At 38.0% G+C, this 934019-nt stretch overlaps 2 protein-coding genes and 2 pseudogenes across 5 annotated transcripts; 1 reads left to right on the top strand and 3 right to left on the bottom strand.

Moving 5' to 3' along the window:
- Positions 1–56206: 56206 nt before the first annotated feature.
- B3GALT1 (beta-1,3-galactosyltransferase 1) lies at positions 56207–566948 on the bottom strand. Of its 3 annotated transcripts, XM_071220665.1 has the most exons (7): positions 566742–566948; positions 387625–387728; positions 262903–262998; positions 250655–250797; positions 101568–101695; positions 63340–63404; positions 56207–60997 (listed from the first exon to the last, which is right to left on the bottom strand). In XM_071220665.1, exon 7 carries the CDS (start codon positions 60766–60768, stop codon positions 59788–59790), a length of 981 nt encoding a protein of 326 aa, XP_071076766.1. In that variant the 5' UTR covers positions 60769–60997; positions 63340–63404; positions 101568–101695; positions 250655–250797; positions 262903–262998; positions 387625–387728; positions 566742–566948; the 3' UTR covers positions 56207–59787. The 3 variants fall into 3 exon arrangements, with proteins under 3 accessions (XP_071076766.1, XP_071076765.1, XP_024435684.1); XM_071220664.1 differs by lacking the exons at positions 63340–63404; positions 262903–262998; XM_024579916.3 differs by lacking the exons at positions 250655–250797; positions 262903–262998; positions 387625–387728; positions 566742–566948 and adding an exon at positions 164427–164675.
- Positions 109658–125183, top strand: LOC112322233 (lymphokine-activated killer T-cell-originated protein kinase pseudogene; annotated as a pseudogene).
- Positions 297561–302640, bottom strand: LOC139440754 (glycylpeptide N-tetradecanoyltransferase 1 pseudogene; annotated as a pseudogene).
- A 32993-nt stretch (positions 566949–599941) lies between the features above and the next one.
- Positions 599942–671874, bottom strand: XIRP2 (xin actin binding repeat containing 2). Of its 2 annotated transcripts, none has more exons than XM_045187454.3 (9): positions 671740–671874; positions 646737–646897; positions 641148–641285; positions 616147–616257; positions 615687–615759; positions 614618–614748; positions 604604–613988; positions 602402–602535; positions 599942–600078 (listed from the first exon to the last, which is right to left on the bottom strand). In XM_045187454.3, exons 2-8 carry the CDS (start codon positions 646791–646793, stop codon positions 602441–602443), a joined length of 9990 nt encoding a protein of 3329 aa, XP_045043389.2. In that variant the 5' UTR covers positions 646794–646897; positions 671740–671874; the 3' UTR covers positions 599942–600078; positions 602402–602440. The 2 variants fall into 2 exon arrangements, with proteins under 2 accessions (XP_045043389.2, XP_045043388.2); XM_045187453.2 differs by having other exon boundaries at positions 616171–616257.
- Between the last annotated feature and the right edge of the window lie 262145 nt (positions 671875–934019).

Below are 934019 nucleotides of genomic sequence, written 5' to 3'. Positions count from 1 at the left end.
CTGGCAGATAAGTAGAGTTGCAGAAGGAAATGGCTAAAAAGATTAGCTCAGAACTGTGAAACACACAATGATAATTTAGTGTGAGTTAAAGGAGAAAGTTGATTTGTCCATCACTAGAGCTACATCAGGGATCAGTCAAGTATTCCTTGAACTTCTCCAGTACCAGCTTGGTATAGAACAGCCTTCAAGTTCTCCTTGAAGTGTCACTTTGCCAATGTTCCCTGCCATAGAAAGATCACCTTTGAGTCTAAATCCTTTCTTTCCCTCCTTTAATTCTAGAGCTCATTGCTCTCCATCAGGAAGATAGGAGACCTGTTTTTGAACAATGATATAATACTGGACTCTGTGTGGGAGATTCCTGGAAATTTCAGGAACGACTCCAATGTTGCTTCTCAAAAACAGTATCATCAGTGTTTATGCTCCATTTGTGCAAGGAGACTTTGCATTTGCTCAGGGTAGACACAGCTAAGCAATCACGGCCCATATCTTAATTGAACCTCAGGGTATTTTTCAAAATAGCAATCCAGACAATCTCAACAATTAGGTGCCTGTGACGAGAGTTAAGCCATGGAAATAAGCACCTCAGATCTATTTTATCAACAACAATATAACACGTAGGACTTAGCTTAGGATAATTACACCATAATTTTTTAATGAATGAATATATGGCATGGCTGATTTCTGCCAATTCCCTCAAAGTTAGACTCACTAAATATATTTTTTTAAGGATCCCAGGATTTCAGAGATCATCTGATCTAATCTCCAGGCAATCTTCCCTGGAACCCAAGCTTTCTAACTCCCCACCTTGTACTTCTAAACACTCTTCATAGAATGATATTCTGTTATTGTTAGAGGAGAAATATCTTACAAATATGAGACCAGCCAGTTTTCTGAATTAGGGCCAGGGTTTGTGTTTCTGAGGTTTTTAAATACAGAGAAAATATTTTAAATGTAGGATGATCCCCAAACTGTCACCCCGAGAGACACCTGGGCTGGTAAATGAGCACATGAGTATCCACGGGAATGTTTGCTATATGAACCCAGAGTTTCACCAGATCACCTTGAAGCCCTTAACTGTGGAGAAATGATGAATCTATTCGTAATGAATGACTGAGCCAGGGAAATTTTTCTATTCCTGTGTTCTCTGTTGAAGACCGAGGTTCTGTAGCCATCCCTGTCCTTGAATTTGCAACTGATGTCAATCAGACGACCATATGTGGAAGGTCAGCCTCAAAGGAGACCTTTGACCAAAGCCCATCCAAAAGGAGAAAGGAGAGCCAAGTATTCAAGTAGGATGACTTTTCTTCAAACACATTCTCCAAAGAGCAGCACTTTGTCTACCTAGCCCAAACGCAAGAGGGTAGAAGTATAGGTTTCAATAATGTTTTTGACTTCTTTATTTGAATATGAAGGTTTGTATTACCTTGTATTGATCTTGAGAAAATACAATCAATTCCTGATCTATAAGAAAAATTTCTTATGTACAAGATGAATCCTCTGTCTCCCTTTTCCCATTCTCGTCTTCTACCAAAGACTCCCTTGTGTCCTGGGAATAGGGGTGGAGAGCTAAGAACCTTTAAGCTGCCTGGCTCCCCATCCCCTCCAGGATCTCATTTCTTACTACTCTTCTCGATGTTCTCTCGATTTCAGCCACACTGACCCCTTCACTCTTCCTTTAAGACACCAGGCACTACTTTAGCAATTCCTTTAAAGGCAGGCTTCTCCAAGATCTTGTCTAATTCCCTCTCCTCCAAGTTTTACATAAATGCTTGTACCTCAATGAGGCCTTCCTGAACTCTGCATTTAAAATTACAACCTTCAACCCACCTACCAAGCACTCTCATGCCCCCTTACTCTGCTACTTTCTTCCCCAAAGAAATTATCACCCTCAAAATCTCTAAAATATACTTATTATGCCCAATATACAGCCCCCAAGGTTAGAGATCTTTGTTTTATGTACTGATGTGTTTAAACTTCCAGAACAATAACAAGGATATTTTAATCTCTCAATAAATACTTACTGAATTCTTTTTTAAAAAACATTTTATTTATTTTTAGAGAGAGGGGAAGGGAGGAAGAGAGGGAGAGAAACATCAATGTGTGGTTGCCTCTCTCACGCCCCCTACTGGGGACCTGGCCTGCAACCCAGGTGTGTGCCCTAACTGGAAATCAAACCAGTGACCCTTTGGTTCACAGGCCTGTGCTCAATCCACTGAGCCACACCAGCCAGGTCACTTGTTGAATTCTTAAGGGAAAACATGGGAAAAGTTGTGAAACAAGGGCAACAACAGAGAAGCTAACCAAGAGGGCTCCCTTCTGGAGCTTTTTTATTCCCTTTCACTGTGCCTGAAATCTCAAAACTTAGAGATTTATTTGATTTCAGGGGTGTTATCTTTTAAATTGCAAATACTGTGCCAGTGTTGCTAAGGACTGTCACTAACACAATATTGTGAATCGATTTGAGCTCATCACTCTCTCCCAGTCTCTAATGCAGATCAGCCTCCTGAGGAGAGCAGGAACGGTAGAGGAAGCTGGGCATTTTAGAACACAGACCCCTCTGGGGAGTGTGGGAATCCTGGGTGGCAGCCAGAGTGAGGGAGCTCAAGGCAGCACGATGATAGGGCTCAGTCTGGAGGGATGGAAATGGTAATACCACATTTACATACTAACGTTTAGTTCCGTGATGATCTTTTCAAAATACCTCCAAGAAAAGCTTGTTTAGATCAGTGACGTCCCTTAATTGGTAACATCTCTTGGCCAGGTATAGCCTGCTTCTCAAAACGTGCCCCGCGGGAACTTGTTTAAAGGAGTAAATGGGAACACGGATGGGCATTTGGCTTCCTGGATCTCCCCATGTGTCTCTCACCGGGAGACTGAAAATGCTTATCAGATTTGCTTCATCTAGAAAGAATGGTTCTGCATTTCCCCGGCAGCTCTCTTCAGGCTGGTGCCGCTGATCAGCTATCCAGATTTCACTGCCTCACATTGTGGCGCTTCCGTCATTTATTTGGCCACCGTGAATACAATCAGTATTACAGCCCACACAAGCACGACTTTATGGCTATTTTATGATTGTTAGATTGTTGATGGTCAAGCTGTTTCCAGAGTCAACCCGTCATCCATTAATGTCCACAGATTTTGGACCCCATCAAAGATTTGAAGCAAACAACTTTGGGATGCCGGAGAGGGGCTGTGTGGAGTTGGCATAAGCAGCGGCATGTATTGAAGAGCTCAGGCTGAAAAGTTTATGGCCATTAAAGTTATTCACACTCTATAGGGACGCAGAAGCTTAACAAAATGATTTTCCTTCCATCCTCCCTGGAAACCAAATGACGATCTGTAGAATAATTTGGGAAATTTGAGAAAACAGGAAACGAGAATGGGATGAGAGACCTGCAGGCCAAATGGAGGGCTGTCCTTACAGAAAAGCTGCAAATTGCACTACCAACTCTCTGGGTCGGAAATCTTCTGCAAAAAATAATAGTGATGGCTACGATCCACTGAAGGCTCACTCCTTGCCAAGCACTGTGTACATAAGACTGCATTTATGATAGCTCCTAGACATGGGTGTCATCCTTGTTTCACAAGTGAAAAAACTAAGTTCCAGCTCATTGGGTATCTGCTAAGGTCCCCAAAGGGAGGAGGGGGCAGAACCAGGGCCTAACCCGTGGCTGAGCTAATGCCCGTCCCTTCTTCACTTTATTATACTGTCTCCATGTGGGGAATGTGAAAGGGTATCTAGGTCTCTTGGCTCTGTCTGTGGAGTGTTTCAAAGATTTATTTTACCTCCGAAACTTCCCCTGTGAGAGCTTGGTGTCGGGTTTCAGAATGGGAATTCCCTTCATCCTTGTCTTCTTGTCAAGCCCTGTGACTAAAAGAGGCTGGGAACTCAGCCTCTTCCCCCGCCCTGGGCATTCAATGGCCCATAGAAAGTGCCCATTCTTTTCTGCTGCCCAGGTCCATGAGCTTCATACAGCCAGGCTTACAGATGATATCTCGAGAGCAAAGTCCCCAAGATGGCAACATAGGACGTTCCTGACCTCACTCCCCCTTATAGGGAAAACAACTAACAACTATTCATGAACAGGACACCGCTGAGAGAATCCTGGAACAGCCCCCTGCACCACAGCGAACAAGATAGATCTCATGAAAGGGGTAAGGGGAAGGGCTACACACTGACCACATTGTCCCTCCTCCAGGCCAAGGCTGCATCACTCAGAAAGGTCTCCACTGAGCCTTCAGTTCCTCCAGTGAGACAGGAGAGACAAGGGGGCAACGTGCTCCCCCAGCTCTGTGGGAGCCTCTACTCTGGTCTTATCAAAGGGGGATTACAGGAGCATCTGTAGGGCTCAACCACACTGGTGATCTGATTGTGATGGAGTAGCGGGGAGGAGCTGGCAACAGCCAGCACGTGGATCTCGGCAGACCAATGTAATACCTGAGGTGCCCAAGTAGATATCCCAGCCAGCAGCTTTGCTCACCTGCAGAACCGAGTTGCTAATGCACTCTGACAAGGGAACCTGGTGGAGTGGGGTGCAGCTTTGCCTGATTAGAATCCTCAAAGAAAGAGTCCTATGGGCCCTAAAGGTGGCTTGCCTGTGCTGAGAAATGGAGCTGAGTCACAGCCCCACCCACCCATATTTCCTCAGGCCCATCTGGCCAGAGGGGCTGGAAGTGGTGTAACCTAGAAATGCTCAAGGCAACAGGCAGTCAGGCAGACCTCATTGCCCCCAGAGCAAAGCCAGTACCAGCCATGGAGTATGCCCCTGTTATACTCATGCAGGCCGAGTTGTTCATGGTCAAGGCTGAGGGCAGTTCCCAGACCCTCCTGATTGGGAAGCCTGTTTTAGAAAAATTGGGAGGCCTAAAATAGCCCCTTCCATCCTGCCCAGACAAAGGAACTGAGACATAGCCCTGCCTGCTGTGGAGAGTGTCCCCTAGCCCCATGTGACTAGAAGGACTGGTGAGAACATCCAGAAGCTGCATCAGATAGCAATGCTCTAGCCAAGAGACAAGCAGGCATAGCAAATAGTTTGCAGAGCAAAGCCAGTGGTCCTGTTTGGCTAAGGAACTTGGGGTATGGGTTGGCTTGAGTTAAGACAACAAGGAGCTTTACCAGCTTGAGAGCTGCTTCTCCCACTGTACGCGGGCAGGGAAACTAATTCATATCCCCATTCACCACTGAATACAGCCTTCAGTCTGTCCAACCAAGAAAGTTAACCAGAGCACATGGGAAGCTGTGCAGCCCATTCAACAGTCCTATGTATTCAAGTGGCACTTGAACAGATAACACAGTCTGTGGCTTCCTTATCTGTAGAACAAAACCAATGGCCGCATCTGAAGACCAGGGAATTCAGTGCACATTCTTGCTTGATTGGAGTCCTCCCCAAATGAGCTATACAGGCCTTGGGTCCTGTCCTGCTGCCCCACCACAGTGAGGAAGCTTATTCATAGCCCCATACCGAACATAGGACCTGGTCCCTACTGTGTAGTATGCCTGACCAGAGAATCCAGGCAACTGTGGAGCCCCTTTGACAGCCTCACTGGGGTAGAAATCCCATGCAGCCATTCTCAACCACACGCACACCTCCCTATCCCCAACTAAAGAGCTCAAACAGTTGCTTCACCCCCAAACAGACCATAATTAGCAGGCCCATGTGCCCAAGGGTATTATCAGCAGACACACCCAGAAACCCAAACTAAGCAGACTTGTGAAAATCCGCCTATGACAAAGTAAGCCTGTAAAGTCCGGAAGAGGAGCCTGATTACTTAAATGTTCATATACCAATGTAAGGAATCAAGGATTTTAAAATCAGGTAATATGACACTACCAAAGGAAACTAATAAACCTCCAATAACTGACCCTAAGGAAATGGAGATCTATGAACTGTTGGACAATGAATTCAGAATAATCCTCTTAAGGAAATTTGGTGAACTATAAGAATACACAGACAGCCCTGGCTGGTGTAGCTCAGAGGACTGAGTGTGGGCTGCAAACCAAAGGGTCACTGGTTGGATTCCCAGTCAGGGCATAGGCTTCGGTTTCGGACCAGGTCCCCAGTGGGGGGCGTGCATGAGAGGCAACCATATATTCATGTTTCTCTTCCTCTCTTTCTCCTTCCCTTCCCTGTCTCTAAAAACAAATAAATAAAATCTTTTTTTTTTAAAGAACACAGACAGGTAAGTAAATGAAATTAAGAAAACAATGCATGAACTAAACAAGAAGTTTGACAAAGCAACAGAAATTGTATAAATAGACAGACAGATAGATAACCCAGGTAGAAGTCCCACAGCTGAAATATACAGTAATTGAACTCAAGAATTCAACAGAGTTTCAAAAGTAGACTTGACCATGCCTAAGAAAGAATCGGCAACCTGAATGATAGGATATCTGAAATTATTTAGTCAGAGGACCAAAAAACTGAAAAAGAGTACAGAAAGCCTAAGGAAATTGTGGGACACAATGAAAACAAATAATATTTGCATTATCGAAATTTTAGGAAAGGAAAAAGAAAGGGGGAAAATATATTTAAAACAATAAAACTTCCCAAATCTGGGGGCAGAAATGCAAACCTATATTCATGAGCCCCAAATGACACCATATATGTTAAGCCCAAATAGTGTTAATCTGAGACACATTATAATTAAATTTTCAAAAGTCAAGGACAAAGAATTTTAAAAGCAGCAAGAGAAAAGAGAGAAGTTATATTCAAGGGAGTCCCCATAAAACTACCAGCAGACTTCTCAACAGAGACTTTTCAGGCCAGAAGGAATGGAATGACATATTAAAAATACTGAAAGCAAAAGAAAACTGTTTACCAAGGATTCTATACCTCAAAAATCTGTCTTTCAGAAATAGAAGGATAAAGACTTTCCTGAAAAAACAAAATATGAGGGAATTCATTACCACTCTCCTGCCTTACAAGAAATGCTAAAGGGAAGCAAAAGGATGCTAATTAACATCATAAAACATAATAAGTAGCACAAAACTTACAGGTAATGGTAAACATACAAAGTTAGGTTCTATAATATGATAATGGTGGTGATAATTCACTTAGAACTCTAATTTAAGAGTTAAAAACATATGTAGTAAAATAACCATTATTATAGTTATCTGTTATTAGTTATACAATATAGAAATATGTAAATTATAACAGCAATAACATAAAATATGAGGGGGAAGAGAAGTAAAAGTGTAAACTGTAGGAATACCAATTGATGTTAAGTTGTTGTCAGCTTAAAATAAACTGCTATAACATTAAGATATTTTATGTAAGCCTCATGGTGATGATAAGGGAAAACCTATAGTAATTACACTAAAAAAATCTGATGAAGAGGCAAAACCATACTAATATCAAAAGACATCAAAACATAAAAGAAAAAGACAGCAGATTAACGAACAAGAGACAATAGAGCTTAGGAAACAACCAGAAAATAATTAACAAAATGACAATAGAAAGTCCTTACCTATCGGTATTTACTTTATGTGTAAATGGATTAAATTATCCAATCAAAAGACACAGAATGACTGAATGGATTAAATAAAACAAAAGCAACAGCACAAGATCCAACAATATGCTGGCTCCCAGAAAATCACATTAGTCTTAAGGATACACAGAGACCCAGAGAAGGGACAGAAAAAGACATTTCAGGAAAATGGTAACCCCCACCACACACACAAAAAGCAGGAATAGCTACATTTCCATCAAACAAAATAGACTTTGATCTAAAAATGTTTTAAAAAGACAAAAAGGTAATTTTAAAATGATAAAGGAGTCTATACATTAAGAAGTCATAACAACTGTAAATATTTATGCATCTAACCTTAGAACACCTAAATATATAAAGCAAAAACAGCTAAAAAGGAGAAATAAATAGCAATATAATAATAGTTGGGGACTTTAATACTCCATACTTAACAATGGATAGATCATTGAGACAGAGAAATCAATAAGGGAACACTGTATTTGAACAACATTCTAGACCACCTGGCTCTAAAGACATATGCCCAACAATTTTATCCAACACCAGTAGCACACACATTCTTCTCAGTGCACAAGGAACATTTTCTAGGACAGACTGTATATTAGGCCACAAAACAAGTCAGCACATTCAAGATGATTGAAGTCACACAAAGTATCTTCTCTGACTACACGGCATGAAACTAAAATTCAATAACCAGAGGATAACTGGAAAATTTATGAATACATGGAAATTAACACTCTCCTGAGCAACAAATGGATCAAAGAAGAAATTAAAGGTGAAATAAAAGTTTGTTGATACACACAAGTAAAAAATCCTCACAGCATACTAAAGCTTACAGGATGCAGCAAAAGCTGTTGTAATAGGAAAGTTTATAGCAATAAATGCCTATATTAAATAAATAAATTCAGAGGCCAGAAAGATCCCAGATAAACAACCTAATTCTACACCTTAAAAAACTAGAACAAGAAGAACAAACTAAACCCAAAGTTATCATTAGGAAGGAAACAATAAAGACTAGAGCACAGATAAATGAAGTGGAGAAGAGAAAAACGATAGAGAAGATTACCCAAACAGAGTTGGCTTTTTGAAATGATAAACAAAATTAACAAACCTTTAGATAGACTAACCAGAGAAAAAAGAGAGGGGACCCAATCGACAAGATTATACATTAAAAATGGGACAATGTAGCTGATACTACAGAAATACAAGGGGTCACAAGAGGCTACTATGAACAACTAAACACCAGCAAACTGGACAACCTAGAAGAAATGGAAAAATTCTTAGAAACATACAACATCCCGATACTGAATCAGGAAAAAGTAGAAACTCTGCACAGATCAATTACTAGTACGGAGATTAAATCAGTAAGCACAAATTTCTCAGTGAAGAAAAGCCCAGGACCACATGGTTTCACTAGACAATTTTATCAAACATTCAAAAATGAATTAATACTAATCCTTCTCAAACTCTTTGCAAACATATTCACCTAGCTGGAGTCCCCTCCGGTTGCTTCAGACTCTGCACACCAGCAGGGTCTGGTCTCGGCACTTACACAGTCACTCCAAAATGCCCTCAAGCACCACACAAGTGGCAGCTGGCTTTGGCTCACGTTGTAGCTCCTACTAAGCAGCACCAAGCCTGGATGGCACAAGTGACAGCTGGACTTGGTTCTTAGGGCAATTCCTACCAAGTAGCCCCAAGCCTGGCACAAGTGGCAGCCAGCCTCAGCTCACACTGTTACCGGTCTCAGAGTGCCTCCAAGTTCAGCACAAGTTAACAATTGACAAAACGACAATAATTACATAAGTATCAATAATTATTGTAAATGTAAATGGACTAAGTGCTCCAATCAAAAGACAAAGAGTAGGTTTAATGATTAATAAAACAGCACCCGTACATAGGCTGCTTGCAGGATACTCCAGATTAAAAGACACACAGATTGAAAGTGAAGGGATGAAAACAATATTTCATGTAAATGGAAACAAAAAAAAGCTGGGATAGCAATACTTATATCAGACAAAATAGACTTTAAAACAAAGGCTGTAACAGGGAACAAAGAAAGTCATTATATAATGATAAAGGTTTCAGTCCACCAATGGGATATGTCTTGTAAACATCTACGCATCCAATGTAGGAGCACCTACCACATAAAGCAAATTTTAACAAAAATAAAAGTAGCTACCTTGCCAGAGCAGAATACACATACTTTTCAAGCACATGTGGGACATTTTCCAGGATAGACCACATGTTAGGACACACAAAGATTTTCAATACATTTAATAAGATTGAAATCATATCAAGTATCTTTTTTGAACATAGTAATGTGAAACTAAAACTCAATTACAAGAAGCTAGAAAAAACACAAACATGCAAAGGCTAAACAACATGCTATTAAACAATAAATGGATTAATAAAGAAATCAAGGAGAAAATAGAAATATCTTGAGAAAAATGAAAATAGAAACACAATGTGAAAAATCAATGGAAACAGCAGAAGGAGTACTAAGAGGAAAATTCATAGTGATATGGGCCTACCTCAAAACAACAAGAAATTTTCATCAGATGCTATGGGCTATGCTGGTTCCTTGGGCCTTAATCCACTGAAGCCAGCAGAGCAGAGAGATTAGAGACAGGCACAGCAAGGGTTGTTCAGGGCCTTGCCCAGCCTCAGCTCTTACACAGAGCTGCCATCAGTGCCAAGCAGGAACGAGCTAACCCTTTTACACAGATTGGCCTCTCACATGAAATGGACAGTTAAATTATCAGAAACTATACATTATTGGAAATTTTATTTTTCCCTCTCTTAGCCTGCTTTCTATTCCTTACTCTTATTATTTGTCCTCCCTCTATCCTCTCAAAATCATTTTTCCTTCCTTTAGACATCTCACAATATTTTCTTTTTTCCTTCTTATAGTATTATTATTCTATTTCCACCTTTATTAATCTTTGCTCATTTGTCATTGATATTTTGTGGTGGTTGCTTTCTTCAATTTTGTTCCTATTTTTTCATTGTTTAAAATTTCAAACCTCATATTACATTCTGGCCTTTTCTTACTCCATTTTACCTCCTTCCCATGCTTTTTTACTTACATTGTAAATTTTATTTTCTCTATTTCCTTGTTTCTATTCCCTACTGTTATTATTTTTCCTCCCTCTACCTCTCCAAATCATTTTTTTCATTAGTCATCTCATATTCTTTTTCCTTTCTTATACTAGTTTTACTTTCTTTTCACCTTTATTAATCTTTGCTCATTTGTTGTTGATATTGCAGATGTGCTGGGGGGTATTTTTGATGGTGTGGGTTTTGTTTGCTGGGTTGGTTTGTTTTGTGCTGGCAGCACCTGTACAACAGCATACAAGATGTGGTGGGTGGTGTGGAAAGGAGAACTCACTAATGAGCCAACAACAACCAAACCCAATGACAACAGGAGAGCCTGCATACATGGCATAACTGGCATCTCGACATCAAGGAGACTGCACCACTGAGTGCCACAGGTTTCCTACCAGAGAAGGCCACTGCATAAAAACAGGGAGTCAAAGCAGATCAATGTGATACACAGAGACAATAAGAGTCACCTAAAGTGGACAACGAAACAACCCCAAATCAAAAGGAAAGGGGGAATTACCAGAAAAAGTGCTAAGTGAAACTGAGGTGAGCAATTTATTAGACATAGAGATCAAATAATGGTGAAAAGGATGTTCAGGGAAATCAGTGAGAACTACCAGGAACTTTATGGGAACTATAAGAAACTTAGTGGGAACTACATCAGAATGAAAAAGGACATAGAAACTATGAATTAGAGCCAGGAAAAAATGAAGAATACAATATCTGAAATGAGGAATACACTAGAAGGAAATAAAAGCAGGCTAGATGAAGGAAAGGTTGAATGAGCAGGCTGGAAGATAAGGTAGAAAAAACACCCAGTCAGAGCAACAATAATAAGAGTCAGAACAACAAAGAGAGCTTAACGGAGCTTCAGGACAACAGGGAACATAACAATATTCACATCACAGGGACACCAGAAGAAGTAGAAAAGGAGCAAGGGTTAGAAAACCTGTTTGAAAAAACGACAGAAACTTCCCTAACTTGTTGAGGGAAAAAAGTCACACAAGTTCAGGAAGCACAGAGGATCTCAATCAAGATGAACCAAAAGAGGCCCACACCAGGACACATCATGTTTAAAATGGCAAAATTTAAAGACAAAGAGAGAATCTTGAAGGCATCCAGGGAGAAACAGCTAGTAATATACAAAGGAGCTCTGATAAAGCTATCAACTGATTTCTCAATAGAAACACTGCAAGCCAGATTGTAATGGCACAAATTATTCCAATGGAAAGCAAAGACCTGCAACCAAGACTACTCTACCCAGCAATGCTCTCATTTAAAATGGATGGTGAAATAAGGACCTTCCCAACAAAAATAAAAAGGCTAAAAGACTACATCTCCACCAATCTAGCATTCAAGAGATGCTAAAGGGACTATTTTAAGAAGAGGAAGAAATAGAGAGAGATTGAACACAGATATAAAGGCTAAGATGGCATGAATAAATACCTATAAATAATAACCTTAAATGTAAATGGATTATAATCTCCAATGAAAAGATATAGGGTAGCTGAATGAATTGGAAAACACAACCCACATATATGTTATCATAAGAGTCCCACTTCAGAACAAAAGATCTACACAGGCTGAAGGTGAAGGGAAGGAAAAAGTATTCCAAGGAAGTGGACATAAAAAAAGCTGGGGTAGAAATACTTGTATCAGACAAAGTAGACTTCAAAACAGAGGCCATAATAAGAGACAAGGAAAGTCACTACATAATACTTAAGGGAGTAGTCCAGCAAGAGGCTATAACCTTTGCAAACATATATGCACCCAATATAGGAGCACCTAAATATATAAGGAAAATCTTGCAGGACTATAAAGAGACTGACAGCAATACAGTCATTGTAGGGGATTTTTAACACCCTACTATCAACAATGGATAGATCATCCTAACAAAAAATCAACAAGGATACTGTAGCATTGAATGACACTCTAGATCAAATGTACTTAATTGATATTTACAGGGCATTTCACACCAAAGAAGAAAAATATACATTCTTTTCAGATGCACATGGACTATTTTCAAAGATAAACCACATGGTAGGACACAAAACATACTCAACAAATTCAAGAAAACTGAAATCATATCAAGCATCTTCTCAGATCACAATAGCTTTAAACTAGAACACAACCTCAAGGAAAAAAAGTCAAAAACATTCAAATTCATGAAGACTGAATAACCTGTTATTAGGTAATGAGTGGGATAACAATGAAATCAAAGAAGAAATCAAAAAGAGCCTGGAAAAAACCAAAAATGAACACACAACGACCCAAAACTTATGGGACACAGCGAAGTCAGTCCTTAGAGGGAAGTTCATATTGTTTAGGCCTACCTAAACAATATAGAAAAATCTCAAACAACCTAACCATATATCTAAAAGAACTAGAGGAACAACAATAAAGCCCAGAATGAGCAGAAGGAAGGAAATAATGAAGGTCAGAGCAGAATTAAATGACACAGAAGCTAAAAACACAATTCAGAGGATCAATGAATTGAGGGGCTAGTTCTTGGAAAAAATAAACAATATTGACAAACTTTTAACCAGACTCAACAAGAAAAAAATAGAAAGGACCCAAATAAGTAAAATCAGAAATGAAAGATGAAAAGTAAAAACTGATACCACAAAAATACAGACTATTGTAAGACATTAATATGAACAACTATGAACAACCAAACACCAAGACATTGGACGACCTAGGCAAAATGGATACATTTCTGGGAATCAAAAAGAAGCAGAAAGCCTGAATAGACCAATAACATCTAGCAAAATTGAGGCAGTAATATAAAAAAACTTCCAGCACATAAAAGCCCTGGACTAGATGGCTTTACAGGTGAATTTAACCAAACATTTAAAGAAGAACCAACTCCTATCCTTCTCAAAATATTCCAAAAAACTCAAAAAGAAGGGAGACTCCCAAACTCTTTTTACAAGGCCAGCATCATCCTAGTCCTGAAACCAGATAAAGACACAACAAAGAAAGAAAACTACAGGTCAATATCACTGATGAACATACACAGTAAAGTCCTCAACAAAATATTGGCAAACTGCATCTGGCAGTACATTAAAAAGATCATACACCATGACCAAGTGGGATTCATCCCAGGGATGCAAGGATGGTACAATATTCATAAATCAATAAATGTAATACATCATATAAACAAAAGCAAAGACAAAAATCACATGATCATGTCAATAGATGCAGAAAAAGCATTTGATAAGGTACAGCACCCATTTATGATAAAAACACTCAGCAAAGTGGGAAGAGAGGGAACCTACCTCAACATAATAAAGGCCATGTATGAGAGACCTAAAGCCCACATCATACTCAATGGGCAAAAACTAAAAGCTTTCCCACTAAGATCAGGAACAAGACAAGGATGTCCACTTTCATCACTCCCATTCAACATAGTATTGGAAGTCCTAGCCACAGCCATCAGACAAGAAAAAGGAATAAAAGGCATCCAAACTGGAAAGGAGGAAGTATAACTGTTATTATTTGCAGATGACATGATAGTATACATAGAAATCCCTATAGTCTCCACCAAAAAACTACTCGAATAAGTGAACTTTGCAAAATAGTGAGACAGAAACTCATTATTCAGAAACTGATGGCATTTCTGTATACCAACAATGAGCTATCAGAAATATAAACTGAGAAAAAATTCCATTTACTGTAGCAATGAGAAAAATAAAGTACCTAGGAATAAATTTAATGAAGGAGGTAAAAGACCTGTACTCAGAAAACTACACAATACTTAACAAAGAAATTAAGGATGATACAAATAAATGTAAGTATATATCATGTTCATGGTTTGGAAGAATTACGTCATTACAATACCCACACTACCCAAAGCAGTCTATAGATCCAATGCAACTCCTATTAAAACATAATGGCATATTTCACAGATCTAGAATATTTCAAAAATTTATACGGAACCAAAAAAGACCCCAAATAGCCTCAGCAATCTTGAGAAAGAACAAAGTTGAAGGGATCACAATACCTGATATCAAACTATACTACAAGGACACTGTAATCAAAACAGCCTGGTATTGGCATAAGAACAGACACATAGACCAATGGAACAGAATAGAGAGCCCAGAAATAAACCCAAGTCTCTACGGTCAATTAATATTTGACAAGGGGGGTGGCAGCATAAAATGGAGTAAAAATAGCCTCCTCTACAAATGGTGTTGGGAGATCTGGACAGCTACATGCAAAAAAATGAAACTCGATCACCAACTTACACCATACACAAAAATAAATTCAAGGTAGATAAAAGACTTAAATATAAGTCATGACACCATAAAAGTCATACAGGAGAACATAAGCAGGAAAATCTCAGATATTCCACACAGCAATATTTTCACTGATATATCCCCTAGAGCAAGGGACATAATGGAAAGAATAAACAAACAGGATCTCATCAAAAGAAAAAGCTTCTGCACAGCTAAAGAAAACAGCATTAAAATGAAAAGAGAACCAACCATGTGAGAAAACATATTTGCCAATGATACCTTGGACAAGGGTATGATCTTCAAAATATATAAAGAACTCACATAACTCCACTCTAGGAAGACAAAAAACACAATTAAAAAATGGGCAAAGGCCCTGGCTGGTGTAGCTCAGTGGTTTGAGAGCGGGCTGTGGACCAAAGATCGCCAGTTCAATTCCCAGTCAGGGCACATGCCTGGGTTGTGGGCCAGGTCCCCAGTAAGAGCCACATGAGAGGCAACTACACATTGATATTTCTCTCCTTCTCTTTCTCCCTCTCTTCCCCCTCTCTAAAAATAAAAAATAAAATCTTTAAAAATATATAAATAAATACGTAATGGGCAAAGGACTTGAACAGACACTTCTCCAAGGAGGACATACAAAGGGTCCAGAGACATATGAAAAGATGTTCAGCATTGCTAGCCATCAGAGACATGCAAATTAAAACCGCAATGAGATACCACCTCACACTGGTGAGAATGGCCATCATAACCAAATCAACAAACAAGTGTTGGAGAGAATGTGTTGGTGGGAATGCAGACTAGTGCAGCCACCATGGAAAACAGTATGGAATTCCCTCAGAGAACTAAAACTGGAAGCTGCCTTTTGACCCGGCAATTCCATTGCTAGGATTATACCCTAAGAACCCTGAAACACTAATCCAGAAGAACCTAAGTCCCCCAATGTTCATAGCAGCACATTTACAATAGCCAAGTGGTGAAAGCAACCTAAGTGTCCACCAGCAAATGAATGGATCAAAAAAACTATGGTACATTTACACGATGGAATTCTACATAGCAGAAAGAAAGAAGGAACTCCTACCCTTTGGGACAGCATGGATGGAATTGGAGAGTGTTATACTAAGTGAAATAAGCCAGGCGGTGAGGGACAAATACCATATACTCTCACCTTTAAGTGGGACCTAATGAACAAAAGAAACAAGCAAGCAAAATATAACCAGAGACACTGAAATTAAGAACAATCTGAGAGTGACCAGAGGGGAGGTGGGAGGGGATAATGGGGGGGAAAGGGTGAAGGTTTTACAGGAACAACTATAAAGGACACATGGACAAAACCAGAGGGGGGTGGAATCAGGGGAGGGAGGTGGAGATTGCTGGGGTTGGGGGGAGTGGGTGGGAAAAGGCAAACAACTGTACTTGAACAACAATAAAATAAAATAAATGAAAATTAAAAATCTAGAAATAAAACTGAGTTGAATGAATAAAAAAATAAGAGTGGTGTATATTTGGTGGGGAATAAAGTGGTTCACATTAAAAATAATTGAATTCACTGGGGTGTGTACACTAATATAGGAAGAGTAGGAAGAGGGGGGTTTTTTGAAATAAAATTATTTACTCTTAGATTAAGGTAGACTCTTCATGATCAGGAAAGTTTGTCTAGCTTCTCCGTTAACACATGAAATTCTTCTGAACATTCCTAGAGATGCCTTTCTGCTCTCATTTAACAAAGCACCATCACTATTGGTCCTTGAAATTTTAAGGAATAAAAGGCAAAGCAGATGTTTGTTTCCTTCACGAAATGAACCAAATGTTTTCTCTTCTGGAGCCAGAGCCCAGAGAGTTGTCATTAGTTGGTAGCACTGATATGGGGATTACGAAACCTCACATTGCCTCCTTAAGTGTTTTTAAAATGGGTTAATGTGAGTGAACATTACATTTTTCTGTTTTCAAATGTCTTTGGGGATCTGAAAATAAATAATTTGGGCAAAAATTGGGAAAATGTCTAAGACAAATGCATTTCTTTGACTGAACAGGGACTGGCTGTATGAGCCCTAATGTGCTGTAATTTGGGAGGGCTGCTGGAGAGTAGCCGTGCGTTTCATTAAGAGTATACTCAGCTTTTATGCCAAACTTTGTTAGTACCTGTACCAGTGGGTATCACAGAAATGAAGTTGAATTAGAAAGGCTATACAGCAACACATGAGCAAAAGAAAAAATAAAGAGTAAAAATTTTCTCTAATTTTTTTTCTTGACCCATAAAATGCCCTGGATCTACTTGACTGGTGAAGATTTTTTAAAAAAATTTTATTGTTGTTCAATTACCATGGTCCTCATCTTTCCCCCATTACTCTCCCCAGCCCTAACCAGCCCCTACCTCCCACATTCAATCCTCCCCTGTATTGTCTTTCTCCATGGTGAACAATTTCTTTACTTCATATGCTTTCTTGTGCTAATCACATGGTATCACTGCCACAGGATACTTTTTTTTTTACTACTATTGAGTTGGCCAAAAAATCAATTTAGTGTTTTTCTTAAAATAAAAGACACATTATTCATTTTCATCAATAACTTTATTGATTGGGATATTTTGAGTATGTTGGCTATCTCCTGCTATTGGCTTCTAGTGGGTTGAGGCCAGGGGTGCTGCTAAACATCTTCCAATGCATAAGACAGCCCCAAAGCAAAGAATTATTTGGCCAAAATGACAATAGTACCAAGAAACTTTGAAAAACCACTTTTGACACATTCAGTCACAGCACGTTCTCCATACACTGTACTAATTTTTTTTTGTATTTCAGCTGTGTTTTTACATTTCTTAAAATAATAAAGCTTAATATGCCAAAAATGTGTATTTTCTTCCACCTTTAATATTAAAATGGCTGCACAAAAAGTCACCAATTTTGATAAGTGTTTTTTAATGCACGCCGATATGACAGCTGTCACAATCTAACAAAATTGTTTTGAATGAAGTTAAAGACAAATAAGCATTACTAGAGCCTTCTTACAGAAAAACTAAACAAACTTTTTGGCCAACTCAATCAAAACAGTCATTAAAACCAATCCATAACAAAATCCACAAAAACTGACAACTCAGAAGTGAAGCACATACATTTCTAAGTGCAGGATGTGGCAGTAATAGGTTTACCGTTGTTCTTATGGAAAAGAATACAAAAATTAATGAATAATGATTCAAGAACAAACTGTTTCATGTTTCATGTGCTTACAACTGTAAGCCTACTTTTGCCCAATGCTGTATATTATTGTTTCTTGAAAGACAACATAAATAGCACACTTCTAAACTCCATCAAATGGTCAAACTAGAGGCTAGTGAAATACTGTTGTCTAGCGAGGAGGTTAAGTCTTATGTCCCTGTGACAACCCTAAGCAGAAAACTTCGTTCATGCCTATCAGTCTTATTCCTGAAATCCCAGCTTGGAACTAGATCTATGTATGTCTTGGTCAATATGTACATTTTTTTTGCTTATATTATAAAGCATGTAGCCAACAATTATTTTTACAATAGCACTCAAACTGAGTGCCAAGAGCCCTTGGTGCTTAAACAGAAACCAATACATAGAACATTAGGAAATACAGAATACCTAGCTGGCGAAGCTCTCCATTTAACTAAAAGTGACATAAAAGGTCAGAATTTTCACTTGTGATTGAAAAAGTAGGGTAGAAGGAGTTCTCATTTGGACATACTCCACCACAAGCCTGTTTATCAGTTGTCTTGCTGGAATTACCCACAAACGGAAACAAAGCTAGAAAACCACTTGCTCATCCACCACCTCAATTACCAACATGCAACCAGAGCAAAATGGAGACAATGTAGATTCTTTGCATAGTCAGTAATTGATTTTTACCAAGCTAACGATGGCTCAGGTAAACAAGTAGACACTCAGCAACTACATGTGAAGAGAAGGATGAACAAATGCAGGGTTAGAGTCACAGTAAGCTCTTTAAAAAATGTGTCTTTTCCCACTTCTTGGCTCTTGAAAATAATGAACATGTAAGACCTGAGAGGATAGACTCAGGAGGACATTCTTACAGAAGTCACGGATTCGAGAAGTTCTATGTTCCACTAACGTCTGTTCACGTAGGAAGAAAGCTGGGCCCCAAGAGCTGGGGCACGCTGCCCCGTTTCACACAGCTTAGTAGTGGCAGACCCAGGGCTAGAACTCAAGGAACTTTACCTGCAGGCTCATCCTCTTCCCTGTGCCAGGCTGCCTCCCCTTTACTGTGACTAGTGTGGCACTGCTAATGACATTATTCCTCCCTCCCATACTGTTCCAGTAACATACTGGCTTTCTGTAAACACTAACTCATCTAAGGTATTTGTAAAGGCAACGGTGTGTACTTCTGTATCTCACTGCAGTAATTCTTCCAAGGTCCTGAATGTCGTAGAGGCCATTGTCAGACCCACCAAGTGGAACTCTGGTACCTGATCTGTTTATATTTGACCTTGTTGTAGCTGATTACATGCTAATTTTTTCTTTTTCTTTTTTAGCTTTAATTGGGCACGATTGACAAAAATTGTATGTATTTAATGTGTGCAACTTGATGTTTTGATATATGTATGCGTTGTGAGACAATCAACATGGTAAACATTTTTTATAGTGACTTATAATTTCACAAAGTTCAACCCCAAAGAAAATACCTTGTGAAGTAGTATTGATTCCCAAATGACAGTGTTGAAGTAGCGAAAGAAAGAAACATTTTGAGGTGGAGAAAGAGTTGATTTTTTTCCCTTTGAAAGCTCAGTTATGCTTGTTTAGCAGAGCGTGTTTATAGTGCGGCAGCCCTTAATGTATTAGCACGTGTCAGCCATTATATTCCTGGCAGCAGACTGAGCACCGATAAATGGGGCCGTAGGGAAACTGACTCCTGAATCCATCCTCAGACTGGGAGGCAGAGAAAAGGCGAAGAATACACATAAACTTAAACATGCCTGCCTGGCAGTGGAGTGACGTTCATTCAGCTGCCTTTTTGGCACCAACAAAGCTGCTTGAATAAAGCTGTGATGCTACACACAGAATTTGTTTTTCATGTGAAAGTTATCTCCCCCCCCCACCCCGCCCCGAGTGCATTTCTGCCATATGTGGTCATTCTCATTCTCTGAAGCTGCTTTACCTTCTGCGTTAGTTTGCCAGGGCCGCCATAAAGTACCTCTAATTGGGGGCTTAAACCACAGAAAGGCTTCGTCTCATAGTTCTGACTGCAAGTCCTAGATCAAGGCGTGAGCCGGGTTGGATCTTCCAAGGGCTGTGAGGGAGAATCTGATCCTTGCCTCTCTCCTACTCTCCTACCTTTGGGCTGCTGGCTGGCAATTTTTGCCATTCCTCCTCGCAGGGCGTGGCCAGGTAATGCTATTCTGGCCAATATCTTCATGAAAGCTGCTTGCCCCCCTTGTCCTGCCTGCCTTCCCTCCAGCTGGAACACAGACATGGCATGAGACAGCTTCAGCCTTAGAGACGCAGGCCACGCCCTATGGCGGTGGCTCCCAAACTTCATTTTCTGGACTCCTTTATACTCTAGAAATTGAGGGCCACAGAGCACTTTCATTTATGTGTGTCACACCTATTCATACTCATCATGTTTGAAGTTAAAAAGTGAAAACATTTAAAAATACTTATTTCAAAATAGCAATTAACTTGTTGCATGCTAATGTAACATATTTAGATGTAATACTTCTAAAAATTAAGTGAAAGTATATCATTGTTTTGCATTTTATAAATCTCAAAGTCTGACGAAGAAGGCAGCCAGATTCTCCCATCTCCCTGTGCGTTTCATTTGCTGTAATTTCATGTCACGTAACCTGTAGAATATGTCACTGTATATTCATGAAAAAGTAAAAGTGAAAGAGGAAAAAATGCCTTAGTATTCTTATAATTTGGACCTTGTAAACCCTTGCAGAGATCTCAGGGACTCCCCAGGAGTCCCTAAACCAGATGTCGAGAACCACTGCTGCGGACAAGATGAGGAAGCTGGAGTTCCCTTGGAAATGAACGGCACAGAACCCTCCGCCTACCAGCACGGACCTTCCAGCGAATGACGCACCTTCTGTCCTAAGTAAGCCCCTGCTCTTTGACCTCTGTGTCTGCAGTCAAACCAACACCCTAAGAATCACTTCAGTGGCAGGGTGTTTTTCTTAAAACAGAGTTAAGAATCAGGTGATATTTCTTACACCAAGTGTGAACTAAAAGCGGGCAACAAACTAATCTAGAAAGCCTCCATTTTCAAGGGAAGTGGGAGGAAGGACATTTCCTTGTAGAGGTTACGAGTGTTTCCAGGCTTTCCTACCCAAAGCGTGCCTGTCTCACTTTGTCCTGCCCACTTTGCTCAGTGAGATACAGGCCGGCCTCAGAGGTGTGGCGGGTACATCTCCAGTCCACCTCAACGAAGTATAATAAAGTGAGTCTTTGCTGTCCGTCCTTCCTTCATTTCTTCCTTCCTTCCTCCCTCTCTTCCTTCCTTCCTTCCTTTTCCTTCCATCCTCTCTTTTTTTTTTTTTTTTTTTTGCTGGTGGAGAGTCTGGCCTTCAGTTTGTAAAAAACTGCAACATCTGTGAAGCGCAATGAAGTAAAGTGCCATAAGACAAGGAAGGCCCCAGTAGGGAAATGAACCCATAGAGACTGGAGCTTTTGTGGCAGGAAGGGGACATGATCAGGGCAATGCTGCAGGAAGATCATTCTAGTAACCCTGCAGGAAGTTGTCACTGGGAAGGGGAGAGGCTAGCAATGGAGAGCCAGGCAGCTGTAGGCTATCATTAGATTCTAGGAGAATCAAGGAGGAGTCACGGTTAGGTTGGTAGAAGGAGCACAGTGGACTAAAACTCCTAATGCCTGAATCTCGGCTACCAACACGGTGACAGTTACAGGGAACCATGGCACAGCCCAGCACCCCTCTCTGCACGCAGACTAGTCTTTATTATGGCTGGTTTTCAAAATCTTGACTATTGGCCTGAACCATGAAGGAACATCAAAGATTCCTTCAAGTCTTTTCCAAAACTTCCAGTAGCAAAACCAGGTGTCTTAGCCCAGAGCCTAATTACCTCTCATGCCCAATCCACTCCCCATGCTGCAGAACCTGAAACAGGAGGCATGCATGGCCATGTTTCATCACTAAGTCGGAAGAGGAAAGTGAGTTGCCCACTCCAGGCTGTCTGCCTTACAATCCCACCATAGGTCCTGCCCCTGAGTCTTGGGATGGGAAAAAGGGGGTCACTGGCCAGGGTGGTGGTCCCTACCTGTGTCCATTATACCTTGATGGTTCTTGGAATTTATCTTAGCTCCTCTTTCCCAAAAGCTGGAATGAAATATGAGGATGTGTATTAATAATAGCTAACACATGTAGATAGTTTATAATGTGCCAGGTACACCTTTAGGTGCTTTTTATACATTAAGTTGATGTAGTCCTCATAACAACCACTTAAAACATGTACTAATATCATCCCCATGTTACAGCTGAGGGAACCGAGGGAGAGGATGTTTAAAAACATGCCAAGGTCATATGTCTAGTAACTGGAGGAGCTCGAATTTAAACCAGGACATCTGTCTCCAAAAGCCAGCAGTCTTATCCATGGCATTCTTCCCTCTCAAATGTAGCACCAAGTGTTCAAGCCTTGGGTTCTGGGGGTTAGCTGTTCCCAAGAACGTGAACAAAATAGGAGGCAGGGAGAACTTGATATTATGTACCTATTCCCAGCACATGAAACCCAAGCAAACAGAACCGGAGAAAAGTGAACTTGGTTTTCTTTTGTGCCTTTATAGCACACGCCCAAATTCATCAGGATTTCAGGCGCCAGACACTGAATGGACTCGAATACAAGCCTACAGTGATGAATCTGGGGTGCTGGACTCCTGGTTTTAGTCCAACCAGGAACTTCCATTTATAAACTGTTGACCATTAGGGAGAATTGTCCCCAGTTCAAGGTTGCTACTGGCTTCTAATTATGCCTAACTCAGAGAAGAATCGGTCACCAGGGACAACACCTTGGTGAAGTTGCAGTCTCACTTGTGTGCTCTGGGGAAGCCAGCACTCTCTCCTCAGGCAGAGGCGGCCTGATAGCCCGCGTCCTAGAATCTCCAGCTTTTCTCGCTAGATGGGAAAGACTTTGGCACAGGCGATCAAAGGCCATCCATGTGTTTTTCTTCCAGAATAAGTTCTTATTTGCTGAATGCATATTTACGCCCTTTGCAACCATGCCAATTTTCTACGTATTTTAAAAAATAGCAACTCAAACCTTACAAACTCTGATACTCTTTTTCTCCTACAACAGGAAAACTCCCTGTCCTGGAATTTTCCGCAGCACCTTGACCAGGATTGACTTTAGCACTGACTGAACTGTGTTGTAATGGATTGCTTACATGCTTGTTCTTTCACTTTCACAGGGCTCTACCCCAGCTATCTCCGGGCCTCTGCGCTGAGCACAATGGTCTTACACATAGTAGGTCCCATGGTTAAGAAAAAGGCATAAGAATAGAAAGTAAGAATGAGAGGCAGATAATGGCACTAATACCTTTATGATATGATTCATGATGTCCTGAGAATAATTCTCCTGTCCCCCCAAATCTCCTTCCTGGACCTGCTTCTATATATGACATGCTACCCTAATCAAGGAGTTTTTAAAGTGCAAATAGCATTGAAAAAGTTAATATTTCTTCATCAGCCCATAGCCATTAGCTAGGGAACGGTGCTTTAAAGGCGAGTTTCAGGGAAGAGGAGATGGCAATGTGATGGTGCCCGCAACAGGTTGTCCCTGGCAAAAGGAAAAAAAGCCAGAGACATGGAGTTTCTTGACAGGTGAAGGAGGGAAGGGTAAAGGAAGGGGATGGAGGGAGGGCTTCACACAAATTTCCTTACATCACAATTATCTAGAACTGGCCAATAAGGAAACAAATGCCATTATTCTGCATATCCCATTGACACATTTTTGGAATCCCGGTGCTTATTTTAGCCTCAAGTTTATGCGTAGATATCAGAGTTATACCAACTAGTCTAATTCTCTTGGCAATGTGAGATCCAATGAACCGAACTGTTGAAGTGTATAATTCAGTGCTTTCAAGGCCAAGGCAAATGCTGCATATTTAGCCTTCTTTTTTCCAAATAAATGAACTAATCAACCCAGTGGATGAACCCACATTTCCTTTTCACAGCCAAATCCCACATAATATGATAATGATTCTCCAGCTCCCAATGGCAGTTGAATCTGGAATTGGTTGTGCTACACCATTTGGTGGCTTATTAAGCACTTCAAAAGCCCTCCATGACTGCACTAGACCTGGCAAAACAAAGCAGCCCGAGCTGCTGTGAACGGTGGATATGAGGCTTATTTCTGCAGAGACCCCAGTTTTCCTGCTCCCTAACCACCACTTCTCTTCCACTGTCAATCACTTCTCTCCCCTCCTCTGGGCTGTCTACCTTCAGGGCCATTTATTTACTCTTCCAAAGCCACCTGTTCTTCCTCATCTTTGAGTTCCCAGGGGCCAGATCTCTAAGATTTGACCTTGGGAACTGACAACACAGAGCTGGGACTGCTTTTCCATCTGCAGCAAAATCCATTTCAAAAAGCAGGGAGGGAGCTGGGCTTCTCACACTTCCCTTGCTGGATGTGTTTGTGGCTGCAAAAACCAATTACTGAAGCTCAGCTGTAAGAAATGAAATGTATTTAGTCACAGGTAAAGTTCATGAACACGGTATTAGCTGCAGAATGTGTGTCGTGGTATCTTTTACAAATGAATGCATATCCTAGATCCAGCTCCTTTTACAAATAAGCCGTCTCTAGAATGATATTGATGGCAAAAACAGAAGCAAGTCTAATGGCCTGGCAGCCTCAAAGCGGCTCAGAATAATGAGCTATGGCACATAGCACTTTGTCTTCATCAGATTTTTCCCTCTGCTTGTTGAAAGCGTCTGAAATGCCCGTATTCTCTTGAGATCAAACAGGCTAATAGCCCCACAGGACAAACTCTTCATCCACACTTTATGGGTTAGTATCTGAAGTTGTTGCACCAAGAGAAATTATTGCATAGAGAGAAATCAGAGGGCAGATGAAGGCGCATATGGATGACACTTTGGCTCTACCAGCACCACTCCTGAGAATGACTGTATGGTTCCCTTCCAACTGGCTGGAAACCATTTAGGAAACAAAGGAATAAACCACCAGATTTAGCTGGCCTGTGCACACTAGATATGGATTTTGGTGAAAATGATTTTTTAATTGAGAAGGCATCTTGCTTTTGACGAGTTGTGGTTTAAAAGAGAAATTAAGCCTGGAAGACCACCCAGTATCAAATGTTATTCTAGGTGAAAAAGGAAAGCTTTCTAAAACCACAGACCTAAAAGGACCTTGAATAGGCCTTGAGAAGTCAGACTTTCCAGGCTGTTGGCTTATTGTTCAAACCATTAGATGAAAGGTATTTGTGTGGTTGACTTTGGGCTTTCAGCTGTGGCCTCTGCGGTAGTTTGTTCTCCCTGGTTTTCCTCCCAACAGGAGGCAAGCTGGCTTCTCAGGCTGAGTGCTGGTTATACTGTTAGCTCCCTTATCAATACCGTGGAGCGGCACTAGGTTAACCCCACAATATTTCGTAATTGTTTTTAATTCTCCTTTGTTCTTTCATTTCTACTTGGAGCCACCATGGCGTTTTAAAAAAGTCTGAAGGAAGTCTAAACTTGAAGAAAACATAGAATTCGTATGAGACATAGCAAATGCTAGCAGAGACCTTTGTCCCACTCAACTCTTCTCACTTTTGGCCAATGGCCTCACTGCTTCATTTACTGTAGGACAAAGGTCCTCAGGCATGTTTTCCTGTTCTCCCTCCGGTATCTTCAGAATTCCACACCATACAAATCCTTGCCTCCTTTTTCACGATCTCAAATGGTGTCTGGTCCTTCTTTCCCAGGCTAATTAGTCAGCCTGAATTCTTTAACCAATACTCTTCTTTTCATTCCCTCAGTGACTTCACCCCTTTATATTTCCTGTTCCCTCACACCTTCAGTTTCTGTTCCTGCCCCGCCTCACCTTCCCTGTTGCCTGCAGATATGCACACACCTGTCCCTGGGAAGACTTCGCAAGGTGTCCTGCCAGTTTACTTCTGCTTTCCCCTACCACGACCCATGGCCAAATGCCACCAAGCATCTACTTCCAGTGACAGTCATAAAAATAAGAAATGATATCTAATATTTGGGTGCCTACTGTGTGTTGAGCAATTTACATACATTTTCCTTTAGCCTCACAAAAACCCTAAGAAGTAGCTACTATTATTCCCATTATCTCCATTTTAAGGATGGGGGAGGTGGAGACGTAAGGAGTTAAACAGCCCACGCAAGATCACACAGTGAGCTTGTAGCAGAGACAGGACTGAAATCCAGGAGGTCTGGTCTCTGAGCCTGAGGTTCACAGCACTATCTCGTACTGCTGTTTTCTCCCCTGCCATCAACCTTTCCAGCACATGAATCCATACGCAGGAAGTGCACTGACCTCATACAAGCTTAATCTGTTGACATTATCAATTTTTCATTTTCATCGACCTCTTCTGCAGTATCTATGTGATAGATTCTGTCCCCATCTGCCTGTTCACCTCCCCTCTCCTCTGGCTGTCATGCCACCACATTACTGTAGTTCTTATTCCTTCTCTCTGACCTTTCTTTATCTTCCTTACTAGCTCTATTTTCTTCTCTTAATAAATGTGAGCATGACCCATATTTTAATCAGGAAGACTTTATCACTCTCCATATAAAGTCTCCCACCCCATGCCTTCAACTGTGTCATTTGCTGATGGACCTTAGTTCTGCAGCTCCAACCCTGTGGTCCCTCCTGGCACCAGGCTCGGATCGCCAACTGCATGGTGGTCTTTTCCACTGGACTATGTCACCTTCACTTCAAATTCAATTTGTATTAATATAAATGAATCATGCTGTGTCCCCAGTTGTAGGACATTGTTCTCCTCTGCCCCCTGCTGTTGTTCAATCGTACTGTCACCCCGTCACCCAGACTTAACCTGCGGATGTCATCTCTGAAACATGCTTATCACCATTGAGCATGATCTAATCAAAATGAAGTCTTTTTAGCTCTTTTTTGCATGATTCTAGTAACTTCCTCCCCAATTCCATTTTCTTTCCGCTGTCAGAATCCAGTAGATACCCTTATTAGTGAATGCTTCATCTACAGCTCAAGCCAGTCTCTGACCTTCTCGCCTCTCTTGCTGACCTCAGACACATGGCTAGCTGCCGAAATGTCATCGCTCTGAAACACTACTTCCATCACGCTATTACCCTGCGCATAAGTCTAAGGAAGCTGCCTATGAGCAAAACCCAAACTCGTTAGCCTGGTATTTAATTCCCTCTTTAATCTAACCGCAATTTATCTTTCCAGGTCTCTGTCCTTTAGTCCAGGTGGGCTCTTGCTTATATCCAAACATTTTCAGCTCACTGTTGTGTCCACACCATTGCTTTTCTCCCCGGGATGACACCCCTGCTGTTCTCCACAGACGACCTACCTTTCAATATCCAGCTTCAGTTCTCGTTTCTTCGGTCAATATGTTCTGGCCGCATTCACTGAGAAATGATCTCCTTCCTCTGAATTTTACGGTAATGATCATCTATGCTATCAGTTTAGCACTTAGCATTTCCTGCCTATATTTTTGTGTGATATGTATTTCCTCCCCAACAAGTTTTTTAAAAAATACATCAAGCAGTTGTTAGGGGCTAGGCATTATATTAGGTTTTTAAAGTCATCATATTTTAGCAATAATCGTGAGAAATAGGTGTTTTATCTGTATTTTACAGGTAAGGTAGTTGACATCTGAGTGGATAAGTACACTGGCTAAGGAAGCTGCTAACATGGGTCTAGCAGAGCTTTTCCCAGGGGATGTGACTCCTGGGCACATTCTCTTTCTCTGGCACCACATCGCGTGCATTCAGCGGCCTTGAGGGCAACAATATAATTGTATGTCTCCCTGCATGAGCCTGATACCCAGCGCAGCTTCTGAACGCAGTAGAGTGCTCAAAATGTTGCTGTTTGAAAAACGTGCTGCCAAACTAAAAACTTTCCTGCCATAAAAAGCCATGAATAAAATTAGAAGACAAATTATAAAATGGGAACTCTATGGTCATAATGAAAAGAACAAGCGTAAACATCAGTAATATAGGGGAACAAACCCTTAAATTTAAAACATTTAAAAATGTAGTTATTCATTAACTCATTTATATAAATGGCCCCCCAAATTCAAAAGATTCAGAAGAATATTTTCTTAGGTTGAGTTCCATGGGGGAAATAGACACTTAGGTGGAGATTTGCCCGTAGGACTTTATTAGGGAAACACCTGGGTATCTCCATGAGTGCGGGAGTGAAGGAGATGGGGTTGGGTGGAGGAAAAAGCTGAACAGTGACGCAGGTAAAAACTGGGACCTCCGCTGGTAACACAACCCCATGACCCATGAGGAATCCTGAGATGTTGCTTCCGATTAGTCCTGCCTTGAGGTGAGGAGCAAGCTTTTGTAACTCCCTCTCCCCATCCACTTCATTAAGTCTGGCTGCTGTGCCCTGACAAGGGCAATTCCCAGAGAGGGCCTCACCTGAGGACCAGGCCCTACGGCAGCTGGGCAATGAGCGCCTCTGATGGGAAGAGAAATATGGCGGCACATCAGAGCACCCACCACAGACATGGAAAGAATAGTCTCTCCCACGCATGGCCGCCAGGCACCAAGCTACCTCCTCCAGAGCTAACCAGTGTTAAGCATTTTCTTTTCCATCTTTCCAGAGCAGTTTACAACATTTAGGCAAGCACACATAGACATTATTTTCCTCATTTTTACTACAGAATTAATTTGGTCTTTGAAGATTTGCAAGAAATCTACTACAACCATTTGATCTTATCGATTTTGGGGGAATGAGGTGGGATAGCTTTTTGAAATGTCCTCTATTTCTTTTATTTAATGTTTTTATATTTTATCTGTACTTGAATATGTTTTGATATAAAAATTATATTTACCTAGAAAATAATTTTATTTGGGTTTTCAAACTTAGATGACCAAAACTGAGTAAAGTTATCCTCTATGATTCCTTTAATTATGTCTATAAATATATTTTCTTCCTTATTAATTTCTTACTTTGTGTATTTATGCCCCCTTGTATTTTCTTGATAACATTTGCTATGGGTTTACCTATTTTATTTTTCCAAATAATGTAATGGGCTTCTGTATTTATTTATTAGTTCTATTTTGTCTGTTTCTTATTATTTTTCTGCATTTATCTTTTATTGATTGTTTTATTCTGCTTTCCTTTACTTTGTTGCTCCTTTTCTAAATTCTTATGTTGGATATTAGTGATTTGTTCTTATTCTTTTTTATTAATATAGGTATTGAAGTCTGCATTTTCTTGCGAGTGCTGCTCCATCCAATCACACAGATTCTGGCATGTACTATTTTTATTATTATTGTTTGAGACATTTTAAAATTTGTTTTGGAGTTTCCATTTTCCATATAGTTGGTTAAAAGACAGTGTTTAAATTTCCATGTAGTTTTCTGGTTTTGCTATTAATTCCAAGTTTTAATATGTTATGTGATTATACTACTTCTGCCTTTGGAACCTAAAGAATTTCTCTTTGTGATTGAATCAGTTTTATGGAGAGTTTATAGATTCTTGAAAGGTAGGAATGTTCTCTGTTTCCAGTATAGAGTTTGATATACCTATTTATTGTTTTGTCCAGTTACTCAGTCATTGCCTGAGAGAAAGGAATTAAAGTTTTCTTTTTAAGGCAGTATTTCTGTTTTATCACCTTTAAGTTCTGGAGTTTATGATTTATGAATGTTGCTGCCAAGTTACTTGCTTCATAGTCATACTTATTACTACTTTGTTATTACCTTTGTTACTACCTTTAATATTATAAAGTAGCCATCTCTGTCCTAATTCTTGCTTTTGGTGCTGAGTTATACCTTTTCTGATACAAAGACTGTGAGCTCTGTTTTCTTTTTGTTTGCCCTCCTCCTAGGTAATTCTTTCATTTTCAATCTGTTTGAATTACCTATTTATTTATTTATTTATTTATTACAAAGAAATATCTCTTGAATCTTTAGCATAGAGTTTGGTTTAGCAATTCCAATTTAAATGATTTAGCCAATTAAAAAATCAGAGGTATTTACAGCCATGCATTGTTTAATGATGGGGCTACATTCACAGAAATGCATCATTAGGAAATGTCACCATTGTGTGAACATCATAGAGAGTACTTACACACACCTGGATGGGAGGGCCCCTTACTCCTATGCTACAAACCTGGACAGCATGTTATTGTACTGGTCAGTCTAGGTAACTGTAACACAATGGCAAGTATTTGTGTATCTGAACATAGAAAAGGTGCAGAAAAACATAGTATAAAAGACAAAAAATGACATGCCTATATATGGCCCTCAGTATGACTGGAGCTCGCAGGACTGGACGTTGCTCTGGGTGAGTCAGTGAGGGAGTGGTGAGTGACTGTGAAGTCCTCCCAGGACATTTCTGTAGACTTTACAAACACTGTTCCACAAGGCACCCCTGCTTCCTCCCAACAGGGTCAGAAATTGACCATCAAAGTATTAATTATACTTCATGAGCTGGATGGATTGGAAATGTCCGGGAGAATTGGCTGGGTAAGACACAGGTCAGCATAATAGTGACTGTGAGGAGGGACCGAAGGTGGCCTGACCATCATCAGTAGGAGTGAGAAATCGAGATGGAGAGACAGAGGGACAGAAGTCGTGCTCATGGCAATGCAGTTTTGGCTACTGCGTGTTGGCACAGGTCAGATGAAGGCAATGTGTGGTATTCAACCAAACAGGCTGTGTAACGTGGAGACAGTGTAGAACTGAGGACTGAATATTTTGACTTTGGAAATTTGATTTTGGTTCCATTAACCCTGTCTGGCACAAAGGGCTCTCTCTGGTATTGAAGTGATGGGAGAAATTAAACTTATCTATGCTTTACAGCATTACAACTTGAACATAAGTCCAAACCACAGGGACAGGCTGGCTCAACACCAGCACAGAACTCTCACTCAAGTGGTAGTGCCACTTACTGCCTGTCGAGGTCGCTCCTGTGGACCTGTGTTCTTGGCAGGGGTGTCCTACCTGCGGCCCACAGGCCACGTGCAGCCCATGGGCCACGCGCAGTCCAGCATGGCTGTGAATGTGGCCCAACACAAGATTGTAAATTTACCTAAAACATTATGAAATTTTTTTGTGATTACATGTCACAATGTATTTAATGTGTGACTCAAGACAACTCTTCCTCTCCCAGTGTGGCCCAGAGATGCCAGAAGGTTGGACACCCCTGTAAGGATCTTAGGTTCTCAACAAAGAATTTACAACAATGCACTCTGAAGACCATCTGCTAGTGCGAGAGCACTGTAGTGCCCCCAAATACGTAGCGCTGGCGGGACAGGCCCCTCTGTGTAGGTCAGTGGCTGACGGACTGGGATGCAATCTGCCCTAAACGTGCAGGCGCTGTGAGTGCGAAGGGTCTGTTGTCAAGCCCCACAGATACTGCTCCCATCGGAGAAGAGAAAATTCCTCCTGCATCACATATCCTCCCATTTATTACGGGAACTCCAGCTCCATTATAACCTTCTGGGATCACTGTTACACGTGTTTCATAGTTGTCAGAAACGTCATTCTGTGACACGTGACTGTACAAACATTCATGTGCAAGAATAATCATCAAAATGGAGGGTTGATTAAATAAATTGTTCTGTACTCAAAATATGTAATAATATATAAACATTAAAATCAGATTGAATACAAACACTTAATGACTGCAACTGTTTACAATATAAAGAATTCCATATGCTGTATCACAGATGTTAAGTGATAAAGCTAGGTAACAAACAAGTGTGCAGTGCGGTCCCCACACTGATATCCCTTCCCGTGTCTTTATTCCTGCGTACCTGTGTAACGTAGCTATCCAAGAACCGGAAGGCGTGTATAAAGTATTAGCAGTTCTTACACCGAAGTGGTAGTATCGGGGTTGGGTTTAAATTTCTTCTTTGTGCCTTTCTATGTTTTCTGAAGTTTTAATAGTTACAAATATTATATTTATAATCTCTAAAATGTGATTTTTTTCTAAAAATGAAATAACAAAAATCTCATTTTTACATTATTTGACACTAAAATCCTGGCAAAGGTTTCCAGTAGGCGCCCTTATTACGTTCCCGGTTGCCCCTGCATTCCGGCAGAAATCTAGAAAGCACATGGTTTTCCTGGAGTAGCGTCCTCAAGACTTTGGCCTGAGGGAAGCTCACCACTGTCCTCACACTCTCCCAGAAGCTTCCATCTGATGGCCTGCAACAACGGGTGACGACTTCTTCCTCCTCTCCCAGGGCCCCCACTGTCCTTCAGGCCCCGTGCACACAGCTCCATTTTACCTACAGATCTCTGAAGTTTTCCCTTCCCAAGAATTCCTCACCGAATTAGTTCCCAGAAGAACAGGATGTTCTTTTTCTTCCTTTTATTTGCTTTGTTTACTTGGGAGACATGAACATTCCTTTGACTAAAAAGCTGTCAATTTTGTTTTTCAGCTCCTTCAGTGGGTAATTTAACTGTCTCATTAGCGTTTCTATGTGCAGATTTTAAAAGAATTCCTTTGAGTTTTGTTGTGCTTTTACCAGTTGATGTGGAGACACAAGCTATCATTATGAAGCCTCTTAAGAAATTAAAACCATTGCTCTGAAACAATCTCCATAAAAAACTCTCAAGATGTGTGTTTTATATCTTAGGCAGGACTTCTCTGAGTCAATTCTTTATTTGTCAGCTTCTGAGACTGGAATGAAGCTTGTTGGTGCTTTGGGCGTATTTCTGGTTTTGGAGGGTGTCATGAAAGCGCCGGCAACGTATTTTTTTGTTTTGATTTTTGCGCTTGTTTTGTTTTTAGAGATGCAGCTATTTCCATGTCCAGGTTTGGGCAATTGCATAACCACTAAAGGAGAAGAACTGTCTGAAAACAAAACTAGGCAAAACAAATGCAGTCCTTCAAACCATTCATTCCAACTTCTCTCAGTATAATTTGGTGTTGAGAGGATAGTCAGAGTAAGAATCTGTAATTTTGTTGTAAGTGTATTATACTCCTTCCTCCTATTACATTTCTATATCCAATTTCCCAGGGAGTTCTTAAAGCAAGTGCTGTATTGATTAGTTTTCTTCACTTCACTTCTTTTTTTTAATTTTATTTTTTTCTCCAACTCTTTTTTACGGTTTATTCTATTACAGTTGTCCCAATTATTTTTCCCTTTTGCCCACTTCCACCCAGCCTACCCCTCTCGCCCACAGTCATTCCCCACCCTGTAGTCTGTGTCCATGAGTCATTCATACATGTTGACTAATCCTTTCCCCTTCCACCCTTACCCCTCTCCCTCCTCTCTCACCTCCACAGCTATCAGTCTGTTCCATGTTTCCATGTGTCTGCTTCTATGTTTCTCATTAGTTTATTTTTTTCAATAGATTCCAGTTATAAGTGAGGTCATATGGTATTTGTCTTTTGCCAACTGGCTTATTTCACTTAGCATAATAGTCCTCAGTTCCATCCATGCTGTCACAAAAGGTAGGAATTCCTTCTTTCTTTCTGCTGAGTAGTATTCCACTGTGTGAATGTACCACAGTTTTTTAATCCACTCATCTACTGATGGGCACCTGGGCTGTCTCCTACTTGGCAATTGTGAATAGCACTGCAATGAACATAGGGGTGCATAAGTTCTTTATACCAAATCTACTGAGAGTCTGAGATAAGTCTGTCCTAGCTGATAAAGCCAAATACCTCCTCCTTTGTGTCACAACCAGGGCCGATTCTAGAAAAAAAATCAAGTAGGCACAGAGTGTTATTGTCTCCTCCCCTATTTTGGTTCTTGCTTGGGTTCCCAGCAATAGACCCCGAGCATCTGTGTTTCCCTGAAGCATCCCCTACAGCAAACACTTCCCACGGGCTGCATTTGTTTGGCAGATATATTTTGCGAGGCTTGTACACTGTGAACAATTGGTAAGTGCCACATCAAATTCAAGTATCAGAATCTCTTAGCAAACTGAAAAAATTCTGTCTATAGAACAGAATGCTACAGAATAGCAGCTTACCTCTTCTTTTTTAACTTTTTAATTTTTATTTATTACATCTGCAAATAAAAACTGTGTAAAGTAGACAATGTGATAGCATGATACATTCATACACGGTAAAATGAGTGCTACGATGATTCTTACTAACATGTCCATCATCTCCCACAGTTAGCTATTGTTGTGTCTGGTGAGAATATTTGAGCTCCCCTTTCTCAGCAAATTTCAAGTTGTTTTTATTATCAGCCATAGACACTGATGTACAATAGGACTCCAGAATTTATTAATCGTGTAAGTGAAAGGTTGTAACCTTTGATCGATATCATTCCTTTTCCTTTTAGTTTCTATTAGTATGAGTTCAGCTTTTTTTAAATGTAGATTCCGCATATAAGTGAGATCATGCCATATTTATCTTTCTGTGTCTGGCATTTCATTTAGAACCTGTCCTCCCGGTTCATTCATATTGTTGCAAATGACAGAATGTCATTTTTTAAGCTTGACTAATATTCCCTTGTATTTTCTTTATCTATTTGTCTGTTGAGGCACTCAGGTTGTCTCCACACCTTGGTTACTGGGAATAACGTTTCCATGAACATGGAAGTGCACATATCTCCTCAAGACAGGAAGTTCATTTCCTTCCGATGGATACACAGAAGTGAGGTTGCTGGATGACATAGTGCTTCAAAGTTTAATTTTCTGAGGAACATCAATCATCTTTGCCATAACGGCCACACCAATTTACATTTCTACCAACACTGCACAAGGGTTCCCTTTTCTTCACATTTTCTGTAACACTTATTTTTTTTGAATTTTTGATAATAGGCATCCTAACAGTTGTAAGTACCTCATTGTAGTTTTGGTTTTCATATCCTTGATGATTAGTGATATTGAGCGACTTTTTAACAAACCTGTTGACCATTTGTATGTCTTCTTTGGAATGTGTTTATTCATGTCCCTTGCCTACCGTTAAATCTGGTTGTTTTGTGCTATTCAGTTTTATAAATTACTTTTTATTTTGGATAGCAAGCCCCTATGTTATATATGGTTCGCAAATCTTTTCTCTCATTTCAGGTTTCCTTTTCCTTTTGTCGATTGCTTCTTTTGTTGTGCACAAATGTTATAGTTTGATATAGTCCCACTTGTTTATTTTTGTTTTTGTTACCTATGTTTTTGGCGTCAATTCCAAAAAATCATTGTCAGGACCAAGGTCAAAGTGCTTTCCCCCTGTGTTTTCTTCTAAGAGTATTATGCTTTCAGGTATTATGTCTAAATCTTTAACCCATTTTGAGTTGATTTTTGTGTATGGTGTAAGGTAGGGTCCAATTTTCACATCAGCAACACGAGTCAGGACCTGCTCTGGGCTCAGAGGGGTTGTGTGGTCCTGTGCTGGTGTTGTTAGCTGGCAGCTTCAGAAGCTGGGGCTGCTGAGGTCGGGTGGCTGTGCTGGGTTCAGGCCGAGCCTGTCCACAGCAGTGTTAGCTGGGGTGATCCCATGGGGGTGGGGGCCCTTCACCAGTGAAGACTGCAGGTTGTCTGCAGCCTCTGTGTTGGCTGCTGGTTTCCTCAGGCCCCAGCACTGTCCACTGAAGTCCCTGAGGGGATCCTGAGGGGCGAAAGCCGCAGGAGTCTCCAGGGCTGTGAGATTCTCAGGGTGAAGGCTGCTAGGGTCCTCTCGGAGCAGGCCATTGGGAACTTTGCTTCCATGGAGGGACTGATACTGGTAGCTCCGCCCTTCTTTGCTCCTAGCCATCTTTAGATGCCTTAGCTATGCTGATCTCTGGGTGGGGTGAAACCAGAGCGGGTCCTGCTTGCAGTGTCCCAAAGGGCCGAGAAAGCTGGTTGTTCACCCCACTTTCCTTTTCCTGGTGACAGGGCTCTTCGTTGGTGCTGAGCTCTGCCAGCCTGGGGGATGGGCTGAGGCAGGAAAATCAAACTGTTTCTCCAATCTCTTGGTGTGGTTATTCTCAGGTGTTTTGTTCCACTGCATTGTTGAAGCTTCTTAGGTGGACTTCTGAATTCTCCCTGAGCTGTTTTCATTTATGGATAGCTAATTACTGTTCTTTGTGGGAGCACCGAGGGTGGGACCTCCTACTCCGCCATCCTGGAGAGGTCACGCGCAACTCAGCTCACTCTTCAGGCTGGGCATATGTTCTTTTTCTTTTGCTGTCGCCCTCACCACTCATTGTTTTATACCTTGTTCCCTTTATTTCACTCATTTATGCAGCTTTCATTATTCCTGAAGGTCTCTAAACAGAAACTAATTAAAACTGAACTTTAAGGCTGGGGTTCTTAAACTTTAGCACGTATCAAAATCATACGGAGAGTTTGCTAAGGCATTGGTGGCTGAGCTCAACCCCCATTTACTGGATCTCAGGTGGTGCCCGAGAAGTTGCATGCTACCCAATTCTTAGGTGATGCAGGTACTGTTGTACAAAGCCTACACTATGAGAACCACTGCTTTCAGGAAGTATTCCTCTATGGGACATCTACCATTTCACTCATTCAGTCAACATTTATTGCAAAGTGCTTTGCTCTATGTTAAAGATTCATTAGCGGTCACATATGTATGGTTCTTGATAAAGAGGCAAAAAAATTTTTTTTCACTTTGTACACAGATATATAATTATTCCTGTGACAATGCTGTGAACTCAGGTGTGGCTTCCTTGAGGAATGGCATTCAGCCAATCTGTGCAGGATAAGTAGGACTGGGTCAGACAGGCTAGGGAGGAGAGGGAGCTTGCTAGGTCATAGGAAGAGCAAGTGTGAAGGTGGGCAGAACAGTTTCTTATGTTTACATCATGACTGTGTGAGGGGGATTTCAAAGCTGTGGCAGAGACCTCAGGTTGGACTTGTTCCCAGCCATCATTACAAGGAGCCAGGTGCCTTTTCTGATGACTTCGGAAGCTGAGTGTCTCCAAAATTGCAGGGTTTGGAGCCAGGAGAGAAGGAACTGTCAGTCTGGTGGTCTGCTGCATCAGTCCTAACAAAGTGGGCTGCATGAAGGAGCCACAGCAAAAGTTATTTTGAAACCCTCCTGTTCTGGAGGAAATCCCAGTGGCATATTGACAACACATCCACATTTTTCTCTATCCAGTTTCTCTGCTCTGAGCATTGGTAGGGGGAGAAGAAGTTACCAAACTGCAAGACCAGTTCATAAAAATCTCAGGCTCAGTTCACCTGTGCTTCGGCCCTGGCTCACCAGCCCGTTATTCCTTGTCACCTAAGCCACCCAAGCCACAGTTCCTCCTCACATCTCCAGTCTCAGTCCCTCCCTCTCACCTGTGGCAGGTGACCTCCCACCTCATCTGTGGATTCTCCTTCTGTGGCATCTGAAAGTAATTATTTTTAATTCTTGGCCTCATAGCTCTTTCTTCTTATTCTCAAATGTTTAAATGTAGAGGATATATTTTTCTTTTGCCTTCTGTTTTTTTTTCTTTTCTCTTTCTGTCACAATCTATAAACAACTATACCTCCTATTTAAAAATTTTTCTATATTTGCTCTTGAACCCTACCTATTTTTTCTATTTATACACATTAAATTTATTCATAAATAAGAACGTCTAATTTGTATCTCCAAGCCTTTGTTTTTACTCTTTCCTTTAAGAAAATGGAACGTTTACTTCTGGCCAAGGTGGAGGCGTAGGTAGATACACTTGGCCTCCTCACACAACCAAAAGAAGGATGACAAGAAATTTAAAAACAAAAAACAACCAGAACTTCCAGAAAATCAAACTGTATGGAAGTCCAACAACGAATGAGTTAAAGAAACATTCATTCAGACTAGTTAGGTGGGGCAGAGACAGGCAGCCAGGCCAGAGAGGATGCATGGCCAGGCGGCGGCTGGCGGACCACCCAGTCCCACATTCGCGTGCAGATAAACCAGGAGGAACAACTGAGGAGTGAGACAGACCACGCAACCCAGGGTTCCAGTGCAGGGAAATAAAGCCTCAAAATCTCTGACTGAAAACATCTGTGGGGGTTGAGCCGGAAAGAGAAAACTCCCAGCTTCATAGGACAGTTCATTGGAGAGACCTACAGGGTCCTAGAATGTACACAAAACCACCCACCTGGGAATCAGCACCAGAAGAGCCCAGTTTGCTAGTGGGTAGCTGGGGAAGTGACTGAAAGCCTGCCGAGAGCTGAACAAGTGACATTGTTCCCTGTCTGACCCCTCCCCCACATACAGTGTCACGACAAAGTGACGTGGGTTACTCTGGTGAATACCTAAGGCTCTGCCCCTTACTACATAACAGGCATGCCAGGACAAAGAAATATGGCCCTAATGAAAAAACAGATCAAAGCTCCAAAAATAGAACTAAGCAATGAAGAGAGAGACAACCTATCAGATGCAGAGTTCAAAACACTGATAATCAGGATGCTCACAGAAACTCATAGTTGAGTATGGTCACAAAAGAAAGGAAGAAATGAAGGCTATAAAGTGAAATAAAGGAAAATATACAGGAAAGCAACAGTGAAGGGAAGGAAACCAGGACTCAAATCAATGATTTGGAGCAGAAGGAAGAAATAAACATTCAACCAGAACACAATGAAGAAACAAGAATTCAAAAAAACAAGGAGAAGCTTAAGAACCTCTGGGACAACTTTAAACATTCCAACATCTGAATCATAGGGGTGCCAGAAGGAGAAAAACAACAGCAAGAAACTGAAAACTTATTTGAAAACATAATGAAGGAGAACTTCCCCAGTCTGGCCAAGAAACAGACTTCTAGGAAGTCCAGGAAGTCCAGAGAGTCCCAAAGAAGTTGGACCCAAAGAGGAACACACCAAGGCACATCATCATTAGGTTACCCAAGATTAAAGACAATGAGAGCATCTTAAAAGCAGCAAGAGGAAAGGAGAGTTACCTACAAAGGAGTTTCCATAAGATTATCAGCTGATTTCAAGAAAACTTGCAGGCAAGAAGGGGCTGGAAAGGAGTATTTGAAGTCATGGAAGGCAAGGACCTACATCCAAGAATATTCTATCCAGCAAAGCTATCATTTAGAATGGAAGGGCAGATCAAGTGCTTCCCAGATAAGGTCAAGTTAAAGGAGTTCATCATCACCAAGCCATTATTATATAAAATGTTAAAGGGACTTACCTAAGAAAAGAAAGATAAAAAATATGAACAGTAAAATGACAACAAACTCACAACTATCAACAAAGGAACCTAAAAAAGAAAGAAAGAAAGAAAAACAATGAAAACAAAAACTAAGCAAACAACCAGAACAGGAAAAGAATCAGAGAAATGGACATCACATGGAGGGATTTCAGTGGGGAGGGGGAAGGGAGGAATAGTGGGGGAAAGGTACAGGGAAGTAGAAGCATAATTGGTAGGCATAAAATGGATGGGGAGAGGTCAAAAATGGTATAGGAAACAGAGAACTCAAAGAACTTATATGTACAACCCATCCACATGAACTAAGGGTGGGGAATGCTGGAGGTCTGGGGGGGTGGAAGGGGGATAAAGGGGGAAAAATGGGAAACTGTAATAGCATAATAGAATATACTAAAAAAAAGAAAAGGGAATGTTTTTGACGTGTCAACCACTGTTGGCTCCTTTCAAGGCTGATTTGTTTTCTACTCCTTCATTATTCTTCATAGATTGTCTTATGCCTCGTTTTCTAATATTGCTGTAGTATGGAATATTCTTAAGGTCCCATTTAGTTCTGAAATATTATTACAAGGAGTTTGCTTCTCTTCCACATACATTTTGAATGAATTCCCAGCTTTTAATAAATTAATTTTGGTCATTTTCATAGCATCATCATCATCAAATAAAAACAAAGCAAAAAACAAAAACATGCCTTTCACTTTACATTTATAACTTCCCACCTTATCAAATTAATTATATCAATCCTACTAGCCAACTTCTTTTTAAGTGCTTTTATTCTAAACCCTTAAGTGGATACCTAAAAATGTGTCTTCTCCTAAAAGTATATCTTACACACTGATTTTAAATATTTAATTTGTAGGTTGTTTTTGTTCCCATCCAGATTTTTCTCAAGGCTGTGGAATCCCTAGGCAATCTTTTTGTATGCAGAAAACAAAGCAGAACCTCAAATAACTTTCTTCTCACATTTCTTTTGGGAATATATATGTTTAACAAATTTTATCTTGTGTCCAATTCAAATCCGTGCTTTCTCTTTCCAATATAGATTTCACGGATCTTCAAGTATCTGACTGATAATCCACATTTCACAAAGAAATAAGCCCCATTGGTTCCTCTTTCTTTTTTTTATTAAATACTTTTGAATTTTATTGTTGTTTAAGTACAGTTTTCTGCCTTTTCCCCCACCTCCCCCCCTCACTCTAGCCATCCCCACCTCCCTCCCCTGCCACTCCCCCTTGTTTTTGTCCATTGTTTGGTTGGTTCCTCTTTCTAAATATGCTTTTGGAGAAAGTGCAGATACCAGTCCCTGGTTCCCTCGTATTCTGTAAATGTTGTCTCCTTTCTCATATACGACATTGGCCACTTTCTTTTCTCATGGCCTGATAGTATTGGCAGTTTTCAGCTTCCTTACGTTGTTTGTATTATTTTTCCCAGTTTAGGTCATTTTTATTTATTTGGTTAGGAATTCCTTTGACCTCACTCTTTTCTTTTGACTCCTTGAGTTCTACCTCTTGACCTTCTTGAGTGTGCTATGTAATTTTTCTCCTGTATTTGGTTATTTTATAGTATGCCTTATTATTTTCATTTTCTTTGATATTTTCCTCCATGTTCTTTCCTTTTCTACCTCCTCTCAGGATTTTAAATGGAGATATGCCATCATCCTTGGGTAACTCATGATGTATTCATATCATTTTGAATTCTAATACTGGTAATCTTTACATTGAACATGTTTTGATTTATATTTCTTGAATTGCCCAGAACATAGAAAACATAAGACCTTTACTTTTGTCTACATAGGCTAAGGAATTTAGTAAATCTTTACTTCCCCTCATCTTTTTTTTTTAATAAAAAGATGTATTTTTCCATAAAAATACATTATAGTGTTTTTTATAATATATGAACTCTTTTGCTATGATTATTTTCAATTCATTATTAATTTAGTATTTTGTGTCTTCTTTTAATTTCTATTTTAAACATATATATTTAGTTAAATAGCCATATTATAACAAATTTTACTTAATCCTTTGTTTAAATACTTTCAATGCTAGCCATTGAGACTTTTCATACCCTGAGTTCAATATTTTATTCATCTCTGTATCAACCTGAATACACCTTTAATTTTACCAGAGATGTTTAGTCAAAATATGTGGAGTCTTTTACTGTTGACTGTTCCAAGAAGACAACTTGAATATGGGTAGATGTTTGGGAGTACAAAGTTTTCACCTTGACAACTCTTACTAAGTGCAAAGAGCACAGACGCCCATCAATATGGGGTTACTTGGCTATACGGTGGCTCATCAATACAACAAAATACTATGATACTATTTTTTTAAAAAGAAACAAAAAGCTCTCCCTACATAATAGAGAAAGATCTCCAAGGGATAACACTGATGAGATAAAACCATCATGGCACATCACGCACCCATGTGGTAGCTGCAGCATTCACAATAGCTAAGCAGGGAAAGCAGCTCAGGTATATCTGCGGATGGATGGGTAGACATAACGTGGTGCATGCACACGATGGGATCATTCAGCCCTAAAGGGAGGGCAAATCTGACACATGCTACAACATGCATCTTGAGGTCATCACGCTAAATGAAATAAGCTAGTCCCCCAAAGGCATCCTGTACAATCCTGTGCACATGAGCAGCTAGAGTAGTCAGGTCCGGAGTAACAGAAAGTGAAGTGCTGGTTGCCTAAAGTTGGGGGTAGTGCATGTTGTTTAGTGGGTAGGGGTTTCAGTTTGCAATATGAAAAAATCCTGCAGACTGGTTACTCAACAATGTGAATGTACGTAATAACACTTCTGAACTGCACACTTAGAGATAATTAAGAAGGTAAATGTTGTGTCATGAAATTTTTACCACAATAAAACAAATCATGGTATAGCATATGAAAATGTCAAAGTAAAATTGGTTCAAATGTCTATGTATTTGTAATTACTTGAATAGGCACAAACAGTGTAGCATACATGAGAATATATTGATAGTGCTTATAAGTTATAAGAGGGCAGAAGCTGGGAACACATAGATGTGTGAATCATAGGGAGGGAGATTATTCACTGGAATATGTTTTCATATTCTATTTTCACCCATCGGAACATATTACTAATTCATTAAGAACAAAATGAGTAAACCCAAACAGTGAATAGATGGAGGTGGTGTGTATGCTCACCCAAATCAATCTCCCATTTTTCAGTAACAGAGGCTGGTTGTCTGATAGGGAGGGAATGCTTCTTGAAGACTCCGTTCCCAGGGTCCTAAATGTTTATTTTTTTACAGATTTTATCAGTGGTAGACAGAATCGTGGCCCCCCAAAGATGTCCTCGTTCTAACAGCTGGACCTGTGAACATGTGACTTCACATGGCAGGGAGGCTGCACATGGAATTAAGTGACTAATCAGCCAACTTGAAGATAGGGAGGTTACATAACAGTGGAATATGATAACCCACCCTGCCTTTCTTTTGATATTGTTTTTGTAAGTGCTGACTCTGACTAATATGTAGGTTGTAGATGACAGCATGTTTGTATGAGAATCCTAGGAACTAACTTCAAAAGATACAGACTGACCTTCAGGCATCCCTGCTCCAGGAGATTTGCTGACCTTCAACAGTGGAGGCGGGATGACGTGAAGCCAGGGTGATGTACAGTCAGGATGACGCACACCAGACCATCGCTGTCTTTATTGGAATGGACTGTGCTCGTCTGCATATAGGAAACTTTCCTACCCTTTGATCTCTTTGTTCTGTTCCTCTCTCCCTCCTTATAAAAATCTCTGCCTCCACTGAGAATGAAGAGATGGGCTTTGAGACATAAGCGCCCCCTCTTCCAGGTGGCCGGCACCTGTAAAAAACCACTGTCTTTACATTAGGACCTGCCTCTGGAGTCTTGGCTTTCAGAGCGGCAGGCAGCCGGACCTGCATTAGGTTACAGTGTTCTGGACTGCCTGCTAGTCTCAAGTATCATCCCAAGGGCTCTTCAAAGGGGAAAGAGAGGCAGGAGAGGTAGTCAGAGTGATGTGATGTGAGGAAGACTGCACCTGCTGTTGCTGGCTTTGAAGATAGAGGAAGGGGCCACAGTCCAGGGAGTGTGGGGGCCTCTGGAAGCTGGAAAAGGCCAGAAAACATGCCTGGAGTACTCTTCTCTAGAGTCTCCAGAAGGAAGGCAGCCCTGTCAACACCTTGATTTTAGCCCATCGAGACTTGGGTAGGACCTCTGACCTACAAATCTGTAGGATGATACATTTGTAATGTTCTAACCCACTAAGTTTGGGGTCTGTTGTTACAACACCAATAAAATACGGTGACTGTGGAGTGGGCTGAGGAGATGACTGGGAACAAAATAAACTCCAACTAGTCCTCTAAAAACCTATTTGCTTATCGCTTTCTGAGTTAAATTTGGATACAGTTGAAAAACAAATAAGCCTCCAAGAATATTGGCACATTGTCATCTTTAATATGGGAAAGAAGACTGAAGTCAGAGTGATTCTCTTCCTTCAAAAGTAACATATTTCTCTAGTTTCTCTAATTGTGTGATTTCCCTTCCCCCTTCATCCTTGAAATAATAATAATAACAAAAAAATTGTGTCAATACCCAATCAGAAAATAGAAAATACAAAGGAACAAGAATCACTCTTGCAATTAAAAACAATCAGTACATGTCTAGGCAGGGATCCCCCCTCCCACAAAAATGTAGTTATTTTGGAGTTCTTCCTTGGTGTCAGGCATGGTGCTTTAATTCTCAATAAAGTAGGAGTGATTCATTTTCTCATTTTACAGGTGATACAACCAAAGCTTTAAAAAGATGGGTAATTTTTCAAAGCTAAGTAGTTTTACACCCAGACTGTTGACTAGGGGCCACATTCTTTTTCTTTTTAATTTTAAAAATATGTTTGTTGGTGAAAGAGAGAGAAGGGGTCGGGGAGAGAAACGGTTGGTTGCCTCCCACACATGCCTAGACTAGGGATCGATGCCCTGACTGAGAATTAAACCTCTAACCAATTGAGCTGCACCGGCTAGGGCTCCTTCTCAACCACGGCGGTTCTCTGCTGTCGCTCGGCTTCACGTCTTCCTGGCTGTTCTTTAGGAGCCTCGTCCTCCATGGGCTGCTGTGGAGCCTCTGGCCTCTCACCGCGTACTAATTCTTGTCCATGGACTTCATTACATTACTTTTCCTCTCTCATTCTGTCTTTCAAATCGTTAATCTCCATTTTCCTAATATCATCTCTGCCCTTTACTACTGTCAATGTAGGTTTTAATATACTATGTTCTCCTGGTGCCCTTGTTTTTTTTTTTTTTTTTTAATTTGACCTTTTAAAAAACCTGATTATCTCAAATAATTCTTTGAGCTTATTTTCTCTTTCATGTCTTGATTTGTGGACACACAGGAAGACACAAAGTAAATGCTTTCTAACTTTTTTCTCCTGTTTTCTATGCCAGAGTCCCCACCCGTTTCAAATCCACGGCACCTTTTCTCTTCTCTTGTTTTACACTGTACAGAAGATAGCTCTATCTGTACGGAACATTAGGAGCTATTGGCTCCCTCACCTTCGAGCCTGGGCCGTCTCACTGGCAGCTCTTGACTCGCGGGGACTACCCAGCGCGGATTCCGACAAACGCAGTCCATGGACAGCGCGGATTCCGACAAACGCGGTTGCCTCTCGAACTGAGGCAACATTGTCCACTGCTTCCTGCTCTTTCACTTCACTGAAAAGAAATCTGTCCTTTCATACTAGACGTTTTCTAAACGTTTTGCTTATATGTAGCCCCTTTCATCTTAAAGGCTGCACACGATGTTCTTTCCAGGAGGCCCGGCTGTGCCCTTTTCTCCATCCTAACATGCTTTTCCTCACTGTAAGTTATACTCAGATGATTTATTGAGCGTCAGCTGTAATATGTCTTTGATTCCCTTATACTCACTGAGAACCTTCTGTGTCCCTAAATGAAAAGTACTTGGCAGGTAGTTAACCTTATCTTCCTTTGACACAGTTCTATTTCATGCTTGTATCAATGAGAGCAACTCCTAACCTGTCTGCTACTTTTACTGAAAACATCCATATATCACAATCTGTCCTTAAGTCATAGAATCATTGATCCTTAGAGTTGAAAGAGGCCTTAAAAGGAGATTAGTTATCAGTGCCCTGACCAGTGTCGCTCGGTGGGTCATCATCCCACAAAGCGCAGGGTCGCTGGTTCCATTCCTGGTCAGAGCACATGCCTGGGTTCCGGGCCTGGTCCGCGTTCGGGGCTCATGTGAGAGGCAACTGATTGATGCTTCTCTCACACATCAGTGTTTCTATAAGTCTCTTTCTCCTTCCCTTCCCCTCTCTCTAAGAATAAATAAATAAAACATTTTTTAAGAAGGAGATTAGTCATATGTGACTTGAGGGTAGCATGACATAAAATTAAAGTCATAATGTGTAACTATATATACAGTACGCCTGTCTGTGTGTGTGTGTCCTGGAAGGTGGAAAGATATCCATACATCACCATGTCAACAGAGTTGTGTCTGGGCGGTGTGATGCTGGCACTTTTAATTTCCTTTCAGGTACTTACCCATACTTCCCAAATTTTCTTTAATGAGCTATATCAGGTTATGGGAAACACTGGAGAAATGCCTGTAAAATTCTGAGCTGAGAAAACTTCAGCCTAAAATTTTATGCTGATCTAATTAATTATCAATTCAGGCTAGAATAAATACATGTTTGACATGAAAATACTAAAAAATATATAGATTCAATTTTTAGGAAGCTCAGTGAAAATAATTTACTACAAAATAAAGGAATAAACCAACGAAGCCTGAACACAGGGTGCAGGAAACAAAAAGCCTAAACCAAAGAAAGGATTTGAAGAAATTCCCAAGACAATAGACATGCAAATAGTCATGGGAAATAATCACCTTAAATTAAAGAAGCAGAGGCTGAGAGGGAAAGCTTGGTTCCCCCCTGCTCCTTTGGGAAAAAATAATTAATAAACTAGCCAAAGCTAATCAAAATATGTCCCTAAATGTCAGTTTCAGTGGGTAGTGTCATTCACACATTCATTTACTCAACACCTATTTGTTAAGCACTTATGATGTGCCATTGCTTAGCTAAGTGCTGTAAAAGTGACAGTGAACCAAAAACTCTTTTGTTTTTATGTAGCATAAGAACATAATGGCTGTTATCTCTTAACTTCCCCCACAACCCCGTTTTATAAATGAAGTCATCTCCTATGTTATAAATAAGGAAGTCAAGTGCAGAGGGTTTACATAACTTGCTCAAGGTTGCTTATTAGCAAGTGCCAGGGCTGGGAGTCAAACAAGGACCTACAGCCTGTGCTTTCTTCATTCTGTTTAAAGTAAAGTTTTTTCTTCAGGGGAAAAACAAAGTCTTTGCTAAGAAATCTGCTTTCCAATTTACAATAGCCAAGTACTGGAAGCAACCTAAGTTTCCATCAGCAAACGAGTGGATCCAAAAACTATGGTATATTTACACAATGGAATTCTACGCAGCAGAGAGAAAGAAGGAGGGACAAATACAATATGATCTCACCTTTAACTGAAATATAATCAACAGAAGAAAAAAGCAAACAAAATATAACCAGAGACATCGACGTTAAGGACAATCTAACAATAGCCAGGGGGGAATGGGGTGGGGACAGTGGGAAGAGGGGATTACAGGAACTACTATAAAGGACACATGGACAAAACCTAGGGGGAGGGTGGAGGTGGGGGAGGGAGGTGGGTTCAGCTGGGGTGGGGTGGAGGGATGGGGAGAAAAGACATACAACTGTAATTGAATAACAATAAAAATTTAAAAAAGAAAAAAAAAAGAAATCTGCTTTCTCAGAATTGTATACTTAGCAAAAAATGGTGAGGAAAATAATTCTGAAACCTCTCCTGACTGGCCACTTTGTGGGTGATACGTCTGGAAAAATCTGTGCCTGACCGTCTGTGACAATGCGCTCCCTGTACAGATGGACGCTCAGCAGATGATGCTGTGGACGGTGCGGCACCGCTGCCTGAGTTACTGCTGCACTTCCTGAAATGTCTGCTCAGCATAACCACAAACTGGAAATGAACCTGTCAACCATTGTCAGTGATGTAGCCCAAAGACGTTACGCGCTGAAGGGTCTTTAAAGTTGTTTTTCATTACAGTCTGCCCTTTTTCAATGGGCAGAATTCATTTGCTTCACTTTAAGTGTGCTGAGTGAGGGGCAGAGAGATCTTGAAAGGAAGACATGAGTCTTATTTCTGGGTGCCATGGTGAAATGCACCCTATTCTTCATCGCTGGGATCATTGCTTTCCTTCCTCTCCCCACCCCACAAAATTCCTTCTCCAACATCCTGTCAGTATCAGGCAAGCTGCTCCAAGGTACTCAAACTCTGTACGCAGCCAAGAGATATTTGCTGGATGTGGACAGGTGTCTGCTTAGTCCACAGCTTCCTTGCAGTTAGGTTTGATATGGGCTGTAAGCCAACCTCAGGCTTTGTTAGCATAATGGTTTCAGACTTAGACCCCTGAAACCAGGACTGCCTGGGTTCTAATCCTAGCTCCAACTCTGTCTAACCAGCTTTGTGACCTTGGACAGACTACATAGTTTTTCTGTGCCTTAGCTTTCTGTAAAATGGAATGATAATAGCCCTTTCTTTGTAGGACTTCAATGGGAACTGAGTGAGGCAATGTATGTGTATGTAAAGCACTACAATGTCTGGTGAAGGGTATGAGTGATTTTCAGGTTTTAAGAAATTGTTTCCTCACCGATTTTCAGGCACCATGCCTTCTGATCCTCAAAATACTTTGCCCCAGGATTTTAAACAAAAGATTCCCCCCACACAAGATGATCTGTCTACATGGAAAAGCTATCAGTTTTCACTCCCAATCTGTTCTCCCTGATCAGACACTGATCCTTAAGAAAAAGTAGTTAGCGCAGATGCCTTGCATCTGGTAGGTTCCTTCTCCGTGAGAGGAATAAATCCGTACACTCCGGCACGTCTTTCTCAGTGGAGAGAGTGAGTGCCTTTCTCCGTCTGCAGCTGCTCTTCCCCAGCACCTCACAACACCTGCTGCCTTGGGAAATCTGTGTCAAGGATTCTGGAAAGAATTTAACTGGTAACTTTCTCAAAGTTTTATATGATTAAGAAGTTTGTAATGGTCAAACCTGATTTCAAAAAGGAAAATACTTCCTCTCAACCCCAGAAAGTGTTCCACATGAGCTGTAAGGCAGGGGTGTCAAACTCATTTTCACCGGGGGCCATGTCAGCCTCGCGGTGCCTTCAAAGGGCCAAATGTAATTTTAGGGCTGTATAAATGTAACTACTCCTTAACAGTTAAGCAAGCGCTCGGCGGTGCCGCTGGGTAGAAACAAGGTGGAGGGCCGGATTCGGCTCATGGGCCTTGTGTTTGTCACCTGTGCAATATGGGTTAGTGTGCCTTCAGTCTTTAACCCTTAAAGGCGATTCACCTGTTTACCAAAACTCCTCTGTGAGCTTGCCCGGGCAAGCTCAAGTTTCTGGCAGTTCACTGGCAGAAATTAAGGGGAAAAGCCTGTGTCTAGCCTGCTACCAATCTTCAAAGACTCTGCAAACTAGAGTCAACAAAACCTGTGATGGAAAAGAATGCCTACCCTTTCCTTAAAAATTGGGGCTCCCCAAGGATCTATACTGGGCCCATCTTCATCTCCCCTCATTTCTCTTTCCTCAACTCCCCTGTCCTTGCTTTACACAGTTTTAAGAACCATATTCACATCCAAGGCTTCAAACACCATCCTCAAATTTGTAGATGTCTGGGACAAAGGTGGTCTCCACCCTCTCCATATTCTTTTCCGAGGCAGAGGAATACTCACCTGATGAATGGCCCCCTTGCAAAAGCAGGAAGAATCCCTGCTATTTGGATTCTAACGTGGGTTTCCCCCCCCACCAAGCAATTCTCCAACACCAGCTGGGTGTCCCACAAGTCAAGTCAATTCTGGCACTATCTACCTGGAGATCGCACTAGACCCCACAGGTTAAGGGCTCAGTCCTACGAGACTGCCTCCCACTTCAGGTGTCAATCCCAAATCCAGTTGTTTACCTGTGCTCTGACCACTTGGCTGTAAATCAGAATTTCCCATAACCTCTTCCCTCTTTGGATCTGATTAATTTGCTAGAGCAGCTCACAGAACTCAGGGAAACACATTTATCAGCTTGTTAAAGGCCATGATAAAGGATACAGATGAACAGCCAGGTAAGAGATACAAAGGGCGAGGTCTGGAAGGGTCCTGAGCACAGCAGCTGCTGTCCCCATGGAGATGGGTGTGCGTCAACCTCCCAGTGTAGGTGTGTTCATCCCCCCCGAAAGGGCTCCAAACCCCCTACTTTTGGAATCGTATGGAGGCTGCCTCACGTGATAGGCATTTCCAGCTCCTCTTTCCCTCCCCAGAGAAGTGGGGGTGGGTTGAAAATTCTGAGCTTCTAACTGTGGCTTGGTCTTTCTGGTGACCAGCCCCTATGTGGGATCCACTCAGGAGCCTACCCAGAATCACCTCATTAAAACTAAAGTTGCTCCTGCTGCTCGTATTAATTCAGAAATCACAAGGGTTTTAGGAGTTCTGTGCCTTGAACCGGGGCAGAGACCAATATATATATGTTTTCTGTTATCTCACAACTGCATATCGAAAGATCAGTTCATCGGTGTGCCTCATTCATTTGTTTCTTCCTCCCTCCCGGTTTGAATATAAAAGGCCAATTTTTGATCATCCGTGAGAGGAGGCTCTGCCACTTCGCTCTGTCTCTTCTGTCAGTGCAGCTGCCCTGGTTGGCGACTCTGGGGCCTGCCGCTTCCAAGCAGACCTGGCCACCATCTGCTGTTGTTGACTTTTCCTGGGCTGCCTTCTTTCTCTTCACCATGGTAGGTGTGATTAGGGCCAAGGCACATTTTGCATGGGATAAAGTTTCACTTCTACTTCTTTCTCTCTCTTAACTTATCTCTTCCTTCCCTTTTTCTTTTTCTCCCACATAGCAGCTCAGCTGTGGCAGCTGCTGTAGTTGGGGTCTTGTCTGGTTAATCAACAGGACTTGGGGACAAATGTCCTATATACATTTTTTTCCTGAATTTTTAAACATTTGATTTTTTGTCTTTGAGAAAGAAAGAGAGACAGAGAGAAAGAGAGAGAGAGAGAGAGATTGATTTGTTGTCCCGCTTATTGATGCATTCATCGGTTGCTTCTTGTATGTGCCCTGGCCGGAGATCAAACCCACAACCTTGGTCTTTTGGGACAACACTCTAACCAACTGAGCGATCCAGCCAGAAACTAAATATTTTATTTTCAAATGTACATTTTACTCCTGATTTTTTCTCTCTTCCCCTAGATCTGATGGATATTTTCTAGTTGTATTTTGCAAATTGAGATTTATCATCTTAGAAGAATATGGCTGTGATAGACCTCTGTTGTTTTTACCTCCTAGCATCCTCTTACTCTTCTGGAAACAGTTATCCAGTGTATCTCTAGGTAGCTGCCCTGTTTCTTCAATTCATGTTCCCATCCCATGGAGCATGTGGCTCAGGCTTGGGCAATTAGAGCATTGCGTTGCCTGCCACAGTGCTTGTGTCAGGGTCCAGAAATTTTGAGACTTTTTCTGGGAATATTAGGAAAATACCCCTTTCCATTAGACTGGAGATGAGAAGATGTGATGTTGGAACTTCTGGCAGCCATCTTTAATCACACAGGGACAGCCTGCCCAAGAATGGAGACAAGCCACAGGGATGTGTTAAGATATGAAATAGGTAGACAACTGTAATTGTGTCCACAATAAAAATAAAGTTAAAAAAGAGATGAAATAGAAATATACCTGGAGATTGAGCTACAGCATAAAGTATCCCTGAAGCCAATACCACTTTTTATTTATAACCAATATGTTCTCTCTTTTTTTAAGCCAATTTGGATGAGATTGTCCCTTAAAATGGGAAAATGCCAGTTAAAGAAGAGGGTTCGATTCCAGGCTCTCCAATTCATTTTACCAGAGTTTTCATCATTCAGACTTGAGATCCATACCCAGTTAATCATACAGTGGTGCTGCTGTTTCTTTAGCTGTCACTCCCTGATGCTTTTACTTTCCTCAGGATACTATCGATGGGGCAGATATTGTCACCTGGATTCCCTGGTGACAATATCTTATCAACACAATCAAAACTTCATCCCAGTTGGATAATTCTTAGTTCTATATTTTCAGACCAGACTTTTAGCTCTTGTATCTACAATTCATTTTGAATTACTTTTTGTGTATGGTGTGAACTAACTGCCTAAAATCTTTTTTTTTTTTTTGCATGAAAATATCCAACTGTGGCAGATCATTTGTTTAAAAGACTATTCTTTTCTTATTGAATTGCATTGGCACCTTTATTGAACATCGGTGGACCATAAATATTAAGGATTTATTTCTGATCCCTCAATTTAATTCCATTGATCTGTATTTCCATTCTTAGATTGCAAACACACTATTGTAGTTCTCTTTGTATTAAGTTTTAAAATTGGATGATGTAAGTCATCCAGGTCCTTTCCTTTCCTTTTCTTCCTTTCCCATCCCTTCTCTCCCCTTCCCTTCCCTTCCAAAATTGTGTTGGCCATTCTGAGGTCTTTGCATTTTCATAAAAATCTTAGGATCAGGTTGTCATTTGAAAAAAAAATCTTCTAGGTATGCCTGCGCTTTGTTTACAGTATTCTGAATAGAATTGAGAGCAGTATGACTTAATGAAAGAAAGCATTTGGACTCAGGTCAAAAACCTGGGGTTAAAGTACTATCTTTCCAATTATCAATTTTCTACTCTGGAGAAGTCACTTAATTTCTCTCCTGGATTCTTCAACCCCAAAATTGTATCAATAATACTGGGACCCTTATTTGGGAGGCAGTGCCTCATTTCTGCTTTCATGCCAAAAAGCTTCCTTTTTCCCACCCGAATCATTCTTCCTCTTCAAGAGGTCAGATTACTAATCTGAATGTCATTTTATGAGCATGAGTAGGCCATATTTATACCTGTGAGGGGTCACTATTTGTTAACCGATGACATATGTGTGTGTTTCTCTCTCTGCTGTTTTCTTTCTGCTCCTGCTGTTTCCTGCTCTAGTGCCAGGAGCCCTGAAGTCTGGACACCCACACTTCTCTCTGTGCTACATGGTATTCCCACCCTTAGGCTTGGTAAGAGTTTGGTGGTTGGTGGAAAAATGAAGCCACCTTTGACCTGCATCTAAGTTATGAGTTCTAATTTCATTTTAAATAGAATCTTGTAGTACTGGGTTTCCCACTGTTTTTGTTTCTTGGGGCTATTACTTCCTTTAGGACCTTAACCTTTTCCCATAAAGTCTTAGAGGAATCTGTATACAAGATATAAAAAAAAGTGAGTTTCTGACCCACGTCTATACTAGAGACTCAAACTTCATCTTAGTTTTTAATACCTTCCAACAAGTTTCTGTGGAGATTTAAAGAGGTGACATATGCAAAAGCCCCTGGTAACCATACCAGGTGCTTTTCTAATAGGTGCTTCACAAATGCTAGTAGCTCTGCCCAGAATCTAGCCTGGACTGCTGGACTACTAGAGTCTTGCTCTAAGGGCAGTCCCTGTAGGAGCAGCATCAGTATTATCGGAGAGCTTGTAGGAAAATCAGAACCTTGGGTTGCACTGAACTACCAACCCTCACTTCCACAAGATCCCCAGATAGTTACCAGGCCCATTACAATCCGAGAAGCACTGCTGTGGAGCGTACGTGCCCCTCACACTGTCCTTCCTGCTCTCGCAGCCACCCGGTCTGTAGCTTGAGTGTCTCTCTAGGACCAAGAGGCATCTTGTTACAAATGGCATGCTTCCCTAGTTAATTCAGATACTACTGCCAATAAGTTTGAAGAGAAGCTTATAGTTGTGAATTCACTGTTTCCTAAACAAAATGTGAACTGGCATAGGCTGAAGAAACCCGTGGGAAGGATGCACAGGCAGATCACCAAAGCAGAGCTCCTCTGAGTGTGGTATGAGACAGGTGTGGAGACGAATCCCCGAGTGCAGAGAAGGCTTCCCTTTTTAATGAGCCAGCAGGTGATGGATGCCTCTCCAGAGGATCCTTTGCTTCCAAGAGGGAAAAAAGTATAATTGAATTTATAGATTGTTCTTTCTATTCTACAGAAATGTGTGTGTGAGCTCTGAAGGACAGAAGCTGTAAGTTCCTAGCGAGCTGGGCTAGGCTCTCAGTGCATTAGGGTTATAGATTTTTGACTTGTACCTTCTTATAAATATTCATTAGATTTGAATATTATCAAATCCATGGTGGTTTATTTTAAAACTCCTAAATTTGTTACTTGTATTTTTATGTTGTTTAATTATTTTCTTAAAAGAGTTTTTTCTTTTTTGAATTTTTTTTTCCTTTTCAGATTTTTCCTTTTCTTTGTACTAAGTTGTCATAATGGGTCATCTGAGGAACATTTTTCTAAACATTAAACATTGTATATGATGACTATTGAATAAAATACAAATCTCATGTGACACAGAAGTTTGAAAAGAGATCAGTGAATGCTAGAAGCTGGAAGTCAGGGGCTGATCACAAAGGGGCATGAGAGAATTTGGGGGAGGCAATAGCACTGTTCTATATCTTTGTTATGGTGGCGGTTATCCAAATGTGTGCATTTGTCGAAACTCGTAGAACTGTACACTTAAAAAGGGTGAGTTTTTAAGTATGTAAATTGTAACTCAATAAGACTGATGAGGGGCGGGAAGTTCCAATATGGAAACGAATGAAAATAACTACACTGAGTTCCATAGGAACGGGAGTGCTCGTGGGGAGGGGATGTATGTCCTTACCTTTTAGAGGCCCATGCTGTTTTGGTTAAGAATATAGTCTTGAGCTGGGGGGACTGAGTTCACCCTGTAAGTTACAGAATTCTCCATTGCCTTAGTTTCCTGATCTGTCCATTGGTTAACAGCGGCATCTACTTAATGGAGCTATTGGTAGGATTAACCAACATTGACAACACAGAGGCACGGGCAGTGGAAATTTAAGTCCCTGTAAGGGGAGACAGTCTCTGATGTTTTCTTTCCCCTTGCCTCACTCTTGGTGAGGTCATCCTTGTGTCTGCTGAAAAATAGTCTTCATCACGAACCCCCCACACGTAACTCTGCCCAACCTGCCGTGTCAGGCAGCCACTGCTGAGTAAATGCTCTGGAATAAACCTTAGAGTGGGAATAAATCACCTCTCATGCCATGCTCCCTCCAGGTGAGGACTGAGGTCATTGCAAGAGGCCTAACACATAGTGGACATAATGTACAGAACTAATAGATTCTATAAGGAAAACTAAATGGAAAATTTTTCTTGAGCACTAGGCACCTCTGGCTGAAGAGATAGCAGAGCTGGTGTTATTATAGATGTAGTTGAATCAATAATACTTTTTCATTCATTTCTTTTTCATTTCACAAAAATGCCTACTTTAACCAGCAAAGAGGTAAGGAGATATTATCAAGGGCAATTTTTCATTCTCACATGGATTATATTCTGCGACATTGTTCTTCTAAATAGCCCCATTTGTTTTTTTTTTCCTTCTCTCTCAGAAATGTATTCAATTTTCTTCCAGCAGTGTGGATTCATCTGGAAAGCTATGACAATCAATTAAGTAAATGGGAAAATAGAATGCTTATAATTATGATAATCAAGCTATACGAAACCCACCCTCTTAGGTCTGATACCCACACATTCTCACGCAGATTAAGCAATATATTAATTAAGCTTTGGGTAATTGTTACCATTAGAATCAAGCATTTATAATTCTTAAAAATCACTCAGAGAGAAAAAGGAAATAGTTGAAAAATATACACAGCTGTTGGTTTTTACTGCAGTTCATTATCACGACTATGTTGTTACTTCCCTGGATGCGTGGAGACAGTTCCAGCACACTTATTGATGGGGCTCCTCGTATACAGTTGGAGGGATTTTGTACATAGCACCTTTTTCAGATGTTTCCCTATTCCTTGAAGTAAGAGGTTGACAAACTCTTCCTGTAAAGGACCAGATAATATTTTAAGCTTCAAGAATCAAAGTTGAAGATATATGGAAGTACTTATACAACAAATTTCCACAGTTTCTGCCTTAGTGGAATTAAAAATAAAGTAAAATTATAACTGAGTACACTTTCTTGCAATATATACACATCTGCTAATGAGAAGGGTGAACTTCTTACTGCTGGCATACTATTTTGCTTAGTTGGGGTTCGATGTTAGTGTCCCCTATCATCAAGTCATTGCAAATATTCTTCATGAAACCATTCTTAGCTCCTGGGCAGCAGGCTAGCAGTGGTTTAAAGTGTGATTTGCTCATCCCTGCTCTTGATCAGTGTTCTCAATTTTAATGTGCATCAGAATCACCCACAGGACCCGTTAAAGCAGACTGCTGAGCTCCAACCCCACGTTTCTGGTAGGGCATTTCTACTCAGTTCCCACTTGACGCTGATGCTTCTAGTCTGAGACAATACTTGTAGAACATGACTCTTGATGTTGGTCCTTCTAAAAAGTCACATTGAATACAAATCTATCTATTTTATGTTTTCATTTACCTTTTTGAACTCTGAGGTACAGGGGTAGTAAATCTGAAGTCAAATTTCCATTAAAAAGTAAAGAAGAGCTATTTAGCTAGATCGGGATTGATAAAAAGGGGAACTTTGTCTCTTAAATAGCTATTAGTCTCCTGCCTGCAGAGTCAGGCATCGGCAATCAGCATCTATTTGTCTGCTGTAACAAATGCCTGAATTGCATTTTTCCAATCTGATCAGTTTTAAAATAGTATGCAATATTCTAAAGGACATATGTGGGGGAAACATAGGAATAACAGTTTTGCTTTAGATTCAACATGCACTAACTCACCAAGCACATTAACAAGGTACTGCTCTCTGGATAGAATTTCTTGGTATGTTCAATCCATAGACTTTAACACAAAGACTTTCCTGAGAGTACCGAGGAAAGGGGCAGGGAAAATACCGGTTTCCTAAAGCCAGGCCTGGCCCATGGCCTAGTAGGCCAAATCACCTCCAAGCTGACTGTCAAGCTGCCCTGGACTCTCATGAAGAGCTCCGAATATTTTGAACTATTACCTCTGTTGAGGTTGTGGAGAAGCTCGCTGATGCCAAGGCACTGGGTAATTGTAATGATCACATCTCACCAAAAAAAATCCTTTCCGAAAAGAAGCAAAGTGGAAAAGATGTTCTCCTTCTGTTTATTTGTCCCAATGGTTTAAAAAATCAGCTTTATGGATCCATAATCTTCCTCATGACAGATGGGCTTATACATTAGCATCGTGCTTTCAATCAACAGTTTACATTTCAAGAGGAAGGTGAAGAAACTGAACGTAAAGACATCTTTAGCATCTATTTGTCATTTTCAGTTTTATAACATGGATACAAAAAATAGTATTCTGATTAGCAGCTTGATTGGCAACCCATGTAACCCTAAACAGCACTACAAACCCGAGGGTGCACTTGCACAGACAATTACATTTGGTGAAATAGTATGTACAATTTTGACAAATAAATACATAAATACAATCATTCATATATAATGATATACCTAAACGTCAATTATCATCAACAAATATTTCTAGTAAATTACTTCTTTCATTCACAAGTTGCTTTTGTTGCTTATAAAAACTATCTTCACCTTTTCAGAAGAAATGACATCATCAATTGCCCCACTAAACCCACATATTAGGAAAGGTAGAAAATGAATCCCAGATGCTTTATGTAAATATTCCACTGTCTTTTGATAGAAGAGATTTGATTGAAAAACTCCTTTTTTAGCTTCTCTGTAAAGAGTTTATTTTCACCATGTCGTATCACACAAAGGGGTTTTGTTCTTCGGAATTTAATTCAAATCAAAAATGATCTTCAGTTTGATTCCCATTATTTAAAAATACAATATTATATATTGAAACTGACATTTGAGCCAATATAAAAGACACAAAGCCACAAAACTAGCCAAAAAAGATTAAACATTTTTTCCAAAATAATTTTAAGAAAGAAAATGTACAGACACTAATTATTACTATCTTTTTTCATCTAATGCAAAATGAACAAAACATGTAGGCGGAATCGGAAGGTTTCTGTAAAAACCGCCTGAATGGCTCCTAGTACAATACTGTCTGAAATATAACTTTATGTCAGAGAAATAGTAACTTTTAAAAAATGGCATCACAAATAATCAAAACCATAATTTGGCCAGTGTCATAAAATTAACAATCGTAGAAAATTAGAGCTTTTTCTGATCACTTGACTTAAACAGTATTTTTTGAACATCCAAAAAACAAAGGGCAAACATGCTTTAGGCTACTGTAACTGGGCAAATGGCCTTGCTTCCCCAAGCTCCATGCAGAAGAACATGTACCCAGCAAGCACATTCCAGCTATACGTAAAGTTGGGGAGAAGAAAAAAATGCCTTTAAAATATATACATATGGTCTTGGATGAATATTTACATGTCTGTCACATGGGCACTACCTAGCATAAAAAAGTTAGGAAATACTTCTTTAAGACATGATTCTCTGATTTAAGCTCCTTTTAAAGATTAGGGCTCTCTAGTCATAAGGTACACACATACACACCCCCCCAAAATGCACAGATGTACATGTGTGATGTTTATAATACATAATTCCTTGACACCAATGGTGAGCGTAAGGTCAATGCAAGATGGCAGTATGAGACAGAGGCTTAATTCAGCCACAGGACTGAAAGGAGAACCAAGTACAAAGTCATGAGACTTCTGCAGTGATCAGAACTCACAGCAGTCAAAGGTTGGGGCTGGAGGGTAGCTCACCTGTGCTAATCCATCTCTCCCCAGGCTGCCCGATGCTGTCTCTAATCTAACCCAGCAGTGCTGCTGACTGTAAGAGGATGCACTAGAGGACTGAGAGGCCTGTCTAACATTGGGCTCTTTTGCACTGGCGATAAGAGATCCAGTGTTTTCAGGAAATAGGCCATAACTTCCATTTATTCATTTTTTCCTACTCATTTGCTATCAACTTCTAGGGGGGCTTCCAAAGGTTAGATTAAAAAAAAGGTATATACTCTTTCAGTTGTGGGCCTTTTTCTGAATGAAAACGGTTTTCTAATGAATGGCAGAAGATGTGGAATGTGTGGATTTGCCGAGAGTCTATTCTGATAGAAGTGGACCAGCTCTACCCACCCTCAAAGTTCTGACTGAGAATTCAGATCAAGTGTTTCCTAAGATCTAAGTTGATACCTTTTGCAAAGCAGGTGCTTCAATTGCCTTAATACGCCCCTGGCCAGAGGCTCCTCCTCAAAGAAAGCCAGCTGCCTGCACTTTCAGCACTCTACAATATCAAGGCAATGCACTGAAATAATGACTTATTCACCAAAACCAGAAGAAATGACAAAGAAATCGAAGCTCCCCTAATATTTCCCAAACCCCTAATATTTCCAAGGAAAAGTCTTAGAAGAATGAGGTTCACTAATAGTTCATGTTTGATCTTTATTTTGGCAGATCTTATACTAAAATGATGTCACTACTACTTCTGACCATCATTGTAATTATGTAACCATTTAGCATTTAGCATAATGCATGATACATTGCATTAAGTAGCACCTTTTAAACCAAGGATCTCAAAATACTTACAAATGTGATTTGCTCTCACAGCACCTGTGAGGTAGGTGTTTTTTCCACCATTTTGTAAATGAGCATATTTGAAGCACAGTAAGGTAAAGATGCCTGCTCACATGACCCTACAAGTAGGATGGCATCATTAGAAGTGGAAGCCAAGCTTCCTGCTCTTCTTTCCCGTGAACCTCAATTCTGGAGCCTCAGAACACCTCTTACCAGCATGGCTGCTAGAGGTACTTGGATGTTTTGGATATTAGACAGTATTACATCTATCGACTGTAGGGATAAGTCATTCAATAATGTTGGTATCTGTTAAAAGATTTTCTTACACACTTTGCAGATGTGTGGGAGGGGGCATCTTATACGCTTGCTAAGCTTATAGTAATTATAATGCATATTTAAATTTATATTTTCTCCATGTGATTCATTGTTCTTCTGGCTTCCCACCAACCTAGTTCTACACATGTGCCTGGCTGAGACAGAGACTTTAAACTGCACTTAGCAACATGGTACGGAGGGGAGCAGGTAAGATTACATTTGGCAAAGTCTACTTGGAGGCACCAGGTAATGTTTGTTGCATGAGCAAGCATATTTTCTTCCAGACATACAAAGTATTTGATTCTCAAGTTAAATTTCCATTTATTTAAGTGCAGCCTCCCTGCCAGTACTAAGTTCATTTCTTCTGGGGCCCGCCAATCCGTGCACACTGTGTGGCACTGTGTGTAAAAATTCAACGGAATAGCGCACCGACACTAATAGTCACGTCCGGTGTGTCTTCCTGACTGTGCCTTATTTCTGAATCGTTTTTGAAAAGGAACTACTTGTTTACTTCTGCAGAGATGCTATGAAGACGTGAGTGTGAGTTTCATTTCCCAGAACCAGATTTTTGTCTCAGATGCACAGTATGTAAGTCCTAGCAGTTGTCAGGAAGTTGCTTTTTGAGATCAATGCAAGGCCTTAGGACCTGAGAATAAAATCTGGCCCTTCTAACTTACACGTTGTTTCTATGATCAGAGCCTGACATTTGTAAGTTGATAATCCAAGAAAGGAACAAGGAGTGGGAAGAAAAAGCTTTTTACAAAACCCCTTCACCAGTTCACTTCTGGTGACAACTGTAAAATACCAACACCTTAAGCCCCATTTCTTAAAAAAAGAAAAGAAATGTATTTACACTGGTAAAAATCCTAACATCTGAGATGTTTCTTGCTCGACATGTCATTCCAGATTCTGTGCATTTCTTCTGGGGAGATCTGATGCACAGTAATGACTCGGCGGTACCTACACAAACTGTAGGCCATTTTCCAGTGATTGAAGCCACTGTTCTGAAAAGGATGTATGCCCAGCTTTCGCAGACACAGTCCTACATAGACATCTTCAAGGTGAAGCAGCCTGGTGTGGAGTGAGGTCTTGTAAATGAGTTCTGCTACATCGGCTGAGAAGATATAGCCGGTCCCCGAACAGAATGGTGGGTAGTTACTGTCAGGGTACAAGTCCCTGGGCATATACCACTTACTGCGGACGTCCCGGATTGGCCCTCCATTGATGACGTAGCCAGTAAAATACCTTCTTCTTGGCTTGGTGGAGGGTTTTAGTAGTTTATAAATAAGGTTGTCCATGTTTACAAAAATGTCACTGTCTGTTTTCATGACATACTTGGCTTTTGAACAAAAAGTGGCCACCCATCTCATGCCCATTAATGTTTTGAGGGTGAGGTTGTGGTAGGAGTCAATGAAGTCCTCCACGATAATGTCGTGGAAGATTTGGCTCTCCTGCTCCACCATCTGATTCAGAACAGGGTCAGCGTTCTTGCCCAGGAGGAACAGCGTGGCTATCTTGATCCCTTTAAAGTTGTTCTCATCCCCCCACGTCTCTCGGATTGCCTGGCGGGCGTCGAATTCTTTGTGGGTGGTGCTGATGAGGATAACAAGGAAAGGAATGTTCTTCTCACATTTGTTGGGCTCATTTATAAGAAATTCAAAAGAATGTGGGTTTATAGGTCGAGTTCTTATGTTGCCAAATGTGAAGTTTTTCCTGGCAACTGTTAGGTGGCTGAATGGCTTGGAGCCAGTGTAGGAAGAAGTAGGACGAGTTACACTCAAGTACCAGAGAGCGCTGGCCCAGCACACAACTGTCAAAACGTATAAACAGGAGACTTTTGAAGCCATGGTCTTGAGAGCACGTCTATTCCAAACACTGAAGAACACGCCGTCTTGGCATTAGTTTCTTTTCCTCTTGCAAAGGTGGCATGTTACTAATTAATCTTAAACTTTGACAGAGATGTGTGAATGTGGGGTTGTCCATGGGTCTTAGAGGCAGTCTGGTATCTCTGCATCCATTCTACTTTCTTCAAAACCTGATGGAAGGTTCCATGCCTCATAGATCTTCCTCTTAACTCTGCAAAATCAATAAAGTAGAGTAGTTCAGATTTATGTACTCATTCAAATTCTCAAATAAACATACTAAGGGTATAAGAATTGCCCACGATGATGAAAATAAACATAATTATTCATTTCCATCAGTACTGAAAACTTCCTGACACAACCATCCTCCCTTTTCTTCCCTTGATAGAACAGAACAGATGTATGGGTAATCATATCCCATAACAAGTACATAGATTATAAGCTCTAGATGAATACGAAGTCAACTGAACATTAGTAACTAAAGCTAGTTTCACACTATTTATAAGAGGCCATCTTTGTGCTTAAACACTTTCTGACATTAACGTCTTCTTTCGAGCAGGGAAGGCTCACACATGGCCTCATATCTCTCTTGTTTTCCCAACTCTGAGTTTTTGTTTGCTTGACTCCGATGAAGCAATCAGTTCTCAACATCTCTTTGCTTTCTCTAGCCCTGTATCTGAAAATGTGTCGATCACCATTGGAAAATCTCTGCTAAAATCGTCTGCTTTGGTTCAGACTTAGCAGCACTTCCCAACTCTCCCTCACTTGTGCTTTACTTTGGCTTTCTGAGGCGTCACACGGAGAACACCTTTACTCCTCACGCAGGAAGTGGTCACACAAGCGTCTTTTCAGACAGCTAGCAGCATTCATGTGGGAGTTGGCCTAAACTGTACCACTTTTTGTGGTCTTCAACAATTTACCCTTATGTTCCTTTGATGACATTATACTGCCCTGTTAAATTCTTTTTACTTAGTTACACTCCTGTAAACACATCAGGAATACGTGAGAGAGACAGCTGAGCTTGGCGGCCACAAATTCAGTGAAGTTGTGATACAGAGCTTTAATTGATGTTTGAATAAAAAAGTTGTCCTTTGGGACTCAAATTATTTCTAGAAATTTAGCTGCTATCATGCCAGTTAAAAAGAAATGTGCCAAGTTACAAAGTCCATTCATGTAAAAAATTGTCTCTTCCTTCCTAGCTAGAGCAAAATGGGTAGTCTGGAAGACAGCGATAGTAGATAATGAATATCGATTTCAACAAAGTCTGCTTCAAAGAGAACTGCGCACTTAAACGTACAGACTGTGTTGAAAAAATGTAACTGGGATTACAGACTGAAAATCATGCTTCCGAGCACAATAGTCATCAGGAAATGAAAAGACGCGATGGGCAACAGCAGAGATAATACACATCCTCTTGTCTAAGCCAAGAGCTGACTGTGAATAGATGGCCGTGTGAGGGCAGCAGTAACTCAGCGGGGTTACAGTTCTAACTAAATGAATATTAGAATGGCTTCAGGCAGCAGGACTCCAGCCTTCTCACCTTGGGATTTGGAGATACCACTTCCATTTGAATTCTGAAGGGATGTGAGTGAGTCTCTGGAGGATACTAGAAAGAAAACTCTCTCCACAATTATTCTACTCAGCTGATTCCTATTGGCCTATCTTTATCATCAGATAGGCCGTGTTGCCTTTCATACTTTCCTATTAAATTGTCAGCCACTTATTACTAAGCTGTTCAGGGCCCCAAAGAGTCTCATGTGGAAGAGACTCTTGTCAAGTTCGCTACTGGAACCACTAACCAGGCTATTAATGGAGAATTAATGGTGTGTGAGAAGCATTGGAAGAACAGAAATAGAACCCATGCTCCTCATCAAGCAGTTCACAGTCTTGAGGAAAGACTTCAAATAAACAGTTTAAAAAATGGGATAAAAATTTCCATCACAAGGATGTTGGAGTCCACAGGAGAGGTGGGCTGGTGGACAGGACGTGGGAGGACCAGGTGCCGTCCTGCAGACGTGCAGAGCGCGGCTCCAGAGGGCACCGTTCTCCTGGACTGCAGTGGGAATCCCTCCTCCGTCCCTCCCTGGAGCCCATGGGTGTGCTAGCCCCAGGGTGGGGGGTGCCATGGAGAATTCAGAAAAGTCATCTGAGCTGAATCTTCATGGACAACTAGGAATTACCAGGATGAGAGTTGGGCATTCTAGGTAAAGGGAACAGAATATTCAAAGGCATAAAATGAGGGAGCAGGGGTGTGCCAGGACTGCCAGCAGTGGAGTGAAGGAAGAGGACAGGTGATGCGGAGTAGGGTGGGAGTGGTGGAGTTTGGGGCCATTGAGATAAGCAGGGGTCGGAGGGTGAGTGGCTCTCAGAAACTGCCCTGAGCTGAGTAGCTGGTTACCACCTTTGCAATCTAAAGGGGGAAAGAAAGGGTTTTACTTTCCTCAAATCCTAGCCACTGATTTCCATAGCAATTTATTCTTCCGTATTCTGTGGGGTTTCTTTCTCCCATAGTTCTTTGCCTCAGAAGGGTAGGTGACAGTTGGTTTTATCCCATACCTTTCCGTGTGATTTTCTGGGGGGAGGGACTCCATAAACACAGGTACCAGGAGATTTAGAAAGAGCTAGAAGAGGGAGAAGTAGAAGAGAAATAGGTGAGACCATGAAGAAGTTTGTGTACTTATAAAGCTGTTCTATTGAAGCATAAGCATTGTCCCCTAGACAGCTAACAAACGTACGCCACACTGTTGTGATGGTAAGCCTCATCGTGAATGTGGATGCGCGCAGGCACTGGGCTGTTATCTATGTTGGGTGTTTTCATAGAGCTTCATTCCCTACAGTGTTACGAGAGGTTTCTCCACTTTAAAGGTGACGGAATTGAGATGCAGAAATAGTAAGTAGCCTGCTCAAGCTCACACAGTTAGTGAGCGGGTGGTTGGTGGTCCTTTCAAGCTCCCCAAGGCCTGTAAGGACAATAGGCAAAATCTTGGATGGGAACGCCCAGGGTGGCAGGGAGCATCTCGGGCTGCTAGTCTCCCAGGGTCCATGTGTTCATTTTCTTAGATGTGTGTTCACGGCTTGGATTTTTCCTAGTTCATTTTGGTTTGCCACATACCACACTACAGCAATTCTGTGGGGATTCTTAATCATGAAAAAATAATGATTGGCAAAGAACACTTTAAAGCTGAAGGATGCTGGGGGTGGAGAGAGCTGTAACCGCAAAATAGGCTCAGACACACTCTGCAGCCCCCTGTTTCTGAGCTCTGAAACACACACACACTGAATAAATTGTTCTTTCTATTGATGATTTTTTTTCAAACATGAGCACAAAAGTAGGCACAGAATATCTCAGTCGCTAGTAAATACAAGCAATCACCTATACAAACAGAGGATTTGAAACGGGACAAGGAACCAGCCTAAAAGCCGACGAGCAGCCAAAGATAATGACAAAAGGATGCTAAAAATGTCCCTTCTGCTTGCAACAAAACATTTTCAGGTGACCAAACAAATACAAATATAAGCTTCTTGACCAGAATTAGTAATATAAGTACAGAGACAGGAGAGTAGCATGGTGCATTTAACTTGAAAGAGTAATTTCACATATGCTGGACGAAATAGTTGGTAATGGGCTGGGTGTCCGCATTTTACTCCTGGAGTAATCTTAACTTGCTATGTGGTTTTCTGTGCCTCACTAGCCTTAAGCATAAAAAAAGGGCAAAAATGGCACCTGTTTAATCTCCAAACACATTATAGGTATTGATGACCATTGCCGGTCTCTTGCATTTCTGGGGCAAAGAGCAGGATCTGACGGAGAAGAGGGGACCATGGCAGCTCTCAGGTCATGATTTGGGATCCAGAGCACAGACATCAGTCGAGTCATCTAAATACATAGGGTTGGTGTCCATGTTTTGGTTTGTTTGCCTAAGGTTAGTGACTACACTGTATAGATTTTCCTACGAGAGAATTCTATTTTCTTTCTGGAAAACTAAAAGCCAAAGGCCCACTGAAAAGCAAAATTCAATTGAAAAAGTTCTGGGGAAGGAGAGTGTCACAAGGCATGATCCTCTGGAGGTTCTTTCAGTTTGACAAGATTTGAAGTCTTGTTTAACCGACATGTGAATGTATCAGTAAAATAGCAAGGTGCACATACAACGTTTGTCATTCCTTTTAGCAGCCCTTCCACAACCACAGACACTGATGACACATTAACTCGCCATCCGTTAAATACAAATCCCTCTAAATAGAAACATTTACTATAACACTTGAAAGATTTTTCCCTCAGGGGCCTTACTGTATAGCAGATTGCCACATTCGCAGAACTCTCCAGTAACTGTCCACCTGCAGCTTTCAGGAAGTTAATGGGGCAGAATTTTCAATTTAAGAAGCACATGTTCCTCCTAGAAAATGCATGGTGGATAGTCTGTTATTCTGAGTCATTTATTTTTTAAAAAAAAATTCCCTAAATTTGCTAAAGTTCTGTTGTATGGCCAGAGGTAAGTCCTCGAAGCAGGCAGGCAGTGTCTGTCTCTTAGGTGTCCTGTGCTTAGTTTGGGGTGCCACGTTCTTGCCTTTCCCCAGTAGGGTTCAGTTAGACATAAGTTAACACTGATTTTCTATGCATTGGTTACCACTTGGTCGGCTTGGCAAATGTTCCATGTGCCCTACTCTCATGCGCAAGGCTACAGGGCCCACCCAATGGCCCGCTTGCACTCTCTGGTGCCTCACAAAACAGTATCTCCAGGTTCAGCTTTTCCTTGGATTTTCAAGTCTACTTCATTTGTTCATCAAAGATGTACCAAACACCTGTTAGATGCCAGGCACTGTTCTACTAGCGGTAAGGCAGATGGGGAGCTTACCTTCTAGGAGAGGGAGGCAGAAAATAAAACATATGATAAATACATACAAAAATAATTTCAGGTAGCAGTAAGTGCTGTGATTAAAAAAAAAGTGGAAGTAATGTGATCGAGCCTGAACAGAAGTGGGAGGAGAGAGGGGGGCTAATTTATAAAAATAGGTCATTCTCTGAGGATGCATTGCAAACTGGTTCTGTCTTTGTCTTTAACTAAGGTTTTGTTTCCTTGGTTGGCTCTTTGGAATTAATGTTTTTTTAAAAGATTTTTATTTATCTACTTACTTATTTTATTTATGTTTAGAGAGAAGGGAAGGGAGGGAGAAAGAGAGGGAGAGAAACATCAATGTGTGGTTGCCTCTTGTGCGCCCCCTACTGAGGACCTGAGTGGCAATCCAGGCATGTGTCCTGACCTGGAATAACTGGCAAACTTTTGGTTTGCAGGATGATGCCCAACCCACTGAACCACACCAGCTGGGTCTGGAATTAATACTTTTTTAGGAATATCTTTTTGGTTTTGACCTCTGCACCTCCCTGGTCTTCCGGATGTTTTTGGCTTCCTATTTTCCAGCCGTGGCCATTCCACCCACTCCTGCAAATGCCCTCTCTTCGGAGATGGAAGCTACGCACTGTGTTAGTTGTCTAGAACTGCTGTGGCAAAGCGCCACCATCTGGGTAGTTTGAACACCACAGATGTGCTGTGCAACATCTCTGAAAGCTAGACGTCAAAGACGATCTTAGCAGGGTTGGTTTCTTCTGAGGGCTCAGAGGCTGGACCTGTTTCATGTGTCTCCCCTGGTATCTGGTGGTTTTCAGGTAATCTTTGGCACTTCTGGCTTTGAGATGCATTGCCCAGATCTCTGGCTTCAGCTTTACTTGGCGTCATCCCCCCAGTGTGTCTGTGTCCACATTTCCCCGTTTCATAAGGACACCAGTCACATTCGATTAGGGCCTATCCTAATGACCTCATTTTAGCTTGATTATCTTTAGAGGACCCTGCTTCCAAGGAAGGTCAAATTCTGGATTACTGCCAGTTTGGATTTCCATATATCTTTCTGAAGGACACAGTTCCACCCCAAACATCTACTTTTTTGGGTAGCAATAAAAGGAAATATTTCGCTCTACAAGACTTCACATTTTATTTTCTTGGCTTGAGCAGGTAAATTCTTGGGTTTTGGTAAACCAATTTTTAAAGGGTGAAAAGTTTGCAATTGGCATTCAAAGAAGAATAAAACATGAGTGTGAAAAGGGACACCAATTTTGATTTATTGTTAGATTTTTTAAAAGCTAGTTCAGATTATATTTGCAAGACCACGTGAAGACTCTGGCATAGTTTTAAGCAGTCCTTTGCTCCTGCTACTTTCCCTTTCCTCTTAAAATGCTAATTAGTTTAGAAAGATAAGCCAGGATGTGGCACATTTCCCAAAAGGATGGGTCCAACAGTCCCTGAGATACCAACTTGTGACTGGGGACACAAGCAATGCTCCTGTCGCCTGCACAGGTGGGAAACACTGCTAGCATTTCTATTATTCAGAGCCAGTCTTGAATATTCAGACTGCATGAAATTACAGAAGTGGTTTTAACATTAAAATCCACCTAGTAACTTTAAAAACATGGTGCAGAAAGGTGAGACAGTTGGGAAAAAACAATTTAACCAGTTAAGAGAGAGAAAAAAAAAAGGAAAACGGAGCCTTAGAGAGAGATAGGTGGAGATAGAGATAGAGAGAGAACGAGAGAGAGGGAGAGATGAGCTAATAATTATCAGTCCTATGAAATGGGTGAGAAGCTGGCTGTATAGTAGTACATCATGATATCAACAGGGTAAAAGACTTTTTCTGAAAAAATCTTTTGATCTCAAATGATTTTTCCTCAGAGCTGGTGTATGAGTGGAAAAAAAAAACAAACCAACTTCATTCTGTGGGGAAATACAGGAGCTCAGACAGCAATAGAGCTAATTGATAAAGGAGCCCCAGAGGCCAGAAATTCTACTTGGCTGCATTAATTTGGCGAATGATTATCTTGATGCCCAACTCCCTCCCTTCCTTTTGCTCTTGTAATTACGCTCTAAATAAGCACAAGAAAGGAAGAAATAAAGCACCATTAGCCCTAGATAATGGTCCTTGAAGGAAGAATTTCATAAACCATTATGTTACACAGCTTGCTAAATTATTATCTCCCCAAATCACAAGAGGGCTGGCTTCCTCTAGCCTTTCTTTGAAGTAAGACTCCTTGGCTGTGGAAGGTATCATATCCCTAGAAGTCAAAATCCCTGAGTGCTCATAGAAGTGTTCTGACTCCTCTGCCTCGGAAAGACAAAGAGCTAATTTGTTCCTTTTAAAATTTTAATTATGAATCCTTTCAAAGAGACCCCAGAATTGAACTTGCCCAACAGATCATTTGCTACGAGGAGCTGGCGTAAAGCAAAGGGTGGTATTCATCATGACTTGGCAGTTGAAGTCATTTCTCTCCTAAATCTGGAAGCAACTATTTGAACCTTTCTCCTTTTAGTTTGATGTGCCTTGAAGTTTATTGAAAAGGTCTCTATAAATCCGTGCACTCAGAAGAATTGGGGCCGGCTTGACAGAGGGGGGATTGGGATGGGGATGGCTCTTGCTATTCTCACTCACTGCAGAGAAAGTGCACTTCAAATTAGAAGGGATGATTATAGCTTTCTTCAAATCAATGTGTTGCCCTAGTTCTAGACAGGGCCCAGAGAATTTTCAAACCTCATGACAATCCTCTCCGGGAAACATGAAAATGAGGATATCTTATTATTTTAAATAAATGCTTGGCTTCTTTTGCAGTGATGGATACTCTATCTTGACTGCCTTAGACGAGACATATTTTTAAAGATGCGCAGAGCAATCACTTATTTAATCACAGGAGTCTGGGAGCCTGGCAGTGTGGCTGGGTAGGCCTTTTCCACTGGGTAGTGAAATGCTGGGATTTTTTACCACAGCAGTGGAAGAGGATGAGAAGGAAGATATTGTACTAATATAATCAGCAGCTGGGAGAATTAAAAAATGATGAGCTATGTGATACCAGAAAGAGTATTCATTTGGCTCATTATTTGGGGGAAGGGATTGATATGAATAGATATTTTTAGAAACCAGAAAGATGTTAGTTATTTGCTGTCTAAAATTTTCAAAGTCTAAGGTGATATTTCTTAGGCAGCTCATCATAGAGAGGCAATTCTTATTTTAGGTCATATTTAAAAGAATGATGAGAGTACCATGCAGCCACTGACAACATATGGAGGAGAATTTACAATTTTTCTTTTCTTTTTTAAACTTGAATGCTCCTTTATACATATCAATTTATTGGAATACATAATAGTCAAAAATAATTGTGTGTAGGGGCTGTCCATGAAAAGTATTCTGTGGGCAGTCGATCTTTTGGCACTGGGAGGCAAGGATTCAACTTCCAGGTTGCTAGTCACGGCTCTGAACCAAGGGCAGCTCTCTACCTTACTTCCTCCTCTATGAAGTGAGAATAACATTTGGCCACACTTTGCAGGGTCAGTGTAAGGATCAAATGCGATACTGCGTGTGAAAACTCGTTCAGCTGAACACTGCTACATGAATGAGAAGCATGACCGTGAGAAATAAAGACAAGTCCAGAGATGAGCAGTGGTCCGTCAATGCATCCCGATTATTTAGTCCAAAAGCAGGTTTTTCAACCTGGCTATTGCTCAAAAGAAAGAAAATTGGCATTTCCAGTTGACTGTTTTCATAAGAAGTTTCAATTTCACTTTCTCATGTCTATATAAAAAGTCTTGCACTTCAGTTGAAACAGTGGGGCACAAAGTTAGAGGAAATGTCATTATGACTACTATCATTAGCACTAACTAATATGATGTAGAATTAGAATTTTTTCAAATATAACTTTCGAATATCAAAACCCTCCAGATTTAAATAACACTGAGAGCATTTACATAGCCGTAATCAATATACTATGTACACTAAAATAGCCTGAAATGGCTACAGCATGATTATTTTATAGATGTATAAATCAAAGCCACCACAAGATTCATCACTTGTTTCCTCATAGGCTTGTAAGAATTGTAATAAACCTATCCAAAATAGAGTATTACAAAGTTGATAATCATTTCACCACTGAACAAAGGAACTTATCAATGTTTACCACGCAAATCAGCTTTATAATTTGTTCTGGAACGGCACCCGAAGGAAATCCTGGGTGACAATGACAGTTTTGTTTGGCACAGGTTTTTAAATGTGTCCCTTTGTTTCTGAAAGCTGTGGTTTTGTGTATAATTTTCTTAAATTAGTACCTCCTGGCCAATCGGATGAAAATGCTGCCCCAAATTTCTGAGACATTTTTTTCATTCTCATCCTTCGTCGTCTATGTTGGTTTTCACAGTCCTTATCTCTGCCAATCCCCAGCGTCTCTCTGCAAAAGCTATTCACCAAACACTTGCTCAGTTTCATCCTCACCAGACATGATTCGGTGCTTCAGATTTCTATTTCTACACATTCCCTTCTTTTTACAATTTCTTTTCTGCTTAAGAGTCTTGTTTTCTCCCAAGGTTACAAAGGCAGCCTGCCAGTTCTCATCCTGCTGACACGCTGAACTCTTCACCTCAGTGGGTGCCTTGAATTCTTCACAATCAACCTTATATAGCTCTTGAGCCTGATAGGCTACACTGGTCTCATCTCACTTGGATTATGTAGGCAGAGATTACAATGCCAACTCCCCCGAGACCTTTGCTGTTCAGTTCTCATTCTTGTGTCGCTTTCATTCTCCCTTCCCCACCACAGAAATTCTCCACTACTGTCCATCACCTTTATTCTTCCTCCTAAGCCTTCCACTGTTGTGGGGTAAGGTCTCATTATCAAAGAGACTGTGACAATTTGGTCCCCTGGACAGAGCAAAGGGCTGACAGAGAAAAAGATTCAAGTAGTAGCTTTATTATGAAATCTTTTTGGAAACATTCCCTGCCCCCAGGGAACTGGGGGGAGAACCCCCCAATCTCTTAGTTTTAAAATTGCATTAATCCTCACTGATCAAAATTTCTCCCACTGGCCCATGTTTGCTCAACCCACTGGATGAAGGACTCATCTAGATTTGGCATTTTCAGTCTCCACATTCCCACTTCTCTGCCTTTGCTTAAAAAAACAAAAAACAAAAACAAAACACAACAAGAATTACACCAAAACCTTCTCTTGACCCTGGCATCACTTTCAATTGTTATCATAATTTTCTCCTTCATTTTCCACAAAGACCTCCTCAGTGAGCGCATTCTCCTGCTTTTCACGTTTTCTCACCTATTTAACTATGCAGTCCACCAGCATGGCACAGGCGGCCATTCTGAGTAAAGCCAGGAGACCATCGCAGGCCAGGCTTCCCTGCTCTCACCTGCGCTGACACACTTGGTCACTCTCTTCTTTCACCTCTTGCCTAGGACTCCTTCCCACTGCACTCTCGTGTTATGCTGCTCACCTCTCTGGCGGACCTCTGTGTTTTCTTCCCTTCACCCCTCTCTGCCTGCTTTTCACGTTCTAGCAGCCGGCCAGCAATGTTCACCAGAGAGGTGGGTGAGGGGCCAATGTGCTTCACACCCCTTCCTGTTCCAGCACTCTGCTCTCTCAGAGTGGGAAGGATGTAAGTTCATACCAAAACAGGGAGTCATTTGCCTGCCTTCTGCTTTTTGGCTATTTTTTCCATGTAGAAAATATATTTCCAAAGACAAGTTTTGAGACCAATTTCTTTAAACTAAGGAATTTATATAATAGACAAAGTTATCAGGCATATAGGATAGGTTTTGTTAATGACAACAAAGGGTGAACAATGATTCTGTGGTTTTCGTTCACCTACCAATCCGAGAGTTTTACTTTTCTTTATATCTGAGATGTCAGGCTGTCTCTGACACTGTTGAAATGTAAAGTTCCATTCAAAGTATGTTTTTACTTGGCTCATTAGAGATGATTTCTATGAAATTCTGAGGTTATTTTTTTCAACATCTAGGTTTAAACAGTCATTTTTTTTCATTAAGTCCTAGACAGATGGTGCAGGTGACTTTTCTGAGAGATTTCAAGCTATTTGCTTTCCCTTTCCCTTATTACGTAATTTGAAAACCTATCAGATTATTTGAAAATATTGTAAAAGCTGAATTTAGAAAATGTCTTTAAGTATAATTAGAAATAGGTCAATTGTGAAAGGACATAGTCCTTTTTTTTAAAAAAAAAGGAAACACGTGAAACAACACAAATGTAAAAGCATCAGATTAGAGGGAATAAAATACTCACTTTCCATTCTCTACCATGTCTCTTTAGTCAAAGTGTGGCCATGTTCGTGAGCTGGTCGGTTATTAAGGCACATCATTAAGGCACATGTTAAGATTGTTAAACCAAGATCACTACTACCAAGATCACCAATTTTATGTTTTTCAATTTAAACTAAAAAACAGAAAAGTTCACCCATTTCTCCCACACCCCATTCCCGGCTTGTGGCACCACTAATCTGTTCTCTGTGTCTATGAACTTTATTAATTTTTTAAAATTCCACATGTAAGAGGGATTGTATGGTACTAATCTTTCTCTGCCTGATTTATTTCACTGAGCACAATGCCGTGAAGGTCCATCTATGTTGTCGCAAATGGAAAGATTTCATTCTTTTTTGTGGCTGAATTATATAAATTTTATATATATAGATATTCACCATTTCTTTATCCATTCGCCCATCAGTGGACATTCAGGCCATTTCCATATATTAACTATTGGAAGTAATGGTGCGGGGACACAGGCCTTTTGAATTAGTGTTTTTGTTTCCTTCCCACTAAAATCAGCTTCATAAATTATTCTAGCAATGCACCCAAAGGAATGCCTGGGTGACAATGACAGTTTTGTTTGGCACAGGTTTTTAAATGTGTCCCTTTGTTTCTGAAATCTGTGGTTTTGTGGATAATGTTAAGTTAGTACCTACTGGCGGATCAGATGACAATGCTGCCCTTTTTTTCATTCTCATCCTCAGTCGTCTGGGTTGGTCTTCACAGTCCTTATCTTTGCCAGGCCCCTCTGCAATTTGTTTTCTTTGGATAAATGCCCAGGAGTGGAATTAATAGATCATATGGTAGTACTATTTTTTTTTGAGGAACTACCATACTGTTTTGCAACTGACTGTACCAATTTATATTCCTACCAATAGTGCCCAAGGGTTCTTTTCCCCACATCCTCACCAACATTTATTTCTAGTCTTTTTGATAACTGCCATTCTAACAGGCATGAGGTGAGATCTCACCGTGGCTTTGATTGCATTTCCCTGATGTGTAATGACCTAGAGCAGGGATCCCCAAACTCCAAGGTGAGTGTTGGGTGAGCAATCCAAGCTTGGCTCACATTACCACCTGATCTCCACCTCCTGTCCCCCTTCACGCCCCCACCCCATCTGTGGAAAAATCGTCTTCCGTGAAACCAGTTCCTGGTGCCAAAAAGGTTGGGGACCGCTGACGTAGAGCATCTTTTCATGTACATGTTGGCCATCTGTATGTCTTCTTTGGAAAAATGTACATTCTGATTTTCTTCCCATTTTAAATCAGATTATTTGGGGTTTTATTTTTCATTTTATTAATTTTTTTTTTGCTATTGAAGTATGTGGTTCTTTATATACGTTAGGTGTTACCTCTTATTGGATATATGATGTGCGATAATCCTCCCAATCAGTAGGTTGCCTTTTTATTTTGTTGATGGTTTCTTTTATTGTGCAGACACTCTTTAGTTTGATGTAGTCCATTTATTTATTTCTTTACTTTTTATTTCTTTATTTTTTGCTTTTGTCATCATATTCAAAACATCATTGCCAAGGCCTATGTCAAGGAACTTACTAATTTTTCTTCTAGGAGTTTATGGTTTCAGGTCTTACATTCAAGTATTTAATCCACTTTGAGTTAATTTTTGAGTATGGTATAAAATAGTAGTACAGTTTTATTCTTTCGCATGTGACTGTCCTATTTTTCTAACACCATTTATTGAAGAAACTGTTCTTTCCCCACTGTATAGTCTTGCCTCCTTGGTCATAAATTCATTGATCATATATGCATAATTTCCGGGCTATTTTGTTCCATTGATTTATGTGCCTCAATGACAACACCATACTGTTTTGATTAATATGGGTTTACAATATAGTTTAAAAATCAGGGAGCATGATGCCTCCAGCTTTGTTCTTTCCCCAAATTGCTTGGCTATTTGAGGTCCTTTATGATTATATACAAATTTTAGGATTGTTTGTTCTATGTCTATACAAAAATCACTGGAATTTTGACAGAGATTGCATTATATCTACATATTGCTTTGGGTGTTGTAGACATTTTAACAACATTCTTCCAATCTATGAGAACAAAATATCTTCCCTTTCATTTGTGACTTCTTCAATTTCTTCTTTAATGTCCAACAGTTTTTAATGTACAGGGTTTAACCTTGATTAAATTTATTCCTAGATATTTTATTCTTTTAGATGGAACTTGTAAATGGGATTTACATTTTTTTCTTTCTGGCAGTTCATTATTAGTGTATAGAAATGCAACAGATATTGTATATTGATATTTCATCCTGCAAATTTACTGGATTTCTTTTTTTAAAAGATTTTATTTATTTTTAGAGAGAGGAGAAGAGAGGGAGAAAGAGAGGGAGAGAAATACCAATGTGTGCTTGCCTCCTGTGTGCCCCCTACTGGGGACCTGGCCTGCAACCCAGGCATGTGCCCTGACCGGAAATCGAAACGGCGACCCTTTGTTTTGCAGTCCAGCACTCAATCCACTGAGCCACGCCAGCCGGGGCTGAATTTCTTTATTTGCTTTATATATTTTGGTGCTCCTATGTTGGGTGCATAATTATTTACAAATTTTACATCTTCTTGCTGGACTGATCCCTTTATCATTAAGTAATGCTCTTCTTTGTCTCCTATTATAGTCTTTGTTTTTAGACCTATTTGTCTAATATATTATAGTTGCTCCATCTTTCTATGGTTTCCATTTGCAAGGAATATCTTTTTCCACCCCTCCACATTCAGTCTGTGTGTGTACTTCCATCCACAGTGAGTCTCTTCTAGGCAGCATATTCATGGGCCTTTTTTTTTTTTTAAACCCATTCAGTCACCTTTTGTTTTTTGATTGGAAAATTTAGTCCATTTACATTTAAAGTAATTATTGCCATTTTGTTAACTGTTTTCTGGCTGTTTTTGTAGTTCCTCTCTATTGCTTTCTTTTCTGTGATTTGAAAACTTTTTCTTAGTAGCATACTTGAATTCCTTTCTCTTTATATTTTGTGTATTTACTATAGTTTTTTGCTTTGTGGTTACCACGAGGCTTACATATAACAAGTTATATCTATAACAGTCTACTTTAAGTCGATAAGTTTATACCATCGTAAAGCGCAACACTATTACTCTCTCCCACATTTCAGGTGTTGATGTCATATTTTACATGTTTTTATCTTGTGTCTCCCTTAAGTAATTATTGTAATCATAGTTATTTGTACTCCTTTTATATTTTAATCTTCATACTTGCTTTATAAGTGATTAATTCACTATCTTTACTATATACGTACCTTTAATTAAGATTTATTATTTCATATCTGTTCTTATCACTAATTAGTGCCCCTTTATTCAAGAAGTCCCTTTACCATTTCATGTAAGGCTGATTTATTGGTGAGGAACTCCTTTAGCTTTGCTTGTCTGCAAAACTCTCTCCTTCACTTCTGAAGGGTACCTTTCCTGGGTAGATTATTTCTGGTTGCAATTTTTTCTTTCAACACTTTGAATATATTGTATCACTCCTTTTTGACCTACAAAGTTTCTGTTGATTGTCATATGGAGGTCCCTTGTATGTAACAAGCTCTTTTTCCCTTGCTGCTTTTAATATTTTCTCCTTTTCTTAACTTTTTTTTTATTTTCTAGAGAGAGGGGAAGGGAAGGAGAAAGAGAGGGAGAGAAACATCAGTGTGTGGCCACCCCTCACATGCTCCCAAGTGGGGACCTGACCTGCAACCCAGGCATGTGCCCTGACTGGGAATCAAACCAACAACCCTTTGGTTCTCAGGCCCGTGCTCATCTACTGAACTACACCAACCAGGGCCTTGTCTTAACTTTTGACATTGTAATTATACCATGACTTGGTATGAGTCTCTTTGGATTCCTCTTATTTGGAATGCTTTGGGATTTCTGGATCTGGATGTCTGTTTCCTTTCTAGGTTAGGGACATTTTCAACCATTATTCTTTCAAATAAGATTTCTGCCTCTTTCTCTTCTCCTTCTGGGTGTCTTATGATTCAGATGTGAGTCTTTGGGTGTCCCATAGTCCTTTAAGTTATTTTTAGTTTTTTTAATTCTTTAAATTTTTTTTTGCTGCTCTGATTATAAGTGCCACTGCCTTATCTTCAAGTTGACATATCCTTTCTTCTGCTCTGTCTAGTTTGTTGTTGAACTCCTCTAATGTGTGTGTGTGTGTGTGTGTGTGTGTGTGTGTTTAGTACAGTTAAGGTATTCTTTAATTCTGTGATGTCTTTTTGATACTTTCTCATATTTCCCATCTTTTTGTTGAAGATCTCACTATATTCATTTGATCTTCTCCTAAATTTAGTGAGCATCTTTATGACCATTAATATAAACTCTTAATCAGGAAAACTACTTATATACATTTTATTAAGGTTGTTTTTCTAAAACACCCTTTTTTCATATTGAACATAGCTTTTGTTTGTTCATTTTGCTTAACTCTTTATATTGTTCCCATAAAGAATGAAATAACCACCTCTCTCATTCTTCAAGGAGTGTTCTTCTGTAGGAGTTGAATATGGTCATTCAACCCTACCTCAGTTCTTGGTTGTCTCTCAAACCTTTGTGCTTGTGCTTTGAAATAATATTTTTAAACAAGTTCATATTTAATCAAAACTTATTCATTGTTAGGACTATAAAAAGTGTTGAAAGTAACTAATTGTACATACAATTTACATACTGAGAGGACACACCATTGCTTACTGCCTGTACTCACATCTATGATGTTCTCTGTAATTTACATTCAATCTTATTAACAGTTACAAGAAATAGGTGTCACTCTTTCCACTTTATAGAAGAAAAAACTGATGCCCAAAGAGATTAAGCAATTTGCCCCTGAATTATTAAACCTGGATTTGAACAGAAGCCTGTTAAATAGTAATGTGTGGGTTCATACACTACATTATGTATGTCATTTTTTCATGACAGCCAAATTAAATTTTTTGTTTCTCTTATTTCCTTTAACTATCTGTGGGGTAATATGAAAGGTAGGAAAAAATGGACTCACAGCTGCTATGGATATTATCAAGGTTCAAGGGCTCTTTCTGGCCCTGAGATCCTTAGTTTCATAACTTAGATGTATCATTCATTATTTTTTAGTGAGAACTTGATCAAGGATGAAAGACTCATTTCCATTCACAAGATTACTCCCTTCACAATATTAAGTATTTAGAAACCAAAGCAATAATGATGCTTGAAGTTCATGCAATACAAGTCAAAGGAAAATAGCTGCCAAGATTGGGAACAAGACAAGGATGTCTGCTTTTACCTCTCTTATTCAACATAGTACTGTAAGTCGTTGCCACACAATTAGACAAGAAAAAAAGTAAAGGCATCGAAATTGGAAAGGAAGAAATAAAACTGCCATTATTTGCAGATGACATGACATCGTACATAGAAAACCCCAAAGAGTCCACCAAGAAACTACTAGAACAGATAAATGAATTCAGCAAAGTAGCAGAACAAAAAATTAATATCCAGAAATCACTTGCATTTTTATATGCCAATAATGAACTAACACAAAGGGAAATTAAGAAAACAATCCCATTCACAATTGCTACACAAAGAATAAAATACCTAGGAATAAACCTAACCAAGGAGGTAAAACACCTGCACTCAGCAAATTATGACACTGAAGTAAGAAACTGAAGAAGGTACAATAAGTGGAAGCACATATCATGTTCACGGATAGGAAGAATTAACATCATTAAAATGTCCATACTACCCAAAGCAATCTATAGATTCAGTGCAATGTCTATCAAGATTCCAATGATATATTTCACAAAACTAGAACAAATACTTCAAACATTTATATGGAACAACAAAAGGCCTCGCCATAGCAACAACGATCCTGAGAAAGAAGAACAAAGTTGGAGGAATCACACTATCTAATATCAAACTACAGTATAAGGCCATAGGAATCAAAACAGCATGGTACTGGCATAAAAACAGACACATAGATCAATGATACAGAATAGAGTGCAAAAATAAACCCACACCTTTATAGTCACTTAATATTTGACAGAGGAAGCTAGCACATACAACGGGCTAAAAATAGTTTATTCAGTGGATGGTGTTGGGAAAATTAGATACATGCAGAAAAATGAAACTAGACCACCTTCTTATACAACACAGAAGAATAAATTCAAAATGGATCAAAGACTTAAATGTTAGACCTGAAACCATAAAAATCCTTTAAGAAAACATAGGCAGTAAAACCTTGTACATTGCTCGTAGCAATATTTTATTGGATACATCTCCAAGGCAAGGGAAATAAAAGAAAAATAAATAAATGGGACTACATAAAACTAAAAAGTTTTTGCACAGAAATATTTTGATTAAGCTCTGAAGGCCAGATGAAGTACTCATCTCTATCATAATGAAATAGTCCCTTTTCAGGGGAAGAGTGTAAGACTTGGTATCTTGGGCTCTGCCACTTACTAGCTATATAACTCTAGTTAAGTAAATTCTCCATTTATGGCAGACTTGGTAACTGATTTCCCAGTCCAGTTCCCCTTTGGCTTTTCTCCAAGAAAATGGCCAGTAGTGAAAGAAGCTGACATCCAAAACTAAGTTTCCCAGGTCCCTTTACAACTAGGAAGGAGGCATATGACCTAATTTCCACCAATAAGATGCCTCTGGGCAAGTACAGACACAGGAGTGAGCCGAATAAGATGGCAGTGGCTTCCTGGTGATCTCGACTGACTGGAAACCACATGGAGGACAAAAGTGTCTGGTTCCTCTGGAACAGCTATGATGGAATTTCCAGCTTCCACATGTGAACACCATCAGTATGAGCAGAGGCAGTAGAAGCAATAATGAAACCCCTAAAACAGCTCCAAAGAATTATCAGGCACTGTTTGGGCTGTGTTTTTCATGGCCATCCTGCTCTAGCCAGTTAGTAACCAAACCTTGGTCTTGTCCTCCCAGAGATCCCAGGAACTACCTAATCCCTTTCATCAAATCCCTTTCTTCTTAACCTGGTAAAGTACTTCCTTTTGTTTGCAAGCCACACACCACTCTCTCTACTTATTTAGGTATAAAATGAGATGATGATAATCTAGTTTTCAGCTGTTTGTGAGATACATGGTAAACTTTAAAATGATATATGACATATAGTATTAAATTTTTGTTAGTATTAATTGCTGGCCACTTAAGCATTGCTTGAGAGAACTACCAACTATCATAAAATAAATAAGCCCCTGATGCACTCATCCTGGAAAATGCTACATAACATTGCTTGCGTGAGGAGCAGCCTACTGAATTGAGGATATTTAAACACTCTATTTTTCTCTCTCTATGCTGTTTAATACACATGGCATGTGTTTTTTTTCACTAAATGTCACATGGCCCTCTGTTGTTATCTTGCTTAGGACAAGATGCCCTGGATGACAACTGATTATCTCTTTCAGAGAAGTCCTGTGCCCCTTTCTCCTAGGTGAATTCACTGAAAACAAGGCAGCCTTCATTTTAAAATAGGCCGCCGTAAATACACTCTCAAAAATTACTAAAAATGTATCAGTTCTCTTCCTGTGATATGTTCATTTTACTTACAAAATTTCACACATCATTATATTCGTGCCTATTCTTGAGTCTGGAGGCATGCTGACAACTTACTATTCTCTGTACTTTTTTCTTTGGTACTAAAAAGGAAGCACTGTGCTTTTGTTTTAGTTTATTTATTATTGTATTGGACAATCCCACAATTAAAACTTATATATTACATTACATATTAAAAGAAAATGAAAATTCTCTATGTTTAAGGAGCTTATAGCTATATTAACTATATGTGGGAAAAATAAGAAATAATTAGAGGTATACTACTATAACTGAAATAGTTAATTCTTAATGGGGATGATTGGGTGAGGTTCATGGAAAAGATAAAATTGGACTTTGATATCAAATTTAAAAGAATGGATGACAGAATCCCAATAGCAAAAAAAATTAATTGCGGGGAGAGACATTCAGTGGTAAGAAGAAAGCATTCGCAAAGAAACAAACGTGTTGTTTGATTCATTTGGAGCATCGGGAACTGTGTAGTTTGCAGAGTGTTGGATTCGCTGTAGACAGCTGTTGAAATTGAGAATGCAAATGTAGGCATTGCTCACGAGTATGTTTTTTCCCCACCACACCTTTACGATTTCTTCATCTTCAATATACTTTCATATTTGTGTTTTAGGTTGATTGTTCCCTTATGTCATATGAAAAGACCTCTCAATCAATAGGCCAGTTTCCTCAACTGCTTTTAACTGTGTCTCCTTGATAGACTGTAACCTTTGTAAAGGAAAAGATTTTAAGTGGCTTTATCACAACTTTATTCCTCTCATTATTATGTCTATCTTTACCACTATGCTTTACAGCATAGAGCAAGAAGTATTGCAGTTGATGAAAAAATAATTGTTGAGTAAACGTCTTCCAGATAGCCATGGACAGAAACCTGTCATCCAACGGCAGCTTCGACAGGAGCCCCGTGCTGAGATACCGTAGAGAAGCGGACCCCATTCTAGGGCACGTGTTTATGTGATGTGCAAGAAAGGCACACAGAAAGGTGATTTGTAGTTTGAGTGTATGGTATCTTTTTCCACGCCTGGCCCTTGTCACTATGCCATTCAAAGCAAATTTTCAGCCTCATGACTTTGTTATGTTTCTAGATAAAAAAAATAAATGTTTTGAATAGAAGATAAAGTTTCTGTTGAAGACAAAAAACATACACAAATACACACATGCAGCACTAATAAGAGAGAAATTCAGGAAACATAATGTAGAATCTGAATCTTTTCTGGGGTGAGTATTTTTCAAAGTTTTTCACAAGTTGTCAACTGTCAAAATCTCGAATTATTCTTTCCCAAATGTCTTTCTGAACTGATTTTTAAATAAATTATCTGGCTTGCTGTTGTGGTGGGTCATTTGTGATTACATCCATCTTGTCCAGTTACAGCAGTAACATGTGTAAATTGGATCTCCAAGGGGTGATAAATTGATGCAAATAGTGCTTTTCACCTTGGATTACCATAGCTACAGTCATATTTGCAATAACTACGGTGCTGTGTTCTTCTATGAAATCCCCTAACAATATGCTTCACCTCATGTCACATCCGAGCTACTGATAAGAGTATCTACATAGAAAAGTTTGGAGCCAATACAACTTCACTGCCAAAATTGCTCTTCCAGGAAGTTATCTTCAGAACTACTTGGTTGGTTTTAACACACTTGGAAATTCTTTAGAGATCATATGTTGTCACATTCAATAGGATAATTTTCATTTTGAGACAATAGGAATGGAAGGAGGAGTAACCCTCTAATAACTAGAAAGTTTTCAAGGCATGAAGCCCAATGGCAATGACGGGTTCCCTGGTTCCCTGGGCATGTGTCAGTCCCAGATGGCTAACAGAGAGGAGCAGATGCTTCTGGGTCCCTGGGGAGCTCTAGGGCAATTGTCAGAATTCAGGATTGTTCTTTATCTTCCACTTGGGTTATGGAATTAGGCAAATACGTAAATATCCAATAGAAGTAATGTATTCATGTGGTCTGAAAGAAGAAGTTTTTCCAAGTGCTGCCTTATAGGTGGATTATGTTTATTTGCATATCCTTATTACTTGGGTTGTGAAATATGAATGGGTGGAAGTACTGGGTTAACCAAAGTTCTTCAGAATTGTCCACTGCAGGACTGCCCAGAGCCTTTAATATGACTGATACCTCTGAGAATCTCAAAACAGAAATGTATGGCTTACAGAACTTTGTTATTAATAGCAGCTTCTTAGGAACACAATTTGGGATACCATGCCCCATTGGACAGTTAAGATGCACTATTACTTCCCTTTTGGAATTATAAATTATTATCATTTTTAAAAAAGATTTTATTTATTTTTAGAGAGAGAGCAAAGGAGAGAAACATTGATGTGTGAGAGATACATTGATTGGTTGCTTCTTGCACACCCCCAACTGGAGACCTGGCCCGCAACCCAGGCATGTGCCCTGACTGGGATTCGAACTGGTGACCCCCCAGTTTGGAAGTCTGCACTCAATCCACTGAGCCACACCAGCCAGGGTAGTATCATTGTTTTTGATATTGTATTTTTTACTTCTTAAAAAAATGATCTAAAAATGCAGATTGGTCATAGCCTTTTGATCACTTTATGAGGTAAATATAGTCCTATTAGAGTATCTATTTTTAAAAAAATTCTTATAAGCCTAGTATCTTATTATTCCTGAGTTTAACTTTTCTTTTTCTAACAGTTTATTTTAAAACTTTATTGCTTTTGAGAAAGCTTTTTTTTTTAGTAGCACAAAAAGAATGCGTACTTAAGATGGAAAATTTAGAGGCTCAACATAAGCGAAAAGAAGAAAATAAAAATCAAGCAAATATGAGCACTGTTGAAGAGTAGATGTAGAGCTTCCCTCTATTTGCATTTTGCATATTTTAATTTATAAATATAGGGTCATGCTGTAAGGACAATTTTATGCCCTTTTTTCCCACTTAGCAAGCACCATAAGCACCTTTGCATGCCACACTTCAATCATCGCCATATTTATTTTATGTAACCGCTGCTGGCTATTTAGTCTGACAGGCTTCCTGCTCTTCTCAAGTTTACTCTGTTAGCATTCTCAGAGAGTCCAGTGATGTGAATATTAGAACAGGTGACAGTGTTCTCGGTTCTATAAAGCCTTGTCCTAGAAATGTCACATGTCTCAATAGCAGTGTCGGAAAACAAGAGCACCAACAAGGATCTGCTGCCTGGAGTCCCTGAAATCACACTCACGGCGCTACGGAGAGCCCTAACTTCCCAACCTGTCCCACCAATCTGTAACTACAACTTATTCCCGGGCCACTAACATTTCAAAGAAGCAATGCAAGCAACTGAAGCCTGAAATTTATGGGTCAAATCCACAGAATGAGACAAAGTCAACCCGTCCGGCTCTTGGGATGAGGACAGTGTGGGGTCTGGGGGCCTTTAGGCTGAGATATTCCCTGTTTTGTGTGAAGTGTTCCAGGCCGTGTGGAATATTCACACAAATCTTAGAGCTGGTTCTGGAATGAATGCCCACATCACTCACACTACACATATTATCTTCAGCACCCCAGGCTGAAGAGGCTGAAATCAGCACTTCCTGGTAGATGGTTTGATGAGCCAGCTCCAATGACGATTTGAGCTGACTGCCAAGCACTGGGGATCTGTATCAGGAGAGTCAACACAGACATTCTTCTAGGCCTCTGCTGGGCTGGACTGTCCTGGTCTAAATGGAACTCTTCTCCAGACATGCGACCTTGTGAGGATGAGCCATTACTGGCCTTTCATTCTACTTTCTCAAACCGTGAGGCACTCTGAAATAACACTTCAGAGAAAAGAAGTCGAGAAATACCTCAACCAAAGGAAGTTCAAGAAATACCTCAAGGTATCGGACTAGAAATACCTCAACTATCTCTATGAGTCAAATGTTAATGAACATTTGCAGCTACAAACTTTTTAAATTCCAGGATTTTGCTTTGTCAGTCATTTTGAAAAGCTCTTGTTAAAAAAATTGTACCAAGAGGCAGTATTGTGAGGTGTCCGACATCGTGAGATCAAATTCTGCCACTCAGTAGCTGTACCACTGCTCTGCGGTTACTTCCTCAGCTGGAAGACAGAAAAAAGTGTGCCTACTTCAGATTCATGAAAAGGAAATGAAAGAAACATTAGGAAGGCAGTCTTCATTAGTGATTAATAATTACTATGATTACCACTTGATATTTAAATAAAATTATAACTACATTGACATATTTTAATACAATTTGTTATCAATAAGGATGCTATTATTATCTCTACTATGTGCAGGCGCTTGTGTTAGCTTCGGGGATAGATGTTGAATAATACACCATCTCTAAGGAGTTGAAGTCTAGACAGTAGTCACCTTCAGTTTGACTCAAGGTAGTGTTGTAAGCAGTGAAATGAATGATATAAAAGCATGGGTGAGATGTTGTGAAGAGGTACTGCTCAGAGGAGACAGATGCAGGGAGGACTTTCTGGAGTCACGCAGCTTGGGCGGTGGACTTTCACTTGCCAGCCTCACATGGGTTAGTGAACGGCTGTGGTTGGGGCTTCCCTTGAGAGCTTTAAACGCAGGCTTCAGTGGAAAGAACTGGAGAGACCTCCAGTGTTTTTGTTTTGGCTTTACTGTTTTAAAGAAGATGTGATAAAATGAGACTTTACAATTCTCTGTACAAAGTAACTTTTGTAATTATATGTATCTTCATAATAGCCTAGTTCAGGGAATAAATTTTAATTTTTTCAGGTTCTTTAAAATTTAATATCAAGCCACATACTACTCAAGTATTTAAAAACCTGGACCAAGTCAAAGTAATAGTTTCTGGTGTTTAATTAAGCAAAAACAAGCAAAAAAAAAAGGCAATTATATTTGAAAGGAAACACACTGTGGTAGGAAAAAGTACTTAAACTATCCTTCCATCCTATTTCCTGCAGTTTACCATATTTTTCCTTTGCCCTGAGATATTCTCTTGGCAGCAAACACAGAATCTTAAAATCTATACTCACAGTAATCATTCAGAGTTCTTGTCTTTGTCTGGGGCATTGTAGTTGCCTAATTGGGAACTTACTTCAGTGTCCGCTGGCTAAAAAACAGCCTGGTATTGCTTCCCCCCTGTGAGGAAAAGGGGGAGCCTGGACTGGACCTTTGGTCCTCATTAGACAGCTGATGCATTTCAATTGCACATTTTGCAGGAGCTGCTCAGGCAAGTATGGCAATGCCACTGTGGCCACGTTTGCTAATTGGAGAACGCGAGAGTATTCATATAATCTTCATGTCTCTGGAGAATTTGCTGAACTGGAGATTTAATCACATTCTCTTTCATATCCTGAAGGCATAGGAAGGCACTATCTCAAATATTTGGTTTCCATTCAGACAAGTGGCTTACGATGATCAAATGTCAGATGTGAATGAACCACAACAGCCAACCTTCTTGTCTTAAGGGTGAAGACTCTGAGCAGATCCATATTGTGTTCTAACCCTGGATAGAGGAGATTGTTCTGGAGTAGACTTTTGAAAAAGCTGTTCGAGGAAGTTGTGAGTATCCCATAGGTTTGTTTATTAGGTTGTCATTCTCAGTGAAATGAATGGCAGTGTGTAAGGCAGTGGCTGAGTTTCTTAGCTTGTATAAATAGTATTTTAATGTGTTTGTAAGCATGATTAATTTAGAAAACCTCATTGCTAAAATTTATACAGAGAGAGTCTGTACAGAGATTAATCATGCGTAACCAAAGTAAAAGAATCAGGGGGATCTAGAGCTAGAACCTGGGTCCCTGATTCTATAAAGAGACTTGTTGTCTTCTGGAAAACAGACTAAACAGCATCTTTCAAGGATGGACAAGCCAGTGTAAGCTGGTCTTTCTCCATATTTCCATGTTATGCCTTTAAAAGGATGCACAGTAAGAAGACCATTCAGACAGGGCTGACTTTTTACGAAGGAAAATCTAGGCTCCATTTGGATGCCATCTATTTATTGACTTCAAGCTTAAATTTTCTGCCATGGGCACAAGTGTTCATAGAGACAAGTTACAGCACCAAGTGTCCATGATACAAAATGGAAGCTCCTTTTGGGCTGAGCAGGTATAAAGACCCCACAGCTCACGGAACACCGCTGTCCTGACCTGTGTTGCTGGGTTTTTATTTATTTATTTATTTATTTTTCATGGAGACCAGCACACACTCTTTGTCCAGTGAAGTTTTCTTTATAGAAAATATCCACTCTACAATAGAGTTTAATTCTTCACTGATATAGAAGCCCAGCATTGTTTCTGTTAAAAACTCTGATTTCATCCTTACAGTCTGAATTTCAATGCTGGAAGTAGTCTTAAGAGATGATTTAAGACAATCATCTACCCAGGAATCAATCACATTCTGGATATGAATGTATCTTAGGGGCTATAGGAAGAGAGTTTCCAGAATTTCCCTTGGAAACTTGTAGGAGGATCTGATCTCGTTCGCCTACAGATGTCATTTTTTATGTATAGACCAGCTATACTCCTATGGTCTCAGCACACACGACCCAGTGCTAGCCTGAGACTTGGTGCGAGCCGTACCACTTCTGCCTCACAGTACTTCTATGAGGATAGATCGTTAACTTCCCGCGTTCCTCTCCCCAGATTAAGACATATCCACTTCAATGGTAGAGAAAAGAGAGTTTACACCACACGCAGTGTTCCAGTGTTGTCCAGTGTCAGTTTTTAGTGAGCAATTCAGGAAATAGCTTCCTTTGGATATGGATTTTCATCTGACTCATCAGCATGAAACATCATCAGGATCTTTCTGAATTTCATTTAAGGAATTGAACTTCCTTGAGATCCCCACTGTATGATTTCCAAGTCATTGGTGTCTGTATTTTTGTTTTTGTTCATTTCCTTGGCTGCGAGTTTTGAGGAGACATGGCCACCGGCCATATACGTTGCTTAACCTCTGAGCTGCGGGCTTGGAGGAGTATATCTCAAGGACAAGGATGCCAAAGAGGGGAAGAGGGACAGTCCATTTTCAGTTTTCATGGACAACAGTGGAAGAGAATCTAAATTCTGGCAGGAGACTGCATTAGGTGCCAAACGGCCACTGTCATTTGCATAATGTATAATTTGAGGTGTTGATTCATCTCTGATAGACAGACATGTTCAGTGAGGAGAGGCGAAATTATGCATCAGCCCTCTGCCAGCCGCTTAAGAAGCCAATCACATTCCTTCTCACCACCAGCTCCACAGAGACCTTTCTGCTTCATGGAACTTGCTTCTGTCCCCACCTAGCAAGCTGACTAATGGTGTCGGCCACCCCGATGCTGCTGAGTGTAGCTGCTCCTCTCCCAAAAGAAAGGAACCCACCTCAATGTTTCCAGCAGGTTGGGATGCATTTTTAAAATTTCATTTTTTAAAAATTGTATCCCACCTCTAAATAGGACTTACCTTTTGAAGACTGTGGTGGAACATATGTGTTCAAAAGTGCTGTATGTTAAAATTGAACCATTTGAAGTTAACGTGATTGCAGAGTAACTGATTTGAATAGGCTGTTTGTTGAAGATAGATGTTTGGCATAGAGATTTTGATTTAGAGACTGGACATATATCTGCAAGTATACGCAGCAGCAAATGCCTTTGGTTTAACAAATGGCATCTCTCAATTTAATAAAATTCATAATGTTAAATATTTAGTGAAAGTTGTATTTTTAACTACACAACAGACAGCTTTGACTTTTACAGCACTGTCTCACCTTCATCCCCCATCCCATCTGTAAAGTGATGCTGTTGTTTAGCACATTCTCTGGGGCACCCAGAGAAGGAGGTTCCTATATCCCTTCTCCCATAAACATTTTCTAAGGATTTATATAAACATTATTATAAACATTTTCTCTAATCTCAAATAATCACCCTTCTTTTTAAAAAAAGATTTTATTTATTTACTTTTAGAGGGGAAGGGAGAGGGAGAGAAACATCAGTGTGTGGTGGCCTCTCGAGCACCCCTTACTGGGGACTTGGCCCACAACCCAGGCATGTGACCTGACTGGGAATTAAACCAGCGACCCTTCGCTTCATAGGCCGGTGCTCAAACCACTGAGCCATGCCAGCCAGGGCAATAATCACACTTCTTATTAGCAATGAGGAAACTGAGGCCCAGAGCATTTAAGAGACTTCTTCAATTCCTTTTCGTTGAACAACATAAAATTGCCATTTATGTAGCTGAAGAATGGTTGAATATCAGCAGCCTTGTTGGCTCAACCCAACAGCTATTCAGGAGAGCCAAGATTCAAATTCCAGTCAACCAGGGAAGTTGGCCTTCCTTCCACTGTCTCATGCTGCTGACTTGCTTATTTATATTCTTGCGTGGCTTCAAATATTTAACCTTGGATGTATTATACACTTCATATAATATGTGGTTAATAAATATTTGTTGATTGGCTTTTTAAAAATGAATTTAGAGGAAGCAACATAAACACAGAGCTATGTTTTGTCACCATTTAGCAAAGAATTAGGCACCTCTGTTTTTTCAAATCTGGTGGTCATAAGGTACTATTGGATACTATTTCTTGAATCATTAATTCCTCTGCTTTCTCCATACAGTACAGTTTTCCAATGCCCAGGGAGCTATTACCAGTGCTGGGCTCTGTTTGGGACAGACGAAATCCTGCATCTCTGATCTCTTTTCCTCCTGTGTTTTTCCCTGCCAGCCAGGTTTAGCAATTTCACAGGTTTTATGAAATGACTGAGGAAACATTATAATCTGCCTTCAAAATACCCCTCCCCCTTTTTTCTCACTCAATTAACTTCTCCATTCCACACTTTCATTTCTTCCCTCTTTAACATTTTCTCTCTTCCAGAGACAATGCTCTAATTTTGGGGCCATGGGTGTTTAGCTCAAGCCCTTATATTGGCCATTTTAAGAACATATACGTTTTGGAAGAACCCAGGTGGTTTTCATATTTAGTATGTCGAAAAGATAAGAATTTTGAGAGCAAATCAATAACTGCACAATTTATTGTGTAATTACATAGTAATTACTCAATTTGCTTGTGAACATTGAGTCCTCTTCATGGGTTTTAAACAGATGTCACAGCAGATGCACCTCATTTAAGGGAGAATTTCCATTAACTGTATCAGTAGTTGGGCTCATTATCTTCAGTGGTGCTGAATTAAATTGATCGTAGAGGGCACTGTTGAAAACTGTTAGGAAGTGTCATTCAGACAGGAGAGGGACGGAAGTTGTCAAATCGTCAGAATCGGCGAGTTCCAATTCTCATGAAGAAGTGTATCAAATATAATGTCAGCCTTTCGAAGGGCTGATGGATACTTGGCTTTGGGATTATGTGACAGTTGTTGACAGTAATAACTGAATTATTTCATTTGGTTATCACTGGAACCTGTGACACAGGTATGCATGTCCTGAGGCTCAGAGGTCACCCAGGTTCTTAAAGGGGAGGTGCAGCAGGGTGCAAACCAGAGCCCAGGCTGCCTGCCTGCCTGGCCACTTACCGGCACATCACACTGCTTCTTCAAGCAAAGAGTCAGCTCAGTCAACAAATCAATTAGGCTGTGCGTGTGTTTTTAAACACATTGACTGACCTTTGGATTTGTTAATTTAAAATCAAAGTGATTGACTCACTTGTTTGTGAAAATACAGGTTAAGAAGCATTTGTTTATTTTTACATCAAACTCTAGGTTTTGCTGGTATTTTCAAACAGCTACAATTTGAAGTCAGTTCTTTGTGCAAAACAGGAGACTGCTAGACATGCACCAGTGCCTTCAGCTGCTTTCGTATGCACCCAGGATCATCACACCGAGTAGCGTCATCGTCAAACACGTCGAACAATGTGCCCATATTGATAATGATGGTTTAAAATTATACACAAGTTTGGAATATAAAAATGTATACACTCCTCAGTTGAAATCTGATAGCATTTTACTGAAGGCTGAGCAAAGCTTGCATGTGTCCTTGATAGTCCTTTCTGACTTTTCTTTCTTTCGTTTTCCTTTCTGGTACCTTATTTGATTATTTTTATTTTTAGCATGAATTGATCCCTACTCTACCCACTCCAGCGTAATGTGTTTTCTCATCCAAATGGGGACAACGGTGTGTTTACCCAATGCCCGGAACTGCAGACCCTTCTCCATGGTTTGTGAGAAAACGCCTGGCCTTCGTGAGGCATGTCATTCAGGAGGCTGCTCGAGTGACAAGGGCTGAGAGAACTCACTCTCGCTAAGTTCTTGAAGGCTTGGACCTGGGGCATGACTTCTGGAAAGGGTGGTGACTGGCTAGAGCGACGGAAAGAAACCATCTGGCTGTCTGTCAACAGGACTCCCACGGAAATGTCAGAGCTCACCTGGGAAAAGCCGCTTTCTCTCTTTCTGTATGGCTCTCCTTCTTTGTGAAAAAAATCAGCAGTGCTCTCTAGAGATCTCTTTTCCTTTCCTTTCCTCTTGAAAGACTCTGCGGCTGCTTGTCGCCCCTTCTTCTGCTGTTTCCATTTTTTCAGCTGAAGGACTGGTGTCTCACTGTCCTCTGTCCTTACCTCCCAGACCACTTTCCTTTCTCCTTTATTCATCCTCCTGGAGACTTACACTCCTCTTTGGAACACTTATCCTCCTACAGCTTTCCTTTCTAACATTTTCTGCCCTGTCCTCCCGCCCTCCTCCTACATGGCTGAGGACTGCTTTCCCAGACGGCCTCAGCAGGCCCGTTAGTTAGCCCACACGTTAGTCTCAGCTGAAGGGGGACGTGGAAATGGGGCCGATGAAGAGGGATGCCAACAAAGGGGTGGGGCGACATCGAATGAGACTTGCAAAGAATGGGAAAGGGGAAATTAGAGGCTCCTGGGGCCTAAAAATAAAACTAATATGTGGGGCAAGACTTGGCTTTTCTCTCCTACTCCAACTTTATATAAAACAGTCTTCATATTAGAAATATATCAATTGATATGATAAAAATGAATTAGCATAATTTTAGAGTTGGTTAATGATAGTAGTTAATGTATTAGAAATAATTTTTGTAAAATGTCTGTCATAGTGAGGGGAACATAACGGATATTCAATTCAAGATGTTTATTACTTTACTGCTTTTTTAAGACCCAAGGTTATTCAAATAAATATAGAGTTGTGTTCAAATCCTGGAGCAAACTCTAGTTTTAAAATAGCAGCACCATTTTCTTAGTTCTCTGCTGTAACATAAAGACCGTGGCAGTCAGTTGTGAGGGATGTCAGGGAATGTATAATAATAGACATCAAGTACTGACATTTGAGTAAAGTGATTTTGGAGACGGGAGAGTAGAAATATAAAGACCTGGACGACAGTCCTGCACATGTATCAGTCTCAGAAATGCTTTGTAATCTCCACAGACTTTCGTTTCCTAGTCTGCACTGGGAAGACCCTACAGAACCAACCGCATAGCGTTTCTCCTCGCTCACATGGGATCACATGTGTCAAGCCCATGGCTTGGCGCTTATCAAATCGTGAGCACTCAGTAAAGCTGTCCATTATTGGGCTGAGAGTCTAAAAGTTAGAACAGAAAATTCTAGTTTATTTTTATAGAAACACTGACTCACTTGTCTTCTGTCTACTTTCTTGGGAGACTAAGAAAGGGGAGTTGTTTAGCTAACCTGTTGGGAGTCTGTGGCCCATGAGAAATTCATCTCTTTTGTGGATTATGGAGGAAAAAGTACCAGGAACCACTATGATTGGTTCATCCTTAACTATATGCCACCTGCCCACCATTTTTCTGGCCATAGAAATGCCCATAGAACATTTTCCAATGGGCTGGTGTTCATTAGTTTGTAAGGGACTTCATCATATGCTAGACTTGCTTCGCCAGGTCCGAGGGATATTTTGGGTTATTAGTAAAGACATGAGAAGCCACCTGTGGGATGGCAGGTAGACTGTTCGTGAAGGAGGACTTGTTGACCGTTTCGTATTACAGAGCATTTTCCAAATCCTGAAACTATATGGAGTATGCTAATTCTCTTGACCAATATCTATACAGCACCTGCTACTTTCCTGCTCCGGCCTCCCTGCCAGGGAAGCAAGGGTGCATTATACCTGTCAGAGCCTATTGAGAAAGCATGGGGCCCTGCACACAGCTGAATAAATATTTGTTGAGACAACTGGGAAATAAACCCTTATGTAACCATAAATGCTATTTGTTAGAGAGCTAAGAACAAACTAACCCCAGGTGGGCAGGGGAGGGACCAGCTACCCTGGGTTGTGACAGGTTTGCTGCCTAGAAAGTCGTTACTGAGCTTAAACATCCCTCTGTGCTGTCTTTCCAGGACTGGGGGAAATCCTCTGAAAATACCCACAAAGTCCCAGAACAAAGCACTGTGATGTGGCCGACCCCGAACCCAACTTACCTCTTTTTTTTTTTTCAACCTAGGAATTGTGTCATGTTTTGGTTTCCATTTCAGCCTGCTCAGTGACTGAGGCACAGCTGGAGAAGGACTTTGGTTATACAGCATCCAAGGCCATAAACAAACACAGCATCAGAAAGGCAAACTCCTGGGCAGCAGCCATGCAATGAGGGGAGTTGCCCTGTCCATGGCCAGAGAGAGCAGGGCTGAGTGTTATTTGCAGAGAACAAGCCTGGCTCCTGGCTCCTCAGCCCTCCACTGCCCGCAGCTGGGGCTGCATAGCTTCATCTTGCTCATTCAGTCTCACCCTGATACCAGTCCAGGCCCGTAACCCAATAGCTGAGGATAGCCTCAGATTCCCAACTGAGCCACGCTCTTCCTTTGGGAATGGAACCAACTACATTTTGTTCTGTCCTTTGTGACTGACTGGACCATCCTATATCCTGCTTACTGTAACTGGCACTGTCACTGTCTAGTCTACAGCTTTGTTTCTTCAACGATCAGGAGAATGTGTAAACACCTACATGCAGGGCTGGTTTTGGCAATAAACGAGATGATCTGTGAGGCACCTGGCATGGTAAAGATGCACAATTTACGTTGGTGTTTGAGTCAGACCTCTGTATGTTTTGACACATCAGTGTGCTAGGGACCTGGAATTACGCCTCTGAACGTGAAGCCTAGCTGTTGTGGTGTGGAGGACATCTGGTAGACCACAGTGTAAAATATGCTTTTTATTGACCAATATTCCTGTGTGCTAGAGGCATCCCTGACTCTCCCCATCCCTTCCCTGAGCCTCATTCCTTTATTCTCACCCTCACCCCACTCAGGACAGGGTGTCTCTTAACCAATTTCCTTTGAGGGTTTGGGACTCAGAGGCCTCCTCAGGGGCACAGAGAGACAATAGGCTACTGAGCTAGAGTGAAGAAGCTTGAGCTACCCCAATATCTCCTGTCTCTCCTCTTCGTCAGCTCCACCTCTGCTGCTTGTGGAGTTGATCTGGATGTGGTCCACCAGAGACAAAAAAACACGGGTGCCTGCCCTTCCTGTTTCTCCCCTTCCCAAGGTTCTGGAGGCTGGAAGGGAAACTTTCCCAGGTGCTAGTTTTCAGGCAGGTGAGGAGCCTGCTGTGAACCCTGGAGGCAGAATGGTGGCGTGGGTGGAGCGCAAGACTGCTAGTCAAGTGACAACCCATTCCCTGCTGTGTGACCAAGGCCACTTGAGGACTGTAGAAACCAAATGCAGATGGGGCTTACTATTCTGCTCAGCTGAAGAATGTCAAGAAAACTCCATCTGGAGGGAAAATGCTTGGCCCACATCTCTACCTAAATAAAAAAAAGAAACCATGCCCAAATTAATGCCTCAGCTTGCAGGGCGGAAAGAGAAGAAATCAGGGAAAACAATTGAACACTTAGCTCTGAATTCATCATGGCACAAGATCTTTATCAGTGTTTCATTTAAAAAAGAAAATAAAACTACATGCCAGCCTCACAGTGGACACTGAATTACGAGATGGCTAATTCATTAAATACCTTAGCAAAGAGATTAGAGGGTGAATCCAGGTACTCTGGCACGGGCCTCCCACCCCCACCCAAGCCCAGAGCAGGAGGAGGAGCAAACACACCATCACTAACTCTCCAACTGCTCAGGGGGCTGGAGTGGAGGGTGCTGAGCTCTTCTGAACAACCGCCTTGGGCAGGGCAGAGAAAAGGGGTGGGGCCCCTTTCAGAAGTGACAATGAAAGGGATGTGCTCAGGGAGAAATTTTTTATGGTGTAATCTGAATATGATAACATGGAATTAGGAAGAGTATTGTTTCCCATTGGCTGCCTATCTCTGGACAAACTACTTTGGCCTATAGTAGGGGAAAAAAACAAACTTTAAAATTAATCTTATTTAAAACAAACAAAGAGATAAAGGATTTGCAGAACTATTTCCAGGGATCCCAGGCAGGAGTGGGCACGAGGCATGGCGGAAACGTCAGAGTATGGGGTAGCAGGCGGGTCCCTGCTGTCCTCTGGCTTTCCTAATACAGATCTTGTTCCCTCCTTTTCCTTCCCATCTGCCTGCTTCTGTCTCCCCCAGCTACTTGTTAGCTGCCTGGAGCCTCTGTGGTCCTGCTTTATGTTTCAATCTGATGAGGACCTTGTTCCATCAGAACTGAACAGTTTATCTAAAAAGGAATTCACATAAGCTAGTGGAGGCTCATAGTGGTGGTCTGTTAGGTGACATTTGTAATTTACCAGGGAGTCCTTTAGGGCCTTATCAGAAAAAAGGGGAGAAGGCTTTTATTTTGAAAGTGTCACAAGTCATTCACAGGGCAGGTATCTTTGGAGGAACAGGACAGGCAAGTTCCACAACAATTCCCTAAATCACTGCGTGGACAGCTGCCTGCTCCCCTACAGACCAGCTCTGATCTGGGAAGATCCTTGCTGTCTGCTTCTGATACCTTCCAGAACACCGTGACTCCACGATGAAAAAGACTGTCTCGGTCAAAAAATAAGGAAGGAGACATCGATTGGACACTTATGGTGTTCAGTCAGTTCTCTAGTCCCTTTATGTTCATTAGCTAATTTAATTCTTACAACCCTCAGAGATGAGGCCCGGAGTCACTGAACCATCTGCCTAAAGTCACAGGGCGAGTAAATGGCAAAGTCAGGATTCACACCCAAGCTGTCTGACTCCCAGGCTCCCACTGGAAACCATGATCCTGACTGTATCCCTAGCAACTAATGCAGTGCCTGGGTAACAGTGGAGGGTAACAGTACTTCTGACTTTCCTTTTATGTCTTAGTGATGGTTAGTTTCATGGGTCAACATGACGGGGACACAATGCTCCGATATTGGGTCAAACATTCTGGATGTTCCTGTGAGAGTCTGTTTAGATGAGATTTTCATTGAAATCAGTGGACTTTGAGTAAAGCAGTTTGCTGTCCATAACGCCGGTGGGCCTCACCCAGTTAAACTCCCAAATAGAACAGTGGGCCGATGTTCCTGAGCATGAGGGTATGCTCCAGCAGACCACCTGGCTTCGGAGCCGGGGGGGGGGGGGGGGGGGGGGCGGGGGGGCTCCTTCCTGAGTCTCCAGCCTGCCAGCTGGACTTGTCAGGCCTCCACAATGGTGTAGCCGTTTCTTAAAGTAAAACTCTTCTTAAATATACACATCCTATTGGTTCTGTTTGTCTTGAGAGCCCTGGCTAATACAGCCTCCTTTGCTGAGGAGTTCCTCAAACTTAGATCCTAGGCCCCTTTTTTCTTCTTCTTGGTCTAAATTTTGCTTATTTTCTATGTAAATTTTTCCTGCCCATGGTCTTAGTTACTACTATATACCAATAATTCTGAAATTTATCCTCCAGCCCAGATGTCTCTGTGGAGCTCCAGACCTATGTAACGAACTCTTTACTTGGCTCGTGTTCTTTGATATCTGACAGGTACCTGAATGAAGCAAGTACAAAAGTGAATTTATGATCTTGAAACCCTGATTCTTTTTCAAGGTTCTCTATCTCTGCAAAATGTACCTGCATCAATCTGAAAGACCAGCCACCATTCTTAACAGCTCTCTCTACCTTATCTCCCTACTTAATCCACCACCAAATCCTGCCAATGTCACTGCAGACGCTTCTCAGATCTTTTTACTTCTCTCTGTCTCCACCACCACCCCCCGCTTTAACCTACGGGAATTTCTTATCTTACTCCTATGGTTAACTTTTTAAGTGGCCTAGTTGCCCATTCTGTTTCCCCTTTAATCTTTTTCTTCACACTCCAGCCACAGTGATCTTTTAAAAATATAAAGCTGACCATGCCATTCTGTGTCATACCTGTTTGAAACCATTCAATGACTTTCCATTCCCCTAGGAAGAAGGCTAAATTCTTAGTGTGACCACATGGTGGTTCCCAGGCCCTGCAAGGTCTCATCCTGCAGCAATTTTCCTTCTGTTCTGTATACTCCACCTAACTTTTTTTTAGTCTCCTGAAAATGCTTCCTCATATCACTGGTCCTTTGCACATACTGTTTTTATTTTTGAAGATATAGAGACTTATTCCCAACCTCTCAACTCTCATGAGTCACTTCAAGGGGAAACTGTTGTGTTCCATACACCCCTCCCTTGCTCTAGTCAGATTCCTCTGTTATACCATGTCATAGCACTTATCTAAAGTAATAGGAGTCACAGCTGAGATTTACTGAGTGCTTGTGATGTTCAAGTGTAAGCACAGTGCTGAATATTTCACAATCATTACGTAAATATTATCTAACTGAAATTACAACACAATCTGAGAAGTAGGTGATGTTAATTATTTTCTTTTTTTAATGGAGAATTTTTTAAAGATATATATTTTTATATTTTATTTATTTATTTTTAGAGAGAGGGGAAGGGAGGGAGGAAGAGAGAGAGAGAAGCATCAATGTGTGTTTGCCTCTTGAGTGCACCCTACTGGGGACCTGGCCCACAAGCCAGGCATGAGCCCTGACTGGGAATCATATGGTGACCCTTTGGTTTGCAGTCTGGTGCTCACCCCACTGAGCCACACCAGCCAGGGCTAATTATCCTCTTTTAGAGACTAGAAACCTGAGAACCCAGACAGGAATCTGAGTGCACATGCAGCAATGTGATAACTTGGTAGACCCTGGCTCTCCCATTGGAATGTGTGTTTGGAGTGAGCAGAGGACAGGTAAGTTACTGATCGGCACTGTTAAGAGGCCTGCCAGGCGCATAGAATGTGTTCAGTACCTACCTGTTGATTGAAATAATGATGAAAATTTCAATGATTAATGAACTAGAACACATTTTAATATTGAGACTAACTGGGTAGCGCTTTCATTCTCTATTCTAAATTAGTCGCCTATGAGATTATTTACAAATTCTAGACAGTTACTTGCAAATGAGAAAATGGCATTCTCAATACTAGAGATGTTTAGAGTACCCTCCACTCCACGTTTTGATGACCATCTGCTTCATTTATGAAAGAAGCAGCAATTTAGTTTAATTTGGCTCACGTGAAGGATAATTTTTTTTGTACCAGTTCTTCTGAGGCTTCTAAAATGGGAGTCCCGCTCACACAGACGCACAGTTACAAACGTGTGTTAGGTAGGTCCACACAAGCAGCTGTAACCAATAAACCCTAAATTTCCCAGTTCAACAAAAAACAGTTATTTCTTATTTGTGTAACAACCTACAGGAAGTGTTCTTACTTGGCCGGACAGCTTTTCGCCTGCTGAGCCAGGAGCCCAGGCTCCCTCCATCCCAGAAAGCCTAAGTTCTCTTGCCCAGGTGGCAGTGAGGAGAGCCAGCACGGAGAAGGCACACCTACTTCCTAAAACTCCTGGCCCCAAATAAAGCATGTCAGATCCACTCCTATTTTGTCACCAGAAATTCATCAAGTGCTCACACCTGGCTCTAAGGAAGGCAAGTAAATGCTGTCTAATTACATGCCCAGGAAGAAAAGAGAGAAAACATTTGAGTGAGTCGCCTGCCATCTCTGCCTACCTCCCATCCCTATAGTACAAAGCCGAGAGATGCTTTAAGATTAGCACAAAGTGCCCTGGAGTATGGGAAGATTTTAATGCTGGGCATTGGAAAGGCCTGTAGAGGACAGGATTTTCAGTGAGTCTTAAAGAACAGGTGAGTCCTTGATAGAAACAGATCCTAACAGGCACAACTGAGAGTGGTGTCAAAAATGGTGAGGTCTGTAGTCAGGCGGGAGTGAGGATGTGAGAGAGGATGTATGCTGGTGCCTTGGTCTAAGTGTGCATATCTCAGCATCAAGTTCAAATTATTTTAATAATCTCGTTTCCTGAATTCCTTCTATAAGTAATTAAATAACAAATGAATTACTCCCTCCACCATGAGTATCTTAGTCCCTAATGTGAAGATATGAAATAATTAGAGGGTATGCTGTGTAAGAATTTTAATGTCATGGAAAATTTCTATTTTTGAGACTGTGCTAATTATACAGGATGAGGTTGAACAAAAGGAAGATGCATAATTAGCAAAGCACATCTTATTATTGTACAACCAGATCTGTTTAGAGGCTCTTCTGAATCTAGATATGTCATAAATCAAGAGTGATCTAGTATTTATCTTTTAGTGGACAACTCTGGAGATTTTAGAAACTTGAGGTTTGGCCATTTTGGATTTGACTGCGGGGGTGGTATAGGGAAACTTTTACACTCTAGTCTAAGTGGCATAGAGGAAAGAGCAGGGTCTTTGGAGGGAGAAGACCTCTGTCCCTTCCTTGGTCTGCTACTCATTGGCTGGGCGGATCATAACCTCTATGGGCTGCTTTCTCCACTGTATGGGGATTATGATACCTATGAAAGTGCTGTTAGTGCCAGCCAGACCCAATAACGAAAAAACACAATGAGAGCCAGACAAATCCAAGATAGAGGTGAGGCTGACCAGACAAAGATGCTCATGTTGATGCATCAGCATAATGAAGGACGCACCTGGAAAGCTGATGAATATTCTGTTGAGATCCTCCTCTGAGACTGCCTCTAAAATCCCTGCCTGTAGAAGATGGATAAAAACCCTCAAGACAAAGGACCCACGGCCCACTCTCCCTTGAACATGCCCATGCCCCTCTTTCCTTAGGCATGAACTTACACAGTTGGGGCTTCTTTTTCTTAAGCTCTAAGGGCCCTCGTCTTGTCCAACTTTTCAGTAAGCCTAAAGCAGCCCCAACTTGGCTCACTTCTGTCACTGTGACTTGTACTTCTTAGTAAGTCTAGGCAGCCCAGCCTAGGCTCACTTCTGTTACTGTGATCTTGCTTCTTCTACCCTAAGCCTTTCCTCTGTTTCACTATCCCTACCTTTACTAATTGCACTCTCAAAATTACCTGGACTCATGTCTTGAATTCTTTCTTGCACAAAGTCAAGAATCCACACATTCCAAACCGTGCTGGGACAGACCTGCCTTGGCCCAGTCCCTTTCCAGTGACAAAAGCACTTAGCACTGAACTTGAACTATATTAAAGACTGATTTAAAAATTTTAGATCCATTTCTCTTTTCTTTTCCTACATTATTTTTCTTGAGAAAAATTTCATTCATCTCAATAAAAGTCCTAAAGACTTGAAGAACTTTATAAGAATGACTTGATATCAAATGGATGTATTTCCTTTAAGCCTACCAAACTTTAATAAAGGCAGTTATAATATCAGTGGCTCTCTCCGAGCAGTGTCAAGGATAAAGAAATACCTTAGTTGTCAAATCCAAGGAGGGCTGACTCAGCTCTTCTTTTCTTCCGAAGAAGATAAATTGCATCTCATACAATTTGCTTTTGGCTAGGGGGCTTTTGTTTTGTTTTCAAACAAGATCTCCAGTGCAAAAAACAAACTCTCTTACATATACATTAAAAAGGGCTATGATGAGTCCCATAAAGGTTTGGGCTTTTCCCTAGATTCTGTTGGCAGAATATTATAAATTGATATGAAAAGCGAGAGCTTAAAATTTGTACAGTATTACATATTATTTAATTGCAAAATGCAAAATTGTTGCCCATCCCAAGCCTCAGCTCAGTTGTGAATAGTCTATACACTCAAGTGCATCTCAGTGTTGACTGAAAGGACCTGGGCTCTCAGCTCCGGAGAAGGCATTACGATAGCATTATCATATCAATGGCCCACATGCAAAGTTCTTGATAAACGATCAAAATCCAGAGGCAAGAGATAAAATATGAGAGTTTGATTTGTGTAAACAAATCAAAGGTATTTAAAGTCAAGCTGCTTAATCTACGTTAAAGCACTGCCAGGAATATAAACATCAGAACAGCCTCAGAGCCAGAACCGGAAAGAATTAAAAGGATAGAAGGAACTCTAAAGATTATTTGCTACTTTTCCCTGATTTACTATAATCCAGCCATATTGGCCTTCTTTCAGTTCTGTCAACGAGCCAAGCTCAAAGCCTCTTCTCTTAAAGCCTCTATAAATCATCCTTCTGCCTCTTCAGAGATGCCTCTTGTAATAGTCAGGATTGTCTCCATTAAGCTGCATTAACAAATAGCTTCCATATCTCAGTGGCTTAAGGCAATTAAAGTCTGTTGTTGTTTTCTCAAGCTACATGTTCAGAGTGGGTTGGCCAAGGGGGTCTCTGTTCTTTGAAGTCAAATAAGTTCCAGGCTAAGGGAGTAACCACATCTTGGACCACACCACCAGTCAGAATGCCACAGAGAGCTGAGGCAACAACATTAAATGCTCCAGAAATGACACATGTCATTTCTAATCACAACACTTTGGCCAGACCCAATCCATGGCCCTCTGAAACCTCAGGGAGGCCAAGGCAATGCAATCCTACCATGTGCCTGGAAAGGGAAGGGAGTAGGAACAGCTCTCTGGACTCTTGCCCCTCCCTGGACCAAACTTTCTGAAGCAGGTTCTAGTTTTTCACTGCCTTAGTGCCCCTTTTGTATTATTCATAGTGCTTATCATGATTCGTAATTGCATTATTTACTTAATAAATAATGTTTTGTTTTCAGTCTTTTTCCACTATTGAACTCCAAGGTCTGTAAGAGGAAGGACCAGGTCAGCACACTAACTCTATGACATAGTTATCAAAACTGGTCAGTCTGAGTAATGCATTTAAATGCTGAGTATATTTGTCTTGAGTTTGGAGAATCCTTAGGGCGATGATCTCATGTCTCTCAGCCTAAGTCCTTTCGGGCTGTGTGCAGATGCCTCTCCATGGCTCCCTATCTGAAGACCCTCCCCCTACACAATGGCGGGGGCTAACGCACAGACAAACTGGGCCTTCCTTCAAATGCTGTTTTGAAACAAATTGGGAAACTCTCACTAAAATCTCACAGAAATCTCCAAAGGCAGTGAAAACCAACACTTCTGATGCAAATTGCTGTGCACTTTGTAAATAATGAAAAGAATAAAGAAATTTGGTGCATTGGCATTTTCTTGGATTTACTTTTGGCAAATTCGCTTGCAGGAATTTGCTCAGAGCTACCCTCTCACCCTCCAGTAACAGATGTACTTTGCTGTCAAACTGAGCCTGGAATTTGGAAGTCACTCTGAAATAACTGTCCTTTTTATGGGCAAAAAAACGCAGTTTAGAGAGATTAAATTACTGGCCCAAATCACAGAGGTGATGGTGGGAAAGATGAAAGTCAGATTCAGTCTCTCCTGCCAGTGTGGGGCTGCTTTCCCTGAGTCACCCACAGGAAGACGGCAATCATTTTCACAAACTTATCATGCTATTTAGGGCAAATAGTAAGTGTATAGAGGAACATTTTGAGTATTTCTCTTGCTTTTTAAAATCACTTCAAATAAAAACATTTTAATGATTACTTGTTATTTTAGATACTTCCTTATAACTATACCATCATTTTTATACTATACTTTTCAAGCAAAATAAGAAATAATTGAAGTACAATTGCCTTTGAGACAAGGTTATTTCAGCAAAGAAGGTTCAAAAATCAATTAGCTACGGCCTTGGAGAAATGGATATTGAAGTAGGCGTTCTCTCAGATCACCTAAGGCAGGTCTTTAGTTCCCTAATATTTTATCTTAAAAGTGGCCACCACTAAAATCAACAAAAAAATTTCTTAGGTAGTAAACATGAATTTTAAAAAAGGACTTTAAAAAAATTTTTTAGCTATTATGTTCTTTCTCCTATTTTATTCAGGAACATAGCTTTTATGTCAAGGGTGTTTTTATATATTATAGCAGGTAAACACTGATAAAAGAAAAAATTAAACTTTTCTTTTATTAGTCCTTAGATGATGATTTCTGATTTTACAGAATCACTGTTATTCTCCCACAGTGACGGCCTACATTCGGAACAGCGTGTTCTTCGCCTACCTGTTGGGCCGGGCTTGCTGTGCTCTTCTTACCGCAGGTGCAGGGCCCAGAGCATGGTCTCAGGCTGTGATGAGGAGGATTGCAATGGCTCGTGCCAGGAGAAGCTGCTGCTTAAAAACTGCAGAATCCTGTGGGGGTAACAAGGAAAGAGAAAACTTTAGAAAAAAATGAAAATTACTCAGGCTCTGAGAAATCAAGACGAAATTCAGTTGTTCAAAAAAATAGATGTATTTAGACAGAACACAGAAGGGCATGTGGGTGAGCACTAAGTACAGGTTGATCAAATGAAAAAGAGAATGCATAACTGACATGTGAAGGCCAGAGCTGGGCCTAGAATTGCAAAGCCATATGCCTACAAGACCGGGCAAGCAGGGTGAATGAGGGGGCATGAGACTGGGTGTGAGACCACAGGGAGCAGTAGGGCTGTGGTGAGCTAGTGAGCTCATGTCTCACCTGAAGGGGGCAGCCTGCTCATGTCTAGCTGATGGTTTTCCTTGATGCCACAAGGAAAAACAAGCTCAGTAATGCAATTACTGCAGATTTTCAAGGGATGACAGAAACACAGATTTCTATGAGAAATCTCTTGAATTCACATTTAGCATTCAATTAAACAAAACAAAACATTGTGTGGGTCAAAAAGGCTAAAGTGAAGGCCTACTGGAGGGTCAGGATTAGCTCATGGGTAGCCAGCTTTTACCTAAGTCCTAGGGCAACATCTTTAATTTCCAGATGATGAGAAGGAGTCCAGAGGGCTGAGACCAGTCGGGCAAACACACAGCAAATTTGTGGCAGAGCTGGGGTTTTTAGGCATGAGGGTCTTCCCTTTAACTTAAGACCTTCTCTTTCCCTTATGACACTCAGACTGGCTGAATCTGATCAGACCTGTTGAAATAACAGATCCAAAGCCAACCAGAAGCTACCTTCAGTTCAACTGATCCTTGGGTCTCAAGCCATATTTGTATAGATCTTCCTAATGGAAAATGTACTGTGTTTTGCTGTGTATAACACGCTCCCAAGTATAATGCACATCTGTGTTTTGGGCCTAAACTTTCAGGAAAAAAATCTTACATTTTAATACTTTAATTCATTTTTTAATTTATTTACAGTTAGAAACAAAACTGATTATTGTATTCCAGGGTATTATTTTGCATACAGATATAATTATAGCTTTCTAGAGTTATACTTTTCACTCATAAACATAAATGAAAGAATTAAAAACATTTATACAGATACAAACTTAGTACTACCCATGTATAATGTGCATCCTTATTTTTCCCTCAAAAACTTGGGCAAAAAAGTGCACATTATACACAGCAAAATACGGTAATTTTCTGTTCTCGCCATTCGTATGATGGGAAACTGAGTGACTGAGGGATGTGATGGTTCCTCTCAGGAAATAATACACTGACTACAGGCATTTGTTTGGGATGGTGTCTGAGCAGTGTGGCCGCATGTGAAGAGCAGCAGTGAGAGGTATGGGCAGAGGCATGAGTAGGACCCACTGGATCCATTTGCTGGTTTCCGGTTTCGGCCCAAATACTTCTCTGTTTATATGAAGGTGGTGCTGTGTGATGGTTAAGTGTATGAAATGTCTTTAAACATTGACTCAGCTGCTTACTATGACTTAAGCTTTTTAGATCCCATGTGTAAAATAGTGACAGCAACAGTTCCTGAACTGTAGAGTTGTGTTGCACAGAAATGCTTAGAACGGTATTTGTTCAAGGCAGGCACTCAGTACATATCTGCTAGTATCTGTAACAAATGCCAACATTTATTGAATGCTTACTACGCACTAATGTAGTTATAGTTATTACCTGTAATCATCACTATAATCCTCTTCATTTTACATATTATCTTTACTTCAATAATGAGAAAATCATGACCTTGGGTGGGAGATCAAGTCTTTTATCCAATGTCACCCTGGTAGGCAGTGAACCCGGTCTCTGAACCTAGGTCTATACAACTTAGCCATTTGTTTAACCCGCCTCCCCAGTGCCTTGTCAGTGTTCAACTGAAGATACTATTCAGATCTTTCAATGGAGATACAAATCAACTTTGGTCAAACAACAGATACTTGTGAAGTCAAACACCAAAGCAAAGGAGTCCCAAAGCAAACGATAAAAACCACTGCCTGCTTGATAATCTTCTGCTTCATGCAAACTGTACTGTTCCAGAAATGGGAGTGGGCCACACGGCTAAGAACAAGACAGGGGAGCATGTGGTCAATTTTCAGTCTGCATAAGCCCCCATTCTTACCCTTTCAAATGCTATGGCACTTAATAAATTATTTCCTTAATATTGATCAATCAATTTCCATGGCGGTTGCTTTCAGAATTGAAACATATAGTGAGTGTTGACATTGGGAAAATAACACCAGGAATATTTTATTCTAGCATATTTTTTCTTAAAAAAGTTTTTGCTTTTATATAGTTTTCTATGCAAAGAGTGGAACAAAATATAAACATTTATTGAGGTGTATGAGCATCTTATGTACAACTACTGAATGAAGAAAAGGAAAGAAGGAATGAAGGAACTAAGCAGCTACTGACTGCCAACACGAGTCAGGCCTATGCCAGGTGCTGTTACATACATATTATGCACATTAGCATTTACGGAAGGAAAAATAGCCAAACCAGGGCCAAAATACACATGGAAATGTATAAAGAGCCAAGTCAATTTGCCATGGGCAGATATTTCAATTTAAACATCTCAGATCTTACTAAGACATAACTCCTTACCTTGACTACACATTTTATTTAATTTTTCTGACACAAAATATTTTTAAATTGACTTCAATCAAGTAAGAGCAAGGAAGGAAAGTGTCCTTTCAACAAAAATATTTAGTTATTATCAGTGCTGGGAAAATATAAACTAGAAGCCATACAGATACAAATATTTCCTGCTTTAGAATGAACTTAACATTAGATAATGATACCTATTCTCGGCAATAATATAGACAGCGGGAATATATTATACAAGAAAAGGTAAAAAAACACAAGCCACTTTCCTTAGTCTGAATCTAAAGTGTAATTTCAGTATTTAAGTTAGAGGCATTGCAACTTCCCAGAATATAAAATACGCTCACATTCAAGTGTTGCTTTTAGAATACAGAACAGTATTTTGAAATCAAATAGAAATGAATTTGTTCACTACCCTCTATTTTGGATAATTGCCATATATTGCTATTTTTTTCTGGGTGGTAATTGAAAATTGACTATATATAAATTGTGATGTTTTTCTGAGGAAATAGTCTACACTCCAAATTTGTCACCCACATTTTTATCTAAGTTACAGTTTTACCGGGCATAAAAATTATAGCTAATCTAGTACATTATCCAACTGTATATCATTAATATCTTTTTTTCCTTTTGGCTTCATGTAGCATAAAGGAATGTTGCCAGTGTCATTTATGTCTAAGGAATCCATTCAGTTTGTGTTCCTCCACACCAGAGTTAGTTATGAAGTATTTTAGTGACAGAATAAGACAAATAAGGTAATTATCATATTTGAACATGTGATTTCATCTTCCCAGTTTTGCAGTAACCCTCTTTATGACAACAAAGAAGTTTGCACTGTGAATCTCAAATGTCAGCACCTGGCCGCGTCTGACCCAGTTTGTGTGTGATCTGTCTGCAGCCAAGGACTTGAATAAATACCGACAGAACCAAATGGAAAGCACACTGGGTTGTCTATTTGTTAATTTATCAAGATGAGTTCTGTGATTCATGAGGAAACAGGACTGAAGTAATAGTTGATCTAATTAGTTAATGGATTTAGTAGAGAGAACTGAAGTGTCAATAATAAGTGTCTCTTATTGACACTTAAGAGTCTCTTAAGCGTCCATAATAATAAAGTTAACTTTCTATTTCTCCTTGTCATAGGTCAGGTCCCTGGGAAAGTGACTTGGAGACTGGGATGCAAATGCAGGAAGCTTATGGGAACATGTTCTCAGGAGCAACATCTGTGCTGAGAGGAGAAGAAAGAAGGGGAGGGAGAGGTTAAAATGTGACACAGTCATAGCAGAGGCCTGAGACCGCCTAGGAAGCTGTGAAGCAGTGGGGGTGGGCCTGCAGAGGCCCAGGGTGTGCTAGACCTGGCCCAAATGGGCTTGGGCAGGGCTGACAGTGCATCTCTTCCCGACTTCACAGTAACGTCATGTTGACACCTTAAGTCTGGAGGCATGTGTGTTGGGTATTTACAAAGCGGTGATTGGCAGATTCTAGAAATCAGAGCTTCTGTCACTCCCATCTCAAGTCCTCAGTCTCTGGAGAGCTGGTTTACCTGCAAACCCCCACCTAAGAAAGACTGATTTGCACATCTCTCTGTCCAAATCCATGTGTAAGCACTTACTTGCATAGCGTGCGACAGAGAGGGAGAGTGATCTATTGGGTTGGTCAAAAAGTCTGTTTAGTTTTTTCTGTAAAATAAAAGACATTTTTGATTTTCACCAGTAACTTTACTGACTTGGATATTTTGAGTATGCCGACTATCTCCCACATAGTCTAATGTTGATAGTTCTCAATTAATGTCTGATTTTATCACTGCCAACTTCAACTAGCCTACCTGACCGTGAAGCATCCATCATCTAGTGAGAAACCTCCAGCACAAAACTTCACAAACCACTTTTGACATGTTTGATCAGTCACAGCACCTTCTGCATACACTGCACAAATCTTTTTTTGAGTTTCAGATGCGTTTTTACTTTTCTTGAAACAATAAAGTTTAATATGCCAAAAATGTCACTTATGTTCTTCCATCTCCAAAACTAAAATGTCATCACAAAAATTCACCAATTCTGATTTTTTAAATGCATTCTGATATGACAACTGTCACAATACAATCTAACAAAATTGTTTCGAATGAAGTTAAAGACAACTAAGCACTCCTAGAGCCATCTTACAGAAAAAAACAAACACATTTTTTGGCCAACCCAATACTATAGTCCTAGGTCTTGCATTGCTGTAACTTCTCCAGGCAAGGCATCCTCTATTCTACACAGAGTATTACTCTAATCCCAGGATTTCTAGACCTGCTGTGTTGTCAGTGATCTTTATTGTTGCCTTTCTGAAAGAAGCAACTGAGCTCCAACGGAAATGAAACCATCCCTGTATGATACAATTTGATGATATGACCACCAAAGTGGTCTCTGTTATAACCAACAGAGTCGTAAAAGGAGTAAGTACTGACAATGATTGAACAACATCCTGGATAAAATACATAGAAAAAACTAACTAAAATGACTTGAAAAAGTAATGCCATTTCTTCACTTGTAAACATGGTCATTCATGCTGGCAAAGCAGAATTATAATAACTGCAGCTAGTCTTTGTTTAATAAACTCATAAAATACTTCTCAAGCCAGTATGGAATATATACCATAGGTAGGAGATGATTTTAAATACATTAGTGAAAGTACACAGTAAATTTGGGTTAAAATCATTCCAGCTTCTAGAAAAATTAATTGCTAAGAAGATGAACAAAGGCAATTTCTACTTGCAAATATCAGCCTCTTTAGGAAACTCAGAGAGGTGATGTCAGAGAGTTCACCATTCCCTGGGGTAGCAGACACTTTTAGGGGGACCATTATGGAAAAAGTGGTATATCTCTTGTAGTTCTTTCTTCTCCTGAGTCCTTTACTCTATAGACAAAGAAACTGAGGGAATACCCAAGATTTGACGAACAAACGTTATACAGAAACTGTTCTTAGCTTTGCCCCTGACACACTAAATCTTCCACCCACACCAAATCTTGGCAGTGTGGCAAAAGCAAAAACACCACTTAGGTATCCAATTTAGGAAAAACAAATAATATCAAATGGAGGAGAACTTATAATTTTAGTATATGGTGCTAGATTTAGGAAACCCAGTAAGAAAAGTGTGAGTGATTCCAAAGTTCAACGATTGAAAAGTGACTCAGTATTGACTATTCTACCATCTATCACATTTCTGTAACAGGCAGCAAAGCAGACCGGAAGTGAGGTGTCCAACAAATGTTCTTTCACAACATAAAAGTCATTGGGTACAAACTCTTTCTTCTGCATTACAACTTAGCACAGAGTCTCATTCATGGTGGGGACGCATGGTAGGATATCTCTCTCAATATCTTGTTCTTAGATAAACTGCTGAAATATAGCTAGGGCCCTATTTGGATTCTACAATCAGCTTCTTAACTCCTCTCCTATAGTATCCATTGTTTTATTCAACAAAACCATGTTGAGTATTTTCTATAGTGTGGTATGTTAACTAGGAGCTGGAAATACAGAGGAGCTTATATTCTACTTGAGACATAAAATTCAGATATTTAAATATAGTAATGGAGATACGGAAACACAGAGGAGACACCTGGGTCCATGTGTGTATATTTGTGTGTCTTTGTATATAATCAAATGCATTTTTCTCTTGAATGAAGTGTTCAGAATACCGATAATTAAGAGCAATAGCTTCTCTTGCACTGACTGTAAAATATGAATGCAGCTAATGTTTCTGTTAATCGAACAGGGGGTATTGTGAGGATGAAAAAATGTAATCTTGTACTTAATGGAAATATTTCCTGATTTTAAAAAAGGATTTGCCTTTTGTTCCAGCAATCCCACCTCTGGGAATATATCCAAAGGAACCCAAAACACGAATTCAAAAGAACATAAGCACCCCTATGTTCATTGCAGCATTACTTATAATCAAGATCCAGAAGCAGCCCAAGTGGCCATCAGTAGATGAGTGGATAAAACAACTATGGGACATTTATACTCAGCCATAAAAAAAGAAGAAAGTTTTGCCCTTTGCAGCAGTATGGATGGATATGGAGAACAGCATGCTAAGTGAAATAAGCCAGTCAGAGAAAGACAAATAGCATATGACTTCACTCATATGTGGGATCTAATGAACAAACTGAACTAACAAGCAAAATAGAGACAGACTCATAGATAGAGAGCAGGAAGACACAGCTAAGGCAGGGATTGGTGATGGTAGGGTGTGGAGGGATTGAGCAAAAAGGAAAGATGACTCATGGCCATGGACAACAGTGTGGTGATTTCAAGGGAAGCAGGAGTATAAGGAGACTGAATGGTAATGAAAAAAATACAATAAAAATAAAATAAAATGTGTATTCTTGAGCCCCATCCCAGGTTCACTGAAAAAAAATAAAACCACAACAAAACTGAATACTTCTGAGTTAATCTTTCAACTGTTCAACAATATTTTTATGTCTCTTTAAGTACAATTCATATGCTAGGTCCTGGGTCTTAAAGAAAAAGGAAGAATACCCACATTGCCTTCAAAGTCTTACTAAGCAAGAAATTTCAAATATCTGATATGCCATGAGCCTTTTAAAAGTTTGATATAACTTTGTGATATTTTTCAGTAATAAAAATATTCTAATTTATGTCATTTTATACAATTTTAGCCTGTATAAATGAGTTGTTTCACAAATGATTTGGGTGGAGCATGAATTTACCTTTATAACAAGCAAACATGAAACAATGGAATACATCCTTGTTTGTGTTTGGCTGTCAAACCTTTTACCTACCACATTAGGTCTCTGCCTTTATGGATAACAGAAGCTGGCTCTGAAAACAAGACCATTCCAGAGCATGTGTACAGAGGAATTTTGCAAAGCTTGATTATTGACTGAGTCAACTACTGCGTTGCTGGATTTTTCAGATCGTGCTCACCTTACCTTGCAAACATTGTTAGAGTAAATCATGCCTCGTCAGCTCATTGAACTTGAATGTGACTTCTGACTTTGACACAGAGTGTCTCCAACCAGTTAGCTCCCATGAAAACTGAGTATGGCCCACTTGTAGGCAGTTGCTTTACTTTTATCCCCTTTTTCGATGGGCATTTTATTCTAAATCAGCCTTTTCAGAAATGGATATGGCATCTGTCATTAGAGACAATCGGTGACAGAACAGGCCAGTGTCTGTACAAATATTTTACTATTGTTAAAAAAAAACAGGAAAACAAAACCAACAGCCTAAAGTACATGCCCTATAGATGACTGAAGCAGCAACAGCATCTCTTCATTTAAAGGGCAGCATCTTGACCTGACACATGCCTGGAAACAATCCTCCTGACCTAAGAGGCACCCAGCGAATATGGTGCAGGAGTCAGCAGCCATGCTGACCAGAGAGAGGAATGACAGAGAACCTGCAGCAGCTCCTGCAGAGGGTGGGAAGTTAGGAGGTAGGACTTACAGAGAGTCCCCTTTGCTCTTAATGGGTCATACTGCATGGGGATCTCTGTATTCCGAGATCAGTGGGACCTGTTGAAGTTGTGGCATGGCAAGCACGAGGCCCAGTATAGGAGGAGAAAATGTTTTTCTCTGAAAGGAAAGCTCTTCTCTCAGCCTTTGTTTTTTATTGATGGGCACTCAGATGTAAAAAGAAAATGCACATCTGTTTCTTCCAAATTGGGCACATTTTCCTTAGTAGACCTTCCAAAGGAATGGGGAGTTCCACCTGTCACTGTGCAAGTGTTTTCATGCCTTGGCTAAGTTGTGGGGGAAATCAGGGTGATGTCATGAGTGAACAGGGAGATGGTAGAACTTGTGTTAAAAACACAAGTCCTTCTGTTTGGTAAACACAGATAACTGAAGCCTGTAAGACTCATGATCTCATAGAAGGGCTAAATCTGAACATCAGACATTCAGGAAATAGGTTCCTAACAGAAGGCTTACAATTTTCACTGCAACTGTGCTACATGAATGCATTTTATACCTGTTACTCTAGTACTTTACTTAATGCTATTTTTTTTTAAACTCACTCACTGAGGGGCCTGGAATCCACTTACACCTCACTCCCTTGACAGCAAAATCACCTGTTATCATTCTTTGTTGCCTGGCCCCTGTCTGATGGTTGGGCTGCCCACTGTGGCGCTGACAACAGGGTGAGCGAGCTACATCCTCGGTTTCTTATTGTACTATTATTTTTGCATGATTTCTTCCAGAAGGAAATTTTACATTTTACCAGGCAGATATAAGGAGAAGAAACTATTTTTCTCCCAGTAAAATTCCAGAAATGTCTGTGATGTGCAGACTTTTCTGGAAATTTACTAAAATATTATCTAACAAGCTGCCTTTGGGTCTGTGTTGTTCTCTTTGTGTGGGGCAAGAAGTGGGACCTACTAAGCTTAGCAAGCTTAGCTGGCTGTTATTTAAACTTTAGGCTGTCAACAAAGGCATGCTTTCTAGTGCACAGATGGCTGGAATGACCAAATTTAGAGTTGAAAGCTACTGTAGTATTCCGTTATCTGCAGGGATACGTTCCAAGAGCCCGAGTGGGTGCTTGCTGTTGTTTTGTTATAATGTTGATGGGATGACATAAAAACTTAACTCTTGTTTGTATCAATTAGATTGTGGTAAAACTGGTTTTGCTATACATCCTTTGGCTTAACGTTGTAGGACCTAACAATGATGTTAAGTGAGGACTTAAGGTTCTATGTTTTTTCTTATTCATACACACCTATGATCAAATTTAATTTACAGATTAGGCACAGTAGGAGATTAAGAGCAACTACTAATAAAATAAAACCAGCATAACAATACACTGTAATAAAACTTATGTAAACGGCCCTAGGGCCAGTCGTTATTAAGCAAAGCAGTAGTTACTTGAACACAAGCACTGGGAAAGCACAACAGTCGTCTGATAACTGAGATAGCTAGGAAGTGACTAAGGGGGCAGGTAGCTCATATAGCATGCACAGGCCGGACAAAGGGATGATTCAGTCCCAGGTGGGATGGGGCCGGTATGAGATTTTCGTCATGCTTCCCAGAACAGTGCTCAATTTAAAATTCATGAATTATTTCTGGAAATTTCCATCTAATGTTTTTGGACTGCAGTTGAGCTTGGGTAACTGAAACTGTGGAAAGTGAAACAGTGAATAAGGGGAAGAACACTGTACATTAGTAATTACTTGGTTCTGCCTATACTCATTAAATTTAGTGCAATAGTAACCCAAAAGACTTGGTATCGAAGCAGTCCATCTGTTCCCTCTATTAAAAGTTTTTGGTGTGGCTCGTAAAAACCAATCTGTTCATCTTTTTCTTTCAGTGAAAAATAAAACAGAAATTTTGAGAAAAGTTACAAATCAGGGCATATATATATATATATATATATATATATATATATATATATCCTTGTAATACATTTCCTCTGGGAAAAAATAGTAATAAATACAAAGGATTTGTGAAATGTGCCTTCCTTAAAGTAAAGCACAACTCTTTCACAGGGCTAAATGCACACCCAGAACCGCTCGTGCTCCATGGGGTTGTGGTACATATGACGGAACGAGGGTGTAAATGGGTGACTCACAGTGCTCTTTATGAAAAAGAAATGTGTCCCTTGGGAAAATCTTGGATTAAAGGACTGAATGTGCTTTCATTTCTGAGGCCTTTGCCTCAGAGAACAATGAAGCCAGGTATTCACAGCAAAACCACCTGCTAGAGATCATGGAGATGGGTGAGCTGCTGCCAGCCTCACCCCCTCACCCCCTGCCTGTCTGGGGGAGGCTCTGCCAGAGGCACAGGAACCAGCCCACTTCCTCCCCTTCCTTCTATGGAAGATGCAGATACCTAAAATCAGACAGAAGCAAACACTTACTCTCCAAAATCAATAAAGCTGATCGCATTGCGAAGTCTCTAGGGTGACAGAAACCACTGCCTCACCCTCACTGTGCCACTACCACGCAACAGTTCTGATTTCTGTAAAGCAATTATCAACTTATGTATAAATGAATACAGTATTTGAGATCCAAGGTCCTCGGAAAATCTGATGTTGCAATCAAAACATAATTGAGCCATTTTGGAATAGAAAGCCTATTTGCTCTTCAAAATGCATAAATATCTAAAAATTAAATGATGACCCATTTAGAACAGTATTGCTTCAACTGTAATTTTAAAAGGGTTTAATTTAGAAGAACCTCCCTGCTTGGTGCAAAGTTTCTATAGCCCCATACTGACACTTCTGCCCCCGGTGTGTGTGCCTCACCTGTGCTGGGGGGGTGGACATGACCAGCAGTGACAAGTTAATTTCCTCAAGTGATCTGATCCACAAGTCCACTTGCACACCAATCGTTATTTTCAGCCTAAATAGTGCCTTGTACATGTAGCTATTATTTCTTCAAATGTGTAAATATGCTCTTGTGATAAGAAAAATGTGAAATTATTTTAAAGTGGTGTAGAATCCACTGCAGATTTTTGTTATTACTGCTTTTTCAATACATGGATTCTAAAAACATAGCAACAACCTATAGAGCCAACCACAAACTTTTAAATGATAAGACATTCTCCTTCCTGAATTAAATGCATTGTGGTAATGTATTTCAAGAGTTACTGATAAAATAGTTATAATAGGGACTTACTGGAGATATAGAATATAAAGGAGGATATGATAGATATAATGGGATTTTCAATTATAAATGAGTCCCATTATAAGAATCATCGAACCATTTGGTTATATTAACTTTGAATGTTTAGCCATAGCCCCAAAATAAAACGCTCAGTGAACAATCACCCTCCGTTACCTCTGGGGATAGGAGCGGACTAGTGTGAGCTGTCAGTGAGAAGGTACTTCTTTCTACTCTACATACTTCTATTTTGCTTGAATTGTAGCAAACATAAATTCAAGTATTACTTTTATATTTAAAAAGACTAAAACAAAAATGTGCCCATTGAGGTACTGGCTCCTAGGTGGCTCTCTCACACCCTTCTTTCCCATTAGGTTTGCGTTAGGAGTCTGAGAATCACTTCTCGTTCCTTGCAACTTTGAAGGCTGCTGTCAACTGGACAATCACATCTCCTATGTGCTAAACCCTCTGTAGGCACTGGGCTTCACACTTCACATGAAGTCTGAGCTCACAGGGAGGACGGCAGTGCAAGCTGCCACATCAGCATGTCCAGGTATTTGGTGGCTGCAGGACAATAGTAAATTCCCATCTAACCGCGTCTTGCAGTTCAACTGCTTGTGGGTGCAGAGTGAAAAATGACTCTTGCCTCCTGCCATCAAATGTGCTGGGACACCCTGGGCAGCATTTATGAAATCCCACTCTGTCCTGTACCAGGAGAAGATTACAGCTGGCTGATTCATGGCATCTTCTCCCCACAATAACTCCATGATTGCTGGTATTTGGTGTTAGGGATGCCCAGGGATCATGTGATGTTTAATGTGTTTAGACTCGAAAAGCTGTAGCAAATCCTGTGCAGTCCTCGCTAATATGTTAACTTAGTCTGAAATACTTTAAATTCTGTCCCCAAATCATGCTGCCATGCTGAATCATCCCAGGGTAAGTACTGTCATGTTGTATTGCGGCATGACATCCAGGTAGCTCATTGTAGCCGATGAAAACATCGATGCCCTTTAGGGAGATTCCATGGAAAGCAGACGTACTGTTGTATTTGTTCCTAAGAAATGCAGTCCGACTTTAGTAATGCATATGTGAAGTGGATAAAAGATCACAAATATAGACTCCAGATTTCATTTTATGTGTAAACCAGACCTTTAAATTTTAAGTATATAGTCTGATAAAAAATAATTATTTAAATCTAAGGTTCGCATTTTTCTCTTCGGTCGCCACGTTTATAATGATTTCCCTTATTCAAAGGGAAGACAGACAAGATGGGGTGATTTTCCTAATCGATGGGTCTTTGATTTAGGACCCATGCACACCACCTGGCTTTATTTTTGCTAGTACCCTTAAGGGTCTAGTATAGCTTCAGGACTCAGTCTTTGCAGTAGAGTGTTAAAAACTATATATTTATATACACTATATACTACCTATATAGGAAAACTATATACAGAATGGGGCACAACTAGGTAACAGTTGTGAGGATGCGAAACACAGTTTGGTCTTATATTCTTAATTATTATATTATTTTCCATACAAACAACTGTAAACCTAATTTGCCCCATCACATATATATATGTGTGTATATGTATATGTATATGTATATGTATATACCGTATTTTTTGGACTATAAGATGCACCAGACCATAAGATGTACCTAGGTTTTAGAGGAGGAAAATAGGGAAAAAAACCCTGCTCTACCACCGCCCCCCACCCCCTGTCCCCAGCAAACCAGGTAAGCCACATTCGGACTATAAGACGCACCCCTATTTTCCTCCCAAATTGGGGTGGGGGGAAGTGCATCTTATAGTCCGAAAAATGAGGGGTGTGTGTGTGTGCATAAAATTTTAAATATTCTTTCAATTCCTTCTCTTCCCCATATACATACTTTTAATTTATTCAGAATATGATTACATAATCTAGCCAAAGCATGCATTGTCAAATCGCCAGCGCATTAACTCATTATTCACCTTCCACTCTGATGAATTTCTGTCACATAAAAACAACCCTCAGTGAATACATTCAGTGACTCTTTTGAAAGAGTTTTTCATGCACGGTTTCTAAATTCAGGTCCAGAGAATCCTGCTCACACTTTCTCTAGTCCCCACCCCGTAAAGCTCTGTGAGCCCAGGGCCCCTGGCTTAGCGCACAACTGCTGCGTGTCCAGGCTCTCCGTGGTCTATGAGGGCTCACCACGGACAGGTCACACTCACACCCCTTTCCATCCCCAGGCACAGACCAAGACCAGGATCAGTGGACGATTTTGTGACTGTGAAAGATAAGTTTGAATATACTGTGAAGCCCTGTTTCCAGAGGGCTTTTCAACACTAAATCATAAGTCCAAAGTCTCAAAGGTCTATTAGGTTAGGTTGGGAGGCTGAGTTACAGACAATACTTCCAGTGTTTTCACTACCTTCATTTTAGTTTGGAAGTATAATTTGCATATCTTTATTTCTGTTTTGATTTTGCTCTTTTGTGGAAGAGTTTGGGAAGATGGTTGCGAATAGGATGGCATGATAATAAGGAATAGGCTGTGGGGAGAATGGAATGGGGGTAGTTATCCCTTCATAAACATTTGATTTCATGGCAAAAAAAAGGACTGCGGAGGTTGTTTGATCATGAGCATAAATAATCTGGAGGTTCCAAATTTTAGAAGGCCTTGCGCAAGGATGCTCAGCACTGCCTGTGCTGGAAGCTGCTCGTATGTCCCCTGTTTTTCCTCCTGGGGTTCCTGTCTCAGTGATTTCATGTCTCTGAAAAAAGTTATGGAAAAGGTTTGAATGGAGATGGAGCTAATAATAAAATACTATTATTCCCTGAGCACGAACCTTTTATATTAATTCGACAAATGTCTAAGGAGAATAGATTAGGGTCAGGCATTAGTCTAGGCACTTGGAAATGCATCAGAGCACAAAACAGAAAAAGATCCCTGCTATGGCAAAGTTTATATTCCAGGGGGAGAATCTGTATGTACGCACACCTAGTATATGTACATTAACTCATTAACAGGACTTCTATTAGGTCAGACAGCGGTTTTGTTAAGTCTCAGAACTTTTGTTTGGGGTTCTACACATTCCAGACTTCATAGGGTAATTAGGTTGCCCTTTAACATTTGCTTTAAACTTCCCTCCTCATTTTTAAAAATAAGATTATAATACCCTCATGGCTTGACAAGAGCAGGCACCAGCCACAAGGAATAAGAACACAAAGAGCCATTGAGAACGTTCTAGAAAGCATGACTTCTCAAAACTTAAGGGGTCGTGGTTCAAAATGTTGGCATAGAAAGATCCTGACTTTACCTCCTCCCTCAGACACATTGAATCTACAGCTACATATGACACAATTTCCTCTGAAAAACACTAAAAACTAGCTGAACACCTCCTTTACAACAAACAATAAAAGGGCCACATTGAGATGGAGAGGAGAGGCCGAAACATGTTCTTGAAAAAAAAAAAACCTGACCTCCTGCAGTGGCAACCCACAATTGGGAGAATTCTCACAACTCCAGAGCTTCTCCCTGAGCAACGAGGGGTTTGGGCCACATCAGGACTCCATGGCACCTGCCCCAGAGAGATGAGCCCCCAAAGCATCTGTCTTTGAAAACCACCCGGTCTTATACCTAGGAGACCCAAAAGGCTTGAACACTGAGACTGCCCTTAAAGGGCCCGCAAACACACCCACTCTCCCAGAGGCCCAGCCTACAAGCAGCAGTTGGAAAGGCACAGACCATATAGAGGAAGATTCATTTGCCAATCTTGAAGCGTCTGCCAGAGGGGCAGGGACCTGTTGGGACTCTCCAGGGACGGAAGTGTTGCTAGGCTCCATTTTTGAGCTCTTCCTCTGCATTGGCGTTGGTGGGCGCACACAGTCCCTGTGCTCTCCTGCTGCGTAGCCAAAGCCAGTGGGCTTGCCTGGGCCCTGCATACTCCCACTGCGTTGCTAAGCTCTCTTGCTCTCTCATTAAAGCTGGTGGGACCATGCAGTCCACACAGGATGCTTCTTGATCACTTGGCTTTGGTGGCAAGGGGGTCCTGCATATCTGGGTGCCGCAAAAGTATAACAATCAGAAACACAGTTCTCAGGAGGCTACCAACCCCAGGACACTGCAAGACGGCCGACTGAAACACACCACTGTCATTCTGTAAAAAAGGCTTACTTACGTGTCCTGGAGCTTCAGCCTGAGGGAGAGGCTTTAGGTTTGCTATACACCTAGAGGCTACAGAGGTGCCCTCAGGTCAAGTAGGCCAGGGGATGCCACCTTTACACTCCTCTCGGCCTTGCTGTAGTTTGCAGGCGCCTCCCAGGGGAGCCCCAATTTTTGCAACTGTCGCCCAAGGGATATCTCCAGATCACCTGGTCTGGAGGCCAGCAGGGATTATGACTGTGGACACACAGAACTGTATATATTTGCATATTTTGAAAGCTGCTGCCTGAAGATCTGGCTTCTCATCAGCCTGAAACTGGATGCTGACTGAAATACCTCTCAGTGGAAAACTGACAGGTCTTGGCACACCCTCAACAACTGGGACCCATTAAGAATGAATATGGCTGCTTAGACAATCGCAAAGGTTCGAGAGATAACAGAAAGCAAGGGCAATGTTGAACAATAAGGTTTATTACCTAGCCAAGGCCACTCCTTCAAGACTGGGAGAGGTAGCTGTTTTACCAATACATAGAAACAAAGAAACACAGAATAAAATAAAATGAAGAAACAAATGCATATGCTTCAAACAAAAGAACAAGACAAAAACCTCAGGAAGAAAACCTGAATGAGATGAAAATAAAAAATATACTTGATAAACAGTTCAAAGTAATGGTCGTAGAGATGCTCTCCAAACACTGGAGAAGAAGGGATGAATGCAGTGAGGACTTCAGGGAGATAGAAAATGTAAGAAAGTATCCAACAAAAGGTACAGATCTGACAATACAATAATTGAACTAAAGAAACACAGTAGCAGACTGGATGAGGTAGGAAAAAGGATTATTAATTTGGAAGACAGGGCAGTGGAACCCGCCCTAAAAGAACAGAAGCGAGATCAGGAACAAGACAAGGATGCCCCCTATTGCCACTTTTATTCAATATAGTATTGGAAGTCCTACCCAGATCAATTAGGCAATAACAAAAAGGCATCCAAATTGGAAAGGAAGAAGTAAAAATGTAACTCTCTAAGTTACATAAGTTTATATATAGAAATCCAGAAGACTCCACCAAAAAAGTGTTAGAAACAATAAACAAACCAGTAAATGTGTAGAGTCCAAAATCAATATACAAAAGTCCATTGTGTTTCTATATACTAACAGTGAACTATTAGAAACAGAAGTTAAGAAAACAATCTATTTACATTGTATCAAGAAGAATAAAATACCTACTAATACACGTCACCAAGGAAGTGAAGTGGAAGCCTGTACACTGCATGTGACAGGGCACTGAGGAAAGGGATTGAAGACAATACAAATCAATGGGAAGATATCCCACACTCATGGACTAGAAAAATTAATACTGTTAAAATGTCCCCAACATTTGTTTGTTGATTTGTTTATGTTGGCCACTCTAACTGGTGTGAGATGGTACCTCATTGTGGTTTTAATTTGCATCTCTCTGATGGCTAGTGATGCTGAGCATCTTTTCATATGTCTCTGGGCCCTCTGTATGTCTTCCTTGGAGAAGTGTGTGATCTCACCTTTAACTGGAACATAATCAACAGAAGAAAAAAGGAAACAAAATATAACCAGAGACATTGAAGTTAAGAACAATCTAACAATAGCCAGGGGGGAGTGGGGAGGAGACAGTGAGGAGAGGGGATTACAGGAACTACTATAAAGGACACATGGACAAAATCAAGGGGGAGGGTGAGGTGGGGGAGGGAGGTGGGTTCAGCTGGGGTGGGGTGGAGGGATGGGGAGAAAAGGCATACAACTGTAATTGAATAACAATAAAAATTTTTAAAAATGTTCCTACTACGCAAAGCAATCTACAGATTCAATGTAATCTCTATCAAAATTCCAAAGTCATTTCTACAGAAATAAAATAAACAATCTTAAAATTTATATGGAACCACAAAAGACCCTGAATAGGCAAAGCAATGTTGGAGGCGCCTTGATTTCATACTATATTACAAAGTCATAGTAATTAAAACATGATGGTATTGGCACAAAAAACAGACACATAGATCCGTGGAAGAGAATGGACAGTCCAGAAATAAACCGACGCACATATGGTCAATTAGTTTATGACAAAGGGGGCAAGAATATACAACAGGGAAAGGACATTCTCTGCAGTAAATGTGGTTGGAAAACTGCATAGCCACATGCCAAAGAGTAAAACCAGACTACTATCTTACACCATACGCAAAAAAATGAACACAACATGGATTACAGACTTGAACAAAAACCTAAAACAATAAAACTGTTACACGATAACATTGGTAGTAAGCTCCTTGACATCGATCTTGGTGATAATTTTTTGGCTCTGACTCTAAAAGCAAAGGCAACAAAAGCAAAAATAAACAAGTGGGACTACATCAAACTAAAAAGCTTCTGCTCAGCAAAGAAAACCATCAACAAAATAAAAAGGCAACCTATGAATGAGGGAAAATATTTGAAAATCATATATCTGATAAGGGGGTAATATTCAAAATATACAAAGAAGTATAAATACAAACAATATAAAATGAATATAGCATCTGAATAGACCTTTTTCTAACAGGCACATGAAAAGATGCTCAATATCACTAATCAGCAGGGGAATGCAAATGAAAACCACACTGGGATATCGTCCCATACCTGTTAGAAGGACTGTCATCAAAAAGACTAGAAATAACAAGTGTTGGCAAGAATGTGGAAAAAAGGAACTCTGTGCACTGTTGGTGGGAATGTAAATCGGTGCAGACACTATGGAAAATAGTATGGAGGTTTCTCAAAAAATTTAAAATAGAACTACTATGTAATCCAGCAAGTTCACTTCTGGGATTTATTCAAAGAACACAAAAACACTAATTCTAAAACATATACAGGGTGGGGCAAAAGTAGGTTTACAGTTGCTCATAGGAAAAATACAATAATTAATAAATAACAATACAAGAATAAACTGTTTTGCATACCCACAACTGTAAACCTATGTTTGCCCCAACCTGTACATACCCCTAAGTCCACTGCAGTATTATTTACAATAGTCAAGATATGGACACAACCTAAGTTTCCATCTGTGGGTGAATGTATAAAGCAGATGGGTGTGGCATGTATACTCAGCCATAATAAAGAATGAAATGTTGCTATTTGTGCTAACATGCATGAACCTTGAGGATATTATGCAAGTAAAATAAGTCAGACGGAGAAACACAAATACCATATGATTTGACTTACAAGCAGAATCTAAAAAACAAAGCAAATGAAAAAACGAAACTAAATTCATAGACACAGAGAACAGAGTGGTGGTTGCCTCATGGTAGGTGGTTTGGGGCATGGGGTAAACGGGGGAAGGGGTCAAGACATACAAACTTCCGGATATACAATAAATGTTGTGGGAAGTATTCCATGCAACTAGAGATAATAATATCAGAGTGTGTTTGCTAGTTATCGAAAAATAAATCTGAAAAGTTCTCATGAGGAAGAAAAGTTTTGGTCATTTGTATGGTGATGTGTGGCAACTAGTTACTGTGGTGATCATTTTGCAGTGTGTACAAATATCGAATCACTTCGGTGTATATCTGAAACTAATAAAATGTTATATGTCAATTATACCTCAATTAAAAAATAACTCAAAGTCAGGGTTAATGAGTTGGTTTGAAAAAATTGTTCAGACTTCCTCTTTACATTTGCTAGACTATCTTTTTAGTTTTCAAAAGCTAGTAAATTAAGAAATCTTCCCAATATGTTGTTAATTTTTCTTGGCTTCGGAAAGAGATGGTCTGTTTTTGATAGTTGATTTTGATACATTTTATGAACAGCTGGACAAAAGGCTGACTATAGGCTTATTTTAATCTGATAATATATGTTCTATTTTCACAGAAAAACTATTAGAGAAACAAGAGGTTGCATCAAGCACCATATTATGAAATGGTATCTACAGCAACATAAATGAAATTGCTGTCACTGAAATCATAAGGTTGGAAAGCACCTAGAAATATTAGTTCACACAGGAATGCCTCTGAATAAATAAAGACTTATTTGGCATTAAAAATATTTATTGAAGCCCTACTATGGGTCAGATATCATGCTATGTACTTACTAGGAATGACTTAGTCATCAGCCCTGTGTTTTAGAAGCCAACAGCTAATAAGGCCTCAGAAGTACAGACAATCTATAACTCATTGTGATAATAATGGCATTTTTAAGGTGATGTGGAAAAAGTGCCAAAATTGTCCTTCATTTCACGGTCTCTCAAATGTGTTCCTGCGATCTCCCTCAACGACCTAGTACAATAGAAAAAACCCTTTATTTTGACTAATTGCTGCTTAGGGTCTTGTGCAATCCATTGTGTTCATTTATGTTTAACCTTGTTCTCAGAGGGAAAGACACAATATCTGATTACTGTTTCTTTATAAAATCCTTTATATGTTTTAAAATCTGCAAATTATTATATGAAAACAAGAATATTTCAGTTGTTGAATTTAGTTGTACACCATCTCTTTCCAACAAAATATCCAAGACATAAAGAAGATATAATTATAACACACACAAAAAGAAATGGAAAAATAGGCCCAAGTTATAAATAGATAAGTTAAACTATAAGTTATTTTTACCAGTGGCTGGAGGCCTTATTTATATTTGCATTTGAGCTTCCCGGCAGCCAGTGCAAAAATGAGAAACACGGCAAGTTAGTTACATTTTAAATGTGAAAGGAATTAACCTGCCAGTGTCTCAGGGGAGAGCAAGTTATATTTTACATTAAACTACAAAATAACTTCTACATGGTGGGGGAGATTAAATTATATAATGACTATCTAAATGTGGAAGCATAATTCATACAACCAATTATTAAATCAAGTGCATGCTGTAGTGGAGTCTTTGGTTTTGCATCAGAGCAAAATAAAATAAACCTATCACGTTTGAAAATAAAAAAATAAATCAAGTCCAATGAAAGCCAAAGGCGAATATTAAAGCACAGTTTAGTGAAGGCAGTTCCAGAAAGAGGCTCCTTCATACCCTCTGCTATTAGAAATACCTGCATCGCTGACAATGCAAGGTTAAGTCTCAGGAAAAGTCCTTGGAGAGCTGGTTTCCTATAATGCTAATTGATGGTGGATGGATGGTCTATAAACTTCGAAACTGAAATCAACCAGGGGTAGGACTGTGCGTTTACCATGACCGATGAGAAAACATGCCGGCGCGGCTCTCTGCTTGTACAGGGTGGGGGGCAGTGCACCTTCGCACAGACATGAGCTAAGGAGCCAGGGTTTCCCTCAGACACAGCCCTGGACCGACTCGAAGGTATGAATATATATCCCCCACGGTACCATCGAGCTGAGAAAGAATAATTTTATGGAGGAGTTATTTTTAAGACAGACATGGAATAACCAAGTATTTTAATTAAATCATGCAATTAAAAGGACAATTCTGCCAAAGAAGCATTGAGAACTTTACCCAGGACAAAAAGAAAGCAACCCAAATGTAAAATAGAGTTGTTCAGAGTTTATTTATTTTTTTTCCTAATTAAAATGTTCAATAGGGAACAACAGTGTCATGGTTCCAGAATATTCTTCCCCATTGGTTTCTGTTCTGAGACAATGTAGTATCAAATTGTTTCTACCTCTCCTTATAATTTGGATCTCTTTTAATGATTGTTTAATTCTCTTAACCATATATCTGCTACAGAGGCTCTTGGAAAAATGCAAATTACAGTTTGCCAAAAAGCAAAGGCAAGTTGAGCCTGACAGTGGACACTGGTGTGGGCTGCCTGGTATTCGCTGAGGCTGCCGAGAAGCCCGCTTGCCTCTCCTCCTTCACTCACTTAATTTTTCTTAGTCAGAACCCACTCTGCAATCAGAAAGCAAGTGAGTACTTGAGGCTCTGAAATTTATTTTACATCAATCTATTTATAATTTCAAAGGTGGAAAAGGAAAGCCATTTCTTTTTTATCTTGATATTGGTAATTGGAGCTCTGTGGGACTGTTTACTTCCATCTCCCATGGAAGCAGTGAGATTAAAGAAAAGTGAGAAATTGCTTACTCTTTGATCATTCTGACTTTGTGGAATTGGGTGGCCAGGATGAAAGTCAACAGTTTATCACATTAGTGTGTTCCAACTGAAACTTTTTAAAAGAGGGAAATAAAAAGAATTTGCTCAACAGATAGCATGTTAGAAAGACAGTGACAATGAAGTTGGCCTTTCTGTTACTACAAAGGGGCTTTACTAAGTGCCTTATGATTAATTTCAAGATTGAGGCAAATAACTGATACACAGCAAAACCTTCTGCTTTTTTGATCTATTGGTTCACCTAGAGAAGGGTCAAAATCTTTTTTTTTTAAATTAATTAATTTATTTTTAGAGAGAGGGGAAGGGAGGGAGAGAGGGAGAGAAACATCAATGTGTGGTTGCCTCTCGTGCAGATATTTTAGTATCTGGTGGTGGAGAATCTTCAAGATTCCCCCCTTTTAGAAAAGCTCATTTGAAAAATGGGCTGGTTTGGAAGTAAAAAGTGAATATTCTTTGTACTTGTAAATCTACAGGTTTGCTTCAATAAACCACACGCTCCTTGAAGCTAGGGGCCATCCCTTATTTATTTCTGAGTCTCTAGTCCTCAGTCCAGTGCTATGTTCATACTAGCTGTCCAATAAGTAAGCCTGTGATTGCTTCTAGAGGGAGATAAAGGGCGGCATGTTCTAACTCGAGAGAGAGCTTAGGTTTCAGTGTCAGAAATGTATGTGGTACCTCTGTCATCTTTACCTTAAGCTATTGCTATGTCATGATGTGGGGGAGTTCAATATTACAATAACCAGAAGCCCATCAGAGAAATTAGAGCTACTGTAGCCTGCAGGGGCTGCAGGCATGCTTTTGAAAGCCAGGAGGACAACAACTGTTGGGGGGTGGGCTTGTTGGCTGGTTGTTGCTGAGGTAGCTGCAGGGCCCTGTTGGGGGCCACTTGGGCCCAGTCTTTAAAACAGCATTAGGACAAAATCGGGGGGGGGGGGGATGGTGGGGGTGGGGGAGGGAGGTGGGTTCAGCTGGGGTGGGGGGAGGGAAGGGGAGAAAAGGCATACAACTGTAATTGAATAACAATAAAAATTAAAAAAAACCCAACAGCATTAGCGTGAACCTCTTGTCACCTGCTTCTTTCTCTGCTGGGAATGTGACTGCTGAGCCATGCAGCTCAGTGCCTAGAGTGATTATTGCAATAAAAGAAATGAATAATTTCAAGACACCAGCAAGTTATCTGAAAAAAGGAAATCTGTACTATGTTCAACTCCATGTATAAATATTCCCGCCTCTCTGTTTCCACAGAAGCTTGACTTTAGCACGGGGGTAATTATCTACCTTCTGAAAAGATCTCCAAGAGGCTTATCTATTCTCCTTGGGCTGTGAAAAAGGTTAATTCTAGATGTGATGGTCATTATCCAAGTGTGTATCAAAAGAAGCTAACTGCTGAAGGCAAGATTTTGAACAGCCTTCATCACCAAACAGTGTAGGTTATCTGCTCTCACTGAAGCCAGTGCCGGCAGTCTCTGTCTTGCTATGGAAAACTGGGGTGAAAAGTCCCTAAATGACTTCATAGAAGAATGAAATAAAGACAGCCCAGGTCCTTTTCCAGCAGCTATAATTTTTTTTTAAAAGTTGCTTTGAACATGGCAAAAGAGTTAAAGTATCTGCAACAAGGTAAGAAATTGCTTCATTGACACATAAAGTCTTCAAATGTTGTAATTAAAGATGCTTTTGACACAATTAAAATCTGTGGTGTAGGAGTCTCTCTACCATCGGATGAAATATGCCTGTAACTGACCCTGAGTCCTGTTATATTGGCACTGAGCTTTGGAACCCGAGGAAGCTTGGGAAAGTGGTGTTGGTGGTGAGGCAGACACGGTTGCCTTTGGCCTTACTCTGTGGGAAGTAATGACTTTGTCTATTCCACACATCATTCTTTCAGATGGTGATGACGAAGATAAAATTTTTGATGAAAGTGACTTTGATGATACAGCATATAATGCAGCTTTGGGAACTAGGCCATCTATTAATATGGAAAAACTGAATGAAATGTACCAGAAAGTAATCAAACTCTTCTCTGTATGCACTAATGAAGATCTTAAAGATCGTCCTTGTGCTGTGCACATTGTTGAAGCTTTGAAATAGATGTCCAGTGATCTCTTCATCTTCTTAACTACCTGAGCTTCAAGTATGGCTCACGTATATAGCTGTTCAGTTCACTGTGATACATTTATATAGTTACTATGATAATCCATTATTAGACTCTTTGAAAGTGGCGTATTTTAGGACCATAGCACCTTGTTAACATGTAGACAACTATTTCTATTATAAAGGTATTTCACGTATACTTATGATGATCAGTAGTGAGTTCTCTATAAAGTTTAAGAAACTACTTTAAATTTAAGGAATAATTATTTGGCCCTGGCCAGGTGGCTCAGTTGGTTGGAGTCTCATCCCATACACCAGAATGGTTGTGGGTGCAATTCCTGGTCAGGGCACACACCTAGGTTGCGGGTTCAATCCCTAGTCGGGGTGTATATGGGAGGCAGTTGATCAATGTTTCTCTCTCTCTTTTGCTCTCTCTAAAATCAATAAACATATCCTTGGGTGAGGATTTTAAAAAAAATTTTTTAAAGAAGCAAATATTTGAACTTGTTCATAGAGATTTAAAGTACTAGCAATAAAATACTATAAACTCTTATGTTGAACATTAATTTGGGTTGAGTGACCAATAATTTTATTATGATCTTTATCAAATCTATTTCAATGGGTCTATTGCAATGAGTACTTTGTACAGGACAAAATATTGGGTTGGTCAAAAATTCATTTGTTTTTCCCATAAGATGGCTCTAGCTGTCTTTAACTTCATTCAAAACAGTTTTGTTAGATTGCATTGTGACAACTGTTGTATCAGCATGCACTTAAAAAAACCTCACTTATGAGAATTGGTAAATTTTCCCTGGCTGGTTTGGCTCAGTGGATTGAGTGCCAGCCTGTGAACCAAAGGGTCACCTGTTCAATTCCTAGTCAGGGCACATTCCTGGGTTGTGGGCGAGGTTCCCAATAGGGGGCATGTGAGAGGCAACCACAAATTGATGTTTCTCTCTTTCTCTTTCCCTTCCTCTCTTTCTAAAAATAAAATAAACAAAATTTTCAAATTGGTAAATTTTTGTGTAGCCATTTTAATACTGAAGGTGGAAGAAATACACAACATTTTTGGCATATTATTCTTTATTATTTCAAGAACAGCAAAAAGGTAACTGAAACACACAGAAAAGATTTGTGCAGTGTATGGAGAAGGTGCTGTGACTGACTGAATGAGTCAAAAGTGGTTTGCAAAGATTCATGCTGGAGATTTCTCACTGGACGATGCTCCATGGTCAGGTAGACCAGCTGAAGTTGATAGTGATCAAATCAAGACATTAATTGAGAGCAATCAATGTTATACCATGCAGGAGAAAGCTGACATGCTCAAAATATTCAAATCAATAAAGTTATTGGTGAAAATGAAAAATGTGTCTTTTATTTTGTGGACAAAACTAAACAGACTTTTTGGCCAACCCAGTGAGTCTGCATTTGCTTAGTTTTTAAAACATTAAACTTTTTGCTGGTCTTTCTTGGCTGAAGCACTTATTAAATATGGTCACTGGAAGCTGAGAGAATATGGCTTAAACAAGTAATTCCTTGGGTATTTCTAAAACATTTTTGGTTAAGGCTTGTCTTGACCTCTTGCCTGTCCCCAGATCTTTGCTTTTTGCTTTTATTTATTAAACACATTTTCTGTACTGAGATTGTTTAAAAAGATTTTTAATTAACTTATTATATATTAAGTATTTCACAGTTCTGGTTTAAAAATAGTGAAACTTTAATAGGATAGTGTAGAATAAAGGACACTTTAGTTAGAAAGAAAGAAAGAAAGAAAGAGAAAGAAAGAGTGGTAGAAATTAGAGCTATTGATAAATGTCCTTTGAGAAGTCACAAATTGTACTAAAAATGATAAAAATATGAATCGCTCAATTCATAAAGAGGTAGTTACTACATGTCCCTTGCATGTACAATATTGTTGCTTTTTTATGTTTTTCCTTTCTAAGAGCAGGTTAAATGACTGTTGATCTCTGTGAATTCTTTTAAGAAATATATAAACTAAATACAAGATCCAGTGATCAAAACAATGTAATGTTTATCCCTGTTTTCAGGGAGAAAATATAATTCGGGTTGAAGGGTATCACAATGTTCACAGAAATACGGCAGGCTTGTCTGTGCTCACTTTACACAGTGATAATTTACAGCTTTCTCTGAAATATACAAATGGGTTCATTATTGGGTGCCCTGGGCACCTGTGCTCTGCATTAGAGGTGTGATCAAATGATTACACCGACAGCAGAGTCAGTGAGGAAATAAAATCCTACAGCAGAAATTCCTTCATGTTCATCCTTCAGAGACTACCCAAACAGTCTTAGGCAGACAGAAGGCAGAATAATGTAGCCACATTATGGATTTAAAAGACTGATCTAAATTTGAGATTTGTCTAATTGTGTCTTGGAAAGGCACTCAGCCATTTCGAACCCAGTTCCTTCCAGATATAAAATGATAATGAAATCACCTAGGTCAGGAATTCTTTTTCAGTGAGATAAAGAATGAGAAAATGGCTTGTAGGACATAACCAGGCACTGTGGTGTATTGGTTAATGCATGATTCCCCAGAGCAAGGCTGCCTGGGTATAAACCCTTCTCCCCTCTAGCTGTGTGTTCTTGACTGAGTGACTTACCCTCTCTGTGCTGCATTTCCCCACATGTAAGTGGAGGTGAAAATGATGCCGAACTATAGGGTTGTCCTGAGGATTAAATGCACTAATGTTTGTAGAACACTCAGCACACTGGCTGCCTCACAGGAAGGGCTCGGTAAGTGTTTGGTGAATACACAGTAATTAGTATTCATCTCCTGACAGAGTTCCAGCAAATAAAACTCTAAAGTGGAGCTCTTGGCATTTATGCCACATCTACATAAAAATGCAACCAGAAGAAAATAATGTAATAATATAACTAGGAAAAAAGGGAGGCATCTTGTTTAAGAACTTAATTAGGTCAATATAAATGGTAATTTCAAAGCTTTGGCTGGGCATTTTTGTAGTTAAGGGAATAGCCACTAAAATGTTAGAAAAGTTGTTATTTTAAACAATTCATGATGGAACAAGAATTGGTACAATTAGACAGGTAAAGGAGGAACAGAACGGTGATGGAAGGAGCCAGCCAGGCTTTACGTGAATGTGGGCACTGACCCCATTCTGGGGAGGGTGTGAAAAATGAAGTATTTCAACTGGAAAAATGCTTCTCTTCCTCGGTATTAGTTTCAAAGCCCTGCCTCTGAGTTTGTGCTTGGGAAGTGTGTAGTTGTGTGGGTCGGGGCTGTGGGCTGGGTGGCCCGGCAGTTACCTGCTAGACACAAAGAAGAAGAATAGGAAGGCTCGGCCGCACCCTGCCCAGGTGAGAGATCTCAGGTGGAACGAGACTCGAAGTGCTCATCCTGGCCTAGAGGGCCAGTGGATGTACAATATCCACGTCCACTCTGGCTGCTCTAGTTGAGCCCCAGTGGAGTGTTAGTTTAAACTGAACAGCTCAGCCTGAGGGAAATATACCTTCAGAAAAAGGCGCTAAAAAGCTCAGTCGAGACCAACTCATTGGGTAGAATGAGATTTCCCAAAAGGTGGGGTGAAATGTTCTTAGTAGAATACACATGATGTATTGCAGAATTGTATACCTGAAGGCTGTATAATTTTAATGTCACCCCAATAAATTCAAATTAAAAAAAGAAATGTTCTCAGTGTGCAAAAGAGTGGTAGGAAACCCTGAGTGCGAGGGAGCAAGACTGAGAACGTGAGTGCGCCCTCTTCTGGAGCTTTTGTCATATACTAGGGGATAGTCTGATGAAGTGTACAGTTAAAAAGAAATCCACGCCTCTTTCGTAATTCTCTTCAGTCATCGCCAAGCCCCAGGAAGTCCGAACCCCTTGTCCATGCTTGCGCGGTGGTGGCTGTGGGGAAAGCAAAGGAATGTGGCAAAGGGGAAGTGGGCCTGCCCCATGTTCGCCCTTCCCTTTGCATCTGTGCCGATTTGACCACGTTGTTCCCAGGGTCCCCTATCTGTAATCTCGGCACTGCAACCACTGGGCGCGGGGACTGCGGACCCACGGTGCTGGGGCGGGAGCTGTGGGAGAAGCAAAGAAATGTAGAGAAGCAGTGGAGAGGGATGGAAAACTCTGGACAGATCTATGACAACAGTCTTCTTCCCAATACATATACATATAAGGGGAAAGTGTCCTTTTTGTGTTGGGGTAAGAATGTGTATTATTACCCAATAATAAATATAACCATTTGCTTTGAAAAGATCCTTTCAGTATAATGGATATGAATGTAATCATCACCGTCATTATCAGTGTGTTGCAATCTACAATTGTTCAAACCTTATGTGCTAGGCACAGTGCCAAAGGCTTTATTTATACCCTTTCATTGAATCCTTAAAATAATCCTGTAAAATGGATATCATGGCAGTTTTGTTAAGAAAACCAAGGCCAGACAGGTCAAGAAACAGATCAGTGTTATGCTGTTGTTACTGACAGAACCACGATTAAAACCCAGGTCAGTGTGACCCTCACACGCTCTCCATCCCTGTCTGTGTCTGGGGGTCAGGACCATCAGGAGAAATGTGTAACAGCACAAAACCTCACAGGCTGCAGGCAGAGCTAGAAAGGATCCAATGACCTGTCTCCGGATGTGTCATAACAATTGAATAAATTATATGATGTGCAACCTAATGGTGGGCACCAATTTTAAAAAATGTCAGGCACATTTGAGCTTGAAAGAAATAGAGAGAGCTGTGCTAGAACTGGGATGACCTGTGTCAGAAGAGCATTGGAGACGTTTCAAGTCGTCTGTGCATTTAGGGTCTGGCCCCAGCGGGGAGCATGGGACCCTCTGCATCGGGGGAGATTTACTGAAGAATATAATATGAGCTGGTTTGGGTAGGGGGCAGTCATAAAATACCATTAATTTTTCTGAAACCATTTCCTCAAATCCGTTGTGCTGGCTCTCCCTTCCCCTCCGCTGATTGTTATCTTGGGTTCACCCCATAGATTTTCTATTTCATCTCATAGATTCCACTTTGGGGCTGTACAAGAGTTTCATTTTCTAGTTATTGAAAAGTCAAGTGTCATCTAAATGAAAGCTCCAATCTCTCATCCAATTTAAAGAAACCATTTCCCAGCTCAGACGTGGAAGGCAGTCAGGCAGGGGTGGGGGCATTGCCTTTCGCTTCACTTTGTTCTTCTACTGTTTTCCTCTTTTCTGTATCTTACTCGTTGTGCTGCCCCAGCTCAGCGAATAGGGGCAGGAAAAAGGGGAGGGGTGAGACAAAGGCAGCAAGGTCTTCGCTGACGGGGGTACTGTAATCTGGCATCAGTATTCTTCGTCACGGCAGATGCTCAGATGCTGGCACTCTGGCTCGGGGGTCAGGCTCATGATTTCCTCCTGTCTCTAACCACCACCCCATTCCTCACCACCAGCCCCTCTGGTACAGCACTCGTTACTGGCTTCAGTGGTGCACTCTCCGGCTGACCTCCTTTCACATCCTGCTCTCTGGGCTAAGGCTGCCCTGCCCTGAAGGGGACCTCTTGGGAAAGATCCTTTAAAGACGCTGTAGCCCAGCAGCATTTGGCGACATGCTGTGTTCTGGAACTGGTGATAGGATAAGGGGTTATAGAACCAAGTTTGCTACACCTTGGGACATCTTGCATGAATGGGGAAGCACCTCTCTTCGAAATGTGATGCTATATAATTTCTAATTGGGTGGCTCTGAGCTATCAGCAGGAGCTTAAGATTCTGAAAAAAGTTCCATTTAATCTCTTAGTTCAAGAGGAATATGATCATATACTATAGAACCAGAAAGTTTTCATTGGGTTTAGGTGGTAGACCCTACTCTGCAGTTTTAGCATCAAGGTAATTGTTCTGACCTTCTTTATTCAGTTTGTTTACTTCTAATGAGGAAATGGGGACCTCTTTTGTGGCATTAATTATCAATAGAGCTATCATTTTTGAGTACCTGCTAGTAACTATATTTCCTGATATAAACCTCACATCAGCCCTATATGCTATGGGTCACTCATGGATGGTAACAGTTAGAGTGAGGCAAAGCCAGATTTTGCCCCACGTTGGCTTCAAGTCTGTACTTCTCTGGCTAGAACTGCATGTCCACAGCAGAATTGAGGAAGCCGCTGGGGTCGTCTTCTGGTTGCCATAGTTGGAGACTGGCCAGACCATAATCATGGCCCAAGGACTTTTTACCTCTAGTTAGGCAGAGCGTAAAGCAGTAATTCCAGCCTCAATTGTACATTTGAATCATGAGGGAGCTTTAAAAAAAGAGAGAGAGACATGCCTGAGATGAATCCACAACGAATAGAATAAAATCTCTGGAGCTGGGAGTGGGCTTGCCTGTGTATTGTGCCCAGTCTCTCGAGCTGTTTTTAAATGCAGCCAGGGATTGAGAAGCACTCATTAACCCAGAGAGAGAATTCTTACTTTAAGTATTTGCCTGCATTATAGGTGAGAATTATTGTCTCTAAACGTAGACAAAAGTTTTGAAAAAGAAATATTAAGAGATACTTCTATATAATCAAGAAGGAAGTCACACTTGATATTTAAGTTGTAAATATTCCATGCTCCTAACTGATACTCTGTGTTAATAAGTGTGATAAAGGGATGAAGATACACTTATTATATTTGTTAGTGCCTGCCACTTAACTTACCATTTTAAGTTATTTATAACATGGGGAGAAGACCAAAAACAGAAGTAATATTTTTCTGGCAATAACCTGCGGTCACATTTTTAAATAAGCCCTGCATAAGAGTAGTAAGAATGCAGCTAATATAGAAAATGAGCACATTAACTATCAAAGCACCATTCCTTTAAAGAGAATAAAATAATGGTGTAAGCTTAAGTACTGTTTCCCCATTAATGAGCATTTCATTTGATCTTCATAACATCTGTGGTAGCCAAGTAATGCTATCACTACTCCTGTGTAACAGGTGAGGACCCTGAGATTCTGGGTGTGAACGGCATACCCAAGGTGGAACTAAAGCCCAGGTTTCCTGGCTGAAAGTTGCTCTCCTTTTACTACTTCGCACTAGCGGAAATGATCTAGACTCAGCAGATCTTTAGCGAAGTCAAAGCCAACCCCAATTCACAGAGTGAGAGGCAGACCTGTCACTTGTATATGTGTTGATCTAATAGCTACAGTGATTCAGAAAAGCTGACTTGTGGGAATGATTGGAAATGACCAGCGCAAATTACTTTCAGTGTAGCTCTCATGAATCAATGGTTCTTGCTGATTTGAACAGTTGAAAAAAGTTTACTGATTTAAAATCGGAAAAGTGGTTGTAGAAAAGCCCTAAGGGGGAACAGAGCTTTGTCAACCTCACAGAGGGATTTTTGCCTTTTCATTTGACCTGATGAACAGTGAGCAGAATGAAGACGGATGCCTCTTCCTAAAGGAGAAGCCCGCAGCACGAAGGAATCTGGGGTTTGGCCACTAAACTCAAAGAAATCCTTACAGGAGTCACTCTGTATCAAAGCTCTCCTGCTAAATGCTCGGCAAAGCATGGCATTCAAGGACTTGATGCATTTTGTTTCAATTAACTAGATTTATTCCAGCAACAGGAAATAAATTATTTCCTTTTTGTATTTATTGCTTTTATTGTCCATGTGCGCATGTGCAAGAGAGAGAGAGAGAGAGAGAGAGAGAGAGAGAGAGAGAGAGAGAGAGGAGAGGGAGAGGGAGAGAGAGAGAGATGTTTCTTGTTCTCCTTATTCATGCGCTCATTGGTTGTTTCTTGTATGAGCCCTGATGGGGGATCAGCCCTGCAGCCTTGGTGCATCAGGGCAGTGCTCTCACCAGCTGAGTGAGCAGCCAGGGGAAAATAAGTATTTCTAGTAACATGACCTAGACCAGTGCATTGTGGTATTTGCCATTCAAAATTATTGTTTATTTCAAACTGAATTTACATGACTTTATTGCTTAACAACGTGACTAGAAAGGTATATGAGCTCTTTCTAGAAAAGCTAAGATGGGTGCTGTCTAAGAGGTCCCTGTGTCATATCATCTAAAATCTGAAAACGAGGATTAAGGAGAATAAAAAGCTGCCCCTGAGATGTTAACCTGGCACCAAGGCCTCTTTGGGACCTGCTTCTCGGTAAACCCCTTGTTCCAGGCTGTGTCCGGCTGTTCTCCCTGTGATGTACACTCCTCTGATCCCCCCATCTTCCCACATGGCCCTCACCTGTGCTTTTAACTCAGCCCTGGTTATCTGGCCCTGATTCCCCCTTTGTTTGATTCAAACTGTGACCGTTTCTGAAAGCCAAGTCGGCACTTACTTTTAGGTAAGGCCAATTACATACTGTTTTAATGCGCAGACTCCCCCAGGGCCACCAGTTTATGTTGATCTTGCGGTGTAGGTGAGAAGGACACATCAAATGAAAGGGCACACTTGTGTACGTGGCTGGCTTCAATGCTTTTTATGCCACAGTAATAAATACCATCTTTAAACACTGTATTCTAAAACAGCTCTATAGTTTCATGTTAAAAGCAGCCAACCTTAAACTACCACAAAAATAATCCACAGTTCTCATGTGCCGTGAGCATTAATTATATAGAGGAGGACGGCCCCTCCTGTTGTTACACTGCTCAGCAACAACTGATGTGGTTTTCACACTCATCACATTTTATCATATTGTGCTTGGAATATTGTGTTCTGTTTTTTAATGTAACATTGTTTTACATAGGCTTTCTAAATACGGACAGAGTCCAGATATTCATCATTTTCATTGCCGCAGACTTATCAGCATATTAAATTTCCAAAGTTTGTTTAATCACTCCTTAATTGTTGAACATTTGGGTTGTTTCCAGTCACCCTAGGTGCTGTTATAAATAAGGTGGCTATAAACATCTTTGTACAAGTAGGCCTAAAAGCTATTTTCTTTAGAAAATTCCCCAAGGTGGGGATAGTAGCTCGAAAGGCATAATCATTTTATTTAGGGCTTGCAGTGCTGGAATACTGTCTAGAAATAACACACTGGATTGGCAGCACCACTGTCAATGAAAGGGGGCACCTGGGCATCGCTATCCTTTTTGCCTTCATGAATGTTTATACCGTCATTACAAAAACCTGATGCGGCTACAGATCTTCACGAATAGGTCGTAAACATCTTGTACAGCCCAGTGTGCTCACGGGGCTCCTCAGAGGCTTGCGCCTCCTTGTGGCAGCCCGCCAATCTGCAAGCCCAGTGTTGGGCCCCTATGCATGCTCATCACTCAGCCTCGCGTATCCTGGTGAATTTTGGCTGGCTTCCTGGAATTCAATATTCTGGGGAAATCTTGAGGAACAGAATCAGGGAGTGAGGGTTTGGAGTCTGAGAAGGAACCAAGCTAGATAAGTGGCCTGGAATTCTCCCAGTACTGCCAGTTTTAAAATTCTCTTGTAATCCATTTTCCTGTGCATTTACAGCTACCATTGTTGGTTCCTCCCCAGACCAACCCTCCCAGTACTGCCATTGCAAATGGTTGTGCTTACTTCTGCTCCACGTAGTCATCAGCCCTGGCTCCTGCCAGAGGTTACTTGGAAAAACTGCCTTTAAATCTAATGAGATGGGTGTTGTCCTCAGGACAGAGGAAGTCAATGACCACAGCAACTTCGCTGCCCTCCATCTCACCTGACTGCAGGAGCTGGCATTTGAAACCAAGACTAGCTAGAAGGGCACCGTGTCTCTTTGACCTCTAGTCCTCGCCTCCGCAGAGCTGCCGGGGAGCCATCTGGACAGGATCAGAGTTTCTTCCCCCCATGGGGACACCCATGCCAAGTAGTCACTTCATCCTTCCATATTATTTGCCCTTAAAGGCATCAGCTCTGTTGGAGATAAGAAAAATTCCCAACTAACTTCACTATAAGAAAATGTGTGGACAATGAGTATTCTTTTCTTTCAGATTCCAGAAATATAATTTCCACTCTGCTGGTGGATGTGCCACAGAGTGAGTCAGAGCTAGGTATTAGTCAGAGGTGGGGAGGGAATATAATGGACTTCACTCGACTCAAGGGAAAAATAATTGCACAGACCTTCAGATTTTACCATCTTTTCTTTCACAATCATCAGTTGTAGTTGACATGAAGATAAATAGAAAAATGTCCTCTTGTGGGCCACAAATGCTTGGTATTTCCCCCCCTCTATTTGCTCCTGTTGAGTTCAACAATTAAACCTCATTGAAAGAAGTATTACATTTTTGTACCTTCTTTATTCTTTTTAAATCACTTCTCCTTTTCTTTCAAACCCCACTTATTTGGTATGAGATCGGAGGCATAAGAGAAGGCAGAAGTAGGACATTTAAAACTGTCTACCTTATTCCCCTACGAGCAACACTGCCCCAGACAGGCTGCTTCCTTGTTCCCTGCCAAACCACCGTGAGTGTGACATCCCACCAGGCTTTGCGCCCACACAGCTGGGAGAACTCTCCAGGAACCAAACGAATCATACTCTTAGAAGCTGTCTTGTGTTTGATCTAGTGTCAATTTCCTCAATATATTCTTATTATTCTCACTATTAAGATAATTTCATGACTCTACAAACACAGCTTTCAAAGAGGCTTTGATAGATAATACATTCTACTCACAATTTTAGGAAGATTTCATCAACAATTCCAGGTTTTTCGAAATCATATTTAGAGAAGTATTTGCATATGGTTTTTTTTCTCTCTGAGAATCTTAAAGTACATGCTCTGTTAAAATACGTTTCCCTTCAGGCATTCAGAAGGGTATATAATGACCTATTATCTCGATCATTATGGAATGATCAAGGTAACATATCACATTCATTTGAATGAGCAGATCACTTCAGTGTGTTGTATTTAAAAGCCTAGAGTTGATTTTGTTTGGAAAGGATATTTGTAAGATGAGATATATGTTATGAAAACACATGAACTATTTGCCTAGAGTTGTACCCTTTCTTACCAGACAGGTGCTGACATTTCTTGCTGCAAACTTGGAAGATGCCGTGCCCTGTCTCCTGGCCTCTGTGCTAGGTCTCAGAGTTCCCTGGGTCTATCCTCCTGGGCCCCTTTAAACAAGCCCTGTGCACCCACTCAGACCCATGCAAGGGTGTAAAATAAAGTCACCAGGGGCACCGCCATCCTTTTCAGAATTTCCCCTGGCTGCCTTCAGCTTGCTCCACTGTTGCTCTCTCATCTTCTCAGCTTCTTGCTCAAACCTGGATCTGGATTCATATGCTCTACTCAGGCTCTGAATCCTGGACTTACTATAGGATTTGCTATTCCAGTTTTAGCCTTCAGCACTCTGTAGTCTTCACAGCTTTTGTTCTCTTGTCTCTGGCTTCCCGCATCACAGCCCTGGGCAAGAGGCAGCCAACACTCCCCAAAGCCCAGGTGTTCGGACTGGGAGAAATCAACCACGGTCCATTCTGTATCCAAGAGGGGAAGGGGGCTAGGCCATCAGAAATAAGCTGAAAATGTCACATGGAAATAAATACATTAACACTGGAGTGTGAGCTAAAATTCTTTTGAGTTTTCAGATGCTTTATAGCTTCATCTTCCACTTTGGTTCCTGAAATTTATATACAGACATAACTGACAAGGAAATGACAATATGCCTTATTAAATGGAATGTTGTACTCATCTAGGAAGAGTTTAACTTCAAATGGAAACCGGAGACAAACCTCTAGCTTTTGAAAAGGGCTTCTAGGAAAACCAATTAGATTTTGCTAGGGGAGAGAGGATGCCACTGCATCTTCTAGGAGTAGTCACTGCCTAAAATATTTTGAAAAATATTACTCTTTGCTTGATCAAACAAAGATGGACACACAATCATTATCTCTTCTACCCCTAAATTTAATAATATTAAAGAAACCTGGATGATAAAAATACTAACAAATTCTTAATCGATTTTTTTTGTAGTCATTTATTTATTGCAGGTGACTGATAGACTTGTGATTATTTATCAATGGTTTAAAAAATTTCATGCATAACTTCAGTTATCCTGAGGCTTTCTTCCCCAACTATGTGCTGGGCTCCAAGCTCTCTCTAATATTGCATTTCATTGATTCTAAATGTGTTTTTAATTTTAATTTTAAAAATTGAAGTAAATTACAAATTTTTTTTAAATTTAAAAAATCAGGTCTAAGACTGATTCTTTCCAGACATCGCTTGATGAGTAAAAGACAACAAATTCATGGGGTCAGATTTCATATTCAACTTCTCAAAAAATCAAAGTACTCTTTGCCCAAGAGCTGTAGGATGCTTCCCTCCATCATGTGCCTCCTCCCATTATTGGGCCTTCCCTAGTGTTACTAAAATATTATAAATGACTAGTCTATAGCTCATTGGAGATCTTCAATGTTGAAGTTCTCCTTTTTATTTGCAAGAACTTTCTTCAATGGTCTTGAGCCCTTTAATATACACACAAGAACACAGCGGCTTTTTAGGTAGCTCTGGGCCCTTTGTATTCTGTCCATGGCCATGAAATGAGACCCTCCACATTCATGAGGATGCCTATCAGACCAATGACACCTGCAGAACAAAATCAAGCTGAAGTCCATCACAGAACCTTCAGTATAAATCCCTTCTCTGGTTTCAGAAAAGTGGAATTTTGGTAGTGTCAGGAAAAAAGTTCTAGAAGAAACTTTGCTTCCAAAATATAGCCATTTCGTCAACAAGTAGGGCTGTATGAGCAAAGCGTGCATCTGTAAAGTCTGTCCAGATGCACTAACAAAAATACGTGAAAGAGTCCTGAGAAGCTTTAAGAACAGAGTTCTGTTGTTGGAACTGCCTGCCTATTCAAAAATGCTTAGCAATGAACAGCTGTGTATAGATGTCATCACAATAGTTGCTTCCTCTTTTTTAATGAGTTCTTACAACTTTAGTTGGTCTTGAAGAGTATAAAATGCCTTTCTTAGACCATGAGTACTAAAGTTGACTGTTGAAAGCAGTGCTTTAAACCTTTTCTATACCAATAAACACGCAGGAACTTATATTAGAATAGCACATTGGGGTCAATGGTCAAGCTGATCATGCCTAGAAATGACTGGATCAGGGGTTCAGGACACTCAGGCCCCTATAAGCCGCTGCTAGGGCTCATGCTTCAATATCTCAGCACACCAGCTTGGAAACTCTGGCCTAAAACACGGTGTGCAATTCAATAACATGCACAAGCCTTTGTTATTAAGACAGACAGATGGCCAACATATACCTGAAATGATGCTCAGCATCACTAATCATCAAGGACATGTAAATCAATGCCACAAAGAGGTATCACCTAGCACCTGTTAGAATGGCTATTATATAAAAAAAAAACCAAAACCCCATAAGTGTTTCAGAAGGATGTAGAGAAAAGGGAACTCTCCTGCGCTGTTGGTGGGAATATAAATTGGAGCCACTGTGGAAAGCAGTATGGAGTTTACTGAAAAAGTTAGAACTATCATAGGATTCAGCAATTCCACATCTGGGCAATTATTCAAGAAAAACAAAAACACTACTAAAAATATATATATGCACGCTCATATTCATCGCAGCATTATTTACAATAGCTAAGATATGGAAATAATCTAGGTGCCCACTGATGAATGAATGGATACAGAAGATTTGGTATATATACAAAGAACTACTGCTCATCCACAAATAAAGAATGACATCTTGCCATTCACGATAACATGGACAGACCTTGAGGACATTATGTAAGTGAGATAGTCAGACAGAGGAGACAAACACTGTATGACCTCTCACATGTAGAATCTGTGGGGGGAAGCCCCAAACAGAAAAGCCCAAGCTCATGGACACAGAGAGTTTGTGGTAGCCAGAGGCAGGGAGTGAGGCGTGGGGGAAACAGGTGGAGGGCGTCAAGACAAGAGAAAATGAAGAACATTTTTAAAGATTGTCTTAGTCGCAGAAAGTCTGTTTGTGAAACCTGCTTTGAAATCTTGATCCACTGACTTGAACCACTGTCTTAAATATGGTGTCGCCAACACAGCAAAGATACGAAAAATAAACTCTTGTGTTGTATTTTCTTGAATCTCTTTGGAACTTCTTTGAGATGTTTTTATATAATACTTTTTTATTTTTGCTCTATTACAGTTGTCCCAATTTTCCCATCACCCCCCCCCCCGCCCTGCCCACACCCCTGCTCCTTCAGTCAGTTCCCACCCTGTTGTCCACGTCCATGGGTCATTTAAAGATGTTCCTCAAGTGGACCCTTCCCCTCCTTTTCCCCCTTTATCCCCTCCCTCTTCTCCTCTGGTGACCTTCAGTCTGTTCCTCGTTTCCATGCCTCTGGTTCTATTTTGTTCATTAGTTTTCTCTTACAGGTGAGATCACATGGTATTTGTCTTTCACCAACTGGCTTACTGGAGAATATTATTAGCACAATATTCTCCAGTTCCATCCATGCTGTCGCAAAGGATAGGAGGAATTCCTTCTTTCTCTCTGCTGTGTAGTATTCATTGTGTAAATGTACCGCAGTTTTCTGATCCACTCATTTACTGATGGGCACTTAGGCTAGGATTTTTGATCCATGTGGTGAGATAGCCTTTGGCAGTTAGCAAGCAAATAATTTTTCTAATGTTTACATTGACACTTGGATTTAAAACTTTAAAATGTCAGATGTCTTTAGTATACCTGATACTAAATGTAAGGGACTACATATGTGGTAAATCTTTTAATAGTTTTCCAGAATTCTGTGAACAGATGGATGGAACTTTATCATCTCACTAGATGATAATTTACTCTGAAATTAACAGTTATGGGTTTGAGTGGCACTGTGAGAAAAATACAATATGTGATGCTCCAGTTCTTACTGTTTTTTTGGATGATTGTTTTCATAAATCAAACATTCAGATTTGTCCCCGCTTGCTACACACTGAACCACAAAACCGCTGCACACATGAAATGACTGGTACCCACGAATTAGTGAGAGGCACTAATAGCCCCTCCGAGTGTGCATCCCAAAAGGTGTGCATTTCAGAAGCCATTCTCAGTGGAGTAGCTCTGATCAATAAATACCGAGCAATGAAAAAAAAATGCTTATTAATCAGGGCTAACTGCATCAGAAAAACAGTAAATCACTGGGTGTATTTTATGCAAGTCAGAGCATTTCCACACCAAAAGAAAATGCAGCTGTTACAGCACATAACTTAAAGAAATCTGTTGTTCTTAAAATATTTACCAGCCTGAGACATTTCCACTACCTTCCTGATGAGTCTACCATTCCCTTCCCATCATGCAGATCATTAAATTCAGATTATCTACACATGGCAAGCAATTCCATGTAGCTCTAAATGTCTTTCTTCTGCTATGTAGCTTGTTTAAAAAGCCCGAAAAAATGTGTGGAGAGAGAGGAAAAAGAATAACCTGAATATGCTATCCAAATACTTCACTTATGTCTGGCATATAGTAACAGTCAATAAATGGATGAAAAAGTGAATGAAAAAATGCTACATTTCTGCTTGGTGAACACTTTAATGCTTTTCTGGACTTCCAGGTGATAGTGCACCTGCATAGATTTATCCTCCTTCCAATTCTGTAGCCAGAATCTTTGCACTTGATGTCATTGTTAATCGATAGTGTCTCCTCAGGAGGTAAACGGAAGATGGCTATACGCAGCAGCCCCTGTACCCTGTCTTGCCAAGGAGGTGCTAGAGAGCTGCTCTGACAGGGCCTAGCCCGCAGTCCAGAGGAATGGTAAGTTTGAGAAAATGATTTACTTTAACATTTTAGTCAGTTCCTAAAGAATTTCACGCTAAAGGGTTTGCCACAAACACTCATTTGTGCAGGCTGATAGTATTTTATAAGTTCTCTTTTTTGTGTGAAAGTGTGATCTAAAAGAAAACACAAGATTCTGCTCACTGAAAGGACATAAGTTACCTATAAATCCAAAGTTTTCTCAAAATCCCAAGACAGAGAGGACAAGCAAAATACTGAAATAGTTGTTCGTCTCTATTCCATGTGCTGATAGAAGAGGCATACTCTCTCCTCTTGTAGTATCTATACGAGTAAAACTTACTTTTGTGTTTCTGCATTGATAGAAAAGAATACTCAAGCACTTAAACTTTAGAGAAAAAGAAAAAGGAATGGGAAGAGAAAAGGTATGAGTGAGGAAAGGTCTGTACAGTGCATTGTAGGGAAGACAAAGAAAATGGACCTGGAGGAGTTGCTGAGAAGACGTAGGGGAAGGCAAAGGAGAAAATAAAATACAGAGGAGACAGTAGAGAGAAGTAAAGTAAAACACAGAAATATAAAGCAAGTAAAACAGTGAACTGATTCAGAGGTAAGGAGAAAAAACAGTTAATAATTTTCTTATTCAATCCATGAAATGGATTGTTCATCCACGAAATGTCTACTTGTCATACCTTGCACTGGTATTCAATGCATGTGGATTGAATGAATGGATATATCACCGATCATCCCTAAATTCAGTATTGTTCTAGGCACGTGTTTTTCAACCTGAGAACTATTGATAATTCAGGCCAGATAATTCTTTGTTGTGGGGGCTTACTTATGCATGGAAGGATACCCAGCAGCATCTCTGGCTTGTCCCCACTGAACCAGTAGCCCTCGGGACAGCTGTGACACAGAAACATGTCTCCAGGCATGTCCAAGTACCCTGAGGGCATGAGCACCCCTGGTAATAAGCACTGTAGTAGGCACGTGGGCACACTGGGATATACCTTCTTCCTACTCAGGGATACGAAATGAACTTGGTAATTAATGACAATAAACTGTACAGACAGCAAGATAAAAATACATCACACTGTTTGTAGTTAAGAAATTATAGTATTTAATTGTTTTCATGGGATTGTCAAGGTTATCCTTTGGAGGAATGGTCTAACAATATAGTAGGAGGAATTAAAAAAACAAAATCATTTAGTTGGAAGATGTGGTAATTAATCACAATGACTTATTCTTGGCAGATGGATGTGTTGTCGTGTGGTGTCCATATTACATATGTGGCTTGTTTACTTTTTAATTGTACATTTCTGATACTGCAAAAGCTCTATTATAAACTGTTTTCCCTAAACTCTGTTAAATAGTTGGACTGTATATTTTTAGTTCCAAGTTAAATTGGTATATGCCTGGTACTCAGAAAAATTAAATGCAATTTTAATAGTCTCTTACTCTTCTTCTCTCCAGTGGTCATTGGGAATTTACTGTGATCTACTTTCTCTCTGTGTATGTAGACCATTACTTAACCTTAAACAACAAACAAACAAACAAACAAACAAAAAAACCTTACTCAGTGCAGGTACGGAGAAGTGACGGACACAAATGGAGACCAAAACCAAAGGACGGGATTTTAAGTGGAAAGCTTTTTTCCGAAGACACATCAAAGCCAAATTCAATGTATACAAATGTAAAAGGAACTTAGAATGTTATTGTAAAGGTTCCTCCCACTTGTCTTAGATCAAATCATATTTGTAACTACAGTCTCTCGGACGTTTAAAAAGCAGAAATTATATAATGTTCCCCTTTCACAGACCAGGAACCCAAGGCAAAGGGCAGATGAGAACCAATTCATGTCCCTCAAGCAGTGCGTCAGATACAGAGAAGCAGGGAGAGTGGGGCTCTTGGCCTGCCGCACTGTTCTGCCTCAATTTCAACTGAGCTTGTCCAGTACCCAAGACGGGCCGGTGCTGCGCCCAGCTCACTCCCGCGCTCTCTGATGCCGTGCTCGGAAAACCTTGCGTCATCAGTTCTGTCATTCACATAGAGCGGAGGGGACAGGTTTAGTCATTTTCCCATGTTCGAAAAAGTCAATGGCAGAACTGAGATGTGGACATGGGTCTTCTAAGGTCAGGGCTTTTCTTCTTCATCATGTTAATGTCCATGGTGGGTTTTATGAGCTAATTAAAAATCACTTTCTAATTATAACGTGTTACAAGTTGATTGTAGGAAACCCTGAAATGATAGAAAAAATGTAAGAAAGAAAAGAGTAACATCAACAGCTCAGGGATCGCCGCTGTTACTGCTTTGGGTGGTTTTCCTCAGGGTATGATATCTCGTGTGCACCCGCACAGTTCCTCTCCTTCTTCCTCGATGCCTCCCGGCCTCCCTTGCTCTCTCTCCCTCTCCGAAGACTTTCAAAAGTAAATTGGAATTATACTCTGGACAGTTCACATTTTTATGTAACATATCATGAGCATTTTACTATTGTTGTAAATACACTGTTTACTGGAAAAAATATGCCACCATTTATATATACTATAATTTAGCTAATTTCATGCTGTGAACATTTAACTAGCTTAAAGTTTTTGTCTCAAATAATAGCGTAAAGTATTTTATTGTTCAGAAATACTTTGTCTGCATCTATTTTTATCTTCCTTCTTGTAGAGTTCTGAAGCTCAGTTTACTAGGTCAAAAGGCAGAAAGGCAGTAAGTCTTCCCAGGAAGGTTAAGTTCACTACTACAAGTTGCACATGGGAATGATTATCTAAAAGTAACCTCATCGGCATTAAACATTATCACTTAAATATTAGTGCTTTTTCTCTGAGAAGCAAATGATAATGTCCTATTATTACATTAATTGTATTCCTTTGATTGTTAGTTAGTTTGACTTTAATAAATTTATTAATGTAATTAAGAATACACAATTCATTAGCTTAAGTTCAAATTCTAAGAATAAACACTTGAAATCTACGGAGGTAAATATCCAAAGGATAATTGTTTCTCCAGGTTCGTATGGAAAGATAAACCTCTTAGAACGACAACGGCAAGGAAAATCTTACCTGTTTTCAGTTATAATCTAATTTTGATGTGGGCTGTAGGTGCTTACATGGGTAAAGTTTTACAAGAATGGTAGGGGACTTTGACTCTTTAATCCATATTTATTCTAAATGTTGACTAACAATAAATATGCAAATGATTATTATAGAATTTGAACATACTGGGTCACGTAGTTGGTTTATTGTAACATGGGATTCTTGAATCAAATAGAAATGATTTTCCAAGTGATAGTATTATCACCTGCTTAACAGCCACATGATGGTTCAACAAAAAAGTAAATATTAGGTTATGAAAACAGATCCTATAGGTTTAGGCATAAACAATGGTCTTTTAAATACTTTTTAAAAGGAGATGCCATTTCCATTGGAATATCGAAAGCGTGGATCTTTAAATTGAGCACTTAAAAGAGGTAGTTATTGGTTTAACCCTTCAAGTAGCTCATTACCAATACACCCAGGATTGGGGCTGACTTTGTTTAGGTCAGAAGAATAAGGCTCCTCCAGATGAGTAGATTGGCAAGAACGAATGACCACTTGGACTTGATCATGGTTGCCCCCACGGTGTTTACTTTGGAACTGGGGAACAAGTAAGCAGAAGAGAGAAGAGAGATCAAAATACATGCAATTCTATGTGGCTCCCACTGTCTTTGGAATTCTCTCCAGAAATGCTGAAGTATCGTAGTTGAGCAGCCTATGTGGGTGAGGAATCTACCAAAGGAGCCTAGAATTATGAGCTCACTGATCTTTGTAACGTGAGCTTGGGGAAGGTGGTGTAGAAATGAAGGGTCTGGCACCATGCAGGCCTTATCTCGCTCTTCTGTGGTTGCATTCTTCCTCCTTCTATCTCTCACTTACCATCAGAACTATTCAGGGCCACAAACCTCAATTTTGTCTACTGCTTGTGACTTCCATCATTTCAGGCATTTTTATGCCGTTCTTTGTAGAGGTGATCTAGTTTCTATAGTAAGTCATTGAAAAGAACCACTCATGAAGACATATCCATGAGCTGTGAATTTAATATCATGGCAATGTACAGTAAGTTAGGGCAAAGTAAACTCGATCCTGTTTTCCTTAAAAAATGTACACATGTATTATATATATATACAGTTGTGTTTAAACCTTGAAATGTAATATACATAGTATCAAAAGTTGCTTCTAAATGATCTAGTTCTAAAATTCATTCTAACTGGGCAAAACTATGTCTCGATGAGCTAAAATTTATACATAAATTCATTAATTAATTCATCCACCCTAAAAACATTTATTGAGTTGAAATTTGCTGACAGTCTCATTCATCAACCCAATAAACACTGATTAATTCTCTCCTTAAAGTAATGCACTGAGCCATGGTGAGTAGAGTATTGTCCTTCCCCTGCGAAGCTGACAGAGATTTTTATGAAAGTGATATTAGAGGCTCCCAAATCTTCCCTGCCTAAGGGGCTAAGGGAATGTTTTCTTTTGGCTGGGAAAATTCTGCATTTAGAAAGTTAGGAAACATTTAGACAACTCTATTAAATGATAATTACCTCTTGACAGGTATCAATAAAGTTTAATCAGTATCTGCATTCGTTTAGATGAGCTGGAGAAGAGTAACATACATACTTTGTTTTTCATGCAGTTTAGACTGCTGAAATGGTTAGGAGATTAAAAGAAAACATGAGTGACCTTTAATCTTACAATTGCAAATTGAAATACATATGCGACTAATTAAAAGGGCCTATACTGAACAAGTACAAGTTAGGAATAGTACTGATTCACTGGGCCTCCAAATCGAGACTGTATGTCTTAGAGAGCATTTCTCCAGGTTGCAAACTATGGAGGGTGAGGAGATAATGTAGAGCAATTTAAAGCAGGGCTTTCCAGTTACACAGATGTGAGTTCAGATTCGGAGTTAGTCATTCATTAGTAGTGTTTCTTGGAGGCAGATACTTAAGTGAAACCTGAAGTTTCTTTGTTCATAAAATGAGGAGAATGAACGCACATCACAGGGTTGTTAGGAGAATTAAATTAGATAATGTACAAAAAACCTCAAGAACTCTTTCTAGCATGGAGCAAGTGTTAATTAATAGCACTAGTATTAGGAAAATATAATCATAATTTTCTTTTTTGGTCATTTCTCAAAATAATCAATATTAAGGGCACTTAAAGATATTGCATTAGTCTGTCCTTCTAAACTAGCTAATTTAGGGGTTTACCTTGTAGCTTGTCAATCAAGCAACATGATTAACCACTTTACCAACCAACCTAATGTCTGGGACTGGAAACACTGCAAAGCCTTTTTAGTTCCCTCAGTCATTCACAAGCTATTTTAAATAGAAAAATCCACTTCAATAAAAATTTGAGATAGTAATAAAATACAGCAAAACTTATATCGGGTAAGTTATGGGTAATCATCTGGCAAGCAGATCGTGAGCAGAACCATCTCGAGTTTGCGTTTAATTATTATTTAGTTTACCAATTGCCACGTTCTGATTAAGACTGCTGTGCCAAATTCCAATATGTGTGAGAGGAAGTCGGCCATGGATACTATACTCCAGGGTTTCTCTGGGCCTCCTCCCGATTCCGTATCATTCCCTCTACTCTCCTTTGTTCAAAGAGCAGGTCTGAGAGGAGAACCTGTTGAAAATGGCCATGTGGAACCATTTTAGTTATCTTTGCTAAAAGTTCATGTATACATGAAAGAATATGTTCAAACACGGGATATGGAACATCTTGGTTCACAGCATGACAGAGGTTTCAGTTGTGCAGAACCAGAGCTACTTGGCTTAAACGCAGACATATTTAGGATTGGATGCAGAAAGAAAACGGTGAGAAAAGAACTGTTCACAGAAGTCCCAATACCTGGCAGGCTCCACAGAGACCTGTGTCACATCACCGCACTTAATCCTCACCACACCCTTAGAAGGCGTTACTGGTCCCTGGCTTTTAAAGCAGGGAATACTACACAAGGACTTAGGTAATGCCTGCCCACAGTCACGAAGTCAGCAAGACAGGGAGCTGTAATTTGAACATACAGCTGACTGCGAAGCCTGCCTTACTTGCCCTACACAATGCTGAAATAGTAAGTTTACTTTTCCGAGAGGACTGACCAATTATTAGGAAGTGCTTACAGAATACCTGGCTGCCAAAAAGAATGGGGCTGGGGTGAGGCACGGGGATACCCCTGTGAGATGAAGCCTTTGACTTCAAGGAGCTGAAAATCTAAGAGGGCATTTAAAAATCTATCTTAACTTTTCTATGTCCATTTATAATACTTGGAATTCACAGAGTACTTAACGACCTCATTAAAAGGGGTGCCGGTATAAAAAAGTATAAACCTTTTAGAGGAAAATAGAAAAACTTTGTGACCTTGGGTTAGGCAAAGATTTCTTAGATTTAGTGTCAATAGTGTAATCCATGACAGGAAAAAGTTGATAAATTTGACTTTATCAAGATAAAAAGTTTGCTCTGAGATCACTAGGAGAATAAGATCAGCCACACATATCTCCAAACCACGTATCTGAGAACCACCTTGTATCCAGAACATCCCAAGAATTCTCAAAGCTCAACAACAAACAACCCAATAAAAAAGTGAACAAAAGATTCGAGTGGGTACTTTGCCAAAGAGGACATGCAAATGGCAAATAGGTGGGAATGGACACTCAATTCTCATTAGTCTTTAGGGAATGCACACTAAACCCTCAACAAGATATCAGTATATCCCTATTAGAATGGCTAAAGTAAAAACCAATTTAAACAAACAAGTGAACAAAACAACTGACAATACCAAGTGCAGAGGAGGACGCAGACAAACTGGAACTTTCCTGTATTCCCGGTGGGGACGGCAAATGGGGGACGCTCTGGAAGACAGTTTGGCGGCTTCTGCCACAGCTAAACATGCGCACTGTGTGACCCAGAGATTCTACTCCTAATTATCGCAGATGAAGTGAAAATCCACGTTCGCGCAAAACCCTCAATGTATTGTTCGTATTTACCCAAATCTGGCAACAACCCAATGTCCCTCAGCTGAGAAATAAATAAATCGTGGTATATCTTTATAATGAACTACTACTCGGCAATAAAAAGGAATAAACTATTGATATATGTAAGAACATATATCCAGCTATAGCTCCATATAGACATCTACATGTACACAGATCCATATGTACACACACATATATGAAACATACAATGAATTTGGAGAATCTATACTAAGCAAAAGAAATTAGACTCAACAGGCTATATATACTGTATGATTTCATTCATATGACATTCTGGAAATGACAAAACTATGGAGACAGAATAGTTTTTTTCCCGGTTAAGGGTGGGGAGAGTTTGACTACAAAGGGGTAGCACAATGGATTCTTGGAGGGATCAGATAATGGAGCATTCTGTATCTTAATCATGGTGGTGGTGATGTGGCTACATTTGCCAAAACTCATAAAAATATACACCAGGAAGTGAATCACATTGTATGTAAGTTTTCAAAAAATGAAAATAAAAATTAAAAACAACAAAAACATGAGGTACCGAGATGTAGGAAATCCAGCAGAGGACTCTCTCTTCCCTAGCCCGGGAGGAGAGGAAAGGCTCCTGGAGGAGCTGGGACGGGCTCTGGCCTTATTTTGTGCCACACGCCACATCTTGCCTTCTTCAGGGTTTCTGCAGGCTGACGTTATAGCTACAAGGCCTCAGAGCTCAGAGGCTTCTCTGCCGCCAATGGGGCTGGCCCAGGATCTTCAGAGCTGCTGGATGGCTTGTCCATGGGCACCAGGTGGGTGTCCCCAGGAGAGCCCAACTAATTCAATACAATCTCAAATATGTTTTTTCCCTACTGCCACCTACCTCTTTAAAGGCAGGTATAACAGAAGAACATTCTTATATTAGTTAATCCTTTAAAGATGAGAAAATTAGGCAATTCTGAAATATATATTACCTTCCTAAGATGACCAGGGTGCTGGTAAGCAATAATTTCCTCAGTGAAGTAGCAAAGGTAACGAGATTCTAATTTACGATGAAGGAGTTAGTAAAAGCTAATAGGATCCAAACGCACCGTGGCTATTGTTAGAATTGTCCCACAAGTGGTCTCGAGAACAAACCTTGTGATTTCCAAATGTCTCTCATGTACTTTAGGAACCCTTAAATGCACTTTTAAAAAGTAGGGGCATTTGGGGTGTCTCAGTGAGTTGTTGGTAACAACACCAAGGAAAAGATGCCTTCTGTGAAGCTGTCCGAGGCAAATGTCTACTTCACACACCGAGAATAACCTTTGTTTTTCCAGGTGTCAGTTTAAGTACCTAACACTTTAATTTATATTCTGACATCTTTCAGAATAAATGTGCTCCTGTCATCAAAATAATTGCCTCTACTATGAGTGGAGTTTGTGATTGCGTCTTCATTCCATACCCTCTAACTAGAGTGGAGCTGCCACAGGAGTTAACAGGCTTTCAGGAGAACGTAACTCCGAGTGCGCTGAGTGGGAGGTTCCCCCCCCCCCCCACTTTCAAACCACGGTGACTTTCTTTTCTTTAAGAAAAAAAGAACTCCAGCCATATGTAAATAAACTTAGTCCTCCTGTTTGGAGTAGAGAAACATTTTGGTTGCAGGGAAACATTGAGTGAACATATTATTTTCAGTGTTTAGAAGTTTATTCACATATTTAACAAACGTCTTCCTAGCTAGAACTGTAGAGATTTACAAACTCTTCCCCTTATAATTCTCCTTTGGAGAAGATTCTTTATAATGAAATTTACACAATTAAGGCTAAGTTGAAATTGCTTGCTTTTCTCCGCAACCTGGCAAGTTAACATATATTTATATGTACACATTATATATATAATTTTGCTATATGGCTGAGGTTTCTGTAGAAAAGTTTATTTCCCTGAGTTTTACCTCATTTCCTAGGAGTAACAGATAAAATAATGCTAGGAGACTTGTGTGTTATTGAAGTGTTCACATTATTGAATTCTAAATAACCCCCCTGCCAATCACAAATCTCTTCTTTGACACTGTTCCAAATTTGATTTCTCAGCAATAAGTTTGTAGGCAGAAAAATCTTTGAGCATCGGTGACCTAAGGGAGTCAAATTACTTCACATCTAGTGCGTGTGTGCGTGCTTGTGTGTGTGTGTGTGTGTGTGTTGGGGCTGGGGAGTGAAAGTCACTTAGAATACCATGAAATAAGAAGGAGCTTATACCCTTTGCAACAGCATGGATGGAACTGGAGAGCATTATGCTAAGTGAAATAAGCCAGGCAGTGAGGGACAAATACCATATGATCTCACCCTTAACTGGAACATAATCAATAGAAGAAAAAAGCAAACAAAATACAACCAGAGACATTGAGGTTGGGAACAGTCTAGCAGTGGCCAGGGGGGAGTGGGTGGGGATAGTGGGAAGAGGGGATTGCAGGAACTATTATAAAGGACACATGGACCAAATCGGGGGGGATGGTGGAGGTGGGGGAGGGAGGTGGGTTCAGCTAGGGTGGGGTGGAGGGATGGGGAGAAAAGGCATACAACTGTAATTGAATAACAATAAAAATTAAAAAAAAAGAAATACTGATATACTTAAAAAAAAAAAGGAATGTTAAGGAGAATGCTATTAGCAACCCCTCTTCACCCCACCGCAGAGAGGCAAGCCAACTAGCTGGCAGATTAGTAAAGGGAGTGTGCTTTCGCTTGGTCTTAAAGGTGTCATTCACATCTCAAGTAATGTGTTAATAAATGGCGGCAGAGTTTACATGTTTCTGGAAGAGCCTTCGCCAGATTATCAGGAAGGTATCAAGTAGGTGTAAACAAAACACTTTACAGAGTCAGTTCCCACTATTTATTAGTTCTATCTTTATTCAGTGCAGAAAAGGCATTTTCTAAGATGCATGAACTGAGTTTAAAGTTAGGGTTTAAAGCATTTTCAGGTATATGTATTATCAAGTCAAATTTGGCATCCTGTTACATTGTCATAAAAATACTATTTGTTACTTATACAAATAATACTTTTTATTCGATATAACAGAAGCAAGCCAAAAAACAAAGAAATAAGGTTCATTTGGCCAATAGACAAATTCTGGTTATAAAGCCCAGAATTTTATTGTTTAGAAATAAAACCTATTCTGAATTACCTTGGATCAAGAACAAAAGATTTGTTGATTGTTTCTGTTTGCCCACTAGCAGCATGTCATTTGCTCCAACTACTTTGACAGAGATTACATCTAAGGGCTCCCACTTCCTTTTGCACTCACAGATTTGCCATAACTCCAAGGGAAACGGTGGGAAGGCTTTTATTAAACTTCCTACCTGTTTCTGTTCCATGTAACCGTTCACCTTCCACGCACAGATACAAACAACAATGATTATACACAGCCACATAATACCTCCATAGTGAATCACGAGCCGGGTGGCAGTCCAGTTGCAGGCAAGACTCGTCCTCACACTAGGCTTGGTCTCCTGGCTACATTTTTTAAAGTTAAGCCACTTCACACAGTCACAAAATTCCAAGGGTGATATTTAATCAGGTCTGGTGACCTCAGAACTGGACAGGATCCCTGCTTCTTTCAGAATGCCACGAGAAATACTTTCTAAAGTGGGTCAAGGCTCTTGCCTCCACATCATCTGCTGACAGGTCACTCAAAGGCATGGGATGCCAATGATACCCAAAGAAAGAGTCCATAAAACCACATCCCTAACTTGCTCTTCCTGGCCTTTGTCAAGCGTGGACTACCAGTGCTTCCCTGGTTCACCCCCGAGCAGTCAGCCTACCAGCACGGATCAAGATCCAGTGCAGAGAGCTGTTACTAATTTTATGTTGTAATGTACTCACGATCTGATAAACCCAGGGCTGAAGGAATGCAATATGGTAGACTCTTTTTAAATCCATATTCATTGTTTGCTCTATTATGCTTTGGGCCCTAAGATAATTTGGAATAAATCAAGAAATAATTATTTTTTTCTCAAAAAGTGTGGTTAGCTAGGAATAGAATGATAAAACTCATTAAACTCTGAAAATATGTTTACGTTACATATTTATAAAAGCATATTTAAGAGGCATACATAAAATGAATGCTTTTTTTGTATTTATGCCAACCTAATTAGGCAAGTAGAAAACAGTAACGAGGTAGGACTAGCTCTGGTATGAACCCAACCATGTCTCCCGGCTTCAGTGAGGCATCTGCACACCGCGCCTGCGCACGCACCTCCGCCCCAGCTGTATGGACAATGACAGCCCTGTGCTCTTACATTATTAATCATTCTACTCAGTGAAAAGTATGAGCTATATCATATAATTGAAAGGGAAAACAAGAAGCTAACTTTGCAAAATTATAATCAATTCAGGATAATTTATTAATATAATAATGGGGACTAATGTTAGTAACCTATGAGGATTATTTGGAATTCAATGACTTGAATAGACCTGGGGTGTTTTGTGAAGGGAAGGGGCTCTTCGTGTATAATGTGGACTATAGTGCTATTTGGAGCTCTCAAACCTAAAAAAGGGAACTTCTCCACTATAATAAATGCTCTTCTGATCAGTATTGATAGGAAAAGCCAACTGAAAGTGGAAAGAGAATATTGGTTTCCCTGGTCTTCACCTTCATGAATATTTTCAGCATTTATTTTCTGTTTTGAGAAGAGGCTACATAGTTATCTACTGTGACATTTTTAGAATACCTAGAATAATTCTGTATATAAGCTAGGTACTTGGTGAGTGTTCAATTTTTGAATTGTTTTAACCACAAAGATGGCTTAATTATTATAACACCTAGAGATCAATTATAAAATATATATTTGTACTTTCTGTGAAGAAATCTTTCCTTTTATAAACATGTAATTTTACTACATGGCTGAAGAGTCTCAGGTTTATTCACCTTTGGGGCAAAAATGATAGCAATTGTTTTAAAATCACAACTCTAACAGTTCTTTTTTGTGCTCTAAAGCAAGCATTTTTGGTGAAAGATTATTGTTTACTGAAGAATTTTGCCTTTGGGATCTCATGGGTTTTCTCACTATTTTAACCTTAAGTTAGCTGAGTTGAGCCATTTCTGAAAACCTTCCCACAAAATGTTCAACCTAAACGTCCTCTCTGGCCTCGCAGGGAAAATTTGGTGGAGTTCTCTCTTCACAGTGGAGCCAGGACACATCTCACACTCTTAAGTGAAAAGAGGTGTCAGCTTAATCAGCACGTAAATAAATCATTACACAAGAAATAGCTGTCTGCTTAAAATTTACCTTTTCAGTTCATTAGGCTTTTTCCTTCTAGACTTCTTTTGTATTCACAAAGCAATTTCTTTCTTTAAAAATGTCTTAAGACTTCTATGGCTTTTGGCTGACACGAGTGGCCAGAGTGGTGTCCTGCTCCAGAAAAAGGCCCACTTTCCTTGGAACTTGGTTATAATGCCAGCATTGTCATCGTGATGGAGCACTGCTCTCAAAAGATCATTACAGCTGCAGAGAGACCAGAGTAGGAGGACTAGTTCTCTTCTGAAATGTCATATTCTTGGTCCGGTGATCTGAATTTCATGTATTGATAAGATTGATGTTTTTAATGGATTTTTATAAAAGTTTTAAATTTTACTTTCATTCAATTATGAAATGCTGTTGTGCTCAGAATAGTAAGGAATAAAAGAAAACCATTTTAAATCCAAAACAAAGAGCGTGAAAACTATTGGGTAGTATATTCAGGCTGGTACTTTTTAATTACTTATTAAACAGCACATATATTATATGTACTTTTCCCTATGTATTTTTTATTTTTTTAAGACTTTATTTATTTATTTTTAGACAGAGGGGGAGGGTGGGAGAAAGAGAGGGAGAGAAACATAGAGTGTGATTGCCTTTTGCGCCCCCTACTGGGGACCTGGCCCACAACCCAGACATGTGCCCTAGACTGGGAATCAAACCAGTGACCCTTTAGTCCAGGGCCAGCACTCGATCCACTGAACCACACTAGCCAGGATTCTATGTATATTTTTAAATGGGTAAAGAAAAAATGAGAAGTTGGAATCTAGATCTTTTCCATTGTAGGTCTAGACTTCCTTGTTTTCTCAATGTTCCAGGTCCATTCAACTCACACGGATTGTGTGCCTGCATGTGGCAGGCATTGTGGCCGGGAGTCAGCAATGAGCAAAAGGTAGATTGTTGAGAACTTGGATATTTAACAGAAGTGGAAGTCCACGAGACCTGACAGTGTTCTTAAATATGCAGATTAAATGTCTTGTTTGAATGTATTCGTAGGAGGCAGACTTTTTAACCCGTAGAGAAGGTAGGGGTGAGAAAGAATCAATTTCCTATCTCTACTTCCAGATGTTGAACCAGAAGGATGCTTATAAAATAGCAGGGGTTTCACCTGCCTTGTTTAGTTACGAATCTGGAAATATGTGTTCACTGCCTTGGGTTACCATGTAAGAGCTCTTTCAAACAATCTGTCCTCTTCCCATGCTTCAGCTTCCCCTTAAACATCCAACAGATAAATGGAAAAATGCCTTGACTTACAGTATCACCATACAGCACCATAAGCATGAGTGAAATAAATGTATACAGAGATAGAGAAAAGAGAAATGCCATGAATCTACTGCCTGGAAATGTATTCTTCCTAGGAACACATGTCCAACCTATCACTGTATTTCAAACTTTTACGAATGTACCTTTTCCACATAAATGCCATTTCCCCAAGGAGCAAAGATCTGATAGCAGCAAAACAGCAATGTTCTGAGGGAAATGGTGCTTTGTAAAAATCCAGCGTCATTATTCGAAAATGTTTTCTTTTGCTGCAGAAGAAAAAACTACTAAAATTCAAAATTGAACTTGTTTTTATTATTATAAGAAGGGTGCTGATAAAGGCTTAACCATCACTAGGTGAGCACTCTTTCTCTATGTCTACTACTTTTTCATTTGCAAACGTTATCTTGAGCCCTGCCATGCCAGGCTGTTCTCGGGGAACTTGAGTCAAACAGCCAAATGTAACACTGAGCTATAAAGCACCCTGCTGCACGCCAGGCTCAAATATGCTGCACCCCAAGCCCTAAGTCTAGTGCATGCAATGGTGTTTATAGTAAAAATATTGTGGGCCTTGTGACAGGAATGCCAAAGACATGGGTGACATTTTTGTCCCTTTTTTTATTCCTTTTGCAGAATGTTAAATTATCATCACATGGTATTTATTAAACATCCCAATGCACAGGTAATGGCAAAAATGAGCTATACTTATTAGGTAGCTTAAGAAACTACTGGAGAAGCCAAGGTATATAAATACCGACTACTATGCTTTAGATATCAAGTTACAAGATACAATCACCTGGTCATAGAAGACAATTTCCTTATGTCAAAAAGGAAGACCATAAGAACTGAAAAAAAAGTTTAGCATTTTGTTTCATCTCAGAGAAAAGGGTGACTGTGATGTCATGGGCCTGATTTTTAGCAGGCCCTTCCTGTCATTTTAATATATGGCACTGTCCCCGATCACCTCCTTGCTCAGCATGTTGCAGGTCGGGGGCCGGCCTGATTATTTCGGAGGACAATGGCTGCTGTGATATCCGTTCTTCATTCATCAGAGCAATTCGCTTGCCCATTCCGAGGGTCCTTATACTCTCAGTAATTCACAGAAGTGTCACTGTCATCATAATTCCAGGCAATATTATATATTGTGATCTCTACTCAAAATTAGTTCTCTTCATTTATTATGATAGGGGATCTTTTACTTTAATCAGAAACTTAAACAAGTATAAATTTCCCCTCCCTGTTCAAAGAGCATAAACAAATCTTTGTGGCTATTACTTTGTGTTTAATTTTTCATGTGAAGTAAACTAAGTATGGCTATATCCTTAAAATTAACTCTCAAGTCATTTAACAAACCTCTTGGCTGTTAATTAGATTTTCAAACTCGTGCCTCCGGTTGAGACTCCAATAATAATAGAAAAACTTGAGCTAAATGAATTCACGGCCGAAGTTATGGGATTTTCATACTATGTTTTCCCCAGGAGCAGTTACACTTAAGTAAACAAGCCCTCAAAATGGTGTCTCAGCTATAATGACACCCTAACAGGCCTAGAAGAACACAAAACCTATGCAAATCTGTAGAAATTCTGAGTTCCCTCATTATAACAGAATATTCACTTTGCAAGGTAACAGAGGAGCTTATTACAGACACTGTTGCAGTTGCCCCTTAGTACACTGGCAGGCCTCAGATTTTCCCTGCGTGGCGGCCTCTCACTGCCCCTCAGGATGGAGAGAGAAGCTGCAGCACCTAAGGGTGGCGCAGTGGGAAAAACCACCCCCGTGCTCTCGGACAACTGCTGCTCAGTGGTGGCTTCTCTGACCTCCCCTTTCTCCTTTCTGCCTCTCCATGGCACTTCACGGATACTTCTATTCTAACATTTAGGTTGCATTAGAAGATATGTGGTGATTCTTCAGTAAGATCTCTCTGTGTGCCAGGCACTGTGCTAGGTGATGTCCGTACAGATTTACATATTATAACATCATGCAGGTAAGGGATTACTGTCTCCATATTCCAGTTCTCCCAAAGCCCCAGGCAGTGTGGCTGCTGAGCTCATTCCCTGAGCATCCTTCCTTCTCTCTACGTTCTAAGTACAAAGCTGTACCTTACAAATGAGGAAAGTGAAGAAAGTGAATCCTAAGAAACTTACAGTTGCTCAGCTACTAAGTAGAAAACGCGTGACTTGAACTGGTGTCCAAAGCCCATGCTCTTAGCCATTGTCATATAGGGGCTGCTCTTCGTGCTTTACATATCCGACTTTTGCTACTAGTCCATGGGCACCTTAAGAATGGAAACATTTTAGTCAATCATTTTCTCCTTTCGGTCTTATATGGTGTTAAAATTTAGCAGTTGTGTTCAGGGTTGTGGTCATCTTTATTTAAAAAAATCTGTTATTTGCTATGTCTAGGGCAAAGGCTCAGCCCCTAGAGCCAAGTGACTAATCAGGAAACATTTTTTAAAATTTATTTATTTTTTAATTTTTTGATTAGTTTACTTTCAGTATTATTTTGTATTGGTTTTAGGTATACAGTGTAATGATTAGACAATCGTATACTTTACAAAGTTTATATATAGTTGTAGTTTAAACTATAGTTTATATATCTATATCTATCTATCTATATATATATCTAAAATCAGAGGGCTCTCTAAAAGGGGCTCCTGGGATATCATTACACATTCTCATTACAGGCCTATTTGACAGAGCTGGGAATAGAGGGAAAAGAAGAAGAGGGGAAAGGGCGAAAACTGGAAAGACTAAAAAAGCAAAAAATTATAATAACTCTCCCATTTGAATTCCTATATTTCAGTAATTGCCTGCAGTACTAAAAGAGAATCTAACCTTTTTCTTAATCTCATGTTTAATAGAAACTATCTCTTAGTATATTTTGAGTGAGTTCGGGGCTCATTAGCGTGAGAGACAAATAGCAGGTGAGTTACATACAGCACTGCATAATGAGGAGGAAACCTGTGACCATTTCTTTAATCCCTCACCAGGGAACGTGCTACTCTCCTTCACCTGGCGGGGGTGTTGGAGGGGGTCTCATGTCACATTCCAAATCATGGGCTGGTTTAATAATGTTCACCCTGGGTGTCCCAGTGCTGGTCCTGGCTTGCAGTTTCAAAGTAAATCGGAAATCAAATGAAATCAACCAGAGGCTGGCCTTTGCACGTACAAGGCCTGGGTAAGAGAAGGGCCCTTCTCCCTTTTTGTGACTTTGATCAGTCCTGTGATTCTGATGGAGATGGCCACATCCTTCCAGACACTTGACTGCTTACTCTTTCCCAGCCTGGGATTAGGCTACCTATATAGCTAGAAACTTGAGGTCCCTAAAGGGCAGCTTTGAGAAAGAGTGCATCTTGTCTTCCTAGACCCTAGGGTGACAGGGATTGAAGAGTTGGCCCCTGATGTAATGATTTTGTTGAAATGGGTAGACTTGGACACTATTACACATAACCCATCATTACACCGCACTGAATGGCCATGAAAGCAAATTATGTCTCTCAAACTAATAATAGCTTACACTTCATGAATGCTCATAGGGTGCCAGGCTGCTTGAAGACATGTCTTCTTTATCTCTTCCTGTGAGGTAGTGATGATAATAATTATTATTAGTCCCATATTACAGAAAAGTAGAAGGGTACTTGAGAAAATAAATAGCTTTCCCCAGACACCATGGGCAATCAGTGGTGCAAGATGCATTTGAACTCACTCATTTGGACCTGAGAAGCCCCTCTTTTTATTGCTCTAATTCATGGCTTCTCAACATTAGAAAGAGGATGGACTGAAAAAGATGAGTGTCCAGCTTCTGCAGTAAATTGACTGGTCCTTCCAGCTGATTTCTACTCAAGCCCCAAGATTCTCTTGGCTATCCACATTGTTTCTTTCTCTTTCCACCTCTGGAATTCTGCAGTTATTATTATTATTAATCTGTGCAGATGTTCTCAGGTTGAAATACATAATCAGGGAGCAATGATGTGAAATGATTTCTTCCACCCCCAAAGGTGAGCTATTCACTAGTTTAGTGCACAAGTAAAACAATGCATATTTCAAATTCTATCCCCTGAGCACCCATGGTCTGCAGTTTTAGCCTGCCAACACTAATTACAGATGAATATCAAAATAAAACGGTATTGATTGTAGCATATCACTAAGAAGTGTAAGTTTGTGTTAACATGACTTGCCGTCAATACTAGGTATATTTTATATAATCAGTACGGGTATTTGTCTACATAGGCCAATAGATTTTTCAGTACTGGCAGAACTCATTTCAAAAATAATTCATATTTTCAAATACTTGTCCCCTTTGCTTCTATACTCAACCCTTGCCCATCACACAAACATTCGTGGCTTAATTGCCTTCATATTGGCTGCTTCAAAGCTTAATGTATAACCTTAGAAAATATGAGTATTTGGAAGTAGAGAAATGAAAATGGCTGGTATGACGTGAGGAGCATCCTGGGGCACAGACTAGGTAAGGATGCCTAGACAAGCCCAGCCTGCTTAAAATCCTTGGGTCTCCAAAATAATATAGATATTTCTCTTTTAAGTTCACATAGTTTAACATTATACTATATTGTCTGCCATTTCAACAATTACATAACCTTTAAAGCCTCTTTTAAAAGGCAAATATACCCTGGCAAGTTAGGGGACTATGGGTCATTTATCCAATTAATCAATCTCTCCAAATTTCTTTTTATTACATTTAGTTCATTCAGGTCTATTGAATTTAGGAATGTGAGTTTTGGCTGGAGATGTGGGAGGGAGGCAGAAAATTTTATCATCCTTGAATCCAGGTCAGAGAAAAAAAAAATTCTTCCTCTCCTTTCCCTCTACAGAGGGCTTCATGGAGACACCCTACTTCCCCAACTCAGCCGGGTAGTTTAACCCATACTGGGTTTTAGCTATGTTATAAATTAAAGACCCCTTTGTGCACGGGCACCGGCAGTTAACCAAAGTGTCTGGTTAAGGTTTGCAGAGGAAACTACACTCGACATGTTGAACTTCTAAGTTACAAACCGACCTTTGGCGGTCTGTGCAGGGCTCCGGGCGGCGTCTTCACCCACACCCCACAGCATACTCATCAGACCCCGTTCAAAGTGCCGACACGCAAACCGGAAGTCTTGAAGGCCCTGAGTGTCTGCACACACAGTGTGAAGACATCTGGATGAACTGTATTTAAGTATGAGATACAGATGTTTTAAATAATTTGTAGGACAGACAATACCTATGTGATTGATGCTTTTACTTTGATTCTTGTGGTACTGAGGAGGCCTCGTTTTTATCACTGCAGTGTTGCTTATGAAAGCCTGCCTTTATTCCTGAGAAGGAGGAAGGATTGAACTCAGTGGGTGCACTGGAGACTGTGGAGGATTAGCCCTGGATTCTCCTGTAAGATGTGAACTTGGTGTGATCAGGGAAAGGGGAGCTGGGTGAACGGCCTGGCTATATTTGCTCCTTTTGATCCTCTCTTCCCTTTTGGCACTCCACTCTGAGCCACAGGCTTGATCTCTGCTCTGATTTCAGTTATTTTAAGACTCTTAACTTTCTGTCCTCTTTCTTATTATATGTGTCCTATGAAACCTAATTCAAAAACAGGATGTAATTTATTGCAGTTTTTCTCAAAATATGATCGAGGGCTCCAAGTACAGAAACAAGTGCTATTTGGTATGAATGCTGATCCGTTGCTCCCCCCGCCCCCCAAATCTCTGACCTGGAAGATACATACTGGGAATCTGTGTTAAATTAACTATCCAGGTGAGTCTAGGGCAGACTTACGAGAACTGCTTTTTCTGATTACTCTAACTTATGAAACGCTCACTCTGCAATTCCATTAATCTACAAAATCTAGAAACCAAAGTAACAGGAAAAGTTATAAATCTAAGTATCAGGATGCCTCTGAAAATGTAAGAAAATTAGGAACTCTGTAACAGTTCAACAGAGATCCTTGCTCTAGAATCTATTCTTAAGTATGTTGGGCATTTTTCTATCTGAAATCTCATTTCCATAGAAGATAACAGAATACTGTATTTACATTGCCAATATGATAACCATTTCTTACTTGATTTTTTACAAAATTCTTGCCTCTAAGCAACTGGCATTCAAACCTAATCATTCCTTCTTTAGCCACACTTGATGGTCTTTGTCCTGAAGTGTTTTTTTCGTTTTCATTATTGAATAGAGCAGGCGCAATGCTGGCAAACCCCAGTTTATCACCGTGCAAACTGAATGGAGAGGCGAAGTCAATGCCTCCTGGTGGGTTTCCCCTTACATCAGCAGCCAGAAGGACTCACCTTCCCTAGGAGCCTCATGTTGGTCTGTGGAGATGCATCTGAGTGAAGGCCTGCAATATAGAGCTGTGACTCTTCCACAATCATTGATAAACTAGTAATTTACTTCAATGAAACCAATTTTCAATTGAGGTATTTGGTGTCAAGACACACCTGGTGAGAAAGTGAATTCTTCCACCTTTTCACAGGAAGGGCCGAGGGAGGGATATGAAGACTGGGGGTTCAGAGTGCATTTCAGAGCCTCTGTAGGAGGCCTGCTCAGTGGGGACACAAGAGCTCCTGGAAAGAAAAAACTGCACAGGACATTTTTTAGTGTCTGAACTCAACTGTCTGCGTGAAAAGTGGGAGGGTAAACAAGTGGCTTAAGGACCACGAACCTCAGAGCCAGACCCAAGCTTTCACTTCTCAGTAGGTTATTTGGTTGGGTTTTCCCTGCTGGTTAGGGGCTGTTGTGGTCTAGCATGACTTCAGACCAATAGCCAGCCAGAATGAGGGGCCCAGGGCGCACTAGCCATTTCTGCACAAGGGCAGGGCTCTGGTTATTTCTCTAATCTAGGCTTCCTCTAGTGGCCTTTGCTATTACCTTGGTTTTCCTATTTTTCCCCCCTTACTTAATGATGCTACTCACATTCCTAAGTTTCAAACTTAGGCGACTGGTTGGATTTGGGTTCTCAGTTTCCATGAAATGGCCCCTCTCTCCACTATTCTACATGCAGTGGGACCTTTGTCAATGATGGTGGGCTGTCTGTCATATGATTATTTTCCAGAATCAGTCTTGGGACCATAGGTAGGTAGGTATTCTAACATGGCTTCTACCCAGACCCCACTTTTTATACAGAGATTCATCCTGGGAGTTGAGGGTCCTGAGTGTAATCAGTGCTGCCTTTAGCTTTCTTGTTGCTCCTGGCTCACTTAGAAAGCATCTCAGCTCTGTTTATATAAAACTCAGCTCCTCCTTTCCCATCAGTCAAAGAACAGTCCCCCAAATGAGGTTGCCAAAGACCCATGAGGTTCTGAGCTAAGGGATTTTTTTCTTTACTTTTTAGAGATTTGTTCATATAGGAGGTATTAATTTCTTGGACCTGGAATGTACTTTTCCTCTCAGGCAAATCTTACCCACAGAGGCCACTAATTATAAAGTTAAAGGGTGGTTATTATTCTCTACTGACAGCAAATCCTGCACTTTATTAAAGAATAAATAGAGCACTTCTTTTTGCAAAATGTATAATAAACCTACACAAAAGGTATACAAAGTAATCTGGGTCTCCTCATGGCTAGAAAAGCAATATGCTTTACTTTTACATTGCCTTTATACAATTAATATTAAGCATTCTTCTTTACTTCCATTTGTAATTGAAATTCTTTTCATAAAAAGTAAAAACGTTTTATGAGTATATAAATATACACATAAAGGTTAAAAGTATTGCTCTCTTTACTTTAAAAACTCCTTCAATAAAATAACTCAACTTGAAATGTCTACTGAACATAATATCTACTATGCTGTTCTTTGTTTCTACTCTTCACCTTGAAAATGCTTCCATTTTCAAGTTAAATTCTCACTGAATCTTTAAAATCTTTTCACAATGTAACAGCACTTTATGTGACAAAAAAAAAAGGTAGACAATATGAATTTCAGTAGCTAAGTCTGTCAGGGAACAATGCAGTGTTAGCATAGTATCTGGTTTTCCTGAGGAGATATAAATGAGACTTTATAAAGTAAGAGTTCATTTCTGACCCTAGTAATTTTTCTTGCATGTGAGTGCAATACATATGACCCCAATTTGGCCATTTGCTAGTTCCTATGTCTTGATGATCCCCTTCTCCAGCCTCTGTAGTGCTACCTGCAGACATCTACCTGATTTATAGGTTAGAAACTCAGTCACACATTTCAGAGGTGCCTTCAATAAATGTTGCAATATCCCAGGATTGCCTGGGAAAAACTTCGGTGTCCAAGTTATCTGCTGAATAACACAAGTTTCCATTTTTCTGAATGTCTCATCAACCACTATTTGCTTCCTCCCATCAGCTCCTTCACCTCCATCAGCTCCCCAACATTTCCCCAACATAGATACCTTCTATCAGTCCACAGTGGTGGCTACCAAGCAGCCCAATATTCCTACTGGGATAGAGTCTCTTCTCTGAACTGTCTAGCGGGCTAGAGACCCATTATCTCAACAATTCCTACATCCTTGAGCCCTTGGATGGATTCTGATTTGGAATGGACATACTGGCAAGAATGGTTCCTGGTCTGAACTTCTTCCACAGCCAGACTCTTTCCTCTACTCCCATTTCAATGCACTCTACCCTACATTATTAGTACCTATGAAAACATACTAGGAGGGTGTAACTGTCTGGTGCCTCTGCCCAGGTCTCATTCAGTTCTCTTTTGCCCTTTACTCAAGCACTTGTTGCCTAGGGTCCTGCAAGCCTTGAGCAGGGCTTGCTGAGGTTAGGACACATTTTAAATAGCTTCAGTTTCAAAAAAAATTCCCTCCACTTTCTCTGTATGGATATGTAAAAAAAAATATGTGGCTACTATTTCTTTAGTAATGTGTGAAAATGTGATCCCCAGAGGGTTTATACCAGGGATTAGCAAACTATAGCACATAGGCCAAATCTGTTCTGCTTCCTGCTTTTGTCAATAAAGTTTTATTAGAACACAACCATCATTACTGCTCATTCGTGTGTTGCTTATGCCTGCTTTTGTGCTACCAGCAGAGCTGAATAGTTGTGACAGAAACTGTATGGCTCACAAAGCCAAAAATATGTACATCTGACCCTTTATATAAACATTTTGCCGAACTCCAACTCATACTCACCCATTACTTCATCTCTCTGTTTGTACCCTCTGTAGAGCCCTACCTGAGGGCTGCTAGTACCTAGGGGCTCGGACACCTACTTTGTTGAATTCCAAATTATTTTCACCGAAAGGGACAAAGCCTATTTTTAAAATTAGTGACACCTGCCTAAATACATTAGTGTATGTGGGGAAAAACCTCACAAAGCTGAGCTCAAAGACTTACAGGAGAAATTATTTTTAAAAACGCTGTCCAGAGAGAGGAAAGCAGGTGAATGACTAACAATGATTTCATTCAGTAGAGAGTCAGGAATACCGATCTCACTCTTCAGTGGGTGCTTTCTTTGCGGCGCGTTCACTCTGACCGCACCCTACTGGGGCTAGACACTGAGCCCCACCGGAGTGAGGAGAGAATCAGAACTGATTTCCTCCCATTAGATGAAATATTATGCAAAGGCATGCTTAAAAATGGTTATATCACCAAGGACTGCAAGTAGGCAAGATAAAAACATTTCTTAATCTTATCTGCTAAATTGAACCTGATGGAAAGAAAGCGACATTTCTCATATAAATCAAATGACTAGATATGCTGACATTTAGTTTCACAAAGTAGTCATTCTGTAAGGGTTCACATATAACTACTACAGTTTAAAATGGCTGAACAAAGGCTTTTACACCCTGTTGTGCCGAATTTTATTTTTTCCCTCTGCACTGATTAAAATAAAGGAGTCGTCACTGTCAGTGGGCAGAGCCTGTTGCATCGCTTTCATCAAATGCAAGAAGGTGTAAATACAAACTGTAAAGCAGCAGAGAAAGACCAAGACTCATCGTCTCACAGCAGAGCTGTGAAGCACAATCAAAGACTCCGAGTGAACTCATAATGCTTTTCAACACGTTACTGACAATCCTGTTAGCCGTACAACTAGCATGAAATGTCACAGTCCCGACACCGCTATTGAAGATACTTGATTTAAGGTATTTAATACGACTTTAAAACTTCAGATGAAGAGGAGTTACTTACCACAGGCCAAGCCACACTGCTTTTAATCTGGACACAGAGCCCATCCAACTGTTGTCACTAATTGAGTGAAAGTTGATTTTTCAGGGCATTATAATCTGAAACTTCAGGCTGCTTACTGGCGATTGAAGTATATAGCTTGTTGGATGAACGGAGGCTCACATATGCTAACAACAAAATCAATGCTTGTTGTTTCTGACAAAGGACAAGGACAAGGACTTATTCTCAGGAACGCAGTTGGACCACGCGGTGAAGTACACAGTTCTATATTGAGAGGTGAAAATCCTGCCCGTGGCGTAAGATTCCAGAACCCTGAGTGAAAGGAACAGATGGGCAGGAGGACGGGACGACACGAAGGTGCTAAAGATATGACAATTCAAAAGTTCTCTGAATGTCACCTGAACAAAGTCTACTTGCTTTCTGCTCATCAGTCCTTTAAAGGCACATGTTCACGAGGTCCACTTGTCATGGTAATCAGCCTATGAAAAGGTTGTGAACCATGATTTTACAATTAATCGTGCAAGTTCTTGGGGCTTAATCATGACTGTTTAAAGGCTGCAGCACGGTTAGCCTCACAGACACGTGTAGTTTAGCTGTGCCCAGCTCACTGGTGTTTCACACACGCCTTCTGGACTGTAGGTCCTGGACCTCCAGCCACGTCCACTGGACTCCCCGTGCACACGCGGTGCGGAGGTCAGAGCACAGTACTTGCTTAATAAATGCAGGTGGCAGAGATTTCCTCAAGTACGATTTTCCTCATTTATTATTGAGCACTGTGAGAACACAAAGACAGAGATGCTGACTTATCCAAGGAAGACTTACTTTGGCAATATCTGGCAATATCCACTCAGACATTGGCCCGGTGAGTTTGACCTCGGACCTTTCTCCCATACACTCTATAAAAGTAAATTATAAACACGAGCATTTATTGTGGAGTCTGACGTGACTACCTTATAGAATTTTGGCTTCATATACCTGCCTCTGGCCTCTTCTAATTTGTGGTCCATTAAGTTTCCCCTTCTGAAATTCTGGATCATGCTCTCCCACATAGTTGTCCCCTTGAAACCTCACTTAGCTTTGGTGCCTTCTACCACCTCAGCTCAAAAAGTCCCTGCTCTAACTAGCACCTTGGCATCTCCCAACCCCAACCCTACCTTACTATGACAAGGAGGGATCCTGACCCAGAAGGAATAGTCTCAAAAACATCTTCAAGAAACATTCTGTTTCCTTCCTGGAAGCCTAGCAAAGGTGGGAGCAGAGACTCTCTTCATCAGTGAGGAGGTCCCGGGATTTCCTGGCTAACTCATCTCAGTGGGTAACTGATGCCTTACCCTAGGTGATCAGCATGAGAGTCACTGTTGCCGCATCCCCACCCAACTGCCAATCTTTACAGCAACGACTAAACGTTATTTACAAGTAAAAGGTGGAGCATTATTTAACACTCTTGGTATATGACATTGTGCTTTATCTGTACTTCCCAGAGAGCTCATATCATAGTCTACCTTTCACTATACTTACTGCTTATTTCCTTCCCGAGGCCCTTTGGTAGCTATGTGGGAGCAGCTCTTCCATTTTTCTTATTCATTGAGTTCCCCAGAACACTAGTAATAAACTTATACAAGTAAGCACACTAGACATGCTTACTAAATATAAGAAGGGGCCGAGGAAGCAAATACAAACATATCCAACTCTAGAGTTTGAAGAAATTAAGACTTAATTATTGAATTGAAATGAGACTTTTGACCAGAATTACATATATACTCTAAAATCCTGTAAATACAATAAATAATCTCTAACTCCTCAGCTCCCTTCATGCTTTTGATCACTTGCAAGTTAGTTTCTTTGCTTCCCACTCTCTATGATTCTTGCCTAATGTGATCCCAGATGAAATTATGCAAGAAACTGTACGCCCTGCTCTGTGTTCATAGGGTGTTCATGTGGATGTTTTCTCCTTCATTTTTTAAAAATTCATAATGAGGAATAAAGATAGGCAAAAATGGGAATTAATTAGATGGGTTTCTCTTGAGCCTCTTCAGCCTCTAGTTGTTCTCTCTGTCCTGCTGCAATGGCCCCCTACAGCTCTTCCGATGCTCTGTGACCTCATCTGGTCCCTAATCTCTTTCAAACTGAATCTCTCTAGTTCTCCTGACAAAATCTGATCTCAGGCTAGTTCTGCTGGAAAGGTTCCAATATATGAATTAGTCAGATGATGTTAATGAATGATAGCAGCTTAAGGCATTTTCCGGCCTGGAGGGATTTGCATTTTGATAAGGGGCAATGCCCTAACTCAAAGGATCAAATTGCTAATGGTAGAATTTGAGTCTTCAAGGATGGCACCCAGGGTCATAAAGCCTTCCAACCTCATCATCTTGGCTGCCGGCTCCAACAGTGCAGAGGACTTTCACTCCCTCAGTGCTGTCTACCTTTATCATCATGAATAATCAAGAAGTTATTTTTTATATAAGCCTCAAATGCTGACATTCACAAATGCTGAACTCATTATAAAAGGGAACAGTGTCAACACAGTGACTCCAAATAATTTCCAGCTTCCGTGGGAGGGGGAGGAGGAAGCAAGGAAAGCAGGAAGGGAGGGAGAAAAGCAGGAAAGAAGGGCAGTCAATGTGGAGAGTCAAATAAGTATCTCTTTTATCTGAATGCTGTTACAATATTTTATTGGATTTACAGAATGTATTTTTTCATCCTCACCCAAGGACACATTTTTCATTGCCGAGACAGAGAGAGAGACACATGCGTTGATCAGTTGTCCTCTCACAAGTGCCGTGAACAGGGCTTGAGCCAACAACCTGGGTATGTGCCCTAACCAGGAATTGAACCTGTGACTTTTTGGTCTACAGAATGACCCTCCAAACAACTGAGCCACACCAGCCAGGGTATAGAATGTATTTGTAATGCCACTTCTGAGATCGAACTGTATGTGTTAATCAAAATTTTTTATAAAATAAAAAAGATAGATTTTTAATCTGTGGGGAAGAGGGACTTAAAAGACACAACAAATTTAAGGGCTATTAAACATAATGTATTAAAATTTAAAAACAAAGTTTATAATTGTAGTTCTTAAACTTAAGATATATAGCAAGAAATACGAATTTGACAAATGGGTACCTTAATGCTTTTTAGCAAATTATTATTAATTGAAGTGTATGGTTGATTTGTCACGCTAAGAACAGTAGGAAAGCAGTTACATATTTTTGAAGAAAGTCAATAAGGAATAAATTTGCTCAACAGCAGGAGATTTTAGCTGTATTTGTTGAACCCATGACTGTTTGATATTTTTGGAAAACAATAAATCACACACTCACAGAAGATGGTGCTGGTCTTTTGCAAGGACATTTGTGCCTCTTACAGATGTGGGTAAAAGGCTTAGGAAGGTTGAGGAGATGATCCCATATCAGATAAATCAAGGCAATGAGCTTACAAACGAGTATTACTGCATTAATTCAAGTTTCTCAACTGAAGCTTAAAACTTAATAAAGGTCTCATTTTTATTTGTCTTTTAAAGCAAGTAATAATAGTTAAAAAGTCTTTGAAGTGAAAACTTCACTTACTTGTACAACATAAGTATTATAGATATTCTACAACAAATATCTATACAATGTAAGTATTATAGATATTCTACAACAAATATCAGGACAATAATGATAATGGTTATTAATATAAATTACCTAGGGAAAAATTAATCTGTCTTCTCTACCTTTGAAATGACTGTACTACTTTCTAAATCAGCCGGTACGATATTACTCCATTTCCTTCTATGACCAATTTATGAGACTTAGGAGATTAGATGCAGTGAAGACTTAGATCTGATACAATTCTGTAGACACAGAAGATGGAAATTATTAAACAGAAGTTAAGAGACATGGAGAATAATATGAGAACATCAATCATATGTATGTAATTGTGGTCTCAGTTAGAAAGGTTGGAGATAATAAAGGAGATATGGTAGTTAAATTCAATATTTGATTGAAAACTCTCAGAACTGATAAAAACCACTAATCCACATATAACTGAAGCACGCCATATATAAACAATACATTTTTATAAATCCACAACTAGGCATAGCCAGCAAAATTGCAGAACACCAAAGATAGAGAAGTTCTTCTACATAACCAGAGGAAGACAGAGCGGTTATAACGCACACAAATTTGACCATAAGATTCTCTACAACAACAGTGGAACCAGTAAGCCAATAGAAGAATATATTCAAAGTGCTGAGGAAAAATAGAAGTATTTTCATTAAAAAAACAAACAAACAACAAAATAGAGTTTCTAACAATAGGCAATCACTAAGGAAATATTGAAGTTATAGTCTTCTTAGGAGAAGAAAAATGTTCTCAAAAGGAAATTATGAAGTGCAAGAAACAAGGGGGAGAAAACACTGTTTAATGAGCAGATCAATCTAAATAAGCACTGCCTATAGAAATACCCATAATACTTTCTAATTTAGGGGATAGAAAAAGATAAACAGTAATGTGGAAGTCAGGAGAGGGTAAGCAATAATGAACACTAAATGTTCCATGATCCTTGTATAATTTTCGGGTAGGATTACCATCGATTAACATCAGACTTTATTAAGTATGCATGTTAAAATTTCTAGGGCAACTGCTAAAGTATAAATAAGATAACTTCCAAATCAGTAGATGAAAAACAATGGAATAAAGAAATGCCCTCTGTCAATCCAAAATATAAAGGGGAAAAGGGGGAGAAGAAGAAAGAAGCGTTGACAGTATAAAGATGATGATAATAAGTCTAAGCATTTTAATAAATATATGTAAATGACCTTAAACTGCCAATTAAAAGTAGAGATTATTAGACTGCAAATGAAAACAAAGCCAGCTATTTACTGTGTGTAAGAGGCATGCCTCTGAGAAAACAAAAATGGAAAATAAGAGGATGGGAAAGGCATACCGTGTAAGTGTTAACCAAAAAAAGCTGGAGAATAATACAAAACATTCTTAAATAAAAAAAAAAAACTTTGGCAATGAGAAGGGTTAGTACATAATGATAAAAAGGGTCAGTTCATCAGAGAACTATGATGATAGTTGTAAGCTCATCTCCACATAACAAAATAACAAAAAATATACAGAAAACATGGAACTACAATTCTAGGTAGTGCTAGTTAGTGCTAGAGCACTAAAATTGCAAAGAAAAACTTATCATGAAAGAGTTCAAGATAATCCTTTAAATTATTAATAGATAAAGCAGATAAAAATAATGAATTTATAAAAGGTTTGATCAATACAATTAACAGGCTTGATTTATGGAACCTTGCATACAGCTAGAGATATTGCATTCTTATCAAGAAACATTTGGCATAAAAATAAAATCCACATACTAAGCTGTTAGTTGTTTGTTTCAATGTCAGAAAATCAGTCCATATGAACCATTTTCTCAGACAAAAATTCAAATAAATTAGAAGGTAATAACCAAAGGATTAATAAGAATTTCCATGTAATTGGAAATGAAACACATGTTGTTGAATAACTTGTAAGTCAAAACATTTTTAATAGAAATTAAAAGATTTAAATAGAATGATAATGGTATACTCAGACAGTTCTCAAATAAAGTTTTGAACCTTTCTTGAGGTTAAGCCAGCAAGTTAAGAAGTTAGAAAAACTGAGTAAGTCCCAAGAAAACAGAATAACAGTGATGAATTTAAAGAACTTTAAAAACAGACAAACTAGTGGCCAGATTGATTAAGAGAACTAAAGAGAAGATGCAAATAAAAGATATTTGGAATATAAATGAGAACATAACTACAGCTACATCAAAGATTTTTAAAAAACAATGAAAAGATATTCAGAGAAATTATGGCAATAAGCTGGATATTTAGACAAAACGGACAGGAAATATCTCTTATCAAAACTCTCTGTTACCTGTACCTACTACACTGCAGAGTAATCTGCATCTGGAGGCAGGAAGCAGCCCGGCTGGAAGGGCGAAGCCAATGTCTTTCATACAACAACAGATAGAGACTACACTTAAGTTTTATAACTATGAAAGCATTGCAGTTGAGGAATGGGTGAAGATAAGAACAGACATTTTGAAAGACACATAACCACATATAAACAGGTTTTTGCTCAATTTCATTAGTAACCAGGAAAAGACAAATTAACACTAAAATGATAAAGATTTTGTTTTTTTCCCTAATTTGGCAGAAAGACAAGCAGTTTGACTACACTAACTGTTGCTACTGCTGATGTGTTTCAGTGCTGTCTGGTGTTTAAATTGTTGTAACTTCCATATTAAAAATGGCGCTATCTTGCAAAATCGAACCTTTATAAATGTAACTTTCAGTAATCCTTTTGCTAAGTATACATATCTGAGAAACTTGCTCATGTGCACTAGAAGACATTGTTTGTAATAACAAAGAATCTGGAATGTTCAATAGCATGAGGATAAATAAATGTGGCATATTCCATTGGCATATTAGACAGTGACGAAAATGAATGAACTATAGCTATAAAAACAAATATATCTTGGTAAACTTAAAAAATAATAGTCACATAAAAAGCAAGTCATGAAGACTATATGTAGTATAATTTTTAGAGTTCAAAACCAAGTACATTGTTTAAAGACATATACATGCTAAATCTTTTTAGTGATAAATTTTTAAGTGATTAAATAAAATTCATTATAGTGGCTAACTCTGAGCAAGAAGTAAAAAGCAGGTTAGAGAGGAAGTAAAATACATATACAACAGTGTTAGAATTATTTTAATTCTTTAATTTGGTGAGTTTCATACTATTAACCATATTAATATTCACAACATGCACATTTACATATTTGAATATTCAAATATTCAAATCCAGAATTATATAATTTCTGTGGTCACACATTTTTATGGCTCATTATTTATCAAATAAGGTTCTAAGTAATTAGCACGATGTTCTAGACGCAGCTTCACTTCTTTCCACGTTGGGGCAAACGCTGCACCTTTCTGCAACACTAAACCAGATTTCTTTCCCTCGCGTATGCCACCATATACTCACAGTTTAGTATTGCTGCTTTACTCTCCTTTACTGAATACACAATATACTATATGCTCTTGTATCTTTCCTTAAAACACTTCCTCAGCTTTCTCCCCTCGAGTATACAAATCTTTCTCATCTGTCAGGACCCAGCTCGTCCTCATCTCCCTGGTGAGGACTGACTTCACCAGCATCAGCTCTCCCACTCCATAGTACTTGTGGCTGCACCGCAGTATCATCTGCATCCGCAGGGAGGAAGTAGCCGGGCTGTAATGGCGAAGCAGCTGTCTTTCATACAACAGGGAAACACGACACCTAAAGCCATCTCCGAGCAAGCGTTAATGAGGAAGTGAGAGCACAGAGCACTGCTAGAGTAAGGCGAGGACTAGATTGCAGCCAGAATAACAGATGCATAGAAGAGCATCAATGGATTAAGCTACTTTAGTAGGAAGGCTTACTCTTAATAGTCATTATAGAGTCTGTTCTCTTAGCCACACCTGGCTGGGAAATGTCATCAATTCTTCAGTAAAGACAAATTAAAAGTATCTATCAGTTCTCCATTTTACAGCATTAATATTTTGTAGCTATAATTTTCCTTATCCCATTATGTACCTTCATGTAGTCCCAACTAGTTCCTAAGTTGGCTTCACGCAGTACTAAATGAAATACTCCCTGTTACCAACATAGTTACAGTTAGCTAGATCTACTCCATTACTACAGTCAAGATTTTGGCTCCCATACAATCAAAGAATAGCATTCTTTAAAAGGCTTATTTCTGTAAACGTGAGGTTCAGGCTACAAAGATGACTTAGTGTGATTGATAGGTAGTCATTTAAAAATGGCATATGAGGTTTAGGGGCCTGAAGGCAGTGGGAAAGGGCCACCCTGGAAGGTGCACTTTATCACGGCACTCACATTATTTAGGCCTGATGATAATGAAATGACTAACTGTTAGTCACCTTTATTATTTTTTAAAAATTCTCCTTAAACATGCATCCCCTTCCTCCCTGCGTCTGTGATGGGCCACTCTCACCCCATGGCCACCTTGGCGTTTGCTTTCTGTTTCTCCTACCAGACTGCACCTTCTTTGAGGGCATGAAAGAAATCTTAAATATGTTTGGATGGTAAAACCTAACATTTACATAGTACATTTTTAGTAGGTGTTTGTTAAAGAAAGGAATTTAACTTGTTAGGATGTCACCAAACATGCGATTTATGTTGATATTGACAAGGAAGCAGATACACTGACTCACAAGAGAAACTTGGTTCGGTCTTAACCACGTTACTGGACACCCACTTTCATGTTTGGTCTCCCCTCAACCTTCTGCAGTGTCAGATCACCCATTCGGGGTGAGGCAAAAGTAAGTTTACATTGTTTGTGTGGAAAACAATACAATAATTAGTAATAATATGGGAATAAACTATGTGTTTTGCACACTCACAACTGTAAGCCCACTTTTGCCCCACCCTGTATAGATACCACCTGGCTGCCAACAACTCCAGAGGCTACAGAAATCGTCATCCATGACAAAGAGAACAAAAAAAGAGTAATTCCAGAAGCTACACCTTCGAGCAGGGAAGCTTCTTTTCCGTGTCTTGCTCTCCATTCTCACTGCCCTGGCCTGTGTCATGGTCTCACGCCTGAGCCAGGGAAGAAGGGAGCTCCTCCCAGAGACTGGAAGAAAAACTGCAATATTTACCAGATAAAGTGGGAATGAAAGTTGAGAGGCCACCACAGTGCCCACCAAAGAAATAATGTACAATGAGTTGTAGAATGGGGTTTGAAGGCAGGTTTTGGCTTTGAACAGAACTTACAACATTGGGCAATGCTTAAAAATCATCAAATATATATGAACCATTCCTAGCGCAATTTTTATTTATATATTTGGTTATTTGTATTTCTTTAAATTTTAAAAACAATTTTGATGAGAAAGAGAGAGAAGGGGGAGACAGAGAGAGAGAGAGAGAGAGAGAGAGAGAGGGAGATCAATCTGTTGTCCCACCTATTTGTGCATTCATTGGCTGATTCTTGTATGTTCTGTGACTGGGGATTAAACCTGCAACCTTGGTGTATCGGGATGATGCTCTAACCAACTGAGCTATCTGGCCACGGGCAGCTATTTGTATTTCTAATATTTTTACTTTTCAGAGTATTTGCATAAAGATGATCTTTATCTGTTCCTTGTTATCATTCAGTGGGATAGCCAGGAAAGATATTTCTGTGCTGTACACTTTTTATTGCAGTTTACTATGTGATCTATTTATGTAATGCATTTGGAAAGTATCAAAATCTAATAGTTATTCATTATCACACTAATAATACTGCTTTACTTGTCAGATTTGACTCTGATTAAAAGAAAGTCCACCAAAGAGTTTTATTCAGTATTACTTTGCATCCAAGTCAAGAACGCTACACGGGCCCTGGTTGGTGTGGCTCCGTGGACTGAGCGCAGGCCTGCGAACCAAAGGGTCGCTCGCTGGTTTGATTCCCAGTCAGGGCACATGCCTGGGGTGCAGGCCAGGTCCCAGTAGGAGATGCTCAAAAGGCAACCACACACTGATGTTTCTCCCCTTCTCTTTCTCCCCCTCTTCCGCTCTCTAAAAATAAAATCTTAAAAAAAAAAAAAGAGTGTCACCTGGGCCAAAGATACCTCACTATAAGGTGTTTTCACTGGTGTTCAAGAACAGCATGTACTAACATTTCTGGCAAGAAATAAGCCAAAGAACTGTGAAAATCCTGTATTTATCCATTAAATTATATGCATTACTTTCTGTCATGAAATTAGAGACACTGTAGGTATCATCCATCTTTTGTATTGCAAAAAGCGGATACCTGAGAAACTATTAAATGTGTTCCATTTACCTTAATCTGAGTAGTACCGAGCACATTGCTTTATTAGTTTCCCTAATAGAATTACTTTTAATGCAATGTGGGTTATAATAAAAAAGGCTGTCTACCATTCATTCATTCCTCCATTTCACAAATATTTATGGGCTAATCTTTGAAATGATGGGAGTTTACAGTCTTGTGATATACCCATAAATGTATGTTAGGTGGGGAAAAGCACTTTGGAGAAAATAAGGGAGGCTAGAGTCAGAAAGAAGGGACAGAAATGCTAACTACCTAGAAAATATGTGGTTGAAGAGAACACAGATCATTTTCCCACACTTGTTAAATATGGGATAAAAGCTACGTGGACCAGAAGAGTTTCTACAGAAGCTTTCAGCAAAAGTTCTTAGCCTTGGCGCTATGAACAAATGTTTCCTGATCCCCATCTCGAGGTTTCCCCCCATGCTTTTCTTCTTTGGGCCAAAGAAGACACTACAATTTTTGGATATCTGTATTCTCTTTTAGGGATTATTTAGACTTTTCCTCATTATATCAAACCGTCCTGTAAGTTAAATCAGAGCTATGGGTGAGTCATGGATTGAAACATTACGTTTGCTTAGAAAAAAGTTAGCTACAACAATTTAATTTGAAATGTCCCCATTTGATAGAGTCCAGTTTAGAATCATAACTGATTTGTCCTTCACCATATCCCTGCCCCAACTGTTAGAGCTTAGGCAGCTGAAAAAATCGATCCAATCTAGAGCAAGAAGGGCAATGGGAGTGGAATGTGGATTGGAATGAATCATCATAAAACTAAAAAATAGAGTAGGTTGAGCTTCGAGAGGCAGACTTGGTCACATCTAACCATAAAGGAATGACTGTTTATATTAGTGCTTTGATAGGTATGCATTTCAATACAAGAGCTATCAAGGGAAACCTGGAAAGAGTGAATGTCAGAAAATGGAATATGTTAAGGACACATGGAGTTCAAAGACAACTGTTTCTTGGTTTCAAATATATACAATAGTTGGTTCCAAATGGAAACAATGAACAACAACAGTAATCAGAAGGGAGATTTTGACTATTCTCTGAAACTTCTGGCTATTCAGAAAGGCTAAGAAATCTCAAGGTGCTATTCGAAATCTCTTTTCAGAGGTTTGAATTGTAATCCTGTCTTTCTGGGGAGGGATTCTAAACTGTATTTTGTTTGTGTATCCATGCACATGTATGTTGCAGGAAAAAAGTACTAGGAGTATTTGAAATTGAAAGAAGAAAATATATAAAAAGAACACTGTAGTGACCATTTCGGAAAATATCACCTGAGAACAGCTGAAGATGGAATTGACCGCACCCTCAGAATGTTTGCTGAGTGGGTTTTTATCATTCTCATTGTGTTCATCAGTAAGACTGATTTTATGGCATTTTAGAAATGAATTTGAATTTTTCACTCATTAACCCATATCTATAAATAGTTGCAATCAACCAAGAAAGAATCTCGATCAATTAGGAATGTCACCTCTCTACCTTGTTGATATTATTTATATTCCCTAAAACTTGAGTGGAGCTTTGCTCTTGTCAAAACATTTTCTTAGGAGTTTTCTCATTAGTTCTTCCATGAATTTTCTTTTTATTTCTATTGTGGTAAAAAAAAAAAAAAAAGCACATAACAAATTTCACCACCTTAGCTATTTCTAAGCGAACAGTTCAGTAGTGTTAAGTACATTGATATTGTGCAACAGATCTCCAGAACGGAATCTGGCAAAACTGACACTCAATGCCCTCTAGATAACAACTCCCCCTTTCCTCTTCCCTGTAGCCTCTGGCAACAACCTTTCCGTTTCTAAGAGTTGGACTGCTTTAGATTCCACATGTGAGTGGAATCATGCAATATTTATCTTTTTGTGACTGGCTTATTTCACTTAGCATAATGCCCTCAAGGTTCACATATGTTGTAGCCTCTGACAAGTTTCATTCTTTTTTCAAGGCTAAACAATGTTCCATTATAGATGTACCATATTTTGTTCATTCATTTGTTGACGAACATTTAGATTATTTTCATTTTTTGGCTATGATACACAATTGCATGGGTTTTCTTACAAACCTATATCATTTTAGAACTCAAATGCAAGAGCCGAGTGCTGATGCTACTGTCATTGTAAATTCTTCTTTCTAGCCCTCCTTTTCTATTGGAGGCTTCTTGAGTAGAGGAAACATGGGATCCCAGGCTCAGGAATCTTAGCACATTTTGTGTGTGTGTGTGAGGGGTGTGGGTGTTGTAACCATTAAGCCTTTGTGTGTCAATTCATGGACACTCCATTCTGGAAAGGCATCTAGTTTAATTGATCATCCTATATTTAAAATTCCCTTCTAAAAGTTCTGCCAAGTCTTTTTCTGACCTATGCTACAAATCTCAGTGAAGGGTTATGTCAGAGGAAGAACTGACACCATTAGATCCCTCCTGCAGAGAATTCTTCTTTAACCTAAGCTGACATGCAGCTTCCACTGGCTCTACTCTGCTATGAACTGAATGTTTGTATCCCCCCAAAATTCACCTTTTGGAACCCTGATGAGATGGTATCAAGAAGTAGAGCCTTTGGAAAGATTCGGTCATGAGGGAGAAACCCCCCATGATTGGACTAGTGTCCTTATAAGAAGAGGATAAAAGGAGCCCTCTTTGATCTCCGCCATGTGAAGATACAAAAGAAGATGACCAACAGCAAACAGAGAAGAGTGTCCTTACCAGGCACTGGTTCTGCTAACACCTTGATCTTGAACTTGCCAGACTCTAGAACTATGAGAAATAAATGTGTTTGTTCTTTAAGCTACCTAGTCTACTGTATCTTGTTATGGTTGTCCAAACTGACGAGTATATTATACTCTGTGGATTCATGAAGAATATATCATAGTCAGAATGTCAAAAAGCCTTGGAAACACTCTCTTCCAGAACCCTCCATTCACAGGCTCATTTCATTTCCGTCCTCTTGAAGGCAGCTCTCTTCCACTCTCTGAGGATAGGACCATACTGAGTCTTCTGTTCTCTTGGCTAAACATTGTTGGCTCCTAAGGTCCCTTTTCAACTGAAGGGGTTGTGGGCCCCTTGCCCTACAAACAGCTCTTTTCTGAGCGGACTCCACTGACCTATATTTCTTTTAAATTGTAAGATGTAGAAGTGAAAGATACACAGCCCTTTCATGCCGCCATGCTCTATTAATCCACACTTCCTGAATATGACCATTTGACCAGCTATGAATACAAATTAAGAGCTCAGGCTCTGTGGTCAGAAAGGCCTGGGTTTGAAGCCAAACTTTTTATTAGTTATATAACACAGGAAAATCAACTAACCTCATTAAGCCATTGTTACCCCATCCATTTAGTAGAGAGTATATAAGATTAACCTCACATAACAAAATGCAAGTAATACTTAGCACAATGCCTGGCATATAGTAAATAATTAATATAAGTTCCTATAAGTCCATATTTTCCCACATATTCAAAATTGACATTCTGAGTGACAAGGGATCCAAAAAATAAAAGAAGATATCATTATTGGAATTAAATATCTTCTAATCTGCATTGCTTATGAGAATAGTTTCATCAAAGGAGCGGGCATCATCAATTGCTTTAACCCTGTAAAAGGAATTTATTAGAATGAGTTACTTAGTTTTATTCAGTTTACAGCTCTAACACCTGAAACTTGTTCTAGTTGTGTTCCTGCAATCTTTTGTGTTACTAGTCCCGTTCAATAGAAATGTGCTAATTCTGCATGAGCAATAGAGTTAACTGGATGGGCGACCCTGCATTTTTTAGATGGCTCTCTCCTTCTCCCACGGATACGACCTTGGACGCCCAATACATTCTGAAGGAGGAGGCCTACAGCATTACAGGGATGACACGATGTTGATGGACACTTTCCAGGCACGCTGAATTGCCCTTTTGACATAACCCTTACAGTACTTGGGCTACATTGGTAGGCTATTCACACCTTGAATGAAGCAGATTTTTTCTTTCTCTTAAATATGGCACTAAAATATATCTTTGGTGTTACATTTCCATGGTCTCCAGAGACATGGTTCTGCAGTGAAAAGCGTGTGGCTTTGGAGCGGTCATTGTGGGACCTGAAGTCAGTCAGCCGTGGTTCAAATCCTGGAACTTCCACCCCCTCGCTCTGTTACTTGGACATATTATTTTACTATGCTCTCCTTTGGTCTCTCCTCAATAATACGGAATGAATAACGTTACCAACTTCAGAAAGTTGGTATAAATGAAACGTATATAAAATGCTTAGTGCAGGGTCTGGCTCAGTAAATCTTTCTTCCCCTTTTTCTTCCTTGTCTTCATCATCATCAAAATGTAGATTCACAGATTACCATGTAGTAGGTGACCATCAGCAAGTAACTGAACCATCCTATGCCTCCATTTTCTTATCTTTTTAAAAGGTGTATTGTAAAATTAATTAAGGTACTGTATCTAAAGCACTTGGGACAGAGTAGAAGCACAGCGAATCATCATTCATTATTTCTTTACCTTGCTGTCCTCAACACCTCTTTCATCCTTCTACTGGTTACATACATACATACATACAAAATATACTATAAAGCATTATATTATATAATATATATTATATATATTTAATCTGCAGGAGAGGTGTGCTGTTTTTCTTTTTGCACAACTAGCTTTGAGCCAATAAGAACATTTGTCAACTATTATGCTACGTATTATCAAATATAAGCAGTTCCTGCTAAGGGGCAAAGGTAGAAATAGATTGAAATCTCTATGTTCACTGCCCTTGCTCCGTGGCTGGCCAATTGAGATGTTTAGCTGATGTTGGGGCAAGAGGTCTCTAGACAGTCTATCGGAATTTCATCTGCCAAATGCTGGAGTTAGCAGAGACCAAGGAAACATATTAAAAAGGCATGGCTCCCAGAATTTATTGGCAAGTCCAAAGTAATAAAAAAGCAAAATTTGATATAACCCAGGGCTTTTCATACTATCATTTTTCACCTTTGCCACATCCTATCTAGCTGACCTAAGCTGTTTCTCAGTGTGGTTTTGGAAATGGGAAGGGGTGAGGGATTAATGCCTTGCTTGAGCGTGCTTTCCCTTGGCTCAGGATGATTTATACTTCAGATTGTATTCCTTTCTCCAGAGATAGTTGGAATATTGTTGAAGTGATTTGTTAAAAAATATAAAACTACGTGCAAACTCAGTTACTTGGAGAAAGAGCAAGAAGATGATGGCAGCGTAAGCAGAAAGGGAAGCGAAATAAAATACTGAATGTATTAAAAATGAGAAAGGGCAGAAATATGGCAATTATTAATGAGGTACTATTTGAAAATAGTGGAAAACCAAGAATGGAAAATGGGTGGAAAACACAAATGAAAGAGAAAAATTGTAAAAATCAAAGATGCAGAAACAACATGATAAATAGAAGTCAGCTGGCTTTGAGTACACCTTCCTGTCTCCTCTTTACCTTATTTGCTTGCTTTAATAGAAAAGAGTTTCAGGAAGGATATTTAGAGCGCTGGATCACAAAAGAGAAGGAAGTTTTAGAAGAGGACCTTTCACAATGTATTGTCAGTTCTCTAAGATCAGTATTTGAGTACTTTTTAAAGTGACCACCGTGGCCGTTGGGACTGCCTGCACAGCGTCCGGCGCCCTCAGGAACAAATGCATCTTGCTGCAGATTTCCGGGTCGAGGACTCACATGATGCACGGGACTCTCACTCACATAATTTGTTTTTTGCTGATGTCTGAGTAATCTCTGAAGTTTCCCACACATTCAGGAGAGAAACTGAAAAGTTGCTATTGCCCTAGAGCAATAATGGCCTGGAAATTGCTTTAACTTGATGTTACAGCAGCAGCCACAAGCAAAAAAAACCTTGTAAACTGGTAGAAAATGAAATCAAAGACTGCTGCTATTTTTTTTTTCTTTATATCCTGGCTTGGGTGAATAATGACTTGACCAACACATGTTTAGTTCCTTACTGATTGGCTCTAGAATATATCACTGGGGAATTTATGCTGCAGAACATTCCCTGGACTCATATTTCTGAATCTTTGTAGCAACCAATAATTTTTATAGACCTGTAAATATGACTCTCAGATGTCAATAAATCAATGAGGCCAATGGCCTGCCTGTGCACAAGGGGAAGTCATGTTACTTAAGGACTTCAACAGCTGGGGCTCTTTTGACTCACTTTGTGACTTTGAACTTACACTGCCTGCTTCTTACTTTCCTGGACTTGTAAGCTGGGTAATATTACACAGGTTAAACCGGGAAATGGCAAATTGCCTGGCGCTCTCAGGTGAAGCTAGTCTAATAACATCACCATGTCAACGACCTTTGCCTAGCATGCTGGGGGAGGAGAAGGGATGACAAGTTCTCATGGATGCTATCAATCACCACAGAGTCTCTCCTCAAGACTATCAGCCTCGTTTGTGGAAACCTAAGCCAAAGATTAATGACTCTGAAGGATGTTAAGTTCAACAGTAGAATGATAGTCCTGAGTTCTCAGACTGACTTTACCAGCATTCGTGAAAAGGCATCTGAAATCTCTCTGTGCCTCTGCTGTTAGTCTGTACAGTGGAGATAGTGCACCTTACGGGATTGCAGTGGCAATGAAACAGTATTCAATTAAAATGGTTTCAGAAAGTTACAAACTATCTAAACAAATGAGGCGCCCACAGCTAGGTTCTCATCACGGTTGGCAGCACACTGAAACCAAACTGCCTGCTGGGAGACATCCAGGATGTCATCACGTAAGTGAACGTGTAGGGGCCCACGGACTCTCCCCATGTGCCCGCCTCCAGAGATCCTGCAGAGAAGAAAACCAGGGGGAGGGTAAGAATAGCATAGGAAATGGAGAAGCCAAAGACCTTATACGTATGACCCATGGACCTGAACTACGGCGGGGGGAATGCAGAGGGTGGGGGGTGCAGGGCAGAGGGGGAAAAAGGGGAGAAAAAAACTGGGACAACTGTAATAGCATAATCAATAAAATATAATTAAAAAAAAGAAAATCAGATTCTCTTCTCACCTCCACCCAACAACTCTCCTAAAACTGCTCTCACAGGGGTTGCAGATAAACCTTCTCCAGGCCAGATCCAGCGGACCCTTTGCAGCCCAGCTCAGCCACTCACCAGCTGGGAGACTTCGCTTTGCCTTAGTCTCTTCAGATGTAATGTGGGAGTAAAAATTGTTTCTAACAGTGGTGGGCACATGACATCGTACCTCTGTCCAAACCCTCAGAAGGCACAACATCAAGAGTGAGCCCTGTGCAAACGGCGGGTTTGGGGCGATGATGAGGTGTCAGCGCAGGGGCAAATGTACCGCTCTGGTGGGGAATGTCAACAATGGCGAAGGCTCTGCGTGTGGGGGGCCGTGCGGATAAGGGAAATCTCTGTGTGGTCTGCTAAATTATGCTGTGAATCTAAAACTGCTCTAAAAATAACATCTATTAAAAATAAGAAAAAACTGTGTCTATGTCACAGGATGTTATGAGGATTAAAAAATGGAACATATCTAAAGAGCTTATACCATCTCAAATACAGTAAACGCTGAAAAATTTGAGTGAATCTCCCAGAGAATATTTTTTTGCTTCCTCTTTTTCCACTTCGTTAGTTATCTTCAAAATAGGGCCATGGTAGATTACTATATCAACAGAGTATCGAAACTACATGTTTAAGAGCAATACCTTCCCTTAAAGAACATTTTGTTTTGCTTACACAAAGTAAATAACCAATTCAACTGGTTCGTTCTCTTGCCTTTTCTCTTCCCCCCACTCTATTCAATTACGGGCTTCCCACCAGACTGATCATTGTCTTTTTTCTTTTTTAAATTTTTATTGTTATTCAAGTATAGTTGTATGCCTTTTCTCCCCATCCCTCCACCCCACCCCAACTGAACCCACCTCCCTCCCCCTGCAGAAACACCAGGGTCTTAACAACGGAATCTGCTGTTCCGCTGAAGTTAGCGCCGCACCATCAGATTCAGCAGTTTCCATCTCGCTAGCTTATTTCCCCGTGAAGTTAAATCCGTGACAAGGGCAGAACTTCCGGCACGGCGGCGTCACTGCTGCGGAAAGGCGCACCAGGCCTTAATTCCGGCCATCTGCTGAAAGTTGCAAACTGTCTATAGTGAGTGCTGTGAATCCAAGTAGGTCCAACGGCTAACTATGTCAGTACTACTCACAACTCTTACTGTTTTTCTTTTTAATGTGGTGCCCCCATATGAGGAGATTTGACACAAAATTCTACCATAATATTTTACAATATCAATAAAGCTTATCCACATGTCCAATTTCCAATTTTATGCCTCTTAATGCATTCCGCTTTTGGCTTCGTTAACCGCGTGGATTGAGTTTAGAGAAATATTCAGATCGTAAAACGTCTGTTCCAATTAAAGGCAGTTTGTATTTGTTTTATCACAATGGCATCAGGTTTGACATTGAACTTACAGTTTTTTGTACTTGGCCATATTCATATAGAAAAGCATTATGTAAGTTGCGGTACTGTGTATAAAACACTAGCCTTCAAGTTAGCACAGCAAGGCTTATGAAAAGTGTTTCACCTAATAATCCTAGGTCAAAAGCAAAGTGAAAGCTTCCCAAGTAAGTTCTAAGAGCTGAAAGGACCATAATTCTGCCCCCCTGAAGCTGCTCTTTAGGATATTGATTTTAAGCTCTGTACCAAGAAACAAAAGACTGAGAATGAACCTCCTCCCTTTCCTGCCTAAGAGATTCAGACAGAGAAACCTGCTTCAGGAAGGAGATCTTAGGATGTTTGCCTTTGCTTACCTTGTATTAAGTATGGTAAACAAGAGGGCTCCAGGCTGGGGCCTGTTAGCTAGGTAACCCCCGGGGCCCGCTGTTTCTGAGGTGCCCAGCAAAGATTTTCCCGACACGTGTGTTCCGCAATTCCTCAACTACCCATACATCACCCCCATTCTCACTTCTAAAATCTAATAGCCCATTCCCCTTCCTTCCTCCTTTGTCCAAAACTGTCTTATATACCCAATATTGCCTCACTGTCTTTGGAATTTTCATGTTTATGTGAATTTTCCATGCACATGTACTAAACTTTGATTTTCTCCTATTAACCTGTCTCTGTTAGTTTGATAATTAGCCCAGCCAGAAGAACTTAGAAGGTGGGAGGAAAAGCATTAATATTTTTTTAGCCCCCACTAGGCTGAGGAATGGGGAAAACAGAATCTTGGGAACAGAACTTGAGAGCTAGGGCAAAGGGGTCTGGAAACAAATCCACTCACAGGCAGAGAGCCATCAAGCACCCGTAATCTGATTCCGAGACATTAGTCCATGATCCAGTCTGCAGGCAGAAAAGAACGCGAAGCAGCAAAAAAGAAGGGGCCTCGTGATGGAAGTGCTGGCTTTTAAATCATGTTGTGTAAACGGGAGGTGTCTGAAGCGAAACAGAAGGGTTTCCTTCATGACATGAGAGGGTGACCTCTTGTCATTCTAGAAAACAGCCAAGTGAATTCTGGCATTTTGAAGGAGGAGGCAGAGTGGTAGTGATGTTGCAAAACAAAAGATGCTGGAGTTACCGACTTATTTGAAAGAACAGCGACACCAGGCTAAAAGTGAGTAACCCTGACACTGCATAGCGAGAGAATTATTTAAATGCAGGTGAGAGGAAAGCGCCTGGTTAGCCCTGGAAGTTGGTGATCTTGGGCATACAGAGAAGAGGGAGCTTCTAAAGACAGAATGTGCCCAGGAATATGGAGGGACACACAGCACGTGTTCAACATGTATTTGGGAAATAAGGAAATAAGTGAAGGTGTGTGTAGCATTAGAAGAGCTGGCTAACATTTATTGACTACTAATTAGGTGCCAATTTTTGTTAACTTATTTAATCATTTTACAGATGGAAAAACTGAGCTTCAGCGAGATTAACTATTTGCCCATTTAATGCAGCTAGTCACCAGTGCAGCTGAAATTCTAACCTAACTGATTACAGAACCGGACATCTTAACCCCTATGGTTTAGTGGTTAAGGATGTGCTCACTGGGGCCATTCTCCCCCAGGGTTCTAGCCCCCACCCTACCACTTACTAGTCTGAGTGACTTATATAACCTCTTACAACTCTGTTTCCCTCATCTTCAAAATAGGGATGATACGAGCGGCTATCAACTGTTTGGATGCCCCTCAAATTCGTATGCAGAAGGCCTAATGCCCAATATGATGGTGTTTGGAGATGGAGCCTTTGGAATGTAATTAGGTTTAGATGAGGTCCTTAGGGTGGAGCCTCAATGATAGAATTCATGTTCTTAAAGAAGAGGAACATGTAAGAACACAGTGAGAATCAAACTCCTGACCTTTTGGTGTATGGGACAATGCTCCAAACAACTGTACCATATTTTGCTCACGTGGAACCTAATGAACAAACGGAACTAACAAGCAAAACAGAGACAGACTCATAGATGGAGAGCAGGCTGACAGCTCAGAGTGTGTGGGAGGTGCTGGGGGGGATGGAGGGAGTGAGTAAAAAAGAGAAAAGAGAAAGAACTCAAGAACAGTGACAACAGTGTGGTGATTATGGGGGGTTTGGAGGTGGAAGAGGGTATAACAGGGAATAAACATTGATGGATAAAAATAAAATTTAAAAAATTAAAAAAAATGATTACAGTAAGAAAGCAACTGTTTGTGAACCAAGAAGAGAGCCCTCCCTCATCAAAATCCCAATGACACTGGCACCCTGATCTTGGACTTCCAGTCCCCATAACTGTGAGAAATAAGTTGTTTTAAGACACCCAGTCTATAGTATTCTGGCAGCCCGAGTTGACTAAGGCCCTAGTATGCTCTCTCATAGTTTTGTCATGAAGGGTAATTGAGACATTATTTAGAAAGCACCGAATATAGACTATGGTGCATTGTAAGTACTTAATAAATATTAGCTATTAATATCCTTAAAAGCACCAGCTAGTGCTTTTGTGTGTGTTGCTTTTAGGTTAACAGAAACAAAATAACACATTTTTGAGCAACACTTACAGTTGGCCCATCTTTTTAGACACAGAAATTTATACCTGTCCAATAGTGACACGTACATTTGCTATTCACTATTTCCTGTGTGGAAGCACATGGATGGTAGTAGAGAGGCAGCCCTGTGTGGGATAAAGGGCATGGGGTTTTGAGCCAGAAGACCAACTTCGATCTCAACTCTGTTAGTAGCTGTGCAGCCTTTAACAAACCAGTTATGTCTTCAAGCCTCAGTCTCTGCTTCCGTACAAAAGTTCTCAATAACACCCCGTGTCAGGAGGTGATGGGTTTAAAGTATTTTGTAAACTGTAAAGCACTGTACAAATATTAGTTTATATGTTAACACAGCGAGAAGGTTTGAAAAAAGTAAGTAAACACCACATTGCTAGTGAAGTTTAAAGAGCTTTCTAATTTGGGAATTGTTAAGAACTGAGACACACTGTACTAAATTTAGTTTAAAGCAAACAAAAGGAAATGTGATTCAACCTCAAAAAATGTATCTTGGTGTACATGAAGAAAGGACTCTGAAATAGATTTAGAGAAACCTAGAGAGCAACACTGTGGACTAGCAGTGGCTATAGTAAGTCAGAAAATAGATCTGAGCTTTTACAATGTCATGCACCGTTAAAAAGGGCAGTTCTATTCCAGGCTTTTTATCAAGGACAATGGGCTCCTTTCTACCTTTTGGAGCTGGGACAAAGCTGACCCAGTATCCCACCGGGCACTGCAGGTCAGCTATAAGGACAGTGTATAGCTGCCTCATTCCCCAGACACATGCACCACACATGTGTGCACATACACATGCACACACGCACCCTGGGAATCTGTCTATGAAGGAGAAATGGGTCTGATTGGAGAAAGGAGACCCGGGGAGGGTTTGCTTGCCACCTGCTGCCCTGCAGGCCAAGGGAATGCCCTTAGCTCTTTTCATGCTTTTCCTGAAGGGGTTTTCCCCACGTCACCTCTGTGCATGCTTCCTTTGGATCTGTATGTATCTAATGTCAGTCTAAGTGTAGGGAAAGACAGTAGGAGAGAGGAGGCCACTGAGAATACATTAGAAAAGATGGAGGGACACAGTAATTGAATAAAAATAAATCATAACATTTGGTAAGGACAGATGTTGAAGAATAAACACAGACTTCATTTATTAAAAAAATTAAAGGAAAACCTTAAAAAATAAGGAGAGGGAGAAATATATATAGATCAATTTTAAATCTCAGGAGAAGATTCCACAGCTGTCCCCGGTGAGGTGTGTCCCAGTACGCAAGCGCACGCTTTTGCCTCCCTCCCACACTTATGATTATAATCCCCGAGCAGGTCCTTCAGGGCCCCTATTTTTACACAACTCTTCCCTGCTGCCCTGACATCACCCTGTGTTCACTGTTTGCACCTGCAGTTTACTGAAGAGATGGGGCAGTGGTTTAGATCATGCATGCCGATCAGCTGAATGCCTCGGGTATGTTAAGAAGTAGGCAAAGTTTGCTTTCTACCCTCATTCTTCTTGTTCGCACCTATCACCACCCGCCCGCTCAACAAGCTCATCTCCTAGTGATTCTTAGATGGCCCTCAGAGTGGTTAAGGCTGGCTTCCACTGACATTCTCTCACAGTCCAGGGCTTTCCCTTTATTTATTTATGCATATATTTTTAGTCTCACCCGAGGACATTTTTTTTTTCATTGCTTTAGACAGAGAGGAGCAGAGAGGGGAATCACTGGTGTAAGAGAGGGCATCGATTGGTTGCCTCTTGCATGTGCCCCAACCAGGGATCATATCCACAACCTAGGCATGTGCCTTGACTGGAAGGGGCCTTTCCCTTTAATGTCTCCTCTCCTGTGGCCTCCCCCTTGCCAAGCCCCCTTCATCTGGTCTTTGTAGTACCTTCAAACTCATTAACCAACAGTCACACAGATAAGGTGCTAATGATTGATACCGACTTCATGGGCTGCCTACTCAACATATTCAAACACAGAATACAACAGCAAGTTAAAATAAGGTAAAAAAAATAAGAAATTGAGATTAAAAACTCCCAGCATTTTAATTTGCATATTAATACAAGATAGTTTTTTAATTCCCATTAAGATACTTTCTGGAATAAATGTTAAATATCTGAACTCCGTCTTACCACCAGGATATTTATCACAAACCTCAATTAGAGAAATATTGGAAATGAACCAAATGCTCAGTAAGAAGAGGCCTGTTGTATACAACTATATAATAAAATAATATGCAGCCGTTAAAAATAATATTCCAAAAGAATATTTATTTATGTAGAAATATCATATCACCTTAGTCTTAGATATATATGGTTTGTTTTTCAACATTTCTGAACTTTGGAAGCATCTCACAACCAATCTTTTTAAAAAAATTATTGATGGATTTTTCAGGAAGCAGGGGTCACAGGGAGAGAGAGAGAGAGAGAGAAAGACAGAGACTGAGAAACATCAATTGTTGTTCCACTTACTCATTCATTCATTGGTCGATTCTTGGATGGACCCCATCACACTCTAACCAGCTGAGCCACGCAACCAGGGCCTCACCACCAATCTTGAAATAACTGAACAGCTGCCAAGCAGGTGAGTACGTGAGGGCGCATGAGGTTGCCTGCATGTGCAAACGTAGCTGCATATAAAGGGAAAGGTTTCTATTTATCTGGGTGTCGCCTCGGTTCAGTCATTGGTAGTGGCACAGCCTTGTACGTACGATTTTAACTTTATACTTCTAATTGTCATTTTAATTGTCTTACAGTACACATTGATACAGCTCTGACATGAAAAATATTGTGCATGAAGAAGGCTATGTCTGTCGCACGCCAGACAATACAATTAAAGATACTAGAAATAGCCAAATCTCCAGGATTTTCAAAGCCAGGAGAAGCTGGTGTGACTGATTCACACATCACAAAGGACTCTCACGGGGGCACCAACAGATTAAAAGCTTCTGGCAGACATTCAAGAGAAGCTGCTTAACTTTCACTTATTTATAATGCAATTAAGCAGAAAACAAGAATGAATCTAGCAAAAAAGAAAAAAAAGCCTATGAGGAGTTTAAGGCCCCTTGATTTGCTTCAAAATTTTAATATCGACCCCAAATGTGGGACGATGTCAAGACACAGATCCTGCGCTGTCAGTGGGAAGCAACACAGAGCTGTTGGTGGCCATTATGGCATGCCAAAGCAATCCTTTCACTTTTTTCCCTTTTGGGGTGGGGATGTCTATAACTTTTATCCTGTGCCTTCCGCTGTGGTTTGGAAGCTGATAACTGGTTTTCTAGTCTCACAGGTCCATAGATAGAGAGGAATTTGCCCCCAGATGGAACATACCCAGTCCGCACACATGCCTGACCTAAATGGTTTACATGATGAGATCTGGGGCTTGAGCTGATGGTGGAATGGGTTGAGATTTGAGGGGATGCTGGGGTAGAATGTATTTTTGCATGTGGGATGGATCTGAATCTTTGGGGACCAGAAGATGGACTTTGGCTGACTGAAAAAAAATGCCACCTCACCAAAGCTATATTTTCTTTCTAAACCTCAGAACCTGTGAATATTCCCTTACATGGCAAAAGAACAATTATTACCTTATATGGCAAACACTGTGATTAAGGTAAGGATATTGTGAGTAGGTGTTTAGCCTGGGGTATCTGGGTGACCCTGAATTCAATCACAAATATACTCAAAAAAGAGAGGCAGAGGGAATGTTGAGATACACACACACACACACACACGCACACAGTGGATAACTCATTAAGAGGATAAAGGCAGAGACTGAAATAAGTGATGTAGCCACAACCCAAGGAACACCCCTAGCCAGCACAAGCTAGAAGAGGTGAGAAACAGATTCTACCTAGACACTCAGGAGAAAGTGTGGCCTTGCCAAAACTTGATTTTGGACTTCTGGCCTCCAGATCTGTGAGGTAAAAGAATTCTGTTGTTTTAAACTATCAAGTTTGTGGTAATTTGTTTTAGCAGCTCCAGGAAGAAACTAATGCGAAACACAGGGCATAGAATAATATGGTGTGGCATTATCACAACTTACTAAGTAAAAAAGGTTAAAAACACGCTGTAATATAATGCTATTTTAATTAAAAATAGCAGGGAATGAATGAATGAATGAATGAATGAGTACATGTAGAAGACAGTATGTCTTAGTCTGCTTGGCCTGCTATGCCAAAATACCACAGCAACTTTTGTGTGGCTTCAACCACAGCAACTTTTCCCCCGCAGTTCTGGAGGACGAGGTCTGAGATCAGGGCACCGGCGTGGTTGGGTTCCGATGGCAGCTCTCGCCCTGGCTGGCAGTCTCCTTACTGTGTCTTCACGTGGGGAAGATGAAGGGAGCGCAGGTCTCCATTCTGCTCCTTATAAAGTCATTTCATTGTGAGGGAACCCCCTTATGAATTCATCCAAACCCAATCGCCTCCCCAAAGCCCAAACTTCTAATCCTATTACATGGGGGTTAGAATCTCCATGTGTAAATTTTGGTGGATACATTCAGTCCATAACACCATATAATGTGATATTTCTGGAAAGTGAGAGTTTAGGTCATATTTAATCATATTCTTTCATATGTCTATATAGGATATAAGTATGTAGCCCATTGTTGGTATGAAAATAATTCTTGGTCCTTGAATTTGACCCATTCAGTGTGAGGAATATAATTCTCTCCAGTCAAGAACACGAGGAATAAAGCTTATTCCCTTTATTTTACAGGGAATAGAGGTTATATACTGAAGACTTCATTGCCTGTGAGAAGGGGGAATCACTGTTTTTTTCTGTTCTTAATGATGAACTCTGGCTTTAGTAGACTTTGAAATATTTCCAGATAACCCAGGAATCATTAATGATCAGAAAATAGGACTTTGATGGGAAGGAGTTAAAGAGATGAAGGCATGAATTAAGGAGGACACTGAGGAAGAAGGGTAAAGGGAGAGGGACTCTGGCCTAGACAGTGGGTTATAAAGTCTTTGGTTGAGTACTTTACCAAAGGCATGGAAGCCGTGCCTGGCAGTTACCAAAAGTCTCTGCTCTACCACCACCAAGTGACCCTAGGATACACTCAGGGACTTTAGGAGTGAAGAGAATCTTTGGACATGGTGGGCATCGTGAGAACAACCTCTGACAGCTGTACTTAGAAGTTAAAATAAAGTCCTCAGTTCAGGATAAAGGAGGATGGGTGCCCTCTTTTATATTTTTCTCTTTTTTACAGTGGATATGTGATACTATAAAATAAGAAAACAGTTCAAAACAGTCATAAAATGAGGTAAAAGAAAATTCTATAAATCTATCAAAAGCCATTTATTGAATATTTTAAGTGAAGAATGAGAAAAACTTTTCACCCATAGTATCCTATTATTGGTTAAAATAATAGCTGACTGGTCAAGAAAGTTTTTAGCCCAGAGTTAGTTCTTTGAGCCCTGGGGCTTTGAAATTAGAAGAGGCTGAAGATTAAGTGAAACTAGGAGATGAGCTCTAAAAGTGTGAACAAAAGCTGATCGAGATAATCACATCTAACTCCCAAAGGACAAAGTTTAAATCCATCACTCGAAAAACTTTCCTTCACTCTTGCTGTGGGGCTTTGTGGTATTAATAGCATCTCTAAGCTCAAAAAAAGTACCGATGTCTTGTGCTGGTCAATGAGCTTCTCCTGGCCTGAAGCAAATCACTCTGATTTAATTGACTGTTACCTTGTCCAGAGAAAAGGGTTGGATGTTTATGATGACAGAGCTTTATACCTGCACTCAATCAACTGGTTTTTAAAGAACATATATCTTCCCTACCTCCAGTCAAGGGTGAATGAACACATGACAAAGAAATGATAAAGTGTCTAAATCAAAGAGATATTAAAGCCCAAATGCCAAGTGTTGCTTGCATGTTAACGGTGATGAATTTGAGGATGCCTGAGTTCCTCTAAACTCCATTCTGCAAGGCGTCCGTGCTGGGCGCAGGGTCAGACCGAACAAAGGGTGATACCGCTGCTGCTGCACACTAGCTGGGCTAAATTTGACACGTTATTCATTTCTCTGAGTCTTGGTTTTCTTGACCGTAAGTTGTATAATGATATGTATCCCATAGGGACTCTGTGACTGTTACTTAAACTATCTAAAGTGCTTAATCCAGTGCCCTAGGTAAATTAAGTCACTATTGTTTTTGGTGCTACATGACCAAATGTGAGTTTTGTTACATTGGAAGTCTATAAGGGGGAGATGTTTGGGACAAGAAAGATTCTCCTGTCCTCCTCAAATCCTGCTTACTACTTACCCTACCCTTAAGGTGAGTCTGGGCTGCTGTTCCGGTTAAGGCAGGGCAATGTGATTGGAGTCCAAAACAGGAGAAGGGTAGGTGGGCAGATTCCTGATAAGGACAAGGCTACCACAAAGAGGAAGAGAAACAGGCAGGGGTCTGGACTGGCAATATTAACTTGCAGGGTAAGGTTTCTGGGTATGAAAAACATAGGCAACATGTCAAGAAATAATCATATCAAGCCCTGGCCAGTGTGACTCAGTTGGTTGGTGCATTGTCCCAAAACCAAAAGGTTGTGGGTTTGATTCCAGGTCAGGGCAAATATGTACATTGCAGGTTTGATCCCTGCTCTGGGTGTGTATAGGAGGCAACCAATCAATGCTTCTTTCTCTCTCTTCCTCTCTAAAACCAATGAAAAAAATATCCTCCGGTGAGGATTAAAAAAAATAAATAATCATAGCAAGACTCACAATGAAGTTTAGAGTGAAGCTTGGTGCTCTAGAAATACTCGGAAGCAGGGCAGACCTTGGCTGGCAATGGAGGCTAAGACATGATGCCCCGAGATGAGCACCATGGATAGCTCCAAGAGAAGCCACTTCTTCCTCCCTCCGAAGGAGGCAACTCAGGATAATTCAAAACTGTTTTATGGAGAAGCCAACATCTCTCTTCCATAAAAGAGCAAGATCCATTAAGGCATATTTGACTATAAACACCAGAGGAAATTTTCAGCTTTTCAATACTTCTAAATGTAGATTAGTAATAGTGTGATATCTGGGCAGAACTGTTCAGAACTCGCTCTCTCTTACAGAGGACATCTACTGGGACATAATTGATTAGCTCTTTATTCTTGGAGATCCTGAGGAACTAACTTGTGACTCTATCATGAAGGTCCCCACCTCTGTTAACACTTTAATGATGTTGAAGTTTAGGGTTAGTGGTGGGTCATCTGTAGAGTGTTTCAATTATGTGAGGTCATGAGTATGGGAAGGCATCCCAGGTGCATAATTCTAGGACCATACTTATTCCAGTCCATTAGATGGTCTAGCCAAACTGTTGTTAAGGGTCCATGAAGGGATGGATATCAATTCTGCTTTACTTTTTGTGTACCTTGGGAAATTCATTTGCTCTGTCATGGTATCTGCTTCCTTATCTGAAATAGACTGATTGACCTATAATATCTTAGGGGAAAATAAGAAGTTCCATTACAGAAGATGAAGTAATTTGGAGTATTTGGTTTAGAATGACTAGTTCGGAGACTCCAGAGATACAAAATATACCCCTGAGGAAAAAGAGAACAACTGCAAAAACATATAGAATTGGGACTCAACCAAGCACTTCCAGGACCAGAAGAAAATCAAGCTGTTGTTAGCATAATGTACTTAGTTGCAAAATCCTATGGTGTCTTAGAACTGGGACAAGAGTGAGTAGCCTCTCAGATCTTTTATAACAGGAATGAGTAGAAATACAGGCTTTCTTTATTTATAAATAAAAAGGAGAGAAACATCAATGTGAGAAATATTGATCGGTTGCTTCTCTTACATGCACAGACTGGAGATCGAACCCACAACCTACGAATCTGCTCTCATCTGGGATCTAACCTGCAACCTAGGTATGTGCCCTGACCTAGCCCTCCCTACTTGTATGTACTGACTGGGGATCGAACCAGCAACCCTTTGGTGTACGGGACAATGCTCTGACCAACTGAGCCACACCAGCCAGGGTGAAATACAGGCTTCATATTATGGCTTTGAATTGGCAGCTGTCCTCCAAGTTTCCAGGCTTGTAGATGAAAGAATGTAGAGTTTTATAAGGTCCAAAATGTCTGAAGGGTAATGCATTAGAATATAGGAGAGAGCTGTGGGCTAAAATGAACCTTCTGGGATACACAAGTTTTGAATTATAGGAACTCTTCTGACAAAGCAGTGTTTGGATGATGGGGTTTTATGTTTTCTTGGAGAAAGGAGTCTTATTGTCATTTCTAAACAATAAAATCAGGACTCCTCAGTTGTCATGTTCTCCGAGCACTAGGAATAAGGCCTGTATTTTCTGGAGCAGCAATTCTCAAAGTGTGGTCCCTGGACAACTGTGTGTTTCTGATACCACTTTAGAAAGTGTCTATAATATCCTCCCCTTCCAACTATGTATTTCCAACAAGCCTGATTTTTTTCTTGTACTTCCTCCAAACAAAAGGATCACAAAGGATTGACTGCAAAAGCAAATATGAGCATCCACTTCCTTCTTTTGGGCCAGATAGTAAATAGACTTGCAAAACTATGAAACATTGCCATCTTGTTACTCATTTGTTTTGGAAAATGTAGTTGTATTCTTCAAAAATATTTATTTCCCATATAAATGACATTACTGCTTCTTAAAAGCTAAATAAAAATGTACATCTCTCTTATAATTTCTAAGATGGCACACATTGATAAATATAACACAGATTATAAAAAGCCATTTGGTCTTCAATAATTTTTTAAGAGTGTGAAGCGATAAAAAATTTTGACAATCCCTATTGTAGAGGAATCAGAATTCAAGTTTTTCTGAATAGGTAATCAGTGTTTTAATAACAGAGTAAAAGTGAGCAAAGGCTCTTGGTTTCTGAGTTTATACAAGATGGTAAGTTGTCTGGGAGATGTGGGGGCCGCCCTGGGTGTGTTCAGATTGTTCACTTGGCTTGATGTAGGTTAACCCATTGAACAAGGAAGGTTCCGCCTTCAGGGCTCTGAGTCCCTCCACCTTAAGCTGGCTTTGAGCTTTGGAGAAAGTCTTGACAGATAATAACAGTGGATATCACACTATTCACCTACATTTTGGCTTCTAGAATAAACCAATAATGAAAGAAAGTGTTCTGAAACCAGGAATAATTGAATTAAATGAAAAGAAAAAGAGTATAAATGCAAAGAAAATCTCTCTGTGGGTGTGGGCAATATTTCATTTGAAAATGTATCTCTAGGTAAGTGGTTGAAGTTTCATCACTTAGGTATATCAAATGTGAAAGTATCTCTCAATATATCACCGTAGTACGGTTTACAGGAAACAGTAAACAATGCTGTTAAGCTTTATCATTGGAGCAAAAAGATTTATGACTATGGGCAAATCTCAGTAAACTAGGGTAATTGAGATGAAGTACAAACTAAATGTATGAAAATGAATTTAGAATAGGAAATACTTTCAAGTAAAATATTAAAAATAATATTTTAATGTTTTAGAATATATGTCACACTGCAGCTAATATTGATACATAATGGAATTTTTGAAAATACATGTATTACTGGACTTACTCTAGCCAAGTCAAAACTTTTTCTCTGCGATTTTGAGAAAGTTAGTCTGTTTCTACATCTACTAAATAAGGAGAATGCATCAATACTCACCAGCTCTAACATTCATTTATATGAAGCCATAAACAGAGCAGATTTCTTAAGTATATTTCCTTCCCTCAGGTACTAAAACATGTCACCTGCTGTCTTATAATTCGTTTGATTACCCTATAAACTATTTTGTTCCAAAGTTCAAAAGCGAAACTCACTACAACCTTAGATCAATCATGCCAGTAAGTGGTGACATGAGTTCAGTAGCACTTTGGAGAAGACCTCAAGACCATCTTCACAGAAAATGATGGTATTTCAAGCAAGAGTAGAATTCTTATCCTTATCAATTTTGGTTTTTAAATAACATAACTTTAGACCCACTCGATCACTGAGTATTCTTTTTCCTTTCACATGTGGGAGTGGGGTAAAGATAGAGGTAAGGAGAAGGAATAATTCTTGAGCCAATTAAATTTTCATTTCTCTGGTTGACTAAAATCTGTGTCACTTGATTTAGGAATTTCGGTTTTCACAACTCCTGGGTTTTATACAATTCTAAATAGCTCTTTCTTAAAGTATGCAATTCCCAAAGCAGTGGAGTAAAAATCTTATCAAAGACTGTGCTAATTCAAAGTCATCAGCATATAGCTTGTCTTCCACGCTATTGCATTTCAAGTAACCAATTATCATGTAAAATTCTGGCTTCAGTGGCATTAAAGCTTTGCAGAAGTCATGAACTCTGAATGATTATAAAATCGTGAATCTTCATTAAAGGGCAGAGAAAGTTAATTAAAAGCTAATTAAAAGGGATAAGATAATTTTTAAATATCTGATAGTCTCTACTTATTCAGGTCATCTGGAAAGTTGAAAAGTAATCAATGTCAGGAAAATGACACTAAAGTCTTTCTCGTGGGGTAATTTCAGCCTCTTGACTTTGTTTGAGAAGTGGTGTCAATTGTTTATATAATGTATAATTCACTCAGATATCAAAAGAAGGAATACTTAAGCGGTAATATATCACATAGATTCATTAACTTCGGAGGATCTGTGCAGGGAATTCTCTAGTACAAATGCAGTTGTACTTACATTACAGTACATTAATACCGTAGCCTACGTCAAAGCCTACAATCGTTATGTGAAGATTCCACATAAACAAGTCCTGGTACCATAGTTACCATTTGAGAAAAGTAATTAGTTGACTCCTTTATCCTCTTTACATAAAACAGATTTCTTTTCAACAAAAGCAACATAGAATCCAAAAAACAAGGGTAATATCCTTGAAGAAGCCAATCAAAATAAATGAAAAACATAGGATTCATCGTTAGAGTAAAATTAGGGACATATAAACCTACTCCAAAAGAGGTCAGAAATTAAAAAGAAAATAATGCCGCTAGTGCAAAAAATGCCTCAACATCTACTATAGGACTGGATTTCATCTGTCCACAAAACCGGCCCTGCCAAGGTTCAGAGCCACAGCTGCTCGATGGCCAGTGTGTGCATGGAGTCAGCGCAGCTATGAGTCCTCGAGATGCATCAGCCACAGGTGGATCCCTGAGGCTGTACCTTGATTTCCTCGGCTGTCCTGAGTTGCATCTTTCCTATTGTGAACTGTTGGACTGTGCCCTGGCACTCTGCAAAGCTTTTTTCCAATTTTCTCCTCCCCATTTTGAGGTCTGATTCTTGTCCTACCAATTCCTTTCTGCTGCCCAAATTCTCATTTGCATAGGCTGTTCATCCAGAAAACACACACTGTTGTACTTCTCTTAAGATATACTTGCTATTCTCTGACAGAGGAACAATTCTAATTCACGCTGTTATTTTCGACTTCGGTCCTAGTCTGTCCACAAAGGGAATTTCTACCACATAAAATGATCAAAGGCAGTAGAGACAGTGAAATATACAAACGGTCCCTTTTCTGTGTTGCTTCAGCGGCTCACACAGATGGTTTCCCTTTCCTTGGCTTTAACTGCCTGTAAACCTGCTGAACTCTTCTCTTCTGTAGACCTTAGGTTCTCTCACTCCAACTAGGGGCTATGATCAGACACCAAAACTTACTGGTTGCATTAAATAAATTGTCTGTAACTGCGTATTTGCTCTAGCACATAAACTTAATTGTCTGTAGCAGGGTGTAGTTTCAATCATGAATAACAGCTGCACAGCATTTTCTGGCTGAGATGTGGGGTTGGGGGGAGGGGAGGGAGGGAGGGCGAGAGAAAGAAAGAGACAGAGAGACAGAGAAATGCCCAATAATAACAATAACAAAACATAATAGAAAGTTAATCCTACGGGATGGCTCATGTGAGATCCTCAATACCCTCCAGATTGGATGTGTATCTTTTGTTCCTCTTTTCTACGGTTGTTTTTAGAATAACATATTTATTCTTAGCGCCTATTCTTAGGAGCCTATCAGTCAAAAACTTCATAAAATACAATCAGTCAAAAATTAACCAAACCAAAAGTTCAAGAATGATAGTTAAAAGGGTAAATGTGCAGCAGAGGGATTTTCTCTTGGAGGAAGGGTAAACAGTGCCGCACTCCCATGAATCATTTTAGAAACCAAAGTCTGGTTTCAACAGCATTGCATGTGATTTGGATAGGTGAGAGAATGAATGAGTTAATGAATGGGGCAGGAGCCAAGAATTCCCACGACTTGCAGGTGCTAGAATTCTGGCTTTGTGACTGTGAGGTTTAGCAGCCTTCTTTCTGTCAAACTCCCTGGCTGGGATCCACTTCATGGATGCCTTGCAAGTTGAATGGCCCTGGTGTTGTAATGCAAACAGTTTTTACTGACAGTGGTTGAGTTTGGTACCAGGTATAATTACCTGAATAGAAACTGAGAACAATTCCCAGTGTCCAGATGTTTAATGTGAGATAGATGAAGCATTTGGACATTTGATGTTTAACTTTCCTTCAGATGTTTTAGCTGGTATCCCCATAATATACACTCTCCAGCAAAGACCAAATAAGTGAGTAAAGTGATAAATAACCAATATGAAACCAGAAAAAATAAACAAGCAACAACAAACAAAAACCAATTTTACCTGAAAAATCAATTCCTAAATGGCAAATGTTGAGAAATACTAAGTGAAAGTTTAGTCAAAATGGTCTATCCCGCCATATCTCCAGAATTGCATCACCAAGAAAACTCATTATTAAAAATGCCACATGTTAACCACCATATAAGATGGAAAAGGGAAATAGGGAGCTAGAATTTTAGACATGGAATAGCATTTTTCATGTAGCAGTTTTGATGGTTATGTCACTGGGCAAACCAAGAGCAGACACATTTTGATCAAGAGCTGTGGCTGTTTCTTCCCATTTTCACCAAGAAAACTGTCACCAGGCTGGAGTTCTGACACTTTCTTACCCTTCTCACCCACTGCACTGAAGAAGAACAGGCCTCTTATACAAAGCAGTACAAATACAATACAAATACTAATGACACTAATGATACTAATGGTACTAATGATACTATGATACTAATACAAAGGTTGTGTTAGTGATCAACAAACGTTTCCTCTGTAGGTATGTAGGGACTAGAATTCTGCTCTGAGAGGTGGCAATCATGGAAATGAATCCTCTCTTCCATAGATTTGATAGGCTTATGTTAAGTTATATCATGCAAACTTGAGGACAAAAGTACTTGTACTCATTTAGTATTTATTATTACAGTTATAGCATACCGAGAACAAACTCACTGAATCTATCTGTACATCAAACATTATTTGATAAAACTAACAACTAAAGTAACTAAACTTATATGCCATTTTGAAAACATCTCAAAACCAACACACACACATACACACACAGGACCAAAGAATATAGAAAATAAATAAAAGCAACTTAAATTATAGTGATGGAGTCTGGGAAAACTTCATACCGAAATGGCACCATTGACTGCTCTAAGTAATGCTATTATGAAAGTCGTTTTGTATACTGATAATCTACTACTGGGATAGTGCTTTACTCAAATATGCTACACAATTTAGTTTCTATTGTCAGTTGGGGGGTAGAATTCTTGTCTTCTTATCCTACATTTAAATTTCAGTGATTGCAAAAACTAACATTGACATTCTAAAACATATTAAGAACACACTCACCATATGCAGATTGCCATGAACATATTTTTATAACAACTTTGTCCTGGAGAACAAAGAACATATTTAATTGTTTCACGAGTTGTGGGGAAGAAAGGAAACTGGGGATTTATTACCTTGCTTTGGTTTATAAGCCGATGCAGATAAATCTTATTAGAGAACTTTTCATTCACATTTGAGACAACTCTTGGAAGAAAAGACTCTGTAAGTCTTGAGAGGAAATTATGTTCCCTTCCCTAACCTCTGTGATTTGATCATAGCTTGATACATATCTTTGTTTTCTGCCTCTACTGCCCTCTCTAATCCAAATAAATTCACGTAGCCTGAATTATGCACCGGTGTCTTCACTAGCCTGCATCATGTTGAAATGACCTTCTCAAAATTGGACAAACTCATTTATAAACTGCAGTAGACTATACAAAAGGGAGGAAGTACAACATTATTACTTAGCATGTTACAATGATCTCACTAGTAATCAAAGAAATGGAAATAAAGGATAAATAAAATACTATTTTTCACCTATTAAATTTCATAGAGAGATGGCTGCCACTTTGCTGCCAAGGTGGGGGTGAATCTGGAGCCCTCTTAGGTGGCTGGAAAAGCATTATTTTTGCCCTTGCAAATACGTTGGCACGATAAACTAAGAGTTGTAACAAATATTCAGAAACATAGATTTGATCATTGTTCTTTTGTAAATTTTTCTAAGAAACCAAAGGAGAAGAAAACAATCTTATTTGTAAAGATGTCCACTTCCAATATTAATTTTGAGACTGAAAGAAATTTAAATGTCAATAATAGGAGAAATATTAATTAAATTATAGTAGAGCTACCTGGTAGAATATTATGTTGCAACCAAAAAAAAAGAGATAATTATGAGGATAGGTTAAGCAAAAAAGAAAACTACTTTTGATAAGTAAGTTAAAAACTAAAAAAAACCCCAAATTCTATATGATTATCACTATATAAAATATGTATACATTGGAAAACATGCTTGCAAGACATATAACACAGATAATAGTTTTGTTAGGATGATAGGATTACATGTGTTTTCCAAACATTCTATACTTTCATAGTCATTTTATAACAGTAATTAATTTTATAATTGGAAGTCATTTTTTAACTCCCAGTTCAGATAGCCTCCCCTCCATGAAAACTTTCATAACACCTCATTTACACCTTGCGCTCGGAACTTTGGTATGTTCTTGCATTATAGCGAGCAGTTCACTGGCAATACATTGATTAGCTGTCCATTGATCTGGTGCTAGATTTTGGAAATGAGCATAAGAGTTTGTGAATGGATCTTGGGTGTCACTAATAGTAAGTATTGTGATTAAAATTTGAGGTGTTTTTCTGTTCTGCTCGAAGAGATAACAATTGTCATGTTTATCACCTGCAAAATTCATGAAGCCTCCTTCTCCAATGACTTACTATTATCTAATATTTTCATGTGGACTTGCCATGTTACCTACATTTTCATATTCTCTATTCAGAACAATCACTCATTTAACCACTTCATAGGCCATTTTATTTCTATTGACAGCAGGGAAATTATTCGCTGCAGTTATTTAAAGAAATTTAAGTTTTAATACAGTATTTTCCTAAATCTTTGCCGCTAGAGACGGGGTCACTCCTAACAGGAGGTACTACTTTTTCCCAGAGTTTGAAATAGAGGCAATCCCACCCCTCAAGCCATGCAATCTTCATGGCCTCAGGACATGGTGAAAGAAGAACAAAGGGGAAAGGGCCTTATTCAAGTTCACGGTTCCCCAAGTACGCACTGAGTAATCCAATTTGCTTGAACCTTAGTCCAATATAGCTAATGAGTTTTTATTCAGGCATCTTCAGGTTAAAAAAGAATTATACACAATGACCAAGTAAGACTTATCCCGGGTATGCAAAGCTGGTTCAACATTAGAAAATTAATTAATGTAATCCTCATCAACAGCCTAAAAAAGAAAAATAACATGATCAGATCAATATATGCAGAAAAAGTACTTGATAAATTCCAACACTCATTCATGATAAAAATTCTCAGGAAACTAGGAACAGAGGACATCACCTCCGGATTATGTAGATGTTCTTTATTTTGTAATAAAGAACATCTACAAAATCCCTCCAGCTAACATTACACTTAATTCTGAGAAACTGGAAGTTTTCTCACTGAGATCAGGTGCAAGGCGGCCGTGTCCCCTCTCAGCACGCCTCTTCAACATGGTCCTGGAAGTTCTAGCTAATGCAATAAGACAAGTAAAGCAAATAAAAAGGATACATATTTGAAAGGAAAAAATAAAACTCTGTTCACACATGATGTGATCATCTATACATAAAATCCAAAAGAACTGACAAAACCCCCCACAAAGCCTCCTAGACCTAATAAGTGATTATAGTAAAGTTGTAGGATTTGAAGTTACTATACAAAAGTCAATTGCTTTCCCATATACCAACAATGAAAAGTGGTATTTGAAATTAAAAATAATATTATATGTAAAACAGTACCACAAAATGAAATGCCTAGGTATAAATTTAACAAAATATATACAAGATCTATATGAGGAAAGCTACAATACTCTGATGAACAAAATCAAAGAAGAACTAAATAAATGGAGATATACTCCATGTTCATGGGTTGGGAGACTCAATATTGTCAAGATATCAGTTCTTCCAAACTTGATCTATAGATTCAATGCAATTCCAATCAAACTGCCAAGCAAGTTATTCTGTGGGCATCAACGAAATGATTTAAAGGTTATATGGAGCGGAGAAAACCCCAGAATAGCCGACACAATACCGAAGGGGAGAATAAAGTTGGAGGACTGACACTATTTGGATTCGAGACTCACTATAAAGCTGTAATAATCAAGACAGCATGGTGTTAGCGAAAGAACAAACGGATCAATGGATCAGAAAGGAGAGCCCAGAAGTAAACTCCCATAAATATAGTCAACTGACCTTTGACGAAGGAGCAAATGCAATACAGTGGCACAAAGACAGTCTTTTCAACAACTGGTGCTTGAACAACTGGACATCTGTATGCAAAAAATATGAATCTAGATGCAGACCTTTCATCCTGCCCCCAAATTAACTGAAAATGGATCACGGACCTAAATGTAAAATGCAAAGCTATAAAATTCCTAGAAGATAAATATGACCTTGGGTATGGTGAAAACTTTTTAGACAGAGAATGCTCCATGAAAGAAATAATTGATAAGCTGGACTTCATGGAAGTGAAAAAATTCTGTTCTGCAAAAGACACTGGCAGGAGACTGAGAAGACAAGCCACAGATTGCAAGGACATATTTGCAAAAGACACATCTGATAAAGAATGTTACACAAAATATACAAAGCAATCACAAAACTAAGAAGTAAGAACAAACATCCTGATTTTAAAAAATGGGCCAAAGACCTTAGCAGACACCTTGCCAAGAAGATATACAGACGGCACATAAGCACATAAAGATACGCCACATCATATGTCATCAGGGAACACAGGTATAAACAACCGCGGGATACCACCAGACACCTATTAGAACGGCTAAATCCAGAGTGATACCACATGCTGGTGAGGATGTGGGACAACAGGAACTCTCATTAATTGCTAATGAAAATGCAAAATGACACAGCCACTTTGGAAGACAGTTGGGGAATTTCTTGTAAAAACTATACTTCCTTTGATGATAAGGTCCAGCAATTTCACTCCTTGGTATTTACTACCCAAAGGGGTAGAAGACTTGCATCCCCACAAACACCTGTGTGCATATGTTTATAGCAACTTTATTCATTATTGCCGAAACTTGGAAACAACCACGATATCCTTGAGTAGATGAATGGATCAATAAACTGTGAGAGATCCAGACAACAGAATGTTACTCAGCACTAAAAGGAAATAAGCTATCGAGCAATGAAAAGACATAGAAGAACCTTAATATTACTACGTGAAGGAGGCCAAACTGAAAAGGCTCCATGTTTTATGATTCCAACTATATGACACTCTGGAAAAGACAAACCCATGGATAGAGTAAAAAAATCAGCGGTTGGCTGGGTTTGGGGTAGGGGAGGAACGGACACATGAAATGCAGAGGATTTTTAGGGCAGTGAAACTACTCTGTGTGATACTATAACGCTGTGCATCGGTTCAAACACACAGAATGTAAAACGGAGTCTCCGACCCCCTGTTGTACAGGGCTGCACCGCGGAGCAAAGCTTCACTCGCATGACCGCCTGAGCCCTGTCTCCAGTCCCCACCCCCTTCCTGGTCCCCGGAAAAATTGTCTTCCATGGAACCAGTCCCTGGTGCCAAAAAGGTTGGGGACTGCTGATGTACGACATCAAGAGGGAACCATAATGTACACTGTGGACTGCGGGCGATTACAATGTGTCAGTGTATGCTCATCAATGGTAACAAATGTGACATTCTGGCGGAGGGTGTTGATAATGTGGCAGGGTGTGCATGTTGCAGGGGGGAACGTATGGGGAATCTCTATACCTTCCACTCGATTTTGTTGTGAGTCTAAAATGCCACTAAAAAAATAGTCAATTTTTTAAAAAAGCAAAAGAAAACTCACAAAACTCAACTAAGGAAACATTCTCTCACGCATGGGTCACGCTGAGGTTCAGGCTGCTGGGGGCGGGGGTAGGTTTTGCTGTCTCCGGGACTGGCTGCTGTGAAATTCTGAAGGTGCAGTGCTATTTATTGGCAGGCAGATGAACCCACTGGAATCCACTTTATTTTTATTCTTATTTTTTCATCTAATTTCCTAACCACATGTGTTGGTTTGTACCTTGGAAACCATCTGGTTGGTACCATTCTGTGGCAGATTTGAAGGCTTTCTTTAAAATACAATTAGTAGGTCAAATCAAGTAGGCAAGTAAGAAAAATGTTTTTCCATTGCCTAATTATTAAAAATTTGGATTAAATGTTAGGAGTCGATAGCCCACAATTGAAAGCTATATAAACATTCAGAAAGGAATGCTTTTGAAAGGCTTAAAAGAAGTAGGAGATGAAAGTAAAAATCATAAACTAAACAATGAGAAAAAGATTTTAGACTTAAGATCTAATAAATTTTACGTTGTATTTCCAGGGAAATAATGAAAGTTTTAGAAGTTATTATTTCTATTAACAAGATTTAGGCTACTTATCCAGAAATGGTAGTGATGAAATCGCTTACTGCTGGGAAGTTGTGTTAGCAGGTTTAGGGTTAGGGAAAAGTACTGAGCAATTTTATTTTGGCCCTTAAATGTGAGTACCATCTAGTGCTCCAGGTCTCTTTCTTACCCATTCCCGCGAGTCTGCGAACCCCTATGGGGACTAGGAGGACCTTCACATACCACCTTTTCCACCTGTTTTGGTGTTCGCTCATTCATTCTCTCATTACAGACATTCACTGAGCATCTGGTATTGTTAGATATGGATGTAGGGCTCGGATTACAAAGATAAACCGGATTAAACACACAGACATCAAACACTACAATGAACATGAAGGAGTGATATGACAGTGTGACTAAAGTCTTGTTTAGACTGGATAGTTGGGAAAGGCATCTTGGAGATGACATGTAAGTGGAGATGTGATTGACAACAAGTAACTAGATATGAGAGACTTTGGTGGAATAGAATTCCAAGTAGAAGGAACGCCGTCCCAGTGCTGAAGGTCAGAATGAGCTGGGGGTGTTCAATAAAGGCAAGTATAGCTGCAGCGTAGGACTCAGAGGAAGGTGGGTGGGATGTAAGTTCAACGAAACAGAGAAGACAGGGGCCGTTGCCACTTAGGGTCCTATAGGCAGCGGGAGACATTCAGAAATTATTCTAAAAGTCGTGGGCAAACTCGGAAGGGCTTTAAGCAGGGCTCTTATCCACTGGCCACAATCTGATCTACCCAGGAAATCACTGCCTCTGGTGGAGGCGAGAGGGAAGTGAGAAGAGCAGCTGGGAGGCTATCTCCTTAGCCCAGGTAGGAGATGATGGCGTCTTTGACTTGGGCTGCTGACGCCTGAAGAGGTGGGAAAGGTGGGGATGAGTTTGTTGTATGTTTAAAGACAGGTTCATCGGGGTTTGCAGGTTGATTTGATGTGATGGGGTGAGGGGTAAAAGGAAGAGAGAAACCAAGGCGGATCATGTTAAATAGACTTTTGAAAAAAATCAGTAAACATATTCCCAACTTTCCAAAGCTAATGGGAAACAGGGAGCTGCACCTGATGAGATTCTAATGCAGTGATATCTGAATTGGATCAGGCACTTCTTGTAGACATTACTGCCCCGGAGGTCGGTCTGGCCTCCACCGTGGAGGGCGCGCAGACCCCACAGCGAGCAGTGCAGCAGTCCACAGGCCGCCAGGGCACCAGTCTCTTCTCCAGCGCAGTCACCAGGCCAGGGGTGGCTCTGGAGCACAGCTACAAGTTCCACTGGTGCAGAGCCACGGTTTTTTTGTTTGTAAAGTAAGAAGTTTTAAATTAGATGTTCTCTGTGTTTAATTCCAATTTTAAGATTCTGTGTTTTAAAACCCTACTGGGTCTGTTGTAGGAATCTCAAGTGTTTAAGCCATACGCAATAAGTAAATTACAGTAATAAACATACCTCAGGTGTCTTTTATTGTTTTAGTCCTACACTTAATTACGGATTTAAAAAAGTGTGTTTGTTTTGGTCTAGTATTTATAGGTCTTCTGAAGCTATAGCAAGTAAAGTCCTTTTTGCTTGAATATAAAGTTTACCCTTTGCACCTGGGACAATTATTTTCTTTAGAGGCACATAAACCCTGAGTGGAATGTTCCCCTGTATACTAATAAGCCTTTTTTCCTTGCGAGATCACCTCCCCAAGGGGAAAACACATATTATCTAAACATGCACAGACGGACAGACATTTGCCACTATGAAGCACGTGCCGTGGTTCACACCTGGCAGTATGGTAAGTGACTTTAACCTATGAGCTCATTTAATCCTCACCACGAGAAGTGGGTGGTGTATTTGTCCCATTTCACCATGAGTTAACTGAACCTTAGCAGGTGGTACAGCTAGGATTTTGGGACAGTTCTGCCGGAGCCCTTGGCCTGGGCCACTGCCCCAAGGGTGGATGCCCCAGTGGTTCCCGGCAGCACCCTGCTAGGCAGCCATCGCGCCCGCCCTTTATGCTATTCGAGGCTGCAGTCTTTCTAAATTTTCCAAATTATTCATGACTCTGCCTCACTAATATATTCTATCAAAGCTGAGTACATATTCCTAAACAAATACTAATACAGTTTTAGCATGTGCAAAACCCCAGGGACAGCTTGAGCCCCTCAGCCGGTTAGGAGAAAGGTTTACACTCCATCTTTGGCCTTTGTGAAAGGTTTGTTTCTTTCTCTAGTTACCCTTCCTTCCCTCTCTTTCCAACCGTATCCAAAATTCAGCAGAAGTCCACAGGGCACAGAGCTCAGAATGTATTATCTGGTTATTAGTTTTTAATTTTCTTTGGGAAGTCTGAAGGGCTCCTGCAGACTCTGGGTTACATCTGAGCTTGTTATCCTTCCTGCCTCTGGCACTCTGCCATCTGGGCCAAGGCCCGCTCCTGGCAAGAAGGTTTCCTTTTGTTTCTGGGCAAACATTACCAGGTGCTTTGCCCTGTTGGTTAGCGGGGCATGAGGTGGTCAGGAGCACAAAATAAAAACAACCCCAAAACACAGAAAACAAAAAACCACAGAAAAACATTTATCCTGAGGTCTCCAGATTACTGAATTCACAGGATTTTCTAAGCATTACGTGAATATTTTCTTTATTTTCTGAATGGAGGGGAAAATATATTTTAAACCAATACAGACATTAACCTCTGCCGCTTTCGAAGGGGGTAGAGGGCAGTAGTGGTACTGTTTACAATACTCTGAAAGTCAGGCTCTCCCTCTCATTCTCCCCTCCTCTCTCCCTTTGCCTCCCAGACACGGATGAGGGGAGGAGAAGTGGGAAAGAGGGCACATAGATGGCCTTTGAATGTGTAATAGTGGGTGGGCTGGAGCGAGCCCGAGTCAGACACTGGAGGGTGTCGCTGCGTTCCGCGGGAAGCGAGACGATGATCCCATTTCCTTCTGTTTCGCTCCAGAAGAGAGAGCTATGCCGTGTGGATAGGCTGACCCGAGTTGGCAGAGCGGGCATTTGACCTGAATGTCTAAAGAGTAACTTTCCATTTCTCTGGTTATCTGCACTTTCGTCTTCTCACGCTTTTAGTAACATCTTACTCTGTGCTTTAAGTTTTCTTATATTTAGTTCGATTTGATTTGTTCCTGTGTGGCAATCCAGGAAAAGAGGGATAATATACTTAAGTAAGACATAGTACAAAGCCAGGACACTATGTGTAGGATGGTGAGTAAATTCACAAACTTAAGCAATTTAGGAGATGTGGGAGTATAAAAACAAAGGTGAGTCTTTGAACGATGGAAGCATGTAAGCTTTCCTCTCTTCCACCAGAACTCCTGACGTGAGGGGGAAGAATGCGAAGGCCTCACTAGACAGAGTTGAACCAACTGCTTTGAAATCCCAATGGACACGGTGCCTCAGCTGTTATCTGAGGGACATTAACCAACGCAACTGCTATTTTAAAACTGTAATGCAGATTTCATTGTTTTTTCCCCATACTTGCAGTGAAAGCAGAGCAATAGCCTCCTGAAGATGCCCACATCCTACTCCCTAAAAGCTTTGAATATTGTCGGGTTAGGTGGCTGAGGAGATTTATGGCTGCAGGTGGAATTAAGGTTGCTAATCAGCTGGCCTTAAAGTAGGGAGATTATCCTGGATTATCTGAGTGGACCCAAAGAAATCACAAAGGTCCTTAAAAGTGGAAGAGGGAGGCAGAAGCCAGTTGTGAGACAGGAGATAAGGACGAGGCCATCTTTGAAACACACAGTCTGCAACACTCATGTGTGTGAAATCGCAGCCCTCTGCGCACTAGCTCCCAAACTTATTTCTGGAAGATCATGGCGTGTTTCCTGTGTGTATTTACCACCTGGTACATGCAGTTCTCTTTTTCTTCTCTTATTAACAGCCTATGTTCCTGAGTACCACTATGTGTCTTCTAGATGACGGAAGGTTTGCAGCTATTCTCACTGCACTATCACTTTTGAAAAGCCAACTGCGTGTGTTAGGCAGTCCAGGGGAGAAATGGCAGCTTCAGGCTGTCACCGCTAAGAAATGCCCGGGTAGGACACAAGTTCCTAAAGCAGCTTCTATGTCCCATATGCAAATGGGTACTGCAAGTCGAGACCTAACTGAATGGTAAAGTGCGTATATATATATCTGACTCTGTCTCTGTCTATGTCTTTATAGTGTGTGTGTGTGTGTGTGTGTGTGTGTGTGTACGCTTTTATATACGTATGGGAAGTACAGTCTTTCTCCTCTGAGGCCATGGAGAAGGCACAGACACAGAACACTGCTAGAAGAGCGAAGAATTAAGAACAGGAATCTAACTTACCACATGAACATCGTCCGCAATCTCTCCGTCTCTGTCCTCTCGCTCTGTCTCTCTCACAAACACACAAACACACACACACAACTTTTCTGGTAGTGCAACAAAATCGATGCTTTTTAAAGCCCTTTTTATCCATGGAAAGACAATGTTTTGACTCTCTTCTCTTTTACTTTTCATCACTAGGAAACTTACTTAAATCACATTTTTAATGGCAAATATATCAGCAAATTTAGTTATATGGAAACTAGCTTACTAATTTGAATATTTAGTGACATATTTGATATTCTAAGTATGGCGTGATAGAAAAATTAGAGTGAGGCATCAATTTTGTTACCTTCTCCCTTTTTCTTAAAGACTTTGGTGTGTATTTAATTAAAAACAAACCAATTGAGCACGTGGTCTCTCTAGGGCTATCCCACTTTATGGCATCTAATTCCAGCTTAGTCTAAATCATTCAGATTTTTTAGAAGCTAATCTCTAATGTTAATGATATATTGTTATTTTAAAAAGTAGATTGGGGAATCATATAGGTAGATAGACTGACACTATTTACATAAATTAATACTTGTGTGTGCTTAGAAGAGATCAGAAAGGCCAGGTTACCTCTGGGGAGAGGTGATAATGTCTCATTTTCATTTTACCTTTTACACACCATCATATTTCAAATTATTATTCATTAAGCAAGTATGATTTTTATGATAAAACATTGTTAAAAATAAAAACCATATTATTACATTTCAAATATTTTGACAGGCTGTTACAGTTGGCAGGATAGAGAGAAACCTCCTCTTTCCATTACTTACAAGTTTCTAATCTTGAGTTACCTTTTCAGAGAAGGAGAGGAAAAGATATGGGTGCTTTTTAGGGGCCAGTGGGACTCTTTTAGGGCTGAGGAGGGGGTTTTATTTTGTATTTTTCCTGTTTCAATTGAGTTTTTCTTTAGTCCTTGATTTCCACATATCCCTTACTCTAAAATGATCCGCCCCTGCAACCGTTTCGAAGCATTCCAGACTGCTCCATGTCCCATGGAGGGAAGTCACTTAGAGGAAGAGAGACCAAGGGTCTCTGTTTTCGTTCGGAATCTCCGTGGTCTCTGGGGCATCACTCTGTGTCATCTTAACATGAACTGCAGCCAGGCAACAGATGTCATCCCTTCTAACAGCAAGAACTTTTTGCTTCGCTCAAACATTCCTTTTTTTACCTTAAAATAATCTCAAAACTTCCATACCAATTCCCAAAGAGAAAAAATTACAGAACACAAATTTTCAGGACCAATTTCCCCCTGAGTCACTTTGGCATTTGTCAAAGTCTCAGAAATCAAATTCATGCCGTGGCCGGTCTGGCTCAGTGGGTTGAGCGCTGGCCTGTCAACTGAAATGTCGCCCGTTGGATTCCCAGTCGGGGCACGTGCCCGGGGTTGTGGGCCAGGTCCCTGGTTTGGGGGATGTGCAAGAGGAAACTGGTCAGCGTTTCTCTCTCACATGAATATTTCTCTCCCTCTCTTTCTCCTGCCCTCCCTCTCTCTCTGAAATAAGTAAGTAAAATCTTTAAAATAGAAAGAAATCAAATTCATGATCGTTCATGGAAGTCGGACCCCAAACATCAGCTATTACATATTTTCTGGGTGTCTAGCGGTAAGGAGAGCAGGACAGCGGTTAGAGGGCAGGCCTCTTGATTCCGGAGTTTGAAGCCTGGCTCCCTACATTATTATATTGCATAACCTCTGGCAAGTAACTGAAACCTTATGAGACTTATTTTTCCTCTGCAAAGTGGGGATAGAAATGACACATCACCAGGTCCTGTGAGGATAAAACAGGAGGGCACATGAAAGGATCTGGGCCGGAAGGGACACCCAATAACCCTTCTCCCTTCTAGTGCTCCTCCACTAATTAATTGTTCCCCAAATGTCCTGAAGGATTAGTGCACATCTACTACGTAAATTAATACTCTCTAAACATGTTCCTTTGTGAGAAAACACATGAGTTGCTGTGATCTAAACTACATCTACTTACATAACTTATATGAGCATTTCATGTTCACAGGTGTTTAAAACTGAAGCTTAAAAAGTAGCAAACTTGGGGGTACATTGGCCGTATAATGCTTCTTTTGTAGATTTTTCTTATGTCATTACAGAATTATCTGTCTATGTTTATATATATATCATAATCTCTTCAGAAGGTATCCAGCCATATAATATGAAAAATAGAGATATTTACTGAAGAAGATACAAGAAACATTGTACATATGTCAATGACACCTCAGTCCCCCTCAAAGTAGGCACCTTGGCACCTCACACAGTTCTCCTAATTGCCATCAGCTGCCCTGCTGTATTTTCCTGAATTTCATTGATGGTCTGAAATATCTTCCCTCTCAAAGGTGATTTTAGTTTTGGGAAAAGCCAGAAGTCACAGGGTGCCAAGTCTGGGCTATAGGGGGACTGAATCACCTGGGTGATTGGATTTTCACCAAAAAACTCCAAATGAGACATGATGCATGAGTGGGCACATTGTTGTGATGAAGCTGCCAATCACCAGTTGCCCATAGCTGCGGACTTCTGAATCATTAAATAGTTTCCATGGAGGAATGTTCAAGTTTAATGCAAAATGTGATGTAGATTCATTGTTCTACTTGCTCAGTCATTTTGGGTTTTTTAAATAATTTTCTTTATTGTTGTTCAAGACAGTTGTCTCCATTTCCCCCCCACCCCCATGTCCCCCTGCTCCACCCATCCCCTCCTCCCACCCTCGAACCTACCCCCTTTGGCTTTGTCCATGTGTCTTTTATACGTGTCCCTTGATGGCCCTTCCCCTATTTTCCCGTTACCCCACTCCCCCCCTTCTCCCTTCTTTACTGTTGGTTTGTTCTTTATTTCAATGTCTCTGGTTCTATTTTGCTTGCTTATTTGTTTTGTTGATTAGGTTCCACTTATAGGTGAGATCATGTGATATTTGTCTTTCACCTTCAGTCATTTTGAATGCCATGGCCACACAGTACACATGCTCACTCAACAGCTTCTACTGCCCCCACTGACTAGTACATGAAGCCATCGTTAGCACACACACATTCCAGTCCACTCTCCTTGGCTGCCAGGTTACATCGATGTGTGGCCAACCACTCTGGTTATATTAACAATGGCTGGACTTTTTCCGGACAGACGTTTTTATCTCTAAATGAAACATTGAGTAAAAGGGAGAAAAAAGAATCCCTTCTTTTTAACCTGAAAATCACTAAAAAAATTTAAAAACTACAAATTATGTAGCAGTGTTTCAATTTCATTATAATGTACTTCAGGGAATGAATTTAATTTTCTTAAATATTTCAATAGGAATAATGTCATTTTTCGTTTTCCAGGATTCTAGTTATATTGAATTACACATCACCACCTACTGTTACTGAATTTTATTTTCATATTACATATTATCCCTCTGAAATCAATATCTGGAACATTTAAATCCTGTAAATGGGAATTAAATTCCTATAAATGGGAATTTGCTTATTAAAAATGCATAGAATGTAAAAGAAACTGATGACTATTTCATTTATATTGTGCAGTACCTTCTTCTGCCCTTCAACATATATACACATCATTTTAGTCACGCTCTCCCAGAAGTTGAAAATGGAAGGCTATTACTTCATTGGGTAACATTTCTCATAAAGAAATGCATAATGTAGGGGTAATATACAATATTTGGTGGACATAGAAATGGATCCGACTTAGGCTGAACAAATGAAATCTTTTGTCTTCTGCCATGGTTGCTTTTTCACAGGTGAATGCTGATGAATGACCAAGGAAGGCTTTGGGCTTTTGACATGTTGGGGTAGTAAGTGGGCTAAGAGATCCTCGGGGAGCCACGAAGGAGGAGCTTCTGGTAAAGAGAGGACGGCATCACATAGAGATGCATATAAACCACTGCCATGGAGTTTAGTTCAAACAACAGCAGGTCCTAATGATATGAATGCATAATGTTTATTCTGCAAAGGCCTTACCTCCTTTAAAACTCAGTCATAACTCAGGCCAGCAGCTGACATGCCAAATTTTAGTGGGCATAATTTGAAATGGATGAGAAATTATCACAGGTGTTAATAGGTCCAAATGTGATGCAATAGCAAAGCACCAAAGTTCTCAGAAAGGACTCAGAAGAGGCTTGTAGTGGCGTGCTGATGCCTGCCAAATACCATCTGTCCTCAATCAAAATGCCTGGCTGGAAACTTTATGCCAAATTAAAAGCACATCTGAATTTCAGTCACAAAAAACAACAAATAAACAAACAAAAACCCAGCCTTGTAATACTGCATGTTATTTACAGTTATAACTCACATATTTGTGTTGTAACTAATTAATTTTTGATCAAGGATAAAAACAAAGGACCGTCAAGAAGGCATAAGATCTTAAAACTTTTTTTTCAATTTACCCATCCTTAGGGGAAAAATCAGGTCCGTTACATAACTTATTTTTATTGTCTGAAGCCCTGTTGATTTATTTAGAAAGGAAATTTTCTGATCATCATAGGTATCTTCGTAGGAAGCTGCTAATTTACATGAAAAAAAATGTTGATGGCTTTGGCTACTATAACATTGGTGCCTGTGGCCTCTTTGTCCACAGCAGGCTGCCCCGGACACCTTCTGTTGGTGGCCCCACCACATCTAGAATCATGGCTATTTCTGAAGATCTCCCTCCCACTCAGCATCTTGGGTGGCCACACCCCTCATCCTCCCATCAGCAAGTGTGAGAGATGAGTGCTTCAAATTTGCTACATCCATGCCCCACCAGCCCCCGACACTCCATCCAGCCCAGGCCTGGGAGAATTCATTGCACTAGGGGAACGTTGCCAAGCTGTGTGGCCCTTTTTTGCTCCTCTCCCGAATGATGGTTCCCTATCGTTGTTGTTTGTTTATTTTCTGCCATCGTTAAAATAAACACAACAATAATGCTTATCTCATAAGGTTTTTGTGAATATTAAATTCACATAAGTGCTAGGCACAACCCATGGTGCATGGTTAAAATCTGAGAAATTATTACTTTTATGAAGGCAGGTGATAGGATCTTAATTCTGAGAGAGAACAGTCTTTTGAATCATGGTGCTACATAGTGCTGGCTTCATTTGGAGTCACTTCCCTGAGTCTTCTTACTCCGTAGTCACTGTAAGCTTTCAAATGCATAATCATCTCCGAAAAGACTACGTCACAGTGAGCAGTCAGACAGCCATGTGGGAGGTCAGCGCTTCTGCATGCCACGTGCCATCAAAACGTGTTCAGTGTCTGCCTGCCAATGAAGATGTTTCCGCTGGAAAAAAACGTACAATCATGGCCAATATGACTACAAATGTTACACTTCCTTGGTGATACTTTCTCCTGAACCCTTCTGCGTCTCTGACCCTACCCCTCGGTGAAGCCACCCCCGGGTACCGGTGCCAGCCTGCACCCAGGCCGGGTTGAGCCTGCAGTCCCTGTGCCTTCTCTCTCTCTCTCCTGCGAATCCAATAGGCTTTTTGAATTCACATGAGTTGTGACAGTAAACACGTGTTCCGTTAATTTATTCCTTATATTTCTCTTCGAATACATGTTTATGACCCAAATAAATTTTAGAACCTTGCTCATTGAGGATCAGATGTTAAGTTTCAGAAAAATGCACATTTCCTGCTCAGCCTATCAGTTCCCAAAGCGGTAATTTCAAGAGAGATCATACATTTTACATGGGGACAATAAAGATAATACTTTTCTGTTTTTTTTCTTTTTAATATATTTCATTGATTATGCTATTACATTTGTCCCATTTCCCCCCCTTTATTCTCCTCTGACCTGCACACCTCCTCCTACCCGCATTCCCCGCCTTTAGTTCATGTCCATGGGTCATACATGTAAGTTCTTCGGCTTCTACATTTCCTATACTATTCTTACCCTCCTCCTGTCTATTTTCTACCTACCATTCATGCTTCTTATTCTCTGTACCTTTTCTTCCTCTCTCCCTGTCCCACTCCCCCACTGATAACCCTCCATGTGATCTCCATTCCTGTGGTTCTGTTCCTGTTCCAGTTGTTTGCTTAGTTTTTTTTTAAGGTTCAGTTGTTAATAGCTGTGAAGTTGTTGTTATTTTACTGTTCATATTTTTGATCTTCTTTTTCTTAGATAACTCCCTTCAACATTTCATAGAATAAGGGCTGGGGATGATGAACTCCTTTAACTTGACCTTATCTGGGAAGCACTTTATACTTTTCCTTTTAGATGAAGGAGTTATTTTTCTAGATTATTTCTATAGTAATGACAAACTAGGCAAATAAGAAAAAAATATAAGTGATCAAGAAAAACTAACTTTTCCCATATTGATACTTATACTGCTGTATATAATATTATATAACAATAACTATATTAAACTCTAATTAAAATTTTACCTAAAATACATAGGTTCATAATATTGCCTTTGAAGTTAAACTTACTGAATGTTCACTGATATTTATTGATAATCAAGATGCTACAGTGACTAAAGTAATTTTTTACTGTCTTCAATTTTACTTTTAAAGATTAAGACATGGAAATTATAGCAGGTTAAATATGGCCTTGTGATGGTATATTTGAGAAATTAAAAAATTTTTTTTCATCCTCACCTGGGGACATTTTTTCATTGCTTTCATGGGGCAGGCAGAGAGAGAGAGGGAGAGAGAGAAACATTGAGGTAAGAGAAGCATCCATTGGTTGCCTCATGTATGCGCCTCAACTGGGAATCAAACCCACAACCTAGGTATGTGCCCTGACCTGGAATTGAACCCACAACCTTTTGGTGTATGGAACAACACTCCAACCAATTAAGACACACTGGCTAGGACAAGAAATTTATTATAATTTTTGCAAACATTTCCAAATCATGTTTTTGGTCATTTACTCTTTTACCTAAAGGCAGAGTAGATCATATTCCACTTAACCGTGGTTTTAGTTCATAGATTTTTAAAAGTTAGGAGTAGTGGGGGCAGGAGGCAACGACAAACACCCACGCATCGCGTGCCTCTCTCCCCAGCCTCAGTCAGGCAACGCCTCCTAAATGATGCCCGCAGAGCTGTCCTTCCAGAGATATGCCTCTACGGAGCAGTCCATATTTTTTAATTGTGTGGGAAAATAAAAAGAATATATTATCTTAATATCATTGTAAACACTGTGGGTGCTTAAATCTAAGAGGAAAAAGTGTCCAGATCTTTGCAAATTCACAATAACTCTGTGGCATATTATTTCCCCCATAACAGAAAATGTTAGAAATTGCCTTTGGCTTTTGGTGACTCCTTAAATAAAAAATAAAATAATTTAAAATTATTTTAAAGCTAAGAAGAATACTTTTTTTTTTAGAGCTCTTCACTCTCTTCATTTTCATTTTGAACATTAAAGATGAATTCCCTTTGGGGTTGGTAATTCCACAAACAATATGCTCAGAAGATTTATTGTATATGCAAAGGTGAGCAGAGAAAACTATAGCCCTTTCTCAAGTACAGACCTGAATTCCCGTCTTAGATCATGTGACGGGCTCACAGGACCAAAAATGCAAACATGAAACCTCCAAAGGCCAAAGATTTACTGAACAAAAGTTTTGTTTGTTAGTTTACTTTTAAAAAAAAACTGTGAATAATCATTCCCTACCACTTCTTTCAACAAGATTTTCTTGGAAGTAGTTTACCCTTGAATGAACTTATCGAAGTCTTGTCTTTTATATGACCTTAAGAAGCTCTAAAATAAAAGCGAAAGAGTCTGTTTTACTCTTCTGTCCTCCTTAATCAGGACTGACATTTGGTTTGGAGAAAAGCCCAGGAGACTGGGAGGCAGGTGGTGATCTTTGTGTCTGGTGCTTAGCTCCTGCCTCTGCCCGGATTGGGTAGGTCCTTTAGCTTTGAATTGCTGAGATACCTTGTACTGGGGGCCACATCAGCCTCCTGTTTGCCTTCAAAGGACTGAAATAATTTTAGGACTGTATAAATGTAACTACTCCTTAACTGTTAAGGACCTGAAATTACATTCATCCCTTTGAAGGCAACCACAAGGCTAATGTGGCCCCCGGTGAAAATGAGTTTGACGCCCCTGTATGAAGGATTTAGAGAGACATAATCTCTAATGCCCACTTTTAACATCTTTTTAAAACCTAAATCCATTTACACACTAATGGATTACAGAATAAAAAGCAAATGACCTAAAATAAGTGCTTTAAAAATTATTTTCTATTTTTTCTTACTAAGTTTATTTTTAGCATGTTCTTGAACCTGAAAGTATGGCTCAATGAGCCATAAATAAATTTCAAACCACCAAACTTTGAGTTGCATATAAATGAAATATCCACAATGATCAAGATGGTTTAAAATACTTTTTAAAAATTTCCATAAATACTACTAATTTACAAAACCACATGGTTAAATAATGTAACTAATTCTCTATAAAACCGTGAAGTTTTCAAAGACCAGCCCAGGAACCACAGAGCAGGCATAAGTAAATGTGGTCTTTTAAAAATTCCATTACAAAGTACAATCATGACAGTACCCAGAAAATAAATATATTTTCAATGCTATATAACCTAAAAATTTTAAAGCTTTTCCCTAGGAGATAAAGTAAAACTGAAATTGTACAACTTAAGTGTTTATGAAGCAAATGCACTGATATTGGCAGGTGAGACATTACTTCAGTGGTAAAACTGTATCTTCTAATGACCTCTAAGCTACTTTCTAACTTTTTGGGGGTGGGGAATAGGTTTGGCTTTTAGTGTCGATCTGTTCAATGCCTTCACTCATCTCCTTCCTGAACTAGGCTCTCCTGGGAAAAATACAAAGGACCTCACTTCTGATACTTTTTATACTTCCCAAACCGTAAGTACCTACCTTTTTATAACACTTACATCGATGTATCATAACACTTGTTTATCTGGTTAACTCTCTACCTGTAAGTGCCCTGGGGGCAGGAATTAAGTCTTCATTTTAATGACAAATAGAACATTTGTTACCCAGACAAGCAGATCAAGTAGGAGAATCTGAGAAACCACTATGAGAGAGCAAGTTGTGTTCTTTGGAAGAATCCATCAATATAGGGGACTTAGTGCCTTTCTCAAATGGGAAACCAGAGACAGCGGCTCACCTCACTGGGCAGGGTCACCAATTGCCCAGTGCGACCATCACACTGGAGTGCAAATATCCATCACAGCCCAGGTGCTAGATCGGAACAGTGGGTCCTTGACAAGTGCATGGCCATTCAAGGTACCGTTGGCTTCCCCTAGCTGACTGACTCCTTGTCTACTAATCTCCAGTAATCCTTCAATCGTAAGTGACTTCAATGATCATATTTCAACTTTATAAATGGGTATATAATTGTTATAACTCTTTAATTCCATAATATACTCATTTCCATATACTGTGTTCAATTTGATCCACAGCAATTGTCCAGTGTTTTTGAAATCTGTCACACCTGAATCACTAAATTACGGCAACATCCACCATGAGGGTGATGCGTGGGCACCTTCATCAACAGCAATACCTGCCCCACATTATTAGATGGATCACGACATCCTTACTGTGACCATGGCACAGTACAAAGTAATTTATGTGCATTATCTCACTTAATCCTCACAATAGCCCAACGTATTAGGAATCACTATGCCTGATTTTGTAGATGATAAAAAAGTGGCCCACAGATATTACATAAATTCCTATGGTTATACATATTTAAGCTCAGATTAAGTAAGTCAAAGGTCACTGGTGCCAAGACTTCTTATCTCTTCATAAAAGAGATGGACAAGTTATCTTGAAAGTGTTAATATCCATATAAACCTGCTATACACCACTGCTCGTACATATGTTTCCATTTATATGTCAACGTTTCTCAGTAAAATATGGAAAACCTATCATGCAGAAGATGTTCTTGTTTCTTGACCCCAGCTTGAGGTTGATCTACATTGAACTTAATTATGAAATTGTTTTACCAATTATTTTATCATATGTGCAGTTCAGCAATGTGAGGAAAGTCTATGGACTAAAATATGACATGGTTTCTGTTCTTGGTTGGAGACACATAGAAAATAAAAGCAAGTATGTTTGATGGCATGGAACTCGGTTGCTACATGTGTGAAACTGGATGTAAAAACAAGGTATTCCCTGAGAGCTGAGCCACACAGCAAATTTTGATGAAGGAAGTAGTATAACATAATCTCCATAGTAACTGTTATTTATTGAGCACCTACTACATGTCAGTTGCTGTACTAGGTGTTTAATATGTATTTCTTTTCACTTGTCTTGATAGGTAGGTATCATTTTCCACATTTGCCAATGAGACTAAAAAAGGTTAAATCATTTGGCAAAGGTCACACAATTAGTAAGAGGCAGAGCTGGGATTTGAACATTGCTCTGTCCAACTCCTGTCCCTCTGGCTGGAGTGCAGACACAACGTGTGAGCTGGGGAAGCCATCTTTAGGCTGGGGGATGAAGGCTACATGTTGAAAATGGTGGGAGGAAAAGAGGTTTCTAACACCATAAATTGCAACATCAGCTGTGGAATCATGTTTTGTTACTATGTAAGAAGGAACTAGCTTTTAACTTCTGTAAGTCACTGCTATTTCAGACTTTAATACTGCAGGGATCTGTATCTAAAAGGACAATACAGGGTAGGGGAGGGTTGAAAGTGGAAGGTGGGGGGTAGGCAGGGCAGGGGAGAGTAATGGGAGGCAATTGGGGACAACTGTAAGTGAACAGCAATAAAAAGTATTAAAAATGAATGCAGCAAGTGGGAGAACCAAGGAATAAGAGGCAGAAATAGTAATAAACATAATTGTGTTTTTAACAAATTAAAGCCAAGAGTACATTCGATAAACAGCAGGAAATATTATAGATATATAAAAGGGTCAGGCTGTGAAGGAATTTTCGAAGTCAGGCTGAGTATGTACACTTTAGAAAACAAGAACAATTGAAATGTTTTGAGCAAATGTTTGTATATTTATTTTTATTAATTAATTAACTCCCTTATTCAGCAAAAACATGTTATCCAGTCTGTGCGATATAAAAACTGCCCTTAAAAACATACCTGCTGAAAAAAGAAGTTAATGAATAGACATATAAACAAATGATCAAAATACTTCAATTGCCAGGGCACGTGAATGAACGTTAGGAAGTCATTTAATAATCTGCATTCAAATGATATCTACTAGGGAGTGCTGATACACACACTAAAAACTTGAATTCAAGAATAAGGAAACAGAATGTTACTGACGTGCATAGGAGAAAAGTTAACTCTCACTTGGACGATCAGAGAGCACATTCCGGAAGTGATGCTTCGTTTGAGACCTACAGAGTGACTAGGCACACGTGAGACGTGAAGAGGAGGCTTGTGGTGGAGGATGTTTTGAGCGGAGGCCATGTGAGACAGCGTTGTTCATTCCGGGGGCTGGAAACAATCCAGCAGTGTCAGAATATAGAAAGGGCCGGGGGTACTTGAAAAGCTTTCACATAAAGTTCTCTAAATGAAGAAATGTAGTAGAGAAAAATAGAGTTAAGGTACAACCCTTCAGCAACAGAAATCCTTACTGGTTTGGTACATGAAGAGGAAGAGATGGATGTGCTGTATGACAGGGTTATACATTCTTTGCCATTCTTCTCATTCAAAGGTACAGTTTATGGCCTCTTACCTTGATTCTTGAATGCCCCTTGAAATTGGTGCACGCTTTTACCAATACAATGTGGCAGAAATGATACTGGAGGACTTTGAGAGCTAGACCTTGGCAGGTCTTGCACCTGTCATTTCTGTCATCTTAGAGGCCTGCACCACCATGCCTAATACCCTGGTGGGAAAAAAAGGCCCAGAAAGTTCCAATCCCCAAAGATAAGGCTCCAAGGGTGTGTGAGGCTAACCTGGATGTTTCAGTCCACCTGAGCTCCTAATGAATATAGCTGCATAAGGAACCCCCGCTAGTATCACAGGCAAAGCGAGAGCCGCCCAGCGTGAAGCAGCCAACCGACAGGACTGTGTGAAGGAATAAACTGTTGCTGTAAGCCTCTGTTTGGGGGTGGTTTGTTGTGCAAAAGCAGCTAAGTGATATGGAGGAAGAAACAGAAGTCTGTGAGGGTGGAGAAAGGTCAGAATGACAATTTTATAGAAACAGAGGAAAGAGACCATCTCAAGTAGGGAACAATCCACAGTACCAAATGCTGTGAAGAAATCAGACAGCATCTTGTATGTAGAGAGGATAGTAATCGTCTGTGGTGCCAACTAGCGAAGTGAAATACCTGAGCTTGTCATTAGTGTGTTCATTTTGTAAAAGGGTATTTTTTTTCACATGCTGATTTAAGTATCACAGAAAATTCCTTTCCTCTGAATTATGGTATTGTTTTCAAAAGTGATAGAGCAGCCTAAAGCAGACAGTCCTTTTATTGCCACTCTTCAATAAGCTGAATGAAGCCTAAAGTTCTATTGCTTTCCTTATCTACTCAAGGTTGCTCAAGTTTACTCATAGTTTACTCATAGTCTGCCACTATGGGGCTTATTGAGGGGTGAACCCAAGGGTCTGTGCTTTTTAAACATCAGGATTCTGGTTCCTGTGATTGAAGAGACTGCCAAGCTCATTGGCATCTGATGTAATATCTACTCTCTCTTTCTTTTGTTTCTATCTCCTGCTGATTTTTAAGTTGGTATTCAAATGCGAGTCTGGTTCTTTAAAAATAAACCTATTGAAATGACAGATTAGATAACCATTTACCCCTACTCTCTACAAGGTTTTGCACCAGGACCCTGGGAACTCTTGTGTTGTGAATTCTCATTTGGCCTGCCAACACCTCAGTGGTCCCACTGAGAGCCCCAGACAATTTGGTCACAAGTTCAGCCACCCTTTATGTTGCTCTTGCTTCCTTAAGGGCTATAATATGACTTATCTCGCTGTCAGTCTGCGCTCTTGCAGATGTCTTTCCTTTTCTTGGCTCATCAAACTTGTTGGAAATTGACCTGAACTGCACACGTAGGGAACTTGAAACAAGAGCACGTCTCATCAGTTTTCGCCTGAATTACCCACAGGCTATTATGTCTCCACTGAGTTGAAATAGCAGAGCCCAACGATTAAAAAAATAATTAAAATATTTTCTTTTGGAACCATTTATTTATAGTGCTATCAACTAGATGACACTTGGCATTTGAGTTTTATGACTTGGGGTAATTTTAAAACTCTTGAAAAGTCCTATTATTTTTTATTTTTATTTTTAATTCTCACCGGAGGATATGTTTATTTATTTTAGAGTGAGAGGAAGGGAGGCAGAGAGAGGAAGAAGGGGGGAGAGACAGACAGTGAGAGAGAGAGAAGGAGAGAGAGAGAGAGAGAGAGAGAAACATCGATGTGAGAGAGAAACATTGACTGGCCCCCTCCCATGCGCTCTGTGACTGGGGAGCGAGTCCACACCCTAGGTATGTGCCCTGACCAGAAATTGAACCCACAACCTTTTGGTGCATGGAACAACACTTCCAACCAACTGACCCACCCGGCAAGGGTTTAAAGTTTTATTGTTTTAAGTTATTATTAATCAGAAATATATCCAAACCGATTAAAGTAAAAATAATTATTTAAGTGCAAAGAAAGAAATACATAAAATGTAAACTATAGGGCACTTAAAAAGCTTATACCAGCTACATTAACAATAAGCATGTTTTGCTTCTCAAACCAACTTACTAGGAAGAAGAGGGAATTTTACTAAGCTCTAAATTTTTAAAAATAAGTATGCATGCTTCTTTTATTATAAAGCAATACATATTCACAATATACTAATATTATGAAAATTATGCCATTGGGTGCGAGACAAGGTAGACTCTTACTAAGAACATGATTAAGTAAATTACCCAAAGGCCATGGGACAGAAAAGCTCATAGACCAAATTAAGTTGGTTCAATCACTCAGTTCACTAAATCAATTTAAACACATTGCAAGAAGAAAGAGGCAAAGATGTGATAAGAAAAGTAAAAGCAGAGCCGAGTCTTCTATCTGGATCCTGGATTATGTGACATTATAGATAACCCCCCCCCTTGTTGCTGCTGCTATAGTTATAAGGACCAAGAGTGACGTCTGAACGAAGAAGCTTGGCAGATGCAAGGTGCCTAGACAAACACACACACTCTGTAGCAGAGGCAAACACATCTGGCCACAGTTAAGCTTACCAGCTAGCTTCAGGTGCAGCAATAGGTTTTATTTGTCAGAATGTATGTCTTAGAAAATGGCAAACGTAACATATCTGAATGTTGAGCATCCCATATGGCTCACATATATACAGCAGATGGTGCATATTAGGTACTTATATGTAATGTTTTACTTTATCCATAATCAACATGTCTCATAGGTAACTAATGCCTACATCTTTATCTATGTCTATACCTATATCTATACATCTATATTTTATAAGTTCTGCCTATGTTTCACAAGCTACTTGCTTATTCATTATCTTTACCTAACACAGCCTATGAATTTTGTCTATAGTTGAATGGGTAAAGAAGATGGTACATATATACAATGGAATATTACTCAGCCATAAAAAGAATGAAATCTTACCCTTTTCAACAACATGGATGGACCTACAGGGAATTAATTATGCTACGTGAAATAAGACAGAGAGAGAAAGACAAATACCTTATGATTCCTCTTATATGTGAAATCTTAAAAAAAACAGAACACGTAAGTAAAACAAAACAGAAACAGACCCGTAGATAGAGAACAAGCTGATGGCTGTGAAAGGGAAGGGCCGTGGCGGGTGGGTGGAAAAGTGGAAGGACCGAGGGAAGCTCCTGAAACAAGAGACTGCGACCAAAACTGACTGACAGTTTTAGAACTAGCTAGAGAAGCCAATGGCGGGGCTGATGCCCATCAGGGAGGGGGAAATGAGAGATTACAGTTGGAAGAGGTTACTAAAAAAATATCTTTGATAGTTATCTTTGAATTTTGACATTTCCCAATCAAAGTAGTTCTAGGAGTCATTATTATTGTCCTTGGCTCCTCCTTTTTCACCTTATACATTCATTCACTCATAAGCACTTATTTTATGCCAGACACTGTGTGACGCACAGTACTATGATAAGTACAATCAATTACATTGTTCACCATGTCTTCTCCATTCAACTTCTAGATATCTCCTCAGCCTTTGCTCACTTACCTCTCCCCAGATGTCTCTGCCTTGGTTCAGGTCACAGACACTCCCATTTGAATTATTTCCTTGTTTCTGACATCTTACCACCAGTCCATTTTCCACTCTTTCCAAGAGAGAATTTTCCAAAAGACAAATAAGATTGTCTCTCCCTTTTGTTGATTATGCTCCAGTTAAAGGTGAGATCATATGGTATCTGTCCCTCACTGCCTGGCTTATTTCACTTAGCATAATGCTCTCCAGTTCCATCCATGCGGTTGCAAAGGGAACATAATCAACAAAAGAAAAAAGCAAACAAAATATAACCAGAGACATTGAAATTAAGAACAATGTAACAACAGCCAGAGGGGAGTGGGGAGGGGATAGTGGGGAGAGGGGTCTACAGGAACTACTATAAAGGACACAAGGACAAAATCAAGGGGGAGGGTAGAGGTGAGGGAGGGAGGTGGGACTAGCTGGGGTAGGGTGGAGAGATGGGGAGAAAATGCAGACAATTGTAATTGAATAAAAATAAAAAAAAGAAAAAAAGAAAATTAATAAAAAAGTAATAAAAAAAAGATTGTCTCTCCCTGTTGAGGACTAGTTGTCTCCCAGCATTCATCCTTTCTTCAGTAACAGACACTCTCTACCTTTTAGCCAAGCCTTTGTCTGTCCAGAAGAAAAACTACCTTCCAAGCACACTGGCTGCCTGAGATGGCCAGGTGAGTAAATTCTGGACCGTCTAAAACAAATAATTTTCTTGTGATGATCTTTATTTTGTTTGTATTCATCTTTAATGAATGTGAAAAATGCCTGTGAGCCTATGATTATATTTTGAGTATGTCTGCATGATGTAATCAGTGATTACACAGTTAAAATATAACTTTCCAACATTACCTGGAGGCAGCATAGGTAATCATAACGCTTGCAGATGGGAGGTTTACCTGAGATTAGAAAAGAGCCCCCATACTACATGGGAAGGTGAAATGGGCCAGTGAAATCCAGTTAAAATTCAATACAGTGTGGAACAAAGGTGATGCAGTTATACAGGTAAACTCTGACTAGCTCTGATGAGAAAAAAATTAAGCAGGACTTTAGGTTTTTAGAACTTAGCTGTAAGATTTAGAAAGACAGAGGGGAAAGTTACTTATTAGTACATTTAAATATCACTTTCATATATTCAGGAGTTCTGCTATTTTGTGCTATTTTAAAGAATTGAGATACTGATATTTTTGTTAGTATTCTTATTGTCACTTCAGATCTTTAAAAGATTCTGAAATCTCAATTGTTTTCATTTTGCATTTCAGCCAGTTTTTAAATGATTAAGGTGTTATATAAACAAAGATAGACCTGTTTAGAAAGCATTTTTCCATATGTAAATAATTTCTGCAAAGAAGAGAACAATGAACATTGACAGAGCAAAGCTTCTGTTGCACAAATAATTCTTATTTTAGTTCAAAGACTTTCTGAAGAGTGGAATATTCATCAGCAAGTGATGAAACTAAAGATAAATTGCTAATATATTCCTTGTAGAGTTCACTCAATAAAAACATTTCAGCTCTTGCAAATAAAAAAGTTGTTTCAAAAGCCTTCAAAGATGTCAAATAAGGCACACAACTGTTTGAAAATAAGAGTCAAAGGAAAATAATTGGGGTTGGTTTATAATTATGTCCTCACTTTTGCAAAAATCCTTCTAGTCTCAGAAAGAATTTTTGGAAGAGGTAGAAAATGTGCACCAAAAATATACTCAAAAACTTAACAATGACATCATTACTATTCTTTGTTTTAAAAGAACTTCACTTTTGGAAAAATAAATGTTATTTTACTTATTAAAAATTATTGGTTGCTTTTTATTCATTTTTTATGCTGCTTTTTCCTTTTGAACACATTATTACAATTACTTTTACCTAGTAATTATTTTCATTAGAATGTTTAGGTATGCCTATAAATCATACTTTATAATTTTTATTTGATGTTTTATAATGTTTATAAATTTTCATGTTTTAAGTGTATTAAATATTTATCTTCACTTAAAAAATCATGATATGCATATGCATATGCACATGCATATTGCTCAAAGCATGGTTAATGGACTTGATATTTCCAAATCTCCAAATTTGAGGATGGCATTATATTCAAACAGATACATGGTTTTGGATGTTTGTATGAGAAGATAATCAGGGAATTTAAGTGTTTTCAAATTTTACTTCTCATTGGCTGACTCCTAAACTTGTGATCTTCCCCCATATCTGCTCCACCGGTAGCCCCCTTCACCAGCTCAGCACAACCTTATGCTTCCAGTTGCTGAGAATGAAATCCTGGCACTGTCCTTGGTGAAGTTTTCCTTCCCTCCTGATTTATAATCATCAACACAGCAAATCCTGTGGACTGTACCTTCAGAACATATCCAGAAACAGAACATTTCTCACCACCTCTGCATTTGCCCTGGTCTAGGTCTCCATCACCTCACGGTGGGTTACCATGCCCCAGTCTCCCTGCTTTCATTCCGGTGTCCCTACAGAAGCCAAGGAGACCCTCTTAAATGCAAGATCAAACTGCATCACTCCTCTGTGCCAGTCCTTCCAATGTCTCCCCATATTTTAGGAGGACATTAGCCCTCACCCCTTCCTGAAGCCTGAAGAGGAAAAGGAAAGTCTACTATATTTACCCATGTTCTCTTCCTGATGCTTCAAGATTCCTCCTTTTATTTCCTTTCTGTTTAGAGAATTGCCTGTAGCCATTTTTGTAAGGTGGATCTGTTGGTGACACGTTCTCTTAGTCTTTCTCTATCTGAGGATCTCTTGATTTTCCCTTCATTTCTAAAGAATATTTTTTGCTGAATATAGGATTCTGAGTTGATTGTTCTTTTGGCACTTGAAGAATGTTGTACTACTAATTTCTGGCCTCCATGGTTTCTGATGAGGAGTTAACTGTCATTCAAATCCTCCCTCCCCACCCCATAAATAAGATGTTTCTCTCTTGCTTGTTTTCAAGATTTTTTTTCTTTATTTTTGAAAAGTTTGATATTTTTGGTATGGATTTTTTAAGGATTATCCTATTTGCTGTTTTCTCAGCTTCTTCAATCTATAGGTTTATGAGGAGTTTTTGTGGGTCAGACTTGGGAAAATTTCAGCCCTTGTTTCTTCTAACCATTTTTTAGTACAGCCCTGTTTCTCCTCTCCCTCCAGGGCGGTGCTGATATAGATGTTAGATCTTGTGTATCAGCCCCTTGCGCCCCTGAGGCTCTGTTTATTTCTTTTTAAGTCACTTTCCTACTGTTTAGAGTAATTTCTATTGTTCCATCCTTCAGTTCACTGATTTTCCCCCTGCCCCCTCCATTATACTGTTGAGTCCATCTACTGAGTTTTTAAAATTTCAGTTACTATACTCTTCGGTTCTAAAATATCCATTTGGTTCTTCTTTACATTTTCTATTTCCTTGCTGAGACTCAGTGTTTTTCATTTGCTTTAAGTGTGTTCATAATTGCTTGTTGAAGCATTTTTATGATGGCTCCATTAAAATCTTTGGCGGAAAATCGTAACATTCCATCAGATCTGCTTTGGCATCTATCGATTGTCTTTTTTCACCCAGTTTGAGAGCTCCTGGTCTGACAATGGCCCTTCGCTAGAGGTGCTTTTTTTATGTCTGTTTTTCACATAAGGGGATGGAGGTTCCGACGGGCTCCGACACACAACTTTGGAAATGCGACTGAGAGCTGAAACTGGAGTCCAAATGTGTATGACACCAAAGGCATGTTCTTAAGCTCTCAGATTATACATAAATGTATGTATCTGATTCTGCTTTTACAGGAGAAATGTATAGCCAGATATGCACTTCTAGCATAGAAAAAAATTAAGAATAAATCTCAAAATGTTAGCTGGGATTTTTAATAAATCTAATATTTGCATGATTTCCATTTGTCTCTCTGTGACTTAAATTATTAACTATAATCTAAATTTAATCACCTGTCCATGTCATGATTTTGAATAAAGCTCTAAATATCTTGCATGTTTGTTTAAATGTGTTTTCAAGTTGTGTTTTAGAGGTTTTGTTTCTCATATGACTAATCACAAATTATGGGCTCTAAAAGCAACTCACTTAAATGTTAAAAAAAATGTAACATTACTCATCAGTTTTAGACTCTTACTTTTAGGAAGTAGGTTTACCACATTTTTGTAAGAAAGCAAAGTTGACTTTTGTTTATTTTCTCCTATTTTTATTTTTAATGTCAATTTTGTCTATAGTCAAATTTATTTAGAATTTAGATCATTATTTTCAAACCAGCATTTCTGAAATAAAATAAATTAACTATAATCCATGGCCATTCTATTCTCCCATTCTCTTCCTTCCTCTTCTACAGTCCGTATTTAAAGTAGCAAGAAAAACCTTTGGAATGGTAATGTATTTTTTTCTAGTAGACTTGAATGACATGGTATATTTTCATATCACGTTGCCATGACTACTATAGCCTTTAGCTCGTCTTCATTTAAACATGCTCACTGTCAAATTAGGGATGCAGCTTAAACAATTTGGTATACTCTATAATTTTTGTTTAAAAGATTGGTCATATGATGTCTCAAATTCACTTTCAATGAGAATAGTGCCAGAAAGTTGCTGTCTATAGAACATTTATTCTGTTTCATAATTCCCCCAAAGCAGTTTCTTTCCTTTTAAAAAAAGGCTAACACTTGGCAAGAGAACTTTCCAAGTTCTGTATAGGAATTTGTCAGCTCGACGCACAGCAAAATGTATGAATGTCATGAAATAAACCAGAACGCTTGTCCTAAATCACAAGATATCTGGGTTGATATGGAGGCTTCTTAAACTTACCCACACACTCACACCAGAACATTGAAAAGACCCCCAAATTACAACAAAGGTCTCTTCCTAGCTGACTGTAAAAAGTTTGTCTAGACGCAGCTCCCCTGAACCCGCCCTGTGTGAAGGTGTTGGGGGTGCACACTGCAGCGAACCCACGCTGATTCGGTTAGTCAGGGCTGAGCTTTGCAGAGAGAAACAAAGGCCCTAAGTGAGTAACAGCACCAAAAAGTTTGTATTGTACGTGGCCACCTCCTTCCTGGGAGCCTCACAGATTAGAGAGTGAAGATAGGAATTTAGTCTGGGGGGGGGGGCACGTACCTATGCAAGCATGTTGGAACGAGCCCGGGGTACGACTGCATGGTTTTGCACATTCCGAATTGCTTAACTGCTAGTTGTTCAAAACCCAACTGGCTTTAAGATGTTTAATCACATTTAAATATTATTCTTTCTGATTGAAAACAAAAACAGTACCTTCAATAAGTAACAACATAACACAGAGAAAAATTTGCTTTGATTCTGATAACTCTTTAGATTTGATTTTTAAAATAATACGTCTTTAAATGTTATGGAATTACAATGCAACAAATATATCTAGATTTTTCCAAGGGCTACTCAGAAATGCACATGAATAACATGAATTGGTAATTTTTTAATGTCATGTTTCATTCTTGGACTATTTAAAAATCTTAATTTAAATCATAATTTAAAATAATGATGTCTTCACCTAGGTGTAAACTAAAAGATCACATTTTAAATAACTATAAAACTGTAAGGGCTAGAAACAATTGTGGATAAATGTATGGGAATATTGGGATAACACACAGCATCTGCTTTTATTAGCAAACTTAATTATGCATAAAATATCGAGTTTTTATTAAAATAAGCTGCTCATAAATACTAATGTACTGTCTAATCTTCCCACCTCCAGTTTTTCTTAAAACAGAATACTAAAAATAACAAGTCAAAGCAGAGAAAGAATTCTAATAATCCTTCACTTCGAATTTTAGAATCACAAACTGGCAGTCACAACTTATTGTGAATGACTCCTGATCTTATTTTGGTTTTCTGTGAAGCAAGCCAATAATAAATAAAATAAAGTGACCTCATGTAAGTGAAGCAGGTGGAGGAAAATATTTAACAGGTTTAAGAAAGCAAAAAAACAGTGTGAGTCTAAGTGGGTTTAAATTTGCCTGAGAGACGGATTGTCTGCTTAGCACTTTTCTCTATAGGGAAAAACTAGCTTAAAGATTAGTAAGGTGGGGCGACTGAACATACAATTACATTGCTTTAGAATTTCCTAAGGGTGTTCCACTGCACGGAATAAAACCCAGACTCCTGCCATTAGCCTCTGCCTCTCTCTCTGCCTGATCCTGCACCTCCTGCACATCATTCTCTATTTTTCTGGCCTGAGCAATCCATTTCCATTCCTTAAACACATTAAGCTCCTCCCTGCCTCAGGGCTTTTGTAGCTCTCAAACCAAATTGTATTTTTCAGTTCTTTCCCGAGCTTCATTGCTAAAGTAGCTGTCTCTGATGTTCTGATATTATTTTAATAGTTTGTTATTTAAAAAATTTTCTATGTGTTGGTTTTTTTTATTACTCCAAACCAGAATAATGAATAAACGTCTTGTAAGCATGCCTAGAACTGTGTCTGACACTTATTATGTGCTGAGTAAACATTTGCAGACCGACTGACCTTGAGCTCACAGCAAAGGTAAGGCTCTGCGACAGGCTAATTTTGTCTAAGAGTTAATATTTACATCATCATTTTACAACGTACCAATATTTCCAAGTACAATGCATTGTTATATTTTTAGAACTTTATATAATCTGAGAAGAAATTAAGGTAAGGTACTATAATTTTAATTTGCACAGTTTAGAGTAGAGAGTGGCCATGTTGCGATTCATATCCAGATGTAAGTGGTGTGGGTGATGTTGATTTCCTGCTTTTCACTGAGTTCTTCTGCGTTTCACGAACCTCAGACAGCTGTGATTAACTGATGGGACAGCAATACGTGCCAAAGATGGCCACGTGAGCTTGGGTAACCAACCCACCCACACGTGGCATCAGTGCTACCTGATCTGACCACCAACCTGTTGCTATGCCACTGGACACAAAGTCATCTCTTTCGTCTTTCACATGAATTCTGCTTAGAATAAAGGGGGAAATGCTATGCACTTAAAATTATTGGATCTGTGTTAATGTTTCAAAATATTGTATCATGATAAAAACTTCTACCATACCCTACAATAACAATAGAGGCTTATACTTACTGTAATAATTGTAATAGCTATTTTGACTGAAATGTAAAGATTTTCTTTTTGGACTCTTCTAGGTGAGCAAAATAGGGAACAGAAAGAGAGAGAGATCCACCCACAATCACTCAGTGGTGGACACGGGACTGAGCACAGGTTGTTGCCCTTCCAGTCCATACAGTTCACGACTCTTTTGAAATTAAGTCAGACACCAGGCAATTTTCTGAGCTTTGAGGTGAGAAAATAAGGAGGACAAAACAAAAATTTAGGTCATTTATAGGCTGTGATGACACTTGGAGGTTTATATTGAATAAATACACATACGTCATTGATTCACGTGACACGTGTTTACCGTAGGCTCTACTCCCGGCCCTGGGGGTACAAAGGGAAATACAATAGCATTTCTCTCTCACGATGACACGGGAGATCAACATTACAGGTGGAAGTTCCACAGACTGCGGTAGCTGCTATGCTGAAGACAAGCACTGGACCCTGGCTGGTGTGGCTCGGTTGTTTGGAACATCATCCCATGGACCAAAAGGTCATGGGTTTGATTCTCGGTCAGGGTACATACCCAGGTTGTGGGTTTAACCCCCTGCTGGCATGCGTACAAGAAGGCAACCAGTCGATATTTCTCTCTCACTTGGATGTTTCTCTCTCTCTAAAAAGCAATGAGAAAAAAAATGTCCTTGGTGAGGATTAAAAAAAAAAGACAAGCATTGGGAAGCCCAGAGATGTGGCAGCTAACCCAGGTGATGGCAGCCAGGAAGGGTTCCTGCAGAATATGGGTTCCAGCTTGAGATGTGAAGGATGGAGCAAGAAATAGTTGTGTGAAGAGCCAAATGTTCCAGGTAGAGAGAAGAGCATGTGTGTCAATATGGGTACATTAGTGAATCTTCCCATCCATCCTGGCCAAAACACAAGAACTAAATAACACACTCTTCTCCTCCTGTGATCTTTGAAGCACAGTTCCTTCTGAGGAATCACACATGGCACTTTAATACCTGGATTGTCGCACCGCCTTGGGTGTAATGTATTCAACACCCTAGCAAAGTGGGTTATGGCAAGGTTCCCCCGGCTGGGACTGCAGAGGAACAGACCTCTGTTAGCTGTGACAAAGGTTCGCATTCATCTAGATCACCCCACGCCTTCCTCGGAAAGTCTGGCGCCTGTCATCATTATGTAATTTAAAATAAACACATGAAGGAAGCACTGTGCTTGACAATATTAATGCATTGTCACAGATGAGCAACATAATTTAATCTTTCTCTAACTGACTTAAGGCATTTAGGGACTCTGTGCCTTTGTAAATTAACACATCTGAAAATTAAAAGCAAGTGAATTGTTTTTCTAAAAAGTCTACATGTGTATAAATCATTTTCATAATAATTATAATAGTCATAAATTAGAATTTTCTCCTCTAAGGATAATCAGAAATAGATGTTAATCAAAACCAAAGCTGAATGCTCCATATGTTTTCTTTCAATCTTTGACCAACTGATGCACTCACTTCGTATATTTGTGAAAATCTCACATTTCTATTTATATCAAATCAGGCTGAGTATACATATAGCTTCTTTCCTTCATATAATGAAGGTATTATGAAGATCCATACCCTGCTATTGCAGGTACTAGGAACATAGTTTCCTATGTGCAAGGAGTTTACCGCAAGGGGGAGGGCATGAAGGGAGGGGGGAGGTGGAGGAGATGCTGGGAAAGAAGGCAGCCCTGCTACGGTGGACTGGATCCTGTAGGATCTACACTCCAGGTCTACTGAAACAGCATCTCAGGAGGGTTTGTCCTTGAGATGTTGCATTAAAAGAAAAAAAATATCTTCAGGTTATTCCCACCCATGTTCAAGAACCTATGCTTTGGCCATAGGCGGTCACTGAAGAGCTTTAAGCAAAAGAGAAGTGCGAGGGGTTACGTGTTTTCAGAGGAGTGCTCTGCTAGCCTTGTGGAGGGAGTGGGGATGTTTTAATCCTGCAATGCAAACTGGATCATTCTGACAACCTGGTATCAATTATGGGATGAAGGATGGGATGATGCACAGAGATAAATAATATTTAGGAGTTGGATGAGAATTAGTTTCATACTTAATTTGATAATTTTAATTAGTTGAAAGCTTAATATTTTATTTAGTCTTTCTATAAAAGCATATTCCATTGGATCAAAATGCCTTAGTTACTGTATCAGGCACAAAAGCAACAATGACTTGGAGCTAGGCAAGCACAGAGACAGGAAGGGCGAAATAGTCAGAGTTAGAGACAAAGAGGATGAAAACTATGGCAATAGGAACAGGATGGGGAGAAGGGAGTCAAACCAAGGAAGTCAAAGGGAAAAGGAAAGGACTTGTCTTCCAGGGATGAAAAAGACAAGCAGCAAAATATCTGTGACTTTTTAAAATATAAAATCAATTATTTTGACATTGTTGAAATTTGGAACTGATTCAATATGATGCCCCTTAACAAGATCACTTTATGGAAGAGGTTCAGTGGAATGCGGGACAAAGAAATTATAGCTCAGCATCCTTCACTGTTCTGAAAACGAACTGCACTAATAACAGAGTTTGTGCATCGTTTTTGGATTGAAGGCTTGGGCCTCACCACACTGTGCTGCCACTGTATGCTTCTGTGCTTGCCTCCGGCACTGTGCTCTGAGCTCCTCGGTGGCAGGAACCCCGTTCTTCTTCTATTGCCACAGTGACTCCCACAACAGTAGGCCCTCCACACTTGGTTTCCGAGTACCCGAACTGATTAATTAATGGTGAAGCTGATTGCAAGTAGAATTTACTTGCTTAAAATGACTTCCAAAGACCCTTTACTCATGCCTCTCTTTTCAAACAAGGCCATCAACAAACACACTGTTCTCTGACAGTATTCTTATGCTGGAAAATTCAAATGAAAGGTGTTCCAGTCAGTCACACACTTAGGATACTGCATGTCCTATCAGGGAATAGCTTGAGTCTGAAAGCCCTGTGTGAACTGTAGCAGATGGCTTTCCAGCTGTTTTTCCTGATTACCAGCCAGCATCAGCCTGACTTTGGAGAAAGTGACCTGGCTTTACCCACGGTCTTTCAGATTGAATGCTGTAAGTCTTTTGCATTAAAAGAATAAATGCACTGCTATTTGTAAAGATTACAGTAAGAGTTGATGAATAGAATTTTTAAAACGTAATAGGAATTTTCCAAACTTTGTATTTGCTTTCACAATTTTAGTTGGATCAAAATGCCTTAGTTACAATATCAGGTACAAAAGCAACAATGACTTGGAGCTAGGCAAGCACAGAGGCAGGAAGGGCAAAATAGAGTTAGAGACAAAGCGGATGCAAACTATGGCAATAACATTCTCCAATTCAAGAAAATTCTAAAATGTTACAGCTGAATGTACCCTGCAAGATGACTAGTCCAATCCTTTTCTTATCAATCAGGAACCCAAGACCCACCCACGCTGGGGGAGACCTATAAGGTCTGTGGCTCACTGGTGCACAGGCTTAGAATCCAGTTCTTAAGGCCAGGTTGTCCGTTTATAAGGATTCTGATTTAAATTTACTTTGAGTGAGTGGTCATTTTATTCTCTCACTTATATCTATTGACCAGTTCTTCTTAAATTCCTTCTATTTCTTTGGTGCTCATCTCTCTTTATTTTCTCCATGATTTGCAATGAATAAAGTTCAGTCAAATGGAGTGACTCTAATATAAACCAGCAGACATCATTATTGGTTATTTGGTGAACACCAAGTCCATTTCTACGTAAATCAATTATACACATGGTAAACAGTAAAACTGAGAAAGAAACCTCTGTGGTCCAATGGAAATGACTACGCAGTGGGTCTGATCTTGATTTAGTGAAAAGCATTTGTAGCTACCACTTGTTTAAATGTCAGTCCAGCCTCTCACACATATCTTTGTATTTAATCCTGATGGTGACCACATGAGGAAACTAAGGTTATACTCACTTTACATGTTAATAAACTGATGCTCAGAAATATTAAATAATGTGCCATGGCCACACCACTAAAAAGTCACAGAGCGTGGCTGATGGTCTGGAACCATAGCCCCTTTATGGAAACTCCTGCAGAGCCCAAAAGCTGCTCTGTGAATCTTTTCTCAAGAGGGTCAACGAAATTCACCGGGAGTGAGAAGGTTGGAAGGTACTTCACAATGGGATGTTTTCACAGATTATTTGGGTCATTAAAACACAGATAGGGAAAAATAGTCTCACTCAGATTCTCTGCTTTATCCAGCAGGAAATGCCAATGTAAGACAGATTTTTGGGACAGATGGAAAAATGTTGTATCAGGCGGCTGCAACTCTACTCCTTGAGAGCAAAATGCTATGCACTGGGTTAACAGTTCCACAGCACACTGTCCCCTGCCACCTGTGTGCCTGGCACAGCACGGTGCAGGAGAGCTCCTCTCCTCATCCTCCTTCCGTCCCCCACCTGACCTCACTTCTGACTGTGCAGGGCTCCTTGTCGTAGCCTTTGTTGTCAGGTCTTATGTCTGAGGTTAAACAACAACCTTGCAATTATAAACTCAGAAGAATAATTATTTGGCTTTAGAATTTTTTAAAAACTGAAACTTCCATAGAAAAATAAAAAACACTTCATTTCTATATTTTAGATCTGATTTTGCAAATACCCTCAACTTACTTTGTATGTTATTTCATTTTATTTTATGTATTTTACCAAAAATATGAGAAAATTTTTATAATGCTTTTAGCTCTTTGAAAGAAGTAAATTCTGCACCAATAATCAAGGAAGATATGAGAAATGTCCACCTCTGCCCCTGACATTTTCTGCAGCCTTGACTTAGACAAATTACTTAACCGCTTGAGGTAGCTCTTTCATTCACTAAAAAACCACATGAATCGCAAATACCTAGCTCTTTCAAAATCTGTGAACTTAGGGAATACTGGTAAAACATTTGACTACTTAAAAATTTAAGGTAAAAGTGGAGAAAATAGGCTTTTAATCTTCTCCTCCTCTTAAAAAAAATCCTCATCCAGTGACCTATTTTGGAGATCTGATCGCTCCGTTGTTCTGTTATTAGAAAGCCTGCCTTCCCCCCAGCCCCATGCATCAGGCAAACCCCCAGCAGAGTGCATCAAAAGTGCCATCCTATGTATGTATCAAGATCCTCATTTCTGGATTTTAACACAAAACATCTTAAAGACTGACGTGCTGTGAATAACTTTTTACATGTCAGCCTCCTGACCCGCAGAAACAGAAATGCCTCCTTCTTGGGTTTTTGACAACATGGAGGCTCTAAATCACTGATGCATATTTATAATCTGTTCTCCTTACATCTAAAACAAAGGTTTATTTTTTTTGCACAATATTTTTCATTCACAAAATATTTACTTAGGACTAATCCTTCATCGAAAGTGTACATTTGGAATAATTTTCAGAGTGAGAAAAGAAAGTAATTAGCATTTAGAAAATGCCAGTCTCCAAGCTTTCACCCAAGAGCAAAAATAAAAAAGCAATTTAGACATTGATATGGTTTATTAAGTAGAAAGAACTCACATGTTTAGGCATTAGCAAGACAAACATCAGATAGCACATTCTATCAATAGAGAGAATAAGAGAGAAATATATGATACTTGCCATGAGAAAAGTGACAAGGGTGACTCAGACAGTTTGACAGAAATTTGAGACACGTTTAAAAAGCAGCCTCTCTCCCCCAAAATGAATATGAAAGTTAAAAATAACGAACACTTATTGAGCATAAAGTATGAGCCACTCATTGAGTGCAGCGTTTTTAAAGACACTGGGGTCGGGATAATTACAATCCAGTTTCACAGATGAGAAAAGCTGATGCTCAGAGATGACGGGTGAGCGTTTCGCAGTGTCATTCAGCGAGCAAGGGCAGCGCCAGAGGCCGAGGGACTCTGACCCCGCAGTCTGAACTACTGAAGGTTTTGGACGCTCAAGATCCATATGTTCTCAGAGATCTAGAAAGGCCTGAACTGAGATATGCTGGGGAAAAATGAATGGAATTGTTACGAGCTAGTGAGTAAAAGACTAGGTGTAAGTAGGCTGAAATTACACACAATTAAAAAAGATAAAAAATCAATCTCTGGAAAAATATATCCATTCCTTATTTTAGGGTAACACTAGGAAAAGAGTCCATTTGCTATAGCAACATGAAAAATACACATTATATAAAACAGTTCCATATTGAATAAGCATTTTAATATATTAACATAAAGTTTGTTCAGAAAATAGTTGTAAATCTATTGATTAAATTTACTGTTAAATATTTTCAATTTCTATTACCATTTCAGCTGCCTGTTATTGCACTGTGATCTAATATTGTTAGTTTTATCAGCTTATAAGAAACTAATAAAAGTGGAAAAAGGAGAAATCATTATAGGAAGGCCAATAAACATCTTATGAATTTTTGAGTTAAAGCCTCTTATGAGGTTAAGCTCATAAAAAACATTCATTTTGATTGTTGCAAAGCACTCTTTGATGCTTATTGAGCAACTGGGTATAGGAAGATGAGTAAGATGTCACTGATGCTTCAAGTAGTTCCCATTGTGGAAGAAGATAGAGGATGTTAATGAAAAAAATAAGGCAAGTCCAAGACAATCTGATCCAGCAGACTATCTACATTCAGACTGCGGTGCCTCTCCTTCCTAGTCATGAACTACTGTGGGGAAGTTGTTTAGCTTTTTTGGACCTCAGTTTCCTCAGCTGTAAAATGGGGACCCTAGTAGTACCTCTATTATAGGGTTATTATGAAGTAGACTTTTGTTAAAACAGGAAAGGGGTTAGAAAAGCCACTGATACATTGCGAGCAAATCAGTCAGTGCCAGCTGCCATTATTCAGCCTGTGATAGGAGGCAGAGTGAAGTGGGATGGGAACACAGAAGATGAAGAGCTTTGCTAAGGAAAACATTCCAGAGAGGTGAGAGCTGGTAGAGGATGGGCAGGCCTCTACCTGGGTGACGGTGATAAGACGGGTGCAGGGGAAAAGGGGCAGTGAAGTCAAAGATACAAAGGCAGGAGGCATTGAGTGAACTGGTCCTAGCAGAATATGGTTGCATGCTATGGCATGGGAGTGTCTACAGTAATGTAGGGGATGTGGGGCCAGAGCCTGGAGGCCTTACAGGGCTATACAACCAGTTGGCCATGAATCCTGTGCACCAGTGACTTCTGAACAGCGTTCCTGGAGCCTGTGTGTGATGGGGAGTCAGTGGGACTGCCTCAGGCATTGCTACGGAGAGGTTTGGGTGCTGGGTCCCTCCCTCCTTCTAACCAGAACAGAACTGCTTTTATCTCTTTTATGTATTTTCATATAGGAATTTTATTTGAAGAAAAGAATTTGCTTCTTAAATATATTTGAATTTAAAATAAAGATCCACTGAAGCTTTTGACTAAGGAAGACATATAATCAGATTCAAATTTTAGAATGACTTTCAGAGTACTTACTTAGTTATTTACTAAAGAGTATCTATAGCACTTACAACATACCAGAGACTGTTCTAAACATTATATAAGTATTAATTAGTGGAAGTTGAATATTAAGAGGTGAAAAAATAAGACAAAGAATTTCCCCAACAACTCACCAGATGCACCTTTAGCTCTGAAAGCCTAAATATTTAAATGAATATTTTTTAAATATTCATTTAAAAAATAAGCCCTTCACTATTAGTACTTTCTGCTTCTAAGATTTACACTTCTCTGCACATATTTGTGAGAACAAACTTTTAAAGATACTTGAGACAATAACATTTTTCACTATTTTGCACGTTGTACTTGGGAGGCATTATTCTGATAGACAGGAAGCCGGGAGGGGCGTAGTTGAGGCTTTACCGGGACAGGGGCAGGGCAGAAGGGTGGTTGATCCCGTGTCCTGCTGAGAAGCACCGTGGCTCTCAACAGCGATGGTGGCACCCCTTGGGTGCGTTTTGGAAATCTCTGAAAATGGAGAAGGTGCCATTGGCATTCAGTGTGTGGTGGCCTGGGACACTAGGCACCCCACGATATACAGAGTAGTTCCCCATCCTGCACAGTTTGCACACAGGCATGAAGTTTAAAACGCCTGGGTAAAATTCCAGAAGCCTATAACTTAACTTTTTTACGTACAAACACAAAGTACTTTTGGCATGGTTTTAATATATAACAAGTATATCACAAATGGAGGCACTGTGTAAAAGAAGGAAAGACTGTATTTTCCTCAGGTATCGTTTGTTTGTTTCCCAGGAGTTGGTCAGTGTTTTGGAAAATGACATTGTGAGGCAGTAACACTGTTCATGCATCCGAGTTCCCAATACACTCAGGTGTTCCGTCAGCCTGTGCAGCCGACACATTTACTGTGAGCCAGCAGTGAGTCCACCTCTGGATGGATACAAGTGTCTGATTATTTCACCATGTCACCTACTGTAGTCACGCTCTAGGGCATTTATATATTTTGCCTTTATGTTACATGTAGGGCATTGCATTGTGTTTTGGCAGTAGTCAGTGCAGGTAGGTTATCTTGGGAAATAAAGATGTTTCATAAGACATTTGCTGTAAAAATGGGGTTTGGCATATGGCAGGGTTGGGAGCCAATGTGTCAAAGTAAAACAAAAGCATTCAGACCACTCAGTTTCTCTTACATTATGGTAGATTAGGAATCAAGCTCATTTCCTGATTTGACTTTAACTTTTCCGAGCAGGAGCCATTTTTGTTCACATGCTGCAGATATGCAGGATGAGAAAGCACGTCCAAAACAAAGAGGCCCCTGCGTGTATGCCATAGAAGGTCCCCTAAGGTGCAGAGGGCCTCATCGGGCAGGTCCAGACCACCGTCACGGTCAGGATGCTGGAGGTTACTGTATGCCCGTAATTTTGTAAAACATACTTCTAGTGTCACGTCCCATACCAGCTGCCTGTCTTCAAATCCAGTCAAAAGTCATTTCAGGAAGTGATGTATTACAGCTTCATCCTTTTGTTTTGAAGCAAATTGTTTTCAATAGTTTGCTAATATATTTGTATACATATAATCACAAATATGCAATTATTCATTACATTTAATGTCAAATTGATCAGCATTTTAAAATAGTCAAAACACGCACAAGGACCAATGGAACAGAATGGAGAGCCCAGGAATAAACCTATACGTATGTGGACAACTACTTTACAACAAAGGAGACAAGAAAAACAATGGAGAAAGGAAAATCTCTTCAGTAAAGGGTATTGGGGAAACTGGAAAGCCACACGCAAAAGAATGAAACTGGAGCACTATCTTGTACCATACACACAACTTAACTCGAAATGAATTAAAGACTTGAATGTAGGACCTGAACCAATTACCACATTTTTCGGACTATAAGATGCACCTAGGTTTTAGAGGAGGAAAATAGGAAAAAAAAAATTGAAGCAAAAAATGTGGTAAAGTATTTAATAACATTCTTTAAAGCAGAAATCCTTTTCTGCTTTGACATCTTTCCACAATTACAGTAGCTTCAGCAGGAGACTACGGTACACTATCGTATCTTTCTACAACAAAATACAGTAATGACAGAGCTATCAGCACTGTGTCCTTCATAGTTATGGGGGCACTGTAGCTGAGAACATCAGTGGAGGACGCACTGTTATGGGGGAGATCTGCTGCTGACATTGTTTTGGGGGGATCTGCTGCTGGAGGGCCACAGGTTGTGCAACACTCTTGTATGGGGACAGCAGTTCTGCACAACCTGTGTGGCTCTGCAGCTGTTCCCAAATTACAGCTCCCATCATCCCAACCTGTCCAAGCATGATGGGAGTTGTAGTTTTGCAGAAGCTGCAGGGTCACATTGACAGGTGACCTTGAAGTGCAATTCCCCTATGTTAATGTTATTGGGGCACACACCAGTCATGTGATAGAGGCACATAGGGGCGTGGCAGGCTTTCTTCTCCTAATGTGCCTGCACTACCTGTACCCTCCTCCCTAGCACTATATAGTATGCAGCAGCGGGGACTCCGCTGCTACTGTCTCCCTTGCTTCGCACTGTGGGGGCACCCCCTCCTTCCAGCCCAGGGCCTACAGCGTCACCCCACTCCTGCAGCTCCCGGCTTCCTGCAGCAGCAAATCTGTTCCTGCCTCCCATGACCCGATTCTGCCGTGGGCCCCCACACCAGCGAGCCAAATGTAAGTGAGTCTTACATTTGGACTATAAGATGCACCCCCATTTTCCTCCCAAATTTGGGGTAAAAAAAGGTGCGTCTTATAGTCCAAAAATACAGTAAATTCATAAAGAACACAAAGTCACTGAGCTTCTAGACATTGGTCTTAATGATGTCTTTGTGGATCCGACTCCATCAAGGAAAACAAAAACAAGAACAAACAAATGGGATTACAGCAACCTAAAAAGCTTCCGCATAACAAAGGAAATCACCAACAGAATAAAAAAGGAACCAAACAGATAAAAGAAGATATTTTCAAATGATATTTTCAACAAGGGTTTAATGTCCAAAATGTGTAAGTAACTCATAAAACTCAATAGCAAAAATTCAAACAACCCAGTTAAAAAAATGGGCAAAAGATCTAAATAGACATTTCCCAAGGAGGACACAGCCGGCAGGTACATGAAAGGATATTCAACACCAGTAATTATCAGGGAAATGCAAATCAAAACCACAATGAAGTATCTCCTCACACCTGTCAAAATGGTTATTATAGAAAAGACAAGAAGTAACAAGTGCTGGAGAGGATACTGAGAAAAAGGAACCCTCCTACACTCTTAGTGGGATTGTAAATTGGTGCAGCCACTATGAAAAACAGTATGGAGGTCACTAAAAACATTAAGAAGAGAACTACCACATGGTACAGCAATTCCTGTTCTGGGTATTATCCAAAGAGTATAAAAATGCTAATTTGAAAAGACATATGCATTTCTATGTTCATTGCAACATTACTTACAATAGCTGAGATATGAAAACAACCTAAGCATCTATTGATGGATGAGTGGACAAAAATAGACTTATGTATTTATGTACTACATAAATATAATGGTATACAATTTCACAGTGAAAGAGGAAATATTGCCATTTGTGACAACACAGGTGGACCTTGAGGATATCACGCTAAGTGAAATGTCAGATGGAAAAAAGGACAAAACTCATATGATTTCACTCATATGTAAAATATAAAACAAAAAATAAATAAACGAGCAAATAGAATGAAAACAAACTCAAAGATAGAGACAAGAGACGTGGTTACTGGAGAGGAAGGTTGTGCAGGGAGGGTGAAATGGTAGAGGAAGTTAGACATATGACGGATGGAAACTAGAGTTTTGGTGGTGAGGCCACTGTCGTGTACACAGATATTGAAGTATAGTATTGCATACCTGAAGCTCTTAGAATGTTATTAACCAATGTTTCCTCAATAAAGGAAAAGAATGGTCGAAATATAAATCCTATTAAAATTTACTATTTCTTAAAAAACAGGCAAATCTTGAATTTCTCCCCTGGTCATTTTTGGCCTAAAATTTTCATCAAATAGTGCCAGCTTATCAGTAGTGCATTGCCGGCATAGCATTTACATCTGTCCAAAGCAGGGTGTTGTCAACTTTTGAGTCTACTTGGGCCTAAACTCCTCTGAACAAATTAAACTCAGCATGCAAGTAACCACATATGGTTACTTTGTATGTTTGTTATCCTTTGACAAAACCTTTTCTGGAGGCTGCATGAAAATGTTTTTCAGTCTAGATGGGCTCAATAACTGGTCAATTTATGTTACAAGTATGTTTCTTAGTATTAATCTTTTGCTTACAGAAAATAAATTGGAACATATATTAAAATTTTTCTAAAAGAAAATGAAAAAAAAAAGTTGTGTATCTATTGTATAAGGAGACAGTAAGCAGGCAGAGACCACACTTTCTATTCATTGACTTTCCATTAATGAAACCAAGATTCATTCTGGCTTTATAATTCTAAAGGGTATTTCTGACCAGCGTGTTCGCAGGCACCATCTCGACAACAAGTAAAACTATTTGATGTGTGGTCCTAGAGGCCCGAGAGTGGATGTAAATTTCCTTCTTTTGTCGGACCAATATTAGGTGTATCTTGTATTTACTAAAGGCTGGTAATTGAGTGCATGTAGGTCCTGAGATCACTTATTGCCATTAAAACAACAATTTCCATGTATAAATTGAAAAACAAAGATTAATTTAGAACTAGTTCATATCTAACTTCCAATTTAAACATGGACAACAGCCATCACCACACTGTTGTCCATGTGTAAATTAATCCAATTTATCTATCAGGATTAAATATGCACAGCAAATGTTCCAATAATCGGCCATTACTTTTTAATCTTTGTTCAGCAATGTCATGAGGGGGACAGATTTTCTGATTATTCAGAGATCCTTAGAAACAGTTCACCCCAAAAGGCTTTCCTAAATAACTGACTAATTTTATCGACCTATAATGTAATTATACTCTAAATATCTAAATAGATAACTCTGAAGTAGGTAATTCTTGTGATTCTTAAGAATTTTAATTAGACAACTTGGTAGCTTGACAAAAATACTAGACAGTATTTGTCAATATAAAGATTTTATAAACATCTATTTAAAAAATACTTCTCGCTACGAGCGAGATGGTGTGCAAGATGCTCATTGTGTTGAAGCGTGTCCCTAAAGGGGCTCATGAGAACTCTGGAGTTCAGTCTGAATACTGGCAATTATTCTTTCCAAGGATCAGAGTCTAAGTATCGGCCTGATCTCTTATAAGAATTAGTATCAGTTTTTCTTATTTCAAGAGCTAATTATTTGCTGTTGCTATAACACTTTTTCTATCTTTCAGTTTTCTTTGTATTTCACATTAATGAGCACGAGGCCTTAGGTTGCCACTCACGGCTCACAAGACAGTCCAAAATCTATGAAGGGGAGCAAAATATGCCACCCCAAAATATGCCACTTTGGCATATTGATTATTTTTAAATTAATATATTTGATGTTTTTTCTATTTAGTCCCCTTATACCCTCCTCCCCCCAGCAATCACCACACTGGTATTCATGTCCATGAGTCCTTTTTCCTTTTTGCTCATTTACCCTCCTCCCTAACCTCCCCCCGACCCACTAACTGTCATCTGTTCTCCACCTATGAGTCTGTCCCCAATTCCCTTGTTAGTTCAGTTTGTTCATTAGATTACACATAAGAGTGAAATCGTTATTTTGAATCAAAGCTACTTAAGAAACAGCAGGACACTCTGACACTGTTTTGTCCCCATGAAAGCAGGAAATAAATTTCCTGCATGAAGGTACCTTTCCTATACCCTCCCATGTGAAGGTACCCTTCTTATCTGTGGCATCCTTGTCATCAGAGATAGGGAATTCAGGGCCCAGAAGATTAAATAAATGAATCTTGTCACTTCTTCACTAATTTACTACCCCACACCCAAACTTCTTTGCCTTGTTATTCCCCCCCCACACACAGGTTTGTTTCTTTTTCTAAAAGGTTTAAATCTGTCTGCTTTGGTCACATCTCTGAGCCTCATATCTTTGGAGCTTCCATATGTACAAAATTAAATTTGTTCATATCCTGTTTATCTGTTGCATGTTAATTCCATATTAGATGAACCAAAAAACCTGAAGGGAAGAAGAGAAAAGTTTTTCTTCCTTCACCTGCTTGTTCACTCACTTTACTCTTCTCTTAGCATCCTGTCCATCCTCCCCTTCTCTGTGAAGCCATTGCTGAGGTCTTCTACCAGAAAGGGTCTCCCCCCTCCTGCCTGATGCTCTGCAACATTCTCCCGTGCCTCTTCACAGGAACTGCCCCATTTGATCTAGTTTTCTAACTCTTTATGTTCATGCATTTCCAACTCCTAACTCTGTTGCGTTTCTGAGGGCTGGGCTTTTTTTGTGGTGACCCTTACTAGAGCCCCCCTCCGCCCACCACACACTCCAAGTCCATTTTCAATAAACTCTATCAGCGCTTTACTGGAGCTTTCTGAGAAATTTCAGGTTAAAATTATTCACATGCATTATTTATTGTGGAATATTTTCATGAAATGCCAATTTCCATGATAAATTCAGCAAAAATGTCAACATCACATTCATACTATTACGTCCTCTGAAAGCTGTAGGGCCTATAAATTAGAGTTTGGAATGCAAATATGTGATGACATACCAAAGAAAGTGTAACATTTTATAGGCATGATAACGTAGTAAACATCATTGGTTTCTTTTGTGACAAATGCTTCCAAAATCCACTGAGAACTTTGGGCACGTGTATTTAGTAATGACGTTTATGGCACGTATTCTGCTTGGTTGCTACCTTGGCTTACCAGCTGGTAAGTACTCTGACCACTGCCTCATATAGGTCAACTCTCGCTTCACTGTCAAGTCCCAGGGTCTGTTTTCCCACCATGAGGTTTGGGGATATTCTTGAGAAATATGGAGAAGAAATTAAGTACAAACTCAGTTCTCTTTGTAGGGTTAATTGAGCCAAAGAAGCTTAATAGGAATGCTGAGATCAAAGGATTTCATGAAAAACTATCAATTGAACCAACAGAAAGCGCACTGAAGATAATATACTCATAGATGAAGTTGAGCTTTGTGTAGTTCTGATAAAATCAAAGTTGGGGACTATATTTGTCTTGAGGCCATTACATTGTTTTGCATATTTGTCACTACTTTAAAAAAGTAGTTCTGAAATGTTTTATTTCCTGTCAATCATATAAAAAATTAAAATAAAATTTAATAATATAGAAGCCCCTTGTTTGATAAAATATTATATTTATACTGTTATTAAAATGAAATGGGTGGTGGGGTGGGGAGAAAATGCAGACAACTGTAATTGAACAACAATAGTAAAAAAAAGAAATAGAAACCCACTCTTAAAGTTGTCATAATCTTTCACCTTAGAATTTGCTTTTTTCTTTAAATAGAGTTTTCAATGAAAAAAACCCTTTAGAGATTTAAAAAATAACTTTTGACATCTCAAATAGATTTTGAAATATTCATCTTTCTCTCACTTAATAAGCAACATATTGCTTTTACAGACAGTGGAGACACAGGTAGTTGTATTCTAGAGTCATTATGAGAAACAGTCTGTAGATGGTGAAGAAATTTGGAACACAATGTGATGGTGCATTTTATGTGTCAGATTGACTAGACTACAGGGTACCCAGCTATTTGGTCTAACATTCGGGGTATGTCCATGAAGATGAGAAGAACATTTGAATGCGAAGACCGAGTAAAGCAAAGCGCCCTCTCTAAGGTGGGTGGCCCTCACTCAGTCAGTTGAATGGAACCCAAAGGCTGGCCCTCCCTCAAGTAAGAAGGAACCCCTCCTGTCTGATGGCTTGAACTGGGACACTGGTCTTTTCCGACCTTTGGATTTGAACTGAAATTCCAATTTTTCTTGGGTCTCGAGCCCATTTAATTTCCAACTGGAACTTTCATCATTGACTCTCACGAGTTTCTAGTTTGCTGACTGTAGATCTTGAGACTTCTTAGTCTCCATGACTGCATGAGTCAATGACTTGTAACAGGTCTCTTCACAAACATAAATACCGTCATGGGGATATATGCACGCACACACAGGCACACATATGTACATACACATCCTGTTTCTCTTGACTATTACACACAATCTCAATTAAACATTTAAATGACTGACACAAAATCCCTTGAGTCACTATCTAAATTAATGTTTTAAAAAACATTCGATTATATATTAAATTTATCATTCCCAGTGAAATGAATTGGTCGTCCTCTCATAATGTGTTTTTCAATAAATAAAATATTTAAAACAATAAATTATAGATCCACCCTTTTTTCCTCAACTTGATTCAAACCAAATTATAATAATCCAATCACTGACATTTCCCCACAAAATTTATACCCACTTCAAAATCATGATGATTTAAACAACATTTAGTAAACTTTATATTTCAAAATGAGAAATTCTTTGCATTGTAAATTAATTCCCTCCACCACTAATTGCTTTGTTTCTTAGGGCAATAGGGATAAAAACAAACGTCCAATATAATCTGATACTTCAGTATTAAAAAAACTAAGTATTAAGACACTTTTATGATCTTTGAATTTATACTCTGAAAATAAATTTTGATTATAATATCTATTAATTATTTTTGTAATCATAGATACATTCAATAAACATAAATATCAATAGTGCTTATTAGGCCTTTGTGATATAATAGGAAATCAAACAGTAAAAATATCTTTGTCTTCATTGAATTTTGTTCTTCAGAGGAGTGAAGAATATAGACCAAAACAAAAAGGAATTAATATATTAGACAGATACATGTTCCTATAAAAACTACAGACAGGGAGGAGGAGGAGAAGGGTAGCGGAGTTGGCCGGCGGGCGGGCGGGCGGGGGAGGGGGTGAGATAGCAACTTTCAACAGTCAGAGGAGGCCTCACTGAAAAGGTGACGTTAAATCTGACCTGAAGGAGGTGAGGGAGTGATGCACATACATATCCCTGGAAGAGCAATGCAGGCAAAAGCAACAGCAGTACAAAGTTCCCGGGATAAGGCTGGTGTGTTTTCGGAACACCCAGGAGACCACTGTAGCTGGAGTAGAGTGAACAACCAGGAAAGGAACGGATGATGAAACCAGAGAGGTGGGGCTTTGCAGGCCGTTCTGCAGTCTTTAGCATTCTAATAGGAACCCCCTGGAGGGCTTTGAGCAGAGAATTTGCCTGATCTCCAAAAGCTGAACAGGATCATTCTCTTAGAGTGGAGAGAACCAACTTCTAGGGGCGAGGTGGAAACAAGGAAGCAAACGCAAAGATCCACGTGAAAGAGGGCGCTATTCCCTAGCGGTGCCAAGTGAGCATGACCGTTACAAATGATGACTGGTTGGGTTTCCACACAACAGCATGAGGGACTGCACTTTCCTCTGGCAAACTCGGGGTTGTTTTTTCTGTATGTGCAGAATAGGAGTATGTGCTGTTTAAAACATTTTACATATTTTAAAAATATTTGTTTTAAATAGAAACCACAACCAATCATGCCTGTGATAGTGAACTAATAAATTACTAAGATATACTAAATTATAGGCCATTTACATACAAAAAAGATGCATTTCTGGGCAAGGATCTAAGTGACAAATTTTCACATGGCTGGGCAAAGCACAAATGGGATAGGAGTAGTGTTATTATAATATAATAACATTTTCATTTAATTATATCTCAGAGTTTGTTGTTTTTGTTTTCATTCTTTATCTCTAGGAAAAATTTATAGTTTTTTACTGTTTCTTTGAAAAATATATAGGGCCAAAACAATCTACCAAGAATAGAGCTGATTTTTTGTGCTTTAGACAGTTTCTGTGCACTTCTGAAAGTTTTATTTTTTCCTTTACAGAAATTGTGTGAGAGGATAAGTATATGCCGTCCTTCTTGTCTTCAGTCCCACCTAAGTACTACATTATCTCATAGTGTAGCTTCTTGTTGCAACATTGAATCCATAAACTGAAAGCATCTGTTTTACTGCTTTTATAACCCTTGGCTAATTCATCCTTTGGCTTCACATTTGATTATCATAATAACATGGAGAAGAACATGTAACTCTTGAAGCATCTTATCCTCATCCTTCTGTTATTGGAAGCTCAGTTCTTTTCACTGACGCAGTACAGATCAGTGAGAAGAAAGAGAGTGAGTTAGAGTTTTATTAGTATGTTCTCAAGGTCAAACTGCACCAGGTCCTCCTGGTGCTACAGTGAGTTAATGCCCCTCCATGATGGGCATTTACATACAGCAACTCAAGCAGCAGTTCATCATAGCATATCGTAGAAATTGCTTTGGGGTTTAGTGAAACACAAAGAGCTAGGAAAGCATCTTCAATAAAATACTAACAAGATTTTACCCATTGTAATTGAGGGATAAGAGGGTGACTGCAGTGCTTCCCATATTTAAAAAAAACACTTTCCCACTTATTCAATTCACTTCTGTTGTAGCCTGAGTGATGACGGTAAACATCCATCCTGCATTGAGGATGTAAGCTCCACTGCACGATGAAGAAAATCCAGGGATTATAGCCTATCCTTTTTTTCCCCCTTTCAGTTAATCAAACGCACACCTGAAGACAACAAATTGCATTAACAATGACTAACCATCAGGAACAATTCTTCAAAGGCTATTTATCAAACGTGTAAATGTGATGGGGCAGAAATACCACCTTATTTCATTGATTCTCAGCTGCACACATCTGCACTTTTTAACCTTCCTGAAGTAAGGTTTATCTTATAACGCAATGCATCATGCAATCCCTGCCAGCCAGGTAGCAGTTATGCTTCAGTTACGTGAAAACCTTCTGATAAGATTTTTTAAAATGTCACTATCATTGTATCTTTCATTCGGGAAAATAAGGGTAGTTCCCTAGAAGTCTGCTAACAGAGGCATAGCTAACACCTTCTAGCCACAGTGAGACTCACATGCATCATGAAAGGAGGATCAGACCCTCACAAATTATATTTTGCAGGTTCTTCACCCATACAAATCCATACAATCCTTTAATGAGTTATTCTAGAAATAGTAAGCAAGCAATTAGACTGTGGAAATTACTTGGGCCTCTGAGACCTGGAAAGTCCAATCACAATAATAGAATCTTCTCTCAAGATGCCTTTGGAATCATAGAGAACAGCAAGCTTGTTCCTTGTACTGAATCTCACTTGAAGGCATCTGAACTGCACTAGTGTTGTTTCCTGATATACTGGACTGTTCCTGGTCCCTTGAAGCAAGGGCCAGGTACACACTGCAGTACCCATCATTATTCCCGTTTCCATAGGTAGAGAACCACACTAGTAGGACACAGGACAAAGGAACGAGAGGCAGTTTCCAGGGTTTGCATTTTTGGTAAGAGTTAGAAACAGTGTATGAAGAAAGAGCTCCAAAGGCTCAAGTGACCAAATCCACTTATCAAATATGCTGCATAAAATTCCAACTTTCCTGACAAAGAGCATTACTATGTTTATGAAATGTTAGTTTACAAATAAGGAGACCTATCTGGAGTTGGGCCAATGATAAGGAGGAGAGTGGTATTTTGAAAGAGTCAAGGGCTCTTTCTAGGAAATAATCTTCTTGGGCAAGACCAGACTCAGAGCAAGATAGACTTCCTGAAACTGAAACAAAAACTGGAATCGGTACTACTGGCTTCTGGAGTTGGGAACCGCCACTGCTAGTCATCACTAACTAGCAGGAGCAGCCGAGGCTCTGGTTCCAGGGTGGGAGGGAAATTTTTTCTCCACCATAGGAAGAATGGGGGGAGATTCTCCCTCTCTCCCTCTCTCTGAAATGCCCTAAGACTCACTTATTAGTGATCTGGTAGGGATAACAGCCATCACATAAAAAAAATCCACATCAAACCACAGAAATACTTTACAACTGGAGTGGTTAAAATGATCTCTTCAGAAACGACTTTCAAGCTTTACCAGAGGCTGGTGGTGATGGAGCAAGAGAGATCCCAGCACAGGTAGACTTTTTAGTATTTGTGTTACTGCCCTTGATCCACTGAAAATATTATTTTGCCTTATATTTTTTTCCGACATCTGTATAATTTATGCAAATGTCTGTGGAACCAAGGTCATCTAGACAGTATTTTAGAAATAAGAAGTGAAATAAATATTCCACAATGTGGCAGAAGAAAATTTCTAGTATGCAGAGTGTCAATTTTTAAGGTTTCCCTTATGGTTATTTAATAAGTATTGAAATTTTACTTTTAACTTGTAAAATTTCAATACTGAAATTTTCATCTGACCAGTCACTTGCCAAAAGGCTTCTAATTATGTACATATTGAACTACCCTATAGAGCCTGCACTGCAACTTTGAGCCAAAAAGTATGACGGAACAACTGTGTATAAAGCCCCCAAATTTTAATATTAAAAAAGTTACCAACAAAAAATACATGGAACTAACCAAAGATGCTTTTTATAATTAAAGCTTTTATACCATTTCCACAGTTTCAACCATTCAGATATACTTCTTGTCTCCATCTCTGATTTAGTTCTTTTATTTTCACAAATTGTAATCAAGTTCTAAATCACAGAATTATAGACTTTCCAGAATAAAACTCAGCAAATCATTGACTAATAATAATAAAAAATAACTAAAATAAGGAAAATGACAAGTGATTCTTCTATTTATAACTACACACTGGGAGAAAATTTGGAAAATTAGTCTGAAAAGATAAAAGTGAATTAGAATTTTTTGCCCCTTAGCCATCAGTTGTATAATATTAACTTACATTCTTAGAGTTGGGGAGGACGCTCAGGATCATCTAGTCCGAACTCCAACAACATACGTGAATCTACATGGCTTCCAATGACAGCAGCCATCCAGGTTTTACTGAAGGGCCTCAAATCTCCTGTGTAGCATTCTGTGGTCAAACTGCATAGAAATACGTAGATATCAGGCAGGAATGCCTTATCTTCCTATGAAGAAGTATAGCAACCTATTCATATACTTTGCATATATGAATGTCCTTGTGAATGGTTAACAATCAGTAGTCCATGAAAAATAAAAGCCTTTATTTGTGCCATTTGCTGATGTCAGGTACTCTGACAGCTGAGCTAGTCATGTACGTACATTATCTGTTTTCATGAGCAAACAGTCCTTCCCTTTTGTGACTTTGATGAGGTTGTTCTGTCCAAGACTAATCCCTCAACTTCTAGATCCTATCCCCTCTTATTTTCTCAAAATTCACTCACAGTTAAACTTCCTCTCTCCAAGGTAATTAATTTATTCATTTCTGGACAATTTTTTTTCTACCAGCATCTGTCGTGATATATATGATCACAGCATTCTTTTTTTATTCTCTCAATAGCACTCATTACTACTTGATAGTTTTTCTTACATATTTAAATTTTCGATTGTATTGATATTCTGTCTCCCTAAATTAGAATGAAAGTCTTGCAATTTCAGGGACGCTTTCTTTTTCCTCCTTCCCTCTTTTCCTTCCTTCCTTCCTTCCTTCCTTCCTTCCTTCCTTCCTTCCTTCCTTCCTTCCTCATGTCTTGCTTACAGCCTTATCTCCAGAACCTACAATAGTTCTAGGCACAAAATATATACACAACACATAGTTACCAATTTGTAGAAACAACAGAAACTTCATAGTACATATAGTCTTTTGTTTCTGAGAGCGAGTTAGAAATTTCCTCTTTACATTTGTGGGGATAAGCCTCTTCCTAGTTCTACCTGCTAGGCTCAGATACTCTCTGATTATTAAGACAAATTGACAGAGCTCAAGTGCTTGCTCTCTAAAGAGTAGGGAAAGGCTAGCGTATGCATGGACCACCAAAACACTTTAACCAACTACTTGAGGGAATCATATCAGTTTGAAAATAATAAATACATGCTTACCTATTCTTATAGTATACAGTCTTATAAAATATACCACATTAACTTGATTGATGTTTATTGGTATATCCTCACCATTAATGTTAAGGAAGGGTTCAAAAAGCCTCATTGCTTCTTGATTATAACTCTTGGTAAATGAATTTACAAGATATTTGTCCAAATTTAATGTCTTATGTTTTTGCACTAGAAACTAAATTTAACTGATAAAATTTTATGTGAATTCCAAGCAGATGGTCTTTCCTAAACATTTTGGTAGCTGAGGACCTAATTCATTAATATCAACCCTGCCCCCTTCTTGCTGGGGGCACACACTGGCTTGCATCTTTCAGCACTGATACTGTCCCCTCCGGCTGTTGTTTGGACTGCCCTGCCCCAGCCCGCCCCTTAAATATTAGTGACCCTTACGGCTTCTTCCCTGGACTCTCTGCTTTTTTCTCTCTACACACTCTCCCCTGTTAATTTCAGCCATTCTAGAGGTTTCAGTGATCAAAAGCTGACAATTCCTCAGATCTTACTCTCTGGCCCAAATATCTCTTTGAACTTCAAAATTTAAAAATTCAACTGTCCATCCGCCATTCCCATTTGAATATCCCACAGATACCTTAAAGGAACAGGTACCAAATGAACACATCATCCTCCACTTGCCAATAAGCACGCTTTTATCTGTGAACTTTGCCTGTTTCAGAGAACAGTACCACCCTCCATCCATCTGAAAAAAATTTTTTTCTTCCCTATCATAGACCTTGATTGCACTCTTTCTGAGTTGCCCCTTTCCTTATTATCTCCCTCACTAGAGGGTGAACTCTATCATCTTCACTGCAGTATCTCCAAAGTCCAGACACAACATCTATTAGGGAAGTGCCAAAATTGAGTATTTATTAAGCAAATGTGGTCGAGTCTACATCGATCATGCTATAACTGCAATCAGTTTTCCCTTTCCTGCACCAACAGTAAGCTTTAGGATGCCTAATCCAGGATAAGTCACAACTTTCAAATATGCCAATTCAATGCCTGAATGCCTCGTCATTATTCTAACTTTTGATGCCTTTTTCTTTCCCGTTGTGTGCTTGAAGCACAACACGCTGAAGCACAATTCTTGTGCCTCAGTATCATGATGGTTTACACTTAGAATCCTTAGATATTTAAGGGAAGTGTACATAGAAGAGAATTGAAAAAGTTAGTACTTTACAAGAAAATTCAACTCTGCCAAGTGTAATTATTAAAAAAAAAGTCAGACCCTGAAAATGTATCTATTCAACAATGTGCTTTACGCTGGAACTTGTTGCTGTTACCTTACTTGTTTTTACTCTTTCTCAAAGAGTCTCCACGGAACCATTGTGTAATTAGACCCAGGTGATGAGCCACGGGAAAGATCTAAGAATGACTACTGTTTGCTTAAATTAAAACTGGGCTCTGTAAGCTGGGGAGTGTGGGCGGGCACCACTTGTATAGGGAAATGATGGGCAAGAGGGGAATGAGTGGTCTTCAGTTTGAAGACCTCTACTCTCTTAGGAAGCCTAACATCCCTTCCTCACATAAAACTAGATGGTGGTATGGGATGGGAACTGAGCGCAACAGCAGGGCTAGCTGACTCTATGAGACTGTCTAATACTTAAAGTAACTCAAGGACCTACATGGCTAATCTTCACAACAACTAACTAGACAACATAAAATCTGCCCTTACAACAGCTTTGACAGGACTTAATAAAGCACACAAAGAAAACCTGTAATTTGCACAGGCTAATTTACACATATGTAAAACTAAGAAATCAATTTGGAGGACATTAGCCTCCCATCTGTACCACCCAGAGAAAAATGGGAAAAAATAATTCACCAACTGTCAATAATTGTAAATGTACTCTCATGTTCTCATTTGAAAATAAAATTTCCCATGCCCAAAATATATTTTCTCAGCTCCTTCACTAGGGTGGTATTTTATTTCCATAGTTTCTACATATGTATTACAATATGTTAATTTTTCAGGACCTAAATTATTATTTTTAAGATTGCAAAATCAAATTTAGTCCATGTTGTTTGTGGTTGAGAAATAAAAGAAAGTACAGGTCACTGAAATATTTCTTCAGGTTTACTTTTTTTCTGAATTCTTAAATGCTCACCCTCTTCCATTCAGATTATAATTTCTACTCTCATGAGTTATATAATGGAATCACAATACATGCCAGCCTGCCTTAGACGCGAATGTTGTTTAAGTTGAGATTCTGGATTACAGAGCTAAGTAGCCTTGTTCATCCTCTTGCTTGTTTTAAGCTATAATTTAAAACCATATACAGTCCATCATTTTGCCAGCATTCAAGTGGGATTTGTATGTTTCATTGAGTATGGTAAAAAAAAGTTAGGATTCAGTAGGTTCAAATAAGATATTAGTATAAATCTCTATATAAGAAGTATAGTTCCAGATTTATATGACATAATCCTGCTTCCAAGACTATTAATCAATTCCCTTTGCTTTTCTTTATTCATGGAATGTGGTCATTAATTCTATGACAGACACCTTCTCTATCTCCCCCAGTTAGACAAAGGCGCTAATCAACTGGCTTAGGAGGGATATGAAAGGTATCATTACAGAACGTGAGAATCAAAATGACAAAGTCTTATGTTAAACAAACAAACAAAGAAACAAACAAACAGTGTTGGTCTGGACACAAGAGAGAAAATTCTGATATAGACTTGTAGAGTAAGTTTTTAAGCTCGTACTTCTAATTCATTCCTGGCCTGGGAGAAGCAGAAGGAGAAAGACTAGAAAAGATTTCACAGGGTCGGACCTCAGAGTTCAGTCTGGCAGCCGGCATCACAGCTTGCCGGCAGAGCAGAAGTTGGTAGCAAGGAGCTATGTGGTTGTTCTCAGTTCCATTGGATGAGGTGAATACTCGTAGAGCTAGTATTATTAAGGATATCCTAAGTGCCATGCAGTCTAATTGTGCTATGAGTAGTAATTCATTTCATCCCCACAAGAATCTGATAACACGAATCCTATTATTATTTCCATTTTATGGAAGGGGAAACAGAGGCACAAAAGTGACATGCCCAAGATCACCCAACGAATAAGTGCTAAAGCCAGGATGTCAACCAGCCAGTCTGACTCCAGAGGCCACACAAACTACACACTCTGCTGGGTGTAGATCCCATTTCAACAGCCCAGGATGATCACTCAGAAGCCCTCCAAATGCATCGTGGGACTTTGAATAGCTGGGAGTGGGATGGGCTGGGCCAAGAGGGAGCCAACTGATAATCTCCCACCAGGTCAATGGCAGTAGTGGCACACACAACTTTTGGCTCCTAAAATAGTTTTGATACTTTAATTCTTGTGATTTGACAGAGACTCAAGCACAGGCTGGGTGCAAGCACTGCTCAGCAAATGCGAACACCTGCTAGGAGACTGAGGCTCTCTCACCTCCAGTAAGTGACCTGGAGGAGGAGGTCGGAGCACGGGGTGGGAAGCTGAGCCTAGCTCTTGCATTTGGAGGCTTGATAATTTTGTGATTCCAGGGAAATATTTCTGCCTTTCCCCAGTTTCTATCTTTTAATGTTGGCAGTTCAAATTGTTCTTGGGATGCTGGGGTGAAGCTACTTATTAAGAAATAATTAACAGTGAGATCATCACTGACGAGGCTGGGTCTTAACAAAAGAGCTCATGAAATTGTCCATGTCTTAAACCTGCTATATATAAGCCTGAAGACTAAAATTAGAAACAATGAGTAGGAAATGAGGCACCATGGTTAATGTCCCTGTTGGCCACAATTAGGTACCCACCTGGTGTTTTGAATCCTAATCTTTTTGACCTTCTTGTATTAAATACTTTCAGGGCATATATACACAAACAGTCACACATATTAAATGGCTGCATTTTACTTTTTGAAGCACAGCAGGGGAGTATTCTTCAACTTTTCCTAGTGTTAGCATTTAATATATATAAACATTTGTAAAAGTCCCATTTGTAGGTGTTCCCTTCTTTAAACAGAAAGGTCTCCTTGGCAAATCCTTAGCATGTGCAGACATTAGTGAAGGTGAAGTGGTTTCCCATTTTCCACACACAGACACATGCTTATGTACACACACATACATGTTCATATATAAACACACTAAATGCTTCACTTTTCTTATGGTCTGATTTTCAAGTGAAAAATAGATGACTATTTGGAAGAAAGTGCTGAAATAGATGCACACATAGAATTAAATTTCACTGAGTACCTGCTTTGAGTAAAAACTATGACAGTCTCTGAGGGCAAAGGTGAATGAGGCCTACGTCCGCCCCTGAAGAGCTGCAGTGTGGAGGGGACAGAGAGAGGCGATGTGAGGCAGACAGCAAATATATAACTACAGCTGACCCTTTAACAACACAGGGGTTAGGGGTGGTGATGTCCTACTCAGTCAAAAATCCACTTACAACTTTTGACTTGTCCCCAAACTTAACACTACTAACAGCCTACTGTTGACCGCAAGCCTTACTGATAACATAAACAATCGATTAACACATCTTTTGTATGTTACATGTATTATAAACTGTATTCTTACAATAAAGTACACTAGAGAAAAGAAAATTTTATCTAGAAGGTTATAAAGAAGAAAAAATACATTTACAGTACTATATGTATTTATCAAAAAATGGTGTATAAGTGGACCCACGGTCCAAACTTGTGTTGTTCAAGGGTCATCTGTAATATGTAATAAAGGCATTATCAGGTGTACTGCATTTAGGCACAAAAAAGCCATTTAAAAGGCATCTGGGAGGCAGGCATCCTGAACTGACATCTGAACAGCAAAAGACAGGTTGGGACTTTAAGAAGACTATTAGAGGGTTCACGTGATGATTGAAGACACACTTCAAAACAAAAGTAGCTGCCATTTACTGAATGCCTAATTTATCTTCACTTCTCTAATTCTCACACTCTTGTAAGCTTGTTTTACAAGCAAAAAAATCTAAGTTTCAGAGAGGTTCAGTGACTTTCACAATGTCACAGCGGGACAGCGACAGAGCTGGAATTCAATCCTAGGCTGAGCCACAATTCCACACCATGAAACCAAAAACAAGCTTGTCTGGCCTTGGTTCTGCTGACCCTCCTTTCTGTAGCCAGAGCCTCTCTTTCCCAGGCTGTCTGCTCTGAGTGAGGTCGGGTGCTTCCTTGTTTCTGCACTCTGAGTTAGTGGTAGATTATCTTACTCTTGGCTGTTGAGATTGTGCTGGGTACCACCTCTATCAATGACTTCGAGGTTTTGCTTCTTCCCAATATGCTCAGCAAAGTGTTGGCTCCCTGCTTTCCTTGTTAACCCCTGGTGTGACTCTTGTTGGTCTGGTTGACCTTACTGCATTGTGTGTTGTGAACATTCAGCATTCTCTGCTGGATCAGTGATGTGGGGCATGCTGGGGCAAAGGGAAGGGATTTATTCTATTCCTTTTGGCAAGAAGAATTGCTTCTTTGTCAAGGTTAGAGTTGCAAACAGATGCCCCTTTGTTCGGTGTCATGATATTTCCTGGGTAACACCATTAAATGTTTCCCAGGCAGCAGAAGCTGTAGGTCACTGCAAAATAACCATTTAACTTGCAGTAGTATGTGAGCCTTCAACTATTTTGTTCAACTGCACTGTTGAGCCCTGCAAGTGATAAAAACAGAATTCTCATGAATTCGATCTTTGACAAAACATGTTTGTGCACTTGAAGTCCAATATAATACATAAGTCACACACAGTAAGTGTTTGATAAATGTTATTGAATGAATGAACTTGGACAAGCAGATGGTGTGTGTGTGTGTTTTAGCAGATAGCTCTCTTTCTCCTGAATGGAGAAACATTAATCATCTAGGTTGACTGAAAAGACTGAAGGATAATTTTGGTTATTCAGATTATAAGAGGTAATAAATGTATAAGAAAAGTAATGAAGATACAGGTTAGATCAGGAGACATTTTGGGATGTAGGTAATATTATCCTTACTGAATTCTACCGTCTTTCAGAGCAACTAATAATTACAAATAAAGTGGCCATCTCTTTTTCTCTCTCTCCCCTTCCTTTCCTCTCCCTCTTTCTCTCACAAAAACCCCTTGGCTGCTCTTCCCGAAATATATTTGGATATGCATGTAAATCTGACACACAATTTCTAGGAGAAGCAACATGACAAGGATTGGAACAATTGTACTGTAAGTTGCCTACAAAAGTTCACTACATAAAATACTGAGAGTACTTTTCTCACAACCACAGGGCAATTTACAGTTCGGAAAAAAATGTAGATCTAGAAAAGGTCAAGTTTGACCCTGGTGGTCAAACTTAACACTTGCTTTCAATAAGAATTTTATTTCAAAACATGGGGAATATACAGGGTCTGGCAGAAATAATGCCCCTATTTTATTCCAAAATCATAAGTGTGTAATTCTGTAACATAACAATATCACACTCAAGCACACCATATTACATTTCAGGTGAAACATTCAAATTAAAACTATAAATCATTACATCCATATTATTACCCTACCAACCACACTCAAGCAGACCTTACTTCTGCCAGATTCTATATAGTGAAGGACTACTAATTATATGGAAAGTAGAGATATTTTCTTGTCTCATTTAGTTTTGGTGAAAAAAGTGGCTTAATGCATTTCCGTTTAGATTTACTTTCAAAGGGAGAACATCTTTCTTCTGATTTTCAACTTTATTGAACCTCTGAAAATGGGAGGAAAGATAAAACATAATTAAAGAAAGTCAAGAGATCCAAGAACCATGGAAACTACCAAATTTGCTTAAGGAGAAATAAGAAATCTGAACAGACCTACAACAAGAGATTGAATCAATAATCCAAAAACCTCCCAAGAAAGACAAGCCCAGGAGGAAATGCCTTCACAGGTGAATCCAAGAGGAATGTATAGATTAGTGTGGGATAAAGACAGGTGATAATACTTCATACGGTAAATGGGATTTATGTTGTATCTTAAGAAATGGGTAAGAATTGGTTAGAGATGGGTTGGATAGAGACATTCCCAGGAAGTAAGGTAGAGGTGAGATGGACATGGCAGGGAGTAGAGAGGAGACAGTGAGAGCTTTGTGAACTGTAAGAGTTTATGTTGTTACAGAGGGCCCAGAGACATATGAAAAGATGCTCAGCATCACTAGCCATCAGAGAGATGCAAATTAAAAACACAATGAGGTACCATCTCACACCAGTCAGAGTGGCCAACATAAACAAATCCACAAACAAATGTTGGAGAGGATGCGGAGAAAAGGGAACCCTCGTGCACTGTTGGTGGGAATGCAGACTTGTGAGTCCACTGTGGAAAACAATATGGAATTTCCTCAGAACACTAAAAATGGAACTGCCGTTTGACCCAGCAATTCCGCTGCTGGGATTATACCCTAAGAACCCTGAAACACCAATCCAAAAGAACCTGTGCACCCCAATGTTCATAGCAGCACAATTTACAATAGCCAAGTACTGGAAGCAACTGAAGTGCCCATCAGCAAACGAGTGGATCCAAAAACTATGGTATATTTACACAATGGAATTCTACGCAGCAGAGAGAAAGAAGGAGCTTATACCCTTTGCAACAGCATGGATGAAACTGGAGAGCATTATGTGAAGTGAAATAAGCCAGGTGGTGAGGGACAAATACCATATGATCTCACCTTTAACTGGAACATAATCAATAGAAGAAAAAAGCAAACAAAATATAACCAGAGACATTGAAGTTAAGAACAATCTAACAATAGCCGGGGGGGGGGAGGCAGTGGGAAGAGGGGATTACAGGAACCACTATAAAGGACACATGGACAAAACCAGGGGGGAGGGGGGAGGTGGGGGAGGGAGGTGGGTTCAGCTGGGGTGGGGTGGAGGGATGGGGAGAAAAGGCGTGCAACTGTAATTGAATAACAATAAAAAATTTAAAAAAAGAGTTTATGTTGTACAGGGAAAGAAACTTAAATTGGATATGAAGCCTCAGATCTGACAAAAGTCCTTAAATGCTGATGTGAAGTGTTTGGACATTATCCTACATGCAGATGGGCTCCATCAAAGAATTTTGAGCAAGGCTATGACATCATAAAAGCAGAATTGTAGAAGATAAATGTGATTGTATTCAGGATGAATTGAAAATATGGGCAATCATAATAGGAAGGATGATTAACAGGGTAGGAAATTTTGACGGTAATCCAGGTGAGATTATCATGGGGCTAGGATAATGACCCTGAAATTGAATGAAAGGATATATGGATATGCACCTTAGTGACCAACAACTATAAGGGAGTTATTAGACTGGAAAGTTCTTCGGTAATTCCAAGGTTTGTCAGATGAAAAACTAGGAGTGATTGGGAAGAAGAACATGAGCAATTGGATAGTCAGTATTTGAAAACCAGGAGCATGTCAGGGTGGAGATTTCTTGTGGCACAAAACACCCAGGACAGGAGGTAATGGGAGGACCCAGGTCAGGAGATACAGACTTGAAAGTCATTGTCTGCCTACTTTGAGTACTCTCTCTCGAGGGGTTTCAGCTTGTATAGATACTCTGGATAAATAATTTAACAAGCATATTGCATAATTATTTAATGGAGAGACTCTTTGCTTTTCCTTTTGCATTTGTGTATACAAACTAGAACAATGAATAAAGGAAAAAAAAGACTTGCTATCAAATACAGAGACAGAGGAATGTAGCCATAGAGTACTACCCAGCAAGTAAGCTGCTGCTTCTCCCAAAGGATTCTTTTCCTGGGCTTCCCTTCTTTCCTGTTCATTCTCAGCTCAGTTTTGAAGACCTGAGAGAAATCTTGTGTGTAAGACGGTGCTTGGTGGTGAAAGAAACACAAACAAAGTAGGAAGCATAAACTCAAATGTATATAACAATCTGGCTGATTTTTCAGGAAAATTTGTGTGCGAGAGATCCCTATTTGACTCATCGTGCAAGCTGCATGGGACGCCTTCATGGGAGATGTTGCCGCTTTCACTGAGATGTACCTTTAATACAGTTGAGAAGGTTCACGTCCGGTTGTAAGGTGGCTCATCTGGCAGGGTTTTGGAAAAATCTATTCTAATAAAGGCATTTTTCCACTATAGAAGCTGATATGAGGATGCTGAGTGTCAGCAGCAGATACAATATGACAAACTACACCAAGACAAATGAGCTTTACACTTAGCTTTCAAAGAGAATACTCCCGGAACACTTCTCAAGACCCAGTGGCACGCTGAAGTCAAGGCCTGCTTCTGAGTGTCTTTGTCACCTCTCTATCACAGGACCTTGCACTGTTCCAGGCACACAGGGAGTTCTCAATTTCATTGAATAAAAAAAATGAACAAACAGGTGAAAATAAGCTGAGAGTAGAGAACAGAAAAGCTGAGATGGAAAAGGTAACATTAAGTATAAAAAATTTTGTTAAAGGACTAAATGAATGAATTAAAAAAAAAAAAAAGACCCAGTGGCACAAAGATGGCTATTGATTGAATCAAGAGAACCCCCCCCCCAAAAAAATCAAACTTTCAGATAAGATTGTATTAATGATGCAAAAAGATCCTACAAAATCTGTTAGTAAAATCCATTGTCTTTCAAAAGTCATTGCCAGGAAAATGTTCCATTTAGCTAACAAATGATCACTGAGCAGCCTAATGCCATCCCTTTCTTTCCTTGCCATTTTATTTCTTTTTCTTCTCACAGTCTGAGTGGGTCCTCACTCACCCTCAGTGAATGAATGCCTTCAGAACTGTGCCGGTTCGGATTTGCTTGCTGAATGCATTTTTCCGAGATTTCCTACTGTTGTGGGTATGGGTTTACTTGGATTGTGTGATTGTGGATGCAGTTAAGGTGGGAAACAAAGCAAAAAAAACAGCACTCAGAAACTCACAAAAGGCAGCTTCTCTGTGTCAGCACCTATACTGAGGAGTTAGACAAGGATTGCCAGGTGGGCAGAGACTAGGAGAGGGCAAAAGAACGGGGAGGAACTGGGTAATAATAAAATAGTTCCCTTTTCCTCCCTTCACCCCAGGGAAGAGCTCCTTTTGATAAGCAAGACTTAGATTAAAGTGAGCTTGGCGGAAACCTCATGCCCTCCCTGAGAGAGACCAAATAGTCTAACACAAGGAGGTCATTTATTTCTTTACCCAACCTCTCTGGTCTACTTGGAACTGCTCTCAGATTTTTATTACACTTTTGGTGATTCTGACTGAAGTTGTAGTAGCCTTTCACAATTTATCTTCGGGAAATATAATTTATCCTTTGCATCTAACCATTTGTTTTCACCAAGCCTTAGGTGCCTTTCTCTAAAAGGAAGGGTCAAAAAAGTAATCTCTAAGCTTTCTTCCAACCTGTATCTTCCATGGTTTCAGAAAAGGTACAGAAAACTGTTCACTAGGAAAGGGAATTCAGGCAGATGTAATTTACCCACAAGTCACTTCTACATTTGCATTCATAGTTTCGGAAGTCATTCTCCTGATGATAAACACAGATATTTCACAACTGCTACAAGCCTCCAATTGTCAATTTTATATGTTTTATGGAAAACATATTGGAAAATATTCTAAAGTGAAGTTTCCAACTTTCTCCGGTAAATATTCAGTTCCAATTAAGGGCTTGAGATAAACAGGGCTGTGAGTCTGAATGGTGCTGAACTTAGATAATGAAGTCAATATGGTAAATCATGGAGAAGAGCTGCCTATTGGGAAGTGCAAAAGAAAATTTCTTAGGAATATATTACTCAGAATAAAAGCTGGTAAAATGTTTTCGAGATCAGTTTAACAGGTGATCTTGGAAGGTACTCCTTTTAGTTACGCTGTGCTGTGCTTCACGGCTTAGGCTGGAGAATGATGTATAAGTCCCATCAATAGTGGCACAACTTTCAAGCCTTCTAGAAAATAACCGCCTCCTTTTTTAAAAAAATAAGATAATAAGGGCTTTTTGTTTGTTTTCTACTGGCACTACCTTGTTTTCTCTCATCTGAAACATCTCATTTAAACTTGTTCATACACATTCTTACTTTAGATCCACTTTGAGACTTTTGACCACTCCCTCCAAAATTGGCATTCCAACCATTGTCCACGTCTGCCAGTATCAAAACAAATAATCAACATGATAAAAAAAATAATCATTGCTAATGATTCCAAACATGTTCAGAACTGAATCCTGGACTTCAGTGGTTATTTTGTGCTCTTTTACCTTTACACTTTTGTTTTAGGTTGTATTTTGCTCCTCTCCTCTCTTCTCTTCTTTCTTCATAGATAATTCCACCCATTTTACAGACATTGACAGTGTCTACATGAAAGAAAGATGGAGGTAATGACAAGACAACTCAAAACAACTACTTCTGTTCTGTAGTTCCATTTGCACAAAGAAGTATAAGCATAAATCACTTCTATGATGATGCCGACCAGGCAGCACATAGCACCTGAGGTTCCCAGACCTATAAAAGTCCTATTGCCAGTTACCCACACCTTATACATTTGTTAACAAAAATAGTTTGATTCAGACGAACCTCCTGAAAGGGAGAATGTGTTATATTTGGAAGAGTGAGGTGTGCATGGGGATCTCTCCCACTCAGCATGGAGACTTTGGGGGTTGGAGTTATGGCATGTTTGAGTCAGTCTTGAGGAATGTGGACTTCCTGCCTTTTTCTTCTCTCTTTTTCCCATCAGTTTCCTGGGTCAGCATTCCAAATCCAGGTTTCCGTATGATCTTCCCGATTCTCCATACACAACTTTAATTTTATGCTTTTTCTTTTCTTGCTGCTGCAGGAGAAGTGGGCATGAGCACGCATGTCATGCCTGTGACCTCCATGGCCAGCAACGCCAGTAAGTGGGCAGCGTCGTAAACTGGGGATGTCTTGTGATCCAGGCCTAATCTGCATTACATACCACTCACTGTAAGTGTGATTAGTTACAGCAGTGATATACCAATATTATTTCAGTCATCAACAAAGAGTGGACAGGCTTTGAATTTCTCTTCTTAACGTAGATAAATCATTTCCCACTAAATATCAAAGACAGGTTTAATGTACATTAGTTTCATATTTTCTTTGTAAATGAGAATTTTAGAAATGGTATATGCACAAAGCTTACTATGTGAAGAATTATCCTCATATAACATAATCCATGTCATGATTATGAGGTATATTTTGAAAATACTATAAAGTAAACAGCATCCCCAATCAACACTACAATGGGTCGGCCCCATACATTCTTACACATAATATAGCCTTGGATTCTTATGTGGAAAAATGATGCAGGATGAGCCCTATAAGAGCACTTATTTGATTATACATTTTGCACATTAATAGTACTCATTCATTTATGCATATTCATACCTAGTTATCACAGTCTTGAAGAAGGTCTCAGGAAGGACGAGTTTGAGAACCATTGATAGAAGGTTTATCTTCTGATTGGTTATATTTACACAACACTAATCCAAGAATGCACTCAGAAAATAAAATTAAATCAACTATTTGGTTTAAGAAACATGGACAAAACAGTGGCTTGTGGTGTGAATTTTTCAGTCTTTATGCCAGCTGATTTTATGATACATGAATACAAAGGTAAGCCTTAGATTCACTGGCTCTCAGGGCAAAATAAAATCTCTTGCTGGAGCCCCTGCTGATCAGTCATCTTTGGTGATTATCACTCTCTCTTTTTTTCCCTAGAATTTCAGCAGCAAGTTATAAATCCAGAGAGTAGCTGGAAACAGTGAGTGCTGTTGAATCCTGTCTCCCCAAGTATGCAGTGAGAGTAAGCAGCTGTCACATAATGGCAGGGATGTCAGCAAATAGATGGTGCTCACAGTAATCAGTCAGCCAACAGAGATGCACTGAGTGACTTGAACTTTTTAAAAATTGTGCTTCTTTGTGGAGAATGGACCTCTGGCGAAAGAGTCAAAATGTGAAGGAAATCAGGAATTCAAGTTGAAGGTGCCTAACAGATATGCAGAGAAAGGAAAAAGTGAGCAATGAAGATACAAATTGTATAGTCATAAGAGCGTAGATGGCACAGGATAGATATGATAACTACGGAGGGAGAGTGGATAGAAAAGAGAAGGAAGCCTAGTGCCAAGCTTTGGAGCCCTCCAGTGTTTGCAGGTCTCACAAGGAGCAGCCAGAAGAGAAAACCAAGCAGTCGCATTACAGGGAAACCGGAAGAGTTGATGTCAGCAAACCAGGGCAGAAGGTGTTTCAAAATGAAGGGAATGCCCACTGATGTAAAACATTGATGCAAAAATAACTAGTAACAGTAGTGGTATATAATTAGTAATAATAATGATAGCTATGTATTGTAACCTTATTACCTGCCAAACGTTGTTTCAAAGGTTTACATGGATTATCACTACAGTCCTCACAGCATCCCATACAATCCACCCTCACGTGGATTATCCCATGTCATCATCCATGATGGGTGCGGATACTGTCAGCATTTCGCAGAGGAGGAGACTGTGGAACAGAAGATGAGTCATTTGCCCCTGGTCATGAAGGCTGACAGACTGATTTAGGAAGGTGGAGACAGCTGGTGGCCTTACACAGAACTGTGTCTGTAGCGCAGTGTAGGACCAGGGCCGACTGGCGTGGTCTGAGGAGCCAATGCGAAGTGAGACGGTGGAGACAGTGGACACAGACGTGTACACCATTCGGACGCCTGGCTCTCAGAATATTCAATCATTGATGACTGTGATTAAAGTAGTACTGACAAAATTTTATTGCAATATACCTGACTTTCCTGCTGAAGTCTGAGCACTCTGATACCATGCTTTATATTGTTTAATATCTGTATTTCATCCCTTAGCCCAGTTTCTCTCATCTGTGTTCAATTAATGTTGATTAGGGTTAGGCTAAGGAAGAGATTAATGGAAGAAATTCATCTTGGAATGGCTTTATAAATAGGTAGAGTTTTAATAGATAGTTCAAGTATAATATCCCCAAAGATGTTCTCAGGCTATTGCTCAATGTAGAAAATTTTATGAAATATTAAGTTAATAATTTGTCCAAAATGCTCACGTGTGGGATGACAGGTCTGTCTGTCTAGATCAGTGGTCCGAAGTTCATGAGCTCACAGAGACGAGGCTGAAAGGGAAGGAGTGAAATATGCCTGTTGTGCGCTTTGGAATAAGAAGGCTGGGAAACTGGAACAAAGCCAGAAACTGGATATTTTGACATGACCCCGCTTCTTTATTGCTGGTGTCTAATTCAAATTTTAATAATGCTGTTCAGTGTAAATAAAACCCATCTGTGGGATATAACTGGTCCAAGGAGCACTAATGTATGACTTCTGGTTTGCAAAATATCCACCCAGCTCATAAAGAGAGTTGATTCTGGGGGAAAATCAGTCAAACTTAAAGTAAAACAAGTGAATAAAAAAAGCTTTTTGACATAGGGTATCAGATTTTTAGATGGCAAGATGGTTGATAATTTCAAAATAAAGCCATAGGAGAGAAAAGTGTGTGTGTGTGTGTGTATGTGTGTGTGTGTATTTCAAGGCCTTCAGTGAGAGTAGGAAAGGAAAGCACAGATAACTGATTGTAACTAGGATCAAAGGCAGACCTGCCTGAGAAACTGCGATCCAGGAAAACCCAGTGCGTGGGTATGGACGCCTCCGAGGACCGCTGATGGTAGACAGTGTATTGTACCAACCTCCCAGCTGAAGCGACAGCATGAGGCAGCATTCACAGCAGTGGAGGGTGTGAAGTGAACTTTTTCTAAGGAAAAACCTATCTTCTACAGTCAGGTAAATATTTTATGACCGCTTGGCGCATCTCTTAACATACTGCTTAGTTCAAAAGAATGTATCTACAGAGACATTATTTGGAAGACCATATTATATAAAACTACTGTCTGTAGCGATGCTGACAAATAACATTCGAATCCATCATATATTGTTAAAATAATTTTTTTAGCTTCTCAAATTATAATGCCTCCCAGGCAACCTGAAAAGAAGTTTCCTTTCAAGTACTTTCAAGCATGTCATTTCTCCAGGTGGGGTCTTTCGGGTTTGACTTCAAGGACGTGTGGAACTGATGCAGTGTACGCAGAAACAAGCAAATTCGTCCATGATTTGGATAGCAACTAAACTATTTCGTTTGATCAACAAAGTAGCAGAGTGCTTTGTTGTCTGGACCCATAGAATGATGTATCATTTACACATAGATAAATCAAAGAAAGATGATGTAAACTTTTTAAAGGGTACTGGAGCTGCAAGGTTACTTTATTTGCATGAGAAAAAGTAAGTGGGAAGCTGATGAACCATGTAATACTGTCTTTCTTTCCCTCTGTCTGTCTGTTTATCTAAGTTTACAGTAATTGCTCAATACGAGGTAGGGCACAGTAGCTTCACAGCTGTGAGTACGCGAAACACAGAGTTAATTCTTATTTTATTATTTCTTAATTATTGTGTTTTTTTCCATACAAATAGATGTAAACCTACTTTTGCCCACCCGGTATATAGTTCCTGGATTAAATTGAACCAATAACAGTATATGAACAAATAAACACGGAACTTGAATTTGCTCACAAATTTATTATAAATGAACAATGTGAAGAAGTCACTCAACAGAATGGACTTTGTTTCTTTAATGCATTTCTGTTTTGACAAGAATAATCTTTATAGGATTGTTAGTTGACATTTAAAAATGAATAAATTCAGTAGGCCTCAAAGTTCAAATCAGAAAAGCAAACTGATTACTAAAATGTAGGCTAATTCTAAAATTATAGATAAAGTAGATTTTACATATCTACTACGGCACTGTGAAGTCATATTTGTACCATGACATTTCTTAGGTTTAATATCACATATAATGACCCCCCCATCAAAGAGATCATATATGTCCTGGCAGGAGACAATACAAACAGATTTCTATTAGGTTCCTGTGAATATTTCTTAACTCTAATCATTAAGCATATGTAAAATTATACCTTAATCAGAAGTTTTAACTTCTGAGAATATTAACTAAGCATAGCTCCTCGCTCTCACCAGAGGCAGCCTATGGAATTTAAAGTGTCAGCATAGAATGTTAGAACAGAATTATTAGACCAGAAAAATCAAGGGCCAGAAAGTAATTTGTCTAGCTTCTAAAGCTAATCAATGGCAGGGTTGTAACTAGAATCCTAGATTAGTGTTCCTCTTACTGTATGAACTTTTTTTAAGCCTCACCTGAGGATATGTTAATTGATTTAAGAGAGGAAGAGGTGGAGGGAGGGAGAGAGGAAGGGAGAGAGAGAGAGAGAGAAACACTGATGTGAGAAACATCAATCGTTTGCCTCCCATGCGCCCCCAACCAGGAATCAGACCACAACCTAGGCATGTGCCCTGACAGGAACTGAACCTGCAACTTCTGGTTCTGAGCCACCTGGCCAGGGCAGCTGTCATTTTTTAAAAGTAGTTAAAGACAGGATACTCAGGTAACACTTGAAGGCTATAAATAAGATTCTAATTTAAAATTTTTATTTGCTATGGATATTAGCACAAACTTTCTTTCATGAAGGCACAAATATATACAATAAATTCATAAAACTTAAAGGAACCAGTGTTAATTTCAAAATTATAATTAAAACACAAGAATTTAGCATTTCTGCACCTATCACTTTGGAAGATGTCAAGTTCATTCTACACTGAGCCCTAACAACCATGTTGTGCTTTTGAGCCATTTGGGGGGGTGTGGCCTCTTTTCTTTCCCTGTCTTTGACGTAGGAGGCCACAAGCCCAAATCTCATTGCATCGTACAGTGAAACATAAAACAAGACAGCTGCTGTCCATGGAAAGCCAAAGAGCATGGCAACTTGCATTAAAAAAGATCATTTAAAAATCGATTTGCTGTAAATTCACAAAATGTCGTTTCATTACGCTATGTTTTCACTTATGAAATATGACTGCCATGCCACTGCAATTTTATTTTAGCAGCGATAATACAAAAATGTCTCTTTATAATATAGTAACTCAAAACACCTTTTATTTACATTTTGTTGAAATATTTTTGAAATTATTGATCCCAAGCTTATTTTTAAAATTGACTAAATAAAATCCTACAGGTTGCTCTACCCATGGACCTACTTCAACAGCACATTTGTAGGTCTGGAATTCACAGATATACTATTTATTGTCCTTACTTTGTATCCAAGGAAGTACCATATAGTAACCTGCACATAAAAATATTTTTCACAGGTTGATAAAGAAAGCAGCTTGCCTGATTCAGACCCCCTGCCTTGGTCACATTGCTACTCTTACTGATTTATCCTGTCATTTACTTTCTTTATTGGCTGGCGACTCCGGGCAGAGATTTTAGAAAGGGAGGTCAAGGGTAGGCATGCAAACCAGGAATGAATCAAGGGTGAAGGCGTCTGGCTGTTCTGGGCATCAGTGTGGCGCTGGTGGTGCCTGGGGCAATCAGCGTATTGGTGATAGAAGAATCCCCAAATGTTTTGGTCTCCTAAAGAGCAGCAGAGTAATTGCTGGCCCTTACATGCCACTCAAACATGCTATGCCTCACAAATTAGAACTAGGAGCAAACACAATCCATCTTGATTTAATATGTAAGTGTGCACCTAATTATGTTCTCTGTATACATTTCTGCAGACGGGGGCAGCGGGGCAAGAGTTGAAATATCGAACAATCTGGAAGAGCCTGCCCACTACCCAAGCACAGTGGCTGGGAGTTGGCACAGAGCCCACTGCTGGATATCCACCTTGCCACAGAGAATGCTTTCAGTTTAGTACAAAGAGGGTCCTCCCTGTTCTCTAGGTGAGGCTGGACTAGGAAAGCCCCTTTATTTCCCTGCTCCCAGAGGGTGTCTGTTTCCACCCCGCCATGCTCACAGCAGGCAGGACAAGAACCAGTGATGGAAAGGTGATATTGTTTTGAGAATCTTAATCTGCTCAGCTGCTGACAGAGCTGCTCTTCGCCTGCCCATGACTGTAGAGTTCAGTTAAACTTCTTTTTAAATCTCTTCAGGAAAGAAGAGGTGAGAAAGGCGGCAAGGAGAAAAAGTGCTAAAGAATATTTGTAGCTAACCATCCAAGAAACAAACTGCTGTTCAACATGGACAACCAAGAAGCCATATTCCAAGAGAAATTTTTATTTATTTATTTGATATTTTTGCCTCATTTTATGTTACAGTAGAAAAGATCTCCCCCTCCTCTCTATGGCTAACCTTGCCCACTTTGGGGGGACCCCACTATATTCATTATCTCCTTTCTCCTTCTGTCTTTTTATTGGCCCCTTCCTGTCAGCATTGGAACAATCAAAGGCTCTTCTATCTTAAAACAAACAAGGGAATCTACCCCCCCGACCCTGTAGACCCCACCAACTAGTCTCTTCTTTATTTCCTCTTTCCTGCCAAATCTCTTGAAGTTCTCTGTACTGACTGCTTCCATCTCTCTCACTCTTCGGTCCAGTGCATTCTAACTAAAATCAAGGAATCCATGACTGTCATGCCACTAACCCTAAAGCCACTTTTTGTCCTTCTCAGTAGCATCAGATAATGTTGATTGCTCCCTCTTTAAATATGACTCCCTTGGCCACCATACTCAACTGCTGTCGGAACATCACACCGTCCCAATTTTTCTCTCATCTCTCTAGTGCTGTCAGTCTCCTTGATGGCCTTTACTTCACTGCCTGATCTATGAAGACTGGAAGACTCCACAGCTTAGCTCTCTGCCCTCCTCTGTTGAAGCCTAGGTGTTATCCTTCAATTGCCTGACTCCCCCCCATACCTTCTTCTTCCCCCATCATCCCTGTCCCCCCAAAAAAAATTTAAAAAATTACATTTTAATAGAGAAAATGATCATTCAAATAATCTATATTTTTAAAGAAAATTTTATAAAATAAAAAGCAAGCATTTGGGTATTTATTATATTTAGATAAATGACAAATATTGTAGTGCCAACAGTTTCGTGTTAGTGTCCTGATTAAATTCACATTTTCTTTGTGGTCAGTCAGTTACCTCCAGCTGGTACTTTGCACAAAAGCATTGGTTTCAGAATATGGTTCCCTGCTATGTAGTTCAGAGAAACATTAATAATTTTAGCTAACTAGCTAATAATACTTAACTTATTTGTTTAAATATAAAAATAAAAATCAATACATAAATATGGTAAAAATTCAATGTTAAAATAAATAAATTAAAAGATAAAACCTCCTTTTCTGAATTCTAGTTCTCTTCTGAAAAATATATCATGATTTAAAATTGCTTGCTTATTCTTCCAGAATAAAGAAGAAAAAATGGAAAGAAGCAAAGAAAGAAGGAAAGAGAAAGATGTATACAATGGGATTATGCTAACTCTCAGCATTTGACTAAATTTGCTCTATAGTACACCTTGAAACCCTTTCCCTATTTAGATCATTTTTAAAAAGTTTTTCTTTGAGAAGTTTCAAATACACAAAGAATAAATGTGGTACAATAAGCACCCATATATCCCCCTGTTGATTAAGATTGTTAACATTTTGCACAATTCACTTACTCTGACTTTTACTCACCTACTTTTTTGGTGAATCATTTCCAAGTAAACTACAGATCTCACGAACTTCATTCCTGAATACTTACAGGGTAAGAACTTTATCCTGTACAGCCATTTTTGTAGTTACCACAATCAACATTAATCCTCAAGGATCATATCTAGTAACTACTATAATATCTCCAATTATTTTCAAACGTCATTAATAGATTTTTTAGGAAACTTGTATTTAATTAAGAATCACACCTTGAATTTGGATGTAAAGTCTTTAAAATTTCTTAAAATCTAGAGATGCTACCCTCCACACTTTTTCAAAGAAAAAATCACAGTAGCACCCCCTGATTTACAGAAGGTACGTTTGAAGACCTCCAGAGGACGCTCAAAACCACAAATAGCACCAAAGCCTAGTTACTATTATTTTTCCTGTAGTGCTTGCATACCTATGAGAAAGTTTAATTTATAAATTAGGCACAGTAGGAGATTAACAATAATAGCTAAGAATGAAATAGATCAATTATAACAATAACTGTAATAAAAGTCATATGAATATGGCCTTTCTCTCAAAATATGTTATAGTACTGTACTCACCCTTCTTCTTGTGACGATGTGAGCAGATACGATGACGGAATGACGTGGGTGCTGTGACACCGTGTAAGGCTACTGCTGACTTTCAGATGAAACGTCAGAAGGAGTTCAAAACCAATTAATTTCTTTTTCCTTCTTCACAATTTCATGGGTACATTTGTTCTTATTGTACATTTTAGCCACTTCAGTGTATGGCTTTTTTCTTTCCTATTAAGTCAAGAACTTTCTTTTACCTTTTCACTTAAAGGAAGCAATTTACAGCTTCTCTTTGAAATATCCAAATTGTCAACATCACTACTCTTGTGTTTTGGGCCATTTTTAAATAAAATAAAAGTTACTGAACACAAGCACCGTGACGCCTCAATAGTTGATCTGATGACCAAGATGGCAACCAAGGGACTAACAGGCAGGGAGCATACACAGCAGATATGCTGGTCAAAGAGGTGACTCACATCCTGCAGGAAAAAGTGGGACTTGAGAGCTTTCACCGTACTACTTAGAATGGCATGCAATTTAAAACTTACGAATTGTTTCTTTCTGGAATTTTCCATTTAATATTTTTGGACCAATATGGACTGTGGGCAACTGAAACCACAGAGAGTGAAATCGCTGATAAGGAAAAACTACTGTACCCAACTTCGTGAAGAGATGAAATTAGTTGTTTCCTCACAGTGTTGTTTAACTTGCTCCTGTACTCACTCACCTTCTTTATAACTAACCAAGAAGTCCGTATTTCATAGAATGCTGCAAGTGATTTTTATGCACCTAATCTCATTTAATCCTTTCAACAACCTTAAGACATTAATGATACTAGCACATCTATTTTACTGATAAGAAAATGGAGGTTAGAGAAGTTTACTCAGTTCTTTAAGGTCACATATTGTCTGTGTTTACTTCCTGTTCTTTAGATGTGCCTCACATAGTTTTGTCTAGTACTGTAACATTTAGAGTTGGAAAATAATTTTTTTATTGTTGTCCAAGTACAGTTGTCTCCATTTTCCTCTACCCCACCTCCCACCCTCAATTCTACCTCCCTTTGGCTTTGTCCATGGGTCCTTTGTACATGTTCCTTGACGACCAGATATGTGATATGCCTAGTCATGAAATTAGTTAGTACATAATTTTCAAATGTAAAAAGTACTTAATCAGCTCGTGTCACTGGGGAAGTTCAGCTGGCTTCTCACAGGGATGCACTACATTTGTAAATCTGCCAAGGTACAGAGCAGTGTTTACAAAGTGTGATATGCAAGGTAATTTTAGGTCCATGCAATATACTAGTACACTAACCCCAATAATTATTCTTTAGCCTGAGGCTCAGTTAAAAACAAAGGTGAGTTACTTTTAAGTCAATTTAAAGAAATATGTTGATAAAATAAGACGGCTTAAGTTAGCGGGGAAAAAAATGAAAGAAAAATCATGAAATGACTCCATGGAGGAACTCTCTCTTTCAGGGTGAGCTCATATTATCCTAATTTATGTGTAAAACCAGAGTGTTTGCTTATTAATTCATGATGAGAAATAAAACAAAGTGTGCACTGGAATTCTCATCTGTGTGATCGACGTGACTAGTAAATTACTGGCTGAATGCACACCTCCAAATTAAAATGAGGCAAGTTATTGAAATGACTCTTAGGTTTAATAACTTCAAGTCAAATACGCCCGGTGTCTCCGTCTTCAGAACGCTGCTGGGCTTGCCAATGGGACCTGTACACTGAAGCACCACCGTCCAAAATCTCCTGTCTCCGAGACGTTACAAGATGAAGAGTTCTCTCTTCGCGTTGATTAGATATGCTCTCACTCAACACGGTTACTAGGAAGTCATATCTAAGAGGATTTTTGCCTTTTTAGGGAATCATAACATATCTCTGTTTCAACCCATTATCTGTTGGATATATAATGTAATTCAGAGAAATTATTTTTACTACTTTTATGTCTAATTAATGGTAGTCTCTAAACACTAACAATTGTTACTACTGATTTTAGCATAGATTATTGACTTCTGGTCTCCTCGCCTGTGCATTTTCTTCTATACCACTTAGCACTATCCAAGTAATTTTCTCAGAACAAAAAAACTTCCCATACTAAGAAATTTGAAACCTACAGAAACTTCCCATACTAAGAGATCTGAAACCTATGCAATCCCTGATATGACAGATTCCTACCTTACTCCTTTGCACATACTTATAATAAGCAATATATATATAAGTAAAACATAGGCCCATACTGCTTACAGTTAATACAGTAAACATGAAAGCATGCTAACTTGACACCAAAGTGCCACAAAGTATAAATAATTTGTCCCTGGCTATCCTTCCTCCCTCCACTTTTTTGTTGCATTTACTTAGTTCAGTGACATTACAGATACAAGATGATTGTGAGTGAATTCTTACAACTATTTATATGAATTCAGTGGATCTAAAAATGAGGCTTTTTAAATCCACTAGTCACTTGGCTTTTTATTTGTACCATTCTAGGTAAGGCTATTGGTAACTGTGGACCCAGATGAAACCCGGAGGCCAGGTATGTCCATCTTCAGAGATGTCCACATTGAAAGATAGGCCATACGTCCACCTGTGTTTAGGATAAGGGCTAAAGATACAGTCTGAGGTTTTGATGAATGGAGCAGCAAGCCAAAGTTCCAAATAAGGGAATGATTGTAAAAGCAACTATCTCAGCTCTGTGCCCCATAGACTTGAATAGAGTTAACGTGGAATCATCATGTATATTGATGTATGAAGGGCTACCTCTGCTAAAAGAATTTTAATTTATCTCAAATTCACAAGAGTATGCCATGTTAGAAAAAGAATTTGGGGTCAAAACACTATACATACTGGTAAGAGAATAGAAAGATATGTACTGGGAGAAAATATTTGGAAATCACATACATGATAAAAGAATTACTCACCAGAATATATAAAAAAACCTCTCAAATCTCCATAATGAGAAAACCGCCACTGCAATTTTTATAAAGTGGGCAAATAAACAGAAACTTCACAAAGGATAAATGCAGATAGAATAAAACTGCATGCAAGTTATTCAAAATTATCAGTCACTAAGGGAATACAAATTCAAATCACAAGCTACTACCACTTACTATTAAAATGTCTCAAAATAAGAATTCTGACAATACCAAATGCTGAGAAAGATGCAAATCAGCTAGGTATTTCATGCATTGCTAGTGGTGGGAATACAAGGGGGTACAGCCACATCAGAAGATGGTTTGGTAGTTCATCTAAACAGTGAAGCCTATACTTATCATATGACCCAGCCATTCTACTCTCCGGTATTTATCCAAGAGAAATGAAGATACGCACTTACGCAAAACCTGTGTACAAATGTTCACAGTAGTTCATTCACAATTGCCAAACACTGGAAACAATTCAAATGTTATGAACTGGTAAAGGGATAACAAATAGTTGTACATTGACACATGGTACACTACATAGTGATAAAAAGGGTAAACTGTTGATACATGCAGCCATATGAATAAACATCAAATGTATTATGCTAGAAGAAAGAAGCCAAACTGAAAAGGCTACACACTGCATGATTTCATTTACATGGTCATTCTAGAAGAGGCAAAACCATAGGACCATAAATCAAATAGTGGTGGTTTGTCCAGAAGGAACTATGGAACGGGGGTAGGAGGTAAGTGATAAAGCAACATGAGGGAGTTTTGGGGGGTGAAGGAAATATATTCTATATCTTGATTGTGGGGATGACTACATAACTATATAGGGTTGTCAAAACTTACAGAACGATGCATTAAAAAAGGGTAAACAATATCATGTGTAAATTATACCTTAGAAACCTGACACTTACATACACATACACACACATACGTACAGCACAGATGGATATACTTGCATTTTTGAGATCTGAGCCTTACTGACCCCAAACCATAATTAGATCAACAATGACCACATCATTTTCTTTTCACCTGAGACTGGAATGTTTTCTGATCAATGAAAGAGCTATTGTTTAATGTTAGAAAAGGAACTAAGAAAATATTGCTAATTTTTAAGGTTCTTTCTCTGACCAAATGGATGAAAACTGATAGTGTACTATTAAAGAAACAAATGTTTACTGAGGACCTACTACATACCAGCCTCTGTTTTAATGAACAGAGTTGGTAGAATGAACACAGCTGACAAAAAACTCTGCTTCTGTGGGCAGAGATTTTAGAGAATACGAAATGAAACAATGACCTAAATAACACGTACCTTACATCAGATGGCCTTAGGTGCAACAGAGGAAACAGAAAAAGCAGAGAAGAGGTGCAGGGAGAGTCAGTGGTGTGGAGGTGGGAGGGTATGGTAGAGCTCTACCATGGAGTCATCAAAAGCACTTGCGCCCCACACTGTGCTGGGCACTGGAGGGACAACGACAAGAAACAACAGGCAAGGTTCTCGCCCTCCTGGAGCGTTCCTTTAGTGCAGCAGAGACAGTAATTACATAATTGCGTAAATGTGAAACCACACGCTGTAATAATCACTTGGTGTTTTGCAGAAAATTGCGCGAGGAAAAGGTACTGTGATCAAGTAGGAGACCCTAGAGTCCCTGCAGTGACTATAAATACATTTAATTCAATATTTACCAAATGTGTTATTGACTGTGGGATAATTTGTTTATTAGCATCTCACAGAATGCTATATGCAAGAGACACATGGATAAACATAGTATATATTTTTAATTATTCACTAAATGGATATCACAGAAGGATAGAGGGCAAGACAAAACCACTAAGGAGGAACAAATAGAAGTTAGCCAAATCTTTCTGTTTTTTTAAATAAAATGAATCAAAAAGTAAAACGAACTGTATGCTTTCTCCAGATCTATTTCTGATGAAAACTGCCTGTTGAGCAACATTTTCAGATTCAAAATATAATATCCAGGCATCAAACTTCTTGACACAGAACCAAAAAGAAGTCTTCACTTTCATTTCATGAGCTTCTTGCTGTGGCATGTGGCAGGACGGGACAAATTAGTTAATGCACTGGGGTTGTTGAATGCAAAGGTTCTTACTGTGTGAGAAAGATACAGATAGTGGGGGAAAGGAGAGCAGATCCATGAGTGGCTGGATTAGAATTAGAGCTATCTCTATGATTTTATAATTTGTAAAATTTGATATGGTGAGGGGCCTCTGCCACTTTAAAAAAATAAGAAACAATATGGTATTTACTAAGATATTTTTTTATTCTCCTCTTGACCAACTTTGTTTCTTTTCAAATCACCTTCTCTTTTTCTTTTTCCTAACCCTATTGCTATGGTTTCAATTGAGCTGAAAATTGTTCCCTCCAAAGTGAAATTGCTTTGGAGTTTTCAGCAACCATTGCCATGGCTTCGGTTTTAAAATTCCTGATGTGAAAAAAAGTATAAAGGAACCTACACGTTGAAATTTCTGTCATATGAGTGATTTCCAATTTATATGACCTGGCTTCAAGCAGAAAGCAAACATTACAAATATCTCTATACTCATTGATTTTTACAGCCTCACTTTAATTTGTCACACCCAGAGATAACTTTAAAGTCAATTGGCAGTCTTTACATAAGATGGAGAAATTAAATGGGGGAAGGATACAAGGCCAGTTTCCAAAGATTAAAAAGAAGAAATTAATTACAAGCAAAATGCAGAGAAACCAGAGTTTGGAATGGGCCATGCGGTGCAGCTCATTGTAACACTAACCTAACGCTCTCCTTTGACGCGAAGCGGTCGAGTGTGAGTGAGTTTTTCCTCCTGAACGTGAAAATCCAAATCAGTGTGGATGTAGCTTGGTTTAACGTTTAATATCCAATTTCTTCCTCTGATATTTAGCCTTTTTATATTTTTATTTTACTAATCAAATAATCGTATTATATGAGCGCAGATAATCTGCTTTTATTGTGCCATTAAATAATGATGTACGGTTAAAGACAAAAGCTTCTGCCTATTATATAATATTTAAAGGCACGTCAAGCACAGGCATAACAAACCCATTACAAGTGGACTGTGCTGGAGCAGGCTGTCGTGGCTGTGGCCCAGGCGGCACGGCCGCAAAGGCTAGCCAGCCATTTTTATTTCTGTGGCATTTTGTGGCCTTTGGAGTTGCAGACCAGTCTATACTTCTTATAAAAAAGGGTACACGACTTGGACTTTAAATTGTTTGAAAGAAAAAGATGGAACAGTTCGTACTTTTCTATTTTACTTGCACTTCTGTCTGCAGAACTCCATTTTTTTTTCTGAAGTTCAAGGCACCTCCATGACAAGTTATTTGTAGGATAAAATAAAATCTATATTCCTCATGATGCATGTCTGAGATTTATTCTCCAATTAAGCTTGGCCCTCTGTGCCTTATGGAATGAAATTTGGCCCAAGGGGAAGGTAAATACTTTAAGCTGATAGAAAATCACTAGCTAGTTGGTCAGTTGGGATTGACCAATCTTTAGACGACTGTTCAGTAATTTTTTAACGAAATAGGTAATTATAGGTCATTTCCTAGTAATAAATACTAGATGTTCCTCATGAACATTCTTCATATGGTTTAATGCAAAAAAGAAACTAACACAAACAGGCCTTTTAAAGAACAAATAAACTAAAAGAAATAGAAAAATACCTCCAAACCCTTAACTAAAACAGAAAAAATTCTTCCAAATCCCTTTTCCAAATGGCAAACCAAAGAGCTAACCCCATGTGTACAAAGCCATGTTTGAAAAGAAATTGAAAGGCGATGTAATGCATATACAGAGATAATAAATGTAAATTAAAGTCTTAGGACAGATCAACCTGGAGCCAAATTCCGGTGCTTATTTAAGAGCTATTTGACATTGTGCCAGGTACCTAAAGTCATTTTCTCACAAACACAGTGAGGATCACATCTATGTCCTAAGGTTGTTTTGTACTTTAAATAAAATAATTTGTAAAAATGTTCAGCATAGTGCTGGCACATGGGAGAGTCTTTTGGTTTTCATTTAAATTATAATTACTATGTGTGTTTAGTTGCAGCTTCCTTACAGGTTCTGTACTACGCTGCGGTAGGTGTCCTAGGAAAACTGTGAGGAAGCATATTTAAGAAATTGAAAACCCAGTCCTTGCTTTTGAAGAATTCCAACATAAACGAGAGTGACTATAGTCAGGGGTCAAAGATCAGAATTTCACTACTAAGTCTTTCTAGAAGACTGAGGAGAAAGAATGCAGTGGTGATGAGTGTACATCTGCAGCCTGTCAGCCAGCTACTTTACTTGTTTTTGTTTTTAAAATGACATTTTATTGATTATGCTATTATAGATGTCCTGATTTTTCCCACCCCCTCCACCCAGCACCCCCAACTCCCTCAGGCAATCCCCCCTACCTTTGTTCATGTCCATGGGCCGTGCATGTAAATTCTTTGGCTGCTCCATTTCCTGTACTGTACTTTATATTCCCATGGCTATTATGTAACTACCTATTTGTACTTCCTATCCTCTCACCTCCTCACCCATACGCCCATACACCCCTCCCATCTGGCAACCACCAAAATGCTCTTCATATTCATGATTTTGTCTCTGGTATTTTTGTTTCCTTAGTTTGAATTTTTTAGATTCAGTTGTTTATAGGTATGTATTTATCACCATTTTATTGTTCACGGTTTTGTTCTTCTTCTTTTACTTACATAAATCCCTTTATTTTTTCATATAATAATGGTTTGGTGATGATGAATTCCTTTAGTTTTTCTTGTCTGAGAAGCACTTTATATGCCCTTTGATTCTAAATGATAGCTTTGCTGGGTGGAGCAATCTTGGCTATAGGTTCTTTTCATGACTTTGAATATTTCTTGCCAATCCCTTCTAGCCTACAAAGTTTCTTTTGAGAAATCAGCTGACAGTCTTATGGGCACTCCCCTGTAGGTAGCTAACTTCTTTTCTCTTGCTGCTTTTAAGATTCTTTATCTTTAACCTTTGGCATTTTAATTATGATGTGTCTGGGGTGGGCCTCTTGGCATCCATCTTGTTTGGGACTCTCTGTGCTTCCTGGACATTTATGTCTACTTCCCTCACCAAGTTAGGGAAGTTTTCTTTCATTATTTTTTCAAATAGATTCCCAATTTCTTGCTCTTTCTCTTCTTATGGCACCCCTGTGATGAGAATGTTTGACCTCTCAAAGTTGTCCCAGAGGCTTTTTATACTATTCTCATTTTTTTAGAATCCTTTTTGTTCTTAGTGTTCTGATTGGTTGTTTTTTGCTTCCTTATGTTCCTTATCATTGATTTGATTCTCGGCTTTATCCACTGTACTGTTGTTTACCTGTAAATTGTTCTACTTTTCAGTTAGTGTATCCTTCCTTTCTGACTGGGTATTTTTTATGCTGTTGAGGTCCTCACTAAGATCCTTGAATGTCCTTATGTTTTGGACTCTTGTGTTTTGGACTCAGCATCTGTCAGATTGTTTATCTACATTTCACGTAGCTCTTTTTCTGGAGTTTTGATCTGTTCTTTCATTTGGGCCATGTTTCCTTGTCTCTATGTTTTGGTAGCCTCCTTGTGTTTGTTTCTATGTATATGTAAAGCTGCTTTGACTCAGTGTCTTGGAAGTGTGGCCTAATACATTGGTTGTCCTGTAGGGTTTAGTGGCATAGACTTCAGCCATCTAAATTCAAGTACCATATTTTTCAAACTAGAAGATGCACTGGACCATAAGACTTCCTGCAGCGGTGACCCTGCTCCTGCCTCCTGTGAACCCACTCCACCACTGTCCCCCACCAGTGAGCCAGGTAAGCTACATTCGGACTATAAGACGCACCCCCATTTTCCTCCCAAATGTGGGGGGCTAAAAGTGCGTCTTATAGCCCCAAAACTATGGTAGGTCCCTCCTGTTATTATCTCTTATAATGTCCTTTTTGTGCTTTTTAATAGCTTAGTACAATGAGTGTTGAGGCATTTATTTGTTTAGCGGCTCTCATACTTACCAGATGGTAAGCTCCATGAGGTCAGCCTATTTTGTTGCTGGTATATATCTGTCCCTAACATTGTGTCTAGCCATTGCAGTCACTCAATAAATATTAGTTGCCCAACTGCCTGACTGGATGAATAAATGATGCTATAAAGTATTAAGCATCACTACTCTTTTCACTACACAAAAACCTGGCAATTGATACTAGCAGCTGAGCAAAGCTCACCTTTTAGGGCTTAAACCATTTATCCATTCTACACACAGCTCAGAAGTTTGGCCTGGTGACATCTGCAACATACAACAGTGTGACAGAAATACTGTTGGCAGAAGGATGTCACCACACAGGCACCTGCTTTGCACTGCACTTCTGTTACAACCAGTAAAGATCATCATTGCTGAGACCTAGAGAATAAGGTATATGAGACAGAACATGATATAAAATTACTGGAGACCAAATGGCTATTTTAAAGGAAGACATACATAATTGCCTGCCCTTGCAAGAAGTCTTTGAGCTTCATGTGCAAACTGAGTCATTTAACATATATTTACTGGGCACCATCCATCTGTAGACACTGAGCTGGGCATTGAGGATGGAACACAATACAAATAATTCACTAACATCATGTTGTAATGTAACAAGAAACAATGTTATTTTTACATATTGGGATCGCCACACATAAACATACAAGCTAGAGCTGTCACAACTATCTGAGAAATTCCACTTTATCCTCCAAACTGTATTTTCTTAATATAATACCAGGACGAAAAAGGCAGAGTGCAATTTACATGACAATCTCTGCCCTTAAAATATTTTGAAGCACAGTTGTGTTCTTCTAAAAAGCAACTGTGTTGATCAGGCACTCCCCTGGATGTTGGGTGATTGAGATAGGTTTGATCTCTGCCCTCATGCATCTCACTCAGAGGGTAGGGGCAGTTATTAGGCATATGATTATAATTGCAAATTGCGGTAAGTTCTAAAGAGTAAAGTAAAAATGCAAAGAGGGCATTCAATGGGAAGGAAGCAGAGGAAACCACAGATAATTCTGAGTTGGAGTGCTACTTCTGACAATCATCAAAATCCAGGTGTGTTTTTAAGCCATGGGAGAGGGTAGGTTCCTACTAAATATATGTAAGACAGAATAGCACTAAGACACAGAATTCTTATGAATGCCCAAAGGAAGATGTTGCTAGACATCTAGCAACTGGCCTGTACTATTCCGAAATGCCATCTTGTTCTGAAATTCTGACAACCTGCAACACATGGAGAGGGAGAAAAAACCCAGCCAGCTTGCCTTTAAGCTGAATTTTAATTAATCCCAGGTACTTTTCTATAGGAATATGCTTGGTAAAGAGCAATTATGAAGATTGTTGAACATTCACAATGAGTCAGGTTTAAAGCCAACACTTCATATGCATTATCTCACATTGTCAGGCTACTTTGGTCTTATTTCCAGATGGCGTTAGGTGCTATCCACATTGACTCATTTTGGACGAAGATAGAAATTTAGAGGAGTTAAGCAATTTACCCCTCAGGTCATATATCGCCAGTAAAGGGTTGAGCTGGGATAGGAATCAAACTCCTGGCAACACCACAACCCCAAATCTTCAGTAATTGCAGTAAATCATTAATAATCCACAAACTGAGATATTTTCTGCCATTTTCTTACTGGAGTGTGTTTGTGAGCACGTGCACACACGCATGGGTGCAGGCAAGGTGAATTAAAGCTTTCGAAGTGTCATCAAATGTCACGAAATTGATGTTGTCATAACAAGCATTACAGAGGAATGAATGACACCTTTAAAGTTGCAATGTTGAAAGTCCAAGAAAACTCTGTCCCACTAAAAAGAGAGAAGCACACAAGGTGGAAGCATGCCCCCTTCCTTCCCATTATTCTCCTGCTTCTAATATTTTTGTGTGAAGGATGTGATGGTTGCAGCTGAGGCAACCCATCTTCTGACTGTGAGGCTTTAAATCTAAAGTGGAAAAGCCACCATGCTAAGTTAGTGGGGGATAAAAAGCACATTCCCGCTGTTAGGGATTAAATGTTTTTGTCCTCACAAGATTCATATAAGACATTAAAATCCCTCAACGTAATGGAATAAGGAGGTGATCTGGCTATGAGGGTGGAATCTTCATGAATGAAGTTATTGCCCTTATTAAAGAAACCCAAGAGAGCAATTTTGCCCTTTCTGACATGTAAGGACACAGCGAGAAGAAAGTCATCGCTGAAGCAGGAAGCAAGCTCTCACCAGACATTTAATCTGCCAGTGACTCGATCTTGTAAATACTTCCAGTCTCCAGCGCTGAGAAATAAATTTCTGTTGTTTATAAGCCGCTCAGTCTATAAAACTCAAACTTATTTTAATAATGTGTACACATGTACATAAGCAAACACTTAATAGTTTTCTCAGGGCAGTAATTACTGGGTCAAAGTATGCAATTAAAAACTTTTTTATATAGTTTGCGCAACTGCCCTGTAGAAATGTCATCTATCAACACACATTAGGAGTTCTTGTTTCTTGATTTACTATGAGATATGGCTCAACTGCTAGGGCTGCTAGAGTTCATTGAATACTAAACAATGAGACAATTACTTTTTATACTAAAAAACCCATAGATTTTAACTTATAAAAATCCAAATGCAAGATGGTAAGTTTTCTTTGCTTTTTAAGTCAAAATAATTTTTTTGAAAGACTATAGAAGGTGTTTTAAAAAAATTGTTTTATGTAAGACTGTAAATAGTTGTCATGTTCTGGAAAATTTAATAGTTTTAGAGTTGAGATAATGCCTCTCCTTGGTTAGGAAAGAAGAAAGCCCTTCACCACTGTGGAACGATGCCCTGGCTTTAAGGTCTAATCGAGAGCACGCTTCTTTTGGGAATTATATTTGGTAGTTATAATTACAGAAAGCGATTAGTTGTACATCTGCAGGCAGACTTAGCACAGTGCTCATCACTCGGGATAGATTGCAATGTTCCTTCACACCAAGTGGATGATCTGTAACACTGTCAGATACTGATCTTTACAACTGTTCAGTTTGAACTTTGCATAGTATTAGGGACCTAAGTTATTTTGCTGTCTTATTTTTGTAAATCAAATGAATTTTAATAGAGGATTCTGACAGTAGGTATTTTGTACATGTGTGCATACACACACACACACACTCCATATAAAAATAATGAAAATGAGCCCTGCCCAGGGTGGCTCAGTTGCTTGGAGCACCCTCCTGTAAACCGAAAGGTTGTGATTCAATCCTGTCTGGGCGTGTGTGAGAGGCAACCGATGGATGTTTCTCCCATTGACGTTCCTCTCCCTCTCTTTCTCCGTCCTTCTCCAAAATTAATAAGCATGTCCTCAGGCAGAGATTAAAAAATAATATAAGTAATAAAGATTTAAAAAAAGTCTGTTTCCTCACACTTAACTCCTCAGGAGATTTAATCATTACTAGTGTGAAAAATTAAATATTCAATCCCTTTTTAGTTTTTGTTCTTTGATTACCATTAGTATTTACCATTTGCTAACTGTTAGTGACTGTAGTATTTCTTTATTTGGAAAGCACCCTTTCTGCTCAGTATTCTAACTGAACATTTACCTTTATCCTGTTGATTGTTAATGACTCCTCAGTGTTGAGTGCCTACGTCGCCAGTGTGGGAAGGGCACAGTTTCAACACCCAGTCAACCTGGGTGCAGATCCTGGCTCCACTAGTCACGGATCATCTAACTAAAAATCCTTTGTATCTCAGTTTCAGTGCTTGGAAAGTGAGGGTAATGAAGCACCGTCTGCATGGAGCTCTCAGGAGGAGGATTAAATTAGTTAACACATTTAAAGTACTGAGAATAGAGCCTGACACATGAGAAGTACTACATAAGGGCTAGGTGTTATTGTTACTCTCACCAAAGATGTTAGTATTCTGTTCTAAACCTTATTGGTATTTATTGTTTGTTTTTTCAACTCTTAAATAGTGTGATATGTGACACAAAGTTTTACACTCTCATGTGGTTAAATCAACAATCTTTTTATTTATCATCTATAGCTTTAGTACTAGGTTTAGGAAGTTTGTTCTCGGTCCATTATTTATTTTTAAATTCCTACATTTTCTTTTAGTATTTATATGTTCTTAATTTTCACATTCAAATCCATCTGGAACTCACTTAGGAGTAACCTATAAGTACAATTATATCTATACCTCTATCTATCTATCTATCATCTATCTATCATCTATATACTGTTAGCCAATTGTGTCAGTTTAATATATAAAATATTTCACCCTTTTCTGATATATTTAAAATATGTTTATTACATTGTCAATTTGCATTTGAACTTCTGTCAGCTTTTGGACATTACCATATGTCCCACTGAATTATATGAATTCCTTGAATAGCTATCAGTTCTATAGTATTTTAAATATCAGAACTCTAGAATACATTCTAATAAGGTCACAAGCAGTTTTAGAATTTTGAACTATTTGCCTATTTATTTTGTTGGATGAATTTTAGATTCACATGTTTTTTTAAAACTCTGTACTTTCCCACAATCCTGTGAAAGGACCATGGAGATTTCTTTATGTTCACAAATGAGTTCAGGGAGAATTGATAACTTTTACACATTTAGATTTTCCAACCAGTTTTGTTTTTAATGTCCGTCCTCAAGATCGTGCCACTTGCTTCACAGAGACTTTGCCTCTTTTCCTTTTTTAAATCTGTTGGTAGATTTTTCATATGTTTAGTATTTATTTTACAAGAAAGAGCCTTTATTCTCACTCTCTTTCATACTGATATTATGAATGATATATATAGGGAGGCATTGGATTTCGGTGTAATCAAGTACAGCCAACTTACTAAAATATTTCATAAAGTATTTATGTGCTGATTTACATAGGTTTTCTGCAGTGGATATTTGTAGTACCTATAAATAATAATTTTGATAATTTTCCTCTTCTTTTCCAATATGTACACATTTATCTATTGTTATTGTTTTATTTCATGTGCTAGAACTTTCAGAAAAATACTGAATGATAATATTGGGGACTTGGTCTTATCCTCACCTTAAATGAACACGCCTTCAATATTTTCCTCTTTCTTATAGATTATAATTGCAAGAAAAAATACCTTTATTATTAGTTTACTAAGAAATTTACTGAAATAAATGTTGATGATTTTATAATTAATAAAATATCTTGGATACTTATTTTTAAATTCATGAAAAATCTTTTTTGGATAATAAATATCCTAAAAATAAAAAGTAGAAGTAGTATAACTTTATTGTGCCTCCCAAAAGATAAAGCAATGAAAGAAATCAGTTAATTTCCAATTACCAATCCTGTCAAATCTGGGCTTCCCTTCCAAAGTAGCTGGACAGACATCCTCAGAGGAAAAGTGCTGAAGAATATTTTTAAAACATTGTTTTCCCTACGGAAGTATTATGTGCCCATTATCTAAAAAATTAGAAACGTCAACAAGACAAGTGAAACATAAAACATGCTCATAAATGTTTGGTATTTGTTTTTCATATATTTTGTTTCCTTTATCTAACATATGTGTATAAAATACATTAAAATAGAATAGTTACACCCTGCTTTGTACATAAGATGAAAAAATATGAGTTAAAGTCTAAAATGCAAAAAAAAAAAAAAAGGTTTAGAATTGCTTAAGATGTGCCCTGGCTGGTGTGGCTCAGTGGATTGAGTGCTGGCCTGTGCACCAAAGGGTCGCTGGTTCAATTCCCAAGGAGGGCATGTCCCTGGATTGTGGGCTGGGTCCCCCCTTGGGGGCATGTGAGAGGCAACCACACATCAGTGTTTCCCTCCCTCTCTTCCTCCCTCCCTTCCCCTCTCTTTGAATATAAATAAATAAAATTAAAAAAAAAAGAATCACTCAAGATGTTAACTCTTCATAAATTCTCCCATAATCCACTGTTAAAGCCTGCCATTGTTATCAGTACCAACATGCTATTCTTCGAGGCAAAGCAGGTTTTTAATAATTTCCCATTTTAAAACTCATACATAAGTATTTCAAAATATCTGAAAGTAGCAAAAGTTATTTAATTTTTCTGAAAAGCAAATGAAAAAGACATAGGAATTTCAAATATTAGACTTCTGGACAAAAATAAACCTGCTTCACTTCCTCTATTGCAAAGCGTAATGAATTCAGTGTTTCAATGTAAACTACGGTGCAGAGGATTATCAAAGAACCGGTTAGTTTGCACTTTGGAATTCTAAGCTGATTCAGAATGCAAAAGCACAATGTCAAGCTGCAGTCGAAAGTGTACTTCATACGCCCCCCCAAATAAATAACTAAAGAGTCCCAATAATGTCTATTTAAACCATTTGACTCCTTGTTTGAGGCAAAAATATTTAACTGAATTTATTGGGGTGAATGTGATACAGGTTTCAAGTGTACAACTCAATAAAACATCATCTGTACCTCACAAATGTCAGAATGGCTGTCATCAATAAATCAACAAACAACAAGCGCCAGCAAGGATGGGGGAAAAAGGGACCCCTTGTGCACTTTTGGTGGGAATGCAGACTGGTGCAGTCACTGTGGAAAACAGCATGGAGTTTCCTTTATGAATTAAAAATGGAACTGCCTTTTGAACCAGCGATCCCACTTCTGGAAATACATCCTAAGAAACCTGAAACACTAATTTGAAAGAATATATATACCCCTGTGTTCATTGCAACATTATTTATAACAGCCAAGATCTGGAAATGGCCCAAGTGTCAATCAGTAGATGAGTGGCTAAAACAGCTATGGTGCATTTATGCAATGGAATACCACTCAAGCAAATATTTTAAAAGATTAATGTCTCAACCTGGCTGGGTAGCTCAGTTGGTTAGAGTATCATCCCAATTCACCAAGGTTGTGGGTTAATTCCGGTCAGGGTACATACAAGAATCAACCAATGAATGAATAAAGAAATGGAACAACAAATCAATCAAGCTATCTCTAAAAATCAGTAAATAAAAAATTAAAAAAGATGAATACTTCATTTATTACAAACATACCATAGGTAGAAAATATTGATTTTTTAGGGCCACTATTCATAAATCAACTATCTAGTGGTAAAAGCTACAAACTATATCATTCATAGAAAATGCTAATTTTTTAAATGCCCTTTAACAACGAAAGATGGATTTGCATACGTCTTTAGAATGAAGTTAATTCTTTTGTTTATCCACAGGCTGTCACCAACCCATAGCAATTCCCACTGTTAATAATTATATACAAAGACATTGTTATCAGCCTTTTCCCAATAATGTTAAAAAGTAAAGCAATTCATCAACAGGCCACTCATTCTTTATTACAAATTAAACAATCTGTTAGATATTCTTTTCCATCAGAGAAGAAATATGATGGATTTTATTTCCCAGATGGAAAATGATTATTGAATCTCCATGTCTGAAATGTTTCTGTTTAAACTTGACAAGGGGAAAAAATAACTTTCATGAGCAAAGTCATCCTTAAGGTTAAAACAGGTGTGCTCCAGGTGCGCTGGCCCAATTTCCCCATTGCAGCAACAGAGTACGAGAGAACTAAGAGGTGGGTATTAAATGCTTGTTTTAAAACCCTGGGTTTTAAACACTCTAGATTAGGTTTTACTAGGAAAAAAATGGCCTTTTGGTGAATGCAGGTCTGTGATACAGTTCAGTTGTTAATTCATTTCCACAAAGCCGTAGCTTGTGTGGCCTGGATGCAATTTTGTGACCTCAGGGCGGGTGCTCCTCTACTTCGAAATTTGCTTGGTGCCCTGAAGTTCTCACAGATATCGCACTCACAGAGCACTGCAGGCCACGCCATTTCTTAACTACAACTCCCTGGCAATGTCTACTTACACCATAAATAATGCTTTTATACATGCTTCAGAAAGCAGCTGTCTTGCCCGGGCCTTAATGCAAAACTGACTTTATGTGACTTTCAACACCTTCATAAGTGAAACTCTAACATTAAGCCTGGATTTGGCCAGAAGGAGAATTTTGAGAAAATGAAAGAAAGTGATGAAGGGCTCCAGGTAATCTCCTGAAAAGACAGCTTGCTTTACTTTAACAGGTATAAAATGTTATAGCATAGAGGACCTAGTTTTTTAAAACAAATGTGTTTACACCTGAAACCGATACAAAATAAAATTGAAATAAAAAATAAATAAAAAAATAAAAACAAACCTTGCTTTGAGAAACTGTACGTATGCCTAGGATTGTTCTATTGTCTAGGAAATATGACAGCTGAACCGTTATACAGCAAACTTAATAAACATAAACAGTAATTAGACAGTCAAAGTCTCTATAGTAGGCTATTCTTCTTTGTCCAAATAAACCAGGAAGAGAAATTCCTAAAAACACCTTTGGCACTAAGGTTGGTGCATTGACCCTGACGTCTTAGTTTGTTTGGCTTGGGACACAGATTTTGGTCCCTAGACTCTCTCTGTCTCAGATGCAGATACCCTTTCCTCTTTGCTGCCATCAGCAGCCACACACTTGTTCCAAACACAGAGATCTGCCCTGTTCCCAGATGGTGAGGTCTGAGTTGGTTCAAGATTACACTTGTTAAAGAGGCGGACATTTTGGGATGATCACCCCTGCCGGGCGTGGTTCTCGTTTCCCACTCGAAATGTTATTAGAGGGAATACTGAGGGTTTCTACATTTAATGATAGCGTGCCTTCGTGGCAGTTCCTCCTGGGATCAGGGGGGCTTGGCAGTCTCCTAAGCTACATATTGACATGTTTAGATAGTAATAGTGTAAGTTTTGGGGCTGGCAGCTGCACACAATTTTGATTATGACATGGCAAATCTCTCCCTGGAAACAGAAATCCCAGAAAGGATGTGGATATAGGCTTTCTATAAAGGACATGATTTTCCAACGTGCTTGGAGAAGGCTCATTACAGCCCATCAGAAAGACAAACCCATTGATTAGAAGTGCAGCTGAATTTTTCATTATCTATATACTCTGCCTGCTTGTAGCAGACCACCCAATATGTCAACACTTACGTAGTTAAATCTTTCCATACCAACAAAGTGCATCCATACAAAGAGGATCAATAGGTTATTCTTTCTCGTATGTAACCTGCATCCCAAATCATGAGTTAACGGTAACTAAAAGACAGCACGATGTACCTCCCTATTTTTCTCTTATCCTCTTTAAGTATATCCTCGTCTTCTTCTCAGAAAAATAAAATATATCTTTTTCTGAAAAATTTAGTACTCTTTTTAAAAATGAAATAATTCTTATCTATTTTTGATATGCCATTTCTTTTCCTCTTTTAACTTTACTATTTAGCTTGGCTGGTATTGTTTCTATTCCTCTCTGGCAAAAGAGTGGTCCCCTATGGCCCCCAGCGCCTTCACTCCACAGCCACTTCTCAGTGGTCTCTGCGCCCGTTTCCCTTGCACTTCCACTGTGGCAGACATTGGATGTGGGTGGTCCTCAAGATCCATGCGTTTCCTTTTCCATGAGAAGCAAAAGAGGAATTGAGGGAATTAATTTTATTGTGATTGGTGTTTGGGAATTTCATATTCTTCACTAGTGACTAGTTCAAGAGTAGTGTATGACACACAATGGATAATGAGATATAAGAAGGCATGCACAGGTGACTGCTGGGAATGCTCTCCCCGTCTCTTACTGGAGAACAGTTAAAGCTCATCTATTTACCTCTTGTCGTGAACAAGGTAGAGCGTAGCAGCCACTGGAAATCAAAGGGAAAGCAGCCTCAGGATGAAGACAACATGCTGGATGGTAAAACAGAGAGAGAGCGAGTAAAACTCGGCCCTGAGGAATGACTGAGCCACTAGACCCATCCAATCTTCTGCTCTGTTTCCTGATCGCTTAAATTAATTTGAGGTGGCTTTTCTGTCACTTGTAGTCCAAAGGACACGACTGGCACATTTTCATATATATTCACTAGTTGGAACAGTAAAATGGTCCCATTGGGAAAGACAGTCCCCTAAGAGAGTTATGGTTTTACTTCTTCATAGTTTCTCTTTAAACCTAAGTCATAAAACAGAAGAGAATAAATTATTGGTGTTATGGTCTCTGAAACAGCTTGGATATCCAAAACTATTTGTGTGATCGTGACAACTGGTCACCCTCTGGTTAGGTCAACACTAATAAACCACAGAGAAGCCATGAAGTCATACAGGTAAGTCATGGATCCAATTCTCAATAAGCAATATTTAGCATGAGCAAGGGCAACAAATGATAAGTGTACTCCCCTAGTGTCTGTTCCCCTACAGAGGAACTACTCTAGGATCCTTAGGAGTCAATCCCATCATTGAGTTAATGCAGGCCTCTCCCCTGCCAGACAAGACCACACCCATTTATAGGACACAGTATTACGAGAGAGAGACCCTGGGTTAACAGTATCGATATTAAGGATCAGTTCTGAATCTCAAAATTATGCTCATTTAAATCTGCTTCTGTCATAGATAAGGGCTGTCGTCAGAATAGTTCAATGACAATATTCTGTGGTTAAGACCATTTCTGGTCTATGGACCTGAGCATTAAAATTCCCAAAGGCTTTAAATTTAAGAGTAGTCCTAATTTTTCAGACCATTTGATTAAGATGTACCTTTATTTGACTAGTTATTTTTCCTATTTATGTATTTACATGTATGTATAATTATACACATACAAATAAATACTAACAAAGAATACAAAACTCTTAAGGAGATGAGAACAAGCTATCCCCAAATATGCCAGTTTGGCATACTGTGTATTTTGAGATGCTGGGGACTGAGAAACTGAATTCGGTCGGGAAGGGCTCGCCGACCTCCCTCTTTCTACCTAAAAGCAGGGCACACATGTCCCACGAGGAAGATAGGCTGCCCCTACCAGGCAGAGAGAATTCTCATCCCTGGGGATAAACAATAAACGCCGAAATGAATCTGTGCAAGCCCACAGTGATCATCACTCTCCATTAATCTCCCCTCCGCATCTCCTGGTCACTTCCCACGGTTTACCGCCTCCAGCCCAACCCCTGTTCCCTCCACCCTGTCACATCTCCACGACTGGCCATTCTTCCCTCAGACGATAAAACAGCTCTAAGGCCTGCTTGCTCCTTCGGGTTTTTACTTCTTATGTATGAAGGCCTCTTGTACACGTCCAAATATTAACATCAGATAAAATTTGTATGCTCTTCTCCTGTCAATCTGTCCTTTGTCACAGTCTACTTCTCAGGCCCAGTTATAGAACCTAAGAGGACAGGAGAAAAGCCTTCCCTCCCACACCCCCTCAGCTCCCTGAAAACATGGCTCTTTGTAAGTCTAGCAGTTTCTCTAGAAAATTTTATGCTTTTGTATTTAAAATAAAAAAGAACTGGGAAATTTATGCATGTAAATAAACAAATTCTTTCTGGTCACTTCAGATCTAAGGGAGCTCTCTCAATGTCTGACTTGAAGATCTGTGTTCCATTACCTTTGATGTTTTCCATCACGTCAATAGTGTCAAGATCAGAAATAAAAGTCACTATGTTAAGGGGCCTTAACAAATATTTTATCAGCACCTCTTATACTTTCCTCTTCTTTCGCACTTAACCCCACATGAACAGTTTAATAGTAAAACTCAGTAAATTCAGAATCAATGTTAGACATAACAACTCTTTGGAAGAAAATATGTTATATGGTCATTGGCAGATTAAGTACACAAACACACGCAAAAAATAAAATTTAGACATTTAAGATAGCAAAACCTTAAATTACACTAAGATATTAAAAGCTTAAATTAAGCTAAGTATATGCCAAATATGCCAGATAGACATACATTATAAAAAAAGGCTTTAAATTCCACCCCTGAGGAAAAATAACTTCCTGAATCCCTATTTGCTAGGCAACTTCCTCCCACTATTAGTTATCCATTTACATTTGTTTAATTTTGATGGATTAAAAGGCAGTGTTGTTAATTTCACTTTCTTTTGTCTCAGGTACTGAGTAATCATAACATTAACAATTTATATATTTTGCTACACCTTATTTAATTTACATGGGCCGGTAGACATATCAGTGTGTTGGAATGCCTTCTTTTAATAATTTTGTCTATGGGAACACTGTTGCATAAATCGTCTGCACGAGAGGTAGCCATGGGTGAAATGGCCTTTCTTATTAAATGTCACAAGATTTAATGTCACAGTATAATTGGGACGGAAGGATAATTGCACTAAGCTCAACATGTCTTTTTATGCTAACACATTATTAATCCACAGGAGTGGTAAAATATGTTTCATAAAGGCCCCATTCACATGGAATTGTTGGCACTTGCTAAAAATTACACTGTTTCATTGCTCAGCCCTGAGAATTTCTAGTAGAATTCACACCAGGTTTGATTTTCAAGTGAAATTATAATAGGAGTCTATACAAAAAATTCAACATTTGTTCTTAAAGTGTATTTTTAAAGGATTAAAAATGGTCTTGTTTGAAGCACTAATGCATTCTAGTATCACACGGCAGTGTTGTAGTTCATGTTTAATAAATGATTTGAAAGTCTGTTTGAATCTGTTCTTAGGTTATTACTCTTTCTCCTGCCTATTCTCTCTCTCTCTCCCTCTCTCTCTCTCTCTCCCCTCTCTCCCTCTTTCTCTCTCTCTCCCCCTCTCTCCCTCTCTCTCTCTCTCTCCCTCTGTCTCTTCTCTCTCTCCCTCTCTCTCTCCCTGTCTTCCTCTCTCTCTCTCCAGAGGCCACAGCTAGTGACATGTGCTAGCTTCCCTTACATTAAGGTAGGGTCATATAACCGAGCTCTGACTAAAGAATGTAGAAAGAAGTCATGACCCATAAAACCCTGCTCCACAATTCTGCTTGTTCTCTTCTATTCTCTTACATAAAACGGAAGACCCCGGAGAGGACTCCAAAGTCTGATATCTGCTGAATATCTATACTGAATTCTTAGTGAGCAAAAAAGAGAAAATTATAGTGTTAAATTCTCAGGATGTAAGATATTGAAATGCAGTTAGGTACTGCTGACTTTCTCTTCTTCATTTCTTCTTTCCTTTTTCAAAAAATCTTTCTATAAAGAGTAGACTCTACTGACTAAAGAAAAAAGGAAAAAATCATCTAATATTCTACATTTTGTTATCATTGATTTAGTCACTAACTTTGATTAAGCTATTAACTTTGTTGGGTGTCATATTCCCAAGCGTTAACCCAAGGGCACATACTAAAATTCATAAAATCATCACCCACAGAACCTTTTGCAGGCAAACTCCTCCATGTCCACGCCTTCATAAAGGGTCTGACCCCTCATTGCTACAAGCTATACAAGAACAGTCATTGTTTTTAAAGGAATTGACAGCAAAAGTGTTTGCACCCTTGTTTCAAAGTCGAATCTTGCATTTACAATACTGTTCTTGGTGAAATTTACCTGCGAAGAGTCCAGCTACCCTACAATGACATTTCTGCACATGTGCATGTGTATTTCAACAGAGGACAGCTCTTCCTATCACTGAGAATACTTTGTTTTCCTCAATCTTTTTTTCTCTAGGCTAAAATAAATCATGCCAGCCTTTTAATCTTATCCTTAAGAATGAATTTCAACACTTCAAACAGTTTTATATCTCTCTTTCATCAACCATATTCACAAAATTGATCTATTTGGTAGACAAATAAACGGAAGAAAAAAGAAATCCATCCAGCCAGCTGTTTATATAGACAAAACTACTTTTGAATGACTGGCCTATTTGTCAATTTTTTTTATAGCTTTAAAGAACTGAATCTGAAACAGATAGACTACTCAAGAAAAATTGCAATAAATGAGCTTAAGAGAATAAATTTTTTCTGAGTTTAAAAAATTAGATGCCTATGCATATTTTACAGTACAATCTTCTAGATTTAATTAAGTTGTAACAATAGTTACTTTCAATTCAGGTAGGCACATTCCATGTAGGTTTCTATTGGGTAATCTGATCAAGCCAAACTGGATATGATTGAAAACTTAGAGGCATTATCTGCCCTAATGTCATATTTGTAATTGTCCAAATGGTAAGAACTCACCATACCCATTTATTTGGAACATCTAGGAGGAGCGAAGTGACAGAAAATTATACCATTAGACAATTTAATCAGCTTAGTCATATAGGATTTTAAAAATAAATCTTAATTATCTTAATAGGAATTGGGGGGGGACCCAACTGACACCTTGCAATGCACTAACAGATCTATTCATCCTACCTAATAAATGCACAAGCAGTTGTCATTCTTCAACTATTGCTTATTGGGGCTATGGAGGCAGAAAGACTTGGGTCCAAATCCCATCGAATCCATTTATTAACTCCATAATTTAACATCTCTGATCATTAAATGTCTTATTTGACAAACTGAGGAAGTGATATTTAACATGCTCTGTGGTTCTGAGGTTTATATAAGATACAATGGATAAAGCACTTACCAGGGTGCCGGGAACCTAGTGGGTAGCTGTGGTGAAATAAAGATGGCAGCACATTCTTTGCCCCTCCTCCCAGTCTCTTCCTCCCCGCCTTGCATCTGGGCCTTTCCTGAGACTTGCCTTGACCGAAGGAATGCAAGGGCAATGTTGCTATATAACTTCCAAGGCTGGGCCTTAAGAGATATGCAGCTTCCACTCTCATGCTGGGGATGCTCCTTCTTTGAATCCAACCACCAACCCATAAGAAGCCCAAGCCACATACAAAGGCCATGTGAACGAGACCCAAGGTACTTGGACTGACAGCCTCATCTAAGCGAATGGCCAGCATCAAGCACCAGCCATGGGACTGCATTGTCGTGGACGCTCCAGGCCAGTCATTCCCCCAATGGTGAGGGGAAGTGGCACACACCACTTCGTTGTTCTACTTGGAGACCTTAGGGTCAATACATCTCACAGTTCAATTCTATGCCAAAGCTTTGGGGATATAAAAAAGATGTTTTGTTCCCATCAAAAAAGAAAAGAAAAAAGAACTTTCACTTACATAAAATACCCCTAGAAAGACTAATGCTTTCTTTCCATTGTAATCCTCACTGTGATGCATACCTTCTCATTACAGCACACGCACTGTGCATTCTTACATGACTATAACCCACAGGGCAGAGAATGTGTTTGCTCCAAAACCAGACATCACAACCTTTTTAAAGGGCACAGCTCCCAAAGTCTCACTTGATCTTTTTTGCCTATGCTCTTCCCAGATGTGTACTGTTTGCCTTCCTGCTTCTCGTGCCGTCTTTCCCTGTGGATATCTTAGACCTAGAACCAAATTTGCCCATTTGTCCTCATTTTCCACCTTTGTGTACTCCCTGTACCTACCTTCCTTACAGTATTTTTTAAACTTTGCCCAATGATTTTACCTCTCTCCTTCCCTTGGTCTGTACTAGTTATCTCCCTAGATCTATTACATCTAGTGAACACTACTTTTAGATGTCCAGTCTTGGCCTTTCTTGTTTTATCATGAATCATTTTTTCCATGCCCAGGGTATCAGTAGATATGGTATTATCTTAATTAAAGGTCTAATGTATAAATACACAATGTCTTCTTTCTCCAGGACACAAATGATTGAAAGTGACAGTAATCTACAAAATAAAATGGTTACATGATTCTAGGTAAATTTTCTAATAAAGGTTTTAGTAACAAAATATACAACTAAATATTCAGTAACCAATCACATTCTGTTCTTGATATATAGCCAAAACCAAGCTCCTGAATCCTCTGAAAATTCCTACTTCCAGAGGAGCAAATCCTTGACATCTTTGGTGGGGTTTGCAATCAAATATAATAATATAAAAACAGCTGAGCAATTATCATGGCATGCTTGCCCTGTGTTGGGGAGCTTCCTTTCCTCAAGTAAAGAGGCCACAACCAATTTAGGAACAGAGTACTTATTGGGTATTTGCAACATGAAGAAAATAATTACTGTAGTTTATAATGATTTAAGATTTTTAGTATAACAATGCATTCAATTCAGAAAATTTCCTCTTAAACATAGTAATTATTTTAATTATTTTTTCCTTTGGTAATTTTTCTATTGAAAATTTTTTTATTGTGTTGTTTTAATTGAGGTAACTCAATTAGGCCATAGAAATTTAAATTATTCAAAATCATGGTCATTTTTGTTCAAAGTGGTTTTTAAAATTTTTTTCTTAAAGATTATAGTTTGAAGAAATGTTTTACATGTTTGCCCCTCAGCTATGTGTTTTTCAGTGGCTTCGATCTACATGCTGGCAGTTTCTTGCATTTCACAATAGCACATCTCCCAGTGAGAACAATTCCAACCCCAAGGAAAGGGGATTCAAGCTGCGATCCAGCAAGACAAAGAGGTAAGGATCACATTCAGAGGCAACTGGCTGAAAAATAGGGACTTGAACAGAAAGTCAAAGAAAGCAGTTCTAACAACTTGGCAGTATCATAAGGAGAAATATACAGATGATCAGCTTATAAAGATCACAGTGTAAAAGAAGGGACTGTCTCATGGGGTTCCTTTCATCTTTGCCTTGTGTAGTAACGTTCAGTTTATGAAGAAGTTCCACACCCCTTGGCTCATTCAGTTCTCCCAATAACCTTGTGAGGGAGGCCAGGACAGCAATGTGTCCCCCTTCTCACCTATGAGGATACCCAGGTTCCCAAAGGATTGCTGACATTTAAAAAAAATAATATATATACTTTTACTTTTCATCTGTTAACTTCATAATAGGCCAATCATGAGCTAGTTTTCAGCAGTTATATTCCCTTGATCACAGCTGCATAGGATGTGATTAACTGGAAAACAGGGAGATCAGAGACACGGCCAGAGGTGACATCATGCATCCTATGCCATCACAGTACAATTGTCAAATTCGGTGGCTGTTTGTAAAGCCAGCTCACCTCTGTTCCCTTGGCCAGGGATCCTTCCTCATGTTTGGGAAAGCTGGACTAAGTGGTGGGGTTCTGTTTCCTGGTTTGAATTCTCAGTGGCTTTATCCAGAACCTCACTGGCAACTGGTTACTGTAACACCAGCCCGACCTTCTCTGCTCCCATGCTGGGGTACTTCCAATTGTACAGATAATACTGCAGGTTGCTGTCCCCTATGCCAAACGTGAGCTTCTCCAAGGAGGTTTTGTTCTGTATGAGATCCAGTGTGCTGAACACGTCAAACCCTTTTATTTTGGCAAGAACAAGGGCGCCGTCACTCATGAGGTCTAGAAGGGGGCTCTGGGTATGAACATAGTAGAAAGAATAAGCAGCCTTTAGACTCTTGTGGGTTGGACAGTTCATAATGGTGAAGGGAGGTATATAGAAGCTCAGGAAGTCTGCCACCTCACCATTTGCATTCCCTACCACAAAAGTGTCAGTGATATTATACTGGGGGTAGATCCAGTGCTCCACCTCCTCCTGGCTCATGACTGGCGTGAGGTGAAACTGCTTCAGGTACCTGGTGAGCAGCTGGTACTCTACTGGGGTGTCCTTTTTTTCCATTGGTTGCAGTCCAGGTGTCCTGGGAGACTCTGGCAGTCGGTAGAGCTTCATGGTTTGCTGCCTGGTCATATTTCTGCTCAGGTGGGAGAACTTCACTGCAATCAGCTTCCATGGGTTTAGTGGTATTACCAAAGTCTACCAACAGATTTTGGTAATACCACTCCAGCAGTGTAAACAGCTTGGAAAATGCCCTCCAGGTGAACCCGCCGGGTTACCTCCCGGATCAGGATAGAGCCACCCTCTTGGAGCGCAGCTTCTTGTGGACACACAGGAAGCTGATCACCATCTTCTCCTCTGTGTCACAGATGTGGATGTTGCTGGGATGGCGCTGATGAGCCCAACCAGTTTCCAACTGGAGACCACTCGAACTCCACAGTGCCACTGGGAGAGCCAGAGATGTGGCTGGAGAACCCATAAAAGAAATTCCGTGTAATAATGAAATCGAAACATGATGTCATCATCTTCCATGTAATTCTCATTCAGGAGGGTGTATAATTCTTTTAGCAGACCACGGTCCCCCAGGTCCAAGGAATCCCAGGGGAAGCCCTGGGACAGGGTGTAGGGCTCCTGGCGGATGTTGTCTTTGTCAGGCTCCATGGGGCCATGGCTGTTTACCACTTCTCCCAGTTTGGAGATGGGCTGCATTTCCTGAAATTGGTAGCTTCTCTTGCTAGCCTCCTCTATTGTTTTGGAAGGTCTCTGGCTCAATGAAAAGAGTTCAAAGGCCTGTATTTCCTGGATCCTCTCTGTTGGCAAAGAGTTTATCTTTAAAGGCTAAAATTTTCTCACTGCCTTTCTCTTTCTTCTTCTTCTTTTTTTTTGTTTTGTTTCTTTTTCTTCTTTTTGGCTCCAGTGTCATTGGCTGGACTCAAGCCACCCCAGTTGTAGCTGTTGTCCTCCTGGTTCTCACAATCACTGCAGTGCTCATGGCTGTTTCTGTTCCCTTCCACCCGCTGACTTTCTTAATGTTACTTTCATTAGGAGGTAATCCAAGATACAGCTACAGAAGACTGAGCAGGTGTTTATCCGTGTCTTCTGACTCCTGTGCTCGGGTCCTTCCACCTCATCATTCTGTGGCTCAAATTTTGAGATGTATAAAGTTGTGAATGGAGGTAGATATGTAATCATGTGAAAGTTCACATCTGCCCAACATTAAGGAAGAATTAGAACTATTTATCTAAATAGGAGGTAAGTACTTCCTATTTTATCCTGTACTTTTTTACTGTTGTTCAATTACAGTTGTCCCACTTTTTCCTCATTGGTCTCCCCTGCCCCCTCCCTTTCTCCACACAGTCAATCCCCACCCCATTGCCCATGCCCATGGGTCTTTTATACACGTTCCTTGACTTGTCCCTTCCCTTTCTTTCCCTTGTTAGCCCCATCACCCTCCACTCTGGTCACTGTCAGATTGTTCTTTATTTCCATGTCTCTGTGGTTATATTTTGCTTGCTTGTTTTGTTGATCAGGTTCCACTTATAGGTGAGATCATATGGTATTTATCTTTTACTGCCTGGCTTATTTCACTTAACATAATACTATCCAGTTCCATCCATGCTGTTGCAAAAGGTAGGAGTGTCTTCTTTCTTTCTGCTGTGTAGTATTCGTTGTGTAAATATACCAGTTTTTTGATACACTCATTTACTAATGGGCATTTAGGCTGTTTCCAGCACTTGGATTTTGTAAATTGTGCTGCTATGAACATTGGGGTGCACAGGTTCTTTTGAATTGGTGTCTCAGGATTCTTAAGGTACAATCCCAACAGTAGAATCACTGGATCAAAAGGCAGTTCCATTTTTAGTTTTCTGAGGAAATTCCATACTGTTTTCCACAGTGGCTGCACCAGTCTGCATTCCCACCAACAGTGCACTAGGGATCCCTTTTCTACACAACCTCTCCAACACTTGTTTGTTGATTTGGTTATGATGGCCATTCTGATTGGTGTGAAGTGGTATCTCACTGTGGTTTTTAATTTGCATCTCTCCAGTGATAAGTAATGCTGAGCATCCTTTCTTATGTCTATGGGCCCTCTGTATGTCCTCCTTGGAAAAGTGTCTGTTCAGGTACTTTGCCCATTTTTCAGTTGGATTGTTAGTCTTCTTGGTGTGGAGCCATGAATACTTCTTTATTAAAACCTTGATGACATATGCACTAAAAACTACACCTGCGGGCAATTCCTGTCAAGACAAAAGCTCTTCAAACAGGAGATCTGGCAATAGTGGCATTTTATCCTATTGTGCTAATTAAAGAGTGGTGGCCTCACTTATGTGGATATGGTATCCCATCAAACAAGAATAATTTTTCCTACAAAAATATTATACAAGAGGTGCTGCTTCCCTTCCCTTCCTTGCTTTGTGGCAACTGTCATTTGGGACCACCCCATCCAAATAGCCACCTACAAATAGTTATTTTTTTTAAACTCAGGATTTGTAAAGGCAACAGAAAAGGTTAGATGAACAAATGATTACTATGAGTCAAGGATCAGGAAACGGAGAAGCCAAAGAACTTATATGCATGACCCATGTACATGAACAGGGGGGTGGGAATAGGGGGACTGGGCAGAGGAGGGCAAAAGGGGAAAATTGGGACAACTGTAATAGCATAATCAATAAAATATATTTTAAAAAAGGATTATAGTAAAAAGCTAAATATAATTTGAGCCTACAACCAACTACAGGTAACATTTACAGGATGGGAGAAAAGTAGGGTTACAGTTGTGTGTATGAACAATAATACAGTAATTAATAAATGATAACAAGAATAAACCCTGTTTCATGTACTCATAACTATAAACCTACTTTTGCCCTATCCCATACATAGTTAGGGTAAAATATTTATTTTCCTCGAAGTTATGAAAACCTTTAAAGAATTGTACCCAACAGAAGTATTTCTCATCAAGACTAGTATTAGTGTTATAATTTCATCCTTGATCGTTGATGCATTTTCTGCTTGCTGTGGGTCTACACTGATCTACAGCAGAAGGCCATTTCCTTCTACCGAGGCCTTTAACATAAACTGCGTATCATCCTGCAGTTCTTTCTCAGGGTGCAGTTGTTTGAAAATAAATCTTAGCCATATTTCTAAGTGGTTTTCTTTCCTTCGATATGCCTTACAAATTGCCCATGATTAGTGTTCATTACTCTGGAACTTTCTCCTTTTGTGTGTCTCTCTGTATGCTCTCTTTGCTGGGAGCTCACTTAGCTCTGAAAAGGCTAGTGGCAGCCTCTGTAAAGTGCTGTTTGTTCAATTGCCTGCTATATTTTCCTCAGCGGCTCCATGATCCTATAGCACTGGGAAGAATTTTCATAGTTTCCCAAGAAAGAGGAGTAACTTTCAGATTGGTCTGTGATAAAAAATAGTCTGTGCCAATTGCATATATTTTATGACAGTTTTTAAAATTGTGGTTAGAGACCTATGGGTTCTGAGAGCTATAGAAAATATGAATCCATCCTTGAAGCTTTTATTTATAGGGGTATGTGGGTTTTGATATGACTTATTTCTTATTTTGGATCACGATAAAAAGAACTTTGAAAATCACTCTTCTATGTTATTTAATGTATACTATTAACTATCCAACTATTGGCAGATATTCGAGATTTTAGACTTTAAGGTTTTTACACATTTTTACACATTTAAGCTTTTCATGCTCACTGCTGGATGTGTCCATGTTGAAGTGAATAGTTGAAACAATTACAAAAGAGTTGTGAAGAGAATTCTTTTTTCTGGTATCACTGGTCAGAGACTCTCAATATAGGACAGCTTGGTAGGAGGACCCTACACCAGTGATTTTCAACTTCTGTCATCTCATGGCACACATAAACTAAACTAAAATTCTGCATCACACCGACGGAAAAATAGGTGTAATTTTGATTCATTCACAACAAATGGCTATTGTTGCATTGTTGTCATTTTTTAATTCGACAGGCAAAGGGAGAAGAGGCTAGTGCCCCTGACTAAATAGTCAGGCATTGGATGCTTTACGAATTCTTGAGGCATCCTGGTTTGCCTTACTTGGCATATCAGTTGAAATCACTGCCCTAGGCTTCTGAGCTAGATGTCTATTGGCTTCTAACCTGTTTCTACCACTTGCTGAGCTGGAGGCCTTGGGTTAAGTCACTTAATTTCTTTGAGCCTCAGTTCCCTCACCTGTACCATTGGGATGATATTTATTTCACATGGTTGTTTTGTGGATTAGAAAAATGCACACAGAAAGTGGTCAGTAAGTGGACACTATAATTCTAACAGTGGGAACCTGGTTTATAAGAAGTATAAATGGAAGTTATAAAGATGTTACAGCAGTTTCAGGTTAAAATAAATGTGACAAGAGCCATGGATTTAAAAAAAAATCTGAGATATTTAGAAATTCAAATTATTAAACCCAGACTTGAGAAAAAGAGATTAAGTAATATTCTCTATGACCTGAGAGTCAACTACAAAGAAGAATCTAGCTGTCCTCCAGGGGATAAAACAACATAATCTGACTGTAAGAGGATCTAGTTAGCTATAAAAATAAATTTAATTTAAAAAATTAAAAGTGGCTAAACAAGCTAGAAATCTCACTACTAGGTTTATCCGGAGATCTAGGTTTGTCCAGAAGAAGTTCAGCCATTGCTGATATAATGAGAATGGTTTGCCACACATCGATGTCACCTGGCAGCCAAGGAGAGTGGACTGGAATGCACATGCATGAATAATGACAACTTCACTGTACTAGTCAGTGGGGGTGGAAGATCCTATTGAGTGAGCATGTGTACTGTGTGGCCGTTGAATTCAAAATGACTGGGCAAGTAGAGCAATGAATCTGCATCAACTTTTGCATTATACTTGAACATTCCTCCACAGAAACTATTCGGCTGATTCAGAAGGCCACAGCTATGGGCAACTGGTGACTGGCAGCTTCATCACAATGCACCCGCTCCCACATCATGTCTCCTGCAGAGTATTTTGATGAAACATCAAATCACCCAGGTGACTCAGCCCCCCAATAGCCCAGACTTGGTGCCCTGCAACTTCTGGCTTTTCCCAAACTAAAATCACCTTTAAAAGGGAAGAGATTTCAGACCATCAATGAGATTCAGAAAAACATCACGGGGCAGCTGATGGCGATTAGGAGAACTGTGTGAGGTCCAAGGTGCCTACTTTGAAGGGGACTGAGGTGTACACTGTCCTACGTACAATGTTTCTTGCACCTTGTATCTTCCTGAAAAAATGTCTTTAGTTTTCATATTACATGGCTGGATACCTTCTGGACAGACCTTGTACATATACACAAAAGAAATGAAATTCATAGAAAAACTTGTGTTTTTCTGAGCGTTTACAGTAGCATTATTTATAGTAATCACATAGTGAAAACACCACCTCTTGAATAAATGAACAATGTTTTGAATAAACAAAAGGTAGTATATCCATATAACAGAATATTATTTGGCTAGAGAAAGGAATTAAATACCAATACATGCTATAGATAACTTGGACGAACCTTAAAAACATTATGTAAAATAATGTTAAGTAAAGGCAGTCAGTCACAAAAGAGCATGTACTACAGGACTCCAGTTATGAAGTGCCCGAATAGATAAAACTGCAGACAGAGAGTGGACCCGTGGTGTTAGGGCTGGGAACATGGGCGGCGTTGGCTGTAACAGTGAGGGGCGCAGGCTGAAGACTAGTGGTGGTGACAGGTGCACAACTCTGTGAATATTTTATAAATCCTTGAGTTGCCCCCTTTAAATCGGTGAATTATAGAATACATCAGTTATATTTCAATAAAATTGTTTTAAAAATTAGTGGCTAACTACTGGGGAAAAGCTACAAAAGCTAGGAAACCTTATTACTTTATGGGGTTGGCCTCTCTCAATAATATTACTGTAGCCATGGAGTTGTAAAAGGGCATAGGTGGAATGAGTGATTCTGGGATGTTGCCCTCATGGTAATTTCTTAGGTTTTCACTGAATTTCGTGCTACTTTGGATTTAAACATCATTTCACTCGCAATCACACTTTGGAATTTGCCTCCTTTAAGAGTTTTTATTATCATAAATTGGCTGTCTCCAGACAGAGAGAAATAAATAATACATCAAGTCACACAACAGTAGGTTGGTAATGTATCACATCAAATGCTTACAAAGGTATGTATCCATATGGAAACATATCTGCAATATACAGATTAAAAAGAGATAAATGTCCCATTTTTGCTTATTGCTGTCATTTTCCATATCTATAATTAATGATCAACAACCAAGTGTTTGATACCCCGGATTCTACTAACTTTCTGACAGAAATAACCTGTCGGAAATGGGAAAAAACATGTGTGCATTTGGTAGAGCATCGGAGTTGTTCAATTCTGTAGCAATAACCATTTTAACAGTATATCAGTATACACTGTGGCAAAGAATTTGATTTTAGTTTATGTTTAGCTAAAGTTAGCACTATATATATAAGATGTAAAATGAGATGTTCTACTACAAATGGACACATAGTTTGGTGATACAACAAAAATATTTAATTTGGGGATAGTCCTATGACATTTAGAAAAATAAATCCACACAATCAGAGCTTTCTCAACTACACGCAACGTGAAAAACTACCTGTCTTCTGTCACCTGTGCGGCACTGTGAAGTCTGATTTACAGCGAAGCTGGTGATGGGCTCTGCACTGTGCTGTGCAGATGAAGATTTTGATAATAGCATTGAAAACCAAAAGCGAAAATACAACCTGTTCCTAAATTTGTTACCTTTATAAAATAGAATCTCATTATTTTTTACCTCTTTGATTATTTTATCTTCTATTATGGGTGCATTATCCTCCAGACTCTAAAACTTCCACAAAACATAATGAAAAATAATGAAATTCCGTTCATCATAATGTATGGTTAGTTATATTGATTTTTGAATCAGAGAGAACTGAATATTTTGCAGCTAACAACCAGTATTGAAAACAAGTGCAGATACAGGCAGCACGGGGTGACAGGGAGAAGTAAACTGAGGAGCCCTAATTTTACGTGCTGCGTGGCGCACCTTGAACGAGTCGGGACTCTCCCAGCTTCGGTCTTTCCATTTTTAAAGAAAAGGCCATTTGGACCAGATGGCATCTATCTAGAGAACATATTTTTAAAAGCGTTGGCAGTCTATTATTCTGTGATACAACACTGGGTAGTTCGAGAGAGTAGCAGAGAGAATAGAACGTATGTCCTTTCTCCCACATTTTAATTAATAAGCCACCTTTAGTAGAGTTCATCTGCTGAGAGTTTTAAGCAGTTATAATTTTAAGCCAATAAAAATGAAATAATTGAAGCCAGTTCAGGTGTTATTGCGGAGGCCTATTATATATGTAATTAACACCTACAACTGATCCAGGAGACCCTAGTCCACAAAACACCAATACTGGACCTCCCACGTGAGAATGTCTTAGAGAAAAACAGTTCACTTTATTTCTTCATGGTTAACTAAGTTAATTATAATGGAGTCTATATCTGAGTCTATGATGTAAAAATTTTCCAAATGTTGCCTTAGAGGATTTTTTTTGGTATTTTCTATTTCCCTTTTAGAAGTTATTCTTTATGGGTGATAAAACCTAAATTCTGCACAATACCTGATATCTGAAGCAGTTTACATTGACTCTTTTTACCAGTCATGTCAGCTGTGTCTCCCTAACTTTGATAAACTAATAGTTTATTTTTATAATTCCTTGGAATATTAAAACAAATATATTCTTTAAAAAAATTTTTATTGTTATACAATTACAGTTGTCTGCCTTTTCTCCCTATCCCTCCACCCCACCCCAGCCAAACCCACCTCCCTCCCCTACCTCCACCCTCCCCCTTGATTTTGTCCATGTGTCCTTTATAGTAGTTCCTGTAATCCCCTCTCCCCACTGTCCCCTCCCCACTCCCCTCTGGCTATTGTTAGATTGTTCTTAACTTCAATGTCTCTGGTTATATTTTGTTTACTTTTTTCTTTTGTTGATTACGTTCCAGTTAAAGGTGAGATCATATGGTATTTTCTATAATATATAGTATGTACCTAAATACATACATTCTGGACTTAAGAGTATATAACACATACTATATATACACACACATATGTACATAAATAAGTATACATATGTATGCATATCTATATCTACATCATATATATGTGTATGTGTATGTGTGTGTGTATCTAGAGAGAGGGGTGGGGGGAGAAACAGAGAGAAATGCAAAACCAGAATTGAGCATTAGAATATAAAGGTGGCTTACAGTGATTGCTTGCTGTCCAGTTTTGCTTCAATTTTCCATTAATGGAATAAATGGAATTCCATCTGTCAGTCTACATCCGAATGATAAGTCAGAATTGTTTAGTTTGTGTGGGCAGCTCTCACTATCAGGCCTATCTTACATCTTACCTTCTTACCACTACTTTCTCCCTCTGATAAATAAAGAAATCTGATGAGCCCTGGATGGTGTGGCTCAGTGGGTTGGGCGTCCTCCCACAAACCCAAAAGTCACTGGTTTGGTTCCCCGTCAGGGCACATGCCTGGCTTGCAGGCCAGGTCCCCAGCTGGGGGCATGTGAGAGGCGAGAGGCAACCAATTGATGTTTCTCTCCCTCTCTTTCTTTCTCTGTTTCCCTCTCTCAAAAAATAAGATAAACAAAATCTTAAAAAAAAGAAATTAATGGGTTTTAAGTTTCTGAACATAGCTTGGGGATGCTAACTATTTCTGGGAGGCAAAGTTGTTCTTATTGGACTCCCAGTTTTTATGTGTTTTTCCCCAATAGCAGAAAGAGTGACTTCAACATATATCTACAAAATGGCTGCCTAGATTTGGAATCAAATATTTCTCCTGAATGAAACTACAGAACCATAGGCTTTAGCTTCAATAACACCTCATTTAAAATTGTACCAGACAACACACGAAGATGACTCTGCAAACTGGAGCTAGTTCAGGGAAGACAGGTGATGATGGCAGATATGGAAACCCCACAGCCTCACATTTCTCTGAGACGGAAATAGGTCTTTTCAATGTTGGTTTGCTGCACTATTTCATACTGCTCTTACACATTCTACACACTTACTCTAGGTGGTAGCCATGGCAATGGGGTGTTAGAGAGCTAGAAGGATATTAAATGGCCCATTCAAACACGACATAAAAGTGGACACACATTATCAACACTAGGAAGGATGCTCTGGAACAGTAGTCACTGACCCTAGAGTTTTGCTCTGCCACTCTCTCACCGTGTGCCTTTGGCTAAGTCACACATACTCTAACTCTCACTTTTATCATCCTCAAAAGGAGGGATTTGGATGGACTCTAAGTGTTTTCCAGGGCCAATTTTGAAATTTGCATAATTTTTATAGTTTATAATATATTTCTACAAATCTTATACCATTTAACTCATACATCTCTGTTATTTATGACATACTTTTACAAATAACTACAGTGGGGCCTCCCCAAGAACACCTTGTAATAATTGTGCCTGTCACCCAAGTGTCCTTTAAAATTATTCAAATGCTGTGGCACTAATGTGGTTATCTTAACACATATTATTTAAGTGTGTATGGTTTTCTACAATGTTATATATCAATTTTTATGTTATATATTATAGTAGGACAAACTAAGAAGTAGAGAAATTGTGTGGATCTCAATAATAACAAAAATTCTATCATTCATTTAAAATTTACTATGTGGCGAACTGAGGGGGGAAGATGGCGGCAACATAGGTGGGAGCGGAGTCCACTTCCCCTCAACGCCATGGAAATACCTAGCTGATCTGAGGAGCAGAGCGAACAGCCAACAGTATTCCAGCATATACGAAGATCAGAGACCAAAGATAGAGGACACTGAAAGATCTGACGGTAAGAAGAGTGCTGAAGGACAATAAGGTCCACGGGACCCAGGACCGCGCGGTACAAGGGCGGCAGAAGCGCCAGCCCTGGCGCAGGGGCTGCGGCAGGAGTCTTGGGAGAGGGCCAGGCTGCGCTGTGAGCAGCCAGGTGCTTGATTAGACCAGGGGGGCTTGAAAAGGAGGAATTTCTCAAAATGAAAAAAAAAATAGAGACACTCGGGGGCTAATTAGAGAACTCTTGGTAGTAGCCGAGGCCCCTGGCGCCCCTCCCCCTCCACCCCTGGACTGCTACGCTCACCTGAGGTCCGGTCGCGCGCGCGAGCAGATTAGCGAACGGGACCCACACTTGAAACCCCGGAGGGGCGCCCACACCTGAAACCTCCGAGATAATTTGGACCAGAGTCTAGCTGCTCCACCCACAGGCCCAAAACCTCGGAACCGAGTGCCGCGTGATTCAGTCCCAGGGCGGCCCCGCCCGCCCGAGAGACTCAAGCCCAGGGCGGCTGGATCGGGCCCCCAAGCACAGAGCCTGTGGCTCAGCGGGCTGCGCGTGCTCACCAAGCACAGGGCCGGCTGGGTGCCTGTTTTCTAAATACAAAGCTGCTGGCGAGTGTCCTAACCCCAAGGCGGCTGAATCCGCCACCTGAGCGCCAGCGTTCCAAGCCCTGGCGGCTCTATTGGTCCGCCGGCTGCGCGCTCAGGGAACAAAATAACGTCACAGACCCAAAGCGGCTGGATTCCCCTGCTGCGCGCGCACGCGTCACAAGCCAAAGCAGCTGGATTGGCTGATCAACGGACTGATTGACTGCCAGGGACCACACTTACAAAACAGCGAAGAGTGTGACCCAGGAAGAGAGAAAAGTGAAACCAATCCTTCCAAACACCCCCTCCCATTGCACAGACAGGACACCAGCAGAAATAACCTGACCGGTTTAAAGCCAACAGAAGGTTTTTTTTTTGTTTGTTTGGGGTTTTTTTATCCTTTTTCTTTTTTTTTCCTTTCCCCCTGAATTCCTTCTTCCTCTCTCTTTTTTTCTTTTTTTTCATTCCTTCTTCCTCCCATCCTTTACCATTTTTATGTCTTCTTCCTGCCTTCTTTTATCTATTTCTATGTTTTAATTTTTGCTAAAATTCCTTCTTATCTTGCCTCCGATCTTTCTTTATTCCTTCTTCCCTCCTTCCTTCCTTTCCTCCTTTCCTATTTCCTTTTTCCCTCCTTCCCATCTTTCTTTTGGTTTGTTTTGTGTGTGTGTGTGTGTGTGTGTTTTTTTTTTCTTTTCTTTCACCCCCCCTTTCTCTTTTTCCCACAGGTGAGACAACAAAACCTGGAGTGCTGAAAAGACTAGAGTTAGACCGTGTTAAACACATAAACGTCAGCTCAAGACCAGTGAGCACAGGAGAGTAAGGAGACAGCACCACCGAATCCCATTGGCATTCTACCATAGAAGTTCATATCATAAATCCAGGGAGTCAGAACAAAGCAATTTAAGAAGCAGAGGCCAACAAGAAGAGCCTCACAAACAATGGGAAGACAAAGAAACAATTCCCAAATGAAAGGAAAGGAGGAAGTCTCAGAAAGAATACTAACCGAAAAAGAGGCAACTCAACTATCAGATACTGAGTTCAAAGCAATGGTCATCAGGAAGCTCACTGAGCTCTCTGAGCTCAAAGAGAACTACCAGAAACTACAAGGAAACTACAATGAACTCACTGCAAACTATATCAACATGAAAAAGGAAATAGAAAATATCAACAAGAGCCAAGAGGAAATGAAGAATACAATTTCTGAATTGAAGAACACAGTAGAAGGAATTAAAAGCAGACTTGATGAAGCAGAGGATCGGATCAGCGAGCTGGAGGATAAAGGAGAAAAAAACACCCAGAAGGAGCAAGAAAAGGAAAAGAGGCTCAGAAAGAATGAAGAGGCAATAAGGGAAATGCAGGACAACATGAAACGTAACAATATCCGTATAATAGGAATACCAGAAGGAGAAGAAGAAGAGCAAGGGATAGAAAACCTGTTTGAAAAAGTAATGATGGAAAATTTCCCTCATCTGAGGAGAGAAAAAGTCACCCAAATCCAGGAATCACAGAGAGTCCCAAGCAAAAGGAACCCAAAGAGACACACTGCAAGACACATCATCATTAAAATGGCAAATTTCCAAGACAAAGAGAGGATCTTAAAGGCAGCAAGGGAGAAAAAGGAAGTAACATACAAGGGAGCCCCAATAAGGTTAGCAACTGACTTCTCAATGGAAACGCTCCAAGCCAGAAGAGAATGGCAAAAAATATTCCAAGTACTGAGAACCAGAGGCCTGCAACCAAGACTACTTTACCCAGCAAGGCTCTCAATCAAGATAGAAGACCAAATAAAGAGTTTCCCAGACAAAAAAAGTCTAAAAGAATACAGCTCCATCAAACCAGCTCTGCAAGAGATGCTAAAGGGACTGCTTTAAGGAAAGGAAGGAAAAGAGAAAGACAGAGGAACACAGGTAGGAAATAATGGCAATGAATAACTACCTATCGATAATAACCTTAAACGTAAATGGATTAAATGCTCCAATCAAAAGACATAGAACAGCTGAATGGATAAGAAAACATGACCCACACATATGCTGCGTCCAAGAGACCCATCTCAGGACAAAAGACTTACACAGACTGAAAGTGAAGGGCTGGAAACAAATTTTCCAAGCAAACGGACAGGAAAAAAAAGCAGGGGTAGCAATACTCATATCTGACAAAATAGACTTCCAAAGAAGGGCCATAAAGAGAGACCCAGAAGGTCACTTCATAATACTCAAAGGAAGAATCCACCAAGAAGACATAAACATTGTAAATATATATGCACCCAACATAGGAGCACCCAAATACATAAAGAAAATATTGGAGGATTTCAAGAAAGATATTGACAGCAACACAATTATAGTAGGGGATTTTAACACCCCACTATCAAAAATGGACAGGTCTTCCAAACAAAAGATCAACAAAGATATTGTGTCACTTAACAATACCTTAGAGGAAATGGACTTAACTGATATATACAGAGCTTTTCATCCCAAAGAAGCAAAACACACGTTCTTTTCAAGTGTCCATGGAACTTTTTCAAAGATAGACCACATGATAGGACACAAAGCAAGCCTCATCAAATTCAAGAAAATTGAAATCATATCAAGCATCTTCTCTGACCACAAGGGTCTGAAACTAGAAACCAATGCCAAGGGTAAAAACCCAAAACACTCAAAAGCATGGAGACTGAATAGCATGCTATTAAACAATGAATGGGTCAAGAACGAGATTAGGGAAGAAATCAAAAACTTCCTGGAAACAAATGAAAACGAACTCACAACAACCCAAAACCTATGGGACACAGCAAAGGCAGTCCTGAGAGGGAAGTTCATAGCAATACAGGCCTACCTTAAGAAGTTAGAAACAGTTCAAACAAACAACCTAACCCTATGCCTACAAGAACTGGAGGAACAACAACAAAGACAGCCCAGAGCAAGCAGAAGGAAGGAAATAACCAAGATCAGAGCAGAACTAAATGACATAGAGACTAAAAGCACAATTGTAAGGATCAATGAATCCAGGAGCTGGTTCTTTGAAAAGATAAACAAAATCGACAAGCCTTTAAGTAGGCTCATCAAAAAGAAAAGAGAGAGGATCCAAATAAACAGAATTAGAAATGAAAGTGGAGAGATTACAACTGATACCACAGAAATACAAAGGATCGTAAGAAATTACTATGAAGACCTGTATGCTAAGAAATTTGAAAACCTAGATGAAATGGACACATTTCTAGAAAAATATAATCTTCCAAAACTGAATGAAGAAGAAGCAGAAAACCTGAACAGACCAATATCAGCAAAGGAAATTGAAGCAGTCATCAAGAAACTCCCATCACACAAAAGCCCTGGACCAGATGGTTTCACAGGAGATTTCTACAAAGCATTTAAGGAAGAACTAACCCCTATCCTTCACAGACTATTCGAAAAAATCCAAACTGATGGAAGACTCCCAAACTCTTTTTATGAAGCCAGCATCATCCTAATCCCAAAACCAGATAAAGACACAACGAAGAAAGAAAACTTCAGGCCAATATCGCTGATGAACATAGACGCTAAAATTCTCAACAAAATATTAGCAAACCGCATCCAGCAATATATTAAAAAGATCATCCACCATGACCAAGTGGGATTCATCCCAGGGATGCAAGGATGGTACAATATTCGCAAATCAATAAACATAATACATCACATCAACAACAGCAAAGACAAAAATCACATGATCATATCAATAGATGCGGAAAAAGCATTTGATAAGATACAGCACCCATTTCTGATAAAAACACTCAGCAAAGTGGGAATAAAGGGAGCAGTCCTCAACATAATTAAGGCCATATATGAGAGACCTACAGCCAACATCACACTCAATGGACAAAAACTTAGAGCTTTCCCACTAAGATCAGGAACTAGACAAGGATGCCCTCTCTCACCACTCCTATTCAACATAGTATTGGAAGTCCTAGCCACAGCAATCAGACAAGAAAAAGCAATAAAAGGCATCCAAATTGGAAAGGAGGAAATGAAACTGTCACTGTTTGCAGACAACATGATAGTGTACATGGAAAACCCTATAGACTCCACTCAAAAACTACTCGACCTAATAAATGAATTTGGCAAAACAGCTGGATACAGAGTCAATACCCAGAAATCAAAGGCATTCCTGTACACCAGCAACGAAACTGCAGAAACAGAAATCAGGAAAAAAATCCCATTCGATATAGCAACAAGAAAAATAAAGTACCTAGGAATAAACCTAACCAAGGAGGTAAAAGACCTGTACTCAGAAAACTACACAACACTGAAGAAAGAAATTAAGGAAGATACTAACAAATGGAAGCATGTACCATGTTCATGGATTGGAAGAATCAACATTATCAAAATGGCCATACTACCCAAAGCAATTTATAGATTCAATGCAATCCCTATTAGAGTACCCATGACATATTTCACAGATATAGAACAAACATTGCAGAAATTCATATGGAACCATAAACGACCTCGAATAGCTGCAGCAATTTTGAGAAAGAAAAACAAAGCAGGAGGGATCACAATACCTGATATCAAACTGTATTACAAGGCCACTGTAATCAAAACAGCCTGGTACTGGCATAAAAACAGGCACATAGACCAATGGAACAGAATAGAGAGCCCAGAAATAAACTCAAGTCTATACGATCAATTAATATTTGACAAAGGAGGCAGGAGCATAAAATGGAGCAAAAACAGCCTCTTCAACAGATGGTGTTGGGAGATCTGGACAGCTACGTGCAAAAAAATGAAACTCGATCACCAACTTACGCCATACACGAAAATAAACTCAAGATGGATAAAAGACTTAAATATAAGCCGTAACACCATAAAAGTCCTTGAGGAAAACATTGGCAGGAAAATCTCAGACATTCCACGCAGCAACATCCTCACAGACACATCCCCTAAAGCAAGGGACATAAAGGAAAGAATAAACAAATGGGACCTCATCAAAATAAAAAGCTTCTGCATGGCTAAAGAAAACAGCACCAAATTACAAAGAGTACCAACAGTATGGGAAAACATATTTGCCAACGATACCTCAGACAAGGGCCTGATCTCCAAAATATATAAAGAACTCACTCGACTCCACTCCAGGAAGACAAACAACCCAATTAAAAAATGGGCAAAGGACTTGAACAGACACTTCTCCAAGGAAGACATACAGAGGGCCCAGAGACATATGAAAAGATGCTCAGCATCACTAGCCATCAGAGAGATGCAAATTAAAACCACAATGAGGTATCATCTCACACCAGTCAGAATGGCCAACATAAACAAATCCACAAACAAATGTTGGAGAGGATGTGGAGAAAAGGGAACCCTTGTGCACTGTTGGTGGGAATGCAGACTGGTGAGGCCACTGTGGAAAACAATATGGAATTTCCTCAGAAAACTAAAAATGGAACTGCCCTTTGACCCAGTAATTCCGCTGCTGGGATTATACCCTAAGAACACTGAAACACCAATCCAAAAGAATCTGTGCACCCCAATGTTCATAGCAGCACAATTTACAATAGCCAAGTACTGGAAGCAACCGAAGTGCCCATCAGCAAACGAGTGGATCCAAAAACTATGGTATATTTACACAATGGAATTCTACGCAGCAGAGAGAAAGAAGGAGCTTATACCCTTTGCAACAGCATGGATGAAACTGGAGAGCATTATGCTAAGTGAAATAAGCCAGGAAGTGAGGGACAAGTACCATATGATCTCACCTTTAACTGGAACATAAGCAATAGAAGAAAAAAGCAAACAAAATATAACCAGAGACATTGAAGTTAAGAACAATCTAACAATAGCCAGGGCGGGGGTGGGGGGTGGGGGCGGGGATAGTGGGAAGAGGGTATTACAGGAACTACTATAAAGGACACATGGACAAAACCAAGGGGGAGGGTGGAGAGGGGGGAGGGAGGTGGGTTCACCTGGGGTGGGGTAGAGGGATGGGGAGAAAAGGCATACAACTGTAATTGCATAACAATAAAAAAAATAAATAAAAAAATAAAATTTACTATGTGGCATATACCATACTAAGTATTACATACAGATTATTTCTAATTCAAGTGTCCTTCAAGGGTGTAGTAATATTATCGCTGTTTTACAGATGAGAAAAAAGAGACTTCAAATATAACGTTGTCAAAGTTTGTGCAACTAGCAAGAGGGAGAGTCATGTTTGGAACTTGGATAAAAATGGCTCCAAAGCTGCTGCTCTCTAAAACCCAGCACACGATACTTCTCTTTTTCCGTAAAATGAAAAGTATGTACAAATGTAACTGTACATACAGTCCAATGTTAAATCCAACAAGTGCAGTCGAACAAGGAATGTGATGTCCTAGGTTTTTCCTGTTAAATAACGGTGTTCTCAGCATGTGGTCTGGTGTTCTGGGAGCTTAGGTTGTTTTCATTCTGTTCTTCTGAACAGATACCCAAGGCATTGCCCTAAAGTCTAAATAAGATGAACCTATTCATAAAGTAGCCATGTTCTTTCACGCTAAAAAGAAGAAATTGAATTTCCCTCTTCAGAGGATCAAACTGCAAGTGCACAAACCAGGAATTAACCGTCGCCGACCGACGCTGTTACACTGCGGAAGAAGAAGGCCAGGCGTCCTGCACGGCGATCTCTCCTGGGAAGGCTCCAAGGAGCAATTCCTTCTCTTACAAAATGGCCATATTAGAAGGTAAGAAGATAAAGTCAAAAAATTGAAAAGCTCAAACCCCTCTGGGATAAAAAGGAATAACAATTGCATACATATAACAACACAGAAAGAGACAAAACAGCACCTTTAATATCTCCCAAAAGGGTCTTTGACATTTTAAAATAGAGAAATAACTTTTATTTTTATGCTTTTTTAGTGCTATCGAAATACATGAGCTTATATTTCAATTTACATACGTACTGAATGGTATGCTGGTTATATTTTGGTGGGATTAATGTTGGAAATTGTATTTCTGAAGTGAATAATTGAACCTTTCCCCTCTCCCCCATGGGGAAGTCATCTGTGAAAGACACCGGCCATTGCTAGGAGTTCCCACGGTGTTTGAGTGTGGGACTCTGCAAATGTCCAGTTTATTTTTGAAGATGAAACAGAATAAAGAATAGAATATTTTTACAAATTCTCTTGTACACCTATAAACACAGACATGGATGAAGGCACAGTATTTCTTTTTTAAAAAAGATTTTATTTATTTAATGTTAGAGAGGGGGAAGGGAGGGAGAAGAGGAGGGAGAGAAACATTGATGTGGGAGAGAAACATCCATCGGTTGCCTCTTGCACACGTCCAACCGGGGACTGGCCTGCAAACCAGGCAAGTGCTCTGACTGGGAATTGAACTGGTGACCTTTCGCTTTGCAGGAAGACATTTCACCAACTGAGCCATGCCAGTCAGGGCTGAAGGCACAATATTTCAACATATTCTTGGGCAATTTGAAGGCTTCAATTACCTGTGGTTTAACAGGACCATCTTTGCTGTAACTGTGTTTGATTTTAAGAAGTTAAATAGGAGAACAGATGAATGAGACGGCACCTGGCACTGGCTGGTGGTCTAGAGCAGACAGTCACAACGACTTATCTTTGCATGTTTGTGCCCCGCCCCCTCCGCCCCCATTGCTTTACAGCCAGTTTTAGTTGCCTGATGGAGCTCTTTCATTGCAGTCTCCACCATGACTCGTCCCCTGCCCCCACAACATGGAATTCTGCCCCATCTCCCCTGCTTTGCCTCTAACTCCCAAGCTGCTGCATCGTCTCCTCTATGCCTGACTTCTAGCTCCACAGTTAAGGTTCAGAGCAAGTAGCTGCCTATACCTCAGCCCATTCTCCAAGTTTTTTATACATGTTTGTAAAGTGAGGCTGTGAAGGCATAAGAGAGTATGTGGTTACTGAGTTTCAGAAAGTTTAAAAAACACCATGGCGAAATGGCTTGATATGGCTTGACAAATTGGGTTTCTATGATACACATCAACTCATAGTTTGGTCATTTCACAAATCAGGAAAAGTAAGCATTATTTTGCTAGTCAGAGCATTTTAGCCAATCAATTAATCTAGAATATTAATTATCCTAATACTGTCTGATTGAAAAGAAGTTTATGGTAATATACAAAATATCCAGTAAAAGCAAACAATACTCGACCTGTTGAGCACTGTGTGCTAAGGACTTACTCTGCATCCTATTCTCTACCACCACTCAGGTAGGAAGCAGCAAAGTTGATGATTCTAACACATCACTATGACAGTTCCCACAGCAAAATTACCTCCACCCAGATAACCACCACAGACATCGTATTCGACCTTTCCAATCTTCTTGTTGTGCTCTACCCCTGTATTTAATTTTCTTGTGAGATGGGTATATAATAAATGTTCATTTTTATCTTATAAATACATATATATTCAAAACAAAGGAGAAAGCTTGATTTTTTCCTCTTTAACTGTACTTTAAATCTATCATTGCTGAAAGCTCCTTTGCCAAACTGGCTCCTCCTCCTAAACTCACTGCAGTTTAACCGCAACACTCATCATCCGGTCTGGGGGCCTTGACGCACCTCCTCTTCACCGGCCTCACTTCATTCCAACGCATTTGGACTGGATGCTTCTTGTATCTATTTCTTATTTTCTATTATCTTCAATTTATGATAACAATTTTATTTTTATTACTTTAATTTTAATCACAAAAGTACACACAGATTGTTTTTTTTTAAATTTCAAATATATTGACAGAGCTGAAATCACCTGACCACTATCCTCATCCTAGTTCCCTTGCCCGCTCCCTGTAGACTCTCTTATGAACTACTGCAAGATTTATGGTACAATTTCAGACTTTTGAGTTATTTTTAACCTACAGACTTTATGAGGATATAAAATAGATGGAACTGTGTGTGACTGTGTACATTTAATATAAATGGTATAACTGTATATGTGTATCTCTGCAACTTGCTATCTTCATTCAATAATACCTTTGGATCCATTCATATAGATACATACATACATATCCACACATACATGTAGACATAGTCTCCCTACTGGTCCCCCGTCTCTGACCTTGTCCCTTTCCACTTTGAAAGAGTAGCTAGAATAAGTCTATTAAAACATGGGTCAGACCAAGTCACTTCCTACTCTACAGCCTCCAGTGTTTCTGTAAGAGATAAAGGGTTTATTTACAATGGTCTTCAGTGCCCCTCACTGTGTATCTAACCTCATCACCTGTAATTCTCCCTCCCTCCCTCACTGTACTTCACCCGCACCACTTCCGTCCTGTTCCTCAACACGTTTGGCATTCTGCCGGTCAGGGATCTTGGACAGCAAGTATTAACTCAAACGTCACCTTCACCGTGAGACTTTCCTGGCTGCCCTGCCTAAAGTTTCCACCCTCTCACATACACTTCCCAACTTCCCAATTTTCCATTGCACTAAGCAACATCTAGCTTAGTATTTTAGTTATTTTGTTTGTTTGTTTAATTCATGTCCTCCCCTAAGAATGTAGGTTCTACCAAGACAGACTTCTGTTTTGTTCATTGACATAAATCCAGTGCCTATCACACTGCCTGGCACCTAAGAGTGCAGCAAGTTTTATGTATGAAGATATGAATGAATGAATGAATGCATGAATGGTTATGGTATATGGCACAGGTCAGATACGATTCTCTGTTATTCAATATTCTGTTTTTCCAGTTGAGCGTTTTCACTGCAGTTATCCTGCAGCATAAGCATTATGCCGTGGACTTTGTGAGTGGTGCTGCATTTCAGCATCAACATTCCAGACATTAATATTTTAAATTTGCATATATTTCTTAATGAAATGTCAGTGTCATTGAGTCATGTGGACTTACTAAATAGCGTGGTGTCAGGAAATTTGTAAAACTGTATTCACTTTGAATACAGTTTTAATGAGTCACTGTAAATGGTCTAGAAAATGGGTTCTAAAAATTTATGATCATAAATTCCTTCAAGAATCTATGGAAAGCTTACACTTATACTTCCTATTCATTTCAAAACAGGAGGTAAGGTGGCTAGCAGATGTAAACACAACTTAAAACATTTTTTAAAATAATCAAGTCTGGCAATGAGGCAGAGAGGAAGTAAAGAGGTGACGTTAAGGATAGGGTGATATACAAAATGTGTTCCTTAAAGCCCTACAGTGTAGATGGAGATGGACCCAAGTTTTATTGCTGAGCTTGTTATTATTCAGAATATCATGGCTTTCAATAGTAATGAAGAATAAAATGATCTATTTTGTGCTATTAGAAAACTGCCAGTGTTTTATTGTATCTGTAACAAAAAATTTAAAGTAGCTTACAAGGATTTTCCCCAGAATAATACATAATTTTAATGCAATATAAACACCCCAATAAATGGTACTAGTGTTGGGATAGGGGGGCTGATAAACGGAATGAAGTAACAGACTAGAAAGAGACCCAAATTTATTAATAGTGTGCGATAAAACTGGGATATTAAATATGTGGGCAAAGTATACATTATTTTACACATGTTATTAGAACATGCAGGTAGTTATTTAAAAAAAACCAAATGTTCGATCCTTATCTTACATCTTCTAACAAATTACTTCTAGTCAGGTTAGATTTTGAAAGTGAAAATAAAGCCGCAGAACAATGAGAAGTAACGTACACTTTTACGAAAACCTGGTGCAGTAAAGGCTGTCCCAGCAGCACAAAGAAGGCCAAAACCACCAAAGTAAAGACCGAGAGGCCTGACCACTGAAAAATTTTAAAACTTTTATGTATCAAAAATATTTTTAAATGCCTAATATGCTTATAAATATATGTATCTGTATATATATAAATAGTTATATATCTGAATGAATACATAGGTGTACATCTTTATATCTACACTATGTGTGTATGTGTACTTACAGAGAAGGGAAAGAGAACGCAAGAGAGAGCAAGAGCAAACTTACAAATTAATAAGAAAAACCTGAACAGCACAATAGAAAACCATGTCATGAACAAGTCTTCCCACAAGAAATTCAAATGCCAATAAACACATGGAAATATTCAACTACCTCAGCAATTACATAAAGGCAAGGTAAAATATTGGGATGCCTTTGAATCTGATAAAGATTGAAAAATAATGAGCATTGTCAGGATGGGTATGGGAAACTGGTGCTTTTGCATGCCATTGTGGGGGGTGGGGTAAACTGGCTCAAATTTTCAAGAAAGTGATTTAACAGTATGTATAGAAAGTCTAAAATTGTATTGGTTCTACCACTGGTTCCTTCAGATTTAATGCACATCATAATTTATAAATTATGCAAACGTATGAAATCTATGGTAACATTCAATTTTTTCTTTTTGATTTAATATTAACAAGATTAATAGTTGTGTAGGAAAAAGAGATAAGAGATATATGCCAAAGTGTTATCAGTGGGGATGATGGGCTTCTGAGATCTCAGGTGATTGAAACTAGCCTTCTGTTCGTGTGCCCACGTGTTCTGACTAGAAGTCTCACTGGAAGCAAGAAGCATTCATCTGTAAGTACAGTTGTAAGATGGCTGTTTTCAGAAGTTCAGTGGGTTTCCTGAGTGCACTTAGTGTGTGACAGCTAAGAAGAGGACAGCATGTTTAAAGAGGTGCAATGACTTCTTCAGGGTCAGTGAGTAAATTCTCCTCAGTGCCAGTCAATTTCTGGTCCTCAAATATTTAACAGTGCACTAAATTTCCACTTAATGAGCCTTTGTGATACACTGTGGCAGCTATGTCTCTGGCTCCACATGGGACCTGACTTCTGTTTCCAAAGGACAGTAAAAGAATTAGCTAAGATTCCCTCTTCATTAAATTCATAAAGATGTAGACTTTTTCTAAGATAACATAAATATATTGAAGTACTAGGCTGAAGAGTTGGCAGATAGAGTTCGTGGTGAACATTTAACATTACTTGCAGAAATGCAGGCCTACATTTCAATGGCACAATTCAAATATTTAATAGTATTGTGAAGAAAAATACAAATTTAGTTTCAATGAGAAATCACTTTGTGTCTCATGGCTGCTGAAGTAAAGAAAATTGTGCTTTAATGAAGCAAAAGTCAACACGAAAGAAAATGCTTTGGTCCTGACTGGTGTGGCTTAGTTGGCTAGGTGTCATCCCACAAAAGGAAACGGAGAACGTCTGATTCCTGGTCAGGGCACAGGACTAGCATTCGGGTTTTGCTCCTGGTCGGGGTGCCGATGAGAGGCAACTGATCGATGTTTTTTTCCCTCTCTTTCTCCCTTTCTTACCCCCTCTCTAAAATCATAAAAAAATATAAATAAATAAATAAATAAATAAATAAATTTTTAAAAAGAAAAGCTAAAAGGACATGCTTTAGATTCCTGAGGCTACCTGGTAGGTTTCTTTTCTGACTTCACTATGCTCAGCCCAATAAAGAATGAATAGGCAGCATTAGGTGGATTTAAGAATTTAGTCCTGGAGCTCCTATACTTACTACGTGACACCCTATAACCTACTCTCTGAGCCTCAGTTCCCTGATTCATAAAATAAGGATAATAGTAGCAAATTCATATGGGTTTTCCAAGGAGTAAATAAATTAATGAATGTATTTAATATGTGGCATCTAAGAAGAAGAAGCCATGTTTAAAAAGGTGCTGACTAATAATGAGTATTCAATAAATAAATTATCAACAAAATGGAAATGCAAGACTGATAAATTATAAATGAAAACATACTGAATCTTTAACATTTCCCAGACACGACAAGGTTCCCGGGCATGTAGTAAAATATTCAAAGAAAAATAATATGCATAAAAACCGAACAATGGGGCGGCACACTTATAATATAACAAAGACTAAGTGACAACAAATAATATTTCAGCAACTGGAGTCCAGAGGCAAGAGTAGTAATTAAGAGTGCTAGAGAAGATCAGGTTAAAATAAGCCCTAGAAATAGGAAAATAATTTAGTTTTCTAGAAAGAAAGTAGGAGTACAAAATATTTAACTAAAATTGGCTGCTGAAGCAGCCCTGGTTGGTGTGGCGCAGTGGATTGAGTGCCCCCTCTCTAAAAATAAATTTTAAAAATCTTTAAAAAAATAAATGAAATTTGTAGCTGAAGCAAACCAAATTTTCTCATCTAATACTTCATATTGTTTCTTCTTTTGACTCTTCTTTCTTTCCCTCCATTACATTTGTAATATAATTTTTTTTGTTACTACAGTGGCAGATGCTTGTATTTTCCTTCCATTAAAAGACCTTAACAAAAAAATTTCAAAAATATACACAGTAAAAACAATATAATGAATCCCTCATATTTCTTAATTTATCTTCAAACTAGTTACCAATACTCTGACATTCTTGTTCCATGTGACATACTGATTAGCATAAAACTCCAAACACCAGGCCCTTTGTTATGACCAACTTTAAATGTGCAGTTCAAAGGCGACTGTTTCATTGTTGCGCAGGAGGCCCCAAAGGGGCCTTCTGAACTTTCTTCACTTTGTGGAATAAGGAAGGCCTAAAGGACTTTGTTCAAAACAAATAGCCTCCCATGGACTGAATACCTATTTTAGGCAAACTTTTAAAAAACTGAAGAATACTATAAATACACAAAAACCTGCAAATAAAAAGTATACAGTTTCATTAATGAATACAAATGAATGCACCTGTACAACTGCTACCCACTTCAAGAAATAGCCCATAACCCAGTACTTCCCTGTGCCGTTCTAGGTGTTATTACCCCCGAGGGTAAAGTGTAGCTACTATGTTGACCTTTCACCGTAGATAAGTTTTGTCTGTTTTTGAATTAATGCTTCTATATATGTGTGTGTATATGTATATACACACATATATATGTATATATATGCATATACACATACATATACACACACACACATATAATACACATTCTTTTGTGCCTGCTTAACACGAACAACACTATGTTCAAGAGAAGCATTCATATTATTTTTACTATCATATATTCATCCATAGTACGAATATATGAACATTTATTTACATATAATACTATATATAAGTGAATATTTGAGTTGTTTCTAATTTTTCCATATTATGAATAATGCTGTTACAAACTTCTTATATCTGTCTTTTGAAGCTACTCTGTGCTACTGGGTACAATATTCAGTAATACAGAATGAATGTTCAGTCTTAACAGTTTTGGAAAAACTGTTAATCAGTTTTCCAGAGAGGATACACAAATTTATATCCCACCAGTAGTTTGTTCAAGTTCAACCTGTTCTAAATCCTTGCAGTTGTCATTTAAAAAATTTTTAGCCATTCTGCTGGGTGTGTAGCTATATTTAATTTGGACTTAATTTGCAATTTTCCAAAGACCAATGAAGTAATGAGACATGTATCTTCCAATAGAGGATAGACGTTTTCGTAAAGTGCCCGGTCACATTAGTTGTCCAGTGTGTAAAAGGGTTCTCTATTTTTTGTTTAAGTGACTCGTGGAACCTACACCTGTATTGTGGAAGTAAATTCTCTCTCCATCCTGAACATAGGCACTGAACTCCAATTTCTGTCTGCTTAGGACCAGGACACTACTAACAGAACTGCTTAACCTTTACGCTTAGTTATTAGCAAGGGCCTCAGGTGAAAAAGGGCTCGAGTCTCTGTTTCCGTTCCCCAGGGAATCTTGGCACCATAGACCCTGGCATTACTCTTACTCTATCTTAACTTTCATTTCCTTAGCTTTATAAAACTGCTGAAACCTCCAGGTCGCCACCGTGTGCTCAGCCTCTCAGCCCATAACACTTACGGGATGACAGGTATCTTGGGATGAAAAGTGAAAAAAAAATCCAAGTTCACTTGAATGTATTCCCCTTCTCATTGGGATCTTAGGACACTGTCCTTTGCTGTCTTGCTGGCTCTCCGATGCCTTCCAACAGCTGGTTCTTTTACTACTACTACTACTACTACTACTACTACTACTACTACTACTACTACTATTTATTTTGCTATTATAGCTGTGTTAGAGCAATGGTTAGTGAGATAGAAGCTATTTTGTCATGACTGGGAGATGACTGTAGATGGAGAACCCCAAATCTGGATATTATTTCTAAACTTTAAGCAGAATTTTGTGAGTGTGAAAATGTTTGAAGGGAACTGAAAATCCATTTTTGAAAAGAAATCAGTCTTAAAAACACTATGACATTTAAACATTTAAGAATTACTGCTGTAGGGTATCTAAGTGACTCATTAAGATCTCACACACTGTGTATATGTAATCAATACTGAAGGGGTTCAGAGTATGCCACTCCAAAGTATGCTACTCTGATGTAAAGATTATTTGGAGCTCAAGTCATTAAAAGGCAGCAGACACAAGGGAAAAAAACTCTCTACTTCCCCTGTTTGTACCAGAAGAGTCTTAATCAGCAGAGACAACTTCAGACTCTTATCAGCCTGAAGACAGCCCCAGAAAAATCTGTATAACAAATCTTACTAATTAGCTATTACCTTCCATTAATTTCTTCACAGTTTACGACTCTTAAGAGCCTAAACTCCTTTTTCCTTTGTCTTGTCACTCCTCTAAAAATTTATTGTTCTTTGTTTATGTTAACCACCAGTTTGACATACTCATCGCTGTGCTGGGCTCTCCCTCATGCATGTGTTAACACACATGTTAATTAACTAGGTTTGGTTTGCTCTTGTTAATTTGTCTTTTGGCAGTTTATTTTGAAGGCCCAGTCACTGAACCTAAGAGGGTAGAGAACTTTTTCCTTTTTACAGTTTTGGCAACTCAGATGGGATTCCTGGGACATCCCACTTACCCTGGAGGCTACCGCCAAATCTTGGGACTGCTGACCAAGGCAGCAAAAAGTAAGAATTCTTCCCAAAATCAGCCTCCCAGGTTTCTGTCTGTAGGGTCCAGTCAAGAAAGAGTGACAAAAATCTTCTCCTTTCCAAATTTAGATGAACGGGAGAAAACATTTGTGCCAACTACTTCTTTGGGTGTATGTGGCTTTATCTGTAATTAGTGTACTTCTCTTTCTGATAGACACACTTTCCCTTTCTCTCTCACTCGGTGTCATTTGTCATAGGGAGAGAATCACAGGGTAAAACACAGGCAATATATCCTAGAAGTCTGTTATTTGAGCTGAGCTCTCAAACTGGTGAATTTACAGTTTTCACCAGACCAGTCTGTTTAAAACAAACTTTGCTGTGGGTCACCAGTTAGGTAAGTCAGTCAGTCAGTGAATGAATGAATAATAAATGCCTTGTTTTGGGCCTTGAGAGCTTCTCTCGATTCCAATGAAAGCATACTCTCCCTGGTTTTTCTGCTTCCTGGGAGACTCAGGTGTCAGGCCTGAATCTGCCAATGACCATCCCTCAGGCTGGAACCCAAGACACATCCCTATTGGCTGTGCCAGCTCTCAGGGGAATTCGTCCAAATGAGAGGCCTCAGTGCATAAAGGGCCTTTGTCATCTTTTCCCTTCATTGCCTGTCTATGCTGGGAAAATCTTATCTTATCCCATATTACCTACCTGTATCATAGATTAGGGAGTGTATGGTTAAAGGTGTCTCAATATTTATTGTGGGAGACCTAGTTTCCTTACTGCCGGTGACAATGAAATTCTTTGCTTTCTTTTACTGATTTTGGAAGTGACCCTTTGGATCATGAAGTCCACATCATCTGCATCCACTCTAGGGGTACCTCTTGTGTCCACGGTAAAAAAGTACTCTAACCCTAGAGAGTTGCCTCAGGATTTTTCCACAAAAGGCATTCTGGTTTGTACCACATTTGGAACAGGTATAACCACTGAAGTCCTGACAATGGATTTTTGATTTGGAAAATATCTAAAATAATTTGTAGAGAGCTCTCATCCAAATAAATGTCCTACTGGTTCCTATGGGTTGATCAGATAAGAAGAAAATAAGGAGAGAGAGGGCAGGAACAAGAGTGTTCCTTTGTTGTCCCCTAACAAGACCAGCAAGTGGAAGGGTTGTCAGGAACTGTATAAAGGACACACAGACAAAACCAAAGAGGGGTGGGATCAAGGGTGGGAAGTGGGGATAGCTGTGGTGGAGTGGGGGGATGAAAATGGACACAAGTGTACTTGAACGACAATAAAAAATGTGAAAAAAAAAGATTAGCAAGTGGAGATCAGAGTCATAACAGAGGTTAAGAACTGCGTAAGGCACTCAAGCGGTTGTGAGACTTCAGTAATACTGAAAGCCAGGAAATGGCTTCAGCACAGTTCCTGGGACACACGGCGGCCTGGATTTACTGCCCCTCGCTCCGTAATCAGACCACAGCAGCTCCGGTCCTTCTCCTGCAAAGATCTTTATGAATGTATTTTGAATCTCCCACCACACAGATTTCATTGGACTGTCTACACTTAGGAAAAGAAAAACTTCAAGAGCAATTGTCCTAGATGTCAATCATACCATGACGTTACCATGTAAACATCCAAGGACACAACTCCTGGCTAAAGCAACCATCTGACATGGCCTGAAATTAAAAGAAAAAAATAAGGAAAAAAGAGGATTTTGGAAAAAAGTTGCCACTTGGTATTTCTAAAGGGTCCTTAGCCCCAATTTTAGTCCACAGTCGTCATAAGATTACATATTAGCACAAGTGAAACTCTTAAAGGTCTTGTGCATAAATATTGGTGAAAAGCTTTAGGCCTCGTTGAACAGCTCACTTGTTCCATCTGCCAGAAATATAATTTGTTTTTTAATTTACCTGTTGAATAATCTGCCTAGAAAAAAATGTGTGTCTTATCAGAATAATTGTATGCATTTCATGTTTTTCTAAGTTCTTTCATTATTTAAGAAATTCAGGATACAAAGTCAATATTCATAAATAGATGGCATTTTTGTATATCGGCAATGAACTATCAGAAAGAGAAGCTAAGAAAAAAATCCCATTTACTATAGCAACAAGAAAAATAAAGTACTTAGGAATAAATTTAACCAAGGAGACAAAAAACTTGTAATTCAAAAACTACAGAACACTGAAGAAAGAAATTGAAGAAGATACAAATAAATGGAAGCATACACTGTGTTCATGGATTGGAAAAATTAACATACTTAAAATGCTCATGCTACCCAAAGCAATCTATATATTCAACTTAATTCCTTAAAAAATACCAATGGCATATTTCACAGATCTAGAACCAATACTCCAAAACGTATATGGAACCATAAAAGACCCCATATAGTCTCAGCAATCTTGAGAAAGAATAACAGAGGAGTAGGGATCACAATACCTGACTTAAAACTACATTACAGCCTGGCACTGGCATAAGAACAGACACATAGATCAATGGAACAAATAGAGAGCCCAGGAATAAACCCAAGTCAATATGGTCAAATACAATTTGACAGAGGGGAATCGTGCATACAATGGAGTAATATATCCTGTTCAATAAATGGCGTTGGGAGAACTGGACTGGTACATGCAAAAAATGGAAACTAGACCGCCAATGTACACTACACACCAGAATAAACTCAAAATGGATAAAAAGACTTAAATATAAGTTGTGATACCATAAAAATCCTAAAGGAAAATACAGGCAGTAATATTTCAGATATTCCATATAGCAATACTTGTGCTAATGTATCTCCTAGGGCAAAGGAAATAAAGGAAAAAAACAAGTCACCAGAGGGGAGGGAAGAAAGGAATAGTGGTGGAAAGAAGGGGAAGGGACTAGACAGAGAACACGCATAGACGCCCCCTGACCCAGAGGACAGTGTGGGGCTCACTGTGAGAGCAGGGCGGTGGGCTGGGTGGGGGAGGGCAAAGGGGGGAAAGTGGGGAAACTGTAATAGAATAACAATAATTTTTAAAAAGGAAATAAACTTTGACTAGGTTTGAAAATAAAGAAAATCAAGTCTTCTCTATTTTGAAAGAGCTGAGGTTCTGTTGTTTCACTTTTCTTCAAGTATATTATATTATTTACTAATTAGCATTTCAACTTGTTTTGTTACTTTTGTTAAATAGATAAGATAACCAAGTATTGTCTCATAGTGACCTGTGGCATTTGAGAAACTTCTGATTCTAAATTTGACAAAATCAAATTCTAAATGAAGTCTTTTTTGACCTGAACTGACTTTGAGATTTCCCTGAGAGGCCTCACAAAATCTCAAAGGATTTGTTTTTCTCACCTTGTAAAAGGAGAGATGTTAAACTAATTAGGTTTATTTGATATATTAAATTATATGGTAAGAATAGCAAATAAGAGGTGATGTTTAACTTCCTTTAGGTTATATTTGTATGAATTTATGTACTTAATACAAGTATTTTAAAGTCTTATGAAATTCCTAGAAATTTGTCAATGTCTCTACTGTCCATAGTACTGACATAATGTTATCAGTCAAAATGCCAGTTATTGTCTTCAAATGTCGTGTGTCATGGAAATCACTAAATTTCCTTGTCACTTGCATTGTAACGAACTCACATTGGATCTATAGCCGTGAGTGTTTTAATAAGTCTTTTGTGACTCACCGACAGCTAGTTACTGTTTTACTTTGATTCTTCTCTGAAAACATTTGCCATCAGTTATAGTCCCAAAGTGTTCGTCTTCAAATTGATTCTTGAAAAAACCTGGGACAGTATTCTGGAATACAGATTTCTGATAACATTTAAGATCATGCCATTGGACGTGATAAGACTTTTCAGAACTCTAATGGAGAAACCGATGGATTCATAAAGCTGCTAACCCAAGATCAAGCAGAACAAAAATTAATTACATGAGACTGAATGAACAGATGAGGATGACTATACTTTTTATGACTCTTTGCTTGAAACATTACTGATCCTTTAATCTTTTGTTTTCCAGATTTAAGGAATCCTCTCTTGTTTCTAAAGATATCTATGGCTTCCATCATACTGGTGGATTATAATTTTATAAACAAAAATGGAACTTTTATTTTTCTCCCTAATTGATTTTTCTAAATTTAGAAAACTCTTAATGAATGTCCTTATTTTCATGGTAATACAGCTATTTGCATAAGCTCAAAAAGAATCTGTTCTTGTTATAGGACACAATTGAAAACATTGGTTATATTGTGAAGGTTTGACTGGAATATCATTTTTGAGAATGACGTGCATAGAATCAGATATTACCAGACAGATTAAGGAAGTAAATTGACTTTACAGAACCAATACTTACAAAACTCCTTGAAAAATCTGACCTGGTACCTGGCTTCCAAGGTTCCCAGACTCATGAGTAAGAAAGGTCACTTCCTGGCAGGCCCAGGAATCTTAAAATATTTTGGAGGCCTCAGGGAGAAGTTCTACAAATCTACAGGTACTGCAGGAAAAGTTTAATGGCAAGTTCTTGGCGTGACTTCTCAGCTCTGAGAAGCTTTTAAAAGTTTAGCCTGAGATTTCTTATTACAAGTTTCAGTAAAGCAGACTTAAAAAAGCAAAAAAGAGCCGATATATGATCAATCACTATTCTTGCTCCACTTATGTAAATAATCAGACTGAGTTTAATGAGATTGGACTTATTTTGTAAACAAATTAGCCTTATTTTGATTGTCTTTGAAAAATGGGAAGGAGTTGTAGGAAGGAATTCTGTGTCAATGGAAAATTATAATCTACCCTTTTTGTATGTTCACTACCTTTGAGTTATTTCCATCTCTTTGTAAGCTGGATGTTGTATTTTAATACATTTTGTCAGAAATTAAGGCTTCTGAGTTTTTTCTCCTGACTTGGCATCATTGAGAATTAAAACCGGACATCTGGGTTGCAGTAAGGACCCTGCAGCTGAAGCTGGATGCTCCCACGCTCTGCTCTGAAAACAACCGTGACTATGTCATTGATGTGCATACTACCAGTGGAGATGGTCACACAACAAAACAGGAAATTGCTTGGGTTGCTACTGCTTATCCTCACTCCACCACTTAAGGACGTTTGAGGCCTAACATCTAGAAATCAGGACTGACTGCTCAAACATTTTTTAGTTTGTAGTTTGGTCTAGCCATTAGAGTTTGTGTTTCATTTCTATTCCCACAGAAATGCCTCTCAGTAAATGCCTGAATGCTCACACCATCTAGTAGTTGCCCTATTCCCACTGTGCCACTGCCTCCAGAGGTGAGACAAAACTGTTTCTCTAGACCGACCTAGTCACAGGCCTGAGAGACTGATTCAGGAAGGTATGGAGGAATTTGCTCACGTTTCTTCTTTTCTGCTTGTCCAATCTGTGTTTTATTCCTCCTCTGTAGCTCTCCTACCTCACAGCCTCTAACTCAGACCTCTCTCCCTAGCACCGACATGATTTTTAATATATGATGCTTCTTAAAATTTCAAGTGGGGGCGTGAAGGGGATCAGTTTATGCCACCCTAAAATATGACACTGACGCGAGGATTATTTTGAGCTAAAAGCACCTGAAAAGAAGCCGACATACACAAAGACACAACTCTGTCATCTCTGCTCTACCGGGAAGGGAAGGGTGATTATTAATCACTGGAGACAACTCCAGACTCTTATCACCACGGAGACAGCACCGAGAGGGATCTACAATACATAACAAACCTTACTAAAACAATCCTTATCTTCCATTACTTTCCCTGTGTATTTATCTTCTTACAGTTTACCATCCTAAGAGCCTAAAAGCTCTTTCCCTTTGTCTTGTCACTTCCCTTAAAAAAGTAGTGTTCTTTGTTCAGATGTTATATAAACCCCAAGTTCTAGCCATCTCTATGAGCTATCTGTTACTGAGTTCGTACAGTGTATTCATACTGCACACGTTAATAAGACTGTTTTTTTTCTTGTGATCTCTTTTGATCAGTCTAATTTCCAGAGCCTCTATTGGAGAAATTAGTTGGGGTGAGGGGGAAATTCCCCCCCCCGCTATAATACCAAGTACAATTTCTTAAATATAGTAATAGCAAGTCTTAAGATATTTAAACATTCCAGATGATTTTCACAGTAACTGGAGAAAGGCACAGTAGTTTGAGATGTTGATATATTAAGATAGATGTTGAAAGTAGAGTAAGGGAACAGATAGAATATTTGTAAATATATACTAGTGCATTGTGATGTATCCTTTAAAAACACATTCTCTCAGACATCTGACATCCCAGAGAAGGGGCAGGTATTTGATGCTTTTAACAAATAATGACCTTGACAAGCAAGAGAAAGCATGGGGAGAGGGAATAAAAGGAGAGAGGAAAAGAGAGAGGGAATACATTTCTTAAATTTCTTTATACATGAATAAGAACATCTAGTCGTGAGAATGATAGATCACAGAATTTCTCCCTTAATGAAGAGAAGATGCTCTTTTTGCAACTACATTATGAAGCTTGTAGCCATGTGGTAGAAGGAAGAAATGACACAGGGAGATAAAAGAAAAGCCTGCCCCTCACCACTTAAGGGATAGTGAAAAAAAAAAAGTGGGAAAAAGCAGTGATAAAGGTGGCAGTGTCAGACTACCGAGCCCTTGCTTCTTCAGCTGAAGCTGCAGGTGTGGTACAGAAGTTTAAGGTGACACGGAGAGCAGAGGCAGCCTGAGAAAAGCACACAGTGTGGGATAAACTCTCTTCAACAGGGAGATGCCACACCCAAGTCCCGAGGGTGGCATGCGATGGCCAGGCACGAGGTGCCCTGCAGCCTCTCGGCTCTTTCCGTGCCCACATGGCAAGAGTGCTGACTGAGAGCCAGGTGCATTCCTGGCAAACATGGCAGAAGCTCTACGTGAAGATGAGACACAGCTGTGGATCATCCCCAGGCACGAGAAGTTAGACCACGGAGGTGCCATTCTTTAATTCAGCGCTGCGTCCCTGTACAATGCAGGTGTCCGGATATACCACCTGTCAGCACAGACCCAGGAACACCAGGGGCCTGGAGGACCCCTCTTTGCCAAAGTACTTGATCACCTAACCCTCCCATAGCCCACACACCATTTTAGGAAAGATCATAACAAGAAAGAAAAGAAAAAATTTGCAAAAGAAACACTTAAGTCTGAAGAAACTAAATTATTGACTCAGACTGTGTTTGGACTAACTTTCGCACATCTCTGCTTTCCACTATTCAGTATGGAGAGGCTGGTGAAAGAGATGAGAGCTGTTCTGCAGAATAACGACACTGTGTGTGTCTGGCAATTGGAGTAGAGTGTGAGTGTATTTACAATGCCACCACGGTGTTAACCATAGAGCCGGCTGCACAGCACTTGCCACGACTGAAAAGAGAGCATACCACGGCTGTAAACCCACGGCAGGCAACGCATTCACTTCTCGGTACCATTTGAAATTTTTTGCTTGGGGTAAGTTTAGAGATAGTGAAATCCCCATGTTGGCTAAAAGAAGAGGAATCTAGCCAGATTTCAAGATAATTAAGCAGGTCCACCAGCTCCAAGACACTAACAGCTGCTGTCCTAATCACTAATGAGATAGTCAGTTTCTATAATCTGGGAGATGGACCAAATAACATGGACTTGGTTTTCCTTTCACTTAGATCAGTTCACTGGAGTAGAACTCTCCCTCTGTCTTAGCTCTGCCACCCTGCGAGCTGCTGATAACCTGTAGAAGAAAGGGAGCCCTGCTCTATCACCACGCCACACAGACACAGAGGAGGAAGCACATGGAGCCCAGTGGTTATTGACAAGCACAAACATAGCGCAGACCTAAGAAATCTTTTCCGGGCACTCTAATTTGCAGGGCCCACGGGACTCCCCACAGACCATAAATAGGAAGGGCAGTTACCTTCTGAAAATATTTAGAGTGTGGCTCCTCCAACAGTTTGCAAACCCCTTTACAGTTTCCCAAAAGCCTGTGTTCCTGGAATTAATCTTCTGATTTCATGGATATTGTGTTGGTCTTGCAATACAGTTCTTTGTCATTACTTTGCGATTCATGAGTTTCACTTGATGTAATTGCATGAATGGTGCAGGAGGCGTGGCAGGGCTGAAATCAGAACACGTCTGGTTCACAAGAACTATTAAATCTAATGGTGTCCAATGTTATCTACACAAGAAATGTTTTAAACCAACAGACAATCCAGCAGAGGTATTTAGTCTGTTTCGTTTGTATTCAAGGCAAGTATATTTTCAAATGAATTAAAAATCTCAGGAGAAAAATAAGAGAATGATTATAAATTGTTGGCTAAATTAATAATAGGACACTTAGTTGAAGAAGTACAACTCTCATGATTATTAGCGATATATTCTAGCATTTCTAAGGTATAATGCCCGTAAACATTTTGTATGTACCTCTTCTATAGCATAAATATGTTTGTTATATTGAGATTACGTACTAACACCCAAGTTTCCACAGGTAGATACAGGCATGTTTTAGACAGGAGCAATTTTAAAAATCTTATGAGGCTGGCATTCAATCAATGCTATTGATTGATAACAAATGATCCTTTACTCTGTAGGAATGAAAACCTTAAAGATGAATCAAATTGGAATACTACTAAATAATTTTAAGAGTTTATTAGTTTTAGAAAAAGTAGAATATACTGGTAGTATTTCTTGTATTGAGCTTAGAATGGGGTGAATGGAGGGGGAGAGTACAGTTTATAATAAAAGATTTATGAGGTCACTCTGATTCCCCACCCCAATTTTAAAATCAGATATATGATAACAGAAACTACAGTGAACATGTATCGGTGTCTCTATAAGCCTCCCTCTTTAGTCCCCTGCAGCCGCTTCCCTCATCCTCCCCATCACTGCCTGACTAGAGGGTTCCTAGAGGCCTCTTACTGCACCGTCATCAGTGACCGGGAGTGTGTCCTGCAGACAAGACTGCATAGATTTCATAAACGAGGTCCAACCTCTCTCCACCCCTACCCTGGACGTTAGGAAGTAATTTTTTTTATTAGTTGAGATGAAACGAGCACAATTGAAGAGCAATGTAATTTACAAAAGCTTATTAATATAGTGATGTAGAGATAGGCACGGCAAAGAGTAGTTTGCATTTCTACCAGACAGTTGGATGGGGAGGATGCAGGAGCTTCTGTCTCCTTGTGAAGTTAGAAACAGTTTCTCATTGGGGCTAACATGACTTTCTCCTCGAGGCCCAACACTGAGGAACAGTATAATAGGGAGGGGTGAGCTTTGGCCTTTGTTCCTAATACCAAGAGAAGAAAAGAATGGATCAGTTCAATGCCCAGTTAGACAAGAGAAGTCAGGGAAGAAGGCTGTTAGATTAACGGGCTACTTTTGTTCTAAGAATGGGTTTTATTTTAGAGGAATTACAGCAAAATAGGTTTCTAAAGGCATTTTTTGTTTCAATTTCATCATCTAAGAAGATTATAAATTTCAGTGTCCTACTTAATCTATGTAAAAGCAGAAACATACTTTAAAAGTTATCCTTTCTGAGCCCATTTGTGGCTCACACCGGGATTTGTCTGGCTGCAGAGGAAGATGCAATACAATTCTGAGGAACTATATCAAAATATCTCTATTTTACTCAACACTGTGTTCCCAAAATTGTTAAGAAGATGCAAGAATGTTTAAAATTTGTGAAGCACTGGTCTAATTTGCCATTTGCAGCAGCTTCAGTTTAGTTTAAAAAATACTGAACTCCCCTATTTTTCAATCACTGTCAATCACAAAAGGCAAAAACTTGGACAAAAATTATATACATAAGCTTTTAAAAAAGCTAAATCCTGTCCTTTAGGAGTTGGCTTTCAAGAATGTATTTTGTAAAGGATAGGAGCTTTCAAGACAAATATATTAAAATCTAACCCCTACCCTCTAAGTGTGGGAGAGAGAGACAAAGAAAGCCGTAATTATGATTTTTTTAAAAAAAGGATGAGCACTGTGACAAAATCAGACTTAGGTACTGCAGCATCAGGGAAGAATAGCTTCCATTCGGCTAAATTCCTTCTTTTCTCAGCAGTGCATCGAATGGCCAGTTACTACAGCCTGTGTCAAAGCCTCCTCTTCTTGAGGCCTTTAGCTTAGAGGGTATCAACTCATACTGAACATCAGCATCCTTGAGGACATTTTGAAAACATTACCTCTGTCCAGACTGCTCAGACTAGAGAGCAATCTAGATATTTCTAGAAGTTGAATTGTTCTGGGGTGGAGATAGAGCATCAATATTTACAGGAAAATAAAATTCCCCAACCGATTCTGCTGTGCAGTTAAGGCTGAGAATCACTCTCTTCTTTGGGTTTTCCTGGTTATTATGCAAAATTTAAAAGGAGAAGAGTTGAGGGTAATATTTGCTTTCTACAAAATTGCATTTTAAAAGAGGAAAGGATTGAAAAGAGGGTCCTGAAACCAAAACCGGGGTCATAGGGTTAAACAAATTCAGCATAGGACACGTAACATTAACAAAGAAGGGCGAAGCCAGGCTGCAAACTAAATGTATTCTCTGAAGACTTATTAGTAGGCAAAGAAAGTCAGTGAGCAAAGCAAACAATGATTTAAGCCCCGCCACTGCCATTCTGTCTGGGGGCACGCTCTGTCAAAGAATATTTAGTGCTTTGCCCTATTACCACAAACTTAGCGCCATCTGTTCCTTTTGTAAGTTCCTCTCTTTCTGCTGAAGGGGACTGATTCCCACTATATTATTAGGCTTCCTATTATATACATCCCATCCTGTGGTTTGAGCATCGGAGTTTTGCAAGTAAAAAACGGCATATTTGCCCTCCAGATGTCCCCGTGGCTCTCAGACTACTTGTTCATGTCCACAGCATCGCCAATTTTCAACTTCCGGGGTTTCCCTGCAGCATGTTGAAATGAGAAAAAAAAAAGGCCGTTTTGTTTCTTCAGCTCTATCAGGACACCTGTAATGATTTTAAGAGAGCTCTTATTAGAACATCTAATTTCAGTTGTTCCATTTTCTGGAGAAAACACACTTATTACAGAAGCAGAAGATATCTGTGCTTGATTTTCAAAGGTGAGCCTTTTCTCCACCCCCCACCCCCCAATAACCACAAGGAAATTTTGTTTGAATATATTGATGTAAATAGGGAAAATCCTGGCCTAATACATCATTCCAGGGGCATTTTAAAATCCAGTTTGTCATCAAAGAAGTAATGCTAATGGAGCGAACTTAGGTCTGGGAAACTCACAGTGTGGACACAACCTGGTGACACCGTTGCGGTTTGATTTGTGCTTGGACAGACTTAGAACTTTCCGTTAACCAAGTCTTCACTTCTCTTACTCCACTGACACGATCTGCGTAGGCTCTTCTTGCCTGGGAGCTAAGCGAGGTAATACCTGAAAGGCCCCTTCCACAGCTCGATGTTGGGCTCTACAGGCATACAGCTGTGAGTGATTGTTCACCCGCCAATACAATGCTGAGCACTCATAACAACCAAAAATGTATTCACTGGCACTTCTGTGACTTCAGGTTTATGATGAATGATAAGAAATCTCTGAATAGAATTTTGTGAGATACAGAAAATATTTTGATTGCTTCATTAAGCAGGGGTTTAATCCACTCATTTTCAAAGGGCAATTTGAAAAGGTAAGTGTGGCACAGGCCATAGGGGCAGATTTTGGTTGTTGTCCACTGGGAAACACTTCGCTTGACTTCTTTAACTTGCCAGTAAATTACTATGGGGATTCCAAGTTAATTTTACAGATTAAAAATGCTCTTATATGAAGTAAATTTAGCATTCTGCTTGATATTTTCAAAACATTTTAGGACCTGCAGGAAATTCATTTCAATGTTACTAATCCCTAAAGTCATATTCCATAAGAAAGATACTGCCATGTTATACAGGGTCCGGCACAAATAGTGCCCATTTGTATTACACACTCTCTTATTACAAAATCATGAGCATGCAATTCTGTAACGTAACAGTATCACACTCAAGCATACGGTACATTTTAGGTGAAATGTTCAAGTTGCTGTCCATCTCACGTGAGACATTCACATACCCTCCCAACCACGCTGAAGCAGGCATTACTCCTGCCGGACCCTGTATATAAATCAGAAACGTGTTTGAGCTTAAAGAGGTACAGGTGAGTCAGGAAAAAAAAGCATATGGGGGGACCCCAAAACCCTGGAAGTTATTTATGAAAAATTGTTATTTATTCTTACACGTTTAAATTCAATCACCTTCAAAGTACTCTCCATTTGATGCAATACACCTATCAAGACTTTTTCCACTGCTCAGAACAGTTCTTGAACTTGTCAATTTTGATGCCTTTTAGTTCTTCTGCTGTTTTTTGTTTCACCTCTTCCACATCGGCAAAATGTTTCCCTTTAAGGACTTTTTTCTTCCAGGGAAACAAGAAAAGTCACTTGGGACAAGACTGGGTGAATAGGGAGGGTAGGGCATGGGGGTCATGTAATTTTTGATCAAAAACTACTGAACACTCAGAGCGCTATGCTTATAAATCGCCCATCAAGAAATGGGCAAACATGTGGGAAGAGTCTTCAAAAAACTTCACTGAAATTGAACTCAGCCTCTCACAACAAGGCCAGCTGGCACAGTGATGCAGATGGGATGCTACAACACTCACTCACCTAGCGGGGGAAGCCTGTATTACAAAGGGCCTGCCTTCCATGAGATAATTCCATTTTGCGGGGGTTCCCCCTTACATTCATTCTGAAAGACATCATGAAGCACAAATTAAGTGATCAATTACTGCATATGAATTGATTAGTTAAAAACAGTGCCTTATCGCTAACACCATTTTTAAGCTTCAGCATATCGTGCTGCCACTTTATACAGATACTGAGGATCAAAAAATAATAATAAAGGTGTTTGTTTATAATGGATTGATATTATTGGGTTTGAAAACAATAATTTTCTGCCCAGCTTTCTAAGTTCTTCTGGCTAGACTAATAACCAAATTACCATGAAACAAATTAATAGAGCGAAATGACCAAGTTTGTTGTGTCTGTATTACAAATGGGGGTTGTGTAAGAATATGAGACCTGAGGGTGCACGGGGCCATTGAGACTCACAAGTCCTTCTGACCCAAAGAGAGGGAGAAAGGGCTTGGGATTTCACGTGGGAAACAGGCAATTCACAGACAGATGAGAAGGAACAAACATGCGTGCCTGGCAAACAAGTTCTCGCTGGGCCACCAGAACCAAGGGGACATGGAGGGGAATCTAGCAAACAGATCTGCTTGCGGCCTCTTTTCCGCCATGCTAAGTTCACGTAACCGAGGGTGCGTATGTGGACGTGAAAGTGCAAAGGGTCCCTTCTCGAAGCAGGTTTTCCTTGCTGAGCTCCTTTAGGCAGCTAAAGGGGGAGGATGGAAGGTTGTTTTAGTCTTTTGTTTCTTAAAATAACCAGCTTAAGATAGTCAATATCCCAAAAGGCATATTTTAGGGTGACAAACTCTGGTCCCCCTCAGTATACCATTATTAATATAGTCTCATCTTTCCATTTTATAGATGAAAGTAGCCTGAGACACAAAGAAGGAACTTTTTCAATGTAACTGAGACTTTTAGTATAAATTTTTGAATTCTAGTCTCTTGATTTTGACTTAACCATTTTTCCATGATATAAGTTCTTCTGGTACCAGACATTTATTAAACATTGTTGTGGAGAAAGTAGGGTGCAGAAGTTGGTGAAAGTATTATATATTATACAAAGACACAGATGGAGATTTCATAATTGCCCTTTGAAGTTATTAAGATTTCATATTCACTGACTCCAAAGAATCATCAGTCCCATCAGCTGTTGATGTGACCAAGTCGTGCTTAATGAGGAGAGAAAGAAGGAGAGAGGACACAAGGACAGGATGGAAGTCCCTGAGCATGTTAAGCCTGGTGGCCCTGGGGACCTGATATAATGGTTGATGGCAGGACGAGAGGGAGGCTTTTTGGTTGTTGTTGTTCTCTCCAGCACTTCCGCATTACAAACTGTGTGATATGAAGCTTAAGGGTAAATACCATTATGCAGGGGCAGCAGGAGTTAATTTCATTTATGGGGTTTATGAAAAGTAAAAATTATTTAGAAAATAATTATATAGAGTCGAAGGGGCAACTACAAAACAAAGAGATACACGGATGTACTTATATGCGTCCCAGAAATTAAAATGTGAACTCTTGTTTTTGAAACATTTGGGAAGCCATGCAATCAAGTTATAATAATGATAAAATAACAATGACTATTCCATTGGTTCGCCTCCCTTTGTTCTTTGTATGTGGGAGATACAGCTGTAGGTATTCTGCAGTGAGTGAGATAATTGAGTAAACCTACAGATTGCCTATATGAAACTTCAATTAAGTGGTAATTTGGAGAAAGGCACTGTTATTTTTATAAAAATGTATTTCTGAAGCCATCCCACAATACCTGTCACACACAAGACAGAGAAGTGTGAATTGAATGATAACCTGGTTAAGCAGATGCAGAGCTGGGTGAACCACTGTAAAAACAGTGTGAGATTAGTGGGTCACTTTCCCCCTGGCAAGGAGGCCCCTGTTGATGTGCCAAAAGTCTCTGTACTCAGCCATGTCTTGCTGAACATCATTACGAATAACTTGTACAAAAATGTAAAGGCAAACCTGTCCTATCTGCAGATCTCACATAGCTAAACTCTGTAAAACAGAATCAGGGTCCTAGAGCAAAGTGCCAGGGAATGATGGGCTAAAATTAACAAGAGTGTATCAGTGTTCTGAGAGAGTCCATGCTCAGACGTAAGCCGAGATTGCACAGTCAGCATTTGACAATCCAATCTTTGATATTAAAAAAAAACCAAAGGCAATAATAAAATGACAACTTCAATTTAGCCCTTCCTATGTGCAGGTACTCTTCTCTGTGTTTACCTGTTCACTTAATCAGCAAAACTGGGCTTTAAGATAGTTACCACCATTCCCATTTTACCGATGAAAAAACCAAGGCAAAGAAAAGTAAAGTCACTTTCTGAAAGTCACAGAGCTAGTAAGTAGAGAGGGGGTGAGTGCACCTAATTCAAGAAGCACTCTCATAAATTCTGCTCTTAGGCTTCAAAAACAAATGCATAGTGCAGGTTGCTAGGGGAGACTCTGTTTAACAGCCCGTAACTGAAACTTTTCTTTGACAGAGAGTTTTCAACATGAGGCATGAGTTGCCAGAATGGTTAATGGCGTCCCCAGCAGCAAGTGCGGAAGAAATTTATCTAGAACAAGAGAGATAACACTCCTGTTCTTCCATTCCTGTCACCCTGCTTCACATTCCTTCCCAATCTAATTTCACCTTCTCCACAGTTCCTGCATTTATAATGACACTGATAAAGGTACTTAACTCATTAATGAAGAAACAATAACATAAAATATAACATGATTTGAGCTCTGACAAAATTTTGAAACAATTTGAGCAATTATTCAATGGATCCAGTTGATGAAGGCAGAAGACTAGACAGAGTGAAACTGAAGTCTGTGACTTAGTCGAGTCAATTCTTTTTTAATCATATTAATGTACAATTACCATGTCGTTATTTGAGTCCACGCAGTGAACTGGGAAAGTCTTCACACTGCCCAAGTAACCCGACCTTCTTTCAACATTCACTTCGTTTGATCAGACAGCCCCTCCTTTTACTTTCTTTTCAGTTGAATGCTAGTTGTTCAGTGATGCTAAGGCTAAAAGAATTGGAGCTACATTTAGTTGGCTTCAATCTACCCTGAATATTCTGGATTAACAATTTTATTACATTTTAGTTCTGAATTTTAAATTTAGGACTGGACTGCTGAATTCTCTGCAATCTACTTTTTGAAGACACTGTGTGCCATGCTTATATCTTATGGAATCAAATTTGAAATTTCTAGGATTTCTCTCATATTCTGAGGATTGATAGAAATTTGAATTCTGTGAAAATTCAAAATAATTTTAGAAGAAAATTTTAAAAGATTCTGGAAGTAAAATGAAATTCATGGTTCAATCCTTTCAACTAGGGAGTTGTACTGCATTCCATGTTGCCACCTTTTATGTATTCCTGTCTTTATAAACTCATATGGCCAATTATTTACACCATAAAGAAAGGAAACTTGAACTTAGAGTTCTGACTACTCACTGAGTGCACAGAAGCTTTGACTCTTGAATGGCACCCTGTCGGGTTGTTTACCTGCATCCCTTCCTCCTGAGTAAGCCACAGTCACGATCGTTGCACTTCTGCCAGATCCTGGGACTGAGTATTTTGAAGCCCACTCCCTTACATAGTGAACTCCAGAAACTATACATTAAGAGAAAAATTAAGTGCAACAGTCTATTTTTAAACATGAAGACAATACTAATTACAATTCTCCAGATAAACACGCATAATGATAGTAATTACAATTCAACAATAACTCATTGCTACTTACTATTATAAACTCATAAACTATTATTCAGCACCCTATAAAATTCAAAATCTAATTGAAAGTGCTAGTTTAGCATAATTCCCACAAGCCATCATTCTTTAATATTCTGGAATGAATGAGGTTTGGGTTGAGCGATTAATTGATACTGACAAGCAATAACCACTGGAATGAAACTGCAATTATGAGTGGCAATTAATCACATTTGCTGTCATCTTTGGTGTCAAACAAAATTCAATAATATTCTAACTAGTTTTTAAAAGTTTGTAACTTTTATGTTTCAATCCACTTAACAGAGACCCAAAGCAGTTTCTTGGAATAATCAAGTGACACCCAAAGTATATTTATGTAAAATAAGACTATTGTATTTTCTTAGTTTAAAGATTTTCTTTTTCTTCTGAACTTACTTTCAGGATAAATCATCTCACCTCCCACCTGCCTTATCTCGGCACATCTTTCTGACTCATAGAGCGCCTTTGCACGTGGCAGAAATTACAAGTGTGAAAGAGACTCGTGGGAGCAGGAACTGGAGCAAGCATCATTAGGGACTTGAGGTAATTTTAGAGGGAACATTCAGAAGCTTCAATTGATCAATGTCTCTTTGAATCAGGGCAAGGAGGCAGCAGGATTTAATTTCCTTTCCCTCATTATTTCTAATTAACAGGCAACTAGCAATGTTCCTTCCCTTTAACCTAAGGCATCCATACCCAAGCATCCTTCACCAACCAGCCGGGTCTGTTCAAAAGTCACTGGAGGATTCCTTTTGGCATCCAGGTTGTGACCTTAGGACTGAAGTACATGAACGCCTTTTCTGTAAACTGAGCTCTGCTGCCACTCAGATGATCACATCAAGGGCAGTATTAACAACAGAAAACCCAACCCCAGATCAGTGAAGCCCTCTGTGCAAAGGGCAGGTTGTGACCCTAATAGATGGATGTGTACCAGATATTCAAGCAGATAGACGGGCAGATTAAATATTAATGAATCTCAACTCTTGTTTGGTTGGTGAAACATGACTGTAATGAGAAAGACTCGTTTCATTTTATATACTTACAGTTTGTGGCAAGTTTAATATACTGGGATAGTTAATCCTTAATGAACTAAGAGAGGAAGTACTCCAAATCTGAAAAATGTTTTTGGAAAGATCTTCCATAAGCTGAATTTGTCAGAAACTAAAAATTGAAAATGGATTAATGCCCTCTAATTAAAAAAGTGAATAGACATAGCTAAGTTACTTATTTAGAAGTATTTCTAAACAATAGCATTTTTATATTTTCATGGACTGTTATTAAAGTGAAGGAATTTACTAGCAAGCAGACACTTAGAGAAGAAAAGAACATTATACTAATTGCCTATACTTATTAATAATGTAAATAAATGACTTTTATTTTAATTATTCTGTTTTCCCCTTTACTTCTGTTTCCACTAATTGCATTTATGTTCATCACCATTATTGTTTTTTACTTACAATTTGGTTTTACTCTATTGGCTGTCTAAAGGAAATCTTTGTTTTATTTTTATTTTTATGTTCATTATTGACTTATAATAACATAGTAAGACTTAGCTTCCATACTTTTTTGGGGTTGTATCAGTATACCACCTTTTATTTTATTTATTTATGGTTCTGAGACAACTAGGTTATGATATCTTTTTGTTTGTGTCTTCAAAAAGTTTAAGTTCTACTCTGATTCTGGATTTTTTTCCTTGTCTTTTTCCTTGCCTCCTCCTATGTTCATAGCCGTATTTTATAAAATGTCAAGTGTCTGAATTAGTCAGCTAGGAGGTCTATTACTTGCACTTGGTTGGGTTGTATGTTTTGGCTGACTCATGCCGGCAGATACGCTCAAAAGAAAACTTGGTTAAATTGCAAAGTGCCCCAGGAGTCGCACTGAAATTCTCACGGTTGCTTAGAATGGCCAGTTGCTCTTGATCTCTGAAAAGTTCAGGTTAAAAAATCTTGTTCCGTGTTTGGAACTGTGGGGTCTTAACTGAACCCTAACCCAGGCACCTGATCAGAGACATGTGCTTCTAGAGGAAACTGGCTGCGCAGCGCTGCGTGAGGTGTGCTAGGTAAGAGCCGAGCGAGATTTATCTTCTTTTCTAATTAAGTTTCCACCCTGCCTTCGGTGCTGTTGCCCTTCAGTCAGAACACAGACCACTCAAAGAATGCAATCCATCTGCTCTCCTCAAGCCTACAAAACGTCTGACCATGGGAAGTTATCTGTAATTAAGAGAGTTCAGGGAAGTCCGGTCCCTAGGCGGTCAGAGCTCCAGTCCTGTACCAAGTTACATGACTAGAAAGGGGCACATCTGAACGGCATGCGATTCCCCCACTATAGAATTATCCATATATAATTATAATGTAATGTAAATCCATTGAGAGCAGATGCAAGAAGTGATTACACAGATAATTCTTCTGCATTTTCTGTTGTAGTTCTTATCTGCTGTATCGTTTAATGTCCCCTTTAAAAGTCTCTTTTCCTCGGTGGTGAATTTCTTGTACAATGTGATAACGGTGAGAAATTTATGTCTTGAAGAAATACTCAGTAGAATGCTTCTTTTCAACACGATGAGAATTATATAACTTAAGAGTTTCGAAAATAGTTTTAAAAGAAAAGTGTTGTGGAGGATGTTGTTACGTATAAAAAGTAAAAATGTCTATGGCTATGAAACTAAATTTGCATAACAATTGAACTAAGACTCAAAATTGAACAGGTTTCTTTTAAATTGTAGGATGTCCCTAAGTCTTTGATTGTTACTATGCGCTCACTGTGAGTCTCCAGAAGGAGGCCGAACAGCCCCATTTCCCAGGCTCAGCAGAAGGTATAGACCTTGTTTTCCTATCACTATCACAGTCTCTCTAAATAATTAAACAACTAAAGAAAAATCTAAAAACCACGGTTTTGAATACAAGGATGTAATTTTTTTTGAATTACTTTCTTTTTAAAACTTCTAAGAAGCCCAAAACTAAATTTACCACTCAGAGTATCCAAAATACCTCTTTAGTTAATATAATTTCTCTGTTACATTAAAATTACAGCACTCATTATTATTCATTACAACATCTTGGAAGCAAATAAGTTATAAATGCATGAAGCTTTAAAAATGCAGCATTATTTAAAACACTACAAAGAAACATACATAATGAGAGCAGATCTTTTTCAAAAATCAATTTACTCATGACTATCACTATCATTTCACTTTGTTTAAAATACAAAACTTCAAGAGTGATCCCTTTGTTCAAATGATACAAAGAGCATAATGTATCCTGGAGATGGCCTTGAATTATCAAAACCAAATAAAAATTCCACCCATAATAAAAGACAACTCCTGCACTGAAATCAAAGGGTTACATTCATGTGAACGCTATTTGAAAAATAATCAAGTATTAATATCTACAGTCTTGCCAATTAATTCTATTTCTTATAGTTTTATCTTTCAAAATACAGCTTCCTAATTACCTGAGCCCCTGTCTTAATATCAATTTAATATAGCCACACTTCCTTCAGTTTCAAAAAAACATATTAAGATCCTATGGAGGAAGGGGAACATCATTCAACTGCGTGCCTTGTACTTTATGGACTCAGGGTGTGTGAAATAACTGGGGAGGGGGAATGAAAGGGGTGGTATTTGTATTCTGACTCACCAGTTATATTCCCTCTGATTATTTGGAAGAGTGTGAAGGAAAGAAGTCTTTCTGCTACAAAATGTCTTACAAATTCAAAAGAAGAAAAAAAATTATGTGATTTCAGGCGAGCTCCACTTTTCCTCTGTTCTGCTTACTTTCTCACACCGCACCTCCCTGCCTCCTAGCAAGGATGCAGCGAGGTGGCTGCAGCCCCCGCACCTGCAGCCATACCATTACTCTTGCTTCCTTGCTTTGTAAGTCGCCAAAGCAGGTCCACTTTCTGATAATTAGACCCTTAAATGTGCACAAAACCATGCCTTGTCTATATTCTAAGCTGGGAGACTGCTGCCCTGGCCTGGGGCTGACCACGATGCAAGGGCGACATTCCAGCCCTGACTTTTCACCGTTGATAGGTGCTGTCCCGTCCCTGGAATCGGCAGGTACACCTGAGCCTCCAGGGCTGCGCCTGCATAGCTTTTCCCAGGAGGCACTTCCTGTTTGAGTCTCATTTGCAGAGGAAGGCCTGAAGATTGTGGGGTTAGTGAGGAGACAGAGTGCCCATCAGATGCAAAGCTCACAGAAGTCTGAATACCGTGCATCTGAATTCTCACACGTGGATTTGCTTTCTTTTGTGTGTGAAGATTCAGCTTCTTCACAAGTGCTTTCTCAAACCTGTGTTCACAGAAATCACTAAACAGCTTGTGAAAACATCAATTCCCTGGGTCATTTCCCAGAGATTCTGTTTCAATAAAACTGCACGAGGCCCCAGAATCTCCATCTTTAATCAGTACCTCAGGTGATTCAGATATGACCCATGGTCCAAAATTCAAAAAATTGAATTTGAAATTCAACATACTATTGAAAAGCATGTTGCCAGGACAGACCAATTTTGGTTGTACTGAAACTAAGTTTCCCTCCCACTGTAAGGAGGCTTAGTTAGCCACTGGCACTGCTCTGGAAAAGACGTGAGTCACTCAGAACTTCAGAATAGAAACGCGCGCCCTTGTTTCCTTCACAAGTCCTCCTAACTCTCATTCCCTCTTTGTTCGGCCGCTAAAAATGTGGAGTCTAGTTCCAGCAATGACATTAACTAGTTATGTGGCCCAATTAGCAACCCCCAATCAGTAACTTCACCAAACCTTGTGAATTTCATGTAGTAGACTGGATTAAATTGTTACAAAAATCACAATCAGCTTCAAAGTTCTATGAATCAGGTGTAGACCTTGATTTTCCTTTTCATTTCAAAGTGAGCTTTAAAAGCAGATTTTTTACCTAATAACCTAAGACTTGTCTTTCTCACAGTACTATGCACTGTCTTCATTCTCTTTCAGAGATGAGACATAAAAATATTTAAAAAAAATTAATGAGCACTGTGACTTTAACCAGAGCTCAGTATACTTTCTCTTACCTTGACATGGATTCTAAAATGACTTTGGTAAGTCAACACGGCCAGAGAAAAAGGTTTATATTCTGAAGCAGGAAACAAAAAATATTTATTAAAAGTGATCGAATGCATCGAGGGTCCCTTCCCCTTTCCTTGAATGAGCAAAGTAATTAAATGTAGGTGCAACCTCGTAGAAAAAGATTTACACTGAATATAAAACCACAGTGAAAGTGACACCACCAAATAGGTTTGATTTTCTAAGGATGAAATTTCACTACAAACTCTTCTTGGTTTCCAGTCAAGCCAGTGGTGTCTGTTTAGGTGCAGCAGAAAAGTACACACTGTTCATTTGTGCTGGCTGGGCTAAAGAATCCAACACGTGCCCTGGCTGATATGGCTCAGTTGGTTGGGTGTCTTCCCACAAGGCAGAAGGTCACCAGTTTGATTCCTGGTCAGGGCACATGCCTGGGTTGCGGGTTCATCCCCATCGGGGTGCAGGAGCGGCGAATGATTTTTTTACATCTATGTCTCTCTTTCTCTTTCTCTTTCTCTCTCCCTTCCCTTCCCCCTAAAAAATAAACATTAAAAAGCCAATAACATGTGTCTTTTGTCTCCTGGACGGCTACCAAAGAAAAACAACCGGCAGCTGTGGACTGTGGGAGGGAGTGTCATCTGGGGTCACCTTGATAATCAGCGACAGTGCATAAGGGCAGCCTGTGTCCTGCCAAATATTGGAGTGTTCTTGAAACCTAAGATATAATATTTCTATGTTTTACAGAAACTTTTGGAATAAAACAATTAAGATATTAAATAATATAACAAACATAAAGTTTCAATCAGGTAGTTTAACTTCTATTCTGTAGCCTAGTGTTTCATTACTTTGCATTAAGATGATATGGTTTTAGTTGAGAAGGTAAAAACTAACTTTTTATTAGAAAAGGTGAAATTCCTGGCAACGAGGACTATTTGTTGGCCAGTGTTTGTAATTCATGAAAACATACCAAATAAGGTGTTAAAGTTAAAATGTCTTTGGTCACATAATCCATCCCCAAATGCACTGTACAATTCACTTTGTGGTATACTACTAACAGAATTATTTTTTAAACGAGGTGAGTGTGTTACACAGATACCTGGCTTGTATTGTTAGTAATTCTGACACTAGGTATTTATTATTATTCTGCAGTGTGGAGTGATCTACAATGAGTAGCCGAGTGGCTAATTTTGAAGGATGGGCTCAGAAATCATAAACGGGCTCTGGCCTGACCCAAGGGCACATTTCCTCCATTCTCCAAGCCTTTTCACCTCCCTAGGCTTCACCTGTAAAGGAGGCACACCATTTCCTGTAAATGCCTTGGACACAGTAAGGAGTAAATCAGTTTTCCCGCAAGAGAACAATGACTTCTAAATGGCACCCTGAAAACAAATGCACCCCTATCATGCTCATTACTCACAGAGGCTGCAGCAAAGGCAGGTTTCCCAGGTGAGGGCATCGCTCACGAGCAAAGGGGAAGGACAACTAGTGTGCACACTCACTGTGTTTCTGTGAAGCTCTGGGGAATGTTCGCTTGTGGTCTTGGCTCCAGACTTTACTAAACCAGTGAGATTCCTGAGTTTAAACACTTTTGGTTAAAATAAAACCATTTTTTATTGAAATAAAGAAAATATTTTAAAAGAGTTGAATTTGTGAAAGATTCTGAAAAGACGTCCTTATGTTACTTTAATCTCCCTGTGGTGCCTTTATATTACATTTTTAATACTTCAGCTTGCATGCTTGAAAATAATTGTTTTCAAAAAACAGCCGTATATCGCACTATTGTGCACCATAGTTAAATAATTAAGTAGAACATTTTCAAATGAGAAAAATAAGAGTTTGGTTCAGTCCTTACTGAAGAATGTTTAGCTGCTTCTTTTCCAATGCCTGATTTGTGCTAAATTTTAAGAATTATGATTAAATCAGTATTCTTTTTATCTAGCCTCTGAGTTGGTGAATGTTCCATAATTATGTATTTAAATATATCCTTGATAATGATGCTGAATCCTGAATCCTTCCATACGGAGAGACCTTATTTTTATATTTTAACCTTTTCATTATTTGTCCCTTTGTTGTGTTATAATTATAAAAGCAACAATTCAAATATGACTTGGCATTTGTCTTCGGTCCCTTTTACACTGTCCCTGGCATCCATGGAACAATCCCTGGGGAGTCCGTCTTGTTGAAATCATTCACTTGGCGGACGTCAATAGCTGGAGAATGGCGCGCCGGGCAGAGTCCGGTATTTCACTGTCCTCGTGGAGCCATCGTGCACGATGCTATGATCCAAACCCACGTGGACTCGGATGATTGTTCAATACACTTTTGCAGGATTCCTCTCTCCTTTCATCCTTAGAGCATTCCCCAAGGAAATAGGGGGTACCAACACACCATATGGCAAAGAGAGTCAGCGATAGCACCACACTGTATCTTCTACCAGATGCTATTCCACAATGTGACGTGCTTAAGTTCTTTTCTGATGCACACTGTAACTCCTAATATAGATTTGGCAATATCACTTGCTTTTCTTCCCATTTCACAGTCATCCCTGTCATTGCTATTAGCCTATTTTTATATGGGAATAAAAGCCTGTGTTTCTTTCTGGAGCACAACTTTCTTATTATAGTGTATAAAAGTAAAATGTAAGCAAAAAAGATGAAATAGCTCCAGATGTGGTAATTCAGTGACAAACAGTTGAACTATACACTGGTAAGAAGAAAATGCCCATCCAAGATCGAATTTTACTTTATCCTAGAAAAGTGCTAGAGTAGAAAGAGTAGGGGCTTTGCGGTTTGTTCTCAGCTTATGATGCATTGTATGATGTAGGGGAAAGTTGCTTCTGAACTCAGAGAGATAAGAACACTCACTTTATGAGACTGTGGTGAGACTTTTGCAAGGTGATACCCCCAGAGTGCAATGCCTTGGAACAAAATTTGGGTGCAATACATTCAATAGCTGTCTGCTCCAATGGCTTCTCCACCTCCTAATATTTCCCTGAGATTTCTCAAATAGATCAGATAGAAACTGTGACTTTGAAACTGAACCTTACACATAGAAGTATTTTATGCATTGTCTTGGCAGAGTTCATCCAGTTGAAATATAAGTCTATCATACAAATTTGGATTTCTGTATCACTTAGCACATTATGTCATTATTGTTTCATCTATTTTATGATATACGATGCAGAAGGTAGGCCCACGCTTCTCACCTTGGGTTTCCTTGCCCTATATCATGTGCATGATACTTTAATGGAAGTTATATAATGAGTTGCATGATCTTTTTTATGGTGACCAAACGTCAAATCATGTAAAGAAAATACTTTGAAAGAACACAGTGTACTAAGGGTATAATTACCTTGGCAAGTAATTCAAAAGATAATATTACTAGCAGTATAGTTTTATACTTTGGTAAAGAAAAACAAAGGATAGGCTTAAAGTAATCTTCAGGCATATATGCAAAAATGTTTTATGAAAGATTTACTACGACTTGAATGGATTAGTAATAAAATCAAATGTGAAAAGTTAATTTATGAAATGTTATATTTTCTCACTTCATATATTAATTTTTATTAACACAAACTCTGTAACTGAATGGGAGGGAAAAAAGGAAACTAAAAGTTTGTATATTAAGGTGGAAGACATTAGGCACATTAAATGCACGATATCGGATCCTACAGGAGCACTGGTTTGCAACAATGCTTCCTGTTGTCCTGGACTGTTATCTGGCCATCTAACCATTGACTCATTTAGCCACTACCTCCCAGCGCTCCCTCAGTGAGCTGGCACCAGGCCGGGGGTTTCTCTACTTGATGCTGTCTTCCTTCCCAATCACTCTTCATTATAGACAGGGGAGATGTTCACCCTATTTAACAATCTTACAGGATAGGAATCAACTACCCAGAAAAGACATTTCTTACGTGTTTACTACATGCCAAGCATGATACTAAATGTTGATACACATTATTACCATTTATTTCCTTAACCACCCTGAGGTAAATACTACTTTTATTCCCATCTCACATGAGAAAACTAAGATTTAGAGACATCACTTGCTCAAAATCCTATCATTTGCAGGTGGGAGGTCAGAATTAGAATCAGGGTCATGACCAGAGATTATGCTCCTAATAAACATAGATCCCATGGAAGAAAATCCGTAACAGGGAGAGTCATGAGTACAGTTACAATGCCTGAAAGATGCCCCTATTTTTATACTTTCTGCCTGCACACCTGTCGACTAAGTGCACCGTATACTTCTGCCTCTCGTGTCTGTCCTTTTACCTACTTTTCAATCATTAGGAAGAATGATTGCAAAATTTGTTTTCTGAATTTCTGAAAATTGCATCAGCTAAAGTGTTTAGAAAAAAAGCATCTTGATGATTAAGGGCCTCATATCCATAGTTATAGTTCCAAAATTGTAAGTTTAAATTGTGCCTGAGAGAAAGATCTCATTTATGTTACTAAGAAAAATGAACCATGGCAAGAATCAGAGTAGTTTAGGGCTGAAAAAGATCTAAGCTCTTGCCTGGTTCAGACTTACCATCTTACAGATGAGGATGAAGGCCCAGAAGGGTCCCTGAGTGCTGCCCGGCCTCACTGTCAGCTGAAGCTGGGAGTGGCATGCAGTCACCGGGTTCTGCGTGTTTTCTTAGAAGCATATAATATAGAAGGACTGGCCGTCAAGGGTCCCCTCAGTCCAAGATTTGCCATAAATGCCAGTACTGTGTCCAGGAAGTCATTTACACCCTCAGTCTCAATTTCCTACTTTCTTTTTATAAGAGAGGTTCCTTACTTTTTTATTGCTTAGTTTGTTTCTAAGTCTAACATTTTATTATCTTGAGTTTAATTACATCACAGTCCACGTGGCTATGTCAAGTAGATACGGTCATTATTCACTCACGTTTAAGCCTACTACCGTTCTAATTCAGAATGCAAATACTGCCTCCAGTTGCTCTTTTGATATGAGGAGTTTTTATGCTCAGATCTAAGTTTTGTTTGGGATTTAGTCTTTCTTGAAGCCTTTTAAGAAACCTACTAGGGAATCTTAAAAATTCTTCTCTTTTGTGTATTATATTTATATATATTATATTCATATAGAGATAAATATCTTAATAATGAGCAGTAAATATTTGACATGTATTGGTCATGTTGAGGCAGGATAGGGAGAAGCTAGGAAACAGAGAAATAGCTGAAGCTGGCATCATGCAGCATCCTGACTCACCTGCCTCCCCCTCCCTTGCACAACCCCTCCTGTAAGTAGTAAACCCTCCAGACGATCAGCATCAAACAATCTTAGGGAAAAAGCCTCAGGTCTGTTGACCACAGAGACAGAGTTTTGGTCAAACTAGAGATAAGATTTAGGCTTCAGCTGTGTTTCAGTACCAGGCCCTCAAAAGCTGAAAAACCAGATAAAGCATCACTTTGGCCAACGTTAGTACCAGACGCATTGACTAATGACACCTGCCCTAGTACCAATAAATCAGTAGAAACCACGACCCTGACCCTATACTCTCATTATGATGAAGCAGCATATTAAAACACACCCGGAAAGCTGATGAATATTCTATTGAGACCCTCCCCTACAATTTCTGCCTTAGAGAATAGATAAAAACCCTTAAGACAAAGGACCCACTGTACACGCTCTCTCTCTCTCTCTCTCACATCTGCACCATATTTTATCAGATGTGTATCTTTGCTTTCTTTCTCCTAAGCTCTAAGGGTCCCCACAAGAATTGCAACCAGGGTAGCAGTGGGCAGCAACAGCTCATCCTGGGCTAACCCCCTGAACCTGTCTCCAAGGGCCCTTCTTTTTCTTCTGCAGCTTGCTTCCTAAGTCCTTGCAGCCCAGCTGGCTCGCTTCTGTCTCTGTGACTTTCTTTCTAAAAGGCCAAGGCAGCTCTCTGAGAGGCCCACTCAATTCTTCTCTTCAAGTGTACTTTCTCTTTGCATGCTAAATAAACTTCCTCTTGTGGTACAGTTCTTGGCTCTGAATTCTTTCTTTGCCAAAGTCAAGAACCGAGAGCAAACACCACCAGTAACAATATAATAAGGCATAAAATGTTTAACAACACATTTAAGTAGTGAAAGCTTAAGACTGCTATTAAGGAATAAGAAGAGAAAGACAAAGGTGACCAATGCAGAAACTCAAGGACACAAAGCACATTTTAGTAAAACAACAAAATGCAATATATTATATGACCCAAAACATAAAGAGACAAATCACTGAAAAACCTACATAATTTTAATATTCTTTTTCATTCTAACTGGTTTTTGCAAAGAAAAATATTTCAGTAAAGGCTTACAAGTGTCCCTGTAGGAGGCCAAAACTACGCCAGAATGAAAGGACCTAAAAACACATTACAAACTCTTCCAAAATTCAATCTCAGTATTGGAAAATTTTTTTCTTGCAGTTGACTGTTTACTCGATATTGCTCCCAATGAAGAGTGTTAATAATAGTAATAATGATAATAATAATAAATACCTATATTGTGGTTGCTATGGGATAAACACTGGTCTAATATACACATATAAAAACACATTTAATTTTATGTTGTCACTTCACTATTTATCTGCTTTATAATAGTGCTACTGAGTACTTCACAAAAGTTGTACAAAGATATTTTGTAAAACTTGTTTGCATTCTAAATAAGTAGTCTGGTTTATTTTCATTAAAAAAATAACATATGCAAGGTTGTATATTTCTAGGTTTCCTAAATTTTTATATGAAAATATATTTGTCTAAAATATTATGCTTGCTACATATCCGAGAATCTAGATTACGCTTGCTACATATCTTAAAGTCTATAATGTCAGAACTGAAGGGGAAATTGGTCATCATGTAATAAAGGAACCATCAGTACTGACAAAATAAGAGCATTTTATAGCTGAGACAATGCGGGGTGAAAGATGTGCAGAGACCCTCTTGGTCATCTAATTAGTTAGGGGTAAAGTTAGATCCACTTCGCTTTGCTTCCAGCACTGACAATTTCCCACAACAAACAAAATCCATGTAGCTGTAAGCTCTCGGCAGTAACTAGCAATGAAGGTAAGTTTTTAAGAATAGCCTCCTTCCAATGTCTTTAAATCTGCAGGACATGAAAGAAATGTTCCATTGTCTGTTTAAAATACTGGACTAAAGAGTAATTTTAAATAAAAAAGCTATAATGCAAGGACCCTGCTCTGGGGACCTGAGAACACTTCTCCAGTGTCCCTTCCAGGCTGCTCCCAGACGGCCACACAGGGGAGGCACAGCACCACTTCTCATATATCTGCTGTAGTCTGCTCCAAGTCATCCCTAGTCTTGAGTGCGGCCACTATTAACCCATATGGTGCCTTTGTGTGAATGTAAGAAAATGTGCCTCCTCTGGATGGCTGAATTAGAAAAAGGTACCACACTGGGATGATCGGCAGCCCCTCAGGCACAAGATGACTTTATGCCAAGAAAATGTTAGCCCTCTTCCAGGAGGATACAGAGGCTCCCAGAGCACACTGCCTTAGAGAGTCAACCAATGGTTGACTGCTTTCTTGCTTTCTTGGCACTTTATGTGGTGATCTTGCTTTGGGACCTACTGTCTGTCTCATGAGTTCCTCTGGAGATTAGAACGAAATATAGTTGTAGAGTCATCTACTAGTCATTAACACTTACATTGCTTCTCTTCAGTCTCAGATGAGTTTTTCTCCCTCTTGTTCAAAGGCAGTATCTCTACCAAACCTTCCTTCTCATCTCCTCCCAACTCTGGCTTATTTATCCTCACCTTTTTCTCTATCCTGACTCCTTTCTTATTTATAATTATTCTGGCTAGCTGTTCACCCAAACTCTTTCCTTTTCCTCCTGGGCTCACATGTAGACCATATTTTCCACCCTCCCTTACAGTCAGGTATGCTTTGTGACTAAGATCTGGCAAATGGGCATGTGGATGAAAACAAATAAACTATGTATGGATCTAGCCTTCAAAACTTTCTGTGAAATCCTCCATGTTCTCCATCCTTTCCCAAGTGCAAAACGTCCAGTAGAGGCCTGTGGACCTTGGGGGATGGTAAGGTCATTAGATCAAAGGAACCTGAGTCTCTGAACAGGGGTAGAGCTGATCAACCATCCCAACCTTCACTGTACTATAACAGAAGCGAGAAAGTCTTTGGGTTAAGTTACTGAGATTTGGCAGTTGGTTGTTACGGTAGGCCACCAAATCCCACCGCAAAATGCACCACTCTCCAACACTGGCGAGGCACTAGAGAGGAATCAGAAAACCACCACAGGCAGCTATTCTGTATGTGTCACAGGAATACAATGTTGTCATGCCTTCTCACTCTACTCCCAAAGAAATTAAGCCTTCAGGACAATGAGGAATAGCTCCAGCTTATCAAAATTTGGGAGATCATCATGCAATTTCTACCCATCCTTGTTGATATCACCACATTCACTCACCTTTCTGGGTTTCAGATTCCTTCCCTATTACTATAATGAATATATGGAGCTTGTTTTCTGTTCTTAGTAATACTGTTGTAGGCTACTCCTGAAAGAGAAAAGCTTCCAGGGAGTTATGCATCCTACGTATGTATGCTTCAGCTCTGTGACTTCCCCCCCAAGTACTCTGACTTTCACCTGAAAGGCAATAAACGTCATTAATTTTTTTTGAAAATGTATGCACTACACAAAATTACCTCATTATCTGAGATTAACTTGCGTATTCCACCTGTTTTCTCCCACCCCCTGAGTGGATAGTAATGCAAAGAGATGGGAAGAATGTTTGCTTTTGAGATTAGAAGCAGCTGTTATGATTAATTTTAAATTGGCATTAAGATAAGTAGCCTCACAACAAAGTAGAAAATGGAAAAAAGTACTACTGTAGGTAAGGAAAGACCAGAGTTGAACATTGAGACCTGAAAAATAAAAATTTTAAAAAGTATTGAGAATATATCAAATTGCAAGGTAGATCTGATACAGCTGTACATCAGATCAAAGATTCAGAGTACAGAAGAGTATTTTTGAATTATTTTTCCCCCTGGGACTACTTCTGTCTTGGCATTATCTAATACAAACACTGTAAGGGAAAACGAAATTATGAGTTTTTAATGGTACCAATATTTAAGGCTAAAATTAGGTTGGGAGATGGCAGCAAGTTTCCGGAAGGTTGTCAGGTCATACAGATTCATATTCTCTGACTATATAAAATACTCACTAATTGGCACTTAGGTAGACTGTGAGGTGCAGGAAACCATTTGGATCCCCCTCCGGCCACCGCCCCCCTGCACCTCCGCCAACTATATGACGCTGAGAAATGGAATCCTGCTGGCTGGATGGTATCTCAGTCAGGGGGAGAAGCTGGTTATCACCTTCTAGAGACAATTCTTCACTAAAGGAGTGGAAGCAGGCTTGCTGTGTACAGCTAAGCCACTTCTGCCACTATCCTCAAGGATGTAGTTGAGAAGAGAACAAAGCAATGGACAGGGATAATTATTTGCTACTATGAAGGGATTGTCATATTAACGATTTCAATGGCAGGGGCACTATCTAAGGTATGCCATACTGAGTGGAAGGCATAAAGTTATTTGTGAATTTAGGGCGGTAGGATGCAGTGTGTAGTCCATGTGTGTTCTGAAGGCCAGGCTTTGTTCTACTTCTCTCTCTTCCAGGATGAACATTCTAAGGAGGTTACTGTGCAGGCACTAAACTTCTTTGATTCTGTTTTCCTTCTTTAATTCAAAACAGGGATACTAATGATACCGGTGTAGTGCCCCAAGTGAGGCAGGGGCTGCAGGAAATGCCCGAGGCAGTGTGTTACATGTGATAACAGATTTCTCCATCCCCAGGCAGAGGCATGGCAGGAGGAAGCCTTGCATGGAGCATGTGGGAGGATAGCAAGGATGACTGGCAAAGGGAAAAGCCCTCCTACCTCCTCCTGGTCCCTGATTGAAGATGGGACCAGGGGACACGGGCAGCATGTGTACCATAAAGGTCAACATGGTGGCAGAGGGACGTGCTGTCCTGTCAGTCTAGACTGGGAAAAGGACGGGACTGGTTGGGGGATCTGGACCCTCCCAGAGCCACAGAGTTTGGGCCGGGATATTTAGACAAAGGGAAGGGAGAAATGTGCTCTTCCTCTGGGATCTACTGGTGTGGATGTTCAGGCCAGAGCATTTGCAGGATCAGCTAGGTCCTTGGAAGCCACAGGGCAATGGCAGTGCCAGTCCCACAGGCAGATCCCAGGAAGAAGCCTGAAGCCATAGAGTTGAACAGCCTCAGGCTCCAAAGGACAGGTAAGGATGGAGCAGGATTTCTGGGTACTGTTTTAGGTTTTAGTCTTTTTGGGAACAGATGGACTTTGTCTAGGTTTTCCAGAAGAGATGAGCCTGGAGCCAGGGAATCTCCCATTCTCCCAAATTGTGCAACCTTTTAAAAAAGATGTCTTTCCTTCCTTACCAACCCTTGTCTTTGAAATTTGCTTGTGGGTGAGAGCAGGCAGCCAAACCCCACTTTTGTTCATCAACACAATTACCTGCCTCACAACTTTGTGAGCTACACACTCATACATATATATACACATGTTGTTGCTTTTAACTATTATAAGTAACTTATGTTGATAACACACATTAATAATGCAGCTAATATAATTCTCTTAGTAATTACTAAAAGACTTATGTGTTCTCAGCATTGAGTTAGAAACTATAAATGATTCTAAGAAGTGGTTGGACCTTAGTCTGAAGGAGATTACAACCACTGGGGAAGTCAAGATATACTTAGGAAGCACTAAATATTAATACAAAATCATGTTATTAAGAGTGAAAGTGGATTGTAGATGATGAATAATACAAAATGAGAGGTAGGACTTGAACTGGGCAAAATATATTCCAGAACAGGAGATATTAAATATTAGTTAAGAATTAAAAGACAAATTAAAATTGAGCTCTTTCAAGTTAAATCCTTTTAAAATCACATTAATCCTAGAAATTTAGTTGGATAGGTTTGGCTGCATGTGACAGAATACTGAAATAAGGGTAATTTCATTTCATATTTAAGACAAACATCTCTCCCCCTTACACACACACACACACACTCACACACATCTGCACAGGCAGGGCAAGGCTGGTATGGGATCTTCTCAGTTCTCTCCAGCTTGATGCGTCCACTTCCATGGCCCTGACCTAACAGCTGCTAGTGCACCAGCCATAGGTCTGCATTGCAGGCAACAGAACAAAGGGAAGGGCAAAGAAGAGCTCATTCCACCTCTTTGGAGAAGACATCCTAGAAATAAAAGACTATATATTTTTATTTACTTTTCATTTTCAGAACTTAGTCATGTGGCCATACCAAGATGCAGAGTCTAAGCATTTATTAGAGCAAAAGAGAATGGGCGTTGGGTGCAGGGGAGGGGTTATTAGGGAGATGAGTCTCTCGAGACTCGACTTCTATTCTGTTTTTCCTTCTCTATGCAGAAAACTAAACCACGCCCCTCAAAGACAGAGGGCAGAGAGAAAGGAGGCCTGGGCTCCAATTCTGGCTCATTTGCTAATTAGGTATGGTTGCTGCATCCCTCTTTACTTCCTTTTCTTAGCTGTGAAAAGAGAGCTAGCTCCTTTAACTATCCAAAACTCTGTAATTCCATCAAGGGTAAAAGCAGATTGATGGAGCTGGACCCAGTGACTTTATTAAAATGGAAAAGGTTCAAGAGTTTAACACTTAAAAGATTAGATTAGATCACTGACCTAAAGGAAGGTTTATAGTGACAGAATCTTGAAGGGAGGAGACTCTTCCCTCAGTGATTTGGTTGTGGTACACAGAGCCACTGGAAATCCTTGATTTCAGGCTTCATGAGACTCTGCAAGCAGAGTATCTCACACAGCAAAGTCTGCGGGCTCCAATCCATTTTGGCAGCAGTTTGGGGAAATCAAGGAAAGAAGTTAGGTGACCTTGATTCTTGTCCTGGCTTGGCCAATCACTGGGACTTTCACCCAATCATTTAACTTCTTTGGCCTCAGTTTTATTTAATTCACAATTTTTGTAGGTATCTCAAAATAATTCAGAGAACCAGAATTCTGTCTCCATCCTCCTCAGGGATTTGGCAAAGATTTTAATGTGCAGATGCACCAAGCAGGCTGGCCATATGGGAAGTAAAATGACCACCAAATGGCCAGGTGAAACATGTGGCTGCTCCCCAGGTAGAAGGTTACAGTAGTAGCAGCAGCAACCACAACACCAGGATGGCATCTGAGGCAGAGAAACTCTGTGTGGCACTGAGAAGACCAAGGGTGTGTTGTAGTGTTGGGGCTGAGCCAGCACGGCTAAGAGCCCAGATTCCTGAGCGAGTGAGAGATCCTTTCCAACAGCTTGTGTGCCCAGTTCATGGAGGCTGAATAGCGGAATCCAGGATGCAATGCTGAATGCTGGGGAATGGCCAGAGGCCACGATGGAGTGAAGAAATGCTAAGGATGAGCATACATCTTGCCTTTGAGGAGGCTTGGCTCTATCCAGAAATACTGGTGCTTTCTGGTGCTAAGGCTTCACACTCCTCCAGACTGGTGTTGTTGGAAGATGCTTGATTGCGCCACAGGGGAAGATGTGAGTGGGAGGAAACATTCAATGTCAAAAAACAAAACAAACAAACAAAAACAACCTACACATGTAATGTGGAGAGCAGCATTCTATATTAAGCAGGAACATAACATTGCAGATGGGTGGTAATTGTTTGCCAGAATTATATGAGACCTGTGGCAGAACTTCTTTTCTATCCCTTTGTGCAGTGAAGATTAACTCAATCAGAGGTCTGGCCTATGCCCCTGGCTCCTGGGAGGTGATCTCTTGGTCCCTGAAATGTCCTGCCTGATAGGAGTATCTTTGCCTGAGGCCTTTGGTTACCAGGCAGTCTCACAATGGGACATGTCCACACAGCAGTTTTGCCCTTGGAGGAACTAGAAACTAAAGGCATTACCCCCAATTTCCAGAAGGGGTTGAAAACTTAAGGTCAGCCATGTGGGAAGTATGTGAGTGAGACCCAATAAAAAACCTGGGCACCAAAGGCTTAAGGGAGCTTCTTCAGTTAGCAATACGCTGAGTTACTGAGTCTAACTGTTGAGTCTCGAATGGTAGGTAGGAGGAGGTAATGTCATCCAGTACTCCATGGGAGAAGAGGCGTGGAAATTCTGTATTTGAGCCCTTCTGGACTTTGCTATGTGTCTCTTCCTTTGGCAGGTGCTAATTGCTATTCTTTTATTATAATGAAAATGTTATTTTAACTATAGCATATTTTGAGTTCTCTAAGTCATTCTAGTAAATTATTGAACCTGAGGGAGTCTCTGGGGACTCTGGATTTGCAGCCAGCTGGTCTGAAGTTAGGGTGGCCCTGAAGCCCTCCAAATTTGTGGCTGGTGTCTGATGTGAGAATAGCCTTGTGGAGGACCATCCCCTCAGATGGCTGACTTGGCTGTCTGGAGGCTTTGCCCTTAAACTTGAGTTTAAATACTTCGAAGTATCCTCATGAAAAATCTCCTTCCTCTCGAGGGTCTGTTGGATCCTTGTGGTTGACACGTTTAGTAGGCCACTCAAAATCCATTGTCATTTTCTTGGCATTTTTATAGAGAGCCAATGTACTTATTTGGGCCAGGTGTTGGATCAAATTTGGTCAAAGTCAATCATAACAATTCTATTTTCTGCTCTCCCTTTAGTCTATGAGTCTCTACATTCTGGCCATTGATCCTTAAAACAAACTGGCCTTCCTGATAAGAGAGTATATGTAGCTTTTTCCCTGTTGCTGTTCTGTCTGCCTTAAGTGGGACATACACCTGGAGGGCAAACCTTGAGGCTACAGGCCTACAAACTAAAGAGAGCTGGACTGAGCCTGGGAGGCTCAGGCTCATTTTTGAGCCACTAGAATAGTCTTGGGCTACCTATTTGAGGATTTCTTGCTAAGTAAAAAAAAAAATAATAATTTGTATTTGTTTGCAGCTAGCATATACCTGGTTCTCTGTTGTTTGCAGCCAAATGAAATTATAACAGGTACTAGTCTCCACAGGAAAACAAAAAAAGAGGTGAAGTACCATGTTCAAAGCCATAGGTTGCACCAAACTGTGCCCTGTTCTCCTGCCTCCCATCCCAAGACCTTTCCTAATACCTTCTCCCCTATTTTGTCTCTTATTTTTAATAATAATTAGCTTAAAGTTCTACATACTACTCTGTATAGTAAATGAAATAAGCTTCCAGTAACAGGAAATTATTTAAAGTTATCTACAATTCAATGTTCCATTAACAGACCTTCAAAACAATACCTTGAATTGAATGATCAATTCACTTTATTCATACTTTTAATGTTTTTTCTTTTTTCAACCTTCACCCAAGGACATGCTTATTGATTTTAGAGAGAGGGGAAGGGAGACAGAGAGGGAGGGAAAATTCGAAGCAAGAGAGAAATATAGAACGGTTGCCTCTCGTACATGCCAGTCGGGAGACTAAACCTGAAACTCGGACACGTGCCCTGACCAGGAATCAAACCCACAGCCTTTTGGTTGATAGGATGACACGCCAGCCATCTGAGCCACACTGGCCAGGGCTAATTTCTTTTTTAATACTTCTGTTTCTCTTGACTTTTACCAGTTCTCATCCTATCAAATTCCCAACAAGTTTCTATGTGGTGTATTATCATGTTATATCCATTCATTTAAATCACATTATCTCATCCTCCAAAGCATTAATACTTTTAAAGAATGTCAAAAAGTTCTCAGCTACAAGAAAGCATCTATTTAGTCCTTGTTCAAAGTGAATTTATTTATTTGATTTAAAGTAAATATTGTATTCACTGAATTTCTAAGTAATGACTAAATAGAATTCCTTGACCATGTTTTATTTACAAAAACAAGCACCCTTATTCTAGAGGACAAATCCTATAAATTAAAATTTCTCTCTGGTATTGATCCAGCTGAGAGCTTAATTAGTATACAGTTCCTTTAAAAATTTCTGAACTAAGCAAAACTAATAAATCAATCACTTTTCAATTTCTCTAATCTGTTAATATGAATGTTTAATTAGGAAATCTCCTTTGAAACTAGTCACAGGTATGTTTCCACACCAAGAACTTTAAGTTCATATGTCAAAATGTTCTTCTAGTCTGGAGTATTTTTTTAAATGCACAGTGCAAAGACTAAGAGGGAGCACGCATGAACAAAATGTCACTGTCAGTCTTAGAAACCACCTGACTTTCCTTTCTTTTGTCTTACAGAAGAAAAAGGCTTAATATCAAATCACACACAGATCTCTAGAATATCACAGTTCTAAAAAGATTCTGCCTATGCTATGTAACCCATGCACTTCCAAAGAAAACAGAAGCAGCAGAATTCCACTTACTGATTTTCCATCAGCATCCTGGCCACGTTTTTAAGAACAAAGTGCATTTATACAAGTAGACCAGTGATTACTAGAGCTATCCCAAATACTCTTCCATTGTTTTGTAAAAGCATTTTGCTGAATTTATATCTCATTTTATTGGCATAAAAGCAAGTAAAGGCTTCTAAATCACTGTTATTGTTTTGCCCATACGGTAGAAACTGTTCTGGTGCTTTTTTCTTCTTCCAAATACAGAGATTTCCAGGTGTAAAAGATAAGGCACGAACTTGCCCACATTTTAACCATATTCTGGGATCCCCATCATGGAGAGAGGTAAGTTTGGTAGAATACCTCACGGCAGAATCATTTCTTAAGCCTGATTTTAAATCCCGAAATTTATCTTAGGGAAAAAACAGAATACAACTGAGTGAAGTTGCGGAAAACACGAATAGAATATTGATCAATTGTGAAAGAGCAGGCCCTTTTCTTTCTCTTTTATCACAGCAGACAGAAAAACTGCCTTCCATCACTTACACAAGATAACCAGTGAAACATGTTTGCCTCACACATTAAAGGGTACCGAGAACAATGCAGCGATTCAGTAAAAGCAGTGCGGAACAGTTAATAGTCTGGATTTCTTTAAACACTGGTTCAGAAGAACTTATAACAAAGCATTTAATATCCTTTCAAAATAACCCTCTTAGTTTAGTGTCAGTATTAACATTACCATACGTTTTTTTTAAGTGTAGTTCATACTATAAAGGACACATGGACAAAACCTAGGGGGAGGGTGGAAGTGAGGGAGGGAGGTGGTTTTGGCTGGGGTAGGGGGGAGTGGTGGGGAGGAAATGCAGACAACTGTAATTGAACGACAATAAAGTAATTTAAAAAAAAGTGGAGTTCAAGTAGTACCTTCTTAGGATATCAGTCAGCGAACAGCAGATTCTGGACCAAAAGCCTTATGTTGTGATCTCTGAACTCAATTGCATTTCCACTAGATGATTCATCCTTTAAGGGAATTGGTCATATTAAAGAGATTAACCACTATGTAAATTAAAAGCACTGGTTAATTAGGATAAATAATTAGGATAAGGAGTTAAATAATTACAGCCTTACGTAGCCACAAGTAGGAGTTTGCTGAGCTGGGAGACATTCATGGAGGATGATACCACCATCACATAAAATCTAACAAGCCCTCTGTAAGAGCTCTCCTGGACTACTGCAGTGACTGAGGAAAAGTCTTACTGTAGAGATTAGGAGGAAGTGGAGAATTGAGATGATTTCTTAACATAATTAGCTTTTTCCAAAAGTCAAAACTGAAATATCCAGATTACTCTAGAAATACTTGAATTACCTCAAAACTTAACCAATCTCATTATTTGTAGACAGTTTAAATCCTGTGTGAGACACCTTTAAATACCTACAAGAAAGAGGTGGAACAGAAAAAAGTCTCCACAAAAAAACCCCCAAAACTTTTAGAACTTCAATTTACCGTAAAGAGTTTTTAATTGTCATTTACTATTGTTTATGTATAAGCTGGTGGCTGTGGTACTTTATATATAAGGAGGAAAAGAGAAATTAAAGAAACTTGGCTTGGGAAAGAGCAGCATCTTAAAATCAGAGTGAGTCGGAAAAGCTAAAACTGACAGTCTGTCCTCTTGATCATATAATCACAGTAAAATCAGAAAGGAGAGTAAATATCTTTTTAATCTTAAAGGGAGGGGTGCAAAGTAAAAATGTAACAGGAGTAGTCTGTTTGAAAACTAAGGCCTCAGAACTTATGCTTCAGTAAAAAAGCATTAGCATGAAGACACTACTAAAAAAATAAGAAGAAGCCATTAATTATAAAAACACTACCGCTTGGCAAGAACAAATACTTCTGTTTTAAAGTAATTTCAAGATTTCACCCAAATAAAGCATGACTAATGTTTTTATTTTGTGTTGTTTTAATGGTTGATTTATATGTGCCAAGTCTGAGAAGTGAGTATTTCAATGATTTTATATGAATATCCATTGTTGCCATTTGGTTGGTAGCCTTGTTCAAATGAGGTCACTTCACATTCCCAATATTCCCGCTTCTCCTTTTACAAGGTTTGATAGAGAAAATAATTTACTTCTTCAGAATTAGATTTAATTTGGAGTGAGATAAAATCTAACAGTAGATTTAATAGTAGTTTAGACATCTTTGAGGTAAAATACACATGCTCACCAAAGACAGCCAATGGTGTAAGGACAAGAAAACCACCCCCAAAAACAGATAGGTTAGTTTAACACCACGTGGCATCTCTAAGATGTAACAGAAAGTAAGCATCTGGTTGTTGGCATCATTTGAATCCAAACGGAATTATCCATAGTTTCAACATTTAAAAGAAAACCAATGGACATTAGGATTATTATTAGGAAGAGCACGCAGGCACCAAATAAGTAGCCTAGAGCAGCACCTCTCAAACATTTATGTGCAGATGAATCATCTGGAGATTTTATTAAATGTGGATTCTGATTCATTAGGTCTGGGTTGGGGCCTGTGACTTTTGTGTCCCCAGCGAGCTTTCCAGGAGAGAAGGATGCTGCTCGTCTTGAAACCGTTTTGAGTAGCAGGGCTCTGTTACATGGTGCAGAAACAATGCAGATGCCGTCTGGTCCATGGGATGAATGAACTAAACCAGGAGAGAGGTAATGTGGGCAACTTCTGGCCTAAATGGTTCTCTTTCCCCCTGACATCACCCTGGGGTGAAGGGAGCACCCGGAGGAAAGACGAGAGTTAGCAGGATTCTTGTGGAAATAGGAAAGATGAAGAGTGTTCTACCAAACACTGACTGGGGAAATGATCATTTTGTAATTGCTTTAGATGAATTTGTTTTAATAGATTCCATGTGTTCCTAATAAAATCTGAGTCATATTCAATATGCGCTTTCTACTTTAAGGAATAGAGTTGTTTTTTTAGCAGCTGGAAAATAGAAATCCATTATTTGTTTATTAGCCAAGGTTTGGAAAACAGGAAAGGTGGCTTTCCAAAAGGCTGTTTGAATTAAATTAAACTTAAAATTATATCTGATGATTTCCCATTTTCATTCATTTTGTGTAAACCAAAATATATTACCTTTTGGATGAGGGGATAGTGGGGAGAGGGGTCTATAGGAGCTACTATAAAGGACACAAGGACAAAATCAAGGGAGAGGGTAGAGGTGGGGGAGGGAGGTGGGACTGGTTGGAGTGGGGTGGAGGGAAGGGGAGAAAATGCAGACAATTGTAACTGAATAAAAATAAATAAATAAAATTAAAAAAATGTTGAAACAGAACAAAAAACAAACAAACAAAAACAAAATATATTACCTTTGCTTCCTCTCGCCTTCTGTGATCTCAAAATCAAAGCCACTAAAATGAATAAAGGCTATTTTTGGTTACCTATGAACAGTGTTACGTGAAAAGAGAATGGGTGTAACTCTGTAAGTGATCTTACTATAATCAATTTCCACATGTTCATATGACCTACAGTTTAGGCTGGAATGTCAAGGAATAATCAGCCCTATCCTGCCTTTTCATAAAATATATCAGTACCATAAATCATATCAGGTTCCAGTTCAAAATGCATCACTTTGCTTAAAGAAGGCAACTTGTCTTTGCAAAGCAATGCATTGTTCTGGTTTATTTTGAATAACGAATAACTTTCGTTTAACTTTTGTTTAAAGTATATACCTGTACCACTCTAGAAATTACAAATGTTTGCATATTTGAATTATTTTTTTGTCCTTGGAAGTCTTATTTTTCTGCTGTGTATTGAATTAAAGATTTTTTCATAGATAAAGCTAACTGTGTTCTAGCCCAATTGTTTTTTAAATAGAAAAGGAAATGACTATATTCTACTTACTTTTTTTTTTGAGAATTCTAATCATGTTTACATTGTTGGGGAAAGAATAGAGGCTGACATAGTTCATATGAGCTTCAGGAGATTAACCTACTTTCATTATTCTTATTGGGCTGCTTTCCTTTGTCATTAATTTAGTAGAGTCTTTAACAATTAACAAAGAAAAAACCCAGAATATTTAACTACAATAAACTAAGTATAATTAGATTTGTTACCTTTGGATTCTTTTTACCAGTACGAGAAATAATTGTCACGTAAATTTAGACGTACAATTAGGCCTGATGGATACATTAAATTTTTTCACATTATTTAGTCTAACATCAGTTGTATTATCTGTCAGTGCTCTGGAAGCAGGTATGGATTTTTCATGAAAGCTAAGAAGCCTCACTAAATGTATTTTAGAACATCCTGCTAAAAAATCTCTTTAGTTTCATATTTAATTCAGCATGTTCTATAATTTACATAATTTTATAAAATACTGTTTGAGCTATACAAGAATGGATTGAAGTTATTATCTTTAAAATTTTTCATGTTAGTGAGCAAAGTGAACCTAGTTTAGAGGATAATCAAAGCTCTCTTCTGTGATCAGCGCTCCACCCAGGGTGACTCAAGGGGAATGTGCTCACTAATGTGTTAGAGTGTTAACCAGCCAACTCTGTTACAGAGTAGCAAGAGTCCGACAGTACAAATGGGATGAAAAGGACACACTTTGTGTATTCTCACCAATATTGCAGGTTTTATATCCTCAACAATCCTACTGTTCACAAGACTTTAAAAACTAGATGTGTTTTTATAACACACATATACACATTTATAAAACACATATACACATGCATGTATATAAACACTTAAAAAATACACACACACATAAGTATGTATATGCATGCATGTATATCAGCTATGCCAAATTTTTTATTTACAGTTTTTAAAACCTTTTGTCTGTCAGTTCTCTAGTATCTAGATAAACTGTAAGTCCCAGTACATCTGAGTTAATATGATATGGATCAGAGGAAGCATTCACAAAGTCAAGAAGCTGGGAGCACACCTGACTTCAGAACAAGCATCCAGGAATTTAAAGAAAGATGTTTGGCAAGTGCTTCCAACTAGAGGTCAGAGATTTTGGATTACTTTGGACCTCCAATAGGAGCAGAAGCAGGGAAACAGTTGAGATAGGTTTCGAGCGAGGTCAGGAAGGTGCTAAGGTGCAGTTGAGAGAATTTGCTGATGGTAACCGGGTAGGGAGCAACTAATAAGCACGAAAGAGAGGAATTAGAATAACTCTCACGTTGTGGCTTCAGCCACTGACTAGATCACTGTTCCATTTACAGAAACACAGGAAAGGGAAATCGAAGGAAGAACATACATAATTAACTACCATCTCTTTAGATATAAGTCCTTTTCTTGATTGCATCCTTTTCTCCTGTCTTCATTTCGGTTTTCTCACAGACACATTGCATATACAGCTATTGTAATATTTTCTATGTCTTCTTGATTATGTCAACCTTCAGTTAATTGTATCAGGGATCTGGGACTTTTGCAGGCTTTTAGAAACCCAAGTTTGACCTGAAGTAGGCAGATCGTGTTCACCTTCCAAAATAAGGTATCACAGTGTTGAGGTGAAAGGACAGCTAAGACTTTCATTTCTTTCCTGCAAACTACTGGGTTGCCAACAGGCTAGGGACCAGGGGTTGGGGACCTCTTGTTTAGAGTGATGATTATAGTGATACTCAACAGCATGAAAAAAGACATAGAAACCATAAAAAAGATCATTCAGAAGTAAAGAATGCAGTATCTGAAATAAATAATACACTGGAAGGAATAAGCAGTAGGTTAGATGAAGTAGAGTACTGAATCAGTTATTGCTAATACAAGGTAGGAAAAAACACTCAGGCAGAGCAGCAAAAGGAGAAAAAAATGTAAAAATATGAAGAAAGCTTAAGAAACATTTTGCACAATATGAAGTGTAACAATATCTGCATCATGGGAACACCAGAAGGAGAATAGAGTGAGCAAGGGATCAAGAACCTGTTTGAAGAAAAAATGACCAAAACTTCCTGAATCAGGTGAAGGAAAAACACAAGTCCAGGAAGCTCAGAGAGTCCCAAACAAGTGAGACTCAAAGAGGCTTACAACAAGACACATCATAATTAAAACGACAAGCCTTAAAGACAAGAGAATAATCCTAAAACTTCCAAGAGAAAAGCAGCAAATATTCAAGGTAATGAAAAGAAAGGACCTACAACCACGGCTACTTTACCCAGTGAGGCTATCTTTTAAAATCGAAGGAGAAATAATGAGCTTCCAGACAAGAAAGAGCTAAAGGAGTTTGTTAACACCAAGCCAGTACCACAACAAACGTTAAAGGGCTTGTTATAAGAATAATAAAGAGAAGGAAAAAAAAAGAGGAAAACAGTCTAAGAATAAAATGGCACTATATACATCTCTATCAATAATCACCTTAAATGTAAATGGCTTAAATGCTCCAACCAAATGACAAAAAGTAGCTGAGTAGATAAGAAAACAAGAGGCATATATATATATATATATATATATATATATATACCCCCTCCCAGAGACCCATCTCAGACTGAAAGATGCACACAGGCTAAAAGTAAAGGGTTGAAAAGAGATATTTCATGCAAATGTAAAATAAAAAGGAAAGCTGGTAGCAGTACTTGTATCGGACAAAATAGACTTTAAAATGAAGGCTATAGGAAGAGACAAAGGAGGACACCACATAATGATAAAGGGAACAGTCCAACAGGAGGATACAACCCTAGCAAACATTTACGCACCTAAACATAAGAGCACCTAAAGCAGGTCAGAGGGCAAGTCATCCAATGGATGACAAACTTTGAGCAAAAAGTAAAATTTTAAGTAGAATTTGTGATACCAAGCATCCTCTTCTCATTCCCACTTTTGGTAAAAAGATTTCAATATTTCATCATGAATTTGATGCTTCCTACAGATATTTTTGTAGAAATTTTTTATTGTTTATAGACTGTCCCATATATTCAGAGTGGTCTAGGAGTTATCCTGAATACATTTTGAATTTTATCAAATGTTTTTATGCATTTATTCAGATAATTATATTTTTCTTCTTTATTATGTCAATGTGGTGAAACATATTAAATCTCAAATGCTAAACCAACAATGCATTCTTGAAACAAACCCACTGTTTTATATTTTTTAAATAAATTTTTATATTTTATATATATTTATATACATATATGTACTTATAGCTTATCCTTAAAATATATCTGTAGTTAGTGACAGAAAATAAGACAATTGCTTTTATTTATTTTTTAAATGTTTAGAAGAATTTGCAGCACCATCCACAGAGTACTATGTCACTGTATTCTCAGTTCTCTAATGGGGTCTGGTTATATTTAAAATAATATCCAAAATCTTTACTATGGCCCATGAGACTTTCCTTGGTCTAGCCCATTTCCTCCTCTGAGATCCTTTCCTAGAACATTTTTTCTCCTCCCTTGGACATGAAAGCCTGTCCAGTGTCCATGCCATTGATCGTGCTGTTTCTTGTGCTTTGCACTGTCCTTCTTAAGATAGTTGCACTGTGCTCAAATATCACCTTTTTAAAAAGGGATTACCTATCCACTGCCCAGTGCCAACTGAATAATACTCATGTTTCCCTCGGTTTCATACCTGGGTTTATTTTTGTTTATTATATTTATAGAACCTGACATAATACAATTTTTGTTTCTTGTTTTTGTCTGTTTCCTCCATGAAAATGTACATTTCATGAGGGCACAGGCTTTTTATAATTTCCCAACTCCTAGACCAGGGCTTGACACCCCAAAGGTTCTCACTAAACATTTTCTGAAGAGAAGAAATAATGAATGGCACCTGCACAAGTGTATTATATATACATGCGACTATAATTATTCCTTAAATGAAATTTTAATGTTCTTTTACGTAGGATTGGACTGAATAATCCATCTGCTTTGCTATTTGATGTTAGCTTGAAGTGAGGCCAGGAAACAGATAGTATAAAAAATGTGAGAATCCAGGATAGAAGAGAACCTCACAGCTCATCACAATCAACTACCACTCTCTTCTTCGAGCAACCATCTATTGTTATTGAATGTCTTATTTTTACAACTTTTTAAGCATTTTGCAACCTTGATGGTATGCCTTTTCCAATATTTCTTTTTTTCCAATTATACATCTTTTTTTTAAGTCAAATCAGATATCATTGCAGCAGTTCAATCTCATTTCTTTTGGAGATCATCTGGTGAAACAGAAAATTAATACTGCATAAAAAGGCTTAAGCTGATCAGTCTGCATATTGAGTACATGGCACATAGTAGGAACATTAATACTTTTGGAATGTTGTTTAATGGATCACATGTGAACAAGGAAGCTATTTCAAGTACTTTAGGGATTTTATCATGAAACCTGTTTTTCTCCATTTAATTTTTAAAAATTTAGCTTTATATACTCTCTGTTTCATTCTCCTACCAAAACACTGAAACCAAAGTTCACATAGAAAATGAGCAATTGTAACTTTAAAACATTAATCTAAGGGTCTTATGTGTCAAAGTCACATTATTTACTGCTTTAAATAATAGCTCTTCTGTTTAGCTCACAGAGAAGGCAACATAAATCTATTTGGTGAAGGGTTTGGAGATGGCAGGGGAAAGGAAAGAGGGCAGAGCAAAAAAAATGATAGTGTCTTCTTTGATGACTATTTATAATATCTGTCTAGTATAGTCTCTAGTCTTAATAGTATTTATTACTTGTCAACAGATCTTATGTTTATTTTTATGCATCTTTACTGTCGAAATGTAAGCTGCATGTGGGAAAGGATTTTATCTTTTGTGCTATATAACCGTGTTTACCTGTGGTGGTGGCTCAATAATAAATGTGGTTTGAATGAGTGAAAATAATAAGTTAAAAAATGTTCTTTATATAAAAATTCATATTGTTAGTGGTCTTTATAGTTTTCATGTAATTCATTGTTCCATTTACAAATGACTTATTTTTTTCTGAATATACAATTTATGTAGAAAATTTGGAAAATACAATAAAGAAGAAAAAGAAAAACCTCCTGTTCATAGATAATCACGTGTTAATATTTGGAAGACTTTCCCGATTTAAAAAATAAAGTATGCAAAAATATATTTTTGCTTTATCTAAAATCAAGTAGATTCTTCATCTATTTTACTTGTTTTTATTTTTCACATGTATGTCCATTATTTTTAATGAATGAATGAACACAATTAATTTAACTATTTTCTATCATTTATTGTTATCAATGTCTTTTTATTAAAATGACTTGACAATAATTATCCTTCAGCATTTCTATGATTATCCCACAGGGTGAATAACTTAAACAGATTTTTAAAAATAAACTGATATGTATCTTTTAAGGCTCTTGATTAATATTTTTATTAATTCTGATACTGCTATTTTAAGTTTTACTTTTCTATCCTCATTCTGCTGATGACCACTCTTATCTCATGGCTGTAAGTACTGTCTACATGTGACAGATTCCCATGTTTGTGCCTACATTCCGGGTGCAGAATTCCAGATTCATATACATAATTGACTAATTGTCATTTCTATTTGAACAAGCCCCACTTTAAACTTAGAATGTGCAAAACTGAGCTCCTGCAGTTTCACACCACAGGGACAGCTCTACTCACTGTCTTCCCCACCACAGTTAAGGACAACTCCGTCCTTCTTGTTCAGATGAAAACGCGTGAACACCACCTTTGACTCTCTAGGAAAGCAGTGGTTAGCGGTTGGCTTGCAATCTGTTTACCCCTGTAATCCATCTTGGAAAGAAAGAAATGACCCCACTGACTTTTATAAATCTGTCAGTGACAATCTTAGCAGATATGTAAGTATGAGGGCTGTCCTGAAAGTATCCAGCCACATCCTATGAAAAATAGAGATATTTAGGAAGATGTAAGAAACACTGTACATAGGACAGTCATGCCTCAGTCCCCTTCAAAGTAGGCACCTGAGATCTCACACAGCTCTCCCAGCACCTCTTCCACTGTTCAAAACACTCTGCAAAATCCTTTGTTGGAATTGCCATCAGCTACCTCATCTTATTTTCCTGAATCTCACTGATGGTCTGAAATTTCTTCCCCTTCAAAGGTGATATTAGTTTTGGGAAAATCCAGAAGTCTCAGGGCACCAAATCTGGACTGTAAGGGGGCTGAGTCACCGGAGTGATATGATGTTTCACCAAAAAGTCCTTTGTAAGACATTATGCATGAGCAGGCATTTTGTCACGATGAAGCTGCCAATCACTCGTTGGCTACAGCTAGGGCCATTGTCGTTGTATTGCATTTCTCAACCCCTGAAGAACATTGAGGTAGTACTGCTTATTAATTGTTTGGCCTGGAGAGGTATACTCGTGAGGGACAACACCTTCCCAATCAAAAAACACAGTTAACATGGTTTTCATCTTGCTTGCTGTGACTTTGGCATGCCTTCCTTGGGTGTGTAGAACCAGGTGACTTCCATTGGGATGACTGGGCCTGTGTTCCCAGATCATAGCCATAGACCCACAATTCATCTCTGATTATGACCTTCTTGGGAAATCTGCTTCATTGGTAGTGGCTTGAATCAAGTCATTAGCAACTGCAGCATGATGTTCCTTCTGCTCTGGTAGCAGAAGCTGCAGAATGAATTTTGCCACAACATGTTTTATGCCAACATCCTGTGTCAAGATCTTGGACACAGTAATTTTGGGAATCCCCAGATCAGCTTCAAGTTCTCACACTGTCAGTCACCAATCTTTGTGGGTTGCATCCCATACACATTCAACATTCTCACTTTCTGCTTGTTGCAGGCCTTCCAGAACATGGATCTCTTTCAACAGATTCTCGACCCTCTTTGAAGCATTTGTGCCACACTTTTATTTGCACTGCACTAATTACTTCGCCCACAAAAGCCTTCTGAATCATCTGAATAGTTTCTGTGGAGGAATGTTCAAGCTAAATGAAATATTTGATGCAGATCCGTTGCATCATTTTGAATGTGACAGCCACACAGTCCACATTCTCACTCAACAGCATCTACTGCCCCCAGTGACTACTAGTACAGTGAAGTCGTCATCATTCACACATGCAAACAACCAGTCCACTCTCCTTGGCTGCCAGGTTACATAGATGCCATGCAAACCATTCTCATTATATTAACAATGGCTGGACTTTTTCTGGACAAACCTCTCATATATTTATTATTTATTTCTCCAACAATACTATAAGCCTCCTGAATGCAGGGATTTTTGTATTTGTTTTTGCTACATTATTTGTTGTTATTCCAGATTCCAGAAAAGCGCTTGATATAGAGGAGGTGCTCACTATACTTGGATCTAAAGTGCATTCTTGTGGAGTGGCGAGGGTCGCTCTCCATGATGCCTTGCATGTGTGTGCTCGACCTCCACGTTGACTGAACACCTCATGACCACTTACACTGCCTTCATAGGTGACTACTTCCATGCTCTTCATAGGGATGCATGAGATTTTATCCCATTTCCTTTCTCCTTCGAATCCCTAATCACATTTTTTAGCCTGACATTGAAACATTTTGAGTGTTAACAATATAAAAAACAGGAGTTTTGAACATGTTTTTCAGATTCTTGTAGGTTTGATACAAGTATATTTTTCAGAAAACTTTCACTGGCTCCATCATACTTAAGAAAATTAATGCGTTCTTTTGTTTCTCCCTTTTATTTTCATTTTTAAAATTTGAATATTATTTATTTTTTAATAGTTAATATATTTACATGGTTAAAAATTTAGAAAATACATAGTTACTCATTGAAAACTTTCCTTCTCATTTCTTCATTAATTATCTCCCCTCTCCTCCAAAGTCATTTGAATAATTAGCTCATTGCATAATCTTCCTGATAAATCTTTACACATACAGTAGATCCTTCCATATTCTTTTTAAATTTATATTTATACAAATGGGAGCATGTCATGCATATTGATTTGTACCAAGCTTTGCTCACTATACACAGGGTGGGGCAAAAGTAGGTTTGTATTTGTGAGTATGTGAAACACAGAGTTTATGTTTGCATTATTTATTATTGTACTATTTTCCACATAAGCAACTGTAAAGCTACTTTTGCCAACCCTGTATTTTGGAGCACTCTCTATATTGGTATGTAGAGAATTATATACTCATTCTTTTTCATGGCTACCTCATGCTGCATGGATGTACCATAATTTGATTAATCAGCCAGCTATCAATTAAAATTGAAGGAAGCTACTCCTTTCTGATAAGTCATTTTATCAGAAAAGAGCCATCACTGTTTTTTCTTCATCACTAGTTTAAGAGAAAAGAGGCATCTATATTTAGCAAATAGTCCTATAATTTGCCTTCCAATGAAAAACCAATCCATAAAACAGAAAAAAAAGCAGTACCTTAAATTTGAGATGATTTATTGTATTTTGAGATCCTGGAAACTGGCTAGTACTTATTTTCATGGTTGATGTATAATCACATACAATATCTAATCATGAACTACTTACAACTAATACTAGGATATGAACAGTAAGCAGGAATTGTATCTATTCCAATTCAATGTTCTGCATAGTCTCAGGAAATTGTTACCACTAAATAAATAAAGCCAGCTAAGTAATAGTAGACAGTCAATGGGCTTGACACAGAATCAGAAAACTTCTTTTTAATTCAAGTATAGTTTCTAAATTCTGGGAGAATTTTAACTGCTTCATGGCCGGTAGCAATTAATCTGGTACGGAATTGTATCCATTGCATGTTAATCCGGGGACTCAGGAAGCTCCTGGTGATGGGCACAGCAGTTCTTTTGCTTGGTGCTTATAGCCAAGTCTCTTTCTTCTTCCTCAACCCAGTAACATGCATTTACTGAACATTGAATTTGAGCAAAGTCCTCTAAGAATTTAAAGGTAAGCTAGAAAGAGGAATTTGAAGCATAAAAGGGATATCTAGAATACAGGACATTATATAGATCTGTTATGAAAATGGAACCTATGCACAAAATAAAGAGAAAGTGCACTTGAAATTTTAACACAAGAAAGGCGATCACAGTTTCATAAGTGTTACCAGATAGAAGGGCGTCCAGGAATATGAAATAGTATTAGAGAGCTTGTATGATTTCTACAGTGGAATTCAGATGAAAAAGCACTCTAGAGGAAGGTGGTCAGTGATGATATTGTGAAGACTGAATGGGCTTTTAAAGAAGATAAATTGGGCATTTAAGATAGGGGGGAATTTCTTGGGAATGAGGTAACTTAGGGTATGTCAGAGAAAAAGCAAATAAACTACCCCGGCCAAGACACAGCATTCGTGTTGGGAAGCAGTGCGTGATGATGGTGGAAATGTAGGTTGGAGATTACACTGACAGTTAAAGAGTTTCCAGTGCAAAACTACTATATTACGACATTATCCTATAAAATACATTAGCTATTGGAATCTTAAAGAGTCTCATATGATTAAAAACTTAAGAGTAAGCTTTTATTTTTTATTTTATTTTTTTAAACCTCACTTGAAATATGTTCACTGATTTGAGAGAGAGAGAGAGACAGACAGAGAGAAAGAGAGACAGAAAAACATTGATTGGTTGCTTCCCATATGCGCCCAGAGCAGGGACTGCGCCTGCAAACCTTTTGGTGTGGGGGACGATGCTCGACCAGTGGAGCCCCCAGCCGTGGGAACAGTAAGCTTTTTCACATTGACAAGTGTCCAGGATCCAGCAAAGCGAAAAGCAGTCTTAGGGCAACCAGATACTCTGCTGATCTTGATGTGATGTATATGAACCCCTGAATTTTCCACAAACAGTCACACATAAACACCCATTATGTCTATTCACTGCTTATAAACACTTTTTTAATAGTTGCGTCAATCTATGAAATTGAGTAGAAAGAAAGTTTATGAAGAGAAAGTTAAGAATTTTTAATGTGCAGCATATCAATAACCTTAACTTTAAAAGTATCATGAAATAATTTATACATATGTTATAAAGAATTAAAATCCTATACGATTACATTTGTGGTCCTACAGTTTTGTTGAGGAAACACCCTAATAAGTATATCCTTGGGACATGACTGTTAGGTTGCTTTTGTTTCGATATTTCCCTTCCCTTTTATGTCTTTCCCTTGGAGATTCCTGAACCCGCTATGTTAAGGCATTCTGTTATATGTATTCATCTCACCCTGGTCTTTTCATTATGCTGATTCATATAATTGCATCTGTGGAAAGACCGATGAAATGATGTGTTTAACATATATCTCTGTTACTAAAATGTAAGCTTTTACCACCTCGTTTACTGACTAACACAAAGGAGACTTTTACTAAACGTTCCTTAAATGAATGAATAAACCACCTGTGGTCCTTCGCCTTATGCTTCTATCGAAAGAGATAGTGGAATGTAGAAGTGATATTAGAAAAGTTTATTTCACTAGGATACTTAAAACTTTACAGGAATTAACACATAAGAGTTTCGAGCAGAAATTAGACTCTAGAGTCTTACCATAAATGACCCACGTAATTCATTGCTGTACTTGTCTCAAACTCAACACTCCTTTGAAGGCTAAATGCCAGGCACTTCAAGGTAAAGTCCAACGTATTTAATTACTGCAAGAGCAGTCCAGCGGTGGCTCAACCTCATTGACATTCTTTTGATGCTACAGAAGAGTGGATTAATATTTCTGAGCGCTGTCCTTGGGGCAAAACGGTTTCAGAATTCGGAAAAGATCTAATTGATTTTATGTTTATGTTATAACTACAAGACAACTATAAACTGTGTCATAATGTTTAAAACACTGGTTTGGTTTTGTAAATAAAATGCATTGGTGTGTTTTATTTCGGTTTATTACTGTCTTTTAAGTTTGAACCTTCAGCTAAAGTCAGGAAATTTATAAGAACACATTTAAAAGCTTAAGTGAAAAAAACTGAAAAGTGGAGATTTGAAAACTAGAAATAGTTTTTGGATATCTTATGTATTGGTATTATAAAACATTGCAATATTAATTATAAAGTGATTAATATAATGTTTTGGAATTTCGAGTTAATAAACCTTTTCTATTTGCTTTCATTTACCATTTAATAGATCTGTTATCACAAGGAAAAAGTAAATTATTTCAAAATATCCATCGTAAGGAGTTTTTTTAGTTGTGTACATTCAAGGCCCATTTCCATTGACTTTCGCTATACTACTTCTTATAAAGTTAATTCAAAAGAATCATTTTATGATCACTGCACTTCAACTTATTGAAATATATAGCATGAAGTTGTTTACTTCAATGGTTCTTTAAATATCAATTTTAAAAGGATGTTTTACTTTAGAAATTTAGCAGCAAACCAAGGAATAATCTAATTATTCAATCTAGTTAATACCTTTCACCATCCCAGATAGTATGACAAACCTACTATCAGTGAAGAATTGCGCTTCAAACAATCAACTATTATTAAAGAGCTCAAAATTACCTTATTGGGCTCAATCTCTTCCTATGAATCATTCTTCAAAAAAATTTTCCCCTTCTCACCCCAGGAATAAGTTAGAATCACTCAGAGAATTGAAAGTTCCAGTAACATTAGCTGAGAGACGGTTAGCCATATTCATCTTTAGATTTATGCACTAGCAATGTAGTCAAGAATTACTGATACTCATATACGCAAAAGACAACATGTGGCTATGGGCAAACACTCTTGCCTTTAGTACAAGCACAATATGGACGTTTTTCCCTTGCTATGTTCTGTCTGGGATCCCACTAGGGCCTCTGAGACGCTTGCAGTTACTCTGGCGATGGCTGTAGCTAGACCATCCCCATCTGGTCAAGTCAAGAGAAAATCCCACAACTCATAAAACAAATACAGAGGAAGAGAATTTTCTCCAAAGATCACACCAATGGCACCTCCAGGGAAATTTCCTATTTATGTGTGATTTAAAACTGATGAAATAAAACTGGGCACATGAAACCATAATTGAGAAGTGTCACTGAAGAAGGTCAACTTGTTATTTTCTGGCAATTATTTAACTGTCACTTTAACAATTTCTGAAGAATTACTTTTGCTTTGTATTCTCTGCAAATGGTGGCTTAGTAAATAAACCCATCACGTTCTCCATCTGTTAAATTAAGATTGACAGACACTGAGAACACCTTTACAATACTGCATCTTCTGTCTTGAGAATTCTTGCAGGCTTTTAGCAGGAACTATTAAATTGTTCCTGTGAGGCTATTTTGACATGTAGTAGATGTTTTTCTCAAAAAAATTCAGATGCAAGAAGGTGAAATGATGTTTCCAAAGCAACAAAAGCCATCCTGAGTGTCAAACTATAAATTTGAGAGATAATCAAGTATCTCCTTCTCTTGGACCTCCAATTCTTCCCCCTGAGCTCAGGCTCAGTGTCTAAGTTGTGGATGGTGTCTCCTGAGTGCATGCACACACACACACACACACACACACACACACACACACACACACTCCTTACCCCTCCCACCACCCCCCAGACTTGACTTAAACTACTCTGGTAGTAGAAGAGATAATCAAATTAATTTCACTATAGCATCTCCCGGTTCCAGCCAAGCCATACCCTCTCAGTGGATTCCCTTACTTCCTCCACCCTAATTTTTCTTTTGCTGCTCTTTGCTAGGAAAGGGAAAAAACATAATTTCTTTTATCCTTTAATGTAGAGCTTTGAGATGTTTCATAAAACATTATTTTTTTCTCTTACTCTATTTTTATAAAACATGTATCTTATAAATTTTAGATTGAAGGATTAAAAATGTGTACTTATGTGATTATAAAAATTAACAATTCCACTGTTTATGAACTAAAATGACCAATTCAAATAAAAAGCTTTACAGAAGCTTTTATTTCTAAGTGACTACTTCTAGTGATGCCAGGTTTGCAGTCAAATATAGCAATTCAACTCTCTTCCTCTTCACAAAGTATGCCAACTTTTTCTGCAATAAAGATTTCTCTTTCCTGCTAAATCCTTGAGTCTCATAACACCAAGTATACTAGATTACTATCTTACTCTGACTGACGTTTTTTCCCTTCCCAAGGAATAAACCCCAATAGTGCTACCTGTTCAAAAAAATCATTTCTGGGACAATGCTTTCAAGGAAAATGGGGTGATTTTATCACAGAATATAAAATTAAGATTTTAAGAATTTTTCATTTGAAACATAATGATAGTTGTATCAAATAATAGATAGTAAAAGAATATACAAGTAGTTCAGTTAGAATTTTTCATTTCCTGACAAATTGAGCTAACTTAGTTGCGGAGCTGAGAAAGAAAAAGGCAGGTTAATTAAAAGCAAGACTATGATCATGTTGCAATTATGAGAACTACACAGTTCCTTTCATTTAAAACAGAAGAAAAAATAAATGTAAAAGTGTAACCAACAAGTCAAAAAAAAAAACCACCCATAAAATTCCCCTGTTCTTATATACCGTATCAGGTTGCTTTATAACTATTCTAAATGGAAATGTAACCTTTCTTTCCTATTTAAAATGTAAATAAAAGTGTACTCTCACTGATTTAAGTTCATATGAAGTAAAAAGACTAACAGTGGATCATTTCCTGGGAACAGGTTTTAATAGGGGCAGGGTGATGGGGGTCTGGGAGGAAGAGGAAAGAAGAGAATTAAGGCAATGGATTAACCTTAAATATGAACGTGTCTCCTTCAGTAAGTTGCTTGCAATTAATCCTGAAATGACAAATAACTTCAATTACATCAACTTTGACACACTTTCCCTTCCACAATAACAAGCCCATCTCTTTGCTTATATTAAGAAGTTTTGTGGTTAGCAGACAGCTATTCATAAACAGGGCGAGGATGATGGATGGGCCATGTATGGAACTTCACCCATAGCAAGGGGCAAAACTGGGAAAACAAGGACCTCACCCTCAGGGTGACCTTTCCTTCCCTAGCATATCTCTGTTCATACAGTTTAGATCCCCTGACCTTTCATATGGATGGTCATGTGCTTCGGATCCCCACCCCCTCGCCTTTCCTCCCCTGGCATGTTGCTAGTTATACAATAGACCCCTTATAGGGAGAAACAATAAGGGGACTAGAGAAGAGCCCTTAAGCAGTAAGCTCTCAGAACAATGAGATTCTTACCCACACAAATATATCTAGGCCTCCATTATGTTTCAGCTTCAGGCCCAGAAAAACAGTAAAACCAGATGAGTGATACCACGGCTGACATCAGGACCAGGTGCATTTACTAATGATCCCCTGTCCTGGCACCCACCAATCAGTAGAGACCACGACTCTGAAAGGACACACCTGGAATGCTGATGAATATTCTATTGGGATTCTCCCCTAAGGTCTTCTGATACATACCCTCAAACCTGAGGACCTGCTTCTCTCTCTAGGCGGCACGCCCAAGCTTTTCTGCACCTCCTTCACCACGTGCATTTTCCTTCCCTCTTTCTCTTAAGTTCTAAGGGGTCTTCTTTTGCCTCTGTAACTTCTTTCCCAAGACCATTTCTTCTACAGCTCACTTCTTCTGCCTCTGTGGCTTTCTAAATAAATGTTCTCTTTCAGTCTGAGTCTTGGCTCTGAATTCCTTCTAAGCCAGAATTCAAGTATTGTGGTTGCTGAACCAAGGTCTGGTCTGACTCCACCAGTCTAACACCTGGTGCAGTTTTACTGCCAACAGTTTGTCCATTCTTTAAAAGTCTAATCTCCCACTGCTTTCAAGTCACTTTTTCTGGTAGGTTCACTACACAACATAAAAAGATATTTGAATAAATGAATTCTAGGTCATAGTCGAGAGAGCAGGAACCACAGCTGACTGTACCAATTTTATAAATCCTTGACTGCTACACATCTTTTTATTAACATTCTTACAGAAGTGTATTGAGCCATTACTTTTTGCTATATGTTAATTCTTAATAATTAAAAAAATAAGAGAAATCCAATAAGGGAGCTATTGAAGAGACTATCAAATATTGACAGACTGTGCTCTTAACACTATGATAACCATATGTTTTCAATGGCTTTTTGAAACCAGAACATCAATGTGCCCTTAGAAAAACAGCCTTGTTACATTAATAAATACAAGCTTTGGTGATGACCTAAAGAAAATTACACTTCAGGCCAGAGAATTTCTGCAAATTGAGCAATACGTAACATTGCTCATCCAAAGCATGTGGAGTCCCCTGTTCCTCAACATGTCAATATTGTTGTGCCTTGTTACAAAATCAAAGCAGACAGGGAGAGCAAAGGGAATGAGAAGTTGCACATCTTTAGTTTGAGGTCTAACATTTAATTTTAGTCTTTCAAGCCTGTCAACACTTTTTTTCTTTGTCAAAGACAGATTTCAAAACATTATTAATTTTTACTGAATAGTATGAATAACTAATACACTCCTTGTCTAGGATACTATTAACTTTTAAAAACACAGATTTTTCATTGTGTCTGGTATAGGATACACCACCAGTTGGGTATCTTGTCAACTTGTATCCTCAGTCAACAGGAACTGCTGTCTGTTAGGGTCATCCAGGCCTTAAGAACTCCAATGACCCTTCTCTAACCTCCATCGGTTTGGGTTTTGTTTGTTTGTTTGTTTCTGCAGTCTTTATTCCCCCTTAACCATTTTGCTTCATCTGAGAGTCTCCTTTTCTTAGCCACGCCTCTTTATACAGCTCTAAGGACAGACACTGCACTGTTTTTCCTGGCTTCTTCAATCTCCTTCATTTCCTCTAGCTGACTTCAACGATGGGTAAGACTCAAGGCTGACTCCTTAATTCACTCTTCTATCTCTTTTGTCCTTTAGAAATTTAATCCAATCTTATCTGAAGCAGAACTGCAAAAGAGGAAGATTCTTTCCAGCAGAAAAATCCTGAATTTCAGTAACTGGTGACTGGTACAATTGAGTAATGTGTCTTGAGATAGATTTCAAATTCAAAATGTGGTCATTCTTGGAAAACCCTGGGCACACTCCCACTTTTCGGGCCTTGCCCTTCCTTTTCCTTCTGCCTGAAATGCACTTCCTTCATAGTACCGGCTCACTCACCTTCCTAAAACTCTTTGCTCGGACCTCCCCTTCTCCGTGAGGCCCCCTGACCATCCGTTCTATTTAGTATCGCAAACTGCCGCACTTCTCCACCTTGGCTTCTCTCGTTCTGCTCAAATTGATATTTTTCTATAATACTTCCAAACTCCAACATATTATATGTCTTATTGATTACATTTATTGGTTATGGCTCCTTATGTTTGTCTTCCCCTCATAGAATACATGCTCTGTTTTGTTCACTGATGTCCTAGTGCTCTAGAACAGTGGCACTTAGCAGATGATTAATCAATATTACTTTAATTAAGTTTAAATAACTTCCCTATATTATCCAGTACCTTCTTTTTCTTTTTACTGCTGATGGCCTAGTCTGGGTTGCTTCTCATGGTAATTAGCTAATTAGCATGCTAATTGCATTTCCTGGTTCCTCTCTCTTTAATCCATCTCCTATACTGCTGGCTGAGGACTGTCTTCTTTAAAACCCAAGTTTATCTTCTCATTATCCTCAGGAACCTTCACTGTAAGGCCAAGTCAAAACTCTTTATTCTAGAATTTGAGGCCCTGATCAATATGACTACCAATCACCAACAGCCTCATTTACACTCACTCCTCAGTCAACTCTAGTCAAGCTGGTATTGGATTTTCCATTTAAGGAAATTTGTTGACCTCTTAGTCCCAGGTCCTATGTGACAGAAAACTAGTTTACGGTCAGTTTAGGCAACGTGAGCGAGAGGAATGTAAGTATAAACAACAGTGTTTGTACTGAAGAAGAAATTGAGTCCACAGGAGAAAGACACTTGGCTGACTTATGCAGGTATATGTGGTCCCCATCACTGAAAGGGCTCTCACCTCCGCCTGTCTTCTGAGTAAGTAAATTATACTGTTTGCAAAAGTTCAAGTTCAACTTATTCTTTGATTTATTCCCTGCCTTTTAAAGGCCATAATTCCTTTCAATAACCATAAGTGATAAATACTTTATCCTTCCACACATATTCTGATGTGCCTTTCTTTCCTCACTTTCCTTCCCCTCACCTTAAGAAGCACTGATTCATAGATGACACATGCCTTTCCATGCCAAAATGCTGAGGAGCCTCTTCTCCCAAGAGGCTTCCCTTGCCTCAAAACCTGTACCTGACTTAGGGGGAAAAGGCTGGGAAGGGACCTGGCCTCTTGTGAAGGGATGTAGGGCTTACACTTTGCGTTGGTGAGAAAGTGGGAATCCCCAAATGGTGTTATTCTCTTACTGCCATCTCTGATTATTTCAAAGTCACATTTTCTCATCACTTTCCAACTTAACATGAAGGTTGTTAAAATGATGATGAAGCTTTTGGCTTGAGTAACCTTACCTTACCTCTGCCACCAATGCTTAAGACGGCCCTCCCAAATATTCTTCCTCATGTTACTCTTCCCCTCTTCTGAAGTTCTACTTTCTTCACTATTTATATAAACATTATATAAACAATAAACATTCTAGAATTTGACAGTATTTTGCCTTGCCTTTTGTTTTTGGTCCTTTGATATACTGATCGTTGCAGGAATTCTTATAGATGTAAATTGTCGTTCTGATAGCAGTGGTTGCCAACTCTTGCTAATCAATAAAGCCACCAGTATAGCATTTGAAAAATTCAAATTTGAGGGACTTACTCAGACCTGCAGAAACTGAATCACTCACCTAGTTTACAAGGAATCTACATTTTCAAAAAGCTTCCCAGGTGTCGTCTCACTGCTTTAGATAGTTAACCTGGAGCTAATAGTAGCATAATCTCAAAACACCTTTTGACTTCAAAATTATTTACTTTTAACTAATAAACATTCATGACCAAAGCTTCTGAGTCTGGATATAATTTATTCACCTCACCTAAGATTTAGAGTCTAGCCTTTGATTTTGTATCATATAATATCAAAGAAAATTATAGAGTTCAAAACACCTAACATTTTACCACATATCTTACATGGAAAGACCCATATATAGTATATTATTGTAGATTCTCATTTTCCTTTTTGACATAACATTATGTTACATACTTCCTAATGTCATTATTCTTCAAAGCAGTGAAAATAACATCCTATTAGGATAGAAATCCTGATTAATTTAATTATTTCCCCATTTTTAGACTTCTTGGGTATTTATCATTTCCAGTGCAATTGTAAATATTATAACTGATATATTTGAAACAAACAATTCATTGAATATTGATATAATTATATTGTATTTTATCTATTTAGAAAATACTTATCCTATTTAAAATATGCATTTCACTCTTTTTTAAAAAAGATTTTGTTTACTTGTTTTTAAAGAGAAGGGAAGGAAGGGAGATAAAGAGGGAGAGAAACATGGATGTGAGGTCAGTTGCCTCTCCAATGTGCCTCAACAGGAGACTGGGCTGGCAACCCAGGCATGTGCCCTGACCGGGCATCGAACCGGTGATCTTTCACTTTGTGGGATGATGCTCAACCAACTGAGCCACACCTGTTAGGGCTCATTCCTTATTTCAACTGTTCTAATCTTGACCTCAACTTTTGTAATGGTTTCTCCAATTAGTTTGTTTTCTCATTTTCAGATTCTTGTACAATTTTCTATCAACGATACCATGGTAAGGGGCCATGAAGTTACACAATCTTGTTGGCACATTCTCTTGGTTTCTATATTTGGGCCTGATCACCCTATCACCATATTCTCAGAGGTACATTCTAACATTAACCACACTGTAGGGAGGAGAAATATAAATAGCACAAATCAGTATTATTTTAAAGTGTGGCCTACAGGTCACCTGTAATAGAATAATCTGGAGCGCTTATTAAAACTGAAGGATCATGGACCCTTAAAATTACTCAGACATTCAGGTGTGGGGTCTAAGAGAATGACATTTAAACAAGGCCTCAAGGTAATTTTTATGCATAGTGATGTTTGAAAAGCCAGTCTTTCTTATACTAGACTGTCAATGAATTAGGAACCTTAATCCAATGCTGACACATCTCGTATCTTTCCACTTCTCTATAAAATTTGTACATATATTTAATCTGTGATCACCAATACAACATAATTTCTTTTCCCCTCTGCTCAATCCCTCCTCCACTAGAGTGAATCTTTTTTACAAAGCAGAGAACATGTCTATTTTATTTGGGTCAAGGTCCTTCGAATCCTCTTGTTTACTAGACTCTGATCTTGGGTTCTTTCCTTGGCCTGCTTAGTCCAGCTTCAGCAAGAATTCTATGCCCTTACTTTAGGGAAAATCCTCTTCCCTCAATCTGATCATGTTCCCCATCTCCCATTCTCTATATCTTATGTACCCTGGCTTGCCCCAATAAGAATCCTGTTGAGTCTGTCTAACAAGGAGCCCCTACCCTCTTAGCAATATTCCATCCACTGACCTCCACAATGCTTCTTGGCTACAAACTCCACTTGTCCTGGTACTTAGAATTGAGTCCAATTTCTCTCCTCTGCTGTAAAACTCTATCTACTATAATGGTTCTTATCTAGTAAAGTCTTCTTTACTGTCTTTAACAGCTGTCATAAAGTTTTTTCTTTAATACATTGTGCTATGTTTTGAATATAGGAATAGGCCTAAGTGGAGAAATAACCTTTCAGTATGGAAGTTTATCTCATAAGAAATATTACAAAGTAGTATAACCCAATATAAAGCAGAAATATGGACTAAGCATACATAAAAATTACTATAATTTGAAAAGATTATGAAGAATCTCTTCTTATGGTTATACGTGCAAGGCTGAATTTAACGGTAAATCGAAAACTTAGAAACACCTAATTTGATGTGGCTTATGTATAATATTGTTGTTCATGCCAGAAAGTTGGATTTAAATAACATCAAGCATGACCTTAATATTATGATCCATAAAATACACACATTTCATTTTTGGAAACAAAATTATCTTTGATATACTCTGTATGTTTTCATTTTAATGGCATATTATTAGAAAAATCTTTGCTTGTTACATCTTTCTATAATAGAGAATAGTAACATAAACCCCAAGAAGAAAGATTCATTTGATGTCAACCTCAAGAAGAAATTTTGTCTCCTGAGATGGACTCCCCACGGTCAAGTGAGGACCCGAACTTTATAAATAGTAAGAGGTTAGCAGCCATTTGCCTAGAGGGGCTTCTCACATACTCTGCTTACTGGGAAAAACCTCAGACTGAACGCGCTCTGCTTCTCGCACTATGTCCTGCTGATGTACACCATCTACATCAACTGCTGCACGGGAGGTCCTGCTTTTCTGTTCTGACCAATGGATTAAGACCTGCCCCATCAATTAGAACTGCTCCATAATAACCAATCAGGATGCATAATGCTGACCAATCAGGACTGCATTATTCAAAAAAATCAGATGTATACAAATTCAGATACCTCATCTACAAAAAATAAACCTACTTAGGAACCTGCCAGGATCCTTTTGCTATAAAAGGCAGTCTCCCCTTTGTCTCGATGGAGCACAATTTGGGTTGCTGAGTCTGTGTCTCCTGGGCTGCAGTTCTTTTTGCTTAATTAATGTGTTTTTTAAAGTTATTTATTATTGTGTAAAGTTAACTTTGGCTTACAGTAGTTATACACACACATACCTAAGCACTGAGGTGCACACTCACACTCGCCTCATTAGACTGCATTACTACAGTGGATACTGCCAGGGGAAAGCTCATATTCTTAATCAGCGTCATTACCAAGTAAAAACTAAAGAAATTTCCAGTAGCCGAGTGTCCAGAGTCTTTTAGACAGTCACAATCTCTTTTGTAGTTAATTCTATTAAAAACCTAATACAATGGCTAAAAATCAAAACTCTGACAACACCAAATGCTGGTAAGGATGTGGAGCAACAGGAACTCGCATTCGTTGCTGGTAAGAATACAAAATGGTGGTCACTTTGAAATAAAATTTGGCAGTTTCTTACAAAACAAAACATACTCTTACCACACGACCCAGTAATCCAATTCTGTGGTATATAACCGAATGAGTTGAAAATTTATGTCCCACAAAAGTCTGCAGGGGAACATTAACAGCAGCTTTTCTTCATAACTGCCGAACTTGAAGCAACCAAGATGTCCTTAATAAGTGAATGAATAAACAAACTGTGGTATATCAATACAATGGAATATTATTCAGGAATAACAAAAGAAATGAACTCTCCAGCCACAAAATAAAAAATATACGGAGGAAGCTTAAGAGTATAATTTAAGGGAAAGAAGCCAATATGAAAAGGCTGTAAACTGTATGATTTCAATTATAGGACATTCTTGAAAAGGCAAAACTCTGGAGGCAGTGAACAGACCAGAGGCTGCCAGGTTTCCAACAAGGGGAGAGAAGGGCAAACAGGGGAGCACGTGGGATTTTTTTTAGCAGCAAAAATACCCTGTATGATACAATAACCATGGAAACATGTAATTATATATTTTTCAAAACCTGTAAAATGTGCAAGAATCCTTACATAATGGACTTTAGTTAATAAGAATGAATCATTATTGGTTCATCAATCGTAACAAATGTATCACACTAATAAATATATTAATAATAATGAAAATTATGTGTGTTTGGAGGGAGAGTTATGTAGAAGTTCGTGATGTTCAGTGAACTTTTATGTAAACTTAAATCTGCTCTAAAAAAATCTGTTAATTAGAAACATAAAAGAACAAACCAAAGACAGAGGTTATGAAACCAAACCAAACCAAAACAAGGAAAAAAACCCTCGTTAAACAAGACAGTTTCTGGAATTGTGACCAAAGGAAATTTTATGCCACTTTTCCATGGTGACACCACTGAGCATTTGAGTTGTTACCTTCTATTCTTGAGGTGGTTACTGCGATGGTACCCGTGACAATATCAGAACAAGGCACAGAAGAAATACCAGAGCGTATCCGGGTCCCATGAGCCTGAACCCTAAGATTCTGCATTACTCAGTCTGGGTTGGGCCAGGCCCCAAATCTGCTGAGCCCTTGATTATTTTTTGAATGACTACTAAGGTTAACTTAATCAGGACTTAGCAAGACCAGACCAAATATGAAAGTGAGGCCTGAGCTACAAAATTACTGCAGACCATGGGGAGTCCTTGTGGCCCTTAGGGCAGACCCTGAGGGTCTCCAGAAGCCTAGGACAGCCAGGCGTCCTGCCAAGACAGAGGGGCTCCCGTGGGCCCGCTAGGAGAAAGCTAATGGAGAGGAAGGAGGAAAGTATTCTGAGTTTAAGGTTCTTGATACTGAAGTAGAATTACTGAAATTAGAAATACTGGTAAATCTTTAGGCAACTTTAACATCCTGTGAAAATTTAGGGCCAAAAGTATCTTTTTGTCCTAAGAAAATCTCCTGTAAATGCTGACGCCAGTCATAGAGATGCATAAAGAGCAGGCGACGTTTCAGGACTTTGAAAAAGGAAAGCTTCCCTGGCCCCCCAGCTGAGCTCCTCCAATGAATGGTTTACAGATGTATTAAGATTCAATCCCTTCTGCCCTGGAGCTGCTCTGGGGCTGCACAGAGCTGCCAGTGTCCCGGGGTGTGAGCAGCCTCTGCAGGTACCACAGGAATACTCTCATTGTCTACAAGTGCAAAAGAAGAGAAAAGCAGAGAAGCACCTCGTGGGAGAGTCTCTGCTGACAATGCTTTAATCCCAAACACCCAGACTGGTGCTTTGCAATTCCCATTGTTTCCACATATCATTCTACTTCACACATTAAGGAAAATAGTTGCCAAGGAATTATTTCTGAACACTTCTTATGAAAGGTATAAAGCATGAACCACTATAAAGCTACAACCACATTTAGAGTGGCCTTAATATTTCTGATAATACTGCCTTTTTTTGCATCACAGTTTTGTTAATTTTCAAAGTGTACAAAACCAAAAGTAGGAATCGGCTGTTACCTTATAATGAGAACTTCTGTACTTGTCTCAGGGTAAAGCGTCTGCGTCTTCACACAATCCCTCCACTCCAGGACCGAGCAGCTCTTGAGGAGTCTCCACCGGGTCTAAGGGGAAATAAAAGGAATATACTGACAGCTCAGTGCGCTTCAGCTAACATGAAGTTCTGCTTCAGGTTGTTCAGGTGCTCTTTTTGCCATTTCCACATAACTGCACATCTTGTACAAGATTCTTGTACAAAATAATCAGCATTTGAATATTTAATATAAAAAAGAATTTTCTTTGAATCGTTTATAATTCCCCCCCTTAGCCACCTTTGAATGAATAGTGCCATTACCTGTTATAATGCCATATTAACTATTTTCCACGATTATTCACTTACTTTCCCTGGATCACAATTTTACCTTTATCTCATAGCAATAAGAAATATTTCTGCAGGAGAAGTTGAAAGTTAGGCTTATACAGCCCAGTCTGTGGCTTCACTAATATTGTTTTGATTGCTTTACTCTACTATGAAATAAGCTAACACATTTTGGCCCCTAATCTCAAATGCCTAAATTTTTTTCACCTAAAACCCCTACTGGAGCCCAAAGTACTCTCATCAACTCTGTAACAATGCTGACCTGAGCCAGTAAAAAAGCGTGTTCTGCCAGCATGTTCTACAAGACAGCCTTCCATCCCCACGAAGTCGCAAGCATTCTTTTTCGGAACCAGCAAAGGAAGTAAGCTGGCTTTGGTAGTCGACAACTGACTTCTCTAATTCCACAAATCCATTTTCCACAGCGTTAGTTGGCAAGCCTCTGTCCACGGCCTGCAAACTGATTACTGTTCTTTGCAAACCTCCTTTGCAATTCTACCCAAATACTAGCCTCTATACCCTAAAGAATTACATGCTGCTGAAAGTATATTTTAAAGAAGAATTTTAGTAGTGCAAATATCTGACTTGAGAGCTCTTTCTTAACCTCCACCACCTGTGTCACACATGTCTACCCATGGGATGGTCGGGAGGGGACGGGAAACTAATGGCACACACGCGTGCTTTAGCTCAGAGGAGGCAGGAAGCCTGGCACCAGCTTACAGCGTGCCCCGCCTGACTGGCTTGGTTGGTCACATAAGATTACATAGCACAGTTAAATAAATTGGATGGTACTTCTGAACTGGAACTACTAAGCATCTTATTCTACATACCTTTGGAATTCTTAAGAGCAAAGTGATTGAAAATTGGAGAAGGTGGGACCAATAGAGCTTTAAAGGACGGACACACAATACTGTTTTAAATAATACAGTCCTTTCTTATTAATCTTATTATTTTTAACATGGGTATTTTCTTGACTCATATTAGTCCTATTAAATATCAATGGGGACAATATGGATACATCTAAAAACCTTGAAATTAAGTAAAAGAATCCAGAGACAAACATACATGTTTTATTTTTACACCTACATAAAGTTGCAGGAAAGGGGGGAAAGTCGATGAGGATAATCATAGTCTTCACAGTGCTTGTGACAGACTGGAAGGTGGCGCGAGGGGACTTTCTGAACAGAAGAATTCTGTATGTTGATCGAAATAGTGGTGACATGGGCATATACACTTCAAAAACTATGGAATAGTGCCCTTAAAATCTACATTTTATTGTAAGTCAATTATACCTCAATAAGACAAACAAATAACAGGACACAAGGAGACTTCCCAGTTTTGGAATATTTTTCAATGATTTTAAGAAGGAATCTTTACCTCCTTCTGGGCAGTGAAAAACAATCCTTTATTCTTTGACTCACTCATCTACTTAAAAAGATTCCGTAAGCACAAATACATCTAGACTGAACACACTGGCAGTGTGCTAGAGAAAATAATGTTCGCAAAGTAGACATGGCCCCTATTATGAGCTTAGATTCTATTGGGAAAAAATAGACAACTAAAACAGACAAAAACAAAGAGTTATGGCTGTAGCACTGAGGGCAGGCTCATGTTTTAACTAAGGGCTTGCGTTGAAATGAGTGAACTATTTTATGCTAAACCACAAGCTAATCTGAGCTGAAAATACTGATGTTCGCTGCATCATTAAATGCTGTTAGAGTGATAGGCCAAGGGAAACTGAATGTTTCTTCTATTAAACCAAGTCTACACATTCTCTAAATTTACTGAATGAAAACATCAAAATAATTTTCATGTCAAATTTCATTGGGATATTGAAGTCGTTCTTTTTTTTTTTTTAAACAAAATTAAGGTCTTCTACACCCTGGGGAAGGTTATATATCCAGCTGTCCATGAGGATAACACGGTGTTAAATGACCCTCTTTCCCATAAGCAAAGCTCGGCTGGGAAGACAGGAGCATCTACTCTGGTGACTCTGCTGCCAAGGAGGGATTTGAAGGCTTCCCCAACAACAGGCATTATGCATACTCACAATAAATCCAAGCTGTGACAGGTGTAGTATTTGGTATACAAAGTATAAGCACGAATAGACCAGCATTCCAACATAAAATGCTTTCGGGTAAACACAACTCCCTCACACACACATACACATACCCCATACACTTTGAATGAAGTCCTTCTGTAGGCAATCCAATTTTTAAAGCACATGAAAATTTTTCTTAGCCTAACTGGTATCTGGTATCAGAAAACATCATGTTCCTTTTCTTTCTTTCTTTTTTTTTTTTTTTGGCTTTCCAACTTATTTGCCCAAAATTCTTCCAAAATGTGGGGAGCCATTTATAAGATTAAAAAGAAAAAAGAATGTAAGTAAAAAAGCAAAACCAAACCAAACCAAAACAACACATCACAAACAAACACAAACAAGGAACGAGCCGTGTTTATCTTATTTTGTGAAACTCTCTAGCAGGAAATTAACATGATTTTTAAAGATTGCTTTAAGAGGAAATGTGCTAGAAAGAGTGAGTAGTTCAAAAATTAGCTTTGGAATGAAAAGCTCACTTTACACGAAGTCTGTAGTGGGTAAATGAATGTTTTGTAATCATTTAAACAAACATCCACAATATTAACTCCTCCTCATCTCTACTGCCCCTCCCTGTCTCTGACCAGACTCCCTGGGGTTTGGCTTGTATTCCAAAGTACCTGGGACTCTGAACTCTCTCACACGTGCACACCATTCTGTATAACCACAGTAAATACTGTCTAGATTGTAATCCAAACGTAGAATGCCACTTTAGCACTTTAATTACTTTCCTACCCTGGTCAGGGATGAATTCCAAAGAAACCCTCTATTGCTGATTAGGAATTTTGGTTCCCGTTTGCATAGGTTTGACATATTTATTATTTAAGAAACCCATCTATCTATTTATCTTGACCACATAATAAATTCTTTAAAAATCCCATGCTTTATTTGTATTCTCTAAACAGTTGATAATTAGAATAGTTAACACAATGGAACATTTTCCTGACATTTTAGTATAATTTTTCCTTCCACTTTTCCCATTTTTATTCTCCCGATCTCACTTTAGTTTCCATTTCTATTTTTTTCTTTTTGCCAATGTGAATAGTGGGTACCTGCATTCCCAGTTCCATATCTTTGAATTGATACTCACTGGTATTTTAAGACATACTTTGAGGAAAAATGTGGTATTGAGTTTGTGGGATTTGAAGAACTTTATAAGTACTGGCACTTAAGACTTCTTGCTCTCCATCCACTGGCTACATAATTGTGGTGCAAAATTTTAGATGATTTCTAATGGTTTTTGCATAGTCACAGCTTCCTTCCCCGTCTAATTCTCAAAGATGTCACACCATGGCCTTCTGTCTGCAGGCCTGTATCCAGTGGTAAGACCAGCCTTTCCCACGTGTTCTTAGAACACATTTTAAGCACCTCCAAGTTTAATTAATTTATGAAGCACTAAAATCTAGTAGCATTGAAACATTTTGAAAGAGGAAATAAACTTTGCAACTTTTGAGTCAGGACCGAATTTTTCCAAAGTTTCAATTTTAGGAATTAGCTTTACTGTATATGCATATTTTAGATGAGTTCAAAAGTATATATTTAGCTCCTAGTATGGGCCAATCACTGTGCAAGGCATAAGGGATGGGTACAAAAAACATGGCCCTTCCTCTAAAGTAACCCATAGCCTCGCCAATGAAGGTAAGGAGACATAAACGCATAAAAAGATAGTTTAGTGCCATCTGGCCAGTACTATGACAAATGTATATACCAGGCTATGAAAAAAAAGTAGGTTATAGACTCAATTTTCCAGATGAAGTGCGAAGGACGAGGATGTGTGCCGCAAATGTCTTAGTATCTAATTTTGGGACATGTGTTATCTAAACCAGCCCTTAAGATACTATCTTGATACTTGCAGAATTCATTAAATGCTTACACACTTGGTTTCTCCCTGTTTTTCATTCAATAATCTTTTATTTAATAGTTACAATGTAGCTATTTGAGGTAGAATTTTCTCATCCATAAAACACATATACCTATAGTGTTATTATGATAGTCGATGAAATAATCTATATAAAACGCTTAGTGCAGTACCTGGTGTATGGTAACTGCCCTACCCCTCAGGGGAAACAAAACAGCTCAATCATTCTTACAGAAGACTTGGCTTATCATTATAACCCTCTGCCCTTGAGGAAAATTGTCAGGCGTAAAATATCTGGGATTAGTTATCACAGTTCTTATTCCCTTAAAAGTCATCCAACTCATCCAAACAGGTTGCTTGGCATTTATATCTGAGGGAAGAGCTAAAATATTCCTCTAAGACTAAAGGCTCATACGGGGCATTTATTTGTAGCTCAAGGTCAGTTCTCAAGAGCGGTAGCTGAGCGGAGGCGATCTCCAAGGTTTTCACAGAGATCATGGAGAGGTTCTGCGGGGTCTGTATATTCCTCTTAAGTACACTGGAATAACAAATGCGAGACTTCAGAATGAACTGAGTATGTTTAATGGAAAGAAGGCGTTACCTAGCACACCCTTTTTAATTATGTGACTCTTCAGAGGGCAATTTGAGCTATTTTACAAGGCTGTAAATTACAGATAACTGATAGCAGTTAAAATAATACTGATCGAAAGACAAGCAAATTTCTTCTGGTGGAGGGAAAATTGATTTCTCCCCATTCCAATCCTAGGAGAGAAAAAGCTGATTTGCATCTATTTGTAGATTAATTTCAGCATTCCTGATTCAACTGTGTGTATTTTGAATTCCCTATTGAACCAGCTGATAACATCTTATTCATTTCCACATTAATAAGCAAGTTAAATAAATTTTTGATCATTTTTTTATATTTGTACAACAATCTCGAGTTTGTCCTTCTATAAATGACCCTCTAATACTATAATTCATATTTTTGTTTTTATTTCTCATAATATTTCAGTAAACAGCCCAAGTGACTTAGGGTCCTCTAGACCACTATCTTATAGCTACATACTCTCATAGGAACGCAGTGTTCGTGTTTGTAGCTACTATTATCTTGGCACCAACAAGTATTAATAAGAACAGAGAGATAAAAGCTAATGATGACCCTTCATGAAGGGATTTCCACAACGGAAACATTAGTAGAATTGTCACTCCACATTCTATTACTACAAAGGGTGTAAGAATATGTATAGCAAGACAAAGCCATGTTTACATGGCGAACAAATATTTTATTTCAACAAAATAGCTCCTGTTATATTAAAAACCAATACTGTGAAATTGAATTTCTCAGATTTGTAGATCTTCTTGTATTTCATTTGTAATTATATGTTAAGAAGTATAAGCGTAAAGCATTTATGCTTGGTTTTGTTTACATATTTTTAAGCAATTTTAAGTAATTGTGATGAAAATAAGTTACTGCTGGGGTTCAAAGAGATTTTTCTCCTTGTTTTTACTTTTCTCCCTTAAAAAAACTATACATATTAAACAATTAAAAAAAACCACTGGCCTATATTGTCAAAAACTGAATAATTCAAATTTCGTATTTGTAGAAATTTAGTGTCCAAGAGCTAAAGCTCCACTGTCTGAAAGAGTTTATTTCAATCTCACGGTCATCTTTAATTCATACTGACTTCCCATCACATCCTGTACTTTAAGAATAAAGAAGGCTGTTTGTTCATTAGATTCCACGTATGAGTGAAATCATATTGTAACAGGGTACAGAGCAAGGGGTCCCCAAAGTCGCCAGAGCCCATGGTTGGGGGTAGGGGGAGAAGATGATACAGCATTTAAGATACTTTGTATTACAATAGCAAGTGGATAGCCATATCTTTCATTGGGGGTGGGGGGAAGTGGACTACTGCCCCAGGCAAAAGGTGTACCAGAGAGTGTTCAGGGACTCTTGACATAGCTAGGGGTTTGTGTAGCACCTGCAAGGAGAGGCAGAAGGGTGGAGGCCTGGGCGTCACTGAGTCTCTCTTGCCCTGACTAAAGACGGCAGCTGAGAGAAGGTAGAAGAATATGGGAAACTGGCAAATGTAGCTCACTGTAGGAGGGACCAGAGGTGAGGTCATGCAGGAGGCTCCGGGTCAGGATTTAAACTAAGGGCAGGCAGAGAGAGACAGAGGCTGGTTCACCGTGGGAGAGAGTAAGATGCATCCATGCAGTTTTAAAGGAAGGCAGCCATGAGGAGACAGCTAAGCAGTCTGCAGTGTAAGGAGATTCTGGCTTGCCGCCTGCAGTGAAGGAGGAGCTACATCTGTTCCTCTGAGGATTTGGCCATAGGTCCTAGACTAGTGAGAAAGAGGTGGTGGGCAGCAATAAAGAGTAGCCAGAAGGGATTCGCCCATGAGGTCTGAGCAAGGAAGCAGCAGCCAAGAGGGAGTGAACGGCATGCTCCTGCACTGTTCGTGCCCGCTCTAGCTGAGTCGGAAGCCACCAAGGACTCTGCCTTGCAAGCCGCTGACCTGCCGCCTCGCAGACTGGACTCTATCTGAACTCTTGGGACTCGGGACATATGGAGAGGCCACTCTCTTGGGACTTGTGCCTTCTTGGACTTCAACATGATCCAGTGCAACACAGCACATGTTTTCCTAGACTATTATATGGAGGCTGAGGACAACGTACCCCAGATCCTGAATGAGAGAGCTGCTGCAAGAGGATGGTGGCTCTGAAACCCACAAGTGCACATTCCAGAGGGGATGGAGATCTGCTTGCACAGCCATCCTAAGAACAGATAAGGATGTGGGGAACTATTGGGCATGGTTTTGGCTTTCAGCCTGGTGAAGAGCAAGGCAAGCTCTGGCTCTGGGAGAGCAAGGATCTGAGCTGAAGTGCTCCCAGCACCCGAGGTTGGAATCTTGTAAATAGAAACCTTTTCCCTCAACACTCATTGCTGGGTCATGCACCAAGGCGCCGTGTGCACGGCCCGCTTTGCTCGGTTACAATATGGTATGCCAAAAAGGGACAGACTCATAGGTAGAGAGCAGGCTGACAGCTCTGGCAGGACTCAGTTAGGGGGCAGAGGGGCCAAACAAAAAGGAAAAAGGGTTCATGGACATGAACAGCAGTGTGGTGATTGGTGATTGAGGGTGGAGGTGGAGTATAAGGGAGAAAAATGGGATAATGGAAAAAATACAATAAAATTAAATAAATTTTTTAAAAAGGCTCAAAATAAATGTCATTGTTTTAAGAAAAAGCCTAGTCCTAATGAAGCTTTGAAAATTCTCCTGTGTAGCTGCAAAATGTCATTCAACTCTTCATATTTTGATGTACTATTAATTTGAGTTTAGTAATATTAGAATCCAATTATGAAATTATTTTATTAGCAAGGAACTTCAAGGAGAAACGGTTTTATGTTGCATCCATTTTAAACTCCAAAAGAAAGCAAATGTGCCAAATTTGACTTGTTTAAACCCATGAAGTCATTTTCTACTCTTCTAAAAACCAGTTGCGTCTAGGGAAATGATAGCTACTAGGGAGAAGTGTTTTAATTATTTAAAAGACACATTTCTTTCTGTATATTGCTCATTTAACAGAACCTTTTGTAGAACTCAGCCTTAAAATTGTGTGTCACGAGTTATGTCTCCGGGGACGGAACAGAACGCCCGCTGTGCTGGGGGAGTGGGAAATACCAAATACACAGCTCTACCACCACTCACAACAAGGGACGGCTCCACAGGTGGCTTTAAACTTCTTGGAAAGGTGCGGTTTGCAAGGTTCTCCTCTGTGGGAGGTAAACTTGAGGATTTTTCTTTTTTAATGTTCACTTGGAGACTGAGGGATTCTCCCCATTCAGTAATTAAGGAGCTGCCTATTGTTCTTTGTCATTTACTTATTCTTGGTCCCTGGCATATAGTAGACATTCAATAAATGAATCAATGAGGTTTATAGCTAGGAGGGTTTGACCAAGACAGCATGCCCATGTTAAAAACCTTTTAAAACATTCAGTAGCATACAGCTCTATTAGAGCAAAAACATTTGAACATTAATTGTTTTAATTGGAGGCCATGATTTAAGTTAGAATACAAAAAGATATAATTGGCAGGTTTTTGTTTTTCTTTTACATTATGGACATAGGCAAACATGAATAAATATATAATACACCTGCCATTTTATTCCATTGTGGATTTCCTTCCATAGCGGCATATTTTGCTATTAAGCTGAGTGCTGGTTTTTTCAATTTCTTTTATTTTTTAACTGTATTTTTATTGTTGACCTATTACAGATGTCCCCAATTTATTTTATTTCTATTTTTCTACTACGTTTAAGTAGCAAAGAGGATTTTTCTTTTTGCCTCCGGGTAGAGTTGATTCAGAGGGGATGAAAAAAGCACATTTTTAGCCTTTGAGCTATTAATTTGACCTTTATACCTCAACAGTGCAGACAATAGTCTTTAAAAGGATGGCTTTGAAATGCAAGCACCAGCAGTTTAAAAGGAAAAAAAATTCCAAGCTGGGATTTAAATATCAAGAGCCAAACCCTAGAGGACTTTGCTCAAAGGGTTCAGGCCTTAGACCTGGTGGGGGAAAGTTACTGACGCTGCAGGAGCAATTTTCCTGTGAAACCCATGAAACAGAGAAGTGATAAAAATACAAACCCTTTCTGCCTAGAGAAAATAGAGATACGGAAAGGAGAACAAAAAGAGTATAGATAGTGTGGGTGGCCCTACTCCCTGAACCTACTTTGGGACTGAAACTCCCCAAGATATTCAGTAACTATTGCACTGGTAGCTCTCCCCACATCTCCTCTGGAACTTGAAAAGCTCCTTGCTGGTTACCCTTCACCAAACTGTCAGCGGCAGTAGATAGAAATGTCAGCCAGGCGGATCTAGGTAAAGAGAAGAACTAAGAAGGACTTCTATCATGCCCAACCTTTCTTCAGCTCCAATAGGCATGAGGGAATTAACTGAAATTCTCAAGACCACGGCTGAGGGACAAAAGAGAGTTGAGAATCAATGAGCCTAAAGGGTTTACTCTAGGGTGATGTCAGGGGATACTGTAGCTGAACAAAGTTTGCATAAGCAGCTCTAGCTAGGGGGTCAGATGAAGGTTGCTGCTAAATTTCAGCGAAGCACAAAGTCAATGCCAAACGGGCCGAGGGCTCCAGTGGCTGAACTCCATGGCCCCACAGAGCAAATTGCATTTTAGCAATGCTTGCAGGACAGAAATCTAATGACAACCAAGACTGTGAATGACAGAGAGGTAACCACAGATCAGATGACCTGGTTCTAGGACAACACAGAAGAACTCAGCAGGAAGGAAGAGGCAGGGGGTAGGAGAAAAGTGGTGGTAGAGAATCCCGAACAGAGCCAAAGTGAGTGAGCTTGCGGCAACAGCTGACTGTTACCTTCAAATGACAAGATCAGATCTTCTCCTACCCACCAAAAAAAGGCCCAGAAAGTTGATGTGCTCTTAGTGGTAGACAGATGACAGTTGCTTTTTTATGCACTTGAAGCTGTGACTTGTTACATTTCCTTCTGACTCACATATATTTTAAAAACAAAAGCTAACACATACATATGCTATCCCACAAATGTGTAACAATCCACATTTAAATAATCAAATGGTAAACAACAGGGAGGAGAAAAGATCATTCCGCATCCCCAGCATCTAGCGCAATGGTTGACATAAAATGTACATGGATAGTTTTGAATGAGTCATTAATAAAGAAATTAATCACCACCAAAACACACCTGGATAAAATAAATCCTAACATGAATAACCACTTGGTATTAAACTCTACCAACTATGTTACCTCATGTAATCCTCATGTATTTATTTGGTAAACAATATTGTTAGTCTTATTTAACAGAGCAGGAAATTGTGTTTTATAAGAGCTAAATGATCTGCCCAAGTTTCCAGAATTGGTAAGTAGAATAGCTGGGATTTAAAAGTGCACAATCCGAAAAACTGCAATGATGATTCGTAACTTAAAAAGTTGTTTTTGAATAATTTAAGCAATTTTGTGGAGTCCACACTAGCATGTGCTCGTGTATTTGCCATTTGCAGTTTTTGTTTTAGCGCCCTCACTGAGCATCACAGCGCTGCAGACCTGAGGAGGGGATGGGACTTAACAGATCAGCTTGTTAGGTCCTCTGTTAAACAAATGAGAGAAGGTACAGAGCAAACTGGCACAACTGACCCTCGAGCAAAGTGGGATGGGTGGTTAGGGATGCAACCCCCAACTCAAAAATCCCTGGATAACTTTTGACTGCCCCCAAACTTAAGTTGTCCTTTGGTATCTGCAGAGGAACTGGCCCCAGGACCCTCTGTGGATAACAAAAGCTATGGATGCTCAAGTGTGCCCCATGAGAAACCACATCGATCAACACACGCAGGTGGCCCCTTGCATCTGCACAGTCCCGCCCTCCTATAAAAACCAGTACAGGTATTTACTGAAAAAAAAGTCCACATGTAAGTGCACTGTTGCAGGTCAAATCCACGTTGTTCTTCCTTTAGGAAAAATCCCTCTTGCTCTCCTCTTTTCCTTTTTTTTTTTCCTTACTCATTTAATAATTGTTAAATGAGTTAAAAGGTGAAGAGTAGTGGTGTTTAGGATTATAAAGGATTAGAAACAGAAGATTAGTCAATGGAGGTTGACGTTAAAATTGGTAAAGCAAGCCCCTTTGCATAAATATGGTACCATAAACAATATCTAAAGCTTGCTAAACGTATCCATTATAAAGGTATTTTTTATGATGGCATGGGTACTACTATCTCAGACTTCTACGCTATTTTATTACAAAGCAGATTTTCTTATTTTGAAGATCTATTTTGTATGTAGTATTCTATTTTAATATTCTGAGCCAATTTATACAATACCCAAAATATATTAAAATATCAGTTGTTTGAAACAATAAATAGACCTTCCAAATGCCACTCACATGTTATCAGTATTTTCTGTTCTGTCATGCAAAACACGTTTTTACTGTTGACTTGCCAATCAGCTTACAGAAAAGGCATGACTGGACAAAAAACTGACGATTCAATGAAATGTGTATGAGGAGAAATGATGTCTTTAAAATGCTGAATCATTTCCACAACCATCCAATCTTTAAAAATATTAGATACCAAGGCACATTGACAAATGGGTCTAATTGTTTCTCTGCAGTGGTCATCACAGAAGAATTGGTAATACACTCTATTATTTTGTTAGACATGCAATTCTAGTGACATTATAGTGCCCATAAAATGGTCTGATAACTTACAACTGGGATAGAACTACAGTAATATATTCCAGACTTCATTAAACTGTTTCTTTGTAACTCACTTTCACATTATTATAGGATCACACTGTGTCATTCTTCCTCTTTTTTTGTATAATCATCTCATTTCATTCTTCTTACGATATTTAAACTGTTCTTGCAGCTAGTTTTCATTTAAAGACACACGCACTATTACTGTATGTGGTCAATCACTTCTTGGCCTAGAGCAACAAATGTGCAGCTGGGCCTGTAAGGGCCCAATGGGGACAACTTGAGTGTGGGTCACGTAACGCCACAGATGTCATTTCATCCTGCACCTCTAGCTCTAATTGCTGACGTGACTGTTTTTAGGCTCATGATTACTTTATTTTTTATCTTTTGTTGTATTTTTGCCATTACCATTTCCCCTTATAATCTCCTCTCTCCGACATGACTTTTAAAGTACCTTTAAATTATGTTCTTTCTTACCCCTTCTCCAAAATTCTGAACTGCCGACCTTCTTCCCATGTTACAAGGTTTAAATGAACCCAACATTCAAAAGCACATATGCTCATAAGTGGGCGAAATCTTAAACATAAAAAGCATTTGCCAGTGTCTCAGCTTTTGCTCCTCCTTTTGAGTTATGCATAGGGTGCTTTGATGACTCCTAAAGCTTAAATAAGTAATGAAAACATGGATGTGATCAAGCAGTTTGAAAGTAATTGGTCAATCTGCTCCTTTTATCTTCTGCAGACAAAATTATTTATGGAACTACTACACTTAAAGAGAGGCTTTCTTAAAATTCAGAAGAAAGTCTTTTTTTTTTTTTTTTTTTTACATTTGGTCATCCAAATTTCTCTTTCTTCTCTTCTTTGCCTCCTCTTCCTTAATTTCCTCCTTTTTAATGATTAAATGATTCCATTCCATCAATTAAAATTGATGGATTGTAGATGACAAAATAAATTGCTTAACTTTGCTCAATTATTTAAGAAAGCCAAATTATCTCAGTGAAAGGTATAGATGAAGGAATTTTAAAATTTTGTTTTGAATGAAGTACCTATATTTTTAAATGAGGGAGTAGACTTTGCATAGCATATTTTATTAAGATATCAAGACTCTAAAACAGTTGACAGAATTTTAAAACTGTCAACAGTGTTCTCCCCTTAAAGGAAACCCCCCAAAAGCTGGCAAGGTCTAATAGGACAGAAAGCATTGTATTTTGTATCTTTCAACATCAATTGTTCATGTAAAACTGCAGGCCCCAGAATTGAAATGAGACTTGAGGCAACAACCCAGTGGGCAAGATACGGCATTTTCTGAACTCCAGACCATGAAAATACTAAGTACTTACAACTATGTCCACTGACATTAAAAGTGCTCAATCTTTTAGCTATCGTAACCCTGGCTGTGCCTACTTAAGATAAATACCAAGAGCTGTTAACCTGAATTCTAAGCTCTGTCCATCATAGATACAAGGAAATTGCATTAATGTCATGAATACTCTTTCTGATCCACTTACTATCATGAGTTGTTATGCGTTGAATTGTGTTCCTACCATATTCATATGTTGAAGTCCTAACTGCCAATACCTCAGAATGTGAACTTTTTAGGAAGGACAGCTGTTCACGTAATAAGTTGAGATGAGGCCATAGTGCAGTCGGGTGGGTCCCTAATTCAATACAACTTGTGTCCTTGTAAAATGGAGAAATTTGGATACACACACAGGGAGAACGCCATGTGAAGATGAAGGCAGAGGTCAGGGTGATGCAGCAGAAGCCAAGGAACCACAGAGGCGGCCAGCAAACCCCCAGGAGCAAGAAGAGAGCCATAGAACAGATTCTTCTTCACAGGCTGCAGAAGGAACCAACCCTGCCACCTTGCTCTCAGGCTTCTAGTCTCATAACTGCAATACAATAAATGTCTGTCATTTGAGTCATCCAATTAGTGATACTTTGCTATGGCAGCCCTAGCAAAATAATACAGTTGTTTGGTAAGAAGATACAGAAAATCTGATGTGATATTTATGTCTAACATGTATATTTATTTGTTATTATGAGGAGATAAAATCTTCAATCATCCAGTAATTATATCTGAATTGGCAATCCAAAAATTTTAGAATCACTTTAGAATCACATTTATGCACTCCTTTTGAAGAGTGCAAACTACCCAATGAATAATTTGTATTTTAACATCTGGGTCAAAATGACATCAAACTGTAGGAGTGTATCAAATAGTAATAATAAGAACCTATGATATAGCTTCAAGAACTGATTAAAGCACTGTTGAAAGCTATTTCAACTTGTGCCACATAATTTATATCTGAGATAACTGCAGGAGTAGATCCAGCTTTTATAAGGTCTGCATCTTATATAACTTTGGGATCTCTACTTAAGAAGACCAGATTAAAAGTCAGAAATTAGATTCATATGGAACAGGCCCCGGTAAGTGATATGCCCTGAAGCTTAGTCTTAACTTCACCCGAAATCCACCTTTGGCCACAAGACAGTGACAATACATTTCAGAGACAACACAATCACTTTCACAGAGATGAAGTGATGCTTATATCAGCACGATTTTGCTAGGATATAACTATGAAATAAAAGTTGAAACATAAGGGAAAAGGCAGGTGATGATGCAAAAAGATATTGTCAATGTTCTAGAGAGATCAATCTAGTCTAATTGCATGTCAGCATTGCTCTACAATCAACTGCACTGTATCAGCAATGAGTAATCAAATTGTATTAATAAGAAATCAAATCAATTAGTGGGCCAGTGTGGCAATCTAATGCAAATAGTAAATCAAAACAGCTACTGAAGTATGAACCAATTGATTTAGAAAATTTCCATATTCCAATGGTATATCCCATAGCTACAGCTTCACATACTAATATTCTGACATCTATTCTGGTACATTCCCTGTCCCTCTGTACAATATTCAGTACTAAGCATTTTAAAGTCAGCTCAAGAACCTGTACTATTTCAAGTGTTTATACCTCTGTCCATTGCAGTTTCTCTTTTGTCTCTCTTTGTTTTTCCAGTAAATGTTTACTTACTTTTCTTTGTCCTGTATAGTTTAGTCCCAAACCTTAAAATAATGGGTTGAGGATCCATTAATTTACTCTGGAGTAGCTATGTGTTGGGAACTGCCCTGTCTGGTTTTAGAAGCTGTAACCCCCCACAGTTAAGGCTGAGTAAAAAGACCTTGGGGCCATAAGCCACTGAGGAGACAAAGCTTATCTCCCTGGCAGGGGCATTGACTCTTCCCTCTTTCACTTCACCCTGCTCAGCCCCGGGCAGATGACTGGTTAGCCACTGACAGATTCCTCAAAGGAGGGATGACCTAAGACAGGCATGGTCATGAAGAGGTCCTCAGGGAAGGACTTGGGGGGCTATAGAAAAAGGGGGTGATGGACCCTCACTCCTCAGCTTTGACATAGCCTGAGTCCTCATTCTGCCTGTAAGGAGTCTGTTAATCTCTTGGCTGCCTTTCTTCCCCTCCCTGATTTAAGTCTGAAACAATGCCTTAATCCTGAAACAATGCTGGAGGTGGGTGCAGCCTGTGCTGGAAAGGGCAGGTTCCCTAGGGCGTTCAGGCCTAAGAAAGAATGCATAAAATCCTATGAAACCTACTTTGCTAATATCTTCAATTTAAATGATAAGGGTCCACACAGGAAATGAGTTTGTTCCCCCAAATTTTCTGGCCCTTTAGCTATCTGACCCTGACTCTAAATAAATCCTCATAGTTCTTTGAATCATTTGATCATTATTATTTGATCATTTCTGCCTGGCAATGACTGATGAGCTTTACCTATATGCCCTGTATTTCCATACAAATTAAACCCAATAAAAGCCTGTCCAGGCAAGGGATGGGGCCGGCCCTTGTCTTTCACTGAGAGAGCAGCCAAGTCATCCCTTTTTCTCCACAGGATTTCGGTAGTCCCTGTGAATTTGTCTCGTCTCATCCAATACACTGCGGACACTGTGGGCCAGTGTCCGCCTCAGTTATGTTCTTGAACCCATAAAGGTGATACATAGAAGAAGAAACATACTTTTACAAGTCTCCACCTTTCTCTTGTGTTTATTTTCCTCACCCACAACAGCAGCTCGTACTGAATATTCCTTCTAAATTATCTATGAACTTCTCCCCGAGTCACGGTTCACTCATGTGTTCCCTCTCTCCCCTCTCCTGATTAGTAAGATGAAAGAATGGATCAGACAAAGGCAACCCTTTCTGGGACAGCAATGGAGGGAAAGAAGATATGAAAACCACCCTTAGCTCCATGTGGAAGGGAAAGACGGAAACACTGTGTTCATAATATGTGCTACCTCTCTTTTCAAAACTCCAATACTCTCAGAGACTCCAGGAAAGCCGCCCTATCGGGCCACTGCCACTCTCTCACTATTGACTGATTTGTCCCCCTTCCTTTTTATGACTTCTGTATCTTTAACATGTTTATTGCACTCATGATAATATATAGAACTTTTTAAGTCTATTTCTGCAGAAGAGTGTGAACTTTAAGTCTATTTTTGCGGAAGAGTGTGAACTTTATTTTGGAGATTCGTATTTCACTTACAAGCAAATGAAGACTGTCCCCTGTAATCTCTCATATGGGATGAGAGGAGCAATATGGAGTAGTGGCTGGTGGCTCCATAGTGATGCGTGAAAGGAGTCCACCCCACTGCTTCTCAAAGATTTTGTTATTAAGAAGGAGAAAAGAGCCACGTGATCTCTTCATGTTGCACATGTGAAAGAATTCAAAAAAGAACTTTCTAAAATTCTGCAGTCTCTAGTCGAATGTGAGGTGACCAGGTACCACGTTCATTAGAGATAGCCCCTGCTCCAGAGAGCAACAGCCTGTGAGCCAACGAATACCTGCTCCAGGAAGGGAGAGAGCTCGATCTGTAAGAGCCTGAACTTTCAGCTTGTTGGCTTCCAGCTTGGTCTGCTTTTCTACCCTTTGTTCTTCCAGGATTTTTTCAATAGACATTTGCTGGAGGGGTATGTCATTCTCCTTTCCCCAGCCTATTTCTCCTAATAGAATCACATTTTCTCCTCTGACCACAAAAACCCCTGGAGGAATATCACAGTATTGTTGCCCACCTGACTATGCTCCACAGTCTAATACTGCGCTACAGTAGCAAATCAATCAGTGCTTCTTAAAAAGCCTGTACATGTCCTTCCATCTCAAAGCAGGACCAAGTGCTCTCCGCAGACTTCATTCAAAGAAGATGAGCAACCCACTGTCGATGTCTTCAATGTGGCTGGTGGTGCTGTGCATACAGTTCTTTTTGAGCTAAGGCTGCGATGTATAACGGTGGAGGGCCAGTGTGTCCAGTGCTTCCTTCCTTCTACTGTGGTCGCTGGTAGTTGCTGCCTCCACAGTGCTGGGACAGGAAGCTGGACCAGGCCCAGCACTTCTGCCCTGGCTGTCAGCTGCTGGGGCCTGTTGAGGAGACTGTGAACTTCTTAGATGAGGGGCTGTATATTCTTAGTGCCTAGCACAGTTATAAGTAGGTAATACATTCTCAAGTAACACTTAAGTGAAATATCTTTACAGGTTATTCCCAATGAGTTCCTTTTTGTTATGTTTCTTTAGAATCTACATGATAATAATTGACTTGGCTGGTGTGGCTCAGTGGATTGAGCACTGGTATGTGAACCAAAGGGTCGGTCGCTGGTTTGATTCCCAGTCAGGGCATATACCTGGATTGCAGGCCAAGTCCCCAGTTGGGGGTGCATGAGAGGCAACCACACATTGATGTTTCCCTCCCTCTCTTTCTCCCTTCCTTTCTCTCTGTCTAAATATAAATAAAATAAAATCTTAAAAAAATGAATTTACATGATAATAGGAACTGTGGTATGCTAACTTTTAGAGTGACTAGCATATAATAGTTGCTCAATAAATGTTTATTGATTGAAGGAATTTATTAAAAAGATTTTATTTTTAAAAAATATATTTATTAAATATTGTATTATTGCTCTATTACAGTTGTCTCAATTCCCCCCTACCCCCCTCTTAGCTTGTGAATAATTAGCCTCTGCAAATAGATATTAAGGTCCTAAGTAGAACTCACTGGAGATTTCTGAATATGGAATGAACCCCATATAGATTCCTAAATTATTCATATAATTAGTCAAATTCAAGCCAGATTTGCTTGACAATTTTAGTGGTCCACATAGAAAATGACTTCATATCTCTTTACTTTTTTTCACACAAAAAATAGCAAGGATATTTGGATTCCCCCAAATGTATATGGCAATGTGTCATAAAGCATTCCAAACAAATTAAAATACTGACATCAAGTGAAGGAACGTGTATAAAGGACCCGTGGACAAAGACAATGGGGGAGGCGATTGATGTGGGAGGTGGGGGTAGGTAGGGTCGGGGATGGTAATGGGAAAAAATAGGGACCACTGTAACTGAACAATAAAACAATAAAATACTGACATCAATGTAGGTGATTGCCATTTTCTTTTTACCATGCTTCAGTTCACACGTGGCAGCTTTACTCCTTGGCTGCTGCCAAATAAAGATTATGTTCCAGTTACAAAAACAAAGAGTGAGGAAGAGCACAGCAAGCAGAGGGAAGAACAAGTCAAAGTTGTTGAAACACGATGAGCTTGGGAAGGTCAGAGAAGGGAAAGGATGCCTGAGTGTTTCCTAGACAACAGTGAGAGTTTGATGGACAGGGTAAATTTGATCTTTAAGACTATGATCAGAAGTTTAACTTTATCCTATAATGTCATGGGAAGTTACTGAAAGTTCAGCAGGGTGTGAGTCATCAAGCAGGTTCTACCCAAAGGATGGAGCCTACAGTGAGGTTAGATTTTATGGGAAATACTGACTGAGACCCATGAATTGGGAGGGTGCTGAGATGGTTTGAAAAGGTCTAATATACTTAGGGGCTACCATCTTGGTAAAGGGATTCCTATTCATTTTTGTTTACATCTCCTGTATCTGCTTTTATTTCACCATTCCAAACATACACATTGATATAACGAATGAGGAACTGACAAATGTATATGTATGAATTCTGACTTATGTCCCATGAATGCATCTTACCAGCACCAACATAAAAGATCGACTAATTTGTATATCCTATCAAACCTACAGCCAGAGATGAGGGAATAGCAGTCAAACACACAGTGATTATACTCACACACTGAAACATACTGGAATACTGAACACACTGCAATTAGCTAGTCAGTGTACAGCCAGTCACGGCAAGGACGTGAACATCAAAACCACTAGGGAACCAATGACAGGAAGAGTTCCTTACTACAGAATAAAAGAACCCCGAGCTTTCATGGTCTATTACTGTCTCCGACTACAGTGGTTCATGCCACCCCTCTGCTTTTCTCACACCTTGCTGGGGGCTCCGGGCTCTCCCTCAGAACCCTCGAACTAGATATTTCCCACAGGCTCGGCACCGTGAAAGGAGGGCCACTGTAGCCTTATGGTGACTAATGGACCAGGGAAGGTACCCACCAAGAGTCTAAAGTACTGTGAATTTTTGCTCCTGCTTCAAAAGGTGTATGCGTGGTATATATATTAATAGGAAAGTTAATTCTAGATATATTGAATAATACTGCACTGGATTGTTTTTTGTTTGGTTTGCTTTTTTTTTCTTTTTTTTTTTGGTAATGTTGAATAATCCGGTAAGTAATTTGGACAGGTTACCTCTGGTCAGTTTCCACGTGCCACCTTGAAGCCAGTTCAGTGCAGGTATTAAGACACCCTATATTTTTGGCAGAAATCTACCCAAACTCTATATCAGCTGGATTTTCCCAAAGCTTACTAGTTTCTGATAGAGGCTGCCAAAATCTCAGTTTCTACAATCTGTTCTCTTACGTCTTCAACTCTAAAAGCCATCTTTCAATTTCAATGGGAGCAATTTAGGACTTTAGTATATTAATTTTTTCCAACTTTTCCAACCAACTTTGAATGGATAAAAGTATTTCATATATGAAAGAATAATTTTTATACAGGGATGTGTCTTCCTACAAAATCTTAGTTCTGTTTATGTGGCATAAATGAACAAAATGTCGATTTTTATTTTCTAAGTGCACGTATATTTATCATGTGTTAATTAATTAGCAGGTCCTGTTCAGAACTAACAGTTCCCACAGGTTCTTTTAGGAAAGAAACCTAAACAAGAAAGGGTATCTTTATATTGTTTACCCAGAACCCTGCTTATCTATTGTTAGCAGATTCTTCTTCATTTTCCCCATTAGAGAGGATCAAGGAGCTGAAACTACATTATAATAAATCTCTTCAATCACTCTGCTCTTTCCTACTTTTATAAAGGATAACAAAATATCAAACTGCCAAAAGCCATGAAGCCTATTTTCTACGTGGAATGATGAATTCGTAGGAGAGGCTCTGAATGCTCCCTTACAATAGCTGCACAAAATGGATCAAGCCATTACATGGAAAGGTAGGTACATATTTTATTTTTAATTTTACATTTCCTCAGTGCTTTTCAAAATGCATTAAGTAGAAATAAGCTCCCAGAAGCTGGTCTTTTATATTTCACAAAGTAAAACTGAAGAGACCCATGAATGTGATCTCAGGCAACACTGTGAAGTCGTCAGCGTGGGTTGAATGGACCCGGGCGCTGTGCAGTTAGTAGGGCAGGAGCGGGCTGTACAGACTACAGGGCGTGGGCAACCTCAGCTCACAGAGCTCCGGTTCCCTTCCAGCTCCTTCTGTTTCCAACAATTTAGATATTGATGTTTAAAAAACAGAAAACAGAATACTTCATGGCCATGATAGGTATTAAGATAATCTGACATCACTCTGTAGCCTTTAACACCCAAATCTTTACAACATTCCAAGGACTGCCTTAGATTACAAATACATCTAGATGTTATTTATAATTTAAAGGTAGCATATGGAGACTAAAATCTATTTCTCAATAAAAGAAAAGGAAGAAAGTACATATTCAAACTACTATTTCTATTTAATTTTTGATTGCTAGAACTCACAAAGGTGAGTTCACCAAATTTTAGTATTTTCTGAACTGATCTGACAGCAGGAAATGATTAATGGGCTCCTTCTTGGAGATGATAATGCCAGTGAACTTGCTGGGCCTTCTTGGTATGATGAAATTAATGGCATCACATAAACCCTGTGGAATAGAGCAGAATCAAGGAGAAAGACATCGGGTTTGAAATTGGTGAGGTGCGCGCCGAGCCCTGGGCCCTGGAACCCGTGAACGCGTCAGGACTGTGGCTCAGAGGGAACTGCTGCGACCGCATTTATTTTTCAAAGTGGACACGTGAGTGTTCAGCATAAAATAACAATTCTACTCTTGAGAATCAGCGCTGTGAGAAGACAGTCTTTTGTTGCAAATCCCAGAGAAACAATTTTATATAATTTTCTACTAATTTCCATTGGTTTTGGAGATATATAATGTGAGTCACTTTTCAATGCTAACAATAGTTTTTTCTTACCTGACCTGAATTTTTAATGATCATACATGTTTATTAAAATCATGCATTGATATCTAAACATAGGAATGATAATTAGAAAGTGCTTTCCAGTATAGTTCCATATTGCTAAAAAGAAAAGTATGGTTTGACAGTATGTTATCAAAGTCTCTTTACAGATAATATTTATAGATTTTTTAAAAGATTGTATTATTTATTTTTAGAGAGAGGGGAAGGGACGGAGAAAGAGAAGGAGAGAAACATCAATGGGTGGCTGCCTGTTGTGTGCCCCCTACTGGGGACCTGGCCCACAACCCAGGCATGTGCCCTGACTGGGAATCAAACCGGCGACCCTTTGGTTTGCAGCCTGCGCTCAATGCACTGAGCTACACCAGCCAAGATGACTTGTAGGTTTTTAATTTTACAATAATTGCAATAATCTGTTAGAGCACATTTTAAGTACTATTAATAGTTATTTAAGATGCAACTAACATTTGGAATGTGTTCTTATTATGTATGTACTGGTTCACATGTACTGCTTAATGCTTCAGTGTATGCATTCATGTACCACTTACTAGTCTGTACAGGCTTACTCTGCGTGGAAAAAGAACCTATTTTAATTTTAAATATATCTATATATAATAAATGCATACATAATAAATATATGCTATACCTAAATATGTAGTATTTATTTAATATATCCTAAAACATGTTAAATAAGTATTTAAGCACTAATTTAATCCCTACAGCAAACCCCTAAGATAGATAATGTTACCCCATTTCACAGATGAGAAACGGAATCACATGGATGTAAGTTACCCGAAGTTATTTAACCGGCAAGTGGTAAGGCTGAGCTTTAGCACTTCAGTAGGCTGGCTCCAGCACCCACAATTTTAATGGTGATACTATGTTTTTCAGGATATCACTATAGTTTTTCTTATAGACTTGGTTTCTACAATTCTCTTAGCTGTAGGATGTGTGTTTCAAACTATTTCAGGAATAGCACAGCTACAGAGGAACTCCTTGTATATCTCCTCAAATCATTCTTTATCTCTTTCTTCCAAACAGGTCATCGTTATTCTGACTTCAGACAGCAGAGTTTCGTTTAGCTGCTTTTAACTTCATACATGCACCTATCATATCTATCTATCTATTACCGATCTTTTTGTATTGGTGGTTGCAGCAGCACCCTCTTTGTTTTATTTATTCCTTTTCCAGTGCATGAATCTATCTATTCCAATATGTGAACATTCTATATTAAACAAAATCCTTGCTACTATTGATGAATTATTTGGGCTATTTTCAAATATATTAGATACAACACATAATGTTGATATGAACTGTATGAGTTTCCTAGTGCCAGACACTGAGTGGCTTAAAACAGAAATTATCTATCTCACAGTTCTGACGGCTCTCAGTAGGGCCATGCTCCTTGGAAACCTCGAGGGGAACCCTTCCTGGCCCCTCCTCCCTTCAGGTGGTGTGTGGGCCATCCTTGGCATTCCGTGGCCTGTAGATGCATCAGTCTCTCCGTTTCCGTGGCCATCTCGTCTCGGCGCACATTCATCTCATTTTCCTCCTGCGCATGACTGCCTCTGTGTTCAGATTCCCCCCTCTTTTTGTAAGAAAACCAGTTATATCAGATTGGGCCCACCCTACTGCCACCACTCTAACTTGATTACCAGTGCAAAAACTCTATTTTCAAATAAAGTCACATTCTGAGGTACTAGGAGGTATAGGAATTTTAATTTTTTAAAATGAGATATTATTCAACCCATAGCAAAATTATTATACATGTCACATGTTTTCTCTTCTTTCCTCTCAAATCTATCTATGTATGTATCTATCTATCTTTAGTGGCCATCTTTTCAAATCCATTGCAATGTTACATGTAAATGCATTTTCTTAATGTAGACTTTGGCCTGAACAGGTGGCTCAGTTGGTTGGAGCATCACCCATAGACCAAACAGCTGCTCGTTTGATCGCCAGTCAAGGCACACATGGGAGGCAACCCATCAGTATTTCTCTCTCACGTTAATGTTTTTTTTCTCTCTCTCTCTCCTCTTTCCTCCCTCCCTCCCTGTCCCTCTCTTTAAAATCAATAAACATTAAAAAAATAAATAAATAAAATGTTGATTTCAGGTCCAGAGATCTTGCTAAATTCACTTATTAATCTAATAAATATTTTAATAGATTCTTTTGTCCTGTCTTCATATACTTCCATGTCATCTTTTATTCTAAACCCTGGACATTTGTTTCTTTTCATTTACCCACTGGGTAGTTCCTCTAGTACAAGGTCAAACAGAAGTGGCTATAATGGCATCCGTGCCTTGTTCCCGTTCTTCTGGGTCAGTACTGAGCATGTCATCATTAAGTATCATGTCAGAAATACGTTGCCAAATTGGGAAAAAAAACTTTCCTATGACTAGTTTAAGAGTTTTATTTAATTATGAAGAAATGCTGATTTTTATCAAATTTCTTTTCTGTATTTGAGATGAACATCTCATTTCTTTTACTTTGCAAATATGATAACTTATAATGATTTAATTTTGAATCTTGCATCATTGCTATAACCCTAACTAGATCACAATGCATTCATTATCCTGTTTATAAATCCTGGAATTTGGTTTCTTAATATTTTGTGTAAGATTTTTACATTTGTGTAATGAGAAATACTCTGTTATGATCTTCCTTGTCATGTCCCTGTCATATTTTGATTAGATTTGATGAAAACCATTTTATAGTCCACTCTCAAATTATTTATCATAGACTCAAAGTCATGACATATTCTTCAATGACATTACAGTCTTCCAGATGATAAAAATTAATCACCTACAGAATTTTATGAAGATTGACATCATTCCAGAAAGCTGGAATGCTCTTTCACAAGTTCATGGCCCTTGACTCTCCAACTGAACAATAAATGGCACCACCATGTGTTCCTTTCTAAGCTCTCGCTATGCTTTAAGCACCTTCTAAGCACTTATCTTCAACTAATATATTAGATGTGCATTAGCTTGGCTGCTTAGTAATTCTCTGTTTTCCTCCACTAGAATATAAGCTGCAAGAAGTAGGGTCTTTAGTTTACTCCAATGCTTTAAACAGTGTTTGGCACAGACTGAACACTTAATAAATGTTTCTTGAATGAATGAATACATTAATCTGACACTATATAATCTAGCTCGTCTATATGTATATATTGTAACAAGATTACAAAGTGTATGCTGAATTCAGTTGTTTACTTGATTGCTTTTTTTCAGTTGTGGAAAACAAGTACTTTTGACAGACAAAATGCAAATGCTACATAAAATAACATTTTGAGTTGACAGCCAGTGTATTAACCTCCTCATTACTTCACCATGGCATGGCCTTCCGCTCCCATCCTCCACAAGGGGCACAACCCTGCCAGTCATGTGTCCTCTGACTCAGGCTGACAGAACAAAACAAAGGATCACCAGCCAACAGTTTATAACATGCGGTGTACAAATATGGGGGAATAAAAATTCAAAGAAATAAAGCAGTCTTCTTTGAGAGTTTTTTTAAAATCCTCACCTGAGGATATGTTTATTTGAATTTTTAGAGAGAGAGGGAGGAAGGAAGGGGGGGGGGAGAGACTAAGAGAGAGAGAGAGAAAAAAAAAAGAGAGAGAGAGAGAAAGAGAGAGAGCGAAACATCGATATGAGAAACATCAATTGGTTGCCGCCCATACTGGGGATCAAACCCACAGCCTAGTATGTGCCCTGACTGGGAATTGAACCTGCAGTCTTTTGCGCGCACAGGACAATATTCCAACCAACCAAGCCACCCAGCCAGGGCTTCTTTAGAGAATCTTAATGTGACATTTTTGTTCTTTACTACTTGTTCTACTAAGTAATATCATGACTTAACATGATTGCTGAGAACTATTTATAAGTTATCAAATGCAATGCCCAGAGGAGACCCTACATTAAGGAATAGCCAAGGAAATATCTGGGTTTCTGTACTTTTTACGGTTTGCCAGGACAACAAAGGATAATTTTGGATTACCTTAGTCAAGATGCATGATATTAACGAGGCCGTGAGTAGGACAGTCAGCTTTGCTCTTTTCCTTGCTAAGTGCACCTCCCATTCCTTCAGCTCCACCTTCTCATCGCAGGGATGTGAATGCCTTCTATCTTTGTTGGTCATTCGACTGACTAAAGGAAAGTGTAGACGGACTTGCTTCCATCCAAAGCTGCTGCTACAGCACAGTGGTGTCATTGTTACACATGAAGGAACATGATAGTAGTTCATAATTACACAATAATGTACACAGCCCACTGAGACCAATTCACAGCTCTAGAAAAAAATATCTCAAAACCATTCTGATTAAAATATTCATAACTACCATGTATATTTCTTAATATATGCTGAATATATCCATATCTCAAATTTATCACTTCCTTTTTTGATATCTTACCACCTTATTTCATTTCTTAAAACAATAAAAAAAACTCTACAGCTCCCTGCACATATTAATTAAACCGGGCCATAAATAACATTTCCTTGAGAAATTCTTCAAAATATTTCTGTGAAAAAAAGTTCTGTCTGGCTATGACATGGAGTTACATTCATAGGAGGGTGAGGCTTTCTGAAGACAGTCAGCTAAGGTACAATGGGGGGCAGTGTGCTTTCTGGCCTTGAAGGAAAACCTGTGACTGACTTAGAAGCAGCGGGTGATTTCTTCAGGCAACGTCACTGCGATTTTCTCTCAAACAGGTCACTCGGAGAAAGACCCTTGGAGATGGGGAGAAATAACCTTAGAGAGGGGAGGGGAAAATCCAGTTACATCTTCATTAAATTGTCACTTTCCCTTGCTGTGATATGAAGTTATTTTTTATCACTTGGCATTATTCTGCTTTATAGTGAAGCTCAAATAGTAGTACATTTTTAGTTAATTAAAAATAACGTGTATTTGCTTTCTGAAATTCTTTTAACATGCATTTGAATATACATATCTTTGATCTAATTTATGAACAAACACTTCAAGCTATATCAAAAATGCACTCAAATAACTTCAGTACACTAGTGTTTTGTCTTAAATCCTTCTTCTTAACAATTAAATACATCTTAAAGATTGTCTTCTTCACATTCCAGAATGGAAAGAAAACCTTGTACTCAAGCAAAGGACTAGGAGAACGGTTAGCAGTCACCCCCAGAGCACCTACGGGAATGCCTCATTCGGAACACAAACTATCTGTTTTTCTCTGTGTCTGGCTGTCTGCCTATGAGCAGAAAGAGTCTCCCTCCTTTTTCCTGTGGCTCAGTGGGCGGGGCGTCATCCCCCAAAGTTAGGGGTTGCCCGTTTGAAACACAGCCCTCGTCTGCGGGTTCAGCACTGGGTCAGGGAGGCAACAGACAGATGTTCCTCTCTCACATGGATGTTTCCCTCTCTCTCTCCCTTCTCCCCTCCCTAAAAATAAAGAAATAAAATCTTAAAAAAAGAGAGTCTACCTCTCATGAAGTGTTTGGATATTTTAAAACAGTATGTTACTTATGTCAACACAGAAAGAATGAGTAGAATGGATCATAATGCCAATACAAATTTGAAAAATGTTCTTGTGATCAATTATGCTGTAAATAATGCATGAATGAAAAGCAGAGTGTCGGGTTTATATTATAACTCTGTAACTCCCATTCACTGCCCTTGGCACCTCATATCTATTAGGTCGTCCATTTCCTGCAATGATCTGTTCAGTCAATATTTCCATTCATTTGCATGTCAGAGATTTGGAGGTGGAGGTTAAGAAAAATTAGGTAACTTTAAGGTTACTCAACTAATAATCAAAAAAGCTGAGTTTCTAATTTAAGATTATCTGACTTCAACAACCCCTACTCATAGTCTTATTCTTCTTTATATTGGGTGAATTTTGATTCTATTAAATAGACAAGGACTGGCCACCATTACCATTCAAAATATTTCCTCCCCCCTCCTAGATATAGGGTCAACTATATATTTTTTCTTAACTAGAATGACATAGAACTTTCAGATGGAAAAAAAAATCTGCCACAGGACACAGTGATTGTAAGTTCTTACAAGGAAAAAGAAACATTCAAAGTAGTATAAATTTTATTCTCTTCTGAATAGCAGAATGATCACTTCATTGAGACCCAGAACCTGCACTTTTAGTGTCTTTATTCTGAGTTCACCCTCTTTAATAAATAGCTGAAGCACTGCAGTAAGGGGATTATATGATTATCTCCTGATGTTTGGGTTTTTCAAATCACCATTTTAAATAGAAAGAGATTAAAAAAAACCCACAAGACTGTTGGTTCCTACTAATGAATTTCTCATGTAACTCTATTACATTAACTATGTTTTAGAAAGCCCCTCTCTTTCAGTTTGACTTTTCTTAGAAATTATAGCAAAGATGGAGCAATTAAGTGTCTCAGACCTGAGTAAGGCAGAGCTTTAGGAAGGGCAGCTAGCTTAGCCCAACGCTCAGCCTGTCTTCTTAGTTCAGGTTCTCTGGGCTTGACAGGCCTTGCCAAAGACATGAACTACAGTCCTGAAATGTCAGGTCTAATCTTACCAACACTTCCTGTCTTCTCAGTAAACTTTCAATGAATAACCCCACACCTCTTGCTTCTCACTTTCTAAGGAGCTCAAATCAAATCTCTGTATTACTCAGAGTTTATTCTCAGTACTACCAATATATTTGGTCTTACACTTGCCATCTTCTTGTCTTTTCCTGTTTTTTTTCCTATTATCCAGAGTTTGTGGTGAGAATTATATGGCTAACCCATGTAAAATATGTGGAATAGCGATTAGCATTATTAAGCACTAAATAAAATACTCCTAGCATATAATTAATATTGTTAGGAGGAGTGGACTGTATAGACCCATGGACAGAACCGTTCTAATAAACTTTCAAAGGGATTGCATACTACGATGTTCCTAAAGATGGTGGGCTTATGGAGTCAAAAATAAAGTAGAGGATTCTGATCTTGCAGATCTTAACTCAGTGACGGTAAGGTGGTAATGAGAGAACAGTGGAGTTCCAGTTTTGCCACAAAGAATGTAAGTATGATAGACACCAGAAAAAAAATAAACTAGGGCAAGTCATTAGGGAGAGAAGCCATAAGTTGTGCCTTGAGGAAAAGGCTTATAATGTTTTCCATAAGCGTAAGTCGAAAATGAATTTCATTCACAAGTAAATCTGCATTCATTTATTAACATGCTAAAAAATTCTGAGGAAAAATGTCATAGAATAAGCTGATATCGCATTTATCCTGTTGCCATTTGAAAGTTTGTTACCTTAATAAGGTACTTCCTTTAATATCCTTTAATAAAATATTAGAGAGAAAATGTTGGGCAGAAAGGGTTTAATTTGTATTTATTTTTATAATATATAGTATACTATATAAACAGTATCCTATATATAGTATACTTTATACTACACTATTTATATTATACAAATATGCTTCATCTCACTATAGTAGTGAGATAAAGAATACTATGAGAAAAGCTTATATAGAAGGAATCCTTAGTACGGTGAACAGGAACCAGCCAACAGGAGCTAAATGCATTTAAACTATTATTATTCCTGTTTTTCACTGAAGTTGATGATACAAAATGACACCGCCCTTTGGATATCAGATGGTTTTCAACTCCTCTCCTCCCTTCAGTGCCCACGTGCAATTCCTGAGTCATATTAAGGCAGACGGATACATCTGCCAATTTTAAGGGAGAAAATGATTTGCTTATGGAAAAGTGGAGTAGACAGATTTTATTTCTTAACAGAAAAGTATAGGCAGCCCAGAGAAAGAATAAAGGTTTTCAAAAGGCTTATTATATACACCATTTTCTCTCATTAATTTTGAGTCAGCAGTAAGCATGGGGAATGGCTAGCAGCTTTCCCACTTTCTGGCAGAGTCCCAGTGTGTGCCTCATCTGTCTCATACTAGCCCACAAGAGCTGATTGTTAAATTTTCAGGACTGTTGTAAAATAGTGGTTAAAAGTGGCCATTGTTAATCATTAAATTATATAATTTAAAATCGAATGCATTATATCAAAAACAATGGCACTAAGTTATCAAAACTTATCAGTTTCTAATTAATATATTTTTACTATATGCTTTTGAGGTTATTTGCGTTTTTATTACATCTGTGTGGTTGAAATACTATATAAATGGTGTGCACTGTGCATCTTGCCCAACTCCATCTTTACTAATGTCGCATCAACACCTTGACATCTGCTAGGGGGAGGAAGGCGGTGTAGTATTTACACCATGGGGATTGGCAGACTATAAATGACAGCGGTTTGTCCCAACGTACCTAATTGTTAAGCATTTTATATTGCAACCCAGTAGCACACACAAATTTATACATGTGTAGATACACATTTGAATCAAAGTTTCACATTGCTGCACTCTATATTCTCTTCTCTTCTCTTCTCTTCTTTATATTAAATCTAATACACTTTAAAAGTCTGGTCACAATTAAATAAAGTAACTTCTATAATTACCTAAAAGAAAAACCCAATCCAAATTGATAAGAATTTAGCTCATGTAAAATATACCCTAAGAAATGATATTTTATAACTTTAAATGACTAAACAATGCTTTTGAAAAATCTCACTATCACATAAGTATACTTTCTATACTTTGTGTGTGGTTGACTTTATGGCTATATCTATAATGCATTTCACACCTTTCCAAAAAATTAATAGCTGTGTAGTTTGAGGATTTGTCTCCAGCTCTCAATGTAGCCTCTGGTTCATCAAAAACCGTGGTTCTCAAGTTTTAGTGCACAGAGAATCTCCTGGAGGGCTCGATGAGACACAGATTGGCGGGACCCTCCCTTAGGGTTTTCTCATTCAGTTGGTCTAGAATGACGCCCAAGAAATTACGTTTCTAATAAATTCCCAGGTATTATTAATATTGCTGGTTCAGGGATCACACTCTGAAAACTGCTGGGCTAAGTTACTCAGGGTAATTCCAGGCTATTTGCCCTGTGATTCATTCAAGAGGTACCCCTTAAGCCAGGGCTATTCCCCTGGCAAAAAAGGATTTGCTCAAGGAATGAGTGGATGGTGGATTTCAGACCAAAGACGGTCAAGGCAGCTTTGATGATGGCCCCTGGGAAAGGGACTTCACTGATGGGCCAGATTTTCAGTCACTCTCTCTGCCTTTGATCTACTTATACATGTGAGACAAGGAGTACAAGGGCCACCATGTAAAGAGTCAGATGATGAAACCTGTCCACAGAGGAGGCCGAGCCACGGAGGAAAAGAGAAATGAACTTGCTTCCTGAACTACCTCTGAATTTATTCAGTTACTAGAAACCCCCAGAATTCTCAATATTGTTTAAGCTGGTTTGAATTGAATTTTCTTCTCCTTATAGCAAAAGCCATCTTAGCTAATATAACTTCATCCTTAATGAAGCAAAGTATTTAACAATCCCTATAAATGTCTAAAACCATTATTCTTCTCACAATAATCTCCATGAACTGAGATACAGCTGGAGGGAGACTTCATAAGTGTTGCAAAACTGACATTATGTCTCGCCGACATTAAGAAAAAGTATGCATACAACATTCAAACCAGGAATCTGCATTCTGCATCCCAAGGAAAAAAAACACAAGGTTACCTTGAGTAATTAAAGTCCCCCAAATAAATGAAAATTTAAGTATCACATGCTCTTTACAAGACAACTTAATCCCTGGCTGTTGCAATGTTGATTTCTTAAGCTATGTCCTGACCTATGCTGATCACATATTCATTTGAAGGGAAAAACCTGCTAATTTCCCACCATGAACAGACTGATCATAAATTGGGTAATGTTGGAAATTCGGGGGGTATTTTATTATTTTCTTGAGGTACCTGATAGGCTTATATTTGATAAGCCAACCCTGTAAACTATAGCCCACGGGCCAACTATGTATTTATATGACCTTCTCCCAGGCTGTGTCTTGTCTCTTCATTCTCTTAGTGGTATATTTTGGTGAATTAAAGTTCTTAGTCTCAATAAGGTTCTATTTGTTATTTTTTATTTCTTTATTATTGGCACTTTTGTTTCCTGTTTAAGAAATCCTTGTCTATTTTATGGTTAGGAAGATGCTTTATTTTCTTCTGAGAGTTTTATTGTTTTACTTATCACATAAATTTGCTATTATCTGCAGTTGATTTATATGTATGGCATGAGCTAGGGGCTAGATTCATTTATCTTATATCCAATTGATAATTTATTAAAAATATCTTTTCTCCACTGGTCTCTATTATAAATGAGGCAATCATACATGTGTTGGTTTGATCTTACTTTTAAGGGAATGTGACTCTCAGCTGTACTCTATGGTTCTGTAGGTATTAAGAGTATAGCTTTCATAGTAATCCATTAAGAGAAAAGGACTGAATTCTGCTGCAAGATGATGGAGCAATGGCATTTTTATTTTGCTCCCCTATTTTGAAGCCAACCAAAATCAACAAAACTAAAAAACATATACATATTATATACATATACATACATGAAATAATGAACTAAGGAACTTGCCTTTTTCCCAAAATAATGTTAGGCTTATTTTTTTCTTTTCCAATCTGGTGAAACCTGGGTTTAAATCTGGGAAAACACTAAAAGCTAACCTTGGTCCAGTTCGACTTTTCCCTAAAAGCAAACATCATCATTCCGTAGGTCAAATGTGTGAGGCCGTGTTTTCGAGGTTCTCAATCTAAGGGAATCAAGGGATGCAGAACAAGTATGGAATGTTCTCTGCATGGAACCCCATGTGTGGGTAAGTTTTGATTCAAAAATGATAAACTTTTGTACCTGAAATTCTTGCAAATGGAGTTATTAGGTTGAAATAAAGGCTTGGCGTTTTAAAACATGTTCTTTAGGGGGTGATTCCCCTGACTTATTGCTGCCCTTGACTTGGTATTAGGTACAGAAACGCATGACCTGCAGGCGCCTGTATGTGCCTCTGGGTCCTCAGGTGAGTGAAGCTTGAACGTGAACATGCCTGGAGAGTGGCAGGAATTCAGTACATGTATGTTAAATTGGTTGTTTTCAGCACAGTAAAAACTAACACTTATTAATCCTAATTCTCTCATCGGGAAACCTGGTATTACAATAACAACACTTCAGAATGATGTTCTGAGTAGCAAATGAGATAACAGATGGGAGGTTTGTTTATTATTCTAAAATCCTATTCAAAGGGGTTATTATTTCTAACATTGCTTTCCTCTCTTAGCATATTCAGTTTTCCAGAAGAACATGATTGACACTTAAATAAGCAGATGATATTTACATGAGGCATAAGTCCAAATCGCATCTTTCCTGCTGTATCAATTATATTTGAGAAATTGGACTTTTGACTTTTAAAGCATTTTTTCTTCCATATAGCTCCACAGATTCCTTTTTCTTTTCCTTGTCCTTTCCTGAACTAATGCTGATTTTGGGCCTTCCAGGGCCAGCAAGTAATGGAGTGGAAGAATACTGGGGGAGGCTGGGATGGAAGACCTGTGATGGTTAGTTTTATGTGTCAACCACATAAAATTAAGGTACTCTGTGACTGGATCACAGAGCACCCCGACACTGGGCTAAGCATTATTTCTGGGTGTGTCTATGGAGGTACTTCCAGGTGAGATTAGTATTTCAGTTGGTGGACTGAGGAAAGCAGGTGGCCTCCCCAGATGTGGGTGGGCATCATGCAATCTGTTGACAGCTTACATAGAACAAAAGGTGGAGGAGGGGAGAATTTGCGTTTTCAGCCTGGCTGCTTGAGAGATGCCATCAGTCTTCTCCTGCCCACTTGCTGGGACTTATGTCCTCTGCTCCCCTGGTTCTCGGGTCTTTGGATTTGGGCTGAATCACACCACTGGTTTTCCTGATCTTTAGCTTGCAGATGGCAGATAGTGGGACATTTCAGCCTCCATAATCACACAAAGGAATTCCTTCATATGTATATACCTTTACTGTGCTAAAAACAATCAACTTAACATATACATATTAAATACCTGCCAGTGGTATTCAGGCCTTACCCATCCCCAAGGGCCCATATGTTTTAGTTTTGTTGATTTTGGTGAGCTTCAAGATAGGGGAGCAAAATAATGATGCCATCACTCCATCATATGCATATAGTACTGGTTCTGTTCTCTCAAGAAACCTGATTAATCTACTACCCATTCTGAGCTGAATTTTTGTATGTTATAGCTTATGTGGAAGGTCAGTCCTGACATCCCAAGCCACGGTGACATTCTCCTCGCAGATTGTTGGCTCTGAGCAGTTTACAGACACACAAACACATCCATACAATATTCCTGTTATTATTATATCTAACAACGCTGGTTCATCTGCCGTTATGTTGAGAATATACAGATATAACATAGACATGATTATAATATTAATAAAAATTCAGTGCACAGATACAAAAATCTTAGATAACTTTGGATAAGTCTCTGATGTGGATAAATAAAACTCTAACCATGGAAAATTCTAGTCTAGAATACTTTTTGAAAATCTGTAATCTGTCCTGGACAGTGTGGCTTAGTTGCTTGGGCATCATCCCACAGACCAAAGGTCACAGGTACGATTCCCAGCCAGGGCACGTATCTAGGTTGTGGGTTCAGTTCCTGGTTGGGGTATGTGCAAGAGGCAACCACTTGATGTTTTTCTCTCTCATGGATGTTTTTCTCCCTTCTTTCCGCTCTCTCTAAACCCTTTCTCCTTCCTCCTTTTCTAAAAGCAATGAAAAAAATGTCCTTGAGTGAAGATAAAAACATTCTGTAATCTGTATGGCAAACAAGTAGAAGCTGAAGCTCATTTAAAGTCAAGGTAAATTACAGATGTTATTTCAAAGGATATATCTGTTCTATCATTCTGACAGAGAGGCAAATTAGTCTGACAAAACTTCACTAAGAAGTCCTGATTATGACCTCCTTCCTTTTGCATGTTCTCAAAATGACATGTTGTTCTAATTTTCATTGAGTTTATTATAGTAAAAGTTTACCTCTCAAAAAAGAATAATTCTTGGTCAACCATTCTCCCACTTAGAACAGAAAGTCAGTTAAACACTCTATTGGCACTTGTCCCATTTTCAAGTTGAAGTGCCTTTGTAAATAAATTTCAATTTTATGTTAAGCACTTTTTCCTAAATGACAAAAAAGTAGCGTTGTTCCATGACCCTAAATCAAAATATCTCTACTCAATCTCATTTCAGCTTTGTCTTATTTATTACAGTGCTTGCATTAGCTTTGTGAAAATTAGCAGAATATGTACATTGCATTTCATATATTCATCTAATTGATACTGAACAAATAATTTAGGAAATATGAAGTCAGCAGGACTGTCCAACAATTTGGAATAAGGCTTAGTCTCTAAGGAAGAAACTTAAAAAGCAGGAAATACAACAGGAAATAATACATATATAATCCACCCTATGGCATAAACTATGAAGTGAACCATGGAGGAGATGCTGGGACATTCACTTTCAATTAAGGGGACGAAGAATTTTATGGATCTTGAAATAGATGATTAAGGTAATCATGAATAAGTAAATAAAGTGAAAGACTTAGAGTGAAATTGTTTTAAAGAATAAAGGACAATAATGTAGGTGGAAAAGTCTGCCTTAGTGTAGAAAATGAGAACCGGGAAGGTAAGGATTCTTCATTTGGAGGAGGGCCATTTAGAGCCTACCTGCACACCTGCCTCCCTGGCAAGTGTGTCCTCAGGTAAAGGTGTACCTCCAGGCTTGATAAGGATAATGACTCATGTTATTTAACCCCTTCTCTTGTGTTTCTGCATTCCCCATCTAAGCCACCAACTTCCAGTTGGCTCCCTGTGTAGACATCACTTCAGAAAAGAAAACATGCTGATCAGCCAGTATTTGATCCACTTAGCTTTGTAACTGTCAATGTAAATCAGTGACCATTAACATGCTTGTGTATTAGAATCACCTGGGAAATTTGAACAAATATTGATGTTACCATTTCAGAGCAATTAAATCATAATTCTCTGGAATTGGGTCTAAACCCTGAAACTGTTTTTTTGTTTTGTTTTGTTTTAAGAAACTGTTTATCTCCATCAGCCTTATTTGCATTCTGATGAAGAGTTTGTGGAAGAACAGTTTAAGGCACTCAGTGGTTGTTCCTACCCATTCGGTGGCCTGAGCAGCGGCAGGCTGAGTGCCCCAGGCTTCAGCAGAAAACTGCTGAGCAGACACAGAGGACACCTGCGTCTTCAGACCAGTCTGCAACCTCAGGTTGTGCAGCAGTGAACTCAGGAGCAGGAGCGGTCCATTCACCCTGAAATGCCTCCTCGGTCACAGCCTTTCAGCAGTGGCCTGCTCTTCCTTTTCAATCTCTCAAAGATCTCTGTAGAAGCAGAGGTCAGGCATGACCTCCCATGGGTGTTCACGGGAGATGGTGCCATGCATGCGCAGTCCCTCCCCGGCCAGCATCCACCACCTCAGACCCACTCTGTGAGCTGCCTGGTTGTTGCGAGGGATGGCGATGTCCACATAGGGCAGAGGACAGTCTGTGTTACACAGAGCACTGGTGGGCAGGTTAACCTAAAACACCTCCGTGCGAGGCTGGGGGTCAGCTCTGGAATCAGTAACCACCGGAAGTCTTGGGTCCTCAAAGGCTGCCAGGACCTGGTTACTGAAGATTCCAGGAGTGAAGTGGCAAGTGGCAGCAGCAAACTTCAGCACTGCTCCCTGGCTGCTGTTGCACTGACAGAAGCAGGGTTTACAATGACACCAACGGCACGAGCTGTTAGCAGAAGCTTTTCCCAGGTTGTCTTCAGATTTATGATCTAGATGCCATCACTCTTCCTTGTGTAGGTGTGCTGTACCACTGGGAAGGCAAAGTTGGTACCACCTGGGTTCCTGTGGCAAGGAATTTGAGGACATCCTCTTCCGTCATTTACTGGACATCAAGGGCTATGGACATTGTGAAAGTCTCCCCTTAAGTTATGTGGGAACCAACAGCAACGCTGTATGGGCCCTTCTCAGGATAGTGTGGAGAAGGGCAAAACCCTGAAATTCTGTAAGTGATTCTCATGGCCCTCGGGGTTAACAATCAGCACCATAATTAAACTAGCAATTTGGCTTATACATCAGTGTTTTTTCTCTTTGGTTATTGTGTGCCATCTTTTCATGATTAAATTCTACGCAAATTGGCAAAATCGGGATTTTGGATTTGCAAAGCTGAACTCCAGCCCCTAGACTTCTTGCTTCTCGATGTATGGTTTACTAAACCCACAACTGTGGCATTATCTGGAAGCTTTTCAGAAATTCAGAATCTTAGGGCAGTCCTAAGACCTACTGTAACAAAATCTATATTTTAACAAGATATTTGATTGACTGTCTTCTCATTAAAGTTTGAGAGGCACCGTGCTTCAGTGTTTCTCAAAGGACAACTCTTGTACCCGTGTACAGGAATGATGCTACCGATGTGCAATACTAGACTTCATGCAGACCGAACACAATAACCGTGCAGCTGGGCCGCTCCCCGCTGCGACTCCTCTGTCACTTCCGTCTCCTTCATCATCAGTAAATATTTTAAATAGTCCTTTGAGAGCCACAGATAATGTGATCATGGATTGTTTACAAAATATAAACTATTTTGAAATTAATCATCTAGTCCAAATATACTAGAAGAATGGTAGAGCTCTCTCTGATGAATTTATGCTGTGATTCCACCACTTAAAAACCAGCATGGCAATTAAAAATTACTAAAACAAATTAAAAATATTTTAAAAAATATATCTAACATTTAAAAATTTTGTCATTGAATTATGTTATTCATGCAGCTGGTAGGGGCTCTATATAGAAGCGAATAAGTCATGGAGGATTCATACGGAATTGGTCATTTCACCACAGCGTTCTGAATAATGTATGAGGCATCCAGCAAAGATTAATTTGAAAGAATATTCTGAATAACTTTCACTTTTTAATTTCCATCACAATTGCAAACAATACTACTGCTAAATCACTCATTTATTTTTGTTTACATTCTGAAGGTTGCATGGCTGGGAGTCTCTCCCAGGAAAAGGATGAAGTGCTTTGGAAATGAAATTACTCAGTGCACGTTCATTTTTCTTTCTTCTTTGGTAAATAACAAGTCCCTATATTTTCATTTTCTTAGAGAGCAAGGGAATAAAAAATCCTTCCACCGTTTCGGGGAGAGGTTAAAGGTGGGAAACACTGAGTCATCAATGAGAGTCCAAGGTCCTGACCCATGAAGTGCTTCAGAAAAACAGAGCTATAGTCTGAGAATGATTTCAAAGTAAGTTTTGTGGATATGATTTCCCTGAAAACAACTGCTTGGTTACAGAATAATTGTGTGTAGGATGCCATACTATAACCTTTTTCCAGTAGAATTCCCACCTTAAATCATACCTTTAATGTTTTTTTTAATGAATTATAAGATGCATATATGATGATGGGTCAATGCCATTATTTGCTAGTAGTGTCAAAAAAATGATTCTCTTGACCTTATACACTCTGGCATCCTCCCTCGTTTGAGTAGGATGAAAGCATCTGACTGAGTATTTTGATCTGAATTCAGGAAGCAAAGGCAAAGGAGCTGATCTTCTTCCCGAGTATTTCTGCTGCTGCACGTGTTACCTGGGCAGATTTTCAGTGCATGTCCCCAGTAAAAGTTAAAGAATGTGAGACACAAGATATAAATAAAAATATATCCTACTTCAATAATTTACAAGTAATTTAGAGAAGTAGATATCAAAATCATAATTCTTCCAAATTATTATTTTGTAAACATTATAAGACACTCTACATTTAACAAAAGATATATCTGCTTTTTAATAATCAGACATCTAAATTCAATAATCTGGTCATTGAAACCAGAAGGGCATTTAACTATACTTGCTCTTTCCAAACCCACTGAAATGAAAATAAAAGTAAGAATTAATCCGATATTATAATGGTGGTTAACAGGAAAGGGTGCCATCATAGCAAATGCTGAAGGATTCCTGGAAGCTAAAGCTGTGACATAATACTAGTGGATATGCCGTGCAAAACTTAAGGACTCACAACACTGTGAAAATAGAGCTGCCAAAAAGGAAACTTGCGCAGAAGCCCCTCTTATCAAACAACAGACTCGAGGCCGCGGAAACCGGGGCAGTCAGTGGGCTCGTTAATAAAAAGGCTGTCCAAACTTGTTTCATTCCCCTGCTTCCAGAATTACTGGCTACACAGTTTGAACCAGTTAAAGATGAAAGAACAGCCCTTTAAAGTAAACACTCTGCCACCGGAGGATCATTCTGTGGGTGACAGGCTCAAAGCCAAAAGTGGAGTCCTGGGTCAGGCGAGTCCTGGGTCTCTTCGTGAACCTTGAAACTTAACTACTCAGCTCATGTCATAAATACCAGAGTGCGTTTGATCAAGCAAATTCCCAGTCCAACCCATGACAGCCAGAGATTCTAGACTGATTCACTGTCCTTCAGGGCCATGAGAGGTAAACCCCGTCTAGCAACTAGTACAGACCAACCTAGACTCTATCCTTTGTGATATCAATGACCAATCGTGTTTAATTATAATTCTCAAAAATTAACCATGATCATTATTTTTATTTTTTTAATTTTTCTCATTTTCTATTTTATTATGTTTTTCCATAACATTTATCCCCCATACCCTTTTCCACCTCCACCCACCCACTTCTCCCTACAATTTCCACACTGTTGTCTGTTTAACTATGTTGTTAAAAGAAATGGTAATAGGATGCAGAGTGGGGCAGGGGTCCCCTCAAATTCCCCACAGCCCTTGGCTGGGGGATGAGGGAAAGAAGATGAAGCAGCTTAAGATACTTTGCATACCTATGGCAAATTGATAGTCAATTAATAGTTGGGCTACCACAGCAGGCAAAAGGACTATGTGACTTTAAGAGCATTTAGGGACTCATGACATAGCCAGGAGAGGCAGAAGCTCCTGTGACATGGGAACTGTTGCTCTAACTAAAGATGGCACTTGGAAGAATGTAAAAGATATAGAGGAACCAGCAAATGTAGCTCACCATGGGAGGAGCCAGAGATGAGGTCAGGTAGGAATCTCCAGGTCAGCATTTAAAATAAGGGCGGGCAGAGAGAGAGGGAGAGCAGGTCCACCATGGGGTAGTGAGGAAGCAACAAGCAGCCCTGCTGGTCTGTAGTGAAGAGCGCAGCCATGCAAGAGGCAGCCATGAGAAAGGAGGCAGCAAGCAGCTATGCAGTTTGTAGTCAGGTTTCCGCCATGCAGCCTGGCGTAGTAAGTAAGGAGGCATGCTGGTTTGTAGTGAGCAGCAGCTAAAGTAAGAAAGGGGAGACCCACTGGGAAACCTGCCTGGAAAACCCAACAGCAGAGCTGATGGAGCTGGAAATTGTGGGAGCCTGCCGAACCAAGCACAGATTTATGGGAGAAGCCTAGAACGCTGAACGGTGACTGGGGAATGCTGACTACAGCTTCCCTGAAGGACGGGCAGAGAAGCCACTCTCTTGGGACTCATGCCTTCCTGGACTCTACCATGATCCATGATCCAGTGCAACACAGCACATGTTTTCCTACTACTACCTGGAGGCTGAGGACAACATTCCCCAGATCCTGAAGGAGAGAGCTGCTGCAAGAGGATGGTGACTCTGAAACCTGCAAGCGCACATTCCAGAGGGGATGGAGATCTACTTGCACAGCTGGCTTAAGAACAGATAAGGAGATGGGGAACTATTGGTCTTGGGTTTGGCTCTTAGCCTGGTGGGGAGAGAGGGAAGTGCTGCGTCTCATGGGAGAACACAGCTCCAAGCAGGAGTGCTCCCAGCTTCACCAAGGTTTGAATCCTATAATTAAAAACCTGTTTCCTTCAACACAAATTGTTGGGTCATGCAACAAGGCACCATGGGCACAAGCCCTGGTTGGCTTGGTTACAAAATAACAGGCCCCAAATGTGGTCAACTGCCCCAACAACAGCAAATCAAGACTTAACTGAAACTTCACCCTCTATATATTTACAAATATAGACCAAATATTTCAAAAAATTATATGAAACCAAAAAAAAAAACAAACAAAAAAACCCTGAATAGCCTCAGCAATCTTGGGAAAGAACAAAGTAGGAGGGGTCACAATACCTGATATCAACTATATTACAAGGCCACTGTAATCAAAACAGTCTGGTACTGGCATAAGAACAGACACATAGATCAATGGAACAGAATAGAGAGCACCCAAATAAATCCATGTTTCTATAGTCAATTAATGTTTGATAAAAGGGACACGAGCATACAATGGAGTAAAAATAGCCTCTTCAATAAATGGTATTGGGAGAATTGGACTGGTTTAAAACAATGTAATAACTACAAACCTTTAAGTATCAAACAATAAAGCCTTAAAGTACAGAGTGTAAAACCTGTTCATATAGGTGAAAACTGACAAAACAATGATCATATTGAATTTAACATTATTATCTCAGGTATCAGAACCCGAAAACAAAACCTATTTAGTATGCAAAGAACTTGAACAACTAAGTGAATACAGATTACAAACATATATAAAATGGGTCAAAAGAAGGCAACCTTTTTTTTTTTCATAACTACTTCTAAAAATTCACTCTGTGAGGTTAAGTCTTTCCTTGTCCTTGGATAAAATCTCAGGCAGATCTCATCTTTCATTTGCTCACTTTTAGCTAACACAAAGTCCTTCTGTGTGTTCTATAGACAGAAACATGTCAGGTGGAAAGGGGGACCCAGTTACTGCTCTATTGCCCCATCTGAAGCTATGGTCTGTCTCTACCAATTCACTAGACTGGCCATGCCCTTGGAAGTCTGAAAGGTGATGGAAAGAAGTAAGGAACAGAGAACAACTTTCTAAACTGAGAGTTGTAAGCTGTAGTCAATATTCTCTGAGCATGCTATATGTTAAATGCTGACTTTTCACTCTGCATTGTGCTTTGTGGGTTCCATGAAAAATACTCACTGCTTTGAATCTCTCAGTGAAATTCTTTGACACACTTTCCTGCTGGCTGCTTATAATAACACATCCCCCTACACACACACAAACGCGCTACAGATTTTGGTTCTCAACAGTGTAAGCCCATCCAAGAAGCTCTCTTGAAATTCCACCAAATCTTAAGGATGTACTCCTAGGAATACTCCCAATAAGACAACCCCAGGCAACTTCCTTCCCTCTTCGTGTTGTACTGGGGATATTCCACAGCATTTGAACAACTTGCACAAAGAAATTTTCTCTACAAACTCCAATTAGCTTTCATCCTTTCTATCCCTTTTTCTTGATGGTTAATCAGATAGAAGTTGAAAACCAAATCCTTTACAAGGTATGTGTAGGTGTTCTAATACCTTACCTTACAACACAGGAGAAACTGTCACCTATTGTTTTCTACTGTGTCATTTTGGCCTCACTAGAAACTTGGACCAACAGCCACTTCACATCCTGCTACACAGTGAGTCGGCATTGGGGGCAACAGGCCCACCCTTGCAGACCACAGTTTTCCAGAGTCTACAAGAGATCAGACATCAGCAATGAAGATGTGACTTTATCCGGCTTAGGTTATGGAAACTGCTTCCTATGAGAGTCCTGGCAATCTGGGACTCAGTGGTAACACAGAATACTCCTAAAAAGAAATGGCTGAGTATTGGGGGATTTAGCTGTGAATATGCGACACCAGGAAAATCTTCATTGCCTCCATCACAAGAACAAAAGCTATTTGAACAGACTACACCCACTTTCAACCCTTAAAATGTTCTTATATAAGGTCTGGTTCTCTCAGCGGAAAGTCAGGGAATATAACCGGATTCACTCCAGGAATATCTCCTTAATTTTGAGAACATTTCATGATAATTTGGGGTATCTAAATGGGGACAGAAATGTTAAAACTAATCCAGACACTGATCCCCTCTAAAGACTATCAGCTGATTTCTCAAAAGAAATCAGGCAAGAAGGGGCTGGAAGGAAGTTTTCAAAATCATGCAAGGCAAGGACCTACATCCAAGATTATTCTGTCCAGCAAAGCTATCATTTTGAATGGAAGGGTAGATAAAGTGCTTCCCAGATAAGGTCAAGTTAAAGGAGTTCATCATCAACAAGCCCTTATTATATGGAATGTTAAAGGGACTCATCTAAGAAAAAGAAGATAAAAACTATGAACAGTAAAATGACAACAAACTCACAACAATCAACAATTGAACATAAAAAAACAAACTAAGCAAACAACTAGAACAGGAACAGAATCACAGAAATGGAGATCACATGGAGGGTTATCAGCAGGGAGGGGGAGGGGGAGAATGGGGGAAAAGGTACAGGGAATAAGAAACATAAATGGTAGGTACAAAATAGATGGGGGGAGGTTAAGAATAGTGTGGGAAGTGGAGAAGCCAAAGAACTTACATGTATGACCCATGGACATGAACTAAGGGCGGGGGGGGGGTGCTGGTGGGAGGGGAGGTGGCAAGTGGAGTGGAATAAAGGGGAGAAAACAATGGGACAACTGTAATAGTCTAATCAATAAAATACACTTAAAAAAATAGAAAATTTGTGCCTGCTGCTTCTAGAAGAATGTTCTGCCTATGCAAGCAGTTTAACTCCAAGACAATTCAAATAGAAGTACTGGAATTGGTGTTTGTAGACTTCTGTTTTCAACTAGCAAATATACTTGCAGTGGCAGAACACTTCACTGTTAAGCCCAACTTATCCCACCCAAGATCAGAGGGCACAAATGGAGGCTCACTTTTCACTGTAAGAGTTTCTGACTCAGTTGGGGGTGGGGTGGGACTTTCAGAACCCCTTGATGTGGAAAGTGCTCCATCTAGTGGGAGTTCAGAAATCCAGAAACTTCCATCCCTCAACAAGAGAGACCCTCAAAAAGGGAGATTTAATGAAAACCTACTAAATATCTTGGTGGTACATTGTCCAAGAAAAAGAGGCACATCAGGTGTTCTTCCCTAATACCCCCAGAACTGTGCCATTGTTCTTCCCCCTGTGTTTCACATTGGGAAACATAACTCCAAGTACCATTCATCTCTATATAGTGTGAGTGGTAGAAATTATAATCCAAAAACCAGTATGCAGCCAACCTCAGGGACAAATTCCATGAACAATAACTCTCAGTGTTAATATAGAAGGTAGGCTACTTAATCAATAGTATCAAACTGAATGAATGCTCCTGAATTGGAAACTGCAGTATAAGAGGAAAATGGCTAATTTCTAGAAGCACTCACCATATCTCATAGGGTGGTACAGATTTTATCTGTATGAAAAGTGGGAGATTTGAGTAGGTCACATTCATTAACCAAATACTGAGTAAATGTGTTGTTCTAGAACCTGGTGATACTGCAATCTAGTTTATATTAAAGTGATGGGAGATAGATAATAAGCAAATACATTAAATAAATAATCAATATGGTAAATATGCAATGTTCTGAGTGGTGATTAAGAACAATGAAGAAAATCAAATTAGGGCAAGAGAAATGATAGGTGCTGTTTTTATTTGATTGGCCAAAGGACCCCTGAATAAGAACACATTTGCAGAGACCTAAAAGAGATGAGAGAGCCAGTCATACACACGTGGGGAAGGGCACAGCAGAGGCGGGTGGTACATGCAAACCCCTGAGGTGAGACCATAATTGGCAGGCTGAAGTTAGGTCAAGGAGGCCAGTATGAGTGGAGCAGGTAGCAAAAGGAGAAAACTAGCAGGAAAGATCAAAGAGGTCATTGAGGGTCAGATGGTGTAAGTCGGTCTAGGCGTTGGTAAGCACTTTGAATTTTATTTTGAGTGAGATGAAAGTTTTGAGGAGAGAAATGACATGACATGAATCATTTTCCAAAGTATTATTCTGACCGTGTAGAATTCAGGGGTCAAGTGCTGGGCAGGAGGTTAGTTAAGTGCTACTGCAGTAGTCAAGAGGAGACTTATATAATGGTGACTTGGACTAAGGGGGGTGCGTGTGTACATGTGTGTTCCCACCCACCTACATGCATGTGGAGGTTAGAGATGGAGAAAGCTGGAGAAGCAATTCAATGAAGTAAACATTGAAAAGAGACCAAGACATAAAGGCAGAGGAATTCATATCCATCAAGCAGAAACTACATATTCTTTCCAAGCAACTGTGAGGCATTTATGAAAATAAACCATTTACTAGGATATCAATTAAAAATCAATTTTAAAAAGTAGAATGGAAACAGGCAACATTCTTTAATCACAACAAAACTAAACTCAATATTAACAATGATAAACTAGACAAATGTAATTCATTCAGAATATTTTAAAGTCTTCTGTATAACCTTTAGCTCATTACCTGACAGTCCACTTTAAATTGGGATTTAGGTGGCCACTCCTCTTGTTTGCGCAGGCTTCGAGTAAGAATGCAAAGTTAGGAGGCTTAAATTTCTCAGAAGTATGTCTCAGAACATTTTTTTTCTACGTATCTAGGATTTACAATTTTTCACCACATCCAACTCCCAGCATTTTTAAAAGTATCTCTCTCTCTTTTTAGTAAGTATATGTTCTTAAAGAGTATCTCTTGGTAAAGCTTTTCCTGCCTTCTTCCTAGTTTATGTGCTACTCCAATTCGGTTTTCTCGTGCACACCAAGGGTGGAGCTCAACTGAAGGTCCCCCCACAGTGATGACAGAGCTGGAGCTGCTCTCCAATGTGAACCTCCTATTTTTTAAAGATAAGTTATCAATAAAGGTCTTTCAGCAATAATTACAGACAGAGAGTTTTTCTACCACGTGTTCTTTGGAGTGAATAAAGGTTAGTTAGCTCTCTGGCTGACGTCTCCCCACATTTATTTTATTTGTATAGCTTTTCCGCCCTGCGTGAACTCATTGGCGTCTATGCAGATACACAGTGTGGAGGACAGCTTATCCACATTCATTTATAGGGTTTTTCGCCAGGGTGAAGTTTCTGAGGTTGTCTGAGGACAGAGACTGCATTAAAGGCTTTCCCACACAGACTCGAACGGGTTTTTCTCCAGTGTGAATTCACTGTGTCACTTGAGGGACGAATGCTTACTGAAGTCTCTATCACACTGATTACACACACAGACTTTCTCTCTCATGCGCGTTTCAACAGGAGAGGGAATCGTCTTGGAGAACACCATGTAACTCATGCTGGAGAAGCAATTCAGTGAAATAAACATGGAAAATCCATTAGTCACAGAGCAACGCTTACAAAACATGTGAGGATTCACACTTTATAAAACACTCTCGGTGTCATGAGAATACAGCAGTCCTAAAACAAAAGGGGGCCACGTGTACTGGAATTCACACCAGGATATTCATACTGGGAAGATCCTCAGTAAAGAACCCTTTAGCACCCTAATGAGCAAAAAATTCAGACTTTCACTGAATGACCTATTATTGGAAAAAAAAAAGTAGGATATACATGTTGAGTCTAGAACCTGGCAACAAGTGATAAATAACCAGATGAGTCCTCTTAAATGTACTTGTGAGTAATATTAGGCAAAAGTTGTTGAAAAATAATTTTAAAGTATGTACCTTTAAAAATTTGCTTTTAGTTTCCTAAACTTTGCTTTTCTAATTATCTATCTACTTTAAGCATGAAGAAGAAATATGTTGACTATCCACAGTCAACATATGAAAGAACAAAATCATTTTAATATGGTTTTATTGAAATCATCTAGGAATATGGACTCATTCATACATTATATTTCTTTGCTTTTTAGAATGAGTCATGATATTTTCATTTTTACTTTGTAAAGTGACTTGTAATTTTATGACTTAATTCTATTTTTTATCACCAGTTCTATATCACATTTTCAATTTGAGATTATTTTAATAGATTCAGTTGTTTGCATGCATTTCAGGAAAGGTACGTGGATGATAACATTTTTTATCTCATAAATAAATGACTAGTTGACTAAATTTAGAATATTTAAATTACAGTGTTTTTCCCTCAAACTCTGTATACAATGGGGAAATAACTATTTTCTCAACAAATACAATTGTAAAGGAAAAATAATGGGGGAGACATTTATAGATTAAATTACGCTTTAGAGACTTAATCAACCAAACAATTTGTGAATGTATTCAGGGTCCTGATTTGAACAAACCAAAAGTAAATATATAGAATTGGGGAAGATTAATATACTGATTGGCTATTGAAAGGTTTTTTTTTTTTTCCAGGTATGGTAATGGTTTGTAGCTATGCTTTTTTAAGAGCCCTTATATTTAGAGATATGAGTTGACTGTTTATGAAGGAAGTGATGCAGATTGTAATTGCTTCCAAGAGTGGGGTGAAGAGGGAGTAGACGGAGATAATGATGAAACCAGGTTGGCATGAATTAAATGTTGAGCTACAAATGGGTACACGAGGGTTTATTGTATATCTCCCTACTTCTGTATATATCTAAAATTTCCATAATGGAGCAGGAAGAAAAAATGGCTATTGCTTATTCTTATCCATAATTGTGGAAGAGAGATCTAAGAATACGGTTGCATTGGCAAGAAAAGTATTATTTACTCACTATTTCTTGCTGGAATGCCTGTTGCATTCCTTTTAAAATTAATTCTATAAATTTGGTTAATTTTCAAATTATGTTTATCTGTGAAATGTTTTCACCTATTATGTTTTAATATCATCTTAATATGGTCTGATTTCTTCAGCAATTCTATGTTGTTTTCCTATCACTTAAATTTTTCAGCTCAATTAAATCTTTGTTGTTATCTGAATTCTGAGATCTATAACACTCCTTCAATTTTCTGTTGAATACTTTCTGCTATTAACCGGTTCTGAAGCATTTTAAAATTCTTCCATAACATCATAACCTTACTTTCTTGCATTACTGATTTCTCTTCAAACTTCTGTTTGCCTCTCAGACAGCTCCATTTTAATAATCTCTTTTTTTGCCTTTCATATTTTGCCTTATATAGTCTATGTTTTCTTCGTTTGTCAAAAGAACAAAACAAATAGAATCTGAAATTTCTTGCTGTATATATAACATCTTTTTTAAGAATATTATTTGTAAAGTTACAACCGATACCACAAGAGTAAAAAGGATTGGTAAGAAATTACTATGAATAACTATATGCCAAGAAATTGGACAATCTGGGTGAAATGGACAAATTTCTAGAAATATACCAGCTTCCAAAACTGAATCAAGAAGAAGTAGAAAGCCTGAGTAAATTGATAACAACTACTGAAATTGAAGCAGTAATCAAAAAGGTAGTCACAAAATAGACAGGGGGAGGTTAAGAATAGTATAGGAAATGGAGAAACCAAAGAACTTATATGTATGACCCATGGACATGAACTAAATGGGGGAGGAAATGCTGGAAAGTGGGGGTGCGGTGCAGGGAGGAAGGGGATAAAGGGGAGAAAAATATTGGGACAACTTTAATAGCATAATCAATAAAATATACTACCCCCCCCAAAAAAAAAACTCCCAGCACACAAAAGCCTTGGACTTGATGGCTTCATAGGCATATTTTACCAAACATTTAAAGAAGAAGGCACTCTTATCCTTACCAGCCTATTCCAAACAATTCAAGAAGAGGGAAGACTCCTAAACTCTTTTTACAAGGCCAGTATTATCCTAATTCCAAAACCAAGTAAAGACACAACAAAGAAAGAAAACTACAGGCCAATATCCCTGATCAACATAGATGCTAAAATTCTCAACAAAATATTAGCAACCCGGATCCAGCAATACACTAGAAGATACACCATGATCAAGTGGGATTTAGTCCAGGATGGCAAGGATGATACAACATTTCCGAATCAATAAATATGATTCACTACATAAACAAAAGGAAGGGTAAAAACCACATGATGATATCAATAGATGCAGAAAAAGCTTTTGATAAAATATAGGACCCATTTATGATAAAAACTCTCAGCAAACTGGGAATAGAGAGAGCATACTGCAACATAATAAAGGCCATATACAAGAAACCTAGAGCTGATATCAAACTCAACAGACAAAAACTAAAAGCTTTCCCACTAAGAGCAGGAACAAGACAAGGTGTCCACTTTCACCACTTTTATTCAACATAGTATTGGAAGTTCTAGCCACAGCGATCAGGCAAGAAAAGAAATAAAAGGCATCTAAATTGGAAAGGAGAAAGTAAAACAGTCATTGTTTGCAGATGATGTGACAGTATACATAGAAAACCCTATAGACTCCACCAAAAAACTACTTGACCTAATAAATGAATTTGGCAAAACAGAGGGATAAAAAGTCAATATTCAGAAATGAAGGCATTTTTGTATACCAACAATGAAATATCAGAAACAGAAACTAGGAAAAAAATCCCATTTACTGTAGCAACAAGAAAAGTAAAGTACCTAGGAATAAACTGAACCAAGGAGATAAAAGACCTGTACTCAGAGAACTATCGAACACTGAAGAAAAAAATTAAAGAAGATACAAATAAATGGAAGCATATACTATGTTCATGGGTGAGAAGAATTAACATCATTAAAATGTCCGTACTACCCAAAGCAATCTATAGATTCACCACAATTCTTGTTAAGACTACCAATGACATGTTTCACTGATCTAGAACAAATACTCCAAAAATTATATGGAACAAAAAAAGATGCCGAATAACCTCAGCAATCTTGAGAAAGAAGAATTAAGTTGGAGGGATCAAAATACCTGATATAAAACTATACTACAAAATGGTATGGTATTGGCATAAGAAGAGACACATAGATCAATGGAACAGAATAGAGAGCCCAGAAATAAACCCACATATCTATGGTCAGTTAATATTTGACAGAGGGGGCACATGCATATAATGGAGTAAAAATAGTCTCTTCAATAAATGGTGTTGGGAGATCTGGAATGGTACATGCAAAAAAAAAAAAAAAAGAAAAGAAAAAAGAAACCAGATCTCCAAATTATAGCATACACCAGAACAAACTCAAAATGAATAAAAGACTTAAACATAAGCCGTGACACCAGACAAGTCCTAGAGGAAAACATAGGCAGTAAAATTTCAGATATCCCACAGGGCAACATTTTTGCTGATATGTCCTCTAGGGCAAGGGAAATAAAGGAAAGAATAAACAAATACGACAACATCAAATTAAAAAGCTTTTGCATGGCTAAAGAAACCATTATCAAAATGAAAAGGAAACAGACTGTATGGGAGAACATATTTACCAATGATACATCAGACAAAGGTTTGATCCCCAAAATATATAAAGAACTCATAGGACTCAACACCAGGAAGACAATCCAATAAAAAATCGGTAAAGGACCTGAACAGACATTTCTCCAAGGAGGACATACAGAGGGCCCAGAGACATATGAAAGGATGCTTGAAAGGATGCTCAGCATCACCAGCCATCAGAGAGATGCAAATTAAAACCACAATGAGATACCACTTCACACCAGTCAGAATGGCCAACATAAACAAATCAACAAACAACAAGTGTTGGTGAGGCTGTGGAGGAAAGGGAACCCTAGTGCACTGTTGGTGGGAATGCAGACTGGTGCAGCCACTGTGGAAAACAATATGGAATTTCCTCCGAAAACTAAAAATGGAACTACCTTTTGACTTAGCAATTCCACTGCTGGGTTTATATCCTAAAAATCCTGAATTACCAATTCAAAAGAATTTATGTACCCCAATGTTCATAGCAGCATTATTTATAATAGCCAAGTGCTGGAAACAGCCTAAGTGCCCATCAGTAAATAAGTGGATCAAAAACTGGTACATTTACACAATGGAATACTACATAGCAAAAAGTAATAAGGAACTCTTATTTTTACCTTTTGTGACAGCATAGATTGAACTGGAGAATATTATGTTAAGTGAAATAAGCCAGTCTGTGAAAGACAAATACCATATGATCTCACCTATAAGAGGAACCGAATGAACAAAAACAAACTATTGAGCACAGTAGAACCACAGGCATATATAGTCATGGAACAGTCTGACAGCAACCAGAGGGGTGAGAGGCAGGAGTAATGGTGGAAAGAAGGGGAAGAGACTAGTCAAAGAACATGTATGAGTGACCCACGGACATGGAAATCAGTGTGGAGACTGGCTGTGGGAGCAGGGCGGGTGCTGGACTGGGTGGAGGAGCGCAAAGGGTGAAAAATTGGGACAACTGAAATAGAAAAACAATACAATATTTTAACAAAGAATATTCTTTTGGATGCTTATAGCAATTTTATTCCTAACCACCCAAACTGGAAACAACCAAGAATATCCTTCAGCAGGTAAATGGGTAAAATGTGCTAGATCAAACAATGGAATACTATTCAGCACTAAAATTGAGTGAGCTATCAACTATAAAAATAGATGGAGAAAATTTAAATGTATATTAAATTAGCAAGTGAAAGAAGTCAATCTGGAAATCCTACATAGTATTTTATTCTAATTTCATGAAATCCAGGAAACAGCAATACTATGGAGACAGTAAGATCAGGTTCGGGGGGAGGGGGATAGGCATGGTGAGGGATGACCAGGTGCAGCAGAGAGAATTTTAGGGTAGTGAAAATACTCTGCATAATACTGTAATGATGAATATGTGTCATTATACATTTCTACAAACCCATAGTATGTTAAACACCAAGAGTGAGTCATAATGTAAACTATGGACTTTGGGTGATAATGATGAGTTACTGAGGGTACATTGGGACAAATGCATCACTTTGATTCGGGGTGTTATTAGGTGGGGGGAGGATATACATGGGTGAGGGCAGTGCATATACAGGAAATCTCTACTTTTTGCACAATTTTGCTCTTCTAAAAAGTCAAGTTGATTTCTTTAAAATGTTTTTCCTCTGCCTCTTGAATGCTTTATGCTTCATTATATTATGAAGTCTTTTATTTTATACTTTTATTTTTCAAAATTGAAAACCGTATCTAATGCCTAGTATTTAAAGGGTTTCCTCTTAGGCTTATTCATTTTCTATTTGCTTGCTGTTAGGGAAATTTGTTTAAAGCTCAAATTGGAGGGCTTGCTGCTAATGTGTTGACGTAATGTGTATGATGAATGGGTCCACTAAGGCTAAAAATGACCTTCCCAGGCCAACTCCATTTCTTCATGCTTTCTTCACTGTCACTGCAGAAATAAAGCTGGCCTGCTAGGCTCATTTTTAGCCTCAGTGGCCCCCACTCCTCCTATACACTATGAGTCAGTAACTGTACTTGATGACACCCAGCTTTCTTCCAGGTAGACGAACAGTTTGATTTCTTTGGATGAATCTTATTAACTTTCAACAAAGCCTCCCACTCAGCATCAGCATACCAGTAGCCCACATCCACAGCTCCTGGAGTCCCAACCCAGTTTCATCTTGGAGGTCACCAGCATGCTGAGACACCTCACTACAGTCATCGATACTGCAGCTCTTCTCTTCCTTTTACTTTTCCGAGTTCCCAGCTCCAGTGTCACTACCATGTATGGAATTTCTGCTGATCCAGGGGACTCAATAGGCCTGTACGGGAATTTGCCTGCGCAGTCTCTCAGTTGGGTCCTGAAAGCCCAGGAAGGCTTATGTCCTCCTAGAGACAGACTGCATTCCTCCTATAAGACAGCCCTCCTCTCTGGGACAGTGATTTACAAGTGGATTCTTCTTCATTCATGCCCATCTACATTGATTCTAGAGGAAAATGTCTAAGTCGGGGGCATCTTAGAGTTTTATTCCTTAGTTTTCAGTGTTGTTGCAGATTTCCCCCCTTTTTGTTTTTTAGATAATTTTCCTAAAATGGGAGAGAATACTCTTCTCCAAAAGATGTTCAAGCAATCATCTTGTCCAGAACGGCTGACCAATTTTCAGACAATAATTTTAAATTGTCTAAAAGATCAGTGGGCTTTGCCCATCTTTTTTTAACAGGTATCTTAATGACTTGGAACTGCCTTTGGCCAATTGGCACGCAAGCACCTTTAAAGTAACAGTAAGTTGACAATTGCCTATGATGTATTTGTATTATCTCAAAGACAAGTTTCCACAGACAACTAAACATGATATGCCCAATTATTGTCAAGAAAAGTGACTTAAAGACTAATATTCTAAAAGCAAAAAACACTGTCTATTTGAAGATGTCCTGGAACACTATATTGTCTTGTAACGATAACATCTTATATAAGGTTAACCCACTTAGCTACCCGGAGATGCATTTCTGTAACTTCATTAGTCTTGCCGATTTCATCAAGCAGTATATTATTTTAAAATTAAAACTCTCACGGGTCCTTTAATAAAATTATTTTATGGTAGGTGTTTGGTAATACTGCTTTGACATTTTTCCAGGCCAAAGTTATTAGAGCAATGCTCCATGGAAAAGAACTTGAAGGCCTTTATTTTCCCATTTGTCTACTGTTTTCTGAGGAAAATATTTATCCCAACTGTTTATTCCCTCACCCACCTGTTTCTGAAGGAGGGATGATTACCTAATCAACTACAAGTCTTTTTTTTTTAAATTTTCATTGTAGATAATTAATGATACTCTCCGCCCCGTTGGTTGTCAAAGTACATGAAATTTCCCTAGGCAGCAGCATAAAGAACATGACAACTTCATGCCAAAGAATTCTCTGTTGTCCAAATATTATGAGCATTGCAGTTATAAGAAATAAACGGAGGACTGCCTGAAGGATAAGCAATTCATTAATTTCTCCTAACATCCTAGGCTTCATCCATGCTTTATTCCGACCACCAACAGTCTCCACCCTCACACCGCATTCTCTCGGACCCTCACCGCAGAGCTTTCTCTGAGTAGCATTCTCAGAGAATGCCACTCACTCTGCTCTGAGGAAGATGGTATTATCAATAACAGTGATAATGGTGATGCTGATATTGTTCTCTGTAACAACGGTTACTCCTCTAATCTTCCCTTAGTACCTCTCTAACTTCATCCCTCTTTTCATTGATCAGAGCACAGACTTTGAGTCCATCACTGCCTCCTCTTTTCCTCTGGTATTTCATGTGTAGTCTTTCATCACTTTTTGTCTCTAATCACAAAGAAATAGTAATAACACAGATGCTGACTAGGTTCTGCCACCTCCCTTGCTACCATATCACAATGATGCAAGCTGCGATTGCCTGGGTAAATCCAAGAGCCTTCTCACAGACAAATCAGATGACCTCATTAAAACATAAATCCGATGATATCACTCTTCTGCTCAAATTCTCCAGTAGCCCCCACAACACATAATAAGAAGGCAGCAAGGGGTTTACAAGGTCCTACTGGGCCTGGCCTCTCATTTAGCTCTCTGACCTCAACTCCTGCCACTCTCCTCATTCCCTAGCTGTAGCCAGGCCCTAGCTGTAGTCCGTTCATCTTTCCTCAAACACTTGTGAGCAGCCAGGTTGCTCCCTCTGTCTGGCAAGGCTTCCTTCAGAGGCACGCATGCCTTCTCTCTAAAGCTTCAGGAGAGTCCTCCCCCAGCTATGGTAGTTAAAATTGTGACCACCCTCACTAACTCTGGGCACTGTTTATCCTCATTCCTATTTATTTATTTATTTATTTTTTACCACAGCACTGATGGTCTTCTAAATACTCTGTTGTCTGCCTTCTTCTAGTAAAATTCAAGCTCTCTGCAGGCAGAAGTTTTGATTTGTTTTGCTCACAGTTGCATCCAAATGTCTAGAGTGGTGTTGTGCATATAGCAAGCTCAATGAATATATGTTGAACAAATAATTATGAAGAATAATGACATTATTAGAGGCTAATATAAATTTGCCTTTCTGTATTGTTCAGGCATTGTCTTTACAGGAATTATTTATGCTCACAATCCTATAAAGTTGGTGTGGGTTTTTTTGTTTTTGTTTTTGTTTTTGTTTTCTCCATGGGAGGAACCTGAAGCCCCCCAGAGGGAAAACTTAACTGAGGTCACACAGGTGGCAGCGGCAGAACTGAATCGCAAACCCAGTCTCTTTGTCTCCTAAGTCTCTGCTTCCTTAACCGTAACCTTGCACTTGCTTTCATCAGAAGCTCATATGATGCACGGGTTTTATGTTTTCTTTTTAAAGTAGAAGATACTGTTCACTATTTGAGAGAGTTTCTCCTTTACGTAGATCCATGGAAGGAATTCTCTCAGTTCTCAAAAACAGACAGCTATATTTTTCTAGCTACCTAGCTCAATTTTATCTTGGACACTGTGAAGTGTCTGAAGGTTTTTTTTTTTTTAATTTGCCATCGGGGTTCCTCTCTAGGATACTCAGAGAGAAATTTTGAACTGAGTTTAGCATTCAGTATTGGATGCTAATCTTGATCTTGACTTGAACTACTTTATAAATGCCCCCATTCCCATACACATTAAATTTCCCTTTATTACGTGTTTTATCTTTTGTAGTGTGTGGTATTTGTGTAAACTCCTTAATTCCCCTTTGGGAGGAGATGGCATGCAGACAAATACACTTATTTATAAATTAAATCAAAGAGTAGGGTTCTTGTACCACATTGCTTCAACCTCATATAAAACTGCCTATTCCTCAATTGTCCCTTACTGCTGTGTTCTCAGCCTGCATTGCAGGTGAGATACTATTGGGCACAGCCATGAGATACAAAGAGCATGCAAGCTATTTGGTGCTTTTAGTTCTAGATGCCTATATCCTTAAAATAGTGTACAGGGGAGTTGTGGATGAGGGAAAAGGCAGAGGCTTTTGTGGAAGAAGAGGGGGTGGTGATGGGGGAATGAGTGAAACCAGAGAAGGGCCAATGAGACTCCGAACAGCAGAGATGAACCCTGCCTCTGGCAGCACTACTAGGAGGTGGCCAGACCTGTCTCCAATGGAGTGTCTAGGCAGGCCAGACTACAGGAAGTCTCACAGGGAACCTCTGGGTCCTCAGCTCAGCCCAGACGTGGTGGGAAGCTGAGGAGCTATGTAGCCAGGGACAGTGAAGCTTCCCTGAAGCCTGTTTGGGATCACCGTGCCATCCAGAACGACGCTGGAGCTGTGGACCCGTCCCGGGGATGAGTAAGAATGTGGAAAGCACTGAGGCTAATTTTTCTGCCAGCTCCTGGGGGATCGGAGTCAGAAACTGAGTTGAGTCAGAGAAAATATTTGTAAAAAGTGACATTTTTGCAAAGTTGAGTCTGTGGACCTACATATATATATAAGCTGCTTCAAGTTCCTTTGGGAACCAGGCACAGTCCAACTAACCAATCAACCCAACAGAAAACAAATACATTAACTAAGAAGAAAACATGCAAATAAAATGATATGGATGAAAGATAAGGAATTTTGGGTTTGAATTATATTATGTTCAAGGTTTGAAGCATAATCTCTAAATGATATTCAAACAATCTCTAGTGATACCCTGAAGGCTGAATTAAAATCTGTTGTATCAAGTTTCTCTTTCCTGCAAGATAGCTTATACATCGTTATGCATAAAATGAGGAATGACCAATAATTTAACGTGAACTATTTTATTAGGCTAAGATTTTGATAAATAGTTGTTGCTATTATCAATTATATATTTTCAGCTCTGTACTGTGAATGTTGAAACACAGTCTTGAGGCACTGTTTCCCTTTATTTGCTAATTTTTTTCTTTCTTTCTTTTTGTTGTTCAAGTACAGTTGTCTCCATTTTTCCCCGACCTCTACCCCCACCCCAGTCATCCCCCCTCCCACCCTTGATCCTACCCTCTTTTGGTGTTGTCCATATGTCCTTTATACATGTTCCTGAAAACCCTGCTTACAACATAAGGGAAACTTAAAATAATGATTTTATCATCTTTTAAGTTAATATACATTTAACTATTAAAGTAGTCACATAAATCTTGGTCTCCTATATGTGCAGAACAAATACAACTTACAAATTCATTATAGCCCTTCCAAGTGTTTCCAACTCTACTTCCACAATAATTTTGGGATGTTATGTCTGAAATCTGGACCATTTCCATCAAGTAGGAAGAGTGCATTCCCAGATTGGGGGGGTCACAGATAAAATATGTTTTCCCCACTGGCTCTACCAGGACAATCTGCCCTTCCTCCTTGAGCTCACGTAGGGACATGGGATGGAAAGATGGAATTACGAAGATACTGTCCTGTTATTGGTGCCTGTAATTCTTTAAAGAATACAAAGATCCAGTCCTTGTACAGTACTTTCAAAACATCCTGTGTTGATTTCCAGTTTACAAGTATTGGGATAAAAAAGCTTTCAGGCGGAGTTTTTGTGTCATTTTAAAATTTAATTTTCTTTCATTAAATAGCTCAGCTAAAAAATTAATTAATGCTATATAAAGGTTTTATAAAAACATAGAAATTGGTTACAGTTTTAGGCCTGAACTCTCTTATTTATGTACAGAAATTCTAGAGGATCTTTCCAGTGGAAAACTGCATTTTTGTTTGTAGCTTTCGCAGTATGTGCCTTTTATAAATGTTAGCATTTATAATGTCATAGTCTATATTGTTGACATTCAAAAATAAGTAAAAATTCACACCAAAAGTGAAAAAGCAAAACTCATTAGGTTAAGGTCAATCTGTAACCTCATGAAAGTTTCTGGTAAAACCGTCAATAACTCAGAGACTGAGAAATTTTTGTTCATGGTGGGTTTTTCAGCCCACTGTTTCATGCCAGTTAAACCCGACCTGTTTCCCTTGGCCGCAACATCAGAATCTTGTGGATATTTGTTGAGAAGGAAAGTTGTAGAGTCTAATCTCAATTTATTAATTCCAACTTTAGGTTCTTACTCTAATACACTAATTTCAATCTTTCCTGAAAATCTCTACTGGTACAGCCTTCTGGGCAAAACCACAAATGATTTATTTTGCACTCAATTTCGCTCATAGTGGAATCAGCAAATACTATTAAGCCACAGACCCGTCCTATTCACCCCAGGGCAGTTAGACCGCAGAGGAAAGAAAGTTGAAAAACTAAGTATTACGATGTGAATAGCCACATGGCTTCAAAGAGAAGAAACCTGGAGTGAGAGCAGGAGTAAGGGCTGAGCATTTCCCCTTAACTTTATCGACAGGAGGAAACTTTAGGAACAACATACCGGACTGCAGAGAGCCAAGACCGGCACCGCTGGCCTTCAGAACTCATACCTAAACTTAGGCCATTCCTCTGGGTCTCAACAGCTTCATGTGGATAGTGACATAAAGGGCAGGAACACATGCCTATTGATTGTACTATTTTACAAATCTAACATTAAAGGTGATCATGATGACTTGATAAGTATAGTATTAGTTATCCAGAAAAACTTACTAGCGACCTGTTGCCAGTGCTACACTGTAGTTAACAACACCATAATGGAGATTTGAAAGTTGCTATGGGATACAATATTAAAAGTTCTCATCACAAAAACACTGTAATTATCTGAGGCGATAAATATATTAACCAAACTTTTTGCAGTGAACATTTCGTACTCTGTACATATATCAAATTGTACATGTCATTATGCTGAACACCTTAAATTTATACAATGTTATATGTCAATTACACCTCAACAAAGCTGGTGGGGGGAATGCTATTTTTTCCAACAGCTCCTTGAGGGGGAACTTTGTGATTAATTTACTATCTGACTGCTTTAAATAGATTCTGGTTAATTTAAATTCGATTGAACTTTCTACATGTTTTATCTTTTACCATGATACATGTTATATTTATAGAAGAGTATATTCATAGAAGAGTAAGTAGAGTTTAACAAACAATACAAAGTGATCATTAGTGTAAAGATCAAGTCAAGATGTAGAGCACGATTGACACCCAGATCTCCTCCCCACCCCATGCATCCTTTTCCAGTCACAGTTCTCTCTTTCCCACAGAGGTAGCCCCTATCCTGACTTTATAGGACTGCTTTTCTTACTGTTGTAGTTGTGTTGTCCCCATATACTTGATCTAAGAATACTTTAAACGAAGAATGGGTTTGCCTATTTTTGAGCTTTGAATAAATGTATTTTGTGTTACTTTGTGCTTTTCAGGTTTTAATGTTGGGAAAATTGAGCCATAGCAGGTCTTTCATTTTAATTGCTGTGTACTATTTTACTAAACGACTATACCTCACTCACCCATTCCACCACTGGGGACAGTTAATTTGAATATAGTTTAAGGATGTGCTAAGCAATGCTGTTATGAACATGTCTTTTTCTGGCCTTCTGCAGCATGTAAGCATGCATTTTGCTCAGCCTGTATCCAGCCGTGGGACGCAGTCACAGGGTGTACGTATCCTCACCTTCACTGGGAGCGCTACACCATTTTCAAAGTGGTTTCGCTGATCTACATGACGGTCAGCAGTGCACGAGCATCCCTGAGCACTGTCACTACCTAATTGTGGAAATTTTTCAGGTGACTTAGTTTATTACACTAATTCAGTCATCCATCCATCCATCCCTTCATTTAATAATTTAAGATTTTCTATGTGCCAATCAGTGCACTAGTGATGCAGACTCTGACCAGTGGGGTCCGCGATGTTGTGGATGCGATGAACAAATTCACAGGACTGCAGAAGTCCTTTGGAGAAAAGGGACAGCACGGCCACTCCTGAGTGAGAGAGCACCCTGACCCTTACCTGGACAGGCTTTTATTACTTTCTAATAGCATACATCAAAGAAGGTTCTCATTCATTATGCTCAGGTTTGCTTTAGGTAATTACGTTTTACAGATAACAAAGGAAAGGGTGTGGCTGACTATTTCTTAGAGATAACAAAGAAAAAATGTTGCAAATGCAAGGGAAAAAGTGGTTGAACTGGTTACACTCCATCCTTGGGAGATTTAGCACAGACTTTAGGAAGTTACTTTAAAGATATGCAGTAAACATTTACTGCTTCAATTCAGGGTGAGGGAGTTTTAGCAAAAGCAAGCCTTAAAGCAGCCTAGGTATAATGCAGGCCTGGTTCCCGACAGGAAAGCTGATCTGTGGGCCTGGCTCCTGTGTGCCACTTCACACCTGCCAGTTTTCCGAATCACGGCTGGGCTACATTCTCCACTGCCATGCAGATCGGTCCCCTATACACTAGGCACTGCGAACACAAAAGAGAAAACAATGGACACTGACCGTCTCACTGTGTCCATTATAAACGGCGAAGTAATGATACACCAACCTTCAATGCCCCTGAGCACGCAAATTTTTATCAGCACTCCAGGGGGCCAATAAACTATGAACATGATTTTTCAGAAAAGTGCCCGACTGCAAGGTATAAAGACAAACAAACAAACAAACACCACCTAATTTATCATATTGGTAATGGTTAGAGACCATATTCAACAGCAGTTCAAGTTGCTTCTTCTATTCTGCTGGTTCAATAGGTGCATCTTATATGGGGAATCTTTTTCTTTCATGGCACAGGACACTATTCCTGCATTGTTGCTTTAGAGGTTAGAGGTTACATGTCCTAGCCTGATGATTTACTGATAGAATGAGGAAAAGTTGCCTCAAAACAGCAACAAACGGTCTGCTATGCTTCGTGTCAGAATATTTAGTCAGTTCAGTTTTTGAATAGGAATTCTGACTTCATTTAAATTCAATGAACACACTTCCTGAGTGCCGCCCGGTTTCGCACATGCATATGTGCTGTGCTCATAATTGCAAAATTAGTGCATATAAATCATATACAAAGGCACTGCATCATTGTAGCCTGGTACTCGGATACAAATATACATTTGGGTGCATAAGTGAAAAATTAAAAGAAAAAGTAAAGAACCTGAGCAAATCCGGCACTGAATGAATATCAAATAAAAGACTATACAGCACAGTAGTTCTCTTATTCCCACACTAATTTTCCAGAGGAGCTAATGCCGATAACCCAGCTCTGGCAGTGGTCTGCACAGCGTGCAGCTAGAGAGTTACATGTCACTCGAAGATGTATGAAGAAGCGATTTTTCTCAACTGTATTATTGCACTGTTCTTAATCCTTTCAAACTCGTATTATTTAAGAAAAATGCTTCTTTTATTTATTTTTTCTTTTTGGTGGGATTTGTTCTTAATATTCCTTGGTAGGCATTTAAGCCTGTGCAGAATCTCTGATTATATGGCACATGTCACTGTATCACACCAAAGAAATATGGAAAATGTATGGATCATATGCAAATAAAAGCAGTTGTAAACCTCAAAATCAGTTTAGAGTGGTGGGCAGCAACTGCCGATGGAATGTGTAAAGTTCACGGTTTGGGGTCTGCGGCCAACACAGGACACCAGCAGCAGCCCCCGCACAAATAACCAGTGCAGGCCTCCTCGAGGGCCCACCACCCAGAGAGGTTGCCAGCACTGTTTATAGTTGCAAATACCAATTACTTACTGGAGCATATTAAGTAATAGGGTAGATTGATAGTAGCAGGAGAGGCTGATAAAACCACTGGCAAGATGTAGCTTGGAGAAGTAAACACATTAACCAGAAGGAGCAGCTGGAAAAATAAAGTACAGGCATATGGGTGTGCATTTGGTTAGAATGCAATGTTGACTTCAAAATGATGGGAAAATAATTCTCTTCCTTCCCCTATGCTCACCCCAAGGCTCAGAATCTAAACAGGATAGTTTCAAACTCCGTTGTCTGCCCACTGCTGGAAACCAGGTGTAGTGTATGTGAGTCTTGTATTACTGCTCTAAGGCCACAATCCTTCACAACAATCCCCTTGGCTATAAAAGGGAATGGCTGTTACAAAAGTATATATTCTCATTGTCAGCTGGAGAAAATGAGCACAAGATGAGAGAACCCTAGGACTTACAGACCTGCCTCAATGTAAATATAGCTTACAAACTATCCTTGCTTCATCATTTTGGAAATCAATACACACCCCCACACACATACACACACATATTACTGTAAGAGAATACTTCTGAAAATTTCAAGTTAGGGGAAAAGGCTCTTCCTAGGATTACATAATTTTAATTACGTCTTCCTTCTGGCATTTTAGCAGGTGGCATTTCAGTGATCAACGGAGCTCCGGCATCTGGCTTCTTTGTATTATATTACGCTAGGCTGCCAGTCCACTGATCTAGAATTACATTATTGTCAACATAAATTTTAGATGCCTATAAAAACCAGATCTTCTGGCACCTTTCCTCGCTTTGTAGCATGAGAGTTATCCTGAATTTCCCTATATTTTCTACTTAGGGAGAAATTTCTGGTTCCAACCTTTCTTTTTCTTTACCTCTTTGGTTCCTTTGAAGATCCTTTCACTTATGGCGTGTGCAGTACTTAAGACAAACTGCAATAGACACGTCAGAGCTCAAACCCTAACATCTTACGCAGTTAATAAATTGTAACTGAATGATCAGAGACGCCAAATGTGCCTGGGAAAGATGGCATCTGGACATTCCAACACACTTTCATCTTGCATAATGAGACTTTGCATATAACTTTGACTTTGATGTAGTGCTTAAAATATGTTGTTATGCCTATCACCTCATTTGATCTGTACAGTAGTCTTGTGTGCTAGGCAGGAAAGGCATTCATTCAATATTTATTGAGCATCTCCTACATGCCAGGCACTGTTCTTGGCACTAGAAATAGAGAGATAAGTAAAGGAAACTTCCCTGTTTTAAGAGAAGGGGATTATTTTCTGGAGATCCTCATTGCTCATCTGCAAACGTGGAAAAGGAAGTCTCAGGATTTAAGATCTGGTCCCTCATAAGCAGTGGCAGAGACACGATTAGTAACGAGGTCTTCGGGCGCTGCTCTCGGGTCCCAGGTTGCTCGCGGTGCCTCTTCAGATAGGTACTCACTGCTGCCAAGAACGATGACGACAAGCCCTGAGCAGGTACGTTCAGTTTGTTTATCTGTGTGGAAATCCTCAGCTTGATCTTGCCAACATATCATGTGCATTTTTAAAGGCTCTTTACACTAAAGGATTTTAAATCATTAATTGTATTAGACAGAAATATTTTTGGTATATGTATCTGTTTTATTGCATAAACTCGTCCTGGTGGACTATGAGCAGAAAGCAAATAGATTCTTTCTCACCAAGTCCCCTTCAACAATCTGTATAAAATTGTCTTTCTTCAGGTTTCTAAAGTTGCTTTGTGGTATTTCAAAGATCATCCAATTTCATGTAATCACCTATCCAGTGGAAAGTTTCTCCCTCCTCCCAGCTGAATCTGGAATCAATGCCTCCCTAAGGACACGGGGTACAGTTATCTTCTTCACTTGTCACCCTTGGCTCTTCTAGGCTTTTTCCTTATTCATGGTGCTGCCTCTTGATCCCAGAGGCTGGACTGGGTAGACAGAGAGGAAGCAAAAAGTAGACAGGTCTCACTTGACTCATGTAGGTCAAAGCTACTATCGGCACCCTATAAATTCTGGTGTTCAGATACTGTTTTTTCTCTTTCGGGGTGCTTTTGAGAGGTTTTCAGACTTCTATTGCTGGGGGTTTCCAGCTGCAGTACTCTGACATGAGTGATGTCTCTTCAGGCTGATGCTTCTGTGCCTTTCCTCAGTATTTTTCGGTGGGCATATTACAGTCACACCCCAGGATTTCATTGGTTGCCAATTCTGTAATTTGAAACAATGGATCGCACAGAACTAATACTGGTGCCGATGCATAGAAATCATATATAAATTATGACTCATTTCTAAATCTCCAGTATATACAGCCTGTTAGACTGCTACAAAAAACCTTCAGTTTGATTAGAGCTTCACTTTGGAGTTACGCTCTAAGGAATGAAGAGAAACCAGATTATCAGTTTGCTGGGACTAATTTTTTAGGAGGTAATCTATCAAGCTGATATTTAATATCTTATAAATGCTCAGTACAAATTCCAAAGGAAAAATATATTTTGCTATTCTGATTATAGCAGCCCACTCTGATTACATAATATGATGTAGTATTGCTGGAATCTGCTGAGAAATAACATTATTATCAGACTCACTGGTTTTAACACAATCAGGCCCATGGAAATATCTCTGACTAACATTGGTGAAAAGTCAACAGCCAAGGAAAACAAGTACAATCATCATTGTGTACTTTCAGAGCTGAGGACGCCATCGGAATGCATCTTAGTGCATGAAAGCACATTAACTCAGATATGGTTGGAACTCTTCATTCTCTGCGTATGCATGATATGAGTAAAGGCATTCTGTCTCAGCTTCACCCTACGGACTACCCTCGCTGCTTTACCTTGTATCAGTCTTTCATGTGTGCTGAATTCCAGTGGTACTCATTGCTACTATCCATGGCAATTTAACGATGCCTTCTATTATCACCGCTCACATACAGACTCTACTTTTGGATGGGGACATGCCTCACACATTTCCTATATTTTCCATAGTGTGCCTGGCATGGTGCTAGGTAAACGGAAGGCATCTCATAAGTACCTGCGTATCCCTAGTAAGGATAATGCCAGCCACTCCTGGGAAGGAGAAACTAGATTGAATGTTGTATATTTTATGGGCAGTGTATATGCACTAACACCTCATTTACTCAGGAAAGGTACTGCATGCTTTAAAAAGCCTTGCAACTTTCTTTTTTTGTGTGATGCTATTTCAAAGCACAGTGGCTCCCAATAGGCTAAATTCTGGGGCATGTTTATTACTTCTTTATTTGATAAGACTATGGATCTCCTTTCATTTAGATATGTTTTCCTCAGCTATGGTCGAGCTATTTTTTCACTTCATTGTAGTATTCTTAAACCAGTGGGCATAAAATCACTTTCCTATTGACTTTTTTTTCCTGGAAAAATAAGAACCACCTCGTTCCTATTGTACCACAGTAACAAAAGCAACCACAGCACCCTGAGGCTAGGTGGTATCCGAGCCACTAATCAAAACCAAACACACAGTACTCTCCAATGGAGGAAGAGCCACCGTAGCAGCTTCACCCCTCAGTCGAGCTTCCCGCCTCTCCGCACTCAGATGAGTGGGGGGAAAGATGAGGTGAGAGAAAGGAAGAAATTGGAAAAGGGGCTTCAGCTGTGACCTTTGGCAAAATAACAGTCCTGTTTATGAGGAAAGACTGGGAGACCACTACAGAGTGCAGACTCCATCCTACAATTGCCTGTAGGGCACAGGTGGCAAACACAAGGCTGGCGGCCGAATCCGGCCCTCCACCCTGTTCCTACCCAGCAGCAGCAGTGAGCTCTCGCTGAACTGTTAAGAATAGTTACGTTTACACAGTCCTAAAATTTCGGCCCCTTAAGGGCAACCGCGAGGCTGATGTGGGCCCTGGTGAAAATGAGTTTGACACCCCTGCTGCAGGGTTATTGGGGTCTATGGAAGGAGCTCTGCATGACCCTGTTAGGTACTGGAAGATAATAGAACATTGGTTTTCTACAGCACCAAGGCAATTAGCTTTTCTACTAATACGTTCCCATCAACCACCATAGGAAAAAAACAAAATAATACACTAGCTTTCCTTTCTCATCATTTTTCCCCACACTCATGCCTTCCCCCCCCCCACCTCTGCTTCCTGTGAGGTAGCGAATTGCATCGGGTGTGCCGCAACTGGCACACTGAGAAGTGTGCCACGAGAATGTTTAGCACACGCGATACCTGAGTGTGCGGTCAGGGGCACGGACCTCTGTGCCCTTAGACCGTCAAATAAGAAAATGACAACAGCCAACATGACAACAGCTGTCCGGTGTGAATGAATCAAATTATATCTATTTTTTGTCAGATTGGCAAAGCATATTTTTTGGTGAGCCGCAGAATTTTAGGAATTAGTGCATGTGTGCCATGCGATGGAAAAGGTTGAAAATCCAGCCCTGAGGTACTGAGGACATTAGACTTCGCACCAAGCTTCGTCCCTAGGTGAGTTACAGCTTTTTTAACCACACCCAAAGAGAGAAACTGAAGGAAAGTAGGGGTAGTCAGTTAATTCGCAGGTTTCTAGAGACCTGAGCTTTCCAGGAGTGCACGGAGGCATGGGGACTGAGAGCATGTGCCACTTTGGGGGCAGCGGCGTGACGGAAACAAGTGTGATTCCTGAAATTGCTTTCAACCAAAGGAACATAAGGTGGTCACAAGTAGGAGGTCCAAATAAAAATGTCACATGCAAACTCTGAGTAAATATTAAACTGTGACCCAAATCTGCCATCTTCAAGAGCTAAGAAACTCTTTTAAACTGCAAAATACAGGGCACCTTGTGCAACGCAATATAAAGTGCTCAGCATCATAAAAACCTCAGGAACTACTATCGCAATACAACTGACTGATTATGCCATGAAATTAATATTGAACAATTACTGGGTCAACACATGCACAATGCTCACTAGAGCATCTGAGTGACCACTGCACTAGGAAAACTGTCATTTTGCCAGAAAACGTAGTGTTGGTCTTAGTAGTTAATACAGTAGCCCCCTCTTATCTGTGGGCGCATTCCGAGACCCACCCCACCAGGGGTTGCCTAAAAGTACGACTGGTACCAAGCCCTATACATACTTTTTCATATACACACATACCTAAGATAAAGTTTAATTTATTTTTATTGTTTATTCTATTACAGTTGTCCCAATTTTTGATAAAGTTTAATTTATAAATTAGGCGCAGAGAGTGATTAAAATAAAAACCAATGATAAAATAGAATAATTATAACAATACACTATGATAAAGGTTAAGTGAATGTGGTCTCTCTCTCTGTCGAAATATCGTACTGTGCTGCACTCACCCTTCTGGAGACCATGTGGGATGATAAAAAGCACACGCGGTGAGATGGAGTGAGGTGAATGACGCAGCCACTGTGACTTAGCATCAGGCTACCAGTGACTTTCTGACGATACATCAGAAGGAAAATCAACACTGGCAAAAATTTATTTTTCCTTCTTCACAATTTCACAGTTAAAAGATTTGTTGTTACCATAGATCTTAGCGACCTCAGCATATGACATTTCCCCCCTTCTTATTAAGATAAGAACTTGCACCTTGTCACTCAAAGGAAGCACTTTACAGCTTTTCTTTGGCCAATGAATTGCCAGCACCTTGGGGCCATTATTAGGTAAAAGAACGGCTGCACAAACACAGCACTGTGATGCCGCCACAGCTGACCTGATCCCCAAGACGGCTCCTACGAGACTAACGAGTGGTGAGAGGGGCGTGCACAGCACGGACGTGGCTCATGTCTTGCAGGAAGGAGCGGGTTACGAGATTTCACCACACTACTTAGAACGGTGCACGGTTTAAAACTAATGATTTCCAGAATTTTCCATTTAATATTTTGGACCAGGGTTGACCATCAGTAGCTGAAGTCACAGAGTGAAACTACTGATAAAGGGGGCCTACTGTACTTTCAACAACCATCACTATGATGGATTAAGGTTGGGTGAAATCATGAAATTATTCACTTGCAGACTAACCATTCTTCCTGAGGCCACCTCTCAATGGTGGGCCAATGAGTCCTAAAAATTTCAAAAACAAACAACCCCCCCCCCCAAATAATATTAGTGTCCTTTACTTCTTAGGAGAGCACAGATCTTGACTTGGGAGTTGAGTGACCTTGTAAATTTGGCCAAGTGACAAAACCACCATGAGATGCAGTTTCTAATGTGCGAAGGGGAGGAGAGGGTAAAATATATCTGTCTCATTGAGCTGCTATAAAATTCAATGCGATAGTGCCCGTAAGACATGGAATGAACACTCAGTAAACATGAATTTCCTTCTCACTAAAAAGCATTAAATGTATATTACTTTGAATAATGTCTATTAAAAATTAAAACAAAAGTCTGGGCTGCGCATTAAGAGAATGTACCTCATACTCCTCACAGTGATGGCTGCCGAGACTGTTAAAACAATTCTTGTGAAAGCCTGGGGAGCGAGGAAAACACACTTCAATTAACCCACAGCACTGTCCACTTATTAGTGTGATTAGAAAGAGTTGCTGACCGGTGGCTTCCAACAGTGTTTACAGCGGGCGTTGCCCTAGGGTCATTCCAGGCAACAGGCACTCATCTGAAATGTAATAAATCTTTATCGCGACTTATCTTTTAAGATTCTACAGTTCATATAAATGGCTCTTATGGACAAGCCCACTTTACTTTCATTAATTGAAATCTATGATTTGACACCTTTAATTTATGGCGGTTCTTATAAAAAGCACTGAATGAGGAAGAGGACATGTGGTGTATTATGCATCGCTCTAGCAGAAATGTGACATAAAGTGAATAAAAATGACTTTCATAAGGTGAGCATTATAACCTAACTGGTTATGTTCACCTTATAAATTAGAGCTAATTAGCAAAGCAAAAACAAAACAAACAAATTGTATCTCAGAGTAGTTATGTTGGTTGGCCAGAACGACATAGTCAGTCAACTCTCAAGATTTAAGCTCGTCTTCTTGATTCAAAGTTAATATTCATTCTGTTTGCTGTGTTCTCTCAAGAAGTGTATTTGGGGTTTTCATGGACATTTGTAGGACTCAGGGATCCAAGATTGGGTAAACAAGCAGTCTTCACTGTATTATCTATATGAAAAGCAAAGCTCTTTGAAAACTTGAATGCCTTTTTCTTCATTCCTCCTATTTAGTAAACAGTTTTATGTTTAACCTATGCTGATGAGTATTTTAAAATTAATTTGTAGACAAAACGTTTAATCATTCATGTTAATAAAAATATTTTAAAACAAGTACAATAGGAACACTGGCCAATCAAAACAGGTAGTGGCTGGATATCACAAGCACTACAGAGTGACTAATAAAAACTTCACTTGTTCCGATTTTTAATTGTTACCAGGTCCTAAATTCAATGAGTTATATGTAGAGCAATAACCTATTGTGTAAAGATAAGATTTAAAAGTAATGCTGCTTCTTTTTTACAGCTGAGTAGTATTCCATTGTGTAAATGTCCCATAGTTGTTTTATCCTCTCATCCACTGACGTACACTTAGGCTGCTTCCATATCTAGACAATTGTAAATAACTCTGCAGTGAACATAGAGGTGTTTACGTTCTTTCGAATCAGTATTTTACCCTTTGAGAGAGTATGGATGGACCTGGAGAACATTATACTAAGTGAAATAAGCCAGTCAGAGAAAGACAAATACCATATGACTTCACTCATGTGTGGAATCTAATGAACAAACTGAACTAACAAGCAAAATAGACACAGACTCATAGATGGAGAGCAGGATGACAGCTGAGGCGGGGAGGTTTGGGGGTGGAGGGATTGAGCAAAAAGGAAAAAGGACTCATGGACATGGACAACAGTGTGGTGACTGAGGGGGAAGGGAACTATAAGGGGGCTAAATAGTAATGGAAGAAATACAATAAAATAAATAATTAAAAATAAGTAAATAAAATTAATGTTGCAAAATTAGAAAGTAATGGAAGCATATGCTTACATATCAGCAGTAAGTCTTTCTCATTTCTTTTTCATCAAAATTACCCTTTAACCCAAATAACCTCTTGCTTCCATTAACTATTACTGATTACACATGAGGAGGTTGGCTATATCTTTCTGACTCTATCAGATCATTGATACAAGTATTTTTTCCCATAAAGAAACATAAACAGTGAAACTATTCTAATTTTTAATAAGTTTTTTCTTTGTCTCTTGGGAAACTATTTCCAGAGATTAAAATAACTTATCATACTGCTTGGAATGTCTACAGCTCAGTAAAGAAATATGGCAGATTGTTTGTTGAGATACTTGTATTATAAGTTTTATATGCAAATGCTTCTGAGAACCACTCCCTGCTGGGTGTGTGCCTCAGTAAATACCTGAATAAAAATAATCTTGGTAAAGCACTGGGGCAGAGAAATAAACTGAAGACCTAAAAGAAATATGCCAACTTTTTAAAAGGGGCTTAGAGAGTGAACTGGTGGCTTTTAACATTGTTGATCAGCAGCCACAATAAGAAATACATCTCATATCCTGATCCAGTATACACATATATCAATTTTAAATTGCAAAACAATACTTTATCTCAACTGTGTGTCCCATTAGGGGAGATATATTAATTGATATGTTAAACACAACAATAGAGATAAATAAACTAAATATGGTTCTTAGGATTTTGGCAATTACAAAAATAAACAAAGTTAGAGCAAATAACTTTTAAAACTTCAGGAAAAAACCTTCAACAATTCAAACTGTTCTAAGAAAGCAAAAATAAATAAAAATGAAGCAAAATCATAATATAGAAAGTTTTGACCCAGCAAATCCACTTTTGGGAATATATCCAAAGAATACCGAAGCACCAATGCAAAAGAGCATATGCACCCCTATGTCCACAGCAGCATCATTTAGAATAGGCAATGTTTGGAAAAAGCCTAAGTGCTCATCAGTAAATGGGTGGATGAAAAATCTGTGGTGGCCCTGGTGGGTTTGACTCAGTTGTTTGGAGCACTGACCTGTAACTGAAAGGTTGCAGGTTTGATTCCCATTCAATGCACATACCTAGGCTGCAGGTGTGATCTCTGGTCCAGGTGCATATAGTCCCTGGTCCTGGTGCACACTGAGAGGCAACCAACTGATGCTTCTCTCTCTCATCAATGTTTCTATATCTGCCTTCTTCTCTCCTACCCTCTCTAAAAGCAATGAAAATGTCCTTGGGTGAAAATAAAAACAAAGAACTTAAAAAAAAAATAGCTGTGGTACATATACACAATGGAATATTATGTAGCAGTAAAAAAGAAGGTAATTCTTACCTTAGCATGGATGGAACTGGAGACTACTATGCTAAGTGAAATAAGCCAGTCAATGGAAGATGAATATGATATGATTTCACTTATAACTGGAACCTAATGGACAAAGTCAATGAACAAGCAAAATAGAATCAGAGTCACAGAAACATGGAACAGACTGACAGCTATAAGAAGGGAGAGGCGAAGTGGGGACTGGTTGAAAGAAGGTGAAGGGATTAGACAAAGAACATATTGCATGGCCCATGGACATGGACAACAGTGTGGGGATTGACTATGGGAATGGGGGGCTGGCTCGGGGGATACGGCAAAGGGGGAAAAATTGGGGCAACTGTAAACAATAAAAAAGACCAAAAAAATTTAAAAAACAGAAAGTTGAAAATATGGACAAGAAGACAAAGCAAATTCCTAATAAAACAGCAATTACAATATATGCAAATGATATGCTAAAAGAGAAATTATATTTATAGCATGCAAATAGATATATCAGGCAAATATGAACCCGAAGAAAGCTCCAGTAATATTAACATTTGAAAACAGAACTTAAGGCACAAAGAAAGATATCATATACTTCAAAAACTAGTAACAGATGAACAAGATATATTCATCATAAATACATATACATCCAACAATGTATCTTCAAAACATATAAAATATTATCTAATAAAACAAGAGGAAAGTAGTGATAAATAAATACATTGGACTGAAGATTTTATCATCCCCTTTTTAGGAAATACAAGGTATGCAAAAAGAAACCAGTGATATAAAAAACCTCAACAAAACAACTTTATAACCATTCCTGGTTTGAGCCTTGAGACAAGAAATTCTGTTTCTCAAAGTACAATACACAATCTGCTTAAGCACATATAAACATTTACAAAATGGGCCATTTATTAAGTCAAAAAGAAAGCATCAATAAATTCCAAAGGATCGATACAATGCTGTTTTCTCCAATTCTTTTTAATTCCCAACTATCTTTGTCTCTCTCTCTCCCTGCCTCCCTCCATCTGAAACTTTTATTGTGGCACAATCTAGGTATAATAGAAAGGTACACAAATAATAGATTGTACACTAGATGTTCACAAAGTGAACATATAGGATAATTAGTCTTCCAAACAAGGAAGAGAATATTACCAGAATCCACAAAACCCCTTCTTGTTCTGTTGTAGATGTTATCATTCCTCATTCCTAATAGATTAAATTATATGTGTGTCTGGTGTCTTTTGTTTAACACCATGCTTGTGAGATCCAGTTAGTTTGTAGCTTTCTATTTACGTCTTTCATTTACTTCTCATTTTTATAAGGCATTCAAATACAACCCAATATGTTTATGGCCATCAGAGTTCTCTGTAGCCATGTGGTAAAGAGAGATAGACATTTCTTTTGGCTCTATTGTAGTGACATGTAGTAATGCAATTGCTGAGTTATAAGGAATACGAATACAAACTTTAGTAATATCACTAAACAGTTTTCCAAAGTAGTTGTACTTACACACTCATTACAAGTGTATGAGAGTTTAGGTGCTTTTGCTTTTTATAGTAGCCATTTGGTGAGTATGTATGGTAGTATGATGCAAATTCAATTTTTATTTCTATAATTAAGTTGAACACATTTTCCTATTTCAGTTGGTCACATCGATATCCTCTTTTATAAAGTGCTTGTTCAAGATTTTTGACCACTTCTCTATCTGATTGTATTTTGATTACTGATTTATAGAAATTCTTTACATATTGTGAATACAAGTGCTTTGCTAGATCAAGATAATGAAAATATGTTCTTCAAGTCTAGGACTTTTTTTTTTTTACTACTTAATGATATTATTTGATAAACAGAAATTTGTAGTTAAATGTAACTTAATTTACTTCTCTTCATTTGTCTTCTGTTTATCCTACATGGTTAGTTCTTTTTAAAATACTATTTATGTAACCTTTGCCAAATCATGTCATGAAAAGATTCTCATTATGATTTGTTTTTACAAGCTTTTTGATTTGCCTTTCACATTTATTTCTACAATCCATCTGCAGTTGCCTTTTACATATAGTATACAATTCAATATATATCTTTTTAAAAAAATATCTTTTCTGAAGTTGGGTCAGTACTGTATGTATGTATGTATGTATTTATTATTTAAAGATTTTATTTATTCAGAAAGAGGGGAAGGTAGGGAGAAAGAGAGGAAGAGAAACACCAATGTGAGAGAGAAACATGGACTGGTTGCTTCATTGCTTGCCTCCAGTATGTACCCCAACCCAGGCATGTACCTTGGCGGGAACTCAAACCGGTGACTTCTCATTTTACAGAAACAAAGCCCAACTTACTGAGCCACACCAGGCAGGGCAGGTCAGAGGTTTAAATATTACCTTCAGTTGGGAAGCAAATACTGTTTGATGCCATCAATTAAAAAAAAAAAACTTAAAAAATAGCTTAAAACTTAGAAATGACCTCAGGAAATTCGGTATTCCTTGAACAATGATGACATGCTGTAGTGTGTTAGAAGAGAAAGCAGAAAGGTTATCTTTTCATCTACCACCTCTCTCAAAATTGAAGCAAAATATTTTCTGGATATTCTCCTCAACCACAACATGCGTGGTTTCTGATCCAGGTTCCTGCTAAGATCTTCCCTTCCAGTTCTAATCTTATCCCTCCTTAGATACCTTAATGCCATCCTGGTTAAAGGCAGAAATTGCATCAGTTGCCTAGTTAAAATGATTAATTTAAAATATTTCAATTATATAAAAACTTGAAAATGTTTCCCCAAATATCATCCATCCTTACAGCTGCTTTATTTACAATATTTCTATCCACTATTTTACTTCATTTCTTTCTACTTACTTATTAATATATGTTTACATAATTCATTTAGTCAATCACATTTTTAATATAATTCTGCTATTTGTGTCTTTAGAGTGTATAAGTCACTATGGCATTCCTTGACATCTCTAGATAATAATCACATTTGTTTATTTCATGATTCTTTAGAAGTTCACATTAAATCATAGCCAAAAGCAAAATAAGGTTTAAAATAAATGAGACTGACTCAAACCACATAATATAGTTAAAATTTTACATTTTGCATTACAAAGGGAAGGCATGAAGAATCGAATGATTAAGGAATTCTATAGTTCCAAATGCATACATGTGAAGAAAACCCTTCATCTGATACTGTAACAAAGCAGTCAGATTCCCTTTATTTTGATCTCATCCTGCCTTTAACATGAACTTAAAAATTAACTCCTTGTAAGGAGTAATACTACTCCCGTTTCTGAGCCATTCTGACCCAATAACAACACCCAAGTAAACTGACTCATTATAATAAAAATATTTCTATAAATATAGCATTTAGGAAACAATTATTATACTGTAATAGTTAACAACTTTCAGAAATTCAATATATTTTAAGCATTCCTAATATAATAGAATGGATATATTTAGGATTACTAAAGGCATTTTTTAAATGCATAACTGATAGTAATTATTTAATAATACAGATACATAATTAAATATTTGTTCTTGATGTAACTGAATGCTACTTTGTAACTACAGATATTTAAATAACTGCATTTGTAAACTGGTTGACCTATAAGAAAGAAATCATGGCTAAAAGGGAGACACAAAATGCAGCCATCTTCCCTGTCTAAGGAGCAGAACAAATTCGCCTTTAGTAAGAGTGGGAGCGAAACAATTAAAACATTGACTGATTGACATTCAGGAATTGTGTCCTGTGCTCACGACAGCAAAACTGAGTTTATAAATTACCTGTGTATGTAACACACATGACTTGAAAGCTGCTCTTTAGCTGCCACAACCCAGTGGAAATAAAAGGACAACAGTTAAACAAGCATCTTAATTATCATAAACTCTGAGGGATAGAGAAACAGAGTGCCAGGAAGCATCCATGCATTTTCATGCCAGAATGCGCTTTATTTAAGCATGGGACAAATCACCAAGACATTCGAAATCTATGCTAAGGTAAGACATTAATAGGGATGTCCCTGAGCAAACTGCACTGAGTAAAGAATGACTGTGCCACCTAACATCAATTTTCACTATGAAAAAAAGGATTTACATTATAATAAACATATTATACTGACTATAATGCATCTTCACAATTTCAAAATAATTGGGCATATCAGCCAAAAATACTAGGCGAGCAAGTTGTATTGAATGGTGAAGAAGCAAAACAACAAAAACAAAACAACCTGTTAATTAACTAAAATTTTTCTCTAGTTTAATCCTTGAATAATCACTAATCTGAAGGTAGTTCAATGTATTTTTGTCAACTGTGTGACAAAGTACTTCTTCATATTGCCCTGAAACCTTTTTATTTATATCCATCTGTCCTTGCATCTTGGCATCAAGCAAAAAAAAATTCCACTCCTTTTTCATGAATATATCTTAACCTTTACATTATACCCACAAATATCTTGACCTCTAATTTTCTTTCCCCACTTTCTAAGGTAATGACAACTATCTTCATCAACCTGGATTCGGGTTCTTTCTACACTGAGTTGTCTTCTTAGGAATGTGTCCTATTTGTCCATAATTGTGTGCAGAATTCCAATCTGATCATTTCAGTCCAGATTATACCAGTGTTTTTATTCCCTGGTTCTAGCCATTCTTCATACAGCCATAATCACATAGCTTTCGAGACTCACCCTGACTCAACTAAAACTATATTTGTGCTAAAACATGAGTCTTTTTTTTAAAGAAAACATGTTTTTTTTAATCATGCTTCTATTTAGCCAGATCCTGTTATTTGTAGGCATATGCAATGTGTGCTAGGTCTTCCCAGTATCCCATATTGTGCTCGTTAGAAATTTTTGAATTTTAGTTGCACTATCAAAATCATATTGTTAAGTGTTTCCTAATACCTTCCAACCATCTTCCAAAATCTGATGCCATAGATATGTGACTAACTTGGAAACTTCAGAAATCTTATTTTATGACCCTATGTGTTGGCCAACTGAAACATCGTAACTCTCACTTTTCACGGAAAGTTCATGAGAAGTGTTGCTCTTAAGAAGAGCAGAAGTCTGGCACCAGATAACTTGATTTTTGTTTTTACAACATCATTGCAATGATAACTTGATTTTTAATTCAAGTTCGGCTACTTATTAGTTGGATGATCTTGAGGAGTTAAATTCCCTATGCCTTATTTCTTTACCTGTACAATGGAAATGATAATAATACCTACCTTTTAGGGTTTGTGTGGGTATGTGGACTCATTTAATTAAAATACATTAGTTACTAAGAAATCACCAAGTACACAGTAAGCCTTAAAAGGAGCTGTTAACTTGCAAGCAATTTGTCAGAACTGAGACCCAAATAGTGGTCAAGTTGTATGTTCCATCAGGCAGTGGTTTTTCAGAATTCGCTATGCTTATGAATCATCTTGCTTAGATGCATATTTCTAGGTCATCCCTGATTTGTTAGGTCTTTTGCCATTTTCAGTGCATACAAGCACATAAGATAATTAACAGAATTTGTTTTTATTTTTATTTAACTCCGAACCAATTCTTACTCAGATATATGCTATCTGAATTTTTTACAAATTTCATTCTCAACTTTCACTCAGAAACATTTATCTCGAAATTAGTCACTATCTCAAACCATTTATTGGTAACAACTCATTCATTTCCATTGAATTCCTTGCTTTTAATGAAATTCTACTTTAGTCAGAGAATTCAAAATTTATCTTCCTTAATCCACAGAGCTTTCCAAAAGTTCAATCATTCAACCTTGTCCTTAATTCTGTGTCCTAAGAAGTATTAACAGGTGCACAACACGCTGTTCAAATATGACTTCTCCCTCCTCAGTTCCAGCGGAGGTCTGAAGGCTATTGGTGATGCTGGCCGAAGAGAATTCTGAGAGCTATCACCATAACTGGAGAAACCTGAGAGGAAGATTTACTGGAAGAGAACTGGGGTGGGCGTCCATCCCCTGAGGAAGAAGGGTCAAGAGAGTGCTACCATCCAACCCCAGGCAACAGTAACAGAGAATTCTCAGGGATTACTCAGAGAATTTGAAGTGCGACCTCTGCAGTTGCAGGTGCACCTCAGTGCATGAGAAGGCATTGGGGAAGAATCTTGCTAAAGGACGCAGCCTGCCAGGGCAAGAGGACCCCAATAGGAAGAGCTTTGTGTAGGGACGGAAGTTAGGGGGCTCTGGAGAAGCCTGGCAAAGGAAAGGCAATGCCCACCTTAAGGCAGTCGCCAAGAGAGGGAACCAATAGGGGGATTCTGCACAGGTTCACAAAAGTCCGAATGAGACAGTTTTAAGTATCTGCTAAACTCAGAGAATAAATACGTGATCGTCATCATCCTTCTCTTGCTTTCTTCCAACTCCAGTTATGCTGAAAACTGAGGTTATCCTGCTGAGAGAACAGCAAGAAAATATGGAAGATAAGTTTTTAAATGTTTGGCATTTTTTATAGTATCTGGAACCAAGCAATTTTAATTACTGAATCAAGACTCTTTTGATAGTTTAAAGTGTCTCTTGGTTTGCCCTGGCCAGCGTGGCTCAGCTGGTTGGAGAGTGGTCCTGTAAACTGACCAGGCACGGGTTTAACTCCTGCTTAGGGCACATACCTAGGCTGAGGGTTTGGTCCCCAGTCGGGGCATGTGCAGGAGGTAACCAATCAATGTTTCTCTCTCAAATTGATGTTTCACTCCCTCTCTCTCCCTCTCCCTTTCCCTCTCTCTAAAATCTGGTGAGGATTTTTTTAAAAAGTTACTCTACGTTTGGCTCCGGCTTTTCCATAGGCAGGAACATACACAGTCACTTACTAAGCAGATATAAGGCGACAGTGGAAGACAAAAATAATGGTTTCTAATTGTATCATATGAGACCTGCCTATTCAAACTGATTAGATATGTTTGTGAAATAAGGGAACCAAAAAATTAGAGTGAAGCAAAATAAAATTCAAAGCCTCTATCACTGGCAAGTCTGTTAGAAGTTCTAGCTACTGGATTGAGTATGAAAATTTTCTATGTAATTCAGGTCTGTGGAAGGTTAGGTTGCAGCTTCTGGTTCCTATCTGTGATGGTACCTTTTGGGATAGATTCCTACACAAAGCCAGGTTTTTTAGTAGGCTCTTCATCCAATTAAGCTATTGAAAATGTGCATCCTGTTTGGTTCAAGATGGCAAAATTGCTACTCAAGTTTTCCCTCCAGCCCTTTCCAAATCTCACAGAATGACAGTGAAGATGCACAAAGAACAGTATTAATCTACCACAGTGAAGAAAATAGAATGAGCTTACAACAAATTTCTGAAAATGGCATGTCCCAGGACCTAGTCAGAGTACAGGAACCCGCACCAACAATGCCCCAATTAAAAAAGCCTAACGGAGATTATGCTAAAAAAGGAGAGTATGCTAAAGCTGATAGGAGGCAGATAGGAAGGTGCTGATGGATAAAGCATAACAGTAGAATTTATAGCAAGATGTAAAAGATGGAAATGTGAGCAAAATATAAAAAGAAATAAAGACTTCATTTAAAAGATCAAAGATCCAGTGATTTCAAAAAAAAAAAAAAAACAACAGAAGAAATAGAGGGGAAGACATTATCAAAGATGTGACAAAAATTTACACAGCACTGAAGAAAATAAGTCCTTAGATTAAAATGGCTCATCTACTTCCAAACAGAATAGAAGAGGCAAGTCCCGTCCTAACACATAACTATGAAATTTTACAACTCTAAGGAGAAAGAGGAAGTCCCCAAAACATAGAGAGTGTAAAAATCCAATCACCTGTAAGAGAACAACAGCCCTGGCTGGTGTGGCTCAGTGGATTGAGCGCTGGCCTGTGAAATAAAGGATCACAAGTTTGATTCCCAGTTGGGGCGCATACCTGGGTTACAGGCCAGGTCCCCAGTTGGGGGTGCATGAGTTTGATGTTTTTCTCCCTTTCTTTCTCCCTTCCTTCCCCTCTGTCTAAATATAAATAAATAAAATAAATAAAATCTTAAAAAAATAAAAACAAAAGATAATAAAATTTTAAAAAACAGAACAAGAATCACTCTGTTATCAGACTTCTAATGAGCAAAAATAAATGTTAGATAATATTGGAATGACATGTGTTCAAATTTTAAAAGAAAATAATTTTGGATTTAAAGTTTCAAGTCCAATGAAGTACTAATCAATAATGTTATGATAAACACACTCTATGGCATGCAACTATTAACTTTTATTTCTTTTTTTTTTAATTTTTATTGTTATTCAATTACAGTTGTATGCCTTTACTCTTCAATTCCTGATTCTGGGAAACCAACTTGTGTATATATTCTAGCAACATGTGGATCAAGTAAGATAGAAACCATAAAATTTCAGAAAACAATGCCTCTAATACAGAAATACATTTAAGAGAAGACAACTGTGAGGCATGCCTAGAAAACAAATATTAGATAGTACAGCAGAAGATCTAGGACTATGGAAAGGATCTCACTGGGAGGAAAAAGAAAATATTATATAATTGAAAAACTGAATAATTTAAAAGAATAAAGGACTATATTGTTTCTGTGAACCAGCAAAAACAAAGGAATAAAAATATCTCAGGAAGCCCTGGCTCATGTAGCTCAGTGGATTGAGGGCAGGCCTGCAAACCAAAGGGCCTTGGGTTTGATTCCCAGTCAGGGCACATACCTGAGTTGCAGCCCAGGTCCCCAGTAGGGGGCACACAAGAGGCAACCACACATTGATGTTTCTCTCCGTCACTTTCTCCCTCCCTTCCCCTCTCTCTAAAAATAAATAAATAAAATCTTTAAAAAATAAAAATATCTCAGGAAAACATAAAAGTGAAACAGTGAATGTTAAAATATAAAACATAAAATATAAAAAATATAAAATTTTAAACAATTGAGATTAAAAAAATAGAATGAAGGGGAAAGAGAGAGAGACAAAGAGAATCAGATAGGCCATCTGGCCTCAACGTTAGAAATAGGTACGCTTAAGAGGCACAGGTGTTATTAATTTCAGAAATTTATATGGAACCATAAACAACCCCGAATAGCTGCAGCAATTTTGAGAAAGAAGAACAAAGTAGGAGGGATCACAATACCTGATATCAAACTGTATTACAAGGCCACTGTCATCAAAACAGCCTGGTACTGGCATAAAAACAGGCACATAGACCAATGGAACAGAACAGAGAGCCCAGAAATAAACCCAAGTCTTTATGGTCAATTAATATTTGACAGAGGAGGCAGGAGCATAAAATGGAGCAAAAATTGCCTCTTCTACAAATGGTGTTGGGAGATCTGGACAGCTACATGCAAAAAGATGAAACTCGATCACCAACTTACACCATACACACAAAAATAAATTCAAAGTGGATAAAAGACTTAAATATAAGTCGTAACACCACAAAAGTCCTTGAGGAAAACATTGGCAGGAAGATCTCAAACATTCCACGCAGCAACATCCTCACAGACATGTCCCTTAAAGCAAGGGACATAAAGGAAAGAATAAACAAATGGGACCTCATCAAAATAAAAAGATTCTGCAGGGCTAAAGAAAACAACATTAAAATACAAAGAGAACCAACAGTATGGGAAAACATATTTGCCAATGATGCCTCAGACAAGGGCCTGATCTCCAAAATATATAAAGAACTCACATGACTCCACTCCAGGAAGACAAACAACCCAATTAAAAAATGAGCAAAGGACTTGAACAGACACTTTTCCAAGGAAGACATACAGAGGGCCCAGAGATATATGAAAAGATGCTCAGCATCACTAGCCATCAGAGAGATGCAAATTAAAAACACAATTAGGTACCATCTCACACCGGTTAGAGTGGCCAACATAAACAAATCCACAAACAAATGCTGGAGAGGATGCGGAGAAAAGGGAACCCTAGTGCACTGTTGGTGCACTGTTAGTGGCAGACTGGTGAGGCCACTGTGGAAAACAGTATGGAATTTCCTCAGAAAACTAAAAATGGAACTGCCCTTTGACCCAGCAATTCCGCTGCTGGGATTATACCCTAAGAACACTGAAATACCTATCCAAAAGAACCTATGCATCCCAATGTTCATAGCAGCACAATTTACAATAGCCAAGTACTGGAAGCAACCTAAGTGCCCATCAGCAAATGAGTGGATCAAAAAATTATGGTACATTTACACAATGGAATTCTATGCAGCAGAGAGAAAGAAGGAGCTTATACCCTTTGCAACAGCATGGATGGAACTGGAGAGTATTATGCTAAGTGAAATAAGCCAGGCGGTGAGGGACAAATACCATATGATCTCACCTTTAACTGGAACATAATCAACAGAAGGAAAAAGCAAACAAAATAGAACCAGAGACATTGAAATTAAGAACATTGTAACAATAGCCACAGGGGAGTGGGGAGGGGATAGTGGAGAGAGGGGTCTATAGGAGCTACTATAAAGGACACAAGGACAAAATCAAGGGGGAGGGTAGATGTGGGGGAGGGAGGTGGGACTGGCTGGGGTGGGGTGGAGGGAAGGGGAGAAAATGCAGACAATTGTAACTGAATAAAAATAAATTTTAACAAAGTGAAAAAAGAGGCACAGGTGTTATTAATTTGACTTACAGTGCTTCATTTATACTTTTGAGGGGAAAAAGGAGTGGTGTTTAAATTTTGTTTTATCCAACTTATTTCTACCCATACTATAAATTAACAAATATCATTTTTAAAGGTTTTATTTATTTTCAGAGAGAGGGGAAGGGAGGAGAGAGGGAGAGAAACACGGCTGTGCAGAGAGAGACATTAATCAGTTGCCGCTTGCAAGTCCCCACCCAGGGACCTGTCCCACAACCCAAGCACGTGCTCTGAGCAGGAATCAAACTGGCGACCTTTTGCTTTGCAGGACAATGCCCAACCAACTAAGCCACAAGGGTCAGGGCTAAATTAACAAATATTTTCTGAGAGACACTTGTTATTTATTTTGAAAATGGTTCCTTATGAGAGGTTGTCAACTCAGCTAGTAATGTGTGCTGCTCCTGCTGACTCACGTGTTTCCAGAATTCAGAGGGTGTGGTTGGCTGTGTTCTGTAACATCTGCACCACTACTGCCCAAGGCATCTCACTGGAATGAGAAGTCTGCCCCGCAATGGCTGTAAAAACGCTTCTGCTAGACATGGCCACGACAGTTTGCCACATCTAGAGCTGCTTCATGCTGGGAGCTGTGAACCCCATCAAGTCAGCAAAGTCTTAGCATATGCAGGTCTGTGCTGGCAGATGTCGTCCGGGCATTAGACATAATGGTGTCAGAATACAGATCCTTGAGGACAAAGCTCCAGCAGAGAAATGCAATACCCACTAAGGTCACAGGCTGTGATGGATGAAAACTAAGTTTCCTTTGTTCTGTGGCTAAAACTATTGGTATAAATATTGATATATAGTAGGCACCTAAGATATGTTTGCTGAATGAAGAAGGGGAGGCATAAATTAAGTAAGTAATTGAGTAAATGATATTCTGACCAGTTAGTTTAGTTAGACATAATCTTAGTGGATATTTCTCTTATGAATATCCTTAGTGAGTATTCTTCTCACGATGGGTTAACACTTTAAAGTATATATTGTATAAAGGACCCATGGACAAAACCAAAGCGGGGTAGGATCAAGGGTGGGAAGTGGGGATGGCTGGGGTGGGGGGAGTGGTGGGGGGAAATTGAGACAACTGTACTTGAACAACAATAAAAAATGTAAAAAAGAAAAAAAATATATACCCTGAAGTTTTCTATATTACTTTAAAATGTAGCAATTGCTTTGTTCTCCATTTTACCATTCCTTCAAATCCAAATAAGACTCACGCAGATTTATACCTGACACTCAGTAAATATTAGCTGATAACTACTATGATTTTTTAAGAGTTGGAGAATAATAGAGAGGTAGACATAAAAATAAAGATAAGTAGAGCTAAAGAGATACAACATTAGCAGTAGAGGGAAGAAAGGGAAAGGGACAGAGTAAAGAGAGACTAAAAAGGCAAAACTAAACTTTCTCTCATTGTATAATGGAATGTGCAACTGCCACGCCTGGGTCAACGATGTGATGACACGAGACTTTTGGTCATGACTTGGAACCTGACCCATTCAAGTGCAGAACTACTAACTACTAACTTGAATTGACTTTGCTTATACCCACAAACGCTGAGCCATACACTAGGTTCCGGTTAGTGAATAAAACACATTATTTATAGTTATAAGCCAGAGAACTGAATTTCAAACACAAGAGTACAGCAGTACCCCTTACCCACAGTTTCACTTTCCACAGTTTCGGTTACCCACTGTCAACTGCAACATTACATGGAAAATTCCAGAAATAATTCATAGTTTTAAGGTCTAAAGTTTTAAATTGCTTGCTATTCTAAATAGTATGATAAAGTCTTGTGTGGTCCTGCTCTATGCTGCCTGGAACGTGAACCATCCCTTTGTCCAGTGTCTCCATGCTACGTACGCTCCTACCCATTAGTCACTTGGAAGCTACCTGCGTTATCAGATGCACTGAAGTGGTATCTCAATGCTTGTGTTGAAGTAACCCCTATTTTACTTAAAAGGTGCCAGAGCACAAGAGTAGTGATGCTGGCAATCTGGATATGCCAAAGAGAAGCTGTAAAGTGCTTCCTTTAAGTCACAGGTGGCAAGCACAAGGCCCGCAGGCCGAATCCAGCCCTCCACCTTGTTTCAAACAGCCCGGCACCTTGTTTCTACCCAGCGTTAGCGCCGAGCTCTTGCTTAACTGTTAAGGAGTAGTTACATTTATACAGTCCTAAAATTACATTCCGCCCTTTGAAGGCAACCGCGTGGCTGACATGGCCCCCGGTGAAAATGAATTTGACACCCCTGCTTTAAGTGTACAGGAAAAAAAAAATCATATATATATATATAGTCTGTACCCATTGGAGATCTTGGAGTATATCCCCCATGAATAAGGGGGGAATACTCCCCCCTTACATATCTATTTTATATGGGTAATAAACATTAATTGCTCCACAACACTTGGGGTGCAAAAGACATGTCATACTACTTTGCTTTTGCACAAATCAAATAAAAGCTAGGACTGAAACCATTCACCTAATTTAATATGAAGTCTAATTTCAAAGCTTCTTGCCTTCTTCCTAAGATTGTGGCAGAACCTAGGATATTACTGCCTGAAAAATGGGAGAGGGCACACTCTGCTTACTGATCTGCTGTCTTTAATTGACGAAGATGTTCTTGGATAGAGTGCAGGTAAACGCCGTCCACCCATGGGACAGAAACATCCAGAACCTGAGTACAAAAAGGCATGCAGAGGAAAAAAACTTTTTATACTTTAGGTGATAAATTTATACTATAAAAAAAGACAGGACACCAATACATTTGATACTTATTTGTTGGCATATGTAATATGAAACATTTCAGTAGAAATGATCATTCCCCCTTAATTTTCTTACATACCTTTTCTTAACTGGGCAAGAGTACCTTTGCATTGAGGGCTGGTCAGTACAGTTAGAGAGCCAGTGAGAACAAGATGTCCCAAGAGATTTTCAAACTATATTAGTGACATTCTCATACAGTGCCTTCTGAGCTGAGAGGAAGATTTTTCCCTCACCTCTTCAATAACTTAAGAATCATTTAAAAGTTTTCTTCATATTTGCCCCAGAGAATGGGCTCAGCATTTTAGATTCAATTTTGATTTGTCCTGTTAGGTAGTAAAAGGAAGGAGGGGGTAGAAGAAAGGGAAAAAATGACAGGAAGGAGGGAAGGAAGTAATGGAGGGAAGAACAAAAGTAAGAAATACTTTTCTTACTTACCTTTGTTTCTCCTTACAAAGGTAAAGAGAAAAGGAAGAAGAGAGGATGGGAGGAAGGGGTCAAAACAAGGGGAAAAAAGAGGAAGGTAGGCATGAAGAAATTAAGGAAGACACAAACAAATGGAAACATATACCGTGTTCATGGATTGGAAGAATTAACATCATCAAAACGCCCATACTACCTAAAGCAATTTATAGATTTAATGCAATCCTTATTAAAGTACCAATGACATATTTCACAGATACAGAACAAACATTTCAAAAATTTATATGGAACTATCAATGACCCTGAATAGCTGCAGCAATTTTGAGAAAGAAGAACAAAGCAGGAGGGATCACAATATCTGATATCAAACTGTATTACAAGGCCACTGTAATCAAAACAGCCTGGTACTGGCATAAGAACAGACACATGGACCAATGGAACAGGACAGAGAGCCCAGAAATAAACTCAAGTCTCAACGGTCAATTAATATTTGACAAACAGGGCAGGAGCGTAAAATGGAGTAAAAATAGCCTCTTCTACAAATGGTGTTGGGAGAGCTGGACCGCTTTATGCAAAAAAATGAAACTCGATCACCAACTTACACCACACACAAAAATGAATTCAAGGTGGATAAAAGACTTAAATATAAGTCATAACACCATAAAAGTCATACAGGAGAACATACACAGGAAAATCTGAGATATTTCACGCAGCAATATTTTCACTGATATGTCCCCTAGAGCAAGGGACATAAAGGAAAGAATAAACAAGTGGGACCTTATCAAAATAAAAAGCTTCTGCATGGCTAAAGAAAACAGCATTAAAATGAAAAGAGAGCCACCACATGGGAAAACATATTTGCCAATGATACCTCAGACAAGGGTTTAGTCTCCAAAATATATAAAGAACTCACATGACTCCACTCTAAGAAGACAAGCAACCCAATTAAATAATGGGCAAAGGACTTGAACAGACATTTCTCCAAGGAGAACAGACAGAGGGTCCAGAGACATATGAAACGATGCTCAGCATCACTACCCATCAGAGAGATGCAAATTAAAAACACAGTGAGACACCACTTCACACAGGTCAGAAGGGCCATCATAAACAAATCAACAAACAAGTGCTGGAGAGGTTGTGGAGAAAAGGGAACACTAGTGCACTGTTAGTGGGATTGCAGACTGGTGCAACCATTATGGAAAACAGTGGAATTTCCTCAGAAAACTCAAAATGGAACTGCCTTTTAACCCAGCAATTCCATGGCTGGGATTACATCCTAAGAACCCTGAAACACCAATCCAAAATAACCTATGCACCCCAATGTTCATAGCAGCACAATTTACAATAGCCAAGTGCTGGAAGCAACCTAAGTGCCCATCAGTAAATGAACGGATAAAAAAAACTATGGAATTCTATGCAGCAGAAAGATAGAAGGAGCTCCTACCCTCTGCAAAAGTATGAATGGAACTGGAGAGCATTATGCTAAGTGAAATAAGCCAGGCTGTGAAAGACAAATATCATATGATCTCACTTATATGCTGAACCTAATCAAAAAAATGAACAAACAAGCAAAATATAACCAAAGACATTGAAATTGGGAACAAGCTGACAGTAACCAGAAGGGAGAAGGGAGGGGATAATGGGGGGAAATGGGGGACGGGTTTACAGGAACAACTATAAAGGACACATGGACAATCACAAGTCAGGGTGGAAACAGGGGAGGGAGGTGGGGAAGGCTGGGGTGGTGGTTGGGGGAAAGGGAGAAAACTGTACTTGAATAACAATAAAAATCAAAAGTATTTAAAAATATAGATACATATATTAATACACATATTAATATATGTATCCAGAAAATGTTTCAAGCTAGAACAACTTATTTTTCTGAGAGTTCCTGGTGGTAAAGATTTTAGTCTACTTTCTAAAGTAAGGTCTTTGTTATTCCAAAGGCTCAATCTATTTAGTAAGCATTCCACCAAAAAGAGTACAGCAAAACAAGAAATATACTGGAGGGTAATATTTATAAATGATATACAGGCATTTGGAATGACTAATCTTAAGATGAAGACACTTTTAAATTTATAATCATCAACTCTGTTTCCCTGTTTCCATTCAACTCTTTTCCATGAGAAATTCAAATCAAATTATTACTAAAAAGCTCTTACATATAAATTTTTTGGAGTAATTATTTGTTTTTGTTTTTTTTAACAGTAAAAGCCAAGGCTTCATAAAAGCCAATAATTAGTGTATTTTTTGTCTTAGCAGGGAAACTAAGAATTGCAGCCCTTGAACTTTATTTAACCTTCAAGAGGGTCTCTGTAGGTGGAGGTTGGTGACACCTCCAGGAGAAAATGTCTCAGAAAACCAAGATGAAAATGTTTTCTTTTTCTTTTCTCTTTTGTTTTTCTCCTTCCTTCCTTCCTTCCTTTTTCCCTTCCTTCCTTCCTTCCTTCTTTTTTCTTTTTTCTCCTTCCTTCCTTCCTTCCTTCCTTCCTTTTCTCCTCCTTCCTTTCTCCCTCCCTCCCCCCTCCCTCCCTTCCTCCCTTCCTTCCAGGGGTATTGGATAAAAGGTGAAGAAATTATCAAAAATCATCTCTGATGCAAGTTTTGGGGAGACCGCTTTGTCAAACTGTAAAATTCCTCTTCGTTATTACGCAGTAATGTGTGCAGCAGACATTCCTGACCTTTACTTCATCTCCCACTTCTACCCTCATCACATCGTTTTATTTTCTGTATTCGTTTGATTTTTTCAGGAAGTATGTATTTAATATCCAAGGAATCATTAGTTTTGCACCAGAGTCAATCATTATACAACAGTTTTATATAGATCCTTTGTATTAGTGTCCTATGGCTGTTGTAACAAATCACTACAACTTAATGGCATAAAACAACACGAACTTACTATCTTTGAATTCTGGAGATCAGAAGTCTGAAATCAGTTTCATTGGGCTGTCAGCAGGGCTTCATTCTTTCTGCAAGTTCTAAGGGGTAACTGGTTTCCTTGCCTACCCAGCTTCTTGTTGCCACTTGTATTCCTTGGCAGGGAGCTTCTTCCTCCATCTTCAAAACACGCTATTGTGGTCCCAGCCACCATGATCACATCACTTTGTCCTCTAAGTCTGGCTCCTCCTGTGCCCCTTTTATGTGAAGCCTTGTGATTAGCTCAGGCCACCCAGATAATCAGGATAATCTATTTTTAAAATCCTTAACTTGATTACCTCCAAAAGTTCCCTTTGCCTTTTAAAGTACCCTTCACAAGTTTCAGGAACTGGACATGGACATATCTGTCATTATTAAGATCCACATCCATCCCACATGCAAATACATTCACCCCATCCTAGTATCCCCCTGATTCTTAACCCATTAGAGCATGAGCGCAAAGTTAAAGCTCTATTCTAAAAATAAGCAGCTCCAAAATTCCAAATTTCATCATCTAAGCTGAGTGTGCATGAGACTGTGGGTATGAGCCAATCAGAGGCAAAATTCTTCCCTATCTGTGGATTTGTAAAACTAGAGAATAAATGATCGCTCTTAAAATACAATAGTGGCACAGCATAGGTTAACAGTCACAGACATTCCATTCCACAGAGAAGACAGTGGGAGGAAGAAAGGAATCACTGGTCCTAAACAATGTCAAATCCAACTGGGTAAACTCCACTAGGTTTCAGTGCCTGGGAGTAATCCTCTGTGGTCTGTAGTTCTGGCCTCTGGGACTTGAGCCCACCCCTAAACTACCTCATTCTCAAGCCCCATTGTCAGGGGAGTACAAAGTATTGGGGGGAATGTGTCTCAGGGTTGGAGGGAAAAATACCTATCTGCCTAGCACTTGGTAATGAAATACTGAAAATAATGCTCTAGGTTTTAAAAATATATATATATAATATATAAAAATGTCCTCACATCAAATTGCTCCTACTGAAAACACTACTTCAAAGCTTCCCCAAAATAAAATAATAAAATAAAATAAAATAAAATAACCCTTGCTTCAATAGGGCTGTGTCAAACCGCAATATCAAAACATCATACATATATGTGGAGTATTATATTTTAAGAATTCTGTTTCCACAGTGACCTGTGCTATTTCAGAAACACAGCAGAGCACATCCTGAATGATAAACACTGTGGTTATGGAGGTTTTGTTTCTGAACCAAATGCAATGACTACCTTGGGATAATCTGGCTTTGGTAACGGCCAATGAAATGTAGAGAAACTTCCAAATAACTTCTGCATAGACATAGAAAACTAAGTGTGTTTGACCTACAACTATGAGTATTTAAATCAATAAAAGTGGTTAGCTTTAAATTTTTTTCCTGACCCCAAATTTTTGTAGCATACACCTTTATTGGGAATCTTTATAATTCAGAGGTAAATGGAGAATTCATTATTAAAAAGTACACAGTGAGGCAGCAATTTGTCTTGGTATTTAATTTGGATTAGTTTCACAGCTAAAATTGAAAAGAAGCATTGTTTCTTTATTTTAGGTAAAAATTCTAACTAGAACAAAGTTGTGGTGTCTTTGGACTGTAATCTTCACCTCTAACTCAGAAGGCTAGCTCTGATAACACCAAAGGAAATTTAGCCAGATGACAAATGCAGAGTAATAAGTTGTAAAAATTAAACTCTTATATTTAAATATAATGATAACAAATGTCATTCACTCCATATCAAGTTTAGTATAAATCAAAGCAGTCAGATAAAAGGATAAGAGTTCTAAACATGAAGCACATTTTGCTCCATTTATGGCCTTAAACTCCCACCTATGTAATGAGTAGTAAGAAGTGACATGTAGGCCTGCAGATGAAAAAAAATACATTCTGTTGAAAGGTTCTATTTGAGATGACCTCCAAAATGGTACACAGTGGATCTGTGTCTCATTGAAAGCAGGGCATCTTTACTGAGTGGGATAGAATAATTTCTAATTTCAAAGAGCAATGTAGGAAGTTAAATGTTTTTCCTATCATTTATAACCCTTTTAAAAAGCCTCGTAGAGTTGCATTTAAGAAAAAAAATAAGGGCTATGTAGATTGACCCTCTATTGTTTCGTTTTCTACCACGTCATTGTTTTATGTGAGGCCGTTAGGGGAGAAACAGAATGTGAAGAAGATCCTTGCTCCCTTCACAGCCCTCCTTCAGTGCCAGAGCCCCCACTCTCGGCATCCTCAGTCTCCCTGCCCTTGCGCATCCTGGTGTTGCCAAAACCTGCTTTAGTGAACTTTGCGGCTTGGGTGGTTTCTGCCAGGTGCAGATGTGGTTATAAAACAAACAAAACACAAAAACTACCAACAGAAATATTTATTCCTGGTTCACTTCCAACCCAGAAATGCATAACTTGTTCAGAAGTGTTCATTCTAAAGGAGAGTGTGTTAGGACATATCTGTGGATATCATATAGGTCGTAATTGCTTTGGCATGACTGATTTTTGTTGAATTAAAATAAAAATATATTAAGTCAAAAAGTGTATTAAAATGCTGTCTCTGTTATTATCTTTAAGCTGTAATGTTCCTTTGTGCTATTTTATGTTGTTTTCCAAAAGGCTAAAGTTCTCTAAGACACAGTAGTACTTAAAGTATTTATTAACCAAGTAATTTTAATTCTATCTTACTTTATTTTACAAATAATTCATTTTTGAAACAACAATACAGCTTAAAGTAAGTTTCAAAAATTAAGATTAAAATGATTATGTTAATTCTGACCTTTCCTATCATGGACAATATGAAAGCCATGACAATTGAGAGGGTTTTCTTTCACTTTTTTTTTTTTTTTTTACCATGAGTTGAGCATCAAAAGCACCTGGAGTAGTTTGAGATAGCATAAATTACACCCTTTTACCCAAAGAGCTTAGATTCTAACCAAGAGAGATGAAAGAAGCAAATCATTAGGCTGCAAAGAAATACACACCCCTAAAAGAACACCATCTTTGGGGAACTTTTTCTTTTCTTGGCTTGGCCTTTTTTCAGATTCTTCCATATTCCCAACCCTTTGTCCCTAAGAGAAAACTTCCCAAGTTAGATAATTGTTAAAGGTTTACAAAGGTAATCTGGAAAATCAGTTTGCAGGATAGGGAGGAATAAATATTTCTTGTCTAGTTTATTGTAAGACCCAGGCGAAAGAAGAAAGGAGTAAGAAGGTAACAGGAAAGTAACAACAGGGGTCCACCTGGGAAGCTCAAATGCCACCACAGAATACTTCATGCTTAGAACAGGTGAAGTCTATGGAATTCTAGAGACTACAAAGTCAAGTTTGATAAGGTTGTAGGATAGATTCAATATTTAATCACTTAAAAAAATGTGTGCACTTGCTAGTCAGATTCACCCTCACCTTATTCAAAGCGGGACGGTAGGTAAGGTTACATTATTTAATTATGTATCAGGTATGTACTGCATGCTTTTAAAGTCCTAGGCTCCTCTTTAGGTGCCAGAGATCAGAAGAGGAGACACAGCAGACAACCTGCTCTCCTTAGATAAGTTACAGTGCATTTATAGTAATCAAAAGAACCGGGATGGAAGGGAGAAATGGAGATTAAGTTCTAATAGGCAAGGAACCCAAACATGTTATGGCAGTTGGGAGGTCAAAGCTCATATGTTATTGATCCTCTGCAATCAGGAAACTTTGAAAGCTCACATTTGCCATAAAAATCTATTAGATTTGGTTGATCCAGATTGAGCTTAAACAAAATGACACCTACCTAATGAAAGCTATCATTAAGGCAACCAGCAGTAGGTATAAGAGCGTTCATTATACTCTCATCAATTATTCCCATGATTCATACAAGTGTTTTTCACCAACTGATTCATTAGGCCTGAAAGCCAATATTATATGGTAATTCTAAGTCTTATCAAAGCAGCAAAACCATTATGTAAAAGTTTCTGAGTAATAAGTGAACTATAATAAAGGAACAAAAAACAAGTTTCAGGGAGCTCACAAAGTTAAAAAAAGAATCATGATATAGTAATCTTGGAACTATATTTAAAACTGCCACATAAATGTACTATTATCCAGTTCATTTACTCATCTGCATAGCATTGCTGTCTTCTGAGGACACAAACTTTCTGTAATATAATAAAACTAGTCACGCCAATGATGGTGGATAACAGGACTAAGAGTATAATCTTCATCTCAAGAAAGCCAACAAACCAGATTCCTTCACATAGTAGCCACACTCTTCCCCCTTCAACAATTCGAGGAGACAGAGGTGAGAAATTTTTTCTTAAAGCAATTTTGATAGTATATTTTAGAATAAACATCTTCCTACATCTAGAGCCATTTAAAATAGGAATAATGGTTAAGAGGTGATTAAAAATACATAGATAGATAGATAGATAGATAGATAGATAGATAGATAGATAGAAGGATAGGTGATAGATAGAAGGATAGGTGATAGATAGAAGGATAGATGATTGATAGAAGGATAGATGATTGATAGGATAGGTGATAGATAGAAGGATGGATGATAGATAGAAGGATAGATGATAGATAGAAGGATAGATAATTGATAGGATAGATGATTGATAGGATAGGTGATAGATAGAAGGATAGGTGATAGATAGAAGGATAGGTGATAGACAGAAGGATAGATGATTGATAGAAGGATGGATGATAGATAGAAGGATAGGTAATAGATAGAAGGATAGGTGATAGATAGAAGGATAGATGATAGAAGGATAGATGATAGATTGATAGAAGGATAGATGATAGAAGGATAGATGATAGATAGATAGAAGGATAGATGATATATAGAAGGATAGATGATAGAAGGATAGGTAATAGATAGAAGGACAGATGATTAATAGAAGGATAGATGATAGATAGAAGGATAGATGATTGATAGAAGGATAAATGATAGAAGGATAGATGATAGATAGAAGGATAGATGATAGATAGAAGGATAGGTAATAGATAGAAGGATAGATGATAGATAGAAGGATAGATGATAGATAGAAAGATAGATAGACAGACTTGGAATCTTCTCTATGTTGTAGTTGTTAAAAGCAGGAAGAAAGATCAATGAATGTGTGGAATTAAAAAAGGAAGAGATAAGTGGAATCACTCACTAATTCATTTAGAGTTGCTAAATCCTTTCTTTGCTTCAGACATAGATTCTTCCTTCATAGAAATCAGTAGCATGGTTCACCTCCTAGCAGAGAATACATTAAACACATAATTATAAGTGTCTGAATGATATGGAAGAAGGATCTTAAACAGAGAATATTTCTGCATTTTGTCCAGGACCTGGGTAGGGGGTACTGAGGAATGAGAAGGAAAGGACATACTCAGAATTTTCAGGAAAACACGGAGATAAAGAGAAGTTATCGATATGTTTAGTTTGAGAAAAGCTCCAAAGGTGATGCATACTCCAATTGATGGCCTCTGCTTGGAGCCTAGGCCAAAGTCTGAGAGTTTTACAAGGCAACCTCCTGCTTGCAATATATCAGGTGCTCTATCTCCAATGGCAATAGGAGAGTAGGCCCCTGATCAGCATGGTTCCATTGGCTGGGCGGGCGTCTTTCCCCAAAGCATAAGTTCGCTGGTTCCATTCCCAGTCAAGGCACATGCCTGGGTTGTGGTCGGAATGCATGTGAGAGGCAACTGATTGATGTTTCTCTCTCACATTGATGTTTCTCTCCCTTCCTCTCTTTCTACCGTCCCTTCGCTCTAAAAATAAATAAATAAAATCTTTTTAAAAAGTAGAGAAAGTAGGAGAGGAAAGAAGTAAATTATTTTGGCAGGTGAGAATGAGATTGTTTTCTTCCAAGAAGTGTGGTGGACCACTGTTGGCAATTTCTGGAAGCAGCAAGATCATGTGCGCCGGGAGCAACTCCATCGGCTCGGGCCTCATTGATTCTGTATCTCATTCAAGTCTTCTGTCCCCATAGACTTGAATAAACTGTTTAGCCCCACCTGCACACCAGCCTAGCTCCTGTCAGAACACCAAGCAGTCAGCCAGCCTTAGTCTTACCTTCTACTGGGGCTTGGAGGCTATTGATGGAGTGCACCGTGGCTTAGTCCAGGAGCCTATGTGGCTGATATTTTACACTCTTTCCTCCACAGCAGCCCAGTGTATACTTTGGGCTTCTGCCTTGATCCTTCTTCTTCTTTAATGCTATCCCTCTCAGAATGCAGCCATTTCTAGAAACTCTTCTCAGGGTTTTTGTTTTGTTTTGTTTCTCTCCCTTGATAACTCACCTGATTATCACCTTTTCCCATAGGTGGCTGGACTTTGCTTCTCATATCACTGGTCTCTGAATAAGAAAAAGCAAATTTCCTACACTACCACGCAACCTTAGTTCCCTGTACAATGACCTAGACTTTCCTATTTTGGGGTCCAGTGAATGCATGAGATATTTGTGGTTCCCTCTTCATGCTTGAAGTATTTAGTTGACCTCAATCAAGGTAGCATCAGGAAGCTGGTTAATTCACGCTATCTACAGCTCCTGATGGTGGTTCTTCTTATTTTTAGGGTAGTTGTTTCCTACAGGCATGCCAGTTACTCAGACTGACACTGAAATAAAAATGGCACCAAGTTACTAAAAATCACCTAGGTCTCATCAATGCCTGCTTCATTGACATTTTTTCTTAGCCTTCTACTGAATGAAACTGCTAAGGTCTGTCTATCCGAATTAATTCTCTGGCTTGCAAATGGGAGAACTAGAATGCTGAACATAGACAAAATCTCAAATATCTCGTATCCAGTGCTTTTGGCTATGGGAAAAAATAACCTAAGACTTGCCTTAACCATCAGAAATATTCAGAGGCACACCCGAATCACAGAATTAAGTCTATGACAAGATGTTCTTCTTATATAATATACTGGATCTCTCTATAACCAGATTGTGACTTCTTTCTGCCAGCCAAAAAGCTGATATATTCTTGGAAATGTCTCTTCCAGAGTTTTTTTAAAAAGATAATTTACACTCTAGGAAATTATTTTTCCCATAAAAGAAACAGATGAATTCAACCATAAGGGACAAGACCTCCCTGTCCTCCTATTTACAGAAATTAAATTTGTCAAATATTAGTATATGTTTTATCGGGGAGATGGCTCTTCTTGTTTCCACAGGAAGCATTGTTCCTGTGTTCTTATAATGAACAGAAGTTCTCAAGACTGGTTGCACATTGAATCACCTGCAGAGTTTTTAACAATTCTAATGCTTTGCATCATCTCCCTGGGGCTTTGCAATCGACCTGAGGTGGGGCCCAGGTACTGGAATCTTTTTCAAAGCTCCACATTCAATCCTACTGTGTAGCTAGAGTCTACACCACGGCTACATCAGTTTGTCTCTCTTTTTTCTTGTTATTGAGCACTGGAGCCCTGACAGAATATTGGCCTTAGGTGTTTTCACTTTCTAATTCCCAGGTATAACCTTCAAGTCTAGCTAAGTTGAGATCAATAGTGAACTTGAGTGAAGACACAAAGAATCATCAGTCACAATGTGACTATCCTTCTACTCCCAAACCCTGGAGAGTTCCTGGAGATTTCCTCAGTCTCTCTCCTTCTCATGCATTGGAACAGATGGTTTGTCTTAACAAAACTTTTTGCTATTTTTAACTTGTTTGATGATTTAAGGCCAGATTCTCCCCTCAGACTGCACAGAAGCTTTCAGTGGATTTCAAGGCAATCTTAAATCCTACTAGGTAAACTTATTCGACCCTCCTCTGTGAATTATACAGCCCCAAATCTATTCTCTTTTTATTCTGTGATATCTATTTATCTCATTATATTGCATATCCCAATAAATGCAGGATTTAGTACTATAATGCCTCAAAAGGTCTCTTCCATCTAAAATGCTCCTCTTAAAATTTATATTTAATGCTGCTGACAGGAAAGCTATCTTCTGCCAATGTCACCTGCTATTCATGATATTCAATATTTGTTTTATATTTTTATTCAAGTTTTGCTCTTTAGGAAATGCCACTAGTGATGTAATAGGTGGCATCCCATTAAGTTACATATGTTCTTTTCAAATATGCTTCAGTGCTATCATGAAATAAAGAAAATTGAATTTTGAAATGCAATATTCATATTCTGTCAGCTGCAGAAAATAAGGCATTATTAGCTTTTTTTGATGGTGGGTTGGCAGTTGAGATTTACATTATCCTGTTTTTTATTTTTCCAAATAAAATGTCTACATTATATATGGTCTAGAGCTAAATGCATATAAATCAACAGATTCTGTGATTTAACTAGTAAGTAAGTGTATCTGAAAATAAAATGTGTGAGTATAATGACAACTTGAATCAGTCTATCAGTCTGTCTTTGGAAGTTTTTATTTAAAAAATTTTTTATTGTTATTCAATTACAGTTGTCTGCATCTTCTCCCCATCCCTTCCCCTCACCTCAGCCAAACCCACCTCCTTCCCTTACCTCCACCCTCCCCCACCTCCACCCTCCCCCTTGATTTTGTCCTTGTGTCCTTTATAGTAGTTCCTGTAAACCCCACTGTCCCCTCCCCACTCCCCTCTGGCTATTGTTAGATTGTTCTTAACTTCAATGTCTCTGGTTATATTTTGTTTGCTTTTTTCTTTTGTTGATTATGTTCCAGTTCAAGTTGAGATCATATAATATTTGTCCCTCATCACCTGGCTTATTTCACTTAGCATAATGCTCTCCAGTTCCATCCATGCTACTGCAAAAGGTATAAGCTCCTTCTTTCTCTCTGCTGCGTAGAATTCCATTGTGTAAATGTACCATAGTTTTTTGATACACTCATTTACTGATGAGCACTTAGGTTGCTTGGAAGTTTTTAAGGCAAGTGTAGTGCTTGCTAAAGTAAAAAGATAACACTGAGTTAAATGGTTTGGTTTTCTTGACCATTACAATTTCCTATCGTAATGCCTCTTAGTCCTTCTTTGACTGAAGGGAAGGGGACTCAACTAATTTCTACATTTTGCAGTTGAATAAATACAAAAGAAACTCCATCCCTAGATTTCATATGATGAGACGCCCTGTCATCTCCTCCACAGAGCCCTATCCAGATCCAATTTTACAATTGTGAAGCTTCATTATATTACTGTACTTAATTAATACATATGATTTTATTAGATTTTTCCCAACTGACAAAAATACGGTTCCTGTAATGGGATAATGAAACTAATTTGAAACTAGGCAGTAAGGGCTCTTGTTTGAACACTGGTTTCCAAGGCAAGCCGCTTCGCTTCACTAGGCCTCAGTTTTTTCACCTGTGACATGAAATGGTTAGACTCCCAGTGGTTAAAAACCATGGAGACCTAAGAGAATCAGGCAAGTCACTCAAGGCCCAGAGGAAGTGGGAGGCCCTTAAGCAGCCCTTGTGTCATCCAATTGGTCTCCTTTTTCATCTATTTTATAGTCAGGGCTGCTTTTATTAGGGGGAAAAGCAGTTTCAGTTTTAAAAACTAGTGTGAGACGCCAAATCGTGTCCAATTCCCGAGGTGGAAGAACAATTTACAATAGGAGCTAAGCTCCCAGGTCATGTACCCTAAGCCTCCGATGGCTGTGTAAGGCTATTAACATGGTGTGAGACTATCGCTCCGACTCGTAATCCAGGGAAGTGTATCAGAATTACTTGAAAAGCTTTTAGAAAAAAAATTTCAATACCTGGCAACACCCCAGGCATACTAAGTCAGGATTTGGAGGGCATGGGAGATGGCTGTGTTGGAAATGAGACATGCATTTGAAATCATATTCCCAAGTTACTTTGCTGCTCACCCTCAATTAAGAACCTTTATTTGAGCTATTGCTTTATGTGTTTTCACTCATTAGTTTTCCATTTGATTTCCCACCATAAAATTAATAACACAATTTGCAGTAATCTAATCAACTAGGCTTGGGAAGTAGAATTTCGTTTTGCACTAAAGAACTTTACTCACAAAGAGTGAGCAGTGCGATCTTACACAAAATGGCCTGCCCAGGAAACCAGAGGGTCTCAAATGCCAGCTGAAATTTGTTAGCAGCTTTTAAGGAGTAATAGTGCTAGGTTTCTGCTGAAGAAAAGAAAACTGGACTTCCCACTGTGCATCTATTTCAATTCTAGTCCATGTCAATTAGCAAAAGCCACTAAAGACTTAAGAGTCTGTTTGTAGGAAACCAACCTGCTTTGATTTAACAGCTGCAGCCTTCAAGACTAATGAAAGGAAAAAAGAGACCTAAGAAACTGAGTTTATTTGCTTTATGTGGAATATGTTCCCCAAGAATATAAATGAAAATTTGCAAACAGTCCTCTTTCCAATGATTACTGTGTTTGCAGAACACAAATTTTAAGAGATGGGTTGATAAAACTCCTGTAACAGTCATCCCCCCAGAAACTGGAGGTTAGGCTGCAAAGTAGAATTGCATGGTATTCAACGAGTTGTCTTGAATTGATTTCCAAATCTGTGCTAGTGATGTCCATCAAAGCAACAATTTTGACAAAAGGAAAGCAGTGGTTACCCAATCTAATTTTTAATCCCTATTATGTTATTTGCTAGCAGAGTAGCTTTGGGAATCTTCCACAACCCCTTTGACATGGGAAGGTGGAATCTGGGCAAAATCTTACAGGGATCAGTTTGAAATTAGCAGGTAGAGGAGATGAAAGAGTATTTGGGGCAGAATGGATAACACGGACGCACAGAGTGCGTCCTACTCTGGGCAGCCTACTCATAGGAAAGAATGGCAAAGAAGTAGTGGGTGAGAGCCCTGGCTCTGAGGCTTCAGTGGCTCTGAATTGGGGTTCTGCTTCCCAGATTTTACGGAGCTTCTCCAAACCTCAATTTCCTCATCCTCATCACCACTGTGCTTGACTGTGTGTGGTAAAGATTAAATGAGATGCTATGGTCCTCAGCGCAGTGCTTGGCACATGGTAAGTTGCTACTGTGGTGGTAGTGAGATGGTGATACTGAAGATGGCTTAGAGGAAGATAGAGCTGAAAAAGTATGAAGAGGATCAGTGGACCTTGGGAGTTTTTGTTTCAGCTACTGAACAGTCTCACCACGTGGGCGAGAGGAGTGAAGCACGGATGATGGTTTGAATGAAAGGAAAGAAAGGCCAGCTACTCAGAGGAATGAGCAGCGGCCATGGTAACTGAATATAGGAAAGAGATGCAAAGGGCTGGCCCAAGAGTAGTAGCAGTATACATGGAGACAGTGAGATATGACAGATATTTGGAGAAACAGGGTGAATGGCAGCACATGAAGAAGAAAGGGAGACAAATCAGAGGTTTCTAGGTTGGGCAGCTGATGAGATAATGACTTCCGAGAAGTTCATCAGGGAATATGAGTGTGAGTGGGGGAATAAGTGGGTAGAGATTGAGAGAGGATTTAAAAAAAAATCCTCACCCGGGGATATATTTATTGATTTTCAGAGAAAGAGGAAGGAAGAGACAGAAAGAGAGAGAGAAACATCTATGTGAGAGAGAAACATCACTCAGTTGCCTCCTGTACACACCCCTGACTGGGGATCGAACCTGAAACCTAGCTATGTGCTCTGACCAGGAATCAAACCTGCAATTTTTTGGTGTATGGGATGACATTCCAACCAACCTAGCCACCCAGCCAGAGAGACAGAGGGTTTTAAAAATAAAAGTTCAGAATTTAAACTATGCAAACGTCCTACAGGATCCCCTGAGCATCCCTAAGACAGTATACATGTTCACCACAAAATATGTTAGTGTCTTTAAGGAAAAGTGCAGTGTGTCTGTCAACAAAATTTATCCAGAACTTATCTGTACTCTCCAGGGAAGAGATCCTTTCTGTTGAATAGTACTTGTCTGAGTCTTCGGGGATCCAGAAAAGACCATCACACCGTACCATTTTTCTATCACGGTGTGTGGTCTTTATGGTTTTCAGACTTATCCAAATTCATTATCTCATTTAAGCTGTACCACATCCCGTCCATTAAAGGGATCAAATTTTGCCACTGCCATTTCAGTACTAAAATGGAAAGTTTTGCTCAAGTCCAAATACCTGGGTTGCTGAAGGAGCTGATGCTCTTTAGACTAATTCGTTCTGTTTCTAACAATAATTATGTATTTAGCATAAGCAGAAGTATGTATGTATAAGTATTTTTCATTTAAAAAGTATGATATCTATTTTTTAAAGCTTTATAGTAATGTTTTATTTATTTATGGTATATTTCTAAACATACCATAAAAACTTTAGCCATACAATGTAAAATTTTAACCATAAACTTGAAATCTGAGAGAAGTTGCATTATAAAAATATTGAGAAAAACTTCACCAACATCAGTGAACGAAGATTTGTAATGGAAACGGCCACGAAGCCCTTGACTCATCAGCAGTACTGAGGTGGCCACCAGCTGGCGGGAACTGTGCACAGTTTTGCCACCCAGATGGAATCCCTGGATACTCAAGCATTTACTTTTAAAAGATTATTATGCATTTAAAATGTGTTTTATAGTATAGTATATGCTGGTGTTTCAAACCTTAAAAATATCATCCATGATCCTTGTCCAGTGGTGGAGTGAAAAGGGTACAAATATTACTGTAGCATGTGCTACTTGCTATGATGGAGGGAATTCACAGGAATAGTTCCTCACCTGGGCTCTAGAGCTAAGGCAGAACCCCAGAGGAGGTGACCCGAGTATGACGGAAGTGTCGCAGTTAACCAGGATAACAGCAGGCAGGCGTATGATTGAACAGTGGAACAGTCAAGCTATGCCTCCCATTCTTTGAAAATGTCCTGCTTCCTGGACAGATCTCCGATTTGGCCCCTTCAGATTGACTTACTCTAGGGCTCCGTTCCTAAACAGCTGTTTCATTGGAAATTACTCAGAACAGAATCAGAGTTGCCCCTGTCTTCTGGTGGCAAGTGGGTAACAAATTAATTCCAGTCAAAATAAGGCACTGTACATAGAATTATAAAATGCTAAAGCTGGAAGGGAGTTGAATCCAACCTTTTTACGCTCTATATAAGGAACCTGGGAATGTAGAAGGTATTTATAAATAAGGTATGGAGTACAGCATCTGAGACTGAGGCAGAGGCAACCCTCCCTGATGACTTGTTAAAAGCGCTGGTCATATTACTCACACATGCTAATTCTGACATGACTTGTTCCCCCACCCATCAGCCCCACTCTTCCTTCACTTCACCTGCAAAGAAGGTTGGATAGGTTTGCATATTCATTTCCACCAAGTTTAATTTCTAGGTATGTAGTTTGCAGCTTCATCTGCCTGTTATATTTGTATCAGTGACTGTTTTTTAAAGCCACTGACTACCATTCTAAAGTAAAGCCCCATTTAGCTCTTGAATGATTCTCATAGAGGAGTTCTGCACAAACATGTTGAGGTATCGAGAAAGACGGGAAAGAAGTAAAGGTAGGAGGAGGAGGGAGAGAAGGAGAGGCAGAGACCCAGCTCAAACACAATTTTTAACCATAAGTGATATCCTTAACTGAAGAAAAAAGTAATGGAAAGATATTTAAGAGGATAAGAGAGGGTTCATTAAAAATCTTTAGGGAGAAAACAGCAAAGAGAGAAATTCTCACGCAGCAGGAGAGAATGGAAATGAGAAGAGCTTTAATGCCATAACTATGATTGGAACACCAAATTCTGAGTAACGGTAATGAAGTTTTGCCACATGAGAGAAAATTATGTAAGGGTGGAATCTCGAGCATTATGCAAATAGGACTGAAATGTAACTTGATAAGTCTGTAAATGGAGACTTGGGAAAATGACATCCTGTAACTTTAAAATGAAGAGCCTCCATTTAAGCCCAATAACTCGTTTTTGCTACTGTTGTAACAACCAGCCATCTTTGGTTCACGCCATCAACCTCCAATAAAACACAGTTGGCAGCACTAGTTACTGAGGTAACGGGCTATGCCCAACATACTTAATCCAAATTTAAAAGGATCCTACTGTCTATGTCACTGGAGTAAGAGAGATAAATTAATCAAAATCATAGGTAAATAAGCCATTAAATCAGATGTCGGTCGCTAATTTTGCAGCCTCAGTACCACACAGGCTTTTATGTGATCCTTAAAACAACAGTGCCTCTCTGGTTAACAGTTGGTACTACTTGTTCCCCATAGGCTCCTACTGTATAATGTCTAGTACATCTTCATAAAGTTGGCAATGGTACATCGGATTTTCCTGGTTCAAAATCAGCATTGTTTACATAAGCTTCCCTCAAACCTAGAGTCAGAAGTGTAATCCTGTTGTGCCCAGACCCCGAAAGGGTGGTCACGACTCAAGTCTTTCTGGAAAGTCAGCCCCCGATTCCCTGCTGAAGCCACAGGGTGTGGGTGAATGAGAAACAAAGGTGCTGGGGGCCTGGAACACCTTGGCTTTTCCAGAAGGGAGACCCAGAATCTCCCTTACCTGGCGCCAAGGAATAACAAACAGTGAGCCAAAACAGGTGACTATGATATTCTCAGTTCATTAATGAAGGTTTCACACACAAGTTCATTTTAACTTAACATTTAATCAGTCCTAATTTAACATTACTAAACACACAGCAAATCAAGAGCACAACACACGAGAGGACAGAGCCTGTTAACAAACCTGAGTCCAACAGTCTTAGTGGCATCAGATCTGGGAAACAGCGACAAGTGTCAGCATCTTACAAGGAAGAGTCTGAGGTGTCCTCGTCCAGCAGTTGGTTAGGCGGAGCCTCTGGCAGCCGATGCCTCTGGCAGCCGATGCCATCAGAGTAGCAGAGGGCAGCATTCCCATGTAGAAGATCAGCTGTCTCTGTGGTGGCTCTGAAGTCCACCATAATTATGCCCCAATTTTTGGCACCCGATTGAGCTGGAAAATTCCGTAGCTTGAGGCCAGGAGTCCCCTAAGTCTCTATCAGCAGGTGTCCTCTCCTCAGACACATCTGTGGGCCGATATCTTGGGTGTGACACTCTGGGAGGCATTTGGCAGGGTGCCTGGCATGACTTCAGTAGTTTCCTTCTTGAATCAAAGTTTCATGGCTGACCAAAGACATCTTGGTGGACACAAGTGACACCATTTTGTTTTATATACCTAATTCTATCTTGACTGGACCAATGCCATTTTATTGGTCCTGCTCTCCACAAACACATCACATAAATATCATTTCAAAAATTGGTTCTCAACTCTGACAGCACATTATAATCACCAAAAAGCTTTCAAATAAAACTGATATCCCAGAACATTTACTCCAATTATTGTGGTCAGGGATACAGGCTGAGCATTGATGTTTTCAAAATGATTTTGATATGCAGCCAGTATTGAGAATAACTGGATTAGATATTTCTGATAAGTCAGAGTATAATTTGGAAAAAGTTACATTAAAATAAAAGCATTTACAAGTCAACACCTGAATGCTAATTTTATCATCATTTTGCTTGCTTAAACCACGATGATAATAAACTCCTTCTTTTATGAAGTATCTGTTCAACTCTTTTGCTTCCCTATTTATTTGTCATTGTGTTTCTCAGTGATTTGTAGAAATTATTTATATAGTCTGGATACCAGTTCTTTCTTTGATGTATATGAGGTCTGTCTGGAAAAAGTCCTGCCATTATTAATACAATGAAAACGCTTTGCACAACATCAATGTAACCTGGCAGCCAAGGAGAGTGGACTAGAGTGCACATGCGTGAACAGTGATGACTTCACTGTACTAGTTGGTGGGGGTGGTAGATGCCACTGAGTGAGCATGTGTACTGTGTGGCTGTCACATTCAAAATGACTGAGTGAGTAGAGCAATGAATTCACATAAAGTTTTGTGTTAAGCTTGAACATTCCTCTGTGTAATCTATTTGGTTGATTCAGAAGACTCCAGCTATGGGAAACTCGTGATTGCAGCTTCATCATGACAACACACCCACTCATACATCATGTTTCATGCAGAGTTTTTTGGTGAAATATCAAATCACCCAGGTGATTCAGCACCCCCTATAGCCCAGATTTGGTGCCCTGAGACTTCTGCCTTTTCCCAAACTACAATCACTTTTGAAAGGAAAGATTTCAGACCATCAGCGAGATTCAGGTAAATATGACAGGACAACGGATGGTGATTGGGAGAACTGTGTGAGATTCAAAGGTGTGCATTTTGTATTTTTTATATTTTATCTACTTTATTAAATTATATACATACATTTTTTTATTGTTGTTCAAGTACAGTTGTCTCCATTCACCCATAACCACCTTCTCCCATCCCAAATACCCCCACCTCCCATCCTCAAACCTACCCCTCTTTGGTTTTGTCCGTGGATCCTTTATACATGTTCCTTGATGACCCTTCTCCTACTTTCTCCCATTATCCCCCTTCCCCCTCCCCTCTGGTTACTGTCTGTTCTTTATTTCAATGTCTCTGGTTCTATTTTGTTTGCTTTTTCCTTCTGTTGATTATGTTCCAGTTAAAGGTGAGATCATATGGTATTTGTCCCTCACCGCCTGGCTTATTTCACTTAGCATAATGCTCTCCAGATCCAATCATGCTGTTGCAAAGGGTAGGAGCTCCATCTTTCTTTCTGCTGGATGTATTACATTGTGTAAATGTATGATATTTTTTTGATCCACTCATTTACTAATGGGCACTTAGGTTGCTTCTAGCACTCGTCTATTGTAAATTGTGCTGCTATGAACATTGGGGTGCATAGGTTCTTTTGGATGGGTGTTTCAGCATTCTGAGGGTATAACCCCAGCAGTGGAATTGCTGGGTCAAAAGGCAGTTCCATCTTTAGTTTCTTGAGGAAATTCCACTGTTTTCCATAATGGCTGCACCAGTTTGCATTCCCACCAACAGTGTGCTAGGGTTCCCTTTTCTCCACAACCTCACCAGCACTTGTTGTTTGTTGATTTGTTAATGATGGCCATTCTCACTGGTGTGAAGTGATATCGCATTGTGGTTTTAATTTGCATCTCTCCGATGGCTGGTGATACTGAACATCCTTTCACATGTCTCTGGGCCCTGTGTATATCCTCCTCAGAGAAGTGTCTGTTGCCCATTTTGTAATTGTATTGTTTGTCTTCCTGGAGTGGAGTTGTGTGAGTTCTTTATATATTTTGGAGATCAAATCTTTGTCCACAGTATCATTGGCAAATGTATTTTTCCCATATGGTTGATTCCTTTTTCATTTTGCTGATATTTTCTTTAGCTGTGTATAGGCTTTTTTATTTTGATGAAGTCCCATTTGTTTATTCTTTCCTTTATGTCCCTTGCTCTAGGGGACATATCAGTGAAAATATTGCTGCATGGAATATCTGAGATTTTCCTCCCTATGTTCTCCTCTAGGACTTTTATGCTGTGGCAACTTATATTTAAGTTTTCATCCACCTTGAGTTTATTTTTCTGTATGGCGGAAAAATAAACTCAAGACTTTTTGGTGGAGTCTATAGGATGACTATCATGTCATCTGCAGACACTGACAAGTTTACTTCCTCTTTTACAGTTTAGATGCCTTTTATTTTTTTTTCCTTGTCTGATTGCTGTGGCTAGGACTCTCAATACTGTTGAATAGAAGTGGTGAAAGTGGACATCCTTGTGTTATTCCTGATATTAGTGGGGATGCTTTTAGTTTTTGCCCATTGAGTATGACTTTGGCTGTAGGTTTTTTATATATGGCCTTTATGATGTTGAAGTATGTTCTCTCTACTCCCAGTTTGTTGAGTGTTTTTATCATAAAGGGATGCTGTACTTTATCAAATGCTTTTTTCTGCATCTATTGATATGATCATGTGGCTTTTGTCTTTCCTTTTGTTTATGTGATGTATTATGTTTATTGATTTGCAAATATTGTACCATCCTTGCATCCCTGGGGATGAATCCCACTTGATCATGGTGTATGATCTTTTTAATGTAATGCTGGATGTCATTTGCCAGTACTTTGTTAAGAATTTTACCATCTACATTCATCAGCAATATTGGCCTGTAGTTTTCTTACTTTGTTGTGTCTTTATCTGGTTTTTGGATTAGGATGATGCTGGCTTCATAAAAAGAGTTCGGGAGTCTTCCATCTTCTTGGATTTTTTTGAATAGTCTGAGAAGGATTAAATATTTTGTAAAATTCTCCTGTGAAGCAATCTGGTCTAGGGCTTTTTTGTGGTGGGAGTATTTTTATTACTGCTTCAATTTCCCCAGCTGTTATCAGTCTGTTCAGGCTTTCTGCTTCTTCTTGATTCAGTTTTGGAGGATTACATTTTTCTAGACATTTGTCCATTTCACCCTAGTTTTTATATTTCTTGGCACATAATTGTTCATAGTAATTTCTTACAATCCTTTGTATTCCTGTGGTATCTGTTGTAATTTCTCCTCTTTCATTTCTGATTTTATTTACTTGGGTCCTCTTTTTCTCCTTGATGAGTCTGCTTAAAGGCTTGTCAATTTTCTTTATATTTTCAAAAAAACAGTTCCTGGATTTATCAATCCTGTGAATTGTTCTTTTAGTGTCTCTGTCATTTAAGTGTGCCCTGATTTTGATTATTATTTTCTTCCTTCTACTCACGGTGAGTTTTTTCTTGTAGATGTAGAGTTAGGTTGTTTATTTGAAATATTTCTATCTTTTTTAGGTAGGCCTGTATTGCTATGAATTTCCCTCTTAGGACTGCCTTCATTGTGTCCCATCGGTTTTGGACTGTTGTGTGTTCATTTTCATTTGTTTCCAGAAACTTTTTGATTTCTTCCTTGATCTCATTATTAGATCATTTGTTGTTTAATAGTATTGTACTCAGTCTTCATGAGTTTGAATGTTTTTGAGTTTTTTCTTGAGGTTGGTTTCTAGTTTCAAGCGCCTGTGTTCTAAGAAAATGCTTGATATGATTTCAATTTTGTTGAATTTGTCAAGTCTTGTTTTGTGTCCTATCATGTGGTCTATCTTTGAAAATGTTCCATGTGCATTTGAAAAAAATGTGTATTTTGCTTCTTTGGAATGAAAGGTTACATATATATATACACACACACATATATATATATAACCTATAACCTTTATATATGGACTTAACTGATTATATATATATATATATATATATATATATATAAAATCAGTTAAGTCCATTTGATCTAATGCATCATTCAGTTCCACAATATCTTTGTTGATATTTTGCTTGGAAGATCTATCCATTGTTGACAGTGGGGAGTTAAAATCCCCTACTGTAATTGTGTTGCTGTCCATATCTTTCTTGAAGTCCTCCCAAGATTTTTCCTATATATTTGGGTGCCCCTATATTGGGTGCATATATGATTATAATATTTATGCCTTCTTGATGGATTCTTCCCTTGAGTATTATGAAGTGTCTTTCTGTGTCTCTCTTTATGGCCTTTGTTTTGAAGTCCATGTTGTCTGATATAAGTATTGCTACACCAGCTTTTTTTTCCTGTCTATTTGCTTGGAACATTTTTTTCCTACCCTTCACTTTCAGTCTGTGTAGGTCTTTTTTTCTGAAGTCGGTCTCTTGTAGGCACCATATGTGTGGGTCATGTTTTCTTATCCATTCTGCTACCCAAAGTCTTTTGACTAGAGCATTTAATCCATTTACATTTAAGGTTATTATTGATAGGTACTTATTCATTGGCATTTTAACCCCTTTGTACCAGTATTCCTCTCTTTCTCTCTCACTCTTTTTCTTCATTTTCTTAAAGCAGTCCCTTTAGCATATCTTTCATTGCTGTTTTGGTGGAGGTATATTCTTTTAATCTTCTTCGGTCTTGGAAACTCCTTAGGCATCATTGTCCTATGTACAATGTTTCTTGTATCTTGCATCTTTTACCATAAATGTCTCTATTTTTTATACTATGTGGCTGGGTACCTTCTGCACAGATCTATATTGGGTTCTTTGATACATGTATCAAGAATATTTTTTCCCAGTCTATGGCTTACTTTTGCATTTTTTTCTTTCAAAGAGCAGATGTTTTACATTTAGATGAAGTCTAATTTATTAATTATGTTCTTGTATGGTTTGTGCTTTGTGTCCTATCACAAAGTTTTAAGTATATTATTGTATATTTTCTCCTAGAAGCTTCTAATTGGTCAGCTTTTAAATTTAGGTTTATAAACCATTTTGAATTAGTTTTTGCCTTGATGTGTGTAAAAGTTGGTGCTCATTTCCCCCCCATAAACTTATCCAATTGTTTCAAAATTATTTCTTGGAAAGATGTTCTTTTCATAATGGAATTACTTTAGAGCCTCATTCAAATATCAATTAGCCACAATGTGTATGTCTTTCTGGGTTCTATACCATATGCCACTGATGGATTTGTGTACTATTATGCTATTACTATTCTGTCTTTATTACTATGCCTTTATAGTGTATCTTGAAATCAAGTAGTATAAATCTTACAACTTTCTTCTTTTGAAAAATTGATTTTGCTATTCTAGCTCAGATCATTTGTCATGCCATGTACAATTTTACACTCAAATTTCTACAAACAAGCCTGCTGTGAGACTGGGATTGGGATTGTGCTGAATCTGTAAATCAGTTTAAGAGCCCACACTGTAACAATAGTGAGCTGTCTAATCCATGGATATGACATAGCTACCCTTTCCACATCTTCTTTAATCCCTTTTAGCAATGTTTTATAGTTTTTAGTTTATAGGCTTTTCACATCTTTTGTTAATTCTTTTTTCTAAGTATTTTTCTTTGAAATTATTGTAAGTGATTTTTTAACATTTTATTTTCTGTTTGCTTTCAATATACAGAATTATCATTGATTTTTGTATATTTACTTGTTAAACTATGGTCTTGCTTAATTTATTAATTTTAGAAGTTATTCTTTAGACTCTTTAGGATTTTCTCAATAAGCAGTCATGTTTTCCTTACTTCTTCATCTCCAATCTTTTAGGCCTTTTATTATATTTCTTCCCTATCTTACTGACCTGAACCTCCACAAAAGTTAGAACAGAAGCGGTAAGAGTGAGCTTCTTTGTTTTGTCCCCAAGCCTACAAAAATCCTTTAGCATTCCAAGCTCTGTGATGTCAGTTACAAGTTTTTCATAGATTCCCATTACAGGACTGAGGGTGCTTCCATTTAGTTTCAGTTTTCTGACAGTTTTTTTAAAACTCTAAGTTGATGTTTAATTTGGTCAGATGCTTTCTCTGCATTTATTGATCATAATTTTTTCTCCTTTATTCTGTAAAAACAGTGAACTATAAGAAATGATTTTTGGACGTTAAATTATCTTGTCATGTTTTACCTTTTTATGTACTGGGGGATTCAATTTGCTCACATTTTGATGTTTTTATAATCTATGTTCATGAGGATGATTAATTTATAATTTTCCTTTCTTTTAAAGATTTGGTCATGGTTTGTTATGAAACTTATGGTGTCTTCATAAAAGAGTAAAACAGTTTGTAGAAAATTGGTATTACTCATTTTTTTAAATGCACGAGATAATTAACCAATAAAACCATCCAGACTTCGTGGATAGTTTTTATCCCCAAATTAATTTCCTTAATACGTATAGCTCTATTAAAAAAACTAATTGTAATTTGTCATTTCAATTATGTTTTAACCACATTTTTATAGATGACTAATTTTGAAAAAACATCAAAAATATATTTATGTCTTCAAGTTAGATGATCAAATCCACTTTATTTTATGTTAGCAAATGTCTTAAAATCTCTAATTTTCCAAAAATTTCATCTCGTTAGAAATTTTAGAAATAATCTGAAAATACTGTCTAAATCTTTCTTCTCTTATTAGATTCACAATTAAGCCATAATAACTTATCAAAAGCCATTATTTTATTTCCTCTCTTAAAAACATACATAGTTTGCCAATTCATAATTTCTACCCTCCTTTTTTAGTTTTCTAATTTGGAAACAAAGAGATTGGATTAGAAAATCTTGACGAATTCACCCAACTACAATAGATTATTAACTGAAAGTTATGCTATTACCTCCTTCAGATAAGGTATTAAATGTTTCAACTAAAGTTTGAATATGTTTAGCCTGATGATAATTTTAATTAAATCTATTTTGGGGAGTTTCTAAAGTATTTCCCAAGAACATTTTAGGTGATTTTGGACTTTCTCATTATATATGGAGATTCAGTATTATCTATCTAACCACATTGCTACTAGCGGTCAACAAGATCTTTAAGAACCAAATATTGCACTTTCAAGTAATATGCACTCTTTAGTACAGGCATACAGTTACTAAATTTTTAAAGAAATTAAAGATGTGTGATTTATAAAGACGATAGAATTTTATGACATACTATGTCAACATTAAGAATTATTTTTGAGGACATACTATGTACAAGGCACCAAAGATATAGCAGTGAACAAAAATACACATGCAGAAAAACTCTGCCTTCATACAGCAAATATTTTTGTGAATGCAAATGAGAGGAGTAAGACCAGTGAATTAGCTCAGACCCTCTTGACTCACAGTAGAAATTTTGCAATAGGCCTTCCCATTGATTACTATGACTTCTCATTGCTCCTGTCTCTACTACGCATCACTGTTGCCCTACTACCCGGGCATCAATGTGGATATTAAATGTGCAAAATTTATTTTTTGTAATTCATGGTTGATGAATACATTTCATTATTTTTATGAAACTGATTAAAAGGTATTTTCTTTTATTAAAAAAATAACACCACAGAGATAGGGCCCAACAAAATAATTAGAATATTACCAATTAATTATATCTACCTAGGTATTCCATTCCCTTACCCCACACTTCAATAAATGCCCTTCCATCAGAAGTAGCCATACTTGAATTCTCTTTTTCCCCCAGGAGGCTAATCTTCCCACCTTAGAATCACTTAGAGCCTGAGTGTGGTATGTTCTACTGGAGGTTACATTGTATCTTCTTCATTTTCTTCACACAGGGCTGATAGAGTATGTGTTTACTGTTTGGTCAATGAGTATTATAGGAACTCTTGGTTCTGCTGTTCAGTCTCTGCAGACATTGTCATTCAGTATAATACATACCTCAGCAAGAAATATGCTTGACAAAATGAACCATCATGTGCACCCACTCAATAGTTTAATGGATACAATCTTGGCCTTTTAAGAGATGGGAATCTAAACTTGTTTGTATATATGGTAATGAGGTATTTGCATAATCATTGTAAACTATATGAACATCTCATAATACAAGCAATGGAATGCACTAACATTTGTATAGCAATAGAAACTTTGGCTTAAAAAAAAACTGACACTAATTTGCTTTGCATTTAATTACAGTTAATTTCAACCATCATTGCTTCCATTATAAAGAAAGAAAAAGAAAAAAAGAAAACCCTAATAAAATAAAAACATAGAGGATTACAAAGTCTCAGTGATGATACAAAATCTTCTGGTTTATTTTGTTAATTGAACTGGCACAAAAAATATTGGCACCTTCCAAAAATAAATAAATAAATAAATAAATAAATATAAAGAAGTGCCATAAAAGTATTATTTTTTACCTGCACTATGTTGACTTTCACTTTGCTCTTTGGTGATCCTGCTAAGACATCCTCTAACACTTGGTTCTTATTTACTCATAACCACTATTATAGTTAACATCACATATCCCTTTCCTTGTTGGCTGCTACACATGCTGTATTGGAGCTAAAAGCAATCCTGCTCCAGACCTACAAAGCCACTCGAGCCTCATTTCCTCCACTTAATGTTCTCCAATCTATGCTTGGATGGTTAAAATAAAATTGAGTATTACTACCACTACCTTTGTAAGGCATATACTTTTACTCAACTCTTTCACAGCTCAGTTGAGTTGCTGTCAAATATTTTCCAATCCCTAGTTTAATCAATGCAATATTTCAAACTTGAAGCTTGTCTGTTATCATTCAAAATAAAACCTCCATGTTAAAACCATTCCCTGAAAACCATGCTCATCTTTCACGTGACTAGTAAATATAAAATATGCAAACACTGTCTTGGCAACTTTTGATTTGATTTCCCCACACTGTGGTTCAAAGTTATAGAATACTGTACTACTCACTCTCTCCCATTATTCAAATATGAAGATAGTAAAAAAAGTGAGGCCTCCAAAACGACTCCACTCTATTCTGTAATGCACGTCAGCACACAGAGGCTTCACTGTGGGAAGCTAGGCATGTACAGAATGGGTGAATCTCTGTCCTGTTCCAAGATACTGAATCACACACACAGGTTATATTAAACCAATACAAAAATTCATATTCCTTTGCATTGAAAAAGTTTTGTGATAAACAGTAAAGCCAATTCCTTGTAAATAACTGAGTTACTGATTAATTTCCTCATTTTAAACCAGCTGCTTTCCATCCCATCTACTGTCTCCATACTGTGGGGTAGGGTGGGGAAGGGACGCAATAACTAAAACATCGCAGCAGTTTGCACTGAGGCCGAAGAGAATCCTAGATTCAAAAGAACATGGACTCATTGAAGGCTTATCAATAGTAAGAAAGACAGGAAGGATAACATTGATCTGGACAGACACAGGTTTAAATTTAGAGACTTAATTGTGAATCATAAAGTCTTAACACTTCCTAATCAGATGTGTTAGGTGAGCCTGATTCCTCTCTGTAAACTGCTTCGCTGGGAGCAACGGAAGTGTCAGACTTTTGCAGAACTGAAAAACGAGGGTTGTCTGAATCGTGTGCGGCAAATGCTGCCTGAGAAATGTATTTTATTTACGTGATTTCTACATAACCATGAAATGACCCAGCAGTCTTAGCTGCTCCTGCCGTCTCGAGAACCAGGTGGAGGCCACAGCGACAAGGCACGAGAAAATCCTGGGTGGTGACAGGGCAGTGAAGGCTTCTGAAATTTAAATACAATCCTCAGGATCTGTGTTTCTGTGCAAATAACAACGTGACAGAATTCCATTTTTTCTTAACACTTTCTGGACTTAAACGACACATCGCTTATATTCCTAAGGCAGGTAACAAAGAAAACAAATGGGACAAAACTTCCAGGCACCTATCAGTGCAATTGGTCTGAACGTGAGCACCCTGGTCCCATGCTCCAGAAGACAATTTTTCCCTCAAATTATTTTTTTTCACGGCTCCCATTTCACTGCTTCCAGAATCTTCACATTTTCTGGTCTATAGATTACTTGAAAGAAGGGTGGCATACGTTTCCTCATTCTTAGAAAAAAGTGTCCCTGATAGCTGTTTTGTCCTCCTGCTTTTTAGCCTGGCTGGCAAACGAAGGAGCGGTCAGCGCTGAGTGCTACAGTTCAGTGCTGCTGGCCGACAGGACATTCCTCTTCATGCTCATGAGACTGGTAGGAGTATGAATGAAAAAATGCTTGCTTTGAAGTCCTGTTACATTTAATTTACTAGCCCCCGAAACACTCTAGAGAGTCTTCTTTATGATTTAAAGAATGACTAGACCAGTGAAAGGGGATGTTACCAAGGGAGACATAGTATTTGATAGACAGCCCATGAAGGAGTCTAGTCTCACTCAGGGGAGAGGTGGGTAGTTTTTTATTTAGCTGGCAAGTAAGTGTTCAAATTATGGATCAAACTTCTTCAGGGCCCGTCTATATGTTTAACTGGAAACTACTATTTCTTTGCCTTTCCCAAAGGTAAAGTTGGGGACAATAGTTGATTTTTCAATTCTTAATAGAATTATAGGTTCCTTTTGCTGAAGAGAACTGAACACATAACACAAGCCTACATCTCATCTCTAGGATATCTTATTAGCTTACTCTTCAAAAATGGGTCCTTAAGGAAATAGAAGTGATTTCTCAAAGGTAACAGTTATATGAATGACAGGGTATTCTCTTGGCTCTATATCCAGCAGAGAATTCTGAAAAATGTTGGACACTTTTCCAAAGAAGATCCCAAAACTAACCAATCCTAACTGAAAAGATCTAATTGAAGATTACCAAACTGCTAAAAGAAAAAAAAATTAGTTAAGATATTTTAGACTCCTTTTCAAATTATAGAGGACTCTTTGGCCTGACTCATTGGAGGAAATGAAGCATATTTCCCATTAAATAAAATTTATTTTTATAAATACCTGGCTTGTTGGAAATCTCTTAAAAATATAGGCTATGTCTGTGTCCTTTTTAATCAGAATACTCTAAATTCTATGTGACATAATAATCATTTTCATTAGTGGCCCCAAAAGACAAAACTTCCCATTATTTATGCAATGTGCAGTCTGTTCCCTTTGAGTCTGGATGAAGGCTGGGACTAGTTTTCCACAATAAATGTGGCAAACTTGATACTGTGCCAGTTCTAGCCCAAAGACTGAAGAAGGCCTCATAGCCTCTGCTCTGGGTACTCAATAAGAAGTCCAATTATCCCGAGCCTCATGGAGAGCCCGCAAGGAGGTCTGATGTTTTTGCCTGACAGCTCCAGGTAACTTTGAGCCAATAGCCAACACTGTCTTGGCAGGCACATGAGAGAAACACCTTCTGAGTGCATCCTCCGGCTCCAGCTGAACCGAGCGCGCAGACATCCTGCGGAGCACAGACAAGCTACCCCAGAGTCATGCCCGAATTGCAGACATATGAACGACTAAATGACTGTGATTGTTCTAAGCCACTATGCTTTAAGATAACAGTGAACTGAAACACCGTTCTTGAACTTTCCTGAAGGGGGCCATGGTCAGGGTATTTCATGAAAAGCACAGTAGACATTAGATAGCCTAGATTCTCGTTCTAGGCCCACCATTCGTGGTATGGTTCCTAGGCTGTTCATAGGCTCAGATTCACATGCCTGACTATCCCACAGGACTGCTGCGTAAATTGAGAGACATAAACCCCAGTGCTTTTGAAACTATTCTTTACCTCTGAACCTATCCACTGTTAGCATAATACCTTTAACTCCCAATTTCATTTTTTTTTCTATTACTACTTATGTAAAAGCAAAGTTTTAAAGCCAAAAGGGTAACATTGTTTTTTGCATTGATATATTGATTTTGCACATAATTTTCAGTTGGTAAGTTACAGTTGCCAGCAGTGTGAATACTTCATAAACAAGATGTTGCTATACTTATACTTATAGTGGGCTAATTTTCAGTTAAAGAAACAATTACAAACTATTTCAAAATCATTCTTTGAGAAACTTTTCTTGAACTTTACAATGTGTCTTTGATAATGCAATTCCCAATACCATTCTCTGCAAGCAATTTTCCTCTTTCTTCTGATGCTTTCTAAATTGATAGACGAAAGGAACACAGGAATCTTACATAGGTGTAGCCTTTAGCCATGACTTAATCATTTCAAGCTTCAGCCTCTGCCCACATAAATTGGGGTAACCGTTTCTGCTTACCTGTGTTGTGTAAGTACTTATTGTTATAAGCATTACAAAGGTCTTCAATACATGGTAGCCAAGAGTTACCGTCCTTACCGTCACCCTGGTGTCTTTTGTGTGCGATAGGAGTAGATTTGCCTTCATTGTTATGGCTTAGGTTTTAGGGCAATCTATTTTTATAGTCCCACTCAGAAGAGATAATATGAAAAAAATCCCAAGAGATTCAAAAATAGCAAAACGAGGCAGCTTTTTTTCTCCCTGAGAATTTGGCAAAAGACCTTTTATATGTGTGTGTATGTGTTTATATCATATTATGGATATGAGCTCCCAAAGAAAAGAGAGCTGATCTTCTTATATCTTCTTTTCAGCTTCTTGTAAACTATGATTAAAGGAAATACCATTACGACAGCAGCGACAGGAAAACAACACACACCAAGGACAGATAGGCAGGGCCAGTGTCTCTGACCCTTCCATGGTGGAATGAACTCTTCAAGTTTTAGTGAGAATAAATGACATGGAACCGGAAGTGTCGTGACTAGTTTGTGAAGCCAGGTTTCCAGGCAGCTTTACGAAATGCTCCGAACAGAAAGGGCAGGAAGAACACAACCCTTTCAGATCTCCTACTCCAACTGTTGTGAGACTTCAGTTCCTGATCCATGAAGGGAGATGAGCCAAGATTCTAAATGTGAGTATATAGTTTTAACTATTGAACTCTAATTCATTCTCCGAAGCCCCAGAAACTACCTGTATCGGGAAATTCCCAAACTGCTTTATAGTGTGTATTGAGCTAAAATTAGAAAATCAGACACAGTGTGTTACCCATCTGAAAAGTGAATCTCTACAGCTCACATTTTGTTGTTGCACGTACATTTTATATATTTAAAGCCCGAGGAAAATTTTCCAACGACTAATGAGGCGTTCTTAAGAAGTGACTTAAAGCCATCTAGATTGTTCATCAAAATAATACCCAGTGCTCCCAGAAATAACAGTGGGTTTTAAGAGGATATCATGCATATTTTGATTCTGCCTAGTCTAGAAGTATACATAGATTGCAACCAGGAAAGGAGAATGTAAATATAATGAAGTGATGAGCTAGTAACCACACTCATGATAAATACGAAGCACAACTGCTCTCCAAGTGCACGTGTGTGTGAAAAAGGGAGCACCTAGCTGTAAGTGGATTCCAGTCCTTAGTACACCCCAGCATCACCCCCAGTCACCTTGGTGAAAATGTGAGGAACGACAGAAGGGCCAGAAGTAGAGTGGGCTCGATATTCATCCAGTTTTCAGAGCAGGACAAAATAAGTGCATGGACCAGAGAGGATGGGAGGCAAAGGTATCTAGAGTATGGGTGAAGAAATATACTTTAATTTGGTTCCACAAACATTTATTAAGTTCCTTTTGTGAGCCAGGCACTGGGCATATATAAACAAGTATGACTTACAAGAAGACAAGCCACTCCTTGCAAAAGAGCAGTATCTGGACTTGAAAATTTAACAAAAGAAGCATGGGGCTTATAGAGAGAGAAGGGGAGAGAGTAAAAAAATTGAGAAATGGTGTCCTGTGTGTGTGTGTGTGTGTGTGTGTGTGACTCTTCTAACAGCACAGAACACTAAGACAGGGCTTGAGGAAAGAAAAGAAAATGAGGCAAGTGTGAAAGTGTTATGAGCCAGAATGAATAGAATCATTATCACCAAGCACTGAGGGCTCAGCTGACAATGGACAGGACACATTTTAGAGATATGAGTCAAAAGTCCTTGTGAATGCTTTTTTTTGGGGGGGCAAGAATCATGCCTTAATTATCTTGCTATGATGAGTTTACATTTAGAAGTTTGCCTGTGGTGTGCATTTTTCTCAGGACATTAACTATTTTACTGAAAAAGAATAAAAAGAAGAAGGAAGTGAAAGAAAGAAAAAATTACAATTAGAAGGTGCTCACAAGGGTGAGATCAAGACAGTTAAGTAGTTCCCAACAAAAAGAGGGGGAGAGACCACAGTAGGGACGGACAAAGGGAAGCGGATAAAACAACAGGGATGTGAACACATAAACCTAAATAAATTAAACAATGAGTAGATGAGATAATGAATCAAAAAAGGATCTTATATTTAAGCTTTGGGGAAAATGCTCATTTTAAAACAGAGAAGTTGGAAAAGGGCGAAGCAAAGAACAAGGAACGTGAAGCAAAAAATGAAAGATAACATCCCAGAGTTACAAGAAGTAAATATGTTTAATTTGCAGAAGAAAGGAGAGTGAAAAAAGAGAATAAAGGCAAACAGGAAAAAGAGGGAAATATACAGACCCGTGTCATGGCAACAAATACCTCTTTTTTATATTCTTATGAATCACTGTATCTTTATCAGTGATTATTAATCACTGCAAAGCCTACAGACATTTTAGAGTCAAAAGTGGAAATAGTTTATTTAATGTAAATAAAGGAGGATTTATTTATAAATGTATGTATTGATATATAAAAGGATGACTTACACTGAATCATATAGCTTAAACAGTGGCCTGTGTGTTCATTTTCTTTAATAACCTCTGCTGCAGGGACAGGTAATTTTCTTAGAATCTGAATCTCTGGTTTGGGACAGAGAAGGTTTGAGAACGAAAAATAAAGGAGGGAGAAAAGCAAGCAGGAGTAAGTGTTGATTGGTGCTGGTTGTCAGCACGTTGACAAGAAGGAAACAGATGAACAGTCGGCAAGAATGCTAAGCAGGAAGAGGTTCTAGTGCGCGGGCTGGGCAGCGGGATTCTTTTCTCTCCATTTGTCCTTTCGGGGTGTTCTCCTTGGACCGCAACCTGCTGTGTGCGCGGAAGCATGCAACTGCCAGCACCCTGACTAACACCCGACTCGAATCTCTGTTCCATTTGCCTCTTTGCTTTCCACACCACCGTGCAGTACCAGTTTGTGCCGGATCATTTGACTTTTTCCTCCTAATGAAAAATTTTCTCTGTATCACTTAAGAAAGATGATTCATAGGGAATTTTCTTGCTTTCTCATGGTACAACTGGTGATACACTCCCCATCATAAGTGACACCTCAAGATCAGTGATTCTCCAACAAATACACGTCAGGAGTGCAAGCCTCGCCCGCAGTTTCTGCTCCAGCAGGTCTGAAATGAGCCCCAGAATGTGCAGTTCTGAGAAGTTCCAGGGTGATGAAGATGCTGATGATTGGTGACTACACTTTGAGAACTGCTGATGTAAATAATTCCTCCTAAGCACATCGTCTCAAAAGACATAGCCCTGTGTCTACAATAACAGCAAATGAACTTAAGGCCCCTTGATTAGCAATGATGTTCTCCGCTCAAATCATTAAGAATGCTTAAAATACTCCTCACCACTTTTCACAGCAAAACAGTCATCTACTACACATATCTATTTGTCTGGCAGAACATAAATAGTTGCTAACCAACTACGTCAAAATACGTAAAAAAGAATCAACATTTTACACTTCACAATACATTTCCTCATATACAGCCCTCTAATGTTCCAGCTGATGGGGGGCTTACATGAAAGAAAACTTTTGTAAATTAAACATGAGTCATTGTCTGGATGTTTTAACTCATTTTCTGATATTCTGTAATTATAAGAAAAGTAGATATGCATGGAGAAGGTAGATAGAAACTCTCATTGGAAATTTGAAAGAAAATTTGGAGTGCTTCTTTATGGTAGTATTTGTTTATTGTATTGTAAGTCATTTCAAAATGTAAGCTTCCTAATAAAATTTTAACATTAACACTATTTTTGTTTTCCAATTTGTTGTAAAACTCACTTTTTTTTTTACCACTGAAATTAGGAGAATGTAATGTTTTCTTGGTTTAACAAGGCAAATGTTACAGTAGAAAGAGGTGAAGATGGACAAAGGTGTATAAACCAATAAGTGTATTTCTTAAGATACATTTAGCCAAACTTGTTTGGAAGTGTGTGCAAATGGCTATGCCTGAGTGGGCAAAAGGAAAAGTGCTAAGTGTTCACAGTGAAATCTTCCCCATTGTTACCCACCTGGAGACACTGCTGGAACAGGACAGCTTAGCTGACCTTTGTAGCCAGTACTGTGAGGCCCTCGACATGTGGTCTGCGGATCTCCTGTGTCAGAATTACACTGAATGTATGTAGACAATGTGTAGGTAGGAGGCATACCGTGTCAGGAATGAAATTTTCAAACTGTACCTGAAAGTTTGCCCCCAAAACTTTCAGAATCACTTCAGTCGTGGGTAATAGCCGAGGAGATTTACTGTGGGTACCACAGAAGAAAGCAGCATGAGGCTAGTATTTTGTATTTTGGAAGGGTGTTTAATACAAATTCAACAGATCGCCTTCACATATTCTAAAATCCATTGTGTGGACCCAGGGTGCGATTAAAGATGACAATAATGCCAGTAACACTGATGGCAATAACAAAACATTTTGTGCCACTTTAATTTACAAGAATGATATTTTTAATAGATGTTTGCATGTAAAGTATAAATTACCATTATATGATTGTTGCTAAAACAATTCTTTGTTACCTTGCTTACTTAATAAGAATTGCAGTATCTAGTTTACTAGAAATTAGCAGCCATATAAGGTTATTAAAATCCTGTCAAATAATGGTGTATGTGATTTAAATATCACATCAAAATAAAGGAACATTAATATATGATTTAGTTAGTATAAGGTTTGACAATTTCAAATTGAGCCATTCGTTAAATACTCAAGTTAGTCACCAGCATGTTCTACAAAGTTGGACAGATTTTCTTAGGTTTATTCATAGTTTTAAAACTGTGATAAAAATATCTTTACATATACTACCTCTAACAAAACCCAAGCCATATCCACCAATAAAATGTGCCTGAAGTTTCACTCTTATGCAAGTTTAATCTGCGCGTGTACCTCTAAGGAAGAGCCCATAAAGGTTAAGTCCTAAACTTCAGTGCTGTTCATTAAAATCTCCCAGAAGCCTTTTCCCTCTCACTCCTTTTAAAATTGCATTTGCTCCTCACATGTGGTCTATTTCTAGGACTCTGGGTTTAAGGACTTATGTTGGTTCCCCTGCCTTGATCTTGGCTTGAAGGCCAAGTTTCTCAGTTTCTTTTTTCTTTTCTTTTCTTTTTTATGAGAAACATTTTTGATTTATTTAGTACCTGGCTAACCCCATGTCCTATAAACAAAGATTTTATTTGAATGTTCCATCAACTCCTCACTAAGAGAAATCTTTTTTTTTTATGTAATGAAATTTTTTTCTTTCTTTCTTTTTTTTCTGATAACCTTGGCTCTGCTTCCCAGCATTTTCCAAATGATCAACGACATCCACAGATTTTTGCCCATCCCTTGCAAAAAAAAAAGAAGTTGATAGTAATTTTGATTTCAAACAAGTAGGCTATTTAAAAACAGGCATCTACATTTTAAAACTTGTTCAAAATACAGAAATTTTGAAGACATAACCAAACCAATCAATCCAAATTCACTTGATCACACATTCAAAATGCTCTTAGTTTGATATCCCAGGGTTTCTGCAAATGTTAAAAGTGAATCTTGGATTCAAATTAGTTAATCATTTTACCTATCATTTATATTACAGTTTAAAAACATGAATGGTCAATAATTTATTAGAAAGCCATGAACTGTATACAAACAGATATAAAGAAATGTTGAAATAGGTTCCATGAGGAAAATGTATGGCTTTTATTTTCTGAACAGCAACTTCAATAAATTAAAGTGCTCAATTTTGTACCAGCAGGTGTCAGAAATGAACAGTGAACCTGCCAGCAGAAATGTTTTCAATTTCTTAAGCACCATCCTGGTTTCTGATAGAATTGATTGGCTTTTGGAAGAAAGTTGTCGTGGCAGGGATTTAAAAAAAAAATTCCTCTTTAACAAATGATCAGAGGGACAAACTGTATCCAAATGTATCTCAATACACCAGATATTCTACTTTAGTGAAGCAAAGATAAATAGCAGCACTATTATATTTTGGTATTTAAAACAACAACAACATTGAAGTGAATTTCTGAAAGAAAAAAAATTGGTTAATTAAATATTTGGCTTTTTTTTTCTTTTCTTTAGGTCTTGTCATTATCTCCTTTATTAAATTTATTTTTTGTTATTATTGACACTATCACAGATGTCCCACATTTTCCCTTTGACTTTCTTTTTTTAACCACAAAATTCTCTCCTGTATTTGCAACGTAAATTAAACATTCTGTACTTATTCTACTTAAAAAAATTATTACAAAAGAAAGGCAAGTTAATTGAAGAGACTTGGAAAAATACAAAGAATTGTCAAGAAAAATATTAAAGTGCATATTGTAAATGGTATTAAATATAAATATGGCTGTATATCTATACTTTTATATAACTTGTACTCAAAGCAAAGTTCTAGAAGCACTAGAAAAGTAATTCAGTACACAGTTATATGTTTATGGTCATACATATATGTACATATACACACAACTTAAACCGGGGAAATTATTTGCAAATCATGTTAAGTATGATGTTAATAGTGTATTTTCCATTTAGTATTTTAATGGTTCTTATATTTAAATTGTGAATCCATTTGAGAGTTATTATTTGGAAAATAGCAGTATGTTGATATATATAAGGTCTGTCCAGAAAAAGTCCAAACGTTGTTAATATAACAAGAATGGTTTGAATGACATTGGTGTAATCTGGCAGCCAAGGAGAGTGGACTGGAATGCACATGCATGAACAATGACAACTTCACTGTACTAGTCAGTGGGGGAGGTGGATGACATTGAGTGAGCATGTGTACTGTGTGGCCATTGCATTCCAAATGACTGAGCGAGTAGAGCAATGAATCTGCATCAAATTTTGCGTTAAGCTTGAACATTCCTCTGTGGAAACTATTTAGATGATTCGGAAGGCTGCAGCTATGGGCAACTGGGATTGGCAGCTTCATCACCATAATGTGCCCACTCATGCATCATGTCTTGTTTGGAGTTTTTTGGTGAAACATCAAATCACCCAGGTGACTCGGCCCCCCTACAGCACAGATTTGACGCCCTGTGACTTCTGGCTTTTCCCAAAACTAAAATCACCTTTGAAAGGGTAATTTCAGACCTTCAGTGAAATTCAGGAAAATAGGATGGGGCAGCTGATGGTGACTGGGAGAACTGTGTGAGATCCCAAGGTGCCTACTATGAACGGGACTGAGATGTCACAGTCCTATGTACAATGTGTCTTGTATCTTTTCCAATTAATGCCTCTATTTGTCATAGTACGTGGCTGGATACTTTCTGGACATATCATATACACACGTATGTGTATATATATACACACATACATATATGTGCGTGTGTGTATATATATGAATATACACATTTCATTAAAACTAAACTTTAGCAATTACATTAGAGCTTAGGTTTAACCAAATCCATTAGAAAATTCTAAAATTCTAGAAATAAATAATACTAGAACCACTAAGATCTAACTCTAGGACATATTAAATTATATTTTCAAATTATCAAAAATTGTACTTTATGAAAGGATCCAAATGTGTTTTACTTAAATATGACTCCCAGTAGTATGTAGTATTTGTTTACGCATCCCTACCTATTTGCAGTGTTGCAAATGCAGAAATTTAAAATTAGTATGATAGAAGAAAGGGTTGTAATTTCATATAATGATGTTAATACATTTAGGTATACTATGAAAAATCCTATAGCTTATGCTACACTTTGAAGACACAGATACTTTAAAAATTTAAATACATCATTCTAATCTACATCCCCATCCACCCTCATTCCCCCACGTCGGCCAAGGACATATATGTGTTTTCAGGCTCTATTTCACTTTCATTAGTGGGTATAGTCTGTATAAAAGCAAAGTAACAATAGTCTGAGGTACGTGTACAATATGTCCATTTTAGACACTACGGTTCATTATTATAAATGAACTATCGGCCTTGCCACCAAATTGGAGGCAATTCCTTCAGTGAGCCAAGGAGAGGAATTAGGTAATAACTCTGCTGTTGGGGGAGACTTCACTAATCTTGGGCGTCACACTCCACCAGTTGTGCTCAGTTTCTCATTTTCCCTGGAAAACTTGATACACTCAGTTGCTATAAGCATTGCTGTGGCGCACTTGGGAACACTGCATTGTGTGATCTCTTTCTTCCACAATGAAAACAAAAATACCCTCCCAGCCTTACCACCCCAAATGCACATCTCAGTATATTTACTATGAGCAATCCTTTTAAAGAAAAGAATAGCTGTGAATGCTCATTTTCTACTTTTTATTATATTAAAAACCTCCATCGTTGATACCCAGGATTCAGTACACATGTTCAGACTAAGTGCACACAATCTGAACCCAGTGGCTGAGAAAAACCATTTGGATCAAAAAACAACAGATCAAAACATCATTCTAAGTAAAGGTGTTCTGTATTCCAGAAATACAAAAATAGGGGCAAGGACTAGTTTTAATAAATAGTTTAATAACTAATAAATAGTTTAATAAATGTTTTTCATAAAAGATAAATGGTAGAAGGCTAATGTTAACAGTAAATCTAGGGGTATACATATATAAAGGCCTTATGTTAAATACACATAGTTCAGATTACTTCAAAGCAAAATACTAATATTTTTTGACAATATTCTGTATTTATTGACACTGTAAAGTTGTTAGATAAAATGCATGGGAATACGTGTGACAGTTACTTATCAAATTCAGCCTCAGGAGAGCACTGAGTCCACTTGGCCTTCATTTCCTCACTTACATAATGCAATTTTAATCAATCCAGTCTCCACTTTTAGCCTTACTATGATTTGCAAATTATGTGTAGGGCTCTGAAAGCCTTCAAAAGACCTTGGGCTAGTCCCTACAAGGTTAAACCGGAAATACTTTATCATCTTGATACATATGTTGAGAAGAGGGGAGGTAAAGAAACTCATCCTTGTGGAGCACTTTCTTTTTACACAACAAATTCAGCTATTCTCCTACATTATTTTATTTAAAGCGTATTATGATTGTAGCTGTTGTTGGGCCAGCATTAATAAATTTAGCAAAACTTTATGGGGGAGATAAAACTTGAGGTCGGTCATGAAAAAGAAGAAAAAAATTGAGATGCTTTAGGAAGAGAAAGACGTATTGAATAGGCAAAAGCATGCCCAGAGTCCAGGCTCTGCGTAGCATGTTCTATCGAACCACTTCACTGGAAATAAACGGTTGGTGTGATGACACCATGAGAAATAAAGATGGCAAGGTAAGTTAGAATTAGAATGCACAGGCAGACAGTAAAGTGGTACAGGCAATGGGAGACGACTGAACGATTGTGAAGTAGGGAATAACTTGCAAAGAACATTGTGACAGACTGAAGTATACTTCGTAGTCCTGTTAACAGGCTCCTAATAAACTGCGTACTGAGTACAAGGGTCTTAGCCTTAGGCAAAGGAAGTGGAAAGAAAAGAACAGACACAAAATACTTAACAAAGAAAGAAACAACTATACTTGTTGATGTGTTACTATGAGAGGGAAGAAATAAGAAAAGTTGGCAATAACTTGATGAGGCTTTAGCTATTTTAAAGAAAAGATGATACTATGGCTTGATAAGAAGTCAGGGAAAGATGCGTACAAAACTAAGAGCTATTCCACAACTTGGCGACTTGGCGACATTGTTCTGGAATGTGCCTGTCACACAAAGAGGTGACGCACACACACACACACACACACACACACACACTGTGGCGGAAGCTTCTTCCCGCCTTACTTCCTGAGGCTGTGTGCTGAAACGATAGCATCTTTTCAACACAAAAGTATCAGAGAGTTATATTGCTATCCACATTTCATGCTGTTATGAATTGAACTAGTTCTGGAGGACTTCACTGCTATTATTGATGAAGCGTATTTTACAACAATATCATTCTTTATTATCAAAAGAAATAAAAGGAGGCTTGGCATTCCATTATTCAGAAGTGAAACACTAAATTCTTTCCCTAAACCCCTAGGAGGTATCAGATAAACCACAAACACAGCATCTGTTAGGCAGGTATTAGATACTCCAGGTGATTCAGCCAGGTACAATACAGCAAAAACACGAGAAACTGAAGAATCATACAAATCTCCAAAATTAATGTATTCCAATATGACTTCAGAATTTAATATAGAGCCTATGCTGCTAATTATTTATATGATGTACTTGAATTTTTCAATGACACAAATTACAGTAATAAAAAATATCATCCCTCACGATACTCATGGTTGTCCCGTTAGCTGAGATACGTATACAGATATGTTGAAAGGGTAAGACACACGGAGACCTTAGAAAATGTCCTACCTAACAACATTTGAGCAGTGTTTGTATAAAAATAGCTGAATGCTACAAAAAATAGCCATCTGTCCACTTGAAATAAAGTAATTACTGAAAAAAATACCATTAAAGTTCAACTTCAAACAATATTTGAAAAACCTATGGAACAGTAAGTCACAGGACACCTAACTCGCAGAATGGCTTGAGTTTTAGTTGACACTGCACTTGGAACCCTGGCCAATATTCCTCTACCTCCAATGCACCACCTCAAGACCTCAAATCACCAACCCCCACAAAATTCTAGAAAATCACTATGTCCCACTCCTCTCATGCACGTTTGGTTTTCTTCTTTAAGCGTGACAGGAAATAAAGGAGGCAGAACTACTTTTTACCTTATTACCATTTGAGTGAAAAGCTAGGCTCTAAATAAAACTTGTTTATTATGGTTTATCAAGAATGGTAAACCAGTGAAAATTTTACATACTTACACAACACGGAAATACAACCTGTCATTTCTGCTTCCTTACCCTTAACTTTTCTGCAGAAGGCTTCTGTTTTTAAAATCTCCACTACCAATACCCCTTGGCACCCAAAATCCCACTGGGTTTACTATTTAAAGTATTGTGTCTCATTATCAGAGTATGTATTATAAATATTGTCCTAAGACTTGCTCTTCCACAAGATGGGAGGGAGCTACCTGCTCAATAGTCAGTTCTCCTTTTGAGACCGTTGGGCAATTCACGCCTTGCAAATGTTCAGATTCTCTGTACCAGGTTATTGAGTGTGACCACTGGTGTTTACTATTCCACTAGCCCTTCCTCTTCTTGGCACTGCTTCTACATTTCCCGAACTATCCACATACTCCAGAGCTACTCAGATGAACAAACTCTACAGATATGTCTATGCCAAACAGAAACAAACTACTCACGTATTTCTTTTTCTTTTTAATTTTTCCATCACCCTTTATCCCCTCATACCCTCTTCTACCTTCACCACCCCCTGCAATCATACTGTTGTCTATGTCCTTGAGTTCTTTCCCTTTTTTTCTTTTTTTGCTTAGTAAATTAATAATGTAGAGAAGCAAATAGCAATACACTTAAAAAAATACAGAGAGCCTCCTCATCTCACAGAGTTGGGAGAGTCTGCCAGTCCCTTCTAATCATAGCTATTAATTCATCAGCATATCAATGTACTGATTGTGTCAAAGGTACAAATCAAAGAGTGGTGGCTGTGTAGGTCTTTAGCTGTGTTAGTGTACCTAGACAATGCTTTCAAAGTTCCGTGCTTTCTCTGACTTGCCACACCAAATCTCTTTCCACAAAGCTAAGTCTACTTTCCAAGGCAGAACTGCTTTTCATTTCTCATGCCGTAAATAGGAATTAACACAAAATTATAAAGGCTGATTTTTACTGTCACCGGATACATTTTATTTTTGCTACAGAAGAAATTACATGAGTGGTATCCTTATCTGCAACAACATGGAGAAGTTATAACACACCTCCAGGATGACAACAAAAGTGACACTGATATGGGCTCACTACGTGGTCAGGCTGTAATCCTGGGTAGAGTATAACATGAGTATGGCCAAGGTTGAAAGGCGGATAAGTGCCACCCAGGGCAGAAACCAGTGCATGATTCAAGGTCACTGAGAACAGACAATATTCATACTGGGCTCAAGTGATACAGTGTTAATTTTATAGCAAGAGGAGAAAGAGTCCACAAAATCCAGCCCATTGCGTGCATTGCTCCGCCATGGCTGGTGGATCCACTCTGCAGTCCAGTGGGAAGTGCAGCTGCAGCACCCTGCTTCCTGCTGCAGCAGAAGTGCCCTGACCCTTGCCCCATGGGGTCTGAACAACAGAAAGTCAGGGGCATCCCTGAGAGCCACAGAAGCATAAAGAATGAAGCAACTCCAAGAAAAGATTACACGTGCCTGATACAGAAGGAAGAGGAATGTATGTGCTCCCTGCTCTGTCTGAGCTCTTTGCACACACGACGATTTGTGAGCATGCCAGCATATTCTTTACCAAACACAAGGTCCTTGGGAACAGAGGGAGGTGTTCACCCGTGCTTGGACCCTGCTCACGTGATAAAAGCAATTTTTAAAAGACTGCAAACTGGTATTATAATTAACAATAATAATAATCTCTTTATAAGCAATGCAAAGATTAAAAAGTTCCTTTGTTTATGCAATCACATTTGATCTTCTCAACAGCCTGCAGAGTAGGCAGGCCATGTGCTATTATCCTCATTTTTAAATGAAGAATAAACTGTAATTCAAAGAGATTTAGGAATCTACCAAAACACCCACTGTAAATGAGCAGTGAACTTACTTAGAGTTATGATTCTGGTCACTTTGACACATATTTAAAATTGCTTTCAACTACCATGTCCTACTTAAGGTTTCAAACACTAGAAGTAATAATGCTTTGTTATCTATGTAAAAATGCTGATTAGTCCTTATTGGCAATTACAAGTATGAAGACACATTTAAAGTTCTTTGCATTGATATCAGACCTTTTATGAAATGCATTTTATAAATGGAGTTCTATTTTTGTATCCTACTTATGGAATACATTGACTGGAATTAAGGTTTAATTGTGAATTTCAGTTCTTCAATATTATTTATAGAGGAAAGCGATAAGAGTTCATTTTGAAGATAAATTGGTATGCATATGAGTATGGCATGCCCCACTGAAACTTCATAAAAGAAGTAGTTACAGGCGGTGTCTTTACAGAATACTGAGTTATCCATCTCATCACTTGTCATTTAGTACGATGTACTTTAACTCCTATATCCTAACTTAAAAATCTGAATGATGACCAGTTCAACAAATATGTATATTTCTACTTGGTGTAAGGCCTATTGCTCACTGCTGCAGGGACACAAAGATTAATCAAGCATGGATCCCACTTTCAAGAAGCTTTTAATATAATAGGAAAGATAAGACATTGGGAATATGATTACATGGCAATGCAGAAAGACAGATACTATAAAATCTCTGTAGAAAAATCACAATGGGGTTTAGAGGAAGAGCAAGTGATTTTAATAAGAGATCAGGAAAGGTTTCTTGGAATAGGTGACCTTGAGAAATCATTTAGAATGAATAAAATTGATATTGAGTGGGGTGGAAATGCTCTATGTCCTGAATGAATCAAAAATAATTTATGATGCCAGAAACTGAAGTTTAGCCTACATACGAAGAAGTGAAGTAGAAGATCCGTATGGGGAAGAAGGAAACAGTTCATAGAAGGCTTCGAATAACAGCCTGGGAAGTTTGGGTTTAGGCCATTTAATGTGGTTAAGCATGCCAGGTTTTATTAACTACTTCAGTATTCTGGCAAATCCTAATCCCTAAGACCTTCATCAATAAAACGTATCTTAAGTCCTATCTATGCCTGAAGACACTCTATGCAATTACAAGCAGTAGTGTCCTTTCAGAATATAAAGAAATTAACTTATTGCCAAACATGGCCTCAATGCAATCTCATATGTCATATAATACAGAAGAAGCAATACAGGGTGGGGGGAAATAGGTTTACGGTTGTTCCTATGGAAAACACTACAATAACTAATAAATAATAATACAAGAATACACTCTGTTTCACGTACTCGCAACTGCAAACCTATGTCTGTCCCAACCTGTAGTAAGGTGATTCTGAAGGTATTGGGGGAAAAACTTAAATACATGTGTGCATGTCAACGTGACTTAAAATTTGTATTAAATTTACTGAAATTTTTGTCTCAAAAATTATTACCATTTCTAATAACAGTATTATAAGAGTTCACCTCTTCTGAATATATATTACATGGCAGGTGGTCTGCAAAATTTGGATTTACCTATGCTGTCTTTGATCATCATAAAACTCTGTAATGCAGAATGACTAATACTACTTTAAAGAACAAAAAAATTAAGTTTGGAAAACTCCCAGGATCACACAGTAAAATAAGTGTTGGACATAAAATGATTACCCAGGTCAGCGAAGCCACAATGTGTGACTTCTTTTTACCACCCTAAACACCAACCTAGTTGTCTCTAAAGGTCAACCTGATTTCTAAAGATACTATTTAATACATTTGGGTTTTCCAGATACCAATTCAACTGTTCCAGAATAAAAAGAAAATAAGTAAATTTTTAATTTTCTTCTTTTACCTGGTCACAGAAATAAATGATATTTTTAAGAAAAAGCAGCAATCCCATGGATACTAAAACCAAGACAAGACAGAATTACAGATTCTGAAGGAATTCATTCTATCCACACACTTTTATATAAACCCAACTGGCACTGATATTGATGCTGCAAATTATCAAGCCAATTTCAAGTATAATCAGTTCTTGTGAATCCCAAGTCACACAATTTGAAGAGTGATAAAATACACATAAAATTTAATTTTCCTACGTAAAAAATAAAAAAACAACCTACTGATGCAGAACCTCAAATGTAATTCCTAGAAGCAGTTAGAAAGATGATCTGATAATCAGAGAGAGAGAACACAGGTCACAATCTCCTCAGTAAAGGGCATTTCTTTCCGAACTGAATTTGCTTTAGGGATTCCTTATGATCACTAAGGTAAAAGACACTTCATATAGTTTCACTCACTCAGGCTCGCCATCATCATCTCTGCTAAGTCTCTTAGTAACGGTATTTGGAGGTGAGACGTTAGAGCAGCGATTTTCAACCACTGTGCTGCAAGAGGCACACCGGTGTGTACAAGAATTTTAAAACATGTAATATCTGACTATTTAGTCAGGGGCACTGACCTCTTTTCCCTTAGACTGCCAAATAAAAAAATGACAACTGTCAACACAAGAGCCACCCAATGTGAATGAATCAAAATTATTCGTATATTTGTAAGATCAGCAATATATATATATTTGGTGTGCTGCAGAATTTTAGCAATTAGTTTGTGTGTGCCATGAGATGAAAAGGGTTGAAAATCACTGCCTTGGAGGGATAATTATGAGGGTAGATCCCTCATGAATGAGAATGAATCGCGTATAACAAGAATGAATACCTGATGAAACCCCAGGGAGCTCCTTCCCACTCCTTCTACCCTGTGAGGACGCAGCGAGAGGACAGCTCTCTAGGAACCAGGAAACAGACCCTCAGGAGATACTGAATATGTCAGCACCTTGATCTTGGACTTCCTAGGTTCCAGAACTGTAGGAAATAAATTTATGTTGTTTCTAGCCACAAAGTATACGGTATTTTTGTTATAGAAGCCCTAATCAACTAAAACATAGGATAAACTACAACCAGAATTGCTACATTATTTAAATTACATTGAAGGATCCCAAAGATCTTTGACTTAATGACTTACTCCTGGCTGTGGTTTAAATATTGGGGATATCCCCCAGCCAGCATTTTGCTGCAAAAATTCTATAATTAACAATACTTTTGTCTGTATTTTCTTACAACAGAGGTGAGTGGTTTAGAACTCTATTTTAGGTAACTTAGAAGGTTTGTTTGAAATTATCAATGTTTCAGAAAAGGTCTTGTGATTAAATCCTAAAGTATAATGGGAATTTTATATTTTTAACTATGTTACATTACTACTTTCTTGTTAAAATTAACATTATCTTATTTTTGAAGTTTCTATAAATATTTCAAGTAAGTTAAACTTCAATTTATAGCTTTATTTTTTCAGGTCCTTCCAAGTAAAATATTAAGGTTTTCATTCTTGTTCTACCCATATTTATCATTCAAATATAATTTTTGAGGCAATTCTCTAAAGTATGTTAATAAATCTTAAACATATGCACTTTGAAAATATTTGAAAGTTTTCTATTACAGTTGATATACATTACTATATTACTTTCAGGTATAATCATGTTCTTTGTTTTATGTTTATTGATTTTAGAGAGAGAGGAAGGGGAAGAGAAGGGGAGGACAGTGAGAGAGAGAACAAGAGAAAGTAAGAGAGAGAAACATTAGTTGGTTGCCTCCCATAGGTGCCCTGACCAGGGATCAAAATTGCAACCTAGGCATGTGCCCTATCTAGGAATCAAATTGTCAACCTTTTGGTCCAAGGGACAATGCTCCAACCAACTGAGTCACACCAGCCACAGCTAACCATGTATTCTTTTTAATCACTTTTGATATATGATGTTTCCATTTCCATTAAGGTTATAAAGATTATAATTAATCTAGTAAGAGTTGATTCTATGTTAAAGGGAAAAATAGTTCCATCCAACAAAGATAGTGTGTGGAACACTTGCCTAGACCCAGAAGTATTTTCTCACTCACTTTTTTTTCTTATCAGAGCTCACTTTTTGATTTGTCATAATATCCATGAAGACCAAAAATATTTCTTTTTTTCTTTTGTACTTAGCATGTTTCTCTGCTCTAGATAGATTTACATCCCCAAGGGGAGTTTGTAAATTATTGCATTCATCCAACCAAAGCTTCAAGTTTAATTTCAGAGTGTTTGATTAGTATGAGGAGGGAGGAAAAAACTGTTGATTATAAGCACATGATCAAAATAATATATCAGCATAATAGGATGTTAAATGAATTTAAATGACACAAAATAGTTTCTCAATTATGCTGCTTTTCTTGTTCCTTCTCTCTTCACTTCTGGAAGTGAAGGTGAGTTTATTTTGGGGAGAGCGGACAAGTTTCTTTTCTTTTTCTCTCAGCTTTATTGAAATATATTTGACATGTAATGTTGTGTAAGTTTAAGGTACACAACATGCTGATTTCATACAGATTGCAGAACAATTACCAGACAAGATTCTTTTTGATGATATGGGAGCAAACTGTGGCTGAAGAGCTCATCTCATTTTTATAGGTTAAATCCTTATTTGTTTTATTTTAGTTATACTAATGAATTGCATTCTCTGTTACATTATTTTATTATTTATTCATGGTACTCTGCAATTGAAATTTTTATGTATTATTTTTGGAATGATTGTTTAAAATCAAGAAAGAGATGGAAATAATGATGATGGACATTTGAAATTGACTGACCAAAAGCCACTCAATACTCTCATCTCCCATAACTTCCTCTACTATAGAGGCAAGTTTTAGAAACATGATCCAGTCTTGGGCAATGCAATGTAAGTAGAAATCAAGGGGTATATGTGAAAGGAGGACTTGGACAAGCATTTTTTAAAGCACAATCTCTTAAACCCTTGGCCTCTTAGCTTCTTCCATCTTTCCCCTGCTAATCCAGCCAAAAAAAAAGAGAACTGAAACCTGAAGACACAGAAGTCATTCTGCACTCATAAAGATAAAGCCATAAGGGTGACTGTATATTCATAATCCACAACTTTTTCTCCCTCCTAATAAAACACACTGAAGTTACATTAATCTTGAGGTTCTGGGAGATGAATGCAATGACAACTGACAAGGTTTCTTTAGGTATATTGACTATGAAAAGATGAAGAGCAGAGCACCATGCTAAGTAGTAGGAGGGAGAAAATGCTTTTCTTTTCTTATAATCATAAAAGTGGCTGTTTGCCCTGGCTGGTGTGGCTCAGTGGATTGAGCGCCAACTGTGAACCAAAGGGTTGCTGGTTTGATTCTTAGGGCACATGTCTGGGTTGCAGGCCAGGTCCCCAGTTGTGGGGGGCATGAGAGGCAACCACACATTGATGTTTTTCTCTCCCTCTTTCTCTCTCCCCTCTTTTCTCTCTAAAAATAAATGAATAAAATCTTTTAAAAAATGGCTGTAGCTATAGTCATTCCCTAAGTGTTTCAGATTGCCAAATTTAGAAAAAGACATTCAAACTGATGAATTTTTTAATTTAACATTGACTGTATCTCTTTACTGCTTTAGAATAAAAATACTCCAAAACTTTGAGTTTTGACAGAGGAAATTATTCTCACCATATCTGCAAAACATGGATACATTAGACCAACATTTGCCTACTGTCGTAAAGCAAGTTTGCTCTTTTGCTCGTTCCCTGGATACTGACTTCATTTTCCACTCAACCTGCTTCACCACTTCATATGAAAATGAAGTTACTTCTGGCCCTAGCCAGCTAGCTCAGTTGGTTAGAGCATTGGCCCGAGATGCCAAGGTCGTGGGTTCGATCTCCACATACAAGAAGCAAGCAGTGAATGCATAAATAAGTGAAGCAACAAATCAATGTTTCTCTCCATCTCATAAATAATAAGAAAAGAAAAAGAAAAAGAAAAGAAAATAATGCTACTCTTACCATTATAGGATTTTCCCATTTATAATATCCTCAGACACTCAATATAGTTGAAAGAATAAGGAACTCTTTTAAGAAAGAAAATTGAATAAATTCTGAATGCTCTCTTGGGGTAATACATGTTTGGACCGCCCTAAGAGCTCATTTGCTTTTGTTATTTTTTTCTCCATTAAGCACATTCTAGAAGCCTAGCAGTATAATTTTTTGAGGTAATGAAAAAGAAAGTAGTAAAAGCAGGTGTTAAACACTGTGACAATTGCCACAGAAAAAAATGTGTCCCATCACCAATCAAACCCTTCATGTATGGCATAATGTACCCTAGAATTGGACTTGGAATCCAAGGGATAGGAAACTTAAAAAAGAGATTACAAGGGGAGAAAACTGAAAAGAGAACTAAATAGCCAGAGAATATGACATAGACTCATTCCCAGCAGTATTTTACAAGTTTTTCTCCTGTTGATAAACTCCATCTCATATTAGAAAATATTGATTCTAAGACCTTTTGTCTTTTCTTGACCATTTTCAAGACGTCTTTTTTTGTTGTTAATATTTATTTCATGCTATTCACTTTATTCTCTTTGGAACTTTAGACTTTAAAAACCTTACAATTCTCTATTTCTTTTTTAAAATTTTAATATATTTTATTGATTATGCTATTACAGTTGTCCAATTTTTTTCTCCTGTTTTTCCCCCCTGCCCTGTACTCCCTCTCCCACCATCATTCCCCCACCTTAGTTCATGTCTCTGGGTCATATAAGTTCTTTGGCTTCTCCATTTCCCATACTATTCTTAACCTCCCCCTGTCTATTTTCTACCTGCTATTTATGCTTCTTATTCCCTGTACCTTTTCCCCCATTCTTTCCCCTCTCCCTTCCCCTCCCCACTGAAAACCCTCCACGTGATCTCTATTTCAGTGATTCTGTTCCTGTTCTAGTTGTTTGCTTAGTTTGTTTTTGTCTTTTTAGGTTAGGTTGTTGATAGTTGTGAGTTTGTTGTCATTTTAGTGTTTGTATTTTTTATCTTCTTTTTCTTAGCTAATTCCCTTTAACATTTCATGCAGTAAAGACTTGGTGATGATGAGCTCCTTTAACTTGACCTTATCTGGGAAGCACTCTGCCAGCCACCACCTCACCTGGTCTGCCGCTATTGCCTAGCCTGCACCAGTCCTCCAGTCACCACCTTGCCATGAGTCCTCTCCGCCCCTGCTACCGGTCTGGATGAATGTTTCTTCTTTAACTCCTTGGTTGTCAGAGTTCCATACAGTTAGATTTTCTGGCAGCATTGGTAACTTTTTGTTTTTAAATTTGTTGTTGTTCTTTTGGTTGTGCAAGGAGGCAAGGTATATCTACCTATGTCTCCATCTTGGCCGGAAGTGTCTCCCAATTCTCTATTTCTTATAGCAGTATCTTTCAGATGCCTTCAAAGACTTTCAGACTTTGATTATTTTAATTACTTCTGCTAAGGCTCAATGTAATTTTTATGTGGCTTGACCCTATATCACTGAGCTCAAGGAAAACTGGACTAAGAGGTGATGATACAAACAGGAAAAAAATGTCCATCCATTTACTTAAACAACACCCAAACTTACTGCAATTTCAAAATGGTGCAGACAATTCTAATTTTTCAGAACTCCATTCTGAAAGAATACTCTATGTGATTGGAATGAATATTTTGATAAACTCTTTGGATAAGCCGTGGGATCATAAAGTCAAGGTCAAGTAACAACAAAGTCTGCTGAATATCCTTCTAAAGAAAGTTAATCTGATGAGATGAAGGACATTTCTAGAGTTGAGTGAAGAATGCACATTTGGAACCAGAGCTGAATTCTTCACTGCAGAGAAAATAGGCTGAGCAGTGATCTTTATTCTTGCCTTTTTCTATCAGCCTCTCTTCTAAATAAATGAACAAATATATGAAGTGCATCAGGCTTCAAAACAGTCTGATCAGAATATCCTCACATTTCAGTGAAGCCCTGAAGTTAACCACTCAACCAAAAACAAAGAAACAAATTTTTAAAAAGCTCACTATTTCTTTGCCCTTGTTGAATCCTTTTATGGGGTTGGGAGTCTTTTATTTGTCTCCACATTCCAGAATATTCTCTCCTGTTAATCCATGTTAATTTATTCTGTTACTCAGTTTAGACATTTTCTAATGTTAATCAATACAGCTGATTTTCCTTCTGCAGTTCCTCCTTTCACATTTGTAAGAATTTCTCTAGAGTATATACCTAGAAGGAGAATTGATGGGTCAAAAGTTATACACATCTTCAAAATAGGTAAATTGGTCTCTACGGTGATAATATTAATTTAAATGCCATCCACATTTTATGGAAATGCCTTTTTCTCGATATCCTTTTTTTCATAATAATATTTTTAAAATTTATTTATTTTTTATTGCTATTTTTAATTTTTTATTTTATTTATTTATTTGTTTATTCAGTTACAATTGTCTGCATATATATCCTTACTAACACTATATTACTTAGCCTTTATAATTTTGCCAATCTGATGGTATAAATTAGTATCTCATTTTGATATTTTTCATTTATATTATGTTATTAATCAAAGGAAAGTTTAATATATGCCAAATGTTAATGCTTTTTTGACTGTGTCTTTTGCAAAAATTTCTCAGGTTGTTGTTTTTCTCTTTCCTTTTGTTTATTAGGTCTTTTAACACACAGACATTTAAAACTTCAAAATATTAACATATCTATATAGGTGAGGTTATGCTCTATGAGCAAAAAATTCTCACAAAATGTTAGTGGCTTAAAAGAATGTATGATGACATACCAATCGTTATGATACCACACCATAGAGATTTTCAACCAGTGTGCTGCAAAAAAATTTTTTAAACATGTAATACCTAACTATTTAGTCAGGGACACTGACCTCTTTTCCCTTAGATCGTCAAATACAAAAATGACAACAGTCAACACAGTAATAGCTGTCCAGTGTGCATGCCCTGTCCTGAACCATAAATGTTCAGGTCATGTAACAGGGTTGCATCCTATTGGTCACGTTGCATAATAAGGTTGCATCTAACTAGTTAATTCATGGTACCAAAACCCCTTATTGTATTATGCAAGTATAGATACCTGACTTTTAAAAAAGTTACTTTTGGGGGAAAAGGGTAAGTAATTACTATTGTTTTTTTGTAAATCAATCAAAACCATACCTATTTTTGTTAGATAGGCAAAAAATACATATTTTTGGTGTGCTGCAGAATTTTAGAAATTAGTTTATGTGTGCCGTGAGATGAAAAAGGCTGAATCCCTGTCATACAGGATATTCTCACTCCTCTAAAAATCCTCTGTGTTCTGCCTAGTCATCCCTTCCCACCTAATCCCTGGCAACCGCTGATCCTTTTAGTGTCTCTAATAGTTTTGTTTTTCACAGTATGTCATATATTATGTAACTTCATCAGATTGATTTCTTGCACTTAGAAATATGCATTTAAGATTCCTCCATGTCTTTTCATGGCTTGATAGCTCATTTCTTTTTAATGATGAATAATATGCCATTGTGTGGATGTATCAGTTTATTAATCTATTCGCCTACTGAAGGACATATTCGTTTGCCTCCAAGCTTTTGCAACTATAAATAAAACTGCCATACACATCCATGCACAGGTTCTTGTGTGGACATAAGATTTCAGTTCCTTTGAGTAAATACCAAGAAGAATGACTACTGAATCATAGGGTAAGAATATATTTAGTTTTATAAAAAACCCACCAAACTCTACCAATGTAGTGTACCAGTTTGAATTCATACCAGCAGTGAATGAGCTCCACATCCTCACATTTAGTGTTGTCAGTGTTCGGGATTTGGCCATTCTAACAGGTGTCTAGTGCTATCTCATTATTGTTTAATTCACATTTCCCTTATGACATATAATGGGGAACATCTTTTCATATGCTTATTTGCCACCTGTATGTTTTCTTTGATGAGGTATCTGTTAAGGTCTTTGCCCATTTTTAATCAAGTTGTTTCTTTTCTTATTGTTGAGATTTAAGAATTCATTGTATATTTTGGATTAACAGTTCTTTATCAGCTTTGTCTTTTGCAAATATTTTTTCCAGTCTGACATGTGTTTTCATTCTCTTGACATTGTCTTTTTTAGAGTAGATAGTTTTAATTTTATTGAAATTTAGCTTGTCAATTTTTTAATGAATCATAACATTAGTGTTGTATCTAGAAAATCATCACCACACCCAAAGTCATACACATTTTCTCCCATGTTATCTTCCATAGGTTTTATATTATGTTTTACATTTAGATCTGTGATCTATTGGAGTAATTTTTGGGAAGGGTCTAAATTCTGTGTCTAGATTCTTTTTTTTTTTTGCATGTCAATATCTAGTTGTTCCAGCACCATTTGATGAAAATACTATCTCTGTTCCTTTGTGTTGTGTTTGCTCCTTTGTCAAATATCAGTTGACTATATTATATGGGTCTATTTCTGGGTTTTCTAGTTTGTTTCACTGATCTGCTTGTCTACTCTTTTACAAATACCACACTGTCTTGATTACTGTAGCTTTATAGTAAGTCTTAAAGTTGGGTAGCATTATTGCTCCAATTTTGTTCTCCTCCTTCAATATTGTGTTGACTGTTCTAGATTTTTTGCCTCTCCATATAAACTGTAGAGTCAATTTGTTGATATCTACAAAATAACCTTCTGGGATTCTGATTGGGATGGCATTAAATCTAAAGATCAAATTTAAAGTAACTGATAACATAACTATATGGAGCCTTTCTATTCATGAATATGAAATTTTAGTTGTTCTTTGATTTCTTTCATTACAGCTTTAGAGTTTTCCTCCTATAGAAATTGTACATACTTCATTAGTTTTATACCTAAGTATTTCATGTTGGGAGATGCTAATGGAAAGGATATTCCATTAGCATCTCCCAAAATGATGTGTTTTTAATTTCAAATTCCACTTTTTCATTGCTAGCATATAGGAAAGCAATTAACTTTTATATATTAACATTGTATCCTACAACCTTACTATAATCACTTATTACTTCCAGTAGTCTTTTGGTTGACTTTTTGAGATTTTTAAAAATAGAAAATCACGTCATCTGTGAAGAAGACAGTTTTATTTCTTCCTTTCCAATCTGAATACCTTTTATTTCCTATTCTGTCTTATTGCATTAAGTAGAACTTCCAGTACAACGCTAAAAAGTAGTAGTGAAAGAGGACATAAATGATATCTTTTTAATATTTAATATTTTAAACCCCCACTTATGGAGAAATAGAATTGGTCACACAGCTACAGAGCCAGGGTGAGTGGAATGATTTAACTTTGCATATTGATTCATCCCCCCTACAAATTTTGATAAATATGGGGTATCTGCCAAGTTGTGTGTGCCTGGACCAAACACTAAGATGATGATATACTCTACCTTAACACTTTCAATGACTTCTATATACTTTTTCATAAGATCTAAGAAATGATAGGTTTTATCTTCTGTGTGTAACCATTTTGTCCTTACTCAATTTTCTTAGAATAAAAAAAATAGGCCACTTCCTTCAAAAATATCTGCAAAATATACAATTTTATCATCTTTCCAGTCTATAACATTCAGTGTTTCCCTTATAAATACAGAAGAATGCAACAAGAGTTGCTAGACCAATTGTATGCTTGGGTTTCAGAGTTCTTCCCTTGTGACAGAGAAAGGAAGGCTGTTCTATATATACTTGAGAAGACTCTTCTAATTGATTTCTGGGAATCCAATCAGTTCAGTCAGAGTAATAACATTGATTATTCCTTATTAGTAGTAAATTGGGAAAACAAATCCATACGAATGATTGCTTCTTTAACTGACTACTTTTCATGCTTTTAGTAAGTATTTAAAAAGCCTTGGACTACAAGTAAATATTAGTTTTACCTAAGGTTCATAACGGAAATACAGATATCCAATGCAAAAACTATTCCACTAACAACACTGTCTCTAAGAATAAATTATTCAAAGAGAAGACTTCTAAAACTAAAAGGAGGTGCATTCTTTGCTATTTTTTAATTGTTAGTATGACAGCAAATGAAAACTCAAGTCTATTTCAGTAGTCTGGAATAATGAGTTATTCCCCAAATGCTCAAGTTATTGCTAGAAAATAAATTAGACAGGAAACCCAGCTGGTCAGATATTTCTTCACAAAGCCAGTGTATTTTGGGAGAAGTTTTATTCTGGTGTGTATGTGTATGTGTGTGTCTGAGGAGTGTGGCACAGGAATGGACGATAGATGAATACTTTCTCTCCAGAAATAATTCTACGTGCTATAATCCTCACAGCCTAGTACCTACATCTCCTCGTAAGCACATGCATTACAGAAGCCACAAATATGATATCCTTTGACTCTCCTATAGTGCAGTATGCTTTTCAATGAACATTAAAGATGACTTCACCTCCAAATACAGTTCTGAACCAGCCCTCATGTAATACTGGTATTGTTCAACCTTCTGATCCTGCTCTAACAATCTCCACCTGGCTTCTCTACATTCTAATTCTCTCCATGGAGAAGTGGCAGGGCAGCAGGGAAGGAGGGTAAATTACGGAGAGCTGGGGGGAACTGTGGAAGTTCAGTTCTGTTGTTTCCGCCAAGCCCCCACTGGGTGAGGAAGGGATTTCCAGGTATAGCGAGCCCTATGCTCCATTGTGGTTGCATGCAGAGACTACAGCTGGCTGGGCATCCTGGGTCAAATTCAGGACAAACTTCAGGAGGGGCACTTGTGGGAAAGGTTGAAAACTTTTTAAATTACTACAGATTATTTATTGATTTAGAAAAACCCAAATTACTGCATAGCCTGTATTTACCAGTTTAGAGACTTAATGGAGTACCTGTAAAGAGCTAAAGAAACAAGAAGAAACTGCTACTAAATATCTATGTTTTAAGAAGATAAAGAGTGGCCCTAACTTCTACACCTGTAAAAAAGACTCGAAAAAATTTACCACCAATCAACTGTCCAGCATCAGGAAAAGAATGAAACGGAATACAATAACCAGCCTGACTTACTAGAGTAACCTAAGCTGCTTTTCTAGGGTGTCCTAGTTAGGTCAACCCTAGTTAGGACACCGTAGCTGACCTAACACTGTGCTACAGTGTGGCAGCGGCAGCATCTGCTAGAGATTAATTTAAATGCCAACTAGTTATTCAGTCTGATCTGCATCTCTTTTTGTTGATGACATTAATGTGAGTGCTTTCTGGATGTTTTCTGGGTAAATCCTAAAAGAATCAATCACCAAGCACGAATCCCAATGTCCACCTTCTACAGGGAGGGAAAAATGAATGTAATTTTTAAGGAGTCCATGATGCTTACTTGGGTAGTGATTTTATGTGGCCAAAAACAGTAGGATTCAGACTGACGCTGAGAAAACAGCTCCATCCTGTGAGTCACTGTAGCCATAAATGTGGGGAAGTAGAGCGAACTCTGTCAGGGCTTCTCTGGGGCTCACACCAGCGCACTGGCAAACAGTCCACTGCCTGGCAGGCAGAGGTTAGATATGGCAGGGACCGGCAGTAATATGTGCGAACTATCTATTTTTTTTTTTAAACCAAAACTTCTTATTTCCTTCTGACACTGTAGGGACCAATAAACTAACAAATAAATTAGAATTTTCTGTCACTTAGCTGCGGAACTCTGGCTAAAACTCCAAATGTCCCTAGGTCCACATTTTCTCATCACTAAAATGAAGATTATAAAATATTAGATAATTTTTAAAAATCAACACAGCACTAAAACTGTATGGTTTTTAAAGATAAAATGGAATTATATGCTTCCTATTGTGCCTACCTACAAAAATGTAAGTAATTATAGGCTAAGCAGAGAATGTTCATTGACAGTTACTAACAAAATGCAGAGCTGGGAAAAGTGGGCAGTGTACTAAGAAGGGGTTATCAGTATAGAAATAAAACTTCTATATTTCTTATGACCTGCAGTCGTAAGAAAGATAAGCCAGTCCACTGTTTGGAATAAAATAAACTGTGCTGCTATATTTTGTTGGGTTGTATTTTGTTTTGTTGTTTTCCTTTGAGAAGGTTTTGGAGGAAACAGACGAAGAACTAAAAGGTAAAGAGAAATATTTTAGGCTTTTAAAGAGAATGCAGCTTAACCTAGAGACCCAGCCATGTAAGCCAAGTTACAAATTGTATCTGAAGTTAAAGTATAAAAGAGGAAATGAAAAGCTTGCATATCCTAGAAAGAGGGCAATAGCAGTAGTGGCACTGTGCAGAATATTTGAGAAATTAAGCAAGAATATGAACGAAGAACAAATACTAAAAAATAAAACTAAAACTACAGAGTATAGTCACTTCAAACTAAAAGAAAATAGACTTTAGACAATTATTTTCCCACAAAGTAAAGCAATACCATGTTTATAACATACCATTTTTGAGAGACTATTCCAGAATCAGTAAGTACAAATAAACTTTTAATTACATTAAAATATCCTCAACCGTTAAAATATCTCTGCATTCTACCCAATTCACCATATTTTTTCTGTTTTGTAAATCAATTTTTAAATTCATCATAAAGAATGGCACCATAAAATACTGTCCTTTTCCTTAAGGAAGAGGTGCTATGCTATCATCTTTCACGTAAGGGTTGCAGACTTCTTTTTATTGCCTTTTACCTTCCTCTTCCTTCAATAAGTATACAAGTAACAGTAGAGAATGTGTTTCACTATTTGTGTCCGTGTATACACACACAGACACACACACACATTTCCCGAACCATTTTTGGTTCAAAGCTAGTTTAGGAGGGAATTATAAGCCTGAATGAATCAGTCCATGACCTCCTTTAAAACTAACTTCAGAAATGACTGTTTCATGCTTCATCAGCTGTCTTTAACATAATGAATTAAAAAGCATGGTTAAATCACCTTGCAGGGACTACTTAAAAGTGAACAGAGTCCCTTTACTTTCCAACTTATTATTCCCCTAGAAGGAAGATTAGGAAGAGATACCAGATGGTTAGCATCCATCCATACTAATCTTAAAGGCAGTCAAATATCAAATGACCCATACTAACATTAAATTATTTTGTGCATAGTGTATAAGGCATTTTGAGGGTCACTAATAGGCAGGTAGCTAAAATACTTGTCCAACTGCATTGTATTATATTTATTATTTAATATAAATAGGGTCATGTGCTCAACTATTTAATTATAATATGATAATGATGACAATTGACATGAGTAAAAAAATAAGCACCCAAATGAAAGTTTTAGTAAGCAATTATCTGCAAAGTTGGAAAATGATGAGACAAAAAGTACACTACTCTCAACACCACAGAGATTTTTTTCTAAAAGCTCCTTAAACTGTAAGTAGGAAGGATTCTCAGTGCTACCAAATATGACTGAGAAGAGGCTGTTTTTCGATCTTAAATATATCCTTATTCTTCCATTCCTGGTAACCACACCAGGGTTTGGTTGCTAACCTAGTTTACTTCCTGTCTGAATACTGCAATAACTTAAATAATTTCCCTTCCCACATTCGAAATCCCTTGTAGTTCCCTCAGCAATACTAACCAACTATTTTTCACAACACTGTCCAGCACCAAATCTTGAGTGGCATATCCCATTATGGATAGGATATACAGACATGTCCAAAGCACTTCCTTTCAGAATCATTCTGGACTATCAGGTGGTTTCAAAATATGTACAAAGAAATCCAGAATTCGCTTCTAACAAAGCCTCTAACAAGCTATCTGGGCTTGGGGAAAGCGCCTTAGACTCGTAGCTCAAATACCAATCTAACACTGATTTTCAGATGATAAAATTCTGCATCCGTATAGCGCTTTGGCAGGCAGAAAGCAGAAGATTTGAGGATTTAACTTACTTTTAAGTTAAATTTTGACCACTTCCCCTAGTTTTAGCCCTGCCTTACACTTATTTCCAGAGGTACCACTTAGCACCAACTGAAGTAAGCTACATAGCTTTTTAGCTTTCATGCAATTATCTTAGGACATAACTTACTTAGGACTGCGAAGTTAGCTACCACTTGTCCATCAACTGTTTGGTTTCCCAAATTGTGTTACTGTTATCCCCTCTTCTAGTTTTTTGCCCTTGTGGGTTCATGCCTTTTTAAAAGTTAATCTTACTATCATTTTAACAGGATTTCAGAATGAGCGAAAGTGAATGCATGTGTTCAAGTTGCCTTCACTACCTCATATTAATTTTCTTAAACTTGTTTCAGAACAGTTATGCTGTGAGGGCTAATTCTAGCAGACTAGAAATTGGCCTTCACTATATTCCTAAAATAAGAAAAGTATTTGCGCAGACTGACACCTGGTTAAGGCATGGGATACGACAAAGTCTGTTCGAAAAAAGTCCAGCCGTTGTTAACATAATGAGAATGGTTTGCATGACATCTATGTAACCTGGCAGCCAAGGAGGGTGGACTGGAATGTGCATGTGTGAACAATGACAACTTTACTGCACTAGTCAGTGGGGGCGGTAGTTGCTGATGAGTGAGCATGTGTACTGTGTGGTGGTTGCATTCAAAATGACTGAGCAAGTAGAGCAATGAATCTGCATGAAATTTTTCATTAAGCTTGAACATGCCTCTGTGGAAACTATTCAGATGATTCAGAAGGCGGCAGCTATGGGCAACTGGTGACTGGCAGCTTCATCACAACAATGTGCCTGTTCATGCATCATGTGCAGAGTTTTTGGTGAAACATCAAATCAACCAGGTGACTCAGCCCCCCTACAGCCCAGACTTGGTGCCCTGTAACTTCTGGCTTTTCCCAAAACTAAAATCACCTTTGGAAGGGAAGAAATTTCAGGTTGTTGATAAGATTCAGGAAAATATAACGGGCCAGTTGATGGTGATTGGAAGAACTGTGTGAGGTTCTAAGGTGTCTACTTTGAAGGGGACTGAGGTGTCATTATCCTATGTACAATGTTTCTTGTATCTTGCATCTTCTTCAATAAATGTCTCTATTTTTCATATTACATGGCTGGATACCTTCTGGACAGCCCTCACATACTGATTAATAGCGTTTTATAACCATATATTCAAAGAAGTTGTGGGAGGTTTGTTCCAGCTAGTCAGAATTGTTTTGTCGGGAACAGTGAGATTGATGATTTGCATTTTATCTCCACGAGGCCCTTAAAGGACCTGCAGTTGGGGCTGGCCATGTAGCAGAAGTCTGCCTACACGACCAGAGTCATCTGGACTGAGACTCCATTTCAGGCTCCCTGGTTCTAAGGAATTTTGATCTGAGAGGTGTTGAAGGAGGTCATGGAGAAGGTGTGATGGCCCGTTGATCTGGGAGCTGAATTAGAGCTGTGAGAGGCTCCTCACGCACCCTCCCCTTTCCTTGGAATGTACATTTGCCCACCATTCAGCACTAGGAGTCACTTTCAAGGACCCAACCTTGAGGGAGTAATGTGTTGTTGAGACCATCTGGACGGAACACGTGACTGAACCCAGATAAGCACCCTATAAAAACCTGAAGATTCTAGTGGGTGGGTAAGGAGAACGACTGTCTTGCAGCACCCAAGACAAGCCTCATATATAAGTTTCCTTTTTAAAATTGCCACCTATCAATCTAGAGTGGTCTGCCTTTTTCTTTGGTCTCTCCTTGCACCCTGTGTATGGGGTGGGAGAGGCATTTTCAGATTTCACCCAGGGTGCACCCAGGATTAGAAACCAGTAAGAAAGAAAGTGTGTCTAGTATGGTCTCTATTAGGGAGAGCAGTTGGGGGTGGTTATTTTCCCTTTGCTGAGCCCTTGCTGCGCAACGGCCTTTGGATGGGATGCATATACTTAATTACATGCTGTTACTGTATTTCATCATGTTCCTGTAGATTTGTATCACATTGAGTCGTGTAACTCTTCTCTAGCAACCTAGCACCATTTAACTGCCCCTGTTAGTGCAAAAGGTAACCATATAATTTTACATTTTCATAACACTGCTTCAGGAATTTTTGCACAACAAATTTGTGTTATATTTACCAGGCAAATTATTCTTGTTTTCCGGTCCTAATAGAATAAAGCCTCAGGTATCAGTAAATTAAAATATGCCATTTGCTAGTCACAAACAGATAAACAGAAACTTAGAAATAATAACAAATACAAGTCAGCACAGGGCAGCAAAATTAGGCACATATTTTGGTGCCATGTGGACAAGCTATAAATTATTGATTACTCATAATTACTACCCTGATATGATATCATTTACCATAAAGTAATGTGCTTTGTATTGCAAGCTTAACGTCATGAACTAAAGCAGTCAGAACAGAGAATTCCACAGATAGGGATTTTCCATCTACATTCCTGGAAGTTTCACCAAAGCACTAGTGTTAATTTCAGCTGTTGGCTAATACACAGGGGAAAAAATCATTGGTGTGGTAATTCTGGCCCATATCTGTAGGAATTTCAAAACCTATAGTAATAACTTGAATTGAATTTTTAATCAACTTTAGGGTTCACTCTGAAGCAGAGTTTAGTGCATTTCCAGCCAGAATACTGTAGCCAAATCTTGCACCTGCTGAACCACCACTCATCAATCACAGTTACATGTGAGCTATGAAGTAATAAGCCACCGTGGAGAACATTGGTGGCCTGGATTGCTTCTATCAAGCTCCCACTAGCAAGATGGTATCAATGGCCATATTTCAAAAAGGAATGGGGCAACTGAGCCAACATTACATTCTGGGCTCAGAGTGTAACTATGAAGCACTAAGTTCCAAATGCTATAGGCAAAGAACATGTACAACTTCTCAAATAAAGAAAAATCTAGAGTGTTTGTGTACAAAATATGAAGCATGGAGCTAAGTATTTTATACACAGAATCTGATGAGAAAAATATAAGTGTTCCCATTTTATGAATGAGAAAACTGAGGTTCAGTTTTATGGATGAGAAACAGATTGTAATGCTCACTGCGTGAAATGCCATGAGAAGAATATGAACATAGGTGTGCACTGTTTCAATGTACTTTCTCCTGCATTACATTCTGCCCTAAAAAACTCTAGTAGTCTTTCCTCCTCTGTAAGTACATGCTCACTATTAACATTCCCTCTGCATTTCCTAAGTTTAATGTGGCTGCCTATTTTGCTCGGTTATTTAGTCTCCTCATGTGTGGCATTTTGACAAAGCATTCATTCATTCATTCATTCATTCATTCAATGACACATGCATTAACTAAATACTGTCTGAGCACCAACTGATTCGAACTGACAGAATAAATTTAGTTGTATACACAAGCGAGAATACACAGGCCCTGACCGATGACTTTCTAGAAGAGAAACCAACTTGCATTTCATATGTACTATTTGATCACCTATAATGAATCTTTCACACGCCCAACATGCATGCCACATGGAGTTGTACTTCTTATACACTCACACTCTTAGATTTTCTTTCCTTTGTTAAATTATGGCCTTTGTAATATTACCTGGTGAACAAATATTTCACGCTATTGAATGTGGGATGAATTGCCTGCCTGTTTGCCTGGCGGTGCTCTCACAAAAATACACTTTTGTCTATGCAGCAATTATTGTTTGAGCAATTATAGTAATGTTTTTTTTGTTCTTTACCTTTATTTCATGAAAAATGGCCAGAAAGTAGAAACGGAGCCATTGTTTGGAAATAATACAATTGAGTAAATGGAAATGGTTACTCATGCCAAAAGTGAAGAATCCTAAGCTAATGAGCTCCATTTTCAATGGTGAGAAAAGTAACACAAATCAAACTCTCAAAAAAGAATCACCAGGTTTCTATGACTGGAAATTCGGTTTGAAAGCTTCTATCTAGCCTTGGATTATATAAATAAGCATTTAAAATTGTAAATTTAAAAATCAAGGTTCAAGAGTTGTCAGTGATTTGGATTCAGAGAAACAGGTAGAATAAAATGTTTCCAAAAATTGCTCCACTGAGTTAAGTCTTGCCAGAATTATGGTAGTTACCAATAGGCAGCTATAAAACAGCGGCCCAGGAATGATCCTGCCTCCTTTTCAGTTTGTTTTTCAGATCGAAAACCAAGACACAAACCGCAGAGACAAACTCAGTAGGCAGTTAAGAAAGCCCCTTCCTGCATTTCATGGATGCTACACAATCCCAGAATGCCTGGCTTCACTGATGTGAACCTGGACATCAGTGCTCCAAAAAAGGAAGAGCCGGCTAACCTATGCCCTGACTGGTTACCCCAGCAACGTCCACGTGCCCAAGCGATGAAAAGCCCCAAGCTCCACATCTGGGGCACAGAACCTGGGACTCTGTCTCAGTGTTCGTGCACTCTGCAAGGCTTCAATACATCTGCCTTTGCTTTTATCAGTGTCTAGATTCTTTTCTATCCGGAGACAAGAACCCTATTTTTGTCAGTAACAAGAGGACTTCACAATTCTATGGCACTGTGGCTTCACAGTTATTATAGCTCCTTTAGCAGGAGAAGAACACTTGGAGTTCACCTTTCTTTTCGCAGATTCTTCAAGGAAGTTGATAAGCCATCAAGGGGAGCTCCAGAGTCTCTTATTCTTTCGTTTGCGAAATCATCAAATACTTGTCAATATCCAAATTATTTATTTAAATTTTCCTAAATGTCATTCAAACAGCTGTGAAGTTATCAAGCATGTTAATCCAAAAAAATATGATACATTCATTCCTTTAGAGAAGGGGATCAGATAAACTATTATTTAGACATGTATTTATCTATAGTTAGTGTTAAATCCAGTTTTTAATTTTCTTAAATTTTATAAATTCTAGTATTTATAGCATAATTATGGATTTTATCTTTTTAACTATCAGAGATTTGAATCTCATTTGTGAGATTTTACTGTTTTCTTTCAAATATTCAACTATTCAGCTATTTCCAGGAATGTTTAATTGTAAGGCAGGAGAAAGCCTGTATCAGGATAATCCCTTTAAATATATGTTGGGAAGAACTTTTCTCTTCACAGAAATTAGGTAGTAATTTAATAATAAGTATTTATCTTCATAGAAATTAGGCAATGAATTTAACCATTAATTTGTTTAGATGTTCAAATAACCAGATGCTAACTTTTCTGGGAATATGCACCTTTATTTCACATAGTTGACACACAAGAGTGAGTTTCACCTTTTACTGCCTCATCAGGAGCAAATGGATCACTGGCTGGGTTCTTGAAGATACTCACATTTTAATACTTAAAAAATTAGATTCCCCTGCCCCAGAAATAGTTAATTTCTCAAGTGAACTATTCCTGTAATTTATCATTCAATATCAGTATTCTATGTTAATTAAAAAGCTTATAACTATTAAATAGCACATATTCTGAACTTATAAAAACACTAAGTTATCCTCAGATAACTTATTCTAATAGAATTCACCATAGGGCTTTGCTATATTAGAGTCTTTATAAATCATGCTCAATTCTTTGCGGGTTGTTTTATGTAACCATTTCTCTTTATGGACAAACATCTCTGGACACAATGTAACTCTGTTCATGGATGGGGTAGAGAGTTAATAATTAATCATTTTTTAGTACACACAAAAAAATTAAATTTGAAACAACTGAAAGAGGGAAGCAACAGTTTCCTTGATATTTTAAGCTTTTAAGTGTTTCTTTTGTTGTTTTAAAGTCTATTACAATACAGTAGCTTAATAGCTTTGCATGCCAGCCCTCTTGCAGAGAATGCAACCCTATAAAATGGTATTCCATCATTCTTTACCAATGTAAATGTGTGATAGGCAATTAGACAGACACGAGCAGAGCAAGGACCATAGGCCGGATACAGAAGGTCGGCAGGGTGGAAAGCCCCAGGTGCCGAACAAGGGGCAAAACTGGGAAAGCAATAACCTTGCCCCCAGGTAACCTTTCCTCCCCTAGCATAATGCTGGGTATGAGGTTTAGACCCCCTGGTCTTTCATATCGCTGGTCATGAGGTTTGGATCCTCCCCGGACCTTTCCTCCCCTGGCATGTCACTAATCATATGGGTTAGACCCCCTTAGAGGAGGTACAAACACAGGGGCTGGAGAATAGCCCTTAGGCATTAAACCCCCAAGACAATGAGGTTCTGACCCACGTCAAACACATCTATGTCTCAGCTAATGTGTATATAAAACCTGTGAAATCATCTATCATGTTTTAGAAAAAATATAGCACATTGATGATTTTAAATTGTTTTTAAATGCCATATTTTGACGCACATGCTCTAGGCAAGACCTATCCCCCCAAAAATATATATATATATTTCATTACTGACATTTCAAGGAACTCACAGAACACATAACCATGAAAAAGGCCTTGTTATGAGGTAGATACTTAAATATTAATAAATGTCAATGTAAGAAATGTCCGAACCTGCAGAGAAATTTTTTTTTATTTTTTAATTGATTTTAGAGAGAGAGAGAGGAAGGAAGGGAGACAGGGAGGGAGGGAGGGACAGGGGAAGGGGGGGGAGAGAGAAAAAGAGAAACATCGATTTGTTGTTCCACTTATTTATGCATTCGTTGGCTGTTTCTTTTATGTGCCCTGACTGAATAGCAAACCCCGCAACCTTGGCATATTGGGTTGACAACCTAATCAACTGAGCTACCTGGCCAGGGCTCAAACTTGTAGAGAATATTTAAGAGTTTATTTGAGCCCAGCTGATGACGATTGCCTGGGAAGCAAAATTGATTGATATCTCAATTAATTGAGAAAATGCTCTGAGAAATGTCAGTTTTACCACTTATTTTATAGGTCAGAATCAAAGGGAAGGACATACGGGGGGTTACATGAACTCCACTGGTGATAGGTTAGGGAGGCAGGAGAAAGCAAAGTGGGGAAATCTCTGAGATTAGATAAAAGTAAAAGGGAGAGACACTTCTTTTACATTGGGGGGCATGGGTTATTTAATAGCTAACACTAACACAACAACACTAAACATGAGGCGCTCTGTGGTCTGGGCTCTGGTGCAATAATTGTGCCCTGAGGGCTCTAGAAAAGGGAAATTACCCTGACATTCCAAAGGTATGGTACCTTATTATAGATGCAAAAAAAGACAGAAGACTGACTTGGTTAAGGCAATCGTGAAAAAAAAAAAAGAGCAAAGTTGGAAGCATCATACTTCCTGACTTCAAACTACACTTCAAAGCTATGAAAATTGAAGAAGTATGGCACTGGCATAAATATAGACATACAGGCCAATGAAACAGAATCAACAACCCAGAAATAAACCCCCATATACACTGTCAACTAATATTTAACAAGAGAATCCATGATATTTAATGTGAAATGAGTAGTCTCTTCCATAAATAACGACATGCAGAAAAATGGAACTGGACCCTATTTCATACCACTCAGAATGGGTTAAAGACTTCAATGAGAGGTTGAAAACCATGGAATTGCTAGGAGAAAACAGAGGAAAATCTGTCTTTCACAGGTTGTGGCAACAATTTTTTTGGATATGACAACAAAAGCACAAGCAACAAGAAAAAAATCAGCAAGTCCAACTACTTCAAATTACACAGTTTCTGCACAGCAAAAGAAACAAACAGCAAAATGGAAATGCCGTCTATAAAATATGAGAAAACACTTGCAAACTGTGCTTTTTAAAAAGGGTAATACCTATGATAGATAAAGTATTCATGAACATCAATAACAAAACAGCAAAAAATCTAATTTAAAAATGGACAGAGGAACCGAGTAGACATTTTTCCAAAGAAGACATACAGATGGCCAGCAGGTATATAAAAAGGTGCTTACTGTCAGTAATCATCAGGGAAATGCAGATCAAAACCACAATGAGATGTCACCTCGCACCTGTCAGAATGGCTATCATCAAAAAAGACAAAGATCAACAATAGTTGGTAAGGATGTAGAGAAAGGGGACTGTCGGTGCACTGTTGGTGGCGATGTAAATTGGTTCATCCACAATGGAAAACAGTATGGAGATTCCTCAAGAAATTAAAAATAGAACTGCCCTATGATCCAGCAATTCTACTTCTAGATACATATCCAAATATTTTTTTTAAACAGGATAGCGAAGACATCTCTACTCTACCATGTTTATCGCAGCACTAGTCACAATAGCCAAGACTGAAAACCACCTAATTGTCTACCAATGGGTGAATGGAAAGAAGGCTATAGGAAAGAAGAAAGTTGTGGCATTTGTGACAATATGGATGGCTCATGATAACATTGTGCCAGGTGAAATTAGTCAGGCAGAGAAAGACAAATGCTGTATGACCTTACTTACATGTGGAATCTAAAAGAGCCAAACTCATCGAAACAGAAAGTAGAATGGCAGTAACCAGGGACTGGGGGTTGGGGGAAAGGGGGAGATATTGGTAGAAGAGTATAGATGTCCAGTTGAAAGAAGAATAACTTCTGATGCACCACATTGTGATCATAGATAAAAGCGCTGTGGTATCTATTCAGAGTTGCTAAGAAGGTAGATCTTAAATGTCCCCACCTCAAAAAAGAAGTGGAAATTATGTACATGGTAGAGGTGCCGGCTAACATTCTGGTAGTAGTCAAATTGCAGTATATAAGTGTATCAAATCAACAGGGTGAATAACTGAAAGTGACACAATATCATATGTCAATTATGTCTCAATGAAGTTGGAAAGAAAAAATAACAAAAATCAAGTGAATTAGAAGACAAGCCACAGACTAGGAGAAAATATTTGCATAAGACACATCTGATAAAGCACGGTTATAAAAAATACACAACGAGTTCTTATAACTCAACAATAAGAAAACAAACAACAAACAACGCAATTTAAAAATGGGCCAAAGTCCTTGACAGACACTTCACGAAAGAAAATATACGGATGGCGAATGAACATATAAAACAATGCTCTGCATCATATGCCATCAGGGAAAGGCAAACTAACAGAATGAGACACCACTACCACCTATGAGAACGGCCAGCCTCCAGAACACTGACACTGAATGCTGGCCAGGACGTGGAGCAACAGGCGCTCTCCTTCACTGCTGGGGGGGATTCAGAACAGTAGAGCCGCTCTGGAAAACAGGCTGGCAGTTCTTGACAGGACTAAACACCCTCTTACCATATGCCTCAGTAATCGTGCTCCTTGGCAGTGACCCAAAGGCACTGAAAACATATGTCCACACGAAAACCTGCATGTGCATGTTTATAGCAACTCTGTTCATAAACGTCAGAACGTGAAAGCAAACCAAGATGTCCTTCAGTAGGTGGATGGACAAGTCGTGGTACATCCAGAAAATGGAATCTATTCAGTTCTAGAAAGAAAGGAGCTAGAAAGCCATGAAAAGACAAGAAGGAACCTCAAGTGCATATTACTAAGTGAAAGAAGCAGTATGAAAAAGGTTACATGCTATATTATTTCAATCCTGTGCCATGCTGGAAAAGGCAAATCTAAGGAAACTAATTAGATCAGTGGTTGGGGGAGGAGGAGGTGATAAGAGCTGAATAGGCAAAGCACTGAGGGTTTTTAGGGTGTGAAAATGTTCCGTATGATACAATGATAGATACATGTCATTACACATTTGTCCAAACCCACAGAATGTACAACACCAAGAGTCAATTGTAACATAAACTATGGACTATAGAGGACCCTGGTGTGTCAATCCAGGTTCATCCTGGGTACAAACATATGTCACGTTGGCGTGTGATGCTGATAATGGGGGAGGCCGTGTTTGTGTGGGCGCAGGGTGTGCATGAGAAATGTCTTTACCATCCTCCCAATGTTGTTGTAAACTTAAAGCTGCTACGAAAAAAATAAACTCTTTTTAAAAAAGTAACATGAAGGCCTAGGATTAATTTTATTCTTATACTATAGATTTAATATATTTTTAATGCACACTAGCTTTTTGATCTGGATTCATTTTTCTTTGCAATCTTTGTAATGATTTCCTTTCTACCCCAATTACCAAAATTTCTTTAGAAGACGTTACTTCATATTTTTCATCATTTAAGATATTTGAACATAAAGATTATGTTTTACGTGACTGATGGATTTCGAGTTAGAAATCTCCCTTTTAACATAAAAAGCAGGCCTTAGGTGACCATTTTTCTTCAAGAGCCATTGTACAGGCACAATGTCCACTCCTGGATTGCTTGCTTCTCATTTATCCACTTACATGTTTTTAACTGATTTTTTAAATTGTTGTTTTCTAAAAATGTAGTCAAAGAACATCAGCTTATAATCTATAATGAAAACATCCTTAAAATGCTTATGTTCTGGGTTGAGGACAGTTTGACCAGAGGAAGAAAGAGATAATAAAGGAAAGTGTGAAGGCTGGACCTACCGCTTCACAGGCTGAGTCAAAAAATAGTCCAGTTTGCTGAATTACAGAAATTTAAAAACACTTGAAAACTTCATAGTATCAGAACACTCACACTTACTGGAAAAGGCAGGTATTACTGTGTCTCAGAAAGCAGATAATCCAAAGGCTACAAACTTTCAGTTCTTCTAAAGAAAAAGAAAAGCTTCTAGGGATGTAGGCTAAGCATGGTGGCCGTAGTTAACAGTACCGTGCTGTGTGCTTGGTGTCTCACAGATCTCGAGAGTTCACACCACACACACGAAAGACAGTGTCAATGGGAAGTGACGGGTGTGTTAATTAACTTGATCGTTGTAATCATTTTACAAAGTATCCATATATTAAATCACGTTGTACACTTTTAAAAAAAGAAGACAGCCAATATCAAATAGTGATGAATCGTGCCAACAAAGGATTCTAATAGATCTGGGTGTAAATTATACTTCGATCGTTTCTAAGGTATGGAACCGAAGGCATGTACCCTGATCACTCACTATTGAGCCACCGTGTCTGCACCTGCAAACAGAGCTAATGCATTGATCTCATAGCTTGTGGGGGCCCAATGGGTAACCATAGCACAGGGCCCAGCACAGGGCCTGGGCACGCAGCAAACCCTCTGTGGCATAAGCCAGTATTATTAATAATTAATAGACTTTTCTTTGCACAAGATTAAGTATCTGTATCTGAGGAATTACCAACATCATAAGTATTATGTCTTTTTATGTTCCTCTTTTAAATGATAGGGAGGTAAGTTTCTTAAGTTCAAAATAAGGAAAATAGGCTTTTTTTTTTGGTCCTTCATGTCAAAAAGTAATTGAGCCAATGGTGTTATTCTTGTAAGAGAATTCTTAGAAAAGCCCAACGTGTGACTTATAGAGATTCTCTATGCTCTTCCATGTTCTAATTACAGTGGCCACTGTTTATAGAAATTTTATGATCACTGGTATCTTTGCACAGGTATTTGACAACTGAAAACCATTCCAAGCTTTTGTTGCATTTGTGCGTGAGCACCACGTCCAGCTCATCATTAGGTCAACAGACTTTTTTAGAAACGTTTGTATATCGACCTGCCTAAGGTAGAAATGAGATCAAGGGCATGGATTTTAATGGTCACTTTGTGTCTAATGTGCTCCAAACGGACAACATAAGCAAAAAGGTCAACCTTTTAGTTTGCCCTGACCATTATTACTTCTCTCGAAGACTCCTAAACCCCATCACAAAGCAAGGCGATGGTGTCTAATGCTGAATTCTCTAATGCCTGTTTGATCTATCCATGGCACCTCCGAAAATCACCCTTCTCCACAGCTATAAAAAGAAGCCTCCTTCCAGGGCAAAGGTAACCAGAAAGGAGATGCTCTTGCCAGGAAATGGCACCCTGCAAGCTCCAACGGGCTAGACCCTCCCAGCTTCCCAGACACTGCTTTCTGTGGCGGATTTCCAGCTTGTCAGAGACTTTTTCTCAGCCTCTGTGCAGACAGGAGTCCACCCAGCTGAGCACGTCTCCCAGGGAACTGGCGGAAAGCCCAGGCACCTCAGGGAATCTGGGAGGCTGGAGAAGGAATTTTTTCTTCTCCTTAGCTGAGGACTGCTGTTGGCTTGCTATTCGGAACCCAAATGGATAAATAAGATCAACAAATAATAAACTTAAATTATGAAATTTTAATAAATGTTTAAAAATCTTTTGTAGAAAATATCTGAAGAAACATTGGTTGGATATTTTATTTTACCCTTCTGAAACATCAAATTTCTCAATGGCCTAATTGGAGAACAGAACCAATAGAAGAAATCTGACTCACTCATTTTTGTCTTAAAAATAATAAGAAAGTCCTATTTTATATTTAGACTTGCTTAGAGAATGAAACTTGGGTAAATGTCTGCTACTATTTAAGTTTCAGCAGTATTTTCTCTAATGTAAGCCTCAGAATATTAAAGTTGCAGAAATACTGAACATACAGAATAATTCTGACATTGGGATTTTGAGTGTACTCACAATTCTTCTGTCAAGTTTATTGAGTTTCTTACAATGGTTTAGGTCTTTATGTTGGAATTGAGTCTACCTGCAATGTGAAAACTTCCCTTCCAGCAATTCTGAAAATAAGTTTTCCCATTTTTAATGAAATAATTTCAGGAGTTAAATTCTGCACTTAAAAAAAATCCTCTCTATGTACAAGAAGCAGCAAACTTTTCCATAAAAATCAGAAATGCATTGACATATTTTACTGTAATTGTTAGAACAAAAGTTATCTTTATCTGACTTTTGATTTTTAAGAATTTGTATGCAGGCTGGCTAGCAAATACGAAATCCATATCCACTCAATGCTGTGATGTTACTAAAGGGTAGCACAAACGTTTCTTTTGGAAATTCAAATAAGAGGGTAGGCTTTTTTATCACGGTTGTATGAAGTGCACCAGAAGACCTCAATCTGATACTAAGGAGGTTCGAATGCTTTTAAATGTATTCTCAAATCACCCCCAGGAACAATGGGACTGTAATGTGTGGGCTTTTCCTTCACACCTGGGGGGCGCTGGAGGCAGGCTGATTTCTAGCAGCATGTGATTCCCTTCAAAGCTCCATCTGTCCATCCTTTTGTCTGTCCGACTGCTGTACCGCAGAGCTCAGCTGATTGTCTGGACTCTCCAACATTGTCTGCAACGTTCGTTTATGTTTTGATCAATACCGGAACAACCCACATGTTTCAGTCTACTTTCTGACACATGCACATTATTTATGTAGCGTTCTAAATGCCTAGAGTGCTTCACAGTGAAATGATTGAGCTGTTCTCTTTATTGTTTATTCCTCTCATCCTAAGATATCCACCTGACTCAATCCTTGTGGTTTGGGGAAATAAATTAGTTACATTACCAAGTCTCACAGGAAATTGATAAAATAAATAAACACGAAACTTGACTAGCAGATCTCTTCAGTAAGTGTGGTATGATTTTTCCCTAATTAGTCTCCTCAGAATTTTGTGGAAGGTGGTAACGTTAGTGTGGATTCCTCTAGAATCAAACCCTACGAGGAGGATTTAAGAGCAAGTAGCTTATTTGGGAGGGGATCTCAGGAAGCTCTGCAAAGGGGATGCAAAGGCAAGATAAAGGGTAGAAGCCAATAAAGGGAGTTTCTTGCAGTAAGTTACTGCTTCAGGTAGCTAGGGAATGCTGGGAGACAACCGAGAATATAACTCAGGTTCATCCTACCTGGGGAACAAAGAAGGTGGGTATTTACCTCCAACTTTAACAGGGTATAGCTCAGGACGTCCTTGGGGCAGCAACTCTGGAAGCATCCGACCTGCCCTGCCTGGGCTCTGAAAGCCCTCTGTTGGAGAGTGACAAGACTCGCAGCACTGACACGCACCACTATGGCCGACGCTGACTGCATATGGGCAGAAATAAGGTAAAGCGTGAACACTACTTTTCTTTACATAGCAAATGCGATGCCAAAATATTTTAAGTCACACTTTAAGTGATAACAGCAAGATTGCTATTCATGCAGTAATTATTTTTCAATTGCCTACCAGGGGCCAGGAAGCACTGAGCTATGCAAAAATCTTATGGGAAAAGTCTTTGTCAATGAAATGCCCAATCCCATTTAGTTTTTTTTGTTCCTTTTACACACACACTTTGATAGTTTAGGTGTGCATAAAGCATTCTTTACCATTTCCTCCCAAGAAATAAAAAAAGTTCTAAAGAGGTTGGTATGGCATCTTTTGCACCAAATACTCTAGCTTCTCCTTCCCACTTGTCCATCTCTCAGTCCTCATCATCTTGGTAAGAACACAATCTTGCTAGAAATTCAGCAATTAAAAACAATTTATCTCCAGGGCCTGGTTAAATATGAGGAATATTCTGTTTAAATTTTTAAATATTTTTTCTCATGCTGTAAGGAATTATGTAAATATGTAAAGGGCTGGGTGTTGGGAAAAAACTTGCGTTTTATTAATAGATAAAAAATTTAAAAGACTTTGAAATATGATACAATGGATAGAAATACTTCAAAATAAAGTCTACCGTGTGCAGTCAATGGAACACTTTCTCTGACTGTGTAGAAACCGAACTGCCACTACACTTCCAAAAGGCCTCTCAGCACACACCTTGCTCAGAAGGAGACAGGAAGGCTGTGAAGTCAGGTCTGCAGGGAGGAGTTAATTCTGCTCAACTCACTAAGCTAAAGTAGAATTATGTTTGGCAATGCGTGGATAAGAGATGGGGAGGAAAGAATTTCATAGTGATTGTAGAGTATTAAGTCAGTCTAAGCTTTCCAGATACAAATATCTCAATTTACTCTCATAAAACTTTTAAAATCTAGGCAAGGTGCTACTTCCTTTCCATTTTCCAGACAGAAAATAGGAGGGGCAGTGAAGATCCCCTGCAAGCCCTGGAAAAAGTAAAGAACCGGAAGGTGGGGGACAATGAGGTTGGGAGTAGCTGCTGTTCCTCATCCTCCCTTTGACACAGAAAACCAAACATCGTGCCACAGGCCACTGGGCAACACGCGCTCTGAGAGAGTCCCACCAAGACTGAGAGAGTTCAGAGTCTCCTGCTGGCATAAAAACACAACAAATCTATAGGAAAGAAACCTCTCCCTCAGGAGCCTCTTCAGAGTGGGTGGATTTATACTTACTAGATATTAAACAGGGGTTTTAAATATGGGTTGATATGTAACAAAAAGCACAGTTTATTATTTTCAGAGTGTTTATTATATACAACAAGCTTTTCATTTTTTAAAAGCTTAACTAATATTTCAATTAAGTTTTAAGACTCAATGGATATATACCACTATCACTACTATAACCAAGTTCTTACTAAAGATGCATGATTTATTGTAACAATATTTAAGAGATAATTTAAGTATTCCTGTTCTGAAGACATTTTGCACTATCAATTGAGTCATGAAACAGCTCTCTAATTAGAAATGGATAATCAATGCTTAACAGCCCATTTATGTAAATTTAAGAGTTTTATTAAGATATGTGAGTATACATCCATATAATTTATGTAAAATATCTCTTATGACTTTTACTTGTGACAAAAGTGAGGTCCAGAATTTTAAAGGGTTTTAAAATATAAAATAGAAGCATTAATTTAGTCATTATAAATGTACCAAAACATTTAAACAGCCCAAGTTAACAGCATTACCATACTCAGAAAAAAATGTGTCCATATAAAAATGTATTTGCATGCAAGACAAAATATGAATATTCAATAAAATGACAATTTAAAAGGATAAATAAATCACTATTAGTAGTTTTAAATATTTTGGTATATAAGAACAGCAAAATAAATCTACAGTTTGCTTCTACACAAACAATAAATTTGGTATAACCAGAATGACCCATCAACTCCTGGCACAAATTATGTCTTTATCAGAGGAGCTTGTGAACATCCAGAACACTTGTTAAGGAACACATTGGCAACATACCAATTAGCTTATAATGTTCATACAATTGAAAGTAAAATTGCTTTTGCGAGTCACGGCGACAGACTGAGTCTGGTGCTGGTTGAAAGCCAGGTTAAATTATCATAGGGCAAAGATACTGTAGGAGCAATTTTCTCTTTCCTCCCAAGGGACTCAGATTCCTCAGCAGCTAGGCTAATTTTCCCCAAACCTTTTTTTAAAAAAAATATTATTCTTCCACATTTTAAATCTGGAAACCAATGTCAAGCAGCATTTACACATATATGGAGTAGGGAGTACTATTAAATGTTCACCATTATGTTCAATTCAAAAGAACACTTGGTTAATATTGTTGACAACATAATTTTTGTGAAGAATTAGGATCCCCCAATCTCCTGGTCACTGATGCTTGTAAAAAACATGATCTTACTGGGCATTTTAACCTAATGACAAAGCCATGTTACTTTTAGTGGGTGCAGCATGAGAAGGGATGCTCTTATTATACTTCTAGGCTTAAGAATTGCAATCAAAAGACACAGGGGTATTCACTTTTCTTTGGTCAAAGAGATACAATGATAAAGAGAATCTAAATGGCTATGTGTGATCTGGGATTTGACAAGTCTACAAAGAAAGGATACTTTTTGTTACATAGACTAACTTGCTGCGCATTTATCAGATGCACAAGTATTTCAATTGTCATCTGATAATTATCAATAAGTCTAATATTTCCTCAATTATTAACTGACAGAAATAGTTCTAGAGACCACCTTCCATAAAAAGACAGAGCCAAATGAGGAAATTCCAAATGACAGCATCCAAATGGGCTAAACAGAGAAATTTTTTCTCATTTTGCCTTAACCAGGTTAAAAAACAAACACACAAACTAACAAAACGAATTGAATGCTTCTCATTAAAGGGGAATTATAACTAGCCTCTTATACTAGGGTCTTCCAAGGTCCAGAGTCCCCAGAATCCCATTGGATGGAGAATCCAGCCTAAATTTAGATCTTAAAAATACTTTTAATCTTTCTATATACAAACATACTTATTTAAATTATCAATAAAATAGTTATATTAAGTAATTTAACATACAGATCATGTCAAGTGGAGTCTGTCAATTTTTTAGGTAAGGTTATTTAAGTTATACTGAGTCATTTAAGGGGACTAAATGGTAATGGAAAAAATACAATAAACTTTAAACAAAAAATTTAACTATAAAATATATAACTACATTACAACTATATATTACAAACCTATATTAATCAATAGAGTATGGTATTTGCATAAAAGCAGACACATAGATCAACGGAACAGGAGAAAGAACCCAGAAATAAACCCATACACATATGGTCAATTAATTTATGACAACAAAAGAGCCAAAAATATACAATGGAAAAGGGACAGTCTCTTCAATCATTGGTTGGGAAAATTAGACAGCCACATGAAAAAAAAATGACACTGGACCACTATGTTATACAATAGCCAAAAATGATCTCAAAATGGATTAAACATTTGAACTTGAGACCTGAGACCATAAAACTCCTACAAGAAATCACAGCCAGTAAGCTCGTTGACACAGGTACTGGCGATGATTTTTTAAAATCTGACACCAAAAGCAAAAGTAAACAAGTGGCACTACATTAGACAAAAAGTTAAAGATAAGCCTTCCCCATGACTCAGCAATTCCATACGTATGTGTTCATCCAAAACAAAAACAAAAACAAAAACACTAATGATACAGAGAGATACATGCGACCCTTTGTTGACTGCAGCACTATTTAAAGTAGCAAGATACGGAAGCATCGTTAGTTGTTCTTCGGTCAGCGAATGGATAAAGAAGACACCTCATGTGCATCCATGGAATATTACACAACCACAGAAAGAACGAAATCCTCACATCTGCAACAACATGGGTGGAAATAGAGGGTATTATACCAAGTGAAATGTCAGAGAAAGACAAATACATTATGATTTCTCGGAGTGGTAAGGGTAGGTGGGTGAAAAAAAGTGAAGGGGAAAGAAGTGGTTCACAGTTCCAGTTACAAACTTAATGTCATGGGAATGTAATGTACAGCACAGGGAATACAGTCAGATGGTTACTAGACATCATGGTGATATCATTGGAAGGCATGTAATGTCGCATCACTATGTGGTTCACCTAAACATAATATAATATTGTATGTCAACTACACTTTAATTTTAAAAGATTAGAAGTCTTCTGCACAGCAAAGGAAACCATCAACGAAATAAAAAATCAACCTACGGAATGGGAGAAAATATTTGCAAATCAAATGTCTGACGAGGCAAATATCTAAAATATAACAAGAACTCATAAAAATCCAACAGCAAAACACAAACAATCTGACTGGAAATGGGAAGAAGTTCCGAATAGACGTTTTCCCAAAGAAGACATGCAGATGACTAGGGGGCACATGAAAACAGGCTCAACATCATTAAGCATCAAGGAGAGGCAAATCAAAACCACAATGACATGTCACCTCACACCTGTACGAAAGGCTATTATCAAAAATAAGAAATAAGTGTTGGTGAGGATCTGGGAAGTAGGAAATTCCTGTGCACTGTTGGTGCGAAGGTAAATTGGTACAGCCATTAGGGAAAACAGTATAAACGTTCTTCGAAAAGTTAAAAATAGAACTACCATTGACCCAGAAATTCCACTTCTGGGTATTTATCCAAAGAAAATGAAAATACCAACTCAAAAAGCTATGCACTCCTACTTGGCTGAAATATTATTTAAAATAACTAAGATATGAAAACCACTTAAGTGTCCATCAGTGGATGAATGGATAAAGAAATTGTGATACACACAGATATATATGCAATAGAATATTATTCACATGATTCAGCCATAAAGAAGAATGAAATCTTGCTATTTGGGACAACATGGGTAAAGTGTGAGAGAGCATTATGCTAAGTGAAACAAGTCAGATAGAAAAAGACAAATACCATATGATCTTTCTTTTATGTAGAATCTAAAAAACCAAAACAAGCCCTAGCCTGGTAGTTCAGTTGGTTGGTATCATCCTAATACACCAACGGTGAGAGTTTGAAATCTCCATTCAGGGCACACACAAGGAGCAACCACTGAACTCATAATAAGTGGAACAACAAATCGATGTCTCTCTTTCTCTCTTCCCCCCTCTCCCTGCCCCGTCTTCTCCCTCCCTCCCTTCCTCTTTCTCTCTATAATGAATAAATAAAAACTTTACAAAATAACAAAAACTGCCAAGCTCATAGATACATAAAGCAGATTGATGGTTGCCTGAGGCAGGATGTTGGATGGAGGAATGGATGAAGTGGTTATTTTTTTAAGTAAATTGAGTAATTTGTACTAAATTTAAAAAACAGAGTTTTGTTAACTATAATCACCAGGCTGTACATTACACCCCCCAGAACTCATTCATGTTCTAACTGCAAGTTCATACCTTTTGACCAGTATCTCCCCATCTCCCCACCCCTGCCCCTGGCAACCACTACTCTACCTTCCCTTTTTATGAGTTCAGCTTTTTTAGATCCTCCAACTTATCACAGGCGTATGCCTCTCCTCAGACAACTGGAGGAACAAAAAACCCAATTTAACTTCATTTATCTTCCCCTTGACTCATATAGTTTTTGTTGTGTATTTAATTCGACTCAATTTATTCAATTTCATTAGTATTTTATAAAGCCAAATTCCATTTAGACTTGTCTACAAATTTATCATCCTCCTTACTCTTTATTTCCTGCACCTGCTCTTACTCAAAGTAACTCTTTTAATGCAGGTTCACTGTTGACAAAATCAGTTTCTCTTTGGCTTTTTTATTGTTGTTTGAAACTAGTTCTATTTCTCTTTGTTTTAAGGTTATTTCTACTGAGTGTAAGTATATATATATATATATAAATAAGCAGTTATTTTCATTCAATACACTGAATATAACACTTCACTCTTCTGGCTTCCACTAGTGTTATGGATATTGCTCTATTAATGAAAATATTAATGAAAATATTTTTCCTCTTGTATTTCTGTTTTTACAATATCACTATGATGTGTCTAAATGTGATTTATTTATTTACTTACTTGGGACTCTTAAATCTTTGGATTAAAAGTTTTAATCAGTTCTGAAAAAATTTCCGGAATTATTACTATAACTTTTGCTTATATCTTTCCTTTCCTTCTGGGAATCCAATTAGATGCATGTAAAGGTGCCTCACTGTCTCTTCTCCTAACCTTCTTTTATGTCTTTATTATACAATCATGATTGTTTCTTTTGCCTCATCTTGCAGCTTGCTAAATCCCTCTTCTCTTGTGTCTAATTTGCTCTTAAACTTATTCAGTGATTTCTTAGTCTCAAGTATTATATTTTAATTCATTTCAATATGACTTTCAAATCTGCTATGTCACCTTTATATAAAATTTCAAATTTGGCCTTTCTATCTCAATGAAAAATATATATTTAATTCAGAGGTACTATGGGTTGCATTTGATAACTTAAGTATTTTAAGTCCTGGTGTTTTGGGAACCTCCCTGCCTGGTTTCACAAGCTGTAACCCCCATGGCTAAGGCTGAGTGAGAGACCTTGGGACCCTAAGCCACTAAGGAGACAAAGCTTATCTCCCTGGCAGGAGCACCACCTCTGCCCACTTTACTTCACCCTGCCTGAGCCCCAGGGCATGATGGGTTAGCCAATGACAGGTAAGATTCCTCAAGGGAAGGATGACCTAAGACAGGCATGGTCATGAGGGGGCCCTCAGGAAAGGACTTGGGGGGCTATGGAGAAAGGGGGTGATGGACCCTCATCCCTCGGCTTTGACATGGCCTGAGCCCTCATTCTGTCTACAAGAAGTCTCCTAATCTCTTGGCTGCCTTACTTACCTTGCTTGACCGAAGTCTGAGGTCAATGCTAGAGGTGGGTATGGTCTGTGCTAGAAAGAGCGGGTTCCCTGAGGCGATCAGGCCTCAGAAAGAATGCATACAATCCTGTGAAACCTGCTTTGCTAATACCTTCAATTTAAATTATAAGGGTTGAAGCATGAAATGAGTTTGTTTTCCCAAAGTTTTATGGTCCTTTAGTTATCTGACCCTGACTCTAAATAAGCCCTCAGAGTTCTTTGAATGTTATCTACTTGATTATTACTGCCTGACAATGATTGATGAGCTTTCCATATATGCCCTGTATTCCTAAGCAAATTAAGCCAATACAAGCCTGTCAAGGCAAGGTTTGGGGCACTCTCCTCTTGAGAGAGTGCCCGAGGGGCTCCGAGGTACTCTCCCCTTGACAGAGTGTCTGTGCCATCCCTTTTCCTCCACAGGACTTGTTAGTCCGTGTGAATTTGTCTCATCTCAGCCACAGCGCCGCTGACACTGCTTGCCAGTGACCATATCACTGGTGGACCTAATTTTTCCTTCAAACTTTTCATTTGGAAATTTCAAAATTACAGGTAATTTGTAGGAATAAAAGGAGTACAAAGAACACCCATATAACTTTTCCCTGATTCAAATATTGTTAATATTTTGCCCCTTTGATTTATCATTCTCCCTATAAAGATACATATTATATATACTTATATCTATATAAATATTATAGAGTATTTCTCTCTCCAAATAACATATATAAAATTCTTCTCTGAACAATATGAGAATAAGTTGCATACATGACTCTTTACCCACAAAATCTTTAATGTTTGGTTTCTAAGGTAAGGATATCACCTTATATAACCACAAGACGGTTAGCTACTGCGATTAACTTAACATTGTTTTAATACTGCAACATACTGAGTGATTTTGTGCCCCTGGAATTCATGTGTTGAAAATCGAATCCCAATGTGATGGCATTTGGAGGTGGGGCGTTTGCAATGCAATTGTATTATAAGGGTGGAGCCTTCACGAATGAGATTGGTGTCCTTGGAAAAAGAGGCCCGAGAACCAGCCAGCTCTCTCACCTTGTGAGGAAACAGGAGAGGCCAATAGTCTTCCTTCCGCTTAGAGGAGGTCTTTCCCCAGCATCTGACCACGCTGGCACCCTGATCTCAGACTTCCAGCCTCCAGAACTGTGAGAAATACATTTCTGTTGCTTATAAGCCACCCAGTCTGTGGTACTTTGTGGGAGTAGCCCAAACTAAGAAAAATAATGGCATCCTCCATCCAATATACTATTTTGGAAATTGAACCAATAATGGCATTTTTAGCATATTTTCCCCTCCTGTACAGAATCTAACTTAGGCCCATGTGTGTCATTTAGTTGTCATGTCTCTTTTGTTTCCTTTAATTTGGAACATTTTTGCATCCTTTCTTTGTCATTTATGACATTGACATATTTGAACATAGTCTCACTCTCCTCCTTTTAAATAGAATAATCTCGTTAAGGTTTATCTGTTGTTTCCCAATGATTAGACTTAAATTATACATTCTCAACCGTAATACTACATTACCAATACTGTCTGCCTCTCAGGGCATCATCTCTGGAGACATAGAATAATATCTGCCCTTCCCTGACAACATTAGTTTTGATCACCTGGTCAATGTATGTCTGGTTTGAACATACACTGGATATCATATTAAAAAAGTTATTTGTAAATGCATTTCAGACCTAGGATGATGCATTTTCCTCCAGAGATGTTCATTTTCTTTCAGGCACTTGAGGTACTAATTGAACCACATTAACCTGATTTCTAAGCTTGTGGTTTCAAGAGTGCCCATGTGATGTGGAGGTGGGTTGCAAGTCCATGCAAAGATTAGTTTGCTTCTAACAAACTTACTCCCAAGGTGCAGTTCTTTAGAAGTCTGGTCCTACGTGGAGGACGGTTAGCCAGTGATGCCCTATGAAGTTCTTGGATTGCATCTAGACACACAAGACCACCAAAAGTGCAACTCAGCCCCTCAGTTGTTTCTTTTTGACAATAAAAGTATCCTTAAATGCTGGACTCACCTCTGTGGATCTTGTCTTCTCCCCGATTTCAGCATTGTAATTCTTCATGACCTTTGTTGCTTTTAAGAAAGTTTTATTTTTCTTTAAATTCCAACCAACTTTCCTTGTTACTCTTGATGGAAAGCATGACTCAACCCATATTGGAAGCAATGTTTAACAGATGATGAGTATTCATTGTTAGGTAATGGCCACTGAGCAATTTCTGTATTCATCCAAATGACTCTAAAAACCTATTTAGAGTCATACCTCAGACTCTAAAAACCTTTTCTCACATAAGTTAGTCCAAAAATGTAGAGGGGCAGCTTCCAAGAAATCCAGAAAGTCTGAAATTTATTTCAAGTTAAGTCAATTGAAATGGATGTAATTTCTTTTTCACTCCCCATTAACTTTCCTCAAGGTCGGGATCAGCCCTTACACGGAGTTCCAGAAAAGAAAGGTACAGCACGTGAGTCAGCGCTCTCATCTCCTGGTCACACTGATTAGGTTACATGACTCAAACTGTGACCTTTTGCAGAGTTATCAGTAAAGAACTTCACTCACTTCCTGGCATCTTTATTTTGGAAGTTGCCTGTTTGGAAGGTGGGGTGAGAGGGAGGGTGAGGTGGGAGAAAGAGAGAGAAAAACTGCCTGAGAATGAAGCCACTCAGAAGTGAGCCAGGATACAATCCTGCAGGGTTAGAGAATACCCTCGTATCATCGGTTGCAACCTTCGATCCTGATATGCCTGAATTTACGCCCTGGATTGCTCAGTTGGGTTTCTGTGTCTTGCAACTCAGAGTCTGAACTGATTAAAAAGTTTTAAAATCTATGTACACAATAAAAGTCTGTGTATAACTCTAGAGTAACTCTCCTCTCAATACTTGTAGGTCAGTGAGCAATAACCAAATGAGGAGGAGAAAGCATATAAAATGAGAACACTGTAATAGGAATTACATCTGAGGAGAAGATGGAAATGCTAATGAACACATTCAATTTTCATGTAGTTGAATCTTCTAGTGCTTTTATTATTGAGAAGTTGCCTTAGGAAACATAAAATTCACATACATGAAAAGTGTACAATACTGCTTCCAATTCACAGAACCTTGGTTTCTTCCATTAGCCTTGTATAACATGTAGAATCAGAAATGAGAGATCTGTGAACATGATATATCATTTTCAGAAGTGTTTGAACACAGGTGAAAAGTTCTGTTCCATGCCTCCAAGGCTGCCATTTTCTCTCATCCAGCTCTCTGAAGTAACCCTAACTCATTTCCGAGCAGGCGCTCCTTTTGCCCTATTGTCAACCCTATGCACAACAACCAGAAAACACACCACCCACCTTCCCAGTCAAAACAATTCAACCCTTGACTTCAAACAAACTCTATACAATGAGTTCTATATCCTAAAGTGGGCTCTTGATGGGCCCTGGCTACCTCTCCAACTTCATCTCCTCTTCCTCACTCATTCCGTCCAGTAGCACTGAGTTGTTTGAGGTGTCTCTCACACACCAACCAGATTCGTTCCTTCTGCAGCACCTCAGACTGGAGGGTTCTTCCCCATAGTCACCTGGAGTGGGCCTTCATCTAATTCAGGTCTTTGCTCAAGTATCACATCTTCTGGGAAAACTTTAACCACCCTGCCTAAAACACACAGGCCACCCTTCCACTGTCTTTACGTCCGTCCTCTGCCTGATTTTTATTCATGGCACTCATACTACCTCATGTGTTATTTATATTGTTTATCTGTTGCTGCCCCCTCCCCTTTCCTATTGTCCATTCTCCTCTTCCTCCCTCTCTCCAACCCCATCCCTACTAAAATGTGTGTCTGTACGAAAAGGTGCTTTATTTTACTCACTGCTGTATTTCCAGTCCCTAGAACAGTACCGGGCATATCATAGGCACTAAACAAATTATAGTTGAATAGATAATTGTAATGTAATTAAGGCTAAATATTTTATAATTGTTTCCTGTTAAGTTAGCCCTACTCTCCCCCTCAAAAGAAGCATAAATAAGCACTATACAAGGAAGATACTGGCTCCCAAATGCAAATATAAGTTGCTTAGCAAAAATAACAAATTTCATTGAAAAAGTTAAATCATAAACAATATTGTACATATATATTCTTGGCTGCTGTTTTGTGGTACATACATGACATTTCTGTTAAAGGTAACATGTAATGCATGTGTACGATATCCAAATATTCATTTATCCTGTTAGTTATTAGTTGAGTTGCAGTTTTTGCCTGTTTTGACATCATTTACTTTAAAACAAAATTTGAATAAAACATACAAGAAATTTCTAAATACTTTTCTAATTGTGGAATACCTATTTGAAAAATTAAAATAAACATGTATTAATTTTGCAAAATGTATATTTTCTAATTAAATTTTTCAAAATTACCAACTTAAATTTGTTACAAATTATTATCATTTCCTCTTCCATTGTCAATGAATTGTGCTCCTAGAATTATAATGTGATTTGACAGACATAAGAGAATATAGATACTAAATATTTTCTAAATCTTTAGATGACTGAGATTAGGAAATACCCTCAATAATTTTAAGAGGTAGGGCAAAGTAGCATAGAGTCCTAGTAGATCTTGTAATTGTATGTAATTGACACAACATACAGTGGGTTGGCTACACAAAAAAGAAATTGTTCATGAATATAAATACCAAGGAAGTGGGTATATAATTTTAAGATACACAAACTGTAAGTTTCCATCTTATCTGTGTTGATGTATTATCTATTTCTTCACTCACAGATATCCTGAAATCCTGCTACTTATTTGGGATTTTACAGTGCATTAATTTTGTTTTGAACTAACAATGGATATATAAAGAGTAACTGAGAAGAAAGCAAAGCAAATGAGAGGAAAGGAACACTGAGTAATAATGATTAATGTCAAATCTAACCTTTCTGCTCTAGAGCATCTAGCACCAAAAATAGGCCATGCTACATTTGTCTTCTTCATTCTTAAACTATAAGAAGGCAGTTTCTTAAAATACAACATTAGTGTATTTTATTTAAAAAATCTAATGATTGTAATTCATGGTCCCCTGGATGTTAAGCCAGATCCTACTGAGTAAATCACTTTTGCAACTGATAAAGTTGTAGATACAAATATGACCATGATATGACTTTAAAATATCTAGCAAACAAGGCTTCAGGTTCAGGTCCTCAGTTCAGACAGGAGTTAATCATCGAGTTGCTGAACACTGAAGTAATTGCTTTACATATTTTTTTTAGGATTTTATATTGATGATAAAGATCAGCCATCATAAATATTTCTGATTACACAGATGGCATAGTATAGTTCTTGCATCCTGAGTTATAGGGGAAGTTAAGTACAGGATGCCAATTTTTCATCATCAACTAAAAAAGGCAAATAAACCATCACCTTAAAATGGGCCTTAAAGAAATTTAATAATAGAAATGTGCTCAGCCCCTTATTCCCATTCCTACCTGAACAACTCCCCCACCCCCCCGGCCCCTGCACCAAAAAAAGCTTTGGTTAGCAGCCAAATCTCTTAATTACATTTTAAACAGATTATATTGGAGGCTTTTTCAAATTTGATTTTAAGATACCACTTACTTTATTTCCAAATTTTATATTGAAATGTGAAATAATGAAGCATCATAGTAAACTATATGACATAGAATAAAAATAACATAGACAGAAACTATAGCCAAAGACTGAGGAAGATAGGGCTATTTTTCCAGTTACTAGACTACCCTGGGTCTGTTCACTTGAACTCTCCTTTCTAGTGATATATACAGATTACATACACATACACACATATGTACACATTTGTGTGTGTGTCTATTTGAAATTTCACCACTGTTATTGAGTTGGTTCGGTAGAAGGGGGAAAGTTGAAAATGCATTCACAGTACACCAAAGGCCAATAAATAAAAGTAGTTCACATTTTGTTTGCGAATCTAGTGTTAGAGTCTTGGTTCCATCAAAAACTCATTTTTGAACCTTGGAGATGCTACCTAACATACAACAAGGTCTGTCCAGAAGTTATTCAGCCATGTAATATGAAAAATAGAGACATTTGTTGAAAAAGATACAAGAAACACTATACACAGCACAATGATGCCTCAGTCCCCTTCAAAGTAGGGAACTTGGGACCTCACACAGTTCTTTCAGTCACCATCAGCTGCCCCGTCATATTTTCCTGAGTCTCATCAATGGCCTGGGTCTGAAATCTCTTCCCTTTCAAAGGTGATTTTAGTTTCGGGAAAACCCAGAAGTCACAGTGCACTAAATCTGCACTGTAGAGGGGCTGAGTCACCTGCATGATTTGATGTCTCACCAAAAATCTCTGTACGTGAACAACAATAAAAAAATAAAATAAGATGTAAAAAAAAAGTAAATAAAATCTAGTGTATATAAAAAAAACTCTGCCCGAGACATGATGCATGAGCAGGCGCTTTGTCATGTTGAAGTTGCCAATCAGCAGCTGCTCATTGCTGTGGCCTCCTGAATCATCCCAATCATATCCACAGAGGAATGTTCAAGATCAACACAAATAGTGATGCAGATTCATTGCTCTACTCATTCAGTCATTCTGAATGTGACAGCCACACAGTACACATGCTCCCTCAACAGCATCTACTGCCCCCACTGACCAGTACAGTGAAGTCGTCATTGTTCACGCATGTGCACTGCAGTCCACTCTCCTTGGCTACCTGGTTACATTGATGTCACACAAACCATTGTCGTTATATTAACAATGTTTGAACTTTTTCTGGGCAGGCCTCGTATATCTTGTTCTGTTTCAATGTCTATAAAATGGAGGTATTAATGACATTTATCGCATAAGATTTTGCTAAGTATTAAATCATATAATTTCTATAAAATGATTAGAAATGTTACATCTAACACTACAAAAGTTATTTACTGTTGTTATTGTTATTATCAATAAAATTTTAATGAGGCAGGAATTATTGTGTCATTTACTAAAATTATATTTTAACTCTTTTCAAATTTTATATAAAAACTTACTCTTAATTATGAACTTAACGTTTAACCATAAATGCAATTTTAAATGAACATGTTTTTAGAGTGTGAGAGGCTGTTGAAGATACACGCAAAGTTTTCAACTATCAGTTGGTGATCATGGGGACTTCGGCATAGCTGTGTGAAATATCTGAGTTCAACTAAGAAAAGACAAGGAAAGGCATCATTCCAGCAGTGATGTCTCGAACGCGTACAGTGGAGAGCGGAAGAGGGACTGTAGCACTACATAAGCAAAACAGGCAGATCCTTCAAAATATGACCCAGTGTCAGATGACCGGCCTGGCAGACCACGGACAGGGCACTGTCCGAAACGAGTGCTGCAGGCAGCTGCACCGCGGCCTCCACAGCGACTTCGGCATGATCCTATCTCACCACTGATGCACTGTCTTGGATTATTAGGGAAAAATTCAAAATCATCTCCCTTGACTGGAAAGATAAGCAGATAGAACCTGCAAAATGGTGCTTCATACATCAGATGACACTCTTCTCATTGCAGTCTCTTTGAAATTAACTTGAACTTGATACTTTGAACATAAAGTGATAATCAACGGGGCAAAGATAGCAACATAGTCTATGACACGAAACATAGTTCCATAGAGAGACAATGCCACTGCATTCATTTTACGAAGAGTTGGTAGAGAAAATACACACCTCACATTATTCCCTCCTTCTTCACTTCAAGTTAACAAATTAACTCACATGTTTAAAAAAAAGTTTGTTTTTCTGATTATATTTAGTCATTTGCTTCTTTTTAAAGATTAACAACTCCTATGGGCAATCTTACCTAGTGTCTATTACATGGGGTAAGTATATTTATATTATGATTTTTTGTCCTGTTACTCATTTTCCCTGAGTATATTTTAATAAAACATGTAGAACTTAATAGAGAATTAGGAGACAGTCTGAGTACACTTAGTGGTTTTGAGATAGAGAAAGATCAGTATGATAAGAGCTGAGCAAAGGGAACAGTGTTATGAGATTAAGTCAGAGAAGTTGGCTAGAGGCAAAATATAAAAATAGAGGATGGCTCAAAATATTAGAATCTGTTCTTCCAAAAGAGAAAGAATATCTATCATGAGGAATGAGATCGAAAGAAGATTCAGTGATTACGACGTGTCACTATATAAAAGAGAACGAGAGAGAACTTTTGAAGACAATGTGCACTGCTTTGCCAACTCCAGGATGAACTCACCGGTACAAAAAAGAGAAGATGAAGAATCTCACATCACTAAATAGTAGCAAAGAAGTTAGAACCATCAAAAGCTATTATATTCAGTCCAAATTATTAAAGGCAAAAGGAAAAATCTAGGTGTGTATTTTTCATTTTAAAATTTTGAAATGTCATAAAATATGCTTGAAAACTAGAGATAAAAAGATAGGGAAAGGAATCACCTATTACCCCACCATTTTTAACACATTTATAATTTCAGTGTTCATATGTTTAAGTTTTTGCCTAGCTATGGTAGGACTTGTATATAATTGTGTCGCTCACTTTCCCCAAGAGATATTATAGCTTATGTATTTTATTATAATCCTCATATTTACTTTCAATGGTTGCATATTATCCTAAATGTATGTGCCTAAGAGTATTATTGACCATATGAGCTGCTTCTGATTTTTACTACATATAACATATCCATCAACATCTTTAAACATATGATCCTTTCCATATTTTATACTATTTTTTAGGATACATTCCCAGAAGCAATATTAATGGATCAGACAGTATGAATATTTTTATGTTTTTCTCTATATACTGCCAAATTGCTTTTCAAAAGAGTTGTGCCAATTTTAATTGTGACAGTTTCTGAAACCTCCAGATCCACTGCATCCTTGCCAAGATGGGACATGATTATTTTTAATATTGTCATTTACTAGATGAGTAACAAGTCCTCAATATTGTTCATATAATTTTTTAGTCTAGTAGACCAGAGGATCCAAAAGGAGAATATCTGAAAATAAGGAACAATTTGACAAAAGCTCCTATTCTAGTGGTTATCTTTGTGGTCAATATGGTTAAGTAGATGCTGGAAGATCACCAAACAAGATGAGTTCACAAAAATTGCATACACACAAAGCATGCTGTTAGATAAGCATAAACCTGGTCAGGGGTCTCTAGGGAAATGTCACAAATCCAAGTCTGATCCAGTCCAACTCAGCACTATTAATCATGCAACTGAAGACAGGAAAGCAAGATACTCAAATACGAAGTCAGAGTATCCAACAAGTCTACTTCTAGGTCCTACAGATTCTAGCACGCATGATATAATGTGAACAAGTTGGCATTATATCATGTGTGTGAGAATAGTCATGACAACATTGGTTGTATTACCCAAAAGAATCAAAAATATATTTATCCTAGTTCATCAGAAGGGGGCTGCCAAATACTAAGTCATGGTACTTTCAACAAATGCAATACCATGGAGTTGTAAAAATAAATGAGGAAAATCCTCATGTATCAACTTTGACACTCCTCCAAGATTGTTGAGTTTCAAAAGCAGTAAGAAAAACATGTATATAAAATGTTAGTGTTTACATAAAAATAGGGAAATGAGTTTAAAAGTGGACTGCTTTGTATAGCTAACAGATTGAAAATCCCGTGAGTGACAAGAAGGCAATGGCTATTAGAGGGAACCAATTTTCTTCCTCCTCTTCTGTTTTTTTCCCAATAGTTGCATTATTTATTCAAGTATAATTTACGAGATCATCAAAATCACCCTGTACCAAACTCAGCCAATATTCCAGAGTAAACTGTTCTCAAAAATGTGTTACAGTAACAATGCATTTATGCTTCCAGGAAAATTCCACCCATTCCTATATGTAGATGACTTTGTTCTCTGGAAGTTATTTTTGAGCTGTAAGTATGAACCACGAGAAATAAAATATTCAAAACAGTCAGCTATACTTACTTTCTGATTTATATAAGGTAGCATCATTTTCTACTTTATTATAACCAAATTTAACAGAATCTTTCATTGTCTTTAATAAATTACTGGGCCAGGCTATAGTTTATCTTCTTAGGATATAATAGCTCATGTCTCAACTTCATCTTGAGCTAATTAGAATTAGCGGGGTGACTGATGAGATACATACACATATCAATACATGTAATTATTTTTATTGTTTTTAACCTGCTATGCCAATAATAATCCTTTAGTTGAACCATAAAATTCAAGTACATTTAAAATTCTATTATAATGAGATATAGATTTAAAAAGCAAAGTCCAAAATGACTCCTGAAAAGTATTTCAAGTAGGAAATAGGTAAAATTTTGTTTTATATATAGTAACTTAATGTGGAAAGAAGGGATATTGTATAATTAGCTCCTTTCCTTCCAAAATTAGGTATATTAGTCCAATGTTTTTTTTCCAATATAGTTGCCTGAATGCCAAAGGCACTATCATTTGTCCAGTCATTCTTTACATTGTTTGTTTTAATAAAGGCTTTTATAAGATTATAGTAGTGCCTGTTCCCAGCAAAACTATTTTATATTCTTAAAAAATAAAACCTCCATAATCATACTGTCTCCCTCAAATATTAATATTTTATCAAAGCCTTTTGTATATGTGAATGCAAGTTCCTTCTTCACATTAACTCTTGTCTTCTAGATTATTCACTATTATTTCATCAGCATTTTTCCAATGTTACTACCAACCTTTAAAAATCATGATTTTATGGTATATATCATAATGTAATTATTTCCCTATCATTGGCCAAATAGATTATTTTTACTATCCAACTACTACAAATGACATTTTAATAAAACTGTGTGCATTTCCAATTAATTGCATGTAATTAATTTCTAGAAATGGTGTTACTAGCACAAGGCGAACATTCCGAAGACTTTGATACACACAGCATCCATTTTCCCTTCTGCTGGTAGCAGCCCCTGATTTCCCTTTGCATACGATCTTGTAAGAGTGGCAATCAAGGTGCCCCAGTGGTCCACTGACTAAAGGCATAAGCATGAAGCCTGTCTAGGTCAGTCACACGTGTCATCCTAGAAACCTGGCTCTGGAACGAACTGACACGGGGACAGAAAAGGGCCAACGCCGATTCGTCTCAGTGATGATATCTGGCAGAGACTTCGTCAGCTTTTCCCATGATTCCTGTAGCTATTCCGTTTCTTCTCCTTTTCTTTTGAATTCTAGAAGCTAGAAATAACTTCTGTTTGTTGTGGATCTTATTCTGTAAGTTAGTCATAATTAATTTCTATAGCAGGCAACAGAAGAATTCTATAAACACTAATGAATAACCTTTCCAAAAGTTTAGAAGAATCTGCAGTTCACCTCATCTTTATCATCTCCATCAATTTTGTAAATGACTCAACCTTCACTTATAATCTTTGCTATTATGCTCAAAAGTGCAATCATTCAAAAATATTTCCTTTATTCTTTATCATTAATTTAAAATTTTAGATGCTTATTGGCCCCATGTATTTCTGGTTTTTGTAGATTATTTCTTTTTCTATTTTTCTGTTGGTATTTATACTTCTCTAGTAGCTGAATAATGCCTATGGCTTCCCAATTATGTTCAAAGAACTTTAAAGTCCAAAGATCTCTGGAAAATAAATAATCCTGTTTTGTAGTTACTAGTAAATATTTAGAAGAAATTCTATAGACATTGTGACTGAATTAAGTACAAATATTTTACTTGCAAACTTACCTCTGGCTCTATAAATCTTACATGACATCTTAAATGCATCCCAATTTATCATTTTCTTGATCTCAACATAATATTAATACAATGCAATATTATGAGTATGTCAGATAATAAAACAGGTACGTATACAAATTGGTAGATACAGTCATTTCTTTTTACATTATCAGTTTACAAAATGCATAGCTAAATCACAGGCTACTGGCATGGGATTAACCTAGTAGATAATAAACAATGTTACTAGACCTGACCCTCCTTTCAACTGACTTTGGATAATTAATATCAACTTTCTGGAATAAAATTCTTCCTTATACAAAGAGGAGGTTGGACAAATGACCTGGGTTCTTCCTAGCTCCAAACATCTGATTCCCATTTAGCCTTCTTCGAAGAGTTTCGTAATCAGCTAGAGCTGACTCTGTGCACTGGATATGGTAATAGCTGGTGGTAACAGTTGGTTTACTTGTTTTTTAAAAACTCTGTTCTCCTAAAGTTTTGTATTTGGGGTACAAAGGAGAAAACCCAGGCAGAAAAAGGTTAAGGCTTAATTGGGTGGTGCATGCATTCTTGAACCTGGATAAGTAAAATATTGAGAGGTCATTATCAGAAGACTTTCCCATCTCCTGGATTGAATAGCAACAGTCTTGAAGAGTTTTCCTGAAATGGAAATCCATTCAGAATTGTTAGCACTGTGTACCCTGAATTAATACCTTGCAATAGGAAAACTTGTGAATAAGTGGGCATTCATTCATTATGTGGCATGGCTTCTTGGGAGTCCAATTTTAGCTTTCCTCAAAATATACTTCACAAACAAATTTCTGAAAGTGAAGCTACTTTCCATTCTTCACACGAGGGTAAAAAAGATTGCAATTCTTTTCAGATGTAAGCTAAAGACCCTGAAGAAAATAATGAAATGGAAAGCACAGAAAATGAAACTAGAATCATAATTGCACACTGTTTTATGCATAAGAGAATAGAATGCGGGAAAATATCACAAGTTTTTATCTACCATTGGACTGGCTGGATAACCAAGTTGATTTTTAATTAAAGACAAACTTATTTTGAAATTTTGGAACTGTTTTGGCATTTTTTTTATTAGGAGAGCATATCTGGAAAACTTTAGGGAAACTTTGACCTCAGACCTTAGAGTTTTGGATCAGCTTTCACAGAGGTACATGCATATGTCTCTCTGAATGGGGAAAAAGCAGAATGTTTCTCATTAAAATGACGCTTTTAGACCCTTCCTTACTACTTCCAATTCACTCATCCCCTTTAAATGAGGTTATATAGATTCAACCTTGCGTAGTCATAAATGCCTTTTAAGATTGTTAATTTGAAACAAATATGTTGAGAGTATCAATGTTTCCAATTTTGGTTCCTCTGAAAAATATTATAATTTGGTTTTAAAGATTTTTTTAAAAAGCAATATATTGTCATTTCATTGCTTAATCCATCTTTGAATCCCTCTCCTGCCTCTGGTCCTTATCATATACGGTGTTGTTGTTTGGATGGTAGCTTCAGGACTAACAAATATTAGATTATCACCATAAATACCTTCCCTTTTTAGATTAATTTGTGTATATTTGTGTGGTGTGAATAGATAAGTATTAACTGGAGAAAAACTGAGATGGAAAGAGAACATTGGATTGATGGTGAGGGGGGATTACAAAACACAGGTTAGTACATAAGTTCTCTACTTATTATGCTTTTTGTTTATGATATATTCCACCCCAATAAAATAGAATCTTCATGAGGGCAGGGCTCTTTGGCTGATTTACTCTTTGATATACTCAAAACAACTAGAACAGCAAACGTCTTGCACATGGTAGGAACACAGTACAATTGGTTAAATTTTACTTGAATAAACCATAATTATTTAGTAATAGATTACTTAAAAAGATGATGATTTTGCTTTTTAAGTGCAGTCATCATTTGGGATGGGTTGTTGAATTTGTTTCAAATGCAGAGTGGTTTTATTCCTTCTGAGAGCCTTTCCTGGGTGGGGGATCAAGGAGGGGGGAATGCAAATGAATTGCAGACTTAATAAACTGGCTGAGGTTTTTAATTCTCCTAAATGTGTTAGTTTATACACATACACACAATGAACTCATCAATGATTAAATGAAAACAAATTAATATTAAGATAAAAGAAACTTCACTATCTTACCCAACAACATAGAAACTCTAATCATGACCACTTGACAAAATAAAAGCTTTATTTAATAAGATCATGTTATTTATTGCATTACCACTCAAAAAGGAATATTTTTTCAAAAGTTATGTGGCACTGAAATTAAAATCTGGGATAGGTCTGAAAGTGAATTTAGTGGTTTGGAGTCTTGGCAAGTTGACATTTACCTGGGTTACTAAAATCCACCCAGAAAATATGGCAGTCTGAGCTCATGGGCTGCCCTGCAGCAAACAAGTCTAAACTGAAGCAAATCTGCAGAACTGGCAGAACTTGAATGTTTTCATAAACTAAGTGGTTAGCACTAGCTGTTACTCCCCTAAGCCGGCGCCCCACCCCCTGGCATATAGGCTCTCTTTCCTGCTTTTAGTCAAACATGAACCCTACTGCTCTACTCTATCCTAATGTTCATGCTCATCGACACATTTCTCTGCACTTGATTCTATTTTGTCCTGATGGCTTTGAACACGTATTTAATTATCTGAGAAAAAAATTCCCCAAAGTAAAAGTCCCTCCTTCTCCAGAAAAATAAATCTATAAGTGAGTAAAAAGGCCCTGTTTCTGCTTGAAGACTTGTGGCTTACTATAACACAGTGGATCTGCAAGGTGTTTCTTGATAGCGATGTGAAAAACCAACTTCTTAGCCAAGCAATTAAAATCTTCCTTAGATATTCCACTTACATTATTGGCTGATACTGGTAACTGAGTTTTAATTTAAAGTTATTTGAAAATTATTGGTTAATAATGCATAACACATTTTTAAAAGATTTTTATTTCATTTATTTTGAGAGAGAAGAGCAGGGAGGGAGAAAGAGGGGGAGAGAAACACTGATGCGAGAGAAACATCAATCAGGTGCCTCTCCTGCTGGTCCTGGCTGGGGTAGGAACCTCCAACGCCCGGCATGTGCCCTAATAGGGAATCGAACTGGCCACCTTGAATGACGCCCAATCAACTGAGCCATGCAGGTCAAGGAATGTGTAACACATTTTAATCCTATTTTCCCCATTATCAACCTGTTGGGGAAAACAGTATTTTTACTGGCTCAAGCATTGCATAAGTGAAATACAAAACTAAAATCAACTGCTTAATGTATTTAATAATCGTAATAAAGTCCTGAAAGTTACAACTAAACTATTGCAACTATTAAAATAATCACATGGCAGCAGATAGATTTTGAATGGGAATGTAACAGCCACCACTACAAGCTATACTCTAATTCGGTCAGAAAACTAGACTTTTAAACCAGATATGACTGCTACGAAGAATAAATTTACTACCAGTTTTCTACTAACCCAAATGCAACATACAAGTGTTCAACTAAAATAGTGCTAAAAATTCCATTTACAGCTCACGAATTAACTGATGAAAAAAGTGCAACTATCTTCGGACACAAAACTAACATCACTTCTGGTATACCAGTAAGTTTAGTCATCTGCTTCAGAATAATGTACATTTCTAAATTGGGAGAAAATGGAAACTTTACTTAAAAAAAAAAAAAACGCCTGAAAAGCTGACATTTTGGACAGCTCCCTTCTGATTTTTCCACAGTATTGCTATTAGGTGTCTGACTTCCATTTTTTCTGTTTTACCAAATCAGAAATGAGCTTAACCAAGTGGTTTCTGAGGTTTGGGTTTCGTTTTGGTTTTGATATTTCTCGTGCTGTGTTTGGGGGCAAAAGATTCCTTCAGTGAAAGAGATTAAGGAGCTACATAACTGGTAAAGTGCTCCCTGTGTTGAGCCCATTTTTATTTGTGCAAAGATTGTAGCTGGCAAGCAGGGAGCTGCCTTCTCCACTTCCATGCCCCGCTGCAACCCCATGCCCTCTGACAAGGACCACAGCCCCTCTCCGTCTGAACCTGGGTGGGGACAGTTCCTTCGTGACTTGGTATTTCAAGAACTTTTCCAAGCAGAGACTCCTAAGGAGACAATGACCACAACCAAAACAATCGCCAAGAGTAAGTTTGTGCGTCCTGAAGAGGGATCGAGAAGCTACTGCACTGAGCTACGGATGTTTGGGCACGGGCGGCTGCACCACCCATTTGTAGCAGCGCAAAAAAAAAAAAAAAATCCGCCTTCTGCGGAAAGGTTTGCAGCACGATGGAACGCCCAACGGCTTTATAAAATGAAATGATTTAATTAAAATAAAAAGAGTGTAGGCACCGGAGGAAACAGGGTATGAAAATCTGGTTACACTTGGTGGTTTACGTGCTTTAAGTCTGCTGGTCCAAATCCCTACCGGCCGGAACTTTCTCGGAGGGTGGAGCCGCTGGGCTGTCCGCGGCTGCCCAGAGCTCGCTCGGCTGGATCCAGACCACCAAGAAGTGGCTCCACCTGGACGCGCAGGGGAGCCCCGCCCGCTACGGCCGCGCAGTCGGATCGCTGACGCCCGAGCCCCACTCCAGCCCGGGCCAGTAGCAGCTTCAGCCAGTCACTCAAAGCGGGACTCTCTCCATTCCCTAATCTGCGCTCCCTAAAAGTGTAGTGAGCTTCCTGCAGGGGACATCAGACACACAAAAAAGTCGCCACTCCCCAAGCCTAGTTCTACTCTCCTTCTCTTTCGTCCTTTTCTCCAGCAGGGCGCACCAACCGTTACTTTCCCCTCCCACGTTCTCCTCTGAATCCCCGGCGCAAAGTGGGACTTTCGGGAGCCTCGGTGAGTGCCCCTGACGCGCTGGATCCACGGCTCCTTGTTTTCATTAAGGCAATAAAGTTCAATTTGCCCGTTAGAGCCACGGTGGACTTCTCCGTGCGTTGCGTGCGCTCTCCCTCCCGCTGAGCCAAGCGCTATGCACTCCATCCCAGCCTAGATCCCTGAAGGACGTCGGTTCACGCGAGAGGGAATCCACCTCACTCCCTGCAAAGTGCCCCAAACCGCGTGCCCAGACATGCATGTACACACACAAAGCCAACCTCACGCTATCAAAGTCTGTGAGCGAGAAGAGGAGAACGCACGAACTGGAGTGGCACCGGCGCGGGCATCAGCTTAGCCGTGCGTCCGGACTCGCTGTCCCGCTCCCAAACACCTTTGTCAGGATGCCCCGGGCACAATGAGCCTCCTAACCCCAAAGGTAACATCAGTGGTCCCAGGAGCCGCACGGACACTGCGAGGCCGGACCTACCCGCGGAACGCGTGGTCTGCTGTCGCTCAGCTGGCCCGCGGGCCAAAGGGACGCTGCAGCTGGGGTCCCAGAGACGCTGCTGCTCCGCTGCCGCTGCCCGGATGCCCGGCGCCAGCATCACTTCTCCGCCACCTCCGCCTCCTAGTGCTCTGTTCTCTCGGCTGCCCCTCCCCGGCGGCCGACTGCAAGACCGGCAGCGCGGGCAGCGCGGCGGGGTGGGCGGCAGCGGCGGCGCCCGCGCGAGCTCGCCCAGCTGCACCAGCTCGAGGAGCCGCGGCGGCTGCCGAAGCACCCGAGCCCCGCTGCGCTTCCCCGGCGAAGGCTCGGGCCTCGGCGACTGACAACGCCCAGCAGCCAATCGCTGACTCGCCCCGCAAGGTGGGGGGAGACCAATCAGAGCGGAAGGCCCAAGGTTTTCCTCCGCCTTTGCTCGGCAGGCTTGTTTCCGGGAGAGGAGGCGATGCTGCTGGGGTTCGGGGTGGAGGGGGGGCGGCGCGGGAGAGGCTCGGTGTGCGGGACTCCTAGTTCTGGAGCCTTAGGTGCGGGAGACAGCCCGGTCCACCGAGGTGGGCCTGGGGCGTTTTCAAACTGCCGGGGTCCCGCGCGCTGGCCGAAAAGGGCGCCCCGGGGTGACTCCGTCCCCAGGGGCTCGGCCCCGGCGGTTCAGCATCTCCGCATCCCTGCCTAGCGGTCGTAGGACCCGAGTACAAACGCCGTTGCTGGAGAGCGAATCCCTGGAGGTGGTCGCCGCCTTGAAGGAATCACGCGTAGTAGTCGCCAGACAGCGCCCCCGTCCTTCTCCCTTTGGCAGCTTCGGCAGCTTCGGCAGCTTTGGCAGCCGAGAAGAGTGGTACCGAGCCTCCGAACCTTGCCTAGAGCAATCAGCCCAGAAGTGTGACCGAGCTCTGAAAGAGGCACTTGGGGGAGTGTCCTCAAAGTTGTAGGTGGAGTGGACCTTCACTGCCTGTCCTCCAAATAACACCCCCCATCTTCACACACACTCCCCAGCAAAACAAAACAAAACACCCCAAGAAGCAATGGAGAAAAGAAAGCTTAAGCAGGCAACCTTGTTGCTTTGCCTTTTTTTTTCCTTGCTTTTTCTTTGGAGAATCACTTCTGAATGTGTAATAGGTTTTGGGGCAGGTTTTTGGGGGGGGGTTGTTTGTTTTGTTTTTTGCGTGTGTGATGGGTGGGGGAGGGTGTTTGACTCAAACACCGAAGAAGTGACGTTATTTTGGCAAGGAATTAGAAAACCACAGTGGCGAGCTCTTTTCCTTCCCCACTCTCTTCCCCACACCGTAATGATCTTTCCTTGTGAAGCATTTTGAGTCCCTTCAGTGCATGCACTTATGCCTGAACGGTCCGGAGTCCTAAGACTATATCTCATCCATGTTGCAGTTAAAAAGTAAATCAGGTTTTACATGGAGGCTTTAATAGATGCGGGTCACCCAAGTGACCTGTCTCTGCTGGGAATAGTCATGCCTATCTTACAAGGTTATTGTGAAGGTCAAAAATCTAGTGTATAAGTCAACTACATAGTCGTTTGACAAACAGTTGGAATTCCATATGTCTTAGTTCTGCTGCTGCTGTTTCTAAGTGAATTTTAAGAGACCCTTTTCTTTTTGCAATAATTGATCCTATCTTCATTTATCTCCCCTGTAAGGTAGCTGCCCATATATTCTGTGATGCCCCAAAGAATCCCTGCCTAAACGTTATGAGCACTGTAAGAAAAACTTTGATTGCAGAGTAGACTGTGTGCTGCCATCTTCTAGTACTATAGAAAATGTTGGCATGTCACCCCATTCCTCTCAATGTTCTTGTGTTCTTCCCCCCTAAGGTCATTTGTCCAATCGAGTTTGGGAGCTAGACCAACTCTTCTTAGGGAGCTAACTGTCCTAACAGGAAGTTATGAGAAGTTTATTTTTTAGGCTACAAACAGAGATATGTACCATACCACTTTGAATTTTTAATCTAGAAAAAGTTTTTGCTGTTACTGTTTGTTTAGTTTTTAAATTTTATTGTTTATTTATTTTGTTTTTATTGTGTAACTTAAAATCAATTCCCTCATTTACTACATAAAATGATCAATAGAGGAATGGAGTTAAATATGGGAGAGAAAGAAAAATGAACTTTTACTGAAACTTCATTGGAGAAAGGGAATTGATGTTTTCAAAAGGTAGAAATATTAAAACCTAAATCCTGAAACTGGAAGATTTAAATGCAATGACAATTTAGAAATATCTCTGATAAAAGATAAGTTTGGAATATTCTTCATTCAAAAGATGAATCTAGACTAAAGAAAGCATGTAAAATATGAGAATGTTATCAAACTTTTGAATGTTGTAAGGTCTTTAGAAACTTTCAGACATATGCATACTCAAATGCCCACATAATTTTTCTCACCGCTCCAACCTGTCCTGCCAAATATACTATTTTTCCAGTTTTTTTCTATGTTAACTGGCACTTTGCAACAGTTAATCCTAAAAATATATGGGTCCTATGTACCATATTTTTTAGCAATTAAGATAATTAAATGACTATATTACCGAAGCAAAAAAGCTAAAGTCAACAGCATGCATACAGATATAACGGCCATGTTTCATATCACTAGAGGTGCGCGTAAGCATCTCTGAGCAAAATAAACTTGCACAGTGAACAACCTACTAATAATGAAAATCGTGAAATATTTAAAGTCAAGGAGAATGGAAATTTAAGGAAAAAATTTAAAAGTAACAGAAAAGATTGCATGCCAATGTTAGTTTTTTTGCTTGTTGTAAATTCGTGGGATGTACTGGGCAGAAAATCTATTGTTATTTAATTATGTGTCTATTTAATGAGATCATTATATTTAATTAAATAATTGATTTTTAAAAACCTACTTAGATATGTCTATTTTTCTCCTCATGCAATGAGAGATCTCACTCAACTTAGTAGAGGAAAAAATTTGCTCAGGTACTACTTTAACCAGTAACTACTTGCCTAATCTCAAAACGGCATAATTTCATATTAATTGGTGCCAAAAAAACCCTGTGTCCAGAATAGAAACTGAGTATTTTATTGTTAGTTCTGAAAAAAAAGCTATATCTAGCAGGCAAAAACTGAATTAAAAGGAAAGAAATCAGTCTAGTTCCAGCTCTGGTTTTGACTAGGTGAGTACTCAGAGGTCAGTTCAACTTTCCCAGTATTCCTTGTCTGTACAATAAAGATTAAAAACAAAACAAAACCTATAGCTGCCTTTCTAAGACGTGAGGATTAACTAGTAATTGAACTGCAAGCTGCAATTGGCTTTCTGCAGAACAGTCCTTCCAAAAAGGTAAAGCACTGAAATTGAATGATAACATTATCCTCTCTCGAATGTGACTTAGTTTAATTCTCACAATAGGCCTGTTCATTATGGATACATAATACCTATTTCTACAGATGAACATATTAAATTCCAAAGAAGTTTTTAATAATTTTATAATAAATTGACCATCAGATACTCTATTTGTTGATGTTATCCAGCGAGAATGTTTTTCCTATGCTTTCTTTACAATGCCACTTCCCATACAGTAGAAATAGGCAAGTTTAAATGCTGGCACCACAACTCAAATGAAGGATAACTCGTTTTAATATTGGATGCCAATTGCACCTCGAATAGAGCTATTTCCCCAAATCATATAATTAATTAGATAACTTCAAAGACATAAAACCTCTGTTCTCAAATTTAAAACTCTAAAACGTCTATAATAATGGGTATTATTTATGCTCATGTTAAAAGATTACTATACAAGTCTTTTATGTTAAAAGATTGAAGCAAAATCTAGACCAGAAAACAGCAATGAAAACCACCAGAGTAGAATTAGATTCTATTCAGGTCACCATAATGAGGATTTTCTTAAAATACACTACACACCAGGTCCGGTGTTCTCCCCCACACACTCAGGAGTAAACGAATAAAGTCACTCATCAACATTGTACAGGAAACAGGACTCCAAACCCAGCAAATGGTCAGGCACCCCGCCCTATACTTGCCCACGATACCATAACTTTCTCCCAAGATTTGGGAATTATCAGTAGAGAGGGAATCACGGAAACAGAGAGCGTAAAAGATATCCAGGGACAAAGTGTTGACAGAGCAACACACCTAGAAAACTACTTATAATGAAGAGAAAGTAAAAAATGAGGAGGGGAGTGTTTATTTGTGGAGTGGTGAAAAATTCATTCTGGAATCTAGGAAGACAATAAAAAGCTATGTGGTACTGTGGAATCCAAGGAAAGATGAGGGTTTTAAAAGAGTAGAAGGTGAGCCCTGGCCAGTGGGGCTCAGTGGATTGAGCGCCAACCTGCAAGGCAAAGGGCCACCGGTTCGATTCCCAGTCAGGCCAAGTGCCTGGGTTGTGGGCCAGGTCCCCAGAAGGGGGTGCACCAGAGGCAACTACACATCGATGTTTTTCTCCCTCCCTTTCCCTCTGTTAATAAATAAATAAAATCTTTAAAAATGTGGAAGGTGAATTATATCAACTCTTGACTATAAGTATTGACAAGAGATCATGGATTAAGTGAAATCTCTGGTTTCCTTTGAAAGGACAATTATGATAATGTGATTGGGGTGCAAATCATTTGATTCCTACAGAATGGGAAAAGGATAGGACAAGGGGGTATGTTTCTATTATGGTAGAAAAGAGTTATGTTTATATAAGTTTAATATTTTGAAATAAAGTCATGATTTATGCAGAAACCTGTATGAAGAACTTTAACCAGCACAAAGTCTCAGAGTCTTAATTTATTGACAGTATTGTTGTTATTATTAAAACAAAATTATTTGCAAAAATATGCAATCCTTCAATCAGTGTGTATGCTATAGAAGTCAAGCCATTACCAAAATAGGAGACAATATATTTCTTAATATACCTTATATATTCCATCTGCAAGTTTTATAATTTAGAATTAGGGTTTTTTCCTGAATAAGAGAATCCAACCTCTTTTAATAGTGAGGTTCTTTTTCCTTTAGCTTTAACACTAAAGAGCAGCTGGATATTACATTGGTCCAGCATCAAGTAGGAAAATGGAAAGGAGACATGGGTGTGTGTATGGGTGTGTGTACTTTGGGGTTGGGGTAGGCAGGTGAAGAAGGGGCAGTGGGAGATGGGAAAAGTAAGAAGGAAAGAAGGAGCAGTGTTTCCAAGTTATTTGTAGAGCAATTCTCCATGGCTTCAATAATCAACACTTATTTCAAAACCACTTTAAGCAGAAGACACTAAAAAATTCATTTGAAAAAAGAATGACTTCTATGTTACCACAACAGAATGCTATTTACATACCTAGCATAGTGCTAGGAGCTCAATAAATGTTTGATCAAGAAAAAAAAAGTGTATAAATGTCACATGGGGTTTGGGAGGGAGAAAGGATGGGGACTGCAGTTGAAAGTTGAAGTCAAATTGATAACTTTTAACATGCTTCTTGTAATTATGACTATTTTAAATTTACATAAATGAAATCTTACCATGTAATTTTATTTTCCAGGGTTTCCCAAGATTGCTGGTCAGATTACACCATCAGATACACCCTCTCCTTAGACTGAATCTTAATTTTCTCTTAGCACCCCAGCCCCCACATCCAGTCCAGTTTTTAACTAATTCTCCAGGTAATTTAAGGAGATTAGGAAGTGTGCCTGGAGAATGATCCCCCGCCTGCTTGGGAGAGAAGTGCTGATGAAAGGTCAAAGCGGAGTTCCTGGGGACTGAGGCTGCTGAAGCTTATAGTATGAATCATCATTAGCTTTTACTGATGCCAAGTCATGCAAGTCTGTGAAGTTCATACGGAAAGAGAAATTTGGATCAATAGGACTTTATGCTACCATGCAGCTTGATAATTACTTTCTAAAAATTAAGTTTGTAAAGCTTTTTTATTCCTTAAAAAGCATTGTTCTGAAAGCCTGCCTTTGTATCTACAGTGTTTTCCTTTACCAATCTTTTCATCGCTGTTGTCATGTTACTGTGGAGATGGGCTGCATGAAGAGTTTATGTGGGCACCTTTGGTTTGTTTATTTAACATTGGCCTGATATTTCATAACAGGATTGATATTTTAAATTCACTTTTCTGAATGTCTATAATGCCAGGTCACAAGCATATTGCAGTACTTTGCTTGCAATAGGCTCGTGTACTGGCTGTTGACTCCTCAGTGCCAGGGGGAGGTGGGCTATGTTGTTTAGTTGGTAAATGAACCATGGAAGCCATTGCTGTTTCTGTTTTACTGCATGTTGACTACAGTGAGACCCAGTGAGCACCTTGGAACACTGCATTCGTGGGGAAAAATATAATAGACTTGCACATCTCTGTGTTGAAGGCCTTAAATAAAAATACCCAATGAAAGATTTCATACCTTTGCCATGTCAAGAGTTTTCGAGGCTTCAATAAACCAGGGAGTCGAGAGCATGTGTTTATGAGCTTAATATCAGCGGTGCCCATTTGCCGTTCGCTGCTAGCAGAAAGGACTTTTAGATGTGATTGAGAAAATGGAAGTCAGTTCTGTAAACAGTGGTAGAAAAACCTGATTTTCTTATTACCATTCATTTAATCATAAAGTGAAAGTCTGGTTTCACAGTTTCAGAATATTCTTAAAATCTAGCTTATGTAAAGTAGAATATTAGAAATCTTATAGTCTAGATCTCTATGTTCCAGGTTTACAATCCTTTCTAAAATACTTAAAACTCTATTCCACTATAGATTATTTTTCTCTCCCCAAAATATGTGAATTCTTAACAGTTCATGTTTGCAAATTAAAAACTCATTATTTCATTTAATCTGAAAACGTAATAATAATGACTTCTATTTTTGTATTCCTCAGTGGTTTGAGATTTTATGTGTATACACTGCATCTAGTTTTTTTCTTAATTATACTCACAAGTTAGACCTATATAGTACTTGACTTGAGCACTTCATTTTTAAAAAGCAATTCTGATTATCAAGCACTTTTCAATTGAGACATTAATTATAAATATTTATAACAAGGACATTTCAAACTGTGGCCTCACAGGGTAAGATAAATCGGATTCTCAACATATTTGTTACATCTCTGTTAGGCTTAAGTGTTCTAGAAATATGCTATATTTTTTAAAAATGTATTTTATTGATTATACTATTACAGTTGTCCCATTCCCCCCTCCCCTTTTATTCCCCTCTGCCCTGCACACTGCCTCCTGCCCACATTCCCCGCCTTTAGTTTATGTCCATGGGTCATACATATAAGTTCTTCGGCTTCTCCATTTCCTAAACTATTCTTAACCTCCCCCTTGTCTATTTTCTACCTACCACTTATGGTACTTATTCTTTGTACCTTTTCCCCCTCTCTCCCTCTCCCCCTCCCCCACTGATAACCCTCCATGTGACAGACATTTCTGTGATTCAGTTCCTATTCTAATTGTTTGCTTAGTTTGTTTTTGATTTTGTGTTTTTAGGTTTAGTAGAAATATGCTATTTCATGTTAATATGTATAAGAAAAAATAGGTGATGATACATGTTAAGTGCCCTCTGGATGGTCGGCTCTCATAAAGCCACAGTCCTGTGGTTTTTAAGTCTTCAGTACAAATCTTCCTGAATAAATCCAGGGCTAAGCCACAGGTCAGCTCAGCCCTTCTAACAGCACCCCGGGGTTTCTTCATCCCCTAGACGAGTGTACCAAATCGGTAACAGCACAACACCTCAGCTGTTACATAAAGTCCCAAGAAGTTGTAGCAACTTGGAAATCTCTTAACAGAACATTCAAATCAGGTACTTTAATGTAACTAATTAGCACTCTTTTATCTTTGAAAAATTGTTATTTCTGAGAATTGAAGAGAAGACCCTGGAATATAATAGCAACAGATCAAATCTGAGCTGGAAGATAATTTCCAACAGCTGGTATTGGCACCAGAACATAGATTCTCTTTGTTAGGCTTTAGCCTCTAGGGGCAAGAACATCATAATTTTCTGAAGAGTAATAGGATAATTGCATGAAGCATAATTTCAGATCAGCAAAAAGAAGAAAATAAGAGAAAGACCAAAAAATGTGCAAGTGTCCTTTTCTGCTTGACTTTTAATGAGAAACTAAAGAAAATTAACCACTAAGTCATTAATACATTATGACTATATGGAATGGCTAGTATACAATGCCGTAAATACAAGTGAGATATATATTTTCTGGCTTTTTCTGGACACTAACTGAGTTGCAGTGGTACAATATTATGAGTGCTAATTCTGGTGATCAACTGAAAATGTGTTTAACAGAAGCATCTTTTGGATCATTTTGGAAAATTCAACTACAAAACCTCAATCATTTTATGCACATTGTCAGTTCTATTGAGTGGGTAATGGCAAGAATTTTTAAAAGTGTTTGGCTTTGTAAGCAATAGAATGAAGTGATTAAGAATGGGAATCTGGAGACAGATCAACCTGAGTTAAAATTCTAGATCTTCCTCGTATGTGATGTGTGACCTAGTCAAGTTACTTATATCCCTGTGCCTCTGTTTCTTCACTTGTGTAAAATGATGATAATATGTAGTTCTTAAAGGGGCTTTGAAATTTAAATGAGATAATAGATTCTAAGGTCTTAGTTCGGTATCTGGAATATAACAGCTCAATATGAATTAGCTATTTAGATAATTATCATTATTATTAATCAATATTATTAGAGCAGAAGCAATTCAAAAGTGAGGTAGTTGACTTGCCTCAACTTCCACTCATTCTTTTAATGTACAATTTAGGCCATGGCTGGCTAGCTTAGTTGGTTACAGCATAATATACCACTGTTGTGGGTTCGATCTCTGATCAGGGCACATACTAGAAACAACCAATTAATGCACCAGTAAGTGAAACAACAAGGCAACGCCCCCCTCTCCTCAAATCAATAAATAAAAAATTTTAAGCTCAATCCAGTCTTACCTTTTGCTCATGCTTTTTCCACTAAAGCAAATATGTTGTCTTTTTACTTTGCAAGTGAATTTCAGGAGCCATTTAGCTGTCTTTTTCCCTGAAAAGTCTTTCCTAAAGTATTTGTTGGAATAAACCCCAATATATCAATGGCTTAACAAAATAAAGAGTTACTTCTTACTCATTCTTGTTCTATTGGTGTTATACGGAAGTGAAGTGGGGGTTTACTCCACACAGTCATTTCACCTTCAATGCATGCTTTCAGAATGGTTCTGGTGATCAACATCGCGATGTAAGATGAAATATGAGAGTAAGAAGGGTTGTTCAGGAGTGGCATGTATCATTTCTGCTGACATTTTATTGGCCAAAGTCATGGCTACATCAACTGCAAGGAGGTCTGGGAATGAAGGTCTAACTGTGTAGTTGGAGGAAAGAAAAATACTTTCAGTGAACGGCTCATCGGTTTCTGCAACAGGTCTCCCTTTTTTAATTTCACTCATCCCCCCACCCCCTTGGGTCAGAAAGATAAACCAATTCCCACCAGATACTGCATCTGGATCGAAGTCAAGGTGTTAGTGTGCTGCACATCCTTCTCCATCAGAACTTGATGTGCTTGCTCATAAACTATAATCTGAAAGACTAGTTATCAACACCCCACCCCATTCCCAATGAATGACGATAGCCATTAAACTATCTCTTCAGAAATGAGAATAATGGGAGATGCCAGGGAGACGCTGGTCCATAGCAATGAAGAAAATGGTACTGTGTGCCTTGTGAAAGCACCCAGTCTGGATGGGCAGGAGTTTCTCCATGAGGCTTTGATTCTAATTTCTTGGAGGAACCATCTTGTGCACATTTCTCCATGGCCTTGCTTCTACCTGCAGGAGGAGTTTTCCCTTTGAAGCTATTCTTCATGATCCCATGTGAAGCTGGTGATGGGGAATATGCTCTCCTTTGCAACCTGCCTCTTGCTAGTGCAAACTTGGAAACTTAATGGTTATTTCAAACCCTAAAGAGTCTAAGTCTGGCTGTTGCTGTAGTTGTTTTGAAAGCCTGAACTTCTAATTTCTTAGACAATGCAATTCATCAAAAATATAATAAGCTTTTGTCCTTATTTATTCTCAGACAACTCTCTATGTCACTGTTCACACTTGAAATTCTTTCTAAGACATAATTCTCAAGCCTAATTTATTTTGGTTTTTTTTTATTCTTGCCCTTCTGTCCATTCTTGCCCATTTCTGGTGAAATGGGTGGGGTGAATATATTTTAAACCAACCTAATGGATCAAGTTACTCAATGTATTTTTAAAACTATAGTCCCCAATATGCGAGGACCAGTGTCTGTCAAGTTTGCCAACACTTTGCCCCCATTTTTTTTGTTTTTCACTATTCCCTTTCCTCTCTGCTTGCAAACTGACCAATTCTTGACTGACCTCACCTTTTCTTTAAAAATACCTTGCTAAATTTAGCTATTAGTAAATCATGCATACTGTTACAAATCCTTTTCCAACCTCTTTCTCTAGTCCTAGGCTCAGTGGATATTTGGTACTATTCACTTTATTGCCAACAGTTTTTCCAAATATTTCCTTGTACAGGGAGATATTCTACATCTTTCAAACTTTCCTTCAGCCTGCTTCCCAACTACTAAGCCAGTGCCACATATTTTATGTCATTTATTTTTTTTTTTGTAGCTTCCCAATTCCAATACCAATGTGTGTGTTAGCCAAGGTAACACTAGATGCTGTGACAGATAAGCCTGGAAATATTACTGGCTTAGATTGCTGAAAGTTTATTCCTTGATGTCGTAAATCCCTATCGGGGGTGTGCAGTACTGGCTGCATTCCGCTATTCAGACTAATGGAAACCTATGGAAAGAAAGAGAGGAAGATTACACAGGTGATTTTATGGGCCAGACCTAGAAGTGATGTATAGTTAGGGCCAGACTGACTGTAAGATAGGTTGATAAATACAGTCTAGTTGTCCAGAAGAAAAGGGAAATGAGTTTGTTGGATAGCTTACTAATTCCTACTAGTTCAACGAATAAATTTCATTTATTATACAATAGGAATAACAGCTACTTTGCAGAGAAATTGTGAAGATTAAAGGATATCATGGCATAAGATATCCCCCCCCAGGTACATGTTATGTACTAATTTACTTGATCAACATTGTCAGAATTGAAAAACAATTTGTGTACAAATTATAGAATGCAAGGTTAAATATAAGCATTTAATTTATAATGTCTTTATGTCCTGATTATTATCAGTCAAAGGTGTTCCAAGGGGCTCAAAGGACCTCTAATCTTGACCTTCCTTATAAATTTCATCTTTAAAGTCAGTGATTCTATGATTAAAATTCACTTCCAACTGAGCTTTTCCTCTCTGAAAGCCCATTCTTAGATTTAAATTTTTTTATTTTATATCGCAAAGAACCAGTTTACACCTAGAAGTAGCTGTACCCGAAGATGCTGACCCCGATTTTCTGAAAGCACCCCCTTGACGGTGCGGCAGTGGTGGCAGCAGAACAGAACTTAGATTAAGGAAAAATCTGCAGAAAAACACCGGGAATATAATGGAAGTTGTGTTTCAAATAACGCATACGTCTATTCATAACACCGAGACCAGGTTTTTGCATTAACTTTATGCCTAATGAACTTAGAAAACATTCCTTTTTACTTTTCTCTTTTATCTGTCTAAAAATATTTCTCTGTTTTTTGAAACTATAAATGTATATTTATGAGCAAAGACGATGTTCTAAACAAACCTGCAGTAATCCCTCTTATCTGTGGTTTCAGTTACCAGCAGTCAACAGCGGCCTGAAACTACTAAACAGAAAATTCTGGAAACAAACAATTCATATTTGAAACTGTGTGCAGTTCTGAGTAGTGTGATGAAATCTCACGTCATCCTGCTCCTTTCTGCCTGGAGCATGAATCAGCCCTTTGTCCGGCACATCCGTGCTGTCTACTTCTCCCGCCATTAGTCATTCAGTAGCCACCTTGGTTGTCAGACTGACTATCACAGTGCTTTCTCGTGCAAAATATACAAAGAACCCCTAAAACTCAACAATACATAAACAAACAACTCAACTTAAAAATGGACAAAGGATCCACACAGACATCTCACCACAGATGGTAGTCAGATGACAAACAAGCAAATGAAAATATACTCAAGCCATTAGGGAAATAAATTAAAATAAAGAGATGCCACTAAACACATGTTAAAATGGCTTTAAAAAAAGACTGCTTATGAAGATGTGGTAGGACAGGGACTCTCATTCATTACTGGTGTAAAACCAGAATGGTACAGCCACTTTGGAACAGTCTGGCAGTTTCTCCCCAAACTAAACATTGCTACAGTTAGGTGGCGTAGTAAACCACAGTATCTAGCAACTATGTTCCATGAATCTATGTACCTGGTTTGAAAAGTTATGCCCACACAAAATGTTTATACCCACACACAAATGTTGCAAGTAACTTTATTCATATTAATAAATATGCAAGTAACCAAGATGGCCTTCAATAGATAAACTATAGTAGTCCATTCAAAGGAATATTATTCAGAGAAGAAAGGTAAAAATAATGATCTACCAAGACAGACAAAGACATGGATGACTCTTAAATGCATAACGCTAAGTGAAAAAAGCCAGTCTGCGGTGTTACCTACTCTGTCATTCCATTCGTACGGCATTCTAGAAAAGGCAAAACTCCGTAAACAGATAGATCAGCGGTTGCCAGGGATTTAAGCTGGGGGTGCTGAATAGCTGGAGCACAGGGTGTTTTAAGCCGTTGAAACTGTTCTGTGCTATACTACAATGATGGACCACAACATGATGCATTTCTCAGAACGCATAGAACTATAGAGCAGACAGAGCGAACCTTAATATATGAAACTAAAAAGAAATAATTGAGGGGTTCAGTGGATCCCATGAAGAAAGGTATATAAATAAATATATACTTGGAAATAGCAAAGATTATCTCTCAGTTATGAAATTACATGGACTTTTTAAAGAAAGTTATTTCAATTATATCAAAATGGTAGGAGTGTTACAAATTCTGTATCTTGCTTGAGGTATTTCTTCGCTTATACAGCTTTTGCCACTCAAAATCCAGGCTTGTGGAGACCTTCCCAACCCCACAAATTCAACTATAATACCTTGCCCACCTTCCTCAGCAAGAAGGCCAACAGACTCAAACTGAGCTTCCATAATCAGACCCACTGCACACTGCATTCAATTCTGTCCACATCTTCAAAAATTACAAACCAGGACGTTGTCCCTGAACTACCAAGTTAGTTCTTGCTAGATTTCCAGCTGGCATCTGCTGTGTAAGAGCAAACAGCTGTTGCCAAGGTCACCCATGCTGTCCTTGGTGCCTGGGCTGCTGGGTGTCTCCCTGCTCTGCTTGTCCTGACTGCTCAGCAGCTTCTGACAAAGAGGATCCTCACTTGATACTAAATGTCCTCCTATCTGTTCAAGTCTTTTGCCCATTTTTTAATTGGGTTGTTTGTCTTCCTGGAGTGCAGTCGTCTGAGTTCTTTATATGTTTTGGAGATCAGGCCCTTGTCTGAGGTATCATTGGCAAATATGTTTTCCCATACTGTTGGTTCTCTTTGTATTTTAATGCTGTTTTCTTTAGCCATGCAGAAGCCAGAGACATTGAAGTTAAGAACAATCTAACAATAGCCAGAGGGTAAGGGGGAGCGGACAGTGGGAAAAGGGTTTTCAGGAACTACTATAAAGGACACATGGACAAAATCAAGGGGGAGGGTGGTGGTGGGGGAGGGAGGTGGGTTCTGCTGGGGTGAGGTGGAGGGATGGGGAGAAAAGTCATACAACTGTAATTGAATAACAATAAAAATTTAAAAAAATGAATAAATGTCCTCCTATCTTACAGTTACACGATTTACTTAATTTTTCTTCTATTCTACTCTTACCTCTTAAACAGGATGCAGATTTGGGGCTTGGAATGTTAGAACAGACTCCCACTACACCTAGGCATCTATAGCTGTAAAATCACTCAGCACATCTTCTAGGCTAAAAGCTCTTTTTGGTGACTCAGTCATGTGTGTGTGTGTGTGTGAATGTAGAAATAAATTTTGTCTTATTGCTGCAATGGCATCCTCTTTCTTTTGTTTGTTTCTATGCTACGAAATAATTATTAATGCTACCATTAGGGTTTCCATCAATAAATTTTAAAATAGAAGGCATGAAGGAACAAATGTCATTTTTTAAGAAGTATGAAAAGGACAGTCTAAACAATGTTCCATACTCAATCTCCTGTTGGCCACCTCTCAACAACCTTTCATCCTTTTGTCTCCAAAGCTTTCGGGACAGATAGGGTTAGTACAACGGATGTCCTTAGGCTAGAAATGATAAACTGGCAATCCACTGCAGACTCTTTCTGGTCCTTACACATACTTTCTCTAGCCACTCAGTGTCTTTAAACAACTTAGATTTCTAACCATTAAAATCTGGGAGATTTGCTATAAAAATTTAAATTTCTGGTTTATCCTTTTTTAAAAGATGTTTATCTGTGAATATTGCGTTCACATTCTCCAAAGCAGCCATAGTCTGGTATTGAGAAGACACGGACCCTGTTGAAGAACGAAGCACGCTTCAGTTTGCCACAGACTCCACTACTCTCCTTTGTCCCTTGTTGTGGAAGGTGAGTGATAGTTACTGCTTATGATTCAGCCTGCATTCCATATGCAGTCTGCTTACAATATTTAAAAGCTCTGCTTGACTGCAAGGGCATGTGTGTTTGCTTCTGAGACCCATATGCATTTTCAGACCTGTAGGACGGAAACAAGCAGTGTGCCAAGTCTATACTTGTGTCTGTGTCCTGTGTCTCCTAGACCACTCTGTTTCAGCCTTAAATCCAGTTTGAAAGGGATAGAAATGTGAATGTACTTAGGAAAGATACAATGGTGGATCAACATCCAGATTACCATTTCGTTTCTTTCTGCTGTGAAACATTTGGTGAATTCAGGAATATTCCTGTATTTTTTATTCAGAAGGAAAAGTTATATAGTAGTGGAAAGAACACTAGACTTATAGTTAGGAAACTTGGTATTGTAATTAATCTAGTATTCGCTAGCTGAGTACCTTTGGGCAAGCCACTAAATTCTTATGAACATGGACTAAAATCATCTATAAATTGGATATAATATCTCCCTTTTCTCTTTCACAAGATTGTTTTAAGGCTTTTATGAGTGTAAAAATGCCTTAGCATGAAGCTCTTTATGTTAAGGGGTTGTTTTTAAATGGAAAATAGACTCTCAAATGTTAATAAATAAAATTAAAAAAGACAATGACATATCACCTCACACCTGTCAGAATGGCTATCATCAATAAATCAACAAACAACAAGTGTTGGTGAGGATGTGGAGAAAAGGGAACCTTAGTGCACTGTTGGTGGGAATGCAGACTGATGCAGCCACAGTGGAAAGCAGTATGGAGTTTCCCCCCAAAATTAAAAATGGAACTGCCTTGTGACCCAGCAATTCCACTTCTGAGAATATATCCAAAGAAACTCAAAACATTAATTCAAAAAATATATTAACCCCTATGTTCACTGCAGCATTATTTACAATAGCTAAGAGTTGTCAGTAGCCCAAGTGCCCATTAGTAGGTGAGTGGGTAAAAAAGCTACCGTACATTTACACAATAGAATACTACTCAGCCATAAAAAAGAAGGAAATGTTACCTTTTGAGACAACATGGATGGACCTGGAGAGTAGTAGGCTAAGTGAAATAAGCCAGTCAGACCTGGAGAGTAGTAGGCTAAGTGAAATAAGCCAGTCAGAGGAAGACAAATACCGTGTGCTTTCAGTTATATGTAGAATCTAACGAACAAAATAAACAAACTAACAAAATAGAAGCAGACTCATAGATACAGAGAACAGGCTGACAGTTGTCAGAGGGTATGGAAGTTAGGGGGCTGGGTGAAAAATGTGAAGGAATTAAGGGGAAAAAAAACCCCATAGACACAGACAATAGCATGGTGATTACCAGAGGAAAAGTGGGGATGGGGGAAGAAGAAGAGGGTATAGGGGGAATAAATAATGATAAAAAGAGACTTGAACTTGACTTTGGGTGATAAACATACAATATACAGATGATATATTATAGAACTGTACACTTGAAATCTATATAATTTTATTAACCAATGTCGCCACAATAAATTCAATTAAAATGAAAAAAGAAATGGAATTCAAATATTTGCTTAATCGTATATCCTTATGACTACTCGTGTTAGAATAATGTACATCCCCACCCCCCAAAATATATACATCCTCATCTTCAGACCCTGTGAACATGTTTCTTACATGGCTAAAGGGACTTAGCAGGTGTGATTAAATTAGAGATATCGAGATGATGTGATTATTCTGGATTGCTACTCTGCTGGCACACGTGAGTCAAGGATTGCAAGAGGCCTCTAAGAATTCAGGAAAAACAGGGAAACTGATCCTCACCCATAGCCCCTGGAAGTAACACAATCCTGTCCACGTCTTGATTTAGGAACTTCTGACCTCCAGAAGTGTGAGATTATAAATGTGTTAAGCCACAAGTTTGTAGCTTTTTGTTACAGTAGCAATAGGAAACAAATACATCTTAATAGCATTTAGAGTCTAAACATTAAAAATGAAAGGGATCATGTCATAAGCAATATCTTCTTTCCTGTATTACTTGGAAATTTGATTACTGTTCCCTCACTTCTAGTCCCTCATGCCTTGGGTGCCTTTACTTCAGTACACTTATTCCTTATCTGATTGTTCTAGTCCAGTTTTCATAATCAACATCCTGTTCCTGGCATAATTTCTCCTCTCCGGTATCTTATGCAACACTTCTCTTCTTGTTTTATCCAAATACTGCCTCAAACCTTGCTTCTTATTTTGCCAGAGTGAAGTCAGAGCAGTTGCCTCCAAAGCCCTTTGGGTTTTTCTTACTCACTTTGGCTTATGTTACTCCTGGAGCAGGTATGATCATACTTCCGTTGTATTTGGTTGTGGTTGTTTGTTAGTTTGTCAGCATCAAATGTTATTTGTCTTAAATCCTGAGCTCATACAAAGTACTACATACAAAGTTCAACCATTTGTTGTGAAAAGTATACATATTGTAATGCTCACATGTAGTTCTGGTGTGTTCAGTTCACCACCCTTACATACTGTGCCTGGGGAATTTCATCCATACCCATGTCCGTTTGTGCAGATGAATTCCAAGTTGAAGCCTCTAGTGTTCTGGTCTTGACTGACATTTTTCCTGTAACTGAGAATACAGATGTGATAAACATATACATTTCCAACCTCAAGATGTATGACAATTTGTTATAATTCCATGCATAAAGACAATAAGAAGTATAGAGGATAGGTAACTAAGTCAGTCTAGGGTGGTAAGAATATTTTTAAAATGAAGTGATACTTGAAACGATCTTAAAAGACACGTATGAGACATAGTTAACCCAGTCAAAGCAAGAGAAAGGTCCTCTAGGAAAAGAAAGACAGCCTGAGGAAAGCGGGGGGTGGGGGTGGGGGGAGTGGGGGCAGAGAGAAGACAGAAAGGCAAGGAAAAAAGACAGAAAGAGAAGGAAATTGAGGATAATCCCCAGCTTGCTGAGTTGAGTGCTGTCTGCAGCTATTCCACTCAATTAACAAGCCATAATGCAAAGACACAAAAATACATACACAGAAGGGCAATGCTTGCAGAGAACACTTAAACCTGCTGTGTTTAATGTCTTTTTGGAAGAGCAAACAGTTGGAAACAAAGAGCCAGATTTCAGGAGGAGGGTCCAGTCTTGAGAGCTAGAGACACAGCAGTGACATTTGTCCATACAAGGTGACTTATGGATGTGGATGAGATTGCCAGGCACATGTGTAATGACAGGAGGGAGGAAAGCTGAACAGTCTGGAGAATACGCATTCCAGGGAGAGACAGAGGAGAAACTGCACATGGAAAAGGCAGAGAATCAACTAGACAGTTGGACTAGAACAGCAGAGATGTGTATCAGGGAAGCCAAGGTAGAAGACGGTGTGTATGTATGTATGTATGTATTTCCAGAGTGTGTTTGTTAAAGCTGGGGACAGTGAAACAAGGGAAAAGCATACAGTAGAAGAAGCAATAAGGGAGAGCCTAGGCAGGGCTGTTTGGCTCACTAGAAATCTTATAGGAAAAAAGTGAGCCACTCTAGGCTGTGCAAGTTCACTGAGAAGTAAATGTCACAGTATCAGAAGTGAGCCAACTTGGAGCTGCTGTTAGTTCACTGGAAAGTGAGGGAAAAGGGGGCCTTGGAGACAGGCTCAGGGGGTTGTTAGCCCAGGATGAGCTGCCACCGCCTGCTGCTACCCTGGTTGTAAGTCTTGTAGGAACCCTTAGAGTTTAGGAGACAAAAGTGAACATACATGCCTGACAGAGAAGAAAGGCATGGGTGTGCTCCAGAGAGAGCTGGAAGGTGGTTTTAATAAGGGTGTCATCAGCAGTGTCAGATATCGCAGACAATTAAATTGAATTGAACCAGCCCTTCTATTTCAGGGGCTACTTCCCAGTAACCAACTTTGGGAAGGGTTTCCACAGTTTGGGGAGCCAGGTCAGTGATCCCTGCATGAAGAAAAGATCTCTAAGACACAAAAAGAGGTAAAGCCAAAGACCAGGTACAATACAAAGGTTCCAAATGTCTAGGGAAGAATAAAAACTTTACCAGGTCCGGGGAGGTCAACAGAGTGATGAAAATGCAGTGACTGAGTCCAGAGGAAAGCACTGGACCGGGAAACAAGAGTGGTTTTGAAGGTCCAGAGTCGTACAGATTGAAAAGTGGTCATTAGGTTCCCCAACCAGGATGCCCCTAGTAAGAGTGGGGCAATTACAGTTATAGTTGCTTGAGCTGTGTATGAAAAATGAAGAAGAATCAACTGCAACTGAAAACCAATACACTTTCAGGCAGCATCATTGTGTAAAAGACATGGTGTAGCTAGAGAAGGATGCATAATCTAAAAAGTGTTGTTTTTCTTTAAGACATAGTTATCAGAACATGGAAAAAAGACAGGTAGCAGTTCTGGGAGACAGAAAGTACAATTGATGGAACAAGAGATTCGAACAGGTAAGAGGTGAAAGCCAGAAGAGAGGAGGAAAGTTTAGCCATGTTTGGCTTCTCAGACTTTTGATATGGGGGAAAAAGAGAAAAGGAGAAACTTTAATTGCTCCTGTTTTGTCCATGATAATGATGAAATTAAGTAACATTTAAAAGCATACTATGAAAGCCTGGTTGCACCATGTAGAGAAGTGTAAGCACAATACATTTATATCTGTAGATACAGGGGCAATACATTTTCCAAAAAAATATCAGCTCATTTATATGAGTGTTCAACAGTTGATTTTTTAAAACTGCATTGAAAAAGTAAACTAATAGTAAAGTGACACTTGAATCTATTAATTATATTCCTATTTAGTGCACCATAATTCACTTACTTACTTGATTGGGGAAAATAACTCCTCTGTCACAGGCAGAATTTATTCCTTTGTTTTCACTAAATTCTTGCAACCTATTGCTCATAGTAGGTGCTAACCATTTTATATCCAACATAATTGAATTAACTTGGTAGTTAATATGTTGGAAGTATATTTCGACAATTATAATTCAAATAGGCTTTAGAAAACACCTGTGTCTGATTAGGCATCTAAGCAAGTTATCTCTATAAATATAACTGCATTTTAATACTTGAAAGAAAAATATATTTATCCACTAATATATTAAATATCTACATTATGCTCCATGAACCCAGGCTCTAAAAGGCCACTTTTTATTCTCTTAACAAGAACAGAATATGAATCTTTATTTGACACATATGAAGACCTAGATTGAAAATAAATACCATACCTACCAAAGTACTCCCAGATTTTTGCATCTGTAAATTTAATTAGGCACCCAGTTCGAACAATTGCAAGAGAAAACATGAGGGAACACAGAGAACACACAGAGAAAACTACAGGGCTGAATTTAATGGACTTCGATGGTAAAATACCAAGAAGTGTCCCTGCAGAAGGAGGGGCAGAGCTGCAGCAGTCGGCGGCAACTGCACTAACATGTCACGTGATCCACGGGTCTGTCCTGTGCCAGTGCCTGCCTCCCAAACGGAGAAATTTTTCATAATCTACTTCCACTAAAGCATCGGTCACAGATAATGCAAAGCGGCAAATAATGCTAACGCCAAACAGATTCGTGTTTGGATTTAGGGTGCTTTTCCTCCAGCACATTTACCTAAAAACTTGTCCCTTTTTCCTTTAGAATTTGAAGCTGGACCCATATCTTCACCAACCCATTCACCATCTCTGTTCTCGTCATCTTTCTACTTTCCACATTCTTGTGGATTGAACAGCAATTCTGTCTCTGGCAGGGTGTCTTGAGACCTTCTGCAAGTGAAGCTGATAACAGTACGCATGTCAGTCATATCCCCAGGTTCACACCTGGCTTTTCACTTTGTTCAAGGTAAGCCGTACTCTGCTTTGCATCTTACCTGTCATAGCTGAGTCATTATTGAAGCCTCTCTCTTGCCATGTCTCCCACCTGGACATCCTCCTAGCCCTTCTATACTGGTGGTCTGCTTTGAACTCAGGTCTTCTAGAGACTCAGATTTGATTGAAATCCCTCAGCCTGTGTTCCTCCCTTCAGTTCTGTGAGGTAAAGTACATCCCTGCTTTGCCTCCTCGTTGTCTGTTGCTAACTTTTGAATCCGTGTGCTTCTGGTCATTTGGGATATCCCTGAGCCTAGTGTTCAACCCTCCAGCTATTTTCTACTGTCTGCTTTGACTTAGATTCATTTACACATATAAAAATTATGTATAGAAGATTTTAAATGAAAAACTATAGACCATACAAGTATACATTTTAAAGAAAAATATGCACTAAAAAGGTACCAAAAATTAAAGATGATTGGATATCTGAAAGTCTGGACTTCCTTTTATTTCACTGTGGTGGAGATTCAGTTATGTGCATGTTTTCATTTTCTTCTTGGGCCTGACATTGACTACGTTTCCCAGGCTCCCATACAAGAAGATGTGGCCATGTCTCTGAGTCCTGGGCAATAAAATATAGGCCAAAGTGGTATTCCCTACATCCTGGCCTGGCCCATGGAAACGCCCACTGGTGAGCCTCGTTCTCTTCTCCCTCTCTGCCTCCAGCTGAGGCAGCTCCAGGGTCTCAGAGGAGGGCTGAGCCACCCCATGGAAGGACTGAGTTCCTGAAGGACTTTAGGGAGCAGGGCCACCTCCTCACCACAGTGCACTGGGATGTAAGCAAGAATTAGTATTTTCTTGTCTTAGTCCACAGAGTTCTGAGGGTTTATCTGTTACATCTGGAGTTACTGACCATAACCTATACATTACATCTCACTGCCTTCTTTGTTTCTGGGGTTTCAGTCATAGAATTTGAACCAATCTCTTTGTACCCGTCCTCACTGATGCAACTCCAGTTACACTGCTACACCCTTTACTTTTCATCTGTTCATTACCACCTTCATTTAAGTGAAAAACAAACGCAAAAATGAAAAACATCCTTTTAAGCTGTTTGTCAATATAACTTTCTCTCTGACTACTTCCCACATATCTCTACTTTCCAGATCTCCAAGACTGATTTAGGTATGCTAATTTTTGGTTAGTATTCCTATGGTCTCTCACAATTTACCACGATCTGTCACTTTGTAGATAGGTGACCTTGGGAAAGCAGTTTAACCTTTTCAAGACTTAAGTTCTCCACACAGAGATAATAATATCTTATCTCAGAAGTATGTTGTCCCAACTAAATGAATATCAGTAACTTCAATTAAAAAATCATGATGCTTAAGTATAGGCCATGTATTTTAATGTAACTATCAACTGGATATTGATAGATCTTTATTTTGAAAAACTTGAACCTTGGCAAAATGTAGGCATTCCATATGAGCTTCCTCCCTTCCTTTCTTATCCCCTTACCCTCTATTATTAGCTATGTTTGGGGGACAAATGACTTTATATACTTATGCAAAGTACTACTTTCTGTGCACAGGAACCTATGATATTCATTCATTTTTCATCCATCTATGCATGCATCCATCCATCCGTCTATTCATTCATTAAATAGTCATTGAGCACACATTATAGCTAGTGTTAAGGGAGACTGAGGTGGGATGCCATAGCCAATGAAAACAGCTGAAAAACCTGGCATGGAAGTAGGTGGCTGCATACCCTGAGGGTAGGAGAAAGATGAAAAGGAGGACCACGGGGACGGCCTTTGGCTGGATCTTGCAGAATATTGCCTTTGAAAGCTGAAGCAGCAGAAATCCAGGGTATGCTATTCATGCCCATAATTCCTTTCCTTCTGCTTTGGAATAAAAATATCATAAGAAATTATTCTGTAAATGTGGCCATTATGTTTTACTTCTGCTGATATTGAAGTTCCTTCCTATTCCCTGAGGACACAGGTGAAGGTGGAAGGGAGGCAGTGGACTGGGTAGGTTGGAGACACCAGCCCGGAATTTAACATTTTCTGTAGGCAATCTCTTCATAGGTAATTGAAACCGTGCTCTTTGAAATGCTAGTGATCTAATTTTCTTATGAATTAAAAAATAGGCAAAATGCCTTTCCTTTCTTCTTTATAAAGTAGCCATTTAAACATCTTCCCATGTTGGAAGTATTTCTAGCTTAAATATTACAGAACTTTGAAAATGAAAAGGTTTAGTATTTAGGGCAAAGAGTTCCTGTCCCGTTTCATATAACCAGGGCTGAGCCTTTAACATCCTGACATTTCCTGGCACAGGGACAAATGCTGCCATGTTTTACAGCCACGCGGAGAGTGAGGTGAGCCCTGGCGGCAGAAGCGTTGATGTCTTTCTCTCAGTTATTCACCACCCTCAGGCCCCACACGTGCTGACTCTTGCCTGACAACTCTTCTCCGCCACATTCAATGGCTCTTATAAATTTCATCGATTTAAAAAGAGCAGTCACGCTTTCTGCTTGCCTTTAAGGTAGGCACGAGGATTGATGTATTTCCTTCACTTCCATTCCCTGAAGTTGATGACATTTTCAATAAGTAAGCTTATTTTATGATTATCCATTTTGCATTATAAATGTGTTTGAATGTACAGGCATAGATAGGTACCTGGCTGTACTTGTGGTATAATATACCTGTGTGTATAAACACACATATGCACATAGATACACAAAATTCAATGTACATGTGCAATATACTTGTGTGCCTTTATATAGTCATAGGCTCATTTCTGATGCATATTCAAATTTACATGTATATGTGTGAACACATACAAAAGTCATATTTGATTAGGATTAATTTCAGCACATGTCTTGGTGCTTACAAGCTGGGTAACTCAGCAAGCTGTGTCAAGTAACTTTAACTCCACAATCCACAGACTCTTCAGGGATAATAAAAGCTTATCTCATATTGTGCCCATGGAATATTTGCAAGGATTAAATAAGATCAAGATCACAGAGCTTGCCTTGCTGGGAACTTGGCATCCAGCAAAAGATGAATACTTCCTTCTACTGGTTGATGGGAGTTTTGCTGGGCATGCATATCCACTCTCCAACTAGCAGCAACGTGTTCCCTTCCTATCGGAATTCCTGATTAAATAAGGGTTAATCCAGGACAATTTTTCTTTTGAATTTTTGTTAAAAATATTCCCAGACCAATGGACTCCACAGGTTATCTAAGTTGAATGAAATGATCGGCATGCCAAATTTATAAATATATTGAAATTACGAATTGCTTGTGTAAAAACTAATACATTATGGCACTTCTCAGTCAAACCATGAGTGGGATCTCGATCAAGCAATGGGTGCTTATTTGTCTCTGGAAGAGCGGTGTGCCTGCATACCCATGCACATGCACACAAAACGCACATGCATGCAAACGGCACAGTTATGTACAATGACAAGTGCAAGAGCAAACTATAAGCCAGAGAACAAAAGCTAAATGCACGATAGAGAAATTACAGTACTTTCACCGAGACTGTTTGGAAGGAGGAAGGGATATGGAACTTCAAACAATAACTCTTTTTCATGTCTTTGCATCACAATACTTAAATATGTGATATTGGTCAACTCAATATATCTAAATCTTGTTTTTCTCAAATATAAACTCAGAATCCTAAAATTTCTTCCACTTCTAACTCACTGGGTTGCCTCGGCATAAATACCTAACCTCTCTGAGCCCCAGTTTTCTCATATGTCAAATCAGATAAAAATTGACGTACAATGTAGGACTGTTGTGAAGACGGAGACAAATCATGTCTACATGCTTTATAAACTACAAGGAGCTGCATACACTTCTTCAGTTGGTAAGAATGATAGCGGCATTACCACATGTATTCTTATACATTGAGTAACTAAAAGAATCACTCCTTTAAAGTTCCATCTATAACAGAATTTTATTTACATGTGGGCATATTTTTTAAAATGTAATCACCAAATTGAAGACTTACCATCATTCTAATCTTTAACCATCTAACCTAAATGTTCTATACAAGTTATTTTAGACAAAAAGTTAACTTCTAGTATATAGGAAAATGTACACTTTGAGGTAATTTTCATAAATGTTAATATGAATTTCATATGTATGTATTTGCATTTGTATATTTATATAAATGAACTTGTCTGTCCTTAGGTACTAGATTACATTTTGAATCTTCGAGATAAGAAACATGTTTCCCTGTAAAATCTACCGAACTCTATTAGTAATAATGAACTTACTCATTCAGCCATTTTTCTAGAAAAATTCCAAGGGTGCCTTGGCTGTCAGATATGCAGTCTGGGAGTATAACCGCAGTGTCCTTGGAAATACCATTTTTACACGTTATCAACACAGCTGTGGTCGATTCTTTGTATATAATCCAAACATTATTCCAGAATGTATCCTTATTCTATATGTGTCCAATTTCTGGATGTTACTCTCAGGCAGGGTATACAGCGGTTAAAGTTTTAGATTTATATGGTGATTGACTCTTTCAACAAAATATGTCAAATACATGCCATACAAAACTTTGTACTGGGAGTTGGGGAAATTCATAGAGTAAAATCAGAACCACTCCCTGTCTTTGTACAGCTTGCAGTCACTACGGCAGGGTGGGGGTGGGGTAACTTGGGGGTGTTAGAGGGCAAGAGGGCGGGTGGAGTGCCGTGGCACTAAAATAATTGACAAGAATATGTAAAATTAAAAATGTGATATAGGCTAGGAAGACAAGAAGAGTTATTTAAGTAGTAAAAATCAACTGGATTTGGTGAGAGATTTTAATTGAGAATGGATAAAAGAAATAAGGGTATAAAATACGACTCCTAGGATTCTGTTTTTAGCAACTGGATGGGTAGCAGGGCCTGAGACAGGAAATACCAAGAGGCCCAGCTTTGAAGTTTGACATGGAAGTGGGTGATTCTCTGATTCAGACATGTTCATGTTAGGTGTGTTGAAACATCCAAGGGACTTTGTCAAGGAAGCAGTTTTCCGTCTGATTCTAGCATTCAGAAGAGAGCTCAGGGAAGGCGATATGCATTTGGGAGTCATCAGAATGAAGGAATTAATTGAAGACTTGGGCATGGATAAAATTACTAGGAACAGTATAAATGAAGAAGTAAAAAAGATTAATAAAACTTTTGAAAACCTGTAATATGGTTATAAGAAATTATGTTAGTGAATATACATTTGCTTATACATATTATAACTGTATCAACAACAACAAACCAACACAAGCATTAATAAAATTAAGAAGAGTAAAATGAATAATTGGAATATTACATTTGGTAATGTAAATGTTATGCATTTGATAATACTTATTCAAATAATGTTATTAACTTTTAACAAATAGGTTTTCAGAGTCGTTGGCATTGAGATTGAATGTGTTGGTTTGCTAAAAACATCCTGAATAACATTGAAAACTGCTGATATTGATTTTTTCACAATTTGGACATTAAATATTACATAACACTCATACACTCACATTTACATCTGCAAACATGCATACTTACAGTATGCAAGGAGTAAGATTTCAAAGAGATCATGTAATGATAGGGCATGGAGTTTAATAATTTTTTTCATTATTTGTTCTAAAACATTGGCAGAGTTAATTGTATTTTATATATCATCTTAGTTACAAAATCATTGAAACTTTTATTGAACAATAAATATTTCAGGTTATATAGAGTTCAGGAAATAGTGAATTATTTTGGAACTGGCTTTTTAATTAATTTGTTTGAGGAAATTTTTGTACAGGCAAATGAAGACAATGTAGAAAGGTGTGCTCACCAGAAATATCCTTTTGTCCTTCTCCTAAAGGAAATGGTTTAATGGTGATAAAGGAACACCATAAAAATTAATGTATAAACATCTGCCACCATCTTATAAAACATACATTACATTAGAGGGTACAGTAGTGGTTGATACCAAGTATTGTTTCTTTGACCCTTTTAAATCCTCATTCATCAGAAATGATGTTAAAATGATAATGTGTGAGATGGGTCCAAGCACAGCTGAACATGTCCCCTTTGTTCCCAAGAGCCTTGTGTTTGGTAAAGGACATGCTGGCAAGTTCACAAGTCTCACAGCATGCAAAGAGCTCGGAGCACAGCCAGTATATATATCCCTGTTAAGCCTGATCTTGGCACATGCAAACTTTTGTTGGAATTGCTTAGCTATGGAGTGTCAATGACTCTTGGGAATGACCCCAGCTTTCTGTACTCTGACACCCATCTGGCAAGGGTTGGGGCCCTTCTACTGCAGCAGGAAGTGAGGTGTATGCAGCCACACTGCCCACATCTGTTGTCAGGTGGATCCACCAGCCATGGGGGACTGACACATTGCAGGGGGCTAGATCTTGTGTACTCTCCCTCTGCTCTTGTTATAGTAAACACTGTACCACTGGAGCCTTGCAATGCTCTCACTGACTCTTTGAATACAAGACTTCCTTCGGCCAGTAGAATGAGGCAGACAAACTGTGTACCAGTGTCTCTCCTTCTCTGTTACTTCTGCCATCGCCATGAGAAGAACATGCTCAGATTAGCTGGTCATAGGAGGAGGATGAAAATCACCTAGATCAGAAATGTCCCAGCTAAGGTGCCCCAAGCAAGCTCAGCCTAGAACACAGTTTCCAGCAGACTTGCTGATGCTCGAGTGAGGACAGCCAAGAGCAGCAGAAGCACTCAGCTGAGTTAGAGAGAGGCATCTGCATTATCTTTGAGTAAAAGTATAGGTGCTAACCCTTAATAGGGAGGAATGGGCCATGTCTATATGCTCAGAGGGTACAGAGGAATCAAGAGTTTCAACATTTTGATGGCATCAGCCAATTTATCTCCATCCATGTTCTGGATCCCATGCTTTTCCAAACAAGTCCTTGACCTTGGCAAAAACTTTAACTTTCCATGGGCTTCAGATACTCTTACAATTAAATCTGATTTAAACTTTGATTGTTAATACTTTCCGATTTTTGTTAACCTTTTTCCAGAGTGATAGGGTTTAGCAATGGTTATTCAATCCATTTTCATTGTCATTGCTATTTCTCCTACATGTCTCAAGCATTTGGTACATGGTACCAGCTATGCATTTGCTTCGACCAGGACAACCATCCTAGTTCACTACTGCTGAGAATTTTAACAATTGTGCTGCCATCTTGTGCCCACTGTCAGGCTGCGAATAGTTCAGCTCCAAAATATCATCCTAGTGTCTGCTTTCTTGGGCTACTCCTTGCACCAGCTGGTCCAGGTTGGGTTCTCAGGTAGATTCTGAGACAGAGATGAAAGCAGAGGAGGTTTTTCAGAGTGTGCTCTTGGTACCAAGGGAGGTGAAGGGACAGGGAAGAAGCAGGACTGGATAGAGGGTGAAGATGAGCTGAGATGCGGATCTGGGCAGGCCTCAGCCAACCTTACAGGGAGATTGACATGAGAGTGACTCTTCGGAGTTGTGCCAAGTTGTCCTTTCATTGATCACTTATTGAATACAGTCCAAGTTGAGGGAAGTAGCTCTCTCCAGCTAAAGCAATCCTGGTAGGGAGCTGAAAGTTGAGACCTTTCTGTGGGCAGCACTGCCAGCACCTGGGGAAGTAAACCCTTCGTTCCTGAAGGGGCATCTTGGCTGTGCATCACAGAGTCCACAATCGCATAATCACATCTACGTAAATCGTGACTGCGGCAACATGAAGACAGCTTTCAAACCTGGAAACTTTCTACCTGTTTTACTATTATTCCGAGATATTCCAATTTAAGAGAATGCTTTGTGGCTATACATTTTCTTGGGTTGGTTCCTTTCATATTCATAAGCATCAACTGTATATTTTTTTGAATGGCTCTCTTTCTAGTATAGAAGTTATATGAAAACATGATTTATTCTTTTTTTAAAAAATCACTCTGCCAACATGTACCAAGAATTCTATAATGTTTATGAAATGGCTGTTGACTAGGCAACACCATCATGTCTATTTGTCCTTTCTATAGATCAGTTTACTTTCTACAAAAATGTATTATATTAAAAGATAATGACCACGCTGTAGATATTCTAATACTATCATTTTCTCTCTACCACTTCATTTGCATATGAGTACCTAAAGTTTTAAAATTTCTCATAGCAATTCAGGGGAAAACATCCACAGTAAATGGACTTTTTTATGTATCTTAAATTAGCCTTTCTGAGAGACTCCATCAAATGTGAGATTAAATTACTTTTAGGTTATATTTATCCAAAACTGCTCTTGCGTTCTATTCTAGCTAATTTCCAGGGATTGAGACTCTGCACTCTTCAGCACTTCTCATATGCACTCGTGGTTCTTACTTTGAATCTAAGTATCATGTTCCTGGCCTACTTCTGATCGCCATGTAAATTCAGTTTTTCCAAAATAGGATTTCCCATTACTGTTAATACCTGTGGATTTCAAAACGTTTACATTAGATTTAGAAATCACCCTTCGTTCTCAGTAACATTTTCAGAGAGAAAACATGCATTGCACTTCTCTTTCACTTCTACGTCTGTGATTGTCTTTCTATAAGTTAATTTTCTTAGCAATGGAAACACTTTTCTACTCCTCAATTGGATAGTAACCAGCAGTTAGGAACTATCAAAAAACAGCAGAAAATGTATTTTTTTTCTATCTTCCAGTTCTTTTAAAAATTAATGTGTCTTTAGAAATTACTCTAGAGAGATGTTATAGAAAATTGTTAGTTTGGGGGAAAATATGCCAGGTGCACATTTGGTTGCACACCAGTAAATTGGCAGTTGCTTTGTATTCCACAGTTTTATTGCACTGTGGGAAAACCATTGCCTCAATCCATAGAATGCCCTGCCCGGAGCCCCAAACTTGTCACAAGGATTAACTGTGTGAAAGCTATAGAAGACAATTCATCACAATTTTCTGGGCTATAGGACATTTTTGTAAGATTCACTGGAAGGCCTCATCTTGAGTAAATACTTGATACATAACCCCTACGTGCTAAGCTCTCCCATCACACAGCCTCCTCTGGTAAAGCATATGGCGTATCATAAGCTTATCTTGATTTCTTTGAAAAAGAATTATGTTCCTGGAAATGTCAATTTTTATAGCATAGGTCTATGTATGACATCGTTCTTTGCTATAAATCCAAAGTGAAAAATTCTTGGGAACTTGTATTATAGTATTAATAGACATGTATTAAAAAACAAACCCTAAAGGTGGAGTGTGATCACTGCTCTTTAGGGTTGAATTGTGTCCATTGTGTCCACCTGAAATTAATATGTTCAAGTCCTAACCCTTAGGGCCTCAGAACATGACTACAGTGGGAGACGGGGTATTTAAAGAGGTAAGTAAGGCAGAGCAAGGTCATGAAAGTGGGCCCTAATCTGATGGGGCTGGTGTCATCATAAGAGGAAGAAGTCTGGACACTTATCCATACAAAAGGAGAACCATGTGCCAAAAGAAGATGGCCATCTACAAGACAAGTAGAGATGCCTCAGAAGAAGAAACCAATTTGCCAACTTATTGGGAACTGCCCTCCCTGGTTTCAGAAGCTGTAAACCCCCATGGCTAAGGCTGAGTAAAAAGACCTTGGGGCCATAAGCCACTTACAAGACAAACCTTGTCTTCCTTGTAGGGGCACTGCCTCTGCCCCCTTTCACCTCACCCTGCTTGGCCCCTCCCGGATGACTGGTTAGCCAATGACAGGTAAGATTCCTCAAAGGAGGGATGACCTAAGACAGGCATGGTTGTGAAGGGGCCCTCAGGGAAGGACTTGTGGGCTACAGAAAAAGGGGGTGATGGACCCTTGCCCCTCAGCTTTGACATAGCCCAAGTCCTCATTCTGTCTGCAAGAAGTCTCCTAATCTCTTGGCTGCCTTACTTACCCTCCCTGACATAAGCCTGAAACAATGTCAGAGGTGGGTGCGGCCCTCTGCTGGAAAGGGTGGGTTCTCCAGGGCAATCGGGCCTAAGAAAGAATGCATAAAATCCTGTGAAACCTGCTTTGCTAATACCCTCAATTTAAATGATAAGGGTCCAAGCATGAAATGAGTTTGTGCCCCAAAGTTTTATAGCCCTTTAGCTATCTGACCTTGACTCTAAATAAGCCCTCAGAGTTCTTTGAATGTTATCTATTATTTGATCATTTCTGCCTGACAATGATTGATGAGCTTTATGTATGCTCCCTGTATTCCTACGAAAATTAAGCCCAATAAAAGCCTGTCAAGGCAAGGGTTGGGGCACTCTTTCCCCTTGAGAGAATGGCTGTGCCATCCCTTTTCCTCCATAGGACTCGGTAGTCTGTGTGAATTTGTCTCGTCTCAGCCACAACACCGTGGACACTGTGGGCCGGTGACTGCATCACCAACTGGATCTCAGAATTTTAGACTCCAGAACTGTGGAAGAATAAATATATATTGTTTAAGCTGCTCAATATGTGGTACTTTGTTATGGTAGCCCTAGCACACTGCCTGAAACAATAAGAAAATGCACTAAGTTTTTTATTTGTGTCCTTAGTTATACTTTAATTCCTAAAGTCTGTTATTTATTTTGCTGGAAGATTTGTCATAATTACAGTGAAGCAGTGCTCATAATAAGACACTATTTGGATTTCTTAAGCATATCTGATTTTTTTTAACTCCCCCATGTCATCTGAGGAAAGTGACGCACCCATCCTGACCACGCATGGTGTGTGGTTTGTGCATTTATCAATTACGTGCAGGAAGTAAGAAAAAAGGCAATGTGCATCATTTATTTCAGTAACATCTAACACCTTTCAGTTCATTTCTGAGTGCGGATGCCACATGATTCTAGAGGAAAATTGGTATTTTTCATTAAATGTTTACGGACACGTTCCATGATAGTTTAATATAGGCAATTATCTAAAGAACCGAAATGATGCTTCTGTCTTTAAAAGGAGAGCGAAAATGAGAATGGAAGCCTTATGTTTTCTAATGATACTGTGGCTGTGGTTTAGCATTCCATTCTCCCCAGGCCTGTGCATGTGCGCGCATGCGCATGAGTGTATTGGATACTTGCCCATAAGGCCAATGCTTCCTAAACCATGGAAGACGTATGCTTAGAATGACAACACATATGGAGCAAAACAACAGAAGTTTTTTGGGTATGCACCCCAGGTAATTTAATTTTATTTCATCAGAAATTATAGGGAAAGTGTAAGTATTGTGATAAATATCAGCAGTGTAGAATCACACCGGAGGTGTTACCTGGCATGTTGAAAAACAGAGTGATATGTGTGAGTGCCATTTGACAGAAAAATAGTCAAATCGTTTCATCTCTTCTTTCTGTTCAGAATAAACGTAGATTCCAACCAATTACATAAAGCATTATATAGTGTCGTACAATGAATACCCCTTTGTGGTAGACAGGAGATTTCTGAACATTACATTTGCAAGTTCAACAAAAGGTTATCGAAATCTCAAAAGTCTAATTTCAGGACATTGCTCTGTCTCCGCGCCTGCGTGCGGGGCACAAGCGGCAGAGCTGTGTCACTCAGTATCGCTGTAGCACCGATTCCTTTTAATTTGCTCTTCCACGGTCAGCTGCTCAGACTGGACCTCCACTCTGGGAAACGGAGGTTTAGCGGCACAGTCACTTCTCAGAGCGTGAAGAATCGTGTTCCTGTTGATGTGGGCCGTGCTTATTGTTTCCTCGTGCCAATGTTCGATGCCCTTCTCAAATTCTCGCAAGTACAAACATGGCATAGTTTTCATTTTATCTACGGAATCTATCAAATCCCGCTCAAAAATGTTCTCATTCTTCTTGGAAAAAGCAGCGATTTTCACAGTGTTAGAAAAGAAGAAGTGTAGACTTTTGTTATTTGAATGGTTTCCTTTGATGTTTAAAATGTTTGTACCAGAAGATGCTATTGAACTTTTAGCCTTTACTACTAACCCACCACTGAGGCCCGATTTGGGGGCAGACTGGGCAGGGGCTCTGCCAGTCTGTTTATCGAGAGCCATAGCTAGGACGTTCCTTGAGTAAGTCTTTTCAGATTCAAATATACCAAGTAACTCTGAGATTCTAGATGCGTTAGCTAAGTTTTCAATTTGATACTCATTTGCAGTGTAGTTTGCTTCGCTTGACAGTGGTAATAGATTAGGGAATTCTAAAGTAGCTGTCTTCTGCCTGCAATTATTCAGAGATGAGACTGCTACATAATTGTTATTATTATTCTTATTCAAATTCTCTTTATGATTTTCTGGCACCACCTCATCATCAGTGTTCGTAACCTGTAAAGCTTCTGCACCATCAGGTTCATTAGTTTTTCCATTTTTCTCCTTCCCAGCGCTCTGCACAACCGCATTACCGTTGGCAGTACCATCTATTTCACTTTTCCGCTTGTTCTTTGTCTCTTCAGCCTCATTCAGCTTATCTTGCACATTCTTATTTCTTTCTCTCTCATTTTTTCTTGCTTCATACATTTCCTTTTCTTTGGTTCCCATAACATCTTCTCTCTGGCACATGTGGATGGGCTGCAGATAAGGCTGCCGGAAAGAGATGCCGTCGTGCTCTTGTCTTTTATTTTCCAGGGTTTTAATGTGCTCTGTCAGTGGTTCCCTTTGACATTCAGCAGATGAAGGGGTTGTCACTTCAGGGGGCCATTTAGGTTTACTCATTTTGAGTTCTTCCTCAAGGGGGATGGTTTTCTTAGGCATCTCTCTAAAAGGAGGCCAAATGATTTTTAATTTTCCTCTTTCCCCAAATTTCCGCAAACCGTCCCTTTGCCCTTCACTGTTGTGGGCGTCTAAAGGTTGATTAAGATCTCCAAGGATGGGGGTGTTTTCTGCCTTGTTTTTACAAATATTTGGTTCTTCAATAGGAATAAAGCCCATTGAGCTGCTTTGATTTTTGCAATTCCATCGATCTTTATGCTGTTTGTGTCCAAAACCTTCATCATAATTTCCCTTAGATTTGAAAAGTTGTTTAAAGTGAGGTTTACAATATATGTGTCCATGAAGTGATGCATAATTTCCCAAACTGCCAAAAAAAAAAACCAAAAAGAAAAAAATTAGCATTCCATATATACCCTGCAAATTCTTAGGGAACTTGGAAGTTAATTATTTCATGAACGAGTCAGAGATTTGGTACAATTAGTTTACTGGCAATAGGAATGTGCTTGTTAATGGAGCATTCCTATTCAACGACAGTTACCCCTAATGCCCTATACAGTGCATTTCTTGTAGTATTTAGAATGGCATGCTGTATGCCAGGTATTGGAATAACAGTATTATAGTGTAATGCCTACATAGTTATAGATGGTGTAAAATGATAAGACTAATCTTTGCTAACAGAGATTTATATGAGGGGATTGTAATTTTCAGTATATCCTAAATAGCACACACACAAAAATCAACTATTTGAATTTCCTTGGTAACTGGATTTTGAACGAATTGGAAAGCTTGCCTATAGAATTGTTCTTCTGGCCTTTTTGGGGAAATTAACAAATAGCATGCCTGTTAAAAATTAAAGTCAAATTTAGTCCAAAGCAGCAGCCACATTATTGGATATCTCTGAATCTCCACATAAAAACAGATATGTCAACTAGATAGTAAAACTTAAAACCCCTGGATAAAACTTATAACAAAACTAAGTGACAAGTCTTCATAAAAAGTAACATGGAACGGGAGGAAGGGGTATTGGGAGAGGAACGGGAGCAAGATCCTTAATTGCCTTTTAATTCATATTAAGATGTTAATTTTTTGATAGAGTAAACCATTCTATGCATATGATTGAAACAGGGAAGTGACCTCAGATTTGCATTTTAGAAAGAGCATTCTCATCACATCACAGAGCACGGAGCTGTGCAGGCTGCTAGGCTGCTGGTGGTGGTGACGGTAGAGAGATACTGGCATCTAGCTAGGGAGAGCACCTAGCTAGCAAAGCCGTCGCGTTAGTACGGATGAGAGATGACACTTGTTTGAAAGGTGCCTGGTCTGTGGGGGTGGAGCAAAGTGTACAGCTCAAGAAGTATTTATGGGCCAAAAATTCTACGACTTGGTCATTGCTTGGGGGCAGGAAATGAAGGAGAGAAAGGAGTCAAATGTAACTTCATGTCTCAATCACTGAGTTAATGTTAGTGTTATTTACTGAGAGAGTAGCATACAGACCATGAAGTAAAGGGAGCAGTTTTGGTAGAGAGAAGATAAGGGGGCATATTGAATTTGCTGTACTTAGGAGAAATCCAACTGGAGCTTATATATTAGTCATTGAGATACAAGTGACTGATTTACAGAAGAGAGTGCTGGGCTAGGGGTACAGATTTCAGAGTTTTTGCCACATGGGTGATGATTACAGTTATGAGCATGGATGTGATAAACCAGAGGGAATATAAACAGTGAGAAGAATAAATGCCCATAACAGAGTTCTAAGAAATTCTAATACTTGAGTAATGGACAGAGAAAGAACCACCCACACAGGAGGGAGTCTGGGAAGGAACACTACAAGGTAGGAGGAAAGCCATCGCACTCTGGTGTCATGGAAACCACGGGAAAAGAAGGTTGCAGTGAGGAGGGTTAGGCATTGGCAATTAAAGTCAGGAAGGATATAGTCTGAAAGATACACATTGGATTTAGCAAATTAACTACACTTCCGCATTTCAGACCATAGCCACACCAAACGCTGCATTCATTTAAATGCATTTGCTTCAAGAGTTTTGGAAAATGAGTGCATTTATAACTCTCTTGGGAAGGTCTTCTGTTTCACCAGAGAATTTCCAGAGTATTTATCTGACTTGATATTGACTTTTTCTAAGTTCCTTTTTTTTCACTTGGATGGAATAGCCCAGACACAGCTCCCACCTCCTGGTTTTGTATGCGAAGATTTACTGGAATACAGCTAGTCCCATCGGTTTATAGCTGCATCTATGTGTTAGGTTGTCTATGGCTGCTTTTCCACCCCATTGGAAAGTGGAGTAACAACACGACCAGCATGGCCTGCAAAGCTGGAAATGTCTACTGTCTCGCCCTTTGCAGAAACAGTTTGCTGACTCCTGATCTAAAGCCTAGACTTCAGACTAAAGTAGTGACTTAAAAATCCTGATTTGCACAGTGACTCTTAATTTTTCTTACCCATATGGTCTCCATGTTCACACAAAAGGAACCGTTCTGGATTTGAGTGGGAACACAACATTTCAAAAGGAAATGGTCACAGCCATCCTGAGCAAAGCATAACAGAAAGGACCACATCCCTTCTGCGGTTGTGATAACTGAGATCTGGAAGGGTCTACATTTTCCTAGACAGGTGATGTTGTTAGGACACCACAGGCTGTTGAATATTTGAGCTATAGACCACAACCCTTTACCTCAGTTTGCTGCTGCAATGGTGGCATCGGAAGCAGGACTTATGAAAACTCTGCTTGTCGGCGGTTAGGCACTCCATTGGATAGACTGTTTTTTGACAAAGTATACATATTTCCTTGTCTTGGAGTAGCAGTTTCTAGATTAAAAATGTACAAAGGCTTATTTAGTGTTACCTTCAATCACATTGTAAACAAACAAACAAACAACAGCAGCTTATTCACTGGCCATGCAGTTAAAGTGGTGTGAGACTGCTTCTCTGGACACAAGCCATTCTAACCCAGCGTCTGAGTCTCCGGGACAATCAGCCTGACGCCGGTATCTCCACATGTTACACATCGCACAAACTGACGTTCATTACTGAAGGAGGCATACACGAGCAACACCTGGGCACTAACACAGTGAGCAGAACACATGGTAAACTCAGCCATGGGCGCCCTGAGAGCACTCATTCTGGATGACTAAACTCCCCGTGTATACTAGGGTTTGGACCTCACTAGGTCCAAACGTTTTGTTTTTGAAAGCATTCTGGAGAGATTTTTCTAAAATACGTGCATATCTTTTGCTACCTGAGAGCACTGTATACATTTAAATATTTTCTTGACATCAGTGTTGACTCTATGACAGCAACTCTTAACTTCAATATGGTGACTCTACTGATGACACTGAGATGTTCGGGGCCGTTTGTACTCAGGCTAAATGGCTTCAGGTCTCAGTGTTTCGGGGGTTGCACACCTGCCTTAACAGTTCCCCTGCCTCTCACGGGAATGCGAGCTCCTGTGAATCACAGCAGCTTGTGTTTCTAACCAGTGTTTGCATGGTGGTTCCAATCTGACACAGAACTTTCACCTCAGAGTAGTGTTGGTCCTCACAATGACCCAGTGAGAATAACTCAGCTTTCATACTAGTTACATACATAAGCACACATGCTCACTTTTTTATACAAAGGAATGTACTTCAGTGCTTCGAGGCTCAATTTGGACTCCTGAGAGTTCTCTTATTTATTTGGTTCTCTTAGAGGACATATTTCTGTATTTAAAATCAGTCTTTTTGTGTATTTTCTGTATGTTTTTAGCTATTATAACAGAAACTGAAAATTTGAAATTAATTAGACAGCTTTGCTTAACTATGCCTGAAGCAAGCACATTAAGAAATCATATTAACCTGATAAACTAGACACATATGTTGCAAATATTATAGAGGCATAATTATTAGTTTCAGCAATTTTCATTTTTAAGCTTGCTATTTCTTTCAATCTGTCTAAAAGAATGGACTACACTAATGATACACATTAATTATGTCAAATCCTTTTATTGTGAAGCCTCATTAATTGTAAAATGTAGAGAAATATAAATAAATGAGCTTTTCTCTGATGTTAAAAATATACTAAGTTCTTATGTTTTAAATCTCCTTACTTCCAGATATATTCAAATTAAAAAAAATGTGTTTTCTATGTCCATCTGTGACTGAGGCTCACTGAGGATCATTTGGGGTTTAAGAAAAGTGAAAAAATATGTTGTAGAAAAAAACAGTGGCATTAGAGAAAGTTAACTACTTTCGACTTGATAACAATAATTAAATATACAGGTCTAATTCCAAACCTACACTTTTGTCAGTGACACCAATCGGTAAAAATCCTTAAAGCACACATAATGAGTGTAAATTGCTTCTTGAACTATTATCAGGCAGTATTGAGTTCAAACGCAAACACCACTTAGGCCTGAAAGTTAACAATACATCAATAGTAGGTCAGGCGATATTATCTAATATTGTCTTAAATATGTGGATAAAATAATAACTTTTAATAAAAATATTAATAGTGCTATACTGGTAGACAATTATTAACGAGTATATAGTTACATATAATAATACTTATAATAATGCTATTATAATAATGATGATTATATCTGCTAATTTATTCAAACCCTTATTTACCTTAACAAATAGAGGTCTCAATAATCTATATGTGTAATAGTATTTGTTATTCTCACACATTGCAGACAAGTCATATTAGATGTTTTTGTAAAGAGAAAGTAGTAAAAACAAGCATTGTAAAGAGAAGGATATGGCAACCAGGGAAAGCTATTAGTCTTAGGTTATATTGCTTGGTTACTTTCATGCACTCTTTTAGCTGAAAATCCTTTTAGCTATGGAGCACATGCCTTTAAATGGGTTAATCTTAGTTTACATTTTGCAAGCTAATTTACCACTTCTGAAGGCAGATTGCTCTTGGAAGGTGGTTCTCATCTCATCTGCAGAAGCATCTGAGGTTGCATACCCCACACTTTCAAAAACTCTTTGACTCTCCTGCCACGTCTTTTGAAAATTCTTCCTGAGCTCTTTAGGTGAATCAGAAATATCTAAAATGTGGCCCGCGATGACATCTTCATAGGTTGGTGGGGCATGCTTGAAGTCAAAGCCAGATTTGCCAGCTTCTGAATTATGTGTCGAAGACACTGTGGTCTTCGACCCAACAACTTGACTCTCAAATGCATCCACACCTGAGAAATGTTCACTTAGAGATCTTGTTTCAGAGTGTACACTGGGCTGCTTAACAGCCATATTTTCTAGCTGTGCTCTAGGACGATTGCAAGAAAAGCCTGTAAAACTATTGTTTTCTAAAGATGTTAATCCAAACTCCTCCTTACAAAACATATGACTTTCTTGTTTTACATTATGGTCTGCTTCTCCATTTACATAAACTCTTGTATTTGACTTTGCTTCAAAAACTGGGCCATTCTCAAATTCCTGGAACCATCTGTTTATTTCATTTTCATGGTCATTCATGAAATTTTCAGCCATTTGCACAGTTCGGTTGGCTGCTTCATACCTCTGAGCATGCTCTGACAGGCGAGGCCCTTCCACTTTGTGGATGACTTCGACTGAGTCAAAACTTTCAGTGTCTGGCAGTGTGCCATTGGTGGCATTTACTCCATCTCTGTGAAGATAAGTCGCTCTTTTTTCTACTTTCCTAACTTCCCCTTGAGCTTCCATGGATTCTCTGAAGGAACCACTATCAACTCGATTTACATTTATCGGTATGGTTATTGTTGGGGAGTCTCTACCACGAGTTTCTATCTTAATTTGACGACGTAGAGTTGCAGGAGACTTTACGATCTCGGACCTCCTGTCTATAACTGGACCTGGGGTTACTGGTGAACACGGGAGAGTACCTCTGGATAACTTTGCAGTGGTGTCTTTGAGTTTGACAAGTTGTTCAGAGCGGCTCCTGGGTGGGGAAGGGGAAGTATTTGCTCTGTGATTTCCAGATGTTTGTGACACAGGTGTTCTTGGTGATGGTTCAGCAAAAGTGTCCTTTTTAGGGGACTGAGGAAGCTCATCCTTAGTGGCGGTTTCTGGTCGCCGGGCCGTAGACTCGATTGTTATAAAAGTTGGTGATGGAGGGCGTGTCTTTAGAGAGGGAGGGGAAATCTTGCTATCTTCCAATTTAATCTCCCGATGGGTTTTCACATGATTATTAGTAGTTGCAGCATGATGGGTTTCTACGTGGTGGTGCTGTGTTTTTTCTACAACGGTGTTCTCTTTCTGTTCGGTGTTTTTGTTACAGCTGACATTAGCATGAGACACTTTAGGTGTTTCATTAAGGCTAGTAGGTTTATTTTTCTGCCTGCTTGCTTTAGAGGATACCATGGCTGTTTGAATAATATTTTCACAAGACACAAGCATATCCTCTGCTTGAGTTTTAATATATGTTATTTCTTCTTTGATTTTTTCTATGTTATTCTCCACAGCAATGCGAACTCCATACTCTCTTTTCTCTTCACTTAACAGCCATACCGGAATGATATTTAACAGGGTCTGAAATGTTTTAAGGCCATTTGTATCTGGCTCTGCTTCAAACTGTTTTACCCTAGACAAAATCTGTTGTAGTTCTTCGCGTTTTCTCAAAAATTCCAATATATTTATAGAACATTTTCCATTATCCATCTGGGATTCTTTCACAGAGGAAAATAAAGATTGGTTTTGTGTAATCTCTTGCTTTGAATCTTTAGTATTAGAGAAGACTTTTTTCTCTTGTATGCCCTTTACACCAACCCATTTTTCTTCCTGAAGATTATTGTCTGGCTGGGGAAATTTTTTACGTTCAGCTTGACTTTCAGAAGTCTGTATTTGTGTGTGCTGGACATTCTCAGTCTGAGAATGAAGATGTGCGTCAGTAACCTTTGGTGTGATTAACTTCTGTGCTGATTTATTCAAAAGTTCTTGTTTTCTTTCAACCATTAGTCTTTCTTCTTTTGGACTAATCATTGGTGGGCCCTGAATTGTTGCTTCACTTTCTAGAAGTTTCCCACTCTCAGATTCTCTGAATTCTCTTTGCTTCTCCGGAACTATATTGTGCTTACTTTCATGGCTTTTCCCTGAGGGTTCTCTAGGCAATTTTATTGCTACTCTTTTCTCCTTCTCAGGTAATTGATAATATTTGTCAGCCACAGATTGCTTATTACTATATTCAGTGTTTGCTTCAGGTTTCTCAGTTTCCTGGTGCTGTTCTTTGGTAACGATTTGAACATCAACTTCAGGTTGCTTTTTATGGCTTTCATAGCTGTGGTGTGTTTCATTTAATTTGTGATCTAGATTTGGAAGCTTGATGGTTCTGACTTTGAAACTGGGGGAAGCTGGTTTGCATTGGGGCAGATGTAACTGCTCTAGATACTTATTCTGTTGTGTTTGCTGTGTGCTGCATTCTTGGTGACTCTGTTTAATTTCACAAGCTGATTTAGTTTGTATCATGTCCCTTGAGCTCAGTAAAACTTCCTTTTTCATGACATCTTTGTCTTCTGAGGCTGCTAGGACATGCTGGAGCCCCTTGGCGGCTACTGTTACTGCTGGTGCTGTGGAGAGCTTGTCATCAGCACACACTGCTTGAACTTGGGAATGTCTTTGAGGGTCTGCGGGGGGTTGGGCCACAGTGACCCCTGAATCCATTCCAGGTCTGGGAAACTCCTCATTTGTTTTTTGTAAAAACACTTCCTTTTCCAACTCTGATGTATTTTGACTTTGGCATTCCGTTTTGGCTATGTTGTAGCAAAAATTCTTATGTTTCTGTTTTTCAAGCTCTTCTCTCTGTTGTTTGTATTTTTCTTCAGCAATCATTAAAGGTGTCTTAAATTTTCTCATATAAGGTTTTGGAGTCTGTTGTCCTGAACCTGCAGGAAATGAATGTGATTTTACAAGAGGTGTTTTTCCTTGTTTTTCCTTGGGCGGTAAAGTTTCTGGAACCGTCTGTGAGAGAGATCTCGTAGAGTCCATACATAGTTGTTTTCTCTCAGGAGCACTTTTCCTAGATACGTCCTGCTTTGTCTCTGTGTGTTCACTGCTGGTCTCCATCATTACTCTTTTCTGTTCCTTTGAGGAAGTAATTTTATATTCCATATCTGTCAGGGGACTTTTCAGTTCTACTCTTGGGGAACCATAGTATATTTTATCTTCTGTCTGCTTGAAAAATTTGGGTTTCGGTAATGTGGGAGGAGGCAGACGTACTCCTGATTTTCCTGTTGTGATTTGAGCCTGAGAATGAGTTTGCTGAGAGCTTGAGGCTTCTTCTTGGGAATATTGTACCAACGCTCCAGTGTGCTTTTCTTGAACAGAGGAGGAAAGGAGATGGGCTGGGTTTAGAGATGGAGTTGGAGGAGGGGGAGGTGGTGGAAACAATGATGGACATTCTCTTTCAGATTTCTCCTCTTCTGGTGGTGGAGGAAGAGGGAGGCCTGGGAAATTTTCAAATTCAGCCTTTATCTTCTCTGTGGACAGTGAGGGAGGAAACCCATTTTTTTCAGGCCATATCATTAAAGGAGGTGGAGGAGGAAGAGGAAATTCTATTTCAGATGATGAATTGGAAGGTGGAGGAGGAGGCGGAGATGGAGGTGGAAGAGAGCCCTCATTTTCTTTTACAATATTTTCAGGGTTCAAGTTGATTGGATTAAAGGACATTTCCATGGCCATTTTTAAGTCTCTGGAAGTATTTGTCCTCATTAGAAAGTCCTGGCTGTTCAGATGAAAATCAGTCTTCTGCTTTTTGCCATTTGCCTTAAATATATTGTGGCTTTTGGGGGAGACTTTCACTCCTGTTACACTCAATATGTCTTGATCTACAGGCCACACTGGCTGAGGGTTCACATTCTTTTTCTTTATATCTTTATCACAATATTGCAACTCTTGCTTTAACATAGTTTGCTTCTGAAGGTGCTCTGAAACTTCACAAGTTCCTCCGACTCTCTTGTTGACTGGACCCTGGGTTGGACTGGGGTTAGAGCTTTGGGTGTTTGTTGACATTTTAGTGTTCTTGGTGTTTTTAAAACTCTTTACAGGGAAAGACTCAGGCTTCTGGTAGTCATTTGTCAGTCTGCAAGTTTGAGTCTGTTGCTTTCCAACTGCTTTATCAAGACATTGGGCAGAGTTAAAGACCGCATCCTTCTTCTGTTGTCTCACTGCCTCTAGTTCCTTAGTTTTTAGATTTTCCTTAATTGACACAGTTGAAGTCAATTGCCTGCTCATATGTTCATCTCTAAGATGCTGCCCTGTTGTGGTCTCAGTCCAGGCACCCATTATGTCCCCTGTTTCAAATGTATCAAAGCTATTTTTCATAGCTTTATCATGTGGGTTAGATAGTCTTCTAAGGCTTTTCTCAAGAGCATCATTGTTTTGTTCACGATCTATGACAATCTTTACGGTACCTTTAGGGGCTTTTGGAAGATTAACCTCAGTTCTTTCTTCTTTTAAATTCTCATGACAAGATTTGCCTGTAGTTTGTTTGAGTATGTCTGTTTCCCCTTGCCACCTGGCTGCTGGCTCCAGTGGTCCTGGTCTTGGCTGAAGAAAACAGTTTTTGTCTGTTGGGGCAGCCATCTGATGAATCTCTCTTTTCTGCTCTTGTGAGGACCCTATTATCACAGCTTGTGCATCTTCTCGGGGTCCATGTTTTTTATCCACCTCTTTGAAGGCTCGTTGTGCTTCTTTCAGGTTCTTTAATGAGGCTTCAAGGTCATCGCGGATAAGCTCCTTTTTCAGGATTTCCGTTCTTGTGTTTGTAGTCTTTTCAAGGCATTCAATGGCTTTCTCAAAATCATCATGGATGGCATCAGGCTGTTTAAATTCTGTCCATGGGTGACTTGATTCCTTAAGTGACTTGAGGGTGGCCAACATGTCACCTCTTATAATTTCTTCTGTTTTAGCCACTGTTTTCTGATTTATGGCCTGGCTGAGGGAATTTAGGGTTGATTTCAGATCACCTTTTATAATTTCTTCTTTTGATGTCTTACAAGATGTGCTCTGAGGCTCTGTCATGAAAACCTTAACAGTACTATGCACGTCTCCTGGAATGATATCAGTTTCATTAACAGTACGTTCCACCTGAGACTGCCTTTTATTTAGTAACAGTTTTGTGCCCTCTATGTCACCACCAATTACTTCGTCCTTTGTATCTTCTGTCCTAGCTGTTAGTGTTTCATTTGACCCTATCTGGAGTTGCTTGAGGTAATCCAAAGCTCCAGTTTCTATGCATGTTGTAAAAAGCTGAACATTTCCCCTCTCAGAGGCATCGATTTTAACCCTTTCAGATACTTTATTATTGGATATGGAAGACAGCAAATTATGAATGGTACACTTCACATCACCCCCTATTACTGCTTCACGCTCAACTGTGTCACCAGCGTTTTCATGAAGAAGACAATAGATGGTCATGTTAATATCCCCTCTTTCATCCTCCTGAATTAAAATGCCTTTCTTTACAGACTTTTCTTTGGAGAATAGGTTTTTGATTGCTTGTTGTATGTCACCACCCACTACCTCTTCTTTTTCAGCATGGAATTCTGTTGATCTGTTTAATAATTGAGTTTTGGTCAAACTAATATTTCCCTTCTCTTCTTCACTAACCATTATCTCTCTTTTCGTACAGTCTCTTTTGGAAAGTAGGTTCACCATTATAGTTCTGATATCAGCCTTGATAATTTCTTCTTTCTGTATCTCAGGAGATGTTTGATTCATTAGCTTATATTTTGCCATTCGGACATCCCCAACTTCATCAGCCTCAATGATGATTCCAGGAGCCTCAATAACTTTTTGAGAGTAGAGTTCTTCTAAGGTTTCTTTAATGCTCTTGCCAATAATTTCCACCTTTTCTACCCTATTTTCATTAAATTCATGAAGGGGTGTAGTTTCAAATAGCCAAGTAGTCGTCTTGACATTAGAAGGAGGGATTTCTTCCTTGGTGATTTTTGAGATGCTTCCATCTGCCTCCTTCATAGAATCCAAAGTTTGATTTTCAAACAGCCATACTGCCTGCTTAACACCCCCTTTTTGAACATCTTGCTGGGTGACTGTTTTGATATTTTCATATCCTGACTCTTCTCCTCTCAGCTCATCTATAGTGTGGGTTTCAAATAGCCAAGTAGATGTTTTAACATTACCTTTTTGGATTTCATTGACACTTACTGTTCTTATATAAGCATTCTTATGACAATTTTCAGACTCAAAAAATTGTTTACTTGTCTTTACATCCCCACCTTGAATATGGTCTACAGTGGGTACAATATGATGTGATTCTTCTGAAATCTGATCTAGCGGCTGCGTTTCAAATCTGTATCTGACAGAACTAACATCTCCCTTCTGAATATCTTCTTGGGTGACAGATTTAATAACATACACAGTCTCTGATTTATTAATTGAGTCTAATGGTTTTGTTTCAAAAAGCCATCTTGTTCCTCGTACATCTCCATGGATTACCTCTTCCTTTTTAACTGTTGTCACTTCATGATAATACCCTTCTCGGTCTTGAATGGCATAGAGTGGCTGGGTTTCGAAGAGCATTCTGTAGCTTTTTACATCACCCTTTATCACTTCTTCAGTAATTGATTCTTTGGTGCTGGCAGAGTCAGATTCTTCTTTAATCTCATCTAAAGAAAAAGTCTCAAAGATAAAGCACCCCTTTCTTACATCCCCACCTTGTATATCAGTCACTGTCTTAACTAATTTATCACCTTCTTGGCCTTCCTTTATCATATCAATGGGTTGGTTTTCAAAAAGCCACCTACAGTTTAGAACATTGCCCTTCTGAATATCTTCAGTCTTTAGGGTTTTTATCTTTTTCAAAACTTCCTCTGAACCAGAGCTTATAGAATCTAAGGACTGATTTTCAAATTTATGCCGCATGCCAGAGACATCCCCAGCTTGGATATCCATTGGTATGGCCTTCATTTCCTTCCTTTCTTCTCCTTGAATGCTGTCCAAATTTTCTGTCTCAAAAAGAAAACATGCTGTACGAACATCCCCACCTTGTATCTCCTCCTGTTTTACAGTTTGCAATTTGACTGTTGCTTCAGAGTCATCTTTTATGGTATCAAGTGGCTGAGTTTCAAAGAGCCAAGTGCAAGCTTTGACATCTCCCTTACAAATTTCTTCGCTATCAGTCATCAATAAAACTTTTTCATAAAGCGATTCCATTGGCTGGGTTTCAAAAAGCCATCTACAGGTTTTGACATCCCCTTTAACAATATCTGTTGCTTTCTCAGTTTTACTTTCTAGTTCTTCTCTATTACTAAAATATTTAATTGAATCAAGTGGTTGTGTTTCAAACAGCCATTTAGCGGATTTCACATTTCCAGTTTGTATTTCTTGGGCAGATATTCCCCTAATTATCTGGAATTTATGAATGCTTTCATCAAACTGGTCAATGGGCCTTGTTTCAAAAAGCCACCTACAGCTTCTTACATCACCTCTTAGGATTTCTTCTTGCTGGACTGTCTTTACCTGATGATATTTTCCAAGGTGATCTTGAATAGCATATAGTGGTGTTGTTTCAAAGAGTGATTTATTTAACTCCACAGCACCTCTTGTGACTCCTTCCACCTCTATTTTATGTGATGCATCAAATTTAATTAAATTGTTTGATTCAAAGAAATGTGTGTAATTCCTTACATCTCCTCTGTCAATTTCTTCAAGTTTCACTGTTTGTATATATTCTTTTTTATCTTCTCTAATCTCTTCCAGAGGTTGGGTTTCAAAAATCCATTTTTGGTGCCTAACATCCCCCTTTTCTTCTTCAGAGGCAGTGATTTTTTGAAGTTTTCCTACATCAGGGCTATCTTTTAAAGCCTCTATTGGAAGTGTTTCAAATAGACGCTTAGTAGTTTGTACATCACCCCCCATTTTCTCTTCAGATCTTAGAGTATCTGCACCAGGAGCTTTGTTTAAAATGTCTAATGGCTGTGTTTCAAACATCCAACACTTTCTGGAGACATCTGTACCTATTATTGCTTCCTTTTCAGTGATGACCTCTTGTGAATCTTCTTTGATTTTCTCCAAAGGTTGAGTTTCAAATAACCACTTTGCCCTACTCACCCCCCCTTTGACATTTTCTTCCATGGATATTCCTCTGACAACTTTAATTTCTGTGATATCCTTGTTAATTGTATCCAAGGGCTGCGTTTCAAACATCCACCGTGCTGTTCTCACATCGCCCTTTTCAACATCTTCCCTGTGAACAGTTTTAATTTCTAGCATTTGACCTAAACCATCTCTAATAACATACAATGGTTGAGTTTCAAAACATTTTATACTTCTCTTAACATTTCCCTTAATTTCTTTGAGCTCAGACCTGAGTTGCAGTAGGTGAACCTCATCCACTGAATGAAGCTGTCCAATTTGATCCAGATGTTGACTTTCAAACATGTACCTCACAGTCTTCACGTCTCCCCCAGTTATATCTGTTATGGCAGTTACCACGGGTGCTTCTTGACTCTGATGCATTTTATTCATTGAGTCTAACGGCTTTGTTTCAAACATCCACCGGGCTGTGCGCACATCTCCTCTGGCTAGCTCAGGAATTTTCTCAGCATTTTCTTCAATGCCAGAAGAACGATCCCCTAGTGTATCCATGGGCTGGGTTTCAAACATCCACGTGGTGTATTTCACATCGCCACCAGCAATGATTTCTTGATCTGCAATGCCCTTGGAGATGTTATCGTCATCTGGAGAGCCATTGTTGATGGAATCTAATGGCTGATTCTCAAAAATCCATCTGATGGACTGAACCTCCCCCTTAAGAATTTCATCCCATTCCAAGTGCTCTCTTTCTGAGTTAAGAGCTTTTTGAGAACTGTCATTCGTATTCTCAAAAACATACCGGGCTTGTTGTACATCTGCTGAAACTGAGCTCTCTGTGTTCACTTGACTAGAAACAATCTCAGAAACCTCACTGATATAATCTTTTTCTAAGTTTTTTCTTAACTCAGGATGAATGTGTTTATATAAACGGTTTAATTCATATAAATTTCTTTGCTTGGAATATAATTCTTTGGGGACTGGTGGTATTCTAGGAGGGCTGGGCAATTCAGGGGACTGGAAAAATGCTGTCACATCTAATGAAGTTTGAAGTATATCAGGTGGGGGAGGAGGAAATTCTTCTGTCTTTCCCGGAGGACTGGCATAAACTTGTGCCACAGTTGAGGAAATGGCACTGTGGTCACTATATCCTGTGGCTGATGTTTCCTTCCTCTGGCTGGTTGAAGAGCAAGAAGTAGAAGAGGTACCCACAATTGATGATGGCTTTAAAATCTCTTCATATTCACTTTCCATCTTTAAGGGAGAGAAAATCAAATCTTATAAAGATAGGTGGAGTAGTGGAGACTTTCTAGGCATTGCCTTTCACCTGTCCATCTGTTATGACATCTCCATTGGGAATGACAGGTGACATACCCCATTTAGAAACAGTCATAGGAGCAACAGTCAGTGTTTGTGACTACCTTTCCTATAATCCATTTGCACATGTAGAGTTATATTCCCCATTCAATCCATCTACTCAGTATTTTAACATATGTATATAATCTTGATTAGTTTTCCTCCTTTACTGAATGTGCTACACACAGTAATCTAGAAGGAAATGATAAAAGTCTGAAAGCACTTTTGAGGGTTGTTTTGTTTTATTTAGTTATCTGACATTTAAACTTGGCTTTATTATTTTATCTAATGTTAAAGTTTAGAGAATATATGATCCTTTCTTCCCCTATTTTCTTCAGTGAAAAAAGTTCTGACTCCACTGCTTTTCTCATATAAAATAACATTCGTCTATGGAACAGAATAAATAATGGTTCAGAATATTTTTCCTTTGTTGAAAAACCACACCAAGCATTCAATAATTTGAACATGCTGTGCATTTACATTTGATTTTGCATTTAATATGTTTCTGTGTAGAAAAATTGCCTTACCTTAATCTGCTTGGCTGGGGTTGTCTCTTTGTCAGAACAAAGAAAATTTTTCTGGGCAGACTTTTCAAATTGCTCCTTTAAAAACTTAGTTGAAACCTTTGGAATTTCTTCATCCTCGGGTGTATCTATGACTACAAACAGAAAAGAACACCAAGAATATTCTATAATTAATAAACATGACATTTGAGAATAAATTAAAATACCCTGGGAAACTTCTCATAATCTAAGTTAAGTAAAAGATTCAAGGTACAAATGTATACATACAGCACTATTTCATTATGTAAGTTAGTATACGTCAAGAAATACACAAAGAAAAATAGTGGTCATTATCTCTGGATGGTAAGTTCTAGAGATGAAACTGTTGTTTATTTCATTTGTATAGTTTCCAAATTTTCTATAAGCATGTTTTACTTTTATGTTCAGGAAGAGATAACAAGAGTTATAAAACAAGAACAGCAAAAGAATACAAAAGGAAGACTGACTTCCTTAAGCACAAACAGAATAAAACCAAATACAAGTACAGTCAAGTGACATTTCATTCAGTTAGCTTACAACTGTCCTTTTAGCTTTTCGGGACAGTGAAACTTCTCATTCCCCTTGCATAGGCACGACAAACTGCACCCCTGTTATGCAAACTTGCTCAGGTGTGCCTGTAGTCTAATGTTGTATCTGTAGGTTGGAGAAGTGGGCCTCAAAGTGCTTAAATCTGTTATTAAAAATAATACAATCTAAATAACATTTCTGTTCTCAGGACACTTGATAACAATCAAGTTTTACTGCAGTTCCCTGAGACAAAAAGTAATTCAGAGGGGGTTGGCTTACTACCTAGCTTTTAGGATGAGTTCATCATTGGGTTGATGGTCAATGAACTATTTTAGAAACTTATTGCATCTATCACCACTGGCAGAGTCTAATTATATATGGAAATACTACTCTGTCCCCTTTGGGAACATGAGTCATAGTTACTAACTTTACATAGTGAGAGGACTGTGCCTTGGAAGTCTTCCATTCAAATACAGACATGAATAGAAGAAAGGTATATTGGGGTCAAATAATACCAGCTCCTTACCTGTTTCTTGAACATATTGATGGAACTGAGAAGCTTGGTTTATTTCCTCAGTATGCTTTTCAAGATGAGAGATCTGTGTTTAAAGATAATTTTTAATAAATAATTGTTTTTAAGATGTCAATGATTCCAGTACTGCCCATGGATGCATCATTTCACAGTGATTTTCACCCAAACTTTGGTGCACATTGAAGATGCTAATTAAAAACCATTATCATGTATTTTAATGCATGGGCTCATGCTATATCAGAACGTACATGAATTGACACTTAAAGTTCACTCATATTTTTAGGGTGCTTCTTTATTTTTCTAAGAATGTCAGCTCCAAAGTAGGGAAGGAGACAATGCTATGTATTGATATTAGATACATATAGGACAATAAAAGCAGTTGCTTACAACAAGGTCAGAATTCCCGCACACTTCTGAAAATTATTCAAAAAGTGATGTCTTTCTAAGTAGTTACCATTTCTGTTCCAAGAACACCCACTTTGTGAAGTTTGGAAGCTTCTTTTTCATTTCTTTCCATTTCCTGGCTGCTTCTTGAAATGTCAAGCTGGCTGCTGTGAATTACCTCCTGAAAAATGAATGAATGAATGAGTAAATGCATGAATGAATAGATAGATAGATGGATAGATGAATAAACAATACCTTAAGGAAAGTCTGAAATTTTTAACTTTTTATCAATGCAATTTCAGTGACAGGGGTTTCTGGGGAAAAAAAAGTTTCCTAGGTGTATTTGTTTGCTTGGCTGTAACAAATTATCACTACGTTAGTGGCTTAAAATTGCACAAAATATCTTACAGTTCTGTGAGTCAAAAGCCCTGACTAGGTCTCACTGGGTTTTGGCAGATGTCAGAAGGTATGCATTCCTTCCTGCAGCTTTAAGGGAGGATCTATTCCCTTGCTTTTTGCAGTTCTAGAGGGTACCCATTTTCCTTGGTTTGTGGCTCCTTTCTCTATCAGACTGAGAGTTTCTCACACTGCCATTTCTCCGATCCTCTCATCTGACCCCCCTTCTATTTTTAAGGACCTTGTAATTACATTGGACCAATCTGAATAATCCAGGATTATCACCCCGTCAAAAAGTCAACAGGTTAGCAGTTTTAACTTAATCTGCAATCTTAATTTTCTTTTGCCATATAATTTAACATTTTCACAAATTCTGGGGATTAGGACATAGATGTGTTTGGAAGCCATTATTCTGCCTCTTACCCACGGTAAGCAACAAATATTAATGCAGTGTCTTGTACCCAGTAATAGAAATATGAACCTCAAAAACAAAATGCAAATCCTTGATGAAAAGTAAATATATTTTGTTGTTTATAAACTAACATTTTGTATTACAGAAAGACATCTAGTCTTCAAGTTGGCCATCTAGTTACATGACACATCCAGAGTTCAAATGAAGGATGTAACCATGAAATATAAACAATATAAACAGACCATATTGTGCTAGTGTGTATCTCTGTCTCTTCACACACAGGCATACTTTTGATTATGGTTAGCACAGGTGACCCTGGCTGAATTGTAAGCTTAAAGCTCCTGCTCCTTTGGTCATCCAGCCTTGCTGTTACTACAGAATGGGGTCTGACACAGGTATAAAATTGATTGATTGATTGATTGATTGATATGATGAGGCAGTAGACATACTGCTAAAAATCTTAGGACAGATGACTTCAAGAACACAGGTATTTAAACTTGTTTATAGTTGGGAGTTCACTTTCATCTTGATAGCAATATCATTAACAAATATTGATTTTGAGATCTGAAATTTAAACGTTTGACTTAGTGGAGAATAGTCAAGTGAGAAAATGTTTGTTATTACTATTACTCAAATAGGAAAACTAAAGTTTTGCTTTGTTTATACTTTACATGGAGGGAAATATTTTAAGTTATCAAATTCTAATCATTTAAACCAAGAATACATTGAAAATCAGTTCATGAGATCTTGACTTTATGTATAATTTGCTAGCGTGCTTTTAGTGTGTGCTTTCACCTCACCCCCAGCAGTGTATTTGGTAGAAGGGCTAAAGTTCTGATTAACCAAGCAGCAATAGATGTTTAGTTAGAGATATACGTTATGATCTGATCTTATTTATACTTTTCTAGGAAGGAGAATTAAGGAGAAATTTGGTACTTTCTCAAAAGTTCTACAGGGAATTGAAAGCAAAACGTACAAGGTTCATACTTTAAAATGTAGACCACATTTCATTGGATGCATTCTTTAAAGAGATGTGAGGAATCCCTTCCCAGTGCATACTATATCAAACCATCATAATGCGCAGTTTAAATATCTTAACGTTTTTGGATTATACCCCAAGAAAGCTGAAAAAAATGTAGATTATGTCTCACTAAATTGAAGACCAGTGACTTTTTTTCCAAGCAGAATAGTTTTCTAGGCCAAGTTAATGATCCACATGTATCAAATGATACTTAATAACATGCTTAACACACAGTTTGTGCTAAGGAAAAGTTTACTTAGTGAATAAACACTCAATTTTATCCAAACTTCTGTTTGCCAGAGAATGTTTTGGAAATGGGGGATAGAACAATAAACAAAATGTGAATTTTATTTTCTCAAGGAAGTACAGAAAATAAATAAACCATAGTCTTTGCTTTAAACTGAAAGAACCATAATCCCATATAATAAGAAGCTTTGCATAATCAAGTTTTACTTAAGGATTTCAATACACTAGTCTGGAGGGAACAATAGCAGTCATTGAAGACTGCAGAGAGAAGAAATGCATGGGTGTAAATATCATCTCTTTGCATGAGAACTGTCCGCAATTGTGACAAGTGTTCCCATCTATAGTGACATAATGGGAGAATTCTATGGCCTTCATATGACACCCCGAGAAATAAGAAGTACAAATTAAACAGATAGTGAAGAAGCAAGAGGAGTGGGAATCTGACCAGTATTCTTACCGAAGGGCATTGCTATTGAATCACATCTATACCTAGGAGCCCATGAGTCAAGCTCTGGCCTAGAGGCATGCTTATTTGGCCCCTCAGTGTATTCAAAGTTTTGAATTGGTTAGCACACACACCCTAATGAAGATTTCTGCCTGCTTTTGAACACTTTAAAGATTTGGCAACACTAGGTTCACATTCCAAAATGGCAGCCAACTTTTTAGTTGTGCACGTGCTTCTCAGTTAGTCACCATTCCCACCACTCACGCATATTTAACACCAAGGTGACATTTTATAAATCTGCCTGGAACCCTAAAATAGAAATTTTAGAGTCTGATACTTGTTGCTAATCATCCTGCTGAAAGAATGAAGTCAGTGATGTGAATCTGTGTGTTGAGAAAGACAAATGCCAAACATTGGGAGTAAATAAATGTATCTTAGACACATTTTATTTTTTTGTTGTTGTTCAGTTAGAGTTGTCCTGCCTTCTTCCCCATTGCTCACCCCTACCCGGCCCTCCCCAACTCCTACAGCCAATACCCCACACTGTCCGTGCCCATGAGTCCTCTATTCGTGTTCTTTTGCTTGCCCCCTCTCCTTCTTTCCCCCTTAATCCATCTTCCTCCTCCCTTCTAGTCATTGTCAGCTGTTTGACACATTTTAAAAAATATCATTTTCTGGGGCAAACATTGTATACTTAATATGCATCTACTTGAGTAAAAGTACTCGATGCCTATCATCTTCAAACATATATTCTTGTAAGAGATGACACAGCATAAACAGTACAAGTTTAGAGTTGTAATTTTTACTTCAGCACTTAAGTGCTATTACTAAATAGACTGTCATTGCTACATTAGTTTGGTATATTTGTTTCAATGCATCAATTTTACTGACCCCTGGTTAGTGTGATTTACATAAAGTGTGTTTTAAAATACAGAAAGATTTTGTTTCCATCATTTTGCAACTATTTTGTTTGGATTTTAACTCTGACTTTCATTCTTCCCAATGGCTGGTATCTATAGAGTACCAGGTTAGGTGAAAGGACGAACCATCGTACTGCTCAGGAAGAAATCGAATTAATCAAATGAAGTATAATAAAAAACTCTGACCAGAGCACCATATATAAATTCATACAAAACAATTCATGAAATTGGTTCTCTAAAGTTAAATTCAAATATAGATAAGGCTGCAAGAGACAAAATGCAGTTTTTGTCACGAGTGAATTAACCAAGATCCAGAAATGGTGGATTAGTACCAACTCCCTCCTCCACTAGGTATTTCCTAAACTTAGGGAAGTCACTAAAATCACAGTTCAATTTGGTTTATTCCTCCAACTCATCCATTAAAAAAAAAAGAAAACCAGATGATATATGTACTCTAATTTTGGAATCTAAAAGAGAAAATGGGCACAATTAAAAAACAATACCATGATGTTTCTATAGCTCATGCTAATCTGATGTCAACTCATGTATTAGCCAAGTATATTACAAAAATCTATGCTTGAGAGATACTTCTTCTAAGGAGATTTCTACAGCACAGGAAAGAGTTCACATTCTGCCTATTCACCTTGCCACTGTTATTACCATTATAGAAAAAGGCATTATACATCTCTGCTAAAAAAATGCAAACTCATCCTAGTATAATGAGTAAGGAAAGAACAGGACAGACTTTTTTATGGTGACTCAGTATTATTTTGATTCCTAGAAGTATAGCCAATAGAAAAAAGTGTGATGAAAGACTGGCAGAATAGTTAATGATAACTGCCTCACTAGAGTGGAAAAAGCATTTCATGCTCAATGCTAGTAATTAAGTAATTTTACCCATCAGCAATCTCATTTTTAATAAAACTAGAGTTATGATATATTAATATTCCTCTCATCTTTGTCAAACAGATATAAACAATACCAAAAATGTGCTATTTATCTTAGCAAAATTGTCAATGGATTCAAGGTTTGAAAGAATAACCAGTTTTTTCTTTTAAGTTATGAGCATAAAAATTTGTGGTTGGTATACTGTGTTTGTCTAGAGTTGGATATATTCAAATTCAAACATGTTTTTTTTTAAGTTTACTTTAAAAACTTACAGCATAAAATTTGACATCCCTAGGATTTGAGCTTCAGGTTAAGGCTTTTTCCACAGTCACTTACACACTTTTGAAGTCTTGGCTCAAATATTATATTCTCTTTGAAACTTTCCCCAACTCTTCTAGACAGAGTTATCTATTTCTGCTTTTTTTTTGTATTTCTGTACAGTCAGTACACAAGCCTATTATCTACCTCTTACATTTCACAGGCATTATTTGATAATGTGAAACTCTCCTTAACTGAACTCATGGATCCTCAAATCCCAATGTTTAGCTTCCTGGTAGGTAGTAGATACCCCCCAAAATATCAAGCAGTGATTGTATGGGCAAATAGTCACATTTCCCCCCTAGGAATGTGAACAATTTATGATTTTATAAAAATCAACTTTAAAAGTTCATTCTAAAGTGTTTCCACATAATTCTACAATTTTATTTTTTGGTATTTTGAATGATAATCTTTGATCCTGAACATTTCATAATTGGTAGATGGAGTCACTGAAGCTAAGGTGTAAAACAATCATATGTCAATCACTTCACAAAGTGTAGTTAGAAAGAAGCCTCCTGATAACATTGCAAGTGATCAGAACTTCTGTGAAAAATCTGGGGAGCGCTGTGATGCGGAAAGAGTGGTCCGCCTCACCAGCAGGGGGAGGAGTCTGTACCCAGAAACCAAAATATACACAAAGGCAGCAATCACATACGCAAACGTAGAACCTTTCAAATAAGAAAATATATTATCAGATAGCTGTTTAATAAAATGATTTTCATGGTGTAGTTCACATGTTATTATTTTTAGTGAATTGTTCGCTGTGCTGATGGGTCTGATGTGCCGCCACGCACCTTGTGGAAACAGCATCCAAGTGCACTGGGCAGAGTTACCATGGCGTCAAAAAATGAAGTGGAGATACTTATGAGGATGATGAAAAACAATACTTTACCCTTCCTTTTAATTTATACAAAAAGCAAAAATACCAAGGAGAAAGAAGAAAAAGGCAATTGCAATTCTTTTACAAATCTATTATTATTTTTTATTGTTTAATTACAGTTGGTATACAATATTATAGTAATTTCATGTGCACAACCCAGTGATTAGACATTATATAACTTATGATCACCAAGATTAATCTAGTAACCACCTCGCAGCATACAAAGGTATTACAATATAATTGGTTTTGTTCCCTATGCTGTACTTCACATCCCCATTACTATTTGGTACCAATTTGTACTTCTTGATCCCCTCATCTTTTTCATCCATTCCCTGAAACCCCTCCCCCATCAACCATCAAAATATTCTGTGCATCTATGAGTCTGTTTCTGTTCTGCTTGTTCATTTACCTTGTTTCTTAGATTCCATATGTAAATTAAATCATTTGGTATTTGTCTTTCTCTGTCTGACTTATTTCACTCGGCACAATAGTCTCTAAGTCTATTCTTCCTGTTGCAGATGGAAGTTTTATTCTTTTTTTGAGGCTGAGAAATATTACATTGTATATATATACATGTACCACTTCTTTATTCACTCATCTATTGATGAATACTTAGATTGCTTCCATATCTTGGCTATTATAAATAATGCTGCAATGAACATATGGATGATAGATATGCATTTATTGCCATTTTTTAAATTCATTTGTCCTCCTACTCCTCTTCCTCCTCCTTCTTCTTTTGGAAGACCCTGTAACATTTTTGTAATACCAGTTTCGTGATAATTACATGAACTCCTTCAGCTTTTTCATGTTTGGGAAGCTCTTCGTCTGTCCTTCAGTTCTAAATGATAGCTTTGCTAGGTAAAATAATCTTGGTTGTAGGTCCTTGCTTTTCATCACTTTAAATATTTTGTGCCAATCCCCTCTGGCCTGCAAAGTGACTTGAGAAATCAGCTGACAGCATTATGGGAGCTCCCTTGTAGGTAACTAACTGCTTTTCTCTTGCTGCTTTTAAGGTTCTCCCTTTGCCTTTAACCTTTGGCATTTAAATTATGATGTGACTTGGTGTGGGCCTCTTTGGGTTCATATTGTTTGGGATTCTCTGCACTTTCTGGACTTGCATGTCTATTTCCTTCACCAGGTTAGGGAAGTTTTTAGTCATTATTTTTTTCAAATGGGTTTTCAATTCCTTGTTCTCTCTCTTCTGGAACCCTCATAATGTGAATATTGGTACACTTGGAATTGTCCCAGAGGCTCCTTAAACTATTTTCACTTTTTTTGATTCTTTTTTCTTTTTCATGTGCTGATTGGGTATTTTCTGCTTCCTTATCTTCCAAAATGCTGGTTTGATTCTCTTTTTCATCAATTCTATTTTGTTTCCCTGTAATACATTATTCATTTCAGTGGTTCTTTTTTATGTTACCTATTTCTTTGTTGAAGTTCTCACTGAGATTATTGATCATCTTTATAACCAGTGTTTTGAACTCTGAATCTGGTAGATTGCTTGTTTCCATTTTGTATAGTTTTTTTCCTGGATTTTTTTTCTGTTCTTTCATTTGGGACATGATTCTTTATCTCCTCATTTTGGCAGCCTCCCTGTGTTTGTTTCTATGTATTTAGTAGAGCTGCTACATCTCCCAGTCTTGGTAGAATGGTCTTATGTATTAAGTGTCCTGTAGGGCCCAGTGGCACAGGCTCCCCAGTCACCTGAACCGGGCATTACAGCTGCAATCCCTGTGTGGGCCGTGTGCACCCACCTGTCATAGTTGAGCCTGGACTGCTATCAGTGGAAGAGATTTACCCTGAGGTTGATTGGCTGCGAGGACTGGCAATGATCACACGGAGCAGAACTCTATTCATTGGGGTTTTAGTGCCCCCTGAGTCTGCCCCTTGAGTGCATGTCAATGGTGGAGGTGGTTGGGTGATGCTTTGGCATAGTCTGAAGCACTCCGCTGGGTATGCTGGCTTTGGGGCCTCACTAGAGGTGCAGGCAAAGTTCAGCTCCTTCCTGTGCCCTGCCCAGGACACCCAGCATGATCTACAAAATGATCTGCAGATGGATGCTACTTGTTCTGGGCTAGAGGTGCCTGGGAGGGGTCAGGCTGTGAACAAAGTCCAGCTGCAGCTAGTACCAGGCCTGGAGCCACTTACCAAGAGGCAGGGGGCCTGCCGAGGCCAGATGTTCCTTGTTTGTGGTCTGTGAATCTTTGAGAGGTTATAGGGAGGCCTGCAGCATAAGCCAACAGGAAGTTTGTATGGAAAAACCACTGTAAATGCTTGGATGGGCCTGCAGTTGGGTGAGACAAGGTTTTAGGGAATCACCAGGGTAGGCTAACAGTGTTAGCCAGGTTGATGGAGACTTAGATATGGCACCTGCCTATTGCCTCTGCTGGGGGAGGGGGAGCAAGCAATGGAACAATGGCCTCTGCTAGCTCTTTTGCCTGGGAGAATGCTGCCCCCTCCAGCCCTCATCCTGAAGCCAGACAATTCAGTTCCTCCTGGTATATCTCTAGTACCTTTTGAAATTCTGAGGCAGTGCTAGAGCTCAGAGTGAGTGAGTCTGAGTAAATCTGTGTGCTAGTCCTTTAAGAGGAATTCCTGGGACTTCAGTAGCCCTTTATCTCACACAGCCGCAATCTCTGCTGGTTTTGTCAGCCAAAAGTTACGGGGACTTCTCTTCCTGGCACTGGAACCCTGAGCTGGGGGCACTTAGTGTGACATAGTGTGGCACTTAGTGATGAGCAAGTATTCCCTTGCTCATCAGGGAATACTGCCACAGCCGAGATACCCTTCCTGGTGTTTAACCACCACATGTGGGTGTGAGACCAGTCCGTTCTGTGTCTGCCTCTCCTACCAGTCTCAATGTGGCTTCTTCTTTATATGAAGTCTGTCTGGAAAAAGTCCAGCCATTGCTAATATAATGAGAATGGTTTGTGTGACATTGATGTAACCCTGTAGCCAAGGTGAGTGGACTGGGGTGTGTAGGTATGAACAATGACATCTTCACTGTACTAGTCAGTGAAGGTGGTAGATGACATTGAATGAGCACGTGTGGTCGTCACATTCAAAATGACTGAGCCAGCAGAACAACAAATCTGCATCACATTTTGCATTTAGTTTAAACATTCCTCCACAAAAACTATTTGGATGATTCAGAAGGCCACAGCTATGGGCAACTGGTGATTGGCAGCTTTATCACAACAATATGCCCACTCATGAATCATGTCTCATGCAGAGCTTTTTGGCAAAACATCCAATCACCCAGATGACTCAGCCCCTCTACTGCCCAGATTTGGTGCCTTGTGACCTCTGAGTTTTTCCAAAACTAAAATCACTTTTGAAAGGGAAGAAATTTCAGACTTTCAATGAGATTCAGGAAAATATGATGGGGCAGCTGATGGTGATTGGGAGAACTGTGTGAGGTCTCAAGGTGCCAACTTTGAAGGGAACTGAGGTATCATTGTCCTATTTACAATGTTTTTTTTGTATTTGGTATCTTATTCAATAAATGTCTCTATTTTTCATTTCATATGGCTGGATATTTCTGGACAGACCATATATATATATATATATATATACTTGTATCTTAGTTATAAGACTTCTGTTCAGCTAAATTTCAGGCAGTTTTGAACAATAGTTGTTTTGTAGCTTTGTTGTAATTTTGATGTCATCGAAGAGGTTCCTACTACTACATTTACCTGTGCCACCACCTTGACCAAAGCCCCTCTAGTCTTGATTCCTTGTATAACTCAATATACTCAGAAATAAAGCCCCCAGTTTTACATGGTTTGGTTGTAATCCTGCCTAAAACTGTGAGTGCGTGCAAGTTGGACTGTTGGCGTCCTAAGGGACTGATGATGAAAAACATTACAAAAATTAGGACAGTGACTTTTCCTTTAAAATTACTGAATCCCTACACATGAGCAATCTTATATAGTTTCACATATGCATTTACTTATTCAACCAACAGCTACTGAGCATCAACCATCTCCATAACATTGTGCTAGGCATTGTCAGTATTGTTTTAATAGAATTTTCTGTGGTTATATCTCTAACTATCTGTTATCTAGCTATCTATCTACCTGCCTACCAGTCATTTATCTTTCCATCTCTGTCTATATCTGCATAAAATATAAAAATATGCACATTTCTATTTAATAGAATAAGAGGATTCAGTGAGCTTAAAATTCTCTTGAGAGAATATTTATTATACCTACAGATGCATGAATTATGCAGGTTTATTATATACATCTGAGAGAAGTGTCATCATTCAATTAATTTCAACTGTTTCTCAACTCAAGGCAATTATGCTTTGGTCATATTTAGCCATAAAGAGCAAAACCTATCACTTTTTCACAGTGAAAATTTCTACACTTAATTTAAAAGTAGAAATATTTGACTTCAAAAAAGTAGGTTTCTGAGTAGACAATCCCAGCTTTGACTCCTAGAATTCTGGATGTCCTCTTCTTTTTGAAAAGTATTATTTATAGAGCCAGATTCTAGTGTTCAAAAATGCTGAAGATTGAAAAAAAGAATATATAGAAGATGCACTTTCAACAGGGCCATTAAACATATTAGTTATATAAGTGATATTTAATTTACAAACTAAGAAACAGAATTATATAAAAACATTCAATTTTCATTAAAGAATGTCATCTAGAAGTTTTACCTAGATGTATGTTAAATATATATGCATTTCACATATATAAATATATATGTAACATGACATATATGTGTGTGCGCGCGCACACACACACACACACATATAAAACATAGACATAAAGCATCTTAAAAGCAGAGAGGAACTAGGATATAAATAAACATAAAATACAATCAGAGAGGTTAAAACTTAGAGTCTCAAGGAGAAGTGAGATTGGAAATAAAGAGCCTGCACAAAGATTGAAAATATTCTGAAGAAAAGGAAAATCACAGGTAACATGTATCTCTTGCTAATTAATGCAAACCCAAATAGAGAGACCAAATTATTATACCTCTTCATTACTGCCCTTCCCTCACCAAATTCCAGTTGATTTATAAGCCCTGCCAATTCTATCTTTAATTATCTCTTGAGGCTATGCCCTCTTTATTCTAGAACTTCTGACCCATTTAAGTCCTCATGTATATATTTAATCTGCTATTTTAGTAGTCTCCTAACATATAGTCTTCTGTCTAAACTTGACCCCCTTTATATCAATCCTATACAGCCATAACAGTCTTTCTTAAATGCATGTCTATTCATATTACTCCCCTGTGTATGTTTCTTCAATGGTTCTTGATTATCTTAGAATAAAGTAAAAGAAAATTTAGCATAGCTTATAATGTTCTCTATTATCTGGCTTTTGCCCACGTCTCAAGCTTTGTGCCTCAATATCATGCTATTTTACCTTTTGCATGAGTTGTTCCTTTAGCCTATAATGAAATTCTATATTCATGAAAAATTATTTTAAGTCTCAGCTGAAGCATGCTCTGCCCTCAGATGTCTTTCTTGACAATCCTTTATCCGGAGTAAAGTTTATCACAACCTCTTTGTGCCCTAACAAACTTCATTTATATTTTCTCATAGAATCTACCATATTTCAGTTGTAATTATTTGTTATATGGCTGTCTCTCTGACAGAGTGAGCTTCTTGAGGGCAAAATAATATCATACTCATCACTGAATCTTTTGTACTTGACATATGGTGGATGCTGAACGACTATCAGCTGAATAAAAAAATGAAGGCACAGACTCTGGAGTCAGCCTTCCTGGTTATGATCACATTTGTTCATTTTCTTTGGATGTTACTTAGACATTGAATGTGTCCATTTATTGTACAAAAAAAAAGTAATAATAACAGTACCTAGTTCAGAAGGTTATAGTGAAGAGTAAGTCGGTTAATATATGCAAAATCCTGGTTCATAAGTGCTATATTAGTATCTGCTATCTTTACGTAACAGACACGCATTGCACGCTTGCTTTGTGACTGCTATGTTCCCAGTAACTCAGTATACATAGTAAACAAGGCCCAAAAAAGAAAAAAGATGGAATTAAAGTAGATTGTCCGTGGCTATGTCAATGAATTTTACCATGAATTTTTCATTATAGAATGAAACCTAAACACTAAAAAGGAAGCAGTTTCCTATACATATATTTCCCACCACTAGAAGTGGATTTTGGGTGTGTGTGGTGGTGGGGGTTATTCAGAGAGAGATAAGCAAAAAGGTGCCTGTGCATATTAACTCTTCCAAATCATTCTGGTCCCTAGGACATAAAAGTATTTTTATAAAGACATGACGAGAGAGTGGCTTTGTGATCTTTTTAAATCGTTCATGAACTGATAACACCATTTGTATCAGTTTAAATCAGTAGTGATTTAACCTACTATTTGCTTCCAATTTCAAGCATCAGAGTCTGATTTAAACAAGAAAGGTAATGTGGTAAAGAGACATTGGTTTGCTGGGGTGGACAGTGTAACTCACAGACACAGACAGCAGTATGGTGGTAACCAGAGAGGAAGCGGAGTGGGGAGAGGTGAAGAGGGTAAAGGAGGTCATAAATATGGGGATTGAAGGAAACTAGACTTTAGGTGGTGAGCACATGATGGAATATACAGATGATGTGTTATAAAATTGTACACTGGAAAATTATATAACCAATATTTCCCAATAAATTTAATTTAAAGAATAAAATAAAGGAGGGACAAGAAAGGAGAGTCATTATCCTTAAGTAACTAAACATGGTAAAGAATTGCACAGTTACAAAATGTCTTCAATGAATCCCCAAATTAATAATCAATGCAATAATTTTTATTGCATATTAATCCTTAAAATATCACTGGATCTTTTATCATAATATCCTTTTCACTACTATATCAGGTAACTACACATTTTGCTTTCATTCTTTTAGGGCTGGTGATTCAGTGAAAACATTGTTTTTATCAGTATAATATTGGCCATCAAGTGCAAAGGTTCAACAAATAGAAAAATCAATATCAGAATTTAAAGTGCTCTTAAAATTGAAAAGAGGTTCTTAGAAAAAAAGGACAAAGAATTATTTGCTTTAAGTAGATGCTTAAATAGTTCCATCTCACATAAAAACATACATCAGCAAGTAATAAAAATTGAGCCAGTTAACTCCGACGGATTAATAGGAATAAATCGGATGAAATTTGAGGACATGCTCTTTGACCTGTACTGGCACCAGTGCAGGTTACCGACACCAGTGATGGGAAAGGAGAGAGCACTCACCCACCGGCTGGAAACTCAGGACCGAAGCCCAAATTTGTTCTATAAAAATGGGTCAGAGCAGATGAGATTCAAAAAGGCTTTAATAAGAAGGAAGTGGTTTATTAAACACTAAAAGATAAATATTTGACCACGTATCTCAAAATTATAAAGAGATATTATAGTGAGCATAGATGTCAAACACAGAGCCCATGATCATTTTGTTTATGTAATTTCATCTGCATTTTGTGCAAAATGATATTGTCTGTCTCACCAGTGATTTTATAGGGGGAAATCCACATGCACTTAATTATGACATAGAAATAGTAGTTTCATATGTGTCTGTAATTCTCTCCATATATTTTCATACACTTTACTTCTCACAAATTATTGCTTTTCTTCTCTATTTTCTACACCCAGACTTGTGGTATACTTTCTCATTATCATAATACCTTATGAAGTAACGAAAGACTTAGAAAAAATAAAGACAGGGAGTTAAGAGACAAAAGTAAAATGTTTTTCGATTCTCCAAAAGAAAAATAAAAACAAAGAAAATATGATTTGGAGAGACTTGGCTGATTTTTTGGATTAGTGATACAAATGTTTATATTAGGCTCATAAACTGAACCCCAGCCTAAAGTAGACTTCATCAAAATCTCCAAAATCTCCCCCAAATGTTTCTGAATATTGCACGATATGATGAATTATAGTATTCAATTACTATAATTTGTCCTCTGAAGAAAAGAGATGAATTTCAAATGCCACTCAAGGTCAATGTCTCTAGGAGGCTCTGGTATTTACCTAAGAGTAAGGGAGGTGGATTGAGTGCTTGGCTCTCCCTACTGGTAAAAATCTAGTGGCTGGTGTATAATGTGCCCTGTCCCATTGAAGGGTTAGAAATGAAGCAGCCACCACTGATTCCTAACCAGATGAACAAATAACTTGTTGCTTACCATACCTGTGTAGGTCACTCAGCACAGAGAGAGAGAAAGAACAAGCACAAGAAAAGCCTGTTAGAAGAAGATATAATCTTACTCTGTGTTCTGTGATGCTGACATTTGCATAGACACTAGAAAAAAAAAGAATATCCTAAACAATATCTCTGCAATAGCAACAGAATCTGTTTTTTTAATCCCCACCTGAGGATATGTTTATTGATTTTACAGAGAGAGGAAGGGAGAGAGTGAGAAAGAGAGACATCGATGTGAGAGAGAAACATCATCAGTTGCCTCCCATAGGTACCACAACTGAGGAACAAAGCTGCAACCTAGGTATGTGCCCTGACTGGGACTTGAACTCACAACGTTTTGGTATACAGCACAATGTTCCAACCTACTGAGCGACCGGGCCAGGGCAGCAGACAGAATTTCTTAATGTCGCTTCCTTTTCTCAGGTTTTGTGTTTTCCTTGTGTTGTTTAGCATGATAATGCATTTGTAATTATGCAAACTAATAAACAAATGATCATCCCAAAGATTAGACAAGCCTGACTCAATCAGATCATTTTCAAAGGCCCATGAGGATAAATTTATTCTGAGAAAATACCAGACCCAAAAGTAGCAGAAAGAGCTAATAATATCTTCTTATGTAAAGTGCTTACAGAAAACACCCATGTTCATAAAAGTAACTATGTGGGAAAATATGTTGCAGATTTTACTAAGTTCTACAAACATAATGATTCTGCAACATTAATGATTTCTTTCATCACTAATGATTTTCTTTGCTCCTCCAAAATGAGGAAAATCCAAGAGCTTAAAATTCTGTAGCTTACTATTCTATGATAACAATTTAAAAAATAAATCATTAGTATATTATAACCTATTGTATATATTCTTTTAAGTGTAATTATACAAAGAGTACATTTATATTTTTGAATGAATATGAGACTTCCCATTGAAGAAGAGGCTATACAAATATATTTCTTCTGTTCCAGCCTTCCGTAAATGTCTATTCCCTCCCATAAAAAAACATAAAATTGCATAACGACAAAATATCTGTGTTTTGCATCTTTGTCAACATCAAATACTTTTTGAGAGCATATGTTCCGATGCTGAGAGCATGAAACTCTGTGTTGTGCCTATGAGTTTTCGGGGAAAGGGTCCAGGTGATACACCCTCAACAATTCTTGGCCCTGAGCTAAGAACAATACCACTCTTTTTTTTCCCTAAAGCAATCCCAATTCATTTTACTTTAAAGACATAAAAGGTATATCTGTGCATGGGCTTGTCCTCTGCAGGGAAATTGAAAATGGGTTCTATAAGAACAAATAGGTTTACAGAAAAAGGAATCCCACAATGCCATTGAGAGGCAGAGAAGCTACACTTGTGGTTGTCCAATAATTGGGGTAAAGATTGCTCCTACAAACCCTATTTCAGAGGACGTGTAAGATGAGTCGTGGAAAGAAAAGTAACCAGTTCGGGTTTTGTGGAAGCCCTTGAATCTGTACTTGCATCTCAGTCTCACTTAGGGGCATCTGTCCTATCCAGTAAGGCACTGCCTGCCTGCCTGAGAAACTGTCAGGGCACCCTTCATCTGGTGCTATTTCTAAACCACCCGCAGTCACCAGGAAGATTCATTTGTTTAGTTATTAATGGCACAGTAAAAGACTGCAGGCTGAAAGCATGCACTGGACAGACTGCACTATTTTACCAAGAAAGTGGAGTTTTCACAAAAAGCCCAGGCAAACATTTTGTGGGTGTCTTCCCAGTGTGGGGTTGGAATGCGTCTCCCTTAATAACGCTGCCCTGGGATGGCCTGCCGTGCTGCCATAGGGAGGGTAGGAGAGCTCACACACCAACAGGCTCTGCAGAGAGAAGCTGAAATTGGAAGCTGCAAAGGGCCTGTGACTGAGACTTTATGGTCACATCTCAGCAGACACTCAGCAATTACCATCATTTCCATCTGGGGAGAGCAGCAGTTGAGAGTTATAGTGTGTGGCTCTTAAGGAATATTATTAATGTCGGTAGATCGTGGAAAGCAGTTTTATTGCACTTTATGGGCACACCGCGTAGCCCTGGGGGGAGGCCACACACTGGCTTAGTTTCCTAAAGAGTCAAATGACTATGAGCATGTTTGCATTATTTAATAAAGTTCATCACTTTATAATTAAGTTCTGTGTCTTTCAGAAAATAATATTTTTTGTATAGAAATATCAAAGATACAAACTCAAGAGGCATTAGGTGTATAGATTGTATAATCTCATACAATTAAAGGTTTTTTTAATGAATGATTACAATAACCCATAAGAAGTTAAATCTCAGTTTTAATTAGTAATTATTGGTGTATTAGTGTGTGGCCTAAGGTAATAGTTTCATTACATTTTTTTAGTTTATTTTTTTTCTAATTGGTTTATTTTGAGTGTTTTAATGTTTTTCTTTAGTTCATTTATATCGTTCTATTATTTAGTTCAGGGGTGTCAAACTCATTTTCACCAGGGGCTACATCAGCCTCGTGGTTGCCTTCAAAGGGCCGGATGTAATTTTAGGACTACTAAAGTCTTGTAAATGTAACCACTCCTTAACTGTTAAAGAGTAGAAATTACATTCAGCCCTTTGAGGTCAACCATGAGCTGATATGGCCCCTGGTGAAAATGTGTTTGACACCCTGATTTAGTTTATTTTTAGCATTCAAATACATCTTTGTTCATATGCAGAAACTATTTCAATACTTTCTGCCATTAATGAGGGAGTTAACTGGATTTAGGGTACTAGTAAATTAGTTGTTTGGCTGATTGACATTTATTATAATCACCATGATTTGTTTAAGCTCCAGCTTTTTCTATTCTCCTCAGCCTGTTGTTCTACTCTTTGATGGCAATAGGCATCTGAAGAGAAATGTCGGAATAGACAGAAGAGCCCCGCTCTCAGGGTGAAGAATGAGGTAGGCAGATGACAAGTTTCAGATGAGAATCTAAGAAGAGAGTGATCATTTCTGTAGTAACAGGTCCTGGCTTGTACTGTCAAACATTGGAGTCACCTAGAGAAATATAAAATTCCCTGATCCCTGATTACTTGCCAGAATGATTAAATCAGAATTACCTGGGCTTCCTGGGGAGTGTTGGGTACTACCAGAGTTAAGGACCACTGAGGGCTTAGATGAGTTAGGTGACCAGAGCTCCCACTCAGTTTCCATGTTGCACCCTAACAGGGACAGTGATTTGATTGTGATTCCATATCCAGCCAGGGAAGAGGTAGGAAATGATGTGTCAGAGGCTCTGAAAACATGTCCTGTTTCAGGTCTGGAGTGATAAAGAGACCAGCAGACAGGGGTCTCATTGAAACCCACCACCACTACATTCTTATACCCTAGCTCAGGGGGGCCTGGGGTAGAGGCACATAGTAGGGGCTTTGACAGACCTTACTCATGAGAGCCTTAACAGAACTAGGGGGACACTTAGTGGTTTGTTGGGGCTTGTAGAAAAAGCCTGTCTTACTTCCACCCTGAGAAATACAAGTTGTCACGGAGTTTAGTTTTGGTTTTGCCTTTGTTTTCCTCACATTGGTGCAAGCAGTACTAAATGCAGCTAATTGATTTGACAACTTGAGAAAAGAACTGTCCCCAAAATATAATTCTTCACTATTCAATTTGTATACAAAAAAGTATAGGATTCCACCATGACCAACCTCTAACACTATAGGAAGGTGGCCATAGGTAGGAAGAGAGGAGATGCAGAGGGGCATAGGGCCTAGGAGGTCGTCAGCTGCAAAGTGGCAAGGCAGCAGTGGCCAGGACACAGGTGTGAAAAGCAGTGATAAAGTGGGCAAACATGAGCATGACAGAGATAAGTTTGAACACAAGAGTGAAGGCAAAAAAACCCACGACAAAATACAAACCCCCAAATAAACAGTCAATTCATTAAATATGCATCTAGAAACCCACAGCTGGATCAGTTTGTACTTCTAGTTCTTGCTGAATTGAGAGAAAAACCGAGTGATTAGTGTAAAGCATAGCTGGAGTGCTGTGTGGGAGTCAGGAACTGGTCGGTTTTGGTTAATAGATACTACCAATCGACCGAATTCCGCATAAACCAGCTTGTGCAGATTGGGCCTCAAGTGGATTATAGACCTTATCAGGGGTGTCAAACTCATTTCGCCAGGGGCTACATCAGCCTCACGGTTGCCTTCAAAGGGCTGAATGTAATTTCAACTCCTTTACAGTTAAGGAGTAGTTACATTTCTACAGTCCTAAAATTATTTAGGCCCTTTGAAGGCAACGTCGAGGCTGACGTGGCCCCCGGTGGTGAAAATGAGTTTGACAGCCCTGCCTTAGTTGGTTGAGGCCATTGTTTTGTTTGATTTACTTAGCAAACAGTTGGTCTTCTGAGTCTGAGTCAGCATTCAGAAGTTAATTTTATGTCCCTCACCAAAGCCCACTCAGAAACAGTCACTGAGAAAGAGTTGTAGAAGATAAATAGATTCAAGGGTCTGCATTTGGAAGGGAAAAGAGGTGAAAGATTTGTTGTTAAAGTTTTAATTTTTAACAAAGGAAAACTGTTCAGTCTAACCTCCCTCTTAACCTTACTTGCAAGCCTCTGGGGGCCAAGGCCTGTGAGCTTCCCTGAGACCACGCTTACACCCAGCAGCACGGGGACTCTGCTGCGGTCGCTCAGCCTACACAAGGTTCGCGTGTCAATCAGCCTATCTGGTAAAAGGTCAGGATGACTCCTCAGCCTGTGTCAAAGGAAAAGAAACGGTTCTCCAGCAAACAGGAGTCCTTGTTTCTTAGCATTTGTACGTATTTGCACTCAGGTTAAAACGTACTTGCTATATTTTATTAAGACAATTGTAGGAATACATTTATCTTCATTGCTTCAACTGCGCAAACCAGAAAATGTCATGACGTTGTTTTTATCCCTCACAAGTACTTTTCTTTCCCTTCCATTCATCAGCTAAAACATGCTGAGAAACCACAGCATTCGTAGAAACTGGCAGACCCTCAACTCTTCCTCTTTTCCTCATTTATTCCAGCAGTGTAGTGGCCTTTTCTCTCCTGCCCGATTCAATACACATGTTAATTATATTATTTTCTCCTCGGTACATCTTGTCACAGTACTGTGAATGCAGCAGCCTTCAAACGAAATGCTGTTCCTCATTTGCTCCCATGTGCAAAGCAGACTTCGATTCCTGATGGCATCCCGGGGCTGCAGCGCACCTGTGCAAAGCTCAGTTGTGCCCGTTCCTCTCTTCTGCCTTCCCAGAGGTCCCCTCATCTTGTTGTTTCCTAGAATCAGGGTTAAGCATTTTTTCCTCAAAGGAATACCTGCCATTACAATTTTTAAAATATGCACTAAAGTTACTGATTACTCCAGAGCAACATATGCCCAGGTCCAAAGAACTGAAAAGAAAGCTAAGATGTGAGGCGCCGAACGATGTCATCTGTCTTTGTCTTTTTACATATGCATAAAATGTTTATGAATCATATTCAACTTTGAGAATAATTACCACTGGATGATGCTGTCTTGGCTATATTGTTAATAATGCTGATGATAATAGCTGGTGTTTATTGAACAATTCATATATGCCAAGCATTATAGTAAGAGTTTTACAGGGACCATCTCATTTAATTGTTAAAACATACCTGTTACTTCATCGTCATTTCACAGAAGAGATTAGATGGCTAACTCAGAAGATTACAACCTGAGAGGTCTGACTCCAGAGCCAACAGGCCTAACCATTACTCTAAGCTGTCTTATTCTGAGTAAGGTTATTTTAAGTTGTAATAATTACTTAAAATTGGTGCACGCAATTAAAAGACAACACAAGACATGCTTTCGGTCACAACCTTATATGTTGATAGAGATCTGGGTTAGGCTGGAGCATTTAATAGCAATCTATGACCTTGAAAAATTATGCATTTGGCAGAAAGCTAAAGGTAAGTTTAAAGCACTTTTATGAAAAATGATTTGCGATGTGGACATTTAGCTGATAAAAATATGTGCAGTTTGCTAAAAAAATAATTATGGGTCACCTTTAAAGAGTGTAAAACACACAGATATCAGATTATATCTGTCACAACCTGTCAAAAATGATTTCTATCAACCGCAAATCATCCAGGGATTGTTCCAAATCCAAATAACCTCAGAGAGTGCTGATGTTGACATTAGGATTTCTGCAGCAGCAGACGTATGTGCCAAGCAACACACTGTCTCTTGCAGCTCCCTCCTGGTCCACGTCAGATGTGGCAGCAGGGAGTGAAGGTCAGGAATACTTCCGACTCTTGACATGGATTCAGTACAGCCACTTTCCCATGAAAGCAATTACCTAAGCTCTGTATTGCCCTGATGACATCCCAAAATTGGGGGGCTCCATCTGTTCTTCTCTACTCAAGCCACTCAAAAGTAATACAAAAGCAACTCCAGGAAAGAAGAGGCTTCTAGGACCTCACAATTAATAAGCAAAGAGCTACTCAGTACTGAAAAAATAAGGGGGGAAGGAAACGAAGAAATCCACGGGAGAAGGTGAACATCAAACCCTGGGTATGAGATTCCGGCAGAAAGAACGAACAAGTCAGGCTGCTAGTGGGTCCGCGGTTTATTCTGGGCCAATGGGAATGTTCTAAAGTTAGATTGTGGCGACACTGCACTACTATGTAAGTATTCTGGTCACTGAATTGTAGGATGAATTTCAAGGCATGTAAATCATATCTCAATAAAGCTGTGTGCAAAAAGAAAAAAAAAGAGGAAGAATGTCTAAAAAGCAGAAACCATAGAATGGGCACGTGAAAATGAATGTAGAAAAAAGACAATGGCAGTTTCATGCCAATAACACATTTATTCTAACCTGCTCCAGCATGTTTTAACACACCCTCTTAACAGTGAGGGAATGGATTATTGTGGATGCTCTTCCCAAATGGAACACATTGTCATAAGTGCATTAAAAACATCCCTCTAAAATGGTCCTTTCTTTCTACCCTTAAGGATAACGAATATCTTCACTGACATGGAATGCAAGAATTCAGTCCTAGGGCAAAGCCAGAAACAATCCTGGTGTGATATTTCTAACCTAAATATCAAGAGGAGAAAAACTGAGTGGTTTCTAATCCCTCAGGAGGGTTGGGTTTCATTCATAAATACTGACATCAGTAACGGCTGTTTTGAAAAGCAAAAGCTAAACAGGTAATGTTAAAAATGGTTAGTACTAACTGCCACAGCCAAATAATAATGCATTCTTTTTTTTAATTAAAATTTTTTTTTATTGTTATTTAGTTACAATTGTCTGCATTTTCTTTTAACAAGCTGACCCCTCTACCCGCACCTCCCAGATGCAGGGGCCCCATGGGCCAGAGCGGCTCCTTTTTCTAATTTCCGTAAAGATACCACACAGGCCAGCAGTGACCCTGTTCAATGTGACACAGGCAGAGCCAGAAAGCATGACTGGTCTAGAACATATAAATGAGATATTATCCCAAATTTAAAATGTCTGGCATAAGTGAATATTTCCATATCTTGTACCTTGTTTTTTCTATTTCAGACCCCCTTTTATAATAGGTACAAAACAGTCTGATCAGTTAGCAAACAGAAGGAATCTTTAACCTCAGAGATAGTTCAATTTTGAAAACTTGGTTAGTCCCATTGCTGATCTCCCAAACTGTTACCAGATTGTCAGCTAATTATCCTGAAACATCTGACTTCAATACATTCGGAAGAGAAGAAGCAGATTGGACTTAATTATTATACCTTATGAAATTATTACTAATGGTGACATTAAAATTGTCAGAAATCTAAAAGAAATGTTCTTTTTCTTAATTCTAATGAAACTTGATTTCCAAATTAATATTAATTTTATGTGTTAACAAAATAAGTTTATATATATTTTTTGGGCCAGGGGAAGACTTAGCAGAGAGACAAATCTCAAGTACTTTTAACAAGAGACTGAAATACTATTAGAACCAACAACAGCTTAGGTAAAGCAGAATTAACTGTCTCTACCAGTAAACTTCTTGTCCTCAATCTCTGCTGATAAAGGAAGTGGTTTTTAGAATGCATTTGATGGCCTTAAAAGTTTGAGTTAATATCTAAGATACAATTTTTCTCCATTTTCTACTCTATTACCATATTGGACATGCATTTCAAATTTCCAATCAGCATTATAAACTAAAATTATTAATTTTCTAAGGTGCAGGTAACTTTTTTCTTTCATTTTCCCATAGACTTCAGCATACAGTTCAATAAATGGTATTTACTAGTTTATTTTTACATATGTTTCCTTTATATTTTATTTATATTGCATTGCATGATGAATTAGGTTTAGTTATTGCTCATGAAATTATTGGGTGTTATTAGCATGTTTAAATGTGGATAATAAAACGCAGAGGTCGCTACAGGCCCAGAGACATGCAGACTTGACTTCCAGTGCATGGCTGGTTTTTTGCTCCTCCTACACACATTAATATTTCATATTCATAGAACAGCAACTATATCTTATAGTAATAAACTATATTTGTAAGGAGTTTACTGTGAACATATACAGTTTGTTTGGTTGCCTTTGTTTTTACCTAGTAGTCATTTTTCTTCATTGATAAGCTCATGTGCTGAATGTTTCCATTCTGGTAAACAGGTACAGAGGCCTCAGCCAGCCAGCACCCTTTGGCTATGAGCAGTTAGCGCTAGGAAGGGCGTGTATATTCCACTTAGAGCCAGTTAGATGGGCTAAGGCCTTTTCCTGGGGCTTCTGGAAAAAAGAATTCTTACTCTTTCTCTGCATTTTTTTACAACTATTTGGGGGAAATCTGGGTGAGAATGGGGGCAGTTCAGAGGAAACGTGGCTGAGAGGTAAAAAAGAAGAAATACAATCAAGGGGATACTTAATTTTTTTAAACAAACACTTGTGCAGTGCTTACAATGGGTCAGGCACAATTTTAAGTACTTTACAAATATAACTAATCTAATCTTAATAAACCTATTAAGGAGGAACTGTTATAACCTTGACTTTATAATTGAGGAAATTGATGCACAGAGAAATTAAGAAACTTGCCTAATGTCACACAGCTAATAAGTGATGGAGCAGGAATTTGGACCCAAGTGAGCTGACTTCAGTTTCTGTGCTTAGCCACCATGCTAGGCACATACTTTGAGCCCTTACATCAGTGGTAGGGTAATATATACTTAAAAATGGGTTTAAAACAAAAAAGAAGAAGAAGAAGAAAGAAGAGAAGGAGAAGAAGGAAAAGGAGGAAGGAGGGAAGGAAGGAAGAAAGAAGAAGGAAGGAAGGAAGGAATCCTTGATTTGCTGCATTTGCCAATTTCCCTGGCATAAATATTCTCACTATGGCTAATTTCAAGCTATTCACATGACATCATCTAGAAAGCAAAATTCTTAAAAATTTAATAATTGAAGAGTTAGTATAAGCCAGCTCTCTAGAATACCACAGAGCTTACATCAAACCTCCTTCCATAAGACTGCCTTTTGATGAATCTATCATGTAGCTTTTGGTTTCAGCCACTTTTGGTTGGGTTTTCTGTCTTTTGTAATATTAGAGTCCTAACTGATTCCAAGTTTCATGGATAATGAAATACTGTCACAGAAATTGTCCTTTGTTATTATATTAGACCTATATAATAATCTCATGAGATACACAAATCACTCAATAGGTTTTTCACCTTCCTCATGAGAAGCTGAGGCTTCAGTGGGTTATGAATTTGGTTCATGTAGTAGTGGACACATAATTGGCCAGACCCAATGCAAAATGAAAATGTGGGTCCCTTGAAAAGAAATTATTAAGAATTTCAAGATGATGACTGTGGAGCATTAAACTAAGTGCAGGGTCCTTCTAAGGATGAGGCCCTGTGTAAAATACCCAGCCATCCACCCCTGAATGTGGCTCCGTGTCTGTGTCACTCAGCTGCTGACAGGACTGGGCTGTGAACTTGGATCTACAAGTCCTGTAGGCTTTACACTTTACTTTAGTGCTTCCATGCAAACTGGAGGCTCTGTAAACACCTACATTTCTATGTAGAATCTGTTGCTTAAATTATTTTTTTATTTTTATTTTATTTTTTAAAGATTTTATTTATTTTAAGAGAGAGGGGAAGGAAAAGAGGAAGAGAGAGAGACACATCAATGTGCCAGAGAAACATCGATCAGTTGCCTCTTGCACATATCTAACTAGGGACCTGGCCCACAACCTAGGCACGTGCCCTGACCCAGAATTGAACCACAGACATTTTGGTTCACAGAACGACGCCCAACCCACTGAACTACATCAGTTAGGGCAGTTGCTTAAATTATTAATAATAACTGTATTTCATATTGTTGACTAATTTCAAGTAAACACGCACAATTGATTCACTTAAGGGCCCCTATGTTGCAACAGCTATATATTAGATCACAAATATATTCAGTCTTAATTTCTTATTTACATTATGTTTCCTAAGTAAGATTAAAATAAATCTTACATAAATGTAAATATTAAGCTATCCATATTGTGCATTTTTAATTTTTCAGACAAAGCCATATAAAAAACAAATACTTTTTCACATATCAGATTTTTAATCAATCAATCTGATATACTCCCCCTACTAAACACACCCAGTTGCCTTGTTTGTTAAAACTTAGGCAACTCTAAATATCCTAGGAATTTAAAAAAAAATACCTCTTTTATCTCCCACTACAAAATTTCAGAAATACTCTAGTTACTTCCTTCCTCATGGAAAATCTGGGTCTAAGTACAGCTGTTTAAAATGCAATCACTCTTTTAAAGTGACAAGCTCAGTCTAATGAGTCTTATTACTTAGATTCATACATACAAAAATACTTATATCCCATGATAATGTTTAGTGATATATGATAATGGAAGAATAAAATGGAAAAGAAATATTTTATATAAGGTAACATTATACAGTTGTGTATATAACATCTGCATTCCACTAGTCAATTTTTGATGATTTTTAAAGAAAACAGAAACTCATCACAATAAACAGCTGAATAGTGCTTCATATTTTATCTGTGCCAACAACCAGCGGATAGTTTACTGGGATTACAACCTAGAAGCAGAGCCTCCATATAAACACAGTACGCAGCATTTCTATTTGCCTGTTGACTAACCTAGGCTTTTTAATTTCCATTTATGTTTGAAACATTAGATGCTGAGAGGAAATATACTCCAGCATGATGTCCCCAAAATGTGTCAAAATGCTCCAAGCAAGGAAATCAATACACCGACATGCTTTAAAAATGGTTTTCTAAAACACTTAAAACTTACCATTTTTGTTCAGGAGGAATTAATATAAAAGCCCAGTAAAGAGGTGGGGGGCGGGGAGAGGGGTGGTAGTGGCAGTGCCCACATTGGCACTGAAAGGGGGACATTTCAATTACACATGGTTTACCCATGTACTACAGTGGTGGTACCTGCTCAGGTCTGTTCTGGAGCTGGTGCTGGTGCTGAGAAAAGGCGTTATAGGAAGAAGCAGTTTTGTCCTTTTCAAATTGTTTCTTCACTCTGGCCAGACCACCGGGCATTGTGCGCATGTCTGATTCCTCCATCATCTAGGACAATTTAAGAAAAAGGAAACATCAGCTTTATATCCTTTTTCTCAGGATAAGATTCTCAAGCTATTTTTTAATACAAATAAATTGACAATTATCAATGGGTGATATATTTAAAAAGATATTAATATACACAATTTTTTCAGTAGACCCTTACAGAATCCCTTAATAAAAATAATCCCTCATGTTATTTTCTCATTTATCTGTCTTTTGATATTAAAATTAGAAGAATATTCAAAATATTGAATTAATTCTCCTTTTCTCAGATTATGATGTCTGGAGATTAGAATTATTAAAATGCATTTATCCACTAATACACAGACTGGGAGAAATTAGAATAATGGATTCAATTTTAACCCAATAAGGTCGTCATTAAAATCCCAAATATTATAGGCAACACACAGAATATTAAAAACATCTGACTTACTCCAAAATGTATTTAAATCATCAAGGATAAACAAAAGACCCCCAGAGTATCTTGTATGCAAAAATATTAATACCAGCAATAATAACAACTACTTAATAATAGTCCACAGTGAATTGCTATGTACTTACACATATTTTGTTATCTGGTGCTTCTCCATATTCTGTGAGATATGGACAGTTATCATGTTGATTTTAAAATGAGGAAATTGAGATTTGGAAAAGTAAGGCAGTTTGCTAAATTCTCACAGTGGGGGTTGTGAGGGTTGGAGCAGGAATTGGAACTTCTGTCTGCCTTAATCATAGCCGTCTGTCAATCCTTATAAGCCTTAAAGGAGAGGCGGAAAAACAGCAGCTCTGCTGCTCTTAGCTGGTCTGTGAGATAGGTGGGGGGTGGGGTGGGGTTAAGATTATAAGGATTTTAGTCTATCACTGGCAGTTTACAGATGACGGAGTCTATTTCAATAGGCAATATTTGGAACAACTTGAAAAACACTGCAGAGTCTTGTCAGATTTTATGGGAAGTGCTATAACTCAAGGGTTTTGGTTTTAAAAATTTAGCACACTCCTCAGCCTAGGAGGCACTCAAGCCCGGACGGGAAAGGCAACTCTCAAGCAAGCAGGCCTCAGGCCAACCCGCCCTCCTCCAGGTCTCCTTGAAACTGGAAGGAGACTCAGCAACACTTCAAACCCCAGTCAGTCTCCTGAGGTCTGGCCCCGTCCTGACATAACCTTGGAAGCCTTGAGAGGTGAAAGTAACTGGATGCCCAGGATGCTGATGAGCTGAGGTTCCCATACCATGGACTGTGGGCTTCCGTGGACCTGGAATCTTTACTCCCATGTGTAGCCTCTCTCTCAAAGAGAGACTAAAAATATAGCTACTGTCTTGGCGTTCCTCATATTCCAAAGTATGAGACACTAAACTATGGTAATACTCAAAATTATGTAAATTCTAGCAAGTTTTCAAGTGGTTGCTTCATTAACTTCATAACCTTTCCCAGTTACATGGACTGTGAAGTAGTTCGGAACATGCACTTCGGCGCTGTGGAAAGAAGGGGTACTATTGTACACTTACATGTACTGGACATGTAGTCTATCAGATTCTGCAACACACTTCATGCGTGAGTCCTGGTCGTTACTGCTATTTGATACTTGCTAAAGTCAAGGGAAAGTAGGGCATTCCTTTTCAAATTTAAGATAATGAAGGGGAAGGGTGAATTAAGGCTACAATTTTTCAGATCCCCCTTCCATTTAATTGACACAGGAGGCCTTCCTCAGTTGATCGTATACAGAAAATACAGGGAGGGGCAAAAGCAGGTTTCCAGTTGTGAGTACGGGAAACACAGAGTTTATTCTTATATTATTATTGATTGATTGATTGATTGATTGTTGTACTATTTACTAGTATTACAACTGTAAACCTACTTTTCCCCCACCCTGTGTATAAATATTAAATTATAGAAATTAAGGTAATTATTGTTAAGAAGAACCTTACCCTTTCCAACAAGTATAAACACTATCCAAATCCTGTGCAAATTAATCTGGTAAACCCCAGTAATTATGCTAATAACTGGGTACTTTCCTATTCTGTGCCTTTTCTCAAAAATGTCAGTTCCTATACTGAAGAGGTTGCCTCTCATCTACCGAATGGACTAAAAAACAGATATATTCATTTCTTTCCTTTAGCGTTGTGCTTTGTAAACAGAGCGAATTACACAGCAGAAATGCATACAGTTGGTAATTTTTCCGAGGAGTATTACTGCCGTCTCCGACAATCCTGGCACTGCGCGGCAAGCCAGCCGCTGCCCGCCCACCTCAGTGAGGTAAGTCCTTTAACCTGTAGTTTGGTGGTGGTGCTAAGGACCTCTTGTTCAGCGTCGACTGTCAATGCAGGTGTAGGGATGTAGGGATAGATGGCAGCAATTATTCCAGGAGCAGCTGGTACCGTAAGCTGGCTCAGATGGAGATCACTGCCCACGATTTTGTCTTGTTTGGCCCCAAGTACTACACATCCCAACTAGTCCATGTTCTTGCAAATAACCACGAAACATAGATTGCTTTGTTTTGAACCTTTTCGTGTTTATCCTTATTCTAGGTTTCTTATTCTTGGAGTCAGAAATAAGATTTAGAATCTGATGGGCATGCCAATAATAAAGTCATCTTAGTAAATGAATTCAAATACCTAACACAGAACCTAACCTAATATGAAGTTAGTTTAATAATAAGTTAATTTAAATACCCTACACTGAAACATAGGTAAATATATTATGTAATCACCAAATCCCTTTACAAAGAACTATCCTTGGGTTCCAGGGCATAATAGAAATAACATAATTGGGGAGTTTGGACCGGCAGTGATTCTAATCCCAGTTCTGACACTTAAAACGTAGGACTAGAGTTCCTGGAACTCAGTGTTATTTCTCATAAACTGGGAATAACAATACATTTCTCAAAGATTTCTTGTGAGTGTTAAAAAAGATAAAGAAAATAAAATTGCACAGCACAGAATCTGGCATTTTAATTTGTTTCTTGACAAATGTTACTTTCCCCTTCTCTTCTAGGGGGTTTCCGCGGTCTGCTGCCTTTTGGCGAGCACGACTTTCATTTAGGTTCAGCCCAGTGCCATCTGGCCGAGTCTAGGACAATGAGAAACTGATCACTGTCAGCCACCTCAGTGTGACTGAAATGCAATGCATAGAGTCTGGGGCTGAATCCGTGATTTCCAGAGTTTGCATATAAAATATTTGCTTTAAGTTTTACCCTTTGCAACAATAAGAATGGACCTGGAGAACATTATGCTAAGTTAAATAAGCCAGTCAGAGGAAGATAAGTACCATGTGATTGCACTCATTTGTGGAATCTAATGAACAAACTGAACTAACAAGGAAAATGGGGACAGACTCATAGATAAAGAGTAGGATGACAGCTTGGGGGGATGAGCTATGAGATTAGGGGGTACAGGGATTGACCAAAAAGGAAAAAGGACCCTGGGCATGGACAACAGGGTGGTGAGGGAGGGGGGGATTAGGGGACCAAACAGTAAAAGAAAAATACAATAAAAAATAAGTAAAATAAAATAAAAACTATTCAGTATATTTGTATGGACAGAAATTTAGTCATAAGCAGTTTCCATGATTTAAAAAAATTGAACATTTGATGCAGCTGACCAAAAATGGAGCTTCTTTTTTTTACTTTTCTCTAGATGTTTACCAGGGTTTCTCTGAGATAGTATGTTTTCTTTTTTTCCCCTCTCACAATATGCACTTAGGGCTAAGCAAATAATGGGATAACAGGGCACTTGCTGGGCCAGAGATACTCTCTTGCACAAGAGGGGGCAGCTGAATGTAGTTAAAAGAGTACTGGAGTCAAGAGACTAGAAATTTAGCATGGCTTCGTCACAAATTGTATGATCTCCACAAATCACTTTTTTTCATTTATTTTGCTTGTAAATTGGCAGGAAAGAGAAGTATTATTAAATTTCTTATATGTAAAAGAGCTCTGGAACAGAATTACATTAGCTAGTTGGGGTGGGGTAGGTTAGGGGGTGGCGGGATTGAGCAAAAAGGACAAAGGACTCATCATGGACATGGACAACAGTGTGGTGACTGCTGGGGGGAGACGGTAAAAAAAGGGGCTAAATGGTAATGGAAAAAAATACAATAAAGATTAAATTTCTAAAAGTTTTTGTGTTAGTGATAATTTAGTTTCTTCATGTCCAATTTAAATATTCTTTCTTGCACATTTTAAATGCAAACTATGTCCTATGCAAGTTTTTATGGTTTTATGGCATATTCTCCTAGTTCATGGAAGGATAAATACTTTACTAAATAAGAGATAGTTTACTAAATATCCAGTCTTTAACTAGGTATTTTCAAAATCAGCTTGTCTCAAAATCAAGAATCATTTCACCAGTTTAGAACACGAATTTGTACTAAAGTTCCTTGCTAATCCAGCAGGGGGCATTACCTAAGAAGAATGGCAGGAGATGCCGGAGTGATACTATTTGTTTTGGAAGTGATCTAGGGACTTGTCATTTCTTTACATTCATTGAAAATCTGTTCTGCATCTAAAGTGGATTTTAATGACTATGTAAAAACTTAAATGTCATCTAGAATTGCAACATTGTTAATGAGTTTGGCACAGTCAGCCTTGTTTCTAAAAAATTTTTTAAAAATGGTAAGAGTAGCTATTTTAGAATTCCACCCATTTTAGCTATTCTTTCTCTTTTAATTAAATGAACAATTTTGCTAATTTGGTGATCATAATTATAAAATAATATCTTTATATTCCTTTAAGCTATAAAGCTGCTACTAATAAAATGACTCACCAAATCCTGTGGAGTGAAGACCACAGAATATGGAAAAGAAATTCTTTTGAATTTGATTTTATTATGTGTTGGCTCTAAAAATTAGTGGTCTTACTGAATTCTTCTGTTTCCTATAATAATAATTGGTTTAGCAGAGTCCCTGCATTGCTAATCTCCCTCATTTCTATGTTGATTAACCTACACCTAATAGATTTAGTACATATAGAGAAATGAGAAAAGCAAAAGAAAATTATACTGGCAGTGAATTTAAATGAACTATTCATGAGACCAAGGAGGGAGGCATGCAGGTCCACATTATTAAAATTTGAAATTAATCCCCAACCTTTCTGAGGAGAATAGCTATAGGTTAAATGATAATGATGGGAATAATAGCACCTTTATACAGTATTTTATGGCTTACACATATATTATATCTTGGACTCCTTGCTAAGCCCCTCCATGGAAGATGGTTATTCCCATTTTTCAGTTAAGGTAACTGAAGCTCTGAGACAGGTTAAGAGAGTAACCCAAATTTACACAGTTAATGAGTAGCAGAGATGAAGCTTAAATTTAGATCTTCTGAATTTGAGTCACACTATTTTTGTGCCTTTTCTACTTTATCCCATTGTCCCAAAGTATTTTTATATTGCAACATAAAGAGGGCATGTAAACAGCAGACAACAAGCACTTTGCCTAATACAAGATTACCAGGAGCAGCTTACATTGGCAGAGAAGCTGCGGCAGTCACCCCTGGAGACAGCTGCTTGGTACCTCGCCATCCGCTCCTTCAAAGACACCACCTCCTGCAGGTCTGACACACCCTCGGCCAAGGCAGCACTGTCTTCTGCAAATCCACTCGCAGGTTTATTAGGGCCAATAATCACTGAAAAGAAGTGTAGCATGCTCAGCTATGTGTCAGGCTTTGCAAAGAAAATAGCATACCTCACGAACAGTGAAGGCATTTAAAATATCTGGTCATAAAACAGACTGCGACATTTCACAGTATTTTCAATGTTTCACTGTCACCCTCTTTTCTTCAAGTGTCAAGTAAAGCTACAAAATGCCAATATAGGAGCATATACTTACACAAACATTAAAAGAAAATATTGTCCCCACTCCTACTCCTGCAATTATTCTGATGAGAAATAGTTATTTATTAAGAGATAATAATGTTAATTATAAACATTCCTGAAGCACTATGTATTGGATTTATGCTAAATACTTTAAGAGCATTATGTCATTTATTTCTCTAACAACCTCATAAGATAGGTGCTATTATATTCTAAAATTCATAAATAAGCCAACAGAGAGCCAAAGTTAAAAAAAAATTTTCTTATGATTATACAATTAACAAGTAGCAGATTTGATGGTTGAACTTAATCTTTAGCAAGTCTAAAAACTGTTCTTTTCTTCCCTCTCTACCCCCCAACCCTGAAGAAGACAGATCTAGTTAAAATATGTGATTGCTAAGGAAATTATAGACTGTGTTTTTTCTGTTATTCATAAAGACATTATATAAGAAAGAAATAATAGTCCTATTGGAAAAAGCTTTTGAGATAGTCTATTTGCCCATTGAAGCCACTTGCCTGACAAAAATAGAGGGTAGTAGGGCTTATATACTTGGAAAGAGAGCAAAGGACTGTTTGCTTGACCACAAACTAACCATTGTTGGAAGCAGAAAGGTCTTAGAGATCATATAGTCTCACTTAGTCTAACCAGCTCCTTCTAGGCATGAGGAAATATGTCTGAATGTTGGAAAAGAACACAAGGACCCTCCATGTGATTCTCCATGGTTCTTTAGTTATTGTGCCAGAGCTGGTTTCAAAACTAGTTTTTTTCTATTTAATCTAGTGCTTTTTGCTACCTTTCTGCTTGATAGTTTACTATTTACTCTTAAGGAATATTGTAATTAGAAAACCTTTTTTTAACAAATCTTGTGGAACCAATCAGTGTATGAAATATGTGTATATATTTATGTCTATTCATCACCCATTCACACACCCTCTGCCTTTCACCTTAGGAATGACAGTGGAGTAGAGCTCCTTATTGTACTTTGTTATTTGGACTGGTTTGATTCAATCACTGTGATTCAAGAACTCCAGGTTACAGATAGCCAAGTTGCTTCCTTCCTTCACTGTTCCTCTACCACCTCTTCCGGCCCCCACATTGAACCATCTTATTTAGCTGCTTGCTTTTTCTCTTAGTTTCCTTAAGATTTATGTACAGGACAACAGTGGAGAACAACTATGTCCCAGAAAAAAAAAGTAAACACCATTTCTGTTTTGACTCTTTGATTTTTTGGTTTTCCATAGGACTTCTTATTTAAATAAATCTTTTCCTATATTTTAAGTAAAATTGTAAATATATTTTATGTAACATGCTTTCAAAAAGATACAAAATACAAAGGAATAAGAAGTTTATTATATGAACACTGTGATTATACAACACTGATGTGTTTACAATAAATATCAGTTATTTTTGAAGTTTACCCTCATCCAAAACCTCATTTCCAAACAAAAGGACACTCTTCCAACTGATTCTGATAACAGAGACTCCCACAAACCACTGAAAGTCCTTCACATGCTGAAGAAACATATCTTCATTTTTCCCCTGTGTATTCCCCATCTGCACAGATGAGTTTAGTTTTTATTCCTTTACTCTTCTTACTTTGTTGTGAATAATCCAATTGCTATAGAGATTGTCTTGAATATGACTCCCTAACACTTTCCACCTTAAAAGATAAATTTTGTTTTTTTATATTACTCATAAAATGATGCCATTATTTTATTAATCTTAATAGAAAGTCAGGAGTTTATATTTCCTAAAATTTACAGATAGTATTTACTTTTCAACTATTCTTTTTTTTCTTTTTTCTTTTACTCAGAAATGCTCAAGATTTATGGTCAGGAATTCAGTGGCCTGAGTATTAAGATATGTGGAGTCCATTGCTTTGTGGCCTTCTATTCTGATCAAGTAAAGATACCACATTTTAATCTCTCTCTTTCTCTTTCTTTCTCTCTTTCTGCTTTTTTTTCTTTTTCCCATTAGTAACATTAGTAACTTTGCCTACTCAGGTAAGGTCATGGAGTGGAAAACTTTCCTTGAGCTAACAAGCCATGTCTATAATTGTTTCCTAACCTTCTAAGAGAATCTCTTACGGATTTCTTCAACTGAAAACCAAGGTGATGCTTCCTGCCTAGCCTACTATAATGCAGCGCACCTATATGCTCCTATCTTGATGCTGATGGCACCTAATGTAATTTTTTAAGACTGTTACAGCAGCCCAATTCTTAGGGATGTGTGGGAAAGAGATGGGAACATTGTTACCTGACCTTGTAATGCACTATTTCCAAAGACTTGAATGTAACTGAGATCAGAGGACAGTGTGAAATGAGTTCAGGGTATCTTCAAAGAGAAAGGATATGTAGAAGAACAAAGAAAAATGATACTGTGATAAAATGCCTGCCAAAATAGGGAATGAAGGGAACTGTAAGTATGCAAATCAGACAGTGGAAGAACACGCTATAAGGCTGAAGTGGTCTGTGAAAAATAGGAAGGAAAAATAAACTTTTGGATGACCATTTCTGTTAGAAAGCATCATAAATATTCCTATTGTAAAATGATTGTACTCGAAGTTATTTGTCTCCGAAGTTTAGAGGTAATTTATTGTGCAGATGAATGAATGAAAACTCAAAGAAGTTCAGTGAATTCCGCCAGGGCTCTGGAACTAATGGCACAGCAAGACCTAGAATCCATGGCACCCTAAATAGTAAGTGTTTTCTTTTACTTGATAAAAAAAATAACTTCTAATCCATAGAAAATATTAATTCTATGTATAATAGAATAAATCCTATCGTGGGAAAAAAGGGGGTTCTATGAAAAGTAACTTTACAGGGTGATCTGATCATGAATTCTTAACTGGGCATGTCCTGGTGGGCAGTCATGCCCCAGGCATATAATTTTTTAATAAAAGGTTTATGTTTGCCTTAAGCAAGCCTTGTCCATTGTTTCTGTGCATCCAAGTTAACATATCTTTGAAATGATATGTTAAGAAAGCACATAATCTTGTCTACTATCCTGTAATCCGATACCTGCCTGGCTTCTCCCACCTCCATGTAATGTTTTTATATTTCCTCCTTAATTTCAAATGCATAAAAGAAGCTGCAAAACTGTTACTTTCTGGAGCATTTGAGATCTTCCTCTTTGGCATATGTTGTTAGTTTGGCTCAAATAAACTCATAAAAATTCTCTACAGGTTTGGACATTTTTTTAATGTCGACATTATAAAGCAGAAAAAAACATGTAGGGAAGTACTTTGAAAGAAAATAAAGCACTAAAAATGTCAAGCTGTTGTGAAAATTGTTAGATAGCAAGGTCAAGAATGTCTTTTATGAGAATTCTGAAGTTCTTTGGAAAAAGATATGTATAATTTTTTGAAACACAAAAATTTATATACTACAGATAAATCCAAGTCATGTCCGTTTTGTACTTTCTTAAACTACGAGAGATTGTGTAACTAGACATCTATTTCCCTCATCTCCACCATGTTCTTTTTCTTGTGTAGGTTTTAAAAATAAAATAACTGAATCAATCAATCAATAAAATTTGCTCAGGTTAAACAATTCATTAAGCCTTCTAGAATTTTACTTTCAATGAAGAGTTCACGTTTAAAGCATTTTCAGTAAGGAAAGTAACAGGATATAAGGCAGAATACTCTTCTTGAAAGTTATTCACACACCGTTGTCACTCACAGAAGGGCCTGCATAGTCTCTCTTCTGAGTGTGCTTGGAGGTATTACAATAATAGCTGTAAGAAGCCGGATACAGAAAACAATGAGGAATACTCAGTGTAATTAATATACTCTGGAGTTTTCTCCTGATTTTACAGTGACTATTATCAGTGAAAGAATGCTTAGACCTATGCAGAAACTAGGATCAAGAGATTTCAAAAAGGTCATTGCTACAGTTGTTATGAACCTTCCTCTAAATAGCTTTTCAGGAAATTTCAAATATGGAATCCAGTGGTTTATAAAAATGATGTTCTTATAATATTAAAAAAAAGACAAATCTATCCTGGTTTCCCACTGAACAAGTCAGTGTCTAATATCTGAAATAACAAGTTATAGATATGATCCTAAGACCTTTACAGAGTAACAGTTTGGAAGTGAAGGTCAATGGCTTGATACATAGAGCTAGGATCAGTGTGTTGTTCAAAAACACTATCAAAATCAGACAAATGTTTATTCACAAGCTGTCTAATGTGGCAAAGTCCACGAGGCCAAGTGTTTTGTCATGGTCTTACTTCTAAAGCAAGATTCCATCTCAGCATGCTTTCTAAAAGTAAATATTTATTCTTATTTCAAAATATGGAATGCACATTCCCAACCTGGAGTTGTAGATACCATTTTATGGAAAGATGACTGTGTAACAAAACAATGGATGCTATTGGATGAAAGATAAAATTAAATAGCAGGTGCTTGGAAACTGGCTTACACAAATTATTTAAGTTTTTGTGAGTCATCTTATTTCTTTTCCCTTTTGCCTACTCAATATGAACAATATGAAAGTTTATAGAATAAAGTATAAAATATTTGGCCTCTTTATTTCTTGAAGAGACCACTTGCTCATGGGTCATGAAGCTGATATTAGCTGTGTCTGATTTAGGGCAGAGATCTGGCTGAGGTGAAATTAGAAGAAAAGAAAGTTGCCAGAGATTGGAAAAGAATGAAGATTATTGAAGTTTTTCAGAAGAATTAAATACACGTAGAATAATATATGCTGCAGAAAAGAAAATCCTAACATATTAATAATAATGTGAAAAAGATGAGAGAAAGAACAGAGAGAAAGATCAAAACTACAAGATAACATTATTTCAGTGGGGGGGAATGAGCAGAACAAACAAGATATAACAGGAGAAAAATTTGCTGAAAATGAATTTGGGTATAGATTAAGAATACCATAATCCAGAAATAAAATTAATTTTAAATACCAAAGTGCAGACCTCACACTGAAAGACAGAGATAAGTAAGTCCAACTATAGGCCACTTACAACAAACCAACCTAAATAACCACACAATTTAAAGAGAAAATATTGGGAAAAATTACCAGGCAAATAAAAGTCAATAAAATTGTTATAGCTATATTTCTCTCATGCAAAATAGTATTAAAGGCAAATAAAGCTCTTTTATAGATGGAAGACCATCCCACTATGAAGCTGTAACACCATAGGCCTCTGTATGTTAACTAGCCCAGTAGTGAGACACAAGGACCATTAGTAAAAAGAAAAGGAGAAGTTTATAGGAATGTAGATGCTGTGGGTGATATTAACATATGTCCCTCCATCTTTGTCCAAGAAAATTTCAAAATTTTGAAATTTGATCAATAGGTTTATTTTCTTATTGTCATTAAATAAATATTATCTACAATAGATATTAGACATGCCCACTATGCTACAGAGCTTTCAGTGTAGTTGGAAAGAGAGATGGGCAGTTATAATGCAAGAATTAATGGGTTTCCACCAGGTGAGCTGGGAGCCCACAGGAGAGGGTATGATCCTCCTGGGTGTGCTGCTGGGCAGGCGGCCGGGAAGATACGCTGAGAAGTGGAACATGAAGGAGCTGGACATGGACTACAGGAAGGAAAGATGCAGAAATGGGGTGAAACAGCAGCATGACCAACAAATCATGTTGGGAAAATTGGGTAACGTTTCTGAGGAAAACATTAAAGAGATCCCCTCCCCCCCGCACTGTATATTACCATTGAGTATTAGGTGGATTAGAGACTTAAATGTATTTTTAAGTGATAAAAAATCTTTAGAGAAATTAAGTAATTCATAAAATGATTTTAGTTGGACTTTGTAAGCATTAAAAATTTAAAGTAAAAAAATCTTTTAAACAAAATTTATAACATGAAAGGAAAGCTGGAGAGGGACAATTATGATAAATAGGCTAAAGTTCTATTTTTAGTAAAGAACATTGGTCAGAAAAAAATACTAACACTATTGAAAATGGATAAATGACTCAAAACAATAATCCACAGTAAAAATAATAGCAAATATGTATAAAGTGCTTTCTGTTTGTCAGATATTATCTATTTAATGCCTCAAAACCACCCTATAAGTTAGAGATGATTTTTATTTCTTATCTCCATTTTACAGATAAGGAAACAGAAAAACAGAAAGGTTATAAAACTTGCTCAAGGTCAGTGGCTGGTGAACTCAGAGCTAGAAGGGGAAGCCAGGCTCTCTCGCTTCAGGTTCTGTGACTTTACAATAATTCTAAGCTACTTCTCAAGTGTCCAAAACACCAACACAAACCCAAACAAATCACCTTTACCAGTAAACAGGTGAAGGACAATTCAGACAATAAAGGGATGCCTTTTTCTGTTGTGAAACTGAAGTATAATTGCATAACCAGTAAAAAAAATATAAAACAGTCCCAGATAGCTAAGCTAGTGTATATTTATGACTCACAAGAAATTCTAAGGTTTAATAGTCATTTGAACTCTTGAGCAGAAAAACAAGAACAATATTTTTTTCTTTGAAATTTTCTACCAAGAAGCTCTATTTAATAACTAAGTGCAGGCAGAGAGTGAGCAGGGGTGTCAAACACAAGCCCACAAAGGTGATGCAAATACAGACTCCAGCTTCGAGAAGGTAAGCACATTTTCCAGGACACACCAGTAGCCTCACTATTTTATTCTGGATGCATTATAAAGAAGTCAGCTGCTTCATAATTGGAAAATTGATTTAGAACTAAATTGGGAGAGTGATGAACTAAATTCTATCACATCTAAATATATGATCTATAACCCAGCTTGGATTTGTATACAGGATATCATTCCAATGGACATATCCTAGGCTCAGAGCCATAAGCATGAATAAATCTTCTACAACTCTTAATATTTGCATATCCCTCAGCCAGTAATAAAATGCATCTTTTTTAAACATCAGAAATGCTGCTGCCAATTCAAATTTGTAATCAACTTGAGTTTTATATATTTTAACACTCGTTTGAAAATGATGAAACCAAGAAGAAATGGTTGGAGAATGAAATGAAAGAGCAAGTGTGCCGCACAATCTTGCACTGATTTACAGTCCTTAAAAACCATGGAGAAGAAGGGCAAAGGGTGAAATGAATGGATGTGTGTGAGTCACGAGAGTGCGGAGACTGTGCTGTGGCACCCATCCAGCATGTGAACACAGTGAATCACATTCTGCTTCTAAAACTAGCTTTCTTATGGCCCTAGTCTCCCCAAACGCATTGTGTTATTAAGTGGACACTTCTCACCTCCCCCGCAATCCATCCATTCACTTGATCACCACCCTTTGTACATTAACCAAAACAGAACTCTGAGGTTAAGAAAGAGGATTAATTCTTGCTTCCTTAGTGAGCCTTCCCTAACCTGTATTCTCCTAGTTAACCAGATACCGGAAGTGATCTTGTACATCCCATTGTCTTTATGAAGAAGAAGAAAAGATTCAGCTTGTTGTAGACAAAATCTTAATTGCCCAAAGGTGTTCGAATTCCTATCCCCAGAATCTGTGAATATATCAGTGTACATGGCAAACGGGACTCTTGCAGACGTGATTAAGTTAAGGATATTGAGATGTGAAGGGTATGATTATCCAGGTGGGTTCGATGTCATCCCAAGGGTCCTCGAAAGTGAACAGAGAGGCAAGAGAGTCAGAGTTAGAAAAGAGAAGCTATGATAGAAACAGGAGATGGGGGTGGGGGAGATATGCAGATTCTACACTGCGGGTTTTCAAGGAAAGGACCTTGAATCAAAGAATGCAGGCAGCTCCTAGAAGCTGAGAAAGGCAATAAAACAGATCCTCTTCCTCTCCTCCCACCCCCAAGCTGCTGGGAGGACCTTAGCCCAACCAACACCTTGATTTTCACCCAGTGAAACTCATTTTGGGCTTTGGACTTCAGAATTATATATAATACAACAGATTTGTTCTGTTGTAACTACTATTGTTTGTGGTAATTTGTTATAACAACAATAGGAAACTAATACAAGCACCTGCTGTATACATACCTACACCCATCCCAGTCAGAAATCGCTACACAATAAATTCTTTTTAAAGCACGTTTTAATTCTAACTACCCCTTATCTCAGAGATTTACATATGCAAACTACTCTGTGATGGGAACATCTTTAAAGTTATTCTGTGTGTCCCCAAAAAGAAACGTCCACCTGTTTTTAGATAAAATTCAATTTAAATGTCCACTTGGGTTCTAATCTCCCTGAATAATAAAATTGCCATTTCTAATTGTAATAACTTCTTTATTCTTTTAAATATTTCATTTATTTATTTTTAGAGGAAAGGCGAAGGAGGGAGAAAGATAGCAAGAGAAACATCATGTGAGAGAGAAACGTCGATCAATTGCCTCTTTCATGTACCCATACTTGGGACTGAACCCGCAACCCAGGCATGGGCTCTGACCAGTGACTGGTGATTGAACCAGTGACCTTCTGCTTTGCAGAATGACACCCAACCAACTGAGCCACAAAGGTCAAGGCTGCAATAACTTCTTGTTACATAGCCTGGTCTTTTGTCTTCTGCAGCTCCTATCATCTCACAAGAAGTGCTCCTAGTAATAGAGTAGCTATGAATGAGCAGAATTTAGTCAGAAATCAGATGATCATTAGTTCATTAATATTGCTAGTTTGGGCATTTGAACATTTAATCATATTACTATTAAATATTTTTGAATTAATTGATCAGTTTAAAGAATTGGCCAGTTAAAATCAATAATTGAAAAAAAATGACTTTAATTTCTTTGAAATGGTCAAATAAATTAGAGCCATTAAATGGCTGTAGATGATGCATATTTTACAGCATAAGTCTCCTGTTGGACGTTTCCATAGTACAGTGATTTCCAACTGGTGTGCTGCAAGAATTTTTAAACCATGCAGTGCCTGACTATTTATTTAGGGGCAGTGACCTATTTTTCCTTAGATTGTCAAAAAAAAAAAAAAAGGGCAACAGCCAACCCAACAATAGCTGTCAGGTGTGAGTGAATGAAAATTTCACCTATTAGTTTTTTGTCAGATTGGCAAAAAATATATTTTTTGGTGTGCCACAGAATTTTGGTAATTGGTTTGTGTGTGCCGTGAGATGGAAAGGGCTGGCAATCGCTGCTCTGTTAACGTGTCAGTCATGTGTTAATCATTTTACACATATGACCCCACTAATTCTTCCAACAACCTACTGATAGGGGGTGTTATTTCCATTTTACTTCTCACATTTTACTAAAAGTAAAGTAACATTCCAAAGAAGAAATCATACAGCAAGTAGCTGAGCCTGGAATTCAGCTCAGGAATTTCTTAGTACAAGGCTATTCAAGTCTTCATAGTCACTTATGTAAGTATATTTTCATTAAAATACAACATTTTATTACAAAGTAACTTTTTAAGGGTATGAACCATCTTTTCTGTGTCTTAAGCATCGACACACAATAAATCAAAGGGAAACTAAAAAGCTGAATTTTTATGGCTCTTAGTGGTTCCTTTAAAAAAAATTAATTAACAACAATTCACCATGTTGTTGCCTGTGTCCATGGGCTATGCACATATGCATATATGTTCTCTGGCTAATTTTTTTTGTCTTTAGAAACTTGAGTTTAAAATTAGAAATCAAAGCAAATTTTTGAGTTATCATTTTTTGGTTACTTTGGAGATCAAACTCGAAATAGGGCTAAGCATTAATCGAAATGCCAGGAATAGGGATGAACTTTATGATAAAGGACAGAAAATGCAAAACAAGGACCATTGCTCTCATTTTCTATTTCTCTGTTTTGCCCCAGGGCATGAAAGGTGGTGTCAGGCTTCCATCAAAGTGTCCTCTTGTTTGAATCTGCCTCCCAGGTATACCCCCGGGGTATTTGATAACCTTTCCTCTGAGGCTGTGGTCATACATTCAGTAAATATCTACAGCCCATCTCCTGTTGCCCAGGCATAGTGCTCAGGAGCGGGCATTAATTAATCCCCGTTATACTCATTCCTGCTCTACTTGAAAAGAGAAGAAGAAAAACACACCAGAAAGATCCTCAATAGTATTCTAAGAAGCATTGATCTGGCCTTATCTCTGCAAACAAAAATACAACAGGTTGTATCATTTCTACTGGCTGACTTCTGAATAGAACAAGTTCCCAGATGGCTGGCTGTGCTAAGCAGGTGGCTCAGCTGAAGAAACACCCAAAGGGAGCTCTAGTCGGGTGGGGAATACTGAGGAACTGGGTGGCTCACACTCCACATCCCTGCCCCCCCCAACTGCATTCATTTATACAGAGGTAGAAGTCAGACTAAAATGGATAAAGCTCAATCAGATTCAATGGAGTTGAAAAGGCACTTACATGTAGCTTCATAGTGACTCAGTTTCTTTTCAGGTTGTCCACTTAGTCCAGGCAGTGAGTAGCTCCCTCTCCTATCTCTTCCAACATTTGAAAATCACACTTCCATTTGTATTACTTATTACATCTCAGCGTACATTTGAGTCCCTCTGTCTTCCCCACTTCTCTCTTCTTCCACCAACATGCAAGTTCCTCCAGCACAGGACAGAACTGAACTAATTTTGTAAACCTGTTTTACACTAGGTTCTATCTTGGGCTCATTACCCTGGAGGAGGCGGACTCACAGGGAGATTAACCACCATATCTGGACACAGATTGTTTAACCTCTCTAAGCCTCCTTCTTCTTTCCCTGTAGAATGAGAATGATAATAGAACCAATGATGGCCTGTGAGGACTGAAGGAGATCTTGTAAAAATAGAGTTTTACATAGTATCTTGCACATAGGAAATAAATGCTCACCCACGTATTATTATACACTAGGTATTATTCAGGTAATCTGAGATGATGAAAGTCTGAGAATTAGAAAAGTTATGAAAATTCTCAGACTTTCATCGTCTCAGATTACCTGAATAATACCTAGTGTATAATGATACACAGGTGAGCATTTATTTCCTATGTGCAAGATACTAAGGACAGGACTTGACTCAGGTTTATCTGAATCTAAAGCCTTGTATAGGGATGTTCCATTCCCCTTTAGAAGCCAAGAATCTACCATGTTCCCTGACACAAGGAGAACACAAACCTCAGAAAAGAATGGATAATTACACAATGAGATTGGGGCAAAGAAGGTGGCATAGACCTACTCATACAGCCATAGGGATGGGGAAAGTATTCAGTATATAAAATGGAAGAAATTAGAAACTCAATGTAAATGATAGTCAAAGAGTGGATTTGTCTGCATTTTTGACACAACAACATGGCAATCCTCTGAAAATATAAAATTCATGAAAATCACCCTGAAGTATTATATGTGAGGGGAAGATTTGCTCACCCCCTGCCCAAGAAGTTCCTCACATTTTTCCCTAAACTATATATTTTACGTCATGAAACCATCACTCAAAGTTATTCACATTTCTCATGTTCCCATGGGGCCTCTGAGCAGTGGGCTTGGCGCAGTGAATCCTGGCCTGGACTGGCCAGGTGGTGATGACTGGGCCACTCGTCAGGTCTCCACTGCCCTTGCTGCTCCTTATCAGAAGCAAAGAGAAGGGTCTTGGATTCCTCAGTTTTGATCTATTCCATTGTTGCTCCACAACTACATTGTGAGGATGGGATATATATGAATTCTGTCCAGAGGTATCCAGCCATGTAATATGAAAAATAGAGGCATTTATTGAAGAAGATACAAGACACAAGAAACATTGTACATAAGACAATGCTGCCTCAGTCCCCTTTGAAGTAGGCACCTTCGGACCTCACATAGTTCTCCCAATTGCCATCAGCTGCCCCGGCGTATTTTTGTGGATCTCATTGACAGTCTGAAATCTCTTCTCTTTTGAAGCTGATTTTAGTCTTGGGAAAAGCCACAAGACACAGAGAGCCAAATCTGGGCTGCAGGGAAGGCTGAGTCACATGGGTGATTTGATGTTTTCACCAAAAAACTGCAGGAAATGTGATGCATGAGCAGATGCGTTGTCCTAATGAAACTGCCAGTCACCAGTTGCCCATAGCTGCAGCCTTCTGAATCATCCAGATAGTTTGCATGGAGGGGTTTCAAGCTTAACACCAAATTTCATGCAGATTCGTTGCTGCTCTACTTGCTCAGTCATTTTGAATGCAAAGGCCACATAGTACACACATGCTCACTCAATGGTGTCTACCACCCCCACTGACTAGTACAGTGAGGTTGTCATTGTTCACACATGTGCATTCCAGTCCACTCTCCTTGGATGCCAGGTGACATCAATGTGGAGCAAACTGTTGTAATGTTAACAATGGTTGGACTTTTTCTGGACAGACCTGGTATATATCATATACAATGGAAGACAACTCAGCTATAAGAAAAGATGAAACACTGCCATCTGCAACAACATGGATGGATCTCAAGAGTACCATGCTGAGTGAGATAAGTCATGGAAAAGGTAAAAAATTATATGATTTCACTCCTCTCTGGGATATTAAACAGAAAGCAACAAGTGAACAAAGCAAACAAACAAAGAACTCACTGACACAGACAACAGTTTGGTGGTTACCAGAGGGGAAGAGTGTGTAGGGAGGTAGAAGAGGGAAAAGGAAGTCAAATATGTGATGATAAAAAGAGAGCAAACTTTGAGTGGTGAGCACATTACACAACATACAGATGATGTATTATAATGCTGTACACTTGACTCTCATATAATCTTATTAACCAATGTCACCCCAATAAATTTAATAAAATTTTTCAATTAAAAAATTTAATGTGAGGACCACCCCAGAATCAAGAGGTGTGTTTATATTTGGTTAGTTTTAATATAGGTATGCTTTCAATTTAATTTGAGTATTCTATTTAAATTGTCATATGTTTCTTCACAAGTCTCTATTCTAGAAAAATCTCCAAATTTCATATCATTTTACATTCTTCCATCTCTCCCTGAGTTGCTATCTTTTGACATAACTTTTTTGCACCTATTATTTCCTAGCTTTTTTTTTTTTATTCCTACTGCTTCATTGCTACGTTTCCTTTTTTCCAAACTTCCCTGTGATTCCCGCCTCTCTAAATTCTCCTTCATGTGTGGCTTAGTTACCAGTGGCCAGTGCTTTTGTGAGGAGAATATCATTTCTGTTTTCTTAGGCTGGCACGTGAGAAATGGCAAGCAAACACACTCATTTCCTCAGCCAGAGAGAAAGCCATCAAGCTCAGCCTGTGATTAGAACAAACGACCATGCCTCTGAAAGGCCTTGCAGAAACAGACCAGTCAAAACATCCAGCAGCACCTCTACGACCATCAGGGCTCTGAAACACAGAAAGTGGTTTCATTCTGGGGTCAAAGCAATTTGTTGATAGATGGAGATGACTTGTACACACTAGCTTAGAATTTGTCTTTCCTTAAAAGGATCCACTTTTGTCTCTCACAGGCTTTGTAAAACTCCATATGGAGCTAGTTCAAGTTTACTGAACTGTTTTGTCTAGTTCCAAGTATTCTCTTGGCATTAACAGATCAAAAACAAAAGTAATGCAATGGAGATGAACCTTTAGTAATTTGCAGCTTCAAAAAACATCTTCCTGACATGCCTACCTTTATGTTGTTGGACCATAGGCGGGGTAAGAAAGTTAATGACTTACTGACTATTACCTTAAATTATTTCTGTACTAGTTGCATTCTGAAACAGCCAGAGGTCTGAGGATCTGTTTTTAGGATTTCTCCAATTCTTCACCCTCTTTCCAACTTTCACCTCTCAGTTAAGGTTAGCATCTGAAATTTATTCTGACAAAAGATATTAAAAGAAAACCCAAATCTAATTCTGACTCCCACTGACTTAAATTGTTACTGTGGCAGCTTTTTTTCTACCAATCATTCTTTTCCCTTGCATAATAAAATGTATTTAACTGAATCTGCCTTTTGTCTTAGAGAAATTCAGTCTGAATTTACACAGACTGTTTTCAGCGATCTTAAGTAAGTCTTTGTTTAAAATGCTTTTCTGCCGCGGTCCACAAGCAGCAGCATACTGAGACATGCTTTTATTTTTGAACTTGGTGGCAGATAAACTTGATCAGAGGAGGAAAGTCACATTAATTGCACACACTCTGTTTACTGAACATTATTTGGAAAAGCTAAGCAATCAAGCAGCGAAGTGAAAATGCTTCAATAATGCATCGTGTTGCTTGGCAAACACCGAGTCCTCGGGGAGTAAATGCACTTTTTCAGAACAGTGATGTCCTTAGAAATATTCCACCTGAAGAACTGAATGCTTTCAAAACTTTCTGGTCTCCAATCACTTAAGCTTCAGTGGAAATATAAAACTGCGAGTGTTAAGCAAAAATGATAAGAATTCATGTAGGTTGGGTATATTGTTTTTCCAACCAAAGCTATAGGTTCCTCTCATGTTCTCTAGAATGAAAGGTAGCTGTCGTCTTGTTCAAATGTTTGCACTCTCACAACTGCTTTCTGATTGCTGGCCCCATAATTGCAGAGGTCACTGGGTAATGCTGTCTACATTGTGAAGGCTTTTAAATTTAGAACAGGAATGTTAATAATTTAAAGCTATCAAACTTTTAATGTATCAAAACTTTGAGTCAGGTGCTGGCTTATTCTCCCTGTCACCATTAACATGCCCTGAATACCCTTTGCATACAACAAGCAGCCTGTAATTTCAAAAGAAGGAGATGAGATCAGATTCCCAATGACACCAGAACAGTCCAAAGAGTGGAAGTAATTTAATAGTCTCCTCTGCTTTAGAAACACATGGACTACATAGTTAGTCAGTCTCATCATCCCTTAATTTATTTATAGTTACTTCTCTTTAAAAAGTTTGGCATTGGCATTTGTTTCTTTTTCCTCAGATTCAACTTCTAATCCTATAAGTGCATTGTAAGTGGAGGAACTCAGTTTAGACTGCTTATTTCACACCTGTTTTTAAAGGGTGAAGTGTAAGAATCATCCTTGAAATGTTACTCAGATTGAAACTTGCTCTTTTCCATGCACGTTAAAGACAGTCACATCTGCGAACAACAAAGAATTTAATTAAAACTTGCAAACTAAAGTTGTCCTAGACCAATTATATTTAAACTCAAGCAGAGTAGAAAGTAAGAGGAGGGAAGGTGAGGGGAGTGAAATGTAAAAAGCAATTTAAAAAATTGTAAGTACACAGAACACAGAGTTTATTCTTGTATTATTATTCATTAATTGTTATATTACTTTCCATATGAACAATTGTAAACCATCTTTTGCCCTACCCTGTATAAACACACACACATACACATTGGGCTTCTTTATGAGAAGCTAGGCTTTCATAGCTTTCAAATAGAATCACTTTCCTAGACTATTCCTTTTAGGCATCAAAAACCTTTGGCAGTTGGAGAAGTCACTTCAACTTACTGTGACTGCCCACCGTATTAGGAAAACCCACCTGAAAGGGAACTCAGGCTATAAAGTTGGGCTTCTCCTTCTTTGTCCTCATAGGTTATTTTTAAAGTGTTAGACACTTCACTATAACTACAACTTATCAACCACTAGCCAAGGCTCAACATCAGTTTCCAACTCTTAAGTCATCTAGAAGCTTGCACAACCATGATCTACCATGATTTCAGTCAAAGAATCTCTTGGCTTCATCAGTTTGCAAAATGGCAACACAGAGATTGGGAATAGGAAGGACAGCCTTGCTAGGATCCAGAAATGCTGCATACAGGCCCTTATGTGGGGAGGAGTTGTAGGAAAAATATAAAAGCATTTCTATGAATGATATGCATGTGCTTTCTCTAACAATGAGTGGCAGAACCTTTCCCAACATTTTTGCTGAACTGGTTATTAAATTTTCATTATTACCTGGAACTAAAATTCCTAGATGGCCTGCCAAGAAGTAAACTGACAGTTCTGATTAAAATGGCCAACTTCACAAGAATTTAACATTTCACATTATGACTTACACACAGTACATGCCCATTAAGCATTTTATTGATTGAATTTGTCTTGAACTGAAATTGCAAAACCCAATGCCCATCTTTTTATGGGTTCTGCTGACAGATTTTGTTACCTTCTCTCTCCTACATCTTTTTAAAGAGTTGAAAATAAGTTCCAAATTCTGCAAAAGGAGTTATTTAAACAATGCAGAGATGTTATGTGAGATCTGGGGGTAAATCTCCCAGGTGGGAGCAAAAATAAAATTCTTGCCTGTGAACCTGTGAGTCTCGCACAACCAAATGCAGCTCATCACCAAAAAAATGCTCAGCAGGATACGCCACATGAGCAGGTGAAAATTAGAACTGCACAAAAATGTTTGCTTGGAAAGTGAAACCAGTCAACTTTGGGCTTTCCTCCAAATAATTTCTGCCAGAAATTCTCCTGTTTCTACATAGCTGCACTAAGCAATTAAAAAAGTGTTGTAGCCAAAAAAAAAATCCAAATACATTAATGTCTTTATCGCAGTTCAGCCCAAAAGAAAATAACTAGCCTCTTCAGCTCAGCAAGCCAAGTCTAGGCAGAACATTCGATCACCAACACACACCCCTGCACACCCACACACTTCCTGGGAGGACCATTTAATCACAAGCAGTATCCTTCTTGATTTGCAAGATCTAGGAGGAAGACCTCAAGGCGGTGTTCAGGGTGTCCCAGTGCACTCTTGAGTTGGAAGCCTCCCCAAAAAGCAGAGGAGGCAGAAAGCCCTAGGTTCCATTCTGCAGCAGTACAGGGCCTGGGAAAAACATCATGAACTTCACCGGGCCTGATTACCATTATTACAGAAAACGTCTTAACAGGAGAAGTTAAAAATGCTAGGGCTTTAAAGCACTTTCTGCCTTGTTCTTTATAAAATCTCAAACTTGAGTGTGGAGTTGATATGTGGTTTAGAACAGACAAAAATACCATTATCTATCATGACCAGTCTCAAACACACACACACACACACACACACACACTTCCTAACACCCAACCATTTATAGTCTCAAGGGCTCCGCCCTTAGTCTTCTGTTTCTGTCTTACCACAGTCCATCAGCCTTCAGTTTCATCTGTATTGCATCCCAAATACATTAGTAACTTTTAATCCCTAACCTTACCAAACCTTCTAAAATTCAACATGGTTTAAAAAATATATTACCCACAAACTTATTTCCATTCTCAAATTTTTAATTTGTGTATTAGAATAGAAAACATCTGTGCTTGTCAGGACTAATGGTCAATGTGACATGGAGTCAATTAAAGGTAAATAAAATGGGAGTTGGGTATTGGCACAGGTGCGAAACCATAACCCCTTAAATATCTCTGTATCTATCTATCTATCATCAGCCTCTATACCTATCATCTCTCCTCTATACCTGTCTATAGAGGGAGAGAATGAGCCTGGAAATGGTAGAAAAAGAGCAGTTTATGGGAAAATGTTGAATTGGCTCTTGGTGAGGTGGATTTAGCTCAAGCATGTGGGGAAAAACAAAACAGGGGGTCAGTGGAAGCTCTGCTGCAGCTACTACAGCTGACAATGGAGCCCAGGCTGAGTGGCATTAGGTGTAACATGATTTCTTTAAGTTCTTAGACCTACTCCTGACTCTTGGAGTCAGGGGCCTCTAATACCAGGCTTCCAATACTCCTAAATTATTCTTAGCTTTAGTTTTAAAATGCACATCCTAGTCCATCACAGGCAGTATCCTGTCTTGTCCCTAGTTCTCCTTACTTCTGCCCTTGTGTTTTATTTTCGTGTTTAAAGCTGAGCTTCATCCCTCCAACCTGATGGACTGTACTGTTTCACTGGCTCCTGCTTTCTCTTCCACGATTGGATTCTCTTTGCCTTTGCTGTGGCAGAATCCCTTAATAAACAGTCTGGTTCCCACAGCCCCATCTTTCAGTGTCTCCCTCCTGAGAGAGAGCTCTCCTTCCATCTTCACTCAGACACTGTGAGTGGATCCAAGATAGACAGGAGGCAAGTAAAGGCAGAGGGACCAATGAGCAGGATGTGCTGAGGCTGGGGAGATGATGCTGAGGGTCAAGATCAGTTTTAGTTGAAAAGAAAGAAAACTATGCTCTGAGACTATTTTGAGAGTCCAAGAACTAAGTCAAAGTAATGACAAGGTCCATGATGTGGCTGTGAGCAGCTCCAACAGGAAGCAGACAGTCATTGGGGTTGAGATGGTTGTAGAATTCAGTTTCTTAAAGTAATGTGATGTGGACATCACCAAAGATAAGCAGAAGGTTATTAGTTTCAAGTGTTGAAATGATTATAATAGAAGGAGGGCACTTAATAGCTTTCTACAACTCCAGAGAGGACAGAAATTTAATTTGAATGCAAAAGGCATCCTTCAACAACAAAACAACGTATTAAATCAGGTAGACAATTTTCTCTCTTAAACAATTTTTTTTAGTGTGCCGTTATTTTGAATGTTCAACAAGTAGAATTACTTGGAACATTATATTATCTAGGATAACTTTATACTTTATATTCTTTTCTTGCTCTCTGGAAAAGGGGTAATGGTTATTATATTATACTAGCCTCATATGTTAAGTACTAATAATAATGACAATAATAGCAAAAGCTTATGAAACACTTAGTATGTAGCTGGCACTATTCTTTTAATAACTTTCCAAATATGAATTTAAAAAAATGCTATGAGGTGAATACTATTAGCACCTTCATTTTCAGTTGAGGAAATTGGCACAGTGATGTTAAGTAATTTGTCCAAGGTCAAACAGTAGGAAAGTTTAGGATCCAGAGTTCAAAATCAGTCTGACTCTAAAGTCTGTGTTCAATTAATTAGAGTTAACCTGACAGCATTTTCTGGTTTCCCAGCAAGGTGTATGTGGGGTTCCTTTGGAAATACTTCTGTCCCTAAAAGATGATGTTTTTGTGATTCTGGTAAACTGAGGCCACTTCACATATCTTAAGTTCTATGGTGAAGGAATATAATAAAGACCTTCCAGATGTCTTTAATAGAAACGAGATGTTTTTATAAAGGAAGTAGAAAGGAAGATAGAAAGAACCTAGCACATCATTGCTGAAATCCTTCTAATTTCAAGAACTATTCAATTAATCAAAATGTAAAGATCAATAATAAAATTTTATATATCAGCTGGAACTCCTTTTATATATCTATCTATGGGAGAATAATCCTGTAGAAAATGTTGATTATTATATTATTGTAATAAAGATGTAGCTTGGCATTTTCTCAATACAAGCATTCACAAAATTCTGTGTTAGGCTGTCTATACAATGTTACACAAAGGGTAAAATGAGGTGTATTTATAGATGGCACCGTGGTTATTGGTTGTTGTTTGAGGACTACTCGTTTTCTTTGAACATCCAAATGACTGAGAATATGAAAGAAATACAGAATAATATTCAGGCACAGGTGAACCATGATTTACAGAAAAGAATATATACATATAGATATACACATACATATATATATATATATACACACACACACACACACACATATATAAGCATAATGGAGCATAATTGAAAGAAACGGTTATATAACATAATGACATAGTCAAGAAGCTGGGCCCAGTTGGTTCAAAATGGTGAAATAAATGAAAAAAGGTAAAAATTGAAATCTGAGACAATTTACTGCTTCTCTTTAAAGGGTGGAGTATTAAAAACTATAAAGAGTAGTTTTGAGTTGACAATTACAGTAGCTGGACTAGAGCTTTTCAGGAAAAAAAAAAAAGATTGTAACCTAAACACAAACACATGCTTTCTTTTCAAATTTCATTTCTCTGATATTTTAGAGTGTAAGAGTATGGCTGTTGCCCAGCCTAGATGACAGATGGATGACGAATCCTGAAATTATTCCCATTCCAGAATGAGTCAGTAACTGAAGCAGACATGCACTAACACAGTTACATTCCTAAAAACTAATGTTTCGGAGACTTTGGGGACTTAGAGGATGAGCGCAGTTCTTACAGAAGAAGTCAGGGCTGTAAGGAGGGTCTGTTCGCACCCTGATCACCTGGGAGGGCACAGAGGCAGACAGAACCAATTAAGCAGCTGATTGTGTCCCTTGCTCTGACTGTGGCACCCTGGCTCTATCCCCTACACGGAGACTGCAAACCACTGCAGGGTTTCCCCCTCCTACATAGCGAAACAGCTGCTTCTACCTTACCCAGTCCTCGGGAAATGGCTCCGGCTCCAACAGAGGCAGACACAGTGAATTTTAAATAAAGCACGGAGCTGGAACTGACAACCCTTTAATAACACCAAAAACACACTGTACTCCTGTCCCTTTCCCAGAATATTCCACCTCGACAGTATGACTCTCGTGTCCACAGTCAAAAATTCTAACTTACAAAACAGATCAATTGGAAGGGTAATCCTTAGCTTCAGAAAGACTTTTCACTGTTTCACTAAAACAATTATTTAATAGAGCTACTCAAAATCTTCTAATTATTTGACAAAAAGTGCTACTGGTTAGATAAAATAAATCTGAATTCTCAGAATGACAGTGATCACTAAAAAACAAAATAATCAACAACAGAGATACTGAGTTATAATGCATTTCAAGGGGAAAGTGACTTTATTTACAAAAATTTAATATATGTAGTTTTTTAAAAAGACACAGCTACTTTGGAATGTGAGGTCTATCTATATTTTATTCAATGAAATTACATTCTTACAAGCTACAAGACAAAATAAATCATTGTTATTTAAACATTATTTTCTATTCTGTCTGCATAGATTAAACTTTAAATGAACAACATTGAGGACATGTTTGGAAACTATTTAAAATGTTGGACTTTACTTTTAAAATTATGGTGATGTGATTTTTTAAAGCTTTTCTGTGTTGGTAACTATCTAGTTAATGCATTTAGATACACAGGCTGATATTTTCAGATTTAGGGGGATGATGCTATTAGATCTTTGAAAAACAGAGACACTTCCCAAAATAAATTCTTTTAGTAGTTTGTACTAGTTCTTTTTGCTTAAATCTTATGAGTTATTATTTAACATTTCTGTGCCTCAGTTTTCTTATCTAGAAATTACATTGTTGAACCAAATATTCACTGAGGTTCTTTGTGTTATCTATGCCATAAATTCCTCTTATCCTTGGTGACACTTGAAGAAGTAGCTACTCCACCAGGAATTTGGATTGCCTATTGTGCTGCTCACTGGCAGATTATTTTTATGCCATTATTTAAGCCCATAAAGTCTCAAGAAGTCATTAAATATAGACACACTGTCACTTGCTGTGTCAAAACTGATACAAATGACTCATTGAATTTCTGATTTCAACTTTTTGTTAAGAAAATAAAACCTTTGCTCTTTTCATTGCCTGACTATCTGTCATTATTCCTATTTACAGATGAAAATGCTCAGGATAGTTAAACTTGTAAGAAATAGATTCCAATGACTAGGAAAACAAACTATGAATTTGTTACTCTGCAGTTCATAGGCAGCATTTCAAAGAAGGAAGAGACACATTGGTATAAGAATAAATAAATAAATAGATATTTGGCATTTGTCCCTCTTCCTGGCACAGAGCTCCTAAACCCCTTGGAAAGTTCTGAGTGACAGGTCTTTAGTATGCTAATGAGTGACTCCTGGCCTCCCCATGGAGCAGCGCATGGGAATGGAGATAACTTCAGGATGGGTGCCTGTGGCCAGACTAACCAATCGAATGGGTAGAGGGTTAAAACATTCAACCTCATTTCCTCTGAGAAGAGGAGTCACCAGTGGCCAACAATTTAGTCAATCCCGCTCTGTAATGAGATCTCCATTAAAACCCTAAACAACAGGGTTTGGTGAACTACCAGGTTGGCGAAGGCATTGATGGGTGGCAAGCTCAGAGAGGGCAGGGAAGCACTGCTGCACTCTGCCTCACGCTGAATTTGGCTGTTCCTGAGTTGAACTTGAATTGCAGGCTGAAGTGGGGGCAATCTGCGGGTCTGCTTTAACTATGGGAGTTAGTGCGAGAATTGAATTGTTGTATACCCAGTTGGTGTCAGAGAATTGGAAAATTGGCTGGTGTCAGAAATACCATTCATTTGGCATTAGAAGTAGTGTCGGGAAAAAAACAGACACATCACACAGTCTTATAAAGACCAAGAACCTATATGGAATAAATCAGTGTTCTTAGAGTCATTTCTGAGTCAGAAAAGTTTAAAGTTACTCACCATTCTGCAAGGGATGAACCTCTAATTTGAATGAGCAAGCATTTGTTTCAAAAACAGGAAAAACAAATTACAATTTAATTAAATTTCAAAGTGTAATTTGGATGCTTTCAAAAAAAGCAGTGGGAAGCAAATAAAAAGGACAATGTAATGTCAATTAAATTCTGTCCCCCACCGATTGCTCAATCAAAAATCTTGAAATTACACTTCCAGACACTTATTAATAGTCTGCCCTGCACTATGGATTACTGAATTTAGGCACGACCCCTAGCTGTCAAACAGGTATAACAAAATGTTTTCTTAATGGTCAGACCTCTGTGTGTGTGTGTGTGTGTGTGTGTACGAGAGAGACAGAGAGAGAGAGAGGGAGAGACAGAAAGAGAGAAAAGAGAGAGAATACCAGTTTCCAGCACCAAGGTTAACAGGGGAGTCCAACCCTAAATTGCTTCATCATAAGTAATATTTTACCAGACAAGTAAGAAGAACATTGATGTGTGACGTTTTTCAATTGTGGTAAGCATAAGTGAGAAGAAAAATGCTGTAACTGTTGAATAGCAGACAGCAATTGAGGCAGGAGACGATGGGAATGAGGAAGCCCCGAGTTGCCCAGCTGTCATCAGCCAGCGGCCAGCGTCCTGGTTAAGGAGAGAGGCCTTGTGGCACCCAGCAGTAGCTGACCGCTGTTTCACCTTGCTTCATTATTATGCTATTATAATAAATTAGCATCGCAGCTTGACTCCTGGGTGAGAATCAAGGAGGATTGTGGGAAACCACATGAGCAGAAGCTTAAACATGATACAACCACTTGCACGTGCGTTGTACAAAGCCCGCCAAACAGAACAAAGATTCAGAAAGAACCGGCCCCCTGTAAAGCCTGCACCCTCTCGGGCAACGGGGCCGTTTTCTGCTGGCAGAAGCGGCCCCCTCTCATATCTTAGGAAGTGTACTTTTCCTAATAAATCTCACTTGCTTCGCTTAACTCTGCTTGGGAAGTGTACTTTTCTCAATAAATCTCACTTGCTTCGCTTAACTCTGATTGTGTAGTCCATTCAATTCATTGTGTACAACTACCAACGACCTGGACCCCGTCTCCCTCTGCAGCACTCTCAGTGATAAACAACAGTATATTACCTATAAATTTTGTGAGCCTTTCACCCAAGAGTAAATCTGAGGAAAGACAGCCGACCCTCTCTTCCTCTATAATCAAGGAAGACTCGAAGCCCAGGGTGACATTTTTACATGACCATTTTCTGTAGTAAAACTACCCAGAATCATTAAAAAATGTCTACTTTTATTTTTCAGTTGGTTGAGGGACGCTGTTTCTTAGAGAGGCCCAACGCTGCATGAAACCGGAAACATTTACTCCAAACTCCGGAGGCCACTTTCCCGCATGGCTGGTACTTTGCCATACGGCGGACATCTGAAATGCTGACCGACTTTAAACAATGGATTTAATTGTTCATTTACATGTGGACAACAAGAAGATAAAATACCTGTATATTAGGCAGGCATGCAGAGAAATATTTAAGGATAGAATTCAAGCCTTTCTCATTTCTCACCCAATATATTTGCCTCTCAGTGATCATATCTTTAAAACTCAAAACAAATGCTCTTTCATGTTAAAATCCATGGCTCTGAATGTAGCTGAGGTAAATATTTTACTCATCCTTTGGCACCCTGCACATAAAATTTTAAAATAATTCAAACAGCCTACAGCTCATCAGTGACCAAACAGAGCTCTAGTAAAAATAAAATTTCTGTTCAGTACCAGCCAGCTAAATTTAAACCCTGTATTATGTAATCTTAAAGTGCCCTTGCTTTCAGTTGGTGTGTTAAGAGATTCTGTTATAATGTCTCCCCCAAGTCACTTTAGCACGTAACATCTAAACACTTACAGAACAAGACCGAAATAAGGTGTCCACAGGCAATCGAAGACTGAAAAAATCTATTTGAAGTATATGTAGGTCATAATACCTTTAAAGCAAAATCTTAGTCTTCTCTAAGTTTGTAGTTACTATAATCAGGGCTGGCAGATCCACCTGGCAGTGCCTTTATTAATTCTGCAAAACTTGTAAGAACCTGATTCTTTAATCCTCACTCCAGTAAAACTCCCAGAGGAGATGATGAGACTGTGGCTGGAGCAAGAAGTACGAGATCGAACTAAGGCTGGTGAAGGAATCATTTTCATACATCTCTCCGAGCAAGCTGCAACAGTTGAAGACATTTAAAGCTCTTCCTTTCCCTCACTAAATTTTAATAATTGCCATTTATATTTTTAAATATATTCATTGCATATATTATCAATTTATGCTCATAAAAATAAACTATTTAAAAAATGTTTCCTTTTAGCTGTAAGCTGAAATATAATTTTCACTCATAACTGTTTATCAAATGTGACTCATTATTCTTCAATACTAAACATGAAAAATGCTAATTTTACAAAGAGTTTAATATATGAAGCCCTAAATTCAGTAATATAAAGTAATACTAAATATTGCCATGAAAACACAATCCGATGGAATATTTCCTTTCGTAACGCGTACAGTTGACCTACGGTCTTCCTTGATTTAGAGCGATCAGCAAGAGCACTTTACAACTCTGGAAGCGGACACACATCCATGCCTATACTACACGTACCTTTTGTAGCATTTAGTCTTAACCCCAAGTTCGTGGGAATTACAAATATCCTTACAGTTCTTCGCAGAATAGTTTCCTCCCTTGTTTCATGGACAGCGAATTTCCCAGTCCCCTGAAAGCGATTGGCGGAGTGGAGGCCAGCTCCACTGAATGGTCTATCAAGCAAGTGGACCGGCCGGCCGAATTTATTTTAGCTCTGTGTGTAACGGATGCAAGCTGGCACCTATTTTTAGGAACTGAGCTGGGTATAGGTGGGGCCTGAGTCAACCACTCTTTTCAGAAGTGTGTCTCTGAGGGCACTCTGCCTCGTACTGTCCTCGGTACGTATGCACGCGTGGCTCTAACACATGTGCAGTCAATCAAACTCTCTTCCCATCAGTGCCATCTGCCAACTCCCGACTTCTTAACAAAGCCTGAAAAAGAACTGGTACCAATGAGGAAAAGGAGGGATGAAAGCCCTGGAATTATTTGCATTTGTTTTAATAGTTTCAATCTTTTAGGAGTTAAAATATGAAAACAAAACATGTAGAAAAAGTTCCAATTTATTTTGGTGGGATTTGGGTTCTCAGAAAGAGGAAACATAGTTTTTATTTATCAAATATTCTTAGGTATGGGAAACATCAGTTTGCTTTTTGAGGCTTCACATATAAAGCAAAACACTATTGGAGTGTTTATAGAATAGAAGAGTTGCTCTTTATTTTAAAAATGGGGGAAGAAGGGATGAGAAGCTTCTCTCTAGTGAGAATGAAGGTACACTTAGCTTGTTATTTAATCAATTTGTTTTAATCACTTGACATGAGGAAGAGCAGTCGGGGAAAGGAGTCACCTCACATGCTCTTGAGGGAATCATATTAAACGTCCTTTGCTGCCACTGTACTCACTCAGCACACCCTGCCGAACTGACCGGGAAAGAAGTGGGGGAGTTCACCTGGAATCGCCATTCAGCTCCATGATACCCATATCTAATACATTCTAAAGAAATACAAACCAACCAGCTTCTCCCATCTTTCCTCTTTTCTATTATTCTTGTAGGTGGGTGCTAAGTGTACCAAATGGTCTCACAACAAATCCAAATAAGAGGGAATTGTCCTCTGACTTAAGGAAAGTACCTGAGCTGTAAACTGTTTATTTCTTACAAAAGGCTTACCAATGAGCTGCTTCCCATATTACTTACTAATAAGAGCAGTAGTAATACACTACATTCTTTTCCATGTACAATATTGATTTCTATGCAGCAGTGATATTCCGGTTGGTGAACTCTAAGAAAATTTCTCAAATGGTGTTTCCGTACACTCCTCCAGAGTTTTCAGGACCAGGAGCTCGTGTAGTCTAACTCTTTTAGAGTGGTGCTAGTCAGGGGTAGCTCCTAGACACATGCGACTATGTAAATTTTAATGGATGAAAATTAAATAAAATCAAAAGTTTACTTCCTCAGTTTCACTAGCCACATTTTAAATACTCAGTCACTAGTACGGCTAGTACCTATGTATCCAGGTGTCTAACCGACGGTCCGCAGGCCACACGCAGCCCAGGGTGGCTACGAATGCAGCCCAACACAACATCATAAATTCACTTAACACCTTTTTTTGCTCATCAGTTTCCGTTGGTGTTTGCATATTTAATGTGTGGCCCAAGACAACTCTTCTTCTTCCAGCGACGCCAAAGCTTGGACACCTCTGTTAGCGCACATTCAGGACACTTCCATTATTGCAGCAAATTCTACAAGACAGTGATGATTTATAGCAAGGGATTCCAGCACAGCTTTCACACTAAGTAAACTCTGTGACCTGATAAACTCCACGGGTTGTCTAAGCTTCACTTTGCTTTTCTGTCACTAAACAGGACTAAGTTTACATACTTACAGTGGTTGTTAGAAAGATTAAGTGACGTAATATACATATAAAATGCTGATTATAGTCTAAATCTAGAATAAATATTTGCTTAAAAATTATTATTACTCTACCTTCCTATATACTTAAGAAAATGACACTACATCTAAAATAGTAATAGTCAACTTAAGTTATGAGGACATGGATCCTCCAAGGTAAATATAGTCATTACTCTTGTATTTGCATATAGATGCTAATGATGCTTATTGTGGTTAAATGTTGTTACTTATTCAAAGGTCTGACTTCTAGCTTCTGCATTTTTCTCTCATTCAAAACTACCTGCTTTTTTATTCCATTGCAGTGATAGGTTTTTACACATTTTTTTAAAAGTTCATTAAAGATTACCTTACCTCAAATTTTCCATTTTTGCCTCTTCAGGAAAGAAATAGGTTTGGTTTAAACAAGTACACATAAATTGTTTTCTTTCATATTTTTCATGTTATATATTTTCCAATGTTTATAATAGTCGAAAGACTCAATAATTATACATTGCTAAAAGAAAAAAATAATTGATAGAAAATGAAAGCTTGGTAGAACATTATAAAATAGTTGATAATGGATTAAAATTAATACATTTTAGAACTATAGTGGCATACATAAGTTGACTAACCTAAGATCAAAGAAAATAATTCAGTTATAGAATTAATTCATTATCATACAATGTGATTTATTCATTTAAGTTATGAGGACAATGAAAACATTAGCAGCTAGATTGTTACCATTCATTATTTTAGTTGTTTCAGACACTGATTTTCATCCTTTATTTAATAGCAATATAACAAATTACTATGAAATTACTATGAAAGCAATGGGTGGATGGTGGATAGATGGATAGATGAACTGGTGGATGGGTGTTGATAGACAGATAGATAGGCGAGCACAAAGATCCACAGGGTGATTCCTGGTATCAAAAATATTAGAAAAATTAAATGGAATATGTTGCTCCCTACCCAATCCATAAACATATTTTAAATTATTTTCATGGTGCCTAGATACATCTATCTATTAAAACCTGTATTGTACTCAATGAAACCTACATTAAGACTATTGCTTCTAATGACATGGAGTAATTAGCATCAGACCAATGCTCCCTCTAAGAACAATTAGAAAAGCTGGATCGATTACAGAAATAATATACCGGTATGTAAGTCATCAGAGATCAGCCAAATAGTAAGGACCAGAGGGAGTATAACTCAAGAAAGGCATGAAACTTGCAAATGTGAGCTGAGGCTTTGAGGCTGCCCCTGGAGGTTTGCTGCCAATTCCCGATGCAGCTAGGGCTAAGAGTATGAGCTCAGCCCCGGAAGAGCACTGCTGAAGGGGGACAGAAAGAAAACTTTGGGCAGTTACGTGGGGCTGGAGTGACAACACTGGAGAGCAGCAGGACCTCAAATTTTCTCCCCTTGACACTTGCTAAGTTTCAAAATTTCACAGGATAGTAGTCTACAACCATAAGCCCAAACATGGAAAAGTACAGTGAAATTGCTCACACTTTTGCATGATACATAGGAGATCTGGATCCACTAAGAATATAGGTCATAGTTAAAATTCCTCAAGGAAAGGAGAATTGACTCTAAAATAATCTGCAACAGTTGCTATGACCTGGAGGTGCTTGATAGTGTATAGTTGGCTAGAGGCTGAATAAGTCTTGTCCTGGCCTCTGGAAGATGGAAGGCAGATGAACAGCAAAGATTTTGGCACCCGATTAAACTCAGGGTGATAAAATTGGTGACTTCAGGGTACTCACACAAGTCTCTCCTCAAGATATTTGCCAAATTCTAGGGCTTCACATGGTATAAGACTAAATATATAATCTGAAGACCTCTGAACAGTAGAGCAGATGATCTGTGTAGTCTCATTGTTGTGGAGAAAAGGGTTTGACAGATTCTGAACAGAAACCTAAATAAAGGTGGCCAGCCACTTTTTTCCCTCTGCTCTGTCTGCCTAGCAGAGAAAAGGCTGAACTTCTCTGATGAAAGTAATATCATCTGGAGCTTTTTCACCTTCATTTTCAAAACCACAATGCTTGACTTTCAATTAAAAAAATACTAAGTTTGCAGAGAACATGTTCACTGACAATCAAGAGGAAAACAACAGCAAAGTAGCAGATATGGTAGATATTTGAATTATAGGCAAAGACATTAAAATACTTGCAACTGATATATTTATGAAAATACAGGACATAACTAAGCGTATAAGATGTGGAGATTTTCATGAGAAAGTTAAAATTATAAAATAATAGCGACATGGAAATTAAGACCTCAATGAAAGGTTTAACAGCAGATTGGAGACAGCAAAAGACAAGTTTAGTAACTTGAAAGACAGGTGGATAAGAAATAGAAAGCTTTGGTTTAGATATTTTATATTGAATGTCAAAAAGTACTCACTAGATTTTCTGCACAATGTGACACTCTGGAATCATATAGCTTCAGTCCATTAAAATCTAAGTGTTTTTTTGCATATGTAGCTGACAAGCCACATCTACATTTTTAATATTTGTTCTGTTTATGCCTGAGTGGCATGTGCCACCCCATGGTCCCAGTTTGCTTCTGTTATCTGCTAGCCCTGTTTTCTTCACACACTGAAACCCACCTCTTATCTAGGTCTATCATAAAGAACACTTAACAAAACATAGTCATTAGCATATTAAGTCGTACTATGGATAAAGACCTCTCTCTTAGATGAAACTGATATATGAATTAAATCCACTTATGAACCCATATTTGTTGGTGTTCTTGATATCCCAAAATAAAATGTATCTGCTTAGGGGCTTTCAAAATTCCATGTTCTTTTTCACTAGGTCATCAGTCATCTTGAATTTATTCCCTTTTCTACTTTTTCTGGTGCTATCATTTGTTGGCTAAAGCCTATTCTTGACATAAAAGATAGATGTACCTAAGAATTCATCTAGTTCACTTTTTTTCTTGTTTGTTAATATTAAAAGCTTCCATGAAAGGCAATAAATCTTTCTTATTCCTTTAATTTTCCCTTAATAATATGTATACTCTATAAAGGAATTGTATCAGGGATTTAATTATGTGATTTACATTTATTTTTTCTTATTCTCACAGCAACTCAAAGATTTTGGTGTTATCAACTTTTCAGAGAAAGAAACTGAAGATGAGTGAAGTTAGTAATTGCTCCAAAGATAAAAAAAATTATTATAATAATCAGCAAAAGCAGGGATTAGACTAAATTCTGTTCATACTTTTGCATTATTTGGGACACATTATTTATCCATTCCTGAATCTAAAAATTTCATCCAATCACTATTTAGTCTGTGAGATGACATGCTTTCAGAAGAATCACCTCTTTCACATATTTATAAATACTGTGGATAAGGCATAGTGTAGCCTATGATAGGTAGGCTGTGGCTCTCCTTGTTCATGGCAGCCAAGTTAACTATTAGTGGTCACCTGAAAGGCAAGAGGAATGGGTGAACAGGGACTTTAAAGCTGGAAACACTATATTTTAGCCATCTGATATGTAATTCCTGGATCAATAGGGTTTATCAAAGGTTTTTAGAAAGGAAGAACAAAAATCCTAGAATTTCTAGATTTAAAAGTACTTGAATATATACATACTCAAATTCTATATTATTATCTAGCAGACATAAAGCACTAGCGTCCCAACTAGGGTTTAGTGATCTGCTTTAACATTGTTGGTGGCATGATCCATTCAGTCGTCATGCGAGCAGACTTAGGGTATTTGTAATTGAATTGTAGGTGAACTAATTAACTATAATTTTTACCTATTCAAGTTGAATTCCATTAGAATTACATCATGATGTTAAGAAAGTATGAATAAGGTGCTTAGGCATATGACTCATGTTTAAACCATATCTCATGGTATAATGTAAACTGATCATATAATTTATCATGCAAACCAGGGTGCTTTTGAGAGTGAAAGGAACACTATTTATAACTATGCTAACACAACCGAACAATCTGGGATAGTCCAAGGCAGATAGGGATGTGTAATCACCTGATAATAAACCAAATGAAAAAATTCTCTTGCTTTCTCATTGGAGTACACACTCAGAGTGATTTCTAGTGACCTGGCTCTCAATATAAAAAGTAAAGAAAAAAATTTCTTCACTAGGTACCTCAGTGTGCGCATCATCCCAATTCTTTAAATATACTACTTTTGATTAGACATGTCCCTTATAAGAAAAACCTGGGAAAAATAAAAGAACTCTAGGGAATCTATGAAATTATATCTTGAAAAAAAGAGATAAGTTATAATTAGGGAGCTATCTGGTTAAAAAAATGACAGAGGACTAGGTGTTCTTGATAGGCTTCTTACTTTCAATTAAAATGCTAAAAAAGAAAAAAGAAAAAGCAGCACAAAATAGCAAAAACTGGTAGTAATGGGAGTGTGTGCATGTATTTGTGTGAGAAAGAAGATGAACACAAAGACAAAAATGAGGGAGAGGAGAGGAAAAAGAGAAAAGAAGGAGGAGAAGAAAATATGCTGAGATCTGGGCGGAATTTCCAATCCTAGTTATTGAGAATGGCAGACATAATAAGTCCACACATCATGAAGAGGCACTGCTACGATGGTAAGGAGCACTGACTTTTCAAGGCTAACTAATCAGGCAGCTTTGAAAATTAGTTTATTTCTGAACTAGCCAAAAAAGTTACAACTTATATTCCTCATGTGTTCCAAAAGATTCAGGAGGAGAAACTTTTACAAAACTCTAGTAGGTGTTATTAAAGAGAGAATAGGATCAAATGAAAGAATGGGAAAGGGAAAGCTACAATAAGTGGCAAGAAAATACAAAAATCAATAGGAAAATTAAAAGCATTTGAGATTGTAAAGAGCACATAGGAAAAAATGAAATAAAATCTATCAATGAAGTGGAGAAACTTCTGAGAATTTTTTTCCATAGTACTCGAGCAATAGCAAAGAGATAAAAATGATGCCTTAGATAATGATAAATATGAAGGATGTAGATAGGATCAAAGAAACATTACTGTTTAAGAAAGAGAGAGAAAAATAGCAAGGAAATAAATAATTAAATTTAAAAGGAAATGTTTTTCAGCTAGAGAAAGATCTGAGAGTATAAAACCTAAGGCTCATTAAGAGACCTGGATATGCCCTTATACATTTTTGAACTTTAAAGATAAAATATAACGAATAAAGAGAACGACAAGCTGGCCCCAGGGTTCTTCACTAAGACCTTGTGTACAAAGACAGAGTGGACTATTGTATATAAGATATTTCTCTTTTGTTTGTTTTTGAATGAAGAATTCTCTTTATAGACAAGCTTCTGTTATTTACATATGCGGGATATAGAGACATACTTTAAATATGTAAACATTTCTCAGATAAAAATAATGATCACTATATCCTCACTGAGGAAGCAACTAAAATATATGTGCAAGCCTACAAAAGATGGTTCAAAATTCAGAATAGAAGAATGAGAAACTTATTGTATGAAACGATTCATTAAAACCAAATGAATATTGTAACTAGTACAAAATTGAATGTAAATGCAAAAAAAACTTTGAAAAAATATGTATAGGAAATAATAGTTTAGCACCCACCTTACCTTATATCACTTTATCTCATCTTAATAGTGTAATGGTTCAGAGTTCTAGTCACGAACTAAAATAAACTATGTGGCATTAAATGCCAAGAATGGAGTTTTTTTTGAGTTTGGACTTGTGGTAGATTGATGAATTTATTCAATCAGTGATTCAGGTATTCATTTATTGAGTGAGCAAGTTATCAAATATTTATAGGGCACCTGTATCTCAAGTGCTGTGCCACATACAATGTTTGAGGATAAACCAAACATTGCTGTGCTCTAGAAAATACACAGATATACATATGTGTATATATACATACATATGTGTGTATATATACATATATATGTATGAATATATATATATATATGTGGGATAAGTTTATGAAGGGGTAGAAATAAGTGGTGTGAAGAAGAGAGAGAAAACTTTGAATGTGAAGGTAAGCATTTTAAGGTGTGACCAAATTTTAAATTCCATCAGAATAAATACAAGAAAAAGTCAGGTGAAAAATTTGATACACCAATATGCTACACTAGCCCCAACCAAAAATTTATAATATACAAAGCTACATAAATTCAAAGACTATGAATTTGGCATTAAAATCAACATTTCTCTAAGTGCAATAAAAATAACTGTTCTAACTCAAACAACAGTGCTTAGAAAATGTAACAAAATAGAAGAAATTTCCCAAATTTTACACCTTCAAATAATTGGAAAAAATTATTTCAAAGGCTCACTTTATACTTCAAAATATATTACAAGCTAGTAAAATACTTGTCTAAATGCAATAACTATAAAAAACAGAGGTATGTGTTTTTCAAAGTTATATATAGTCAACATTTCACACAGCACAAGAGTATGTATAAATAAAACCTTTCTGCTAGTCCAGACACCCAGTCCTTTTTCATGGAGGCAACAGATTGCTGTTAAGTTTTTCAGTATCCTGAAATGTTCTCTCTCTATAAAAGCACATATATGGGTTTATATATGCATAAAGCACATGTATACATATATGTATATATGAAACTATACTTTTTATTTTTATACAATGGAAAAGTTATATGCTCAGTGGTCCACATTTGCTTTTTTTGAGAAACTTAATATTGCAAATCCATTCCCATCTCCAAAGCAAATAAAATCATTTACCATAAATCATTTATTACAAATGAACTGAAGAAACATGTTTGACAACATTGAATACTCGTTCATGATTAAAAACTTTCAACAGACTAAGAATAAAAGGAAACCTTTTAATCTTTATAACCAGTATGTACAAAAAATCCTATGCTACCACTACATTTAATGGTAATAAATGAACATTTTGTCTCTATTAAGAATGAGACAAAAATGTCTACTCTCACCCCTTCCACTTATGATACTGGCGTGCCTTGCCAATGTAATGGGGCAAGGAAAAGAGATATGAGACTTACTGGTTAGAGAGGAAGAAGAACAACTAACATTGACAGACAGAACAACTACATATTTGAAAACCTCCAAAGTTACTATAACTAATAAAACTATAATCAAATACCAACCCACATCTAGTAATGACATAGAATAGCACTGCACATCTAGCAGAACATCAGTTTTTAAAAATGTATTTTTCATAGAGAAAAAAACTAAAGGGAAATATGCCTATTTTTCTCTGAGTAGGAATATCAATGACTTTTACTTGATTTAAACTTTCTCTATTTCCTAATAGAAAATTACATATTAGATTTAAAACAAGAACAAAATGATAAACTTCCCTTAAATTTTTTTCAAATAAGAAACATGCTGTCATTTTCCATCAGACAATATACATTTAAAAGTAGATGAACTTTTATTTTTTTGCTGCCTATATATGCAAATAAGAAAAACCACTAGATTTTTTATAGGGTTACTTATTAATAATCTCCTTCCCCTCAAACCTGCACATCATTCTCCTGCTTTCTAGGATTGCATAGGTTGAATGCTCTGTGGGGCTTGATATTTGTTTTTTGTATGTGAATGATTTGCTTCCCAGGATGCTTGTAGATTTTTATACTTTATTCTAGATATTCAAGCTGTTTTTAATGAGAGTAGTAACTTAATAAAATATAATAACAACAGTATTTTAAAAAGGAGCATTATGTATGTGCCAGTTATATTCCAAGCACATTGCAAACATCATCCAATATAATCTTCATAAGAAATATGAGGTAAGTCTTGTTTTTTGTTTGTTTCTTTTTTAATGAAGAAACAGAGACACAGAGGGTTAAATATTTCCCCCCAAAAAGGTGTAACAGGAAGTGGATCCAAACTATCTGGTCCCAAATTCAATGACTTACTAGTTTGTAAGTCTTATCTTTATAATTATGGGCAAAACATTTAATTTCAAAATTCTTTCGTTTAGAAATAATCACATAAAATGTATTTTTAAATGACTTCATCCCTGATATAAGAATAAAATATGTAGACCCAACTGGGTGGTTGTGACAAGTAAATGAGATGATATAATTGATCTAAGTATTGTTTGACAAACTAATGTTCCATTGATCATTCTATGCCTCTAAGTTCCAAGTCTACTCTCTGTGGCCCCACTAGAAATGCTGGAGCATTTCGCCCTTGCAAGCTTGCAGAAGAGTAAACTTCATCCGTGGAGGACCCCTGAAGAGAAACAGTTCTCGGTTTCTGTGCATCCAGTCTCCTGGAAGGCTCCTGTAGCGCCTTGCGGCCAGCAGCGCATGGCACTCTCCATGGGCCCTCCCACAGCCCCCCAGCAGGGGATGTCTGGGTCACTATCCCAGGGCAGCGCAGCACTGAATGAACCTCTCTGCCAGTGCACACTGGGCAACAGTAGTCCTTCTCCAGAAAAGTCTGAATCTCAGTATTACAGGGTCTGGCCCTTTTCCAGATGTTTTTAAATTGAAATATATTTGACATACAATATTGTGGCAGTTTAAGGTATATAATATGTTGGTTTTATGCAGTTATATATGCAATGCGATTGCCATTTTAATCATTGCTATCACCATTGCTGGCACCTGTATCAAGTACTATGATAATCATCATTTCTTTTTTGTGGTGGGAATAATTAAAATCTCATCTCTTAGCAAATTTGATGTTTATACACAATATTGTTGTCTATAATCACTATAGTGCTCATGATGAGATCTGCAGAACTTATTTATGTATTAGCTGCAGGTCTGTACCCTTAAACTTCTCTCCTTACTCTCCCACCCCCAGTCCCTGGTAACCACCATTTTACTCTGTTTTCACGAGTGTTTTTTTTAGATTCACATATAAGTGATGTTATACAGTATTTGTTTTTTCTGTCTGAATTATGTCACTTAGTGTAATGTATTCAAGTCCCACCCATGTTATCGCAAAGGACAGGATTCCCTTCTTTCTCCTGGCTTAATAATATTCCATTGTCATATCTTCTTTATCCATTCATCCACCAACAGGCAGCTCGTTTCCATAGCTTGGCTGTTGTGAATTATGCTACAAGGCATAGGGGAGGGCATACATCTCCTCACTATCTTGTTTCCATTCTCTCTGGATATGTACTCAGAAGTGGAATTGCGGGATCACTCAGGGCAGTTCTATTTTAAATTTTTTGAGGAGCCTCCGCACTGGTTTCCATAGTGGCTGCACCAATTTACAGTCCCACGACAGCACACAGTAGTCACCTATTCTCCACATCTCCACCTTCACTTGTTTTTCTTGTCTTCTTGGTGATAGCCATTCTGGTAGGGGTGACTGACTTGTTTCCTTCTCCGGTGCTATGTGTTACCCCTAGAGGTAATGACTGTTTCCTTTATTTATATTCATTAGTGTTTTCTTTACCCTTCAGTTCCCAGTCCTTCTAATGGTTCCCTGTTGCTCCTATCTAGTGTTACAGTTAATAATTCCTACTTTCCTGTCACTTTTTTTCCTTTTTACTGAATTTATTGGAGAAACATTGGTCAATAAATTATACAGGTTTCAGGTGTACAACTCTATACTACACCATCTGTACATCATATTGTGCGTCCACCGCCCCAAGTCAAGTCTCCTTCCATCACCATTTACCTCCCCTGTACCCTCCTCCAACTCACCCCACCACCCTCCCCAGCAATCACCATGCTGTTGTCCACATCCATGTGTTTGTATCCTTTTTCCCCCTTCTTGTTCAATCCCTTCGCCTTCCCTCACCCAACTCCCACCCCCAACCCTGACAGCTGCCAGCCTGCTCTCTGTCCCTGTCCAGATTACGGTGTGGTTCTTGTCTTCTGATTGGAGACTTACTGATAAGAGGTTAAGTGCAATAAAATATAAATGGCTATTTTTGGTGGTTGAATAATCTATATACATATTGTAGTTATCTCCAGACATCCCAGTCTTAAAATCCCCAAGTTTTAATAATCTCATTGATATGCTGATAATATCACTTATCTAAAGAACTGAGTAGATAATGCAGTATTTGTAAAAATGCTTTACATATTGTGAAAGTACAATAAAAATGTAAATTATTAGTAGATGGTCAACTCTATGAGGGTGGGCCCATTTCTGTCCTGCTGTTCATGAACACCCAGTGCCTTTCACATGGCCTGGTACACTGTGGGCGCTCAATAAATGTTGGTTTGATGAACAGATGCATAAACACACTGATATTGCTCCCTCTCATGCTCTTCAAGTTCATTTCAGTTAAATTTCAAAATGTCACATAAATCTAGTTCTTTAAACTTTGCAAAAGGTAAATATCATATGGTAAAAATATCCTTAGTATCCTGCAACTGAATCCCAAAATACTCTAGAATCTTGCTGCAAACACACTTGTAGTAATCAACAAGGATAGAAAATATGGAGGGAAAAACATGGAGAAAACTATGTACTCTCAGAGGCTAAAACTTAGCTATTTTAAGGTTCATTTTGTAAGTATATTTACTTTGTAACCCAATAAGACATATAGTTGACTACACATTTTTTGATCTCTTTATGTGCAGTTGTAGGTACTGATGGCAACTGTTAATGTTACAGCATAATTAGAACACTGTTTTAAAGCATTTATTTTTATTGTTGTTCAAATACAGGTGTCCCCATCCCCCACCCCCACAACTGTCCCCTACTGACCCACACCTCCCACCCTCAATCCTATCCCCCTTTGGCATTGTCCATGGGCCCTTTATACATGTTCCTTGATGACCCTTCCCCTTCTTTCCCCTGATATCTCCTTCCCCCCTCCCCTATGGTTACTGTTAGTTTGTTCTTTATTTCAATGTCTCTGGTTTTATTTTGCTTGCTTGTTTTGTTGACTAGGTTCCACTTATAGGTGAGATCACATGGTATTTGTCTGTCACTGCCTGAGTTATTTCACTTAGCATAATGTTCTCCAGTTCCATCTATGCTGTCATGATGGGTAGTAGCTCTTAACTTTCTTTCCGCTGTGTAGTATTCCACTGTGTAAATATACCATTGTTTTTTGATCCACCCATTTACTGATGGGCACTTAGATTGCTTCCAGCACTTGGCTATTGTAAATTGAGCTTCTATGAACATTGGGGTACATAGGGTTCTTTTGGATTGGTGTTTCAGGGTTCTTAGGGTACAATCCTAGCAGTGGAATTGCAGGGTCAAAAGGCAGTTCCATTATTAGTTTTCTGAGGCAATTCCATACTGTTGTCCACAGTGGCTGCACCAGTCTGCAGTCCCACCAACAGTGTACTAGGGTTCCTTTTTTTCCGCAGCCTTGCCAGTGCTTGTTGTTTGTTGATTTGTTTATGATGGCCATTCTGACTGGTGTGAGGTGGTGTCTCATTGTGGTTTTAATTTGCATCTTTCTGATGGCTAGTGATGCTGAGCATCTCATTATATGTCTCTGAGCCTTCTGTATGTCCTCTTCGGAGAAGTGTCTGTTCAGGTCCTTTGCCGATGTTTTAATTGGATTGTTTGTCTTCCTGAAGTGTAGTTGTGTGAGTTCTTTATATATTCTGGAGATCAGACCATTGTCTGAGGTATCATTGGCAAATATGTTTTCCCATACACTTGATTCCCTTTTCATTTTCCTGATGTTTTCTTTAGCCATGCAGAAGCTTTTTATTTTGATGAGATCCCATTTGTTTATTCTTTCCTTTATGTCCCTTGCTCTAGGGGACATATCGATGAAAATATTGCTGCATGGAATACGTGAAATTTTCTTGCCTATGTTCTCCTCTGGGACTTTTATGGTGTTGTGACTTATAGTTAAGTCTTTTATCCATCTTGAATTTATTTCTGTGTATGGTGTAAATTGGTGGTAAAGTTTCATTTTTTTGCATGTAGCTGTCCAGATCTCCCAGCACCTCTTTTGAAGAGGCTATTTTTTACTCCATTTTATGCTTCTGCCCCCTTTATCGAATATTAATTGACCATAGAGACATGGTTTATTTCTGGGCTCTCTATTCTGTTCCATTGATCTATGCGTCTGTTCTTATGCCAGTACCAGACTGTTTTGATTACAGTGGCCTTGTAATATAGTTTGATGTCAGGTATTGTGATCCCTCCTACTTTGTTCTTCTTTCTCAAAATTGTGAGGCTATTTGGATTCATTATGGTTCCACATACATTTTTGAAATGTTTGTTCTGGATCTGTGAAATATGTCATTGGTATTTTAATAGGGATTGTGTTGAATCTATACATTGCTTTGTATAGTATGGTCATTTTGATGGTATTTATTCTTTCAATCCATGCACATGGTATATGCTTTAATAGCTATACGGCCTATCTAAAAAAGATAGAAACATTTCAAATAAACAACCTAACCCTACATATACAAGAACTGGAAGAACAATAGCAAGCAAAGCTCATAGAGAGTAGAAGGAAGGAAATAACCAAAATCAGAGCAGAATTATATGACATACAAGCTAAAAGAACCATTCAAAGAATCAATGCAGGAGCTGGTTCTTTGAAAAGATAAAAAAAATTGACAAGCCTTTTACCAGACTCATCAAGAAAGAAAGAGAGAGGACCCAAATAAATAAAATCAGAAATGAAAGAGGAGAGATTACAATGGATACCATGGAAATACAAAGGATTTTAAGAAATTACTATGAACAACTCTCCACCAAGGAGTTTGAAAACCTGGGTGAAATGTTTTCGACCATTTATTAAGTGGATGAATAACTTTACATTTGATGCCTTTTATTTTCAGCGAGATGAAAAATAGTTTTCATAGTTTTTTAACCTTTAATAGCCTCTCTTACCATATTTTCATCAAAAATCCTAGACAGATATCAAGCTAAAATATGTCATTATGGCCAAGATGAAGCAGTACAATTATATTCTTGAATCAGTGCACAGGCTTGTATACTCATACACTGTTCCTCCTATTGCAGCAATTTTCATTAAGTTCTCCAGCAGCCTTGTCAAGGAATTTCATTGTTTCCTTTTTAAGAGCACGGCATTAATAACACTACACAATTCCTTTAACTGTAAGGGGAAAGAGAGGCAAAGATTCTGGATTTTCAACACTCTTTTTTCCAAAGTAGTCAAGTATACTTACTTTTAGTGGACTTCCCTCTCGCTCTGTTTGGTGCTTCTAAAAAAATGAAGATAAATGGTACCTCCAGCTATTATTCATGTATAGTTATACTGATTGATATATGTGTAGGTTTCTTCCCTTTACTTCGTGTAAATGAAGAACAACATCTCTATAAATTGGATACTAACTTTGAGATGGGAACATCCCAGTGAACATAGTAGCATCAAATGTTATCCCAAGCAAGAATACTAAATTTAAGTCAAAGGCATACCCAAAGCATATATTTATTTGTCTTATGAAATATAAAATTACAAAAAAGCATATAGATAAGTAGATGAATAAATGAATGAATGAATGAATGAATGAAAGTTCAGAGGATATGAGGAATAGATCAGCTGTATGTGACTGGGAATGCTGGGCTCACTCAAGAATCTACCACTTTTTTTTTTTTCCTGTACCTAGGCTCAGAGTCATTTTTTAAACTCTTTTTTACTGTTGTTCAAGTACAGTTGTCTCCATTTTCCACCTCCACCACTCTCCCCCACCCCAACCATCCCCATATCTACCACTTTTTAAAAAAGTTTTTATTTATTTATTTTTAGAGAGAGGGGAAGGGAAGGAGAAAAAGAGGGAGAGAAACTTCGATGTGTGGTTGTCTCCTATGCGTCCCCTACTGGGGACCTGGCCTGCAACTCAGGCATGTGCCCTGACTGGGAATTGAACCAGCAACCCTTTGGTTTGCAGGTCTGCACTCAATGCACTGGGCTACACCAGCCAGGGCACACCTATGACTTTTTGAAAGAATTTCATCTGAATGTCTTAAATTGCTTTGTGTGTCTGTCATGAATACTGTTTTCATGCCTTTATTGCACTTGATGCATTTTGTTGTTGTAAGTAAAAAAGCATAATAAACTTTTTAAAACAACATGATTTATTTATATTGGGAATTGGGAAAACATGCAAGAAGAGTTTAGGATGGGCATTTTTAGACTGTAAAAATATTGAAAAAATATTTAAAAAGAAAAAATAAATATTAATAAAAGAAAAAATATTAAACAGGAAAAAATAAAAGTCTAACAAATACTAAGGGTTTAGGATGGGCATTTTTTGACTGTAAAATGAAAAAAATATTAAGCAAGAAAAAATCGAAGTCTAAAAAATGCAATGGTCTTTGGAAGAAGGAGACTGAGAACCGTCAGTTTCACTTCTTTGACGTTTTAGCTGAGGAGTGCCTGTTTCCTTGTCCATTGTTACTACTGACCAAAAAGCTATTCATATTTTCCTTTAATTATCATTTTAGGTTGACAGTTAAGTTTCTCTCCTTTTTTAAAAACAGAGTTCTGTTCACAGGTCATAAAAATATGGATATGGCAGACTCTATTTGATACAATGTTATTGCAGAGTTTATAATTTAAGTTTATGCCTCAAAAGCAAACCTATAACTGATCAACTCATCAAAAACTGGTAAATCATATTTTCACCCAAATAATATTCATTGAATGTCTACTAGGCACTGAGAATGCAAGTACCACTTGCCTTTCACTCAATGAACTTATTTATCAATTCAAAGAACTTGGAGACATTTTAGAGAGATGCTTTAAAATGGTTCACTCTAATTTTAAGTATATCTTATAAAGAAGTTTTATAGAATGCACTATCCCTAGCCGGCAAACTACATCTGTGCTTTAAATTTCTGTGAAAAATAGTCCACTTCAAGTGCTATGGAGTAGACTGTTATTTTTATGTTATATTTCAGTCAATGTCCTTGATATTGCTAAGAGATAGCTAGTATGAGCTTTGTTATCTTAAAGAGTAGGAAACTAAAACTTAGAGTAGTTAAGTAACTTTCTCAAGGTCGCACAATTTTTAAGTGCCAAATATAGGATTTAACCTGTACTTGCCTATCATCACTAAAGTTCATGTTCAATGATTTTACCATGAGTCTGTATATGAAAGAGCATATTCTGATATGTTCACAAATGACAACTATATTCAATGATTCAGGTATTTCAAAATTAATTCATTTATTCATTCAAGTATTTTGAACATATAATCCACACAGGGCATGTATTGGTATACAATTATGAATAAGATACAAAGCATAACAGTGTGAGACGTGCCAGAATCATCATATAGATATATGTAGAGGTTGGCTGTGCAGTTGGGGGAGGGGCTGTATTGGAGGGAACTTCTGGAGAAGACAACCTGGAATCACTTTATCTGTTATTCTAATGCCAGTGGTGAAAATGCCACCTTCCCCTTAAGACATTGAAGCATTTTCCATTGTGCAGAATCTTGTACTTCTCAAAGTGACTACATGGGGGGCATCAAAGTGGTGAACAAATCTCTATGGCCTGCTTTCTCTTTCTGAAGTTGCTATTCACATCTCTAGGGCTGAGGTTTCTACTGAACTGTTTTTCTACTCATAACTTGACTTTCTTTGCTCTCCCAGTCCAGGTTATATTGGGCATAAAAATCATATCAAATTTACTGTTGTGAGGAAGTAAAATATTGCATATGTAAAATTGAGGCCATGAAAACATACGTGACAATATCTAGCTGGTTTAAAAAGTGAGTTTGAGCTGCATGAAAGGAAAGTGTGTATCTGGAAGATTCCTGTCAGAGAAATAACTGTCGTTGACAAGGAGTTTACTTTGGGTGTTGTTGTAAATTGGTTTACAAATGTGACAACAGGAAAAGAGCATTAATTTTAACGTGCAACCATTTGACAGCCTACTAACACATAAACATTTTGGAAAATAGCGTGCCAGACTCCAGAGCTAATTCTTTTGGGAGTTGAATTCCTGGGGCTGAACTTTGGAGCCTGCTGGGAACAGGCTTTCTATAGTGACAAGAATGTGTGGAAGGCTCTGGTCCAAGGTTATTTTTGCCACCTGTAAACGGGGTGTCTGGAACCAGAAGGAGCACATAGCTCTTCTTAAAATTGAAGGTGTTTATGCTCAAGATGAAACTGAATTCTATCTGGGCAAGCAATATGTTTATGTGTACAAAACAAAGAACAACACAGTGACTCCTGGCGGCAAACTGAGCAAAACCAGAGTGACCCGTGCTCATGGAAACAGTGGCGTGGCTCATGCTAAATTCTGAAGCAACTTTCCTGCTTCAGCCATTGGACACAGAATCCGTTTAATGCTGTAGCCATCAAGGACTTAAGCTTATTGAAAAATAAATAAACAGCCCTGAGTGGCGTGGCTCAGATGCTCGGGGATCCTCTAGCAGGGGGAAGGATTTCAGGTTGGTGCGCCTGCTTAGGTTGAGGATTCAGTCCCTGGTCAAGGTGCAGAGAGGAGCCAACTGATGAATGTTTCTTTCACATATAGATGGTTATCTTCCTTTCTCTCTCCTCCCCTTCCCTCTCTCTAAAACAAGTAAATAAAATCTGTTTATAAAGAGTAAATAAAAAAAGAGCTAATTCTTTTGAAATCTAAGCACACAGGGACCACGTTTTCATTCAGCATGGTGTATCTGGTGACTGATACACAGTAGTCATTTCACGAACCTGTTGCTTGCACACATGCATATGGATTTCCATAGTTCTGTTAGCACTTATCTCAGTATTTTTATTTCCTTATCAGTCTTCTGCACCAAACGGGGAGCTCTTTGAAAGTAGAATTAGGCTTAACAGATATACATGTCTTCTGAGTCTAGTTTATAAGAGATGCTCAACCATTGCTTATTAAATGAATTAGTTCAAGCTAGATGGTGCAACATTGCTTCACTCCCACAAAAAAACCTCAACACATAATTTCCCTGGATGACTATACGGAAAGAAAGGGAGGATCCCAGGATCCACTTGACAGTAGTTTTATTTCTCTACATCTAGAGAGATTTTTTGCTAATCCGAATTTTTACTGTACATTTTTGTTTGTGTTCTTGTGCCTTGTTGTTAGTTATTTCCATGTTGAATGGCCCATATCCAACACTTGAAACTTTAATCCCAGTCCAGCCCAGCTGCAGCCTCTCTCCAAACATAGCATAGGTCTTGGTGCAGACGAGATTCAGTGGTATTTTCCTTAGCAAACAAAATATTAAGATAACATAGGTGACCAGAATAGAGTGCAAAATAATCAGTTGGGAAGTTTTTTAAAATGCATTAATATTTAGAAAGTCTGAAATGAGATTAAGCTACATTTAGATTTGAATTATAGGCTGTATGGAGAAATCTGCATTTTAACAATCATGCTAGGAAGGTGTTTTCACACATGAACGTCTAGATCCTAAGAGCTGAGTGTTCAGAGAGGGGGTTTCATGCATCCTGGCATCGTTAGTGCCTAGACCCAACACGTAATTGGTGTTAACATCCATTCTCTTAAAGTGTAGATGTCTCTGCTCCCTAGAGAACTGTTTTCTCATGAACTGTCTTCTTTTGTTAACCTTCTTCTGCCCTCAAATTTATTTCCTATTACTTTTTATGTGATGCTATGTACTAGCCTCAACAGGAATTCAGCCTATTGATTTATATTTAATGAGAGCCTTTTTATACCATTAACAAATTCCAGTATCACTTAAGATATCTAAATTGTTTATTAAGAACCAGCTTAGATGAAAACAATTTAAGCAAAGCCCTAGAGCCACTGGAACCCAGTCCAGATTGCTTAGTGATAAATGACTATACATTGAATTCACTACTTTGCAAACTTGTAGAAGAATCTAGACTTTGTTCTTCAGACAATGAAATGTCATAAAATTAACTGTGATTGAAAATAGATTTTATTTCAAGTTATATTGTTTTATATTAATCTCTCCTTAAACACTTTGTTCACTAACATTTTTAAACTTAAAATTTCTGAAAATCTTCCACCAAATGAAAGAGAAATTGAAACAACAGTGGTCTCTAAAAAATTTGGAATCAAATAAACAACAAAAGGTCAGTTTCACTTTACAAATGACCGCATTTTAATATAATACTTTTTGTTTATACTGCTATTGTAAAGTTTAAACAACTTTTTTTGCCATTTGAAAATCCTCTTTATTAAGTGCTTGCTCACATCATTTTCTCATTTTTCTGTTGAGTTGTTTTTTTCTTATTGATTTTTAGGATTTCTTTTTTTATTGTTATTTTCTTACAGTTGTCCCAATTTTTCTCCCTTTTCTCTCCTCCGTGGGCCCACCCCTCAGCTCCCACAGTCAATCCCACACCACTGTTCACGTCCATGGGTCATTCATGCATGTTCTTTGACTAGTTCCTTCCCCTTCTTTCCACCATGATCCTCCTCCCACCTCCCCTCTGGCCACTGTCAGTCTGTTCCATGTTCCTATGTCTCTGGTTCTGTTTTGCTCATTAGTTTATTTTGTTCATTAGATTCCTCTTATAAGTTAGATCATATGGTATTTGTCTTTCACCTTAACTTTTTACAGCATTTTACAATTCTTAACCACAGGAATGTGCAATCATACTACCATGAGGATTTTAATATCTATTTAATCAAAAAGTTGGCACATATTTAGAGATTTTTCTATTTTTAAAGTTATTCTACTTAATTTTTTATTTAAAAATTATTCTATTTTTATTTTTAAATTAATTTTGTTTTAAAAATTAAATTTTTCCATGTGTCCTTTATAGTTGGTCCTGAAAACCCTTCCCTCCTTTCCCCCCATTATCCCCTCCCACCTCCCCTCTGGTTATTGTCAGATTGTTTTTAACTTCAATGTCTCTGGTTATACTTTGCTTGCTTGTTTGTTTTTTTGATTAGGTTCCACTTAAAGGTGAGATCATATGGTATTTGTCCCTCACCACCTGGCTTATTTCACTTTTATTTCACTTAGCATAATGCTCTCCAGTTCCATCCATGCTGTTGCAAAGGGTAGGAGCTCCTTCTTTCTTTCTGCTGCGTAGAATTCCACTGGGTAAATGTACCATAGTTTTTTGATCCATTCATTTACTGATGGGTACTTAGATTGCTTCCAGCACTTGGCTATTGTAAAGTGTGCTTCTATGAACATTGGGGTGCATAGGTTCTTTTGGATTGGTGTTTCAGGGCTCAATCCTAGCAGTGGAGTTGCTGGGTCAAAAGACAGTTCCATTTTCAGTTTCCTGAGGAAATTCCATACTGTTTTCCACAGTGGCTGCACCAGTCTGTATTCCCACCAACAGTAGACTAGGGATCCCTTTTCTCCACAACCTCTCCAACACTTGTTTGTTGATTTGTTTATGATAGCCATTCTCACCGGTATGAAGTGGTATCTCATTGTGGTTTTAGTCTGCATCTCTCTGATGGCTAGTGAAGCTGAGCATCTTTTCATATGTCTCTGGACCCTCTGTATGTCAAAATCAAGGTGGGGGGGTTGGAAGCAGGGGAGGGTGGTGGGGATGGCTGGGGTGGGGGAATGGTGGGGGGTAAATGCAGACAACTGTACTAGAACAACAATAAAATAATTTTAAAAAGGAGACATGAGGTTAATGATATCTGACTTCAAAAGAGACCTTTACGTTTAACTTTCTCACAATTCTACGAGTAACAACGTTACCACACAATCTAGAAAAACATAAGAGCACACCTTAACAAACATCACTGCACAAATTGTTGTCTTTCTTCATGTACTTCCCAGTATTAACTACAGATCTGACTGAACCATAGGCTTCCGTGCAACTGCAGGTCCGATGACAGGAAGAGGAATAACAGTACACCAAGTGCAATGTAGACATTGATTTCAGCTGTATTCTTAAGCCGATGGAAACTCACACTGCCAGCACCTCTGTCTGTCTATTAGCATTCTCAGGTATAGACATAACCAGAATTTTATTTTCCAATCCATGCTCAATCCTATACTCTGCCAGTGAAGAACCTTAAATAAAAGGCTTTAAACAAACATAAAAAAATAAATAAAAATAAAAATTAATTTTTTCTATTTTAAATTAGTAATACACAAGTGTTTTCTTGCTGTAAAACATTAAAGTAACACAACAACCTAAAAATATATCTTAGAAACCTTTCTATGTTAGGACCCACTGAACTATCTCAGTTTCCTCAGTTCTGTGTGATATTTCATGGTGGGCATGAATCCTAATGTATCTAATCATTCTCTGATTGATAGGCATGTAATTGTATTTAATTTCTCTCTCATAAAACCATTACTGCATAAATATCCTTTATCACTGGTGATTGTACTCACTTGCAGTATTACACTTAGAAGAACAGATAAAAGTTGATGGAGACTATTTGGGTGACATTTTGAACTTTAACACTGTGAAAGTGTTTCTCCTGAGACCATGCCATTTATTATTACCATCAACAACATCTGAGCGGATCTATTTCTTTATGCCTCCTAAAAATGCTACCTGTCACACAACTTTTTGCCATTCTGATGGAAATACTATGCTTAATTATGTTAATTTTTATTTTCCCAATAGTAGTAGTGCTATTCACATTTTCATATTATTATTACCCACTTATAGTGTTTTTTTGGTTTACGTAATTTGTCCAGTTTTAAATCTTGTTGTCTCTTTTTTTTAGATTATTGCTATATATCCTGGCTATGAGTGTTTCATTGGTTACTTGTGCTATAATATTTTCTTTCTATTTTCTAATGTTTTAACTAGTTGTTATATTGTTCATAGAATAGAAGTTTATATGTTTTTATAATATTTGATCTCATATTTTCTCTTCCTGGTTTCTGCTTTTAGTGTTTCTTATAAATTCCTTTTTGTTCTGAAGTCATTAATATGTCTTTCTAGAATTTGTCTAATATTTGTTATAGTTTTGAGTTTTATGTTTCACTCTTTAAACCAACCAGAGGAAATTTTGTGTATAAAGACAGAAAGGATCTAACTTTTTTTGATGATAGGCATTATTCAACTTCTAGTACATCTGTCTCCAATTAACTTGAATGTTTGGCGCTTTACAAACTAAGTACTTTAATATACAGAGTTCCCTTGCTATTATCTCTAATTTATACCTGATGTCTATGGAAATATAGTTCTGCTTTGTTGTACTTGTTGACTTGTGCATAGACCTGTTTCTCATCTATATTGTGATTTTTGGTGATGAGTTCATGTTCCTTGGAAATTTATCTCTGGCACATTTTTGAGGCCTTGGTTGAAGGTGTATTCCTCCAGAGAGGATTTATATTTTGCTTCTACCAGCTGTTTGTCAAACTAAATTTATTATAAATTAATATTAAAACTCCTTAGTAGTTTTCAGTTTATAATATCACCAGAAGCAATGGGCTCCATGCCCTGACACCATCTTCCCATCAGGCAATATGTCATTGTTAGGGATAGAGAGTGAAGATATTTAAGCATGAGCCAAAAGTACTGTGACATGATGACAGAAAACAGGTTTGGAGGTGGTATATTAAGTTATTCCCTAATGTTTATGAAAAACAATGATCTGACCATGTCACTAGAGAATGATCACATATCCAATAATAATTCTGGAGCCATTTAGAATGCTACGTGCTGAAATGTTAGACCAAATAAACTGTTAAATGGAATGAACTTCCTATTGTGTTTGGCAAGAACTGATTTTTTTTTAATAGACGATCTTCAAAAAATAGAACAATTGGCTTTTGTCTTAGGCAGCACAAAGTTATGTGGTATTCTTCAAGAGTTCCTGAGACCCTTTGGCTAGGACTCTGTGTACCTTCTAACTGAGGCCTCATCTACTATTTCATCAGTTTGCAAGTTGCAAATAAAGAATTCTGACTGTGACATGCAGAACTTATTCATAGAACATTATTTTAGCCCCATCCTCATATTTATAGATGTGGAAAAAAGAGCCAAATATAGAAACATCTAGCTCTTTATAAATGTAAGTCCACAAAGAAAAAGACCTGTGTGTTATTACTTGGGTTTTCATATTTATTATTAAGTTATTATTTGTATAGTTCCTCATGGACTATATATATTAAAGGGCATATGAAGCTGCATTAACCAGAAATAAGAAATTATGTTTAAATGTTAAATATGCAGCCTGTGGTTCAGTTGGTTGGATCATGTTGCATAACCAAACGGTTGTGGGTTCAATTCCTGGTCAGGGCACACTCCTAGGTTACAGGTTCAGTCCCAGCTCTGGGCACGTTTGACCCCTGGTCTGGGTGTTTATGGGAAGCAACCTGTTTGGCAACTGATTGATGATTCTCTCTCACATTGATATTTCTCTCTCTGTCCCTTCCTCTCTCTATAAAAATCAATGAAAAAAGTGTTCTCAGGTGATGATAAAAAGTAGTAAATTATTTATATAAGATAGTCCTAGTATTAAATGTTTATAATAAACTGTTATTGATAAAATACACATTTTTAATAAGAGTATTTGGCTCAAAATCTGTAAATACAATTAAAATCTTTATATATCTTGAAAACTGGATTTAAAAAAATTTCCAATTAGCTAATACACATAGTGGCTTTTTTCCCCCTCTCCCCATGTCTGGGGATATCTAGAGCTTAGGATTGTTCCCTAGAATGTTGGCTTTTTATCATGGTGAAAAATAGCCAAAAACTTTACTCTTTCAATTTTGTAATCATGGTTTAAATATGTCAAAAACATTTTAATCAACACTGAAAGCACAAAAATCAAGTCTTCCTTTTTATCTTCCTTTTTAGTCAAACCAGCCTTCTTAACCTGGCAGCTGAGTATAATTAACCTGAATTTTTTCACCCCCAGTTTATAACGTAGAGCCCACTTGGGCTCCAGCTTATGGAAATAGAAGGACATTTATTGAAATGCACTGCTAAGCATCAAACATATAGAAGCATTCCTATTTCCCCCATATTCCTTACTTTCAATGCCCATTCATGATTTTGCTGGACCTACCTGGGATGTCCACTCTTTCTCCTATTCCTCCTCACACATCTCTTCTTTCTGCTCTAGCTCACTCCAGATTATGGCTCAAAATCAGTGGGAAAAAATTAAAAAAAGAAGAAAATCAACGCTTCTATGAAGCATCGCTGAACCCAGAGACTGAAGTTGCTACTTCTTGTGTGTCTTTCTACTGTAGCATTTTTCATCTTTTAATATTGGTATGTTTTTATGTATCTGCCTCCTTAAACTATAAGCTACTCAGGACCAGAGTCTGTATCTTAACATATCCCACTCCCCAATCAAGTACAGGGGCAGGTCCATAGTGTGTGTTCAACAGACATTTACTGAATTTACAGGTGTTGCTACTGCTTCCCCATTGTGCTTGTCTCTGACACCAAAAAGCACTTCTTAAATCACTGGATTCTAGCTGCTTCTCAAAAGCCCCACAGAACTGCTTTATTATTTTTCCTTTCTTTTCCTGCCTTTCTTCCTCCATTCCTGTTTTTGATTCTCTTAGTACTTTTCTCTTCCTTCCTCACTTTCTCGTCCTCTTTGCCTGTCTGTTCTTTCCATTTTCCCTTTCATTCAAAATCACTGCCTCAAGGTAATGAGTTTTCTTAGTCATGCACTAATCCTTAGTGACTGCATTTTTTTCCTCCTTAAACCCAGCTAGGATTGCATCACCCAACACCTGTTAACAAATTTGTCCAGGGCAGACCTACCGCATTGGCGAGCCTCTAATGTTGCCTTTATTTGGGAACACTGACAGTCATATGAGCTATGCCAACCTGGATAAACACATGGAATCATGAACTCAATTTAAGATGTGCAGTTCTTGTGTTTCATCTTTGTACGGACATTCTAACTTTAACCCTATTAGCTAACAATTATCATGTCCATTTCCCTGGAATAACCAATTCCTGGTTGGGTTCCCATGTATGGGCGCCAAGTCTTCAGCCAACCCTGTGATTCTACCTAAACACCTTCCCTCCTGTCTGGGCCTATCTTTCAGAGACCAGAATAGAGGAACAAATATCCCAAATGTATAGGACACATACTGAGAATGAGGGGAGGTGGAGTTCTGTACACTCCGTACTGGTGGCAGAGGTGAGGTATGAGGGCTTTATGACAGACATCTTTCCTCTGCTGCAAGTAACTGCAGAGAAAGTAGCAACGTAATTGCTCCAATCATGCGGCCTGGCATCACCCAGGAAGAATTCTGTCTCAAATCTTCCTGGATATATTTGTCTTGAACACATTAAACATATGACTTTGTATGCTTTTAAGGATAAAGGTAAAGAGAAAATATTTTATCCGAGTCTTGGCTGACATGTCATCTTTCTGTTGTGCCTAATCATGACCACCCTGATTCAAACTGCAAACCCCCACCATGCCCCACCCTCTATCCTAGTCCGTAGTTTTTATATCACTTATTACCTTCCGAGATGAATTTTACTTCTTCACTATTTTTACTGTTCATGGTGTGCTTCCTCTCTGTTTGGAATTCAAGCTGCACGAGGGCAGGGTTTTTTTTTCTCTTTTGTCTCCTTTATTCATTGATGTCTAAAAGCACCTAGAAAAGTACTTGGCACATATAGGCACTTAATAAATACTTGCTGAATGAATGAATGGACAAATGAAGACAACACATCAAAAATATTCTCTAGGGACAGATATACATTTCTGATTTTACAGGTAGAATGTGTAAAAATAACATTTAGTTCTTTCCAATTGCAAGGAAGTAAACTAAATGAATGGTTTTCAAGAGGAATATTTATATTTATTTTTCTCTTTCTTTGATGATATCATGTTGTAAAATTAAGTATGACAGCGCACAAGCTCAAAATGAGTTCCTGGGACTTTGAATATTAATCAATGGACATGTTCCAGCATTCCAAGGTGCTGATGATTTTCAGCAACCATGTGAAAGGTCTGATGAATAGACCTTTCATTGCAATTTCCTCCGAACAGCAAACGCCCAGCTGCCCCTTCCAGTAGAGCCCATGATGTAACTCTGGAATTTGTTTTGACTCACTGACTATAAAAGTGACTAATGGAACATGTGGGGATCATTGAAATGCTGCAGGTAAAAGATACTTTGAGAAAGAGACAGAAACACCCCTAAACTGAGTAAGCAGATCAAACATATCAAACAATTCTGATACAACAAAAGGATTCTTCACTTTGTAAAGGTCGTTGCCTCAGGATTATTTAAAGTATTTTTACTAATGAAATCTCTCCTGTGTGAATTAAAATCACATGGCTGTTTCACAGGAGATGGTCCAGGGCATGAAAGAAAAGTACAGACGGGTAAGGAAGCGAGTCCGGGAGCAGGAGCCAGTGTTGGGAGTCTTGGGTGCATCCTGGTGTGACGGGAGATTATGTCTTAAAGCCTGTCCTCTGAGGCTCATTAGAGAGAACAAATCAGTCACAGCAGAACCAATGGAGCCAATGGCCTTCGCTGGAGCTATTCTGTGACTAAATGTGTGATGTATTTATGTTTCCAAGTGAAGCCTTTTTTTTAAATTAAGGGAATGGTTCTGTTAATTTTAAAGTATCCTGTGACTGCATTTCATTTAACTTTTATTGACCTTAAGTACTTAAAGAACGGTTTGCTTACTGACCTGAGAGGATTCCTATTTTCAGGAAAATTAAACTCGAGAAAAGATGTTATGGAAAATACATAGCCTCACAGTAGACATTTTTATTCCTAAGATAAAATCATAGTTTTTCAGCACATTGATAAGGGAACACAGGTAACACTATTTTTTCTTAATTTTATCACTAGGAAATACTAGAGAAGAGGTCACCACTAGCTCTTGCAGGTAATCTTTTCAGTATGTGCATTATTGCTACTTGTTTGTTTTGCTCACATGAATTCTCTGTACACTCATTGATGCACATTCTAATAAAGGCAAATTTTCAGGGAAAGGATAACATAAAATGAATAAGTAGCATCTGGACCCTTTCCTATGAGGAGGGTGGATGACAAGTTCCTTAGAGAAATGACATTTGATAATACTGTGCTGTCCAAAACAGTGACTACTTATAAATAAGGAAAATTCAATAAAATTATGAATGAAGTTGCTGAGACACACTAGCAACTTTTCAAGGGCTTAATAGTCACTAGTGATTAGCACACCGAACAGCACACATATGGGGCATTTCTACATCACATAAAGCATGACTCTAAAATGCTAATTGTAAGTGAAAAACAAGATGTAAATAGCAATCAGACACATACAAACACATATACTGCACATACATCAATTATTTTAGAAACATTAATGACCGAAAGGTTCCCACCACTTGAAGAAGTAGAAAATTAAAAAAGAACAGAACCCTCAGTTTGTTTTGTAAAATCTGCCAGAGAGGATGAATAGCCATTATAAGAATAAAAAGTGAATTTAGATTTAATGGAGCAGAATAAAAAGAGAAATACAGCAGGTAATTTCTAAGGTTTATTACAAAAGTCTTAAAAGAGTAACTTTGAATGTATATTTTACCTGTTAGTATTTTACACTTCGATGACTTAGATTAATATTAAAATTATGGTTGAGAGAATAAAAGTGCAAAGCAGGTAATAGTCATATTAAAAAATCCCAAGTAATTTAAACTTGAAGAATATTACCCAATCACCTGTCTTATTTGAAGCATCCTTTGATCCAGAATTTTTCAGCAGAAAAAAATAGATTTTTACTCTACATACAGGTAGAGCAAACTATACAAATCAGTACATAAGACTCTGGATAATCTCTTTCCAATTTACTGGTTTTACAATATCTGAAGGAAATTCCATAGATCAGATTTTTTTATAACTACAATACAGTAGTCAAAACCATTTACATGGATTTATTGTTTATCTCTCCTATCTATCACATCACTCAAATTTGTATAACTGTGGATTTGTCAGGCTTGGCTTTTCATTTCCAGTGAGCTAAATCTTCTTAGAATCTCTGAAATGACTAACTGTTAGACCACATCCCAAAGAAAATGTGAATGGAATGCACCAACAAGCACAGAAGTCCTGTGATTTACCTGATACCAATACATCAATGAGGAAAGTTGAACAGATCTAATCAGGGAGGGCGGTGAGAACAATTAAGCCCCACTTAGGAGTGGAATTTAGGAGGGGTCATCAGGCACAGTAAGGAGCCTGGGGGGAAGGCCAGTGCCTCTGTGTGCTGCTACCCAGGACCTGCGATGGGATTAGCAATTTACATAGATTTGATTAATTTCTAAAAATGCAGACCATCGGGGGCTATATTTCATAGTCTATTGTCAGTTATTTTTTAAAATTCTACTCTTCATGAAAATTAATACTGCCTTCAAGTATGAAACTCGTGAGGCTACTTAAAATATTTAATATGTGAAGCTATCAATTCTGAAAGCACAGATTCAGGCAGAAACCCAAATAGTCCTGATTGCAGAGTGAAAGTGAGAGGGTTTTTTTGTAATAAGAAGCATAGGAATAATTACACGAAAAGAAGAAAAAATTTCCTATTGGTGTGCTGATACATTGAACTACTCTTGGCTATACATGACTGGTTACTGATTCTAGCTTCAGACAGGGGGTTCATGATCGTCAGTCCTTGTGACCAGGATGGCCACTTTCCTGCTGTTTTTACAAACAATTGTTTATGGACAACTGTGGCTTGGCCCAGTCCAAACGTTCAAGGACGAGACAAGCACTGCGGTTCCTCTGGAATGGCTGCTCTGGCTCCATTTTCAAATGGCTCCATTTATGTCTTTTACACAAGGTTGTGTTCATCGTTAGTGCAATTTAGCATTCTTGTGTTATTAAGTTTAGCTCTTGATATTTTCAGAATACCTGGAAATTTATCTCTGAGGTCACTCATACATTTAAGTTAGATCTTAATACTAAATAAAGGTTATCTTCCAGAATACATTTTCTAAGCTTATAACACGAAAAGTCTTTTGAAAATCTTTGCATGGAAACCAAAGGGAACACAGATGAGAAGTGAGATGAGACAAATGGAGTGGCTACTCTCATATGATTCTGATCAGTTTGCCAACCTCATATTTGCTTTCTTACGCTCAGATCTCCAGCGGCCAGAATCATCCGAACATAAACTGTTCCCTACAACTCCCCGTTTTTGGCCCCTGCTAGTCTATTTTTTTTGCATTTAGCCAAGTGCACATAATCACAGGCCAGAATTATATGGAGTAAATTCCTCAAGACTAATACTAATCACATTAGGATATCAATTGGGTGTACAAAATGGATTGAAAATGAAAGGCAGAGACTGAGATCCCAAGGTACATGTAGTTGGACATTCACGCCCAATTCATCATCAGCAAACTCTCCTTTATTCTTCCCACATCCACCTCCCATTTCCCAATTATGTCCATAAACTAGCTGGAATCAGAATGCACTAACTCATATGCAAATCACTCTGAGGTTCAGTGTGTTCACTGTATAGCTTCTCACACTTTATTGTGCACATGAGTCAGCTGAGGATCTTGTTAAAATGCAGATTCTGATTCATTAGGACTGGGGTGGGGCCCAAGGTTCTGCATTTCTAATATGCCTCCAGGAGATGCTCATGTTCTGATTCACACATGACACTTTGAATAGCAAAGTTTTGAAGCAGAGTATCATTTGCTTTCCAAAATTATGAACTGCCTGTCATATTCCATAGACTGTGCTGCCTTGCTCATGTTGACTGACAACTTGACAGCTGGATATGTATAAATACGTACACAGAAAATGATGTTCTAAGTTGTACTAATTATGACCTTTAACAAACATCACAAACACTATAATATGCATTACTTAACTAAAATGGAAAAATCCAGAATCTGACTAATCAGAAATGATAAATGATATCTGTATTTTCCAATAAATTATTTATATTTTGCACTTTTGTCATAGTTGAAAAATATATTAATAGTATAATTTCTAACATATGAGTTATTAACTGTTTAATGATACTATAAAACATTAATCAAATTTATGAGGTTATCTTATAAATTATGACACTATCATGTTACTTTTTATTCCTAATTAATTAAGCACACTTGGTCTAACTGTCTGAAAAAAAAGGTGCTGATGGTACTTTTGATTTTTTTATTTTGCCTGGCAGTTACTTACCTTTTACCCTTTTTTTACCCCACAGACAGGAAGACAAATATGTTTCTTTTCTTTTCACAAAAGGAAAAAGCAGATGGTGGTCAAATGCATTGTTCCATAAGTCTAATATTGAAAATGCTTTTTGTATTGGTTTATAATCAATTAAGATATATTTTATTTAGTTTTAAAAATTTAAGTCAAAAATAATAGAGACAAAAGTATTTAAATATACCTCTGTTTTTTGTGAATTATATTCTTTGAGCTATTTTGCCATCTTTTTTCTTACCAATTTAAAAATAAAATCCTCATATATTTTATTTATAACCATTCATGTCATACAATGTATGATTCCAAGAAATCAACTCAAAGTATTATGCTAACCTTCAAAGTTGTGGCTGTGACCACTTTCAGGTGACATCTTGTCAAAAGGTGTTTCCTCGCCTTTCTTGTCTGAATCTTTTGTAGAATCATCGGACTGGCTCCCAGGGTGACATTTAAATGTTGGTGAACACAAACTTCTCTCTATTTCCACTTCCTGTTAGAAGACATGAAAGGGATGTGTGTTAAAAGCTATCGGTGGGAAACAGATGTGGTTTTCAGGGGGTTTAGAAGGCAGCAGTGAGAGAGAGTGGGGGTTCCTACGAGTGATGTTTTCCAATATGCTTCAGGAAAATTTATGATAACTAAGAAAGAACCGCAAACACGTATCTGATGCTTAGCTTACTTTTCTCCACCTCTGAATTAGCTTTTCTTTCATGTGGCTTTTTTTTCTCCAGTAAAAGGGAGAAAGTGTAAATAAGGGTCACAATACAACCTAATGTGTTAATACATGCAACCTCCTGAGGCCTGAGAAATATCCATGAGGGATTTTAAAAACTGGCCATATACCAACATTATATGCTTAAGACAGAAGAAAATGAGTTTTTCAATGTTATGCTCACCTCATAATGATAATTTTAGTAATTATAGAGCTCCCAAATTACAAGACCATTCAGCCACCATACATAAGTACATTTTTGGCAATTCATAAAGATTGTGAAATTACTTCGTTGAGAACCTAATTCAAAATTGGAGAGATAAATGTTCCCAAAGGAAAAAAGTATAAAGGATATTTCAAATACAGGGAATCTAATGTTCCTTATTTTACAGGGTGAATAATATATTCTAATAAAATAAGCCAAGGCAATCAGACTAATTATTTTGAATAAAAATTATAAAAATTAAGTAAATAAGCCAACAGGTTGACAAGCAATAGTATATTTTTTAAATAAAGCAACGTGTTGAAATATTTTCAATAGCTACTTATAAGATTTGGAGTTTTGTACATGAGGTTGTGCTTTTGAAACAGCAGCCATTTAAAGAATGACATGAGGAATTACTCTTCACTTTTGTTACATTTTAAATACACTAGCATAAGTGAGTCAATCTGAGAGACAGCTAAAAATTCTAAAACATTCCTTAGAGCAGGTACATTTTATATGTCTACAATGTGGTTGCAAGAAGCAAGATTCTTGGAAAAATAACCTTGTGGCATGTTTTCTAATTTTCATATCCATTTATGTATAAGTATCTATATATATGAAAATAATAAATAATTATAAAATATTGGTGTCTGTTTAATAATCTCACCTTTAAATACCCTCCCAAATATATAATATATACTATCTTCATTATTGTGACTTTTAACTGGAACTGAAAACATTTATAGAAGAAAACCACAGAAAAGTATTTCTAATTTTTTCAGTGCATTGCCTTTAACATTTGTGTTTCCAGCTAATATCAGACACCCAAAGGTTCATAACAGTGGCGATGCTTTATGCTGTCAAGACAGTGGCCGAGGTGCCATAGCAGGTGGCAGTGAACCAGTGAATGCGCACAGCACCCTCCCCTCGACCCATTCTGGTGTCCTCTCCCCCTGTCATGTAAGTGACTGCTATGAAATGAATGCAGTATGTTTGTCTGTTTTGTTTCAGGAATTTAATCCAACTCCTAGTGCTGGCAGAAATAAAATAAGATGAATAAAGAGAAAATGAAGATGTTTAAAAACTATTCCCTTAAAAAGTAGTGATTCCCTTTGGAAAATTTTTGCTTTCACAAAGGACGGAAGGCTGAACATGGTCCATGGAATCAACTGATAATGTGAAAGGATCATCTGTCTGTTTCACGTAGAAACATGGGAAGGTGATTTGGTGAAGATGTTTAAGCAAACATTTCAGGCAGTGATGACATTAACTTATACCATATTGGCATTCTCAATTTTGAATTCACAGATATCAAGAGTGCATCATATATTGAGGCGGTAACAGACCACACAGACAGCGCACATATGAATGTAGTCGGCCGACCTGTTTCCAAGTCTCAGTCATCCGATCCTAGTCATTCTGAGGCAAGTTCCTTAGCGCTCTGGCAAGGTGTGAGGAGGGACCTGTGTAGAGACCTAAAATAACTTCTTAGATGAAGTTGAGTTGAGCTGTCTCTAATCAGAGAACTGCTTTAATCTCCTAGTCTGTTTTATGCACTATACTTCTACAAAAGATTTACTTTGAGTAAAAATCTACTGGCTTAGACAAATGCACAAAACACCAGTTTGTTTAGAGGGGAAAAAATTCAGCACTTAATGACAAGGCATGTGGACTGAAGCCCTCCTTTTGCTGCTTATTAACTGTGTGGCCTTGCTCAGGTCACTTGACCTGCCTGGGAGGTCAACATTTTCTCATATGTTATGTGAAGAGATTTAGTCATCGACCATGTAACATTCTATAGCCAAGAATTTATAGTGTAATTTTATTTGAAATAAAAAGAGAAATTTATTCATCTTTTGTACCTGTCAGCTTAGTAAGGGAAACAAAAAGTAATAAAGCACATAAATCAATATAAATATGCAACTATACACAGATTGGGAAGCAGAGATACATAATCTCTGAGTGTTTACAATGGGGAAATTATCTAGTGAGGAAGGTCAAGTACAGAGAGCTCCTTTAATAGTTTAGCATTATGGTAGGGGGAGAAATAGAGCAGTAACTTGAGAGGCATTCATTTTGTTTTAAAGGGAGGAACTTGCATATTTTGAAAAGCCATTTGGCAGGGATCGGTGAGATAGAGGCTGGTTGTACAGAAGAGAGAAGGGACTATCAGCGATGTTCAGTGATACTCAGTGAAGGGAATACCCTTGAGAGGGGCAACAAAATAGAATCAAAAGTATAGATAGAAATATAACCCAAAGGGTGGAAAACATAAACTATTTCTGTCACAGAGGGGAAGGAAGGTAAAATTAATGTAGATACAGATGATCTGTATGCTTGGTAGCTCGAAGAACATTCTGGTCTGAAATAATCTATTTTATTCTGTTAGGATGTGAAATCTGGTGGATGTGGGAGGAGCCTTTGAAGAGAATGAAGTTAATCTCGTTGCTGTGGGGAAGAAAGTGAGGTGAGCAGGCAGAGATGACCATATTGAGTGTTGCACTGGGGTCCCATTTTCAGGGCTCCTGATAGACCCTGTCAAGTGACTTGGACTGAAAATTCTCCACAGTTCTACTTTAGGCAATGAGAAAGAGGATGGCTGATTTCAGTGAAGAAAAGGTTTTGTGAGGACAAAAATAAAAATAAAACGTGAGTTGTAGGGTAGGCTAAGGCATGGGAAGGGACAGGTAGAAGGGAATTTAGGTTGCCATCAAGAGAACTAGGAGTGATTGAAATGATACACATGGAATGCAAAATATATTAAAAAGGAAGAAGCAAAGGAAGGGTAGATTGGAAGATAAAATAGGAATCAACAGACTGGAATCCTGGTGACTTTAAAGAATCCTGTAACTGAATTCTTGGCAAAGCAAGTTGGAAAGAAAGTTGACTAAGATGTTTGCTTTAGTGATTTGGGAAGTAAAACAGTTAAAATTGATAATAGCTACTTGTGACCATGAAAATGGAAGCCAAAGTGGAGTAGAGGTGAAAGTCATTAAATAGGAGGGAGGCTAGGAGCTCAGAGGCTATTATGGTGTCTCAGGACGATGGAAGGGCTTGGAAGACTGAGTCAGATTGTAAGTTAACTGTCAACATCCCAGATAAACAAAAGAAACAATCAAAATTCAATAAATAACAGTGACAAAGGGGGACAAGGTGAGTACACCTGTCTGCCATAAGCCTCAAAAGAGCAGAGTTTTAATAAGAGTGGGAGAGAAGTGGTCAGAAAGAACAGTGGTCTTAAAGTACAAGAAAAGGATGCAGAGATGGTGATTTTCAGTGAGAGCCAGGCTCTGTTAAGGCAAGAAGGTAGAGGACGCATTTGGAGAAGAGGTTGAGGATACAGAGGAGTTGCTGACGATGGAGATGTAGTTCCAGAAGCACTGGTGAAATCTGTCTTAAGTAATATCTAAGTAAATAAAATACTTCAATAATGCCTCTCTACATCTTTTCTCACTTTATAGTACTTTAAAACCATGAAAGCAATGGAAAAGGGGAAATAAGCTTAAAAGAGAAAATTTGTCTTTGTTATTTATGTACATTTCTTTCTTTGACATAATGTATAATTATAATCTTAGAAGAAAAAAATATTTTTAAAAATATGAAAATGAATAATGCCAACTTTTAATCATGACTAGCATCTACTTCACAAGAGACCATGGAACTATAGGGCCACCTAAAATGGTCAGAAAAATCTTACCAGGCATTTCAAAAGAAAGTGGTTTGCCTTATTACTTTACATATTTTACTCTTAGTATGAATCCAAGAATAAAGAGGTCATCAGGTGGGAGGGGGCACTAGATGAACACAGACAAATAAAATAAAAATGTTTGGGAGATCCAAGATGGTGGAGGAATAAGTGGTAGCTACAGTAATCTCCTCCCAGTACCAGTCTGGAATTACAACTAAATTGTAGAGAAATCATCCAGAATAACTGACTGAACAATAGCTGGAGAGAAGCCTTATGACCACCAACAGACAGAAGAAACTACTTCATCACGACATGACTGGCACGGAGTGTGGAAGGTAAGTGAGAGGGCTGGCTGGGCTCTCATGGTGGCAGCTGAAGTGCCAGAGGGAAATTTCAGTTGCTGGGGGGGATCCCCCTAGAAGTTTAGGGTCTAAACTCCAAGCTGGGCTCCACAGCCTATAGCATCAGAGCCAGAAAGGAACCTAGATAACATCCAGCTGTGAAAAGCAGTGGGGTTTCTGTCTACCAGGGACAGGCAGCTAGAGTCATAGATAGTTTTTAAAGGGCTAGTGCATAAAATTCCCTTTGCACCCACTTACCTTGGGTTCCAGTAAAGGAGGGGGCAGAGTGAACTAGAGATACTTGAGGGGAGTTTGGGGATGGTGGCTGTGGGGAGAGAAGTGAGGGACCAGCCACCAGGATCCCTGTGCTGAGTCACTCCCCATATAGCAGGAACCATTTTACTTAGGCAGACCACTCCCTTCCAAGTGGCATCAGCTCGAGAGGAAGCAATAGCCCTGCCCAGAGAAATTACTCTGCCTCACCCTGTGCTGCTTAAGCCTGACTGGTGATTACAGATTGACTAGATTAACGAGACAGCCACAGACCGTGGATCACTGGTAGCCTTGCACAGGCTGCCCAGGGCCACACTGGGACATGATCTGACATTACCAGGGGTGGATCCAGAAAGAGAAGACAGTGGTAAACACTAGATACTACTGAGATGAATTCAACCACAGTCTCCTTCATGATTTGTTTCATTTTCTGTCCTGCATAGCTTTTTAACATTCATTTTTTGTCCTTCAGGTTTGTGCATATTAAGTCACTAGTTTTTATATTGTAGTTTATTTCAAATCGCATATTTTGCTCATCCCTTTTTTATTCCATTTTACCTTCTTATTTCCTCTTCTTACTTTTGTTTTAAATTTTATTTTCTCTCTTGCTATGACATGTTTCCATTCTACACTATTACAATTTCTCCCTGCTCCAGACTTTCAAACACAATTTTTCTTTTCATTAGTCATCTCACATTCTTTTTCCCATTCTTAAAATTACTCTTATTCTCTTTCCACCATTATCAATCTTTGCTCATTGTTTGTGGATAAGGTGGTGGTGGTTGTCTTTCTTCAATTTTATTCCTAGACCTTCACTATTTTTATACTTTTAATCTCAAATTTTACTGTTCCCCTCTCCTACCCCATTTTGCCTTCCTCCGGCCCTTTCTTTTTTTGTTGTTTTAAATTTTATTTTTCCCCTGCCTTAGTCTGGTTTTCATCCCTCATGCTTAGTATTTTTTTTCCCTCTATCATCTCAAAATAACCTCCCTTTCCTCTAGACCTCACTTAAGCTTTTCTTTCTTTCTTATTTCCCACTTATTCCCTTCCCACCTATATTAACCTTTGCACATGGGTTGTTGACAGTGCTGTGGTGGGTCTTTTTCTCCAATTTGGTTCCTATATTTCTCTCTCTCTCACTATATATTGTTTTAAATTTCTGTTTAAGTCTAATACTATATGCTCCCCTTCTCTTATTCCATTCTGCCTTCTTCCCTTCCTTTTTTTATTTATGATGTAAATTTTACTTTCTTTCTCTAATTGCCTTGTCCCTATTCCATACTCTTATTATTAGTCCTCCCTCTACCATTTCAAAATCATTTTTCTTTCAGTTAGTCATCTCAATGGCAAAATTCAAAGACAAAGAGAGAGTCTTAAAGGCAGCAAGGGAGAAACAGGTAGTAACATACAAAGGAACTCCAATAAGGCTATCAAGTGATTTCACAACAGAAACGCTACAAGCCAGAAGGGAATGGCAAGAAGGGAATGGGAAGGAATATACCAAGTAATGAAAAGCAAAAGCCTGCAACCAGGATTACTCTACCCAGCAAGACTCTCAATTAAAATGGAAGGTGAAATAAGGAGTTTCCCAGACAAAATAAAAGGCTAAAAGAATATACCTTCACCAAACCAGCATTGCAAGAGATGATAAAGGGACTGATTTAAGAACATGAAGAAAAAGAGAGACAGAGGAACAAGGTACAAAGGGGAAAATGGCAATGAATAAGTAGCTATCAATAATAACCATAAATATTAATGGATTAAGTGCTCCAATCAAAAGACATTGGGTAGCTGAATGGATAAGAAAACATGACCCACACATATGCTGTCCACAAGAGACGCACCTCAGAATAAAAAATCTACACAGAATGAAAGGTAAGAGATAGAAAAAATATTGTAAGCAAATGGACATGAAAAACCACTGGGGTACCAATACTTATATCAGACGAAATAGATTTCAAAACAGAGGCCATAAAAAGAGACAAAGAAGGACACTTCACAATTCTTAAGGGAATAATCCATCAAGAAGACAAAACTCTTGTAAACATATATGCACCCAATATAGGAACACCCAAATATATAAGGAAAACCTTGGAGGACTTAAAAAAAGATATCATCAGCAACACGCTCATAGTAGGAGATTTTAATACCCCATTGTCAACAATGGATAATCTTCCAAGCAAAGAATCAACAAGGATACTGTGGCATTGAACAACACTACAGATCAAATGGACTTAGTTGATATATATAGAAACTTTCACCCTAAAGAAGCAAAATAAACATTCTTTACAAATGTACATGGAACATTTTCAAAGAGAGACCACACAGTAGGACATATAACAAGCCTCAAAATTAAAAAACATTGACATTACATCAAGCATCTTCTTGGATCACAATAGCTTGAAACTAGAAACCAACCTCAATGAAAAAACCCAAAAACATTCAAATTCATGGAGACTGAATAATATGCTATTAAATAATGAATGGATCAACAATGAGATCAAGGAAGGCATCAAAAAGTTTCTGGAAACATATGAAAATGCACACAGAACAGTCCAAAACCTATGCGACACAGAGAAGGCAGTCCTGACAGGGAAGTTCATAGCAGTACAGGCCTGCCTAAGAAAAATAGAAAAATTTCAAATAAACAACCTAAGAGTACAGCTACAAGAACTAGAGGAACAATAGTAAAAAAAACCCAGACCAAGGAGAAGGAAGGAAATAATCAAGATCACAGCAGAATTAAATAACATAGAGACTAAATGAACAATTCAAAGGATCAATAAGTCCAGGAGCTGGTTCTTTGAAAAGATAAATGTAAGCAACAAGCCTTTAAGGAGACTCATCAAGAAAAAAAGAGAAAGGACTCAAAGAAATAAAATCATAAACAAAAGAAGAAAAAAACAACCAATACCACAGAAATACAAATTAGTGTACAAAATATTACTATGAACAATTACATGCCAAGTTATTTGACAACCTGGGTGAAAAAGAAAAATTTCTAGAAACATATAAACTTCCAAAACGGAATCAAGAAGCAGAAAGCCTGAATAGACCAATAACAACTAGTGAAATTGAAGCAGTAATCAAAAACCTCCTGGCACACAAAAGCCCTGGACTGGATAGCTTCACAGCCAAATTTTACCCAACATTTAGGGAAAAGCTAACTCCTATCCTTCTCAAACTATTCCAAAAAAATTGAAGAAGAGGGAAGATTCCTAAACCCTTTCTATGAGGCCAGTATTATCTAATTGTAAAACCAGGTAAAGATACAACAAAGAAAGAAAATGACTGGCCAATATTTCTGATGAACATAGATGCTAAAATCTTTAATAAAGTATTGGCAAGCTGGATTCAGAAATACATTAAAAAGATCATACACTATGATCAAGTGGGATTCCTCCAAGGGATGCAAGGATGGTATAATATTCACAAATCAATAAACATAATACACCACATAAACAAAGAAAATGAAAGACAAATATCAGCTCTGGCTCAGTGGTTTGAATGCCAGCCTGTGAACCAAAGGTCGTGGGTTTGATTCCCAGTCAGGGTACATGCCTGGGTTATGGGCCAGGCCCCCAATTGGGGATGTGTGAGAGCAACCACACATTGATGTTTCTCTCCCTCTCTTTTCTGCCTCCCTTCCCCTTTCTAAAAATAAATTTTAAAAAATCTTTTAAAAAAAGATAAAAATCACATGATCATACCAATAGATATTGAAAAAGCATTTGATTAGTACAGCACCCAGCAAACTAGGTGGGTGCTGTACTAATGATAAAAACACCCAGTAAACTAGGAGGAGAGGGCATATACCTCAACATAATAAAGGACATATATGAGAAACCTACAGTCAACATCATACTTAAGGGGCAAAAACTAAAAGCTTTCACCCTAAGATCAGGAATAAGACGAGGGTGTCTGTTTTCACCACTTTTATGTAACATAATATTGGAAGTTCAAGCCACAGTGACCAGAGAAGAAAAAATAATAAAAGGCATCCATATTGGAAAGGAAGAAGTAAAACGGTCATTATTTGCAGATGATATGATGATGTACATAGAAAACTCTCCATCAAAAAACCTACTCTACCTAATAAGTGAAATTGGCAAAACTGTAGGAAACAAAGTCAATGTTCAGAAATCAAAGGAATTTTTGAACACCAAGAATGAAATATCAGAAACAGAAATTAGGGGAAAAATCCCATTTATTATAACAAAAAGAAAAATAAAGTACCTAGGAATAAACTTAACCAAGGAGGTGAAAGACCAGTACTCAGAAAAATAAAGAACACTGAAGAAAGAAATTAGGGAAGATACAAATAAATGGAAGCACATGCCATGCTCATAGATTAGAAGAAATGACATCATTAAAATGTCCATACTACCCAAAGCAATCCATAGATTAAACACAATACTTTTAAAATGCCAATGATATATTTCACAGATTTAGAACAAATATTTCAAAAATGTATATGGAATAAAAAAGAACAATGAATAGCCTCAACAATTTTGAGAAAGAAGAGCAAAGTAGGAGGGATCACAGTACCTGATATCAAACTATATTTTAAGGCCACTGTAATCAAGCAGTCTGGTACTGGCATAAGAACAGACACATATATCAATAGGACAGAATAGAGAGCCCAGAAATAAACCCATGTCTCTATGGTCAATCACATTTGACAAAGGGGACAGAAGCATCAAATGGAGTAAAAATAGGCTCTTCAATAATTGGTGTTGGGTGAAACTGGAATGGACAATGAAAAAAAAAGAAACTAGAACACCAACTTACACCATACAGCAGAATAAAGTCAAAATTAATAAAAGACTTAAATATAAGCTGTGATACCATAAAAGTCCTAGAGGAAAACAGGCAGTAAAATTTCAGATATCCCATGCAGCAATATTTTTACTGATATATCCTCTAGGGCAAGGGACATAAAGGAAAGAATAAACAAATGGGACTACATCAAATTAAAAAGCTTCTGCACAGCTAAAGAAAACATCATCAAAATGAAAAAGGAACCAAACATATAGGAAAACATATTTGCCAATGATACCTTGGACAAGGGTTTGATCTCCAAAATATATAAAGAACCCACACAACTCAACTACAGGAAGACAAACATTCCAATTAAGAGATGGGCAAAAGATCTGAACAGGCACTTCTCCGAGGAGGACATAAGGAGGGCATATATGCACATGAAAAGTTGCTGAACTTCACTATCCATCAGAGAGATGCAAATTAAAACTGCAAAGAGCTACCACGTCACACAGGTCAGAATGGCCATCATAAACAAATCAACAAACAACAAGCACTGGCAAGGCTGTGGAAAAAAAGGAACCCTAGTACACTGTTGGTGGGACTGCAGACTGGTGCAGCCGCTGTGGACAACAGTATGGAATTGCCTCAGAAAACTAATAATGGAACTGCCTTTTGACCCTGCAATTCCACTGCTAGGATTGTACCCTAAGAACCCTGAAACACCAATCCAAAAGAACCCTATGTACCCCAATGTTCATAGAAGCACAATTTACAATAGCCAAGTGCTGGAAGCAACCTAAGTGCCCATCAGTAAATGGGTGGATCAAAAAACAATGGTATATTTACACAGTGGAATACTACACAGAAGAAAGAAAGAAGGAGCTCCTACCCTTTGTGACAGCATGGGTGGAACTGGAGAGTATTATGCTAAGTGAAATAAGCCAGGCAGCAAAAGACAAATACCATATGATCTCACCTGTAAGAGGAACCTAATGAACAAAACAAACAAAGGAGTACAATAGAAGCAGAGGCATGGAAACAAGGAACAGACTGACAGCAAACAGAGGGGAGGGAGTAGTGGGATAAGGGGGAAAGAAGAGGAAGGGTGTAGTCAAGGAACTGGTATAAATGACCCATGGACATGGACAACAGTGTGAGGATTGACTGTGGTAGCAGGGTGGGGGACAGGGGAGAGCAATGGGGTATAATTGGCACAAATGTAATAGAACAATAAAATAAGTAAATAAGAAATAAAATGTGTGGACTTGTCTATATTTAAATGCTGAGCTAGCTCATGTAAGTTTCCAAACTCAGTGGGTTATTGTCTTTAGAGAAATAAAAATATTGAATAAGCAGACATAGGAATTTTTATGCTAATGTAAAGAGAAGGCTAGAAAGGGAAATTACCAAAGTTTGAGAGACAAGAGAAGAAACCTCTTCATAATCAAGTCTGTTGTACGGAGGAAAGAGAACTGCACTCATGACTTGAACAACTCATGAATGAACAGTTCTCTTGTTTATTCATGCCTTTGGAGTTTTATAATCCTTTTTTCCAAATACCTTTCCTGGTAGGCATTACCTTCTACCTTTGTGTATGAAAAGTGTATCTTCCCTCATAACTGACCTCAGTGAAAACTCCTTTATAAACCTTCTTCAATCATTCTGTTTGTCACTCATATTTCATTCAGAACATTTTTGAATACTTAATATGTCTTAAGCACTGTTCTAGACACTGTGAGTATAAAGAAGGAATGTTGAGTCATCAAGAAACTCATAGTCTAGTGACAGAGAAGGAGACATTAATTGAGCTTTATAATGCAATGTAATACTAAGGAAATGTAGGCACCCTAGACATTGAAAAAGAGGATTCCTGGAAGGTGTGGTTACAGAAAGCTACCCAAAGAAGGTTTTGTCAGAGATGAATCATGGGCTGGAGTTGAACTTATCCCATAGATAACAAGAATTCTTAAAAGTGAAGGGGACAGTGACGAGAGGGGAGTGGAAGGGGATAATGGAGGAAAATGGTGAAGGGTTTACAGGAGGAATTGTAAAGGGCATATGGACAATAACAAGGGGTGGGGGTGGAAATGGGAGGGAGGTGGGGAGGGCTGGGTGGTGAGAGGGGTGGTGGGAAAAGGCAGAAAACTGTACTTGAACAACAATAAAAAATGTTAAAAAATAGTGAAGGGGTGATGCTATTAGATTGGTACTTTAGACAGATCCATCTGTCAGCTGTATGACAAATACATAACAATGAGATAAAATGGCAATATCTTACATAGTTAACAATAGTAAGGAGTTTATTCAAATTTCCAGCTGAGAGGCACAACAAGCCTACACTAAGATACTGAGAAGGGGAGTAGAGAGAGGAGAGCACATTAAAAAATATTTGGGCATTAATTTAGTAATTTGTAGGATGAAGGTGCTGGAGGAGCAAAGTCTGGCATAACCCCTAGCTATTCTAATTTGAATGCATCTGTGAAATTGGTGAAACAGGATGAATATCTCCCCCAAACTGGTCAGTGCCTCCGAGAGGTGAAAGCTAATTTCTTGCTCCCTTCTGGACTCACCACAAAAAGCAAGGTGATCTGGAAGAAACCTTGCAGGTCCATGCATATACCACACCCTCAGTTTGGGGACAATATTCCTTTTGATGGTAGCTACAGGGGGACTCCCACAAACATACTGTCTTCTGTTTCTCCCGATACACATTCATGCATGAAAGTAAAACTGAATTTTTCCATGGAAATATTGATAAAGAACAACATGGTTGTCTTGATTTAAAAATAATGCTTGGGTTTCATTTCTGAGGGCCTGGTAATGAGTTAAGTTTTTGAAATGCTGAATATGAGTTTTCCTTGTGGATATTTGAAAATATCCAGGATGTAGCTAGATTTCTAGAACTCAAAGGAGAAGTCTGTGCTGGAGTGAAAGATTTTGGTGTCATTAGCAGGGCAGTGATAATTAAACAGTAAGAGCCTACTAAGTTAACCAATGAGAGGGTGTAGAATTAGTCAGATAGCTGAGAAAAGAATATCAGTGGCATTTAAGAGACAGGCAAAGGAAGATTATCTGGTAAAGGCAGGAGAGGAGGAACAGTCAGAAGTAATGTCACTCCCAGTCTGCCTGGTGCCATTGTGTGAATTAGAAAAAGGGACCTCCCCTTCATGACACTGTATTCCATCTCTCAAAAAGTTGTCATAACATACTGATTTTGTTAGACAAGAAAATGTTACTGCCATCTGCTGGAAAATTGTCTTAATAGATACAATAGTCTACCTTATTTTTGACATGCACTGCTTTCTCTTAGATGTATGACCTTGAGCAACTTGCAACCTCCCCAACTCTATGTGGCTGCCAGAAGCAGCCAAGGAAGAGCGAAATCCATGAACACCAAGGATATAGGGCATTTTGAATGCAGTAGGGAGTTCACAGAAAAATAGCATTGAAAAAAATCCCCTGGTTTGAGCAGTTAGGGGCTCACCTACACAAAAATCATCCCTGTAGAAGAGAGTTGGTTTAGGAAGGATGGATAATGAGGAGAAAGAGGCAATGCTATAAATTCCTGTTCTAATCCTGAAGAATTTGAATGGTAATAATAATGGCAAAACAATAGCTAGAAAGTACTGAACACACATTACATATTAGGCACTGTTTTAAGAAATTTACATGTATTATACTCAAGTAATCATTTCAAATCTACAAAAAGATGCTATTTTCTCTAAAGATGATGAAACTGAGGGCTCATAAGAGATGGACAAGGGCACAGATGGAGAAAGGCGGGGTGATACGTAGACGTGCAGGGAGCTGGAATGAGATTGCAGCTTTTAGTCTCAATGGTTTTCCCATTTCTCAAGGGAGCTCATGATCAATTAAGTAAGGACAGGCAAAGGGTAACTTTCCCAAAAGGCCCAATTTGGATTCAGAAGGCCAGATTTCAATGCAAAGCTCTATAATACAGCAATTAATTTACTTTGGCTAACTCTTAACATCTCTGACCCACAGTTTTCTCATCAGAAAAATGAAGACCACTACTGTCTACCTTAACTATTTTTCCAGTATTTTTATAATGATTGCCACAAGATGCCAACAATATCCCTCACCCACATACTCGTGTGCAGTGTCAACTTCCACTCCCTTGTCAAGAAGTAAGGTCTATTTCTCAATCTCTGTGAATCAGTGTAAGCCTTGTGGCAGGTTTTCCTGGTGAATATGGCAGGTGTGCTTACAAATGAGCCTACCACTAGATAAAGGACTCTGGGACTGAGATTAGAGAGAGAGAAATAAAGAGAGAGAGAAGGGAGAGAGGGGGAGAGAGAGAGAGAGAGAATACACAGCATGCTGATAAGATATTCAAATGAAGAAGCCAGCCTTGCAGCTCCTGGCTAAGTCTCTTAGAATGCTTACTTTTGGATGTTCCCTTTCACAAGCCAACACTATGCTTTGAGAAGCTCAAGTTCCTTGAAGAAATCATTTGTAGGTGCTCCATTCTATAGCCCCAGCTGATTTCCCAGGCATCAGGAGCATCTGCCTGCAGTGTGTGTGAGCCATCTTGGATGTTCAGTCTTAGAGAGTTTTCAGAACACCATAGCCCTTTGCCGCATTACATCGACACTGCAGGAACAATCCTGAGTAAGAAGAACTGCCCAGTTGAGTCAAGGCAACCCACGGACCCATGAGGGATAAAAGTAAATTGTATTAAGTCACCAAATTTTGGGAGTGGTGTGTTATGCAATAATAAATAACCAGAAAACATTATCTTCCCATACTATATATCCTATGGTTCAGATTCTGTGGATCGCATTTTCCTCCTCAGAAATAAGAAAACTGGAGAAGAGAAATACTCTTTAAAGAAATCACAAAGACCAACATTTCTTAATATTACTTTGTGCAAATGCCCTGCTCTACACGCATTCTTTTTACTCAATATTTTTAACAGCACTATGAGGTAGTTACCTCTGTTGTACAATAAAGAAACCAGGGGTAGAGAGAGCCTCAGTAACTTGCCCAAGGCCATGTAGTAGAAACTGCTAGACTGAGGCATCACATGCTGGTCTGTCTGGTTGTAAGTTACTATTTTTTAATTGCTACATCAGCCTGTCATCCTAGTGTAATTTATTTATCAATCTCAGAAACTGAAATAATATGGGTTAGAGTGAAATGACAGATAAAATGTCAAGTCCTTAACAGCTATCAACATGTGTTATTCCTCCTTCTACCTCTCACAGCATTATACAGTGCAGGCATTTAATAAATGTTAAGCTGAATTTTCAAAATCTCATGACATTTGATATTCACATAGCATCCAGGAACAGCAGTAAAGAACATAGGCAAATACAATAATTAGATGGGGAGGCATAATGATTGTCACAACGTTATCATACTCTACGGCACGCATCACTCAAGAGGGTTAAAGGAAACCAGGCGGCTAGCTCCCCCAGTTAAGCACATTTGATAAAGAATGTTCATGTCGTGTGTATCAGCCGGGTGAACTGACTTCCCAGTAAGTTGTCACTTAGAACCTAATAACACGATTCCAGCGTATGTGAGGCTGTCTTTCTGGCCATGCTCAAAGGGACAGCACTTGGTGTTTCCTGAATCGTCTCTTTACTCTCTCCTTCTAAACCTGTATTCATACACTTGCCATAATTTTCTATAGAAACTCCAATTGTCTTTTCACATGAGGTTTAAGTGCCACTTGCTTTAACAAGTTTTCCCCTTGTTAATGAATGCCACAGCAGGAAGCAATCCTTCCCACGTCAGAAATCCTTCTGTGTTCGCCTTCACTTTAATACATTTTCATTCTGATTTGTGCTCTATTCATTTTTGACACATTGTGTTTCCCCCATTACCACAGTCAGATCATTAAGGAATGCTTTAAAATTCATCTTTTAAAAAATATTTTATTTATTTATTTTCTAGAGAGAGAGGAAGGGAGGGAGAAAGAGAAGGAGAGAAACAGTGATGTAAGAGAGAAACATCGATTGGTTGCCTCTCGTATGCACACCATCCGGGGACTAAACCTGCAACCCAGGCATGTGCCCTGACTGGGAACCAAACCTGCAACCTTTTCCTTTGTGAGGTGATGTCCAACCAACTGAGCCACACCAGTCAGGACTACTTTATTCATCTTTATAGCCCACATAGAATCTAACACACTGTTTCCCTTCAACATTGCAGATATTCACTAAAGGTTTGTTGAATTGACTCTAATAATTTTTGAGTTTTATATTCACATAAAGCATTCAAATGTGATTTCAAAGAAAATACAATCACAAAATGGCCAAAGATGGCAAAGGCATGTCTCATAGGGTGAAAGGGGGCAGATATAAAGAAAGCAGGCTGACTCCCTACAATAATTTTAAAATCTTCCTTAGATAGAACTCAACACCTAAATTTTCCTACTCATCCAAAGCAAAGTTATTTTATCTTAGTTTCAATAACTTTAAACTTAAAAATCCACAGTACATAAGAGAAACAATTAGAGTGTTATAATTATTGTCTATAAGCAAGAAAATATGCATACAATAACACAATGGGTCATCAGTTCTTGTGGTATTTCTATTACTTTTTCCAAAATGGGTTATGTGTCCAATAACAAAATAGAAGTTACACTTTTCCAGGAAAAAATGCAGCAACAATTTTTATGATTTTCAAATTACTTTTATCCATCTTTATTGACTGCGCATCCATAAAATCAATGCCATCCATGTCGCTCTCCAGGAGCTCCTTTCCCGAGGGGTCCTACAGTCTCCATTTCTACTCTCATTCGCTCAGCACATCCAGCAACATTAATTAATTCATTTCACTTGCCTACTGTCATGGGCTGAATTTGGGACTGTATTTGGAGTTAGGGCCTTTGAAGGAGTGAGTAAGTTAAAATGAGGCCATTCAGTAGGCGGGGTGCTTTAATTCAATCTGACTGATGCCCTTACTATAAGAAGAAATGAGGACACACAAAGAGATATCAGGGTGTGCGTGCACAGAGAAATGAGTAAGTGAAGAAACAGCAGGAGGGAAGCCATCTGCAAGCCAAGAAGAGAGGCCTCAGAGATTACCAAACCTGCTGGAAACTTAATCTTGAACTTCACCCTTCTGAACTGTGAGAAAATAAATTTCTGTTGGTTAAGCCATCTGGGCTGTGTATTTTTTTTATGGCAGCCTTAGAAAACTAATATACTGTACTTAGACCGAGGGGAATCAGGTTGTAACTGGACATTGAAAAGGTGAGTAAGCTCTTCAGTGGCTTTAAAAACAACAGGTTTATTTAACTGACTGTTTTTCTGCAATCAGACAGAAAGCTGTTTGATAACTACTACTGATTCTAAGCCACGCTTATTGGATGAATTTAATAGAACAACTAGCAAAGTAGCTGTGCACTCACAGTTTTTGAATGCATATTTATCCCATCACTTTGGGTGTTAAGTATCATGTGTGATATAAAGCATGCAGGCCCTAGAGTCTGAGACAAACCACAGGCAAAAGTTTTCCTAGCTCTTGTATACAACCTTCTGACCAAAGTGACGTGGATATTCCTGAAATGCTAAATTTTTCAAATGTGCTCCCACTGGGACTCTGCCTGTATTCCAGTCAATTTTATTAAATTTGGACAGATTTTTAGGTCGTCAGAGAAAATGAATGCAAGTCCTATCTGGTCTTGATAAGCCAGCACATACTAAGGCACAAAATCACATAGAATTCCCTGGCATAAAGACCTAAAGCAAAAAACTATGAACACATAAATAGCATTGATCCTCAAGGTTATTCTCCCCATGTTTTATTTTATGTCGCATTTAAATTCTTTTCTTAAATTCTAGATTCACCACTTAAGGCCATTTTTACCTTGACTTTAGTTCTAGAATAATATAAAGAAAACTTGAATTTTATCATTTTGGCCTATTATCCCTAAACCTAACATGCACACTAAAATTCTCCTCCACATTTCTTCAGGATTCCTGAAATGGATGTTATAGCTCTTGGAACATGTCTCTTCCACCTTTTATCTTTTCTTCTTAGTGCCCCATGTACGGCTAGGAATGGAGAAGGCGTGCAGTAGGAAATGTACTCAAAATAAAAGACAGTCACTTGAATATCTGCATTGTCTAATGTAACATACCTATTAATCCTTACTCTATTGTCAAGTAATTTGATAAATATATTCATTCAAAACAGGGCTTTGGCTGACAAATGCAACTAGTGGGCAGTCACATAGCCACTGGATGCAGGAGGGTTCAGCCACAGAGACCTCAGGTCTCCGGAAGACACAGTCAGGTCTGTGGGGCCTGTGCTCTGCCAGAGGCCAGTGAGCCTGGACACTCAAGTCAACATTGTCACATGTACTTCACTTCTGGGGCCACAAGCAATGTTGCTATTAACTAAGGCCTTCAACCTTTTCCATGCCTGCTATGTGATTTCTCTGCAGAGTGAACCTGTTTCTCCTTGCCTCTCCTGGATTGTGGAAATGGGTATAAAACAACTGAGCATACTTTGCACCATGTGAGTGTGGAACCTTTACTATGCCCTACATGAGTAGACACTGTTATCCCCATTTTCTAGGTGGAGGAAATGAAGCACAGAAGCATTACAATTATAATTGTGATTTATACCCTATTTTGGTTGGGTCAAAAACTAAAACTCTTATGTCCCAACTTTTTGAAGAAAGTTGCGTATGTATATGCACTATTTATATAATATTCTTAGAAGAAAGACTCTTCAAGGAGGGGGAGAGTTGTTGATTCAGGACTCATGTGTATGTTCCCCAATTTCTTTAGATTAAGTGATCTCAGTGGAAGCTGGGCATGTACAACATTATTTTGCTGTTTGCTACTGATGTAACAGAAAGATGCTGCAAAATGGAAAGAAGTATATTTCAAAGTTCACTGAAGTTCCTCATGTGCAAAAGAAAAAAAAACAAATCAGAAAATATGTTGCTACTTGAGCTTTGAGTGGCAGTACATATAATTATCTTCCTTTGTTTTTCTCTCCCTTAGAGACCTTGTTCATTCGACTTGCTGTGTGCCTAAGAAAGCCTGTGGCATTTTATGCTCAGGGAGAGCTGAATAAAATTCCCCATGAGATGCAGATTTTTTGTGCTATGCATTCTTATTTTCATGCTGGCATCATATTTAGGCAGTTAATTCTCCATAAAAAGGAGAAATATTGCCTTCTTTCCCTTCTCAACGAAGAATAAAATCCTGTGACTTGCCCCAGCCACTCTCATTTTCTTAAATAGGGCCCTGAAGTATTTCATGATTATCCTGATTAGTTTGAGACTATATCCAGGCTTGAAATAATTCTAATGAAAAGGAAACTTCTATTAAAATATTCTAACTTGTTTCAATTGACCATATTACTGGCAATGGAAAAACCCCTAATGGCTAAACCTTTTAAAGCTAATCTACTTTAACACATTTTAAACCTGATGTGCCATTTGAGATTTAGGTGTTAGCATGCAAAGTGTTTTTTTTTCCTAATTCTTAATATTCATTTGTTATTTCATTCCCTCTTAACTCTTTGAAAATGAGATAACTCAAGGATATTCTCTAGAATTGCATGAATGCATTAAAAACAAATTTCTGTATCCAAACTATATTCTGTATTCTGTATTCATATACTAAATATATGCAAAAGAACATAGTGAAAAATGTATATTTGTGTGAATGATCTAACAATGGCAAAAATGACTCAATTATGCTTATTCGAGGAGCACAAAATTCTTGACAGATAGAGCATTTCCATAGTTGTGTTGATTTGGGCAACAGGGTAGAAAATGGTCGGAAGCTAATTGACCCAGGTTTCAAACTAAACTTCACCACTTTTCAGCTTAGAAAACTATTTCACCTTTATAAGCTTTTATTTCTTTTTCTGTAAGATTATGATATTACTCACTTTAAGGTGAATACAAAATACGGCACTGGATAGAGTAGGCATTCAATGCTGGTAGCTACTCCATAGATATTTCAAAACAAAATTTTAAAATCATCAATGAAACACTAAGAGGAAAACTGAGATTTCAAAATTCAAGGAGACACTTAAAATTTCTAGAGGAGTATATTTGACTTCTGGCTGTGAACGCTCTTATAGACACTAATTTGAATATTCAGAAAAATCTTCATAAATTATAAATATTTATATCCATGGGGTAATTATGCCATGTTGAGATGTTGTTAATAAAAGAGCCTGAGATAATGCTCTTATGAAGCCAGAGTCTTCTAATCATCCTGCTCCCACCAAAAAGGGTTTTGATCATCTTCCACCTCTTATCAGCTTTGGGAACTTTGATATGTCACGAACTCCCTGTAACTCTTTTTCTTTACCATAAATTGGGGGAAATGATAATACAGGCCAGCTGGAGTGATAGTTGGAATAATTATTTAAAACAGTGCCTATTAAATGCCTTAAATGCCTGGGAGGCTGTGTGCTCTCATTCCAAGTTAGACTTGTTATGAATAGGAGGTAGATATATGGAGCCCTGTAAAGGTATTGCTCACTCTACCACATTTATTTGCTGTTCCTAGAGAACACAACAATGTCATGGAGGAACAGATGGCAAAGAAAGCTTGGTAAAGGCTTTCCCCACTTGAGGACTGTGCTCTCCGCTGGAAATAGCAATGTGGTGCTCTAGGAAGCCAGACATGGCCCCTGAGTTCCTGGCGTAGCTCTGAAGAAGTAGAGAATGGACCTCATCTTTACTACAGCTTTTCCTGAGAGAGTTCTTGTTTGTGTGTTACAGGACTACAGATGGTCAAAAAATGTCAAGGGAAATTAGCCCCATCGTGATCGAGGTAAATCCTTTCAGAAGCTGAGTGAAAGTGGAAAGCATACTAGCAGTCATGATTTCTCATCTCTTAGAAACTCATTTTATAAATCCACATGAACAACACAATAAGCTATTTTAAATATAGTAGCACAGAAGGGAGTCTCTAAGTGGATTAGCCATATAACATCCTTATGAAGCTGAAAGGGAAAAGAGGGCTCTTATTCACTAATTAGATCAGCACTTAGCATGTGTGACAGACTGATGTTTAACATTTGCTGCAATGAGGGAGAGACGCAGAAACAGAATTGTCCTATAAATAAACTGCTGAACTTTAGCATGTGCCATATAAAGAAATATTCAATCTTCTTAACTCCGAATTTGTGTGTTTTGAATTGTTATTATTCCTGTAGCTTTTGGAACAATTGTGAGTATCTTAAGTACAATTCATTCAGCAAACATTATTGAGCACCTATAGAATGCCAGAACTGTATCAGATACAGTACTAAAATTTTACAATAAAGAACAGTCAAGAATTTGTCCTTCAAGAGCTCTCAGGCTGGCGGAAGCCCCTGCAGGCTGGTGCAATGGTTCTCAGAGGTGGTGAGTCCTGTGCCTCTGCTCAAGTGCTGACCTTTGCAGGCAAGTCACAAAGATGCCCCCTTCCCTCTGCTTCGTGGTGATCCCCATTGTATTTTATTATTTTTGTTTCTCTGCAATTCAAAACATTATCTTAACTGAGAAAGGAGTGCAAATTCAACCACAACAAGAGAAAACCACAAGTCTCCTCAGGAGAAAGCATTTTTCCTGTGATTAGTGTCTGTTACAGGCATTTGGAAATTAGCCCACAGAGACTATTCAGTCTCACATCAAAAAGTTGAAATAGTCATTTGTAGTGGACCTTTTGCTCTCAAAACTGGCCCTTGTTTAAGAAATCACATTTGTAAATGGAAAACACCTAAGATGCTAAACTAAAGAGGGTGAATTTAACAACTAAAATCTTATGAAGACCATTAGATCTACCTTAAAATATTGTTTCTGTCCACACACGCAAAGAAACTACAAATAAATAGAAATAAATCTATTCAACCAAATTAAAATACTGGGTCTGGCACAAATAATGCCCTTTTATATTACAAAATAAGAAGTATGTAATTCTGTAACATAACAATATCACATTCAAACATACCATAGACATTTTAGGTGAAATGTTAAAATTAAAACTGTAAATTATTACACCCATGTTATTACCCTGCCAAACACACTCAGGCAGGCCTTACTTCTGCCAGACCCTGTATTATTCCATTTCAAAGAAATTGTATCTGCGTTCTCACTGGGTTTTCACAACCAGATGAAGTGAAATGGGAAGGCATTATTTTTTTCAAAATCTATTAAATTGTATCTATGGTTCACTCTTGCTCCTTTTCTGTAAGCCAAAGTGTATCCTCCTTTTTTTAAAGGCTTATCGTCTCACCTGTGTCCCTATTACCACACCTGCTGCCATGGTTTTCACCTCTGACGGTTGCTGGGGCCCCACTCTGCACTAATTACACCGGAATCCCTCAGTGTGGGGGCCGGACTTTAAGTACTTTCTAAAACTTTTCCAGGTGATTCCAACATGCAGGCAAGATCAGAACACTGTCCTCTTACCTTCTTGGATACCTTACTGTATAGGTATCTAGCTTCTCTAATGCATCATTTCAGAAAAATTATCTAAACCTTGAAAGCAGGGCCAAAAAAGTGAGTAGCACATGTTAACGTTAGGTTGGAGCTAAGGCCATGTAATGACTGTCTTGGAGAATGCACTCAGTTCACCTCTATGTCCACTACTGATCAAAAGCCCAAAGTCTAAGAGCCCACAGTTTTCTTCATTAATTAATGAATTATATAAAGTGTTTGATTTTATACTTTTATTTGTCTATTATGATTTTATCTTTTTGAAAATTATATTTAAATACATTTAACTTCTCAGTTTTTAGATTCTTCTCAAAGAACATTCCAAGATGCCAATGCTTATCTAATGTTGAAAATAAAATAACAAAAACAAAATCCTCTTCTAATTACCTTTCAGGAACTCCCTATCTTCCCTTCTTCTTCACAAACCCTTGAAGGAATTGTCTACTCCATTTGCCACCACCTCTACTCCATTACTTCTCATTTGCTTCTTAACCCATCCGAATCCAGCTTCTGCTTCCACTGATTCACTACATTGATCTTGCCATAGTGTCAACCTCATCACTATCCTCTTTGCTATTTAAATCAATGGACCTGCCTCAGTCTTTAACTCACTTAATACTCTTAAGTTCCTTTCTCCCCTTGAAATCTTCTTCTTCCCTGGGCTTCTGTAACAGCAAAGCCTCTTGATTTTCTTCCTATCTCTCTGGCCACTATTTGCCTAATTTACTTTTTGTTCTTTCATAGTCCTTCCTCTCTCTCTCTCAATATACACACTTATTCTAGGTAATCACTTCTTTGTGATTTCTGTCCATATATTTGTAAGTCCCTACACACCTAGCAGACTTCAGAAAGATAAGAAAGGGATACTGTGTGTTCATCGATCTACACACCATATGACAGTTGAGATAAAATGACTAATTCCTTGAAATGCACCAATACCAAAATTTGCCTAATATGAAATAGATAACTTGTACACCCCCATAACAATTAATTAAGTAAATTTTACTTTAATGTTCCTCAAATACTCAAACACAAACTGATTTCATTGGAGAAATATGCCAAATCTTTCAAGAAGAGTTAGTACAAACTGTGCAGAACTTGTTCCAGAAAACAGAAGATGAGGGAACAAGTCCTAAGTTACTTTATAAGTTAATATTAGACTGATACCAAAACCAGACAAAGATAGTATCAAAACTAAACAAAAAACTGCAGATGAATATACTTAATAAATATAGGTACAAAAATTCTTAACAAAATATTAAAAAATAGAATTCATCATATATAAAGAATTTTATACAACAAACAACTGGGATTTATTACAGAGATGCAAGTGTGCTTCAACATTCTGAAAACAATCCATGAAATCTATCATATTAATAGGTGAAAGAAGAAAAATCTCAGGATTACATGATTTAACACAGAAAAATTTTTGACAAAACTAAACACTAATTCATCATTAAGGAAAATCTCTGAAAAGCAGGGATAGAGAGGAAATTCCTCAACTTGACAAAAGCATGTACTAAACATCTAGAGCTAACATGATGTTTCACGGTAAAGAATGAGTGTCTTCCCCCTGAGACTGGGATCAAAGCAAGGAGGGCCTCCTCACTAGCCTGATTTAATATAGTACTGAAAGTTATAACCAGTGCGTTAAGGCAAATAAAACAAAACCATACAGATTGGAAAAGACAAATTAAAACTGTTCCTATTTGCAGATGTCATAACTGTCTACATAGAAAATTCCAAGTACTCTACAAAACTTCCTAGAATTAAACAGTGAGTTCAGCAAAGACACATGATACAAGATATACAAATAAAAATATTGTATTTCTTTATGATAGCAATGAACACTTGGACTTTATAACTAAAACATAATAAGACAATGGTTTAAAAATGAAATATTTAGGTGTAAATATAACAAAACATGAACAGAATTGAGATGTTAAAAACCATAAAACACTTGTGAAAGATATAATAGGGGATCTACACAAATGGAGAGACATATTGTGTTCAGGGATTAGAAGACAGCAAATATGCCAATTCTGCTAAAAGTGGTATACAGGTTTAACAAATTCCTTTAAACACAACAGCAAATTTTTTGTAGACATAGACGAGTTTATTCTAAAATTTATACACAAATCAAAGGAACTAGAATAGCTAAAACAATTTTGTACACAAAACTAAATACAGTGGGAGGAAGCAATCAATCTGATTTTAAGAATTACTACATAGGCACTGTGGTCACAGCTGGGCTGTATTAGCAGCTAGACATAGAGATTTATGGAACAGAATATAAAATATAGAAAAAGACTCATACAAGTATGTCCAACTGATTTTTGACAAAGGTACAAAAGCAATTCAATGAAGAAAATATAGCTTTTTAGTCTTTTCAGCAATTGTTGGAGCAACTGAATAACCATAGGCAAAAATAAATAATCAACAAAAAACTTAAAGGTAAAGCTCAGATCTTACAAAAATTAAAGCAAAATGGATTATAAACTTAAATGTAAAGTGTTAAACTATAAAGCTTATAAAATAAACATAGGGGAAATTATTCAGGATTTAGGTGAATAGTTCTTAGATTTGACATCAAAATAATGATCCATAAAAGGAATATTGATAATTATAATACATCAATTAAAAAAAAAAAAACCTTTGCTCAGCAAACAACCTTGTTAACAGGGTGAAAAAACAAGCAACAAACTAAAGTATTTGTAAATATGTGTGCATCAAGTGACTGGTGTCTAGAGTACAGAAAGAAGTCTCGAAATGTACAGTAAAAGCAAAGCAAAACAAAACAAAATTCAATTAGAAAATGGGCGGAAGTCAAGAAGAGACCTTACACATAAGAAGATATACAGATGGTAATAAGCACATGAAATGATGTTCATTAACCATCAAAGCAATGCAAACTAAAACCTGGTAAGATATCACAACCTACCTATCGGACTGGCTGAGTTCATAATGGAGACAACAGAAATACTGGCAAAGATGCAGAGAAACTGATCATTTATATATAGTTGGTGGGAATGTAAAAGGGTGCCGCCACTCTTGAAAACAGTTTGGGGTTTTCTAAAAATGCTATATGAGGTCTGTCTGAAAAAAAATCTAATCATTGTTAGTATAATGAGAATTGTTTGCATGACTTTGATGTAAACCGGCAGCCAAGGAGAGTGGACTGGAATGCACATGCAGGAACAATGATGACTTCACTGTACTAGTCAGTGGGGGCAGTAGACACCACTGAGTGAGCATGTGTACTGTGTGGCCATCCATTCAAAATGACTGAACTAGTAGAGCAACAAGTCTGCATCCAATTTTGCATTACGCTTGAACATTCTTCCACAGAAGCTATTTGGATGATTTAGAATGCCACAGCTGTGGGCAATTGTTCATTGGCAGTTTTGTCACAACATTGTGCCAACTCACACATCATGTCTGATGCAGAGTTGTTTGAAGAAACATCAAATCACCCAGGTTCCACCTCTACAGCCCAGATTTGGTGCTCTGAAACTTCTGGCTTTCTGCAAAACTAAATTGCCTTTGAAAGGGAAGGGATTTTGGACCGTCAATGAGATTCAGAAAAATACAACTGGGCAGCTGATGGTGATTGGGAGAATTGTGTGAGGTCCCAAGGTGCCTGCTTTGAAGGAGACTGAAGTGTTATTGTCCTACGTACAATGTTTCTTATATCTTTCATCTTCTTCAGTAAATGTTTCTAATTTTCAGTTTACGTGACTAGACACTCTCTAGACAGAGCTCGTATGTGAAACTACTGTACAACCCGACAATTGCACTTTGGGAATTTATGACAGCAAAACGAATGTTCATACAAAAACCTGTACATGATGTTCATAGTGGCTCTATTTGGAATAGCCCAAAACGGCAATAGAAAAACATGTTCTTTAATGGGTCAGTGGTTAAACACATTCGTGCATCCACATCATGAAGGAGTTTTCAGCAATGCGAAGAAACAAACACACACACAGAACACACAATATGTTCAACAGCTTGAATGGATCACCAGCGAAGTATGCTGAATGAAAATCCCAATTATAAAAGGTCACAAACTGTATGATTCCATTTATAGAATATTCTTGAAATGACAAAATTATAGAAGTGGAAAACAGATCAGTAGTAGCCAAGCATGTAGAGGCTGGGATTGAAGTAGGTGTGACTATAAAAAGGAACAGGAAGGATCTATGTACTGATAATATATTCTGTACCTTTTATCATGTGAATATCCTGCTTGTGGTGTTGCACTAGAGCTTTGTAAGCGGTTACCGTGTGGGAAACTGGGTTAAGGGTGCACAGGGTCTCTAACAATCCTTACGACTCTGTGAACCTACAATTACCTCAAAAATGATGCTTGATTAAAAACGTGGTAATTAGTTATTAATCAAGTATATTTTGCTTTGAATATATTAATTTAACAATTTCTATATCAAGTTAGCAGAAAATTTTTATTGAAGAACTTTGTTTTTAGTAAACATTTATACTGGATCATTTCATCAGGTGGACTAGTGGCTTAAATGAGCTAAAAGGTACATGCAGAATAAGGATAATTAAATATTACTATACATAGATATTGTGAGTGATCAAGAGAGCAAATTAAAAGCAGTTTTGATGATATAAATCCATCATGACTGTGGCTGTGGGCCAGCTGATTTTTTGGATATATATATATCCAAAAATATATATATATATATATGTCTAACAGAGCTAATATTGGCAAATCTCAATTTTGTGTGGGAAGAAATCAGGCATACAACTGTAATTGAATAACAATAAAAATTAAAAAAAAAATAAAGTCACTAAAGTACAATATTTATCCAGAGGTTACTTATTTGACAGCTACAACTATTAAGAAAGGCACATAAAAACAAGTAAATATTTCTAAGAAGCCAAGAAATGTAAGTTCATATCATAAAGCACAAGCATTCGGTTTAGTTCATTACTTTATTCATTTAATTTTACTTCAGAAAAAATTTTAAATAGCTTGGTGATTTCATGTGTTAGAAGTGGAAAATTAGAATCTGTGAGTGTATATAAATGCAAATTGAGAACTCTTCTTTGGGAAAGGAATCAAATTGCTATGTGGGGTTAGTAAAAGTGTAAAGGGAAATATAATTTTTATTATATATGAATGAGATGGTAGTTTTGAAATTTTAACCAGTTTGCTTTTTCATTACAATACTAATTTTAAAAAGAATAAATTGGAAAACCAAAATAAAACGTGAAAAATACTCAGCAAAACTCTATTGCAAAAAGTAAGATGATGATTCCAACCAAGTAAAAATATTAAAATCCAAGAGAATGAAAGACAATTGACAATTTCTTATTAATGATAATTAATCATTGAATAGGGTCAGGTCATTTCAACTGGTGTGCTGGTAGTTTAATTTTTGTTCTCAGACAAGACCCAAGTGAACACTTTGTGAGAGAAATTTTAACTATGACGTGATGTGTAAGGCTTCCCTAGGAGTGTCAGCTGACTCCTTTTTCCAACAGGGGAGATACAGATTAGAGCAGAAAAACAAGCCCTGGTGCTGGTAATAATGCAGTGACTTAATAGAGTCTAATGATAAGGGTAGCGACATTTAAAATTAGTTTCAGTTTGGCCTTGGCATTTTATCGTACTATTTTTTCCCCTATGAAGTGAGGTCATAAGCATGAGTTTTTACAAGGCTCAGCAAGGACATAGCTAGATTTTTACTCCATTTAGCTAAAGTGTTTTCTGACAAGTAAATTTCTGTATTTCCTTAGGTATAACAACTTTATGAAAGGTTTCTGTAGAAACAAAATATAAAAAGTAACCTATTTTTCTTTTCTGTAATAACATCTGGTCAAATAACAGTTTTCCTGTAGCCTAGAGCATTGCTGTAATATTGGCTAAGTCTGTTTGCTGACTTTGGGCCCCATAAATTCCTAGAAGTGATGGTAACTCCCTTAGATCTTGGGATTTGTTGGAAATGCCTGGTTGGGTAAGAAACAGAAAGATTTGACTGTGCAAATCCAGAACAGGACAATCCCAAAGAGCAACAAGAAAAAAAAAAAAAAAACCTAAAGCGAGATTTGTCTGTGATAGATCATTATGTTCTTCAGATATTGCTGATGATTTTTAATTTGAAAAGGAAAAAAAAATCAATTCTTAAAAAAACTGTGCTAAAATAGGATTCAATTCTTCCTGTGAAAGTAGTAGCAATGAAAATTTAATCTGGTAGATTGCAGTAAGCAAAATCCAAAAGGGTTTCATTCATTTTTATTTTCAGGAATTAACCTTTTGTCTGACAGGCTACTTATAGGAAAATTATATTTCAATAAAATGGCCTAAGAGATAGAGAAAAATATCTGTATCTCCAAGGGGAAAAATTCATTCTTTTTGAAACCAAATAGTGTTACAACAACAACAACAAAAAACGTGCTACCAACAAAGTCTGCTATATCCTGTAGAGATAGGAAGTCTGAGAAATAAATGGAACACTGTGGACTGACGGAACCAGGTTCAAATGCAGAGGAGGTGTGAAATAAAACTGAGTTGATGGTCTCTTTAGCTTTCTGACCTTTCTGAAGATGGTTCTTTCATGGAAATTACAGGAAAACATTGACTACAATTTTATTTCATCTAAAAACAATTGTATCATCACCATTTTAAATACTAGATTTATAATGAAACTCTTCATAGCAATATATCTAGATTAATAATAAAGTATAGTTTTCACACATAGCAATCTTTCAAGCTATAATTCTTAGTTGCCTTAAGCCAATTGCTTCTCTACAATGTTTACTTGTATGTAAAGTTGTTTATATGAAAGCCAATATGCATACTTTTGTCGTTTATTTTATTTTATATTTTATTTTATTTTTTATTATTCTTGCTATTGCAGTTTTTCCTGCTTTCCCTTCCTTTGCCCACCTCCACCCAGGCACACTTCCACCCCTCTCTCAGTCAGTCCCCACATTGTTGTCTCTGTCCATGGGTCATGCATACATATTCTTTGGCTAATCCTTTCACGATCTTTTTTCCAGTCCCTGCATATCCCCTCCAGCAGCTGTCAGTCTGTTTCATGTATCTATGCTTCTGTTTACATTTTGTTCATTAGTCTATTTCATTCATTGCAGTCAACATATAAGTGAGATCATGCAGTATTTGTCTTTCACCGACTGGTTTACTTCACTTAGCATATTTTCCAGGTCCATCCACACCATCACAAAAGATAAGAGGTCCTTCTTTTTTACTACTGTGTAGTATTCCATTGTTTAAACGTACCACAGCCTTTTGATCCACTCATCTACTGATGGGTACTTAGGCTGTTTACAGATCTTGGCTATTGTAAATAATGCTGCTATGAACATAGGGGTGAATATATTTTTTTCTATTGGTGTTTCAGGATTCTTAGGATAAATTCCCAGAAGTGAAATCATTGGGTCAAAAGGGAGTTCCATTTTTAATCTTTTGAGGATAATCTGTATTATTTTCCATGATAGCTGCACCAGTCTGCATTCCCATCAGCAGTGCATCAGGGTTCCCTTTTCTCCACATCCTCATCAACAGTTGTTTGTTGACACTTTTGCAGTTATTTTTGACAGAAAGTGATTCACTCATGGCCTTGTTAAGGTATATGATGATGACCAGTGAGAAAGGATGAGCTTTACAAGCCACAATGCCAGATAATTCCTTTGCTTTAGGATTCTGATTATTTCACTCTAGCACCTACACCTTGCAGTGCCCCTCCATGTCTCTGATTCCGAAAATTCTGTTTCTGCAATCTCTGGTTCCAGCTAGCCCAAATCAAACAGTTATTGCTGATTCAACAAACTCTCTAAGGGCAACCACTTGCTTCCCTACACAGACAGCTAAACTTTATAGTTGAGACCATTAATCTACACTAGGGCAACTTGGACACAGAATGCGAAATTCATCTTGGCCAGATAAGCATTCATTTTTTAATGTCCAGAAATGTTGATAGCACCCTCTCCATTTGTTGTGTCCTGAAAACACACTGACTCCTCTACTCCCCTTCCTCCTCCCTGATAGTAACTCAGGTTTAATAGGTGGCACATTATGGAGTTTTCATCAATGTTTTTTGGATGAATAAATGGATGAATGAATGAAAGCACTACATCCTATGTAATCACATTTTGAGAAATCTTGAATTGTATAACTTTATTAACTTTTTAAATATTGAACTTACCTTAAGCATTTCATAAAAATTTTGAATGGTAGAAAAGAGTATATGAGTAAACAAAAAATCTCCTTTCTATTGTACCACAGAACTGAGATACTACTACTTTCATATATCTTTTTACTAATAATCAAAGTACATATATATACACACTCAATTTTACCTCTTTTTACAAATGAGATTATGTTCTATAGCTTTATAGCTTAATTTTTATTTCACAATAAATCTTGTAAATTATTTATAGCACCATTTTTTCACAACTAGATAGTATTTCAATGTATGACATACATAACAGTTTTTGAGTTCTATTTTTAAAATTAGAATACAGGGAAGAAATGAGTAAGGGAAATCTCAGTTTTATAAAATGACTAACTCCAAATGTTTAACAGGTTTTTTCCTTAATCTTAAGTGACATTGAGCATCTGTGAAAAGATATTATAGAAAACAGAACAAAGAACAATAGTAAAAACAAAGAAGAAAGTAGGAGAAAAGAGATCCTTTTTTATTTGAATCTCTAAGAAATAAACTTCTGTTTTATATTCTCTGTAATTTATTTTGCTGGCAAGAAATAAGGGAAAAAAGCTAAAACCTGACTCTATCTATCCAGGACTTCGGAGCAGGAATTACTAATGATGGAAGGAGTAAGGGGGGAGGTAGAAGTCTGAAGATCAAAATAGCACATGCAGACATGACAAAAGGGAGCTTTTTGATTTCATGTCAACTAATATTTCCTGAGTGATTACTGTAGGCAAGATGCTTACTTGCTTTTAATCCAGAAAGACAAATGACAATTCAGCACAACATATGCTCACTCCCAGGTGAGTGATTACAGACTATAATTACTAAAGGAGTCTGGTGAAAATATTCACACTACATGTGGCTTCTTTCGCAGGCCAAGGAGAAGTATAATAGTTTTTAGTGGTCTGCCTCCATGGAGGAGAATTTGGTGCTAGTAAATTGGAGAATATCTCCTCAGGATAATTATCTAGACAAGCTGATATGTCACACATGGTTCAATAATTTTTATGCAACTATTACATTATTTATTATTCATATAAATCCTGAGATTTAGAGATTTTATGCACTTTGATAAAATAAGGCTATTGAAAAATTCCAAAGAAGTAATAATTTCTCAAGGAACTTTCTATTAATCATTCTAGCTATAACCAGAAGTCCTTGCATAATATTTTATAAGTTATATATGTAGGTAAAAGCTAATATGCATCTTTTCTTCTATTTCACAATGTAGTTTGGTAGGAAAAGCATGTTTTGGGGATCAGATAAGCCTGTGTTCATATACCAGTCAAATTCCCTAGTGGAGTAATTTCTGAAAAGTTTATTCTGGCTTCAGTTCTCAGTGTTGTTGTGAGAAGTAAATGAGGTAACATACACAAGTTTTGTTAAAAAAAGTAAAACAAACATATGTAATGATACACATATGAATTTATCAAATATATATTTGATATATCAATTATTTAATATTTAAAATATTCAATATATTAATTTATATTATAATATTACTATAGTAATTTATATCAGTAGTTATGTATTACATTATTACTTCCAAAAATTTAAGTTGAAAAATTCTGGTACAAGTTAAAGCTAAGATACTACAGAATAAGAAAACAATTTTCACTTTTACAACTATTTGCACAATATGTTTTGCTTTAACATCATTGTACAATCATGTTATTATATGAGATTAAAAAAGCATTTAATTCTGATTACTTTACTTTAGATTTTATGTATGTATATATACATACACACACACACACACACATATATATTTTTTTGCTACTATAGTCTTTTTGTTCCCCAGTTAAGGTTCACCATTCTTCAGTGGGTCACTCTTTCTAGATCAGATCTGTGTCTGGTTTGTAATTTGCTTAAATTTCTCTCTACCACTCACGAATATTCACTAGTTTCTACCACTGGGTATCTTTTTTAAAGCCAATCCCTTGATAAACCACAGTGGAACCATGACATTGGCATGTTTACTTGTGTAATCTGTACATGATGCAGTAAAGAAGTCAAGAAAGTCATTAAAGATAAATGGCAAGAATTATTATAATGTTCAACAAATGCTACCTTTAGAATTTTTTTTTTTCATTTTTTAGATTCAACGTGGAAACTAAATTCAAAATGTAATCTAGGGAAAGTGTAATCACAGAGAACTGCAGTGCCACATAGGGAAAAATACCTTTCCTTTAAAAAGCATATTGCTTAGAGGGACCTCTTTTATAAACTATTATGTTTTCAGTGTTAATATTATGCAGTTCTGTGCAAGCAAGATCAGCATACATTTGACAGATGGAAGTGCAGTTGATAAGATCCGTCCTCATGCATGAAAATACCCCTTGCAAATGGAGCAATCAAGAAAACTTTGATATTGTTGATATCTATGATATTAAAAAGTAAACATCAAAATATCATGGAGTATGAACTATGTAGTGCTCAAAGGCAAAGAATGTACAAAATGAGCTAATGAAGTGTGATATGCAGAATGGGCCATGACAGAGATGTATCAATCTAGAATTTACTTCCAATAATGGTAGACTAGGTAATTTGGTTCGATCTTCCAAACAGTACAATTAGCAGAAAAGCTGAACAATATGTTTGAGTTGTCTGAATGCAGTGGAAAGCTTTAAAAGTGGTATAGATTTATAGAGTCTGGATCTAGGTAAAGAAGGAAACTGAGAAAGGTTAGCTTTACCTTTGGGGCTGCTTTTCTCCTAGAGTTAGCTGCTGATACCATAAAAGGTGGCAGATAAACTAAGAGGTTGAGCAGGGCTGTTGACAAACGGTGGATGTTAGAGTGACAAATAATTGGAATCTGTAATCCTCCTAAGGAGGGAGGATACAGTAAATGTCCCAGGCTTTTAGATTAAACCCCAAGGACTACAAACTAAAAGAATGGATAAACTGACAGTTGACTAGCACTAAAAGGGAAGAAGAACAATTTTCAAATTATCTCAATCCAAACAGAGTTATTATGATCTGACATGTCTAGTACCCAGAGTAGCCTTCCAGATGTAATTATTAATTCCTTCCAGAGGAAGAAAACATCAATAATTATACTCTACAAGATTTCATTTGCAAAATCTCAACTAATTCAGAAATAACCAGGAACATGAGGCTACAAAGGCATGAGGCCGAAAGAACAACAAACAATAGAAATACTAGAAAACTTAAGAGTATCAGATACAGAATTTACACTATAATTTAATATGTTCAATGAAACAAAGAGACAAGTTTAAGAATTTCAAGAGAAAGATAGATATCTTTACAAAGCTTAATGGAAATTCTAGAAGAACAAAAATACAGTACCTAACATTTAGAATTTAATAAGTGGTTTAAATGACATTAGACAAAGTTGAGGAAGGGGTTAGAGGACAGTAAGTCATAAAAAGTAAACGAACTGAAATTCAAATAAACAAGGATACACAACACAGAGAAGAGCATAAGAAAGGAGATACTGTGAAAAGGTCCACTATAAGTATAACTGGAGTCTCAGAAGGGCATGAGAGAAGGAAGAGTTTAAAGAAATAATTGACTAAATATTTTCCCAAACTGATAAAGACATCAAAGTAAAGGTACAAAACTTTCCAGGAAGCCGAGGATTACAGATACCAGGAGAATAACATTAAAGAAACATCATAGAAAAATGACTGTATGTCAAAGACTAAGAAAAAGCATTCTGGATCACAAAGGATCAACAGTAAGATGATCAGTTAACTTCTCATCAGACATCATGTCAGCCAACCAGCAATGGAATGACATGTAGAGTGAACAGTTCTCTAATTTCAACATACTGAAGATATGCCTTATCCAGCAAAATATCCCTCAAATTGGAAAGTGAAATAAAAATATTTTCAAATAAATGAAAGCAGAGAACAAATATCACCACCAGTGACAGATCAAACAAAATGCCATATATATGTATATATATTTCACATACATGCCTAGTGTTGCCCCACAAGTGTTTAGAGATTCAGGAAGTAATATTTGAAAAGCTATCTGAGTGATCTTAACTGCATAAAATAAAAAGGTCCTATAGAATAAAACATAGAGTTTATATCAAACAATAGCATGTCAATTACAAAGGGGGCAAATGGAATTAAAGTACTCTAAAATGTTTCCATTGACTGAGAAGAGGTAAAACTACTAATTTATATTGGATTTTGATAAGAATGCATGTTATAATTTGGAGAGCTATTTTCAAAGTGTGGCCTGCAGATCTAAGAAGTCCACAAGACCCTTTCAGTGAGTCTATAAAAACAACATTATTTTCATAATAATTTATTATTTGTCTTTTTCACTGAGTTGGCATTTGATCTCATATACAGATGTCATAGTGTGTAAAACTGCTGTCTTCTTAGTCCAAATCAAGGCAGTGAATCCATACTACTAGTTTTCATTGTATTTTTTTATGTTAGGGGGTCAGCATTTATTTTCCCTAAAAATCCAGATAGGAAATATTTTAGACTTTGTAGGCCATACAGTCTCTCTCTCACTTACTGAACTCTGCAGTTGTAATGCAAAAACATCAGTAGACAATATGTTAATAAACTGGGCATGGCTGTATTTCAATAAACTGTTATTTTTTTAAAAGTAGCTGTGGGTAAGCTTTGACTTCTGGGCCATAGTTTGCTGACCTGCGTTCTATGGAGCCCCTTGGAAGTAAAAACATGTAACACATGCATGCTCACAAAGGCTTACTTAAGAATGCCTTTGTTGAAGCTGTAGAAATTAGTAATTTTATTTAAGCTTCACTCTTGCATATACACTTTTCAGTAATATTTGTGACATAATGAGATGTAAGCATAAAGCATTTCATCGGCATGCTGAAGTGTGATGATTATCTTGAGGAAATGCAATTATGCGATTGTATCATTTGTGAGCTGAACTAATTGTTTCTTCATGGAATATCATTGCTACTTGAAAGAACAATTAACAGATGACTACATTTATTTAGGTTTTGAAATTTGGTGGACTAGCTGATGAAACACGAAGGGAAATCTTATAAGGGATTTGTCTTTCCTATTAAAAAGACACCTGAATAGTTGCTCTCCTGCCATTGAACGTTATCTTCACGTGATGCTCAGATCTGCGGCAGCCATCCTGTAAGGTAGGAAGTAGCTTCACTGAGGACAAAGCTAACCACATCTTAAGTGACACATGGTGTACTGTGTGGGGAACTGTTCCAGGCGTGGGAAATGTGGCTCAGCCCCCACTCGAAAAACCCAGTGGGGAGCGAGGTTGGCGGGCAGGACCCACGTCCATGGATAGGTTCTCCAGTGGGAAATCAGGCCCGCATTGTACCTAGACTGCTATGAGACTTGCTCTTGCTAAAACTCCCTCACCCTGAGGCAGCAAATGTTTACTGAGTATCTTTATCTTCCTAAAATTTGAGCTAGACCTTCCAGGTAGGGAGTATAACCTGGTTTCGACCATTTCTCCTTTTACATTGCAAATATCCTCCTTTGATGTATTCAGCGACAGTCTCTCCTTTGTCTGCAAAAGATAACCACCCAAAACAAACCTTTGCATGTAGTAAAGGAGGACCTTCTTTGATGTAAGGGGCCTAGAAAAACAATAAAAGCCTGTCAGGCAAGGGTCGGAGAGCTCTCCTCTTGAGGGAGTGGCCGAGGGGCTCAGAGGTGCTCTCCTCTTGAGAGAGTGGCTGCGCCCTCCCTTTTCCTCCACAGGATCTCTGTAGTCCGTGTGTATTTGTATATTGCGGCCACAACAGCAGATCCTGTGGGCCGGGATCTGCGTCATCTGGTGCATCTGCGTCAGTACTGAGTTGACAGTATTGTGATATAAGGTTTACTATTCCACTTTTATCAGGTCATTACTTTTTCTATTTACCTCCCAAACATTTACTGTATGCCAGGTTGGGCGGGGAGCGGTGGGGAAATGGCAGTTTGTCACCTCCTAGAAGATAAGTTCTAATAGGGAAAACAGAGAATGAACTTACCATTAGGTATACGCAGAAAATTCAGAGTGCAATGGGAATGTGACTTAATCTTCGGTGCAATGAATGTTTTTCTGAAAGAATGAAAAGTGTAAGCTAAATTTAAAGGATGAAAAAGAGTTGGCTAGAACAAAGAATAGCAGAGAGTTTCCAGAAAAAATTTGTTAATGTATGTAAAGTGTAAGAGAGCAGAGAACACATGCTAGGAAGTTAAGGGAGGACAGTGTGCCTGCAGCACAAAGAACAAGGGGTGGCAATCATAGAGGCTGGAGACGTAATTGGTCACCTGCAATCTGAGAAAATCATGGGCCATATCAGAGGTTTTCAACTTTATCCGAAAGCATATACAAGTTTATTGAGGTTTTAAAGCTGGCCCTTGACATTTTCAGATTAGCATTTTAGAAAGATCATTCTGGCTGCGATGTGAAGAATGGATTAGATCCGGACTAACCTGGAAGCCAAGACCTCAGTAAAGAGGCACACAGCAGGTAAGGGAGAGATGGAGTGGCTTTCAGTGGGGCAGTGGCAGTGGCACTGAAACCTGGAAATGCACCTTATTTTGCTGTGTATAATGTGCATTTCTTTGCCCAGATTTTTGAGGGGAAAATAATGATGTGCATTATACATGGATAGTACAAATTTCATATCTATGAAAATGTTTTTAGTTCTTTTATTTATCCTTACACATTAGAGGTGTAACTCCAGAAAGCAATAACGATATCCACATGCAAAATAATACCCTAGAATACAATAATTTGTTTTGTTTCTAAATATAAATAACTAAATAAATAAATAATTGCATTAAAACATTTAAATGAAAGATTTCTTTCCTGAAAGTTTGGGTACGCATTATACATGGCAAAATATGGTAACTATTTCAGGCACTTGAAATGATCCTTAAGAATCTGCTAGGAAAAAGGACAAAAGGAATTTTTGACAGATTTCCTTTTTGGGGTTGAGACAGGAAGTGAGCACATGTAAAATGTTGTAAAACAAGTTCCAGATCAAAATTAATGTACTTTTAACCTAATTTTATAACATGTTTGATACTTTTATACATCCTAGATTTTGCCCACCTATAATTTTTATTCTTTCCAAAGGAAAAGTTTTAACTTTTTTTGGAGGGGGGGGCAAAAATGTAATAGTACTCAATAAAATATTTTTGTAGGTCACATAATTTACAAATTTATAATCTTTTATGTGATTCTATTCAGTTAGTTAAAACACATGGTTAATTGGTGTAATTGTATGATTTCCTACTCCTAGCTATCCATGCTTTCTCATATAGGGTACTAAACAATACCCCTTGAATATTTGTTAAGAAATTCAAAGCAAATGATACATCAAAGCCAGATATACACTTTTTGGGCACTTGTTTCTGTTCTTGAATAGCTTTATTTCAATCATACGTTAAAGGATCTATATGTAAATAATTTCTGAATTCTGACCCAGTAATTAGAGATTGCATATTTTACTCATCTTCAACAAATAACAAAAGATGATATACATTCTCAGAAACTAAAAGCACTTTGTGCAAGAACAGTCTTCAATTCACCAGACTATTTTACTAATGGAAGACAATTTTTTCTGAAAGTAACCATGTAATATATAATTTAATTCAATTTAAATGAAAGGAATAGAGCTTCTTTGGATTTTCACTGAGGCTATAACAGTATTAAATTATCTAAGTTATATGTTATTTTATGTAGAAGTGTAAACATTTGTGCCCCTGTGTAGATTTAAAGAGAAGACTCAAAAGCAAATCCTATGCTATATCTTGATCAAATCACTTCACTTTATTTTAACAAATAGCAATTAAATTCAGTATTATTTACTTAGGTCAAAAAGTTATCATTATATTTTGTTGTTCCAAAACCTTCAGGATTTTTACATCTATTTGGATTAAGAAAGTATAAAGTATTTTCTTAATGCAACCTTTTTTAAAATAATTTTTAAAATTGGTTTTCTATTACAATTGTTCCAACTTTCCCCCTTTACCCTTCTCCACCCATTCCAAACCCCCACCCCCACAGTCAATTCCCACACTGTTGTCCATGTCCATGGGTTGTTCATACATGTTCTTCGACTAGTCCCTTCCCGTTCTTTCCACCGTTACTCCCCTCCCCCTTCTCCCCTCTCCTCTGGTCACTGCTGGTCTGTGCCATGTTTCCATGCCTGTGGTTCTATTTTGTTCATTAGATTCTTCTTATAGGTGAGATCATATGATATTTGTCTTTCACTGACTGGCTTATCTCACTTAGCATAATATTCTCCAGTTCCATCCATGCTGTCACAAAAGGTAGGAGCTCCTTCCTTCTTTCTGCTATGTAGTGTTCCATTGTGAAATATACTACAGTTTTTTTTTATCCATTCATTTACTGATGGGCACTTAGGCTGTTTCTAACTCTTGGCTATTGTAAATTGTGCTGCTATTAACACAGGGGTGCATAAGTTCTTTTGAATTGGTGATTCAGGATACTTAGGGTATATTCCCAGGAGTGGAATCTCTGGGTCAAATGGCAGTTCCATTTTTAGTTTTCTGAGGAAATTCCATACTGTTTTTCACAGTGGTTTCACCAGTCTGCATTCCCACCAACAGTGAACTAGGGTTCCCTTTTCTCCACATCTGTGCCAGCACTTGCTGTTTGTTGATTTATTAATGATAGCCATTCTGACAGAGGTAAGGTGACATATCATTGTGGTTTTAATCTGCATCTCCCTGGCTAGTGGTGTTGAGCACCTTTTCATGTTTCTAAAGACCAACTATATGTTGTCCTTGGAGAAGTGTCTATTTTAGGTCCTTTAATTGGATTGTTTATCTTCCTGGTGTTGAGTTGTATGAGTTCTTTATATATTTTGGAGATCAAACCTTTGTCTGATGTAACATTGAGAAATATGTTCTACCATATGGTCAGTTCCCTTTTCATTTTGCTGATGGTTTCTTTAGCCATGAAAAAGGTTTTTAATTTGCTGTAGTCCCATTTGTTAATTTTTTCCTTTATTTCCCTTGCCTTAGGAGATATATTAGTGTATATATTGCTATGTGGGATATCTGAAATTTTCCTGCCTGTGTTTCCCTCTAGGACTTTTACAGTGTCACTTTTGAGTCTTTTATCCATTTTGAGTTTATTCTGCTGTATAGTATAAGTTGGTGGTCTAGTTTTTTTTTTTGCCTATACCATTCCAGTTCTCCCAACACCATTTTTAATTTTTTTTCTATTTTTTTCAACACCATTTATTGAAGAGGTTATTTTTGCTCCATTATATGCTCCTGCCCCTTTGTCAAATATTAAGTAACCATAGAGACATGGGTTTATTTCTGGGCTCTCTAGTCTGTTCCATTGATTTATGTGTCTGCTCTTATGACAGTAACAGGCTGTTTTGATTACAGTAATTTTGTAGTATAGTTTGATGTCAGATATTGTATTATTCTTTCTCAAGATTGCTGAGGCTATGTGGGGTCTCTTTTGGTTCCATATAAATTTTGAAAATATTTGTTCTAGATCTGTGAAATATGCTTTTGGTATTTTAATAGCAGTTGTATTAAATCTATAGATTGGTTTGGGTAGTATGGACATTTTAATGATGTTAATTCTTCCAATGAACATGGTACATGTTTCCATTTATTTGTATTTTCCTTAATTTCCTTCCTCAGTATTCTATATTTTTATGAGTATCGGCCTTTTACCTCCTTTGTTAAATTTATTCCTAGGTACCTTATTTTTCTTGTTGCTATAGTAATGGGACTTTTCCCTTAGTTTCTCTTTTTGATATTTCATTGCTTGTGTTGATTTCTGAATATTGACATTGTATCCCACTATTTTGCCCAATTCATTTATTAGGTTGAGTAGTTTTTTTGTTGGAGAATATAGGGTTTTCAATGTACACTATCATGTCATCTGCAAATAATGACAGTTTTACTTCCTCCTTTCCAAATTGGATGCCTTTTATTTCTTTTTCTTGTCTGATTGTTATGGCTAGAACCTCCAGTACTATGTTGAATAAAAGTAATGAAAGCAGACACCCTTGTCTTGTTCCTGATCTTAGGGGGGAAGATTTGAGTTTTTGCCTGTTGAGTATAATGTTGTCTGTAAGTTTCCTGTGTATGGCTTTTATTATGTTGAGTTATGCTCCCTCTATTCCCACTTTGCTGAGTGATTTTTATCATAAATAGGTGCTGGATGGCTTTGATTTTAAAATTTATATTATCTGATATAGTGTTGTCTGAGTAGATATTTTGTTCTAAGGTAGGTCTCTTGTAGACAGCATATATGTGGGTTGTTTTCTTATCCATTCAGCTACCCTATGTTTTTTGATTGGAGCATTTAATCCATTTATGTTTAAGGTTATTATTGATAGTTATGCATTGTCACTTTTACATTGCCTATGTTTCTCTCTCTCTCTCTCATTCTATTTCTTTTCCTTTTTATATAGTTCCTTTAGAATCTCTTGCAGTGCTGGTTTGGTGGAGATGTACTCTTCAAGTTTTCTTTTGCCTGGGAAGCTTTTTATTTCACCTTCCATTTTAAATGAGAGCCCTGCTGTCTACAGGAGACCCACCTCAAAACAAACAATCTCCATTGGTTGAAAGTGAAGGGATGGAAAAAATATTCCAAGCAAATGGACACAAAAAGAGAGCTGGGGTAGCAATACTTACATCGGAAAAAATAGACTTCAAAACAAAAGCCATAAAAAGGGACAAAGAAGGTCACTACACAATACTTAAGGGAGTAATCCAACAGGACAATATAACCCTAGTAAACATATATGTACCCAACATAGGAGCACTTAAATATATAAAGAAAATCTTGGAGGTCTTAAAGAAAGATATTTACAACAACACAGTCATCATAGGGGATTTTAACACTCCACTATCAACAATGGATAGATGTACCAAACAAAGAATCAATGATGATATTATGGCACTGAGTGACACTCTAGTCAGGGGTGTCCAACCCACAGCCCACAGGCTGCATTTGGCCCAGGATGACTATAAATGCAGCCAAACAAAAAATTGTAAATTTACTTAAAACCTTTTTTTCTCATCAGTTTTCAATAGTGTTTGTGTATTTCATGTGTGGCCCAAGACAATTCTTCTTCTTCCAGTGTGGCCCAGAGATGCCAAAAGGTTAGACACCCCTGCTAGATCAAATTGACTTAGTTGATATGTATAGAAACTTTTACCCCAAAGAAGAAACATATACATTCCTTTCAAATGCACACGGAACATTTTCAAAGATAGACCACATGGTAGGACACAAAACAAGCCTCAGCAAATTCAAGAAAATTGAGATCATATCAAGCATCTTCTCAGATCACAGTGGCTTGAAACTAGAAACCAACCTCAAGGAAAAAACTCAAAAACATTGAAATAGATGGAGATTGAATAACTTATTATTAAATAATGAATGGGTTAAAAGTGAGATCAAGGAAGAAATCAAAAAGTTCCTGGAAACAAATGAAAATGAACACACAACAACCCAAAACCTATGGGACACAACAAAGTCAATACTGAGAGGGAAGTTCATATTGATACAGGCCTACCTGAAGAAGATAGTAAAATCTCAAATAAACAACCTAACCCTACATCTACAAGTACTAGAGGAACAACAACAAACAAAGCCCAGAGCCAGTATAAGGAAGGAAATAATCAACATCAGAGCAGAATTAAATGACATAGAGACTAAAAGAACAACTCAAAGGATTAATAAGTCCAGGAGCTAGTTCTTCAAAAACAGAAATGCAATCAACGATGATGAGCCTTTAACCAGACTCATCAAGAAGAAAAGAGAGAGAACCCAAATAAATAAAATCAGAAATGAAAGAAAAGTTACAACCAATACCACAGAAATACAAAGAAATATAAGATATTACTATGAACAATTATATGCCAAGAAATTGGACAACCTGGAAAAAAAGGACAAATTTCTAGAAATATATAATCTTCCAAAACTGAATCAAGAAGAAGCAGAAAGCCTGTATAGACCAATAACAACTAGTGAAATTGAAGCAATAATCAAAAAACTCCCGACACACAAAAGCTATGGACCAGAGGGCGCACAGGCAAACTTAACCAAATATTTAGGGAAGAGCTAATTCCTATCCTTCTCTAACTTTTCCAAAAAACTCAAAAAGAGGGAAAACTCCCAAATTCTATTTAAGAGGTTGGTATTATCCTAATTCCAAAACCAGGTAAAGACACAACAAAGAAAGAAATCTGCAGGTCAATATCTCTGATGAACATAGATGCTAAAATCCTCAATAAAAATATCGGCAAGCTGGATTCAGCAATACATTGAAAAGACCATACACCATGATCAAGTGGGATTCATCCTAGGGATGCAAAGATGGTACAATATTTGCCAATCAATAAATGTAATATACCACATAAACAAAATGAAGGATAAAAACCATATGATCATATCAATAGAAGCTAGAAAAGCATTTGATAAAATTCTTAATGTGACCTTAAATGTCATCTTTATTAAACTTTTTATATAAATTGAGTTATATAAAAACTGTGATTAATGAAATAGCTACATTTCTCTCCAGAAATTCTTATTTCATGTAGGGAAATTGAAATTCTAGTTTCATGGGGAGATGAAATGTAATTCCATTGAAATCCTAACTTAGAAAAATTATTTTATTCCAGAACTTCAAAGCATAAACTAATATTTATACATTAAAGAAATTCATGAGTTAATCCATTTAGTCATATATATATATATATATATATATATATATATATATATATATATACGCCACCCATGAATGAAATTGGGATTTCTTTCGTCCATCTTTTTCCTGTGCTTAATCCCCTAGGGAGTGAAGAAGATTGATTCAACTTCTATGTCATCCTTACCATAATAAGGTCCTTTTTCATTGGGGTTCTACCTTACTGTGCATGTTATCCCATTGTATTCTGCCCTTTGGTACCCTTCGCATAAATTTCTGCTCCTTCTCCTTGAAAGTCCATCACAATAGCAGCTACTGGAGCAGTGTCAGCAACTGCATTTGGGGCCAATGCAGTTTATGCATCCTGTTTTATCTATTTGGGATTCAGAATACTCTGAGGCTTTATTCTGAAATTCCTTGCTATCTGGTCAGTTCCTTGAAGCTTTAACAGGATGGTTTTTACTTTTGTCTCATGCATCTTTATTGCACAGTTAGGTTAAATAATTGAGGTCATTATTGCAACAATAGGACCATCACCAAAATTGAATCATTTTGTGCCTTTGTTCCCTACACTACCAATTTTGTTGAAGCCACTATTATATCTTTGTTGGATTATTATATTACCTTTTAACTGGTCGCTGATTATATTGCCCTTGGACACCAACAGTTTATTTTCAAGAGGATAACCAAAATAATCCTGTAGAAACCTAAAGCACATTCTGACTTCTCTGCCTAAAACCTTCCACAGCTACCCATTTCACTCTGAGTAACAGCCAGACCCTTAAAATCAGTCTGTAGGTCTTTTCTCTGACATTTCAGGCAGGCTCTGGCCTTTAGGCCCTAGAACTTGATGTTCTGTGTGGGTGAACCACTCTTTCTCTAGGTATCCATGTGGCTTATTTCTTCATGGCTTTCAGATATTTACTCAGAGGTATTTCCGTGACTTTCTTGAGTCACATTATTTAAAACCACAATCCTTTATGCATCTTGGTAGTTCCTATGTCATTATCATTTATTATTCTTCCTCTGTGGCATTTGGGCATGCTGTATGCATTTATTTACTTATGTCTCCTCACCTGAAAATCAACTGTTAAATGGAGAAAATTTCGTCTTTTTTTTAACTGCTCCATTTTCAGTGTTTAGACTAGCACCTGTCACAGAACCACCTCAATAAATATTTGCTGAGTAAATGATTTAATATCAACAAGAAAGAGTGACAATTAGTGTGCTAGCAGAGAAACACACACTTCCATTAAAATGACTGTATTATCAGCTTTTAAATGTCATTGGACAAAGCTCATCTACTGACTCTATTCACTGTCACAAAAGTTTTCTTTCATTGAATAATTGTTTTTCTTTCCCCTCAATAATTTAGAAAAACAGAACAAAACCAAATAATCATAGTATATATGTTACCATAAAATAGAAAAATATTTTCTTAGCACTCCTCTTTCTTGCAAAATGAATATGCATTCAATGCTTATGAACACAGAGAATCTTCCATTTCAAAAGTAATTTTTACAACATGAACATGTAATCAACTCACCTAGACCAGTCAACCAGACGTCTGACAAAGTAATGGTAGAAAGGACTATTTCCAAAGCTTATAAACTATAACTAAAAAGCAGATACTATCCTTGTTTTTCTTTGATAAAATCTTTTCCCTCTCTAGTCTGTATTCATTTTCTGGATACTGGCTGTCTTTTGTTTCTTGATTCATTTTGCAAGTTCATTTTTTTCTCTTCTATGGATTTTCTCTTGCACATAACAGACAATGTTTTCTGAACATTCATCATATATTTTATAACTGCTTATTCACTTCCCTCTGTTGTGTTATTTTAACTTCAATAGTAACTGAAAGACTTTCAGCTGAGGTGTCAGCATTAAACTAAAATATTGAGTATACTCTAGGGCAGAAATTGCCTGGATACCATGCAAATTGCTTCTAAATTTCTTTGGAAGCAAATCACTTTCACCTATCACTTGAAAGCCTAGTAATTTTAGATCATTTACATTTCAGAAAAATAGGAGCTAGAGAAGTGAGCCACCATTTTATTTCATAATTAGTAAACATCTGTCTGTTGTCCACAATCACCATACCCTTTGCAGGTTATACAGTTTGCGCTCCAGGAACACATTTTTCCTTCAAGGAGAACTCCACTGAGGAGCTACCTAGTCTGCTGGATCGGCAAAGTGAGCACTCAGACCTTGTTGAAAGATGAGACTTATTAAAGGAAACAAGAATATACATAAATCTCTTTTAAAACATTGCTCCTGGATGTAAATGATAATGTTTGAAAAATGAACAGAGAAAATAAAACCCAGAAACAAAGAAACAAAACTTTTAACAATCTAATAAAATTAGCTATTGCTAAGAAATGTTGGTAATATCTAGATAGAGCAGCAGCTGTGAAACTTTTAGAAACAATGAGCCTCAATGTGAGTGAATTGTTGCTCCAAATGTGAGAGGAAAGGTATAGATTGTACAAAGTAAATAGATCCCCAAATCTTTCTTTGATTGTGTATGTCCAGGTTGAAGTTCTACTAAACAGACAGTAGTCTTTTTTATACCATTATTTCTGAACACTTTTTCTTTCCTCCTCTCCCTCTCTTTCCCTCTCCTTCTCCTCTTCCTCCTTCCTTGTTTCCCACTTCTATTCTACCTTTCCTTCCTTCCTTCTTTCAGAAAAAAGTGAACAAATGTGCAGTACCACTAGAGACAAACAGTGTTCTAGGTGCTAGAGACACAAAAATGATTAACAAGATTACACTGAGTAAACACACACGCACAAATGAATTGTAGATGTTAGAGCTGGGAGCAAACATGAAGATAATTCATCCAATCCTCATTTTACAGTTGATAATTTTGAATCTTTTACAATTAGATGTCTAAGGTCATTCCTTTAATTAAATGGTGAAAAATATAGTAGTACAAACTAAGACTTCTTAGGTCTGGTCCTATTCATTTTATTCCTAAAACATGCTGACTTTCAGTGAAAACAAAGCATTTAAATAAATAGCCAAATGCAAGTGTAAAGTGAAGAAAAGATTTAAAAATTCTAAGCTGAACTATACAATTAAAATCTTACATTTTTGTTTTGACATTCAAAGGTGAAGTTCAAATCTAAGATGTCTATTGTTTGAGTGTTTATGTTTTTTTCCTGCTTAACATAATGGCATTATTTAGTTTCAGAAATAGGAAGTGGAAAACTGGTTTCTAATTAGGGCCACAAACCTAAATGTACGTGTTCCATACTTATGAAAATAGAGAGCTTTTGCCTGATACACTCAAGGAAATTCTTTCTTTAATTTAATTTATCTATTTGTTTTTTACTCAAGCATCTGATTTTACATGTAGATTTAGACAGGTGGACATTTGCTACAAAAGAAGAATTGAATCGAAATGTGATAACAATGAAATGTGAGTGCCAGTACTTGAAAGGTCAAGATAAAGAATGAAACAAAGTTACCATGTTTTTCAGACTATAAGATGCACTTCCCCCCCAAAATTTGGGAGGAAAATGGGGGTGCATCTTATATTCCGAATATAGCTTACATTTACATTGGTGAAATATTATGTTATTTATGTTATTAAATATTTTACCACATTTTTTGCTTCAAATTTTTTTTTCCTGTTTTCCTCCTCTGAAACCTAGGTGTGTCTTATGGTCTGAAAAATATGGTAAGTGACAATTCTAGTGAAGTAGGTTAAAAGAACACCAAGGACTTACCAAGAACCTACTGTAGGATGATCATACAAAACAGAAACATTGGTCCTTCATGGATTCAATTCATTTTATTTAACAGGTCTTCACTATTTAATAAAGGATGAAATAAATAATTGCTATCTATATTACAAGGAAAATTGTTCACATTTTATTTTTTAAGTTTTTTATTATGCTTTTTCCATTACCATTTAGACCCCTTATATCCTCCTCCATTCCCACAATCACCACACTGTTGTCCATGTCCATGAATCCTTTTTCCTTTCTGCTTAATCCCTCCATCCCCTAACCTTCTCCCCTTAGCTGTCATCCTGCTGTCTACCTATGAGTCTGTTTCTATTTTGCTTGTCAGTTCAGTTTATTCATTAGATTCCACGTATGAGTGACATCATATAGTACTTGTCTTTCTCTGACTGGCTTATTTCACTTAGCATAAGGTTCTCCATACTGTCACAAAGGGTAAAATTTTCTTCCTTTTTTATGGTCAAGTAGTATTCCATTGTGTAAATATCCCATAGTTGTTTCACCCACTTATCTATTGATGGACACTTCAGTTACTTCCATGTCTTGGAGATTGTAAATAACACTGCAATAAACAGAGGGGTGCTCATGTTCTTTCAAATTAGTTTGGGTTCCTTTGAATATATTCATAGAAGTGGGATCACAAACAACCAAATTAAAAACTGGGCAAAGGACTTGACACAAACACACAAAGAGACAAACAGATGGCCAATATATATGTAAAGGTCTCAAGGTCACTAATCATCAGAGAAATGCAAATTAAATCTACGATGTGATACCATCTCACACCTGTCAGAATGGCTGTCATCAATAAATCAACAAACAAGTGCTGATGAGGATGTGGAGAAAGGGAGACCCTTTTGCACTGTTGGTGGGAATGCAGACTGGTGCAGCCACTGTGAAAAGCAGTATGGAGATACTTAAAAAAATTAAAAATGGAAATTGTTCATATCAGTAACTAATTAAAGATGATTCAGAAAAAACTTATACCATTTTTGAAATAATAATTCAAATGTGGGAGGGTCAATTAATAATCATTTGAAATGTGTTTAAAATGAATTGCAATGATCTTCAATTCATCTTCAAAATCATGTTTTTTTTTCTTTTTTTGTTTAGCAATAGCATAAAACTAAACTGGAAAATGCATGTTTCAAAGAATTTATGTTTAAAATTATGCTATAAATGTGCTTTATATAATTTATGCAGAGTGTGTGGTCTTCTATTTGATTTGACTTAGGAGGTTAGGAAGGACTCTCTTGGCCCCTTAGATGTTTCCTAAGTGCTTTGGAGGATGGAAAATTTTAACTTGAGCACAGTGTGTTTATATAAACAGTGAGGTTTGCAATGTAATTACTGATTGGATAGTGACCCAATAATAAAGCAAGTTAGTGTATAAGTCATTGTTAAATACTCCTTTGAGGAAAGCTTTTAAGTTGGGAGAACATATAGTTCAAATGAAATATTTATTGTGTACCTGGCAGTCTACTTGGGTTGAGGAAATGGAGTATGTATAATTAGTCTCCAAATGCTGAATAATAGAAAGCAGGTATTATCATATTAAAGAAGAGTAATCAGTGCTGTGACAAAGTAAATCAGAGTACCAGAGCACCCCAGAGCAGAGGGATCTGTCCTAGTCTGAAGAGCGAAGGTCACCTTATTACTTTAAGAAAAAGTAGAGTTTGCCAGGTAGAAAGTGGGGAAAGGAGCAATCTAGTCAGGGATGACAATTTACTAATATAACTACTGTCAATGTTTTTGCATAGTAGTATGCAAACCATGTGATATAAAAATCACTGTTTTATATATACATTTTCCCACAAAATAACCCATACATAAAATGCCTTCTTTTATGGAGGTAAAATGTTAGTTTTTATAAACAAGGTAATATGTATGGATGTATACATGTATATGCATATATTCACACATACACAGAGACACGTAACACACATATACTCACATACATTAAATGCATATGCTTATATGGGAGTCTCTCTATATAGGTATATATATATTATATATCCACTGACATATATGCATTATATATTTAAAAAATATTTACCCCATTGTGCTGCTATATTAAATGACCATTATTTTAAACTCTGTATTCTATGCATGGCATATGGTAGTTCACTGCTAAATTCCTGTTAATTATCTGAGTATAATGCCTCACATATATTTACAAGCAAAGTCTCTCAACAAATGTGGTGTTGATAGTGGTTGGACATGTTCCCCAGCTAGGCTCCTGATTCTCCACCCATGTGCCTGTGCCCACTGAGATAGTTGATGCTTCATATTTTCACAGGGGCCACCACATGGGTCAGACCCTGTCACCAGCAATGCGCTTCATTCTCAGGAGCTGCCCCTACACGAAGGCCCACTGTCTTCTAGAGCAAATGGGGTTAATGACATTCTCCCCTTTTACATTTCTCATGTTTTTGTTCTGCTACCTTACACAGTTTAATAGTTATTTTAAAACTTGTTTTTCTTACAGATAAGAACAGTTGAAAAAATGGGCCAGGAACTGAATCTGGGTGAGAGTCTCCATCCTACATTCAGAATCCCTTTCTCCTTTAGAAAATCACGTGTTTAACGTGAGACCAAGCTCTCTTGTAAGTGCACATCCAGAAGTATTTAGGTCCTAAGGAAAATAGACTCTGAAAACAATCTTCTCCTGGTCCCCAGGAGTGCTTGCTCAGAAGCACTGAGGACCTATGTGGGGACAGCATAGCAGAAGATTCTCTTGGGATTCTGAAATTTGTGACTTATTCCCTAATAATGGATATTTTTTCATGGAGATAATATCAGGAAAACATTTCAATTTTATTCATAAACTTTCTAGGTAAAAATGTTGCAGTTCCCATTAATTTATAGTCAAAGTTAATTTTTATGCCATTAATCCATTCCAGGTCAGCATTTTAAATCACACATATTCATGATTTATTATTTTAATATAACACTTTCCCTAAAAAAAATCATCATTGGTGGCCTTCCCTGTCTTGGTAGAGAGTTAATAACTCAAAATATTAAGTGCACAATCTTTGGAATTCAGATAAAACTTGGTAAAACCCTCATCCTGACACTAGCTAGATCTTTGGTCTGAAGCAAACTACTTAATTTTCCAAACATTGGTACACCATGAGGATGAAAAAGGTACTCAACTCGTGATGTTGCTGTGAAATTCAAATGAGATTTAATCTGGACAAATAATACAGTGTTGGCAATATAAGAAACTTCCAAAGCAATAGTTGTTGCTATTGTATATTGTCATTTTTTCCCCTTCTAAATTAACTTAACATAAAGGCAAAAAGATAACCTTGTTCTTGAAAGGGAAATGCCAAAACCATGGTATGTATTTAAAAAAAAACTTTCTCTGAGCCTAGTTTTCTCAAACTTAAATCTTTAAAAGTCTTAATGGCAGAATTTCCACAAGCAGACACATTGCCTATCCCTATAATAAAAACTCATAACAGGAAAAATAGATTAAAATGATGATAAGAAAGGCTATTTTTATTGAATGACAAGAAATAACCATCCGGGAGTCCTATGAACATTTTAAAGAACAATGTATCTAAATTAAAATTCCAAAATATATTCAGTCATTAAATTCAGAATATGTCACAGATAAAGATTTTGATTTCACTAGACTGTTTAATTACTTAAATTGATTTACACATGGTATTTCCTGTTTATTTAGTTCTTTGTGGCTAACCTGAAGCTCAAGATTTGATGTTCTCACTGGAAAAAAAGAAAAAAAAACAACCTTAGCTAATAAAAGACAGAATTGAAACTGAACTTTCATAAATTAGGAGGTCATAGAAAGAAAGGCCAAAAGTGTCAAAACACTAAACAAAGGCTAGTCAACTAAGATCATCAAATATTTATCAGGTTCCTGCTACGTGTAAAGCTCTGAGCTATTAGACATCAGGGAATCTCAAAGCAAGCAAGAGTCAGTCCCTAAGTTTAAGGAGCATGTAGAGGTAATAGATCAACTTCTACAGCAGAGATCCAGAGAGGTTAGATTAAGGAATTCCATTCAGAAATGTTGAGGAAATATCTGGAGCATTTAGCAAGTTAGGACTGAATCATTAATGTACACTCAGGATTGTAGTTGCGATATGGGAGGTCACACTGTGAAAGACTAAACTGATGGTTTGGTTTGTTTTGCTTAAATACAAAAGCATCTGAAAGAGCTCTGCTTCCAGTGAAATAGGGTAGCTCATGGCAGGACAGCACTCCTTCCTGAAAAAATTAGGAAAATCAAATAAAATACAGAAATCATCTGTTTGAAGGAGATAGAGGATTGCAGAAGTAGTGAGAAATAAAAAGGCTGAGATGATAAACAGGAAATTAACCTAGAGAAGTGAGCTGGCTCTTGCCAGCTTATTTTAGGGGTATACAAAGTCTTTCTGGAATAAGTGCAAATGTTGCTAAGCTAATGAGAACGGTTTGTGCACAAGATACATGTAGCCTGGCAACCAAGGAGAGGGGACTGGAATGTGCATGCATGAACAATGACGACTTCACTGTCCTAGTCAGTGGGGACAGTAGACACTGTTGAGTGAGCACATGTACTGTGTTGCCTCACATTCAAAATGACTGAACAAATAGAGCAACAAATATGCATCAAATTTTGCGTTAAGCTCGAACATTTCTCTGAGGAAAATATTCAGATGATTCAGAAGGCTTTTGGGAATGATACAGTGAGTGCAGGGCAAATAAAAGTGTGGCAAGAATGCTTCAAAGATGGTCGAGAATCTGTTGAAAGTGATCCATATTCTGGAAGGCCTGCAACAAGCAGAACACCTGAGAATGTTGAATACTTATGGGCTGTGGTCCACAAAGATCAGCGGCTGACAATGCGAGAACTAGCAGACGATCTGGGAATTCCAAAAACTACTGTGTCCAGCATTTTGAGGCAGGATGTTGGCATGAAATGTGTCATGGCAAAATTCATTTCACAGCTTCTGCTACCAAAGCAGAAGGAACATCATGCTACAATTGCTAATGGCTTGATTCAAATCACTACTAATGAACCAGATTTCTTTAAGAAGGTCATCCCTGGATGTGAATCATGGGTCTATGTCTATGATCCAGAAAAGAAGGCCCAGTTGTCCCAGTGGAAGTCGCCTGGTTCTCCACACCCAAAGAAGGTATAGCAAAATCACAGCAAGATCACAACCATGTTAACTGTGTTTTTTGATTGGGAAGGTGTTGTCATTCATGACTACTCCCCTCCAGGCCAAACAATTAATAAGGAGTACTACTTCAGTGTTCTTCATCAGTTGAGATATGTAATACTATAAAAATAGCTGCAGCTATGGGCAACTGGTGATTGGCAGCTTCATCATGACAACATGCCCAGTCATGCATCATGTTTCACGCAGAGTTTTTTGGCAAAACATCAAATCAGTCATGTGACTCAGCCCCCCTACAGCCCAGATTTGGTGCCCTCTGACTTTTGGCTTTTCCCAAAACTAAAATCATCTTTAAAGGGGAAGAGGATTTCAAACCATTGATGAGATTCAGGAAATAACAATAGGGTAGCTGATGGCAATTCCAACAAAGGATTTTGCAGAGTGTTTTGAATGGTGGAAAAGATGCTGGGAGAGCTGGGTGAGGTCCCAAGGTGCCCAGTTTGAAGGGGACTGAGGCATCATTGCCCTATGTACAGGGTTTCTTGTATCTTGTATCTTCTTCAATAAATGTCTCTATTTTTCATATTACATGACCGAATACTTTCTGGGCAGAACTTGTATGCCAATTCTGGGCATGGGCAGAAAACAGAATCCAGCCCAAAGTTTGGTGAGAACCTATGAAAAACGCCACTATGAGGTGGAGGACAGGGAATGGACAGCAGAAGCTTGAGAGGCTTCAAGCACAGGGCCAGTTTCCCCCTCAGGATATTTTCCAAATACTGGGGATGTGAGGTAAGAGACTAAAATACTGAGCAGAGAGCCTCTGAAAAGTAGAGTGGAAATGTTGGAATGCTGACTAGATAGTGATTAAAATGTAGCACACACTACAGGCAGGGGTCTGCTGGTTACACCATGTTCTTCATTTAAAATGCCTGTGGTCAGAGAAAATACTTGATATGATTTCAATTTTCTTGAATTTTGTAAGGCTTGTTTTGTGTCTTATCATGTGGTCTATCTTTGAAAATGTTCCATGTGCATTTGATCTAGACACATGGACCAATGGATCAGAACAGAGAGCCCAGAAATAAACCCAAGTCTCTATGGTCAATTAATATTTGACAAAGGGGCAGCAGCATAAAATGGAGCAAAAACAGCCTCTTCAACAAATGGTGTTGGGAGAACTGGACAGATACATGCAAAAAAATGAAACTCAATCACCAACTTACACGATACACAAAAATGAATTCAAGGTGGATAAAGACTTAAATATAAGTCATGATACCATGAAAGTCCTTCAGGAGAACATCGGCAGGAAAATCTCAGATATTCCACATGATAATATTTTTACTGATATGTCCCCTAGAGCAAGGGACATAAAGGAAAGAATAAACAAGTGGGACTTCATCAAAATATAAAGTCTCTGCACAGCTAAAGAAAACAGCATTAAAATGAAAAGAGAAGAAGCAACCATATGGGAAACCATATTTGCCAATGATACCTCAGACAAGGGTCTGATCTCCAAAATACATAAAGAACTCACACGACTCCACTCTAAGAAGACAAGCAATCCAATTAAAAAATGGGCAAAGGACTTGAACAGACACTTCTCCAAGGAGGACATACAGAGGGTCCAGAGACATATGAAAAGGTGTTCAGCATCGCTAGCCATCAGAGAGATGCAAATTAAAACCACAATGAAATACCACTTCACACCGGTCAGAATGGCCATCATAAATAAAGCAACAAACAGGTATTGGAGAGGTTGTGGAGAAAAGGTAACCCTATAACACTGTTGGTGGGAATGCAGACTGGTGCAGCCACTGTGGAAAACACTATAGAATTTCCTCAGAAAACTAAAAACGGAACTGCCTTTTTACCCAGCAACTCCACTGCTGGGATTATACCCTAAGAACCCTGAAATACCAATCCAAAAGAACTTATGCACCCCAGTGTTCATAGCAGCACAATTTACCATAGCCAAGTGCTGGAAGCAACCTAGGTGCCCATCATTAAATGAATGGATCAAAAACTATGGTACATTTACACAATGGAATACTATGCAGCAGAAGGAAGGAGCTCCTACCCTTTGTGACAGCATGGATGGAACTGGAGAGCATTATGCTAAGTGAAATAAGCCAGGCGGTGAGGGACAAATACCATATGATCTCACCTTTAAGTGGAACCTAATAAACAAAACAAACAAGCAAGCAAAATATAACCAGAGACACTGAAATTAAGAACAAACTGACAGTAACCAGAGGGGAGAGGGGAAGGAATAATGGGGGGAAAAGAGTGAAGGGTTTATAGGAACACCTATAAAGGACACATGGACAAGAACAAGTCAGGATGGAAACAGGGAACTGAGGTGGGGATGGCTGGGGTGGTGGGGAGGGGTGGGGCAGAAGGCAGAAAACTGTACTTGAATAAAATTCAAAAGTATTTAGTAAAAAGAAATGCTGGAGGACCATAGTTACAGCAGAGATAGACAGAATGTTATCAGGCTTCCACCTAGCTTTTACCTCTGCACAGTCCCTGCATATATTAAGGAGATCAACCACCCTCTATCAGCTAAACAGAAGGAAGGGTAAATCAGCTGTAATAGAAGATAAGACTCTACAGAGCAAAGCAATAAAGTAATATTTTACAACATACAGTATTCAACACCAAAATGTTTTACCAACAATAGCTAAATATTAACCACAACAACTTCTACATGAGAAAAGTAAAGATTTTTTGATATATATATATATATATATATATATATATATATATATCTTGAATATATACACATATTCAAGATTAGGTTTAAAAATATCTGTTTAATTAGTTACAATTGATGGTTCAAGAACCGTGGTTGATAAGTTGATTATTTAACCTGTTGAAATGACAGCTATGTATTACATGAATGTGTACTTACAGACCCTAAAATTTTTATTCCTTGCTTACTGTTATATCATGACCTTGAATAGTCAGCTATGTGAGTATACATTCAGCCTTTTCAAAAAGCACATGTCATTATTTGGTCGACTTTGTACCACTGCATGACAAAGGAGGGCTTACTTTCTCCGCACTATTCTGGTACCATTTCGGGTATTCACAAGAGAGTCTCAAACACATTACTTACTACTAGGTAATATGAAAATTTATAAACTATGATTTTCTGCCCCACTATAAACACTATAGAAGTTTATAAGATATATGGTAATATTTAATTAGGTAATAAAAAGAACACCTGATTCCTATTCTGTTCAACCCTACCTTTGCCCTTGCTCTAAACTCTTGAAAGAAATCTACTTTTCACAAGAGTTGATTACTTGTCACCTCATTTCCTGCCTCCATTTCTACCTCTGCCCTCAGCAAGATGTCTGCACCTGTACCATTGACACCCTACTTCCCAGCTCACAGTTACTTTGCGTTTCCTAAGTCCAGCCTTTCAACATTACACAGCACTGAGATAATTACTAACATACTGCCAATCGCCATGGGCGTGGTAAACTATGGCTGCTGAGACAAATTTGCTGTAGACTTCTTTTTTTTACAGCTGACAGATAAAATGTTTTTCATTTATAATGGGTTGTTACTAAAAAGAAAGAGAAAGAAAAATGAGAGAGAGAAACCATATGTGGCCTACAAAACCAAAAATATTTGCTGTCACCTTCTCTAGAGTTCCATGCATACAGCTTGTCATTTAAGTAAGTTATTTTTTATTTTTTGTAAAAGAAAGGGCCACATGATTAAAAACCAAGAACGAAAACAAACAATTAAAACAGTTGTGGAAGTGACTCATACATTGGTGTTAGCTGAGGAAAATTTTAAAATTATGATTAATACACTCACGAAGTTAGAGAAAAAGATGAAAACACAAATGGTGAACTGAAGATAGTCACAGAAAAATAATCTAATATGAAAATCTCTACAAAAAATTTGACAACACATTGCAGCAGGATCAGTGAATCATACATTATATAAGACATTAGGAAATACGTCTATCGAAAGGGTATATGGGGTCAAATACATGGTGACAGAAGACTTGACTTTGGGTGGTGGGCACGTGGTGCAATATACAAATGATGTATCACAGAACTGTACGCTTGAAACCCATGTCATTTTACTAGCCACTGTCACCCTGGTAAATTTAATTAAAAATAGTGATAAAATAAAGAAAATAAGCATATTGAGCCATAGAAGAGAAAAATGTAAAATATGTAGAAAAGTGTTTAAGAAATGTAGAGCAGAATTAATAGGATGAAACTAACTTCAATTGCAATCCCAGAGAAAGTAAAGAAAGAATGGGAAGTAGCACACTTCAAGAAATAACCAGTAAGAATTTTCCAAATTTATTAAAGGAATGTAGTCTGAATAGAGATATAAAGAAGATCTGGCAAGGTTTTGGCTGAGTTATGATCTGTGTATGAACAAAGAACACTAAAACCTACATAAGGACTTAGAACTCTTGGAAAGGAGGAGGACAATTCCCAGGCATTGGAACAGTAATGACAGATATTCCCATAGCCTCAAAATACCTATTATAAATATCTCTATGTTTTTAAGAAGGTAGAAGAAAATATGAGTACAAGAAAAAGAGAAATGGAAGAAAAATTAGAAATTCTAGACATAAAAATACAATATATAAACTTTAAAATACACTGGTTGGAATTAACAAATTATTGCAGAATAAAAGATCAGTGAACTTAAAAACACAGCAAGAGAACATATTAAAATTAAAGCATGTGCTTACACAAAAATTCTCTAACATGGACTATATGAAGGGTCATTAACCAAGTCTCTATAAATATAAGAGGATTTGAAATTATACAAAATATAGTATGTGAACACAATGGAATTATACTGGAAATCAATAATGAAAAAGATTTTTGAAAAAATCATCAAATATTTAGAAATTAACAACTTCTACATAAAGAAAAATGAACAAGACAAATTAGAGAATATTTTGAAGACTGAAAATATAAGCAATATTTGAAGGAGGTAGCTAAAACAGTGCTTGGAGGAAAATTTAGACCAATTAATGCTTTTAATAATAAACAGGAATGATCTCAAAACAATAATAGAAGCTTCTAACTAAAAAGTTAAAAAAAGAAAATAAAATTTAAATAAACAAAATGAGAAAATAATAAAGAACAGAAATAAATAAAAGGAAAACCAAGAAATCAGTAAAAATTAGTATTTCCAAAAGCTGTTTTTTTGAAAAGTTCAATAAAGTTAATAAACTTCTGTCCAGAATTTAAAAAAGGGATGCCAATTATTAATATCAAATTTAAAGGGGAATATATCACTTCTTTAGGAATTAAGAACATTATGCAGGAACCTTTCAAACCATTTTATGCCCACAAGCTCAACAAGCTAGATGAAATGCACAGTTCGATGATGAAATGCCACCTACACCAGACTTGCCCAAGAGAAAGATAACCTGTAAAACTTTTTATCTATCAAAGCTATAGACATAATACTAAAACTTTCCCAGAGAGGAAACTTGGGTCCCAGATATCTTCATTAGTGAATTCCACCAAGCGTTAAGGCAAAAATAATACCAATTTTATACAATGTTCTTCAAAAATAGAAGAGAAGGGAATAATTCTCAACTCATTTTATGATTCCTATATTACTTATTATTAAAATCAGAGAATAACCTAACAGAAATACTGTACTACCATGGCCCTCACAAACAGGTAAAATAAAAATAAATAAATAAATAAAACTCCTTAACAAAATTCTAGCAAATAAAGTCTAGAGAATAATAAGAGAATACTGCAGGGTGAAGACCAGATTCATGGCAGCGCTGCTAAACTGATTTAAGAGCGTAGTGTGTGGGTACATAGGTACCAACAGGCTCCGTGGGGTGAGGAGAAAAGAAAAAGTAATTCGCAGCATTTTTCAATTTTTCTGGCGTAATTCCCGCCACAGACAACTTCTTCCAACTATCACTATTCCTTTGACTAAATGTAGAGTTGAAAAAGAGACACAATCATTATGCCACTGCATTTTAAAAATCAAATAATTCATTATATTGAAAGACTATAAGAGAAAAAAACTTGATGATCCTAAAGATGCAAAAAAATCACTTGAACATATTCAATACAAATGATCAAAAACACTGAGTGGATTAGTACCCTAAGGCTGACAAAACTAATTACCACACACTTGGATGACTTAAAACAACAAATATTTACTGTTTTATATATAGTTCTGGAGGCTAGAAATCCAAAATAAAATTGTTGGTAGGGGGTCAAACTTTCTCTGGAGCCCCTAAGGGAGACTCTTCCTCGCCTCCTCTTAGCTTTTGGTGTTTGTCAGCAGTCCTGGGTGTCTCTTGGCTGGTTGATATCCCTTTGATTTCTGCCTCTATCTAATGGCCTTCCCTGTGTCTATCTTTGTCTCTCTTCTCACAAGGACATTGGTCATATTGGATCAGGGCGCACCCTCACCCAGTATAACTTCACCTTGCTTGATCATATATATATGTATAGACATAATCTTCAAATACAGTCACATCCACCGGTACTGGGAGCTCAGTATATCTTTTTGGGAAACACAATTCAAGCCAAAATAGTGATCAAACTTGGGCAAATGGCATCTATAATTCTCTAAAACTAACATCACACTTAAAAGACCTAAAGCTTTCTCTTTAAAGACAGAAAGGCATACATTTTACTGAAGATTCAAATTTGAGCAATAGGACAAACAAATAAATATTTAAAAAAAAAGAAATACAGATTGAGAAAAATAATAAAATATTATTTATTTATAGACAACTTGATTGTCCATGTAGAAAATCTTTAGTATACAAGTTAGCTATTAAAGCTAATATACGAGGTTAATACTGTCACGAGTAATAAGATCAGTATACAAAAGTCAACTGTGTTTCTTTACACAAGCAACAAACAAAGCTTGATATAAAAGAATAGCATTTTCTCTTTACTACCCCAGTACAGGGTAGGGCCATAGTAGGTTTGCAGTTGGGAGTACGTGAAACACAGTTTATTCTTGTATTATTATTTATTAGTTATTGTAGGAACAAACTGTAAACCTACTTTTGCCCCACCATGTACAGTGACGGAAGATGATTCGACTTTGGGTGGTGGGCACACAATGAAAGATGCAGATGATGTATCACAGAAATGTACACCTGAAACCCATATAATCTTATCAATCAATGTCACCCCCAATAAATTTAACAAAAAGAAAACATGGCAGTCTAAATTATATAAAACAAAAAATAATTGGGATACATTTAACAATATAAGTTTAACACTACATGCTTAAAAACTGTAAAATATTGCTGTGACAAATTAAAGAATACTTTCATAAATAAAGAGAGTATGTGAACATGGGTCAGAGGACTTAATATAGTTCAGATATAAACTTGCCTCAAAGTAATCTAAAAACTTAGTGCAATCCCAATCAAAATTCTTTCAAGTTTTCTGTAAAAATTGATAAGCTTATTCTAAAATTCATATGAAAATGGGAAGAATCTAGATAACCATGGAAATTTTGAAAAAAATAAATTTTGAAAGATAATTAATCTAATTTCAAAAATTACTATAATTTTACTACAATTACTATAAAATTACTACAATAATTAAGATAGTGTCATATTAGCATAAAGGTAAACAAATCAATCTATAAAACACAATAGATTCCATAACCAACCCACACATATATTATTATCAAAGATTTATGGAAAGTTCCAAGGATGTTAGTTGAGGACTTCCAACAAATGGTGTTGGATCAATTGGGTATTTAGATACGAAAGTGCTCACTTAGATACAGAAGAAACTCAGTGCTTACTTTACACTATGTAGACTAAAGGCATCTAAAAATGAATCATAAACATGAGTTAAAAGAATAAAACTTATTTCTCTTTCCTGGGTTTAGTTCAGTGGAAAAGACATGTTTATGAGAAGAATTTGCTTTAGTTGTGGAATAGAGGGTCATGAAGACACCATCCCACAGAACTGCCACACTACGGAGTGCTTGTTTCCTTGATACATAGAAGTTGCCTTTCTTTTTCATTTAAATCCACCTCAGGAATGTTTCACACATATGGAATTACATACATTTCTGGTCTTTTTCTCCACAGTCATCTATTTTTTTCACTTCTCCATTGCTACATAACAAATCACCCCAAAATTTAGTGGTTAATAAAATAAGTATCTATTTACTCAAAATTCAGCAATTTGGGTGGCATTTGGTGGGAACTGGTTGTCTCAACTTCTTGTGACATCAGCAGAGACCACTCATGTGAGTATATTCAGCTGGCAGCTCAGCTGGGATGGAAATGTCCAAGATGTCCACTATATCTTCAGGGGTCTTCCAGAAGTGTTCTCTTATCATTTGATAGTTGTCATCCATGTTTTTTATAAGGCAGCAAGAGGCTAATCAAAGCTTCTGATGTGGATCCACCTCATTCAGCAAGCTGATGTTAAAGCCTCTTGTAGTATCATGCTAACTAATGTCTCATTGACACATCCAAGGCCAGATGCAGTGCTGGAGCGGAGGGTACAAGCTGTATCGGGGAGATGCACTTCATTGGGGACCTCCAATATGTCAGTCTGCAACACGTGTAGAGCCCTAAGTATACAGTTCTCTCTTATCAGACTGCCACTGCTGCCTGCTGCTTATTATATTTGGGTTTTGTGTAGGTGGAAAAGGAGATATTTTTTCTGAAAATTTCCCCAAAGTGAATTCTACTAATTGCATTTGTTCTCTCTTGAATTCTAGGTTTGTTTTTTTTTTTCCTGGAATAATTGTTTTTTTCAGAGATTATTTTCCAAGTCTCTTCTGAGAACAGTTTCCTCAACAAGTCAACCTAATCCTACTTACAGCTAAATCTTCTAGCAATATCTACCAGCTTTTAGATTTACAATTATTTTTCTTTTTTGTGATGGATTTGTTTTTATTTTTTTTCAAATGTCTTTTCCATCCTTTTCCTGGGATTCATGGTGGGAATTAAAGTTGATATGTAGACTCTGCCTATCATAAGGTTCTGTGGTCAGGAGACAAATGACTCCAGTCAGTTTCATCTTTAAATCCTTTTCTGTGAGAACCGCCGGCCTCCCCCATTCACAATAGTACAAGTCATACTTCCCAGTGCTCCCACTGACTCCAGGGGCTTGTTCACATGACTTGCTTTGGTCAGTGGAGTATTAGCAACCATGGTTCAAGTAGAAGCATACAGATCTTTTCACGTTGGGAGTTATCCTATCAAACTATTTCTTCATGGAAGCCAGCATGCTGTCAAGTAGTCCAGGCTGTTCTGCTGGAGAGAGGTCACGTGGAGAACCCCTGGTGAGTGAGACTTCATGAACTGAGAGAAAGGATGTGTCAAGGGGAACTCCAGCCAGACTTCCCCCTGAATGCAGCCATGTGAGTGACCTCAGCCAAGACCACGTGGATCAGAAGATCTGAGCAGCCAACTCAGAATTACAAAAACTAAGAAGTCTCTGTTTTCAGGCAAAGTCTTGGGGTGTTTTGTTATGCAGCAATAAGTAACTGAAATATGCACAAAGGGAAGTCCTGTGCCCAGACAAATTGGATTACTATATTTTCCATAAATTCTTTCTCATTTTGCTCTCCCTATGGTTTTCTAATGTTTTTACTTCCTTCTGGAATATGTATGCCTCTCTGCCTATTGCAATCCTACACATCTTTCAAGATGTTGAGACATTAAGTGTTGAGCAAAGCGATAAAGGTATCCTGTATTTTTAACATGTTTTGGCTTATCTTTCTTTACTTCTCACAAAGCAGAAAATCCCTCAGGATTTATGGTTGTCTCTATTTTCATTAACTAGCCAGAACTACAACACTCCATCATTACTTTAAACCCAAGTGATCATAAACTGCTAACATGCCAAGAAAACTGCTATTATAGACAATTAAAACTGTCTCAGGAGTTCATTTCCTTCTTCAGCTATCTGGCTCTTGCAATAGATGGAAAATGGATCCAATGATAATAACTACAGCAATTTTTTGAACGCTTGCCTCACTATGTTGAGGCCTTCACACATATAATCCAGGTGTCCCAAACCTCCATATTCTGTGCTTACCAAAGATGGTCATCACCTAGTCAGGGGTGTCAAACTCATTTTCACCGGGGGCCACATCAGCCTTGTGGTTGCATACAAAGGGCCAAAATAATTTTAGGACTGTATAAATGTAACTACTCCTTAACTGTTAAGGAGTTGAAATTACATTCGGCCCTTTGAAGACAACCTTGAGGCTGATGTGGCCCCCAGCGAAAATGAGTTTGACATCCTGATTCTAGAAGCTACCATACTATCCTTCCCCTGGTCTGGCTGCACTTATGACTCTGCTCACTAATTCACTTGCTCTAATTTCATAGTTGTGATTCCCCATCCTGAAAATTTCAGACTACACTAAGAATATAGACCTCCTATGTTCCTAAAAGTTGGGACTCCTTGGTTTGGGATGTAAGAGCATGGATTGGAAAAATGACCTCTTACCCAATTATTTTGCATGCTTGTTATCTGGGTCCTGAAAAAGGTCAGCTTGTACAGAGTCTCACAGATAATAAAAGTATTAATAATAATATGTATTAATCATTGACCAAGCACTTTACTTTATATCCACAGTTTTATGTGATACACCAGCACCTCTATGAAATAATATCATTATCACCAATTCAGAAATGGAAATTAAACAAAGAGATTAAACTGCCCACAATTAAACAAGTTTCCAAGAAAATACGTTAGTATTTGTCTGTCGTTCCTCTAACCACAGGAGAACAAATCCAGTTCAGGGAGCTTGGTTGATGTCATGTCATTTCCAGCTGCTCACCCAGGTGTAATTGCCACCAGATACTTTCAACCCATCCCCAATTCCACCTCCTCAATTTTCAACCAAAGCTTTTCTCACGTAAGAGAATAAAAGCAGATATGGAGAAAAGGAGGATTTGAAGGAGCTATTTGCATTAACTTGCGTATCTAGCTCAATTAGCCAAAAATGGCCCTTTACACCAGCATTATTTTGCTATACTAAACAAATAAAATATATATGATGGTTAGCTTTGTTCCTATTTTATAGCCGAGGAAACTAAAACTCAGCATGTTAAGTAATCTGTCCAAGCTCACAAAGGTATCATGTAATTGTGAGCAGAATGATTAGGAGTGGACACTAAGTTAATAATCCATTCATCATAATATATCTCCTGGAAAAGGCTTAAGGAAAGTGAAAATATGAAGAAAACAGAATTTACATAAACTGGAAATTTCTAACATTTATTTAGAAGGAAGCTTCATATTTCATGCTATTAATTCACACAGAGGGGCTTTCAATAATGAGAAAGTGTTGAGACTTTCAATATATAGAGAGATAACATGCAGAAATGAACAGATCACCAATGAAATCAATCAGCAGAAATGTATCCATAAAAAGAGCAATTTCACAATTCCATACTTCACTCCAACATTAATTTTATAACTTCAAGTGTCTAGCAGGAAGTGAGAGGAATGCCCACTTTTATTTTCCCCAGTGACTCAGAAGTTTGTCCCTAGCAACAGACCCCATGTATGCTCGATTTCATCAGTAAATGCCACCCTGGCTGTTGTTTGCTTTTCATATTAAAATGCTTCTACCCCAGGTAAGGTTTGTGATCTCTCTAAGGAGAACTGGCTTAATTTTTATTATGTACTTATTAAGGAACATCTTAACTTTTCAAAGTGAAAATTAGTGAGGAAGTAAATAAATTAAATGAAATAGAAGGTATTTAGCAAACCTGATTTGGTTAGGAACTCCTGTAGTACACCACATAATTATAAAATTAGTTCTAATTTAAAGTTGCAAAAGTTTAATATATTAATGAATTTCGTAAAAATTGAATCCAACTTACAGTCTAAGGTAGCAGATACAACTATATTCTATGACACTAGCACATATATGGGGCGGAGGAAGGTGATAACAATCTAGTATGAGGTCAGGTTGCGAATTTTAGATTATATCCACTGACGGCTTTTCTGTTTATTTTTATTAAAAGCATTCCTTCTTCTCCCAATATATTTTCTTTACTGTACTAGGCTAGTAGCATTTACAATTTTTATTCAAGCAGAGACACAGAACTTTTCTCTTTGTTGGGGTTAGCACTGTTTTAAAGGTTTTTCAGAATACCAAGGTACAACAAAGAGAACATTAAAATAGAAAGTATACAAAGCTTGAATGGGTTTCTGACTTTATCCTAACTAGTTCACTTCCATGACCACAGATGCATTAGTGAGGCCAGCTGAACTCACACATCAGAAGAACTCCACAGCTAGCTCAGACAAAAATTCTGAGCTAAATAATAAGTTTTGAAGTGTTTTTTTAAACATAATTAAAATTAACTAATGTATTATGGTAGAAAATAATCTATTTTAATTGGGAAAGGTAAATCCAAATACCAGTAGCACCTTTGAGGTCCTATGAGCACATGGATTGGAAAGGAAGGAGGGATAGAGAGAGAAAAGGAAGGAAACAGAGAGAGAGGGGAAAGGGAGGGAAGAGAGACACTAAGAGTTTTCAGTTAACTCTGGAAAATCACATTTACTATCTTGCCAACAAGGGTTGCTTCAAGCATGGTAAATAAATGTTAGGACTAAACCTGATCCTAATCACTTAGATGTCAGAATATGTGTTAATCACTAGTGAGTCCATGTTACTATCTTAATAACTGGTTTTTTCCTAAAGCATTGACCAAAGATGTTAAGTGCCTGCTATCAGACAGATGGTTAACAATGAAAAACTGAAAGGCATCTATTATAGTTGATATGAGAAATCAACTCTTGAAAATAAAGGTGCAATAAGAATAGTTTTTTGGGTACTTTGCATTTTTTTAGTTAAAATTCTGATAAAAATTATGCTAGTAAATATTTTAATGCAGTAAATGCAAAATATTGTGCTGGCTATCTGAGCAAATGTTAAGAGGTCATACAATTATTGAATTTTATTCTTATAATTTTTTGTAGTCCAGGTATTAGTATTTTATTTTTTAATTGAACTTATTGGGGTAACATTGATTCACAAAACCACACAGGTTTCAGGTGTACAACTTAATAAAACACCGGTGTGCCCATTGCCTCAGGCAAAGTCACTTTACATCCCCTTTCACCCCCTTTGCCCACCTCCACCTATCCCACCCCTTTTTCCCCCTGGCTATAACCACACTGTTGTCTGTGTCGAAGTGTTACGTATATGTTTTTTGGCTAATTCCTTCACCATCTTTCATCCATTCTTCCCCTCCTCCTTCTGCTCTCACAGTTGTCATTGTGTTCCATGTATTCATGCCTCTCTTTCTATGTTGTTCACCAGTTTATTTTGTTCATCAAATTCTACATATAAGTGAGATCATATGATATCTGTCCTTCTCTGACTGGCTTATTTCACTTAGCATAATAATCTCCAGGTCCATCCATGCTCACAAAAGATAAAATTTCCTTTTTTTTTTTTTGTATGGCCCCATAGTATTCCGTTGTGTAAATGTACCACAGCTCTTTATCCACTCATCTTCTTACTGATGGGCACTTGGGCTGCTTCCAGATCTTGACTATAGTAAATAATGCTGCAGCGAACATAGGACTGCATATATTCTTTCAAATTAGTGCTTCAGGATTCTTAGAAAATACTTCAAGAGTGGGATTGCTGGGTCAATAAAATTTTTGATTTTTGGGGAAACACCATAATTTTTCCCACAGTGGCTACACCAGTCTGTATCCCCACCAACAGTGCACTAGGGTTCCCTTTTCTTCACATCCTCGCCAGCATTTGTTGTTTGTTGATTTATTAATGATGGCCATTTTGACAGGTGTAAGGTGACTTCTCATTGTGGTTCTAATTTGCATTTCTCTGATAATTAGTGATGTTAAGTGTTTTTCATATGTCTATTGGCCATCTGAATGTCCTTTTTGAATAAGAGTTTATTCAAGTCCTTTGCCCATTTTTTTAAAAATTGGATTGTTTGTCTTCCTGGTGTTGAGTTGTGGAAGTTCTTCATATATTTTGGATATTAACCCCTTATCAGATGTACCATTGGTGAATATGTTTTCCCATTCAGTAGATTCCCTTTTCACTTTTCCAAGTTTCTTCTTCTGTGCAAAACCCTTTTAGTTTGATAGTTCCATTTGTTTGTTTTCTTTATCTGAGGACATATGTTGGCAAAACTATTGCTACAAGAGATGTCTGAGATTTTACTGCCTATATTTTCTTCTAGGATTTTTATGGTTGTACAACTTACATTTAACTCTTTTATACATTTTGAGTTTATTCTCGGGTATGGTTTAAGTTGGTGGTCTAGTTTCACTGTTTTACTTATACCTGTCCATACATGTACCTGTCCACGGTGGGAACACCATCATTTACTGAAGAGACTATCTTTACTCCATTGTATGTTTTTGCCTCGTTTGTCAAATTTTAATTGGCCATAAAGGCATGAGTGTATTGCAGGGCTCTGTGTTCTTTTCCACTGATTTACATACCTGTTTTTATGCCCATCCCAGGCTGTATTAATTACAATGACCTTGTCGTATAGGTTGATATCAGGTATTGTAATACTTCCAACTTTCTTCTCCTTTCTCAAGATTGCTGAGGCTATGTGGGGTCTTTTTTGGTTCCATATAATTTTCTGAATATTTGTTCTAAATCTGTGAAATATGCTGTTATTAGTTTAATTGAAATTGTGTTGAATCTATAGGTTGCTTTGGGTGGTATGGATATTTTAATGATGTGAATTCTTCCAATCTGGGAACATAGCGTATGCTTCTACTTCTTTGAATCTTCCCCAACTTCTTTCTTCAATGTTCTATAATTTTTCAAGTAAAGGGATTTTACCTCCTTGGTAAAATTTACTCCTAGGTATGTTATTTTGTTGTTGTTGTTGCAATAGTAAATGGGATAGTTTTCTTAATTTCTCTTCCTGAGAGTTCACTATTGGTGTATAAATGCCACTGATTCTGAATATTAATTTTGTATCCTGATATTTTGTTAAATTCATTTAATAGATCTAGAGGTGTGATAGAGTCTTTAGGGTTTTCTATGTATTATAATCTGTCAACTTTAATTGTGGAAACTATTGCAACTACATTCTTAATATATTTAGAAAAATTTCAAGGGCTAAAGCAAAGTGATCCTTAAGCCATAATATAGATCACTTCCCTAAAATGTTACTTCAGGAAACCATTGAAAATGACTTTAAGTGTCTCTTTGCTCAGCCCAGGCCTTGCCAAAAGCCTTTGACTCTCAAATTGTTATGATGATGAACATGTGGAGCAATGTGCTTTTTTGTTTGACATTTTGAGAACTAAGAGGAATGTAAGATGTCAAAGGTCAGTATTGGGAAGTTTCACATTCCTGTTTCATCACCTTATTACCATACAGTTGTTGCTTAGAAGGAAACATGGTAAGATATCAGAATTGGCATGGAATACCACTAATTAAAAAAATAAAGTGTTTGGGTACAGAATTTTTTTCTTCCCATTGCATATAGATTTGGACCTAAGAACAGCATTTGGCACTTGGTTTTCTGATACATCATCTCACTTTTTATTAGATACTCATTTTATAGCTGTCTCTGTGCAAGATGCTTTCATAGAGAAATTACTAAAACAATCTACCAAGCTATGTCCTCCGAGGGATTTGATATCTTAAAACAGCCAATATGAAAAGACCCAAATGTTAAATGACAGACTGAAGCACAATTAAACATTATATTTTGTCAAATGAAGAAAAATGAGTTACATCAAATTTACAACATATACATTGGACATGTGTATGCACAAAGATGCATGTAAACATAGTCATAGAAGTAAATACCACCAGTGTTTGTAATCTTTCTATATACCCTGTATGACATGGTAGACATGGATTCTCTCAGTTATATCTACAGAGTAGGAGGTGAGGTTTAAAAAAATTTGGAAAATGAGAACACAGAATTCATATATTTGTGTCAAAAAGTTCTGATAATATAAAGACAACAATGACTGATCGATGGAGACAGGAGATGGAGGAACAGGGAAGGGAGAAAGCCCCTAGAGTAGAAACATCGGGGCGCACCCTTCTGAGCACTCCTTAACTGCCCTGTTGGGTCTGGGTGTTCCACACAGGATCTCAGTATTTAAATATAAGGGCCAGTGTATTACCAAAAGAAAGTTTGGCTTTATTTTTGGACATGTAACCAACATGTAGTTGAATAAATTGGCATGAAGGAAACATTTTAAGTCAGGTGTTTTAAGACGACTAGCTTCACCCATTACTTTATCTCTGGTGGTCATGTTTTTTGGGTGTCAGAGTAAATAATGATTTTGACTTTTAGGCCTCACAAAACAATGATACTAATGTTTCCACTGTCAATTACTTAAGAACGGCTTTTTGATGAGAGGGCTTATTTTATTATATAGTGGTGTATGTGACTTTTCTGCATCTGTCCCGATATATTCTATTTTCCTGTCTGGCCCTATAAGCCATAAATAAATGAATCCTCATTGTACAAATTAAAAAGTATTATTATGTAGCTTCATGGAGTAAAATCATAGGTAGTTTATACCAAGTGCGATTTTGTGTATGTCTGGATAGGATCCGATGCAGGGTAAACCACCTACGTAACACGGTAAGTTAATGGCGTAAGAGCTGTATTCATTTCTACACCATCACGTGCACTGCTCTTTAAGGCAAGGGCAATGCATTATGTAAAATGAAACATCAGAAACTAGTAGATTTTAATTGGATTAGACAGAGTTTACACTTAATGTCTCCCCTTTGCTTAAAAACTGCCCATGTAAATTTTCTATAACAATAATAATTTAATATAAACAAACTCTAAATATTAGTAATTTTGTTGTAGAGTATAAGTAGCAGTTCCCCTTGGCTTCAATTTTCGTATTTATATAAAAGAATAACAGGAGCATTTACTCTGTTTTGAGGATGAACTTTATCACTATGTACTGCAATTTATTATTTTTTTCCCTACTTGAAAGTAATGTCCTTGAAAATGGGGTTTATGTCTTGGTTATCTTTTTTTCTGAAGTGCTTTTATAGTCTTAGCTTATTGTAGTCATTCTAGTTTCCCTTTCTGAGCAGTGAAATAACAACCTAAAAGTTTTCATCTCAAAAAGAAAAGAAATTGATAAAATCCCTTAATAGTAGTAAGTAACAATGCAACTTTTCGAGAAATAACTTCTACACTGATAGTTCGGTTTCATATTTAATGCCACCATTTGCTTACTAAAGGCAAGTTCACAGTTAGAGTAAGACTATAATTTACTCAATGATTTAGATGGTCATCACTAGAAACTTCTTCAAGGGTGTCTGCCCAAGTTTCTTAAGTAGACCATCTCTATGTGCATTTAAAAATGTGTTATGAAGTATTTTGACCAAATATATCAAGTACCATCATGATTAATTCCAATACTAATATTCTGCTATATTGAGTTGTTTTCTTTTTAAAAATTTTATTTGACTTTTCAATCACAGTTTACATTCAATATTATTTGGTATTAGTTTCAGGTGCCCAGCATAGTGGTTAGATAATCACGTACTTTACCAAGTATTTCCCCAAATATTTGTAGTACCTGGCACAGTACATAGTTATTACAACACTACGGCCTATGTTCCCTATGCTGTGCTTTACATCCCCATGACTAGCCTGTAACAGCCAATTTGTGCTTCTCAATCCCTTCACCTTTTCACCCATCCCCCAACCCCCTCCACTCTGGCAACCGTCAGTGTGTTCTCTGTATCTATGAGTCTGTTTCTGGTTTGTTTGTTTATATTGTTCTTCGATTCCACATATGAGTAAAATCATATGATATTTTTAACTTAAGTTTTCTTTGAAAAAAATGGATATAGTTTAAAAATGTTATGTGAAAGAAGAACATTGTAGGAGTTAAAGTATTATATATGTGTGTTTTATGCACACACACATGTATGCTTTCAAAACCCACAATAAAATACTGAATCATGTTTACTTGGTTTAACTGTCCATTTACTCATTTTTGAAAATGAATCATTTTAGAGTTTACTGCATTTAAGATACTTTTATAAGTACTGTGCATGCTGCAAAATGTATAATCCATGTTGTCTGTTATCAAAGAACCTACAATAAGTTAAGGGAAGTGACACATTATTAATGGTATGGCAATTTAGAAAAGAATAAGTGTGCAAAGATACAAATAAGTGTCTTACAAGTACTAGGATCTAAGGGATCGTTTCTGGTTAGTGTGAGATGCAAAAGGCTTCATGAAATTCTCGTGCTAGTGGGTAGAAGAGGTGAGATTTTGATGGGGATTGAAAAGAGGTCTGGTACCTGCACATAGGAGGATGAAGAGGAATGACCAGTGTGAAATACAGCTCTAAGAGAGGGCACCGGGTATTTTCTGCAAACATAGTAGTGCAGTTCAGCTGATGCCTAGAGTGCCTGAAGAGGGACTGTGAGAATTTAGTAAGAAGAAAGAGCTTTGTGTGTATACTGGGGAAGGTTGAATTCCAGGACAGAATGTTTGAACTCATTACGGTAGCCAGTACAGTGTCAGCTCAGTGGCCTTGTGCATCTCCTTTAAGCCTTTTCCACTTTGTCTAACAAGACAGCCAGAGAATTATGTACAAAATATGTTAGCAGCTGTTCAATATTCATGATATCAACCGACCCGTTCCACTTTTTCCACTTACACCTGCTTGTTGCCATTCCTTCTTTTCCTATTTCATCCTGTTTCATCCTTCTGCTTCTACTGATAACTTTCTTTTGCCAGATTCTTATCTTTGGTTCAATTCTCCCAGTTTCCCAATATTTTCTCTTTGGTGATATGGACTATAGGGAGCAATCCCAGGACTCCTCTCCCCTTAGACCGCCCTCTCCAGCACTCCTGCTTGGTGCCCTCAGATCCTGTGTAGCCCCATTCCAACAATTTTATGCCAAAACATCATTTGATTTACATCATTTTGTTTTACACTGGCTTCCCAGTATACAGTCCACTCTGCAAACTCAGGGTTTGTGTATCACTTTGGTTTCCCTTGGATAATGAAATAGATAATCAATGGAGTTAACTATATTTGTAGTGCTTTAATTCTCAAATGTGTGTTAATCAGAGCCCCCGTGTCCACAGATTTCCTATGAGCATCATGCAAATACGTGATAACCAAGTAGTCTGGAGACTCTCACAGTTTTAGGCTGAGTCACAGCTGAAATCCCACCGATGTCTGTGGTGTATGTTCTACTGTATGTAAAAGCCGAAAGGCAGCTTGTACCTCAAAACAACAGTCCAGGTTTGTGGGTTATTCCTCCATCACTAGTCACATTAGAACTATAGGAAAGCAAAAAAATCAAGAAAATCAGCAACTGACTTTCAAAATGAACAGTACTATACTGTTCTGCATAGAGAACAGATGCTGTTGAAGTTTCGGGTTTTGAAGTTGAAGAAATGTTACCTATAACCATAATGTGTGGCAACTCTATCAGCATCCCAGACTCATTCCTGAGGTAGTTTCTTCCAAAGCAAAGCCTGAGGGAATGTGAATCTTAAATCCTTCATCTTGAAAATAGCAGCAGTAGCCGAAGCAAAACAAAGAGTATTATGTTCATCGGGGGATCCCAGCAGGGAACTTTCTACCATATAGTTTCCAATTCTACTCTTACTTTTTATCACGCTATCATTTTTCATTTGTCTTTAATTCCATACTATCTTCTTTTAAAATGAATTGGTACTTTGAAAAGAATTAGTGTTTCCAAAGAAAAAAAAATGTCCAGCAGAAATGCCAGATAAAAAAGCAAAAGCTAATTTAAACATTTTAATGTTCTTTACTGTGGTTTTAAAAAGATAATTCCTGTGCTAAGTATTTTCACTAGATAAGCACAGAGGTAATAAATTTAGGATTCATGAAAACATTTTAACAGATTGTAAACTAAGGAAAGAGTAAGTTACACTAGTTATGGGCATTTTTGGAAAAACAAAAGAAAAAATAAATGAGACTGCATTAAACTACAGGTTTTTCATACAGTGACATATACCATAAAAAATGAAAAAGGAGTCTATTAAATAGGAGATGATATTCACAAATGATACATCTGATAATGGGTTAATATCCCAAACAAATGAAGAACTGATAGAACTTATCAAAACATTAATCCAATTAAAAAATGGGCAGACAACCTGGATAGACAGTTCTCCATAGAAGACATACAGGTGGCCATCAGACATATGAGAAGATGATCAATACCACTAATCATCAGGAAGATGCAAATTAAAACCACAAAGAGATATTGACTCACATCTGTCAGAATGGCTGTCATCAATAAATCAACAAACAAGTGTTGGTGAAAATATGTCAAAAGGGAACCCTTGTGCACTGTGGGATGGTAAACTGGCACAGCCACTATGGCAAATGGTATGCAGGTTTCCTCAAAAAATTAAAAAATAGATCTACCATATGACCTGGCAAATCCCAGTTTTGGGTATTTATGTGAAGAAATCCAAAGCACTGACTTGAAAAGACATATGCACTCTTTTAAACAGAGGTTTATTGCAGCATTATTTGCCATAGCCAATATGTGGGAACAACCTAAAGGTCCGTCAATAGATGTATGGATAAAGAAGATGTGGAGATGTGGAGATAAAGAAGATGTACATTCCTAATCAGTAGAATTTGACTCAGCCATAACAAAGAATGAAATATCACCATTTGGGACAACATGGGTGGACCCAGAGGGTAGTATGCTAAGTGAAATAAGTCAGACAGAGAGATATAAATAGCTAATGATTTCATTTAACACTGTGAAATGTATAAAAACTAAATAAATAGAAACAACAGAAACAGACCAATAGACAAGAGAACATTTTGATGCTTCCCAGATGGGAGAGGAGTCAGGAAAACGGGTGAAAAGGGGGAAAGAATTAAGATATAGAAATTGATAGTTATAAAAACAGTCACAGGATGTAAACACAGCACAGGGAGTATAGTCAATAGTATTGCCTTAACTGTCTGTGATGTTAGATGTGTACTAAACGTGCTGGGTGGTAACTTTCTAAGTAATATAAGTGTCTAATCACTGTGTTGTACATTTTAAACTAATACAATATTGTATGTTAACTGTAATTTAAAGTTTTTTAATTAAAATATGTGCATTTTCTGGGTAGATCTCCGTTACTTGTAAAATATATCTATGAAACAAACAACAAAATGTCATTAAGAAACACAAACTATGGCATTCCATTCTTCTAACACTTCATTTTTATAACACATAAGCAAAGAATATCTAATATTTTTATTCAGTTAATATGTTAATTTTCCCTTCTAGTAAATTAAATAGGCAAAATTTTAATATAAAACATTTTTTAATTAAATTTATTGGGGTGGTATTGGTTAATAGGATCATATAGATTTCAAGTGTACATTTCTGTGATAGTTGATTTGCATATTAGATTGTATGCCTATCACCCAAAGTTAAATTATCTTCCATCGCCATATATTTAAAAACAAATTAAAAAATTAAAAACCCTTCAAATTCTGATCTAGTTGGCAAAGCTTGCGCCAGACCAATGACACTGAGAGCATCTAGCAAAGTCAAATTTTTTTTTTAAACGTTGGTTTCAAAATATGTTAGAGGTTCCAAAAAGTCAGAAATAGAGAAGAAAAACCTCAAAGACAGAAAAAGAAAAAAAAAACCTCACTGAGGTAAGCTGAAAACTTTCATACTATTTTTCTCTTCCAGGCATTGGCCTACTCTTAGTTGAGGACAAGCAGCCAAGAAGCTGGACAGATGGAAGCCGAGGAGAGGCTGAGAGACTAATAGGGCTCTCACAATTCTAGCGAGGACAAAAAAAATTGGAATTCAGGGATATGAAAGCAGCCAGAATTTCATGCCAAAGTCATGGGGGGAAAAAGGAGGCAAACAAAAATAAGACTCTTTTCCAGTTTGTATATCAATGTAGAGAAATAGAATATAATCTGAATGGAGTATGTGGAATAAAAATAATGAAAGTGTAGGAAAAGTTGTAAGAGCTCTGGCCAAGGGACTCAGTCCGTTGGAGCATTTTCCCATACACCAAAAGGATGCAGTTTTGAAACCGGTCAGGGCACACATCTAGGTTTCAGGTTGGATCCCTGATTGGGGAGTTTACAGGAGGCAACTGATTGATGTCTCTCTCTCTCTCTCTCTCTCTTTCTTCCTCTCTTTCTAAAAATATATGTATATATCCATCCTTGGGTTAGGAGTAAAAAACCAATTTGTAAGAGACATATTGATCACAGTAAATAGCTGTTTATGGTTTATGTTTTTTGTTTTTTGAAGATTATCTGTGACCCCTGAATGGCAGGGTTCTGGTGTAATTAAGAACCAGAGACATAGAAGTTAAGAATAATCTAACAATAGCCAGAAGGGAGTGGGGAGGGGATAGCGGGGAGAGGGGTTTACAGGAGCTACTATAAAGGACACATGGACAAAATCAAGGGAGAGGGTGGAGGCGGGGGGAGGGAGTTGGGTTTGGCTGGGGTGGGGTGGAGGGATGGGGAGAAAATGCAGACAACTGTAATTGAATAACAATGAAAACTAAAAAAAAAAAAAAAAAAGAACCCATGAAACTGAAGCCAGTACGTGTTGGTCCAGACACGAGCTCTCTCACTTATTTGTTGATGATTCTCTTTGTTTTTTTTACATTTTTAGATGCGGTTTCTTACCTATAAGAATTGATACATAACATTATGAGAGTCAAGATGTCATCAGAACATTAAACAAATTAATAATTAGGATCATACCTGGAAACATGCACTCAAAAAATACAGGTAGTGTTGGTTAAATAAAGTACTTATGTATTTTACATATGTTGCAAAAATTATTCTCAGTTTATTTTGTTTGACTTTCAATTTTTATGGTGTTGATTAGTCATTCTACTTGTAAAGTTTTGATGTCTCAGGAACCCAAAACACTGCTACCCTCACAATTTCATATATTGCTATTCTATTATCTATAAGAATATTCTATCTTAATATTAAATGTGTGCTTATATTTTCTAGGAGAAAAAAAATAAAAGGTTATATTAAAATCTTGACTATAGAACTTTAAAGCTGCTTTGAAAATTTCTTCAAGCATTGAAAACTATTGTAGTGGTCATTAATATATTAGATGTAAGCAAGTTATTAACATTTAATTTTAATCGTGTATTTTGGATCTTTACTTTTAGAAATAATAACTTTCAAAGTAAAAAAAGCATTAATGTGATAAAATATATAAAATAAATCTAGCTCTGGCTGGTGTGGCTCAGTGGATTGAGTGTCGACCTGCAAACCAAAGGGTTGCTAGTTCAATTCCCAGTCAGAGCACATGCCTGGGTTGAGGGCCAGGTCTCCAGTGAGGGGTGCACAAGAGGCAACCACACACTGATGTTTCTCTCCCTCTCTTTCTCCCTCCCTTTCCCTCTCTCTAAAAAAATAAATAAGTTTTTTAAAAAGAAATCTAAAAACTAGTTAAGAGAGTTGAAAATAATTTTAAAGATTTACTCATATAATTAATAATTTCTGTAACAGCAACTTAAGAAAATTGCAACAAATTTTAGAAACCACTCATTAAAAAAAGAAAATAGAGCTTGAAAGTAGGATTCCAAAAGTAAGAGATTTAATAATGTTCAATAATAAAGTTCAATGAAAGTTTAATAAAGTTCAATGTACTAATACATTTTCCCACCATAGCAATATAATTAAAATAGTATCCTTTAGGGTCAGAGATATCAAAATATAATTAATAAGTAGTTCTTTCACCATACAAGTTTTCCTGCAGAAATTATTGAAGTTATTGACAAAAGCACTACAGTGTAAATAGAGCAATAAAGTGTAACATTTGACTTGCTTTGAAGAGGGATCATTTATTGAAACAAAATTGTACAAGCAATCACACTATGAAACACATCTGAAAGCATAGCTTCTCTAGAATGACAGGTGCCGAAATTATTGCATATGAGTTCATCTGGAAAGTGTTAAGAGCATGCAAATTACACTGCCTCACAGACAATTAAAAATAATAATCCTCCCAGGTGATTCTAACCTGCAGGTAGGGGTGAGGACCAGGGCTCAGGAGGAATCAGAGGGTGGCCTGGGGACCCATTCACTTGGATCACTCCTGTCAACTTCAGAACCTAAGAAATAGACTTTGAAGACTACTGGAAGGGCAGGTTGTCCCTAACTGACAATTAATTAACAGATTATATTTTAAAATAAGTAAGATTTTTATAACAGTAAGTTTGAGAATAAATATAATAAGGTTACCTAGTCCTTTGAGCAGAGGAGGGTGTGATGACATCAAATATAACAGACAGGGATAAGACAAAGAATGAAATAGGAAAGAAAGCCACCTGATATTAAGAAAAATCCTTTCATTTGAGTCAGTTAGAGATAAAAATAAAGCATTAGCCAGTGAATTGACAGTATGTATTGCTTAGTTAGGATGAGAGGCTTGGAGTTAAACACTTGAGAGTAGACTTCATTCCTATTCTTGGTGGGAGGGGATAATGGGGGGAGAAGGGTGAAGGGTTTGCAGGAACAATTATAAAGGACACATGGACAAAACCAAGGGGGAGGGGTGTAACCAGGGGAGGGAGGTGGGGAAGGCTAGGGTGGGGGAGAGTGGTAAGGGGAAAAGGCAGACAACTGTACTTGAACAATAAAATAAAAAAATGAAAAAAAGAAAGAAATCATAATAAGGAAGAACTTTCCAGTTAGAACACATATACTCAATTTGTGTAATGCATGTGCTATACAGTATGTGCAATATAGTGTGTATATAGTAGCATATACAATATTCTCTCTATACATGTACATATATAAGTTCATTTTAAAGGATTAACTAATGATCTGTGGCCTTTGTTAATGGTAGAGAAAATTATAGATTTAGAACTTTTAAATCTATTTTTGGTTATTATTTATGTTTCTTTTAAATTTGGATATTATATTTAAATACTATGTAAACATATTTTAGCTACTATTTAAAAAAATGTTTTTAGCTACTATTTAAGTAACTAAAAATCCATTAAAGAACTTTCCCCTGAAAGACCCAGTAGATGAGATAAAAAGGAAGGTTTAATATTAATTTTCAGGACCACCTACACATTTTTTCATCCTGGGTTTCTCTTTTCACTTTCAATTTTGGCTGCATGCAATCTACATGAAAATTGAAATGAATGCCCTAAGATAGATGGAAACAAGTGGATCAGTGGACATTTTTTTATTACGGTCTTGATTATGCTGAAAGGATGAGTGATACTAACATCTATCCCCTAAAAGCCGAGTTTATTGAAAACTACAAAATAAAAATACAAGCTTTTAAAAAGTCATCTTTGCACAAATAGAAGAGCTCAGACAAATGACTGCTATAAAATGTATCCAAGTTCTAATGTATTAATAAAAATGTGATATTTTTCTCAGATGGAGAAAGGGTAATAACTTTAAAAATTCATAATCCCTGAAGTATATAACTCACTTTGTGATATTTTTGCCAAATGTCTTAATAAAACCTCAAGGTTATGAAAATATTTTTAAAATTAAATTTGCTTTAATCAACGGGAAAATCTGACCACATCGCCCTTCTGAGTAAAAAAGGAACGCAAACACTGCGAATCAGAGTTTAAATTCAAGACAAAGTCTTCATCGTAGCTGGCTAATTGGGCATGTTTGACATTTACTTTATTGCTTTGTTCTCTTTCACTTTGAATTTCTTCTTTAATGAATACAAAAGTTTTTGACAACCAAACTGCCTCGGAGATTAGATTTGTAGCAAAGAGATCAAATCCCTCTATATTTCTTCTAAATTCACAACCTTTTAAATAATATTTTGCATTCCTTACCCTCTCTCTGCTAACTTATTTCATCTGCTAATCTTTCCTATTCATGGTGTTATTACTGGGGGTCACTATTTTTTATAATCAGAGTGTCACATTTTGCTATTAGATTAAAAGACAACTATTTCCCCCCGCCAATAAGCTGACTCTCAGATTTTGATAACAGCAGGGACTAAATGCCACCTTGAGGAGTCATTTACTTCTTAAATCGCTTCAAAGTTTTAACTCTCCAAAATATCCCTGGTAGTTAAAAATATTTCACCATTTACAAAGACATTTTAGAGTTTTCTTGGTACTTTGTTTTCATTGCTGTGGTGTACAGATTTTTCGATGTCTAACCTAAACAGACCTCTTTGGGTCTCTTGTGCATATATTTATTCGTTTAGCAAACACTTGTGCAGCATTTATCACATCCTGGGAACTGGGCTAGGCATTAAGAACTTAAAAAGAAAAAAATCCCTGTCTTTCAGGTGTTCAACGTGGTAGAACAAAGCAAGCAGACATTCGTTGTACACAGGGAACCTGGGGGGTGAATGAAAGTTTAGCGTGTTATAAAGACACAGAGAAAGGAAAGGGAAGTGGGAAGGGAAGTTTTCCTAGTGGAAATAAACACTCAGCTAAATTTTGAATGACGGGTGAATGTCAGCAAGTGGGGGGAATGATGTTTCAGCTCCTGCCGGTCAGGAAAAAGCGCCGCTCAGGTCTCCTGCTGCAGGCAACATAGGGCTCTGACAGCTGCAGTCAGGCTCATCACTCCATTCACGTGGAGGCCCTACTTCTCTGGCCCTGCTCCGAGCCAAAAACCGACAGCCGAAGGGTACTTGTTTGGGCCCATTCCTGTGGGATGTGGTATTCTTCCAGTGGATGACTTTGGCTCCATTCCTCTTGGCTTGATGTAGCTTCCTTAGAATTGTGCTACAGTCAGAATCCTCCTTCTAAGTCTTCCTTCCTTTTCCCTCTCTTTTGTTAGGTGTCAGGCCTCTTACCATGGACTGAATAATTTATCTCTATTTCTTCTTCCTCTCCTTTATCATTTATATTTGCTTCCCCCCAAACATCTCTTTCACTAATCCTTTTCTGGAGGTTGTTTCTTGAAAAGCCTGAGTTCACACAGGTGGTACCAGGAGTCATCCAGGGAAAATGAGGTTTGGGTGGTGGCTCACTTGTTGCCAGTAGGTGGAAGGGAGCCATCCTGAACGGTGTCTGTGTACGGGTAGTCTCCAGCAAAGGTGCTGGCCTAATTGCCGAAGAGTTCACTGGAGGTAACCTGGGAAAACTTTCTGGTACAGGAGAAGCCCCATGTGGGTGCAAAGATTCAGGCATTTTTAAAATGCGGGGGCAAAAATTCCTACAAAGACCTCAGAATTGCCCTTTTATTGCTATATTGAATTGACTCCTTGCAATGATAGACTAAGTGATGTTAGCAAGCAGTAAAGGGTTAAGTGTGAGAGCCAGAGATTCTCGTGTTAGTTTACAGAATATTTTGTCTCTGACAGTAAAACTGTGGACCTGGCTGAGGCAAAAACTCATGACTTGATAAGTAGATTCATAGAGCTCCAGAGATGTCCAAATGTTTAAACAAGGTAGGTCCTTTATCCTCAACTCAAGGCTCTGGTTGGGAAACCTTGGGACTCTGAAACATGGGGTGGGGACATCTGGATGAATGCCTCTGAGGATGCTGGTGCTGAAAACCCCCCTGAACAACCAGCCTGCAGGTTCTCCTCTTCCTAGTAAGAAGTAGGACATCTGCTGTGCTGGAAGATACTGCAGGGGTGTCCAACCTTTTGGCATCTCTGGGCCACACTGGAAGAAGAAGAGTTGTCTTGGGCCACACATCAAATACATTGTGACACATAATCACAAAAAGATTTCATAATGTATTAAGTAAATTTATGATTTTGTGTCGGGCCACACTCATAGCCATCCTGGGATGCGTGCGGTCTGTGGGCCACAGGCTGGACACCCCTGCTTGAGGCTTTGAGGCAACAAGTGCATCCTTCAGAAGTTGTACCAACATCCTCCCCTGGCTGCCAGACTGGTGACTAGAGTCAAATCCCAACATCATCCCGGTGAGCATATGCCTAAGGGAGGAAAGATAGAATACATTGAAACAAACATGAGAATTAGTTAAGTGAAAGATGCAAGAGGAGCAAATCTGGGATTGAATTGTGAATGTGTCTAATCAATGGCTTGAGATGTAAAATAAGTAATCAAACATTAATTCACTTTGGGGCACTTTTGTGGGGCACAGGATTTAACACCTTGGCCTTACCCTAGGGTATGAAGCAAAGTTGCTGCTAGGGAGTCCCTTACATACCTAAAGAAGCTGTGCCCTATGATGAGTAAAGTGGAAAAAATGGGAGTTATATTAGCAGATGGGAAAGGAACGAATAAAGAGGTGAGGGAATTTAGCATGTTATAATAAATGTATTACGTGAAGCCAGAAGATTATGTGCTACAGGAAGGCTCAGAGGACACAGTGTTCGCCAAGGTCATTGGGAATTTACTGGGGAAGGAGACACCAGCATTACCAAGTAGTTTAGAGGTAACTCTCCTTTGCAGGTTAGGAAGGGGATAATGCTAGGAGAGGCAGTGAGAGCTGGGCTCATTAATATCCGTGAGGATAAGTCCTACCTCCCAGTATCAGGGGCCAGATTCCAGAAATGCAGGGGATGTGATAACGTAAAAATTTAAACAGAAAACCAGTGAGGCTTGACTCAAAGGAAGTTGTGGAGGTGTTTCATAGAGCAAGATGTCTTTGAAACAACTAGAGAGGCAGTTAAAAAAGATACTGAATATGTACAATAAGAAAAAGGCAAGAATGAAAGAACACAGGTTAAGAGTGGTTACTCCCATAGAAATAGCAATACATTGCTCAGTTCCAGAATCAATGGGACTTATAGAGCACCTACTGGCCTTCTAAATGGACAGATGAAAGGAAACAATGGCTTAGAGATAACACTCTGAAAAGACGGAATGTCATCTTTAAATGATGATTTAGGATGTGACATATGAATTAAATCAGGGGCCTATATATGCATTTCTTGTCCAATAGGATTTGTATGTGGCAGACAAATTTGTCTTTAGCAAATATCACATATGTAGTCTTTATATTAACTTCACTCCTTGTATAATCAATGTATTTAGTATATACTTTAAAAGTTTTAAAATATGCTTATTGATTTGAGGGAGGGAGGGAGGGGGGAGAGAGAGAGAGAGAGAGAGAAACATGGATGTGAGAGAAACATCAATTGGTTGCCTCCCATAAGCACCCCATCTGGGAATTAACCCCACAACCTAGGAATATGCACCAGGAATCAAACCCCAAACATTTTGGTGTATGGGACGATGCTCCAACCAACTGAGTCACACCAGTAAGGGCAGTTCTGGTAGTTGTACCAATTTATATGCCAGTCAGCAGTGCATTAGAGTCCCCGTTTCTCGACATTCTTTTCTACTATACATTTTTTAATATGAACAAGAGCTTTGGTATACCAAACTAACCATGATTGTCATTATCACCTGGGAGCTTGTTAGAAATGTGGAATCTCAGTTCCTTCCAGACCTTCTGAATTAAAATCTGCATTCTGACAAGATTCCTAGCTGATTCTATTAATAATTCTTATTAAAGTGAGCACCGCTACATAGAAAAAATCAAATTGAGAGTCACTATTCTTTATTCCAGAATCGGTTTTTCCTTTGATATATTTTATGTTGAAAATCAAACTTCAAAATCCTAGAAGCTTTGGTATAATATATTCAGAACAAAAACAAAAGCTTAGAGAGGAACAATGATTAGCATTTCATGTTATATATTTGCACGAAAATCTATGTACTTGGGAACAGAAATGTACCAAAAAACTGGTGAAAATAAAAGCAAACAGAAAAATAACTGACATGATAATATTAGAGATGACAAAACTGAATCAGAGGTAAGATATAGCAATGATGGACGCTTTAACTAGGTAGGCAGTTTCTGGATGATTCGGTGCAAAAGCAGGATGGTTGATCCATTTTTCACTTTAATGGATGACTTAATGTTGATTTTACCACTGAGAGGGAAGAATAACTGACAAGTTTTACTGCTGTTGTCCTATTTCATCATCATGGAAGAGCCAGTTGATGAATGGAAAATAACAGGACGTTGGAGAATTACAGTGAGCTGTTTTAGAGTCTGTGATAATGAGGGAAATGTAGGCATAGCTAGACTGACAGGCTAGATTGTGGGAAGTAAATTTCAAAAAGAAAAAGAAAGAATGTGAGATATGATCCCTTAGCATGGAACTCTAAAAGAACAGAGGTGAAGGATAGGCACTCAAAAACCTCGTCACTTATGACTACAATGGAGAGAGAAGAACACTATAGTAGCCATTGGAACCCCTGGCGCTGGTCAGTAAGCTTTACAAGGACATGGACGTATAAAGATGAGGAGACATATGGAATGAACATAGGCGCCCCGGCTGGTGTAGCTCAGTGAATTGATTGCTGGCCTGTGAACCAAAGGGTCACTGGTTCAATTACCAGTCAGGGCACATGCCTGGGTTGTGGGCCAGATCCCAAGTTGGGGGCATGTGAGGGGCAACCAATTGATGTTTCTCTCCCTCTCTTTCTTCCTCCCTTCCCCTTTTTCTAAATAAATAAATAAAATCTTTAAAGAAGAAAATCTTTAAAACAAACAAACAAAAAGAATGAACATAGGCTTAATTATCTCAAAATGATGAGAATAAAGTTCAAATCTACACAGACCAAAAAATGCAGATAATTATGTTGAGATTGTGGTGTAATCTTAATAGCCATGAGAAAAAGCTGAATTAGTCAACACTTACTTTGCTTCTTTCTGTTTACTTGCATTATAATTATTTGGTACATCTGTCTCCCTTACTAAACCTATGACAGAAATCTATTTGATTCATTCTGATATCACCATACTATAAACTCATTACATTAAGGTAGAAACTTATGAAATTACAGTCAAACTCATTCAACTCTGTTGAATGAATGAAGAATAAATATTGGCAATAGGGAATTGCAGAAACTGCTATTATAAAACAAAAGTAATCTCTTAAATTTAATATACATATTTAAAACTATTATTATAATGACTACATAATATTTTTACAGTTTTATAAAATTCAAAGTGAAAAGAAAGTCTACTGAACTCAGAGAAGAGAAACAGGAAGTACAGTACCTTGGTCTTGATTAAATGGATACAAAGTGAATGAGAAACATGAAGAATAAAACTCTAAATTTACACTTTTCTGTACATTTTGCTTATATTTCAATAGATATTCCTTAGCTCTCTTTGCCATATCTACTACAAGGATGAAGACCATTCTCAGCATTAAACATAGTTAAAAATATTAGAATTTACAAAGGTACATAACTAAATCTGTTCTTATTTAATTCCCTGGTGGTAATTATGTTCAGTTTCTAGTTTTTACAATTGTATATGTTAACAATTTATTGTTTACTTTGCTTAGTTGTGATGCAAATGAAATTCTTACCCTGCTCCCTTCCATAGCTGACTACTTCTATTATTTTTTTTATGTAACCTTCCATCACTTCTCTATATATCACTATTCAAATACAAAACTACCTTTTTATTCCTCTTTCCCTCTTTTTATATACAAATGGAAGCATGGTATACACAATTTCTTGATATCTCCCAACTTCACTGTGCTTTGGAAACCTTTCCACAGACAGAAAGACATACATAAAGAGATTTTTTATTCTCTTCTGTTTTCATTTTCTAGTATGGAAACTTTCAAAACATGTAAATATAGAAAGAATCATATAATTAAGTTCCAGAAATAAGTATTAATATTCTGCCACTCTTGCTTCTTCTATTACCCATTTCTATTTTTCTTAGAATATTAAAAAATCTGATATTTATTTCCCCAATGAATACTTTGTTATGTATCTATAATAGATAAGGGTACTTACTTATTTACATAACCACAATGCCACTATCATGCCCAGCTAAATTAATAATAACTCATTTATATAATTTAAAACTCAGATCATGTTCAGATCCTCCCATCTTTGCTCAAAATTAATTTTTACAATTGGTTTACCTGAATTTCTATTTAAACACGCCTACACATTGCATTTGGTTGATATGTTTCTTAAATCTATTTTAACCCATGACATTTCTCTTTCTTTTATCCTGGCTTTATTATTTTTTTTAATCTAAGAATCATTTGTCTTGTACAATGTCCCACATTCACATTTAGCCATTTCTACATTAAGATTTGGTTGAATGTATCCTCCTGGTATTTAACATGGGCCTCTCCCCACTCTGCTTCCTATAAAGGGATAGTTAGAACTACAGGTGTTATTGGAGGCAGGTGCTCTATTAGATTCAGTTATAATTATTTACAAGTATCCTTCATAAGTGATTTGATCTTCCTCCTGATGCATCTCAACAGGATGCACATATCATGAGACAGTTACAGGAGTAGTGATTAACCAGTGGATTTAGGTTGTATCAGCCTGATCATTGAGTAAATTCCTTTTGACCCTCCACAGATGCTTCAGAAAGCCATTGATGATTGTTGCCTAGATCGATTATTTCATAAGGTGTTGCAAAATGATAACTTTTATAATTTTATTTTCCACAACTTTAATTTTCTGTAATTTTTGATAAAGAACTTTTACTCACCAACTTTTGGGGTACTGTGAAATACATACAGGAAAGACAAGATATTTGTCATTTTTTGTAATAACAAATTGGTGTTCCAGCCTCCTGCAAGAGTCTCTGATGGGATATTTTTTTCTCATTTTGAATTCATGAATTTTTATATATTTAAGTTTGCTATGACCATATTTGAATTAAAGTTTTAATTGCCCTGTATTTCATCATTCACCTACATTGCCCTTTTTAAAAAACAGATGCACACCATTCTATTATATAGATGAACTATAATTTATTTAAGTAATCCTGTATTGATGGGCATCTATTACTTCTAATCTAGAAATAGATAGAGAGCTTCCTGAACATAAGACCTTTTCAGATAATTGTTTAGGTATCTCTACCTCCTCAAAACCAAACCTGGTTCACAGAAACTTCTGTCACCCTGCCAGCTCATCCCCACATTTCTGCACTAGTTTTCAAAAAATAAAATGCATAACTTACACTAATGAGCCTCACTGTTCTCTTTCAGGAGGAGGATTTTTGCTTATATGTATTGCTGCTGGGCTCTCTTACCACTCTCCATGACTTCAATTCTTCCCATAGGACTTCTGCGCATTCTTCACTCATTTGGACAGGTTTTTTCATGTACTTTGGAAGCTGTAATGATGTGTACCTCCCCCTTTTACCCAAAGTGAAAGTTAAAGGTTTATTTCTTTTTATTTTTCTTGTTGCATTTGGATGATATCCAAGATAAATAGAAAGTGTTGGCTAACAGACGTTTCATATTAGAAGTTCTCAAATTGCTACTATTAACCTGTTTGAAAAATTGTGAAACGAGGATAAAGAGAAAAGAACACAAAAGAAAACAGGGTTTGGCAAAAGAAGGTCGAATTACCAGCCGTCATTTTCTAAAAGATAAATCATAAGTAAGGATATGAGCTAATAACAACAATAATAAGACAAATAATAAAAATAAGTAATACAGAAACAAACAACAAGACAAGAATAAACTGTGCTTCACATATTCACAACCGTAAGCCTATTTTTGCACACCCCTGTATGCCTGTCACAAACTCTAGAGGGTCTGAGATTTAACCTATTTAAAAACTGTTAACTTGTCATAGTGTCGTGCATGGGTCCACCAGACATGAGTTTCCTAGGTCACAGACAAAAGACTTTATTACTCACAGCAAAAGCTATATCCAGATGTGTGTCTGTGGCAGTTTCCCAAACTGCCTTTCCAACAGATGGGACGCCCCAGGGCCTAGGTGGGCCAGTGCACACAGTGTGTCATGTTACATGGGAAGAACTCGGAGTCTAAGAAACTAATGACTTTACCGCATCAGCAAGCAAGCCAGCTCTTTGTCCCAGAAGTATTTACTTCACCCTTACAAGTTGTTTGCTGCAGACACAATCTTATGAAATGACCTGAGTGAGAGGACGTTAGGACCTTACACTCCTACACACTCATCCTCAACACGATGTTTAGGAGCTGGAGAGATCCAAGGAGAAGTATATCCCAACAACGTCATTTTGATATTCAAAATATGAAGGAAGCATATTCTATTAATGTCCAAAAACTGGGAATAATGCCATTTCTATATAGAGTTACGTATAGTATTATTAAAATATATTTTGTAAGCACTTGAAAAAAGATTACTGAAAATAAAAATCAGTTCACTAAGATAAGCTATAAGGAGCTAAGAGTTCCCACTTAAAAAGGGTTTTATTATTTGCAGAGCAGAGATATTTAGCAGGCATAGTATATCTGAAGTTTAGAAAATTTCCTTTTGGAAAATTGAACAGTATACAAATTATAATGGTGGGTTTAAAGCTTATTTAATGAGAATAAAATGATTATTTGAAAAATGTTGCTGAATTAGTTCAACCTGGGAGAGAGGTTAATAGTGAGGATATCCTCATCAACCAAAGATGATTTTATTTCAGTTATATTTTAAATAGCATCTAAAATGAAATAGAAAAAATACAGGTATATTATATCAGTATTTTATGACTATTATAAATTCATCATATTAAATCTTATTACAGTTTTAGTCAACATACTTTAAGAGTGACATGTAGCATAGAAAAGAGAAACTAGTTTAATACTTCCATATTAAAAGCTGTGATACATTTACACAATGGATTACTGCTTGGCCATAAAAAATAATAAATCTTAGCTTTTGCAAAAGCATGGATGGGCCTGTAAATTACTATCCTAAGTGCAATAAGCTAGTCAGAGAAAGACAAATACCATATGATCTCACTTATATGTGTAATCTAATAAATGAAATCATTTAACAAACAAGATAGAAACAGAAGTGTAGATCATAGAACTTACTGTCAGCTGTGAGAGGGGAGCAGGTTTGGGGGCTGGGTGAAAAGAGGTGAGGGGGATTAAGCAAAAAAAGCCTGTGCACATAGAAACGGACAACAGTATGGTGATAACCATAGGGAAAGCAGGGTGAGGGCAGGTGGGAGGTGGGCAAAGGGGGGGTAAATGGAGACAGAGAGAGACTTGACTTTGCGTGGTGAGCCTACGATGTAGCATGCAGATGATATTTTATTGAGTTGTATGCTTGAAACCTGTATGGTTTTATTAACCAATGTCACCCCAATAAATTCTACTAAAAAAAAGAAAGGAGGAAACACTACTAAAGAAATTAGGATATTTTCCATCAAAAATACACAGAGGATAAAGAGAATGATAATTTTCTTTCAGGAACATTTGTAAAGGACACATGGACAAAACCAAAGGTGGGTAGGATAAAGGTAGAAGCTGTAAACCCCCATGGCAAAGGCTGAGTAAAAAGACCCTGGGGCCATAAGCCACTTACAAGACAAACCTTATCTTCCTTGTAGGGGCACTGCCTCTGCCCCCTTTCACCTCACCCTGCTTGGCCCCATGCAGATGACTGGTTAGCCAATGAGGGGTAAGATTCCTCAAAGGAGGGATGACCTAAGACAGGCATGGCTGTGAAGGGGCCCTCAGGGAAGGACTTGTGGGCTACAGAAAAAGGGGGTGATGGACCCTCGCCCCTTGGCTTTGACATAGCCTGAGTCCTCATTCTGTCTGCAAGAAGTCTCTTAATCTCTTGGCTGCCTTACTTCCCCTCCCTGACTTAAGCCTGAAACAATGCTGGAGGTGGGTGCGGCCTGTGCTGGAAAGGGCAGGCAATCAGGCCTGAGAAAGAATGCATAAAATCCTAAGAAGGGTCCAAGCATGAAATGAGTTTGTGCCCCAAAGTTTTATAGCCCTTTAGCTAACTGACCCTGACTCAGAATAAGCCCTCAGAGTTCTTTGAGTGTTATCTATTGTTTGATCATTTCTGCCTGATAATGATTGATGAGCTTTATGTATATGCCCTGTATTCCTATGCAAATTCAGCTCAATAAAAGCCTGTCCAAGCAAGGGGTGGGGGGGGGGGAGGGGGGGTGCGGAGCAGGCCCTCTCTTTCACTGAGAGAGCAGCCGTGTCATCCCTTTTCCTCCCCAGGACTCGGTAGTCCATGTGAGTTTGTCTCATCTCATCCATAGTGCTGCAGACACTGCGGACTAGTGTCCGCATCATCTGGGGTCAGGGAGAGTGTGGGAAGAAAATGGAGACAACCGAACGTGAACAACAATTAAAAAATATGAATAAAAAAGAAAAATTTAATTTGTTGTGTTTGGCCTCTGGGGATCTATATGTAAAAGATATAGGTTGATAAGTTTGAGTTTAATATGAAGAAAAAATTCCAGTAATATGGCATGATGGAATGGCATTGGAGATAAATTTAATCCAAGGATGGCTCCTGGCTTTGTGGAGCTGAAGTTTTGCAATTTTGGGGGGGTCATCTTTAAGAAAATAAATAGAAATATATAACTGGATTATAAAAATAGGTACTGAAGCAAATATTTAGAATGAGAAATTATACAATAAAATGCACATTTTAAAAAGATATCAAATTTAGTAACTATTATAGGATTGAAAAAATATCCTAATATTTTAATTAGCCAAGTGTCTCATATACTAATGTGATACTTTTGCCCTATATTTTAGACTGCATACATTTTATCACATGTTTTTCAGATAATAATATTGTAATATAATTTTCAATTAGGTATTAAAAACATAACTCATTTTGCCCTGGCTGGTGTGGCTCAGTGGATTGAGCATTGGCCAGAGAATCAGAGAGCTGCTGGTTCAATTCCCAGTCAGGGCACATGCCTGGGTTGTGGACCAGGTCCTCAGTAGGGGGCACATGAGAGACAACCACACATGGATGTTTCTCTCCCTCTCTCCTTCTCTTCCCCTCTCTCTAAAAATAAATAAATAAAATCTTTTTAAAAAAGAGACATGGTCCCCAACCAACCTATTTAAAAAAAAATGGTAACTCATTTTTTTTCTCTGGCAATGTTGACTATGTATTTTTAAATAATTTAGAATTATTTTCCAATGAGCTTCACAACTCATTACCAGTAATGCCATTTTTTTCTAACTTTGAGATTTCTGAATCTGAGACTAGATCATTTCTAATCTCATTTTAGCTCCTAGTCTTGAGTGTGGCTTCCAGGGTATAATTAATTTAGTCTTTTTTTTGGCTGTAATTAGATATTTCTTATAAGAGAAATTATTGCCAACATCTTTGAACAGTCAAAAGATCCATACATTAGACAAATAAAGGGTTATTTTTAATAAAATATTGCTGCACACTAAAAGTCAAGTTGTTTGGGCATTTTCCATTTGGTATAGTATATCCAATTAATTTATATCTGTAATCCATGAAAGATTTACTCATTGTCCCTATTAATTTTATTACTTTTCTAGATTAGTGAAATATGAATAGCTTTAAAACAAACACCTTAGATAAGAATGGAAAGATAAGACTATAAAGAAAAATGAGAAAGGTAAAATGTATAAATCTTTATGATGGTCAGAATATTATTCAATGAAGAAAAAAATGTTTCCAACAAAAACAAATTTACTGATGTGATGAGATTTTAATGATGCTTTCAGTTCACCCAAAGGACTTTTCATCCAGCTATTGAGAGGAAAGCAATGTGCATTTTTCTGGGATGCTTGGTTTCATTTGTACCCGAAGAACTGATATATGTGATTTGGCTGTGAATACCACAGTCTCATTTTCAAATTCAGAAGGGACTGTTTTGCTCATCAGCTAGATGAACATGGAAATATCATGCAGTATAGCTTAAAAGCAGAATGACAAAAAACACATTCTATTTCCAGAGAAGAATATTTCTCATCTCTAAGTAGGTGTTAAGTATCTTAAAATAATAATCTGACAGCTCTTCATATACAAGATTTTAGCTTTTTCCAAAGAATATGAGATGTTCTTTTCGTAAAAGAATGGATTTTCTACAAACTCCAATTTTCCTGGAATTGTGCTTTCCTTTGCCATCCACTCTGTCCTTTACAACTCTCAGAAAAAAGAAGTCCTTGATAGCTGCTAACATTATATATAGTCTGTGGAAAACAAAAATAGCAAGTTTCTGAAGACATTTATTTTCAGTTGTAACATCGCTTCAAAAAAATTTTTTTGTGACTCCTGCTTAATCTCATCATTCATTCAAAAATAACATTGAACATGTAAAACAATCCAGGCACAGTTCTAGGTTCTGGAATAAAATTACTACAGTATATAGTACTTAGCCTCATGAATTCTACATTCCAAAGGCAAGACAGACGTTATGGCAGAATCGCGTCCCTACCAAAGTTCATAGGTTGAAGCTCTAACTTCTGGTACTTCAGAACATCACCTTTAAAGAGGTGATTAAGTTAAAAGGAGAACATTAGAGCGCACTAATTCAATCTGACCCATGTCTTTACAAGAAGAGGAAATTTGGGCACATGGAGAGACACAAGGATTGTGTGCACACAGAGGAAAAGCAATTTGAGAACACAGTGAGTTCTTTATAAATTTTGGATGTTAACCCCTTATCAGATGTATTAGTGCCAAAAAAACCCCTAAAACACAAACAACTCAATTAAAAAATGGACAAAGGACCTATGTAGACACTTCTTCAAAGAGGATGTACAGATGACCAATAGACATATGAAAAGATGCTCAATGTCTGGAATCATTAGAGAAATGCAAATTAAAGCCACAATGAGGTATCATCTCACACCTGTCAGAATGGCTGTCATCAATACATCAACAAACAACAAGTGATGGCAAGGAAGTGGAGAAAGAGGAACCCTTTTGCACTGTTGGTGGGAGTGCAGATTGGTGCACTGTGGAAAGCAATATGGAGATACCTCAAAAATTAAAAATGGATCTGCCTTTTGACCCAGTGATCCCACTTGTGGGAATATAGCCAAAGGAACCCAAAACACTGATTCAAAAGAACATAAGCACCCCTATGTTCATTGCAGTGTTATTTATAATTGCCCGATATGGAAGCAGCCCAAATGTCCACCAATAGATGAGTGGATAAAACAACTATGGGATAGCTATGAAATGGAATACTACTTGGCCATAAAAAAGAAGAAAATTTTACCCTTTGGGACAGTATGGATGGATCTAGAGAACATTATGCTAACTGAAATAACCAGTTGGAGAAAGACAAATACTACATAATTTCACTCATATGTGGAATCTAATAAACAAACTGAACTAACAAGGAAAATGGGGACAGACTCATAGATGGAGAGCAGATGACAGCTAGTTGGGGGTGGGGTAGGGGGGTGGAGGGATGGAGCAAAAAGGGAAAAGGACTCATGGACACGGACAACAGTGTGGTGATTGCTGGGGGGAGGGAGGATACACGGGGACTAAATGGTAATGGAAGAAAATACACTAAAGATTAAATTGAAAACAAAAATAAACAAATTAAAATATATTAAGAAAAAAGAACACAGTGAGAAGATGGTTCTCTGCAAGCCATGGAAAAAGGCCTCAGAACAAAGCAAACCTGACAATATCTTGATCTTAGACTTCCAGCCACCAGAACTGTGAGGAAATAAATGTCTATTGCTTAAGCTCCCCAGTCTATGTTTTTTATGATAACAGCCCTCGTAAACTAATACAACAGACATTAAATCATCACATTAATACTGCTGAAGTTATGACTGAGACAACACTTATGATTCTGATGTAGTATCCCCCAGACTAAATTGGTTTAGAATAAGATTACCAACCTCGGACAACTGTGTGTTGACTATGGGGGGCAGGGCGGTGTTGACTGCAGGGGGCAAGGGTGGGGATGGAAGAGGGTATAGGGAGGATAAGTGGTAATGGAAAAAAATATAATAAAAACAATGTAAAAATAAAATATAAACAACAACAGAAAAAGGAAAGATTAACATTACCACCCTTAAACCTGCACTACCTCAGAGATTTCATTTTTAAGCTGATTCTAGTCTTGGTTCAGCAAATAACCAGTTGTATAACTGGTCAGTTCTTTTAATAGAGAGATTCTTCCTGCCACACATAAAATCTGACCAGTACTTTCCAAATGTTCTTCTTTGTACTTTTTCACCAAAGAATTTAAATTCATCCTGCTCTGTGCTAATCTCTGGATAAATCGAGTACACCTAAATAACTTCTGCTGAGTAATCCCCATACGTTACTTATGTGGTCATTCATTCTATAGTCTTTATAATTGTTCTAGGAAATTTTAATTATTCTAAATCATTCTCAGTTTTTCTAAATCATTCTCAACATTTTCATCACCCACTAACTCATTAGAGGAACTTAATCTCTTCACATCTCAGTTTCTTCATGTGTAGATAATGGGCTGGAACTACAGTACTATCTCAGTTTCCTCTGGCTAGACCACTCTATGACTCACTACCTGTAGTGTCAAACAGAACAGAAGAAATGGTAGTGCCTATGTCCTAGGCTAATCCGGTCTCTCAAGAATGCCATAAAATTCCCTCTTGTTTCTTTTAAAGGGCAGGTGGGAAGAATATGAGTACTTAGGTTGAAACATAACTCACTTCCTTATCATATTAAATGAAGAATGACTTTTAGAAAAATTAAACAAGCTCCAAAATTGGTTATAAATTTTTACCTGCAAATGTGCCACAACAAACAGTTATGACAAAAAATGTTTCCCCCCAGTGGTGCTTTTTATGTTAAAATGTTTTAGTTGCTTTTTCAAAAAATGTATCATTTCTTGTCAATGGATACTTGAACTATTACCTACACGGGAGCCCTATTAAAACCAGGTAATAGCAGGAGTGACTTAATTCACCTGGGAAGCAGTGGACATTGTACTAGATGTCAGGTGTAAATGGAGATTATACATGGAGAACTAGTGCCAGGACCTTCAATGATCCCACTTCTGTGAGAATCTGTCTACCCATTTTGAGGTAGTGTAACCACACAGAAACTCCCTTTCTTTAACACAACCCTTTCATCTTTCTGTCCACACCTACTCCCTTCCTTAATCTTTCAGCCCTTGGGACGTCAGATTCCAGTCAGTATCAAATTGACCAGAACAAAGCCTCAGGTCTGTTGACCCGAGGGACAGTTTCAACCAGGCTATAGATAACATCTTGACTTCAGCGTGTTTCAACCCCAGGCCCATGGAAGCTAATGACCTTATGGACCACACCCTCAGGAACCCAGACAGAACAATGCTGTGGCTGACATCAGGACTTGATACAATGGTCAACTACTCCCTACCCTAGCCCCCCAAAATCAGTAGAGTCCAACACCCCAACTCCTTTAGCCCCCATGATTTTTCCTCTTACATAACTTAACCCCTTGAAGATATTGGGGAGCTAGGTATTTGAGTTAGTGCCAGGCTTGGCATTATTTCCTCAACTAATAAACCCTTCCTTTATGGCTGCAAACTTCTGTTTGCATTTGGCTGTGCTTTATGTGCTCAGAGATACAAAACCCTTTAGTCTGTTGACAATAGTGAACATCTTTCTTCTACACCTTATCCAGTTTGTAGTCTGATATCTTGCAATTCTAAATATTTTAAATGCATTTACATGTAACAGATAAAATTTACTAAGAGAATATCTTGAGAGTAGCTGTTACTTAAAACTTATTTATTAACTTGATTTGTTTTCTGAGGTCCAAAGGTTCTGCCACTACTATTGCAATGACTGTGAGGAAGGTTCTAAACTGCTCTTGGCCTTGGATTTTGTATCTACTCATCTCAGAGGCTAAAAGAGGATCAATGGAATCACATATATAAATGCGGGTAAAAAATGTGACTGACACATAATACATATTTAATAAATGTTAATGGCCTCTTATATTGCTGACTCCCCTAATAGATAAAAGGGTTTTGGTTTTCCTTATAGTGACCTACAAACAAAAATATTCCATGTACTTTTTTTTATATCACATAATCTTTGAAATAAAGAAATTTGACAGTTTTATTAGAATGAAAGAATATAGCAATTATTTAGTAACATGTTATTTAGCCTTCATGCCTTTGTGTTTTTTTCATTTTTTTCTTGTGATTAATTTTTAGTTTCATAACATTGTGGTCAGAAAAGATGCTTGATATGATTTTAATTTTCTTAAATTTATCAAGATTCTTTTGTGTCCTAACAAGTGGTCTATCCTAGAAAATGTTCCATGTGCACTTGAAAAGAATATATTCTGCTGCTTTGGGGGTGAATGCTCTGAAAATATAAATTAAATTAATCTGACCTAGTATGTCATTTAAGGCTACCATTTCCTTGTTGATTTTCTGTCTGGAAGATCTGTTCACTGATGTCAATGGGGTGTTAAACATTTCCTTTATGTCTGTATTTCTGTTCACCCCTCCTTTTATGTCCATCAAGATTTGCTTTATATTTTTAGTAACAGTGTTGGGTGCATAAATGTTTACTAGGGTTATATCCTCTTGTTGGATTGCTCACTTTATCATTATGTAATGTCCTTGGTCTCTTACTATAGCCAGTATTTTAAAGTCTATTGTGTCAGATATAAGTATTATTACCCCCATTTCTCATTTCCTTTCCATTTGCATTAAATATTTTTTACATCCTTTTATTTTTAGTGTGTATGTATCTTTCATTCTGAGGTTGGTTCTTGGAGACAGGATATATATGGATCTTGTTTTCTGATCCATTCAGTTACCCTATGTCTTTTGAGTGGAGGATTTAAGCCATTTACATTTAAGTTGTTTTTGATAGTTACATATTTATTGCCATTTTATTCTTTTAACTGTGTTTCTCTCTTCTCCTTCTCCTTCTTCTTCCTCTTCTTCTTCTTCTCCTTCTCCTTCTTCTTCTTTCTTCCTCTTCTTTTTCAAGACCCTTTAACATTTCTTCTAACACTGGTTTAGTGGTAAAAAATAAAACAAACAAACAAAACTCTTGTAGCTTTTTCTTTTCTGGGAAGCTCTTTATTTCTCCTTCAATTTTAAGTGATAGCATTGCTCTGTAAAGTACTGTTGATTGTAAGTCCTTGCTTTTTTTAAAAAATCACTTTGAATACTTCATTCCAATCTCCTTTGACCAGAGATGTTTCTGTGTGAAATCAACTGACAGTCTTATGGGAGCTCCCTTGTAGGAAACTGTGTTTCCCTTGCTTCTTTTAATATTCTCTCATCTAAACTTTTAATTATGATATGTCTTGGTGTAGGCTTCTTTGGGTTCATCTTGTTTGGGATTCTCTGAACTTTCTGGTCTTGTATATCCTTTTCCTTCACCAGGGTAGAAATTTTTCAGTTATTATTTCTTCAACTAGGTTCTCAATCTCTCACTTTCTTTCTTCCTTCTGGTACCTCTGTGAGGCAGATGTTGTTATGCTTCATGTTCTCTCAAAAGTCCCTTAAACTATTCTCATTTTTTAAAATTATTTTTTCTTTTTGTTTCTCTGATTGGGTGATTTTTTCTACATTGTCTTTCAAATGGCTGATTCTATGCTCTGCTTTATCCAACCTACTATTTCTTCTTTCTAGTGTATTCTTCATTTCAGATACTGTATTTTTTATTTCTGACTGGTTCTTTTTTATGGGTTGTATGTTCTTTTTATGCTTGCTATCTTATGTTGAAATTCTCACTAAGTTTCTTGAGTACCCTTAAAATCATTTCTGTGAACTTCACATTTGGGAAATTGCTTGTCTCCATTTCCTTTAGCTGTTCACCTGGAGATTTCTCTTGTTCTTTCATTTGGGGCATGCTTCTCTCTCTCCACATTGTGTTTGCTTCCTTGTGTTTGTTTCTACATGTTAGGTACATCTGCCATGACTTCCAGTCTTGGTAGAGTGGCCTTATGTAGTAGGTGTCCTGTAGGACACAGTGGCATAGTTTACTCTACCATCTGAGCTGGGTGTTCAAGGAATGTGTCTTATGTAGGTTATGTGGGCCCTCCTGTTGTAATTGAGTGTTGATTTCTATTGGCCTGCTCATGTGTGGATTCAACCCTCAGGCTGGCTGACTCTGAGGATTGACCCATACCTCAGGTTACAAGCTGCTCAGCAGATGCTGACCCCCCAAAGCTGAATTCACATCAGCAGGGTCTGGTGCTTGCTGAGAATCCCCTTTGGGCACACCACTTGTGAAGCTAACTGGATCCTCCTTTGATGTTGGCTGAAGCTGGCCACTGGGTGTGTTATTTCTGGGGCCTCTTGGGAGGGACTTTGGTGTAGACCAATGTCAGGCACAGCATGTTACTGGCCTTGGGAAACCTCTTTGGAGGGGGTACAAAGTGACCCACAGCTTTTGGCTGCCTCTACTGGGCTTGAGTGTGCATAGGAAGTACAAAACTGCACACCAAGGCCAGCTTTTGCCAGGGCAAAGCTGTGGGGCAGGACACCAAAAGTACCAATGTACCCTGAGATTCACCCCCACCTGACTCTTACCTGCTGGCTGTCTGTTAGACTCAGTCAGTGAAACAGCCTCTGGTTGTATTCAAGTTGCATGATGTAGGTTCTCAGTAAGTCACAACGTAAAGGCAAGTTGTGTTTACCAGATTGATACAGGTTCAAACTCGATGCCAGTGATGGGTCTGAGGCCACTCACGAATGTCCCAGTGTGTACCAAGTCTAGCTGCACTGGGTGTTCACACACTTTTGTGTTGGAGCAGGGTCTCAGGCAGATAGATATCAGGGAATGGCCAGCAGAGTTTATCAGGCCTAAACAGACCAAGATTTGGACATGTGAAAGGAGGGCTCTGAAACAGTTGGGCTTGTGAGGAAAAAAAGGCCTTTGTCCTGGAGACACACAACTCAGTCTGTCCCAGATTCTGTCAGGAGCTTGATCTCACCAGGGAGAGGCCACCAGGAATCAGGAGGCTGGGGCTAGTGGATCTCGTGAGTGGGAGGTGCCAGTCAGGCTGGGGTAAGGTTGGGGAGTGGCCCCTGCCACAGAGCCACACAACTTAGTCTGTCCCAGATTCTGTTATCTTTTTACAGAACTTATTCAATTCATCATATTATATATACGGTTGTATATTTTTATCTTCTAACTTAATGATGTGAATTCCTTAAAAAAATGTTCTTTTTTAAAAACCATTTCTTTAAACCTACTCCAGTCCTACACAAGTGTTTATTGACTGAATAAATGAGACAATTTTGTATGCAATGTTCACCTGCAACTAATGGTTATTACGTTTTTATTGTTGAAATAAATCTCTATTTTCTTTTCTTTCTAATATAGACATATTTTATTTTTTCCTGATATTTTTACTTAAAACTATTTATTTATTTTATGAATTATTCAATAGGAGAAACATAAGAAATAATGGTTTTGAGAAACATGTCTATACACTAGTGACTTCTCTTTCAAGTTTTATAAGATACAGGGTGAATAATCCATGAGCATCTGATAAGTCAAGCATCAAAAGGGATATGCCATATGTCTGAAATCCGTTAATGCTGCATTGATTGTATTTGACTATTTAAAGAGCTATTTACCAGACAAAAATAACATTATCATCTTTTGCATTACTGACATAATTCCACTAATTAATTTTTCATTCATTCAACAAATACTTAGTGAAAATTACTATGTGCAAGAAATTAGACCTGATGCTCTGGGATGTATTTCTTATTCTCAAAAAATTTGAATTCTAGGAGGTGAGACCAGGCATGCATATGAATAAGCCCAATGTTGATAAATGACATGAGGTAATATTGAAATACAATAAAAATTCAAAGTAAGGAAAGATAATTCCCCATTTAGAAACAGAGAAGAAACTTTTTAATTATACCTCAAGAAAGTGATATTTTTTTCCAATGCTTGCAGAATTTTTAAAACATGCAATACCTGACTATTGAGTCAGGGGCGCTGACCTCTCTTCCCTCAGACTGTCAAACTAAAAAATGAAAACAACCAACACAACAATCGCTGTCCAGTATGAATAAAGCAAAGTTGTACCTATTTTTGTCATCTTGACAGAAATATATATTTTTGGTGTGTGCAGAATTGTAGAAATTAGTTTATGTGTGCCATGAGGTAAAAAAGGTTGAAAATCACTGCCTTAAGACAGTAACAGTCTCTGGATACGTGATGATAAAAAAACTACAAACCTTTTACCATTTCAATATTTATCTCTTTTTCTGAATTCTTGGGGAAGAAAGTATATAGATCTTAACAACAACACACCATAACTGCTTTAAACATACTAAAATTATAATAAGATCAAAATAATATCTCACATCATAATGAAGGTAACTGTGTAAATATTAGATGTTGAGTCTAGGTCTAATGGATTTTTCTAATGATGGATTATAAAAACTAGATTATTAACAGATTTTCCGAGGCTTATGACCGATTCTCTCCAGTAGGGACTTTCAGTTATTGTTATCTGGATATTTCAGGTAACTGAAATCTGACAAAAAACCCAGAAAAATAATATTGTCATAGAGTCATCCGGTTATATTTGGGTCACAGTCAACCTGAAACAAAACATGTAAACTAGGATATTCTTTGTTAATTTGTATCGCTTTCTAAGAATTTATGTCATTTTGCAAAAAAAAAAGAAAGAATATTACTTTAGTGAGCAAGTTGAGTAATAATTTTTCAAGTAATATTTTATTTTAAGTAAACTACAATATTACAAATAAAGCAGTTGGAATTAAAGAGTAATTTCTGACCTAAAAGGTAAAATGAGGAAAATACAAACATCAGTTTAAGTGCACCAGCTCTATTCATCTCTCATTCATCACTCTTTTTAGCTAGTATTACATTTGAGAATTTAAAAAGTCTCAAGGAAAAGATAATTATCACAAACACAATAAGTCAAAGATACAAATCTGAAAGTCAAAAGATATGTTTCCATTCTAAGAGCACTTAGAAAATCCTAGGTTTTGAAGGATATATTTCATTTTTACTTTAAACAGTTAAATAATAACAGGCTATAATTTTATAAAATAATTTTTAAAAATTTAAATGATAGTTCACATACAATATTGTATTAGTCTCAGGTATGCAACATAATGACTAGCCATTTGTATGTATAACTTACAAAGTGATCACTGATGAATGTTGTACACTATACATAATTATTACAATATTATTGACCATATTCCTATGCTAATAATGGGATATTTTCAAAGAAAATATTTGTACTGATAAGGATTTCATTTTGGGTAACCAGTGGGTAATGTGTTCTTTCCAATAGTGTATTTTTCTAGTTTTATAGTTTATCTTATACAAATAATAATTTTATGTTCAGAGCTTAAGATTCATTGTGTATGTAAAATTGGTAAGAAGGCATATATTGAGAAGATTGTTCAGTACAGACATCACTGAATCAAAGTAAGATAACTGCTTATTAAATATGATCCCTGATCCATAGCCCAATGTTTTTATTCTAGACACTAACTTCACTTTTTTCCAAACATATATGTATATATAAACCTGTTACATATTTGATTATATAGCTTTCTATTTTTCTTCTTCAAAAATAACAGTCCATCTATTCTTACCTGAGACAAGCCTCCACCTCTCCCTATGAAGCTACATGTCTTGATTTTCTCTCTCCCTTCTCTTTGGAAGGTAGAACCGCTCTTATTTTCCTAGACCAGTTCTGCAGCACTTTTACAAGTTCTGTGAACTAGGTGATAAACTCCAAAAGTCCGAATCTTTTTCTCTCAGTCAGACAAAGTTTGGGTTGCATAAAATTAGGAGACTGACACGCCAAGAATTTGTAGCTTTTCCTTTTTATTTACAGGTGGGAAAAAGTAGGCTTACAGTTGTTTGTATAAAAAATAATACAATAATTAGCCCTGGCTGGTGTGGCTCAGTGGACTGAGTGCTGACCTGTGAACCATAGGGTTGCAGTTGGATTCCCAGTCAGGGCACGTGCTTGAGTTGTGGGCCAGGTCTCCAGGAGGGGACATGCGAGAGGCAACCACACATGGATGATTCTCTTCCTCTCTTTCTCCCTCCCTTCCCCTCTCTCTAAAAATAAATAAATAAAATCTTTAAAAAAAAGAAAGCCTAGTTCTCACCTATAAAAAATAATACAATAATTAATAAATAGCAATACAAGAATAAACTGTGTTTTGTGTACTCAAAATTGTAAACTTACTTTTGCCTACTTCTGTATAATTCTGTGTTGAATATATAAATTTCCTTTTTATATATATTTCTGTGTTACATTATCTGCCTACCATCTATTTGTTTTTGTTTTTTGATACCTCATCCTAAAAGGATGAGGGGATATTTAAAAGTATAGCTACAATACAGAAATTGGGCAAACCCCACCCCTTTGTTTAAGATGGTTTAGAGCCCTCCTTTCAGCATTTGAGACCCATGGACATTTGCTAGTTCTGAGCTCAGGTTTTCAAAATGTAAACAGTACGCAGAAGGCAGGTCAGGAATAATCCTTAAGGAGTAAATTTATTTTTTGCATTTTTTTCTCTTCTTTAGGTAAAGCCATTCTACCAAGTGCCAAACACAATGTGACATAGTTTTCATGCTTTAAAAGTAGTAGTTTTCTATATTTTGTCCGTTACAGTCAGAGTCAAAGCAACAGGTGGCTCCAGTACTCTGCGAGGCTGCTCAGTGAGAGAGCAGCTGGCATGTTTTGACCTATGCAAAGACCAGGGCCCACTGCCAGATATGATGGGGTGACAGTGAAATCTGGTCTGTCAGAGGTCCCTGTTTATGCCTGTCTTCCTTGGCTAATAGCAACAGCACCCACGTTAACTCGCCAAAGCATTCCAGTTTAGATGATACAATAAGTAATGGGCCTGTATGTACAGTATCCAAGTCCAGTTTCACATGAACGGTGTCACCAGAAGGGAACAATGCATTGAGACAGCGTTCCTCCAGAGTTTCTGCCATCACAGCAGCCAGCTACCCCTCCCACTGCCACAAATACTGTGCTCAGTATTCGTTTTTGAAATCAGCATTAATTCCTGGCCAATTGGAACGTTTAAATTAAGCACTAAATTGAAGTATCAAAAATAACCACTTTTCAGGGAAAAATCCATCAAAAGCCACTATAATGCTCATTAGGTTTTTTGCTCATTGCTGTTGTCACTAATTCTGCTGTTGTCTTGTCACTAACAAAATTTACTGTTATGAAAATGATTTCAGTTGACCTTTTTCCAGCTGACCACCCCCACCCCAACTGTAGCAATCGATCCTGCAAGTTCAGTATTGTTCCAGGGGCTTGTGATTTGACTGATTTCCTTCATATAAACAATGGTCTAACAGGTGATTTATAAATTGACCATGACTTTCTATAATCTAGTGTAATTTACAATGTGTCAAAGAGCGATCCCTAAAATTTATGAATATTTTTATGGCTGTCTTTTCTAGTTTAAAGGGAAGATTGGAATTTTCCTCTATCTGTACCCATTCTGGATTACTTCTAGTTTAATTGTGGAGGTAGGGGAGATGGGAGACTCTTGTGTTTTGAAAGCAATATGTGATTGCAAACCACATTAACTTTAAGGTGTTTTAAATGTTTAAAATTTATTATAAATACTTTAAAACACTTTTCTGTGTCTCTAATTTTAAAGAGCATCTCACTTTGCCCGAGCAAGCAAATATTGTACTTAAGTTGGACTCAAACATATTTAGAGTAGCTGTTATAAACCTGCTATGTCCAGAGTTGAGTAAAGTAATCCACCGGTATTTACTTTGAGTTTGTAATAAAAATAGTCATGCTTTAATATTTTTGGTGTGTATTTGTGTGTGGGCTTAGTTAGATATTTTTTCTTATACCATGAAATCAGTTAAAAATCAACATTTAACATCTATAATACATGCTCGTTTTCTCAAAAATTTACTGAAAAGTAAAAAACAATTTAAAAATGAAATTTAAATTAAAAACTTTAGAGATTTTAAAGTTTGTTTTCTCAAAATTAACTATGAAGATACTTTAAGTTTTGAGTTAATTCTAGAGGATGGAGCTCAGTCACGTACAGTTGATATGTACGATGAAGGCGTAAGAAGCAACGCATAGAACCATTTACGAACTTCCCAATGAAACGCATTCTCTCTCCCTATTTCTCAAGTTTAAACTCTTTAATGTGACCTACAGAAATGAACATCAAAACCAAAGTGTCTCAGTAATTTTCAGTCAACTGAACTTCATGTAGAAATTTATTTTGTGCAGAGTCAAAGCATACATTACCTGCAAACGTTACCTCAAAATGTCATTTCTGAGTAATTTATATTTACGTAGTGACAAAGTCTGGAAAATAACTAGTTAAATGGGACCCGTTCCCTGGGTGAATGACACATGGAACCAGATTTTCTTAGCAACTAACCTACTTCCTGATTTGAACATTTTTGTGTGTAGCTTTTTTAAGCTGTATGAGTTATTAATTTGCTCTTGAGAAACAAGTTGGGACCTGGAAAGTTGCATATAATTATAACCTGAAGATTTTTAAATGAAACAAAAAAATGCCTACTAGGTGCAAGGCACATTACAAAGAATTACGATAAAAATAAGGTTAAGAATGTGACAAAGAATAAGAGGCATTTTGAAAAACTAGAAATTATTCAAAAATTACGTAAAAATAACTTCATGTTCTTGAAATATACCAGGGCTAAATGTGTTCTGATTACCCCCGAAGATGTAGAAATTATCCTATATTTAGGTCAAGTGAACATCCTCCTTCCTATCATAAGCAGAGCAAAGCAAACTTAACTTCATTGATTTTTCTGTCATATCTAGGCATTCTCATTTTTGGTATATTATTTGAGGCCTCTCTATTAAGATGTAAATCTTATCTAGAAAGGACAAACAGTACTCCCTCTTAAAGTAATTTGGTCTTTTGGGAATGGGAGCTTGTGAGATTAATTTGGAAATGGAGCTAGGATGTGGCCAGAATTGCAGATCGGATGCATTTGTAAATTTGAGAGCCGAGTTGTTTGTGTCCGTATCCGAGCCTTCCTGTGAACTGGGGTGGCGGTTAGAAGGAGCACCAAGCTGAGGACAACAATGCGTCACTTTGGTTCAGGCTGACTGTAATCTTACCACATTACATGAGATACCTGGAATTCTAAAATACACTCAAAAACATGCCCAAGGGGACATTTACAATTTTTGCTTAGGCTGACAAATTTTATAAGCTTGAAACAGTCTTGTTTTACTCTTTCCTGAAATGAATCATTTTCTGTCTTTTCTTTCTTTATGTTGAGTTGTGTTTGTATAGAGCAGAATAGATTTTGTTTTTTACAGCTTTCTTGAGGTACAATTAACAAGTAAAATTTGCATATATTTAAGGTGTGCAATGTGACACTTTGACATATGTATACATTATGAAATGCCCATCCCAATCAAGCTTATTAACTCATTCATCACCTCAGGTACCAGTTATCCTCTTTCTCCCAGGTCATTCACTCACTCTCTTATTTCTCTGGCAAATAATTCCAGCATACCCGTTATGTACCAGGTATTCTCCCAAAGACTAGGAACATTAAAAATTAAGACTGAGCCCTTGAATAAGACTCAAGGAGCTCACAGTGTAGTGAGGGAGTCTGAAACACAAAGTGATTCTAAAGCACTGCAACTGGTCCGTTGATCCTATTATTCAGAGGGAATGCAGGAGAGGGGACAGGAGGGGGGTATCAAGGAGAGTTAATGAAGGTGATGAATCGAAAGGTAAAGGATGATGCAAGTTAGTTTGGTAAAGACAGAGGAAAGCAAACTTCAGGACACTAAGCATAGGTTCTGAGATAGAAGGTGGCATTTGCTGGCTTGGCATGAGGGTTAATACCCGTTTTCTCCAAGGAAACAGTCAAAGGAAGGGATTTGCCTAAATTCTCAATCTGTTACAAATTCATACCACTTCTAAAGGTAGTAGTAATATGCTTCACCTGCTAAGAAATTTATATTTGAAAATCACTCCTGGCAAAACTGCTCTGTGGTAATTGTTTTTATTTCTTCTTTTATCTCCCTATCGTAAGAAGTGGAGAAAGTGACGTGGCTGTTTAATTTTATAGTTGACCCAGAAGAGACCTTTTGTCAATCTCTTTAAGATTCATGGTAATAGAACACATGTTATCAGGAATCTGGTAGATGATAAAAAGGTTCTTATTGATCACGCATCCTTAAAACTACATCACAACTGATTGTCAACTGTAATTGATTCTGGCCAAGATTTCCTGAGAGTATAGCCAGCAATTTAGAGAGGCAGCACTTCTGGTAAAGCATCACTTAGAGAAGGGATGTTATTAATGTTTTTTTCTGTAAAAAATAAATTTAATAAAATTTTACCATGCAGCAATCCCTACACCCAGCTAGTCATTTCTCCTTTGTATATATGCTAGCCGTTTTCTAGGACCAATAAGAAATCTAGGAAACTAAAAATGTTTAAAATTTAAAAGTACTAAAGTTAAATAAAAGTTCGAATGCAGCTTTTGTTAAAATAGAAAAAAATCAAAGCACAAATTTTTCTCATTTTAAACTATATTTTGTAACATTTACAGACTTAGGAAAAAGTTGCAGATATAGTACAAATTTTCTATGAACTCTTCAATCGGTTTCCCATAGTAACAGCACCATTCACATAACCACAGTATAATGATTCCAACCTGAAAATTAACACTGATAGAGTAGTAGTTACAATCTATAGATCTTACTAAAAGTTGAACCGTTTTCCCATTAATGCTGTTTCCAGTTCAGGATCCGATCTAGGGTCCACGTTGTGCTCTGTTGTCTTGTCTCCCTTGTCTCCTCCAGTATGTGGCAGTTCTTTGTCCTTTGGGCCTTGACGATTCTGGAGAACAGTGGTGATTATTTTGTTGAATGTAGCTGAAAGTGGATTTGCCCGATGTTTTCCTGTTATTAGATTGACTTTCCATGTACTTGGCAAGAACATGACAGAGGTGATGTGCATTTTTCGGTGAGTCACAGAGGGAAGCACATGATGTCCGTGTGTCTTATGACTGCTGATGCAAAACTATCCTTTTCTCCTTTGTAATTAAAAAGTATCTTGTGGGAAGATGCTTTGAGACTAAGAAAACCTAGTATTTCTCATCATAGTTTTGCTCACTAACTTTAGAACCCATTGATGTTTCTTCCCTGCCACAACTGCTGTGGAGTTTGCCTAATCGTTGTTTTCTATTTTCACCACGTACTCTATGTTAATTGGAATCTGCTGTGTGGAAGATTATATTCCTCCCCATTCTTATGTATTCACTGATATTAATATGGACTCATGCACGGATATTCACTTCATCCTATTGGCTATAGTCTGTTACTTTTGTTACTTATTTTGCTGTTCAAGTTGTCATGTATTTGGACATTGGGAACTCCTTCAAATAGGACCCAGCAACCCCATGATGTTTGAACACAACTTCACTTTCTGGCACATCAAATATTCCAGGTACATGCTGTATTTTCCCTTCCCAAATCCTGGAACCCACCATTCCTACATGAAGCCCTGATTCCTTTCATTGGAAAATAGGTCTTAGAAATCAAGACCTGGATGTTAGCTAAATGCATACTTTTAAAATCTTTTATGGAGTACAGATTTATTATTTCTAAAGTTCATTATATTATTCACTGGCAAGGTTGTCATTATTCACTAATGCTGTGAACAGTCTGACTTTAATGCCCATGTTACTACTGAACACATGAACACATCAAAACAGAATAGCATTTTGTTCATAATTATCCCAGCCATCTCACTGTTTGTACAGATGCTGGCATCCAAGACTCCCATGAAGAGATGTCCTATGGGTGGATGTTGGTGGTAACCAGGTTGCTTGCAACTGTTTTTGGTCTTCCTCCCCCAGTTTACACAACCTTCCTGTGGTTGCCATCCACCTTTTCCTAGTCATTGTTCATGATAGGTCTGTCTTTGGGCCTAAATCCTTAACTTACTCCATACCAAGCCCCACTCCTTAGGCAGACACTGTCCTTGTGCTGCCTCCTGACTACTCAGAAGTAACACGGAGGTGACTCGGATTAGCCTACCTTGCCTGATGGGGACTTATTTCACACCACTTTTTTCCTCTTTCTGTCCAAGTAAAAATTCCTGAATCCTCAGAATTGCTGACATAGACTAAATATTGAGAGGAAAGGAGGAGATTTAAACATGATTGTATTAGGTTTAATATCACTGACATCTACTCTCCATTTAGAGTGTCAAGTTTTACTTAATGCTAAATGAGCCTATTAACTCACTGAATTCCAGGCCTGGTAATAAAGTAAACTAAAATATGTTGAGAAGCAGAGGAAGTATTTTGTATTGTATCACAATTCTTGTAAAATCCCCGAAATGCATAATACCAACTACAGATAATCCTACTTCTTTCTCAGTATGTGAGTAGAAAGAAGGTCAGAATCTGCATATAGGATATTTATGCTGTGCAGCCTGTGGTATAAAGTCTCATTTATCTAAACATATGCTTTATAACACCATTCCACAGTGCAAAAAAGTTAAATTAATTCAATACAAAAATCTCAGATGAACATTTAACAGGACAATCTCTTGTGACTGGTCTCATAAATTTACATTCAGAATATCATAAAGGAAATGTTTAAAATTGGTTGCAAAAAAAGAGCAGCTCCTGCTCTCTAGGGCTTATTTGGTAACATGAGCATCTAGAGAGAAAGCAGACTCTCAAGGCAGATGTGACTTGTTTGAGGCCATTAATGCTGTGATGATTGCCCCATTTTTTGACATGTACCTACCTATCTCTGTCAACAAAACGAATGTCACAAAGTGTAAATACTCCACAAGTAAGGAAGGCATCATTTTAAATAAGACATTGTAAAGATCACTGTTTTATGCCTTGAAGGAACTGAAAATGTAAAAATCCTCCATCAGGTGGCAACAATATGTTCAGTCACACAGGGATTTTTGAGATACTGGCAATTTCCATCCCCGCTCTATGTTGATAAAAGTCCGAGGACACGGGGAGAACATATTCAAAACCACAGGGTCACTTAACGTGTCCCACTGTGGAAGGATCTCAAAGCACTCCTCTGGCCTTTCCAAAGTAGTATAAAGTGCCCTAGTCGATTCAAATACATGAACTTGTGCCTTTTTCTCAAAACCTCTTTTATCAGATAGAAACATTATTGATAGATCTGGGAGGCATTGCAGGACGTGTGTTTTCTCCCTGGTACAATCTGGTACTTTGCCCCTCTTCTTCTGCCCTTGCAGGAGAGATGGGCATGGCTTCCTGGCTACACTGGTTTTCTCAATTAAGAGCCCTTCTTTGCCGTGCTGTTTCTCTTCCCAGATGACTACATCACTTGATCTTGGAAATGTGCTTCCCCTTCATGGGAAGTGGATGCTGAAAGTATTATTACTATGGTTTTCAGAGCTGAGTGATCAGAAATTCCCATCTCTTCACACCCAGACCTACCCTAAAACTAGCTATTCCAAAAGATATTTAGGTAGAGAAATTGGACTAATTAAAAATAGTATTCATAAATAAAACATTTTGGCACTGTTAGCGAGTGAGTAAAAACAACTACATTTCTGAGCAGATACACATGGTTACAAGCTCTTTTAACTGTATGGATTTCTCTTCTCCCCTCCTCCTCCCCCTCCCTCTCCCCTTCCCTTCTGCTTTCTCTCTCTCTTTCCTGCCTATTAGCTGGGGTCACTTAGCTGTACTCATACTTGCTTTTTATTGCTATTCTAATTGATTTCCAATTTTTATGAAGACATGAGAAAAAAGTCATAGTATGTAATCAGTAATAATGCAACCACTATTAAGAACCTAACTTTGTGCAAGATATGAAAATGAAGAACTATATAAATAACACATTTGGTAACATTTGACAAATAATCACAACACAATGGAGTAGGTGATAGAGCAGAATGAATCAGGTTATATGAGAACACTTGGTTTGTCTGGGAGAGGCCAGGGCACAGCAGTTGGAACTGATTTCAAAGAGAAAGTGAACTTTGAACTGAGTCTTAAAGTGTGACTACCCCCACCAGCCTAGAAACAAAAGAGTGACTTGGCCTCGGCCAACTCTCTAGCCTCAGTGCTGGGACTCCTGTCTGAGTGATGGAAACCCAACTCTGACATTTCACGGAACAGTGCTGTTTAAGTACTGTATCTATCTATCTATCTATATACATAGATAGATAGATAGATAGATAGATAGATAGATAGATAGATATAGATATCTTTGATAGGAGTGTTTTCATAATCACAGAGTGAGATTTTGCTTCATTTAAAACAGAATTCCCTAATACATTATCCTCAGTACCCTCTGAACTCAGCACATTTAAAAAATATGTTTTTGATGCTTAAGTACCATACAAAAACTTCAGGATAATACCTGTCTTGAATGAACACATTTTCTCTGTAAGTACACATTTATGGTCCCTGTCCTATAGATATATACTTGTGATACCTATATTTTATCTTATATTATTATCTTATAGCAATATTTAAAAGGTTTATCTCTAAATATTTAAAAGTTAAAAATATCCCAGGAAATAATTACTTTACTAGCATAATTAATAATTGTGTTAAGTTTCTAATTTATTTTTTAACCGATTATTTCATGTGACCACTAGGAGCCTTCAAAACTAGCACTGACTGTAGTTGTTTCAGACTGATATGTCTTCTTCAAAGGGAACATATTTGTTGAAATAAAATAAATCCGAGAATTCTCTGATATGAGAGACTATAAAGATTCACACATAAGTGAAATATCTCTTTCTTAAAATTTGCCTCTCTAATTTCCCTCTAATTTAAATTTCCTTTTTCATTTTCCTCCAACAAGGCAATAATTGATAACCATAAAATACCCCCATGCAGTCTCCTGATGAAGCTGGAGGGCAGGTTACAGTGCGATTAAAAAAAAAATGGATATTGAGTTTAGGTGCCCATATTGGACAATACTTTAACAAGACTGGCCATAGAAATAAGTGGAGAAATAAAGTGATAGGTAGAAAGAAACATGTCATTTTTAAGGGTTGTGTTAGTGATTTTCTTTTTGGAATAGATATGACAGTATTTAAAAGTTGATAGGAGAGACTGGTAGAGTTGGAGAATGGGGACTTCCTCATCTGGGAATAACTAACGCGGAACAACCCTCCTGACATACGCGATTGTAAACATGTACCAATAAATAAGACAGTTGATTATGGGCATTCTACATCATGTGGCAAAACTCTCCACTGTTTGTGAGAAGGAAACTCATGAGATGAATCCCAGGTCTGCCCTGGGTCTTTGTCTTGGGACAATTTTCAAGGTTCCCTGGAGAAGACAGAATTTGGAGCGAATCACATTAAGGTCAAGAGACTGGTACACACTTTGGGGGTTCCACAAACAAGACATAAAGGCGAGAGTACAGAAGTGAAAACATCTCAGCTTCAAGTTTTATTTGTGGAAAGTGTTTTTAATACAAACAAAATTCAATATGTATAATAGACATACGGTGATCATATTTTCTTATCTTTTTGAGTCAGTTTTGGTATATTGGTTATGTAAGAAATTTGTCATCTTATCAAAATTATCAAATTTATTGGTAAAAGATTTCTCATAATATACTTATTGTCTTTTTGATATTGTAGATCTCTGATAATATTTATTTTTTCATTCCTGATATTGTGTTCTCTCCCCTTGTTTCTTATCAGTCTCCTTAAAGTGTCAACTTTATTAATATTTTCAAAAATACTTTTGTTTTTTATTTTCCTCTTTATATGGCTTCTCTTTCATTCATATCTATTCTTACTTTAGAATTTGTTACCTGCTGTTTACTTTTGTTTTATTTTTTTCATCCTCTTCTAGCTTGCTACAGTGGAACATTATATGAATTAACTTTAAATATTTCTATAAAGTTTCCTCTAAAAACTATAATATCTATATCTTATAATTTTTTCATATTTATGTTTCCATTTTCATTCTGTTTGAAAATAATTTCTCTTTTTTTCTTGTAATTTCTTCTTATATATATGTTATTCAGAGGTTTAATCTCTAAATACTTGGCAATACTTTGGAATTTTATTTTGCATTGTTTTCTTACTTAAATCAGCTGGGGTCACAGGACATATTCTAATAGATGTCACATTTGAAATTTATTTAGACTCACATTTTGCCTCACTATATGGTACATGCTAGAGGACATATCACACACACTCTACAGGAATGTTCATCCTGTGCTCGTTTTATGTATTCCACAAATGACAATTAAGTTAAGTTGTTCAGCAGTGCTCTTTCATCTTCTGTGCCCTAACTGATTTTTTCTAGTTTTTCTATCAATTTCTGAGAAAAATGTGTTAAAATCTGCAACTATTTCCTTTAATTCTGTCAGTCTTTGCTGCATGTAGTTGGAAGCTCTTTTGCTAGATACATGTATATTTATACTGACTTATGTCTCATTTTTGTATTGATCTTTTATCATTATGAATTATACTTTTGATCTCTGAAAGCACTTCTTGCATTCAAGTCTTTTCTGATATTAATAAATTCTACCAGCTTTCTTGCATCTGATGTTTGTATGGTGAATCTCTTTAGCACTTTGCCAATATATGCTTTTTTTTTTCATTTTGAAATATAATTCAATTGCACAGTATATTGTTGGAGTTTATCTTTTTTATTCATCTATTCTGGGTTCCAGGCTTTTGGAGTGCTCATTCCATTTTTATTTGGGTTATTAATGAGATTTGGATTTAAGTGTATCATATTTGCAATATTTTTATATTTGTTCAAGCCATTCCTCTGTTCTTCCTATCCTGCTTTCTCTTGATATAATCACTTATAGGCAATATGTTAATTCCTTTTAGTTTTACATTTTTAATTATTACTTTCTATTTAATGATAGTGCTACTGTTTATAATATTTATCCTTATCAAAGTCTATTTAGAGTTAATTTTGTACCACTTCATGTAAACTATAGAAAGTGTGGACCCCATATTTATATGTATATAAATTTAAATATACATAAAACTCTACAACATAAGGGTGGTTTTTTTTAGGTTTTTATCTTTTAAAGAAAAGAAACAGAAAAAATTACAGTGCCCTATATTTCATCCACACTTTATCATTCTGCGGCTCTTTATGCCCTACCCTAAGCAGGGTTTCCACTTGGCATCATTTTTCTTCATCCTGAGGGTTTCCTTTATTATTTCTTCTAGTATGAGTCTGCCATCAACTCTGTTCTCTGAAACCTCAAGTCAATAATACCACAGAGTTTTTGCCTGCATCTAGCCAGCTTGCATTGAGTAGACTGAGGAGTGATCTCAGGGGAAGAGCCATATCAATACATATTGCACTCAGCACATATTCCTTTTTTCAGTGGAAAAATACCTTCCAGTTTCTGCCTACATTTGATTGCTCTGCTGGTCCTTTACATAGTTGTCTCTTGTACTTTATCCTAAATTCCTAAGTTTTATCTCTGAAAGGTTGTCTGTGTTTTTTTGTTTGTTTGTTTGCTTGCTTTTAGGGAGGGGAAGAGAGAAAGAAAGAGAAGGAGAAGAACATTAATGTGAGAGAGAAACATCAGTTGGCTGCCTTCTATGCTGGTGCTGGCCGCGGACAGAACCTGCAACCCAGGTATGCGCCTGGAGAAGCGAAACCACAACCTTCAGGTTTGCAGGACACGCCCAGCCAACTGGGCCACATGGGCGGGGCAAGTTTATCGGTTTTGAGGCAGTCTCCCACTGTGGACACTAGACCCCTTCATGTGCTCAGTTTTAAAATCAGTTTTATAACATTATAGGCTTCTCTATTTTAATAACCATTAGTAACAAATATATCCACAACTTAATGGAAAATTAATGGGGTCATCTATCTGTATAGAGAAATACATTTTCAAGAGCATTTGTTGAGAAAATAGTATGTAGCTATGATTCATTTTTGATTACATGTCCGTGGATTACAAGACAAATCATTTTATCTCTCTCAGTCTTTTTTCCTTCTCTGCAAAATAAGGAGTCGACCAAATGATTTCATGTCTAACAATCTGAATATAAGGTTAGGCATATCGTGGGATTTTCGTATTTACTTCCTACTCCATACATGGAAAACCAGTGGGACGCTGCATCATTGGGCCAACGTGTGTCTTCAGTGACACAAATGGCCTAAGGCACTTTAACAGGCTCCAGATCTGCCCAGTTCTCCCAGGTGGGCACTGAGACTGCAGTGCTCGGCAGCCCACGGGACACTGAGGCCGCGGGTCTGTGGCACACACTGGTGAGGGCCTGCTGAGTAGAGTGGTAAAGGGGCGCGGAGCTTGCTCCCCCCAAATATGCCCCTTTGGGCTATGAATTAATTTAAGCTGGTTAATTTTCAGACCCAGAAGGCTAAAAGAATTTAGCACAGAAAGCTTCCTCGAGGAAGGAGCTATCACCGTAGATAACCAGAGTTTAATCAGAGCTAGGAGTCGTAGACAGGGCGGGATCTTTTGAACAAAGTCTTTTCTGTGTCCCACATTCTCTAAATGGCTCAGAAACATTTGTTTACATAACATTAACTCTTTTCATCTCCCTATAAATTGCTTACTTCCCTTTCAAGTCTCAGACCCCTCCCTCCTTTCCATGGTCTAGAATGATATATATACTTAATTTTGCCTTACTGTCTTTGGAGTTTTCATGCTTATGTGAATTCTCCATTCATACCTCTTAAAACTTGATTTTCTCCTGTTAATCTGTCTTACGCCATGTACATTATTTGACTGGCGAGAAGAATCAAGAGGGAAAAGTGGGGGATTTCTCTCTCACAGTGGCATGGCCTAGACTGTGGCCTGACAGATCTGCGTTTGGCAGCCCGACCTGTGCCTTTGTAGCTGTGTGACTGTGGGTAAATAAACTTACCATCTTAGCTAAATAGGAGGGACTAATTACACCACCTGACACAACTATTGCCACACTTACATCTCTAATGTTTGTAAGGTCCTTGGAACAAAGCCCGAAGTTAACAGAGAATCATAGAAGCTCTAAGTAGTTGAACAGAAAATCTTGTTATGCTTAAAAAAAACAGATTTTCTGAAATTTTCTAATAAAGAAATATCAAATTTCCACATAAGCAGTTACTTCTCACTTAATCCTTATTTCTTAAAATGCTATATTCCCTGTCAAATTTATAATAACTTCTCCCTTTTAAAAAATATTTCATGTGCCAAAACTTGGCCAACTTACACACAGGAAAAATAGCCAATGAAATGTAAATGGTGTAATATGAAGCAGTAATTCAAGCCCGATTGCCTCAGCCCTTTAAAGAATTTGTTAGAAAAGCCTAAGCTCAAAAAAACTGTACAAGGTCTTTTTGAAACATGAAATGTACTTCCAAAATTCACATCATGTCAGGCAAGTAATGATAAATTTAGAAAGTATTATTAAGATATCTGGAACATGAAATATTTGATTACAAAAATTGCCACCCTTCTTTTGACAAGGCCCCTTTTAGTCAGAAATATATCTCTCCCCTTTATCACAAACTACACCTTAAATCTGAATAACAATAGAGTGCCATAAAGATTCAAACAGTCCCCTGCAGACAGCTGTTCCTATGCTTTCTACACCCAATAATACCATCTATGAGGGGGAACCCCCCAAAACCCAGAATTTATTTATTACAAATTGTGTATTTATTCTTACACATTTAAACTTCAGTCACTCTCAAAGTATGCTCCATTTGATGCAATACACCTATGAAGATCTTTTTGCAGTGCTCAAAACAGTTGAACTTGTAGATGGTGATGCCTTTTAGTGCTTCTGCCATTTTTTGTTTCACCTCTTCCCCATCAGCAAAAGGTTTCCCTTTTAAGGTCTTTTATATTCAGAGACACACAAAAAAGTTGCTCAGGGCAAGATCTGGTGAATAGGGAGTGTGAGGTGCTGGGGTCACGCTATTTTTGGTCAGAAACTGCTGAACACTCAGTGTGGTGTGGGCAGGCATGCTCATAAATCACCCATCATGAATGGGCAAATGAGTTGAAAGAGTTTTCAAAAAAAAATTCACTGAAGCCAAACACAGCCTCGCACAACAACGCCAACTGGTGCACTGATACAGAAGGGCTCCTAGAACTCTCACCTAGCAGGGGGAAGCCTCTACTACAAGGGGCCTGCCTTCTAGGAGATAAATCCATTTTTGAGGGGTCCCCACTTCTTGTATTTTTTAATTTAAAGAAATATGTTATGCTGGTCTTGCAAAATATGGTGTGTGTTTTAGCGCGCACACTTTCCAGTGCCCATTAATCCGCATTTTTCCTCTTCTTTCCTAACAGAATCTTTTTCCCAGGGAAGCTTTGAAGGTGATCCAATAACAAGTATAGATCCTGATTAGTTTAAGCCAAATAATAGCTGGTGGCTGTTTCCTGTTGACACCACTGAACTGCTGATTATTCATATGTGTATGGAGATCATTCTACCATTCTAACATGCAGTACATAATAATATAGTTGTGTGAGTTATTTTGGGAAGATGTAACAAAATACTTTAAACTGGTTGGCTTAAAGAGCAAACATTTATTTATCGTGGATCTGAAGGTGAAAACGTACAAGATCAAGATGTTAGCAAATTCAGTGTCTGATGACAGCCTTCTTCCTGGTTTGCAGACAGCAACCTTTTGTTTTGTTTTGTTTTTACATTTTTTAATTTAATTTTATTTTATTTTTCACCATTTATTCCTGTTATACCCTTTCCAACCTCCCCTTTCACTCCATAGGCAATCACCACACTCTTGTCCCTGTCCATGAGTTCATTCTCTTTTTTTTCTTCTTTGTTCAATCACTCCAGTCTCCCCACGTTCCCCCAGAGCTGCCAGCCTGCTCTCTATCTCTGAGTCTGTCTCTGTTTTGCTTGTTAGTTCATTTTGCTCATTAGTTTCCACATATGAGTGAAATCATATGGTACTTGTCTTTCTCTGACTGGCTTATTTCACTTAGCATAATGCTTTCTAGGTCTGTTCATGCTGTTGCGAAGGTTAAAATTTCCTTCTTTTTCATGGTTGTATAAGTATTCCACTGTAAAAATGTACCATGCTTTTTTATCCACTAATCTGATGGACCCTTGAGTTATTTCCTAACCTTAGCTGGTGTAAATAATGCTGCAATTAACATAGGGATGCTTACATTCTTTTGAATTAGTGTTTGGTGCTTATTGGGATAAATTCCCAGAAGTGGAATGCTAGGTCATAAGTTCCATTTTTATTTTTTTCAGATAACTCAGTACTGCTTTCCACAGTGGCCAAATCAATCTGCATTCCCACCAACAGTGCATGAGGGTTCCCTTTTCTTCACATTTCACCAGCACTTGTTTGTTGATTTATTGATGATAGCCATTCTGACAAGTCTGAGGTGATATCTCATTGTGGTTTTAATTTGCATTTTTCTGATGATTAGTGACATTGAGCATCTTTTTGTGTCCATTGGCCATCTGTATGTCCTCTTTGGAGAAGTGTCCATTCAGGCCCTTTGGCCATTGTTTAATTGGATTATCTGTTCTTTTGGTGTCGAGTTTTATAAGTTCTTTATAAATTTTGTGTATTAACATCTTATCAGGTGTATCAGTAAATATGTTCTCCTCTTCAGAAGTTTATCTTTGCATTTTGTTGATGGTTTCCTTTGTTTATTTTTCTTTTGTTTCCCTTGTCCAAGGAGATATATCAGAAAAAATATTGCTATGAGAAATGTCCAAGATTTTACTGGTTATGTTTTCTTCTAGGATTTTTATGGTTTTGAATCTAACATTTAAGTCTTTTATCCATTTTAAGTTTATTTTTGTGTGTGGTGTAAGAAGGTGGTCTAGTTTCATTTTTTTTCATGTATCTGTCCAATATTCCAAATACCACTTATTGAAATAACTATTTTTACCCCATTGTATGTTTTTGCCTTATTTGTCAAATATTAATTGACTATAAAATTGTGGGTTTAATTATGAGATCTCTATTCAGTTCCATTGATCTATGTGTCTGTTTTTATGCCAGTACCAGACTGTTTTGATACCTATGATCTTATAATACACTTTGATATCAGGTTGTGTGATTCCTCCTACTTTGTTCTTCTTTCTCAAGATTGCTGGTGCTATTCAGAGTCTTTTGTGGTTTCATATAAATTTTTGGAATATTTGTTCTAGTTCTGTGAAATATGCCATTGGTATCTTGATGGGAATTGCACTGAATCTCTAGACTGCTCTGGGTAGTATGGACATTTTAATAATGTTAATTCTTCCTATAAATGAGCATGGTGTAAGCTTCCATTTATTTGTATCTTCTTCAATGTTATTTTCTTCATTGTCATAATCCTTGGTTAAATTCATTCCTAGGTATTTTATTCTTTTTTGTGGGGAACTATTCCAAGCATGGGAAATGTGGCTCAGCCCCCACTCAGAAAAGCCAGTGGGTAGCGAGGTTGGCCGGCAGGACCCACGTCCATGGATAGGTTCTCCAGTGGGAAATCAGGCCTGCATTGTACCTAGACTGCTATGAGACTTGCTCTTGCTAAAACTCCCTCACCCTGAGGCAAGCAAATGTTTACTGAGTATCTTTATCTTCCTAAAATCTGAGCTAGACCTTCCAGGTATGGAACCTAGGTTTTGACCACTTCTCCCTTTACATTGCAAATATCCTCCTTTGATGTATTCAGTGACACCCTCTCCTTTGTCTGCAAAAGATAACCACCCAAAACAAACCTTTGCATAGTATAGGAGGACCTTCTTTGATGTAAGGGGCCTAGAAAAACAATAAAAGCCTGTCAAGGCAAGGGTCAGCAAGCTCCCCTCTTGAGGGATTGGCCAAGGGGCTCAGAGGCGCTCTCCTCTTGAGAGAGTGGCTGCGCTGTCCCTTTTCCTCCACAGAATCTCTGTAATCCGTGTGTATGTGAATACTGCTGCCACAACGGATCCTGCGGGCCAGGATCCACATCACTTTTTGATGGATTTAGTTGATATCTTCAGAGCATTTTACCCCATTGAGACAGAATACATGTTCCTTTAAAGTGCACATGAAACATTTTCTAGGACAGATCACATGTTAGGACACAATCTTCTTGCTGCATCCTCATGTGGCCGTGACAGAGAGGGCTCTGGCTCTCCCTCTTCTTATAAGGACATTAGTTCTACCGTGGAGGCTCCATGCTTGTGACCTCATCTAAACCGAATTACCTCTCAAAGCCTCACTCCCAAAGAACATCACACTGGGGATTAGAGATTCAACATGTGCAATGTATGAATTTGGGGAGAACTCATTCAGTTCAGAGTGTTCTACATGTTTACTTCCACTTACATCATGTATTTTCATGTTACTGTATTTAAAAAGCAGCATGCAAGTGTTAAGCTAACTATGGCTGCTACTTTGTACAAAAACAATGCCCTCCACCCAAATTCTTTGCCTTTGTAATACCATGTTTGTAACGTTGTTCAAATATCCTCACTCAGAGTTTGATCACTAAAAATAATTTTTAGGGGTATCTGAGATACCTACAAAATGTTTTTCATGAGTTTTCTGACATAACCCTACATTCAGTCTTGCAGATCAATGTCTGACTTTATAGAAGGGCTTAGAGAAGCCCCAGAAAAACGGCCACTTTGAAAAATAAGTATGATATGAATATAATGTGATACCTTTAAAGGGAACTAATTATGTTCATCAAGTAAATTTTTTAATCTATTACCTCATAAATCACAACTTGTGGGAGAGAGTGGCTGAGTAGGAAGTCTAAAATATCCAATTAATTAATCCATGTTTTGCTCTAATGAACCAAAATATTTGAGTTAAAGAAATTTCCCAAGTTAATATTATCAGAGAGCCCAATAAATTACTTAAATTTACACACTTTATTTTTCCTTGCTCCAAACTATTCCCTAGAAGCATTTGGGTTATTTATATTAGGTTTTATTTATTCAACCAACATTTAGTGAGCTCCTGCAATCAGTGTATTGGGCTCTGCAATCCAGGCAGTGTATTGGGCTCTCAACAACAGTGAGCCGAATCATCCACAACCCCTTCCCTGATTAGCACGGTTCCTGCTCTGATTCCTGCTCTTTCTAGGAAAAGAGACTAATCGATACGGTAAAAAAATTAAAGTAAAATTACAATTGTATTAAATGCTAAGACGGAGAGATTTACTATTAAGAAAGTACATATTTAGAAAAAAATAATGGACACACTGCTCTTAATGCTCTCTCAGTTCCTTGCTCATTCAGGCTACTGAATTCCTTAGCTAGCTATTACATTGTTCCAACATTTCTAACAAATGATCTTTGGTCCCCTAAAAATATGGATGATACTTTATTATATATTTGGTATATGTATTTGGTTCTGTTTCTAGACTTTGTATTTGGTTTCATTTCTTATTTATAAACTACTTTCATTATAGTCTTATGATATTTTAATAGCATATATAATCATATATTTATTTTCAAATATGAACATCAAAATCAATTTTATATGCTATTGAAGGAAAATAATGTTCATATTTTTGTTGAGATCCCTTTAGACTTATATGTTAATTTGGGAGTATTGACATCTCCCAAGGTTAAACATTCCTAAAATCATGTGTCTTTTCATTCATTCATGTCTTCTGTGAGTTGCTCATGTGCATCTCCATTCATTGAAAATATAATCACTGGGTTCTTTTTTAAGTTCAATGAAATCTAGAAGTGAGAATAGTTCCCCACATTAATGAGAAACAGTGACTAAAGAATCAGATACTAAGTCCAACCTGTCATATTATTACTCAATCAATTGCCAACATTCCACTGAATTCATGTGAGGAAAGCAACAAAATCCATAAATGTGACGAGAAATCTCCTTGCCACGAACTTGCATCATTTAAGACATGTGTAACAATCAGGTTATATTCATTTCCATACTTAAGCAAGAAGTAAAGGTAAAAGAAAGGCCATATTATCACCCTAAATGGTTAACCAAACCATTTCAGATTATTCATGTTTTCTCATCAAGACCCTTGCAGATCCTAAAGACGTATGAAAGAGTGAGGATGACTTACCATTTTAAAACTATTCAGCCTGAAACACTTAGAGCAAGCAAAGGGTGTAAGTAAAATACAGATGCTTTTTAAAATAGAAGTGTACACGATCTGCCCTTTGCAGGACCCTCACAATATTCAGGTTCGTAACGCTCATGAACACTTCACACTGTGTGGGCAGATTTTGTCCCTTTTGACCACCTAGAAGCAAAATGAGAAGCAGAAATGATCCTAATGCTAATGGCGCGTGACACTGACCTACAGATTTTTTTTTTCGTTGTTGCTGCTTTTAATTTGCTATCTTAAATGTGTACAAACGTTTCTTGGAAGGGTTTCTAAGGGGACAGAGGGAGTTCCTGCTTATTTGAACAATTTTAATGAAGGGCTAACCTTTTACATTTAACGTTTGTTCCCCTCACTGCTTGCTGGCAGCAGCTTATACTTTCTTTTTTTCTCCCAAAGGACAGAGCATAATGAACATACATGAGATTATTTAAATGAGTGGTTTTAATGAGTGCTTTGAATAGCTTCTTTAAAAGGCAAGCATGAAATTGCTTTCCCAGTTGGGATGCTTTAAAATATTTTTAGAGAATTCATATATAAAGCTTTAAAATTTTAACCATTTTTAAAGGAACTATGATTAAAAGAATTTTTTTTTATTGTAATATGCTTTATTTTCATGCACATTGCAAAAGAAATTACAAAACCCAGCAGGGTTTTTGAATTATCTTAATGGATTATTACATTTCATATTAATAAGCAGTTATTTATCAAATTTAGCAACTTTCACACAGGGAAAGAACCTCTATAATTGGTGACTGTTGACCACACATAAATACATTTACATTACATTGTAAACACTGCGCTGACTCCGCACTCTATGAATTCTTCCTCGAAGTGTTGTTACAGGTTTGAGGGTGGGTGGAATTGATCCCGTCTCCTTGCTACTGCAATTGTTTCAGACGTTGACATATACCTCATTTGTTCTCATCAAAGTGATGTTCGAGACTTCTGTTCAATGATTTAATTCACTTCCTGGGTGGGAATTAGGAAGAGCGTGGGCCCAGGAACTTCTGGAAACCATTACGGCACCATGAGGACTAAAGATAAGGAGGACACGCAGGGCAGGGTGTAGTTGTGAGAACTGCAGAGAAGAACCAAAACTTAACAAAACTCTTTTGACACTTGCCTTGGCCTGTGGCTTTTCTGTTATGCGAGGAAGTACATTATGTTTATTATTTAAGCTCCTTTGGAACCAAGAACATGGTATCGCAGAGGGACATGAACTGCCTTTGGAAAATATTGCCCTGAAACCATATATCCATTTTGAAAGCATAAATTACTTAATTGCCTCTTTAGATTCAAATGAACTATTTAGATAGCTCAGGCCCTTAAAGCTGATATTTTAAACTTTAAGCCACCTTGTTAACTACTAAAAGTTTGATGTTAATCAGTCTTGTAAATGTTACTAGTATGCACCTTTTGTGTGTTCTTTTTGTCAGTAAAAAATATTCACACATGCTATGTACTAGCTTCTGTAGAAAAATGGAAAATACTAAAATCGAATTTCTTAACTTTAAGAGTTAACTGCCTAGCATGATTTACATATATTTTTAAAAGCAGAAAACATTCAATATAAAAGAACATTGTGGCAAAAGACCAGCTTCGAGATATTTCCTTATATGGAAACAGACTTTGCATCAAGTGACTTATAAGTTTCCATCCAGGTTTCATACCCTATGATTCTATGGCAAGTGAAAAATTAAAGGTATGAGGGGAAAGTGGCTGAGGTGTGTCTCCTGGACATCATCAGGGAAGCTGGGATCCTCCAGTCCTTTATAAATAGGCTTATTTTTTTCCTACTTTAAGTTCTTAAAGGATAGATTTTCTGTCTGTTCTTTGCATGTTTTTTCTCAAGATACTCTTTGATGATGTTTAAATTTTCCATGATCAGATATTCTTCATCAAGTGTTTCTGCATATCCAGTTACATGCATAAAAGGACAATTTGATGATATGGATTTTAAAAACTTCAAATCTTAAAAGTTTCTGAACTAGAAAGACTTCCTCATATTGGGTAGATCTTAAAGCATGTCCACAAAGTCATTGTTAAGCCTCTTTTGAAATTCTTTTGTTGATGAAGTTCTCATTAGCTCCTAAGAAGCACATTCTACTTTCATACAGTAATAATGGCTAGTACCTCCATCTATAAATTTAGCCTTCAGACATTCCTTGAAGTTCTATAAACTTATCTGTAGCTAAATACATTCTTTTGGAGAACTCTGCTATATTCAATCATCAGACTGTGCTTATTTCTCTCAGATCTCCTTAAGACACACAATCATTTGTATAAAGAAGTTTAATAGCTTACAACCAAATATTTCATTGGTATAGATTCAATGACTTCAGAATTACCACTATTGTCTTTTAGGGTTGCATAAATAAAATTCTTTTGTATTTACTAGTATATAGTTATGTGGGGCATGTTTGAAATGGTAAAACCATTCTTTTTGGAAATGAAATGTTCTACTAATAACAGTCACAGTCCTGATGAGAGTAGGTAATATAGTTATTAGCGGACAATTGCATGCTTATGCATGCTTATGTATGAGCATATTGCATTTGTCCCCCATGCAGAGGACAAAGGGGTCTCCCTTTACTGTGTATTTCTTCATGTTGGCTTTCTGGTCATGCAGCCAACGTGCTGGAGAAAGTGATAAAGGCACTCTCCACTACTCCTTCAGAAGAGCCTAGACTGCTTTGTGCTGAAAACAGGATCAATATCTGAATCAATATGATTTAGCAATATGTCATTTGTTCTTTATGGGCTTTACATGGAGTAAATGGCTCATCAAAGTTTCTTTAAAGTAATTTCATATGTTTCAAAGAACTTGAGCTTCCCAACCAAAAGAAACTTTAAAAATATAAAAGTAATCTTTTCCCTCAACCTGGGGAAAGTTTGACTCTTAACAGTGAGTCTAAATTTTATAAAAACTTGCTACAGGGTTTCTAAAATATTTTATTTTACTCATTTTTATATTTTCTTAACTAGGGTAATGGAATGAATTGTTTCTTCCCTCCGCCCTAATGATCAGGATTCTGATAGCCTATCAAAAGTAGGGCAATGCAAAGTGACATTGTAACAATGTAACTCAAAGCAGGAAAGGAGAAAGACAAAGAGCACAGTGCTTTATTGACTGTAAGCAATGCTTCTCAAACTTTGGGGTGCATATAAATCACCCAAGGACCTGGTCAAAAAGCTGAATCAGATTTAGTAGATCTGAGAAGGGCTTGAGATTCTAACAGGGTTTTAAATGACATCGATGCTGCTGGTCTGAACCCACACTTTGAGGAGCAAGTTGCTAGGCTATATGACAACTTAAATATGCACAAACTGTAGATTGACTTCTATTTGCCAACGGTCTTATTATCTATAATTTACACTGACATCAGAAGATTTAGAGAGCCTTTACAACCCCTCCCCATCTCCACCTTCATGATCCAAAGCTCCACACATCTTTTCACAGTAGCAGAATCAGATGGAGCAAATAAAGACCAATAACCACTCAAGAGGTTGGCTAAGAACAGACAGGAATCATAAGATGGAGGAAAAACAAGGATTAAACCTACGGAAAGCCAGGTGGGAACACCATTACTTTTGCTATCTGCTTATCTAAGGGTTTGGCCAGAAGTTACACATGAAGATTAAGGAATTATTTCTGAGTGGATCTGGGGTCAAGGTAACAACTCTGAACCTCTTCTGTGCTGCATAAACTATAACATCTGACTTGTAAGTAAAGGACTGACTAGTCTCACTAGATGGAAGAAGAATCTGTCTCTTGCAGAATGTACCTTATCTCCCTTTTCTGCGTATCATACTCCTGAGGTTGAGAGTTTTAAAATATACATATGAAAAGATACACTCAAATGTACAAATGTCAAATTAATAATCAGAGATCTTCAATGCATTAACCTGTAATGCTAAGTTAAGTAGTTTTCTGTGGAATTCAAAATAATTTCTATGAGCGTAGTAGCATTTTATACAAATCTGTCATTATCGAGTATCCATTAAGCTCTGTACTACCTTGTATATTTGATGTTGATGTTCCCTGGAATCCTAACTTGTCCATTTGTGCACATGTGAAGTAAAAGTCAACAAACCACTAGAGCGCATGTGAGAGACAGTCAATGCCAAGCAGGACCAGGCATCTCCTCCCTCTCTCTCTGAATGGATGTATAGATAGATATCATATCAGTAATATTTGGTGAATGACAAACATATTATGACCTTCATACCAACAGAACAATCATATATGTGTGTGTGTATGTATATATACACACATATATGGTTTACTCTTTATTAAAAGTTACTTAAAACCTTGTATTTGTGATAATTAAATTTAAAATATTTTAAAGTGATAATATTAATATCAGATATTCATTTTTTAACTTACAATACTGACTTTTTTAAAAAATATATACTTTAGATGGCCTTAACATTATGTAAATCAGAATTTCAACTCTTTAACTTCTGCTAATTGTGACATTCTTCTACATTAACACACAACTCACCTTTATACTAACAGAATGACAGTGTACTTAATGCAACAAAATATCAGGAAATGTTAAGCATATTATTTTAAATGATAGATCTAAAACAGCTGCTGGGGTAAACATTCAAGCATCGCTTACTTTCACCCATATGTTTAGAGTCAACATATATGTAGAATCAAATTACAATGCCTAATACAATGACCACTCCAATCCCAACCTACTTACATCTTCCAAACATAAGCACAGGAGTCACATGTACTTCCTCTCCTACAGGTCCCACATTTCCATCATCTAGAAGTCCTGTCAGATCTACTTTAAAAATACGTCCTGATTCTAACCACATCTCTCTATTCTCATACCCCGAGCTATTGAACATACCATCTCTTCCCCTGGGCAGCTGTAATTGCCTCCCATTATTGTTGCTTCCATTTTCCTTGGAGTAGCTAGATCACCATAAACTTCCTTTGTTTGATAGTTCTCAGGGACTTCCCACTGATTTAAAAATAAAGTCAAAATTCTGTACCATTAATTACAAAATCCCTTGCCTCTCTGACTTCTTTCTTGTTCCATGAGTACTCTCCTTTGCTCTGCTTAGCCAAGCTGGACTTCTTTCTAGAAGGTTCCTAAAACCATTCCACACCTGCCCTAGTTCCTTTGCTGTAACTTACCCTTCTACCTGGAATTCTCTTAGTCAAAATCTTTGCATTGATGATTCACTTATCTTTGAGACTTCTATTCAAATATCTCTTCTTTAGACATGTCATGTCTAACTATCCCTTGTAAAATGTCCCAACTCCCACATCTTTATCTTCATTACCACTTCCTTTTTTAAACTGCATTTATTAATACTCATGCTACTTATTTAAAATTATGTTAATTATTTACTTATTTTAGTCTACTCTTACCTGATCATATAACTCATTGAGAGTGACAGAACTGTCATCTATGAATCTGCAGTAGCTTGAACGAATGAGAAGATGAATTGAAAAACTGTCAAAATGAAATATAAATAACTGAATAGTTATTTAGTGCTAGCATGGACCTATGTTGCTTATAAGTTACTCAACAAATATTTATATTTTTGCAGTTTTATTTTTGAGTAGTTAGCATGGTATTAGGATATTAAGATGTGAGAAAGAAAATTGGTCTAAACTGCTTTGAGGCAGAAATTTGGGAGTTGTTCTAAATTATAACCCCTTCTACAAACTATCAAATATTCATGATATGATTTTAAGCAACATTTAGTAGAATTTGATGAGATTAAAAATCCCATTTGGGAAGTTAGAACAACCCTCCCATAAATTACTGATCCTGGATAACCCCTCTGACAAATTAATAAATTTTAACAAGGCATTTCTTCATTGTATTACCTTCTTCAGCTTGTCTAAGAAAATTCTTTGTATTGTTTTTCTTAGATTATTTTTAGCTTTTGAAGAAAGACTGGAATAAATTTTAAACATATGTTTATAATTGTATAACGAAATGACTGTTATAGTTGAATGAGACATTTCTTCATTTGTTCGTTCCTTCCTTCCATCACTCCTTCCTTGCTTCCCTCCTTCCTTCCTTCTTTCTTTTTGGTAAGACAAGTATTTCTTGATTTTCTAATTGCTTCCTTTATTTTTTTAAATTTTATTTATTTATTTTTATTGTATTTATGACCCAGCGATTCCACTTCTGGGAATTTATCTGAAGAATCCCAAAATACTAATTCAGAAGATTATGTGCAACGTTATTTACAATCACCAAGATTTGGAGGCAGCCCGAGTGTCCATCAGTAGATGAGTGGATAAAACAACTATGGGGCATTTACACAATAGAATACTACTAGGCCATAAAAAAGAAGAGAATTTTACCCTATGTGACATCATGGACGGACCCGGAGAACATCGTGCTAAGTGAAATAAGGCAGCCAGAGAAAGACAAATACCATATGATTTCACTCGTATGTGGAATCTAATGAACAAACTGAACTAACAAGCAAAATACAGACAGATTCATAGATATAGAGCAGGCTGACAGCCTGACAGCATGGAAGGGGGATTGAGGTTGGAGATACCAAGTGAAAAAGAAAAAGGACTTGTGGACATGGACAACAGTGTGGTGACTGCAGGGGAAACAGGAGTGAGTGGAAGCGCAAGAGGGTATAATGGGGACAAATGGTAATGAAGGCATTTATTTCTGCCTCTCCTTTAATTTAGATTTTGTGTAACAAACCAGTCCTAATGAGGTAAGTTTGCCCTCAGTGTATCCTATAGCAATTCATTGTTAACCTCCTACAAGCTTTTATATGAAACATACATATAGTTTCTGTGGTTTTGATCGTGCTGTCCCTTAGACGTATTCCCTAAATGAATTTTCCATCCCATTCTTGCATGTTTAGAACATCTTTAGTGTCACAAGCACAGCCCAAGAATATCTCTTCCTCCCAATCTCCTTTGAATTCTCTAGAAATACTTGATTTTCAACAATGGCAATTCAGACTGTTTAGACGGCTCTGGGAAATATGTGGACATTTTTACTTTTGAAGTTGCTGCAAGACTGGTGGGTGACAGGAGCAAGGAATTCTAAGCACAATGTTATTCTGCCCAAGATGTGGGTGTGTCGCCATTGAGACAGGTGGAGAAAGGTCTCACCATCTTGTAAACTCCTGTTGCCTTCCCCTCCGCTGACCCTTTTCTGGGCTTCAGCCACCCTTCGGGTGCATATTGTGATCCTTCTGCTAGACTAAAGATTCATTGACTGACTCTTGGATTTATGCTTGAGTCATCCTTATTTTCCCTACCAGGCAAGTGTTCAATGTGTTTTTTGAAGCAGATTATTATACACATTTAAATGTGTTCCTTTAGCCATAGCACATTTACATTTGTTAACTGATACAAAAAATAATAAATTTAATGGTAGAAATTTCCAGTATGCTGAATTAGAGTTCTGCTCCACAGGAGAAAAGTAGAGAAGATCTTTTCAGGGAAATGGAGAGTAAAGGTGAACATCTGGCACATTTATAAGTAGGGCATTTCTATGTGGTTGTATTGTCCCTTTTCCAGGCCCTTACTGCTTAAACTTGGGGAGTAAAAACATCACATCTATTCCTTACAAAAAGGGAAGCATATTTGATCAAGATTATTGCTGCATATAACACATCTCATTTCCTTGTTTTCTAAATAGAATACAAACTAAATAAACAGCTATATTAACTGTTGGAAGGTAAATTCAGCTGTTATATCTGAAGCTTTTTCTAATTGATTATTTTCTTTTTTTTAAGCAACTAATAATGAAAACTCAGAGTGATTAAGGCAATTTAAAGCAACCCCAAGGCCTTGAAATTTATTGAACATCAATTTTGAAGTCTATGAAGAAATACTTCAGAGAAATATTCTAAAGCTGTAATTTGATGCTGTTCTGATGAATTTAAAGGAGGCCTGTTTCAGTGTCCTCTGACATAGCTCCTTTTGATGCTGGGCAGGTCACATTCTGTTCAAGGGGAAAAACAAGCTCTAAATGATAATTAATACAAAATGACTCAGTCATTGTTGTTAATGGCCGTGAATCTCTCACCCAGAAGAGAGGGGTTAACTCTGCTCTTTGCAAAACATTCTCTTCTTAGCTACAGGTTTGCCAGTAAATCCATGGAAGACCACACAGAGCCCCAGAGAGGGGAGTGCGCAGTGGCACTTCACATCAGTGGCTGTCTTCACGTCCATGTGGTGCTAACGCAGGAGGCACAGCACCCTGATGCAACGCTGGCAGTTAAACTGAACCTTCTAACGGCAGCCACAGGTCTCAAAGGGCACAAGCCGGTGTCCCCCCAGGGAGTTTAATCCACACCTGGAGAGGATAAAAGTTGGGAATGGTTACAGTATGCCAGTAAGTACTTCCTAGTAGTAGGTTTGGGGGGAAAAAACCTATTATATTCTCTTTAGTAAAGTCCTTAAAAAGCTCCTGACTAGATATTCATTATCGAGTATTTTGTTAATATTAATTACGCTCATGTGTGCTTGTACTGAGATGTGGGAAATTGATCCCAATTCTGATTCATATGTGTGCACGAACTCTAGAAAGCTAAAATCCCTTACAAAGTTTACCCCCAATAATACATGCTGTGTTTAATCCGAGATGCATAAGCAGGTTTGGAGTGAATCTTTGTAATTTGGCCTCTCAAGAGTGGTGTACAGAGTCAGAACAAAGGGGGCTATTCCTTCCCCAAATTCCTTTCATTTGTGAGAATGCGCGTTAGGATCATCAAAACAGGGGCTACAAGAGCAGGTCCAACCTGACCTTGGGGGAGACCCAGGAACCTTATTTCTGAAACATTCAAGTGCCCCTTTCTTTTGTCCAAACTAAACCGACACATTCACATATTTTCCCCTTCCTCCCTTCCCTCCCCTCTTTTGCTCACTCTTTGGGCTCTAGACAGGGTGGATTTTGTTGTTGGCATTTTCTTTTCCACTCATTTCTCACATCTTTTCTCTCATCATTCAACTAACATATCTCCTTTTCACCAGCTGCTGAACACTGCAAAATGTGCTATTTTTAGTTACAAACAACCCTAGTTTTAGCCCAGTGCTCTCCAATAAATAGATATTGTGTAAAACAAAATGGATTTTCTTGTTAATAACTGCATTTTTTAAACAGTAAGTTTAGCTGCACAGAAATGTCTCCACTTACAGACCATGTGACGGGAAACCGGCAGGGTGAAAATAAATGAAGCACTATTGTAATTGTGATTTTAAACTATTTTTAATTTACTCAATTATGCTTTCCTATTTTCCTAAACCTCAGCTACAATTCATCTCCATTTCTTTAAAGTGATTGTGTTTATCAGTTCCACTAGGTCAGCTTTGTGTTCAATAGAGTTTGTTTGGAAACTCTTAAGATATTACTGGGATTATATCTTCTGGAATAGATGTTTAACCTTGGAGCCCCATTTTCTTCAGTGCAGTAATTTGTGGGCAAACTATCAAAAGCACAATAAGGGTGTCAGAGTCCAACCCCAAGGAATGAAAAGCAGGGAAATGAGCGGCTACACTAAAAATTTCAGAGCAGTCAGGTGGATTTCTATATCCAAAAGCATATCTAATCATTGTAATAGAATCTTTAAAAACCCTGCCAGCATTTCTCCACAACCGGTTGCCCGTGTACTCTTTTCCTTGCTTTTCTATTTTCTGTACAGAATGAAGGAAACATTTCATCACTTTCCCTTTCTCTTGCTTTTCTAAAACCAGACACATACTGTAAGTACACAGCTTCTGAGAAGCAATTAGAGTAAATGGGATTAAAAATCTAATCACACTACTTCTCTTGGCTTGTGTCTGCAGAACTGTGGAGGAAAGCCCAGCATTGGAAAAGCACAAAAATGAGTTATTACACTAGTCCATGCAAGGTCTCCATAGCCCTTGTTTTAGCTGGTTCTCTCCAAGGGCAACTTTTCATGGCTTGATCAGAGAAATGGCTCAGATTTATTTCTTACAACAGGGACATTTGCACGTTTTTGCATTTAAGTTGTTTTTGATATACATTAAAGACAACAGCAAGAAAAGAAACAGGAGTACAACCAGTACAAAAATACATTACAAAATACATTCTCCTGAGTCCAGAGGGATGACAATCGCCACAGAGACTCTCCATTTTCTTTCAGGAATGTTTCTGCTTTAAGAAGCTGGAAGGAACAGAGATGTTTCTGCCAGAGCATTATGGGAAAGTGGGGCAGTCACTGTAGAAGGCGGAGGAGGCAGTCCTGACCCCCTGGGAAAAAGAGCGGATTGGAATAGATTTCCTCTAACATCCCTTTTCCACTGAAGGTCCATGAGCATATAATGTGAATGACTGGCTGGTCATACAATTATGGTGCAGATAATTTAATTTTTAAGATACCAGGACGAGAGGATACACATTGTGCATTAAAAGAGACAGACGTGGAAAGAAGCAATTCTACCATAGAAAGATGGATGGCATACTCTTGATCCTCTTTTGTCCAATAAAATTAAACAATAATAATAATGATAATAATAATTCTAACACTTATTAAACTTCTAATACCATGGTACCATTCTAAGTATTTACTACATATTTTCATTTAATCGCATAACCCTATGAGGCAACTACTACTATTATTATTATTTTGCACAGAGAGAAACTAAGGCATAAGATGGTTTAGTAATTCACCAAAGTCACACTTGGCAGCACTGGGGCCAAGACTAGAATGTAAGCAGTATGGCTCCAAACTCCAGCTGCTAACGGCGGTATGTAAATAACAATATTTTCTTGAAAATCACCAGTCTGATTGTGTTCATATGGGGAAAACTCTTCCATGCCCTTCAATAAACACCTGAAAATCTATTTGCAAAGAAAAATAAAACCTGCCCTCAGTTTCTCTATTAAATCCAACTGCTTTTCCTGTGCAATAAGTCAGCTTTGTTATTGTTGCATATACATCTATTTTACACATGTTCTCCAGCATTTTTAATGGCCACCCTCTAGGCCATGTGTGACATGCATCTAGGCACCTTACCTACTGTCACCTGGTCTTGTGTGTTCATTGCATTTCTGGGGAATGTCCAGGCAGAAAATTGAATTTCATCATTATTTTAATCTAAGAAAAACACAAGTAGCAAAATTTCTAATTCAAGAGCAAATATAAACACCTCTTAGTCCAACATCATCAATTATATTGGATTCTTAAGATTTTTCCTTTTCATTAGTTTGTAGTTATAGTCAACTAACAGCAACACACAGCAAGTACCTCGCAACCACACAGAGAGAAAGATCTAAGATAACACAGGAAGTTCCTGACACAGTTTCAAAAGGAAATCAGCTCTAGATAATGCAGAATACTTTTCTGTAGAATTGTATCTTACATGGGGTTAGGTTATAAAGTCAATGATTAATGTGAATATCAGCTAGAAAAAAAATTATATCTTAAATCACACACAATGGGCTTGTCTACATGGTTTTTGTTTTAAGCAGAGCTGTCTCTTGATAGGGTCTGCACATGCTAGTGTTTCCTCCATGCAGGAATAGACCAGTTTACTCTGCTGAGCATAAGATACCACACACGACTTATGTTTAGGGGCCTTATTGTATAAAAAAGCCCCACCCACACTTCCCCCTTGGAAAGTGGGTGTAGTTAAATTGGTGTATGTGCATTTCATGCAGCATCCTTAAAATTCAAAGAAACAAAGATAATTATTAGTTTTAAGCTGGAGGTTAATCCATTTATTGAATCATAAATGTAAATTAATGTATATTTGCCTAGGAAAATATATAAAATGATACTTTCCAAATTCTAGCAAATAAGAACAATAAACATGATTAAAATGATATTTTTATTTTGAATGTAGATGTTTAAAGAAAATTGTTTTAATCAAAGGAGTAAGAAAAGGCAGATACAAATTTTGGAAGGGACATTTTCCTACATTTTTTCCCTTACAGAATTTAGTGTAAGTAAAGAATGACTTTTCCAAAGTGATAATTTTAAGAACATAAGTGTTTATATTCTTTGATCAGTAACTAAGGAAAATATCCAAATAAATGGAAAATCAAAAATAACTATGGGGTATTCAGCAAAATAAAAATAGGTATTATTAGTGACACTTACCTGTGATAGATATTATGTAATATTCCAGTGAGATGCTCTCTTAACAATGGGTAACAATGTATAAAATTAGTATGACATGATAAAGTGATTTTTTAAATACTTAATGTGGCATATATTGCTAGTTACCTATTCATTACCCATTCTAACCTTTTTTCTTAATTAATGCATCTCCAATTTCTAAAAAGTAACAATATTACTAGATTCAAAATAAAGAAACATTTGCTAGACTGTCATGCAGCCACAGCAGGTCATGGGACGGATTTCTGGCCATTGAGATATAAGTGAAAGTCAGTGGGAGGATATTCCAGGGAAGCTTTTTTTAAAAAGGACATTATCTGTTTGTATATGCTCTGACATTGGTCCTTCCCCTTCTTCATGCCTAATAGTCCTTTATAATAGTCCTGTCATCCTATACCCAGAGCAGCCATTTTGAAAGCATGAGACAGTGTTTGAGAACAAAAACTACCTAGTAAGGGTATATGACTGTAAAGAGAAGAAGCCCCTGTACTTCTTTTTTATGTGAAGGAAAATATACAACTAACATGTTTAAACCACTGTTTCTCTGGATTTCTCAAGATGTGTTACTTAGGTCTGAATGCAATCTACAACTAACGTAACAAATTATCTGAAACAATGATTGCAAACACACACACACAATGCAGGTATCCTAGCTTCGCACAGTCTCGCTATGACAATATTTCAGCTACTATAATTTAGTTTAAATCACAACAGTTTTTCAAAACCACAGTTCTAATTTCAGTCATTACAAAATATTATCAGTGAGTTATTGCATTACGTAAAAACTCCATTACTAGCTGTTCAGTTTACAAATTACCACATAAAAAACCAGATGCTCATTTTGATCAATGACCAATCATAATACTTTTTCAAAAGTCTGTTGGTGATTGGTTACTGCACATCTGTTGTTCATTTCATACATAGACAGCAAAGTGTATAGTGGTATTGTCCTCCAGTGAAGTCCAGTGGGCATTTTTCAAAAATGGATAATAGAAAGGGAATTTGCCAACAAAGAGGGAAATGCAGCACAGATTTGAAAAGTAAACTTCCAGTCAAATGTAATGAAATTATAGAAAAATAGCTAAGTATGGGAATGTTGACTCTGCAGCCATTTGAGAGACTCTAGATATGCCAGGGGAACTTAGGGAAGAGAAATATACCAACATAAATGAGGAAAGTGGTCGTGATGGAAAGAATGAAGATGTCCCAGGAGAAACAATGCCAGAAAACACTCTCTCTCTCTCTCACACACACACACACACACACACACACACACACACACACACAACTTCATATTACATAAATGCTCAGAAATATTTCACAATATTCTGCAAAGCTTAAAATCCTGGAAGCTGATTCAGACTTGGAAAGGAAAATAATATTTTACCAAGGCACAGAAAAGAGACTAATTTCATATTATAAGTTATATGGATGGGGAGAAGGCAATCACTATTCAATCACTCTTAATAAGGGTTTTTAAAAAATATATAACTTCATTAAGGCATATTTTAAGGTCAGCTTGTGCCCTTCTTTCAAGGGTATAATTCAATCATATATTTTTGTAAATTTATGAAGTTGTGCAACCATCACTATTCAGAATTTTAAGAACATTTCCCTCATCCCAATAAAATCTTTCATGTTGATTTACTGTTAGTCCTGTTCCCCTCAATTTCCACCATAGACAAACAATAACCTTCATTTCTCCATAGATTTTCCTCTCCTGGACATTTTATGTGAGTGTAGTCATACCATGTGTAGTCTCTTTTGTTTGGCTTCCTCTACCTAGCACGATGGTTTTGAGGTTTATCCACATTGTAGTATATATCAGTAATTCATTCATTTTTTGCTCCTGAGTAATATCCACTTGTCTGGCTACATCACACACATGAGTTTATCCGTGCACCAGCTGATGAACATTAGGTTGTCTCCAAATTCTGGCTCTTATGAATAGTGTCACTAGGACATTTGCGTGTTTTCATAAGAATATCTGAAAAACACATTTGTGTGTTTTACAAAGAAATAAACACTTTAATTCTCAATATTTTCAATGTTTTAAATTATAATTTACTAAACATATATTTAATTATTTTTTAATTTCCATGTTTATTTATAATTAATAGTAGGAGAGTTTTTAATATTTGGACAAAACATATATTTATCTCAATGATCAATGGGAAAAATTACAAATGTTCCATAATCTGTAAAGATTTTGATCATTGAGATCACTTTGTGTGGTTTGGCTTGAATGGTCATGTTTCGGCCTCACACTACCATGCAAAGTGAGGTCTGCCTGTGCGCACACACACACAAGATTAATATGTTCATACAAAAATGTATTAGTTACCAGAGGTGATGGGCTTATAAAGCATTTTTCTAATATTAACATTATATTACTTAAGCAATTAAAAAATAAAATGTAAAAATAAATTATGTGGGGAAAATTCCTTTGATTTCTTTTTATCTCGATATGGAGATATCATTTATAGTACTTTTGTACATATCGGTGTAATTAAAATAATGTTTTGTCTTTGATAAAACAAAGGTAGGCTAAGGGAGAGGGAGAGACTGACTTATGATCACTTTGTAGGAATCAGAACAGAAGAAGGAAGGAAGGAAAGTAGTGGATGTTAAGGAGACTGTAAGAATGCCGTAAGAATGTCCTGTCCTAGATTGACGCTGTTTGTGAAATAAGGGTCTTTTGAGGAGGTGCTACATCAGAAGCAGTGGTTCTGAGTCCTCACTCTCAAAACCTATTTGGTTTCAGAACTTTAATTTGAGCAAATCAAAAAATTTAGACATGTTCATACGACTGATAACATTGTTGGAATCCTGCGTCTCCAAGAGAACTAGACCCATGCTGATATGATATTGAATTTTTCTTTTAAAGAGGCAATAGTATTAGCCTTAGCTCTGCAAGTGGCAATCTGATGTACACTGTGCATGTGCCCTTCTGAGCATGCGGTACATGTTACATTTGCACGGCAGGTCAGGGACATTACAGTATGAGACAGGGGTACCAGAGCTGGTCCCAGAAGCAGTAGGGTATTTTAAAGAACAAAAAAGTTCCTTTGAAACCGAGTATGTGTTGCTTGGCATATCTCTACCAACATCTGCAATAATAATAGTATTTATAAAAATATTCAATTTTAAATTTGAATTTGACATTGTCCATATAATTGGGGATTGAGGTATCCATAATGAAATTGGAGATTTTCTTAATCATTTGTTTTACTATAATCTACACTGGCTGTGAACATTATTGATAGTACAAAATTATAGTCATTTATATCATTTGTTGAAACACTGCTATTGTCTAAAATTCAAGTTTTATTTGAAATGAGCCTTTGGGAGCCAAAGTCTGGATAAAAAAATACACAGAGTTAAAGTTAAACATATAAATTGTTTTTACACATTTTTAAATATGATGAACTGATCAAAGTTGCTATATCAAGACACTAAACCTTTGGAAGGCTAATAATTCATTTTTTCAGGATTCATGTGAGAATATTAATATTAATCACCAAAAATAATCAATGGTCATGGTGATAAAAACATACTCCCTGGATGTGGAGAGGTGTGAAATATATATAATTTCAGACATGCTTGTCCTAATTGCAAAAATCCCAGAAGAATGGATTTTCTCATGTCTCTGCAGGGTATTTCTTAAATCTATTGCTTTATAAAGTCAAATACTGGCACATGAAAGCCTTAGAAGTTCAGATACTACTTAAATTAAAATATGTTATAATTTGGATTTTGTTCATTTTCAACTGACTAAACATTAACAGTGTAAAAGAGGTTTGGTATAGAAGATAAGAGGGTAAAAAGATATGATATTGGCAGGGAATGGAGATTTTATAAATGGTTTAGTGGTTTAGTCTTTTTGAAAAACAGTGAATTATATACTGCAAATGATACTTAACTATTAAAATTGGGCCTTTATAATAATTAGGTCTGAAGCCTACCTCCTTGACACTATAAGTTCTCAATTAAGAAACAGCCTTGGTTCAAAACTTCAGTTTTTTCAAGTAAAAAAAAAAAAAGCTGGAAAACTTAATCTCTCAAATAAGCCCATAAATACCAAAGGCATGTTTACATGTTATGTTCTAGAGAACATACTCGCCATTTTTGTTTCTATAGCAGACATTGTTTCATAAAACCACTTTTCTAGATCTAAGTCCCCTTCTACACTGGTCTTTCTACCAACTGGCAGAAAGATTCAGCACAACCTGTGACTTGGAGCATTCCGAGGGCCCAGGCAGGAAAGGAGTGGACATGTGGTCTTTTCTTGCTGCAGTTCCCGAGGCCTGAGAATCATGTGCTGGGGTGATTCAGCTACCACAGAATCCCAGCTACTAGATCTTCCAAAATATAGTTGGACTGAGCATCTTTTACACGTGAAAATCCTTACTAATAATGCCCATGACAATGTAAGTGTCTTACACCTTTTTTTTTTTCATTTAATCCTCATACTGATCTGAGTGGGTAGAAAACATAATTGACTCCATTTTATAAATAATAGTAACTAACCTTTATTAGGTTCTGTGCTATCTTGTCTGTACATAGGGCTGCTACAATTTCTCCCATTCTCGAATGAGCATGATACTCTTAGCAAGAGGTGAAGTCGATTTCCCTTTCCCTCAGGTGACTTGCAATGATCAGTTGAATGGCACAGAAAGAGGTGAAGCTGTGCCAGTTCAGAATTAGTCTTTACAATGTCTGCATGTTTCTGCTTTCACTCTCCTGAAACTCCGCCAACATGCTCTTTGGAAGTTCAGGATTTTTCGCAAGAGAGAGAGGTCACGTGAAAACACAAAGCAGGATAAGACATCTTGTGAAGGAGAGGCGATGTGGAGAGCAGGTAATGTGAAGACTACTCAAGCCATTTAACTATCAGTACCAACTCTCCAGACATGTGAAAGAAGGTACCTGCCACCTTCCAGCCCAGCTTGTTGACTAGCAGAATTAAGCTGCATGAGTGCCCCAGAGGACTCACATGGAGCAGAAGAGCTGCCTGGCCAACCCAAAGATAGTAGAGAATGCTAAATTGTTATTGTTTTAAGTCATTAAACTTTGAAGTGGTTTGTTACACAGCAATAGTACACTGATAAGTTTTCTTGTATTAACTCATTTAATACACTCTAACAGGCAAGGTAATGTCATTGTTCTCATGCTACAGATGAGGAAACTGAAGTACACAGAGGCTAAGTGACTTTCTCAAAGTCACACTAATAACTGGTGGAGCCTGAGTACAAAACATGATCTTATGTCAGGTCCTTCCTCTCATATGAGAACACGGAGGCTCAGGGAAAGTGAAGTAGCTCACAATGAGGTCAGATTTCAAGTCTGTACATTCCAAAGTGTGTGCTCTTTTCTGTGTGATAAGTGGTTCAGTTTAGATGAAGCTTCAAGTTCATGGGTAAACTTCACAGAAGATGAGAGTTGGAAGGTAGGTTGGAGCTACATTGTGAAAGACCCATACATTGTACCTTTAACCTCTGGTTTGATGATTCCTCTACCTTAGTCAGTGATGGAAATTTGCTCGATCGATGACAAATGAAAACAAAATCAAAAAGTATAATATATTCAGTACATGACATCTTCAGGTTGCCAATTCATTTTTCCCCCTTGGAAGGACTCATTTGCAACAATGTCCTTCCTAAACTTAAAAAATATACTTTAATTTATAAAATAATGGAGAGAACATACAGTTGTAGTTTAGTTGCTTTCTTAATGTTACCACTTGGCCAAATAATATAGATATAGATATATATATGCATATGAGTGTACATTTCTGCATTTAGAGGAAGTCTTCACCTAACCATCAGCCACAGGTTCTCAGAAACCATGATTTTAAGGAAACGGCATGTAAGGAAACCAGCTACCACAGGCTAATTGATATAAAGGAGTTAAATTCCTATGGCATATTTCTTGTCACAAAAACATCACCAAACTTCTAAATAAAGACGAAGAAAACTTCTAATATTAAACAGTGACACAAATGCAAGCTATACATACACTTAGGTAAGATTAATAAAGACATAAGATGATAATTTTCCAACCCATTTATTCCCTTTTGGGGTCACAGGGGGCGGAGCCTCTGCCTGACAGCAGCTCATGGCTGAAGGCAGGACACTCTTCCATCACGGGGTGCGCTCGCACACACACACGCACACTCATTGGGACAAGTTAGACCCGCAGACTCATGCAATGTGCGCAGTTTTTGAAGTGGGAGGAAACCCACACAGACATGGGAGAATGTATGAAACCCAACACTGTGTGCACGACCCCAGCTGGGAATCAATTATTTTTTCTCATCAATCTTATAATAAAATGACTGTAAACAAAATGAAGTTACTGGAGGACTTGCTGTGTGTGCATATATATTAATTTACTGCATCAAGGAACCTGAAAATCTAGGAGCCACAACCACACACAAAAACCTCTGAAAGCTAATAAAATAATTTTTAAAAAGAATCAAGCTTAATTGTGACATTATAAATTCTCAAATATATGGATATTTGTATTTAAAATTGTTTCTGTAGTAGTAATAATAACTTACTATTTTTAGTTATCTCTGAACTACCAACCTTTCCTTTACTGTTATATCTCTATTTATTCATGTCTCATTGGAGAGTGTTTGGGACCAAAAACAGAGAGGAAAAAAAAAACCCTAAGCGTCATTTTCAGCTCTTCCTAGCATTCCTGGTTGTACCAAGAGTAATGTAGAGAGTGCATTTTGTGCTGTGAATGTATATAATAATTGTTCATTTATTGATTCAATTTTAAAGGTGCAGCTTTGTATTATATAATAGTTAATAATCATTGATATCCCTGATCCTGAAAATGATTGGACAGCTTTCATAATATTCAACAGGAATAAGCAATGTTATTGCTATGAAATACCTTAGGATATTATTCCAAACTGAATTAAACGAAAACGGTGGTGGCAACAAGCTTTCATTTTATCACTCAGTTTTAATTTATGAAATTCGGTGATGGGCAGTAATGTAGAAAAGTTGTTTGTGGTGTAAAACATGCATTTGCCATCTTCAAATCAGTTGAAAAAAATATTTTCATACAACTTTGATTTTTTTCTACAATAGCTCCCTGTAATTATGCTTTCACTAATTAAGTCTTTTTATGGTTTGCATTTAATTCAGCCTTCAACCTATTTTTCATTATTTTTTTTATTTGTGAGCTGTCAAAAGTAACAACTCTACTCTTATTTTTCCTTGTATTAAAGCCAGAAATTACTCCCAAGACCTCACCACAATTAAATACATGAATGGAAAGGCAGATGTTATAATGAGAAGCAAATTAGTTTTTGCCTCAGTGACAACAAGTGCTTGAGATTCTATGAAGATTCTTCACATAGCAAAACAACCAGGGAGGGCACTTCAGTCGCTGCATAAACAAATAGTACATGCAGGTATTCTAATCAAGAACACAGCCAAATGCTACCTTCCGCATTTGGTTTGTGTTTCTAATTTAAATTATTCAGCGTGGCGTACTACCTTGGAATTTTAAGGGAATGCAAGCCATCCCATTTGTAAAACTATTTGTATGGAACTAACAATCATTTGTACAGATGGCATATCATTTTATATCCACCTGTGGAGTCTGCTCTTCAGTTTCTGCTCCTTAAAAGACAGCAAGTTGTGAAACGTGAACAAAATTTAAAAACAAAAAGCATGGATTCGAGACTGAGTTATTCAGATTTTTGAAGTACACACCTTAGACGAAGTAGTTTTCTAGTTATATTTTAAATCCTCACCTGAAGATGTATTTATTGCTTTTAGAGAAAGAGAGGAAGGGAGGGGAGAGAAATAACAATCTATTGGTTGATTCCCTTGTGCTCGGTTTGATCCCAAGGGGGTCAAACCCGCAACCTACGTATGTGTCCTAACCAGGACCAAACCCCCAACCTTTTGGTGTATGAGACAATGCTCCAACCAACTAAGCCACCTGACCAGGGCTGATTTCCTAGTTTTAAGGTCAATAAAGAAACTATAGGAATGTCATAGTTATAAACACAATGTTTGTGACATGGACACATGTCATAGACACACTTTTATGTGAAATTCAAAGAATTTTATATTATGTTAGTGCATGGTTCTGGAGCCAATCTTATGTAATCCTTGACTGATGACCTAGTTCTAGATTCGTAAACATGCTTATCCTGTTCTTGGTGATATTAAATTAACCACACTTTGCTGACGTACAGACAGCTTGTCTGAGCACAGCAATTTACACATTTAACCAACTGGAAACATGGTTTATAAACTGAATAGTGTTAAGTGCAAGGTGGTTTTGGTGTGGAGCAATAAAAACAAGGTAATGCAAGAAGGTCTAGAAACAAGAGAGAAACAAAACAAAGCAAAGCAAAATCCCCCGAAGTTGTCATTGCTGAAGCCCCACCTTGTGGCTGAAGTGGAAAAGGCCAAAATGAAGTCCCAGCCTTGAATTACCAGCCTTGCCAGGTTGGTTATTAACCATGTGCAGGGCTCCCTTAATGCCCAATAACATCTTGTAAGGTAAATTCCATGGTCATTTTCCTTACTTTAAAGATTAGCAAATGAAGGCACAGATAAGTAATCTAAGTTAGGACACAGAGCTAGTGGGGGAGATAGCATGTGAGCCAAAGCCGTTTGCTCCGGAGTCCTTACTCTCAAATTATTATATTATTGTGTAAAATAATCATCTATTTCAAAACTGGAAATTAGGTAAAATGATACATCTTCCATTTTTTTTAATATCATGCTAGAGCACTTGCTAATAAACCTGTTTAACTCTCCTCCAACTCTCTTTTAGGCTGTAGTTCTATCTCACCATCAAGGGCCCAGATGTGTTACATGCAGGTACAGTTGGAGGTTCACCTGCAGTTAAAAAACAAAAACCTGATGAGGTGTGATTTATCCCCTAGTAAGACTTAACCAGTCAGAACGGTTTGTATTTAATTTAACAATTTTATACTGGTATTTCTTTCATTGAATACAGAAAACTGTGATTATCAAACACTCTTGAAACCATCTATTTTATCTTTTTGTTGGTTTACTATTAATTAGTTGAATCTTTGACATGTGGCCACTATCCATTTTTATGGGGTTTTTAAAATGTTTTTTACCACTTTCTCTTGTCAGACTGGCATGGAAAGGTTGAAATAAAGAGGCTCCGTGGCATAGTACTAAAAGTGTACAGATACCAGCTGGACCACCCTGGGAACTCACATAGATATGGACAAATCGTGACCCCTTCGAGCCTCAGTGAAACCATCTATGAAACGAGGGTCGTAACTATTAGCACATAAGGACTGGTGAAAGGATTATAAAAAATGACATTCCTGAGACAACTCAACTGAGCTTCACGCATACTCCCTGAAATCCTCAGCTCCTTTCCTTTCATTGTTTTAGAGCTGAGGCAGATGAATATTACAGTGTTCTGTCAATACCCAGTAGACGTCTGAACACCACACTTAAGTACGTGTCCAGGTGGGGGCAGATCTGAAAAAACTAAGGACAACAGAAAGGTAACCAAAGTGGACAACACAAATGTAGAAACTGAATAATAATATGAGAGAACATTAAAAGAAATTTTCCTTTTTTTTTTTGAAAATAAGATTCTGTTTTCAAGTGTATGAAAAAATTTAGACCAAGGGAAGTAGAACTGCTGTGGAGTCTATATTTGAGGAGATACCTCAATAAATGACTTTATATCTCAGAACTTTCTTCCAGCGTGCTTCCTAAAGAACTGGTTTCAAATCACTGGGACAAACACTTTTAAACTGTGATGAAAGCAAATAATTTCTTCCCAAGAAAAATTAAAAGTGTTACCCCCCTATACCAGATTAAGAACCACTGTTTTAATGGAATTATCAAAAATGAGGTGATAATCATGGCCAAAAATAAGAAATGCTTTAGACGTCACCCCATTTAGAATTAAAATTAATGTGATATTGGCAATTGACATTTTACTTTAAAATGTATAGATTCCTTTATCTATACCTATTTATTTATAGAGTCCCTTTTTCAATGACAATTATAAAAGATCTGAAATGGACCAATGAAAACAAGATATGCAGCAAACCCTTCAGTGTCAGCAGATTCCATGGGGAAGCTGTGCCTTTCCCTGTGTTTAAGCCATTTCATAGCTCCGTACGTTTTAGACAAGTGATAGCACTGAAAACAGTTTTTCATAGAAACCCAAATTGTGTTCAGGAATCTGGTTATTGTCCCTTGAATATCAACCAAGTTTGCATTTATTCATGAATTTAAGCACTTTCTATCTAGGAATATGTGGTACTTTGAATTCTTCTTTGAATTGATCACAATGTCTTACTGACTCCCTCATTAATTAATGACTGAAATAAAATATTTGGCACACACTCTTTTATATTTGTATGAGAATCATGATTTTACCTTTTAAAGAAAATTATTCCACCCAGGCTGAGTTGGCTCAGCGAATTAAGCACCAGCCTGCGAACCAAAGGGTCACTGGTTTGATTCCCAGTCAGGACACGTGCCTGGGTTGTAGGCCAGGTCCTCAGTTGGGGGCACCTGTGAGGCAACCATGCATTGATGTTTCTCTCCCTCTTTCTCCCTCCCTTTTCCTCCCTAAAAGTAAACAAATAAAAGCTTCTAAAAATATATATCCGTTATCTAACAATCTATCTCTATAAATATTTATGTTAGTATATTTATAAGATCTCCTTAAACCTTTAGGTAAAATGATGTTCTCCGAAAATGGGCCATATATATCATCTTCCTTCATATATCACTGCTGCGTATCTGGTTGTATTCATAACCACATTCGGAAGTAGATGCCCAAGGCACACGAGGAACTCTCCGGGCCACACAGAAAAGCTCTGCAACTGAGTAATAAAGTAAAGCATCACAATAGAAGGAAAAGGAGATTCTCCTTGTCCAGGTGAAGCATGGCAAAGGACAGGCAAATGGATGGTGTGTCTGGTTATTGGCCTAAGGACTGAATGTCCTTGTAAAATTACTTCTATCCAACACCTCAAGAACAATTAGTCATTTGTAATACTAGGGTTTACTTAGGCAGTGCAGATCATTCATGAGTCTAAGTTTAACTACAATAATCAGGATAGCTCTTCTAGACTTTTCATTGACAATACATACACATACTTAATAGCTCTAGGAATATGAACCATCATTTTTATACTGTGAGTGAACAGAAGATGAAGAACCTCTCATTTGTGAGATCTCTGGCAGAGACCTAAGAAAAGATAACCAAAGTATAAATAGCTCCACTTGTTTTGAGGTGACATGGACCAAGGTGGCAAATGAAACTCATAGGATGCTCAGAACATTCACTTCAATCCAGTCCCTCGGGCACCCTGGCCCCCAGGTGTCACATCAGAGCAGCAGTGCCGTCTCGAGTCCTCCAGAGGATCTAGGTGCCTGTACTTCTGGAGAACTTAGTCCTCTTTATACTGAACCTATTAAAATCCATCTGTGAGTTAGATGACAGTTCTATTTCCAATATGTTACTTTCATAAACATTTAGTTAGATATTTATATATTTTGATTTTTAAAGGTGTTTTTTAGCCAACTTTTTTCAAGCTCTCAGAACTTTCTCCATGGGTCTTGAAAAGTGCATACATCCTAAACCGCATTCCTAGAGTAACTAATTCTTAAGATGTCCTATTCTGGATTTTAAAACCCATGTAAGTCATACAGACCTATTTTCATGCTTTCTCAGGAATGACAGCATTCACTGAATAAAAAGAGAGCAAAACCTCTTACCTTTCGCAGGTGGGAACGACAGGGGATTGTGGAGCTGCTTGCTTTAGGCTGCCCAGCAGGCTTTCCAGCACACCTTCCTCAGGTAATCTACTTTACCCCGAGCTGTGGAAGTGGACAGGTGACCCCGATCCAGTCTTTTACTGCGCGGGGTCAGTAACCTGAGTCTGATGGAGGACAGAGTCTTTGCTGGATTGAAAGGCCAGTTTAAGTAGAAGAGAATATGGTCAACATAGGGAGAGAAGCAGAGACAGGCCGAGTTGGTGAGAGGAACCAAGAGGAGTCCTGTTGTGAAGCCTTGGGTTGCACGTCCTATAGCTGCCTGAGAAGCTACATCAGGAACCAGCAACACTTGCCGCCCTCTAGCCCGACTCAATACACGGTCTCTACAGCCAAGCTGCCTGCAAAGAAATCCCAGCTCAGCCGCTTATTAGCTGCTGTCAACCATTCACATTGCCAAATGTCTCTATGGCTTGATTTCTTCAAAACAAAAAGGAGGAGGAGGAGGAGAATAGTACCAACACCTAGGTTGTGGGATTTTTGTGAAGATAAAATGAGTCAAAACATATAAAGTACTTAAAACCATGCTGTGCATATTGAATAATATATGTTAATATTATTTTTATCCCAGTTACAAAAACAGATACACTCTGTTTTTCTTAAGCTAGTTTGGGTTAGGCTTCTGTAACTTGCAGTTGACATTGCCATGATTATCAGAGACACCTTTGGCCCCCACCTCTTCCGTGACATGAACAGTAACTCCCATTGCACTCCTTCTCCTGAGGGGCATCTGATTCTGAGGAGGAATGCGCCCTGGTCACCATTCCAGATTTCGTAATTGCTGTTGTGCTAGGAACTCTTCTCATTGGTCCAGCAGGAAGTATTCCTTGTTTTAGATCCCCAGAAGGCCTCCTCAAATTCACTTCTCCCAGGTAATTTTATGGACAGAATATACAAGTATTTGCTCTGGAGATCTGACCAACTAAATATCAAACCACAACTGTTCTTTCTTTTTTAAAGGAGGTATGGATGCACAAATGAGTTTTTAAAAATACATCTACTTTGAAAAATTAATCATTAAAGTACATGTCCATTTGAACTAAAAGAGAAAATAGGTATACATTAAAATCAGTAAGTGGAAGAGGCCCATAAAGAAAAATTAGGTTAAAAATGTGGTTTACAAATCAGTTCAGTTTCGTGGCAACCGTAATTGCACCAGTTATTCACTTTTTGGTTGGAAAAAAATCAGAGGGCCAAATGAAAGGGCTGCCACCATCTATATTTCACTTCTCATTATTGGCCATTTCACCCAATTACAGACGGCAGGAAATTTAGTGTGTGAGGGTTCCTGCTGAGGGGTATTTCTAAGCTGTAAATAATTGAACTGGACATGAAATCAAAGCCACTGGAGCAAGAGTATTTACTCTAGAGGAAAATCATCTTGATAGAAAAGTCCTGGCTAAAGATCATGTCAATGACCCAGCTCGTTTCATGGAGTAGCACCTGAATAAGAGATTAAAAAAGGAAGAGACTCAAATGAAAGATTCTCAAAATTTCTAATTTGGGTTACTTCCACACAGGACTTACAGAATTCTGATTGGCCTGACAAGGGCCAGTCATATGCCCACCACTAGCCAGTCACTATGGCACAGGACAACATGCTCTTTTGGCCAGACTGAGCCACCTACCTGTTCTACCTCAGCGATGGGGCGGCGCTGCACCCAGCTTAACATAAACTGAGGTAGGAGGGTATTGTTTGTCAGAAGTCAAGTGTATATAAGGACAAATGGCTACACAATGAGCCAAAGCTCCAACTTTTCACTATTGCAAGGAATCAATACTTTGCCTGATCCTAGGAAGACGATACATTTCCAAATAGGCTCTATAATGGAGACCAAAAAAAAAAAAAAAAAAAAATCAGAGCAAGGACACAGTGAAGAGAAAGCAGAGCCATTTTATGACCATCTTTTAAAAAGTATTTCACTTTGAGTGCTTTTGCTATCTTTTAAATTTTTATGTACTGAGTTATAATTAAAATTTTAAAAGTATGTATCTTCTAAATTATATTTTTTAGTTTTTAAAATAAATTAAGAGAAGGTGATACAAATATATCTAAATTCTATTATTAGTCTTAAGGGAAAGATCTGTGGTTGGTAGGTTTTTGTTACTCAAGTGAATCCTGAAGAAAAAATATTTTTACTCTGAATAACAAAAGAAGCAAAGTTTCTAGTGGACTATTTCAATGAAAAGTATTTAGTTGTTCTATCTCATGGTCATTTATTTGTGTTTAATGGTATGGAATTCAAATTTGTGAAAAGATGTTTTAATTTCATTCATCTTTCCTTAGATATTATTCCTGATGATTTACCTATATTTTGATATTTTATTACTGACCCAAGATATTCCATTTTAGAATTTAATTGGTAATATTTTGATGTTAATTAACTTATGCCAGCAATTTGGTTAATGTTGTAGAGCTTAACATTCCAAATAGTTCCTTTCAAGGCATTTATTTTGCATTTTAAAAACACCTGACAGTGAAAAACAGAACTTTTCAATGAAAAAATTACATATATTTTTTTAGATTTCACATTTATTTATTCATTGAATTTTTATTGAATTTATTGGATGACATTGGTTAATAACACTACGGAGGTTTCAGGTGCACAACTCTACGACACACCGTCTGTGTGTTGTACTGTGTGTTCACCACCCCAAGCCAAGTCCCCTCTGTCACCGCTTACTACCCCTCTATATTTGAAAGTAATACTTTAAAAATCCCTGCCTCCTCTTAGGATTTGTTTATCAGTACCAGTTTATGAAATATGTATAACACAATGGTCTTTAAATAATACATAGAATTGGATGCTTGTGGCTAGACTGTACAATATTTTTATGGAAATAGCTTAATGAATGTTCCTGGCTCTGCTACCAGCTAGGTGCGTGTCCTTGGATTGACCACAGTTCTAAATGACCTTATTTTGTTTATATATGAGATGGAAGGAATAATATTGGGGAATTCATTTTTGTGTCTTAAAGTTATACATAAAATAAAGCCAGAGAAGATCTATGAAAGCATGCTGTATATTTACAAAAGGCTATACAAATTTAAGACAATATTGTTACAGGGGATTTGCATGACCCCTAAAGTCATCTTTGTCCTTGGATTCCAAAAATGCCCATGGGGTCAACTGGGTTTTTAAAGCCTGAATGAGTCAGGGCAGTTTCTGGTAGCACAGAAGTACTATGAAGAGGGGTTTAGCTCTGCGGCTTCCTTGGGGAGCCTCGGCCAGAGCAGGGGCGCCTGCAACAATTCCATAGCAGCACTGGTCCCTCATTGGCTGACATGGAAACAGCAGGCTGAGGGTGGCAGTGCCTAATGACTACTGAAGAGAATAAGTAGATTTTTATGGAAATTTTCAGAATTAACTGGGAGGAACCTAAAGGGTTAGAATTTTCACAGAGAAGGCAAAGAGCAGAACCAGAAAATATGTTTTATTACTGTTCCTTTATTATATCTTTATTGCCATGTTAATTCCATGTAATTAGTAATGTCTTCTAGTAAAGATTGGTATCAAAAGATAAAAATATTTGGCAGAATTCTCTACTCAAATGAAGATGTATAATTGCCCTGCAATAATGTAAACTACCATGTTTTCAAGAGTTCCTCTTTTTTCTATAGAATACTTGTTCTGTGGATCATTTTTTTTTGGAACACATTTTAATTTGGGGATACAACAATCATGTAAAATTCTTGAAAAGCTACATAGGCATAAATAATAACATAAAAATTATTTTTAAAATCCCAACATTTTAAGACTCAGGTATGAATATTGTTACTCTTAATATTCTTTCTAGTTCATTTCTCTTTCAAGCCCTGTGCTTCTATCTGCTATTAATCTATTTATATTGGCTCATTAATCTATTTTGCATAATTGGAAATATATTTAGATTTGATTTTAGATATTGTAATTTTTTCTTATAACATCACGTAATCACCATTTTCCCACATCACAGACTCATTTCCTAAATAAAATAGTCATGGTTACCACATATTACACATTTCCTAACATTTGTATGATAAATTTCAAAAGCTTCACTAGCACAATAATAGCTCCAGGGTCATTCATGTCCTCAATTATAAGAAACTCCTATGGGAACATCTTAAGTTAACACTTCATAATTTAGGAAAAATGTCAGATCCACCCTCTGAATCAAGGAAATGTTTATTTATTATCTCATATTTGACAAATGCTGACTCTTGAAGCACCCATATAGGATTCATACCTTGTTACGAGGAAAGTAGGAGAAGGTATGGCTTTAGGTGACAAAGTTGGGGCCTTATAAGGGAACAAACTAATGTTTACACTTTATTTGTAAATTCTATGTGTTCATTTTCTATTCCTAGACAATAAATTACCACAAAATTAGCAGCTCAAAGCAACACACATTTAATAGTTCACAGTTTCTGTAGGTCAGAAGTCTGGGTGTGACTTAACTAGGTCCTTTGCTTCAGGGTTTTAGCAGGCTGTAATCAGGATGTCAGCCAGTGCTGAGTCCTCATCACAGGTTCAACTGGGAAAAATCTGCTTCCAAGACTCTTTAGCTTGTTAACAAAATTGATTTTCTGGCATCAAAACTGAAGATATTAGTTTTTACTGGAGACCATCCTCAGCTCTTTGAGGTTGCCTGCAGTCCTTGCCTCATGGGCTTCTCCAATATAAGCACTTATTTAACGGTAGCTTGCTTCTCCAAAGAAAGAAACAGAGACTCTAATTTTCAAGCAAGATAGACTCTACATAACTCACATAATCATGGGACTGACATCCTTCACTTTTGCCACATTCTATTGATGAGAAACAAGTTATTATGCGTGATGTCACATGGGTACTACTTATTAGGGTGATCACTTTGTACGTTACATAAATGTCTAATCACTATGTTGAACACATGAAACTAATATTATATTGTATGTTAACTGTAATTTTAAAAATTAAAAATAAATAAAAGTAAAAAATGTATGTATGTTAGGTTCTCTATGTCAACACAAATTAAAGGTTGAGCTAATATTTAGAGAGTATTTGCTTGAACAGCCTTCCATTACCATTCATAGGGATGTTCACAGGAGGGAATTTTGGATGCATTTAAGAAAAGAAAGTAAACAATAAAATAAGTCAGATAATGAGGAAAAAAAGAGAGGAGGCAGCAGTGGCAGCAGTAAACCTGAACTTGTGCCCTCACTCAAGAGCTTGAATTCTAGAAGGCAGAGATTATTGGGGGTCACCTTAAGATCTGTCCTCACATTTCTGTGATTTTCAAAGTTTCTGCAATAAACATGTATTATTTGCAATAAAGACAAAAGGTAATTTTTTTTTATTTTTAACAAAGGGGTGTGTATCTTTAAAACAACTAAAATAGTTAACATAATGCAATTTTAAAATTGGCATTTATATTAGCTTCAGAAATATCCAGCACATAAGAATAAATGTGACAAATGATATGTTAGATCCCTAAACTGAAAAATATAAAATATTACTGAGAGAAATTTTAAAGGCCTAAATAGCTAGAGATGTTTTATGTTAAAGAATTGAGGGAAAAGACAGTCTCTGCAATAAATGGTGTGGGGAAAACTGGACAGTCCCATGCAAACGAATGAAACTGGACCACTTCTACCATACACAAAAATGAACTCAGAATGAGTTAGAGCCTTGACTGGGACACCCCAAACCATGACACTCCCAGAAGAAAACACAGGCGATAAGCTCCTTGACATAGACCTTGGTGATGGTTTTTAAATCTGACACCAAAATTAAAAGTAACAAACGCAAAAATAAACAAGTAGAACTATGCCAAACTCAGAATCTTCTGCTCAGCAAAAGAAACCATTCACAAAATGCAAAAGCATCTTACCGAATGGAAAAAAATAATTACAAATTATTTATCTGATAAGGGGTTAATATCCAGAATATATAAAGATCTCATTCAACTCAATAGCAAAAAAATTTACTAAAAATGAGCAAAAGACCTAAATAGACATGTTTTTTGAAGAAGACACACAAATGGCCAATAGATATGACCATGAAAAAAAAACCCTCAAAATCATCAATCATCTGGGAGATGCAATTCAAAACCACATAAAATATCATCTCACAACTGTTACAAGGACTATTTATCAAAAAGACTAGAAATAACAAGTGCTGGCAGAGACTGGGAAGAGAAGGGAACCCTCTTGATGGGACTGCAAATTGGAGCAACCACTGTGGAAAACAGTATGGAGGTTCCTCAGGAAATTAAAAATCTAACTACTATATGACCCAGTGATTCCACCTGTGGGTATTTTTCATAAGACAATGAGAACATTAATACAGATACATGTACCCCCATGGTTGTTATGATCATTGCAGCATTATTTACAAGAGTCAAAATATGGAAATGACTCAAGTATTCATGGATGGATGAATGGATAAAGAAATTGTGAGTATATATATATATATACACACACACACACACATATACATAGATATATATATCACATAATGGAATATTATTCAGACATAAAAAGAATGAAATCTTGCCATTTGTGACCACATGGATGAAACTTGAGGATTTTATGCTAAGTGAAATAAGCAGAGAAATAAGTCAGAGAAACACAAATACCAAATGATCTCATTTAAATGTAGAATCTAAATAACAAAAACCAAAACCAAAAATCCCCATGCTCATAGATACAAGGAATAATACATTAGTGGTTGCCAGAGGTGGGGTAGGGGCATGGAAGGTGGCAAAATGTCTAAAGGAGGCATATATTTTTATTTATAAAATAATTGAGTCATGGGGAGGTACTATACCGCATGGTGACTGTCATACATGAACTCTATCACATATTTAAAAGTTGCTAAGAGACTTCTTAAATCTTTAATGTTCTCAGCACCAGGGAAGAAATGTTTGGTCAATATGTGTGATGACAGATGATACCAAAGAGGGTGGTGATCACCTCACAACACACACAGCTACCAAGTCACTACGCTGTGCCCCTGAAACTGACAATCTTATGTGTCAATTATACCTCAACAAAGAAAAAAGGATTTAAAGATTTAATGTTTTAGATTTCATTTCTCCCCAAATTAATGTATAGTTTTAAAGTAAACCAATTTAAATTATAGAAGTCGTGTGTGTGTGCGTGTTAAACTTATTCTATAAACTTAAATGCAGACATAAAGGAATAGTATAGCCCAGATAATCTTGAAGAAGAAGAACTAGGTGGAGGAAATTCCCTAGGTTCTAATATTGATTATAAAGCTGTAATAAGGAAGAGAGTGTGGTATTGGCATATGGATGGACAAAGAGACCCAAGGCGTGGAAGAGTGCGTCAATAAATAGACCCACATGCAGAGGATAACTTGATTTTTGACCAATGTCCACAACACTTCAGCGTGGGTCAGGGAGCAGTGGTGGTCTTTTCAAGCAAGGGTGCTGGGGCAAATAGATGCCTGCATGCAAAAGCAATGTCTTGACCTCTACCACATACCGCACACAAAAATTAATTCACACTGAACCATGGGTCTAAAAGTGAAAATAATAAAGCTTATAGAAGGCTTATAAAACATAGGAATATCAGAAAACTAGGGTAGGCGAATATTTCTGAAACAGATCATTAAAGTAAGAATTTATAATTTAGTCTTCATCAAAGCACTTCTGATGAGCAAAAGACATCATTATGGATGAAAATATGCAAGACACAAACAGGAAGATGGTAATCTGCAAATGATTTGTATCTAGCATATATGAAAAACCCTACAAATCAAAATTACAAATACCAATTTTAAATGATGGGGAGAAAAATTGAACTGAAAAATACACAAAATAAAACTTTCATATGGCTTGTGAACTTCGACAAAGTGGTCAACATCATTAGTCCCCAGGGAACTGCAAATAAAACCATAATTAACGCATTACACATCCGCTGGAATGTCTACCACAAAAAATACTAAAAAGTACAAATAATGGAAAGGATATTGGGTAACTAGAACCCTCATATATTGATAGTGGAATGTAAATTAGTTCAGTCACTTTGGAAAATGATTTGGCTGAATTTATTGAAGATAAACATATGCCAGCAATTGTGCCATTCCTTAGCATAGTATTTCCATTCCTATCCAAGAGAAATAATGCATATACCTACCAAAATGATTTTAAAATAGTCACAGTACTTTTATTCAAAACTTAGTCAAACAATGAAAACAACTTAAATCTATACCAATAAAAGAACAGATAACCAAATTGCATGATACTCATTCAACAAATACAACTCAGAAATAAAAATATACTCTCATCAGACACAGCAATATGAACAAAGCCCAGAAAAATTACACTGAGGGGAAACAGCCAGACACAAAAGAAAGCATGCTGTATGCTTTCATCTGCATAAAGTTAACTAATACATCATGGTGGAAGTCAGAATAGCCTTTGACTCTGGGTCTCTGAGAAGGGTGTAATATTAACTGCTAAAGAGCATAAGGGAAGCTCTTGAGGTAAAATCTGGGGCTGAGTGATGCTTAAGTGGGTGAATGGAAACATACATTTAAAAGTAAACAGAGCCGTACATGACGTTTGTACACTTTACTACATGTAAATTAATCATGTCAAAATAAGAGGCACAAACCAAGGGCAAAACCTTGTCCATTCATATCTGCCCCCAGATCTCACTACATTACAATTACAAGTTCCAGGGCCTTTTCTTAATCTCAATCTTAATATTTAATCTTATTTCATATGTGCTAGTTCTATTTTTGGTTCAAAACCTTCTCTTTTAATATTCTGATGGTTTCTGAATTTTTGTCTCTTCTCAATGGCTTTATGACATGATACTGTGATTAGCCTTTCCCTCCCTTGCAAAGAAACACTGAGTTGTATTTTGATCCTGGCTGTACCAAATCCATTCACCTTGCCCATTATTCCTCGGTAACAACTAAGGAAACTGAAGTCTAAAGAGCTTAGGTAACCAGTACAAAGTAACAAAGTTAACGAACCTCAAATTGTATATTAACACCCACAACTCCTTCTCACGTCTTTTTCCGACAGGGAAGTTCTGAGATGATACAATTTTGTTTATAAAGTCTAGAGCAGAAGAAAAGAGAGCAGAAATAGTACAAGAAAAGTAGAAGAGTTTCTACTGCAATTTTTGGGGATCATTGTTTTAGAGGCATAAAAACTGATATTTAGAAATTAAAATCAATTACTAGCATCATCAGTAAATTTTATTAATGTCAGTCACAAAGTGTATTCAGATATTACTTTTCCATGTTTCTAATTCAAATGGATCTATCCAAACAACAAAATAATACACTCAAAATTACTTGCATGCAATCAAACTTGTTTATTTCAAAATAATTTTAATATTCACACGTCAGTTATTAAACTACTCATTCAACAATGTACTACGCACTATGTCTTCCATGAGCCCATTGAAATGTATGTTGTAAATAAAAATCCAAAATGTGTGCCGGTGCAAAATGGAAATTCTCAGTAGTGGATATAACATAGCATTAGCAATTACAATCAAAAGAGAAAAACTACTTGTGATCAGCACTCTGTTTCAGGAGGGTTTCTTCATAGAACAGTGAGGGAGGAAGGGAATGCGGCCAGCTAATGAGCAGATTCAAGGCTGGTGGTATGGGGTGTTTCATGTCGCAGGCAGATTGCCCCAACTTCTGAAACATGCCGTATGAGAAATTTTTAGGTATCATTATGCATCACGTAAAAATAACGAAGGCACCTTATGTTGTACATAATCTAGACATCAACCGTACTGCTAATGTCCCGCCAGCACTGGAAAATTTCCATTAGCAACACACATGCACAAAAAAATAGGATCTAGTATAATAGCTCTAAAACTATGTTCTGAAAAGCTGGGATCTAAAGGAAAATCCTACGAGTGATTTTCAACCTTAGTTGTATATTGTCATCATTTGTTTCATAATTTGCATTGTAAAATGACAATAACTCTCTATCTCAACTACGATTTTAATGTACTCTGGTCTTGGGTGAGGATCAGTCTCTCTATATTTTTAAAACACTCCTAGGACTGAGAATCATTTATCCATACAAAAACAATCAATTCAGAAGATTTTAAAAATAACTAAGAGATTCATTTGAAATAAGTAGCCAAAAGTATAGTGATGTCTAGTATTTGAGAATTGCAGATATTCTCCCCACTGTCTGCTACACTGAAGAGTGAAAATTCTACGGAATTTCCACGATTCTGATTCTACAATTCTAAGGCATTTGTGGCAAGATAATAAAGTATCTCAAGGGTGATTCCGCTACGGGCCGTCTGCTGCATGCTGACCATCCAGAGCAATTCTCATACGTGACTGTCCCTCCTGACCTGTAACCCTATTTGCTTGGAGGATAAGGTGAGGAAAGTTTACTAGAATTCTACTGCATCCGCTGTTTCTTTTCTTCTATAAATAGAATACCAGTTCAACATAATGGGTGAATACAAGTTTCAGAATGTTATTTTAATTCCATGAGGGAAATGGGACCAAGAGCACCCTGATTCTTAAATAATGGCAATAATCTTGGACTAACGTCTCTGATAGTGATATCCCCTTCTCTGGAAATGGCTCCACAGTAAACAGGAAGGGATCCTTGCTAGCTGTGCTCTTATCTGACCCTTCTCCTAGCCACATTTCATTAGTCCTGGGATGGCCATTGAATCACACTTGGATGCTAAAGGAAGCATGTTTTGTCTCCCCGGCATGATGATCAAGACTAGTGGAATTAACGCCATACTCCCAGCACGTGGGAGAAGATGGCTCACCCTGATAAAGGACTGAATTGACCTTATTGCACAGGAAAAATATGTGAGTAGAGAGGGGGAGGAAATGAGAAAGAAGACCCCATGGAGTTCAATGCTCTATGTAGAGTGGTTCATTTTGTTCAATTGTGTATGTTGCTATCCTATTAGGTTAAGGTTTGACCCTTCTCTGGGCACCCAATTTGCTGAGGTTTTGAGTTGGTTGCTATCACCTGCAATTTCACTCAAGAGACTCTTCTTGTTATTAAGCTTTAAGTCAAGAGGATGCTACTTATAAAAAGAAAACCATTTAAGTTAAAGCTCTATGAGACAGTGGGGAGAGAAGAAAGGTAACAAGAAGAGGACGTGGAGATTTGGGTTCCTATTTTTCTCCATCTGGGAGTGAGTAAGGGAAAAACCCAAGAGCAGAGGGCCCTTTCCTGCTCTGTATTTAGGAATTTTGAGAAGACTTCTGTGTAGTGCATTGAGCACCCACTGGGTACACATCCAACTAGCTAAGAAGCAGAACAGTATGACCACAGACAGAGGGCTTTAGTTAGCATTCCTGAAATTCCCTTAGTTCCAGCCATTCCCAGGGAAGGGGCAATAACTATGAGAGAAGTTAACTCAAAATCATTGCCATCATTTAGCTGGAAGGCAATGGACTGGCCATGGGCCCACTGCAATGAGAAAAACACAATTCCGTCATAGATACTGCGGTTCTGGGCACAGAGCCTGCAATGGAAGACAGGGAGAGGCTCAGTTACCCGTGGTCAGTAGAATCTGAGGGGGGTGTGGACTCAAACAGAGACATATGCCCATTGCTTCCCTTAAGTGTTATGTTAGCCAAAGCTATGGACTGTGCAGTAACCAAGCATAGACTATGGCATCAGAGGCCAGGAGGTTACATGGCATTTGGGGCATATGGGATGTTTTTCAGGAGAACAGAGGAGCAAACGTGGTAAGCTGTTCCTCTGCCTCTGATATAGATGTCATTTTAAAACAAAGTTAAGAAGGAAATTAGAAGATTATGAAGTAAGAACCCAGACAGCCTGAATTTTATTCTCCAAGGAGAAATATTGCTTACATTATCAGAACAGGATAGGTTTTAACAAATAGTTATAGAATTAAAATTTCCCTTCCTCTTTCTACTTCTTTTCCTAACGACCAGTAGATAAGAACTTGGGATGAAGATTTATATCAGTTATGGAAAATTAAAGAAGATACGTTTTTCTCTGCCTCTCTGCACATAATGTGACCAGAAATCTTCTTTTCGTTTTGTCCCTAGCTAATTTCAGGTTTTGTGACAAGCTCTGCATGTTCTTTAGCAAGGTTTAATTTAAAACATAGTCTGTTAGAACAATACAATGAATCCTTCTGTGTAAATGCCCAGTTTCTTCTGGATAAAATGCTCAGTCTCTTTGGCCCCCTCTTGCCTTAGTCTCTTTCACTGTAAAGCTACAGGAAGGATGCATCTTACAAAGTTTCCAATCAGAACAGAAGCTTTCAGCACAGTGTGCCCTGGGCGCTCTTGCCAATAGGTCATGTCTCATGAATACCAGGGTAGGTGTGATACAAGTTATTGTCCTCAAAACTTTTCCAGAGGTCAATGGTGCTTGCTGGCAGCTTTTGACTTGGCTCCCTACAGCCTGCTCTGTGACTTCCACGCCACCTTCTCTCCACATTTACATACCCTCTTTTCCTTTCTTCTTTCCAGCCTCACTTGGGTCTGGGGAATGGCTAACTGTTTTTTAATGACTCCAATTTCATATATGTCTACTCTATAGCAAAAAACCCGTGGCTTTCCTGTCATTGGCAGAAGTAATATTTACTTATAAGGGAACTCTTCTGGCTAGTTCTTTTAGCCTTACACATTGATATACTAAAAGCAGAGCAAAAATTTATTTTAAAATTATTTTCAACAGTTCCATACTTAAATGCCAGAAGGTAATTTTTTTAAAAAAGACTTTCTTTAACATTCTTTGAAATTTCTAATCTCCTCTACAGCTAGATGAATGATAGGAGCCAACTACTGAAATATAATATGTTGGAAATGATAAAAGCAAAGACATGTATTCATGATTTAATATGATTTTATTATATTATTGTGGCAGGTAGAATAATGGATTCCAAGCTTGTCCATATCTTAATCCTTAGAACCTCACAGGCTACGTCAGGAAGGGAAGTCAAGGTTGCAGATGGAATTAAGGCTGCTAATCATCTGACCTTAAATATGGAGACTCTCCTGTATTGTATTATCTGGGTTGTCCCCATATAATTAAGAGTTCTTAAAACTGGAAAAGGGGGCAGAAGAAGAGATCACAGTGATGCTATGTGAGAAAAATTCAGTCTGCTATTCCTAGCTTTAAAGATGGAAAAAGGAGCCATGAGCAAAAGGGCCACCTCTGGAGGCTGCAAAAGAAAAAGAAACAGACTCTCCCCCCTGGAGCCTCACTAAGAAATGTAGAACTTCCAACACTTTGAATTTATCTCAATGAGACTCATGTAAGACTTGTGATCTCTAGAGCTGTAAGCTAATAAACTTATATTGTTTAAGCCACAGAGTTTGCGGTGATTTATTATAGCACCAATGGGACACTAATGCCATGATTTAAATTGGAAAGTGGCTTGATAAATCTAAGGTGAAGCTCATCTTATCCCTCCATTTTTATTTTGCCCATGTGATTTCTACTTTGATCATTTCTTTAATTACTCATTATAAGCCCTAGATTTAAAATCTATACATGTGAAGAGAAACACAAAGACTAAAATATTAGTTTTCCTATTTGAAAATAACTCCAGAAAAATAATATTGAGTAGGAAACCATTTCAAACTAATGGTAAACACGAGTCTTTTAAAATTGTATTCTCAACTCAATGAGCCACGCTCATCTTTGCTTCCCATTACCCAGAACCACTGAGAGCTGACTATTTAAAATAAGCAATGTGTTAATAAGCAAAATGTTCTCAGAATTTTGAGCTATTGCTGACTATATTATGACTGGTGCACTGTGCCTGCTGGGTCAGTAGACAGCTGCTGTTTTATTTATCTGTAGACTCCTGGACTATATTTTATGCTTGAAAGACATAGTGTAGGGCTGATGTTTCCTTTGCTCTATAGTCTGCCCACTGAGTAAACTCTTAGACAATGAGACTCTATTTATTTGGCAGGAAGTAAACATTCAAGATAACTGATATCAGGAAAAAATTCTGCACAAAGCTTGAACAGTAAATTGATGCCAGCTGAAAATATGACTCTGTCCTGTCAGAAACACTAGGCTTAATGTGGATCCATATGGAAGACAAACGGTTGCCTCTGAGTGAAAGGATTTTGTTATGCAAGGCAGACCAATCTGGCTATTTGTTATCAAAGCAAGAGATTATTACCATTGGCCTCTTGCTCCTTTTGAATCCACAATAAAATAGACTCTAGTACTCAAAGATTCTCTTAAATGGCAATGATGAAATAATAGGTGGCTACAGATTAGAATGGTAGCTATTTTAAATCAAGACAGATGGCTTTCTATATTTTAGGTGGGAATGAATGTATAGATTATCATTCTGGCCAGATTTCTACAATCATAGACTTAAAATTGTAATAATGAAGTAAGGTAAGTAGAGAGGAAAACACTTTACAAAGAAATTTGAGACTTGTGTTTCAACATACAATGCACAAATATATACCCCACCCCACCCTTAACCCCCCTGAATAAATGAGATAATAGAAGAGTGCTTTGGAAAATCAAGTAAGTTCAGGTACTTCAAATATTACATATGTAATTGTCAAAGGCATAGTATTGCTATTCAACAAACATTGATTGCATATTGCCTTGTTTTTATCATCCTGCTAGTCAACAGGGATACCAACTGGAATTTTGACAGAGTCTTTCCCCATGAGAACAGTGGGGAGGAATATACATGCATATTTTTGGTGGGAACATTGGAATATATGTGTTTATTTAAAGAAAGTTGTAGCAAGTGTGTTGATTATGGTGCTTGGAGCATCTATTAAATCAAATAGATGAAAAGTTTAAATTTAAATATAAATTTGGTGTTCTTTTTTATTGTAGCCCCCCAAATATACCTAGCAATGGTCAGAATAATATTCCTGAATGGGTATCCATTCATTCAGTAATGACAGGAGTTTGAAGAATTTGTGATCTTAAAAAAGTAACATTCTAATTTAGAAACTGAGTTATGTGTCTCAATAAAAACTGCATAAATCTTTTATACTAATGTTGAGCCCTCCTTCAGGTGTTCCACAGAACAATGCCGCATGTAGGCTTACAGCTGTCTTACTTCAGAGTTGCTGAGATTTTGATAAATATAGCCACTGCTAGATTAAAAGTATAGCCTGTAATACTTTTAATACAGATAAAAATGTATGCAGTAGGGCAGACTCGGCACAAGGTGCTGGGGACCAGAAAAGAGGGGAGAAAAGCCTATGTGCTATTAAAGTTGGAACAGTTCTTAATATTAAACAGACATAAGATTCACTTTCTGATCAAGAAACAAAATATAAATTCTCTTCTTGTCTTTCCATAAAGATGAAAAAAATCAGCATTTAAATGTTAGCTCTATGGAACCCTCAATAATGTTTTAATTTAAATGATTCATTTAACTCTTGCAGCAATATTATTCTCCCATAAGTGTTAAACTTGGCATCAGAAGCCACAATAAAGATCAAAAGTAATCTATGGATTCAGTGCAGTTCCTATCAAAATTCCAATAACATTTTTCCATAGACATTGAAAAAACAACCCCCAAATATGTATGAAATCACAAAAGACCCCAAATAGCAAAAGCAATCTTGAGAAAGAACAAAACCAGACGCATAGCATTTCCTGATTTCAACTATATTACAAAGCTATGGTAATCAAATTAGTATGATATTAGCATAAAAACAGACACACAGATCAATGGAACAGAATAAATAGTGTAGAAATAATTCAATTTGTATACAGTCAATTACTTTTTGAAAAAGGAGCCAAGAATAAACAATGGGGAAAGAACAGTTTCTTCAATAAATGGTGTCGGGAAAATCAGATTGCTATGCAAAAGAATGAGACTGGAACATTCTCTTACAACATACATAAAAATAAACTCAAAATGGATTAAGGGTTGAATGTAAGGCCTGAAACCATAAAACTTCTTAAAGAAAACCTAAGAGTAAGTTCTGTGACATTGATCTTGGCAAAGATTTCTTGAATAAGCCCGCACAAGCAAAGGCAACAAAAGCAAAAATAAACAAGTGGAACTACATCAAAGTAAAAAAATATATGCTGAACAAAATGAAAAGGCAACCTATGGAATGGAGAAAATATGCAAATCCTATATCTGATAAGAGGTTAATATCCAAAATATACAAGATATTCATGCAACTCAATAGCAAAAAGCAAATAACCCAAATAACAATGGGCAAAGGACCTGTATAGCCATTTTTTCAAAGAAGACGTACAAATGGACAACAGGGACATGAAAAGGTGCTCAATATCACTAATAATCAGAGAAACACAAATCAAAATCACAAGACATTATTCACATGTTAGAATGGCTATTATAAAAAAGGGAAGAGATAACAAACATTGGAGAGTATGTGGAGAGAAGGGGACCCCTGTACATTGCTGGTGGGAATGTAATTAGTACAGCCACTATGGAAAAGAGTATGGAAGTTCCTCAGGAAATTAAAAATAGAACTGCCATATAGCCCAGCAATCCCACTTCTGGGCATGTATCAAAGGAAACAAAATCATGATCTTAAGAGTTATCTGTACTGCCACGTTCACTACAGCATTATCACAATCGTCAAAGTATGGAAACCATCTAAGTATCCACCAATGGGTGAATATATCGAGAAGATGTGATACATATATGATGTGTGTGTGTATGATGCATATGCACACATGTGATATATGTATATACGGTATATATGCATGCACGTGGTATATATGACTATATATGAAAATGTGATACATACATGCTAAAAATTATTCAGCTTTAAAAATAAGGAAATTCTGTCATTTGTGACAACATGGATGAAACTTGGGGCGTTATGTTAAGTGAAATCAGCCAGACAAAGACAAATACTGCATGGTATAACTTATATGAGCAATCTACAGAAAGGTGAACTCAGAAACAAAGAGTAGAGAAGTGGTTGACAGGGGCTGGGGGTGGGGAAAGTAGGAAGAGATTGGTGAACCTTTCAGTTATAGAATGACTAAGGGCTGGGGATATAATGCCTGACATGGTGACTACAGTTAATTACACTGCTCTGTATAATTGCAATTTGCTCAGAGAGTAGAACTTGTGTTATTAAAAAGGGGGTGATAAATATGTAAAGTGATGACTGTGTTAATTAAGTTGATGAGGGGAATCCTTTCACCATGTAAACATTTCAAACCATCACATTTTATACTTTAAATATCTTATAATTTTATTTGTCAATTTTACTTCTGTAAAGCTGGAAAAAAGTGTCACAGAGCTGGACACTGAGAGGCAGAGTTGGGGTTGTGTGGGGTGGCTGGGGTGGGTTGGAGGGAATATTCTGTTCTATTATTTGGCATCCTGCAAAAGAGGGTTCTAGCAGCAGACACACTTAGAAAGCCACTTCTCCTTCGACTCTGGTCCTCAACGTGCTTGTAATGACAGAGGAGATCATTGTCATGGGAGGAAGAGGCTGTGTGCAAGCATAATCAATCAAAAAATTAGCATACATATGTCTGTGACTGGAGTTATAATTGAAGGGTGTTTTTTAAAGAAGGCAGTAAAAAAGACACAAATGACACATTTGTTATCTATTTATGCAAATAAAGCTTCTATAAGTCCTCAGTTTGAAGCCTAGCCAGAAAAAGCAAAGCCTCAAAAGGGACATATTGTATCAGCACTACAGGGTGCTAACAGTTCTGAAGAGTAGCAACTGCACTCAAGAAAGATAATAAAAATTTTGGATGCAAGCCACAGTTGTCAAATCCTATACCTTTCTAACCCAAGTGCTTACTGTAACACTTGGAAAAACACGGGCAATGGCAGCTATCTCTGTCATAGTTGCTGGCCCTCTGAAATGGGTCTACTGATATGTTTCTGACGTCTACCAAAAAAAAAAATCATATAAAACCCCCAAACAAAGATTTTAAAAACATCTGCAAAAGAAGATACTCTCATATACTGTACTGTGTAGTACAGATTTCTTAATTGCCGATGTTTTGTTTTGTGCTGTGTTGTGTTCAGGGTATCTGCCTTTCCTTAGTCTGAACCTGCTGAGTCATGTCATGCCCCTGTCATGCACAGGTTTGGCCCTGACTCTTACTGAGTCACTCAGGAGTACCTCAACCTCACCTCCTACTGCTGGGCTGTATCCTGAGCTCTCAAGGTTAGACATAGCCTGTCATTTCCCCCAGTGACACAGGGACGATATTTTGTGCTGTTTAAAAGGGCAAAACTTTAGTCAAAATGTGGATGTTCCCAGGAGACGCATTCTACTCAATATGAGGATTAACCTTCCAAGAAAGAGAGCCATCTGACACTAGAAAGGACTGCTTTGCAAAAGCATGAACTCCTTGAAACTGGACGTATATAAGGGGAAGCTGGGCTGCCATCTGTCCAGAATATAAAATGGATTTCAACCTTGGGAGGGAGTTTGACTCAATGTCATCTGAGGTCAGTTCTTTCCTTTATGATTCTTAACATTCTACTTCAGTCACTTTAATTGTCATATATTTATGGAAACTGGATTGCCTCTTATTTTTATGATTATCTATTTTAAAACTGCATTTGCTAGTTAAAAACCAGTGTAATCTCATGCTGGAAGACTTATTAGTAAAGTTCAACACAAAGAGAAATACAACAATTTACAGTTTTTAATTTCTACACTTGGGAAAGCATCTCTCTGTAGAAAATAAGAATGAAAAATATCTCACTAGATATATTCTGTTGAGGCATCTCTGAGCAATATGCCAAAGAAACTCCAGGGAAGATTCTGGTAAAATAAACTGCTATAGAGAAGGTGTTTATAGTGACATGATTTTAACTTTTGCAGTTACTTTTACCTTTCAAACATTAAAAACCATTTAGCATAGATTTATTTCTGCTGGTATAGCATCTATACTTTAGCTACTCCTTCTAAGTTATTATTAGTGGCATTATAAGAAAATAGGATCTGTGCTTCTTAGTAATGCATTCTCTCTCCATTTCTACCTCCTCATTCTCTTTGAAATGGTAGACATGTCACCTATACCATTTTTCTTTTAACAGCAAAGAAACTAAGATGCTGAACACCCTTGGGGACTAAAACCTTGTTTTTGTTCACTGATGAATAGAAAAGAACGTATTATGATTCAGTACAACTCTGTCTATGAACGTCTCACTTTTATTCTAGTGTTTTTAATATTTTATTATTCATGCTAATATAGTTGTCCCAATTTTCCCCTTTCAGACCCCTCCACCCAGCCTACCACCTGCTTCCATAGTCAATCCCCTCACCATTGTCCATGTCCATGGGTCCTTCATACATGTTCTTTGACCAATCCCTTCACCTTCTTTCAATCAGTCCCTGCCTCCCCACTCTCCTCTAATAGCTGTCAGTCTAGTCCTTGATTCTATGCCTCTGGTTCTATTTTGCTCATTAGTTTATTATGTCCATTGGATTCCACTTATAAGTGAGATCATGTGGTAATTGTCTCTCACTGACTAGCGTATTTCACTTAGTCTCCAAAAAAGCCTCCAGTTTCATCCATGCTCTCACAAAGGTAGGAATGTGGTATTTTTATTGCTGTGTAGTATTCCATTGTGTAAATGTAACACAGTTGTGGGGTTTTTTTTAATCCACTCATCTACTATAAGTATTTAGGCTGTTTCCAAATCTTAGCTATTGTAAATAGCTCTGCTATGAACACAGGGCTGCATAGATTCTTTTGAAATGTTGTTTCAGGATTCTTAGGCTCTATTCCCAGCAGTGGAATCACTGGGTCAAGAGGCAGTTCCATTTTTAATTTTTTGAGCAAATCCCATACTGTTTTCCATAGTGGCTGCATCCATCTGCATTCCTACCAACAGTGTAAAATGATTCCCCTTTCTCCACATTCTCACCAGCTCTTGTTGTTTGTTGATTTATTGATGGCAGCCGTTCTGACAGGTATGAGATGATATCTCATTGTGGTTTTAATTTGCATCTGTGATGACTAGTGATGTTTAGCACTTTTTCATATGTCTATGGGCCATCTGTATGTCCTTGAAGAAGTGCCTATTCAGGTCCTTCACCCATTTTTTAATTGGATTGTTTGTCTTCTTGGTGTTCAGCCACATAAGTTCTTTATATATTTTGTAGATTAAACCCTTGTCTAATGTATCATTGGCACACACATTCTCCCAAATTGGTTCCCTTTTCATACTGTTAATGGTTTCTTCAGCTGTGTAGAAGCATTTTTACTTTGATAGAACCCCATCCATTTATTTTTTTCCTTTGTTTCTCTAACCCTAGGAGACACATCAGCAAAAATATTGCTGCATAAGATATCTGAAATTTTACTGCCTATGTTTTCCTCTAGGACAGGGGTATCAAACTCATTTTCACCAGGGGCCACATCAGCCTCATGGTTGCCTTCAAAGGGCTGAAATAATTTTAGGACTGTATAAATGTAACTACTCCTTAACTGTTAAGGAGTTGAAATTACATTCAGCCCTTTGAAGGCAACCATGAGGCTGATGTGGCCTCTGGTGAAAATGAGTTTGACAACCCTACTCTAGGATTTTTATGGTATCACAACTTATATTTAAAATCTTTTATCCATGTTGAGTTTATTCTGGTGTATGGTATAAGTTGGTGGTCTAGTTTCACTTTTTTTTTTTTTTTTGCATATACCAGTCCAATTCTCCCAACACCATTTTTTATAGAGACTGTCTTTACTTCATTGTGTGTTCATGCCTCCTTGGTCAAATACTTTTTTAAGATTTTATTTACTTATTTTTAGAGAGAGGGGAAGGGAGGGAGAAAGAGAGGGAGAGATACATCAATGTGTGGTTGCCTCTGGTATGCCTCCTACTGGGGATCTTGCCTGCAACCCAAGCATGTGCCCTGATTGGGAATCAAACTGGTGACCCTTTGGTTTGCAGGCCAGTGCTCAATCCACTGAGCCACACCAGTCAAGGTTCCTTGGTCAAATATTAATTGATCATAAAGCCATGGGTTTATTTCTTGGCTCTCTATCCTACTCAATTGATCTATGAGTCTGCTCTTATGCCATGTTGAATCTTATACATCATTTCACTTACATATGTATATGTGCCATAGACCCTTTGTTAACTTCCTTCAAAAAATAGAAAAAAACACTGGTTTTCTTGTTGGCTTATTTTTAATGTTGTGTATGTATATGTATGTGTATGGGGCACAGTATGTTTAGTATTTACTATGAGTCTTGTATATCTTCCCAGTTTATTTTCTCTTCTCTTATGTAGAAATTTTCAAATATTATGGAAAAAAGGAAATTTGGAAATTTGCATAAGGCAAAGCTGTTGCTAGCCAAAAAAAAAAAAAAAATCTTTCACCTCTATGGTAGCATATACCTAAAAAGTATCACTATCTCAGAGCCTCTAAGTGTTCACCCCTGTGCCTTGGATACAGAGCTGCAAGAAGATGCAGAATATATTTTCATATATTTCTCTATGGCAGACATATTTCATAATTTTAAAGTATTGGTAATAATTGATTTTTAATTAATTTCTAGAGTAGGAAAAGGAGACCCCACATCTCCGTACATTATTAAAGAACTGCTTTAGCTGGCACTGGAGTGGGTTGGTTGTAGGTTGGCAATTCATGAGGCAGAGTTTACCAGGAGGGTCTATGTGACACGGAGATGGATGCTCTTTCTGAAAGTGGCTGCATATTCAGACCACAGTTGAAAATGGAGTAAATATGAATCATGAAGGCTGTTTATCCTTTGGGAGGCTGGCAGACTTAGCTTGATGTCAAACTAACATTAGACTCCAGACATTAAAAAGGCAACAATTTTACCAGTGTCATCTATAAAAACATAGAGTGGTAAGATAGGGTATCTAACCCAGAGAGGCTGGCACACAGCCACCAAAAAGATTGCTTATACTGGGTTGACCATATGCAACAGAAGAATGATGTCAGGTTATCAAACACCTGCTGTCAAATGAGCAGAAGTAGTGCTACGACAGGCAATGCAGGCTGAAAAGCTGCTGTAAGCTTACCTTGCAGCTGAGTCCCAAGGGTGTAATGCTAAAACACATGACCTGGAAAATAGACACTGAAAGATCCAATTCATTTTAACAAGGGTCTTCCATCCACCCATTGTCAAGGTACTTAATGTACACTCACAATATATTAGCACTCTGTTAAAGGCCATGGGAGGGAAGATAAAGAGGAGATGTGTTTGCACCCTATAATCCAGGTAATATTCAAGCAGAATAATAAAATAATGTATCACTAAAACTGGGACACTTTTGAGAATGGAAAGGATACTACTGATAATTATTGTGGGGCAACATACTCAAATAGGACTATTTCCACAAAGCAAGACAGTTGCCATATGGTTGACATATAAATCAGATACATGTAATCCATGTTTAAATGATTAAAAAAAAAAAACCTGGGGAATTGGCTAAGTGAAAAGAGCCAACCTGAAAAGGCTACATACTGTCCGATTCCAACTCTATGACATCTGGAAAAGGCAAAACTATGGAGACAGTAAAAAGATCAGGGGTTGCCAGGGCATCAAGGGAGAGAGAAGGAGGGGTGAATAGGCAGAGCATAAGGATTTTTAGGGCAATGAAACAATTCTGTGTGATTCTGTAATGGTGGATACATGTCATTATGCATTTGTTAAAACCATAGAATATTCAACACGAGGAGTGAAACCTAATGTAGACTAAGAACCTTAATTAATAATAATGTGTCAATAATGGCTCATCAACTTTAAGAAATGTACCACACTCATGCAAGATGTTAATAAGAGGGGAAACTGGGGGTTGGAGGGAGAGGGCATATGAGAACTCTGGACTTTCCGATCAATTTTTCTCTAGACCTGAAACTGCTCTATAAAGAAAGTTTATTAATGTTTAAAAAGGGGATATCAAGCTCTGAAATATTATAATGACATGATAGTTGGAAGAAACCAAAAAATCTGCCTACAGGCCTAATGGGGCCCAAGACAGCACCACTGGACATGCGTCTGCATGGAAGAAGGAGCTGAAGAGAAAAAAGTAGATTAAAAAAAAGTTTTATTAAATAACAAAACCCAACAAAGCTTGCTTGAGAAACTTCTTTTTGGAACTTATACGGGCTACAATTAGTCCCAATAACATGCTTGGCATTCATGACAAGTTACTAAAAGTAGATTTGTGTTGCATTGCCTTCTCCATCCCCTGGCATTGCTGTTTGGGCAGATTCCAACAATACAGTGCACGTCTGCATTCAGGAGCCAAATAAAAAAGAGGAAGTTAGGCATAGTCCTCCTAAGGAGCTATTATTACTAAGCAAAAAGGCAGAGATACAGACTGAAGAACTCTAGAATACCTAGAACCTCTAGATGCATTCTAAGTGGGGGAGTTGGAGCCCTGCATAGGAGCCACTAGAGCAGAATAGTCCATAAAAGTTTCTGCAATGATGGAAATGTCTATACCCACGCTGTTGAGTGTAGTGTCCACGAGCCGCATGTAGCTTGGAATGTGGCTAGTATACCTAAGGAAACAGATTTTTAATTTAATTTTAATTAATTGAAATGAAAGTAACTATATGTGGCTAGAGACTCCGTAATTGACAATGCAACATTATAAAATAGAACACACGTGGATGATGTACGGAAGTATACAACACGGTACACAAGGCCCACAGCTGCGGGGACTACAGGAGCTGTGGCTTTACCGCCACAGAGAGGACTCTTGGTTGTGGTGCACAAGGTGTTGTTACCAAAAATATGCGGGCTTTGCTGAAGAAGTTGACTTACTTGGAGGGTGAGCTCAGACTCGGGCATCTTGAGATACTTCAAAAATATCCAGGTGGAAGACTTTAGTTGAAAATTTGGAGACAGAACTTAGGTAAAGGGGTAAGAGTTGAGATAAATATGTCAGAATTATCTACACTGAATCAAAAGTTGAAATTAAAAAAAGAGAAGACTAAGTAACCGAGTTTCCATAGTAAGAAATTCATAGAGTTAAAAAGAAGCACCCAAACCAGAAAAAGCAGCCTACATTCCTGTTTATTAAATTTTAAATTTTTAGATGTGGTTTTGGCCTGCTATCTCCCTCCTATCTGGTGGCCCTCCCCCACAGCTGTTAAGTTTCAAAAAATCCCTATAGTTAGGCTTTTTTTCTAGATTTTGGTTTTATCAGTTAGAGAATTAACTCTGCCTTGAAATAAATATTAAAATAAACTTCAAAAATTTCTCCCCCCCAAATCTCTCTTTCTCTTTTCCTTCAAATATCTCCAAATAGCTTTCTTCAGGCCAGGCTGCACTAAAGTCATTTCTGCTTTTAGTCCTAGTTCCTGAAAGAAGAAAGAAATACATATAAAGCTTATTCTTCCGACCAAATAAGTCATTATTGATTACTTTCACTTCCTCATAAAGCTCCTTATTAGCACGCAAGTTATTTTGCACAGTTACTTGTCCATTAAACGAGAAAATTTCAGCTTACTCTAAACTCTATTAGCCAAATAGGCATAATGCAAAAACTAGCTTCCACAGAATTTAAGAATAAGGACACTGCCTGTTTGGATTAGATTTCTTTTTCAATTACCTACTCACAGAGGTAGGATATACTTCATAGCCAAAAAAGGTACACTAAGCCTCTATTTTCTCATCTGCATAATGGTGATGTCGATCTGGCTTAACTTATAGGGTAGTTATGAAAACTAAGAGAGAAAATGTATGGGAAGTGCATGGTACATTTTTGGCACATAATAAATGTTCAATAGTTTTTATTATATGTAGTCAAAATATGTATTATATTTATATTATGTTTTATTAAAACTAAAATGACATCATTGTTTTATGTATTTCTAAGAACGGGGGAAAATCCTGATGAACAATGAGATGCCATCGACTATAAGAAGAATGTCAATTTCAAAGATGTTCACATGTTAAAAAACATGTATCTTAAGAATCGAGGATATTTAGTGTTTGTGGCACTGAAAGTGTAAAAGTTGCGGTGATTTCTATGGCTCTCTAGGATCCATTCATACCAGAAACACGGCTGTGAGACCCTGCATTAACAAGACAGCGTGAGTACGGAGATCAGTCAGAGAGCAGTATCTTTGATATTGTAGGGTCTTGATTGGATTGAATCCCTGCTCTGTTACTCACTAATGGTGTACCCCTGGGCAAGTTGTTTAACTTCTCCACCCTGTTGCTGTGAAATGGGAATCATGATAATTCTGACTCCTACAATGGCTGTATTAGATGGCAGCAATGTCCATGAAGCCCTCAGCCAGTGCCTGGCACATACTCAGTGCTCAACGATTGCCACCTGCCACCCCTTGGACCTCCTCTAGTGGTCTAGGGGCAGGCCACTGTCAGGGTGAGGTGAGGCATTCAGGGATAACAATGTATGGGCCCTGCCAAAAAAAAAGCCTATAGCTGTAAAGTAAACAGCAACCTGAAAACATACCTGGTTGAAGATACAACTGCTGGTCCTGAAGGAATAAGTCTTAGAAACAATGACACATGTGTCTCAAGCTCTCAAATTTACTTTCGAATATGAAATATTTTTAAAAGCCTATGTACTAGTGCATGTGTGTGTGTGTGTGTGTGTGTGTGAGGGGAAGAGAGAGAGAGAGAGAGAAAGACAGAGAGAGAGAGAGAGAGAGGTTTGTCTGTGGAACTCCTGGTTTTGGTTTGTTGTTTCATAGTTTGAATTTCCTGTTCTATGAGAATTTCAAACATATTTCAAACAAGAAAACAATTGCTCCTAACAAAATAAAGGTAAGTGGGAAAGAGATTAGATCTTAGAATATTAAATCATTATGATCAGAACTACAAATATTTTATATATTTATCATTAATAAAATAATGTGATTTCAGTGTTGAAATCAGTACATTTTGATTAATTTAAATGCATGCTCCTGACACATTTCCACAAGCTGGGAGGGGGTGAGAAAGAGAGCTGCCTGCATTATGATGCATTACTACTCTTAAGAGCAATTTGTCTCATGGCGTCCAATAAATGATTTACATTGACATAAAACAAGTTAGTATACTATTAAGTATCATAAATCACAATATTTGGTAGTTGGTATAGATAGGAAACATTAATGGAGCTTGAATTTGTTTCAGGTGTTTGGAACTCCTTGCAGTCTCTCCCCCACTACACATTAAACAGATAGGGAATATTTTTCCAAGAAAATGTGTTAACCATGTGTTTTCTATACACAGCATAGTGAGTGCTAAACAGATGCTACACAGGAACACAGTTCGGTGCCCAAAGGTAGGTTCATTTCCATAAAGAGGGCACCAAGAGGGTACCTATTGTTTCAGCCACATCCCTTCTGAAGTGTCAGAGGCCGCACTGCACTCCATATTAAATATTTTCAATTTCAACCCTGGCAAAAGATGCCAGACTTTTAAGTTCAGATAAAGGACTTTGTCTGAATTTTTAAAAAAGCAACTACATTAAAGGTTTTACTCCATCCCCCTGGGGCTGGGTTTACGTCACTGTGAGGAAAACCAGGCAGGAGACCCTACAGAGTTAAGGCATTTGTTTCTGAGAGGACCTAGCCCAAAACAAAAGGAAAACACTTTAGGAGCAATTGGGAAATCCATCAAAAGACAATACATTATATCCTCCCCAAAAGAGGGTGAGCATTTTGGAAGGCTGGCAATGTATTACAGAGATTGAAGTTTGCTGTCAAATCAGCATCAGAAAGGCCATAGTTATAGGTACTGGAGTTTGAGTTTGAGATAAGCGGTTATTTGCGTTCCTTGAATTTGAGGCAGTGATTAGGAAGGACTATAGTCAAGGCAGAACCAAGGGTCTAAACAGTAACAATAACAACAACAAAGTACTACAACAGTAAAAACAAGATCAGGTCTCTACTGAAAATGTAGTGAAACTCAGTGAGTGGAAATGGAATATAAATATAAGGCAGATCTAACCATAAAGCTGTCCACAGCTCAGCTTCTGGACTAATAATTAGGCTTCTTAAATTCTCTTTGCTAGGAGAAGAATTAATTGCAGACATCCTCTCATTACAGGCAAACATTCAATGGCTGAAACTTCCAAGATTAGAAGTTTAAGAGTGAGGATCTAAAGATCACCTAATATTCTAACATAAAAATCTCCGCCCCGGGCACAGCCGTGTGCAGCAGTCCACCTCTGGTGGGGCATGGAGCAGAGCCACAGCAAACCCGCACTACTGTTGCGGATCCTCCCCCAGTATTGATTGCATGCAGGTCAGGAGTTCAGCTGCTCCAGGTAAAACCCACCCTGTTACCTCCAAGATTATGGCCCAAGGCACTTTCCATATCCAAGTCAAAAGGCACAATTCCAGCGCCTGGCCCTGCTGCCTGCCAGTTCCACCTCCAGGCCAGCCCTTCTTGGCTGACAGCTACAAGGTTGGCTGGCAGCTACAAGCTTGGCCAGGCCTGGCTGCAACAGGCCACCATCTCCACTGGCTGCCCGCTCCTTGAATACCCTGACCTGCTGTGATGCAGACTCCGTACTGTTGTGGGTGGACCTTCGGTGGGAGATGGAGTGTCCTAATCAGTTGCTGGTTAGTGAGCGGGTTAATTCCCTTGTTGGATGAGCCACGTGGGGCAGCAGTTTGCTGTTATTTGTAATGATGTTACACATCATTAGTCAATTATTTCCAGGTTTTTAAATGACTATGCTGTGCTTTTGTTACACATATTCTAAAATTGAGAATATTGAGAGGTTAAAAATGGGCCCAAGCTTAACCTCTAATAGTGGTGAGGTTGGAATCAAGCTCAGACTATCTCACTTCGGAATCTTAGGGACACTATACTACAGAGATTTCTATGACAGATACAGAAAATGTATCATTTCTCTTAAATTTTAGCTTAAAAACACTAAATATTATAAATTTTGCTTTTTGGATGTATTTTTTATGTATCTGTCTTTTAAATGTCAAACAAAATCAAAATGTTCTGAAATTAATTAAAGCAGTGAGATATCTGCAAATAAAAAATTAATATCTAAAAACAGTTTTAATATTATTTCTGGAAAAATCAAAATAAAAAAACCCATAATGCTCTATTACCCAGTGCTGAAGCCTCAACAATGATAACAATTATTTAACTTTTTATTTTGCAATAACTTTATACTTAACAAAGAGTTGCAAAAATTATACGGAGAATCCCCATACGCCATTTTTCCAGCTCTCCCTCAACATTCTGTTGAACCATAGTATGATTTTGAAACCAGGAAGTAATCAGATCTTATTAGAATTTTGCCAACTTTCCCACTAATGCCCTCCTTTCTGGTCCAAGGTTCAATAGCAGATCCCGTTCTCCCTTTAGTTATCACGTGCCTTTAGTTGCCTCCAGTCTATGGCAGTTTTCAGGGGTTCTCCAGCACCACCTTACCATTTTTGAAGAGCAGTGACCAACAGTTTTATAGAATGCCTCCTACTACATGAATGTATCTGATGTTTTCCCATGAATAAATGGAGATTACGTAATTTGACAAGAATACCGCAGGAGTGATGCTTTTGCCTTTCACCGTAAATCATATCAGGACTTATATGGTATCAAACCATCTTATTACTAGTGATATTCACTTTGATTACTTAAGTTGGTTTCTTCCAGGTTTCTCCATAATACGTGGAAGTTTATCTGCCTGGGTGTTATCAAAGGAATTTCTATGTTGACTTCTTTCAGAATGGCCTTTGGATTGCTGGTGGACTTTCAATGATGAAACATTGTCTCCAAGGACCTTGTGGAGTCAAAGGCCCTGAAGAGAGATCAAAATTCTCCCTAATAAATCATCAATCTCAATGTATGAGAGTATTTTACCAATGTCTTTTTTAAAAATCATTATCCGCTTTGGCTGACCTGAATGCTGAGTGGATTCTCCCACAAAACCTGGTAGGGTATGAAAATTAGCAATGAGAGGACAGAAAAGGGGAAGAAGACTCATGCATTAATGAATTGATTTAGTCAGTAGGTAGCAATGTTTGATAAGCATCTACGGAATGAGTAAGAGAAAGTGGGTTCACAGCAGACGCGGCGGAGCCGGTGTCAGGATTCTTATACCCACAGGGATGGAAACCCTTCCTAGTCTCCCACATAAACTGTCGAAGAATGCCAATCCATGAACCGATGGCAGTTTTCCCAGTTGAAAGTGAGTCAATATTGCTTATCATCTTTGTGGTTATCGGCACTACGTTTTTAAACAGCATCATATTGTAACTACACGCATCACTGTGAGACGCTAATGAGACAAGATGGCAGTTTCCTCTTAAAGTCTAAAAGGCCATGCACATGTGTTCAGTTGGGAATTTTACCCTCAGACCAACAGAGCTAAAATTTTTTCCAACGAACATAAAACACTGGACAGGAGGCTACAAAATAACATACAAATGGATGAAATGAACAACCAAAGAGCACTAACATTAGTTGGAAAAAAAAATTATCCCACTAAGAAAAAGCTGCCTAAAATGAAACAAAATATTATGGCGCATCCTTGTGGTGTATTTGAGTCTAAGTTTAATTCTTTTGTGTCTCTGTGTGTAAATACAATAAGCACTTTTATACCTTGTTTTGCACCTCTTTTGAACTAGAGTTTAGGTACCTAAATAGCAGTGGCCTTTTCTATTCATTGGAATGGACGATGAGGCTGACAAACATATCTCTCTCTGGGTTTTAATAAAGCTTTGAAAACTATATTACCAATTGTAGTTCTCTTTCTCATCATCTCCAGATGGAATTGTAACTCCTGTTGGGCAGTGGCATTAGCACATTCAATAGGACCCCCTCTAAGTGGGGCCTTTGCAAAAGACTAAGGTGTTGTCAAACATGAAACTTAGAAACCATACTGTAAGCTTCTGCTTTTATAGATAAGAAAACAGAAGTCCATTGAGATTGAATTATTTCCCCAAGGATATACACTGAGTTACAGAAATGATATCAGAGAAGAGAAAATAGAAGAAATATTCATTTGGCGATATTTTGGTACTATTTCTTGAATTTCACTTAGTGCTACCTCATAAATACCACTTCTCCTTTAGGTGTTACATAATTTTTATGTTCACAAAAATCCTGCGCTGTATTAATCTCCTCATTTTATATATGTGAAAATCCAGGATTAATGAGGTGAAACAACTCATTCAAATTTATGCAGTGAGGAAGTAGCTGACCCAAGGTTTCTAAGTGACCCTTAGTTATCAAATATTATTCTCTTACATGCTGAGGTAAAATAAAAATTATGATTCTATATATGTCATCTCACACAAAAAGTGTAGTGATTTTTTCAGTAAAGTATTTACTTCAGCTCTACAAAACACTACTTGCCCATTTTCAACCAAAGAAAAAATACTTTATTTCTTCAAAGATCTTTAAAAGTCTTCCCATAGGGAAAAAAATTGTTTATCTTTAAGTTTGGTGATTGGAACAGCATCTGTCCTGTTAAATGCTTTTACAAAATAAATTGCGCTGGACAGAAATTTTCTCAGAAACATTGTTGAGGGGAGGGTGGGAGGTAGTGGAGTCGAAGCTGTGACGGCAAAGTGGGGCTTACTACTCTGGTATGAGATCTAAACTAATCCCCAAGTCCCCACTGTCCCGGGGTTAAGGAGCAAACAACGTCCAGCACCTAATGAAGTGATTTTGCAGAGGAAGCCGAGTGCAAGCAAGCCGTGACTCACCTGTTTTTTTAAAGGCCTGAATTTATGCAGACCGGAAAAGTAGGAGATGACAAATTGGTCATTAAATGAAAAACCAGAGGCTTTGATTATTGGAAGAAATGAAACTACCATATTCTGCAAACTATACCATATTTAATTATTTATATCCTGTTTAATCATTGATGCACATGCAGTTCCACAGTCCCTCAGTCTTGTATGTCCATGTTATTCCTCAAGTCTGCGATCACGCAAGGACAGAGTCGATGCATTCTGCGGCAGCACGACTAGGGTGCGGTAACTGTGCTTACGTGTTCTGATGGCCTTTGCCAACCCAGAGCCTGAGTAAACGATAGAAACAGTTTCTGTTGGGGCACTAGGTAAATTCAATGTGAATGCACAAGAGTTGTGGTTTGGGGCAAGGAATATGACTGGGGATCATTAAGTAACCTACTGTGACAGTCAGATAACCTGCCATTTGGAGACGTGGTGGGAATAAAGGCAAATTTAATTAATTAATTGAATCAAGAAACCCTTTATTTACCCAGGGATCACAGTGAGGGCTGAAGGGATCCTCACGGTCTGAGCTCAACGGGCAGCAGTTGGGAGCTTGAAAGAGGGAATTTATGTTGTCTTGTTCTGTTTCAAATTAGTGTAAATATAGCTCCTAGTTAGAACTGTATAGCCAGAATTGAGTCCATTTTGTTTAAAAATTTCACATATATTTCACATAAAATATATCATCCATAGAAGAAACATATGAATGTAAACATGTGTATCCTACAAGCTTTTTGTGTTTATTTGTTCTTTTATAACATTATATAATCTTTCTTTTCCATTTTCCTCCCCTCCTTTCTCTTTCCTTCCTTCCTTCCTTCCTTCCTTCCTTCCTTCCTTCCTTCCTTCCTTCCTTCCTTCCTTCCTTCCTTCCTCCTTCCCTCCCTTCCCTTCCCCAAACTCTCTCTCTTTCTGAGAAATTCATTCTTTTAAGTGACTATATGTTGCATATAAAATACAGATCATTCATAACTAATATTATTATTGTTGTTTGATGACTTAAAATTACAAGCATTCTTACCATCCACTACAAATGGAAGAAAGTCAAAGAACTGATTTTGAAATCAGGGACAAACAAAGAAAAACTCCAAAATCATATTCTACTCAACCATTTCTTAACAATGTTTGAAGAGCCTACAGTGTAACTGCATTAGTTTCCTATTGCTGCTGTAGTAAATTACTGTAAACTTCGTGGCTTAAAACAACACATATGTATTATCTCATAGTTCGAGAGGTCAGAGCCTGAAATCACTTTCCCTGGGCTTAGGTCAAGGTGTAGGTAGGGCTGCATTCCTTCTGGATGCTCCAGGGGGGAATTGGTTTCCTTGCTTTTTCCAGTACCCAGGCTTCTTGGCTCATGGCCCTGTATCACGTCCCCCTTTGCTTCTGTCCTCATCCCTGCATCTCTGACTCTTTCTCACTCTGACTTTCTGACTGTTTTATAAAGATGAAGCTTTTACTTCAGATAACTCAGAAAAAATTTTGCATCTCCAGATTTTATTTGCAAAGTCCCTTTTGCCATGTCAGATACATAGTCACAGGTTATGAGGCCTAGAATATGGACCTCTCTGCAAGACATTATTCCTCCTTTCACAGTGACTACCATCAGTTAGTCACTTCACTGAATCTAAGAGAAGAATAAAATGTGAGTTTTGTCCCCCAATAGCTGTCAACATGGATCCTTTTGTGTAAGGCCCTCCTCCTGGTGTTTGCATCAATCTGTGACATATTAAAGCATTCTGATTCTTGAATGCATTTAAGTAAACTTGCCTGTGGCAGACTGTCTGCAATTGTGTCTGCAAAGTTTCTGTAGTTATTCCTCCCTTTATATCCATTAACCTTAGCAAATGTGAATTTGCAATTTCTCTTATCAAGAGCTGGAGTCAATTCAGTACATTATTAATCTGACTTGTGTTATGATGATTTTGATCAATAGAATATAGGGAAGTGATGAGCAAGTTATCAGCAGAAGCCTCAATGCAGTTCCCCTTTCTCCTTTAAAACTTCTATGACCTATGCATAAACCTAGGCAAATTGCTGTAAGAGAAGAGACCACATGGGGTAGACTCAGTTGTCCTAACTCTACAGCCATCCCAGAATAATCAGACCCAATGACTTGGTAGCTGACCATAGATTCATGAGTGAGACCAGCAACAATTAGAACTTCCCAGTTCTCCAGAGACTTATAAGCAATAATAAATACTTATTGTTCAAAGCTGGTAATTTGGGATGGTTTGTTATACAGCAAATGCTAACTGATACATTGTATTCTATAACACAATGTATATAATTTACTTAGCTTTATAAGTGAGTGGGATATTCTCTCAAATTTATAGATTCTTTTAAATTATTAAAAACTTTTAAAAAATCATGTTGCACACCATTCATTTAGGATAACACCCTGTATTTAGGGTTTATATTTTCAAATTTCAATCTGCCTCATGAGAGTAACAACCTTCAGTTTAAACATTCATTCGTGATTGCACTTACAGCATATTTGAAAAATGGTAATGATAGGTTGTATCTTTCTTTAGAAAATATAAACACATTTTAATAATTTTTCTTTAATTTTAAGAATTAAGAATCTGTCATTAATTTTATGTTATAATTATATTAGGATAAATTATTTTAGCAAAAGCTCTGGAATATAGTGAGTATTTTACAGGCTTGAGATCATCTCTAATGAGTTTGTATACTTATAGAAAATATAGCCAGAGGGGAGGGGGGAAGGGACAGTGGGGAGAAGGGTTTTCAGGAACTACTATAAAGGACACATGGACAAAACCAAGGGGGGTGATGGAATCAAGGGATGCAGGTGGGTTTGGCTGGGGTGGGGGGGAGTGATGGGGAGAAAATGCAGACAACTGTAATTGAACAATATTAAAGTAATTTTAAAAAAAGAGAGAGAGAAAAAAGAAAATAATACTGACTCTCGTAGTTTCTTTTTCCAAATACTTTTTCTGAATCAAACTCTCCTTAAATGGGTTCTCTTTATTAAATAAAGACATATTTCTCCTATGTTGTCTAAAAATGCTTTAAACAAATGTGTGTATCTGTAAATATGTATGTACACATGTGTAAAATACTCTACACCTTTAAAAAGTCTAGAAACTTTAGATTAAATCTCAATATCTTACACAAATTTTTCCAAGCAATTGTTTATTGCTGAAGAGTTTCCTTCTACAGTGATATTAAAATGCAGTTCATTGTTTATTATTGTTGAGATAATTTGCTAATTGCAAGGAACTTCCTTATCTAAAATTATTTTCTGGCCTTGTTTTAAATTTCATGAATATTGAATACTTTCCCCCATATCATCAATATCTCAATAAATGTCATAGTTATAAAGCAGCTAGAATATTTTGCATGCTTTATGCAAATAAATATTATCTCATTACTTTATAATAATAGCAAAGTATTGATAAGAGAAAGAAGTAAAGGATCTATAGAAACAAAAGATTGAGTTATATATAATTACCATGCTTTGGTGTGAAATACACAGTTCTGAATTAAGTTAAACTAGGATTCTTTTCACATGCCTAATAATATAACAAAATACCTAATTGGAAAAAAGCAGTTTAAGTCCCTAATGGCTTCTCATTTTACTTTCCCTTTTTCTCTCCTTGTTCTAGAAGCCACATGGAATTTGTAAAGAAAGTTGGCAAACTTTCCTAATACTCATGTATGTAAACTGATTCTAAAAATCATGGGCTCCTGCTACGGAAGAGAAATTTCTAAATGCACAATCTATGCGTCATACATTTAGGGAAATGTCGTGTTATGACACCATACTTCAGAACACAGTGTATTAAGTTCCATTTCTGTAAAGCAAATGGTGGTTTTCATATATCTGCTTCTTTCTATAATTATTTTTTGGGCACTAGATCCAAAATTATATGCCATACCAATAGTAATAATCTCTCCTTTCAACTAGAAATGCTTATTAATGCTTAACATTGCATTTAAGTAGCTACATCTCTCCCAGATGAGCATAGGTTACATTACATTATTTATAAGGATGACTTTTTCTGCCTTTGACTATTTTTAATCATTATATCTTGTAAATGTCCAAACTTGTTACACTAAAGTCAAAAGGGATTGAATGGAAACTTTTCTGCAACTTTACTTTTCATAGTTTATTCAGATAAAAATATAAAAAAATAAATGAAACTATAAATATTTATGTTAAGTGTACCCCAATCCCTAGACATCCAACTAAAAGATATTATAAAGGTATAAACAAAAAGAATTGCATGAAATTCTTTTGAGTGAAAAGGAGGGAATAATTATTCTCAAAGTAGGGATTGGCAAATGGTTGCACCTTTGAGAAATCCTCTGATTTCAGTAAAAACTCATAAATATAACTTCATATCCCATATTCTCATTAAACCAAGTCAGGTTATTTGGTGTACAAGAATGGACTCATTGTAACTACTCTATGTACCAATTGGAAAACTGAGAACAAATATTAGCAAAATAATTTGTTTTGAACAATTTTCTATTTCTGTGAAGCCTTCTGTGAAGCTAATTATCCATTAATATGGGTAGGACTGTACCTTTCTGGTAACTGTCATGAGGTAAAAAATTAACAAAGCATGAGTTTGCCTCCCAGTGGAAAACCTGAGATCATTGATTAATTATTTATGAAATTCAAATAGAGTCTTTTACGTAGGGACCCTAATGAGTGTAATAAATCCAAGCCATTCCAGTCTAAACAGTGGTTGGTTTTAACTGACAACGGAAGTATAAATGTGGTCTCCATTAATGATGTTGCTAATCCGACTTTCTGCATTTGATTAAATGACCCCTTTAGCTAATAGACATGTTTTATCTGTGACATAGTACACCATAATCACGGAGGCATGATCATCATATACTGCAAAATATTCCCGACTCTGTGCAGTGGTTTAAATATATTATCAATAAACCTCACATGATCCCTGTAAAGTGGCGGATTAAGACGTTTGTATTCACAAGGGTAATTGCCATGCAGCTGGAGAAGTAAATGGCAGGTTTTAGGATTAAAATCTAGGCCACTGTGGTTCCGAAGCCTTCACCTGTTCCATTTCACCATCATTACTGATAAATCCTCACTGAGCGCAAGCTAAATGCAGCACCATTTGTTAGATATTTGAAGTACAAAGAGTGGTAAGAAGTCGGCCTTGCTTCTAGGGAACTTACAGCCCAGATGTGAAAACAGGGCACTCGCACAGAGAAACATCAGCATTAGAGGACCTATCAGAGCTGTCTTAGCGGGAGTGAAAGGACGTCGAGGCTCCACTGGAAAAAACCATAGGGGAAGTCAGTAATAGAGGATGCCACATTGGGTACCATGTTATACGGTTGCTTCAGGACATCTGTCTAGAGTACAAGTAGTGGGGGAAAGTATGCACTTAGAAATAAACTGCAGGCTAGGCAAGCTGCCTAACTTGGCACCTGTAAACTTCGACTGTTATTCAGTGGTTCCTTACCTTTCGGCCACACTCGGCTGGTCCCGCTTGTCTGTTTCCACTCCTCGGAGCCTCAAACACACTCCTCAGCTCCTCAAGGGCAATGGAGAAGCGCTCTATCCTGCGCCGACCGGTCATGGAATCCTCCTTCAGTACTTCAGCCTGGCTGCCTTCCCTGACATTGTCACTCTTGTCCTCAGGGCCACTCTCTTCAGGCTCCGAGCTGAACATCTCTTCTGAACTGCAGGGCAGACTTGGGGGATCTGGAGGTCCAGGTGCTGACACTGCTGCCTCTCCTTCAGGTTCAAGCAATTTGCTTTCTCGAGGCTGGAAGAGCCTGCAACGACTGCTCCCAGGGCAACACTCACTTTTCTGATAATCGCTGGATTCCCATTTCTGCCTCAGGAGGTTCAGAGAGCCCTTCTGCATCGGGTACATGGGTGGCTCCAGGTTTTCCTGCAATATCAAAAGTCCTTTCATCAGAGATATGCTCAGGTGTATGTGCCATTTTCAGAACACTGTTTAGAAGTGCCAGCTCCTGGAGTTTGTGCTTCAGTGTAGAAATCCAACTTTGCTACATAATTTCTGGCTCTTGAATTAACCCTCAAAATTATGTCAATTAGTCTAGAATTAGATTATGGAGAAGTGGAGAGGACTCATTTATAGAGCCATAGTATTGGAAGAGGTCATTGAGACGGCATGACCTCTGGGTGACCTTTGAACTGGACCCAGCCCATCAGAGGCTCGCTACCTCCTCCCCTGTCCTTGGAATGTATGTTCTGCTCACTGTTTCGCAGTAGGAGCCATTTCAAGGATGTAACCTTGATAGAGTAATGTGCTGTTGAGACCATCTGGACTGTACACATGACTGAACCCCACTAAGACCTCTGTATAAACATTTAAGAATCCGGCAGGCTGGCGCAGAGACCTACTTGTCTTGTGTCCACCCGAGACAAGTCTTGTATGTAACTTGCCTTGCTTACCAAAACCGTATCTACCAACCTGGAGTGGTCTGCCTCTTTTTTATATCTCATTTCAATCCTAACAGCATCACAATGGGTTAGTTGCTATTGTTGCTACTATTTTACAGGTAAGGAATTTGAGAAGTAGTTTGCCCAGGGTTCTGAGTGACAGAGCCTGGATTTGCAATACATCTGTGCGACTCCAGAACTCACTTGTTGCTCACTTAGCCGCTGGGATACTTAAAGTCTCTGAAAGATACTTAAAGATACTTAAAGTCCCTTTTGCACCTTAAGCGTCCAATTCACATCTCATTGTGGAACTGATTAGAATTTTACCTTTTTTTAAGTTTTGAGGATAATAGGGGGGAAAAATCAAATGACACAATGGACTCTTAACAGAAACACACACACACCACACAGAAATCATAGACAGCAAGAGATCGCTGTCTTTTGCCATAGAAATCGTTACTTTCTGTTTTAACCCAGAGATTCTACACGGCAAATTTGGGGCTTTGAAAATTACTTTTGTTCTTGAGGGGCGATGCATCTTCCTGGAAGGGTACTAGCCCAGCAGGTGTGGTAAACAGTGTCACTAGCTTAAGCCCTGGAAGTATCTCAGAGGTCACTTCGCACAGTTGCCCCGGACTTCTGTCGCAGCATGCTACGAAGACCAATGTGTGCCCCGGGACTCCACGCATGCACAGCGTTGATGTGCATGTAAAGGAAGAGAACTGTTGTTTTTATTAAACAACACTTCCCCCTACGATTGAAACGTGTGTTGACATTTTCTACTCTGTTATGCTTCAGTATTTTTTTAAAAGGCATTTGCCATTCACTAAATTGATTTGATGGTCTACTAATGGTTCATGGACTGCTGGCTATATCTATACAGACAGCAGGAGTTCACTTCCAGGTCGGATTTCGCTAAGTCTGTGACCTTGTGAAAACTTCACTGGTGAAATGAATTTTATATACATCATGGCTTTATTTTGAGCAATATATTAGATAATGCATGTAAAAATTCTAGTGTGTATTAGACCCCCCATAGCTGTTAATTCTATCCCAGACCCTATTGCTAACTAAACAACACCATTTAAATCACTCAAATATTTATGCTATAGCTGAGCCTCATATAGGAGCGCTTACGAGAAGAAAGAGGGTATTTTAAGCCACAGATCCAGGCTTAACAGACTGAAATATTTGTTTTTAATAAAATTACTAGTTAATAAATTTGGATTAGTCACTTACCATAACAAGTCTCAATAAAACAGTAGAAACAGACAAGACCTGAATATCTGTTTGGGGAAACTGATTAGTACATGTTGAGAATTTAATCAACATATGCTGGAAATATCCATGTCTCATGTGTGAATGAACTTTGGAAAACATCTTATTAACAAGGGAATGGTGGAGACATTTTTCACAGCTGGTAATAGTGACCTTGTAAGGTCATTTAATAAGATAATTCTTTCTGAGCCAACCTTACATAGCTAGGAATGAAAAGCTAAGAGAAAGAAAAATTGGTGAGAGAAGAAAATCATTTTTCTACTACAGAGAAGGAGGTCCTAGCATGTAAAACTGACTTGGAATTTCTGGTTCTAGATAAAGGTGGAATAAACATACCTTCCTCTATCTCTCTTATTAAAGTAGCTTAAAACCCTGGAAATTACAGATGATAGATAGATAGATAGATAGATAGATGATAGATAGATAGATAAAAGGGACTTTGAAAGCTGGAGGGAAAGCAGGCTGCCTGTGCACCTGAGAAACAATACGGTGGTAAATTCCCTGGGTTTTCTTTCAGCCTTTTTATATTCAGAACTTGTTGCTGAAGAGCCAGTAACCCCAATACTCCAATGGGAACAAAGAAAATTCCCCAAGAAAAGCCTGCTTTCTTTAGCTGACGAAGTGAGGAAGGGGCAACTTAATATAAAAAGAATGCTTAGTACATAATTGTCATACCCTAGGAAAATACTAAAATGCACCCACTGTATATATGTTTTTTCTCCCCAACACCAACCAATTCTCAAATTCTCTGGACTCCAACTAGATGTCCTATGATTAAGTTTAATGCTGACACTAAGGATCTGGTATTAGCACATATTCCACAGGTTAGAGTCTCAGTTCCACAACATCGCCCCCCCTTCAAAAGACAGCCACAAATTTCATGTTACCACATGTCCTTCTGACCCCATGGCTATAAATCAGGGTTCCCATGATCCTACTACACAGGTTTGATGGTTTTCTGGACTGACTTACAGTGCTGAGAAAAGCACATGCTATTTACATTTACCAGTTTATTATAAAGGATGCAACTTGGAAACAGCCAAATGGAAGAGATGCAGAGGGCCAAGTATGGAGGAGAGGGGGGATGCAGCGCTCCCACGTCCTCTCCAGGTGTGCCACCCTGGGTGGGTTTGCCAAACATGAAGTTCTCCAAACTTCATCATTTAGGGGGTTTTATGGAGGTTTCATTACATAGGCTTGATTGTTTAAAGCACTGGCAATTGGTGTTTAACCCAATCTCCAGCCCCTCTCCCCTCCTGAAAGGTCAGAGGGTGGATTAAAAGTTCCAACCCTCTAATCATGCTTTGGACTTTCTGGTGACCAACCCCCCTTATGAAGCTATTTAGGGCCCAGCCACCAGTCATTCCCTAAGCAAACAAAAGACATCCTTATTACTCCAGAGAGTCCAAGAATTTTAAGAGATGCATGGCAAGAACTAGAAACAAAGATTAAATATGTATATTTATCATAAACACCATGAAAAGTTTTTACTTTGCCCTGGCTGTCCCCTCCCCCTCCCACCACAAGCCTGGTATTAGAGAAGACTGAGTGGGGAGCCAGGTTTTTCATCCCCACTCAAAGGGGTCAGTACAGCCATTTGAGGCTCCTGTACTTCTGCACTATCTAGCGTAATGAGATTTTCTCTCCTCCCTTGCTTGCATCAGAGGACACCTGATTGGCAGCTAGAACTTTTACCATGGTGATGAGGACTCTCTCTTGCATCAGTGTGTCAGTGGAGGCCGCGTGGAGAGAAATGGGAAGGGTGGATGGGGCTTCTCCCCTTCACAGACAGCCAGGGTGATATCAATGGAATCCCATCTCCACCTAAGAGTAACAGATCACCCATCTCCAGGGAGCAAAAGGAGGCTAATTGGGGAAAGCAGACTTGTACTCAATTTGTCAAAAATGAAACAACTCCTCCCTTCACCTTCTGATACAGATTTAAGATCTGAAGTTCATAACATAATTGCCCAAATGTCCAGGATATATCTGAAAATCAATAATCACACCAAGAGCTAGACACACCAAACTTGAAGCAGAAAAGCAATCAATGGAACCCATCCCTGAGATAACTCAGATACTTGGAATTACCTGACAAGAATTTTATACTAGTCATCATAAAATTGCTTCAATGAGCAATTACAGACATGCTTGAAAATGTTTAAAAAATGGGAACCACTTAGCAAATAGAAGATATAAAGAAGAAACAAATGGAAATTTTAGAAATGAGTTATACATAACATAGAAATAAACTTTACTGGATGGCCTCAGCAGAATGGAAAGAACAAAAGAAAATGACAAATGAACTTGAAGATAAAATGATAGAAATTGCCCAATATGAACAACAGAGGAAATACAGTGAAAATAAAAAAAGGGATAGAATTCAGGGGCCAGTGAGATGATAACAAAAGCTCTAACCTGCATGCCATTGGAGTCCCAGAAAAAGAGGAGAAAGATGATGGCACTGAAAAAGATTTCAGAGAAATCATGGCTGAAAATTTCCCAAATTTGGCAAAAGACATAAACCTACATGAGAAAAAAGCTGAGATGACCCACACAGCACATCAAAATAGAATTACAGAAAAGAAAATTTTAAAACAAATTTTGAAGGCAGAAAAAAATGACGCCCATCTGTAAAAAAATAAAACCAATTTGCATGACAGCAGATAGCTCATCAGAAACCGGGGAGGCAGGAGGAAGTGACACAGTAGTTTTCAGGTGCTGAAGGAAAATAGCTGCCAGCTCCAAACCCTATTTCTCCAAAATTATCCTTCAGGAATGAAAAAAGGATGACACTCTAAAAAAAGAAAAAAGTAAACTAAAAGAATTCATGGCTACCAAACGTACCTTAAAAGAACAGATAAGGGAGTTCTTGAAATACAAAAAAAATTACAAAGGACTCCTAGAACATCAGAAATGAGGAAAGAACCATAGAAAGAGCAAAATCATGTACAAATGCACTAGACTTTCTCCTCTTATATTTTTAAAATTATGGTTGATATTTTGAAGCAAAAACTGTAACATTATTTGATATGGTTCTCAATATATGTGGAGGAGTTACTTAGGATGATTGTATTATAAACTAGGGAGGGTAGAAGGATATAAAGGAGGTAGTTTTTACACTTCACTGAAACTGACAATGTGCTGACACCAATAAACTGTGATGAATTATGTATGTATGTATAATGTGATATCTAAAGGAACCACTAAAAAATCCATATATGAGATGTTAAAAGACACGACAGATAAACCAAAATGGATTTTAAGAAATGTTCAAGTATCTCGCAGAAGCCTGGGAAAGGAAATAGAGAAACTAAAAATAGAAAAAACAAAGATAAGACAAACTAAAATAACAGACCTAAGCCCTGTATAGTCAGGTGCTGCATAATGGCATTTTGGTCAATGACAGACCACATATATTGATATGATGGTGGTCTCATAGATTATAATGGAGCTGAAAAATTCCTATCGCTTGGTGATGTCATAACCATAGTGATATCATAGTGCAACACATTACTCACATGTTTGTAACAATGTTGGTGCAAACAAACCTACTGTGCTCCCAGACATATGAATGTATAGCACATGAAATTATGTACAGTTTCAAATACTTAATATTAATAATGAATAACTATGTTACTGGTTTATGCATTTACTATGCACTATACTTTTCATCATTATTTTAGAGTTTATTCCTTCTACTTAAAAAGAACAATTTGCCATAAAACAGCATGTTTTGTTACTCCAGTAGCAGCCTCACACGTCTGGTGTTTACTGCATATCTTCATTGCGTCATTTTCTCTTGTGCTTAATTTAACCTTGGGTTGTTTTGTGCACTAACAGGCTGTGAGCGATAGGCTAGGCAACCTATATAGCCTAGGCGGTAGCAGGCTGTACCACCCAGGTTTGTGTAAGTACACTCTATGCTGTTCACACAACTTCAGAATTGCCGATCCACACATTTCTCAGAATGGGTCCTGTTGTTAAGCAGTTCATGCCTGTAACAGCAATTATTACATGAAATGTAAATGATCTAACAACAATGAAAAGACAGTGATTGTAGATAAAAATCATCATCTATATGAAATATATAAAAGGGTATTATGCTAGTAAATAAAGTCAACCCCAAGTGGTTATGTACTGTGTAATTAAGTTTACATAACAATCTCTAAATAAAAAATATAGAGATAGGGTACCAAACAGATTAGTGGTTGCCAGGGGTTATGAATGTGGGGTTTGGGTGGGCTTGACTGTAAAAGAATAGAACAAGGGAGATCTGTGTGGAAATAGAAAAGTTCTGCGTCACTATTTGTATTATCATGAAGAATAACTACCATAAAAGTGTAATAGTGTCACATGTGACAAAACGGCGCACAGCTCTATACACACATTGTCTCAGTGACAACTTCCTGGTTTTAATCATGGAATGTGTTATGTGAGATGTAACTACTGAAGAAAACTGGATAAAGGTACACAGGATCTCTCTGCACGGTTTGTGACTTCATCCAAATCTACAATTATTTCGAAATAAAATATGAAAAGCCAAACAATTAGACAAGTGATGTGGTAGTCACTCCTCCAGGTATTTCACTTGGAGGGGAGGTTGAGAAACATAGAAAGGAGTAGCAGCATTCATGCTGTGTAGTGACATAGGGCGACAAGGCATGCTGCTGCACAGGCCACCGTTAGAGATGATAAGTGACATACTTGTGTCAGTTCTCAATTTATTGCCTCCCTACTCTGCCACGTGCATCCTTCAATATATGGTCCATGATGAACAACTGAAACCCTTTAAGCATTTCTCCTTTAACGTGAGCACAATGTTCGTATTTCTCAGCAGGGGGCACTGGAAGAACACTACAGGAGGAAGAAGCTCCCTGAATGACCCTTGTGGGCAGGGTGTCCCAGGGATATGGATGTGGCTGGGCAGCACTGGAACCTGTCCAGCCACAGTCATTGAATGCCACCCCTCTATGATCTCATAGCTTTGGCCTGGGATAATCTTTCCACAGCCCTCTCAGCATGGAAACAAATCCAATAGCTACCTGTGGCCTGTAGGGTCACACACGGAGCAGTCGTTAATTCTGCAAGCCTCTGAGCACCCTGCATGCAACCCGCCGGTGGCCCATGAGGCGAACACTGATCTGCTGCTTCCTCTGCCAGCCCTGCTTAGCCCATGTGCTCTGAGGGCCTCTTGCCCAGGCAGGTGCTCTGAGTTCCATTACATGGCTTTGCCACCATCTGCTAATCACCTGCTCAGTCTGCACTACAGAGGGTGGCCCATTGCTTGCCCAGGAACTCCAGACTCGCTCCAGTCTGGCCAACTGAGCAAGCTTCTCTGCTCTCTGGGGGCTGAACCATGGCTTCTCCAAGGAGGTTGTGCCCTTTGCAGGTTTGTCTTCCCTTGGTGGTTCTCCTTGGCCCCTGGGGATCATGTACTGTTTCCTTATGCATTATGTTATACTTTTATTGTAGTTGTTAATTCTTTATATTAAATTTCTCCTGTTTAACTTATTGTGCGGTTTCTATTTCCTGATTGGTCCCAAACGTCTATAATACTTTTTTTTGTTCGATACAGATGCTTACTCTCTAGTTCCCACAGTAAGTCATGCTGACACGTATTTTCAGTGTTGTAATGATGGTGCATGCCATTATTCCCTTTAGTATCAAGTGTCCTGGGGTGTACATGTGGTTGTGAACAGCTCTTCTTTCTCTACTTCCCAGTCGAGAAATGGCAAACAACATGGCAGAGAACAGCATTTCCTGGAATGTCCTGTTGGACAGGACAAGGATGTCCAGGTCTGGGCAGCTCTAAAGGTTACTTCTTTATAATGTTAACATGTAGAGTTATTTTGCAGATGCAACTGTGAACAGGAGAAGCTGACAGGAATCCATTCAGATAAATGTAGCCAAGAAATCAACATGTAATTGACCAAATAGTGTACATAAGCATTGACTAAGCCTCCCTTCCAGAGACAGAGCTTTGGATATAAATCTGCTGTTTCCTTTACGTGCTACAAGTAAATAAAACTACCTTGCAACAACCATGTCTCATTTTTGAGTAGAGTACCCCTTGAGTCCAGTAAAGTTCCTACCAAGCTCTAGTCTTCCAAGGTGTTCTTCAAAAAACATTATAGCAAGCTATCTAGCCATGTAGACAAGTTTAAGAAAGGTAACATGCACTCCATTCTGAGAGAAGTACAATGTGCACTTCCATTTTAAAGGCTTTCAAGCTATCAAGTTATCTAGATATCTGGACAAGTTTAAGAAAGGTAATATGCTCTCCATTCTGAGAGAACTACAATATGCACTTCCATTTTAAAGGCTTTGAAAATTCTTTCAGATAAAAAAACAAAACCAAAAACAAACAAACAGCTAGTTCAGTGGTGTTTTAAACCTATTTGACAAGAGAATCTTTTATCACAAAGTGCCTGTAACATCCTCAGGTGTTGTTTTCCATCAAAGTCATTTTAGTAAATGTTGACATAAAGCAAAAATCATTAATTATAAAAAGTAAACTTCAGATTCCTTCTTAGTCCATGTATAGTAATAGAAATTGATTAATTATTCATCTCAGTCGTGACATTGAAAAATCTTTTTAAAGTCTTTATGTTAATAATTACCATGTTTAAAAAATAACTTGTTGTATTTTTATTTCATTAAAAAATAGCTGGCCATCAGAGAGATACAATGAGACACCACTTCACACCAGTCAGAATGGCCATCATTAACAAATTAACAAACACCAAGTACTGGCAAGGTTGTGGAGAAAAGGGAACCCTAGTGCACTATTGGTGGGAATGCAGACTGGTACAGCCACTGTAGAAAATAATATGGAGTTTCCTCAAAAAATTAAAAATGGAACTGCCTTGTGACCCAGCAATTCTACTGCTAGGGTTATACCCTAAGAATCCTGAAACACCAGTTCAGAAGAATCTATGCACCCCAATGTTCTTAACAGTGTTATCTACAATAGCCAAGTGCTGGATATAGCCTAAGTGCCCCTCAGTAAATGAGTGGATCAAAAAATGGTGGTACATTTACACAATGGAATATTATGAGCAGAAAGAAAGAAGGAGCTCATACCCTTCACAACAGTAGGGATGGAACTGAAGAATATTATGCTAAGTGAAATAATCCAGGTGGTGAAAGACAAATACCATATGATCTCACCTATAAGTGGAACCTAATCAACAAAACAAATAAGTGGGCAAAATAGAACCAGAGACATGGAAATAAAGAACAAACTGACAGTGACCAGAGGGGAAGAAGGAGGAGGGTAACAGAGGAAAGAAGGGGAAGGGTCAAGTCAAGGAACAAGCATAAAGGACATGTGGACAAGGACAATGGGGGAAGGATTGAATGTGGAAGGTGGGGGGTGTGTAGGGCAGGGGAGAGTAATGGGGGCTGGGGAATGAGGACAACTGTAATTGAAGAACAATAAAAAAATACAAAAAAAATATAGCTGGCATCTGCTAAAGACCATACAGGAAACTGAAATTTATGTATAAAATGAGAAGACTTTCCCAGCATTCAGGGAATTGTATAATAAGTTAGAATCTTGATATGTATGAACTGAGGAAGATAATTATATTTTTTATAATAGCAGAAGTTGCTTAAATGGAAAAAACCTGAGTTGAAATGAAAATCCCAAGGTTATTTCCCTGTGACTATCTACAAAGGTTGACAATTGGTTATGACATCCCCCTTTTCATACTCAGTGAAAGGAACTTTGCTTCACATAGGACTTACTTCCTTTCACATATCCAGAAGCCTCTTGCTGGGTGTGATGGGGCCTGCCATTGTATCTGGCCACCCAGGTGAGCAATGCTCAAAGAACAGCATGAGCTTAGGAATTTTGGACTTCGGTTTTCCTTATCAAGTGAGTACCTTCACTTTGCGGCATCATTGAGATTGAGTTTATAGAAGGCAGACTCAGGTAGAATAACATTGAAAATTTTAGGGCATTACACAACCAATCTTGGCATTTCTGTAGAAATGTGTGTTATTTTGCACTGTCACATATAACATGTCAATTTTTTTGTGTGTAACCTAAGTAAGTGAACTCTGCACTTTTCCTTGTTTAGGGAATGGTTTTGGTAATTTAAGAGACTTTTCAACAAGATTCCTTCCATCCTCCTCACTTTCTAGGATTTAATCAGTCTGTCCCTTCTGTCTCCTGCATTTCTTTTCTCTCCTCTGACAAGCCCTTTGCAAATGCTGTTTCTTCTGCTTTGGTACTCTCCCCCTTTCCCCCTCCTACCATTCTCCCGGTATCTCCTAATTATGCATCCAGTCTCAACTTAAGACATGACTTCCTCAGAGAATCATTCTTGATTTATCAAAGATATTAGAGATCGCTATTTAATAAGCCTCTGAGGTGATTTTAAGGAACGTGATTTGAAATCCATACCTTAAGAAACACTAATGAGAAGAGTAATTGTTTGCCTGGGCTGACAGAAAATCTGCCAGGATTTAATATATACATAAAAACCGACAGTACGGTGCTGTGAGATGATCTGCTGTCTCATGTGGAAAAGTATCGGGTGTGTAGAGGGAGAATTTCTGAGCAAGGAAAGGAAAGCCTTATCTAAAACTAAGTTGTTAGTGCATTAAAGACTGGATTCTTACAGAACTGCCCTTATATCTTGTGATCTCTATAATTGTAAGAACTGTCTCCTGCCTCTGTCATTGGAACATTGAAGTTATTTATAATAATAATAATAATAATAATAATAATAAAAGTTTTGTGGCTTATTTCATAAATCAACAAAAACAGTGATTTCGCCCATCAACCTCACCAATCTGCTCAAAGAAAAATTAAATCTGAGTGACTCCTGGTGAGAAGAAATATGACCAAATGCCTTCCCATCCCACTGAAATCCCCTGCAGTCAGACATTAAGCAAGCTTTGTAAATAGGCTCATATGGTTGATTTACTAAGACTTATTATAACTCATAACTCATGTTTCTTGAATTTGAAGACATACTTTGAATTTGGTATATTTTTCTAGGAAGAGGGTTTGAAGCTTAAAGCAGAGCTATTTATCAACTTGAAACACATTTCCAAATCTCAGAAATACATGATTATTACAGGATGATAGCAAGTGAAAGTTTTAAACAGCCTGATATGTGACAAGAGTGACAAAAGTGATGATGCCTTTGACTTATATCTTCAAAAAGGAGAATTTATCCTAAAGAAAAATTTAATTGAAGAATATTCTGTGTATGCATGCGTTCCTGGCAGCATATAAATAGCCATCTAAAAATATAAAATCTTAAAGTTCAAAGCAAAAGGAATATTTAATAAAGTATACACTAGCCGCAAATAAAATTAGGTAGCCATCTGAACTAGTGAATGTGAAGAAAACATACAAATATTGAAATGAATTTACAGTATAACATTAAGCAAAGAAATACACAGAAGTGAATGCATTTCATTATTTTAAAATACATGTACATGTTCAAAAACTGAAAGCATTTTAAAAGATGAAATAACTGTGTCAGTTTATTGGGAGTGGAGGCAATTGGCTTTTCCACATTTTAAAGGGAAAAAAATACTGTCTTTAGCAGCATTAAACTGTCTATCCCCTAACATGAAAGAAATAAAACCTTTAAAATCAATTATGAATTTTTGTAGAATATTTTAAAATGTCCCACTCACCCATTACTCTAATATTTATAGCATCAAATTCCAATATTCTCAGTTTTCACCAAGCAGAGAATTACCACTGACAGTAACTGAAACCCCAGAGTCAGTTTACTGCAGTCACCTCTGTTTTAAATTACAGCACTACCCAGCCCTCCCCAGAATCAGTATGCCAGACCTCCTCTTTCCCTCTGGTGGTTTTATATAAGTATACATTTCTATTGCCTCTGCGAAATGACACCTGGGCCTGACTGCAAGTGTGGTCATTCCACTGCTCCAAAATCGTGGCACTCTTTGTCAAGTGACCGGCCGAAGGTCATTCCGGAAAAGAATGTAAACTCAGCTCCAGGAACCTGAGAAGCCTCCTCCAAAAGTCTCCTGTGGGGACCTGGAAGGAAAGTCTTTTGCCAGAGGCAGGCAGGGGGCTATTTAATCCCATCTCCCTCTATTCCATCCTTTATTTGGAAGGTCTGAGAACATAGCATGCGGCATAGGGTCTGGATTTCATGACAGAGCTGTTTTGTGTAATAATTTCAGTAATAAATCAATTTAGTTATTTCTCTTTTGGAAAAGCACCAAATGCCTGTTTCCGTTCTCATGATTTCTGCTGATTACTGCATGTTCTGTCCTTTCCCGACACTCACTGTCCCCCTAATCATTGCATTTCAGAGATCAGAACAGTTCCTGAAGTCCTTCAACAGGACTATAATATACAGTTTTTCTACGATGTAATTTAGAAAATTCATACCACCTGAAGTTAGGAAAATTTTTTTAATCAAAATAAAGCTCTACCAATTAAAGAATAAAAAGGATATCACAGTGAAATGAAAAGGTATTGTGGAATAGAATTTTGTTTAGTACAGATGTCCCATCATTGGTAACTCCAACTATATGGTGGAAGATAAACATATTTTGCAATAAAACGCTAGCTCCTTAAAACAGTAGCTACTGATTCCAACAAGATGACAGAACATAAGAAGACTGGGAGGCGTATCCGAATCAGCAAGCTGCAGTTTCAAGCTACAAAACCAAAAGGTTTCCAAGAACCTGCCAAATTTATGTTGTCACTGAGCCAGATTCTCTGCCAAGGAAATCCTCCGTCTTGCAACTGTTGAAAGCAAGCTACGGTTAGGAAAATACGTTCAACCAGCACCTTCCAAAAGGGGTAAGCGTCCAAGGTATCAGGTTTATAACACTAATATTAGTGCAATTGTATTTATTTTTCTATTTTGGTTATAAACTAAGTATCAGTATTTTTCTTGTGATTTCAAAATATTCTCAGACAACACTTTTACCCCCAGAGGAAAAAATTCTAAAGGCCATAAATAAAAATTTTTGTCAAAAAATTAATTGATCTTCTGGGGAGGGACATTTTAATTAGTTTTGGCTGACAGTTGCTGAATATCTACCTGATAAGAATGTGAAAGAAGTAAGTTGCAAAGAAATGGCATTTTCAATATTAAAAATATCTAACAAAGGCTTGTTAATTATAGATGTTGCCAATTTCATTAATTTTTCTGGCTATTCTAACTCCATCAAAACAGATTTTCAATTAGTTTTCCTTCCGAAAATGTACCTAAAATTAGTACATTACTTAATTTGCCACTAATAAGATACATGCATAATTCATATACATGAAGAAAAACATAGGAATAATGCATTAGTTTATTTTTCTGTCTTGTATCTTCTCATTAACATTTATTAAGAGAACTGGCAAAGCACCTTGCTAAGACAAGTTATTAAAAGAGTTTTATGAAGTTGTATATTTGCAATAAGCTTATCTTACCGCCATGTCCTTTTCTGTCAAGTTCCTGTTCTGTGACTCGTGACTCGGCTACCACAGTTACATATCCATTAAAGGAAAACACAAATCTAACAGTTCTTTATCTCGCTGATCTCATCTAACTAATGAACATCAAGCATGATGGACATACGTCGCTAGATAGCGGTCACAAGACACCAAATCTCTCATAGCTCTGGGAGCTACATTATTTAGTAAGTCATGGAAGAGAGAAGTGCAGTCTCAACCATAACCCCTGCTTGTGCTGTGTACTCAGTTTACAAGGTTTACCAGGGAAAGGCTGATTGAAGCAGCTTTTGTTTCCAAATTCTACAGAACAAAAGCTCATTCTCAGTCCAAGGACCTATTTCACAGCATCCTAAGAAACTATGCAGGATGTGGATAATAAGTATCTAATAAAAGAAGACATTCATTAAATTTTTTATAGATTATCCCACACAGCTAGTTACCAGACGATACTGTTATTTAGCACAATGCTCATGTTCTGTCACAGGAAGCTTCTACCACTCTCACATACAGAATATATCTGCAGGAAAGCAACCACCTAAAACTTGCTCCTGTGAGATCTAAAATACGAATATCAATGTTGACAATAAAACACAGAAAAACAAAGTTTTAGAGTTACTAGGAGAAGCTGCCAAAGGATTAGAAAAGATAAGTCATGCCTTCAAGAGTTGGCAGTCTGGTCAAACGCACTGCTTCCTAGCCTTATGCACCAGCATCCGGCGACACGGTAACACGGCAGCTTCCTAACGTCTCGATTAGCGAGTTCCAAATTCAATGTCTGGAGTGAGGCCCAGGAATGAGCTTTTTACAAGGCACCCCAAGCGATGCCTGAAGCCTACGAACCCTAAATTTAAAAAACATTGTCCAGCATCAACAGAAATATTAATCAACTGAAGAAGAGAAAATATCTTTCATTAATTCAATAAATACTTGTGGATAACTTACTATGGGAAAGGTGCTATGCTAAGTACTTATAAAGATTTATAAAACAACATATAAAAACAGAAAATAGGAAGTATTTGTGAGGGTACAGAGAAAGTGGAACCCTTGTACATTGCTCGAAAGTGTGTAAAATGGTTCAGCTGGTCTGGAAGACAGTATGGTGGTTCCTCAAAAAATTAAACGTAAAGTTGCCATGTTATCCCAGCAATTCCACTTCAGGTCATATTAACTAAAAAACTGAAAGCAGGGATTCAAACAGATATTCATCCACTAGGTTCATAGCAGCATATTCACAATAGCCGAAGGGTGGACGCAAACAAGATGTCCATCAATGAATAAATTGATAAACAAAATGTAATATATACATACAATGAAAGGTTATTCTGCCTCAAAAAAGGAAGGAAATTATGACACACACTATTACAGGGATGACACCTGAAGACATTATACTAAGTGAAAGAAATCAGTCACAAAAAGAAAAATATTGAACTATCTGACTTATATGACGTACCTAGGTCATTATAGAGACAGAATGTTGAATAGTGGTTCCCAGGGGCTGGGAGGCAAGGAGAAGGAGCGCTATGGTTTAATGGGCCCAGAGAGTCAGTGTGGGCGTTTGGGATGATGAAGAAATTCTGGCGATGGATGGTGGCGGTGATTGCACACTAATGTGAATGCACTTGATGCCACTGGGACCATACCATTGAAAATGGTTAAAATAGTAACTTTTACATTATATGCATATTTACTACAATGAAAAAATCCAGAAAAACATGTCATTGAAAATCGTGCAAACAGTAATCAGAAAGTGGACTGGTAAAGTGATTATTGTGATAAAATAGGCTTCTTGGTGAAGAGAATTTTTATATTGGTACTAAAGGCAAAGAGACCCAATCCCTGGTGCTTCTACCCTCTGCACCCCGTCCCATTCAAACACACCCAAATCAAGGGGAAATGGGAGCGTGTATCAGCTCACCTGAGACATGAAGATAGATTCAGATATTGCTTAACTTACGTAATAAAGAGACACATGAATATCTAAGGCTTTTCTCCCCTAATAAACAACAAACGACAAGAACAACATCAAAATCCCCTTCATATTCAGCACGTGATTGTGGGGAAGGCTGAAAGCAGCATGGTGAGGGTGGATGAGATGACATGGACACGGACCTGCTGCTGAGAGTGGAGAGGCAATGAATATAGAACTGGGACTCAGCACACGGAGATGGCTGCCCTAGATTTTTTTTCATTCACCACATGGCCTTGAACTTCAGATTCCTCATGGATAAAACAAGACTCATAATTACCTGACCTGACATAATGACACAGATCACTTCTTAGAGGGAACATGTGAAACTCTGAAAGTGTGTCACAATATCAGAATAGCCTCTTTATGTGATACCAGAAATAACATTCCATAGAGACATTTCTTTCAAGTATAACACTAAAATCAATAAAAACATATTTAAAAATTCCCCCAAGGGTTTTCAAGTAATTCTGAATTTACAGAACAGAATTAATTTGAATTTTTAGTGAGATAGATCATCTGGTAAGATGGACTTGATTTACAGAAATAAAGTCAGTCTAAGTCAAAAGGTTAAAATGGAATTAGACAGCTAAATTGTGGTCTTAGAGAATTTCCAGAAGTGCTGACACGAGGGCCACCTGTCCAGAGTGGCAAATGTGACCCCACAGATGTTCAGTCCAGTCACTCTGTTTCCAGGGCCTTGCTCTCTTTGCACTAACTTAAGTTAGGTGGTCTTTATAGAGTTTTCAGTTCCAAGAATATGCCCCAGTCTATTCCCTGAATGCCATGGTCAGAGTAGAAAGGTTACAAATTCTTCACTTATACATTTTTAGGCAACACTCAGCCTGAGAGGTAAGTCCAAATATTCTAGGTCCCACTTGGGGCACTGCCTCAGGTGATTTGGGTCCACAATCACGCGTCCTGGTGGAAGTCCTGAAGCTGCTCAGGGTGAGGGTGGGTGAGTCCCTGGGGAAAAGATTCACATGTCAGGGACATGCAGTTCCTGTGGGCAAACTGTCTACAACGGTTTGACCCAGTTTCAACAACAAGCACAGAGTCCTCTTCTTGGTCCTAATGAGTTGTAGGCTCATGTCCATTCACAGCAGTGTTTGGAGGAAAGTTGTCCCAAGAATTCTTTTATTTAGAACAGGGTGCTCAGAACAACTCGGTTCACACACACAGCCACTTGCCTTGGCAAAACCCAGCCTATGGCTGCTGGGTCCGGACTCATTTTAGAGACTTAAAAACACTGTTTCTCATCAACCCCTACTGCTTCCTCAGACTCCCTATATCTAGAAATGTATCAGTTTTTCTTTTCTAAAAAAAAAAACCCCTTAAAAACATAAATGGAGCTACTCATCTTGAGTTTTAGAGTTCATAGACACAGCTCTTAGACATCCCCAAGATTCTTCCTGCTGAGGGAGAGAGCTTTAAATGAGTTCTCCACCCACACTGTGATGAGCCTGGCCATTTCTCCAGCTATTGAGAGCAACAGGTTCAGTCTGCAGCAGCACGCCCCTCTAGGAAGGTTGGCTACTGCTTACTCAGTAAAGCAGGGCAATGTCAATAACTTACAAAGTACGATCTGCAGGGACCTCTTTAAGAGGAAAATGGTGAAAGTATTAGCTTTCCGATTCTCCTGAATAAGACAGCAGTGTTTTCAGTAGTTAAAAGAGAAAGAAGATTTTGCAAATAAGTCATTAAGGTTTTGCTGGACAAACACAAAGATCTGTTTCAAATATACAGGGTTTGCCAGAAGTTATGTCTGCTTGAGTGAGGTTGGCAGGGTAATAATATGGCTGTAATAATTTATAGTTTTAATTTGAAGATTTTACCCAAAATTTCATATGGTGTGCTTGAGTGTGATATTGTTATGTTACAGAATTACATACTTATGATTTTGTAATAAAATATTTTTATTGTGGTTCAGTTACAGTTGTCTCTCCTTTTTCCTCATTGCTCACCCCTACCCTGCCCCCACCACTCCCACAGTCAATCCCCCCATTGTCCGTGCCCATAAGGGCTCTATTTGTGTTACGTTGCTAGCCCCTTCCCTTTCTTCCCCCTGTCACCCTCCTCCCTACTCCCCTCTGGTCACCGTCAGTTTGTTCTTTATTTCCATATCTCTGGCTATATTTTCCTTGCTCGTTTGTTTTGTTGATTAGGTTCCACTTATAGGTGAGATCATATGGTATTTGTCTTTCATCGCTTGGCTTATTTCACTTAGCATAATGCTCTCCCCATCCATGTAGTCACAAAAGGTGGGAGCTCCTTCTTTCTTTCTGCTGCATAGTATTCCATTGCGTAAATGTACCACAGTTTTTTGATCCACTCATTTACTTAAGCTGTGTCCAGCATTTGGGTAGTGTAAATAATGCTGTTAGGAACATTGGGGTGCATAGGTTCTTTTGAGTTGGTGTTTCAGGATTCTTAGGGTATACTCCCAGCAGTGGGGTTGCTGGATTGAAAGACAGTTCCATTTTCAGTTTTTTGAAGAAATTCTGCACTATTTTCCACAGTGGCTGCACCAGTCTGCATTCCCATCAACAGTGCACTAGGGTTCCCTTTTCTCCACAACCTCACCAGCACTTGTTGTTTGTTGATTTGTTTATGATGGCCATTCTGACCTGTGTGAAGTGGTATCATTGTGGTTTTAATTTGCATCTCTCTGTTGGCTTGTGATGTTGAGCATTTTTTCATGTGTCCAAAGGGGCATTATTATTTGTGCTGACCCTATATTTATTAGAAGCTCTTCCAGCTCTTTTTACGTTCGTAAACTTAGATAAACATTTCCCTGTTGTTTTAAGTATCCTGAGCTCTAATTTTTCTACATGGGTTTCACCTGCTTGTGATATAAGAGGAACACAGGCAATTTTGGGAGGTGAGGAAGATGGTTCTGGATTATTTCAATGTATAAGAAAAAAGCTGAAATTTTGATACATTAAGAGTGTGGTTGTCTTTAGCCCCTGGGTGGCGAGCATTTCATTTTTTCTGGCCTGCAATCCAAACCTTAGTAAACAAGACAGTCTTATTTTAATTTGAATCTCTTCTTTAGTTTTTTTTTCCTGAAGCAGAACAGTCCTGAGTGCTTCACCCTCATGTAATACTTCACCCTCAACTTAGAAGCAATGCCTTTAACTACTTTATGCTTAAGGTGTATATACATGAAGTAATTTAAAGAAATCATGTTACAAATAAATACTGTTTGGAAATCACTGCACTTCTTAACATTTAGTAATCCATTAACATTTTCTGTGACTACAAATCACAGAACTTTCTGCCAGTGCTTATACAGAAAACCATGCGTGAACTCAGAAGCAGTCCAGGGTTGGTTATGTCATCTGTCTTTCTTTATCCATCTGAGCTTGTGGCTTCCATTCCCAAGTTTACAAGAAAACTGCCATATGCTAAAAGTGCATTTGTTCTAAGAAAAAAAAAAAGAAAAAGAAGGGCAAATGCTTTCTCTTGGTAAGACTATCTTCTGTTAGTTTCCTAACCAGAAACCCCTGACTATCTCTCAGTGGCCAAAAATACATCCCATCGAAGACAGCCAGTCATACCCACGATGGAGTCTAGGAGATCAAGTATTATTACAGCTGTTAGCAGGATTTAAGTGAAGCGGCTGGCGCCCAAGGAGTTCTTGAAAATCAAATTATAGAAGATCACAGTTTTTGAGATAATTTTATTTTATCTATTTTAAACTATATATTATTTCAATCTTTTTTAATATTTTAAATATTATTTCAAAATAATATTGAAATATCATTTCAATATTTCATTAAAAGTCTCAGGGAATATAATCACAAATTTCAATTCATCACCTGATTTTATTTGGTCTTTCTGATAGCTGTTATTCCAGGCTGCAGATTTTCATGTATAAGTGTTAAAGTGATATATTATTCAGGTAAATGTTGCCGGGTTTTTTTTTTTGATAAATGAGTCCAATGGTAGAAATACATTTTAGTGTATCATCTTGAACTTACATGTTTAACCAGTGAATTTTAATACATAGAAGGATTATAAATCATATAAATAGTTGCAGAGTTTAGCTAGTCTTCAAATGATAAGTTTCATAAGTCTTGCTTGAAAGCTTCAAATGTAGGACAGTTATCATATGACAGTTGGAAAGACACAGGGTGTGATACAAAGATTTTACTGTAAGACTAATTTCAGAAACTGGTTGCTTTCTGAACTTTAAGTTCTGATGATTTATAACATTTTTTTCAGAAGTTTGCCAAAGTCAATGAATAAAAATTAACCCAACATCTTTTAATTTAAAAGGGACTTGGGTACCCAGATATATTGGAAAGACTACATGCAATGCTTATCTTAGCATGTTCCTTATTCCCACCCTGGAAAGATTAAAAAAATAAAAAGATAATCCTAAAAATTATAGACCTGTCATCATCCCTACTTAGTTGGAAACTTACTGAAACATATTATCAAGAAATCAATTTGCAAGCACCTAGAAAATCATGGGGTACTTGGTAAAATTTGCCTGGCTTCGTGAAAAACAAATCCTGTCAAATCAACTTAATTTCCTTCTGTGGCATAGTGACAAGAACAATAGACACAGAGAATTTGATAGACAAAATATATCCTGACTTTGCGCAGACTATAGAGGCAGTTCTTCATAATACAGAGAAGTACAGTTTGGTTTTCATTTATCTTTTTAAAAATTTTTTACTTAATATTATTATTATTTTTTATTGTTGTTCAAGTACAGTTGTCTCTATTTTCCTCCCACCACTCCCCCCAACCCTCAATCCTACCCACTTTGGCTTTGTCCATGTGTCCTTTATACATGTTGCTGAAAACCCCTCCCTCTTTCTGCCCCTTTATCCCCTGCCCCTCCCCTGGTTAGTGTCCATTCTTTTTTTTTTAATTTTTATTTTTATTCAATTACAGTTGTATGCCTTTTCTCCCCATCCCTCCACCCCTCCCCAGCCGAATCCCCCTCCCTCCCCCACCTCCACCCTCCCCCTTGGTTTTGTCCATGTGTCCTTTATAGTAGTTCCTGTAATCCCCTCTCCCCACTGTCCGCTCCCCACTCCCCCCTGGCTATTGTTAGATTGTTCTTAATTTCACTGTCTCTAGTTAATATTTTGCTTGCTTGTTTGTTTTGTTGATTAGGTTCCACTTACAGGTGAGATCGCATGTTACCTGTTTTTCACAGCCTGGCTTATATCTTTATTCAGAGTTCCTATTAATGACTATGCTGAATATATCTGGAAATGATACTCAAGTGGAATACTGGACAAGTAAGGAGACTGGTTAGATATAATGATAAAGTCTAAGACCAAATTTTGTCAGGGCCAATTTGGATAATTTTCTTACCAAAAAAATAATAATAGTAGAATTAAAACCAAATAGGAATCACCTTCATTTTGCTGCTTTTTTCTTAAAAAAAACCCAAAAAACCAAAAAGCAACAACCATGCCCTCCCTCCCACTTCATTTATACTTTTGTTAATGATGAGGTCAAGTTAAAGATTCACAGCTGGAAAGGGCATAGAGAACTGTAATGTCCATATAATGTTGCAATGGATCGTGCTCTGGACTCTGGGGTCTGGAGACTCAGGAGAGCAGAGTAGATTAATGGCACGAAACTAGATGTGCCACTGAGTCATCACTTCTGCCCAGCGAGTGATCATTTTTATGTGTGACCTCCAGGTGTTTCTTTTCATGAGAAGAGTTTAACGTGTCCCTCTCATCTCCAAAGACTCAGGACATCGAACGAAATGAAAACAGTGTGCTCAAACCAGAAAAAGAAACTATTTTTTGTGAAACATTAGTAGTTCCTAAGCAGAAAGTCAGAAATCTGAATATGTATTAAAATATTATACCAATTGGCAAAAGAAAACTATTAATTTTAGAATGAATTTTGATAAATAGTCATTTCAAAGTGAATTTTGAGGAATCATATTAGCAGATTTATTTGGAAATAGTTTCAAAGGCCTGTGTTTCTGTACATTTTCATCCCAGCCTAGACAATTTAAGTTAATAAGAGTGGGAGACAAACACAGCAAGACTTGCAATAATGCTCACTAGACTGGCAATAGAGGATTTCCTTAGACCAGAACTTGAACATAATTCTCATCTTATATCCCTATTCTGCCTAGTCTGTAGTAGCTAGGCTTACTCTAAAGAGTGATGTGGTCAGTAAATAAACCAAAAGTGCACTGACTATTCCATTTGGGGAACAGAAGACTTTCCCTCTTTTCATAATGAGAAAGACTATGAGTTTATATCAGAGACTAACTATAGTACTTATATTTGACTGTACAGTGAATCCAGAGGAGGTAATCATTTTTCAAGATCCATTTATTCATTCTCAGCTAGGTGTGTGTATCTACCTTAGGATTTGATCAAAGACTTTCTCTAGGTGCATTTACATATATCTGATCTGTGTAAATCTACCTGGTTGCTGAAGTCCAGATGCAGAATGAGCACCCAAAACCCTTCAGGGTATTGTGTTATAAGGAGATTTATTTCTGTTGGGCTGTGCTAATTCATCTATACTAAAAAATTATAAGAGGCCTGGGCTTCTCCCACAATACATCCATGAATGGGCCCTCCAGGCTGAGCTGGAACATTATGAAAAAAAAGACTCACTTCTATTTATTAATGCATTCACGTGACACACACTAACTGAGATTCAATATGTGTTGATAAAACTCAACAGATATTGGATTAAATCCCATGCTGTGTTTGTCCAGGATTTTATAGTCTGGTGAGAGAATTCGATGAATTAATCTCTGACTTAATTCACTGTTGAAAGTAAGTGCTCTGGCAGAAGAGCTATAGAAGTACAGAACAGGGCATTTGCATTAGCTCTGATTTTAAAAACGATTTCTTGCATTAACCTCAAATACACCTGTAGCTTTCTTCCACTGAGCCTGTTCTAAACCTTGGGGCCATACAGAACAAGTCTAATTCTTCATCCACATGGAAAACACTTAAATATTTGAAGAGAATTCTAATGGTTCCCCTAATTCTTCTTCTTCTGTCCAAGCAAACCATCCTCAAATGTACCTTATTAAAATGGTCCTAATTCTCCCAAACATCTCAGCTCTACTCCATCAGCACCTACAATCATAATTAATTGGGTATTCTCTTGCATATTGGAGATAAGTCACTTATTTTTATCCCTTTAGTAAAATAAGAAAGTTAATATTTTCATTTATTTGTGGTCTCCCACACTATTTGCAAGGGATGAAAATCAATAGATTTTAATTGAACATAAAGGAAAAAACTTTTAATATCTGGAAAGCAAATATTATCAAATGTCAGACACTTTTTGAGTTACATTGCAATTAAAGTGACTAGAAGAGACTCTTAGAGAAATATGACATCATATTGCAATCTTAGGAATTCTTTTTTGCTATTGCCATGTTTTTATTGGAGTTATTTCTGACTATATTGTAATATAAACAAGTAATATTCAAAATAATTAACACCTAATGTCACATAGGTATGACCATCTTGAAGCAAGGTCCTGGAAGCATTGACTGTTTATTAGGAAGGTCCAGTAGTATTGGGGAGGACCTGAGGCTACTTACAAACAATTTCAAAATTATTACAGTATCATTACAATATTTTAAAAAATCAGTAATAACAGGCGATTAGAGTTCATAGTGGTTAAGTAACAGCTTCTGAAGCACAGACTTTTCACATTATAGGTTTACTAGAAAGTCTATAATCAAATATTCTATTTTCCTGGCCATAAGAGGGCAGATAGCCTGTTCAAGTTCACACAATTAGTCACAGAGATAGTGGTTAAAGACTAGCCTTACCATTTCCCTCAGCTTGACTACTTTAGACAGAATTCTTAGTGACTTTAGGTTCCTGACCTCCATTTTTTAGACCATTCACTTTGGAAAACTTGAAACTGAAAATTCTTCCTCTGCCTTTTTGACAAGTAAATCTTCTCCAAGCCTATTTTGAGTTTTACAACCCAGGCACTGGGTGCCATGCCTTTGAAAGATAACCATTAAGAAAGATAGTGCCCCTGTTTCCCAGTCTCTGGGAGAGGGGCCTAAATTTGATGCTCACCGATCTGCAAACCCCAATGGCCTAATCACATTGACCATCCTCCCCACTAATGTCATCCAGTGCTTTTCAAGTAGCTCAGGCCAGCACCTAAAAGTCTTCCACTAAAACAAAGTCTAAAACCTTTGTTTTAGTGGAAGTGAGACAAATCTCCTTCCTCTATTACAATAGTCTGAGATAAAATTTTTCTTGATTATTTAAGTTTTCCAATACAATATTTCTGTGACAGATTGCATGTCTTCAGAATCTTGACCACTTTCTGTGATGCCAGTCTCTTTCAAGTTGGTAACTGGAGTTACCACATGAACAACGCGTGAAAGAAAGACAGCCACCACCTTTTTGGCCCTACTAATACAAATTATACTCCATGGAAACTCCTCTGTAAATTGTCAAATATTGATGTCAATTTATAGTGTGCCTAAGAATTTCTCAGGATGTTTTTATTTCATTATCAGAGATTATGACTCAATAACTCTGATATAGGGCCAGAAATATATATATTTTAATACATGTCAAATGATCTCTGTCTCCCTGTTTCTGCTTCGATTGTAAGCCTGTAAGGGAAAGGGTCATTTCTATCTTGTTCCCCCTTCAGTCCCCAGCATGAGCTAGCATTTCATAAATAGTTATTGAATGGATGATGATTTTTGCTTAAACATCTTCCAATATATATAACTTTCCTTCATGGAAGTCTGATGCTTCAGACCAGCATTTTATACGTAATCTGCTTCATAAATTTGTAAATGCTTTGAGGAAATTTCTTTATTGGAGGAGAAAATAATAAATGCCCTCTTAACAGTAGTACCTTATGTTTCAATTACAATTTGCAAATGAGTTTTTCTCACATTTTTTTTGTTAGATCTTCACAGTAATTCTTTTAAGAAAACATCATCTCCCTGTTTTGCAGATGAAAACACTGAGTTTCAGAGAGAATTAGGCATTTCCAATTATAATACAAATAACAAATGACAGAGAGGAATAGAACACCTTTCTTTTGGCATAAGGTCATGAAGAAAGTTTGGCCAAGAAATCCTGTTAAATTATGCATTCTGTTACTTTAAATGGGCTATGAATACTCAAAAATCAAGGACACGTGTTCTAGATGGGTTATTAGTAGGATCAGATTTTGCATCTCAATCTTTAATAGAGTATTGTATATTTAAATGTTTTTGAAAAATAGTTTTGCCTAAATAAAATAAATTTTTCAATACCCTTAGAGGTTTGAGCAACTCCTACCTTATTAAATTTTATTTTTATTGGTATCTCTTTATCTTTTAAATCAGATACCAAAAAGAAAAATATGAAAAAATTACTTTACTTTGCCCTGTACACTGTTATAGGCTTAAAAAAGTGATAAGGGTTAAAAATATAAATTGTTGAATCCAACTGATGCTGCAAGGTTGGATAAAGTAAAAAACAATCTACCTTTTTCTAATTAAGAAGAAAACATTTTGGAAACTCTCAAGTTACACTTTATTACTCCTTTTGGTTTTTGTAGGTCCAATAGGGACTTTTCCCCCAATGAATATATTTAATAACAATGTACTTTTCTAATAACTATCCCATTGTATTCTCAAAATTTAAATTTGGACACTTAAAGTTGATCTATAGAGTAGCTCTAAAAAGGGACAACTGTAATAGCATAATCAATAAAATATATTTAAAATTTAAAAACACAAAAGAAGTAGCTCTGTGTTTTAGTAGAGGAAAGAATCCTGGGGGTGCCTACGACACTTTGATTGTTGTTAACTCTTGTGCAAAAACAGTCAAACGTATTTTTGAGATTCCAACGTGAACATTTTTTGGAGGGCTTGGATACCTTTTCTCTCCTGAATGTAGCCACATTATTTATAAACAATTTTTGTGAACTAAAGCTCAAGGATATTATACCTAATATTGTTGAAATATGTGTAAACATAGCCCTCAAGGAAACCGTGAAAGCTGTACAGAGATAGGCAAAAGTAGGTTTACAGTTGTGAGTACTGTGTGTTTTTGTATTATTTATTTATTAATGATTACATTATTCACTTGTATTAAAACTGTAAAACTACTTTTAACCATGCCTATATATGAAGGGGGAAAAATTCCTCCCAAATTCCAGCCAAGTATGATCTTCTCAACATGTTAGATAAATATACTATAGAATGAGATCTTATTTTACTAATAATCTACCTCCTTTTTATGGTTCATTTTACTAAAACATGCAAATGTATGATTCCAAAAATATATTTTTTATATCTTTCTTCTCTTGCCCTTTCTGGTTAAGCTCATTGAAATAGAAGTTTGGCTCACCAGTTACAATTACTTAGTGGCATTTTCTTGTAAGCTCTCCATAATTTGGATTCCAGCCCTGCCACATCTCTGAATTAACTCACAGATTCAAACTAATCTTTATGTTATAGTATTCTATGGATGCTCTTCAGTCTTTATATTGAGCCTTATAGTTCTTAAAATTTTAATTGCTTTGTTTGTCTTAGAACCATGGAAACTTTTTTGTATTAAGACCTAATCACTTTTTGAAGACTGAACAGACACTTTTCCTAAGAAAACATATTAATTGCCAACAGCTATATGAAAAGATGGTCAACTTTATTAACTATAAGAAATCAAAATCACGATGAGGTATCACCTCACACCTGTTGGAATGGCTATTCTCAATAAGACAATAAATAACAGGTGTTACAAAGGATGTGCAGAAGAGGAAACCCTTATAGACTGCTGCTGGGAATGTAGACTGGTATGGCCACTATAGCGAATAGCAAAGAAGTTTCTCAAAAAATTAGGAATACAGTTAGCATATGACTCAGGAACCCCTGTTTGGGGTTCTGAGTGCCTACCTGAAAAATTTGAAAACATTTATTCATAAAGATGTATGTATCCCAATGTTCATTGAAGCATAATTCACAGTAGTCAAGATATGAAAACAACTTAAGTGTCCTTTGATGCAAGGTTGGATAAAGAAAATGTGATACAGCCCTGGTGGGTGTGGCTCGGCGGATTGAGTGCCAACCTGCAAACCAAAGGGTTACCAGTTCGATTCCCAGCCAGGGCACATGCTTGGGTTGTGGGCCAAATCCTTGGTAGGGGGTGTGCGAGAGGCAACCACACATTCATGTTTCTCTCCCTCTCTTTCTCCTTCCCTTCCTCCCTCGCTAAAAATAAATAAACTAATAAAATCTTTTAAAAATGTGGTACAAATACACAATGAAATATTACTCAACCATAAGAAATACTACCATTTGTGACAACATGCATAGATATTGAGAGTATCATTTTAAGCAAAATAAGTCAGATGGAAAAGGACAAGAGCCATATGTTTGCACTCATATATGGGATATAAAACAGAAAGCTATAAAGGAACAAATAAAACAAAGAAACAAATTCATAGACACAGATAACAGTATAGTGGTTACCAGAGGGGAAAGGGTTAGGGGGGAGGATAAAGAGGGCAAAAGGGGTCAAATATATGGTGACTGAGGGAGTCTAAACTTTGGTGAGTACATGATGTAATATACTGATGATGTATTATAGCACTGTACTCTTGAAACTCATATGATGGTATTAACCAATGCCACCCTAATAAATTTAATTTACAAGAGGGAAAAAGACTTAACTGCTTTTATTTCAAAAGTCATTTTGAAGAGTGATCTATATATGAGGTCTGTCCAGAAAGTATCCAGCCATGTACTATGAAAAATAGAGACATTTATTGAAGAAGGTACAAGATAAAAGAAAGTAGGCACCTTGGGACCTCACACAGTTCTCTCAATTGCCATCAGCTGCCCTCTCGTGTTTTCTTGAATCTTACCAAGGGTCTGAAATCTCTTCCCTTTCAAAGGTGATTTTCGTTTTAAGAAAAGCCAGAAGTCACAGGATGTTAAATCTAGGCTGTAGCAGGACTGAATCATCAGGGTGATTTGATGTTTCACCAAAAAACTCTGCACAAAATATGATGTACAACCAGGTGCATTGTCCTGATGAAGCTGCCAATGACCAGTTGCCCATAAGCTGCAGCCTTCTGAATCATCCAAATAGTTTCCAGGGAGGAATGTTCAAGCTTAACATAAAATTGGATGCAGATTCATTGCTTTACTAGCTCAGTTATTTTGAATGTGATGGCCACACAGTAGACATGCTCACTCAATGGTGTCTACTGCCCCCACTGACTAGTACAGTGAAGTTGTCATTGTTCATGCGTGTACATTCCAGTCCACTCTCCTTGGCTGCCAGGTTACCTTGATGTCATGCAGACAATTCTCATTATATTAACAATGGTTGGACTCTCCAGACGGACCTCATATATTGCTAAGCATTTGAATTATTTACACTACTTAGTAAGTAATGCAAAGTATCTATACTTAAGATAAATGCAATAACATGTCCTGATTTAAAGAACAGAATGGCCTCTACTGATTTCCCTGTGAATTCTTTGTTTGGAAGGGTTAACATCGAGTTGGCATAGTTTTGTGCTAGATCAGCATTTCATTAAAAATTTTGGCAATTTGTTCAAATTTACTTCTTTGTTATATTTATACTGTATATATCCTCATTCTGAAAAACCTACATTTTTATTTTTCAATTACAGTTTACATTAAGTATTACTAGTTCCAGATGTACAGCATGGTGGTTAGACAATCATATACTTTACAGAGTGGTCCTCCTGATATTTCAAGTAACCACCTGGCTCCATGCATAGTTAGTGCAATATTATTGACTTTATTTCCTATGATGTAATTTACATCTCTACAACTTTTCTGTAACTACCAGTTTGTGCTTCTTAAACCCTTTATGTTTTTCACCTAGTCCACCAACCCCACTCCTTTCTGGCAACCATTAGTCTGCTCTCTGTATCTAAGAGTCCATTTCTATTTTGTTTATTTTGTTCTTTAGATTCTACTTATAAGTGAAATGATATGGTATTCGTCTTACTCTGTCTGACTTATTTCACATAGCATAACACCTTCTAGGTCCATCCATACTGTTGTAAAAGGTTACATGTAATTTTTCATACCCGAGTAGTAATCTGTTGTGTATATGTACCACAGCTTTTCTATCTACTTGTCTATTGATGGGCATTCGGGTTTCTTCCATATTTTAGCTATTGTAAATAATGCTGCAGTAAACATGGGTGTATATATCATTTCAAGTTAGTGTTTTGGGTTTCTTTGGATATATACCCAGAAATAGAATAACTGAGTCAAAAGGCAGATCTGTTTTAAATTTTTTGAGGAACCTCCACAATGTTTTCCACAGTAGTTGCACCAGTCTGCATTCCCACCAACAGTACACTAGGGTTCCCTTTTCTCCACATCCTCATCAACACTTGCAGTTTGTTTATTTATTAATAGCCATTTGGCCAGGTGTGAGGTCATATTTCATTGTGGTGATAAACCTACATTTGATTGGTTGTAGAGGAGGGTACAGGCCCTGTTTAAAATATTTTATAGAACAACCATCAAACACTTTTCCAGTATCTTATGTATTGGACAGGTCTGTCAATAAATGCATGTTTAATGTGAGAAAATGTAATTTTAAAAGAATATGATAAAAGAAATCAATATGGACTACTCACAAATTATCCAGTCCTCAAAGAATGCTCAATCATCTTCTTTTATATTATTTTGGCATTTGCATATAAAATTATTATACTTTATATCTTACTAGAATATAGAGCAAATTTCAATAAGAAATTTATATGACTCGGTCCTATCCTGGGGAATTTATTTTGTGCCCCAGAGGCTCTCCCCATCAATGTTAATTATTACAGAATCATAAACATTTCATGGTGTCTGGCCCAAAGTATATGGCATTATGCCTCTTGAAGATGAAATTTGAGAGTTGAGGGGTAATCTACAGTTCAGATACAATCAAACACTAACAACTTTCACCAAATATCACCACATTAAAATTTATTTATAAAATGAATTATACTCGAGGTGAAATCCAAGACAGAGGAGTAGGTAGAAGCTATACTAACCTCCAAGGACCAATCTGGAATTACAACTAAATTATAGAAAAATCATCCTGACTAACCACTTGAACACTAGCTGGAGAGAAGCCTTATAACTAAGGACTTATGGAAGAAACCAAAACACCACAATGAGACTGGTAAGAAATTAGGAGTTAGGATATGGCTGGCTGGGCTCACATGGGTGGCACCTGAAGTTCCACAGGGATATTTCAGCTAGTGGGGGGTTCCCACTGAGAAGTGTGGGGTCTAAACCCCAAGCTGAGCTCCCAAGCCTAGAGTACCAGAACCTGGAAAGGAACACAAATAACATCCAGCTGTGAAAAGCAGTGGGGTCTCTGCCAGAGAGAGATGGGTAGACACACAGAGAGCTTCTTAAAAGGACAATGCACAAAATTTTTATTGTAGTCATTTACTCTGGACTTTGGCAGAAGGAGGGCAGGGTGGACTAGAGACACATGAGCAGAATCTAGAGTTGGTAGCTCTGCGGAGAGAGCTAAAGGGTCAGCCACCAGGATCCCTGATCTGAATCACTCCCCATACTGCAGAAGCCATCTTCTCAGGCAGAGCACTTTCCTCCATATAGCAAACTGAAGGGAAGCAATAGTCCAGTCTACAAGAATACTGTGCCCCAACCTGTGGAGCTTAAGCCCAAATGCTAAAGAGTACAGCTGGAGGGTGGGGAGAGAACTGAAGGAACAGCTGCCAGGATCCCTGTGCTGAGTCCTTGCTCATATAGCAGAGGCCATCCTTCTCGGGCAGAGCACTCTGCTCCATGTGGCATCAGCCTCAGGTGAAGCAGCAACCCCACCTGATGGAATCTCTTTTGCCTCACCCTGTAGGGCTTAAACCAGGCTGCTGAGGAGTACAACTGGAGGCTAATTCAGAGACAAAGCCTAACAGAAAGCCTACAGACCAAGGTGGATCTCTGGGAGCTCTGAGACTAGCTGACTCTCCCCCAGGCCCGGTGCTGGTAAAAGCCAGTCCTGGCGCACAGCTTGGTTCTTTCTCCACACACCCAGGCCTGTCGGAGGGAGCCACAGGCTATTAATTGCTGATAGCTCCAAACAGGTTGCCCAGGGCTATTCATAGGCAACATGTGACTTAGGTCTGCACCAGAGTCTGTGAAGATCTACCTAATACATAGAAACAAACACAAAAAGGCAGCCAAAATGAGAAGAAAAAGAAACAGTCCCCAAATGAGAGAACAAGAGGATTCTCCAGAAGAACTAAATGAAATGGAGGTAAGCGATTTATCAGACATACAGTTTAAAGTAATGATTGTAAGGATATTCAATAGCATGAAAAAACACATAGAAGCCATAAAAAGGGCAAGTCTGAAATAAAGAGTGTAATATCTGAAATAAATAATGCACAGGAAGGAAAATAGTAAGTTAGACAAAACAGATCATAAAATCAGCCATTTGGAAGACAAGGTAGAAAAAAAAAACACCCGCAGAGCAGCAAAAAGAATAAAATAATTTTAAAAAATGAGGACAGTTTAAGAAACCTTTGGGATACCATGAAGCATAACAACATCTGCATCATGGGAATACTGGAAGGAGAAGAGAGTGAGCAAGAGATACAGAACTGATTTGAAGAAAAAAAATGACTGAAAACTCTAATCTGGTGAAGGAAAAAGACACATTGTACAGAGTCCAGGATATACAGACAGTCCCAAATAAGAGGGGCCCAAAGAGGCCCACCCCAAGACATATCATAAATAAAATGGCAAAGCTTAAAGACAAGGAGATAATCTCAAAAGCCACAAGGGGAAAGCAGTTAGTTACCTACAAGGGAGCTCCAAATAGACTGTCATCTGATTTCTTAACAGAAACATTTCAGGCCAAAGGAATTGGCATGAAGTTTTTAAAGTGAAGAAAAGTAAGCACCTACAACCAAGGCTATTTTACCCAGCAAGGTTATCATTTAAAATTAAAGGAGAAATAAAGAGTTTTCCAGACAAGAAAAAACTAATGGATTTGTTAACAACAAATCAGTATTTCAACAAATGTTAAAAGGCTTGCTTTAACAATAAGAATGAGGGAAAAAAAAGAAAACAGAGGGAAATAGTTAAAAAATAAAATGGCAATAAATATGTATCAGTCAATAATCACTTTAAATGTAAATGGCATAAATGCTTCAACCAAAAGACATAGGGTAACCGAATGGATAAGAAAACAAGACCCATATACATGCTGTCTCCAAGAGACCCACCTCAGGAAAAAAGACACACACAGACAAAAAGTAAAGGGATGGAAAAAGGTACTTCATGCAAATGGATAGGGGAAAAAAAGCTGGGATAGAAATACTAATATTTGACAAAATATACTTTAACACCAAGGCTATAGTAAGAAACAAAGAAGGACACTAAATAACAACAAAGAAAATAATCCAAAATGGGTATATAACCCTAGTAAACATTTGTGCACCCAACATAGGAGCACTTAAATATGTATAGGAAATCTTGATGGACATAAAAATAGAGATTGATAGAAATACAGTCATAGTAGGGGATTTCAATACACCATTGATGCCAGTGGATACATATTCCAGAGAGAAAATCAACAAGGAGACAGCAGCTTTAAATGACATACTAGATCAAATGGATTTAATTGTTATCTTCAGAGCATTTCATCCCACAGCAGCAGAATATACATTCTTTTCAAGTGCTACTGGAACATTTTATAGGATAGACCACAAATTAGGATATAAAGCAAATCTCAATAAATTTAAGAAGACTGAAATCATAGAAAGCATCTTCTCTGGTCATAATGCTATGAAACTAGAAATCACTCACAAGAAGAAAACTGAAAAATACACAAAGACATGGAAGCTAAGTAACATGCTATTAAACCATGAATGGGTTAAAAATGAGATCAAGGAAGAAATCAAAAGATACCATGAAACAAACTAAAATGAAAACACAACAACCCCAAATTTGCGGGACACAGTGAAAGCAGTCCTAGGAGGGGAATTCATAGCATTACAGGCTTATCTCAAAAACAAGAAAAAGTTTAAATAAACATTATAACTTCACACTTACAGGAATTTGAAAAAGAAAAACAAACAAAACTCAAATGGAGTAGAAGGAAGGAAATAATAAAGATCAGGACAGAAATAAATGAAATAGAGTCTAAAAATTATACAAAATATTAATGATTCAAGAACTGCTTCTTTGAAAAGATAAACAATATTGAAAAACCTGTAACTAGAGTCATCAAGAAAAAAAGAGAAAGAACCCAAATTTAAAAAAATCAGAAATGAAAGAGAAGTAGCAACTGAGAACAAGGAAACACAAAGAATTGTAAGAAAATATTACAAGCAATTATATGCCAAAATTGGACAACCTGGAAGAAATGGATAAATTCCTAGAAACATACAATTTTCCAAAAATAAATCAGGAGGAATCAGAGGATTTGGATAGACAGATTACAGCTAGCAAAATTGAAACAGTAAACAACAAAGCAACAACAAAATCCCCAAACAAAGGCCCAGGACCAGATGTCTTCCAGGTGAATTTTACCATTCTGAGAAATGGTAAACATTCTGAGAAAATTAACACCTCTCCCTCTCAAACTATTTCAAAAAATTCAAAGTAGGGAAGATTCTCAAGATTATTTTATGGGGCTAGTATTATTCTAATACCAAAATCAGATAATGACACTACACAGAAAGAAGATTATAGGTCCATATCCTTGATGAACATAGATTGTAAAAATCCTCAAAACGATATTAGCAGACTGAATCAGGCATAAAACAAAAGATCATACACCACAATCAAGTGGGATTGATTCAAGGGACGGAAGGTTGGGTCAACATTCACAAATCAATAAGTGTGATACATCACATAAACAAAATGAAAGCTAAAAACCACATGATCACATCAGTAGATGCAGCAAAAGCATTGGTAAATTGAATACCCATTTATGATTAACATGATAAACATAATAAAGGCCATATATGAGAAACCCATTGCTATCATCATGCTCACCAGACAAAAAACTACAAGCATTTCCCTTAAGATTGGGAGCAAGACAGGGATGTCCACTTTCACTTTTCTTATTCAACATAATACTGGAAGTCCTAGCCACAGCAACCAGACAAGAAGAAATAAAAGCATCCAAATTGGAAGAGAAGAGGTGAAACTGTCATTATTTGCAGATGAGATGATACTATACATAGAGAACTCTAAAGATTCCACAAAAAACTACTAGAAGAGATAAATGAATTCAGTGAAGTAGCAGGATACAAAATTAATATCCAGAAATTAGTTGCACTTTATATGCCAGTAATGAACTATCAGAAAGGGAAATTAAGAAAGCAACCCTATTCACAAAAAGAATAAAATACCTAGGAATAGATTTAACGAAGGATTTAAAGCACCTGAACTTGGAAAATTATAAGATACTGATGAAAGAAATTAAGGAAGATACAAATTAGTGGAAGCACATACCATGTTCATGGGTAGGAAGAACTAACATCATTAAAATGCCCATACTACTGAAAGTAATGTATAGATTCATTGCGATTCTTATCAAGATTCCAATGATGTATTTCACAGAACTAGAGCAAATATTTCAAAAAGGAACCTAATCAACAAAACAAACAAGCAAGCAAAATATAACCAGAGACATCGAAATTAAGAACAATCTGACAGTAACCAGAGGGGAGGTGGGAGGGGGTAATGAGGGGGATAAAGGGAGAAGAGATTTCAGGAACAACTATAAAGAACACATGGACAAAACCAAGGCGGATGGAGTCAGGGGAGGGAGGTGGGGATGGCTTGAGTGGGGAGGGTGGGGGAAGAATGCACAACTACTTGAATAACAATAAAATAATTTTAAAAAAATTATATGGAACCATAAAAGACCCTGAACAGCAACAGCGACCTTGAGAAAGAAGACCAAGTTGGAGGAATAAGGCCATAGTAATGAAAATAGCATAGTGCTGACATAAAAACAGACACATAAATCAATGGAATAGAACACAAAATCCAGAAATAAAACACTTGGCTTTATAGTCCATTAATTTTTGAAAGAGCAGGCAAGCACATGCAATGGACTAAAGTTAGTTTATTTAATAAATGGTGCTGTGAAAATTGGACAGATATGTGCAGAAAATATGAAACTGGGACATTTTCTTATGCTACACACAAGGATAAATTTAAAATGGATTAAAAAGTTAAATGTTAGACTTTAAACCATAAAATTCCTAGAAGAAAACATAGGCAACAAATTCTTGGACACTGCTCACAGAAATATTTTTTCTGATATATCTCCTCATGCAATGACAGCAAAAGAAAAAATAAACAAATGGGACTACTTCAAACTAGAAAGTTTTTGCATAGCAATGAAAATCATCCGCAAAACAAAAGGACAACCCACCAAATGGGAGAACATGTTCTCTGACATATCTGGTAAAGTGTTGACATCCAAAATTCATCAAGAAATTATAAAACTCAACACACACACACACACACACACACACACAGAAAGCAAACAATCCAATTTAAAAATGAACAAAGGACCTGAACAGACACTTCTCCAAGGAGGATATGTTGGTGGCCAATAGATGTATGAAAAGATGCTCAATGTCATTAATCACCACAGAAATACAAATCAAAATCACAATGAGATATCACCTCACACTGATCAGATTGGCTATCATCAATAAACCAACAAACAAGTGCTGACGAGGACATGGAGAAAGGAGACTCTTCATGCACTGTTGGTGGAAATGCAGACTGGTGCAGCCACTGTGGAAAGCAGGATGGAGTTTCTGTAAAAAGTTAAAAAGGGATCTGCCTTATGACCCAACAATTACCCTCCTGGGAATTTACCTGAAGAAACCTGAAACACTAATTCGAAAGAACATAAGCACCCCTATGTTCACTGCAGCATTATTTACAGTTGCAAACATATGAAAGCAACCTAAGTGTCTATAAGTAGGTGAGTGGATAAAACAACTATGGGACATTTACACAATGGAATACTACTCAGCTGTAAAAAGAAGAAAATTTTGCTGTTTGCAGCAGCATGGATGGACCTGGAGAACATTGTGCTAAGTGAAATAAGTCATTCAGAGAAAGGCAAATATCCTATGATTTCACTCATATTAGAATCTAATGAACAAACTGAATGAACAAACAATTTAGAGTCAGCCTCATTGATAGTGATCAGGCAGCTCTGGGAGGGTTAGGGGGATGAGGGATGGAGCAAAAAAGAAGAAAAGATTCATGGACATGGACAACAGTGTGGTGGTTGTAGGGGGGAGGGAGTGTTAGGAGGATAAATGGTAATGGAAAAATATAATAAAAAATGGAGTTATACTCATCTGATCTGTTTTTCTTAATTATATCAAAAAATAATTACAAGAAAACATAAATCATAAGTTACTGTGTGTTCTATTTTTTCAAAATAATATAAAGATATTTCCTCCTTTGTTTTACTCACTTAATTTACTCCTACTAAGTTACTATATGTCATAACTTGCCAACTCATTAAGCTTCCCTAAATTTATGGCCATCTGTTGTTCTATTTTTGCTCAAGCAGAAGAATGCAAAAATGCATTAAACTACATGGTGATTCATTTTGCACTTTACTCAAAACTGGCAGTTTCACAATTAAAACAAAACTGTTATTTTGGTAAATGGAATTATGGTCACTGGAGCATCACTCCGTCTTCTGTTGACTCTGGAAGATGTGAAATTAACCTTCTGAGGAGCTGTCTGATTTGGCCAACCTTGGAGTGTTGTTTGATGAAGTTGAGTATGCCACTTTTTTCTTCCACTAAGTAGAAAGGAAAGGAAAGAACAGAAAACAATAAAAGAAGACAATGGAAAGAGGAAATAAAGGAAACTGCATCTTTCATCAAAACCTGTATAGGAATGCCTGAATTACAAGATCAACTTCAACAGCTGCCTTGTACCAAATAAGATGCTCAGAGCAAGGATATTGAGACAAACAACAGAGTTAGCCTTAACAGAAGTCTCTGTCTCAAGGTTTTCATAAGGATAACTGGTCAGAATGCAAAGTCTCTTTAGAGCCCAATAAATACATAAGCCTAGGACCATGGAAAACAACATTACAGCTCACAATATTGAGTAAGCCAAGCCCTGAAGATCATTAGCAACAAAAGTAATGACCAACCCATTAGAGACCCTTGTGAGGGAAGATGCCAGATCATCAGGTGTGGAGTTCCTAAAATTAAGAAGTTCATCACCACCAGAGCAGTATCATATAAAAAGTTAAAGGGTCTTCTTTAAGAAGAAAAGGAAGAAGATAAAAATATGAACAATAAAATGGCAATAAGTATATATCTATCAATAATTGAATTAAAAAATAAACAAACAAACAGAACAGAAACAGAATCATAGACACAGAGAACCATTCAATGGTTGTGAGATGGGAAGGAGTTCAGGAGGATGGACAAAAAGGCAAAAGTATTAAGAAGTACAAATAGGCAGTTACAGAATCGCCATGGTGACATAAAGTACAGTGTAGAAAATGGAGCAGCCAAAGAACATTTATGCGTGACCCATGGACAGGGACAATGGTGTGGGCATTGCCTGAGGCAGTGGGGTGGTGCTGGGTAGAAGGGGAAAAAGGGGAAAATGAGGACATTGTAATAGCATAATCAATAAAATATAATTTAAAAAAGCAGTCAAAACCACTTGTAACTTAAATACAGAGAATTATAAAGAGGAAACACACAGATTTAGTTTCTTTCTTTTCAACTGCCTCTTCCTTACCCCATAAAATATGATATATATCTAGGCTGTCAGGGTGAAATAGAACTAATACAGCTGGAAACCTTTTTGCTATATGATATTCCCCAAGCGATTCTTTATCTTTATTTCCTTCTCTCACCTCTCTCCTTCTCTATCAACTTTCTTAACCTTTGTTTGTCCCTTTATTTCCTTCAAGACAGCTCATCTCTCTTCAGAGCTTCAACCATGCAGACATATCCATCTGTAGCCTTAATTCATTTATCATACTAGCAATTTCAGATTTTTCAGTTTCTACTCTACCTTTTCATGTAGAATGCGAAGATGAACTAAGGGCTCATTTGATCTCCCCCATCTTAACAGTTTTGTTTGGTCTGTTTTTAGAACAAATTTTTCCTGGTAATTACCAATTCTGCCAAGATCATATTCCTAGTCTAGTCTCCCATTCTCAACATCACTGAGTCATTTTAAACTATTTATCTTTATGCCCAGTTACTTAACCCAGGAGTGGTTATCACGATCACTGCTACTTTGGAGAATTCCTTTCAATGTTTACATTTCCCTTTCGCTTTTCTCTACTACCACTTAAATTCCTATCATGTTATTTATAGATTCACCCAGCTACTCATCAAAACTTCCATGCTCGTTCTCTTTTTCTTTCTGCTCTCAGGAAAATATGTCCTAGAACATTCTTTGTCCAGTTAACCCTCCATGTAAAAACTTTGCACTCCCTTATGACTCACAGCATAAGACCCACACTCCTTAGGCTGTCAAACACTCCCCACCCCAACTACATAGACAATCAAATCTTTTTTAAAACCTTCCACCCTGTGAATCCCTATACCAGGATGGAGGGTGTATTAGCATTGCTGCTGGAACAAATTGTCACAGACTCAGTGGCTTAAAGTGACGGAAGCTTGTTATTTTAGATTCTAAAGACCAGAAGTAAAAAACGACATTAAGGGAGCTCAAAGCAAGGAGTCAGCAAGGCTGCTGCCCTTTCTCAGTTTATCAAGGGGAATCTGTTTTCTTGACTTTCCCAGCTTCTGAAACTTCTCTCCTTGCTTTCCTCCATCGTCAAGGCCAGCAGCACAATGTAGGAGCTAAAAAATATAATACTTTCCCTCCATGTTCTAAGTTCTTTTAGCTGGGCTAATAATCAAGTTAACAGAGACAGATTAACAGGGGAAAACAGAAATTTAATAAGTGTGCACAGAGAATGCATGTAAGCATGAAAATTCCAAAGACAGTGAGGTGAAATGGGTATATATGCCATTCTGGATAAAGGAGAAAAGTGGGGGGAAGGATCTTAGATTTCAAGAGTGAACTGGGTAATTTATGGGTAACTGAGGAAGAGCAGACCACACATGACAGGCAAATTCCTGCTTCACTATGTTCAGAGACGTTCTGTCTTTTTATCTAGGAACATACACTGCAGCAAATTACTCAGGCATGAGATTTTACCTCTTTACAATGAAATCAGTGTTTACAATCAAGCATTGTAATATTTGTTTACAAGTCTCATCCCAAATAATCACTTTTGAGGTGCTAAGATATCTAACTAAATTTCAAGATTCAATAAGCTTATATAACGTGGTTTATGAATCACAGTACCCAGAGCTCCTTTTCAAGGGAATAGGTCTTTTATCTCTAAAACAATGATTATCTAACCTGCAAAAACAGAGTTACTTATAGGTACACATATTGAAATTCCAGTGTCTACTCAATGTCTCTTGCTAGACTAGAATTCCTAATTTAAAGTATATCTCTGCCTTCTTGTCTGGCAGAGTTGGCACTTACTCTGAATGCACAATTAGTTTATTCTCATCAACTTTCAATTACTCAATATCTTATTAAGAGCTAAATGCTCTCCTGGTGCTCTATGTCCTTTATTTTTACAGACAGCCAATCATAGATCTCAAGGCCTTTGGTGAGGATCCCTCAATATTTTTGTCTTCTTTCCAGGGCAATCTGAGGGATTCCTGACATTCCTAGAAGCAGGAATTCTACAAGCATGTGGAAGCTTGATCAAATGTGGATGTAAGTAAGTACAGGAGCAGAAGAAGAGGAGGAATTCATCTGTCTAGAAGATTACTGTCTCCTGATAGAAGAGGCCCAAGACATAGCTTTAGAAGCTCCTACTCAGATATAGCAGTAATGTATGAATGATCAGGAGGGCTTCTTAAACAAATACAAAGATGTCACTCCTCTAATTTTATTTCAACATCTTTTTTGTACTTTTGTAATATCTTCTGAGTATTTGAGTGGTAATGTTCACTTTCCCACACATATCATTAAGCCAATTGGTTGGAATGGGTATCACAATTTCTTAGATGTCTCAGAATATCATGTTCCCCGGGACCATCAAGAGAAAATGATCATTTTGAATCATCTCTGTTATTTCAACATAAAAATTTACAGATTGTGAGTGACAACAATCTACTGTTTTTTGAGTAGGAGTAAAATGTTCTTTTAGTTTCTGGAACAGAGAAATACTTATGGTAGTTGACCTAAATGAGACAAAAACAAAGGACCTGATATCTTCATGGCACCTTACAGGAAAGAGGCATGACACAGAAGCTAAACAAAGATTCAGTGATGATCCCTAACCAAAACAACACCTTTTGAACTGAAATATTTTGGGGCCGTGGCCTACAACATCAATCTCCGACAGTGGCGAGGAGGCGAGAGCGGTGGAACCTGAAGATAAATATCACTAATTTACCCACGTCTGGTCTTCCCCTTGCTGACTCATCCCACCCTTTCTTGAGTTACATGCCAAATTAATCCTAAATTGTTATTGTTGTAGAAAATAAAGCAGCACATTCAGAATTAAAAATGAGAGTTTGTCACTACTTATTTAAAAACATTTAATGCAGAAAAAGGTTGACTATATTAATTATCTATTGCTGCATAACTGTATAGCCACTAACTTGTCAACTTAAACAGCACACATTCTCCCCTCACAGTTTCTGTGGGTGCAGATGAGCCGAGACCACTGCTCTCAGTCCCACAAAGCAACAATCAAAGTATCAGCCGGGGCTGCCGGTATTAAGCCTTGTGCTAGTTACTAGAGATACAAATATAAAAAAGCTGGACACAATCCATTTCTCCATGGATTTTATAAGATAATGGGAAAGTTTCGCTCACAGATTATTTTAATATAATATGTTATTTAGGATGCAGAAAAGCTGGGATTTGGTGACTGGCTGTGTGGGGTAAATTAGGGGGGCCGGTCCAGAAGGACACCTGGGTTTTGACTTTAGCAATTGTGGGGCTTGTGTGCCATATATTTATGTTGAATACCGTCATTAATTTGCCCATAAATATACTTCCCTAGAATAAGATCACTGCATTCTATTAATATCCATACAGTCTGTTTTCTATTATGCACTTCCATATAAATAAATATGTATGAGCATTGTAAACATCTCTATTATGCAAAGATCTTATTTCCTCTTGCTCATCCTTAATCAGCAGTATCATTCCCCTGGCATGGCTGACTGAGCCAAGAGTAGCTATCCCACCCTAGAGGAACAACTCCATAAACCAATCTAATCTGAATTAATCAGATTCCCTTTTGAGGACTTGAGCTAAGATATGCAGAAACCTAATACGTTCCTAGCCGGGGTAATGGAAGATCATTAGAGTAAAGGTCCGTGAACTCCTGCAGCTGACTTCCCCAGAGCATCAGGTTTTCCAGCCTTACTGAAATTTAGTGGTTCTGGTTTTCTTTAAATTTTTAAAATATGTACTTTTACAATAACCCTCTTGATCTTGTACTGCAGTAAGTAGGTATTTATTACCTTCAAACCATTTTTCCTGCTTCAAATATTTTGAAGGCTATTGATGTCTATTGAAAAAATAAAAGAACACATCTTAGGTTTCATCCCAGTATTATGGGGTGAGTTGTTTCTATCAGAAAAGCCACCGAGATTAAGGAGCCATATTTGCTATAGCTGATTTCTTCTTTCATGGGTATTTTGTTGATTACTTCATGTATATCTCAGTATTTCCATTAACAATGCAAATCTGTATGACTTACTTGTAAATTGGTATGTCATATTGCAGAAGCTAAAGGAAGAGTCTTAAGATCACCTAGAATAGGGCGTTGATTAATACTTGTTGGCTTTTTCATGACTTTCATAGTGGAAACAATGTGTTCCATTATGTGGAAGAAACCAAGTCTCCTCTCAAACATAAAGCAAGAACCACCATTATAATCAGATATCACTCAAGGAGGTATGTGGTTGAATTATGAATGTGGTATTTCAAATTATCATGAGGGGCACTGGAGAGGCCAAGAATATCCATTTTTTATCTTACCCTTTCCTCAGGGTTTATACAAAATTAAGGTGATTTTTCTCTACCAAGTATGATGTATTTGTCACATGAACTATAATAAAATTTTAGTAAATACCTTAGAAAAGCCAGCTAATTACTGTTATATACCAAGTCTACACATTTTCATGTCTAATTAAGATAATAGAACCTGGAAATTGGTCATTTATAAAATCATGCATGTATTGATCAAAATTCATTTTTCCTATAAAATGTAATTATTACTTCATTTAGGATATATTTATGGAGACACTCTAGCTACTGGGCACTGTGCTAGAAACAGGTCTACCATGGAAGACAAGGAACAAAATCTGATTTCAAGGAGCTTACAATCCACTTCAAATTTATACCTATTTTCATATTAATTTAAAATATAAATATAAAACAATCTATAGTATTTGGTAAATATTTGAATTGCTTGTGCCCAGTCATTTCTTCTGGCATTTTTATGATGGACATTATGATGTGCCAGAACAAGCAAATATACCTCCTCCCTTAAAAAATGCATTTTCTTGTTTTCTGAACTTATTGTAATAACTAATAAGTCATTTTACTTAAACATAATATTTTAAAGTATAAATATATTATAGAAAGTTGACATCCATTGATAACTAATTTCATAATTTAGACTGTGATTACATTCTCATTAGTGAAAATAATTCTTTCACGGAGGAAAACATGCAGGGAGAAGGGTGTGGAAAAGTGCTTTGGGAGCATGTGAGACGGGATAGAACACTTCCCAGCGTGCTGCCTCCTCGTCCAATTTTGTTTAGCTAAAGAGCAGGAGAAAGAACTTGGGTTCTCAGATAAAGAAATCGATTCATCAGATTAACGTTAAAGAGTTGTCCTTGAAAATCAGCTTTGGGATGCAAGCATTACCAGAAATCAAGAACACTAGTAAGCCTAGTTTCAAATGGCGTAACTGGTTTCACAATTTCTCTGAAGTCATAATTTTCTCCCGTTTTGCATTGCTTGAGGTCACTTTCAACACTTGTTTAAAACAGTTTGTTTTTAGTCTATATTCAAATATTAAAATGTAGATATTGAATACATTAAAGTTGCTTTTCTCCCCATTATTCATAGTATCAAGTGTGTTGGGATGTTCTTGAAATTGTTATAGTTAAGGTTAGCTCCCTGGCAGTTTACTTCTGAGACAGATGCGTTTGCCTCTCTGCCACTTCTGAAAGAGACATTGACAATGTAATTTACGACTTTACCCATTTCCTTCCATCCGAACTGTTTCCTTTATCTGAAACATTCTCTTTATCTAAAACATTCTTATTTAATTAGTTTAGTCATTAAATTACACCTGCTATTCTGATCCCCTTCAAGCTTTACAAAGGAAACTACTTAATTCATATTCTTCAATTTTACAGTAAAAATGCAAGATTTCCCAATTTTAAATATATCTCTCCATTTATACATAATTAGCCTGAAACCAGAAAGCTTCATTTTTACAATTTCAGATATTGAAGACTTTTTCCTGCCTACTTTTTCAGTCAATAAAATGATTTTACAGGACAACTAGAAACACATTTGTTCGAAACATCTCTGAGATTGAAAATCACAAATTTTAAAACCCCAGTGTGATGAATCTGCCCCCAGAAAGCTTCTTTTCACAATGTCATATTGAAGACTTTTACTGACTTTTTCCGTGAATAAAGTTATTATTGTAGGGCAACTAAAAACATTATTCAGGATATCTCCTCGAATTAAAAAGCACAAATTTGGAAACCCCAGCCAAATGTCACCTGTCCAAAATGTTTTACATATCTTTACTTGTGGGAGCGCTGCATCTGCCAAGAGTGAATGGTTTCTAAAGCAGCAAAGGAAATACCAAGGACTGATACAACTTCACAGCAGAAAGGTTAACATGTATAATAAAGCCATCATGTTTTATTAATAAATATATTGATTCCCAGAATCACTGCTCTTTTTTTTCAAATCTTGCTCACATGACCTGGCATGCTTGGGTTTATGACTTCTCTTTCCTAGGAAACTGATAATTGATATAAATGATATGATTTCCCTTGTGTTTCCAAATAGTCTTCACTGTTTATAATAACTTATATGTGTATCCTATGATTCTTTTCCAAATCTTAAATTCGTAATGGAACATATTTCAGTTAATTACTGAAACTACATGCAGTATATAGATACGTGATCTGCCAGTTTTGTTTGTAGTTCTGCCATTAAACCTAAGACTTTAGGCTTAAAGACCAAGATAGAGTAAAACAAAGACCATAATTGTCAGTCTGTCTAATGTTCCTACTGGCTTATGTGGTCTCTCTATATAGTTGATACTGCTACTTTAATTAGTTGAATCAACTAAACTACACCTGCTATCCTGACCACCTTTGTAAATCTTATTTACTTTCTATTTATTTGCTTGTTAATATATTACACACTCTGATTCCCGCTACTTGTTTCTTTATCTTAATCCAATGCCAGCCTTTTCTTCCTCTAACTTGCATGTTCCCTTCCTCTTTCAGGTTACAATTATGAACATGGCAATGCCTCTCAAGTACACAGACTGATGGTACAGTTTCTCAGGTACTAGGGATCATGAATGAAATTTGTAATTTTGTATTTAAGTTGTTTTATCCATTGGTTAATCCCTAACTTTCAAATGGGAGAGAGAAGCACGATCAGGCTGAAAAACTGGTGAGGCTTTAAGGCACATTCCATCCACAGACACTTATGTTTCTGTTCCTTGTATATATTTTTTCTCAATACTAATTTTGCCTCCTTCAAATAAGAATTGTATTTCTTTAGGTTATTATATGACCCAACCTATGCTATTCTTTTACATTAATTATAGCTCACACATGTATAGCCAGCCTGGCCTCCATAGGCATCTAACTTTGCAATTCTGAGCTAGAAGTCTAAGGTTCTATAGAGCCGTAGGAAAGTAATAAACTGAAGGATTTTTTTTCACAGTACATTCAATTCCATTACTGATTTGTTATTAAACATTAGACCATGAAACCAAGATATTACAACATTAAATGTGGACAAACAATGTAAGTCCCATTAGCCTACAGGAGAAGCAATGAGTGCTCTCATTTAATTTGTGGAAAGTTGGATAGCAGAAACTCTGCAAATGAAATTAAGTGCTATGCCTCATTGAATGAGTTTAGAGCTCTCCAAGGGGAGATCTGAGTTCCAGTATATAGCAAATAACAGGCAGTGTCTTTAATTTAGCTGTAATTTTGAAATGGTTAGTTGGCAAATTATATTGAGAAGAAGGATGTAAATAACCTTGCAGGAAGCTGAGAAAGATCCATGTCAATGAAGCATTCAAGGTTTTACACTGAAATAAAAATATGCTAGATTTTTATTGTTACTGTCCATTGATCAAATAATTTCTGACTTTCCCACTCATTCCCATATCTCCTCCAAAGAAGCTACATGTAATTTTTTGTGAGAGTCTTAATCAGATCTTTCCTCTCAACAGTTTCAACGATCATTTTTTGCAACTACATCAACCATTATTTGATATTTTCTGCTCTACCATTACTTTGGCACATGTGCTGATTTCTGTGAATCATGAATTCTGGGACACACTGAAGTATCTGCTACTTTCAGTATCTTAAAATCTATCCTAAAGATGTAGGCAGGTGAAAGGAAGGTTTCGTTGTAGAGACTGTAAATGAAGCAAAGTGAAGGTAGCCCGTAGCTCTCCAGGTGAAAACTGTGGTACACTGCACGTCTTTCAGCAAAATTACTCTCCATGTAATATAATAATTATCAATAGCAGATTTTTAAAAATTGTATTTTGTGTAGACTTTACTAAAACCACATAAAAGTTTGAAAAAAATACTTTGTTAGTGTACAGTTTAAGACATGGCAACTATCTCAGCTCTAGAGCAGCCAAGATTTTCTCATTTCTCTTCTTGCTTTTACAAATTTGTCAAGAAATCACCCTGTTTACACCCACTTGTCAGACCTGGTGTATTGGATGGAGCACTAAACATGGAAATAGAAAGTCTGATGTTGAATCTTGACTCTGATAACTGATAGTTTCATGTATTCTTAGAAAAGTCCCTTAACCTCAATGGTTGCCCATTTTCACCTCAGGGCAATGGGATAAAAGGATGTATCCAGTCAAGTTGTTAAATAAAATAACAGGTGTGAAAGAATTTGTAAATGGTTGCTGTGATAGATATTGATACTAATCATTTCTGCTAGAAATCAAATGAAGATTAAGCAAATGTTTAAATGGCAACTGACTCTATCTGAATCGGACTCATTCATATGGGCTCAAATGCCCTAATTAATTATAATAAGGCAATAAATAAATAAGGTTGCTGTGCTAAATTCAAATACTACAAGATAACTTGTATAGACAGGCTGATGGTGGGACTACTTTAAGCTCCTCTAGTGACCTCTCATGTGCAGCATCCAAAGAAATGCCTAATGGTCCCTAAGTTCACTATTAAAACAAAATGAGGGTTAATGGTTTTCTGATAAATCTTTATGTATATAATTTTATGGCAAGCTTCTTAAAAAGATTTATAAATAACATAACAACAAAATTAAATGATGTAAATCATTCAGCCTGCCTAGAAAATCCCTAAGAGCATCATGATTTTAATTAAAATATAATTCACATGCAATGAATTGCACAGATCTAAACTGTGAAAGTTGATGAAATTTACAAGTACATATAACCATGTAACCCATGTGTTATGAAAACACAGAATATTTCCATTTCCATTATTTCAGAATGTTTCCCTGTGTCTTCCTCCAGTCAGTATACCCGTATGCAACCACTGGGATTATTATTATAATAATAGGTGATTGAACTTCATAAAAATGGAATCATACAATATGTACACTTTTATGTCTGGCTTCTTCTGTTTAAGAAGTGTTTTTTTGTATCTCTCAGATCATCTGTGACCTCTGCAGAGTTAACAAAATTATTACAATTTACGATAGAGACCTGAACTGGGACAGACATCGAGAGAGCCTGTGGGAGGAGCGATCACACTGTAGGTCATAAGAGAGGCCTACAGGAAGAACTCTGCTCACAACAGAGCTCTGTGCTTGTGCCAGCCCCTCCCCTTAACTTCCTCTTCCCCTCTGTATAGGGCGGACTTCCCAATTCTCTGTCTTTTTCTACATGGCTCACCATGGCTACACATACTCTTTCTTCTGAATAAATACTGTGTGCTAACAGAGTACCTAGTCAACTTTTGCTTTTTTTAAAAAATTATTTTATTGTTGTTCAAGTACAGTTGTCTGCATTTACCCCTTACCACTCCCCCTGACCCCAGCCATCCCCACCTCCCTCCCCTGCCTCCACTCCCCTCCCTTGGTTTTGTCCTTTATAGTTGTTCATCAAAACCCTTCCCCCCTTCCTCCCATTATCCCTTCCCACCTGTCCTCTGGTTACTGTCAGATTGTTCTTAATTTCAATGTCTCTGGTTATATTTAGCTTGCTTTTTTCTTTTGTTGATTAGGTTCCTGTTGGGGAGCACTTTGTGTGGTATCTGAAACTGTAGCCCCATGAGAGCTGGCCTTGAGAGAGGCCTGTAAGTCTTGACCAGAAAGCTGGGAATGCAGGTGGCAGGCATGACCTGATACTAACACCGAGGGTTCCCATGGGAAATCAGGCCTGAAGTATACATTGTATCCTTTGAAGCTTGCTTTGCTTTGTATAGCCCTATTGGTATAAACCAGATGTTTAAATTCAAAGCATAAGGAGTGAACTCCTTGTCTCATGAAATATACCTGAACTACCATCTGGCTCCAGCATGTCTAACAGACCCTGACCTAAGGCAGATCTCTGTGTTTCTTTAATTGTCACCTATAGATAACATCAGTTTTTTATAACTATAGCCTTTGGACATTGATCAATGAGCTAAGCAAGTATGCTGTATATCCCTACACATACCAATTCCAATAAAAGCCATTTTGGAGAAGGGCTTATGGCATTCTCCACTAGAGGGAATCGCCACCCCCCTTTCCCGAGAGAACAACAGATTGTGTCTGGGATGACTTATTCTCATCTGTAGCGGCCAGGAGAGTTCTGCAGGATGGGGTCTCCCACAGGTTCCATTTAAAGGTGAGATCATACAGTATTTGTGTTTCAACTTTTGCTTTTATGGTAGATGAAATATTTTGGTGATTCATCAATGTATTGGGTTGGCAAAAATGTTTGTTTTTTCCATAAGATGGCTCTAGTAGCGCTTAGTTGTCTTCAACTTCATTCAAAACAATTTTGTTAGATTGTATTGTGACAGATGCCATATAAGCATGCATTAAAAAAATTTATTGCAATTGGTGAATTTTTGTGTAGCTTTTTTAATATTAAAGATGGAAGAAAATAAGCAATAATTTTTGGGATATTATTCTTTATTATTTCAAGAATGGTAAAAATGCAACTGAAAAAAAAATTTGTGCAGTGTGTGGAGAAGGTGCATTGACTGATCAAACATGTCAAAAGTGGTTTGCAAAGTTTCATGCTGGAGATTTCTCACTGGACCATGCTCCATCACCAAGTAGACTAGTTGAAATTGACAGTGATCAAATTGAGACATTAATTGAGAGCAATCAATATTATATCATGCAGGAGATAGCTGACATACTCAAAATATCCAAATCAATAAAGTTATTGCTGAAAATGAAAAAATGTGTCTTTCACTTCCAGAAAAAACCATAGACTTTTTGGCCAACTTGATAGTTTTATACTTGTTGTTTATTTATTTTTGTTCATTGCTTAGTATTCTACTGACTAGATATACCACAATTTGATTATTCACTTTTATGTCAATTGGACATTTGTGTTATTTACAATTTAGGGGCTCTAAAAATAAAAGTATCTTTTAATGGACATATATTTCATTTCTCTCTAGAAGTGGTATTGCTGGATAACAGGTAAGTATATATTTTAAAAGAAATTGCCAAAATATTTTTTACACTTACCCCAGTAACAAATGTTTCAGATGCTTTGCATCCTCATCAACTTTTGATATGATTTCAGTAATTTTAATTTTAGCCATTTTAGTATATGTGATATGGTATCTTATTTGGTTTAATTTGATGTTTACTGATGACTAATGATTTTGAACACATTTTATATAATTATTTAGCCACTGATACATCTTTTTTTGCCAAGTTAGTTCATTTGCCCATTTTTAAAAGTTGATTTATTTGCTTTTTATGTTATTGATTTGTGGAAAGTCTTATATATCATAAATACAAGGCCTTTGTCAAATACATGTAGTGAGAATACTTTTTCCCAGTCTGTACTACTTTTTCTTTTATTGATATATTTTAATATTCAGAATATTTAATTTTTATAGAATCCTGATGATCACATTTAACTTTATAGTTGGTCCTTTTTGTGTCCTTTTTATAAAAGGTTTGCTTATCTCAGGTCATAAAGATATTCCCTGATGTATTTTTTAAGTGAGCATTATAGTTTTAGCACTTACCTTTGGGTCTGTGACCCACCTCAAGTTCATTTATTATGGGGTAGGAGTGAAGACTTACTTTTCCACTTGTTTATTCAGTTTATGAAGCATTATTTGTTGAAAAGACTATCCTTCTCTATTTAATTGTCTTAGCATTTTTGTTGAAAGTCATCTATGTCTGGTCTGTTTCATGGTCCTCTTTTCCCTCCATTTGTTTATACCTATACCCATGCCACATAATTTTAAGTAGTAACTTTATATTAAGTTTGAAATCAGATAGTGTGACTTCTCCAATTTTTTTCTTTCATGATTGTTTGGACTATTATGAATTATTTGCATATCAATATAATTTAAAAATAAACTTGCCAAATCCTACCAGAAATCATTCTGTTGAGATTTTAATCAGGGTCACATTGAAACAGATTTTTAATGTTAGGGCTATACAAAGCAAATTCTCTAATTTTTAGAGAATTGACATCTTAATACTAATTCTATAGGCCAGCTATACTGAGTTCTTGTCTGAAGCCTGGAGAAAAGGATCTGCTTCCAAGGTCTTTTAGGTTGCTGGCATAATTCAGTTCCTTACATCTGTAAGACTGAGGGTCCATTACCTTGCTGGCAGTCAGCTAGACAAGGCTCCAAGTTCTTAGAGAATGTCCATGGTCCTGGTCTGTGGCCCCATCCATTTCAAAATGGTCCATCTCCCTCATGTCCAATCACTCTCAGGCTTTAGATCTCTCACTGGCAGAACCCTGTTCCATTTAAGGTCTCACCAGACCCACTAAGGATAATCTCTCTATTTTAAGGACAATTATTTGGAATTTACTTATATCCACAAACTTCCTTCATAGCAGCACTGAGATTATGATTTTATTTAATGACTGGGAGTAAGTATGTATATACCAAAGGATGGGAATCTTAGGATCATCTACGAATTCTGCCTACTATACAAATTGACCTTGTATTCAGCTATGTCACTATATCCATTTGTTCTATTTTTGCCTTGTAGATTTCTTAGAATTGTAATGTAAACAAAGAGTGATAATTTTACTTCCTACCAATCTTTATGTGTCTTATTTCTTTTGTTTTATTGAACTAGTCAGGACTTTAGTTCATTGTTGATAAAAATGGTAAAAACAGATATCCTTACCTTATCTATTCCTAATGTATTGCTTTTTAAATCATGAATGTATATGATGTATGGTCAAATTCTTTTTGAATGATGATTTACAGAATATGTATTCAGTTTATTTAATAGCTATATAATGGTCAGATTTTCTATTTCTTATTTCGTTAGTTCTGACTATAATCAGATAAATACTCTGTAGTATTTCATATTTTTTGAAGTATATTGAGACATTTTATAGCTTATTATATTTTCTATATTGGGACTAGTTTATGCACCTTTGAAAAGAGTCTCTTCTTTTCTATAGGATGCCTGTTTTTGGTCATAGTATTCTATAAATATCAAATAGGTTAAATAGGCCAAAGTAGCTGATAATGTCATTGAAGTCCTCTAAACATTCATTGATATTTTGTCTAGTCATTCTATCAACTATTAGCATTAGTGGTAGAGGGGTATACAGGACCAGTTATCAATATTAATTTTTATATTTCTACCTTTAGATCTGTCATTTTTACCTTACATGGTTTGATGTTTTTATTTAGATATGTAAACATTTTTATTGTAATGCCACTTGGAAATAATTGAATCTTTTATGATCACCAAATAACCATTAGTATCATTGGGAACATAACTTGTATCTTAAATTCTACTTTATTCGATATTTACAGAGCCACAGTCTTTCTTATTCCTTTTGCATGACATATCTCTTTCCATACATTTATGTCAATCTCTCCGAATCTTGAAATTAAAAATATTTCACATTTTTAAATCATTTTTTGATTGATTTTTAGAGAGAGAGGGGAAAGGAGAGAGTAAGAGACATCAATTTGTTGTTCCACTTATTTATGAATTCACTGCTTGATTCTTGTAGGTACCCTGAGGATCAAATCAGGAACCTTGGTGAATCAGGACAATGCTCTAACCAACTGACCTACCTAGCCAAAATTTTTTGTTTGCATTTTCTGTAGACAGTATATGAGGTCTGTTGGGAGAAAGTCCAGCCATGGTTAATATAAAGAGTTTTGTGTGACATTGATGTAACGTGGCAGCCAAAGAGAATGGATTGGAATGCACACATGTAAACAATGACGACTTCACTGTACTAGTCAGTGGGGGTGGTAGATGCCATTGAGTGAGCATGTGTACTGTCTGGCCGTCGCATTCAAAATGACTGAGTGGAGCAATGAATCTGCATCAAATTTTGCATTAAGCTTGAACATTCCTCCCTGGGAACTATTTGGATGATTCAGAAGGCTGCAGCACCTAAGGACAACTGGTGATTGGCAGTTTCATCACGACCACATACACACTTATGCATCACAACTTGTGCAGAGATTTTTGGTGAAACGTCAAATTACCCAGGTGACTCAGGCCCCCTAAAGCCCAGATTTGGTGCCCTGCAACTTCTGTCTTTTCCCAAAACAAAATCACCTTTGAAAGGGAAGAGGTTTCAGACTGTTGGTGACATGTAGGTGTCATTGTCCTATGTTCAATGTTTTTTGTATCTTCTTTAATAAATGTCTCTATTTTTCATATGATATGGCTGTATACCTTCTGGACAGACCTCATATACTTAGATTTTGCTTTTTATATATTGCTCTCTAAATATTTTTATAACCCTCCCAACCTCTCCATTTTTATACTATTCAATTCACATAATTTACATTTACATATGTTATCAACCTCATAATCTAATGTTATAATTTTTTCATTAAGCAACAATATCTTGTTTTAGCATTTATTTTTTAAAGTCACTGGTTATGCTCTGCTTATTATTTTAATCATTATATATGATTTTAAAATAAATTTGCTCTTTCTTTTTTTTAATTGTATGATTTATTATTTCTTTTTAAAACATTTTCCTTTTTCTTAGGCACCAGGATATTCTTAACTTCTGATTGCTTTTTAATCAAAGAAAAAAATCTTATATTTAAGAGGAGGGAAATTTTAATAAATTAATTAAGGACCAATATGTCTGGCAAAGGAAGTCAACAAAATGTGAAGTGTTCAGGCAGCCATAAATAAATAAATGGACATATCTTAGAATCCATGGAAAATATGACATAATTAATGACTGTAAGTATATTTTAAAAAACCATAAAGACAAAATATTAGAATGTTTGGTCTCCTAACTAGTAGTTATAACCCATACATAATTTCACTTACCCCAAAACATTGTGTTGAGAGATTGAATCATTTCATTCACCCAGAAAAAAATGTTTTTTTTCAATCCCACACCACTTTCAATTTTATTTTAAATAAATACTATTTGTTTTAGTTGACTACACCAAACCAGTATTTATTATTAGAAAGACTTGTAAT

Source organism: Desmodus rotundus, chromosome 2 (assembly GCF_022682495.2).
Source record: "Desmodus rotundus isolate HL8 chromosome 2, HLdesRot8A.1, whole genome shotgun sequence".
NCBI lineage: Eukaryota > Metazoa > Chordata > Mammalia > Chiroptera > Phyllostomidae > Desmodus > Desmodus rotundus.
The sequence above is the reverse complement of the archived record's forward strand: the minus strand, read 5'-3'. Positions and strand labels throughout refer to the sequence as shown.

Bases quoted from the DNA above. Each gene is read 5' to 3' on its own strand.
- B3GALT1 (XM_071220665.1), bottom strand. From the start codon at position 60,768: ATGGCTTCAAAAGTCTCCTGTTTATACGTTTTGACAGTTGTGTGCTGG.
- XIRP2 (XM_045187454.3), bottom strand. From the start codon at position 646,793: ATGGCGAGGTACCAAGCAGCTGTCTCCAGGGGTGACTGCCGCAGCTTC. The intron at 614,749-615,686 runs GTAAGGAGCTGG...TTCTGTTTGTAG, and splicing joins TCAATATGTTCAAGAAACAG to TCATAGATACACCCGAGGAT. The intron at 602,536-604,603 runs GTAAATTAGCTT...TTTTTAATCTAG, and splicing joins GCAATCTGCCTTCAGAAGTG to AAACTGCTACTCCAAGACAA.